Source organism: Podarcis tiliguerta (assembly GCF_965153285.1).
Source record: "Podarcis tiliguerta genome assembly, chromosome: 18".
In the NCBI taxonomy this organism is placed as follows: domain Eukaryota; kingdom Metazoa; phylum Chordata; class Lepidosauria; order Squamata; family Lacertidae; genus Podarcis; species Podarcis tiliguerta.
Window position 1 is genome coordinate 7,157,926 of NC_139551.1, and position 1,064,852 is coordinate 8,222,777.

The 1,064,852-nt window shown below is 46.8% G+C and overlaps 45 protein-coding genes, 10 long non-coding RNA genes and 2 pseudogenes across 83 annotated transcripts in view; 29 read left to right on the plus strand and 28 right to left on the minus strand.

Moving 5' to 3' along the window:
- The window catches only part of ZBTB7A (zinc finger and BTB domain containing 7A), a 68,601-nt gene extending 24,009 nt beyond the window's left edge, over nucleotides 1-44,592 (plus strand). The window contains exons 2-3 of the mRNA XM_083421659.1: nucleotides 24,719-25,917; nucleotides 30,553-44,592. Coding sequence (XP_083277785.1) covers nucleotides 24,734-25,917; nucleotides 30,553-31,009 — 1,641 coding nt within the window. The 5' untranslated portion in view covers nucleotides 24,719-24,733 and the 3' untranslated portion in view covers nucleotides 31,010-44,592. The remainder of the gene's footprint in view (nucleotides 1-24,718; nucleotides 25,918-30,552) is intronic.
- Nucleotides 44,593-62,326: 17,734 nt separating this feature from the next.
- Nucleotides 62,327-72,035, minus strand: LOC310668527 (uncharacterized protein). The gene is made up of 3 exons (XM_083421915.1): nucleotides 71,386-72,035; nucleotides 67,233-67,405; nucleotides 62,327-63,042 (listed from the first exon to the last, which is right to left on the minus strand). Exons 1-3 carry the CDS (start codon nucleotides 71,695-71,697, stop codon nucleotides 62,745-62,747), a joined length of 783 nt encoding a protein of 260 aa, XP_083278041.1. The 5' UTR covers nucleotides 71,698-72,035; the 3' UTR covers nucleotides 62,327-62,744.
- An 11,028-nt stretch (nucleotides 72,036-83,063) lies between these two features.
- On the plus strand, nucleotides 83,064-121,319 carry PIAS4 (protein inhibitor of activated STAT 4). 2 transcript variants are annotated; one of them, XM_083421673.1, is made up of 11 exons: nucleotides 83,064-83,138; nucleotides 94,076-94,535; nucleotides 103,032-103,116; nucleotides 103,857-103,898; nucleotides 105,405-105,495; nucleotides 107,029-107,157; nucleotides 111,362-111,467; nucleotides 113,344-113,417; nucleotides 114,922-115,082; nucleotides 117,863-118,005; nucleotides 119,065-121,319. In XM_083421673.1, exons 2-11 carry the CDS (start codon nucleotides 94,079-94,081, stop codon nucleotides 119,265-119,267), a joined length of 1,491 nt encoding a protein of 496 aa, XP_083277799.1. In that variant the 5' UTR covers nucleotides 83,064-83,138; nucleotides 94,076-94,078; the 3' UTR covers nucleotides 119,268-121,319. The 2 variants fall into 2 exon arrangements, with proteins under 2 accessions (XP_083277799.1, XP_083277798.1); XM_083421672.1 differs by having other exon boundaries at nucleotides 83,064-83,134.
- A 6,288-nt stretch (nucleotides 121,320-127,607) lies between these two features.
- Nucleotides 127,608-143,631, plus strand: LOC310668333 (elongation factor 2). Its single transcript, XM_083421467.1, has 15 exons — nucleotides 127,608-127,894; nucleotides 130,322-130,536; nucleotides 131,772-131,953; nucleotides 132,195-132,406; nucleotides 133,792-133,970; nucleotides 134,971-135,076; nucleotides 136,455-136,568; nucleotides 137,276-137,414; nucleotides 137,936-138,131; nucleotides 139,287-139,545; nucleotides 139,721-139,828; nucleotides 140,821-141,174; nucleotides 142,031-142,213; nucleotides 142,316-142,448; nucleotides 143,371-143,631. The coding sequence occupies exons 1-15, from the start codon at nucleotides 127,892-127,894 to the stop codon at nucleotides 143,562-143,564; spliced, it is 2,577 nt and encodes an 858-aa protein (XP_083277593.1). The 5' UTR covers nucleotides 127,608-127,891; the 3' UTR covers nucleotides 143,565-143,631.
- Nucleotides 143,632-153,626: 9,995 nt separating this feature from the next.
- Nucleotides 153,627-157,857, plus strand: LOC310668536 (elongation factor 2-like). The gene is made up of 4 exons (XM_083421931.1): nucleotides 153,627-153,869; nucleotides 155,946-156,128; nucleotides 156,231-156,363; nucleotides 157,034-157,857. Exons 1-4 carry the CDS (start codon nucleotides 153,642-153,644, stop codon nucleotides 157,225-157,227), a joined length of 738 nt encoding a protein of 245 aa, XP_083278057.1. The 5' UTR covers nucleotides 153,627-153,641; the 3' UTR covers nucleotides 157,228-157,857.
- Nucleotides 153,880-155,939, plus strand: LOC310668662. Its single transcript, XR_014506767.1, has 3 exons — nucleotides 153,880-154,181; nucleotides 154,610-155,348; nucleotides 155,537-155,939. It is a non-coding gene; the product is annotated as an uncharacterized lncRNA (long non-coding RNA).
- An 8,627-nt stretch (nucleotides 157,858-166,484) lies between the features above and the next one.
- On the plus strand, nucleotides 166,485-167,572 carry LOC310668570 (uncharacterized protein). Its single transcript, XM_083421979.1, has 4 exons — nucleotides 166,485-166,555; nucleotides 166,643-166,719; nucleotides 166,982-167,037; nucleotides 167,253-167,572. Exons 1-4 carry the CDS (start codon nucleotides 166,500-166,502, stop codon nucleotides 167,388-167,390), a joined length of 327 nt encoding a protein of 108 aa, XP_083278105.1. The 5' UTR covers nucleotides 166,485-166,499; the 3' UTR covers nucleotides 167,391-167,572.
- A 5,910-nt stretch (nucleotides 167,573-173,482) lies between these two features.
- On the plus strand, nucleotides 173,483-193,061 carry DAPK3 (death associated protein kinase 3). The gene is made up of 9 exons (XM_083421723.1): nucleotides 173,483-173,730; nucleotides 175,347-175,484; nucleotides 180,445-180,805; nucleotides 182,984-183,113; nucleotides 183,670-183,718; nucleotides 187,178-187,204; nucleotides 188,313-188,465; nucleotides 190,535-190,580; nucleotides 191,354-193,061. Exons 2-9 carry the CDS (start codon nucleotides 175,423-175,425, stop codon nucleotides 191,894-191,896), a joined length of 1,371 nt encoding a protein of 456 aa, XP_083277849.1. The 5' UTR covers nucleotides 173,483-173,730; nucleotides 175,347-175,422; the 3' UTR covers nucleotides 191,897-193,061.
- Nucleotides 193,062-205,980: 12,919 nt separating this feature from the next.
- LOC310668514 (protein-lysine 6-oxidase-like) lies at nucleotides 205,981-225,887 on the minus strand. Its single transcript, XM_083421894.1, has 7 exons — nucleotides 225,525-225,887; nucleotides 220,224-220,332; nucleotides 215,762-215,899; nucleotides 213,770-213,926; nucleotides 210,962-211,057; nucleotides 208,746-208,861; nucleotides 205,981-207,796 (listed from the first exon to the last, which is right to left on the minus strand). Exons 1-7 carry the CDS (start codon nucleotides 225,733-225,735, stop codon nucleotides 207,790-207,792), a joined length of 834 nt encoding a protein of 277 aa, XP_083278020.1. The 5' UTR covers nucleotides 225,736-225,887; the 3' UTR covers nucleotides 205,981-207,789.
- A 23,698-nt stretch (nucleotides 225,888-249,585) lies between these two features.
- On the plus strand, nucleotides 249,586-275,840 carry LOC310668255 (bone morphogenetic protein 2-like; the record flags this gene model as incomplete). Its single annotated transcript, XM_083421279.1, has 9 exons — nucleotides 249,586-249,779; nucleotides 251,408-251,589; nucleotides 254,817-254,875; nucleotides 257,911-258,084; nucleotides 264,212-264,444; nucleotides 268,827-268,969; nucleotides 271,195-271,317; nucleotides 273,531-273,729; nucleotides 275,434-275,840. The coding sequence occupies exons 2-9, from the start codon at nucleotides 251,449-251,451 to the stop codon at nucleotides 275,838-275,840; spliced, it is 1,479 nt and encodes a 492-aa protein (XP_083277405.1). The 5' UTR covers nucleotides 249,586-249,779; nucleotides 251,408-251,448.
- LOC310668256 (protein mago nashi homolog) lies at nucleotides 255,939-259,947 on the plus strand (the record flags this gene model as incomplete). The annotated part of the gene is made up of 2 exons (XM_083421280.1): nucleotides 255,939-255,948; nucleotides 259,308-259,947. The coding sequence occupies 2 exons, from the start codon at nucleotides 255,939-255,941 to the stop codon at nucleotides 259,718-259,720; spliced, it is 423 nt and encodes a 140-aa protein (XP_083277406.1). The 3' UTR covers nucleotides 259,721-259,947.
- Nucleotides 264,192-275,868, plus strand: LOC310668257 (bone morphogenetic protein 4-like; the record flags this gene model as incomplete). The annotated part of the gene is made up of 5 exons (XM_083421281.1): nucleotides 264,192-264,444; nucleotides 268,827-268,969; nucleotides 271,195-271,317; nucleotides 273,531-273,729; nucleotides 275,434-275,868. The coding sequence occupies 5 exons, from the start codon at nucleotides 264,192-264,194 to the stop codon at nucleotides 275,838-275,840; spliced, it is 1,125 nt and encodes a 374-aa protein (XP_083277407.1). The 3' UTR covers nucleotides 275,841-275,868.
- On the minus strand, nucleotides 271,729-290,809 carry LOC310668384 (potassium voltage-gated channel subfamily V member 2-like). Its single transcript, XM_083421622.1, has 4 exons — nucleotides 289,415-290,809; nucleotides 285,998-287,012; nucleotides 283,576-283,784; nucleotides 271,729-272,190 (listed from the first exon to the last, which is right to left on the minus strand). The coding sequence occupies exons 1-2, from the start codon at nucleotides 290,663-290,665 to the stop codon at nucleotides 286,482-286,484; spliced, it is 1,782 nt and encodes a 593-aa protein (XP_083277748.1). The 5' UTR covers nucleotides 290,666-290,809; the 3' UTR covers nucleotides 271,729-272,190; nucleotides 283,576-283,784; nucleotides 285,998-286,481.
- A 3,084-nt stretch (nucleotides 290,810-293,893) lies between these two features.
- LOC310668546 (uncharacterized protein) lies at nucleotides 293,894-309,296 on the minus strand. Of its 2 annotated transcripts, XM_083421943.1 has the most exons (5): nucleotides 309,051-309,289; nucleotides 303,048-303,482; nucleotides 298,849-298,908; nucleotides 295,489-295,631; nucleotides 293,894-294,735 (listed from the first exon to the last, which is right to left on the minus strand). In XM_083421943.1, exons 1-4 carry the CDS (start codon nucleotides 309,103-309,105, stop codon nucleotides 295,507-295,509), a joined length of 675 nt encoding a protein of 224 aa, XP_083278069.1. In that variant the 5' UTR covers nucleotides 309,106-309,289; the 3' UTR covers nucleotides 293,894-294,735; nucleotides 295,489-295,506. The 2 variants fall into 2 exon arrangements, with proteins under 2 accessions (XP_083278069.1, XP_083278070.1); XM_083421944.1 differs by lacking the exon at nucleotides 298,849-298,908 and having other exon boundaries at nucleotides 294,581-294,735; nucleotides 309,051-309,296.
- Nucleotides 309,297-314,816: 5,520 nt separating this feature from the next.
- LOC310668631 lies at nucleotides 314,817-317,714 on the plus strand. 3 transcript variants are annotated; one of them, XR_014506727.1, is made up of 3 exons: nucleotides 314,817-317,000; nucleotides 317,192-317,335; nucleotides 317,638-317,714. It is a non-coding gene; the product is annotated as an uncharacterized lncRNA (long non-coding RNA). The 3 variants fall into 3 exon arrangements; XR_014506726.1 differs by having other exon boundaries at nucleotides 317,192-317,714; XR_014506728.1 differs by having other exon boundaries at nucleotides 314,817-316,787; nucleotides 317,192-317,714.
- On the minus strand, nucleotides 317,518-318,498 carry LOC310668687. The gene is made up of 2 exons (XR_014506795.1): nucleotides 318,468-318,498; nucleotides 317,518-318,117 (listed from the first exon to the last, which is right to left on the minus strand). It is a non-coding gene; the product is annotated as an uncharacterized lncRNA (long non-coding RNA).
- Nucleotides 318,499-319,965: 1,467 nt separating this feature from the next.
- Nucleotides 319,966-327,627, minus strand: LOC310668618 (vomeronasal type-2 receptor 26-like; the record flags this gene model as incomplete). Its single annotated transcript, XM_083422030.1, has 6 exons — nucleotides 326,746-327,627; nucleotides 324,897-325,188; nucleotides 323,799-324,602; nucleotides 322,941-323,168; nucleotides 321,133-321,259; nucleotides 319,966-320,864 (listed from the first exon to the last, which is right to left on the minus strand). The coding sequence occupies exons 1-6, from the start codon at nucleotides 326,970-326,972 to the stop codon at nucleotides 319,966-319,968; spliced, it is 2,577 nt and encodes an 858-aa protein (XP_083278156.1). The 5' UTR covers nucleotides 326,973-327,627.
- A 3,807-nt stretch (nucleotides 327,628-331,434) lies between these two features.
- Nucleotides 331,435-335,200, minus strand: LOC310668258 (vomeronasal type-2 receptor 26-like; the record flags this gene model as incomplete). Its single annotated transcript, XM_083421282.1, has 4 exons — nucleotides 331,435-332,653; nucleotides 333,340-333,466; nucleotides 334,464-334,647; nucleotides 335,184-335,200. 4 exons carry the CDS (start codon nucleotides 335,198-335,200, stop codon nucleotides 331,755-331,757), a joined length of 1,227 nt encoding a protein of 408 aa, XP_083277408.1. The 3' UTR covers nucleotides 331,435-331,754.
- A 15,629-nt stretch (nucleotides 335,201-350,829) lies between these two features.
- Nucleotides 350,830-358,138, minus strand: LOC310668612 (vomeronasal type-2 receptor 26-like). Its single transcript, XM_083422025.1, has 6 exons — nucleotides 357,874-358,138; nucleotides 356,065-356,356; nucleotides 354,964-355,773; nucleotides 354,020-354,247; nucleotides 352,168-352,294; nucleotides 350,830-351,899 (listed from the first exon to the last, which is right to left on the minus strand). The coding sequence occupies exons 1-6, from the start codon at nucleotides 358,098-358,100 to the stop codon at nucleotides 351,001-351,003; spliced, it is 2,583 nt and encodes an 860-aa protein (XP_083278151.1). The 5' UTR covers nucleotides 358,101-358,138; the 3' UTR covers nucleotides 350,830-351,000.
- On the plus strand, nucleotides 354,999-366,643 carry LOC310668650. The gene is made up of 3 exons (XR_014506754.1): nucleotides 354,999-355,080; nucleotides 356,497-356,614; nucleotides 365,513-366,643. It is a non-coding gene; the product is annotated as an uncharacterized lncRNA (long non-coding RNA).
- Nucleotides 361,860-365,059, minus strand: LOC310668468 (vomeronasal type-2 receptor 26-like). The gene is made up of 3 exons (XM_083421802.1): nucleotides 364,715-365,059; nucleotides 363,629-363,755; nucleotides 361,860-362,943 (listed from the first exon to the last, which is right to left on the minus strand). Exons 1-3 carry the CDS (start codon nucleotides 364,832-364,834, stop codon nucleotides 362,045-362,047), a joined length of 1,146 nt encoding a protein of 381 aa, XP_083277928.1. The 5' UTR covers nucleotides 364,835-365,059; the 3' UTR covers nucleotides 361,860-362,044.
- A 5,946-nt stretch (nucleotides 366,644-372,589) lies between the features above and the next one.
- LOC310668610 (vomeronasal type-2 receptor 26-like) lies at nucleotides 372,590-378,910 on the minus strand. The gene is made up of 6 exons (XM_083422023.1): nucleotides 378,590-378,910; nucleotides 376,803-377,094; nucleotides 375,702-376,511; nucleotides 374,776-375,003; nucleotides 373,829-373,955; nucleotides 372,590-373,560 (listed from the first exon to the last, which is right to left on the minus strand). The coding sequence occupies exons 1-6, from the start codon at nucleotides 378,814-378,816 to the stop codon at nucleotides 372,662-372,664; spliced, it is 2,583 nt and encodes an 860-aa protein (XP_083278149.1). The 5' UTR covers nucleotides 378,817-378,910; the 3' UTR covers nucleotides 372,590-372,661.
- A 3,924-nt stretch (nucleotides 378,911-382,834) lies between these two features.
- Nucleotides 382,835-392,432, minus strand: LOC310668616 (vomeronasal type-2 receptor 26-like). Its single transcript, XM_083422029.1, has 6 exons — nucleotides 391,391-392,432; nucleotides 389,531-389,822; nucleotides 388,436-389,239; nucleotides 385,561-385,788; nucleotides 384,408-384,534; nucleotides 382,835-384,139 (listed from the first exon to the last, which is right to left on the minus strand). Exons 1-6 carry the CDS (start codon nucleotides 391,615-391,617, stop codon nucleotides 383,241-383,243), a joined length of 2,577 nt encoding a protein of 858 aa, XP_083278155.1. The 5' UTR covers nucleotides 391,618-392,432; the 3' UTR covers nucleotides 382,835-383,240.
- A 3,690-nt stretch (nucleotides 392,433-396,122) lies between these two features.
- On the minus strand, nucleotides 396,123-405,464 carry LOC310668615 (vomeronasal type-2 receptor 26-like). The gene is made up of 6 exons (XM_083422028.1): nucleotides 404,314-405,464; nucleotides 402,456-402,747; nucleotides 401,361-402,164; nucleotides 398,487-398,714; nucleotides 397,334-397,460; nucleotides 396,123-397,065 (listed from the first exon to the last, which is right to left on the minus strand). Exons 1-6 carry the CDS (start codon nucleotides 404,538-404,540, stop codon nucleotides 396,167-396,169), a joined length of 2,577 nt encoding a protein of 858 aa, XP_083278154.1. The 5' UTR covers nucleotides 404,541-405,464; the 3' UTR covers nucleotides 396,123-396,166.
- Nucleotides 405,465-408,154: 2,690 nt separating this feature from the next.
- Nucleotides 408,155-413,238, minus strand: LOC310668337 (vomeronasal type-2 receptor 26-like; annotated as a pseudogene). Its single transcript, XR_014515513.1, has 5 exons — nucleotides 412,820-413,238; nucleotides 411,722-412,525; nucleotides 410,860-411,087; nucleotides 409,774-409,900; nucleotides 408,155-409,089 (listed from the first exon to the last, which is right to left on the minus strand). The product of XR_014515513.1 is annotated as a vomeronasal type-2 receptor 26-like (transcript).
- A 6,146-nt stretch (nucleotides 413,239-419,384) lies between these two features.
- On the minus strand, nucleotides 419,385-443,492 carry LOC310668623 (vomeronasal type-2 receptor 26-like). The gene is made up of 7 exons (XM_083422035.1): nucleotides 443,201-443,492; nucleotides 429,574-430,014; nucleotides 427,767-428,058; nucleotides 426,666-427,475; nucleotides 421,680-421,907; nucleotides 420,573-420,699; nucleotides 419,385-420,304 (listed from the first exon to the last, which is right to left on the minus strand). The coding sequence occupies exons 2-7, from the start codon at nucleotides 429,798-429,800 to the stop codon at nucleotides 419,406-419,408; spliced, it is 2,583 nt and encodes an 860-aa protein (XP_083278161.1). The 5' UTR covers nucleotides 429,801-430,014; nucleotides 443,201-443,492; the 3' UTR covers nucleotides 419,385-419,405.
- On the plus strand, nucleotides 426,701-504,302 carry LOC310668321 (vomeronasal type-2 receptor 26-like). Of its 11 annotated transcripts, none has more exons than XM_083421434.1 (11): nucleotides 426,701-426,782; nucleotides 441,402-441,519; nucleotides 451,455-451,577; nucleotides 464,709-464,831; nucleotides 474,711-474,833; nucleotides 497,262-497,461; nucleotides 498,970-499,261; nucleotides 499,554-500,363; nucleotides 501,065-501,292; nucleotides 502,311-502,437; nucleotides 503,122-504,302. In XM_083421434.1, the coding sequence occupies exons 2-11, from the start codon at nucleotides 441,511-441,513 to the stop codon at nucleotides 504,018-504,020; spliced, it is 2,934 nt and encodes a 977-aa protein (XP_083277560.1). In that variant the 5' UTR covers nucleotides 426,701-426,782; nucleotides 441,402-441,510; the 3' UTR covers nucleotides 504,021-504,302. The 11 variants fall into 11 exon arrangements, 10 of the variants coding, with proteins under 10 accessions (XP_083277560.1, XP_083277555.1, XP_083277557.1 ...); XM_083421429.1 differs by having other exon boundaries at nucleotides 451,460-451,577; nucleotides 503,122-504,301; XM_083421431.1 differs by having other exon boundaries at nucleotides 426,703-426,782; nucleotides 441,397-441,519; nucleotides 451,460-451,577; nucleotides 503,122-504,301.
- Nucleotides 446,733-453,084, minus strand: LOC310668614 (vomeronasal type-2 receptor 26-like). The gene is made up of 6 exons (XM_083422027.1): nucleotides 452,837-453,084; nucleotides 451,028-451,319; nucleotides 449,927-450,736; nucleotides 448,990-449,217; nucleotides 448,069-448,195; nucleotides 446,733-447,800 (listed from the first exon to the last, which is right to left on the minus strand). The coding sequence occupies exons 1-6, from the start codon at nucleotides 453,061-453,063 to the stop codon at nucleotides 446,902-446,904; spliced, it is 2,583 nt and encodes an 860-aa protein (XP_083278153.1). The 5' UTR covers nucleotides 453,064-453,084; the 3' UTR covers nucleotides 446,733-446,901.
- Nucleotides 457,811-465,870, minus strand: LOC310668620 (vomeronasal type-2 receptor 26-like). The gene is made up of 6 exons (XM_083422032.1): nucleotides 465,629-465,870; nucleotides 464,284-464,575; nucleotides 463,189-463,992; nucleotides 460,314-460,541; nucleotides 459,187-459,313; nucleotides 457,811-458,918 (listed from the first exon to the last, which is right to left on the minus strand). The coding sequence occupies exons 1-6, from the start codon at nucleotides 465,853-465,855 to the stop codon at nucleotides 458,020-458,022; spliced, it is 2,577 nt and encodes an 858-aa protein (XP_083278158.1). The 5' UTR covers nucleotides 465,856-465,870; the 3' UTR covers nucleotides 457,811-458,019.
- LOC310668613 (vomeronasal type-2 receptor 26-like) lies at nucleotides 469,501-476,462 on the minus strand. The gene is made up of 6 exons (XM_083422026.1): nucleotides 476,086-476,462; nucleotides 474,284-474,575; nucleotides 473,177-473,986; nucleotides 472,244-472,471; nucleotides 471,100-471,226; nucleotides 469,501-470,414 (listed from the first exon to the last, which is right to left on the minus strand). The coding sequence occupies exons 1-6, from the start codon at nucleotides 476,310-476,312 to the stop codon at nucleotides 469,516-469,518; spliced, it is 2,583 nt and encodes an 860-aa protein (XP_083278152.1). The 5' UTR covers nucleotides 476,313-476,462; the 3' UTR covers nucleotides 469,501-469,515.
- Nucleotides 481,785-510,830, minus strand: LOC310668478 (vomeronasal type-2 receptor 26-like). Its single transcript, XM_083421822.1, has 3 exons — nucleotides 510,707-510,830; nucleotides 483,053-483,179; nucleotides 481,785-482,784 (listed from the first exon to the last, which is right to left on the minus strand). The coding sequence occupies exons 1-3, from the start codon at nucleotides 510,737-510,739 to the stop codon at nucleotides 481,886-481,888; spliced, it is 1,059 nt and encodes a 352-aa protein (XP_083277948.1). The 5' UTR covers nucleotides 510,740-510,830; the 3' UTR covers nucleotides 481,785-481,885.
- Nucleotides 486,253-487,838, minus strand: LOC310668259 (vomeronasal type-2 receptor 26-like; the record flags this gene model as incomplete). Its single annotated transcript, XM_083421283.1, has 2 exons — nucleotides 487,423-487,838; nucleotides 486,253-487,131 (listed from the first exon to the last, which is right to left on the minus strand). Exons 1-2 carry the CDS (start codon nucleotides 487,756-487,758, stop codon nucleotides 486,253-486,255), a joined length of 1,215 nt encoding a protein of 404 aa, XP_083277409.1. The 5' UTR covers nucleotides 487,759-487,838.
- On the plus strand, nucleotides 507,837-514,499 carry LOC310668626 (vomeronasal type-2 receptor 26-like). The gene is made up of 6 exons (XM_083422037.1): nucleotides 507,837-508,078; nucleotides 509,428-509,719; nucleotides 510,014-510,823; nucleotides 511,522-511,749; nucleotides 512,762-512,888; nucleotides 513,573-514,499. The coding sequence occupies exons 1-6, from the start codon at nucleotides 507,852-507,854 to the stop codon at nucleotides 514,469-514,471; spliced, it is 2,583 nt and encodes an 860-aa protein (XP_083278163.1). The 5' UTR covers nucleotides 507,837-507,851; the 3' UTR covers nucleotides 514,472-514,499.
- A 4,047-nt stretch (nucleotides 514,500-518,546) lies between these two features.
- Nucleotides 518,547-526,021, plus strand: LOC310668625 (vomeronasal type-2 receptor 26-like). The gene is made up of 6 exons (XM_083422036.1): nucleotides 518,547-518,856; nucleotides 520,205-520,496; nucleotides 520,789-521,598; nucleotides 523,461-523,688; nucleotides 524,657-524,783; nucleotides 525,074-526,021. The coding sequence occupies exons 1-6, from the start codon at nucleotides 518,630-518,632 to the stop codon at nucleotides 525,970-525,972; spliced, it is 2,583 nt and encodes an 860-aa protein (XP_083278162.1). The 5' UTR covers nucleotides 518,547-518,629; the 3' UTR covers nucleotides 525,973-526,021.
- Nucleotides 526,022-531,418: 5,397 nt separating this feature from the next.
- Nucleotides 531,419-536,020, plus strand: LOC310668388 (vomeronasal type-2 receptor 26-like; the record flags this gene model as incomplete). Its single annotated transcript, XM_083421631.1, has 5 exons — nucleotides 531,419-531,685; nucleotides 531,981-532,790; nucleotides 533,535-533,762; nucleotides 534,727-534,853; nucleotides 535,122-536,020. The coding sequence occupies 5 exons, from the start codon at nucleotides 531,419-531,421 to the stop codon at nucleotides 536,018-536,020; spliced, it is 2,331 nt and encodes a 776-aa protein (XP_083277757.1).
- Nucleotides 536,021-540,871: 4,851 nt separating this feature from the next.
- On the plus strand, nucleotides 540,872-547,765 carry LOC310668611 (vomeronasal type-2 receptor 26-like). Its single transcript, XM_083422024.1, has 6 exons — nucleotides 540,872-541,121; nucleotides 542,462-542,753; nucleotides 543,050-543,859; nucleotides 544,559-544,786; nucleotides 545,986-546,112; nucleotides 546,798-547,765. Exons 1-6 carry the CDS (start codon nucleotides 540,895-540,897, stop codon nucleotides 547,694-547,696), a joined length of 2,583 nt encoding a protein of 860 aa, XP_083278150.1. The 5' UTR covers nucleotides 540,872-540,894; the 3' UTR covers nucleotides 547,697-547,765.
- LOC310668686 lies at nucleotides 543,851-556,110 on the minus strand. The gene is made up of 3 exons (XR_014506794.1): nucleotides 556,026-556,110; nucleotides 554,483-554,600; nucleotides 543,851-543,923 (listed from the first exon to the last, which is right to left on the minus strand). It is a non-coding gene; the product is annotated as an uncharacterized lncRNA (long non-coding RNA).
- LOC310668363 (vomeronasal type-2 receptor 26-like) lies at nucleotides 552,928-560,823 on the plus strand. Of its 2 annotated transcripts, XM_083421547.1 has the most exons (6): nucleotides 552,928-553,248; nucleotides 554,746-555,037; nucleotides 555,333-556,142; nucleotides 558,007-558,234; nucleotides 559,204-559,330; nucleotides 559,623-560,823. In XM_083421547.1, exons 1-6 carry the CDS (start codon nucleotides 553,022-553,024, stop codon nucleotides 560,519-560,521), a joined length of 2,583 nt encoding a protein of 860 aa, XP_083277673.1. In that variant the 5' UTR covers nucleotides 552,928-553,021; the 3' UTR covers nucleotides 560,522-560,823. The 2 variants fall into 2 exon arrangements, with proteins under 2 accessions (XP_083277673.1, XP_083277672.1); XM_083421546.1 differs by lacking the exons at nucleotides 552,928-553,248; nucleotides 558,007-558,234 and having other exon boundaries at nucleotides 554,709-555,037.
- A 3,266-nt stretch (nucleotides 560,824-564,089) lies between these two features.
- On the plus strand, nucleotides 564,090-570,576 carry LOC310668622 (vomeronasal type-2 receptor 26-like). The gene is made up of 6 exons (XM_083422034.1): nucleotides 564,090-564,383; nucleotides 565,882-566,173; nucleotides 566,470-567,279; nucleotides 568,024-568,251; nucleotides 569,216-569,342; nucleotides 569,611-570,576. The coding sequence occupies exons 1-6, from the start codon at nucleotides 564,157-564,159 to the stop codon at nucleotides 570,507-570,509; spliced, it is 2,583 nt and encodes an 860-aa protein (XP_083278160.1). The 5' UTR covers nucleotides 564,090-564,156; the 3' UTR covers nucleotides 570,510-570,576.
- LOC310668638 lies at nucleotides 565,372-583,371 on the minus strand. The gene is made up of 5 exons (XR_014506741.1): nucleotides 583,296-583,371; nucleotides 581,944-582,091; nucleotides 578,585-578,765; nucleotides 577,052-577,173; nucleotides 565,372-565,742 (listed from the first exon to the last, which is right to left on the minus strand). It is a non-coding gene; the product is annotated as an uncharacterized lncRNA (long non-coding RNA).
- On the plus strand, nucleotides 574,891-583,317 carry LOC310668621 (vomeronasal type-2 receptor 26-like). The gene is made up of 6 exons (XM_083422033.1): nucleotides 574,891-575,802; nucleotides 577,307-577,598; nucleotides 577,892-578,701; nucleotides 580,522-580,749; nucleotides 581,937-582,063; nucleotides 582,332-583,317. The coding sequence occupies exons 1-6, from the start codon at nucleotides 575,576-575,578 to the stop codon at nucleotides 583,228-583,230; spliced, it is 2,583 nt and encodes an 860-aa protein (XP_083278159.1). The 5' UTR covers nucleotides 574,891-575,575; the 3' UTR covers nucleotides 583,231-583,317.
- A 6,619-nt stretch (nucleotides 583,372-589,990) lies between the features above and the next one.
- Nucleotides 589,991-596,186, plus strand: LOC310668264 (vomeronasal type-2 receptor 26-like; the record flags this gene model as incomplete). The annotated part of the gene is made up of 5 exons (XM_083421287.1): nucleotides 589,991-590,326; nucleotides 590,620-591,429; nucleotides 593,250-593,477; nucleotides 594,433-594,559; nucleotides 595,244-596,186. The coding sequence occupies 5 exons, from the start codon at nucleotides 589,991-589,993 to the stop codon at nucleotides 596,140-596,142; spliced, it is 2,400 nt and encodes a 799-aa protein (XP_083277413.1). The 3' UTR covers nucleotides 596,143-596,186.
- A 1,130-nt stretch (nucleotides 596,187-597,316) lies between these two features.
- On the minus strand, nucleotides 597,317-599,599 carry LOC310668636. The gene is made up of 2 exons (XR_014506734.1): nucleotides 599,217-599,599; nucleotides 597,317-598,571 (listed from the first exon to the last, which is right to left on the minus strand). It is a non-coding gene; the product is annotated as an uncharacterized lncRNA (long non-coding RNA).
- A 4,583-nt stretch (nucleotides 599,600-604,182) lies between these two features.
- NDUFA7 (NADH:ubiquinone oxidoreductase subunit A7) lies at nucleotides 604,183-612,247 on the minus strand. The gene is made up of 4 exons (XM_083422006.1): nucleotides 612,099-612,247; nucleotides 609,277-609,326; nucleotides 607,425-607,574; nucleotides 604,183-604,415 (listed from the first exon to the last, which is right to left on the minus strand). Exons 1-4 carry the CDS (start codon nucleotides 612,147-612,149, stop codon nucleotides 604,319-604,321), a joined length of 348 nt encoding a protein of 115 aa, XP_083278132.1. The 5' UTR covers nucleotides 612,150-612,247; the 3' UTR covers nucleotides 604,183-604,318.
- Nucleotides 604,408-605,273, plus strand: LOC310668674. Its single transcript, XR_014506782.1, has 2 exons — nucleotides 604,408-604,525; nucleotides 604,813-605,273. It is a non-coding gene; the product is annotated as an uncharacterized lncRNA (long non-coding RNA).
- On the plus strand, nucleotides 607,581-608,881 carry LOC310668677. The gene is made up of 2 exons (XR_014506785.1): nucleotides 607,581-607,826; nucleotides 608,212-608,881. It is a non-coding gene; the product is annotated as an uncharacterized lncRNA (long non-coding RNA).
- A 538-nt stretch (nucleotides 612,248-612,785) lies between the features above and the next one.
- RPS28 (ribosomal protein S28) lies at nucleotides 612,786-618,463 on the plus strand. Its single transcript, XM_083421302.1, has 3 exons — nucleotides 612,786-613,014; nucleotides 615,873-616,006; nucleotides 618,360-618,463. Exons 1-2 carry the CDS (start codon nucleotides 612,928-612,930, stop codon nucleotides 615,993-615,995), a joined length of 210 nt encoding a protein of 69 aa, XP_083277428.1. The 5' UTR covers nucleotides 612,786-612,927; the 3' UTR covers nucleotides 615,996-616,006; nucleotides 618,360-618,463.
- A 3,114-nt stretch (nucleotides 618,464-621,577) lies between these two features.
- On the minus strand, nucleotides 621,578-790,893 carry LOC310668653. Its single transcript, XR_014506758.1, has 2 exons — nucleotides 790,794-790,893; nucleotides 621,578-622,122 (listed from the first exon to the last, which is right to left on the minus strand). It is a non-coding gene; the product is annotated as an uncharacterized lncRNA (long non-coding RNA).
- On the minus strand, nucleotides 622,915-655,177 carry KANK3 (KN motif and ankyrin repeat domains 3). 2 transcript variants are annotated; one of them, XM_083421439.1, is made up of 11 exons: nucleotides 655,051-655,177; nucleotides 643,994-644,077; nucleotides 639,183-640,976; nucleotides 637,327-637,426; nucleotides 635,729-635,998; nucleotides 632,203-632,293; nucleotides 631,278-631,497; nucleotides 629,381-629,523; nucleotides 626,431-626,631; nucleotides 624,122-624,221; nucleotides 622,915-623,539 (listed from the first exon to the last, which is right to left on the minus strand). In XM_083421439.1, the coding sequence occupies exons 2-11, from the start codon at nucleotides 644,028-644,030 to the stop codon at nucleotides 623,511-623,513; spliced, it is 2,985 nt and encodes a 994-aa protein (XP_083277565.1). In that variant the 5' UTR covers nucleotides 644,031-644,077; nucleotides 655,051-655,177; the 3' UTR covers nucleotides 622,915-623,510. The 2 variants fall into 2 exon arrangements, with proteins under 2 accessions (XP_083277565.1, XP_083277566.1); XM_083421440.1 differs by lacking the exon at nucleotides 655,051-655,177 and adding an exon at nucleotides 644,794-645,076.
- On the plus strand, nucleotides 664,534-694,322 carry NCLN (nicalin). Of its 6 annotated transcripts, XM_083421643.1 has the most exons (16): nucleotides 664,713-664,937; nucleotides 671,797-671,875; nucleotides 672,813-673,003; nucleotides 673,250-673,394; nucleotides 674,731-674,825; nucleotides 677,716-677,796; nucleotides 679,106-679,209; nucleotides 679,301-679,389; nucleotides 680,061-680,200; nucleotides 681,594-681,784; nucleotides 684,788-684,875; nucleotides 686,266-686,304; nucleotides 686,431-686,594; nucleotides 690,682-690,735; nucleotides 691,933-692,011; nucleotides 693,730-694,322. In XM_083421643.1, the coding sequence occupies exons 3-16, from the start codon at nucleotides 672,884-672,886 to the stop codon at nucleotides 693,787-693,789; spliced, it is 1,449 nt and encodes a 482-aa protein (XP_083277769.1). In that variant the 5' UTR covers nucleotides 664,713-664,937; nucleotides 671,797-671,875; nucleotides 672,813-672,883; the 3' UTR covers nucleotides 693,790-694,322. The 6 variants fall into 6 exon arrangements, with proteins under 6 accessions (XP_083277765.1, XP_083277766.1, XP_083277764.1 ...); XM_083421639.1 differs by lacking the exon at nucleotides 671,797-671,875 and having other exon boundaries at nucleotides 664,534-664,937; nucleotides 686,434-686,594; XM_083421640.1 differs by lacking the exon at nucleotides 671,797-671,875 and having other exon boundaries at nucleotides 664,539-664,937; nucleotides 681,594-681,772.
- On the plus strand, nucleotides 699,279-771,800 carry CELF5 (CUGBP Elav-like family member 5). 2 transcript variants are annotated; one of them, XM_083421702.1, is made up of 13 exons: nucleotides 699,279-699,639; nucleotides 723,280-723,362; nucleotides 745,569-745,620; nucleotides 759,651-759,779; nucleotides 761,078-761,157; nucleotides 762,295-762,441; nucleotides 763,376-763,517; nucleotides 767,199-767,345; nucleotides 767,686-767,748; nucleotides 768,227-768,310; nucleotides 769,217-769,360; nucleotides 769,498-769,661; nucleotides 770,460-771,800. In XM_083421702.1, the coding sequence occupies exons 1-12, from the start codon at nucleotides 699,360-699,362 to the stop codon at nucleotides 769,623-769,625; spliced, it is 1,479 nt and encodes a 492-aa protein (XP_083277828.1). In that variant the 5' UTR covers nucleotides 699,279-699,359; the 3' UTR covers nucleotides 769,626-769,661; nucleotides 770,460-771,800. The 2 variants fall into 2 exon arrangements, with proteins under 2 accessions (XP_083277828.1, XP_083277829.1); XM_083421703.1 differs by having other exon boundaries at nucleotides 745,569-745,617.
- On the plus strand, nucleotides 788,029-794,802 carry MICOS13 (mitochondrial contact site and cristae organizing system subunit 13). Of its 2 annotated transcripts, none has more exons than XM_083422009.1 (4): nucleotides 788,029-788,129; nucleotides 789,616-789,772; nucleotides 792,541-792,592; nucleotides 794,594-794,802. In XM_083422009.1, exons 1-4 carry the CDS (start codon nucleotides 788,101-788,103, stop codon nucleotides 794,689-794,691), a joined length of 336 nt encoding a protein of 111 aa, XP_083278135.1. In that variant the 5' UTR covers nucleotides 788,029-788,100; the 3' UTR covers nucleotides 794,692-794,802. The 2 variants fall into 2 exon arrangements, with proteins under 2 accessions (XP_083278135.1, XP_083278136.1); XM_083422010.1 differs by lacking the exon at nucleotides 788,029-788,129 and adding an exon at nucleotides 788,195-788,217.
- Nucleotides 794,803-797,724: 2,922 nt separating this feature from the next.
- On the minus strand, nucleotides 797,725-826,532 carry LOC310668355 (disintegrin and metalloproteinase domain-containing protein 10-like). Of its 2 annotated transcripts, none has more exons than XM_083421515.1 (17): nucleotides 826,429-826,532; nucleotides 824,466-824,610; nucleotides 822,996-823,117; nucleotides 821,074-821,232; nucleotides 818,656-818,747; nucleotides 817,292-817,417; nucleotides 815,283-815,375; nucleotides 813,312-813,471; nucleotides 810,869-811,029; nucleotides 809,596-809,767; nucleotides 806,698-806,842; nucleotides 803,691-803,874; nucleotides 803,460-803,559; nucleotides 802,375-802,595; nucleotides 800,224-800,320; nucleotides 798,682-799,125; nucleotides 797,725-798,440 (listed from the first exon to the last, which is right to left on the minus strand). In XM_083421515.1, the coding sequence occupies exons 1-16, from the start codon at nucleotides 826,493-826,495 to the stop codon at nucleotides 798,989-798,991; spliced, it is 2,181 nt and encodes a 726-aa protein (XP_083277641.1). In that variant the 5' UTR covers nucleotides 826,496-826,532; the 3' UTR covers nucleotides 797,725-798,440; nucleotides 798,682-798,988. The 2 variants fall into 2 exon arrangements, with proteins under 2 accessions (XP_083277641.1, XP_083277642.1); XM_083421516.1 differs by having other exon boundaries at nucleotides 824,466-824,601; nucleotides 826,429-826,526.
- LOC310668575 (vesicle transport protein GOT1B-like) lies at nucleotides 816,019-816,704 on the minus strand (annotated as a pseudogene). The gene has a single exon. The product of its transcript is annotated as a vesicle transport protein GOT1B-like (transcript).
- Nucleotides 826,533-833,605: 7,073 nt separating the features above from the next.
- Nucleotides 833,606-874,342, minus strand: LOC310668327 (scaffold attachment factor B1-like). Its single transcript, XM_083421455.1, has 21 exons — nucleotides 873,896-874,342; nucleotides 868,563-868,650; nucleotides 868,062-868,126; nucleotides 867,758-867,955; nucleotides 867,303-867,365; nucleotides 863,790-863,817; nucleotides 862,352-862,877; nucleotides 861,826-861,872; nucleotides 858,040-858,140; nucleotides 856,204-856,353; nucleotides 856,019-856,098; nucleotides 853,925-854,055; nucleotides 853,706-853,797; nucleotides 852,700-852,803; nucleotides 843,627-843,914; nucleotides 842,043-842,180; nucleotides 840,443-840,485; nucleotides 840,230-840,342; nucleotides 836,536-836,636; nucleotides 835,672-835,723; nucleotides 833,606-834,089 (listed from the first exon to the last, which is right to left on the minus strand). The coding sequence occupies exons 1-21, from the start codon at nucleotides 874,160-874,162 to the stop codon at nucleotides 833,960-833,962; spliced, it is 2,805 nt and encodes a 934-aa protein (XP_083277581.1). The 5' UTR covers nucleotides 874,163-874,342; the 3' UTR covers nucleotides 833,606-833,959.
- Nucleotides 874,343-878,942: 4,600 nt separating this feature from the next.
- Nucleotides 878,943-919,045, plus strand: LOC310668323 (scaffold attachment factor B2-like). Of its 3 annotated transcripts, none has more exons than XM_083421441.1 (21): nucleotides 878,982-879,329; nucleotides 881,590-881,677; nucleotides 883,700-883,764; nucleotides 883,853-884,125; nucleotides 886,616-886,678; nucleotides 887,157-887,184; nucleotides 888,153-888,684; nucleotides 889,167-889,213; nucleotides 891,054-891,154; nucleotides 893,254-893,403; nucleotides 894,224-894,327; nucleotides 896,488-896,636; nucleotides 898,668-898,759; nucleotides 899,502-899,638; nucleotides 906,482-906,775; nucleotides 907,733-907,870; nucleotides 910,851-910,890; nucleotides 913,159-913,271; nucleotides 916,109-916,221; nucleotides 918,108-918,174; nucleotides 918,664-919,045. In XM_083421441.1, the coding sequence occupies exons 1-21, from the start codon at nucleotides 879,144-879,146 to the stop codon at nucleotides 918,788-918,790; spliced, it is 2,907 nt and encodes a 968-aa protein (XP_083277567.1). In that variant the 5' UTR covers nucleotides 878,982-879,143; the 3' UTR covers nucleotides 918,791-919,045. The 3 variants fall into 3 exon arrangements, with proteins under 3 accessions (XP_083277569.1, XP_083277567.1, XP_083277568.1); XM_083421442.1 differs by having other exon boundaries at nucleotides 878,988-879,329; nucleotides 883,853-884,053; XM_083421443.1 differs by lacking the exon at nucleotides 883,853-884,125 and having other exon boundaries at nucleotides 878,943-879,329.
- A 17,472-nt stretch (nucleotides 919,046-936,517) lies between these two features.
- On the plus strand, nucleotides 936,518-954,001 carry TINCR (TINCR ubiquitin domain containing). Its single transcript, XM_083422011.1, has 4 exons — nucleotides 936,518-937,083; nucleotides 943,842-943,918; nucleotides 950,055-950,175; nucleotides 953,342-954,001. Exons 1-2 carry the CDS (start codon nucleotides 936,773-936,775, stop codon nucleotides 943,864-943,866), a joined length of 336 nt encoding a protein of 111 aa, XP_083278137.1. The 5' UTR covers nucleotides 936,518-936,772; the 3' UTR covers nucleotides 943,867-943,918; nucleotides 950,055-950,175; nucleotides 953,342-954,001.
- The last annotated feature ends 110,851 nt before the right edge of the window (nucleotides 954,002-1,064,852 follow it).

The following is a 1,064,852-nucleotide window of genomic DNA, read 5'->3' on the forward strand; positions in this document are numbered from 1 at the left end:
AAATCCCTTCTGCCCATCCACACACGCTCCGGGAATCATTGCAAAATCCTCTCTTTCCATCGGCAAACTTTAACCCCTCCCTTCCGTTCTTTAAAAAAAAAAATTAAATCTGATTTTTTAATTACTATTTAAATTGGGTTTTTAAAACAAAATGCTTTTGGATCAAAACTCTTCGTAAAGATGGTTTTCTGTTGAAGTTACGTTATAGTCCAAAGGCTGTTCATCAGGAGATAAGAATTAGTTTTGAGTTTTTCATGTGTGCTAAAACTCAGTAAATATATGGCCTGTGTGTGTGGTTTGGGAGCTGCACGGTCAGGGGGAAAACAATGCTGTCCAGGGTTGTAAAGACTGCGGAGAGAATAATTGGGTGCACTCTTCCCACCTTGGATCAAATCGATGCTTCCAGGTGCCATAAGAAAGCTGCAGAGATAGCGCAGGACAGTGCGCACCCCGGAAATGATCTCTTTCAGCTTCTGCCTTCTGGAAGAAGGTACAGGGTTATAAAGACTAGGACTAGCCGCCTGAGAAACAGTTTCTATCCAAATGTGATTTGGTTTTTAAACACAGTGTAAGGTAGTCTCTAGGGGACGCGGGTGGCGCTGTGGGTTAAACCACAGAGCCTAGGGCTTGCCAATCAGAAGGTCAGCGGTTCGAATCCCCGCAACGGGGTGAGCTCCCGTTGCTCGGTCCCTGCTCCTGCCAACCTAGCAGTTCGAAAGCACACCAGTGCAAGTAGATAAATAGGTCCCGCTCTGGCGGGAAGGTAAACGGCGTTTCCGTGCGCTGCTCTGGTTCGCCAGAAGCGGCTTAGTCCTGCTGGCCACATGACCCGGAGCTGTACTCCGGCTCCCTCAGCCGATAAAGCGAGTTGAGCGCCGCAACCCCAGAGTCGGCCACGACTGGACCTAATGGTCAGGGGTCCCTTTACCATATATAGATAGATAGATAGATAGATAGATAGATAGACAGATAGATACACAGAGAGAGAGAGTGCATAATTGTTTGACCACATCAGTTAACAAACATGGATACATATGCTACAATGTTACTGTCTTAGTTAAATAAATTGTTATTAAGGAAATGACTATTTTTCTCTTTCCAATAAAGTACAGCAGAAAAGTTGTCGAAATATAAACAGTCAACTTATTAAACCTCACCATAATTTGATAATTATCTGTCTGTTTGTATTTCTAATAGTATAACCAAATCAGTACTTTTTGATATAACTGTAAAAACTACTCTGAAAATTTAACGTTCCAAAAATGAAACCTTCATCTGGTTGTAAATATTAAGGTTATACCAGCAAGAATGAGTATTTCTGGGGGGGGGGGGGGGGGAGAAAAAGATTTAAATCAAGTCTTACTGACTAGTGATTTAAACCATGATTTAAATCAATTTGTTTTAAATCAAATCCTCCCTGGTTCCAGCGCCTCTCAGGTGGTCACTGTTGTTGTTACAAGGGCACTTCTTCTAGAAAAATAGCACTGATGCCGTGCATAATTTTATTCACCTCCATCTTCCCCCTTACTCACCTTTTCTCTAAACTAACCCCCCTCCCAAAATACTGCATCCTTTTTTTCATAGGGGAGTCGCTGCGACCCCTTTGATCTGTCCTGTTCCATCAACCTTTTCGAACTCCTTTCAGGACCGAGGCGACCAGAACCTCACGCAGAATTCTGAGAGCAGATCGGGTGTTGCACACATCTCTGGATTTTGAGGATTTGCCAGAGGAAAGGGGATCGTAGATGTTTGGGTTTTTGTTTTGGAGCAACCTGCGAAGGAGGAGAGATTGTGGTTTAGTTAGGGCTGCGTTCTGCGTTCCTTCCGCCCAGGCGACGTGTAGGAGATTTAAAGTTTGCTTAATCCCTTCTGTGCCCAGGAGAGTGGGAACGAAATGAAATATATATATATATATATATATAAAAACCAGCCCACCTTTTGAGATCCACACCCCAGCCAAGTTCTTTAGCGGCAGTATTATTTTCTCTTTGCAATTTTCCTAGGCAGCGGCTTAAAACTGGAGCTCTTAAATGCTTTTGTGTGTGTTATTTTGGTGAGAGATGCTTGCAGATTCTCCAAAGGTGACTAGTCCAGTTTTGGGAGTCAAAAACTGCTCTTTGGCATTCGAGCACAGTTATGCCACTTTTAACAGCAATGTTGTTGTCGTTTAGTCGTGTCCGACTCTTCGTGACCCCCTGGACCAGAGCACGCCAGGCACTCCTGTCTTCCACTGCCTCCCACAGTTGGGTCAAACTCATGTTAGTCGCTTTGAGAACACTGTCCGACCATCTCGTCCTCTGTAGTCCCCTTCTCCTTGCGCCCTCCATCTTTCCCAACATCAGGGTCTTTTCCAGGGAGTCTTCTCTTCTCATGAGGTGGCTAAAGTCTTGGAGCCTCAGCTTCAGGATCTGTCCTTCCAATGAGCACTCAGGGCTGATTTCCTTCAGAATGGAGAGGTTTGATCTTCTTGCAGTCCATGGGACTCTCAAGAGTCTCCTCCAGCACCATAACTCAAAAGCATCCATTCTTTGGCGATCAGCCTTCTTGATGGTCCAGCTCTCACTTCCATCCATCACTACTGGGAAAACCATAGCTTTAACTATACGGACCTTTGTCGGCAAGGCGATGTCTCTGCTTTTTAAGATGATGTCTAGTTAGAAGAATGGAATTGTGGAGTTGGACGGGGACCTCCAGCGGTCATCTAGTCCAACTCCCAGAGAATCCCGTTCCCCCCAGAGAATCCTGTAGTTTTTAAAGGATGCTGAGAGTCATTAAGAGATGCCCTGTTTCCCCTCACAGAGCTGAATCTCCCCTCTTCCTGGGTGCTTCTAAAAACCCTCATTTCCTTTTGCAATACCCGGATAAGATGAGCCTCTTGACCATGGGTAGGCAAACTAAGGCCCGGGGGCCGGATCCGTCCCAATCGCCTTCTAAATCCAGCCCACGGACGGTCCAGGAATCAGCGTGTTTTTAGAATGTCTCCTTTTATTTCAAATGCGTCTCTGGGTTATTTGTGGGGCATTGGAATTTGTTATATATTTTTTTCCCCAAAATATAGTCCGGCCCCCCACAAGGTCTGAGGGACAGTGGACCGGCCCCCTGTTGAAAAAGTTTGATTGACCAGATACAGTGGTACCTCAGGTTAAGTACTTAATTCGTTCCCGAGGTCCGTACTTAACCTGAAACTGTTCTTAACCTGAAGCACCACTTTAGCTAATGGGGCCTCCTGCTGCTGCCACTGCACGATTTCTGTTCTCATCCTGAAGCAAAGTTCTTAACCTGAAGCACTATTTCTGGGTTAGCGGAGTCTGTAACCCGAAGCGTATGTAACCCGAGGTACCACTGTATCAGTTACAAGATCTTCAGGTGATCATGAAGATGGATAAGTGGCACTTGAGAGATTGTCTCTTCAGGTCCGGTGCAGAAATTTAACCACGGTTGCCTCTGCCAAAAGTTAACCATGGTTCCCACTTATCAAAACGGGGCGCATCTGAGCTAGTTATTTGACAAAGCTCCGACTTGCCGTACTAAGAATAGCTTTTACAGAATTGCGATTCAATCGATGCCCTTGGCGGTGGTGGATGGTCGATACGGCAAAGTACAGTACAACGAGAGACTTTGCCTATGTGGGAACCTTGCGTAGAGCACCTGTGCCACTATTTATTGCAATGCCCGCTATATATAGAACCGAGAGGCCGATTTCTAAAAGCCCTGCTCACAAATGGAACACACTCGGGCAGGGCGGAAAGGGTGAAATGGCTGCTGAGTTATACCGATGACTTCGTAACTTATAAAACAGCACTATATGGGTTGGCAGGGGTTAAACCACAGAACCTAGGACTTGCCGATCAGAAGGTTGGCAGTTCGAATCCCCACAATGATGGGTGAGCTCCCATTGCTCAGTCCCTGCTCCTGCCAACCTAGCAGTTCGAAAGCACGTCAAAGTGCAAGTAGATAAATAGGTACCACTCCAGCGGGAAGGTAAACGGCGTTTCCGTGCGCTGCTCTGGTTCGCCATAAGCGGCTTAGTCCACATGACCCGGAAGCTGTACGCCGGCTCCCTCGGCCAATAAAGCGAGATGAGCGCCGCAACCCCAGAGTCGGCCCCGACTGGACCTAACGGTCAGGGTCCCTTTATATGCATTGGCAGCTAAGAAGATCACACAAAAAGAACTAGATAAAATTGCGGTCAACTGCAAAGGTGATTCGGACATTTAAGCCAGCACATTGTACCTGAGAACCCCTTGCTATTCTATCGTACGCAACAAATAATTTTTAGGAGAAGTGATCATGGCTCATTGTATCTGCAGCGCCTGATGTTTTTATGTTTTTTTATGGTTATTGCTGCTTTCTCTTTGTTCCCTTTGTGAATGATGCTGTGGCCTTTAGCTGGTGCAATAAAATTGATAGTGATGATATCCCCCGCGGAGGACCTCAAGGTCCACAAACGACAATATTTTGGAGGTCCCAGGTCTCAAGGTGGTTAGATTGGTCTCAACTAGGGCCAGGGCCTTTTCAGTACTGGCCCCGACTGGGTGGAACGCTCCATCACAAGAGACCAGGGCCCTGCAGGACTTGACATCTTTCCGCAGGGCCTGCAAGACAGAGCTGTGCCGCCTGGGCTTTGGTTTGGACTCAGTCTGACCTTTCTGTTTCCCTCCCCTTACGGTTTTGATCTATGGGCTACTTTTAAAATGAGGCTGCATTTTAAATTGCATTTTAACCTGTACTTTAAATTGTTTTTTTTCTTTTCTTTTCCCCCTATTATGTTTTTACTTCGATTTTATTGATGTTAGCTGCTCTGAGCCCGGCTCTGGCCGGGGAGGGCGGGGTATAAATAAAATTGATGATGATGATGATGATGATAAGATGAGTGATGAATCAGCCCTGCGACCTTTACGTCAGGGCTTGCTTAGTCTTGCGCCATGTTACAGCTCAAGGAGTTTCTCTGAGCGTAAGCAGAGTGCTGGTTCTTTCTTCAGTAGACTGTTTATACATTTGCGGTGAGAGCTCTGGCCGTTATGGGTTGTATCCAAGGCTGCACTAAACAGCGTTGTTCCATAAGCGCAACCTCCCACCAGTGTGCGCCCAAAATCTGTTCAGGGTCGAGCTCTCCCCAGCTCCCTGTTGCAAGTTTGGGGACAGTGTTCGAAATTAACCTAGCAGTTCGAAAGCACACCAGTGCAAGTAGATAAATAGGTACCGCTCCAGCGGGAAGGTAAATGATGTTTCCGTGCACTGCTCTGGTTCGCCAGAAGCGGCTTAGTCCTGCTGGCCACATGACCCGGAAGCTGTATGCCGGCTCCCTTGGCCAATAAAGCGAGATGAGCGCCGCAACCCCAGAGTCGGACACAACTGGACCTAATGGTCAGGGGTACCTTTACCTTATGACATATAAATGAATGTATCTTGAAGCTGGCATAAAAGTAGGGGGAACACCCACACAAAGAAAAATAAAAATGGTAAAGACAATATATCACCAGCTAAACATCATGATAAGGGACGCGGGTGGCGCTGTGGGTTAAACCACAGAGCCTAGGACTTGCCGATCAGAAGGTCGGCGGTTCGAATCCCCACAATGGGGTGAGCTCCCGTTGCTGTGTCCCTGCTCCTGCCAACCTAGCAGTTTGAGAGCACGTCAAAGTGCAAGTAGATAAATAGGTACCACTCCGGCGGGAAGGTAAACGGCGTTTCCGTGCGCTGCTCTGGTTCGCCAGAAACGGCTCAGTCATGCTGGCCACATGACCCGGAAGCTGTATGCCGGCTCCCTCGGCCAATAAAGCGAGATGAGCGCCGCAACCCCAGAGTCGGCCACGACTGGACCTAATGGTCAGGGGTCCCTTTACCAACTGTAGAAGAATGGCGACAGAAAGTAGTGGAATATGCAGAAATAGCTAGATTAACGGGGGAAATTCAACAACAGGGCGATGAAACATTTCAAAAAGATTGGGAGAAATTTATGTCATCCACAGGAAGGGTAAGAGAACTGAAATAAACCTCACAATGTGAAATACAAAGAAAATTTCTGGATAAAGGAAATAACAAAAAGTAAAATGTGCAATGTGTTCAATGGTCGTTGTAAATGAATATAGACACATAATGAGAATTGTACGTACAGGAGGATTTATTTGACTATAGACACTCTATGGACAAATACGAAAGAAGAACAATAATATACAAAACGGATGAAGACGATGTGAAAAAGTTAGATGTGATATCAGAGGCCAGAAGAGGGAAGGAGGGAAGTCAGCTCTGGGGAGCAGGTGTAAATGTAACACAATATGTGTAAATGAAAACCAATAAAGAATATTATGGAAAAGTAAATACAGTGGTGCCCCGCAAGACGAATGCCTCGCAAGACGGAAAACCCGCTAGACGAAAGGGTTTTCCGTTTTTCAATGCGCTTCGCAGGACGAATTTCCCTATGGGCTTGCTTCTCAAGACAAAAATGTCTTGCGAGTCTTGAGATTTTTTTTCGCTCCCCACCCCCTTTTTCTAAGGCACTAAACCGCTAATAGCCTTTTAGCAGCTAATCCCTTAAGCCTTTAATAGCCACTAATAGCCGCTAATAGCGCTAATCCGCTAAGCCGCTAATAGGGTTGCTTCGCAAGACGAAAAAACCGCTAGACGAAGAGACTCGCAGAACGAATTAATTTCATCTTGCGAGGCACCACTGTAATAAATAGCAGTACCAGTCAAGATGTTTTAGCCAAGGGGTTTTCCTGCTGATGGCTGTCTGTCCTCCGCTTCCGGCAGCAGCTTCCGGGCCAGGCCAAATAGAAGCACGTTTTGTCTCTGCTTATCTGAAGAGCTTCTGTTAATCCCTTGGTGTAAAAGTACCATGCAGATATTTGTACAAAGCAACGCTGGCGGCGGGAAGATGCCTTGAGCTGCAGAACTGTCACCCGCCGCGTCCTGTCTCGCACCCTGATCCCTGCATATGGACCCCTGGCGGTTTCCTGCAGGATTAAATGTGTGTGTTTTTTTAACATTCGGAAGTCTACTTTAGGTCTTGTTAAAAATTTCTTTTTTAAAAATTGTTCTGCACCACAAATACCGTATTTTTCGCCCCATAGGGCGCACCTAGTTTTTTGGGGGGGAAATAAAGGGGGGGAAATTCTGTCCCCCCCCCAGGCGCAGGGCTGGGGCGGGGGAAGTCCGAGCTTCCCCAGCCCCCAGAACAGGCTGCTATCCGCAAGCCTTGCGAACCCGGCGGGAAGTCGCACCGGTCTCCCCAGCCTTGCAGATATCTGCCCGAAGCCCGGGGCACGCTGAGCTCAGCGCGCCCCAGGCTTTGGGATGCAGGCAGTTCTCTGCAAGCCGTGGGAGAGCTGTGCAACTTCGTGCCGGGCTCCCACGGCTTGCGGAGAGCTGCCCAAAGCCCGGGGCGCGCTCCGCTGTGTGCCTCGGGTCTCAGGATGCAGGCTGCTATCCGCAAGCCTAGGGAGCCCAGCGGGAACTTCCTGCTGGAGTGGTACCTATTTATCTACTTGCACTTTGACGTGCTTTCGAACTGCTAGGTTGGCAGGAGCAGGGACCGAGCAACGGGAGCTCCCCCCGTCATCGCGGGGATTCGAACCACCGACCTTCTGATCGGCAAGCCCTAGGCTCTGTGGTTTAACCCACAGCGCCACCCGCATCAAAATAATAATAATAAATATATATTGAACATACAGTCATACCTCATGTTACGTTTGCTTCATGTTACGTTTTTTCAGGTTGCGTCCCACGGCAACCCGGAAGTACCGGAAAGAGTTACTTCCGGGTTTCGCCGCTTGCGCATGCGCAGACGTGCAAAATGACGTCATGCGCAGAAGCGGCAAATTGCAACCAGACGCGCCGCTGCGGGTTGAGTTCCTTTCATGTTACAAACGGGCCTCCGGAACGGTCCCATTTGCAACCAGAGGTACCACTGTATTTCATAAAATTATAGAACAACATACCATATTACAATTTATATCTCGTCCCATAGAACAAAAGAAATTTTTAACAAGACCTAGACTTCTGAATGTTCAAAAAACACACACACTAAATTACACTTGTTATATTTTACACAGTGTCATATTATTATATTATTTTCATAGAAACATTTTGATAAAGAAATAAAAAATAAAAAGGAAAGAAAAATTAAATAGAAACATTAAATTTACGTATATTACCTGTACGTTGCAAGACTCATCCAACACTAAATTACACTTGTTATATTTTACACAGTGTCATATTATTATATTATTTTCCTATAAACTTTTTGACAAATAAAAAATAAAAAGGAAAGAAAAATTAAATAGAAGCCTTAAATTTACGTATATTACCTGTACGTTGCAAGACTCATTCAACACTAAATTACACTTGTTATATTTTACACAGTGTATTTTCATATAAATGTTTTGATAAATAAAAAATAAAAAGGAAAGAAAAATTAAATAGAAACATTAAATTTACATATATTATCTGTACATTGGCCACCCTCAGTAGACCCATTGAACATAATGGAGTCTCTGGATTTCACTGGGCCTGCACTGAATAAGTCTTGGTTGCTGTCGGTGCAAGTGATTCATCACCGATGGAGCAATGGAGGTTCCACAGTTGGGCCAGATTTTGACTTGCGTAGGATCTGAGCCAGCAACTATTTTGCAAGAGTCGCCACCTGCGCTTTGAGTGTGCATATATACCGTTTATTTGTTCCTTAAAATGTATGTACCACTTGATTGTAAGCAACCACCGCAACAAAAAACCAACCAACAACCCTCAAAGCAGTTTACAAAAAAGAGATAAAACAACAAAGTTGCCGATAGGGGAAAAGTTAACAGTAATTTAAAAGTTAACATAACAGTGGACTTCAAAGCAAGTTGAAACTTGCATCAGCTTTCTGAATATTTGGGGAGGCCCGTCTAAACAAGTATGCTTTTAGCAGGCAAAAAGAAGGATACAGCGATGGAGCCTTCTTGATGTCAATAAGCAGGGAGTTCCACAGTGTGTTAGATACTTACCGTATTTTTTGCTCTATAAGACTCACTTTTTCCCTCCTAAAAAGTAAGGGGAAATGTGTGTGCGTCTTATGGAGCGAATGCAGGCTGTGCAGCTATCCCAGAAGCCAGAACGGCAAGAGGGATTGCTGCTTTCACTGCGCAGCGATCCTTCTTGCTGTTCTGGCTTCTGAAATTCAGAATATTTTTTTTCTTGTTTTCCTCCTCTAAAAATTAGGTGCGTCTTATAGAGTGAAAAATACGGTACATCTATATCAGGGGTGCCCAAGATTTTTTCAAAGAGGGCCAGATTTAATGAAGTGAACCAAAGTTTGTTTGTTTTTTTAGATTGAAGTTGTTGAGCTTTTTTTAGGATTTGACCCCAATAAATAGACTGCCACAGGGGCTGGATAAGACCGGATTAGGCCTCCAAAACAGACTTGCCACACGTCTGGTCTATGTAATTCCTACTGTGGGATGTATGGGGTGTTAGGGGAGGGGGTAGTACCTCTGGGTAGCAGTGGCGTAGTGGAGGGGTGCAGGGGGGCCGACTGCACCGGGCGCAACATCGGGGGGGGCACTCGCACTCGCAGCTTTTTCCCCCCTACCTGGCTCACTCTCTCTCACTGCAGTGCTGGCTGTGCAAATCCGATCCGAGCCGCCGGGTCGCCGCCCACTGTGGAGAGGAGGGTGCCAGGCGTGCGGTGCGGTGCGGAGAGAGAGCGAGGGACTATCTGGGGGAGGGACAGTGCAGCGGGGGGGGCACAAATTACTTGCCTTGCCCCGGGTTAGGGGGCGCAAATTACTTGCCTTGCCCCGGGTGCTGACAACCCACGCTACGCCACTGCTGGGTAGTGCTCCTTTTGGGGTCATTTATCCACCTTTGGTCCCCATCCTGCACTCAGCTGTCACCTGTGGCTTCTTGAAGCTGTCAGCAGGCGACAGTGGCCACAGTCCCAAGAAATGACTTTGTTGTTGTTTAGTCGTGTCCGACTCTTCATGACCCCCTGGACCAGAGCACGCCAGGCACTCCTGTCTTCCGGCTCCCTCGGCCTGAAAGCGAGATGAGCGCCGCAACCCCGTAGTCGCCTTTGACTGGACTCAACCGTTCAGAGGTCCTACTACTTTTACCTTTTGCCTTCACTCGACAATATTGTGCAGGTCGTTTACAATGGCTCAAGTGATTTATACCTGTGTGCAAAAGGACATATAAGTTGTACCAGGGATATTGAATAACACGAACTTAAGATTGCATTTGTTGTTGTTGTCGTTTAGTCGTGTCTGACTCTTGGTGACCCCATGGACCAGAGCACGCCAGGCACTCCTGTCTTCCACTGCCTTCCAAAGTTTGGTCAAACTCATGTTGGTAGCTTCAAGAACACTGTCCCACCATCTCGTCCTCTATCGTCCCCTTCTCCTTCTGCCCTCCATCTTTCCCAACATCAGGGTCTTTTCCAGGGAGTCTTCTCTTCTCATGAGGTGGCCAAAGTCTTGGAGCCTCAGCTTCAGGATCTGTCCTTCCAGTCAGCACTCAGGGCTGATTTCCTTCAGCATGGAGAGGTTTGATCTTCTTGCAGTCCATGGGACTCTCAAGAGTCTCCTCCAGCACCAGAATTCAAAAACATCCATTCTTTGGCGATCAGCCATCTTTATGGTCCAGCTCTCACTTCCATACATCACTACTGGGAAAACCATAGCTTTAACTATACGGACCTTTGTCAGCAAGGTGATATCTCTGCTTTTTAAGATGCTCTCTAGGTTTGTCATTGCTTTTCTCCCAAGAAGCAGGCGTCTTTTAATTTTGTGGCTGCTGTCACCGTCTGCAGTGATCATGGAGCCCAAGAAAGTAAAATCTCTCACTGCCTCCATTTCTTCCCCTTCTATTTGCCAGGAGGTGATGGGACCAGTGGCCATGATCTTAGTTTTTTTGCTGTTGAGCTTCAGACCATATTTTGCGCTCTCCTCTTTCACCCTCAATAAAAGGTTCTTTAATTCCTCCTCACTTTCTGCCATCCAAGTTGTGTCATCTGCATATCTGAGGTTGTTGATATTTCTTCCGGCAATCTTAATTCTGGTTTGGGATTCATCCAGTCCAGGTTTTCACATTATGAAATGGGAATGGGGTAGAGGAAGTAAAAAAGTGAGTTGAAGGCAAGGGCCATACCACAGAGGTAGAGCATCTCTGCCTTGCATGCAGAAGGTCCTGGGTTCAGGCTTCAGATGTCCTTTTATTTAAAATGCATCTCTGGGTTATTTGTGGGGCACAGAAATTCGTTCTTTCCCCCCCCCCCCTTCCCATAATATACTACGGCCCCACACAAGGTCTGAGGGACTGTGGACCAGCCCCCTGCTGAAAAAGTTTGCTGACCCCTGCTTTTGAACCAGCTCAGTGACCTTTGTTCATTCCAAGCCCAGGACTGGGCACCTTGGGCGCTCAACAAGTCAAGTTGGGACAGAAGGACCTGAGTTCAGAAAGAAAGCCCAAGCTCAGGTACCTGGAAATTGCGTTCTGATACGATACGATAATCTTTATTGTCATTGTCCCATACAGAACAACGAAATTGAAAAAATCTACACCAGACATTCAAAAACCAACAAGCCTGCTATCCCAGCCTGGTTAACCCCCTAAAAACTCTGATACCCCATAATTGAATACAATATACTCCCATAGAGACTACCTTAAGGTAAAGGGGACCCTGACCATTAGGTCCAGTCGTGGCTCACTCTTGGGTTGCGGCGCTCATCTCGCTTTACTGGCCAAGGGAGACGGCGTACAGCTTCCGGGTCATGTGGCCAGCAGGACTAAGCCGCTTCTGGAAAACCAGAGCAGCGCACGGAAAAGCCATTTACCTTCCCTCCGGAGCGGTACCTATTTATCTACTTGCACTTTGACGTGCTTTCGAACTGCTAGGTTGGCAGGAGCAGGGACCGAGCGACGGGAGCTCAGCCCGTTGTGGGGTTTTGAACCGCTGACCTTCTGATCAGCAAGCCCTAGGCTCTGTGGTTTAACCCACAGCGCCACCTGCGTCCCCTAGAGACTACCTTACAGTGTGTTTAAAACCCAAATCACATTTGGATAGAAACTGTTTCTCAGGCGGCTTGTCCTAGTCTTTACAACCCTGTACCTACTTCCAGAAGGCAGAAGTTGAAAGAGATCATTTCCGGGGTGCGCACTATCCTGCGCTATCTCTGCAGCTTTCTTATGGCACCTGGAAGCATAGATTTGATCCAAGGTGGGAAGAGGGCACCCAATTATTCTCTCCGCAGTCTTTACAATCCTGGACACCGTTGTATTTTTGCCTGACTGGGCAGCTCCCAAACCACACACACAGACCATAAGTTTTTAATGGGCTTTGAGCGCAGTCCCCTGGTGTCACAGAGGAGACACCTGGCATGGACTCCCTTGGGTGGAGCAACCTGTTCTAAGGCAGCCTCCCGTTGCAACATCCCATTGCGACTTGCCCTACTTCTGAAACGTCGGCCGAGAAAGGCTGCTTGCATTTCTGGCTCGGGGGACGTGCCGCCTCATCCCGATTGCCCTGTGTAAGTGGAAGAGCTGGCTCTGCCGGATTTGCTTCGGGGCTCTGCCCTGCCTGCGTTCTGCGTTGGCTGACGCGCCTCCAATGCGGCCTAATGCACTGAGGACCTGCCCCACCGGTTTGGGGAACACCTGCTAGGTAGAGCCCAGCCGGTCTGGGCTTGGCGAGCGTTTGGGCAGAGAGCCCACTTGGCTCCCGTTCTGGAGCTCTTGGGACCATGTGGCTGGGCAGGGATCTCTGTCGTCGTCCAATATGGCCCCCGGCTGGGCGCGTGGTCTACAGCATCCATGGCAGGTGGCTTAAGTACCTCCAGCAAAAAAGGAGCCCAGCACCACCTTGAGGCAGCCTGAACAGCCGTGGCAAGTTTCTCCTGGCGTTTAGCTGACATCTGTTCCCCTCCCGTCTTCTGTGTGTGAAACAACACTTGAGATAATTGAAATTGAAGAATTTGTCATATTCTCTAGCCTTAACCTCTATCGTTCTGCCCGGACACTGAGGTCCGGCTCCAAGGGCCTTCTCGGTGGTGGCACCCGCCCTCCCACCAGACGTCAAAGAGAGAAATAACTACCAAACTTTTAGAAGACACCTGAAGGCAGCCCTGTTCAGGGAAGCTTTTAATGTTTAATAGGTTATTGGATTTTAGTGTTTTGTTGGAAGCCGCCCAGAGTGGCTGGGGAAAGCCAGCCAGATGGGCGGGGTATAAATAATAAATTATTATTGTTATTATTATTATTACAGGCACCACGTGTGTAAGTGAAATTACTTATACCAGAAACACCTTTGAAAAAAGCTTGCAAACACCCTCAAAAAACTATCCGAAACCCCTTTAAAGAACCCAACGCCCACCAAGCGCCACCACAGCTGCTCCCTCCAGACTTTGCTCAGACTCCAGCTCTCCAAAACCCAGTGCAAAGGCTCATGGGATTGCGCTTGCAAAGGCCTGTGGGATTTTGTGCCATTTCTGCTGTTGCCATGCTTTCCCAGCATTAGGGTCTTTCCCAGGGAGTCTTCTCTTCTCCTGAGGTGGCCAAAGTCTTGGAGCCTCAGCTTCAGGATCTGTCCTTCCAGTGAGCACTCAGGGCTGATTTCCTTCAGAATGGATGTGTTTGATCTTCTTGCAGTCCATGGGACTCTCAAGAGTCTCCTCCAGCACCAGAATTCAAAAGCATCCATTCTTTGGCGATCAGCCTTCTTTATGGTCCAGCTCTCACTTCCATACATCACTACTGGGAAAACCATAGCTTTGACTATATGGACCTTTGTTGGCAAGGTGATGTCTCTGCTTTTTAAGATGCTGTCTATAAGGATATAACCCCCACTGGTGCCTCACCACTGGTTATGCCCCCTCCGGGGGGGTGTTCTGCGGCGCCTGAGCAAGGTGCTCTTTGGGAGAGCGGGGGGGGGGGGGGATTCAGCCGGTGCAGAATTCAGCACCCAGCTTGCTCACCGAAGGAAGACAGTCTGAGCATATTATACTGATCTAGTCCGACTTCACTGGCTACCAATTAGTTTCCAGGCCCAATTCAAAGTGCTGGTTCTGACCTTGTTGTTGTTTAGACGCTTAGTCGTGTCCGACTCTTTGTGACCCCCTGGACCAGAGCACGCCAGGCCCTCCTGTCTTCCACTGCCTCCCGCAGTTTGGTCAAACTCATGCTGGTAGCTTCGAGAACACTGTCCCACCATCTCATCCTCCGTCGTCCCCTTCTCCTTGTGCCCTCCATCTTTCCCAACATCAGGGTCTTTTCCAGGGAGTCTTCTCTTCTCATGAGGTGACCAAAGTCTTGGAGCCTCAGCTTCAGGATCTGTCCTTCCAGTGAGCACTCAGGGCTGATTTCCTTCAGAATGGAGAGGTTGGATCTTCTTGCAGTCCATGGGACTCTCAAGAGTCTCCTCCAGCACCAGAATCCAAAAGCATCCATTCTTTGGCGATCAGCCTTCTTTATGGGTTGGGGGGTGTCTAAACAGGCATTATTCCTTTCCCCTACTTTCAGTTAATTAGAATTAATAATATATATGTATTTAAAGGTATATCTTTACACGTGTCACGTAAGATATGCACGCACAAGAGTGTGTGTGTGTGTGTGTGTGTGTGTGTGTGTGTAATCACATAAATGAAAGTTTTTGTCCCTAGCTAGGATTAGGGTTACCTCCATCTAGGGCTAGAGAAACCCATCTAACCGGCATGGGCTCACCGGGATTTCAGTCGTGACAGTCCTGAGCTAGGTGAACAAATCTGAAGGGGGCATTTTCCTATCCTATACAGTGGTGCCTCGCAAGACGAAAAGAATCCGTTCCGTGAGTCTCTCCGTCTAGCGGTTTTTTCGTCTTGCGAAGCAAGCCCATTGACAGATTAGCGCTATTAGCGGTTTAGCGGCTATTAGCGGGTATTAAAGGCTTAAGGGATTAGCGGATTAGCTGCTAAAAGGCTATTAGCAGCTTAGTGCCTTAGAAAAAGGGGGTGGGGAGCGAAAAAAACAACCCAGGAATCGCAAGACATTTTCGTCTTGCGAAGCAAGCCCATAGAGAAATTCATCCTGCGAAGCGCATTGAAAAACGGAAAACCCTTTCGTCTAGCGGGTTTTCCGTCTTGCGAGGCATTTGTCTTGCGGGGCACCACTGTATATCCCTAATACAATGGTACCTCTGGTTGCGAACAGGATACGTTCCGGGGGCCGGTTCGCAACACGAAAAGCCCACAACCTGAAGTGCCGTATCTGCGCAGGTGCGCGGCGTGATTTGGCGCTTGTGCACAAAACACAATTTAGCACTTGTGTGCGAGCTGCGAAACCCGGAAGTAACCCTTTCCAGTACTTCCAGGTCGCCGCGGGACGCAGCCTGAAAAAAACGTAACATGAAGCAAACGTAACACTGGGTATGACTGTAAAACATAAGGATCACATTTTTTTCTTGCACATTGTCATTCCGGTAACAAGAGTAAACAAGCTCTTGTTTCTCGGCAAATTTTTCCTCCCCATCCACCTTGCCAATACGCCTGTGGTCGGCTGAATCCTGCAAACTGTTCCCCACACCTTAGAAAGCCGTGCGTCTATATAGAAGGTGGTTTTTGGGATTTCTTCCAATTTCGACGGATTAGCGTTCTAGCCATCCCACTGCATTTCTGCGCTGGGTGTGGAAGAATGAGGCACGTGGTCTCTGCCGGGAAATGGGGGGGGGGGGCGGACTGCGACGCCTGCTTGTCAGCTAGGCCCCTCTTTGGGATCTTTTGCCACGTATAGCTGGGAATGGGGGAGAAACCGGATTCGGCTTGCGTTTCAAAAGGCAAACCTTTCTGGAGCAATTCGGAAGCCGAAATGCAACCGCCCTCTGAAATTCACCGGAATTTTGCAAGGTGCAATTCTCGAACTGGGGGGGGGGGGGGAGGCTACGCTCTGGGCGCAGAGTAATGTTCACATTAGCGAAAACCACAAGCACATTTTATCGGGGGACGTTGCAGAAATGCATAGTGGCGATGTGTGTGTACAGGAGAAATTTGTGCAGAAATGTGGGTGGATTTCCACAAGGTCTTTTATTTTATTTTTCAAAAAGTTTTATTAATTTTCCAGAATTTTTTTTTTAAAGACAAACGCCATTTACCTTCCTGCCAGAGTGGTACCTATTTATCTACTTGCGCTGGCGTTCTTTCGAACTGCTAGGTTGGCAGGGGCAGGGACCGAGCAACGGGAGCTCACCCCGTTGCGGGGATTTGAACCGCTGACGTTCTGATCAGCAAGTCCTAGGCGCTGAGGCTTTTACCCACAGCGCCACCTGCGTCCCTTCCTTAATGGTAAGAGAATGATATTGAAGATGAACTTAGAAAGGCTTCACAAAGTTCTGCCTCGCCCCCCCAAATGAACTTGGTTTCATGTTCATTTCACCCACCCGTTCTGGAGAAGACGAGAACAAGAGTAGATAGCATAGCCGTCTTCCAATATCTCAAGAGCTGCCGCATTGAGTTTGTTCTCTCCTCCTCCAGGGGGTGGGACTTGAACCCAGGACTTTCTGACTGTGTTAGGCAGTAGAACAGGCTCCCTCAAGAGGTTGTGGACTCTCCTTTGTCGGAGGTGTTTAAGCAGAGGCTGGATGGCCAGCTGTCGTGGGTGCTTTGTTGAGCTTTCCTGCATTGCAGGGGGTTAGACTAGATAACTCCGGGGTCCCTTCCAAGCCTACAATTCTATGGTTCTAGTTCGGCGAGCATCGTTTCACCCAACTTGGTTGTTCCAAGCGCTGGGTAAAAACATGCACAGGATTAAGACCTAGGAACAGCGATGGGTTTTGTTTTTGCTCACCTGAAATCCTTGGTTTTCCACCCAAAGTATTAGCTGTGGGTTTGACCAGGTGGACGGGAGGCGAGATGGTCTTTTCACCATCATCACCACCCTGTTACAGCAACCTCCTTTCCCCCTGTATAATATTCTTTATTGATTTTCATTTGCACACTCCACATGCACATATATTTCACATTTAAATCTGCTTCCCAGAGCCAACTTTCTTCCTTCCCTCTTCTGGCCTTTTAGATCACATCTAACTTGTTCTCATGGTCTTCATCTGTTTTGTATATTATTGTTCTTCTTTCATATTTGTCCATAGTGTGTCTGTAGTCAAATAAATCCTCCTCTATGTACAATTCTTATTGTATGTCTGTATTTATTCACAACTACCCTTGGTTGTTATATAAATAATGGGACGCAGGTGGCGCTGTGGGTTAAACCACAGAGCCTAGGACTTGCCGATCAGAAGGTCGGCGGTTCGAATCCCCGCAATGACGGGGTGAGCTCCCGTTGCTCGGTCCCTGCTCCTGCCCACCTAGCAGTTCAAAAGCATGCCAAAGTGCAACTAGATAAATAGGTACCACTCCGGCGGGAAGGTAAACGGCGTTTCCGTGCGCTGCTCTGGTTCGCCAGAAGCGGCTTAGTCCTGCTGGCCACATGACCCGGAAGCTGTATGCCGGCTCCCTCGGCCAATAAAGCGCAACCCCAGAGTCGTCCATGACTGGACCTAATGGTCAGGGCTCCCTTTACCTTTACTTACCATTGGTTACATTAATCACATTGTACATTTTATTATTTTCTTTATCCAGATATTTTCTTTGTATTTCACATTATGAGGTTTCACTGTTTCACCTTACCCTTCCTGTGGATGACATAAATTTTCCCCATCCTTTTTGAAATGTGTTTCATCGCCCCGTTGTCAAATTTCCCCCGTTAATCTAGCTATTTCCGCATATTCCATTACCTTCTGTCGCCGTTCTTCTACTGTTGGTACTTGCTGCTGTTTCCAAACCTAGAATCATAGAATCATAGAGTTGGAAGAGACCACAAGGGCCATCGAGTCCAACCCCCTGCCAAGCAGGAAACACCATCAGAGCACTCCTGACATATGGTTGTCAAGCCTCTGCTTAAAGACCTCCAAAGAAGGAGACTCCACCACACTCCTTGGCAGCAAATTCCACTGTCAAACAGCTCTTACTGTCAGGAAGTTCTTCCTAATGTTTAGGTGGAATCTTCTTTCTTGTAGTTTGGATCCATTGCTCCGTGTCCGCTTCTCTGGAGCAGCAGAAAACAACCTTTCTCCCTCCTCTAGGTGACATCCTTTTATATATTTGAACATGGCTATCATATCACCCCTTAACCTCCTCTTCTCCAGGCTAAACATGCCCAGCTCCCTTAGCCGTTCCTCATAAGGCATCGTTTCCAGGCCTTTGACCATTTTGGTTGCCCTCCTCTGGACACGTTCCAGTTTGTCAGTGTCCTTCTTGAACTGTGGTGCCCAGAACTGGACACAGTACTCCAGGTGAGGTCTGACCAGAGCAGAAGACAGTGGCACTATGACTTCCCTTGATCTAGATGCTATACTCCTATTGATGGGTAACCCCCTTTCAGAGCACCTGGGTCCAAATACTGGGACAGGATTTTGACGCCGCCCTTCGTGGGCCTGTGTAATTCTGGGTAGCTTCAGCATGGTGCAAGAAAACCATCCAGCAAGCACATTCCTCGCCGAACAGACGTGCTTGCATTTCGCGAGGGAACAGAGAGCAAATGCGGTCGTTAAGTGGCTGGCTCCCACTCGTCTTTCCTTTCCTTAAAGGAAACATGCATGTGGAATTGAAGAAAGGGGCTGCATTCGGCTCTGCTTTTCTTGCCTTCTAGTCCTTCTCGTTTTCCTCCCTCTCTCTGGGCTGCAACGCTTCCAGAGGTCTCCGCAAAGCCTGCAGGGACCCCAAAGAGGCGAGCTGCCTGCTCAGGCCTGTCTTTTTGCGATGATTGCACCGTTTCCAAACGGGCTGCAGTATCTCTTGGTGGGGGGGCGAGCAGGCGGTAAGAATAGGCGAGGGGGGAGAACGCAAGACTTTTCAGAGTGCAGGTCGAGTAGACTTGGGCAGCCTGTGTGCTGCAAAATTTGGGATTGCAGGCCTTGAGACAGACAACCGGCTTGATTTCGACATGGCTCTTTCTGGCCTCACTCTGAATCTCAGGCCTTTGCTGGCCTCATTTTGGTGCCGGCGAAAAGCGTTTTTGTTTGAAGACAAGCCTGCCCAGGTGTTCAGAAAGCTTTCCGCAAGATTTAATCCACTGTTCGTCCATTGTCGGATAACTTTTCTTACTGATAATTTCATCCTAGAATCTAAGAATCGTAGAGTCGGCTAGAATTTCTCTGGGGATGGTGGCAAACATTGGGAAATCTTCGTTGCTTCCCTTCGGTTCTGCATCTTCTGCTTTGCCTGCATGTCTTGGACTCTGTGCTTGCTATGAGCCTAAGTAAGGTCCACAGCTCATCTCGCTTTATTGGCCGAGGGAGCCAGCGTACAGCTTCCGGGTCATGCGGCCAGCATGACAAAGCCACTTCTGGCAAACCAGAGCAGCACACGGAAACGCCGTTTACCTTCCCGCCGGAGTGGTACCTATTTATCTACTTGCACTTTGACGTGCTTTCGAACTGCTAGGTTGGCAGGAGCAGGGTTCGAGCAACGGGAGCTCACCCCGTCACGGGGATTCGAACTGTTGGCCTTCTGATCGGCAAGTCCTAGGCTCTGTGGTTTAACCCACAGCGCCACCCGCGTCCCAAGGTTGCCTACCCCTGATCTATGCATTTAGGCCAAGGGGTGAAATGACCCCCTCTGGCCCTCACGACTCTCTTCTCCTCAGGCCAAACCTCTTTGCTAGCCTGCCTTTGCATCTTCCTTGCTTTCCCCCCATTGCGGATCATGTCCTTTAACTCTTGATTCCATGATTCTTTTCCCATCTACCAGCTTCTCAGCCTAGCCTACCTCGCCCGGTTGTTTGTAGGGATTATACCCACGGACGCGGTGGCGAAGCATTTGAGCCACTCCCAAGCTCTCGAGAGGGCAAGAAGTGTTGTTGTTTTGATTTGCATAGTTTAGTTTCCCTTTAAAAAAAAAATAGAGAGCAAATAATGCAATTCAGCGTTAATGAATTTAATTGTAACGCGAGCCTTCGCATTGTCACAAGAGGAGGCATGTCAGGATTTGAACGGGGAACCTTGGGCTCGCTGCGGCTGTTTGTGCCCAGCCTACAGAGCTCTCTTCAGGCACAAAAGGGAATTGCTGCGTCCAGCAAAAATCTCTGCCATTGGGTGTCCACACAAAGACCCTGGATTGGGGAGATGGGATGAGAATATTAGGACCTTAAGGCTCTAGAACATGGGTAGGCAAACTACCGTATTTTTTGCTCTATAGGACTCACTTTTTCCCTCCTAAAAAATAAGGAGAAATGTGTATGCGTCTTACGGAGCGAATGCAGGCTGCGCAGCTATCCCAGAAGCCAGAACAGCAAGAGGGATTGCTGCATTCACTGCACAGCGATCCCTCTTGCTGTTCTGGCTTCTGAGATTCAGAATTATTTTTTTCTTGTTTTCCTCCTCCAAAAACTAGGTGCATCTTGTGGTCTGGTGCGTCTTATAGAGCGAAAAATACGGTATGTCCCGGGGACCGGATCCGGCCCAATCACCTTCTCAATCCGGCCCACGGACTGTCCGAGAATCAGCATGTTTTTACACGAGTAGAGCGTGTCCTTTTATTTAAAATGCATCTCTGGGTTATTTGTGGGGCATAGGAAATTATTCATTTTTCTCTTCTTCAAAATATAGTGCGGCCCCCCACAAGGTCTGAGGGTCAGTGGACCGGCCCCTGCTGAAAAAGTTTTCTGACCATGGTCTAAAATCAGTAATAAGATATAAGAGCAGATTTCCTTCAGCAAAGCTTGGTTGTTGTAGTTTAGATTTATGTACCAGCCTTCTCACAAGATCTCAGGGTGCTTCACAGGGTGAAACGCAATGTGGTAAAAGCGAGTAAACAGTTGAAACGAAAACAACAAAACAGGAACAAGATTGAGGACTAGCGGCGTGAGGAGTTTGGTAGGCAGCTATTTGAACGCCACAGTTGCACCAGCAGCACAAAACATAGTTACAGTGGTACCTCGCAAGACGAATGCCTCGGAAGACGAAAAACTCCCAAGACGAAAGAGTTTTTCGTTTTCTGAGCTGCTTCGCAAGACGGATTTCCCTATGGGCTTGCTTCGCAAGACGAAACGTCTTGCGCCTTTTTTAAAAAACCGCCAATGCATTCCTATGGGAAACCGTCAATACACAGCGGTGCTTCGCAAGACGAAAAAACTCGCAGAACGAAAAAACTCGCAGAACGAATTAATTTTGTCTTGCCAGGCACCACTGTACTGGACCGCAGATGTCAACAAAGTTGTTGTGGCTTGGGCCGGTTTATGGTCCTGCAGACACTGCGGTGGGCCGGAGTGCGCGTGCGCGCACATGCGCAAACTCTATTTCCGGTGCGGAGGAGGCATGCGGAGCTTCCTGCAGCCAATGGGAAGCCGGCCAGCGTCGTGGAGAGCGGTCCCTGCTCTGCTGTGCTCTGCGCCGGTTTAGTGCAGCGCATGGGAACCAAGTGCGGGTCCATGGGCCGGTTAAATGACCCTTGTGGCCCATGGGCCTGAGGTTGCAGACCCCTGGGACACAGGATCCTGCTCCCTGAGAATGTTGGTTTTTATTAAATTGAAACCAAGGCGCTAGTCCTCAGTGCCAAGAAGGCAAGCCTGCTGATATCACAGAAGTCTCGGCATCCGTGGCGCCTTACTGGCTTTCCCCCATGACTATTAGAACCGTTCTTTTGCCAAATACCTGAATTCACAGAATAAAGGGAAATCCTGTCGACGTGCTAACTTGGCGCAATCTCTCTATCCAGCATCCAGCTTTTCTTAGTGCTCACGGAATAGGAACTTGAGGACTAGAAGCCTGCAATGTTTGCTGGGTTGCTCAAAAGGAGGTGTGGAGGGGTATGGAATGGTGGGGTTCTCTCAGGGTGGGTTTGGTTTAAATCATAGAATCCTAGAGTTGGAAGAGACCCCAAGGGCCATCGAGTCCAACCCCCTGCCAAGCAGGAAACACCATCAGAGCACTCCTGACATATGGTTGTCAAGCCTCTGCTTAAAGACCTCCAAAGAAGGAGACTCCACCACACTCCTTGGCAGCAAATTCCACTGTCAAACAGCTCTTACTGTCAGGAAGTTCTTCCTAATGTTTAGCTGGAATCTTCTTTCTTGTAGTTTGGCTCCATTGCTCCGTGTCCGCTTCTCTGGAGCAGCAGAAAACAACCTTTCTCCCTCCTCCATGTGACATCCTTTTATATATTTGAACATGGCTATCATATCACCCCTTAACCTCCTCTTCTCCAGGCTAAACATGCCCAGCTCCCTTAGCCGTTCCTCAGAAGGCATCGTTTCCAGGCCTTTGACCATTTTGGTTGCCCTCGATTTAAATCACTAGTCAGTAAGACTTGATTTAAATCATTATTATTTTTTACAGAAAGAGTCATTCTTGCTGGTATAATCTTAATATTTACAACCCGTTTCATTTTTGGATTAATAAATTCTCAGAGTCATTTTTTTTACAGTTATATCAAAAATGACTGATTTGGTTATACTATTCGAAATACACAGACAGGCAATTGTGAAATTGTTGCGAAATTGTTGACTGTTTATATTTGGACAACTTTTCTGCTGTACTTAATTGGAAGGAGAAAAATAATCGTAACAATTTAAACAATTCGTTTGGCTAAAACAATAACATTATAGCATATGTGTCCATGTTTGCTAACTGATGTGGTTAAACAATAAAAAAAAACCTGAGCTTTAGCACACATGAAAAACTTAAAACAAATCCTTATTTTCTAGCCTTTGGACTAGAATGTAACTTTAAGAGAAAATCTTCGGAATGATTTTTCCTCCAAAAGCATTTTATTTTTAAAATCCAATTTAATTTTAAAAAAAAAATATCCAATTTAAGTAAATAAAAATTCCGTTTTTTGGTGTGTGTTTTTTAATCATTGGTTTTTATCCACCCTGGTTTCTCTTGAGCCAGGAGCGGTCCTGTTGTGGGTGGGTGTTGCTGGCACCCTCTTCTGTTGCACTCCAGAAACCCTGCGTGGTTGGGCAAACCAGAATTTCCTTCTGTTTTGTGTTGGCGCTTGGTGGGTGGGTAGCCAGTCTTTCCTGTCTCTGCCTTGCTTGGTCATCATGACTATGGCATGGGAGGGCGATGTGCCAACAAGCACCCGGATGCCTCTTGTACAACGAGGTTCATGTCAACGCGGATCATAGAATTGAGGAGTAAGGGGGTGATCTTGCCCGACCCTCCGTGGTGCAGGAATCCCTTGGCCCAACACAGGACTCGAACCCAGAACCCTGGCCTTAAAGAATCCCATGCTCTAACCCACTGAGCTGTCCCAGAAATGGGTATATTCCCTTCTGAATCCTGGACGTTCCAAAGTACAGTCATACCTCGGGTTACAGACACTTCAGGTTGCGTTTTTTGGGTTAAAGGTAAAGGGACCTTTCTGCTTTCATGATAGAAGCTTTATGAAAATTTAAATCTCTTAAATACTATACCAATCTTTAACAATTTCAATTACCGTACTTTTTTCTCTATAAGACTCACTTTTTCCCTCCTAAAAAGTAAGGGGAAATGTGTGTGCGTCTTATGGAGCGAATGCAGGCTGCGCAGCTATCCCAGAAGCCAGAACAGCAAGAGGGATTACTGCTTTCACTGCGCAGCGATCCCTCTTGCTGTTCTGGTTTCTGAGATTCAGAATATTTTTTTTCTTGTTTTCCTCCTCCAAAAACTAGGTGCGTCTTGTGGTCTGGTGCGTCTTATAGAGCGAAAAATACGGTAATCCCTTCGCCTTCCTTCCCCTCAGCCCAGTACTTCCTTACACCCGTTCTTTACCCACTATTATCTACTATTATTTTTGTTATTGTTGCGTTATTCACTTTATTTGTTATTCCATCTTTGATATGTTATTATCCTATCTCCTTGCGCCTTTTAAACTTTTGACTTCCTTCCATCCTTTAGCGGCTTCAAATTTTTTCGTTGTGTTACATGTATATGTACATTTTTTACTTCCAATTTTATACCTTTCCTAACTATTTTTTCTTTTCCTTAAGCCTGCAAACTTCATTCGTCACATATCAATATATTTATTCCAGAACAAGGTTCCCCCCCCATATACTCTTTAACACAGTCCCATTCTTTTATTAATTTTTGGTCTGATTGTCCTCTTGAGACTTCCGTTGACCTTGCCAAATCTATATGTTCACATAGTTTGATTTGCCACACTCTTACTGATGAAATTCCCAATTTTATTTTGGTAGTTCCTCACCTATCATACCTAACAAAAAGGCCTCTGGTTTTTTTAACAAAAGTTATCTTAAACATTTTCTCTGGCTCATTTTATATCATTTCCTAGAAGCCACCTGCGGGGGCGGGCAGGTTTTAGCACTGTTTGACGGTTTCTAACACCGTTTGACGGTTTCTAGCACCGCACGACGGTTTCTAACACCGTTTGACGGTTTCTAGCACCGCACGACTGTTTCTTGCACCGCATGACGGTTTCTAACACCGTTTGACGGTTTCTAGCACCGCCCGACGGTTTCTAGCACTGCCTGACGGTTTCTAGCACTGTCTGACGGTTTCTAGCACCACTTGACGGTTTCTAGCACTGCCTGACAATTTCTAGCACTGTCTGACGGTTTCTAGCACCGCTTGACGGTTTCTAGCACCGCTTGACGGTTTCTAGCACCGCTTGACGGTTTCTAGCACCGCCCGACGGTTTCTAGCACCGCTTGACGGTTTCTAACACCGCTTGACGGTTTCCAGCACTGCCTGACGGTTTCTCTTTCCTCTCCCCAGCCCCCTGGTGTCAGCATGGAGGGCGGTGTGGACGGCCCCATCGGAATCCCCTTCCCCGACCACAGCAGCGACATCTTGAGCAGCCTGAACGAGCAGCGGAACCACGGCCTGCTCTGCGACGTGGTAATCCTGGTAGACGGGCAGGAGTTCCCCACACACCGCTCGGTCCTGGCGGCCTGCAGCCAGTACTTCAAGAAGCTCTTCACCTCAGGGCTGGTGGTCGACCAGCAGAACGTGTACGAGATAGACTTTGTGAGTGCCGAGGCCCTCTCGTCCCTGCTGGAGTTCGCCTACACGGCCACCCTCACCGTCAGCACTTCGAACGTGGGCGAGATCCTCAACGCCGCCACGCTGCTAGAGATCCAGGCGGTCAGGGACGTTTGCACGGATCTGCTGGACAGGAAGATTCTGGCCAAGCACGACCAGATGGACACAGTAGATCAAATTGATCAAAGGAACCATCTCAGAGCGAAAGAATACCTGGAGTTTTTTCAGAGCAACCCCATCAACGGGCAGCAGGGCACGTACCCGTGGACCAACCCGGACTTGAGGGACCTTCAGCGGCTCGGCTTCCGGGGCCCGGAGGTCAAGGAGGAGCCGGACTGCAACGGCCTGGACTTCTACACTCAGGCCGCCCTCAGCGACAGACCAAAGGCGAACGACGGCGACCCCGACGGCAAGATGTGGCTAGACGCCGAAGAGGCCAAGGCGGCCGCCGCCCAGGGACCCTTGTTCCCCGCCTCGCAGAACGGACAGTACGGCGGGCACGGCCTGGCCACGGTGCCCGGGGAGGACGAGGCGGCGGCTCAACTGGACCAGCAGGAGGCGGGGGGCTCCCCCGCCTTCGTCCCCGGGGAGGGCGAGGAGGCGGACCCCCGGGAAGTGGACGGCCTGGCCGCCAGCACCCTCCTGCAACGGATGATCAATTCGGTGGAACGGCAGCAGCTGGCCGAGGACGACCGCAAAGATGACGACGGAGTCATGGATTATTACTTGAAATACTTTAGCACTTCCCAAGAGGGGGGCGAGTACCCGTCCTGGTCCCACAAGTCGGAGAAGAAGATCCGGGCGAAAGCATTCCAGAAGTGCCCCATCTGCGAGAAGGTGATCCAAGGGGCGGGCAAACTCCCTCGCCACATCCGGACCCACACGGGAGAGAAGCCGTATGAATGTAACATTTGCAAAGTTCGGTTTACGAGGTGAGCACGGGGAGAGGGGGCGGGCTGGGGGCGGGGCCGCAGGGTTGCCCCCCTCCCGAAGATCCCAGTCCTTAGTACTGTGAGAATATTATTTTTCGTTCGTTCGTTCGTTCTAAATTTTCGTAAATTTATACACTGCTTATACAGTGGTACCCCGCAAGACGAATGCCTCGGAAGACGAAAAACTCGCAAGACGAAAGAGTTTTTCGTTTTCTGAGTTGCTTCGCAAGACGGATTTCCCTATGGGCTTGCTTCGCAAGACGAAACGTCTTGCGCCTTTTTTTTAAAACCGCCAATGCATTCCTAGGGGAAACCGTCAATACACAGCGGTGCTTCGCAAGACGAAAAAGCTCGCAGAACGAATTAATTTCGTCTTGCGAGGCACCACTGTACAAGGCGATTTGCGAAAGATGAAACAATTGAGGGGTGGAATTGCAGCTGTGCTTTGCGACATACGAAGGTTCAAACACAGTGGTACCTCAGTTTCCGAACGTAACCTGTTCCGGAAGACCGTCCGAGTTCCGGAAACAGAGGCGCAAAATGCGGCCTGCAAATTTACCGGAGGAAACGGAGGAAAATAACATACGCTCAGCGGAAGCCATTTTGATTTCCGAGGCGCGTTCGAAAACGGAAGCGTTTACTTCCGGGTTTACGGCATCCGAGTTCCGAAACGTTCGTCAACGTTCAAAAACCGAGGTACCGCTGTACTAAAATAGTTTGCAACCACCACAACTTTTCTAAGCATCTGGGTAGGCTTGTCTAAGCAGGAGAGTAAGCGCAGTGAAGGCTTGCTCTCCATAAATCGGCAGGGAGTTCCGATGCTTGGAAGTGAATTTCAGATAGGCCTGAATTACGTTTCTTGAGGTGAGTGGTGCTGCGTTTTGACCACTTTTCCTGCCTCCCAGGTAGATGTCGATGTCTTTATATACATATTCCCCTCTAGGAGGCTCTGTTGGGTAAGAATCAAGTACGGTCTAACCTCGGTTGTCGAACGTAATCCGTTCCGGAAGACGTTCAACTTCCGAAACATTTGACAACCGTGGTGCGGCTTCCGATTAGTTGCAAGAGCTTCTTGCACTCAAGCCGCGTCAGATGTTTGGGTTCCGAAAAACGTTCAAAAACCGGAGCATTTACTTCTGGGTTTTCTCATCGTTTGGGAGGCAAAACGTACAAGTACCAAGGCGTTCAAAAACCAAGGTTCAAATGTATACACTTCCAGAGTTAACACAAAATACACAACCTCTGGTCAGTGAGACACCATAGCTGCTAGAGGGCCGTGAAAAATTGTGTCCCGGGCTATTCAGAGTCTTCTAACCATGTACTAGCTGAAACCAAAGGGGCGCAAGGCTTGTCATGTGTGATTCCACCTCCCACCCCCCCAGTTCTCCTACCTCACTTTTATTTAAAATGCATCTCTGGTTTATTTGTGGGGCATAGGAATTCGTTCATATTTTTTTTCAAAATATAGTCCGGCCCCCCACAAGGTCTGAAGGACGGTGGACCGGCCCCCCTGCTGAAAACGTTTGCTTACCCCTAATCTAAACGCTGCAGGTGGGGCGGAATTTCCAGAGATCATTTTGAACTGAACTGCGAACTGACCGTGAACTGAATTAGTTCGCTTCTCTTTGGACGTATTGGAACGTTAAAAAAAATGAACTTTCCAAGTTCTCCAAGTCAGCCATACGAAATTTTAAGCACAGATGTGGCCAGGGAGGGGGGATGGCATTGAAAATAATGTGGATTTAGAGCATTGAAACGGCGTTCTCTGTTAATCTGACCTCTCGGGGGGGGGGGAGGCGGGTTTTGGTGGACAAGACCCCCCCCCCCAATGGCCTGCTCAGGTGTGTGCCTGCAGCCTCCCAAAATCCAAATCTCTCTGAACACACCTGGAGTGGAATTTAAAAGGTGTGCTAAGATCTACAACCCATAATTTGCCCTTCCCTGTCAATGCCCCAAGTTACTGGAGGAACAAAATTGCACCCAGGAAAACAAGGTAGGAAATCTCTTGCAAAAAAGTGTGTTTGTTTTTAACCTGTTGCTTTGGTTTTTGTTGTTTTTTGTTTATTTCTTGCTTGTTATGATACGTTTTATTTATTTAGTAAAGTTTAAAACTTCGCGGTCACATACCGAACGTATAACATAGAAACAAGATTCCAGAGAATCTCCTGGACCTCCTATTATTGTGGGTCGTATAATTACCGTATTTTTTGCTCTATAAGACTCACTTTTTCCCTCCTAAAAAGTAAGGGGGAATGTGTGTGCGTCTTATGGGGCGAATGCAGGCTGCGCAGCTATCCCAGAAGCCAGAACAGCAAGAGGGATTGCTGCTTTCACTGCGCAGCGATCCCTCTTGCTGTTCTGGCTTCTGAGATTCAGAATATTTTTTTTCTTGTTTTCCTCCTCCAAAAACTAGGTGCGTCTTGTGGTCTGGTGCGTCTTATAGAGCGAAAAATACGGTAATAATTTCCTCCTGCATCTTTTATGATAATCCCACATCTTTTATCTCTCCATTGTGTCCAAAATTCACCATTAAACCACAAGTAATATTCCAATCCTACTAACGATTTAAACTGTTTACAATGGTTTTTAAGATATGTTATAAGTTTCCCCCATTCATTATTTAAAATTTTGGTCTTCCTGATTTCTGATTCTTGCGGTCATTTTAGCCATTTCGGCATACATCCATCAACTTGATCAGCCATTCTTCTCTGGTTGGGACTTTATCTTCTCTGCATCTCTGAAAAGTTATTATTATTTTCCTCATTATTATTAGTTTATTCCATTTGTACCCAACCAATGAGGGACACTGGTGGCGCTGTGGGTTAAACCACAGAGCCTAGGACTTGCCGATCAGAAGGTTGGCAGTTCGAATCCCCGCGACGGGGTGAGCTCCCGTTGTTCGGTCCCAGCTCCTGCCAAGCTAGCAGTTCAAAAGCACGTCAAAGTGCAAATAGATAAATAGGTACCACTCCAGCGGGAAGGTAAACGGCGTTTCCGTGCGCTGCTCTGGTTCGCCAGAAGCGGCTTAGTCCTGCTGGCCACATGACCCAGAAGCTGTATGCCGGCTCCCTCGGCCAATAAAGCGAGATGAGCGCCGCAACCCCAGAGTCGGCCACGACTGGACCTAATGGTCAGGGGTCCCTTTACCTTTACCCACCCGCTGAGCGGGGCTTAAAACTCTGTTCTCCCAGGTCTCCCAATCTGGTTATCATTATAGGACACCCTGGGTATTTTCCAAAGAAGCAACATTCCAAGCTTTGGAAATAAGAATGTGCTTAAAAGTTGGCTCTTTGTAAGCCAAAACTCACTGCCAGAAAATTGGTCCAGGGGCAGGAAGCTAGATTCAACATACCTGAGGACTAGTAACTTTGGGAGGCTTGTTGTGAGCTGTTACTCTTTTGCTTTTGTTGTTTTGTTTTTTTTGGACTGTGGGCCTCCTAGATATACAGTCATACCTTGGTTTTCAAACAGCTTAGTTCCTGAACGTTTTGGCTCCTGAACGCTTCAAACCTGAAAGTGACTGTTCCGGCTTGCGAACTGTTTTTGGAAGCCAAACGTCCGACGGGGCTTCTGATTGGCTGCAGTAGCTTCCTGTTGCCAATCAGAAGCCGCGCTTTGGTTTCTGAACGTTTTGGAAGTCAAACAGACTTCCGGAACAGATTCCGTTCAACTTCCAAGGTTTCTTATCAGGTTGCCATTTTAACTACGTTTGAAATGACGACAAGAGGTTGTTCATATGTGTATTTCACAGTATGTTTTCTGGCTGTCAAGAGACAATTATTCCTCTATAATAATAATAATAAATAATTTATTATTTATACCCCGCCCGTATGGCTGGTTTTCCCCAGCCACTCTGGGCGGCTTCCAACAAAATATTAAAATACCAAATTGAAGGAGCCATTTGGCACCTAGATTATATATCTGAGTTTCTAACAAAGCCCATCTGAAGGCAGCCCTGTTCAGAGAAGCTTTTAATGTGTTGACATTTTAATTTATTTTTAATCTTTGTTGGAAGCCCCCCAGAGTGGCTGGAGAAACCCAGCCAGATGGGCTGGGTACAAATAATAAATTATTATTATTATTATTATTATTATTATTATTTACTCCAAAATGACCCCCAGGCTGCACACCTGGTCCTTCACGCACACGCTTGCCCCATTCAGGACCAGGGAGTCCCCCACACCTGCCCGCCCCCTGTCCCCCCCTCCAGTAAAAAGGTAAAGATACGCCTGAACATTAGGTCCAGTCGTGACCAACTCTGGGGTTGCGGCGCTCATCTCGCTTTATTGGCCAAGGGAGCCGGCGTACAGCTTCCGGGTCATGTGGCCAGCATGACTAAGCCGCTTCTGGCAAACCAGAGCAGCGCACGGAAATGCCGTTCACCTTCCCGCCAGAGCAGTACCTATTTATCTACTTGTGCTTTGACGTGCTTTCGAACTGCTAGGTTGGCAGGAGCAGGGACCGAGCAACGGGAGCTCACCCTGTCATTGCAGGCATTCGAACCGCCGACCTTCTGATCAGCAAGCCCTAGGCTCTGTGGTTTAACCCACAGCGCCACCCATAAAAACAAACCAACGGTACTTCTGTCTTAAATCTTCCCTCCGTAACTTTTCCTTCCTCCTCTTTCCGACGCAGGCAGGACAAGCTGAAGGTTCACATGAGGAAACACACCGGCGAGAAGCCCTATCTTTGTCAGCAGTGTGGGGCGGCGTTTGCCCACAACTATGACCTGAAGAACCACATGCGCGTCCACACGGGCCTGCGCCCCTACCAGTGCGAGAGCTGCTTCAAGACTTTCGTCCGCTCCGACCACTTGCACCGGCACCTTAAGAAAGATGGCTGCAACGGGATCCCTTCCCGGCGGGGGCGCAAGCCCCGCGTGAGAGATGCCTCCGCGCCCCCCGCCCCGGCTTCCAACCCCGACGACGGGAGCCTGGCGGGCGGAGAAGAGTCCCACGAAACGCAGGAAGCGACAGCGCCGCAGGACGGCTCAGAACAGCACTTTGACGGAAGTCCGAGCGCCAACGCGGCGCCGGGGGGGTTGAATGTAGGGGGGGCGAAGTCCGAGGGCGAAACGGAAGAACTCTCCTAAAAAAAAACAACCAAAAAAAAAACCCCGTAACGAGAAAAAAAACAAAAAGGTGTCACAAAATCTAGTTATAACTTTTCCTCCAGTTCCTCTTTTAAAATATGGGTTTCCTCGCTCTTTTTTGGGGGGGCGAGGAAAAGAATAGCCTTATACGTCTATAATATATATATATATATCTTGTTTGTGATCTTCCCCATAATAATAGGCAGTTTGTTGTACCCCTCTCGTTAGCCGCAGATTAATTTTTAAGGTTTTTTTTTATTTTTCCTGCCCTTTGGGGGTGGGGTGGGAATGAGGTGTTTAGAGGAAAGTTTTGGAAACCAGGTTGGAGGGGAAAAAGAGAGGGGGGGTCTATTAAATACAAGACGAAGCTTCCAGAGTTTTTAGTTTGTTAAACGTTTTAAAACTTATACATATATATATGTGTATATATAAATATATATTATATTGGAGATTTTATCTATTTTAGCAAGCGTAATGTTCCAAAGGAACAAAAAGCAGGGAGATAAATTGTGTTGGTGGCTTGAGGAATCAATGAATTGATGGGGGGGGCTTCCTTCCTCTTCCTCTCCCCTCCCCCCGCCCCTCCCACCCCCATCCTGAAGGTGCTGAAGATAATGCCCATGGAGGTTTTAAGTTTTCCCGAGGCTTTTGTTTTCTAGTGGGGTGGCAAATTCTGGAGGAAGACCTCTGGGTTCCTGGCGCTGTTCTAAATGCAAATCTCTAGACCGTTTGGGCCACTGACTCTCCATACGAGTCTTAGAAGACTTTTTTGGGGGGGTCACGCTTCTGATTTTTCCATCGCGAGATCTTGAGGAGTCCCGTAAATCCGTCCTTGCAAATCGACGGAGGCGGATTTCCTGTGCTGCAAATTCAGGCCGATTCAAATTTTATTTTTCAAAAGGCTGGCGGGTTTTAAAATAATCTGTTCGCCGTTCCTGCCAACCCCCTGGTCGTGAAAGGGGTGGGGTGAGGAGGCTGCGCCGGCAGCCCCCGCCCAAGGGCGCCAAGTCTAGAATTCACCTACGTTGGTAGGTGTCGAAATTATCTTGCTGGCAGCATAGAATCGTGCGGTCCCAGCGCTTAGCTTTGCAAACCGCAGTTCTCAAACCAGCGGAAGGGGATTTCTCCAATATCTGCTGGTTTGAGGCTATCCCCAGCCCTTATCGGCTCGCCTATTTCGAATCATTCATCTGGTCCGCATTCAATTTGCCTTCTGTTAAATATCTCCCCCCAGCATTTGAGTCGTCAATTGGCCGGACTCTGCCAGAGGGTCTTATCCAACCTGTGAACAACCTTTGTCGATTAAAAGTTTGCTGCTTAGCATGGCTCCGGCGGCGTCTTGTGTGCCCTGCGGAATGAAACCCAATTTTGTTTGTGGATAAAGTACGTCGCCGCACAGAGAAGCGTTAGGCTTCCGCTACTCAGGGCTGAACCCGTTTAACTTGAGGGTCATGTCTAACTCGGGCTTATTAATTTCTACTCGGAGTAGAATTTGGCTGGAAACAACCCTTTTGGGTTCAGCAATTGGCTGTTGCAGTCCTTAAACACAGCGCTGTGCCTCTTCCACATTGCATATTTAAGGGCATATTGTAACTAGACCTTACCTTTTGCAGGCAGGAAGTTGCCCCGCACGGTCCGACTTTCTAAAAATTCCCCTCTCCACTTTCGTGCTGACCAGGTTCCAGCCTTGATCATAAATCACCCTTTGCGGGAAACCTGAGTTCCAGTAACGCAAGGATTTTGGCTAGGCGGTCGTGGGGAATGCTCTGTTTTGAGTGCAGAAAACCTGGAGCTATTGCACCTTGACTTAAAAGCTTCCCGGCTAAAAAGAACAGGACTCTTTTAAAAGGGTTGCGGGAACTTGCGATGCCTTCAGCCTCTCTGCAGGGGTTGCTTTTCAACCTCCTTGAGCACCTCAGGTTGGGGGGAGCCCTCCCGTCCCATCCCAGGGGGCTCTCGCTAAGAGTTCTCATGGGGGTCTTGTTGGCAGAAGGGCAAAATAGGCATTGGGGGGTGAGATTTGCAAGGAGCAGCCATGAAACTGAGTTGGTGGCGATGCTATAGACCCGGGCGGCCTCTGTGTCCACAGTCCCCTTCCCATTTTTTATCCGGTGGGGTGCAGTTCCCTGTTCCCCCTCCCGCCCTCCACTCCCCAGTCCTCCGACCCCTTTTGGTACTATAGAAATATATATGCCTAGCACAAAAAACCAAGCCAGGACCAGCCAACGCACTGAAATGAAATTGGGGGTTATTCAAGTAGGGTACCATCTTCCAGTTTATGCCCCCCGAGTTACTGAGATTTTACGGAGCCTCATTTTAAAAAATTGAAAAAGGGGGTATTGGTTTGGACCAAGGCAAGGTTTGTGGTCCAAGCTGTTTTCTGTGGTGACCCACCGAATCCTGTTTTCCAGACTGATGTAGAAGAAAATAGCGTTCCTGATAACGCGGCGGCTGTTCTATCAGGTTTATCAGAAAAAGCGTTAGGGCCCTCTTAAGCTAAGAAACCAAGGACACCTTTTTATTATCCATTTCAGAATTTTCTAAATGCACAGTTTAAAAAAATGATTCTAAAAGAGAGAGAAAGAGAGATTTAAGTCTTTTTTTTTTTTGCAAGCACTTTTAAAGATTTTTCGTTTAATTTAAATATGAGAGAAAAGGTGAACCGTTTTGCCGAATGTAACCGGACAGGGGAGTGAGTGTGTGTGTTTGTTTGTTTGTGACGGGGAAGTGTGAGGGGGAGGAACAAAGAAAAATAAAATGGGTTGGGTGGGGAGACGTGGATGTTTTATTTAATATAGAAAAAAAAGCAATAAAAAAAACCCCACACACAGAAAAAAAAAGATTAGAAACTTAAGAAGTCTTAGCACTTTGAAATGGAACGGGTACTTTGAAATCACTTTATCTTAATTTAAAAGAAATATATATATCTATATATATATATAAAAGAAAGAAACGAATATGTTTACACGTCGAAACCATCTTCTACAGAAAGAAATTTATTGTTGTTTGTTGTTTTTATTAAAATAATTCCTAAAATTGAATTTATTTTTGTAAGAGAAAAAAACAAAACAAATGTATATATCTATCTATCTTATCTATATATTTGAGAGAAAGAAAGAGAGAGAGAAAGAGAGACTTAAAATGAAATCCACCATTTTGGTTCGTGGATTGAGACCAGGAGCAAAGCGAAACGTAGAAAAATAAAATAAAATCGGGAGGACTGGAGTTAATTAGATTCTGTGACACAGCAAAATTTAGAGGAATAAAGTAGCCCTCGGAAGTGATTTGCACTTCGGAAAAAAACACAAAATACAAAAATGGAAGCTTGAATTTTTAGGCAGGAATCATTGGGTTATTTTGTGTATGGTTTCTCCATCCCAGCCCTCTTTATTTTTTATTTTTTCCTTTTTATGTCTTATTGCCAGTGCTGGCCTGTCCGTTTTCTAATTGGTTTTCCCCTCATCCGGCCACAACCATTCATTCCCAGGACCACCTTCCTCAAGAAAGGAGATTTCGAGACCTGGGTTCCCACCAACCTCCTGCCCCAAAATCTGTTTTGAGGGCTCCATTTGATGGGGGACATCGCAGCTTGGCTCGTATTTGTGCCGGCTTTCCTTCCAAACGCTTTGCCCCCGTTTCTTGCACAAACACCTCTAAAAACCCCCCTCCAAATTGAAAATATTCTGTATTTTTTTTAACACTCGATTGGGAGCCGCCTAGAGTGGCTGGGGAAACCCAGCCAGATGGGCAGGGTATAAACAATAATTTTTATTATTATTAAAACAACAAGCTTTTAAGGGCAGTTTGGATTCCAAATTTGATGTCCGGTTTCATTTGCCGTTCCTCAACTCTCGCCCCCCAAGTGCTTTGGGTCAGCGATGCTCATCCCTCCTTGGGAAAACAGGGTTCAGAGTTTAACGCTTCAAAGTTGATCAAGACCCAAGCAAATTGAGGGATGCAATTTGGTATATGTGTGGAGGTGAGCCTGGTTTTCAGGACCCAGAGAACAGATCTCCACTTCCAGAGTCCAGGGGGGAAAAAGCCAATTTAGGAGCCGGCAGGAAAAGTCTGGTTGGGAAACAGCGGCGAAAGATACCCAAAAGCTGGTTATCAGAAGGCAATCTGTACAGAACAGCTTCCATCTTGGTTTCATTGTTTGGCACTGGATTTTTATTTTATTTTTGCAAAGTCTGCAAAAAAATCAAAAATTGAATTGGGAGTAGATTCGTTTTAAGCCGTAACTCGCCTTCCGTAACAACTCTTGCAAACGGGGAGGGAAAAAAACTTTTCAAGGGTCTGTTTCTACTTTAAAACAAAAAGCAAAACCCTGCAAATCAAATGGCTTTAAAATAAATCGGCAAATTTGGTGGACGAACGCTGGTTTGGGATCTTTCCATCGTTTTTTCCCGGCCCATTCAAAGCAAATTGGAGGAGTTCCCGGCACTTGGATGGTTGTGGCCCCATCACCGACACCCCCCCCCCAAAAAAAATATTTCTCTTCCATAGAGAACCTTGGCTTAGCACTGACTTAAAAAAACGATTGCATATGCAAAAATTAGCGTGGACTTTGTAAATAGATAGATACATGAGATTCTTTATTGTAATCAAAAGTTGTGGTATCTCTACCAGTTTGTTTTACACCTCCTTGTTTCCATGACTGTTTATGTTTTGTGTGTATTTCCCCCCCCCCAACCCGTCTCTCTCCCCCCTCCCCATCCAAAATCTCCCCCCCCCCCACTTTTCAAGCCACCTAACAACCAATCAATATCCAATATTCCAGAGCTCCATCAGTCAGTTTCTTTATTTTTCTCTCTCTCTCTCTTCAAAGTCAGGGTGTTTTCAAACCGTAGGAACAGGGTGGGTTTTCTTCTTTGGGGTTTAAATTTTTTTATTATTTTGGGACACCTAAGAAATAGCAGCCAGATCCCTCTCTCTCCCCCCCCCTCCCACCGCCTTGCTTTTTAATCCCGACGCGGTCATGTCCTGCCCAGAAATTGGCAGAAGACCAGGTGGAACTCCAAAATCTGTGTCCAGTCCCTGTGAGCATTTGAGGCTCAGGCTCTGTGCAGAACCGGGGACCCCTTTGCTGTTTGCTCCCCCCAAGTTAGCCTTTGCACAAGCCGCTATTGCAAGCTTGGGCCCGAGGAGACGCCGCAATATTTTATTTTTGCTTGGCCAGCATCCCTGTGCATGACCCTCTTCGTATCCCTCTCACCTCCTCCATCTCAAGAGTACCCTCCCCTCGTCCTTTTCGGTCTCTGCAGAGCTTTGGCCAGGAGGGGGCCACCACCACCTAAGGCCCCGTCCTTGATGCTTGACCAGCGGCCGCCACCCCCTCTTTCCCAAGGAGTCCTGCGAACTGTACGTAGTTCTGCGTTAGGGGAAGGGCTAAGAAGGGGGAGGGTTAGGGATATCTCTCGAGGGAGAGTTCTCTGCGCCCTCGCCCAAACTACAGTTCCCAGGACCCTTTGGAAAGAAAGCGTGGCCGTCGCGGAGGAACCCGTTGGCTGGTTCCGCCGCGTATATACTTGTGTCCTGATCCCATTTATTTTATTTTTCGTTTTCCTGAGCAGAGATACCGCACCTTGTTTGTTAGATGAGCTTCCGCGGCCCTCAAAAGGGTAAGGGGCGCGGAACGGGGTCGGATGTTCGTTGCTTGGTGTTGGGCCTAAGCTTCGAGCCGGAGTGCTGGCAACACTTTAACACAAGCCTTTGAAGCGTTTGCACTAAAAATAAGAGAGAGAGAAAAAAAACCGAGAGAAAATTATGTACCTTCTCTGTGTAGGGAGGCCTGGGCCTCTGAATACATTTTGCCTTAACCTTCTTATTCCTCCTTTGTACAAGTGATCACAAACACACACACACACACAAACACACAAAAAGGACATCTCTTCGCATGCAAGGTCCCTCTTCCTCGAATCACAAACTGTAAATAAGGTGTTCGATTTTTTTTTTTAAAGAAAGAAAATATTATTATTTTTTATTATTATTATTATTTTATTTTTTAAAAATAAGATCCAGGTTGTGGTAAAGTGTTGCCAAAGATATTATTGGTTATATTACCGTATTTCAGGAAAAAAAAGAAGGAAAAAATGCTTCTAAAATGACATAATGACGATAATACACATAACAGACAATGTTTCCCTACTTGGCTGGGCTGTTTTCGTGTTTTTTCTTTCTTGAATTTCACGATCCAAAAAAACACACCAACAACTTAATTTATCAAATGTTAATTTCAAGTGGTTGAATCTGTATTTTTTTCAGGGTACGTGTGTGTCTTCTACGTCGGCACCTTCCGATCTGTTTTCCCCCATTGCTAAGGCCCTGACTTCCAGCTATTGGAGTTTTAGGGAAAGTCGAGTTGCTTGCAAAAAATGTCTGTAGGGGAGCCTGCGTGCAGAGACACCTCTGTAAATGATTGGATTCCATTGCAAATAATAATAATAATAATAGGGGGGAATAGTTCTGTTGAAAGTCTATTTGGCCCGATAATGACCGAAGGGATTTCAGTCCGAGAAGCGAGAGCTTTTTTGCAACTCTCTGCGGGGTGCAATGTGCGCCGGGCTTGGGGGCCACAGTTTTCCTGCTGACCTGGAAGGGACACACAGACCCTCCCGTTGCCATTGATCCTGTGACAGCCGTCAATCTTCCTGTTTGCACCTTCCCGCCCTGCTGTATAAGCTGCTTCTTTGACAATTCTTCCGCTGGCCAGCTGGCATTGGCTGTTCCTGACAAACCCGTGTCATTGGCGTGAATGTAAAGGGGTGAGTTCGTGGACGGTGGGGAAGGGGCGGCTGGGTTGCCGAGAGGCATTGCAGGGGCAGGTTGCAACCCCCCCAGCTAAGATCAGAAGGGGCAGATCTCTAGGGCGTTCTGATCTAATTTCCGAAATAAATCCTTGCCCTCTTTGGCTCAGGCCGTGAGGTTCTTCATACAGGGACACACCTGGAAAGAAACTTCTGCAACTGGGTTGGCCTACTAAAATTTATTGCACCCCAGGGCCAGAAGTTGGTGGGAACCTACCATCGTGAAGTTGGAGGTTGTTGTTGTTCCCTGGGTGTTACGCTCTTAACCACGAACTCTTCCTCGCCAACGCTTGAGTTGCCCATGAGTTAGGTCCACCATCTAGCAAGCCCCGTTGGTTCTTAAGCGTTCCTCACCTCCAAAAAGGAGGCCCTCAGTTGGCGAGACCTTTTGAGAACTTCCTGGTCCAGGTGGAGGAGATAGATGGAGAGAAGGACCTGGGCCCATTTTGCCTCTCCGCTTGCTGATTTGCTCCCGTGTGGAAGGAAATCAGGTTCTCAAACTGCGGCAGAGACGGATCTGCCTGTGGTCCTGAATTTGAGGAGAGGACATTGGTTTGGCTAAGCTGTGCCCACCCCACGCCCCGCTCGCCTCAGCCCAAACCCACAAAAAAGAAGCCTTAAGCAGAAAAGAAGGATACAGCGTCTAGAAAAATGTCTTAAGGACTTTCCTTCCTTTGCACTAGCTCTGACCCGTTGGATCCAATGGGGGGAATATTGTTCTGTTGCACTTTAAAAAAAGAGGATATGTTGGAGACTGTTTGCAAAAAAAAAAGAAAAGGGCAGGGACTTCAGATATGTGTGGTTTTTTTAATTGGGGTGTGTGTGTGTGAGTTGACGTACGGAAAGGGATTATCCTCTGCTTTAAAGGGGGGGGGGGCGTTCTTCTTTATTCACTTTAGACCTGATTCTTCTTTCCAGTTTTTGCTTTCCACCACCGAGACATTTCATAAAGAGCTGTATGGAATAGGTGCTTAGGTTTACTGAGGAAATGGAGGGTGGGGTTTTTCCCCCTCGCCGTCAGTGGCTAAGTTTGGGGAGGTGGGTTAGAGAATCTTCCATGCTTCCAAAAATTAATTTGGCCTTAATTCTTCTCTTCTTCTCCTGTGGCTTCGGTCGAAGTCGTCAGTAAAGGCCCGTCGCGATTCTTCCGCCTCGGCGATGCGAGACTATATATCGAAAGCTTCTTGCCGCCCCCCAAGTTCTAAGTGCTACCCTATAACCGCGCTGCTTTCCCTCCTCCTCCTCTCCAGGTCAGGCTATTTAAAAATGAAATCTATAGATCTATTTATATTTTCAACATTTGATGTCTATAAATTTTTAAGTTAAGAAGAGCGCCCCGGAATGTTCTTGTTGACGCTGGGTGTTTTTTTCGCGGGGGGCAGGAGAGAGAGATGCTGTTCTTTTTTAAAAAATGTTCTTTGCAAGAGAGCATTTTGCTAGCTTGTTCGCATTTAGTTCCATAACCCCCCCTTGAAAGCTCCCTTTTCTCAACCTTTGGAAAGCATCAGCGAGATGCTTCCCTGAAGCTTCTCAGAAACGACGGCAACTGAAGGCATTCCGCAAGCGGGAACGGCTTCCGCTCGCTAAGCAGAACTTCCCCCCCCTCTCTCTCTACTCCCCCTGGGTGCCCCCCCCCCACAAATCCCCCCACCAATCCGCTCCAGATAGCTAGAGAAACCCCTAGAGCAAATTTGGGGTTATACCGGGTGGCGGGGAGGAGAGAGGGGGGGACCTTTAATTGCACAAGCGGAAGCTGTTCCGCTTGTGGAATGACTTAAGAGTGACACAACGAAGGGACAGTTCAGACGTCATTCTGGGAGCGGGTTCCTAAGTTTTTTGTTCATTCTTCTAGACACCCAATTTTTCAGGTGCACCCGGAGTTGGGGGACCCAGCAGCTTCGGCAAATGTTCAGGGAAGAGATGGGGAGCTGTGTGGTCCAGCGTCCTCCGAGAAGGGCTGCAAGGTTCTCCATCTCTTGTGATATGCCTAAGGTAAAAGCAGAGCTTAACGTCAGGTGTGTTGAGCCCCCACCTTGCTTAATAATTTCTTCCTGCTGCTGTTGCCGTCGCCGTTAGCTATACAGAGATCGATCTCGCCAGAGCACTCTCTCTCAATATATATAAAATCCATATTTTAAAAACACCGCCACGAACCCTTAAATGACTAATTTACTGTTGTCGAACGAGGCAAAGCTAAGCACAGGAAAAAAATGACATTCCAGAGATTGTATGTTTGATAAGGGGGTTTGCTAGGAGGGGTGGGGGTGTGGGAGATGGAAAATGAGTACAGAAAAAAATATCTATATATAGATATAGATATAAATATATATAATATATATAAAATGCACTTTTTTGCGGGGAGGGGGCTTAAAAATAAATATATAATTAGAACAACGCGACTGTTCCCCCCCCTTCCTTTCTTGTATATATATATTTTTCAAAAAAAACACAACCCAGTTTGGAGGCGTGTAATAATAACCCCAATGTTGATTAAGTATATATATTTTTTTCTTCTGTCGTTATTTTTTTTAAGCTCTGGGAGTTTAAAGCGGTTCTGAACCGAAGATGCAAAGAGCGATGAGAAGCCAGTTTGTCTTGTCTGGATAGTTTTCTTTGAATGGCTAATCCTCAATACTTTTCCAGTAACCTTGGAACTTGGGGGTTCGGCTTGCAGATGTATTGCTCAGAGTAAGCCCATTGAAATGAATGGACTCGAGATAGTCCATAAATTTCAGTGGGTTTCCTCTGAGGAGGGCTAATGTTTGATGCAGCCCCGAGAGCCAATGGCGCAACCGTTGGATCTTGTCCGAAGGATAATAAACACAGTTCGCCGGCTTCTTTTGTGGAGACCCGACTTTTGACCCTGGCCTGACACCCAGGAAATGGTTGTCGTTCCAAACCGGTGATCGCCCTCCTGCCAAAATGTTTGCAACTGAGAAGCCTGCTTTGGAAACCAAAATCAGTTTGCAAGAATCCCAATTCCCGCCAGTCCCATGGCGGCAGATGACGTTTCGTCAACATCTGGATGCGGAAGGTTGCATTCATTTCCCCCCGGGGCACCCTGCTTTGTCGCCAGCTAGCTCCTGCTCAGAGTAGACTCGTTGAAATGAATGGACCCAAAGTTACCCATGTTTATTAATTCCAGTGGTATCAAAGTAAGATACTTTTGAGTAGGACTAACATTGAACACAACCCCCGCGTACAGCGGTACCTCGGAAGTCGAACGGAATCCGTTCCGGAAGTCCGTTTGACTTCCAAAACGTTCGGGAACCAAGGCGCGGCTTCCGATTGGCTGCAGGAAACTCCTTCTGGGTTTGCAGCCAAAACGTTCGACTCGCAAGGTGTCCGGAAGCCGACTGCATATGTCAGAGGTGAGGAATCTTTGGCCTCGCACATCTTACCGAAATGCAACTCGTTTCAGCTCCGATGGCCAGAGTTTCCCCACCGCTTGCCATGTTGCCGGAGTTGTGACATTTTTGCGGGCGAAGGGTTTAAACACACAAACCATTCTCAGGATCAGATCTGTGTGCATTGGGACTTTTTTTGGTACATGGTTGTGATTGTAGGCAGCAGGTCTGGGTAGCAAAAAAACAACAACACACCATGGATTTGCCTTCAGAAGATTAAAACTTAAGGCGTGACCCTTAAAGCACATTTCCAAATTATATGTTTAAGGCTTCTTTCTTTTTTAAAAAGCCGCCTCCTCTGCACTGTCTTCTGGTCATATCTGCACCCAGCGTTGAAAGCACAAGAATTCTGGGAACTGTAGTTCCTTGCTCGCAGGGCTGTCGTTCCTAGTTCCCTTAAGAAACTACAACTCCCAGGATTCTTTGGGAGAAGCCACGTTTTTTTAAATGTCTACCCATGTGGACGCGATCGGAGTTTAAGGGCACCTGCACACCGTACATCCTCCTTTTCAAAATCCAGGCAAATATCAGCTGCTGCTGTGTCTCCTACCTGCTTTTTTGACCAGAAGAAATACCTCACCAGTCTTGAGCATGCATGCTGTTTAAAAAAATCCCTAAAGCCAATAGCTGTATACTTCAATGATTTCCAAAACAATTTTTTTAAAGCATGGATTTTGGCACGGTGGTTTGGCTACGCAATGCCTGCGAAGCTAGTTGCTCACTGCGTCAAAGTCAACTTGTAATGGCTCTGTGCCGTCTGAAAAATCCGGCTATCTCAATCGGCTTGGCTTCCATTGATGCGGAGCAGAATCCATTGGAAACTGCCCTGGACACGCAATTCTCCGAGGTGTCAAGTTGCAAAGTGGCTCAGCAGCCCTTGGCAGATGAGTCAATGTTTGCGTAGACTGGTTTATTAAACTCTTCCAGTTGAGGTTACTACCAATGTTCCACAACTCCCATTGCAACCCAAGGCACAATGGCTTGCGTCCATGTTAGTCCGACTCAGAGCAGACTCGCTGATGAACCGGAGGCTCAATTTATTCCATTGGGTCTACTCTGAACTGGCTACAGCCCAATATCTCCAGGCGTGTCGCCTTGTTCTGGATTCTCTTCCCAGATCTTCCCAAAAAAACAGACCGCGAAATGTGCTTCATGGATCGAATGAGAGAACAGGGTGGTTGTCTTCCATGGGTGGGGTTGAGGAACGGCTTCCCTTCCTTGACCCGATCCGAGCTAACTGCAAACCACCGCTGCTCGTCGAGTTGGCCTCACGTTTCCCAGCGGGCAAGAATACTTGCAACAGCGGCCTTCTCTCAACCCAGCCCAAGCCACAATGGCCAGCCATCCCCCTAAATCAGGGAGGAGAGAAAACAGGCCGGTTGTCACTAGACTACAACTCCCATGATCTCTGGCCATCGGCCGATTCCTTTTCGACTATCCTCGGCACCCCTCTCCTGGTCAAACTCCATAGGAGATAAGTTAGGAAGTAGAACCTGATGGGCGTGGAGAAGGAGGGATGGGTGATTGGGACTGAAGACATTGACTAGCCTCTACTTGACCCCTTTCGTCTCTGGGAAAAACAACAACTTCCGAGCTTGGGAAAAGTCTCTTTTCTTCTTCTAGCGCGTTACCAAGCCATTTGATTCTTCCTGACGTGCTCCGGTGAGCTCAGGGAAGAAGGAAGCCATTTTTCTTCGGTGCCTCCTCCTGTCTTCGTTCCAACCAGTTCTTGCTGGTTTTGCACCAGTTTGCAGACCAAGCGGTCCTGGCCCATCGTGGTAATGCTATTGTCCCCCTCGGTTCCTTTTCCCGGTAAAACTCCGGGCGTTTCGGGGGCAACCGCGGCTCAACGAGCGCCATGTTCTTCACCGAAACCCGTGGCGAATTCCTGAGGAAGGAAGATGGAGCGAAATCGCCAGTCGCGGTTTGTGGTTAAGGAACTTAAGCCAAAGCGAGAAGCGTTGGGATAGGTGTGTTTTCTTAGCTTCGCTGAGAAAAACAACGGATAAAAAGGTGCCTTCACGTATTAAAGGGGGGGGGGTTGATGGGAGGGCTCGCAAATATGGGGTGGCCCATTCTTCCTCATGGCTCCACCGCCTTGAAACGTTATTTTGGGGGGGCTCTTAACCCCCATATTTACCTGTTGTGGAATCTCTTCCTCCTCAGGATTTGTGGGAGTCACAAAACGCCTCGGGGGGAAATCGCCACGTCCTCCTTGTGAGATGAAGTCCACTTGGGCTAACTCCTGGATTCTCCTCAAAAGAACGCAGAGGCGCGGAGATGCTATCCAAGATTCTTGCTTCCTCTTTTGCAAAAAAAAAATAATTAAAAAAAGGCTGCTCTCAGGGTCTCTTGGTTTGTGAGCTGTTGAAACCAGCTTGGAACTGGTTTCGGACGCTGCCCCTTAGCCCTGCCCAAAGGACCCCCTCACCCCACCCCAAATCCCATGTTATCTCAGTTATGCATCAATTTCCCCAGCAATGCGTCTTGTTCATTAAGACATGCTTTTATAGTCGGCCTTTTCTTTCCAGAGGGGGGAAAAGCCTGAAACAAAAGACTTCTCTTCTTCCCTGCAAAAAAACAACACAAAACATCTTTGCCATCTCTCACAAACTCGTTCAGCGGCTTGCTCATATATTTGCGCGCTTGCTTCCTTTTCTACAGTTGTTTCGGACATAATTTTACCCCTCTCAGTTCTTGAATTCGCTCTTCCCTGCAATAATTTCGCAGGCTTCCCCCACCCACCCCTCCTGCTCCAAATCATCTTTTTTTCTAAGTTGGCATTGAGAATCCTGTGGATACAGGACCCTGGGTCTGCTTCGCTGTGAAGTTTCTCCTCATAATGCTCCTTTTCGTCTCTTCTGCTTTTTGCTCTCTCTGTCTCTCGCCCACCGCTTTATTCTTCCTCCTCCTCCTCCTCCTCCTCCTCCTCCTCCTCCTCTTCTTCTTCTTCTTCTTCTTCACATCTTTCTCAGCTGCTGTTCGAACCCTTGCTACGAGGGTAGATAAATTCAGGAAGGGTTGAGGATTACGTAGGGAGATTTTAGCATTTTCTCATATTAATATATATATATTTTTAAAAGAATTAATAGGCACCCAGGTTTCATATCCGACACTAATTTCAGGCTTGTGGGGGAGGGGGAGAGAGAGAGAGTTTCTCTTTCCCTGGACGTTTTCGTTTTTTTGTTTTAAATAGAATTTACACACACAGAAAACAAAACACACAAAAAAAGTTCCATTTGAATTTCTTCTCTTCTTCAGGATTGGTTGTTGACTAAAAATTGAATCAATTGTATGTTCTTTTTCCATATATTGTACTGTAATAGAGAACTGTTAATTTTTTGCACTAATAGATTTCTTTTCTCTCGAATTCTGGCTTCCGTCTCATTTTACTTGTCTGGGTTTGTTTTGCCTGAGCAAGGAGCAAGTATGGTGGTCTCGCTAACCATTGGGCCGTACTGCCCGCTGGCTGCACACTTGCAAACACCCACCCATAGCCTGGAACCGGAATGCACAATGAATTGCAGCAGCTGGTGAGAACAGAAGCCTCTTGGCTTACGTATTACAGAATCATAGAATCGGAGAGTTTGGAAGGGACCCGAGGGTCATCTAGTCCAACCCGCTTCAAACCCCTGCCATCTCCATTCATTCATACCTCTCCACTCTGGCCGGCTCCCAACGGAATATTAAAACACACTAAAACATCAAACATTCCCTAAACTTCCCTAAACAGAGCTGCCTTCAGATGTCTTGTAAAAGTCAAGAACAGTGGTACCTCAGGTTACAGATGCTTCAGGTTACAGACGCTTCAGGTTACAGACTCCGCTAACCCAGAAATAGTACCTCGGGTTAAGAACTTTGCTTCAGGATGACAACAGAAATCGTGCTCTGGCGGCACAGCAGGAGGCCCCCTTAGCTAAAGTGGTACCTCAGGTTAAGAACAGCTTTAGGTTAAGAATGGACCTCCGGAATGAATTAAGTTCTTAAACCAAGGTACCACTGTAGTAGTTTTTATTCTCTTGCCATTTGATGGGAGGGCGTTCCACAGGGCGGGCACCACCACCGAGAAGGCCCTCTGCCTGGTTCCCTGTAACTTGGCCTCTCGCAGTGAGGGAACCGCCAGAAGGCCCTTGGCGCTGGACCTCAGTGTCCGGGCAGAACGATGGAGGTGGAGACGCTCCTTCAGGTATACTGGGCCGAGGCCGTTTAGGGCTTTCAAGGTCAGCACCAACACTTTGAATTGTGCTCGGAAATGTCCTGGGAGCCAATGTAGGTCTTTCAGGACTGGTGTTATATGGTCTCGGTGGCCACTCCTAGTCCCCAGTCTAGCTGCCGCATTCTGGATTAGTTGCAGTTTCCAGGTCACCTTCAAAGGCAGCCCCACGTAGATCGCATGGCAGTAGTACAAGCGGGAGATAACCAGAGCATGCACCACTCTGGCAAGACAGTCTGCGTGCAGGAAGGCTCTCAGCCAGCATACCAGGTGGAGCTGGTAGACAGCTGCCCTGGACACAGAATTGACCTGCACCTCCATGGACAGCTATGAGTCCAAAATGACTCTTAGGCTGCACACCTGGTCCTTCAGGGGCACAGTTACCCCATTCAGGACCAGGGAGTCCCCCACACCAGCCCACCCCATCCCCCATAAACAGTTATTATTATTGCCTCACCGGTTAGGAACATAGCTGTCAAGTGTCCCTTATTTGAAGGGACAGTCTCTTATTCCAGCGCCATGTCCCGCTGCTATCCCTTATTGATGGATGTCCCTTAAATGATGTCCCTTAAATTTCAGAGGAAGCAGCTCCTCTCCCTCCCTCCCTGCCGGCCAGGGAGGAGGGAGGCTCCAACTGTGTTGCTTGGCTGTGTTGCTCACCCAATAAGAAGTCTAAGAACGACCAGGGGGTGGAGCTTGCATGCCTTGTGTGTGGCTAGTTAATGCAAGCTGAGGGGGTTTTTGAATGCTGGACGCCATTTTGTTGCACGTGCTGCTGCAAACTTTGCAGTGCAAAGCCAGGCCGGGGAGCCATCTTAAGTTGAGGCTGCATAGGCCTTGTGGTACATGTGATTCAGATTCTATTCAGCTGAACCTCTGGTTACAAAGTTGGTTGGACAGTGTTCTCGAAGCTACCAGCATGAGTTTGACCAGACTGCAGGAGGACAGGAAGACTGGAGTGCCTGGAACAGGTGAGGCTGCAGGTCCCTTATTTTGGCTGCTGGTCCCATATTTTCAAGGCCGCTGGTCCCTTATTTTCAAATCTGCAAGTTGACAGCTATGGTTAGGAATGCGCCTTTTTCCATCTGTTGGAGGGTTCCAGTTCATGGGGAATGTCTGGTACCCCTTGGCAAATTGTGGAGGTGCTTCTAAGCGGGTCATTCTCCTGCCTGTCACGGTCTTTGTCATGAGCCATGCTGGAAATGAACTAGTTCAGTGTTTTCACGGAATTAAAAAATAGTACTTCTTTACACGGAGGGACACGGGTGGCGCTGTGGGTAAAACCTCAGTGCCTAGGACCTGCTGATCGTAAGGTCGGCGGTTCGAATCCCCGCAGCGGGCTGAGCTCCCATCGTTCGGTCCCAGCTCCTGCCCACCTAGCAATTCGAAAGCCCCCCTAAGTGCAAGTAGATAAATAGGTACCGCTTTATAGCGGGAAGGTAAACGGCGTTTCCGTGTGCGGCGCTGGTGCTGGCTTGCCAGAGCAGCTTCGTCACGCTGGCCACGTGACCCGGAAGTGTCTTCAGACAGCGCTGGCTCCCGGCCTCTTGAGCGAGATGAGCGCGCAACCCTAGAGTCGGACGACTGGCCCGTACGAGCAGGGGTACCTTTACCTTTACCTTTTACTTCTTCACAGAGGGATGCGGGTGGCGCTGTGGGTTAAACCACAGAGCCTAGGGCTTGCCGATCAGAAGGTTGGCGGTTCGAATCCCCGTGATGGGGTGAGCTTCCGTTGCTCGGTCCCAGCTCCTGCCAACCTAGCAGTTTGAAAGCACCTCAAAGTGCAAGTAGATAAATAGGTACCACTCTGGCGGGAAGGTAAACGCCGTTTCCGTGCGCTGCTCTGGTTCGCCAGAAGCGGCTTAGTCATGCTGGCCACATGATCCGGAAGCTGTACGCCGGCTCCCTCGGGCAATAAAGCGAGATGAGCGCCGCAACCCCAGAGTTGGCCACGACTGGACCTAACCATCAGGGGTCCCTTTACCTTAATTCTTCACACAGCACATATGAGCCAGAAGTTTTACTTTGGGGAATTATAGGGACAGAAGTACATAAATTGTATAGAAATTTATTTATGCATGCTACTACAGCAGCAAGAATGCGTCTCGCCGCAAAATGGAAAGAATCAGAAGTCGCAGCAAAGGAAGAATAGATACAAAAACTTACGGGAATATGCAGAAATGGCGAAACTCACCGGAAGAATAAGAAATCAAGATAAGAAACTTTTTTTTATAAAAGAATGGAAATGGCTTATTGAATATTTACAGATAAATTGCAAACATAAAAACATTGGCAGGATTAGTGTAATAACATGCAGTTTTGTAAGAGTAAAGTAGATAATTAAACGAGCAAATTAAATTAATTTGGATATGCAGAAGATATTTAAAAAATTAAGGAACCGCAGAAAGAGGGGGAGAGAAACCAAATTTTAAATGTTCAAATGATTGTAAAGCTAATGAAATGTATAAACCTGAAAAGTGTAAATAAAAACTTTATATTAAAAAAAAATGTGGAGGACTCTCCCTTCACTGCAGGTTTCAAAGCAGAGGTTGGGTGGCCATCTTTCAAAGAATGTTTCAGCTGAGATGCCTGCATTGCTGGGGTCAGGCCGGATGACCCCTGGGGGTCCCTATCATTCTGCGAACTATGGAACTCGCTCCCACAGGAACGGCCACCAGTTTGAATGGTCTCCAAAGATGGTTGGACAAATTAAATGCGGGAGAAGCCTATCTACGGCTACAAGCCACAACGGCTACACTCTTCCCTTCGCAGAAACGTTTCTGAATATCCGTTGCTGTAAACCGCAGGAGATAAACTGTAAAACTGCGTACAGTGGTACCTCAGGTCAAGTACTTAATTTGTTCCAGGGGTCCGTACTTAACCAGAAACTGTTGTTAACCTGAAGCGCCACTTTAGCTAACGAAGCCTCCTGCTGCTGCCGCGCCGCCGGAGCACGATTTCTGTTCTCATCCTGAAGCAAAGTTCTTAACCTGAAGCACTATTTCTGGGTTAGCGGAGTTTGTAACCTGAGGCATATGTAACCTGAAGCGTATGTAACCTGAGGTACCACTGTAATAAAGAAATAAAGAAAAGACCAGAAAAAAAGAAAAAAAACAGAAGCATTTTTTATTGGGAATTTTAGGTACAGAAATACCAAAGGAGCAGAAAATACTCTTTTTATGTACGGGACGACAGCTGCACGAATACTTTTGGCCCAGAGGTGGAAAGAAGATAAAGTCCCGACCAGAGAAGAATAGCTGTTGAAAATGATGGACTATGCTGAAATGGCAAAAATGACCAGGATGATTAGAAACTTTAATAAGGAACAGGGGAAAATTATAAGTTACCTTGGAGAACACGGTAAAAAACTAAAAACTTTGATAGGATCATAACAACACTTGTAATGTAAAAAAGAACTATGGTAAAAATGGAATTTTAAGAAGAAATGGAGACTATTATAAGATGCAGTTGAAAAAAAGATTGACAATGGAACCCCTTTAGGGAAGTCTGAGGATTCGTGGAATCCTATATGTTTATGATTATGATTACTGTTTGAATATAAATGTAAACTAAAACTGAGTAATTTAAAAAATAAAATAAAAAGGAAAGGAAAGATTGGGAGGGGACGTCAACAGAGCAGCATCGCTCAAGCCGCCTTAACCTCGGCACTGGAAATAATAATAATAATAATAATAATAATAATAATAATAATAATAATAATAATAATTTATTTATACCCAGCCCATCTGGCTGGGTTTCCCCAGCCACTCTGGGCGGCTTCCAAAAGAATATTAAAATACTGTGATACATCAAACATTAAAAAGCTTCCCTAAACAGGGCTGCCTTCAGATGTCTTCTAAGAGTCTGGTAGTTGTTGTTCTCTTTGACATCTGAAGGGAGGGCGTTCCACAGGGCGGGTGCCACCACCGAGAAGGCCCTCTGCCTGGTTCCCTGTAACTTGGATTCTTACGGCCAGAAGGCCCTCGGAGCTGGACCTCAGTGTCCGGGTAGAACGATGGGGGTGGAGACGCTCCTTCAGGTATACTGGACCGAGGCCGTTTAGGGCTTTAAAGGTCAGCACCAACACTTTGAATTGTGCTCGGAAACGTACTGGGAAATGAGGCACGTTTTTTTAAATCTAAAATGTACAATCTGTTATTATATTGGGAAACAAAAGACAAGCTTGTCGAAGCTTCTATGACACCTTGGGCAATAGATATAGGACAGGGGTCTGCAAACTTTAAGACAAAAAGAGCCACTTGGACCCGTTTCCGGAAAAAAAACAACTGGGAGCCGCAAAACTTGTCATTATAAAAATAACTTTTTTGTCACTTTTTATTATTTCTTTGTTTGACCCCTCAGAATTACTCCTCCTCATAGAAATAAACATTAAATTAACAAGTTACCTTTTTTGTGTGTGTGTGTGTTCTTCACTCCCCTTCAAAACAGTGACCAGCGTACATGCCCCCTTTCAATGCAGTGACCAGCGTACATGCCCCTTACAGTGTAGCGGGCGGGCAGGAAGGTGACGTCGGGACGGTGCATGACTAACGCACGCACCGCCCCCATGCGATGTCACAGCCAGTACAGCGCCTGCCACAGTGGGGAGTGTCGGGGCACACAATGCGCCTCCTCCCCTCGCTAGTATCTGGCCCGGAGCAGCGGCAAAGGTGTAAAAGAGCCACATGCGGCTCCGGAGCCGCGGGTTGCAGACCCCTGATATAGGACCTAATATAGATTTTGATCTCTGGGGAAACTTTAGAAGAGCCATCTGAAGCTTGCAGCACGTTATTCTCTGAAGGAGAAGGATTTGAAAATTATTCACAAGTGGTATTTAACTGTGAGTAGGCCTGCTAAGATGTATATGACTGAATCAGGTAAGTGCTGGAGATGGAAACAGGCTGAGGGAACGTTATTTCATATGTGGTGGGCCTGTAAAAGGGTAAAAGAGTATTGGGAAATGATATATAATGAATTGAAAAAAATGTTCAAAAGTACTTTAAAAAAACACACCAGAGTCCTTTTGGTTGGGGATAATTCAGATGGAAATTCTCAGGTGTCAAAAAGGGTTATTTATGTATGCCACTACTGCGGCCCATGTTTTGTTAGCCCCAAAATGAAAAACGAGCGAGGTCCCAACCAAAGAAGAATTGCAACTTAAACTGATGGAATATGCGCAGCTTGCAGACTTAACATACAGAATAAGAGAACAAGAAGAACATAGGTTTAGAGAAGGTTGGAAAACGTTTATTGAATATATTTGGGCGGGGGGGGGACTGCGTACACCTGAAAAGGTGGGCAGCATTAAGATAAATTCAACAGTGTAAATAAGTTTTGATGGATGCAATAATGGAATACAGGATGGTTTATTTAGTTTTTGGGAAATACACAAGGATTCATGATATGCAAAATGAATCGGAAAGAGAAGACGGGAAGTCGTTGATATTCTGAACGACCTGAAGGAGCGTCTCCACCCTCATCGTTCTGCCCGGATGCTGAGATCCAGCGCCGAGGGCCTTCTGGCGGTTCCCTCATTGTGAGAAGCAAAGCTACAGGGAACCAGGCAGAGGGCCTTCTCGGTGGTGGCTCCTGGCCTGTGGAACGCCCTCCCACCAGATCTCAAATAGAAAAATAACTACCAAACTTTTAGAAGACATCTGAAGGCAGCCCTGTTTAGGGAAGCTTTTAATGTTTGATGTATTACAGTATTTTAATATTTTTTTGGAAGCTGCCCAGAGTGGCTGGGGAAGCCCAGCCAGATGGGCGGGGTACAAATAATAAATTATTATTATTATTCTAAGGATGTTTAAACGAGTACAGTGGTACCTCTGGTTGTAAACAGGATCCGTTCTGGAGGCCCGTTCGCAACATGAAAAGCCCACAACCTGAAGCGCTGTATCTGCATAGGTGCACGGCACGATCTGGCGCTTATGCGCGAAGCGCGATTTAGCACTTCTGGGCATGCACGAGCGGCGAAACCCGGAAGTAACCCTTTCCCGTACTTCCGGGTCACCGTGGGACGCAACCTGAAAAAACGTAACACGAAGTAAAAGTAACATGAGGTATGACTGTATTTTGAATTGTAAAATAGAAAATTTAATTAAAATTTTATATATATAAATAATGGGACGCGGGTGGCGCTGTGGATTAAACCCCAGAGCCTAGAACTTGCCGATCAGAAGGTCGGCGGTTCGAATCCCCGCAATGATGGGGTGAGCTCCCATTGCTCGGTCCCTGCTCCTTCCCACCAGCAGTTCGAAAGCACGTCAAAGTGCAAGTAGATAAATAGGTACCGCTCCAGCGGGAAGGTAAACGGCATTTCCGTGCGCTGCTCTGGTTCGCCAGAAGCGGCTCAGTCATGCTGGCCACATGACCCGGAAGCTGGACGCCGGCTCCCTCGGCCAGTAAAGCGAGATGAGTGCCGCAACCCCAGAGTCGGCCACGACTGAACCCAACGGTCAGGGGTCCCTTTGCCTTTATGTATATACATAAACCGGAGGAGGAAAGAATTGCTGGACTAGATGGGCCCTTCGTCTCATCCCGTAAGTATCTTCCTACATTCTATATGCATCTTATATATAGCTCAGAACTTGCAAAACCTGCGTTTTCCTTTTATTATTGGGCCGGGCGTCATGCCAGGGCCAATATCTTTGCGCACACCCACCCCAGGTCTTAAAGGAGCTTTCCTGGCGCTCGTCACCCTAAGCCGCTTGGCCACGGTGGCGCGAAGTTAGCGCAACTTGATGCTGGATTGGAGACACACGGGCTGGCTTCTAATCTGTCTTTTGCGCGGATTATAACCTGCGAGACTCGGCTAATGCCGGCGCTCACAGCAGGCTAAGGAGCCCGGATAGGGACGCCTCCGGGGTGCGGGAGGGAGAGATGCAAGCTGTCGCCTAGGAAGGCTTGCCAAAGCAGATGGTGACAAATTGGAGGAGGAGGAGGAGGAGGGGGCGAGGGCCCTGGCCCCATTTGTGTGCGCAAAAGACGCCAAGGCATTTGGCACCGAAAGGACAGGCACCCCAGACAGTTCAAAGCACTACGATCCCACTTGAAATAGCATTCAAAATCCTGGGAAGGGTAGGTTTCCTTGAGGGCGCAGAGAGTTGTTAGGGAATTGTGCCCGACCCCCCAATTCCTCTACAATTCCCCAGAGTTCCCTGGGAAGAGGGGATTTGTTGTCAAACCACTCTGGGAAGTGTAGTTCTGTGTCTCTTAAAAACATTTTGTGGTCCCCATCCCCCCCCCCCCCAGTTTCTATTGTGTTTTAATCTTTATTGGTTTTTAAAACGCATCACCGTTCTCTTTCTCCATCAGAAAGGTACGCAAAAGAAATACTGGATTGTTGGGAATAAAGTAACGTTGCCTAATGAAGTATGGAGACTTACCTCCTGGGGGGAAAAAACATTTTGGGCTCTTTTGGGGAGGGAGGGAGGGCAGGATATAAATTTAACAAACTTTATTTATTTTATTCTGGTTATTGGTTATTTGTTTTGTTTTTGTTTTTTTGTAAATATATCCCGCTTTTCATAAAAAACCTCAGAGTGGTTTACAACAGTTGTGCATTAAATCATACAATAAAAACTATAGATAGATATAGACAGATATAGATAGATAGATAGATAGATAGATAGACAGATAGACAGATAGACAGATAGATAGATGATAGATAGATAGATAGATAGATAGATAGATAGATGATAGATAGATAGATAGATGATAGATAGATAGATAGATAGATCTATACATGCACACACACTTAAAATCATAAATCAGTTAACATTTGTGGAAGGGTGTACAGCATTTTTCACTTGCCTGCATAGTTTTCAGCAGGCATATACTGTAAAAGTTCATAGACTCATAGAATCATAGAGTTGGAAGAGACCACAAGGGCCATTGAGTCCAACCCCCTGCCAAGCAGGAAACACCATCAGAGCACTCCTGACATATGGTTGTCAAGCCTCTGCTTAAAAACCTCCACAGAAGAAGACTCCACCACACTCCTTGGCAGCAAATTCCACTGTCGGACAGCTCTTACTGTCAGGAAGTTCTTCCTAATGTTTAGGTGGAATCTTCTTTCTTGTAGTTTGGATCCATTGCTCCGTGTCCGCTTCTCTGGAGCAGCAGAAAACAACCTTTCTCCCTCCTCTAGGTGACATCCTTTTATATATTTGAACATGGCTATCATATCACCCCTTAACCTCCTCTTCTCCAGGCTAAACATGCCCAGCTCCCTTAGCCGTTCCTCAAGTTGGCACAGAAGGCTAAATCTCTAGTGGCAGAGCATTCCACAGGCCTGTGCCAACGATTAAAAGGTTTCTTGTTGTCAGATCCTACCGCTGTTAACAGTGCCATAGCATGATGCTGAGCTTAGGTTATGCCTTCTTGGTTTCATCTGCACGCAGAATAAATGAGTCAAGTCAGAAGATAAAGTGTTCTTGGCTTGGTGTCCCCTCATCCTTGGTCAAAATGCACGTTGCACCCGGGGACTACGAGATGTTCCAGCATTCCAGGCCACACAAAATGTTTCGGTGGCAAGCGGTGGCGCTGTGGGTTAAACCACAGAGCGTAGGACTTGCCGATCAGAAGGTCGGTGGTTCGAATCCCCGCAATGACGGGGTGAGCTCCCGTTGCTCGGTCCCTGCTCCTGCCAACCTAGCAGTTCGAAAGCACATCAAAGTGCAAGTAGATAAATAGGTACCACTCCAGCGGGAAGGTAAACGGCGTTTCCGTGCGCTGCTCTGGTTCGCCAGAAGCAGCTTAGTCATGCTGGCCACATGACCCAGAAGCTGTACGCCAGCTCCCTTAGCCAATAAAGCGAGATGAGCGCCGCAACCCCAGAGTCGGTCACGACTGGACCTAATGGTCAGGGGTCCCTTTACCTTTATTCCTAGCAAGGCTGCACAAGGCCAGGCTGTGCAAAATTTACTGTATTTTTTGCTCTATAAGACTCACTTTTTCCCTCCTAAAAAGTAAGGGGAAATGTGTGTGCGTCTTATGGAGCGAATGCAGGCTGTGCAGCTATCCCAGAAGCCAGAACAGCAAGAGGGATTGCTGCTTTCACTGCGCAGCGATCCCTCTTGCTGTTCTGGCTTCTGAGATTCAGATTATTTTTTTTTCTTGTTTTCCTCCTCCAAAAACGAGGTGCGTCTTGTGGTCTGGTGCGTCTAATAGAGCGGAAAATACGGTAGATTGCGCCCAGTGCTGGGAGGCCTGCAGCTGATGCTTTTGTGCTTATAATAACAGCAGGGCTGAGCAACCTTTTCAAAGATAATCATAGGGGCATCTAGTCCCACCCCCTGCAATGCAAGAACCACAGCCCAAAAATCCCTGACAGGCAGCCACCAAACCTCAGTTTAATAACCTCCAGCGAATGAGAGTCCACCGCCTTCAGAGGTAGTCTGTCCCACTGTCAAACAGCTCTTAACCCTCATAAAGTTCTTCCTAATGTTCAGCCAGAATATGTTGTTGTTGTTTAGTCATTCAGTCGTGTCCGACTCTTCGTGACCCCATGGACCAGAGCACGCCAGGCACTTATGTCTTCCACTGCCTCCCGCAGTTTGGTCAGATTCATGTTTGTAGCTTCGAGAACACTGTCTAACCATCTCGTCCTCTGTCGTCCCCTTCTCCTTGTGCCCTCCATCTTTCCCAACATCAGGGTCTTTTCCAGGGAGTCTTCTCTTCTCATGAGGTGGCCAAAGTATTGGAGCCTCAGCTTCAGGATCTGTCCTTCCAGTGAGCACTCAGGGCTGATTTCCTTAAGAATGGATGCGTTTGATCTTCTTGCAGTCCATGGGACTCTCAGGAGTCTCCTCCAGCACCAGAATTCAAAAGCATCCATTCTTCGGCGGTCAGCCTTCTTTATGGTCCAGGTCTCACTTCCGCACATCACTACTGGGAAAACCATAGCTTTTACTATACGGACCTTTGTTGGCAAGGTGATGTCTCTACTTTTTAAAATGCTATCTAGGTTTGCCATTGCTTTCCTCCCAAGAAGCAGGCGTCTCTTAATTTCGTGGCTGCTGTCACCAGAATATCTTTTCTTGTAATTTGAATCCATTTGGATCCTACCCTCTGGAACAGAAGCAAGCTTGCTCCACCTTCCATGTGGCAGCCCTTTAGATGTTGGAAGACAGCTATCCTATCGCATTTCGGTCTCCTCTATTCCAGGCTAAACATACCCAGCTCCTTCGACCGTTCCTCATCAGGCTTTGGTTTCCAGACCCTGGATAATTTTGGTCACCCTCTTCTGCACACCTTCCAGCTTGTCTCATAACCTGGCCTCTTTGCCCACTGTGCTGCCCTTTCTACCCTGCCAGGTTGTATGTTTCCGAGCACAATTCAAAGTGTTGGTGCTGACCTTTAAAGCCCTAAACAGCCTCGGTCCAGTATCCCTGAAGGACTACTAGTCCCGTTTAGACTACTGCAATGCGCTCTATGTGGGGCTCCCTTTGAATGTGACCTGGAAACTACAACTAATCCAGAATGCGGCAGCTAGACTGGTGACTGGGAGCGGCTGCCGAGACCATGTAACACCAGTCCTGAAAGCCCTACATTGGCTCCCAGTACGTTTCCGAGCACAATTCAAAGTGTTGGCGCTGACCTTGAAAACCCTAAACAGCCTCAGCTCTGTATACCTGAAGGAGCGTCTCCGCACCCATCGTCCAGCCTGGACACTGAGGTCCAGCTCCAAGGGCCTTCTGGCGGTTCCCTCCCTGTGAGAAGTGAGGTTACAGGGAACCAGCCAGAGGGCCTTCTCGGTAGTGGCGCCCGCCCTGTGGAACACCCTCCCACCAGATGTGAAGGAAATAAGCAGCTACCTTCTCTTTAAAAGACATCTGAAGGCAGCCCTGTTTTGGGAAGTTTTTAATATTTAATGCTGTATTGTTTTTAACACTCGATTGGAAGCCGCCCAGAGTGGCTGGGGAAACAGAGCCAGATGGGCGGGATATAAATAATAGATGATGATGATGATGATGATGATGATGATGATGATGATGATTAGGGCAGGCTCTTTCTAGGACCTGAGTGCGCTTAACTGCTAAGGCAAACTGTCCAACCTGTGGGTTCTGTGGGTCCACAAACAGCGCACCTGTGCATCCAGTTGAAGTCCCCAGTTTGTCCCTTGCAGCTCCCTGACATTACAAGTAGCCATAACACTTTCACGCATGGAACAGATACTCGAGAGTGGCTTGGTCAGGCATGAGCTTCAGTACCCTGGAGAGCTCCTGCAGACCACTTTGCTCTGACTCCATCTAGCGCAGGTGTGTGGGGACCTTTAGCCCTCTGCAGGTTGAACTACAACTCCCATGATTCCTGGCCATTGGTTGTGCTTCCCGGAGCTGCTGAGCATTGTAGTTCAGCAGCCTATAGAGGGACAATGGCTCTCCACCCCTGGTCTACTCAGTGTTTCCCAAACTTGGGTCTCCAGCTGTTTTTGAAGTACAGTTCCCATCATCCCTGACCACTGGTCCTGCTAGCTAGGGACGATGGGAGTTGTAGTCCAGCTGGAGACCCAAGTTTGGGAAGCACTGGTCTAAAGGAATTAGTTAAAGCTTGCTCTGTCTTCCATGTGACAGCCTTTGAGATACTGGAAGATGGCTATCGCACCACCTCTGAGTCTCCTCTTTTCCAGGCTAAACATACCCAACTCCTTCAACCATTCCTCATCAGGCTTGGTTTCCAGACACTTGATCATCTTGATCACCCTCTTCTGCACACCTTCCAGCTTGTCAACATCCTTTTAGAATGGTGGTGTCCAGAACTGGACACAGGACTCCATGTGTGGTCCGGCCAAGGCAGAATAAAGTTGACCTGTTCCTTCCTCACACTATATTTTGTTGGTGGGCGAATCTGTCATTTTTTAAAATTTCTTTCTCTCTGACATTTTCAATATCAGTTTGTGAATTATTATTTTTCAAGTCTTCATGAACATTCAACAGCATTCTAGTCTGAATCGGATTTTGTTTGTATGCAGATGTGCCTAACAGGCACATTTTTGGGCACAGCAATTTCCCGGAATTACGATGCGTTTTTTAAATTTTTGTTTGCAGTGAAACTTGCACAGTTTTTTGCACGCCCTTTTAGCACATGCTTTCCCCCCTGCCTGTCACTCGGCTGGGTTGCAAAAAATCAGAGAAGTGTGAATTTTGAAGGGTGCCTGTTTTTCTGTTGGCGTCTTGTTCTGGAAAGTGCATTTCCTGTACGTTCACCTTTAAATGTGAATCAGTCCCTGGTTCGGATCGCAGTTAAGAGATGGAAGTGAATTCTTGAAGTAAGAAATTTTATTAGTTTTCACAATTTCAAAACACACAAACATACATACATACATACATACATACATACATCCTATTTAGATCTTGGTAACATTATTAAGTGACTTCCTCAAATCCCCTTGTTTGAATTTCATTGTATCTCATTTTTAACAGTTTTCCAAAATCGATTTTCTCAAAAAAATAACTTGGTCACTTAACCTCTTTCATTCTTTCTAGTTTGACATTAAACATCTTAAATCTTATCCTTACATATTTAACTCCTAAACCTATCTATCTATTTGCAAGCTCTTCCAAATAAGTTATCTTAACATATTTAACTAAGTAGTCTTTAAATTTCTTCCATTCTTCCTGGTACTCCTCCTCCTTCTGGTCGCAGCTCCGAAAAATCCATCATCTTCATCTGCCAATCTTCCATTGTTGGTATTTCTTGTGTTTTCCGATTCTTAGCTAATAAAATTCTTGCTGCAGCATACAAAAATAATTTAACATCTTTCTCAGGCATTTCCAAATCTATTATTTCAAGAAGAAAGGCCTCTGGTTTCTTAGTAAATGTATATTTCAACATTTTTTCCCCAGTTCATTTTAAATCTTTTCCCAGAAGTCTTTCACCTTGGGACAAGTCCACCACATATCACAAACTTGACATGAGCCAACAGTGTGACGCGGCAGCTAAAAAAGCCAATGCAATTCTGGGCTGCATCAATAGGAGTATAGCTTCTAGATCAGGGGAAGTAATAGTGCCACTGTATTCTGCTCTGGTCAGACCTCACCTGGAATACTGTGTCCAGTTCTGGGCACCACAGTTCAAGAAGGACACTGACAAACTGGAACGTGTCCAGAGGAGGGCAACCAAAATGGTCAAAGGCCTGGAAACGATGCCTTCTGAGGAACGGCTAAGGGAGCTGGGCATGTTTAGCCTGGAGAAGAGGAGGTTAAGGGGTGATATGATAGCCATGTTCAAATATATCAAAGGATGTCACATAGAGGAGGGAGAAAGGTTGTTTTCTGCTGCTCCAGAGAAGTGGACACGGAGCAATGGATCCAAACTACAAGAAAGAAGATTCCACCTAAACATGAGGAAGAACTTCCTGACAGTAAGAGCTGTTTGACAGTGGAATTTGCTGCCAAGGAGTGTGGTGGAGTCTCCTTCTTTGGAGGTCTTTAAGCAGAGGCTTGACAACCATATGTCAGGAGTGCTCTGGTGGTGTTTCCTGCTTGGCAGGGGGTTGGACTCGATGGCCCTTGTGGTCTCTTCCAACTCTAAGATTCTATGATTCTATGATATGATAAAAGGTACCCTCCTTTTCTTTACATTTCCAGCATAGATTTTCACTGTTGTGGTAAATCTTTGCTAACTTTACAGTGGTCAAGTGCCATCTATACATCACTTTCATTATATTTTCCTTTAACATTGTACATGCAGTAAACTTGACCCCTTTTCTCCACAACCTTTCCCAATCTTCAAACATTATACAGAGGTACCACGGGTTAAGTACTTCGTTCCGGAGGTCCGTTCTTAACCTGAAACTGTTCTCAACCTGAAGCACCACTTTAGCTAATGGGGCCTCCCGCTGCCGCCGCACCACCGGAACACGATTTCTGAAGCAAAGTTCTTAACCTGAAGCACTATTTCTGGGTTAGCAGAGTCTGTAACCTGAAGCGTGTGTAACCTGAAGTGTCTGTAACCCGAGGTACCACTGTATTATGTCCCACATAAGAGATAGAAGCGAATTCTTAGGTCTGTCTGAACGCCTCTTGTGGGAGAATCCCATTCAGCGACTTCCTTTTCTGCCATCTACCTGACATGTTTCTGCTTCAACCCTGACCCCCCCAGCACCTTCGGCTGTGTTGTTATATTAGCTTTACACCTTTTTCGGTGCAAAGGGCAAATGACAACGTTAAAAGATTAGTTTGTGTCATAAGCTTCCTATTTTTCGAGGCCGCTACAAGATTTAGGGGAGCTTATCTGGTGGGATTAAAAGCCAATGTTATCTTCCTTAATGCCACTTAGTGGCCTAGATCCGAGATTTTCATTAAACAGCATCAGGAACAATTAGCAGGCAAGCAATTAAGGCCAGGCCTTGCGGGTGTATGTGTTTTTAAATAAAAACGAAGGCTTAGGCAATCAAGCAAATCGATTTCTGCTTTAGGTCTCCAACAACGTCCCCCCGCTTCCCCCCAATGTAAATTGGGAGACTGAAACTAAGCCCCATATGTATTTGTACCTTGTGGGTCCAATGCGTGCAAAATGAAACAAAAGGTTCAGAAACACAGTTAAATGATATACAGTGGTACCTCTGGTTGCGAAGGGGATCCGTTCCGGAGCCCCGTTCGCAACCTGAGAGGAACGCAACCCACGTCTGCGCATGCGCGGGTTGTGATTCACCACTTCTGCGCATGCGCATGATGTCACTTTGCACGTCTGTGCATGCACGAGCGGCGAAACCCGGAAGCAACCCTTTCCGGTACTTCCGGGTTGCCGCAGGACGCAACCTGAGAAGACGTAACCTGAACCGAACGTAACAAGAGCTATGACCGTAGACAACAACAACCCAACAACTGTTACTTTGGACACGGTTTATTGTAACAGAATCACAGAATTAGAGCTGCAAGGGACCCCAAAGGTCATCCGGTCTAACCCCCTCCCCCTGCAATGTAGGAATCTGTTTGCCTGACATGGGACTCAAACCAATGGCCCCAAGATTAAGAATCTCATGCTGCTTTGAGGAAAGGTTGAAGGGACTTGGTGTACTCTGTCTGGAGGTGAGAAGACTCCGAGGGTAAGGATGACAACACAATTCAGAACCCCTTTCCCATTTACCGTATTTTTCGCTCTATAGGACACTTTTCCCCCTCCAAAAATGAAGGGGAAATGTGTGTGCGTCCTATGGGGCGAATGCAGGCTTCAGGAAGCTATCTGCAAGTTCCCGCCGGGCTCCCTAGGCTTGCGGATAGCAGCTTGCATCCCGAAGCCTGGGGCGCGCTGAGCAGCCTGTTCTGGGGGCTGGGGTCGGAGGAAGCTCAGGCTTCCCCCACCCAAGCCCCACTCCTGGGGGCTAAATAATTCCCCCCTTTATCCCCCCCCCAAATACTAGGTGCACCCTATGGGCCGGTGCGCCCTATAGGGCGAAAAATACGGTGTTTTATTTTACTGCAATACTTGGGGTTTTACCTGACTTAAGCCATATTCAGAGCAGAGCAAATGAAATCAATGGGTTTGATTGACGAGCATGAATTGAAAAATCAGTGGATGCCAGTCACACCCATTGTTTTGACTGGACCACTTTGGGGGGGGTAGTGGACGGGGAGCTATGTTGTGGCTGCTCATCAGGCTCGTAATTAGAGGGAATGAATTCCTCCGGCAAGCAAATAACTTTTAATTCTCCCACCCCCACCCCAACTTTCATGGTATCTAGAAGCACAAAAGCTCCCCAACTTATTTATTTCTCTTCAGTTCCTTACCCCTCTCTCGTTTGCAATTCCCAAACCAATTGCTGAGAAAACATTACCTTCCGCCTGCAAATTTCATCCACTTCTGATCCACTTCGCCTGCAAATTTCATCCACTTCTGATCAAACATTTAGGTGTTTTTCTTTTAAGGCTCTCAGCACAAAAGCCCCTGAGCCTTGTCTACCTGTAATTTGCTCTATCCATTCTGGAGGCTTGGTAATTGCTTCTGTCAAAATGTGGGGGGAGTTATAGCCTCCCCCACCCAAACGTTGCCCAATAGTGATTTGTGGGAGAACAAAGCAGACCGGGATAGAGTCTGAATGAGTCTCGCACGGAAGCAGTGGCGTAGCGTGGGTTGTCAGCACCCGGGGCAAGGCAAGTAATTTGCGCCCCCTAACCCGGGGCAAGGCAAGTAATTTGCGCCCCCCCCCCCCGCTGCACTGTCCCTCCCCCAGATAGTCCCTCGCTCTCTCTCCGCACCGCACCGCACACCTGGCACCCTCCCCTCCACAGTGGGCGGCGACCCGGCGGCTCGGATCGGATTCTCACAGCCAGCACTGCAGTGAGAGAGAGTGAGTGAGCCAGGTAGGGGCAGAGAGCTGCGAGTGCGAGCGCGCCCCCCCCCAGATGTTGCGCCCGGTGTGGCCTGCCCCCCCGCACCCCCCACGCTACACCACTGCACGAAAGCAGCCTGTTTTCGGAAGCGACAACCCTGCAGTCAGGGCACAACACTATGCATGCACACCTCACAAACCTCTTTCCATCCTTTCTCTAGGCAAGAAAGAAGCGTAATCCTGGTTCAATGACATTCCAGCCAGGAAAAGGGATCTGAGGGGTCTGCAGAGCACGGCCAGTGTGAGGTGTGGCCAAGTCAGGGTGTGTGTGGCCTGCGGCGGGGATGTGCATGTTGCAATTTACAGTTCCTGACTTGCATGCATGAAAGGGTTAACTGGAGCCCTGCGCTCAAGTTACCCAAGTGGGAGTGGCTTAGGCTCTCAGCAGCCTCTGGCTCCTCTTCCTCAGTCTTTTACAAGCCAAGTGAACTGAAACTCTCAACAAATGAGATTTTACAGCCTGCATCTTTGCTAACCAAAAGTTTGCGCGATCCTTTTTTTGTAAGGAAACCATGTGCTTTCCCCATTTAATTAATTTGAAAACTTTTTTTTATGATTCATTTCACTGCCAGCAGATAGAGATATGTTTGATGCAACATGTGGGGACTTTGTGAGTACAACATTCAATTTTGTTGTTGTTGTTGCAAAGTTAAGTGTCTGTGATTTATTCTAGCCTAAGCCTTTTTTTGTGAGGATTTTTTGTTTAAAGATGGGCAACGGCAGATGCAAATCTAACCAAGATTTAATGTGCTGGGAGCAATCGCCATTATGCTTAACTCTGGAGAGTAGGAATATCTCCTCCAAACCTCTCTCTCCAACAATGTGGCCTGAGGAGAATCCCGAGGGCTGAATAGACAGGAGAAGCTTTCAGCCCAGGCCTCTTCTAGAGAAGCAGCACCTAAAAAGAGTGTCTTTTCCATGAACCATCTCCGACGCAGAGGCTGATGATGGACCCAAGCTGGAGAAGGCGTCACGGATTAGCGTGGGCCAGGATGGGCGCGATCGGCAGCTGCGGTCTGCTCCAGGCCGCCCAGTTCAGCCTCTTCTCAGCCTGGGATTTCTCCTTCCCTCCTCCGGAGAAGAAAGGGTGAGGCCAGGAGACAGCCGAGGGCAGCAGAAGAGGAGGGAGCCCGGGCGGGCAAGGTGGAGTCATGCCAGGGAGGCTGGCGTGGGCATATGGAGGGCAGCAGAGGCAGTAGCGGCCCGGGGAACAGCAACTGAGTCCATAGAAAGCATATGGGTGGTAGTAGCCGAAGTTCACTGCCATCCTGGAAGGAAGAGGAGCAGGGACCAAAATTCACATTTGCAGGAAACAGACCATTGGTGGGACAGCTTTGTGTTTATATCTACCCTTGGTTCTCAAACTCCTTGGTGCTCAAACAACTTGGAACCCACACATTGCAAACCCGGAATTGGGTGTTCCGGTTTGCGAACATTTTTCGGAAGCCGAACAAGCTCTGTTTTGAGTGTTACGCTTCCGATTTGAGTGCGACGCTGAGGTCTGTCTGCTTTTGCTATTTATTTTGAGGTTTTGCGGCTATTATCTTTTGTGACTGCGTGGAACCCAGTTCAGCTACTGATTGATTTGACTGTGTGACTGCAGTACATTGTTTATTGCTTTCATTTGATGGTCTCGTCAGATAGTGAACTTAACGTCAAGTTGCTGTTTTAGGGATTGTTTTTAGAAGTCTGGAATGGATTAATCCATTTTGCATGACTTTCGATGGGAAAGCATGCCTTGGTTTTGGAACGGAGTTTGAGAACCAAGTTGGTTTGAGAACCAAGGTACCACTATATTTATTTATACGCTGTTTCATAGAAACGTAGAATTGCCATCGGGTCCAACCCCCTGCAATGCTTGAACCAAAACACCCTGAGATTAAGAGTTTCATTCTCTGCCTTTTCTCCGCAGATTGATAATGAAAGAGACTTATTGTTTCCCAAGTTTTCATACATACATTAGTTGCGTTTCCATACCACCTTTTTCTCCCATGGAGTTCAAGGTAGCTTACATCGTTCTTCTTTCTCCTCAATGAATTCCACTAAACAACCTTGTGAGGTAGATTGGGCTGAGGGCCAGTGACCGGCCTCCAAGTTCACCCAGGCAGTTTCACGGCCAAGTGGGGATTTGAATCCTGTTCCTGTTCCGACCCTCCAACCCAGGGGTCAGCAAACTTTTTCAGCTGGGGGCCGGTCCACTGTCCCTCAGACCTTGTGGGGGGCCGGACTATATTTTGAAAAAAGAAGAAGAAAAAAGAACAAATTCCTATGCCCCACAAATAACCCAGAGGTGCATTTTAAATAAAAGGACACATTCTACTCGTGTAAAAACATGCTAATTCCCAGACCGTCCACAGGCCGGATTTAGAAGGCGATTGGGCCACATCCGGCCCCCGGGCCTTAGCTTGCCTACCCATGCTCTAACCACTACGCTACACTGCTATTTAGAATAGTGGTTCCAAGGATTCTTTGGGAGAAAGCATGTGCTTTAAGCGTTACTGTGGATTAATGGTTATCTCCCACTTGGACTACTGCCATGCGCTCTACATGGGGCTACCTTTGAAGGTGACTCAGAAACGACAACTGATCCAGAAGGCGGCAGCTGGACTGGTGACTGGGAGCGGCCGCCGAGACCACATAACACCAGTCCTAAAGGACCTACATTGGGTCCCAGTACATTTCCGAGCACAATTCAAAGTGATGGTGTTGACCTTGAAAGCCCTAAACCGCCTCGGCCCAGTATACCTGAAGGAGTGTCTCCACACCCATCGTCCAGCCCACTGAGGTCCAACTGCAAGGGCCTTCTGGCGGTTCCCTCCCTGTGAGAAGTGAGGTTACAGGGAACCAGACAGAGGGCCTTCTCGGTAGTGGCACCCGCCCTGTGGAACGCCCTCCCACCAGATGTGAAGGAAATAAGCAGCTATCTTCTCTTTAAAAGACATCTGAAGGCAGCCCTGTTTAGGGAAGTTTTAAATATTTAATGCTGTATTGTTTTTAACACTCGATTGGAAGCCAGCCCAAACTCTGAGGTCCGTCCAGCCCGAACTCTGAGGTCCAGCTCTGAGGGCTTTCTGGTGGTTCCCTTACTGAAAGAAGTGAAGTTACAGAGAACCAGACACAGGGTCTTTTTGGTAGTGGCGCCCGCCCTGGGAATGCCCTCCCGTCAGATGTCAAGGAGATGAGTAACTATATAACCTTTAGAAGACACCTGAAGGCAGCCCTGTATAGAGAAACCTTTAAATGTTTAATGCATGGGTAGGCAAACTAAGGCCCGGGGCCATATCCGGCCAAACTGCCTTCTAAATCCGGCCCACAGGTGGTCTGGGAATCAGCATGTTTTTACATGAATAGAATGTGTCCTTTTATTTAAAATGCATCTCTGGGTTATTTGTGGGGCCTGCCTGGTGCTTTTACAAGAGTAGAATGTGTGCTTTTATTTAAAATGCATCTCTGGGTTAGTTGTGGGGCATAGGAATTTATTCATTCCCCCCCCCCCTTCAAAATATAGTCCGGCCCCACGCAAGATCTGAGGGACGGTGGACCGGCCCCCTGCTGAAAACGTTTGCTGACCCCTGGTTTAATGTTTTATTCTGTTTTTGTATATGTTGGAAACCACCCAAGAGGGACTAGGGCAACCCTGTCAGATGAATGGGGTACAAATAATATTATTATAAAATTATAATTAAAGAAGAACCCCACGGGCATATCCACAGCCCACATTTAAAGCATAGGACCTCCGCCCAAAGAATAATGGGAACCGTAGTTTCCCCTTCGCAGAGCTATAGTTCACAGTATCCTTAACTAACGACAGACCCCAGGGATCTTTGCAGAAAGCTGCCTGTCATTCTGGACTCACAGCTGTCCATGGAGGCACAGGTCAATTCTTTGTCCAGGGAAGCTGTTTACCAGCTCCATCTGGTACGCAGAATGAGACCCTACCTGCCCGCAGACTGTCTCGCCAGAGTGGTGCATGCTCTGGTTATCTCTCACTTGGACTACTGCCATGTGCTCTCTGTGGGGCTACCTTTGAAGGTGATCTGGAAACTACAACTAATCCAGAATGTGGCAGCTAGACTGGTGACTGGGAGCAGCCACCGAGGCCATATAACACCAGTCCTGGAAGACCTACACTGGCTCCCAGTACGTTTCCAAGCACAAGTCAAAGTGTTGGTGCTGACCTTGAAAGCCCTAAATGGTTTCGGCCCAGTATACCTGAAGGAGCGTCTCCACCTCCATCGTTCTGCCCGGACGCTGAGGTCCAGCTCCGAGAGCCTTCTGGCAGTTCCCTCGCTGTGAGAAGCCAAGTTACAGGGAACCAGACAGAGGGCCTTCTTGGTAGTGGCACCCGCCCTATGGAACGCCCTCCCACCAGATGTCAAAGAGAAAAATAACTACCAAACTTTTAGAAGACATCTGAAGGCAGCCCTGTTTAGGGAAGCTTTTAATGTTTAATAGGTTATTGTATTTTAGTGTTTTTTTGGAAGCTGCCCAGAGTGGCTGGGGAAACCCAGCCAGATGGGCGGGGTATAAATAATAAATTATTATTATTATTATTTAAATGTCCTGTAAAGGCCGGGCAGTGGGCGGACATGACTCGGCCTCCGCTGGGCCACAAGCCCGTGTGATAACAGACCTTGGCGCCACGACTGAATGGCCCTCGCCTTTTCCTTACCCAACCCCGAAGGGAGAAAGCAGAGCAGGATAGCAGGTCTTTCCTTTGGTTCTGAAGAGGTCAAGCTGAGGTCAGCCGGAGGGCTAAAGGTCTTATCCTTCCCATGAGTATTGGAGGGTTAATAGAGCCCATTAAAGGATAGGATGAGTAGGGCTCATTCTGCATATGGCGCATGGAGAACCAAGGGGGGGGGAGGGATAAATGGGGGATTTGTTTGGCGCAAGAGCATAGCTGTCAACTTACAGATTTGAAAATAAGGGACCAGCAGCCTCGAAAATAAGGGTTCAGCAGCCAAAATAAGGGATTTTCCGGGCACAGGTATGTTCAACTTCTGAGCCCCTCCGAGCCAAAGGCAGAAAGCCCAGCCAGCAGCCGAACAAAGCCTCAAGCAGTGGTTCCCACAGCGCAGCAACCCGGCAAAGGGGATGCAGCAAGGAAAACCACCGTCACCTCTCCGCTGGGAAGCGCTGAGCAAAGGCCAGTCCCCAGGCAACGCGGCCGATTTGATTGGCACAAGGCATGCAAGCTCCACCCCCCCAGTCGTTCTTAGACTCCTTATTGGGTGAGCAACGCAGCCAAGCAACACAGTTGGAGCCTCCCTCCTCCCTGGCCGGCAGGGAGGGAGGGAGAGGAGCTGCTTCCTTTGAAACCCGGGAAATTTAAGGGGCATCATCAATAAGGGACAGCAGTGGGACACGGCGCTGGGATAAGGGACTTTCCCGCCAAATAAGGGACAGTTGACAGCTATGTGCAAGAGCAGCGTCAAAGCCGCGGGGGGCCTCTCACCTGCGGATCCTTCGCCGCGCTCTCCGCCGGTGGTAATCTCCCTTGGAGAAGTCTTCCAGGTTGGCCGGGTGGATGGCCCAGTAATGGCCTTTCCCGTTGTCGCTGCGGCCCGCTTTGATGAAGCACTCGTTCAACGACAGGTTGTGCCTCACGCTGTTCCGCCAACTCTTCTCCTGCACGTAAAAAAACGGGAAAAAGAGGGGTGTTGGGGGATCATTCGGTTTGCCACCGAAGGGTTAACTCCGCCGCCAAAAATGGGGGTTGCCAGGGGGTGGAGGTTTTGCTTAGGAACCAGGCAGAATGGCAGGAGGGAGTTCTGAGGGAGTTTCGCCTCTGTATGTTTGGCTGGACGTCTCCCTGCTATGAACAAGGCTTGGAATAGGTAAAGGTAAAGGGACCCCTGACCATTAGGTCCAGTCGTGGCCGACTCTGGGGTTGCGGCGCTCATCTCGCTTTACTGGCCGAGGGAGCCGGCGTACAGCTTCCAGGTCATGTGTCCAGCAGGACTAAGCTGCTTCTGGCGAACCAGAGCAGCGCATGGAAACGCCGTTTACCTTCCCGCCGGAGTGGTACCTATTTACAGTTGTACCTCGGGTTGAATACGCTTCGAGTTGAGCGCGTTCGACAACCCAGAAGTAACGGAGCGCAATCCAGAATAGGGCACGGCTGGCTGGCTGGCACCCTAAACAGGAGAACTCCAGACTGCAACATTTTGTTGCAGATCCCACTATTCAATGTAATGATTTAACCGATTTAATAAATCATTCAATAACAACGTAATAAATATCAAATGTTTGTCTTCAGACAGGCCTTCAGCTGATTAACATTCTACGGCTTTTAAAATGTTCTTTGTGGGATTGGTTTGTTTTTGTTTTATTATATATTTTGTATTCTCGTTTTGTATTTTTTCTGTTGTGAACCGTCCTGGGATCTTCAGATGAAGGGCGGTATACAAATTTAATAAAACAAGCAAAAAAACCAACCAACAATAATAGCCTAACTCCAAACCTTGCTTGCACAATCAGGCAATGTCTTTATTATCAATCAAAAACCTTGTTTATTTACTTTAATCTGATTTTTACTTGTTGGAAGTAGCATGCATGTATTAGTCCCCTATTTACCCTCAAAACTTCCCGCAGGCAACTGTCTGGTGGCAACTGAGATAAATCGGTGGCGAGCTTTTGGTTTACTAGCCACTTGAAGCTTCATTGCCAACTCTCGAAATATTACTAGTGATACCCTGTTCCCCAAGGTCAACTTGTTGCGGTCCTTGGGTCATTAGAGTGGCCCCAGAACTTGCCATGGTTAAAGCTATGGTTTCCCCAGTAGTGATGTATGGAAGTGAGAGCTGGACCATAAAGAAGGCTGATCGCCGAAGAATGGATGCTTTTGAATTCTGGTGCTGGAGGAGACTCTTGAGAGTCCCATGGACTGCAAGAAGATCAAACCTCTCCATTCTGAAGGAAATCAGCCCTGAGTGCTCACTGGAAGGACAGATCCTGAAGCTGAGGCTCCAAGACTTTGGCCACCTCATGAGAAGAGAAGACTCCCTGGAAAAGACCCTGATTTTGGGAAAGATGGAGGACGCAAGGAGAAGGGGACGACAGAGGATGAGATGGTTGGATAGTGTTCTTAAAGCTACAAACATGAGTCTGACCAAACTGCGGGAGGCAGTGGAAGACAGGAGTGCCTGGCGTGCTCTGGTCCAGGGGGTCACAAAGAGGCGGACACGACTAAACGACTAAACAGCAACAACAGAACTTGCCGCGGTCTGGCAAGACTTAATAGAGGCAGACATATCTGTCAGTTTGGGTTTCTCTCAGCTTCTAATTCCCTCCTACTTTTGAATTCTGCTGCAATTTCCAAGAATAAAGTCCTCAAGAAAATACGCTAACATTTCAGTGCAAATTTCTCCAAATGAACAACATTCTTGGCTGCTGTTTAGACTGCTGTACAAACATTTGCAAGCAGCTCCCCCTAATTATAATGCATCTTTGTGTGTTATTTTCATGAATTTTACGCACCCATTCCTCTAAGGCATGTCTCTTTGCACCACGGAATCTGGAGAAGCATGGATTTCGAAGGATAACTCTGTTTCGGCTCAAAAAAGGTGGGAGTTTTGTAGTAGTTTGTTAAATTGCAGACGGAATCAACGTTCTCCCCGCGAGTCTAGCAAAGGAAGCTCTCTAGACTTAATGCTTGCAAGTCAGAAGCTCAAAAAGGGAGTAAATAGGAAAGTAAATTTCTACCCTCTGCAGGAGAGCTACTTGAGAGTTACGGCTGTTTGGCAGGAATCTCCTGTAATGTTTTGAGCTTCTGTCCCGAGCCCTAGGGATTTCTGCTGAGATATCCCCGGACCAGAGTGAGAAGAGAACTGCGTGTTAAAAAGGCCAAGAAACTGTGTCACTGGCGTCCGACGTCCCAGTCTCGTGAAAAGGACGGCCACTTACGCATCGCCAAAAGGGAGGGGGAAAGAGGGTGCTGATTTGCATATATTTTGCATGCTATATGCATGGGGCACATTTGGAAATAAGAACTCAAAACGGAAACAGGTACAATGGGTGGAATCCAATGCTAGTAGGTCTGTTGAAATCAATGAACATGGCTAATCTAGATCCATTAATTTCAGCAGGACTAGTGTTACATACAGTGCCGGATTTAAGTGTAAGCTAAACAAGCTATAGTTTAGGGCCCCACTCTCTTGGGGACCCCCCCCCCAAAAATATACTTCTTCTTAGTTATATTTCACTATTAATATACTTCTTCTTAATTGTATTTCAGTTCAACAATTACTTTGTTAAAATACATATTCTGTTACGTGCAAATGGCTTGAGATACCTATGAGGTCCATAAATTACCACATAGCATATATTCAACACACAAAAAAACCCAGCGGCAATTTGTTGTTGACAAAGGACAGCTGGACATATAAAGGGCCCCATTACCTTCAGTAGCTTAGGACCTCATCAAACCTATATAATAATAATAATAATAATAATAATAATAATAATAATAATATCTTTATTGTCATTGCCCCCTTCAGGGACAACGAAATTACTTGACTGCTCCATAAAAACACTAATTAAACAATACAGTATAATACAGCAAGGGAGATTAGATGACTTTCAAAGTCCGGGCTTCCCATTCAGGGCCGAGATCGCTCTGGAGAAGAAGCTGTTCTTAAGACGGCTCGTTCTTGTCTTCATCGTCCTGTATCTCCGTCCCGACGGCAAGAGCTCGAAGAGACAGTGACCAGGATGCGATGGATCTTTTACTATGTCCAGTGCCTTCCTATGGCACCTTGTGGCATAAATCTGCTCTAAGGTGGAGAGTGGGCAGCCAACAATGCTCTCTGCTGCCTTAACAACCCAGCACAACCCCATCCTGTCCTGGGTAGTACAGCTTCCGTACCACACACATAAGCCATAAGTGAGCACGCTCTCAATGGCACAGTGATAGAAGGCAAGCAGCAGTTTCTGCGGAAGATAGTTTTTCCTTAGTATTCTCAAAAAGTACAGTCTCTGCTGCGCCTTCTTCACAAGCCCCCTTGTGTTGACACTCCAGGACAGATCCTCTTGTAATTCAATATAATTTAATATCCGGCCCCAGTTGGATACAACCCATTAAACCTCGTCATAATGCAGGGGAGGGTGACTAGATCATATGTATGCTTCCTCAGCCTTCTGTGGGGCTAACTGTCAATGGACCATTTCATGAACCTTAGATGTTTTTTTATCTCTTAACTGGACCGGAACGGGACAGCCCTTCCTCTTCAGACAGAGGACTGTTCTCGGAGACCTGCCAACTAGCAGGACTGTATAAGGCAAGGGCCGCAATTTGGTGGTGGAACCTCTACTTTGCATGCAGAAGGTTCCACCAACAATCCTCAGCAGGTAGGGCTCTGGCCCGAAAACCTGGAGAGATGGACAATACTGAGCTTAGATGGACCAATGGTCTGTGTCGCGAAAAGGCAGCCTCCTCTGGGGTCCTATGACTCTCGGCCACTGTACCCTGGAAGAAACCAGCCATGTCCTCACCCACCAAGTTGGCTTGCTCAATGGACAAGGGCTCTAGGTTGGGCGAGTCTAGAAGGTGGTTCAAGGCCCCAAGGTGACGACCCATGTTCTCCAGGGTACCTGTTGGTGGAACTCACCTTGTTTTTGAAGTACGGGTATTTATCCATAATCCACTGGTAGATATCGGACAGCAAAAGCTTCTTCTCCGGCGAGGAGAGGATGGCGGTCGAAATGAGGGCGATGTAAGACTGGTTGGGTTTGTCCAGAAGATCTGGAGGTACGTGAGGTCCAGGTTGCTCTGTCTCCGCGACGCCTCTCCCTTCTGCCCTCGCTTGTTCGCCCCTCGGGTCTGGATCCCTGCGGGGTGGTTTTCTGTTCTCGAAAAGGAGGTAGTCAATGGTGAAGGAGATGTTAGGCTTCTTCTGGACCTCTGCCTCTGCCCTTTCCATGGCGGACGCAACTTGGGGTGCCCTTGATCTCAGCTCATCTTCACCGGTCCTGGAAGTCCAGCAAGGTCCAGGAGCTGCGTTGGGGCAGCGGCGGAAACAGAAGCGTCTCCCGAGGGCTGGGCTTGTAATTAGTGCAGATTACAGGGTTTGCTAATTGTGTTTTCACAAACGGGCTGCCTCCGCAAAGCAGCCTGTTTATCTGGCAAAGACTTAGCTTTAGCAGGATTTGGCATCTAAGCCTAATAAATACATTGATTAATCCGCTCGGGATACAGGAATTCTGAGCTGGGTTTACCAACAGGTTGGCGGCAGCTGGAGGAGACGGGGCGGGGGGTCAGGGAGGGGGGGGGTAACAGGAGGGTCTAGGAAAACAAAAGAGGAACCGTTTTTATTTCATTTCATTAGGATTTTTGTTTTCGCTTTAATCCTGCCCTTTTGCATCCGGCCCAGTATACCTGAAGGAGCGTCTCCACCCCCATCGTTCTGCCTGGACGCTGAGGTCCAGCGCCAGGGCCTTCTGGGGGCTCCCTCATTGCGAGAAGCTAAGCTACAGGGCCTTCTCGGTAGTGGCCCTGTGGAATGCCGTCCCATCAGATGTCAAGGAAATAAGCAGCTATCCTATTTTTAAAAGACATCTGAAGCCAGCCCTGTTCAGGGAAGTTTTTAATGTGTGACATTTTACTGTATTTTTGGTCTTTGTTGGAAGCCGCCCAGAGTGGCTGGGGAAACCGAGCCAGATGGGCGGTGTACAAATAATAAATTATTAGTATAAAAGGTAAAGGTACCCCTGCCCGTACGGGCCAGTCTTGACAGACTCTAGGGTTGTGCGCCCATCTCACTCAAGAGGCCGGGGGCCAGCGCTGTCCGGAGACACCTCCGGGTCACGTGGCCAGCGTGACATCGCTGCTCTGGCGAGCCAGAGCCACACACGGAAACGCCGTTTACCTTCCCGCTAGTAAGCGGTCCCTATTTATCTACTTGCACCCGGGAGTGCTTTCGAACTGCTAGGTTGGCAGGCGCTAGGACCGAGCAACGGGAGCGCACCCCGCTGTGGGGATTCGAACCACCGACCTTTCGATCGGCAAGCCCTAGGCACTGAGGCTTTTACCCACAGCGCCACCCGCGTCCCTAAAAATTATTAGTATAGCTAAGGAGTAATTCCTAAAATATATCGGAGCAAATTCCAAATTCAGGAAAATAAGAGGCTGCCGCAGAAATTGAAGCTGCACAGAACAGGAATGCAGAAAGCTGTCTTACATCACATTCCTCTAGCTCAGCTACGCCTTGTCTCCAGCTGTTTTTGAACTACAGTTCCCATCATCCCTGACCACTGGTCCTGCTCGCTAGGGATGATGGGAGTTGTAGTCCCCAAACAGATGGAGGGCTGAGTTTGGGAGTGCCTGGTCTAAAGTCTATTCATCAGGAAATAAGGATTTGTTTTAAGTTTTTCATGTGGTCTAAAACTCAGTTAACAAACCTGGATACATATGCTATAATGTTTTTTTGTTTTGTTTTAGTTAAATAGTTTACATTGTTATTAAGGAAAAAACTTTCTCCTTCCAATAAAGTACAGCAGAAAAGTTGCCCAAATATTAACAGTCAAGTTTGGGGAACCCTGCCCTACGGTCTCAGGCTGGGGGATTTCCAGTGCCGCACACGGAAACGCCGTTTACCTTCCCGCTAGTAAGCGGTCCCTATTTATCTACTTGCACTTAGGGGTGCTTTCGAACTGCTAGGTGGGCAGGAGCTGGGACCAAGCAACGGGAGCTCACCCCGCCGCGGGGATTCAAACCGCCGACCATACGATCAGCAAGTCCTAGGCACTGAGGTTTAACCCACAGCGCCAGCCGCGTCCCTGCTCCTGGGAAAAAAGGCTCCAAAACCGCAATCTCAACAACAGAATAGGATTTTATTATAACGGTCACGGGCCAGTTCTGGCTCACTTACAATATCAGGAAAATCATAAAACACAACAGGAATACATTGCAAGTTCAACAACGTTTTGGTCTGGATTTTCACTTTCTGATATATGGCAACCCTGTGTCCAACTCGTTTCCTTTTTTCGAACGAGCTTCCCAGGCTCTGGGCTTCCAATGAGCTCAAGGCGGCATCCTTCAAGCCAAAATCTGCAGGAAGTTCCTGAAATATTTGCATCCGTAAACTACTGCTGATTTATTCAGCGTGGCAGCAGCAGAAAAACCATGCTAGGTTGTTATGAGGGGCAGGCAAACTGTCTATGCAGTGTGGCGTATATTTTTAAAAATACAGAAATACAACGCCCACCGCCAAAGGCTGTAGCAAATACCGTATTTTTTGCTCTATAAGACTCACTTTTTCCCTCCTAAAAAGCAAGGGGAAATGTGTGTGCGTCTTATAGAGCGAATGCAGGCTGCGCAGCTATCCCAGAAGCCAGAACAGCAAGAGTGATCGCTGCTTTCACTGCACAGCGATCCCTCTTGCTGTTCTGGCTTCTAAGATTCAGAATATTATTTTTCTTGTTTTCCTCCTCCAAGAACTAGGTGCATCTTGTGGTCTGGTGCGTCTTATAGAGCGAAAAATACGGTATCTGAAATCTATAGAAAACTGAAATGCTGTCTTTATAGTAAACACGTGGGTTATCTGTTATTTCTTTCCTTTTCTCTGACAGGCACCAGCTATGATATATAATTTTTGCCTCTTTTGCCACTTCTCCCGATTTTCCAGAATTCTGAAAACTGTGGCATTAATCGACCCCTTGACAGTGGTGATGCAAGTCAGGGGGGTAATATGGCAAATAAATAAACTGACAAAACATTGATGTATTGTACAGTTTTCCTGCTTTGCCCCCCCCCCCCTTCCCATAGCGTATTATGTGTGTATAAAATATATATTGCTGTAAGTTGCTTGGATACCTTTGGGTCACAAGCGACTGGCAAATTTAATATATCATTATAAAGGGAGATGGGAAAGGTTTCTCTCAATATTTTATTCTGTTGCTCTCAAATATTATCTACACATAGTAAATTCCGGCACTCTGCTAGGATGGTTACACAAGCTCAAACCCAAAAATGCAGTTATTTGCAAAGTCTAAATCAGACAGGTCAGGAGGCCGTTTCCTGTCTAACCAGCTATCTGAAACTGCTGATGCTAGTTACAGGTCAGAAGGTCGTTTCCTGCCTAGCCAAAAACTGCTGTCAACTAAAAACCACTAGCAAGATGTTTCCTGCTTTACTTCTGCTTTAGATAAGAAGAGATACGAAGGGAATGCTTAGCTAGCGAACACGTGTACAAGGAGGTGGGAGGGAGTGCTTGGCTTAGCAGAAAGACAGGAATATTTAGCAAGCAATAAAATGTGTTAAGCAAGCAATATTTGCTAGCCGATTGGGGAAGTCTGGGGGTATAAGAAAGTCTGCTGAAGTGTCTTGCTTTACAGCCAGTGTATTTCTAGGAACTAACCAGCAGGCTGTCTCTGAGTACAGACCTTGACTCTGTGCTCAGATCTCAATAAACTCTTTTTCTCCAAAGAAGATTTTGCTTTCCTGGTACTTTTGTTCCCTCCGAGGTCCAGGGGATGGCGTGGCTAATGGATCCCTAGGTAAATAAGGCTTCATTTCTTTGGGGGCTCGTCCGGGATCAGCCCCCTCCCCAAATACGGACCGGAGGGCCAGGCTCAACTAAGGTGAACAGCTCCAATCGGCGTTCGCATTTCCGGTGCACACCCTGCCAGTTTGTAGGGGGAGATTGCCACACCGTCCTGGAGCGGAGACATCTAGTTGAGGGAGAACAAGAGGACAGAACGGCGCCGAGGGGACAGGTCCGCAGCGGAGAAAGGTAAGCCCGAGGGAAAGGGCTAGGGGCCCGAGGGAAAGGGCCAGAGGCCTGATCAGCCTCACCTGGTAGTTGGCAGTAGAGTGCCCGGCAGTAAGAATGCCACCAGGAAAGGAATTGGTAAAGGTTTGGGAAAGGGAATGGGGCAGAGGGAATTGAGTGTTTTGTTGACATGTTGTGTGTCAGATACTCCAGTGACTGAATTGTTGTCAAGTGTGGGTCGGGGCCTAGCGCTCCCCTTGGCCGAGCGATTGCAGGGTTGTGCGTTTTCTGCCAGGGCGACCTCGTGCAGACCACAATCTGTATCGTGTGAACTGTGAAAGAATTTACAGCCCAGTCAGGTGCGGAGTATCTGAAGAAAAAAAAAAAAAAAAAATAGGGTCTGGAGCAAGCCAATGTATTCCTCTGGAATGCTTTTTTAATAACTGGAAAACAGCCACGAAGAGTGATGATTCACATTGAAAAAACAGAGACTCAAAACTTTATGTGAGGTGGACTTGCCAACCCAGAGAACTGCGTGGCTTTGATTTGCAATTAATCAACCCCCTGTGGCAAATCAACCCCCTGTGGCAAAATATATTAAATGTCCACCCAGACCAGATCCCCTATATCTCTACATGGAAGACCAATGTAAAGAAAAGAATCTACCATGGCTAAAGTCTTGCTGTGACAGCAACACACAGAACAGGATTTGTACAGTGAAGCCTCTGGTGTTAGAAGACCCAGAAGATGAGGAGGGGGAGTGATTAAGCCACCACCTTACACTCCACCAACAGCCCCTCCAAACCCCCCCCCCCCCCAGGCCAAGATCAAGAAGCACAGGGAGGTGCTGGTGTAGGGGGGAGGAGGACCTGCGAAGGAGGATAGTGAGACGGAAGAAGAGGAAGATGAGGAAGATAACGAAGAGTTTAGGAAGACACTAGATGATATGAATCAAGGAAAGAAAATGTGGACAGAAAGACAGAAAAAGAGACTAAAGGAGTTTGTAAAGCCATTTGAGGAAGAAGTTGGATGTAAGCCCCTTGTTAGTTGAGGCAGCAGAATGCTGCACCCCTGAAAAGAGGAAGAGATGGCAACGTAAGTGGGGACAGGCGGCGAAGAGAGTTATGTCTCACAGATAGTATGAGAAAACCAGGAAGGATCAGGCAACTGGAGAAATGCCCCTTCAGAGGGTTTATGATCCACCAGCCCCTGTCCCAAGCTGAACAAGCGAAGGCACCACAGACCTACACGGTCCAGCATATACCCTTTTCAAGTGCAGATGTTTGTAATTGGAGAAATCAGAACCCCTCTTTTGAGGAGAATCCAGCAAAGATCGTAAAATTGTTTGAAGGGATTTTTTTTTTTTTAAACCTATAATCCCACTTATGATGATGAACAATATCTCCTGGACTCACTACTAATTACAGAAGCATTGCTTGGCCCCTGCATGAGTCAACTAGGGAATAGAGAAGGATCCTTTTATATGGGGCAGGGAACAGCAGCAGGCTTTTCAGGATCTCAAAGTGACAACAAGCCCCAGTGCTTGGCATCCAAACCCCAAGAAGCCTTTTACGCTGTTCATAGATGAAGACCAGGGGGTAGCCAAGGGAGTCTTATGCCAGAAACTGAAAAATTGGCAGCAACCCGTCGCATACTTGTCAGAGAAGCTAACCCCAACAGAACAGAGATTGCCCCCCCCCTGTATGAAAGCGATTGTGGCAGTGGCCACCCTACTCACGAAGGCAGATAAAATTCACGTTTGGACAGGACACCACCTGTGTGACTCCACATGCAGTCCCAGCCTTACTTGACATGAAAGGCACCTATTTCCTATCACAAGCGAAAATGAGGAAGTGCCAGATGCTGTTATTACATTCACGCCTGAAGTTTCAGGTTACCACAGCCCTTAACCTAGCTACCTTATTACAGGTAGGAGAAGGTGAACAAGGGAGCTGCCCACTCAGTCTTACCTGTGCCTGTAACAAAACCCACAAACCAAGTGGTTAATATAATTGGGGCCACAGGTAAATCACAAAAGGCCCCGTTTTTTGCAGTCTGTTACCTGCTGCCTAGGTGGCCAAGTAGTCCAGCACAATTTTTTGTATATACCAGAGTGTCCCATTCCTTTATTGGGCCAAGACTTGTTAACAAAATTACAAGCCCAGATTTCCTTCCAACCAATGGGGGAAGTAATGATGACAACTGGACCAGCAGGAGAGTTTTCTTTAGAAATGCCCCTGAGAGACCATTGGTGCTTGATGATGGTAAAAGAAGAGGAGGGAATCCTCCCTGTTAGCCTGCCTCATGATGTTGACCCTGGACTATGGGCGAAAGATAAAAACCAATACCCCATCCCACGACAGGCAGCTGAAGGAGTGTGGGTGCATTTGAAGCGATTGCTTCAACATGGAATCTTGAAACAATGCCAATCACAGTGAAACACCCCACTGTTGCCAGTGAAGAAGGAAGATGGTGGGTACCGCATATAGGCCCCAAAGTTCTGGAAAAGAGGAAAGGATGAACAGGACTTTGAAAAAAAAACCATTGACCCAAGAAACAGGGTCTAATTGGGTGTCCATGTTGCCCTTGGCTTTGCTTAGAGTCTGTAGCCTCCCATTGAAACGTATTCACTTGTCACCCTTTTGAAGTGATGTTTGGGAGACCGGTTCCTTATGTGTGCATGCTTTCACCTATCCCTGCTCAAGATGTGGAATTGAACAATTATGTACAGTCTCTCTCTCGAGATTTTCTCTCTCAACCCAGGCCCGAACTTCTTGCATGACCAGTTTGAGCCAGGTGACGAGGTGTGGATGAGACTGGTCCCAGGCACCACTGCCGCCGTGCTGGAAGGGCCCATCTGCTCTCCACACCCACAGCTGTGAAGGTCGCTGGCACCACCCCTTGGGTCCACCACATAAGAAAGCTGCTTCAGATTGGACTGTGTCTCAGCATCCTGAAGATCCCCTCCAGTGACGACCGCCTTGCTGATATCTCTACGCACGGTGAAGAATTGGATGGGAGGGGCGCCCGCAGGCAGCGCCCCCAACGTAGACATTTGTTCTCCAGCCAATTTAGAGGCACCACCGGGACTTTTGATATTGGTACCAGAACTCACTCCAGACGATGTGGAACCACGTTACACCCTTGATGAACAGCAGTGGACCAGCCAAGAAGGAGCAACGCTCCAGGAAGGACCGGACAGCCGTGTTTTTGTGCCCCAACATTTGGCCAGCACAATTGTAAAGAATTACCACGAGTCCACCCATTTGGGAGGCCCAGCTGCTAAGGCGCACCTTGGGAGAATATTCTACCTCAACTAACTGCTGCTATAACTAACTGCTGCTATATCCCAAAATGTGCCCTGTGCGCCAACCAAGAGACTGAGAACTATCACCCTTTGAACTTCTATATGGCAGGCCAACCCCTTTCGTCCGAGGCATCCCCGCCGGTTTGGGCAGATGGGAGATCACATCACCCAAGAACAAGTGCAATCCCTGTGTTTGTTGTGTGTGTTTGCTTTCTTTCCAGGTATTCCCTCAAGCGTACACCTGCAGTCCCGTGGCAGTCTCGCTGAGCCGGTTCACCAGTCCCTCTGAGTGACAGCGTCTGGCGACCCCCTCATCCCTAACTGCAGTGAAAGTAGTCGAGGTGATCCCCTGGGTACATCACACGCATCTGAAGAAGGGTGTCTGGACTTGCAAAAGAAATCCCGCTGACCCTCTGAAGTTGATCATCACCTTGTGTCTGACGCTACCAGGAAAAAGCGTTAGGCCACGGGCAACGAGATCCTGCGACTAATCATCACAAGGACAGTTACAAAGACTTTCTCTTTTCTCTCTTATTTTCTTTATTGACTTGCTCTATGTCTTATTGCCCTGACCCTACCGAACCATACCAACCCTATTGGCCTGCTGGCCTCTGCTACGACTGGTTCGTCTTACCGGTGGTAAGAGATGGTGTGCTCTATGGCTATTGGAAACTGGGATTTGATGAGATTACCGTATTGAGACACCCCACTGCCCCGTTGTGGCTCCTCTCCCACACCACTGACCAGCATGCGTGGACAGTGCTCTTACGGGAAGCTGTAGAGACGATCGAAATCTATCTAGTTCTGTACCGCTCTTGCTGTTGTGGGAGGGTAGTCAACTGTTATCTGGAAGGTAGAGCACTGTACCAACCTCATTTGATAGACCAGGTCCTACTCTTAACCCAGGTGATAGATGGGAGCCTGAGCCAGGTGTGCATTGAAATTACTAAACAAGTGCCAGTAAGAATTGCCACCCCAGGATTTCAGCTTCCATATGCTCTGGTCACTAGGGAGGCAGCACGAGAGTTCAATCCACCCAACAGGGCTAATAGAAAAATTGACCCACATAGTGGGAGCATCAGCTCACCGGTGGGCTCTCATCCTTGAGGCTCAACAGGTAGTCGGGCACAAATATCAGTGGGCTCTTCAACAATGAGCACACCCCCTGAATATTGGTGGGAGGAACCATGGAGATATTGGGTTTGGTGGGTAGGAGTGATATGTACCGCCCTTGTCATATGGATGCTCTCGTATTTCTGTTGGCATGAACGGTATCGTATTTGTGGGGAGAATAGGCCCAATAATGCTTCTATTGCTTTTCTGCTTCTGTATACCCTGCTTAATGCAATGCCTGCAACATATGATGAAAAAGATGATGTCTCGCATGATGGGACCTCGCGTGATTGCTGTAATGAGAGAATATAGACCCCTACCCCAGAACGAATCTAAGTAATAGATTGTTCAAAAGAAGAGGACGGAGTAAAGGGAGATGGGAAAGGTTTCTCTCAATATTTTATTCTGTTGCTCTCAAATATTATCTACACATAGTAAATTCCGGCACTCTGCTAGGATGGTTACACAAGCTCAAACCCAAAAATGCAGTTATTTGCAAAGTCTAAATCAGACAGGTCAGGAGGCCGTTTCCTGTCTAACCAGCTATCTGAAACTGCTGATGCTAGTTACAGGTCAGAAGGTCGTTTCCTGCCTAGCCAAAAACTGCTGTCAACTAAAAACCACTAGCAAGATGTTTCCTGCTTTACTTCTGCTTTAGATAAGAAGAGATACGAAGGGAATGCTTAGCTAGCGAACACGTGTACAAGGAGGTGGGAAGGAGGTGGGAGGGAGTGCTTGGCTTAGCAGAAAGACAGGAATATTTAGCAAGCAATAAAATGTGTTAAGCAAGCAATATTTGCTAGCCGATTGGGGAAGTCTGGGGGTATAAGAAAGTCTGCTGAAGTGTCTTGCTTTACAGCCAGTGTATTTCTAGGAACTAACCAGCAGGCTGTCTCTGAGTACAGACCTTGACTCTGTGCTCAGATCTCAATAAACTCTTTTTCTCCAAAGAAGATTTTGCTTTCCTGGTACTTTTGTTCCCTCCGAGGTCCAGGGGATGGCGTGGCTAATGGATCCCTAGGTAAATAAGGCTTCAATTATGGTGATGATAATGATCAGTCCACATGGGATTTTGGACAGAGTGGAACAAAGATGAATGACAGAATTGGAAGAGATCCCGTGGGGTCATCCAGCCCAACCCCTTTCAATGCAGGAATCTGGAACCCACGACCCTGAGATTAAGACTCTCATGTTCTACCGATTCAGCTTATCCCCCCCAAAAAGTGGGGTGTGTGGCGTTGCTTTATCCATTACATTCACATCCTGCCTTTCCTCTCAAATTATTTTTAAATTGTGGCTACTTGGTGGGCCTCTTAAATGCACTCTGCACATGCCCAGAGGGCCCCCCTGACCATATTGCTGTTCGTCCACTGAAACCGAGCCTAGCCACTACAAAACCCTCCCTTAAGGTTAGTAGTTGTTTAGTCGTTTAGTCGTGTCCGCCTCTTTGTGACCCACTGGACCAGAGCACGCCAGGCCCTCCTGTCTTCCACTGCCTCCCGTGGTTTGGTCAAACTCATGTTGGTCTCTTCGAGAACACTGTCCCACCATCTCGTCCTCTGTCACCCCCTTCTCCTTGTGCCCTCCATCTTTCCCAACATCAGGGTCCTTTCCAGGGAGTCTTCTCTTCTCATGAGGTGGCCAAAGTCTTGGAGCCTCAGCTTCAGGATCTGTCCTTCCAGTGAGCACTCAGGGCTGATTTCCTTCAGAGTGGAGAGGTTTGATCTTCTTGCAGTCCATGGGACTCTCAAGAGTCTCCTCCAGCACCAGAATTCAAAAGCGTCAATTCTTCAGCGCTCAGCCTTCTTTATGGTCCAGCTCTCACTTCCATACATCACTGCTTCAACTATACAAACCTTTGTTGGCAAGGTGATGTCTCTGCTTCTTAAGATGCTGTCTAGGTTTGTCATTGCTTTTCTCCCAAGAAGCAGGCGTCTTTTAATTTCATGACTGCTGTCACCATCTGCAGTGATCATGGAGCCCAAGAAAGTAAAATCTCTCACTGCCTTCATTTCTTCCCCTTCTATTTCCCAGGAGGTGATGGGACCAGTGGCCATGATCTTCGTTTTTTTAATGCTGAGCTTCAGACCATGTTTTGTGCTCTTCTCTTTCACCCTCATTAGAAGTTTCTTTAATTCCTCCTCCTTTTCTGCCATCCAAGTTGTGTCATCTGCATATCTGAGGTTGTTGATATTTCTTCCGGCAATCTTAATTCTGGCTAGGGATTCATCCAGCCCAGCCTTTCGCACGTATGTATAAAATACATATTGCTGTAAGTTGCTTGGATCCCTTTGGGTCACAAGCAACCGGTAAATTTAATAAATGATTATGGTGACAATAATGATCAGTCCACATGGGATTTTGGACAGAGCGGAACAAAGATGAATGACAGAATCGTAGAGTTGGAAGACACCCCGTGGGGTCATCCAGCCCAACCCCCTGCAATGCAGGAATCTGGAACCCATGACCCTGAGATTAAAACTCTCATGTTCAGTTTATCCCCCCCCCAAAAGTGGGGTGTGTGGCCTTGCTTTATCCATTAGATTCACATCCTGCCTTTCCTCTCAAATTATTTTTAAATTGTGGCTACTTGGTGGGCCTCTTAAATGCACTCTGCACATGCCCAGAGGGCCTCCCTGACCATATTGCTGTTCGTCCACTAAAACCGAGCCTAGCCACTACAAAACCCTCTCCTAAGGTTAAGTCGAACCTAAATATGACCGCAGATTAAATCCTGCCCGCAAATTATTTCCCCTATTTGGGGGGTGAGTGTTTCTTTAAGAGCCGGCTGGGCGTGGCCACGCGTCGTCATCGCTCTTTCTCGGGAAGAGGAAGCGGGCAAGGCGGGTTGGCTTGCCGCCGCTGTGCGCATGCGCCGCCTCTCCCCTCTTCTGGCGGAGGAGAAGCGAGAGGCCGGCCCGAAAAAGCTTCGCCGGGTCGCTTGGCGCGCATGCGCATGCGCCGCGCTCCTCGTCTCCGGCGTCGCACGTTTTTTTGTACGGAGCGTCGACGCTGATTGGAGAGAAGAGGGCGGGGGCGGGGAAAGAAACCCCGAGACGCGCGCTCCGGATTGGCCGAGCCGGGGCGCCGAGCCGTTGACGTCCCCCCCGTCACGTGACGCGGGCGGCTCTTCTCTTTCTTCTTCCCTCCCCCCGCCCCTCCCTCCACCTGTTCCCGGCGCGTTGGATGCTGGAAGCCAAGATGGCGGCGGAGCTGGTGGAGGCGAAAGTGAGTGAGTGAAAGAGGAGAGGGAGGGAGGAGAGGGAGGGAGAGGAGAAGCGGGGGTCCGAAGGGGAGCCCCGTCCCCCCCCCTCACTGAGGTATGTTTTTTTTGGGGGGGGGACCCTATGAATCTCTGCCCAAGGGAGGGGCACCTGAGGAGGGAGGGGCGTGGCTAAAGGGGAGGGGCAGCCAGAAGCCCCGCCCCCTCGTCCGAGGGAGGGGGCGGCCTCCCCACCCCCTTCAGGAACGACCCCCCCTCACCAATCTCCCCCACTCTCACATCTCCCCTCTCCCTACCTGCTGCTGATTTCCCACCCCCACCTTCAAGACAGCCCCCCCCTCCCCCCATGCCAGAGAAGACCCTCCCCATTTCCTCTCACCCCCCCCCAGGAGGGTTTGTTGGTCTGTTTGTTTGTTTACATGCCTTTTATCTCGCCCCCATGCCAGCCCCCCCTTTGGGGCACCTTTTGACAGCCAGGAGGAGTTGCCACCAACCCTGCAAGGTGGATTTTTGTTTGGGGGGGGGACGGTTTGTTTGGAGCTGATTTAATCCTGATTGATATGTGTTTGCGTGTGTTGAAAGCGAAAACGAAACAAAAACACGACAGCAGCAAAGTGCGATCTTAGGCAGGTCTTACTCAGAAAGTAAGCACCCCTTGGGTTCAGGAGGGTGGTGTTAAAGGTAAGGTAAAGGGACCCCTGACCGTTAGGTCCAGTCATGACCGACTCTGGGGTTGCGGCGCTCATCGCGCTTTACTGGCCAAGGAAGCCGGCGTACAGCTTCCGGGTCATGTGGCCGGCATGACTAAGACGCTTCTGGCGAACCAGAGCAGCACACGGAAACACCATTTATCTTCCCGCCAGAGCGGTACCTATTTATCTACTTGCACTTTGACGTGTTTTTGAACTGCTAGGTTGGCAGGAGGTGGGACTGAGCACCGGGAGCTCACTCCGTCGCGGGGATTTGAACCGCCGACCTTCTGATTGGCAAGTCCTAGGCTCTGTGGTTTAACCCACAGCACCACCCATGTCCCATTGGGGGTGGTGTTACTCGCTGGTTAAGTCGCCTGGAATAGCAGCTTGGCAATTGTATACAGTGGTACCTCGGGTTAAGTACTTAATTCGTTCCGGAGGTCCGTTCTTAACCTGAAACTGTTCTTAACCTGAAGCACCACTTTAGCTAATGGGGCCTACTGCTGCTGCTGTGCCGCTGGAGCACAATTTCTGTTCTCATCCTGAAGCAAAGTTATTAACCTGAAGCACTATTTCTGGGTTAGCGGAGTCTGTAACCTCAAGCGTATGTAAGCTGAGGTACCACTGTACATGCCTAATTGGAAATCGCTGGACTTTTAGGTAAGGGTTGCAACCTTTGCCTGCTGCGCAGCCAACATGGGCACCCACCGAGCGTGGCGGTACCTTTCAGAAAGTGAAACAGGTTTATTCTGCTTGAAGCACATTTGTGATCTGGATTTGTCAGGTGTTTGCTCTTTCCTGACAGATATTTATTGTGCATACATGTGTGTGTGTTTATTTGTTACTTTGAAACCTTAGCTGTTTTAATGGAGGAGGGTGAATCTGAAACATTTAACAGATCAACACATCTCTTGGCTGTTCACTTGTTTTCATTGTATATGCATGCATGTGGATAATAACAGAAAAAGCTATAAATGCATTTCTGTGGCACATAAGGACCTATGAAGGGCCCTGCTGGATTATGCCAAGGCCCATCTAGTCCAGAATCCTATTCTCACATGGCCAGCCAGATGCCACGATGGGAGGCCTGCAACTCTCCTCTACCTGAACTGGCATTCAGAGGCATACAGTTTGTGGTCTCGGAGGTAGGGCATAGCTGTCATGGCTAGTAGATGCTGATAGCCTTATCATCTACGTAATTAGACTCTCAAGTCACAAAACCACCTGCCAAAATGGAATTTCTGTGAGATACTTTAAGGCTCCTTCTCTGTGTGTTCTGTATTGTTAAGCTGAACCATGCGGATCCAGTTGTGAAACTAATGGACACCTCAGATAGCAAGCAAAGTCATGTATAGTGCTGCCATTTGTATTAATGATTGTACTTTTACTTTACAAGAGTAGATCTGGCTTGTTTCGTGAATATTCAGAAACAAAGACTTTAGGGTAGTTAACTTCTTTGAGTGAATTTGGAATGGCTGGCTTCCAGTTTTTTTCAGTAAACTGTGGACACAAACTGGGAAAACTTCAGTTGAAACCTTGAATTTCCACGCACTTACGTATTTGTTACTTATTTAGAGCACTTTTATCTCTCCTTAAGACATCTGGCTTACTAGAAGCACATGTAAAAAGGATCGAGGGGTCTTGGTGGACCACAAGCTTAACATGAGTCCGCAGTGTGATGCAGCAGCAAAAAAAGCTAATGCCGTTCTAGGCTGCATCAACAGAAGTCTAGTGTCTAGATCAAGGGAAGTCATAGTACTACTCTATTCTGCCTTGGTCAGGCTACACTTGGAGTACTGTGTCTAATTCTGGGCACCACAATTTAAGAAGGATGTTGACAAGCTGGAATGTGTGCAGAGGAGGGCAACCAAGGTGGCCAAGGGTCTGGAAACTAAGCCTTATGAGGAGCACTTGAAGGAGCTGGGTATGTTTAGCATGGAAAAGAGGAAACTGAGAGGAGATATGATAGCCACCTTCAAATATTTCAAGGGCTGTCACATGGAGGAGGGAGCATGCTTGTTTTCTCCTCCTTTGGAGGGTAGGACTCGAACCCATGGCTTCAAGTTGCAAGGAAGGAGATTCCGACTAAACATTTGGAAAAAAAACTTTCTGACAGTAAGAGCTGTTCAGCAGTGGAACAGACTCCCACGAGAAGTGGTGGACTCTCCTTCCTTGGAGGTTTTTAAGCAGAGGTTGGATGGCTATCTGTCATGGATGCTTTAGCCGAGATTCCTGTGTTACAGGGGGGTTGGACTAGAAGACCGCTGGGGTCCCTTTCAACTCTTAAGATTCTATGAGTCCATGAACCATACGAAGCTCCCAGAGCAGCGTATAAATCTCAGTAATAAGACAACCCCTGGGCTCAGACTCAGAATCTGATAGATAAAACACAAATGGGAAAGGGGCCCTTTATTTCAGCTACAGTTAGTGTGAAGGCTGCAAGGAAAGTCTTGCTGCTGTCAGACCCAGCTCCAACAGGGGAAAAATGAGGCTAGCCCATCTTACAGGGCTGTTGTAAGGAGCACAGCATCTTTTAGTGCTATGGAGGCTTGGCGCTCTATATATGTTAATTATTATTGTAGCAAATGAATATCTGCAGTAGACTTGTCCAGTCTGATACGGACAGCAGCAGATTTTCTCAAACTGGTGCGCATGAGGTGCGACAGGCATCGCTGTCTCCTCGCTCCCTTTTCCAACCCGAGGGCCTTCTGGGAAACCTTCCAAGAGCCTCATGCCAATCGTGGGCAGAAGTGGGTGGAGCAATGAATGCAAATTACAGCTTTGTGCAGCAGGGTGCTTCCAGCACACTTTGCTCTATCCGTCATCCAGATGAAACAAGAGGACACATTCCAGCTAGGCAAAGTCACTCCAGGAGGGTGCAAAGCAAAGGCTGGTGAGGGTATGTGGCCGGTGGAACGCTCCAAGGCCCAGCTAGAGAGCCCTGGGATGGTTGGATTTGGCACTGAGGAATCCCACCTGCTGCCTCCACTGCCAAGTCCTTGCTTGCTTGCCTGCCTGCCTGACAATCTATTGCTCTTGTCGTTTTTGCATGGGCTTCCCTTTGCTTGTGCTGCCCTTAGAAGCTAGAGCTTGGGAGGTGCAGCTGTGAAATGGTGGGGTTTGAAGCTTTGAGATTTTAAGGCAATGGCTGTGAATCGTAGTAAGCGGAGACCTACTTTTTAAATTAGTTGGAGCAGATGGGAGGCTCTGCTGCTGCTGCTGCTGCTTCTTCTGTTGTTACCGTTAACCAATTTATATACCGCTTTTTAGACACAGATGATGTTCCACAATTTCAGTGCCTTAAAGAGATCTGCGCAGCATTGTCAAACCATAGTGTTTAGCCAAGCCAGTGTGGTGTAGTGGTTAAGAGCGGTAGTCTCCTAATCTGGGGAACCAGGTTCGCGTCTCCGCTCCTCCACATGCAGCTGCTGGGTGACCTTGGGCCAGTCACACTTCTTTGAAGTCTCTCAGCCCCACTCACCTCACAGAGTGTTTGTTGTGGGGGAGGAAGGGAAAGGAGAATGTTAGCCGCTTTGAGACTCCTTAAAGGGAGTGAAAGGCGGGATATCAAATCCAAACTCTTCCTCTTCTTCTTCCTGTTCAGCACAGGATCTGCAGAAACCTCCAGTGCCCCTCAAGTCAGCCTGTTCCTAATTTAACAACCCTTACTCTTAAGAAGGTCCCCCTCATGTCCAGCCAAATCTGTTTCATTCGTCTTCTGTAAAAGTCTATCAGTATTTTATTTTATTTTTAATCCTCGTGTTAAAAGGGCAAAGCAAGTTGCTGGCTCTCATTATTTTTAGCATATGGAGGGCACAACATTTGTTTGCTACACCTGACGGCTGAGGATTACTTCGCGCATCTGATGAAGGGAGCCAACAAAAATCCAGGCCACAATACCTCTTACGCCCCAAAGTCCTGCAATAATCATGGAATCATAGAATTGTAAATTTGGGAGGCACCCTGAGAGTCATCTAGTCCACCCCCCACCCCCCGCAGTGTAGGAATCCTGCTCACAACCATCCCTGGAGTACTAGTATTGCAGGGAAGGGTTAGGTGCGTCAGCAGCCTGAGACAGAAAGCATTTTTATTTGCTTATTTGCGGTGGGGGAGGCATGGTAGCCCAAGGCTATCTCCTCACTTGGTTGCTGAGCTTAGATACAGTCACACCTCGGAAGTCGAACGCCTTGCGACTCGAACGTTTTAGCTCCCGAACCCTGCAGAGTGAGTGTTCCGGTTTGTGAACGTTCTTTGGAACCCAAACGTCCGTCGTGGGTTCCGCGGCTTCCGATTGGCCGCAGGAGCTTCCTGTTGCCAACCAGAAAACGCGCCTTGGTTCCTGAACATTTTGGAAGCTGAACAGACTTCTGGAACGGATTCCGTTCAACTTCCGAGGTGCCACTGTATTATGTTGCAGAGCTATAGCTTACTGGCGGAAAACCTGCTTTGCATGCAGAAGGTTCTTGTCTGAAATCACGGAGGGCTGCTGTGTAGAGGGTCCTGAGCTACATGGGACCATTGGCTTGACCAGTAGAATGGACTCCCTCAGAAGGAGGTGGGCTATCCTTTGATGGAGGGACGCGGGTGGCGCTGTGGGTTAAAGCCTCAGTGCCTAGGGCTTGCCGATCGAAAGGTCAGCGGTTCGAATCCCCGCGGCGGGATGCACTCCCGCTGTTCGGTCCCAGCGCCTGCCAACCTAGCAGTTCGAAAGCACCCCCGGGTGCAAGTAGATAAATAAGGACCGCTTACTAGTGGGAAGGTAAACGGTGTTTCCGTGTGCGGCTCTGGCTCACCAGAGCAGCGATGTCACGCTGGCCACGTGACCCGGAAGTGTCTTCGGACAGCGCTGGCCCTTGGCCTCTTTGAGTGAGATGGGCACACAACCCTAGAGTCTGTCAAGACTGGCCCGTACGGGCAGGGGTACCTTTACCTTTACCTATCCTTTGATGGAGGTTTGTAAACGGAGGTTGGGTGGCCATCTGCCAGGGATTCTTTATCTGTGATTCCTTCCTTTCAGGTGACCCTTTAAAAGGTGCCTTCCAATCTGATTCTATCACTTTGTACCTCATGCACTTTTCAGGGGTCAGCAAACTTTTTCAGCAGGGACCCGGTCCACTGTCCCTCAGACCTTGTGGGGGGCTGGACTGTATTTTGAAAAAAAATTAATGAACGAAGTCCTATGCCCCACAAATAACCAAGAGATGCATTTTAAGTAAAAGCACACATTCTACTCATGTAAAAACACACTGATTCCCGGACCGTCCGCGGGCCGGATTGAGAAGGCGATTGGGCCCTGGGCCTTAGTTTGCCTACCCATGTCTTAGCTGCTGTGCTGCACCAGTTTTCAGCTTTCGTTTTTGATGCTTTAAGAGTGAGGGTGCAGGTAACAACCCCTGTATAAATGGGCATTTTCTGCTGCTAGTATCATAGAATGGCCTTCCCTCTGCCATATGTGAAGGAACATAGGCAGCTGGCTTATTCTTGAGCCAGTCCTTGGTTAGTCTAGCTCAGTATTGTCTACACTGACTGGCAGCAGCTCTGTAGGGTTGCAGACAGGAGGCAGAGGCAGCAGCCCTCAGCTGCTTTACACAGCTCGTGAAGTTTTTGCTCAGGCTTTCCCTGTTTTAGGTGCATGGCTCCCTTGAATAATTTGCTTTTATATGTTTTAAATGCTGCTTTACTGCTTTTAGACTCTGTTTTTAAAATATAATATTTGGAGTGTTTTGGACTAGAGATTTTCGAAACCTTAAGAGGTTTAAGGTAAAGGTACCCCTGCCCGTACGGGCCAGTCGTGTCCGACTCTAGGGTTGTGCGCCCATCTCACTTAAGAGGCCGAGGGCCAGCGCTGTCCGCAGACACTTCCGGGTCACGTGGCCAGCGTGACAAGCTGCATCTGGCGAGCCAGCGCAGCACACGGAAACGCCGTTTACCTTCCCGCTAGTAAGCGGTTCCTATTTATCTACTTGCACCCGGGGGTGCTTTCGAACTGCTAGGTTGGCAGGTGCTGGGACCGAGCAACGGGAGCTCACCCCGCCGTGAGGATTCGAACCGCCGACCTGACGATCGGCAAGTCCTAGGCGCTGAGGTTTTACCCACAGCGTCACCCGCGTCCCTTAAGAGGTTTATAAACTCTTTAAAACAAACCAACCAGTTTCAGAGATCACTCTTGTGTCCTTTCCCATTCAGCGTTTGTGATGCGGGCTGCAGAAATCGTTCCAAGTTCTGAGTTGCATTCTTTAAGTTGATTTCACGTCTTTGGTCTTTCATGGGCCGCCAAGGTGGCATCTTCAGGATCGGCAGAGAGAGTTGTTTTCGTGACTCTCAAGTGATCAGTTGCCCCCCACCCCGGCTTGCCACTGTGTTTGTGGTTGGCATGTGCAAGTTGTGACTCAGCTGCCTGCCATCCTTGTATGGCAAGCAGCCCCCCCCCCCCCCCCGCCGCCGCCGCCCCCAGTGCTTGATAAACCTGGTTTCGCTCCCAGGCTGCAAAACAAGAAGGACCGTTGAGTCCTTGGCAGGTTCTGCTTGCTGGAGGTGGGCTGCAATTTGGCTTCCTGGTCCACATGCTGTGTTGTTTTAACCAGCGAAATTTCTTCCTGTTGTAAGTCTGGGCTGCATCAATAGGAGTATAGCATCTAGATCAAGGGAAGTAATAGTGCCACTGTCTTCTGCTCTGGTCAGACCTCACCTGGAGTACTGTGTCCAGTTCTGGGCACCATAGTTCAAGAAGGACACTGACAAACTGGAACGTGTCCAGAGGAGGGCAACCAAAATGGTCAAAGGCCTGGAAACGATGCCTTATGAGGAACGGCTACGGGAGCTGGGCATGTTTAGCCTGGAGAAGAGGAGGTTAAGGGGTGATATGATAGCCATGTTCAAATATATAAAAGGGGAGGAGGGAGAAAGGTTGTTTTCTGCTGCTCCAGAGAGGCGGACACGGAGCAATGGATCCAAACTACAAGAAAGAAGATTCCACCTAAACATTAGGAAGAACTTCCTGACAGTAAGAGCTGTTCGACAGTGGAATTTGCTGCCAAGGAGTGTGGTGGAGTCTCCTTTCTTTGGAGGTCTTTAAGCAGAGGCTTGACAGCCATATGTCAGGAGTGCTCTGATGGTGTTTCCTGCTTGGCAGGGGGTTGGACTCGATGGCCCTTGTGGTCTCTTCCAACTCTAGGATTCTATGATTCTAAGTGCTGGAGCGCTGCCTGTATTCCTTCACTTGCCCTCCTCGCTGCTTCACAACTCGGTTGTGCAGTTCCATTTGCACTGGAGTGTGGAGGGTACGGTTGGCAGATGCCCCTGGTGTTGCTCTTGTGAGAGAACAAAACTGGCAGACGTCTGAAGCAGCAACAAAGGAGGATTGGCTGCACCAGCCCTACTCTGAGTAGAGCCATTGGCATGGATGAACTTTGGCCTGTTAACTTCAGTGGGTCTAGCAACCCATAACTTGGTGGTAGGGACCCTGCTTTGCATGGGGTGTGGTCCAGGTTTCAGCCCCCAGTCTCATCAGTTAAAAGCAGCAGTCAGCTGGTGATGCAGATGATGCTTAAATGTCTGATATCGAAGTACGGTGGTACCTTGGGTTACAGCCGCTTCAGGTTATGTACGCTTCAGGTTACAGACTCCGCTAACCCAGAAATAGTACCTCAGGTTAAGAGCTTTGCTTCAGGATAAGAACAGAAATCGTGCAGTGGCGGCGCAGCGGAAGGCCCCATTAGCTAAAGTGGTGCTTCAGGTTAAGAACAGTTTCAGGTTAAGAACGGACCTCCAGAATGAATTAAGTACTTAACCCGAGGTACCACTGTATTTGTGTTTTTAATATTCTGTTGGGAGTAGCCCAGAGAATAGGAAGCTTATGACACAAACTAATTTTTTAACATTGTCATTTGCCCTTTGCACCGAAAAAGGTGTAAAGCTAATATAACAACACAGCCGAAGGTGCTGGGGGGGGGGGGTCAGGGTTGAAGCAGAAACATGTCAGGTAGAAGGCAGAAAAGGAAGTCGCTGAATGGGATTCTCCCACAAGAGGCGTTCAGACAGACCTAAGAATTCACTTCTATCTCTCATGTGGGACATAATACAGTGGTACCTTGGGTTACAGACACTTCAGGTTACATATGCTTCAGGTTACAGACTCCGCTAACCCAGAAATAGTGCTTCAGGTTAAGAGCTTTGCTTCAGGGTGAGAACAGAAATCGTGCTCCGGTGGCTCAGTGGCAGCTGGAGGCCCCATTAACTAAAGTGGTGCTTCAAGTTAAGAACAGTTCCAGGTTAAGAACGGACCTCCGGAACGAATTAAGTACTTAACCCAAGGTACCACTGTAGAATGTTAGATTACTGCAACACATTGTACGTAGGGCTGCATCTGAAGACGGTTCGGAAACTTCTGCTGGTGTAGAATTCATCGGCGCTCACTGGGGCAAGATGGTTTCAGCATATTGTACCTGTCCTGGCCTGACTGCAGCGGCTGCTGATTAGTTTCTGGACCCAATTCAAAGTGCTGACCTATAAAGCCTTAAGTGGAGCAGGACCACAATACCTGAAGGGCCACCTCTTACCATATGAACCCACCCAGATCCTGAGATCATTTTGTGAGGCCCTTCTTCGTGTGCCTCCTCCACAAGAGGTGTGGAGGGTGGCAACAAGAGAACGGGGTCTTTTTTGCAGTGGCTCCCCGTCTGTGGAATGCTCTCCCCAGGGCCTTCATTATGCACCTTTGGGTGCCAGGCGAAAACATTCCCCTGCAGCCAGGCCTTTGGCTAATTAGCAATCCAGTGCCCTTTTAAAATGTTCTGTGGAGGCGGGGATTATTGGTTCATCGTCATTCTTATTTCTACTATGCATTTTGCGGTTTCGATATTGTAATTTTATATTACGAGCACTGCCCTGAGAACTGCGGACGAAGAGTTGCGTACAAATTGAATAAATAAGAATTTCCTTGCTGGCTCAGGCCATCGAGCCCAACGTCCTTTCCACACAGTGACCAACTAGATATCACCCCCTAGGATGCCAACAAACAGAACTTGAGGGCAGCAGCAGCAGCAGCAATGCTCCCTCTTGGGATTTCCTGCGACTGGCAGTCATATGCGTACATACGAGTCATCACGGCTGATAGAGGAAAGAGAGAGGTCATAGAATCGGAAGGGGTCATCTAGTCAAACCCACTGCAATACAGGAATCTTTCACCCAATGTGAGGCTCGAACCCCACAATCTTCAGATTAAGAGTCCCGTGTTGCATGCCAGATATATCTTCATCCTCCTTCACGAATTTGTTGTTGGCCATTGTGGGAAACGAGGAGTTTTGGCCCAGAGCGGCTGTTTTCCCTTGTTTCCAGTGGCATTCATTGGATCATAGATTTATAGAGCTGAAAGGGACCTGAGGATCATATTCCATATTGAAATACAGTGGTACCTCGGGTTACGTACTTAATTTGTTCTGGAGGTCCGTTCTTAACCTGAAACTGTTCTTAACCTGAAGCACCACTTTAGCTAATGGGGCCTCCCGCTGCCGCCGATGGAGCACGATTTCTGTTCTCAACCTGAAGCAAAGTTCTTAACCCGAGGTACTCTTTCTGGGTTAGCGGAGTCTGTAACCTGAAGCATCTGTAACCTGAGGTACCACTGTGCTGCTCCTCAATGAGGCCAAACTTAGATTCACAAAATGCAGTGCAGGAATATGTGGCTGTCCCATACGGGGATGGAACCTGCGACCTTGGTGTTATCAGCACCACGTTCTCATCAACCGGAGGCTTGGAGCGACTGGAATGAGAAAGGGTCCAGGGTGCTATTGGCTCCCGGGGCTGTTTTTCAAGCTGCGGTTTACTTAACCCGAGGTACCACTGTATTTTGAATGTGGGCACCTCTGCATCTGCCGCTTCCTGAGTTTGCAGAAAACACAGAAGAATAAAGAGAACATACGACCTTTTTGTTATAACCATGATACTTGACCCCAAACGCTTTCCCCATATGGTCTGTTCTGTGGCATAAAATTGGTATGTGTGTGTGTGTAAATAAATGTATAAGGGTCTTTGCAAATGTATAATAATGCTATAACCACAATACATTTTTAATGGTATTCAGAATAAATACAGCCATAGGCAAAGCAGCACAGCAAGAGGAAGGCTGGTTAATAATTCCTTCCTTGATCCAGATCTTGGGGTACGTTTGCTGCCAGCCCCATAAACGGTGCTTTGATTTATTCGCTCTCTTTGACTTCAAATGTCTCTCTGTCTGCCCTCCCTCTCCGCCCGCAGAACATGGTGATGAGCTTCCGAGTCTCGGACCTCCAGATGTTGCTCGGGTTCGTCGGCCGGAGCAAGAGCGGCTTGAAACACGAACTGGTGACCCGGGCCTTGCAGCTGGTCCAGTTTGACTGCAGCCCGGAACTCTTCAAGAAGATCAAGGAGATCTACGAGACGCGCTACGCCAAGCTCTCCGACGCAGGGCAGATTCCGCAGCAACAGCAGCAGCAGCAGCCGCCCCAGCACAGACCTCCCCAGGAATCCCTCTCCATCCATTCCTCCTATGACCGCAGCGGCAACGCGGTGGCCAGGACTGCTCTTTCCACCGCCAACATTGACTATCCCTCCCTCTACGGGAAGTACTTAAACGGACTGGGGCGGTTGCCCGTCAAACCGGCAAAGCCCGAGGTTCAGCTGGTGAAGCTCCCCTTCTACAGCATTTTGGACGAACTCCTGAAGCCCACTGAGCTCGGTGAGTTGGGGGGGTGGGATTGGGGTGGCCCCGGATGGCCGGGACGTTGCCTCGCCCCACATCTGCAGGTGGACGGTTTGCTCATGGCAGCTGGCTTGCGTGCACAGGCCCTAACCCAGGGGTCAGCAAACGTTTTCAGCAGGGGGCCAGTCCACTGTCCCTCAGACCTTGTGGGGGGGCCGGACTGTATTTTGAAAAAAAATAAAATGAATGAATTCCTATGCCCCACAAATAACCAAGAGATGCATTTTAAGTAAAAGCACACATTCTACTCGTGTAAAAACATCAGGCAGGCCCCACAATAACCCAGAGATGCATTTTAAATAAAAGCGCACATTCTACTCGTGTAAAAACATCAGGCAGGCCCCACAATAACCCAGAGATGCATTTTAAATAAAAGCGCACATTGTACTCGTGTAAAAACATCAGGCAGGCCCCACAATAACCCAGAGATGCATTTTAAATAAAAGCACACATTCTACTCGTGTAAAAACACCAGGCAGGCTCCACAAATAACCCAGAGATGCATTTTAAATAAAAGGGCACATTCTACTCGTGTAAAAACACCAGGCAGGCCCCACAAATAACCCAGAGATGCATTTTAAATAAAAGGGCACATTCTACTCATGTATAAACACTCTGATTGCTGGACCGTCCGTGAGCCGGATTTAGAAGGCGGTTGGGCCAGATCCGGACCCCAGGCCTTTGTTTCCCTACCCATGCCCTAACCCTTACTGTCTGAAACCTTACAGCATTAGAAACTCAGATATATAACCTAGGCTCCAACTGGCTCCTTCAAGCAAGGTTACGGTTGCCAAAACGGAATGTCTAGTTGCCGTTTTGGGGCAAGATGGCTTATTTTTCAAGTGATGGACTGGACTGTGATTATCAGTTAAAATACCTGGCTCGTTCAGATTGCAGCCTCGTTGAAGAGCTTTGAGAACTGAAAGAAGAAAAGTCACTTGATCCGGGGACATTCCGCTTATATATTGGCCTATTCCGACCTCTTTTTCTTAATGGTGACATGGACCATTTGTAAACGTAGGAATGTTCTTCACAACTGTGAGCAGGGCAGTGGGGTGGGGTAAGCGAAAACCAGCGAAAACAGTTATAACGTCGTTCCGTGCTCTTGGTCGGGCTGCACAGGCAAAGCATTTTGGGTCCTGAAATTCGTTTCAGTTGTACAGTGGCGCCTCGCAAGACGAAATTAATTCGTTCCGCGAGTTTTTTCGTTGTGCGAGTTTTTTCGTCTTGCGAAGCACCACTGCATTTAAACACTGACAACGGCGGGGAGGGGCGGGGAGAAGCAGGACAGCTGCCGCAGCCGGTACCTCAGACTCACCCGCGCCTTGTGGCCACCGTGCGACGCGGCTGCTGGAGGGCAGCGGGGCTCAGGAGCGCGACTCCGGCTGCAACGCTGGCTGCTGGTGGCAACGGCTCTCTGAGGCGAGCACGCGAGGGGGTGGGCAGCGGTGCGAGGCACTAACCGTCAGCCGGAAGGTGGGAGGGAGCCGGAAGAGCCGTCACCCGGAAGGTGGGAGGGAGCCGGAGGAGCGGGGAAGCGAGCGTGCGTGCGTGCAGTGACCGTCGCCATGACACGAGAGGCAGGGCCGTTTCGTCTAGCGAAGCAAGCCCTTAGGAAAATCCGTCTTGCGAAGCACCTCAGAAAACGAAAAACCCTTTCGTCTAGCGAGTCTTTCGCCTTCCGAGGCATTCGTCTTGCGGGGTACCACTGTACAGATAAAATAGAACGGATAGAATTCTACAGGGTGTGGTGTTACTGTGTGAGCGCAGTCCAAATCCAATGATCCCCAGATAGTGGAGATGTCAGACGCCATCCTGGCACCCCGGTATCTTCACTCTGTTGCAAGCGGTCGAAAGCCGGGTTCTAAATGGCTAATTTCGAACGCTGCTTGGGGAGCCGTAACCAGTCAGTATAGTAAAAATCTTACCTAGATGGACCCAGTGGTTTGGCTCGGTGCTAGGCAGCGTCCTGTGTCCCTAAACACCAGTGCTTAATCACCTTTGTTCTTGAGCACTAATCGCAATACCCTTGGAAGACAGAAAGACATGATAGACTTTCGTAGAACCATAGAATTGTATGGTTGGAAGGAACCCCAAGAGCATATCAATTACCCATTCTACATATCAAAGGTAAACTGGTCATGTAGAAAATCTACATGTGGGGCAGAAGCCTAGCACTGAAACCTTAACCCTGATCGGCTATTTTTCTACATGCGAGGAAGCTACCATATTTTTCGCCCTATAGGACGCACCGGCCCATAGGACGCACCTAGTTTTTTGGGGGGGAAATCAAGGAATTTTTTTTTATTTCCCCCCCAGGTTTGCGCAGCCATCCCCAAGCTAGAAGAGGGAGACGGAGTGCTCCGTCTCCCTCTTCTGCCTTGAGGGACAGCCTCTCTAGCCTCCGTGGGGCAGCGGCTTGCCCCGCTATCCCCTGAGCTTGTGGGGCTGGCGGGGGGGAGAAGCAAGCTTGCTTCTCCACCCCCCCCGCCAGCCTCCAGACCAGGTTGAGGAATAGCGGGGTGGCGGCGCTGCACCTCCCCGCTGTCCCCCGAGCTTTTGGGCTGCAGGCTGCTGCCCGCAAGCCTTGCGAGCCCGCAGGACCTCCCGCCGGGCTTGCAAGACTTGCGGATAGCTTCCTGAAGCCTGGAGAGGGAGAGGGGTCGGTGCGCACCGACCCCTCTCTCTCTCCAGGCTTCAGCGAAAGCCTGCATTCGCCCCATAGGACGCACACATTTCATTTTTGGAGGGGAAAAAGTGCGTCCTATAGGGCGAAAAATACGGTACTTGCCTGCCCCGCCCCCTGTGGAGGTTATTCAAAACTCAAGCTGCGGAGTTAAGAAGGGACTGCGTTTTATTTCTGAACCGCCACTTTTCAGGTACGCAACCTTCCCAACGCAGTTTACAATATTTCAGAAATGATACAGGGTCCCTTGTCCCCCCCACTTCCAGTGCTCAGAGGTGAGTGCCTCTGTGTATATCTACAAAATGGCAACGCACACACGAGGGAGGGATCAGCAGGTTTGTGCAAAAACCGTTTTTACAAAAGTGCAAAAAGTCCGAAGGAGGAGCCCAAGAGCCATTTAATGTAGCTTGTCCTTCATTGGCGGTTTAAATATGAGATTGGGGATTATGAGGATTATATAGGAGATTGATTTGGCTCATGTGCTAGGCACATTGTCCCTAAAACCATATTGGGTGGTGCAACATAGTGGTTGCAGGGCCCGGCTTTTAATCTGCTGCCCCTGCTTCTTGATCTTGACATGATTTGAATTGTAGAATCATAGAGTTGGAAGGGACCACAAGGATCATCTAGCCCAACCCTCTGCAACGCAGGAATCTTTTGCCCTAAACGGCCTCGTTCCAGTATATCTGAAGGAGCGTCTCCACCCCCATCGTTCTACCCGGACACTGAGGTCCAGCACCAAGGGCCTTCTGGCGGTTCCCTCACTGCGAGAAGCCAAGTTACAGGGAACCAGGCAGAGGGCCTTCTCGGTGGTGGCACCCGCCCTGTGGAACACCCTCCCACCAGATGTCAAAGAGAACAACAGCTACCAGACTTTGAGAAGACATCTGAAGGCAGCCCTGTTTAGGGAAGCTTTTAATGTTTGATGCATTACTGTATTTTAATATTTTGTTGAAAGCCGCCCAGAGTGGCTGGGAAAGCCCAGCCAGATGAGCGGGGTATAAATATATTATTATTATTATTATTATTATTATTATTATTATTATTATTATTATTATTATCCATACAGAAAACACTGGCCTGCGTAAGCGTCTAGGTGTTCCTAATAAGCTAAACCCTGAGCTAAAACAGCTGTTCTCCCAGCACCTGTCCTCCAGTTAAGATATATGGCTTTTAACTCCACGTAAAAGTAAAGCAGAAATGCTCCTTGCCTCTCTGCTGCAATTACCATTAACTGCTGACTCAACTGACTTTGAACCTATTAGACATTAAAACAAATGAAAACCAGGGAGGAGCATGGAGCGAAAGGGCCAGAAGCCTTACTTGTTGCTGTCTTCAGCCCATATAGCTTTAATTCTATCAATGTATAAATTTTTTTAAACAGTTATTTTTCTATGCTTTTAGCGGTTTTTATTCTTGTCTGTAAAGGGACGCGGGTGGCGTTGTGGGTAAAAGCCTCAGCGCCTAGGACTTGCCGATCGAAAGGTCGGCGGTTCGAATCCCCGCGGCGGGGTGCGCTCCCGTTGCTCGGTCCCAGCGCCTGCCAACCTAGCAGTTCGAAAGCACTCTCGGGTGCAAGTAGATAAATAGGTACCACTCCATCGGGAAGGTAAACGGCGTTCCGTGTGCTGCGCTGGCTCGCCAGATGCGGCTTCGTCACGCTGGCCACGTGACCCGGAAGTGTCTGCGGACAGCTCTGGCTCCCGGCCTCTAGAGTCTGTCAAGACTGGCCTGTACGGGCAGGGGTACCTTTACCTTTACCTATTCTTGTCTGTAAGCAGCCTTGAGTCCCGTTAAGGAGAAAGGCAGGGTAGAGAGAAAGAAAGAAAGAATTTACATGCCACCTTTCATTTCAAGGAGAAAAACACCAAGGCGGTTCACAAGCAGGTTAAAAGCCAATGGGAAAATAACACCACCAGTTATTAAATAAAAATTCCCATAAGGTCAGTTGGAACTACAATCAAAGCAGGAGAGTCGAGTTGGGAGGTCAGGAAAATGCTTGTCTAAACAGGGAGTGGTCAAGATGGGTGACACCTGGCTTGAGAGCAGTACATGTGAAAAGGATCTAGGAGTCTTGGTTGACCACAAACTTGACATGAGCCAACAGTGTGACGCGGCAGCTAAAAAAGCCAATGCAATTCTGGGCTGCATCAATAGGAGTATAGCATCTAGATCAAGGGAAGTAATAGTGCCACTGTCTTCTGCTCTGGTCAGACCTCACCTGGAGTAATGTGTCCAGTTCTGGGCACCACAGTTCAAGAAGGACACTGACAAACTGGAACGTGTCCAGAGGAGGGCAACCAAAATGGTCAAAGGCCTGGAAACGATGCCTTATGAGGAACGGCTAAGGGAGCTGGGCATGTTTAGCCTGGAGAAGAGGAGGTTAAGGGGTGATATGATAGCCATGTTCAAATATAGAAAAGGATGTCACCTAGAGGAGGGAGAAAGGTTGTTTTCTGCTGCTCCAGAGAAGCGGACACGGAGCAATGGATCCAAACTACAAGAAGGAAGATTCCACCTAAACATTAGGAAGAACTTCCTGACAGTAAGAGCTGTTCGACAGTGGAATTTGCTGCCAAGGAGTGTGGTGGAGTCTCCTTCTTTGGAGGTCTTTAAGCAGAGGCTTGACCACCATATGTCAGGAGTGCTCTGATAGTGTTTCCTGCTTGGCAGGGGGTTGGACTCAATGGCCCTTGTGGTCTCTTCCAACTCTATGATTCTATGATTCTATTCTATGATTCTAAGAGCCAAGGGTCAGACGTTCAGCAGGGAGGACATTCCACAACACTGGCGCCACCACTGTAAAAGCCTGACTCCGTGTTACCACAGTAGTCTTGCCTAGTGCCCTGCTGTTGCTGTTGGATTTACATTGCCCTGACCACTGACTTGATGTGAATTGCAGTCCAGAACCACTTGGAGGGCACCAGTTTGGAGGAGACTGAAATGCACCGGTGGTCGGATTCTGCATAAGGCAGTTGGTTGGTCTGCAGATAACTTTCTGAATCGCCCCTTAAGGCCAAGAGGTTGGATGTCTCAGAAGGCTCCTTAGCTGTTTATTGTTTCTTCCCACCCCTTCTCTTAAGAATTGCTGTTGTAGCGTCACGCTGAATTGGGTGCCGTCCGGAAGCTACTTGTGGTTTTGTGATATTTACTTGATCTCAATTAAAGGTATCATGTCCCTCTTCCTGTTCTTGGTTGTCTCCTCTCCCACGCTGAATTAATATGACTGTCTGCATTTTTCTGCCTGCAGATTTGTTTTGCATGCAGTGGTACCTTGCTTCTCGAACTTAATCCGTTCCGGGAGTCCGTTCGACTCCCAAAACGGTTTGAAAACAAAGGCGCGGCTTCTGATTGGCTGCAGGAGCTACCTGCACTCAATCGGAAGCTGCGCCGGATGTTCGGCTTCCAAAAAACGTTTGGAAACTTGAACAGTCACTTCTGGGTTTGCGGGAGCTGATTTGTTCAGTGGCCAAGCTGTTCAAGTACCAAGTAAGGTAAAGGTAAAGGTACCCCTGCCCGTACGGGCCAGTCTTGCCAGACTCTAGGGTTGTGCGCTCATCTCACTCTATAGGCCGGGAGCCAGCGCTGTCCGCAGACACTTCCGGGTCACGTGGTCAGCGTGACAAGCTGCATCTGGCGAGCCAGCGCAGCACACGGAACGCCGTTTACCTTCCCGCTGGTAAGCGGTCCCTATTTATCTACTTGCACCCAGAGGTGCTTTCGAACTGCTAGGTTGGCAGGCGCTGGGACCGAACGATGGGAGCGCACCCCGCCGCGGGGATTCGAACCGCCGACCTTTCGATCGGCAAGTCCTAGGCGCTGAGGCTTTAACCCACAGCGCCACCCGCGTCCCTCAAGTACCAAGTACCCCTGTATTTATATCCCACTTTTCGGGCAGAAGAAACCCGCCCCCCCCAACGTGGCTCTCAGCAGTTGCCATTCAGTCATATTAACGGAGCGGTATCTCTTGTCGAAGGCAGAGGGCCCGGTGGGTGTTGGAACTGGGGTTTCAAGGGATGATTGCAGGGGTGGGGGCATCTCCCGATTCGTTTCCCCCTGTGGTGAAAAATTCATGTGCGTCAAGGTTTGCAGCAAAGTGGCTGAGGCAACGCCAGTGTTTTGATTGCAGGAGATGCTGAGAGGCCTGCATGTCCTCTGAGAAATTATTTGTTGCTCTGGCTCCAAAAAATGTGCTGGGCTCTCTGAGACGGGTTCTGCGAGGGATTCCACGTGAACACATGAGAGCCCTGTTGCGTTCCGCTGAGCGGAGTGCATAAATCATACGCACACCCTCCCGGTGCAGCTGCAGATATGATTTTAGGCTGCTGTCGATAGACCCACAAAACCCCAAGTTACGGAGATTCCTGGCTTGTCTTCAGCTAAGTTCCATTCCCCTAGCAAATATCTGAAGGGCTGTCACATAGGGGAAGGCACAAGCTTGCTTTTTCCTGCTCTGGGGGGTAGGACTCGAACCAATGGCTTCAAGTTACAAGACAGGAGATGCTGTTTGACAGCAGCACGAACTCCATCGGAAGGTGGTGGAGTCTCCTTCCTTGGAGGTTTTCAAACAGAGGTTGGATGGCCATCTGTCACGGATGCTTTAGTTGTGGCATGCACCCTTCGCGGCCTAGGACCCTCGTACCTACGGGACCGCCTCTCCCGTTATGCCCCACGGAGAGCCTCAAGGTCCATAAATAACAACACCCTAGTGGTCCCAGGCCCTAAGGAAGTTAGATTAGCTTCAACCAGAGCCAGGGCCTTTTCAACACTGGCCCCAGCCTGGTGGAATGCTCTGTCTCTCGAAACCAGGGCCCAAACGATCCTCATCCAAACGATCCTCAGCCAAGTATTTCCCTCCAGCTATCAGAATGTTATAAGCTGTTGTGCTAAAGAATAAAATATACTTAAGAAGACTAAAGGACCGCCTCTCCCGTTATGCCCCACGGAGAGCCTCAAGGTCCATAAATAGCAACACCCTAGTGGTCCCGGGCCATAAGGAAGTTAGATTAGCCTCAACCAGAGCCAGGGCCTTTTCAACTCTGGCCCCGGCCTGGTGGAACGCTCTGCCTCATGAGACCAGGGCCCTGCAGGATCTGATTTCTTTCCGCAGGGCCTGTAAGACAGAGTTGTTTTGCCTGGCCTTTGGCTTGGAGCCAATTTGATTCCCTCCCTCCCTCTCTTTCTTTTTTCTTTTCCTTCTCCTCCTGCGATGAGGCTACATTTTAATATTTTAATGTTCCATTATTTTAATGTTGTATTTTACTTTTGTTTTTAAGTTGTAATCATTCATCTTGTTTTTATTATTGCTTGTAAGCCGCTCTGAGCCCGGCCTTGGCTGGGGAGGGCGGGGTATAAATAAAAAATTATTATTATTATTATTATTATTATTATTATTATTATTAAATAGAACACTTGCGGGAAGGCTATTCACCTTCCATAGAAAGCATTGTTGCTTACAATCCCTGCAGCTTGCAGTGGAAAACTCCTTGCAACATTTGGATAAATCTTTCTGTATGAATTCCCCCCCCCAAGTTTTTGAAGTCCCTCTGAAAGACAGGAGGCGACCCAAAAGCTTGCAAAGAAGCTCATGGTTTCTCTTTCTCCCCCCCCTGCCACTGCACCCCCGCCCCACGAGGCTGCAGTTCAGGGATTTGGCAAGCCTTGAGCAGATTTTGGTTCTGTTGCATAAGACTGCTTCGGAGACAGGGCCAGCTTTCTGCTCCGTTTGTCTCCCCCCTCGAGGCTTCCTGCTTTGCTTGACCTCCTTCTCTGTTCCCTGTGTTCAGTCCCGCAGAACAACGAGAAGCTACAGGAGAGCCCGTGTGTCTTTGCCCTGACGCCGAGGCAAGTGGAGCTCATCAGAAATTCCAGGTATTCTGCTGGGGTTCCTAGCCTTTCCCTATCCGGTTTCCCCTTTGACCGGAGACTTCCTTTTTCCCTACTGAGGTTTTTACCTGGGTTAAGCCTTTCTCCAGGTCTCGCGAGCTGGCATCTGGAGCCGGTGGGCAGGCAACAGCCCGCAGCTGACCCTCTGGCCATTGTCCTGAGAGTGGGACCCCTTTGCTATGGATGCATCTTGTGACATTTGTTCCGAAGTGCGTTTGAGTTACCGTATTTTTCGCTCTATAAGACGCACCAGACCACAAGACGCACCTAGTTTTTGGAGGAGGAAAACAAGAAAAAAAATATTCTGAATCTCAGAAGCCAGAACAGCAAGAGGGATCGCTGCGCAGCAAAAGCAGTGATCCCTCTTGCTGTTCTGGCTTCTGGGATAGCTGCGCAGCCTGCATTCGCTCCATAAGACGCACACACATTTCCCCTTACTTTTTAGGAGGGAAAAAGTGAGTCTTATAGAGCAAAAAATACGGTAATTGTCCCACATTCAAGTGACAAACCCTCCAGCAGAGCTTTTGGCCTCTGGTCTGCAAATTGGGAACGAACAACGTCAGAGAACAGAATCTAAGCTGACAAACCAAAATTCTTAAGGGTGTCCCCGCTGAAAAATCCTGGGGTCGGTCTTGGGTTTGTTACTCTTGCGATAAACGTTTCCCTTCTCTGTGAACACAGATGCTTAACCTGGAGGGGATGTTTGTCTTGTTTTCATTTGTCAGGGAGCTGCAACCAGGTGTGAGATCAGTCCAGGTAGTTCTCAGGTAAGTCTGAACGCTGCGGCTGCTAATTAAAGCCCCTGAGATGGGGGCAGCGGGTGAGGGTGGGGAGGAATATTACAAAAGCCAGGCAGTAGTGTCATCGGAAGAGATCCTTGTCTGACAAGCTTGCAAGCGGCTTCCCTGGGCCCCAGTCTCCCTCTCCTAACGCAAAGTTTCTGCTGATTCACAAGGTCGCAGCTTGTCTGTGCATCTGCTTGTTTTCCATGGCCACTCCTGATCACGAGGAAGGGCCTTGAGCTTTTGAAGGTGACGGCTAGGTTTCCAAGAGACCGGGGCTGCTTCCGTACAGTGCATTTAAGTCACATTTAAGCCCCCCCCCCCCCAGAGAATCCTACAAGCCGCAGTTTGTCAAGGTTTCTGGGAGGTGTAGCTGTGTGGTGGGCAAACTACAGTTCACGGGGTTATTTTTTGCAGTGTACGCAGCCTGGGGCACAGGCCTATGATACATTTGCAGAGGCTAATTCAGCGTTTCCAAAAAAATGTTTAGGGGTACAGTGGTACCTTGGGTTACAGACGCTTCAGGTTACTGATGCTTCAGGTTACAGACTCCTCTAACCCAGAAATAGAACCTCGGGTTAAGAACTTTGCTTCAAGATGAGAATAGAAATCACGTGGTAGCCCCATTTTCTAAAGTGGTACCTCAGGTTAAGAACAGTTTCAGGTTAAGAACGGAGCTCCAGAAGGAATTAAGTTATTAACTTGAGGTACTACTGTACTCTCATTTTCCTACACATGTTGAAATGAAGGTAAAGGTACCCCTGACCGTTGGGTCCAGTCGTGGATGACTCTGGGGTCATGTGGCCAGCATGACTAAGCCGCTTCTGGCAAACCAGAGCAGCGCACGGAAGCGCTGCTTACCTTCCCGCCGGAGTGGTACCTATTTATCTACTTGCACTTTGACGTGCTTTCGAACTGCTAGGTGAGCATGAGCTGAGACCGAGCAACGGGTGCTCACCCCGTCATGGAGATTCAAACCACCAGCCTTCTCATCGGCAAGCCCTAGGCTCTGTGAAATGTCTAAACCACTGAGCCTCTTGGGCTTGCTGATCAGAAGATTGGCAGTTTGAATCACTGCAACGGAGTGAGCTCCCGTTGCTCTGTCCCAGCTCCTGCCAACCTAGCAGTTTGAAAGCACGCCAGGGCAAGTAGATAAATAGATACTGCTGTGGCAGGAAGGTAAACAGCATTTCCATGCGTTTTGGTTTCTGTCACGGTGTTCCATTGTGCAAGAAGTGGTTTAGTCCTGCTGGCCACATGACTTGGAAATCTGTCTGTGGGCAAACGCTGGCTCCCTCGGCCTGAAAGCGAGATGAGCGCCACAACCCCATAGTCGCCTTTGACTGGACTTAACCGTCCAGGGGTCCTTTACCTTTGCAAACCGCTATTCTGAATAACGCATTTTAGGGGGAACTGGGGATGGGTTTGTGGAACTGAGCAAAGAAGCATGGGAACGACTGGTCTAGAGCCTTTGCTTTCTTTCCCCCGCAGAATCTGCTACACAGATACCAGATGCCCTCAGGAAGACCAGTATCCCCCAAACATCGCTGTGAAAGTGAACCATAGTTACTGTTCTGTCCCGGTAAGTAAACCCAAATCCTCTGAAACTCGTACAGAAGAGGACAGGGGTGTCATAGAATCATAGAGTTGGAAGAGACCACAAGGGCCATCGAGTCCAACCCCCTGCCAAGCAGGAAACACCATCAGAGCACTCCTGACATATGGTTGTCAAGCCTCTGCTTAAAGACCTCCAAAGAAGGAGACTCCACCACACTCCTTGGCAGCAAATTCCACTGTCAAACAGCTCTTACTGTCAGGAAGTTCTTCCTAATGTTGAGGTGGAATCTTCCTTCTTGTAGTTTGGATCCATTGCTCCGTGTCCGCTTCTCTGGAGCAGCAGAAAACAACCTTTCTCCCTCCTCTAGGTGACATCCTTTTATATATTTGAACATGGCTATCATATCCCCCCTTAACCTCCTCTTCTCCAGGCTAAACATGCCCAGCTCCCTTAGCCGTTCCTCATAAGGCATCGTTTCCAGGCCTTCGACCATTTTGGTTGCCCTCCTCTGGAACAAACGTTCCAGTTTGTCAGTGTCCTTCTTGAACTGTGGTGCCCATTTTTTGTGAGATGGGCTGCCTTCCGTTGGCATTTCATACCACCCGTCAGCAGCAGGGAGGGTGGGCTGTCTCATCATTTGCAGAGGTGAAAGCTGCCACCGCTTTCTCCAGGCGAAGACTTTGTCCTCAACCATAGCCAGCCTCCCCGGATGAGGCAGAGTTTTGCACAATTCAAAGTGTTGGTGCTGACCTTCAAAGCCCTAAACCAGGCTTCCTCAGCCTTGGCCCTCCAGATGTTTTTGGCCTACAACTCCCATGATCCCTAGCTAGCAGGACCAGTGGTCAGGGATGATGGGAATTGTCTCAAAACATCTGGAGGGCCGAGGTTGAGGAAGCCTGCAGCCTAAATAGCCTCGGCCCAATATCCTTGAAGGAGCGTCTCCACCCCCATCGTCCAGCCCGGACACCGAGGTCCAGCTCCGAGGGCCTTCTGGCGGTTCCCTCCCTGCAAGAAGTGAGGTTACAGGGAAACAGGCAGAGGTCCGTCTTGGTAGTGGCGCCCGCCCTGTGGAACGCCCTCCCATCAGATGTTGAGGAAATAAACAACTATCTGACTTTTAGAAGACATCTGAAGGCAGTCCTGTTTAGGGAAGTTTTTAATGCTTGATGTTTGATCTTGTTTTTAATATTCTGTTGGGAGCCGCCCAGAGTGGCTGGGGTGGCCCGGCCAGATGGGCAGGGTATAAGTAATAAATTATTACTATTACATTATTATATCCAGCTGCATCCAGTTTGGGGTGGCTTTTCTTCAATGTCCTTGCTGGGAATCTTGTGCCCTGCAGGGTCTTTGAAATGGACGGTTTGTGAGCAGATTGCAGACACACAGATAAGCCCTTGAAGGTTCTTGAGCAGAAATTTAGCAAAAGACGGGCATCTTGGAGATGCATTCTTCTTCTTCTTTGTTTACATCATTGGCTGCTTCCTGCTTTTCGGGTGTGTGCGTGATTTGTGTCTTTTGCTGGCAACGAAACCGACACCTCTCCCTCTTTCTTTCCAGGGCTATTATCCCTCCAACAAACCAGGTGTGGAGCCCAAGCGGCCGTGTCGTCCCATCAACCTCACTCACCTCATGTACCTGTCTTCCGCAACCAACCGCATCACCGTCATCTGGGGCAATTACGGAAAGGTGCGGGGCAAGTTGGGCGGGCAGTCGCAAAATTGCCGCTGCCCCTCTCCTCCTCCTCCCTTAAATGTTTGTCCTGTTTTGCATATGCAGACGTGTTTTCATCTGTGGCCGGGTGTGGTTATGCACTCCCTCTTTCGGTAGGTGTGCCAGTGTCAAAACTGAGTTGAGCTGCTGACTCTCCCTGTTCCTTTAAGAAGCCGGCTGTGCAAAGTGCTGATTGGCCACCCCTTGTGTGACTGTCACAACCTTGGCTCAGGACAGAGTGGATTTGATTTAAATCATGGGTAGGCAAAGTAAGGCCCGGGGGCCGGATCTGGCCCAAGCACCTTCTCAATCTGGCCCGCGGGTGGTGTGGGAATCAGTGTGTTTTTACATGAGCAGAATGTTTGCTTTTATTTAAAATGCATCTCTGGGTTCTTTGTGGGGCATAGGAATTAGTTCTTTTTTTTCCAAAATATAGTCTGCCCCCCATAAGGTCTGAGGGACAGTGGACCGGCCCCCTGCTGAAAAAGTTTGCTGAACCCTAATTTATATCAAATCGATTTAAATCACAACTTAAATCTCTAGTCAGTAAGGCTTGATTTAAATCATTTATTTTTTTTCCAGAAAGACTCATTCTTGCTAGTATAAGCTTAACATTTACAAGCAGATGGAGGTTTTCATTTTTGGAATGATAAATTTCCAGAGAAGTTTTTTACAGTTATATCAAAAATTACTGATTTGGTTATACTATTAGAAATACATAGACTGATAATTATGAAATTGTTGTGAGGTTTAATTAGGACAGTCCACATGTATAATGGCGTTCCTCCGACCTCTTTTTCTCAGTGGTGACACAGACCACTGGTAATGTAAGAATATTCTTCACAACAGTGAGCAGGGCAGTGGGCTGGGCTAAGCGAAGACAAGCGACGGCAATTCACTGTGACATTATTCCCTGTTCCTGCTTAGGCCACACAGAAAAAGCATTTGGGTTCCTGAAATTCATTCCAATTGTGCAGATAAAATACAGCGGTATCTTGGTTTAAGAACAACTTAGTTTATGAACAACTTGGATTAAGAACGCTGCAAACCCAGATGTAGGTCTTTTTGTTAAAGTTTGTGGGTCATAAATCCTTTTGCCCACTGAGTCTGCTGCGACGGCCCTTGCAGGATGATAGCAGAGTTCACACACAGCGTAAAATGGCTTGTCTTTGTCATAGCTGTCAAGCGTCCTTTATTTGGCGGGACAGTCCCTTATCCCAGCGCCATGTCCCACTGCTGTCCCTTATTGATGTTGTCCCTTAAATAAGCTACTGAAGGTAATGGGGCCCTTTCTAGGTCCAGCTGTGCTTTGTCAACAACAAATTGTTGCTTTTGTGTGTGTTGAATATATGCTATATGGTCATTTATGGACCTAATAGGTATCTAAAGCCATTTGCACGAAACAAAATATGCATTTTATCAAAGTAATTGTTGATCCCTTATTTTGGCTGCTGATCCCTTATTTTCGAGGCTGTTGGTCCTTTGTTTTCAAATCTGTAAGTTGACAGCTATGGTCTCTGTCGATGTGATGTTTCCAATAATTCAGCTTGACACCAGTGCTTCTATTCTAACGCTCTTTAGAAGCATTCAAAAACAGAAAAGAAAAACCTACAGAATCTAGCTGCATGCTAGATTCTGTCTAACAAAAACGAAACTATCTTGCTCACATTCTCAGACAGACTGCTCTTCAGAGAGAGCTCAGCCCCCACAGAGCACAGATCGAAGGAAAAATGCCCAGGTCATGTGGGCAATGCACCCAGTGAATAAGAACGCTTCCTGGAGTGTTAACTCTTAACTGTCCAGAACCACAACAGTTTTGGTTTGTGAGCTTTGCCTTGGAAGCAGAACATGTTGAGTGTGTTCCATTTGTAAATTGCAAATCTGCTATGGGAAAGCACGCTTTGGTTTAAGAACAGACTTCCGGAACGGATTAAGTCCGTAAACCAAGGTACCGTTGTATAGCTGATAGAATTCTACAGGATGTGATAATACTGTCAAAACATTGAAGATCCAGTGCTCTCCAGGCATTCTCCTCCAGATGGTGGAGAGGTCAGGCACCCAGGCTTCTTCACTTGATCGCACGCCCTGAGAGGGTCAATAATGGGCAGAGCAGGAGAAGCGAATTTTGCCTTTGCACAGTCAGCTAGTTCCGCCGCTCTCACGTTTCTCCACCCAGGAAAGCAGGAAGCATGGTCAGGAAACACATTCTAGCCTGGCACAAGGAGCGGGTGGGCAAAGCAAGGCCAATGAGAGGTGTGGCTCAGGAGGGTATATGGCCTAGAGGGGCTGCATTTGCCGCCAAGTCTGGAGGTTAGAATCATAGAATCATAGAGTTGGAAGAGACCACAAGGGCCATCGAGTCCAACCCCCTGCCAAGCAGGAAACACCATCAGAGCACTCCTGACATATGGTTGTCAAGCCTCTGCTTAAAGACCTCCAAAGAAGGAGACTCCACCACACTCCTTGGCAGCAAATTCCACTGTCGAACAGCTCTTACTGTCAGGAAGTTCTTCCTAATGTTTAGGTGGAATCTTCTTTCTTGTAGTTTGGATCCATTGCTCCGTGTCCGCTTCTCTGGAGCAGCAGAAAACAACCTTTCTCCCTCCTCTATGTGACATCCTTTTATATATTTGAACATGGCTATCATATCACCCCTTAACCTCCTCTTCTCCAGGCTAAACATGCCCAGCTCCCTTAGCCGTTCCTCATAAGGCATCGTTTCCAGGCCTTTGACCATTTTGGTTCCCCTCCCCTGGTTCAAATAATACCATTTCCCCGAAAATAAGACAGTGTCTTATATTAATGTTTGCTCCCAAAGGTGCGCTAGGTCTTATTTTCAGGGGATGTCTTATTTTTCCATGAAGAAGAACACGGTGCACATTTATTGTCTAATTGTGAGTCAGCCAGAGCGAGCAGCAGGCGGCAGCTTATCCTGGCAGTGGGCTCTCTGATTTAAAGAGACCTCACACTGCCTGAACAGCTCCGGCTGCGCTGCAGCCAATCAGTGAGCTGCGTGGCGGCGCCCGCCACTATGGTCCAGGGGAATCAGGCGCCTTACGGTAGCTTTGGGGGCCTTATATTCCGGGAAGGCCTTATGTTTGGGGGAGGCCTTATTATCGGGGAGGTCTTATTTGGGGGGGATGCCTTATATTACAGTGAGAGGCAAAACTGGAAATACCGTATTTTTCGCTCCGTAAGGCGCACCTGCTTTTTTTTTGGGGGGGGGGAGTTCAAGAAAAAAAATATTATTTATTTTTTTAAAAAGTTTTTTATTTATACAACAAGAAAAACAAACAAACAAAAAACGCAAATACCAAATTATACACAAATTACAAAAATAACCATAGACACATAATATTCTTAGCAAGCAATAAAACATCTATTGGTCTTAACACTAAAGACCCAACCTCCCGTCTATTCCATACTTCAAATTCATATTACTTATTGCCAATACACATTTTTTTTATAATTAAACTTATTCTCATTAAATCTAATTTCTTATATCTACCTTACAACTATTGCTGAAGTTCCTCGAATGCTGCAACAGAATATAAACTACTATATTTATTTTTCAGATATTCTTTGAAAACCTCCCATTTAGAAACAAATTCCTGTATTTAAAGGGAGCGCTGAGCAGAGCCTGTATGCATCCCAGGCTCTGCTCAGTGCTCCCTTTCATGAGCCGCATGTAGCGTGTGCGCGGCGCTTGCAGGCTTTTCCCCGAGGAGGGAGAAGGGCAGCCCATCACTGACTGCTCCCCGCTGCTCCCAGAGCTTGTGGGGCTGGTGGGGGAAGCCCAGGTTTCCCCCAGCCCCAAAAAGCAGGTTGGGGAGCAGCAGAAAGGCTGCTCCCAGTCTTCCCACTGCTCCCTAAACTTGTGGGGCTGGCGGGGGAAGCCCAGCCCCCCCCCCAGCCCCAGGGACCACACATTCACTCCATAAGACGCACAGACATTTCCCCTTAGATTTTAAGAGGGGAAAAGTGTGTCTTATGGAGCGAAAAACACGGTAGGTCTTATTTTCGGGGGATGTCTTACTTTCGGGGAAAGAGGATAAGCACAGGAACCGAAACACAGGAAGGATCCTTTGCAAGGTGATAGGAGGGCTGCTTTGAAAGACCAAGGAAGCTTGCCCTGCCCTGCGCTTTCTCACAACCCCTCTGTTCCTATCCCGCTCTTTAGAGTTATTCCGTGGGCCTCTTCCTCGTGAGACAGATGACGTCGGCAGAGCTGCTCCAGAGGTTGAGAGTAATCGGCATTAAGCACCCAGAGCTGTGCAAGGCACTTGGTGAGTTCGGCCGTTGGCACGCTTCTCAGGGAACTGTAGAATCGTAGTGTCTCAAGGGACCCCTGAAGGCCATGCAATGCAGGAATATTTTCGAACCCACGGCCCTGAAATTAAGGGTATCGTGCTCCTGGGGGGGGGGGGGGGAGGTACATGAAGAAGGGAATTCTGCAGATCGGGAGTTGCAATCTGGCAGTCTCCAGAAGGCTGCCGGTTCGCCGCCCCGAGCCAGTGTTAGAAACTCAGGTATGTAAACGAGGTGCAAAATGGCTCCTTAAACCAGTGTTGCAGTTGCCAAAACAGATTGTCCTAGTTGCCATTTGGGAAGGCCAGACGACTAGGAAGTTGTATTTTTCAGTGCAACTCTCTGGTTCCTGAAATCTGTCCTGATTGTGTGGATAAAATAGCACAGATAGAATTCTACAGGGTGTGTTGTTAAGTACAGTGGTACCTCGGGTTACATACGCTTCAGGTTACATACGCTTCAGGTTACAGACTCCGCTAACCCAGAAATAGTACCTTGGGTTAAGAACTTTGCTTCAGGATGAGAACAGAAATCGTGCTCTGGCGGCGCGGCGGCAGCAGCGGGAGGCCCCATTAGCTAAAGTGGTGCTTCAGGTTAAGAACAGTTTCAGGTTAAGTATGGACCTCCAGAACGAATTAAGTACTTAACCTGAGGTACCACTGTAACCGTGCATTCTCAATCCTGTGTGCTCACGGTTCTATCACTCCCAGTCAGTGCATATCCGGTATCCTCCTGCTGAGATCACGCAAACATTTGATGCCGCAGATGTTCTGGCTGATGTGTGTTGTGCTGGGAGCGGCCGCCGAGGCCATATAACACTGGTCCTGAAAGACCTACGTTGGCTCCCAGGACATTTCCAAGCACAATTCAAAGTGCTGGTGATGACCTTTAAAGCCCTAAACGGCCTCAAAGGGCCAGTATACCTGAAGGAGCATCTCCACCCCCATCGTCCAGACTGGACACTGAGGTCCAGCTCCGAGGGCCTTCTGGCGGTTCCCTCCCTGCGAGAAGTGAGGTTACAGGGAACCAGGCGGAGGGCCTTCTCGGTAGTGGCACCCGCCCTGTGGAACGCCCTCCCATTAGATCTCAAGGAGATACACAACTATCAGACTTTTAGAAGACATCTGAAGGCAGCCCTGTTTAGGGAAGTTTCTATTGTTTGATGTTACAGTGGTACCTCGGGTTACACACGCTTCAGGTTACATACACTTCAGGTTACAGACTCCACTAACCCAGAAATATTACCTCGGGTTAAGAACTTTGCTTCAGGATAAGAACAGAAATCGTGCAGTGGCGGCGTGGCAGCAGCGGGAGGCCCCATTAGCTAAAGTGGTGCTTCAGGTTAAGAACAGTTTCAGGTTAAGAACGGACCTCCGGCATGAATTAAGTACTTAACCCGAGGTACCAGTGTATTTGTGTTTTTAATATTCTGTTGGGAGCAGCCCAGAGTGGCTGGGGAAACCCAGCCAGGTGGGCAGGATATGAATTATTATTATTATTATTATTATTATTATTATTATTATTATTATTATTATTATATCGCTGTAGCCCCTCTGAACAGCATGCTATTGGGGAAGAGCCTCAGCACAACCGATAAATCATAACAAACCCAACCGCTAGCTCACAATGATTGTGCCAAAAAACATGTTGTGGAGTGTACCTGCCGTAAAACACCTGTCTAGGGGGCCCTTTGTCTTGGGCAGAAGCAGGTCGAGGGAGGGAACGAGACAGATTCTTCCACTGCCGGATTTCTCCGTTCCCTGGGGAGTCGTGAAAGTCGCTAACAAAGGACCACCGCTTTGTTCCCTCTCTTCTCTTCTTGCACATATTCTCCCCCCGACTCAACAACTGTAGTTAAAGAGAAGCTTCGCCTGGATCCAGAAAGCGAAATCGCCACCACTGGTGTCAGAGTGTCTCTCATATGCCCGGTAAGTGATCCATGTTGTGTTGTAAAGCGCTTGCTCTGTGTGTGTGTGTGTGTGTGTGTGTGTGTGTTTAGAGGTGGCAGCCACAGCACAGCTCGCATGCCTTGGGAACAGCAGATTGGTGAGAAGGTGCCATTGCACTTTTAAGATTTCCTTAAGTCCAGTAGCCTTGGAAAGTTTATTATTTGCTTATCCCATTTATATCAAGGTGGCATTCCTGGTTTTCCCCACTCTTCATTTAATCTCCACAACAACCCTGTTGGGAATCTCCCCGAGATCTTCGGAGGAAGGGTGGTATATAAATTTAATAAATAGATCTCTGCTGTTTTCAAGCTCCTTGAGGCTACTGAGTCTTCCATCCTCCCTTTGGAAGCTGGGCTTTGCTCAGCAAAGGCATATCCCTGTCCTTAAAGGGACCCCTGACCGTTAGGTCCAGTCGCGGACGACTCTGGGGTTGCGGCGCTCATCTCACTTTACTGGCCGAGGGAGCTGGCGTACAGCTTCCGGGTCATGACTAAGCCGCTTCTGGCAAACCAGAGCAGCGCATGGAAATGCTGTTTACCTTCCCGCTGGAACGGTATCTATTTATCTACTTGCACTTTGACATGCTTTCGAACTGCTAGGTTGGCAGGAGCAGGGACCGAGCAACGGGAGCTCACCCCGTCGCGGGGATTCAAACCGCCAGCCTTCTGATCGGCAAGTCCTAGGCTCTGTGGTTTAACCCACAGCGCCACCCAATTTTAAAAGGGGGTAGCACTCCCCCCCCCCACTGCTCTGCACTCTCCTTGAGTGCCTCTACATGGCTAGAATGTGCCATTGAAATCTGAAAAGGCCTCTTCCTTGCCTGGATGGAGTTTGGAGGGGTGTGTGTGTGTGTAGGAATTCGCCTTCTATACAAAGGGAAACATTTGCATCTGTTGCTCCGCCCACCTTTGCTCAGGCCCCGCCTACCACCACCAGGTGGCCCCCGGGAGGCTGTCTAGAAGTAAGTGTGGCCCTCAGGCTGACAGTGGTTCTTAGAGCGCTAAAAGAGCTGCCCCAGGCCTTCCTCCTTTTGGTCCATTCTGGGGCTTAATAATAATAATAATAAGAATAATAAGAATAAAAAATAAATAAATGAATGAATGTAAATAATTTATTTATACCCCACCCATCTGGCTGGGCTTCCCCAGCCACTCTGGGCAGGCTTCCAAAAAAAATTAAAATACTATAATACATCAAATATTAAAAGCTTCCCTAAACAGGGCTGCCTTCAGATGTCTTCTAAAAGTCTGGTAGTTGTTGTTCTCTTTGACATCTGGTGGGAGGGTGTTCCACAGGGCGGGCGCCACCACCGAGAAGGCCCTCTGCCTGGTTCCCTGTAACTTGGCTTCTCGCAGTGAGGGAACCACCAGAAGGCCCTCAGTGCTGGTCCTCAGTGTCCGGGCAGAATGATGGGGGTGGAGACGCTCCTTCAGGTATACTGGACCGAGGCCGTTCATAACGTTCCTCACCTTTCTCTCCAAAGCTTGTGAAGATGCGTCTGTCGGTGCCGTGTCGGGCAGAGACCTGCGCTCATCTCCAGTGTTTCGACGCCGTTTTCTACCTGCAGATGAATGAGAAGAAGCCTACCTGGATGTGCCCAGTTTGTGACAAACCGGCCACTTACGACCAGCTGATGATTGATGGGTGAGTTGAGCTGATTGCCTCGTCGGAAGCAGCTCTCTCTTTATACCTGTGTGTGTGTCTTGAGCATAGCTGTCAACTTACAGATTTGAAAATAAGGGACCAGCAGCCTCGAAAATAAGGGATAAGCAGTCGAAAGAAGGGATTTTCCAAGCACAGGTATGTTCGACTTCTGAGCCCCTCCGAGCCAAAGGCAGAAAGCCCAGCCAGCAGCCAAACGAAGCCTCAAGCGGTGGTTCCCACAGCGCAGCAACCCGGCAAAGGGGATGCAGCAAAGGAAACCACCATCCCCTCTCCGCTGGGAGGCGCTGAGCAAAGGCGAGTCCCCAGGCAACGCGGCCGATTTGATCGGCACAAGGCCTGCAAGCTCCACTCCCCAGTTGTTCTTAGACTCCTTATTGGGTGAGCAACGCAGCCAAGCATCACAGCTGGAGCCTCCCTCCTCCCTGGCCGGCAGGGAGGGAGGGAGAGGAGCTGCTTCCTTTGAAACCCGGGAAATTTAAGGGACATCATCAATAAGGGGCAGCAGCGGGACATGGCGCTGGGATAAGGGACATCCCCGCCAAATAAGGGATGGTTGACAGCTATGGTCTTGAGGCCTGCCTTAGAATAACAGAACCGCAGAGTTGGGTCACCTGGTCCAACCCCCTGCAATGCAGGGAACATAATGGAAGAATTGCCTGATGGACGGCCATCTGTTCGAAAACCTCCAAGGAAGGAGAGGCCACCGCCTTCTGAGGGAATCCACGGTCAGACAGCTCTTCCTCTTCGAAAGTTCTTTCTGGTGTTTTGTCAGAATCTCATCTCTCGTCCTCTGAATCCGTTGGTTTGGTTCCTGACCCCTGGAACAGCAGCAGACAAGCAAGCAAGCTTGCTCCATCTTCCATGCAGCAACCATGCAGATCTTTGAAGATGGATCTCACTTCATCTCTCGGTCTTCTCTCCTCCTGGCTAAACGAAGTATAATAATACTTATTACAGTGGTGCCCCACAAGACGAATGCCTCGCAAGACGGAAAACCCGCAAGACGAAAGGGTTTTCCGTCTGCAGAGGCGCTTCGCAAGACGAATTTCCCTATGGGCTTGCTTCGCAAGACGAAAAATGACGAAAAAAATTGAATTTTTTTTTTGCTCTAAAACCCCTTATTCTGAATCGCTAAGCTGCTAAAAGCATTTTAGCAGCAAAACCGCTAATCCCCCACCCCTTAAAAAGCCGTTTTTAGCCCTTAAAATGTCAATAGCGCTAATAGCGCTACTCCGTCAATGGGCTTGCTTCGCAAGACGAAAAAACCGCAAGACGAAAAGACTCCCGGAACGGATTCTTTTCGTCTTGCGAGGCACCACTGTATTATTATTATTTATACCCCGCCCATCTGGCTGGGTTTCCCCAGCCACTCTGGGCAGCTTCCAACGGAATATTAAAATACAGTAACCTATTAAACATTAAAAGCTTCCCTAGACAGGGCTGCCATCGGATGTCTTCTAAAAATCTGGTAGTTGTTTTTCTCTTTGACATCTGGTGGGAGGGCGTTCCACAGGGAGGGCGCCACTACCGAGAAGGCCCTCTGCCTGGTTCCCTGTAACTTGGCTTCTCGCTGCGAGGGAACTGCCAGAAGGCCCTCGGAGCTGGACCTCAGTGTCCGGGCAGAACAATGGGGGTGGAGACGCTCCTTCAGGGTTACAACTTCAGAGTTATAACAATACAAAATATATATCCATATTTGGAGACTTCTCCGAATCTCTAGGCTTCCCACCTGCCCCTCCATGGGTCCTATTATAAACCTTTTCAACTGTGTATTATTTCACCATCCAAGTTTTATGTCTCTCCAGTTGATCCATAATATCTTCTGCATTGCAAGTGCAAACCTGCTAATGTTTTTATCTGCTTACAGTGGTCTCTCAAGTAAATTATAATTTCCCCCCATTCTTTATTGAAGTTTTGGTCTTCTTGGTTCCTGAGCTTCCTCGTCAAGTTTTGCCATTTCGGCATAGACCAACAGCTTAGTTTGTCATTCTTCTCTGGTAGGGGCTTTTGTCTTCTTTTCATCTCTGGGCTTTAAAGAGAGGCAAAGCCTTATGTGAGGAATTAGGATATTGATGTGTCGCTTTCTAACAAGATCTCCAAGCGACTTTCATTTAAAAACATCATGATAAACCTAATCATCCTCATATGTGTCTGCGTATATTTACATTACATTAGAGATATTTCACATCTGGCGTATATTTCACATTCGGCAACCAATGTGCCCCTTTGGTTTCACATAGTACATGGGTAAAAAGGTAAAGGGACCCCTGACCGTTAGGTCCAGTCGTGACCGACTCTGGGGTTGCGGCGCTCATCTCGCTTTACTGGCCAAGGGATCAGCTTCCGGGTCATGTGGCCAGCATGACTAAGCCGCTTCTGGCGAACCAGAGCAGCACGCAGAAACGCCGTTTACCTTCCCGCTGGAGCGGTACCTATTTATCTACTTGCACTTTGGTGTGCTTTCGAACTGCTAGGTTGGCAGGAGCTGGGACAGAGCAACGGGAGCTCACCCCGTCATTGTGGGGATTCGAACCGCCGACCTTTTGATCGGCAAGTCCTAGGCTCTGTGGTTTAACCCACAGTGCCACCCACGTCCCCAGTACATGGATAGGTGAGTCTAAAAAGCCCGGGACACAAATTTTCATGGCCCTCTGGTGACTTCATTTTCCTGACGTATTGTATTTAGCGTTAACTCTGGAAGTGCATACTTGACACATTTCAGAATTAAATTGGCAGCTGTGCTGTCTCTTCCCCCACAGGCTCTTGTCGAAGATTTTGACGGAATGCGAAGATGCCGACGAGATTGAATACTTGGTGGACGGCTCCTGGTGCCCTATCAAAGCAGAGAAGGAGAGGAGCTACAGCCCCCAGTGTCCAATTTTAGTTGTAGGTGGGTCCACAGGTGAGTCTAAACGTATTTGCTGGTCACTGCTGTGTTTCCTTCCTAAAAGGGGACCAAAGGGCCAGCAACCCTGGTGCCGCAGAGCTTTGAAAGTTTCAGCTGCACCCAACGTTACTCCTGCCTGATCAGAGTAGACCCACTGAAGGACGTGCCCATGGGTAGGCAAACTAAGGCCCCGGGGCCAGATCCAGCCCAATCGCCTTCTAAATCCGGCCCACAAACTGTCCAGGAATCAGTGTGTTTTTACATGAGTAAAATGTGTCCATTTATTTAAAATGCATCTCTGGGTTAGTTGTGGGGTATTGGAATTCGTTCATCCCCCCCCCCCCCTCAGAATATAGTCTGGCCCCCCACAAGTGCTAAATCGCGCTTTGCACATGCGCACAAGCTCCAAATTGCGCCGTGCCCCTTGCGCAGATATGACGCTTCAGTTTGCACTCTTTTCATGTTGCGAACGGGCCTATGGAACAGATTCCGTTCGCAACCAGAGGTACCACTGTACCTAATAGAAATACCTATTTTAGGAAGATGATAACTGGACTGCATCAATAGGAGTATAGCATCTAGATCAAGGGAAGGCCTGGAAACGATGCCTTATGAGGAACGGCTAAGGGAGCTGGGCATGTTTAGCCTGGAGAAGAGGAGGTTAAGGGGTGATATGATAGCCATGTTCAAATATATCAAAGGACGTCACATAGAGGAGGGAGAAAGGTTGTTTTCTGCTGCTCCAGAGAAGCGGACACGGAGCAATGGATCCAAACTACAAGAAAGAAGATTCCACCTAAACATTAGGAGGAAGAACTTCCTGACAGTAAGAGCTGTTTGACAGTGGAATTTGCTGCCAAGGAGTGTGGTGGAGTCTCCTTCTTTGGAGGTCTTTAAGCAGAGGCTTGACAACCATATGTCAGGAGTGCTCTGATGGTGTTTCCTGCTTGGCAGGGGTTTGGACTCGATGGCCCTTGTGGTCTCTTCCAACTCTATGATTCTATAACGATGATGATAATGATTAACATAATAATGCATGTTAATTCCCCCCGGTTCTCCTTCCCCTGCTTCCAGGAGGCACTTCGGAGGCCAACGGTGTGCCGCCTCCCGCCCCCAGCGTGGAGAACGGCAAAGTCCCCGCCGACGTGGTGGACTTGACGCTGGACAGCTCCTCCTCCGAGGAAGAGGACGACGACGACGAAGAGGAGGACGACGACGGCGGACCCAAAAGGAAACTGCCCCGCCTATACAAGAACGGCTTGGCATCCGCCTGCTGACTGCAGGGGGCGCTCCGGGTCCTCCGCGTGGGAAAAGCTTGAATACCTTGGTGCTTATTCAGACGTGGGAAGAGGGGGCTTTCTCTCCCTTCCCCCCCCTCCATCTCGCCCTCTTGCAAAGCTGCCCCCTGTGACTTCCAAGTTCCAAGTTAATTTTTTTTAAAAAAAAAAGAAAGAAAGAAAAGAAAAAAATTAAGAAGGCCTGCCGGGGGCGAGGGCGTGGCGGCGACGTTGGCGGAGCTCCTGCGTGGCTGGAAGACGCCGCCCGGCGAGCCATCCTCTTTCTGGGGTCTTTTGCCAGCTCAGCTTGCACCGCCTCGAGAATCAGGGCCGGGACGGAACACACCTTTCTTGCATGGAGGAGTCGTGTCGGGAATGGGCCACTGGCTCGCCTCTCCTTCCTCACGCCCCCGACCCCCTGCTCTCCTCTCCGCCCCCCTGTTGCTTCTTGGATGACCTGGTTCCAGCTGCTCGGAGCATGTCTGAGCGCCGGCGGGCAACCTGAACTCTTCTGGGCCTCCCAAAAGCGGCATGTGTCTCTTTGGTCTTGCCTTGTTCGACAACCATTCCTGACTCCTTCTCAATCTCTCTCTTTCCCTTTCTCTGACACGTGCGAAACCCCTCGCTGGACGTTTTAAGGGAGTGCTGTGGGTTTGTTGCCCTTTGCGTCGATGCCCGGAGGCTCCTAGAACCAGCAGGTTTCCCTGGTCCCCCCCTCCACTGCCCCCCGTCCCATGGGCACGTCAGGAAAGGGCTTCGGGCGGGGAGCCGGCGAAAGATGGACCTAGACTTTGAAACCAAGATGGCTTAGAGTTCCTTGGAGCATCTCGGGAGAGAACCTCATGTAAAGAACTCTTTTTAGCTTCTTCCGAAAATAATGTAGAATTCTTACATACTGATTCCCTGTTACTCCCCACGCCCCCCTTTTTTTAAGTTGAACAAAGCCATTGGGGAGGTGGGAGGTGGGGATGGGTGTCGGAATGCGGAATGGGCTTGAACCACAAACCTGTTGTCTTTTTTCCCCCCTTTCTTTTGAAGTGCAATAACTTGGTGTGTTTTGGAAGGCGAAAAGGGCTGTGTGTCTCCCCGTCCCAACACCCTCTTTAATCTCACCAGGGCTTTAGCTTGAGTTGGGTGTTTTGGGGAACAAAACAGCTTTTTTTGCCAGGGGGCGGGGGGGGGGCTAGGAGTGGACGGGCCGGCGGGTTGGGGGGGGGCACAATGGCCCTTTCCAGAACAGAAATGCCAGGTGGAGGAACTTTTTATTATTATTATTATTATTGTTTCTACCCAACTACCTCGGTTTTAAGACAAACAAACAGAAATTCAGGTGTAGCTCAGTCATGGTGGTGGGGAGCATGCAGGTGACTGTTGTCTTTTAAAAAATTGCCTATGGACTTCCAGCTGCTTTGATACGTCTCCCCCTTTGTCCCCCCAAAGCGCACGCCCTTGTGTATCCGTGAACTCTTTTAAAATATTGCCCCCTTCTGCTCTGCCTGGCCTCGGATCGCTTGCCTACGTCTGCTCTTGACTTTCGTTGCTGGCAAGCGAGGAAATGCTCGCCCTTCATATCACACACACACACACACACACACACACACACAACGTACACACCCTCTGCCCAGGAGCTGGTGCAGTACCATGCAGATGACCAAGGAAAAGTGTGTCTGTTGGTTTCGTGCGTTTACACCAGGCCAAGACAGTGCAAGGTGGGCTTTTATTGCACACTCTGAAAACTGAATTGGCCCAGGGTTTTATTTTCCTTTCGGTGTCTCGGGGGAGTTGGTCCTGTTTCCTTTGCCCTACCTTCCCCCCCCCCCTTTCCTGCCATTCCCACCTGTTGTCCGTCCGCCAGCCCAGCAAACCTGGAACGCGGGGTGCTTTTGCTGTCGTCCCCCCCCCCCCAGAAAAACAAAACCAAACCATGATGTGTGTTCAAGGCACCTCCACCTTCCGCTCTCTCTCCCATGAAGCTGGAGAGAACAGCACTGTCGTCCTTTTTTAAAAAAACCAGACCAGTGGTGCTTTTCTTGAGCGTTGCGTTTTCAAAAAGCAATACCTCTTCCAAAGGACTGTGCCCTAGAGGGGTATTGCCAAACAGAGAAATGGCACCTCCTTGACTCCAGGCCGAGAGTGCGTCTCTCGTCTCCCTTTTCCAGGCTGCGCGTGGCACGGGGGCAAAGAAAGCCCCTCTCCAGGGTGTTTTAAAGAAAAGCCAGTTCGAGTGTATTTTAAAGAAGCCCCCAGACCTAAACGGTTGCTGTGTAGGACCTCACCCAAGGAGGAGAAGCAAGGCGCTTAAGAGTTCAGCTGGGTCGTGGCAAGTAGTTCTTGTCCGTTGATTTTCTCTCCCCCTGAACATCCCACCCCACCGATGGCCCCCATGCCTGGTGAAGGGCTCTTGAAGAACCCCTGGGATAAACAGCACTCGGCGGGGGCGAAGCCCTGGCCCAGTCCCTTGGAAGCCGATGTGGAGAAAAGATGGCTGCAGGAAGGGAGGTGTGGCAAGTCATCCAGACTTCCTGGCTCTTCCACTCCCCCCCCCGCTCTCCTCCCCCATATATATATATATATATATATTCAGGAAATCACTCAAGAAATCACTCAAGATATCCCTCAAGTAATTAAGGAACAAAAGAAGAAAAGGCACACTAGCCTGGGAACCTCCTCTCTGCCCAGAACATTGGAGGCTATACACCACACCTCCTCAACAGTATTTATAGGAACTCAAACACTGAGATCCTGCTCTGTTCCAGTAACAAGAAGCCGAAAGCACCAGCCTGAAGATGACGAGTGAGACCTCGTCGAAACGTCGCCTAGACACCCCAACTTTTACACGGGAAGACACCCGAGGACACCAAAACCTGCATTCCTGTACCCGTGAAAATCTACGAAAGCATATATATATATATATATATATCTCCCCCGCACCCGGTCAAACATCTCAAACTGAAGCAATACGTTTGCAGTTTTTAAAACGCGCACACACGAGACCTCCAGATCCACTGAGGGTTTGCAGAGGTCTTTCCTTGTACAGATGGTCGCTTGCCTCCTCAGCCACTCAGTAGATCATCCCACTCCTTTCCCTCAGGATTATAATTTGTGTGCTTAAACTCCCCATCCCAGACACTGTCCATTGAGACTTCGCATCCTCCCTTCCTGATTTCCATTCTGTACATATGTTTTTGCTTAACATCCCTGTCCTGGTTTCCCTCCCGCCTCCCCTCCTTTTTCTGTTTGTTTGTGTGTGTGTGTGTGTGTGTAAAGAAAAGAAATTATTATTTTTTCTTTCCTTCAATACACATTCTTCAGAATTCAAAAGTATAGTGTTTGTTAAATAAAATGAATTGAAAGATTTCACTTTAACCTGCTTTCACTTATGCCTGAAGTTGCTGCGATGGGTCGGCTCAAAGCTCCGTCTTAGCCCAGTGTCCTGTTTCCAGCAGTGGACAGCCCAATGGTTTGGAAGGCCTCGTTTGAGCCCCACCTTCTGGTATCCTCCTCCTGAACATGTGTGTTTTGTTTAGCGTTGATTTAGATTTAGTTGGTTTAGAGCCGTTGGTTTATTTCTGAAGAACAAGGGTAAGAATTGTCTTGCAGTAACAAAACTATGGTAGTTCTAGAGCAGGGATCCCCAAACTAAGGTCCGTGGGCTGGATAAGGCCCGAGGGACTCGTTTATCCGGTCCGTGGCGGCGCCCGCTGCCGCCACCCGCTCTTACCGGCGCTGCACTGCGCAGCTGCCCACTTGCAGGTCGGAGGAGCACCGGAAATAGCTTGTGCGCAACGGGAGCTCACCCCATCATTGCGGGGATTCGAACTGCCGACCTTCTGATTGGCAAGTCCGAGGCTCTGTGGTTTAACCCACAGCGCCACCCATGTCCCTAGAGAAACAGAAGAGCAGTTGGGAAAAAGGAAAAGTTCATTTTGCAATTCCTTTCGAAAAAAGAGGAACCGAGACTTCCGTATTTCCTGGCTGGTGTGTTTGTGCATGTTCTGCAATGAAACTGTGGACTCGGTTATGCCAGCCGCAAAGGAAAGGTTTCAAGTCTGCTGCAAAGTGCATTATACAAATACAACACTAGATGGCGATAGTGAGCTATGGGAAATTGAACCCATTTTTCAAAACGTTTTTTTAAAAAGCATTTTCACAACTTTTTTTTAATATGTGTCTAGATTCCATCCACTGGCACAATGAATCAGTGCCTTAAATAATAGATTGATACAATCACATGTCCTTCTGCTTTTGGCCACAACTGAGCTATGCATTTAAACTGGGGTCATAGGACTTAAAACAGGCTTGGCTGCCCCAAAGAATCATGGGAGTTGTATTTTGTTAAGGGTGCTGTGTGTCATTAGGAAACACCTGTACAGTGGTGCCTTGGTTCTCAAACTTAATCCGTTCCGGAAGTCTGTCCCAAAACCAAAGCGTTCCAAAACCAAGGCACGCTTTCCCATAGAAAGTCATGCAAAACGGATTAATCCGTTCCAGACTTTTAAATTAAACAAGCTATTTCCGGTGCTGCAATTGGCGCTGGAGGCACCGGCCCGAGGCGCGGTAAGTTTGCTGACCCCTGTTCTAGAGTACTGTTGTGAACAAAAAGCCAAACAGCTGCCTCTGAGTACTGTAAATGGGGTGTGTGTGGGTGTCTCCTAATCTTCCCCTTCGCATTTGTTTCTTTGATCTGGCGGTACTTTGAGAGAGATACAGCCCCTGTCCCTAGTTTATTGACTCCATGTTCAGATAATGCTGAACTATACAACTTCTGTCAAGCCTAGGAAACATGGCCCAGCGGTCAGGAATGATGGAGGCTGTGTACAGGCACATCTGGCAGACTTAGTATAAGCTGGTTTTCTCCTGCCCCAGACTTGAACCACTAGCTTCAAGTTATAAGGAGATTCCGATTCAACATCAGGAAGAACTTTCTGACAGTAAGAGCTGTTTGACAGTGGAACTGTCTCCATCGAGAGCTGGTGATTCTCCTTCTTTGGAGGTTTTTAAGTAGAGGTTGGATGGCCATCTGTCATGGATGCTTTAGCTGAGATCCCTGCATTTGCAGGGAGTAGGATTAGATGACCCTCATAGTAAAGGTAAAGGTACCCCTGCCCGTACGGGCCAGTCTTGACAGACTCTAGGGTTGTGCGCCCATCTCACTCAAGAGGCCGGGGGCCAGTGCTGTCCGCAGACACTTCTGGGTCACGTGGCCAGCGTGACATCGCTGCTCTGGCGAGCCAGAGCCGCACACGGAAACACCGTTTACCTTCCCGCTAGTAAGCGGTCCCTATTTATCTACTTGCACCCGGGAGTGCTTTCGAACTGCTAGGTTGGCAGGCGCTGGGACCGTACAACAGGAGTGCACCCCGCCGCAGGGATTCGAACCGCCGACCTTTTGATCGGCAAGCCCTAGGCACTGAGGCTTTTACCCACAGCGCCACCCTCGTCCCCTTAGATGACCCTTATAGTCCTCTCCAACTCTGCAATTCTGTGATCTTAAGACAGCTTCCTATGTCTCAAGCTGGTCTGAGGAACCTTTGATTCTCCAGATGCTGATAAACTACAAGCCCCACCATCCATGGCAGCTGGCCGTGCTTGCTGTGGCTGATGGGAGTTGTAGTTCAGCAACGTCTGCAGGGCCAAAGGGTCCCCACATCTGATCTATTCATGGTGGCTGGAGCCAGTGGCGTAGCGTGGGGGGTGCAGGGGGGCCGGGCGCACCGGGCGCAACATCTGGGGGGGGCGCGCGCTCGCACTCGCAGCTCTCTGCCCCTACCTGTCTCTCTCTCTCTCTCTCACTGCAGTGCTGGCTGTGCGAATCCGATCCGAGCCGCCGGGTCGCCGCCCACTGTGGAGGGGAGGGTGCCAGGCGTGCAGTGCGGTGCGGAGAGAGAGCAAGGGGCTATCTGGGGGAGGGACAGTGCAGCGGAGGGTGGGGGCGCAAATTACTTGCCTTGCCCCGGGTGCTGACAACCCACGCTACGCCACTGGCTGGAGCCTTAGATTTCCTTTGATCTGAGAGGCTCTGTATGCTTTGGGGTGAGCTCATCTTTTGAAACCATTCCATTTGCCTTTCCCCTGTTTCTGCAACCTCTTGCAATCCCCAGTCATGCTCGTACTTTCATGTGTGCTGGGGAGGGTTTTCCTGTGTGGAGTTTGGCTGAACAGGTTTCTGTATCCTTGATTAAAAAATGGCACAGCAGCTATGGAGAATGAGGCTTCCCTGGCACTCCTCTCTAGCATGTGGTTGGTCCGGCTCCAGCAGCCCCTCTCAGAGAGCTCACCTTAGCTTTAAAGGCCCTTAGTCATAATTATAGATGACGACATGCAGACAAAAGGCACACACAAAAATAAAACTCTTGAGATGTTTGTTTATCATAGCTGTCCATGGAGGCACAGGTCAATTCTGCGTCCAAAGCAGCTGTCTACCAACTCCATCTGGTACGCCAGCTGAGACCTTACCTGCCCGCAGACTGTCTCCCCAGAGTGGCGCATGCTCTGGTTATCTACCGCTTGGACTACTGCAATGCGCTTACGTAGGGCTACCTTTGAAGCTGACCTGGAAACGACAAGTAATCCAGAATGCGGCAGCTAAACTGGTGACTGGGAGTGGCCGCCAAGACCATATAACACTGCTTGTAAAAGACTTTCATTGGCTCCCAGTACATTTCCAAGCACAATTCAAAGTGTTGGTGTTGACCTTTAAAGCCCTAAACGCCCTTGGCCCAGTATACCTGAAGGAGCGTCTCCACCCCCATTGTTTAGCCCAGACACGGAGGTCTAGCTCTGAGGGCCTTTTGGCGGTTCCCTCCCTGCGAGAAGTGAGGTTACAGGGAACCAGGCAGAGGGCCTTCTCAATAGTGGCGCCCACCCTGTGGAACACCCTTCCACCAGATGTCAAGTAAATAAACAACTATTTGACTTTTAGAAGACATCTGAAGGCAGCCCTGTTTAGGGACGTTTTTAATGTTTGATGTTTTATTGTGTTTTTAATAATCTGTTGGGAGCTAACCAGGGTGGCTGGGGAAACCCAGCCAATTATCAACTGGCCTGAGATGACACGCTAATAAAACTCTAACCTTGTGCCATCGTAACCCATGTATTTTTAGGAACATTTAAAACTTGTTTGATATGACAAGGTCCGTTAACAACATAATTGCGTCTTTTGCCAAATCTGAAAAGCAATCTGCAAAACCGATCAAATGCCAAACAATAATGTTAAAGCGTGTCTTAAGTTTGAGGCCCCTTTAGAGCTGGGGGGCCCAGGTCAATTGGCCCCTTAGTTGCCCCCCCCCACAAGCCATAAGGCAGGAATTGGGAGTCCAGTACCCAGCACAAATCAGCCCCAAGCAGCATGCTCAGTAGTTGGGGGTTGTTGGCGTTACAGTGCAGTGATTTCCCCAAGGAACAGCCGTGTGAAAAAATGTCTTGTGGTCACCTAACGAATTTTATTGCCGCGTAAGCTTTTAACGTGGTCTAGAGCTAGTCCTCTCTAGGCGATGGTCAACAATTTGGCTGCAAAAAGCAAGTCAAATGACACCAAAAAAATTGTTGTTATTTAGTCGTTTAGTCGTGTCCGCCTCTTCGTGACCCCCTGGACCAGAGCACGCCAGGCACTCCTGTCTTCCACTGCCTCCCCCAGTTTGGTCAAACTCATGCTGGTCGCTTCGAGAACACTGTCCCATCATCTTGTCCTCTGTCGTCCCCTTCTCCTTGTGCCCTCCATCTTTCCCAACATCAGGGTCTTTTCCAGGGAGTCTCTTCTTCTCATGAGGTGGCCAAAGTCTTGTAGCCTCAGCTTCAGGATCTGTCCTTCCAGTGAGCACTCAGGGCTGATTTCCTTCAGAATGGAGAGGTTGGATCTTCTTGCAGTCCATGGGACTCTCAAGAGTCTCCTCCAGCACCATAATTCAAAAGCATCCATTCTTCGGCGATCAGCCTTTTTTATGGTCCAGCTCTCACTTCCATACATCACTACGGGGAAAACCATAGCGTTAAGTATACGGACCTTTGTTGGCAAGGTGATGTCTCTGCTTTTTAAGATGCTGTCTAGGTTAAATAGAGGTTTTTTTTTTAAAAAAAATGAAAATAGGTACAAATGAGCATTATTTTTAAAATACAAAATGCTTGCGAATGGGATACAATAACCACACAGAAATCAAAATAAAAATCAGTGCTAATATGATTCCTTTATTGCCATAAATAAAAAATATAGCAGTTTCTTCGCCTCCCCTTTGCAATCAGGCACCGTACCCACGTGACTGCAGCGTGCCCGCTCACTTCCGCATTCATCTAAAAGTTCGCACTGCGCAGGCGCGAAAACCGTCCATTCCTATTCTCCCTTCCGTCCTCTTTTCCCGCCTCTAGGATCAAAGAGCTGCGTCGAAGGGGCTAGAGCGGCCGCGTTCCGGCTTCCTGCCGCAGGCCCCTCCTCCTTCCCCTGCCAGCCGCCGCCCGCCCCTTGCCGGCTCCTATAAAAGGCAGCTTGTTGACGTCAGCGTCCTCTTCCGCCCGCTCGGCCCCTGCCAACGAGACAGGGCTACCCGAGCCGCCGCCATTGTTGCCGGCCTTTCTTTTTCCCCCTTGCCCCTTCTGAAGCGCCTCCGGAGAATCCGGCGCCATCCGCCAACATGGTGAGGCATCGGGGGCTGGGGTTGGGCTGAGGGGAAGCGGGGGGCCTGGGGCGAAATGCGGGGCCGGGGAAGGCCGCGGGGGAAGCGCGGCTTAGGCTCCGGGGAGGCCGCCGGGCCTGCTGTGGGGTTGGAGGCCTACGGGGAGGGAGCGGGGCCGGTAGCGAGAAGAGGCCCAGGCCTAGAAGAGGCCTGGAAAGGAAGCAGATAAGCTAAAAGGGCGAATCAAAACTAAAGCAGCTCCATAAAACCTGCTTCCAGGGGGTTGCTAATGTTGTGGCCGGGGAATTTGGGGTGAAAAGGGCGGGCACTAATATAATAAAATAATTAAAATTAAAAATATGGGGCTCCTGACCTTTGAGCTGAAGGGTGTGGTTGGCCCTTAATAATGTGGGTGGGAGAGGACTCCCCCCCAAAAAACCCTACGTTGCTTTCCTATGTTAGTCCTTGGCTGGGAAGGGCGGGGTATAAATAAAAAAATATTATTATTATTACTCGAGAGTAGGCTCATTAAACTCATAGGTAACTCGGGGCCCTTCAATTTCAGATAGGTTCTAGTTAGGTGGATACAAACCTCTTTTTAAAGTAACCATTTTAGGTAGCCTTTATTTCTCTTTATACTCGGTGTTTTATTTTTTTTTAAGGGTTCCCCTTTATTTTTCCTTCCCCTTGTTCTGGCAGAATAAGCCTACCTCCCCCCCCCCTTTTCAAATACAAAGATAATTTTGGATTGGGGGATATGCTAGGGCAAATAGATGAATTTCATTTTTACATCTCCTTCGCAATACGTGCTTTATGTATGTAGTATGTACACATGCATGCTATTCCTATATTCCTAAAATCTGTGTTGGGTGGGCTTGAGCCTCACCATGGACTCAGCCTAACCTCACAGCGTTTTTAGGATAAAATGTGGAAAAGGAGAGGGCCACGTACACAACCTTCAGCTCCCGGGAGGAAAGGTGGGGTTTAAATGTAATAACAAGAAATGAATTGACGAAGGGGGTCACAGGATGACATATTCAAGCCGTGGTGAGTTCTGTGTACGTTGGAAGATTGGGGTGGCTTCCCTTTGGGGAGCTACCAAACAGGGGGAGAATAGATCTTGGAATCACAGTGAAAACTAAAGAACCCCAGATCTCTATATGCATCAGAATATATTTGGTTGGCAGGTAAAAATTATCTGTTGCGGGGGGAGATAACTTGGGGACGTGAAATGATGTGGCAGTGTGAGGAAGGTGGGAGAATGCCAGGATGTTATCTCGGCCAAAGGGCGGTACTGCAGCGTGCAGAGTGGAAATTGTATTTTCACTCACTCTCTTTCGCTTCCCTGCGTTAAAGCAGCCGTCTTATGTAAGCCCTGCGGTCTTTGGCGGGGAGGAGACGCCTAGAGACTCCGGAATTAGATTTTCTCCCGTCCCTAAAGCCCAGTGAACCTGTACATGGGTGATTTGTGCCGAAACGATCTGTTCATCCAAACTAGAGTTCGGCAGGTGCCGTTTTAGGAACTGCGACGGGTGGTTTTGTTTCAACCAGACTCCATAGTTCAGAGGGTGTGGAGGCGATCCCCAGTAGAATGTGAAAGATTTTGTGTGCCTTTTTTAAAAAAGCCCATGGAGAACGTGTGTGTCTTTTTAAATGTATCTATAGGCCTTCATGTTTGCCTTGTAATGCCCTTGGAAAAAATTGTGTTTGTTCTGTAATAGCAGAATTGGCACACAGAGGGGCCGGCGTGACTCAGTGAAGTTACGTACTTCATTATACCAGGTCAAACCGCTGATTCATCTAGTCCAGTATTGTCTACTCTGACCGAGGATAATAAAAGGGCAGTTCTTTCTAGTTTGTGATAGGCTGGGCTTTCTGGGATGGAAGGCAGATTAGTGCTTCACCCACCGTGATGCTTAGCAACAAAACGGTTCATAGCTAGGCTCCATTCAGAGCTGGCGACAGCTTGGCAACGAGAAACATGTGCGCAGTGCCTTTCCCTCTCGCCTTATGAGAGAAACGGTCACGCTTTCAACTGCAGCAAGCAGGAGGTTCATTGGTAACAGGAGTTTGGGCATATTAGACTTCTCCCAAAGAATCCTAAGAGCTGTAGGTCGCTAATGGTTCTGAGAATTGTAGCTCTGCTGGAAGTTGGAGCTCTGTGAGCGGGGTGGATTGCAGTTCACAAGATTATTTGAGTCAGCATGGATTTCTGAAAAAGTCACGTGTGTCGGATGCACTTTAAATGTATGGTGTGGGCCTGCCCTAAGCAGGATCTGGAACCACATGTTTCCAAGTTTGGAGGCAAATTCCGTAGAGCAGTTATAGCCAGCTTCCTGATACTGAATGACACCTCAGTGCTTCCTCTCTCCCCCCCTTTCAATAAAGCAGTCCAGGAACGGCCTGTTGTCTGAAACAGCCACATTAACCTCCCTTCTGTTGCCCCAGGTGAACTTCACCGTAGACCAGATCCGGGCCATCATGGACAAGAAGGCCAACATCCGTAACATGTCAGTGATCGCCCATGTGGATCATGGGAAATCTACCCTCACAGACTCGCTGGTTTGCAAAGCTGGGATTATTGCCTCAGCCCGTGCTGGAGAAACCCGTTTCACCGACACGAGAAAAGATGAGCAGGAGAGGTGTATCACTATCAAGTCCACGTAAGTCCTTTCCAGAGTCGTCTTCCCCCCCTTCTCTATTCCTAAAACTTCCAGAAAAGGAATCCCCAGCAGAAGGCTCATCCAGGCAGGTTTCTTTCGGCTGGGGGAGATTCAAATAGGGGTTTAACTCTCCCTTTAAACCCCTATTTAAACCCTAGAGCCAGTGTGGTGTAGTGGTTGAGAGCGGTAGTCTCGTAATCTGGGGAACCGGGTTCGCGTCTCCGCTCCTCCACATGCAGCTGCTGGGTGACCTTGGGCCAGTCACACTTCCTTGAAGTCTCTCAGCCCCACTCACCTCACAGAGTGTTTGTTGTGGGGGAGGAAGGGGAAGGAGAATGTTAGCCGCTTTGAGACTCCTTAAAGGGAGTGAAAGGCGGGATATCAAATCCAAACTCTTCTTCTTCTTCATTAAAATCACATAGGAGGTTGGTGGTTTGCACCCACCCAAGGGTGGCTGTTGAGCAGAATTCCTGCATTGCAGCTCTGTGTAAGGGGGGTGGCGGGTTACATCAGTCAGCAAAGCCTGAGACTCTTAATCTCTGGGTCATGGTTTCAAGCCCCACATTGGGTGAAGGATTCCTGCATTGCAGGAGGTTGGGCTAGATGACCCTTGGGATCCCTTCCAATTCTAGAATTCTGTGATTCGAAAAGGTCTGAAATTTTGCTGATTTGTGCTCTAAGCATCTCAAGTAGTGGAAAGGTAAAACTTGTCACTCTTGATGTAATTCAAGTACGTATGCATTAATTCAGTGCTTTTGAAGACAAGCCATAGGCCCTCGATATGTGTATATTGTATTTTATTTGTTTTCTTTTAATGTGTGTAAGCAACCTTGAGTCCCAGTTCAAGGAAAAGGCAGGATGATTATTATAATTTTATTAAATTTGCATTATGCAGATTTCAGGGCAGTTCGCAACATTAAAAAACACAAAATACATAATTAAAACAATGACAGTTCAATAATTCCCTTCCCTCTCCAACGCACTTTAAAAGGGCATTGGATGTCAATTAGCCAAAAACATGGTTAAAGAGGAACGTTTCTGCCTGGCGCCTAAAGCCAAACCTCCCTGAGGAGAGCCTGTTCCACAAATGGGGAGCCACTGCAGAAAAGGCCCCGTTCTTCTATGTTCACCCTCCGGACCTCTCATGGAGGAGGCACGTGAAGAAGGGCCTTAGAGGGTTCTTGTGGTGGAACGGTAGTTTGACTGTTTGGAATTTATGCATCTTTTTCCTCCAGGGCAATTTCTCTCTTCTACGAGCTTGCGGAGAACGATTTGGCATTTATCAAGCAAAGCAAAGATGGCTGTGGCTTCCTGATCAATTTGATCGACTCCCCGGGCCATGTGGATTTCTCGTCGGAGGTCACTGCTGCCCTGCGTGTCACCGATGGTGCCTTGGTCGTCGTGGATTGTGTTTCTGGTGAGATGTTCCCCCTTTGCCTTGAGATCTAGAGCCATGGCCCCTTGCTGTGGCCTCTCTCTCCCAAGGACCATATGCCCCATAGGCTGGCGAGGGAAGCAAGGGTGTCCATAGGCCGGATGAAGCCCCGCCTTCTGCATTAGGAAGTTTTGGAGGACGCAGTCCTAACCCTCATGAACCCCCCCTGAGTGCTCCTAGCCCCATAGCGATGACTTGAGCCTTTGTTTCCTCTTCCTCCCAGGGGTGTGCGTCCAAACAGAGACCGTTCTGCGCCAGGCCATTGCTGAAAGGATCAAGCCTGTCCTGATGATGAATAAAATGGACCGGGCCCTGCTGGAGCTGCAGCTGCAGCCAGAGGAACTGTACCAGACCTTCCAGCGCATTGTGGAGAACGTGAACGTCATCATCTCCACTTACGGGGAAGGCGAGGGCGGCCCCATGGGCAACATTATGGTAAGGCAGGCTGTGGGGATCTTTCGCGTTTGTGAGCAGCTGTATCATGCTCAGAGTCGACCTGTAGAAATTGGGTCTTCTCCAACTGGCTTAAATTATTATTAGTAATCAAGTCACGCTTTTGTGCTCTGGTTTCTCAGAACAGCTTGTGCGGTGATAATAGAAATGAAGTCCATTGAAACCGGGCATATAATGAGTGCTAAACACAAATTTAGGGGACGCGGGTGGCGCTGTGGGTAAAAGCCTCAGCGCCTAGGGCTTGCCGATCGAAAGGTCGGCGGTTCGAATCCCCGCGGCGGGGTGCGCTCCCGTTGTTAGGTCCCAGCGCCTGCCAACCTAGCAGTTCAAAAGCACTCCCGGGTGCAAGTAGATAAATAGGGACCGCTTACTAGCGGGAAGGTAAACAGCGTTTCCGTGTGCGGCTCTGGCTCGCCAGAGCAGCGATGTCACGCTGGCCACGTGACCCGGAAGTGTCTCCGGACAGCGCTGGCCCCCGGCCTCTTAAGTGAGATGGGCGCACAACCCTAGAGTCTGTCAATACTGGCCCGTATGGGCAGGGGTACCTTTACTTAAACACAAATTAAATACTCAAAATGTATTTTAAAGGTACAAATCCGGCCCGCTCCTATTAATGGATCATCGCATCAAAGTCCATTGACATGTTTTAGGTACCCCTAAAAGCCAGTTGCCCGTGAAAATAAGTGATTTTGCCTGGCACCCATAGACGAGACAACAAATGGTGTGCTTCCCTGAGGAGAGTGGTCCACAAATGGATCCACCGCTGAAAAGGTTGCCAACCTCTTTATCTCCCTTGAAAAAGGGCCTCAGTGGTTGTACTCCTGGGTGTGAATTGAACGTAACCCCTATTGCATGTCACAAATGGTCGCTAGAACACAGTTACATTGACACTTGAGCACCTTGGTCTGTTCCAAAGCGCGACAGAGAAACCAGTATTGATGTTTAAGCATTAGAATGCTTAGAATCCTAGAATTGTTGAGTGGGAAGGGATTGCCTAGTCCCTGCAACACAGGAATCTTTCGCCCGCATGGCACTCAAACTTTGAGATAAAGAGATCTTATGCTCTACCAACTGAACATGTTTTATTTCTTCAAAATGCATGCCTCACAGGCATTTATTTTCATTGCCTCTGTGGAAAGATCATATGAAGTTAGCCCAAATTTCTTAGAATAACCTCACTTTTAGCTTTCATTCTGTAACTTGAATACGTAATGAACATTTTCAAAGTCTGTACCCTTCATGGTTTGTTTTTTCCTCTTTGAGAACAGCTAAAATGGTAATGACATATTAAAAGACGAGCTTCCAGCACGTCAGGAAGTCGGCTCCTTAACTCCATACCTTGATGTGTTCTTCTCCTTGCCTTCCAGATTGATCCGGTTCTGGGCACCGTCGGCTTTGGCTCCGGCTTGCACGGCTGGGCTTTCACGCTGAAGCAGTTTGCCGAGATGTACGTGGCGAAATTCGCAGCAAAGGGCGAAGGGCAGCTGAGCACAGCTGACCGTGCCAAGAAAGTCGAAGACATGATGAAGAAGCTGTGGGGAGACAGGTGAGAGCGGCTTGGGCTTCTGGAGTTGGGGCTCTCCTTTAGAATCCACTCTGCAGGTCGGAATGCTGTGGGGAGAACACTTACAAGCTCCCTGCAGACTGGCGAGAACAGAGCAAGCACTTAGTCCTGAGAATTGTCCCCTATTTGTTGACTTGGCTTGGCCACCAAGGGTCAGATCCAGGCCATACATGTGAAGCATGTAGCTTTCTCTAGAGAACGGGGATACAGTGGTGCCTCGCAAGACGAAATTAATTCGTTCCGCGAGTTTTTTCGTCTTGCGAAGCACCACGGCGGGGAGGGGTGGGGAGAAGCAGGGCAGCTGCCGCAGCCGGTACCTTGGACCCGTGCCTTGTGGACACCGTGCGACGCGGCTGCTGGAGGGCGGCGGGGCTCAGGAGCGTGACGCTGGCTGCTGGTGGCAACGGCTCCCAAGGGGAGCGCGCGAGGGCGGTGGGCAGCGGTGCGAGGCAGCCGGAAGGTGGGAGGGAGCCGGAGGAGCCGTTAGAAGGAAGGTGGGAGGGAGCCAGAGGAGCGGGGAAGCGAGCGTGCGACCGTCACCATGACAGGAGAGGCAGGGCCGTTTCGTCTAGCGAAGCAAGCCCTTAGAAAAATCCGTCTTGCGAAGCACCTCAGAAAACGAAAAACCCTTTCGTCTAGCGGGTTTTTCGTCTTCCGAGGCATTCGTCTTGCGGGGTACCACTATATATAGCCCTCGAGACCCCACAGATTTCAAGACAGTGTCAATTTGCAGCACGCCAACTGGGCTCGGAGGACTGCAAAAGGCACAGAGGAGGCTGACTGCTTTCGAGGGGGGGGGCAAGTGAGGAAACGGCAGCCTGTCAAAGGAGTTGGGGGCCTTGGAACGTAGAAATTTGGCTCCTCCAAAAGATGGTCATGCGGGCAGCTTCCAGGAGTCTGCCCACTTAGGTGGATACTCTGAGAAGGTGTTAGGCAGGGCAGACACTGCAGAGCTGAAGCTGACATGCCTTTTCGTCCCTAGGTACTTTGACCCAGCCACTGGCAAATTCAGCAAGTCGGCCACCAGCCCAGATGGGAAGAAGCTGCCAAGGACTTTCTGCCAGCTGATCCTGGACCCGATTTTCAAGGTAATGCACTTTGCTCCCAGTTTTCCCTATAGAGTTGCTCGGTGCTCTTTGTGGTCTGGCGTGATCTGAGCATGATGATGGAAAAAAATTCTTCACTTTGACCTGACTTGTAAAGTTTGAAGAAGTTTTTGTAGGTCTGACCCAGAGTTTGCCAATCCACACTACAGAACCTCACGATAAAATGTCTGAGAACCTCCCGGTCATGCCTTAGTTTCTTTTGGCACCAGTAGAAGGGTTCTGTGTAAAGGTCCAGACTTGAGAGGGGCTTCCAACTCTAAAGCACTTGGAATAAGAAATTAAAAATGGTGGTTCTGGTTAATTTTATTTATAGAAGTACAGTCGTACCTTGGAAGTTGATCGGAATCTGTTCCGGAAGTCCGTTTGACTTCCAAAACCAAAGTGCAGCTTCTGATTGGCTGCAAGAAGCTCCTGCAGCCAATCAGATGTTCGGCTTCCAAAAATAGTTCGAAAACAGGAACACTTCCGGGGTTGCGGCATTCGGGAGCCAAAACAAGAGCTAAGCTGTTCGGAAACCAAAGTACGACTGTACTGATTCTGTTACCCCACCATATAAGAAAATATCAAGGTAGTCTTAATGAGTTAAATTTTAAAAATCAAGATGGTTATTAAGCTGACAAGCCAATGAAAATTAAGTAGCTGCATAGGCCTGGTGTCATAATGTCTTGAAGAGACGCCTGAGAAAAAAACGAGGGTACTCGCTGGAAGAGTGTTAACCAGAATGGGACTGGATGCCCGACTTCCGTTAGTGGTCATTTGAGCCTCTGTAAATGAGGGGGAAGGGGACGTGGGTGGCGCTGTGGGTTAAAGCCTCAGTGCCTAGGACTTGCTGATCGAAAGGTCAGCGGTTCGAATCCCGCGACGGGGTGAGCTCCCGTTGCTCGGTCCCAGCGCCTGCCAACCTAGCAATTCGAAAGCACCCCCAGGTGCAAGTAGATAAATAGGGACCGCTTACTGGCAGGAAGGTAAACGGCGTTTCTGTGTGCTGCGCTGGCTTGCCAGAGCAGCGATGTCACGCTGGCCACGTGACCCGGAAGTGTTTCCGGACAGCGCTGGCCCCTGGCCTCTTAAGTGAGATGGGCGCACAACCCTAGAGTCGGACACGACTGGCCCGTATGGGCAGGGGTACCTTTACCTTTACCTTTTTTAAAGTCAAAAGTCAGGGCAGCCAGCGCAGTGTGAAATACAAATGGACTTGTGCCTTAGCTGTATTGCAGTTAGTTGGAAGGAAGCCTGATGACCTGTTTTGAGTGTTCTGCCTTGCTTTGGGAATATTGCTAGAGGAGACATAACCCGCTGCTTCTGTGGAAGCCGCACCCAGCCTAGCCTAACGTCCGTGCAATTACTTCTCCTTTGAAAGGTGTTCGATGCGATCATGAACTTCAAGAAGGAGGAAACCGCCAAACTGATAGAGAAGCTGGACATAAAGCTGGACAGCGAGGATAAAGACAAGGAGGGGAAACCCTTGCTGAAGGTGAGGGGGCAGGTGGCTCATGCCCTAGGAAGGGTGGGGTGGGGGAGTAGAAGTTAAAGTGCCTGCTGGGGTAGGAAAGCCTTCAGTAGGCGCCAGAGAAAGAAGCTCAGAGTTTGAGCACACATGGAACACCTAAAACAAATCCTTATTTCCTGATGAATAGCCTTTGGACCAGGCACCCCCAAACTTGGCCCTCCAGCTGGTTTGTGACTACAACTCCCATCATCCTTAGTGGTCAGGGATGATGGGGATTGTAGTCCCAAAGCAGCTGGAGGGTAGAGTTTGGGGGTGCCTGCTTAGGACTATAATGCAACTTAAATAGAAAACTATCTTTGGAAAGGTTTTCCTCTAAAAGCAATTTGATTTAAGAATCCATTTTTGTAAAAATCAATTCAAATCAACGAAATTGATTTAAATAAAAAAATCCAATTTATATATTAAAAAATCCAGTTTAAATTTTAAAAAGTTTTTTTTAAAAAAAATTGATTTTGATCCACCCTGGTGGGATTTACTTCCCCAAAAGCACGCATGTGTGTTTTAATTTTAAAATCCAATTTAAATTTTAAAAAAGGCAAGCCCCCGCCCCCATTTTTTTAAAATAAAAAACCCATTGGTTTTTACCCACCCTGATTCGTGGTGACCCCACTATGTGACCGGGTTAGATGGCTCTCCTCTCTGAACTCGTGTTTCCTCCCTCTCCTTCCCAGGCTGTGATGAGACGCTGGCTGCCGGCTGGGGATGCGCTGCTGCAGATGATCACCATCCACCTGCCCTCTCCTGTCACCGCTCAGAAGTACCGCTGCGAGTTGCTGTACGAAGGGCCCCCTGATGACGAAGCTGCCATGGGTAGGTAGCCGCGCACCTGAAGACAAGCAGGGTGCCCCAGCCCCAGAAAGAAGTTGACTCTCTAGTGAAGAAAGCGGCCGAACAGAAACGGTTGCAGTTTTTTCTTGTGCCCTAGAGCCTTTAAATGGGACGCGGGTGGTGCTGTGGGTTAAACCACAGAGCCTAGGACTTGCCGATCAGAAGGTCGACGGTTCGAATCCCCGCAACGGGGTGAGCTCCCGTTGCTCGGTCCCTGCTCCTGCCAACCTAGCAGCTCGAAAGCACGTCAAAGTGCAAGTAGATCAGTAGGTACTGCTCTGGCAGGAAGGTAAACGCCGTTTCCGTGCGCTGCTCTGGTTCGCCAGAAGCGGCTTAGTCCTGCTGGCCACATGACCCGGAAGCTGTACGCCGGCTCCCTCAGCCAGTAAAGCGAGATGAGCGCCGCAACCCCAGAGTCTGTCACGACTGGACCTAATGGTCAGGGGTCCCTTTACCTTTAGAGCCTTTAAATAGTCTTTCCCCCCCCCCCTTTCCTCCCCCAGGAATTAAGAACTGCGACCCCAAGGGCCCCCTGATGATGTACATCTCCAAAATGGTGCCGACCACCGACAAGGGCCGCTTCTATGCCTTTGGGCGGGTCTTCTCGGGCATCGTGTCCACCGGCCTGAAGTGCAGAATTATGGGACCAAACTACACCCCAGGCAAGAAGGAAGATCTCTACCTGAAGCCAATCCAGAGGTCCGTTTTTCAAAAATCGCCGGGCTTTGCTTCGCGCTCCCCGTCCCTGTCCGCAGGCTCGCGTGAGCTTTGGGGTGGCAGGAAGAAGCAGCTGAAAAGAATATAAGAGTTCAACACCAAGAGCCCAGCTATATGTAGGTCTAGAAAACATAACCAGGCTGGGTGTGAGTGGGTTTAGCACACTTGCTATTCCAAGGCCACCGCCGTTAAGTAACCCTCAAAGAGGAGAAATGAGTGAGAGCTCCCGCTTGAGGGAGGAGGCGCCTCCTCCGTGTGAGGGAGAGAACATGCACACTGGCGATCCACGTGGCAATTGGACTGTCTGGGGGGGGAACGAATGAATTCCTGTGCCCCACAAATAAACCAGAGGTGCATTTTAAATAAAAGCACACATTCTACTCATGTAAAAACACGCCGATTCCCAGACCGTCCGTGGGCTGGATTGAGAAGGCGATTGGGCTGCATCCGGCCTGCGGGCCTTAGATTGCCTACCCCTGCTTTAGATGTTCATAACCTGTCCCTGGGGAGAGGGGGGGGGGATGTGTCAATGGTTTCCCCCTGGCAGTGGCTCATTCCAAAAGAACGCCAGTCTGCCCCCAGAGCAGACTTTCCAGTCCCCCCCCCCCCGCGGCTGCTTTTGCTGTACTGCACCTTCCCACCACTTCTGCACAATTCTCTCCCCCCCCCCCTTCCTCTCCTTCTTCCGAATGTCTCAACAAATGAAACTAATCTGTAAAAAATGTTACTTGGAGAGAGAAAGGAGAGACAGAGATTGCACATACTTTTGTAAACTAAGAAAATCTTTTTTTAAAGGTCCCGCAGGGATATCTAGGCTGCGGATAGCAGCCTGCTTCCCAGAGCGTCGGGCGCCCTGAAAGCAGAGTGCCCGGTGCTTCGGGAACACATCCGCAGCCTAGGCAGCCCTGTGGGAGTTCCCCGCAGGGCTCCCCACACTGTGGATAGCAGCCTGCCGCCTGGCACGAGGGGCGCCCTGAAGCAGAGCACCCCTCGCGCCGGGCAGACATCCGCAGCGTGGGGAGCCCTCCAGGAGTTCCCTGCAAATTTTTTCCTTTATTTTCCCCTCAAAAAACTAGGTGCGTCCTATGGGACGAACAATACGGTACATTTTTTAAAAAAAATCTCTCCTCTCTCTAGAACCATTCTCATGATGGGCCGCTACGTGGAGCCCATCGAGGACGTGCCTTGCGGCAACATCGTGGGGCTGGTTGGCGTCGACCAATTCCTGGTCAAGACGGGCACCATCACCACCTTTGAGCACGCCCACAACCTGCGCGTCATGAAGTTCAGCGTCAGCCCCGTGGTGCGCGTCGCCGTGGAAGCCAAGAACCCGGCCGACCTGCCCAAGCTGGTGGAGGGGCTGAAGAGGCTGGCCAAGTCTGACCCCATGGTGCAGGTGAGCTGGGGTGAATAGCCTGTGTACAAAAACCCATCGAATCCCTTCAAAGGGTTTTTAGGTGTGGGAGATGATGGGGGGGGCAGCACATTGTGGGTTAGGGATGGGAGACGCTTCTCGGTTTGGGCTGGGCCTCATGTCTGCTTCATTCCTTTCATTCTTCCCGATCTTCCAGTGTATCATTGAGGAGTCTGGGGAGCACATCATAGCTGGCGCTGGGGAGCTGCATCTGGAGATCTGCCTGAAGGATCTCGAGGAGGACCATGCCTGCATTCCAATTAAGGTAATTGCACCATGTGACGAGTCTCTAGCCCGGTCTTGGGGCTGCAGCTGTCCGGGAGTTGAGAGAAGGTGTGGCTCTAAGACACCAGCAAGCAGGACCCGACCATAAGAACATCCTCACGGTGCCAGTGTGGTCTAGTGGTTAAGAGCGGTGGACTCGTCATCTGGGGAACCGGGTTCGATTCCCCGCTCCTCCAGCTGCAGCTGCTGGGTGACCTTGGGCCAGTCACACTTCTCTGAAGTCTCTCAGCCCCACTCACCTCACAGAGTGTTTGTTGTGGGGGAGGAAGGGAAAGGAGATTGTGAGCCGCTTTGAGACTCCTTCGGGTAGTGATAAAGCGGGATATCAAATCCAAACTCCTCTTCTTCTTCTCACCCTCCCTTGGTTCCCAGCAAGTGGTATTCAGGAGCATTACTAGGATGAATAATAACAATTAATAATTTAATATTTATACCCTGCCCATCTGGCTGGGTTTCCCCAGCCACTCTGGGTGGCTTCCAACAAAATAATAAAATGCAATAGTCTGTCAGACATTAAAAGCTTCCCTAAGCATGGCTGCCTTCAGATGTCTTCTATATAGAATAAGAGGCCAAGGAGAGTATGTTTAGAGAAGATTCGAAAACATTTTTTGAATATATGGGGTCAGAATTGTGTACACTTGAAAACGCTGTCAGCATTAACATAAATTCAACTGTGTCAAAAAGTTTTGATGGATGCAATAATGGAATACTGAATGGCATAGCTTTTGCAAAATATGCAGGGATTTATAAACCGTGAAAAGAGAAGAAGGGAAGTCGTTGATCTCTTAAGGATGTAAAAAATGGGTATTCCAAATTGTAAAACAGAAAATTAATTTAAAAATTATAATAAATAAAAACAAAGCCATTGCTACAGACTATCTCAAGGCAATGTACAAGATGCAATAAACAGTCCGCATTGGCTTTGAAGCGGCTAGGGACTTAAAAAAAAATTTTTTTTAATCTTTCTGGCAGAAATCCGACCCAGTGGTCTCTTACCGCGAGACGGTCAGCGAGGAGTCAAGTGTTCTGTGCCTTTCCAAGTCTCCCAACAAGCACAACCGCCTGTACATGAAAGCCCGCCCCTTCCCCGACGGCCTGGCCGAGGACATCGACAAAGGCGACGTCTCGGCCCGCCAGGAGCTGAAGACACGGGCCCGTTACCTGGCCGAGAAGTATGAGTGGGACGTGGCCGAGGCCCGCAAGATCTGGTGCTTCGGCCCGGACGGCACTGGCCCCAACATCCTGACGGACATCACCAAGGGGGTGCAGTACCTCAACGAGATCAAGGACAGCGTTGTGGCAGGCTTCCAGTGGGCCACGAAGGAGGTAAGCAAGAGTGGGCACCCCTCATCGCAGGGCGGTGGGCTGTCTGCGTCCTGCCTTCTTGGAACGGAGCAGAGACTTGCTGCGGTTTCCGAATAATCATTTATTACTTGCACCCCGCTCATCTGGCTAGGTTTCCAACAAAATAGTAAAATACCATATTGTATCAAACATTAAAAGCTTCCCTAAACAGGGCTGCCTTCAGATGTCTTCTAAAAGTCTGGTAGTTGTTTTTCTCTTTGACATCTGGTGGGAGAGCGTTCCACAGGCCCTCTGCCTGGTTCCCTGTAACTTTTGAGTGCTTTGTCACATCAGCCCCTCAAGGCTGTGTTCCAGCTTTAGGAAGTTGAATCAGCCTCATAGGTGATTTCCTCTTGCCCCTCCATCTGAGTTGCGAAGGGGCGTCTCCGATTCTCTGCCCCTTAGTAGATAAGGCTCTTCCCATCCTCTGGTCCCCCTGGGCGACTCCTCCTCCTCCTGGCTCTGACAGTTTGCAGGAAGAAGGCTGACCATAAGCTGAAGGAGGCATTGGCCCTACCTTTGCTTCTTGGCTGCTATGGCAGAGTGCTTACCATATTTTTCGCCCCATAGGACGCACCATGTTTTTTGGGGGGGGAAATAAAGAAAAAAAAATTTATTTCCCCCCCAGGCGCTTGTGGGGCGCTGAGCCTCCCCGCTGTCCCCGGAGCTTGCGGGGCAGGCAGCGGGGAGAAGCGTCCTATAGGGCAAAAATACGGTAATTGCTTTTTTAAAAAAACTACGTTGCCTGCTTCAGAGAGGAAGGACAGAAAAGTTGGGTTGAATGCAAACTAGAAAATGATTTTCTCTCCCACCCCCAACCTCTCTCTCTTTTCTCCAGGGTGCCCTTTGCGAGGAAAACATGCGCGCCGTCCGCTTTGACGTCCACGACGTGACCCTGCATGCGGACGCCATCCACCGCGGAGGTGGCCAGATCATTCCCACGGCCAGAAGGTGCCTCTATGCCTGCGTGTTGACGGCTCAGCCCCGCCTCATGGAGCCCATCTACCTTGTGGAGATTCAGGTGGGTGACTGGAGGCAGGCTGTGTTCTTAAGAGGCGGCGGCAGCCCACTGGCTTGACTCTGTGCAGTGCTGTGACGCATACCCACTTTCTTCCCCTTCCAGTGCCCAGAACAGGTTGTGGGTGGCATCTATGGCGTGCTGAACAGGAAGCGGGGGCACGTCTTTGAGGAGTCCCAGGTGGCAGGCACCCCTATGTTTGTGGTCAAGGCCTATCTCCCTGTCAACGAGTCCTTTGGTAAGTGTCACCTTTTATCAGCCTCCCTTGGCGCTTGCATCTTCCAGGTAACCTTTGTCAGCAGCTGGAGGTGTGAAGGATCGATCAGAGGTGGTCTCCCAGGCTAATCTGAGATGGCTGCTACAAAGTTGAGTGGGTCTTGCCCTGGTAGCAGACTTCTGTCCCTCTTAAGTACCGTATTTTTCGCTCTATAAGACGCACAAGACGCACCTAGTTTTTGGAGGAGGAAAACAAGAAAAAAATATTCTGAATCTCAGAAGCCAGAACAGCAAGAGGGATCACTGTGCAGTGAAAGCAGCAATCCCTCTTGCTGTTCTGGGTTCTGGGATAGCTGCACAGCCTGCATTCGCTCCATAAGACGCACACACATTTCCCCTTACTTTTTAGGAGGGAAAAAGTGAGTCTTGTAGAGCAAAAAAATACGGTACGTTTCTGAGCACAATTCAAAGTGTTGGTACTGACCTTTAAAGCCCTAAATGGCCCGTTATACCTGAAGGAACGTCTCCACCCCCATCGTTCGGCTTGGACACTGAGGCCCAGCTCTGAGGGCCTTCTCGGTGGTGGCACCCTCCCCGTGGAATGCCTTCCTATCAGATGTCAAGGAAATAAACAACTATCTGACTTTTAGAAGACATCTGAAGGCAACCCTGTTTAGGGAAGTTTTCAATGTTTGATGTTTTCTTGTGCTTTTAATATTCTGTTGGGAGCTGCCCAGAGTGGCTGGGGAAACTCAGCCAGATAGGTTGGGTATAAATTAATAAATTATTACTAACATTATTTATTAAGGTAGATAGGATGCTGCTTTTAGCTAAGACAAGGAGCTGGTTGTGGGGTGTGTGGGTAAACCTGAACACCTGTATTTCTGTCTTACGGTTTTGTTTGCTTATAGTATAAACTCTTCTCTCTCCCTCTCTCTTCCCAGGCTTCACTGCTGACTTGAGATCCAACACCGGAGGCCAGGCTTTCCCCCAGTGTGTGTTTGACCACTGGCAGATCCTGCCCGGAGACCCGTTTGACAACACCAGCCGCCCCTGCCAGGTGGTCGCTGAGACCCGCAAGCGCAAAGGGCTGAAGGAGGGCATTCCCGCACTAGATAACTTCCTGGACAAATTGTAAAAACCAATCAACCAAGCAGAATTTAAAAATGCAACACCAGATGTAAAAGAATAAATTTAAAAATGTATGTTGTGGGACTCCAAATTTAACTTGCATAATAACATCAGTGCCGCAGGTGTCTTGCAAAAGGCATTGGGCCACTTCCTTGCTTGATCTTCCGTCTCGGGGCAGATTTTAAAAAGAGCCGTGTCTGCATTCAGCCTTAGAGGTTCCAGGCCGTCTGCACACGAACTAGCGGGGCCGCTCACCCAGTGCCATTACAACTTCCAAAAATACATTTCCATTTGATGCAACTGAAATGTTGCCCGTCTCCATATTTATTTGACGCTCGGAGCCAAGTGAAGGGGTTTTTTTCCTCCCTTGGTTTGCAGGTTGGGGAGGACAGGCAAACTTCCGAGAAGAAAGGGGTGCGTGAAATTTCATTCCATACTCAAATACTGGATTCGATGGGGAGGAGGGGGGCAGTCTGGAGGAATTTTCTTTTAGGATTGGGAGAGAAAAGGGGGGGGGGAGGCTTTTCTAGTTGGGCAAAAGCTAGAAGGCCCGCAGCCTCTCTGCTAAATGGGTGTCATTGTGCAAATCAATGTATTAGTACCACTGGAATAATAAATTTAATAAGACGAGGCTGCCTGTTGTGTTGGATGTCTTTAACAGCTGTTGAGACCTGAGCCCACACACTTAGAAGCAAGGGGGGAGCTCCATCTGTGCTGTACGAAAGCAGTTTTATTTAGAAAACAGTGCGCTTAGTGCAGCGGTTGTATGTGTGCACACAGTCCTTCGCTGGCGCCTGCAGGGCTGTTGTAATGAGGCCTGCGGCAAGCATTCAGCTGTAGCCCCTAGACCAGGCTGCAGTTTGTGGTGCCCACAACAGTTTATCTGGTTCGGCAGATAATGCCCAGAGGCCTCAAAAAGATCAGTGGTCCTTGACTTGAAGCTTCACAGCTCCCTGATTTTGGCGTAGATTACTGTCATACAACCCAGGGTTGGTCTTTTCAAAAGACAATAGAATTTAAGCCTGTAGAGCATTAGCGGCTGAAGGCCTCTGGGTTTATTTTTTGTGAATAGCTGGTCAAAAACACACAGGATGGTTTTCGCAAAGTCCCAGCAAGCAAATCAGGATGAGTGCTCATTAACTTGTAACCACCCCCTCTTCCCTTGCAAACCGCAGGCTCGATGAGGAATAGATATAATCTAACCTGTTTGCAAGCAATCAAAACAGGTCGCCTGGGGACTCTCGCAGACATGAATAAAGGCCAGTAGTGATTGAGTGAATGATATATTTGCGATAATTAAGAGGTATATACACTTCACTGAATAAATAAGTGGACTTGTTTCATGTTTCCTGAAACAAAACAATGGCTATCCTTTGAAAGTCACACGTCTCTGAATTTAGCAAATCCAGCCCAGTGTATGCCGAAATGTCTAAATTAGGCTAAAGTGGACACTGAAATGAATAGCAGAAAACTGCATTACTGTATATTACAGGAAATTGCTTGCAAAATTGCATATGAAAATCTGGATATTGGGAGAAATTTTCATTAGAAATTTTAACAAACAAGCAAACGCCCCACCCCGAAAAACAAATGTGCAACTGAATGTGTGATTGGGGAAAATGGGAAACAAATTGCCATTTTTTATTGGTTTCCACATATCACAGAAAAAAAGAAAATATTACAAAACACACACCAAGAAAAGAAAAACACAAAACAGAATTCTTCAAATCTCTAATTCTCGTTACATTGATACCTGACTTCCTCAAATCCCCTCTAACTGAATTTCATTATAACCCCTGTATAGTAGTTCTCCAAATTCATATTTCTAATAATATTCACTCCTTTCATTTACTATCCTCATCTCTTTTATTAATATTCAATCCTTAATATTTACTACCACCTATTTTTATTCTGCCCCTAAGCCTAATTGTTACTTCCAAGAATTTTCTAATTCCCTTATATCACAATATTTAGTTGAATATTCTTTAAATTTCTTCCATCAAATTGCCATTTGTCTTAATCACTAATCATGGTATGGCCAGATGGGGCTTATTAACCTGGGAAGCAAATGGGAAACTGATCCTGAACCTCCCATGCCTTGCGAAGATACCTTGGGGAAAAGAACGGGTTAAGGAGTAAACTGCCCAAATCCTCAATGGATTCCCTAAAATGGTTGGGTGGTGCTTGTACACTGGCAACCCTGCAGCCAGGTGTCTTGCTCTGCCTTCCTTTGGACCCCATCAGCGAGTCTTGTCATCTGGGAAGCGGAGGACCCCCATATTCACTACCCAGGCTTACGCCCTGGGGTGGTCACTTGGGTGCTGCTAACACTCGTTTGATTTCACCCCTGGAGGTGCACTCCATTGTCTTTTGAGACAGCCTGATATCTGCAAGCAGTGAGGTCACACAGTCTGGCCTGCTGGTAAAGGTAAAGGGACCCTTGACCATTAGGTCCAGCCGTGACCGACTCTGGGGTTGCAGCGCTCATCTCGCTTTATTGGCCGAGGGAGCCGGCGTACAGCTTCCGGGTCAAGGGGCCAGCATGACTAAACTGCTTCTGGGAAACCAGAGCAGCACACAGAAATGCCGTTTCCCTTCCTGCTGGAGTGGTACCTATTGATCTACTTGCACTTTGACATGCTTTTGAACTATTAGGTGGGCAGGAGCAGGGACCGAGCAACGGGAGCTCACTCCATTGCGGGGATTTGAACCGCCGACCTTCTGATCGGCAAGTCCTAGGCTCTGTGGTTTAACCCACAGCGCCACCCGCGTCTGGCCTGCTGGTACCTGCCAGCCTAATGGCTCTTAAGGTAGACTCCGCCTGAAGTTTGTGTTTCGGGAGGCTCATGTTAGATATATTCAGGTGGGGAATCGTTTGGGCTTTGGGGTCCGGATCTTAACTACCTGATGGGCACTGGGAACACACTGCTCCAAGCAAAAAGGAACAATCGACCCGTCCCTTGAGCTCTGTGTTTGCTATCTAGCATGGGACGGTGTGGTTTGGGGGAAACAGCCTTGCAAGCAGAATTATTATTATTTAATAAATTCATACAACCGCCCTTTATCCGTAGATCTCGGGGCAGTTCCCACTCCTGATTTAGGAAGTGTAAGGAGCAGCTGGAATTGGTCCAGGAAACAAAAAAGGCAACCGATAACTGAGCGTGGTATGGTGCAAGAACCAGGGATCCACAAGAGTTCTTGCTGCCATGCCTGGTTTCTGAAGCATCTACAAGCCTGAACGCCAAGTGCACTGCATTCTAAACTAGATTTGCCCAACGCTTGGCACGATGGCGGCCAGTTTAGCTGGAGGCATCCTGGCGGAACATTAGCTGCCTTGGGGTTTCCAGAGGATGTTGGACTCGATGGGCCCCAGCTGGCATGCCCAAGGATTAGGAGCTGTTTGGAGTTTGTTGTTGTTTAGTCGTTTGGTCGTGTCCGACTCTTCGTGACCCCCTGGACCAGAGCACGCCAGGCACTCCTGTCTTCCACTGCCTCCCGCAGTTTGGTCAAACTCATGCTGGTAGCTTCGAGAACACTGTCCCACCATCTCGTCCTCTGTTGTCCCCTTCTCCTTGTGCCCTCAATCTTTCCCAACATCAGGGTCTTTTCCAGGGAGTCTTCTCTTCTCATGGGGTGGCCAAAGTCTTGGAGCCTCGACTTCAATATCTGTCCTTCCAGTGAGCACTCAGGGCTGATTTCCTTCAGAATGGAGAGGTTTGGTCTTCTTGCAGTCCATGGGACTCTCAAGCGTCTCCTCCAGCACCAGAATTCAAAAGCATCGATTCTTCGGTGATCAGCCTTCTTTATGGTCCAGCTCTCACTTCCATACATCACTACTGGGAAAACCATAGCTTGAACTATACGGACCTTTGTCGGCAAGGGTGATGGAGTTTATTGTCCCTTAAAGTCACCATTAAAGAACCTCTAAATGAGGGTGAAAGAGGAGAGTACAAAATATGGTCTGAAGCTCAGCATCAAAAAAACGAAGATCATGGCCACTGGTCCCATCACCTCCCTGCAAATAGAAAGGGAAGAAATGGAGGAAGTGAGAGATTTTACTTTCTTGGGCTCCATGATCACTGCAGATGGTGACAGCAGCCACGAAATTAAAATACCTTTACCCTTTTAATGTCTGAAACCCAAGGGATGCCAGTGAATTCCCCCCTCCCCGCTTTCCTCCCCCTCTAAGCGTAAACTGTAAGCAGAAATGCGGAAGTCGGTCCCATGTTGCAGCTTGGGAAGTCAGAGGTGGGTTGTAAGGTCTGGGCAAGCTGATCCCCACTGCTTTAGGGAGCATGGTGACTTCTTGTCGTTTAGTCGTGTCCGACTCTTCGTGACCCATGGCCCAGAGAACGCCAGGCACTCCTGTCTCCCACTGCCTCCCGCAGTTTGGTCAAACTCATGCTGGTCGCTTTGAGAACACTATCCAACCATCTTGTTGTCTGTCGTCCCCTTCTCCTTGTGCCCTCCATCTTTCCCAACATCAGGGTCTTTTTCACGGAGAATTTTTTTTTTTTAAAAGAACATACAGTTATACCTTGGATCTCAAACGCCCTGCGACTCAAACTTTCCGGCTCTCAAATGCCGCAACCCCGGAATGAGTGTTCTGGTTTGCAAACGTTATTTGGAAGCTAAACGTCCGACGCAGGGCCGGATTTAGGATTGATGAGGCCCAAACTACTGAAGGTAATGGGGCCCTTTATATGTCCAGCTGTCCTTTGTCAAAAACAAACTGCCGCTGTTTTTTGTGTTGAATGTATGCTACAGTACAGTGGTACCTCAGGATGCGAAGGGGATCCGTTCCGGAGCCCCGTTCGCATCCAGAAGCAAACGTAACTAGCGACGGCACATCTGCGCACGCAGGCACGCGTCGCTTTTCGCCTTTCTGCGCATGCGCGTGACATAATTTTGAGCGTTGGTGCATGCGCGAGCGTCGAAACCTGGAAGTAACACTCTCTAGTCCAACCCCCTGCAATGCAGGAATCTGAGCTCAAGAACCCATGGCAGATGGCCGTTCCAAGCTCTGCTGAAAACCTCCAAGGAAGGAGAGTCTACCACCTTCTGAGGGATTTCCTCTCACTGTCAAACAGATCTTGCTGTCAGAAAGTTCTTCCTGGAGTCGGACTCTCCTTTCTGGTCACTTGAAGCCATGGCTTCAGGTCCTGAGGGCCTCTAGAGCAGGAGAAGACAAGCTTCCTCCCTGGGACGCCCTTCAGATATTGACAGGGCTCTCATATCCACGTCCGGAGGGACAGGGAGCAAAACATCTCTCCCCTACCCCCCCCTTGCAGAATGGCAAGGGGTCTGTGCATCCGGCTGGGAAGAAGGTGGTGGGAGTGTGGAGCCCAGCCAGGGGCTGGTTGTGGGCAGGATCCTTGCACTGCCGGGGGTTGGAGTAGATGCCCCTTAGCACCCCTTCCAACTCAGCCATGCTATGATTCTCTCGAGCACTAGAAGGCACGGGCGGGGGAGCAAGATGCAGAAGAAGGGGAGGCACAACCACACCCCCCCACGAGCCCCCTCTGGCCTGACGCACGGTGGCCTCATCCCAGCACACTTTGACCCCCCCTAGTATTATTTTTCTTCATTCAGACAACCCATCAGCCTGGCCCGTGTTTGCCAGCCTATGTCACAAAGTGCTGCTTTGCAAGCAAGCCATATACAGTGGTGCCTCACAAGACGAATGCCTCGCAAGACGGAAAACCCGCTAGACGAAAGGGTTTTCCGTTTTTCGATGCGCTTTGCAGGACGAATTTCCCTATGGGCTTGCTTCGCAAGACGAAAATGTCTTGCGAGTCTTGAGATTTTTTTTCGCTCTCCACCCCCTTTTTCTAAGCCGCTAAACCGCTAATAGCCTTTTAGCAGCTAATCCGCTAATCCCTTAAGCCTTTAATAGCCGCTAATAGCCGCTAAACCGCTAATAGCGCTAATCCGCTAATAGGGTTGCTTCGCAAGACGAAAAAACCGCAAGACGAAGAGACTCGCGGAACGAATTAATTTCGTCTTGCGAGGCACCACTGTAATGCCCTGCAAGGGGGATGCCTGTCAGATGACCGTGAGAGTTGGTAGAGAAAGATGGATTCTCAAGGTAGGAGGCCTAGAGGACATGAGTGACAATATTATTATTGTGAGGTGATGCTATTACAATTCCAAAGCAGGGAGGGAGGGGGAAGAGAGAGAGAGAGTGGAATTCTGGTGGAGACGGAAGATGGAAGGAGGCTTGGAAAGGGAGTTTGAAGGGGGGGCCAGGTGAGAGTCGGTTGAGAGCGGTGGGTTCTAGAAGGCGGCACGAGGGTGGGGGGCTGGAGCTGAGCTGGACTGAGAAGCAGCAGAACAGCCACCATTGCTGTGAGAATGTGGCGGCAGGAGGATTCGCTTTATTCAGGTGAGCCAGGGAGCCAGGGCTTGGCTTGTACAGAAATTGTACCTCAGGTTAAGAACTTTGCTTCAGGATGAGGACAGAAGTCATGCTCTGGTGGCGCGGCAGCAGCGGGAGGCCCCATTAGCAAAAGTGGTACCTCAGGTTAAGAACAGTTTCAGGTTAAGAACGGACCTGCAGATCAAATTAAGTTCTTAACCCGAGGCACCACTGTGCTGCTAAAGCCCAGATGCCTCACCCCCCCTCCAAGCTTCACAAAACTGGGCTATGCCTGATTATCGTCTCCCAAAGCAACTTGTTGTTTAGTCGTTTAGTCGTATCCCAATCTTTGTGACCCCCTGGACCAGAGCACGCCAGGCACTCCTATCTTCCACTGCCTCCCACGGATTGGTCAAACTCATATTCATAGCTTCGAGAACAGTGTCCAACCATCTCGTCCTCTGTCATCCCCTTCTCCTTGTGCCCTCCATCTTTCCCAGCATCAGGGACTTTTCCAGGGAGTCTTCTCTTCTCATGAGGTGGCCAAAGTCTTGGAGCCTCAGCTTCAGGATCTGTCCTTCCAGTGAGCACTCAGGGCTGATTTCCTTCACAATGGATCGGTTTGATCTTCTTGCAGCCCATGGGACTCTCAAGACTCTCCTCCAGCACCAGAATTCAAATGCATAAATTCTTCGGCGCTCAGCCTTCTTTATGGTCCAGCTCTCACTTCCATACCTGACTACTGGGAAAACCATAGCTTTAACTATACGGACCTTTGTTGGCAAGGTGATGTCTCTACTTTTTAAGATGCTGTCTAGGTTTGTCATTGCTTTTCTCCCAAGAAGCAGGCGTCTTTTAATTTCGTTACTGCTGTCACCATCTGCAGTGATCATGGAGCCCAAGAAAGTAAAATCTCTCACTGCCTCCATTTCTCCCCCTTCTTGCATTTCCTTTTCATTGGGATGGATTTTGTTTTCGTTCTCGGTCCACATACTGCTTAAGCCTGCCTTGTAGAATTTTAAGCATAACCTTGCTAGCGTGTGAAATGAGTGCAATTGTGCGGTAGTTGGAGCATTCTTTGGCACTGCCCTTCTTTGGGATTGAGATGTAGACTGACCTTCTCCAATCCTCTGGCCACTGCTGAGTTTTCCAAACTTGCTGGCATATTGAGCGTAGCACCTTAACAGCAGCATCTTTTAAAATTTTAAATAGTTCAGCTGGAATATCATCACTTCCACTGGCCTTGTTATTAGCAGAGCTTTCTAAGGCCCATTTGACTTCACTCTCCAGGATGTCTGGCTCAAGGTCAGCAACCACACTACCCGGGGTGTACGAGACATCCATATCTTTCTAGTATCATTCCTCTGTGTATTCTTGCCACCTCTTCTTGGACAGCGACTTTGCTTTCTTGCATTTCCTTTTCATTGGGATGGTTTTTGTTGCTGCCTCCTGTATAATGTTACGAGCCTCCATCCATAGTTCTTCAGGCACTCTGTCCACCAAATCTAAATCCTTAAACCTGTTCCTCACTTCCACTGTGTATTCATAAGGGATTTGATTTAGATTGTATCTAACCAGCCCAGTGATTTTTCCAACTTTCTGCAGTTTATGCCTGAATTTTGCTATAAGAAGCTGATGATCTGAGCCACAGTCAGCTCCAGGTCTTGTTTTTGCGGACTGTATAGAGCCTTTCCATCTTTGGCTGCAGAGAATATAATCAATCTGATTTCGATGCTGCCCACCTGGTGATGTCCATGTGTAGAGTCGTCTCTTCTGTTGTTGGAAAAGAGTGTTTGTGATGACCAGCTTGTGCTCTTGGCAGAACTCTATTAGCCTTTGCCCTGCTTCGTTTTGAACTCCAAGGCCAAACTTGCCAGTTGTTCCTTTTATCTCTTGGTTCCCTACTTTAGCATTCCAATCCCCTATAATGAGAAGAACATCCTTCTTTGGTGTCATTTCTAGAAGGTGTTATAAGTCTTCCCACCTGTAACCTCTTCCTATGTTTTTTATTTTTCTTTCTGTCTCCTAGGACATAAAAGGCTGCTGACACGGCCAAAGATGGAGGCTGGAGGGGCACCTTTGGAAATTGTGGTAGGTAATTCCATGGGGAATCCATTCCCCACATGTGCAGGGAGGTCATGGTCCTGACCTGAGTGAAACAGGGCTGGGTTGGGGGGTTGTAGTCCCGTCTCGCCCCAGCCCTTGCCCCCCTCCTTCCAAGCAAGGGGTCAGGCGCCCAGGCAGGAGCAGGCAGGCGGCCTGTGGTGATGTGGGCATGGGCAGCCTGGCAGGGGTGCTTGTTCTGCCCCCCTAGAGAGAACAATGTCCTTCTTCCTTTGCAGGGCCGTGGTTTGGGCAACCAGCAGCAGCCCAGCGGTGCAGGAAAACCCAGAAACATCCGGAGGTATGTTGTGACCTTGTGTGTCAAGGGAAGTGATTCCCAGGGATCATGGGGGTGGAGGAGGAAACCCGATTTGGAGATCCCTATAGTTTTATGGAGAGGGTTTCTCTGTGGTCCAAGCAGGGCCCTAGCTAGGGGGGTGGTGAGGTGGGCCCCTACCAGGGGCGCAGGTGAGGGGTGGGGCACAAAGTTGGCTCATAAATATGTATAGATGATAATAAGAAATATTATCATCTACATATTTATCTGGAACTCCTCCAAGGAATCGGAATAACAGAGCTTGTTTCTTTCTTAGGCGAGAGGCCCGCAAGAACGAGGCTCCAGCGCCTGCTCCCGGGACGAAGATTGACAAACCATCGTGGCGGTTCCCGGCTGTTCCTGATCCTCGCCTGCCTCACCCTCCCTCCGTCCCCCGTGCGGGCATGGCTCCTACCCGCCCGTACCTGGCGCAGAAGCAGCAGCCAAGGCTCCCCCCCATCAAAAACACCTCCCAAGTGATTCCGGAGCCGGGGGAGACTTTGGCTGCTGCCTCTGTGCCAGGCCGGTCGGGATGGAGCCCGGACGCCCGCACGGAGGAGTGGAGGGTGGGGCAGTTGATAAGAGCAGGTAGGAGAATATGCCCCCTTCCCAGGTCCCCACCCTCCTGCCCCAGACTGGGGCTCGCGTCGGCTGATGTCTCCCTTTGTTTTGCAGCGAGGAGACGGCTCAGCCTGGGAGCCGCCGCGTCCCGGGAGGGCCTGGAGCCGAGACGACGGCCTCTCGCCTCACAGGTAAGGGGACGGGGATTTCATTGCTTTGCCGCTCGCGATTTGCGGGTTTGGGGCGCGGAATGTCACCCCCCTTCAGGATAGCACCTGGGGCAGCCCGCCCCCCTTCCCCCCCATCGGTACGCCCCTCGCCAGAAACAGGATTTGAGCCCAAGAGCCCTCTGCTCACCTGGGACTTCCTGCAACTTGAAGCCCCATCCCTGGTCGTTTGGTCTGTGACAGACCATTCAGACATTCAGGGATTCCTTCTTTCTTGCAGGGTATGACGTCTGCACCGCTGCGGCTGCTGCTGAAACCCCCCCAAAAATAATACAGGTAAGAGGAAGAAGGGAGAATTTGCGCGGAGCTCCAGACTTCCGGACGAACTCTCTGACTTAAAACCAAGGCGTTTCTACGAGAGCCGGTATCAAAATCACATGGAAGCAGTACAGAAATGGATAAGGCGGAGCTATAGCTGATAAGGAATGCAGCGCTCAAGGTTTGGACAAGGAGGACAGACCTGGGCTAAAGCGAGTCTTCTTCTCCCACAGGCCATGTCGTGTATGCAACCGCCTGTACATGAAAGCCCGCTCCTTCCCCGACGGCCTGGCCATCGACAAAGGCGACGTCTCGGCCCGCCAGGAGCTGAAGACACGGGCCCGTTACGTGGCCGAGGCCCGCAAGATCTGGTGCTTTGGCCCGGACGGCACTGGCCCCAACATCCTGACGGACATCACCAAGGGGGTGCAGTACCTCAACGAGATCAAGGACAGCGTTGTGGCAGGCTTCCAGTGGGCCACGAAGGAGGTAAGCAAGAGTGGGCGCCCCTCATCGCAGGGCGGTGGGCTGTCTGCGTCCTGCCTTCTTGGAACGGAGCAGAGACTTGCTGCGGTTTCCGAATAATAATTTATTACTTGCACCCCGCTCATCTGGCTAGGTTTCCAACAAAACACTAAAATACAATAACCTATTAAATATTAAAAGCTTCCCTAAACAGGGCTGCCTTCAGATGTCTTCTAAAAGTCTGGTAGTTGTTTTCCTCTTTGACATCTGGTGGGAGGGCGTTCCACAGGCCCTCTGCCTGGTTCCCTGTAACTTTGGAGTGCTTTGTTTTGTTTTGTTTTGAAATAATATTTATTAGATTTTCCACAAATACAAAGACAAAATTGCAAAAACAAAAAAACCAAATACAACAAAATAGAAAAAGGAAAAAGGGGAAAAAAGCAAAAACCTAAATTTTTTTTACATAAAAACACCCCCCTCCACCCCACCAACACAAAAGAAGAACAAAAAAACAAACAAACCAAAAACATTCAAAAAGAAGAGATTTCCATTTTTCAAATTCCATCTTTCAATAACTTATTTCCCCGGCCTCCTCCCACCTCCCTTTTTGTATTCCAGTTATTAATCAGATCAGCAAATTCTTTCCATTTTTCACTGCTTACTCGCCTATTTACCTTAATCCATTTAAACCTTATTCTCTCATCAGCATCTAAAAAATTGTCCAAACTCTAATCTGCAAACTTTGGAGTGCTTTGTCACATCAGCCCCTCAAGGCTGTGTTCCAGCTTTAGGAAGTTGAATCGGCCTCATAGGTGATTTCCTCTTGCCCCTCCCCCTGAGTTGCAAAGGGGCCTCCTTTTCAGGTGTTGGCTTTTCCTTACCGTGTTTTGCTTGCCTGCGTTTCTCCTCCTTGATCGAGGGGGGTGGGGGTGTCGTCTCCAAATCCCCCTTCCTCCTGCCGGGTGCTCTGTCCGTTCCCCCTCTGAGGGCATGGGTACTGCCCAACACACACACACTACCTCTTCCCCAGCAGGAGCTGGCATGGGCAGTTTGGAGATGGTAGAGGATGAGGCTTTCAACCTCCGGGTCAGAGGTTCTGGTCCCACATAGGGGGAAAGATTGCAAGTGGGTGGAACAGATGACCTCTGGGATCCCTTCCGATTCCATGGGACATCTCTACTGGGATGGAAAGGGAATCAACGGATATTTGCATCTCCCCTGTTTCTAGTCTCCAATTCTCTCTTTTCATATATATAATAATCTTCATTAGTTTTCAATTACAATAACCCAGTAATAGCCTCATTATAACAATGCCAAATTATATGCAGTTGCTAATTCCAATTATTCAGATGCCAAATAATTTAGGTGGCCTCCCGTGTGCTAGAATTGATGGTTTGATTATTTGCTTTATTTCTGCGTTCCAAAATCTTACCCATCTCAATTACACTCCAGTTAAAATAACAGTCCCTTATACAACAACTGCAGTACTAACGACATCTATTCGTAGTGACATGTTAAATAATAATAATAATAATAATAATAATAATAAATTTTATTTATATCTCGCCCTCCCCAGCCGAAGCCGGGCTCAGGGCGGCTAACAACAATAAAACAGTACAAAAGTACAGCACAAACACCACTCTATAATCATTCATTAATAATAATAAATGATTTATAACCTGCAGGTGAAGCATTCAAGCTATATCCTTATCCCTCCTGTGTGTGACAGTTATTCTGTCCATGATGTTCCTTCCGGTCCTTGTAAAATATTATGCCTATCCTTTCTCAGTTGTTGCTGCTCTCCATCATATCTAGACTCCGATTCTCTGCCCCTTAGTAGATCACGCTCTTCCCAGCCTCTGGTCCCCCTGGGCGACTCCTCCTCCTCCTGGCTCTGACAGTTTGCAGGAAGAAGGCTGACCATAAGCTGAAGGAGGCATTGGCCCTACCTTTGCTTCTTGGCTGCTATGGCAGAGTGCTTAATTGCTTTTTTAAAAAAACTACGTTGCCTGCTTCAGAGAGGAAGGACAGAAAAGTTGGGTTGAATGCAAACTAGAAAATGATTTTCTCTCCCACCCCCAACCTCTCTCTTTTATGCAGGGTGCCCTTTGCGAGGAAAACATGCGCGCCGTCCGCTTTGACGTCCACGACGTGACCCTGCATGCGGACGCCATCCACCGCGGAGGTGGCCAGATCATTCCCACGGCCAGAAGGTGCCTCTATGCCTGCATGTTGACGGCTCAGCCCCGCCTCATGGAGCCCATCTACCTTGTGGAGATCCAGGTGGGTGACTGGAGCCCGGCTGTGTTCTTAAGAGGCGGCGGCAGCCCACTGGCTTGACTCTGTGCAGTGCTGTGACGTACACCCACTTTCTTCCCCTTCCAGTGCCCAGAACAGGTTGTGGGTGGCATCTATGGCGTGCTGAACAGGAAGCGGGGGCACGTCTTTGAGGAGTCCCAGGTGGCCGGCACCCCCATGTTTGTGGTCAAGGCCTATCTCCCTGTCAACGAGTCCTTTGGTAAGTGTCACCTTTTATCAGCCTCCCTTGGCACTTGCATCTTCCAGGTAACCTTTGTCAGCAGCTGGAGGTGTGAAGGATCGATCAGAGGTTGTCTCCCAGGCTAATCTGAGATGGCTGCTACAAAGTTGAGTGGGTCTTGTCCTGGTAGCAGACTTCTGTCCCTCTTAAGTACGTTTCTGAGCACAATTCAAAGTGTTGGTACTGACCTTTAAAGCCCTAAAATGGCCCATTATACCTGAAGGAACGTCTCCACCCCCATCGTTCAGCTTGGACACTGAGGCCCAGCTCTGAGGGCCTTCTCGGTGGTGGCGCCCTCCCCGTGGAGCGCCTTCCTATCAGATGTCAAGGAAATAAACAACTATCTGACTTTTAGAAGACATCTGAAGGCAACCCTGTTTAGGGAAGTTTTCAATGTTTGATGTTTACCTGTGCTTTTAATATTCTGTTGGGAGCCGCCCAGAGTGGCTGGGGAAACTCAGCCAGATAGGTTGGGTATAAATTAATAAATTATTACTAATATTATTTATTAAGGTAGATAGGATGCTGCTTTTAGCTAAGACAAGGAGCTGGTTGTGGGGTGTGTGGGGAAACTTGAACACCTGTATTTCTGTCTTACAGTTTTGCTTGCTTATAGTATAAACTCTTCTCTCTCCCTCTCTCTTCCCAGGCTTCACTGCTGACTTGAGATCCAACACCGGAGGCCAGGCTTTCCCCCACTGTGTGTTTGACCACTGGCAGATCCTGCCCGGAGACCCGTTTGACAACACCTGCCGCCCCTGCCAGGTGGTCGCTGAGACCCGCAAGCGCAAAGGGCTGAAGGAGGGCATTCCCGCACTAGACAACTTCCTGGACAAATTGTAAAAACCAATCAACCAAGCAGAATTTAAAAATGCAACACCAGATGTAAAAGAATAAATTTAAAAATGTATGTTGTGGGACTCCAAATTTAACTTGCATAATAACATCAGTGCCGCAGGTGTCTTGCAAAAGGCATTGGGCCACTTCCTTGCTTGATCTTCCGTCTCGGGGCAGATTTTAAAAAGAGTCGTGTCCGCATTCAGCCTTAGAGGTTCCAGGCCGTCTGCACACGAACTAGCGGGGCCGCTCACCCAGTGCCATTACAACTTCCAAAAAATACATTTCCATTTGATGCAACTGAAATGTTACCCGTCTCCATATTTATTTGACGCTCGGAGCCAAGTGAAGGGGTTTTTTTTCTTCCCTTGGTTTGTAGGTTGGGGAGGACAGGCAAACTTCCGAAAAGAAAAGGGGGTGCGTGAAATTTCATTCCATACTCAAATACTGGATTTGATGGGGAGGAGGGGGGCAGTCTGGAGGAATTCTCTTTTAGGATTGGGAGAGAAAAGGGGGGGGGGGGAGGCTTTTCTAGTTGGGCAAAAGCTAGAAGGCCCGCAGCCTCTCTGCTAAATGGGTGTCATTGTGCAAATCAATGTATTAGTACCACTGGAATAATAAATTTAATAAGACGAGGCTGCCTGTTGTGTTGGATGTCTTTAACAGCTGTTGAGACCTGAGCCCACACACTTAGAAGCAAGGGGGGAGCTCCATCTGTGCTGTACGAAAGCAGTTTTATTCAGAAAACGGTGCGCTTAGTGCAGCGGTTGTATGTGTGCGCACAGTCCTTCGCTGGCGCCTGCAGGGCTGTTGCAATGAGGCCTGCGGCAAGCATTCAGCTGTAGCCCATAGACCAGGCTGCGGTTTGTGGTGCCCACAACAGTTTATCTGGTTCGGCAGATAATGCCCACAGGCCTCAAAAAGATCAGTGGTCCTTGACTTGAAGCTTCACAGCTCCCTGATTTTGGCGTAGATTACTGTCATACAACCCAGGGTTGGTCTTTTCAAAAGAGAATAGAATTGAAGCCTGTAGAGCATTAGCGGCTGAAGGCCTCTGGGTTTAATTTTTGTGAAGAGCTGGTCAAAAACACACAGGATGGTTTTCGCAAAGTCCCAGCAAGCAAATCAGGATGAGTGCTCATTAACTTGTAACCACCCCCTCTTTCCTTCTTGCAAACAGCAGGCTCGATGAGGAATAGATATAATCTAACCTGTTTGCAAGCAATCAAAATAGGTCGCCTGGGGACTCTCGCAGACATGAATAAAGGCCAGTAGTGATTGAGTGAATGATACATTTGCGATAATTAAGAGGTACATAGACTTCACTGAATAAATAAGTGGACTTGTTTCATGTTTCCTGAAAGAATAGGCAAACCAAAACAATGGCTATCCTTTGAAAGTCACACGTCTCTGAATTTAGCAAATCTAGCCCAGTGTATGCCGAAATGTCTAAATTAGGCTAAAGTGGACATTGAAATGAATAGCAGAAAACTGTATTACTGTATATTACAGGAAATTGCTTGCAAAATTGCATATGGAAATCGATATTGGGAGAAATTTTCATTAGAACTTTTAACAAGCAAACGCCCCGCCCTGAAAAACATGTGCAACTGAATGTGTGATTGGGAAAAATGGGAAACAAATTGCCATTTTTTATTAGGTTCCACATATCACAGAAAAAAAGAAAATATTACAAAACACACACCAAGAAAAGAAAAACACAAAACAGAATTCTTCAAATCTCTAATTCTTGTTACATTGATACCTGACTTCCTCAAATCCCCTCTAACTGAATTTCATTATAACCCCTGTATTCATACTTCTAATAATATACACTCCTTTCATTTACTATCCTCATCTCTCTTATTAATATTAAAATCCTTAATATTTACTACCACCTATTATTCTGCTCCTAAGCCTATTTGTTACTTCCAAGAATTTTCTAATTCCCTTATATCACAATATTTAGCTAAATATTCTTTAAATTTCTTCCATCAAATTGCCATTTGTCTTAATCACTAATCATGGTATGGCCAGATGGGGCTCATTAACCTGGGAAGGAAAAGGGAAACTGATCCTAAACCTCCCATGCCTTGCCAAGATACCTTGGGGAAAAGAAAGGGTTAAGGAGTAAACTGCACAAATCCTAAATGGATTCCCTAAAATGGTTGGGTGGTGCCTTGTACACTGGCAACACCTGCAGCCAGGTGTCTTGCTCTGCTTTCCTTTGGACCCCATCAGGGAGTCTTGCCATATTCACTGCCCAGGCTTACGCCCTGGGGATTTTACTTGGGTGTTGCTAACACAGCGGTTTGATTTCACCCCTGGAGGTGCACTCCATTGTCTTTTGAGACAGCCTGATACCTGCAAGCATTGAGGTCACACAGTCTGGCCTGCTGGTAAAAAGTAAAGGTAAAGGGACCCCTGACCATTAGGTCCAGTCGTGACCGACTCTGGGGTTGCGGTGCTCGTCTCGCTTTATTGGCCGAGGGAGCCGGCGTACAGCTTCCGGGTCATGTGGCCAGCAGGACTAAGCCGCTTCTGGCGAACCAGAGCAGCGCACAGAAACGCCATTTACCTTCCTGCTGGAGTGGTACCTATTGATCTACTTGTACTTTGACATGCTTTTGAACTACTAGGTAGGCAGGAGCAGGGACCGAGCAACAGGAGCTCACCCCATTGCTGGGATTTGAACTGCCGACCTTTTGATCGGCAAGTCTAGGCTCCGTGGTTTACCCACAGCGCCACCTGCGTCTGGCCTGCTGGTACCTGCCAGCCTAATGGCTCTTAAGGTAGACTCAGCCTGAAGTTTGTGTTTGGGGAGGCTCATGTTAGATATATTCAGGTGGGTTATCGTTTGGGCTTTGGGGTCCGGATCTTTACTACCTGACCCCACTGAGTGGGCGGACTGGCTGTGTGGGGCAACCCACAGGTCAGTCGCATGGCATCATGGTCTCCACCTGTCAAAATTCCTTATGGAGGGCTCCCAACAGCTGGCTGCACAAAGGGCGTTGTGTATTGCCAGTCCCAACCCTGCATTTTACCAGCTGATGGGCACCGGGAACACACTGCTCCAAGCAAAAAGGAACAATCGACCCGTCCCTTGCGATCTGTGTTTGCTATCTAGCATGGGAGGGTGTGGTTTGGGGGAAACAGCCTTGCAAGCAGAATTATTATTATTTAATAAATTCATATAACCGCCCTTTATCCGTAGTTCTCGGGGCAGTTCCCACTCCTGATTTAGGAAGTGTAAGGAGCAGCTGGAATTGGTCCAGGAAACAAAAAAGGCAACCGATAACTGAGCGTGGTATGGTGCAAGAACCAGGTATCCACAAGAGTTCTTGCTGCCATGCCTGGTTTCTGAAGCATCTACAAGCCTGAACGCCAAGTGCACTGCATTCTAAACTAGATTTGCCCAACGCTTGGCACGATGGCGGCCAGTTTAGCTGGAGGCATCCTGGAGGAACATTAGCTGCCTTGGGGTTTCCAGAGGATGTTGGACTCAATGGGCCCCAGCTGGCATGCCCGAGGATTAGGAGCTGTGGGAGTTTGTTGTTGTTTAGTCGTTTAGTCGTGTCCGCCTCTTCGTGACCCCCTGGACCAGAGCACGCCAGGCCCTCCTGTCTTCCACTGCCTCCCGCAGTTTGGTCAAACTCATGCTGGTCGCTTCGAGAACACTGTCCAACCATCTCGTCCTCTGTCGTCCCCTTCTCCTTGTGCCCTCCATCTTTCCCAGCATCAGGGTCTTTTCCAGGTAGCCTTCTCTTCTCATGAGGTGGCCAAAGTCTTGGAGCCTCAGCTTCACGATCTGTCCTTTCAGTGAGCACTCAGGGCTGATTTCCTTCAGAATGGATGGGTTTGATCTTCTTGCAGTCCATGGGACTCTCAAGAGTCTCCTCCAGCACCAGAATTCAAAAGCATCAATTTTTTGGCGATCAGCCTTCTTTATGGTCCAGCTCTCACTTCCATACATCGCTACTGGGAATACCATAGCTTGAAATATACAGACCTTTGTCGGCAAGGGTGCTGGAGTTTATTGTCCCATAATGTCACCATTAAAGAACCTCTAAATGAGGGTGAAAGAGGAGAGTACAAAATATGGTCTGAAGCTCAACATCCAAAAAACGAAGATCATGGCCACTGGTCCCATCACCTCCTGGCAAATAGAAGGGGAAGAAATGGAGGCAGTGAGAGATTTTACTTTCTTGGGCTCCATGATCACTGCAGATGGTGACAGCAGTCACGAAATTAAAATACCTTTACCCTTGTACTGTCTGAAACCCAAGGGATGCCAGTGAATTTGGGTGCATTGGTTGCCAGTGAATTCCCCCCCCCCGCTTTCCTCCCCCTCTACATTAAGTGTAAACTGTAAGCAGAAATGCGGACGTCGGTCCCATGTTGCAGCTTGGGAAGTCAGAGGTGGGTTGTAAGGTCTGGGCAAGCTGATCCCCACTGCTTTAGGGAACATGGTGACTTCTTGTTGTTTATTCGTGTCCGCCTCTTCGTGTCCCCCTGGACCAGAGCACGCCAGGCACTCCTGTCTCCCACTGCCTGCCGCAGTTTGGTCAAACTCATACTGGTAGCTTTGAGAACACTGTCCCACCATCTCGTCCTCTGTCGTCCCCTTCTCCTTGCGCCCTCCATCTTTCCCAACATCAGGGTCTATTTCACAGAGAGAAAAAAATATTTAAAAGAACATACAGTTATACCTTGGATCTCAAACGCCTTGCATTCCGGTCCCCAAATACTGCAACCCCGGAATGAGTGTTCTGGTTTTCAAACATTCTTTGGAAGCTAAACATCCGACGCAGGGCCGGATTTAGGATTGATGAGGCCCGAAGCTACTGAAGGTAATGGGGCCCTTTATATGTCCAGCTGTCCTTTGTCAAAAACAAATTGCTACTGTTTTTTTGTGTTGAATATATGCTACAGTACAGGGGTACCTCGGGATGCGAAGGGGATCCGTTCCGGAGCCCCGTTTGCATCCAGAAGTGAATGTAACTAGCGAGGGCACATCTGCGCACGCACGCGTCGCTTTTCGCCTTTCTGCGCATGCACATGACATCATTTTGAGCGTTGGTGCATGCGCGAGCTTCGAAACCTGGAAGTAACACTCTCTAGTCCAACCCCCTGCAAAGCAGGAATCTGAGCTCAAGAACCCATGGCAGATGTCCGTCCCAAGCTCTGCTGAAAACCTCCTAGGAAAGAGAGTCTACCACCTTCTGAGGGATTTCCTCTCACTGTCAAACAGCTCTTGCTGTCAGAAAGTTCTTCCTGGAGTCGGACTCTCCTTTCTGGTCGCTTGAAGCCATGGCTTCAGGTCCTGAGGGCCTCTGGAGCAGGAGAAGACAAGCTTCCTCCCTGGGACGCCCTTCAGATATTGACAGGGCTCTCATATCCATGTCCCTTCAGACATGGAGCAAAACATCTCTCTCTCCCCTTTCCCCATGCAGAATGGCAAGGGGTCTGTGCATCCGGTTGGTAAGAAGGTGGTGGGAGTGTGGAGCCCAGCCAGGGGCTGGTTGTGGGCAGGATCCTTGCACTGCCGGGGGTTGGGCTAGATGACCCTTGCCACCCCTTCCAACTCTGCCATACTATGATTCTTTCGAGCACCAGAAGGAAAGGGCGGGGGAGCAAGATGCAGAAGAAGGGGAGGCACAACCACACACCCCCACGAGCTCCCTCTGGCCTGACCCACAGTGGCCTCATCCCAGCACACTTTGACCCCCCTAGTTTTATTTTTCTTCATTCAGACAACCCATCAGCCTGGCTCCTGTTTGCCAGCCTCTGTCACAAAGTGCTGCTTTGCAAGCAAGCCATATAATGCCCTGCAAGGGGGATGCCTGTCAGATGACCGTGAGAGTTGGTAGAGAAAGCTGGATTCTCAAGGTAGGAGGCCTAGAGGACATGAGTGGCAATATTATTATTGTGAGGTGATGCTATTACAATTCCAAAGCAGGGAGGGAGGGGGAAGAGAGAGAGAGAGTGGAATTCTGGTGGAGACGGAAGATGGAAGGAGGCTTGGAAAGGGAGTTTGAAGGGTGGCAGGTGAGAGTCGGTTGAGAGCGGTGGGTTCTAGAAGGCGGCACGAGGGTGGGGGCTGAAACTGAGCTGGACTGAGAGGCAGCAGAACAGCCACCATTGCTGTGAGAATGTGGCGGCAGGAGGATTCGCTTTATTCAGGTGAGCCACGGAGCCAGGGCTTGGCTTGTACAGAAATTGTACCTCAGGTTAAGAACTTTGCTTCAGGATGAGGACAGAAGTCATGCTCTGGTGGCGCGGCGGCAGCGGGAGGCCCCATTAGCAAACGTGGTACCTCAGGTTAAGAACAGTTTCAGGTTAAGAACGGACCTGCAGATCAAATTAAGTTCTTAACCCGAGGCACCACTGTGCTGCTAAAGCCCAGATGCCTCACACCCCCTCCAAGCTTCACAGAACTGGGCTATGCCTGATTATCGTCTCCCAAAGCAACTTGTTGTTTAGTCGTTTAGTCGTATCCCAATCTTTGTGACCCCCTGGACCAGAGCACGCCAGGTACTCCTGTCTTCCACTGCCTCCTGCAGTTTGGTCAGACTCATGCTGGTAGCTTCGAGAACACTGTCCCACCATCATGTCCTCTGTCGTCCCCTTCTCCTTGCGCCCTCCATCTTTCCCAACATCAGGGACTTTTCCACCTCTTCTCATGAGACGGCCAAAGTCTTGGAGCCTCAGCTTCAGGATCTGTCCTTCCAGTGAGCACTCAGGGCTGATTTCCTTCAGAATGGAGAGGTTTGATCTTCTTGCAGTCCATGGGACTCTCAAGAGTCTCCTCCAGCACCAGAATTCAAAAGCACCCATTCTTCGGCGCTCAGCCTTCTTTATGGTCCAGCTCTCACTTCCGCACATCACTACTGGGAAAACCATAGCTTTAACTATACGGACCTTTGTTGGCAAGGTGATGTCTCTGCTTTTTAAGATGCTGTCCAGGTTTGTCATTGCTTGTCTCCCAAGAAGCAGGCGTCTTTTAATTTCGTGACTGCTGTCACCATCTGCAGTGATCATGGAGCCCAAGAAAGTAAAATCTCTCACTGCCTCCATTTCTCCCCCTTCTTGAATTTCCTTTTCATTGGGATGGTTTTTGTTTTCGTTCTCCGTCCACATACTGCTTGAGCCTGCCTTGTAGAATTTTAAGCATAACCTTGCTAGCGTGTGAAATGAGTGCAATTGTGCGGTAGTTGGAGCATTCTTTGGCACTGCCCTTCTTTGGGATTGGGATGTAGACTGACCTTCTCCAATCCTCTGGCCACTGCTGAGTTTTCCAAACTTGCTGTCGTATTGAGCGTAGCACCTTAACAGCAGCATCTTTTAAAATTTTAAATAGTTCAGCTGGAATATCATCACTTCCACTGGCCTTGTTATTAGCAGAGCTTTCTAAGGCCCATTTGACTTCACTCTCCAGGATGTCTGGCTCAAGGTCAGCAACCACACTACCCGGGGTGTACGAGACATCCATATCTTTCTGGTATAATTCCTCTGTGTATTCTTGCCACCTCTTCTTGATGCCTTCTGCTTCTGTTTGGTCCTTACCACTTTTGTCCTTGGTAATCTTTGAACGAAATGTTCCTTTCATATCTCCAATTTTCTTGAACAGATCTCTGTTTTTTTCCATTCTATTGTTTTCCTCGATTTCTTTGCATTGCTCGTTTAAGAAGGCCTTCTTGTCTCTCCTTGCTATTCTTTGGAAATCTGCATTCAATTTCCTGTATCTTTCACTATCTCCCTCGCATTTTGCTTGCCTTGTATAATGTTGCGAGCCTCCATCCATAGTTCTTCAGGCACTCTGTCTACCAAATCTAAATCCTTAAACCTGTTCCTCATTTCTACCGTGTATTCATAAGGGATTTGATTTTGATTGTATCTAACCAGCCCAGTGATTTTTCCGACTTTCTTCAGTTTAAGCTTGAATTTTGCTATAAGAAGCTGATGATCTGAGCCACAGTCAGCTCCAGGTCTTGTTTTTGCTGACTGTATAGAGCTTCTCCCTCTTTGGCTGGAGAATATAATCAATCTGATTTCGATGCTGCCCATCTGGTGATGTCCATGTGCAGAGTTGTCTCTTGTGTTGTTGGAAAAGAGTGTTTGTGATGACCAGCTTGTTCTCTCGGCAGAACTCTATTAGCCTTTGCCCTGCTTCGTTTTGAACTCCATGGCCAAACTTGCCAGTTGTTCCTTTTATCTCTTGACTCCCTACTATAGCATTCCAATCCCCTATAATGAGAAGAACATCCATCTTTGGTGTCATTTCTAGAAGGTGTTATAAGTCTTCCCACCTGTAACCTCTTCCTATGTTTTTTATTTTCCTTCCTGTCTCCTAGGACATAAAAGGCTGCTGACACGGCGAAATATGAAGGAGGCTGGAGGGGCACCTTTGGAAATTGTGGTAGGTAATTCCATGGGGAATCCATTCCCCACATGTGCAGGGAGGTCATGGTGCTGACCTGAGTGAAACAGGGCTGGGTTGGGGGGTTGCAGTCCCGTCTCGCCCCAGCCCCTTGCCCCCCTCCTTCCAAGCAAGGGGTCAGGCGCCCAGGCAGGAGCAGGCTGGCAGCCTGTGGTGATGTGGGCATGGGCAGCCTGCCAGGGGTGGTTGTTCTGCCCCCTAGAGAGTACAATGTCATTCTTCCTTTGCAGGGCCGTGGTTTGGGCAACCAGCAGCAGCCCAGCGGTGCAGGCAAACCCAGAAACATCCGGAGGTATGTTGTGACCTTGTGTGTCAGGGGAAGTGATTCCCAGGGATCATGGGGGTGGAGGAGGAAACCCGATTTAGAGATCCCTATAGTTTTATGGAGAGGGTTTCTCTGTGGTCCAAGCAGGGCCCTAGCTAGGGGGTGGTGAGGTGGGCCCCCACCAGGGGCGCAGGTGAGGGGTGGGGCACAAAATTGGCTCATAAATATGTATAGATGATAATAAGAAATATTATCATCTACATATTTATCTGGAACTCCTCCAAGGAATCAGAATAACAGAGCTTGTTTCTTTCTTAGGCGAGAGGCCCGCAAGAACGAGGCTCCAGCGCCTGCTCCCGGGGCGAAGATCGAGAAACCATCGTGGCGGCTCCCGGCTGTTCCTGATCCTCGCCTGCCTCACCCTCCCTCCGTTCCCCGTGCGGGCATGGCTCCTACCCGCCCGTACCTGGCACAGAAGCAGCAGCCAAGGCTCCCCCCCATCAAAAACCCCTCCCAAGTGATTCCGGAGCCGGGGGAGACTTTGGCTGCTGCCTCTGTGCCAGGCCGGTCGGGATGGAGCCCGGACGCCCGCACGGAGGAGTGGAGGGTGGGGCAATTAATAAGAGCAGGTAGGAGAATATGCCCCCTTCCCAGGTCCCCACCCTCCTGCCCCAGACTGGGGCTCACGTCGGCTGATGTCTCCCTTTGTTTTGCAGCGAGGAGACGGCTCAGCCTGGGAGCCGCCGCGTCCCGGGAGGGCCTGGAGCCGAGACAACGGCCTCTCGCCTCACAGGTAAGGGGACGGGGATTTCATTGCTTTGCCGCTCGCGATTTGCGGGTTTGGGGGCGCGGAATGTCACCCCCCTTCAGGATAGCACCTGGGGCAGCCCGCCCCCCTTCCCCCCCATCGGTACGCCCCTCGCCAGAAACAGGATTTGAGCCCAAGAGCTCTCTGCTCACCTGGGACTCGACTTCCTGCAACGGCTTCTTGAAGCCCTGGTCGTTTGGTCTGTGACAGACCATACAGACATTCAGGGATTCCTTCTTTCTTGCAGGGTATGACATCTGCACCGCTGCGGCTGCTGCTGAAACCCCCCCCAAAATAATACAGGTAAGAGGAAGAAGGGAGAATTTGTGCGGAGCTCCAGACTTCCAGACAAACTCTCTGACTTAAAACCAAGGCGTTCCTATGAGAGCCGGTATCAAAATCACATGGAAGCAGTACAGAAATGGTTAAGGCGGAGCTATAGCTGATAAGGAATGCAGCGCTCAAGGTTTGGGCAAGGAGGACAGACCTGGGCTAAAGCCAGTCTTCTTCTCCCACAGGCCACGTCGTGTACGCAACCACCTGTACATGAAAGCCCGCTCCTTCCCCGACGGCCTGGCCGAGGACATCGACAAAGGCGACGTCTCGGCCCGCCAGGAGCTGAAGACACGGGCCCGTTACCTGGCCGAGAAGTATGAGTGGGACGTGGCCGAGGCCCGCAAGATCTGGTGCTTCGGCCCGGACGGCACTGGCCCCAACATCCTGACGGACATCACCAAGGGGGTGCAGTACCTCAACGAGATCAAGGACAGCGTTGTGGCAGGCTTCCAGTGGGCCACGAAGGAGGTAAGCAAGAGTGGGCGCCCCTCATCGCAGGGCGGTGGGCTGTCTGCGTCCTGCCTTCTTGGAACGGAGCAGAGACTTGCTGCGGTTTCCGAATAATAATTTATTACTTGCACCCCGCTCATCTGGCTAGGTTTCTCCAGCCACTCTGGGCGGCTTGCAACAGAATATTAATATACAATAACCTATTAAACATTAAAAGCTTCCCTGAACAGGGCTGCCTTCAGATGTCTTCTAAAAGTCTGGTACAGTGGTGCCCCGGAAGACGAAAAACTCGCAAGACGAAATAGTTTTTTGTCTTTTGAGTTGCTTCGCAAGACGGATTTCCCTATGGGCTTGCTTCGCAAGACGAATCGTCTTGCGCCCTTTTTTTTTTTAAACCGCCAATGCATTCCTATGGGAAACCGTCAATACACATTGGTGCTTTGCAAGACGAAAAAACTCACAGAACGAATTAATTTCGTCTTGCAGGGCACCACTGTAGTTGTTTTCCTCTCTGACATCTGGTGGGAGGGCGTTCCACAGGCCCTCTGCCTGGTTCCCTGTAACTTTTGAGTGCTTTGACACATCAGCCCCTCAAGGCTGTGTTCCAGCTTTAGGAAGTTGAACAAGCCTCATAGGTGATTTCCTCTTGCCCCTCCCCCTGAGTTGCGAAGGGGCGTCCTTTTCAGGTGTTCGCTCTTCCTTACCGTGTTTTGCTTGCCTGCGTTTCTCCTCCTTGATCGAGGGGGGTGGGGGTGTCGTCTCCAAATCCCCCTTCCTCCTGCCCGGTGCTCTGTCCGTTCCCCCTCTGAGGGCATGGGTACTGCCCAAACACACACACACTACCTCTTCCCCAGCAGGAGCTGGCATGGGCAGTTTGGAGATGGTAGAGGATGAGGCTTTCAACCTCCGGGTCAGAGGTTCTAGTCCCTGAAGACACGGGCCCGTTACCTGGCCGAGAAGTACGAGTGGGACGTGGCCGAGGCCCGCAAGATCTGGTGCTTTGGCCCGGACGGCACTGGCCCCAACATCCTGACGGACATCACCAAGGGGGTGCAGTACCTCAACGAGATCAAGGACAGCGTTGTGGCAGGCTTCCAGTGGGCCACGAAGGAGGTAAGCAAGAGTGGGCGCCCCTCATCGCAGGGCGGCGGGCTGTCTGCGTCCTGCCTTCTTGGAACGGAGCAGAGGCTTGCTGCAATTTCCAAATAATAATTTATTACTTGCACCCCGCTCATCTGGCTAGGTTTCCCCAGCCACTCTTTGCGATAATTAAGAGGTATATACACTTCACTGAATAAATAAGTGGACTTGTTTCATGTTTCCTGAAACAATAGGCAAACCAAAACAATGGCTATCCTTTGAAAGTCACACTTCTCTGAATTTAGCAAATCCAGCCCAGTGTATGCCGAAATGTCTAAATTAGGCTAAAGTGGACATTGAAATGAATAGCAGAAAACTGCATTACTGTATATTACAGGAAATTGCTTGCAAAATTGCATATGAAAATCTGGATATTGGGAGAAATTTTCATTAGAACTTTTAACAAACAAGCAAACGCCCCACCCCGAAAAACAAATGTGCAACTGAATGTGTGATTGGGAAAAATGGGAAACAAATTGCCATTTTTTATTGGTTTCCACATATCACAGGAAAAAAGAAAATATTACAAAACACACAACAAGAAAAGAAAAACAGAAAACAGAACTCTTCAAATCTCTAATTCTCGTTACATTGATACCTGACTTCCGAAATTGATACCTGACTATGCCGAAATGTCTAAATTAGGCTAAAGTGGACATTGAAACGAATGGCAGAAAACTGCATCACTGTATATTACAGGAAATTGCTTGCAAAACGTGTGTATGAGCAAAATTGCATACGAAAATGCGGGTATTGGGAGAAATTTCCATTAGAACTTTTGAGAAATAAGCAAGCACCCCAACACCAAATCAAAAATGGGAAATTGACCTTTGTCCTTTGACTATGACATTTGACTATGGCCAGATGGGGCTTACTCACCTGGGAAGGAAAAGGGAAACTGATCCTAAACCTCCCCTGCCTTGCGAAGATACCTTGGGGAGAAGAAAGGGTTAAGGAGTAAACTGCCCAAATCCTCAATGGAGTCCCTAAAATGGTTGGGTGGTGCCTTGTACACTGGCAACACCTGCAGCCAGGTGTCTTGCTCTGCCTTCCTTTGGACCCCATCAGCAAGTCTTGGCATCTGGGCAGCGCAGGACCCCCACATACACTGCCCAGGCTTACGCCCTGGGGTGGTCACTTGGGTGCTGACTTTACCCCCTGGAGGTGCACTCCATTGTTTTTCACAGAGGTCACATGTTCCTCTCTGAAGAGGAAGCCCTGCCCTGCTAGCATCTGCCAGCTTAATGGCTCTTAAGGTAGACTCAGCCTGAAGTTTGTGTTTGGGGAGGCTCATGTTAGATATATTCAGGTGGGGAATCTGGGGTCCGGATCTTTACTTCCTGGCCCCACCGAGTGGGTGAACGGTGCTGGCTGTATGGGGCCAGATATGGATTGTAAATAAAAGGACACATGTAAAAACATGCTGATTCCCGAACTGTCCGTGGGCCGGATTTAGAAGGCGATTGGGCCGGATCTGGCCCCCGGGCCTTAGTTTGCCAACCCCTGCTCAAGAGTCTCCTCCAGCAGCATAATTCAAAAGCATCTATTCTTCGGCGATCAGCCTTCTTTATGGTCCAGCTCTCACTTCGTTTAGTCGTGTCCACCTCTTTGTGACCCCCTGGACCAGAGCACACCAGGCCCTCCTGTCTTCCACTGCCTCCCGCAGTTTGGTCAAACTCATGCTGGTAGCTTTGAGAACACTATCCAACCATCTCGTCCTCTTCCGTCCCCTTCTCCTTGTGCCCTCCATTTTTCCCAACATCAGGGTCTTTTCCAGGGAGTCTTCTCTTCTCATGAGGCGGCCAAAGTCTTGGAGCCTCAGCTTCAGGATCTGTCCTTCCAGTGAGGACTCAGGGCTGATTTTCCTTCAGAATGGAGAGGTTTGATCTTCTTGCAGTCCATGGGACTCTCAAGAGTCTCCTCCAGCACCATAGTTCAAAAGCATCCATTCTTCGGCGATCAGCCTTCTTTATGGTCCAGCTCTCACTTCCATACCTGACTACTGGGAAAACCATAGCTTTAACTATACGGACCTTTGTTGGCAAGGTGATATATCTGCTTTTTAAGATGCTGTCTAGGTTTGCCATCGCCTTTCTCCCAAGGAGCAGGCGTCTCTTAATTTCGTGGCTGCTGTCACCATCTGCAGTGATCATGGAGCCCAGAAAAGTAAAATCTCTCACTGCCTCCATTTCCTCCCCTTCTATTTGCCAGGAGGTGATGGGACCAGTGGCCATGATCTTTGTTTTTTTGATGTTGAGCTTCAGACCATATTTTGCGCTCTCCTCTTTCACCCTCAATAAAAGGTTCTTTAATTCCTCCTCACTTTCTGCCATCAAGGTTGTGTCATCTGCATATCTGAGGTTGTTGATATTTCTTCCGGCAATCTTAATTCCGGCTAGGGATTCATCCAGCCCAGCCTTTCGCATGATGTATTCTGCATATAAATTAAATAAGCAGGGAGACAATATACAGCCTTGCCGTACTCCTTTCCCAATTTTGAACCAATCAGTTGTTCCATATCCAGTTCTAACTGTAGCTTCTTGTCCCGCATAGAGATTTCTCAGGAGACCGATGAGGTGATCAGGCACTCCCATTTCTTTAAGAACTTGCCATAGTTTGCTGTGGTCGACACAGTCAAAGGCTTTTGCATAGTCACTGAAGCAGAAGTAGATGTCTTTCTGGAACTCTCTAGCTTTCTCCATAATCCAGCGCATGTTTGCAATTTGGTCCCTGGTTCCTCTGCCCCTTCGAAATTATGTATGCATACAATATATATATTGCTGTAAGTTGCTTGGATACCTTTGGGTCACAAGCGACTGGTAAATTGAATCAATGATTATGGTGATGATAGCGATCAGTCCACATGGGATTTTCGACAGAGCGGAACGAAGATGAGTGACAGAATCATAGAGTTGGAAGAGACCCCGTGGGGTCATCCAGCCCAACCCCCTGCAATGCAGGAATCTTTTGCCCACTGTGAGGCTGGAACCCACGACTCTGAGATTAAGACACTCATGTTCGACCGATTCAGCTTATCCCCCCCCCAAAAGTGGGGTGTGTGGCGTTGCTTTATCCATTAGATTCACATCCTGCCTTTCCTCTCAAATTATTTTTAAATTGTGGCTACTTGGTGGGCCTCTTAAATGTACTCTGCACATGCCCAGAGGGCCTCCCTCACCATATTGCTGTTCATCCACTAAAACCGAGCCTAGCCACTACAAAACCCTCTCCTAAGGTTAGTAGTTGTTTAGTCGTTTAGTTGTGTCTGCCTCTTCGTGACCCCCTGGACCAGAGCACGCCAGGCACTCCTGTCTTCCACTGCCTCCCGCAGTTTGGTCAAACTCATGCTGGTAGCTTCGTGAACACTGTCCCACCATCTCGTCCTCCGTCGTCCCCTTCTCCTTCTGCCCTCCATCCTTCCCAGCATCAGGGTCTTTTCCAGGGAGTCTTCTCTTCTCATGAGGTGGCCCAAGTACTGGAGCCTCAGCTTCAGGATCTGTAATTCCAGTGAGCACTCAGGGCTGATTTCCTTCAGAATGGAGAGGTTTGATCTTCTTGCAGTCCATGGCACTCTCTAGAGTCTCCTCCAGCACCATAATTCAAAAGCATCCATTCTTCTGTGTCCAGCCTTCTTTATGGTCCAGCTCTCACTTCCATACATGACTACTGGGGAAACCATAGCTTTAACTATACGGACCTTTGTCGGCAAGGTGATGTCTCTGCTTTTTAAGATGCTGTCTAGGTTGAATCATAGAGTTGGAAGAGACCACAAGGGCCATCGAGTCCAACCCCCTGCCAAGCAGGAAACACCATCAGAGCACTCCTGACATATGGTTGTCAAGCCTCTGCTTAAAGACCTCCAAAGAAGGAGACTCCACCACACTCCTTGGCAGCAAATTCCACTGTCGAACAGCTCTTACTGTCAGGAAGTTCTTCCTAATGTTGAGGTGGAATCTTCTTTCTTGTAGTTTGGATCCATTGCTGCATGTCCGCTTCTCTGGAGCAGCAGAAAACAACCTTTCTCCCTCCTCTATGTGACATCCTTTTATATGTTTGAACATGGCTATCATATCACCCCTTAACCTCCTCTTCTCCAGGCTAAACATGCCCAGCTCCCTTAGCCGTTCCTCATAAGGCATCGTTTCCAGGTCTTTGACCATTTTGGTTGCCCTCCTCTGGACACGTTCCAGTTTGTCAGTGTCCTTCTTCAACTGTGGTGCCCAGAACTGGACACAGTACTCCAGGTGAGGTCTGACCAGAGCAGAATACAGTGGCACTATTACTTCCCTTGATCTAGATGCTATACTCCTATTGATGCAGCCCAGAATTGCATTGGCTTTTTTAGCTGCCGCGTCACACTGTTGGCTCATGTCAAGTTTGTGGTCAAGCAAGACTCCTAGATCCTTTTCACATGTACTGCTCCCAAGCCAGGTGTCACCCATCTTGTATTTGTGCCTCTCATTTTTTTTGCCCAAGTGCAATAGTTTACATTTCTCCCTGTTAAAATTCATCTTGTTTGTTTGTCATTGCTTGTCTCCCAAGAAGCAGGCGTCTTTTATTTTCGTGGCTGCAGTGATCATGGAACCCAAGAAAGTAAAATCTCTCACTGCCTCCATTTCTTCCCCTTCTATTTGCCATGGCGGGATGGGACCAGTGGCCATGTTCCGCTTATCCTCCCTCAAAGTGGCCTGTGTGGCGTTGCTTTATCCATTAGATTCACATCCTGCATTTCTCAGGAGACAGATGAGGTGATCAGGCACTCCCATTTCTTTAAGAGCTTGCATGTAGCCAAAAAGCCAAATCTGCAAGGAGTTTGCTGCTGCTGCTGCGCCGCCCCTTGAAAGGCCGGCCCGGCTGCCTTGCTGGCTGAATGAATGACGTCACCGCCTGCCCGGGGATGCGGGGGAGGCGCCGGAGCCCGGGACTGTGACGTCACCTCCGCGCTTTAGCCAATGGCGAGAGCCGCTGCGGCGAGTGTTGGAATGCGGGCGGACGCGGCGCCTTGTCTCTCGCTGTCTCTCTCGGGGACGCGCCTTCCTCGCCTCCCGGGCGCGCTCTCGCCCTCCTAAGGTGGGCGATGGGGTGGGTGGGGGGGAGGCTGCGCTCGTTTGCAGGAGGATATTTTGCTTTCCGATGCTATTAAATGGGGGGTTGGAAGTGGAAATCGCGAAAGAGGTGCTTTTGTTTTTTTTGGGGGGGGGCCCTAGATTTAGCGAAAAGGGGGCGGGGGGGCAGATATGTGGGGCTCTGAGACCCCAGGGGTTTGAGGCTGGGGGGAGCGAGGGCTTGCTCGTGGGAAAAGGCTTTGTTAGGGAGGCAGGGGAGGGGGAGGGGGAGTTTCCAGAAATATAGGGTTGGGGTTCCCCCCCCCTCCTTAGAAGTGGGTGGGGAGGAAATGTGGGGCTGGACTAGATGACCCTGGGGGGTCCCTTCCAGCTCTGCACTTCTGTGGTTCTAAGAAACGGCTGGCGGAAAGGCGGTGGCTAGGAGGGAAGGGGTTAAGTCGTGGGGATGCTTTTGCCGTTAAGTCGTGGGGGCACTTGATGTGAGGGAAGGGGTTACGTTTTGAGGTTGGGCTGCTTTTGATGGGAGGGGAGGGGTTAAGTCGGGGGGGGATGCTGCTTTTGATGGGAGGGAAGGGGTTAAGTCGTGATGCTTTTGATGGGAGGGAAGGGGTTAAGTCGTGATGCTTTTGATGGGAGGGAAGGGGTTAAGTTGTGGGGCTGCTTTTGATGGGAGGGAAGGGGTTAAGTCGTGATGCTTTTGATGGAAGGGAAGGGGTTAAGTCGTGGGGCTGCTTTTGATGGGAGGGAAGGGGTTAAATCGTGATGCTTTTGATGGGAGGGAAGGGGTTAAGTCGTGGGGCTGCTTTTGATGGGAAGGAAGGGGTTAAGTCGGGCTGTGGGTCTGGGAGGCAACTGCTGTGTGTGTGAATGGGGCTGGGATTCTTTTAGGGGGTGGAAGAAGGTTGGCTGGTGGAGGCTGCAGCCTTGAGTTCCTGTCATGGGAAAAATGCAGGGAATAATAGTAATAATAATAATAATATTAATAATGTGTGATTTTACAGTGGTTGTTCCAATAATAATAATAATAATAATAATAATAATAATTTATTATTTATAGCCCGCCCATCTGACTGGGTTTCCCCAGCCACTTTGGGCGGCTTCCAACCAAATATTAAAAACAAGACGGCACCAGACATTAAAAACTTCCTTGGGCGGCTTTGAGCAGAATATTAAAATACAACGATTCAACAAATATTAAAAGCTTCCCCAAACAGGGCTGCCTTCAGTTGTCTTTTAAAAGAAAAATACCGGTAGTTGTTTATTTCCTTGACATCTGATGGGAGGGCGTTCCACAGGGCTGGCGCCACCACCGAGAAGGCCCTCTGCCTGGTTCCCTGTAACCTCACTTCTCGCAGGGAGGAACCGCCAGAAGGCCCTCGGGAGCTGGACCCAGGTGTCCGGGCTGAACAATGGGGGTGGAGATGCTCCTTCAGGTCTACTGGGCCGTTTAGGGCTTTCAAGGTCAGCACCAACACTTTGAATTGTGCTCGGAAACGTCCTGGGAGCCAATGAAGATCTTTCAGGACCGGTGTTATGTGGTCTCGGCGGTCACTCCCAGTCACTTTCCTTTCCTCCGTTGCAGGAACATTTGACTGATCTTTATCCTTCCTCTTGCTTTAGCATTGATCCAGCGCCGCCGGGCAGTCTGGAAATTTGGTGACGGCTGCTTTTCCCGGGGGGCGGGGCGGAGGAAGCCATGTCCACCTTCCGCCAAGAAAATGTGGAGGACTACTACGAGATGGAGGAAGAACTGGGCAGGTGAGCTGGCCGAGCACTTTGTTGTGCGTCTGCTTGCATGTTTTGTGTTTGTGTGAGAGAGAAATCATAATAATAATTTATTATTTATACCCCGCCCATCTGGCTGGGCTTCCCCAGCCACTCTGGGCGGCTTCCAAAAAAATATTAAAATACTGTAATGCATCAAACATTAAAAGCTTCCCTAAACAGGGCTGCCTTCAGATGTCTTCTAAAAGTCTGGTAGTTGTTTTTCTCTTTGACATCTGGTGGAAGGGCGTTCCACAGGGTGGGGGCCACCACCGAGAAGGCCCTCTGCCTGGTTCCCTGTAACTTGGCTTCTCGCAGCGAGGGAACCGCCAGAAGGCCCTCGGAGCTGGACCTCAGTGTCGACAACTACCAGCAATAAAAAGGCAAGAAATCTCCAAGAATATGTGTATTCCCCAAAGGTGAATTTATAGGAAACAAGGTGTGATCGTTTGTGTGTGCGCTGGTGTAAGTTATTTTAAAGTTATTGCTGATCAATTCGTGATGATATCGCAAAACTCCCAATTCCAACTTCTCCCTTGGAAACCTCAGCGAAGCGACGTTGATAAACAGCCTGCAGCTTTTGTTGGTTCAGGTTAGTTCAAAGTGCCCTTTTGCGAAGAGCTCGGGGACGCCATAATAGAATGGACTGGCTTGTAAAAGAGTATTGGGAAATAATTCGTAATGAATTGGGGAAAAATAAATGTTTAAAAGTACTTTTTCAAAAAAAACAACAACACCAGAGTCCTGTTCGTTGGGGATAATTCAGAAGGAAATTCGCAGGTGTCAAAAAAGGTTATTTATGTATGCTACCACTGCGGCCCGTGTTTTGTTAGCCCCGAAATAGAAAACGAGCGAGGTCCCAACCAAAGAAGAATTGCAACTTAAGCTGTTGGAATATGCACAGCTTGCAGACTTAATATATAGAACATGGGCAGGCAAACTAAGTCCTGGGGGCCGGATGCGGCCCAATCGCCTTCTCAATCCGGCCCGTAGACAGTCCAGGAACCAGCATGTTTTGACATGAGTAGAATATGTGCTTTTATTCAAAATGCAACTCTGGGTTATTTGTGGGGCACAGAAATTCGTTCATTTCTTTAATATAGTATGGCCCCCCACAAGGTCTGAGGTACACTGGACCGGCCCCCGGCTGAAAAAGTTTGCTGACCCCTTATATAGAATAAGAAAACAAGAAGAATGTACGTTTAGAGAAGATTGGAAAACATTTGAATATATGGGGGGAAATTATGTATATTTGAAAACGTTGGTACCGCTAACAAAAATTCAAAAGTGTAAATCAGTTTTGATGGGCACAATAATGGAATACGGAATGGCATAGCTTTTGTAAAATATGCAGGGATTTATGTTCTGCAAAGTGAACCATGGAAAGAGGGATAGTTGTTGATATCATAAAGGTAAAGGTAAAGGGACCCCTGACCATTAGGTCCAGTCGTGGCCGACTCTGGGGTTGCGGCGCTCATCTCGCTTTTTTGGCTGAGGGAGCCGGCGCACAGCTTCCGGGTCATGTGGCCAGCAGGACTAAGCCGCTTCTGGCGAACCAGAGCAGCGCACGGAAACGCCGTTTACCTTCCCGCCGGAGCGGTACCTATTTATCTACTTGCACTTTGACGTGCTTTCGAACTGCTAGGTTGGCAGGAGCAGGGACCGAGCAACGGGAGCTCACCCCGTCATTGCGGGGATTCGAACCGCCGACCTTCTGATCGGCAAGCCCTGGGCTCTGTGGTTTAACCCACAGCGCCACCCGCTTCCCGTTGATATCTTAAGGGTCTTTAAATGAATATTCTAAAAGGTAAAACATAAAATTGTGGATTATAGAGGAAACTTTCAGCACCCAAGGGACTGGCAGCCTAGGAGACTGTTGCCATGCTGGGGCTTAAAACTTCAGACCCTGGTTCGATTTTTCGGCTATTTGTGTTTGCGTCCTGTGGGTTCTGACTTCACACTAGAATTTCAGATCGCCCTGGAGCATCGCTTGCGGCGTTTCTGCATTCTTGGCTTGTGCGTCAGCTGCACAGATTATTTCAGGGACATTTCCTGTCTTGAGCAATTCTAGTCTGGCCAGCAGATTTGAGGCAGTAACCAGCCTGGGAAAAGGAAGTGAAGGTGTCGCAAGGATCTTGCCCATATCCCGAACTCAGAATCCACGGGTGTCGCCCCTTTGGTTTCAGGGGGGCGATGCGAGATCCTTGCCCAATATTGCGGCCTCACCCTCATCTGACACAGGATCCGGCCCCAGACCTTTGCAACACCCGTCACCTCTTTGGTAGCCGTAGGGCCGCCTCATTACTTGTTTTTGTGGACGTAAATCCCACTAGGGTGAATATAAAAATCAATGATTTTTTTTTAAAAAAATGGGTATTTTTATTTAAAGTGGATTTTTAAAAAATTTAAATTGGATTTCTTTTATTTAAATTGATTTTCTTAAAAAAATAAATTGGATTTTTAAAATGAAATGGTTTTGGAGGAAAAATCTATCTAAAGGTGGTTTTCTATTTAAGTTACGTTATAGTCCATCAGGAAATAAGGATTTGTTTTTCATGTGTGCTAAAACTCAGTCTAAGTTTTTTTTTTAAAAAAATTGTTTAACCACATTAGTTAACAAACATGGATACATATGCTATAACGTTATTGTTTTAGTTAAAATAAATTGTTTAAATTGTTGTGATTATTTTTCTCCTTCCGACAAAGCACAGCAGAAAAGTTACCCAAATATAAACAGTTAACTTATTAAACCTCGCAATCATTTCATAGTTATCGGTCTACATATTTCTGATAGTAATACCAATTTTTATCTCCTAAGTATTACCAAATCAGTCTTTTTTTTATATAACTGTTAAAAAAAAAAACCTAACTAAGAAGACAAGGACTTTAAAAAGGAACGGGAAATTTTTATAATTTAAATAGGAGACCGTTGTAAGCAAATCAAAACTTTAGCTGGACTATAAGAATCACTTGCAAAGTAACGAAGGTTATGGACCATTTGGACAAATCAAAATAGCGGAGAACGTAGTGATATGTAGTCTTAATTATTGTAATAAGGATGTTGGGGAAAGTCACGAGAATCTCACAAAATGATAATACAAATTTTCTGGCTGCAAATTTCTATTGACAAGAATTTTTTTTTTAAAATCCCCCAAGAAATAAAAAATGCTTATAAAAAAAATCCCCCAAAATCTTAAATTTTATTTGAGATATGTTCCCAAAAAAAAAGGCTCAACAATTTCGTCGTCGCCCCCCCCCCCAAAATAACCCCGTAACTTTGTCCAGATTTTCACTTTGGGGAATATGGCAGCCCTATTTAAGATCCCAATTAAATCAAACCCCCCCCTCTTTTTTGGGCATGATTGTGAACTGAGAAACCAAAGCCAGTCCACTTATTTTTCCTTTTTTTTAAAGAAAACCTTGTGTGCTAAATCTGTTTGTTCTCCCCCCCCCCCCCCCGGCCTCATTGCTATCCGTCCGGATGAATTTTTGCTGATAGCCAGCAGAAATAAATCAGGTTGAGTTGCTTTTGTTCTGCTTCCTTGTCCTTTTCCTTGTCCGTATATGGAAAGCTAGCTTGGTGTGTGATCTCACCTTTGAAAAATGTAAATAGCAGCATTTCGATGTCCTGTGCCCGCGGCTTTATTAAAACAGAGCGCAAAAAGGTTTTTTCTTCTTCCGTAGGCCTTTCCTTCTATGGAAAGACTCCAGAATTTGTGAAACAATATGCGTGCGATGGACATTTTCTCCTCTTTTAGCAACTAGTGTAGATTTCTCCCAGCTTTTTCACGCTCACAAAAACCAGGAAGCGCTTCTTTGCTGCGGCAGACTGGAGTGTCAGGAATGTGCTGTGTGCTAACTGGGTCTGCAAATATCCCCTTTCTGCAAAATATCTCCTTCAGTTTCATGGTTCTGGTCCACCTGCCTGGCTTCATAGAACCATTTTGTGGAATAATAATAATAATAATAATAATAATAATAATAATAAGTTATTTATACCCTGCCCATCTGGCTGGGCTTCCCCAGCCACTCTGGTCGGCTTCCAAAAAAATATTAAAATACTGTAATACATCAAACATTAAAAGCTTCCCTAAACAGGGCTCCCTTCAGATGTCTTCTAAAAGTCTGGTAGTTGTTGTTCTCTTTGACATCTGGTGGGAGGGCGCCACTACCGAGAAGGCCCTCTGCCTGGTTCCCTGTGACTTGGCTTCTCGCAAGAATGCGGGTGGCGCTGTGGGTTAAACCACAGAGCCTAGGACTTGGCCGTTCGAATCCCCGCGGCGGGGTGAGCTCCCGTTGCTCGGTCCCTGCTCCTGCCCACCTAGCAGTTCGAAAGCATGTCAAAGTGCAAGTAGATAAATAGGTACCACTCCAGCGGGAAGGTAAACGGCGTTTCCGTGCGCTGCTCTGGTTCGCCAGAAGCGGCTTAGTCCTGCTGGCCACATGACCCGGAAGCTGTACGCCGGCTCCCACGACCAATAAAGCGAGATGAGCGCCGCAACCCCAGAGTCGTCCACGACTGGACCTAATGGTCAGGGGTCCCTTTACCTTTACTTTACACAGAGGAATGATGTGCGGTGTCGGAAATAGGAGTCTCAGAAAAAGGGGAAGGAAGTCAAGATTTGAAATGTCGAAAGGACTGTAAAATTAGTGAATTGTATAAACCTGAACGGCATAAGCAAAATTTAAAATAAAAATAAAATACAGTGGAGACGCTCGACTTGCGATCGTGATCCATGCGGGATGCATGTTCGCAACCCGCGCGGGTTGCGATTTGGCGCTTCTGCACATACGCAAAGTGCGATTTGGCGCTTCTGCGCGACCGTCGAAACCCAGACGTAACCCATACTTCCGGGTTCCGGCGTCCGCAACCCGAAAAAACGCAACCTGAAGCGGCTGTAACCCGAGGTATGACTGCAAGCGAACGTTTTCCCTCCTTCTCTCTCCCTCTCAGCGGCCAGTTTGCGATTGTGCGCAAGTGCCGTGAGAAGAAGAGCGGCCTGGAATACGCGGCCAAGTTCATCAAGAAGCGCCGCCTGTCCTCCAGCCGCCGCGGGGTGAGCCGCGAGGAGATTGAGCGGGAGGTCGACATCCTGCGCGAGATCCAGCACCCCAACATCATCACGCTGCATGACATCTTCGAGAACAAGACGGACGTGGTACTGATCCTAGAGCTGGTCTCCGGCGGAGAGCTCTTCGATTTCCTGGCCGAGAAGGAGTCGCTGACCGAGGAGGAGGCCACGCAGTTCCTCAAGCAGATTTTGGACGGCGTCCACTATCTCCACTCCAAACGCATCGCCCACTTTGACCTCAAGGTGAGATCCTGCTCACACAATATAATAATAATAATTTTTTTTAAAAAAATAATATTTATAAAGTATTTTACAGTTATAGAAAAAAAGACAATACAGTACATCGACAATAAAAAGATATAATACAATAATGCAACAAAAACAAAACAAAAACATTTAAACACACGTCCAGATTTCATATCTATATCTTTCATTTGCTTATTTCCTCGACTTCCTCACAGCTCCCTTTTTTGTGTTCTAGTTCAAATTTGCTAATTCAACAAATCCTTTCCCTCTTCTTTTCAAGCAGCATCCATTCTTTCAGCCAGCAAAAAGCGGCTGATTCATAATAAAGTTTAAGGTCTGGCTAATAATAATAATAAATTTTATTTATACGCTGCCCTCCCTGGCCAGAGCTGGGCTCAGGGCGACTAACACCAATAAAATCACAGTAAAAACATTATAGGGGGGAAAGGGGGGGGAAACCAATTTAAAATACAGGTTAAAACGCAGTTTAAAATGCAGCCTCATTTTAAAGTAGCTGATAAATCAAGATCATAAGGGGAGAGGAGGACATAAGGGTCAGACCGAGTCCAAACCAAAGGCCAGGCGGAAAAGCTCTGTCTTGCAGGCCCTGCGGAAAGATGTCAAGTCCTGCAGGGCCCTAGTCTCTCGTGACAGAGCGTTCCACCAAGTCGGGGCCAGTACTGAAAAGGCCCTGGCCCTAGTTGAGACCAATCTAACCTCCTTGAGGCTCAGGACCTCCAAAGTGGTGTTATTTGTGGATCTTAAGGTCCTCCACCGGGCATACCAGGAGAGGTGGTCCCGTAGGTATGTGGGTCCTAGGCCGCAGGCTGGTGACTGGGAGCGGCCGCCAGGAGCATATAACACCGGTCCTGAAGAATTTATGTTGACTCCCAGTACGTTTCCGAGCTCCCAGTACGTCTTTAAGGCCGGAAACAGCCTTGGCTCTGAATACCTGAAGGAGCGTTACTGAGGTCCAGCTCCAAGGGCTTTCTGGCAGTTCCTCCACTGAGAGAAGTGAGGTTGCAGGGAACCAGGCACAGGGCCTTCTCAGTAGTGGCACCCTCCCATCAGATGTCAAGTAACCATACAGTGGTACCTCGGGTTACATACGCTTCAGGTTACAGACTGTTAACCCAGAAATAGTACCTCAGGTTAAGAACTTTGCTTCAGGATAAGAACAATTGCGTGGCGGCGGCAGTGGGAGGCCCCATTAGCTAAAGTGGTGCTTCAGGTTAAGAACACTTTCAGGTTAAGAACTGACCTCCGGAACGAATGAAGTACTTAACTCGAGGTACCACTGTACAACCTTTAGAAGACATCTGAAGGCAGCCCTATATTGGGTTGTTCTTAACATTTCGTACCAGCTCCATCTGGTATGTAGGCTGAGACCCTCCCTGCCCACAAACTGTGTCACCAGAGTGGTGCATGCTCTAGTTATCTCCCGCTTGAACTACTGCAATGTGCTCTATGTGGGGCTCCCTTTGAACGTGACCCGGAAACTACAACTAATCCAGAATGCGGCAGCTAGACTGTGGACTGGGGGCGGCCGCCGGGACCACATAACACCGGTCTTGAAAGACCTACATTGGCTCCCAGTACATTTCCGAGCACAATTCAAAGTGTTGGTGCTGACCTTTAAAGCCCTAAACGGCCTCAAAGGCCCAGTATACCTGAAGGAGTGTCTCCACCCCCATCGTCCAGCCTGGACACTGAGGTCCAGCTCCAAGGGCCTTCTGGCGGTTCCCTCACTGCGAGAAGCAAAGCTACAGGGAACCAGGCAGAGGGCCTTCTCAGTGGTGGCGCCTGCCCTGTGGAACGCCCTCCCACCAGATGTCAAGGAGATAAACAACTACCTGACATTCAGAAGACATCTCAAGGCAGCCCTGTTCGGGGAAGTTTTTAATGTGTGACATTTTAGTGCATTTTTGGTCTTTGTTGGAAGCCGCCCAGAGTGGCTGGGGAAACCCAGCCAGATGGGCGGGGTACAAATAATAAATTATTATTATTATTATTTGATGTTTCGTTTTTTAATATTCTGGTGGAAGCCGCCCAGAGTGGCAGGGGGCAAACTCAGTCAGATGAGCAGCTAGTGAATAATAAAAACAACATTACCCTGATCCTCTGGCGGCAGAGACTCGGTGCTCATGTGTTCTCTCAACGTTTCCCCCTCCCCAGCCTGAAAACATCATGCTCCTTGACAAGAACGTCCCAAGCCCTCGCATCAAGCTGATTGACTTTGGCATTGCCCACAAGATTGAAGCAGGGAACGAGTTCAAGAACATCTTTGGCACTCCCGAGTTTGTAGGTATGTGTGTGAGACCAGGGTGTTGGGGGAGTGCAACGGAATGGGGTGGCTGATGGGTGAGGGGCAAGCGAGCAGGAGAAACCCTCAGCCTGGAAAGGAGGGGATGGTCTAAACCACTGAGCCTAGGACTTGCCGATCGGAAGGTCGGCAGTTCGAATCCCCGCGACGGGGTGAGCTCCCGTTGCTCGGTCCCAGCTCCTGCCAACCTAGCAGTTCGAAAGCACACCAGTGCAAGTAGATAAATAGGTACCACTCTGGTGGGAAGGTAAACGGCATTTCCATGCGCTCTGGTTTCCATCACGGTGTCCCGGTTTAGTCCTGCTGGCCACATGACCTGGAAAGCTGTCTGGGGACGAATGCCGGCTCCCTGGGCCTGAAAGCGAGATGAGCGCCACAACCCCATAGTCGCCTTGGACTGGACTGAACCATCCAGGAGTCCTTTATTTTAACCTATCTCCACATATCCGGACCCACAAAGTATTTGCACAGATCTTGGTTGGTTGTGGTTCTCTGTCCCAGAAATGCTTCTTTTTTTTTCTCATCCCTCTCTCCAAAGCTCCAGAAATAGTCAACTACGAACCTTTGGGCCTGGAGGCTGATATGTGGTGAGTAAAATAAGCTTGGCTTAGATTTCCTGTGGAATTTAATGTTTATTATTATTATTATTATTTAATGCACAGTAACTTCGCTGTGACAGGACGCGGGAGCCTAGGACTTGCCGATCTGAAGGTCAGCAGTTCAAATCCCCGCGACGGGGTGTGCTCCCATTGCTCGGTCCCTGCTCCTGCCAACCTAGCAGCTCGAAAGCACGTCAAAGTGCAAGTAGATAAATAGGTACCACTCCAGTGGGAAGGTAAACGGCGCTGCTCTGGTTTGCCAGAAGCGGCTTCGTCCTGCTGGCCACATGTCCCGGAAACTGTACGCCGGCTCCCTCGGCCTATAAAGCAAGATGAGCGTCGCAACCCCAGAGTCGTCCGTGACTGGACCTAATGGTCAGGGGTCCCTTTACTTTTTGTGGGAATCTCCTTCGCTGGAGGTTTTTCAACGGAGGCTGAGTGGCCATCTGTCAGGAACTTTTCATCTGCAGATTAAATGAACCTCGGGGGGTGGCCTTCCAACTCCACAGTTTCCATGGGTTTTTATTTGCTTGTGAACCGCTTCCCAAGGTCTGTAGCACCCTGGGACTGGGAAAAGAACTTCAGGAAAGCTCCTGGGCAGACCCCAATTCCTGGCTCTGTTCTCAGATGCTCTCTAGCTTTTGGAGCACCTCTGGTGGGGAAAATGCTCTGTGTGTTTTCTCCCCCTTTCATCACAGGAGTCAACAGCTCTGTTTTTGCTTTATCTACACTGTCCCTTACTCAATTCCTCTCCTACCTGCTTTTTAACCCCTCTCCCTCGCTAGACGACCCTAAACCTTCTGAAATCTTCTTTCCCTTCCTCGTGGTCCTTTGCTGAGGCAGCCCAAGTTCCTATCCTAGGTCTCCTCTTCTCTAATCTGTCATGGCTTATTTGTTTGTTTGTGTTGTGTTGGTGCTGACCTTCAAAGCCCTAAACGGCCTCGGCCCAGGAAACCTGAAGGAGCGTCTCCACCCCTATCGTTCTGCCCGGACACTGAGGTCCAGCACCGAGGGCCTTCTGGCGGTTCCCTCGCTGCGAGAAGCGAGGTTACAGGGAACCAGGCAGAGGGCCTTCTCGGTGGTGGCGCCTGCCCTGTGGAACGCCCTCCCATCAGATGTTGAGGAAATAAGCAACTATCTGACTTTTAGAAGACATCTGAAGGCAGCCCTGTTTAGAAAAGTTTTTAATGTTTGATGGTGTTTTTAATATTCTGTTGGGAGCCGCTCAGAGTGGCTGGGGAAACCCGGCCAGATGGGTGGGGTAATAATAATAATACAGTGGTACCTCGGGTTACATATGCTTCAGGTTACATACGCTTCAGGTTACAGACTCCGCTAACCCAGAAATAGTACCTCGGGTTAAGAACTTTGCTTCATGATCAGAACAGAAATCGTGCTTTGGTGGCAGTGGGAGACCCCATTAGCTGAAGTGGTGCTTCAGGTTAAGAACAGTTTCGGGTTAAGAACGGACCTCCAGAACGAATTAAGTACTTAACCCGAGTTACCACTGTAATAATAATAATAATAATAATAATAATAATAATAAAATTATTATCAGGGCAGCTAACACCAGGTATAAAAACAACTGATTAAAATACAACTTAAAAACAAGATTAAAGTACAACATTAAAATGCAGCCTCATTTCAGTAGAAACTCAAATCGAAAACTTCCCCTTTGCCCTAATCCCACTTCTATTGCTTCTTTTTTTAAAAAAAAATATTTATTAGAAGTTTAAAAGTTACAAAAAAGAACCACAAAAAAGAAGAGAAAAAAAAGAAAAAAGGGAAAAAAGAGAACAAAAAACACAATACATCAAAACACAATGAAAAACAAAAACAATTAAAAACACATCCAATTTTTATCCTTATCTTTCATTAACTTATTTCCTCGACCTCCTCACACCTCCCTTTTTTGTATTCCTGTTATTAACTATATCTGCAAATCCTTTCCCTCTTTTCACTGCTTTCTGTCATTTGAATTACCTTACTTTATTTTCACCTTATCTTACCATCAAAACCTTAAAATTTATTTATACTTAACTCCCTATAATATTTCTACTAAAGTCATGTAATTTCATTCCAACATTCATTAATTTTACAATATTTCTCTAAATAATTTTTTAATTTTTTTCCAATCTTCTTCCACCGTCTCTTCTCCCTGGTCTCACTTCTCTTGCTTCTCCCTGCTGGGTCCCAGAAATGCTCTCAGGTGCTGACCTTTTCTGCTGCCGGATTCTGTCTTTATTGCTAATTTCTGACTGCTTCTCCTCGGCCGTGTGTCAGCATGGCTGTTGAGTCAATTAGTTAGCACCAGCTGTTGTCGGACTGCAGTGCCCGTCCTCCCTAACACTGGCTAGTGTTTGCATTAGGGGATGTTCTGAAGTAGAGGACCTTATGCATTATATCTTGCACTGTCCATTATATAATGATGCAAGAAAAAGATTTTTGGTACCTATAATGACAGGGTCCCCTGGCCCGAACCCCCTTGACGTGATGTTCTATCTCCTTGCAGACACAGATAAGTATGTGACCTGGCGGGTAGCACTTTTTGCAACTGCTGCTAGGAAAATTGGAGCAAATTATATAGCCAAGGTAGCCATTAACTGTAAAGGAGATGGATTTATTTGATCCCATCTATCTACCTCAGAAGGGACGCGGGTGGCGCTATGGGTTAAAGCCTCAGCGCCTAGGTCTTGCCGATCGAAAGGTCGGCAGTTCGAATCCCCGCGGCGGGGTGCGCTCCCGTTGTTCGGTCCCAGCGCCTGCCAACCTAGCAGTTCGAAAGCACCCTCGGGTGCAAGTAGATAAATAGGGACCGCTTACCAGCGGGAAGGTAAACGGCGTTTCCGTGTGCGGCTCTGGCTCGCCAGAGCAGCGTTGTCATGCTGGCCACGTAACCCGGAAGTGTCTCCGGACAGCGCTGGCCCCCGACCTCTTGAGTGAGATGCTCGCACAACCCTAGAGTCTGTCAAGACTGGCCCGTACGGGCAGGGGTACCTTTACCTTTATCTACCTCAGGCTACGCTCTATCTTTGTCACCAAACTCTGAGTATAAATTGCACACTGCATTAATTGATATTGTTTTTAACATTAGTGACCATGTGATGATTTTAGCTTATGAATTTTATTGTTTAATGTTTTTATTTGTACATTGGGGTACTTTTATAGCTTTGTTTAGAGTACGTAATGTTTTAATAATATAAATGTTTTAAGTCTTTTTTTACCAATTCAGTGTATTTTCTTTTAATTGTCAAATAATTCTGTGTACACTGCGGCAGCCTTTGGCTATGTGCAATAAAACTGACTGAGACTAACCCTGGCTAGGGCTGAGTCCAGCAGCATTTGGAGGGGGTTGCAGATCACACCCCCCATGTTTCTGCATCTTTGGGGACATTTTTATTCTAGTACGTTGATCTTCTCCTTTTCCTTTCCCTTCCTTCGTTCCAGGAGCATCGGCGTCATCACCTATATCCTGTGAGTATTTCAAAACAAAACACCTTGCGCAAAGTCGAGCCCTATGCTAGGAGAACAAGCATAGCTCCGCCGGTAGAGCGTGGGGCTCTTAACCTCAGGGTTTGGGGTTCGAGTCCCACGTGGGGCGAAATATTCTTTCATTGCAGGGGGCCCTAAACGGCCTCGGCTCAGTATACCTGGAGCGTCTCCACCCCCATTGTTCTGCCTGGACACTGAGGTCCAGCTCCGAGGGCCTTCTGGCGGTTCCCTCCCTGCGAGAAGCAAAGCTACAGGGAACCAGGCAGAGGGCCTTCTCGGTAGTGGCTCCCTCCAATCGGATGTCAAGGAAATAAACAACTAACTGACTTTTAGAAGACATCTGAAGGCAGGCCCGTTCAGGGAAGTTTTTAATGTGTGACATTTTAACGTATTTTTAATCTTTGTTGGAAGCCGCCCAGAGTGGCTGGGGAGACCCAGCCAGATGGGTAGGGTACAAATAATAAATTATTATTATAGATGACATCCGCGGTCCCTCCCAATTTGACAATTCTGTGCTTCTCCAGAAGGGTTGCATGTTGAGTAGTGTTGCCTTTGGGGAAGAGGGGGTTTAGCTTACTGTTTTGGGTTTTTCTCCCCCCCCCCGCCAGGTCCAGCGCTTGGGATGCAGGTGGCGCTGTGGGTTAAACCACAGAGCCTAGGGCTTGCCGATCGGAAGGTCGGCGGTTCGAATCCCCGCAATGACGGGGTGAGCTCCCGTTGCTCGGTCCCTGCTCCTGCCAACCTAGCAGTTCGAAAGCACGTCAAAGTGCAAGTAGATAAATAGGTACCACTCTGGTGGGAAGGTAAACGGAAGTGAACACGCATGAGGGCCGACCAAAGTTGTTGAGCTCTTTTTACAATTTTACCCCAAAGTTGTTGAGTTGGTTTTTTTTTTAGGATTGAAGTTTTGCTGAGCTTTTTTTAGGATTTTACCCAGGACATATACTGCCATGGGGATTGGATTAAATGGACTGGATTAGGCCCCTGAAACAGGTTTTGGACCTGCCTGGTTTAAATTGTTTGGTTAGTTGTTACAAAACGCCTAAATAAAGCCGTTTCTTCTTCCTTTTTTATCCTTTCGCCCTCGCAGCTTAAGCGGCGCCTCTCCGTTCCTAGGCGAAACAAAGCAGGAAACCTTGACCAACATTTCTGCTGTCAACTACGACTTCGACGAGGAGTACTTTAGCAACACCAGCGAACTGGCGAAGGACTTCATTCGGCGGCTGCTCGTCAAGGATCCGAAGTACGAAACTCGGGTGATGGGTTATGGGTGTCTGTTTTGGGACTACAGTTCCCATCATCCCTGACCTGTTAGCTAGGGATGATGGGAGTTGTAGTTCCCAAACAGCTGGAGGGCCACATTTGGCGGTCGCTGCATGTAGCCTACCCCAACCCTCTCAAAGTTCATGGCAGAGGTGAAATTTGAACTTGGAACCTCGTGATTCATAGCTCGGTCTCTCTCAGCGCAACGCTAATGTGATCGGCACAAGATTTGGAATAATAATAATAATTTATTATTTATACCCCACCCATCTTTCTGGGCCCCCCCCCCCCCCAGCCACGCTGGGCGGCTTCCAACAAAACACTAAGATACAATAACCTATTAAACATTAAAAGCTTCCCTAAACAGGGCTGCCTTCAGATGTCTTCTAAAAGTCTGGTAGTTATTTTTCTCTTTGACATCTGGTGGGGGGGGGGCGTTCCACAGGGCGGGTGCCACCACCGAGAAGGCCCTCTGCCTGGTTCGCTGTAACCTTACATCTCGCAATGAGGGAACCGCCAGAGGGCCCTCGGAGCTGGACCTCAGCGTCCGGGCGGAACGATGGAGGTGGAGATGCTCCTTCAGGTATACAGGACCGAGGCCGTTTAGGGCTTTAAAGGTCAGCACCAACACTTTGAATTGTGCTCGGAAACGTACTGGGAGCCAGTGTAGATCTCTTTGCCAGGCTGCACAGATCTCTTTGCCAGGCCAGATGTTCCTAAACGACAACAATGAGAGAAAAGGGTGTTTTCCCAAGGCAAATATATATTTTCCTGTTGACCTACATTTGTTCAAGGCCTCTGACGTCCCTCCTTGCCTCTCCAGAAGCCTCGGAAAAAGCAGAATAAATTAGGCAGCGTGAGACACCTGTGCGCCGAACCTGTTTAGCTTGTTCTTGCTCATGCATTGCCGCTTCGTGCAGCTTCTAAAAGCATAGAACAGGGATAGTGGACTTTCGCAGCCTCGCGTTTGCCTCTTCCCCTACCCGGCTGGTCAACGTTGACAGGTGGGCAGAGCCACCGCCTGCCAGTCACCTGACATCATGACCCCCCAGTCTAGCTGCCGCATTCTGGATTAGTTGTAGTTTCCGGGTCACGTTCAAAGGGAGCCCCACATAGAGCACATTGCAGTAGTCCAAGCGGGAGCTAACCAGAGCATGCACCACTCTGGCGAGACAGTCCACAGGCAGGTAGGGTCTCAGTCTACGTACCAGATGGAGCTGGTACGAAATCTTAAGAACAACCCAATATAGGGCTGCCTTCAGAAGTCTTCTAAAGGTTGTACAGAGGTACCTCGAGTTAAGTACTTCATTCGTTCCGGATGTCCGTTCTTAACCTGAAACTGTTCTTAACCTGAAGCACCACTTTAGCTAATGGGGCCTCCCACTGCCGCCGCCACGCAATTTCTGTTCTCATCCTGAAGCAAAGTTCTTAACCCGAGGTACTATTTCTGGGTTAGCGGAGTCTGTAACCTGAAGCGTATGTAGCCTGAGGTACCACTGTATATGGGCTCTGGAATACCCCATAAGGGAAAGGGAGCAGTATTTTCTTACAAAATTATTAAGCATCACTCTCTTGAATGGACAACACGCTCCATTCGAACACAAAGAGGAAAAGAGCAAGGTGAGTTTCCACAGGGCTTGTATTGGACAGAATCCTGTCACGTCGTGTCCCTAACAACCAGTAATAAAAACAAGCTGATTGAAATACAACTTAAAAAACAAGATTAAAATACAACATTAAAATGTTAAAATGCAGCCTCATCACAGGAGGAGAAAGGAAAAAAGAGGGGGAGGGAATCAAATTGATTCTAAGCCAAAGGCTAGGCGGAACAACTCTGTTCCGCCTAGAGTTTAAATTGGATTTTAACCTGTATTTTAAATTGTTTTTAAATTGTTTAAATTGTTTTTACTGTAATTTTACTGTTGTTAGCCGCCCTGAGCCCGCCTTTGGCCGGGGAGGGCGGAGTATAAATAAAATTTATTATTATTAATTAATTAATTAATTAATTAATTAATTTTTAACTGACCTCTGCTCCTCGTTCTGTTTCAGGAAGCGTATGACGATCGACCAGAGCCTGGAGCACCCATGGATTAAGGTAAAAACCGAGATGTTTCAGAATGTTGGCTTGCGGTTCCTAAGCTATATTAGGAACAAGTTACCGTATTTTTCGCTCTATAGGACGCACCCGACCATAGGACACACCTTGTTTCAGAGGGGGAGAACAAGGAAAAAAAATCTCCCCCTCTCTGCGCAGCGCCCCTTCAGCGAAGCGGCAGGAGAAACGGAGCCCCTTCCATTTCTCCTCCCGCTTGGCTGAAGGGGCGCTGCGCCTTAGCTGAAGGGGCACCTACCCTTCAGCGAAACGAACCCGAAGCCTCCGGAGCGCAGCGGGAGCTCCGGCTGCGTTCCGGAGGCTTCAGGCATGTATCTTTGAAGCCTAGAGGTGTGCACCGACCCCTCTCGCTCTCCAGGCTTCGGTGAAGGCAACGCGAAGCCTCCGGAGCGCAGCAGGAGCGCTCCCACTGCGCTTCGGAGGCTTTGCGTTGCTATTGCTGAAGCCAAGGAACCTGCATTCGCTCCATAAGACGCACACACATTTCCCCTTAATTTCTGGAGGGGGGAAATGTGCTTTTTATAGAGCGGAAAACACGGTATTTCTGGTGCTCCTCCAACCCGGAAGTGGGCAGCTGCGCAGCGCTGGTAAGAGCGGGCGGCAGGGGTCGCCGCAGGCCGAATAAACGAGTCCCTTGAGCCTTAGTTTGGGGACCCCTGCTCTAGACTGACCCCCTGGAATGGGGGTGGCGGGCGGGAAAGAGAAGCAACTTCCCGAGCCTCTTTTCTGAGCGTCTCCCCGCTGACCCTTTGCAGGTGATCAAGCGCCGGAACGTCCGCAACGAGGACAACGGCAAGAAGCCGGAGCGCCGCCGCCTCAAGACGACCCGCCTGAAGGAGTACACCATCAAGTCTCATTCCAGCATGCCGCCCAACAACACCTACGTCAATTTTGAGCGCTTCTCCAAGGTCATGGAGGAGGTGGCGGCGGCTGAGGAAGGCCTCCGCGAACTTCAGCGGAGCAAGAAGTCCTTCCGCGAGGACATTGAGGCCCTGCGCTCCATCTACGAGGAGAAGGAGCTGTGGTACAAGGAGGAGAACGAGGCCGTGGGCCAAGACCTGCGGCAGATCCGCCAGGAGATGCAGAAGACGGAGGCCCTCAAGCGCCAGGCGCAGGAGGAAGCCCGCAGCGCCTCGCTGGCGGCCAACGGGCTGAAACGGCGCTACCGGAAGCTCGAGAACCGCTACGAGGCCCTGGCCAAGCAGCTGGCGTCCGAGATGAAGTTCGTGCAAGAGCTGGTGCGCTCCATCGAGCTGGAGAAGCTGCGGGGCGGGGAAGGGGACTGCGGCATCCGCTAGCGCCCTCCCGTCCCGGGAGCGAGAAGACGGGAGCAGATCCGTCTCGGCGGTGGGTTCGAGGGCTGCGCCCCCTCACCCAGCCTCCCGGCCCAGCGTCCCAACAACTCTTTGACCTATGGCTCCTTATTTAATCACCGGTGTGGCGTGCTTCCTGGACTACGTATCCCATGATGCAGCGCTCCTGCCGGGACCCAGCATGGCGGGCGACATCCCTGCGTGCTCGGGACTTGTAGCCTGAAGGTGGAACTTTGCGCTTGTTAAAAATATCCCGGCTTTCCGTTCTGCCCTTTTTCGGCCTGAGGATCCGCCGGCCTCCTTGAGGGTTTGAAGAGAGCGGGACGTCGGCGTTCTCTTCCCCTGAATGAAGTTCCGACGGCAAACTTGTTTCCGTTTGCTTGCTGGGCTTCAGAGTGCAGAGAGACTGCTGCCCAGATTATGGGAGATTATGGTGCCCAGATTATGGGAGATTATTGTGCAGATGTGATGTGCGAGAAAAGGCTTTTGCCTCTCTGAATCAGCCATTCCAGGGCAGAGCAAGACGCCCCATTCACCCTGTGGGTCTTTTCTGCTAGGGGCCTCATGGCAGGTTTAACTTTTAAAATATTTTTCCGGGATCTGCCTCTTTTATCCTTTATCGTTTTGAAGTAGCCTCGTGGTACGTTTTCTTTCCTATTATTATTATTCTTTGTATCAAGAAGCCATCTTTGCTTTTTTAATAATAATCGTGGGATTCTTGGTTTGGGTTCATGTTTAGGAGGAGGTGATTAGGGTAACAACATTTGCAGCTTCTCTTACCAGCCGAAGCTCTGGATATTTCAGATATTAACTGTGAATCGAGGGCTGGTCATTGTTAAGAAATCACACGCTTAGGACTGATGTGGCTACGGGCAGGGATATTTCCAGGTGTCTTTTGTATTGAACATTTACGATGATTTGTGCTCAGGATGCTGCCGGGGCTGTCACACACAAGTCCTCCTTTCAGCGCTGTTTCGTAACTGCAAAAGTTTGGGGGCGGCCACACCGCTTCATCCGCAGCCGGGGCGCATCCTGTAACCTCCTGCTGAAACCCTGTAACATTACGTTCTGCAGATGTTGTGCTTCGGCAAGCATGTGGTGCAGCTTCGGGGAAGCATCGCAGAGCCACCAATAAAGCAGAATCGATTCACCTTGGCGCACTGTTTCTTTGTCTGGAACCCTCTGCAGAATGCAACTGCTGCAAAATGCGCATTGGAGCGGGGGTAGCTTAGTACTGACAGAGTCCATCTACCTAATTTTGGAGCCCTGCAGCCTCAAACGTGTGGCTGAGGTTATCTGCTAACTCCCGGGGGTAGCATTCCTCTCTTCAGAATTACCTTGCACAAGAACAGGCCTCTGTGGCTTTTCCTGAGACCCCACATTACTGTCCAAAGCGGGTAGAGAGAGGGATGGGGAGAGACTTGTTATAAGAATTTTAAGGTCTTATATATATAATAGCTAAAGGTAAAGGGACCCCTGACCATTAGGTCCAGTCGTGGCTGACTCGGGGGTTGCGGCGCTCATCTCGCTTTATTGGCCGAGGGAGCCGGCGTACAGCTTCCGGGTCATGTGGCCAGCATGACAAAGCCGCTTCTGGTGAACCAGAGCAGCGCACGGAAACGCCGTTTACCTTCCCGCCGGAGCGGGACCTATTTATCTACTTGCACTTTGACGTGCTTTCGAACTGCTAGGTTGGCAGGAGCAGGGACCGAGCAACGGGAGCTCACCCTGTCATTGCGGGTATTCAAACTGCCAACCTTATGATCAGCAAGTCCTAGGCTCTGTGGTTTAACCCAGAGTTCCACCCGCATCCCTATATATATAATAGATGTTTATAAATGTACCAAGCAAACACATACAAATATGTAAACCACATGTCTGAAACCCACAGAAAAGTCCCGAAACCGTTTTCTCTCTCCCAAAGGAAATGGGAAATCTCCCCATTGTCTCTTTCACAAATCCTGTCCTAAGGGCACATTTAAGATATGAATGTGGTGTGAGCCTGCGACCTGGATTCAGAAACTGAGTAACAAAAGAGTGGACAGGATGCCCAGTTAATCCAATTGAGCAACCTAGCAGACAAGAGAGAAAAAACAACGCGCTCAGATTACCCGTGGGGTCATCCAGCCCAACCCCCTGCAATGCAGGAATCGAACCCACGACCCTGAGATTAAGACTCTCATGTTCTACCGATTCAGCTTATCCCCCCCAAAAAAGTGGGGTGTGTGGCGTTGCTTTATCCATTAGATTCACATCCTGCCTTTCCTCTCAAATTATTTTTAAATTGTGGCCACTTGGTGGGCCTCTTAAATGCACTCTGCACGTGCCCAGAGGGCCTCCCTGACCATATTGCTGTTCGTCCACTAAAACCGAGCCTAGCCACTACAAAACCCTCTCCTAAGGTTAGTAGTTGTGTAGTCGTTTAGTCGTGACCCCCTGGACCAGAGCACACCAGGCCCTCCTGTCTTCCACTGCCTCCCGTGGTTTGGTCAAACTCATGCCGGTAGCTTCGAGAACACTGTCCCACCATCTCGTCCTCTGTCGTCCCCTTCTCCTTGTGCCCTCCATCTTTCCCAGCATCAGGGTCTTTTCCAGGGAGTCTTCTCTTCTCATGAGGTGGCCAAAGTCTAGGAGCCTCAGCTTCAATATCTGTCCTTCCAGTCAGCACTCGGCTGATTTCCTTAAGAATGGAGAGGTCTGATCTTCTTGCAGTCCATGGGACTCTCAAGAGTCTCCTCCAGCACCATAATTCAAAAGCATCCATTCTTCAGCGATCAGCCTTCTTTATGGTCCAGCTCTCACTTCCATACATCACTACTGGGAAAACCATAGCTTTAACTATACAGACCTTTGTTGGCAAGGTGATGTCTCTGCTTTTTAAAATGCTGTCCAGGTTTGTCATTGCTTTTCTCCCAAGAAGCAGGCGTCTTTTAATTTCATGACTGCTGTCACCATCTGCAGTGATCATGGAGCCCAAGAAAGTAAAACCTCTCACTGCCTCCATTTCTTCCCCTTCTATTTGCCAGGAGGTGATGGGACCAGTGGCCATGATCTTAGTTTTTTTGATGCTGAGCTTCAGACCGTATTTTACGCTCTCCACTTTCACCCTCATTAAGAGGTTCTTTAATTCCGCCTCACTTTCTGCCATCAGGGTTGTGTCATATATGGGCTCTTAGGTACCCCATAAGGGAAAAGAAGCAGCCCCCCCCCTTATAACAGAATGCCTCCACAATCAGGTTGCAAACGGGCTGTTGTGGACTCCACAAGGAAGCAAGGAAAATGTTTTTGAAGGGATGTTCCACTAGAGGATGCCAGATTCCAGCGAGGATGCTGAGCCCTCTCAGTGCAGAAAGTAGCTGTATTTGAGCATCTTCTGAACAGACAGAAGCCTCCAGAGTGAATGCTGTCCTCCTCACCTCCAGTTCCCTTCCTAAAAGCCTGAGGAGCGGCTGCCAGTCAGTGTAGGCCAGGGATCAGCAAACCTTTTCAGCAGGGGACCGCTCCACTGTCCCTCAGACCTTAGAACCATAGAATCATAGAGTTGGAAGAGACCACAAGGGCCATCGAGTCCAACCCCCTGCCAAGCAGGAAACACCATCAGAGCACTCCTGACATATGGTTCCAGACATCTATTAATAATTTTTTGCATTTCTATAACCGCTTTTTTGCTTTAAATCTTCTTCTTTTTCATAAAAAAATACTTCCTTAAATGTGAATCGGTTCCTTATTTTCACATTACAAAGCATTTCAATTCAAACCTACAAACGTTTACAATTTTCTTTCATATAAAATATAAATCTGGACGGAGTGGACAGAGGAAACCTCTCCCCCCCCCCCATTGCCCCGCTCTCATAGAAATTGTGAGCCTCATTAACCGTGAACCCCAAAATATGTGATCCCCTTTGCATGTTTTGCAGCGTCCCACATTCGAGTAATGGCTACATCAAACCGAGGTTCATAGTTAACACCCGAAAACCCAGCTTTGTCCAATTCACTCCAAACCGGCGCCAAATTTGGGGGGAAGTTTTACAGCGAAAAACCCCCATTTTGCCGCACCCCACAAACAGACCCTCAAACCTGGGTCACCCAAACACCAACACCATCCAATTCACTTCAAACTGGCATGGTTTTTTTTTGCTGAAAAACAAAGCGAAACTTTTGCCACAGTTTGGCACAGGTTTGGCATTGCATCACACCAGATCACCAGATCTCATTGTTTTAGAGCTGCCAGCAGGGAAGGCTTTTACAGAACTCTGATTTTATGTCACACCCTCTGTGCTTTTTCACAAGGCCATTTTAAGAAATTGCCTGAGGATATTGTTCCTTAGGGGGACGTGGGTGGCACTGTGGGTTAAACCACAGAGCCTAGGATTTGCCGATCAGAAGGTCGGCGGTTCGAATCCCCATGACGGGGTGAGCTCCCGTTGCTCAGTCCCTGCTCCTGCCAACCTAGCAGTCTGAAAGCACACCAGTGCAAGTAGATAAATAGGTACCACTCTGGCAGGAAGGTAAACGGTGTTTCTGTGCTCTGCTCTGGTTTGCCAGAAGCGGCTTAGTCCTGCTGGCCACATGACCCAGAAGCTGTACGCCGGCTCCCTTGGCCAATAAAGCGAGATGAGTGCCACAATCCCACTGCAACATTCAAAGGTCTCATGCATCCAGCTCCTATGCAATGTGGAAGTTATGGTATAGAAGTAATAATAATAATAATAATAATAATAATTTTTTATTTATACCCTGCCCTCCCCAGCCAAGGCCGGGCTCAGAGCGGCTTACAAGCAATAATAAAAAGAAGATGAATGATTACAACTTAAAAACAAGAATAAAATACAACATTAAAATAATGGAACATTAAAATATTAAAATGTAGCCTCATCGCAGGAGGAGAAGGAAAAGAAAAAAGAAAGAGAGGGAGGGAGGGAGGGAATCAAATTGGCTCCAAGCCAAAGGCCAGGCGGAACAACTCTGTCTTACAGGCCCTGCGGAAAGAAATCAGATCCTGCAGGGCCCTGGTCTCATGAGGCAGAGCGTTCCACCAGGCCGGGGCCAGTGTTGAAAAGGCCCTAGCTCTGGTTGAGGCTAATCTAACTTCCTTTGGGCCTGGGACCACTAGGGTGTTGCTATTTATGGACCTTGAGGCTCTCCGTGGGGCATACCGGGAGAGGCGGTCCCGTAGGTATGAGGGTCCTAGGCCGTGAAGGGCTTTAAAGGTCAAAAGCAGCACCTTAAATCTGACCCTGAACTCCACCGGGAGCCAGTGCAGCTTGAAAAGCACTGGGTGAATATGCACCCATGGCAGAGACCTTGCTGTGAGGAGCCTCGCTGCAGCATTCTGCACCCGCTGGAGTTTCTGGGACAGCTTCAAGGGCAGCCCCGCGTAGAGCGAATTACAGTAGTCAAGCCTGGAGGTGACCGTTGCATGGATCACTGTGGCCAGGTCGGGGCGGGAAAGGTAAGGGACCGACTGCTTGGTGGAAAAATGTCGCCTTGGCTGTTGCTGTAACTTGCGCCTCCATGGAAAGGGAGGCGTCAAGGATTACACCCAAACTCTTAACGGAAGGCAATGGCACTAATTGGGCCCCCGCAAGAGAACGGAGTTGGCCCGTGGCAGTAGATGCAATTTGATTGCAATCTAGGGACAAGCAGTTTTGAATTCTGCCAGAAGAGGGCCATCCAGGAAGGTTTTCTCCCTTGCAGGATTTTGACAGGCAGGCTTCCTGGTGTTGCTCTGCTTAAGGACAGGTATTAAAATTCGACAGTGCTGCAATGCCCCATGCAGACCTAAACCCCGGGGCAGGCCCACCAATGAGGCAAGGTGAGGGGGCTGCCTAGGCAGGGAGGATGCAGAAAGGTCATGTTAGAGGAGACCAAAGAGTCCTTTCCACTGTTCAAAAAGCTCTTAGAATCATAGAATCCTAGAGCTGGAAGAGACCACAAGGGCCATCGAGTCCAACCCCCTGCCAAGCAGGAAACACCATCAGAGCACTCCTGACATATGGTTGTCAAGCCTCTGCTTAAAGACCTCCAAAGAAGGAGACTCCACCACGCTCCTTGGCAGCAAATTCCACTGTCGAACAGCTCTTACTGTCAGGAAGTTCTTCCTAATGTTGAGGTGGAATCTTCTTTCTTGTAGTTTGGATCCATTGCTCCGTGTCCGCTTCTCTGGAGCAGCAGAGGGGGGCGGGGGTGGACTATATTTTTGGGGGAAAATTATGAACGAATTCCTATGCCCCACAGATAACCCAGAGATGCATTCTAAATCAAAACACACATTCTGCTCATGTAAAAACACCAGGCAGGCCCCACAAATAAACCAGAAATGCATTTTAAATAGAAGGGCACATTCTACTCGTGTAAAAACATGCTGATTCCCGGACTGTCCACGGGCCGGATTTAGAAGGCAATTGGGCCGGATCCGGCCGCCGGGCCTTAGTTTGCCTACCCATGATGTAGACCAGGGGTCAGCAAACTTTTTCAGCAGGGGGCTGGTCCACTGTACCTCAGACCTTGTGGGGGGCCGGACTATATTCTGGAAAAAATAATGAACGGATTCCTATGCCCCACAAATAACCCAGAGATGCATTTTAAATTAAAGGGCACATTCTACTCATGTAAAAACACGCCGATTCCTGGACTGTCCGCGGGCCAGATTTAGAAGGCAATTGGGCCGGATCCGGCCCCCAGGCCTTAGGTTGCCTACCCATGGTGCCCAGACAGTACTGAGTTGGTCTCATCTGGTAGAAGGCAGCATCTGAATGTTCTCAGAGCCTTTAAATGTGTCCTGTAATATAATGCATTTGTGTACAATATTTATTCTTCCTGAAGACTTTACTCCAGTATCCTTAATCCTAACCGAATTGGCAAAAACGACCGGAAGAATCAGAAATCAGGAGGACCATTTTTTTAAAAAAAATAAGGAATGGGGAAAATATAGAATTTACCTTAAAAACCATTGCAAACAATTAAAAACTATTAGTAGGATTGGAATAACACTTGTAGCTTAATGTTAAATTTTGGGTGTAATGGAGATTTAATAGATTTGGATTAATAGACAAGATTCGAGAACAAAAGGTCCTTATAGACCCACAAAGGGGAGGAGGGACGTTCATGAGATTCTTCAGAATTCTCTATGTTGGCTGTTTTATAATGGTCTGTCAATTTTTAAAATCTGAAAAACTAATTATTTTTAAAAAAAAAATGATGGAAAGGAAAACCAAAAATACCCTGAAAAGGCCAATTTCTCAGGCATATAAGGGTCATAGCAGAAAGCTGTGGTTGCAAAAATTTCAGGTGAAGCCTTGGACCAGCAATTCGAAAGACGTGGATCAGGGCCCGATTTAGGTTTGATGAGGCCCTGAGCTACTGAGGGCAATGGGGCCCTTTATACGTCCAGCTGTCCTCTGTCAACAACAAACTGTCGCTGTTTTTGTGTGTTGAATATATGATGTATGGTAATTTATGGACCTTGTAGGTATCTAAAGCCATTTGCACATAACAAACACACAACACAAAGCACTGTTGATGTAGGTTTTATTTTATCTTATTTGCTTTTTTATCTTATATTTTGGAAATGTGGGGTGTGGGTGGCGCTGTGGGTTAAACCACCAAGCCTAGGGCTTGCTGATCAGAAGGTTGGCGGTTTGAATCCCCGCGACGGGGTGAGCTCCCGTTGCTCGGTCCCTGCTCCTGCCAACCTAGCAGTTCGAAAGCACGTCAAAGTGCAAGTAGATAAATAGGTACCACTCTGGCGGGAAGGTAAACGGCGTTTCCGTGCGCTGCTCTGGTTTGCCAGAAGCGGCTTAGTCATGCTGGCCACATGACCTGGAAGCTGTACGCCGGCTCCCTTGGCCAATACAGCGAGATGAGCGCCGCAACCCCAGAGTCATCCGCGACTGGACCTAATGGTCAGGGGTCCCTTTACCTTTACCTTTTTTGGAAATGTATATCCAGTTTGATTTCCCTTTAAAAAAATTTGGTGCCCCCAAGAGACTGGGACCCTAAGCTCTAGCTTGTTTAGCTTATGCGTAAAACCGGCATTGACCTGGACGCAATGTGGAATGCTCAGCCACATATGCGTTAACTTTGTTTCTGTGCCGTCAGTTACGCTCTCCTGTGGGGGAAAAATAGAATTGTGCAATGTACGTCAATGGCTCTCTGCTCTTGGCATGAATCCACTGGGAGAGGTCTTTCCCCTGGCCAGAGCGGCAGCTGTGCATAAGCCTGACGCAAAGCACACCTTGTTGCACCACTGTCTCAAGTCTCGCCTATAGTCGCCATGTGCGTTTTCACCCCTTTGCAAGTTCTTGTCCCGGTTTGTCTCTCATGCTGGTGTTAGAAGCTCGGCAGCCTCTGAAGTCCCCTCTGTTCTTTTGCGACAGATCGATCACTTTCAGGGCAGAGAGATGGATGCGAGCAGTGGCGTAGCGTGGGGGGTGCAGGGGGGGCCGGCCGCACCAGGCGCAACATCTGGGGGGGGGCGCTCGCACTCGCAGCTCTCTGCCCCTACCTGGCTCACTCACTCACTCTCACTGCAGTGCTGGCTGTGCGAATCCGATCCGAGCCGCCGGGTCGCCGCCCACTGTGGAGGGGAGGGTGCCAGGCGTGCGGTGCGGAGCGGAGAGAGAGCGAGGGACTATCTGGGGGAGGGACAGTGCAGCGGGGGGGGGGGCACAAATGACTTGCCTTGCCCCGGGTTAGGGGGAGCAAATTACTTGCTTTGCCCCGGGTGCTGACAACCCACGCTACGCCACTGGATGCGAGGCCTCCTTTGGGCTTAGAAAAAGAGAGTACCCGGGTTCCAAAGGCAAGGCCGATCTTTTTCTCCTTAATATATTTTTATTAAGTTTTACATAACAAATTTAAATTCAAACAAATCTTCCATCTCATAATTTAGCATTTCCAGAATTCTTTGACTTCGCTCTGCCAATCCCCCTCCCAAACTGCTTCTCTTAAAAAAAGGTAAAGGGACCCCTGACCGTTAGGTCCAGTCGCGGACGACTCTGGGGTTGCGGTGCTCATCTCGCTGTATTGGCCGAGGGAGCCGGCGTACAGCTTCCGGGTCATGTGGCCCGCAGGACTAAGCTGCTTCTGGTGAACCAGAGCAGTGCATGGAAACGCTGTTTACCTTCCCGCCAGAGCGGTACCTATTGATCTACTTGCACTTTGACGTGCTTTCGAACTGCTAGGTTGGCAGGAGCAGGGACCGAACAACGGGAGCTCACCCCGTCGCGGGGATTCGAACCGCCGACCTTCTGATCGGCAAGTCCTAGGCTCTGTGGTTTAACCCACAGCGCCACCCTTGTCCCAACTGAAGGTACTGTGGCCCTTTATATGTCCAGCTGTCCTTTGTCAACAACAAATTGTCGCTGCTTTTTGGTTTGAATATATGCTATATGACAATTTGTGGACCTCATAGGAATCTAAAGCCATTTACACATGTTGCCATGCAACCAGTCCCTGGGAGCCGGCGTACAGCTTCCAGGTCATGTGGCCAGCGTGACTAAGTGGTAAACCAGAGTAGTGCACGGAAACGCCGTTTACCTTCCCGCCAGAGTGGTACCTATTTATCTACTTGCACTTGGACGTGCTTTCGAACTGCTAGGTGGGCAGGAGCAGGGACCGAGCAACGGGAGCTCACCCCGTCGCGGGGATTCGAACCACCGACCTTCTGATCAGCAAGCCCTAGGCTCAGTGGTTTAGACCACAGCGCCACCCGCGTCCCCTTAACAGACAGTTAATTATGAGAGGGAATTACTTCTCTTGCCCCCAAACAACCAAATGCTTGGCTTGCCCATCCATTCCTAAGTTAAAAGATGCACATCTGGCCAGGTTTCTAGCGCAGAAGCAGCTGTGACCTCAGCCCCTGGAAATGTGCAAACATTCCACGCCTGCCGTCCGACATGCAGTTCTTATGTGAGCAATCGGTGGTCCAGACAGGTGTGCCACTGGCATGCTCACCACACCACAAAAAGATGGGCTTCTGGGGTGTGTTGCAGCCCGAGACACCGGGATGGGCAGATGTCCTATTTGTGGCTGCCATAACGGCGGTTTTGGCCCTCGGGTGGGTGTAGGAGAAGGTTTGGGGGAAGTTCAAGTGCTGTGTTCTCCACCATGACTGTGGTTTGGGTGGATCTGTGGGCTGAGGGGAAATGTTTACCATTCTTGGTTGGGAGACGTTCACCTGCGAAACCTGTGGGTTGTGGCGGGCTGCCGTTCCAGACAGTAACCAAACACAATCATGCCTGGCTGATGAAAAGAGTGCGAGCCAGTAGAATGCTGGAATGAAGTTACATGGTTTTAGCAGAAATGTTATAAAGAATCAAGCAAAAACTGATTGTTAATGGGCCAAAGTGGAAAATATAGATTGTGTTAAGATAAAGTATAGAACAAAAATTGAGAAAGATGGAAAGGATTTGCTGAAATAGCTAATTGAATTAGAATACAAAAAAGGGAGGTGTGAGGAGGTCGACGAAACAAGTAAATGAATGATAAAGATATGGAAATATTGGATGTGTTTTTAAATGTTTTTGTTTTTCTTGTTTTGATGTAATGTTTTTCTTTTGTTTTCCTTTTTATTTTTGATGTATGGTTTGTTAAAAACTTTATTGTTCTTTTTTCTTTCTTTTTCTTTTTTTCGTTTCTGTAACTATCAAACTTTTAATAAATACATTAAAAAAGAAAAGAAAAAGAAAAGAGTGCGAGCCAGAGTACAGGGAGGCTGGCCTATTAACCACCAAGGGCGATCGCTGAGGCACCATGAAATATACTCCGAGTCCTGCAGTGATTTCATGCTCTTTATTGCAGCTTGTAAAACAGTGATTGAATTCCCCGCTCCAAACCCCAGTCTTTTATATTCATTATTTACACAATGAGTTCCATCTGATTGGCTGATTCCGCTTCCCTCCTGGAGCCTGATTGGTCATCTCTTGCAGGCCAATCAGTTGTTGCATTCTACCTGCCTATTGTTCTAGGATCCAAGCTTAGTACAGAACACAGCAGGTGACAGGCTGAGGGTTTGGGCCGTAAAAGGTAAAGGGACCCCTGACTGTTGGGTCCAGTCGTGGGGTTGCGGCGCTCATCTCGCTTTATTGGCCAAGGGTTTACTCTGGTTTACTCAACCCTCTGCTCTTGTTTGAATGCACCAAGAAGGGAGAAACACCGAAAGGACAAAAATGGTCTGTTTTAAACTTCTTCCACTTCCACTTCTCAGCTGTCTTATGTAAGAGAGATAAAGCATGTGGAGCCCTCAACTATCCCATGGTAATTTCCCACAGTGTATTTTACTCCTGGTACCATGTCTAGTACCAATCATGGTGCTGGAGGAGACTCTTGAGAGTCCCATGGACTGCAAGAAGATCAAACCTCTCCATTCTGAAGGAAATCAGCCTTGAGTACTCACTAGAAGGACAGATCCTGAAGCTGAGGCTCCAAGACTTTGGCCACCTCATGAGAAGAGAAGACTCCCTGGAGAAGACCCTGATGTTGGGAAAGATGGAGGGCGCAAGGAGAAGGGGACGACAGAGGACGAGATGGTGGGACACTGTTCTCAAAGCTACCAGCATGAGTTTGACCAAACTGGGGGAGGCAGTGGAAGACAGGAGTGCCTGGCGTGCTCTGGTCCAGGGGGTCACCAAGAGTTGGACACGACTAAGCGACTAAACAACAACAACCATGTCTGGTCTTCAACATGAAGTTTCAGATTGAGTGTAGCAATTTCGAAGAGACATTTTATTAACAAGGGAACACCCATTTATGTACAACATCCATCAATGAACTTAACCTTCTCTAACAGAACAAGCTAACTGACAGCTAGGCTCTTTAAAGTCTGTTCAGCTTAAAGATACAGTACTGTGGCTGTGCAACAGGAGAGGGTTGTGGTCTGGGTTCAAGGGAGAGTTGAGAAAAGCAAGGAGGGGTCAAGGAGAAAATGGGGTGCGAAGGTTGTTTTTTGTTGTTGTTGCAAAAATGGAGAGAGCAAGTTGGGAATGGGAATGGGGTTGAGAGAACAGGTTAGGCGATGGCTCCATAATTGTCAAGGCTGGGTTCGGATGCAGATTGAGACACAAGAAGCAGAGACTGTCAGTGCAACTGTTCAAGAAACAGCATACAGCACACTTCCAGCAGCTCTTTCCGCTATAGGGCAGTTGCCAGGTTTCAGGGACTGGGCAGAGGAGGAATGGTGGAGACCGCCTGCCCCCATCTTGCCCCTTCCAGGGAGGAGGAAGAGGAAGACAGGATAGATTTACAATGGGGGTTTGAGGGAGGTCGCAGCTCAGAGGCAGGCGAGGGGAAAAGCTGGGAAATCATGGGGGAGCCAGAAAAACAACACCCAGCTGATATGTTGTTATTGTTGTTGTTGTGGTTTAGTCAATTAGTCATGTCCGACTCTTCGTGACCCCCTGGACCAGAGCACGCCAGGCCCTCCTGTCTTCCACTGCCTCCCGCAGTTTGGTCAAACTCATGCTATGCTGGTGGCTTCGAGAACACTGTCCCACCATCTCGTCCTCCGTCTTCTCCTTGCGCCCTCCATCTTTCCCAACATCAGGGTCTTTTCCAGGGAGTCTTCTCTTCTCATGAGGTGGCCAAAGTATTGGAGAATTCTGGTGAATGGAGGAGACTCTTGAGATTCCCATGGACTGCAAGAAGATCAAACGCATCCATTCTTAAGGAAATCAGGGGGGGCCACTAGGTGGCGCGTTGGAAGATGGCTGACAATAACATCTCTCTGACCCATACGAGGTATTAAGGGGCTGCTATGGGAAGTAGGCAGCCTTCCTCCCTCCCCAAGGGTATGGGGCGGGCTGCCCTGCCAGCGGTGTTTACAATGCACCCCCTGATTTGAGAGATGGGGGTGCTGAACACTTGGCACAAGCCCTCGGTGGAGTCAGATCTTCCCGACGCCGATTCCAATCAGCGCGTGCTGGTTGCTTCAGCTTGGAATTATAATTGGAAATAATTGGAAATAATAGATTTTGAAGGCTGAAGCACATATATCAAGTGAAACTCGACGATAAGGACTGCTGACTAATGGATCTCTGTGACCGGGAGTGACGGATGGATAAGTAAATCTTTGGCTGAACTACCACTATGAGAATGTATGGCTGGAATGAAGGGGGGGTGGAGGGAAAAACTTTTCCTATTTTCCTTGCATGATGTGATAATAATACCCTCCACCCCAGGAAGAAATAAGATCGTCACGTTCTAACAATTCATAAACAGAACTTTAAGATTTGTGTGGGAGGAAATATAACACAACAAGAGAAGATCGAATGGTGAGAAGGAGGAAAATTTCTATGACGCAGTTAAAAAGAAATGGCGTCTCGCCAAGACAGGCCGGTCGGAGAAGAAGAAGGGGGAGGAGTATCAGGACGGTGCGAAAGAGAAGGAATGCTGGAATGCAAGTTTGACCTGACAGAGCCCCCTAATTAATTTATTTGATTTACCGAGCCAGCCTGAGGAATAATAATGGACAGACCGAAGATTAATTTTGTTTATGGAAGTATCTAACAGAGGCTGTTCTTGAATAATATGAGTTTGGAAGACTACAAAACCCACACAGTGACACCAAATCTTTCAATCTGTTTGTGAAAACTATCAGAGATCGCAAAGAAAGGAATAAATGATAACAACAAGAAGAGAAAGAAGGTAATAAACGTCTATCCGAATCGAACTGGATGGAACTGTCGAACAAAAGCAGCAAACAAGTGATGTCTGGAGTCATCTGGAATTTGGACTCGTGTGGAGCTTGATATATGGGTACCCCCCCAAAAAAAATTTTAAAATTTGGCTGTATAATCTGGAATTAATGTGATTTGAACAATGTGATATGATTGGCCTGTTAATAAAAATTATTTAAAAAAAAAGAAAGAAATCAGCTCTGAGTGTTCACTGGAAGGACAGATCCTGAAGCTGAGGCTCAAGGAGAAGGGGACGACAGAGGACGAGATGGTTGGACAAGGTTCTCAAAGCTACCAGCATGAGTTTGACCAAACTGCGGGAGGCAGTGGAAGACAGGAGTGCCTGGCGTGCTCTGGTCCAGGGGGTCACGAAGAGTCAAGACATGACTAAACGACTGAAATTTGGAAGCCTAAAGTCTGCCACGGTTCAGGGATAGGGCTGGGGAGGTGAAAAGCGAGTTTCGTAGTTGCGTGGGGTAGTAAGGCGAAGCTTTAGCGGGATTAACGGGAAGGTCAGAGGGCTTGGCTACAGAGCAAGCAGGGCTGCAGCCCCTAGTTGTTGTTTTTACGTATTACAGCACCGTCAATACACTTTGCACAGAAGCCCCCCACGGACAGTGCCGTCGCCCCTTTGCATCAAGCTTAACATTTGTGTTTTGCCAGGGGGAGAGGCCAAAAAGGAAAGGGCTGGATAAAGGAGGGATGAAGGCGAGCTGGGAAAATGCGAGGTTTTCCTTCTGCTGGACCAAAGGACAATGGGCACTAGGGATGAGTGAATTGGTCAGTTTTGGTTCTCTTAGGTTTCTAATTTTTCCAATCACAAAACCAGTCCTCCACGTTTCTGCTGCAATTTTCACTGAAGGGGAAAACAAAACTCCTCATGGGAATCTGACAACTTTTTAAGCCAATTTCTCCGGATACATCTTTGTACTCCGTCTCGCCTAATCGACGCACATTTCTTCCGAACAGGTAAATTTTTGTACGTATCGTTTGCTTGGAAGGACATGCCACAAAGCTCAGAGGAGCGTGGCTTTTGAAGGAGTGCTGTGTTTCCGTTCGGACATGGCTCTGAGATGTGCCTATTGCGTGGTTTCTAATTCCATCTCTAGATGGCTGGTGGCAATTGCAGGTTTACTTATTTGGGGCACACGGCTGCTGCACTCTATGCTGGCTTCAATCCTGCTGCACCATTGAAATAACACAAGCACCTCATATTTATGGCAGGGAAAGGCTTAGAATTCATGGGTAGGCAACTAAGGCCCAGGGGCCGGATCCAGCCCAATCGCCTTCTAAATCCGGCCCGCGGACGGTCCGGGAATCAGCACGTTTTTACCTGAGTAGAATGTGTCCTTTTATTTAAAATGCATCTCTGGGTTATTTGTGGGGCATAGGAATTTGTTCATTCCCCCCCCAAAAAATAGTCCAGCCCCCCACAAGGTCTGAGGGACAGTGGACTGGCCCCCTGCTGAAAAAGTTTGCTGACCCCTGGAGGATGCTGGTGGTTTTTCTCGGAGGTTTTCTTACGAGCCGCAGAACTGTAGAGCTGGGACCTAGAAAATGACCTAGTGTAAATTTCTTTATCGTTTGGTACCGTTCTGTGCAATGTGGGCTTTCTCTGCCTTGGGAAAGGGGAGGTGGGTGGGTTCAGGCAGCCCCCTCCTCTTCTATTCTCTCTGTCTGGGTAAGGACCACTGGGTCCAATCGTGGCCGACTCTGGGGTTGCAGCGCTCATCTCACTTTATTGGCCGAGGGAGCCAGTGTACAGCTTCCAGGTCATGTGGCCAGCAGGACTAAGCAGCTTCTGGCGAACCAGAGCAGCGCATGGAAACACCGTTTACCTTCCCACCAGAGTGGTACCTATTTATCTACTTCCACTTTGACGTGCTTTCGAACTGCTAGGTTGGAAGGAGCAGGGACCGGGCAACGGGAGCTCACCCCGTCGCGGGGATTCGAATCACCGACCTTCTGATCGGCAAGTCCTAGGCTAGCGTCAGTACATCAGCAGTCTCCCTAAAAGCGAATGCACAAAACTTAATACTGGCGGCAGCTGGGACAGGATAGGAAGCGAGGGCAGGGCAAATTTTAAAACGCGTCTCGAGCCACAGAGTCTCCTTCGGTCCTGCGGGGTTGCAGAGATGGCTTGAAGCATTTGAGGGAAATGGGGTACGAAGCCGTCTCGCTCCACTGCGATCGGGTCGCCGTTTAGTTGCTGCAGAGGGTGGGAAAGGAAAGAAATCGCAGTTGAGTCATAACGTCAATTCACGAACGTGTTTTTTCTTTTCTTTAGAAAAAATTATTTATTTGGCTTTTCAGATTAAAACTTTACAGTCATATACTGAATATACAACATGAGAACAAGATTCCAAGGACTTTCCGCCTCCCCTTTGCGGGTCCTGCTGTTAATAATAATAATAATAGCTGTCTTCCTCCTGTCTTCCATTGCCTCCTGCAGTTTGGTCAAACTCATGCTGGTAGCTTCACGAAACACTGTCCCACCACCTCGTCCTCTGTTATCCCCTTCTCCTTGTGCCATGGTATTCCCAGTAGTGATGTATGGAAGTGAGAGCTGGACCATAAAGAAGGCTGATCACCAAAGAATGGATGCTATTGAATTCTGGTGCTGGAGGAGACTCTTGAGAGTCCCATGGACTGCAAGAAGATCAAACCTCTCCATTCTGAAGGAAATCAGCCCTGAGTGCTCACTGGAAGGACAGATCCTGAAGCTGAGGCTCCAATACTTTGGCCATCTCATGAGAAGAGAAGACTCCCTGGAAAAGACCCTGATGTTGGGAAAGATGGAGGGCGCAAGGAGAAGGGGACGACAGAGGACGAGATGGTGGGACAGTGTTCTCGAAGCTAGCAACATGAGTTTGACCAAACTGTGGGAGGCAGTGGAAGACAGGAGTGCCTGGCGTGCTCTGGTCCAGGGTGTCACGAAGAGGCGGACACGACTAAACGACTGAACAACAACAGCATTGCGGAAAGACATGGCTGCCTGGAGAGAAAAATGCTCTTTACGATGTGCTGACGACATCATTACAGGCCTCTCTTTTCACCTAACGGAGGCAGGGAAACTGTCCCTGCTCTGAAGGGGGGTTGGACTAGATGACTCTAGGGGCCCCAGTTGAGTGCTACAAATCACTCTTCCCTCACGGTACCTGGTGATCTTGCAGTTCCTTGCGGTGGCATGCGTCCCTGTGTATATTACATCACACCTGGCAGCATTGTTTGTGAAGTCTGACTCGGGCACCAAGAAGTCCGGATTAACGGTCACCTTGAAAATGGGGTAAGAACAATACAGTCAAGTTCCACCCCACTGTTTCCTCTCCTAAAATCAGGCGGTGTCCTTAACTGTTGCAAGCTCTAATCATAATAAGGCTTGTTTTTCCTCTTCTTCTTCACCAGGAAAGGCTGGTTACAAGAATTCTAGGCTCTCAAATATAAATTTTTTTTCCAACTTAAATTTTTATTAGTTTTCATCAAACAAACATTCCAATACATTCATTGTATTAATACATCTCATTAGCTCCATTGAGCTTTGGACTTCCTTCCTCCCCTTCGGTAGGTAAAGGTAAAGTTACCCCTGCCCGTACGGGCCAGTCTTGACAGACTCTAGGGTTGTGTGCCCATCTCACTCTATAGGCCGGGAGCCAGCGCTGTCCGCAGACACTTCCGGGTCACGTGGCCAGCGTGACATCGCTGCTCTGGCGAGCCAGAGCCGCACACGGAAACGCCGTTTACCTTCCCGCTAGTAAGAGGTCCCTATTTATCTACTTGCACCCAGGGGTGCTTTCGAACTGCTAGGTTGGCAGGTGCTGGGACCGAGCAATGGGAGCGCACCCCGCTGCAGGGATTCGAACCGCCGACCTTTCGATTGGCAAGCCCTAGGCGCTGAGGCTTTTACCCACAGCGCCACCCGGGTCCCTCCCCTTCGGTAAGTATCATATATTTTCATTATGTCACGTATTTTATACATTTATCTATTTGATCGTAAGCTGTTGAAGTTAATCAAATCCTGCGTGTCTTTAAAGATTTACAGTTATCTCTTATATAATCCAAGTATTTACTCCAATTTTCATAAAACTTCCGTTCATCCTGATCTTTTATTCTCCCCAATATTCTAGCCAGTTCTGCATAATTTATCATTTTAACCTGCCATTCAGTAATAGTTGGTATTACTTCTGTTTTCCAATTCTGGGCCAACATAGTCCTTGCTGCTGTCGTGGCATACAGGAATAGATTTTTATCTTTCTTTTTATCATCTTTTCCAACTGGTCCCAGTAGAAAGGCTTCGGGTTTTTTTTAAAAAAAGTATACTTAAACATTTTTTAAAGCTCATTGTAAATTAATTCCCAGAAGCCTTTCACTTTACTGCAATCCCACCACATATGGCTTTCAAATATAAAATAAAGGTAAAGGATGCTTAAGTCCAGTCAAAGGCAACTATGGGGTTGCGGCGCTCATCTCGCTTTCAGGCCAAGGGAGCTGGCATTTGTCAACAGACATCTTTCTGAGTCATGTGGCCAGCAGGACTAAACCGCTTCTGGCGCAATGGGACACCGTGACGGAAACCAGAGTGCACGGAAACGCCGTTTACCTTCCCGCCACAGTGTTACCTATTTATCTACTTGCACTGGCGTGCTTTCGAAGTGCTAGGTTGGCAGGAGCTGGGATAGAGTAACATGAACTCACCGCGTCGCAGGGATTTGAACTGCTGACCTTCTGATTGGCAAGCCCAAGAGGCTCAGTGGTTTAGACCACAGCACCACCCGCATCCCATCTATTATTATTATCATTAACTGCATGAATCTGTGAGACTGAGAAGGCGATTGGGCCACATCCGGCCCACGGGCCTTAGGTTGCCTACCCCTGCACAAGAGCCACGTCCTCCTCTCCTGTGGTTTCTGTTGAGAGCTTTATCCTCCTTAAAAGGTAAAGGGACCCCTGACCGTTTGTTCCAGTCGCAGACGACTCTGGGGTTGCGGCGTTCATCTCGCTTTATTGGCCGAGGGAGCCAGCGTACAGCTTCCAGGTCATGTGGCCAGTAGGACTAAGCTGCTTCTGGCAAACCAGAGCAACGCACAGAAAAGCTGTTAACCTTCCCGCCGGAGTGGTACCTATTCATCTACTTGCACAGGCGTGCTTTCGAACTGCTAGGTTGGCAGGAGCAGGGACTGAGCAACGGGAGCTCACTCCGTTGCAGAGATTCGAACCACCGACCTTCCGATCGGCAAGCCCAAGAGGCTCAGTGGTTTAGACCACAGCGCCACCCACGTCCGTTATACTGGCAAGGCAAAATGCCCCTGTGTTCCCGGATGACTCCTCATGCCCACGCCCATTCCTCTGCCAGTTTGAGCTTTTCAGCCAACCATACCTTGAGAATATAATTCCCAGGGGGCACGTCTGTAATGTCGATCCACTGGCAGTCAATGTGAGCATCATATGTGTCATAGCAGCCGGGACTCAGACCCTGAATGAAAGACAACATCACATGAAGAACAGAGGATCTGACGAACGGATTATTAAAAACGCGTGAGGCAAACGGTGGAAGCAGTGGCGTAGCGTGGGGGGTGCAGGGGGGCCCGGCCACACCGAGCGCAACATCTGGGGGTTAGGGGGCGCAAATCCACAGGTTAGGGGGCGCAAATCCACGGGTTAGGGGGCGCAAATTACTTGCCTTGCCCCGGGTGCTGACAACCCACGCTACGCCACTGGGTGGAAGTCTTTTTTTAAAAAAACCACCACTTTATTTAAGGTAGATAAGGACAAGATGAAATTATACAATTGAATATAAATATACCGGTAGATGGGAAACAGCTATGTATAGTGAATACTTATCTACTTTTAAAAATTTTCACCTATGATCTTTTTCTTTTACTTCTTTTTTTGTTGTTCTTCTTCCTTTTTTCTGATAGCTTATCTTTCATTTCACTCCTTTATTGTGAATAGCATTTTTTAGAGGTATAAATAACTGAAAAGAGACAAAGTATTCTCTAATTTTTTTCCTTGGTTACCGTATTTTTTGCTCTATAAGACTCACTTTTTCCCTCCTAAAAAGTAAGGGGAAATGTGTGTGCGTCTTATGGAACGAATGCAGGCTGCGCAGCTATCCCAGAAGCCAGAACAGCAAGAGGGATTGCTGCTTTCGCTGCGCAGCGATCCCTCTTGCTGTTCTGGCTTCTGAGATTCAGAATATTTTTTTCTTGTTTTCCTCCTCCAAAAACTAGGTGCGTCTTGTGGTCTGGTGCGTCTTATAGAGCGAAAAATACGGTATATGTATTTTTCCCCCTTTTGTATTTTCTTTTGTTGTAAATATGTATGTTTTTTAATTTATACTTAATAAAATTTATTTTTTTTAAAAAAAGGAAGACAACATCACATTGCTCTGAGTATTTCTTTTGTACAGAATACTTCTCTGAACATGGTTTGTACAGCATTTTCCAACTGGCATCCCTTTCTATGAGACCGGCTGGCTCCTTTTGTCTCCGTAATTTTAAGAGCTGCCACTAAAGTTTATGTTATTTATCACATTCATATCCCCCGCATGAGCTCAAGGTGGAAATGGCCATAAAAACCTGTCTTGCCCTGTCTTGCCCTGGTGCTTCTAATATGCCATAGCTTTAGCTTTGATTGCCAGCTTTGATTTAAGTGGCCAAGTGTCTAATAATAATAATAATACATAATAATAATACAGCCTCGCAAGACGAAATTAACTCGTTCCGCGAGTCTCTTCGTCTAGCGGTTTTTTCGTCTTGCGAAGCAACCCTATTAGCGGATTAGCGCTATTAGCGACTATTAAAGGCTTAAGGGATTAGCGGATTAGCTGCTAAAAGGCTGTTAGCAGTTTAGTGCCTTAGAAAAAGGGGGTGGGGAGCGAAAAAAAATCTCAAGACTCGCAAGACATTTTCGTCTTGCGAAGCAAGCCCATAGGGAAATTCGTCCTGCGAAGCGCATCGAAAAATGGAAAACCCTTTCGTCTAGCGGGTTTTCCGTCTTGCGAGGCATTCGTCTTGCGGGGCACCACTGTATTTTATTATTTATACCCTGCCCATCTGGCTGGGTTTCCCCAGCCACTCTGGGCGGCTTCCAACGAAGTATTAAAACACAGTAGTCTGTTAAACATTAAAAGCTTCCCTAAACAGGGCTGCCTTCAAATGTCTTCTAAAAGTCTGGTAGTTGTTTTTCTCTTTGACATCTGATGGGAGGGCGTTCCACAGGGCGGGTGCCACCACCGAGAAGGCCCTCTGCTTGGTTCTCTGTAACCTGGCTTCTCGCAGTGAGGGAATCTCTAGAAGGCCCTTGGAGCTGGACCTCAGTGTCCGGGCGGAACGATGGGGGTGGAGGCGCTCCTTCATATATAGTTGATACGGAAGGGGGGGGGGCATGTCTTCTTCACCTCCTTCTTCGCTACATTAGATCCATTTATTTCCAATTGTCAATGTCGAAAGGGACTAAAATCTATAAAATTCATAGAAAATCAATGTGCCAATTTGCTCAATTTCTCTAGGACTCCATGACACCTCCCCTGTCCTCCATAATCCCTCAAGCAAGGTGTTAAGACCCTAATCCTGTCAAATCACTCTGCCAAGCCTTTCCTCTGGGCAATGCCAGGTGGCAGACTATTCATACATGGACCATTGTATTCTCATCACCTGGACTCAGGATGTGCTTATCTGCGCATATCTCCAGCTCTGCATATTCCCCCCTCCCTCCTCCATATGTTAATCCTGTGTAACCCAACCTCTTCTTAATGTATTCATGATGTAACTGGGATGTATTTTGCACTGTATTCTGGGACACGGAGGGAAGTTTCAAAAGTTCATGTCACCCCTTCCTCACGGTTCAATCTCGTCTTGAACCTGTTGCGCAATAAACTTGGATCTTCTGCAGTTTGCTCCTGTCTCCGGCTGAGCTCATTGTCCTCCGCAGGGACCCGCGGACTTAGTCCGACGAGCTGGGTGGCAGAGCAGCCTCGCACCCAGATTTTACCGTAACAATAGTGGACTGAAGCTGTTTAGGGCTTTCAAGGTCAGCACCAAGACTGGCAAGGAGAAAAGTGCCCTGTCTGCGGATCAACAAGGGAACTGGCAGGGGAAGGCAAGCAGAACAAAGGCAGAGGAGCAGAGGCTGGTAAAAAAGGGGGTGGGGAACCCTGCTGTCCCGGCGTCTCTTCGCCCCTCACCTGAGTGTGAGCCGTGCAAGCGTATCGTCGCCGGACTCCTGCGTCGCACGTCGTATCCTCCAGGCAGAAGCTGGCCTTGTGTCCTTCTGCCACCTTCTTGTGTGTGACAGCATCCAGCAGGTCATAGTTACTAAAGGCTTCCATGCTGTGATAATGGCTAAAAGACAAAGGTCCGGGTTTCCTTATTAACATTATTTTTAATCTGCAGCGATAGAGGAAAGCTTTCTCCACACTCTTGTTTTTTGTTTTAAATTTTTAAAAATACTTTTCAGGTTTATTCATTTCACTGATTTTACAATCGTTTGAACATTTCCTTCCCCCTCTTTCTGCGGCTCCTTAAATTTGTTTTAAGCATCTTCTACATATTAGTTGGTCTCTAAGGAAGTAATGACAAACCTAGACAGCATCCTAAAAAGTAGAGACATCACCTTGCCGGCAAAGGTCCGTATAGTTAAAGCCATGGTTTTCCCAGTAGGGATGTATGGAAGTGAGAGCTGGACCATAAAGAAGGCTGATCGCTGAAGAACGGATGCTTTTGAATTATGGTGCTGGAGGAGACTCTTGAGAGTCCCATGGACTGCAAGAAGATCAAACCTCTCCATTCTGAAGGAAATCAGCCCTGAGTGCTCACTGGAAGGACAGATCGTGAAGCTGAGGCTCCAAGACTTTGGCCACCTCATGAGAAGAGAAGACTCCCTGGAAAAGACCCGGATGTTGGGAAAGATGGAGGGCAGAAGGAGAAGGGGGTGACAGAGGACAAGATGGTGGGACAGTGTTCTTGAAGCTACCAGCATGAGTTTGACCAAACTGTGGGAAGCAGTGGAAGACAGGAATGCCTGGCGTGCTCTGGTCTAGGGGGTCACAAAGAGTCGGACACAACTAATCGACTAAACAAGGTGCTTACTGTACAATTTTTTTTAATTTTTAAATTTATTTCGACTGCTTCAGACCAACACGGCTACCTACCTGAATGCATATTCTAAATTAACTTATTTTGCTCATTTAGTCATCTACTCCAACCATATAAAACTGCAGGTTATTACAACAATTCTGCCAATGTTCTTATCGGTTTACAAGCATTTCTGGAAAATCGGGACACTTGGAGTATGGGAATGTCGTGGATAGCAGGACAGGATATATTGATTAAATATTATCCTTCCTCACTCACACTAGTGAGCTGGTAGCAGAGTACATTCCCCTGTATATTGCAGGAAACTAGTTGGTAGATTCATTAGAATCTTTTAAATTAAGCAATCCAGTCTGGCTTGTCCAAATTGGATTTGTTCCTGGTAAATCCCTTTTGTTGTATCATAAAAAGAATAAAGACACAACAGTCCTCTCTGAAAAGTAATAAGAAGTTTACTTACATTCAGTTTGCAGTATGATCCTGAAGGCAGGCTTTAGCTTGTAGCTACAGAAGAGAGAGCGGGTTCATCCCATAGGGGGACTGAGCCCATGTGCTGCTGGCTGAGAGCCAGCAGACAGCAAAGGAAAATCAAGATGGAATAAAGTGAAGAAGAGGAAGAGGGAGAGGAGGAGGAGGAGGAACAACCAGGAGGAGGAACAACAACCAGGAGGAGGAACCAGGAGGAGGAAGAGGAACCAGGAGGAAGAACCAGGAGGAGGAGGAGGAGGAGGAGGAGGAACCAGGAGGAGGAGGGACCAGCCCTTTTATGGGGTCTCCCAGGGTCACACCCATCTACCTGGTCACACGCAGGGGGAGGATGCTCCAGACAGGTGTGACAGGAAGTCACCAGGAAGTGGACCAACATCCCCTTGTGTGTCCACTCTGGGCAAACAGGAAGTGTTGTGCTTGACTGCTTATGTTGCATCCTACATGGAGGGCATGCAGTCCCTGGGAAACGTGAGTGGGGATAGCTGTTGAGGTCCTACTTTTCAACATCTATTGGATATCTACTGGGGACAGAAATGCAGAAGAGAGAGTTCTGCCCCAGCTGACCACCTTGGCTTGGCTTGGCTTGGCTTACTCACTTGTGGCAGCTGTGCCACTCCCAAGCATGGTATGGTTTGACAGGGAGGAAGTCAGCCGTGCCTTGGTTCTTCACCCTCTGCGGGAAGCGAAGGAGGACCCGGTAGCTGATGTTGCTCAGCCCTGGCTGGTAGGCAGATCTGCAGGAAAGAAGAGGCCATGGATGATGGAGGAGCCAAGTTGGATGCCAGTATCCTGTCCCAACAAGGATTCAAGGGACGCGGGTGGCGCTGTGGGTTAGACCACAGAGCCTAGGACTTGTCGATCGGAAGGTCAGCGGTTCGAATCCCCGCCATGGAGTGAGCTCCTGTTGCTCGGTCCCTGCTCCTGCCAACCTAGCAGTTCGAAAACACGTCAAAGTGCAAGTAGATAAATAGGTACCGCTCCAGCGGGAAGGTAAACAGTGTTTTCGTGCGCTGCTCTGGTTCGCCAGAAGCGGCTTAGTCATGCTGGCCCCATGACCCGGAAGCTGTACGCCGGCTCCCTTGGCCAATAAAGCGAGATGAGCGCTGCAACCCCAGAGTCGGTCACGACTGGACCTAATGGTCCCTTTACCTTAACCCTTTATCCTGTCCCAACAGATGGGGCTGGGGAAACCCAGCCAGATGGGCGTGGTACAAATAATAAATTATTATTATTATTATTATTATTATTATTATTACTCCTTCTGAGCTACGCCCTTCCCCGATGCAGACAGAAGTTCGGATGCCCGACTAGAAACTTTTCCACTGGTTGGGAATTCTCCACAGCTGGCAGGGGGAGTATACTTGCGCTAGCATAACAAAGCTTCAGAGCTCTAAAGAAAGCTATTTTTGGAGTCTATTCAGGAGGGCGAGGGAAGGTGAGGAGGGAAAGAAGAGGCCATTCATGGACGGAGTGAGCAAACAAGCAAAGGCTTGACCCTTTGGCATCCCCAGTCCTGGGAGAACAGCTTTGTTTGTTTGGGTGTTTACAGGAAACGGAGTCATTTCATTCTACCCTCCCCACCAATATTTTTTTTTGCATTTTTCCAGCTAGAATCAATAAGCAGAAAAGGACCGTTTGCTGTTCCAGGGTGCTGCCCAATGGCTACAGGCGCCTTAACCCTCACGCTGCCTTCCTTGCCCAACTGCAACAGAACAGACCTGCAGCAGTGGTTCGAATCCCCGCAAGGACGGGGTGAGCTCCCATTGCTCAGTCCCTGCTCCTGCCAACCTAGCAGTTCGAAAACACGTCAAAGTGCAAGTAGATAAATAGGTACCGCTCCGGCGGGAAGGTAAACGGCGTTTCCGTGCGCTGCTCTGGTTCGCCAGAAGCGGCTTAGTCCTGCTGGCCACATGACCCGGAAGCTGTACGCCGGTTCCCTCGGCCAGTAAAGCGAGATGAGCGCCGCAAACCCAGAGTCGGTCATGACTGGACCTAATGGTCAGGGGTCCCTTTACCTTTACACCCCCAGAAACAAGCTGATGGTGGGGAACTGGGATTGCACGAGCCATTGTTAAATCCTGGCCTCCCTGGGCCAGTGTCCCTGGAGCCAATCCTTTGCTAATTATGTAAAGTGTGAAGCCAGTTCTCCAGGTATGCTTATCTGCCCCCCTCCCACTTTGATTTTCGGGCACCTTATTTGTCTACCTTAACCATTCCAAAACTCAGGCGGGCCTTTACACTGGCCAGACTAAATATGTTACCCTCAGCTGTTCTTGAAGGTAAAGGTAAAGGTAAAGGTACCCCTGCCCGTACGGGCCAGTCTTGACAGACTCTAGGGTTGCGCGCCCATCTCGCTCAAGAGGCCGGGGGCCAGCGCTGTCCGGAGACACTTCCAGGTCACGTGGCCAGCGTGACATCGCTGCTCTGGCGAGCCAGAGCCGCACACGGAAACGCTGTTTACCTTCCCGCTAGTAAGCGGTCCCTATTTATCTACTTGCACCCGGGAGTGCTTTCGAACTGCTAGGTTGGCAGGCGCTGGGACCAAACAACGGGAGCGCACCCCGCCGCGGGGATTCGAACCGCCGACCTTTCGATCGGCAAGCCCTAGGCTCTGAGGCTTTTCTCCCTGTTCTTGAAGGTAGATATCAAGAAATTCCATTCGAGAACCGGCTCTGCCCCTGTGGAGCTGGCTATGTAGAGACGGTGTCACACGATCCCTTGTCTTGCTCCCTATATAAAGATCTCAGGGACGAGACCATTACGCCGCTCCTATCTGCCATCCCTGGCCGCTCTTGCGAAGCCAAATTGTTCTCCCTCCTAGCCGACCAGAACAGCTCGACAACAGAGAAGGTTGCCAAATTTATCGAGAGAGCAATGAGACTGAGAGCTGTTATCTGAATGATACCAGTGTCGTCACCCGGATTCCTCGCCTATTATTATCCTTATGTTTTATTATTATTATTTTATTACTTCTGCCAAGTTTTAAGTACTGAGATTATTAATTTACCTAGGGTTTTAATAGGTCACAAGATTTTATGGTAACTATATCTGTAATGTATTTTTGTTGGTGTTTGTCCTTTGATGCTATGGCCTGTCGGCTACGCAAATAAAATCTATTACCTTAAAAAAAAAAAAAAAAATCCAGTTCTCCAGTCTTCTGCTTCTTCCAGGACTACTAAGTACCTTTCTTATTACAGTGGTACCTCGGCTTACAGACGCTTCAGGTTACAGACTCCACTAACCCAGAAATAGTACCTTGGGTTAAGAACTTTGCTTCAGGATGAGAACAGAAATCGCACAGTGGCGGCGCGGCAGCAGCGGGAGGCCCCACTAGCTAAAGCGGTGCTTCAGGTTAAGAACAGTTTCAGGTTAAGAATGGACCTCCGGAACGAATTAAGTACGTAACCAGAAGTACCACTGTATTATTATTAATAATTGAATTTACATACCACCCTATATCTGGATGTCTCAGGGCGGTCCACAGAACAAAATCAAAATATAAAACCACAAAATATTCAATCAAAATAAAAAAACAACAACAACCTAAAACCTCACATTTTAAAAGGATGTCAATCAAAAACCAAAGGCCTGGTTAAAAGGAATGTTTTTGCCTGGCTTAGTTGAAAGGTGTATAATGAAGGCACCAGGCGAACTTCTCTGGGGGGAGAGCCTTCCACAGATGGGGAGCCACTGCAGAGAAGGCCCCGTTCTCATGTTGCCACTCTCTGGACCTCTCGAGGAGGAGACACACGAAAAAGGGCCGCAGAAGATTATCTCAGGATCTGGGTAGGTCATAGCTGTCAACGTTTCCCTTTTTTAAAGGGTAATTCCCTTATTCCGAATAGGATTCCTCGCAAGAAAAGGGAAAAGTTGACAGCTAGGAGGTAGGTTCGTATGGAAAGAGGCGGCCATCATACCCCTGTGAAAATTGTGTTGAATACACTTTGGACAACTTTGCCCTCAAGGAGGATGAAGTCCGCTTGAGTTTGGACAGTGACTCAACTCTAAACAACTAGGGAACTAAAATAAAAATCATAGAATTATAGAGTTGGTTGGGACCTTGAGGGCCCAACCTCCTGAAATGATGGCATCTCAACTGAAGCATCAGTTGCAGATGGCCAGATAAAGGTAAAGGACCCCTGACCATTAGGTCCAGTCGTGACCGACTCTAGACTTGCGGCGCTCATCTCGCTTTATTGGCCGAGGGAGCCGGCATACAGCTTCCGGGTCATGTGGCCAGCAGGACTAAGCCGCTTCTGGCGAACCAGAGCAGCGCACGGAAACGCCGTTTACCTTCCCGCCGGAGTGGTACCTATTTATCTACTTGCACTTTTTGTGCTTTCGAACTGCTAGGTTGGCAGGAGCAGGGACCGAGCAACGGGAGCTCACCCCGTCGCGGGGATTCGAACCGCCGACCTTCTGGTTGGCAAGCCCAAGGCTCAGTGGTTTAACCCACAGCGCCACCCGCGTCCCGTCGACCAGAAGGCCAGATAGCCTCTGCTAAAAAACCCCTCCAAGGATGGAAAATCTTCCAGCTTCTGAGGGAATTCCACTGGGGAAAACAAAGCGCAAGGAATCGTAAACCCGCAAGATGAAAACAGACACTGGCTTTCGTGGTCTGGATTGCACCATGAGAGGAGAAGGCCCTATTGTGCTATATCCCTTGCAAACAACCCCCCCCCTCTTGCAATGGTTCTTTGCCCATTTTTGAAAAATTAATAATACCGTATTTTTTGCTCTATAAGACTCACTTTTTCCCTCCTAAAAAGTAAAGGAAAATGTGTGCGTCTTATGGAGCGAATGCAGGCTGCGCAGCTATCCCAGAAGCCAGAACAGCAAGAGGGATCGCTGCTTTCACTGCGCAGCGATCCCTCTTGTTGTTCTGGCTTCTGAGATTCAGAATATTTTCTTTCATGTTTTCCTCCTCCAAAAACTAGGGGCGTCTTGTGTTCTGGTGCGTCTTATAGAGCGAAAAATATGGTAATTGCACCATGCAAACTCACTGCCTTCACCCAAAATGCACCCAAGACGTAAATGCGAAGGTACGTTCCTCTCTACCTTGCCAGGCAATTCTCCTCCGCGGCACATTTCAAGGCGTACAGCTGGACCCGTTGGATGTAGGTGCCTGCTTCGATGAAGTACGGATCGGGAATCAAATCCGGGAGCCCTAGGAGGGAGGAGACGACACGGGAAGGTCAGGAAGACTCCTAAGCAGAGCCAGCAGCTCAGATTTGGGCTCTATTGAGTGTTGGGAGTAAAATAATAATAATAATAATAATAATAATAATAATAATAATAATAATAATAAAATTCAACATAAGTAAGAAAGGTAAAGGTACCCCTGCCCATACGGGCCAGTCTTGACAGACTCTAGGGTTGTGCGCCCATCTCACTCAAGAGGCCGGGGGCCAGTGCTGTCCGGAGACACTTCCGGGTCACGTGGCCAGCGTGACATCGCTGCTCTGGCGAGCCAGAGCCGCACACGGAAACGCCGTTTACCTTCCCTCTAGTAAGCGGTCCCTATTTATCTACTTGCACCCGGGGGTGCTTTCGAACTGCTAGGTTGGCAGGCGCTGGGACCGAACAACGGGAGCGCACCCCGCCGCAGGGATTCGAACCGCCGACCTTTCGATCGGCAAGCCCTAGGCGCTGAGGCTTTAACCCACAGTGCCACCCGCTGTGGGTTAAACCACAGAGCCTAGGGCTTGCCAGTCGGCGGTTCAAATCCCTGCAACAGGGTGAGCTCCTGTTGCTCAGTCCCTGCTCCTGCCAACCTAGCAGTTCGAAAGCACGTCAAAGTGCAAGTAGATAAATAGGTACCGCTCCAGCGGGAAGGTAAATGGCATTTCCGGGTAAACGGCGTTAGTCCTGCTTAGTCCTGCTGGCCACATGACCCGGAAGCTGTACGCCGCAACCCCAGAGTCGTCCGCGACTGGACCTAACGGTCAGGGGTCCCTTTACCTTTAAATTCAACATACACCGCCCTATACCCAGAGGTCTCAGGGCGGTTTATAACAAGACCACAACATATAAAATCAAAGAAAGAGCAGTAACCCAATAACCCCACCCTCCAAAAGCCACATTCTAAAAGGGTGTTGGATGTCAATAAGATCAACCAAAGTCCTGGCTAAAAAGGAATGTTTTTGCCTGGTCGCCTAAAGGTGTATAATGAAGGTGCCAGGCAAACTTCCCTGGGGAGAGCATTCCGCAGATGGGGAGCCACTGCAGAGAAGGCCCTGTTATTGTGTTGCCACCCCCTGAACCTCTCGGGGAGGAGGCACACGGCCTCAGAAGATGATCTCGGGGTTCGGGTAGGATCATATGGAAAGAGGTGGTCTTTGAGGTATTGTGATCCGGCGCCATTTAAGGCTTTATTGCTCAAAACCAGGACTTTGAATTGGGCCCGGAAACTCATTGGTAGCCAGTGCAGTCGGACCAGGATCGGTGTAATGTGCTTAAACCGCCTTGCCTGAATTCTGACCACTGAATTCTGCACCGGCTGAAGTTTACGAACCGTCTTCAAAGGAGGCCCTATGTATAACGCGTTGCAGTAATCTAACCTTGAGGTTAGCAGAACATAGACAGTAGTTAGGCCAGTGGTGTCCAAACTTTTTTCAAAGAGGGCCAGATTTGATGAAGTGAAGGGTCGTGAGGGCTGATTTAAGTTGTTGAGCTTTTTTTTAGGGTTGAAGTTCTTGAGCTTTTTTTAAGGATTGAAAAGTTTTGGGGGGATTTTACCTGCCACAGGGGCCAGATTGAACCGACCGGAGGACAGGATTAGGCCCCTGAAACAGACTTTGGGCATGGAAGCAGGAAGAAATGCCGACCAAGGAAGAATGGAGGAGGAAGTTGACGGAATATGCAGAGATGGACAAATTGACTGGGAAAATAAGGAACCAACGCGATCAGAGATTTTCCGAGGACTGGAATAAATTTACAGAATATATCGAAAATGTATGTGAGGAGCAACTAACGCTTGCTGGCTTTCAAGAAGCTTTGTGAAAAAGATTGATTGAAATGTTGTTTGAAAAACAGGTTAAAATTAAGAGAGGTAAAGTGCAACATAAAATTAAGAAATGTGAGAGGCAGTGATAATATGGAGAATTGTCAAATAGGTTGAGGGAAGTCCAAAAGATATTTATGTACAAGGCGAATGATAAATTTGGATAAAATGTATATTGGAAAATGAATAAAAATTAATTATATATATAAAAAAAGAAACAGACTTTGGGCATGCCTGAGTTAGGCTCTCCCTGTCCAGATAGGGGCATATTTTTTTCTGAACTGGGAGGGGCGGGGTATAAATAAGATTATTATTATTATTATTATTATTATTATTATTATTATTATTATTACTGGGCCACCAGCCAAAGCTGATGGAAGGCACTCTGGGCCACTGAGGCCACCGGAGCCTCGAGCGAGCGCCAGTGGCGTAGCGTGGGTTGTCAGCACCCGGGGCAAGGCAAGTAATTTGCGCCCCGCCCCCGCTGCACTGTCCCTCCCCCAGATAGTCCCTCGCTCTCTCTCCGCACCGCACGCCTGGCACCCTCCCCTCCACAGTGGGCGGCGACCCGGCGGCTCGGTTCGGATTCGCACAGCCAGCACTGCAGTGAGAGAGAGTGAGCGAGCCAGGTAGGGGCAGAGAGCTGCGAGTGCGAGCGCGCCCTCCCCAGATGTTGCGCCCGGTGCGGCCGGCCCCCCCTGCACCCCCCAGGCTACGCCACTGGCGAGCGCAAAGGATCTAGGAGGACCCCCAGGCCACGAACCTGCTCCTCCATAGGAAGTGTAACCCCATCAAGAGCAGGCGATCTCCCAGCCATCTTGTGACACACACAGACTGAACACCTGGAACCCAGGCCGGGCAGGAAAAAACATGCATTGCATGCCCAAAATCTCAGGTGTGAGCCTTCGCGTCTCCAGACAGCCCTGCCTGGAACTCTGCAGCAAGTCAGTGTAGACAACCCAGAACTGGATAGGGCAATGGTGAAAGGTCACATGCTGCGACCCTAGAATTGTAGCGTTGGAAGGGACACCAAGGCTCATCTAGTCCAACACCCCCCCCCCCCCCCGCAATGCAGGAATCTCAGCGAAATCACCCCTGCTTGAAAACTTCCAAGGATGGAGAGTCCACAATCTCCCGTGGGAGACTGTTCCACTGCCAAACAACTCTTAACCATCAGAAAATTGTTCCTGATGTTTTAGTCTCCTTTCTTGTAATTTGAAGACATCTAAACAGGTTAGATTTATTGCCCTTTACCATAAAGTCCCAGGGCAGGTTACAACAATGAAGAACTATCTATCTATCATCTTTCTATCTATATCTATCTATCTATCTATCTATCTATCTATCTATCTATCTATCTATCTATCTATCATCTATCTATCTATCTATCTATCTATCATCTATCTATCTATCTATCATCTATCTATCTATCTATCTATATCTATCTATCTATCATCTATCTATCTATCTATCTATCTATCTATCTATCTATCTATCTCTATCTATCATCTATCTATCTATCTATCTATCTATCTATCTATCTATCTATCTATCTATCATCTCTATCTATCTATATCTATCTATCTATCTATCTATCTATCTATCTATCTATCTATCTATCATCTATATCTATCTATCTATCTATCTATCTATCTATCTATCTATCTATCTATCATCTATCTCTATCATCTATCTATCTATCTATCTATCTATCAATCATCTATCTATCTATCTATCTATCTATCTATCTATCTATCTATCTATCTCTATCATCTATCTATCATCTATCTATCTATCTATCTATCTATCTATCTATCTATCTATCTATCTATCATCTATCTATTTACAACCATTAACTTTTTTTTCTTGCGAAAATTTTTATTTGTCTTTACAAATACAAAGTTATAATAATCCAAATATATATCCATATGTGGGTGGTGCTGTGGGTTAAACCACAGAGCCTAGGACTTGCTGATCAGAAGGTCGGCGGTTCGAATCCCCGCAGTGACGGGGTGAGCTCCCGTTGCTCAGTCCCTGCTCCTGCCAACCTAGCAGTTCGAAAGCACATCAAAGTGCAGGTAGATAAATAGGCGGGAAGGTAAACAGCGTTTCCGTGCGCTGCTCTGGTTCACTAGAAGCGGCTCAGTCCTGCTGGCCACATGACCCGGAAGCTGTACGCCGGCTCCCTTGGCCAGTAAAGCGAGATGAGCGCCGCAACCGCAGAGTCGGTCACGACTGGACCTAATGGTCAGGGGTCCCTTTACCTTTAACTTTATATCCATATGCAGAGATTCCTCCAAATCTCGGGACTTCCCCTCCACCCCCTTCCATGGAGTCTCATTTTGAACATTTACAACTGCATATTCTTCCATTCTCTAACTTTTATATCAATCCGTATTGTCCATGGTATGTGTTACTCTACAAGAGAAAATCCTGCAAGCTACAACCATTAAAACCAGTCCCTTCCAGGCATGTCCAACAGGTAGTTCGTGATCTACCGGTAGATCACTGGACATCTGTGGCAGATCACTGGCAGATTATTGGCTCCCTCCAAAGGAACTCAACCACTTCGTCTCCCCTAAAAAAAGCTAAACAACTTTGCCCTGAACCCCCAAAACGGGCCTTCCTCCTTCCTAAAAAAAGTTCATCAACTTTGAACCTCCCAAAAGGGGGTAGATCCCTGGCCACTCTCTTGGGAGTTGGCCACCCCTACAAACAATATATAACACCCATATATATATATATACAAACAATATATAACTGAAGGGCTGAGACATGGAAAATCAGATAATTACAAGAAAAGCGCCAGCCATTTCATTAAAAACAGCCAGTTCCCTAAAGATTTACAAACTGACATCCGAAAGCAGTTTACAACATCATGGTATATGTAAAACAGTTATATATATATATATATATATATATATATATATATATATATAAACAATTGTAATTTTTTTTATATAAAGCAATGAAAAGTGGTAAATATAAGAAAACAACAGTGGCATGTACGTACAATCAACTCAGGTCCCAGATGTGCAGGCAGCTGTGCCAGCACTTTGGGCCACTTAGCCTAGTGTTGTCTGCACGGACTGGCAGCATCTAGAGCAACTCTCTAGAGTTTCCCAGGCAGGCAGCATCTCCCAGCCCTACCCGGAGATTCCTTTGGGGAATTTCCTTCGGCAAAGCAGGTGCTCTCTCACTCCTCTCTGCCCCCCACACCAGTGCCCCCCCCGCCACAACCATAGTCATCCTGAGACACTTAACCTCAGGGCCCTGAGTTCGAGTCCCACTTTGGGAGAAAGATTCCTGCTGAACTAAACGGTCCTCTATGCCCCATCACCCCCCAACCAGCTCACCATGATGAAATAATCGGGTCCCATAGCCCGGCCTCATGTTGGGGGTGCTTGCCGTCGAGGGGCGCTGCCTGGCGCCGGGGTAAACGTCGTAGAAGATGCTATTCCACCGCTGGAAGGGGTTCCGCGGGTCGTCCCTGGTCGAGGCGCTGGGGGCCGTCTGCGATCCCTCTTCCTCGGGGACCGGGTCCCCCTGAATCTCGTTGCCCCCCATCGGAGGCCAGCTACCAGCCGGGCCGCTCCCTCGAGCTGCCCCTGGGGTGACCTGCTGCTGCTCCTCTTGCAGCCGGCTTGGAGAAGGGGTCCCGGGGACCGAGTCATTGCGCCCTCGGGGACCCCTGTCCGCGCCGGAGAGCGCGTCTCCCTGGCTGGCCTCGACGGCGCGTACCTCCATCCCGGAGCCTTCTTCCCCCCAACCGGGGAAGCCCCGGATGGCCTGGAGGGCGACGGGTCCGGCCCGCGGGACGCGCCCGGGAGCCGCGGTCCGGAGCGCTCCGCCGCGGGGGCGCGCGGCGATGCTGAGGTAGAGGCTCTGGGGCTGGTGGTCGCCGCCGGGACCCCGACGGGGCGGCCGCAAGCGGGCGGCGCTGTTGAAGAGGCTGAAGAGCCTCCCTCCGCTCTCCCAGCGGATCTGCTGCCTCCAGGGATGCTGGCCGGCCGCGCCGTCGGGGCGCGCCGCCAACAGCAGCACCAGCGGCGGCAGGAGCAGCAGGCACGACAGCGCCGTCGAGGGTCGCGCTTCCGCGGCCATGGCGAGCGCACCGAGCCAGCCAAGCCAGGAATGGGCACCCGGGGCTGCGGGGAGAAGGTGGAGGCGCCAGAGACCGCCCCACCCGACGGCTCCCCACCCACTTTTCCCAGGCAGGCGTCCAACCGGAGGAGCGGAGGGTGGCGCACCATGGACAGCGCCCTCCCCGCCGGCTCGCCTCCTCCTCCTCCTCCTTTTCACTCGACAATAATGTCGATCCTTATAATTTATCAGCTCTCAGATGGAGACTCAGTTTCAATCACAGAGCAGAAGCCAATTATGGATCAGGGCCCTGTTTCGATGTATTCACCTTCATCAGTTAACTTTTAAAGGGTTGTGTAAGTTTGAAGACTCATAGACTCATAGACTTATAGACTCATACAGTAGTAAGTTTGAAGACTCATAGACTCATAGAATCATAGAGTTGGAAGAGACCACAAGGGCCATCGAGTCCAACCCCCTGCCAAGCAGGAAATGCCATCAGAGCACTCCTGACATCTGGTTGTCAAGCCTCTGCTTAAAGACCTCCAAAGAAGGAGACTCCACCACACTCCTTGGCAGCAAATTCCACTGTCAAACAGCTCTTACTGTCAGGAAGTTCTTAATGTTTAGGTGGAATCTTCTTTCTAGTAGTTTGGATCCTTTGCTCCGTGTCCGCTTCTCTGGAGCAGCAGAAAACAACCTTTCTCCCTCCTCTATGTGACATCCTTTGATATATTTGAACATGGCTATCATATCACCCCTTAACCTCCTCTTCTCCAGGCTAAACATGCCCAGCTCCCTTAGCCGTTCCTCATAAGGCATCGTTTCCAGGCCTTTGACCATTTTGGTTGCCCTCCTCTGGACACGTTCCAGTTAGTCAGTGTCCTTCTTGAACTGTGGTGCCCAGAACTGGACACAGTACTCCAGGTGAGGTCTGACCAGAGCAGAAGACAGTGGCACTATTACTTCCCTTGATCTAGATGCTATACTCCTATTGATGCAGCCCAGAATTGCATTGTGTGTGTGTGTGTGTGTGTATAATTTTTATTAGTTTTCCAATATACATTTAAACACAATTTAACATCCAAATCTCCCAACTACTTCTTTGGGCTTCCACCAGCATGTCTGACAATTCTCCGTATTATCACATCTTCTCACATTTCTCAATTTAATATTGCACTTTATCATTATTAGACTTATCATAGTTTTTAAGCAATATTTCTATCAGTACTTCTCACAGAGCTTCTTGGAAACTTACAAACCTTAACTGTTCATCACATATATTTTTAATATATTCTGTAAATTTATTCCAGTCCTCAGTGAATCTCTGGTCTCGTCGGTTTCGAATCTTCCCTGTAAGTTTGAAGACTTTCGGATAAATTTATCCTGTTATTTTCTACGTTTCTCAGGAATAACTAGTGTGGGTAGATCAACGTGTATCTTGAGATTTTCTGTGCATTATTGTCGAGTGAAAAAGAGAAAATCTAAGAGAGATTACAGACTCAAACTCATAAAGATATGTATAACACAATAATTCGTTGCAAAGATTTTCTCTTTTTCTCTTGTAATCTCTACTTGAGTTTGTAATTCTTGTCAGAATACATACTTTTGAATGGATTAGTTTTTGTTACTATTTACTACTGACATGTGAGTAGCGACCACTCCCACTATTGAAACTTACATTGGCCTGAGTTCTTGGTGTGCTTTTTTCTTGGTATTTTTAATAACAAGAACTCCAACTTACCGTATTTTTCGCTCTATAAGACGCACCAGACCACAAGACGCACCTAGTTTTGGGAGGAGGAAAACAAGGGAAAAAATATTCTGAATCTCAGAAGCCAGAACAAGAGGGATTGCTGCGCAGTGAAAGCAGCAATCCCTCTTGCTGTTCTGGCTTCTGGGATAGCTGCGCAGCCTGCATTCGCTTCATAAGACGCACAAACATTTCCCCTTACTTTTTAGGAGGGAAAAAGTGAGTCTTATAGAGCAAAAAATACGGTATTTAATGTGCCAAGCCCTGGCATTCAAGCAGGGTCACGGCCTGGTAAATTTCCTTTCCGTTGCCAGTGTCGTCTCCTGGTGGAAAAACGTTGGCAAACTCTGACGAGGAAGTGGAGCCAAAATGCTGCTTTCTGGACTCCGGCTAAATAAAGATTCCAGTCAATATTTGGCTTGAGCCCCTCAAGGAAAAAACTCCTCACTCCCCTCCGTATTATTATTATTTTTGCCCCTGTTCTCCACGCTCCCCACCGATTACTCCCGAAAAAATGTGCCGCGCACAAGGAGCCCAGTGAGTTGACACAGGAACGCTAATATTTGGTGTCTCCGGACAAACTTAAATTTGTTGATGGTGAGAAGGCCAGGAAACGGAGCCGTTTGTGGCTTGACATTGTGTCTGGAAGAAACGTCCTTTGTGCGGAAGGGAGTGATTGAAAAGGAACTCACATGTGCTTCTGGGGTGGTGGTGGTCTTGTTCTAAGAATTCTAAGGCCTCAAATATCAAATAAATTTTCATATAATTTACAAGGCAAACACATACCTAAGTATATAAACCACGTGTCCGAAATAGTACATTACAGCATGAGGTAATCAGATCCCCTGTAATATTGTACATATGAACTTTGACAATTTTAGGTTATATTTTAGTGATCAAGATTTAATACATATTTTTAACTGCCGCTATATCTGTTATAAGGGACGCGGGTGGCGCTGTGGGTAAAAGCCTCAGCGCCTAGGGCTTGCCGATCGAAAGGTCGGCGGTTCGAATCCCCGCGGCGGGGTGCGCTCCCGTTGTTCGGTCCCAGTGCCTGCCAACCTAGCAGTTCGAAAGCACCCCCGGGTGCAAGTAGATAAATAGGGACCGCTTACTAGCGGGAAGGTAAACAGCGTTTCCATGTGCGGCTCTGGCTCGCCAGAGCAGCGATGTCACGCTGGCCACGTGACCCGGAAGTGTCTGCGGACAGCGCTGGCCCCCGGCCTCTTGAGTGAGATGGGCGCACAACCCTAGAGTCTGTCAAGACTGGCCCGTACAGGCAGGGGTACCTTTACCTTTATATCTGGTATACCCAATTGCTAGTAAATAAATTCCTGTTGTGTTTTAATGACTTTTCTGATATTGTAAGTGAGACGGAACTGGTCTGTGACCGTAATAATAAAATTCATTCGTACATATGAACTTTGATTGGCTTGTTGCTATGGTTTGAGTGATGTCATTGTTCTGTTATATATTCTCTACTAACTATTAGCCTAAAAAAAAAAAAAAAAAAGAATAAGAAATAGTATAGGAGAGAAATCCTGAAGCCATCCTGACTCTCCCAGTGACCTCAAATATTCCTCTGCAGTAAGGGAGGAAAATGGGGGAAACCTCCCCATTGTCTTTTGCTTATAAATCCTGCCTTAAAGAGTGTGTTTGTGTATGAATAGGGTGAGCCTGTGACCTGGACTCAGGAACTAAAAGTTATTAACCATCACAAAAGAATGGCCGGACTGCCCAGCTAATGCAATCAGTGAGCATTATCAGGTATCCTGGCAGACAGGATTTCTGCTGTAGACCGCCTCCGTCTGTGATGTATGTGTGATGTTTTATTTTATAAAAAACTAGAATGAGTTTTCTTGGATTTGCTGGAAACCTTTTCAGCACTTCCTTCTCAAATTTCTCTCCTCCCCTCCATGCAGTTTTTCTGCGCACTCAGTAAACATAACCCATTAAGTCAATTCGCTGCCACTGTCAACTTTTGTTGTTGTTGTGTCGTTTAGTCGTGTCCGCCTCTTCGTGACCCCCTGGACCAGAGCACGCCAGGCCCTCCTGTCTTCCACTGCCTCCCGCAGTTGGGTCAAACTCATGCTGGTAGCTTCGAGAACACTGTCCCACCATCTCGTCCTCTGTCATCCCCTTCTCCTTGTGCCCTCCATCTTTCCCAACATCAGGGTCTTTTCCAGGGAGTCTTCTCCTGAGGTGGCCAAAGTCTTGGAGCCTCAGCTTCAGGATCTGTCCTTCCAGTGAGCACTCAGGGCTGATTTCCTTCAGAATGGATCGGTTTGATCTTCTTGCAGTCCATGCTACTACTGCAGCCCATGTTTTGTTAGCTCAAAAATGGAAAACAAGCGAGGTCCCAACCAAAGAAGAATGGCCACTTGACAGAATATGCGCAGCTTGCAGACTTAACATATAGAATGAGAGAACAAGAAGAACATACGCTTAGAGAAGATTGGAAAACATTTATTGAATATATAGGAAATAACTCTGTACAGCTGAAAATGCTGGCCGCATTAGGATAAATTCAACAGTGTAAATAAGTTTTGATGGATGCAATAATGGAATACTGAATGGTATAGCTTTTGTAAAATATGCAGGGATTTATGATCTGAAAAATGAACCATGGAAAGAGAAGAAGGGAAGTCATCGATACCTTAAGGATGTAAAAATGAGTACTTTAAATTGTAAAACAGAAAATTTAATAAAAACTATATATATAAACTTCCATTATGTATTGTACTCCCCCAAATCCACCTCTGTAAGATTCCTGACTATCTCAGTCACAGATTGGCTTTTTTAGCTGTGCAGTTCTGGGCTGCATCAATAGGAGTATAGCATCTAGATGTTGTTGGGAAGTAATAGTGCCACTGTCTTCTGCTCTGGTCAGACCTCACCTGGAGTACCGTGTCCAGTTCTGGGCACCACAGTTCAAGAAGGACACTGACAAACTGGAACGTGTCCAGAGGAGGGCAACCAAAATGGTCAAAGGCCTGGAAACGATGCCTTATGAGGAACGGCTAAGGGAGCTGGGCATGTTTAGCCTGGAGAAGAGGAGGTTAAGGGGTGAAATGATAGCCGTGTTCAAATATATAAAAGGATGTCACATAGAGGAGGGAGAAAGGTTGTTTTCTGCTGCTCCAGAGAAGCGGACACGGAGCAACGGATCCAAACTACAAGAAAGAAGATTCCACCTCAACATTAGGAAGAACTTCCTGACAGTAAGAGCTGTTCGACAGTGGAATTTGCCGCCAAGGAGTGTGGTGGAGTCTCCTTCTTTGGAGGTCTTTAAGCAGAGGCTTGACAACCATATGTCAGGAGTGCTCTGATGGTGTTTCCTGCTTGGCAGGGGGTTGGACTCGATGGCCCTTGTGGTCTCTTCCAACTCTATGATTCTATGATTCTATGAGAAGAAAAAGCACTGCTTTGCTGTTTGCTTTTAAGCCTAAATGTCCCTTTTGTGCATTGTCTAGCATCCTTTGGTGCAATGGGTGTTCCACTCCAATGTTTTGCTGGCATTGCTGCTGTTTGATCTTAAATGGTGGCCTTCGCCTGCGCTTCAATAAGTCTAGGCACCCCGATACACCCTCAGAGGGACTTGAGATGAACATCGTGTGACTTTAATAATATTGTTAAAAGCATTCCAGCGATTGTTGGGAAGAAGGTTAGCAGCGTGAAAACCCGTAATTGTCTTAGTTAACTGAAGCATGCAGTTCTTCCCAATATAACCTTTCCTTTCTTTCTTTTTGGGGGGGAGCAAAGAATTTCCGCACATATAATGCATTTTGAATGTTATTATCACCATATAATATCCTTTTCTTGCAGCACATGCCACCCCAGTATATACCTTTTTTTTTTTTACACATTACTTGTGGAGGAATAACGGTGCAAAATTTGGAGAAGTCAAGTGCAAATTTCGAAGGATGACTGTGCTTCAGTCTGTTGTTTCTAAAAGTGAGATTAAGATTGGTGCACCTTTAAATGTTTTCTTCTTGTCCTTCGTAGCCCAATGCCTGTCTTTCCTTCCTTCCTTCCTTCCTTCCTTCCTTCCTTCCTTCCTAACCAATCATTTCCATATTTTAAAAAGTAATTATTATTCTTTTCTGTGTCCTCATTATTTAGACACTCCTGTACACCTCAGAGCTTTCAAATGGTTTGGTTTCATTACTGACATAGGTGTTTTTACACATTTACAGTAAGACATATTAAAATATTCCAACAAAGACTATATTTTGTTCCTTCCGGCAGCTAGACTGGTGACTCGGAGCGGCCGCTGAGACCACATAACACCAGACCTGAAAGACCTACACTGCCTCCCAGGACATTTCTGAGCACAATTCAAAGTGTTGGTGCTGACCTTTAAAGCCCTAAACGGCCTCGGTCCAGTATACCTGAAGGAGCGTCTCCACCCCCAGCGTTCAGCCCGGACACTGAGGTCCAGCGCCGAGGGCCTTCTGGCGGTTCCCTCCCCACGAGAAGCAAAGTTACAGGGAACCAGGCAGAGGGCCTTCTTGGTGGTGGCGCCTGCCCTGTGGAATGCCCTCCCACCAGATGTCAAGGAAATAAACAACTCTCTGACTTTTAGAAGACATCTGAAGGCAGCCCTTTTTAGGGAAGCTTTTAATGTTTGGTGTTCTATTGCATTTTTAATATTTGGTTGGAAGCCTCCCAGAATGGCTGGGGAAACCCACCCAGATGGGCGGGATACAAATAATAAATTCTCCTCCTCCTCCCCCTCCTTCTTCTTCTTCTTCTTCTTCTTCTTCATAGAATCATAGAGTTGGAATAGACCACAAGGGCCATCGAGTCCAACCCCCTGCCAAGCAGGAAACACCATCAGAGCACTCCTGACATATGGCTGTCAAGCCTCTGCTTAAAGACCTCCAAAGAAGGAGACTCCACCACACTCCTGGGCAGCAAATTCCACTGTCAAACAGCTCTTACTGTCAGGAAGTTCTTCCTAATGTTTAGGTGGAATCTTCTTTCTTGTCGTTTGGATCCATTACTCCGTGTCCGCTTCTCTGGAGCAGCAGAAAATAACCTTTCTCCCTCCTCTATATGACATCCTTTTATATATTTGAACATGGCTATCATATCAGCCCTTAACCTCCTCTTCTCCAGGCTAAACATGCCCAGCTCCCTTAGCCGTTCCTCATAAGGCATCATTTCCAGGCCTTTGACCATTTTGGTTGCCCTCCTCTGGACACGTTCCAGTTTGTCAGTGTCCGTCTTGAACTGTGGTGCCCAGAACTGGACACAGTACTCCAGGTGAGGTCTGACCAGAGCAGAAGACAGTGGCACTATTACTTCCCTTGATCTAGATGCTATACTCCTATTGATGCAGCCCAGAATTGCATTGGCTTTTTAGCTGCCGTGTCACACTGTTGGCTCATGTCAAGTTTGTGGTCAACCAAGACTCCTAGATCCTTTTCACATGTACTGCTCTCAAGCCAGGTGTCACCCATCTTGTATTTGTGCCTCTCATTTTTTTTGCCCAAGTGCAATACTTTACATTTCTGCCTGTTAAAGTTCATCTTGTTTGTTTTGTTTCTTCTTCTTCTTCTTCTTCATGATGCCACTTCCAATGTACAGTGGTACATCGGGTTAAGAACTTAATTTGTTCTGGAGGTCCGTTCTTAACCTGAAACTGTTCTTAACCACTTTAGATAATGGGGCCTCCCGCTGCCGCCATGTGATTTCTGTTCTCATCCTGAAGCAAAGTTCTTAACCCGAGGTCCTATTTCTGGGTTCAAATAACCGGTCTTTGGTATTTTCTCCTGTCCTGGGTGTGTGGGTGTGTTTGGCTGTCTAGCCGACCACAGGGTCTGGGTGTGGGGAGAAAAGTCCTCTCTTAAGCCAAAATGGGCATTTGGGGGGGGGGTGATGTCCACTTGTCTACCAAAACCACCGGCTGGCTGAGAACTACAAGATGCATCTGTTTCTGGCACAAAGGAAGACTTCAGGACTTTTCGAGGCTTTGTTTACCCAGGCACTGTTTCTTTATTGAAGGTATTTCCCAACACAGAGGTGCTTTTCATAAAGGCAGTGGGTTGGTCAGAGCATCCCTGAGAGAAGGTGGTTGAGGTGGGAGAGGCCCTTTTGAGGCCAGCCGGCTGCTCCTTCTGGGGGGGACGGGGGACTCCTGAAATAACCCCAAAAGCCTCACCTGACCATCCAGGCTAAGAAAAGCAACACCTGTTTGCAAGAGCATCCCTGGTCACGTCCTCCAGCAAAACACTACAGGGCAAACTTTAAAGAATCCCCCTCTTTCCTTTTTCCTTTCTCCTTCTGTGCTGGAATTCCTACTTGGGGACTTCCCTGGCTTTTTTCTAGCCCACGTAGGACCAGTCTGGATAGTTAGCCTTGGTGAAGACTTGACGTTTTCATCCCCCAAAAAGTTTTTGAGTTTCTGTTGAAATGAGGCTGCATTTTAATGTTGTACTTAATCTTTTTTTTTTTTAAGTTGTACAGTGGTACCCCGCAAGACGAATGCCTCGCAAGACGGAAAACCCGCTAGACGAAAGGGTTTTCCGTTTTTCAATGCGCTTTGCAGGACGAATTTCCCTATGGGCTTGCTTCGCAAGACGAAAATGTCTTGCGAGTCTTGAGATTTTTTTTCGCTCCCCACCCCCTTTTTCTAAGCCGCTAAACCGCTAATAGCCTTTTAGCAGCTAATCCGCTAATCCCTTAAGCCTTTAATAGCCGCTAATAGCCGCTAAACCGCTAATAGCGCTAATCCGCTAAGTCGCTAATAGGGTTGCTTCGCAAGACGAAAAAACCGCTAGACGAAGAGACTCACAGAACGAATTAATTTCATCTTGCGAGGCACCACTGTATTTTATTCAATTGTTTGTACCTGGTGTTAGCTGCCCTGAGCCTGGTCTCCTCCTGCGATGAGGCTATATTTTAATATTTTAATGTTCCATTATTTTAATGTTGTATTTTATTTTTGTTTTTAAGTTGTAATCATTCATCTTGTTTTTATTATTGCTTGTAAGCTGCTCTGAGCCCGGCCTTGGCTGGGGAGGGCGGGGTATAAATAAAAAATATTATTATTATTATTATTATTATTATTATTATTATTATTAAAGAAAGAAAGGAAAACAACAACACACCAAAGGCCTCTGTCCAAAGGCAAATGAGACTGGTCAGGAAATTAGGGCAGGGGTCAGTGAATTTTTTCAGCAGGGGGCCGGTCCACTGTCCCTCAGACCTTGTGGGGGGCCAGACTATATTTTGAAGAAAGAAAAGAAAAAGAATGAATTCCTATGTCCCACAAATAACCCAGAGATGCATTTTAAATAAAAGGACATGTTCTACTCATGTAAAAACATGCTGATTCCTGGACTGTCTGCGGGCCGGATTTAGAAGGCAATTGGGCCGGATCCGGCCCCAGGGCTTTAGGTTGCCTACCCATGACGTAGGGTTTCACCAACTAAATGATACTTTTTAAGACAGATAAGAAGAAAGGTTTCAGTCGTGAAATATCAAGATTTCAAAAAGAACTGTTAGAAAACCATGTTAAATTACTGTCTAAAATGTATAGCTTGCTTTGAGAGTGGCATACAAAACAGTTCAAGTCTCCATCTCCATTGTTCAGTCCGGACACTGAGGTCCAGCTCCAAGGGCCTTCTGGCGGTTCCCTCCCTGTGAGAAGTGAGGTTACAGGGAACCAGGCAGAGGGCCTTCTCGGTGGTGGCACCCGCCCTGTGGAACGCCCTCCCTTCAGATGTCAAGGAGATAAATGACTATCTGACTTTTAGAAGACATCTGAAGGCAGCCTTGTTTAGGGAAGTTTTTAATGTTTGATCTTTTATCGTGTTTTTAATATTCTGTTGGGAGCCGTGCAGTGTGTGAGATGGGAAGGGTATTATTATTATTATTATTATTATTATTGTTGTTGTTGTTGTTGTTGTTGTTGTTGTTGTTGTACAGATGGCTTCAATTAATTTGCCATTAATTTGATTTTGAACTGATTTCTAAAATGAATTGATTTTAGAATGTTGTGTTCCTTTTATTCTTGTTAGCCGCTCTGAGCCCGGTTTCGGCTGGAGAGGGCGAATATAAATAACATTTTATTATTATTAGTGGTTATGTAAGCTTAGAATTATCCAAATTGACAGACATAATAAGACAAAAACCAAAAAGTGGAGTTAAAAAAAAATGGGAGTGCCTAAATGAATACCTCAAAAGTCAAGGTAGAAATCTGGCTGAGTCTGGAATAACCTTGTGAAGTGAAAGGATAAGAAAGAGGGATTTATATCTAGATGTCAGGATAGAGATGATAACAGGAAAACAGGAAAACAGAATGAGAGATAAAGGAGGTGCTGTGGGACTGGTGGAAGTCAACGTCTTATTGTTGTTTTAGCATTTATAGTTTTGTAAGATATGGATTTTTTAATTTTAGTTGTTCCTTTCTTTCGTTTTTGTGTGCTGTGTATTGTTATTTTTCACGTTGTTGTTGTTGTGTGGAAAATACTAATAAAATTTATTTTTTTAAAAAATATTTTTATTCAAGTTACAAGAAAGCAGATCCCGACTAAACATAAGTAAGAGCTTTTCGAACAGTGGAAGGGACTCTTTGGTCTCCTCAAACACGACCTTTCTGCATCCTAGAATCATAGAATCATAGAGTTGGAAGAGACCCCAAGGGCCATCGAGTCCAACCCCCTGCCAAGCAGGAAACACCATCAGAGCACTCCTGACATATGGTTGTCAAGCCTCTGCTTAAAGACCTCCAAAGAAGGAGACTCCACCACACTCCTTGGCAGCAAATTCCACTGTCGAACAGCTCTTACTGTCAGGAAGTTCTTCCTAATGTTTAGGTGGAATCTTCTTTCTTGTAGTTTGGATCCATTGCTCTGTGCCCGCTTCTCTGGAGCAGCAGAAAACAACCTTTCTCCCTCCTCTAGGTGACATCCTTTTATATCCTCCCTCCCTAGGCAGCCCCCTCATCTTGCCTCATTGGTGGGCCTGCCCTGGGGTTTAGTTCTGCATGCGGCATTGCAGCACTGTCGAATTTTAATACCTGTCCTTAAGCAGAGCAACACCAGGAAGCCTGTCTCTCAAAATCCTGCAAGGAAGAAAGCCTTCCTGGATGGCCCTCTTCTGGCAGAATTCAAAACTGCTTGTCCCTAGATTGCAATCAAATTGCATCTACTGCCAAGGTCTACTCCTCTACCATAACTTCCACGTTGCATAGGAGCTGGATGCATGAGACCTTTGAATGTTGCAGTGGGATTGCGGCGCTCATCTCGCTTTATTGGCCGAGGGAGCCGGTGTGCAGCTTCCGGGTCATGTGGCCAGCAGGACTAAGCCGCTTCTGGCGAACCAGAGCAGCGCACAGAAACGCCGTTTACCTTCCTGCCAGAGCGGTACCTATTTATCTACTTGCATTGGCGTGCTTTCGAACTGCTAGGTTGGCAGGAGCAGGGACCGAGCAATGGGAGCTCACCCCGTCACGGGGATTCGAACCACCGACCTTCTGATCGGCAAGTCCTAGGCTCTGTGGTTTAACCCACAGCGCCACCCGCGTCCCCCTAAGGAACAATATCCTCAGGCAATTTCTTAAAATGGCCTGTGAAAAAGCACAGAGGGTGTGCCATAAAATCACAGTTCTGTAAAAGCCTTCCCTGCGGGCAGCTCTGAAACAATGAGATCGAAATAGTTTCTGGTGATCTGGTGTGATGCAATGCCAAACCTGTGCCAAACTGTGGCAAAAGTTTCGCTTTGTTTTTCAGCAAAAAAAACCCGTGCCAGTTTGAAGTGAATTGGATGGTGTTGGTGTTTGGGTGACCTCGTCACCCCCCAGGTTTGAGGGTCTGTTTGTGGGGTGCTGCAAAACGGGGGTTTTTCGCTGTAAAACTGTTCCCCAAATTTGGCGCCGGTTTGGAGTGAATTGGACACCTGTAGTCCTCTAGTCAGGGGAAGCTTACTTCTCATAGCAGGCTTATACATGTCTACTCGGGAGTAAGCCCCACCCATTTCTCTGGGACTTACTCAAAGTTAAGTGCACATAGGATTGCGGCCTTGAACGACGGCACGTGTAATATTTCAGTCGCATCTCTTACACTCCTGCGCTTTAAATATGGGTGATATTCCGTTTGCTTGTCTGTTACGGTAAAGTATTTTTGTTTAGAATAAATGGAAGAAGAGCGATCAAATGCAGAGGCCCATTGATATATTGTAATACTCCAATAATTTGGCAAGCCACTCTGTTTTTGTCGGTATTATATCACTTTTCCAAAACAATGGAAGAAACATATCCAAAACAATGGAAGAAATTGGAAGGATTTCAAAAGAAAAGATAGATAGGGACCGGAAGGTGTTTAAAAGATACTTGCAAAATCATATCGAAAAATCAGAACTCCTAGTAGAATAAACAAGTTCTGTTTCAAATACTGAAATATCAAATAAGATGGATAACAATGTGTAATAGAAAAAGAAGTATGAAATTAGGCTAAAGGTGTGTGAAAGAAAGTAATAGAAGTGGAAAGAAATTGTAATTGAGTAGATTGGAAGTCAAACACAAAGGTGGGGTGAGGGGTGGTGGATGGTGATGGGGAAAGGAATTATTTGTGGGATTGAGTGTAAGTATGTTTGAACACTTTTAAGGATTGTGTGAAATGTATGTTTGTATGTTTGCATATGTGTATTAATGATGAACTATTTTAACAATAAAAACTTTAAAAAAAATAAAAAAATGCAGAGGCCCACAGAGTGCTGGGAAGAATTTTCCTTTTTTAAAATTATTATAATAATAATAAAGTCCGAATCTTGACAGTTTTAAGGCTTCGATCTGCCTTATCCAGAACCTTTAGAAACATTTCCTGTATAAAGGTGAGTGCTGCCAGCTGTTGCTTTGACATCTGCATTGCAGATGTCAGAAATGCAAAAAACAAACAAAAACAGAAAAAAACACCAACCCCTCCAGGTCTTCTTAAGAATCAGGTGTGAATTCAGACCCTTTGGGTTTGTTTGTGGGGGTTTTGAGGCGGGGAGCAATCTTTGCATTTCCCTCATCCTATATTTGTGCGTTTCGTTCTTCCTGCCTAAGTGCAAGACCTTACTGTTTGTCCCCGCTGAAATTCATTTTGCCAGCCTGAAAACGCAGGTCTCCCATCCGTTAATCAATCAAGAGAAACTTTATTCGCCTCAGCCCAACGGCCGTAGCAACAAGAGAACATTGTAATATACACGGAAGAAAATGGAAATTAAATATAAGAACACAGTTTAGGGTCCTGAGCCGACAGTCGGATAATGGACCGTCTTCTCTGACCTGTTAAGGCCATCTTGAATCCTGAAAATTCTGTCTGGAAGTTTCCTCCAGTTCGGAGTTGATCAAGAATGGAATGTCATTCCTTTATGCCAGTTGATGGCCAGACTTGGCCCTCCAGATGTTTTGGGACTACAACTCCCATCATCCCTAGCTAACAGGACCAGTGGTCAGGGATGATGGGAACTGTAGTCCCAAAACAGCTGGAGGGCCGAGTTTGGCCATCACTGCTTTATGTTGTGTTTCTTTGCCACCAGAAGATGGAGCTAGCCCAAAGAATAAGAGCAGCCTTTGTACCTCTGTCTCGCAGCAAGCAATATTTAACTACTACTTCTTTGACGATCCCTAGTAGCCGAGTAAGATTGTCTTCCATGAACACGGTTTTAACAGTGAATCCATAAGTGACTGCGGAGGCCAGTTCTAGATCCACACGTCCTTCCACACTGAGGACATAGGTTTCTGGGCAGGAGTTGACCACGGTGAGGGTTTGCCAAGTGTGCCTTCCTCTTAGCACGTTTCTCCCTTTGGTCCTGAGTTCGAGTGTTTTCAAAGCCCATGACACCTTTGGCAAAGGTTGTTCTGAAACTGGAGTGCTCACATGCCAGTGTTTCCCAGTTGTCGGTGTTTATACTACATTTTTTAAGATTTGCCTTGAGACAGTCTTTAAACCTCTTTTGTTGACCACCAGCATTATGCTTCCCGTTTTTAAGTTCGGAATAGAGTACAGTGGTAACTCAGCTTGCATACGCTTCAGGTTACATGCGCTTCAGGTTACAGACTCCGCTAACCCAGAAATAGTTCCTCGGGTTAAGAACTTTGCTTCAGGATGTGAACAGAAATCGTGCTCCGGTGGCGTGGCAGCAACAGGTGCTTCAGGTTAAGAACAGTTTCAGGTTAAGAACGGACCTCCGGAACGAATTAAGTACTTAACCCGAGGTACCACTGTAGTTGCTTTGGAAGATGATAATCAGGCATCCGAACAACATGGCCAGTCCAACAAAGTTGATGTTGAAGTATCACTCTGGGGTTGCGGCTCTCATCTCGCTTTACAGGCCAAGGGAGCCGGCGTACAGCTTCCGGGTCATGTGGCCAGCAGGACTAAGCCGCTTCTGGCGAGCCAGAGCAGAGCACGGAAATGCCGTTTACCTTCCCGCCAGAGTGGTACCTATTTATCTACTTGCACTTTGACGCGCTTTTGAACTGCTAGGTTGGCAGGAGCAGGGACTGAGCAACGGGAGCTCACTTCGTCGCGGGGATTCGAACCGCCGACCTTCTGATCGGCAAGTCCTAGGCTCTGTGGTTTAACCCACAGCGCCACCCGCGTCCCTATTGGTAATATACAGATAGATAAATTAAGGATCTTTACAATTTTATAATATGCAGAGAATAACATGTGTTGAGAAACCAGAGAGAGGAGCTGAGGGAAGAAAAGATAACAACAGGGCAACTGACTTTTGGGTTTGGTGGGTGTGCGTCAGTAAATGAGGGGAATTAAGACTAAGAGAGCTGAGCGGGGGGGGGGTGGCAGTGGCGTAGCGGGGGGGGGGTGCAGGGGGGGCCGGCCGCACCGGGCGCAACATCTGGGGGGGGGGTGCGCTCGCACTCGCAGCTCTCTGCCCCTACCTGGCTCACTCACTCTCTCTCACTGCAGTGCTGGCTGTGCGAATCCGATCCGAGCCGCCGGGTCGCCGCCCACTGTGGAGGGGAGGGTGCCAGGCGTGCGGTGCGGTGCGGAGAGAGAGCGAGGGACTATTTGGGGGAGGGACAGTGCAGCGGGGGGGGGCAAATTACTTGCCTTGCCCCGGGTGCTGACAACCCACGCTACGCCACTGGGGGGTGGTGCTCGTGTAATCTCACTGTATACAAGTTGTACAAGTGACAATAAAGTATTTACATTTGCAGGGGGTTGGGCTAGATGACCCTCGGGTCCCTTCCAACTCTACAAGTTTATGATTCTCCCCCCCCCCAATTTTTTTATTGATTTTCCAAATTTATAACAAACATAACAACAAACAAGAAAAACATTACAATATCGAAAAGCAAACAGACAAACAAACAAACATTTATCCTGTTATAGTCCCACTTTTGTTATCATTGTTGGGTGACTTCCGCAAATCCCCCTAGCTGAGTTTCCATATAGCTCATTGTAGCGGTTTTCCAACACTATTTTCATATAAGATTTACTTGTTCAATTAACATCTTTCTTTCTTTTCATTTTAACTTCTATCCGTAGTATTATACAATTTCCCATATTTAAATCCTAGGCCAATCTGTTGTTGTTGTTTAGTCGTTCAGTCTTGTCCAACTCTTCGTGACCCCTGGACCAGAGCACGCCAGGCACTCCTGTCTTCCACTGCCTCCCGCAGTTTGGTCAAACTCATGCTGGTAGCTTCGAGAACACTGTCCAACCATCTCGTCCTCTGTCATCCCCTTCTCCTTGCGCCCTCCATCTTTCCCAGCATCAGGGTCTTTTCCAGGGAGTCTTCTCTTCTCATGAGGTGGCCAAAGTCTTGGAGCCTCAGCTTCAGGATCTGTCCTTCCAGTGAGCACTCAGGGCTGATTTCCTTCAGAATGGAGAGGTTTGATCTTCTTGCAGTCCATGGGACTCTCAAGAGTCTCCTCCAGCACCATAACTCAAAAGCGTCAATTCTTCGGCGACCAGCCTTCTTTATGGTCCAGCTCTCACTTCCATACATCACTACTGGGAAAACCATAGCTTTTACTATACGGACCTTTGTTGGCAAGGTGATGTCTCTACTTTTTAAAATGCTGTCTAGGTTTGTCATTGCTTTTCTCCCGAGAAGCAGCGTCTCTTAAATTTCGTGGCTGCTGTCACCATCTGCAGTGATCATGGAGCCCAAGAAAGTAAAATCTCTCACTGCCTCCATTTCCTCCCCTTCTATTTGCCAGGAGGTGATGGGACCAGTGGCCAATCTGTTACTCACAAGTAATTCTGTTGAAGTTATCTTAACATATTTAGCTAAATAATCTTTAAATTTCTTCCATTCTTCTTGATATTTCAAGAAGTATTTCTATTTTCAGGGGGTTGGACTAGATGACCCTCGGGTCCCTTCCAACTCTTCAAGTTTATGATTCTACGGAAGAACTCCCACACCCCAAGCTACACACGAGGTCCAACAGAGGAGGTAGAACCCCATCTAGCATAAGTGACTTGCCTATATCCCAGACACACACACACAGAAACCACCTAGAGACTCCAGCACAGTTTATTTTCTCTGCTAACATCTGGTGGCTTCGCTCTAGCAGTTGCAAGCTCTTTTTAAAAAACCCACATTTTCAGCAGAAAGCAAAGCCACACATTCGCGGCATTTCAGAACACCGTTTTTTATAGCGCTGCCCTGAATTGCTTCCCACCGAAACCAGAGGCCTTTCTCCTGGGCATGGTCGGCCAACAGGTGCGAAAGAAGGATAGAACTTTTTTTATGTATGCAACAACAGCAGCAAGAATACTTATTGCACAGTTTTGGAAGACACAAGAACTACCCACTCTGGAAGAATGGCAGATGAAGGTGATGGACTACATGGAACTGGCAGAAATGACCGGCAGAATCAGAGACCAGGGAGAAGAGACAGTGGAAGAAGATTGGAAGAAATTTAAAGACTATCTACAGAAATATTATAAGATTAACGAATGTTAGGATGATATCGGACTGAACGTAAAAGGTTATTAGTAATAAAGTGGTGAATGAGTAAATTTAAAGGTTAAAAGGCGTAAAATTAAAAGGTTTTAAATTTGTTAAGACATTAAGGAGACTAAGATATATTAAGGCATTGAGATGAAGATAAGAATTAGGCAAGATAGAGGGAAGGGATTTGCTGATCAAATATATGAATTGGAATACAGTGAAGGGAGGTGTGGGGAAGTCTGGAAAATAAGTAAACGCAAGAAATATTATGAGGTGGAATTGTTTTCATTTCTTTTTCTTTTCTTTTTTTCTTTTTTGCGTTGTTCTTTTTGTCGTGTTGTGTTTTTGTATTTTTGTACTTTTGTATTTTTCTGTGGTTTTTTCCTTTTTATGTAAAAACCTTAATAAAAAATATTATATAAAAAAAAATGAATTGCTTCCCACCACCCCCCTTAATCACTTGGTCAGATTTGTGCCAAAAAAAAAAAAGGAGGATGAAAACTGTACATTCCTTAGCTGGTATTTTTCGGCATTAGCCTCCTTCATAATAAACTGAAAGGGCAGCCTTGCAAGCAAGAAAACCTTTACTCAGAGATGTGCTTGCAAGGTCATATCTACTCCCCAGGCCCCAGCCACCCCCCCCAATCTGATCCTTTTGTCTATTTGACACTTTGCAGATTACCGTCTCCCACTGGTTTGCTAATCTAATACCTGGTACTGGTCTCACACCCTATTAACACAGCTAAGACAGTGAAAGGAATGGTAAATAGTGACTGCAAACTGGTCTTAGGCGGAATGTCTGGATGTTTTGTGTTCGTTTGTTTTAATAACTATTTTTTATGTGTTGTAAAAAGGTAAAGGTACCCCTGCCCGTATGGGCCAGTCTTGACAGACTCTAGGGTTGTGCGCCCATCTCACTCTAGAGGCCGAGGGCCAGCGCTGTCCGGAGACACTTCCGGGTCACGTGGCCAGCGTGACATCGCTGCTCTGGCGAGCCAGAGCCGCACACGGAAACGCCGTTTACCTTCCCGCTAGTAAGCGGTCCCTATTTATCTACTTGCACCCGAGAGTGCTTTCGAACTGCTAGGTTGGCAGGCGCTGGGACCGAACGACGGGAGCGCACCCCGCTGCGGGGATTCGAACCGCCGACCTTTCGATCGGCAAGCCCTAGGCGCTGAGGCTTTAACCCACAGCGCCACCCGCGTCCCTTATGTGTTGTACATTGTTCTTTTTAACCTTGTCCTTCAATCGAAGCGCATTTCTTCCCCAAAGAAACCTGAGAACTATAGTTTCACCCTCATTTAATAGGCGCAATTCGGGGATTGATGCAACACTCAGTTGAACTACAGAACTTACTCACTCAAGAAGCAGTGGCTTCGGCCGACCCTCCAAGTATGCCTATTTTCCAGCGACAGTCCCGGATTTACAGAAGCCGCCCCGGTTTCTGATTTGATCCCAGAATGTCCAGTTCTGGGCACCACAGTTCAAGAAGGACACTGACAAACTGGAACGTGTCCAGAGGAGGGCAACCAAAATGGTCAAAAGCCTGGAAACGATGCCTTCTGAGGAACGGCTAAGGGAGCTGGGCATGTTTAGCCTGGAGAAGAGGAGGTTAAGGGGTGATATGATAGCCATGTTCAAATATATAAAAGGATGTCACATAGAGGAGGGAGAAAGGTTGTTTTCTGCTGCTCCAGAGAAGCGGACACGGAGCAATGGATCCAAACGACAAGAAAGAAGATTCCACCTAAACATTAGGAAGAACTTCCTGACAGTAAGAGCTGTTTGACAGTGGAATTTGCTGCCAAGGAGTGTGGTGGAGTCTCCTTCTTTGGAGGTCTTTAAGCAGAGGCTTGACAACCATATGTCAGGAGTGCTCTGATGGTGTTTCCTGCTTGGCAGGGGTTGGACTCGATGGCCCTTGTCGTCTCTTCCAACTCTATGATGCTATGATTCTATGATTTTATGTCCCGCTTTTCCTTAAAGGTAAAGGGACCCCTGACCATTAGGTCCAGTCGCAGACAACTCTGGGGTTGCGGCGCTCATCTCGCTTTACTGGCTGAGGGAGCCGGCATACAGCTTCTGGGTCATGTGGCCAGCATGATTGAGCCGCTTCTGGTGAACCAGAGCAGCGCACGGAAACGCCGTTTCCCTTCCCACCGGAGGGTTATAAATAAATAAATAAACCCTAACCCTATTTATCTACTTGCACTTTGACATGCTTTCGAACTGCTAGGTTGGCAGGAGCAGGGACCCAGCAATGGGAGCTCACCCCGTTGTGGGGATTCGAACCACCGACCTTCTGATCAGCAAGTCCTAGGCTCTGTGGTTTAACCCACAGCGCCACCTGCGGCCCCCGCTTTTCCTTAGGACGTTCCTATTTTCATTGGAAAAATGTTGGAGGGTGTGGAGTTATGCAACCTCCGAGCCAAGGAGATAAGTAATTATACAACCTTTAGAAGATATCTGGAGGCAGCCCTCTATAGGGAAGTTTTTAAAAGTTTAATGTTTTATTATGTTTTTATACGTTGAAAGTCGCCCAGAGTGGCTGGGGCAACCCAGTCAGATGGGTGGGGAATATTATTTATTATTTATTATTATTATTATTATTATTATTATTATTATTATTATTATTATTATTTATACCCCGCCCTCCCCAGCCAAGACTGGGCTCAGGGCGGCTAATACCAAATTTAAAAACAATTGATTAGAATACAGCTTAAAAACAAAATTAAAATACAACATTAAAGCATTAAAATGCAGCCTCATTTCAGTGGAACTCAATCAAAAACTTTTATGGGGGATAAAAACGTCAAGTCTTCACCAAGGCTAACTATCCAGACTGGTCCTACATGGGCTAGAGATGACATCGCAAGGGATCGTTGCCTTAGGAGAGCCGAGAAATTTTCAGGGACGATTCATCACACCCCGGCCAGCACCTCTTTAATCTTCTACCCTCGGGCAGGAGATATAGAAGTACAATTAGTCGTACCAACAGGCTAAAAAACAGTTTCTATCTGTGGGCTGTTAGGCTTGTTGTTGTTTAGTCGTTTAGTCGTGTCCGACTCTTCGTGACCCCCTGGACCAGAGCACGCCAGGCACTTCTGTCTTCCACTGCCTCCCACAGTTTGGTCAGACTCATGTTTGTAGCTTCAAAGACACTATCCAACCATCTCATCCTCTGTCATCCCCTTCTCCTTGTGCCCTCCATCTTTCCCAACATCAGGGTCTTTTCCGGGGAATCTTCTCTTCTCATGAGGTGGCCAAAGTCTTGGAGCCTCAGCTTCACGATCTGTCCTTCCAGTGAGCACTCAGGGCTAATTTCCTTCAGAATGGAGAGGTTTGATCTTCTTGCAGTCCATGGGACTCTCCAGAGTCTCCTCCAGCACCAGAATTCAAAAGCATCAATTCTTCAGCGATCAGCCTTCTTTATGGTCCAGCTCTCACTTCCATACATCACTACTGGGAAAACCATAGCTTTTACTACTGAACGGAAAATAATATAGTGCAACTGACTTTCGGGGTTGGTGTGTTGTACGACAAGCACACAGAGTACAATGAGACTGAGTGGTTGTGTCGAAGGGAGGGAGGCTTGGTTAATTTCATTGTACACAGGTTGCACACAGTGGTACCTCTGGCTGCGAACGGCAGCCGTTCCGGAGGCCCGTTTGCACCATGAATAGAATGCAACCTGCAGCGGCGCGTCTGCACACGCATGGGTTGCGATTCACTGCTTCTGCGCATGCGCGTGATGTCATTTTGCGCATATGCGCGAGCGGCGAAACCCAGAAGTAACCCTTTCCGGTACTTCCGGGTCGCCGTGGGACGCAACCTGAAAAAACGTATCATGAAGCAAGCGTAACATGAGGTATGACTGTATTATTATTATTATTATTAAAACATCCTTTCCTTTGTTTTTCTACCCAGATCTCTCGGGCAGCCCGGTGAGCATCGACCTGGGCCTCTGCCAAGCGCATTGTGGTGGTACCCACAGAAGGAGCGCCTCAGGTTTTGCCGGCATCTCCCCCCAATCCTCCATGCTGGACTTCCTCAAAATCAAAAAGGTACGGCGTCTGTTTTTGTTTTAAGAGCACAGGAAGCCAGTGGACACTGGTCTGTTTGGGCGACTTAACAACCAGAGCCCTGGCTGACATTTCCCTCCTCCTCAGTGGAAAACTCAGCAGGTAGCTCTGACACCACCTGCTGCTCGGCCACTCTCGAAAAGAAACTAAAGGAAAATATCAGGGCAAGGGGGTTGACCGTCACTGGCACTCGGCAGCTGTGTAAACGCCATGCGTTTGAAGCACACCAAAGAACCCTGGGAACTTTGGTTTGCTGGAAGGGAGCTGGGGTAGGAGGAAGGGAGCCCAACTACTGCAGGAGAAGGAAAACTCTGACCCTAAACTCCGCTGACCCTAAACCTCTGACCCTAAACCTTGTGGGATATCTTCAGAAGATGCCTCCCACTTTCCTCCTCCTCCTCCTCCTGGGCTGCATCAATAGGAGTATAGCATCTAGATCAAGGGAAGTAATAGTGCCACTGTATTCTGCTCTGGTCAGACCTCACCTGGAGTACTGTGTCCAGTTCTGGGCACCACAGTTCAAGAAGGACACTGAGAAACTGGAACGTGTCCAGAGGAGGGCAACCAAAATGGTCAAAGGCCTGGAAACGATGCCTTATGAGGAACGGCTAAGGGAGCTGGGCATGTTTAGCCTGGAGAAGAGGAGGTTAAGGGGTGATATGATAGCCATGTTCAAATATAGAAAAGGATGTCACCTAGAGGAGGGAGAAAGGTTGTTTTCTGCTGCTCCAGAGAAGCGGACACAGAGCAATGGATCCAAACTACAAGAAGGAAGATTCCACCTAAACATGAGGAAGAACTTCCTGACAGTCAGAGCTGTTAGACAGTGGAATTTGCTGCCAAGGAGTGTGGTGGAGTCTCCTTCTTTGGAGGTCTTTAAGCAGAGGCTTGACAACCATATGTCAGGAGTGCTCTGATGGTGTTTCCTGCTTGGCAGGGGGTTGGACTCGATGGCCCTTGTGGTCTCTTCCAACTCTATGATTCCTCCTCCTCCTCCTTCTTCTTCAAATAAATTTATTTATTTGGTTTCTCAAATTAAAGTTTTACAATCACATACCCAACATGCAACATAAAAACAAGGTTCTATAGAATCTCCCGGACATCCCTCGTCCCCTTTGTGGGTCCTACTCTTTAGTCATTTCCTCCTGCGTCTTTTATAATACAATCCAAATCTTTTAGGTAAAGGTAAAGGGACCCCTGACCATTAGGTCCAGTCGCGGACGACTCTGGGGTTGCGGCGCTCATCTCGCTTTACTGGCCGAGGGAGCCGGTGTACAGCTTCCGGGTCATGTGGCCAGCATGACTGAGCCGCTTCTGGTGAACCAGAGCAGTGCACGGAAACGCCGTTTACCTTCCCACTGGAGTGGTACCTATTTATCTACTTGCACTTTGACGTGCTTTCGAACTGCTAGGTTGGCAGGAGCAGGGATCGAGCAACGGGAGCTAGACCTGTTGCGGGGATTCGAACTGCCGACCTTCTGATCGGCAAGTTCTAGGCTCTGTGGTTTAACCCACAGCGCCACCCACGTCCCATTCCAAATCTTTTACATCTCTATTATATCCAAAATTCAAATTACAAGTGTTATTCCAATCCTATTAACGATTTTAACTGTTTACAGTGGTTTTTAAGGTAAGCTATAAATTTCCCCCCTTCCTTATTACAATTTTGTTCTTCCGGTCATTTTAGCCATTTCAGCACAATCCATCAACTTGATCTGCCATTCTTCCCTGGTAGTGACTTTTATCTTCTTTCCATCTCTGGGCCAATAACATCCGTGCAGCCGTGGTCACACAAATAATCTTTTCTGCTCCATTGGGATTTCGGCACCTGGAATTCCTAAAAGAAAAACTTCAGGTTTTAAAGCAAAAGTTATTTTAAACATTTTTTTCAGTTCATTATATATCATTTCCCAAAATTCTTTTACTACCTTACACATCCACCACATATGATTAAAAGGTCCCTTCTTTTTTCTTACGTTTCCAACATATATTTGACCCTGTTTTATACCTCATATAGTTTTCTTTCAATGTATAACATGCTGCATGGGGATATGGAAGGCGCTGTGGTCTAAACCACAGAGCCTAGAAGGTCGGCGGTTCGAATCCCCGCAATGACGGGGTGAGCTCCCGTTGCTCGGTCCCTGCTCCTGCCAACCTAGCAGTTCGAAAGCACGCCAGTGCAAGTAGATAAATAGGTACCACTCCGGCGGGAAGGTAAACAATGTTTCCGTGTGCTGCTCTGGTTCGCCAGAAGCGGCTTAGTCCTGCTGGCCACATGACCCGGAAGCTGTATGCCGGCTCCCTAGGCCAGTAAAGCGAGATGAGCGCCGCAACCCCAGAGTCGGCCACGACTGGACCTAATGGACAGGGGTCCCTTTACCTTTATAACATGCTGTAAATTTCAAATCCCAATTCCATAACTTCTCCCATGCTGTAAATTGTATATATAACCCCAAAAGCTAAGCTTTCCCTCCTTTCTTCTTCTTGCTCTTCCTTCCAGCTACAGGAGAGCAATTTTTCAGGATCTGAACCCTCCACCAGGTTGGAGCATTCCTGCCCGGCGTATTACCGCTGCGAGCCCAGCAGTGTCCGGGTGCAAGAGCTCCTGCTTCTGGAAGGCGTTTGACAGGTGGAGGTCATTGAGGGCTGCCAGTGCAACGCTAGCCCATCTGAATGTCTCCGGCTGCCGTCTCTGAAAACCTTCTTCCCAGACTCCCCTCTGGAACAGACGTTGGATTTCGGCAGGTGTTCCAATGCAGAACATCCCAAAGGTACCGCGAGGCAGAGGTGTTGTGGATTGGAGCTCCGGGAACTTTTTCAGAGCAGGAGCAAGGATGTCATCTGTCGGGGAAACCAACAGGGCTTAATAATAATAACAACAACAACAACAACAACTTATTATTATTATTATTATTATTATTATTATTATTATTATTACCCCACCCATCTGCCTGGGTTTCCCCAGCTACTCTGGGCGGCTCCCAACAAAATTAAAAGCACAAGAACTACCCACTCTGGAAGAATGGCAGATGAAGGTGATGGAAGAAATTTAAAGACTATCTACAGAAATATTGCAAAATTAATGAGTGTTAGAATGATGTTGGATTGAGGTTAAGGGGTTTTTAGCAATAATGTTATGAAAGAATATGCAAAAATGGAATGTTAACAGGTGAAAAGTAAAAGCTATAATATATTAAGATCAAGATAAGGATAAAGGTAAAGAGGGAAAGGATTTGCTGAATAAATAAATTGAACTGGAATACAAAGAGGGGAGGTGTGGGGAGGTCCGGGAAACAAGCAAATGCAAGATATGTCATGAAAGATTGAACTGTTTTTAATTGTTTTTTATTTCTGTATTTTTCTTTTTTCTTTTTGTGAAAATCTTAATAAAATATTATTAAAAACAAACAAACAAAATTAAAAGCACAATAAAACATCAGACACTAAAAGCTTCCCTAAACAGGGCTGCCTTCAGATGTCTTCTAAAAGTCAGGTAGTTGTTTATTTCCTTGACATTTGCTGGGAGTGCGTTCCACAGGGCGGGTGCCACCACCGAGAAGGCCCTCTGCCTGGTCCTCTGTAACCTCACCTCTCGCAGTGAGGGATGGAGGGGTGGAGATGGAGGTGATCAGGAAATGACAACTAATCCAGAATGCGGCAGCTAGACTGGTGACTGGGGGCGGCCGTCGAGACCATATAACACGGGTCCTGAAAGACCTACATTGGCTCCCAGTACGTTTCCGAGCACAATTCAGAGTGTTGGTGCTGACCTTTCAAGCCCTAAACAGCCCAGTATACCTGAAGGAGCATCTCCACCCCCATCGTTCTACCCAGACACTGAGGTCCAGCGCCGAGGGCCTTCTGGCAGTTCCCTCACTGCGAGAAGCCAAGTTACAGGGAACCAGGCAGAGGGCCTTCTCGGTGGTAGCACCCGCCCTGTGGAACGCGCTCCCACCAGATGTCAAAGAGAACAACAACTACCAGACTTTCAGAAAACATCTGAAGGCAGCCCTGTTTAGGGAAGCTTTTAATATTTGATGCATTACTGTACAGTGGTACCTCGAGTTAAGTACTTAATTCATTCCGGAGGTCCGTTCTTAACCTAAAACTGTTCTTCACCTGAAGCACCACTTTAGATAATGGGGCCTCCTGCTCCTGCCACACCGCCGGAGCACAATTTCTGTTCTTATCCTGAAGCCAAGTTCTTAACCTGAAGCACTATTTCTGGGTTAGTGGAGTCTGTAACCTGAAGCGTATGTAACCTGAAGCATATGTAACCCGAGGTACCACTGTATTTTAATATTTTGTTGGATGCCGCCCAGGTGGGCGTGGCATAAATAATTAATTATAATTATAATTATAATTATAATTATAATTTTCCTCTCGGATCTCTTTTCAGAGGGGCTTGTCTGCCTGCCCACGGATTTCGACTCTGTTCTGATGAAGACCCCAAACGGGCACAGTGCGGTTCAGATCGTGGGGAGCTGCCGGCTGAGGGAGTCCTGTTACCGGGTCTCCCACGTGGAATACTACTTTGAGGAGGTGCTCAACTCTGTGGGAGAAAAACTGGAGCTGATTAAGGTGCGAATGCTGCTTCCATTCCAAAGCCCACTCACGTTAAAAGGGTGGACTCCACATCTTCCAAGACAACAACAATGCCCATTTACACCACAAAGAACTCATAACCCACCTACTCTCAGCAGCCAGAAGCATCATAGCCAGACACTGGAGAGACCTGTCAGGAGTAAGCATGGACCAATGGTACCAAATAGTATGGGAAACAGCCCTACTAGAAAAATTAACTAATAAACTGAAACTGACACGGGGACAAACAGAAGAAGACACCTTCACCCCGGTATGGCTCCCCTTTATCACATACACAGCCCAGCAGGACAATGACAATAATCCACCAACAGCATACAAATCAATATGGCTAACCTGATCCAAAACACCCACCCACCTCACTCACACACGAAAACAAAGATCACCACAGCCAATCACAAGCAAACAATCACACCCTAGGCCAACCCCAACCTCTCTCACCACCAAAGGAACACAAGTGAACAACACAAGCAACGCTGACACCAAACTCTACTTACATTAAACATAACAGAAACACCGCCACCCGACCCCACCCCCTTCCATCTTCCCTCTCTTCATCCCCCCTTTCTTTTTTCTTTTCTTTTCTTCTCCCCCTAATGCCTCAACAAATGAAATGGATTTGTAAAAATGTCACATGGAAAAAAACAACAACGAGGCATTACACTTACTTCTGTAAAACAAGAAAATCCTTAATAAAAAAAAAAAAAAGGTGGACTCCAACTCCCATCCGCCCCGGCCAACCAACATGATAATGGAAAGCAAGTCTCCTCTTCTCTGGGCTAAGCCTATCCAACTCCCTCAACCGTTCCTCATATGGCATGCTTTCCAGACCCTTGATCATCTCTGTCACCCTCCTCTGAACACGTTCCAGCTTGTCAACATCCTTCTTAAATTGTGGTGCCCAGAATTGGACACAGTATTCCAGGTGTGGTTTGACCAAGGCAAAAGAACAGCCCTTAAGATATTTGGAGATAGCTATCATATCTGTCACGGTCCGGTTCATGGGCGATCGAAGTCCTGGCTGGGGACGTCGGAACCGGGGGCAAGATGGCGGGATGGGAGCAGGAATGGGAGTCCAGAAGCTAAGTTAGAAAGCCAAGAGTCCGAGGGTCAGAGAGCTGGAAGTCAAGAAGCCAAGGATCCGAGGGTCAGGAAGCAAGGAGTCACAAAGTCAGGGGTCCGAGGATCAAGAAGCAAGGAGTCACAAAGTCAGGGGTCCGAGGGTCAGGAAGCAAGGAGTCACGAAGTCAGGGGTCCGAGGGTCAGAAAGCAAGGAGTCACGAAGTCAGGGGTTTGAGGATCAAGAAGCAAGGAGTCACAAAGTCAAGGGTCCAAGGGTCAAGAAGCAAGGAGTCACGAAGTCAGGGGTCCGAGGATCAAGAAGCAAGAAGTCACAAAGTCAGGGGTCCGAGGATCGAGAAGCAAGGAGCCACGAAGTCAGGGGTCCGAGGATCAAGAAGCAAGGAGTCACGAAGTCAAGGGTTTGAGGATCAAGAAGCAAGGAGTCACGAAGTCAGGGGTCCGAGGATCAAGAAGCAAGGAGCCACGAAGTCAGGGGTCCGAGGATCAAGAAGCAAGGAGTCACGAAGTCAGGGGTTTGAGGATCAAGAAGCAAGGAGTCACGAACTTAGGGGTCCAAGGATCAAGAAGCAAGGAGTCACAAAGTCAAGGGTCCGAGGACCAAGGAGCAAGGAGTCAAGGAGCCAAACGCAGCAAGGCAGGGAACGTGTTGCTGTGGCAAAGAGCTAAAGGGAAATGCTGACCTTATATCCCTTCCCGGCTCTTGCCACCAGGTGCTGTGAGTTACCAGTCAGCCTTACCTGTGTGGCTGCACCTTGCCTCTCCAGAAGAAGCTTAAGAAGGCCCCAATCCTGCAAAGTCCTACAGGTCACAGGACCTGGCTCCTGCAAGCACTCCTGACAATATCTCCTCTCAGTCTACTGTTTTCTAGGCTAAACATACCCAGATCCTTCAACCGTTCCTCATATGGCTTGCTTTCCAGACCCTCGATCATCTTGGTTGCCCTCCTCTGCACACCTTCCAGCTTGTAAATATCCCTCTTAAACTGGACAGCCCAGAATAGAGCGGGATACTATTCCTTCCCTCGATTTGGACGCCATGCTAGCCTAGAATTTCATTTGCCTTTTTTTGCTGCCGCATCTCGCTGTTGGCTCACATTAAGCTCATGGTCGACTAAAACCCCTGGATCATTTCCGCACGTCCTGCTGTCAAGCCAGGTTCCCCCGGCCTCTCACATCCTATTATTGTGCCTCTGTTTATTTCTAAGGACCTTACATTTGTCCCTGTTGAAATTCATTGTGTTAGCCTGGGCCCAATCTCCCAATCGGGACGCGGGTGGCGCTGTGGGTAAAAGCCTAGGGCTTGCCGATCGAAAGGTCGGCGGTTCGAATCCTCGCGGCGGGGTGCGCTCCCGTCGTTCGGTCCCAGCGCCTGCCAACCTAGCAGTTCGAAAGCACTCCTGGGTGCAAGTAGATAAATAGGGACCGCTTACTAGCGGGAAGGTAAACGGCGTTTCCGTGTGCGGCTCTGGCTCGCCAGAGCAGCGATGTCACGCTGGCCACGTGACCCGGAAGTGTCTCCGGACAGCGCTGGCCCCCAGCCTCTTTGAGTGAGATGGGCGCACAACCCTAGAGTCTGTCAAGACTGGCCCGTACGGGCAGGGGTACCTTTACCTTTAATCTCCCAATCCTTCTTTTTAAAAGACATCTGAAGGGAAGTTTTTAATATTTAATGCTGTATTGTTTTTAACACTTGATTGGAAGTCGCCCAGAGTGGCTGGGGAAACTCAGCCAGATGGGCGGGGTATAAATAATAAATTATTATTATTATTATTATTATTATTATTATTATTATTATTATGTCAGCTTGTATCTGGATTTTATCTTCTGAGCTATCCCTCCCAGTTTGGTGTTATGCGCTCAGCTTTTAAAGACTCTCATTTTCTGTGTGCTGTTTTCTGTAGCGATAAAACTCCAAAATAATAACTTCCCCTGAAATGATGTTTAGCTAAATGTGTGCCAGGTTTTCCTGTTGCAAAGACAAGCTGTTTTTTCCTTCTTCTGGGTGGTCCCAGAAGGTGTATTTGTGAATGACACATATCCTTTTGAATTCCCACCAGCCTGGCAAAGACAGTGGGAGACTAGCAAGTGATTTCCTCTTCTCCTTTTGTGTTTCAAATCTTCCAGGAAATTGATGTTGGAAGATGCTTAGGGCAATGTGACCCTGGAGGTCCCTGCCTGCTAAGGTAAGCACAACTGCCCCAAAGGTGTGAGCGCAGGTGCTAGCTGCACATCCAAAAAAAACACACCCCGTGACAATTGCATTTCTAAATGCAATGCCCACAAACTGCTCTAAGGGTGTGTGCAAGCACAGGAGATCACACACACACAATGGCAACACCTGAGAGCTGAATCCAGATTGTTCCTGTTAATTTCTGTGGATTGGGCTCAGCGACAGACTGGGGGAAAGAGATTCCCCAAGGGAGGTTTCTAGAGGTGTAAAATGGGTCATTCATTCAGTACACACACACACACACCTCAGTGCTGGGCTCATCCACACTGGCGCTGGCCGGGGATTATGAACTAGGGACCCCAACATTGGGAACCCCTCCAAACCTGTGCCAAAGGTTTATATATAATTATACAGATACGGTAATCTTTATTCTCGTTGTCCCATACAGAACAACGAAACTGGAAAAAATCTACATCAGACATTCAAAAACCAACAAGCCTGCAATCCCAGCCTGGTTAACCCCCTAAAAACTCTGATACCCCATTTTTAAATACAATATACTCCCACAGAGACTACCTTAGGTAAAGGTAAAGGTACCCCTGCCCGTATGGGCCAGTCTTGACAGACTCTAGGGTTGTGCGCCCATCTCACTTAAGAGGCCAGCGCTGTCCGGAGACACTTCCGGGTCACATGGCCAGCGTGACGAAGCTGCTCTGGCGAGCCAGAGCCGCACACAGAAACGCCGTTTACCTTCCCGCTAGTAAGCGGTCCCTATTTATCTACTTGCACTTAGGGGTGCTTTCGAACTGCTAGGTGGGCAGGAGCTGGGACCGAGAGACGGGGGCTCACCCCGCCGCGGGGATTCGAACCGCCGACCTTGAGATCAGCAAGTCCTAGGCACTGAGGTTTTACCCACAGCGCCACCCACGTCCCCTTACACTGCGTTTAAAACCAGAATCGCATTTGGATAGAAACTGTTTCTCAGGCGGCTGGTCCTTTATAACCCTGTACCTTCTTCCAGAAGGCAGAAGCTGAAAGAGATCATTATAAAGTACCTAATTATATGCACACTAAACATGGTGAGACGTAAATATAAGAAAGAGGAAAAGAAAAAAAAGAAACAGAATCTGTGCAGAAAGGAAAATAAAGGGGGGACGGACACCCAAAACTGTATATACTTTACAAGGTTTTAATTGTGCCGCACCAGATTACAGTATTTGTAAGAACGGGTTCCGGATATCGTAGAATTATTTGTCCATGGCGACTCTGCTGTTATATGCAAGTTGTTCGTATGTTGTGAGTTGGCAAAAGTCTTCAATCCAATCGTAGAAGGGAGCCACATTTTTTATTTTTCCAGTTTATCAGTATCCGTCTTTTTGCTGTGAAAAGGGCACCTGTGCTTGCCCGGGATTATGAACTATGGACCCCAACATTTAGTATCGCCTCTAAATCCGTGCCAAAGTTTTGCAGCCGTTTTGCAGCAAAACACACTCCCATATTTATTTATCTTTTGCAGTGTTCCGTAAGCCAAGTAATTGATACATGAAGCACAGGGACCGTAGTTAAGGTAAAGGTAAAGGTACCCCTGCCCGTACGGGCCAGTCTTGACAGACTCTAGGGTTGTGCGCTCATCTCACTCAAGAGGCCGGGAGCCAGCGCTGTCCGGAGACACTTCCGGGTCATGTGGCCAGCGTGACATCGCTGCTCTGGCGAGCCAGAGCCGCACACGGAACGCCATTTACCTTCCCGCTAGTAAGCGATCCCTATTTATCTACTTGCACCCGGGAGTGCTTTCGAACTGCTAGGTTGGCAGGCGCTGGGGCCGAACGACGGGAGCGCACCCCGCCGTGGGGATTCGAACCGCCGACCTGACGATCGGCAAGCCCTAGGCGCTGAGGCTTTTACCCACAGCGCCAACACCCCCCAAAATGCAGCAGTGTCCATATCACTTCAGACCTGTGTCAATGTTTTGCAGCGTGCTTTAGCACTGAATCAGAACAAAAGAGAGGGTTTTCCATGGATTGCTGTTGAACGCTCCTGAGGCTGCGCAATTCTGAGAGAAAACCCTGTTGAATTCAGCGGGGCTTGTGAATATAAATTGCCATCATCCCTGCGCCCTATGCTAACAAGCTATGGTTCCCGGGATTCTTTGGGGGTATGATACTGCTTAAAAATGCACAGTGCAGAGGGGGGTGCCACCACCGAAAAGGCCCTGTGCCTGTTCCCTGTAACCTCACTTCTTGCAGGGAGGGAACCGCCAGGAGGCCCTCGGAGCTGGACCTCAGTGTCCAGGCTGGACGATGGGGGTGGAGACGCTCCTTCAGGTATCCTGGGCCGAGGCCGTTTAGGGCTTTAAAGGTCAGCACCAACACTTTGAATTGTGCTTGGAAACGTACTGGGAGCCAATGTAGGTCTTTCAAGACCGGTGTTATGTGGTCTCGGCGGCCGCTCCCAGTCACCAGTCTAGCTGCCGCATTCTGGATTAGTTGTAGTTTCCGGGTCACCTTCAAAGGCCGTCCCATGTAGAGCACATGGCAGTAATCCAAGCGGGAGATAACCAGAGCATGTACCACTCTGGCGAGACAGTCTGCGGGCAGAGAGGGTCTCAGCCTGCTTACCAGATGGAGCCAGCGAGTTGCACGCCGGGGATTGCAGTCTGGACTCGGTGTTTTGCACAAGAGGGAGCCTCCGGATCGGGCCCCATGTAGAGTTGTAGCCTTACAACACCTGGAAGGAGCCAGGCTGGTTTAACAGGATGCCCTAGCCTGAATAGGCTCTCACGGCCAACTGTGTGGTGTAGTGGTTAAGAGCAGTGGACTCGTAATCTGGTGAACCGGGTTCGCTTCCCCGCTCCTCCACCTGCAGCTGCTGGGTGACCTTGGGCCAGTCACACTTCTCTGAAGTCTCTCAGCCCCACTCACCTCACAGAGTGTTTGTTGTGGGGGAGGAAGGAAAAGGAGAATGTTAGCCACTTTGAGACTCCTTCGGGTAGTGATAAAGCGGGATATCAAATCCAAACTCTTCTTATTCTTATTCTTCTCAACACAGGGACCCTCAGAGCCGAGGCAAGTGCCTTGTCTGGCATCTTGAAGACACCTCCAGCTCCTGCATCCCTCACCAATACGAGACAAATACCTTCCGGAGCCAAAGCGGGGAGCTCCACACCGTCTTTGCCGTCCGAGCTTGCAAATGCGGGCTCTTAAAGGGTCTTGGGGGACGCGGGTGGCGCTGTGGGTAAAAGCCTCAGCGCCTAGGGCTTGCTGATCGAAAGGTCGGCGGTTCGAATCCCCGCGGCGGGGTGCGCTCCCGTTGTTCGGTCCCAGCGCCTGCCAACCTAGCAGTTCGAAAGCACTCTCGGGTGCAAGTAGATAAATAGGGACCGCTTACTAGCGGGAAGGTAAACGGCGTTTCCGTGTGCGGCTCTGGCTTGCCAGAGCAGCGATGTCACGCTGGCCACATGACCCGGAAGTGTCTTCAGACAGCACTGGCCCCTGGCCTCTTAAGTGAGATGGGCGCACAACCCTAGAGTCTGTCAAGACTGGCCCGTATGGGCAGGGGTACCTTTACCTTTTTAAAGGGTCTTGGAACAGGCGCCCCGCAAAACACGAGGTTTAATTTAGCAAGTCAAAGGGAGGATGATTCCGCTAGCCAACATCTCCCCCAGATGTGGTTTGTCAAGAGATGGCGAATACATGAAAAAATTGGGTTTTTTTGGGGGGGGGGTACATTTCAGTTATTTCAACCTTCAAGACTCGAGTGCAGCTGCTTATAAGTAGCTAGAATGAACATTGCACATTTTGGGGAGAAGTTTAGATAGGGCCAAACTTCCTGTTTGGGATATTGTCCTGCTGGGAAAACTAATAAGCTGGACCAAAGGAAAAAGGATGTTTTAGGACCTGTTTGGTCGACTTTATTTCCTCTGTAAGCAAGGAGGGGACATGACCAAGGACACCCCCCCTCAACCTATGATCAAATATGCCTGAAATAGTGACTCAGGGCATTTTAATACTTTAATAACTTTCCTCTGGTATAACTGGGTCCATGTTTTGTACTCTTTAACCATTGTTGTTGTTTAGTCATTTAGTCGTGTCCGCCTCTTCGTGACCCCCTGGACCAGAGCACGCCAAGCACTCCTGTCTTCCACTGCCTCCCGCAGTTGGGTCAAACTCATGCTGGTCGCTTCGAGAACACTGTCCCACCATCTCGTCCTCCGTCGTCCCCTTCTCCTTGTGTCCTCCATCTTTCCCAACATCAGGGTCTTTTCCAGGGAGTCTTCTCTTCTCATGAGGTGGCCAAAGTATTGGAGCCTCAGCTTCACGATCTGTCCTTCTAGTGAACACTCAGGGCTGATTTCCTTCAGAATGGAGAGATTTGATCTTCTTGCAGTCCATGGGACTCTCAAGAGTCTCCTCCAGCACCATAATTCAAAAGCATCAATTTTTCAGCAATCAGCCTTCTTTATGGTCCAGCTCTCACTTCCATACATCACTACTGGGAAAATCTTAGCTTTAACTACAATTTGACTATATATGACTACAACCGACAAAGACAACAGGCAAAAGAAGCCTACATACACAAAGGTGTGATGGAAGAGCTAAAGAGGATAATCGACTACAGTGAAATCACGAAAGAAGATGATGCCTTATGGCCGCATCCTGACAGAGTTGGCCGGCAGGAGCTTGAAATTGTAACTGGTGGTGAACACATCTCTTTTACCACATCAAAAATTGCTTCTCTTATTGATGTAAATCAGTCCAAGGATCCAGAAAGTCAAAGAGTGTTTTATTGCCTTGTCCAGGCCCTCAAGTATCTCATCTTCAGTCTCATTGGATTACACCTCAAGATTAAGCCAATTTAAATTGCATGGATTTAAATTTGTACTGTCAAGTTTCTTTCGGTGGGGTCACTTTCCATTTCTTATCTCTCATTGGTTTTATGTGTGTCAGACTTTTTACAGAGTGAATTTAATAAATGCTAAAAAGCTTTTTCCCCCTTTTAAAAACGAAAGCATGACAATGTCGCAAAGAGTGGTCATTTGATGATGTCGCAGCCGGGATACAAGACTGAACTCTGACTTAACCTAGAAGTGTCGAAAGTGTTCCATATTATGAGAGAGAGGGTCACATCTGCACCATGCAATTAAAGCAGTTTCATGCTACTTCAAAACGCACATGGCTTCCTCCCAAGAATGCTGGGAACTTGATGGTTTGTTACAAGAGCCGACCGTCATTTGACGATCCCTCTTTCTCTCCTAGAACTACAGTGCTCTGTGAAGAGTGACTGCTTGCAAAAACCACAACAGCTCAAGTGATAAAAGAGTGGCACTGTGGGTTAAACCACAGAGCCAAGGGCTTGCCGATCAGAAGGTTGGCAGTTCGAATCCCCGCGACGGGGTGAGCTCCCGTTGCTCGGTCCCTGCTCCTGCCAACCTAGCAGTTCGAAAGCACGTCAAAGTGCAAGTAGATAAATAGGTACCACTCCAGTGGGAAGGTAAACGACGTTTCCGTGTGCTGCTCTGGTTCGCCAGAAGCGGCTTCGTCCTGCTGGCCACATGAACCGGAAGCTGTACGCTGGCTCTCTCGGCCAGTAAAGCGAGATGAGCGCTGCAACCCCAGAGTCAGCCACGACTGGACCTAATGGTCAGGGGTCCCTTTACCTTTACCTTACCCAAGTACATTTTCATATTTGCTTAATCTACCTTCCAGAACGTTATGTGTGAACGAGCTGGTGTGTGTTTCCCTAGCAGAAGCCCATTCCTAAGTTGGTCTAATCATGAGCAGAACCTTCTAAAGATCTGAGCTGCTCTCTCATTTCATGGCCATTGGCCGTCTGTGTTTCGGCTAAGGATAACCTTGACTGACAGATTCTGGTTGTGGACATAATTTCTCTGAAGCTAGGTCCTTTTGCGGGGCTCATCTTGTGTGAACACAATTTGCCAGTTCTGCAGGCTGGTCTTGGCAAAACAAGGGAGGGCTCTCCCTGGAATTATGGTAGAAGACACACGCACAAAACACACGCCCATGTGAGTGCTAAAAATTAAACTCTAATTGTGTAAAAAACAAAATAAAAAAAGTTATCCCTTCCTGGCTCTTGCCACCAGGTGCTGTGAGTCAGCCTCACCTGTGTGGCTGCACCTTGCCTCTCCAGAACAAGCTTAGGAAGGCCCCAATCCTGCAAAGTCCTACTGGTCACAGGGCCTGGCTCCTGCAAGCACTCCTGACAATATCTCCTCTCAGTCTACTGTTTTCTAGGCTAAACATACCCAGATCCTTCAACCGTTCCTCATATGGCTTGCTTCCTAGACCCTTGATCATCTTGGTTGCCCTCCTCTGCACACCTTCCAACTTGTAAATATCCCTCTTAAAGTGGACAGCCCAGAATAGAGCGGGATACTATTCCTTCCCTCGATTTGGACGCCATGCTAGCCTAGAATTTCATTTGCCTTTTTTTGCTGCTGCATCTCGCTGTTGGCTCACATTAAGCCCATGGTCGACTAAAACCCCTGGATCATTTCTGCACGTCCTGCTGTCAAGCCAGGTTCCCCCAGCCCCTCACATCCTATTATTGTGCCTCTGTTTATTTCTAAGGACCTTACATTTAAAATTAAACCCTAATTGTGTAAAAAACAAAATAAAAAAAGTTGGTTTTTTTCCAGCCTTCTTTATGGACCAGCTCTCACTTCCATACATCACTACTGGGAAAACCATAGCTTGAACTATACGGAGCTCATCTAGGAAAAGAAAAACTCAGATACTAAACCTCCTCTGTCTTGTGGTACATTTTTGGGAGAGGGAAAAGCTCAGGAGTGAACCCTACACAAATCTGGAGCGGAGTCCCTAAGGTGGTTTGTATGGCACCTTGTACCAGCAACTCCTGCAGCCAAGCTGGGGCAAAACGTCAGAAGCGGCTTAGTCCTGCTGGCCACATGACCTGGAAGCTGTACGCTGGCTCCCTCGGCCAGTAAAGCGAGATGAGCGCCGCAACCCCAGAGTCGGCCACGACTGGACCTAATGGTCAGGGGTCCCTTTAACTTTAAGGAAAAGCAGGATATAGAATCATAGAATCATAGAGTTGGAAGAGACCACAAGGGCCATCGAGTCCAACCCCCTGCCAAGCAGGAAACACCATCAGAGCGCTCCTGACATATGGTTGTCAAGCCTCTGCTTAAAGACCTCCAAAGAAGGAGACTCCACCACACTCCTTGGCAGCAAATTCCACTGTCAAACAGCTCTTACTGTCAGGAAGTTCTTCCTAATGTTTAGGCGGAATCTTCTTTCTTGTAGTTTGGATCCATTGCTCCGTGTCCGCTTCTCTGGAGCAGCAGAAAACAACCTTTCTCCCTCCTCTAGGTGACATCCTTTTATATATTTGAACATGGCTATCATATCACCCCTTAACCTCCTCTTCTCCAGGCTAAACATGCCCAGCTCCCTTAGCCGTTCCTCATAAGGCATCGTTTCCAGGCCTTTGACCATTTTGGTTGCCCTCCTCTGGACACGTTCCAGTTTGTCAGTGTCCTTCTTGAACTGTGGTGCCCAGAACTGGACACAGTACTCCAGGTGAGGTCTGACCAGAGCAGAATACAGTGGCACTATAACTTCCCTTGATCTAGATGCTATACTCCTATTGATGCAGCCCAGAATTGCATTGGCTTTTTTAGCTGCCGCGTCACACTGTTGGCTCATGTCAAGTTTGTGGTCAACCAAGACTCCTAGATCCTTTTCACATGTACTGCTCTCAAGCCAGGTGTCACCCATCTTGTATTTGTGCCTCTCATATTTTTTTTGCCCAAGTGCAATACTTTACATTTCTCCCTGTTAAAGTTCATTTTGTTTGTTTTGGCAAGAGGCGCAGTTGGGATGCAGGGCTGGGATAAATTTCTGCCTGAAACGCTGGTGAGTCTCTGTCAGGCCACACAGGCAATCTTGGGCCTAGGTGGACACACTGCATCATTAGCCCTTGATTCAGGACCGCAAGGACTAGGATGTCTGCGGAGAGTAAAGAATACTGAGCTGGGTGTGACGAGGCTAGCTTCCTCTGCTCCTATAATAATGCAACAATTGTAGGAATAATATTTTGCACGTACAAAACTGTATTGCTCAGCCAAATGCAGGTTATAGCCAAAAAGCAAAAAAGGAAGAAAAGGAAACCAGTGAGTGCACAATCTCAGAAACATTTTTTTTTTAAAAAAAATCTTATAATAAGTCAGGTGGTTCTTATCTCTTATCTCTGGGAGCACCTCCACCCCCATCGTTCTGCCCGGACACTGAGATCCAGCGCCAAGGGCCTTCTGGCGGTTCCCTCATTGCGAGAAGCAAAGCTACAGGGAACCAGGCAGAGGGCCTTCTCGGTGGTGGCGCCTGCCCTGTGGAACGCCCTCCCAGCAGATGTCAAAGCGATAAACAACTACCTGATATTGAGAAGACATCTTAAGGCAGCCCTATTCAGGGAAGTTTTTAATGTGTGATATTTTAGTGTATTTTTGGTCTCTGTGGAAGCCACCCAGAGTGGCTGTGGAAACCCAGCCAGATGGGCAGGGTACAAATAAATTATTATTATTATTATTATTACTAAGCGTAAGGGTGAACTCCTGAGGTTTTCCTGAGTTGGGAGGTTTCCGCTCCCTTGAGACATGGCTGGTTTGACCAAGCAAGACAGCAAATACCTGATTTTGTTGATGTTGCTGAGGCTGACAAGCAATTTAAGTATCGATCCCTCGGCTTTTCATACAGCTTTACAGGATAATGCAGTAGTGTGTGGTGTTTTGATGGGACTGACAGCTGGCTTTCAAGCATGTTTTCTGTCCCTCTGTGTGTCTCTGTGCATCTATATCCAGATCCATGATGCACGCTCTGTTTTGCAGGGAAATAAGGTTGCTTGGCTCCTCGTTTTTTTCTTGCTTGTGTATTAGCTTTTCCTCACCTGCCTTCGTGCAGAAAGGCTGCCTTAATCCCCACCTTAATGGCCCCATTACACACCCGTTAGCCTCCCAGGGGGAGAGCAAACTCAGCTTTTGCCTGCTGAATAAACTTTGGCAGCTGGTTTCCTTTCTCCTTCCTGCCAAGCCAGGTTCACCCTCCTCTTTTCTGGAAAGGGGTGTCAAAGGGACAGAATCCACAACCCTCCCCAGAAAAGGCTTGTGTGTTCCTTCGCACCTTGTTAGCACCGCAATTAGCCCTTCCTGAGTGGCCCATTAGCAGGACCTCATTGTGGGGCCAAGAGATGGGCAGCAGCTTTGGTTATAAGTGCAGCCTTGGAGGACAGCAGAAGCTAGAGAGAAATCAGCCATGTTCCATCTCCAGCAACTGCTCTTGCTTCTACTGGCATGGATGCCCGCCTTCCCTGGCAGGCCCTCGTCTCCTGCCCACCTGGAGGCAGGGGGCTCCGAGGGCACAAGAGAACAGGCCCTCAAGAGGCTGTTGGAGGTCTTTGGCATTGGGGACCCCCCTCAATCTCCCCAGCACATCATCCGGCCTCCCCAGTACATGGTGGACCTCTACAACACGGTGGCCGATGACGATGGAGTCACCAAAGACCCGGACGTCTTGGAAGGCAATACAGTGCGCAGCTTTTTGGACAGAAGTAAGTGGCGGCGCGGAGGAGGGGGCGTTGGCAAGAGGGGTGTCAGGGTCTCAAGGGCACAAGGCAGGCTTTCTTGGGGAGGTTTGCAGGAGGGAGGTGATGGGCGGTTGTTGTGAGGGACCCCACCAAGTGCCAGGGGCTGCAAACCCCCACCCAACCCCTAAAAGCAGTGGCTTCAGGATGGCTGTCTAAGGACCAGGCATGGGGAACCTTGCACCCTCTAGACGTGATGAACTACAACTCCCATCACCCCCTGCCCCATTGGCAGGGTGTGTTGAAAGCTGCAGCTGAGCAACATCTGGAAAAGCAAAGGTTCCCCACAGCTGGCCTAAAATCTGACACCTTTCCTTGTGATGAAGGCATTTGGCCTGTTATTTTATTTTTGCATTTCAGGTTTATACATCCCATTAATTTTACAACCATTTTAACATTTCCCAACTCAACTCTCTCCCCTCTCTTTCTGTGGTTCCTTAAATTTATTCTTAATATCTTTTCTGCATATCCAAATTAACTTGATTTGCCCACTTATTCAACAACTTTAAATATGTATTGCAGGTTATTACAACAATCCTGCCAACGTCCTTATCTGTTTACAATTTATCTGTCAATATTCACTAACCCATTTCCATTCTTTTCTAAAAAGTTTGTCTTGATTTCTAACTCTCCTGGCAAGTTTCACCATTTCTGATTATTCCATAAGGTTTTTTATCCATTCTTCTTTTGCTGAAATTTCTGCTTCTTTCCATTTTTGGGGTGAGTAACATTCTTGCTGCTGTAGTAGCATACATGAATAATTTTCTGTATAGTTTAGGTAGTTCTGTCCCTGTTGGCTTTTGGGGTTTGATCTTCACACAAACCTCTAGTTTTTCTGAAGGACTTCAAAGCTTGCACACTGTTTTGTAAAAATTCAGCACAGCTGTGCAGAGATGGTGGGATTCTTATGCACAAAGCAGCACTGCCTTCTTATTGTCAGTATCTTCATATTTTATCCAGATCAGGAAATGATTCCTTGGAGCCAGGATAGCTCATTTGATTAGAGTGTGGCGCTGATAAATGCAGGTTTGATCCCTATATGGGAACGCTACATATTCCTCCATTGCAAAGGACTTGGACCAGATCAGATCTTTCCAAACTTTTCACGTTGAGGACACACTTTTTTAGACGTGCATCATTTTGCAGCGCAGTAATTCAGTTTTACTAGCGAACCAGGGATTCACTTACAATTGAGAACATGCATTTTAACTTGCAGAGGGGGAACTGCGAGTCAGTTGCAGCAAAAATAACAGCCTTCTGGCACGTGTTAGCTTTCCAAAATATTTCACATTTAGCGTACCCTAAACATTTTGGGTTGCATCTACTCAGAGTCAACCTTTTAAAATTAATGCACCAAGTAATTTGTATCCGTTAATTTCAGCAGGTCAGCTCTGATAGGGCTAACATCAGATGCACCCCATTTTCTCTTATTTTTAGGAGTGGGGGTGAGGTTAACATCAAAATAAGTGTTGAAACTCACTCTCTTTTAAATGTCCACTTTCTGCACTCAAGGTAACACAAAAAATAAACGTAGTTGTGTTGGTCCCATCAAAAAAATTCCACATTAGGACATTTCTTTACCAGGTCATCCAAAAATGTTACAGCATGCAATCAGCATGCAAGCTTTTGAGTCCTACAGAGCTCTTCCTCAGGCGAGGTGAAGAGTTCTGGAGAACGTGAAAGCTTGCACACTATTCCCGTAAACTTTTTGCCAGCCTAATTTAGGATTGTTTATTTAATTTAATTTTTTTTTAACAACAACCAAAACGCAAACAGTGAACCCCCCCCCGGCGACTGATACATTGGGTATACATAATCAATAATAACATATATTCAAATCAACCATATTTACAATTCTATATACCTTAATACTCCTCCCTCCACAAGGTTTATTTAACTTTTAACATTTTAGTTGCCCAAAATTATTCAAACCTGCCCAAATATCTTCTCAAACCAATCTTCCTCCTTCTCACTGACCTTATTTTTTTATATATATTATATTTTTATTAATTTTCAAATACAAAAGCAAATTTATACATTCCACACATCTTAATTACATCTTACTTCTCTTTTTTGACTTCCCTCACTTTGTCTGCCATTCCTTCCTATTGTTACTTTTTACACATTTCTGCCCTTTTAACCCTTTCCCCTCACAGAGCTTCCTTAAAGCTTACAAACGTAATTTTATTATCACTCAGTTTTTGCATATATTGAATAAACTTTTCCCAATCTTCTGTAAATCTTTGATTTCGTCGATTCCGGATCCTTCCTGTCATTCTGTCCAGTTCTGCATAATCCATCATTTTAGTTCTCCATTCTTCTATCTTAGGTAATTCCTCCTGTTTCCATTTCTGGGCCATCAATATTCTTGCAGCTGTCACTGCATATAAAAATAACTTCTTTTCCTTCTCACTGACCTTAAACCCTTTCATTTTGTGTATCTTCTCAGTTAGATATTCTAAGATTATAATATTTTTCAATTTTTCCCTCTATTGGTTCACTCCAGCTCTTCTGCATTTTTCCAATTACTCGCTATAACCTGTCTGGCTGCAATTACCATCAAATTTACCCATTTACATTCCTCTTTTGTTTCTAACTCGGTGCTACTCAGGCTAATAAGAACCATTAATTTAGATATTTCCACCTTCCTACCCACAATTCCCAATATTTCTGTACCAATCTGTTTCCAGAATTCATTAACTAACGGACAACCCCACCGCAAATGACTAATTTAGGAATTGCCCTAACATGGATTTTTTTTCCATCATGAGCCATTGCAAACCACCTTTTAACATGGAATGTAGGAGGCGAGACATGGCATTCAAGTGCTCAATTTTCCTTGCAGAAATTTGGGCATACGCTGCTGCTGTGTGTGTGTGTGTGTGTGTGTGTTTTCTCTGTAGCTCCCCACAAGTGGCATTTTTGTAAAAAAACAAATTTTATTAGTATTTCCCACACAACAACAACAACACGAAAGATATCAAAAAATAATACACAACACACAAAAATCAACGTTCGAAAACTAAAAAAAGCAACAACAACAACAAACCAAATCCATATCTTACAAGTTAATATTATAAACACTAAAACAACAACAAGACATTGACTTCCACCAATCCCACAGAACCTCCTTTATCTCATTCTGTTTTCCTGTTATCATCTCTATTCTAACATCTAGATATAAATCCTTCTTTCATATCCTTTCACTTCACAAGGTTATTCCAGACTCAGCCAGATTTCTACCTTGACTTTTGAGGTGTTCATTTAGGCATTCCCATTCTTTTTTAACTCCACTTTTTGGTTTTTGTCTTATTATGTCTATCAATTTGGCTAATTCTAAGTATTCTGAGCCTTGAGAGTGACAAAAGGACATCTCCCCCAAAATATTTTTTTTATTAGTTTTCACAATATTATAAACAAACAAACACACAAAACAAACAAACAAAAATCATAGCCTTATTGAAAATTACAGTTATTAACTTTGTTAAGTGACTTCCTCGCTTCCCCTTGGTTGAATTTCATTGCATGTCCTTTTTAACGGCTTTCCAAATCCCAATTTTTATGAAATTTAACGTCAGCATTAACATCCTTATGGAATTGAACGTATTAATTCACCACTTAACATAAATAAAATCCTAAGGCCATTAAGTATCTGCAAGCTGTTTTCAGTTAGTTTAACTTAGCAAATTTAACTAAATAATCATTAAATTTATTCCACTCTTCCTGATACTCCTCCTCCTTCTGGTCGCGGACTCTTCCGGTGAGGTTGGCTAGCTCCGAAAAATCCATCATCTTCATCTGCCATTCTTCTATCTTTGGTAATTCTTGGGTTTTCCACTTTTTAGCTAACAAGTGAGTGTGCTCACTTATGGCTTATGTGTGTGGTACGGAAGCTGTACTACCCAGGACAGGATGGGGTTGCGCAGGGTTGTTAAGGCAGCAGAGAGCATTGTTGGCTGCCCACTCTCCACCTTAGAGCAGATTTATGCCACAAGGTGCCATAGGAAGGCACTGGACATAGTAAAAGATCCATCGCATCCTGGTCACTGTCTCTTCGAGCTCTTGCCGTCGGGACGGAGATACAGGACGATGAAGACAAGAACGAGCCGTCTTAAGAACAGCTTCTTCTCCAGAGCAATCTCGGCCCTGAATGGGAAGCCCGGACTTTGAAAGTCATCTAATCTCCCTTGCTGTATTATACTGTATTGTTTAATTAGTGTTTTTATGGAGCAGTCAAGTAATCTCATTGTCCCCGAAGGGGGCAATGACAATAAAGATATTATTATTATTATTATTATAAAATACGACAAAAGGACATTTCTAATAACCTTCCCTTCTTCCTTCTCCAGCTCACGGTGACCAGATGCGGTTCCTCTTCGTCCTGTCCAGCGTGGCAAAGAACGAGAGGGTCCTCACAGCCGAGCTCCACCTCTTCAAGCTGCGGGCAAGGGCCACAGACGGACCTCTTCCCAGAAGGCAGCACTTCTGCCAGGTAAACGGCCAAAGACTTCCCCCGGAGCTCCGCTCTTTCCATGCCCAGAGGCACTCTTGACTTCTGAAGACCCAGTTGCCGGGAATTGCAAGGGCCAAGAAAAATTGGGCCAATAATGGTCAAGTCTTCCTCATGCACAGCATATCATGGAATCATAGTTGGGAGGGACCACGCAGGTCATCTATTATTATAATTTTTTTATAATAATATTTATTAGAAATTTAATAGTTACAAAAAGAAAAAAACAATAAAGAATTTAACAAACAATACATCAAAGATAAAAAGGAAAACAAAAAAAAAACAATACATCAAAACAACAAGAAAAACAAAAACATTTAAAAAACACATCCAATTTCCATTTCTTTGCCTTTCATTTACTTGTTTCATCGACCTCCTCACACCTCCCTTTTTTGTATTCTAGTTCAATTTAGCTATTTCAGCAAATCCTCTCCATCTTTTTCAATCTTTTTTTTCTTTGTTCTATAATTTATCTTAACACAATCTAACTTTAGATTTTCCACTTTCGCCCATTAACAATCAGTTTTTACTTAGTTCTTTATAACATTTCTGCTAAAACCATATAGCTTCATTCCAGCATTCTTCTAACATTCATTAGTTTTGCAGTATTTCTGTAAATATACTTTAAATTTTTTCCAGTCTTCTTCCACCGACTCTTCTCCCTGGTCTCGGATTCTGCCAGTCATGGGACCACGCAGGTCATCTAGTCTGACCCCGCTAAAATCTTTTGCTCAATGTGGGGCTCATGGCCCTGAGACAGAGCCTCATGCTCTACTGAATGAGCTTGTCTCCCCCCAGAAACCTGGTTTGAGTCTGGAAGCTTCCAAATGGAAGCAGTTGGTCCCTTCCCTTTCCCGCCCCGACCTGGCCACAGTGATCCACGTGACGGTCACCTCCAGGCTTGACTACTGTAATTCGCTCTACGCAGGGCTGCCCTTGAAGCTGTCCCAGAAACTCCAGCGGGTGCAGAATGCTGCAGCGAGGCTCCTCATGGGGTCTCTGCCTTGGGAGCATATTCACCCAGTGCTTTTCAAGCTGCACTGGCTCCCGGTGGAGTACAGGGTCAGATCTAAGGTGCTGCTTTTGACCTTTAAAGCCCTTCACGGCCTAGGACCCTCGTACCTACGGGACCGCCTTTCCTGGTATGCCCCACGGAGGACCTTAAGGTCCACAAATGACAATAGCTTGGAGGTCCCAAGTCGCAAGGTGGTTAGATTGGTCTCAACTAAGGCCAGGGCCTTTTCAGTGCTGGCCCCAACTTGGTGGAACGCTCTGTCACAAGAGACTAGGGCCCTGCAGGACTTGACATCTTTCCGCAGAGCCTGCAAGACAGAGCTGTTCCGCCTGGCCTTTGGTTTGGCCTCAGTCTGACCCTTCTGTTTCCCTCCCCTTATGGTCTTGATCTATGGGCTGCTTTTAAAATGCGGCAGCATTTTAACCTATATTTTAAATCCGTTCCCCTCCCCCTTACATTTTTACTGTGATTTTATTGGTGTTAGCTGCCCTGAGCCCGGCTCTGGTCGGGGATAATAATAATAATAATAATAATAATAATAATAATAATAATAATAAAAAATTTATTATTTGTACCCCGCCCATCTGGCTGGGTTTCCCCAGCCACTCTGGGCGGCTTCCATAGAAACAAAAAATACAGTAAAATATCCCAGATTAAAAACTTCCCTGAACAGGGCTGCCTTAACTTGTCTTCTAAATGTCAGATAGTTATTTATCGCTTTGACATCTGATGGGAGGGCGTTCCACAGGGCGGGCGCCACTACCGAGAAGGCCCTCTGCCTGGTTCCCTGTAACTTGGCTTCTCGCAGTGAGGGAACCGCTAGAAGGCCCTCGGCGCTGCACCTCAGCGTCCGGGCAAAACGATGGGGGTGGAGACGCTCCTTCAGGGGAGGGTGGGATATAAATAAAAATTATTATTATTATTAAACAACTGTTGACATCCGAATCCTCTTTCCAAGCCCTGGGAGCTGCTGCCGCTGCCCCACAGAGCTTTGAAAAAAGCCGCAAAGGATGTTTCTGCAGAGCATGTACAGAGTGTTTTCTCCCCTGCAGCACTTTGGGGTGGGATTTCACGTGAATTGCTTAAACAGGCTCGATTCGAAGGGACATTTACAAACTGGAGCACTTTGTGGCTGGTGTGAGCAAGACCTGGTTCCCTTGTCTTACCTTACTCTCTCTCTCCATCCTTTCAGGTGAGCATTTATCAGGTCCTTGATAAAGACAGCATGGATACCCCTGAAGGAAAGAAGCTACTGTCTGCTAAACTCCTTGCTGTGCAAGGAACGGGCTGGGAGGTATTCGCCATCACGCAAGCGGTGAGTTTGTTTCGATGCCTTTTTTAAGAGTCTGCTCTAAGTTGACCCCGGGAGGCGGGTGGCGCTGTGGGTTAAACCACAGAGCCTAGGACTTGCCGATCAGAAGGTCGGCGGTTCGAATCCCCGCAATGACGGGGTGAGCTCCCTTTGCTCGGTCCCTGCTCCTGCCAACCTAGCAGTTTGAAAGCACGTCAAAGTGCAAGTAGATAAATAGGTACCACTCCGGCGGGAAGGTAAACGGTGTTTCCGTGCGCTGCTCTGGTTCGCCAGAAGCGGCTTAGTTATGCTGGCCACATGACCCGGAAGCTGTACGCCGGCTCCCTCGGCCAGTAATGTGAGATGAGCGTCGCAACCCCAGAGTCGGTCACGACTGGACCTAATGGTCAAGGGTCCCTTTACCTTTACTAAGTTGACCCCAGAGGTTTCCAGCATTGCAGCCGAGCAAATGTTTTCCATGCCGCAACTGGTTCTGCGTTTGGTCTTTGCCTCAGAGCAGGAATCCGGCAAGTTCAGCTGTTTCTGGTCTACGCAAAGCCTACTTGGACCCGTCTGCAGGAACAATAATGCATCGCAAGCAGAGATACTATATATCCGTTTTAAAATTTAAAATGCTCATTTCTACATCCTTAAAATATCAATGACTTTCCCCTCTTCTCTTTCCATGGTTCATTTTACATATCATAAATCCCTGCATATTTTACAAAAAAACTAAACCATTCAGTATTCCATTATTGCATCCATCTAAACTTGTTTACACGGGTAGTGCTGTGGGTTAAACCACAGAGCCTAGGACTTGCCGATCAGAAGGTTGGCGGTTCGAATCCGCGCAATGACGGGGTGAGCTCCCGTTGCTCGGTCCCTGCTCCTGCCAACCTAGCAGTTCGAAAGCACGTCAAAGTGCAAGTAGATAAATAAGGTACCACTCCGGCGGGAAGGTAAACGGCGTTTCCATGCGCTGCTCTGGTTCGCCAGAAGCGGCTTAGTCCTGCTGGCCACATGACCCGGAAGCTGTACGCCGGCTCCCTTGGCCAGTAAAGCGAGATGAGCGCCGCAACCCCAGCGTCGGTCACGATTGGACCTAATGGTCAGGGGTCCCTTTACTGGACCTAATGGTCAGGGGTCCCGCCGCTGCCCCGCTGCCGCCGCACGATTTCTGTTCTAATCCTGAAGCAAAGTTCTTAACCTGAGGTAATATTTCTGGGTTAGCGGAGTCTGCAACCTGAAGTGTATGTAACCTGAAGCGTATGTAACCCAAGGTACCACTGTAACCTTTTTTGACACCTGGGAATTTCAGTCTGAATTATCCCCAACAGAAAGGACTTGGGCTTTTTTGGGAAGGTGCTTTAGATCATTTCCCAATACTCTTTTACCATTTTACAAGTCCACCACATACGAAAGAACGTTCTCTCGACCTCTTTGCATCTCCAGCACTTATCTGATCCAGTCTTCTACATCTTAGCAAGCCTACTCAGGAGTTAAATACCACCTGTAAATCATTTTCAAGTAGTTTCCCTTCAAAGAATAACATGCTGTGAACTTCAAGTCAGTTTCCCAGAGGTTAAAAATCTATCTGTTGCCCAGTGTGTCACTGAGGCTTTAACAAACTCCTCTTTTGCTCCCCACTCTGATAACAAATTGTACATTTTGGACAAAAGTGTCTCTTTGTTTTGTAAAAGTTATTTTTCGAATTGTAAGCTTTGGTCCAGAAAACCCCTTTTTTTCTACCTGATTTAAACATTTCATGTAACTTGTGATATCGTAACCAATCCGTAACATGCCTCCTTGCCCCCTGTAAAGTATAGCACCACAAGCAGATATCCTTGCATTTAGTGCAGGCATAGGCTAACTCGACCCTCCAGATGTTTTGGGACTACAATTCCCATCATCCCTGACCACTGGTCCTGTGGATGATGGGAGTTGTAGTCCCAAAACAGCTGCAGGGCCCAGTTTGCCTGTGCCTGACTTAGTGCTACATTAGGTACAACCCACAATGTGTATTTTTAGAACTGTGAATTGATTTTTGCGGTGCGACCGCATTGGGGGTACTGTGTGCAGTTCTGGTCTCAAAAGAGGAGACTGTAGAGTTGGGAAAGAGTTCGGAAAAGGACAACCGGAATTATCCTCTCCTCTGCCACCGGGCGCGGCTTGGCTCGCTCTCTCGATCCACACGTCTCCGCGTGCAAAACATTAACCGGTCTGACGTGACGTTGCAGGTCCGCTCCTGGATGGATGAGGAAAGCAGTAACCAGGGGCTGTTGGTCACTGTGCGGTCCCTTGGTGGGGCACCCCTGGACGATGGAGCCGTGCAGTTCGCGTCGGGCAGAGATCACCACGAAAGCAAAAGGCCCATGCTGGTTTTGTTCACTGACGACGGGCGTCGGGGGGCCCTGTTGCCCAGCAACCCCTTCCTAGGTGAGTAAAGAAAGATGTGTTTTTGTCTATCGCCGTGGCATGATCAAGGACATTTAATAAAAGGGGACATAAAAGACTGTAACATCTGTAGTGAACTTGGGAATAATGCACTTTCTTTTCCTTCTTTTCCAAAAACTTTTATTCATTTTATAACACAAATAAACAACACAAACAGAAAAACCAACAACACAAACAAATTCTTGTCTTGTCCTTATTTTTTTTCTAAACATTGTTAGGTGGGTTTCCCCCAATCCCCCCCCCATCTGATTTTCATTTTACCTCATCTTTAGCAGTTACATATATCGTAATTTCCACCCATATTTTTTTTATCGCACTTGTTTAACCCTAAAAATCTTCACATTTTATTACTTACAGATAATACTGTTTTAAAATACACCATCTCCTACTTCTAATCCTACAGCCTATATCCACTTGCCAAAGCTATTCTAAGATTTAAATGTTAACCTATTTTTTCAAATCCTTCCCAAATCCACAGCAGAGTCCCTAAGACAGTTGTACAGTGGTACCTCAGGTTAAGTACTTAATTCATTCCAGAGGTCCGTACTTAACCTGAAACTGTTCTTAACCTGAAGCACCACTTTAGCTAATGGGGCCTCCCGCTGCCACTGCACCGCTGGAGCATGATTTCTGTTCTCACCCTGAAGCAAAGTTCTTAACCCAAGGTACTATTTCTGGGTTAGCAGAGTCTGTAACCTGAAGCGTATGTAACCCGAGGTACCACTGTACAGCTCCTTCTGGCAAGTTCTGCGGCCAAACTGGTGCCAAAAGTCTTGTGTCCCAGGGAGGCCATTTCAATGTTTCACCTTCGGATGTGCACTCCATTGTCTCTCAAGACAACACTTTAAATTTTATTTTGCAACGTGGCACTTTTAAATGCGAGAGGGTGGCATCTAAATGTCTTCGGAAAGATAAGCGGACGTTAATCTTCTCAAATGGCCTTTCATGCTACTCACAGCTGTCCATGGAGGCACAGGTCAATTCTGTGTCCAGGGCAGCTGTCTCCCAGCTCCATCTGGTACGCAGGCTGAGACCCTCCCTGCCCATGGACTGTCTTGCCAGAGTGGTGCATGCTCTAGTTATCTCCCGCTTGGACTACTGCAATGTGCTCTACGTGGGGCTACCTTTGAAGGTGACCCAGAAACTGCAATTAATCTAGAATGCGGCAGCTAGACTGGTGACTGGGGGTGGCCACCGAGACCATATAACACCAGTGCTGAAAGACCTACATTGGCTCCCAGTACATTTCCAAGTACAATTCAAAGTGTTGGCACTGACCTTTAAAGCCCTAAACGGCCTCGGTCCAGTATACCCGAAGGAGCGTCTCCACTCCCATCATTCAGCCTGGACACTGAGGTCCAGCGCCAAGGGCCTTCTGGCAGTTCCCTCACTGTGAGAAGTGAGGTTACAGGGAACCAGGCAGAGGGCCTTCTCGGTGGTGGCGCCCGCCCTGGGGAACGCCCTCCCATCAGATGTCAAGGAAATAAACAACTCTCTGACTTTTAGAAGACATCTGAAGGCAGCCCTGTTTGGGGAAGCTTTTAATGTTTGATGTTCTATTGTGCTTTTAATATTCTGTCGGGAGCTGCCTAGAGCGGCTGGGGAAGCCCAGCCAGATGGGCGGGGTATGAATAAGAAATTATTACTATTATTAATACGACTCCGATCTCGTTGTCTCCTGCTTAGAATTGTCCCATCAGAACGCGCCCCTTCCTGGGCACCTGGCAGCCCCCAAATCCAACGGCACGCGGACCCCTCGCTCAGTGGACAACCAGCTGCCTTGCCAGAGGCTCCCGCTCTCCGTGGACTTTGAGGAAATCGGGTGGTCCGGCTGGATCATCTCCCCCCGGGGTTACAACGCCTACCATTGCAAAGGTTCCTGCCCCTTCCCACTGGGGGAGAACATGAGGCCTACGAACCACGCCACCGTCCTCTCCATCATCAACGCCCTGAAGCTGAGTCAGGAAGTCAGCGGCCCCTGTTGCGTGCCTGACAAGTTGTTCTCCATCAACCTGCTATATTTTGACGACGACGAAAACGTGGTGCTCAAGCAGTATGATGACATGGTGGCTGGGAGCTGCGGCTGCCACTGAGCCACACGCCTCCGTCGTGTGGGAATGTTCAGAGAGGCAGGAGAGGATATGGTGTTTATTAATATCCTTCCTAACTTGGGCTAGCAGAGTTTTTGGGTTGTTGTTGTTTAGTCGTGTCCGCCTCTTCGTGACCCCCTGGACCAGAGCACGTCAGGCACTCCTGTCTTCCACTGCCTCCCGCAGTTGGGTCAAACTCATGCTGGTAGCTTCGAGAACACTGTCCCACCATCTCGTCCTCCGTCGTCCCCTTCTCCTTATGCCCGCCATCTTTCCCAACATCAGGGTCTTTTCCAGGGAGTCTTCTCTTCTCCTGAGGTGGCCAAAGTCTTGGAGCCTCAGCTTCAGGACCTGTCCTTCCAGTGAGCACTCAGGGCTGATTTCCTTCAGAATGGAGAGGTTGGATCTTCTTGCAGTCCATGGGACTCTCCAGAGTCTCCTCCAGCACCAAAATTCAAAAGCATTCATTCTTTGGCGATCAGCCTTCTTTATGGTCCAGCTTTCACTTCCATACATCACTACTGGGAAAACCATAGCTTTTACTATATGGACCTTTGTTGGCAAGGTGATGTCTCTGCTTTTTGAGATGCTGTCCAGGTTTGTCATTGCTTTTCTCCCAAGAAGCAGGCGTCTTTTAATTTTGTGACTGCTGTCACCGTCTGCAGTGATCATGGAGCCCAAGAAAGTAAAATCTCTCACTGCCTCCATTTCTTCCCCATCTATTTGCCAGGAGGTGATGGGACCAGTGGCCATGATCTTAGTTTTTTTCGATGCTGAGCTTCAGACCATATTTTGCACTCTAGCACTAGAGTTTTACATTCCCCCTTTAAATGCACAGTGGATAGCCGGTTGCAGGCTTGTTTAAGCCTCTCAATACAGTCATACCTCGGGTTACAGACGCTTCAGGTTGCGTTTTTTTCAGATTACGGACCGTGGAAGCCCAGAAGTACCGGAACGGGTTACTTCCAGGTTTTGGCGGCCGTGCATGTGCAGAAGTGCTAAATCGTGCTTTGTGCGTACGCAGAAGCGCCAAATCGCAACCCGCGCATGCACAGATGTGCAGACGCGGGTTGCGAACATGCATCCTGCATGGATCACGGTCACAACCTGAGCACCCACTGTATTAGGTTCCTGGTAAGCTCCCTTATATCCCTCTTAAAAGAATAAACGCGCCACAATGTTGTGTAAAGTATATGAAAGAAGTTTACTCGCATCATCAGTTCACAGTTGGATCCCTGAAGGCAGACTTAGTTACAAATACGTAAGTGTGGATCTACCGCATATGGGGGTTTAATCCCAGTGACTGCAGACTCGCAGTCACTGCAGTTCACACGAGGAAAGGAAGACTGAAAAGGAAGAATCAAAGACAGGGGGTGCGCCTTGCCATTTTGTTACCTGGGCAGGTAAGGCTATGCCCACCTCTAGTCACATGCAAAGGAAGTATGTCCCAGCCAGGAGGAAACAGGAAGTTCTCGACTGGCTGGACCAAACATTCCCCTGCATGGCCACTCTAGGAAAACAAGGAATGTCGTACTTGACTGCTACTTATGTATCACATCCCTCATGTTGCTCAGCATGGGCCGTGTCTCACCATTGGTGGCCCCCGCATTAGAAACGCCAGCCAGCGCCTGTTCTCCAGGCCTGATTTGGCCCCGTCGCCAACCCCTATTCTACCAGGGTTGTAGGGAAAGCCAGCGTTCTGGAATTGAGTGCTGCGTATTCATAAACCTGCCTTTGAATGGAATTTCATTTTTTTGGGGAGAGGTGAGCGAAAGCGAGGAAGGAGTGGGTGGATATACAGCAAAAAGAATTTAGTTGGAAAACATGGTCTCAGGCCAAAGGATCTTCTCAATACAGAATGTACTATACTGTAAATATCCAAAGTGTTAATATATAAATATATATGTTTGTGCGTCTGTATGTACAGATGATGTTGTTTTCAGCTACGTCAGACTCAAAAGAGTAGACCAGCTGAAGCCAATGGAATTAAGAGAGTCACACCCAGATGGGTCTGGGTCTAGAATCATAGAGCTGGAAGGGGTTCCCGTGGTCATCTAGTCTGACCCCGACACGCAGGAATCTCTGCTAAAGAATCCTTGGCAGATGGCCACCCAACCTCAGCTTGTTGACAACCGATGGAGGAGAGCCCATCGTTTTCTGAGGGCCTACTCTGAGTAGGATTTAGTTGGATACAAATACTGGATGCTCCCTGTACAGAGACACTTGTAAATATTTGTAAAATATTTGTTACGGCTTTCATTATTATTTTGGCGTGTGCTGTGTTTCATGTGGTACTGTTTTCCTATTAAAGACCAAACTAGACCTTTCCTTCTTCTGTAAATAGTATTCTTGTCTTAAGTGGGGGTGGAGACAGGTGAGAAGGTGATTCACCAAGATTTGTGAAACTGCAAAGGTAAATTAAGATCTACCGGTAAATCCAAACTGAGGGGTAAGGTAAAGGTAAAGGGACCCCTGACCATTAGGTCCAGTCGTGAGCTACTGGGGTTGCGGCGCTCATCTCGCTTTACTGGCCAAGGGAGCCGGCGTACAGCTTCTGGGTCATGTGGCCAGCATGACGAAGCCGCTTCTGGCGAACGAGAGCAGCGCACGGAAACACCGTTTACCTTCCCGCCAGAGCAGTACCTATTTATCTACTTGCACTTTGACGTGCTTTCGAACTGCTAGGTTGGCAGGAGCAGGGACCAAGCAACGGGAGCTCACCCCGTCGCAGGGATTCGAACCGCCGACCTTCTGATCGGCAAGTCCTAGGCTCTGTGGTTTAACCCACAGCGCCACCCGCGTCCCTAAACTGAGGGGTTGTGTATTGGCATTTCAACAGCTGGTGTCCCTGATTTCTGGTCTGCGCTGCCCTTTCAGTGAACCCTATTTGCTCACCTAAATAAATTCAAACAGCGCAACAGACGAAAAAATACTAGAAACATAGAATTGTAAAGTTGGGTGGGGTCACCACAGGTCATCTAGTCCAGCCCCCGGAAAGCAGGAACCACAGGTAAAAAAACCATGACCGCCACTTTCTGAAAAGGGTCAGAAAGTTCTCTGGAATCTCCTTTCTCGCAATTTGAACCCATTGGTTTGGGTCTTGCCCTCTGCAGCACCAGAGAACAAGCTTGTCCCATCTTTCACGCGAAAGCCCTTTCGATATTCGAAGATGGCTTTCTGTATCACCTCTTTTGTGATGTTTCATAGAATCATAGAATGATAGAGTTGGAAGAGACCACAAGGGCCATCGAGTCCAACCCCCTGCCAAGCAGGAAACACCATCAGAGCACTCCTGACATATGGTTGTCAAGCCTCTGCTTAAAGACCTCCAAAGAAGGAGACTCCACCACACTCCTTGGCAGCAAATTCCACTGTCAAACAGCTCTTACTGTCAGGAAGTTCTTCCTAATGTTGAGGTGGAATCTTCTTTCTTGTAGTTTGGATCCATTGCTCCGTGTCCGCTTCTCTGGAGCAGCAGAAAACAACCTTCCTCCCTCCTCTATATGACATCCTTTCATATATTTGAACATGGCTATCATATCACCCCTTAACCTCCTCTTCTCCAGGCTAAACATGCCCAGCTCCCTTAGCCGTTCCTCATAAGGCATCGTTTCCAGGCCTTTGACCATTTTGGTTGCCCTCCTCTGGACACGTTCCAGTTTGTCAGTGTCCTTCTTGAACTGTGGTGCCCAGAACTGGACACAGTACTCCAGGGGAGGTCTGACCAGAGCAGAATACAGTGGCACTATTACTTCCCTTGATCTAGATGCTATACTCCTATTGATGCAGCCCAGAATTGCATTGGCTTTTTTAGCTGCCGCGTCACACCGTTGGCTCATGTCAAGTTTGTGGTCAACCAAGACTCCTAGATCCTTTTCACATGTCCCAGTTAGGCTATCAAATTACTGCCACTCAGAGGGGCTTTCAGTGCAAAGAAAGCTGGACAGAAATCAAACCAGAACATTTGTGGGATTTCCTTTTAAAAAAATAAATAAATTACGGGGCTTTAGCAAGAAGTTTCTGTATACGCACCGATTGCCAAGCCAAGGTGGAAACTTTAATGCAAGACATCTGCTTTTCCAGAAATACATTTGAAGAGGTAACAAGGAATGTTTATATTTGATCATGCTGCTTGGCTGTCAAGACAAAATGGTTCCCATGGTCCTGTCTGGAAGTTCAGAGGCTCCCCTCCCCTCTTATTTATCTTCATCACCATCATCATCATCAATCTTTATTACGGTCCAGAGACCCAACAAATCATTACAAAGCAATACACAGTTCATACAGCCTACCTCCAGGTTAAACAAGCATTTTGTTCAGAATATAGGGATTCTGAACAAAGGGAGCTAAGGGCTAAGGGAGCTGGGCATGTTTAGCCTGGAGAAGAGGAGGTTAAGGGGTGATATGATAGCCATGTTCAAATATAGAAAAGGATGTCACATAGAGGAGGGAGAAAGGTTCTTTTCTGCTGCTCCAGAGAAGCGGACACGGAGCAATGGATCCAAACGACAAGAAAGAAGATTCCACCTAAACATTAGGAAGAACTTCCTGACAGTAAGAGCTGTTCGACAGTGGAATTTGCTGCCAAGGAGTGTGGTGGAGTCTCCTTCTTTGGAGGTCTTTAAGCAGAGGCTTGACAACCATATGTCAGGAGTGCTCTGATGGTGTTTCCTGCTTGGCAGGGGGTTGGACTCGATGGCCCTTGTGGTCTCTTCCAACTCTATGATTCTATGATTCTATTCTAAGCTTTTCAAAATCATTTTCTCAGCAGCTAAGCATCAGAAACATTCCGCTCTGCTGTAACAAAGGTAGAGAACAGTCCATTGTTTCTCAGGCCTTTCTCATGCCTTCTGGCCTTGCTAAAGAACCACATGGCAACTTGCTTTCTGTCCGGGAACCATGCCAGAACAAGAGATTGAAACCTATCTGAACACTCTGAAACCCCTTTCCTGGGAAGGGTGCCAAGAGTCCCAATAGTCCCAAGACAGCTTTCTGTTCATGCTCAGAGGAACTCATGGGGCAGGACTCCTGGAAAAGGAGGAGGGAACTGGAAAGGGGTATATATGCTTGTGCACATGATTGTGAACTTTGTGCATGCTTTTTGTGACTTATCACACTTGCTCCTTCTACCAGTTCATGGATGGTAGAAATAAAAGCCTTTTCTCCGAAGCTATTCCTTGAGTGTCTGTTGACTCCCACTTGTGGTTCGAAGACCCGATCCCCACGTAGTGGAATGAAAACATAAGGACACGTGATATAAGGTTAATGGGCAAGAAAAGGCCACAACTTTATTGATTACAGCAAGTGAAAAGGTATTAGCTTAGGCATTGGATTACGTCAGCTGACTCCACCCCCTCGGAGAGGGGTGAGTCTAAAACAAGGGGGGGTTTATTCACCAGTAGGTGGAGCCTGTTGATGCTAATCCAACTATAGGCTCTCCCCTGATGTCACCGAGGGTCGTGCCATGGCCTCCCGCCAAGCAGGCATCGGACAGAATACACGACCGCCGGATTCCTTTAACGGAATACCCAAAATTGAAGGCGCAGGCGATGGCCACACCTAGCCCTTCGACACACCACAACACATTATTCCAATGCCTAACCTACCCACCGGACGCGGGTGGCATTGTGGGTAAAACCTCAGTGCCTAGGACTTGCTGATCGTATGGTCGGCGGTTTGAATCCCCGCGGCGGGGTGAGCTCCCGTCGTTCGGTCCCAGCTCCTGCCCACCTAGCAGTTCGAAAGCACTCTTAAGTGCAAGTAGATAAATAGGGACCGCTTTATAGCGGGAAGGTAAATGGCGTTTCCGTGTGCGGCTCTGGTGCTGGCTCGCCAGCTGCAGCTTTGTCACGCTGGCCACGTGACCCAGAAGTGTCTTCGGACGATGCCGGCTTACGGCCTCTAGAGCGAGATGAGCACGCAACCCTAGAGTCGAACACGACTGGCCTGTACGGGCAGGGGTACCTTTACCTTTACCTTTAACCTACCCACCAATACCACGAAAGTTGTGACGATTGCTACGAGGTAGGCGAAAAAACCAAAATGGCCTAATGCCAAATGGAAAAATTCCTACCAGGCCCCCCGGACAACCAGGGCGACCAACCTAAGGTCCATAGCAAGGCTAAGAGAAAACTGAGACCCTGAGCTCTAAGGGTGTGGAGGGTGGGTGACTCACGACGGGACTACAAAAAGTGAGGCCGGAAGGCTGGTGCCGCAGCAATTTAGGCTGATAAACACGCCCCCTCGCAGGCACCTGGGCGTGGGCGCCAGCCAGGTGAGTGGGAGGCAGGGGGCTAATGCCCCCTGCTTGAGGCGGAGTCCGGCTCCCGACCACAACCACTCCCCTCTCTCGCAGGAGGAGAGTCTTTCCCTTTCCCAGGCGCGATATTTTTCCCACCCGAGGGCAAAGCCTCATAAGGCTACAACTGCAGTATTCCGGATATGTCCGGGAGATTCTGGGCGTAAGTGTTAAATGAAACACTTGTCACACAACAACACAAGCTTAATTTAGAAGAAATCTTTACAGCAGGAGCAGCAACAGAAAACAGTTAAAAAGAAGAGGGGACGGCAAGGAGGAAAAAGGAACAATTTTAAGAGAGACAGAAAAGATCCTGGAATTGAACCCAGAGGGTGTGACTCCCCCCCCCCCCGATTCTTCTCCTTCACCTGGGAATTAAAAGATCCTGGCAGCCTCATTGTGGTCAGGCTCCACGGCTCAGAAACCCTGACCTGTCGAGACATTTAATCATTTAATCCTAGATTAGCATGCTCGCTCCAGCTTGTTCCTTCTTTCGGCTGATGCAGACTTTAGCTTGCCGCTGCGAAAGTTCCAAAATGTTTATGTTATCGAGACCAATCACTTTCCATAGGTTTTCTAGTCTGTTTCTGTGACTCTCTGGGATGCAGGAGAATTCCTTGCTGGTTTGCATTTAGGGGCAATTCTAAGGTTGCACTGTGCATATCTGGAAAAGTGCCATTTCTGGGATAAACAATGTGCCTATTAAGCGACTAGGTGAAATGGGGTCAGAGATGGGTCTCGGGGTTGGACGACCCCTGCAAGAGCACATTGCCAAAGCAGTGAAATGCCACCATTTACATTTTAACTCCAAGGTTTCCCAAACTTGAGTCCCCAGCTTACAATTCCCATCATGGGATGCGGGTGGCGCTGTGGGTTAAACCACAGAGCCTAGGATTTGCCGATCAGAAGGTCGGAGGTTTGAATCCATGTGATGGAGTGAGCTCCCGTTGCTCGCTTTATTGGCCGAGGGAGCCAGTGTACAGCTTCCGGGTCATGTGGCCAGCATGACTAAGCCGCTTCTGGCAAACCAGAGCAGCGCACGGAAACGGCGTTTACCTTCCTGCCGGAGGGGTACCTATTTATCTACTTGCACTTTGACGTGCTTTCGAACTGCTAGGTTGGCAGGAGCAGGGACCGAGCAATGGAAGCTCACCCCGTCGCGGGGATTCGAACCACCGACCTTCTGATCGGCAAGCCCTAGGCTCTGTGGTTTAAACACAGCGCCACCCGTTCCCCTGCATTTTAAGTTGGAGCTTAATAATTATTTCACTATTAATATACTTCTTAATTGTATTTCACTATTAATAAACTTCTTAATAAAGGGTCGAGGGTGGTGCAGTGGTCTAAACCACTGAGCCTAGGGCTTGCTGATCAGAAGGTCGTGGTTTGAATTGCCGCAACAGGGTGTGCTCCTGTTGCTTGGTCCCTGCTCCTGCCCACCTAGAAGTTCGAAAGCACGTCAAAGTGCAAGTAGATAAATAGGTACCGCTCTGGTTTTGCCAGAAGCGGCTTAGTCATGCTGGCCACATGACCCAGAAGCTGTCTGCGGACAAACGCCGGCTCCCTTGGCCAGTAAAGCGAGATGAGCGCTGCAACCCCAGAGTTGTCCGCGACTGGACCTAACAGTCAGGGGTCCCTTTACCTTTATACTTCTTAACTGTATTTCAGTTCAACAATTACTTTGATAAAATACGTATTTTGTTATGTGCAAATGGTTTTAGATACCTATGCGGTCCACAAATTACCATATAGCATATATTCAACACACAAAAAAGTGAGAATTTTTTGTTGACAAAGGACAGCTGGACATATAAAGGGCCCCATCACCTTCAGTAGCTTAGAGCCTCATCAAACCTAAATCTGGCCCTGACCTCAGCCCATTCATTTTTCAATGGACTACAGTGGTGCCTCGCAAGACGAAAAGAATCCGTTCCGCGAGTCTCTTCGTCTTGCGGCTTTTTCCGTCTTGCGAAGCAAGCCCATTAGCGGATTAGCGCTATTAGCAGTTTAGCGGCTATTAGCGGCTATTAAAGGCTTAAGGGATTAGCGGATTACCTGCTAAAAGGCTATTACCAGCTTAGATCAGCTGTTAAGCGGCTTAGATCAGCTGTTAAGCGGCTTAGCGATCAGCTGTTAAGCGGCTTAGCGAACAGCTGTTAAGCGGCTTAGGGGCTTGGGGAAAAGGGGGGGGGGAGGGAAAAAAAACCCCAGGAATCGCAAGACATTTTCGTCTTGCGAAGCAAGCCCATAGCAAATTCGTTTTGCGAAGCACCTCCAAAACGGAAAACCCTTTCGTCTAGTGGGTTTTCCGTCTTGCGAGGCATTCGTCTTGCGGGGCACCACTGTACAGGCCTCTGGGTCCAGCTGCCAGCTGAAAAACCATTCCTCCTTAGTCCCCTTTATCACCCAGCCACTTTGCTGTGGTTCAACAGCCATGGCTGACTTTCTTAGCTGAAAAAGGGGTGCTGGTGATTTTTTGGATGACAACCCATGCACAAAATTTGCTGTGGCTTCTTTTTTTGGGTGGCTGTCTATAAGCTCCCTGTGTCTGTTCTAAGTCCTGTTGGCAGAGACCCCATGCACAGAAAAACGAAAGGTCTTTCATTCTTGATTTCATTTTTTAAAAGTTAAAACCCCCACCCTAGATACCTCTCTTTCCCAGGCCCATTTACATGTTCATCTTAAGTTGTTGTGATGCTCTTTCTCAGCTTTATATCCAAGCTTCTAGTCCCCAAGGACCTAAAAAAGCGAGAGTGGCTTAAACCCAGGAAATGTAACATGCAAAATTAGGACCTGCTCTCTCAGTGTTAGATGGTGGTGGCGCTGCGGGTTAAACCACAGAGCCTAGGACTTTCCGATCAGAAGGTCGGCGGTTCGAATCCCCGCAATGACGGGGTGAGCTTCCATTGCTCGGTCCCTGCTCCTGCCAACCTAGCAGTTCGAAAGCACATCAAAGTGCAAGTAGATAAATAGGTACCACTCTGGCGGGAAGGTAAACGGCGTTTCCGTGTGCTGCGCTGGTTCGCCAGAAGCGGCTTAGTCATGATGGCCACATGACCCCGAAGCTGTACGCTGGCTCCCTCGGCCAGTAAAGCGAGACGAGTGCCGCAACCCCAGAGTCGGCCAAGACTGGACCTAATGGTCAGAGGTCCCGTTACCTTTACTTTACCCTCACTGTTTGTGATGGAATCACGTGTGACGTATGGCTGCCTCCTTATGAGTCTGGAGGAATTATTTTCGGGTTCTGTGAGGGCCATATGCAAGCAAGCAAGCTGCTCATCTGCACTGCACATTTTTATTTTTAAATTTATTATTTGATTTTCTGATAACCTTCCACATCAACAAAGCATAAACAAAAAAAGATGCAAGAAAGAAAAACCTTTCAAAGATGTAACAAACAAAAAATCAGAAAACATTCCTTGACTTCCTGTATAAACTCTTTCCATGGTTCTTTTCAACCCCATTCTTCCTCGTGTTTTCTTAGTTCACCCCGTCTATCGCAACCGCTTTTATCTACTTTATTTATTTCTTACTCTGCTGAAAATGTTACCATCCTGCTAGGTAAATTGTTTGCTTATAATACTTTCCCATATATTCTCTAAATAGCATCCAGTCCTCTTTATATCGTTCATCATTTTGTTTTCTTATTCTAGAGGGCATCCCTGCCAACTCTGCATTTTCTAACTGTTTAATATGCCAGTCTTCCTTCGCTGGCACTTTATCTGTTTTCCATTTTTGCACTAATAATATGCGGCCGGCCGCTGTAGCATATAGAAACAAATTTCTCTCTCTATTGGAAACTTATGTTGTTAATAATCCCAGCAATAATGCAACTGGGTTTTTAGCAAAATATTTTTTTAACGTTTTTAAAAGTTCAGTATAAATCGTTTCCCAATAATTTTGAATTATTTGTGTTATTGGGTTGTTGTTTTTATTCTGATGGTATACATTGTGATCGATTCTGTGAACCGCTCTGAGACCTCCGGGTATAGGGCAGTATATAAACTCAATATGTAAGAAGAGGAAGAAGAGTTTGGATTTGATATCCCGCTTTATCACTACCCAAAGGAGTCTCAAAGCGGCTAACATTCTCCTTTCCCTTCCTCCCCCACAACAAACACTCTGTGAGGTGAGTGGGGCTGAGAGACTTCAGAGAAGTGTGACTGGCCCAAGGTCACCCAGCAGCTGCAGGTGGAGGAGCGGGGAAGCGAACCCGGTTCCCCAGATTACGAGACCACCGCTCTTAACCACTACACCACACTGGCTCTAATAATAATAAATAAATGTGGCCCTTTGCAAACGGATCATACCCTCCTAAAAAGACCACAAAACCCTCTCTCCACCTTCTACTGGCTCCCTCGCCTGGCTTGAGAGGGCGGCCGCGGCGATGGCTGAGGGGTGGGCCGCCCCGACGGCGGAGCGAGGTGGGTGTTGAGAGCCTCTGGGTGGGCATGGTGAGGCTGCGGTTGGGGGGCGAGGTGGTCTGAGCAGTGGACGGGAGAATGGGGCATTTGGGAGTGAGGGTGCCCCGGCTGGCGGGTGACGGGGTGCCCCTGATGGACGGGATGGTACCCGTGGCGGGCATGGGCCTGATGCGAAGCTTGCTGGCTGGGGATGATGTACTCAGCGCAGAGGCACTCGTTGAACTTCCTCCAGGCTCTGGCCCTGAAGTTGAGTTTCCGCGAGAGCTTGAGCGAAAGGGTGGTCTCGTTCTCGTGGGACTTCAGCTTGGCGTAGTAGTCCGAGAACTTATTGTAGAGGATGGAGATGGGCATCCCGTTCAAGATTATGCCAAAGGAGATGCAGCCAAAGGCCACCATGCGCCCCAGAAATGTGTCCGGAACGGTGTCCCCGTAGCCCACCGTAGAGAGGCTGACCTAGAAGAAGAAAGAGTTTGGATTTGATATCCCGCCTTTCACTCCCCTTCAGGAGTCTCAAAGCGGCTAACATTCTCCTTTCCCTTTCTCCCCCACAACAAACACTCTGTGAGGTGAGTGAGGCTGAGAGACTTCAGAGAAGTGTGACTGGCCCAAGGTCACCCAGCAGCTGCATGTGGAGGAGCGGAGACACGAACCCGGTTCACCAGATTACGAGTCCACTGCTCTTAACCACTACACCACACTGGCTCTAGAGAGAGGAGGAAGAGAATGACACAGAACCGAAAAACAGAATTGGGCCTCGTTGGCAAGCAGCGGAGATGCACGCCTGCCTTGCGGCTCATCGAGAGCATGCCCCGGATTCCTGGTACCCTTAGGGACGCGGGTGGCGCTGTGGGTAAAACCACAGAGCCTAGGACTTGCCGATCAGAAGGTCGGCGGTTCGAATCCCCACGACAGGGTGAGCTCCCGTTGCTCGGTCCCAGCTCCTGCCAACCTAGCAGTTCGAAAGCACACTGGTACAAGTAGATCAATAGGTACCGCTCTGGCGGGAAGGTAAATGGCGTTTCCGTGCGCTGCTCTGGTTCGCCAGAAGCGGCTTAGTTATGCTGGACACATGATCCGGAAGCTGTACACTGGCTCCCTCGGCCAGTAAAGTGAGATGAGCGCAGCAACCCCAGCCGGTCACGACTGGACCTAATGGTCAGGGGTCCCTTTACCTTGCGGATCCGTTCCAAGCCTGCAAATCTATGAGACAATGCACCCAAATTAGCTTGGTTTGTGCCCTGCCATCTCGTGCCCTAAGCATCCAGTGAGCTAAGCCTTTTTCTGCCCACACAGACCAGAGCCAGACCACTAGGTAAAGGTAAAGGACCCCTGGGGTTGCAGCGCTCACCTCATTTTCAGGCCGAGGGAGCCGGCGTTTGTCCACAGACAGCTTTCCTGGTCATGTGGCCAGCAGGACTAAGCCGCTTCTGGTGCAATGGGACACCGTCACAGAAACCAGAGCCCACAGAAATGCCGTTTACCTTCCTGCCACAGTAGTACCTATTTATCTACTTGCACTGGTGTGCTTTTGAACTTCTAGGTTGGCAGGAGCAGGTGCAGAGCAATGGGAGCTCACTCTGTTTAGCGGACTTGAACTGCTGATCTTCTGATTGGCAAGCCCAACAGGCTCAGTGGTTTAGACCACAGCGCCACTTGCATCCCTAGACCCGTTTTGCTCAGCATCCCTTAAGCACCAAGCAGATCGCTGTGGTCTGCAGGAGGCAGGGGCGTAGCGTGTGTTGCCTGTGCCCAGGGCAAGGCTGGGTGGGCTAATGGTCTGATTCCACACGATTAAATCAGGAGCAGGGGGAGGTTGAGACGGGTGGGCAAGGGCTACTCATCCATCACCTGATTGACCCATGTCAAAGGTGACCCACAGGCTTAGGGTGTCAGGGACTGGTAGGATGCAGAGGAATGCTGGGAGGAGTCAGCTGGGATCCCACAAGGGAAGAAGTTTGAGAGCCTGGGGATTGGGGGTGGGACAGCAATGAGTGGTCAGAGAAGACTGTGAGGAGGTTTGGAAGCTGAAGGGGCAACAGGGCTTAGTGAGCTGGAAGAGTCTGCGACAGAGATAAGGCAGAAGCTGAAGCAGAGGAGGAGGGAGGCCAAGAAGCAGAGATGAGTCAACCTGGTGAAGAGACACAGGTCTCTCTCCCTCCTGCTGCGACAAGCTCCCCTCCTCCTTTGTGTCCCAGAACCAGCAGAGGCATGAAGTGAGAGGAGCAAAGACAGGCACGCAGGCACAGTCTCTGATTGATTGGGGGGAAAACCCTGGAGAGGAGGAGACTGATGGCTGGGGGGGCGGGAGGCGGGGACCTTTAGCCTCTCCTTTAAATCAGAAGCAGTGAAGGCAGTGAAGGTCCTGTGTGAGTGCCTGTAGGTGGTTGGAGGATGGATGGCGGCTAACAGACTGAGGTTGAATCCTGACAAGACAGAAGTACTATTTTGGGGGGACAGGCAGATGTGGGGGACTCCCTGGTCCTGAATGGGATAACTGTGCCCCTGAAGGACCAGGTGCGCAGCCTGGGAGTCATTTTGGACTCACAGCTGTCCATGGAGGCGCAGGTTAATTCTCTGTCCAGGGCTGCTGTCTACCAGCTCCATCTGGTACGCAGGCTAAGACCCTACCTGCCTGCGGACTGTCTTGCCAGAGTGGTGCATGCTCTAGTTATCTCCCGCTTGGACTACTGCAATGCGCTCTACGTGGGGCTACCTTTGAAGCAGCACCCAGCAGGGTTAAACCCCGTGATCATCAGCTGACGCCACCCAGTGATTGGCAGCGGGGCGTAGTTTGGGGGAAACGGAATGGAGGTTGCCCCACCTGTGGAGCAGGTAACCAGAGGCACTCTACTCACCGCTGCCCACCACCAGGCGCTGGGAATGCTGGTGAAGTTGGTGCCGGGGACGTCGTGCTCCACAGAGTGCATCAGTGCCGAGAAGGTGAAGACGCCCATGGCGATGAAGAGGAGGAGGCAGCAGACCTGCTGGTAGCACTGGCGGATGGTGAAGCCGAAAGCCCGCAGGCCGGTGGAGTGGCGCGCCAGCTTGAGGATGCGGAAGATGCGCATGAGCTTGATGAGCTTGAGGACCTTCCCCAGCTTCCCGACGCTGCGCATCTTGTGCAACTCCTCGTGGTACTCCGTGTCTCCCTCGCCCAGGTTCTCGAAGAGGAGCTGGATGTAGAAGGGGAGGATGGAGACCAGGTCGATGGCGCTGAAGGCCGCCCGCAGGAACTGCTGGCAAGAGGAGGCGGAGATGAGCCTCATCAGGTACTCCAGGGTGAAGAAGATGGCGCAGACGGTCTCCACGCGCTCCATGCATTTCTTGCTGGTCTTGTGCTGCATCTCCTCCACCGTGCTGAGCGTCATGCCCACGATGGACACCAGCACGCAGACGCTGGACATGATGGCGATGATCTTGGCCGGGATAGAGGAGAACGGGTTCTCCACCAGGTTCCAGATGGCCTTCCGGAACGTGCCCAGGAACATGCCCTCGAAGTTCACCTCGCTCTCCAGCGGCTCCAGCTCTGCTTCCAGCTCCCGTTGGACCTTCAGGTATTCAGCCATCTCGTCCTGCTTCTCCTCAAAGAGGATACGGCAGCACCTCTGGGCGTACTTCATGTGGACGCCCCAGTACTCGATCTCCTCCACAAAGTTGGCCGGGCAGAGCTCCTGCATGATCCACATGACGCCGCTGCGGTAGAAGTGGAAGACGTAGTGGAAGATGAGGGGGTCCCGGTCGAAGAAGTATTCGTTCCTCGGGACCGAGTAGTCGTCGCAGAGCTGCAGCTTCTTCATGGGGTCGGTGGCGACGGCCAGCTGGCCGATCCTGGTGACCGGGTACCTTGCGGCCACTTTGCACGCGATCTGGAAGCATTTCCCGCCCACGTTGAGGTTCAGAAAGTAGCGGTTCCTGCGGGGAGGGATGTTCTGGCGTTCCTGGGCCCTGTCGGCCACGTTGTGCATCGACCCCCATTGCTTGACCAGCCTCTCCTGAGCGAAGGGGATGTGGACTTCTTCCTCTTCGGGTGTCAGGCAGCATTTCTTGTAGTCGCCGATTTTCAAGTTGGCTGAAAGGCTGGACCGCCTGTTTATGGGCTTCCTCATCGCTGTTGAGTGGTGCTTACAGGCTGCGGACTCCTAGCTGCTAGGAGAAGCCCAGTTCCGGGGCTCCCTGCTCCTGCTCCCATTCAACGAGCGCTTGGTGGGGGGGACACGTCAAACGCCTCCTAACAGCTACTGTGTGTGCACACAGTCTGGCTTAACCCCCTGAGCGTTTTCCTCCCCCCCCCCCCGGGCTGCTTCTACGACGGAGACTCTGGGTGTATCTGAAAGCAGCTATGCCCAAGCTTCTTAAAACGTTAATAAGCTTATGGGGTTAACCTTTCAAGTTAAGGAGCTATTTTTGGAAGCCGGGTCTTCCTTTGATTTATCGGACGCTCCCATCTCCCGCGATGGGCACTCTATCCTTTAAGTGCTTTTGATCCTTGAAAAAACTTCCAGTACATAAAACCTGCCCCCCAACTTGTTGGACTTTAAAGCCAGGTGTGGAGAACCTCTTGCTCTCTGCAAACTTTTTCTGCAGGGGGGCCGGTCCACTGTCCTTCAGACCTTGTGCGGGGCCGGACTACCGTATTTTTCACTCTATAAGACGCACCAGACTATAAGACGCACCTAGTTTTTGGAGGAGGAAAACAAGAAAAAAATATTCTGAATCTCAGAAGCCAGAACAGCAAGAGGGATCGCTGCGCAGTGAAAGCAGCAATCCCTCTTGCTTGTTCTGGCTCCTGGGATAGCTGTGCAGCCTGCATTCGCTCCATAAGACGCACACACATTTCCCCTTACTTTTTAGGAGGGAAAAAGTGAGTCTTATAGAGCAAAAAATACGGTATATTTTGAAAAAAATATATGAGCGGATTCCAATGCCCCACTAATAACCCAGAGGTGCATTTTAAATAAAAGGACACATTCTGTTCATGTAAAAACACCAGGCAGGCCCCACAAATAACCCAGAGATGCATTTGAAATCAAAGGACACATTCCACTCATGTAAAAACACGCTGATTCCTGGACTGTCCACAGGCCGGATTGAGAAGGCGATTGGGCTGGATCCAGCCCCCGGGCCTTAGGTTGCCTACCCATGCTCTAGATCAGCCTTTCTCAACCTGTGGGTCCCCAGATGTTGATGAACTACAACTCCCCTCACCCCTAGCTAGCAAGGCCAGAGCTCAGGAATGATGGGAGTTGTAGTCCAACAACATCTGGGGACCCACAGGTTGAGAACCGCTGCTCTAGATGCAACGTATCCCTGGCCATTCGCTATGCTAGCTGGAGCTCATGGGAGTTGGATTTCAACAGCACAGAGGCTTCGGCTGCCTGCCTGCCTTCCATCAATCAATCAATCAATCAATCAATCCAGGAAGGGGCAGCAGTATGACAGCTGTCAGGTTTCAGGGTTCTGCACAACCAGTCACGATAGTTAATAATAATAATAATAATAATAATAATAATAATAATAATAATAATATTAATAATAAAGTTTATTCCCCTGTGGGCTTGCTTCGCAAGACGGAACGTCTTGCGCCTTTTTTTTTAAGCCGCCAATGCATTCCTATGGGAAACCGTCAATACGCAGCAGTGCTTCGCAAGATGAAAAAACTTGCAGAACGAATTAATTTCGTCTTGCGAGGCACCACTGTATATTCCGCACTCCCCAGCCAAAGCCAGGCTCAGGGCGGCTAACATCAATAAAATAATACAACATTCTAAAATCATTTCTTTCTAAAATTAATTCAAATCAAATTGATGGCAACTATTGGGCTAGAGTTCTGTGAGGGTTACCGAAGGAGGGGGTCAGGCTGTGCCTTGGCCAAAGGCCTGGTGTAACAGCTCTGTCTTGCAGGCCCTGCGGAAAGACGTCAAGTCCCGCAGGGCCCTAGTCTCTTGTGACAGAGCGTTCCACCAGATCGGGGCCACAGCCGAAAAAGCCCTGGGTCTAGCTGAGGCCAGCCTAACCTCCCTGTGGCCCAGGATCTCCAAGATGTTTTTGTTTGAAGACCGTAAGTTATTCTGTGGGACATACCAGGAGAGGCAGTCCCGTTGGTACGAGGGTCCTAGGCTGTGAAGGGCTTTAAAGGTTAAAACCAGCACCTTAAACCTGATCCTGTACTCCACCGGGAGCCAGTGCAGCTGGTATAGCACCAGGTGAATGTGATCTCACAGCGAAGACCCCGTAAGGAGTCTGGCTGCAGCATTCTGCACCCGCTGGAGTTTCTGGGTCAGTCTCAAGGGCAGCCCCACGTAGAGCGAGTTACAATAATCCAGTCTGGAGGTGACCGTCGCGTGGATCACAGTGGCTAGGTCAGGGCGAGAGAGGTAAGGAGCCAACTGCTTAGCTTGGTGGAGATGAAAAAATGCCGCCTTTGTTATAGTTATGTGCGACTTCCAGTACCATAGAGTTGGAAGGGAACCCAAGGGTCATCCAGTCCAACCCCCTGCAATGCAGGAAGCTCCTGCAGCCAATGGGAAGCTGTGCGCGCCTCCTCCGTGCCGGAAGGAGCACCGAAAATGGCTCTTGCGCATGCGTGCGCTCCGGCCCACCGCGGCGTCTGTGGGACAGTGAACGGGCCCAAGCCACAAAAACTTTGCAGACCCCGATGTAAAATATGCAGGGATTTATGGTATGCAAAATGAACCACGGAAAGAGAAGAAGGGAATAATAATAATAATAATAATAATAATTTATTATTTATACCCCGCCCATCTGGCTGAGTTTCCCCAGCCACTGTATTCCTTGTGTACTATGTACCTACATATGAAACTTAGTAATACATCCCAGGGCAAGTTACTGTAGTTATATGTAGTTTAAAAAAGGTAAAGGTAAAGGTACCCCTGCCCGTACGGGCCAGTCTTGACAGACTCTAGGGTTGTGCGCCCATCTCACTCAAGAGGCCGGGGGCCAGCGCTGTCTGGAGACACTTCCGGGTCACGTGGCCAGCGTGACATCGCTGCTCTGGCGAGCCAGAGCCGCACACGGAAACACCGTTTACCTTCCCGCTAGTAAGCGGTCCCTATTTATCTACTTGCACCCGGGGGTGCTTTCGAACTGCTAGGTTGGCAGGCGCTGGGACCGAACAACGGGAGCGCACCCAGCCGCGGGGATTCGAACCTCCGACCTTTCGATCGGCAAGCCCTAGGCACTGAGGCTTTTACCCACAGCGCCACCCGCGTCCCTTATATGTAGTTTAGCTCTTGTATTAAAGTGTAAAAAAACCAAAAAATGTATTGGCAGGGTGGGGAGAGAGAAAGAAGAGAATAAAAGCCAAAACTCCCAAGTTATTTTTTCTCCAAAAAGTTATTTTTTTTAATCCTTTACAAGTTTCCAGAGTTGATTCTGTGTCAAACGCTTAAGCAACGGAGTTGTTCCAGCTGGACATTTTAGAAGATCCTTTTGGGATATTTTAGGACAACCTACGGGGTTTTATCCCCAACAGCAAACTGGGCTCCTCCCTCTCCGGCCTGATTCTCACAAGAGATGCAGCCATGGAGATTTGTGCAAGGGAAAACACTGTCCTCGCACGAGGCAAGGTGACCTGAACAAAGCACCGGAAATTACAGCTTGAGCCTGGGATGATTAAAAGAACCGTTTTTGCCACATGCTTGCTGCGTGCAAAACTAGCATGGCAAAGGAATGTGCCATGGCGATTTTCTTCTGCTGCTTTTCGCCACAATTGGTGGGGAAAGAGAAGCCGAGTGTACTGGGGAAAATGTAGGGAAAGGTGTTAGCCAAACGGCAAATTGCCCAATGTAGAGGAACCTAAAACGGCAATTCAAATATGCAGTTTCCACCAAAGCCTACTGGATAATAATGCTGTTTTTATTAATGCGCGCCCCACATTTCCCAGTACCCTTTTGAGCCTCTGTTCATAGCTGCAGTGGCTAAACTCAGCAGCTCTTTGCCACGGAAGATCAAGGAGCCAGAGGGCAGAAATAAATACGTTTTGAGATGACGAGGACCAGCGATTGACCTTCTAACTCGGATGTGCACCTGAAGTTCTCGACTGAAGGCACCTGTTGAAAGGTGAGCAGCAAGAGAGCCCGGCAGGGACTAAAAGGCTGGCCGTTCTTCTCAGAGCATGTGTTGAATCAGACGCCACGCTTCCGAAGGCAGGCCAGCTCTGGAGATCATAAATGAAATTACTGGTAAGACTCGGAATCCATGAAACACCAATCATTTCTTAATTGAGGGGAAATCTACCGTATTTTTCGCTCTATAGGACGCACTTTTCCCCCTCCAAAAATGAAGGGGAAATGTGTGTGCGTCTACTTTCGCTGAAGCCTGGTGCGCACCAACCCCTCTCGCTCTCCAGGCTTCAGGCAGCTATCCGCAAGCCTTCGGAGCGCGGTGGGAGTTCCCGCTGGGCTCTGAAGGCTTGCGGGTAGCAGCCTATTCTGGGGGCTGGGGTTGGGGGAAGCCCGAGCTTCCCCCGGTGCCAGCCCCACGGCTAAAAACAAAGCCGCGCGCAGCTTCTCCCGCTGGAGAGGTTGTGCGTGGCTAAAGAGGAAGCCAAGACAGCCAGCGGGATGGAAGAGTTGGAAGGCGCCACAAGGAATGCAAAAATCTGTTGCCCAACGTGGGCTCGAACCCACAACCCTGAGATTAATAATAATAATAATAATAATAATAATAATAATAATAATAATAATTTATTATTTATACCCCGCCCATCTGGCTGGGTTTCCCCAGCCACTCTGGGTGGCTTCCAAAAGAATATTAAAATACTGTGATACACTGTGATACATTAAGAGTCTCATGCTCTACTGGCTGAGCTGAGAAGAGGGTTCTAGGAAGAAGCAGGTTTAATAAGGGCACTGGCCTGCAGGTGAAGAGAGAGGGGGGAAAATGAGTCAAATGTGTAACTCAGGTGTACCTCGAAGGAAGGAGCCTCTCAAGGCTGCTGTTTTGCGATCAGCTGCTCTGAACCGTGATCCCACTTGAAGCTTGCCAGATGTCTCGCTTTCGCACGGCTCCAGGCGGAGGCAAAAACAGCAGCCACCACGACAGCCAGGAACGCTACGGAATGAAGAAGAGAGGGGGATAACAGCAACCACCACCACAATAATAATAATACTACAGTGGTACCTCAGGTTAAGTACTTAATTCGTTCCGGAGGTCTTTTCTTAACCTGAAACTGTTCTTAACCTGAAGCACCACTTTAGCTAATGGGGCCTCCTGCCGCCGCCACGCGATTTCTGTTCCCATCCTGAAGCAAAGTTCTTAACCCGAGGTACTATTTCTGGGTTAGCGGCGTCTGTAACCTGAAGCGTATGTAACCTGAAGCGTATGTAACCCGAGGTACCACGGTAATAATAATAATAATTTATTCTCTGGGCCAACTCTGGGTGGCTTCCAAAGGAATATTAAAATACAATAACCCATTAAACATTCAAAGCTTCCCTAAACAGGGCTGCCTTCAGACGTCTTCTAAAAATCTGGTAGTTGTTTTTCTCTTTGACATCTGGTGGGAGGGCGTTCCACAGGGCGGGTGCCACTACCGAGAAGGCCCTCTGCCTGGTTCCCTGTAGCTTTGCTTCTCGCAATGAGGGAACCGCCAGAAGGCCCTCGGCGCTGGACCTCAGCGTCCGGGCTGAACGATGGGGGTGGAGATGCTCCTTCAGGTATAATGGACCAAGGCCGTTTAGGGCTTTAAAGGTCAGCACCAACGATTTGAATTGTGCTCGGAAACGTACTGGGAGTCAATGTAGGTCTTTCAGGACCGGTGTTATGTGGTCTCGGTGGCCACTCCCAGTCCCCAGTCTAGCTGCCGCATTCTGGATTAATTGCAGTTTCCGGGTCACCTTCAAAGGGACCCCCACGTAGAGGTGCAACTGCAGCAGTGGCGAACAAAAGCTTTCCCCGGTGGACCAACTGTCCCCCACCCCACCCCAGTTTTCTGTGTGTGGATGTGCACAGCATCAGTATGGACGGGGCAAAGCAACCAGGTGTACCCCACTCCCTTTAACAGCTCCCCCCCCGAAAGGCAGCTGCATCACCACGGCTGAGGTATGGTTTCCTGTGCAGGAAAGATCACTGCAAATAAAATACAGTGGTGCCTCGCAAGACGAAAAGAATCCGTTCCGCGAGTCTTTTCGTCTTGCGGTTTTTTCGTCTTGCGAAGCAAGCCCATTAGCGGAGTAGCGCTATTGGCAGTTTAAGGGCTAAAAACGGCTTTTTAAGGCTTAAGGGATTAGCGGTTTTGCTGCTAAAATGCTTTTAGCAGCTTAGCGCTTCAGAAAAAGGGGTTTTGGAGCGAACCCCCCCCCCCAAAATTTTCATCAATTTTCGTCTTGCGAAGCAAGCCCATAGGGAAATTCGTCTTGCGAAGCGCCTCTGCAAACGGAAAACCCTTTCGTCTTGCGGGTTTTCCGTCTTGCGAGGCACCACTGTATTGAAATGGCTGTTCTCCCTGCCTGAAACAGGACACACGGTTTCTGCTCTGTGGGTGTGCAACCAGTACGTTTGCAAATGAGTGTCTGCAGAGTCAGGGTGCCAGCAATTTGGCCCCAATAGGAATAGAAGAAGAAGAAGAAGAGTTTGGATTTGATACCCCGCCTTTCACTCCCTTTAAGGAGTCTCAAAGCGGCTCACATTCTCCTTTCCCTTCCTCCCCCACAACAAACACTCTGCGAGGTGAGTGGGGCTGAGAGACTTCAGAGAAGTGTGACTGGCCCAAGGTCACCCAGCAGCTGCAGGTGGAGGAGCAGGGAAGCGAACCCGGTTCACCAGATTACGAGACTACCGCTCTTAACCACTACACCACACTGGCTACTCAATGATGGAGATGACAGAATATGTAGAATTAGCCAAACTGACAGATATAGTAAGAGAAAAACAAAAAACTGAAGCGAAAAAGGAACGGGAGTGTCTAAATGAATACCTTAAAAGCCAAGGTTCGAGGACAGAAATCTGGCTGAGTCTGGAATAACCTTGTGATGGGAAAGGATAAGAGGGATTTATATCTGGATGCTAGGATAGAGATGATCAGGAAAACAGGAAGACACAATGAGAGGTAAAGGAGGGGCTGTGGGATTGGTGGAAGTCAATGTTTGTTTTTCTCTTTAGTGTTTATATTATTAACTTGTAAGATATGGATTTGTTGGGGTTTTTTTTAATGTCGGTTTTTGTGCTTTGTGTACAGGTATTGTTATTTTTCAATATTTTTTGTGTTGTTGTTGTGTAGAAAATACTAATAAAATTTATAATTAAAAATAAATAAATAAATAAATAAATAAAATGAACCGATGGAGATGACACCAGCCCCGCCAAGTCAAAAATGGTTAGCCTCCTTTGGCACTGAGCAGGGCTGGGAAACCTACCGTATTTTTCCGTGTAGAGGACTAGGTTTTTTTAACCCAAAAGTTAGGTTTAAAATTGGGGCTCGTTTTATACACGGGGAGCGTTGAGGGGTGTTTTCTTAATTTGGAGTCCTCCCAAAATAGGAGGGAGTCTTATACACGGGGGCGTCTTATACACGGAAAAATACGGTATTTGGCTCTGCAGGCCCAATATCGATCAGGATTGGTGAAAGTTGAAAGACGGGTGAAGCTGCAGGGTTCAATCATGTTTTCAGCAGCAGCCAGCAACCTGCAGGTGGGACGATAGTGGGCGTAGTTTTGGGGAAATGACCTGGTGGGCCAAATCTGACCGGCTTAGGGTTCAATAAGAAATGGCTCACTATTGGAAGGGTATCTTGTTATACGCGACGGCGGCAGCTTTTGATTGCAGCAAAATGGAAGAGTAATGAAACCCCCTCTATACAAGATTGGATCCGAAAGCTGACAGAATATGCCGAATTAGATGGTTTATCAGAAAAAATAAAGACTATATCAAAACAGGAATTTGTTTCAAAATGGGAGGTTTTCAAAAGAATATCTGAAAAATAAATGTAGTAGTTTAAATTCTGTTGCAGCATTCGAGGAACTTCAGTAATAGTTGCAAGGTAGATATAAGAAATTAGATTTATTAATAAGTTTAATTATGATAAAAGTGTATATTGGCAATAAGTAACATGAATTTGAAATATGGAATAGACGGGAGGTTGGGTCTTTAGTGTTAAGACCAATAGCTGTTTTATTGTTTGCTAAGAAAATTATGTGTCTATGGTTATTCTCGTGTGCAATTTGGTATTTGTGGTTTTTTTTTTCTTTTTTCTTGTTGTATCAATAAAAAACTTTATTTAAAAAACACTATTAAACACCAGGCAGATGGTGCTTTTGCCATTACGACTCACCGATGATGGAAAGAACCACCAAATCCGCAGGCATCACACTTCCAGGGACAGGCACGCCATCTTAGAAAGGCAGGCAAGAAGGGGAAGGGGAAAAACACACCATATGCAGGTTAATTTTTTAAAAATAAGATTGAGTCTCATGTTGCAAGACGGGGTTTCAACGTGGGTTTCAAGACCCCAAATAGGACCCTCCAACTTCTAAGCTTCTAATACAGTGGTACCTATTTATCTACTTGCACCGGTGTGCTTTCGAACTGCTAGGTTGGCAGGAGCTGGGACCGAGCAACGGGAGCTCACCCCGTCATTGCGGGGATTCGAACTGCCGACCTTCCGTTCGGCAAGTCCTAGGTTCTGTGGTTTAACCCACAGCGCCACCCCCGTCCCCTTAGCTATCTAAAAGGTAAAGGTAAAGGTACCTCTGCCCGTACAGGCCAGTCTTGACAGACTCTAGGGCTGTGCGCTCATCTCACTCTAAAGGCCGGGAGCCAGCGCTGTCCGCAGACACTTCCGGGTCACGTGGCCAGCGTGACATTGCTGCTCTGGCGAACCGGCACCAGAGCAGCACACGGAAACGCCGTTTACCTTCCCGTTATAAAGCGGTACCTATTTATCTACTTGCACTTAAGGGTGCTTTCGAACTGCTAGGTGGGCAGGAGCTGGGACCGAACGACGGGAGCTCACCCCGTCACTGGGATTCGAACTGCCGACCTTCTGATCGGCAAGTCCTAGGTTCTGTGGTTTAACCCACAGCGCCATCCCCGTCCCCTTAGCTATCTACCTGTTATGAAATAATAAATAAGTTTGAATGAGCTAGAAAAACAAAATACATATACACCTAGGTGTTACCGAAATGTATACCTACCGTTTCACTAAAGGACTTCTGACTTTGTGTGCTCAATTACCGAAGACGCGCTGCGCCGGTGGTGACGCTTGTCATTCACAACGGCGCCGTGCACGCGAAACTAATTCTTACATCAAAATATTATGTCACGTATTGTAACTGCTATGCTATGCTTCTATGTGGCAGTGGAGTCAGCGGCCCCTTTGACACGACTGATTTTCTCCTTTGATGGACTACATGGAATTGGCGGAAATGACTGGCAGAATCCGAGACCAGGGAGTGGAGTTGGTGGAAGAAGACTGGAAAAAGTTTAAAGATTATCTACAGGAATACTGCAAAATTAATGAATGTTAAAAGAATGGTGGAATGAAGTTATATGGCTTTAGTAGAAATGTTATAACGATTTGAGTATAAATAGATTAATAGAATATTACAGGTAAAATAAGGTTAGAATGTGTTAAGATAATTATAGGTTACAGACTCTGCTAACCCAGAAATATTACCGCGGGTTAAGAACTCTGCTTCAGGATGAGAACAGAAATTGTGCTCCGGCGGCAGCGGGAGGCCCCATTAGCTAAAGTGGTGCTTCAGGTTAAGAATAGTTTCAGGTTAAGTACGGACCTCCGGAACGAATTAAGTACAGCTGTGCCTCGCAAGACAAAAAGAATCCGTTCCGTGAGTCTCTTCGTCTAGCGTTTTTTTCGTCTTGCGAAGCAACCCTATTAGCGGATTAGCGCTATTAGCGGCTATTAAAGGTTTAAGGGATTAGCGGATTAGCTGCTAAAAGGCTATTAGCAGCTTAGTGCCTTAGAAAAAGGGGGTGGGGAGCGAAAAAAAATTGCAGGAAATCGCAAGACATTTTCGTCTTGCGAAGCAAGCCCATAGGAAATCCGTTTTGCGAAGCACCTCCAAAACGGAAAACCCTTTTGTCTAGCGGGTTTTCCGTCTTGCGGGGCACCACTGTACTTAACCCGAGGTACCACTGTATTGTAAATAAATGAGCAAATAAAAAAGTTCGTTTCTTCTTCCTCCCTTCTTTCGTAAACAAGAGATAAGGCGTAAGTGTTGTGTCTGACATAAGCATAATAAAAGTTAATTTGGGGGCTAAGATGAATTTGGGGGCGCTGGGTGGATCTTTGCACCCTGGCGGCATGTATGCAAAAGACAGAGCTGCCCACACCCCTTTCCTTGAAACTCCAGGGAGAATTATGCCAGGAAAGAAGGTGTGGCGGTCATTCCCTTTTGGCAGAGGCAAGGCAGGGAGATAAATGGAAAGGGCTCCCGGGCAACACAGGAGCACTGCAGACAATAAAAGGTCTCATCAAAAATTGGCAGCGACAGCAGCAATAGCAATACCAGCATACTGCACCCAACACAAGCTGCAGTTTTATAGCACCTGTAAAACAAGGCTGTGGGACGCGGGTGGCGCTGTGGGTAAAACCTCAGCACCTAGGACTTGCCGATCGCTTGGTCGGCGGTTCGAATCCCCGCGGCGGGGTGCGTTCCTGTCGTTCGGTCCTAGCACCTGCCAACCTAGCAGTTCGAAAGCACCCCCGGGTGCAAGTAGATAAATAGGGACCGCTTACTAGCGGGAAGGTAAACGGCATTTCCGTGTGCGGCTCTGGCTCACCAGAGCAGCGATGTCACACTGGCCACGTGACCCGGAAGTGTCTCCGGACAGCGCTAGCCCCCGGCCTATAGAGTGAGATGGGTGCACAACCCTAGAGTCTGGCAAGACTGGCCCGTACGGGCAGGGGTACCTTTACCTTTACCTAAAACAAGGCTAAGCAGGGTCTGCGAGAGCATTTTGTGGCGTGGAGCAATTCAGGTTCAGGGTGCCAGCCAGCCACAACTTATTCCAGGAGATTCCACTCCATTTCAAGCGTCAAAAAAAGCTGGTTTTGTATTGAAATCTGTTTTCATGTTTTAACTGTTTTAATGGGACGCGGGTGGCGCTGTGGGTTAAACCACAGAGCTTAGGACTTGCCGATCAGAAGGTCGGCAGTTCGAATCCCTGCGACGGGGTGAGCTCCCACTGCTCGGTCCCTGCTCCTGCCAACCTAGCAGTTCGAAAGCACACCAGCACAAGTAGATAAATAGGTACCGCTCCAGTGGGAAGGTAAACGGTGTTTCTATGTGCTGCTCTGGTTCGCCAGAAGCGGTGTAGTCATGCTGGCCACATGACCCGGAAGCTGTACGCCGGCTCCCTGGGCCAGTAAAGCGAGATGAGCGCCGCAACCCCAAAGTCAGCCACGACTGGACCTAATGGTCAGGGGTCCCTTTTTATGTTTTAATGCATTGCACCTTTTTCTTGGTTTTACGGTTCTATTTCTCTGCAAACCGCTTTGAGGTTTATGTTTTCTTTTACAATCAAGCAGCGTACAGATTTCGTGAATAAATAACACGGATAAATAAACTTCTGTGCGGGTGGGGAGTAAAGGCCCTAGAAGCTGATGATGCATAGTGATAATAATCATTAGGAACTGTGGGTCTCAGAAATTCAGTGCATGGCCATGTGCAGAGTGTACTTCCCTTACCAAACTTTATATTTAATAAGATGACTCCACAACACAATGGTGCTTCTTATTTAGGACACTTTTATGGTGCCAATACTAATATTTTTCGGAAGCCGAATGTCTGACGCGGCTTCCAATTAAGCACAGGAAGCTCCTGCAGCCAATCAGAAGCCGTGCCTTGGTTTTCGAACGGTTTCAGGAGTTGAACGGACTCCTGGAACGGATTAAGTTCAAGAACCAAGGTACCACTGTACAGCAATATTTCCACTACATTCCAAATAATTTGGGGTGGTGCTGGGGGAGTCAAGGACAACTTTATACAGTGGTGCCCCACAAGACGAATGCCTCGCAAGACGAAAAACCCGCTAGACGAAAGGGTTTTCCATTTTGGAGGTGCTTCGCAGGACGAAGTTCTCTATGGGCTTGCTTCGCAAGACGACAATGTCTTGCGATTCCTGGGGTTTTTTTTCCGCTCCCCACCCCCTTTTTCTAAGGCACTAAGCTGCTAATAGCCTTTTAGCAGCTAATCCGCTAATCCCTTAAGCCTTTAATAGCCGCTAATAGCGCTAATCCGCTAATGGGCTTGCTTCGCAAAACGAAAAAACCGCTAGACGAAGAGATTCACGGAACGGATTCTTTTCGTCTTGCGAGGCACCACTGTAATTTGGGGTGGTGTTGGGGGAGTCAAGGACAACTTTATATTTAAAAAAACCCTTTGAACGTGAAGCAAGCAGAGACAAAGGGGAGGAAGCAAAGGCATTTCAGCTAAAGGAGGGGGTTACGGTAGAGATGGTTGCCAGGATACCTGTTTGCCCCCTAAAGCAGATTGATGCACAGCTTACCTGTCTGGGTAGCTGGTGGCGTTACCGAAACCGTTGGTAAGTCCAGAAGGCAGCCTCGTTCATCCCTCTCGTCCGGACAATCAGAATGGCCATCGCACACAAACGCCAGGGGGAAGCACTCTGCCCCCGGTTCGCATTGAAACTCGTCCTTCGGGCAGGCTGGCGAAGTCGTGTCGACCCGATGCCCGCAGGCGTCTAAGGACTCGTCGGAATTGTCTGGGCAATCGCCGTGGCCGTCACAGATCCTCTCCAAGGGCAGGCAAGGGCCGTCGCTGCCGCATCGCCTCCCGCGGGGTCCGCACGAGACGTTGGCGGCTCGACAGCCTCTCTCGTCGCTGCCGTCGCCGCAGTCCCGCTTCTCGTCGCACCGCTGGCACAGCGGAACCTGGCCGCCGTCTTCGCACCGGAAATTCCCGAGGGTGCAAAGGAAACGTTCTGAATTGTGAAAGGGAGAGACACACAAACAAACAAACACACAAGAGAGTCATTTGGGAGACCCAAAAGGATGGCCAAGAACATCGGAGCAACTCCAGCAGCTCAGCTATGAAAGAGGCAGGATTTAAAAAGGTAAAGGTCCATTAGGTCCAGTTGTGGCCGACTCTGGGGTTGCGGCGCTCATCTCGCTTTACTGGCCGAGGGAGCCGGCGTCCAGCTTCCGGGTCATGTGGCCAGCAGGACTAAGCCACTTCTGGCGAACCAGAGCAGCGCACGGAAACGCCGTTTACCTTCCCACCGGAGTGGTACCTATTTATCTACTTGCATTTTGACGTGCTTTCGAACTGCTAGGTTGGCAGGAGCTGGGACCGAGCAACGGGAGCTCACCCCGTCGTGGGGATTCGAACCGCCAAACTTCTGATCAGCAAGTCCTAGGCTTTGTGGTTTAACCCACAGTGCCACCCGGGTCCTTAGGCAGCATTTACAAACACTCAAAAGCCTGCTTGAGATCACTGCATTTTTCTCAGCGCCTGCTAAGAACGTCCTTGTTTAGTTCAGCCACTTAGAAAAGCTGGTGTGCATTTCAAGCTGCTTCAGCATTTTAAGCTTCTTGTTATGTTTTAATATATTGTAAAACCTTCCTGATCTTACCTTTTTTGCAATCCTTAAAAAAAAAAAACTTATCAAGTGGCGTGCAAGTTTTTATGAAATAAATAAATAAATAAATGGGTCACACTAAAGTAATTTGAGGCGACTTATGACATATAAAAAGGGACACGGGTGGCGCTGTGGATTAAACCACAGAGCTTAGGACTTGCCGATCAGAAGGTCGGCTGTTCGAATCCCCACGACGGGGTGAGCTCCCGTTGCTCGGTCCCTGCTCCTGCCCACCTAGCAGTTCGAAAGCACGTCAAAGTGCAAGTAGATAAATAGGTACCGCTCTGGCGGGAAGGTAAACAGCGTTTCCGTGCGCTGCTCTGGTTGCTTTGTTCTGCTGGCCACTTGACCCAGAAGCTGTACGCCGGCTCCCTTGGCCAGTAAAGCGAGATGAGCGCCGCAACCCCAGAGTCGGACACAACTGGACCTAATGGTCAGGGGTCCCTTTACCTTATGACATATAAATGAACGTATCTTGAAGCTGGCATAAAAGTGGGGGAAACACCCACACAAAGTAAAACAAAAAAGGTAAAGAATGGCAATATTTCACCCAATCGAGGCGACACAAAGGCCTGGCAAAAAAGAAATGTTTTGGCTTAAAACCTAAAGTTATGTAATGATGGCACTAGGGAAGCCTCCCTGGGGACAGCGTTCCACAAATGGGGAGCCACCACTGAAAAGGCCCTGGGTCGTGATAAAATAAAAGCACATAAGAGGCTTTACTAATCATTTGGTGAGAAAGGCCCTATTTGAAGTTTGGGAAAGAAATAAAACAATAGTAACAGCCAAAGCTCCCTGGTGACTATCGCCTATAGAGTCATCAACCATGCATAGAAATAATATGAAAGACAGTTGGCTAACATATAGGGAACTCGTAGAACTGTTCTCATGCTGCCACTCTCTGGAACTTATTTTTATGGGCAAAGAAAAAATATCACATGTTATTAGAACTGGACAAAAGTTTCAACCACAGTGGGGTTGGGGTGGTTTTTTTTTCCTGGGTACAATTAGGATTATTTTTTCCAACACCCCTTCTTGGAATTTTCTTATCGGAACAGAATTTTAATAGAGGACTTTGGCTGCACATTCATTCATAACAGGAGCAGCGGGGGTGTTTTTTTGTTTGAGCATAATAAAGGTTATATGTTCAGTATCCCTAGGTGGGATTTTTATTGGAACTGGGTTTGAATAGAGGGCTTTAGCTGCGCAGAAATAAAAATAAGCTCTGAAATATCACAAGAATGAAGAAATAGCAAGGTTGTGGTTTAAGTGCCAAATATTTTTTTTTTTTGGCAGGACAAGAAATATCAGTAAATGATGCCAATGAACAGGGAAGGGTCAGGAGAGTGAACCAGCAAGCAAGCAGTGAACCACCCTTAAAAGGTAAAGGTAAAGGTACCTCTGCCCGTACGAACCAGTCTTGAGACTCTAGGGTTGTGCGCCCATCTCACTCAAGAGGCCGGGGGCCAGCGCTGTCCGAAGACACTTCCGGGTCACGTGGCCAGCGTGACATCGCTGCTCTGGCGAGCCAGAGCCGCACACGGAAACGCCGTTTACCTTCCCGCTAGTAAGCGGTCCCTATTTATCTACTTGCACCCGGAGGTGCTTTCGAACTGCTAGGTTGGCAGGCGCTGGGACCGAACAGCGGGAGCGCACCCCGCCGCGGGGATTCGAACCGCCGACCTTTCGATCGGCAAGCCCTAGGCGCTGAGGCTTGAACCCACAGCGCCACCCGCGTCCCCGAACCACCCTTATGTATGTATGAATACACCGAGGGTGGGGATGGGTGTTGTCAGGTGGGTTGTACCCAGTAATTCCCAGTCTGAGTAGACCCATTGATAGACATAACTAACATGGATTCCTGCATTGCAGGGGGTTGGACTAGATGACCCTTGGGGTCCCTTCCAATTGTTACAATTTCAGATAAAATGGACTCTGAGCAGGTGTAACATAGGACCTAGCCTAAGGAGACGTAAGACCTGGGTTCAAATCTATACTTGGCTCCCCCCTCTTTCCCCCTATTCTTCCTAACGTCTCAACAAATGAAGCCGATTTGTAAAAAAAAAATGTGTTATAAAAATACGAGAGAGAGACATTGCACATACCTTTGTAAATCAGGAAAATCTTTAATACAAATACATTTTTTTTTAAAAATCAACACTTGGCCATGAAACTTGCTGAGTGACCTTGAGCCAAATCACTCTTGCTAAGCCTAATCAGTTGTGCCAAAGAACAGAGAAGAATCGTTTATTCGGCCTTGAGGGATAATTGCATTCATTAAATTCAAAAGACTGGCTGCAAGTTTGCTCAGACAGCATTTGAAGCACGCAGCTTCAACTCAAAGACTCCCAGGATCTATAGCACCTCCAAAAAGGGTGAACTATAATTCCCAGTACCTTGAAAGGTGAACTACAGCAGGGTAAAAAATAAATAATTTGGGGGGAAGCCATGTGCTATAAGATGTACGATGTGGATGTGCCCAATTATTGCCTCTATAGCTTGATGGTTAATGCTTAAGGATGCATCTAGCTTCAGTCCTACTCTCACTGAAATTAATGGAAAATATTGATGTGTGCCTGTTGTCTGTGTCCATGGAGTTTTCTTGGCAGGGATACTGGAGTGGCTTGCTGGTTCCTGCTCCAGGTGGATCATGTTCGGTCAAAACTCAACACTATGACCTGTCCATCTTGGGTGGCCCTGCATAGCTCATAGCTTCTCTGAGTTATTCAAGCCCCTTCGCCACAAAGGATAATATGGTCTGAAGCTCAACATCAAAAAAACTAAGATCATGGCCACTGGTCCCATCACCTCCTGGCAAACAGAAGGGGAAGAAATGGAGGCAGTGAGAGATTTTACTTTCTTGGGCTCCATGATCACTGCAGATGGTGACAGCAGTCACGAAATTAAAAGACGCCTGCTTCTTGGGAGAAAAGCAATGACAAACCTAGACAGCATCTTAAAAAGCAGAGACATCACCTTGCCAACAAAGGTCCGTATAGTTAAAGCTATGGTTATCCCAGTAGTGATGTACGGAGGTGAGAGCTGGGCCATAAAGAAGGCTGATCGCCGAATGGATGCTTTTGAATTCTGGTGCTGGAGGAGATTCTTGAGAGTCCCATGGACTGCAAGAAAATCATATCCATTCTGAAGGAAATCAGCCCTGAGTGCTCCCTGGAAGGACAGATCCTGAAGCTGAGGCTCCAAGACTTTGGCCACCTCATGAGAAGAGAAGACTCCCTGGAAAAGACCCTGATGTTGGGAAAGATGGAGGACACAAGGAGAAGGGAATGACAGAGGACGAGATGGTGGGACAGTGTTCTCGAAGCGACCAGCATGAGTTTGACCAAACTGCGGGAGGCAGTGGAAGACAGGAGTGCCTGGCGTGCTCTGGTCCAGGGGGTCACCAAGTGACGGACACAGCTAAACGACTCAACAACAAATTCAAAAGACTGGCTGCAATTTTCCTCAGACAACATTTGAAGCATGCAGCTTCAACCCAAAGACTCCCAGGATTTATAGCACCTTCAAAACGGGTGAATTACAATTCCCAGTACCTCGAACTACAGTTCCCAGGGTAATTTTTTTGGGGGGCGGGAGCCATGTGCTATAAGTTTTACGATGCATATGTGCCCAATTACTGCCTGTATAGCTTAATGATTAATGCTTTGGAAATGCATCTAGCTTCGCTCCTACTCTCGCTGAAATTGATGGAAGATATTGGCGTGTGACCATAAGTTCTCCTCTTGGTAGAACTTAAGCTGGATAGGCCCCTGAAGGTGGGAGTTCTGTTCTCCATTCATCCATGAAGCTGACTGTGGCTTTACCAGCTTAATAATAATAATAATAATAATAATAATAATAATAATAATTTATTTATATCCCGCCCTCCCCAGCCGAAGCCGGGCTCAGGGCAGCTAACAACAATAAAATAATACAGAATCCGAGACCAGGGAGAAGAGTCGGTGGAAGAAGATTGGAAGAAGTTTTAAGACTACTTACAGAAATCTTGCAAAATTAATGAATGTTAGAATGATGTTGGATTGAGGTTAAGTGGTTTTTAGTAATAATGTTATGAAGGAATATGTAAAAACGGACTGTTAACAGGTGAAAATTCAAAGTTACGATATATTAAGGTCAAAGATAAGGATAAAAGTAAAGAGGGAAAGGATTTGCTGAATAAATAAACTGAACTGGAATACAAAAAAGGGAGGTGAGAGGAGGTCCGGGAAACAAGCAAATGCAAGATAAGTTATGAAAGACTGAATTGTTTTTAATTGTCTTTTATTTTTGTATTTTCCTTTTTTTCTTTTTTCTTTTTGTAATGTTCTGAAAATCTTAATATTTTATAAAAAATCAACAATAAAAGAATATATAAAAATATATACAAATAATATATTATATATATATATATATATATATATATATATATATATATATATATATATATATATATATAATAATAATAATAATAATAATATGTGGCCTACTTGACAGGGTTGTTGTGAGGGGCGGGAAATGGGGCAGAAGCAGGAAAAGTTACACCACCCATGGAGGGAGGGCGGGCTATAAACACATATCACGTGGCCCAAAATTACAGAATTATAATTTCTATGTATTAACACGCTTTATTCTTCTTTATTTCTCTCCTCAGCCTAAAGGCCCCGTCTCCATGGCAACCCCCGCGAGGCCCCGCCCACCACCCCGCCACCAATAACAGGTCGGGGTCACAGGGGGCGGGGGCGGGCCTAAGCGAGCGTCCAATCGGCGCCTTTCCGACAGCCCAGGCGCGCCTGGCCAATCGGCGCCGGCGGTGGAGGTGGGCGTGACCTGAGTGGAGCCCCCCCCCCCGCCGCGTGTGCCGGCATTCCTGCCCAGAAAGGGGCTCCTGGCGCATGCGCGGGTTGTGCTCACCTGCGTCTATAGCGGCGGCTGTTAGGAAGAGCGAGAAGAGCAGCGCCCGCTCCATGCCGAGAGCGTCCTCTGCGCCTGCATTGGAGTCCGCCGGGGGATAGAAATACCGCGTGGGGAGTGACGTCACCCAGGCGGGTCAGCTCGCTCCGCCTTCTCGCGCATGCGCACGGTGGACCCAGAGGGAGCGGCTAAAACTACATTTCCCGTCAGCCCCTTCGCGCAGGGACAATGCCATGGGGAGATGTTCTTGTTGTTGTTGTTGAGTCGTGTCCGACTCTTCGCGACCCCCTGGACCAGAGCACGCCAGGCACTCCTGTCTTCCACTGCCTCCCGCAGTTTGGTCAAACTCATGTTAGTAGCTTCAAGAACACTGTCCCACCATCTCTTCCTCCGTCGTCCCCTTCTCCTTCTCCATCTTTCCCAGCATCAGGGTCTTTTCCAGGGAGTCTTCTCTTCTCCTGAGGTGGCCAACGTTTTGGAGCCTCAGCTTCAGGATCTGTCCTTCCAGTGAGCACTCAGGGCTGATTTCCTTCAGAATGGAGAGGTTTGATCTTCTTGCAGTCCATGGGACTCTCAAGAGTCTCCTCCAGCACCAAAATTCAAAAGCATCCATTCTTCGGCGATCAGCCTTCTTTAGGGTCCAGCTCTCACTTCCATACATCACTACAGGGAAAACCATAGCTTTGACTATACGGACCTTTGTTGTCAAGGTGATGTCTCTGCTTTTTAAGATGCTGTCTAGGTTTGTCATTGCTTTTCTCCCAAGAAGCAGGTGTCTTTTAATTTCGTGGCTGCTGTCCCCATCTGCAGTGATCATGGAGCCCAAGAAAGTAAAATCTTTCACTGCCTCCATTTCTCCCCCTTCTATTTGCCAGGAGGTGATGGGACCAGTGGCCATGATCTTAGTTTTTTTGATGTTGAGCTTCAGACCATATTTTGCGCTCTCCTCTTTCACTCTCAGCAAGTTTGTTGTTGTTGTTGCTTAGTTGTTTAGTTGTGTGCGACTCTTCGTGACCCCCTGGACCAGAGCACGCCAGGCACTCCTGTCTTCCACTGCCTCCTGCAGTTTGGTCAAACTCATGCTGGTCGCTTCGAGAACACTGTTCCACCATCTCATCCTCTGTCCCCCCCTTCTCCTTGCGCCCTCCATCTTTCCCAACATCAGGGTCTTTTCCAGGGAGTCTTCTCATGAGGTGGCCAAAGTCTTGGAGCCTCAGCTTCAGGATCTGTCCTTCCAGTGAGCACTCAGGGCTGATTTCCTTCAGAATGGAGAGGTTGGATCTTCTTGCAGTCCATGGGACTCTCAAGAGTCTCCTCCAGCACCAGAATTCAAAAGCATCCATTCTTCGGCGATCAGACTTCTTGATGGTCCAGCTCTCACTTCCATAACTTTTATATGCCTGTGCATGGAGTTTTCTTGGCAGGGATACTGGAGTGGCTTGCCGGTTCCTCCTCCAGGTGGATCACGTTTGGTGAAAACTCTCCTCTATGACCTGTCCATCTTGGGTGTCCCTGCACGGCATAGTTCATAGCTTCTCTGAGTTCTTCAAGCCCCTTCGCCACGGCAAGGCAGTGATCCATGAAGGGGCAGTGATCCATGAAGGGGACAGTGATCCATGAAGGGGATGATCCATAATGGGGAGATGGGAGTTGGCAATTGAGCTGCTTCCGGGTTCGTTTGCACGTGCTGTCGGATATTTGTTTTAGCATTCCATTTATTTATTGATTTATTTTATTTTATTTTATTGCATGTATAGATTTGATTGATCGATTATTGCATATATATATATATATATATATATATAGATTCCCTCCTCTCTTTTTCCTTTCTTTTTTTTTTACCTAATATTTTTTTATTTTCACAACCAATAAACAGACAATACAAACAAACAAATGCAAAACAAAAAATAAAAACAATACATACAAACAATTTAAAATACAGTGTACAAAAAACAGATAACAAAAATAAAATAAACAAGTTAAAAACAATTATTGTGTCTTTATATTTTCCAACATTAACTTGTGTCTGCGACTTCCCCTCTTTTTCCTTTCTCCTCCTGTGATGAGGCTGCATTTTAATTGTTTTAAAGTTTTAATGTTGCATTTTAATCTTGTTTTAAGTTGTATTCATTCCACTCGTTTTTATTATTGGTTGTTAGCTGCCCTGAGCCTGGCCTTGGCCAGGGAGGGCGGGGTATAAATAAAATATTATTATTATTATTTATTTAATTTATTTCACTAATTATTGCATTTATAACCCTACTTTTCCTGCAAGGAGCTCACGGTGGTGCGGATCAGGCATAGGCAAACTCCAGCCCTCCAGACGTTTGGGACTACAATTCCCATCATCCCTGACTGCTGGTCCTGTTAGCCAGGGATGATGGGAATTGTAGTCCGAAACATCTGGAGGGCCAGGGTTTGCTTATGCCTGGCGTGGATGGTTTATCTGCAAGCAGGTGAAGGAAAAATGCAACCAGATGGGTTTTTCTTTGCGTGTGGGGGGAGCGTTGACACAGAAGTAGATCACTCTCACTCTCCAAAATGGAACCAGGGGAAATATTGTTTTGTTTATTGGATGTTGCATTCAACTTCAGACCCACTCAGAACCAGACTGACTGAAAGGAATGGACATGACTGGACTTAAATGCCACTGGTTTCAGTTAGTCCACTCCGGGACTGATTGAGTGAAAAAACCACAATGGTATAATCTTATGATCAAAGCCGCCTCTGTTTTTGTACTCAAAATCACCCTACCTGTTAAGTTAACCATTGTTTCCAACACAATAGCTGTATTATGATGTGAATTTCATAGGAAAAAATACAATCTGACAGGAACAAAAGCAGTAAAAAAATAAAATACACACCCCAGAATACTTGGCTGAAGGTTACAAACCAGTCTCTGAAGCCCTGTAAATGATTACAAGAAATTCAGATTACGTTTATATGTCAAATAGGAGTGGCAGGTCCAAGTGAAACATGGCTTAATTGGTGGTATTCACAATCTTTCTTTTGTATTCTCTTTGTGGCAGGTCAGTTCCGTTGCAACATCTAATTCATTGTGTAGTCTCTTGAGAATGTATTTTATGTGAGGAACCCTTTAAATTAGTCTTGGACTTAGACTTGGTACATCCCCCCCCCCATTTTGTCATATTTTTTTCTTGTTGTTTAGCCGTTTAGTTGTGTCCGACTCTTCGTGACCCCCTGGACCAGAGACGCCAGGCACTCCTGTCTTCCACTGCCTCCCGCAGTTGGGTCAAAATCATCCTCTGTCGTCCCCTTCTCCTTGTGCCCTCCATCTTTCCCAACCTCAGGGTCTTTTCCAGGGAGTCTTCTCTTCTCATGAGGTGGCCAAAGTCCTGGAGCCTCAGCTTCAGGATCTGTCCTTCCAGTGAGCACTCAGGGCTGATTTCCTTCAGAATGGAGAGGTTTGATCTTCTTGCAGTCCATGGGACTCTCAAGGGTCTCCTCCAGCACCAGAATTCAAAAGTATCCATTCTTCGGCGATCAGCCTTCTTTATGGTCTAGCTCTCACTTCCATATATCACTACTGGGAAAACCATAGCTTTAACTATGCAGACCTTTGTTGGCAAGGTGATGTCTCTGCTTTTTAAGATGCTGTCTAGGTTTGTCATTGCTTTTCTCCCAAGAAGCAGGCGTCTTTTAATTTCGTGGCTGCTGTCACCATCTGCAGTGATCATGGAGCCCAAGAAAGTAAAATCTCTCACTGCCTCCATTTCTCCCCCTTCTATTTGCCAGGAGGTGATGGGACCAGTGGCCATGATCTTCATTTTTTGGATGTTGAGCTTCAGACCAATCCTTAAAGTTTGTGACTCTGGCCCCTCCCCATTTTCAAGGCCCCTTCCAGCTGAGGGGAGGGGGCGGCTTGCTTCCTGGCCTCTCCTCCCCTCTGGGTTGAAATTGGTGGGGGGCCTGATGCCCTTTCTGATCCATTGGGGGGCTTATAAATGTGACCCTCCCCCATTCTGAAATCACGGAGGTTGTTAAGCGGAGAAAAGAACGGAGGACGGACCTCGCCGGTGGCGCCCTGAATTTTGCTCCTATGTTTTGCTCGCCGACTCTTTGCACGTGTTGCAGGCATGCACGTCTGGAGATCAAAGCCGGACAACGTAGCGTGCAGCGATCCCCTTCGTTTCCTCCTTTCCCCCATTCATAAAGTGCTTGACCAATCAACAAGCGCCCTTCCTGACAGCGCCCTCTTTCCTTTGGCGATCCGACGCGCGGGATCGGGAGAGGTTGCGAAACATCGCCCTCTAGCGACGACTGCGCTGGTACTGCAGCTGCCAAAGCAGGGAAGGGCGAAAGGGCGGAGAAGCCATTGACACGAACGGGCTGCATTTGAGCGACTCTCGATTTAGTAGGAAGCATTAGAAATGCACAATAAATCATTCCAGGGACGGGTTTTGATCCTGCCAAGGCTGCTTTATTCAGGGGAAAGGTGGCCATCCGAGGAGGGGCTTGGGGCTGAGCCTGGCATTGCCCTAATCTCTGAAGCATATGGTCACGTCCCCACCTGCCCTATCGCATAAGGGTCAAGCCCTCCATCCTCACTTTGGAGGGTCGGACACAAACCCATCCAGGAAACAATGTCCTCCCAGTGGTACCTCGGGTTACATACGCTTCAGGTTACAGACTCCGCTAACCCAGAAATAGTGCTTCCGGTTAAGAACTTTGCTTCAGGATGAGAACAGAAATCATGCTCCAGCGGCGCAGTGGCAGCAGGAGGCCCCATGAGCTAAAGTGGTGCTTCAGGTTAAGAACAGACTCAGGTTAAGAACGGACCTCCAGAACGAATTAAGTACTTAACCTGAGGTACCACTGTATTGGAATGCCGAGAAAGACAAAGGGGGGAGGGTACTTGACCTGGTCTGGGGGGTCCGAGATGGCAGGTATTTCCCTTTGTCTTACATTTTTGATCAGTTTTCACCCCAATGCCACACCTGTTCTGTGACATGTTCATGGCATATGTGTGATGCTTCCAACAAGGTGTTTGGGGTAACCTGGAGAAACTTTTAAAAAGGAGGAGCCCCCATTGTTCGGGACTTCTCTCTGCATCTTCTATTTCTGTTATCAGAAAGTTTTCCCCGATGTTGGTTTGGAATCTCCTTTCTTGTACCTAAAAAAGCCAATGCAATTCTGGGCTGCATCAATAGGAGTATAGCATCTAGATCAAGGGAAGTTATAGTGCCACTGTATTCTGCTCTGGTCAGACCTCACCTGGAGTACTGTGTCCAGTTCTGGGCACCACAGTTCAAGAAGGACACTGAGAAACTGGAACGTGTCCAGAGGAGGGCAACCAAAATGGTCCAAGGCCTGGAAACGATGCCTTATGAGGAACGGCTAAGGGAGCTGGGCATGTTTAGCCTGGAGAAGAGGAGGTTAAGGGGGGATATGATAGCCATGTTCAAATATATAAAAGGATGTCACATAGAGGAGGGAGAAAGGTTGTTTTCTGCTGCTCCAGAGAAGCGGACACGGAGCAATGGATCCAAACTACAAGAAAGAAGATTCCACCTAAACATTAGGAAGAACTTCCTGACAGTAAGAGCTGTTTGACAGTGGAATTTGCTGCCAAGGAGTGTGGTGGAGTCTCCTTCTTTGGAGGTCTTTAAGCAGAGGCTTGACAACCATATGTCAGGAGTGCTCTGATGGTGTTTCCTGCTTGGCAGGGGGTTGGACTCGATGGCCCTTGTGGTCTCTTCCAACTCTTCTATGATTCTACCTTTACAATAATGTTCTGAATTTATATGCATACAGTGGTACCTCGGGTTGCAGACGCTTCAGGTTACAGACTCTGCTAACCCAGAAATAGTACCTCGGGTTAAGAACTTTGCTTCAGGATGAGAACAGAAATCATGCTCCAGCAGCGCAGCGGCAGCAGGAGGCCCCATTAGCTAAAGTGCTGCTTCAGGTTAAGAACAGTTTCAGGTTAAGAACAGACCTCCGGAACGAATTAAGTTCTTAACCTGATGTACCAGTGTATATATAAACCAATAGCAAGAGATTCATATGACGTTAAAGAATGAGTTTATCCATCAGGTACCAATCAGAACAAAGTGAATGGTCAGAAATAACGTCTCAACTGCGAAAAGAAGAATGGTTGGTGTAAACCCGAAACCAAGTTAATAATTGCATTTCAGTGGGTCTGCTTTAGGTTTCATTGCAATCAAGGCGGTGAGATAATTAATAATAATAATAATAATAATAATAATAATAATAATGGTTTCCCTGGCCACTCTGGGCGGCTCCCAACAGAATATTAAAAGCACTATAAAAATCACAGCCACAACATGCATTTAAAGCATTTTTGGACCTCTAAATTGCAGGTAAAACAACTGGCGGGTGGCCAACCCCATTTTGGCGACAGCTGTCCAGGGCACAGGAGCCGCGGGACGTCGGGAAAACATGGAAGCCGTTCTAGGTGCCTCCAAGGGAATGAGGAAAAGGACGAGGTCTCTTCGCGACTTCCTTGGCTATGCGGGTTTATTAGTATAATAATTGGTTATTTTTAGTTTATTAGCAGGCCAGGAGGAAGGTTGCGCAGGGCAGCCTGGGAATGGCGAGGGAAAGGCTGTGAGGAAAAGCCTTCTCTGTTTTTCCATTGCTCTGCCCCTCCATCAAGTTTAAATGGAAGAGTCCAAATACATCTAGAGAAAAATAAAATGATAAGAAACAGGATCCTTGTTTGTGAGAAGAAGGGGCAGCAAAGCATGCTGGGAAGAAGGACGTGAGGGAAATGAAACCTAATAGAGGTTAATTTATCCATAAAGCTAATAAGTGAAACCAAAGAAAAGACACCTTGAGATTGATTTATTTGGTTATACACTGGAAAAACCAGTAAATTTCAAATTTATTGATGCTGGGAATCGACCATTGGCCTGACAGAGCTGGCAATGCATGCTGGGAAGTCTGCCCCCCCCAGTGTGGACCGTGCTGGCAGAGGCTGGCGGGAGTCGCAGGGCCTTTTGAAGGTGGCCCCTTCCCCTCCGAGGGCATCTCAAAGCTTGGCTCCATGTCCCTCCTGCCTCTGCCTCCGCCAGGGACACCAGCCGCCTGCAGCCCATCCAGCTGCACTCTGCACGCCCTCAGAGGCTGGAGAGGCTGGCAGGGCCAGGGCCCCCAGGAGGGAGAGGGGCCCCAGGGGGATTTGCACTCTGCACGCCCTCAGAGGCCGGAGAGGCTGGCAGGGCCAGGGCCCCCAGGAGGAAGAGGGGCACCAGGGGGATTTGCACTCTGCACGCCCTCAGAGGCTGGAGAGACTGGCAGGGCCAGGGCCCCCAGGAGGGAGAGGGGCCCCAGGGGGATTTGCACTCTGCACGCCCTCAGAGGCCGGAGAGGCTGGCAGGGGCAGGGCCCCCAGGTGAGCCCGGGAGAGAGAGGGGCCCCTGGGGGGATTTGCACTCTGCACACCCTCAGAGGCTGGGGAGGCTGGCAGGGGCAGGGCCCCCAGGTGAGCCTGGGAGAGAGAGGGGCCCCTGGGGGGATTTGCACTCTGCACACCCTCAGAGGCCGGAGAGGCTGGCAGGGGAAGGGCCCCCAGGTGAGCCCGGGAGAGAGAGGGGCCCCAGGGGAATTTGCACTCTGCACACCCTCAGAGGCCGGACAGGCTGGCAGGGCCAGGGCCCCCAGGTGAGCCTGGGAGAGAGAGGGGCCCCTGGGGGGATTTGCACTCTGCACGCCCTCAGAGGCCGGAGAGGCTGGCAGGGGCAGGGTCCCCAGGTGAGCCCAGGAGAGGGGCCCCTGGGGGGATTTGCACTCTGCACGCCCTCAGAGGCTTCATAGTCTAAGCTCAGGGGGCTCTCTGAGCCGGCATCTCTCTGGGCGGTGAGGGGTTTCTTCCCATTGGTCAACATCCTTCTTAAATTGTGGTGCCCGGAATTGGACACAGTATTCCAGGTGGGGACTGACCAAGGCAGAATGGAGCTCAGTCTTGTAAGCCACTGGTATTAGTAGCAATAAAAGTCACAATAATCACTTTGTTAACAAATATTTATGGTGCTTAACTATGTGTGCATTTCAGTCACTTATTCATTGTTGTGAGTAGTAATTTTAAGTGCATTCTTAATATTACAATCAAGGTGCGATACTTTTAAAATGCATATTTTCTTTAATTATAAACACAGAAATAAATGACGCTCCCAATTCATCGGATGATGACCTGTACCAGGCAGAGGGCCTTCTTGGTGGTGGCGCCCGCCCTGTGGAACGCCCTCCCAGCAGATGTCAAGGAAGTAAACAACTACCTGACTTTTAGAAGACATCTGAAGGTAGCCCTGTTCAGGGAAGTTTTTAATGTTTGATGTATTTATCGTGTTTTTAATATTCTATTGGGAGCCACCCTGAGTGGCTGGGGAACCAAGCCAGATGGGTGGGGTATAAATAAATTGTTGTTGTTGTTACACTAGATTTAATGAACACTCATATCAGAGTGCCCTGGAAATTGATAGCCATATACTAACCTTTTATGCTCTTCCACATCCGTTTAATGCTCCGAAACCCCTCTTTTAGCTTCTTTTAGACTTTTATGTATACTTTGTGTTTTAATATTTTTTAGCTTTACGTTTTACAGATTGGAAATGGCTGTACCCCACCCTACTGATGCTGGTCTACTACCGTAATAAAGATTTGATTGATTGAAATGAAAAATCCTATAGTAATGCTGTGATTGGACACCGAAATAATATAATACAGGGTGATTCATAATGAAATATACAGTTTCCAGATCCTGTAAGACAGGCGCCAACACGGAAAACAGCTGTGAACCGTGAGGTAGATGTACTCATAAAGTGATGGAGGTGATAGCGCGCGTGTCACGTGACTAGTCAGGCGATATGGCTGCGTCTGCAGTGGAGAAGCCGTTTTGTGTTCTTGAATTGAGCAAAATGGAGTTTCTTTTGCAACGGCATTTGCAATTGCGATGTGTGTTGTGTGACAAACGGTGCATACATAGAACATCTGTGACTGCTTCGAAACTACTTTAAACATTCCCCTACAATTCTGTCACAGGTAACATGAGATATATTATATTCTTTTTTATAGTGTGTTGAAACTGTATACAGTGGTGCCTCGCAAGACGAAAAGAATCCGTTCTGCGAGTCTCTTCATCTAGTGGTTTTTTCGTCTTGTGAAGCAACCCCATTAGCGGATTAGCGCTATTAGCGGTTTAGCGGCTATTAAAGGCTTAAAGGATTAGCGGATTAGCTGCTAAAAGGCTATTAGCAGCTTAGTGCCTTAGAAAAAAGGGGGTGGGGAGCGAAAAAAAATCGCAGCAACTTGCAAGACATTTTCATCTTGCGAAGCAAGCCCATAGGAAATTCGTTTTGCAAAGCACCTCCAAAACGGAAAACCCTTTCGTCTAGCGGGTTTTCCGTCTTGCGAGGCATTCGTCTTGCGGGGCACCACTGTACTTCATTATGAATCACGCTGTATATAACATAAAACATAACATAACAACATAACAACATAACAAAACATAATATAATATAATAAACATACATACATCGTACTTTTCTGTGTATAAGACAGGGAAAATGGGACCCCCCATTTTCTTAATATTGAGTCCCCCAAAACACGGGGGCATGTTCTACACGGGAAAATACAGTAATATGTAATATAATATAATATAATATAATATAATATAATAGCTAAAGGTAAAGGGACCCTTGACCATTAGGTCCAGTCGTGAGCGACTCTGGGGTTGCGGCGCTCATCTCACTTTACTGGCCTAGGGAGCCGGCGTACAGCTTCCGGGTCATGTGGCCAGCAGGACTAAGCCGCTTCTGGCAAACCAGAGCAGCGCACGGAAACGCCGTTTACCTTCCCGCTGGAGCGGTACCTATTTATCTACTTGAACTTTGACTTGCTTTTGAACTGCTAGGTTGGTAGGAGCAGGGACCGAGCAACGGGAGCTCACCCCATCTTGGGGATTCAAACCGGCGACCTTCTGATCAGCAAACACTAGGCTCTGTGGTTTAACCCGCAGCGCCACCCACGTCCCAATGTAATAGAATAGAATAAAATAGAGTAGAATAGAATATACATTTCCCCAAATTAATATTTCATTATAATTAATATTAGTAATAATAATGAAATAAGTCAAGCCAGAGGCTCCTCCCAGCTTTGCCTAAACCCCGCCCCACCTCTCCCCGCTTTCCACTGCTGCCTTTCGCGACCGATTGCCTTCCCTAGCTCTACTTGCCCCGCCTCCTTTCACAATGACTCGCCCAGATTGGCGTAGGCGGCCTGCCACTCCCATGAGCGCCAGAGTTCCCTCTCCCCTCTCTTCCCGCCTGCCTCGCCCGCCCCTAACCCTGGCCAGTGCAATAAAATTCATTGGATCCCAGTCAAGGCTTGGCTAAGGTCAGTTGCTACTCGTTGGAATAGGGAGCAGAGCTTACACAATACAGAAATTAAACCAACAGACTATGGAAGAGAACTTAAATGAATTTCTCAGTTTATTGATTTACAAAGCTTAGGAGAATGAAATGATGTGAAGTGAGCTTATGAATGATAGCGCATAAATGTGGGAAATGGAGCATAGAAAAGTGAATACATAGAACTGGCATAACCAAACAGTATTGTGGAATATTAGAATTGATATGGTTAATAGGTAATCATGACAAAGCAAACAGACGCAAAAACCTTTTAAATCTTTTTAAAATCATTAAAAGATAATAGTTTACAAACTAAGGGCAGTAGACCAGGACGCAAAGCAAGGTAGCGAAACATTTCCTCCCATCTTACGGTTCATGTGAACAGGACTGCATAAAAGTTGGGCTAAGAATGAACATAATCTCTTTCAGAGGTGGAGAAGGAGCAACATGGATGAGCAGGTGTGTTTCCTTTATGCACTTCTGGACATCAGGAAAATGGAATGTTTTAAGAATCAGATGTCCCCTTAATTTCTGGTTGTCAGGTGCTCCTTTGTGTTCAGATCAGGCCTCAGCACAATAATGTAGCACTTGGGAAGGAAGATGCAGCCCAGAAGCCCAGCACTGGAGGCCAACATAGAGAAGATCTGCACGGCCACCATGTATTTGCCCTTGGTGCTCAGGTAGGTGGGCACAAAAGACACCCAAACACTGCAGAAGACCAGCATGCTGAAGGTGATCAGCTTGGCTTCGTTGAAGGAGCCGGGCAGCTTCCTGGCTAGGAAAGCCACCGTGAAGCAGGTGGCAGCCAAGAAGCCCATGTAGCCGAGGGCAACGTAAAACATGAACACAGATCCTTCGTTGCATTGCAGGATGATCTTTCCCAGCTGGGAGCGCATGTCGGGCTCTGGGAATGGGGGAGAAGAGCCCAGCCAGATGGTGCAGATGAGAACTTGCCCCCCAGAACAGGAGATGACAATGGAGTTGGCCAGATTCTTGCCCAGCCATCTCCTCACCCTGTTCCCGGGCTTTGTGGCCAGGAAGGCCAGCACTACCGTGATGGTCTTTGCCAAGACAGAAGAAACAGCAACTGAGAAGATGATGCTGAAGGCCGTTTGTCGGAGAAGGCAGGTCTCTTTCCTTGGGCGCCCGATGAAGAGGAAGGAGGACAGAAAGGAAAGCAGGAAGGAGACGAGCAGGATGTAGGAGAGGTCCCGGTTGTTGGCTTTGACTATGGGAGTTTCCTTGTATTTAATGAAGATTCCCAACACAATGCCTGCTGTTAAGGACAAGAAGAGGGCAACGGAAGCTAAAAACATTCCTAAATATTCTCCATAAGTCAGGAAGGTGGTAATCTTGGGGACACATTGATCTCTGTCCTTGTTTGGATACTGATCTTCTGGGCATTTTGTGCAATGTTCTGCATCTGAGGAAGAGAAAAAGAGTGGCTGCAACATCACTTACATCCCTAATGATCTGAACTCGATTACATTTTGCAGAAATCCTAGAGATTTCTTCCTTATGATCATTCCATTCAACTCTCTTCCAGGATGTAATGAAGGTGATTGTAAAGAAGTTGAGGAAGGAGCCACATTCCCCAATGTCTGCAGAAATCTCACAAAAAGTGTTTGAGACTGGATTACTGCCCTGTGTTTACTCTCTCCAGAAATACCTTCCCCCTTGGAGTCACCCACCTTCCTGGGCGGAGAAGGTCCCTTCCGCACACCGAGCACAAGCATAGCAGCAAATGGGCTTTCCTTCTAGAACCACCTTGGCATATCCAGGTCGACATCTTTCTGTACACCTGGAACGAGGCACGGCCTAACCAGAAAGACAAGAAGGTGCAAGAAAGAGGAACAGTTAGGAGTATTTGTGGGTATGTAATTCACTCATAGGGACGCTGGTGGCGCTGTGGGTTAAACCACAGAGCCTAGGACTTGCTGATCAGAAGGTCGGCGGTTTGAATCCCCACGACGGGGTGAGCTCCCTGGTCTTCCCAACCTAGCATTTTGAAAGCCCGTCAAAGTGCAAGGAGATAAATAGGTACTGCTCCGTGGGGAAGGTAAGCGGCGTTTCCGTGCGCTGCTCTGGTTCACCAGTCATGCTGCCCACATGACCCATAAGCTGTACGCCGGGTCCCTCGGTCAATAAAGCGAGATGAGCACCGCAACCCCAGAGTCGGCCACGACTGGACCGAGTGGTACCGTTAAATGTAAAGGGACTCCTGACCATTAGGTCCAGTCGTGAGCAACTCTGGGGTTGCGGCGTTCATCTCGCTTTACTGGCCGAGGGAGTCGGCGTACAGCTTTTGGGTCATGTGGCCAGCAGGACTAAGCTGCTTTTGGTGAACCAGAGCAGCGCACGGAAGTGCCGTTTACCTTCCCGCTGGAGCGGTACGTATTTATATACTTGCAGTTCGACGGGGTTTTGAAATGCTAGGTTGGCAGGAGCAGGGACCGAGCAATGGCACCTCACCCCGTCGTGGGGATTAGAACCGCCGACCTTCTGATCAGCAAGTCCTAGGCTCTGTGGTTTAACCCACAGCGCCACCCGTGTCCCATTACCTTTACCTTAATTCACACATAGAGTGAATTCAAACGGATCTCTGGACTGCAGCCTTTGACCCCTCATCAGGGTCCTTTCAACCTCCCACTGACTATTGGGGTGACCAGAATATCTTGTTCTTCAAAATTCGTTCAGGACAACTGAGGTTTGCGCCACAGAACTCTCTTTCCTCTTCTCCGTTTACCTGCTTCCCTGCTTAATAAATCTTCAAAGAAAATGGCAATGGAGTCTGAAATGTGATTTCCCCAAATTTCAGGATTCGGATAATCTCTCAACCGCTAATTAAGACACATCTAATATGACTTTCCCAAATATTGGTTTCCCTCACTCTATTCTTGAGGCAAGCAAGGTTTCCTCTTGTCGCTGATGTATTTCCCTAGTTATTTCTAGTTCATGTGCCATTCCTTAACATTAACCTTATCTTACAATAGGGTTTATTTGTTTTTAACTTCTCATCCTTCACCAACAGCTGTGCACTTCTCAATTCCTGCACATACAATAGTTTAACATTTGCAACATCTACAAGTGAGCTTACTACAAAAATTAAAAAATCCACAATAAATCAGTAATTATCATTTCTAAAATAAATTACTTTACATCTTTCTGCATGTATGAAAGCCTAATAGTTCACTTCTACTAGGGGCTTTCCCTTTTCTTCTTATCTACGTAGTCCATTCGGTTAAAGATTCTGTCCAGAATTCTTAAATTCTCAGTCTGGCTTGGAAATAGATGGTGTCTTCTCTGAGTACCTCTGGGCTCTATCCTTTCTGTGAGCACCCCAAATTCCCCTCCTATCTCAGCTGCTGTGGAAAGAAGGAGTGGTGGTTGCAGCTGTTATTGGACGGTCAAAACACCATTGATCAACCCGATTCCGTGGTTGTTTAAGGAAAAACATATTCAGGATCTCCTAGCCTCCCCTCTCTGTGATTCCCCTTACCTTGTTGAATTTCTTGGGCCACTCAATGGCTTCTGGGTTAATGGTGAACTTTATGCCAGCAGACGTCTCTCTCCTTATATTCCCAATTTTCACAAGGTCACGAGACTTATTGGGAGACATCACCCAGTTCAAAATATCGAAGTCCGCTGGTAGCTCCCAGTTCTCATCCAAGCACAGCCTGCCCCTGGAAGTATTCAGACACCGGATTTCTCTCAAGAAAGGGTGAAGCTGGAATGGCAGGGGAAAACACCAGCATTAAGAAAACGGGAAGCCAAGATGGATATCTCAATCCTACTCACTTCAACCTCTTATGATTTGGGGCTGCGTGTATCTCATGTAGACTGGAATTCCTATTCAGCCATTTCTATTACTACAGACCCTGCAAGTGCCCCAATTTTCCAGGGATGTCCCTGAATTAGAGACAGTTTTTCATTTGATCCCGGAATTTCCCACTTTTCCTTAGAATGTTCCTATTTTCATTGGAGAAATGTTGGCAGATGTGGAGTTATCCAACCCACAAAGCGTCCACTCCTATATTGAAGATTTTTAATTTTTTTATATTTTAGTATGTTGGGAGCTGAAAAAGGTGCTGGAACTCACCATGAACACCTCCCACTGAGAATGGCAATGGCACCCACCTGAGAGGTGCCAAAACTGAGTTCCAGCGAGTTCCCCCCTGAAAAAAGCCCTGGGTATAAACTGTAAGAATATCATTATAGAATGGGCTGTCTCTATTTTCATTGCAAAAATGTTTGGCCGTATGCTACTATTACTAATACTATGATATTTTACAGGTTTATCCGCAGTCAAGATCAGCATCTGTGTGGACTGCAGGTTGCAAAAAGGGGAAAGAAATACCTGCCACGGCTGTAGCCTTTGGGGTCCCCATTGCTCTCCTTCCTCCACCATCAGCCTCCTCTGGGATCTAGATGAAAGCGAAGCATGCAAGGCCTGAGCCACAGCCTGAACATTGATGTAAGTGCCATAGCTGTCTATAGTCAGGGCTCTCTCACGCTCCTCTTGGGGCAATAGCTGCAGTTTCTCCTCCTCTCTGCATCTTATCCTTCCTTTCACGGACAACTGATGCTTTGAATATGAACACTGAAATGCTTGATTGAAATAATCCAGAAGATTGGTCTGCAATTTGTCACCTTTGCCGGTCCTTATTCTGGTCTGAATTGCAAAGGACAGAGAACCATGGAGGTGCTGGAATAAATTTGGAGGGAGGTAAAAGCCAAATCTGATTTCTAGCAAAGCTGTTGTGATCCAGACTTTTGCCCCTATTTCCTTCTCATAGAAATGGTTTATTGCGATGAGTACTATTATAGCCAGTGCATTGGTTAAATGGGAAACAAATACCCCAGCTTGTCTCCATGTGAAAAAAGGTTCCGCAAGCCTGAAAAATTGATCCATATCACTTTCTGGTATTCTTTTTGATAAAGCAATGCAGATCCCTTTGCTGAGCATCAGAGGTTTCATAGCGCTCACAAATCTTTCTCCACTGTCATTGTCTGGAGTGAAGAGGCCAATCCACGTCCATCCAAAATACAGGAGCAATTCAACAATCCCCTGGTACTGACTTTCCTCTTTGGGAGTCATCCGGTAGACAAAAGGGAACAGGGTTTTACCTTCGAGAACCTGGGCAGTGAAGCCATAACTGATCTAGCCAGGAAAGCAAAAGATCAGCTATTTATTTTACTTTCAGCATAACAGATATATAATTATCTGAAACGACTGATATCTATCTAAATCTCTGCTGGCTGAGGCTGATGGGAGTTTTAGTCGGAAACATCTGGAGGTGTCAAGTTGGTGAAGGCTCAGTTTTGAAAAAGGGATGTTGGAGCCATAACTCAGGATTTTCCCAATTAAAAAAATCCCTGCTTGACCTATCCAAAGAGAAAGTAGAATTTTATGCAGTTGAAATTCTATGTCCTTCCATGCTCTCCCACTACTTACCTGTGGGATTTTGTAGATGCCTGACAAGGCTGAAATCACTCTTGAGATGACAGTATTGCCTCCTTCAAGAACAGCCAGCAGGTGATTCTGTTCTCCACAGTGATAATTGGGAATATTGCATCCACTGCCTGCAAGCAGCTCTAGCATGGCGTCCGAAGTCATCCTTGCATCGAAATAGTTCTCATAGAGGCTGTAGCCCAGGGTGATGTTGGGTAAGAGCCTGAGATCCTGGTTGATCTCTTGGATGGTGAACACGAAAGACAACACGTGCCAGAAGTACCTAGTTTCCTCCCTGCAATAAATGAATTCTTTAAAAAGATTGAAACTGATATTCATATGAATGGGAGGGAGGAAGCATTATATGATCTACAAAGATTAGTATTTATTCATCCTTTTGCATTAATATCAAACCTTTTCCTGTCTAGCATAGAACAAAAATTTGGAGATCTCTGCTCCATGACCGGAGCTTTGATGCAAACAGCACACAGAGCTGTTCAGCAGTGGAAGAGACTCCCTCCGAAGGTGACCATGTGTCATGGATGCATCAGGTGAGATTCCCCCGGGTTCCTTCCATCTCTGCAATCTATGATTCTATTATATAGTGGTTCTATGAGTAAGAAATGAAGGCGCCCCTCAAAATGTGTGCTATACTGGGACGTTGCTGCAAGGGCTGCTTTTGCTGCAGTGGTCTTTGGCTTCTTCCAAGGGGCTAGACTATAGGTAGATAAGAGACAAATTTTATTGAAGGAGGGTAAGCACAAAATACCTCAGTCCCCTTTTACTTAGAAATGAGGCCTGGTGGCTTTCAGGTTTGAGTGTGTGGTAAAATCTATAATTTTGCCCATGTTTGGATCAGTGACTCCACCAATGAGGACACACCCTGGTCTGTATTATTTTATATAATCATTTTATTTGAAGCATATCGTTCCTGCTTTCACCCATAAAAATCCACCCATTTTCAGGAGTTTCTTAAAACGCTTGTAATTATTTTTAAAAAGACAGTGACAGAAAGGAAAAAGTGCTGAGATTGGAGGTGGAAACCTTTAATGTAGCCCATGGTGGGCTGTAGGTCTCCTGTGGTATTGTGTGAAGAGAACTGTGCTAAGGTTGTTCACAAATGATCCAAATAGAATAAACATAAAATAATTTTGGCAGCTTGGAAATTGCTTCGGTTTCATGCCTCCCTCTGGGATAGGAAACAGGGACCTATGGATTCCACGTGAAGAAATATCAAGCATCTCACTACTTAGAAATGAGGCCAGTTGTGTATGTGAAAAAAGGAATAATTCCTTTTCACATTTTAGAGACCTGACTCCACGAACAAGGAAGTCTCCTGATTCATATTATTTACTCATCATTTCAATTAAAGTACATCTTTTCTGCTCTTCAGCCACCAAACGTCACCCAGAGGATCTTAAATTCCATTTGTAAAACTGTAGCATTCCCTAACGACAGTTTCTTAATTGTCCAAATGGAATAATATTGAATAAAACCCAGGAGACTTGGAAATTGCCTGAGTTTCATGGAGGTGGGAAAATTCAGTGCATCCTTTTGACTCCTGACCAGATTCATTGGCCTGCTTGCATTCTACTAAAAGCAACACAGAATCAAAGGTAGGAGAGTGTTTCACTAAGGAAGACCCAGAGAACATTGAAATAGGAGAGGTTTGTGTGGAATCTTTTAGTGGACCCCCCAGCTCCCATCAGCCCAGCCAGCAAGACCAAAGGTCAAGGCAGGGTAGTCCTGCAACATCAGCCCTTGGCTCCCCAGCCCTGAGAAAGGGGCTCTTTCCTTGATAAATAGGAATCACTAGAAAGACTTGAAGACCGTGAAACTGTGAAGTATATACCTGTCATTTCTGGCAAAGGGTGTCTGAGAAAAGACATACGGAGTTTCCTCATAAATGTGTTTTGGAGATATAATCCCACTGATGAGAAAGTGTCCAGGTCGGTAGTAATTGCGAGCATCCGTTTGATCCCTGACCAGATTCAAGGGGCATTTCGCCTTGTGGTTCCCGCAGACTCCAAAGGGCATCATGAGCAGCAGAAGCTGCAACAGAAGGAACAGGGATCTCATTCTGGCTCTGCCTCCTCCTCCTCTTACTGCCAAGGAGGCAAAGCAGAAGAACCCGAAGACTCTTGCAAGGCCAGACTGGGTGGGCTTTCCCTATCTGGGTGGTTTTCAACTCTACCTTCGGAACTAGGAAGCACAAGGCAGGCACACCCCTCTGTCACCAGCTCTGCATCTTGACTCAGTCTGTCTCCAACACAGGAAATATTCTCGGCACCAACTTTTTCTTTCCCAGACACAGCGCAATTAAGATTGTCATGTTGCTTTTCGTGGCTCATGCAATCTCCCGAAATATCTCCTGAGCTTTCAGAAGATGAAATGACTATAATTTTGATTATTCCAAGTGGAATAAGTTTCATCACTAAAACTTTCTGGAGTCTTGAATGGCTCAAGCGGCAGGTGCAGAGCTGGAGAAAAACATGCTTGATTCTAGCCGATCCCTTCTGATGAAACTGGTGGAATATGATGAAATGTATAAACTCAGAGGACAAAATGATGGATGGTTTTTTTACAATCTTTATTTACTCATTAAAAAATACACAAATCAAACATATTGTTCCTTAATGAAATAAACACTTTACACAAAAAGAAAATAGAAAAGGGGGAAAAGGAGAGAAAGAATATCGAGAAATAGAAAAAATAGAAAGAAAGTTAAATGAAGAATCTTTATCAAATACATACAGTTTTTAAATAATAATAATAATAATAATAATAATAATAATAATAAAAATTTTATTTATACCCCGCCCTCCCCGGCCAAAGCTGGGCTCAGGGCGGCTAACAACAATCAAAATAATCCAACATTCTAAAAACCTTTCATTATAAAAATTAATTAAAATCAAATTGATGGCAACCATTAAGCGAGATTCTGTGCAGATTGCCAGAGGAGGGGGTCAGGCTGCGCCCTGATCAAAGGCCTGGTGGAACAGCTCTGTCTTACAGGCCCTGCGGAAAGATGTCAAGTCCCGCAGGGCCCTAGTCTCTTGTGACAGAGCGTTCCACCAGATTGGAGCCACAGCCGAGAAAGCCCTGGCTCTAGTTGAGGCCAGCCTAACCTCTCTGAGGCCTGGGATCTTCAGGATGTTTTTATTTGCAGACCGTAGGTTTCTCTGTGGGGCATATCAGGAGAGGCGGTCCCGTAGGTACGAGGGTCCTAGGCCGTATAGGGCTTTAAAGGTTAAAACCAGAACTTTAAACCTGATCCTGTACTCCACCGGGAGCCAGTGCAGCTGGTATAGTACCGGATGAATGTGATCTCGCAGCGACGACCCCATAAGGAGTCTTGCTGCGGCATTCTGCACCCGCTGGAGTTTCTGGGTCAGCCTCAAGGGCAGCCCCACGTAGAGCGAGTTACAATAATCCAGTCTGGAGGTGACCGTCGCATGGATCACAGTGGCTAGGTCAGGGCGAGAGAGATAAGGAGCCAACTGCTTAGCTTGGCAGAGATGAAAAAATGCCGCCTTTGTTATAGCTGTAATCTGCACCTCCATAGAGAGGGAGGTATCGAAGATTACACCCAAACTCTTAATGGACGATGCTGGCACTAGTTGCGCCCCCGCAAGAGATGGGAGTTGCCCCCTCAATCCCATATCGCCCCGTCCCAGCCAGAGGACCTCTGTCTTCTAAGGATTTAACTTCAACCGGCTCCCACGTAACCATCCAGCCACAGCTTCCAGACATCTGGTCAGTGTGTCTGGGGCCGAGTCAGGATGGCCATCCATCAACAGATAGAGTTGGGTGTCATTGGCATACTGATGGCAACCCAGCCCAAAACTCTGGACAAGCTGGGCGAGGGGGCGCATAAATATGTTACAAACCATCAGCGACATTACTATAAACATATATTTCCATCAAGAAGTCCTTTTATCTTCACCTTATCAATTTCTCCTTGCTACTCTTACTTTTCTTATTTATGTCTAATCTCTGGTTTTATTCCCTGATTTGTTAATGACTTCCTTCCACCTCTATACGGTTCCTAATTCCTCATTTCTTAAAATTTCTGTGTCTGTTCTTATTCTACAAAAGACCATTCTCTTAACTCTCTGGAATTTAATCTATGCTCCACCAAGAGTAATCATGGGAAACATATTTCATCATGCAATTTTAATAAACATCCCATTCTTTTTCCTGAATGATTTCTTATTGATTCTCTTAATTTGGCTAATTCCAGATATAAGTTTCATCACACTAACTTTCTGGATTCTAGACTGGCTCAAGCAGCAGGTGCAGAGCGGGAGAAAAACATGATGGACAGAAGTCAAGGGGTGTTTTTGGGAATTGGAAGTTTGATTTGAACTTTGCTTACAAGGACCAAGGAAGAGACTTGAAGCTGGATCCGACCATGGACTCTCCTTCCTTGGAGGTTTTGAAGCAGAGGTCGGACAGTCTTCTTTGGGGGGGGGTGGAGCGTGTTATTGGGTTGGTGTTTTTATTTTGATTATATATATTGTGGTTTTATATTTTGATTTTGTTCTGTGAACAACCCTGAGGCCTCTGGGATAGGGCAGTATATAGATTCAAGAAATGAAGAAATAAAAATCAATCAATGGAGAATGCGGAGAAATACCATCCTCATTACTGTGAACGGGACACATGGTGGTGGGATCTTGTTTCCTAGAGGCTGCTAGAGACAGAGACTGGTGGAGCCTGCGATGGGGAGGGTTTTCTCAAGCCCATCCTCAGGCCACTTTGGGTGGACCTGGGCTGCTTGATTCCTGCCGCTCCCTTCTGGTTCTCCCCCTGAAGGGAAGAAGCGCCTTGGTGGCTTCAAAGCCACTTCAAGTGAATTTCCACCCCATCTTTGAAAGGCTTCTCCAACAGAGGGGAGCTCTCAGGGGTTGGTGGAGGGGAGAAAGGTTGCTCTGAACTTTCGACTCTCCCTTCCCCTTCGACATGTTCTGCGGAAGGAGAGCTTCTGTTGCACATGGAGCCAACTTGCTCCTCGTCTTTGAGCAGAAACATCTCTACTCATAAGTAAATTGTCTGTGCAGAAGCCAGGCTAGCATTCTAGCAGCTTTATTATTCTTTACGAATTTATTTATTAATATTTTTTTACTTTCTTACTTAATTATTTAATCTTTCATAAAATCCATGCACTGTTTTGGCCAATCACCCCTAGAGCGCTTTACGTCAAGATAAGTCAGGATGATCATAACAAAGTTTACAGTCTTACTTTAGAACATTCCAAAAGTTAAAATAATAAAACAGAATCAAATTACCTTAACTTCCTAAGAATCTGGGTGGATGCTTTCTTTATTACATTAAAAAAATAAATAAAAAAGTATTAAGTCTCCACAGATATTCCAATCTCTTGTCTTTGTATACAGTTTAAAAAAAAACAAACAAAACCCCCCACAAAATTTCTTCTTGACTCCCCACCCCCCTTCTCTATGTATGTTTTTATTACTTCTTTTTGTCAGATGTTTTAAAAAACATGTTTTTATTATCAAAGCCCCAATGTTGTATTTCAGTCATCCGCTGCTTATATTTCAAATCCTGCCTTTGACTTCATGTATGGATGATAGTTTGACAAATAAGATATCAATGGTCTCCATTCTTCCTGAAAAGATTCATCCTCATGTCCTCTTAGTTTAGCAGGTAATTTCACCATTTCAGCATATTCCCCCAGTTTCATAAACGAATCCTCCCTCTTTCCACTTCTGTGCATATAAAGTTCTAGCTGCTGTGGTTGCATACATAAATAACCCAGTCAGCTTTTTTGGGACCTTAATTATTAAATTTATATAGGAGCCTTCATTGGATTGCTACAGGATGAATTGCTATAAGAATAAGTGTTTAGTAAGCTTTCCACTAGTCCGGAGAGATGAAAGTCTAAGTAGGATGCAATCTTAGCTAATGAATCTAAATGCTTTACCAGTGGCTGTTCTGTCAATTATTTTTACTTGCCCATCTGATCTTGGTTTTGCTCTATAAATGGGGACCTGAATGGGAGGAACCTGAGTTGGAGGAGGAGGCCTCTCGCTCTTCCTTCCTGACTGAGCATAAGATGCCTCCTCTTAAAAAGTTTGGCAGGCAGGGAATACAACTATGGCATCATCTCATTGATTCCCTCCAATGCTAAACTTGTTGCTGGCTCACTCGTAATCTGGTGATCCACTCAACATCAGTGCACAATGTGTCATATCCTGGACAACGCAATAAAATCCATTCTACTCCAGTCAAGGCTTGGCTAAGGTCAGTTGCTACTCTTTGGAACAGGGAGCAGAGCTTGCACAATACAGAAATTAAACCAGGAGACTACGGAAGAGAACTTAAATGAATTTCTCAATTTATTAATATACAATGTTTAGGAGAATGAAATGATGTGAAGTGAACTTCTGAATGATTCAGCATACCGGTAGAAAATGGAGCACAGGTATTTGAATATCTAGAAATGACATAACTAGAAAGTATTGTTGAATATCAGAATAGATATGCTTAATAGCAAAAAAAAAAAAAAAAGACTAAAAAACCTAACTCCTATCTCCCTCTAGACTATCTTGTTGTGAGATAAATATAAGTTCCCAAAACACAAAATTATTAAAAGATAACAGTTTACAAACTAAGGGCAGTAGACCAGGACTCATTGTAATCCTTGGCAAAGCAAGGTAGCAAAACATTTCCTCCCATCTTCCTGTTCATGTGAACAGGACTACATAAAAGTTGGGCTAAGAATGAACATAATCTCTTTCAGAGGTGGAGAAGGAGCAACATGGATGAGCAGGTGTGTTTCCTTTATGCACTTCTGGACATCAGGAACATGGAATGTTTTAAGAATCAGATGTCCCCTTAATTTCTGGTTGTCAGGTGCTCCTTTGTGTTCAGATCAGGCCTCAGCACAATAATGTAGCACTTGGGAAGGAAGATGCAGCCCAGAAGCCCAGCACTGGAGGCCAACATAGAGAAGATCTGCACGGCCACCATGTACTTGCCCTTGGTGCTCAGGTAGGTGGGCACAAAAGACACCCAAACACTGCAGAAGACCAGCATGCTGAAGGTGATCAGCTTGGCTTCGTTGAAGGAGCCAGGCAGCTTCCTGGCTAGGAAAGCCACCGTGAAGCAGGTGGCAGCCAAGAAGCCCATGTAGCCGAGGGCAACGTAAAACATGGACACAGATCCTTCGTTGCATTGCAGGATGATCTCTCCCAGCTGGGAGTGCATGTCCGGCTCTGGGAATGGGGGAGAAGAGCCCAGCCAGATGGTGCAGATGAGAACTTGCCCCCCAGAACAGGAGATGACAATGGAGTTGGCCAGACTCTTGCCCAGCCATCTCCTCACTCTGTTCCCGGGCTTTGTGGCCAGGAAGGCCAGCACCACCGTGATGGTCTTTGCCAAGACAGAAGAAACAGCAACTGAGAAGATGATGCTGAAGGCCGTTTGTCGGAGAAGGCAGGTCTCTTTCCTTGGGCACCCGATGAAGAGCAAGGAGGACAAAAAGGAAAGCAGGAGGGAGACGAGCAGGATGTAGGAGAGGTCCCGGTTGTTGGCTTTGACTATGGGAGTTTCCTTGTATTTAATGAAGATTCCCAACACAATGCCTGCTGTTAAGGACAAGAAGAGGGCAACGGAAGCTAAAACCATTCCCAAATATTCTCCATAAGTCAGGAAGGTGGTAATCTTGGGGACACATTGATCTCTGTCCTTGTTTGAATGGTGATCTTCTGGGCATTTGGTGCAATGTTCTGCATCTGAGGAAGAGAAAAAGAGTGGCTGCAACATCACTTACATCCCTAATGATCTGAACTCGATTACATTTTGAAAAACTCTGTGGTGGACCTCAGGAAAAAAGAATGTTATAATAGGTAAAGCAACATTGTGATCTAGGATAAACTGAGTAGCAATGAGCACTCCACTTCTGTTAACTGCATTTTTTTTGGATCCTGCCTAATCCTGAAGAAACAGCTCTTTAACTCGACATTTTAAATGCAGTTTTCTGTTGCTTCCATGCAATGTTCATAGTAGTGAGATCAAAACAGTCCATTGATTATATTGTAATAATTTTCATCTGAAGTATTCTTTATATTTTTTGTGCTTTTGCTATTAAAAATTTGCTGGTTTGCATCACCTGTCCATTATTTTTTTATAAATATCAAAATTATTTCCTTTTTGGTGTGACTTGGTATATAACATAAAAAAAGGACTGTTTGTGGGCATTCCTCTCACAGCTGCCCACTTTCCACCCCAGAAATTTCTTCCTTATGGCCACTCCTTTCAACGCCCTTCCAGGATGTAATAAAGTTGATTAATCCTATGGATGTCGAGGAAGGAGCCACATTCCCCAATGTCTGCAGAAATCTCACAAAAAGTGTTTGAGACTGGATTTCTGCCCTGTGGTTACTCTCTCCAAAATACCTTCCACCTTGGCGTCACCCACCTTCCTGGGCGGAGAAGGTCCCTTCCGCACACCGAGCGCAAGCATAGCAACAAACGGGCTTTCCTTCCAGAACCACCCTGGCATATCCAGGTCGACATTTTTCTGTACACCTGGAAAGAGGTACAGTCTAACCAGAAAGACAAGAAGGTGCAACAAAGAGGAACAATTAGGAGTATTTGTGGGTATGTAATTCACTCATAGAGTGAATTCAAATGGATCTCTGGACTGCAGCCTTTGACCCCTCATCAGGGTCCTTTCAACCCCCCACTGACTATTGGGGTGACCAGAATATCTTGTTCTTCATAAGTTGATCAGGACAACTGAGGTTTGCACCACAGAACTCTCTTTCCTCTTCTCCGTTTACCTGCTTCCCTGCTTAATAAATCTTCAAAGAAAATGGCAATGGAGTCTGAAAGGTGATTTCCCCAAATTTCAGGATTCTGATAACCTCTCAACCGCTTATTAAGACACATTTAATATGACTTTTCCAAATATTGGTTTCCCTCACTCTGTTTTTGAGGCATGCAAGGTTTCCTCTTGTTGCTGATGTATTTCCCTAGTTATTTCTAGTTCATGTGCCATTGCTTAACATTAACCTTACTTTACAATGGTTTTTTTTTTTAAACTTCGCATCCTTCACCAACAGCTGTGCACTTCTCAATTCCTGCACATACAATAGTTTAACATTTGCAACATCTACAAGTGAGCTTACTACACAAATTAAAAAATCCACAATAACTCAGTAATTATCATTTCTAAAATAAATTACTTTCCATCTTTCTGCATGTATGAAAGCCCAATAGTTCACTTTAACTAGGGGCTTTCCCTTTTCTTCTTATCTACGTAGTCCATTCGGTTAAAGATTCTGTCCAGAATCCTTAAATTCTCAGTCTGGCTCGGAAATAGATGGTGTCTTCTCTGAGTACCTATGGGCTCTATCCTTTCTGTGAGCACCACAAATTCCCCTCCTATCTCAGCTGCTGTGGAAAGAAGGAGTGGTGGTTGCAGCTGTTATTGACGGTCAAGACACCATTGGGCAAACTGATATGGTCATTTTTCAGTGGTTGTTTAAGGAAAAACATATTCAGGATCTCCTAGCCTCCCCTCTCTGTGATTCCCCTTACCTTGTTGAATTTCTTGTTCCACTCAATGGCTTCTGGGTTAATGGTGAACTTTATGCCAGCAGACGTCTCTCTCCTTATATTCCCAATTTTCACAAGGTCACGAGACTTATTGGGAGACATCACCCAGTTCACAATATCGAAGTCCGCTGGCAGCTCCCAGTTCTCATCCAAGCACAGCCTGCCCCTGGAAGTATTCAGACACCGGATTTCTCTTAAGAAAGGGTGAAGCTGGAATGGCAGGGGAAAACAGCAGCATTAAGAAAACGGGAAGCCAAGATGGATATCTCAGTCCTACTCACTTCAACCTCTTGTGATTTCGGGCTGCGTGTATCTCATGTAGACTGGAATTCCTATTCAGCCATTTCTATTACTACAGACCCTGCAAGTGCTCCAATTTTCCAGGGATGTCCCTGAATTAGAGACAGTTTTTCATTTGATCCTGGAATTTCCCAACTTTGCTTAGAATGTCCCTATTTTCAATGGAGAAATGTTGGCAGATGTGGAGTTATCCAACCCACAAGGCATCCAATCCTATATCGGGAATTTTTATTATGTTTAATATTTTAGTATGAATTTCTTTATGTTGGGAGCTGCCCAGAGTGCTGAGGCAACCCAAAAAGACGTGTGGGGTATAAACAGTGCTATTTCTTGTCTGCGTTTTTTTCAGTTGATTTAGAAAGCCACTCCCGACATAGAGAGGGGGTGGGGTTGCGGGCTCACGCCCACGTCTGCACCATCGCGGGGCTACGCAGCCCCGCGGGATTCCCCGGGATTCCCCTTCATTTGAATAGGTTTCCCCCCAGCCAGCCAATCGGCTGGCTCAGGGGGCGGTCCTTAGCCCCATAAAAGGACGGGGCAGCCCCTGGCTCGCCCCTTTTTCTCTCCCGCAGCAGCAGCCTTAAAAAAAAAAAAAAAAAAAAAAAAAAAAAAAAAAAGGGCCCCAACATTGAGAAGAAACCCCACGAGGTAGCTAAGGCGGGTAGGGTGGATCCTAAGCGTCGCAAGCAATGTTGGGATTATAACAAGGGCACATGTCAGCGCACCGCCTGTAAGTACTTGCATGAGTGCGAAAAATGCCTGGGCGGTCACCCAGCCTCTTCCTGCTATAAAAACAGACAGCAGCCCTTTCGTGGCGGTAGGGGGCACCCTCAGCAGGGAAATCAGGGTGCCCCCGCCAATGCCCCAAACACCTCCCGTGGCGGAGCTGGGACCCGTTACTGAGGTTTCCCAGAATCTGTCACAATGGCCTTCAGCGATTAACCCTTCTTTGACCCTGGCCCCCTCTCCGATTAAACTGCAGGCGTTAAGACCCCTTTTAAATCATTACCCAGACAAGCAAGCGGCCCTCTTATTGGAGAACGGTTTCTCCCAGGGCTTCAGAATTCCGGTGGCCTTCGCCCCCAACTCCAACTGCCCTCCGAATCAAAAGTCAGTGCTTGAGAGGCCGGACATCGCCTTGAAAAAGATTCAAAAAGAGATTTCGGCGGGAAGGGTGGCTGGGCCTTTCACCTTACCCCCTGTAGTACAGCTGCACATCTCGCCTTTGGGTATAGTCCCTAAGAAGGCCCCCGGGGAGTTCAGGATGATTCATAACCTCTCCTATCCCAAAGGTGCCTCAGTTAACGATGCTATACCCCAGGAGCTATGCACAGTAAAGTATGCTTCGTTTGACCAGGCCGTAAAGCTAGTTCGGGGCTTTGGTAGAGGTGCCTTCTTGGCGAAGTGTGACATCGAGTCAGCATTCCGCCTCCTTCCAGTCCACCCCAGCGACTATCGTTGGTTGGGCTTCAAATTCATGGGTCTGTTCTTCATAGACAAGGCGATGCCGATGGGGTGCTCCATTGCCTGTTCAGCCTTTGAGGCCTTTAGTACTTTCCTAGAGTGGGCTTTTAAATTCAGATCGGGTGTAACGGGTATCAGTCATTATTTGGATGATTTCCTTCTTGTGGCAAGGAACGCAGCCGACTGCTTGTCATCATTACAGGCCTTCAAGGCCTTGGCGGAGGAACTGGGCGTTCCTCTCGCGGGGGAAAAAACCGAGGGCCCAGTCACCACCCTGACTTACCTGGGTATAGAGCTCGACACGGTGGCCCAGGCCTCTCGGCTGCCTGCAGACAAGTTGGTCACCCTTAAGGGGATTATTTCTCAGCTTCTGCCCCTCAGGAAGGTCACCCTTAAGCAAATCCAGTCCCTTCTCGGTCATCTGAACTTTGCATGCAGGGTGGTCTCCCCAGGGCGCCCCTTTTGCAGACGGCTAGCCAAGCTGTCAGCGGGCTTAAAATCGCCGCACCACAGGGTGCGCCTCCCTAAGACAGTAAAGGCGGACCTCCAGATTTGGCTTCACTTCCTTGACGGATACAATGGTATCTCCCTCTGGCAAGATCACATGGCCCTGCAAACTGATTTCCAAGTGCACTCCGACGCGGCAGGCTCCCTGGGCTTCGGGGTTTACTTCAGGGGACAGTGGTGCGCGCAGCGTTGGCCCTCGGACTGGCAAGGCAAACCTATACTCAGGGATTTAACTTTCCTGGAATTCTTCCCCATAGTGGTTGCAATTCACCTGTGGGCAGATCATTTTAGAAACCGCAGGGTCTGCTTCTGGACTGATAATCAAGCAGTGGTGTCCGTGCTGAACAGGCAATCGTCCCGCTCCCCCAGGGTCGCGTCCCTCTTGAGGTTTTTCGTGTTATCGTGTCTTCAGCTTAATTTGCACGCCTCTGCTAAATTTGTACCTGGTGTCGATAACAACATTGCCGATGCTCTGTCTCGATTCCAGATGGATCGCTTTCGCACGTTAGCGCCGGATGCGCAGCCGCTGCCGCAACCGTTTCCGGAGCATCTCTGGAGTATTGGCAGCGAGAAGCTTTGAAGGGAGTACTATCGGCTATCGCACCATCAACCTTGAGATCCTATAGCAAGGCCTGGTTGGATTTCACGGCATTTCGCCAAAAGAAGGGGTTATTCAAAATAGGCAGGGCTCCAGCGCAGGCGGAGGTCATAGAATACCTAGTTTACCTTCGTGACCTAGGCAGGGCCCCCAAAACGCTAAATATCCATTCCGCGGCAATATCATTCTTTTCAAAAACCTTGTTTTCCTGCGACCCATGTGCACACTTTGTAGTGAGGAAGATGCTCGAGGGCTGGCGCAGGGCCCTGCCTCCTAGCCAAGATCGTAGGAGACCGATAACCCTGGGCCTTCTTACCGAAATTCGCACAAAGCTCAGAACCATCTGCTGGTCTCCCTACGAGGCGAGATTATTCTCTGCAGCCTTTTCCTTCGCCTTCTTCGGCGCCCTGCGCATAAGCGAAGTGGTTTGTGAGGAACAGCCGGTTGGCACCCCTAAGGGCCTCCGCTTAGGGGACGTTGTCATGGGTAGGGATGAAGTTTTGCTGAAAATACGCAGCTCCAAGACGGACCAGCTAGGCAGAGGGGCCACTATCCGCTTGCAAGCGACCAATAAGGTCGGCCCCTGCCCAGTGAAGGACGCCAGGAAGTACCTGTCTGTGAGGCAAAACATCGGGGGTCCTTTCTTCATACATGCGGACGGGTCCCATTTATCCAAGCACCAGTTCACGAGAGTGATGCGCAAGGCGATCGCGTCCTTGGGGCTCCCGCCCGATAATTTTGCCGCTCACTCCTTCCGCATTGGGGCCGCAACCACGGCCGTCCACATGGGCTTACCGGCAGAGCGTATTATGGACCTTGGCCGGTGGAAGTCAAACGCGTACAAGGGTTACATCAGGAAGTCACGTTAATGCCCCCTCCCCCCCCCCTGCGTCACACGCCCTTCCCTTACCTGGTTCTCTCGCTTTATATTTTCAGGTACTGGTTTGGTGCGCCTGTGGATCGTGGGCCATAGCATCGTCCACTGGGCCAAGCTGAGATCATACGCTACCGGTTGGCGAGCCAAGTTATATCCCCCTGGCAAGGTTAAGGTCGTGATTTCGTGGGTGGCTCGGCGGGGTATGCGCTGGCAGGAATTCCTCCCGACGGTGTCCAATAAAATTGCTGCGGAGGGCGCTCCTGATGCACTCATCGTCCAGTTAGGCGAGAACGACTTGGCATATAGAAATGCGGTTGACCTTAGGTGGAATATCATTAACGACCTGGGCGTGTTGCGGGATGCACATCCAACCTTGGACATCATATGGTCATCCCTTTTGGAGAGGCGTTGGTGGCGCGACGCCACAGACCAAGTGGCGGTCAGCAAAGCCAGGAGATTGTTGGAGCGTGCGGTGGCTCGCAAAGTGGTCGCTATGGGCGGTCGGGTTATTACCCACCCGGGCATCCGGTTTAGCGACGAGACACTATACCGTGGGGATGGCGTGCATCTTTCTGATGCGGGCAATGACTTGTGGTTAGCTGACATTGCGCAGGGGGTCAGGGATTGGTTACAGGTATGATGAGGGTATTGGCGGCGAGCTTCAGCTCGGTGGCGGTTAGGCATTGGCAGGGGTATTGTCATGCAAATCGGTTGGGGGGGAGGAGCGCCATCACCTCCCCCACTTCATGAAGGGTAGTTCGTTAAAGGACTCCGAGGGGCGTCGCCTCGTCCGAAACCTACGGAGGCTAGGGCCTAAAGCGCGCCCCCGAGCGGTAACCCCTGGGGGGGCGCCTACGGATGTACATCTCGGGGGGCTCCCCCTGTTGGTGTTTAACCCTTCCCGGTCAGACCGGATAGTTGGTTAGGGCCAATGCCTAAATGCCAATACCTCTCTTACCTGTAATCAATAAAGTTGTGGCCATTTTCGCCCATTAACCTTAATTCTGTTGTCTGTGTCTTTATTTCTACTTATGCGGGAGGGGGCGGGTCTTGCCACGCAAAGCCACTCCCGACATAGAGAGGGGGTGGGGTTGCGGGCTCACGCCCACGTCTGCACCATCGCGGGGCTACGCAGCCCCGCGGGATTCCCCGGGATTCCCCTTCATTTGAATAGGTTTCCCCCCAGCCAGCCAATCGGCTGGCTCAGGGGGCGGTCCTTAGCCCCATAAAAGGACGGGGCAGCCCCTGGCTCGCCCCTTTTTCTCTCCCGCAGCAGCAGCCTTTCCCACCCTCCCTCCCTTTAGGTTGCCCCGTTTTTGCTATGGGCTTCGGCTGGTCGCCGCAAGGGGCCTGGTAGGAGTTTTTCCATTTGGCTAATTGGCTATATTTTATGAAGCCTCGTGGTTTTTTCGCCTACCTCGTAGCAAAACGTCACAACTTCCCGGTAGTGGCGGTTAGGCATTGGCAGGGGTATTGTCATGCAAATCGGTTGGGGGGGAGGAGCGCCATCACCTCCCCCACTTCATGAAGGGTAGTTCGTTAAAGGACTCCGAGGGGCGTCGCCTCGTCCGAAACCTACGGAGGCTAGGGCCTAAAGCGCGCCCCCGAGCGGTAACCCCTGGGGGGGCGCCTACGGATGTACATCTCGGGGGGCTCCCCCTGTTGGTGTTTAACCCTTCCCGGTCAGACCGGATAGTTGGTTAGGGCCAATGCCTAAATGCCAATACCTCTCTTACCTGTAATCAATAAAGTTGTGGCCATTTTCGCCCATTAACCTTAATTCTGTTGTCTGTGTCTTTATTTCTACTTATGCGGGAGGGGGCGGGTCTTGCCACGCAACGAATCTGATGCACTGAATCCAAAAATCACATTGGTTTTGCTCAATCAGGTCAAGTTTTTGAGCTATGGCCACATGTCATGTTTTTACGTTTTTGTTCACATGTACGCTTGTGTGGAGCATTTTAGAAGAAGTTGGTGGGGGTAAAATGCCATGTCAAATAATTGTTTTGATTGGAAATGATTATTTTAATGACAAGAAGTATTCAGGTCCAATAGTTCTGGGTGATTTTGTCGAAAAGGGATCAGTTTGAAGTCATAAAACCTTGAAATCTTCCATAAATTGGTGCGGCAAAGCATAAAGTTATTTTGGTATTAAACTTGGTGACCAGGATAAAGCTTGGGCGCCACACATGGTGTGCAAGGCATGCACCGAGACTCTACGTGGGTGGACCAATGGCAAGAGGAGTCTGAACTTCGGAATTCCCATGGTTTGGAGGGAGCCGACAAACCATGTCACTGACTGCTACTTCTGCGCTGTTGATGTGACTGGGATCAACAGAAAGAACCGGAGCAGCCTCAAGTATCCTGATCTTTAATCAGCACGTCGTCCTGTAGCTCATTGTGTTGCAATTCCAGTGCCTATCTTTGGAGAACTTCCTGACATTAGTGACGAAGATGCCTCCAGTGTTGAAGGACATGAAAAAGTGGTTCTTGAAGATGATGCTCCACATCCATTTTCCCAAAAGGAGTTGAATGATCTAGTTCGCGACCTCAGCTTGTCAAAGGACTCTGCCGAACTGTTGGCATTCAGACTGAAGGAAAAAAACCTCTCTGACAGTGTTCGCATCAGCTTCTTCCGCAACAGGCATCAAGAGTACCTCCGTTTTTTCTCGGAAGAGAAGGACTTGGTGTACTGTGCAGATATTGCGCAGCTTCTGCTCAAGCTTGGAGTGCCACAGTACGAACCCAAAGATTGGAGACTGTTCATTGACAGCAGCAAGCGATCACTGAAATGTGTTCTGCTAAACAACGGCAACCAGTACCGATGTTTTCTGTGCATGTGGGATAGTAGGGACCGTGCTCAGCATTACACGAAGAAGGACTGGCCTGTGCGGGAGGAATTGGTGCCTTGCAAAGAAAGGAACGTCTTCAACAACCCTCTGGTGGACAGAGACAGAATACTCTTCCCACCGCTGCACATCAAGCTCGGCTTAATCAAGCAGTTCACAAAGGCTCTGGACAAGGATGGTGACTGATTCACTTACTTGTGCCAGGCTTTTCCAGGATTGACCATGGAGAAGTTGAAAGCTGGCATCTTTGACGGTCCTCAGATCATTCAGCTCATCAGAGATCCAGAGTTTGGAAACTCAGTGAACGAAGTGGAACTGGAAGCGTGGAAGGCATTTGTTCTGGTAGTGAAGAACTTTCTTGGCAACAATAAGGCCAGAAACTACGCAGAACTTGTCAACAACATGCTGACTGCTTTCAGAAACCTGGGCTGCAACATGAGCGTCAAGATGCACTACCTATTTTCACATATGGACCGGTTTCCTGAGAACCTGGGTTCAATGAGTGACGAGCAGGGGGAGAGATTCCATCAGGACATGAAAGAGATGGAGACCAGGTATCAGGGTCGCTGGGACGCAGTCATGATGGCTGACTACTGTTGGACTCTGAAGAGAGACCTCCCTGTCGCTGAGCATTCCAGGAGTTCCAAGAAGTTCAAGCCCTGAAGTTTGAAAAATGGTGAAGCAACATGCAATTTACCTGTACTTACCTTTATCAATGCCCACCATTCAGTTTACAGTAATCAATGTTTCTATCAGGTAATCAATATATGTTGTTGGACAAACATTTTTTTTCCTCTTAAAAACATATTTAGGATGATATGTGTTGACAAAAATCAGCCGATAATGCCACAAAAATGTAATCGATTTTGTCACAAGATCTGATTTTTTTCAAATCAACATAGCACAAAAACCTGACCTGATGGAGATAAACGGATGCCATTTCCTGATCCAGCAGTGCAAAAATACCCTAAAGCAGTTGTAGAAATCTAGACAACATTCAAAAAGTAAAAAATTGTTGCCCAGTGATTATCGTTATGGAATGGGACGTCTCTATTTTCATCAGAGAAATGTTGGGCTTTATGCTACTATTACTAGTACTAATAGTAACTATGTTATTTTACAGGTCTATCCCCAGTCAAGATCAGCATCTGTGTGGACTGCAGGTTGCAAAAAGGGGAAGGAAATACCTGCCACGGCTGTAGCCTTGCGTGTCCCCATTGCTCTCCTTCCTCCACCATCAGCCTCCTCTGGGATCTAGATGAAAGCGAAGCATGCAGTGCCTGAGCCACAGCTTGAACATGGATGTAAGTGCCATATCTGTCTAGAGAATGGACTCTCTCATGCTCCTCTTGGGGCAACGGCTCCAGTTTCTCCTCCTCTCTGCATCTTATCCTGCCTTTCACAGACAACAGATGCTTTGAATATGAACACTGAAATACTTGATTGAAATAATCTTCAAGATCGGTCTGCCCTTTATATTTGTCACCTTTGCTGCTCCTTATTCCAGTCTGAATTGCAAAGGACAGAGAACCATGGAGGTGCCAGAATAAATTTGGAGGGAGGAAAATTTCAGTTCTGATTTCTAGCAAAGCTGTTGTGATCCAGACTTTTGCCCCTATTTCCTTCTCATAGAAATGATGTATTACCATGATTATTATGATACTCACTGTATTGGTTATATAGGAAACAAATACCCCAACTTGTCTCCATAGGAAAAAAGGTTCCCCAGGCCTGATAAATTGATCCAAATCAATTTCTGGTACTCTTTTTGATAAAGCAATGCAGATCCCTTTGCTGAGCATCAGAGGTTTCACAGCGCTCACAAATCTTTCTCCACTGTCATTGTCTGGAGTGAAGAGGCCAATCCACGTCCATCCAAAATGCAGGAGCAATTCAACAATCCCCTGGTACTGACTTTCCTCTTTGGGAGTCATCCGGTAGACAAAAGGGAACAGGGTTTTATCTTCGAGAACCTGGGCAGTGAAGCCATAACTGATCTAGCAAGTAAAGCAAAGATCAGCAATTTATTTTACTTTCAGCATAAGATTTTTAATTATCTGAAATGACTGATATCTGTCTAAATCTCTGCTGGCTGAGGCTGATGGGAGTTTTAGTCAGAAACATCTGGAGGTGTCAAGTTGGTGAAGGCTCAGTTTTGAAAAAGGGATGTTGAATATATAGCTCAGGATTAACCCATTTTGAAAAATATCCCTGCTTGACCTATCCAAAGAGAAAGTAGAATTTTACACAGTTGAAATTCTCTGTGCTTCCATGCTCTCCCACTACTTACCTGTGGGATTTTGTAGATGCCTGACAAGGCTGCAATCACTCTTGAGAAGACAGTATTGCCTCCTTCAAGAACAGCCAGCAGGTGATTCTGTTCTCCACAGTGATAATTGGGAATATTGCATCCACTGCCTGCAAGCAGCTCTAGCATGGCGTCCGAAGTCGTCCTTGCATCGAAATGGTTCTCATAGAGGTTGTAGCCTAGGGTGATGTTGGGTAAGAGCCTGAGATCCTGGTTGATCTCTTGAATGGTGAACAGGAAAGACAACATGTACCAGTAGATCCTAGGTGTGTTTCTGCAAGAAATGAATCGTTTAAAAAGAGTGAAACTGGCATTCATATTAATGGGGGTGGGGACATTATATGAGCCAAAAAGATTAGTCTGTATTGATTAATCCTATTGCATTAATATCAAACCATTTACAGTCTAGTATAGAATAAAAATTTGGAGATCTCTGCTCCATGACTGGAGCTTTGATGCAAACAGCACACAGAGCTGTTCAACAGTGGAAGAGACTCCCTCCGAAGGTGACCATGTGTCATGGATGCTTCAAGTGAGATTCCTCCGGGTTCCTTCCTTCTCTATAATCTATGATTCTATTCTACTGTGGTTCTATGAGTAAGAAATGAAGGCGCCCCTCAAAATGTGTGCTATACTGGGAAGTTGCTGCAAAGGCTGCTTTTCCTGCATTGGTCTTTGACTTCTTCCAATGGGCTAGACTATAGGTAGATAAGAGACAAATTTTATTGAAGGAGGGGAAGCACCAAATACCTCAGTCCCCTTTTACTTAGAAATGAGGCCTGGTGGCTTGCAGCTTTGAGTGTGTGGTAAAACCTATAATTTTGCACATGTTTTTCATCAGTGACTCCAACAATGAGGACACCCCCTGGTCTGTATTCTTTTATATAATCATTTTATTTGAAGCATATCATTCCTGCTCTTCTCGCATAAAAATTCACCCATTTTCAAAAGAGATTTTTTCATTCTGAGACGTAGGTGTCCTGTTGTGTTGTATAAAGAGAACTGTGATCGAAATAGAATAAACGTAAAATAATTAATCTCATTTGCTTGGAAATTGCTTGAGTTTCATGCCACCCTCTGGGTTAGGAAACAGGTACCTACTGTGTCAACCATTGCAATCGTTAAAAATGAGACCAGTTGTGTGTGTGTGGAGAAAAGGAATAATTCCTTTTCACATTTTGGACTCCACTAACAAGGAAGTCTTCTGACTCATATTATTTTATTTATCATTTCAATTAAAGCACATATTTCCTGCTCTCCAGCCACCAAACGTTAACCTGTAGGATTTCAAAAATCCATTTTTAAAACTATAGCATTCTTTAACGACATTTGGTTGATGGTCATTTATAATATTATATCATTATAAGGATATAATAGAAGAATGCAAGAATGCCAATGAATCTGGTCAGGGTTCAAAAGTTTGCACTGAATTTCCCCACCTTCAGGAAGCCATGAAACTCAGACAATTTCCAGAGCTCAAAGGTTGAATTGCCTGAGTTTCATGGCATCCTGCAGGTGGGGAAATTCCGTGCATCCATAGGTAGGAGAGTGTTTCACTAAGGAAGACCCAGGGAACAAGGAAATGGGAGAGGTTTGGGTGGAATCTTTTAGTGGGCCCCCAGCTCCCATCAGCCCAGCCAACAAGACCAATGGTCAAGGCAGGGTAGACCTGCAACATGAGGACAGCCTTGGCTCCCCAGCCCTGTGAAAGGCGCTCTTTCCTTGATAAATAGAAACCATTACAAGGACTGGAGGACCATGAAGCCCACCCACATATGATATTATATACCTCTCACTCCTGGCGAAGGGTGTCTGAGAAAAGACGTATGGCGTTTCCTTATATAAGCATTTTGGAGAGATGATCCCACTGATGAGAAAGTGTCCAGGCCGGTAGTAATTGCGAGCATCCGTTTCATCCCTGACCAGATTCAAGGGGCATTTCGCCTTGTAGTTCCCGCAGACTCCAAAGGGCATCGTGAGCAGCAGAAGCTGCAACAGAAGGAGCAGGGATCTCATTCTGGCTCTGCCTCCTCCTCCTCTTACTGCCAAGGAGGCAAAGCAGAAGAACCCAAAGACTCCTGCAAGACCAGACTGGGTGGGCTTTGCCAGGCTGTGTGGTTTTCAACTCTACCTTCGGAACTAGGAAGCACAAGGCAGGCACACCCCTCTGTCACCAGCTCTGCATCTTGTCTCAGTCTGTCTCCAACACAGGAAATATTCTCTGCACCAACTTTTTCTTTCCCAGACACAGCGCAATTAATATTGCCATGTTGGTTTCCAAGGCTTATGCAATCTCCTGAAATATCTCCTGAGGTTTCAGAAGATGAGATGACTATAATTTTGATTATTCCAAGTGGAATAAGTTTCATCACAAAAACTTTCTGGAGTCTTGAATGGCTCAAGCGGCAGGTGCAGAGCTGGAGAAAAACATACTTGATTCTAGCCGATCCCTTCTGATGAAACTGGTGGAATATGATGAAATGTCTAAACTCAGAGGACAAAATGATGGAATGTTTTTTTTACGATCTTTCTTTACACATTAAAAAATAGGCAAATCAAACATATTGTTCTGTAATGAAAGAAACACTTTACACAAAGAGAAAATAGAAAATAGGAAAGAAAGGGGGGAAAGAAGAGAAAGAATATCAAGAAATAGAAAAAACAGAAAGAAAGTTACCGTATTTTTTGCCCTATAGGACACACTTTTTCCCTCCAAAAATGAAAGGGAAATGTGTGTGCGTCCTATGGGGCGAGTGCAGGCTTTCGCTGAAGCCTGGAGAGCGAGAGGGGTCGGTGCGCACCGACCCCTCTCGCTCTCCAGGCTTCAGGAGAGCCGCAGCGCCAGCGCCACAAGGTTGGGGGACAGCGGGGAGGCGGAACGCCGCCATCCCACTGTCTCCCTATGTGGTTTAGAGGCTGACGGCGGGGAGATGCGTGCTTCTCCCCGCCGCCAGCCCCGCAAGATCCGGGGACAGCGGGGAGGCGCAGCGTGTCTTCCCCCTGTCCTCGGACCTGATGTGAAGGCTGACGGCGGGGAGATGCGTGCTTCTCCCCGCTGCTGCCCCGCAAGCTCTGGGGACAGCTGGGAGGCGCAGCGCGTCTTCCCCCTGTCCCTGGACCTGATGTGAAGGCTGGCAGCGGGGAGAAGAGCGCTTCTCCCCGCTGCCTGCCCCACAAGCTCCAGGGACAGCGGGGAGGCGAAGCGTGTCTTCCCCCTGTCCCCGGACCTGATCTGAAGGCGGGCGGCGGGGAGAAGAGCGCTTCTCCCCGCTCCCGGCCCCACAAGCGCCTGAGCGGGAAATAATTTTTTTTCCCTTTATTTCCCCCCCCAAAAACATGGTGCGTCCTATGGGCCGGTACGTCCTATGGGGCGAAAAATACGGTAAATGAAGAATCTTATCAAATACATACAGTTTTTTAAGAAATACAAACCATCAGCAACATTACTATAAACATATATTTCCATCAAGAAGTCCTTTTATCTTCACCTTATCAATTTCCTCTAGCTTCTCTTACTTTTCTTATTTATGTCTAATCTCTGGTTTTATTCCCTGATTTGTTAATGACTTCCTTCTATTTCTATAAGGTTCCTAATTCCTCATTTCTTAAAATTTCTGTGTCTGTTCTTATTCTACAAAAGACCATTCTCTTAACTCTGTGGAATTGAATCTATGCTCCACCAAGAGTAATCATGGGAAACATATTTCATCATATAATTTTAATAAACATCCCATTCTTTTTCCTGAATGATTTCTTATTGATTCTCTTAGTTTGGCTAATTCCAGATATAAGTTTCATCACACTATCTTTCTGGATTCTTGACTGGCTCAAGCAGCAGGGGCAGAGCGGGAGAAAAACATGATGGACAGAAGTCAAGGGGTATGTTTGGGAGTTGGAAGTTTGGCCTGAACTTTGCTCACAAGGACCAAAGAAGAGACTTGAAGCTGGATCCGACCACGGACTCTCCTTCCTTGGAGATTTTGCAGCAGACGTCGGACAGTCATCTTTTTTTGGGGGGGGGTGGGGGTGGAGCGTGTTATTGCATTGGTGTTTTGTTTTTTTGATAATATATATTGTAGTTTTATATTTTGATTTTGTTCTGTGAACCACCCTGAGGCCTCTGGGATAGGGCAGTATATAGATTCAAGAAATGAAGAAATAAAAATCAACCAATGGAGAATACAGAGAAATACCATCCTCATTACTGTGAACGGGACACATGGTGGTGGGATCTTGTTTCCTAGAGGCTGCTAGAGACAGAGACTGGTGGAGCCTGCGATGGGGAGGGTTTTCTCAAGCCCATCCTCTGGCCACTTTGGGTGGGTCTGGGCTGCTTGATTCCTGCCGCTCCCTTCTGGTTCTCCCCCTGAAGGGAAGTAGCGCCTTGGTGGCTTCAAAGCCACTTCAAGTGAATTTCCACCCCATCTTTGAAAGGCTTCTCCAACAGAGGGGAGCTCTCAGGGGTTGGTTGAGGGGAGAAAGGTTGCTCTGAACTTTCGACTCTCCCTTCCCCTTCAACATGTTCTGCGGAAGGTGAGCTTCTGTTGCACATGGAGCCAACTTGCTCCTCGACTTTGAGCAGAAACTTCTCTACTTGTAAACAATTGCGTGTGCAGAAGCCAGGTGTGACGGAAAAGTTGGTTCCATAAGTATTTCTTTTTTACTTTTTTCTCCTGCCAGCAAATGGTGAAAGAACGGCAGCCTCAGATTGGCTATGGTTCCAGGAGGGAGAGTTTAAAAATAGAGGCGTTGGAGGGAGACAGGGAGTTGGGCTGTTGAGGGTGGGTGTGGTTGGTTGAGTTGAGCTGGTTGAGGAAGGAGGTTGGGAGTTAGGTAGGGAGATAGGATAGGAGTCAGGTTGAAATACAAAGAGTGTTGAGGAGGCCGAGTTGGTTCTGGAGAAAACGTCCACTCCACTGTACAGTGAAGGACTGAGTGTAGTGTCTGAGTGTAGTGTCCTGCGGGAGTAATAGGACCAGATCTTGCTGGGAGACTGAGGCTGAGACAGAAGTAGGAGCTGAGGTCTGCTTAGGTCTCAAACTAGTCTGGAGGGGAGAGACTCTTCTGAGGAAAGAAGAGACTTCCAAAAGCCAGTGAAGGAAGGGTGTTTGTGGTGAACCCTTAAGACTGTTACTGAAAGTCCCTCAGGAGCTGGATTTGTTAAAGGGGTGGGTAACTGAAGGAAAAGAGGAACGTGGGTGGTGCTGTGGTCTAAACCAAAGAGCCCAGGGCTTGCCTAGGTCGGTGGTTCGAATCCCCTCAACGGGGTGAGCTCCCATTGCTCGGTCCCTGCTCCTGCCAACCTAGAAGTTTGAAAGCACATCAAAGTGCAAGTAGATAAATAGGTAATTCTCCAGTGGGAAGGTAAGCGGCATTTCCATGCCCTGCTCTGGTTTGCCAGAAGCAGCTTAGTCATACTGGCCACATGGCCTGCGGACAAATGCTGGCTCCCTCGGCCAAGCGAGATGAGCGCCGCAACGCCAGAGTCGTCCGCGGCTGGACTTAACTGTTAGGGGTCCCTTTACCTTCAACTGAAGGAAAGTACCACCTTAGAAAGGAACCAAACTATAAAGCTGAAAACTCTGAAAACGAATTGAAGTGAACTAGCGTATTATTATTGAAGTAACCTAAGTTTCTCCACTTATATTATACTACCTGGTTTTAAAATAAATCTTTATTGTTATTTTAAAAACATCTGTTTGAGACTCCAGCTCACTGGTTATCCCCCACACCTAGGTCCCCCACAGAATACTCTGGGATAGTTAGCATTGGTTTTAAGGGTGGTTCAGTGAGGTGGGGGCATTATATGTAAGAAAGAGCAGGCAGATTGAGGCGCCAAGCCCGTTGCACCAGGCTAGCATTCTAGCAGTTTTATTATTCTTTATCCATTTATTTATTAATATTTACTTCTTACTTACTCACTCATTTCATCTGTATCATAAAATCCACGTACCACAGGGTTAGGCCAATAACTCCCAAAGCGCTTTACGTAAGGATAAGGCAGGACAATCATAAAAAAGTTTACAAACTTACTTCAGAACATACAAAAAGTTAAAATGATAAAACAAACTCAAATTACCTCAACTTCCTAAGAATCTGGGTGGATCCTTAATAAAAATATATTTTAAAAAATTAAATTTAATAAAGTCTCCACAGATATTCCAAAACACTTTTCTTATACAATTTGTAAAAATAAATACATAATTTCTTCTTGACTCCCCACCTCTCCTTTCTCGATGTTTGTTTTTATTACTCCTTTTTATCAGATGTTTTAAAATATATATGCTTTTATTATGTAAGCCCCGATGTCGTATTTCAATAATCCTCTGCCTTTGACTTCATGTATGGATGATGGTTTGACAGATAATATATCCATGATCTCCATTCTTCCTTAAACAATCCATCATTTTGGATGGTCATTTTACATGGTAATTTCACCACTTCAGCATATTCCCCCAGTTTCATAAGCCATTCCTCCTTGGTGGGGAACTCTTTCCATTTCTGTGCATATAAAGTTCTAGCTGCTGTGGTTGCATACATACATAAACTAGTCAGCTTTCTCAGGACCTTCATTTATTAATTTTATATTGCACCCTTCATTGGAATTCTACAGGTTGAATTGCTATAACACTGAGAACTTAATGAGCTTACCACCAATTTGAAGTGTTGAAAGTTTAAGTAGGATGCAATCTTGGCTAATTAACCTATTCTAAATGCTTCATCAGTGGCTGTTCTGTCAATTATTTTCACTTGCCCATCTGATCTTGGTTTTGCTCTATAAATGGGGACCTGAATGGGAGGAACCTGAGTTGGAGGAGGAGGCCTCTCGCTCTTCCTTCCTGACTGAGCATAAGATTCCTTCTCTTAAAAGGTTTGGCAGGCAGGGAATACAACCATTTGGCTTCGTCTCATTGATTCCCTCCAATGCTAAACTTGTTGCTGGCTCACTCGTAATCTGGTGATTCACTCAACATCAGTGCACAATGTGTCATATCCTGGACAACACAATAAAATCCATTGTACTCCAATCAAGGCTTGGCTAAGGTCAGTTGCTACTCTTTGGAACAGGGAGCAGAGCTTACACAATACAGAAATTAAACAGGAGACTACGTAAGATAATTTAAATGATTTTCTCAATTTATTAAGATACAAAGTTTAGGAGACTGAAATGATGTGAAGTGAACTTCTGAATGATACAGCATACCGGTAGAAAATGGAGCACAGGTATTTGAATATCTAGAGATGACATAACTAGAAAATATTGTTGAATATCAGAATTGATATGGTTAATAGCAAAACAAAAAGACTAAAAAACCTAACTCCTATCTCCCTCTAGACTATCTTGTTGTGAGATAAATATAAGTTCCAAAAACAAAAAATTGTTAAAAGATAATAGTTTACAAACTAAGGGCAGTAGACCAGGACGCAAAGCAAGGTAGCAAAACATTTCCTCCCATCTTACTGTTCATGTGAACAGGACAACATAAAAGTTGGGCTAAGAATGAACATAATCTCTTTCAGAGGAGGAGAAGGAGCAACATGGATGAGCAGGTGTGTTTCCTTTATGCACTTCTGGACATCAGGAACATGGACTATTTTAAGAATCATATGTCCCCTTAATTTCTGGTTGTCAGGTGCTCCTTTGTGTTCAGATCAGGCCTCAGCACAATAATGTAGCACTTGGGAAGGAAGATGCAGCCCAGAAGCCCAGCACTGGAGGCCAACATAGAGAAGATCTGCACGGCCACCATGTACTTGCCCTTGGTGCTCAGGTAGGTGGGCACAAAAGACACCCAAACACTGCAGAAGACCAGCATGCTGAAGGTGATCAGCTTGGCTTCATTGAAGGAGCCGGGCAGCTTCCTGGCTAGGAAAGCCACCGTGAAGCAGGTGGCAGCCAAGAAGCCCAGGTAGCCGAGGGCAACGTAAAACATGGCCACAGACCCTTCGTTGCATTGCAGGATGATCTCTTCCACCTGGGAGCGCATGTCCGGCTCTGGGAATGGGGGAGAAGAGCCCAGCCAGATGGTGCAGATGAGAACTTGCCCCCCAGAACAGAAGATGACAATGGAGTTGGCCAGACTCTTGCTCAGCCATCTCCTCACCCTGTTCCCGGGCTTTGTGGCCAGGAAGGCCAGCACCACCGTGATGGTCTTTGCCAAGACAGAAGAAACAGCAACTGAGAAGATGATGCTGAAGGCCGTTTGTCGGAGAAGGCAGGTCTCTTTCCTTGGGCGCCCAATGAAGAGGAAGGAGGACAAAAAGGAAAGCAGGAGGGAGACAAGCAGGATGTAGGAGAGGTCCCGGTTGTTGGCTTTGACTATGGGAGTTTCCTTGTATTTAATGAAGATTCCCAACACAATGCCTGCTGTTAAGGACAAGAAGAGGGCAACGGAAGCTAAAACCATTCCCAAATATTCTCCATAAGTCAGGAAGGTGGTAATCTTGGGGACACATTGATCTCTGTCCTTGTTTGGATACTGATCTTCTGGGCATTTGGTGCAATGTTCTGCATCTGAGGAAGAGAAAAAGAGTGGCTGCAACATCACTTACATCCCTAATGATCTGAACTCGATTACATTTTGCAGAAATCCTAGAGATTTCTTCCTTATGATCATTCCTTTCAACTCTCTTCCAGGATGTAATGAAGGTGATTGTAAAGAAGTTGAGGAAGGAGCCACATTCCCCAATGTCTGCAGAAATCTCACAAAAAGTGTTTGAGACTGGATTACTGCCCTGTGTTTACTCTCTCCAGAAATACCTTCCCCCTTGGTGTCACCCACCTTCCTGGGCGGAGAAGGTCCCTTCCGCACACCGAGCACAAGCATAGCAGCAAACGGGCTTTCCTTCTAGAACCGCCTTGGCATATCCAGGTCGACATCTTTCTGTACACCTGGAACGAGGCACGGCCTAACCAGAAAGACAAGAAGGTGCAAGAAAGAGGAACAGTTAGAAGTATTTGTGGGTATGTAATTCACTCATAGGGACGCGGGTGGCGCTGTGGGTTAAAGCCTCAGTGCCTAGGGCTTGCCGATCGAAAGGTCGGCGGTTCGAATCCCCGCGGCGGGGTGCGCTCCCGTTGCTCGGTCCCAGCGCCTGCCAACCTAGCAGTTTGAAAGCACCCTTGGGTGCAAGTAGATGAATAGGGACCGCTTACTAGCGGGAAGGTAAACGGCGTTTCTGTGTGCGGCTCTGGCTCGCCAGAGCAGCGATGTCACGCTGGCCACGTGACCCGGAAGTGTCTTCGGACAGCGCTGGCCCTCGGCCTCTTTGAGTGAGATGGGCGCACAACCCTAGAGTCTGTCAAGACTGGCCCGTACGGGCAGGGGTACCTTTACCTTTACCTTTAATTCACTCATAGAGTGAATTCAAACGGATCTCTGGACTGCAGCCTTTGACCCCTCATCAGGGTCCTTTCAACCCCCCACTGACCATTGGGGTGACCAGAATATCTTGTTCTTCATAATTTGTTCAGGACAACTGAGGTTTGCGCCACAGAACTCTGTTTCCTCTTCTCTGTTTACCTGCTTCCCTGCTTAATAAATCTTCAAAGAAAATGGCAATGGAGTCTGAAATGTGATTTCCCCAAATTTCAGGATTCTGATAATCTCTCAACCGCTAATTTAGACAAATTTAATTTGACTTTCCCAAATATTGGTTTCCCTCACTCTGTTCTTGAGGCAAGCAAGGTTTCCTGTTGTTGCTGATGTATTTCCCTAGTTATTTCTAGTTTACATGCCATTTCTTAACGTTAAACTTATATTACAATAGGGTTTTTTTTTAAAAAAAATTACCATCCTTCACCAACAGCTGTGCACTTCTCAATTCCTGCACATACAATAGTTTAACATTTGCAACATCTACAAGTGAGCTTACTACACAAATTAAAAAAAAAACAAATTAAAAAAACCTCTGGGCTCTATCTTTTCTTTGAGCACCCCAAATCCCCCTCCTATCTCAGCTGCTGTGGAAAGAAGGAGTTGTGGTTGCAGCTGTTATTGACGGTCAAGACACCATTGGGCAAACTGATATGGTCATTTTTCAGTGGTTGTTTAAGGAAAAACATATTCAGGATCTCCTAGCCTCCAACAACAATAGAGTTGTTGTTTTTTTAACTTCTCATCCTTCACCAACAGCTGCACACTTCTCAATTCCTACACATACAATAGTTTAACATTTGCAACATCTACAAGTGAGCTTACTCCATAAATTTAAAATATCCACCATAAATCAGTAATTATCATTTCTAAAATAAATTACTTTCCATCCTTCTGCATGTATGAAAACCCAATAGTTCACTTTTACTAGGTATTTTCCCTTTTCCCTAGGTGTTTTCCCCTTTCTTCTTATCTACGTAGTCCTTTCTGTCAAAGATTCTGTCCAGAATTTTTAAATTCTCAGTCTGGCTCGGAAATAGATGGTGTCTTCTCTGAGTACCTCTGAGCTCTATGCTTTCTGTGAGCACCACAAATTCCCCTCCTATCTCAGCTGCTGTGGAAAGAAGGAGTGGTGGTTGCAGCTGTTATTGACGGTCAAGACACCATTGGGCAAACTGATATGGTCATTTTTCAGTGGTTGTTTAAGGAAAAACATATTCAGGATCTCCTAGCCTCCCCTCTCTGTCATTCCCCTTACCTTGTTGAATTTCTTGGGCCACTCAATGGCTTCTGGGTTAATGGTGAACTTTATGCTAGCAGACGTCTCTCTCCTTATATTCCCAATTTTCACAACGACACGAGACTTATTGGGAAACATCACCCAGTTCTCAATATCGAAGTCTCCTGGTAGCTCCCAGTTCTCATCCAAGCACAGCCTGCCTCTGGAAGTATTCAGACACCGGATTTCTCTCAAGAAAGGGTGAAGCTGGAATGACAGAGGAAAGCACCAGCACTGAGAAAGCTTGAAGCCAAGATGGATATCTCAGTCCTACTCACTTCAACCTCTTATGATTTGGGGCCTGTGTGTATCTCATGTAGACTGGAATTCCTATTCAGCCATTTCTATTACTACAGACCCTGCAAGTGCCCCAATTTTCCAGGGATGTCCCTGGATTAGAGACAGTTTTTCATTTGATCCCGGAATGTCCCCCTTTTCCTTAGAATATCCCTATTTTCATTGGATCAAAGTTGGCAGATGTGGAGTTATCCAACCCACAAGCTGTCCAATCCTGTATCAGGAATTTTAATACGTTTAATATTTTACTATGAATTTCTTTATTTTGGGAGCTGCCCAGAGTGCTGAGGCAAGCCAAAAAGATGTGTGGGATATAAACAGTGATATATTTCTAGCAAAAAGGGTGCCGGAACTCACCATGAACACCTCCCTCTGAGAATGGCAATGGCACCCACCTGAGAGGTGCCAGAACTGAGTTCCAGCGAGTTCCCCTCTGAAAAAAAGCCCTGGGTATAAGCAGTAAGATTATCATTATGGAATGGGCCGTCTCTATTTTCAACAGAGAAATGTTGGGCAGTATGCTACTATTACTAATACTAATAGTAACTATGATATTTTGCAGGTCTATCCCCAGTCAAGATCAGCATCTGTGTGGACTGCAGGTTGCAAAAAGGGGAAGGAAATACCTGCCACGGCTGTAGCCTTTGGGGTCCCCATTGCTCTCCTTCCTCCACCATCAGCCTCCTCTGGGATCTAGATGAAAGCGAAGCATGCAAGGCCTGAGCCACAGCTTGAACATTGATGTAAATGCCATACCTGTCATAAGACAGGGCTATCTCACGCTCCTCTTGGGGCAATGGCTGCGGTTTCTCCTCCTCTCTGCATCTTACCCTGCCTTTCACGGACAACAGATGCTTTGAATATGAACACTGAAATGCTTGATTGAAATAATTCCCAAGATTGGTCTGCCATTTATATTTGTCACCTTTGCTGCTCCTTATTCTGGTCTGAATTGCAAAGGACAGAGAACCATGGAGATGCTGGAATAAAGTTGGAGGGATGTAAAAGCCAATTCTGATTTCTAGCAAAGCTGTTGTGATCCAGACTTTTGCCCCTATTTCCTTCTCATACATATCGTGTATTACCATGAGTAGTATTATAGCCACTGCATTGGTTATATAGGAAACAAATACCCCAACTTGTCTCCATAGGAAAAAAGGTTCCCCAGGCCTGATAAATTGATTTAGATCATTTTCTGGTACTCTTTTTGCTAAAGCAATGCAGATCCCTTTGCTGAGCATCAGAGGTTTCACAGCGCTCACAAATCTTTCTCCATTGTCATTGTCTGGAGTGAAGAGGCCAATCCACGTCCATCCAAAATGCAGGAGCAATTCAACAATCCCCTGGTACTGACTTTCCTCTTTGGGAGTCATCCGGTAGACAAAAGGGAACAGGGTTTTACCTTCAAGAACCTGGGCAGTGAAGCCATAACTGATCTAGCAAGGAAAGCAAAAGATCAGCAATTTATTTTACTTTCAGCATAATGGGTATTAAATCATATGAAATGCCTGATATCTAAATCTCTGCTGGCTGAGGCTGATGGGAGTTTTAGTCGGAAACATCTGGAGGTGTCAAGCTGGTGAAGGCTCAGTTTTGAAAAAGGGATGTTGGCGCCATAGCTCAGGATTTTCCCATTTTAAAAAAATCCCTGCTTGACCTATCCAAAGAGAAAGTAGATTTTTATGCAGTTGAAATTCTCTGTCCTTCCATGCTCTCCCACTACTTACCTGTGGGATTTTGTAGATGCCTGACAAGGCTGAAATCACTCTTGAGATGACAGTATTGCCTCCTTCAAGAACAGCCAGCAGGTGATTCTGTTCTCCACAGTGATAATTGGGAATATTGCATCCACTGCCTGCAAGCAGCTCTAGCATGGCGTCCGAAGTCATCCTTGCATTGAAATAGTTCTCATAGATGTTGTAGCCCAGGGTGATGTTGGGTAAGAGCCTGAGATCCTGGTTGATCTCTTGAATTGTGAACAGGAAAGACAACATGTACCAGTAGATCCTAGGTGTGTTTCTGCAAGAAATGAATCGTTTAAAAAGAGTGAAACTGGCATTCATATTAATGGGGGTGGGGACATTATATGAGCCAAAAAGATTAGTATGTATTGATTAATCCTATTGCATTAATATCAAACCATTTACAGTCTAGTATAGAATAAAAATTTGGAGATCTCTGCTCCATGACCGGAGCTTTGATGCAAACAGCACACAGAGCTGTTCAACAGTGGAAGAGACTCCCTCCGAAGGTGACCATGTGTCATGGATGCATCAGGTGAGATTCTTCCGGGTTCCTTCCATCTCTCCAACTCGATGATTCTATTCTACTGTGGTTCTATGAGTAAGAAATGAAGGTGCCCTCAAAATGGGTGCTATACTGGGAAGTTGCTGCAAAGGCTGCTTTTCCCGCATTGGTCTTTGGCTTCTTCCAATGGGCTAGACTATAGGTAGATAAGAGACAATATTATTGAAGGAGGGGAAGCACCAAATACCTCAGTCCCCTTTTACTTAGAAATGAGGCCTGGTGGCTTGCAGCTTTGAGTGCGTGGTAAAACCTATAATCTTGCACACGTTTTTCATCAGTGACTCCAACAATGAGGACACCCCCTGGTCTGTATTCTTTTATATAATCATTTTATTTGAAGCATATCATTCCTGCTCTTCTCCCATAAAAATCCACCCATTTTCAAGAGAGATTTTTTCATTCTGAGATGTAGGTGTCCTGTTGTGTTGTATAAAGTGAACTGTGATCGAAATAGAATAAACATAAAATAATTAATCTCATTTGCTTGGAAATTGCTTGAGTTTCATGCCACCCTCTGGGTTAGGAAACAGGTACCTACTGTCTCAACCATTGCAATCGTTAGAAATGAGACGAGTTCTGTTTGTGTGTGATGAAAAGGAATAATAATTTTTCACATTTTAGACTCCACTAACAAGGAAGTCTCCTGACTCATATTATTTTATTTATCATTTCAATTAAAGCACATATTTCCTGCTCTCCAGCCACCAAACGTTAACCTGTAGGATTTTTAAAATCCATTTTTTAAACTATAGCATTCTTTAACGACATTTTGTTGATGGTCATTCATAATATTATATCATTATAAGGATATAATAGAAGAATGCAAGAATGCCAATGAATCTGGTCAGGGTTCAAAAGTTTGCACTGAATTTTCCCACCTGCAGGAAGCCATGAAACTCAGACAATTTCCAGAGCTCAAAGGTTGAATTGCCTGAGTTTCATGGCATCCTGCAGGTGGGGAAATTCCGTGCATCCATAGGTAGGAGAGTGTTTCACTAAGGAAGACCCAGGGAACAAGGAAATGGGAGAGGTTTGGGTGGAATCTTTTAGTGGACCCCCCAGCTCCCATCAGCCCAGCCAGCAAGACCAATGGTCAGGGCAGGGTAGACCTGCAACATGAGGACAGCCTTGGCTCCCCAGCCCTGTGAAAGGCGCTCTTTCCTTGATAAATAGGAACCATTACAAGGACTGGAGGACCATGAAACCCACCCACATATGATTTTACATACCCCTCATTCCTGGCCAAGGGTGTCTGAGAAAAGACGTATGGAGTTTCCTTATGTAAGCGTTTTGGAGAGATGATCCCACTGATGAGAAAGTGTCCAGGCCGGTAGTAATTGCGAGCAACCATTAAATCCCTGACCAGATTCAAGGGGCATTTCGCCTTGTGGTTCCCGCAGACTCCAAAGGGCATCACGAGCAGCAGAAGCTGCAACAGAAGGAACAGGGATCTCATTCTGGCTCTGCCTCCTCCTCCTCTTACTGGCAAGGAGGCAAAGCAGAAAAACCCAAAGACTCTTGCAAGACCAGACTGGGTGGGCTTTCCCAATCTGGGTGGGCTTTCCCAATCTGGGTGGTTTTCAACTCTACCTTCAGAGCTTGGAAGCACAAGGCAGGCACACCCCTCTGTCGCCAGCTCTGCATCTTGTCTCAGTCTGTCTCCAACACAGGAAATATTCTCGGCACCAACTTTTTCTTTCCCAGACATCGCAATTAATATTGTCATGTTGCTTTCCGAGGCTCATGCAATCTCCCGAAATATCTCCTGAGCTTTCAGATGATGAGATGACTATAATTTTGATTATTCCAAGTGGAAGAAGTTTCATCACAAAAACTTTCTGGAGTCTTGAATGGCTCAAGCGGCAGGTGCAGAGCTGGAGAAAAACATGCTTGATTCTAGCCGATCCCTTCTGATGAAACTGGTGGAATATGATGAAATGTCTAAACTCAGAGGACAAAATGGTGGATTTTTTTTTACGATCTTTATTTACTCATTAAGAAATACACAAATCAAACATATTATTCTGTAATGAAATAAACACTTTACACAAAAAGAAAATAGAAAATAGAAAAGGGGAAAAGAAGAGAAAGAATATCGAGAAATAGAAAAAATAGAAAGAAAGTTAAATGAAGAATCTTACCAAAGACATACAGTTTTTTAAGAAATACAAACCATCAGCGACATTACTATAAACATATATTTCCATCAAGAAGTCCTTTTATCTTCACCTTATCAATTTCCTCTCACTTCTCTTACTTTTCTTATTTATGTCTAATCTCTGGTTTTATCCCCAGATTTGTTAATAACTTCCTTCTACCTCTATACGGTTCCTAATTCCTCATTTCTTAAAATTTCTGTGTCTGTTCTTATTCTACAAAAGACCATTCTCTTAACTCTCTGGAATTTAATCTATGCTCCACCAAGAGTAATCATGGGAAACATATTTCATCATGTAATTTTAATAAACATCCCATTCTTTTTCCTGAATGATTTCTTATTGATTCTCTTAGTTTGGCTAATTCCAATATAAGTTTCATCACACTATCTTTCTGGATTCTTGACTGGCTCAAGCAGCAGGTGCAGAGTGGGAGAAAAACATGATGGACAGAAGTCAAGGGGTATGTTTGGGAGTTGGAAGTTTGGCCTGAACTTTGCTCACAAGGAACAAAGAAGAGACTTGAAGCTGGATCCGACCACGGACTCTCCTTCCTTGAAGATTTTGCAGCAGACGTCGGACAGTCATCTTTTTTTTGGGGGGTGGGGGTGGATCGTGTTATTGCGTTGGTGTTTTGTTTTTTTGATAATATATATTGTAGTTTTATATTTTGATTTTGTTCTGTGAACCACCCTGAGGCCTCTGGGATAGGGCAGTATATAGATTCAAGAAATGAAGAAATAAAAATCAACCAATGGAGAATGCGGAGAAATACCATCCTCATTACTGTGAACGGGACACATGGTGGTGGGATCTTGTTTCCTAGAGGCTGCTAGAGACAGAGACTGGTGGAGCCTGCGATGGGGAGGGTTTTCTCAAGCCCATCCTCTGGCCACTTTGGGTGGGTCTGGGCTGCTTGATTCCTGCCGCTCCCTTCTGGTTCTCCCCCTGAAGGGAAGTAGAGCCTTGGTGGCTTCAAAGCCACTTCAAGTCAATTTCCACCCCATCTTTGAAAGGCTTCTCCAACAGAGGGGAGCTCTCAGGGGTTGGTGGAGGGGAGAAAGGTTGCTCTGAACTTTCGACCCTCCCTTCCCCTTCAACATGTTCTGCGGAAGGAGAGCTTCTGTTGCACATGGAGCCAACTTGCTCCTCGTCTTTGAGCAGAAACATCTCTACTCATAAACAAATTGTCTGTGCAGAAGCCAGGCTAGCATTCTAGCAGCTTTATTATTCTTTACGAATTTGTTTATTAATATTTTTTTACTTTCTTACTTAATTATTTAATCTTTCATAAAATCCATGCACTTTTTTGGCCAATCACTCCTAGAGCGCTTTACGTCAAGATAAGTCAGGATGATCATAACAAAGTTTACACTCTTACTTTAGAACATTCCAAAAGTTAAAATAATAAAACAGAATCAAATTACCTTAACTTCCTAAGAATCTGGGTGGATGCTTTCTTTATTACATTTTTTTTAAAAAAATTATTAAGTCTCCACAGATATTCCAATCTCTTGTCTTTGTATACAGTTTAAAAAAACAAACAAAACCCCCCACACAATTTCTTCTTGACTCCCCACCCCCCCTTCTCTATGTTTGTTTTTATTACTTCTTTTTATCAGATGTTTTAAAAAACATGTTTTTATTATCAAAGCCCCAGTGTCGTATTTCAGTAATCCGCTGCTTATATATCAAATCCTGCCTTTGACTTCATGTATGGATAATAATAATAATAATAATAATAATAATAATAATAATGATTAATAATAATAATAATTTATTATTTATACCCCGCCCATCTGGCTGGGTTTCCCCAGCCACTCTGGGCGGCTTCCAAAAGAATATTAAAATACTGTGATACATCAAACATTAAAAGCTTCCCTAAACAGGGCTGCCTTCAGATGTCTTCTAAAAGTCTGGTAGTTGTTGTTCTCTTTGACATCTGGTGGGAGGGCGTTCCACAGGGAGGGCGCCACTACCGAGATTGTCAAATGATAGTTTGACAAATAAGATATCAATGGTCTCCATTCTTCCTGAAAATATTCATCCTCATGTCCTCTTAGTTTAGCAGGTAATTTCACAATTTCAGCATATTCCCCCAGTTTCTTAAACGAATCCTCCCTCTTTCCACTTCTGTGCATATAAAGTTCTAGCTGCTGTGGTTGCATACATAAATAACCCCTCAGTCAGCTTTCTCGGGACCTTTAATTATTAAATTTATATAGGAGCCTTCATTGGATTGCTACAGGCTGAATTGCTATAAGAATAAGTGTTTAGTAAACTTTCCACTAGTCCGGAGAGATGAAAGTCTAAGTAGGATGCAATCTTAGCTAATGAATCTAAATGCTTTACCAGTGGCTGTTCTGTCAGTTATTTTGACTTCCCATCTGATCTTGGTTTTGCTCTATAAATGGGGACCTGAATGGGAGGAACCTGAGTTGGAGGAGGAGGCCTCTCGCTCTTCCTTCCTGACTGAGCATAAGATGCCTCCTCTTAAAAGGTTTGGCAGGCAGGGAATACAACTATGGCATCATCTCATTGATTCCCTCCAATGCTAAACTTGTTGCTGGCTCACTCGTAATCTGGTGATCCACTCAACATCAGTGCACAATGTGTCATATCCTGGACAACGCAATAAAATCCATTCTACTCCAGTCAAGGCTTGGCTAAGGTCAGTTGCTACTCTTTGGAACAGGGAGCAGAGCTTGCACAATACAGAAATTAAACCAGGAGACTACGGAAGAGAACTTAAAGGAATTTCTCAATTTATTAATATACAATGTTTAGGAGAATGAAATGATGTGAAGTGAACTTCTGAATGATTCAGCATACCGGTAGAAAATGGAGCACAGGTATTTGAATATCTAGAAATGACATAACTAGAAAGTATTGTTGAATATCAGAATAGATATGGTTAATAGCAAAAAAAAAAGACTAAAAAACCTAACTCCTATCTCCCTCTAGACTATCTTGTTGTGAGATAAATATAAGTTCCCAAAACACAAAATTATTAAAAGATAACAGTTTACAAACTAAGGGCAGAAGACCAGGACGCAAAGCAAGGTAGCAAAACATTTCCTCCCATCTTACGGTTCATGTGAACAGGACTACATAAAAGTTGGGCTAAGAATGAACATAATCTCTTTCAGAGGTGGAGAAGGAGCAACATGGATGAGCAGGTGTGTTTCCTTTATGCACTTCTGGACATCAGGAACATGGAATGATTTAAGAATCAGGTGTTCCCTTAATTTCTGGTTGTCAGGTGCTCCTTTGTGTTCAGATCAGGCCTCAGCACAATAATGTAGCACTTGGGAAGGAAGATGCAGCCCAGAAGCCCAGCGCTGGAGGCCAACATAGAGAAGATCTGCACGGCCACCATGTACTTGCCCTTGGTGCTCAGGTAGGTGGGCACAAAAGACACCCAAACACTGCAGAAGACCAGCATGCTGAAGGTGATCAGCTTGGCTTCGTTGAAGGAGCCGGGCAGCTTCCTGGCTAGGAAAGCCACTGTGAAGCAGGTGGCAGCCAAGAAGCCCAGGTAGCCGAGGGCAACGTAAAACATGGGCACAGACCCTTCGTTGCATTGCAGGACAATCTCTCCCACCTGGGAGTGCATGTCGGGCTCTGGGAATGGGGGAGAAGAGCCCAGCCAGATGGTGCAGATGAGAACTTGCCCCCCAGAACAGGAAATGACAATGGAGTTGGCCAGACTCTTGCCCAGCCATCTCCTCACTCTGTTCCCGGGCTTTGAGGCCAGGAAGGCCAGCACCACCGTGATGGTCTTTGCCAAGACAGAAGAAACAGCAGCTGAGAAGATGATGCTGAAGGCCGTTTGTCGGAGAAGGCAGGTCTCTTTCCTTGGGCGCCCGATGAAGAGGAAGGAGGACAAAAAGGAAAGCAGGAGGGAGACGAGCAGGATGTAGGAGAGGTCCCGGTTGTTGGCTTTGACTATGGGAGTTTCCTTGTATTTAATGAAGATTCCCAACACAATGCCTGCTATTAAGGACAAGAAGAGGGCAACGGAAGCTAAAACCATTCCCAAATATTCTCCATAAGTCAGGAAGGTGGTAATCTTGGGGACACATTGATCTCTGTCCTTGTTTGAATGGTGATCTTCTGGGCATTTGGTGCAATGTTCTGCATCTGGGGAAGAGAAAAAGAGTGGCTGCAACATCACTTACATCCCTAATGATCTGTGCTCTTTTACGTTTTGAAAAACTCTGTGGTGGACCTCAGGAAATAAGAATGTTATAATAGGTAAAGCAACATTGTGATCTAGGATAAACTGAGCAGCAATGAGCACTCCACTTCTGTTAACTGCATATTTTTGGATCCTGGCTAATCCTGAAGAAACAGCTCTTTAACTTGACATTTTAAATGCAGTTCTCTGTTGCTTCCATGCAATGTTCATAGTAGTGAGATCAAAACAGTCCATTGATTATATTGTAATAATTTTCATCTGAAGTATTCTTTATATTTTTTGTGCTTTTGCTATTAAAAATTTGCTGGTTTGCATCACCTGTCCATTATTTTTTTATAAATATCAAAATTATTTCCTTTTTGGTGTGACTTGGTATATAACATAAAAAAAGGACTGTTTGTGGGCATTCCTCTCACAGCTGCCCACTTTCCACCCCAGAGATTTCTTCCTTATGGCCACTCCTTTCAACGCCCTTCCTGGATGTAATAAAGTTGATTAATCCTATGGATGTCGAGGAAGGAGCCACATTCCCCAATGTCTGCAGAAATCTCACAAAAAGTGTTTGAGACTGGATTTCTGCCCTGTGGTTACTCTCTCCAAAATACCTTCCACCTTGGCGTCACCCACCTTCCTGGGCGGAGAAGGTCCCTTCCGCACACCGAGCACAAGCATAGCAGCAAATGGGCTTTCCTTCTAGAACCACCTTGGCATATCCAGGTCGACATCTTTCTGTACACCTGGAAAGAGGTACAGTCTAACCAGAAAGACAAGAAGGTGCAACAAAGAGGAACAGTTAGGAGTATTTGTGGGTATGTAATTCACTCATAGAGTGAATTCAAATGGATCTCTGGACTGCAGCCTTTGACCCCCCATCAGGGTCCTTTCAACCCCCCACTGACCATTGGGGCGACCAGAATATCTTGTTCTTCATAATTCGATCAGGACAACTGAGGTTTGCGCCACAGAACTCTCTTTCCTCTTCTCCGTTTACCTGCTTCCCTGCTTCATAAATCTTCAAAGAAAATGGCACTGGAGTCTGAAATGTGATTTCCCCAAATTTCAGGATTCTGATAATCTCTCAACCGCTTATTAAGACACATTTAATATGACTTTTCCAAATATTGGTTTCCCTCACTCTGTTTTTGAGGCATGCAAGGTTTCCTCTTGTCGCTGATCTATTTCCCTAGTTATTTCTAGTTCATGTGCCATTCCCTAACATTAACCTTATCTTACAATAGGGTTGTTGTTTTTTTAACTTCTCATCCTTCACCAACAGCTGTGCACTTCTCAATTCCTGCACATACAATAGTTTAACATTTGCAACATCTACAAGTGAGCTTACTACACAAATTAAAAAATCCACAATAACTCAGTAATTATCATTTCTAAAATAAATTACTTTCCATCTTTCTGCATGTATGAAAGCCCAATAGTTCACTTTTACTAGGGGCTTTCCCTTTTCTTCTTATCTACGTAGTCCTTTCTGTCGAAGATTCTGGTGCCTTCTCTGAGGACCTCTGTGCTCTATCCTTTCTGTGAGCACCACAAATTTCCCTCCTAGCTCAGCTGCTGTGGAAAGAAGGAGTGGTGGTTGCAGCTGTTATTGATGGTCAAGACACCATTGGGCAAACTGATATGGTCATTTTTCAGTGGTTGTTTAAGGAAAAACATATTCAGGATCTCCTAGCCTCCCCTCTCTGTGATTCCCCTTACCTTGTTGAATTTCTTGTTCCACTCAATGGCTTCTGGGTTAATGGTGAACTTTATGCCAGCAGACGTCTCTCTCCTTATATTCCCAATTTTCACAAGGTCACGAGACTTATTGGGAGACATTACCCAGTTCAAAATATCGAAGTCTGCTGGTAGCTCCCAGTTCTCATCCAAGCACAGCCTGCCCCTGGAAGTATTCAGACACCGAATTTCTCTCAAGAAAGGGTGAAGCTGGAATGGCAGGGGAAAACAGCAGCACTGAGAAAGCTTGAAGCCAAGATGGATATCTCAGTCCTACTCACTTAAACCTCTTATGATTTGGGGCTGCGTGTATCTCATGTAGACTGGAATTCCTATTCCGCTATTTCTATTACTACAGACCCTGCAAGTGCTCCAATTTTCCAGGGATGTCCCTGGATTAGAGACAGTTTTTCATTTGATCCTGGAATTTCCCACTTTTCCTTAGAATGTCCCTATTTTCATTGGAGAAATGTTGGCAGATGTGGAGTTATCCAACCCACAAGGCGTCCAATCCTATATTGGAAATTTTTAATTTTTTTAGTATGTTGGGAGCTGAAAAAGGTGCTGGAACTCAACCATGAACACCTCCCTGTGAGAATGGCAATGGCACCCACCTGAGAGGTGCCAAAACTGAGTTCCAGTGAGTTCCCCCCTGAAAAAAGCCCTGGGTATAAACTGTAAGAATATCATTATGGAATGGGCCGTCTCTATTTTCAACAGAGAAATGTTGTGCGGTATGCTACTATCACTAATACTAATAGTAACTATGATATTTCACAGGTCTATCCACAGTCAAGATCAGCATCTGTGTGGACTGCAGGTTGCAAAAAGGGGAAGGAAATACCTGCCACGGCTGTAGCCTTTGGGGTCCCCATTGCTCTCCTTCCTCCACCATCAGCCTCCTCTGGGATCTAGAGGAAAGCGAAGCATGCAAGGCCTGAGCCACAGCCTGAACATTGATGTAATTGCCATAGCTGTCTAGAGACAGGGTTCTCTCACGCTCCTCTTGGGACAACAGCTCCAGTTTCTCCTCCTCTCTGCATCTTATCCTTCCTTTCACGGACAACAAATGCTTTGAATATGAACACTGAAATGCTTGATTGAAATAATCCATAAGATTGGTCTGCAATTTGTCACCTTTGCCGGTCCTTATTCCAGTCTGAATTGCAAATGACAGAGAACCATGGAGGTGCTGGAATAAATTTGGAGCGATGTGAAAGCCAATTCTGATTTCTAGCAAAGCTGTTGTGATCCAGACTTTTGCCCCTATTTCCTTCTCATACATATCTTGTATTACCATGAGTATTATTATAGCCACTGTATTGGTTATATAGGAAACAAATACCCCAACTTGTCTCCATAGGAAAAAAGGTTCCCCAGGCCTGATAAATTGATCTATATCACTTTCTGGTACTCTTTTTGATAAAGCAATGCAGATCCCTTTGCTGAGCATCAGAGGTTTCACAGCGCTCACAACTCTTTCTCCACTGTCATTGTCTGGAGTGAAGAGGCCAATCCACGTCCATCCAAAATGCAGGAGCAATTCAACAATCCCCTGGTACTGACTTTCCTCTTTGGGAGTCATCCGGTAGACAAAAGGGAACAGGGTTTTACCTTCGAGAACCTGGGCAGTGAAGCCATAACTGATCTAGCAAGGAAAGCAAAAGATCAGCTATTTATTTTACTTTCAGCATAACAGATATTTAATTATCTGAAATGACTGATATCTATCTAAATCTCTGCTGGCTGAGGCTGATGGGAGTTTTAGTCGGAAACATCTGGAGGTGTCAAGTTGGTGAAGGCTCAGTTTTGAAAAAGGGATGTTGGAGCCATAGCTCAGGATTTTCCCATTAAAAAAAAATCCCTGCTTGACCTATCCAAAGAGAAAGTAGAATTTTACACAGTTGAAATTCTCTGTACTTCCATGCTCTCCCACTACTTACCTGTGGGATTTTGTAGATGCCTGACAAGGCTGAAATCACTCTTGAGATGACAGTATTGCCTCCTTCAAGAACAGCCAGCAGGTGATTCTGTTCTCCACAGTGATAATTGGGAATATTGCATCCACTGCCTGCAAGCAGCTCTAGCATGGTGTCCGAAGTCATCCTTGCATCGCAAAAGTTCTCATGGAGGTTGTAGCCCAGGGTGATGTTGGGTAAGAGCCTGAAATCCTGGTTGATCTCTTGAATGGTGCACAGGAAAGACAACACGTGCCAGAAGTACCTATTTGCCTCCCTGCAATAAATGAATTCTTTAAAAAGATTGAAACTTATATTCATATGACTGGGAGGGAGGAAGCATTATATGATCTACAAAGATTAGTATTTATTTATCCTTTTACATTAATATCAAAACTTTTCCTGTCTAGCATAGAACAAAAATTTGGAGATCTCTGCTCCATGACAGGAGCTTTGATGCAAACAGCACACAGAGCTGTTCAACAGTGGAAGAGACTCCCTCCAAAGGTGACCATGTGTCATGGATGCATCAGGTGAGATTCTTCCGGGTTCCTTCCATCTCTGCAATCTATGATTCTATTATATAGTGGTACTATGAGTAAGAAATGAAGGCGCCCCTCAAAATGTGTGATATACTGGGAAGTTGCTGCAAGGGCTGCTTTTGCTGCATTGGTCTTTGGCTTCTTCCAAGGGGCTAGACTATAGGTAGATAAGAGACAATTTTATTGATGGAAGAGAAGCACCAAATACCTCAGTCCCCTTTTAGTTACATATGAGGCCTGGTGGCTTGCAGATTTGAGTGTGTGGTAAAATTATAGTTTTGTCCATATTCTGGATCAGAGACTCCACCAATGAGGACACACCCTGGTCTGTATATTTTCTATAATCATTTGATTTGAAGCATATCATTCCTCCTTTCACCCATAAAAATTCACCCATTTTCAAGACTTTCTTAAAGCGCTTGTAATTATTTTTAAAAAGACAGTGACAGAAAGGAAAAAGTCCTGAGATTGGAGGTGGATACCTTTAATGTAGCCCATGGTGGGCTGTAGGTCTCCTGTGGTATTGTGTCAAGAGAACTGTGCTAAGGTTGTTCACAAATGATCCAAATAGAATAAACATAAAATAATTTTGGCAGCTTGGAAATTGCTTGAGTTTCATGCCTCCCTCTGGGATAGGAAACAGGTACCTATGAATTCCACGTGAAGAAATATCAAACATCTCACTACTTAGAAACGAGGCCAGTTGTGTATGTGAAAAAAGGAATAATTCCTTTTCACATTTTAGAGACCTGACTCCACGAACAAGGAAGTCTCCTGATTCATATTATTTTATTGATCATTTCAATTAAAGTACATCTTTTCTGCTCTTCAGCCACCAAACGTCACCCAGAGGATCTTAAATTCCATTTGTAAAACTGTAGCATTCCCTAACGACAGTTTCTGAATTGTCCAAATGGAATAATATTGAATAAAACCCTTGAGCCTTGGAAATTGCCTGAGTTTCATGGCATCCTGCAGATGGGAAAATTCAGTGCATCCTTTTGACTCCTGACCAGATTCATTGGCATCCTTGCATTCTACTAAAAGCAACACAGAATCAAACGTAGGAGAGTGTTTCACTAAGGAAGACCCAGGGAACAAGGAAAAGGGAGAGGTTTGGGTGGAATCTTTTACTGGACTCCCCAGCTCCCATCACCCCCAGCCAGCAAGACCAATGGTCAGGGCAGGGTAGTCCTGCAACATCAGCCCTTGGCTCCCCAGCCCTGAGAACGGGGCTCTTTCCTTGATAAATAGGAACCACTAGAAGGACTTGAGGACCGTGAAACTGTGAAAGTCATACCTGTCATTTCTGGTGAAGGGTGTCTGAGAAAAGACATACGGAGTTTCCTCATAAATGTGTTCTGGAGAGATGATCCCACTGATGAGAAAGTGTCCAGGCCGGTAGTAATTGCGAGCATCCGTTTCATCCCTGACCAGATTCAAGGGGCATTTCGCCTTGTGGTTCCCGCAGACTCCAAAGGGCATCATGAGCAGCAGAAGCTGCAACAGAAGGAACAGGGATCTCATTCTGGCTCTGCCTCCTCCTCCTCCTCTTACTGCCAAGGAGGCAAAGCAGAAGAACCCAAAGACTCTTGCAAGACCAAACTGCCTGGGCTTTCCCAATCTGGGTGGTTTTCAACTCTACCTTCGGAATTGGGAAGCACAAGGCAGGCACACCCCTCTGTCGCCAGCTCTGCATCTTGACTCAGTCTGTCTCCAACACAGGAAATATTCTCTGCACCAACTTTTTCTTTCCCAGACACAGCGCAATTAAGATTGTCATGTTGCTTTCCGTGGCTCATGCAATCTCCTGAAATATCTCCTGAGATTTCAGAAGATGAGATGACTATAATTTTGATTATTCCAAGTGGAATAAGTTTCATCACTAAAACTTTCTGGAGTCTTGAATGGCTCAAGCGGCAGGTGCAGAGCTGGAGAAAAACATGCTTGATTCTAGCCGATCCCTTCTGATGAAACTGGTGGAATATGATGAAATGTCTAAACTCAGAGGACAAAATGATGGATTGTTTTTTTACGATCTTTCTTTACACATTAAAAAATACGCAAATCAAACATATTGTTCTGTAATGAAATAAACACTTTACACAAAAAGAAAATAGAAAGGGGGGAAAAGAAGAGAAAGAATATCAAGAAATAGAAAAAATAGAAAGAAAGTTAAATGAAGAATCTTACCAAAGACATACAGTTCTTTAAGAAAAACAAACCATCAGCGATATTACTATAAACATATATTTCCATCAAGAAGTCTTTTTTCTTCACTTTATCAATTTCCTCTCGCTACTCTTACTTTTCTTATTTATGTCTAATCTCTGGTTTTATTCCCAGATTTGTTAATGACTTCCTTCTATCTCTATAACGTTCCTAATTCCTCATTTCTTAAAATTTCTGTGTCTGTTCTTATTCTACAAAAGACCATTCTCTTAACTCTCTGGAATTTAATCTATGCTCCACCAAGAGTAATCATGGGAAACATATTTCATCATGTAATTTTAATAAACATCCCATTCTTTTTCCTGAATGATTTCTTATTGATTCTCTTAGTTTGGCTAATTCCAGATATAAGTTTCATCACACTAACTTTCTGGATTCTTGACTGGCTCAAGCAGCAGGTGCAGAGCGGGAGAAAAACATGATGGACAGAAGTCAAGGGGTGTGTTTGGGAGTTGGAAATTTGGTTTGAACTTTGCTCACAAGGACCAAAGAAGAGACTTGAAGCTGGATCCGACCATGGACTCTCCTTCCTTGGAGGTTTTGAATCAGAAGTCGGACAGTCATCTTTTTTTTGTGGGGTGGAGCGTGTTATTGGGTTGGTGTTTTTATTTTGATTCTATATATTGTGGCTTTATATTTTGATTTTGTTCTGTGAACCACCCTGAGGCCTCTGGGATAGGGCAGTATATAGATTCAAGAAATGAAGAAATAAAAATCAACCAATGGAGAATGCGGAGAAATGCCATCCTCATTACTGTGAACGGGACACATGGTGGTGGGATCTTGTTTCCTAGAGGCTGCTAGAGACAGAGACTGGTGGAGCCTGCGATGGGGAGGGTTTTCTCAAGCCCACCCTCAGGCCACTTTGGGTGGGTCTGGGCTGCTTGATAACTGCCGCTCCCTTCTGGTTCTCCCCCTGAAGGGAAGTAGCGCCTTGGTGGCTTCAAAGCCACTTCAAGTGAATTTCCACCCCATCTTTGAAAGGCTTCTCCAACAGAGGGGAGCTCTCAGGGGTTGGTTGAGGGGAGAAAGGTTGCTCTGAACTTTCGACTCTCCCTTCCCCTTCAACATGTTCTGCGGAAGGAGAGCTTCTGTTGCACATGGAGCCAACTTGCTCCTCGTCTTTGAGCAGAAACATCTCTACTCATAAACAAATTGTGCAGAAGCTAGGCTAGCATTCTAGCAGCTTTATTATTCTTTACGAATTTATTTATTAATATTTTTTTACTTTCTTACTTAATTATTTAATCTTTCATAAAATCCATGCACTTTTTTGGCCAATCACTCCTAGAGCGCTTTACGTCAAGATAAGTCAGGATGATCATAACAAAGTTTACAGTCTTACTTTAGAACATTCCAAAAGTTAAAATAATAAAACAGAATCAAATTACCTTAACTTCCTAAGAATCTGGGTGGATGCTTTCTTTATTACATTTTTTTAAAAAAATTATTAAGTCTCCACAGATATTCCAATCTCTTGTCTTTGTATACAGTTTAAAAAAACAAACAAAACCCCCCACACAATTTCTTCTTGACTCCCCACCCCCCCTTCTCTATGTTTGTTTTTATTACTTCTTTTTATCAGATGTTTTAAAAAACATGTTTTTATTATCAAAGCCCCAGTGTCGTATTTCAGTAATCCGCTGCTTATATATCAAATCCTGCCTTTGACTTCATGTATGGATGATAATAATAATAATAATAATAATGATTAATAATAATAATAATTTATTATTTATACCCCGCCCATCTGGCTGGGTTTCCCCAGCCACTCTGGGCGGCTTCCAAAAGAATATTAAAATACTGTGATACATCAAACATTAAAAGCTTCCCTAAACAGGGCTGCCTTCAGATGTCTTCTAAAAGTCTGGTAGTTGTTGTTCTCTTTGACATCTGGTGGGAGGGCGTTCCACAGGGAGGGCGCCACTACCGAGATTGTCAAATGATAGTTTGACAAATAAGATATCAATGGTCTCCATTCTTCCTGAAAATATTCATCCTCATGTCCTCTTAGTTTAGCAGGTAATTTCACAATTTCAGCATATTCCCCCAGTTTCTTAAACGAATCCTCCCTCTTTCCACTTCTGTGCATATAAAGTTCTAGCTGCTGTGGTTGCATACATAAATACCCCCCAGTCAGCTTTCTCGGGACCTTTAATTATTAAATTTATATAGGAGCCTTCATTGGATTGCTACAGGCTGAATTGCTATAAGAATAAGTGTTTAGTAAGCTTTCCACTAGTCTGCAGAGATGAAAGTCTAAGTAGGATGCAATCTTAGCTAATGAATCTAAATGCTTTACCAGTGGCTGTTCTGTCAATTATTTTTACTTGCCCATCTGATCTTGGTTTTGCTCTCTTAATGGGGACCTGAATGGGAGGAACCTGAGTTGGAGGAGGAGGCCTCTTGCTCTTCCTTCCTGACTGAGCATAAGATGCCTCCTCTTAAAAGGTTTGGCAGGCAGGGAATACAACTATTTGGCTTCGTCTCATTGATTCCCTCCAATGCTAAACTTGTTGCTGGCTCACTCGTAATCTGGTGATCCACTCAACATCAGTGCACAATGCGTCATATCCTGGACAACGCAATAAAATCCATTCTACTCCAGTCAAGGCTTGGCTAAGGTCAGTTGCTACTCTTTGGAACAGGGAGCAGAGCTTGCACAATACAGAAATTAAACCAGGAGACTACGGAAGAGAACTTAAATGAATTTCTCAATTTATTAATATACAATGTTTAGGAGAATGAAATGATGTGAAGTGAACTTCTGAATGATTCAGCATACCGGTAGAAAATGGAGCACAGGTATTTGAATATCTAGAAATGACATAACTAGAAAGTATTGTTGAATATCAGAATAGATATGGTTAATAGCAAAAAAAAAAGACTAAAAAACCTAACTCCTATCTCCCTCTAGACTATCTTGTTGTGAGATAAATATAAGTTCCCAAAACACAAAATTATTAAAAGATAACAGTTTACAAACTAAGGGCAGTAGACCAGGTAGCAAAGCAAGGTAGCAAAACATTTCCTCCCATCTTCCTGTTCATGTGAACAGGACTACATAAAAGTTGGGCTAAGAATGAACATAATCTCTTTCAGAGGAGGAGAAGGAGCAACATGGATGAGCAGGTGTGTTTCCTTTAGGCACTTCTGGACATCAGGAACATGGAATGTTTTAAGAATCATATGTCCCCTTAATTTCTGGTTGTCAGGTGCTCCTTTGTGTTCAGATCAGGCCTCAGCACAATAATGTAGCACTTGGGAAGGAAGATGCAGCCCAGAAGCCCAGCACTGGAGGCCAACATAGAGAAGATCTGCACGGCCACCATGTACTTGCCCTTGGTGCTCAGGTAGGTGGGCACAAAAGACACCCAAACACTGCAGAAGACCAGCATGCTGAAGGTGATCAGCTTGGCTTCGTTGAAGGAGCCGGGCAGCTTCCTGGCTAGGAAAGCCACCGTGAAGCAGGTGGCAGCCAAGAAGCCCATGTAGCCGAGGGCAACGTAAAACATGGACACAGATCCTTCGTTGCATTGCAGGATGATCTCTCCCAGCTGGGAGTGCATGTCCGGCTCTGGGAATGGGGGAGAAGAGCCCAGCCAGATGGTGCAGATGAGAATTTGCCCCCCAGAACAGGAGATGACAATGGAGGTGGCCAGACTCTTGCCCAACCATCTCCTCACCCTGTTCCCGGGCTTTGTGGCCAGGAAGGCCAGCACCACCGTGATGGTCTTTGCCAAGACAGAAGAAACAGCAACTGAGAAGATGATGCTGAAGGCCGTTTGTCGGAGAAGGCAGGTCTCTTTCCTTGGGCGCCCGATGAAGAGGAAGGAGGACAAAAAGGAAAGCAGGAGGGAGACAAGCAGGATGTAGGAGAGGTCCCGGTTGTTGGCTTTGACTATGGGAGTTTCCTTGTATTTAATGAAGATTCCCAACACAATGCCTGCTGTTAAGGACAAGAAGAGGGCAACAGAAGCTAAAACCATTCCCAAATATTCTCCATAAGTCAGGAAGGTGGTAATCTTGGGGACACATTGATCTCTGTCCTTGTTTGAATGGTGATCTTCTGGGCATTTGGTGCAATGTTCTGCATCTGAGGAAGAGAAAAAGAGTGGCTGCAACATCACTTACATCCCTAATGATCTGAACTCGATTACATTTTGCAGAAATCCTAGAGATTTCTTCCTTATGATCATTCCATTCAACTCTCTTCCAGGATGTAATGAAGGTGATTGTAAAGAAGTTGAGGAAGGAGCCACATTCCCCAATGTCTGCAGAAATCTCACAAAAAGTGTTTGATACTGGATTACTGCCCTGTTTTTCCTCTCTCCAGAAATACCTTCCCCCTTGGAGTCACCCACCTTCCTGGGCGGAGAAGGTCCCTTCCGCACACCGAGCACAAGCATAGCAGCAAACGGGCTTTCCTTCTAGAACCGCCTTGGCATATCCAGGTCGACATCTTTCTGTACACCTGGAACGAGGCACGGCCTAACCACAAAAAAAAGAAGGTGCAAGAAAGAGGAACAGTTAGAAGTATTTGTGGGTATGTAATTCACTCATAGAGTGAATTCAAACGGATCTCTGGACTGCAGCCTTTGACCCCTCATCAGGGTCCTTTCAACCCCCCACTGACCATTGGGGTGACCAGAATATCTTGTTCTTCATAATTAGTTCAGGACAACTGAGGTTTGCGCCACAGAACTCTGTTTCCTCTTCTCTGTTTACCTGCTTCCCTGCTTAATAAATCTTCAAAGAAAATGGCAATGGAGTCTGAAATGTGATTTCCCCAAATTTCAGGATTCTGATAATCTCTCAACCGCTAATTTAGACAAATTTAATTTGACTTTCCCAAATATTGGTTTCCCTCCCTCTGTTCTTGAGGCAAGCAAGGTTTCCTCTTGTTGCTGATGTATTTCCCTAGTTATTTCTAGTTTACATGCCATTTCTTAACGTTAAACTTATATTACAAGAGGGTTTTTTAAAAAAAATAATTACCATCCTTCACCAACAGCTGTGCACTTCTCAATTCCTGCACATACAATAGTTTAACATTTGCAACATCTACAAGTGAGCTTACTACACAAATTAAAAAAAACAAATTAAAAAAACCTCTGGGCTCTATCTTTTCTCTGAGCACCCCAAATCCCCCTCCTATCTCAGCTGCTGTGGAAAGAAGGAGTGGCGGTTGCAGCTGTTATTGGACGGTCAAGACACCATTGGTCAACCGGATATGGTCATTTTGCAGCAGTTGTTCAAGGAAAAGCATATTCAGGATCTCCTAGCCTCCCCTCTCTGTGATTCCCCTTACCTTGTTGAATTTCTTGGGCCACTCAATGGCTTCTGAGTTAATGGTGAACTTTATGCTAGCAGACGTCTCTCTCCTTATATTCCCAATTTTCACAACGACACGAGACTTATTGGGAAACATCACCCAGTTCTCAATATCGAAGTCCGCTGGCAGCTCCCAGTTCTCATCCAAGCACAGCCTGCCTCTGGAAGTATTCAGACCCCGGATTTCTCTCAAGAAAGGGTGAAGCTGGAATGACAGGGGAAAGCACCAGCATTAAGAAACCGGGAAACCAAGATGGATATCTCAGTCCTACTCACTTCAACCTCTTAGGATTTGGGGCTGCGTGTATCTCATGTAGACTGGAATTCCTATTCAGCCATTTTTATTACTACAGACCCTGCAAGTGCTCCAATTTTCCAGGGATGTCCCTGGATTAGAGACAGTTTTTCATTTGATCCCGGAATGTCCCCCTTTTCCTTAGAATGTCCCTATTTTCATTGGAGAAAAGTTGGCAGATGTGGAGTTATCCAACCCACAAGCTGTCCAATCCTGTATCAGGAATTTTAATACGTTTAATATTTTACTATGAATTTCTTTATTTTGGGAGCTGCCCAGAGTGCTGAGGCAACCCAAAAAGATGTGTGGGGTACAAACAGTGATATATTTCTAGCTAAAAAGCTGCCGGAACTCACCATGAGCACCTCCCTCTGAGAATGGCAATGGCACCCACCTGAGAGGTGCCAGAACTGAGTTCCAGCGAGTTCCCCCCTGAAAAAAGTCCTGGCTATAAACAGTAAGATTATCATTATGGAATGGGATGGTTCTATTTTCATCAGAGAAATGTTGGGCAGTCTGCTACTATTACTATGATATTTTATACGTCTATCCCCAGTCAAGATCAGCATCTGTGTGGACTGCAGGTTGCAAAAAGGGGAAGGAAATACCTGCCACGGCTGTAGCCTTTGGGGTCCCCATTGCTCTCCTTCCTCCACCATCAGCCTCCTGTGGGATCTAGATGAAAGCGAAGCATGCAAGGCCTGAGCCACAGCTTGAACATTGATGTAAATGCCATACCTGTCATATGACAGGGCTATCTCACGCTCCTCTTGGGGCAATGGCTGCGGTTTCTCCTCCTCTCTGCATCTTACCCTGCCTTTCACGGACAACAGATGCTTTGAATATGAACACTGAAATGCTTGATTCAAATAATTCCCAAGATTGGTCTGCCATTTATATTTGTCACCTTTGCTGCTCCTTATTCTGGTCTGAATTGCAAAGGACAGAGAACCATGGAGATGCTGGAATAAAGTTGGAGGGATGTAAAAGCCAATTCTGATTTCTAGCAAAGCTGTTGTGATCCAGACTTTTGCCCCTATTTCCTTCTCATACATATCGTGTATTACCATGAGTAGTATTATAGCCACTGCATTGGTTATATAGGAAACAAATACCCCAACTTGTCTCCATAGGAAAAAAGGTTCCCCAGGCCTGATAAATTGATTTAGATCATTTTCTGGTACTCTTTTTGCTAAAGCAATGCAGATCCCTTTGCTGAGCATCAGAGGTTTCACAGCGCTCACAAATCTTTCTCCATTGTCATTGTCTGGAGTGAAGAGGCCAATCCACGTCCATCCAAAATGCAGGAGCAATTCAACAATCCCCTGGTACTGACTTTCCTCTTTGGGAGTCATCCGGTAGACAAAAGGGAACAGGGTTTTACCTTCAAGAACCTGGGCAGTGAAGCCATAACTGATCTAGCAAGGAAAGCAAAAGATCAGCAATTTATTTTACTTTCAGCATAATGGGTATTAAATCATATGAAATGCCTGATATCTAAATCTCTGCTGGCTGAGGCTGATGGGAGTTTTAGTCGGAAACATCTGGAGGTGTCAAGCTGGTGAAGGCTCAGTTTTGAAAAAGGGATGTTGGCGCCATAGCTCAGGATTTTCCCATTTTAAAAAAATCCCTGCTTGACCTATCCAAAGAGAAAGTAGATTTTTATGCAGTTGAAATTCTCTGTGCTTCCATGCGTTCCCACTACTTACCTGTGGGATTTTGTAGATGCCTGACAAGGCTGAAATCACTCTTGAGATGACAGTATTGCCTCCTTCAAGAACAGCCAGCAGGTGATTCTGTTCTCCACAGTGATAATTGGGAATATTGCATCCACTGCCTGCAAGCAGCTCTAGCATGGCGTCCGAAGTCATCCTTGCATTGAAATAGTTCTCATAGATGTTGTAGCCCAGGGTGATGTTGGGTAAGAGCCTGAGATCCTGGTTGATCTCTTGAATGGTGAACAGGAAAGACAACATGTACCAGTAGATCCTAGGTGTGTCTCTGCAATAAATGAATCCTTTAAAAAGAGTGAAACTGGCATTCATATTAATGGGGGAGGGGACATTATATGAGCCAAAAAGATGAGTATGTATTGATTAATCCTATTGCATTAATATCAAACCCTTTACAGCCTAGTATAGAATAAAAATTTGGAGATCTCTGCTCCATGACCGGAGCTTTGATGCAAACAGAACACAGAGCTGTTCAACAGTGGAAGAGACTCCCTCCGAAGGTGACCATGTGTCATGGATGCTTCAGGTGAGATTCTTCCAGGTTCCTTCCATCTCTGCAATCTATGATTCTTTTCTACTGTGGTTCTATGAGTAAGAAATGAAGGCGCCCCTCAAAATGTGTGCTATACTGGGAAGTTGCTGCAAAGGCTGCTTTTCCTGCATTGGTGTTTGACTTCTTCCAATGGGCTAGACTATAGGTAGGTAAGAGACAAATTTTATTGAAGGAGGGGAAGCACCAAATACCTCAGTCCCCTTTTTCTTAGAAATGAGGCCTGGTGGCTTGCAGCTTTGAGTGCGTGGTAAAACCTATAATTCTGCACAACAATGAGGACACCCCCTGGTCTGTATTATTTTATATAATCATTTTATTTGAAGCATATCATTCCTGCTCTTCTCCCATAAAAATCCACCCATTTTCAAGAGAGATTTTTTCATTCTGAGATGTAGGTGTCCTGTTGTGTTGTATAAAGAGAACTGTGATCGAAATAGAATAAACGTAAAATAATTAATCTCATTTGCTTGGAAATTGCTTGAGTTTCATGCCACCCTCTGGGTTAGGAAACAGGTACCTACTGTGTCAACCATTGCAATAGTTAGAAATGAGACCAGCTGTGTGTGTGTGAAGAAAAGGAATAATTCCTTTTCACATTTTGGACTCCACTAACAAGGAAGTCTCCTGACTCATATTATTTTATTTATCATTTCAATTAAAGCACATATTTCCTGCTCTCCAGCCACCAAACGTTAACCTGTAGGATTTTAAAAATCCATTTTTAAAACTATAGCATTCTTTAACGACATTTTGTTGATGGTCATTTATAATATTATATCATTATAAGGATATAATAGAAGAATGCAAGAATGCCAATGAATCTGGTCAGGGTTCAAAAGTTTGCACTGAATTTTCCCACCTGCAGGAAGCCATGAAATTCAGACAATTTCCAGAGCTCAAAGGTTGAATTGCCTGAGTTTCATGGCATCCTGCAGGTGGGGAAATTCCGTGCATCCATAGGTAGGAGAGTGTTTCACTAAGGAAGACCCAGGGAACAAGGAAATGGGAGAGGTTTGGGTGGAATCTTTTAGTGGACCCCCCAGCTCCTATCAGCCCGGCCAGCAAGACCAATGGTCAGGGCAGGGTAGACCTGCAACATGAGGACAGCCTTGGCTCCCCAGCCCTGTGAAAGGTGCTCTTTCCTTGATAAATAGGAACCATTACAAGGACTGGAGGACCATGAAACCCACCCACATATGATTTTACATACCCCTCATTCCTGGCCAAGGGTGTCTGAGAAAAGATGTATGGAGTTTCCTTATGTAAGCGTTTTGGAGAGATGATCCCACTGATGAGAAAGTGTCCAGGCCGGTAGTAATTGCGAGCAACCATTAAATCCCTGACCAGATTCAAGGGGCATTTCGCCTTGTGGTTCCCGCAGACTCCAAAGGGCACCATGAGCAGGAGAAGCTGCAACAGAAGGAGCAGGGATCTCATTCTGGCTCTGCCTCCTCCTCCTCTTACTGCCAAGGAGGCGAAGCAGAAGAACCCAAAGACTCTTGCAAGACCAGACTGGGTGGGCTTTGCCAGGCTGGGTGGGCTTTCCCAATCTGGGTGGGCTTTCCCAATCTGGGTGGTTTTCAACTCTACCTTCGGAGCTAGGAAGCACAAGGCAGGCACACCCCTCTTTCGCCAGCTCTGCATCTTGACTCAGTCTGTCTCCAACACAGGAAATATTCTCGGCACCAACTTTTTCTTTCCCAGACACAGCGCAATTAATATTGTCATGTTGCTTTCCGAGGCTCATGCAATCTCCCGAAATATCTCCTGAGCTTTCAGAAGATGAGATGACTATAATTTTGATTATTCCAAGTGGAATAAGTTTCATCACTAAAACTTTCTGGAGTCTTGAATGGCTCAAGCGGCAGGTGCAGAGCTGGAGAAAAACATGCTTGATTCTAGCCGATCCCTTCTGATGAAACTGGTGGAATATGATGAAATGTCTAAACTCAGAGGACAAAATGATGGATTTTTTTTTATGATCTTTCTTTACACATTAAAAAATACGCAAAACAGACATATTGTTCTGTAATCAAATAAACACTTTACACAAAGAGAAAATAGAAAAGGGGGAAAAGAAGAGAAAGAATATCGAGAAATATAAAAAAATAGAAAGAAAGTTAAATGAAGAATCTTACCAAAGACACACAGTTTTTTAAGAACTACAAACCATCAGCGACATTACTATAAACATATACTTCCATCAAGAAGTCCTTTTATCTTCACCTTATCAATTTCTCCTTTCTACTCTTACTTTTCTTCAAGTGAATTTCCACCCCATCTTTGAAAGGCTTCTCCAACAGAGGGGAGCTCTCAGGGGTTGGTTGAGGGGAGAAAGGTTGCTCTGAACTTTCGATTCTCCCTTCCCCTTCAACATGTTCTGCGGAAGGAGAGCTTCTGTTGCACATGGAGCCAACTTGCTCCTCGTCTTTGAGCAGAAACTTCTCTACTTGTAAACAATTGCGTGTGCAGAAGCCAGGTGTGACTGAAAAGTTGGTTCCATAAGTATTTCTTTTTTACTTTTTTCTCCTGCCAGCAAATGGTGAAAGAACAGCAGCCTCTGATTGGCTGTGGTTCCAGGAGGGAGAGTTTGAAAAGAGAGGCGTTGGAGGGAGAGAGGGAGTTGGGCTGTTGAGGGTGGTGTGGTTGGTTGAGTTGAGCTGGTTGAGGAAGGAGGTTGGGAGTTAGGTAGGGACATAGGATAGGAGTCAGGTTGAAATACAAAGAGTGTTGAGGAGGCCGAGTTGGTTCTGGAGAAAACGTCCACTCCACCGTACAGTGAAGGACTGAGTGTAGTGTCTGAGTGTAGTGTCCTGCGGGAGTAATAGGACCAGATGTTGCTGGGAGACTGAGGCTGAGACAGAAGTAGGAGCTGAGGTCTACTTAGGTCTCAAACTAATCTGGAGGGGAGAGACTCTTTTGAGGAAAGAAGAGACTTCCAAAAGCCAGTGAAGGAAGGGTGTGTGTGGTGAACCCTTAAGACTGTTACTGAAAGTCCCTCAGGAGCTGGATTTGTTTAAGGGGTGGGTAACTGAAGGAAAAGAGGGACGTGGGTGGTGCTGTGGTCTAAACCAAAGAGCCTAGGGTTTGCCTAGGTCGGTGGATCAAATCCCCTCAACGGGGTGAGCTCCCATTGCTCAGTCCCTGCTCCTGCCAACCTAGCAGTTTGAAAGAACATCAAAGTGCAAGTAGATAAATAGGTACTTCTCCAGTGGGAAGGTAAGCGGCATTTCCGTGCGCTGCTCTGGTTCGCCAGAAGCAGCTTAGTCATGCTGGCCACATGACCCAGACATGCTGGCCACATGACCTGCGGACAAACGCTGGCTCCATCGGCCAAGCGAGATTAGCGCCACAACCCCAGAGTCGTTCGCGACTGGACTTAACTGTTAGCGGTCCCTTTACCTTTAACTGATGGAAAATACCGCCTTAGAAAGGAACCAAACTATCAAGCTGAAACCTGTGAAAATGAATTGAAGTTAACTAGCGTATTATCATTGAAGTAACCTAAGTTTCTCCACTTGTATTATACTACCTGGTTTTAAAATAAATCTTTATTGTTATTTTGAAAACATCTGCTTGAGACTCCAGCTCACTGGTTATTCCCCACACCTAGGTCCCCCACAGAATACCCTGGGATAGTTAGCATTGGTTTTAAGGGTTGTTCAGTGAGGTGGGGGCATTATATGTAAGAAAGAGCAGGCACATTGAGGCGCCAAGCCCGTTGCACCAGGCTAGCATTCTAGCAGTTTTATTATTCTTTATCCATTTGTTTATTAATACAGTGGTGCCCCGCAAGACGAATGCGTCGCAAGACGGAAAACCCACTAGACGAAAGGGTTTTCCGTTTTGGAGGTGCTTCGCAGGACGAATTTTCTATGGGCTTGCTTCACAAGACGAAAATGTCTTGCGATTCCTGGGTTTTTTTCCCCGCTCCTTACCCCCTTTTTCTAAGGCACTAACCTGCTAATAGCCTTTTAGCAGCTAATCCGCTAATCCCTTAAGCCTTTAATAACCGCTAATAGCCGCTGAACCGCTAATAGCGCTAATCCGCTAATGGGCTTGCTTCGCAAGACGAAAAAACCGCTAGACGAAGAGACTCACGGAACGGATTCTTTTCGTCTTGCGAGGCACCACTGTATTTACTTCTTACTTATTTATTTACTCATTTCATCTATTTCATAAAATCCACGTACCACATGGTTAGGCCAATAACTCCCAAAGCGCTTTACGTAAAGATAAGGCAGGAAAATCATAAAAAAGTTTACAAACTTACTTCAGAACATGCAAAAAGTTAAAATAATAAAACAGACTCAAATTACCTCAACTTCCTAAGAATCTGGGTGGATCCTTAATAAAAATATATTTTTTAAAACAATTTTTTAAATAAACTCTCCATAGATATTCCAAAACACCTTTCTTCTTCTACAATTTGTAAAAATAAATACATAATTTCTTCTTGACTCCCCACCTCTCCTTTCTCGATGTTTGTTTTTATTGCTCCTTTTTATCAGATGTTTTAAAATATATATGCTTTTATTATGTAAGCCCCGATGTCGTATTTCAATAATCCTCTGCCTTTGACTTCATATATGGATGATGGTTTGACAGATAATATATCCATGATCTCCATTCTTCCTTAAACAATCCATCATTTTGGGTGGTCATTTTAGCAGGTAATTTCACCATTTCAGCATATTCCCTCAGTTTCATAAGCCATTCCTCCTTGGTGGGGAACTCTTTCCATTTCTGTGCATATAAAGTTCTAGCTGCTGTGGTTGCATACATACATAAACTAGTCAGCTTTCTCAGGACCTTTATTTATTAATTTTCTATTGCACCCTTCATTGGAATTCTACAGGTTGAATTACTATAAGACTGAGAGCCTAGTGAGCTTACCACCAATTTGAAGTGTTGAAAGTTTAAGTAGGATGCAATCTTGGCTTATTAACCTATTCTAAATGCTTCATCAGTGGCTGTTCTGTCAATTATTTTCACTTCCCATCTGATCTTGGTTTTGCTCTGTAATGGGGACCTGAATGGGAGGAACCTGAGTTGGAGGAGGAGGCCTCTCGCTCTTCCTTCCTGACTGAGCATAAGATGCCTCCTCTTAAAAGGTTTGGCAGGCAGGGAATCCAACTATCTGGCATCATCTCATTGATTCCCTCCAATGCTGAACTTGTTGCTGGCTCACTCGTAATCTGGTGATCCACTCAACATCAGTACACAATGTGTCATATCCTGGACAACGCAATAAAATCCATTGGACTCCAGTCAAGGCTTGGCTAAGGTCAGTTGCTACTCTTTGGAACAGGGAGCAGAGCTTACACAATACAGAAATTAAAAGAGCAGACTACGGAAGATAATTTAAATGATTTTCTCAATTTATTGATATACAAAGTTTAGGAGACTGAAATGATGTGAAGTGAACTTCTGAATGATACAGCATACCTGTAGATATTTGATAATCTAGAAATGACATAACTAGAAAGTATTGTTGAATATCAGAATTGATATGGTTAATAGCAAAGCAAACAGACTAAAAAACCTAACTCCTATCTCCCTCTAGACTATCTTGTTGTGAGATAAATATAAGTTTCGCAAACACAAAATTATTAAAAGATAATAGTTTACAAACTACGTCCAGTACATCAAGACTCATTGTAATCCTTGGCAAAGCAAGGTAGCAAAACATTTCCTCCCATCTTACGGTTCATGTGAACAGGACTACATAAAATTTGGGCTAAGAATGAACATAATCTCTTTCAGAGGTGGAGAAGGAGCAACATGGATGAGCAGGTGTGTTTCCTTTATGCACTTCTGGACATCAGGAACATGGAATGTTTTAAGAATCAGATGTCCCCTTAATTTCTGGTTGTCAGGTGCTCCTTTGTGTTCATATCAGGCCTCAGCACAATAATGTAGCACTTGGGAAGGAAGATGCAGCCCAGAAGCCCAGCACTGGAGGCCAACATAGAGAAGATCTGCACGGCCACCATGTACTTGCCCTTGGTGCTCAGGTAGGTGGGCACAAAAGACACCCAAACACTGCAGAAGACCAGCATGCTGAAGGTGATCAGCTTGGCTTCATTGAAGGAGCCGGGCAGCTTCCTGGCTAGGAAAGCCACCGTGAAGCAGGTGGCAGCCAAGAAGCCCAGGTAGCCGAGGGCAACGTAAAACATGGCCACAGACCCTTCGTTGCATTGCAGGATGATCTCTTCCACCTGGGAGTGCATGTCGGACTCTGGGAATGGGGGAGAAGAGCCCAGCCAGATAGTGCAGATGAGAACTTGCCCCCCAGAACAGGAAATGACAATGGAGTTGGCCAGACTCTTGCCCAGCCTTCTCCTCACCCTGTTCCCGGGCTTTGTGGCCAGGAAGGCCAGCACCACCGTGATGGTCTTTGCCAAGACAGAAGAAACAGCAACTGAGAAGATGATGCTGAAGGCCGTTTGTCGGAGAAGGCAGGTTTCTTTCCTTGGGTGCCCGATGAAGAGGAAGGAGGACAGAAAGGATAGCAGGAGGGAGACGAGCAGGATGTAGGAGAGGTCCCGGTTGTTGGCTTTGACTATGGGAGTTTCCTTGTATTTAATGAAGATTCCCAACACAATGCCTGCTGTTAAGGACAAGAAGAGGGCAACGGAAGCTAAAAACATTCCCAAGTATTCTTCATAAGTCAGGAAGGTGGTAATCTTGGGGACACATTGATCTCTGTCCTTGTTTGGATACTGATCTTCTGAGCATTTGGTGCAATGTTCTGCATCTGAGGAAGAGAAAAAGAGTGGCTGCAGCATCACTTACATCCCTAATGATCTGAACTCGATTTCATTTTGAAGAAATCCTTGAGATTTCTTCCTTATGGTCATTCCTTTCAACTCTCTTCCAGGATGTAATGAAGATGATTGTAAAGAAGTTGAGGAAGTAGCCACATTCCCCAATGTCTGCAGAAATCTCACAAAAAGTGTTTGAGACTGGATTACTGCCCTGTGTTTACTCTCTCCAGAAATACCTTCCACCTTGGAGTCACCCACCTTCCTGGGCGGAGAAGGTCCCTTCCGCACACCGAGCACAAGCATAGCAGCAAACGGGCTTTCCTTCCAGAACCACCCTGGCATATCCAGGTCGACATCTTTCTGTACACCTGGAACGAGGTACAGTCTAACCAGAAAGACAAGAAGGTGCAAGAAAGAGGAACAGTTAGGAGTACTTGTGGGTATGTAATTCACACATAGAGTGAATTCAAACGGATCTCTGGACTGCAGCCTTTGACCCCTCATCAGGGTCCTTTCAACCCCCCACTGACCATTGGGGTGACCAGAATATCTTGTTCTTCATAATTAGTTCAGGACAACTGAGGTTTGCGCCACAGAATTCTCTTTCCTCTTCTCCGTTTACCTGCTTCCCTGCTTAATAAATCTTCAATGAAAATGGCAATGGAGTCTGAAATGTGATTTCCCCAAAGTTCAGGATTCGGATAATCTCTCAATCACCAATTAAGACACATTTACTATGACTTTTCCAAATATTGGTTTCCCTTACTCTGTTCTTGAGGCATGCAAGGTTTCCTCTTGTCGCTGATCTATTTCCCTAGTTATTTCTAGTTCATGTGCCATTCCTTAACATTAACCTTATCTTACAATAGGTTTGTTGTTTTTTTAACTTCTCATCCTTCACCAACAGCTGTGCACTTCTCAATTCCTGCACATACAATAGTTTAACATTTGCAACATCTACAAGTGAGCTTACTCCATAAATTTAAAATATCCACAATAAATCAGTAATTATCATTTCTAAAATAAATTACTTTCCATCCTTCTGCATGTATGAAAACCCAATAGTTTACTTTTACTAGGTATTTTCCCTTTTCCCTAGGTGTTTTCCCCTTTCTTCTTATCTATCTACGTAGTCCTTTCTGTCGAAGATTCTGTCCAGAATTTTTAGATTCTCAGTCTGGCTCGGAAAGAGATGGTGTCTTCTCTGAGGACCTCTGGGCTCTATCTTTTCTCTGAGCACCCCAAATCCCCCTCCTATGTCAGCTGCTGTGGAAAGAAGGAGTGGCGGTTGCAGCTGTTATTGGACTGTCAAGACATCATTGGTCCACCTGATATAGTCACTTTGCAGCAGTTGTTCAAGGAAAAACATATTCAGGATCTCCTAGCCTCCCCTCTTTGTGATTCCCCCTACCTTGTTGAATTTCTTGTTCCACTCAATGGCTTCTGGGTTAATGGTGAACTTTATGCCAGCAGACGTCTCTCTCCTTATATTCCCAATTTTCACAAGGTCACGAGACTTATTGGGAGACATTACCCAGTTCATAATATCGAAGTCCGCTGGCAGCTCCCAGTTCTCATCCAAGCACAGCCTGCCTCTGGAAGTATTCAGACACTGGATTTCTCTCAAGAAAGGGTGAAGCTGGAATGGCAGGGAAAAACACCAGCACTGAGAAAGCTTGAAGCCAAGATGGATATCTCAGTCCTACTCACTTCAACCTCTTGTGATTTCGGGCTGCGTGTATCTCATGTAGACTGGAATTCCTATTCAGCCATTTCTATTACTACAGACCCTGCAAGTGCTCCAATTTTCCAGGGATGTCCCTGAATTAGAGACAGTTTTTCATTTGATCCTGGAATTTCCCAACTTTGCTTAGAATGTCCCTATTTTCAATGGAGAAATGTTGGCAGATGTGGAGTTATCCAACCCACAAGGCATCCAATCCTATATCGGGAATTTTTATTATGTTTAATATTTTAGTATGAATTTCTTTATGTTGGGAGCTGCCCAGAGTGCTGAGGCAACCCAAAAAGACGTGTGGGGTATAAACAGTGCTATTTCTTGTCTGCGTTTTTTTCAGTTGATTTAGAACGAATCTGATGCACTGAATCCAAAAATCACATTGGTTTTGCTCAATCAGGTCAAGTTTTTGAGCTATGGCCACATGTCATGTTTTTACGTTTTTGTTCACATGTACGCTTGTGTGGAGCATTTTAGAAGAAGTTGGTGGGGGTAAAATGCCATGTCAAATAATTGTTTTGATTGGAAATGATTATTTTAATGACAAGAAGTATTCAGGTCCAATAGTTCTGGGTGATTATGTCGAAAAGGGATCAGTTTGAAGTCATAAAACCTTGAAATCTTCCATAAATTGGTGCGGCAAAGCATAAAGTTATTTTGGTATTAAACTTGGTGACCAGGATAAAGCTTGGGCGCCACACATGGTGTGCAAGGCATGCACCGAGACTCTACGTGGGTGGACCAATGGCAAGAGGAGTCTGAACTTCGGAATTCCCATGGTTTGGAGGGAGCCGACAAACCATGTCACTGACTGCTACTTCTGCGCTGTTGATGTGACTGGGATCAACAGAAAGTACCGGAGCAGCCTCAAGTATCCTGATCTTTAATCAGCACGTCGTCCTGTAGCTCATTGTGTTGCAATTCCAGTGCCTATCTTTGGAGAACTTCCTGACATTAGTGACGAAGATGCCTCCAGTGTTGAAGGACATGAAAAAGTGGTTCTTGAAGATGATGCTCCACATCCATTTTCCCAAAAGGAGTTGAATGATCTAGTTCGCGACCTCAGCTTGTCAAAGGACTCTGCCGAACTGTTGGCATTCAGACTGAAGGAAAAAAACCTCTCTGACAGTGCTCGCATCAGCTTCTTCCGCAACAGGCATCAAGAGTACCTCCGTTTTTTCTCGGAAGAGAAGGACTTGGTGTACTGTGCAGATATTGCGCAGCTTCTGCTCAAGCTTGGAGTGCCACAGTACGAACCCAAAGATTGGAGACTGTTCATTGACAGCAGCAAGCGATCACTGAAATGTGTTCTGCTAAACAACGGCAACCAGTACCGATGTTTTCTGTGCATGTGGGATAGTAGGGACCGTGCTCAGCATTACACGAAGAAGGACTGGCCTGTGCGGGAGGAATTGGTGCCTTGCAAAGAAAGGAACGTCTTCAACAACCCTCTGGTGGACAGAGACAGAATACTCTTCCCACCGCTGCACATCAAGCTCGGCTTAATCAAGCAGTTCACAAAGGCTCTGGACAAGGATGGTGACTGATTCACTTACTTGTGCCAGGCTTTTCCAGGATTGACCATGGAGAAGTTGAAAGCTGGCATCTTTGACGGTCCTCAGATCATTCAGCTCATCAGAGATCCAGAGTTTGGAAACTCAGTGAACGAAGTGGAACTGGAAGCGTGGAAGGCATTTGTTCTGGTAGTGAAGAACTTTCTTGGCAACAATAAGGCCAGAAACTACGCAGAACTTGTCAACAACATGCTGACTGCTTTCAGAAACCTGGGCTGCAACATGAGCGTCAAGATGCACTACCTATTTTCACATATGGACCGGTTTCCTGAGAACCTGGGTTCAATGAGTGATGAGCAGGGGGAGAGATTCCATCAGGACATGAAAGAGATGGAGACCAGGTATCAGGGTCGCTGGGACGCAGTCATGATGGCTGACTACTGTTGGACTCTGAAGAGAGACCTCCCTGCCGCTGAGCATTCCAGGAGTTCCAAGAAGTTCAAGCCCTGAAGTTTGAAAAATGGTGAAGCAACATGCAATTTACCTGTACTTACCTTTATCAATGCCCACCATTCAGTTTACAGTAATCAATGTTTCTATCAGGTAATCAATATATGTTGTTGGACAAACATTTTTTTTCCTCTTAAAAACATATTTAGGATGATATGTGTTGACAAAAATCAGCCGATAATGACACAAAAATGTAATCGATTTTGTCACAAGATCTGATTTTTTTCAAATCAACATAGCACAAAAACCTGACCTGATGGAGATAAATGGATGCCATTTCCTGATCCAGCAGTGCAAAAATACCCTAAAGCAGTTGTAGAAATCTAGACAACATTCAAAAAGTAAAAAATTGTTGCCCAGTGATTATCGTTATGGAATGGGACGTCTCTATTTTCATCAGAGAAATGTTGGGCTGTATGCTACTATTACTAGTACTAATAGTAACTATGTTATTTTGCAGGTCTATCCCCAGTTAAGATCAGCATCTGTGTGGACTGCTGGTTGCAAAAAGGGAAAGGAAATACCTGCCACGGCTGTAGCCTTTGGGGTCCCCATTGCTCTCCTTCCTCCACCATCAGCCTCCTCTGGGATCTAGATGAAAGCGAAGCATGCAAGGCCTGAGCCACAGCTTGAACATTGATGTAAGTGCCATAGCTGTCTAGAGAAGGGACTCTCTCACGCACCTCTTGGGGCAACGGCTCCAGTTTCTCCTCCTCTCTGCATCTTATCCTGCCTTTCACAGACAACAGATGCTTTGAATATGAACACTGAAATGCTTGATCGAAATAATCCCCAAGATTGGTCTGCAATTCCTCACCTTTGCTGCTCCTTATTCCAGTCTGAATTGCAAAGGACAGAGAACCTTGGAGGTGCTGGAAGTAATTTGGAGGGAGGAAAATGCCAACTCTGATTTCTAGCAAAGCTGTTGTGATCCAGACTTTTGCCCCTATTTCCTTCTCATAGAAACGATGTATTACCACGATTATTAGGATACTCCATGCACTGGTTATATAGTAAACAAATACCCCAACTTGTCTCCATAGGAAAAAAGGTTCCCCAGGCCTGAAAAATTGATCCAAATCACTTTCTGGTACTCTTTTTGATAAAGCAATGCAGATCCCTTTGCTGAGCATCAGAGGTTTCACAGCGCTCACAAATCTTTCTCCATTTTCATTGCCTGGAGTGCAGAGGCCAATCCACGTCCATCCAAAATGCAGGAGCAATTCAACAATCCCCTGGTACTGACTTTCCTCTTTGGGAGTCATCCGGTAGACAAAAGGGAACAGGGTTTTACCTTCGAGAACCTGGGCAGTGAAGCCATAACTGATCTAGCAAGGAAAGCAAAAGATCACCAATTTATTTTACTTTCAGCATAACGGGTATTTAATCATTTGAAATGCCTGATATCTAAATCTCTGCTGGCTGAGGCTGATGGGAGTTTTAGTCAGAAATATCTGGAGGTGTCAAGCTGGTGAAGGCTCAGTTTTGAAAAAGGGATGTTGGAGCCATAGCTCAGGATTTTCCCATTTTGAAAATATCCCTGCTTGACCTATCCAAAGAGAAAGTAGAATTTTACGCAGTTGAAATTCTCTGTGCTTCCATGCTTTCCCACTACTTACCTGTGGGATTTTGTAGATGCCTGACAAGGCTGAAATCACTCTTGAGATGAAAGTGTTGCTTCTTTCAAGAACAGCCAGCAGGTGATTCTGTTCTCCACAGTGATAATTGGGAATATTGCATCCACTGCCTGCAAGCAGCTCTAGCATGGCGTCCGAAGTCGTCCTTGCATCGAAATGGTTCTCATAGAGGTTGTAGCCCAGGGTGATGTTGGGTAAGAGCCTGAGATCCTGGTTGATCTCTTGAATGGTGAACGGGAAAGGCAACACGTGCCAAAAGTGCCTAGTTTCATGCCTGCAATAAATGAATTCTTTAAAAAGAGTGAAACTGATATTCATATGACTGGGAGGGAGGAAGCATTATATGATCTACAAAGATTAGTATTTATTTATCCTTTTACATTAATATCAAAACTTTTCCTGTCTAGCATAGAACAAAAATTTGGAGATCTCTGCTCCATGACAGGAGCTTTGATGCAAACAGCACACAGAGCTGTTCAACAGTGGAAGAGATTCCCTCCGAAGGTGACCATGTGTCATGGATGCATCAGGTGAGATTCTTCCGGGTTCCTTCCATCTCTGCAATCTATGATTCTATTATATAGTGGTACTATGAGTAAGAAATGAAGGCGCCCCTCAAAATGTGTGCTATACTGGGACGTTGCTGCAAGGGCTGCTTTTGCTGCAGTGGTCTTTGGCTTCTTCCAAGGGGCTAGACTATAGGTAGATAAGAGACAAATTTTATTGAAGGAGGGGAAGCACCAAATACCTCAGTCTCCTTTTACTTAGAAATGAGGCCTGGTGGCTTTCAGGTTTGAGTGTGTGGTAAAATCTATAATTTTGCCCATCTTTGGATCAGTGACTCCACCAGTGAGGACACACCCTGGTCTGTATTATTTTATATAATCATTTTATTTGAAGCATATCATTCCTCCTTTCACCCATAAAAATTCACCCATTTTCAAGACTTTCTTAAAGCGCTTGTAATTATTTTTAAAAAGACAGTGACAGAAAGGAAAAAGTGCTGAGATTGGAGGTGGAAACCTTTAATGTAGCACATGGTGGGCTGTACGTCTCCTGTGGTATTGTGTCAAGAGAACTGTGCTAAGGTTGTTCACAAATGATCCAAATAGAATAAACATAAAATAATTTTGGCAGCTTGGAAATTGCTTGAGTTTCATGCCTCCCTCTGGGATAGGAAACAGGTACCTATGGATTCCACGTGAAGAAATATCAAACATCTCACTACTTAGAAATGAGGCCAGTTGTGTATGTGAAAAAAGGAATAATTCTTTTTCACATTTTAGAGACCTGACTCCACGAACAAGGAAGTCTCCTGATTCATATTATTTTATTCATCATTTCAATTAAAGTACATCTTTTCCGCTCTTCAGCCACCAAACGTCACCCAGAGGATCTTAAATTCCATTTGTAAAACTGTAGCATTCCCTAACGACAGTTTCTGAATTGTCCAAATGGAATAATATTGAATAAAACCCTTGAGCCTTGGAAATTGCCTGAGTTTCATGGAGGTGGGAAAATTCAGTGCATCCTTTTGACTCCTGACCAGATTCATTGGCCTGCTTGCATTCTACTAAAAGCAACACAGAATCAAAGGTAGGAGACTGTTTCACTAAGGAAGACCCAGGGAACAAGGAAATGGGAGAGGTTTGGGTGGAATCTTTTTGTGGACCCCCCAGCTCCCATCAGCCCAGCCAGCAAGACCAATGGTCAGGGCAGGGTATTCCTGCAACATCAGCCCTTGGCTCCCTAGCCCTGAGAAAGGCGCTCTTTCCTTGATAAATAGGAACCATTACAAGGACTGGAGGACCATGAAACCTATCCACATATGATTTTATATACCTCTCACTCCTGGCGAAGGGTGTCTGAGAAAAGATGTATGGAGTTTCCTTATAAAAGGTTTTTGGAGAGATGATCCCACTGATGAGAAAGTGTCCAGGCTGGTAGTAATTGCGAGCATCCGTTTGATCCCTGACCAGATTCAAGGGGCATTTCGCCTTGTGGTTCCCGCAGACTCCAAAGGGCATCATGAGCAGCAGAACCTGCAACAGAAGCAGCAGGGATCTCATTCTGGCTCTGCCTCCTCCTCCTCTTACTGCCAAGGAGGCAAAGGAGAAAAACCCAAAGACTCTTGCAAGACCAGACTGGGTGGGCTTTCCCAATCTGGGTGGTTTTCAACTCTACCTTCAGAGCTTGGAAGCACAAGGCAGGCACACCCCTCTGTCGCCAGCTCTGCATCTTCACTCAGTCTGTCTCCAACACAGGAAATATTCTCTGCACCAACTTTTTCTTTCTCAGACACAGCGCAATTAATATTGTCATGTTGCTTTCCGTGGCTCATGCAATCTCCCGAAATATCTCCTGAGCTTTCAGAAGATGAGATGACTATAATTTTGATTATTCCAAGTGGAATAAGTTTCATCACAAAAACTTTCTGGAGTCTTGAATGGCTCAAGCGGCAGGTGCCAAGCTGGAGAAAAACATGCTTGATTCTAGCCGATCCCTTCTGATGAAACTGGTGGAATATGATGAAATGTCTAAACTCAGAGGACAAAATGATGGATTGTTTTTTTATGATCTTTATTTACTCATTAAGAAATACACAAATCAAACATATTGTTCTGTAATGAAATAAACACTTTACACAAAAAGAAAATAGAAAATAGAAAAGAAAAGGGGAAAAGAAGAGAAAGAATATCAAGAAATAGAAAAAATAGAAAGTTAAATGAAGAATCTTATCAAAGGCATACAGTTTTGTAAGAAATACAAACCATCAGCGACATTACTATAAACATATATTTCCATCAAGAAGTCCTTTTATCTTCACCTTATCAATTTCCTCTCGCTTCTCTTACTTTTCTTATTTATGTCTAATCTCTGGTTTTATTCCCTGATTTGTTAATAACTTCCTTCTACCTCTATACCGTTTCTAATTCCTCATTTCTTAAAATTTTTGTGTCTGTTCTTATTCTACAAAAGACCATTCTCTTAACTCTGTGAAATTTAGTCTATGCTCCACGAAGAGTAATCATGGGAAACATATTTCATCATGTAATTTTAATAAACATCCCATTCTTTTTCCTGAATGATTTCTTATTCTCTTAGTTTTGCTAATTCCAGATATTCACATAGCTTTAAATGCCATTCTTCTTTAGTCGGTATTACATTACTCTTCCAATATTTTGCTATAAGAATCCAGGCAGCTGTAGTAGCATAAAGAAAAAGAGGCCTATGGGATGTTTGTTGTGAAAATACCGAATAAAAATAATTCTGTTTTTTTAGGAAATGTGTATTTTAACATTTTCTTCTATTCGTCATATATCGTGTCCCAAAATACAGGTGTCTCAAATACCACCTGTATACCATCTTCATAAAATTTCCAATCCAATAATAACCTGTACATTTTAGAGAGGGGTTTTTTTAAAATATTTAGTAGAAGTTCACTTTCGAAATCTGATAATTTAGCATCAAATCCATTCCTATTTTTATCTGCCTTAAAAAAAAATTAAATTTTGTTTAGTTGATGGTATTGTAGCCAGGTCATACCCGTTTGCTTAAGTATATCATCTTTTTTTCAGTTTAAGTTGATTACAGTGGTATCTTGGGTTACATACGCTTCAGGTTATCCGGCCAGATAAAAAGGCAGTTCTGACGCTAGTGGGTGCCAAAAAGGCCTTTGATAATGTATCTTGGAAATCTGTGCAAAAAACTATAGAGAAAATGAATCTAGGAGGAAAAATGAGTTGTGGAATTCAAGCAATATATAAAACACAAAAAGCAAGGTTGATTATAAATAACAAAGTATCAGAATCCTTTAACATCTCAAAGGGCACGACAAGGTTGCCCATTATCGCCACTGTTATTTATCAAAGTCCTAGAAATACATCTAAAAGCAATAAGGGATGATCCAAAAATAGAAGGAATAAAATTGGGGGAAAGAGTATATAAAGTGAAGGCCTTTGCTGATGATCTGATAATTACAACAGAAAATCCACTAAAAAGCATATTAGAAACATTATCTAAAATGAATGAATTCAGACAGCTATCAAGCTTTATATTAAATAAGGAAAAAACAAAATTACTAGTGAAAAAATTGTAAGAAAAGGAGAAGGTAGAGTTAGAAGAGAGGACGGGGTTAAAAATAACAAATAAAGCCAAATATTTATTCTCAGGGAACTGCCATCAGTGTCCGAGGGAGAGAGCAAGCTCCAAAGGGATCCCAGAGAGCGTCCCGGGATTGGGAGAGGCAGCCTGTCTTCTGGGGAAGAGAATCAATGTAGCAGATGGGGGAATCAGCGAGGCGGTCCCATGATTCCTTGCCGGGGACCAGCGGGGAGAGGAAGGGTCCTCCGCTGCCTACGCCCTCCTTGTGCAGAAGGCTTCCACGCAGGGAGAGTAGGCGAAGACTTGGCGTCAAAGAGCTTCTTTGCTGGAAGAAGTTTAAGAAACGCCCACTGACGGATTCTGCCAGCGACTGAGACAGTCATGGGCGAGTGGCTGCCCGGACAGGAAAGGTTCACTCAGGCAACCCAGCCAGAGGTTGGGACAAGCTTACTCACGAGCAACCCCTAGAACCATTACAGAATTGAACTAGCGTATTATTATTGAAGTAACCTACGTTTCCCCACTTGTATTATACTACCTGGTTTTAAAACAAATCTTTATTGTTATTTTAAAAACATCTGTTTGAGACTCCAGCTCACTGGTTATCCCCCACACCTAGGTCCCCCCCAGAATACTCTGGGATAGTTAGCATTGGTTTTAAGGGTTGTTCAGTGAGGTGGGGGCAATATATGTAAGAAAGAGCAGGCACATTGAGGCGCCAAGCCCGTTGCGCCAGGCTAGCATTCTAGCAGTTTTATTATTCTTGATCCATTTATTTATTAATATTTACTTCTTAGTTACTTACTCATTTCATCTGTTTCATAAAATCCACGTACCACAGGGTTAGGCCAATAACTCCCAAAGCGCTTTATGTAAAGATAAGGCAGGACAATCATAAAAAAGTTTACAAACTTACTTCAGAACATACAAAAAGTTAAAATAATAAAACAAACTCAAATTACCTCAACTTCCTAAGAATCTGGATGGTTCCTTAATAAAAATATATTTTAAAAAATTAAATTTAATAAAGTCTCCACAGATACTCCAAAACACTTTCCTTATACAATTTGTAAAAACAAATACATAATTTCTTCTTGACTCCCAACCTCTCCTTTCTTGATGTTTGTTTTTATTACTCCTTTTTATCAGATGTTTTAAAATATATATGCTTTTATTATGTAAGCCCCAATGTCGTATTTCAATAATTCTCTGCCTTTGACTTCATGTATGGATGATGGTTTGACAGATAATATATCCATGATCTCCATTCTTCCTTAAACAATCCATCATTTAGGATGGTCATTTTGGATGGTCATTTTAGCAGGTAATTTCACCATTTCAGCATATTCCCCCAGTTTCATAAGCCATTCCTCCTTGGTGGGGAACTCTTTCCATTTCTGTGCATATAAAGTTCTAGCTGCTGTGGTTGCATACATACATAAACTAGTCAGCTTTCTTAGGACCTTTATTTATTAATTTTCTATTGCACCCTCCATTGGAATTCTACAGGTTGAATTGCTATAAGACTGAGAGCTTAGTGAGCTTACCACCAATTTGAAGTGTTGAAAGTTTAAGTAGGATGCAATCTTGGCTAATTAACCTATTCTAAATGCTTCATCAGTGGCTGTTCTGTCAATTAATTTCACTTGCTCATCTGATCTTGGTTTTGCTGTATAAATGGGGGCCTGAATGGGAGGAACCTGAGTTGGAGGAGGAGGCCTCTCGCTCTTCCTTCCTGACTGAGCATAAGATGCCTCCTCTTAAAAGGTTTGGCAGGCAGGGAATACAATTATCTGGCATCATCTCATTGCTTCCCTCCAATGCTAAACTTGTTGCTGGCTCACTCGTAATCTGGTGATCCACTCAACATCAGTACACAATGTGTCATATCCTGGACAACGCAATAAAATCCATTGGACTCCAGTCAAGGCTTGGCTAAGGTCAGTTGCTACTCTTTGGAACAGGGAGCAGAGATTACAGAATACAGAAATTAAAAGAGCAGACTACGGAAGATAATTTAAATGATTTTCTCAATTTATTGATATACAAAGTTTAGGAGACTGAAATGATGTGAAGTGAACTTCTGAATGATACAGCATACCTGTAGATATTTGATAATCTAGAAATGACATAACTAGAAAGTATTGTTGAATATCAGAATTGATATGGTTAATAGCAAAGCAAACAGACTAAAAAACCTAACTCCTATCTCCCTCTAGACTATCTTGTTGTGAGATAAATATAAGTTTCGCAAACACAAAATTATTAAAAGATAATAGTTTACAAACTACGTCCAGTACATCAAGACTCATTGTAATCCTTGGCAAAGCAAGGTAGCAAAACATTTCCTCCCATCTTACGGTTCATGTGAACAGGACTACATAAAATTTGGGCTAAGAATGAACATAATCTCTTTCAGAGGAGGAGAAGGAGCAACATGGATGAGCAGGTGGGTTTCCTTTAGGCCCTTCTGGACATCAGGAACATGGAATGTTTTAAGAATCAGATGTCCCCTTAATTTCTGGTTGTCAGGTGCTCCTTTGTGTTCAGATCAGGCCTCAGCACAATAATGTAGCACTTGGGAAGGAAGATGCAGCCCAGAAGCCCAGCACTGGAGGCCAACATAGAGAAGATCTGCACGGCCACCATGTACTTGCCCTTGGTGCTCAGGTAGGTGGGCACAAAAGACACCCAAACACTGCAGAAGACCAGCATGCTGAAGGTGATCAGCTTGGCTTCGTTGAAGGAGCCGGGCAGCTTCCTGGCTAGGAAAGCCACCGTGAAGCAGGTGGCAGCCAAGAAGCCCAGGTAGCTGAGGGCAACGTAAAACATGGCCACAGACCCTTCGTTGCATTGCAGGATGATCTCTTCCACCTGGGAGTGCATGTCGGACTCTGGGAATGGGGGAGAAGAGCCCAGCCAGATAGTGCAGATGAGAACTTGCCCCCCAGAACAGGAAATGACAATGGAGTTGGCCAGACTCTTGCCCAGCCATCTCCTCACCCTGTTCCCGGGCTTTGTGGCCAGGAAGGCCAGCACCACCGTGATGGTCTTTGCCAAGACAGAAGAAACAGCAACTGAGAAGATGATGCTGAAGGCCGTTTGTCGGAGAAGGCAGGTTTCTTTCCTTGGGTGCCCGATGAAGAGGAAGGAGGACAGAAAGGATAGCAGGAGGGAGACGAGCAGGATGTAGGAGAGGTCCCGGTTGTTGGCTTTGACTATGGGAGTTTCCTTGTATTTAATGAAGATTCCCAACACAATGCCTGCTGTTAAGGACAAGAAGAGGGCAACGGAAGCTAAAAACATTCCCAAGTATTCTTCATAAGTCAGGAAGGTGGTAATCTTGGGGACACATTGATCTCTGTCCTTGTTTGGATACTGATCTTCTGAGCATTTGGTGCAATGTTCTGCATCTGAGGAAGAGAAAAAGAGTGGCTGCAGCATCACTTACATCCCTAATGATCTGAACTCGATTTCATTTTGAAGAAATCCTTGAGATTTCTTCCTTATGGTCATTCCTTTCAACTCTCTTCCAGGATGTAATGAAGGTGATTGTAAAGAAGTTGAGGAAGTAGCCACATTCCCCAATGTCTGCAGAAATCTCACAAAAAGTGTTTGAGACTGGATTACTGCCCTGTGTTTACTCTCTCCAGAAATACCTTCCCCCTTGGTGTCACCCACCTTCCTGGGCGGAGAAGGTCCCTTCCGCACACCGAGCACAAGCATAGCAGCAAACGGGCTTTCCTTCCAGAACCACCCTGGCATATCCAGGTCGACATCTTTCTGTACACCTGGAACGAGGTACAGTCTAACCAGAAAGACAAGAAGGTGCAAGAAAGAGGAACAGTTAGGAGTACTTGTGGGTATGTAATTCACACATAGAGTGAATTCAAACGGACCTCTGGACTGCAGCCTTTGACCCCTCATCAGGGTCCTTTCAACCCCCCACTGACCATTGGGGTGACCAGAATATCTTGTTCTTCATAATTAGTTCAGGACAACTGAGGTTTGCGCCACAGAACTCTCTTTCCTCTTCTCCGTTTACCTGCTTCCCTGCTTAATAAATCTTCAATGAAAATGGCAATGGAGTCTGAAATGTGATTTCCCCAAAGTTCAGGATTCGGATAATCTCTCAATCACCAATTAAGACACATTTACTATGACTTTTCCAAATATTGGTTTCCCTTACTCTGTTCTTGAGGCATGCAAGGTTTCCTCTTGTCGCTGATCTATTTCCCTAGTTATTTCTAGTTCATGTGCCATTCCTTAACATTAACCTTATCTTACAATAGGTTTGTTGTTTTTTTAACTTCTCATCCTTCACCAACAGCTGTGCACTTCTCAATTCCTGCACATACAATAGTTTAACATTTGCAACATCTACAAGTGAGCTTACTCCATAAATTTAAAATATCCACCATAAATCAGTAATTATCATTTCTAAAATAAATTACTTTCCATCCTTCTGCATGTATGAAAACCCAATAGTTTACTTTTACTAGGTATTTTCCCTTTTCCCTAGGTGTTTTCCCCTTTCTTCTTATCTATCTACGTAGTCCTTTCTGTCGAAGATTCTGTCCAGAATTTTTAGATTCTCAGTCTGGCTCGGAAATAGATGGTGTCTTCTCTGAGGACCTCTGGGCTCTATCTTTTCTCTGAGCACCCCAAATCCCCCTCCTATGTCAGCTGCTGTGGAAAGAAGGAGTGGCGGTTGCAGCTGTTATTGGACTGTCAAGACATCATTGGTCCACCTGATATAGTCACTTTGCAGCAGTTGTTCAAGGAAAAACATATTCAGGATCTCCTAGCCTCCCCTCTTTGTGATTCCCCCTACCTTGTTGAATTTCTTGTTCCACTCAATGGCTTCTGGGTTAATGGTGAACTTTATGTCAGCAGACGTCTCTCTCCTTATATTCCCAATTTTCACAAGGTCACGAGACTTATTGGGAGACATTACCCAGTTCATAATATCGAAGTCCGCTGGCAGCTCCCAGTTCTCATCCAAGCACAGCCTGCCTCTGGAAGTATTCAGACACTGGATTTCTCTCAAGAAAGGGTGAAGCTGGAATGGCAGGGAAAAACACCAGCACTGAGAAAGCTTGAAGCCAAGATGGATATCTCAGTCCTATTCACTTCAACCTCTTGTGATTTCGGGCTGCGTGTATCTCATGTAGACTGGAATTCCTATTCAGCCATTTCTATTACTACAGACCCTGCAAGTGCTCCAATTTTCCAGGGATGTCCCTGAATTAGAGACAGTTTTTCATTTGATCCTGGAATTTCCCAACTTTGCTTAGAATGTCCCTATTTTCAATGGAGAAATGTTGGCAGATGTGGAGTTATCCAACCCACAAGGCATCCAATCCTATATCGGGAATTTTTATTATGTTTAATATTTTAGTATGAATTTCTTTATGTTGGGAGCTGCCCAGAGTGCTGAGGCAACCCAAAAAGACGTGTGGGGTATAAACAGTGCTATTTCTTGTCTGCGTTTTTTCAGTTGATTTAGAACGAATCTGATGCACTGAATCCAAAAATCACATTGGTTTTGCTCAATCAGGTCAAGTTTTTGAGCTATGGCCACATGTCATTTTTTTACGTTTTTGTTCACATGTACGCTTGTGTGGAGCATTTTAGAAGAAGTTGGTGGGGGTAAAATGCCATGTCAAATAATTGTTTTGATTGGAAATGATTATTTTAATGACAAGAAGTATTCAGGTCCAATAGTTCTGGGTGATTATGTCGAAAAGGGATCAGTTTGAAGTCATAAAACCTTGAAATCTTCCATAAATTGGTGCGGCAAAGCATAAAGTTATTTTGGTATTAAACTTGGTGACCAGGATAAAGCTTGGGCGCCACACATGGTGTGCAAGGCATGCACCGAGACTCTACGTGGGTGGACCAATGGCAAGAGGAGTCTGAACTTTGGAATTCCCATGGTTTGGAGGGAGCCGACAAACCATGTCACTGACTGCTGCTTCTGTGCTGTTGATGTGACTGGGATCAACAGAAAGACCCGGAGCAGCCTCGAGTATCCTGATCTTCAATCAGCATGTCGTCCTGTAGCTCATTGTGATGAAATTCCAGTGCCTATCTTCGGAGAACTTCCTGACATTAGTGACGAAGATGCCTCCAGTGTTGAAGGACATGAAGAAGTGGTTCTTGAAGATGATGCTCCACATCCATTTTCCCAAAAGGAGTTGAATGATCTAGTTCGCGACCTCAGCTTGTCAAAGGACTCTGCCGAACTGTTGGCATTCAGACTGAAGGAAAAAAACCTCTCTGACAGTGCTCGCATCAGCTTCTTCCGCAACAGGCATCAAGAGTACCTCCGTTTTTTCTCGGAAGAGAAGGACTTGGTGTACTGTGCAGATATTGCGCAGCTTCTGCTCAAGCTTGGAGTGCCACAGTACGAACCCAAAGATTGGAGACTGTTCATTGACAGCAGCAAGCGATCACTGAAATGTGTTCTGCTAAACAACGGCAACCAGTACCGATGTTTTCTGTGCATGTGGGATAGTAGGGACCGTGCTCAGCATTACACGAAGAAGGACTGGCCTGTGCGGGAGGAATTGGTGCCTTGCAAAGAAAGGAACGTCTTCAACAACCCTCTGGTGGACAGAGACAGAATACTCTTCCCACCGCTGCACATCAAGCTCGGCTTAATCAAGCAGTTCACAAAGGCTCTGGACAAGGATGGTGACTGATTCACTTACTTGTGCCAGGCTTTTCCAGGATTGACCATGGAGAAGTTGAAAGCTGGCATCTTTGACGGTCCTCAGATCATTCAGCTCATCAGAGATCCAGAGTTTGGAAACTCAGTGAACGAAGTGGAACTGGAAGCGTGGAAGGCATTTGTTCTGGTAGTGAAGAACTTTCTTGGCAACAATAAGGCCAGAAACTACGCAGAACTTGTCAACAACATGCTGACTGCTTTCAGAAACCTGGGCTGCAACATGAGCGTCAAGATGCACTACCTATTTTCACATATGGACCGGTTTCCTGAGAACCTGGGTTCAATGAGTGACGAGCAGGGGGAGAGAATCCATCAGGACATGAAAGAGATGGAGACCAGGTACCAGGGTCGCTGGGACGCAATCATGATGGCTGACTACTGTTGGACTCTGAAGAGAGACCTCCCTGCCGCTGAGCATTCCAGGAGTTCCAAGAAGTTCAAGCCCTGAAGTTTGAAAAATGGTGAAGCAACATGCAATTTACCTGTACTTACCTTTATCAATGCCCACCATTCAGTTTACAGTAATCAATGTTTCTATCAGGTAATCAATATATGTTGTTGGACAAACATTTTTTCTCCTCTTAAAAACATATTTAGGATGATATGTGTTGACAAAAATCAGCCGATAATGCCACAAAAATGTAATCGATTTTGTCACAAGATCTGATTTTTTTCAAATCAACATAGCACAAAAACCTGACCTGATGGAGATAAATGGATGCCATTTCCTGATCCAGCAGTGCAAAAATACCCTAAAGCAGTTGTAGAAATCTAGACAACATTCAAAAAGTAAAAAATTGTTGCCCAGTGATTATCGTTATGGAATGGGACGTCTCTATTTTCATCAGAGAAATGTTGGGCTGTATGCTACTATTACTAGTACTAATAGTAACTATGTTATTTTGCAGGTCTATCCCCAGTTAAGATCAGCATCTGTGTGGACTGCTGGTTGCAAAAAGGGAAAGGAAATACCTGCCACGGCTGTAGCCTTTGGGGTCCCCATTGCTCTCCTTCCTCCACCATCAGCCTCCTCTGGGATCTAGATGAAAGCGAAGCATGCAAGGCCTGAGCCACAGCTTGAACATTGATGTAAGTGCCATAGCTGTCTAGAGAAGGGACTCTCTCACGCACCTCTTGGGGCAACGGCTCCAGTTTCTCCTCCTCTCTGCATCTTATCCTGCCTTTCACAGACAACAGATGCTTTGAATATGAACACTGAAATGCTTGATCGAAATAATCCCCAAGATTGGTCTGCAATTCCTCACCTTTGCTGCTCCTTATTCCAGTCTGAATTGCAAAGGACAGAGAACCTTGGAGGTGCTGGAAGTAATTTGGAGGGAGGAAAATGCCAACTCTGATTTCTAGCAAAGCTGTTGTGATCCAGACTTTTGCCCCTATTTCCTTCTCATAGAAACGATGTATTACCACGATTATTAGGATACTCCATGCACTGGTTATATAGTAAACAAATACCCCAACTTGTCTCCATAGGAAAAAAGGTTCCCCAGGCCTGAAAAATTGATCCAAATCACTTTCTGGTACTCTTTTTGATAAAGCAATGCAGATCCCTTTGCTGAGCATCAGAGGTTTCACAGCGCTCACAAATCTTTCTCCATTTTCATTGTCTGGAGTGCAGAGGCCAATCCACGTCCATCCAAAATGCAGGAGCAATTCAACAATCCCCTGGTACTGACTTTCCTCTTTGGGAGTCATCCGGTAGACAAAAGGGAACAGGGTTTTACCTTCGAGAACCTGGGCAGTGAAGCCATAACTGATCTAGCAAGGAAAGCAAAAGATCACCAATTTATTTTACTTTCAGCATAACGGGTATTTAATCATTTGAAATGCCTGATATCTAAATCTCTGCTGGCTGAGGCTGATGGGAGTTTTAGTCAGAAATATCTGGAGGTGTCAAGCTGGTGAAGGCTCAGTTTTGAAAAAGGGATGTTGGAGCCATAGCTCAGGATTTTCCCATTTTGAAAATATCCCTGCTTGACCTATCCAAAGAGAAAGTAGAATTTTACGCAGTTGAAATTGTCTGTGCTTCCATGCTTTCCCACTACTTACCTGTGGGATTTTGTAGATGCCTGACAAGGCTGAAATCACTCTTGAGATGAAAGTGTTGCTTCTTTCAAGAACAGCCAGCAGGTGATTCTGTTCTCCACAGTGATAATTGGGAATATTGCATCCACTGCCTGCAAGCAGCTCTAGCATGGCGTCCGAAGTCGTCCTTGCATCGAAATGGTTCTCATAGAGGTTGTAGCCCAGGGTGATGTTGGGTAAGAGCCTGAGATCCTGGTTGATCTCTTGAATGGTGAACGGGAAAGGCAACACGTGCCAAAAGTGCCTAGTTTCATGCCTGCAATAAATGAATTCTTTAAAAAGAGTGAAACTGATATTCATATGAATGGGAGGGAGGAAGCATTATATGATCTACAAAGATTAGTATTTATTTATCCTTTTACATTAATATCAAAACTTTTCCTGTCTAGCATAGAACAAAAATTTGGAGATCTCTGCTCCATGACAGGAGCTTTGATGCAAACAGCACACAGAGCTGTTCAACAGTGGAAGAGATTCCCTCCGAAGGTGACCATGTGTCATGGATGCATCAGGTGAGATTCTTCCGGGTTCCTTCCATCTCTGCAATCTATGATTCTATTATATAGTGGTACTATGAGTAAGAAATGAAGGCGCCCCTCAAAATGTGTGCTATACTGGGACGTTGCTGCAAGGGCTGCTTTTGCTGCAGTGGTCTTTGGCTTCTTCCAAGGGGCTAGACTATAGGTAGGTAAGAGACCATTTGATTGAAGGAGGAGAAGCACCAAATACCTCAGTCTCCTTTTACTTAGAAATGAGGCCTGGTGGCTTTCAGGTTTGAGTGTGTGGTAAAATCTATAATTTTGCCCATCTTTGGATCAGTGACTCCACCAGTGAGGACACACCCTGGTCTGTATTATTTTATATAATCATTTTATTTGAAGCATATCATTCCTCCTTTCACCCATAAAAATTCACCCATTTTCAAGACTTTCTTAAAGCGCTTGTAATTATTTTTAAAAAGACAGTGACAGAAAGGAAAAAGTGCTGAGATTGGAGGTGGAAACCTTTAATGTAGCCCATGGTGGGCTGTAGGTCTCCTGTGGTATTGTGTCAAGAGAACTGTGCTAAGGTTGTTCACAAATGATCCAAATAGAATAAACATAAAATAATTTTGGCAGCTTGGAAATTGCTTGAGTTTCATGCCTCCCTCTGGGATAGGAAACAAGTACCTATGGATTCCACGTGAAGAAATATCAAACATCTCACTACTTAGAAATGAGGCCAGTTGTGTATGTGAAAAAAGGAATAATTCCTTTTCACATTTTAGAGCCCTGACTCCACGAACAAGGAAGTCTCCTGATTCATATTATTTACTCATCATTTCAATTAAAGTACATCTTTTCTGCTCTTCAGCCACCAAACATCACCCAGAGGATCTTAAATTCCATTTGTAAAACTGTAGCATTCCCTAACGACAGTTTCTGAATTGTCCAAATGGAATAATATTGAATAAAACCCTTGAGCCTTGGAAATTGCCTGAGTTTCATGGAGGTGGGAAAATTCAGTGCATCCTTTTGACTCCTGACCAGATTCATTGGCCTGCTTGCATTCTACTAAAAGCAACACAGAATCAAAGGTAGGAGACTGTTTCACTAAGGAAGACCCAGGGAACAAGGAAATGGGAGAGGCTTGGGTGGAATCTTTTTGTGGACCCCCCAGCTCCCATCAGCCCAGCCAGCAAGACCAATGGTCAGGGCAGGGTATTCCTGCAACATCAGCCCTTTGCTCCCTAGCCCTGAGAAAGGCGCTCTTTCCTTGATAAATAGGAACCATTACAAGGACTGGAGGACCATGAAACCTATCCACATATGATTTTATATACCTCTCACTCCTGGCGAAGGGTGTCTGAGAAAAGATGTATGGAGTTTCCTTATAAAAGGTTTTTGGAGAGATGATCCCACTGATGAGAAAGTGTCCAGGCTGGTAGTAATTGCGAGCATCCGTTTGATCCCTGACCAGATTCAAGGGGCATTTCGCCTTGTGGTTCCCGCAGACTCCAAAGGGCATCATGAGCAGCAGAACCTGCAACAGAAGCAGCAGGGATCTCATTCTAGCTCTGCCTCCTCCCCTAATCTTGTGATTGGATCCCAAGGAGGCAAAGGAGAAAAACCCAAAGACTCTTGAAAGAGCAAACTGCCTGGGCTTTCCCAATCTGGGTGGTTTTCATCTCCACCTTCAGAGCTTGGAAGCACAAGGCAGGCACACCCCTCTTTGGCCAGCTCTGCATCTTGTCTCAGTCTGTCTCCAACACAGGAAATATTCTCGGCACCAACTTTTTCTTTCCCAGACACAGAGCAATTAATATTGTCATGTTGCTTTCCAAGGCTCATGCAATCTCCCGAAATATCTCCTGAGCTTTCAGAAGATGAGATGACTATAATTTTGATTATTCCAAGTGGAATAAGTTTCATCACTAAAACTTTCTGGAGTCTTGAATGGCTCAAGCGGCAGGTGCAGAGCTGGAGAAAAACATGCTTGATTCTAGCCGATCCCTTCTGATGAAACTGGTGGAATATGATGAAATGCCTAAACTCAGAGGACAAAATGATGGATTGTTTTTTTAAGATCTTTATTTACTCATTAAGAAATACACAAATCAAACATATTGTTCTGTAATGAAATAAACACTTTACACAAAAAGAAAATAGAAAATAGAAAAGGGGGAAAAGAAGAGAAAGAATATCAAGAAATAGAAAAAATAGAAAGAAAGTTAAATGAAGAATCTTATCAAATACATAGTTTTTTAAGAAATACAAACCATCAGCGACATTACTATAAACATATATTTCCATCAAGAAGTCCTTTTATCTTCACCTTATCAATTTCCTCTCGCTTCTCTTACTTTTCTTATTTATGTCTAATCTCTGGTTTTATTCCCAGATTTGTTAATAACTTCCTTCTACCTCTATACGGTTCCTAATTCCTCATTTCTTAAAATTTCTGTGTCTGTTCTTATTCTACAAAAGACCATTCTCTTAACTCTCTGGAATTTAATCTATGCTCCACCAAGAGTAATCATGGGAAACATATTTCATCATGTAATTTTAATAAACATCCCATTCTTTTTCCTGAATGATTTCTTATTGATTATTTTAGTTTGGCTAATTCCAGATTCATCACACTAACTTTCTGGATTCTTGACTGGCTCAAGAAGCAGGTGTAGAGTGGGAGAAAAACATGATGGACAGAAGTCAAGGGGTATGTTTGGGAGTTGGAAGTTTGGCCTGAACTTTGCTCACAAGGACCAAAGAAGAGACTTGAAGCTGGATCCGACCACGGACTCTCCTTCCTTGGAGGTTTTGAAGCAGAGGTCGGACAGTCATCTTTTGGGGGGGGGGGTGGAGCGTGTTATTGGGTTGGTGTTTTTATTTTGATTATATATATTGTGGCTTTATATTTTGATTTTGTTCTGTGAACCACCCTGAGGCCTCTGGGATAGGGCAGTATATAGATTCAAGAAATGAAGAAATAAAAATCAACCAATGGAGAATGCGGAGAAATACCATCCTCATTACTGTGAACGGGACACATGGTGGTGGGATCTTGTTTCCTAGAGGCTGCTAGAGACAGAGACTGGTGGAGCCTGCGATGGGGAGGGTTTTCTCAAGCCCACCCTCTGGCCACTTTGGGTGGGTCTGGGCTGCTTGATTCCTGCCGCTCCCTTCTGGTTCTCCCCCTGAAGGGAAGTAGCGCCTTGGTGGCTTCAAAGCCACTTCAAGTGAATTTCCACCCCATCTTTGAAAGGCTTCTCCAACAGAGGGGAGCTCTCAGGGGTTGGTTGAGGGGAGAAAGGTTGCTCTGAACTTTCGACTCTCTCTTCCCCTTCGACATGTTCTGCGGAAGGAGAGCTTCTGTTGCACATGGAGCCAACTTGCTCCTCGTCTTTGAGCAGAAACTTCTCTACTCATAAGCAAATTGTCTGTGCAGAAGCCAGGCTAGCATTCTAGCAGCTTTATTATTCTTTACGAATTTATTTATTAATATTTTTTTACTTTCTTAATTAATTATTTAATCTTTCATAAAATCCATGCACTGTTTTGGCCAATCGCTTTACGTCAAGATAAGTCAGGATGATCATAACAAAGTTTACAGTCTTACTTTAGAACATTCCAAAAGTTAAAATAATACAACAGAATCAAATTACCTCAACTTCCTAAGAATCTGGGTGGATGCTTTCTTTATTACATTAAAAAAATAAAAAAAAATTATTAAGTCTCCACAGATATTCCAATCACTTGTCTTTGCATACAGTTTAAACAAGAAAACAAAAAACCCACACAATTTCTTCTTGACCCCCCCCTTCTCTATGTTTGTTTTTATTACTTCTTTGTATCAGATGTTTTAAAAAACATGTTTTTATTATGAAAGCACCAATGTCGTATTTCAGTAATCCGCTGCTTATATTTCAAATCCTGCCTTTGACTTCATGTATGTATGATAGTTTGACAAATAAGATATCAATGGTCTCCATTCTTCCTGAAAAGATTCATCCTCATGTCCTCTTAGTTTAGCAGGTAATTTCACCATTTCAGCATATTCCCCCAGTTTCATAAACGAATCCTCCCTCTTTCCACTTCTGTGCATATAAAGTTCTAGCTGCTGTGGTTGCATACATAAATAATCCAGTCAGCTTTCTCGGGACCTTAATTCTTAAATTTATATAGGAGCCTTCATTGGATTGCTACAGGATGAATTGCTATAAGAATAAGTGTTTAGTAAACTTTCCACTAGTCCGGAGAGATGAAAGTCTAAGTAGGATGCAATCTTAGCTAATGAATCTAAATGCTTTACCAGTGGCTGTTCTGTCAATTATTTTCACTTCCCATCTGATCTTGGTTTTGCTCTATAAATGGGGACCTGAATGGGAGGAACCTGAGTTGGAGGAGGAGGCCTCTCGCTCTTCCTTCCTGACTGAGCATAAGATGCCTCCTCTTAAAAGGTTTGGCAGGCAGGGAATCCAACTATCTGGCTTCGTCTCATTGATTCCCTCCAATGCTAAACTTGTTGCTGGCTCACTCGTAATCTGGTGATCCACTCAACATCAGTGCACAATGCGTCATATCCTGGACAACGCAAGAAAATCCATTCTACTCCAGTCAAGGCTTGGCTAAGGTCAGTTGCTACTCTTTGGAACAGGGAGCAGAGCTTACACAATACAGAAATTAAACCAGCAGACTACGGAAGAGAACTTAAATGATTTTCTCAATTTATTAATCTACAAAGTTTAGGAAAATGAAATGATGTGAAGTGAACTTCTGAATGATTCAGCATACCGGTAGAAAATGGAGCACAGGCATTTGAATATCTAGAAATGACATAACTAGAAAGTATTGTTGAATATCAGAATTGATATGGTTAATAACAAAGCAAAAAGACTAAAAAACCTAACTCCTATCTCCCTCTAGACTATCTTGTTGTGAGATAAATATAAGTTCCCAAAAGACAAAAATTTTAAAAGATAATAGTTTACAAATTACGGGCAGTAGACCAGGACTCATTGTAATCCTTGGCAAAGAAGGGTAGGAAAACATTTCCTCCCATCTTACGGTTCATGTGAACAGGACTACATAAAAGTTGGGCTAAGAATGAACATAATCTCTTTCAGAGGTGGAGAAGGAGCAACATGAATGAGCAGCTGTGTTTCATTTATGTACTTCTGGACATCAGGAACATGGAATGTTTTAAGAATCAGATGTCCCCTTAATTTCTGGTTGTCAGGTGCTCCTTTGTGTTCAGATGAGGCCTCAGCACAATAATGTAGCACTTGGGAAGGAAGATGCAGCCCAGAAGCCCAGCACTGGAGGCCAACATAGAGAAGATCTGCACGGCCACCATGTACTTGCCCTTGGTGCTCAGGTAGGTGGGCACAAAAGACACCCAAACACTGCAGAAGACCAGCATGCTGAAGGTGATCAGCTTGGCTTCGTTGAAGGAACCGGGCAGCTTCCTGGCTAGGAAAGCCACCGTGAAGCAGGTGGCAGCCAAGAAGCCCATGTAGCCGAGGGCAACGTAAAACATGGACACAGATCCTTCGTTGCATTGCAGGATGATCTCTCCCAGCTGGGAGCCCAGCTGGGCTCTGGGAATGGGGGAGAAAAGCCCAGCCAGATGGTGCAGATGAGAACTTGCCCCCCAGAACAGGAAATGACAATGGAGTTGGCCAGACTCTTGCCCAGCCATCTCCTCACTCTGTTCCCGGGCTTTGTGGCCAGGAAGGCCAGCACCACTGTGATGGTCTTTGCCAAGACAGAAGAAACAGCAACTGAGAAGATGATGCTGAAGGCCGTTTGTCGGAGAAGGCAGGTCTCTTTCCTTGGGCACCCGATGAAGAGCAAGGAGGACAAAAAGGAAAGCAGGAGGGAGACGAGCAGGATGTAGGAGAGGTCCCGGTTGTTGGCTTTGACTATGGGAGTTTCCTTGTATTTAATGAAGATTCCCAACACAATGCCTGCTGTTAAGGACAAGAAGAGGGCAATGGAAGCTAAAACCATTCCCAAATATTCTCCATAAGTCAGGAAGGTGGTAATCTTGGGGACACATTGATCTCTGTCCTTGTTTGAATGGTGATCTTCTGGGCATTTGGTGCAATGTTCTGCATCTGAGGAAGAGAAAAAGAGTGGCTGCAACATCACTTACATCCCTAATGATCTGTGCTCTTTTACGTTTTGAAAAACTCTGTGGTGGACCTCAGGAAATAAGAATGTTATAATAGGTAAAGCAACATTGTGATCTAGGATAAACTGAGTAGCAATGAGCACTCCACTTCTGTTAACTGCATATTTTTGGATCCTGGCTAATCCTGAAGAAACAGCTCTTCAACTTGACATTTTAAATGCAGTTCTCTGTTGCTTCCATGCAATGTTCATAGTAGTGAGATCAAAACCGTCCATTGATTATATTGTAATAATTCTCATCTGAAGTATTGTTTATATTTTTCGTGCTTTTGCTATTAAAAATTTGCTGGTTTGCATCACCTGTCCATTCTTTTTTATAAATATCAAAATTATTTCCTTTTTGGTGTGACTTGGTATAAAAAATAAAAAAGGAATGTTTGTGGGAATTCCTTCTCTCAGCTGCCCACTTTCCACCCCAGAGATTTCTTCCTTATGGCCACTCCTTTCAATGCCCTTTCTGGATGTAATAAAGTTGATTAATCCTATGAATGTCGAGGAAGAATCCACATTCCCCAATGTCTGCAGAAATCTCACAAAAAGTGTTTGAGACTGGATTACTGCCCTGTGGTTACTCTCTCCAAAATACCTTCCACCTTGGCGTCACCCACCTTCCTGGGCGGAGAAGGTCCCTTCCGCACACCGAGCGCAAGCATAGCAGCAAATGGGCTTTCCTTCCAGAACCACCTTGGCATATCCAGGTCGACATTTTTCTGTACACCTGGAACGAGGTACGGCCTAACCAGAAAGACACGAAGGTGCAACAAAGAGGAACAGTTAGGAGTATTTGTGGGTATGTAATTCACTCATAGAGTGAATTCAAATGGATCTCTGGACTGCAGCCTTTGACCCCTCATCAGGGTCCTTTCAACCCCCCACTGACCATTGGGGCGACCAGAATATCTTGTTCTTCATAATTCGATCAGGACAACTGAGGTTTGCGCCACAGAACTCTCTTTCCTCTTCTCCGTTTACCTGCTTCCCTGCTTCATAAATCTTCAAAGAAAATGGCACTGGAGTCTGAAATGTGATTTCCCCAAATTTCAGGATTCTGATAATCTCTCAACCGCTTATTAAGACACATTTAATATGACTTTTCCAAATATTGGTTTCCCTCACTCTGTTTTTGAGGCATGCAAGGTTTCCTCTTTTCGCTGATGTATTTCCCTAGTTATTTCTAGTTCATGTGCCATTCCTTAACATTAACCTTCTATTACAATAGGGTTGTTGTTTTTTTAACTTCTCATCCTTCACCAACAGCTGTGCACTTCTCAATTCCTGCACATAGAATAGTTTAACATTTGCAACATCTACAAGTGAGCTTACTACACAAATTAAAAAATCCACAATAACTCAGTAATTATCATTTCTAAAATAAATTACTTTCCATCTTTCTGCATGTATGAAAGCCCAATAGTTCACTTTTACTAGGGGCTTTCCCTTTTCTTCTTATCTACGTAGTCCTTTCTGTCGAAGATTCTGGTGCCTTCTCTGAGGACCTCTGTACTCTATCCTTTCTGTGAGCACCACAAATTTCCCTCCTAGCTCAGCTGCTGTGGAAAGAAGGAGTGGTGGTTGCAGCTGTTATTGATGGTCAAGACACCATTGGGCAAACTGATATGGTCATTTTTCAGTGGTTGTTTAAGGAAAAACATATTCAGGATCTCCTAGCCTCCCCTCTCTGTGATTCCCCTTACCTTGTTGAATTTCTTGTTCCACTCAATGGCTTCTGGGTTAATGGTGAACTTTATGCCAGCAGACGTCTCTCTCCTTATATTCCCAATTTTCACAAGGTCACGAGACTTATTGGGAGACATTACCCAGTTCAAAATATCGAAGTCTGCTGGTAGCTCCCAGTTCTCATCCAAGCACAGCCTGCCCCTGGAAGTATTCAGACACCGAATTTCTCTTAAGAAAGGGTGAAGCTGGAATGGCAGGGGAAAACAGCAGCATTAAGAAAACGGGAAGCCAAGATGGATATCTCAGTCCTACTCACTTAAACCTCTTATGATTTGGGGCTGCGTGTATCTCATGTAGACTGGAATTCCTATTCCGCCATTTCTATTACTACAGACCCTGCAAGTGCTCCAATTTTCCAGGGATGTCCCTGGATTAGAGACAGTTTTTCATTTGATCCCGGAATTTCCCACTTTTCCTTAGAATGTCCCTATTTTCATTGGAGAAATGTTGGCAGATGTGGAGTTATCCAACCCACAAGGCGTCCAATCCTATATTGGAAATTTTTAATTTTTTTAGTATGTTGGGAGCTGAAAAAGGTGCTGGAACTCAACCATGAACACCTCCCTGTGAGAATGGCAATGGCACCCACCTGAGAGGTGCCAAAACTGAGTTCCAGTGAGTTCCCCCCTGAAAAAAGCCCTGGGTATAAACTGTAAGAATATCATTATGGAATGGGCCGTCTCTATTTTCAACAGAGAAATGTTGTGCGGTATGCTACTATCACTAATACTAATAGTAACTATGATATTTCACAGGTCTATCCCCAGTCAAGATCAGCATCTGTGTGGACTGCAGGTTGCAAAAAGGGGAAGGAAATACCTGCCACGGCTGTAGCCTTGCGTGTCTCCATTGCTCTCCTTCCTCCACCATCAGCCTCCTCTGGGATCTAGAGGAAAGCGAAGCATGCAAGGCCTGAGCCACAGCCTGAACATTGATGTAAGTGCCATAGCTGTCTATAGTCAGGGCTCTCTCACGCTCCTCTTGGGGCAATAGCTGCAGTTTCTCCTCCTCTCTGCATCTTATCCTTCCTTTCACGGACAACTGATGCTTTGAATATGAACACTGAAATGCTTGATTGAAATAATCCAGAAGATTGGTCTGCAATTTGTCACCTTTGCCGGTCCTTATTCTGGTCTGAATTGCAAAGGACAGAGAACCATGGAGGTGCTGGAATAAATTTGGAGGGAGGTAAAAGCCAAATCTGATTTCTAGCAAAGCTGTTGTGATCCAGACTTTTGCCCCTATTTCCTTCTCATAGAAATGGTTTATTGCGATGAGTACTATTATAGCCAGTGCATTGGTTAAATGGGAAACAAATACCCCAACTTGTCTCCATAGCAAAAAAGGTTCCGCAAGCCTGAAAAATTGATCCATATCACTTTCTGGTATTCTTTTGGATAAAGCAATGCAGATCCCTTTGCTGAGCATCAGAGGTTTCATAGCGCTCACAAATCTTTCTCCACTGTCATTGTCTGGAGTGCAGAGGCCAATCCACGTCCATCCAAAATACAGGAGCAATTCAACAATCCCCTGGTACTGACTTTCCTCTTTGGGAGTCATCCGGTAGACAAAAGGGAACAGGATTTTACCTTCGAGAACCTGGGCAGTGAAGCCATAACTAATCTAGCCAGGAAAGCAAAAGATAAGCTATTTAGTTTACTTTCAGCATAACAGATATATAATTATCTGAAACGACTGATATCTATCTAAATCTCTGCTGGCTGAGGCTGATGGGAGTTTTAGTCGGAAACATCTGGAGGTGTCAAGTTGGTGAAAGCTCAGTTTTGAAAAAGGGATGTTGGAGCCATAACTCAGGATTTTCCCAATTAAAAAAATCCCTGCTTGACCTATCGAAACAGAAAGTAGAATTTTATGCAGTTGAAATTCTATGTCCTTCCATGCTCTCCCACTACTTACCTGTGGGATTTTGTAGATGCCTGACAAGGCTGAAATCACTCTTGAGATGATAGTATTGCCTCCTTCAAGAACAGCCAGCAGGTGATTCTGTTCTCCACAGTGATAATTGGGAATATTGCATCCACTGCCTGCAAGCAGCTCTAGCATGGCGTCTGAAGTCATCCTTGCATCGCAATAGTTCTCATAGAGGCTGTAGCCCAGGGTGATGTTGGGTAAGAGCCTGAGATCCTGGTTGATCTCTTGAATGGTGCACAGGAAAGACAACATGTACCAGTAGATCCTAGGTGTGTCTCTGGAATAAATGAATCGTTTAAAAAGAGTGAAACTGATATTCATATGAATGGGAGGGAGGAAGCATTATATGATTCACAAAGATTAGTATTTATTCATCCTTTTACATTAATATCAAACATTTTCCTGTCTAGCATAGAACAAAAATTTGGAGATCTCTGCTCCATGACCGGAGCTTTGATACAAACAGCACACAGAGCTGTTCAGCAGTGGAAGAGACTCCCTCCGAAGGTGACCATGTGTCATGGATGCATCAGGTGAGATTCCCCCGGGTTCCTTCCATCTCTGCAATCTATGATTCTATTATATAGTGGTACTATGAGTAAGAAATAAAGGCGCCCCTCAAAATGTGTGCTATACAGGGAAGTTGCAGCAAGGGCTGCTTTTGCTGCAGTGGTCTTTGGCTTCTTCCAAGGGGCTAGACTATAGGTAGATAAGAGACAAATTTTATTGAAGTAGGGTAAGCACCAAATACCTCAGTCCCCTTTTACTTAGAAATGAGGCCTGGTGGCTTTCAGGTTTGAGTGTGTGGTAAAATCTATAATTTTGCCCATGTTTGGATCAGTGACTCCACCAATGAGGACACACCCTGGTCTGTATTATTTTATATAATCATTTTATTTGAAGCATATCGTTCCTGCTTTCACCCATAAAAATCCACCCATTTTCAGGAGTTTCTTAAAGCGCTTGTAATTATTTTTAAAAAGACAGTGACAGAAAGGAAAAAGTGCTGAGATTGGAGGTGGAAACCTTTAATGTAGCCCATGGTGGGCTGTAGGTCTCCTGTGGTATTGTGTCAAGAGAACTGTGCTAAGGTTGTTCACAAATGATCCAAATAGAATAAACATAAAATAATTTTGGCAGCTTGGAAATTGCTTCGGTTTCATGCCTCCCTCTGGGATAGGAAACAGGGACCTATGGATTCCACGTGAAGAAATATCAAGCATCTCACTACTTAGAAATGAGGCCAGTTGTGTATGTGAAAAAAGGAATAATTCCTTTTCACATTTTAGAGACCTGACTCCACGAACAAGGAAGTCTCCTGATTCATATTATTTACTCATCATTTCAATTAAAGTACATCTTTTCTGCTCTTCAGCCACCAAACGTCACCCAGAGGATCTTAAATTCCATTTGTAAAACTGTAGCATTCCCTAACGACAGTTTCTGAATTGTCCAAATGGAATAATATTGAATAAAACCCAGGAGACTTGGAAATTGCCTGAGTTTCATGGAGGTGGGAAAATTCAGTGCATCCTTTTGACTCCTGACCAGATTCATTGGCCTGCTTGCATTCTACTAAAAGCAACACAGAATCAAAGGTAGGAGAGTGTTTCACTAAGGAAGACCCAGAGAACATTGAAATAGGAGAGGTTTGTGTGGAATCTTTTACTGGACTCCCCAGCTCCCATCAGCCCAGCCAGCAAGACCAAAGGTCAAGGCAGGGTAGTCCTGCAACATCAGCCCTTGGCTCCCCAGCCCTGAGAAAGGGGCTCTTTCCTCGATAAATAGGAATCACTAGAAAGACTTGAAGACCGTGAAACTGTGAAGTATATACCTGTCATTTCTGGCGAAGGGTGTCTGAGAAAAGACATACGGAGTTTCCTCATAAATGTGTTTTGGAGATATGATCCCACTGATGAGAAAGTGTCCAGGTCGGTAGTAATTGCGAGCATCCGTTTGATCCCTGACCAGATTCAAGGGGCATTTCGCCTTGTGGTTCCCGCAGACTCCAAAGGGCATCATGAGCAGCAGAAGCTGCAACAGAAGGAGCAGGGATCTCATTCTGGCTCTGCCTCCTCCTCCTCTTACTGCCAAGGAGGCAAAGCAGAAGAACCCAAAGACTCTTGCAAGGCCAGACTGGGTGGGCTTTCCCAATCTGGGTGGTTTTCAACTCTACCTTCGGAACTAGGAAGCACAAGGCAGGCACACCCCTCTGTCACCAGCTCTGCATCTTGACTCAGTCTGTCTCCAACACAGGAAATATTCTCGGCACCAACTTTTTCTTTCCCAGACACAGCGCAATTAAGATGGTCATGTTGCTTTTCGTGGCTCATGCAATCTCCCGAAATATCTCCTGAGCTTTCAGAAGATGAGATGACTATAATTTTGATTATTCCAAGTGGAATAAGTTTCATCACTAAAACTTTCTGGAGTCTTAAATGGCTCAAGCGGCAGGTGCAGAGCTGGAGAAAAACATGCTTGATTCTAGCCGATCCCTTCTGATGAAACTGGTGGAATATGATGAAATGTATAAACTCAGAGGACAAAATGATGGATTGTTTTTTTACAATCTTTATTTACTCATTAAGAAATACACAAATCAAACATATTGTTCCTTAATGAAATAAACACTTTACACAAAAAGAAAATAGAAAAGGGGGAAAAGGAGAGAAAGAATATCGAGAAATAGAAAAAATAGAAAGAAAGTTAAATGAAGAATCTTTATCAAATACATACAGTTTTTAAATAATAATAATAATAATAATAATAATAATAAATTTTTTATTTATACCCCTCCCTCCCCGGCCAAAGCTGGGCTCAGGGCGGCTAACAACAATCAAAATAATCCAACATTCTAAAAACCTTTCATTATAAAAATTAATTAAAATCAAATTGATGGCAACCATTAAGCGAGATTCTGTGCAGATTGCCAGAGGAGGGGGTCAGGCTGCGCCCTGATCAAAGGCCTGGTGGAACAGCTCTGTCTTACAGGCCCTGCGGAAAGATGTCAAGTCCCGCAGGGCCCTAGTCTCTTGTGACAGAGCGTTCCACCAGATTGGAGCCACAGCCGAGAAAGCCCTGGCTCTAGTTGAGGCCAGCCTAACCTCTCTGAGGCCTGGGATCTTCAGGATGTTTTTATTTGCAGACCGTAGGTTTCTCTGTGGGGCATACCAGGAGAGGCGGTCCCGTAGGTACGAGGGTCCTAGGCCGTATAGGGCTTTAAAGGTTAAAACCAGCACCTTAAACCTGATCCTGTACTCCACCGGGAGCCAGTGCAGCTGGTATAGTACCGGATGAATGTGATCTCGCAGCGACGACCCCATAAGGAGTCTTGCTGCGGCATTCTGCACCCGCTGGAGTTTCTGGGTCAGCCTCAAGGGCAGCCCCACGTAGAGCGAGTTACAATAATCCAGTCTGGAGGTGACCGTCGCATGGATCACAGTGGCTAGGTCAGGGCGAGAGAGATAAGGAGCCAACTGCTTAGCTTGGCAGAGATGAAAAAATGCCGCCTTTGTTATAGCTGTAATCTGCACCTCCATAGAGAGGGAGGTATCGAAGATTACACCCAAACTCTTAATGGACGATGCTGGCACTAGTTGCGCCCCCGCAAGAGATGGGAGTTGCCCCCTCAATCCCATATCGCCCCGTCCCAGCCACAGGACCTCTGTCTTCGAAGCATTTAACTTCAACCGGCTCCCACGTAGCCATCCAGCCACAGCTTCCAGACATCTGGTCAGTGTGTCTGGGGCCGAGTCAGGATGGCCATCCATCAACAGATAGAGTTGGGTGTCATTGGCATACTGATGGCAACCCAGCCCAAAACTCTGGACAAGCTGGGCGAGGGGGCGCATAAAGATGTTACAAACCATCAGCGACATTACTATAAACATATATTTCCATCAAGAAGTCCTTTTATCTTCACCTTATCAATTTCTCCTTGCTACTCTTACTTTTCTTATTTATGTCTAATCTCTGGTTTTATTCCCTGATTTGTTAATGACTTCCTTCCACCTCTATACGGTTCCTAATTCCTCATTTCTTAAAATTTCTGTGTCTGTTCTTATTCTACAAAAGACCATTCTCTTAACTCTCTGGAATTTAATCTATGCTCCACCAAGAGTAATCATGGGAAACATATTTCATCATGCAATTTTAATAAACATCCCATTCTTTTTCCTGAATGATTTCTTATTGATTCTCTTAATTTGGCTAATTCCAGATATAAGTTTCATCACACTAACTTTCTGGATTCTAGACTGGCTCAAGCAGCAGGTGCAGAGCGGGAGAAAAACATGATGGACAGAAGTCAAGGGGTGTTTTTGGGAATTGGAAGTTTGATTTGAACTTTGCTTACAAGGACCAAGGAAGAGACTTGAAGCTGGATCCGACCATGGACTCTCTTTCCTTGGAGGTTTTGAAGCAGAGGTCGGACAGTCATCTTTTGGGGGGGGGGGTGGAGCGTGTTATTGGGTTGGTGTTTTTATTTTGATTATATATATTGTGGCTTTATATTTTGATTTTGTTCTGTGAACAACCATGAGGCCTCTGGGATAGGGCAGTATATAGATTCAAGAAATGAAGAAATAAAAATCAACCAATGGAGAATGCGGAGAAATACCATCCTCATTACTGTGAACGGGACACATGGTGGTGGGATCTTTTTCTTGGAAGCTGCTAGAGACAGAGACTGGTGGAGCCTGCGATGGGGAGGGTTTTCTCAAGCCCACCCTCCGGCCACTTTGGGTGGGTCTGGGCTGCTTGATTCCTGCCGCTCCCTTCTGGTTCTCCCCCTGAAGGGAAGAAGCGCCTTGGTGGCTTCAAAGCCACTTCAAGTGAATTTCCACCCCATCTTTGAAAGGCTTCTCCAACAGAGGGGAGCTCTCAGGGGTTGGGTGAGGGGAGAAAGGTTGCTCTGAACTTTCGACTCTCCCTTCCCCTTTGACATGTTCTGGGGAAGGAGAACTTCTGTTGCACATGGAGCCAACTTGCTCCTCGTCTTTGAGCAGAAACTTCTCTACTCATAAGCAAATTGTCTGTGCAGAAGCCAGGCTAGCATTCTAGCAGCTTTATTATTCTTTACGAATTTATTTATTAATATTTTTTTACTTTCTTAATTAATTATTTAATCTTTCATAAAATCCATGCACTGTTTTGGCCAATCGCTTTACGTCAAGATAAGTCAGGATGATCATAACAAAGTTTACAGTCTTACTTTAGAACATTCCAAAAGTTAAAATAATACAACAGAATCAAATTACCTCAACTTCCTAAGAATCTGGGTGGATGCTTTCTTTATTACATTAAAAAAATAAAAAAAAATTATTAAGTCTCCACAGATATTCCAATCTCTTGTCTTTGTATACAGTTTAAAAAAACAAACAACCCCCCCACAATTTCTTCTTGACTCCCCACCCCCCCTTCTCTATGTTTGTTTTTATTACTTCTTTTTATCAGATGTTTTAAAAAACATGTTTTTATTATCAAAGCCCCAATGTCGTATTTCAGTCATCCGCTGCTTATATTTCAAATCCTGCCTTTGACTTCATGTACGGATGATAGTTTGACAAATAAGATATCAATGGTCTCCATTCTTCCTGAAAAGATTCATCCTCATGTCCTCTTAGTTTAGCAGGTAATTTCACCATTTCAGCATATTCCCCCAGTTTCATAAACGAATCCTCCCTCTTTCCACTTCTGTGCATATAAAGTTCTAGCTGCTGTGGTTGCATACATAAATAACCCAGTCAGCTTTCTCGGGACCTTAATTCTTAAATTTATATAGGAGCCTTCATTGGATTGCTACAGGATGAATTGCTATAAGAATAAGTGTTTAGTAAGCTTTCCACTAGTCCTGAGAGATGAAAGTCTAAGTAGGATGCAATCTTAGCTAATGAATCTAAATGCTTTACCAGTGGCTGTTCTGTCAATTATTTTTACTTGATCATCTGATCTTGGTTTTGCTCTATAAATGGGGACCTGAATGGGAGGAACCTGAGTTGGAGGAGGAGGCCTCTCGCTCTTCCTTCCTGACTGAGCATAAGATGCCTCCTCTTAAAAGGTTTGGCAGGCAGGGAATACAATTATGGCATCATCTCATTGATTCCCTCCAATGCTAAACTTGTTGCTGGCTCACTCGTAATCTGGTGATCCACTCAACATCAGTGCACAATGTGTCATATCCTGGACAACGCAATAAAATCCATTCTACTCCAGTCAAGGCTTGGCTAAGGTCAGTTGCTTCTCTTTGGAACAGGGAGCAGAGCTTACACAATACAGAAATTAAACCAGCAGACTACGGAGGAGAACTTAAATGAATTTCTCAATTTATTAATATACAAAGTTTAGGAGAATGAAATGATGTGAAGTGAACTTCTGAATGATTCAGCATACCGGTAGAAAATGGAGCACAGGCATTTGAATATCTAGAAATGACATAACTAGAAAGTATTGTTGAATATCAGAATTGATATGGTTAATAGCAAAGCAAAAAGACTAAAAAACCTAACTCCTATCTCCCTCTAGACTATCTTGTTGTGAGGAACATGGAATGTTTTAAGAATCAGATGTCCCCTTAATTTCTGGTTGTCAGGTGCTCCTTTGTGTTCAGATCAGGCCTCAGCACAATAATGTAGCACTTGGGAAGGAAGATGCAGCCCAGAAGCCCAGCACTGGAGGCCAACATAGAGAAGATCTGCACGGCCACCATGTACTTGCCCTTGGTGCTCAGGTAGGTGGGCACAAAAGACACCCAAACACTGCAGAAGACCAGCATGCTGAACGTGATCAGCTTGGCTTCGTTGAAGGAGCCGGGCAGCTTCCTGGCTAGGAAAGCCACCGTGAAGCAGGTGGCAGCCAAGAAGCCCAGGTAGCCGAGGGCAACGTAAAACATGGACACAGACCCTTCATTGCATTGCAGGATGATCTCTCCCACCTGGGAGCGCATATCCAGCTCTGGGAATGGGGGAGAAGAGCCCAGCCAGATGGTGCAGATGAGAACTTGCCCCCCAGAACAGGAGATGACAATGGAGTTGGCCAGACTCTTGCCCAGCCATCTTCTCACTCTGTTCCCGGGCTTTGTGGCCAGGAAGGCCAGCACCACCGTGATGGTCTTTGCCAAGACAGAAGAAACAGCAACTGAGAAGATGATGCTGAAGGCCGTTTGTCGGAGAAGGCAGGTCTCTTTCCTTGGGCGCCCGATGAAGAGGAAGGAGGACAGAAAGGAAAGCAGGAGGGAGACGAGCAGGATGTAGGAGAGGTCCCGGTTGTTGGCTTTGACTATGGGAGTTTCCTTGTATTTAATGAAGATTCCCAACACAATGCCTGCTGTTAAGGACAAGAAGAGGGCAACGGAAGCTAACACCATTCCCAAATATTCTCCATAAGTCAGGAAGGTGGTAATCTTGGGGACACATTGATCTCTGTCCTTGTTTGAATGGTGATCTTCTGGGCATTTGGTGCAATGTTCTGCATCTGAGGGAGAGAAAAAGAGTGGCTGCAACATCACTTACATCCCTAATGATCTGAACTCGATTACATTTTGAAGAAATCCTAGAGATTTCTTCCTTATGGTCATTCCTTTCAACTCTCTTCCAGGATGTAATGAAGGTGATTGTAAAGAAGTTGAGGAAGGAGCCACATTCCCCAATGTCTGCAGAAATCTCACAAAAAGTGTTTGAGACTGGATTACTGCCCTGTGTTTACTCTCTCCAGAAATACCTTCCCCCTTGGAGTCACCCACCTTCCTGGGCGGAGAAGGTCCCTTCCGCACACCGAGCACAAGCATAGCAGCAAACGGGCTTTCCTTCTAGAACCGCCTTGGCATATCCAGGTCGACATCTTTCTGTACACCTGGAACGAGGCACGGCCTAACCAGAAAGACAAGAAGGTGCAAGAAAGAGGAACAGTTAGGAGTATTTGTGGGTATGTAATTCACTCATAGAGTGAATTGAAATGGATCTCTGGACTGCAGCCTTTGATCCCTCATCAGGGTCCTTTCAACCCCCCACTGACCATTGGGGCGACAAGAATATCTTGTTCTTCATAATTCGTCCAGGACAACTGAGGTTTGCGCCACAGAACTCTGATTCCTCTTCTCCGTTTACCTGCTTCCCTGCTTAATAAATCTTCAAAGAAAATGGCAATGGAGTCTGAAATGTGATTTCCCCAAATTTCAGGATTCTGAAAATCTCTCAACCTCTAATTGAGACACATTTAATATGACTTTTCCAAATATTGGTTTCCCTCACTCTGTTCTTGAGGCATGCAAGGTTTCCTCTTGTCGCTGATGTACTTCCCTAGTTATTTCCAGTTTTCATGCCATTTCTTAACGTTAACCTTACTTTACAATAGGGTTTTTTTTTTTTTTAAAAAAATAATCATTCACCAACAGTGCACTTCTCAATTCCTGCACATACAATAGCTTAACATTTGCAACATCTACAAGTGAGCTTACTCCACGAATTTAAAAAATCCACAATAAATCAGTAATTATCATTTCTAAAATAAATTACTTTCCATCCTTCTGCATGTATGAAAACCCAATAGTTCACTTTTACTAGGGGCTTTCCCTTTTCTTCTTATCTACATAGTCCATTCGGTTAAAGATTCTGTCCAGAATTCTTAAATTCTCAGTCTGGCTTGGAAATAGGACCTCTGGGCTCTATGCTTTCTGTGATCATCCCAAATTCCCCTCCTATCTCAGCTGCTGTGGAAAGAAGGAGTGGTGGTTGCAGCTGTTATTGACGGTCAAGACACCGTTGGTCAACCGGATATGGTCATTTTTCAGCGGTTTAAGGAAAAACATAATAAGCATCTCCTAGCCTTCTCCCTTTGTGATTTACCCTACGTTATTGAATTTCTTGTTCCACTCAATGGCTTCTGGGTTAATGGTGAACTTTGTGCCAGCAGACGTCTCTCTCCTTATATTCCCAATTTCCACAAGGTCACCTGACTTATTGGGAGACATCGCCCAGTTCAAAATACTGTAGTCCGCTGGCAGCTCCCAGTTTTCATCCAAGCACAGCCTGCCTCTGGAAGTATTCAGACACCGGATTTCTCTCAAGAAAGGGTGAAGCTGGAATGGCAGGGGAAAACACCAGCATTAAGAAAACGGGAAGCCAAGATGGATATCTCAGTCCTACTCCCACTTTTCCTTTTTCACTTTGGAAAAGTGGGACATTCTGGGATCAAATAAAAAAGAGCAAAAGGTGAAATTGATAGTGAACAACACTTTGACTGATAAGTTTGATATAACTAAAGGCACCCCCTTCATGGATCACTGCCTTGCCGTGGCGAAGGGGATTGAAGAACTCAGAGAAGCTATGAGCTATGCTGTAGAGGGCCACCCAAGATGGACAGGTCATAGTGGAGAGTTTTGACCAAACGTGATCCACCTGGAGCAGGAATCGGCAAGCCACTCCAGTATCCCTGCCAAGAAAACTCCATGGACAAAGACAACAGGCATATAAAAGTTATGACGCTGGAAGATGAGCCCCTCAGGTCGGAAGGTGTCCAACATGCTACTGGGGAAGAGCGGAGGACAAGTACAAGTAGATCCAGAGCTGATGAAGCGGCTGGGCCAAAGCCAAAAGGACGCTCAGTTGCGGATATGCATTGAAGCGAAAGGAAAGTCCAATGCTGTAAAGAAAAATATTGCATAGGAACCTGGAATGTAAGAACCATGAACCTGGGTAAGTTGGATGTGGTAAAAAATGAGATGGCAAGAATAAATATTGACATCCTGGGCATCAGTGAATTAAAATGGACGGGAATGGGCGAATTCAGTTCTGATGACCATCATATCTACTACTGTGGGCAAGAAACCCGCAAAAGAAATGGAGTGGCCCTCATAGTCAACAAAAGAGTGGTGAAAGCTGTACTGGGATGCAATCTCAAAAATGATAGAATGATCTCGATACGAATCCAAGGTAGACCTTTTAACATAACAATAATCCAAGTTTATGCACCAACTACTGGTGCTGAAGAAACTGAAATCGACCAATTCTATGAAGACTTACAACACCTTATAGAAGTGACACCAAAGAAGGATGTTCTTCTCATTATAGGGGATCGGAATGCTAAAGTAGGGAATCAAGAGATAAAAGGAACAACTGGCAAATTTGGTCTTGGAATTCAAAACGAAGCAGGGCAAAGGCTAATAGAGTTCTGTCAAGATAACAAGCTGGTCATCACAAACACTCTTTTCCAACAACACAAGAGACGACTCTACACATGGACATCACCAGATGGGCAGCATCGAAATCAGATTGATTATATTCTCTGCAGCCAAAGATAGAGAAGCTCTATACAGTCAGCAAAAACAAGACCTGGAGCTGACTGTGGCTCAGATCATCAGCTTCTTATAGCAAAATTCAAGCTTAAACTGAAGAAAGTAGGAAAAACCACTGGGCCGGTAAGATACAATCTAAACCAAATCCCTAATGAATACACAGTGGAAGTGAGGAACAGGTTTAAGGATTTAGATTTGCTGGACAGAGTGCCTGAAGAACTATGGATGGAGGCTCGAAACATTATACAGGAGGCAGCAACGAAAACCATCCCAATGAAAAGGAAATGCAAGAAAGCAAAGTGGCTGTCCAATGAGGCCTTACAAATAGCGGAGGAGAGAAGGCAAGCAAAATGCGAGGGAGATAGAGAAAGATACAGGAAATTGAATGCAGAATTCCAAAAAATAGCAAGGAGAGACAAGAAGGCCTTCTTAAATGAGCAATGCAAAGAAATAGAGGAAAACAACAGAATGGGAAGAACCAGAGATCTGTTCAAGAAAATTGGAGATATGAAAGGAACATTTCGTTCAAAGATTACCATAATAAAGGACAAAAGTGGTAAGGACCTAACAGAAGCAGAAGACATCAAGAAGAGGTGGCAAGAATACACAGAGGAATTATACCAGAAAGATATGGATGCCTGATCACCTCATCTGTCTCCTGAGAAATCTCTATGTGGGACAAGAAGCTACAGTTAGAACTGGATATGGAACAACTGATTGGTTCAAAATTGGGAAAGGAGTACGACAAGGCTGTATTTTGTCTCCCTGCTTATTTAACTTATATGCAGAATTCATCATGCGAAAGGCTGGGCTGGATGAATCCCTAGCCGGAATTAAGATTGCTGGAAGAAATATCAACAACCTTAGATAAGCAGATGACACAACCTTGATGGCAGAAAGTGAGGAGGAATTAAAAAACCTTTTATTGAGGGTGAAAGAGGAGAGCGCAAAATATGGTCTGAAGCTCAACATCAAAAAAACAAAGATCATGGCCACTGGTCCCATCACCTCCTGGCAAATAGAAGGGGAGGAAATGGAGGCAGTGAGAGATTTTACTTTCTTGGGCTCCATGATCACTGCAGATGGTGACAGCAGCCACGAAATTAAGAGACGCCTGCTTCTTGGGAGGAAAGCAATGACAAACCTAGACAGCATTTTAAAAAGTAGAGATATCACCTTGCCAACAAAGGCCCGTATAGTAAAAGCTATGGTTTTCCCAGGAGTGATATATGGAAGTGAGAGCTGGACCATAAAGAAGGCTGATCGCTGAAGAATTGACGCTTTTGAATTATGGTGCTGGAGGAAACTCTTGAGAGTCCCATGGACTGCAAGAAGATCAAATGCATCCATTCTTAAGGAAATCAGCCCTGAGTGCTCACTGGAAGGACAGATCCTGAAGCTGAGGCTCCAGTTCTTTGGCCACCTCATGAGAAGAGAAGACTCACTGGAAAAGACCCTGATGTTGGGAAAGATGGAGGGCACAAGGAGAAGGGGACGACAGAGGATGAGATGGTGGGACAGTGTTCTTGAAGCTACAAACATGAATCTGACCAAACTGCGGGTGGCAGTGGAAGACAGGAGTGCCTGGCGTGCTCTGGTTCATGGGGTCACGAAGAGTCGGACACAACTGAATGACTAAACAACAAACTAAAGGCACTAGACAGGGGTGCCCGTTGTCACCATTGATATTTATCACGGTCCTGGAGGTATTAACTAAGAATTTGAGAGAATTGTCAGACGTGAGAGGGATAAAGATTGGAGTAAAGGAGTATAAATTAAAAGCCTTTGCAGATGATTTGCTCTTAACATTGGATTATCCACACACTAGCATACAAGAAGCGCTGGTGAAAATTGAGGAATTTGGGCAAGAGCAGGATTTAAGCTCAATAAAGGTAAAACTAAAATGTTAGTGAAGAATATGGTCATAGAAGAGATAGATGAATTGCAATGTAGATCAGAAATTATGGTTGTAAAAGGAAGTGAAATATATTGGAATTTGGTTAATACCAAAAATATTAATTTATTTAATGATAATTATGAATCCACATGGAAGGAAATCAAGAGGGACTTGGAAATATGGAGCAGATTAAAGTTGTCATTTTCTGGTAGAATATCAGTGGTAAAAATGAATGTATTACCCAAGATGTTATTCCTGTTTCAAACAATTCCAGTGTCCAAAGGACAGGTCAATTTAAAGAGTGGCAAAAAGTAGTATCGAGATTCATCTGGCAGGAGAATAGCCAAGGATAAAATATAAATTGTTAATAGATTAAAAAAGAAAGAGGTGGATACGCCATGCCAGATTTGAAACTCTATTATGAGGCGTCCTGTCTCTGTTGGTTAAAGGAATGGATAACGATGGAGAATACAGATATTTTAGATCTGGAAGGTTATGATAACAGATTTGGGTGGCATTCTTATCTTTGGTATGACAAAGTGAAAATTCATAGAGGTTTCCTGAACCATGTGATTAGAAGGTCAATCTATGAAGTGTGGGAAAGAAATAAAAACCTATTAGAAAGGAAAACACCATGGTGGATCTCACCTATTGAGGTACTGACGGTAAAAAAATTAAATACGGAGGGAAGATGGGCCACATATAAAGGCACTTTGATGGAAACCGAGAAAGGTTTTAAACTTAAACCATATGATCAAATTGAAGGTTTTTCTTACAGGGTGGCTGCAAGATCATCAAGTTAATGACATATTAAGTGTGGATAAGAGGATAGTGGCAGGCAAAGATGATGGACTTCGCAGAACTGGCCAAACTAACCTGCAGGATTTGAGAACAGGATGATCAAAAATTTCAAAGGGATTGGTGTAAATTTATTGTGTATTTGAATAATAATTGTAAAAATTTGAAGACACTAGCAGGATTGAAATATATCTACAATGTGGACAATGGAAGCTAAAGAACCAAATTGTGAGACAGGACTTGAAAGCGGAAAACCTGCTGAAAGGAAGTCATATGCTCGGCAGAGCAAAAAGTTTCTGTGTTTCTTATTGTATTGCTGAAAATATTGTTTAAGAAAGAAAATAATAAAAATATATTATTATTTTTTAAAAAAGGAATGTCCCACTTTTCCTTAGAATGTCCCTATTTTCTTTGGAGAAATATTGAGGGATATAGACTTAATATAATATTTTGAATATGTTTAATATTTTAGTATTAATTTCTTTATGTTGGGAGCTGCCCAGAGTGCTGAGGCAACCCAAAAAGATGTGTGGGGTACAAACAGTGATATATTTCTAGCAAAAAAGCTGCCGGAACTCACCATGAACACCTCCCTGTGAGAATGGCAATGGCACCCACCTGAGAGGTGCCAGAACTGAGTTCCAGCGAGTTCCCCCCTGAAAAAAGTTCTGGCTATAAACAGTAAGATTATCATTATGGAATGGGATGGTTCTATTTTCATCAGAGAAATGTTGGGCTGTATGCTACTATTACTAATACTAATAGTAACTATGTTATTTTGCAGGTCTATCCACAGTCAAGATCAGCATCTGTGTGGACTGCAGGTTGCAAAAAGGGGAAGGAAATACCTGCCACGGCTGTAGCCTTTGGGGTCCCCATTGCTCTCCTTCCTCCACCATCAGCCTCCTCTGGGATCTAGATGAAAGCGAAGCATGCAAGGCCTGAGCCACAGCTTGAACATTGATGTAAATGCCATACCTGTCATAAGACAGGGCTATCTCACGCTCCTCTTGGGGCAATGGCTGCGGTTTCTCCTCCTCTCTGCATCTTACCCTGCCTTTCACGGACAACAGATGCTTTGAATATGAACACTGAAATGCTTGATTGAAATAATTCCCAAGATTGGTCTGCCATTTATATTTGTCACCTTTGCTGCTCCTTATTCTGGTCTGAATTGCAAAGGACAGAGAACCATGGAGATGCTGGAATAAAGTTGGAGGGATGTAAAAGCCAATTCTGATTTCTAGCAAAGCTGTTGTGATCCAGACTTTTGCCCCTATTTCCTTCTCATACATATCGTGTATTACCATGAGTAGTATTATAGCCACTGCATTGGTTATATAGGAAACAAATACCCCAACTTGTCTCCATAGGAAAAAAGGTTCCCCAGGCCTGATAAATTGATTCACATCATTTTCTGGTACTCTTTTTGCTAAAGCAATGCAGATCCCTTTGCTGAGCATCAGAGGTTTCACAGCGCTCACAAATCTTTCTCCATTGTCATTGTCTGGAGTGAAGAGGCCAATCCACGTCCATCCAAAATGCAGGAGCAATTCAACAATCCCCTGGTACTGACTTTCCTCTTTGGGAGTCATCCGGTAGACAAAAGGGAACAGGGTTTTACCTTCAAGAACCTGGGCAGTGAAGCCATAACTGATCTAGCAAGGAAAGCAAAAGATCAGCAATTTATTTTACTTTCAGCATAATGGGTATTAAATCATATGAAATGCCTGATATCTAAATCTCTGCTGGCTGAGGCTGATGGGAGTTTTAGTCGGAAACATCTGGAGGTGTCAAGCTGGTGAAGGCTCAGTTTTGAAAAAGGGATGTTGGCGCCATAGCTCAGGATTTTCCCATTTTAAAAAAATCCCTGCTTGACCTATCCAAAGAGAAAGTAGAATTTTATGCAGTTGAAATTCTCTGTGCTTCCATGCTCTCCCACTACTTACCTGTGGGATTTTGTAGATGCCTGACAAGGCTGAAATCACTCTTGAGATGACAGTATTGCCTCCTTCAAGAACAGCCAGCAGGTGATTCTGTTCTCCACAGTGATAATTGGGAATATTGCATCCACTGCTTGCAAGCAGCTCTAGCATGGCGTCCGAAGTCATCCTTGCATCGAAATAGTTCTCATAGATGTTGTAGCCCAGGGTGATGTTGGGTAAGAGCCTGAGATCCTGGTTGATCTCTTGAATGGTGAACAGGAAAGACAACATGTACCAGTAGATCCTAGGTGTGTTTCTGCAAGAAATGAATCGTTTAAAAAGAGTGAAACTGGCATTCATATTAATGGGGGTGGGGACATTATATGAGCCAAAAAGATTAGTCTGTATTGATTAATCCTATTGCATTAATATCAAACCATTTACAGTCTAGTATAGAATAAAAATTTGGAGATCTCTGCTCCATGACTGGAGCTTTGATGCAAACAGCACACAGAGCTGTTCAACAGTGGAAGAGACTCCCTCCGAAGGTGACCATGTGTCATGGATGCTTCAAGTGAGATTCCTCCGGGTTCCTTCCTTCTCTATAATCTATGATTCTATTCTACTGTGGTTCTATGAGTAAGAAATGAAGGCGCCCCTCAAAATGTGTGCTATACTGGGAAGTTGCTGCAAAGGCTGCTTTTCCTGCATTGGTCTTTGACTTCTTCCAATGGGCTAGACTATAGGTAGATAAGAGACAAATTTTATTGAAGGAGGGGAAGCACCAAATACCTCAGTCCCCTTTTACTTAGAAATGAGGCCTGGTGGCTTGCAGCTTTGAGTGTGTGGTAAAACCTATAATTTTGCACATGTTTTTCATCAGTGACTCCAACAATGAGGACACCCCCTGGTCTGTATTCTTTTATATAATCATTTTATTTGAAGCATATCATTCCTGCTCTTCTCGCATAAAAATTCACCCATTTTCAAAAGAGATTTTTTCATTCTGAGACGTAGGTGTCCTGTTGTGTTGTATAAAGAGAACTGTGATCGAAATAGAATAAACGTAAAATAATTAATCTCATTTGCTTGGAAATTGCTTGAGTTTCATGCCACCCTCTGGGTTAGGAAACAGGTACCTACTGTGTCAACCATTGCAATCGTTAAAAATGAGACCAGTTGTGTGTGTGTGGAGAAAAGGAATAATTCCTTTTCACATTTTGGACTCCACTAACAAGGAAGTCTTCTGACTCATATTATTTTATTTATCATTTCAATTAAAGCACATATTTCCTGCTCTCCAGCCACCAAACGTTAACCTGTAGGATTTCAAAAATCCATTTTTAAAACTATAGCATTCTTTAACGACATTTGGTTGATGGTCATTTATAATATTATATCATTATAAGGATATAATAGAAGAATGCAAGAATGCCAATGAATCTGGTCAGGGTTCAAAAGTTTGCACTGAATTTCCCCACCTTCAGGAAGCCATGAAACTCAGACAATTTCCAGAGCTCAAAGGTTGAATTGCCTGAGTTTCATGGCATCCTGCAGGTGGGGAAATTCCGTGCATCCATAGGTAGGAGAGTGTTTCACTAAGGAAGACCCAGGGAACAAGGAAATGGGAGAGGTTTGGGTGGAATCTTTTAGTGGACCCCCAGCTCCCATCAGCCCAGCCAACAAGACCAATGGTCAAGGCAGGGTAGACCTGCAACATGAGGACAGCCTTGGCTCCCCAGCCCTGTGAAAGGCGCTCTTTCCTTGATAAATAGAAACCATTACAAGGACTGGAGGACCATGAAGCCCACCCACATATGATATTATATACCTCTCACTCCTGGCGAAGGGTGTCTGAGAAAAGACGTATGGCGTTTCCTTATATAAGCATTTTGGAGAGATGATCCCACTGATGAGAAAGTGTCCAGGCCGGTAGTAATTGCGAGCATCCGTTTCATCCCTGACCAGATTCAAGGGGCATTTCGCCTTGTAGTTCCCGCAGACTCCAAAGGGCATCGTGAGCAGCAGAAGCTGCAACAGAAGGAGCAGGGATCTCATTCTGGCTCTGCCTCCTCCTCCTCTTACTGCCAAGGAGGCAAAGCAGAAGAACCCAAAGACTCCTGCAAGACCAGACTGGGTGGGCTTTGCCAGGCTGTGTGGTTTTCAACTCTACCTTCGGAACTAGGAAGCACAAGGCAGGCACACCCCTCTGTCACCAGCTCTGCATCTTGTCTCAGTCTGTCTCCAACACAGGAAATATTCTCGGCACCAACTTTTTCTTTCCCAGACACAGCGCAATTAATATTGCCATGTTGGTTTCCAAGGCTTATGCAATCTCCTGAAATATCTCCTGAGGTTTCAGAAGATGAGATGACTATAATTTTGATTATTCCAAGTGGAATAAGTTTCATCACAAAAACTTTCTGGAGTCTTGAATGGCTCAAGCGGCAGGTGCAGAGCTGGAGAAAAACATACTTGATTCTAGCCGATCCCTTCTGATGAAACTGGTGGAATATGATGACATGTCTAAACTCAGAGGACAAAATGATGGAATGTTTTTTTTACGATCTTTCTTTACACATTAAAAAATAGGCAAATCAAACATATTGTTCTGTAATGAAAGAAACACTTTACACAAAGAGAAAATAGAAAATAGGAAAGAAAGGGGGAAAAGAAGAGAAAGAATATCAAGAAATAGAAAAAACAGAAAGAAAGTTACCGTATTTTTCGCCCTATAGGACACACTTTTTCCCTCCAAAAATGAAAGGGAAATGTGTGTGGGTCCTATGGGGCGAGTGCAGGCTTCAGGAGAGCCGCAGCGCCAGCCCCACAAGGTTGGGGGACAGCGGGGAGGCGGAACGCTGCCATCCCACTGTCTCCCTATGTGGTTTAGAGGCTGACGGCGGGGAGATGCGTGCTTCTCCCCGCCGCCAGCCCCGCAAGATCCGGGGACAGCGGGGAGGCGCAGCGTGTCTTCCCCCTGTCCCTGGACCTGATCTGAAGGCGGGCGGCGGGGAGAAGAGCGCTTCTCCCCGCTCCCGGCCCCACAAGCGCCTGAGCGGGAAATAATTTTTTTTCCCTTTATTTCCCCCCCAAAAAACATGGTGCGTCCTATGGGCCGGTACGTCCTATGGGGCGAAAAATACGGTAAATGAAGAATCTTATCAAATACATACAGTTTTTTAAGAAATACAAACCATCAGCGACATTACTATAAACATATATTTCCATCAAGAAGTCCTTTTATCTTCACCTTATCAATTTCCTCTCGCTTCTCTTACTTTTCTTATTTATGTCTAATCTCTGGTTTTATTCCCTGATTTGTTAATGACTTCCTTCTATTTCTATAAGGTTCCTAATTCCTCATTTCTTAAAATTTCTGTGTCTGTTCTTATTCTACAAAAGACCATTCTCTTAACTCTCTGGAATTTAATCTATGCTCCACCAAGAGTAATCATGGGAAACATATTTCATCATATAATTTTAATAAACATCCCATTCTTTTTCCTGAATGATTTCTTATTGATTCTCTTAGTTTGGCTAATTCCAGATATAAGTTTCATCACACTAACTTTCTGGATTCTTGACTGGCTCAAGCAGCAGGTGCAGAGCGGGAGAAAAACATGATGGACAGAAGTCAAGGGGTGTTTTTGGGAATTGGAAGTTTGATTTGAACTTTGCTTACAAGGACCAAGGAAGAGACTTGAAGCTGGATCCGACCATGGACTCTCTTTCCTTGGAGGTTTTGAAGGAGAGGTCGGACAGTCTTCTTTGGGGGGGGCGTGGAGCGTGTTATTGGGTTGCTGTTTTTATTTTGATTATATATATTGTGGTTTTATATTTTGATTTTGTTCTGTGAACAACCCTGAGGCCTCTGGGATAGGGCAGTATATAGATTCAAGAAATGAAGAAATAAAAATCAACCAATGGAGAATGCGGAGAAATACCATCCTCATTACTGTGAACGGGACACATGGTGGTGGGATCTTGTTTCCTAGAGGCTGCTAGAGACAGAGACTGGTGGAGCCTGCGATGGGGAGGGTTTTCTCAAGCCCATCCTCTGGCCACTTTGGGTGGGTCTGGGCTGCTTGATTCCTGCCGCTCCCTTCTGGTTCTCCCCCGGAAGGGAAGAAGCGCCTTGGTGGCTTCAAAGCCACTTCAAGTGAATTTCCACCCCATCTTTGAAAGGCTTCTCCAACAGAGGGGAGCTCTCAGGGGTTGGTTGAGGGGAGAAAGGTTGCTCTGAACTTTCGACTCTCCCTTCCCCTTCGACATGTTCTGCGGAAGGAGAGCTTCTGTTGCACATGGAGCCAACTTGCTCCTCGTCTTTGAGCAGAAACTTCTCTACTTGTAAACAATTGCGTGTGCAGAAGCCAGGTGTGACGGAAAAGAAACATCTCTACTCATAAACAAATTGTCTGTGCAGAAGCCAGGCTAGCATTCTAGCAGCTTTATTATTCTTTACGTATTTATTTATAAATATTTTTTTACTTTCTTACTTAATTATTTAATCTTTCAAAAAATCCATGGACTGTTTTGGCCAATCACCCCTAGAGCGCTTTACGTCAAGATAAGTCAGGATGATCATAACAAAGTTTACAGTCTTACTTTAGAACATTCCAAAAGTTAAAATAATAAAACAGAATCTGGACCGCCAGAAGCAGCTTAGTCATGCTGGCCACATGACCTGCGGACAAACGCTGGCTCCCTCGGCCAAGCAAGATGAGCGCCGCAACCCCAGAGTCGTCTGCGACTGGACTTCACTGTTAGGGGTCACTTTACCTTTACCTGAAGGAAAGTACCGCCTTAGAAAGGAACCAAACTATAAAGCTGAAACCTGTGAAAATGAATTGAACTAGCGTATTATTATTGAAGTAACCTAAGTTTCTCCACTTGTATTATACTACCTTGTTTTAAAACAAATCTTTATTGTTATTTTAAAAACATCTGCTTGAGACTCCAGCTCACTGGTTATTCCCCACACCTAGGTCCCCCACAGAATACTCTGGGATAGTTAGCATTGGTTTTAAGGGTGGTTCAGTGAGGTGGGGGCATTATATGTAAGAAAGAGCAGGCAGATTGAGGCGCCAAGCCCGTTGCACCAGGCTAGCATTCTAGCAGTTTTATTATTCTTTATCCATTTGTTTATTAATATTTACTTCTTACTTACTTACTCATTTCATCTGTTTCATAAAATCCACGTACCACAGGGTTAGGCCAATAACTCCCAAAGCGCTTTACGTAAAGATAAGGCAGGACAATCATAAAAAAGTTTTCAAACTTACTTCAGAACATACAAAAAGTTAAAATAATAAAACAGACTCAAATTACCTCAACTTCCTAAGAATCTGGGTGGATCCTTAATAAAAATATATTTTTTAAAACAATTTTTAAAATAAACTCTCCATAGATATTCCAATACACCTTTCTTCTTATACAATTTGTAAAAATAAATACATAATTTCTTCTTGACTCCCCACCTCTCCTTTCTCGATGTTTGTTTTTATTACTCTTTTTTATCAGATGTTTTAAAATATATATGATTTTATTATGTAAGCCCCGATGTTGTATTTCAATAATTCTCTGCCTTTGACTTCATGTATGGATGATGGTTTGACAGATAATATATCCATGGTCTCCATTCTTCCTTAAACAATCCATCATGTTGGATGGTCATTTTAGATGGTAATTTCACCACTTCAGCATATTCCCCCAGTTTCATAAGCCATTCCTCTTTGGTGGGGAACTTTTCCCATTTCTGTGCATATAAAGTTCTAGCTGCTGTGGCTGCATACATACATAAACTAGTTAGCTTTCTCAGGACCTTTATTTATTAATTTTATATTGCACCCTTCATTGGAATTCTACAGGTTGAATTACTATAAGACTGAGAGCTTAATGAGCTTACCACCAATTTGAAGTGTTGAAAGTTTAAGTAGGATGCAATCTTGGCTAATTAACCTATTCTAAATGCTTCATCAGTGGCTGTTCTGTCAATTATTTTCACTTGCCCATCTGATCTTGGTTTTGCTCTATAAATGGGGACCTGAATGGGAGGAACCTGAGTTGGAGGAGGAGGCCTTCCAAAAGTTAAAATAATAAAACAGAATCAAATTACCTCAACTTCCTAAGAATCTGGGTGAATGCTTTCTTTACTACATTTAAAAAATAATTATTATTATTAAGTCTCCACAGATATTCCAATCACTTGTCTTCGCATACAGTTTAAAACAAAAAAACAACCCCCCCACACAATTTCTTCTTGAGTCCCCACCCCCTTCTCTATGTTTGTTTTTATTACTTCTTTTTATCAGATGTTTTAAAAAACACGTTTTTATTATCAAAGCCCCAATGTCGTATTTCAGTAATCCACTGCTTATATTTCAAATCCTGCCTTTGACTTCATGAATGGATGATAGTTTGACAAATAAGATATCAATGGTCTCCATTCTTCCTGAAAAGATTCATCCTCATGTCCTCTTAGTTTAGCAGGTAATTTCACCATTTCAGCATATTCCCCCAGTTTCATAAACGAATCCTCCCTCTTTCCACTTCTGTGCATATAAAGTTCTAGCTGCTGTGGTTGCATACATAAATAACCCCCCAGTCAGCTTTCTCGGGACCTTAATTCTTAAATTTATATAGGAGCCTTCATTGGATTGCTACAGGTTGAATGGCTATAAGAATAAGTGTTTAGTAAGCTTTCCACTAGTCCGGAGAGATGAAAGTCTAAGTAGGATGCAATCTTAGCTAATGAATCTAAATGCTTTACCAGTGGCTGTTCTGTCAGTTATTTTGACTTCCCATCTGATCTTGGTTTTGCTCTATAAATGGGGACCTGAATGGGAGGAACCTGAGTTGGAGGAGGAGGCCTCTCGCTCTTCCTTCCTGACTGAGCATAAGATGCCTCCTCTTAAAAGGTTTGGCAGGCAGGGCTTCCATCCCCCGCTAAATCAGCTAGCTTTTCCAACTCTCCTTGATCATACAGAGGCCAGAAGCGGTTGTATGTTTCGACCGCAGAAACAGTTACTTGCTCCGTTTTGCTGTTATTGTTAGTAGATGGTGGGGGAGATTCAAGCTTTGACTGCTTTGCTCTTGGAGGTGAACAACCTTTCTCTGCAGATCTTGGTCGCTTGCCATGACCCATTTGTCGCTGTCTCACTGACTACGGAGGTTCAAAGTAGAGGTAAACGGAGACAAAAGAGAACTTATCTTTTATGGCCGCAACTCCTCTGCTACTCCTCCTCCACTGCTCAGCGTAACCCAATCTTCAAGGCGGCGTTACTAATCAGCAGAAGGTTTGAATATCCTTGTTGATACGTATATTGGCCAACCATAGAAGTAAAACGATTAAAACTTCTAACAGAGGTAAAATAATTTAAAAGTCTAATAAAAACAGCTAAAAAGACGGCTATAAAAGGCTATAAAAGGTTTGTAATCCAGAGGGTTCATGAAGGAGAAGTTGTTACAGCCGCCATCTTGCCCCTGTTTTCCCAACTCCACAACACATATTGATCGCAATCTTAGCAAATGAATCTAAATGCTTTACCAGTGGCTGTTCTATCAATTATTTTTACTTGATCATCTGATCTTGGTTTTGCTCTATAAATGGGGACCTGAATGGGAGGAACCTGAGTTGGAGGAGGAGGCCTCTCGCTCTTCCTTCCTGACTGAGCATAAGATGACTCCTCTTAAAAGGTTTGGCAGGCAGGGAATCCAACTATCTGGCATCATCTCATTGATTCCCTCCAATGCTGAACTTGTTGCTGGCTCACTCGTAATCTGGTGATCCACTCAACATCAGTGCACAATGTGTCATATCCTGGACAACGCAATAAAATCAATTGGACTCCAGTCAAGGCATGGCTAAGGTCAGTTGCTACTCTTTGGAACAGGGAGCAGAGCTTACACAATAGAGAAATTAAACCCGGAGACTACGGAAGATAATTTAAATGATTTTCTCAATTTATTAACATACAAAGTTTAGGAAAATGAAATGATGTGAAGGGAACTTCTGAATGATTCAGCATACCGGTAGAAAATGGAGCACAGGCATTTGAATATCTAGAAATGACATAACTAGAAAGTATTGTTGAATATCAGAATTGATATGGTTAATAACAAAGCAAAAAGACTAAAAAACCGAACTCCTATCTCCCTCTAGACTATCTTGTTGTGAGATAAATATAAGTTCCCAAAAGACAAAAATTTTAAAAGATAATAGTTTACAAATTACGGGCAGTACATCAAGACTCATTGTAATCCTTGGCAAAGCAGGGTAGGAAAACATTTCCTCCCATCTTACGGTTCATGTGAACAGGACTACATAAAATTTGGGCTAAGAATGAACATAATCTCTTTCAGAGGTAGAGAAGGAGCAACATGAATAAGCAGGTGTGTTTCATTTATGTACTTCTGGACATCAGGAACATGGAATGTTTTAAGAATCATATGTCCCCTTAATGTCTGGTTGTCAGGTGCTCCTTTGTGTTCAGATGAGGCCTCAGCACAAGAATGTAGCACTTGGGAAGGAAGATGCAGCCCAGAAGCCCAGCACTGGAGGCCAATATAGAGAAGATCTGCACGGCCACCATGTACTTGCCCTTGGTGCTCAGGTAGGTGGGCACAAAAGACACCCAAACACTGCAGAAGACCAGCATGCTGAAGGTGATCAGCTTGGCTTCGTTGAAGGAACCGGGCAGCTTCCTGGCTAGGAAAGCCACTGTGAAGCAGGTGGCAGCCAAGAAGCCCATGTAGCCGAGGGCAATGTAAAACATGGCCACAGACCCTTCGTTGCATTGCAGGATGATCTCTCCCAGCTGGGAGTGCATGTCCGGCTCTGGGAATGGGGGAGAAGAGCCCAGCCAGATGGTGCAGATGAGAACTTGCCCCCCAGAACAGGAAATGACAATGGAGTTGGCCAGACTCTTGCCCAGCCATCTCCTCACTCTGTTCCCGGGCTTTGTGGCCAGGAAGGCCAGCACCACCGTGATGGTCTTTGCCAAGACAGAAGAAACAGCAACTGAGAAGATGATGCTGAAGGCCGTTTGTCGGAGAAGGCAGGTCTCTTTCCTTGGGCACCCGATGAAGAGCAAGGAGGACCAAAAGGAAAGCAGGAGGGAGACGAGCAGGATGTAGGAGAGGTCCCGGTTGTTGGCTTTGACTATGGGAGTTTCCTTGTATTTAATGAAGATTCCCAACACAATGCCTGCTGTTAAGGACAAGAAGAGGGCAACGGAAGCTAAAACCATTCCCAAATATTCTCCATAAGTCAGGAAGGTGGTAATCTTGGGGACACATTGATCTCTGTCCTTGTTTGGATACTGATCTTCTGGGCATTTGGTGCAATGTTCTGCATCTGAGGAAGAGAAAAAGAGTGGCGGCAACATCACTTACATCCCTAATGATCTGTGCTCTTTTACGTTTTGAAAAACTCTGTGGTGGACCTCAGGAAATAAGAATGTTATAATAGGTAAAGCAACATTGTGATCTAGGATAAACTGAGTAGCAATGAGCACTCCACTTCTGTTAACTGCATTTTTTTGGATCCTGCCTAATCCTGAAGAAACAGCTCTTTAACTTGACATTTTAAATGCAGTTCTCTGTTGCTTCCATGCAATGTTCATAGTAGTGAGATCAAAACAGTCCATTGATTATATTGTAATAATTTTCATCTGAAGTATTCTTTATATTTTTTCGTGCTTTTGCTATTAAAAATTTGCTGGTTTGCATCTCCTGTCCATTCTTTTTTATAAATATCAAAATTATTTCCTTTTTGGTGTGACTTGGTATAAAAAATAAAAAAGGACTGTTTGTGGGAATTCCTCTCACAGCTGCCCACTTTCCACCCCAGAGATTTCTTCCTTATGGCCACTCCTTTCAATGCCCTTTCTGGATGTAATAAAGTTGATTAATCCTATGAATGTCGAGGAAGAATCCACATTCCCCAATGTCTGCAGAAATCTCACAAAAAGTGTTTGAGACTGGATTACTGCCCTGTGTTTACTCTCTCCAGAAATACCCTCCCCCTTGGCGTCACCCACCTTCCTGGGCAGAGAAGGTCCCTTCCGCACACCGAGCACAAGCATAGCAGCTAATGGGCTTTCCTTCTAGAACCACCTTGGCATATCCAGGTCGACATTTTTCTGTACACCTGGAACGAGGCACGGCCTAACCAGAAAGACAAGAAGGTGCAACAAAGAGGAACAGTTAGGAGTATTTGTGGGTATGTAATTCACTCATAGAGCGAATTCAAACGGATCTCTGGACTGCAGCCTTTGACCCCTCATCAGGGTCCTTTCAACCCCCCACTGACCATTGGGGTGACCACAATATCTTGTTCTTCATAATTCAGGACAACTGAGGATTGCGCCACAGAACTCTGATTCCTCTTCTCCGTTTACCTGCTTCCCTGCTTAATAAATCTTCAAAGAAAATGGCAATGTAGTCTGAAATGTGATTTCCCCAAAGTTCAGGATTCGGATAATCTCTCAATCACCAATTAAGACAAATTTACTATGACTTTTCAAAATATTGGTTTCCCTCACTTTGTTCTTGAGGCATGCAAGGTTTCCTCTTGTCGCTGATGTATTTCCCTAGTGATTTCTAGTTCATGTGCCATTCCTTAACATTAACCTTATCTTACAATAGAGTTGTTGTTTTTTTAACTTCTCATCCTTCACCAACAGCCGTGCACTTCTCAATTCCTACACATACAATAGTTTAACATTTGCAACATCTACAAGTGAGCTTACTCCATAAATTTAAAATATCCACCATAAATCAGTAATTATCATTTCTAAAATAAATTACTTTCCATCCTTCTGCATGTATGAAAACCCAATAGTTCACTTTTACTAGGTATTTTCCCTTTTCCCTAGGTGTTTTCCCCTTTCTTCTTATCTACGTAGTCCTTTCTGTCAAAGATTCCGTCCAGAATTTTTAAATTCTCAGTCTGGCTCGGAAATAGATGGTGTCTTCTCTGAGTACCTCTGAGCTCTATGCTTTCTGTGAGCACCACAAATTCCCCTCCTATCTCAGCTGCTGTGGAAAGAAGGAGTGGTGGTTGCAGCTGTTATTGACGGTCAAGACACCATTGGGCAAACTGATATGGTCATTTTTCAGTGGTTGTTTAAGGAAAAACATATTCAGGATCTCCTAGCCTCCCCTCTCTGTCATTCCCCTTACCTTGTTGAATTTCTTGGGCCACTCAATGGCTTCTGAGTTAATGGTGAACTTTATGCCAGCAGACGTCTCTCTCCTTATATTCCCAATTTTCACAACGACCTGAGACTTATTGGGAAACATCACCCAGTTCATAATATCAAAGTCTCCTGGTAGCTCCCAGTTCTCATCCAAGCACAGCCTGCCCCTGGAAGTATTCAGACACCGGATTTCTCTCAAGAAAGGGTGAAGCTGGAATGGCAGCGGAAAGCACCAGCATTAAGAAACCGGGAAACCAAGATGGATATCTCAGTCCTACTCACTTCAACCTCTTAGGATTTGGGGCTGCGTGTATCTCATGTAGACTGGAATTCCTATTCAGCCATTTCTATTACTACAGACCCTGCAAGTGCCCCAATTTTCCAGGGATGTCCCTGAATTAGAGACAGTTTTTCATTTGATCCTGGAATTTCCCACTTTTCCTTAGAATGTGCCTATTTTCATTGGAGAAATGTTGGCGGATGTGGAGTTATCCAACCTACAAGCTGTCCAATCCTATATCGGGAATTTTTAAATGTTTAATATTTTAATATGAATTTCCTTATTTTGGGAGCTGCCCAGAGTGCTGAGGCAACTGAAGAAGATGTATAATCAGTGCTATTCTAGAAAAGAAGATGCCGGAACTCACCATGAACACCTCCCTCTGAGAATGGCAATGGCACCCACCTGAGAGGTGCCAAAACTGAGTTCCAGCGAGTTCCCCTCTGAAAAAAAGCCCTGGGTATAAGCAGTAAGATTATCATTATGGAATGGGCCGTCTCTATTTTCATCAGAGAAATGATGGGCAGTATGCTACTGTTACTAATACTAATAGTAACTATGATATTTTGCAGGTCTATCCCCAGTCAAGATCAGCATCTGTGTGGACTGCAGGTTGCAAAAAGGGGAAGGAAATACCTGCCACGGCTGTAGCCTTTGGGGTCCCCATTGCTCTCCTTCCTCCACCATCAGCCTCCTCTGGGATCTAGATGAAAGCGAAGCATGCAAGGCCTGTGCCACAGCCTGAACATGGATGTAAGTGCCATAGCTGTCTATAGACTGGGCTCCCTCACGCGCCTCTTGGGGCAACAGCTCGAGTTTCTCCTCCTCTCTGCATCTTATCCTGCGTTTCACAGACAACAAATGCTTTGAATATGAACACTGAAATGCTTGATTGAAATAATCCTGAAGATCGGTCTGCCCTTTATATTTGTCACCTTTGCTGCTCCTTATTCCAGTCTGAATTGCAAAGGACAGAGAACCATGGAGGTGCTGGAAATAATTTGGAGGGAAGTAATAGCCAGTTCTGATTTCTAACAAAGCTGTTGTGATCCAGACCTTTGCCCCTATTTCCTTCCCATATACCATGTTTATTGTCAGGAGTAGAAAGATGCCCATTGAATTGGTTACATAGTAAAAAAATACCCCAACTTGTCTCCATAGGAAAAAAGGTTCCCCAGGCCTGATAAATTGACCCATATCATTTTCTGGTATAATTTTTGATAAAGCAATGCAGATCCCTTTGCTGAGCATCAGAGGTTTCACAGCGCTCACAAATCTTTCTCCACTGTCATTGTCTGGAGTGCAGAGGCCAATCCACGTCCATCCAAAATGCAGGAGCAATTCAACAATCCCCTGGTACTGACTTTCCTCTTTGGGAGTCATCCGGTAGAGAAAAGGGAACAGGGTTTTACCTTCGAGAACCTGGGCAGTGAAGCCATAACTGATCTAGCAAGGAAAGCAAAAGATCAGCAAATTTATTTTATATCGGCATAACAGATATTTTAATCATTTGAAATGATTGATATCTCTCTAAATCTCTGCTGGCTGAGGCTGATGGGAGTTTTAGTCTGAAACATCTGGAGGTGTCAAGTTGGTGAAGGCTCAGTTTTGAATAAGGGATGTTGGATCCATAGCTCAGGATTTTCCCATTTTGAAAAATATCCCCTCTTGACCCCTCCAAAGAGAAAATAGAATTTTACGCAGTTGAAATTCTCTTTCCCTCCATGCTCTCCCACTACTTACCTGTGGAATTTTGTAGATGCCTGACAAGGCTGAAATCACTCTTGAGATGAAAGTGTTGCTTCTTTCAAGAACAGCCAGCAGGTGATTCTGTTCTCCACAGTGATAATTAGGAATATTGCATCCACTGGCTGCAAGCAGCTCTAGCATGGCGTCCGAAGTCATCCTTGTATCGAAATAGTTCTCATAGATGTTGTAGCCCAGGGTGATGTTGGGTAAGAGCCTGAGATCCTGGTTGATCTCTTGGATGGTGAACAGGAAAGACAACATGTACCAGTAGATCCTAGGTGTGTCTCTGCAATAAATGAATCCTTTAAAAAGAGTGAAACTGGTATTCATATTAATGGGGGTGGGGACATTATATGCGCCAAAAAGATTAGTATGTGTTGATTAATCCTATTGCATTAATATCAAACCATTTACAGTCTAGTATAGAATAAAAATTTGGAGATCTCTGCTCCATGACCGGAGCTTTGATGCAAACAGCACACAGAGCTGTTGAACAGTGGAAGAGACTCCCTCCGAAGGTGACCATGTGTCATGGATGCTTCAGGTGAGATTTCTCCGGGTTCCTTCCATCTCTGCAATCTATGATTCTATTATATAGTGGTTCTATGAGTAAGAAATGAAGGTGCCCTCAAAATGTGTGCTATACTGGGAAGTTGCTGCAAAGGCTGCTTTTCCTGCATTGGTCTTTGACTTCTTCCAATGGACTAGACTATAGGTAGATAAGAGACAAATTTTATTGAAGGAGGGGAAGCACCAAATACCTCAGTCCCCTTTTACTTAGAAATGAGGCCTGGTGGCTTGCAGCTTTGAGTGCGTGGTAAAACCTATAATTTTGCACATGTTTTTCATCAGTGTTGAATGAGGACACCCCCTGGTCTGTATTATTTTCTATAATCATTTTATTTGAAGCATATCATTCCTGCTCTTCTCTCATAAAAAACCACCCATTTTCAAGAGAGATTTTTTCATTCTGAGATGTAGTTGTCCTGTTGTGTTGTATAAAGAGAACTGTGATCGAAATAGAATAAACGTAAAATAATTCATCTCATTTGCTTGGAAATGGCTTGAGTTTCATGCCACCCTCTGGGTTAGGAAACAGGTACCTACTGTGTCAACCATTGCAATAGTTAGAAATGAGACCAGCTGTGTGTGTGTGAAGAAAAGGAATAATTCCTTTTCACATTTTGGACTCCACTACCAAGAAAGTCTCCTGACTCATATTATTTTATTTATCATTTCAATTAAAGCACATATTTCCTGCTCTCCAGCCACCAAACGTTAACCTGTAGGATTTTTAAAATCCATTTTTTAAAACTATAGCATTCTTTAACGACATTTGGTTGATGGTCATTTATAATATTATATCATTATAAGGATATAATAGAAGAATGCAAGAATGCCAATGAATCTGGTCAGGGTTCAAAAGTTTGCACTGAATTTCCCCACCTGCAGGAAGCCATGAAACTCAGACAATTTCCAGAGCTCAAAGCTTGAATTGCCTGAGTTTCATGGCATCCTGCAGGTGGGGAAATTCAGTGCATCCATAGGTAGGAGAGTGTTTCACTAAGGAAGACCCAGGGAACAAGGAAATGGGAGAGGTTTGGGTGGAATCTTTTAGTGGACCCCCCAGCTCCCATCAGCCCAGCCAGCAAGACCAATGGTCAGGGCAGGGTAGACCTGCAACATGAGGACAGCCTTGGCTCCCCAGCCCTGAGAAAGGCGCTCTTTCCTTGATAAATAGGAACCATTACAAGGACTGGAGGACCATGAAACGTATCCACATATGATTTTATATACCTCTCACTCCTGGCCAAGGGTGTCTGAGAAAAGACGTATGGAATTTCCTTATATACGCGTTTTGGAGATATGATCCCACTGATGAGAAAGTGTCCAGGCCAGTAGTAATTGCGAGCATCCGTTTCATCCCTGACCAGATTCAAGGGGCATTTCGCCTTGTGGTTCCTGCAGACTCCAAAGGGCACCATGAGCAGCAGAAGCAACAACAGAAGGAACAGGGATCTCATTCTGGCTCTGCCTCCTCCTCCTCTTACTGCCAAGGAGGCGAAGCAGAAGAACCCAAAGACTCTTGCAAGACCAGACTGGGTGGGCTTTGCCAGGCTGGGTGGTTTTCAACTCTACCTTTGGAGCTAGGAAGCACAAGGCAGGCACACCCCTCTGTCTTGACTCAGTCTGTCTTCAACACAGAAAATATTCTCGGCACCAACTTTTTCTTTCCCAGACACAGCGCAATTAATATTGTCATGTTGCTTTCCGAGGCTCATGCAATCTCCCGAAATATCTCCTGGGCTTTCAGAAGATGAGATGACTATAATTTTGATTATTCCAAGTGGAATAAGTTTCATCACTAAAACTTTCTGGAGTCTTGAATGGCTCAAGCGGCAGGTGCAGAGCTGGAGAAAAACATGCTTGATTCTAGCCGATCCCTTCTGATGAAACTGGTGGAATATGATGAAATGTCTAAACTCAGAGGACAAAATGATGGATTGTTTTTTTACGATCTTTCTTTACACATTAAAAAATACGCAAATCAAACATATTGTTCTGTAATTAAATAAACACTTTACACAAAAAGAAAATAGAAAAGGGGGAAAAGAAGAGAAAGAATATCAAGAAATAGAAAAAATAGAAAGAAAGTTAAATGAAGAATCTTACCAAAGACATACAGTTCTTTAAGAAAAACAAACCATCAGCGATATTACTATAAACATATATTTCCATCAAGAAGTCTTTTTTCTTCACTTTATCAATTTCCTCTCGCTACTCTTACTTTTCTTATTTATGTCTAATCTCTGGTTTTATTCCCAGATTTGTTAATGACTTCCTTCTATCTCTATAACGTTCCTAATTCCTCATTTCTTAAAATTTCTGTGTCTGTTCTTATTCTACAAAAGACCATTCTCTTAACTCTCTGGAATTTAATCTATGCTCCACCAAGAGTAATCATGGGAAACATATTTCATCATGTAATTTTAATAAACATCCCATTCTTTTTCCTGAATGATTTCTTATTGATTCTCTTAGTTTGGCTAATTCCAGATATAAGTTTCATCACACTAACTTTCTGGATTCTTGACTGGCTCAAGCAGCAGGTGCAGAGCGGGAGAAAAACATGATGGACAGAAGTCAAGGGGTGTGTTTGGGAGTTGGAAATTTGGTTTGAACTTTGCTCACAAGGACCAAAGAAGAGACTTGAAGCTGGATCCGACCACGGACTCTCCTTCCTTGGAGATTTTGCAGCAGAGGTCGGACAGTCATCTTTTTTTTGTGGGGTGGAGCGTGTTATTGGGTTGGTGTTTTTATTTTGATTCTATATATTGTGGCTTTATATTTTGATTTTGTTCTGTGAACCACCCTGAGGCCTCTGGGATAGGGCAGTATATAGATTCAAGAAATGAAGAAATAAAAATCAACCAATGGAGAATGCGGAGAAATACCATCCTCATTACTGTGAACGGGACACATGGTGGTGGGATCTTGTTTCCTAGAGGCTGCTAGAGACAGAGACTGGTGGAGCCTGCGATGGGGAGGGTTTTCTCAAGCCCACCCTCTGGCCACTTTGGGTGGGTCTGGGCTGCTTGATTCCTGCCGCTCCCTTCTGGTTCTCCCCCGGAAGGGAAGTAGCGCCTTGGTGGCTTCAAAGCCAATTCAAGTGAATTTCCACCCCATCTTTGAAAGGCTTCTCCAACAGAGGGGAGCTCTCAGGGGTTGGTTGAGGGGAGAAAGGTTGCTCTGAACTTTCGACTCTCTCTTCCCCTTCGACATGTTCTGCGGAAGGAGAGCTTCTGTTGCACATGGAGCCAACTTGCTCCTCGTCTTTGAGCAGAAACATCTCTACTCATAAACAAATTGTCTGTGCAGAAGCCAGGCTAGCATTCTAGCAGCTTTATTATTCTTTACGAATTTATTTATTAATATTTTTTTACTTTCTTACTTAATTATTTAATCTTTCATAAAATCCATGCACTTTTTTGGCCAATCACTCCTAGAGCGCTTTACGTCAAGATAAGTCAGGATGATCATAACAAAGTTTACACTCTTACTTTAGAACATTCCAAAAGTTAAAATAATAAAACAGAATCAAATTACCTCTACTTCCTAAGAATCTGGGTGGATGCTTTCTTTATTACATTTTTTAAAAAAAAATTATTAAGTCTCCACAGATATTCCAATCTCTTGTCTTTGTATACAGTTTAAAAAAACAAACAAAACCCCCCACACAATTTCTTCTTGACTCCCCACCCCCCCTTCTCTATGTTTGTTTTTATTACTTCTTTTTATCAGATGTTTTAAAAAACATGTTTTTATTATCAAAGCCCCAGTGTCGTATTTCAGTAATCCGCTGCTTATATATCAAATCCTGCCTTTGACTTCATGTATGGATGATAATAATAATAATAATAATAATAATAATAATAATGATTAATAATAATAATAATTTATTATTTATACCCCGCCCATCTGGCTGGGTTTCCCCAGCCACTCTGGGCGGCTTCCAAAAGAATATTAAAATACTGTGATACATCAAACATTAAAAGCTTCCCTAAACAGGGCTGCCTTCAGATGTCTTCTAAAAGTCTGGTAGTTGTTGTTCTCTTTGACATCTGGTGGGAGGGCGTTCCACAGGGAGGGCGCCACTACCGAGATTGTCAAATGATAGTTTGACAAATAAGATATCAATGGTCTCCATTCTTCCTGAAAATATTCATCCTCATGTCCTCTTAGTTTAGCAGGTAATTTCACAATTTCAGCATATTCCCCCAGTTTCTTAAACGAATCCTCCCTCTTTCCATTTCTGTGCATATAAAGTTCTAGCTGCTGTGGTTGCATACATAAATACCCCCCAGTCAGCTTTCTTGGGACCTTAATTATTAAATTTATATAGGAGCCTTCATTGGATTGCTACAGGCTGAATTGCTATAAGAATAACTGTTTAGTAAGCTTTCCACTTGTCCAGAGTGACGAAAGTTTAAGTAGGATGCAATCTTGACTAATTAATATAAATGCTTCGTCAGTGGCTGTTCTGTAAATTATTTTTACTTGCCTGTCTGATCTTGGTTTTGCTCTATAAATGGGGACCTGAATGGGAGGAACCTGAGTTGGAGGAGGAGGCCTCTCGCTCTTCCTTCCTGACCGAGCATAAGATGCCTCCTCTTAAAAGGTTAGGCAGGCAGGGAATCCAACTATCTGGCATCATCTCATTGATTCCCTCCAATGCTAAACTTGTTGCTGGCTCACTCGTAATCTGGTGATCCACTCAACATCAGTGCACAATGTGTCATATCCTGGACAACGCAATAAAATCCATTCTACTCCAGTCAAGGCTTGGCTAAGGTCAGTTGCTACTCTTTGGAACAGGGAGCAGAGCTTGCACAATACAGAAATTAAACCAGGAGACTACGGAAGAGAACTTAAATGAATTTCTCAATTTATTAATATACAAAGTTTAGGAAAATGAAATGATGTGAAGTGAACTTCTGAATGATTCAGCATACCGGTAGAAAATGGAGCACAGGCATTTGAATATCTAGAAATGACATAACTAGAAAGTATTGTTGAATATCAGAATAGATATGGTTAATAGCAAAAAAAAAAAGACTAAAAAACCTAACTCCTATCTCCCTCTAGACTATCTTGTTGTGAGATAAATATAAGTTCCCAAAACACAAAATTATTAAAAGATAACAGTTTACAAACTAAGGGCAGTAGACCAGGACGCAAAGCAAGGTAGCAAAACATTTCCTCCCATCTTCCTGTTCATGTGAACAGGACTACATAAAAGTTGGGCTAAGAATGAACATAATCTCTTTCAGAGGAGGAGAAGGAGCAACATGGATGAGCAGGTGTGTTTCCTTTAGGCACTTCTGGACATCAGGAACATGGAATGTTTTAAGAATCAGATGTCCCCTTAATTTCTGGTTGTCAGGTGCTCCTTTGTGTTCAGATCAGGCCTCAGCACAAGAATGTAGCACTTGGGAAGGAAGATGCAGCCCAGAAGCCCAGCGCTGGAGGCCAACATAGAGAAGATCTGCACGGCCACCATGTACTTGCCCTTGGTGCTCAGGTAGGTGGGCACAAAAGACACCCAGACACTGCAGAAGACCAGCATGCTGAAGGTGATCAGCTTGGCTTCGTTGAAGGAGCCAGGCAGCTTCCTGGCTAGGAAAGCCACCGTGAAGCAGGTGGCAGCCAAGAAGCCCATGTAGCCGAGGGCAACGTAAAACATGGACACAGATCCTTCGTTGCATTGCAGGATGATCTCTCCCAGCTGGGAGTGCATGTCCGGCTCTGGGAATGGGGGAGAAGAGCCCAGCCAGATGGTGCAGATGAGAACTTGCCCCCCAGAACAGGAGATGACAATGGAGTTGGCCAGACTCTTGCCCAGCCATCTCCTCACCCTGTTCCCGGGCTTTGTGGCCAGGAAGGCCAGCACCACCGTGATGGTCTTTGCCAAGACAGAAGAAACAGCAACTGAGAAGATGATGCTGAAGGCCGTTTGTCGGAGAAGGCAGGTCTCTTTCCTTGGGCACCCGATGAAGAGCAAGGAGGACAAAAAGGAAAGCAGGAGGGAGACGAGCAGGATGTAGGAGAGGTCCCGGTTGTTGGCTTTGACTATGGGAGTTTCCTTGTATTTAATGAAGATTCCCAACACAATGCCTGCTGTTAAGGACAAGAAGAGGGCAACAGAAGCTAAAACCATTCCCAAATATTCTCCATAAGTCAGGAAGGTGGTAATCTTGGGGACACATTGATCTCTGTCCTTGTTTGAATGGTGATCTTCTGGGCATTTGGTGCAATGTTCTGCATCTGAGGAAGAGAAAAAGAGTGGCTGCAACATCACTTACATCCCTAATGATCTGAACTCGATTACATTTTGCAGAAATCCTAGAGATTTCTTCCTTATGATCATTCCTTTCAACTCTCTTCCAGGATGTAATGAAGGTGATTGTAAAGAAGTTGAGGAAGGAGCCACATTCCCCAATGTCTGCAGAAATCTCACAAAAAGTGTTTGAGACTGGATTACTGCCCTGTGTTTACTCTCTCCAGAAATACCTTCCCCCTTGGCGTCACCCACCTTCCTGGGCGGAGAAGGTCCCTTCCGCACACCGAGCACAAGCATAGCAGCAAACGGGCTTTCCTTCTAGAACCGCCTTGGCATATCCAGGTCGACATCTTTCTGTACACCTGGAACGAGGCACGGCCTAACCAGAAAGACAAGAAGGTGCAAGAAAGAGGAACAGTTAGGAGTAATTGTGGGTATGTAATTGACTCATCGAAAGAGCCTTTGACCCCTCATCAGGGTCCTTTCAAGCCCCCACTGACCATTGGGGTGACCAGAATATCTTGTTCTTCATAATTAGTTCAGGACAACTGAGGTTTGCAACACAGAACTCTGTTTCCTCTTCTCTGTTTACCTGCTTCCCTGCTTAATAAATCTTCAAAGAAAATGGCAATGGAGTCTGAAATGTGATTTCCCCAAATTTCAGGATTCTGATAATCTCTCAACCGCTAATTTAGACAAATTTAATTTGACTTTCCCAAATATTGGTTTCCCTCACTCTGTTCTTGAGGCAAGCAAGGTTTCCTCTTGTTGCTGATCTATTTCCCTAGTTATTTCTAGCTTACATGCCATTTCTTAACGTTAAACTTATATTACAATAGGGTTTTTTTTTAAAAAAATTACCATCCTTCACCAACAGCTGTGCACTTCTCAATTCCTGCACATACAATAGTTTAACATTTGCAACATCTACAAGTGAGCTTACTCCACAAATTAAAAAAACCAAATTAAAAAAACCTCTGGGCTCTATCTTTTCTCTGAGCACCCCAAATCCCCCTCCTATCTCAGCTGCTGTGGAAAGAAGGAGTGGTGGTTGCAGCTGTTATTTTCGGTCAAGACACCATTGGGCAAACTGATATGGTCATTTTGCAGCAGTTGTTCAAGGAAAAGCATATTCAGGATCTCCTAGCCTCCCCTCTCTGTGATTCCCCTTACCTTGTTGAATTTATTGGGCCACTCAATGGCTTCTGGGTTAATGGTGAACTTTATGCTAGCAGACGTCTCTCTCCTTATATTCCCAATTTTCACAACGACACGAGACTTATTGGGAAACATCACCCAGTTCTCAATATCGAAGTCCGCTGGCAGCTCCCAGTTCTCATCCAAGCACAGCCTGCCCCTGGAAGTATTCAGACCCCGGATTTCTCTCAAGAAAGGGTGAAGCTGGAATGACAGGGGAAAACACCAGCATTAAGAAAACGGGAAGCCAAGATGGATATCTCAGTCCTACTCACTTCAACCTCTTCTGATTTGGGGCCTGCGTGTATCTCATGTAGACTGGAATTCCTATTCAGCCATTTTTATTACTACAGACCCTGCAAGTGCCCCAATTTTCCAGGGATGTCCCTGGATTAGAGACAGTTTTTCATTTGATCCCGGAATGTCCCACTCTTCCTTAGAATGTCCCTATTTTCATTGGAGAAAAGTTGGCAGATGTGGAGTTATCCAACCCACAAGCTGTCCATTCCTATATAGGGAATTTTAATATGTTTAATATTTTAGTATGAATTTCTTTATGTTGGGAGCTGCCCAGAGTGCTGAGGCAACCCAAAAAGATGTGTGGGGTACAAACAGTGATATATTTCTAGCAAAAAAGCTGCCGGAACTCACCATGAACACCTCCCTGTGAGAATGGCAATGGCACCCACCTGAGAGGTGCCAGAACTGAGTTCCAGCGAGTTCCCCCCTGAAAAAAGTCCTGGCTATAAACAGTAAGATTATCATTATGGAATGGGATGGTTCTATTTTCATCAGAGAAATGTTGGGCAGTCTGCTGCTATTACTAATATTAACTATGATATTTTATACGTCTATCCCCAGTCAAGATCAGCATCTGTGTGGACTGCAGGTTGCAAAAAGGGGAAGGAAATACCTGCCACGGCTGTAGCCTTTGGGGTCCCCATTGCTCTCCTTCCTCCACCATCAGCCTCCTCTGGGATCTAGAGGAAAGCGAAGCATGCAAGGCCTGAGCCACAGCTTGAACATTGATGTAAATGCCATACCTGTCATAAGACAGGGCTATCTCACGCTCCTCTTGGGGCAATGGCTGCGGTTTCTCCTCCTCTCTGCATCTTACCCTGCCTTTCACGGACAACAGATGCTTTGAATATGAACACTGAAATGCTTGATTGAAATAATTCCCAAGATTGGTCTGCCATTTATATTTGTCACCTTTGCTGCTCCTTATTCTGGTCTGAATTGCAAAGGACAGAGAACCATGGAGATGCTGGAATAAAGTTGGAGGGATGTAAAAGCCAATTCTGATTTCTAGCAAAGCTGTTGTGATCCAGACTTTTGCCCCTATTTCCTTCTCATACATATCGTGTATTACCATGAGTAGTATTATAGCCACTGCATTGGTTATATAGGAAACAAATACCCCAACTTGTCTCCATAGGAAAAAAGGTTCCCCAGGCCTGATAAATTGATTTAGATCATTTTCTGGTACTCTTTTTGCTAAAGCAATGCAGATCCCTTTGCTGAGCATCAGAGGTTTCACAGCGCTCACAAATCTTTCTCCATTGTCATTGTCTGGAGTGAAGAGGCCAATCCACGTCCATCCAAAATGCAGGAGCAATTCAACAATCCCCTGGTACTGACTTTCCTCTTTGGGAGTCATCCGGTAGACAAAAGGGAACAGGGTTTTACCTTCGAGAACCTGGGCAGTGAAGCCATAACTGATCTAGCAAGGAAAGCAAAAGATCAGCAATTTATTTTACTTTCAGCATAATGGGTATTAAATCATATGAAATGCCTGATATCTAAATCTCTGCTGGCTGAGGCTGATGGGAGTTTTAGTCGGAAACATCTGGAGGTGTCAAGCTGGTGAAGGCTCAGTTTTGAAAAAGGGATGTTGGCGCCATAGCTCAGGATTTTCCCATTTTAAAAAAATCCCTGCTTGACCTATCCAAAGAGAAAGTAGATTTTTATGCAGTTGAAATTCTCTGTCCTTCCATGCTCTCCCACTACTTACCTGTGGGATTTTGTAGATGCCTGACAAGGCTGAAATCACTCTTGAGATGACAGTATTGCCTCCTTCAAGAACAGCCAGCAGGTGATTCTGTTCTCCACAGTGATAATTGGGAATATTGCATCCACTGCCTGCAAGCAGCTCTAGCATGGCGTCCGAAGTCATCCTTGCATTGAAATAGTTCTCATAGATGTTGTAGCCCAGGGTGATGTTGGGTAAGAGAATGAGATCCTGGTTGATCTCTTGAATTGTGAACAGGAAAGACAACATGTACCAGTAGATCCTAGGTGTGTTTCTGCAAGAAATGAATCGTTTAAAAAGAGTGAAACTGGCATTCATATTAATGGGGGTGGGGACATTATATGAGCCAAAAAGATTAGTATGTATTGATTAATCCTATTGCATTAATATCAAACCATTTACAGTCTAGTATAGAATAAAAATTTGGAGATCTCTGCTCCATGACCGGAGCTTTGATGCAAACAGCACACAGAGCTGTTCAACAGTGGAAGAGACTCCCTCCGAAGGTGACCATGTGTCATGGATGCATCAGGTGAGATTCTTCCGGGTTCCTTCCATCTCTCCAACTCGATGATTCTATTCTACTGTGGTTCTATGAGTAAGAAATGAAGGTGCCCTCAAAATGTGTGCTATACTGGGAAGTTGCTGCAAAGGCTGCTTTTCCTGCATTGGTCTTTGACTTCTTCCAATGGGCTAGACTATAGGTAGATAAGAGACAATATTATTGAAGGAGGGGAAGCACCAAATACCTCAGTCCCCTTTTACTTAGAAATGAGGCCTGGTGCCTTGCAGCTTTGAGTGCGTGGTAAAACCTATAATCTTGCACATGTTTTTCATCAGTGACTCCAACTATGAGGACACCCCCTGGTCTGTATTCTTTTATATAATCATTTTATTTGAAGCATATCATTCCTGCTCTTCTCCCATAAAAATCCACCCATTTTCAAGAGAGATTTTTTCATTCTGAGATGTAGGTGTCCTGTTGTGTTGTATAAAGTGAACTGTGATCGAAATAGAATAAACATAAAATAATTAATCTCATTTGCTTGGAAATTGCTTGAGTTTCATGCCACCCTCTGGGTTAGGAAACAGGTACCTACTGTCTCAACCATTGCAATCGTTAGAAATGAGACGAGTTCTGTTTGTGTGTGATGAAAAGGAATAATAATTTTTCACATTTTAGACTCCACTAACAAGGAAGTCTCCTGACTCATATTATTTTATTTATCATTTCAATTAAAGCACATATTTCCTGCTCTCCAGCCACCAAACGTTAACCTGTAGGATTTTTAAAATCCATTTTTTAAACTATAGCATTCTTTAACGACATTTTGTTGATGGTCATTCATAATATTATATCATTATAAGGATATAATAGAAGAATGCAAGAATGCCAATGAATCTGGTCAGGGTTCAAAAGTTTGCACTGAATTTTCCCACCTGCAGGAAGCCATGAAACTCAGACAATTTCCAGAGCTCAAAGGTTGAATTGCCTGAGTTTCATGGCATCCTGCAGGTGGGGAAATTCCGTGCATCCATAGGTAGGAGAGTGTTTCACTAAGGAAGACCCAGGGAACAAGGAAATGGGAGAGGTTTGGGTGGAATCTTTTAGTGGACCCCCCAGCTCCCATCAGCCCAGCCAGCAAGACCAATGGTCAGGGCAGGGTAGACCTGCAACATGAGGACAGCCTTGGCTCCCCAGCCCTGTGAAAGGCGCTCTTTCCTTGATAAATAGGAACCATTACAAGGACTGGAGGACCATGAAACCCACCCACATATGATTTTACATACCCCTCATTCCTGGCCAAGGGTGTCTGAGAAAAGACGTATGGAGTTTCCTTATGTAAGCGTTTTGGAGAGATGATCCCACTGATGAGAAAGTGTCCAGGCCGGTAGTAATTGCGAGCAACCATTAAATCCCTGACCAGATTCAAGGGGCATTTCGCCTTGTGGTTCCCGCAGACTCCAAAGGGCATCACGAGCAGCAGAAGCTGCAACAGAAGGAACAGGGATCTCATTCTGGCTCTGCCTCCTCCTCCTCTTACTGGCAAGGAGGCAAAGCAGAAAAACCCAAAGACTCTTGCAAGACCAGACTGGGTGGGCTTTCCCAATCTGGGTGGGCTTTCCCAATCTGGGTGGGCTTTCCCAGTCTGGGTGGTTTTCAACTCTACCTTCAGAGCTTGGAAGCACAAGGCAGGCACACCCCTCTGTCGCCAGCTCTGCATCTTGTCTCAGTCTGTCTCCAACACAGGAAATATTCTCGGCACCAACTTTTTCTTTCCCAGACATCGCAATTAATATTGTCATGTTGCTTTCCGAGGCTCATGCAATCTCCCGAAATATCTCCTGAGCTTTCAGAAGATGAGATGACTATAATTTTGATTATTCCAAGTGGAATAAGTTTCATCACAAAAAAATTCTGGAGTCTTGAATGGCTCAAACGGCAGGTGCAGAGCTGGAGAAAAACATGCTTGATTCTAGCCGATCCCTTCTGATGAAACTGGTGGAATATGATGAAATGTATAAACTCAGAGGACAAAATGATGGATTTTTTTTTTTTTACGATCTTTCTTTACACATTAAAAAATATGCAAATCAAACATATTGTTCTGTAATGAAATAAACACTTTACACAAAAAGAAAATAGAAAATAGAAAAGGGGAAAAGAAGAGAAAGAATATCAGGAAATAGAAAAAATATAAAATAAAGTTAAATGAAGAATCTTACCAAAGACATACAGTTTTTTAAGAAATACAAACCATCAGCCACATTACTATAAACATATATTTCCATCAAGAAGTCCTTTTATCTTCACCTTATCAATTTCCTCTCGCTTCTCTTATTTATGTCTAATCTCTGGTTTTATTCCCAGATTTGTTAATGACTTCCTTCTACCTCTATACGGTTCCTAATTCCTCATTTCTTAAAATTTCTGTGTCTGTTCTTATTCTACAAAAGACCATTCTCTTAACTCTCTGGAATTTAGTCTATGCTCCACCAAGAGTAATCATGGGAAACATATTTCATCATGTAATTTTAATAAACATCCCAATCTTTTTCCTGAATGATTTCTTATTGATTCTCTTAGTTTGGCTAATTCCAGATATAAGTTTCATCACACTAACTTTCTGGATTCTTGACTGGCTCAAGCAGCAGGTGCAGAGCGGGAGAAAAACATGATGGACAGAAGTCAAGGGGTGTGTTTGGGAGTTGGAAGTTTGGCCTGAACTTTGCTCACAAGGACCAAAGAAGAGCTTTGAAGCTGGATCCGACCACGGACTCTCCTTCTTTGGAGGTTTTGAAGCAGAGGTCGGACAGTCATCTTTTTTTTGGGGGGGGGGTGGAGCGTGTTATTGGGTTGGTGTTTTTATTTTGATTCTATATATTGTGGCTTTATATTTTGATTTTGTTCTGTGAACCACCCTGAGGCCTCTGGGATAGGGCAGTATATAGATTCAAGAAATGAAGAAATAAAAATCAATCAATGGAGAATGCGGAGAAATACCATCCTCATTACTGTGAACGGGACACATGGTGGTGGGATCTTGTTTCCTAGAGGCTGCTAGAGACAGAGACTGGTGGAGCCTGCGATGGGGAGGGTTTTCTCAAGCCCATCCTCAGGCCACTTTGGGTGGGTCTGGGCTGCTTGATTCCTGCCGCTCCCTTCTGGTTCTCCCCTGGAAGGGAAGTAGCGCCTTGGTGGCTTCAAAGCCACTTCAAGTGAATTTCCACCCCATCTTTGAAAGGCTTCTCCAACAGAGGGGAGCTCTCAGGGGTTGGTTGAGGGGAGAAAGGTTGCTCTGAACTTTCGACTCTCCCTTCCCCTTCAACATGTTCTGCGGAAGGAGAGCTTCTGTTGCACATGGAGCCAGCTTGCTCCTCGTTTTTGTGCAGAAACTTCTCTACTTGTAAACAATTGCGTGTGCAGAAGCCAGGTGTGACGGAAAAGTTGGTTCCATAAGTATTTCTTTTTTACTTATATCTCCTGCCAGCAAATGGTGAAAGAACGGCAGCCTCTCATTGGCTGTGGTTCCAGGAGGGAGAGTTTAAAAAGAGAGGCGTTGGAGGGAGACAGGGAGTTGGACTGTTGAGGGTAGTGTGGTTGGTTGAGTTGAGCTGATTGAGGAAGGAGGTTGGGAGTTAGGTAGGGAGATAGGATAGGAGTCAGGTTGATATACAAAGAGTGTTGAGGAGGCCGAGTTGGTTCTGGAGAAAACGTCCACTCCACTGTACAGTGAAGGACTGAGTGTAGTGTCTGAGTGTAGTGTCCTGCGGGAGTAATAGGACCAGATCTTGCTGGGAGACTGAGGCTGAGACAGAAGTAGGAGCTGAGGTCTACTTAGGTCTCAAACTAGTCTGGAGGGGAGAGACTCTTCTGAGGAAAGAAGAGACTTCCAGAACCCAGTGAAGGAAGGGTGTGTGTGGTGAACCCTTAAGAGTGTTACTGAAAGTCCCTCAGGAGCTGGATTTGTTTAAGGGGTGGGTAACTGAAGGAAAAGAGGGACGTGGGTGGTGCTGTGGTCTAAACCAAAGAGCCTAGGGTTTGCCTAGGTCGGTGGATCAAATCCCCTCAACGGGGTGAGCTCCCATTGCTCGGTCCCTGCTCCTGCCAACCTAGCAGTTTGAAAGAACATCAAAGTGCAAGTAGATAAATAGGTACTTCTCCAGTGGGAAGGTAAGCGGCATTTCCGTGCGCTGCTCTGGTTCGCCAGAAGTGGCTTAGTCATGCTGGCCACATGACCCAGACATGCTGGCCACATGACCTTCGGACAAACGTTGGCTCCCTCGGCCAAGCGAGATGAGCGCCGCAACCCCAGAGTCGTCCGCGACTGGACTTAACTGTTAGGGGTCCCTTTACCTTCAACTGAAGGAAAGTACCGCCTTAGAAAGGAACCAAACTATAAAGCTGAAACCTGTGAAAACGAATTGAAGTGAACTAGTGTATTATTATTGAAGTAACCTAAGTCTCTCCACTTGCATTATACTACCTTGTTTTAAAATAAATCTTTATTGTTATTTTAAAAACATCTGCTTGAGACTCCAGCTCACTGGTTATCCCCCACACCTAAGTCCCAAACAGAATACTCTGGGATAGTTAGCATTGGTTTTAAGGGTGGTTCAGTGAGGTGGGGGCATTATATGTAAGAAAGAGCAGGCACATTGAGGCGCCAAGCCCGTTGCCCCAGGCTAGCATTCTAGCAGTTTTATTATTCTTTATCCATTTATTTATTAATATTTACTTCTTACTTACTTACTCATTTCATCCATTTCATAAAATCCACGTACCACAAGGTTAGGCCAATAACTCCCAAAGCGCTTTACGTAAAGATAAGGCAGGACAATCATTAAAAAGTTTACAAACTTACTTCAGAACATACAAAAAGTTAAAATAATAAAACAGACTCAAATTACCTCAACTTCCTAAGAATCTGGGTGGATCCTTAATAAAAATATATTTTAAAAAATTAAATTGAATAAAGTCTCCACAGATATTCCAAAACACTTTTCCTATACAATTTGTAAAAACAAATACATAATTTCTTCTTGACTCCCCACCTCTCCTTTCTCGATGTTTGTTTTTATTACTCCTTTTTATCAGATGTTTTAAAATATACATGCTTTTATTATGTAAGCCCCGATGTCGTATTTCAATAATCCTCTGCCTTTGACTTCATGTATGGATGATGGTTTGACAGATAATATATCCATGGTCTCCATTCTTCCTTAAACAATCCATCATTTTGGATGGTCATTTTAGCAGGTAATTTCACCACTTCAGCATATTCCCCCAGTGTCATAAGCCATTCCTCTTTGGTGGGGAACTTTTCCCATTTCTGTGCATATAAAGTTCTAGCTGCTGTGGTTGCATACATACATAAACTAGTCAGCTTTCTTAGGACCTTTATTTATTAATTTTATATTGCACCCTTCATTGGAATTCTACAGGTTGAATTGCAATAAGACTGAGAGCTTAGTGAGCTTACCACCAATTTGAAGTGTTGAAAGTTTAAGCAGGATGCAATCTTGGCTAATTAACCTATTCTAAATACTTCATCAGTGGCTGTTCTGTCAATTATTTTTACTTGCCCATCTGATCTTGGTTTTGCTCTATAAATGGGGGCCTCAATGGGAGGAACCTGAGTTGGAGGAGGAGGCCTCTCGCTCTTCCTTCCTGACTGAGCATAAGATGCCTCCTCTTAAAAGGTTTGGCAGGCAGGGAATACAACTATCTGGCATCATCTCATTGATTCCCTCCAATGCTAAACTTGTTGCTGGCTCACTCATAATCTGGTGATCCACTCAACATCAGTGCACAATGTGTCATATCCTGGACAATGCAATAAAATCCATTGGACTCCAGTCAAGGCTTGGCTAAGGTCAGTTGCTACTCTTTGGAACAGGGAGCAGAGCTTACACAATACAGAAATTAAACCAGCAGACTACGGAAGAGAACTTAATTGAATTTCTCAATTTATTAATATACAAAGTTTGGAGAATGAAATGATGTGAAGTGAACTTCTGAATGATACAGCATACCTGTAGAAAATGGAGCACAGATATTTGATAATCTAGAAATGACATAACTAGAAAGTGTTGTTGAATATCAGAATATATATGGTTAATAGGTAGTCATAACAAAGCAAAAAGACTAAAAAACCTAACTCCTATCTCCCTCTAGACTATCTTGTTGTGAGATAAATATAAGTGCCCCAAAGACAAAATTATTAAAAGATAATAGTTTACAAACTACGGGCAGTACATCAAGACTCATTGTAATCCTTGGCAAAGCAAGGTAGCAAAACATTTCCTCCCATCTTTCTGTTCATGTGAACAGGACTACATAAAAGTTGGGCTAAGAATGAACATAATCTCTTTCAGAGGAGGAGAAGGAGCAACATGGATGAGCAGGTGTGTTTCCTTTATGCACTTCTGGACATCAGGAACATGGAATGTTTTAAGAATCAGATGTCCCCTTAATTTCTGGTTGTCAGGTGCTCCTTTGTGTTCAGATCAGGCCTCAGCACAATAATGTAGCACTTGGGAAGGAAGATGCAGCCCAGAAGCCCAGCACTGGAGGCCAACATAGAGAAGATCTGCACGGCCACCATGTACTTGCCCTTGGTGCTCAGGTAGGTGGGCACAAAAGACACCCAAACACTGCAGAAGACCAGTATGCTGAAGGTGATCAGCTTGGCTTCATTGAAGGAGCCAGGCAGCTTCCTGGCTAGGAAAGCCACCGTGAAGCAGGTGGCAGCCAAGAAGCCCATGTAGCCGAGGGCAACGTAAAACATGGACACAGATCCTTCGTTGCATTGCAGGATGATCTCTCCCAGCTGGGAGCGCATGTCCGGCTCTGGGAATGGGGGAGAAGAGCCCAGCCAGATGGTGCAGATGAGAACTTGCCCCCCACAACAGGAGATGACAATGGAGTTGGCCAGACTCTTGCCCAGCCATCTCCTCACCCTGTTCCCGGGCTTTGTGGCCAGGAAGGCCAGCACCACCGTGATGGTCTTTGCCAAGACAGAAGAAACAGCAACTGAGAAGATGATGCTGAAGGCCGTTTGTCGGAGAAGGCAGGTCTCTTTCCTTGGGCGCCCGATGAAGAGGAAGGAGGACAGAAAGGAAAGCAGGAGGGAGACGAGCAGGATGTAGGAGAGGTCCCGGTTGTTGGCTTTGACTATGGGAGTTTCCTTGTATTTAATGAAGATTCCCAACACGATGCCTGCTGTTAAGGACAAGAAGAGGGCAACGGAAGCTAACACCATTCCCAAATATTCTTCATAAGCCAGGAAGGTGGTAATCTTGGGGACACATTGATCTCTGTCCTTGTTTTGATACTGATCTTCTGGGCATTTGGTGCAATGTTCTGCATCTGAGGAAGAGAAAAAGAGTGGCTGCAACATCACTTACATCCCTAATGATCTGAACTCGATTTCATTTTGAAGAAATCCTAGAGATTTCTTCCTTATGCTCATTCCTTTCAACTCTCTTCCAGGATGTAATGAAGGTGATTGTAAAGAAGTTGAGGAAGGAGCCACATTCCCCAATGTCTGCAGAAATCTCACAAAAAGTGTTTGAGACTGGATTACTGCCCTGTGTTTACTCTCTCCAGAAATACCTTCCCCCTTGGAGTCACCCACCTTCCTGGGCGGAGAAGGTCCCTTCCGCACAACGAGCACAAGCATAGCAGCAAACGGGCTTTCCTTCTAGAACCGCCTTGGCATATCCAGGTCGACATCTTTCTGTACACCTGGAACGAGGCACGGCCTAACCAGAAAGACAAGAAGGTGCAACAAAGAGGAACCGTTAGGAGTATTTGTGGTATGTAATTCACTCATAGAGTGAATTCAAACGGTTCTCTGGACTGCAGCCTTTGACCCCTCATCAGGGTCCTTTCAACCCCCCACTGACTATTGGGGTGACCAGAATATCTTGTTCTTCATAATTCGTTCAGGACGACTGAGGTTTGCGCCACAGAACTCTGTTTCCTCTTCTCCGTTTACAGGCTTCCCTGCTTAATAAATCTTCAAAGAAAATGGCAATGGAGTCTGAAATGTGATTTCCCCAAATTTCAGGATTCTGATAATCTCTCAACCGCTAATTAAGACACATTTAATATGACTTTTCCAAATATTGGTTCCCCTCACTCTGTTTTTGAGGCATGCAAGGTTTCCTCTTGTCGCTGATGTATTTCCCTAGTTATTTCTAGTTCATGTGCCATTCCTTAACATTAACCTTCTATTACAATAGGGTTTGTTGTTTTTTAACTTCTCATCCTTCACCAACAGCTGTGCACTTCTCAATTTCTGCACATACAATAGTTTAACATTTGCAACATCTACAAGTGAGCTTACTCCATAAATTTAAAACATCCACAATAAATCAGTAATTATCATTTCTAAAATAAATTACTTTCCATCCTTCTGCATGTATGAAAACCCAATAGTTCACTTTTACTAGGGGTTTTCCCTTTTCTTCTTATCTACGTAGTCCATTCGGTTAAAGATTCTGTCCAGAATCCTTAAATTCTCAGTCTGGCTCGGAAATAGATGGTGTCTTCTCTGAGTACCTATGGGCTCTATCCTTTCTGTGAGCACCACAAATTCCCCTCCTATCTCAGCTGCTGTGGAAAGAAGTAGTGGTGGTTGCAGCTGTTATTGATGGTCAAGACACCATTGGGCAAACTGATATGGTCATTTTTCAGTGGTTGTTTAAGGAAAAACATATTCAGGATCTCCTAGCCTCCCCTCTCTGTGATTCCCCTTACCTTGTTGAATTTCTTGTTCCACTCAATGGCTTCTGGGTTAATGGTGAACTTTATGCCAGCAGACGTCTCTCTCCTTATATTCCCAATTTTCACAAGGTCACGAGACTTATTGGGAGACATCACCCAGTTCACAATATCGAAGTCCACTGGCAGCTCCCAGTTCTCATCCAAGCACAGCCTGCCCCTGGAAGTATTCAGACACCGGATTTCTCTTAAGAAAGGGTGAAGCTAGAATGGCAGGGGAAAACAGCAGCATTAAGAAAACGGGAAGCCAAGATGGATATCTCAGTCCTACTCACTTCAACCTCTTGTGATTTCGGGCTGCGTGTATCTCATGTAGACTGGAATTCCTATTCAGCCATTTCTATTACTACAGACCCTGCAAGTGCTCCAATTTTCCAGGGATGTCCCTGAATTAGAGACAGTTTTTCATTTGATCCTGGAATTTCCCAACTTTGCTTAGAATGTCCCTATTTTCAATGGAGAAATGTTGGCAGATGTGGAGTTATCCAACCCACAAGGCATCCAATCCTATATCGGGAATTTTTATTATGTTTAATATTTTAGTATGAATTTCTTTATGTTGGGAGCTGCCCAGAGTGCTGAGGCAACCCAAAAAGACGTGTGGGGTATAAACAGTGCTATTTCTTGTCTGCGTTTTTTCAGTTGATTTAGAACAAATCTGATGCACTGAATCCAAAAATCACATTGGTTTTGCTCAATCAGGTCAAGTTTTTGAGCCATGGCCGCATGTCATTTTTTTACATTTTTGTTCACATGTACGCTTGTGTGGAGCATTTTGGAAGAAGTTGGTGGGGGTAAAATGCCATGTCAAATAATTGTTTTGATTGGAAATGATTATTTTAATGACAAGAAGTATTCAGGTCCAATAGTTCTGGGTGATTATGTCGAAAAGGGATCAGTTTGAAGTCATAAAACCTTGAAATCTTCCATAAATTGGTGCGGCAAAGCATAAAGTTATTTTGGTATTAAACTTGGTGACCAGGATAAAGCTTGGGCGCCACACATGGTGTGCAAGGCATGCACCGAGACTCTACGTGGGTGGACCAATGGCAAGAGGAGTCTGAACTTTGGAATTCCCATGGTTTGGAGGGAGCCGACAAACCATGTCACTGACTGCTACTTCTGCGCTGTTGATGTGACTGGGATCAACAGAAAGAACCGGAGCAGCCTCAAGTATCCTGATCTTCAATCAGCACGTCGTCCTGTAGCTCATTGTGATGAAATTCCAGTGCCTATCTTCGGAGAACTTCCTGACATTAGTGACGAAGATGCCTCCAGTGTTGAAGGACATGAAGAAGTGGTTCTTGAAGATGATGCTCCACATCCATTTTCCCAAAAGGAGTTGAATGATCTAGTTCGCGACCTCAGCTTGTCAAAGGACTCTGCCGAACTGTTGGCATTCAGACTGAAGGAAAAAAACCTCTCTGACAGTGCTCGCATCAGCTTCTTCCGCAACAGGCATCAAGAGTACCTCCGTTTTTTCTCGGAAGAGAAGGACTTGGTGTACTGTGCAGATATTGCGCAGCTTCTGCTCAAGCTTGGAGTGCCACAGTACGAACCCAAAGATTGGAGACTGTTCATTGACAGCAGCAAGCGATCACTGAAATGTGTTCTGCTAAACAACGGCAACCAGTACCGATGTTTTCTGTGCATGTGGGATAGTAGGGACCGTGCTCAGCATTACACGAAGAAGGACTGGCCTGTGCGGGAGGAATTGGTGCCTTGCAAAGAAAGGAACGTCTTCAACAACCCTCTGGTGGACAGAGACAGAATACTCTTCCCACCGCTGCACATCAAGCTCGGCTTAATCAAGCAGTTCACAAAGGCTCTGGACAAGGATGGTGACTGATTCACTTACTTGTGCCAGGCTTTTCCAGGATTGACCATGGAGAAGTTGAAAGCTGGCATCTTTGACGGTCCTCAGATCATTCAGCTCATCAGAGATCCAGAGTTTGGAAACTCAGTGAACGAAGTGGAACTGGAAGCGTGGAAGGCATTTGTTCTGGTAGTGAAGAACTTTCTTGGCAACAATAAGGCCAGAAACTACGCAGAACTTGTCAACAACATGCTGACTGCTTTCAGAAACCTGGGCTGCAACATGAGCGTCAAGATGCACTACCTATTTTCACATATGGACCGGTTTCCTGAGAACCTGGGTTCAATGAGTGATGAGCAGGGGGAGAGATTCCATCAGGACATGAAAGAGATGGAGACCAGGTATCAGGGTCGCTGGGACGCAGTCATGATGGCTGACTACTGTTGGCCTCTGAAGAGAGACCTCCCTGCCGCTGAGCATTCCAGGAGTTCCAAGAAGTTCAAGCCCTGAAGTTTGAAAAATGGTGAAGCAACATGCAATTTACCTGTACTTACCTTTATCAATGCCCACCATTCAGTTTACAGTAATCAATGTTTCTATCAGGTAATCAATATATGTTGTTGGACAAACATTTTTTTTTCCTCTTAAAAACATATTTAGGATGATATGTGTTGACAAAAATCAGCCGATAATGCCACAAAAATGTAATCGATTTTGTCACAAGATCTGATTTTTTTCAAATCAACATAGCACAAAAACCTGACCTGATGGAGATAAATGGATGCCATTTCCTGATCCAGCAGTGCAAAAATACCCTAAAGCAGTTGTAGAAATCTAGACAACATTCAAAAAGTAAAAAATTGTTGCCCAGTGATTATCGTTATGGAATGGGACGTCTCTATTTTCATCAGAGAAATGTTGGGCTGTATGCTACTATTACTAGTACTAATAGTAACTATGTTATTTTGCAGGTCTATCCCCAGTTAAGATCAGCATCTGTGTGGACTGCTGGTTGCAAAAAGGGAAAAGAAATACCTGCCACGGCTGTAGCCTTTGGGGTCCCCATTGCTCTCCTTCCTCCACCATCAGCCTCCTCTGGGATCTAGATGAAAGCGAAGCATGCAAGGCCTGAGCCACAGCTTGAACATTGATGTAAGTGCCATAGCTGTCTAGAGAAGGGACTCTCTCACGCACCTCTTGGGGCAACGGCTCCAGTTTCTCCTCCTCTCTGCATCTTATCCTGCCTTTCACAGACAACAGATGCTTTGAATATGAACACTGAAATGCTTGATCGAAATAATCCCCAAGATTGGTCTGCAATTCCTCACCTTTGCTGCTCCTTATTCCAGTCTGAATTGCAAAGGACAGAGAACCTTGGAGGTGCTGGAAGTAATTTGGAGGGAGGAAAATGCCAACTCTGATTTCTAGCAAAGCTGTTGTGATCCAGACTTTTGCCCCTATTTCCTTCTCATAGAAACGATGTATTACCACGATTATTAGGATACTCCATGCACTGGTTATATAGTAAACAAATACCCCAACTTGTCTCCATAGGAAAAAAGGTTCCCCAGGCCTGAAAAATTGATCCAAATCACTTTCTGGTACTCTTTTTGATAAAGCAATGCAGATCCCTTTGCTGAGCATCAGAGGTTTCACAGCGCTCACAAATCTTTCTCCATTTTCATTGTCTGGAGTGCAGAGGCCAATCCACGTCCATCCAAAATGCAGGAGCAATTCAACAATCCCCTGGTACTGACTTTCCTCTTTGGGAGTCATCCGGTAGACAAAAGGGAACAGGGTTTTACCTTCGAGAACCTGGGCAGTGAAGCCATAACTGATCTAGCAAGGAAAGCAAAAGATCACCAATTTATTTTACTTTCAGCATAACGGGTATTTAATCATTTGAAATGCCTGATATCTAAATCTCTGCTGGCTGAGGCTGATGGGAGTTTTAGTCAGAAATATCTGGAGGTGTCAAGCTGGTGAAGGCTCAGTTTTGAAAAAGGGATGTTGGAGCCATAGCTCAGGATTTTCCCATTTTGAAAATATCCCTGCTTGACCTATCCAAAGAGAAAGTAGAATTTTACGCAGTTGAAATTCTCTGTGCTTCCATGCTTTCCCACTACTTACCTGTGGGATTTTGTAGATGCCTGACAAGGCTGAAATCACTCTTGAGATGAAAGTGTTGCTTCTTTCAAGAACAGCCAGCAGGTGATTCTGTTCTCCACAGTGATAATTGGGAATATTGCATCCACTGCCTGCAAGCAGCTCTAGCATGGCGTCCGAAGTCGTCCTTGCATCGAAATGGTTCTCATAGAGGTTGTAGCCCAGGGTGATGTTGGGTAAGAGCCTGAGATCCTGGTTGATCTCTTGAATGGTGAACGGGAAAGGCAACACGTGCCAAAAGTGCCTAGTTTCATGCCTGCAATAAATGAATTCTTTAAAAAGAGAGAAACTGATATTCATATGAATGGGAGGGAGGAAGCATTATATGATCTACAAAGATTAGTATTTATTTATCCTTTTACATTAATATCAAAACTTTTCCTGTCTAGCATAGAACAAAAATTTGGAGATCTCTGCTCCATGACAGGAGCTTTGATGCAAACAGCACACAGAGCTGTTCAACAGTGGAAGAGACTCCCTCCGAAGGTGACCATGTGTCATGGATGCATCAGGTGAGATTCTTCCGGGTTCCTTCCATCTCTGCAATCTATGATTCTATTATATAGTGGTACTATGAGTAAGAAATGAAGGCGCCCCTCAAAATGTGTGCTATACTGGGAAGTTGCTGCAAGGGCTGCTTTTGCTGCAGTGGTCTTTGGCTTCTTCCAAGGGGCTAGACTATAGGTAGGTAAGAGACCATTTGATTGAAGGAGGAGAAGCACCAAATACCTCAGTCCCCTTTTAGTTACATATGAGGCCTGGTGGAACAAGGAAGTCTCCTGATTCATATTATTTTATTCATCATTTCAATTAAAGTACATCTTTTCTGCTCTTCAGCCACCAAACGTCACCCAGAGGATCTTAAATTCCATTTGTAAAACTGTAACATTCCCTAACGACAGTTTCTGAATTGTCCAAATGGAATAATATTGAATAAAACCCTTGAGCCTTGGAAATTGCCTGAGTTTCATGGAGGTGGGAAAATTCAGTGCATCCTTTTGACTCCTGACCAGATTCATTGGCATCCTTGCATTCTACTAAAAGCAACACAGAATCAAAGGTAGGAGAGTGTTTCACTAAGGAAGACCCAGGGAACAAGGAAATGGGAGAGGTTTGGGTGGAATCTTTTAGTGGACCCCCAGCTCCCATCAGCCCAGCCAGCAAGACCAATGGTCAGGGCAGGGAAGACCTGCAACATGAGGACAGCCTTGGCTCCCTAGCCCTGAGAAAGGCGCTCTTTCCTTGATAAATAGGAACCATTACAAGGACTGGAGGACCATGAAACCTATCCACATATGATTTTATATACCTCTCACTCCTGGCGAGGGGTGTCTGAGAAAAGACGTATGGAGTTTCCTTATAAAAGGTTTTTGGAGAGATGATCCCACTGATGAGAAAGTGTCCAGGCCGGTAGTAATTGCGAGCATCCATTAAATCCCTGACCAGATTCAAGGGGCATTTCGCCTTGTGGTTCCCGCAGACTCCAAAGGGCATCATGAGCAGCAGAAGCTGCAACAGAAGCAGCAGGGATCTCATTCTGGCTCTGCCTCCTCCTCCTCTTATTGCCAAGGAGGCAAAGGAGAAAAACCCAAAGACTCTTGAAAGACCAAACTGCCTGGGCTTTCCCAATCTGGGTGGTTTTCAACTCTACCTTCAGAGCTTGGAAACACAAGGCAGGCACACCCCTCTTTGGCCAGCTCTGCATCTTCACTCAGTCTGTCTCCAACACAGGAAATATTCTCTGCACCAACTTTTTCTTTCTCAGACACAGCGCAATTAATATTGTCATGTTGCTTTCCGTGGCTCATGCAATCTCCCAAAATATCTCCTGAGCTTTCAGAAGATGAGATGACTATAATTTTGATTATTCCAAGTGGAATAAGTTTCATCACAAAAACTTTATGGAGTCTTGAATGGCTCAAGCGGCAGGTGCAGAGCTGGAGAAAAACATGCTTGATTCTAGCCGATCCCTTTTGATGAAACTGGTGGAATATGATGAAATGTCTAAACTCAGAGGACAAAATGATGGATGGTTTTTTTACGATCTTTCTTTACACATTAAAAAATACGCAAATCAAGCATATTGTTCTGTAATGAAAGAAACACTTTACACAAAAAGAACATAGAAAACAGAAAAGCAAGGGGGAAAAGAAGAGAAAGAATATCAAGAAATAGAAAAAAATAGAAAGAAAGTTAAATGAAGAATCTTACCAAATACATACAGTTTTTTAAGAAATACAAACCATCAGCGACATTACTATAAACATATATTTCCATCAAGAAGTCCTTTTATCTTCACCTTATCAATTTCCTCTCGCTTCTCTTACTTTTCTTATTTATGTCTAATCTCTGGTTTTATCCCCAGATTTGTTAATGACTTCCTTCTACCTCTATAAGGTTCCTAATTCCTCATTTCTTAAAATTTCTGTGTCTGTTCTTATTCTACAAAAGACCATTCTCTTAACTCTCTGGAATTTAATCTATGCTCCACCAAGAGTAATCATGGGAAACATATTTCATCATTTAATTTTAATAAAAATCCCATTCTTTTTCCTGAATGATTTCTTATAGATTCTCTTAGTTTGGCTAATTCCAGATATAAGTTTCATCACACTAACTTTCTGGATTCTTGACTGGCTCAAGCAGCAGGTGCAGAGCGGGAGAAAAACATGATGGACAGAAGTCAAGGGGTGTGTTTGGGCGTTGGAAGTTTGGTTTGAACTTTGCTCACAAGGACCAAAGAAGACACTGGAAGCTGGATTCGACCACGGACTCTCCTTCCTTGGAGGTTTTGAAGCAGAGGTCGGACAGTCATCTTTTTGGGAGGGTGGGGGGTTGAGCGTGTTATTGAGTTGGTGTTTTTATTTTGATTATATATATTGTGGCTTTATATTTTGATTTTGTTCTGTGAACAACCATGAGGCCTCTGGGATAGGGCAGTATATAGATTCAAGAAATGAAGAAATAAAAATCAACCAATGGAGAATGCGGAGAAATACCATCCTCATTACTGTGAACGGGACACATGGTGGTGGGATCTTGTTTCCTGGAGGCTGCTAGAGACAGAGACTGGTGGAGCCTGCGATGGGGAGGGTTTTCTCAAGCCCACCCTCTGGCCACTTTGGGTGGGTCTGGGCTGCTTGATTCCTGCCGCTCCCTTCTGGTTCTCCCCCTGAAGGGAAGAAGCGCCTTGGTGGCTTCAAAGCCACTTCAAGTGAATTTCCACCCCATCTTTGAAAGGCTTCTCCAACAGAGGGGAGCTCTCAGGGGTTGGTTGAGGGGAGAAAGGTTGCTCTGAACTTTCGACTCTCCCTTCCCCTTCGACATGTTCTGCGGAAGGAGAGCTTCTGTTGCACATGGAGCCAACTTGCTCCTCGTCTTTGAGCAGAAACTTCTCTACTCATAAGCAAATTGTCTGTGCAGAAGCCAGGCTAGCATTCTAGCAGCTTTATTATTCTTTACGAATTTATTTATTAATATTTTTTTACTTTCTTAATTAATTATTTAATCTTTCATAAAATCCATGCACTGTTTTGGCCAATCGCTTTACGTCAAGATAAGTCAGGATGATCATAACAAAGTTTACAGTCTTACTTTAGAACATTCCAAAAGTTAAAATAATACAACAGAATCAAATTACCTCAACTTCCTAAGAATCTGGGTGGATGCTTTCTTTATTACATTAAAAAAATAAAAAAAAATTATTAAGTCTCCACAGATATTCCAATCACTTGTCTTTGCATACAGTTTAAACAAGAAAACAAAAAACCCACACAATTTCTTCTTGACCCCCCCCTTCTCTATGTTTGTTTTTATTACTTCTTTGTATCAGATGTTTTAAAAAACATGTTTTTATTATGAAAGCACCAATGTCGTATTTCAGTAATCCGCTGCTTATATTTCAAATCCTGCCTTTGACTTCATGTATGTATGATAGTTTGACAAATAAGATATCAATGGTCTCCATTCTTCCTGAAAAGATTCATCCTCATGTCCTCTTAGTTTAGCAGGTAATTTCACCATTTCAGCATATTCCCCCAGTTTCATAAACGAATCCTCCCTCTTTCCACTTCTGTGCATATAAAGTTCTAGCTGCTGTGGTTGCATACATAAATAACCCAGTCAGCTTTCTCGGGACCTTAATTCTTAAATTTATATAGGAGCCTTCATTGGATTGCTACAGGATGAATTGCTATAAGAATAAGTGTTTAGTAAACTTTCCACTAGTCCGGAGAGATGAAAGTCTAAGTAGGATGCAATCTTAGCTAATGAATCTAAATGCTTTACCAGTGGCTGTTCTGTCAATTATTTTCACTTCCCATCTGATCTTGGTTTTGCTCTATAAATGGGGACCTGGCTGGGAGGAACCTGAGTTGGAGGAGGAGGCCTCTCGCTCTTCCTTCCTGACTGAGCATAAGATGCCTCCTCTTAAAAGGTTTGGCAGGCAGGGAATCCAACTATCTGGCTTCGTCTCATTGATTCCCTCCAATGCTAAACTTGTTGCTGGCTCACTCGTAATCTGGTGATCCACTCAACATCAGTGCACAATGCGTCATATCCTGGACAACGCAAGAAAATCCATTCTACTCCAGTCAAGGCTTGGCTAAGGTCAGTTGCTACTCTTTGGAACAGGGAGCAGAGCTTACACAATACAGAAATTAAACCAGCAGACTACGGAAGAGAACTTAAATGATTTTCTCAATTTATTAATATACAAAGTTTAGGAAAATGAAATGATGTGAAGTGAACTTCTGAATGATTCAGCATACCGGTAGAAAATGGAGCACAGGCATTTGAATATCTAGAAATGACATAACTAGAAAGTATTGTTGAATATCAGAATTGATATGGTTAATAACAAAGCAAAAAGACTAAAAAACCTAACTCCTATCTCCCTCTGGACTATCTTGTTGTGAGATAAATATAAGTTCCCAAAAGACAAAAATTTTAAAAGATAATAGTTTACAAATTACGGGCAGTAGACCAGGACTCATTGTAATCCTTGGCAAAGAAGGGTAGGAAAACATTTCCTCCCATCTTACGGTTCATGTGAACAGGACTACATAAAAGTTGGGCTAAGAATGAACATAATCTCTTTCAGAGGTGGAGAAGGAGCAACATGAATGAGCAGCTGTGTTTCATTTATGTACTTCTGGACATCAGGAACATGGAATGTTTTAAGAATCAGATGTCCCCTTAATTTCTGGTTGTCAGGTGCTCCTTTGTGTTCAGATGAGGCCTCAGCACAATAATGTAGCACTTGGGAAGGAAGATGCAGCCCAGGAGCCCAGCACTGGAGGCCAACATAGAGAAGATCTGCACGGCCACCATGTATTTGCCCTTGGTGCTCAGGTAGGTGGGCACAAAAGACACCCAAACACTGCAGAAGACCAGCATGCTGAAGGTGATCAGCTTGGCTTCGTTGAAGGAACCGGGCAGCTTCCTGGCTAGGAAAGCCACCGTGAAGCAGGTGGCAGCCAAGAAGCCCATGTAGCCGAGGGCAACATAAAACATGGACACAGACCCTTCGTTGCATTGCAGGATGATCTCTCCCAGCTGGGAGCGCATGTCCGGCTCTGGGAATGGGGGAGAAAAGCCCAGCCAGATGGTGCAGATGAGAACTTGCCCCCCAGAACAGGAAATGACAATGGAGTTGGCCAGACTCTTGCCCAGCCATCTCCTCACTCTGTTCCCGGGCTTTGTGGCCAGGAAGGCCAGCACCACTGTGATGGTCTTTGCCAAGACAGAAGAAACAGCAACTGAGAAGATGATGCTGAAGGCCGTTTGTCGGAGAAGGCAGGTCTCTTTCCTTGGGCACCCGATGAAGAGCAAGGAGGACAAAAAGGAAAGCAGGAGGGAGACGAGCAGGATGTAGGAGAGGTCCCGGTTGTTGGCTTTGACTATGGGAGTTTCCTTGTATTTAATGAAGATTCCCAACACAATGCCTGCTGTTAAGGACAAGAAGAGGGCAATGGAAGCTAAAACCATTCCCAAATATTCTCCATAAGTCAGGAAGGTGGTAATCTTGGGGACACATTGATCTCTGTCCTTGTTTGAATGGTGATCTTCTGGGCATTTGGTGCAATGTTCTGCATCTGAGGAAGAGAAAAAGAGTGGCTGCAACATCACTTACATCCCTAATGATCTGTGCTCTTTTACGTTTTGAAAAACTCTGTGGTGGACCTCAGGAAATAAGAATGTTATAATAGGTAAAGCAACATTGTGATCTAGGATAAACTGAGTAGCAATGAGCACTCCACTTCTGTTAACTGCATATTTTTGGATCCTGGCTAATCCTGAAGAAACAGCTCTTCAACTTGACATTTTAAATGCAGTTCTCTGTTGCTTCCATGCAATGTTCATAGTAGTGAGATCAAAACCGTCCATTGATTATATTGTAATAATTCTCATCTGAAGTATTGTTTATATTTTTCGTGCTTTTGCTATTAAAAATTTGCTGGTTTGCATCACCTGTCCATTCTTTTTTATAAATATCAAAATTATTTCCTTTTTGGTGTGACTTGGTATAAAAAATAAAAAAGGAATGTTTGTGGGAATTCCTTCTCTCAGCTGCCCACTTTCCACCCCAGAGATTTCTTCCTTATGGCCACTCCTTTCAATGCCCTTTCTGGATGTAATAAAGTTGATTAATCCTATGAATGTCGAGGAAGAATCCACATTCCCCAATGTCTGCAGAAATCTCACAAAAAGTGTTTGAGACTGGATTACTGCCCTGTGTTTACTCTCTCCAGAAATACCTTCCCCCTTGGAGTCACCCACCTTCCTGGGCAGAGAAGGTCCCTTCCGCACACCGAGCACAAGCATAGCAGCAAACGGGCTTTCCTTCTAGAACCACCTTGGCATATCCAGGTCGACATTTTTCTGTACACCTGGAACGAGGCACGGCCTAACCAGAAAGACAAGAAGGTGCAAGAAAGAGGAACAGTTAGGAGTATTTGTGGGTATGTAATTCACTCATAGAGCGAATTCAAACGGATCTCTGGACTGCAGCCTTTGACCCCTCATCAGGGTCCTTTCAACCCCCCACTGACCATTGGGGTGACCACAATATCTTGTTCTTCATAATTCAGGACAACTGAGGATTGCGCCACAGAACTCTGATTCCTCTTCTCCGTTTACCTGCTTCCCTGCTTAATAAATCTTCAAAGAAAATGGCAATGGAGTCTGAAATGTGATTTCCCCAAAGTTCAGGATTCGGATAATCTCTCAATCACCAATTAAGACAAATTTACTATGACTTTTCAAAATATTGGTTTCCCTCACTTTGTTCTTGAGGCATGCAAGGTTTCCTCTTGTCGCTGATGTATTTCCCTAGTGATTTCTAGTTCATATGCTATTCCTTAACATTAACCTTATCTTACAATAGAGTTGTTTTTTTTTTAACTTCTCATCCTTCACCAACAGCTGCGCACTTCTCAATTCCTACACATACAATAGTTTAACATTTGCAACATCTACAAGTGAGCTTACTCCATAAATTTAAAATATCCACCATAAATCAGTAATTATCATTTCTAAAATAAATTACTTTCCATCCTTCTGCATGTATGAAAACCCAATAGTTCACTTTTACTAGGTATTTTCCCTTTTCCCTAGGTGTTTTCCCCTTTCTTCTTATCTACGTAGTCCTTTCTGTCAAAGATTCTGTCCAGAATTTTTAAATTCTCAGTCTGGCTCGGAAATAGATGGTGTCTTCTCTGAGTACCTCTGAGCTCTATGCTTTCTGTGAGCACCACAAATTCCCCTCCTATCTCAGCTGCTGTGGAAAGAAGGAGTGGTGGTTGCAGCTGTTATTGACGGTCAAGACACCATTGGGCAAACTGATATGGTCATTTTTCAGTGGTTGTTTAAGGAAAAACATATTCAGGATCTCCTAGCCTCCCCTCTCTGTCATTCCCCTTACCTTGTTGAATTTCTTGGGCCACTCAATGGCTTCTGAGTTAATGGTGAACTTTATGCCAGCAGACGTCTCTCTCCTTATATTCCCAATTTTCACAACGACCTGAGACTTATTGGGAAACATCACCCAGTTCATAATATCAAAGTCTCCTGGTAGCTCCCAGTTCTCATCCAAGCACAGCCTGCCCCTGGAAGTATTCAGACACCGGATTTCTCTCAAGAAAGGGTGAAGCTGGAATGGCAGCGGAAAGCACCAGCATTAAGAAACCGGGAAACCAAGATGGATATCTCAGTCCTACTCACTTCAACCTCTTAGGATTTGGGGCTGCGTGTATCTCATGTAGACTGGAATTCCTATTCAGCCATTTCTATTACTACAGACCCTGCAAGTGCCCCAATTTTCCAGGGATGTCCCTGAATTAGAGACAGTTTTTCATTTGATCCTGGAATTTCCCACTTTTCCTTAGAATGTGCCTATTTTCATTGGAGAAATGTTGGCGGATGTGGAGTTATCCAACCTACAAGCTGTCCAATCCTATATCGGGAATTTTTAAATGTTTAATATTTTAATATGAATTTCCTTATTTTGGGAGCTGCCCAGAGTGCTGAGGCAACTGAAGAAGATGTATAATCAGTGCTATTCTAGAAAAGAAGATGCCGGAACTCACCATGAACACCTCCCTCTGAGAATGGCAATGGCACCCACCTGAGAGATGTCAAAACTGAGTTCCAGCGAGTTCCCCTCTGAAAAAAAGCCCTGGGTATAAGCAGTAAGATTATCATTATGGAATGGGCCGTCTCTATTTTCATCAGAGAAATGATGGGCAGTATGCTACTGTTACTAATACTAATAGTAACTATGATATTTTGCAGGTCTATCCCCAGTCAAGATCAGCATCTGTGTGGACTGCAGGTTGCAAAAAGGGGAAGGAAATACCTGCCACGGCTGTAGCCTTTGGGGTCCCCATTGCTCTCCTTCCTCCACCATCAGCCTCCTCTGGGATCTAGATGAAAGCGAAGCATGCAAGGCCTGTGCCACAGCCTGAACATGGATGTAAGTGCCATAGCTGTCTATAGACTGGGCTCCCTCACGCGCCTCTTGGGGCAACAGCTCGAGTTTCTCCTCCTCTCTGCATCTTATCCTGCCTTTCACAGACAACAAATGCTTTGAATATGAACACTGAAATGCTTGATTGAAATAATCCTGAAGATCGGTCTGCCCTTTATATTTGTCACCTTTGCTGCTCCTTATTCCAGTCTGAATTGCAAAGGACAGAGAACCATGGAGGTGCTGGAAATAATTTGGAGGGAAGTAATAGCCAGTTCTGATTTCTAACAAAGCTGTTGTGATCCAGACCTTTGCCCCTATTTCCTTCCCATATACCATGTTTATTGTCAGGAGTAGAAAGATGCCCATTGAATTGGTTACATAGTAAAAAAATACCCCAACTTGTCTCCATAGGAAAAAAGGTTCCCCAGGCCTGATAAATTGACCCATATCATTTTCTGGTATAATTTTTGATAAAGCAATGCAGATCCCTTTGCTGAGCATCAGAGGTTTCACAGCGCTCACAAATCTTTCTCCACTGTCATTGTCTGGAGTGCAGAGGCCAATCCACGTCCATCCAAAATGCAGGAGCAATTCAACAATCCCCTGGTACTGACTTTCCTCTTTGGGAGTCATCCGGTAGAGAAAAGGGAACAGGGTTTTACCTTCGAGAACCTGGGCAGTGAAGCCATAACTGATCTAGCAAGGAAAGCAAAAGATCAGCAAATTTATTTTATATCGGCATAACAGATATTTTAATCATTTGAAATGATTGATATCTCTCTAAATCTCTGCTGGCTGAGGCTGATGGGAGTTTTAGTCTGAAACATCTGGAGGTGTCAAGTTGGTGAAGGCTCAGTTTTGAATAAGGGATGTTGGATCCATAGCTCAGGATTTTCCCATTTTGAAAAATATCCCCTCTTGACCCCTCCAAAGAGAAAATAGAATTTTACGCAGTTGAAATTCTCTTTCCCTCCATGCTCTCCCACTACTTACCTGTGGAATTTTGTAGATGCCTGACAAGGCTGAAATCACTCTTGAGATGAAAGTGTTGCTTCTTTCAAGAACAGCCAGCAGGTGATTCTGTTCTCCACAGTGATAATTAGGAATATTGCATCCACTGGCTGCAAGCAGCTCTAGCATGGCGTCCGAAGTCATCCTTGTATCGAAATAGTTCTCATAGATGTTGTAGCCCAGGGTGATGTTGGGTAAGAGCCTGAGATCCTGGTTGATCTCTTGGATGGTGAACAGGAAAGACAACATGTACCAGTAGATCCTAGGTGTGTCTCTGCAATAAATGAATCCTTTAAAAAGAGTGAAACTGGTATTCATATTAATGGGGGTGGGGACATTATATGCGCCAAAAAGATTAGTATGTGTTGATTAATCCTATTGCATTAATATCAAACCATTTACAGTCTAGTATAGAATAAAAATTTGGAGATCTCTGCTCCATGACCGGAGCTTTGATGCAAACAGCACACAGAGCTGTTCAACAGTGGAAGAGACTCCCTCCGAAGGTGACCATGTGTCATGGATGCTTCAGGTGAGATTTCTCCGGGTTCCTTCCATCTCTGCAATCTATGATTCTATTATATAGTGGTTCTATGAGTAAGAAATGAAGGTGCCCTCAAAATGTGTGCTATACTGGGAAGTTGCTGCAAAGGCTGCTTTTCCTGCATTGGTCTTTGACTTCTTCCAATGGACTAGACTATAGGTAGATAAGAGACAAATTTTATTGAAGGAGGGGAAGCACCAAATACCTCAGTCCCCTTTTACATAGAAATGAGGCCTGGTGGCTTGCAGCTTTGAGTGCGTGGTAAAACCTATAATTTTGCACATGTTTTTCATCAGTGTTGAATGAGGACACCCCCTGGTCTGTATTATTTTATATAATCATTTTATTTGAAGCATATCATTCCTGCTCTTCTCTCATAAAAAACCACCCATTTTCAAGAGAGATTTTTTCATTCTGAGATGTAGGTGTCCTGTTGTGTTGTATAAAGAGAACTGTGATCGAAATAGAATAAACGTAAAATAATTCATCTCATTTGCTTGGAAATGGCTTGAGTTTCATGCCACCCTCTAGGTTAGGAAACAGGTACCTACTGTGTCAACCATTGCAATAGTTAGAAATGAGACCAGCTGTGTGTGTGTGAAGAAAAGGAATAATTCCTTTTCACATTTTGGACTCCACTACCAAGAAAGTCTCCTGACTCATATTATTTTATTTATCATTTCAATTAAAGCACATATTTCCTGCTCTCCAGCCACCAAACGTTAACCTGTAGGATTTTAAAAATCCATTTTTAAAACTATAGCATTCTTTAACGACATTTTGTTGATGGTCATTTATAATATTATATCATTATAAGGATATAATAGAAGAATGCAAGAATGCCAATGAATCTTGTCAGGGTTCAAAAGTTTGCACTGAATTTCCCCACCTGCAGGAAGCCATGAAACTCAGACAATTTCCAGAGCTCAAAGCTTGAATTGCCTGAGTTTCATGGCATCCTGCAGGTGGGGAAATTCAGTGCATCCATAGGTAGGAGAGTGTTTCACTAAGGAAGACCCAGGGAACAAGGAAATGGGAGAGGTTTGGGTGGAATCTTTTAGTGGACCCCCCAGCTCCCATCAGCCCAGCCAGCAAGACCAATGGTCAGGGCAGGGTAGACCTGCAACATGAGGACAGCCTTGGCTCCCCAGCCCTGAGAAAGGCGCTCTTTCCTTGATAAATAGGAACCATTACAAGGACTGGAGGACCATGAAACGTATCCACATATGATTTTATATACCTCTCACTCCTGGCCAAGGGTGTCTGAGAAAAGACGTATGGAATTTCCTTATATACGCGTTTTGGAGATATGATCCCACTGATGAGAAAGTGTCCAGGCCAGTAGTAATTGCGAGCATCCGTTTCATCCCTGACCAGATTCAAGGGGCATTTCGCCTTGTGGTTCCTGCAGACTCCAAAGGGCACCATGAGCAGCAGAAGCAACAACAGAAGGAACAGGGATCTCATTCTGGCTCTGCCTCCTCCTCCTCTTACTGCCAAGGAGGCGAAGCAGAAGAACCCAAAGACTCTTGCAAGACCAGACTGGGTGGGCTTTGCCAGGCTGGGTGGTTTTCAACTCTACCTTTGGAGCTAGGAAGCACAAGGCAGGCACACCCCTCTGTCTTGACTCAGTCTGTCTCCAACACAGGAAATATTCTCGGCACCAACTTTTTCTTTCCCAGACACAGCGCAATTAATATTGTCATGTTGCTTTCCGAGGCTCATGCAATCTCCCGAAATATCTCCTGGGCTTTCAGAAGATGAGATGGCTATAATTTTGATTATTCCAAGTGGAATAAGTTTCATCACTAAAACTTTCTGGAGTCTTGAATGGCTCAAGCGGCAGGTGCAGAGCTGGAGAAAAACATGCTTGATTCTAGCCGATCCCTTCTGATGAAACTGGTGGAATATGATGAAATGTCTAAACTCAGAGGACAAAATGATGGATTGTTTTTTTACGATCTTTCTTTACACATTAAAAAATACGCAAATCAAACATATTGTTCTGTAATTAAATAAACACTTTACACAAAAAGAAAATAGAAAAGGGGGAAAAGAAGAGAAAGAATATCAAGAAATAGAAAAAATAGAAAGAAAGTTAAATGAAGAATCTTACCAAAGACATACAGTTCTTTAAGAAAAACAAACCATCAGCGATATTACTATAAACATATATTTCCATCAATAAGTCTTTTTTCTTCACTTTATCAATTTCCTCTCGCTACTCTTACTTTTCTTATTTATGTCTAATCTCTGGTTTTATTCCCAGATTTGTTAATGACTTCCTTCTATCTCTATAACGTTCCTAATTCCTCATTTCTTAAAATTTCTGTGTCTGTTCTTATTCTACAAAAGACCATTCTCTTAACTCTCTGGAATTTAATCTATGCTCCACCAAGAGTAATCATGGGAAACATATTTCATCATGTAATTTTAATAAACATCCCATTCTTTTTCCTGAATGATTTCTTATTGATTCTCTTAGTTTGGCTAATTCCAGATATAAGTTTCATCACACTAACTTTCTGGATTCTTGACTGGCTCAAGCAGCAGGTGCAGAGCGGGAGAAAAACATGATGGACAGAAGTCAAGGCGTGTGTTTGGGAGTTGGAAGTTTGGCCTGAACTTTGCTCTCAAGGACCAAAGAAGAGACTTGAAGCTGGATCCGACCACGGACTCTCCTTCCTTGGAGGTTTTGAAGCAGTGGTCGGACAGTCATCTTTTCGGGGGGTGGGGGGTTGAGCGTTTTATTGGGTTGGTGTTTTTATTTTGATTATATATATTGTGGTTTTATATTTTGGTTTTTTTCTGTGAACCACCCTGAGGCCTCTGGGATAGGGCAGTATATAGATTCAAGAAATGAAGAAATAAAAATCAATCAATGGAGAATGCGGAGAAATACCATCCTCATTACTGTGAACGGGACACATGGTGGTGGGATCTTGTTTCCTAGAGGCTGCTAGAGACTGAGACTGGTGGAGCCTGCGATGGGGAGGGTTTTCTCAAGCCCACCCTCTGGCCACTTTGGGTGGGTCTGGGCTACTTGATTCCTGCCGCTCCCTTCTGGTTCTCCCCCTGAAGGGAAGTAGCGCCTTGGTGGCTTCAAAGCCACTTCAAGTGAATTTCCACCCCATCTTTGAAAGGCTTCTCCAACAGAGGGGAGATCTCAGGGGTTGGTTGAGGGGAGAAAGGTTGCTCTGAACTTTCGACTCTCCCTTCCCCTTCAACATGTTCTGCGGAAGGAGAGCTTCTGTTGCACATGGAGCCAACTTGCTCCTCGTCTTTGAGCAGAAACGTCTCTCCTTGTAAACAATTGTGTGTGCAGAAGCCAGGTGTGACGGAAAAGTTGGTTCCATAAGTATTTCTTTTTCACGTTTTTCTCCTGCCAGCAAATGGTGAAAGAACGGCAGCCTCTGATTGGCTGTGGTACCAGGAGGGAGAGTTTAAAAAGAGAGGCGTTGGAGGGAGACAGGGAGTTGGGCTGTTGAGGGTGGTGTGGTTGGTTGAGTTGAGCTGGTTGAGGAAGGAGGTTGGGAGTTAGGTAGGGAGATAGGATAGGAGTCAGGTTGAAACACAAAGAGTGTTGAGGAGGCCGAGTTGGTTCTGGAGAAAACGTCCACTCCACCGTACAGTGAAGGACTGTGTGTAGTGTCTGAGTGTAGTGTCCTGCGGGAGTAATAGGACCAGATCTTGCTGGGAGACTGAGGCTGAGACAGAAGTAGGAGCTGAGGTCTACTTAGGTCTCAAACTAGTTTGGAGGGGAGAGACTCTTCTGAGGAAAGAAGAGACTTCCAAAACCCAGTGAAGGAAGGGTGTGTGTGGTGAACCCTTAAGACTGTTACTGAAAGTCCCTGGATTTGTTAAAGGGGTGGGTAACGGAAGGAAAAGAGGAACGTGGGTGGTGCTGTGGTCTAAACCAAAGAGCCTAGGGCTTGCCTAGGTCGGTGGTTCGAATCCCCGCGACGTGGTGAGCTCCCATTGCTCGGTCCCTGCTCCTGCCAACTAGCAGTTTGAAAGAACATCAAAGTGCAAGTAGATAAATAGGTACCTCTCCAGTGGGAAGGTAAGCGGCATTTCCCTGCGCTGCTCTGGTTCGCCAGAAGCAGATTAGTCATTCTGGCCACATGACCCAGACATGCTGGCCACATGACCTGCGGACAAACGCCGGCTTCCTCGGCCAAGCGAGATGAACACCGCAACCCAAAGTCGTCCGTGACTGGACTTAACTGTTAGGGGTCCCTTTACCTTCAACTGAAGGAAAGTACCGCCTTAGAAAGGAACCAAACTATAAAGTTGAAACCTCTGAAAACGAATTGAAGTGAACTAGCGTATTATTATTGAAGTAACCTAAGTTTCTCCACTTGTATTATACTACCTTGTTTTAAAATAAATCTTTATTGTTATTTTAAAAACATCTGCTTGAGACTCCAGCTCACTGGTTGCGTGGCGATACCCGCCCCCTCCCACAGATGGAATAAATAAAGACAACGGACACCAGAATTTAGGTTAATGGGCGAAAAATGGCCACAACTTTATTGATTACAGGTAAGAGCAGTATTCGTCTTAGGCATTGGCCTTAATAGACTATCCGGTCTAACCAGGAAGGGTTAAGCACCAACAGGGGCAGCCTCCGAGATGCACATCCCTTGGCGCTCCCCAAGGGGTTACCGCTCGGGGGCGCGCTTTAGGCCCTAGCCTTCATAGGTTTCGGACAAGGCGACGCCCTCCGGAGTCCTTTAACGTACCACCCTTCAAGAATTGGGGGAGGTGATGGCGATCCTCCCCCCCCGACCTCATTTGCATAACAATACCCCGGCCAATGCCTAACCGCCAAAACCAAGGAGTTGTGACATTTTGCTACGAGGTAGGCGATAAATTCAAAATTCAGCCAATTAGCCAAATGGAAAAACTCCTACCAGGCCCCTTGCGGCGACCAGCCGAAGCCCATAGCAAAGTCCGAATGCACACCTAGAGGGCGGGCTGCCCTCCGGTGGGCCCGCCCCCAGCGCCAGCCCATTGCCTGGCGCTGCCAGAATTGAATATTAATGGGGATCACTGAGTCCCGCAGGGCTGGCGCCAGCACTGCGATTATGTGGATGGGGGCGTGAGCCCGCAACCCCCCCCTTAGTTCGGTAGTGGCTTTATCCCCCACACCTAGGTCCCCCACAGAATACTCTGGGATAGTTAGCATTGGTTTTAAGGGTGGTTCAGTGAGGTGGGGGCATTATATGTAAGAAAGAGCAGGCACATTGAGGCGCCAAGCCCGTTGCACCAGGCTAGCATTCCAACAGTTTTATTATTCTTTATCCATTTATTTATTAATATTTACTTCTTACTTACTTACTCATTTCATCTGTTTCATAAAATCCACGTACCACAGGGTTAGGCCAATAACTCCCAAAGCGCTTTACGTAAAGATAAGGCAGGACAATCATTAAAAAGTTTGCAAACTTACTTCAGAACATACAAAAAGTTAAAATAATAAAACAAACTCAAATTACCTCAACTTCCTAAGAATCTGGGTGGATCCTTAATAAAAATATATTTTTTAAAACAATAAATTTAATAAAGACTCCATAGATATTCCAAAACACCTTTCTTCTTCTACAATTTGTAAAAATAAATACATAATTTCTTCTTGACTCCCCACCTCTCCTTTCTCGATGTTTGTTTTTATTACTCCTTTTTATCAGATGTTTTAAAATATATATGCTTTTATTATGTAAGCCCCGATGTCGTATTTCAATAATCCTCTGCCTTTGACTTCATGTATGGATGATGGTTTGACAGATAATATATCCATGATCTCCATTCTTCCTTAAACAATCCATCATTTTGGATAGTCATTTTACATGGTAATTTCACCACTTCAGCATATTCCCCCAGTTTCATAAACGAATCCTCCCTCTTTCCACTTCTGTGCGTATAAAGTTCTAGCTGCTGTGGTTGCATACATAAATAACCCAGTCAGCTTTCTTGGGACCTTAATTATTAAATTTATATAGGAGCCTTCATTGGATTGCTACAGGTTGAAGTGCTATAAGAATAAGTGTTTAGTAAGCTTTCCACTAGTCCGGAGAGATGAAAGTCTAAGTAGGATGCAATCTTAGCTAATGAATCTAAATGCTTTATCAGTGGCTGTTCTGTCAATTATTTTCACTTGCCCATCTGATCTTGGTTTTGCTCTATAAATGGGGACCTGAATGGGAGGAACCTGAGTTGGAGGAGGAGGCCTCTCGCTCTTCCTTCCTGACTGAGCATAAGATGCCTCCTCTTAAAAGGTTTGGCAGGCAGGGAATCCAACTATCTGGCATCATCTCATTGATTCCCTCCAATGCTAAACTTGTTGCTGGCTCGCTTCTAATCTGGTGATCCACTCAACATCAGTGCACAATGTGTCATATCCTGGACAACGCAATAAAATCAATTGGACTCCAGTCAAGGCTTGGCTAAGGTCAGTTGCTACTCTTTGGAACAGGGAGCAGAGCTTACACAATACAGAAATTAAACCAGCAGACTACGGAAGATAATTTAAATTATTTTCTCAATTTATTAATATACAAAGTTTAGGAGAATCAAATAATGTGAAGCGAACTTCTGAATGATCCAGCATACCTGTAGAAAATGGAGCACAGGCATTTGAATATCTAGAAATGACAACTAGAAAGTATTGTTGAATATCAGAATTGATATGGTTAATAGCAAAGCAAAAAGACTATAAAACCTAACTCCCATCTCCCTCTAGACTATCTTGTTGTGAGATAAATATAAGTTCCCAAAAGACAAAATTTTTAAAAGATAATAGTTTACAAACTAAGGGCAGTAGACCAGGACTCATTGTAGTCATTGGCAAAGCAGGGTAGCAAAACATTTCCTCCCATCTTCCTGTTTATGTGAATAGGACTACATAAAAGTTGGGCTAAGAATGAACATAATCTCTTTCAGAGGTAGAGAAGGAGCAACATGGATGAGCAGGTGTGTTTCCTTTATGCACTTCTGGACATCAGGAACATGGAATGTTTTAAGAATCAGATGTCCCCTTAATTTCTGGTTGTCAGGTGCTCCTTTGTGTTCAGATCAGGCCTCAGCACAATAATGTAGCACTTGGGAAGGAAGATGCAGCCCAGAAGCCCAGCACTGGAGGCCAACATAGAGAAGATCTGCACGGCCACCATGTACTTGCCCTTGGTGCTCAGGTAGGTGGGCACAAAAGACACCCAAACACTGCAGAAGACCAGCATGCTGAAGGTGATCAGCTTGGCTTCGTTGAAGGAGCCAGGCAGCTTCCTGGCTAGGAAAGCCACCGTGAAGCAGGTGGCAGCCAAGAAACCCAGGTAGCCGAGGGCAACGTAAAACATGGCCACAGACCCTTCGTTGCATTGCAGGATGATCTCTTCCACCTGGGAGTGCATGTCCGGCTCTGGGAATGGGGGAGAAGAGCCCAGCCAGATGGTGCAGATGAGAACTTGCCCCCCAGAACAGGAGATGACAATGGAGTTGGCCAGACTCTTGCCCAGCCATCTCCTCACTCTGTTCCCGGGCTTTGTGGCCAGGAAGGCCAGCACCACTGTGATGGTCTTTGCCAAGACAGAAGAAACAGCAACTGAGAAGATGATGCTGAAGGCCGTTTGTCGGAGAAGGCAGGTCTCTTTCCTTGGGCGCCCGATGAAGAGGAAGGAGGACAAAAAGGAAAGCAGGAGGGAGACGAGCAGGATGTAGGAGAGGTCCCGGTTGTTGGCTTTGACTATGGGAGTTTCCTTGTATTTAATGAAGATTCCCAACACAATGCCAGCTGTTAAGGACAAGAAGAGGGCAACAGAAGCTAAAACCATTCCCAAATATTCTCCATAAGTCAGGAAGGTGGTGATCTTGGGGACACATTGATCTCTGTCCTTGTTTGGATACTGATCTTCTGGGCATTTGGTGCAATGTTCTGCATCTGAGGAAGAGAAAAAGAGTGGCTGCAACATCACTTACATCGCTAATGATCTGAATTCGATTACATTTTGAAGAAATCCTAGAGATTTCTTCCTTATGGTCATTCCTTTCAACTCTCTTCCAGGATGTAATGAAGGTGATTGTAAAGAAGTTGAGGAAGGAGCCACATTCCCCAATGTCTGCAGAAATCTCACAAAAAGTGTTTGAGACTGGATTACTGCCCTGTGTTTACTCTCTCCAGGAATTTCTTCCCCCTTGGAGTCACCCACCTTCCTGGGCAGAGAAGGTCCCTTCCGCACACCGAGCACAAGCATAGCAGCAAACGGGCTTTCCTTCCAGAACCATCTTGGCATATCCAGGTCGACATCTTTCTGTACACCTGGAACGAGGCACGGCCTAACCAGAAAGACAAGAAGGTGCAAGAAAGAGGAACAGTTAGGAGTATTTGTGGGTATGTAATTCACTCATAGAGTGAATTGAAACGGATCTCTGGACTGCAGCCTTTGACCCCTCATCAGGGTCCTTTCAACCCCCCACTGACCATTGGGGTGACCAGAATATCTTGTTCTTCATAAATCGTTCAGGACAACTGAGGTTTGCGCCACAGAACTCTGTTTCCTCTTCTCCGTTTACCTGCTTCCCTGCTTCAAAGAAAATGGCACTGGAGTCTGAAATGTGATTTCCCCAAAGTTCAGGATTCAGATAATCTCTCAATCACTAATTAAGACAAATTTAATATGACTTTTCCAAATATTGGTTTCCCTCACTCTGTTCTTGAGGCATGCAAGGTTTCCTCTTATTGCTGATGAATGTTCTAGTTATTTCTAGTTCATATGCCATTCCTTAACATTAACCTTCTATTACAATAGGTTTTTTTTTTAACTTCTCATCCTTCACCAACAGCCGTGCACTTCTCAATTTCTGCACATACAATAGTTTAACATTTGCAACATCTACAAGTGAGCTTACTCCATAAATTTAAAATATCCACAATAAGCCAGTAATTATCATTTCTAAAATACATTACTTTCCATCCTTCTGCATGTATGAAAACCCAATAGTTCACTTTTACTAGGGGCTTTCCCTTTTATCTACGTAGTCCTTTCTGTCGAAGATTCTGGTGTCTTCTCTGAGGACCTCTGTGCTCTATCCTTCCTTTGAGCACCCCAAATTCACCTCCTATCTCAGCTGCTGTGAAAAGAAAGAGTGGTGTTTGCAGCTGTTATTGACGGTCAAGACACCATTGGTCAACCTGATATCCTGATATGGTCATTGTTCAGCGGTTGTTTAAGGAAAAACATAGTAATCATCTTCTAGCCTTCTCCCTTTGTGATTTACCCTACCTTATTGAATTTCTTGTTCCACTCAATGGCTTCTGGGTTAATGGTGAACTTTATGCCAGCAGACGTCTCTCTCCTTATATTCCCAACTTTCACAAGGTCATGAGACTTATTGGGATAGATTGCCCAGTTCACAATATCAAAGTCCACTGGTAGCTCCCAGTTGTCATCCAAGCACAGCCTGCCTCTGGAAGTATTCAGACACCGGATTTCTCTTAAGAAAGGGTGAAGCTGGAATGGCAGGGGAAAACAGCAGCATTAAGAAAACGGGAAGCCAAGATGGATATCTCAGTCCTACTCACTTCAACCTCTTAGGATTTGGGGCTGCGTGTATCTCATGTAGACGGAATTCCTGTTCAGCCATTTCTCTTACTACAGACCCTGCAAGTGCTCCAATTTTCCAGGGATGTCCCTGAATTAGTGACAGTTTTTCATTTGATCCTGGAATTTCCCAACTTTGCTTAGAATGTCCCTAGTTTCATTGGAGAAGTGTTGGCAGATGTGGAGTTATCCAACCCACAAGGCGTCCAATCCTATATCGGGAATTTTTATTATGTTTAATATTTTAGTATGAATTTCTTTATGTTGGGAGCTGCCCAGAGGCTGAGGCAACCCAAAAAGATGTGTGGGGTATAAACAGTGCTATTTCTTGTCTGCATTTTTTCAGTTGATTTAGAACAAATCTGATGCACTGAATCCAAAAATCACATTGGTTTTGCTCAATCAGGTCAAGTTTTTGAGCTATGGCCACATGCCATTTTTTTACGTTTTTGTTCACATGTACGCTTGTGTGGAGCATTTTAGTAGAAGTTGGTGGGGGTAAAATGCCATGTCAAATAATTGTTTTGATTGGAAATGATTATTTTAATGACAAGAAGTATTCAGGTCCAATAGTTCTGGGTGATTATGTCGAAAAGGGATCAGTTTGAAGTCATAAAACCTTGAAATCTTCCATAAATTGGTGCGGCAAAGCATAAAGTTATTTTGGTATTAAACTTGGTGACCAGGATAAAGCTTGGGCGCCACACACGGTGTGCAAGGCATGCACCGAGACACTACGTGGGTGGACCAATGGCAAGAGGAGTCTGAACTTTGGAATTCCCATGGTTTGGAGGGAGCCGACAAACCATGTCACTGACTGCTACTTCTGCACTGTTGATGTGACTGGGATCAACAGAAAGAACCGGAGCAGCCCCAAGTATCCTGATCTTCAATCAGCACGTCGTTTTCCAGGATTGACCATGGAGAAGTTGAAAGCTGGCATCTTTGACGGTCCTCAGATCCGTCAGCTCATCAGAGATCCAGAGTTTGGAAACTCAATGAACGAAGTGGAACTGGAAGTGTGGAAGGCATTTGTTCTGGTAGTGAAGAACTTTCTTGGCAACAATAAGGCCAGAAACTACGCAGAACTTGTCAACAACGTGCTGACTGCTTTCAGAAACCTGGGCTGCAACATGAGCGTCAAGATGCACTACCTATTTTCACATATGGACCTGTTTCCTGAGAACCTGGGTTCAATGAGTGACGAGCAGGGGGAGAGATTCCATCAGGACATGAAAGAGATGGAGACCAGGTATCAGGGTCGCTGGGACGCAGTCATGATGGCTGACTACTGTTGGACTCTGAAGAGAGACCTCCCTGCCGCTGAGCATTCCAGGAGTTCCAAGAAGTTCAAGCCCTGAAGTTTGAAAAATGGTGAAGCAACATGTAATTTACCTGTACTTACCTTTATCAATGCCCACCATTCAGTTTACAGTAATCGATGTTTCTATCAGGTAATCAATATATGTTGTTGGAAAAACATTTTTTTCTCTTAAAAATATATTTAGGATGTTATGTGTTGACAAAAATCAGCCGATAATGCCACAAAAAGGTAATCGATTTTGTCACAAGATCTGATTTTTTTCAAATCAACATAGCACAAAAACCTGACCTGATGGAGATAAATGGATGCCATTTCCTGATCCAGCAGTGCAAAAATACCCTAAAGCAGTTGTAGAAATCTAGACAACATTCAAAAAGTAAAAAATTGTTGCCCAGTGATTATCGTTATGGAATGGGACGTCTCTATTTTCATCAGAGAAATGTTGGGCTGTATGCTACTATTACTAGTACTAATAGTAACTATGTTATTTTGCAGGTCTATCCCCAGTTAAGATCAGCATCTGTGTGGACTGCTGGTTGCAAAAAGGGAAAGGAAATACCTGCCACGGCTGTAGCCTTTGGGGTCCCCATTGCTCTCCTTCCTCCACCATCAGCCTCCTCTGGGATCTAGATGAAAGCGAAGCATGCAAGGCCTGAGCCACAGCTTGAACATTGATGTAAGTGCCATAGCTGTCTAGAGAAGGGACTCTCTCACGCACCTCTTGGGGCAACGGCTCCAGTTTCTCCTCCTCTCTGCATCTTATCCTGCCTTTCACAGACAACAGATGCTTTGAATATGAACACTGAAATGCTTGATCGAAATAATCCCCAAGATTGGTCTGCAATTCCTCACCTTTGCTGCTCCTTATTCCAGTCTGAATTGCAAAGGACAGAGAACCTTGGAGGTGCTGGAAGTAATTTGGAGGGAGGAAAATGCCAACTCTGATTTCTAGCAAAGCTGTTGTGATCCAGACTTTTGCCCCTATTTCCTTCTCATAGAAACGATGTATTACCACGATTATTAGGATACTCCATGCACTGGTTATATAGTAAACAAATACCCCAACTTGTCTCCATAGGAAAAAAGGTTCCCCAGGCCTGAAAAATTGATCCAAATCACTTTCTGGTACTCTTTTTGATAAAGCAATGCAGATCCCTTTGCTGAGCATCAGAGGTTTCACAGCGCTCACAAATCTTTCTCCATTTTCATTGTCTGGAGTGCAGAGGCCAATCCACGTCCATCCAAAATGCAGGAGCAATTCAACAATCCCCTGGTACTGACTTTCCTCTTTGGGAGTCATCCGGTAGACAAAAGGGAACAGGGTTTTACCTTCGAGAACCTGGGCAGTGAAGCCATAACTGATCTAGCAAGGAAAGCAAAAGATCACCAATTTATTTTACTTTCAGCATAACGGGTATTTAATCATTTGAAATGCCTGATATCTAAATCTCTGCTGGCTGAGGCTGATGGGAGTTTTAGTCAGAAATATCTGGAGGTGTCAAGCTGGTGAAGGCTCAGTTTTGAAAAAGGGATGTTGGAGCCATAGCTCAGGATTTTCCCATTTTGAAAATATCCCTGCTTGACCTATCCAAAGAGAAAGTAGAATTTTACGCAGTTGAAATTCTCTGTGCTTACATGCTTTCCCACTACTTACCTGTGGGATTTTGTAGATGCCTGACAAGGCTGAAATCACTCTTGAGATGAAAGTGTTGCTTCTTTCAAGAACAGCCAGCAGGTGATTCTGTTCTCCACAGTGATAATTGGGAATATTGCATCCACTGCCTGCAAGCAGCTCTAGCATGGCGTCCGAAGTCGTCCTTGCATCGAAATGGTTCTCATAGAGGTTGTAGCCCAGGGTGATGTTGGGTAAGAGCCTGAGATCCTGGTTGATCTCTTGAATGGTGAACGGGAAAGGCAACACGTGCCAAAAGTGCCTAGTTTCATGCCTGCAATAAATGAATTCTTTAAAAAGAGTGAAACTGATATTCATATGAATGGGAGGGAGGAAGCATTATATGATCTACAAAGATTAGTATTTATTTATCCTTTTACATTAATATCAAAACTTTTCCTGTCTAGCATAGAACAAAAATTTGGAGATCTCTGCTCCATGACAGGAGCTTTGATGCAAACAGCACACAGAGCTGTTCAACAGTGGAAGAGATTCCCTCCGAAGGTGACCATGTGTCATGGATGCATCAGGTGAGATTCTTCCGGGTTCCTTCCATCTCTGCAATCTATGATTCTATTATATAGTGGTACTATGAGTAAGAAATGAAGGCGCCCCTCAAAATGTGTGCTATACTGGGACGTTGCTGCAAGGGCTGCTTTTGCTGCAGTGGTCTTTGGCTTCTTCCAAGGGGCTAGACTATAGGTAGGTAAGAGACCATTTGAATGAAGGAGGAGAAGCACCAAATACCTCAGTCTCCTTTTACTTAGAAATGAGGCCTGGTGGCTTTCAGGTTTGAGTGTGTGGTAAAATCTATAATTTTGCCCATCTTTGGATCAGTGACTCCACCAGTGAGGACACACCCTGGTCTGTATTATTTTATATAATCATTTTATTTGAAGCATATCATTCCTCCTTTCACCCATAAAAATTCACCCATTTTCAAGACTTTCTTAAAGCGCTTGTAATTATTTTTAAAAAGACAGTGACAGAAAGGAAAAAGTGCTGAGATTGGAGGTGGAAACCTTTAATGTAGCCCATGGTGGGCTGTAGGTCTCCTGTGGTATTGTGTCAAGAGAACTGTGCTAAGGCTGTTCACAAATGATCCAAATAGAATAAACATAAAATAATTTTGGCAGCTTGGAAATTGCTTGAGTTTCATGCCTCCCTCTGGGATAGGAAACAAGTACCTATGGATTCCACGTGAAGAAATATCAAACATCTCACTACTTAGAAATGAGGCCAGTTGTGTATGTGAAAAAAGGAATAATTCCTTTTCACATTTTAGAGCCCTGACTCCACGAACAAGGAAGTCTCCTGATTCATATTATTTTATTCATCATTTCAATTAAAGTACATCTTTTCCGCTCTTCAGCCACCAAACGTCACCCAGAGGATCTTAAATTCCATTTGTAAAACTGTAGCATTCCCTAACGACAGTTTCTGAATTGTCCAAATGGAATAATATTGAATAAAACCCTTGAGCCTTGGAAATTGCCTGAGTTTCATGGAGGTGGGAAAATTCAGTGCATCCTTTTGACTCCTGACCAGATTCATTGGCCTGCTTGCATTCTACTAAAAGCAACACAGAATCAAAGGTAGGAGACTGTTTCACTAAGGAAGACCCAGGGAACAAGGAAATGGGAGAGGTTTGGGTGGAATCTTTTTGTGGACCCCCCAGCTCCCATCAGCCCAGCCAGCAAGACCAATGGACAGGGCAGGGTATTCCTGCAACATCAGCCCTTGGCTCCCTAGCCCTGAGAAAGGCGCTCTTTCCTTGATAAATAGGAACCATTACAAGGACTGGAGGACCATGAAACCTATCCACATATGATTTTATATACCTCTCACTCCTGGCGAAGGGTGTCTGAGAAAAGATGTATGGAGTTTCCTTATAAAAGGTTTTTGGAGAGATGATCCCACTGATGAGAAAGTGTCCAGGCTGGTAGTAATTGCGAGCATCCGTTTGATCCCTGACCAGATTCAAGGGGCATTTCGCCTTGTGGTTCCCGCAGACTCCAAAGGGCATCATGAGCAGCAGAACCTGCAACAGAAGCAGCAGGGATCTCATTCTGGCTCTGCCTCCTCCTCCTCTTACTGCCAAGGAGGCAAAGGAGAAAAACCCAAAGACTCTTGCAAGACCAGACTGGGTGGGCTTTCCCAATCTGGGTGGTTTTCAACTCTACCTTCAGAGCTTGGAAGCGCAAGGCAGGCACACCCCTCTGTCGCCAGCTCTGCATCTTGTCTCAGTCTGTCTCCAACACAGGAAATATTCTCTGCACCAACTTTTTCTTTCTCAGACACAGCGCAATTAATATTGTCATGTTGCTTTCCGTGGCTCATGCAATCTCCCGAAATATCTCCTGAGCTTTCAGAAGATGAGATGACTATAATTTTGATTATTCCAAGTGGAATAAGTTTCATCACAAAAACTTTCTGGAGTCTTGAATGGCTCAAGCGGCAGGTGCCAAGCTGGAGAAAAACATGCTTGATTCTAGCCGATCCCTTCTGATGAAACTGGTGGAATATGATGAAATGTCTAAACTCAGAGGACAAAATGATTTATTGTTTTTTTACGATCTTTCCTTACACATTAAGAAATACACAAATCAAACATATTGTTCTGTAATGAAAGAAACACTTTACACAAAAAGAAAATAGAAAATAGAAAAGAAAAGGGGAAAAGAAGAGAAAGAATATCAAGAAATAGAAAAAATAGAAAGTTAAATGAAGAATCTTATCAAAGGCATACAGTTTTGTAAGAAATACAAACCATCAGCGACATTACTATAAACATATATTTCCATCAAGAAGTCCTTTTATCTTCACCTTATCAATTTCCTCTCGCTTCTCTTACTTTTCTTATTTATGTCTTATCTCTGGTTTTATTCCCAGATTTGTTAATGACTTCCTTCTACCTCTATACGGTTCCTAATTCCTCATTTCTTAAAATTTTTGTGTCTGTTCTTATTCTACAAAAGACCATTCTCTTAACTCTGTGAAATTTAGTCTATGCTCTACCAAGAGTAATCATGGGAAACATATTTCATCATGTAATTTTAATAAACATCCCATTCTTTTTCCTGAATGATTTCTTATTGATTCTCTTAGTTTGGCTAATTCCAGATATTCACATAGCTTTAAATGCCATTCTTCTTTTGTTGGTATTACATTACTCTTCCAATATTTTGCTACAAGAAACCAGGCAGCTGTAGTAGCATAAAGAAAAACAGGCCTATGGGATGTTTGTTGTGAAAATACCCAATAAAAATAATTCTGTTTTTTAAGGAAATGTGTATTTTAACATTTTCTTCTATTCGTCATATATATCGTGTCCCAAAATACTTTAATTTTTGGACACGTCCACCACATGTGGAAAAGGTTTCCATTTTCATGCTGGCACCTCCAACATTTACTGCCTTTTAAATTAATCTTTGCTAATTTTGATGGAGTCAAATACCACCCGTATACCATCTTCATAAAATTTTATTTAATCAGGTAGCATGCTGTGAATTTCATATTATTTTTCCACAGGCTTTCCTGTCATTCCAGCTTCACCCTTTCTTGAGAGAAATCCGGTGTCTGAATACTTCCAGAGGCAGGCTGTGCTTGGATGAGAACTGGGAGCTACCAGGAGACTTCGATATTGAGAACTGGGTGATGTTTCCCAATAAGTCTCGTGTCGTTGTGAAAATTGGGAATATAAGGAGAGTGACGTCTGCTGGCATAAAGTTCACCATTAACCCAGAAGCCATTGAGTGGCCCAATAAATTCAACAAGGTAGGGGGAATCACAGAGAGGGGAGGCTAGGAGATCCTGAATATGCTTTTCCTTGAACAACTGCTGCAAAATGACTATATCAGGTTGACCAATGGTGTCTTGACCGTCCAATAACAGCTGCAACCGCCACTCCTTCTTTCCACAGCAGCTGAGATAGGAGGGGGATTTGGGGTGCTCAGAGAAAAGATAGAGCCCAGAGGTCCTCAGAGAAGACACCATCTATTTCCGAGCCAGACTGAGAATTTAAGAATTCTGGAAAGAATCTTTAACCGATTGGACTATTTAGATAAGAAGAAAAGGGAAAGCCCCTAGTAAAACTGAACTATTGGGCTTTCATACATGCAGAAAGATGGAAAGCAATTTATTTTAGAAATGATAATTACTGATTTATTGTGGATTTTTTAATTGGTGGAGTAAGCTCACTTGTAGATGTTGCAAATGTTAAACTATTGTATGTGCAGGAATTGAGAAGTGCACAGCTCTTGGTGAAGGATGATAATTTTTTAAAAAAAATCCCTATTGTAATATAAAGTTAATATGAAGAAATGGCATGTAAACTAGAAATAACTAGGGAAATACATCAACAACAAGAGGAAACCTTGCTTGCCTCAAGAACAGAGTGAGGGAAACCAATATTTGGGAAAGTCATATTAAAGTTGTCTAAATTAGCGGTTGAGAGATTCTCAGAATCCTAAAATTTGGGGAAATCACATTTCAGACTCCATTGCCATTTTCTTTGAAGATTTATTAAGCAGGGAAGCAGGTAAACGGAGAAGAGGAAACAGAGTTCTGTGGCGCAAACCTCAGTTGTCCTGAACGAATTATGAAGAACATGATATACAGGTCACTCCAATTGTCAGTGGGGGGTTGAAAGGACCCTGATGAGGGGTCAAAGGCTCTCTCGATGAGTGAATTACATACCCACAAATACTCCTAACTGTTCCTCTTTGTTGCACCTTCTTGTGTTTCTGGTTAGACCTTACCTCTTTCCAGGTGTACAGAAAGATGTCGACCTGGATATGCCAAGGTGGTTCTGGAAGGAAAGCCCGTTTGCTGCTATGCTTGTGCTCAGTGTCCGGAGGGACCTTCTCCGCCCAGGAAGGTGGGTGGCTCCAACGGGGAAGGTATTTCTGGAGAGAGTAAACACAGGGCAGAAATTCAGTCTCACCCACTTTTTGTGAGATTTCTGCAGACATTGGGGAATGTGGATTCTTCCTCAACATCCATAGGATTAATCAACTTTATTACATCCAGGAAGGGCGTTGAAAGGAGTGGCCATAAGGAAGAAATCTCTGGGGTGGAAAGTGGGCAGCTGTGAGAGGAATTCCCACAAACAGTCCCTTTTTTATTTTTTATACCAAGTCACACCAAAAAGGAAATAATTTTCCTGCTCATCCATGTTGCTCCTTCTCCACCTCTGAAAGAGATTATGTTCATTCTTAGCCCAACTTTTATGTAGTCCTGTTCACATGAACCATAAGATGGGAGGAAATGTTTTGTTACCTTGCTTTGCCAAGGATTACAATGAGTCCTGGTCTCCTGCCCGTAATTTGGAAACTATTATCTTTTAAAATTTTTGTCTTTTGGGAACTTATATTTATCTCACAACAAGATAGTCTAAAGGGAGATAGGAGTTAGGTTTTTTAGTCTTTTTGCTTTGCTATTAACCATATCAATTCTGATATTCAACAATACTTTCTAGTTATGTCATTTCTAGATATTCAAATACCTGTGCTCCATTTTCTACCGGTATGCTGAATCATTCAGAAGTTCACTTCACATCATTTCATTCTCCTAAACTTTGTATATTAATAAATTGAGAAATTCATTTAAGTTCTCTTCCGTAGTCTGCTGGTTTAATTTCTGTATTGTGTAAGCTCTGCTCCCTGTTCCAAAGAGTAACAACTGACCTTAGCCAAGCCTTGACTGGAGTAGAATGGATTTTATTGCGTTGTCCAGGATATGACACATTGTGCACTGATGTTGAGTGGATCACCAGATTACGAGTGAGCCAGCAACAAGTTCAGCATTCGAGGGAAGCAATGAGATGAAGCCAAATAGTTGGATTCCCTGCCTGCCAAACCTTTTAAGAGGAGGCATCTTATGCTCAGTCAGGAAGGAAGAGCGAGAGGCCTCCTCCTCCAACTCAGGTTCCTCCCATTTATAGAGCAAAACCAAGATCAGATGGGAAGTGAAAATACCGTATTTTTTGCTCTATAACACGCACCCGACCATAACACGCATGTATTTTTTAGAGGAGGAAAACAAGAAAAAAAATATTCTAAATGAAACAGTGGATGTATGATTTTTGTGGTTCATGCTGTGGCCACAGACATGTGATCTGACAGTGAGTTTGGAGTAGCTCAATGCAAAAATCCTGAGGATCCATGCTTTCTAACCATGTTTTTGCACCACTGTGGCCCCAGGCAACAGTGGGTGCGTGATTTTTTTGGTGCAAGATGTAGCCATGGACATGCTATGTGATCTGATGGTGAATTTGGGGTGACCCAGTGCAAAAATCCTGAGGATCCATCTGGATCCGTGCTTTGTAACCACATTTTAAGTGGGGAGGGAAGGAAAAGCACTCAAGGGACAAGGAGCACACGTGGGGTGTGTGGAGAAGGATGTTGCTAATAATCCAGAACAGGGGTTTAACAGGAGAAGGAACACACGTGGGGTGGGTGGAGAAGGATGCTGCTAATAATGCAGAAGAGGGGTTTAAGGGGAGAAGGAACACGTGTGGGGTGGGTGGAGAAGGATGCTGCTAATAATGCAGAAGAGGGGTATAAGAGGAGAAGGATCCTCTCCTCTCCCACTTTGCTCCTTTAAAGCAAGCAGGCTCTGCTTTTCTTCATCCTCCCCGCTCATCCCCAGCTTAGCGAAATGAAAAACTTTGCTGCTATGTAGCGAGCTGAGTGGGGAGGAGAGAGGGACAGAGAGCCTGCTTGCTTTAAAGGAGCCAACTGGACAGGAGTCGCTTACACTGGTGTAAGCGGCTCCTCTCCTCTCCCGCTTTGCTCCTTTAAAGAAACAGGCTCTCTGTCCCTCTCTCCTCCCCACTCAGTGGCTCTTCTCCCGCTTTGCTGTTTCAAAGCGAGCCACGGAGGAGGGAAGGAAGGGGAACCATGGATCCTCTGCTCACGACTGCAGCAGATTCCCCCTCCCCCGCCACCCGCAGGCATTCCCTTCATAACACGCACAGACATTTCCCCTTACTTTCTAGGAGGAAAAAAGTGAGTGTTATGGTGCAAAAAATACGGTAATTGACAGAACAGCCACTGATAAAGCATTTAGATTCATTAGCTAAGATTGCATCCTACTTAGACTTTCATCTCTCCAGACTAGTGGAAAGCTTACTAAACACTAAACAGTAGCAATTCAATGAAGGCTCCTATATAAATTTAATAATTAAAGGTCCCGAGAAAGCTGACTGGGTTATTTATGTATGCAACCACAGCAGCTAGAACTTTATATGCACAGAAGTGGAAAGAGGGAGGATTGGCTTATGAAACTGGGGGAATATGCTGAAATGGTGAAATTACCTGCTAAACTAAGAGGACATGAGGATGAATCTTTTCAGGAAGAATGGAGACCATTGATATCTTATTTGTCAAACTATCATCCATACATGAAGTCAAAGGCAGGATTTGAAATATAAGCAGCGGATGACTGAAATACAACATTGGGGCTTTGATAATAAAAACATGTTATTTAAAACATCTGATAAAAAGAAGTAATAAAAACAAACATAGAGAAGGGGGGGTGGGGAGTCAAGAAGAAATTGTGGGGGGGGGGTTGTTTGTTTTTTTAACCTGTATACAAAGACAAGAGATTGGAATATCTGTGGAGACTTAATAAATTTTTTTTTTAAATGTAATAAAGAAAGCATCCACCCAGATTCTTAGGAAGTAGAGGTAATTTGATTCTGTTTTATTATTTTAACTTTTGGAATGTTCTAAAGTAAGACTGTAAACTTTGTTATGAACATCCTGACTTATCTTGACGTAAAGTGATTGGCCAAAACAGTGCATGGATTTTATGAAAGATTAAATAATTAAGTAAGAAAGTAAAAAAATATTAATAAACAAATTCGTAAAGAATAATAAAGCTGCTAGAATGCTAGCCTGGTTTCTGCACAGACAATTTGTTTATGAGTAGAGAGGTTTCTGCTCAAAGACGAGGAGCAAGTTGGCTCCATGTGCAACAGAAGCTCTCCTTCCGCAGAACATGTCGAAGGGGAAGGGAGAGTCGAAAGTTCAGAGCAACCTTTCTCCCCTCAACCAACCCCTGAGAGCTCCCCTCTGTTGGAGAAGCCTTTCAAAGATGGGGTGGAAATTCACTTGAAGTGGCTTTGAAGCCACCAAGGCGCTACTTCCCTTCAGGGGGAGAACCAGAAGGGAGCGGCAGGAATCAAGCAGCCCAGACCCACCCAAAGTGGCCAGAGGATGGGCTTGAGAAAACCCTCCCCATCGCAGGCTCCACCAGTCTCTGTCTCTAGCAGCCTCTAGGAAACAAGATCCCACCACCATGTGTCCCGTTCACAGTAATGAGGATGGTATTTCTCCGCATTTTCCATTGATTGATTTTTATTTCTTCATTTCTTGAATCTATATACTGCCCTATCCCAGAGGCCTCAGGGTGGTTCACAGAACAAAATCAAAATTTAAAGCCACAATATATAGAATCAAAATAAAAACACCAAGCCAATAACACGCTCCACCTCCCCCCCCCCAAAAAAGATGACTGTCCGACCTCTGCTTCAAAACCTCCAAGGAAGGAGAGTCCGTGGTCGGATCCAGCTTCAAGTCTCTTCTTTGGTCCTTGTAAGCAAAGTTCAGGCCAAACTTCCAACTCCCAAACACACCCCTTGACTTCTGTCCATCATGTTTTTCTCCCGCTCTGCACCTGCTGCTTGAGCCAGTCAAGAATCCAGAAAGTTAGTGTGATGAAACTTATATCTGGAATTAGCCAAACTAAGAGAATCAATAAGAAATCATTCAGGAAAAAGAATGGGATGTTTATTAAAATTACATGATGAAATATGTTTCCCATGATTACTCTTGGTGGAGCATAGATTAAATTCCACAGAGTTAAGAGAATGGTCTTTTGTAGAATAAGAACAGACATAGAAATTTTAAGAAATGAGGAATTAGGAACCGTATAGAGGTAGAAGGAAGTCATTAACAAATCTGGGAATAAAACCAGAGATTAGACATAAATAAGAAAAGTAAGAGAAGCGAGAGGAAATTGATAAGGTGAAGATAAAAGGACTTCTTGATGGAAATATATGTTTATAGTAATGTCGCTGATGGTTTGTATTTCTTAAAAAACTGTATGTATTTGATCAGATTCTTCATTTAACTTTCTTTCTATTTTTTCTATTTCTCGCTATTCTTTCTCTTCTTTTCCCCCTTTCTTTACTATTTTCCCTTTTCTCTTTGTGTAAAGTGTTTCTTTCATTACGGAACAATATGTTTGATTTGCGTATTTTTTAATGTGTAAAGAAAGATCGTAAAAAAACAATCCATCATTTTGTCCTCTGAGTTTAGACATTTCATCATATTCCACCAGTTTCATCAGAAGGGATCGGCTAGAATCAAGCATGTTTTTCTCCAGCTCTGCACCTGCCGCTTGAGCCATTCAGGACTCCAGAAAGTTTTTGTGATGAAACTTATTCCACTTGGAATAATCAAAATTATAGTCATCTCATCTTCTGAAAGCTCAGGAGATATTTCGGGAGATTGCATGAGCCACGGAAAGCAACATAACAATATTAATTGCGCTGTGTCTGAGAAAGAAAAAATTGGTGCAGAGAATATTTCCTGTGTTGGAGACAGACTGAGTGAAGATGCAGAGCTGGCCAAAGAGGGGTGTGCCTGCCTTGTGTTTCCAAGCTCTGAAGGTAGAGTTGAAAACCACCCAGATTGGGAAAGCCCACCCAGGTTGGTCTTGCAAGAGTCTTTGGGTTTTTCTCCTTTGCCTCCTTGGCAATAAGAGGAGGAGGAGGCAGAGCCAGAATGAGATCCCTGCTGCTTCTGTTGCAGCTTCTGCTGCTCATGATGCCCTTTGGAGTCTGCGGGAACCACAAGGCAAAATGCCCCTTGAATCTGGTCAGGGATCAAACGGATGCTCGCAATTACTACCGGCCTGGACACTTTCTCATCAGTGGGATCATCTCTCCAAAAACCTTTTATAAGGAAACTCCATACGTCTTCTCTCAGACACCCTTCGCCAGGAGTGAGAGGTATATAAAATCATATGTGGATAGGTTTCATGGTCCTCCAGTCCTTGTAATGGTTCCTATTTATCAAGGAAATAGCGCCTTTCACAGGCCTGGGGAGCCAAGGCTGTCCTCATGTCGCAGGTATACCCTGCCCTGACCATTGGTCTTGCTGGCTGGGCTGATGGGAGCTGGGGGGTCCACTAAAAGATTCCACCCAAACCTCTCCCATTTCCTTGTTCCCTGGGTCTTCCTTAGTGAAACACTCTCCTACCTATGGATGCACTGAATTTCCCCACCTGCAGGATGCCATGAAACTCAGGCAATTCAATCTTTGAGCTCTGGAGATTGTCTCAGTTTCATGGTATCCTGCAGGTGGGGAAATTCAGTGCAAACTTTTGAACCCTGACCAGATTCATTGGCATTCTTTCATTCTTCTATTATATCCTTATAATGATATAATATTATAAATGACCATCAACAAAATGTCGTCAAAGAATGCTATAGTTTTAAAAATGGAATTTTGAAATCCTACAGGTTAACGTTTGGTGGCTGGAGAGCAGGAAATATGTGCTTTAATTGAAATAATAAATAAAATAATATGAGTCAGAAGACTTCCTTGTTAGTGGAGTCTAAAATGTGAAAAGGAATTATTCCTTTTCTTCACACACACACACAACTGGTCTCATTTCTAACGATTGCAATGGTTGACACTTTAGGTACCTGTTTCCTAACCCAGAGGGTGGCATGAAACTGAAGCAATTTCCAAGCAAATGAGATTAATTATTTTACGTTTATTCTATTTCGATCACAGTTCTCTTTATACAACACAACAGGACACCTACATCTCAGAATGAAAAAATCTCTCTTGAAAATGGGTGGTTTTTTATGGGAGAAGAGCAGGAATGATATGCTTCAAATAAAATGATTATATAAAAGAATACAGACCAGGGGGTGTCCTCATTGGTGGAGTCACTGATGAAAATATGTACAAAATTATAGGTTTTACCACGCACTCAAAGCTGCAAGCCACCAGGCCTCATTTCTAAGTAAAAGGGGACTGAGGTATTTGGTGCTTCCCCTCCTTCAATAATATTGTCTCCTATAGTCTAGCCCCTTGGAAGAAGCCAAAGACCAATGCAGGAAAAGCAGCCTTTGCAGCAACTTCCCAGTATAGCACACATTTTGAGGGGCGCCTTCATTTCTTACTCATAGTATCACTATATAATAGAATCATAGATTGCAGAGATGGAAGGAACCCGGAGGAATCTCACCTGAAGCATCCATGACACATGGTCACCTTCAGAGGGAGTCTCTTCCACTGTTGAACAGCTCTGTTTGCTGTTTGCATCAAAGCTCCGGTCATGCAGCAGAGATCTCCAAATTTTTATTCTAAACTAGGCTGTAAATGGTTTGATATTAATGCAATAGGATTAATCAATACATACTAATCTTTTTGGCTCATATAATGTCCCCAACCCCATTAATATGAATACCAGTTTCACTCTTTTTAAAGGATTCATTTATTGCAGAGACACACCTAGGATCTACTGGCACATGTTGTCTTTCCTGTTCACCATCCAAGAGATCAACCAGGATCTCAGGCTCTTACCCAACATCACCCTGGGCTACAACATCTATGAGAACTATTTCAATGCAAGGATGACTTCGGACGCCATGCTAGAGCTGCTTGCAGGCAGTGGATGCAATATTCCCAATTATCACTGTGGAGAACAGAATCACCTGCTGGCTGTTCTTGAAAGAAGCAACACTTTCATCTCAAGAGTGATTTCAGCCTTGTCAGGCATCTACAAAATCCCACAGGTAAGTAGTGGGAGACCATGGAAGGACAGAGAATTTCAACTGTGCAAAATTCTACTTTCTCTTTGGAGGGGTCAAGTGGGGATATTTTTCAAAATGGGAAAATCCTGAGCTATGGATCCAACATCCCTTTTTCAAAACTGAGCCTTCACCAACTTGATACCTCCAGTTGTTTCAGACTAAAACTCCCATCAGCCTCAGCCAGGAGAGATTTAGATATCAGGCATTTCAAATGATTAAATACCCGTTATGCTGAAAGTAAAATAAATTGTTGATCTTTTGCTTTCCTTGCTAGATCAGTTATGGCTTCACTGCCCAGGTTCTCGAAGGTGCAACCCTGTTCCCTTTTGTCTACCGGATGACTCCCAAAGAGGAAAGTCAGTACCAGGGGATTGTTGAATTGCTTCTGCATTTTGGATGGACGTGGATTGGCCTCTTCACTCCAGACAATGACAATGGAGAAAGATTTGTGAGCGCTGTGAAACCTCTGATGCTCAGCAAAGGGATCTGCATTGCTTTATCAAAAAGAGTACCACAAGGTGATATGGATAAATTTATCAGGCCTGGGGAACCTTTTTTCCTATGGAGACAAGTTGGGGTATTTTTTTACTATGTAACCAATTCAATGGGCATCATTCTACTCCTGGCAATAAACATGCTTTATGAGATGGAAATAGGGGCAAAAGTCTGGATCACAACAGCTTTGCTAGAAATCAGAACTGACTATTACATCCCTCCAAATTTATTCCGGCACCTCCATGGTTCTCTGTCCTTTGCAATTCAGACCGGAATAAGGAGCAGCAAAGGTGACCAATATAAATGGCAGACCAATCTTGGGGAGTATTTCAATCAAGCATTTCAGTGTTCATATTCAAAGCATTTGTTGTCCGTGAAAGGCAGGATAAGATGCAGAGAGGAGGAGAAACTGGAGTCGTTGCCCCAAGAGGAGCATGAGAGAGTCCTGTTTCATGACAGCTATGGCACTTACATCAATGTTCAGGCTGCGGCTCAGGCCTTGCATGCTTCGCTTTCATCTAGATCCCAGAGGAGGCTGATGGTGGAGGAAGGAGAGCAATGGAGACACGCAAGGCTACAGCCGTGGCAGGTATTTCCTTCCCCTTTTTGCAACCTGCAGTCCACACAGATGCTGATCTTGACTGTGGATAGACATGCAAAATATCATAGTTACTATTAGTATTAGTAATAGTAGCATACCGCCCAACATTTCTCTGTTGAAAATAGGGACGGCCCATTCCATAATGATAATCTTACTGCTTACACCCAGGGCTTTTTTTCAGAGGGGAACTCACTGGAACTCAATTTTGACACCTCTCAGGTGGGTGCCATTGCCATTCTCAGAGGGAGGTGCTCATGGTGAGTTCCGGCACCTTCTTTTCTAGAATAGCACCGTTTATACATCTTCTTCAGTTGCCTCAGCACTCTGAGCAGCTCCCAAAAGAAATTCATACTAAAATATTAAACATTTAAAAATTCCCGATATAGGATTGGACAGCTTGTAGGTTGGATAACTCCACATCCGCCAACATTTCTCCAATGAAAATAGGGACATTCTAAGCAAAGTTGGGAAATTCCAGGATCAAATGAAAAACTGTCTCTAATTCAGGGACATCCCTGGAAAATTGGGGCACTTGCAGGTTCTGTAGTAATAGAAATGGCTGAATAGGAATTCCAGTCTACATGATATACACGCAGCCCCAAATCCTAAGAGGTTGAAGTGAGTAGGACTGAGATATCCATCTTGGCTTCAAGCTTTCTCAGTGCTGGTGTTTTTCCCTGCCATTCCAGCTTCACCCTTTCTTGAGAGAAATCCGGTGTCTGAATACTTCCAGAGGCAGGCTGTGCTTGGATGAGAACTGGGAGCTGCCAGCGGACTTTGATATTATGAACTGGGTAATGTCTCCCAATAAGTCTCGTGACCTTGTGAAAATTGGGAATATAAGGAGAGAGACATCTGCTGGCATAAAGTTCACCATTAACCCAGAAGCCATTGAGTGGAACAAGAAATTCAACAAGGTAAGGGGAATCACAGAGAGGGGAGGCTAGGAGATCCTGAATATGTTTTTCCTTGAACAAGTGCTGCAAAATTACTATATCGGGTTGATCAATGATGTCTTGACCGTCAATAACAGCTGCAACCACCACTCCTTCTTTCCACAGCAGCAGAGATAGGAGGGGGATTTGGGGTGCTCACAGAAAGGATAGAGCCCAGAGGTCCTCAGAGAAGACACCATCTATTTCCGAGCCAGACTGAGAATCTAAAAATTCTGGACAGAATCTTCGACTGAAAGGACTACGTAGATAGATAAGAAGAAAGGGGAAAACACCTAGGGAAAATTGAAAATACCTAGTAAAAGTAAACTATTGGGTTTTCATACATGCATAAGGATGGAAAGTAATTTATTTTAGAAATGATAATTACTGATTTATTGAGGATTTTTTAAATTTGTGGAGTAAGCTCACTTGTAGATGTTGCAAATGTTAAACTATTGTACGTGCAGGAATTGAGAAGTGCACAGCTGTTGGTGAAGGATGAGAAGTTAAAAAAACAACAACCCTATTGTAAGATAAGGTTAATGTTAAGGAATGGCACATGAACTAGAAATAACTAGGGAAATAGATCAGCGACAAGAGGAAACCTTGCATGCCTCAAGAACAGAGTGAGGGAAACCAATATTTGGAAAAGTCATAGTAAATTTGTCTTAATTGGTGATTGAGAGATTATCCGAATCCTGAACTTTGGGGAAATCACATTTCAGCCTCCATTTATTTGAAGATTTATTAAGCAGGGAAGCAGGTAAACGGAGAAGAGGAATCAGAGTTCTGTGGTGCAAACCTCAGTTGTCCTGAACGAATTATGAAGAACAAGATATTCTGGTCGCCCCAATGGTCAGTGGGGGGTTGAAAGGACCCTGATGAGGGGTCAAAGGCTGCAGTCCAGAGAACCGTTTGAATTCACTCTATGAGTGAATTACATACCCACAAATACTCCTAACTGTTCCTCTTTGTTGCACCTTCTTGTCTTTCTGGTTAGACTGTACCTCGTTCCAGGTGTACAGAAAGATGTCGACCTGGATATGCCAAGGTGGTTCTGGAAGGAAAGCCCGTTTGCTGCTATGCTTGTGCTCGGTGTGCGGAAGGGACCTTCTCCGCCCAGGAAGGTGGGTGACGCCAAGGGGGAAGGTATTTTGGAGAGAGTAAACACAGGGCAGAAATCCAGTCTCAAACACTTTTTGTGAGATTTCTGCAGACATTGGGGGATGTGGATTCTTCCTCGACATCCATAGGATTAATCAACTTTATTAAATCCAGGAAGGGCATTGAAAGGAGTGGCCATAAGGAAGAAATCTCTGGGGTGGAAAGTGGGCAGCTGTGAGAGGAATTCCCACAAACAGCCCTTTTTTATTTTTTATACCAAGTCACACCAAAAAGGAAATAATTTTGATATTTATAAAAAAGAATGGACAGGTGATGCAAACCAGCAAATTTTTAATAGCAAAAGCACGAAAAAATATAAAGAATACTTCAGATGAAAATTATTACAATATAATCAATGGACGGTTTTGATCTCACTACTATGAACATTGCATGGAAGCAACAGAAAACTGCATTTAAAATGTCCAGTTAAAGAGCTGTTTCTTCAGGATTAGGCAGGATCCAAAAAAATGCAGTTAACAGAAGTGGAGTGCTCATTGCTACTCAGTTTATCCTAGATCACAATGTTGCTTTACCTATTATAACATTCTTATTTCCTGAGGTCCACCACAGAGTTTTTCAAAATGTAAAAGAGCACAGATCATTAGGGATGTAAGTGATGTTGCAGCCACTCTTTTTCTCTTCCTCAGATGCAGAACATTGCACCAAATGCCCAGAAGATCACCATTCAAACAAGGACAGAGATCAATGTGTCCCCAAGATTACCACCTTCCTGACTTATGGAGAATGTTTGGGAATGGTTTTAGCTTCTGTTGCCCTCTTCTTGTCCTTAACAGCAGGCATTGTGTTGGGAATCTTCATTAAATACAAGGAAACTCCCATAGTCAAAGCCAACAACCGGGACCTCTCCTACATCCTGCTCGTCTCCCTCCTGCTTTCCTTTCTGTCCTCCTTCCTCTTCATCGGGCACCCAAGGAAAGAGACCTGCCTTCTTCGACAAACGGCCTTCAGCATCATCTTCTCAGTTGCTGTTTCTTCTGTCTTGGCAAAGACCATCACAGTGGTGCTGGCCTTCCTGGCCACAAAGCCCGGGAACAGAGTGAGGAGATGGCTGGGCAAGAGTCTGGCCAACTCCATTGTCATCTCCTGTTCTGGGGGGCAAGTTCTCATCTGCACCATCTGGCTGGGCTCTTCTCCCCCATTCCCAGAGCCGGACATGCGCTCCCAGCTGGGAGAGATCATCCTGCAATGCAACGAAGGGTCTGTGTCCATGTTTTACGTTGCCCTCGGCTACCTGGGCTTCTTGGCTGCCACCTGCTTCACGGTGGCTTTCCTAGCCAGGAAGCTACCTGGCTCCTTCAACGAAGCCAAGCTGATCACCTTCAGCATGCTGGTCTTCTGCAGTGTTTGGGTGTCTTTTGTGCCCACCTACCTGAGCACCAAGGGCAAGTACATGGTGGCCGTGCAGATCTTCTCTATGTTGGCCTCCAGCGCTGGGCTTCTGGGCTGCATCTTCCTTCCCAAGTGCTACATTATTGTGCTGAGGCCTGATCTGAACACAAAGGAGCACCTGACAACCAGAAATTAAGGGGACATCTGATTCTTAAAACAGTCCATGTTCCTGATGTCCAGAAGTGCCTAAAGGAAACACAGCTGCTCATCCATGTTGCTCCTTCTCCACCTCTGAAAGAGATTATGTTCATTCTTAGCCCAACTTTTATGTAGTTCTGTTCACATAAACAGGAAGATGGGAAGAAATGTTTTGCTACCTTGCTTTGCCAAGGATTACAATGAGTCCTGGTCTACTGCCCGTAATTTGTAAACTATTATCTTTTTAAAATTTTGTGTTTTGGGAACTTATATTTATCTCACAACAAGACAGTCTAGAGGGAGATGGGAGTTAGGTTTTTTAGTCTTTTTGCTTTGCTATTAACCATATCAATTCTGATATTCAACAATACTTTCTATTTATTTCATTTCTAGATATTCAAATACCTGTGCTCCATTTTCTACCGGTATGCTGAATCATTCAGAAGTTTACTTCACATCATTTAATTCTCCTAAACTTTGTATATTAATAAATTGAGAAATTCCTTTAAGTTCTCTTCCGTAGTCTGCTGGTTTAATTTCTGTATTGTGTAATCTCTGCTCCCTGTTCCAAAGAGTAGCAACTGACCTTAGCCAAGCCTTGACTGGAGTAGAATGGATTTTATTGCGTTGTCCAGGATATGACACATTGTGCACTGATGTTGAGTGGATCACCAGATTACAAGCGATCCTCTGCTCACAACTGCAGCAGATTCCCCCCACCATCTGTAGGCATTCCCTTTCCCCTTACTTTCTAGGAGGAAAAAAGTGAGTGTTATGGTGCAAAAAATACGGTAATTGACAGAACAGCCACTGATAAAGCATTTAGATTCATTAGCTAAGATTGCATCCTCCTTAGACTTTCATCTCTCCGGACTAGTGGAAAGCTTACTAAACACTTATTCTTATAGCAATTCAACTTGTAGCAATCCAATGAAGGCTCCTATATAAATTTAATAATTAAGGTCCCAAGAAAGCTGACTGGGGGGTTATTTATGTATGCAACCAAAGCAGCTAGAACTTTATATGCACAGAAGTGGAAAGAGGGAGGATTCGTTTATGAAACTGGGGGAATATGCTGAAATGGTGAAATTACCTGCTAAACTAAGAGGACATGAGGATGAATCTTTTCAGGAAGAATGGAGACCATTGATATCTTATTTGTCAAACTATCATTTGACAGTCTCAGTAGTGGCGCCCTCCCTGTGGAACACCCTCCCACCAGATGGCAAGGGGAACAACAACTACCAGACTTTTAGAAGACATCTGAAGGCAGCCCTGTTTAGGGAAGCTTTTAATGTTTGATGTATCACAGTATTTTAATATTCTTTTGGAAGCCGCCCAGAGTGGCTGGGGAAACCCAGCCAGATGGGCGGGGTATAAATAATAAATTATTATTATTATTATTATTATTATTATTATTATTATTATTATCATCATCCATACATGAAGTCAAAGGCAGGATTTGAAATATAAGCAGCGGATGACTGAAATACGACATTGGGGCTTTGATAATAAAAACATGTTATTTAAAACATCTGATAAAAAGAAGTAATAAAAACAAACACAGAGAAGGGGGGGTGGGGAGTCAAGAAGAAATTGTGGGGGGGGGGTTGTTTGTTTTTTTAACCTGTATACAAAGACAAGAGATTGGAATATCTGTGGAGACTTAATAAATTTTTTTTTTAAATGTAATAAAGAAAGCATCCACCCAGATTCTTAGGAAGTAGAGGTAATTTGATTCTGTTTTATTATTTTAACTTTTGGAATGTTCTAAAGTAAGACTGTAAACTTTGTTATGAACATCCTGACTTATCTTGACGTAAAGTGATTGGCCAAAACAGTGCATGGATTTTATGAAAGATTAAATAATTAAGTAAGAAAGTAAAAAAATATTAATAAACAAATTCGTAAAGAATAATAAAGCTGCTAGAATGCTAGCCTGGCTTCTGCACAGACAATTTGTTTATGAGTAGAGAGGTTTCTGCTCAAAGACGAGGAGCAAGTTGGCTCCATGTGCAACAGAAGCTCTCCTTCCGCAGAACATGTCGAAGGGGAAGAGAGAGTCGAAAGTTCAGAGCAACCTTTCTCCCCTCCACCAACCCCTGAGAGCTCCCCTCTGTTGGAGAAGCCTTTCAAAGATGGGGTGGAAATTCACTTGAAGTGGCTTTGAAGCCACCAAGGCGCTACTTCCCTTCCAGGGGAGAACCAGAAGGGAGCGGCAGGAATCAAGCAGCCCAGACCCACCCAAAGTGGCCAGAGGATGGGCTTGAGAAAACCCTCCCCATCGCAGGCTCCACCAGTCTCTGTCTCTAGCAGCCTCTAGGAAACAAGATCCCACCACCATGTGTCCCATTCACAGTAATGAGGATGGTATTTCTCCGCATTCTCCATTGATTGATTTTTATTTCTGCATTTCTTGAATCTATATACTGCCCTATCCCAGAGGCCTCAGGGTGGTTGACAGAACAAAATCAAAATATAAAGCCACAATATATAGAATCAAAATAAAAACACCAACCCAATAACACGCTCCACCCCCCCCCCCCGCCAAAAACAGATGACTGTCCGACCTCTGCTTCAAAACCTCCAAGGAAGGAGAGTCCGTGGTCGGATCCAGCTTCCAGTGTCTTCTTTGGTCCTTGTGAGCAAAGTTCAAACCAAATTTCCAACTCCCAAACACACCCCTTGACTTCTGTCCATCATGTTTTTCTCCCGCTCTGCACCTGCTGCTTGAGCCAGTCAAGAATCCAGAAAGTTAGTGTGATGAAACTTATATCTGGAATTAGCCAAACTAAGAGAATCAATAAGAAATCATTCAGGAAAAAGAATGGGATGTTTATTAAAATTACATGATGAAATATGTTTCCCATGATTACTCTTGGTGGAGCATAGATTAAATTCCACAGAGGTAAGAGAATGGTCTTTTGTAGAATAAGAACAGACACAGAAATTTTAAGAAATGAGGAATTAGGAACGTTATAGAGATAGAAGGAAGTCATTAACAAATCTGGGAATAAAACCAGAGATCAGACATAAATAAGAAAAGTAAGAGAAGTGAGAGGAAATTGATAAGGTGAAGATAAAAGGACTTCTTGATGGAAACATATGTTTATAGTAATATCGCTGATGGTTTGTATTTCTTAAAGAACTGTATGTCTTTGGTAAGATTCTTCATTTAACTTTCTTTCTATTTTTTCTATTTCTTGATATTCTTTCTCTTCTTTTCCCCCTTTTCTATTTTCTTTTTGTGTAAAGTGTTTATTTAATTACAGAACAATATGTTTGATTTGCGTATTTTTTAATGTGTAAAGAAAGATCGTAAAAAAACAATCCATCATTTTGTCCTCTGAGTTTAGACATTTCATCATATTCCACCAGTTTCATCAGAAGGGATCGGCTAGAATCAAGCATGTTTTTCTCCAGCTCTGCACATGCCGCTTGAGCCATTCAAGACTCCAGAAAGTTTTTGTGATGAAACTTATTCCACTTGGAATAATCAAAATTATAGTCATCTCATCTTCTGAAAGCCCAGGAGATATTTCGGGAGATTGCATGAGCCACGGAAAGCAACATGACAATATTAATTGCGCTGTGTCTGGGAAAGAAAAAGTTGGTGCCGAGAATATTTCCTGTGTTGGAGACAGACTGAGACAAGACAGAGGGGTGTGCCTGCCTTGTGCTTCCAAGCTCTGAAGGTAGAGTTGAAAACCACCCAGATTGGGAAAGCCCACCCAGATTGGGAAAGCCCACCTAGTCTGGTCTTGCAAGAGTCTTTGGGTTCTTCTGCTTTGCCTCCTTGGCAGTAAGAGGAGGAGGAGGCAGAGCCAGAATGAGATCCCTGTTCCTTCTGTTGCAGCTTCTGCTGCTCAAGATGCCCTTTGGAGTCTGCGGGAACCACAAGGCGAAATGCCCCTTGAATCTGGTCAGGGATTTAATGGATGCTCGCAATTACTACCGGCCTGGACACTTTCTCATCAGTGGGATCATCTCTCCAAAACGCTTACATAAGGAAACTCCATACGTCTTTTCTCAGACACCCTTGGCCAGGAATGAGGGGTATGTAAAATCATATGTGGGTGGGTTTCATGGTCCTCCAGTCCTTGTAATGGTTCCTATTTATCAAGGAAAGAGCGCCTTTCTCAGGGCTGGGGAGCCAAGGCTGTCCTCATGTTGCAGGTCTACCCTGCCCTGACCATTGGTCTTGCTGGCTGGGCTGATGGGAGCTGGGGGGTCCACTAAAAGATTCCACCCAAACCTCTCCCATTTCCTTGTTCCCTGGGTCTTCCTTAGTGAAACACTCTCCTACCTATGGATGCACTGAATTTCCCCACCTGCAGGATGCCATGAAACTCAGGCAATTCCACCTTTGAGCTCTGGAAATTGGATTTTTAAAATCCTACAGGTTAACGTTTTGTGGCTGGAGAGCAGGAAATATGTGCTTTAATTGAAATGATAAATAAAATAATATGAGTCAGAAGACTTCCTTGTTAGTGGAGTCCAAAATGTGAAAAGGAAATATTCCTTTTCTTCACACACACACAACTGGTCTTATTTCTAACGATTGCAATGGTTGACACAGTAGGTAGCTGTTTCCTAACCCAGAGGGTGGCATGAAACTCAAGCCATTTCCAAGCAAATGAGATTAATTATTTTACATTTATTCTATTTCGATCACAGGTCTCTTTATACAACACAACAGGACACCTACATCTCAGAATGAAAAAATCTCTCTTGAAAATGGGTGGTTTTTTATGGGAGAAGAGCAGGAATGATATGCTTCAAATAAAATGATTATATAAAATAATACAGACCAGGGGGTGTCCTCATTGGTGGAGTCACTAATGAAAAACATGTGCAAAATTATAGGTTTTACCACACACTCAAAGCTGCAAGCCACCAGGCCTCATTTCTAAGTAAAAGGGGACTGAGGTATTTGGTGCTTCCCCTCCTTCAATAAAATTTGTCTCTTATCTACCTATAGTCTAGCCCATTGGAAGAAGGCAAAGACCACTGCAGCAAAAGCAGCCTTTGCAGCAACTTCCCAGTATAGCACACATTTTGAGGGGCGCCTTCATTTCTTACTCATAGTACCACTATATAATAGAATCATAGATTGCAGAGATGGAAGGAAGCCGGAAGAATCTCACCTGATGCATCCATGACACATGGTCACCTTCGGAGGGAGTCTGTTCCACTGTTGAACAGCTCTGTGTGCTGTTTGCAGCAAAGCTCCAGTCATGGAGCAGAGATCTCCAAATTTTTATTCTATACTAGACTGTAAATGGTTTGATATTAATGCAATAGGATTAATCATTACACACTAATCTTTTTGGCTCGTATAATGTCCCCACCCCCATTAATATGAATGCCAGTTTCACTCTTTTTAAACGATTCATTTATTCCAGAGACACACCTAGGATCTACTGGTACATGTTGTCTTTCCTGTTCACCATTCAAGAGATCAACCAGGATCTCAGGCTCTTACCCAACATCACCCTGGGCTACAACATCTATGAGAACTATTTCAATGCAAGGATGACTTCAGACGCCATGCTAGAGCTGCTTGCAGGCAGTGGATGCAATATTCCCAATTATCACTGTGGAGAACAGAATCACCTGCTGGCTGTTCTTGAAAGAAGCAACATTTTCATCTCAAGAGTGATTTCAGCCTTGTCAGGCATCTACAAAATCCCACAGGTAAGTGGTGGGAGAGCATGGAAGGACATAGAATTTCAACTGCGTAAAATTCTATTTTCTCTTTGGAGGGGTCAATGTGGATATTTTTCAAAATGGGAAAATCCTGAGCTATGGATCCAACATCCCTTTTTCAAAACTGAGCCTTCACCAGCTTGACACCTCCAGTTGTTTCAGACTAAAACCCCCATCAGCCTCAGCAGCACAGATTTAGATAGATATCTGGCATTTCATATGATTAAATACCCGTTATGATGAAAGTAAAATAAATTGCTGATCTTTTGTTTTCCTTGCTAGATCAATTATGGCTTCACTGCCCAGGTTCTCAAAGGTACAACCCTGTTCCCTTTTGTCTACCGGATGAGTCCCAAAGAGGAAGGTCAGTACCAGGGGATTGTTGAATTGCTCCTGCATTTTGGATGGACGTGGATTGGCCTCTTCACTCCAGACAATGACAGTGGAGAAAGATTTGTGAGCGCTGTGAAACCTCTGATGCTCAGCAAAGGGATCTGCATTGCTTTATCAAAAAGAGTACCAGAAAATGATGTGAATCAATTTATCAGGACTGGGGAACCTTTTTTCCTATGGAGACAAGTTGGGGTATTTGTTTTCTATATAACCAATGCACTGAGTATCACAATACTCGTGGCAATACATCATTTCTATGAGAAGGAAATAGGGGCAAAAGTCTGGATCACAACAGCTTTGCTAGAAATCAGAACTGGCTTTTACATCCCTCCAAATCACTTCCAGCACCTCCATGGTTCTCTGTCCTTTGCAATTCAGACTGGAATAAGGAGCAGCAAAGGTGACAAATATAAAGGGCAGACCAATCTTATGGATTCTTTTGATGAAGCTTTTCAGTGTTCATATTCAAAGTATTTGTTTTCTGTGAAAGGCAGGATAAGATGCAGAGAGGAGGAGAAACTGGAGCCGTTGCCCCAAGAGGTGCGTGAGAGAGCCCAGTCTCTAGACAGCTATGGCACTTACATCAATGTTCAGGCTGTGGCTCAGGCCTTGCATGCTTCGCTTTCATCGAGATCCCAGAGGAGGCTGATGGTGGAGGAAGGAGAGCAATGGGGACCCCAAAGGCTACAGCCGTGGCAGGTATTTCCTTCCCCCTTTTGCAACCTGCAGTCCACACAGGTACTGATCTTGACTGTGGATAGACCTGTAAAATAACATAGTTACTATTAAATTTAGTAATAGTAGCATACCACCCAACATTTCTCTAATGAAAATAGAGACAGCCCATTCCATAATGATAATCTTACTGCTTGTACCCAGGGCTTTTTTTCAGAGGGGAACTTGCTGGAACTCAGTTTTGGCACCTCTCAGGTGGGTGCCATTGCCATTCTCAGAGGGAGGTGTTCATGGTGAGTTATTTTCTAGAATAATAGCACTGTTTATACATCTTCTTCAGTTGCCTCAGCACTCTGGGCAGCTCCCAAAATAAAGAAATTCATACTAAAATATTAAACATTTAAAAATTCCCGATATAGGACTGGACAGCTTGTAGATTGGATAACTCCACATCCACCAACATTTCTCAAATGAACATAGGCACATTCTAAGGAAAAGTGGGAAATTCCGGGATCAAATGAAAAACTGTCTCTAATTCAGGGACATCCCTGGAAAATTGGGGCACTTGCAGGTTCTGTAGTAATAGAAATGGCTGAATAGGAATTCCAGTCTACATGAGATACACGCAGCCCCAAATCCTAAGAGGTTGAAGTGAGTAGGACTGAGATATCCATCTTGGCTTCAAGCTTTCTCAGTGCTGGTGTTTTTCCCTGCCATTCCAGCTTCACCCTTTCTTGAGAGAAATCCAGTGTCTGAATACTTCCAGAGGCAGGCTGTGCTTGGATGAGAACTGGGAGCTGCCAGCGGACTTTGATATTATGAACTGGGTAATGTCTCCCAATAAGTCTCGTGACCTTGTGAAAATTGGGAATATAAGGAGAGAGACATCTGCTGGCATAAAGTTCACCATTAACCCAGAAGCCATTGAGTGGAACAAGAAATTCAACAAGGTAAGGGGAATCACAGAGAGGGGAGGCTAGGAGATCCTGAATATGTTTTTCCTTGAACAAGTGCTGCAAAATTACTATATCGGGTTGATCAATGATGTCTTGACCGTCAATAACAGCTGCAACCACCACTCCTTCTTTCCACAGCAGCAGAGATAGGAGGGGGATTTGGGGTGCTCACAGAAAGGATAGAGCCCAGAGGTCCTCAGAGAAGACACCATCTATTTCCGAGCCAGACTGAGAATCTAAAAATTCTGGACAGAATCTTCGACTGAAAGGACTACGTAGATAGATAAGAAGAAAGGGGAAAACACCTAGGGAAAATTGAAAATACCTAGTAAAAGTAAACTATTGGGTTTTCATACATGCATAAGGATGGAAAGTAATTTATTTTAGAAATGATAATTACTGATTTATTGAGGATTTTTTAAATTTGTGGAGTAAGCTCACTTGTAGATGTTGCAAATGTTAAACTATTGTACGTGCAGGAATTGAGAAGTGCACAGCTGTTGGTGAAGGATGAGAAGTTAAAAAAACAACAACCCTATTGTAAGATAAGGTTAATGTTAAGGAATGGCACATGAACTAGAAATAACTAGGGAAATAGATCAGCGACAAGAGGAAACCTTGCATGCCTCAAGAACAGAGTGAGGGAAACCAATATTTGGAAAAGTCATAGTAAATTTGTCTTAATTGGTGATTGAGAGATTATCCGAATCCTGAACTTTGGGGAAATCACATTTCAGCCTCCATTTATTTGAAGATTTATTAAGCAGGGAAGCAGGTAAACGGAGAAGAGGAATCAGAGTTCTGTGGCGCAAACCTCAGTTGTCCTGAATGAATTATGAAGATATTCTGGTCGCCCCAATGGTCAGTGGGGGGTTGAAAGGACCCTGATGAGGGGTCAAAGGCTGCAGTCCAGAGAACCGTTTGAATTCACTCTATGAGTGAATTACATACCCACAAATACTCCTAACTGTTCCTCTTTGTTGCACCTTCTTGTCTTTCTGGTTAGACTGTACCTCGTTCCAGGTGTACAGAAAGATGTCGACCTGGATATGCCAAGGTGGTTCTGGAAGGAAAGCCCGTTTGCTGCTATGCTTGTGCTCGGTGTGCGGAAGGGACCTTCTCCGCCCAGGAAGGTGGGTGACGCCAAGGGGGAAGGTATTTTGGAGAGAGTAAACACAGGGCAGAAATCCAGTCTCAAACACTTTTTGTGAGATTTCTGCAGACATTGGGGGATGTGGCTCCTTCCTCGACATCCATAGGATTAATCAACTTTATTACATCCAGGAAGGGCGTTGAAAGGAGTGGCCATAAGGAAGAAATCTCTGGGGTGGAAAGTGGGCAGCTGTGAGAGGAATTCCCACAAACAGCCCTTTTTTATTTTTTATACCAAGTCACACCAAAAAGGAAATAATTTTGATATTTATAAAAAAGAATGGACAGGTGATGCAAACCAGCAAATTTTTAATAGCAAAAGCACGAAAAAATATAAAGAATACTTCAGATGAAAATTATTACAATATAATCAATGGACGGTTTTGATCTCACTACTATGAACATTGCATGGAAGCAACAGAAAACTGCATTTAAAATGTCCAGTTAAAGAGCTGTTTCTTCAGGATTAGGCAGGATCCAAAAAAATGCAGTTAACAGAAGTGGAGTGCTCATTGCTACTCAGTTTATCCTAGATCACAATGTTGCTTTACCTATTATAACATTCTTATTTCCTGAGGTCCACCACAGAGTTTTTCAAAATGTAAAAGAGCACAGATCATTAGGGATGTAAGTGATGTTGCAGTCACTCTTTTTCTCTTCCTCAGATGCAGAACATTGCACCAAATGCCCAGAAGATCACCATTCAAACAAGGACAGAGATCAATGTGTCCCCAAGATTACCACCTTCCTGACTTATGGAGAATGTTTGGGAATGGTTTTAGCTTCTGTTGCCCTCTTCTTGTCCTTAACAGCAGGCATTGTGTTGGGAATCTTCATTAAATACAAGGAAACTCCCATAGTCAAAGCCAACAACCGGGACCTCTCCTACATCCTGCTCGTCTCCCTCCTGCTTTCCTTTCTGTCCTCCTTCCTCTTCATCGGGCACCCAAGGAAAGAGACCTGCCTTCTTCGACAAACGGCCTTCAGCATCATCTTCTCAGTTGCTGTTTCTTCTGTCTTGGCAAAGACCATCACAGTGGTGCTGGCCTTCCTGGCCACAAAGCCCGGGAACAGAGTGAGGAGATGGCTGGGCAAGAGTCTGGCCAACTCCATTGTCATCTCCTGTTCTGGGGGGCAAGTTCTCATCTGCACCATCTGGCTGGGCTCTTCTCCCCCATTCCCAGAGCCGGACATGCGCTCCCAGCTGGGAGAGATCATCCTGCAATGCAACGAAGGGTCTGTGGCCATGTTTTACGTTGCCCTCGGCTACATGGGCTTCTTGGCTGCCACCTGCTTCACGGTGGCTTTCCTAGCCAGGAAGCTACCTGGCTCCTTCAACGAAGCCAAGCTGATCACCTTCAGCATGCTGGTCTTCTGCAGTGTTTGGGTGTCTTTTGTGCCCACCTACCTGAGCACCAAGGGCAAGTACATGGTGGCCGTGCAGATCTTCTCTATGTTGGCCTCCAGTGCTGGGCTCCTGGGCTGCATCTTCCTTCCCAAGTGCTACATTATTGTGCTGAGGCCTGATCTGAACACAAAGGAGCACCTGACAAACAGAAATTAAGGGGACATCTGATTCTTAAAACATTCCATGTTCCTGATGTCCAGAAGTGCCTAAAGGAAACACTCCTGTCATCCATGTTGCTCCTTCTCCACCTCTGAAAGAGATTATGTTCATTCTTAGCCCAACTTTTATGTAGTTCTGTTCACATAAACAGGAAGATGGGAAGAAATGTTTTGCTACCTTGCTTTGCCAAGGATTACAATGAGTCCTGGTCTACTGCCCGTAATTTGTAAACTATTATCTTTTTAAAATTTTGTGTTTTGGGAACTTATATTTATCTCACAACAAGACAGTCTAGAGGGAGATGGGAGTTAGGTTTTTTAGTCTTTTTGCTTTGCTATTAACCATATCAATTCTGATATTCAACAATACTTTCTATTTATTTCATTTCTAGATATTCAAATACCTGTGCTCCATTTTCTACCGGTATGCTGAATCATTCAGAAGTTTACTTCACATCATTTAATTCTCCTAAACTTTGTATATTAATAAATTGAGAAATTCCTTTAAGTTCTCTTCCGTAGTCTGCTGGTTTAATTTCTGTATTGTGTAATCTCTGCTCCCTGTTCCAAAGAGTAGCAACTGACCTTAGCCAAGCCTTGACTGGAGTAGAATGGATTTTATTGCGTTGTCCAGGATATGACACATTGTGCACTGATGTTGAGTGGATCACCAGATTACAAGCGATCCTCTGCTCACAACTGCAGCAGATTCCCCCCACCATCTGTAGGCATTCCCTTCATAACACGCACAGACCTTTCCCCTTACTTTCTAGGAGGAAAAAAGTGAGTGTTATGGTGCAAAAAATACGGTAATTGACAGAACAGCCACTGATAAAGCATTTAGATTCATTAGCTAAGATTGCATCCTCCTTAGACTTTCATCTCTCCGGACTTGTGGAAAGCTTACTAAACACTTATTCTTATAGCAATTCAACCTGTAGCAATCCAATGAAGGCTCCTATATAAATTTAATAATTAAGGTCCCAAGAAAGCTGACTGGGGGGTTATTTATGTATGCAACCAAAGCAGCTAGAACTTTATATGCACAGAAGTGGAAAGAGGGAGGATTCGTTTATGAAACTGGGGGAATATGCTGAAATGGTGAAATTACCTGCTAAACTAAGAGGACATGAGGATGAATCTTTTCAGGAAGAATGGAGACCATTGATATCTTATTTGTCAAACTATCATTTGACAATCTCAGTAGTGGCGCCCTCCCTGTGGAACACCCTCCCACCAGATGGCAAGGGGAACAACAACTACCAGACTTTTAGAAGACATCTGAAGGCAGCCCTGTTTAGGGAAGCTTTTAATGTTTGATGTATCACAGTATTTTAATATTCTTTTGGAAGCCGCCCAGAGTGGCTGGGGAAACCCAGCCAGATGGGTGGGGTAAAAATAATAAATTATTATTATTATTATTATTATTATTATTATTATTATCATCATCCATACATGAAGTCAAAGGCAGGATTTCAAATATAAGCAGCGGATGACTGAAATACGACATTGGGGCTTTGATAATAAAAACATGTTTTTTAAAACATCTGATACAAAGAAGTAATAAAAACAAACATAGAGAAGGGGGGGTGGGAAGTCAAGAAGGAATTGTGGGGGGGGGGTTGTTTGTTTGTTTGTTTAAACTGTATACAAAGACAAGAGATTGGAATATCTGTGGAGACTTAATAATTTTTTATTTATTTTTTTAATGTAATAAAGAAAGCATCCACCCAGATTCGTAGGAAGTTGAGGTAATTTGATTCTGTTTTATTATTTTAACTTTTGGAATGTTCTAAAGTAAGACTGTAAACTTTGTTATGATCATCCTGACTTATCTTGACGTAAAGCGCTCTAGGGGTGATTGGCCAAAACAGTGCATGGATTTTATGAAAGATTAAATAATTAAGTAAGAAAGTAAAAAAATATTAATAAATAAATTCGTAAAGAATAATAAAGCTGCTAGAATGCTAGCCTGGCTTCTGCACAGACAATTTGTTTATGAGTAGAGAGGTTTCTGCTCAAAGACAAGGAGCAAATTGGCTCCATGTGCAACAGAAGCTCTCCTTCCGCAGAACATGTTGAAGGGGAAGAGAGAGTCGAAAGTTCAGAGCAACCTTTCTCCCCTCCACCAACCCCTGAGAGCTCCCCTCTGTTGGAGAAGCCTTTCAAAGATGGAGTGGAAATTCACTTGAAGTGGCTTTGAAGCCACCAAGGCGCTTCTTCCCTTCAGGGGGAGAACCAGAAGGGAGCAGCAGGAATCAAGCAGCCCAGACCCACCCAAAGTGGCCAGAGGATGGGCTTGAGAAAACCCTCCCCATCGCAGGCTCCACCAGTCTCTGTCTCTAGCAGCCTCTAGGAAACAAGATCCCACCACCATGTGTCCCGTTCACAGTACTGAGGATGGTATTTCTCCGCATTCTCCATTGGTTGATTTTTATTTCATCATGTCTTGAATCTATATACTGCCCTATCCCAGAGGCCTCAGGGTGGTTCACAGAACAAAATCAAAATATAAAGCCACAATATATATAATCAAAATAAAAACACCAACCCAATAACACGGTCCACCCCCCCCCCAAAAAAAGTTGACTGTCCGACCTCTGCTTCAAAACCTCCAAGGAAGGAGAGTCCGTGGTCGGATCCAGCTTCAAGTCTCTTCTTTGGTCCTTGTGAGCAAAGTTCAGGCCAAACTTCCAACTCCCAAACACACCCCTTGACTTCTGTCCATCATGTTTTTCTCCCGCTCTGCACCTGCTGCTTGAGCCAGTCAAGAATCCAGAAAGTTAGTGTGATGAAACTTATATCTGGAATTAGCCAAACTAAGAGAATCAATATGAAATCATTCAGGAAAAAGAATGGGATGTTTATTAAAATTACATGATGAAATATGTTTCCCATGATTACTCTTGGTGGAGCATAGATTAAATTCCACAGAGTTAAGAGAATGGTCTTTTGTAGAATAAGAACAGACACAGAAATTTTAAGAAATGAGGAATTTGGAACCGTATAGAGGTAGAAGGAAGTTATTAACAAATCTGGGAATAAAACCAGAGATTAGACATAAATAAGAAAAGTAAGAGAAGCGAGAGGAAATTGATAAGGTGAAGATAAAAGGACTTATTGATGGAAATATATGTTTATAGTAATGTCGCTGATGGGTTGTATTTCTTTAAAAACTGTATATCTTTGGTAAGATTCTTCATTTACCGTATTTTTCGCCCTATAGGACGCACTTTTTCCACTACAAAAATGAAGGGGAAATGTGTGTGCGTCCTATGGGGCGAATGCAGGCTTCGCGGACCTCTCAGCAAGCAGCGGGAGCCAGCATTGGGCTCCCACGGCTTGCAGAGAGCTGCCTGTTTGGGGGCTGGGGTCGGGGGAAGCTCGGGCTTCCCCAACCCCGCGCCTGGGGGGGAAATAATTTTTTTCCTTTATTTCCCCCCAAAAAACTAGGTGCGCCTTATGGGACGGTGCGTCCTATAGGGCGAAAAATACGGTAACTTTCTTTCTATTATTTCTATTTCTCGATATTCTTTCTCTTCTTTTCCCCTTTTCTATTTTCTATTTTCTTTTTGTGTAAAGTGTTTATTTCATTACAGAATAATATGTTTGATTTGTGTATTTCTTAATGAGTAAATAAAGATCGTAAAAAAACAATCCATCATTTTGTCCTCTGAGTTTATACATTTCATCATATTCCACCAGTTTCATCAAAAGGGATCTGCTAGAATCAAGTATGTTTTTCTCCAGCTCTGCACCTGTCGCTTGAGCCATTCAAGACTCCAGAAAGTTTTTGTGATGAAACTTATTCCACTTGGAATAATCAAAATTATAGTCATCTCATCTTCTGAAAGCTCAGGAGATATTTCGGGAGATTGCATGAGCCTCGGAAAGCAACATGACAATATTAATTGCGCTGTGTCTGGGAAAGAAAAAGTTGGTGCCGAGAATATTTCCTGTGTTGGAGACAGACTGAGACAAGACAGAGGGGTGTGCCTGCCTTGTGCTTCCAAGCTCTGAAGGTAGAGTTGAAAACCACCCAGATTGGGAAAGCCCACCCAGATTGGGAAAGCCCACCTAGTCTGGTCTTGCAAGAGTCTTTGGGTTCTTCTGCTTTGCCTCCTTGGCAGTAAGAGGAGGAGGAGGCAGAGCCAGAATGAGATCCCTGTTCCTTCTGTTGCAGCTTCTGCTGCTCAAGATGCCCTTTGGAGTCTGCGGGAACCACAAGGCGAAATGCCCCTTGAATCTGGTCAGGGATTTAATGGATGCTCGCAATTACTACCGGCCTGGACACTTTCTCATCAGTGGGATCATCTCTCCAAAACGCTTACATAAGGAAACTCCATACGTCTTTTCTCAGACACCCTTGGCCAGGAATGAGGGGTATGTAAAATCATATGTGGGTGGGTTTCATGGTCCTCCAGTCCTTGTAATGGTTCCTATTTATCAAGGAAAGAGCGCCTTTCTCAGGGCTGGGGAGCCAAGGCTGTCCTCATGTTGCAGGTCTACCCTGCCCTGACCATTGGTCTTGCTGGCTGGGCTGATGGGAGCTGGGGGGTCCACTAAAAGATTCCACCCAAACCTCTCCCATTTCCTTGTTCCCTGGGTCTTCCTTAGTGAAACACTCTCCTACCTATGGATGCACTGAATTTCCCCACCTGCAGGATGCCATGAAACTCAGGCAATTCCACCTTTGAGCTCTGGAAATTGGATTTTTAAAATCCTACAGGTTAACGTTTTGTGGCTGGAGAGCAGGAAATATGTGCTTTAATTGAAATGATAAATAAAATAATATGAGTCAGAAGACTTCCTTGTTAGTGGAGTCCAAAATGTGAAAAGGAAATATTCCTTTTCTTCACACACACACAACTGGTCTTATTTCTAACGATTGCAATGGTTGACACAGTAGGTAGCTGTTTCCTAACCCAGAGGGTGGCATGAAACTCAAGCCATTTCCAAGCAAATGAGATTAATTATTTTACATTTATTCTATTTCGATCACAGGTCTCTTTATACAACACAACAGGACACCTACATCTCAGAATGAAAAAATCTCTCTTGAAAATGGGTGGTTTTTTATGGGAGAAGAGCAGGAATGATATGCTTCAAATAAAATGATTATATAAAATAATACAGACCAGGGGGTGTCCTCATTGGTGGAGTCACTAATGAAAAACATGTGCAAAATTATAGGTTTTACCACACACTCAAAGCTGCAAGCCACCAGGCCTCATTTCTAAGTAAAAGGGGACTGAGGTATTTGGTGCTTCCCCTCCTTCAATAATATTGTCTCTTATCTACCTATAGTCTAGCCCATTGGAAGAAGTCAAAGACCAATGCAGGAAAAGCAGCCTTTGCAGCAACTTCCCAGTATAGCACACATTTTGAGGGGCGCCTTCATTTCTTACTCATAGTACCACTATATAATAGAATCATAGATTGCAGAGATGGAAGGAAGCCGGAAGAATCTCACCTGATGCATCCATGACACATGGTCACCTTCGGAGGGAGTCTGTTCCACTGTTGAACAGCTCTGTGTGCTGTTTTCATCAAAGCTCCGGTCACGGAGCAGAGATCTCCAAATTTTTATTCTATACTAGACTGTAAATGGTTTGATATTAATGCAATAGGATTAATCATTACACACTAATCTTTTTGGCTCGTATAATGTCCCGACCCCCATTAATATGAATGCCAGTTTCACTCTTTTTAAACGATTCATTTATTCCAGAGACACACCTAGGATCTACTGGTACATGTTGTCTTTCCTGTTCACCATTCAAGAGATCAACCAGGATCTCAGGCTCTTACCCAACATCACCCTGGGCTACAACATCTATGAGAACTATTTCAATGCAAGGATGACTTCGGACGCCATGCTAGAGCTGCTTGCAGGCAGTGGATGCAATATTCCCAATTATCACTGTGGAGAACAGAATCACCTGCTGGCTGTTCTTGAAAGAAGCAACACTTTCATCTCAAGAGTGATTTCAGCCTTGTCAGGCATCTACAAAATCCCACAGGTAAGTAGTGGGAGAGCATGGAAGCACAGAGAATTTCAACTGTGTAAAATTCTATTTTCTCTTGGGAGGGGTCAAGTGGGAATATTTTTTTAAATGGGAAAATCCTGAGCTATGGATCCAACATCCCTTTTTCAAAACTGAGCCTTCACCAGCTTGACACCTCCGGATGTTTCCTACTAAAACTCCCATCAGCCTCAGCCAGCAGAGATTTAGATATCAGGCATTTCAAATGATTAAATACCCGTTATGCTGAAAGTAAAATAAATTGGTGATCTTTTGCTTTCCTTGCTAGATCAGTTATGGCTTCACTGCCCAGGTTCTCGAAGATAAAACCCTGTTCCCTTTTGTCTACCGGATGACTCCCAAAGAGGAAAGTCAGTACCAGGGGATTGTTGAATTGCTCCTGCATTTTCGATGGACGTGGATTGGCCTCTTCACTCCAGACAATGACAGTGGAGAAAGATTTGTGAGCGCTGTGAAACCTCTGATGCTCAGCAAAGGGATCTGCATTGCTTTATCAAAAATTATACCAGAAAATGATATATATCAATTTTTCAGGCCTGGGGAACCTTTTTTCCTATGGCGACAAGTTGGGGTATTTGTTTCCTATATAACCAATACACTGAGTATCATAATACTCATGGCAATACATAATTCTTATGAGAAGGAAATAGGGGCAAAAGTCTGGATCACAACAGCTTTGCTAGAAATCAGAACTGGCATTTACCTCCCTCCAAATTTATTCCAGCATCTCCATGGTTCTCTGTCCTTTGCAATTCAGACTGGAATAAGGAGCAGCAAAGGTGACAAATATAAATGGCAGACCAATCTTGGGGATTATTTCAATCAAGCATTTCAGTGTTCATATTCAAAGCATCTGTTGTCCGTGAAAGGCAGGATAAGATGCAGAGAGGAGGAGAAACTGGAGCTTTTGCCCCAAGAGGAGTATGAGAGAGCCCTGTTTCTAGAGAGTTATAGCATTTACATCCATGTTCAAGCTGTGGCTCAGGCCTTGCATGCTTCGCTTTCATCTAGATCCCAGAGGAGGCTGATGGTGGAGGAAGGAGAGCAATGGGGACCCCAAAGGCTACAGCCGTGGCAGGTATTTCCTTCCCCTTTTTGCAACCTGCAGTCCACACAGATGCTGATCTTGACTGGGGATAGACCTGCAAAATATCATAGTTACTATTAGTACTAGTAATAGTAGCATACAGCCCAACATTTCTCTGATGAAAATAGAGACGTCCCATTCCATAACGATATTCACTGGGCAACAATTTTTTACTTTTTGAATGTTGTCTAGATTTCTACAACTGCTTTAGGGTATTTTTGCACTGCTGAATCAGGCAATGGCATCCGTTTATCTCCATCAGGTCAGGTTTTTGTGCTATGTTGATTTGAAAAAAATCAGATCTTGTGACAAAATCGAATACATTTTTGTGGCATTATCAGCTGATTTTTGTCAACACATATCATCCTAAATATGTTTTTAAGAGAAAAAAAAGTTTTTCCAACAACATCGGTACTGGTTGCTGTTGTTTAGCAGAACACATTTCAGTGATTGCTTGCTGCTGTCAATGAACAGTCTCCAATCTTTGGGTTTGTACTGTGGCACTCCAAGCTTGAGCAGAAGCTGCGCAATATCTGCACAGTACACTAAGTCCTTCTCTTCCGAGAAAAAACGGAGGTACTCTTGATGCCTGTTGCGGAAGAAGCTGATGCGAGCACTGTCAGAGAGGTTTTTTTCCTTCAGTCTGGATGCCAACAGTTCGGCAGAGTCCTTTGACAAGCTGAGGTCACAAACTAGATCATTCAACTCCTTTTGGGATAATGGATTTGGAGCATCATCTTCAAGAACCACTTCTTCTTCTTCTTCATGTCCTTCAACACTGGAGGCATCTTCGTCACTAATGTCAGGAAGTTCTCCAAAGATAGGCACTGGAATTTCATCACAATGAGCTACAGGACGACGTGCTGATTAAAGATCAGGATACTCGAGGCTGCTCCGGTTCTTTCTGTTGATCCCAGTCACATCAACAGTGCAGAAGTAGCAGTCAGTGACATGGTTTGTCGGCTCCCTCCAAACCATGGAAATTCCAAAGTTCAGACTCCTCTTGCCATTGGTCCACCAACGTAGAGTCTCGGTGCATGCCTTGCACACCATGTGTGGTGCCCAAGCTTTATCCTGGTCACCAAGTTTAATACCAAAATAACTTTATGCTTTGCCGCACCAATTTATGGAAGATTTCAAGGTTTTATGACTTCAAACTGATCCCTTTTCGACAAAATCACCCAGAACTATTGGACCTGAATACTTCTTGTCATTAAAATAATCATTTCCAATCAAAACAATTATTTGACATGGCATTTTACCCCCACCAACTTCTTCTAAAATGCTCCACACAAGCGTACATGTGAACAAAAACGTAAAAAAATGACATGCGGCCATGGCTCAAAAACTTGACCTGATTGAGCAAAACCAATGTGATTTTTGGATTCAGTGCATCAGATTTGTTCTAAATCAACTGAAAAAACGCAGACAAGAAATAGCACTGTTTATACCTCACACGTCTTTTTGGGTTGCCTCAGCACTCTGGGCAGCTCCCAACATAAAGAAATTCATACTAAAATATTAAACATAATAAAAATTCCCAATATAGGATTGGACGCCTTGTTGGTTGGATAACTCCACATCTGCCAACATTTCTCCAATGAAAATAGGGACATTCTAAGCAAAGTTGGGAAATTCCAGGATCAAATGAAAAACTGTCTCTAATCCAGGGACATCCCTGGAAAATTGGGGCACTTGCAGGGTCTGTAGTAATAGAAATGGCTGAATAGGAATTCCAGTCTACATGAGATACACGCAGGCCCCAAATCCTAAGAGGTTGAAGTGAGTTGGACTGAGATATCCATCTTGGCTTCCCGTTTTCTTAATGCTGGTGTTTTCCCCTGCCATTCCAGCTTCACCCTTTCTTGAGAGAAATCCGGTGTCTGAATACTTCCAGAGGCAGGCTGTGCTTGGATGAGAACTGGGAGCTACCAGCGGACTTCGATATTGTGAACTGGGCGATGTCTCCCAATAAGTCCCGTGACCTTGTGAAAATTGGGAATATAAGGAGAGAGACGTCTGCTGGCATAAAGTTCACCATTAAACCAGAAGCCATTGAGTGGAACAAGAAATTCAATAAGGTAGGGTAAATCACAAAGGGAGAAGGCTAGGAGATGATTACTATGTTTTTCCTTAAACAACCGCTGAAAAATGACCATATCAGGATATCAGGTTGACCAATGGTGTCTTGACCGTCAATAACAGCTGCAACCACCACTCTTTCTTTTCACAGTAGCTGAGATAGGAGGTGAATTTGGGGTGCTCAAAGAAAGGATAGAGCCCAGAGGTCCTCAGAGAAGACACCAGAATCTTCAACAGAAAGGACTACGTAGATAGGAAGAAAAGGGAAAGCCCCTAGTAAAAGTGAACTATTGGGTTTTCATACATGCAGAAGGATGGAAAGTAATTTATTTTAGAAATGACAATTACTGATTTATTGTGGATATTTTAAATTTATGGAGTAAGCTCACTTGTAGATGCTGCAAATGTTAAACTATTGTATGTGCAGAAATTGAGAAGTGCACGGCTGTTGGTGAAGGATGAGAAGTTAAAAACAACAACAACCCTATTGTAATAGAAGGTTAATGTTAAGGAATGGCATATGAACTAGAAATAACTAGGACATTCATCAGCAATAAGAGGAAACCTTGCATGCCTCAAGAACAGAGTGAGGGAAACCAATATTTGGAAAAGTCATATTAAATTTGTCTTAATTAGTGATTGAGAGATTATCTGAATCCTGAAATTTGGGGAAATCACATTTCAGACTCCATTGCCATTTTCTTTGAAGATTTATTAAGCAGGGAAGCAGGTAAACGGAGAAGAGGAAAGAGAGTTCTGTGGCACAAACCTCAGTTGTCCTGAACGAATTATGAAGAACAAGATATTCTGGTCACCCCAATGGTCAGTGGGGGGTTGAAAGGACCCTGATGAGGGGTCAAAGGCTGCAGTCCAGAGATCCGTTTCAATTCACTCTATGAGTGAATTACATACCCACAAATACTTCTAACTGTTCCTCTTTCTTGCACCTTCTTGTCTTTCTGCTTAGGCCGTGCCTCGTTCCAGGTGTACAGAAAGATGTCGACCTGGATATGCCAAGGCGGTTCTAGAAGGAAAGCCCATTTGCTGCTATGCTTGTGCTCGGTGTGCGGAAGGGACCTTCTCCGCCCAGGAAGGTGGGTGACTCCAAGGGGGAAGGTATTTCTGGAGAGAGGAAAAACAGGGCAGTAATCCAGTATCAAACACTTTTTGTGAGATTTCTGCAGACATTAGGGAATGTGGCTCCTTCCTCAACTTCTTTAGGATTAATCACAGTTATTACGTCGTGGAAGAGAGTTGAAAGGAATGATCATAAGGAAGAAATCTCTAGGATTCTTCAGAACGTAATAAAGTTCTTCAAAACGTAATAGAGCATAGATCATTAGGGATATAAGTATGCTGCAGCTACTCTTTTTCTCTTCCTCAGATGCAGAACATTGCACCAAATGCTCAGAAGATCACCATTCAAACAAGGACAGAGATCAATGTGTCCCCAAGATTACCACCTTCCTGACTTATGAAGAATATTTAGGAATATTTTTAGCTTCCGTTGCCCTCTTCTTGTCCTTAACAGCAGGCATTGTGTTGGGAATCTTCATTAAATACAAGGAAACTCCCATAGTCAAAGCCAACAACCGGGACCTCTCCTACATCCTGCTCATCTCCCTCCTGCTTTCCTTTTTGTCCTCCCTCCTCTTCATCGGGCGCCCAATGAAAGAGACCTGCCTTCTCCGACAAACGGCCTTCAGCATCATCTTCTCAGTTGCTGTTTCTTCTGTCTTGGCAAAGACCATCACGGTGGTGCTGGCCTTCCTGGCCACAAAGCCCGGGAACAGCGTGAGGAGATGGCTGGGCAAGAGTCTGGCCAACTCCATTGTCATCTCCTGTTCTGGGGGGCAAGTTCTCATCTGCACCATCTGGCTGGGCTCTTCTCCCCCATTCCCAGAGCCGGACATGCGCTCCCAGCTGGGAGAGATCATCCTGCAATGCAACGAAGGGTCTGTGTCCATGTTTTATGTTGCCCTCGGCTACATGGGCTTCTTGGCTGCCACCTGCTTCACGGTGGCTTTCCTAGCCAGGAAGCTGCCTGGTTCCTTCAACGAAGCCAAGCTGATCACCTTCAGCATGCTGGTCTTCTGCAGTGTTTGGGTGTCTTTTGTGCCCACCTACCTGAGCACCAAGGGCAAGTACATGGTGGCCGTGCAGATCTTCTCTATGTTGGCCTCCAGTGCTGGGCTTCTGGGCTGCATCTTCCTTCCCAAGTGCTACATTATTGTGCTGAGGCCTGATCTGAACACAAAGGAGCACCTGACAACCAGAAATTAAGGGGACATCTGATTCTTAAAACATTCCATGTTCCTGATGTCCAGAAGTACATAAATGAAACACACCTGCTCATTCATGTTGCTCCTTCTCCACCTCTGAAAGAGATTATGTTCATTCTTAGCCCAACTTTTATGTAGTCCTGTTCACATGAACTGTAAGATGGGAGGAAATGTTTTCCTACCCTTCTTTGCCAAGGATTACAATGAGTCCTGGTCTACTGCCCGTAATTTGTAAACTATTATCTTTTAAAATTTTTGTCTTTTGGGAACTTATATTTATCTCACAACAAGATAGTCTAGAGGGAGATAGGAGTTAGGTTTTTTAGTCTTTTTGCTTTGTTATTAACCATATCAATTCTGATATTCAACAATACTTTCTAGTTATGTCATTTCTAGATATTCAAATGCCTGTGCTCCATTTTCTACCGGTATGCTGAATCATTCAGAAGTTCACTTCACATCATTTCATTTTCCTAAACTTTGTATATTAATAAATTGAGAAAATCATTTAAGTTCTCTTCCGTAGTCTGCTGATTTAATTTCTGTATTGTGTAAGCTCTGCTCCCTGTTCCAAAGAGTAGCAACTGACCTTAGCCAAGCCTTGACTGGAGTAGAATGGATTTTCTTGCGTTGTCCAGGATATGACACATTGTGCACTGATGTTGAGTGGATCACCAGATTACGAGTGAGCCAGCAACAAGTTTAGCATTGGAGAGAATCAATGAGACGAAGCCAAATGGTTGTATTCCCTGCCTGCCAAACCTTTTAAGAGGAGTCATCTTATGCTCAGTCAGGAAGGAAGAGCGAGAGGCCTCCTCCTCCAACTCAGGTTCCTCCCATTCAGATCCCCATTCATAGAGCAAAACCAAGATCAGATGGGAAGTGAAAATAATTGACAGAACAGCCACTGATAAAGCATTTAGATTCATTAGCTAAGATTGCATCCTACTTAGACTTTCATCTCTCCGGACTAGTGGAAAGCTTACTAAACACTAAACTGTAGCAATCCAATGAAGGCTAAACTTCCTAAACTGTAGCAATCCAATGAAGGCTCCTATATAAATTTAATACTTACGGTCCCAAGAAAGCTGACTGGGGGGTTATTTATGTATGCAACCACAGCAGCTAGAACTTTATATGCACAGAAATGGAAAGAGGGAGGATTGGCTTATGAAACTGGGGGAATATGCTGAAATGGTGAAATTACCTGCTAAACTAAGAGGACATGAGGATGAATCTTTTCAGGAAGAATGGAGACCATTGATATCTTATTTGTCAAACTATCATCCATACATGAAGTCAAAGGCAGGATTTGAAATATAAGCAGCGGATGACTGAAATACGACATTGGGGCTTTGATAATAAAAACATGTTTTCCAAAACATGTGATAAAAAGAAGTAATAAAAACAAACATAGAGAAGGGGGGGTGGGGAGTCAAGAAGAAATTGTGTGGGGGTTTTTGTTTGTTTTTTTAAACTGTATACAAAGACAAGAGATTGGAATATCTGAGGAGACTTAATAATTTTTTATTTATTTTTTTAATGTAATAAAGAAAGCATCCACCCAAATTCTTAGGAAGTTGAGGTAATCTGATTCTGTTTTATTATTTTAACTTTTGGAATGTTCTAAAGTAAGACTGTAAACTTTGTTATGATCATCCTGACTTATCTTGACGTAAAGTGACTGGCCAAAACAGTGCATGGATTTTATGAAAGATTAAATAATTAAGTAAGAAAGTAAAAAAATATTAATAAATAAATTCGTAAAGAATAATAAAGCTGCTAGAATGCTAACCTGGCTTCTGCACAGACAATTTGTTTATGAGTAGAGAGGTTTCTGCTTGAAGACGAGGAGCAAGTTGGCTCCATGTGCAACAGAAGCTCTCCTTCCCCAGAACATGTTGAAGGGGAAGGGAGAGTCGAATGTTCAGAGCAACCTTTCTCCCCTCAACCAACCCCAGAGAGCTCCCCTCTGTTGGAGAAGCCTTTCAAAGATGGGGTGGAAATTCACTTGAAGTGGCTTTGAAGCCACCAAGGCTCTACTTCCCTTCAGAGGGAGATCCAGAAGGGAGCGGCAGGAATCAAGCAGCCCAGACCCACCCAAAGTGGCCAGAGGGTGGGCTTGAGAAAACCCTCCCCATCGCAGGCTCCACCAGTCTCTGTCTCTAGCAGCCTCTAGGAAACAAGATCCCACCACCATGTGTCCCGTTCACAGTAATGAGGATGGTATTTCTCCGCATTCTCCATTGATTGATTTTTATTTCTTCATTTCTTGAATCTATATACTGCCCTATCCCAGAGGCCTCAGGGTGGTTCACAGAACAAAATCAAAATTTAAAGCCACAATATATAGAATCAAAATAAAAACACCAAGCCAATAACAATCTCCACCCCCCCAACCCCCCAAAAAAGATGACTGTCCGACCTCTGCTTCAAAACCTCCAAGGAAGGAGAGTCCATGGTCGGATCCAGCTTCAAGTCTCTTCTTTGGTCCTTGTGGGCAAAGTTCAAACCAAACTTCCAACTCCCAAACACACCCCTTGACTTCTGTCCATCATGTTTTTCTTCCGCTCTGCACCTGCTGCTTGAGCCAGTCAAGAATCCAGAAAGTTAGTGTGAAGAAACTTATATCTGGAATTAGCCAAACTAAGAGAATCAATAAGAAATCATTCAGGAAAAAGAATGGGATGTTTATTAAAACTACATGATGAAATATGTTTCCCATGATTACTCTTGGTGGAGCATAGATTAAATTCCACAGAGGTAAGAGAATGGTCTTTTGTAGAATAAGAACAGACACAGAAATTTTAAGAAATGAGGAATAAGGAACCGTATACAGGTAGAAGGAAGTTATTAACAAATCTGGGAATAAAACCAGAGATTAGACATAAATAAGAAAAGTAAGAGAAGTGAGAGGAAATAGATAAGGTGAAGATAAAAGTACTTCTTGATGGAAACATATGTTTATAGTAATATCGCTGATGGTTTGTATTTCTTAAAGAACTGTATGTCTTTGGTAAGATTCTTCATTTAACTTTCTTTCTATTTTTTCTATTTCTTGATATTCTTTCTCTTCTTTTCCCCCTTTTCTATTTTCTTTTTGTATAAAGTGTTTATTTAATTACAGAACAATATGTTTGATTTGCGTATTTTTTAATGTGTAAAGAAAGATCGTAAAAAAACAATCCATCATTTTGTCCTCTGAGTTTATACATTTCATCATATTCCACCAGTTTCATCAGAAGGGATCGGCTAGAATCAAACATGTTTTTCTCCAGCTCTGCACCTGCCGCTTGAGCCATTCAAGACTCCAGAAAGTTTTTGTGATGAAACTTATTCCACTTGGAATAATCAAAATTATAGTCATCTCATCTTCTGAAAGCTCAGGAGATATTTCGGGAGATTGCATGAGCCACGGAAAGCAACATGACAATATTAATTGCGCTGTGTCTGAGAAAGAAAAAGTTGGTGCCGAGAATATTTCCTGTGTTGGAGACAGACTGAGTCAAGATGCAGAGCTGGCGAAAGAGGGGTGTGCCTGCCTTGTGCTTCCAAGCTCTGAAGGTAGAGTTGAAAACCACCCAGATTGGGAAAGCCCACCCAGATTGGGAAAGCCCACCCAGTCTGGTCTTGCAAGAGTCTTTGGGTTCTTCTGCTCCGCCTCCTTGGCAGTAAGAGGAGGAGGAGGCAGAGCCAGAATGAGATCCCTGTTCCTTCTGTTGCAGCTTCTGCTGCTCATGATGCCCTTTGGAGTCTGCGGGAACCACAAGGCGAAATGCCCCTTGAATCTGGTCAGGGATGAAATGGATGCTCGCAATTACTACCGGCCTGGACACTTTCTCATCAGTGGGATCATCTCTCCAAAACGCTTACATAAGGAAACTCCATACATCTTTTCTCAGACACCCTTGGCCAGGAATGAGGGGTATGTAAAATCATATGTGGATAGGTTTCATGGTCCTCCAGTCCTTGTAATGGTTCCTATTTATCAAGGAAAGAGCGCCTTTCTCAGGGCTGGGGAGACAAGGCTGTCCTCATGTTGCAGGTCTACCCTGCCCTGACCATTGGTCTTGCTGGCTGGGCTGATGGGAGCTGGGGGTCCACTAAAAGATTCCACCCAAACCTCTCCCATTTCCTTGTTCCCTGGGTCTTCCTTATTGAAACACTCTCCTACCTATGGATGCACTGAATTACCCCACCTGCAGGATGCCATGAAACTCAGGGAATTCCACCTTTGAGCTCTGGAAATTGTCTGAATTTCATGGCTTCCTGCAGGTGGGAAAATTCAGTGCAAACTTTTGAACCCTGACCAGATTCATTGGCATTCTTGCATTCTTCTATTATATCCTTTTAATGATATAATATTATAAATGACCATCAACAAAATGTCATTAAAGAATGCTATAGTTTTAAAAATGGATTTTTAAAATCCTACAGCTTAACGTTTGGTGGCTGGAGAGCAGGAAATATGTGCTTTAATTGAAATGATAAATAAAATAACATGAGTCAGAAGACTTGCTTGTTAGTGGAGTCTAAAATGTGAAAAGGAATTATTCCTTTTCTTTACACACACACAACTGGTCTCATTTCTAACGATTGCAATGGTTGACACAGTAGGTACCTGTTTCCTAACCCAGAGGGTGGCATGAAACTCAAGCAATTTCCAAGCAACTAAGATTAATTATTTTACGTTTATTCTATTTCGATCACAGTTCTCTTTATACAACACAACAGGACACCTACATCTCAGAATGAAAAAATCTCTCTTGAAAATGGGTGGATTTTTATGGGAGAAGAGCAGGAATGATATGCTTCAAATAAAATGATTATATAAAATAATACAGACCAGGGGGTGTCCTCATTGTTGTGCAAAATTATAGGTTTTACCACGCACTCAAAGCTGCAAGCCACCAGGCCTCATTTCTAAGAAAAAGGGGACTGAGGTATTTGGTGCTTCCCCTCCTTCAATAAAATTTGTCTCTTATCTACCTATAGTCTAGCCCATTGGAAGAAGCCAAAGACCAATGCAGGAAAAGCAGCTTTGCAGCAACTTCCCAGTATAGCACACATTTTGAGGGGCGCCTTCATTTCTTACTCATAGAACCACTATATAATAGAATCATAGATTGCAGAGATGGAAGGAACCCGGAGGAATCTCACCTGAAGCATCCATGACACATGGTCACCTTCGGAGGGAGTCTCTTCCACTGTTGAACAGCTCTGTGTGCTGTTTGCATCAAAGCTCCGGTCATGGAGCAGAGATCTCCAAATTTTTATTCTATACTAGGCTGTAAAGGGTTTGATATTAATGCAATAGGATTAATCAACACATACTAATCTTTTTGGCTCGTATATATAATGTCCCCACCCCCATTAATATGAATACCAGTTTCACTCTTTTTAAACGATTCATTTCTTGCAGAAACACACCTAGGATCCACTGGTACATGTTGTCTTTCCTGTTCACCATTCAAGAGATCAACCAGGATCTCAGGCTCTTACCAAACATCACCCTGGGCTACAACATCTATGAGAACCATTTCAATGCAAGGATGACTTCGGACGCCATGCTAGAGCTGCTTGCAGGCAGTGGATGCAATATTCCCAATTATCACTGTGGAGAACAGAATCACCTGCTGGCTGTTCTTGAAAGAAGCAACACTTTCATCTCAAGAGTGATTTCAGCCTTGTCAGGCATCTACAAAATCCCACAGGTAAGTAGTGGGAGAGCATGGAAGCACAGAAAATTTCAACTGCGTAAAATTCTATTTTCTCTTTGGAGGGGTCAAGTGGGGATATTTTTCAAAATAGGAAAATCCTGAGCTATGGATCCAACATCCCTTTTTCAAAACTGAGCCTTCACCAACTTGACACCTCCAGATGTTTCCGACTAAAACTCACATCAGCCTCAGCCAGCACAGATTTAGATAGATATCTGGCATTTCATATGATTAAATACCCGTTATGCTGAAAGTAAAATAAATTGCTGATCTTTTCCTTCCTTGCTAGATCAATTATGGCTTCACTGCCCAGGTTCTCGAAGGTACAACCCTGTTCCCTTTTGTCTACCGGATGACTCCCAAAGAGGAAAGTCAGTACCAGGGGATTGTTGAATTGCTCCTGCATTTTGGATGGACGTGGATTGGCCTCTTCACTCCAGACAATGACAGTGGAGAAAGATTTGTGAGCGCTGTGCAACCTCTGATGCTCAGCAAAGGGATCTGCATTGCTTTATCAAAAATTATACCAGAAAATGATCTAAATCAATTTTTCAGGCCTGGGGAACCTGTTTTCCTATGGAGACAAGTTGGGGTATTTCTTTCCTATACAACCAATACAATGAGTATCATAATACTCATGGCAATACATCATTTCTATGAGAAGGAAATAGGGGCAAAAGTCTGGATCACAACAGCTTTGCTAGAAATCAGAACTGGCATTTACCTCCCTCCAAATTTATTCCAGCATCTCCATGGTTCTCTGTCCTTTGCAATTCAGACTGGAATAAGGAGCAGCAAAGGTGACCAATATAAATGGCAGACCAATCTTGTGGATTATTTCAATCAAGCATTTCAGTGTTCATATTCAAAGCATCTGTTGTCCGTGAAAGGCAGGATAAGATGCAGAGAGGAGGAGAAACTGGAGTCGTTGCCCCAAGAGGAGTATGAGAGAGCCCTGTTTCTAGAGAGTTATAGCATTTACATCCATGTTCAAGCTGTGGCTCAGGCCTTGCATGCTTCGCTTTCATCTAGATCCCAGAGGAGGCTGAGGGTGGAGGAAGGAGAGCAATGGGGACCCCAAAGGCTACAGCCGTGGCAGGTATTTCCTTCCCCTTTTTGCAACCTGCAGTCCACACAGATGCTGAACTTGACTGGGGATAGACCTGTAAAATAACATAGTTACTATTAGTACTAGTAATAGTAGCATACAGCCCAACATTTGTCTGATGAAAATAGAGACGTCCCATTCCATAACAATAATCACTGGGCAACAATTTTTTACTTTTTGAATGTTGTCTAGATTTCTACAACTGCTTTAGGGTATTTTTGCACTGCTGAATCAGGAAATGGCATCCGTTTATCTCCATCAGGTCAGGTTTTTGTGCTATGTTGATTTGAAAAAAATCAGATCTTGTGACAAAATCGATTACATTTTTGTGGCATTATCAGCTGATTTTTGTCAACACTTATCATCCTAAATATGTTTTTAAGAGAAAAAAATGTTTTTCCAACAACATCGGTAATGGTTGCCATTGTTTAGCAGAACACATTTCAGTGATTGCTTGCTGCTGTCAATGAACAGTTTCTCCAATATACATAGGCACATTCTAAGGAAAAGTGGGAAACTCCAGGATCAAATGAAAAACTGTCTCTAATCCAGGGACATCCCTGGAAAATTGGGGCACTTGCAGGGTCTGTAGTAATAGAAATGGCTGAATAGGAATTCCAGTCTACATGAGATACACGCAGGCCCCAAATCCTAAGAGGTTGAAGTGAGTAGGACTGAGATATCCATCTTGGCTTCCCGTTTTCTTAATGCTGGTGTTTTCCCCTGCCATTCCAGCTTCACCCATCCTTAAGAGAAATCCGGTGTCTGAATACTTCCAGGGGCAGGCTGTGCTTGGATGAGAACTGGGAGCTGCCAGCGGACTTCGATATTGTGAACTGGGCGATGTCTCCCAATAAGTCTCGTGACATTGTGAAAATTGGGAATATAAGGAGAGAGACGTCTGCTGGCATAAAGTTCACCATTAACCCAGAAGCCATTGAGTGGAACAAGAAATTCAATAAGGTAGGGTAAATCACAAAGGGAGAAGGCTAGGAGATGATTACTATGTTTTTCCTTAAACAACCGCTGAAAAATGACCATATCAGGATATCAGGTTGACCAATGGTGTCTTGACCGTCAATAACAGCTGCAAACACCACTCTTTCTTTTCACAGCAGGTGAGATAGGAGGTGAATTTTGGGTGCTCAAAGAAAGGATAGAGCACAGAGGTCCTCAGATTAGACACCAGAATCTTTGACAGAAAGGACTACGTAGATAAGAAGAAAAGGGAAAGCCCCTAGTAAAAGTGAACTATTGGGTTTTCATACATGCAGAAGGATGGAAAGTAATTTATTTTAGAAATGATAATTACGATTTATTGTGGACATTTTAAATTTATGGAGTAAGCTCACTTGTAGATGTTGCAAATGTTAAACTATTGTATGTGCAGAAATTGAGAAGTGCACGGATGTTGGCGAAGGATGAGAAGTTAAAAAAAATACCCCTATTGTAATAGAAGGTTAATGTTAAGGAATGGCATATGAACTAGAAATAACTAGTCATTCATCAGCAATAAGAGGAAACCTTGCATGCCTCAAGAACAGAGTGAGGGAAACCAATATTTGGAAAAGTCATCTTAAATTTGTCTTAATTAGTGATTGAGAGATTATCCGAATCCTGAAATTTGGGGAAATCACATTTCAGACTCCATTGCCATTTTCTTTGAAGATTTATTAAGCAGGGAAGCAGGTAAACGGAGAAGAGGAAACAGAGTTCTGTGGCACAAACCTCAGTTGTCCTGAACGAATTATGAAGAACAAGATATTCTGGTCACCCCAATGGTCAGTGGGGGGGTTGAAAGGACCCTGATGAGGGGTCAAAGGCTGCAGTCCAGAGATCCGTTTCAATTCACTCTATGAGTGAATTACATACCCACAAATACTTCTAACTGTTCCTCTTTCTTGCACCTTCTTGTCTTTCTGGTTAGGCCGTGCCTCGTTCCAGGTGTACAGAAAGATGTCGACCTGGATATGCCAAGGTGGTTCTAGAAGGAAAGCCCGTTTGCTGCTATGCTTGTGCTCGGTGTGCGGAAGGGACCTTCTCCGCCCAGGAAGGTGGGTGACTCCAAGGGGGAAGGTATTTCTGGAGAGAGTAAACACAGGGCAGTAATCCAGTCTCAAACACTTTTTGTGAGATTTCTGCAGACATTGGGGAATGTGGCTCCTTCCTCAACTTCTTTACAATCACCTTCATTACATCCTGGAAGAGAGTTGAAAGGAATGACCATAAGGAAGAAATCTCTAGGATTTCTTCAAAATGTAATCGAGTTCAGATCATTAGGGATGTAAGTGATGTTGCAGCCACTCTTTTTCTCTTCCTCAGATGCAGAACATTGCACCAAATGCCCAGAAGATCACCATTCAAACAAGGACAGAGATCAATGTGTCCCCAAGATTACCACCTTCCTGACTTATGGAGAATATTTGGGAATGGTTTTAGCTTCTGTTGCCCTCTTCTTGTCCTTAACAGCAGGCATTGTGTTGGGAATCTTCATTAAATACAAGGAAACTCCCATAGTCAAAGCCAACAACCGGGACCTCTCCTACATCCTGCTCGTCTCCCTCCTGCTTTCCTTTCTGTCCTCCTTCCTCTTCATCGGGCGCCCAAGGAAAGAGACCTGCCTTCTCCGACAAACGGCCTTCAGCATCATCTTCTCAGTTGCTGTTTCTTCTGTCTTGTCAAAGACCATCACCGTGGTGCTGGCCTTCCTGGCCACAAAGCCCGGGAACAGAGTGAGGAGATGGCTGGGCAAGAGTCTGGCCAACTCCATTGTCATCTCCTGTTCTGGGGGGCAAGTTCTCATCTGCACCATCTGGCTGGGCTCTTCTCCCCCATTCCCAGAGCCGAACATGCGCTCTCAGCTGGGAGAGATCATCCTGCAATGCAACGAAGGGTCTGTGGCCATGTTTTACGTTGCCCTCGGCTACCTGGGCTTCTTGGCTGCCACCTGCTTCACGGTGGCTTTCCTAGCCAGGAAGCTGCCCGGCTCCTTCAACGAAGCCAAGCTGATCACCTTCAGCATGCTGGTCTTCTGCAGTGTTTGGGTGTCTTTTGTGCCCACCTACCTGAGCACCAAGGGCAAGTACATGGTGGCCGTGCAGATCTTCTCTATGTTGGCCTCCAGCGCTGGGCTTCTGGGCTGCATCTTCCTTCCCAAATGCTACATTATTGTGCTGAGGCCTCATCTGAACACAAAGGAGCACCTGACAACCAGAAATTAAGGGGCATCTGATTCTTAAAATAGTCCATGTTCCTGATGTCCAGAAGTGCATAAAGGAAACACACCTGCTCATCCATGTTGCTCCTTCTCCTCCTCTGAAAGAGATTATGTTCATTCTTAGCCCAACTTTTATGTAGTCCTGTTCACATGAACAGTAAGATGGGAGGAAATGTTTTGCTACCTTGCTTTGCGTCCTGGTCTACTGCCCTTAGTTTGTAAACTATTATCTTTTAACAATTTTTTGTTTTTGGAACTTATATTTATCTCACAACAAGATAGTCTAGAGGGAGATAGGAGTTAGGTTTTTTAGTCTTTTTGTTTTGCTATTAACCATATCAATTCTGATATTCAACAATACTTTCTAGTTATGTCATTTCTAGATATTCAAATACCTGTGCTCCATTTTCTACAGGTATGCTGTATCATTCAGAAGTTCACTTCACATAAATTCGTTCTCCTAAACTTTGTATCTTAATAAATTGAGAAAATCATTTAAATTATCTCACGTAGTCTCCTGTTTAATTTCTGTATTGTGTAAGCTCTGTTCCCTGTTCCAAAGAGTAGCAACTGACCTTAGCCAAGCCTTGATTGGAGTACAATGGATTTTATTGTGTTGTCCAGGATATGACACATTGCGCACTGATGTTGAGTGGATCACCAGATTACGAGTGAGCCAGCCACAAATTTAGCATTGGAGGGAATCATTGAGATGATGCCAGATAGTTGGATTCCCTGCCTGCCAAACCTTTTAAGAGGAGTCATCTTATGCTCAGTCAGGAAGGAAGAGCGAGAGGCCTCCTCCTCCAACTCAGGTTCCTCCCATTCAGGCCCCCATTTATAGAGCAAAACCAAGATCAGATGGGCAAGTAAAAATAATTGATGGAACAGCCACTGATGAAGCAATTAGGATAGGTTAATAAGCCAAGATTGCATCCTACTTAAACTTTCAACACTTCAAATTGGTGGTAAGCTCACTAAGCTCTCAGTCTTATAGCAATTCAACCTATAGAATTCCAATGAAGGGTGCAATATAAAATTAATAAATAAAGGTCCTGAGAAAGCTGACTAGTTTATGTATGTATGCAACCACAGCAGCTAGAACTTTATATGCACAGAAATGGAAAGAGTTCCCCCCAAGGAGGAATGGCTTATGAAACTTGGGGAATATGCTGAAATGGTGAAATCACCTGCTAAAATTACCATCCAAAATGATGGATTGTTTAAGGAAGAATGGAGACCATGGATATATTATCTGTCAAACCATCATCCATACATGAAGTCAAAGGCAGAGGATTATTGAAATACAACATCGGGGCTTACATAATAAAAGCATATATATTTTAAAACATCTGATAAAAAAGAGTAATAAAAATAAACATCGAGAAAGGAGAGGTGGGGAGTCAAGAAGAAATTATGTATTTATTTTTACAAATTGTATAAGAAGAAAGGTGTTTTGGAATATCTATGGAGAGTTTATTTTAAGAATTGTTTTAAAAAATATGTTTTTTTTAAGGATCCACCCAGATTCTTAGGAAGTTGAGGTAATTTGAGTCTGTTTTAATATTTTAACTTTTTGTATGTTCTGAAGTAAGTTTGTAAACTTTTTTATGATTGTCCTGCCTTATCTTTACGTAAAGCGTTTTGGGAGTTATTGGCCTAACCCTGTGGTACGTGGATTTTATGAAACAGATGAAATGAGTAAGTAAGAAAGAAGTTAATATTAATAAACAAATGGATAAAGAATAATAAAACTGCTAGAATGCTAGCCTGGTGCAACGGGCTTGGCGCCTCAATGTGCCTGCTCTTTCTTACATATAATGCCCCCACCTCACTGAACAACCCTTAAAACCGATGCTAACTATCCCAGAGTATTCTGTGGGGGACCTAGGTGTGGGGGATAACCAGTGAGCTGGAGTCTCAAGCAGATGTTTTTAAAATAACAATAAAGATTTGTTTTAAAACAAGGTAGTATAATACAAGTGGAGTAACTTAGGTTACTCCAATAATAATACGCTAGTTCAATTCATTTTCACAGGTTTCAGCTTTATAGTTTGGTTCTTATCTAAGGCGGTGCTTTCCTTCAGTTGAAGGTAAAGGGACCCCTAACAGTGAAGTCCAGTCGCGGATGACTCTGGGGTTGCGGCGCTCATCTCGCTTGGCCGAGGGAGCCAGCGTTTGTCCGCAGGTCATGTGGCCAGCATGTCTGCGTCATGTGGCCAGCATGACTAAGCTGCTTCTGGCGAACCAGAGCAGCGCACGGAAATGCCGCTTACCTTCCCACTGGAGAAGTACCTATTTATCTACTTGCACTTTGATGTTCTTTCAAACTGCTAGGACCGAGCAACAGGAGCTCACCCTGTCGCGGGGATTAAACCACCGACCTAGGCAAGCCCTAGGCTCTTTGGTTTAGACCACAGCACCACCCACGTTCCTCTTTTCCTTCAGTTACCCACCCCTTTAACAAATCCAGCTCCTGAGGGACTTTCAGTAACAGTCTTAAGGGTTCACCACACACACCCTTCCTTCACTGGGTTTTGAAAGTCTCTTCTTTCCTCAGAAGAGTCTCTCCCCTCCAGACTAGTTTGAGACCTAAGTAGACCTCAGCTCCTACTTCTGTCTCAGCCTCAGTCTCCCGGCAAGATCTGGTCCTATTACTCCCGCAGGACACTACACTCAGACACTACACTCAGTCCTTCACTGTAGAGTGGAGTGGACGTTTTCTCCAGAACCAACTCGGCCTCCTCAATACTCTTTGTATTTCAACCTGACTCCTATCCTATCTCCCTACCTAACTCCCAACCTCCTTCCTCAACCAGCTCAACTCAACCAACCACACCACCCTCAACAGCCCAACTCCCTGTCTTCCTCCAATGCCTCTCTTTTTAAACTCTCCCTCCTGGAACCACAGCCAATGAGAGGCTGCCGTTCTTTCACCATTTGCTGGCAGGAGATAAAAGTAAAAAATGAATACTTATGGAACCAACTTTTCCGTCACACCTGGCTTCTGCACACGCAATTGTTTACAAGTAGAGAAGTTTCTGCTCAAAGACGAGGAGCAAGTTGGCTCCATGTGCAACAGAAGCTCTCCTTCCGCAGAACATGTCGAAGGGGAAGGGAGAGTCGAAAGTTCAGAGCAACCTTTCTCCCCTCAACCAACCCCAGAGAGCTCCCCTCTGTTGGAGAAGCCTTTCAAAGATGGGGTGGAAATTCACTTGAAGTGGCTTTGAAGCCACCAAGGCGCTACTTCCCTTCCGGGGGAGAACCAGAAGGGAGCGGCAGGAATCAAGCAGCCCAGACCCACCCAAAGTGGCCGGAGGGTGGGCTTGAGAAAACCCTCCCCATCGCAGGCTCCACCAGTCTCTGACTCTAGCAGCCTCTAGGAAACAAAATGCCACCACCATGTGTCCCGTTCACAGTAATGGTATTTCTCCGCATTCTCCATTGATTGATTTTTGTTTCTTCATTTCTTGAATCTATATACTGCCCTATCCCAGAGGCCTCATGGTTGTTCACAGAACAAAATCAAAATATAAAGTCACAATATATATAATCAAAATAAAAACACCAACCCAATAACACGCCCCACCCCCACCCCCAAAAAAGATGACTGTCCAACCTCTCCTTCAAAACCTCCAAGGAAGGAGAGTCCGTGGTCGGATCCAGCTTCAAGTCTCTTCTTTGGTCCTTGTGAGCAAAATTCAAACCAAACTTCCAACTCCCAAACACACCCCTTGACTTCTGTCCATCATGTTTTTCTCCCGCTCTGCACCTGCTGCTTGAGCCAGTCAAGAATCCAGAAAGTTAGTGTGATGAAACTTATATCTGGAATTAGCCAAACTAAGAGAATCTATAAGAAATCATTCAGGAAAAAGAATGGGATGTTTATTAAAATTAAATGATGAAATATGTTTCCCATGATTACTCTTGGTGGAGCATAGATTAAATTCCACAGAGTTAAGAGAATGGTCTTTTGTAGAAAAGACACAGAAATTTTAAGAAATGAGGAATTAGGAACCGTATAGAGGTAGAAGGAAGTTATTAACAAATCTGGGAATAAAACCAGAGATAAGACATAAATAAGAAAAGTAAGAGAAGCGAGAGGAAATTGATAAGGTGAAGATAAAAGGACTTCTTGATGGAAATATATGTTTATAGTAATGTCGCTGGTGGTTTGTATTTCTTAAAAAACTGTATGTATTTGATAAGATTCTTCATTTAACTTTCTTTCTATTTTTTCTAATTCTTAATATTCCTTCTCTTCTTTCCCCCCTTTCTTTTCTATTTTCTATTTTCTCTTTGTGTAAAGTGTTTCTTTCATTACAGAACAATATGTTTGATCTGCGTATTTTTTAATGTGTACAGAAAGATCGTAAAAAAACAATCCATCATTTTGTCCTCTGAGTTTAGACATTTCATCATATTCCACCAGTTTCATCAGAAGGGATCGGCTAGAATCAAGCATGTTTTTCTCCAGCTCTGCACCTGCCGCTTGAGCCATTCAGGACTCCAGAAAGTTTTTGTGATGAAACTTATTCCACTTGGAATAATCAAAATTATAGTCATCTCATCTTCTGAAAGCTCAGGAGATATTTCGGGAGATTGCATGAGCCTCGGAAAGCAACATGACAATATTAATTGCGCTGTGTCTGGGAAAGAAAAAGTTGGTGCCGAGAATATTTCCTGTGTTGGAGACAGACTGAGTCAAGATGCAGAGCTGGCGACAGAGGGGTGTGCCTGCCTTGTGCTTCCCAATTCCGAAGGTAGAGTTGAAAACCACCCAGATTGGGAAAGCCCACCCAGTCCGGTCTTGCAAGAGTCTTTGGGTTTTTCTGCTTTGCCTCCTTGGCAGTAAGAGGAGGACGAGGCAGAGCCAGAATGAGATCCCTGCTCCTTCTGTTGCAGCTTCTGCTGCTCATGATGCCCTTTGGAGTCTGCGGGAACCACAAGGCGAAATGCCCCTTGAATCTGGTCAGGGATGAAATGGATGCTCGCAATTACTACCGGCCTGGACACTTTCTCATCAGTGGGATCATCTCTCCAAAAACCTTTTATAAGGAAACTCCATACGACTTTTCTCAGACACCCTTCGCCAGGAGTGAGGGGTATGTAAAATCATATGTGGGTGGGTTTCATGGTCCTCCAGTCCTTGTAACGGTTCCTATTTATCAAGGAAAGAGCACCTTGATCAGGGCTGGGGAGCCAAGGCTGTCCTCATGTTGCAGGTCTACCCTGCCCTGACCATTGGTCTTGCTGGCTGGGCTGATGGGAGCTGGGGGGTCCACTAAAAGATTCCACCCAAACCTCTCCCATTTCCTTGTTCCCTGGGTCTTCCTCACTGAAACACTCTCCTACCTATGGATGCACTGAATTTCCCCACCTGCAGGATGCCATGAAACTCAGGCAATTCCACCTTTGAGCTCAGGAAATTGGATTTTTAAAATCCTACAGGTTAACGTTTGGTGGCTGGAGAGCAGGAAATATGTGCTTTAATTGAAATGATAAATAAAATAATATGAGTCAGAAGACTTCCTTGTTAGTGGAGTCTAAAATGTGAAAAGGAAATATTCCTTTTCTTCACACACACACAACTGGTCTTATTTCTCACGATTGCAATGGTTGACACAGTAGGTAGCTGTTTCCTAACCCAGAGGGTGGCATGAAACTCAAGCCATTTCCAAGCAAATGAGATTAATTATTTTACGTTTATTCTATTTCGATCACAGTTCTCTTTATACAACACAACAGGACACCTACATCTCAGAATGAAAAAATCTCTCTTGAAAATGGGTGGTTTTTTATGGGAGAAGAGCAGGAATGATATGCTTCAAATAAAATGATTATATAAAAGAATACAGACCAGGGGGTGTCCTCATTGGTGGAGTCACTGATGAAAAACATGTGCAAAATTATAGGTTTTACCACGCACTCAAAGCTGCAAGCCACCAGGCCTCATTTCTAAGTAAAAGGGGACTGAGGTATTTGGTGCTTCCCCTCCTTCAATAATATTGTCTCCTATAGTCTAGCCCATTGGAAGAAGTCAACGACCAATGCAGGCAAAGCAGCCTTTGCAGCAACTTCCCAGTATAGCACACATTTTGAGGGGCGCCTTCATTTCTTACTCATAGAACCACAGTAGAATAGAATCATAGATTGCAGAGATGGAAGGAACCCGGAAGAATCTCACCTGAAGCATCCATGACACATGGTCACCTTTGGAGGGAGTCTCTTCCACTGTTTAACAGCTCTGTGTGCTGTTTGCATCAAAGCTCCGGTCATGGAGCAGAGATCTCCAAATTTTTATTCTATACTAGACTGTAAATGGTTTGATATTAATGCAATAGGATTAATCATTACACACTAATCTTTTTGGCTTGTATAATGTCCACACCCCCATTAATATGAATGCCAGTTTCACTCTTTTTAAACGATTCATTTATTGCAGGGAGGCACCTAGGATCTACTGGTACATGTTGTCTTTCCTGTTCACCATCCAAGAGATCAACCAGGATCTCAGGCTCTTACCCAACATCACCCTGGGCTACAACATCTATGAGAACTATTTCAATGCAAGGATGACTTCAGACGCCATGCTAGAGCTGCTTGCAGGCAGTGGATGCAATATTCCCAATTATCACTGTGGAGAACAGAATCACCTGCTGGCTGTTCTTGAAAGAAGCAACACTTTCATCTCAAGAGTGATTTCAGCCTTGTCAGGCATCTACAAAATCCCACAGGTAAGTAGTGGGAGAGCATGGAAGGACATAGAATTTCAACTGCGTAAAATTCTATTTTCTCTTTGGAGGGGTCAAACATGGATATTTTTTAAAAAGGGAAAATCCTGAGCTATGAATCCAACACCCCTTATTCAAAACTGAGCCTTCACCAACTTGACACCTCCAGATGTTTTCGACTAAAACTCCCATCAGCCTCAGCCAGCAGCGATTTAGATAGATATCAGGCATTTCATATAATTAAATACCCATTATGATGAAAGTAAAATAAATTGTTGATATTTTGCTTTCCTTGCTAGATCAGTTATGGTTTCACTGCCCAGGTTCTCGAAGGTAAAACCCTGTTCCCTTTTGTCTACCGGATGACTCCCAAAGAGGAAGGTCAGTATCAGGGGATTGTTGAATTGCTCCTGTATTTTGGATGGACGTGGATTGGCCTCTGCACTCCAGACAATGACAGTGGAGAAAGATTTGTGAGCGCTGTGAAACCTCTGATGCTCAGCAAAGGGATCTGCATTGCTTTATCAAAAATTATACCAGAAAATGATATGGGTCAATTTATCAGGCCTGGGGAACCTTTTTTCCTATGGAGACAAGTTGGGGTATTTTTTTACTATGTAACCAATTCAATGGGCATCCTTCTACTCCTGACAATAAACATGGTATATGAGAATGAAATAGGGGCAAAAGTCTGGATCACAACAGCTTTGTTAGAAATCAGAACTGGCTATTACTTCCCTCCAAATTACTTCCAGCACCTCCATGGTTCTCTGTCCTTTGCAATTCAGACTGGAATAAGGAGCAGCAAAGGTGACAAATATAAAGGGCAGACCAATCTTGTGGATTATTTCAATCAAGCATTTCAGTGTTCATATTCAAAGCATTTGTTGTCTGTGAAAGGCAGGATAAGATGCAGAGAGGAGGAGAAACTAGAGCTGTTGCCCCAAGAGGAGTACGAGAGAGCCCAGTCTATAGACAGCTATGGCACTTACATCAATGTTCAGTCTGTGGCTCTGGCCTTGCATGCTTCGCTTTCATCTAGATCCCAGAGGAGGCTGATGGTGGAGGAAGGAGAGCAATGGGGACACGCAAGGCTACAGCCATGGCAGGTATTTCCTTCCCCTTTTTGCAACCTGCAGTCCACACAGATGCTGATCTTGACTGTGGATAGACCTGCAAAATATCATAGTTACTATTAGTATTAGTAATAGTAGCATACCGCCCAACATTTCTCTGATGAAAATAGAGACGGCCCATTCCATAATGATAATCTTACTGCTTATACCCAGGGCTTTTTTTCAGAGGGGAACTCGCTGGACCTCAGTTTTGGCACCTCTCAGGTGGGTGCCATTGCCATTCTCAGAGGGAGGTGCTCATGGTGAGTTATTTTCTAGAATAATAGCACTGTTTATACATCTTCTTCAGTTGCCTCAGCACTCTGGGCAGCTCCCAAAATAAGGATATTCATACTAAAATATTAAACATTTAAAAATTCCCGATATAGGATTGGACGCCTTGTGGGTTGGATAACTCCACATCTGCCAACATTTCTCCAATGAAAATAGGGACATTCTAAGGAAAAGGGGGACATTCCGGGATCAAATGAAAAACTGTCTCTAATCCAGGGACATCCCTGGAAAATTGGAGCAGTTGCAGGGTCTGTAGTAATAAAAATGGCTGAATAGGAATTCCAGTCTACATGAGATACACACAGGCCCCAAATCCTAAGAGGTTGAAGTGAGTAGGACTGAGATATCCATCTTGGCCTCAAGCTTTCTCAGTGCTGGTGTTTTCCCCTGCCATTACAGCTTCACCCTTTCTTAAGAGAAATCCGGTGTCTGAATACTTCCAGGGGCAGCCTGTGCTTGGATGAGAACTGGGAGCTACCAGCAGACTTTGATATTATGAACTGGGTAATGTCTCCGAATAAGTCTCGTGACCTTGTGAAAATTGGGAATGTAAGGAGAGAGACGTCTGCTGGCATAAAGTTCACCATTAACCCAGAAGCCATTGAGTGGAACAAGAAATTCAACAAGGTAAGGAGAATCGGGACGCGGGTGGCGCTGTGCGTAAAAGCCTCAGCACCTAGGGCTTGCCGATCGAAAGTTCGGCGGTTCGAATCCCCGCGGCGGGCTGCGCTCCCGTTCTTCGGTCCCAGCGCCTGCCAACCTAGCAGTTCGAAAGCACTCCCAGGTGCAAGTAGATAAATAGGGACCGCTTACTAGCGGGAAGGTAAAGGGCGTTTCCGTGTGCGGCTCTGGCTCACCAGAGCAGCGATGTCACGCTGGCCACATGTCCCGGAAGTGTCTCCGGACAGCGCTGGCCCCCGGCCTCTTGAGTGAGATGGGCGCACAACCCTAGAGTCTGTCAAGACTGGCCCGTACGGGCAGGGGTACCTTTAGCTTTTAAGGGGAATCACAGAGAGGGGAGGCTAGGAGATCCTGAATATGTTTTTCCTTAAACAACCACTGAAAAATGACCATATCAGTTTGCCCAATGGTGTCTTGACCGTCAATAACAGCTGCAACCACCACTCCTTCTTTCCACAGCAGCTGAGATAGGAGGAGCATTTGTGGTGCTCAGAGAAAAGATAGAGCCCAGAGGTCCTCAGAGAAGACACCATCTATTTCCGAGCCAGACTGAGAATTTAAGGATTCTGGACAGAATCTTTAACCGAATGGACTACGTAGATAAGAAGAAAAGGGAAAGCCCCTAGTAAAAGTGAACTATTGGGTTTTCATACATGCAGAAAGATGGAAAGTAATTTATTTTAGAAATGATAATTACTGAGTTATTGTGGATTTTTTAATTTGTGTAGTAAGCTCACTTGTAGATGTTGCAAATTTTAAACTATTGTATGTGCAGGAATTGAGAAGTGCACGGCTGTTGGTGAAGGATGAGAAGTTAAAAACAAACAAACCCTATTGTAAAATAAGGTTAATGTTAAGGAATGGCGCATGAACTAGAAATAACTAGGGAAATAGATCAGCGACAAGAAGAAACCGGAGAAGAGGAAACAGAGTTCTGTGGCACAAACCTCAGTTGTCCTGAACGAATTATGAAGAACAAGATATTCTGGTCACCCCAATGGTCAGTGGGGGGTTGAAAGGACCCTGATGAGGGGTCAAAGGCTGCAGTCCAGAGATCCGTTTCAATTCACTCGATGAGTGAATTACATACCCACAAATACTCCTAACTGTTCCTCTTTGTTGCACCTTCTTGTCTTTCTGGTTAGGCCGTGCCTCGTTCCAGGTGTACAGAAAGATGTCGACCTGGATATGCCAAGGTGGTTCTGGAAGGAAAGCCCGTTTGCTGCTATGCTTGTGCTCGGTGTGCGGAAGGGACCTTCTCTGCCCAGGAAGGTGGGTGACTCCAAGGTGGAAGGTATTTCTGGAGAGAGTAAACACAGGGCAGAAATCCAGTCTCAAACACTTTTTGTGAGATTTCTGCAGACATTGGGGAATGTGGATTCATCCTCGACATTCATAGGATTGATCAACTTTATTACATCCAGGACGGGCGTTGAAAGGAGTGGCCATAAGGAAGAAATCTCTGGGGTGGAAAGTGGGCAGCTGTGAGAGGAATTCCCACAAAGAGTCCTTTTTTTATTTTGTATACCAAGTCACACCAAAATGGAAATAATTTTGATATTTATAAAAAAGAATGGACAGGTGATGCAAACCAGCAAATTTTTAATAGCAAAAGAACAAAAAATATAAAGAATACTTCAGATGAAAATTATTACAATATAATCAATGGACTGTTTTGATTTCACTACTATGAACATTACATGGAAGCAACAGAAAACTGCATTTAAAATGTCAAGTTAAAGAGCTGTTTCTTCAGGATTAGGCAGGATCCAAAAAAATGCAGTTAACAGAAGTGGGGTGCTCATTGCTACTCAGTTTATCCTAGATCACAATGTTGCTTTACCTATTATAACATTCTTATTTCCTGAGGTCCACCACAGAGTTTTTCAAAACGTAAAAGAGCACAGATCATTAGGGATGTAAGTGATGTTGCAGCCACTCTTTTTCTCTTCCTCAGATGCAGAACATTGCACCAAATGCCCAGAAGATCACCATTCAAACAAGGACAGAGATCAATGTGTCCCCAAGATTACTACCTTCCTGACTTATGGAGAATATTTAGGAATGTTTTTAGCTTCCGTTGCCCTCTTCTTGTCCTTAACAGCAGGCATTGTGTTGGGAATCTTCATTAAATACAAGGAAACTCCCATAGTCAAAGCCAACAACCGGGACCTCTCCTATATCCTGCTCGTCTCCCTCCTGCTTTCCTTTTTGTCCTCCTTCCTCTTCATCGGGCGCCCAAGGAAAGAGACCTGCCTTCTCCGACAAACGGCCTTCAGCATCATCTTCTCAGTTGCTGTTTCTTCTGTCTTGGCAAAGACCATCACAGTGGTGCTGGCCTTCCTGGCCACAAAGCCCGGGAACAGAGTGAGGAGATGGCTGGGCAAGAGTCTGGCCAACTCCATTGTCATCTCCTGTTCTGGGGGGCAAGTTCTCATCTGCACCATCTGGCTGGGCTCTTCTCCCCCATTCCCAGAGCTGGACATGCGCTCCCAGCTGGGAGAGATCATCCTGCAATGCAACGAAGGATCTGTGTCCATGTTTTACGTTGCCCTTGCCTACATGGGCTTCTTGGCTGCCACCTGCTTCACGGTGGCTTTCCTAGCCAGGAAGCTGCCTGGCTCCTTCAACGAAGCCAAGCTGATCACCTTCAGCATGCTGGTCTTCTGCAGTGTTTGGGTGTCTTTTGTGCCCACCTACCTGAGCACCAAGGGCAAGTACATGGTGGCCGTGCAGATCTTCTCTATGTTGGCCTCCAGCGCTGGGCTTCTGGGCTGCATCTTCCTTCCCAAGTGCTACATTATTGTGCTGAGGCCTGATCTGAACACAAAGGAGCACCTGACAACCAGAAATTAAGGGGACATCTGATTCTTAAAACATTCCATGTTCCTGATGTCCAGAAGTGCATAAAGGAAACACACCTGCTCATCCATGTTGCTCCTTCTCCTCCTCTGAAAGAGATTATGTTCATTCTTAGCCCAACTTTTATGTAGTCCTGTTCACATGAACCGTAAGATGGGAGGAAATGTTTTGCTACCCTGCTTTGCCAATGACTACAATGAGTCCTGGTTTACTGCCCGTAGTTTGTAAACTATTATCTTTTATTAATTTTGTGTTTGAGGAACTTATATATATCACACAACAAGATAGTCTAGAGGGAGATAGGAGTTAGGTTTTTTAGTCTGTTTGCTTTGCTATTAACCATATTAATTCTGATATTAAACAATACTTTCTAGTTATGTCATTTCTAGATTATCAAATGCCTGTGCTCCATTTTCTACCGGTATGCTGAATCATTCAGAAGTTCACTTCACATCATTTCATTCTCCTAAACATTGTATATTAATAAATTGAGAAATTCATTTAAGTTCTCTTCCGTAGTCTCCTGGTTTAATTTCTGTATTGTGTAAGCTCTGCTCCCTGTTCCAAAGAGTAGCAACTGACCTTAGCCAAGCCTTGACTGGAGTCCAATGGATTTTATTGCGTTGTCCAGGATATGACACATTGTGCACTGATGTTGAGTGGATCACCAGATTACGAGTGAGCCAGCAACAAGTTTAGCATTGGAGGGAATCAATGAGATGATGCCAGATAGTTGGATTCCCTGCCTGCCAAATCTTTTAAGAGGAGGCATCTTATGCTCAGTCAGGAAGGAAGAGCGAGAGGCCTCCTCCTCCAACTCAGGTTCCTCCCATTCAGGTCCCCATTTATAGAGCAAAACCAAGATCAGATGGGCAAGTGAAAATAATTGACAGAACAGCCACTGATGAAGCATTTAGAATAGGTTAATTAGCCAAGATTGCATCCTACTTAAACTTTCAACACTTCAAATTGGTGGAAAATTAATAAATAAAGGTCCTGAGAAAGCTGACTAGTTTATGTATGTATGCAACCACAGCAGCTAGAACTTTATATGCACAGAAATGGACAGAGTTCCCCACCAGGAGGAATGGCTTATGAAACTGGGGGAATATGCTGAAATACTGAAATTACCTGCTAAAATTACCATCCAAACTTACCATCCAAAATGATGGATTGTTTAAGGAAGAATGGAGATCATGGATATATTATCTGTCAAACCATCATGCATACATGAAGTCAAAGGCAGAGGATTGTGGAAATACAACATCGGGGCTTACATAATAAAAGCACATATATTTTAAAACATCTGATAAAAAGGAGTAATAAAAACAAACATCGAGAAAGGAAAGGTGGGGAGTCAAGAAGAAATTATGTATTTATTTTTGCAAATTGTATAAGAAGAAAGGTGTATTGGAATATCTATGGACAGTTTATTTTAAAAATTGTTTTTAAAAATATCTTTTTATTAAGGATCCACCCAGATTCTTAGGAAGTTGAGGTAATTTGAGTCTGTTTTATTATTTTAACTTTTTGTATGTTCTGAAGTAAGTTTGTAAACTTTTTTATGATTGTCCTGCCTTAGCTTTACGTAAAGCGCTTTGGGGGTTATTGGCCTAACCTTGTGGTACGTGGATTTTATGAAACGGATGAAATGAGTAAGTAAGTAAGAAGTAAATATTAATAAATAAATGGATAAAGAATAATAAAACTGCTAGAATGCTAGCCTGGTGCAACGGGCTTGGCGCCTCAATGCGCCTGCTCTTTCTTACATATAATGCCCCCACCTCACTGAACAACCCTTAAAACCAATGCTAACTATCCCAGAGTATTCTGTGGGGGACCTAGGTGTGGGGGATAACCAGTGAGCTGGAGTCTCAAGCAGATGTTTTTAAAATAACAATAAAGATTTATTTTAAAACCAGGTAGTATAAGACAAGTGGAGAAACGTATGTTACTTCAATAATAATACGCTAGTTCACTTCAATACGTTTTCAGAGGTTTCAGCTTTATACTTTGGTTCCTTTCTAAGGCGGTACTTTACTTCAGTTAAAGGTAAAGGGACCCCTAACAGTTAAGTCCAGTCGCGGACGACACAGGGGTTGCGGCGCTCATCTCGCTTGGCCGAGGGAGCCAGCGTTTGTCCGCAGGTCATGTGGCCAGCATGTCTGGGTCATGTGGCCAGCATGACTAAGCCGCTTCTGGCGAACCAGAGCAGCGCACGGAAATGCCGCTTACCTTCCAACTGGAGAAGTACCTATTTATCTACTTGCACTTTGATGTTCTTTCAAACTGCTAGGTTGGCAGGAGCAGGGACCGAGCAATGGGAGCTCACCCTGTCGCGGGGATTCAAACCACCGACCTAGGCAAGCCCTAGGCTCTTTGGTATAGACCACAGCACCACCCACGTCCCTCTTTTCCTTCAGTTACCCACCCCTTTAACAAATCCAGCTCCTGAGGGACTTTCAGTAACAGTCTTAAGGGTTCACCACACACCCTTCCTTCACTGGGTTTTGGAAGTCTCTTCTTTCCTCACAAGAGTCTCTCCCCTCCAGACTAGTTTGAGACCTAAGTAGACCTCAGCTCCTACTTCTGTCTCAGCCTCAGTCTCCCAGCAAGATCTGGTCCTATTACTCCCGCAGGACACTACACTCAGACACTACACTCAGTCCTTCACTGTACAGTGGAGTGGACGTTTTCTCCAGAACCAACTCGGCCTCCTCAACACTCTTTGTGTTTCAACCTGACTCCTATCCTATCTCCCTACCTAACTCCCAACCTCCTTCCTCAACCAGCTCAACTCAACCAACCACACCACCCTCAACAGCCCAACTCCCTGTCTCCCTCCAACGCCTCTCTTTTCAAACTCTCCCTCCTGGAACCACAGCCAATCAGAGGCTGCCGTTCTTTCACCATTTGCTGGCAGAAGATAAAAGTAAAAAAGAAATACTTATGGAACCAACTTTTCCGTCACACCTGGCTTCTGCACACGCAATTGTTTACAAGTAGAGAAGTTTCTGCTCAAAGACGAGGAGCAAGTTGGCTCCATGTGCAACAGAAGCTCTCCTTCCGCAGAACATGTTGAAGGGGAAGAGAGAGTCGAAAGTTCAGAGCAACCTTTCTCCCCTCAACCAACCCCTGAGAGCTCCCCTCTGTTGGAGAAGCCTTTCAAAGAGGGGGTGGAAATTCTCTTGAAGTTGCTTCAAAACCACCAACACGCTACTTCCCTTCAGGGGGAGAACCAGAAGGGAGCGGCAGGAATCAAGCAGCCCAGACCCACGCAAAGTGGCTAGAGGGTGGGCTTGAGAAAACCCTCCCCATCGCAGGCTCCACCAGTCTCTCTCTCTCTCTAGCAGCCTCTAGGAAACAAGATCCCACCGCCATGTGTCCCGTTCACAGTAATGAAGATGGTATTTCTCCGCATTCTCCATTGATTGATTTTTATTTCTTCATTTCTTGAATCTATATACTGCCCTATCCCAGAGGCCTCATGGTTGTTCACAGAACAAAATCAAAATATAAAGTCACAATATATATAAGCAAAATAAAAACACCAACCCAATAACACGCTCCACCCCCACCCCCCAAAAAGATGACTGTATATCCTCTCCTTCAAAACCTCCAAGGAAGGAGAGTCCATGGTCGGATCCAGCTTCAAGTCACTTCTTTGGTCCTTGTGAGCAAATTTCAGGCCAAACTTCCAACTCCCAAACACACCCCTTGACTTCTGTCCATCATGATTTTCTCCCGCTCTGCACCTGCTGCTTGAGCCAGTCAAGAATCCAGAAAGTTAGTGTGGTGAAACTTATATCTGGAATTAGCCAAACTAAGAGAATCAATAAGAAATCATTCAGGAAAAAGATTGGGATGTTTATTAAAATTACATGATGAAATATGTTTCCCATGATTACTCTTGGTGGAGGATAGATTAAATTCCAGAGAGTTAAGAGAATGGTCTTTTGTAGAATAAGAACAGACACAGAAATTTTAAGAAATGAGGAATCAGGAACCGTATAGAGGTAGAAGGAAGTTATTAACAAATCTGGGGATAAAACCAGAGATTAGACATAAATAAGAAAAGTAAGAGAAGTGAGAGGAAATTGATAAGGTGAAGATAAAAGGACTTCTTGATGGAAATATATGTTTATTGTAATGTCGCTGATGGTTTGTATTTCTTACAAAACTGTATGTATTTGATAAGATTCTTCATTTCTTTCTTTCTATTTTTTTTATTTCTTGATATTACAGAATCATAGAATCATAGAGTTGGAAGAGACCACAAGGGCCATCGAGTCCAACCCCCTGCCAAGCAGGAAACACCATCAGAGCACTCCTGACATATGGTTGTCAAGCCTCTGCTTAAAGACCTCCAAAGAAGGAGACTCCACCACACTCCTTGGCAGCAAATTCCACTGTCAAACAGCTCTTACTCTCAGGAAGTTCTTCCTAATGTTTAGGTGGAATCTTCTTTCTTGTAGTTTGGATCCATTGCTCCGTGGGAATAAAACCAGAGATTAGACATAAATAAGAAAAGTAAGAGTAGCAAGGAGAAATTGATAAGGTGAAGATAAAAGGACTTCTTGATGGAAATATATGTTTATAGTAATGTTGCTGATGGTTTGTATTTCTTAAAAAACTGTATGTATTTGATAAGATTCTTCATTTAACTTTCTTTCTATTTTTTCTATTTCTCGTTCTTCTTTCTCTTCTTTTCCCCCTTTTCTATTTTCTATTTTCTTTTTGTGTAAAGTGTTTATTTCATTACAGAACAATATGTTTGATTTGCGTATTTTTTAATGTGTAAAGAAAGATCGTAAAATAAAATCCATCATTTTGTCCTCTGAGTTTAGACATTTCATCATATTCCACCAGTTTCATCAGAAGGGATCGGCTAGAATCAAGCATGTTTTTCTCCAGCTCTGCACCTGCCGCTTGAGCCATTCAAGACTCCAGAAAGTTTTAGTGATGAAACTTATTCCACTTGGAATAATCAAAATTATACTCATCTCATTGTCTGAAAGCCCAGGAGATATTTGGGAGATTGCATGAGCCACGGAAAGCAACATGACAATATTAATTGCGCTGTGTCTGAGAAAGAAAAAGTTGGTGCCGAGAATATTTCCTGTGTTGGAGACAGACTGAGTCAAGACAGAGGGGTGTGCCTGCCTTGTGCTTCCAAGCTCTGAAGGTAGAGTTGAAAACCACCCAGATTGGGAAAGCCCACCCAGATTGGGAAAGCCCACCCAGTCTGGTCTTGCAAGGGTCTTTGGGTTCTTCTGCTTTGCCTCCTTGGCAGTAAGAGGAGGTGGAGGCAGAGCCAGAATGAGATCCCTGCTCCTTCTGTTGCAGCTTCTGCTGCTCATGATGCCCTTTGGAGTCTGCGGGAACCACAAGGCAAAATGCCCCTTGAATCTGGTCAGGGATGAAATGGATGCTCGCAATTACTACCGGCCTGGACACTTTCTCATCAGTGGGATCATCTCTCCAAAACGCTTGCATAAGGAAACTCCATACATCTTTTCTCAGACACCCTTGGCCAGGAATGAGGGGTATGTAAAATCATATGTGGATAGGTTTCATGGTCCTCCAGTCCTTGTAATGGTTCCTATTTATCAAGGAAAGAGCGCCTTTCTCAGGGCTGGGGAGACAAGGCTGTCCTCATGTTGCAGGTCTACCCTGCCCTGACCATTGGTCCTGCTGGCTGGGCTGATGGGAGCTGGGGGTCCACTAAAAGATTCCACCCAAACCTCTCCCATTTCCTTGTTCCCTGGGTCTTTCTTATTGAAACACTCTCCTACCTATGGATGCACTGAATTACCCCACCTGCAGGACGCCATGAAACTCAGGGAATTCCACCTTTGAGCTCTGGAAATTGTCTGAGTTTCATGGCTTCCTGCAGGTGGGGAAATTCAGTGCAAACTTTTGAACCCTGACCAGATTCATTGGCATTCTTGCATTCTTCTATTATATCCTTTTAATGATATAATATTATAAATGACCATCAACAAAATGTCATTAAAGAATGCTATAGTTTTAAAAATGGATTTTTAAAATCCTACAGGTTAACGTTTGGTGGCTGGAGAGCAGGAAATATGTGCTTTAATTGAAATGATAAATAAAATAACATGAGTCAGAAGACTTGCTTGTTAGTGGAGTCTAAAATGTGAAAAGGAATTATTCCTTTTCTTTACACACACACAACTGGTCTCATTTCTAACGATTGCAATGGTTGACACAGTAGGTACCTGTTTCCTAACCCAGAGGGTGGCATGAAACTCAAGCAATTTCCAAGCAACTAAGATTAATTATTTTACGTTTATTCCATTTCGATCACAGTTCTCTTTATACAACACAACAGGACACCTACATCTCAGAATGAAAAAATCTCTCTTGAAAATGGGTGGATTTTTATGGGAGAAGAGCAGGAATGATATGCTTCAAATAAAATGATTATATAAAATAATACAGACCAGGGGGTGTCCTCATTGTTGTGCAAAATAATAGGTTTTACCACGCACTCAAAGCTGCAAGCCACCAGGCCTCATTTCTAAGAAAAAGGGGACTGAGGTATTTGGTGCTTCCCCTCCTTCAATAAAATTTGTCTCTTATCTACCTATAGTCTAGCCCATTGGAAGAAGCCAAAGACCAATGCAGGAAAGCAGCTTTGCAGCAACTTCCCAGTATAGCACACATTTTGAGGGGCGCCTTCATTTCTTACTCATAGTACCACTATATAATAGAATCATAGATTGCAGAGATGGAAGGAACCCGGAGGAATCTCACCTGAAACATCCATGACACATGGTCACCTTCGGAGGGAGTCTCTTCCACTGTTGAACAGCTCTGTGTGCTGTTTGCATCAAAGCTCCGGTCATGGAGCAGAGATCTCCAAATTTTTATTCTATACTAGACAGGAAAAGGTTTGATATTAATGCAATAGGATTAATCAACACATACTAATCTTTTTGGCTCGTATATATATATGTCCCCACCCCCATTAATATGAATACCAGTTTCACTCTTTTTAAACGATTCATTTCTTGCAGAAACACACCTAGGATCCACTGGTACATGTTGTCTTTCCTGTTCACCATTCAAGAGATCAACCAGGATCTCAGGCTCTTACCCAACATCACCCTGGGCTACAACATCTATGAGAACCATTTCAATGCAAGGATGACTTCGGACGCCATGCTAGAGCTGCTTGCAGGCAGTGGATGCAATATTCCCAATTATCACTGTGGAGAACAGAATCACCTGCTGGCTGTTCTTGAAAGAAGCAACACTTTCATCTCAAGAGTGATTTCAGCCTTGTCAGGCATCTACAAAATCCCACAGGTAAGTAGTGGGAGAGCATGGAAGCACAGAAAATTTCAACTGCGTAAAATTCTATTTTCTCTTTGGAGGGGTCAAGTGGGGATATTTTTCAAAATAGGAAAATCCTGAGCTATGGATCCAACATCCCTTTTTCAAAACTGAGCCTTCACCAACTTGACACCTCCAGATGTTTCCGACTAAAACTCACATCAGCCTCAGCCAGCACAGATTTAGATAGATATCTGGCATTTCATATGATTAAATACCTGAAATGCTGAAAGTAAAATAAATTGCTGATCTTTTCCTTCCTTGCTAGATCAGTTATGGCTTCACTGCCCAGGTTCTCGAAGGTAAAACCCTGTTCCCTTTTGTCTACCGGATGACTCCCAAAGAGGAAAGTCAGTACCAGGGGATTGTTGAATTGCTCCTGCATTTTGGATGGACGTGGATTGGCCTCTTCACTCCAGACAATGACAGTGGAGAAAGATTTGTGAGCGCTGTGCAACCTCTGATGCTCAGCAAAGGGATCTGCATTGCTTTATCAAAAATTATACCAGAAAATGATCTAAATCAATTTTTCAGGCCTGGGGAACCTGTTTTCCTATGGAGACAAGTTGGGGTATTTCTTTCCTATACAACCAATACAATGAGTATCATAATACTCATGGCAATACATCATTTCTATGAGAAGGAAATAGGGGCAAAAGTCTGGATCACAACAGCTTTGCTAGAAATCAGAACTGGCATTTACCTCCCTCCAAATTTATTCCAGCATCTCCATGGTTCTCTGTCCTTTGCAATTCAGACTGGAATAAGGAGCAGCAAAGGTGACCAATATAAATGGCAGACCAATCTTGTGGATTATTTCAATCAAGCATTTCAGTGTTCATATTCAAAGCATCTGTTGTCCGTGAAAGGCAGGATAAGATGCAGAGAGGAGGAGAAACTGGAGTCGTTGCCCCAAGAGGAGCGTGAGAGAGCCCTGTTTCTAGAGAGTTATAGCATTTACATCCATGTTCAAGCTGTGGCTCAGGCCTTGCATGCTTCGCTTTCATCTAGATCCCAGAGGAGGCTGAGGGTGGAGGAAGGAGAGCAATGGGGACCCCAAAGGCTACAGCCGTGGCAGGTATTTCCTTCCCCTTTTTGCAACCTGCAGTCCACACAGATGCTGAACTTGACTGGGGATAGACCTGTAAAATAACATAGTTACTATTAGTACTAGTAATAGTAGCATACCGCCCAACATTTCTCTGATGAAAATAGAGACGTCCCATTCCATAACAATAATCACTGGGCAACAATTTTTTTACTTTTTGAATGTTGTCTAGATTTCTACAACTGCTTTAGGGGTTTTTTTGCACTGCTGAATCAGGTAATGGCATCCGTTTATCTCCATCAGGTCAGGTTTTTGTGCTATGTTGATTTGAAAAAAATCAGATCCTGTGACAAAATCGAATACATTTTTGTGGCATTATCAGCTGATTTTTGTCAAGACTTATCATCCTAAATATGTTTTTAAGAGAAAAAAATGTTTTTCCAACAACATCGGTACTGGTTGCTGTTGTTTAGCAGAACACATTTCAGTGATTGCTTGCTGCTGTCAATGAACAGTCTCCAATCTTTGGGTTTGTACTGTGGCACTCCAAGCTTGAGCAGAAGCTGCGCAATATCTGCACAGTACACTAAGTCCTTCTCTTCCGAGAAAAAACGGAGGTACTCTTGATGCCTGTTGCGGAAGAAGCTGATGCGAGCACTGTCAGAGAGGTTTTTTTCCTTCAGTCTGGATGCCAACAGTTCGGCAGAGTCCTTTGACAAGCTGAGGTCACAAACTAGATCATTCAACTCCTTTTGGGATAATGGATTTGGAGCATCATCTTCAAGAACCACTTCTTCTTCTTCTTCATGTCCTTCAACACTGGAGGCATCTTCGTCACTAATGTCAGGAAGTTCTCCAAAGATAGGCACTGGAATTTCATCACAATGAGCTACAGGACGACGTGCTGATTAAAGATCAGGATACTTGAGGCTGCTCCGGTTCTTTCTGTTGATCCCAGTCACATCAACAGTGCAGAAGTAGCAGTCAGTGACATGGTTTGTCGGCTCCCTCCAAACCATTGAAATTCCAAAGTTCAGACTCCTCTTGCCATTGGTCCACCAACATAGAGTCTCGGTGCGTGCCTTGCACACCATGTGTGGTGCCCAAGCTTTATCCTGGTCACCAAGTTTAATACCAAAATAACTTTATGCTTTGCCGCACCAATTTATGGAAGATTTCAAGGTTTTATGACTTCAATCTGATCCCTTTTCGACAAAATCACCCAGAACTATTGGACCTGAATACTTCTTGTCATTAAAATAATCATTTCCAATCAAAACAATTATTTGACATGGCATTTTACCCCCACCAACTTCTTCTAAAATGCTCCACACAAGCGTACATGTGAACAAAAACGTAAAAAAATGACATGCAGCCATGGCTCAAAAACTTGACCTGATTGAGCAAAACCAATGTGATTTTTGGATTCAGTGCATCAGATTTGTTCTAAATCAACTGAAAAAACGCAGACAAGAAATAGCACTGTTTATACCCCACACGTCTTTTTGGGTTGCCTCAGCACTCTGGGCAGCTCCCAACATAAAGAAATTCATACTAAAATATTAAATATAATAAAAATTCCCAATATAGGATTGGACGCCTTGTGGGTTGGATAACTCCACATCTGCCAACATTTCTCCAATGTACATAGGCACATTCTAAGGAAAAGTGGGAAATTCCGGGATCAAATGAAAAACTGTCTCTAATCCAGGGACATCCCTGGAAAATTGGGGCACTTGCAGGGTCTGTAGTAATAGAAATGGCTGAATAGGAATTCCAGTCTACATGAGATACACGCAGGCCCCAAATCCTAAGAGGTTGAAGTGAGTTGGACTGAGATATCCATCTTGGCTTCCCGTTTTCTCAGTGCTGGTGCTTTCCTCTGTCATTCCAGCTTCACCCTTTGTTAAGAGAAATCCGGTGTCTGAATACTTCCAGAGGCAGGCTGTGCTTGGATGAGAACTGGGAGCTGCCAGCGGACTTCGATATTGTGAACTGGGCGATGTCTCCCAATAAGTCCCGTGACCTTGTGAAAATTGGGAATATAAGGAGAGAGACGTCTGCTGGCATAAAGTTCACCATTAAACCAGAAGCCATTGAGTGGAACAAGAAATTCAATAAGGTAGGGTAAATCACAAAGGGAGAAGGCTAGGAGATGATTACTATGTTTTTCCTTAAACAACCGCTGAAAAATGACCATATCAGGATATCAGGTTGACCAATGGTGTCTTGACCGTCAATAACAGCTGCAACCACCACTCTTTCTTTTCACAGCAGCTGAGATAGGAGGTGAATTTGGGGTGCTCAAAGAAAGGATAGAGCCCAGAGGTCCTCAGAGAAGACACCAGAATCTTCAACAGAAAGGACTACGTAGATAGGAAGAAAAGGGAAAGCCCCTAGTAAAAGTGAACTATTGGGTTTTCATACATGCAGAAGGATGGAAAGTAATTTATTTTAGAAATGATAATTACTGATTTATTGTGGATATTTTAAATTTATGGAGTAAGCTCACTTGTAGATGCTGCAAATGTTAAACTATTGTATGTGCAGAAATTGAGAAGTGCACGGCTGTTGGTGAAGGATGAGAAGTTAAAAAACAACAACAACCCTATTGTAATAGAAGGTTAATGTTAAGGAATGGCATATGAACTAGAAATAACTAGGACATTCATCAGCAATAAGAGGAAACCTTGCATGCCTCAAGAACAGAGTGAGGGAAACCAATATTTGGAAAAGTCATATTAAATTTGTCTTAATTAGTGATTGAGAGATTATCCGAATCCTGAAATTTGGGGAAATCACATTTCAGACTCCATTGCCATTTTCTTTGAAGATTTATTAAGCAGGGAAGCAGGTAAACGGAGAAGAGGAAAGAGAGTTCTGTGGCACAAACCTCAGTTGTCCTGAACGAATTATGAAGAACAAGATATTCTGGTCACCCCAATGGTCAGTGGGGGGTTGAAAGGACCCTGATGAGGGGTCAAAGGCTGCAGTCCAGAGATCCGTTTCAATTCACTCTATGAGTGAATTACATACCCACAAATACTTCTAACTGTTCCTCTTTCTTGCACCTTCTTGTCTTTCTGCTTAGGCCGTGCCTCGTTCCAGGTGTACAGAAAGATGTCGACCTGGATATGCCAAGGTGGTTCTAGAAGGAAAGCCCGTTTGCTGCTATGCTTGTGCTCGGTGTGCGGAAGGGACCTTCTCCGCCCAGGAAGGTGGGTGACGCCAAGGGGGAAGGTATTTCTGGAGAGAGGAAAAACAGGGCAGTAATCCAGTATCAAACACTTTTTGTGAGATTTCTGCAGACATTAGGGAATGTGGCTCCTTCCTCAACTTCTTTAGGATTAATCACAGTTATTACGTCGTGGAAGAGAGTTGAAAGGAATGATCATAAGGAAGAAATCTCTAGGATTTCTTCAAAACGTAGTAGAGTTCTTCAAAACCTAATAGAGCACAGATCATTAGGGATGTAAGTGATGCTGCAGCTACTCTTTTTCTCTTCCCCAGATGCAGAACATTGCACCAAATGCTCAGAAGATCACCATTCAAACAAGGACAGAGATCAATGTGTCCCCAAGATTACCACCTTCCTGACTTATGGAGAATATTTAGGAATATTTTTAGCTTCCGTTGCCCTCTTCTTGTCCTTAACAGCAGGCATTGTGTTGGGAATCTTCATTAAATACAAGGAAACTCCCATAGTCAAAGCCAACAACCGGGACCTCTCCTACATCCTGCTCGTCTCCCTCCTGCTTTCCTTTTTGTCCTCCCTCCTCTTCATCGGGCGCCCAAGGAAAGAGACCTGCCTTCTCCGACAAACAGCCTTCAGCATCATCTTCTCAGTTGCTGTTTCTTCTGTCTTGGCAAAGACCATCACGGTGGTGCTGGCCTTCCTGGCCACAAAGCCCGGGAACAGAGTGAGGAGATGGCTGGGCAAGAGTCTGGCCAACTCCATTGTCATCTCCTGTTCTGGGGGGCAAGTTCTCATCTGCACCACCTGGCTGGGCTCTTCTCCCCCATTCCCAGAGCCTGACATGCTCTCCCAGGTGGAAGAGATCATCCTGCAATGCAACGAAGGGTCTGTGGCCATGTTTTACGTTGCCCTCGGCTACCTGGGCTTCTTGGCTGCCACCTGCTTCACGGTGGCTTTCCTAGCCAGGAAGCTGCCCGGCTCCTTCAACGAAGCCAAGTTGATCACCTTCAGCATGCTGGTCTTCTGCAGTGTTTGGGTGTCTTTTGTGCCCACCTACCTGAGCACCAAGGGCAAGTACATGGTGGCCGTGCAGATCTTCTCTATGTTGGCCTCCAGTGCTGGGCTTCTGGGCTGCATCTTCCTTCCCAAGTGCTACATTATTGTGCTGAGGCCTGATCTGAACACAAAGGAGCACCTGACAACCAGAAATTAAGGGGACATCTGATTCTTAAAACATTCCATTTTCCTGATGTCCAGAAGTGCATAAAGGAAACACACCTGCTCATCCATGTTGCTCCTTCTCCTCCTCTAAAAGAGATTATGTTCATTCTTAGCCCAACTTTTATGTAGTTCTGTTCACATAAACAGGAAGATGGGAGGAAATGTTTTGCTACCTTGCTTTGCCAATGACTACAATGAGTCTTGATGTACTGCCCGTAGTTTGTAAACTATTATCTTTTAATAATTTTGTGTTTGGGGAACTAATCTTTATCTCCCAACAAGATAGTCTAGAGGGAGATAGGAGTTAGGTTTTTTAGTCTTTTTGCTTTGCTATTAACCATATCAATTCTGATATTCAACAATTCTGATATTCTAGTTAAGTCATTTCTAGATATGCTGAATCATTCAGAAGTTCACTTCACATCATTTCATTCTCCTAAACTTTGTATATTAATAAATTGAGAAATTCATTTAAGTTCTCTTCCGTAGTCTGCTGGTTTAATTTCTGTATTGTGTAAGCTCTGCTCCCTGTTCCAAAGAGTAGCAACTGACCTTAGCCAAGCCTTGACTGGAGTAGAATGGATTTTATTGCGTTGTCCAGGATATGACACATTGTGCACTGATGTTGAGTGGATCACCAGATTACGAGTGAGCCAGCAACAAGTTTAGCATTGGAGGGAATCAATGAGACGAAGCCAGATAGTTGGATTCCCTGCCTGCCAAACCTTTTAAGAGGAGGCATCTTATGCTCAGTCAGGAAGGAAGAGCGAGAGGCCTCCTCCTCCAACTCAGGTTCCTCCCAGTCAGGTCCCCATTTATAGAGCAAAACCAAGATCAGATGGGAAGTGAAAATAATTGACAGAACAGCCACTGGTAAAGCATTTAGATTCATTAGCTAAGATTGCATCCTACTTAGACTTTCATCTCTCCAGACTAGTGGAAAGTTTACTAAACACTTATTCTTATAGCAATTCATCCTGTAGCAATCCTATGAAGGCTCCTATATAAATTTAAGAATTAAGGTCCCGAGAAAGCTGACTGGTTATGTATGCAACCACAGCAGCTAGAACTTTATATGCACAGAAGTGGAAAGAGGGAGGATTCGTTTATGAAACTGGGGGAATATGCTGAAATGGTGAAATTACCTGCTAAACTAAGAGGACATGAGGATGAATCTTTTCAGGAAGAATGGAGACCATTGATATCTTATTTGTCAAACTATCATACATACATGAAGTCAAAGGCAGGATTTGAAATATAAGCAGCGGATTACTGAAATACGACATTGGTGCTTTCATAATAAAAACATGTTTTTTAAAACATCTGATACAAAGAAGTAATAAAAACAAACATAGAGAAGGGGGGGGTCAAGAAGAAATTGTGTGGGTTTTTTGTTTTCTTGTTTTAAACTATATGCAAAGACAAGTGATTGGAATTTCTGTGGAGACTTAATAATTTTTTTTTATTTTTTTAATGTAATAAAGAAAGCATCCACCCAGATTCTTAGGAAGTTGAGGTAATTTGATTCTGTTTTTTATTTTAACTTTTGGAATGTTCTAAAGTAAGACTGTAAACTTTGTTATGATCATCCTGACTTATCTTGAGGTAAAGTGACTGGCCAAAACAGTGCATGGATTTTATGAAAGATTAAATAATTAAGTAAGAAAGTAAAAAAATATTAATAAATAAATTCGTAAAGAATAATAAAGCTGCTAGAATGCTAGCCTGGTTTCTGCACAGACAATTTGTTTATGAGTAGAGAAGTTTCTGCTCAAAGACGAGGAGGAAGTTGGCTCCATGTGCAACAGAAGCTCTCCTTCCGCAGAACATGTCAAAGGGGAAGGGAGAGTCGAAAGTTCAGAGCAACCTTTCTCCCCTCAACCAACCCCTGAGAACTTTCCACTGTTGGAGAAGCCTTTCGAAGATGGGGTGGAAATTCACTTGAAGTGGCTTTGAAGCCACCAAGGCGCTTCTTCCCTTCAGGGGGAGAACCAGAAGGGAGCGGCAGGAATCAAGCAGCCCAGACCCACCCAAAGTGCCAGAGGATGGGCTTGAGAAAACCCTCCCCATCGCAGGCTCTACAAGTCTCTGTCTCTAGCAGCCTCTAGGAAACAAGATCCCACCACCATGTGTCCCGTTCACAGTAATGAGGATGGTATTTCTCCGCATTCTCCACTGATTGATTTTTATTTCTTCATTTCTTGAATCTATATACTGCCCTATCCCAGAGGCCTCAGGGTGGTTCACAGAACAAAATCAAAATTTAAAGCCACAATATATAGAATCAAAATAAAAACACCAAGCCAATAACAATCTCCACCCCCCCAACCCCCCAAAAAAGATGACTGTCCGACCTCTGCTTCAAAACCTCCAAGGAAGGAGAGTCCATGGTCGGATCCAGCTTCAAGTCTCTTCTTTGGTCCTTGTGGGCAAAGTTCAAACCAAACTTCCAACTCCCAAACACACCCCTTGACTTCTGTCCATCATGTTTTTCTTCCGCTCTGCACCTGCTGCTTGAGCCAGTCAAGAATCCAGAAAGTTAGTGTGAAGAAACTTATATCTGGAATTAGCCAAACTAAGAGAATCAATAAGAAATCATTCAGGAAAAAGAATGGGATGTTTATTAAAACTACATGATGAAATATGTTTCCCATGATTACTCTTGGTGGAGCATAGATTAAATTCCACAGAGGTAAGAGAATGGTCTTTTGTAGAATAAGAACAGACACAGAAATTTTAAGAAATGAGGAATAAGGAACCGTATACAGGTAGAAGGAAGTTATTAACAAATCTGGGAATAAAACCAGTGATTAGACATAAATAAGAAAAGTAAGAGAAGTGAGAGGAAATAGATAAGGTGAAGATAAAAGTACTTCTTGATGGAAACATATGTTTATAGTAATATCGCTGATGGTTTGTATTTCTTAAAGAACTGTATGTCTTTGGTAAGATTCTTCATTTAACTTTCTTTCTATTTTTTCTATTTCTTGATATTCTTTCTCTTCTTTTCCCCCTTTTCTATTTTCTTTTTGTATAAAGTGTTTATTTAATTACAGAACAATATGTTTGATTTGCGTATTTTTTAATGTGTAAAGAAAGATCGTAAAAAAACAATCCATCATTTTGTCCTCTGAGTTTAGACATTTCATCATATTCCACCAGTTTCATCAGAAGGGATCGGCTAGAATCAAGCATGTTTTTCTCCAGCTCTGCACCTGCCGCTTGAGCCATTCAAGACTCCAGAAAGTTTTTGTGATGAAACTTATTCCACTTGGAATAATCAAAATTATAGTCATCTCATCTTCTGAAAGCTCAGGAGATATTTCGGGAGATTGCATGAGCCACGGAAAGCAACATGACAATATTAATTGCGCTGTGTCTGAGAAAGAAAAAGTTGGTGCCGAGAATATTTCCTGTGTTGGAGACAGACTGAGTCAAGATGCAGAGCTGGCGAAAGAGGGGTGTGCCTGCCTTGTGCTTCCAAGCTCTGAAGGTAGAGTTGAAAACCACCCAGATTGGGAAAGCCCACCCAGATTGGGAAAGCCCACCCAGTCTGGTCTTGCAAGAGTCTTTGGGTTCTTCTGCTCCGCCTCCTTGGCAGTAAGAGGAGGAGGAGGCAGAGCCAGAATGAGATCCCTGTTCCTTCTGTTGCAGCTTCTGCTGCTCATGATGCCCTTTGGAGTCTGCGGGAACCACAAGGCGAAATGCCCCTTGAATCTGGTCAGGGATGAAATGGATGCTCGCAATTACTACCGGCCTGGACACTTTCTCATCAGTGGGATCATCTCTCCAAAACGCTTACATAAGGAAACTCCATACATCTTTTCTCAGACACCCTTGGCCCGGAATGAGGGGTATGTAAAATCATATGTGGATAGGTTTCATGGTCCTCCAGTCCTTGTAATGGTTCCTATTTATCAAGGAAAGAGCGCCTTTCTCAGGGCTGGGGAGACAAGGCTGTCCTCATGTTGCAGGTCTACCCTGCCCTGACCATTGGTCTTGCTGGCTGGGCTGATGGGAGCTGGGGGTCCACTAAAAGATTCCACCCAAACCTCTCCCATTTCCTTGTTCCCTGGGTCTTCCTTATTGAAACACTCTCCTACCTATGGATGCACTGAATTACCCCACCTGCAGGATGCCATGAAACTCAGGGAATTCCACCTTTGAGCTCTGGAAATTGTCTGAGTTTCATGGCTTCCTGCAGGTGGGGAAATTCAGTGCAAACTTTTGAACCCTGACCAGATTCATTGGCATTCTTGCATTCTTCTATTATATCCTTTTAATGATATAATATTATAAATGACCATCAACAAAATGTCATTAAAGAATGCTATAGTTTTAAAAATGGATTTTTAAAATCCTACAGCTTAACGTTTGGTGGCTGGAGAGCAGGAAATATGTGCTTTAATTGAAATGATAAATAAAATAACATGAGTCAGAAGACTTGCTTGTTAGTGGAGTCTAAAATGTGAAAAGGAATTATTCCTTTTCTTTACACACACACAACTGGTCTCATTTCTAACGATTGCAATGGTTGACACAGTAGGTACCTGTTTCCTAACCCAGAGGGTGGCATGAAACTCAAGCAATTTCCAAGCAACTAAGATTAATTATTTTACGTTTATTCTATTTCGATCACAGTTCTCTTTATACAACACAACAGGACACCTACATCTCAGAATGAAAAAATCTCTCTTGAAAATGGGTGGATTTTTATGGGAGAAGAGCAGGAATGATATGCTTCAAATAAAATGATTATATAAAATAATACAGACCAGGGGGTGTCCTCATTGTTGTGCAAAATTATAGGTTTTACCACGCACTCAAAGCTGCAAGCCACCAGGCCTCATTTCTAAGAAAAAGGGGACTGAGGTATTTGGTGCTTCCCCTCCTTCAATAAAATTTGTCTCTTATCTACCTATAGTCTAGCCCCTTGGAAGAAGCCAAAGACCACTGCAGCAAAAGCAGCCCTTGCAGCAACTTCCCAGTATAGCACACATTTTGAGGGGCGCCTTCATTTCTTACTCATAGAACCACTATATAATAGAATCATAGATTGCAGAGATGGAAGGAACCCGGAGGAATCTCACCTGAAGCATCCATGACACATGGTCACCTTCGGAGGGAGTCTCTTCCACTGTTGAACAGCTCTGTGTGCTGTTTGCATCAAAGCTCCGGTCATGGAGCAGAGATCTCCAAATTTTTATTCTATACTAGGCTGTAAAGGGTTTGATATTAATGCAATAGGATTAATCAACACATACTAATCTTTTTGGCTCGTATATATAATGTCCCCACCCCCATTAATATGAATACCAGTTTCACTCTTTTTAAACGATTCATTTCTTGCAGAAACACACCTAGGATCCACTGGTACATGTTGTCTTTCCTGTTCACCATTCAAGAGATCAACCAGGATCTCAGGCTCTTACCAAACATCACCCTGGGCTACAACATCTATGAGAACCATTTCAATGCAAGGATGACTTCGGACGCCATGCTAGAGCTGCTTGCAGGCAGTGGATGCAATATTCCCAATTATCACTGTGGAGAACAGAATCACCTGCTGGCTGTTCTTGAAAGAAGCAACACTTTCATCTCAAGAGTGATTTCAGCCTTGTCAGGCATCTACAAAATCCCACAGGTAAGTAGTGGGAGAGCATGGAAGCACAGAAAATTTCAACTGCGTAAAATTCTATTTTCTCTTTGGAGGGGTCAAGTGGGGATATTTTTCAAAATAGGAAAATCCTGAGCTATGGATCCAACATCCCTTTTTCAAAACTGAGCCTTCACCAACTTGACACCTCCAGATGTTTCCGACTAAAACTCACATCAGCCTCAGCCAGCACAGATTTAGATAGATATCTGGCATTTCATATGATTAAATACCCGTTATGATGAAAGTAAAATAAATTGCTGATCTTTTGCTTTCCTTGCTAGATCAGTTATGGCTTCACTGCCCAGGTTCTCGAAGGTACAACCCTGTTCCCTTTTGTCTACCGGATGACTCCCAAAGAGGAAAGTCAGTACCAGGGGATTGTTGAATTGCTCCTGCATTTTGGATGGACGTGGATTGGCCTCTTCACTCCAGACAATGACAGTGGAGAAAGATTTGTGAGCGCTGTGCAACCTCTGATGCTCAGCAAAGGGATCTGCATTGCTTTATCAAAAATTATACCAGAAAATGATCTAAATCAATTTTTCAGGCCTGGGGAACCTGTTTTCCTATGGAGACAAGTTGGGGTATTTCTTTCCTATACAACCAATACAATGAGTATCATAATACTCATGGCAATACATCATTTCTATGAGAAGGAAATAGGGGCAAAAGTCTGGATCACAACAGCTTTGCTAGAAATCAGAACTGGCATTTACCTCCCTCCAAATTTATTCCAGCATCTCCATGGTTCTCTGTCCTTTGCAATTCAGACTGGAATAAGGAGCAGCAAAGGTGACCAATATAAATGGCAGACCAATCTTGTGGATTATTTCAATCAAGCATTTCAGTGTTCATATTCAAAGCATCTGTTGTCCGTGAAAGGCAGGATAAGATGCAGAGAGGAGGAGAAACTGGAGTCGTTGCCCCAAGAGGAGTATGAGAGAGCCCTGTTTCTAGAGAGTTATAGCATTTACATCCATGTTCAAGCTGTGGCTCAGGCCTTGCATGCTTCGCTTTCATCTAGATCCCAGAGGAGGCTGAGGGTGGAGGAAGGAGAGCAATGGGGACCCCAAAGGCTACAGCCGTGGCAGGTATTTCCTTCCCCTTTTTGCAACCTGCAGTCCACACAGATGCTGAACTTGACTGGGGATAGACCTGTAAAATAACATAGTTACTATTAGTACTAGTAATAGTAGCATACAGCCCAACATTTCTCTGATGAAAATAGAGACGTCCCATTCCATAACAATAATCACTGGGCAACAATTTTTTACTTTTTGAATGTTGTCTAGATTTCTACAACTGCTTTAGGGTATTTTTGCACTGCTGAATCAGGAAATGGCATCCGTTTATCTCCATCAGGTCAGGTTTTTGTGCTATGTTGATTTGAAAAAAATCAGATCTTGTGACAAAATCGATTACATTTTTGTGGCATTATCAGCTGATTTTTGTCAACACTTATCATCCTAAATATGTTTTTAAGAGAAAAAAATGTTTTTCCAACAACATCGGTAATGGTTGCCATTGTTTAGCAGAACACATTTCAGTGATTGCTTGCTGCTGTCAATGAACAGTTTCTCCAATATACATAGGCACATTCTAAGGAAAAGTGGGAAATTCCAGGATCAAATGAAAAACTGTCTCTAATCCAGGGACATCCCTGGAAAATTGGGGCACTTGCAGGGTCTGTAGTAATAGAAATGGCTGAATAGGAATTCCAGTCTACATGAGATACACGCAGGCCCCAAATCCTAAGAGGTTGAAGTGAGTAGGACTGAGATATCCATCTTGGCTTCCCGTTTTCTTAATGCTGGTGTTTTCCCCTGCCATTCCAGCTTCACCCTTTCTTAAGAGAAATCCGGTGTCTGAATACTTCCAGGGGCAGGCTGTGCTTGGATGAGAACTGGGAGCTGCCAGCGGACTTCGATATTGTGAACTGGGTGATGTCTCCCAATAAGTCTCGTGACATTGTGAAAATTGGGAATATAAGGAGAGAGACGTCTGCTGGCATAAAGTTCACCATTAACCCAGAAGCCATTGAGTGGAACAAGAAATTCAATAAGGTAGGGTAAATCACAAAGGGAGAAGGCTAGGAGATGATTACTATGTTTTTCCTTAAACAACCGCTGAAAAATGACCATATCAGGATATCAGGTTGACCAATGGTGTCTTGACCGTCAATAACAGCTGCAAACACCACTCTTTCTTTTCACAGCAGGTGAGATAGGAGGTGAATTTTGGGTGCTCAAAGAAAGGATAGAGCACAGAGGTCCTCAGATTAGACACCAGAATCTTTGACAGAAAGGACTACGTAGATAAGAAGAAAAGGGAAAGCCCCTAGTAAAAGTGAACTATTGGGTTTTCATACATGCAGAAGGATGGAAAGTAATTTATTTTAGAAATGATAATTACGATTTATTGTGGACATTTTAAATTTATGGAGTAAGCTCACTTGTAGATGTTGCAAATGTTAAACTATTGTATGTGCAGAAATTGAGAAGTGCACGGATGTTGGCGAAGGATGAGAAGTTAAAAAAAATACCCCTATTGTAATAGAAGGTTAATGTTAAGGAATGGCATATGAACTAGAAATAACTAGTCATTCATCAGCAATAAGAGGAAACCTTGCATGCCTCAAGAACAGAGTGAGGGAAACCAATATTTGGAAAAGTCATCTTAAATTTGTCTTAATTAGTGATTGAGAGATTATCCGAATCCTGAAATTTGGGGAAATCACATTTCAGACTCCATTGCCATTTTCTTTGAAGATTTATTAAGCAGGGAAGCAGGTAAACGGAGAAGAGGAAACAGAGTTCTGTGGCACAAACCTCAGTTGTCCTGAACGAATTATGAAGAACAAGATATTCTGGTCACCCCAATGGTCAGTGGGGGGGTTGAAAGGACCCTGATGAGGGGTCAAAGGCTGCAGTCCAGAGATCCGTTTCAATTCACTCTATGAGTGAATTACATACCCACAAATACTTCTAACTGTTCCTCTTTCTTGCACCTTCTTGTCTTTCTGGTTAGGCCGTGCCTCGTTCCAGGTGTACAGAAAGATGTCGACCTGGATATGCCAAGGTGGTTCTAGAAAGAAAGCCCGTTTGCTGCTATGCTTGTGCTAGGTGTGCGGAAGGGACCTTCTCCGCCCAGGAAGGTGGGTGACTCCAAGGGGGAAGGTATTTCTGGAGAGAGTAAACACAGGGCAGTAATCCAGTCTCAAACACTTTTTGTGAGATTTCTGCAGACATTGGGGAATGTGGCTCCTTCCTCAACTTCTTTACAATCACCTTCATTACATCCTGGAAGAGAGTTGAATGGAATGACCATAAGGAAGAAATCTCTAGGATTTCTTCAAAATGTAATCGAGTTCAGATCATTAGGGATGTAAGTGATGTTGCAGCCACTCTTTTTCTCTTCCTCAGATGCAGAACATTGCACCAAATGCCCAGAAGATCACCATTCAAACAAGGACAGAGATCAATGTGTCCCCAAGATTACCACCTTCCTGACTTATGGAGAATATTTGGGAATGGTTTTAGCTTCTGTTGCCCTCTTCTTGTCCTTAACAGCAGGCATTGTGTTGGGAATCTTCATTAAATACAAGGAAACTCCCATAGTCAAAGCCAACAACCGGGACCTCTCCTACATCCTGCTCGTCTCCCTCCTGCTTTCCTTTCTGTCCTCCTTCCTCTTCATCGGGCGCCCAAGGAAAGAGACCTGCCTTCTCCGACAAACGGCCTTCAGCATCATCTTCTCAGTTGCTGTTTCTTCTGTCTTGTCAAAGACCATCACCGTGGTGCTGGCCTTCCTGGCCACAAAGCCCGGGAACAGAGTGAGGAGATGGCTGGGCAAGAGTCTGGCCAACTCCATTGTCATCTCCTGTTCTGGGGGGCAAGTTCTCATCTGCACCATCTGGCTGGGCTCTTCTCCCCCATTCCCAGAGCCGAACATGCGCTCCCAGCTGGGAGAGATCATCCTGCAATGCAACGAAGGGTCTGTGGCCATGTTTTACGTTGCCCTCGGCTACCTGGGCTTCTTGGCTGCCACCTGCTTCACGGTGGCTTTCCTAGCCAGGAAGCTGCCCGGCTCCTTCAACGAAGCCAAGCTGATCACCTTCAGCATGCTGGTCTTCTGCAGTGTTTGGGTGTCTTTTGTGCCCACCTACCTGAGCACCAAGGGCAAGTACATGGTGGCCGTGCAGATCTTCTCTATGTTGGCCTCCAGTGCTGGGCTTCTGGGCTGCATCTTCCTTCCCAAGTGCTACATTATTGTGCTGAGGCCTCATCTGAACACAAAGGAGCACCTGACAACCAGAAATTAAGGGGCATCTGATTCTTAAAATAGTCCATGTTCCTGATGTCCAGAAGTGCATAAAGGAAACACACCTGCTCATCCATGTTGCTCCTTCTCCTCCTCTGAAAGAGATTATGTTCATTCTTAGCCCAACTTTTATGTAGTCCTGTTCACATGAACAGTAAGATGGGAGGAAATGTTTTGCTACCTTGCTTTGCGTCCTGGTCTACTGCCCTTAGTTTGTAAACTATTATCTTTTAACAATTTTTTGTTTTTGGAACTTATATTTATCTCACAACAAGATAGTCTAGAGGGAGATAGGAGTTAGGTTTTTTAGTCTTTTTGTTTTGCTATTAACCATATCAATTCTGATATTCAACAATACTTTCTAGTTATGTCATTTCTAGATATTCAAATACCTGTGCTCCATTTTCTACAGGTATGCTGTATCATTCAGAAGTTCACTTCACATAAATTCGTTCTCCTAAACTTTGTATCTTAATAAATTGAGAAAATCATTTAAATTATCTCACGTAGTCTCCTGTTTAATTTCTGTATTGTGTAAGCTCTGTTCCCTGTTCCAAAGAGTAGCAACTGACCTTAGCCAAGCCTTGATTGGAGTACAATGGATTTTATTGTGTTGTCCAGGATATGACACATTGCGCACTGATGTTGAGTGGATCACCAGATTACGAGTGAGCCAGCCACAAATTTAGCATTGGAGGGAATCAATGAGATGATGCCAGATAGTTGGATTCCCTGCCTGCCAAACCTTTTAAGAGGAGTCATCTTATGCTCAGTCAGGAAGGAAGAGCGAGAGGCCTCCTCCTCCAACTCAGGTTCCTCCCATTCAGGTCCCCATTTATAGAACAAAACCAAGATCAGATGCGCAAGTAAAATTAATTGACAGAACAGCCACTGATGAAGAATTTAGAATAGGTTAATAAGCCAAGATTGCATCCTACTTAAACTTTCAACACGAAATTGGTGGTAAGCTCATTAAGTTCTCAGTCTTATTGCAATTCAACCTGTAGAATTCCAATGAAGGGTGCAATATAAAATTAATAAATAAAGGTCCTAAGAAAGCTGACTAGTTTATGTATGTATGCAACCACAGCAGCTAGAACTTTATATGCACAGAAATGGGAAAAGTTCCCCACCAAGGAGGAATGGCTTATGAAACTGGGGGAATAGGCTGAAATGGTGAAATTACCTGCTAAAATGACCATCCAAAATGATGGATTGTTTAAGGAAGAATGGAGATCATGGATATATTATCTGTCAAACCATCATCCATACATGAAGTCAAAGGCAGAGGATTATTGAAATACGACATCGGGGCTTACATAATAAAAGCACATATATTTTAAAACATCTGATAAAAAGGAGTAATAAAAACAAACATCGAGAAAGGAGAGGTGGGGAGTCAAGAAGAAATTATGTATTTATTTTTACAAGTTGTATAAGAAGAAAGGTGTATTGGAATATCTATGGAGAGTTTATTTTAAAAATTGTTTTAAGAAATATATTTTCATTAAGGATCCACCCAGATTCTTAGGAGGTTGAGATAATTTGAGTTTGTTTTATTATTTTAACTTTTTGTATGTTCTGAAGTAAGTTTGAAAACTTTTTAATGATTGTCCTGCCTTATCTTTACGTAAAGCGCTTTGGGAGTTATTGGCCTAACCCTGTGGTGCGTGGATTTTATGAAACAGATGAAATGAGTAAGTAAGTAAGAAGTAAATATTAATAAATAAATGGATAAAGAATAATAAAACTGCTAGAATGCTAGCCTGGTGCAACGGGCTTGGCGCCTCAATGTGCCTGCTCTTTCTTACATATATTGCCCTCACCTCACTGAACCACCCTTAAAACCAATGCTAACTATCCCAGAGTATTCTGTGGGGGACCTAGGTGTGGGGGATAACCAGTGAGCTGGAGTCTCAAGCAGATGTTTTTAAAATAACAATAAAGATTTATTTTAAAACCAGGTAGTATGATACAAGTGGAGAAACGTAGGTTACTTCAATAATGATATGCTAGTTCAATTCTGTAATGGTTCTAGGGGTTGCTCCTGCGTAAGCTTGTCCCAACCTCTGGCTGGGTTGCCTGAGTGAACCTTTCCTTTCCGGGCAGCCACTCGCCCGTGACTGTCTCAATCGCTGGCAGAATCCGTCAGTGGGCGTTTCTTAAACTTCTTCCAGCAAAGAAGCTCTTTGACGCCAAGTCTCCGCCTACTCTCCCTGCGCGGAAGCCTTCTGTGCAACGAGGGTGTAGGCAGCGGAGGACCCTTCCTCTCCCCGCTGGTTCCCGGCAAGGAATCATGGGACAGCCTCGCCGATTCCCCCATCTGCCCCCCTTCTCCACTGGAGCTACGTTGATTCTCTTCCCCAGAAGACAGGCTGCCTCTCCCACTCCCGGGACGCTCTCTGGGATCCCTTTGGAGCTTGCTCTCTCCATCAGACACTGATGGCAGTTCCCTGACACTAAATATTTGGCTTTATTTGTTATTTTTAACCCTGTCCTCTCTTCTAACTCTACCTTCTCCTTTTCTTACAAATTTTTCACTAGTAATTTTGTTTTTTCCTTATTTAATTTAAACCCTGATAGCTGTCCGAATTCATTCATTTTAGATAAGGTTTCTAATATGCTTTTTAGTGGATTTTCTGTTGTAATTATCAGATCATCAGCAAAGGCCTTCACTTTATATACTCTTTCCCCCAATTTTATTCCTTCTATTTTTGGATCATCCCTTATTGCTTTTAGATGTATTTCTAGGACTGTGATAAATAATAGTGGCGATAATGGGCAACCTTGTCGTGCCCTTTCAGATGTTAAAGGATTCTGATACTTTGTTATTTATAATCAACCTTGCTTTTTGTGTTTTATATATTGCTTGAATTCCACAACTCATTTTTCCTCCTAGATTCATTTTTTCTATAGTTTTTTGCACAGATTTCCAAGATACACTATCAAAGTCAGAACTGCCTTTTTATCTGGCCGGATAACCTGAAGCGTATGTAACCTGAAGCGTATGTAACCCAAGGTACCACTGTAATCAACTTAAACTGAAAAAAAGATGATACAGTGCCCCGCAAGACGAATGTCTCGCAAGACGAAAAACTCGCTAGACGAAAGAGTTTTCTGTTTTTTGAGTCGTTCCACAAGACGAATTTCCCTATGGGCTTGCTTCGCAAGACGAAACGTCTTGCGAGTTCTTGCGAGTTTGTTTCCTCTTTCTTAAAGCCGCTAAGCTGTTAATAGCTGCTAAGCCGTTAATAGCCGCTAATAGCCGCTAAGCCGCTAATAGCCGTGCTTCGCAAGACGAAAAAACCGCAAGACGAAGAGACTCGCGGAACGGATTAATTTCGTCTTGCGAGGCACCACTGTATACATAAGCAAACGGGTATGACCTGGATACAATACCATCAACAAAATTTAAATTTTTTTTAAGGCAGATAAAAATAGGAATGGATTTGACGCTAAATTATCAGATTTCGAAAGTGAACTTCTACTAAATATTAAAAAGAAAACCTCTCTAAAATGTACAGGTTATTATTGGATTGGAATTTAAGACGAACAAGTTAAAGATGTGATGGTAAATGGGCCCAGGATTTCGGCTACCCTACAGAATTGGAGAAATGGGAAAGCCTGTGGAAAAATGATATGAAATTCACAGCATGCTACCTGATTAAGGAAAATTTTATGAAGATGGTATACAGGTGGTATTTTACTCCATCAAAATTAGCAAAGAATAATTAAAAAAGCAGTAGATGTTGGAGGTGCCAGCATGAAAATGGAAACCTTTTCCACATGTGGTGGATGTGTCCAAAAAATTTTGGGACACGATATATGACGAATACAAGAAAATGTTAAAATACACATTTCCTTGAAAAAAAAGAATTATTTTTATTGGGTATTTTCACAACAAACATCCCATAGGCCTGTTTTTCTTTATGCTACTACAGCTGCCTGGATTCTTGTAGCAAAATATTGGAAGAGTAATGTAATACCGACAAAAGAAGAATGGCATTTAAAGCTATGTGAATATCTGGAATTAGCCAAACTAAGAGAATAAGAAATCATTCAGGAAAAAGAATGGGATGTTTCTTAAAAGATGAAATATATTTCCCATGATTACTCTTGGTGGAGCATAGATTAAATTCCAGAGAGTTAAGAGAATGGTCTTTTGTAGAATAAGAACAGACACAGAAATTTTAAGAAATGAGGAATTAGGAACCGTATAGAAATAGAAGGAAGTCATTAACAAATCAGGGAATAAAACCAGAGATTAGACATAAATAAGAAAAGTAAGAGAAGCGAGAGGAAATTGATAAGGTGAAGATAAAAGGACTTCTTGATGGAAATATATGTTTATAATAATGTCGCTGATGGTTTGTAGTTCTTAAAAAACTTTGGTAATATTCTTCATTTAACTTTCTTTCTATTTTTTCTATTTCTCGATATTCTTTCTCTTCTTTTTCCCCTTTCTTTTCTATTTTCTTTTTTCTTTTTGTGTAAAGTGTTTATTTCATTATAAACAATATGTTTGATTTGTGTATTTCTTAATGAGTAAATAAAGATCGTAAAAAAACAATCCATCATTTTGTCCTCTGAGTTTAGACATTTCATCATATTCCACCAGTTTCATCAGAAGGGATCGGCTAGAATCAAACATGTTTTTCTCCAGCTCTGCACCTGCCGCTTGAGCCATTCAGGACTCCAGAAAGTTTTTGTGATGAAACTTATTCCACTTGGAATAATCAAAATTATAGTCATCTCATCTTCTGAAAGCTCAGGAGATATTTCGGGAGATTGCATGAGCCACAGAAAGCAACATGACAATATTAATTGCGCTGTGTCTGGGAAAGAAAAAGTTGGTGCAGAGAATATTTCCTATGTTGGAGACAGACTGAGACAAGATGCAGAGCTGGCGACAGAGGGGTGTGCCTGCCTTGTGCTTCCAAGCTCTGAAGGTAGAGTTGAAAAGATTTTCCAGATTGGGAAAGCACAGGCAGTTTGGTCTTTCAAGAGTCTTTGGGTTTTTCTGCTTTGCCTCCTTGGCAGGTAAGAGGAGGAGGAGGCAGAGCCAGAATGAGATCCCTGCTCCTTCTGTTGCAGCTTCTGCTGCTCATGATGCCCTTTGGAGTCTGCGGGAACCACAAGGCGAAATGCCCCTTGAATCTGGTCAGGGATTTAATGGATGCTCGCAATTACTACCAGCCTGGACACTTTCTCATCAGTGGGATCATCTCTCCAAAATGCTTACATAAGGAAACTCCATATGTCTTTTCTCAGACACCCTTCGCCAGGAGTGAGAGGTATATAAAATCATATGTGGGTGGGTTTCATGGTCCTCCAGTCCTTGTAATGGTTCCTATTTATCAAGGAAAGAGCGCCTTTCACAGGGCTGCGGAGCCAAGGCTGTCCTCATGTTGCAGGTCTACCCTGCCCTGACCATTGGTCTTGCTGGCTGGGCTGATGGGAGCTGGGGGTCCACTAAAAGATTCCACCCAAACCTCTCCCATTTCCTTGTTCCCTGGGTCTTCCTTAGTGAAACACTCTCCTACCTATGGATGCACTGAATTTCCCCACCTGCAGGACGCCATGAAACTCAGGCAATTCAACCTTTGAGCTCTGGAAATTGTCTGAGTTTCATGGCTTCCTGCAGGTGGGGAAATTCAGTGCAAACTTTTGAACCCTGACCAGATTCATTGGCATTCTAGCATTCTTCTATTATATCCTTATAATGATATAATATTATAAATGACCATCAACAAAATGTCGTTAAAGAATGCTATAGTTTTAAAAATGGATTTTTAAAATCCTACAGCTTAACATTTGGTGGCTGGAGAGCAGGAAATATGTGCTTTAATTGAAATGATAAATAAAATAATATGAGTCAGAAGACTTCCTTGTTAGTGGAGTCTAAAATGTGAAAAGGAATTATTCCTTTTCTTCACACACACACAACTGGTCTCATTTTTAACTATTGCAATGGTTGACACAGTAGGTACCTGTTTCCTAACCCAGAGGGTGGCATGAAACTCAAGCAATTTCCAAGCAAATGAGATTAATTATTTTACGTTTATTCTATTTCGATCACAGTTCTCTTTATACAACACAACAGGACACCTATATCTCAGAATGAAAAAAATCTCTCTTGAAAATGGGTGGTTTTTTATGGGAGAAGAGCAGGAATGATATGCTTCAACTAAAATGATTATATAAAATAATACAGACCAGGGGGTGTCCTCATTGGTGGAGTCACTGATGAAAATAGGTACAAAATTATAGGTTTTACCACGCACTCAAAGCTGCAAGCCACCAGGCCTCATTTCTAAGTAAAAGGGGACTGAGGTATTTGGTGCTTCCCCTCCTTCAATAATATTCTCTCCTATAGTCTAGCCCATTGGAAGAAGTCAAAGACCAATGCAGGAAAAGCAGCCCTTGCAGCAACTTCCCAGTATATCACACATTTTGAGGGGCGCCTTCATTTCTTACTCATAGAACCACAGTAGAATAGAATCATCGAGTTGGAGAGATGGAAGGAACCCGGAGGAATCTCACCTGAAGCATCCATGACACATGGTCACCTTCGGAGGGAGTCTCTTCCACTGTTGAACAGCTCTGTTGCTGTTTGTATCAAAGCTCCTGTCATGGAGCAGAGATTTCCAAATTTTTGTTCTATGCTAGACAGGAAAAGGTTTGCTATTAATGCAAAAGGATAAATAAATACTAATCTGTGTGGATTATATAATGTTTCCTCCGTCCCATTAATATGAATACCAGTTTCACTCTTTTTAAAGAATTAATCTATTGCAGCGAGGCACCTAGGCTCTACTGGCGCGTGTTGCCTTTCCAGTTCACCATCCGAGAGATCAACCAGGATCTCAGGCTCTTACCCAACATCACCCTGGGCTACAACCTCTATGAGAACCATTTTGATGCAAGGACGACTTCGGACGCCATACTAGAGCTGCTTGCAGGCAGTGGATGCAATATTCCCAATTATCACTGTGGAGAACAGAATCATCTGCTGGCTGTTCTTGAAGGAGGCAATACTGTCTTCTCAAGAGTGATTGCAGCCTTGTCAGGCATCTACAAAATCCCACAGGTAAGTAGTGGGAGAGCATGGAAGCACAGAGAATTTCAACTGTGTAAAATTCTACTTTCTCTTTGGATAGGTCAAGCAGGGATATTTTTAAAAATGGGATAATCCTGAGCTGTATATTCAACATCCCTTTTTCAAAACTGAGCCTTCACCAACTTGACACCTCCAGATGTTTCTGACTAAAACTCCCATCAGCCTCAGCCAGCAGAGATTTAGATAGATATCAGTCATTTCAGATAATTAAAAATCTTATGCTGAAAGTAAAATAAATTGCTGATCTTTGCTTTACTTGCTAGATCAGTTATGGCTTCACTGCCCAGGTTCTCGAAGATAAAACCCTGTTCCCTTTTGTCTACCGGATGACTCCCAAAGAGGAAAGTCAGTACCAGGGGATTGTTGAATTGCTCCTGCATTTTGGATGGACGTGGATTGGCCTCTTCACTCCAGACAATGAAGATGGAGAAAGATTTGTGAGCGCTGTGAAACCTCTGATGCTCAGCAAAGGGATCTGCATTGCTTTATCAAAAAGAGTACCAGAAAGTGATTTGGATCAATTTATCAGGCCTGGGGAACCTTTTTTCCTATGGAGACAAGCTGGGGTATTTGTTTCCTATATAACCAATACAGTGAGTCTCATAATAATCATGGTAATACATCATTTCTATGAGAAGGAAATAGGGGCAAAAGTCTGGATCACAACAGCTTTGCTAGAAATCAGAACTGAAATTTTCCTCCCTCCAAATTTATTCCGGCACCTCCATGGTTCTCTGTCCTTTGCGATTCAGACTGGAATAATGAGCAGCAAAGGTGACAAATATAAATGGCAGACCGATCTTGGGGATTATTTCAATCAAGTATTTCAGTGTTCATTTTCAAAGCATCTGTTGTCCGTGAAAGGCAGGGTAAGATGCAGAGAGGAGGAGAAACTGGAGCCATTGTCCCAAGAAGAGCGTGAGAGAGTCCAGTCTCTAGACAAATATGACACTTACATCCATGTTCAAGCTGTGGCTCAGGCCTTGCATGCTTCGCTTTCATCTAGATCCCAGAGGAGGCTGATGGTGGAGGAAGGAGAGCAATGGGGACACGCAAGGCTACAGCCGTGGCAGGTATTTCCTTCCCCTTTTTGCAACCTGCAGTCCACACAGATGCTGATCTTGACTGGGGATAGACCTGTAAAATATCATAGTTACTATTAGTACTAGTAATAGTAGCATACCGCCCAACATTTCTCTGATGAAAATAGAGACATCCCATTCCATAACGATAATCACTGGGCAACAATTTTTTACTTTTTGAATGTTGTCTAGATTTCTACAACTGCTTTAGGGTATTTTTGCACTGCTGAATCAGGAAATGGCACCCGTTTATCTCCATCTGGTCAGGTTTTTGTGCTATGTTGATTTGAAAAAAAAATCAGATCTTGTGACAAAATCGATTACATTTTTGTGGCATTATCGGCTGATTTTTGTCAACACATATCATCCTAAATATGTTTTTAAGAGAAAAAAGTTTTTCCAACAACATATATTGATTACCTGATAGAAACATCGATTACTGTAAACTGAATGGTGGGCATTGATAAAGGTAAGTACAGGTAAATTGCATGTTGCTTCACCATTTTTCAAACTTCAGGGCTTGAACTTCTTGGAACTCCTGGAATGCTCAGCGGCAGGGAGGTCTCTCTTCAGAGTCCAACAGTAGTCAGCCATCATGACTGCGTCCCAGCGACCCTGATACCTGATCTCCATCTCTTTCATGTCCTGATGGAATCTCTCCCCCTGCTCGTCACTCATTGAACCCAGGTTCTCAGGAAACCGGTCCATATGTGAAAATAGGTAGTGCATCTTGACGCTCATGTTGCAGCCCAGGTTTCTGAAAGCAGTCAGCATGTTGTTGACAAGTTCTGCGTAGTTTCTTGCCTTATTGTTGCCAAGAAAGTTCTTCACTACCAGAACAAATGTCTTCCACGCTTCCAGTTCCACTTCGTTCATTGAGTTTCCAAACTCTGGATCTCTGATGAGCTGATGGATCTGAGGACCGTCAAAGATGCCAGCTTTCAACTTCTCCATGGTCAATCCTGGAAAAGCCTGGCACAAGTAAGTGAATCAGTCACCATCCTTGTCCAGAGCCTTGGTGAACTGCTTGATTAAGCCAAGCTTGATGTGCAGCGGTGGGAAGAGTATTAGATCATTCAACTCCTTTTGGAAAAATGGATGTGGAGCATCATCTTCAAGAACCACTTCTTATTAATCACCCAGAACTATTGGACCTGAATACTTCTTGTCATTAAAATAATCATTTCCAATCAAAACAATTATTTGACATGGCATTTTACCCCCACCAACTTCTTGTAAAATGCTCCACACAAGCGTACATGTGAACAAAAACGTTAAAAAAATGGCATGTGGCCATAGCTCAAAAACTTGACCTGATTGAGCAAAACCAATGTGATTTTTGGGTTCAGTGCATCAGAATCGTTCTAAATCAACTGAAAAAACGCAGACAAGAAATAGCACTGTTTATACCCCACACGTCTTTTTGGGTTGCCTCAGCACTCTGGGCAGCTCCCAACATAAAGAAATTCATACTAAAATATTAAACATAATAAAAATTCCTGATATAGGATTGGACGCCTTGTGGGTTGGATAACTCCACATCTGCCAACATTTCTCCAATGAAAATAGGGACATTCTAAGCAAAGCTGGGAAATTCCGGGATCAAATGAAAAACTGTCTCTAATTCAGGGACATCCCTGGAAAATTGGGGCACTTGCAGGGTCTGTAGTAATAGAAATGGCTGAATAGGAATTCCAGTCTACATGAGATACACGCAGCCCCAAATCAGAAGAGGTTGAAGTGAGTAGGACTGAGATATCCATCTTGGCTTCCAGGTTTCTTAATGCTAGTGTTTTCCCCTGCCATTCCAGCTTCACTCTTTCTTAAGAGAAATCCGGTGTCTGAATACTTCCAGGGGCAGGCTGTGCTTGGATGAGAACTGGGAGCTGCCAGCGGACTTTGATATTGTGAACTGGGCGATGTCTCCCAATAAGTCTCCTGACCTTGTGAAAATTGGGAATATAAGGAGAGAGACGTCTGCTGGCATAAAGTTCACCATTAACCCAGAAGCCATTGAGTGGAACAAGAAATTCAACAAGGTAAGGGGAATCACAGAGAGGGGAGGCTAGGAGATCCTGAATATGTTTTTCCTTGAACAACTGCTGCAAAATGACTATATCAGGATATCAGGTTGACCAATGGTGTCTTGACCGTCAATAACAGCTGCAAACACCACTCTTTCTTTTCACAGTAGCTGAGATAGGAGGTGAATTTGGGGTGCTCAAAGAAAGGATAGAGCCCAGAGGTCCTCAGAGAAGACACCAGAATCTTCGACAGAAAGGACTACGTAGATAAGAAGAAAAGGGAAAGCCCCTAGTAAAAGTGAACTATTGGGTTTTCGTACATGCAGAAGGATGGAAAGTAATTTATTTTAGAAATGATAATTACTGATTTATTGTGGATATTTTAAATTTTGTTTGTTTGTTTGTTTATTATTAAATTTGTGAGGTCCATGCCTTTACACAAAATACCATAAAACATTATTAAAAGATAACAATAAGATTATAAAAGTAAGCTAAAATTCATGCCATGCTATCCCAGCAAGGAGACTACCCAAAAACCCCCACCATTCAGGAAAGAAGATACAGCAACAGGTTAGGAAAACAATGGGAGGGACCTCACCGTTTTTAAATTTATGGAGTAAGCCCACTTGTAGATGTTGCAAATGTTAAACTATTGTATGTGCAGAAATTGAGAAGTGCACAGCTGTTGGTGAAGGATGAGAAGTTAAAAAAACAACAACCCTATTGTAATAGAAGGTTAATGTTAAGGAATGGCATATGAACTAGAAATAACTAGGACATTCATCAGCATAAGAGGAAACCTTGCATTCCTCAAGAACAGAGTGAGGGAAACCAATATTTGGAAAAGTCATATTAAATTTGTCTTAATTAGTGATTGAGACATTATCCGAATCCTGAATATTGGGGAAATCACATTTCAGACTCCATTGCCATTTTCTTTGAAGATTTATTAAGCAGGGAAGGAGGTAAACGGAGAAGAGGAAACAGAGTTCTGTGGCGCAAACCTCAGTCGTCCTGAACGAATTATGAAGAACAAGATATTCTGGTCACCCCAATAGTCAGTGGGGGGTTGAAAGGACCCTGATGAGGGGTCAAAGGCTGCAGTCCAGAGAACCGTTTGAATTCACTCTATGAGTGAATTACATACCCACAAATACTCCTAACAGTTCCTCTTTGTTGCACCTTCTTGACTTTCTGGTTAGACTGTACCTCGTTCCAGGTGTACAGAAAGATGTCGACCTGGATATGCCAAGGTGGTTCTAGAAGAAAAGCCCATTTGCTGCTATGCTTGTGCTCGGTGTGCGGAAGGGACCTTCTCCGCCCAGGAAGGTGGGTGACGCCAAGGGGGAAGGGATTTCTGGAGAGAGTAAACACAGGGCAGAAATCCAGTCTCAAACACTTTTTGTGAGATTTCTGCAGACATTGGGGAATGTGGCTCCTTCCTCAACTTCTTTACAATCACCTTCATTACATCCTGGAAGAGAGTTGAAAGGAATGACCATAAGGAAGAAATCTCTAGGATTTCTTCAAAATGAAATCAAGTTCAGATCATTAGGGATGTAAGTGATGTTGCAGCCACTCTTTTTCTCTTCCCAAGATGCAGAACATTGCACCAAATGCCCAGAAGATCACCATTCAAACAAGGACACAGATCAATGTGTCCCCAAGATTACCACCTTCCTGGCTTATGAAGAATATTTGGGAATGTTTTTAGCTTCCGTTGCCCTCTTCTTGTCCTTAACAGCTGGCATTGTGTTGGAAATCTTCATTAAATACAAGGAAACTCCCATAGTCAAAGCCAACAACCGGGACCTCTCCTACATCCTGCTCGTCTCCCTCCTGCTTTCCTTTTTGTCCTCCTTCCTCTTCATCGGGCGCCCAAGGAAAGAGACCTGCCTTCTCCGACAAACGGCCTTCAGCATCATCTTCTCAGTTGCTGTTTCTTCTGTCTTGGCAAAGACCATCACAGTGGTGCTGGCCTTCCTGGCCACAAAGCCCGGGAACAGGGTGAGGAGATGGCTGGGCAAGAGTCTGGCCAACTCCATTGTCATCTCCTGTTCTGGGGGGCAAGTTCTCATCTGCACCATATGGCTGGGCTCTTCTCCCCCATTCCCAGAGCCGGACATGCGCTCCCAGCTGGGAGAGATCATCCTGCAATGCAACGAAGGATCTGTGTCCATGTTTTACGTTGCCCTCGGCTACATGGGCTTCTTGGCTGCCACCTGCTTCACGGTGGCTTTCCTAGCCAGGAAGCTGCCCGGCTCCTTCAACGAAGCCAAGCTGATCACCTTCAGCATGCTGGTCTTCTGCAGTGTTTGGGTGTCTTTTGTGCCCACCTACCTGAGCACCAAGGGCAAGTACATGGTGGCCGTGCAGATCTTCTCTATGTTGGCCTCCAGTGCTGGGCTTCTGGGCTGCATCTTCCTTCCCAAGTGCTACATTATTGTGCTGAGGCCTGATCTGAACACAAAGGAGCACCTGACAACCAGAAATTAAGGGGACATCTGATTCTTAAAACATTCCATGTTCCTGATGTCCAGAAGTGCATAAAGGAAACACACCTGCTCATTCATGTTGCTCCTTCTCCACCTCTGAAAGAGATTATGTTCATTCTTAGCCCAACTTTTATATAGTCCTGTTCACATAAACAGAAAGATGGGAGGAAATGTTTTGCTACCTTGCTTTGCCAAGGATTACAATGAGTCTTGATGTACTGCCCGTAGTTTGTAAACTATTATCTTTTAATAATTTTGTGTTTGGGGAACTTATATTTATCTCACAACAAGATCGTCTAGAGGGAGATGGGAGTTAGATTTTTTTAGTCTGTTTGCTTTGTTATGACTACCTATTAACCATATCAATTCTGATATTCAACAATATTCTAGTTCTGTCTTTTCTAGATATTCAAATACCATGTGTTCCATTTTCTACAGGTATGCTGGATCATTCAGAAGTTCACTTCACATCATTTAATTCTCCTAAACTTTGTATATTAATAAATTGAGAAATTCCTTTAAGTTCTCTTCCGTAGTCTGCTGGTTTAATTTCTGTATTGTGTAAGCTCTGCTCCCTGTTCCAAAGAGTAGCAAGTGACCTTAGCCAAGCCTTGACTGGAGTAGAATGGATTTTATTGCGTTGTCCAGGATATGACACATTGCGCACTGATGTTGAGTGGATGTCCAGATTACGAGTGAGCCAGCCACAAATTTAGCATTGGAGGGAATCAATGAGATGATGCCAGATAGTTGGATTCCCTGCCTGCCAAACCTTTTAAGAGGAGGCATCTTATGCTCAGTCAGGAAGGAAGAGCGAGAGGCCTCCTCCTCCAACTCAGGTTCCTCCCATTCAGGTCCCCATTAATAGAGCAAAACCAAGATCAGATGGGCAAGTAAAAATAATTGACAGAACAGCCACTGATGAAGTATTTAGAATAGGTTAATTAGCCAAGATTGCATCCTGCTTAAACTTTCAACACTTCAAATTGGTGGTAAGCTCACTAAGCTCTCAGTCTTATTGCAATTCAACCTGTAGAATTCCAATGAAGGGTGCAATATAAAATTAATAAATAAAGGTCCTAAGAAAGCTGACTAGTTTATGTATGTATGCAACCACAGCAGCTAGAACTTTATATGCACAGAAATGGAAAGAGTTCCCCACCGAGGAGGAATGGCTTATGAAACTGGGGGAATATGCTGAAATGGTGAAATTACCATCTAAAATTACCATCCAAAATGATGGATTGTTTAAGGAAGAATGGAGATCATGGATATACTATCTGTCAAACCATCATCCATACATGAAGTCAAAGGCAGAGGATTATTGAAATACGACATCGGGGCTTACATAATAAAAGCATATATATTTTAAAACATCTGATAAAAAGGAGTAATAAAAACAAACATCAAGAAAGGAGAGGTGGGGAGTCAAGAAGAAATTATGTATTTATTTTTACAAATTGTATAAGAAAAGTGTTTTGGAATATCTGTGGAGACTTTATTAAATTTAATTTTTTTAAATATCTTTTTATTAAGGAACCATCCAGATTCTTAGGAAGTTGAGCTAATTTGAGTCTGTTTTATTATTTTAACTTTTTGTATGTAAACTTTTTTATGATTGTCCTGCCTTATCTTTACGTAAAGCGCTTTGGGAGTTATTGGCCTAACCCTGTGGTACATGGATTTTATGAAACAGATGAAATGAGTAAGTAAGTAAGAAGTAAATATTAATAAATAAATGGATAAAGAATAATAAAACTGCTAGAATGCTAGCCTGGTGCAACGGGCTTGGCGCCTCAATGTGCCTGCTTTTTCTTACATATATTGCCCCCACCTCACTGAACCACCCTTAAAACCAATGCTAACTATCCCAGAGTATTCTGTGGGGGACCTAGGTGTGGGGAATAACCAGTGAGCTGGAGTCTCAAGTAGATGTTTTTAAAATAACAATAAAGATTTATTTTAAAACCAGGTAGTATGATACAAGTGGAGAAACGTAGGTTACTTCAATAATGATATGCTAGTTCAATTCTGTAATGGTTCTAGGGGTTGCTCCTGCGTAAGCTTGTCCCAACCTCTGGCTGGGTTGCCTGAGTGAACCTTTCCTTTCCGGGCAGCCACTCGCCCGTGACTGTCTCAATCGCTGGCAGAATCCGTCAGTGGGCGTTTCTTAAACTTCTTCCAGCAAAGAAGCTCTTTGACGCCAAGTCTTCGCCTACTCTCCCTGCGCGGAAGCCTTCTGTGCAACGAGGGTGTAGGCAGCGGAGGACCCTTCCTCTCCCCGCTGGTTCCCGGCAAGGAATCATGGGACCGCCTCGCCGATTCCCCCATCTGCCCCCCTTCTCCACTGGAGCTACGTTGATTCTCTTCCCCAGAAGACAGGCTGCCTCTCCCACTCCCGGGACGCTCTCTGGGATCCCTTTGGAGCTTGCTCTCTCCATCAGACACTGATGGCAGTTCCCTGACACTAAATATTTGGCTTTATTTGTTATTTTTAACCCTGTCCTCTCTTCTAACTCTACCTTCTCCTTTTCTTACAAATTTTTCACTAGTAATTTTGTTTTTTCCTTATTTAATTTAAACCCTGATAGCTGTCCGAATTCATTCATTTTAGATAAGGTTTCTAATATGCTTTTTAGTGGATTTTCTGTTGTAATTATCAGATCATCAGCAAAGGCCTTCACTTTATATACTCTTTCCCCCAATTTTATTCCTTCTATTTTTGGATCATCCCTTATTGCTTTTAGATGTATTTCTAGGACTGTGATAAATAATAGTGGCGATAATGGGCAACCTTGTCGTGCCCTTTGAGATGTTAAAGGATTCTGATACTTTGTTATTTATAATCAACCTTGCTTTTTGTGTTTTATATATTGCTTGAATTCCACAACTCATTTTTCCTCCTAGATTCATTTTTTCTATAGTTTTTTGCACAGATTTCCAAGATACACTATCAAAGTCAGAACTGCCTTTTTATCTGGCCGGATAACCTGAAGCGTATGTAACCTGAAGCGTATGTAACCCAAGGTACCACTGTAATCAACTTAAACTGAAAAAAAGATGATACAGTGCCCCGCAAGACGAATGTCTCGCAAGACGAAAAACTCGCTAGACGAAAGAGTTTTCTGTTTTTTGAGTCGTTCCACAAGACGAATTTCCCTATGGGCTTGCTTCGCAAGACGAAACGTCTTGCGAGTTCTTGCGAGTTTGTTTCCTCTTTCTTAAAGCCGCTAAGCCGTTAATAGCCGCTAAGCCGCTAAGCCGTTAATAGCCGCTAAGCCGCTAATAGCCGTGCTTCGCAAGACGAAAAAACCGCAAGACGAAGAGACTCGCGGAACGGATTAATTTCGTCTTGCGAGGCACCACTGTATACATAAGCAAACGGGTATGACCTGGATACAATACCATCAACAAAATTTAAATTTTTTTTAAGGCAGATAAAAATAGGAATGGATTTGACGCTAAATTATCAGATTTCGAAAGTGAACTTCTACTAAATATTAAAAAGAAAACCTCTCTAAAATGTACAGGTTATTATTGGATTGGAATTTAAGACGAACAAGTTAAAGATGTGATGGTAAATGGGCCCAGGATTTCGGCTACCCTACAGAATTGGAGAAATGGGAAAGCCTGTGGAAAAATGATATGAAATTCACAGCATGCTACCTGATTAAGGAAAATTTTATGAAGATGGTATACAGGTGGTATTTTACTCCATCAAAATTAGCAAAGAATAATTAAAAAAGCAGTAGATGTTGGAGGTGCCAGCATGAAAATGGAAACCTTTTCCACATGTGGTGGATGTGTCCAAAAATTTTTGGGACACGATATATGACGAATACAAGAAAATGTTAAAATACACATTTCCTTGAAAAAAAAGAATTATTTTTATTGGGTATTTTCACAACAAACATCCCATAGGCCTGTTTTTCTTTATGCTACTACAGCTGCCTGGATTCTTGTAGCAAAATATTGGAAGAGTAATGTAATACCGACAAAAGAAGAATGGCATTTAAAGCTATGTGAATATCTGGAATTAGCCAAACTAAGAGAATAAGACATCATTCAGGAAAAAGAATGGGATGTTTCTTAAAAGATGAAATATATTTCCCATGATTACTCTTGGTGGAGCATAGACTAAATTTCACAGAGTTAAGAGAATGGTCTTTTGTAGAATAAGAACAAACACAAAAATGTTAAGAAATGAGGAATTAGGAACCGTATAGAGGTAGAAGGCAGTCATTAACAAATCTGGGAATAAAACCAGAGATTAGACATAAATAAGAAAAGTAAGAGAAGCGAGAGGAAATTGATAAGGTGAAGATAAAAGGACTTCTTGATGGAAATATATGTTTATAATAATGTCGCTGATGGTTTGTAGTTCTTAAAAAACTTTGGTAATATTCTTCATTTAACTTTCTTTCTATTTTTTCTATTTCTCGATATTCTTTCTCTTCTTTTTCCCCTTTCTTTTCTATTTTCTTTTTTCTTTTTGTGTAAAGTGTTTATTTCATTATAAACAATATGTTTGATTTGTGTATTTCTTAATGAGTAAATAAAGATCTTAAAAAAACCATCCATCATTTTGTCCTCTGAGTTTAGGCATTTCATCATATTCCACCAGTTTCATCAGAAGGGATCGGCTAGAATCAAACATGTTTTTCTCCAGCTCTGCACCTGCCGCTTGAGCCATTCAGGACTCCAGAAAGTTTTTGTGATGAAACTTATTCCACTTGGAATAATCAAAATTATAGTCATCTCATCTTCTGAAAGCTCAGGAGATATTTCGGGAGATTGCATGAGCCACAGAAAGCAACATGACAATATTAATTGCGCTGTGTCTGGGAAAGAAAAAGTTGGTGCAGAGAATATTTCCTATGTTGGAGACAGACTGAGACAAGATGCAGAGCTGGCGACAGAGGGGTGTGCCTGCCTTGTGCTTCCAAGCTCTGAAGGTAGAGTTGAAAAGATTTTCCAGATTGGGAAAGCACAGGCAGTTTGGTCTTTCAAGAGTCTTTGGGTTTTTCTGCTTTGCCTCCTTGGCAGGTAAGAGGAGGAGGAGGCAGAGCCAGAATGAGATCCCTGCTCCTTCTGTTGCAGCTTCTGCTGCTCATGATGCCCTTTGGAGTCTGCGGGAACCACAAGGCGAAATGCCCCTTGAATCTGGTCAGGGATTTAATGGATGCTCGCAATTACTACCAGCCTGGACACTTTCTCATCAGTGGGATCATCTCTCCAAAATGCTTACATAAGGAAACTCCATATGTCTTTTCTCAGACACCCTTCGCCAGGAGTGAGAGGTATATAAAATCATATGTGGGTGGGTTTCATGGTCCTCCAGTCCTTGTAATGGTTCCTATTTATCAAGGAAAGAGCGCCTTTCACAGGGCTGCGGAGCCAAGGCTGTCCTCATGTTGCAGTTCTACCCTGCCCTGACCATTGGTCTTGCTGGCTGGGCTGATGGGAGCTGGGGGTCCACTAAAAGATTCCACCCAAACCTCTCCCATTTCCTTGTTCCCTGGGTCTTCCTTAGTGAAACACTCTCCTACCTATGGATGCACTGAATTTCCCCACCTGCAGGACGCCATGAAACTCAGGCAATTCAACCTTTGAGCTCTGGAAATTGTCTGAGTTTCATGGCTTCCTGCAGGTGGGGAAATTCAGTGCAAACTTTTGAACCCTGACCAGATTCATTGGCATTCTAGCATTCTTCTATTATATCCTTATAATGATATAATATTATAAATGACCATCAACAAAATGTCGTTAAAGAATGCTATAGTTTTAAAAATGGATTTTTAAAATCCTACAGCTTAACATTTGGTGGCTGGAGAGCAGGAAATATGTGCTTTAATTGAAATGATAAATAAAATAATATGAGTCAGAAGACTTCCTTGTTAGTGGAGTCTAAAATGTGAAAAGGAATTATTCCTTTTCTTCACACACACACAACTGGTCTCATTTTTAACTATTGCAATGGTTGACACAGTAGGTACCTGTTTCCTAACCCAGAGGGTGGCATGAAACTCAAGCAATTTCCAAGCAAATGAGATTAATTATTTTACGTTTATTCTATTTCGATCACAGTTCTCTTTATACAACACAACAGGACACCTATATCTCAGAATGAAAAAAATCTCTCTTGAAAATGGGTGGTTTTTTATGGGAGAAGAGCAGGAATGATATGCTTCAACTAAAATGATTATATAAAATAATACAGACCAGGGGGTGTCCTCATTGGTGGAGTCACTGATGAAAATAGGTACAAAATTATAGGTTTTACCACGCACTCAAAGCTGCAAGCCACCAGGCCTCATTTCTAAGTAAAAGGGGACTGAGGTATTTGGTGCTTCCCCTCCTTCAATAATATTCTCTCCTATAGTCTAGCCCATTGGAAGAAGTCAAAGACCAATGCAGGAAAAGCAGCCCTTGCAGCAACTTCCCCGTATATCACACATTTTGAGGGGCGCCTTCATTTCTTACTCATAGAACCACAGTAGAATAGAATCATCGAGTTGGAGAGATGGAAGGAACCCGGAGGAATCTCACCTGAAGCATCCATGACACATGGTCACCTTCGGAGGGAGTCTCTTCCACTGTTGAACAGCTCTGTGTGCTGTTTGTATCAAAGCTCCTGTCATGGAGCAGAGATTTCCAAATTTTTGTTCTATGCTAGACAGGAAAAGGTTTGCTATTAATGCAAAAGGATAAATAAATACTAATCTGTGTGGATTATATAATGTTTCCTCCATCCCATTAATATGAATACCAGTTTCACTCTTTTTAAAGAGTTAATCTATTGCAGCGAGGCACCTAGGCTCTACTGGCGCGTGTTGCCTTTCCAGTTCACCATCCGAGAGATCAACCAGGATCTCAGGCTCTTACCCAACATCACCATGGGCTACAACCTCTATGAGAACCATTTCGATGCAAGGACGACTTCGGACGCCATACTAGAGCTGCTTGCAGGCAGTGGATGCAATATTCCCAATTATCACTGTGGAGAACAGAATCATCTGCTGGCTGTTCTTGAAGGAGGCAATACTGTCTTCTCAAGAGTGATTGCAGCCTTGTCAGGCATCTACAAAATCCCACAGGTAAGTAGTGGGAGAGCATGGAAGCACAGAGAATTTCAACTGTGTAAAATTCTACTTTCTCTTTGGATAGGTCAAGCAGGGATATTTTTAAAAATGGGATAATCCTGAGCTGTATATTCAACATCCCTTTTTCAAAACTGAGCCTTCACCAACTTGACACCTCCAGATGTTTCTGACTAAAACTCCCATCAGCCTCAGCCAGCAGAGATTTAGATAGATATCAGTCATTTCAGATAATTAAAAATCTTATGCTGAAAGTAAAATAAATTGCTGATCTTTGCTTTACTTGCTAGATCAGTTATGGCTTCACTGCCCAGGTTCTCGAAGATAAAACCCTGTTCCCTTTTGTCTACCGGATGACTCCCAAAGAGGAAAGTCACTATCAGGGGATTGTTGAATTGCTCCTGCATTTTGGATGGACGTGGATTGGCCTCTTCACTCCAGACAATGAAGATGGAGAAAGATTTGTGAGCGCTGTGAAACCTCTGATGCTCAGCAAAGGGATCTGCATTGCTTTATCAAAAAGAGTACCAGAAAGTGATTTGGATCAATTTATCAGGCCTGGGGAACCTTTTTTCCTATGGAGACAAGCTGGGGTATTTGTTTCCTATATAACCAATACAGTGAGTCTCATAATAATCATGGTAATACATCATTTCTATGAGAAGGAAATAGGGGCAAAAGTCTGGATCACAACAGCTTTGCTAGAAATCAGAACTGAAATTTTCCTCCCTCCAAATTTATTCCGGCACCTCCATGGTTCTCTGTCCTTTGCGATTCAGACTGGAATAATGAGCAGCAAAGGTGACAAATATAAATGGCAGACCGATCTTGGGGATTATTTCAATCAAGTATTTCAGTGTTCATATTCAAAGCATCTGTTGTCCGTGAAAGGCAGGGTAAGATGCAGAGAGGAGGAGAAACTGCAGCCATTGTCCCAAGAAGAGCGTGAGAGAGTCCAGTCTCTAGACAAATATGACACTTACATCCATGTTCAGGCTGTGGCTCAGGCCTTGCATGCTTCGCTTTCATCTAGATCCCAGAGGAGGCTGATGGTGGAGGAAGGAGAGCAATGGGGACCCCAAAGGCTACAGCCGTGGCAGGTATTTCCTTCCCCTTTTTGCAACCTGCAGTCCACACAGATGCTGATCTTGACTGGGGATAGACCTGTAAAATATCATAGTTACTATTAGTACTAGTAATAGTAGCATACCGCCCAACATTTCTCTGATGAAAATAGAGACGTCCCATTCCATAACAATAATCACTGGGCAACAATTTTTTACTTTTTGAATGTTGTCTAGATTTCTACAACTGCTTTAGGGTATTTTTGCACTGCTGAATCAGGAAATGGCACCCGTTTATCTCCATCTGGTCAGGTTTTTGTGCTATGTTGATTTGAAAAAAAAATCAGATCTTGTGACAAAATCGATTACATTTTTGTGGCATTATCGGCTGATTTTTGTCAACACATATCATCCTAAATATGTTTTTAAGAGAAAAAAGTTTTTCCAACAACATATATTGATTACCTGATAGAAACATCGATTACTGTAAACTGAATGGTGGGCATTGATAAAGGTAAGTACAGGTAAATTGCATGTTGCTTCACCATTTTTCAAACTTCAGGGCTTGAACTTCTTGGAACTCCTGGAATGCTCAGCGGCAGGGAGGTCTCTCTTCAGAGTCCAACAGTAGTCAGCCATCATGACTGCGTCCCAGCGACCCTGATACCTGATCTCCATCTCTTTCATGTCCTGATGGAATCTCTCCCCCTGCTCGTCACTCATTGAACCCAGGTTCTCAGGAAACCGGTCCATATGTGAAAATAGGTAGTGCATCTTGACGCTCATGTTGCAGCCCAGGTTTCTGAAAGCAGTCAGCATGTTGTTGACAAGTTCTGCGTAGTTTCTTGCCTTATTGTTGCCAAGAAAGTTCTTCACTACCAGAACAAATGTCTTCCACGCTTCCAGTTCCACTTCGTTCATTGAGTTTCCAAACTCTGGATCTCTGATGAGCTGATGGATCTGAGGACCGTCAAAGATGCCAGCTTTCAACTTCTCCATGGTCAATCCTGGAAAAGCCTGGCACAAGTAAGTGAATCAGTCACCATCCTTGTCCAGAGCCTTGGTGAACTGCTTGATTAAGCCAAGCTTGATGTGCAGCGGTGGGAAGAGTATTAGATCATTCAACTCCTTTTGGAAAAATGGATGTGGAGCATCATCTTCAAGAACCACTTCTTATTAATCACCCAGAACTATTGGACCTGAATACTTCTTGTCATTAAAATAATCATTTCCAATCAAAACAATTATTTGACATGGCATTTTACCCCCACCAACTTCTTGTAAAATGCTCCACACAAGCGTACATGTGAACAAAAACGTTAAAAAAATGGCATGTGGCCATAGCTCAAAAACTTGACCTGATTGAGCAAAACCAATGTGATTTTTGGGTTCAGTGCATCAGATTTGTTCTAAATCAACTGTAAAAACGCAGACAAGAAATAGCACTGTTTATACCCCACACGTCTTTTTGGGTTGCCTCAGCACTCTGGGCAGCTCCCAACATAAAGAAATTCATACTAAAATATTAAACATAATAAAAATTCCTGATATAGGATTGGACGCCTTGTGGGTTGGATAACTCCACATCTGCCAACATTTCTCCAATGAAAATAGGGACATTCTAAGCAAAGCTGGGAAATTCCGGGATCAAATGAAAAACTGTCTCTAATTCAGGGACATCCCTGGAAAATTGGGGCACTTGCAGGGTCTGTAGTAATAGAAATGGCTGAATAGGAATTCCAGTCTACATGAGATACACGCAGCCCCAAATCATGAGAGGTTGAAGTGAGTAGGACTGAGATATCCATCTTGGCTTCCCGTTTTCTTAATGCTGGTGTTTTCCCCTGCCATTCCAGCTTCACCCATCCTTAAGAGAAATCCGGTGTCTGAATACTTCCAGGGGCAGGCTGTGCTTGGATGAGAACTGGGAGCTGCCAGCGGACTTCGATATTGTGAACTGGGCAATGTCTCCCAATAAGTCTCCTGACATTGTGAAAATTGGGAATATAAGGAGAGAGACGTCTGCTGGCATAAAGTTCACCATTAACCCAGAAGCCATTGAGTGGAACAAGAAATTCAATAAGGTAGGGTAAATCACAAAGGGAGAAGGCTAGGAGATGATTACTATGTTTTTCCTTAAACAACCGCTGAAAAATGACCATATCAGGATATCAGGTTGACCAATGGTGTCTTGACCGTCAATAACAGCTGCAAACACCACTCTTTCTTTTCACAGTAGCTGAGATAGGAGGTGAATTTGGGGTGCTCAAAGAAAGGATAGAGCCCAGAGGTCCTCAGAGAAGACACCAGAATCTTCGACAGAAAGGACTACGTAGATAAGAAGAAAAGGGAAAGCCCCTAGTAAAAGTGAACTATTGGGTTTTCGTACATGCAGAAGGATGGAAAGTAATTTATTTTAGAAATGATAATTACTGATTTATTGTGGATATTTTAAATTTATGGAGTAAGCCCACTTGTAGATGTTGCAAATGTTAAACTATTGTACGTGCAGGAATTGAGAAGTGCACAGCTGTTGGTGAAGGATGAGAAGTTAAAAAAACAACAACCCTATTGTAAGATAAGGTTAATGTTAAGGAATGGCACATGAACTAGAAATAACTAGGGAAATAGATCAGCGACAAGAGGAAACCTTGCATGCCTCAAGAACAGAGTGAGGGAAACCAATATTTGGAAAAGTCATAGTAAATTTGTCTTAATTGGTGATTGAGAGATTATCCGAATCCTGAACTTTGGGGAAATCACATTTCAGCCTCCATTTATTTGAAGATTTATTAAGCAGGGAAGCAGGTAAACGGAGAAGAGGAATCAGATTTCTGTGGCGCAAACCTCAGTTGTCCTGAATGAATTATGAAGATATTCTGGTCGCCCCAATGGTCAGTGGGGGGTTGAAAGGACCCTGATGAGGGGTCAAAGGCTGCAGTCCAGAGAACCGTTTGAATTCACTCTATGAGTGAATTACATACCCACAAATACTCCTAACTGTTCCTCTTTGTTGCACCTTCTTGTCTTTCTGGTTAGACTGTACCTCGTTCCAGGTGTACAGAAAGATGTCGACCTGGATATGCCAAGGTGGTTCTGGAAGGAAAGCCCGTTTGCTGCTATGCTTGTGCTCGGTGTGCGGAAGGGACCTTCTCCGCCCAGGAAGGTGGGTGACGCCAAGGGGGAAGGTATTTTGGAGAGAGTAAACACAGGGCAGAAATCCAGTCTCAAACACTTTTTGTGAGATTTCTGCAGACATTGGGGGATGTGGATTCTTCCTCGACATCCATAGGATTAATCAACTTTATTAAATCCAGGAAGGGCATTGAAAGGAGTGGCCATAAGGAAGAAATCTCTGGGGTGGAAAGTGGGCAGCTGTGAGAGGAATTCCCACAAACAGCCCTTTTTTATTTTTTATACCAAGTCACACCAAAAAGGAAATAATTTTGATATTTATAAAAAAGAATGGACAGGTGATGCAAACCAGCAAATTTTTAATAGCAAAAGCACGAAAAAATATAAAGAATACTTCAGATGAAAATTATTACAATATAATCAATGGACGGTTTTGATCTCACTACTATGAACATTGCATGGAAGCAACAGAAAACTGCATTTAAAATGTCCAGTTAAAGAGCTGTTTCTTCAGGATTAGGCAGGATCCAAAAAAATGCAGTTAACAGAAGTGGAGTGCTCATTGCTACTCAGTTTATCCTAGATCACAATGTTGCTTTACCTATTATAACATTCTTATTTCCTGAGGTCCACCACAGAGTTTTTCAAAATGTAAAAGAGCACAGATCATTAGGGATGTAAGTGATGTTGCAGCCACTCTTTTTCTCTTCCTCAGATGCAGAACATTGCACCAAATGCCCAGAAGATCACCATTCAAACAAGGACAGAGATCAATGTGTCCCCAAGATTACCACCTTCCTGACTTATGGAGAATGTTTGGGAATGGTTTTAGCTTCTGTTGCCCTCTTCTTGTCCTTAACAGCAGGCATTGTGTTGGGAATCTTCATTAAATACAAGGAAACTCCCATAGTCAAAGCCAACAACCGGGACCTCTCCTACATCCTGCTCGTCTCCCTCCTGCTTTCCTTTCTGTCCTCCTTCCTCTTCATCGGGCACCCAAGGAAAGAGACCTGCCTTCTTCGACAAACGGCCTTCAGCATCATCTTCTCAGTTGCTGTTTCTTCTGTCTTGGCAAAGACCATCACAGTGGTGCTGGCCTTCCTGGCCACAAAGCCCGGGAACAGAGTGAGGAGATGGCTGGGCAAGAGTCTGGCCAACTCCATTGTCATCTCCTGTTCTGGGGGGCAAGTTCTCATCTGCACCATCTGGCTGGGCTCTTCTCCCCCATTCCCAGAGCCGGACATGCACTCCCAGGTGGGAGAGATCATCCTGCAATGCAACGAAGGGTCTGTGGCCATGTTTTACGTTGCCCTCGGCTACCTGGGCTTCTTGGCTGCCACCTGCTTCACGGTGGCTTTCCTAGCCAGGAAGCTGCCTGGCTCCTTCAACGAAGCCAAGCTGATCACCTTCAGCATGCTGGTCTTCTGCAGTGTTTGGGTGTCTTTTGTGCCCACCTACCTGAGCACCAAGGGCAAGTACATGGTGGCCGTGCAGATCTTCTCTATGTTGGCCTCCAGTGCTGGGCTTCTGGGCTGCATCTTCCTTCCCAAGTGCTACATTATCGTGCTGAGGCCTGATCTGAACACAAAGGAGCACCTGACAACCAGAAATTAAGGGGACATCTGATTCTTAAAACATTCCATGTTCCTGATGTCCAGAAGGGCCTAAAGGAAACCCACCTGCTCATCCATGTTGCTCCTTCTCCTCCTCTGAAAGAGATTATGTTCATTCTTAGCCCAACTTTTATGTAGTCCTGTTCACATGAACCGTAAGATGGGAGGAAATGTTTTGCTACCTTGCTTTGCCAAGGATTACAATGAGTCCTGGTCTACTGCCCGTAATTTGTAAACTATTATCTTTTAAAAATTTTGTCTTTCGGGAACTTATATTTATCTCACGACAAGATAGTCTAGAGGGAGATAGGAGTTAGGTTTTTTAGTCTTTTTGCTTTGCTATTAACCATATATATTCTGATATTCAACAATACTTTCTAGTTATGTCATTTCTAGATATTCAAATACCTGTGCTCCATTTTCTACCGGTATGCTGAATCATTCAGAAGTTCACTTCACATCATTTCATTCTCCTAAACTTTGTATATTAATAAATTGAGAAATTCATTTAAGTTCTCTTCCGTAGTCTCCTGGTTTAATTTCTGTATTGTGTAAGCTCTGCTCCCTGTTCCAAAGAGTAGCAACTGACCTTAGCCAAGCCTTGACTGGAGTAGAATGGATTTTCTTGCGTTGTCCAGGATATGACACATTGTGCACTGATGTTGAGTGGATCACCAGATTACGAGTGAGCCAGCAACAAGTTTAGCATTGGAGGGAAGCAATGAGATGATGTCAGATAGTTGGATTCCCTGCCTTCCTAACCTTTTAAGAGGAGGCATCTTATGCTCAGTCAGGAAGGAAGAGCGAGAGGCCTCCTCCTCCAACTCAGGTTCCTCCCAGTCAGGTCCCCATTTATAGAGCACAACCAAGATCAGACAGGCAAGTAAAAATAATTTACAGAACAGCCACTGACGAAGCATTTATATTAATTAGTCAAGATTGCATCCTACTTAAACTTTCATCACTTCAGATTGGTGGAAACTCTCATTCTTATTACGATTCAATCTGTAGCATTCCAATGAAGGGTGCTATATAAATTTAAGCTGGGAGGAGCCTCTGGCTTGACTTATTTCATTATTCTTACTAATATTAATAAGTAATAAAGTATGAATTTGGGGGGAGGGGAATACATTGCAACAGTGTCCAGTCACTGCATTACTATAGGATACTTCATTTCAATCAATCAAATCTTTATTACAGTAGTAGACCAGCATCAGTAGAGTGGGGTACAATCATTTTCATTCTGTAAAACGTTTTGGAAAGCAAAAAAGTATTTAACACAAAGTATATATAAAAGTCTAAAAGACGCTAAAAGAAGGGTTTAGGAGCATTAAACAGATGTGGAAGAGCATAAAAGGTTACTATATAAAAGACTATGGCTATCAATTTACAGAGCACTCTGATATGAGTGTTCATTAAATCTAGTTTAATGATAATAATGAAAAGGTGTTGCGATGGAGGAGTGCAGGGAAAAGAAAACTCCTGGCACTCATTCTTTCTTGCTACAGAATTAAAAGATTTCTTCGCTTTTCTCCTTCTTTTTCCCTTGGGTGGTGTGTTCAGCGGTCACCCTCAGGGGAAACAGCCCCCCCCCCCTTAGATGAAATGGACTGATCGGAACCTGGCTGTGACATCGGCTCAGATTCCCAACCTCACTTGGCAGCTGAGGCCAAGCCCTGCCTTGCGCAGCAGCCTTTGGGTGCCTTATCTTGTATTAGACACCGAAAAAGCTGAAAAGTCTGAAGATTGATGTTTGGGGAAATGGTGAGGGGACCAGCAGGAAACTGCTAAGGGAGTCTGAGTCCTTTTATTCTGTTGCAGCTGCAGAGAAAGGAGGGTGGGGTGGGGGGCCGCCCCAGGTGTCATCACTGAGGGGGGTGGCAAAAGGACAAAAAGCAGAGTTTAAAATAAAAATTGGGCTCACCAAACCTTTTAGTTGAGTCAAAAAAAGCGGCTGGCGCTGGGCGCCACACCGCGGGGGCTGGCACTTACTGGGGGGGGGGGCTGCAGAGTGCCTGATCCAGGCATCTCTCCTGGGAGTGACGTGGTAGTTTAGGACCCTGAAGGCTGGGTGCTGCCTGAAACGGCAGCATGGGGCTTGCGTCTGCCCCCTGCCTCTCCCTCGGCCCCCTACAGCTGAGGGGGAGGCGGCGGAGAGGCTCCAGGCAGCGCCCCCCGCCCGCAGGACCCCTGCTTTGAACCGGGCACCAGAGCGGCTGGCTATGCCGCTGTTCTGTTGTTTGAATTATGGGTGCCTTCAGAGTTAATGTGCTGTGCTTGCTGCCACACTCGTCCTGATGGACCAGCCCCCCCTGGCGCCAGGGCTGTAGGGCTTCCCTGGCTAGCGACTCAATGTGGGCAGGAGAGTTTGCCTTCTGGGTTCCTGCCTCATTTTGGGCTGCTCTGTTTCTCCGTTCTCCCCGCCACCACCTCTGGGGTTCTGTCTCTGCCAGCAGTCAGCCATCGAGGAGGACATTTTCGATATGAAGGATGAGGAAGGAAAAGGCGAGAAGGAGACCGCAAGACGGCTGGATCTCCTCAGCCCTGACCGGGTAGGTGGCCGTGGCCTAAGCGGTGATTGGCAGAAGGGGAGGGGGGCATATCAACCGTAGGATGAGACTGTTGTTTCAGTTATGGGTGCCTTGAGTTTTAATGTTTGGTTGCGTTATTTAATTGCTCGCCCTTTTTCATCTTTTCCTTGCAGGTTCCAAATCTGTCCCCATTTTCTAGCGTTTCCTCCCTGTCCTCGGTGTCCTCCCTGGATTCCCTTTGGGACTCCCTCAATGAGGTACGTAGCAGACAGAGCAGGAGGGAAGCCCTGCTGAGCTGGACAACCCTGAGGCTGGGGAGGAGGAGGAAGCTGGCTGGCCGGCCAGGCCACCTTCTGGACGGTTGTGAGCAAGGGGGCAGGCAGGCAGGGGGCTGCTGGGGGCAGGCTGTGCTTGCTGCCCCACTTGTCCTGATGGACCAGCCCCCCCATGGCGCCAGGGCTGTAGGGCTTCCCTGGCTAGCGACTCAATGTGGGTTCCTCTCTCCTTTTGGGCTGCTCTCTTTCTCCCCTCTCCCCACCACCACTGCCACCACCTCTGGGGTCCTGTCTCTGCTGGCAGTCAGCCTCTGATGTGGCTATCAAGGAGGAAGTGCCACAAGAAGAACCAGAGAGCCCCCCCAGAGGAGGACGGGGAGGACAAGGAGGCCCTTGATTTGCCGTGCCCCCCACCTGGAGAACACCTGGAGGCAAGCGTAATCGAGGTCAGACGAAACATACACTCATTCATGACATACGAAAAGCTTCCCTGAACAGGGCTGCCTTCAGATGTCTTCTAAAAGTCAGATATTGACTCAATGCGGGCAGGAGAGTTTGGCTTCTGGGTTCCTGCCTGTCTCATTTTGGGCTGCTCTCTTTCTCCCCTCTCCCCCCCCCCCGCCCCCGCCACCACTTCTGGGCTGGTTCCTCCATCCTGAGGATGAAATATCCCATGACAAAGTGACAGAGGAGGAGGGAAGCCAGAGTGGCCAGAGAGACCCTTGTCTTCTCCCTCTTCCTCCGCAGTTCCCCGAAATGGATATCGGCTCAGACAGCTCCCTGAGCTTAGACCACGATGCCAAAGAGAGCGACACCTTCTGGGACTCCGTAGACCTCAAGGAGGGACGTGGCAGACGGAGGAGGCAACCTGTAAAGAGCTGTTAACAGAAGCAGAAGATCAGTTAAATTTGAAAAAGTTTGAATATATCAGAGATTTACTAACAGATTGGTTACAGTATTATCACTTAAATGATGTTTTCAAACTGGATTAAGAAATATGTCTTAAAACGGAGATATCAAAATTCGAAAGAGATCTCTTGGGAAATAATGTGAAATTACTATCTAAAATGTATAAATCGATTTTAGAATGGTATACTAAAAATGAAGAAGTTATATCTGTAATGATATGCCGGGCAAGAGATTTTGGTTATAGTTTTCACAATGGGAATAGTTATGGAAGAAATTTACAGCTTGCTGTACGTGGAAGGAAAATTACATGAAAATGATGAATTGTTGGTACCCGGCAGCCAGTAAACTAGCAAAAATGTACAGAACAGGTTGAAACATGTGTTGGAAATCTAAGAAGAAGGAAGGTACATTTTATTACATGTGGTGGACCCCAGAGGACAGGATCACACTTCAAAACGACCTTGACAGATTAGAGAACTGGGCCAAAACAAACAAGATGAACTTTAACAGGGAGAAATGTAAAGTATTGCACTTGGGCAACAAAAATGAGAGGCACAAATACAAGATGGGTGACACCTGGCTTGAGAGCAGTACATGTGAAAAGGATCTAGGAGTCTTGGTTGACCACCAACTTGACATGAGCCAACAGTGTGACGCGGCAGCTAAAAAAGCCAATGCAATTCTGGGCTGCATCAATAGGAGTATAGCATCTAGATCAAGGGAAGTAATAGTGCCACTGTATTCTGCTCTGGTCAGACTTCACCTGGAGTACTGTGTCCAGTTCTGGGCACCACAGTTCAAGAAGGACACTGACAAACTGGAACGTGTCCAGAGGAGGGCAACCAAAATGGTCAAAGGCCTGGAAACGATGCCTTATGAGGAACGGCTAAGGGAGCTGGGCATGGTTAGCCTGGAGAAGAGGAGGTTAAGGGGTGATATGATAGCCATGTTCAAATATATAAAAGGATGTCACCTAGAGGAGGGAGAAAGGTTGTTTTCTGCTGCTCCAGAGAAGCGGACACGGAGCAATGGATCCAAACTACAAGAAAGAAGATTCCACCTCAACATTAGGAAGAACTTCCTGACAGTAAGAGCTGTTCGACAGTGGAATTTGCTGCCAAGGAGTGTGGTGGAGTCTCCTTCTTTGGAGGTCTTTAAGCAGAGGCTTGACAACCATATGTCAGGAGTGCTCTGATGGTGTTTCCTGCTTGGCAGGGGGTTGGACTCGATGGCCCTTGTGGTCTCTTCCAACTCTATGATTCTATGTGGGGTGGTAAAAGAATTCTGGGAAATGATATATAATGAAATGGAAAAAAATGTTTGAGATAACTTTTGTTTAAAAAAACCAGAAGCTTTATTATTAGGAATGACAGGTGCTGAACTACAAAGAGATAAGAAAAGACTGTTTATGGCTGTGGTGACAGCAGCATGGATGCTCCTAGCCCAGAGGTGGAAAGAAGACAAAGGACTGACCAGAGAAGAAGGGCAGACCAAATGGATGGAGGAGGTGGAAATGGCAAAGCTGGCAGGAAAGATCAGCAATCAGGAAGATCATATTTTTACAAGGGACTGGAATGATATTTTTTAATATATATAATTTTTAATTATTTTTTTTAACATATCATTTTCAACGGTAATTAAACATACTTTTACATCTTATTCACATTTTTGACTTCCATCAATCCTGTCTGAACTGGAATGATTTTGTAACCTTTTTGGGAGACCACAGTAAGCAGTTGAAAAAAAGCAGCAGGTATAGAACCAACACTTGCAAAGCAATGTGAACTTTGGAAATTGTGGATATATACTAGATAGATTACAATGAAAGATGCAGGAACGCTGTCTATCTATCTATCTATCTATCTATCTATCTATCTATCTATCTATCAGAACCCAGGGAGGGAGGTCTGAAGGTTTGGGTAACCTTTTATCTTGTTTTTAATTGAATGGAATAATTGTTATGTATACATATTGTGTAAAACCAAATATATACTGTTAAGAGTACATAACATATACATATACATACATACACACACACACACAAATGGGAAGAAACCCCCTCACCCCCCAGCTTAGACTACGAAGCCTCTGAGGGCGTGCAGAGTGCAAATCCCCCCGGGGCCCCTCTCTCTCTCCCAGGCTCACCTGGGGGCCCTGCCCCTGCCAGCCTCTGAGGGCGTGCAGAGTGCAAATCCCCCCAGGGGCCCCTCTCTCTCCCGGGCTCACCTGGGGGCCCTGCCCCTGCCAGCCTCTCCGGCCTCTGAGGGCGTGCAGAGTGCAGCTGGACGGGCTGCAGGCGCTGGTGTCCCTGGCGGAGGCAGAGGCAGGAGGGCCATGGGGCCGGCCCTTTCTCTGCCCTCGGAGGGGAAGGGGCCACCCTCAAAAGGCCCTGCGACTCCCGCCAGCCTCCGCCGTGGGCGCCGTCCAGGCTGCTGAGCGGTGGCCGTTGCAGTCTAGTTCCCAGCATGCACTGCCAGATCCCTCAGGCCAACGGTCGATTCCCAGCATGCCCTGCTGTGGGGTTTTGTATTAATTTGAAATTTAACCGTTTTTTCCAGTGTATAACCAAATAAATAAATCCCAAGGTGCCTTTTGTTCGGTTTCACATATTACCTTTATTGATAAAATTATACTTTCTTAGGTTTCATTTCCCTCACATCCTTCTTCCCAGCATGCTTTGCTGCCCATTCTTCTCACAATCAAGGATCCTGTTTCCTATAATTGAAATTTACCCGTTTTCCAATGTATAACTGAATAAATAAATCTGAAGGTGTCCTTTGTTAAGTTTCACTTATTGGCTTTATTGATAAATTATGCTTTATTAGGATTGATTTCATTTCCCTCACATCCTTCTTCCCAGCATGCTTTGCTGCCCATTCTTCTCACAATCAAGGATCCTGTTTCCTATAATTGAAATTTACCCGTTTTCCAATGTATAACTGAATAAATAAATCTGAAGTTGTCCTTCGTTAGGTTTCACTTATTGGCTTTATTGATAAATTATCCTTTGTTAGGTTTGATTTCATTTCCCTCACGTCCTTCTTCCCAGCATGCTTTGCTGCCCCTTCTTCTCGCAAACAAGGATCCTGTTTCCTATCATTTTATTTTTCACTAGACGTATTTGGATTCTTCCATTTAGAATTGATGGAGGGGCAGAGCCTGTGAATCCCTGTGAATGATTATAACAGGAAGAGATTCAGATTATGTTTATACGTCAAATCATTCATAGGGGTGGCAGGTCCCGGTGAAACATGGCTTAATTTGGTGGTATTCACAACCTTTGTTTTGTATTCTCTTTGTATCAGGTCAGTTCTTTTGGAACATCGTGTAGTCTCTTGAGGATGTATTTTATGTTAGGAACCCTTTAAACTAGACTTTGACTTTAGACTTGGTGCATTTTTTTCCTTTTTGGTTATTTTATATTTCTTACTGGAATGTTATTTTAACTTTCCAACAATGTTTTTTTTATATATATATATATATATATATATATATATATACACACACACACACACACACACACACACACACACACACAACCAATAGTTGGGTCTGAAGCTCAACAAAAAAGAAAACGAAGATCATGGCCACTGGTCCCATCACCTCGTGGCAAATGGAAGGGGGAGAAATGGAGGCAGTGAGAGATTTTATTTTCTTGGGCTCCATGATCACTGCAGATGGTGACAGCAGCCACGAAATTAAAAGACGCCTGCTTCTTGGGAGAAAAGCAATGACAAACCTAGACAGAATCTCAAAAAGCAGAGACATCACCTTGCCAACAAAGGTCCGTATAGTAAAAGCTATGGTTTTCCATAGTCAACTGTCCAGGGGTCCTTCACCTTTTACCTTTCAATAAGCATAATCCTTCCCAGTAGTGATGTATGGAAGTGAGAGCTGGACCATAAAGAAGGCTGATCGTCGAAGAATTCATGCTTTTGAATTCTGGTGCTGGAGGAGACTCTTGAGAGTCCCATGGACTGCAAGAAGATCAAACCTCTCCATTCTGAAGGAAATCAGCCCTGAGTGCTCACTGGAAGGACAGATCCTGAAGCTGAGGCTCCAAGACTTTGGCCCCCTCATGAGAAGAGAAGACTCCCTGGAGAAGACCCTGATGTTGGGAAAGATGGAGGGCACAAGGAGAAGGGGACGACAGAGGACGAGATGGTGGGACAGTGTTCTCGAAGCTACCAGCATGAGTCTGACCAAACTGCGGGAGGCAGTGGGAGACAGGAGTGCCTGGCATGCTCTGGTCCAGGGGGTCACAAAGAGTCGCACACAACTAAACGACTAAACAACAACAACAAAACCAATAGCAAGAGATTCAGATGACGTTAGGGATTGAGTTTAATCAGTCAGGTACCAATCAGAACAATGTGAATGGTCAGAAATAACGTCCACACACGAAAATATTTTCGCGGAGTTTTGCACCATTTCCTGCTCTCCTCCCCATCTGCCTGGCAGCTCACAAATAGGGCTCATCTTTCGAAAGTTCCCATTTCCGTGGCGCAGGGCCAGGTTTCACTGCCTTTCTCTCCATTGGTGCGATAGAAGATTCTGAGCTGGAGGGGAAGAGAAACAGAAGACGGTTACATTTCCAAATCCTCAAAGGGTACAAGAATGTAGGGGGGACCCCTGAAAAACAAATGAAAAATAAGACTGAAATTTGTCTGTGTTCAGTGGAACCGAAAGCAGTTGTTGAACTGCGCAGCTCCGGAGAAGGGAGCAGAGAAAATGCAGTTGCATTCAGATGGGTTCTGATCTTTGTAAATATGTTTTTGGAGCAATAAAGAACTTTAAGGAACAGAAGCTGACGCTTTGGCGTTCTTCCCTTATCACACGCACGCTGCGTAATTCTGCTGATGATTTTACGACCTACAGAGGCCCGCGCAGAGGGAGTGTGCTGGACGCCATAAACCAATAAATCTATCCGAAGAGATTTATTGGAAAGAGGTCGAGTTTAATTACCCAACAGTTTTGAATACAGAATGTTAAGTTTAATCAATAAGGCTGCCAGCTTTGGTGGAAAGATCAACAACAACAACAACAACAACAACAAATTTTATTTATACCCCGCCCTCCCTGGCCAGAGCAGGGCTCAAGGCAGCTAACACCAGTAAAATTACAATAAAAACATAATAGGAAATAAAACCAATTTAAAATACAGGTTAAAATGAAATTTAAGCAGAGCAAATATTAGCACTGCTGGATCAAAGGAATACTGAGGCTTTTAAGCCAAGTCCACTCAGAGGGCAGATACTGTATGGTATAAAGATCTGAAGAAAAATATTAAAGGTTAGAGCTCTTTCCATCTGGAGTTTTCCAGTTTGGGAGAGAGCAGGAAAACAAAAGGATGAGGATGACTAGAGATTCACAAAGTTATACATGAAGTGGAAAAAGACACATTTCTCTCTCTGTCATACTTACAGGTTCAGGGTGTTCGTATTAATTTAAAAGGCTCAGAATAATTTGGGTGCCAGATCCCTCAAGGAGCAAATCCCTTATACCCCCTGCCTGGTCACAGGTTAGAATCATAGAAGAGTTGGAAGAGACCACAAGGGCCATCGAGTCCAACCCCCTGCCAAGCAGGAAACACCATCAGAGCACTCCTGACATATGGTTGTCAAGCCTCTGCTTAAAGACCTCCAAAGAAGGAGACTCCACCACACTCCTTGGCAGCAAATTCCACTGTCAAACAGCTCTTACTGTCAGGAAGTTCTTCCTAATGTTTAGGTGGAATCTTCTTTCTTGTAGTTTGGATCCATTACTCCGTGTCCGCTTCTCTGGAGCAGCAGAAAACAACCTTTCTCCCTCCTCTATGTGACATCCTTTTCTATATTTGAACATGGCTATCATATCCCCCCTTAACCTCCTCTTCTCCAGGCTAAACATGCCCAGCTCCCTTAGCCGTTCCTCATAAGGCATCGTTTCCAGGCCTTTGACCATTTTGGTTGCCCTCCTCTGGACACGTTCCAGTTTGTCAGTGTCCTTCTTGAACTGTGGTGCCCAGAACTGGACACAGTACTCCAGGTGAGGTCTGACCAGAGCAGAATACAGTGGCACTATTACCTCCCTTGATCTAGATGCTATACTCCTATTGATGCAGCCCAGAATTGCATTGGCTTTTTTAGCTGCCGCGTCACACTGTTGGCTCATGTCAAGTTTGTGGTCAACCAAGACTCCTAGATCCTGTCAGAGGAGTCACTCTGAATGGTTCCCCATGGCTCAGATCCACCAGGAGCTGTATGTTTAGGATTGTGGGTACAGTTTTATGGAACTTCCTTCCAGTTGACAGGCCCTCCTAAATGTCTGGTGCCTGCTACACACCTTTTCTTTATTACCGCAGGCATTTTAGTTGATATTTTATTGTATAGTTTTAACTGCTTGTTTTTTTGTTTTGTTTTTGTATTAGAACCATACAGTAGAATCACAGATTTGTACGGTTAGAAGGATCCCTCAAAGGTCATCCAATCCAACCCCCTGCAATGCAGGAATTGCACGTAAACAATTCCAAACCTCCGCTTAAAAAACTCCAAGGAAGGAGAGTCCCAAAATTAGTAACGCCCATTAATTTAAATGTTTCTAGTCTGTTACTAGGGATGCGGGTGGCGCTGTGGGTTAAACCACAGAGCCTAGGATTTGCCGATCAGAAGGTCGGCGGTTCGAATCCTCACGACGGGGTGAGCTCCCGTTGCGCGGTCCCTGCTCCTGCCAACCTAGCAGTTCGAAAGCATGTCCAGTGGCGTAGCGTGGGGGGTGCAGGGGGGGCCGGCCGCACCAGGGGTAACATCTGCGGGGGGACGCTCGCACTCGCAGCTCTCTGCCCCTACCTGGCTCACTCACTCACTCTCACTGCAGTGCTGGGTGTGCGAATCCGATCCGAACCGCTGGGTCGCCACCCACTGTGGAGGGGAGGGTGCCAGGCGTGCGGTGCGGTGCGGAGAGAGAGCGAGGGCCTATCTGGGGGAGGGAGAGTGCAGCAGGGTGGGGGGGGGGCGCAAATTACTTGCCTTGCCCCGGGTGCTGACAACCCACGCTACGCCACTGAGCACGTCAAAGTGCAAGTAGATAAATAGGTACCGCTCCGGCGGGAAGGTAAACGGCGTTTCCGTGCGCTGCTCTGGTTCGCCAGAAGCGGCTTAGTCATGCTGGCCACATGACCCGGAAGCTGTATGCCGGCTCCCTCGGCCAATAAAGCGAGATGAGCGCTGCAACCCCAGAGTCGGTCACGACTGGACCTAATGGTCAGGGGTCCCTTTACCTTTACTTACTCTGTTGCTGAATGTGGGAAATTTAAAACGTGGTCAAAAACCAACAATTCATGTCTTGCCAGACAGGCACAAGATAGGAACTGAAGTCTGCAGAGTTTTCAACCAAAATACTTCATTAAATTTGATATATCCCAAGCTGACCAGCCATCAAGATGAAGCTGTGCCAGCTGTCTGTCTACAGTTTTACCTTGGCTGCTCCAGTCCAGTAGGGCTCTTAAATAACAGCTGGACTTGGCCCCATTTAGCTTCCAAGATTGCTAGGCTGAAGTGGGTGTAGACCAAAAGGAACACAAAACCTACCTGGCATGCTGCTGCCCTGGAGCCAACCTTTTCTGAGCTGATACAAGGACAATGGGAGGGAAAGTCTCCCGGCGTCCGTCACGGGTGCAGTAGTAATTGTTTGCAAATTTATGGCTGGGGCCGACAGGGAGGTGTGGAGGTGGCTGAGTCCTAAAGAACAAGACGTTTAAGAAGGTCAAACAATGGAAGGGGGAAATCTAAGAGGTTTGGTTCAGTTATCTGACCAGTCATTAGCAAACAACAGGATTGATCTCCCATAAATTGAAAGTATCTAAAGGGCTGAGCTCAAATGACATTATTCCCCGTAATATGGCATGATTTTATCTCTTACACAGATATTGAGGCACATGACCACTCAAGCACCATCGGCATATGCAAATGTTGGGCTTGTTTTAAGACGAGGTAGAGCCTTTATTCAGGGACGCGGGTGGCACTGTGGGTTAAAGCCTCAGCGCCTAGGGCTTGCCGATCGCATGGTCGGCGGTTCGAATCCCCGTGGCGGGGTGCGCTCCCGTTGCTCGGTCCCAGCGCCTGCCAACCTAGCAGTTCGAAAGCACTCTCGGGTGCAAGTAGATAAATAGGGACCGCTTACTAGCGGGAAGGTAAACGGCGTTTCCGTGTGCGGCTCTGGCTCGCCAGAGCAGCGATGTCACGCTGGCCACGTGACCCGGAAGTGTCTTCGGACAGCGCTGGCCCCCGGCCTCCTTGAGTGAGATGGGCGCACAACCCTAGAGTCTGTCAAGACTGGCCCGTACGGGCAGGGGTACCTTTACCTTTACCTTTAGAGCCTTTATTCACAGTAATAATGGAACTCACAGGTGGAGGGTGCGAATCCTCCCCCCCAGCCTGGAAGCTCATTGGGTTGTTCACTCACTCTCAGGCTGGCCTACTTCACTGGGTTGCTGTGAGGATAGAATGAGGAGGAAAACCACCTACATGACCTTGAGCCCTTCCAGGAAAGGTGGGATATAATGTACTAAATATTTGTTATCAATAAATTTACTCAATACTCTAAATTTCTTCTCCATTATTTGATTTATATCCCACCCTTCCACATGAAGGAGCCCCAGACAGCAGTAATAAAACATGTTAAAGGGACCCCTGACCATTAGGTCCAGTCGTGGCCGACTCTGGGGTTGCAGCGCTCATCTTGCTTTATTGGCCAAGGGAGCCGGCGTACAGCTTCCGAGTCATGTGGCCAGCATGACTAAGCCGCTTCTGGCGAACCAGAGCAGCGCACGGAAACGCCGTTTACCTTCCCGCCGGAGCGGTACCTATTTATCTACTTGCACGTTTTGTGCTTTTGAACTGTTAGGTTGGCAGAAGCAGGGACTGAGCAACGGGAGCTCACCCCATCGCAGGGATTCGAACCGCCGACCTTCTGATCGGCAAGTCCTAGGCTCTGTGGTTTAACCCACAGTGCCACCCGCGTCCCTCTAATAAAACATGCTAGGTTTTTTTTTAAAAAAACCATTATCTCAGGGCTATTGGGAACAGTGTCTTTCAAATGTCTGGGCAAACAGAAACGTTTTAGCATTTCATAGAATTGTAGAGTTGGAAGGGAGCACAAAGGTCATTTTGTAGTCCAACCCTCTGCAACGGAAGAATCTTTTTGCCCGCCGTTGGGCTCGAACCCATGACTTTGAGATGGAAAGTCTCGTGCTCTGCTGACTGAGCTGTCCCAGCTCTGACTTTCTCCTGAAAGTCCATCATGTGTGCAGTTCAAAACTTGTTTCATTGGGGGGGGGGGGAGAGGCCTGCGGCTGAGATCTGAACCCAGGGCTTTGGTTCCCTTCCAGGGGTAAGGCAGCGAAGGAACCCCTCCCACACTTGACACCCGCCCCCCCCTTACCTCTTGGCAATCTCTGTGTAACGAAGCTGAAGTTTCGCTTGGAGATCTCGCTGTTAAAAAAAGAGAGAGAAAGATTAAAGATGGGCAAGGCTCAAGTCAAGTGTGCCACCTGGAGGGCAGGAAGCCTGTTTTTTCTTAAAAGATAACGTATTTTTTGCCCCATAGGACGCACCGGCCCATAGGACGCACCATGTTTTTTGTGGAGGGAATAAAGAAAAAAAAAATATTTCCCCCCCAGGCGCTTGTGGGGCCGGGAGCGGGGAGAAGCGCTCTTCTCCCCGCCGCCCACCTTCAGATCAGGTACAGGGACAGCGGGAAGACGCGCTGCGCCTCCCCACTGTCCCCGGAGCTGGCGGCGGGGTATCCCCGCCGTCAGCGTCCAAACCACTTCGGGAGACAGCGGGATGGCGGCGTTCCGCCTCCCTCTGTCCCCCGACCTTGTGGGGCTGGCGCTGGGGCTCTCCTAAGCCTGGAGAGCGAGAGGGGTCGGTGCGCACCGACCCCTCTCGCTCTCCAGGCTTCAGCGAAAGCCTGCATTCGCCCCATAGGACGCACACACATTTCCCCTTCATTTTTGGAGGGGGAAAAGTGCGTCCTATAGGGCGGAAAATACGGTAAACTGCAACAAGAACTGGCAAGAAGAATACCTGTCACTTAGCATCAATCTGAAACCTGGTTAATACAGTGGTACCTCAGTTTTCGAACGTAATCCGTTCCGGAGGACCGTCTGACTTCCGAAAAGTGTTCAAAAATGGGAGCAATTACTTCTGGGTATTTGACTTTCGAAAACCGAAACATTTGGTTTCTGAGATGCTCACTGTAATGAGCAGAAATTCTATTACTTGCCCCCAAAATGGAAAGTCCCAGCAAAGGAAGAATGGATATAAAAATTTACGAAATATGCAGAACTGGCGAAACTTACCAGATAACATTTTTTTTAAATAAAAGAATGGAAATGGTTTATTGAATATTTACACTGGTACCTCAGGTTAAGTACCTAATTCGTTCTGGAGGTCTGTTCTTAACCTGAAACTGTTCTTAACCTGAAGCACCACTTTAGCTAATGCGGCCTCCTGCTGCCGCTGCGCCGCTGCTGCACGATTTCTGTTCTCATCCTGAAGCAAAGTTCTTAACCCGCGGCAATATTTCTGGGTTAGCGGAGTCTGTAACCTGAAGCGTATGTAACCTGAAGCGTATGTAACCCGAGGTACCACTGTACAGATAAATTATAAATACAGTAGATAAAAACAATGTCAGGATGATTGTAATAACCTGCAGTCTTATAAGAGTATAAATTTAAAGAAGATGAATAAATGAGCAAATTAAGTTAATTTGGATATGCAGGAGATATTAAAAACAAATTTAAGGAACCGCAGAAAGATGGGGAAGGAAGTCAAGTTTTGAAATGTCAAAATGATTGTAAAATTATTGAAATGCATAAACTTGAAAAGAATGAATGAATGAATAAATAAATGTATTTCAATGGGCCTGCTTTAGGTTTCATTGCGAGCAAGGCGATGAATGAAAAGTCACAGCCACAACATGCATCTAAAGCATATTTAAAGTATGTGGCTTTGAATTTCAGTTAAAACAACTAAACTTAGTCCCATTTAAAGCACATGATTCTCCCCTCCCTTCCCACTCCTGGGAACTGTAGTTTTGAGGGTTTGGAAATTCTAGTTTTTGGGGAGATCCTATTGTTTTGGGGTCCCCCCCCCAAAAAATGGGGGGGGATTTGGGGATCCTATTGTTTTGGGGGGGATGCGGGTGGCGCTGTGGGTTAAAGCCTCAGCGCCTAGGGCTTGCCGATCGAAAGGTCGGCGGTTCGAATCCCCGCGGCGGGGTGCGCTCCTGTTGTTCGGTCCCAGCGCCTGCCAACCTAGCAGTTCGAAAGCACTCTCAGGTGCAAGTAGATAAATAGGGACCGCTTACTAGCGGGAAGGTAAACAGCGTTTCCGTGTGCGGCTCTGGCTTGCCAGAGCAGCGATGTCACGCTGGCCACGTGACCCGGAAGTGTCTCTGGACAGCGCTGGCCCCCGGCCTCTAGAGTGAGATGGGCGCACAACCCTAGAGTCTGTCAAGACTGGCCCGTACGGGCAGGGGTACCTTATTGTTTTGGGGAAGAAGCCATATGCTTTAAATGGAACTAAGTTTGATGAATTGATTACATTGCCATTTAACTACCTTTAAAAAAAATGTAGGGGGGTCTCTAAATTTTAATCCAGGAGCAGGACTACAACGCCCATGAAAGAGGACGGGGCTAGGCTTTCGGATAGGAATACATGCAGGGGGGGAAACCTAAATCCACCTGGCAGAATTTCCTGCCTCCGTTGCCACGGGGATCCTTTAGAGCAGTGTTCCCCAACCTTGGGCCTCCAGCTGTTTTTGGACTACAACTCCCATCATCTCTTGCTAGCAAGACCAGTGGTCAAGGATGATGGGAATGGTAGTCCAAAAACAGCTGGAGGCCCAAGGTTGGGGAACACTGCTTTAGAGCAGGAGTTCTCAACTTGTAGGTCCCCAGATGTTGTTGGACTACAACTCCCATCACCCCTGAGCTCTGGCCTTGCTAGCTAGGGATGATGGGAGTTGTAGTCCAACAACATCTGGGGACCCACAGGTTGACAAAGGCTGCTTTAGAGAAGGCATAGGCAAACCTGGCCCTCCAGCTGTTTCGGGACTACAACTCCCATGATCCCTAGCTAACAGGACCAGTGGTCAGGGATGATGGGAATTGTAGTCCCAAACATCTGGAGGGGCGGTGTTTGCCTATGCCAGCGTTAGAGTCTGCCTGCCGGTTCCCAGCCCGGTTCGGTTCTTACCCCGGCCGCAAAGTTGCGGATCTTCTGGATGAGGCGGGTGGCCGACGCCATTTTGGCCTGTGTTGTCAAGGGCACAGGAGCCGCGGTGCACCTCGGGAAAACGACGATTCGGAAAGTCTCTTCGGGGCTTCCGTCGTTATGTGTAGTGCCGCGTGGCACGCCGGGAGGAAGGGAGGCCCTTGCGGCAGGAAGAGGGTCGCGCAGTGCACCCTGGGAATGGTGAGGGAAATGCTGTGAGGAGAGGCCTGCTGTCTCTCTCTCTCTCTCTTTCTCCCTCCTTCTCTCTCTCCATTAAGTCTAAATGGAAGAATCCAAATCCGTCTAGAGAAAAATAAAGTTATAGGAAACAGGAGACTGTACTTTTTTAGTGAGAAGCGTGTAGCAAAGCATGCTGGGAAGAAGGACGTGAGGGACTCGTGTGTGTGTGTGTGTGTGTGTGTGTGTATTTGTGGAAATAAATGAAACCCAATAGAGGATAATTTATTAATAAAGTTAAAAAGTGAACTCTAAACAAAGACAACGTGTGATTTATTTACTGATACATTGAGTAAATTTCACAAATTCAACAGAAACCCCTCAGCGCGGGGCATGCCGGGAAGCGACGGTTGACCTGACGGACCTCGCTGTGCATGCTGGGAAGCAGCCCCCCTTTGGACTACAACTCCCGCCATCCACGAGCGCTGACAGCGCCGGCGGAGGCTGACGGGAGTTGAAGTCTTCACGTCACACACCCCTTCCCGGAGCTGGTAGGCGTGGCCTCTTCCCCCTCCGAGGGTATATAAAGGCCCGGCCCCGGCCACGTGACCCTTTCCGCCTGCTGCCTTCCGCCATGGACACGAGCCGCGTGCAGCCCATCAAGCTGGCCCGAGTCACCAAAGTGCTGGGCCGGACAGGCTCGCAGGGCCAGTGCACCCAGGTAAGCCCGGGGGAGAGGTGGGAGGCAGGAACAAGGCCTCCCCCCATCCTGCTCCTCCACTTCCGGGGGGATATGCACTCTGCACGCCCTCAGAGGCTAACCACCCCCTTCCTCCTCCTCTCGTCTCGGTGCCTGAGTCTGGGCTTCTTCAAGGCAAAGGAGGGGGCTCGGCGACGCCACCAGAGGGTTGGACTAGATGATCCTCGGGGGGATTTGCACTCTGTACGCCCTCAGAGGCTAACCACCCCCTTCCTCCTCCTCTCGTCTCGGTGCCCGAGTCTGGGCCTCTTGAGTGGTTCAAGCTCACTCAGGGGGTTGGACTAGATGATCCTCGCGGGGCTATTTGCACTCTACACACTCTCAGAGGTTAAGCACCCCTTCTTCCTCCTCTCGTCTCGGTGTCTGAGTCTGGGCCTCTTCAAGGCGAAGGGGGGGGGGCTCGGCGACCCCACCAGAGGCTTGGACTAGATGATCCTCGGGTGGGAGGGATTTGCACTCTGCATGCCCTCAGAGGCTAACCACCCCCTTCCTCCTCCTCCTCTTGTCTCAGTGCCTGAGTCTGGGCTTCTTCAAGGCGAAGGAGGGGCCTCGGCGACGCCACCAGAGGCTTGGACTAGATGATCCTCGGGGGGGGGGGATTTGCACTCTGCACGCCCTCAGAGGCTAACCACCCCTTCCTCCTCCTCTCGTCTCGGTGCCTGAGTCTGGGCTTTAGATGATCCTCGGGGGGGGGGGATTTGCACTCTGCACGCCCTCAGAGGCTAACCACCCCTTTCTTCCTCCTCTCGTCTCGGTGCCTGAGTCTGGGCTTTAGATGATCCTCGGGGGGGGGGGTTGCACTCTGCATGCCCTCAGAGGCTAACCACCCCTTCCTCCTCCTCTCGTCCCGGTGCCTGAGTCTGGGCCTCTTCAAGGCGAAGGAGGGGCCTCGGCGACCCCACCAGAGGGTTGGACTAGATGATCTGGGGGGGGATTTGCACTCTGCACGCCCTCAGAAGCTAACCACCCCTTTCTTCCTCCTCTCGTCTCGGTGCCTGAGTCTGGGCTTTAGATGATCCTCGGGGGGGGGGGATTTGCACTCTGCACGCCCTCAGAGGCTAACCACCCCTTTCCTCCTCCTCTCGTCTCGGTGCCTGAGTCTGGGCCTCTTCAAGGCGAAGGAGGGGGCTCGGCGACCCCACCAGAGGCTTGGACTAGATGATCTGGTGGGGGGATTTGCACTCTGCACACTCTCAGAGGCTAACCACCCCCTTCCTCCTCCTCTCGTCTCGGTGCCTGAGTCTGGGCCTCTTCAAGGCGAAGGAGGGGGCTCGGCGACGCCACCAGAGGGTTGGACTAGATGATCCTCGGGGGGGGGGATTTGCACTCTGCACGCCCTCAGAGGCTAACCACCCCTTCCTCACCTCTCGTCTCATTGCCTGAGTCTGGGCCTCTTCAAGGCAAAGGAGGGGCCTCGGCGACGCCACCAGAGGCTTGGACTAGATGATCTGGGGGGGGGGATTTGCACTCTGCACGCCCTCAGAGGCTAACCACCCCTTCCTCCTCCTCTCGTCTCGGTGCCTGAGTCTGGGCTTCTTCAAGGCGAAGGAGGGGCCTCGACGACGCCACCAGAGGGTTGGACTAGATGATCCTCAGGGGGATTTGCACTCTGCACACACTCAGAGGTTAACCACCCCCTTCCTCCTCTCGTCTCGTGCCTGAGTCTGGGCTTCTTCAAGGCAAAGGAGGGGGCTCGGCGACCCCACCAGAGGGTTGGACTAGATGATCCTCAGGGGGGTTGCACTCTGCACGCCCTCAGACGCTAACCACCCCCTTCTGCCTCCTCTCATCTCGGTGCCTGACCCCGGGCCTCTTCAAGCTGACGCCACCAGACACACAAAGACACACACTACCTCGCCATCCAATTTCGTGGGTCAGGGCATCAGAAAACTTGGGAGCCCTCCCCTGTAAAGTCCAATCGAGAAAAAAGTTTGCAGCCCTACTCAAAATGCTAATAATAAAAAATTGTTATTTCTACTCCGTCCATCTGGCTGGGTTTCCCCAGACACTCTGGAGGGTATTAAAAACACAATAAGACATCAAACATAAAAAGCTTCCCTAAACCGATTAATGCCACCTTTACTTTCCTAGAAGCATCTGAGTAGGTTTGTAAACCTCCCTGTGACTACTTATTGTTATTATTATTATTTAATAAATGTGTGTATATTGCCCTGAGATCTTCATTTGTAGATCTCAGGGCAGTTCACAACCTAAATGTAACCTTTGATGTATCACAGTATTTTAATATTCTTTTGGAAGCCGCCCAGAGTGGCTGGGGAAACCCAGCCAGATAGGCGGGGTATAAATAAGAAATTATTATTATTATTATTATTATTATTATTATTATTATAAAAATAAAAAAAATCATTTAGAAATGAACAAAAGAAAGCCAATAACCCCCCCCCCTTCAAATGTGAGGAGTCGTTACGAAAATAGGTTGCCCTCACTTGCAGAATGGTTAGTGTGGTGCCCGCAAATACTAAACAGCTCCTAACACCTTGCTCCTTGGATGAAGTGCAGTGTATAAATTAAAATAAATAATGACAATTAAGCAATGTAAAAAATGCAATAAACTTAGCAACACTAGGATCTTTTGCAGGAGACATTCACGACAGGGCTGGGTAGCTCTCTAATGAGGATGATGTAGTCCTGCAATAGAAAGGAAAATGTATTCTGTGCATCGTCAGGGGAACCCTGCCATAAATATTTGAAGCCTTGCTTTCAAAACAGGTTCAGTTTTTGGCTGCCTGTTGTTGCAACCCAGCTCCTCTGCCTTGGTTCCATTTCATCCTGCTAATGCCTCACTGTCTCCTTCGTAGGTCCGTGTGGAATTCATGGATGACACCAGCCGTTCGATTATCCGCAACGTGAAAGGCCCGGTCCGGGAAGGGGATGTGCTCACGCTGTTGGAGTCTGAACGCGAGGCCCGGCGGTTGCGCTGAGCTGTAGCCAAGTGAGTCTTCTTCTAATTACCCATCCCCTCTCGAGCAGTGCGCAGTTCAGCCTTGCTCAACCCTGACATCTTCCAGATTATCGTTTAATCTCCTTCCCCAGGTGTTTGAAAAAAGCAGTGCACAAAATACAATAAAAGCAGCTGAAGGCAAGACTGGTGGGAGCGAAAGCAGCAGATACATGTAAAATCCACGGGGAGGACAGGAGGAGAATGTTGCATTGTGCACGGAGAAATTAATAATAGTTTATTATTTATACCCCGTCCATCTGGCTGGGTTTCCCCAGCCACTCTGAGCGGCTCTCAGCAGATCTTTAAAAACAGAATAAAACTTCAAACATTAAAATCTTCCCTAAACAGGGCTGCCTTCAGATGTCTTCTAAAAGTCAGGTAGTTGTTTATTCCCTTGACATCTGATGGGAGGGCGTTCCAGAGGGCAGGCACCACCACCAAGAAGGCCCTCTGCCTGGTTCCCACTTCTCGCAGTGGGGGAACCACCAGAAGGCTCCCAGAGCTGGACCTCAGTGTTTGTGTTGATGCTTCTTTGACTACAACCCAGTGGTTGCATCCGTCTGAGTTGCAAGAACCACTGAAATTAAGGAGTCTCTGAATAGGAGTAACATTGGATAAAATCCACTACAACACTCATGGCAGAGACCTATCCACCCAGCTGGGAAAAGCCCTTGGGAACAAAAATGTCTTCAGTTGTCCTCCAGAGAACATATCTCAACAGGAATGCTGTTTCATAGAATGGGCCGCCAAATTAAAAGCCTTGCTCCGAGTTAACGTGGAGTAGGCTCTTTGGAACATGCAGGGAAAGGATGCTTTTTAAATCCCAACTCCCATACTCTGGTCCATTGAACCCATCATCAATTACGGGTTATAACATTTTAGTTTCAGTCTGCTTTCCTGGCCAGGATTTTGGCAGGTCTTCCCTTTCTATCCACCTAGCCTTAAACAAAGCCTTTTTAAGAATCTTCCTGGGGCATTCTCATGCCTGCAATTATCTGATCAATATTTGGTGGTCCATAGGCATGCTGAAAGATTGAAAGTGGGCTGTTGGTTCTCTTCACTTAAAGGTAAAGGTACCCCTGCCCGTACGGGCCAGTCTTGCCAGACTCTAGGGTTGTGCGCCCATCTCACTCAAGAGGCCAGGGGCCAGCGCTGTCCACAGACACTTCCGGGTCACGTGGCCAGCGTGACATCGCTGCTCTGGCGAGCCAGAGCCGCACACGGAAACGCCGTTTACCTTCCCGCTAGTAAGCGGTCCCTATTTATCTACTTGCCCCCGGGGGTGCTTTCGAACTACTTGGTTGTCAGGCGCTGGGACCGAACAGCGGGAGCGCACCCCGCCGCGGGGATTCGAACCGCCGACCTTTCGATCGGCAAGCCCTAGGCACTGAGGCTTTAACCCACAGCGCCACCCGCGTCTCTTCACTTAGGATGAGTTTAAACGACCTAGCAACTGGCTTTGAATTATTGCAGTTCACTAGAAAATATTCCCTGGGCATAAGGAAAAACCTTTGCGTTCAAACACGCTCAGAACCTCAGTTGCCCCCTATGCAACTTTTGCTTTGGAGTAAAATATGTGGTGTTCAGTATTTGTCGAAAAACAACAACTTGTAAATTGTATCTTGTCAAAGGCTTGGAGGACCCAATGCTGTTTGGTAGGATTTTATCTTAATCTGCAACAGATACAGACACACAGGACTCCCTCTCCACGATACAGTGTGAAATTTGGTTTTCCTAATGGTTTTGAAGGAATTCAGCAACATAATAATATACTGCCCATCACTGGAACATCACAGGGTGGTTCACAATATAAACATGCAAAATGGGAACACAAAAGACATAATAAAACAAGAACCGAAACAAACCAATGACACACACCCCCCACACACAAAAGCACATTTAAAAGGATGTAGAAGGTTCCTTTACTGTTGGATATACTGTGCTGCTGCTGTTATTAATTATTTTTATTACATTGTTTTGTTTGTCTGTCTGACTTTATTTATTATCAATAAATTATTTTATTTTGCAACACAAACACACACAACACTAAAGAAAAACTTAAACAGAAAGTACAAAAACAAATATGAAACAAATAATGAACATACTGTATAACCATCTTTCAGAAGATGGAGGAAAAAATGAATGACTTTAAATGTGCTTGGAATTCCAACTCCAGCCACCAGTTGGGGGAGTCAAGCCCCACTTTGCAGGTCCAGATTGTGCAGTGCTGATCATTCCCCCAAACTTTCTGGCGCTCTGAAATTCAGCTGCCTGATTATAAAAACCCATTGTGATCGATAGGGTCAAGGCATGCAACTAAATCCCGGTTTGTTTTGTTTTCTAGGTCGGTCAAAACTCCCATGTGATGTGTTCGTACAAGCCTGGTCGAAGAGTGATGAGCTACCCTCAGTCCTTCCAATAAACCTCCTTTGCCCTCCACCACTTAAACTTGTGTGCAGTGTTTTTAAATTGACAATAGCAAAATATTTAGTAATGGTCGAAATAGTTACATGGCATTATGGCAGCCCTTTCTCCCTGCCTGCCCCATTTCATCCCAGTCCCTATTCGTTACTGCAGTTATATCTGAGGGGCAGATGGGGCTTGTCCACTGGGAAGGTAGCCCATCTAGGAGAAGGAAAACTGATCCTAAATCGGTTGCCTTGTGGGATATTTTTTTCGGGAGAAGAAAAGGCAGGGCACCCTATACTGGGGACGAGTGAGTCAGATGGTTGGATGGCGCCTTCTGGCAATGGACTTTTATCAGCAAGGACACGAGGGGGGTCTTGTTGTCTTGGGATCTCCAGATACACTGCCCGGGCTTGTGCCCTGGGGGGGGGGGTCACATCGGTGGGTGCTGCTCATACAGTGGTTTGACTTCACCCTGGAGGCACACTCCATTATCTCAAGGTGGCGTAGGAGCCTGCAAGCTTTCTTCAACCCTCCCCATTTTCTTTGCGCGCACTCACACACACGGTCTTAGGTCACCTCCACGCCATACATTTAAAGCATGCGGCTTGCCACAAAGAACCCTGAGAACTAGCGCCTCCTTTTTTCAGAGCTACAATTCCCAGCACCCTTACAACACCACAGTTCCCAAAGTTTCTTGTAATTCGCTCTACGCAGGGCTGCCCTTGAAGCTGTCCCAGAAACTCCAGCGGGTGCAGAATGCTGCAGCGAGGCTCCTCACGGGGTCTCTGCCATGGGAGCATATTCACCCGGTGCTTTTCCAGCTGCGCTGGCTCCCGGTGAAGTACAGGGTCAGGTTCAAGGTGCTGCTTTTGACCTTTAAAGCCCTTCACGGCCTAGGGCCCTCGTACCTACGGGACCGCCTCTCCTGGTATGCCCCACGGAGAGCCTCAAGGTCCATAAATAACGACACCCTAGAGGTCCCGGGCCCTAAGGAAGTTAGATTGGCTTCAACCAGAGCCAGGGCCTTTTCAACTCTGGCTCCGGCCTGGTGGAACGCTCTGCCTCATGAGACCAGGGCCCTGCGGTATCTGATTTCTTTCCGCGGGGCAAGTAAGACAGAGTTGTTCCGCCTGGCCCTTGGCTTGGAGCCATTTGATTCCCTCCCTCCCTCTCTTTCTTTTTTCTTTTCCTTCTCTTGCAATGAGGCTACATTTTAATATTTTAATGTTCCATTATTTTAATGTTGTATTTTACTTTTGTTTTTAAGTTGTAATCATTCATCTTGTTTTTATTATTGCTTGTAAGCCGCTCTGAGCCCGGCCTTGGCTGGGGAGGGCGGGGTAGAGATAAAAAATTATTATTATTTGTAGGATGGATCAAATCTATAGCACAGGATAGTGCGCACCCCGGAAATGATCTCTTACAGCTTCTACCTTCTGGAAGAAAGTACAGGGTTATAAAGACTAGGACTAGCCACCTGAGAAACTGTTTCTATTCGGTTTTGGTTTTAAACGTCTATGGGAGTATATTGTATTTAAAAATGGGGTATCAGAGTTTTTAGGGGCTAACCAGGTTGGGATAGCAGGCTTGTTGGTTTCTGAATGTCTTATGTAGATTTTGTTTTTGTTGTTCTGTATGGGACAATGACTAAGATTATTGTATCATATTGATGGGACACTGATTATGGTGTGAGTGTGCCTGTATCCTCTGATTTATTCATGTATCTTTGCTGGTTACTGCAGCAGCTTGAATCCTCTTGGCGCATTATGTATTATTTGAAAGTCCTAGTTTCAGGACAGGGGCAGTCCTGTGTCTGAAGCCCTGCCCAGCTATTCCCAATTGGGCCTCTCGAAGGTTGCCCATGAGGAAATGCAGTCCTTGGGATCAACAAGTTTCTCTGCCTCATGTAGATGACATGGATATAGATTGGACAGTGGCCTAACTGCAGACACCACACATCTGAAGCCCATGTCCCCCTCCACCCACCCAATAGTAATAAAATTGGGAACTGTAGTTCCTATACAGCATCTTGAAAAGCAGAGACATCACCTTGCCAACAAAGGTCCGTATAGTTAAAGCTCTGGTTTTCCCAGTAGTGATGTATGGAAGTGAGAGCTGGACCATAAAGAAGGCTGATCGCCGAAGAATGGATGCTTTTGAGTTATGGTGCTGGAGGAGACTCTTGAGAGTCCCATGGACTGCAAGAAGATCAAACCTCTCCATTCTGAAGGAAATCAGCCCTGAGTGCTCACTGGAAGGACAGATCCTGAAGCTGAGGCTCCAAGACTTTGGCCACCTCAGGAGAAGAGAAGACTCCCTGGAAAAGACCCTGATGCTGGGAAAGATGGAGGGCACAAGGAGAAGGGGACGGCAGAGGACGAGATGGTGGGACAGTGTTCTCAAAGCTACCAGCATGAGGTTGACCAAACGGGGAGGCAGTAGAAGACAGGAGTGCCTGGCGTGCTCTGGTCCAGGGGGTCACGAAGAGTCGGACACAGCTAAACAACAAGAAGTTCCTATAATTCCCAGCGCTACGGTTCCCCGGAGTCTGGTAGAAGTAATCTGCATTAAAATAGATGGGGTGCGTGCACAGATTTTTTGTACAACAGTTTTTGTGTGTGTTCTTAGACTGATGTCAAAGCATCGGGGCCTGGGAAGATTTTCCCAAGCTACTCTGTTAGTCAAATGCTGTAAAGTTCTGTTACTGATTCATTTTACTTCCCCAACAGGGAAGGGTTGGGGAGGGGATGCATCTCAGCTGCTTAGCTAGGAACTTTGTGGAGGGAGGTTGGTGCATTTTTCGTATTAAGCTCAGGCTGTGTATTTGAAACCAGCATTGCGGCATGTAAGGTGGGCAATGGTGTTTCTTAGTTGAATGGCTGTAGCTCAGATGGAAGAGCATCTGTTTTGCATGCAGAAGGCTTCAGGGTCCGTTCCTGGCATCTCAGAGAGTTGGAAGGGGTCCCTGAGGGTCATCCAGTCCAACCCCCTGCAATGAAGGGATCTCAACTAGATCATACATTACAGATGACCATCCAACCTAAACACACCCAGTTCCCTCAATTGTTCCTCATAAGGCTTGCTTTCCAGACCCCTGATTGTGTTGATGGGGAAACAACTGGGGAGGCTATTTGGTGCAATTCCCAGCGTGAAAAGCTTTAATAAAGACTTTATTAAACAGTAGAAGGGCTTAACTATTCCTGCCGTCAAAATTCTACAACTTTCCCCTCCTTTTTTTTAAAAAACCCTGCCTGCTGGAATTTCAAAGGACAGGTGTTGTGGGTTAGTGGCTCTTTATTCTGGTGAATAACATTGGAAGACATTATTTTAAAAAGGAGCTTTGCATATGAAACGATGTGCTGGGTCTTTGGAAAAACCAGCAGTCTGGAGCATAAAAAGATTAGATCCATCACTTGTGGTTCAGAGAACCTCCGTCCTTCACAGAAGAAACAGTCTGTTGCTAAAAGCAGGTAGGTATGCTGGATAAGAAAAGTGCCTTCGGGCAATTGATGTTTCGACCGCTCTAAAAATCCGTTGCTTTTGAGAAACAGGCACGATGGCAAGAAGGGTTCTTAAGCTAGCTTGGCCTTCAAAAACTGGGCGCTCTTCCAATATTTTGCTCTACAACTCCCATCATCCATAATCATGGCCAGGCTAATGGAGTCCGAACAACAGCAAGAGGTCACCAGGTTGGGGAACTGAAGTTGAGTCATTATATATTTTGGAAAGTACCGTCTTTTTTGCTCTATAAGACTCACTTTTTCCCTCCTAAAAAGTAAGGGGAAATGTGTGTGCGTCTTATGGGGCGAATGCAGGCTGTGCAGCTATCCCAGAAACCAGAACAGCAAGAGGGATTGCTGCTTTCACTGCGCAGCGATCCCTCTTGCTGTTCTGGCTTCTGAGATTCAGAATATTTTTTTCCTTGTTTGCCTCCTCCCAAAACTAGGTGCGTCTTGTGGTCTGGTGCGTCTTACAGAGCGAAAAATACGGTAGGTTGTCTGTCGGTCCTCTTTAGGGTTCCCTGCCTCTTGAGAAACTGTCACCAGCCTTGTCATGACAGATCCTGAGGTTTGAGCAGCAGCCATCGAATGCTTGAATGCCGGGTGCCATTTTGATTCTAGGTGGCGGACCGAAATCTGACATCAGCGCCACTTCAACTGTTTCTCCTTTATTTTTGCATAGCTTTGGCTGCCTCATGAGCTGCGGACAGCAGCCTTTGTCGGCGTTCGGACACCAGACACCATTTTGAACCAAGGTGGTGGACAAAAACGTGGCTTTGGCGTAACAGGTTCAAACTCACAAATTACACTAAAAAACACAATATTCTGGGGGTTCTTCACATTCCCCGGCAATGCCAGGTCCTGTATATATCGATTATTTTGCAGGAAGCGGCATATAAACCCCCTTCCTCCCAGAAAACGGGCAACAACAAGAAGTATGGGCCGAACTCCCCCCCCCCCAGTCCAAAGTAAGGCTGAAACAGGTTGACCTTCTTCTTCGGCGATCCCTCGTAGCTGAGTAAGATTGTCTTCCATAAACACAGTTTTAACAATGAGTCCGTAAGTGACTGTGGAGGCCAATTGTGGATCCACACGTCCTTCCACAGTGGGGACATTGGTTTCCGGGCGGGAGTTGATCACGGTGTGGATTTGCCAAGCGTGCCTTCCTCCTAGCAAGTTTCTCCCTTGCGTCCTGAGTTCGAGTGTCTTCAAAGCCCATGACACCTTTGGCAAAGGCTGTTCTCCAACTGGAGCGCTCGCAGGCCAGTGTTTCCCAGTTGCCGGTGCTTATAGTACATTTTTAAAGATTGCCTTGAGAGACTCTTTAAACCTCTTTTGTTGACCACCAGCATTACGCTTCCCATTTTTAAGTTCGGGAGGACTAGGGCCCCACCCAGGGAAGAACTGGCAGATTCCTCCTGGCAGCCATAGTGTTGTACAGCTGTGGATTCTTAACTCCTGCGGCCCCTTCCATGTGGAAAACCAAAGCTGGACAGCACCAAAGCAAGGCTGTTTAAAAAAAGTGATGGGAAGGGCAGTGTCTCTTTGGGTTTTTTGGGTCAGTGAATTACGCCAAAGGTAGAATGTCACTGCTGGGAATGTTCCGGTCCCTGTTCTGTAGAAATGTAATCAAATCAAATCAATCTGTATGCAGAAAAAAAGAAAGGGGGGGCGCACAGCAATTACTGAAACAATAATTAAAGGTAAAGGGACCCCTGACCATTAGGTCCAGTCGTGGCCGACTCTGGGGTTGCGGCGCTCCTCTCGCTTTATTGGCCGAGGGAGCCGGCGTACAGCTTCCGGGTCATGTGGCCAGCAGGACTAAGCCGCTTCTGGCGAAGCAGAACAGAGCACGGAAACGCCGTTTACCTTCCCGCCGGAGTGGTACCTATTTATCTACTTGCACTTTGACGTGCTTTCGAACTGGTTGGCAGGAGCAGGGACCGAGCAACGGGAGCTCACCCCGTTGCGGGGATTCGAACCGCCGACCTTCTGATCGGCAAGTCCTAGGCTCTGTGGTTTAACCCACAGCGCCACCCGCGTTCCTTGAAACAATAATTATTTCTTACTAGTTTACTTACATGCCACCCATCTGAGTGGGTTGCAGTCAAAATCACAAACTTTAAATTGTAAAACAGAAAATTTAATAAAATTATGAAGTCTGGGGGGGGGGGGGGAGAGAACAGGGCTGACTCACCAGGTGAGCAGGCTGCTGACTGGGCGAGACGGGTAGATATCAAGGCCGCTATGTCACGATGGCCAGCCTCTAGAGCGATGGAAACAGCGTCATTGCCTTCCTACAGATGGGAGGGGATTCAAAACACACATAAAACAAGGCTGGAAGATGCCCTCTTTAGCTACACAGAAACAGAACCACCTACAGGGCGTAATGCGGCAGGTCTATTCTCCCCGCAACTGCCGCTTGAGATGGCCGCCTCAGAGATAGGAAGCAGCAGAACCTCATCGCTTCAGGTTTAGGGGTTGCCTGGCTCCACCAGGAATCCCCAGCCCCTGAACTGGGCCAGCTGGTCATGATGGGAACAACTCTTTAAGAAACGGGTGCCTGAGTTTTCCTCTTCCCTCCTTGTTCCTTTCCCCTTGTGTGCCGTGTGTGGGGGTTTTTTCCCTGAGGCGTCATTTATTTGTTGTTGCACGTAAGCCTCTTTGGGCAGCATTTTGGGAGGCACAAATGCTCCGAGCGTTTTTGCTAGGGGTTTTAGGACGAGCCCCGCCAAGAAAAACGAAGAATTTATTTATGTATGCAACAACAGCGGCAAGAGTCTTGTTAGAACGAGGACGGAAGAATGAGGAAACCCCAGCGAAAGAACAATGGCAAGAAAAACCAATGAGTTATGCAGAGTTGGCAAAGTTGACATATAAATTACGTGAGAAGGGCAATTGTGACTTCAAGGAAGAATGGGAACTTTTTGCAAACTATCTTAAAAAAAACAACAAAATGATTTGGACTGCTTGGCAGGTTTTTGAATAAGCATCCACAAATTTATTAGTAGAATAAATGACAGATAAGGCACTGATATGTACAATTTTTAACATGCAGAGAATAATATGTGCAAACATATCAGAGAGGGGAGCTGAGGGATTTCCTTAGGGGGTAGGAGAGGGGGGGGATGTAATTGGTTATTTTGATTGATTTGTTTTGTTAAAATGGTTTAATAAAAAATATATTAAAAAAAAAAATAAAGAGCCAAAGAGGTGAAATGAATACCAATGATGTGACTGCATATTATTAAATGGAAAACTAATAAAAAATATTTTTTAAAAAAATATATATTGAAAGGGACAATGAGGACCAGTAGCTTGAAGCGGGGGGAACCCAAAGCTCCCTGTGCAGAGCAACCCAGCTGCTTACTGAAATATACTCGGAGTCGAGAGTGGATTTCATGCTCTTTATTCAGCTCATAGTGGTGAGGAGGAATGGAAGTTCCCCCAGAATGTCTGCTTTATATACGTTATTTACAGAATGGATCCCACGTGATTGGCTAATTCCGGGATTCTCCTGTAGGCCAATCAGGTTGCGGATTCACTTCCACCTGGAGCTGGATTGGGTGGCTCCTGTGGACCAATCAGACTGCTGCATTCTGGACCTATTGTTCTAGGACCAATCAGGCTGCTGCATTCTGGGTCCTATTGTTCTAGGACCAATCAGACTGCTGCATTCTGGATCCTATTGTTCTAGGACCAATCAGACTGCTGCCTTTTGGATCCTAGCTGGAATTAAGATTGCTGGAAGAAATATCAACAACCTCGGATATGCAGATGACACAACCTTGATGTCAGAAAGTGAGGAGGAATTAAAGAACCTTTTAATGAGGGTGAAAGAGGAGAGCACAAAATATGGTCTGAAGCTCAGAATCAAAAAAACGAAGATCATGGCCACTGGTCCCATCACCTCCTGGCAAATAGAAGGGGAAGAAATGGAGGCAGTGAGAGATTTTACTTTCTTGGGCTCCATGATCACTGCAGATGGTGACAGCAGTCACGAAATTAGGAGACACCTGCTTCTTGGGAGGAAAGCAATGACAAACCTAGACAGCATTTTAAAAAGCAGAGACATCACCTTGCCAACAAAGGTCCGTATAGTTAAAGCTATGGTCTTCCCAGTAGTGATGTATGGAAGTGAGAGCTGGACCATAAAGAAGGCTGATCGCCAAGGAAATCAGCCCTGAGTGCTCACTGGAAGGACAGATCCTGAAGCTGAGGCTCCAAGACTTTGGCCACCTCATGAGAAGAGAAGACTCCCTGGAAAAGACCCTGATGTTGGGAAAGATGGAGGGCACAAGGAGAAGGGGATGACAAAGGACGAGATGGTTGGACAGTGTTCTCGAAGCTACCAGCATGAGTTTGACCAAACTGCGGGAGGCAGTGGAAGACAGGAGTGCCTGGCGTGCTCTGGTCCAGGGGGTCACGAAGAGTCGGACACGACTAAACAACAAAAGTCAGACTGCTGCCTTGTGGATCCTATTCAACTCAGTACATAACACTTACATTATCCACGATGGAAGCGTCACAGTCCGGCTGAGTCAGCAGCAGTTTCACGGTGCCTGCCCTCCCATGTTCACAGGCGCACATGAGTGCGGTGGAGCCCTCTTCATCTTGAAGGTTGATGTCCGCCCCGCAGGACAGCAGGGCCTCCACCATCTCCTGCCTCCCGTGGCTGACGGCAAGCATCAGGGCTGTCTGGCCAGCCTGGAGTGACACAGACAAAAAAATGTTGAAAAGCACACAGGATTTTCCCAATGAGCAGCACAGGGTGTCTAGTAAGATTCCTCCAATCTTGTTCAATTTTATTCTCATGTCAAGTTTGTGGTTGACCACAAACTTGACATGAGCCAAAAGTGTGACGCGGCAGCTAAAAAAGCCAATGCAATTCTGGGCTGCATCAATAGGAGTATAGCATCTAGATCAAGGGAAGTTATAGTGCCACTGTATTCTGCTCTGGTCAGACCTCACCTGGAGTACTGTGTCCAGTTCTGGGCACCACAGTTCAAGAAGGACACTGAGAAACTGGAACGTGTCCAGAGGAGGGCAACCAAAATGGTCAAAGGCCTGGAAACGATGCCTTCTGAGGAACGGCTAAGGGAGCTGGGCATGTTTAGCCTGGAGAAGAGGAGGTTAAGGGGTGATATGATAGCCATGTTCAAATATATAAAAGGATGTCACCTAGAGGAGGGAGAAAGGTTGTTTTCTGCTGCTCCAGAGAAGCGGACACGGAGCAATGGATCCAAACTACAAGAAAGAAGATTCCACCTAAACATTAGGAAGAACTTCCTGGCAGTAAGAGCTGTTCGACAGTGGAATTTGCTGCCAAGGAGTGTGGTGGAGTCTCCTTCTTTGGAGGTCTTTAAGCAGAGGCTTGACAGCCATATGTCAGGAGTGCTCTGATGGTGTTTCCTGCTTGGCAGGGGGTTGGACTCGATGGCCCTTGTGGTCTCTTCCAACTCTATGATTCTATGATTCTATGATTCAACCCCAAAAGCACTTTCTTATTCTAGTAATAATTATTCACAGTATAAATACCGTATTTTTCGCTCCATAAGATGCACCTAGTTTTTAGAGGAGGAAAACAAAAAAATATATATTCTGAACGAAACAGTGGATGTATGATTTTTGTGGTTCATGCTGTGGCCACAGACATGATATGTGATTTGACGGTGAGTTTGGGGTAGCCCAATGCAAAAATCCTGAGGATCCATGTGGATCCGGGCTTTGTAACCACATCTTTGCACCATTGCGGCCCCATGAAACAGTGGATGTGTGGTTTTTGTGTGCAGGCTGTAGCCATGGACATGCTGTGTGATCTGATGGTGAATTTGGGGTGACCCAATGCAAAAATCCTGAGGATCCATGGGCTTTTACCTCCCCCTCCCAGGCAGCCTCCTTTTTCACTAGCCTCCCTTATCTCCCTCCCAATCGTTTGCCGATCAGCTGCTTCCTTTCAACTCTTGTTTGCCTTAGTGTCTTTTCCTTAGCTGGAGCAATTTTTTGCTCCTCCTTTTCTTCTAATTTCTCTCCTCATTGCTTTAGTCTTCCTGTCTCCTCTCCTTGCAAGTTTGCTGTCTTTACCTCCCCCCTCCCAGGCAGCCTCCTTTATGGCTAGCGTCCTTTACCTCCCACCTGATCACTTGCCAATCAGTGGCTTTGTTTCAACACCCCCTTCCCTCTTTCTAAAAATAAATAAATATTTTTTTAAAGCATTATCTTCTTTTCGCCCCTGGGCAATTTGGCTCCAGGGACCACGCATTCGCTCCATAAGACGCACAGACATTTCCCCTTACTTTTTAGGAGGAAAAAGGTGTGTCTTATGGAGCGAAAAATACGGTAATTGCCAGTTGCCTTTTGGCCTTTTTCCTTTCATTTGCCTATATTTTTCTTTTCTTTTTTTCAATTTCATTTTGACAAAGTAATCAACACAAATAGATAAGAATAAAAATGTGCCCCCCACCCCTGAGACCGTTCCATTGTAACTATCCAACCTCCCAAAATTTCAACACCTCTGCCGATAGTTTGAGCCCTCCTGCGTATTCCCCATCTTAACCTTAATGGAACATGTTGATTTATCACTAATAGCTATATTGTACGCCTTTTTATACCAGTCTTCCGTTTTATATTCTGCATGCCCCTTCCACTTGCTAGCTACAATATGATGATAATAATACAATGCAATAATGATGATGATCATGTCTTGGTTGACCACAAACTTGACATGAGCCAACAGTGTGACGCAGCAGCTAAAAAAGCCAATGCAATTCTGGGCTGCATCAGTAGGAGTATAGCATCTAGATCAAGGGAAGTCATAGTGCCACTGTCTTCTGCTCTGGTCAGACCTCACCTGGAGTACTGTGTCCAGTTCTGGGCACCACAGTTCAAGAAGGACACTGACAAACTGGAACGTGTCCAGAGGAGGGCAACCAAAATGGTCAAAGGCCTGGAAATGATGCCTTATGAGGAACGGCTAAGGGAGCTGGGCATGTTTAGCCTGGAGGAGGTTAAGGGGTGATATGATAGCCGTGTTCAAATATATAAAAGGATGTCACATAGAGGAGGGAGAAAGGTTGTTTTCTGCTGCTCCAGAGAAGCGGACACGGAGCAATGGATCCAAACGACAAGAAAGAAGATTCCACCTAAACATTAGGAAGAACTTCCTGACAGTAAGAGCTGTTTGACAGTGGAATTTGCTGCCAAGGAGTGTGGTGGAGTCTCCTTCTTTGGAGGTCTTTAAGCAGAGGCTTGACAACCATATGTCAGGAGTGCTCTGATGGTGTTTCCTGCTTGGCAGGGGTTGGACTCGATGGCCCTTGTGGTCTCTTCCAACTCTATGATTCTATGTGCAGTATTCCAGTGCACCTCTGAGCATGTGCCGACCGCCTAGGCTTCTTAGTTCCCTGATGCCCAATAGCAGAGGGGCTAGTAGCTGCTCCCCAAACCCCATACATACCTGGCTAGCTTTGGCATTGACATTCCCCATGCCGAAAAGTCTCCGGACAACAGCCATTTCCTCTTCTTGCTCTACAGTTGCTAGTGCAGTCAGCATCAGAGCTGTGTAGCCAGCTTTGTTCTGGTAGTTAACATTACAGATCCCTGGGGAGACGAGGAGAAAAAATGCAAGAAACTGCCACCTGTACTCTGCTCATGGCTGTCTAAGTCATGGGTAGGCAAATTAAGGCCGGGGGCCGGATCTGGCCCAATCGCCTTCTCAATCCACGTGTTTTTACATGAGTAGAATGTGTCCTTTTACAGTGGTACCTCGCAAGACGAATGCCTCGCAAGACGAAAAACTCGCAAGACGAAAGAGTTTTTCGTTTTCTGAGTTGCTTCGCAAGACGAAAACGTATTGCGCCTTTTTCTTAAAACCGTCAATGCATTCCTGTGGGAAACCATCAATGCATATCCGTGCTTCGCAAGACGAAAAATTCACAAGACGAAAAAACTCGCAGAACGAATTAATTTCGTCTTGCGAGGCACCACTGTATTTAAAATGCATCTCTGGGTTATTTGTGGGGCATAGGAATTCGTTCATTTATTTTTTCATTATTATTTTTTTTCAAAATATAGTCCGGCCCCCCACAAGGTCTGAGGGACAGTGGACCGGCCCCCTGCTGAAGACGTTACTGCTAGGGATACTAAACAGCGAAATCAACGGCATTTATGTATGTGACTACAGCAGCAGGGATTCTCAGAAATGGGTGGAGGAGGAAGAACGGATGGTGAAAATCTTGGAATATGCAGAGATGGCAAAATTGATGGCACGGATAAAAAAGAAACAAATTCAGAATCTTTTAAAGAAGGCTGGAAACCCTTTCTAGTGTATATAAAAAGTTATTTCCTATAAATGCAAAGACCCCAGTGGGATTTGAAGTGTAAAAAAGCGGCAGAATAAATTAAGAAACACATTAGAGAAGGTGAAATTAGATAAGATGGAACGATTGCATGTAATTTGAATTGTGAACATTGATGCTGGGTGAGTAGGAAGTCACACACTAGTTATGTTGAATTGGAATACAATTGTTGAATAACAAATGCAACTTTTTACAGGGAAACTATATACAGTGGTGCCTCGCAGGACGAAAAGAATCCGTTCCGCGAGTCTCTTCGTCTTGCGGTTTTTTTCGTCTTGCGAAGCAACCCTATTAGCGGATTAGCGCTATTAGCGGTTTAGCGGCTATTAGCGGCTATTAAGGGATTAGAGGCTATTAAGGGATTAGCAGATTAGCTACTAAAAGGCTATTAGCGGCTTAGTGGATCAGCTGTTAAGCGGCTTAGCATCAGCTGTTAAGCGGCTTAGAGAACAGCTGTTAAGCGGCTTAGGGGCTGGGGAAAAAGGGGGGGAGGGAAAAAAACCCCGCAGAACTCGCAAGACATTTTCGTCTTGTGAAGCAAGCCCATAGGAAATTCGTTTTGCGAAGCACCTCCAAAACGGAAAATCCTTTCGTCTAGCGGGTTTTCCGTCTTGCGAGGCATTCGTCTTGCGGGGCACCACTGTATATATACACACACACACACACACACACACACAGTGCGAACATGATCTGTGCGGGATGCACGTTCGCAACCCGCAGCATTCACAACCCGCAGTGGCGCGTGTGCACATTGCAATTCAGCGCTTCTGCACATACGCGACCGCCGGGTTTTGGCGGTTGTGTATGTGTGTGTGTGTGTATATATGTATGTATGTATACACACACACACACATATAAATATAATTTTAAAAAAGAGGTATAAATTAGACAAATTCTCCTTTAAGCGCAAACGGAACAGGATTTCTCCTCCATTCCTGGCTGCAGGAGGCGCTAACAGAGACCACGTTGGCGACCCCTGACCTTAGGGCCACTCACCTGTGTCCAGCAAAAGCTGGACAATGTCGAAGTTGGAATGCGAGACGCTGTAGTGAAGAGCGGTGTTGCCATTGCCGTCGGAGAGGTTGACGACGTGCGCCAGCAGCGCGGGTGAGATTTCGGCAAATGCCATCAGGTGCTGGGCCACCTGTCCGGCCAGAGAGGCCTTTTGGCTGGACAGGCGGAACCATTCCTGGAGGAGGAGGCCGGTGCTGGAAAGCTGGAAGCCAAAACAGAGGAGCGGTTTCGATCCCTTTTCCCCAAAAAAATCCTCGCTGCAACCCTGCGAGGTAGACTAGGCCCAGCAAGACTTGCATTTGAGCACGGATCTGGACCCCCATCTTGGCTGGACACTTGTGTGGGGTTCTGGGAGTGCGCACTGCTATATGTGGCCCCGATCCTTGAAAAATACAAGTGGAAAAGGCCCTCCCTTCCAATAACAATATTATTATTATTATTATTATTATTATTATTATTACCCTGACCATCTGGCTGGGTTTCCCCAGCCACATAACCCTTTGGAGCAGGTTTTAGGGGGAAGAGGAGCACTTTGATGCAAAAGAAAGAGTGATCCGGTCCTCATTCCACAGTCAGCTGACAGGCACTATTGAATATAACCCAGAATTTAATTGTTGCTGTATAAAACTAATTATGGGACGCAGGTGGCACTGTTGGTTAAACCACAGAGCCTAGGGCTTGCCGATCGGAAGGTCGGCGGTTCGAATCCCCGCGACGGGGTGAGCTCCCGTTGCTCGGTCCCTCTCCTGCCAACCTAGCAGTTCAAAAGTACGTCAAAGTGCAAGTAGGTAAATAGGTACCGATTGTGCTATTTAATGCGAATAATAATAATAATAATAATAATAATAATAATAATAATAAGTTAATATCGATGCGCCTTCCGAGTGGTCAATCGGCCCCAACTCACCACCTCTTTGCTCTTCGGAGCGGCGCCATCTCTGGCCAGGTGGCTCCTCACCAGGAGACAAGCGTCCCTCAGCCAGGGACTCAGCTCAAACCTGTCAAAGGAAACAGCTTTAGAGCTTCCATTGAGTTGGAAGGGACCCCCAGAGGTCATTCAGCCCAACCCCCTGCAAATGCAGAAATCTCAGCTGAAGTATCCGTGACAGATGGCTATCCATCATCTGCCTGAAAACCTCCAAGGAAGGAGAGTCCGCCAGCTTCCGAGGGAGTCTTCTCGCAACGGCCATGTTTTATAATCCCCAACGCGATCAAAGTAGCTCTCCTATAGGAATTTTCGAAGCATAGGGCTGTCAGGAGCTCAGCCTACACTCGAGTAGGACTCTGGCAGAGACATATGCCCGACTGGCATGTTCTCTCCCTCCTGGTCGATTGTTTAGGAACTTCATAAGCCTTCTTCAGCCTGAACATCACAGCGACTGATGCCAACAGACATCGGCACCCTTAGGGATCCGCAGAGTTTGCCCATCATGCGTAACAGACCTCAGCAACTCAGCATTTTGGCTAATCTACTTTATTTACAGGATGCGGGTGGCGCTGTGGGTTAAACCACAGAGCCTAGGACTTGCCGATCAGAAGGTCGGCGGAACGAATCCCCGCGACGGGGTGAGCTCCCGTTGCTCAGTCCCTGCTCCTGCCAACCTAGCAGTTCGAAAGCACGTCAAAGTGCAAGTAGGTAAATAGGTACCGCTCTGGCAGGAAGGTAAACGGCGTTTCCGTGCGCTGCTCTGGTTCGCCAGAAGCGGCTTAGTCATGCTGGCCACATGACCCGGAAGCTGTACGCCGGCTCCCTCGGCCAATAAAGTGAGATGAGCGCCGCAACCCCAGAGTCGGCCACGACTGGACCTAATGGTCAGCGGTCCCTTTACCTTTACTTTATTTACTTATAAACACACACGGAGCACTGCAACATGGCTTCCTCTCTCTCTAGCATCAGACAGCAAAAGGACAAAGGACAATACAGTGGTACCTCGGGTTACAGACGCTTCAGGTTACATACACTTCAGGTTACACACTCCGCTAACCTAGAAATAGTGCTTCAGGTTAAGAACTTTGCTTCAGGATAAGAACAGAAATCGGGCTCCGGTGGCGCGGCAGCAGCAGGAGGCCCCATTAGCTAAAGTGGTGCTTCCGGTTAAGAACAGTTTCAGGTTAAGAATGGAACTCCGGAACAAATTGAGACTCTTGAGAGTCCCATGGACTGAAAGATCATCAAACCTATCCATTCTTAAGGAAATCAGCCCTGAGTGCTCACTGGAAGGACAGATCCTGAAGCTGAGGCTCCAAGACTTTGGCCACCTCATGAGAAGAGAAGACTCCCTGGAAAAGACCCTGATGTTGGGAAAGATGGAGGGCACAAGGAGAAGGGGACGGCAGAGGACGAGATGGTTGGACAGTGTTTTCGAAGCTACGAACATAAGTTTGACCAAACTATGGGAGGCAGTGGAAGACAGGAGTGCCTGGCGTGCTCTGGTCCAGGGGGTGACGAAGAGGCGGACACGACTAAACGACTCAACAACAACAAACCACTGTAGTACCACTTCACGGAACACAGTAACACAAACATCCTGTCTCTGTCACTTCCCACTCTGTGGAGTCAAAACATACACCGTCATGTGATAGACAACAATCCCATGACTGCAGTCACGGAGCAGGAATTCTAACGAGGGCGTCCCTGGATTAAGGGAGAAGAAAGCATGAAAGAGAGCATTCATTGAAGGATCAGTGCCAGATTTTGACTGGTGCGGGTGGTTTCCCCCACACGTGGCACAAAAATTGAAGACCCATCATTGAAAAGATACACATGACCCCCGTCCGCCCCTGAAAGCGTGAATGGGGTGGGGATTAAAAGAGGCGTGAGGGAAAGAAAAAAAAGAGAATATTCTTATATGCTACAACGGCAACAAGAATATTAATAGCTAAAAATTGGAAAAGTGAAATAGTACCAACCAAAAAAGGAACGGCAGGATAAATTATTTGAATATCTCGAATTGGCAAAAATGACAGGTGCGATTAGGAGACAGCCTAACCAAAAATTCCAAAAGGAACGGGAAATTTACAGAGGTTATCTTAAAAAAAAAAAAACCAGTGTCCCCAAGTCAAAATCTGGATTTGCTTTGATTAATTTTCACAAACCACAACATGGATTGCAAGTATAGTATGTGGAAAACAGTAGAAATGAAGAAAGGATAAAAGGAGTTTAACAAATAGACAAAATAGACCTATGTTGTGGAGGACGGAAGTCTATTAGAGAAGAAAAGGAATTGGAATTAAAGAATATGGTGATGTAAGTCCGTACATAAGAATTTATGGGTTTATGGTTGTATGTATGCTTTTTGTATATATATATTCCCTTTTGGTTGTTGTTGTCATGTTATTATTTTGGTTATTTTATTGTGTGTCTTTCTTCATCAAGTAAGAAAACCAATAAAAAGCAAAAAGCAAAAAAACAAAAAAAAGGTGTGAGGGGTTTGCAATTTACATTAAGCTGAGGTGTAAAGGTAAAGGGACCCCTGACCATTAGGTCCAGTCGTGACCAACTCTGGGGTTTTGGCGCTCATCTTGCTTTACTGGCCGAGGGAGCCGGCGTACAGCTTCTGGGTCATGTGGCCAGCAGGACTAAGCCGCTTCTGGCGAACCAGAGAAGCGCACGGAAACGCCGTTTACCTTCCCGCCAGAGCGGTACCTATTTATCTACTTGCACTTTGACGTGCTTTGGAACTGCTAGGTTGGCAGGAGCAGGGACCGAGCAACGGGAGCTCACCCCGTCATTGCGGGGATTTGAACCGCCAACCTTCTGATCGGCAAGTCCTAGGCTCTGTGGTTTAACCCACAGCGCCACCTGTGGACGGACCTTAAATCAGAAGAGAAAACTCATGCCTCCCCCTGCCCCTTTCTCAGTTGTGTGTAGGGAGTTATGTTGATCATTACATATTTATTTGTGCCCTCAATTTTTCCCTGACAGGAACTCCAAGGCGGCTTATGGTTAAAAACAATAACAGCTAAAACGTAGAAAACATTGACAGAATTAAACTCGCTCGCTCACTCAGTCTATCTATTAAAAACATACAGATCAAATACATTAAAAATAGCACGGTATCAGCCCTTTCCTGAAAAGCAGCCAGCTCCCAAAAGCCTTTTGGAGAAGAAGGTGCTTCACCTGCTGGCAAAAGAGCAGCAAGGAGGGAGCTGGTCTGGCTTTCCAAGGCAGGAAGTTCCAACGTTGCCTGGGAGGAGCCACCACCAATAAGGCCCTCTCTCATGTCCCCACCAAGAGGGCCTGTGGGGGTGCAGGGGGCGAGAGCAGAGCCTCCCCAGGAGATCTCAGAGCCCGGGGCAGGTTCGCCTGAAGGAATAAGGTATTTCTAATCACCTTGTAGGGATTTTTGGGGCATAACCAGCACTTTTAACTGAGGCCCCGAAACATATTGGTAGCAAGTGGAGCTGTTGTGTCCTGGATTCTAGGAACTTACTTCTCCTTCACTTCCGGAGGAGTTTCTCCCGAAATGTTTGCATCTTTGGCTTCCTCCAAATCGTGGCTCAGCATTGCCTCCTCCTGGGCGGCCCCCGAAACGGGAGTATCTGAATCGCTGCTGCTGCTGTCCACACGGGGAGGCAAGTCATCGTCGTCGTCGGTGGTGCTGGGAGTGTCACTGGCGAAGCCAAGCGGGGAGCCCTTCCGGGGGGACCTCTCCTCTTCCTCTTCCTCCTCTTCCTCCTCCTCACTTGAGGTGCTCTCGTACCTGCCAGGACAGATTGTGGGGGATCAAAACGGGGGTCTTGAGGGATGCAACTCGTAGGCAAGCACACAGCCAGATACTCTTGGTGTTTTGCGGCTGGCTTTCCTGCCTCAGAGGGCAGGAAATCTGTTCAAAAGGTACAGTGCTGCCCCGCAAGACAAATGCCTCGCAAGACGGAAAACCCGCTAGACGAAAGGGTTTTCCGTTTTTTGATGCGCTTCGCAGGACGAATTTCCCTATGGGCTTGCTTCGCAAGACGAAAATGTCTTGCGAGTCTTGAGATTTTTTTCCGCTCCCCACCCCCTTTTTCTAAGCCGCTAAACCGCTAATAGCCTTTTAGCAGCTAATCCGCTAATCCCTTAAGCCTTTAATAGCCGCTAAACCGCTAATAGCGCTAATCCGCTAATAGGGTTGCTTCGCAAGATGAAAAAACCGCTAGACGAAGAGACTCGCGGAACAAACTAATTTCGTCTTGCGAGGCACCACTGTATCTAGGAATGAACATAAGCGCAGGCCTACAAATTCAGGCTGAGGGTCTGTACCAGGGGGCAGCCCACACTGACACTGTTTCTATCCCCCAGCCCACTCGCTTCAGCGAGGTGTTCCTGGGAAGACCACAAAGCGGGAGTCAACGGTCGCAGCCCTCCCTTGCGATTGCAGCTGCCTATCAGAGGTAGGGATGCGGGTGGCGCTGTGGGTTAAACCACAGAGCCTAGGACTTGCCGATCAGAAGGTCGGCGACTTGAATCCCCGCAATGACGGGGTGAGCTCCTGTTGCTCGGTCCCTGCTCCTGCCAACCTAGCAGTTCGAAAGCACGTCAAAGTGCAAGTAGATAAATAGGTACCACTCCGGCGGGAAGGTAAACGGCATTTCCATGCACTACAGCACCCCCTAGCCATGGACAAATTAGCTCTTCTTTCTGCCTCTCCTCCAACCCGCCCCCCATTCAATTCACCCTCTACTTAAAACCTTTTCTTATGAGGCAATAATCGGTATTTTTATTTATAGACATATTTATGGGCATATTTTAAAGCCGATTTTGCACTTCGCTGAAGGGGCGCTGGGCAGAGAGGGGGAGAATTTTTTTTCCTTGTTCTCCCCCCTCTAAAACAAGGTGCGTCCTATTGTCCGGTGCGTCCTATGGTGCGAAAAATACGGTAACTAAATAACATCTGTAGGGCTATACCGTAGATTCCCCACCTCTGCTATAATCCCACAGCCACCTCTCCGAGCTCCAAATAGTTGAAACTTCAGCATCGAAAGCACCTGGGTCTCGCCTGACATCCCGCCCCCCCCCCCCCGCAAGAGAGGAAGCAAAAAAGACTCGTACTCGCCATTCAGAAATCCTACGAACTGGAGGCTTTTCCTCGCACTACCTGCCTCCGTCTTGGCAGGGCTGCCTGTCTTCTTCATGATGGATTTGGGGGCTCCTGGGGGGGGGAGGAAACAGAAGAAGGAATGTTCTTTAGGCACTGGCAGACGTACCTCCACTTTGAGCAGCTGGCGGAGGGGGGGGGGCTGTACCTATCCAGACCCAATGGTGGTTTTTAAGCTGCAGGGTGAAATTTAGCCATGCAGTGGCGTAGCGTGGGTTGTCAGCACCCGGGGCAAGGCAAGTAATTTGCATCCCCTAACCCGGGGCAAGGCAAGTAATTTGCGCCCCCTAACCCGGGGCGAGGCAAGTAATTTGCGCCCCCCTCCGCTGCACTGTCCCTCCCCCAGATAGTCCCTCGCTCTCTCTCCGCACCGCACCGCACGCCTGGCACCCTCCCCCCCCCACAGTGGGCGGCGACCCGGCGGCTCGGATCGGATTCGCACAGCCAGCACTGCAGTGAGAGTGAGTGAGTGAGCCGGGTAGGGGCAGAGAGCTGTGAGTGCGAGCGCCCCCCACCCAGATGTTACGCCCGGTGCGGCCGGCCCCCCCCTGCACCCCCACGCTACACCACTGTAGCCATGGGACCAGTGGGAGAACATTAAGGGTTCTTCGCATAGCTGTCAACTTTTTCCTTTTTTAAAGGGAAATTCCCTTATTCCGAATAGGATTCCTCGCAAGAAAAGTTGACAGCCTATGTCCTAGGGGCAGCCGCAGTTATTGTATGGCTCAAGTCTTCCTGGTAAAACATCTGCCCACGAGGCTACACTAAAGGCTCCATCATCATCATTTTAAATTTGTATACTGTCTTTCTATCTTACAATACTCAAGGCCAGTGGCGTAGCGTGGGTTGTCAGCACCCGGGGCAAGGCAAGTAATTTGCGCCCCCTAACCCGTGGATTTTAGCAGGGGCAGAGAGCTGCGAGTGCGAGTGCCCCCCCCAGATGTTGCGCCCGGTGCGGCCGGCCCCCCCTGCACCCCCCACGCTACGCCACTGCTCAAGGCGGTATACAGGCTGAAGAAACAAAAAACTGTTCATCTTATAACAATCTAATGCACTACAAAAATGTGATAATAAAGCAAAACTTTAAAATAAGCAACCTACATCAAAAAAGTAACATTCAACAATTATTAGACTAGTATAAAGTAATAATAACATATAAAAGTTAAACAGAAATCCACTCAACAGTTACAAGAAATACCGTATTTTTCGCTCTATAAGACGCACCAGACCACAAGACTCACCCAGTTTTTGGAGGAGGAAAACAAGAAAAAAAATATTCTGAATCTCAGAAGCCAGAACAGCAAGAGGGATCGCTGCGCAGTGAAAGCAGCAATCCCTCTTGCTATTCTGGCTTTTGGGATAGCTGCGCAGCCTGCATTCGCTCCATAAGACGCACACACATTTCCCCTTACTTTTAGGAAGGGAAAAGTGAGTCTTATAGAGCAAAAAATACGGTAATTTCTAAACAACAAACACACCCCTCTAGCTGTTCTTCCCAGGCAGGGACGAAATGCGCTAGAATTAACTGAACCGCGCTGAAGCACAATGAAGAGCATGAGTGGTGCAGAATGGATCCTTTACTGGAAAATACAGGGAAGCCTCCCCCACCCAAATCTCCAGATCTGCAGCTGCGGTCTCCCAGTGTGGAGGGAAGCACACTTTGCACATCCTCAGAGGTCCGAAATAAATAAATAAAACCCAGCCCAAGCTCCAGGTATGCCTGGATGCAATGGAAATGGGAACATTTGGATTTTGGGCAGGTTGCAAACAGACTCGGGCTTTGAGACGTGTTTAACCGAAGGAGGCTCACCAGCGCCTGTGGGTTTTTTTCCGGAATCCCGTTGCACACAGACATCCTCCTGGTCTCTCGTCATGGACTGAGGGAGCAAGTCCAGATCCGCACCCAAACTCTCTGTTTGCAGGGATGATTCAGAAACTCCACATTCCAGCAGCTTTCCGGGTTTTGCAGACGCGTCTGTAGCCGTACCGCGGTCCGGCTCTGCCGGAGCAGATCTTTGCTTTCCGGGAGCTTTGCTTTCTGCCTCCAGAACAATCTGGGCTGCTTTCCCCCCACATGGCACAGGGGCAAGATCTGGAGATTGCAGGCTGCAGCCAACTCCGACACTGGCCACTTGCGGACAGCAGTGGACAGCCTTGTCTGCCGTTTCGATGTGGGTGCCCACAGCTTGACACCGCATGGCTGGAGCAGCTTCCATGCTGGCCTCCGCTGTCAACGGCCGGGCCATCGTCTCCCTGCTGGTCAAACGCTTTGGCAACCTTGAGCAAACTTCCACCCTCAGCTCCTCCAGCTCATCGCTGGCCTCTTGCAGGTGTCCCTCCAACATGGAGATGACCTCTCGTTGATGCTGGACTGTCTGCTGAAGCAACTGGATTTCCTTCTCGGCCTCCGACGAAACGCCGAGTAAGGACTCCATGACCCACACCTCTGCGTCCTTGGTGTCCGCTTCTCGGCCGGCGGCCACCTCTCGGCTCGGCTTCTGGCACCGGTAGTAGAAGACCACCTCATTCATGTCCACCTCTTCTCCGACGCCAACAGACCGGCACGTGGGCTCTCCGGTTTTGGAAGCGAGAGCTGCTCCTCTGCTCGTCTTCCTGGCTCTTTCTGAGCCGGACAGTTTCTCCGTCAGTCTCTTCAACTCAGTGATTTTACTTGTCCTCGCTTTCGAAGGCTCGCCGTCGTTTTCGACCTCGGCACCGGCCCGAGAGCCTTCCTTGCCCGCGTCGGGAGCCTCTGCTTCAGGAGACTTAGGGGGGAAGTTGAAGACACAAGTCTCGCCTCCGTCCATCTCCAGCTTCTCCCACAGCCTGGCTAGCAGCTGCTCCTTCTCCTCTTTCAACCTGCAGACCTCCTTTTCTAGAACGGGGATGGTCTTCACTTGTTCCTCCATCTCCTTCAGCTGCCTGAGGGCTGTGGCCATCTGCTCACGGACGTGTTGGAGGTGGGCAGAACCGACGGCTGTGGCTGGCGTGCTGCTTCCTGAATTGCAGGGGCTGAACTTGACGGAGCCTGCGAGGCCTTCCCCCGTCAGAGAGTGACCTTGAGGAGACACAATCCTGGGGGGGCTACCAGGCACCCCGATGGCTGCAGAGGGTCCCCCTGCCCGCAGACCCAGCTGCTGTTCTTCCAAGCGCTTGCTCGTCTCCTGCAAAGTTTCTTCCACACGTGTGTTCCTCACCAGCGATTTGGGAGGAGGAGGAGGAAGGAGATGGATGATGGGAGATGGAGACGTGGGGAGCGAGGCCTGTTTGCTCACGGGCTCCTTGATGTCGGAGGAACTACCCCACAGCCTGTGGCGTGGGGAGAAGGCTGGTTTCCGATCCGCGCTGGTGGTCGACGAAAGAGACTCCGTGGAGGTCCAGCCGCTGGTTTGGCCCCGGGAAGAGTTAGGGGCCTGCTTGGCCCCCTTAGACTTGCGCTGCGGCAGAAGCTTCCGGAAGCTTTGGCCTTTCTCGATATCGTCGACGTACTTGAGGAAGTCGAGATCCAGCAGGAAGCCGTAGGGGGTCTCCAGAGAGTAGGATGCCTTGTCTCCACCCCCTTCCTCCTCCTCTTGGTCACGGTACAAAAAAGGTCCCCCAAGATCTGAAAGCAAGATGGACACAAACATGTATCAAAGGAAGAGCCGTCAAGGCAGTATGAACTCTTCAGCGCAGCCTAGGACAACAGTTCCCCAACCTCTCTGGGTCCTAAACATGTTGTGGGCGCCAAAACAAGATGGCTGCCACAGGGGGAGGGGCTTGGCCAGTCACAAATCGATTTGTTGCTTGTTCACTTTGAGTGTATGTTGCTGAGTGCTTGACTAAGCCACTTCTGGAGAACTAGAGCAGCGCATGGAAACGCTGCTTACCTTCCCGCCGGAGCGGTACCTATTTATCTACTTGCACCGGCCTGCTTTCGAACTGCTAGGTTGGCAGGAGCTGGGACAGAGCGACGGGAGCTCACCCCGTAGTGGGGATTCGAACTGCCAACCTTCCAATCAGCAAGCCCTAGGCTCAGTGGTTTAGACCGCAGCACCACCCACATCCCTACAACCCCTGACTTAGGGGGACACCTAGGAGTCCCTCGATGAAGAATTGGGCTGTAAATGCCAACCCCAATTCTTTTCCATAACAATTTGCCACAGAAGGGAAATTGTAGGTTCCTGTACTTTGATGTACAGGCTTCCTTCCTCTGGCCAGGGGTGGAGTCTTACAGACACGCAAACACAAAGCGATAAAAGTCTTCCACCCCATTGTGTCCCAGAGAGGCTTCCTCCTCTTGGCTGCAGAGACAGATATATGGAATCCTGGAATCACAGAATAATCCTTTACAAAGTGAGAATGTGGTGCTGGCAATGCCGAGGTTGCAGGTTCGATTAATGCAGCTGCATATTCCTGCATTTCAGTGGGTTGGGCTAGATCAGGGGTCGGCAACCTGCAGCCCATGGGCCACAAGCGGCCCACGGGGGCCGTTTTAACCAGACATAGGCAAACCCCGGCCCTCCAGATGTTTGGGACTACAATTCCCATCATCCCTAGCTAACAGGACCAGTGGTCAGGGATGATGGGAATTGTAGTCCCAAACATCTGGAGGGCCGGAGTTTGCCTATGCCTGGTTTAAACCGAGTCACTAACTCAGCGAGTCCCCGTTCGCTGCGCTAAACTGGTGCAGCGCGGAGTGGGGATTCGCTTCCGCGACACCAGAAATCGTGTCTGCATGGAGCAATCTCTGTGGGAGCAGTGGCGTAGCGTGGGTTGTCAGCACCCGGGGCAAGGCAAGTAATTTGTCCCCCCCCCCCCCCCGCTGCACTGTCCCTCCCCCAGATAGTCCCTCGCTCTCTCTCCGCACCGCACCGCACGCCTGGCACCCTCCCCTCCACAGTGGGCGGCGACCCGGCGGCTCGGATCGGATTCGCACAGCCAGCACTGCAGTGAGAGAGAGTGAGTGAGCCAGGTAGGGGCAGAGAGCTGCGAGTGCGAGCGCCCCCCCCCCGATGTTGCGCCCGGTGCGGCCGGCCCCCCCTGCACCCCCCACGCTACACCACTGCGTGGGAGTGAACCAGCCCAGGTGAGGTAAACCTTGCTGAGCCCTGGGCTGGATGATCCTCGGGGTCCCTTCGAACTCCGTGATTTTATGAGATTGTGTGATGGCCTGGGATTCGGACTCAGATGCTGAACCTGAGGGATCCCAGCCTGCACAGGATTCCCCGCCTCCAGAACCAGCTGAGCCGGGGGTTGGGGAATGAGCCTGAAGGGTCCTCACCTGTGCTGGGTCCTCAGGTGCAGGCATCAGCTGAGTCTGCTCTGGCTCCTGAGGTGATGGAGGACCCATTGCCTGCAGGTGCTCCACTCTCAGCCCCGTCAGAGGAAGCTGAGGTGGCCTCTGGGTCCGGTCACCCTCCAGCCTCTCCTGAGCTGCAGAGGCTCAGGGCAGAGAGGCGGAGGGAACTAAGTTCCCGCAGGAGGAGGGCTCGCCTCCAGGCCAGGAGAGGCGAGTCACCTGAGGATCGGGGCTGCTAAAAGCCAGCCAGCCTCAGTCCCAAGTTGCAGGAGCAACTTCGTTGGTTGTCAGTCCTGCCTGAACCCTGTCCTGCTTTCTTGCCGGAGCTCCTGATCTCGCCTGACTACCTGCCCTGCATCCAGCTTCAACTTTTATGGACTGCCTCAATGCTGCACCTTTGACCTCGGACTGGACTCGGACCTCGCCTCTTGGTTAGCCCACGGGACCAGCACAGATTGAGATTCTAACCCTAACCCTAACCATGAGCTTTGCAGTGGCAGAGGAGTGTTCTAAATGTAAGGCGTCGATGTGGCTATAGGCTGCGCATGTGGAAGATGTGTGGGGTATACATGGGTGAGAACAGCAGGCATGGCGTAGTGGATGTTGTGTCTGACTGGGACCCTGGAGACCAGGGTTCGAATCCCCACATGGCCCTGTTTAGGGAACTTTTTAATGTTTGATGTTTTATTATGCTTTTACAGTGGTACCTCGGGTTACTTAATTCGTTCCGGAGGTCCGTTCTTAACCTGAAACTGTTCTTAACCTGAAGCACTATTTTAGCTAAGGGGGCCTCCTGCTGCCGCCGCACCGCCAAAGCCCGATTTCTGTTCTTATCCTGAAGCAAAGTTCTTAACCTGAAGCACTATTTCTGGGTTAGTGGAGTCTGTAACCTGAAGCGTATGTAACCTGAAGCGTATGTAACCCGAGGTACCACTGTATATTTGTTGGAAACCGCCCAGAGTGGCTGGGGGAACCCAGTCAGATGGGCGGGGTACAAATAATAAAATTATTATTATTATTATTATTATTAACCATGCTTTATGTGCAGAAGACCCCAGAGTCCATCATCAGGAAACCCAGGCAGGGCTAGGAAAAGGTCTGTTCCAAACCCCCACAGAGATGCCGTCACTCTAGAATCTAGATGATATACTGAGCTAGATGGATTAATGGTATGGTCTGGCAGATATGTCCCACTAAATTCTACTCAAGAGTAGACCCATTGTAGTTAAAGGCCACGACGAACTTAGAACCATTTGTTTCAGAGGATCTGCTCCGGGAATGCCTAGCATGGGAGGTCCTCATCGCAAGCAGAGTGAAGTAAAGTGCAAATTTCTCATTACCTGGGAGATTTTGATTCAGGTGTGCAGGCTGGGCCATTTTCTACTGCTGGATCCTCCCGAAGTTTCTGAGAAGGCAATGGGAACCTAGAAGAGGTGGGGAGGAGTAACACGTGGGAGTTAAGACTCATATATTATTTTTCTGTGCACATCTGTGCAGCAGCCGCGTAAAGATGCACCACTAAACGTTGTGGAGTATGCAAGTGTTGGGTTTCCCTGCATGGGCAGCAATGTCCTGCACCCTTACCTGCGAGTAAGCCCCATTGAATTGGTGGGGTTTACTCCTTAGGCTTGCCCCACCGCAATATGTCTTAAAACAGGTAATGAGCCCTTGGCAGCCTCTGTTGACTTCTGAAATCACATCTCTGTAACAAGGAAGACTAGGTACTTACTTTTTGTGACAGCTGAAATTGTCAAGAAACTGAATCCAGAGCCCAACAAAACATTCTCATGTGTGTGTCCCTGACCCACCCAACACACACACATTGTGCAGAATCACAGAAGATGCACCACCTAGTTTGTAAACCCATCTCCACCACCCAGAGGTCTCCCTTCCCACTTCCAGCTGCTTTCTCCAGCAGCAGCAGTTCTGAACCCCTTGCTTTCCTCTCAACAAATATGGCAAAGCCACAGAGTCAGGACTTTCCCCATTGCGGCTGTCCCCGAGCGACGACAAGCCTCTGAGAACGTGCAGACTATGCGCACCCTGGTCAAGAAGCGACAAGAAAGCCACCTGGGATTTAGAAGCACGCGTCTTCCAGGCCTCCAGGCTGATAAATTGAAAAATCCCTCCTTGTTAGGACTTGCCTGCCTGGGATCAGCGCACATTCTTCCTCCCCTCTTCTGGCAGCATCTCTGCATTGGCTCGCGTCCTAGACGCCTGCCTTTCGGAGCACAGCTTCATTCCTGCCCCAGGACCGTGCGGGTTTTCTCGACAGCAGACCCCCCCAGTAACACCCGCAAAGTCCAGCTCTGCAGCTTTTGCCTTGGCTGAATTGCCGGCTCATCCCAAACGGCTGCAGATGTTCAGTTTGTTGTTGCTTTTTTTCCGCAAGCATCCGAGACGCAAATCAGAGTCCAGCTATTTTAACGTGGCCAAAGGGTGGAGTGTTTTTAGTTTAGTGCAGAGAACTGTAGCAGGAACCCCCCCCCCCAAATCATTCAGTTTGTACAGACTTCACACACACTCACACACTACATACGCTGCGCTTCTGTTATAAATACATAGAAAATCAACCATACATCGGATTTGCACTGTTCCACTTTTATTTTACTCCATGAAGGAAGGACTACAAAATGGGGAAGGTCTGATACAGGGCAGCCATAATCCCTTGAGCATACCAGCACATCCACAGGAGCCCTGCCCAGTTGCTATGCCAACCCTGATGGTCCTAGACAGAAGACCATCAAGATCACAAAGAACTTGCATATGGGAGTGGATTCAGCACAGACTGGAACAAAGGACAATAATCAGCTCTTCCCTCTGGGGGCAGGAAACTGCAAACTCCCCTCTGTCACCTGGAAAGTACTCATGGGGAGGGGGAAAGAGGGAACCAGCCAGGTGACAGGACCACAACTCCTCCCTCAACCCCTCCTTTCTGTGATGTATGCATTATGTTTCTGGGGGTGGGTTTGATCTACAGGATGGGAATTTCAAAAGTCTTTATAAGACCTTGCACACCATTTTTTCTGTGTCCTTCCTCTCTCCTGCAAGTGAGGGGAGCACCCTGTTGCAACAGTTCAATACAGGCCAAGCCTACAGGCTGCTGTTTTGCTCCAAGTTATCCTGGTTGGTGTCTTTGTTTTTGTCCAAGGGAGCCCTCGGATTTTTCCGTTAACAGAACACAGACAGGAATTCATACGTGTGTGTGTGTTTAAAGTACGCCTTGCATGCTTGCATGAATCAGGACAGCGGGCGTGTTTGGGACGCCAGCACAAACCGGGCATGGCATTCTCCAAAGCGGTCTCTGGGACCATTTCCTGCCCCTTTGGAGCGCTTTCAGACGCTGGCTGCTGCTTCTCGGCTGGGCAGGATCAATCAATCACACGTTCTAAAATTAGCTTCCCTTGCGGAGATGAAGGGCCCTTCAAAAACAGCGCTGCCTGCCTCTTGCCCCGAAATGCCAGGAATGAGGCCTTTTCAAAATCCCCAGACCAGGGGAAACAGCAAAAGGAAAATAATAAGAGGGATAGGAACAGACAACCATCTCTCAGCTGGAGAACTTCCTTGGGACAAATACCGTATTTTTTGCTCTATAAGACTCACTTTTTCCCTTCTAAAAAGTAAGGGGAAATGTGTGTGCGTCTTATGGAGCGAATGCAGGCTGCGCAGCTATCCCAGAAGCCAGAACAGCAAGAGGGATCGCTGGTTTCGCTGCGCAGTGACCCCTCTTGCTGTTCTGGCTTCTGAGATTCAGAATATTTTTTTCCTTGTTTTCCTCCTCCAAAAACTAGGTGCGTCTTGTGGTCTGGTGCGTCTTATAGAGCGGAAAATACGGTACCTTTCTGCCTAAGCTGAAATTTTCCAAGCGTCCCGATTTCCCAGGGACAGCTCCGGAATTACAAGAGCCATCACAGATTCCAATCTGATCCCTGAATGTCCCTGAATTTACCTTTTCCTCTGCGTCTCGGAGAACAATTAAAAGTTGGCGCTTGTCTGTGTAGGGGCGAAAACGGAGCCCTGTTTATCCTAAAGATAAAATCCCTGACCAAATTAAGAGAATGGTGAAACTGGCATACGAAGCCCTTCCTTTAATTCTGAAGGGAAAACTCACCCATCCACCTTAAATTATTTCATTGCAGTGCTTCCGTTTCTTAGGAAATGCACGGAGTGTTTATTCCTTTATTGTAAATGGAGTCTTACAGTGCCTACTCAGAAGTAAGTCCCACTGGATTCAATGGAGCTGACTCCCAGGTAACTGGGTCAAGACTGGGCAGCCTCACACCGCAATCCTACACATTTTTACTCAGAACTAAGTCTTACGGAGTTCAATAGGATTTGGGAGGCGGGTGGTGCTGTGGGTTAAACCACAGAGCCTGGGACTTGCCGATCAGAAGGTCGGCAGTTCGAATCCCCGTGACGGGGTGAGCTCCCATTGCTCGCTCCCTGCTCCTGCCAACCTAACAGTTTGAAAGCACGTCAAAGTGCAAGTAGATAAATAGGTACTGCTCCGGCGGGAAGGTAAACGGCGTTTCCGTGCGCTGCTCTGGTTCACCAGAAGCGGCTTAGTCCTGCTGGCCACATGACCCGGAAGCTGTACGCTGGCTCCCTCGGCCAATAAAGCGAGATGAGCGCCACAACCCCAGAGTCGGTCACGACTGGACCTAATGGTCCAGTCCTACCTTCCCGCCAGACCTTGTGGGGGGCGGACTATATTTTGAACAAATTCCTATGCCCCACAAATAATCCAGAGATGCATTTTTAATAAAAGGACATATTCTACTCATCTAAAAAACACGCTGATCCCCGGACCGTCCGCAGGCTGAACTGAGAAGGCGATTGGGCTGGATCTGGCCCACCGGCCTTAGGTTGCCTACCCCTGGACTAGATGAAACCCCTTCCAACAATTCTATGATTCTAAACTCCTGCCCCCAACATCACCGGCATGCCCCGAATTGGGCAAAACGGCTCACTTGGCATTGTACTGGTTTTGGAATTCTTCCCATTATAAAACAACAACAACATTGAGTTAGGTCGCCAGTGCGGGTTTTAGAAACACGGAGACCCTGGGAAGCATTCAAAGTGGCAGAGCTCTCTGGGAACGACAGGAAGTCGCAGGGAGCAGATTCTGGGACTGGATCGGGGCCAGGAAGTGATCTCATTGTCTGTCGGCGCTGCAAGCGTTGAGCCCAGATGGAGCAGGACATCTCCCCCTCCAAAAAACAGTGCGGGTGGGAAAATAACTGTCCCCGGTGCTGTGAGCCAAAAGAAATGGGTGGGGAGAAGCCAGCCGGAAGCCAGTCCCACCTTATCAGGTCAAAAGTGGGTTACTTTCTAGATAACTCGTGAGCCAATGAAAACACAAGCCGGGTCCTGATCCCACGTCAGTGGCATAGCGTGGGGGGTGCAGGGGGGGCCGGCCGCACCGGGCGCAACATCTGGGGGTTAGGGGGCGCAAATCCACGGGTTAGGGAGCGCAAATCCACGGATTAGGGGGCGCAAATTACTTGCCTTGCCCCGGGTGCTGACAACCCACGCTACGCCACTGTCCCACATTACCCAGAGAGCCCCACACAACGCACTAGATTTCACTGAGCATCACTGGATACAGATCACAGGCTTGGAAGTGGCTCGGGGTATCATCCAAGGCGTGGCAGTGTGTATGTTGTGGAGAGGGGCGGAATGAAGATTGCTAAATTGGGTGGCCAGGTACAGGAGATGATGGGGCACCATTTAGGGCTTTCAAGGTCAGCACCAACACTTTGAATTGTGCTTGGAAACGTCCTGGGAGCCAGTGTAGGTCTTTCAAGACCGGTGTTATATGGTCTCGGCGCCCGCTCCCAGTCACCAGTCTAGCTGCCGCATTCTGGATTAGTTGTAGTTTCCGGGTCACCTTCAAAGGTAGCCCCACGTAGAGCGCATTGCAGTAGTCCAAGCGGGAGATAACCAGAGCATGCACCACTCTGGCAAGACAGTCCATGGGCAGGAAGGGTCTCATCCTGCGTACCAGATGGAGCTGGTAAACAGCTGCCCTGGGCACCGATTTGACCTGTGCCTCCATGGATAGCTGTGAGTCCAAAATGACTCCCAGGCTGCGCACCTGGTCCTTCAGGGGCACAGTTACCCCATTCAGGACCAGGGAATCCTCCACACCTGCCCGCCTCCTGTCCCCCAGAAACAGTACTTCTGTCTTGTCAGGATTCAACCTCAAACTGTTTATTGTGGCACAGCCTGACAGAGAGTTGTTTATTTCCTTGACATCTGGTGGGAGGGCGTTCCACAGGGCGGGAGCCACCACCAAGAAGGCCCTCTGCCTGGTTCCCTGTAACTTGGCTTCTCGCAGCGAAGGAACCACCAGAAGGCCCTCAGTGCTGGACCTCAGCATCTGGGCAGGACGATGGAGGTGGAGACACTCCTTCAGGTAAACTGGGCCGAGGCCATTGAGGGCTTTAAAGGTCAGCACTAACACTTTGAATTGTGCTTGGAAACGTCCTGGGAGCCAATGTAGGTCTTCCAAGACCGGTGTTATGTGGTCTCTTAAGCAGACAGATATATTGACCCATCGCCCTTTTGCAACCCAGTTCATGTTTCCAGCACAAGTAGGCCATTTCCTATGGAAGCCTGTATCTCCAGGGACCAGCTCACGTCTTGCACCAATTCTGAAACTGTTTTGCTTGTCCGAACCAGAGTGGCATAGTGGTTAGAGTGACCGACTGCACACAATTCCGAGCACAATTCAAAGTGTTGGTGCTGACCTTTAAAGCCCTAAATGGCCCAGTATACCTGAAGGAGCGTCTCCACCCCCATCGACCCTGAGGTCCAGCGCCGAAGGCCTTCTGGCGGTTCCCTCCCTGCGAGAAATGAGATTACAGGGAACCAGGCAGAGGGCCTTCTCGGTGGTGGTGCCCACCCTGTGCAACACCCTCCCATCAGATGTTAAGGAAATAAACAACTATCTGACTTTTAGAAGACATCTGAAGGCAGCCCTGCTTAGGGAAGTTTTTAATGCTTGATGTTTTATCGTGGTTTTAATATTCTGCCTAGTGTGGCTGAGGAAACACAGCCAGATGGGCAGGGTATAAATATGTTGTTGTTGTTGTTGTTGTTGTTGTTGTTGTTACTGGGACAGACCAGGTGTGACCTTAGGGACCAGTCGCTGCCTCTCTGCCTAAACCTACCTCGCAGTGTTTTTGTGGGAATTAAACAAAGAGGTGGAAGAACCATGCCTTGGGCTGCTTGGAGAAAACTGATGGGGTCTAAAATGTCAGGAATAAAAACAAACGGGGGAAAATGAGGAGCGCAGTTCCCGTGAAAACCCCTCCCAGCCAGGATGGGCTTCCCAGAAGAAGGAGGAGGAGTGGGGGACATGGAAAATAAACCCCATGAGAGGAAGTGGGACAGGGGTGGGAAGAATCCTAGCTTCCGTAAGAGAAGGGAAATTACAGAGGGCCTCTTTCCGTTGTGGGAAGAAAACCATTGTCTTGCTCGGCACGACTGCCAAGATCAGCGGCCGGGCGACATCCCAGGCTTCCTGGAGAGCAAACAGACAGCAGACTAACCGCCGGCTGGGCCAAGCTTGTAATCCGTAGCAGCACACCCTTACTGAAAAGGAGGGATGCGAACAGAAAGCTGCCACATATCTTTGCTTTCCCCCCATTTTGCAGGTCCCCATCTTCACACCTTAAGGGACGCGGGTGGCACTGTGGGTTAAACCACAGAGCCTAGGACTTGCCGATCAGAAGGTTGGTGGTTCGAATCCCCGCAATGACGGGGTGAGCTCCCATTGCTCGGTCCCTGCTCCTGCCAACCTAGCAGTTCGAAAGCACGTCAAAGTGCAAGTAGATAAATAGGTACCACTCCGGCGGGAAGGTAAACGGCGTTTCCATGCGCTGCTCTGGTTCGCCAGAAGCGGCTTAGTCATGCTGGCCACATGACCCGGAAGCTGGACGCCGGCTCCCTCGGCCAATAAAGCGAGATGAGCGCCGCAACCCCAGAGTCGGCCACGACTGGACCTAATGGTCAGGGGTCCCTTTACCTTTATCTTCACACCTTTAAGGGTGCAGTGCAGGTGTAGGGTGGAGCCTTAGACTCTCCAGGTCATGGGTAGGCAAACTAAGGCCCAGGGTCCGGATTCGGCCCAATCGCCTTCTAAATCCGGCCCACGGACGGTCCGGGAATCAGCGTGTTTTTACATGAGTAGAATGTGTCCTTTTATTTACAATGCATCTCTGGGTTATTTGTGGAGCCTGCCTGGTGTTCTTACATGAGTAGAATGTGTGCTTTTGTTTAAAATGCATCTCTGGGATATTTGTGGGGTTTCCAGACCTTTCGATCATCTTGGTCGCCCTCCTTTGCACAACTTCCAACTTGTCAATATCCTTCTTAAATTGTGGCACCCAGAACTGGACACAGGACTCCAGGTGTGGTCTGACCACACCTGGATCTGTGCACTCGTTTTAGGTAACCTAGAATAGCCTTAGCCTTTTTTGCTGCTGCGTCACACAGCTATTCAGGAATGATAAAATGTTAAAATCTCCCTGCTGAGAGGAGGAGCTGTTTGAAAATGGAACAGACTCCACTGGGAAGTGGTGAGCTCTTCTTCGCTGGATGATTCTAAACAGAGGTTGAGAAGCTGTCTGTCGGGGATTTTCTGTAGACGTGACTCCTGCAATGTAGGGGGTTGGACTGGATGACCCCTGGGGTCCCTTCCAACACTACCATCCCACGATTCCTGTCATTTCTAAATATTAAACTGCTTTATCTCTGCACAATTGTCATCAGAAGGTCTGACGCCAATGCGTTCTAACTTGGGAAGCATCACAGAGAATGTGAGGAAGTTATATGTTGAAAGAAAATTTTATGAAAATGATGTACTGGTGGTACAGTTATACCTCAGCTTACAGATGCTTCAGGTTGCATTTTTTCGGGTTGCGGACCGCCGAGACCCAGAAGTACGGGTTACTTCCGGGTTTCGGTGGTCGCGCATGCGCAGAAGCGCTAAATCGCACTTTGCGCATGTGCAGAAGAGCCGAATTGCAACCTGCGGGTGCGCAGACACAGGTTGCAAACACTGTGGGTTGTGAACATGCCTCCTGCACGGATCATGTTCACAACCTGAGTGTCCACTGTATTTAACTCCTAGCAAATTAGCAAAAGGTGGGACGCGGGTGGCGCTGTGGGTTAAAGCCTCAGCGCCTAGGACTTCCCAATCGAAAGGTTGGTGGTTCGAATCCCCGTGATGGGGTGAGCTCCCGTTGTTCAGTCCCAGCGACTGCCAACATAGCAGTTTGAAAGCACCTTCGGGTGCAAGTAGATAAATAGGGACCGCTTACCAGCGGGAAGGTAAACGGCGTTTCCGTGTGCAGCTCTGGCTCGCCAGAGAGCGATGTCACGCTGGCCACGTGACCTGGACGTGTCTGCGGACAGCGCTGGCTCCTGGCCTATAGAGTGAGATGAGCACACAACCCTAGAGTCTGGCAAGACTGTCCCATACGGGCAGGGGTACCTTTACCTTTAAATTAGCAAAAATGTATAAAACATGCTCAAATGTATGCTGGAAATGTAAGGAAAAAGAAGGCACCTTTTATCATATGTGGTAGAACTGTAAGGTAGTAAAAGGATTTTGGGAAATGATATATAATGAGTTGGAAAAAATGTTTAAAACAACCTTTGTTAAGAAGCCTGAAGCCTTCATCCTTTTAGGAATTCTAGGTGCCGAAATCCCAAGGGAGCAGATAAGACTATTTACCGTATTTTTTGCTCTATAAGAATCACTTTTTCCCTCCTAAAAAGTAAGGGGAAATGTGTGTGCGTCTTATGGAGCGAATACAGGCTGCGCAGCTATCCCAGAAGCCAGAACAGCAAGAGGGATTGCTGCTTTCACTGCGCAGTGACCCCTCTTGCTGTTCTGGCTTCTGAGATTCAGAATATTCTTTTTCTTGTTTTCTTCCTCCAAAAACTAGGTGCGTCTTGTGGTCTGGTGCGTCTTATAGAGCGGGAAATACGGTATGTATGCGACCACGGCTGTGCAGATGATATTGGCCCAGAGATAGAAAGGAGATAAAGTTCCCACCAGAGAAGAATAGCGGATGAAGTCGATGGACTATGCTGAAATGGCTAAAATGACTGGAGGAATCAGAAATAAGGAAGGAAGGCCCAAATTTTAATAAGGAATGGGGAGAATTTATAACTTACCTTAAAGACCATTGTAAACAGTTAAAAATCGTTAGTAGGGTTGGAATAGCACTTGTCGTTTAAGAGTGAATTCTGGACACAGTGGAGATGTAAAAGATTTGCACCATCATAAAAGATTCAGGAGGAAATGATTAACAATAGGACCTGGATGGAAGTCCAGGAGATTCATTGGAAATTTGTTTTTTTTAATGTTGGGTATATCTGGCCAATAGAAGGGGGAGAAATGGAGGCAGTGAGAGATTTTACTTTCTTGGGCTCCATGATCACTGCAGATGGTGACAGCAGCCACGAAATTAAGAGACGCCTGCTTCTTGGGAGGAAAGCAATGACAAACCTAGACAGCATCTTAAAAAGCAGAGACATCACCTTGCCAACAAAGGTCCGTATAGTAAAAGCTATGGTTTTCCCAGTAGTGATGTATGGAAGTGAGAGCTGGACCATAAAGAAGGCTGATCGCCGAAGAATTGACGCTTTTGAATTATGGTGCTGGAGGAGACTCTTGAGAGTCCCATGGACTGCAAGAACATCAAACCTCTCCATTCTGATGGAAATCAGCCCTGAGTGCTCACTGGAAGGACAGATTGTGAAGCTGAGGCTCCAAGACTTTGGCCACCTCATGAGAAGAGAAGACTCCCTGGAAAAGACCCTGATGCTGGGAAAGATGGAGGAACAAGGAGAAGGGGACGACAGAGGACGAGATGGTTGGACAGTGTTCTCGAAGCTACAAACATGAGTCTGACCAAACTGCGGCAGGCAGTGGAAGACAGGAGTGCCTGGCGTGCTCTGGTCCAGGGGGTCACGAAGAGTCGGACACGACTGAATGACTAAACAACAACAACATATCTCTGTAAAAATTGAATTTGAAAACCCAAATAAATAAATTTCTTTTTTAAAAAAGAGACAATGTGAGAAATTGACACCCCTCCCAGCTCCCACCCAGAGATCACAATCTCAGCTTTTATCTTTGGGCAAGTTCCCCTGCCTCCCTGCAATACTTTCCCCTGAGCGGTAAAACTCTTGATTTATCAGCCTTGGGGTCCAAGGTAGACAGGAAGCCTGCTTCCTCTTCTAGTGAGCAGTCAGGAACCAGCGTGGAAAGCTGCCAAGGCAATTAAACCATCTGGTGCCGGAGAAAAAGAAGGAAAAACGGAATAATTTAAAGCTCTCTCACACACTCCCGTGTGACCCACAGCTTGACTCTTTTACCCGAGTTCACGGCTGGCTGAATATTAATAGAACCATGGAACTGTGGAGTTGGAAGGGACCCCCAATGGTCATCTAGTCTGACCCCATGAAATGTTGGGCTAACCATCAGGTGCTCTTCCGAGACTCCAGCCACTCAACGCAGCCATCCTGGTTTGGTCCTGTTCCCAGAATAACTTGAGTCTAGAAACCTCTCTTCAACTCAGAAGTGAAAAGGTGGTTTTAAGTGGGGATTCTAAAACTCCACTTGCAAAAAGACCAAGGTGGTAGAACCAGAATCCCACCTCAGAGTCCTACAGGGAATTTAAGAAGGCAGTCCAGTCATAGACGCTCAGAACCAGTGGCGTAGCGTGGGGTGTGCAGGGGGGGCCGGCCGCACCGGGCGCAACATCTGGGGGTTAGGGGGCGGAAATCCACGGGTTAGGGGGCGCAAATTACTTGCCTTGCCCCGGGTGCTGACAACCCACGCTACGCCACTGCTCAGAACCAAGTCTCATGAGATTCCTGCATTGCGAAGAATCCAACACTACAGATGAGCTTACTCCCAAAGTAAGCGTGGACAGAATTTCGTCTACACAGCACAGTTCTATACACAGGATTACCCAGAATCAAAACCCTCGGCGTTCAATGCGCTTACGGAGACTCACAGCCAGATGCTATGCAGCGCCGTCTCCAAAAAGTTCCACCCAGCTCATCCTTGCTCAGAGGAGACCCGCTGGAATTGACAGGAAGCCGGGAAGCAAGCCGTGTCTGTCGTGGAAGCCGCTGTGCGCACGGCAAACTCAGTGGCTTTACTCCCAAGTCAACCCACAGAGCGCAACAGCTTTAAGGCTGGGAAATCGCGCTTTGCCCAGCGGGAGCAAGATCCATTGGAGACAGTGGGATGGGCTTCCGAGTAGACCAGCACTGGCTGACCCGGGGCCAGGATCCCAGGACCAGATGAGCCCAGAAGACCCATGCGCGCCAGAGTTGCGCCAGTGCGCCTTTCCGCATTCCGCCTTACCTGCCGCCTCGGGCTCAGCGCATCGCAGCGTCGCGCAGCTGCTCCGGGAGCCACCCGGGACGAAAGACGCGCAGGAGGCAGCGGCTGGGCTGCGAGAACATCTGGGCCAATTGACAATGGAGGGCGGAGACTGCCTGGCCCGAAGGGGACTTTTTGGAGAAAGGTGGAGGCTTTCAGCCTAAGACACCGGCTCTCTTCACCCCTCCCTCTGGGCCACACTTTCAGAATAAAAATTGGCTCTCACCGCACCGAGTTTGGTTTTTTTATGGATACATTGGAAAACAAACAGAAATAACTCCTTGCACTGCTTGATTTAAAACATGGAGCACTCCTTCTTTGTGTGATCATAAAGAACAATGCAGCTGCGTAAGAACAGGAATCATTCCCAAAATATAATTTTTCTTGCATATGTGCCTTAAGTATGTATGCAAACTCAATGAGAGGTGTCTGCTGGCTTTTGCAGGGTAATCTCATTTAGAGATTGAATCTGATTTGAGACAAGCAAACTCTCATCTCCTCCCTAAGACAAAGGAGCCTTTATCTTTTCCTATCTTGATAGTATGCTATGTTACACCATACTGAAATGTTTAAATCAGTGATGGCCAAACTTGGGCCTCCAGCTGTTTGGGGACTACAACTCCCACCATCCCTAGCTAAGAGGACCAGTGGTCAGGGATGATGGGAATTCAGGGCTGGATTTAGATGAAGATAGGCCCTAGGCCAGGGATGCGGGTGGCTCTGTGGGTTAAACCACAGAGCCTAGGACTTGCTGATCAGAAGGTTGGCGGTTCGAATCCCCGCAATGACGAGGTGAGCTCCCGTTGCTCGGTCCCTGCTCCTGCCCAACCTAGGAGTTTGAAAGCACGTCAAAGTGCAAGTAGATAAATAGGTACAGCTCTGGCGGTAAGGTAATGTGCTGCCCTGGTTCACCAGAAGGGGCTTAGTCCTGCTGGCCACGTGACCCGGAAGCTGTACGCCGGCTCCCTCGGCCAATAAAGCGAGATGAGTGCCGCAACCCCAGAGTCAGTCACGTTTACCTTCCCGCCAGAGCGGTACCTATTTATCTACTTGCCCTTTTTGGGGGAGCTTTCGAACCGCTAGGTTGGCAGGAGCTGGGACTGAGCAACAGGAGCTCACCCCATCACAAGGATTCGAACCGCCAACCTCCTGATCAGCAAGCCCAAGAGGCTCAGTGCTTTAGACCGCAGCGCCACCCACGTCCAAACTGTATAGGAAGGAAGCAGGAAATAGCTGATGGTTCCCACCCCAAAGGCTGCTTCAGGTCTGGGCGAATCATAAAAAGGTAAAGGGACCCCTGACCATTAGGTCCAGTCGTGGCCAACTCTGGGGTTGCGACGCTCATCTTGCTTTACTGGCCGAGGGAGCCGGCATACAGCTTCCGGGTCATGTGGCCAGCATGGTGAACCAGAGCAGCGCACGGAAACACCGTTTACCTTCCCGCCGGAGTGGTACCTATTTATCTACTTGCACTTTGACGTGCTTTCGAACTGCTAGGTTGGCAGGAGCTGGGACCGAGCAACGGGAGCTCACCCCATCGCAGGGATTCGAACCACCGACCTTCTGATCAGCAAGTCCTAGGCTCTGTGGTTTAAGCCACAGCGCCACTCGCATCCCTGGGCGAATCATACACCCAAGCAAACAATGTTTTTCAGGTATGCATTGCTGAGATGATATTTCCGCTTCCTGAATGGGGACAGTTGCTTTTTTATGGATGTTCTCAGCAGGTTCCTGTTGGTATTACTGTATTATTGTTATGGCTCCGTGTGTGGCTGTGCTGCCCTAAATCCAATGCTTTAAAGATCTGGATGTGGATCCGACCTCTCCACATCTGGTTCTCCAAGGTTTCAGAAAGGGTTCTTCGCCAGGCCCACCTAGAGATTCTTGGTGGTGAACCTGGGACTGGAGCTATGGAATTTTACGTTGCTTTGCGTCTTCATCCAACCTCTGAAAGCTTTTGCGCTTTATGTGCAATGCTGGGAAAGGCACTGCCTTTGGGGCACAGAAAATGTGATTATCTCACCAGCCGCACCACAACGCCCCTTTGACATTTCAGACGGAGAGGGAAATAACTGAGTTGGTTCGCCGCAAAGAACAGCCCTTGTCTTTCAGAACCACTGGGAAGTTCTGCCAGGGGAACATAGGAACGGGAGGAGGAAGCATCCGTTTTTAGAACCATTTGAGAGCAGGACACCACACATTATCAAAGGGCCTTTATGCAGATACGTATTGAGAGGGCTGTGATTTTGGAAGAACAATCCTCCTATTCAATCCAATCTCCCCACTCCCTGCTCCCGATCTTATGATCAACAGCCTTCAACTTTCCATTCCGTTCCCCCTTTTTTTTCTTCCCAAAAATTTTATTGATTTTCCACATTTATCACAAAAAGACACAACACAACACACAACAAAGAAAAACACTACAATACACAAAACTAAATACAAAGAAAATTTCTATCTTCAAATGCCTAATTCTCATTACACTGACAACTGACTTTCTCAAATCCCCTCTAACTGAATTTCATTATATCAGCTGTGTAACAGTTCTCCAAATCCATATTTCTAATAATAGTAACTCCATTAATTTACTAACCTCTTCTCCTTTATTAATATTCTAATCCTTAATATTTACTACCACATATTCGTATTCTACCCCTAAGCCTATTTATTACCTCCAAGAATTTTCTATTTATCTTATATCACAATATTTACCGTATTTTTCGCCCTATAGGACGCACCATCCCATAAGGTGCACCTAGTTTTTGGGGGGGGAAATAAAGGGGGGGATTTATTTCCCCCCCCCCAGGTGCGGGGCTGAGGCGGGGGAAGCCCGAGCTTCCCCCGACCCCAGCCCCCAGAACAGTCAACTCTATGCAAGCCGTGGGAGCCCGGCGCCGGGCTCCTGTGCCTTGCGGAGAGCTGCGCGAAGCCTGGGCGCGCTGAACTCAGCGCGCCCAGCATTCGGCATGCAGGCAACTCTCCGCAAGCCGCGGGAGCCCAGTGCCGGGCTCCTGCGCCTTGCAGAGAGCTGCACGAAGTCTGGGTGTGCTGAGCTCAGTGCGCCCAGGCTTCAGCATGCAGGCAACTCTCCGCAAGCCGTGGGAGCCCGGCGCTGGGCTCCCGTGGCTTGCGGAGATCTGCGCGAAGCCTGGAGAGTGAGAGGGGTCGGTGTGCACTGACCCCTCTCGCTCTCCAGGCTTCAGCGAAAGCCTGCATTCGCCCCATAGGACGCACACACGTTTCCCCTTCATTTTTGGAGGGGAAAAAGTGCGTCCTATGGGGGCGAAAAATACTGTAGCTAAATATTCTTTAAATTTCTTCCAATCCTCCTCTGTCTCCTCCTCTTTCTGGTCACGGATTCTTCCAGTCAGGTCGGCCAGCTCTAAAAAGTCCAACATCTTCATCTGCCATTCTTCTATTGTTGGTATTCTGTTCCCCTTTTGACCATCTACTTTTTTATATATATAATATTTTATTAAGATTTTCAAAGCATTACAAAGAAAAAAGAGAAAAAAGAAAAATACAGAAATAAAAAACAATTAAAAACAGTTCAGTCTTTCATAACTTATCTTGCATTTGCTTGTTTCCTGGACCTCCCCACACCTCCCCTCTTTGTATTCCAGTTCAATTTATTTATTCAGCAAATCCTTTCCCTCTTTACCTTTATCCTTATCTTTGATCTTAATATATTATAACTTTAAATTTTCACCTGTTAACAATCCGTTTTTGCGTATTCCTTCATAACATTATTACTAAAAACCCCTTAACCTCAATCCAACATCATTCTAACATTCATTAATTTTGCAGTATTTCTTTAAATAGTCTTTAAATTTCTTCCAATCTTCTTCCATCCCCTTTTGACCATCTACTGGCCAGGGGAGCCAGATATAGGAGTGGAAGGGGCTTCAGACCCCTCAATATTTCTAGGCAGGGGCTGAGCCCCTCCCAATATTGAGGAGCCCCCCCATGCCCCTCCCCCTTTGGCGAGCACCAGCCCATCATGGGGCAGGGAGGAAGGCATGGCAATTTTCACCCTACTGACCACCCGCCAGTATAGATCTTTTAACATGTTATTATGAGTCTGTGGGTGCTAGACACCCTACAGGTGAACCTCGGAAAATTAAAATATCGTGGAAAAGTTCATTTATTTCAGTAATTCAACTTACTAACTGAGAGCCAGTGTGGTGTAGTGGTTAAGAGCGGTAGACTCCTAATCTGGGGAACCGGGTTCGTGTCTCCGCTCCTCCACATGCAGCTGCTGGGTGACCTTGGTCCAGTCACACTTCTTTGAAGTCTCTCAGCCCCACTCACCTCACAGAGTGTTTGTTGTGGGGGAGGAAGGGAAAGGAGAATGTTAGCCGCTTTGAGACTCCTTAAAGGGGAGTGAAAGGCGGGATATCAAATCCAAACTCTTCAAATCCAAACTCTTAAAAGGTGAAACTAATATATGAGATAGACTCATGACATGCAAAGCGAGATATGTCAAGCCTTTGTTATAATTGTGATGACCATGGTGTACAGCTGGTGAAAACCCCAAATTAACAACCTCAGAAAATTAGAATATTAAATGAAATCAGCAAAACAAGGATTGCAAACAGAGCAGTATTGGACCGCTGAGAAGTAGAAGCATGCATATGTACTCAGTACTTGGTTTGGGCCCCTTTTGCATCAATCACTGCCTCAATGCGGCGTGGCATGGATGCTATCAGCCTGCGGCACTGCTGAGGTGTTATGGAAGACCAGGATGCTTCAATAGCAGCCTTCAGCTCTTCTGCATTGCTCGGTCTCATGTCTCTCATCTTTCTCTTGGCAATGCCCCATAGATTCTCTATGGGGTTCAGGTCAGGTGAGTTTGCTGGCCAATCAAGCACAGCGATCCCATGGGCATTGAACCAGGTTTTGGTACTTTGGGCAGTGTGGGCAGGTGCCAAAGTCCTGCTGGAAAATGAAGTCAGCATCCCCACAAAGCTCGTCTGCGGAAAGAAGCATGGAGTGCTTCAAAATCTCCTGGTAGACGGCTGCGTTGACCCTGGACTCAATGAAGTACAGTGGACCAACACCAGCTGATGACATGGCTCCCCAAATCTCTTTTCTGATGAGAGCAGCTTTTGCATCTCATTTGGAAACCAAGGACTCAGAGTCTGGAGGAAGAATTGGGAGGCACACAATGCCAGATGCTTGAAGCCCAGTGTGAAGTTTCCACAGTCTGTGTTGATTTGGGGAGCCATGTCATCAGCTGGTGTTGGTCCACAAGTCTATCTCATATATTAGTTTCACCTTTTAAGTTGAATTACTGAAATAAATGAACTTTTTCACAATATTCTAATTTTCTGAGTTTCACCTGTAAATTCCTGGGTCTAATAGGTGTGAGACTTTAATCGATGCTTGGAGTGTTAAAACCAGGAAATAGCCGGACCCTGTGTATTGTTACCGGAAAAATCCGAGGGCTCCCTTGGACAAAAAGTAAAGACACCAACCAGAGTAAATTGGAGCAAATCAGCAGCCTATAGGCTTGGCCTTTATTGTACTGTTGCAGCAGGGTGTTCCCCTCACTCGCAGGAGAGAGGAAAGACACAGAAAAATGGTGTGCAAGACCTTATAAAAACTTTTGAAATTCCCCTCCTCTAGGTCAAGCCCACCCCCAGAAACATCATGCATACATTACAGAAAGGAGGGGTTGAGGGAGGAGTTGTGGTGGTAACCTGAGTGTCCTGCCACCTGGCTGGTTCCCTTCTCCCCCTCTGCATGAGTCATTTCCTGAAGACAAAAGGTAGTCGCAGTTTCCTGCCCCCTGAGGGAAATCTGATCATGCTGAATCCACTCCCATATGCAAGTTCTTTGTGATTTTGATTGTCTTCTGTCTGGGATCATCAGGGCTGGCATAGCAACTGGGCAGGGCTCCTGTGGATGTGCTGCTATGCTCAAGGGATTATGGTGGCCTGTATCAAACCTTCCCCATTTTGTAGTCCTTCCTTCATGGAGTAAAATAAAAGTGGAACAGTGCAAATCTGATGTATGGTTGATTTTCTATGAATTTATAACAGAAGTGTAGCGTATGTAGTGTGTGAGTGAAGTCTGTACAAACTGAATGATGGGGGGGGGGTTTCCTGCTACAGTTTTAGGCTCAGAGACCAGGGGCTGCCTTGAGGACCCCCAAAAAGAGGGGGGAGATGAGGCTGAGGGAGCACTCCACAAGGAAGGGTGTTCAAAAAGGGTGAGGGGCTACTGGTTCTGCAGTCAGTGGTTGACATAATTGGGCTCCTGAGCCCCACAGGGGTGCCAAAGTAGTTGGTCAAGGGAGCCATGGACTCAAAAGATTGAAAACCTTTGCTTTATGGGGCCAGTTCCAGATTATTTTGTGCCTGAAAAGTCTGGTTTCCTTCTCTCACCCCACCTCCTTTAAAATACTTTTGAGTCGGCAGTTGTTCTCTTCTTTGTAGTTTAAATCAGTCAAGTTTTATTTTGTTTTGCAACAGAAAGCGCTTACTGCCACCAGGTTTCCTTCTTTTTTCACATTAGAACAGTTAAAGAGGTCAGTTTTCTTTTTTTAAATAATATTTATTAGATGTTTTATAGTTATAAAAAGAAAAAAAGTAGAGAAAGACAATACATAGATTCAACAGACAATACATCAACAATAAAAAAGACACAATAATACTACAAAAAACACACATTTAAACACACATCCAAGTTTCATATCTTTATCTTTCATTTGCTTGTTTCCTCGACTCCCTCGCACCTCCCTTTTTTGTATTCTAGTTCAAATTAGTTGGTTCAACAAATCCTTTCCCTCTTCTTCAATTTTTGTTCTATAATTTATCCTAACACAATTTAGCTTTAAATTTTCTACTTTAGCACATTAACAATTAATATTCATATAGTTCTTAATAACACTAAAACCATGTAACTTCATTCCAATATTCTTCTAACATTCATTAATTTTGCAATATTTATGTAAATATACTTTAAATTTTTTCCAATCTTCCTCCATCGACTCTTCTCCCTGGTCTCGGATTCTGCCAGTCATTTCCGCCATTTCCATATAGTCCTCCTCTTTGCAACTTAAAAACACTTAAATGGCCAGTTCAGATTCATTTTGTGGTTGAAACTCTGGACTTCTGCCAGCTTTCCTTAAAAAACAACACCCTTTTAAACGGTCACCCGTTTTCCTTCTCCTTGAGGCTTTAACCATAGCTGTCAACGTTTCCCTTTTTTAAAGGGAAATTCCCTTATTCTGAATAGGATTCCTCGCAAGAAAAGGGAAAATTTGCCAGCTATGGCTTCAAACCGTTAAATAGATCAGAATCAGGACTTTCCAAGAGTTATCTGCTGACTTGTATCTTAGCAAGCATGTCCATGAGGTGTAGAAACACATTTTCTGTGTGAATTTCAGGGGTCCTGTATTTTGCCTTAAAAACATAAATAAAGCTATTCTATAAAGTAAAGGTAAAGGGACCCCTGACCGTTAGGTCCACTCGTGACCGACTCTGGGGTTGCGGCGCTCATCTCGCTTTATTGGCCGAGGGAGCTGGCGTACAGCTTCCCGGTCATGTGGTCAGCGTAACTAAGCCGCTTCTGGCAAACCAGAGCAGCACACGGAAACGCCGTTTACCATCCCGCCAGAGCGGCACCTATTTATCTACTTGCAATTTTTGTGCTTTCGAACTGCTAGGTTGGCAGGAGCAGGGAGCGAGCAACGGGAGCTCACCCCGTCGCGGGAATTCGAACCGCCGACCTTCTGATCGGCAAGCCCTAGGCTCTGTGGTTTAACCCACAGAACCACCCGCGTCCCAAGCTATTCTATAAATGTAAGTAAATAACAAAGGTCTGTATAGTTAAAGCTATGGTTCTCCCAGTAGTGATGTATGGAAGTGAGAGCTGGACCATAAAGAAGGCTGATCGCCGAAGAATGGGTGCCATTGAATTCTGGTGCTGGAGGAGACTCTTGAGAGTCCCATGGACTGCAAGAACATCAAACCTCTCCATTCTTAAGGAAATCAGCCCTGAGTGCTCACTGGAAGGACAGATCCTGAAGCTGAGGCTCCAATACTTTGGCCATCTCATGAGAAGAGAAGACTCCCTGGAAAAGACCCTGATGCTGGGAAAGATGGAGGGCACAAGGAGAAGGGGACGACAGAGGACTAGATGGTTAGACAGTGCTCTCGAAGCTACTAATGTGAGTTTGACCAAACTGCGGGAGGCAGTGGAAGACAGAAGTGCCTGGCGTGCTCTGGTCCAGGGGGTCACGAAGAGGCGGACACGACTAAATGACTAAACAACAACATTTATACATTTCATATACTGTATGAATTAATCTACAATAAATTAAATGCAATAATCTACAATAAATTAAATGCAACATTTATAAAACAGAGAGGGACCTAAGCTGCATTTTAAATATATACAGTATTTTATAAATGACACCAGTTACTTCGATGCCACCAAGATGCAGAATGCCCTACACACGTGCGCCCTCTAAAGGAATACTCCATTGCTTTCAGCTCGGCGCATGCGCTCTGAGGAGTTCGAGAAATCACCGTGGTAAGAGCGAAGCCGCGCTCTCATTTCCCAGCGTGCCTTGCTGTGCCCTCCCCTGTCGGTAGTTGCGGAGCTGGGTACTTCAAGCCCCAGCATGCCATGCGCTAGAGAACTCTTAGGCGCTTAGTTCGCATAGGGAACTCCACTTCCCGGCGTGCCTTGCGCGCCACCCTCGCTCCCTCTCCGTTATTCGTGACAGAAAGAGCCGGGGAAAGAGACCTCCGACTCGCCGTCTGAGGGAAAAACGCCATGGAAACGCACAGAGAAAACAACACAGATCGGGAGATGACTGAGGGACGGTCCCGGTGGCCATTTCCCGGCGTGCCTTGCGCGCGCGGTCGGTTGGGATAAGAAGCCCACCGTTTCCCAGCATGCCTTGCGGTTTGGGCGAAAGAGCTTAGTTCACCCACAGGGAGCCTTGACTCCGTTTCCCAGCGTGCCTTGCGGCTCCGGCCTTAGGGCAGCCGAGTTAACTGCGAGGAGGCGGCGGCCTACGTTTCCCAGCGTGCCTTGCGGCTCTAGCCTATTAAACGCCGAGTCGACTGTCAGGGAAGGAGGCAGGCCCTCGCTTCTTTGAACTCATTTCCCAGCGGTCCTGGCCTGAATTAGCTCCGTGAGGGAACGCAGGGAGCCCCGGCGCCTTAACTCCTATTTCCCGGCGCTCCTTGCGGCGGCGGACTCAAATTCCCAGCGTACCTTGCGGTTCCGGCCTTAGGACAGCCGAGTAAACTGAGGAGGCGGCGGCCTGCATTTCCCAGCGTGCCTTGCGGTTCCGGCCTAGGACAGCCGAGTTAACTGAGGCGGCGGCGGCCTTCATTTCCCAGCGTGCCTTGCGGCCCTAGCCTATTAAAAGCCGAGTCGACTATCAGGCGCCTTAACTGCTATTTCCCGGCGATCCTTGCGGCGGTGGCGGACTCCATTTCCCAGCGTGCCTTGCGGCCCTAGCCTATTAAAAGCCGAGTCGACCATCAGGCGCCTTAACTGCTATTTCCCGGCGCTCTTTGCGGCGGCAGCGGACTCCATTTCCCAGCGTGCCTCGCGCGCGCGCTGTTTCTGAGGCGATGTGCTGAGGCGAAGAAGCGCCTCCTTCTCCTTCTCCTCCTCCTTCCTTCTCGCCTCACGGTCGCTCTCGCCGCTCGCCGTCATGCTGGAGGAGGCCGGCGAGGAGGTGCTGGGCTCGGTGCTGCTGAAGGCCTCGTGCCTGCCGCTCAGCTTCCTGCTGGTGGTGCCGGCCGTCCTGCTGCTGCTGCTGGGCCCGCCTCCGGCCTCGGCCGCCCACGAGTTCACCGTCTACCGCATGCAGCAGTACGAGCTCGGAGGGCAGCCCTACGGTCAGTGAGCCAAAGGCGGGGTTCAGGCGGGGTTCGGGTGGCGGCGCTGACAGGGAAGGCCCGGGAGACGACGACGATCTCATGAGGCGCTTAAATAACCCCGACACCCCCCAATATCCCCCCAATATAGAGTTTCCAGGGAACTGTAGTTTTCTCCTCACACTCACAGAACTACAGTTCCCAGGATCCTTTGGGGGCGGGAATCCACGTGCTGACAGCCCCCTTAACGTCAGTGGTTCCTCATTAGCTAAGATTCCCCCCACCCCCTGTTTTTCATAAAGCCAAGCCATGCCCCCCCCTACTTTTGAACATTTTGATTATTATTATTATTATTTATACTGAGTTTCCCCAGCCACTCTGGTTGGCTCCCAATCAAGTGTTAAAAACAGCACAGCATTAAATATTAGAAACCTCCCAAAACAGGGCTGCCTTCAGATGTCTTTTAAAGATAGGATAGCTGCTTATTTCCTTCACATCTGAAGGAAGGGTGTTCCACAGGGCGGGCGCCACCACCGAGAAGGCCCTCTGTCTGGTTCCCTGTAACCTCACTTCTCGCAATGAGGGAACCGCCAGATGTCTCTGTGGTAGTTTTTGCTATGTGCCACGGGCCCCCTTGGGTGGGTTTTGCAGACCCCACCCCCCAAAGTGGGAACCACTGCCCCAACATATTATTATAATTATTATTTAGTGGGAACCACTGCCCAAAATATTATTTATTATTATTATTATTATTATTAGTGGGAACTATGGTCCAACATATTATTTATCCCCCACCATTCTGCTGACAGGGTTTCGAAAGGTAGAAACAAGAGCTACTCAAAACCATAGGGCGGGGGAGAGCAATAATTAAAATACAATTTTTCCGTGGCGAGCTGCCCTTGGATCTTCGAAGAAAGGGTGGGATACAAATTTAATAAAGGATTATAATAAATTTAAACATTTAAAAACTTTACGCATACATAGTGTAATGTAAAAATAGGAGATTGTGGTATTTAGTGTTTGCATTGTTTCTGTGGAGGTGCATGAAATGTATACACTGCTTGATGGTAAAAAAAAATATATATCTCAGCGGTTTGCAAAAAGATAAAACAATAAAATCAAGAGGAGGATCACAGTTGTACTTCAAAATATTAAAAAGTTAAAATGCTAAAGCAGATTAAAATTACCTCAACTGTCTAAGCGTGTGGGTAGGCTTGTCTAAGCAGGAATGTTTTTTAGCAGGCGCTCCAATGTGTACAGCGAAGGCACCTGCTTGTTCTCAATCGGCAGTTCCAAAGTGTAGGTGCTGCCGCAGTAAACGATCTCATGCTTACAAGTGTGGAATGGGCGTTATGTGGCAGCTGTAGCGGATCCAACTCCATTGATGGAATCAGTCATGTTGGGTACACAGGGTAAGGCAATCTTGTAGGTAAACTGGTCCTTAGCTGCTAAGGGCTTTATATGTTAATCGTAACACCTTGAACTCGGCCTGGTAGCAAATTGGCAATGAGCGCAGATCTCTAAGCGCAAGTGTTACATGCTGGCAAGGCCTCGCTGCTGTCAGCAACCATGCTGCAGCATTCTGCACTGATTGCTGCTTCTATGGCTCACAGCCTGTGGTTTGTCGGGTAAGAGCTATCCGACAAAGCTCTGTTCAGATGATACGCTAAGCTGAAACTAAACCATGGCTTAGCAGTAGAATGACCAGGGAGGGGCAATGCAAGTGGTCTGACTTAGTATAAGACATCTCCCTACATTTGTGTATTGTATTTAAATAATGTAGGTGGATCAGTTTTAACTGTGTGTGTAGCAATATACAATGATGAAACCGTGCAGTGTGTTCTGATTTCCTGATAAGGGAGTTCTCCTGCTTAAAGGTTTCTAGCCAGCCGTACTCTCCTGCAGCAGAACTCTGCCACCAGCCCTCTTTTTCCTCTTCCAACTGACAAGTCAACATTTATTTTTGTTTTGTAAAATTCGTGTACCGCTTGATTGCAAAAAAAAAACCCCAACCAACCCTCAAAGCAGTTTACAAAAAGGGTAAAAGAATAAAACTAAGAAGAAATTGCAATCATACTTTCAAAACATGCAAACAGTTATAACACCAAAACAGATTAAAATTACCTCCACTTAGAATTGTAGAGTTGGACTAGTCCAACCCCCTGTAATGCAGGCATCTTTGCCCAGAATGGGGCTTGAACACACAGCAATGAGATTAAGAGTTTCATACTTTACCAGTTAATCTATCCCTGGGTGCCTCCCTTAGTTTTCCTTCTTCTAAAGACCTTTTCTGTTTCGGCAAAACTTGTTCTCCACAGCATGCAGACACCTCCCTCTTGTTTTTCTGTGGCTACATTTTGGTTTTCAGTCCTCTCAAGTCACCACCCAAATTCTCTGTGCTGTGTAGTGAGTTGAAAGATGTAATTAATATTTATAAAACTGAAATTTATTAGGAACAGGAATTGGCCTTATACAAGAGCTGTCCAGCGTTGCAGGCCAGAGTCGTTCTCAGCCCTGCCTGGATATGCAAGGTGGTGTAAGAATATAGCATTTATTTTTGCAAGCTTTGTAATAAAGAATATAATACTAATCCTGTAAAGTCTCCCATATGTAAATATAGAGATTTATGTATGCATGAATGCATGTAATGCTGAATTGTACCACTCTGCATTAGGGAAGTTTAAGAAAAACCCGCAGTTGAAACTTGCAGTTTGAAAAGAGCTTCACCCCAATTCTGTGCAAGTCTATTCAGAAGTAAAGCCTGCTCTGTTGAATGTAACAGGCGCAGAGATAAAGAAGAACAGGATTTCAGCCTTAGATGATTAGTCACCTGAGTTCTAAATGATTAATTGACTAAGGCTGCAATCCAAAACCACTCTTGCGAAAGAGTAAGGCCTCATTGAACTAAGTGGGCTTGCTTCTGTTCAATCAAGCTTAGGGTTGTGTTGAAAATTCGGGTGTGAAGAAATCCTTCTGAAGGAAGGGCAAGTATTTTTCCTTGCTCTTGGGTGACACATGCATATGTTGTAACAGGTGCTGTCTTCAAATAGGCATTCTGTCCTGTGTGTGAGAGGCAGACAAGACAACATGCCTTTTCTAAGCATGCCTGCTTTTTTTTTTTTGGTAAGCATGAAAACAAGAAATACCTTTAAATATAGGAAAGCAGCAGTCTGCTCAGCTAATTGGGCGGTGCAGGGAACACACAAGTGTGTGGCATTTAGATGTTGTTGAGCTGCGACTCACATCATCCCAGATTCTTTGTTCATGCTGGTTGGGGCTGATGGGAATAAGATTTTATGGAAACGTCTCTGCCGCACTTCCACTTCATAGGGCTGTGTACAGGTAGGTGAGCACACTATGTGCGTGAGAGCTAGAATAATAATAATGGTAATATATATTCCTTGGTATGGGAGCAGAGTATGGGACGCGGGTGGCGCTGTGGGTTAAAGCCTCAGCACCTAGGACTTGCCGATCGAAAGGTCGGCGGTTCGAATCCCCGCGGCGGGGTGCGCTCCTGTCGTTCGGTCCCAGCGCCTGCCAACCTAGCAGTTCGAAAGCACCTCCGGGTGCAAGTAGATAAATAGGTACCGCTCTGGCGGGAAGGTAAACGGCGTTCCGTGTGCTGCGCTGGCTCGCCACATGCAGCTTGTCACGCTGGCCACGTGACCCGGAAGTGTCTCCGGACAGCGCTGGCCCCCGGCCTCTAGAGTGAGATGAGCGCACAACCCTAGAGTCTGTCAAGACTAGCCCGTACGGGCAGGGGTACCTTTACCTTTTTATGGGAGCAGAGTAAGATCAGCTGTCCTGTTAACTTGCCCCGTCCACTCCAAATTTCCATCCTGTGGCTTTTGGGCACAGTAGGGCAGCAGTTAAGAGGTCTCCCCACTGTGCTTCCATAAGTTCAGCTCCTGCCCGACTGGCCAGGAGAAACTAGAGCCTCCCTTTGAACTCCTCACTATTAAAGACACACTTGCCCTGCAAGAGGCAGCAGTTGGTATTTTTGCACCCACTTTTACAGGCTAAGCAGCTGCTCTAGTCAAAACGTATTTCCACGCAGCAGGTTTAGCCTCCAGGCTCATGTGTTATTTCCCCTCTCCAGTCACTCGCTTCTCACAGTGCGTGACCGACTCCTTACTGGGGCTGCTGTAAATCAAGACAGGTTCCTACCCATATTTAGCTGAGACCACCAGTCTTGGAAGCAAGTGCCTGGTTTCATGCAGCTGCTCTGTGAGGAGGGAGAGCCTTTGGAGAGGGACGATGACAGGCAGGGTTTTAACACGCATGGGTGTAGAAAGCTACTTCATATTGAGTCGTGCTACCAGTCCATTTATCTCAGTGGTCTCTGGCCTATAGCTTAGAACAGGGCTCTGGACAGAGGTGTGTCCCTTTTAATGGGAGGTGTCAGGATTCAACCTGGGACCTTATGCATGAAAAAGCACGTGTTTTATCACTGGCTGACACCCCCTTCCTGTTTCTAGGGAAGGATTGTTAAGGAGACAGCTGGAGGTTTTTGGGTTGGTTTTTTTTTTATTACAATTATCGTATTTTTCGCTCTATAAGACGCATCAGACCACAAGACGCACCTAGTTTTGGGAGGAGGAAAACAAGAAAAAAAATAATCTGAATCTCAGAAGTCAGAACAGCAAGAGGGATCGCTGCGCGGTGAAAGCAGCAATCCCTCTTGCTGTTCTGGCTTCTGGGATAGCTGCGCAGCCTGCATTCGCTCCATAAGACGCACACACATCTCCCCTTACTTTTTAGGAGGGAAAAAGTGAGTCTTATAGAGCAAAAAATACGGTATATTGTCAAACTGCTGTGCAAATAAGTTACATTAGGATTAAAAGGGTTCACTGTGATGGCACTAGGGAACTATCTGTACATTTCCCTAACCACGCAAAACAGATACACTGAGTGGCAATGAGCAGACACCAAAAATGAGCTATAATCTGGGGAATATTTTGGAGGGAAGATTTCAATGACAGCTGCAGAGCCCTCAATGATGCCTAGATATTTTGCCTTGATTCTCATTCTTGAAAACATGTATCACAAAGTTAGTATCCTACATATATTTTTGCACTGCACAGCCTGGATTAAGTAATTGGTGAGCTGTAAGGGAATCGTCCACTACTCTTCCAATCTAAAGACAATATTCCTGCTCCCTACAGGTGAAAGGTGGACACCTATTTGCTTCCCCCACCCCCAAACATAAAGAGTCCTGCGGAATCAGGCCAGAGACCCCTCTAGTCAAGCATTCTCTTCTCCCGTTTGTCAGTCAGATGTCAGTCAGGCGCTTAACTGCTTGTGAAACCTAGCAACTAGCTTTCAAAGGCATATGCTACCTCTTAATTCTGAAAGTAATATATATCCATCAAGTAACTATTGATAGATTTATCCTGCATGAATTTTATGATCTCCTTTTTAAAGCCATCTAAGTTGGTAGCCAGGACGCGGGTGGCGCTGTGGGTAAAAGCCTCAGCGCCTAGGGCTTGCCAATCGAAAGGTCGGCGGTTCGAATCCCCGCGGCGGGGTGCGCTCCCGTTGTTCTGTCCCAGTGCCTGCCAACCTAGCAGTTCGAAAGCACTCCCGGGTGCAAGTAGATAAATAGGGACCGCTTACTAGCGGGAAGGTAAACGGCGTTTCCGTGTGCGGCTCTGGCTCGCCAGAGCAGCGATGTCACGCTGGCCACGTGACCCGGAAGTGTCTCCGGACAGCTCTGGCCCCCGGCCTCTTGAGTGAGATGGGCGCACAACCCTAGAGTCTGTCAAGACTGGCCCGTATGGGCAGGGGTACCTTTACCTTTTAAGTTGGTAGCCATTGTGGTTTGTGAATTCCATAGTTGTTTCTTCTTCTTCTTTGGCAATCCCTCTTAGCCGATTAAGTTTGTCTTTCATGACCACGGTCTTAACAGTGAATCCGTAGGTGACTGTGGAGGCCAATTCTGGATCCACACGTCCTTCCACAGTGGGGACATAGGTTTCTGGGTGGGAGTTGGTCATGGTGAGGGTTTGCCAAATGTGCCTTCCTCTTAGCACTTTTCTCCCTTTCGTCCTGAGTTCGAGAGTCTTCAAAGCCCATGACAACTTTGGTAAAAGCTGCTCTCCAATTGGAGCACTTGCAGGCCAGTGTTTCCCAGTTGTCGGTGTTTAGACTACATGCTTTTAGATTTGCCTTGAGAGAGTCTTTAAACCTCTTTTGTTGACCACCAGCATTACGCTTTCCATTTTTAAGTTTGGAATAGAGTAGTCGCTTTGGAAGACGTTAATCAGGCATCTGAACAACATAACCAGTCCAACAAAGTTGATGTTGAAGAATCATTGCTTCCACACTGGTGATCTTTGCTTCTTCTAGTACGCTGGCGTTAGTTCGCCTGTCTTCCCAAGTGATCTGTAAAATTGAATGGAACTTTACCATTGATGAAATGTTTCAAGGAGTTGGAGATATTGTTTATAAGTGGTCTATATTTCACAAGCGTACAGTAAGTTTGGTAGCCACAGTTTATGCCCTGTGTGACAAAGGTTTTCCTTTTGTCTGTCCTGAACCTTCCATGCTTCAGCTTCATTGCATTTATCGTATTGCAGTTATCGTATTCAGAATCTACTTCCTCCACACAATGCATAACCTCTTATCATGTTCTCCGCCCACTTAGCTGCCTTTTTTCCCGGATGTTGTAACCTTTCCTCATGGGAGAGTTCCTCCAGCCCCTTTTCTGGATCTCTTCCAGCTCTGTAGTAACCTTTCCAAGGTGAGGCAACCAGAACTGTACAGCAGTATTGCAAGTGTGGTCTCACTGTAGATTTGTATAATGGCATTATCGTAGTAGTCGTTTTATTTCCAGTCCCTTTCCTAATGATCCCTAACACGGAATTCACCTTTTTCACAGCTGCCGCACACTGGGTCGACATTTTCATCGAGCTATCCACCATGGCCCCAAGATGTCTTTCCTGGTCAGTCACCACCAGGTCAGACCCTGTTAGCGTATATGTGAAGTTAGGGATTTTTGCCCCAATGTGCGTCATTTTACACTTGCTTACATTGAATTGCATTTGCCATTTTACTGCCTTTCTGCATGGTTTGGAGAGAACTTTTGGAAACTGCTGCTGCTGCTATAACTTTTTGTTTTCACCACCCTGTGTGATTTGGTGTAATAGACCCCAAAGCGAAACATTAAAATAAGCAAGTATGCAGATTGCAATAAAGAAAGGCAGAGCAGTTATTAAAGCAGTTTAAAATAAAATCGTACAGGTAAAATTGCTTTGACACCAAAATGCACCCCGGTCACAGCGGGTCGAGAAGCTGTGCATTAAATTGTAGCTCTACACTAGAGTTGTGGCTCACATGCTGTCGCGGCTCACTTCATTTCCAAATCGTGTCACACGGTGAGTTTGGGAGTTGACAGTTCATGGCCTGAGCCCCCCACAACAAAGGCATTTGGCATTCCCACTGCGTGGTTTCTACTAAGCTTTTTCAACTCTGCTCTCTTGGCAAGATCTACACCTGCCAACGTTGGCAAAGCATCTTCAGAACTGATCATTGAACGTTCCTGATGGTACCAGCCCTTCATAGTCAATACTACACAACCTGAGAATTGACCTTAAAGGGTTGAGGAGGTGTTGTTATTGATTTATTTAAAGACCTTTTTTAAAATCCCATTTTCCAGCCAGTGAAGACTCCCAGAGCAGCTTAGTAATCGCTCCACTCCCCTAAAAAGGCACAGTCTCTGTCCACAAACTTAAAATTCCAAAAAGGACATGCAAGAAAAGGAACAGATTAGGAGGGAGGAGGAAACAGGCAATTAAGCATTCACATTCTCTTTTAGGACATGGGGAGGCCTCCTATCTGTGGATCTAAAGTACCTTCATGGCTACGTACTAGGCCCCTTTTCTCTGCTTTTGACAGGCACTCGGAATGCCGTGCTAAATACTGAGGCTCGCACGGTTGAGGCGGATGTCTTGAGCCGCCGCTGCGTGATGATGCGGCTGATGGACTTCTCCTACGAACAGTACCAGAAGGCGCTTCGCCAGTCGGCCGGTGCCGTTGTGATCATCCTGCCACAGAACATGTATTCGGTGCCTCAGGATGTCATCCGGGTAAGCATCCCTTCGAGGCCCCTGCCTTACATTCCTAATTGTGCTTCAGCATGCTGAAACCGCCTCCCCTGCTTAATTCCAGAAATCCTTATGCCACCTGTAATCAAGCCGATATTATGGCTTCTACCTGGACCCCGAGATCATCCTCTTGAGGACCTTCTTTGTGTGCCTCCTCCAAGTGAGGTCCGGAGGGTGAGCGGAGTCCTCCTCTTCAAGTCACTGAGTCTTTTATCTGCTCCTCCTCAGCAATTCATGGAGATTGAGCCAGAAATGCTGGCGATGGAAACCATTGTGCCGGTCTACTTTGCTGAGGAAGATGACGATCTCCTCTCGATCTACGAGCAAACGCAGGCGGCTTCTGCGTCGCAAGGCTCAGCTTCAGCTGCTGAAGGTAGGCCTCTTTCAAAAAAAAAACCACTTCAGGGGTTGCCTCCCTTTACGACCATCTTCCAAGGGCCTTTTCAGAGGTGGCACCTCGTATTTGGAACAGCAGCTCCAGATAGATCCAACAGGCTTTGCTACTGGTATAAGAGAGGGATCATAAAACAAAACAAAATTTGGCAGGTGTTGGGAAAGATCTAGGTCTAGAATACTATACCCTCATATCTGGGATTAAACGCCATGGGACTCAGTAGGATTAGTTTTTTATTAGACAGGCATAGGATTACACGATTACATCATGAAGAAGCCTGAGGCAATGGGTTGTTTCCAGCTAAGTTTTACTCAGAACAGACCCATTGAAATTCATAATAATTATTAATAATAATGTTATTATTTATACCTCGCCCATCTGGCTGCGATTCCCCAGACACTCTGAGTGGCTCCCAACGGAATATAAAAAACACAATCAAACATTAAAAACTTCCCCAAACAGGGCTGCCTTCAGATGTCTTCTAAAAGTCAGATAGTTGTTTATTTCCTTGACATCTGGTGGAAGGGCGTTCCACAGGCGGGCACGACTACCGAGAAGACCCTCTGCCTGGTTCTCTGTAACCTCACAGTGAGGGAACTGCCAGAAGGCCCTTGGAGCTGGACCTCAGTGTCCAGGCTGGATGATGGGGGTGGAGACGCTCCTTCAGGTCCACAGGGCAGAGTCTGTTTAGGGCTTTAAAGTTCAGCACCAACACTTTGAATTGTTCTCAGAAATGTACACATGAACCCAATTCCTGTTACATTTTGAATATTTTTATTTATGTTAAATATAAAGAGGGAAACCTTGACCGTGGATAGAAAAGACTGTCCAGAATATATAAAGCGTACCGGCTCAAATCCATGTGTGTCTTCTATACGGGGAGCAATTTGCAAGTTTTCTGTTGTGAATGAAGGCAAAGTGTACCTGTGTACAGTGCTGCCTCGCAAGACGAAATTAATTCGTTCCGCGAGTCTCTACGTCTAGTGGTTTTTTCGTCTTGCGAAGCAACCCTATTAGCGCTATTAGCGGTTTAGCGGCTATTAGTGGCTATTAAAGGCTTAAGGGATTAGCGGATTAGCTGCTAAAAGGCTATTAGCGGTTTAGTGGCTTAGAAAAAGGGGGTGGGGAGCGAAAAAAAATCTCAAGACTTGCAAGACATTTTCGTCTTGCGAAGCAAGCCCATAGGGAAATTCGTCCTGCGAAGCACATCGAAAAACGGAAAACCCTTTCATCTAGCGGGTTTTCCGTCTTGCGAGGCATTCGTCTTGCGGGGTACCACTGTACTCTTATCTTCATGCACCTGTTTTCTTCCTAGTACTTTTACACACAGCAACTGCCAACGGCTTCCAGATGGTGACCAGTGGGGCTCAGAGCAAAGCAGTCAGTGACTGGCTCATCACCAGTGTGGAGGTGAGTTTGGGAGCACTTCCTGTCATACTGACTTTTCAAGGTTGGATTACCATAATGCACTGTGCAGGGCTTCTTTTGTGCTTGACCCAGAATGTAGTTAGGGCAGAGTGCTGCAGGAGTGAGAGAGTGAGAGACAGGAGGAGTGACAGGAGTGAGAGACCCTATCAGCTTGTAACACCTCTGCTCAGAGGGCTGAACCGCCCTGTGATCTTTCGTTGAAGGTCAGTGTACAAATTTAATAAACCAGCAAGCAAGCCAACCAAAGCCAAGTCTGCGCTGGTTGCCATATTCCTGCCAGGCCAACTTCAAGGTGTTACTGTCAGTTTGCATTTCTTGGTGCAGAAGGTAATAGATCTAAGGTGCAGAGATCTTGTCTATGCTAATTGATTCAAGAGGGTTCTGGAAGCTTCCCTGTGTGATACAAACTGAGGTTTCTAGCTAACAAGCAGGCTTCTGTTCTGCCTAGAAACAAGCAAAAGGTTCCTGATGTTCGGTTTATACCTCCAGAGAAGCTGAACAGCTGGTTTAAACTGGTCCTGTTATCTCTTCCACCCAAGGTCATGCTGACTATAATAATAGGCCAGAAGGAGCCTGAGTTTCACATTCTGTCTTTCCTTCTGGTGTGGTGTTCTGTATATAGTATGCTTAAGTGCTTAGTTTTAGTCTTATTATGAGTTATTGTAAATTTAGGTTAAGTCTGCTGCAACTGGATTTCTTATGGACGGGGCCAATCCTGAATGAATTGGATTTTGTGACCATTATGATCATTTGCCTTCAGTAGCAGTAAAGCTCTGCTGGATGGAATGTTAATTGCCTCTGGTCTATTTTGTTTGGGAATCCTACAACGTGCTAAGTTTATTTTGCTCTGCTAACTATACAGTGGTGCCCCGCAAGACGAATGCCTCGCAAGACGGAAAACCCGCTAGACGAAAGGGTTTTCCGTTTTGGAGGTGCTTCGCAGAACGAATTTGCTATGGGCTTGCTTCGCAAGACGAAAATGTCTTGCGGGTTCCTGTGATTTTTTTCCGCTCCCTTTTCTAAGGCACTAAGCTGCTAATAGCCTTTTAGCAGCTAATCCGCTAATCCCTTAAGCCTTTAATAGCCGCTAAACCGCTAATAGCGCTAATCCGCTAATGGGGTTGCTTCGCAAGACGAAAAAACCGCTAGACGAAGAGACTCGCGGAACGGATTCTTTTCGTCTTGCGAGGCACCACTGTACGTTGGAATCTGCTCTGGATCAATATGAGCAAAATTCTTAACATTTACTTTTGGTACATAGTAACTGCCTGGGCCCAGTTTTTACCTGCACGTTTGCCTCAACCAATTATGTGCCCACTCAACTGCGTTGACCTGCAGGGCTGGCATTGCTACAGGTGCCGCAGTAAGTGCTCTTTCTGCCCTTGTAAGAAATCATTCTTAGTATGGTGGCACCTGCACTTTGAAACTCCTTGCCCATTGACCTCAGGTGGGCACCTTTGCTGTACACTTTTATGTGTCTGCTTAAAACATTGTTTTTCTTTTTAGGCAAGTCTTTCCAGATACACGAATGTTGATGTGCTTTAATCTTTTTGCTGTTGATTTTAATTATTTTTGATTTTTTGTTTTTACTTTAAAAAACTGATAATCTTTAATATTTATTGTAAGCTGCTTAGAGATTTTTTTAAAAAAACAACAACACCACGGTGAAAATGGTGCATGCTTTTTGTTAAATAAAATGGGCACAAATGTAACTTTGCAAACTCAGGAAGAGCTGGGGCATATTTGCTAGGGCCAAGGAGGCACTTGTTTTGGGCTACCAAGCCAAGAGTACAGGTTCCCAGAGTCTAGTCTTAACTACTTTTCACAAACCTGACTCTTAACCCTGCTTTTTAAAAATTCATTTTACTAAAATTATTGTTCAATCAGTGTGCATCATGCTTCTGGCGATTAGAAGCAGACAGTCCTCTTTCTGGAGGAAAAGTCTCTTTCTGGAGGAGTTTACAGTCTAAATTTTGACATAGGGATGATAAGGAAATGCAGTGGAAGTTGGATGCAGTAAATAAGGCAGAGAAAGAATATCCAGTCCTTGCATGTTATTACTTTTGTGTTTGTTTCCGCCTTCTTAGAGAATTAATAAGATTCATTGTTTGCCATTTGTCTTACGTATTTTATTGTACACTGCCATGATATTATTATGAGGCTCCCCCCCCCCCCCCGAAAAACTCTTCCGAATTATTAATAAAATGAATACATCTGCATGGGCCTGGTTACAGGCTGGCAGGTTGCGACAGGGCACAAAGTGGTACGGGCAGCGGTGCCAAAGGCTTTGCAGAAAAGGTGTGAGGAGAGATTTGAAAGGAGGAGGGAGGCAGTTCGGAGTTTAAGAGATGATACGTGAGTCTTTGGGTGGAGCTGGAGACCTTTGGACAGTCGAGGCTTGTGGAGTAAAAGTCATGAGCAATAGGCATAGGTGAGAAGGGCTGGGAAGGAACAAAAACCCCAAAACCAAACCAAACAGCCTACGTTGGATAAGGGAGCAGACGAGAAGTCGGTGTAGGGATTTTGAAAGCGTTCAGAAATGATTCACAGCAGAGACTCTGAAGGTGTTTAGAAATTGATTTACAATAGCAATCATACTGTAAGAGCTGTTTGACAGTGGAACAGACTCCCTTGGAAGGTGACGGACTTCACTGGAGGTTTTTAAGCAGAGGTTGGATGGGCACCTGTCAAGGATGCTTTAGCTGAGATTCCTACATTGCAGGGGGTTGGACTAGATGACCCTCAGGATACCTTCCAACTCTACAATTCCCTAGATTTCATGAGGAGGCAGGGGTGATGTGTGGCGTCTTGCACTGACACAGCGGCAGAAATGGCCTTGATGTAATGATTTCTCCCCTGCTCCTCTTTCTAGGGTCGGCTGACTGGTCTGGGAGGAGAGGATTTGCCTACTATTGTAGTAGTCGCCCATTACGACTCTTTTGGAGTGGCACCGGTAAGTTTCTGTCGGCTGTTTCCCCATGCTTGCTTTGGCCTTTCTGTATAATGCAGCATGGCTCACTTATGCAAGCAACCTACGTTGTTATACATTAACAGTTCCTTTAAATTTGGGCACACCTTATGCATGAACTGATTATAGGATGATCTGATCCGCTGGGCCTTCTGCTTTGTGATCCATGCGACGGTCACCTCCAGGCTTGACTACTGTAATTCGCTCTACGCAGGGCTGCTCTTGAAGCTGTCCCAGAAACTCCAGCGGGTGCAGAATGCTGCAGCGAGGCTCCTCATAGGGTCTGTGCCATGGGAGCATATTCACCCAGTGCTTTTCAAGCTGCACTGGCTCCCGGTGGAGTACAGGGTCAGATTTAAGGTGCTGCTTTTGACCTTTCAAGCCCTTCGCAGCCTAGGACCCTCGTACCTACGGGACCGCCTCTCCTGGTATGCCCCACGGAGACCCTCAAGGTCCATAAATAGCAACACCCTAGAGGTCCCGGGCCCTAAGGAAGTTAGATTGGCTTCAACCAGAGACAGGGCCTTTTCACCTCTGGCTCCGACCTGGTGGAATGCTCTGCCTCATGAGACCAGGGCCCTGCAGGATCTGATTTCTTTCCGCAGGGCCTGTAAGACAGAGTTGTTCCGCCTGGCCTTTGGCTCGGAGCCAATTTGATTCCCTCCCCCTCTTTCTTTTTTCTTTTCCTTTCTCCTCCTGCGATGAGGCTACATTTTACAATTTTAATGTTTCAATATTTTAATGTAGTATTTTAATTTTGTTTTTAAGTTGTATTCATTCAACTTATTTTTATTATTGCTTGTTAACCGCCCTGAGCCCGGCCTTGGCTGGGGAGGGCGGGGTATAAATAAAAAATTATTATTATTATTATTTGTTTGTTTGTTGAATTTTATGGATTACTTCTGTTGAAATTTACAATTTGATACTATGAATTGTATACCTTATTTATCTAAGAACACAGCCGGTTACGTCTCATGTGTTCATTGAGGAGGGAGCCCACAAGCAGGGCTGGAAGGCAAGCTGCCCTCCCACCTTAGCTGTCCTCAGCACCCGGCTGGCCTTCCCTTTTGTGGGTCACAGCTGTTCCATTTTTAAAAACAAGCTGCAGATGTTGGTGGCTGTTGCGCCATTCAGTGGCAAAAAAATCCCAGCTTCCTGCTGGCTGCAATGTGTGGCAATGACTTGGCTTACTCTGCAAGGATCTGGCTTGCTGCCCGCCCCCCGCCCCCCTTTGCTAGTGTGTCCCCAAACCCAGAGTTGCCCTTAATACTGGATATTCTTTCCTCCCCCCCAGTGGCTCTCCCATGGCGCCGACTCCAACGGCAGCGGAGTCGCCATGCTCCTGGAACTGGCCAGGCTGTTCTCTCGCCTCTACACGTACAAACGGACACATGCCGGGTAAGTCGAATTTCTCTTCTGGGAGGCCTTTTGCCCAAAGCAAGTGTGCAATGGCCAGAATGTAAGCTTGACCCTTCTCTTTGCCCCGCAGGTATAATCTGCTGTTCTTTGCGTCTGGAGGTGGCAAGTTTAACTATCAAGGGACCAAGCGGTGGCTGGAAGACAACCTGGATCACACAGGTGCGGCAGGCTTATTGTTATATTCCCCATAAACCTGGAGGTTGCAGGACCTGGCTTATGAGTTGGCCAGAGGGGAGAGGAGGCACCAGGAGGATGACTGGGAAGCCATGGGCCTAATTTCCTCACTTTTAGAAATGGGAGCGTGTAGCTCTCAATAAATAGCTTGCGACTCTCCCTGGTCTTAGCTGACAATCGGTGGTTTTTCATGTTGCATAAAGAGCATGCAAAGATGTCTCTTCCACCTCCTTCCCCGCCCCATAATTCTTTGTAGGATGATGGCCATTTAACACCCCTTATTTCAGGACGCAGGTGGCGCTGTGGGTTAAAGCCTCAGAGCCTAGGGCTTGCCGATCGAAAGGTTGGCGGTTTGAATCCCCGCGGCGGGGTGCGCTCCCACTGTTCGGTCCCAGCGCCTGCCAACCTAGCAGTTTGAAAGCACTCTCGGGTGCAAGTAGATAAATAGGGACCGCTTACTAGCGGGAAGGTAAACGGCGTTTCCGTGTGCGGCTCTGGCTCGCCAGAGCAGCGATGTCACGCTGGCCACGTGACCCGGAAGTGTCTCCGGACAGCTCTGGCCCCCGGCCTCTTAAGTGAGATGGGCGCACAACCCTAGAGTCTGTCAAGACTGGCCCGTACGGGCAGGGGTACCTTTACCTTTACCTTTATTTCAGATTCCAGTTTGCTTCAGGACAACGTGGCCTTCGTACTCTGTCTGGACACTCTGGGGAGAGGGAACAGTCTCCACCTACACGTCTCGAAGCCTCCAAAAGAGGGGACCCTTCAGCATGCTTTTCTGAAGGAGCTGGAGCTGGTAAACAAAGGGGGTCAGGCTGGCGTGTGTTGGGCAAGATGGGAGGGCAGCAGCAGTTGAACACACTTTTTTTAAAAAATAAAATTTTATTAGATATTTTATAGTTATAAAGAGAAAAACAATGGGGGGAAAATACATGAATTCAACAAACAATACATCGACAATAAAAAGGGGAAAAAAACAATACAGCAATACAACATAAGAAAAAAAAAGCAAAAACACACATCCAAATTTTTATATCCAAATCTTTCATTAGCTTATTTCCTCGACTTCCTCGCACCTCCCTTTTTTGTATTCCAGTTCAAATTATCTAGTTCAACAAATCCTTTCCCTCTTCTTCAATTTTTGTTCTATAATTTATCTTAACACAATTTAACTTTAACTTTTTAACTTTCCAATTTAAAACATTAACACTTAATATTCATATAATTCTTAATAACCCTTCTGCTAAAACCATATAACTTAGCAGCAGTTGAACACTCTGTGTGCCTTCCTGGCAGAGCATCCCACTGCGCTCCGGCTAATGTGGATGCCTCTTCTCCCTTTCCTGGAGGAAATAAGGCAGCTGTCCTTACTACAGAATTACTGTTTCTGGGGGACCCAGGTGTGGAGGAGTCCTGTAGGGGTAACTGCACACCTAAAGGACAAGGTGCACAGCTTGGGAGTCATGGAGGCACAGGTCAGTTCTGTGTCCAGGGCAGCTGTCTACCAGCTGCATTGGGTACACCGGCTGAGACCCTACCTGCCTGTGCCCTGTCTCGCCAGAGTGGTCCATGTTCTGGTTATCTCCCACTTGGACTACTGCAGTGCACGCCGCCTTTGAAGGTGACTTGGAAACCACAGGGTTTCGGGCAGGGGGCAGTTGCCATCCCTACCTGAAGATGCGGAGGACTGAACCTGAAAGCTGAATGTGAAGCGGGTGCTCTGCCGCTGAGGCACGGTCCTTTCCTTTAAAAATTGAAGTAAGATTCTAGCCCTCATGACTGTTTTAAAACAGTCCATTTGGATCAGCATCATCCATACTGACTGGCAGTTTCTCTCCAGGTTGTCAGGCAGGGAGTCTCTCCCGGTCCTGTCTGGAGATGAAAAGCAGACCCTCTCTCACTGAGCCCTGTTTAGGGAAGTTTTAGGGATGTTTTAATGTATTTTAAATATTTGTTGGAAGCCGCCCAGAGTGGCTGGGAAAACCCAGCCAGATGGGTGGGGTATAAATAAATTATTATTACTACTACTACTATTCCCCTTTTGGGAATAGATTGGGGTTGCGCAGCATGGCAAAGGCGCAGACCCTGTTTTAAGAAAAGCAGGGTTGCGAGGGAGTTGCTAACTGTGCCCCGGAGGCGAGTCGCTTGGCGCCTCCTCACACCTCTCTTTCTGGTGACTTGTCTCCCAGGTGGTTGCCAGCCAGTTCCCAGAGGTGAGGTTCTCCATGGTGCACAAGAAAATCAACCTCGCAGAAGACATGCTGGCCTGGGAGCATGAGCGCTTTGCCATCCGACGCCTCCCAGCCTTCACCGTCTCCCACCTCGAGAGCCACCGGGACGGCCTGCGCAAGAGCATCATGGACGTGAGGTCAGCCGCTGGGTGAGGAGGCTGCAATAAGGGCTGGCAGGGGGTGGCGGTAGCTTTCAAATGCTGGTCTGCTTGCACGTATGAGCTGAGGATCATTATCAGAAAACGAACCTTGAACCTTGAACTCTCACTGAATCAAACCATTTGGGCCCATTAACTCACCATTGCCCACACTGGCTGGCAGTAGCTCTCCAGGGGTTAAGACTGGAGCCCTTTCCCAGCAAGGATGTGGGTGGCACTGTGATCTAAACCGCTGAGCCTCTTGGGCTTGCCAGTCAGAAGGCCGGCTGTTCTAATCCCCGTAACGGAGTGAGCTCCCGTCGCTCAGTCCCAGCTCCTGCCAACCTAGCAGTTCAAAATCACACCAGTGCAAGTAAATAAATAGGTACCACTGCGGTGGGAAGCTAAACAGCGTTTCCATGCGCTCTGGTTTCTGTCACAGGGTCCCGTTGCGCCAGACGCAGTTTAGTCCTGCTTGCCACATGACCCGGAAAGCTGTCTGTGGACAAACTCCGGCTCCCTCTGCCTGAAAGCGAGATGAGCGCCGCAACCCCAGAGTCTCCTTTGACTGGGCTTAACCGTCCAGGGGTCCTTTACCTTTTTCTTTTAACCCCCCAAGCCCTAACTGGAGATTCAGGGTTTGATCCTTCTCCTGGCACAGCAGGTGCTCTGTCATTCAGCTTACAGCCATTGTGTAGGGCATAAACTTGGAGGGCTGCCACTTGTCTCAGGAGCTGAACATGTGAGATTACATTTAGCAGTGGAGACTTAATATTACCGGTTGGCAGACAAAAGTTATGCGTGGAGAAGTGTAGCTAATTTTCCTTTCTTAAACCACGTAAGCTGTTGCCATGTCTTCTAAACACGAATCCCACGAGTTCTGGCTGGGAGGCAAAGAGCCTGCATGTCTGAATGCTCTATGATCTAGCAGGGCAGGCTTAGGCTTTCCTATCTTTTCTCTTTCTGTCACTGTCTCCCTCTCCGCCTCACCGCAACGTAGCAGTACGTTGGGTGTGGAGGCATTTTGTACGAAAAGCTTTGTATGTTTCTCTGGAACCGGAATTCCTTGCGCAAGTCCAGTAGCATGCCCTCCGTTGTGTGCGAAAAGTGTGCCAGTGGTGACTTCCAGTTTGGCCCTCAGTCTTGGTATGAAGTAGGGGTGGGGAAGCCATGCTGACCCTCTGGATGTTGTGGGGACTCAACCCACTGTCAGCACCAGCACCCAACAGGGATGATGGGATGTTGTAGTCCGGCAACACCTGCAGGGTAGTGGTTCAGAGCGATAGACTCGTAATCTGGGGAACCGGGTTCGCTTCCCCGCTCCTCCACATGCAGCTGCTGGGTGACCTTGGGCCAGTCACGCTTCTCTGAAGTCTCTCAGCCCCACTCACCTCACAGAGTGTTTGTTGTGGGGGAGGAAGGGAAAGGAGAACGTTAGCCGCTTTGAGACTCCTTCGGGTAGTGATAAAGCGGGATATCAAATCCAAACTCTTCTTCTTGTTAACACCAGTTTGGGGTGCATGTAATTATCAGTTCTTACTGGTGTCCTAGCTTTTCCTACTGTGCATAGTTAACACATAGCACATAGTTAAACTGTGGAACTCCCTCCCACAGCAAGGCAGGGAGGGCCACCAACTTGGACGGCTTTAAAAGAGAGTTAGACAGTGGTTGGAGGCAAGAATGCTTCTGAATAACAGTTGTTAGAAACGGCAGGAGGCAAGAATGCTCTTGTGTTTGGGTCCTGCTTTCAGATTTCCCGTTGGGGCATCTGGTTGGCCACTGCGAAAACAGGCTGCTGGACTAAATGGGCCATTTACCGCATCCAGCAGGGCTATACTTGCATTCATATATATATAGTGGTATCTCGGGTTACATACGCTTCAGGTTACAAACTCCGCTAACCCAGAAATAGTACCTCGGGTTAAGAACTTTGCTTCAGGATGAGAACAGAAATCGTGCTCCGGTGGCTCAGTGGCAGCAGGAGGCCCCATTAGCTAAAGTGGTACCTCAGGTTAAGAGCAGTTTCAGGTTAAGAACTGATCTCCGGAACGAATTAAGTACTTAACCCGAGGTACCACTGTATATATATATTTAGAGAGAGAGAGAGAGAGAGAAAAAAAAATTTAACAACCAGATTATCAATCAATATATAAAGGTAAAGGTAAAGGGACCCCTGACCATTAGGTCCAGTCGTGGCCGACTCTTGGGTTGTGGCGCTCATCTCGCTTTATTGGCCAAGGGAGCCGGCGTACAGCTTCCGGGTCATGTGGTCAGCAGGACTAAGCCGCTTCTGGTGAACCAGAGCAGCACATGGAAACGCCGTTTACCTTCCTGCCAGAGCGGTCCCTATTTATCTACTTGCACTTTGACGTGCTTTCGAACTGCTAGGTTGGCAGGAGCAGGGACCGAGCAACAGGAGCTCACCCCGTCGAGGGGATTCGAACCGCCAACCTTCTGATCGGCAAGCCCTAGGCTCTGTGGTTTAACCCACAGGGCCACCCGCGTCCCTCAATCAATATATAGCATTCTTAATGTGGAGGAGCATTTTTTAAAAATGCAGCATGCACACCCTTCCCAACCACCTGGTTATCTGAAATGGTTCCTTGCTGAAAGGGGAAAGGGCTGGAAAGGGAGGAGGAAAACAAGCACAGCCAGCCATCAGTTCTTGAAAGTTACCACTGCAGTTGGGAGTATCTCCCCCAGAATTCTACCCCAAGGCTTCATCATCTCCAGATTGGCTTGCTGTCAAGGTGGGGGGTGGGATAGCCAGCTGTATGAACTGCGTCGTATGGGCCTTGCTCCCTTCTTTGAAGGAAGACATTGGTTTGCATGCTCCCTTCCACGTTTATGAGGCCCGTGGGCTGGTTGTCCCTTTTTAAAGACCTCAGGCCCAAGTGGGACTGCATGACACGGGGCCCAAATGAGAAACCTGGTAGGCAGTCGTTCAAATGCCTGCTCTCCCTCCCTCCCAAGAAAATACGTTCTTGACGCCGCTGTTGCCTTTCCCCTTTGCAGGGCACGGGTCGACCCCAAAATCCTAACCCGCAACACCCGCATTGTTGTGGAGGCTTTGACGCGGGTTATCTACAACCTAACAGAAAAGGTGAGGGTTTTTTCTCTACATCTGCTCTCCCCCAGGCCGTTTTCGCCAGCCACCGCGGAGGAAGAGGTTCAGCATGGCCCCATCACATTTCCTCATTTGACTCTCCCCCTCCCAGGACTGTTAGCAGCCATTCCACCGATTGCAGCCCAGGGGCTGATAGGGCAGCATCAACGGTCAGCTGTAGGCTGCCGCTTGACCTGGCTGGAAAGAAGGGGCAACGGGGCCATTCTGAAAGGCCAGCTCCATTTGGCTCCTTTCCCTCCCCTAAACCATCCCTGGTCTTTGTGGTGATTATCAGATACGCTAACATCGCACTCAGGTGCTGAGTTACGAGGAGCATGTTGCCAAAACAAGGCTCTTCAGAAACAAGGAGGGAATATTAGCATGCTCCATGGGGAGCAAAATAAATTTTATGCTCACAGGGAGGGGGGAGCCCTAATGAGGGACCAGAAAAACCCAACCCAAGACAGCACAACATGGATTAAGTGTGCTCAGCAGCCACTGAACTGACTGTTGAGGGCTGTGGGGTTGTTCAGAAAGGCTATTCTGGAAGAAGCCATGCCTGCCTAACTTGAAACCCAGGGTCAGGAGTGGCCCACATTATCTTGCACTTATAGTATGTGCAGTGATGTGTGCTTTCCCAGAAAATTTTGAACTGGGTGATTTGCACTGGCATTTTTTGTTCTGTTTTCCCAGGGAGTGGTCTAATTTAGCACGCTTGTTTGACTTGTATTTAGCGATCAAGGCCAAAAACCTTGACCCTGCCAGGTTTGCCTAACACTATTTGCGGTTGGCAGGGACGCGGGTGGCGCTGTGAGTTGAACCACAGAGCCTAGGGCTGTGGATTTGAATTCCCGCAGCGGGATGAGCTCCCGTTGCTCGGTCCCTGCTCCTGCCAACCTAGCAGTTCGAAAGCACTAAAAGTGCAGGTAGATAAATAGGTACCGCTCTGGCGGGAAGGTAAACGGCGTTTCCATGCGCTGCTCTGGTTTGCCAGAAGCGGCTTAGTCCTGCTGGCCACATGACCTGGAAGCTGTACGCCGGCTCCCTCGGCCAGTAAAGCGAGATGAGTGCCGCAACCCCAGAGTCGGTCACGACTGGACCTAATGGTTAGGGGTCCCTTTACCTTTATTTGCGGTTGGTATTCATTCATTGCTGCTAACAAAATTAGGAAACGGGGAGCATCTCGCTCCCACATCACCTAACTTTAAGAATTGGTGCCTGAGCGTGCTTGTTTTTCTCTTCCCTCCCCATCCTTCTCCCCTTTCGGGTTGTGTCTCTTCCGTTGAAAGCCCGTGAGCAGGGGCTGCCTTCAAAAAACAAAAAGATAGCAGGATGCCTAAAATGCGCTTTATAGATGAAAACTTTTCCACTGTATCTGTTCCTCTAGGGAGTACCTGTTGACCTACAGATCTTCACAGAACAGATGGTAAGCATGCCTTGCTAGTGGGGTCTCTTCCCCACAGGGCAAAGGGAAGCCTGAGGGTGGTGTGGGTTTTAATCTGCAGAGCAGACCGACTGCCTCTCTCCCTTCCCCACCTCCTTGCCTCTGCAGCAGATCCAGCAGGAGCAGATGGAGTCCGTGATGGACTGGCTCACCAGTCAGCCAAGGGCCGCTCAGCTGGTCGACAAAGACAGCACTTTCATCAACACCCTGGAATATTACATGAGCCGCTACCTGAAAGACGTCAAGCAGCATCACGTGAAGGCAGACAAGCGGTAAGAGCAGGGCTGCCCTTTGCTCTTTTTCCTGTTCTGCTCTGGTGCTCTTTTGTGCTGTTAACTGCCCTCAATATCCACACACACACACACACACCCTTTTTTGACGTGGTTAGAGACAGGGTGGCATAGAGAGGTAAAAAAGCATCTCCAGGAAAGACTCTGGGTGGTCCAACTGGTTTCTTATTTATTGATGGCATTTATACTCTGCTCTTTAGCCAGAAATGCTTTGAGAGTGGCTTACAAAAATCAGTATTCAGACACTCCCTTAGAAAAGCATGGCATGGACATGTAACAGGCTAAAAGACTATTGGGAAATGACTTAGAATGAATTGAAATAAATGTTTGAAATTACCAAGGGCATCTAGAAGAAGAAGAAGAGTTTGGATTTGATATCCCGCCTTTCACTCCCTTTAAGGAGTCTCAAAGCGGCTAACATTCTCCTTTCCCTTCCTCCCCCACAACAAACACTCTGTGAGGTGAGTGGGGCTGAGAGACTTCAAAGAAGTGTGACTGGCCCAAGGTCACCCAGCAGCTGCATGTGGAGGAGCGGAGACGCGAACCCGGTTCCCCAGATTACCAGACTACCGCTCTTAACCACTACATCACACTGGCATCTAGTCCAACCCCTGCAATGCAGGAGTCACAGCTAGTGAATTCCTGGCAGATGGTCATCCAACCTGTGCTTAAAATCCTCCCATGAAGGAGAGGCCACTGCCATCTTCTGAGCTTTTCTGTTCCACTGTCCAATAGCTCTTAACCCCCGGAAAGTTATTCTTAATATTGAGCTGGAATCGCCTTTCATTGTGTTTGAATCCACTGGTTCAGGTTCTCCCCTCTGGAGTAGCAGTGTGGTGTAGTGGTTAGGAGCGGTAGTCTCGTAATCTGGGGAACCGGGTTCACTTCCCCGCTCCTCCACATGCAGCTGCTGGGTGACCTTGGGCCAGTCACACTTCTCTGACGTCTCTCAGCCCCACTCACCCCACAGAGTGTTTGTTGTGGGGGAGGAAGGGAAAGGAGAATGTTAGCCGCTATGAGACTCCTTCGAGTAGTGATAAAGCGGGATATCAAATCCAAACTCCTCCTCCTCCTCCTCTTCTTCTTCTTCTTCTTCTTCTTCTTCTTCTTCTTCTTCTTCTCACAAGGTGTGTGACTGAACCCACATCTGTGCATCTAGCACTCAACAGGTATTCCTACACAAACTACCAAGAGGTGTAGGAGCTTTTGGGTAAAGGAGTACAGTGGTACCTCGGGTTACAGACGCTTCAGGTTACAGACTACTAACCCAGAAATAGTACCTCGGTTTAAGAACTTTGCTTCAGGATGAGAACAGAAATTGCGCGGCGGCAGAGGGAGGCCCCATTAGCTAAAGTGGTACCTCAGGTTAAGAACAGTTTCAGGTTAAGAACGGACCTCCGGAACAAATTAAGTTCTTAACCCAAGGTATCACTGTATTGGGAAATGATCCATGATGAATTGAAAAAAAAGGTTTTAAAATACTTTCCTCCCCAAAACCAGAGTCCTTTCTGTTGAGGATAAACTCAGATTGAAATTCCCAGGTGTCAAAAACGGTTACCGTGTTTTTCTGTGTGTCAGACGTTGCTTTTTGCTTTGAAAAAATAGGCAAAAATTGAGTGTTGTCTTATACACGGATAGCGAAAGCAGAGGGGGGACGTGCGCTTATTGGCAGCAGCAAGCAGGAGATTGGCAGCGGCAATTGGGTGGGTGATTGGTGGCTGCGGCAAGGCCTGCTGGCGATTGGCTGTGGCTGCTGCAATTGGGCAGGTGATTGGCGGCTGTGGTGAGGCAGGCGATTGGCGGCTGCGGCAAGTGGGCAGGTGGGCTGTTGGTGGCGGTGAATGGGCAGACGAGGTGTGCAATCAGCAGTGGCTGTGGCAAGCAATCGGCAGTGGTGGGCAGGCGGATGAGCGATTGGTGGAAGTCACCTCCCCCCCCCCCAACAAAGCTAAACAGCTTAATTTCTTAGTTTTTGGTTAAAAAAAGTAGGGGTCATCTTATACACGAAAAAATACAGTATTTATGTATGCTACTACTGCAGCCCGTGTTTTGTTAGCCCAAAAACGGAAGACGAGCAAGGTCCCAACCAAAGAAGAATGGCAACTTAAGTGGACAGACTATGCACAACTTGCAGACTTAATATGTAGAATAAGAGAACAAGAAGAACATACATTTAAAGAAGATTGGGAAACATTTATTGAATACAGTGGTGCCCCGCAAGACGAATGCCTCGCAAGACGAAAAACCCGCTAGACGAAAGGGTTTTCCGTTTTGGAGGTGCTTCGCAAAACGAATTTCCTATGGGCTTGCTTCGCAAGACGACAATGTCTTGCGAGTTCCTGCGATTTTTTTTCGCTCCCCACCCCCTTTTTCTAAGGCACTAAGCTGCTAATAGCCTTTTAGCAGCTAATCCGCTAATCCCTTAAGCCTTTAATAGGCGCTAATAGCTGCTAAACCGCTAATAGCGCTAATCCGCTAATGGGCTTGCATCGCAAGACGAAAAAACCGCTAGACGAAGAGACTCACGGAACGGATTCTTTTCGTCTTGCGAGGCACCACTGTATATGGAAAATAATTGTACAGCTGCAAACGCTGACAGCATTAAGATAAATTCAACAGTAGAAATCAGTTTTGATGGATGTAATAATGGAAAACCGATCGGTATAGTTTTTGTTAAAATATGCAGGAATTTATGATATGCAAAATGAACCATGGAAAGAGAAGGGAAGTCATTGATATCTTAAGCATGTAAAATGTTTACCTGAAACTGTAAAACAGAAAATTTAATAAAAAATCATATTTAAAAGGCATGGCACACAAGGAGAAAGGAAAAGAAGGGAGGAGGAAAGAGCAGTCTGAAGCCTGAGTTCTTAAAGTTCCACTTCTTCTACCACGGTTAAGAGCAGCAGCTCCCCACCGATGTATGCGGAAGTTCTGGATCTCCTGCCCCTGATAACGAGCTCTTTTCCCCACACCCCTGGAAGCATTCGTCCTCCACAGACGAGACCCAGGGCTAAGCAGGTGACCGTACCCAGTCTGGGACGCCACAGCAGATTCTGTCGCACTGTCTGAGTCTTGAGGGCCGTTGGAATCCTTGCAGCAGGAGGGTGGGCGCACGGTGGGGCTGGTTGCCTGGTCCTCCCTGGGAGCGCTTTCCCTCTCGGGTCAGATCCAGCAGAGCTGGCAATGGGGGGCAAGGCAGCACCAACCACACAGCTCTTCCCTCAGGCAGCTTAGTTAGATTACAGTGGTACCTCGGGTTAAGTACTTAATTCGTTCTGGAGGTACATTCTTAACCTGCAATGGTTCTAGGGGTTGCTTGTGCGTAAGTTGCCGTTACTCCTGGCTAGGTTGCCTGGTTGAACCTTTTCTGTCTGGACAGCCTCAGGTTCCGTGGCTGCCTCAGTCGCTGGCAGAATCCGTCAGTGGGCGTTTCTTGAACCTCTTCCAGCATAGAAGCTGTTTGACGCCCAGTCTCCTCCCCCTTTGCCTGCGCGGACGTTTTCTGCGCAAGGTGGGTGTGGGCAACAGAGTACTCGTGCCCTCTCCGCTGGTCTCCTGCGAAGAGTCCTGGAGCCACCTCTCCGATTCCTCCATCTGCCCCCCTTCTCCACTGGTGTTACGCTGATTTCCTTCCCCAGCGGATGGGCTACCCCTCCTCCTACTTGGACCCTCTCCACCATTGTCCTGGAGCCTCCTCTCTGCCTCCCGCTCCGATGGCAGTTCCCTGACATAACCTGAAACTGTTCTTAACCTGAAGCACCACTTTAGCTAATGGGGCCTCCTGCTGCTGCCGCGCCGCCGGAGCCCGATTTCTGTTCTCATCCGGAAGCAAAGTTCTTAACCCAAGGTACTATTTCTGGGTTAGCGGAGTCTGTAACCTGAAGCGTATGTCACCCGAGGTACCACTGTATTAGTATTTAGGATGAGCTAGATCAGACTCTGTACATAAGGCGCCCCCGTGTATTTCTACAGCTTACTGTGTTGTGTTGTGACTTTCAAAGGCACAACTGTTTTAAAAACATGAACAAGTTAATGTGGCGCCCCTCTTTTTCTAAACCCCATGCAGGGACCCCGAGTTTGTTTTCTACGACCAGTTGAAGCAAGTAATGAATGCATACAGGTAAGTGCAAGCAACCTTGTCTTGTATTTCTTTGCCCCGAGATCAGAGGCCCCCTCAAAGGCCTGTGTTCTAGGCCTTGGCCTGTGTGGGGTGGGGAGGAAGAACTCTTAATATCAACCCCACAGAAAGAATTGGGAAATGTTCTGTGCAAATTCCTCTTGGGCCCAGGAATGTGGTCAGCCTTTTCTCCCACCTTGTGGTGCCGGCATTGCCCTGCTTTGAATGCACAGGCTCTGAGGATCTACCAGCCAAGGAGGAAGCTTCAAGAGATTCCTTCTTCCCAGCCATTATGCTCCTCTCTCTTACACACTCTCACTCTCCAACCCATCCATCAAGGCAGCCTTCTCAAACTTGGGACTCGCCAGATGTTATGGCCTGTGATGGCATCATCCCTAGCCAGCAGGTTGCAGAAGGGGTTAAATAGGGGTTAAATCCAGCAGACGGGGCTGGGTGCCCCCTGCCATGCACCATCTGTTTCCCAGCCAACAGAGAGGGCTCAGAAGCAAGCCTTCTCAGGCTGGTGGTGTACCTGACCCTGAGCACATTTCGTAGGAGGACGTGTGGGGAGGGGCAGACGCTGCAAATTGGACACTCTTCTTTCCAGAGGGAGAAGAGGGGAGGGCACCCTGGGAGAGGAGCCGGAACGGGCCTTTCTGAGTAGCACCCACCCAGTGGCGTAGCGTGGGGGGTGCAGGGGGGCCGGCCACACCGGGCGCAACATCGGGGGGGGGGGGGCGCTCGCACTCGCAGCTCTCTGCCCCTACCTGGCTCACTCTCTCTCACTGCAGTGCTGGCTGTGCGAATCCGATCCGAGCCGCCGGGTCGCCGCCCGCTGTGGAGGGGAGGGTGCCAGGCGTGCGGTGCGGTGCGGAGAGAGAGCGAGGGACTATCTGGGGGAGGGACAGTGCAGCGCGGGGGGGGGGCGCAAATTACTTGCCTTGCCCCGGGTTAGGGGGCACAAATTACTTGCCTTGCCCCGGGTGCTGACAACCCACGCTACGCCACTGCACCCACCTGAACATGAGCAGCTCTGGCGGAGTAGAAAACATTCCCCTCTTCAAAGGGTGACTTTGTATTCCTGTTACTCATTCACTTTGTAATCCACCGATTTCTGCGGAAGTAGTGCAGGAGGGCATGAAGTGTGCGCTTTAAGGGACTCCGTAATGTGCGCACGTCTAAACTTGGCTTGTTTTCCAGGGTCAAACCTGCCATCTTTGATCTCCTCCTGGCTCTCTGCATTGCCGCCTATCTCGGGGTAGCCTATGTTGCTGTCCAGGTGAGTGTGCAACACCGCGGTGGCCTCTTTCAAGCAAATTTCAGGAGGAAATCAAGGCAGCTGCTTTCTCTTTTCCCCAGGGCTTGTCTGAGTTGGGGCAAAGTCTGTTCAGAAGCTTCTTTTGCCACATTTTTGAGTTTTGCCTCCACCTCTTAATAGGTGCTGGCTTCCATGCCTTTTCATGATGGAGGCTATCTGTTAGCAGTTCATTAAGCCATATTAATGTGGACAAAGCCTTATGAGGAACGGCTAAGGGAGCTGGGCATGTTTAGCCTGGAGAAGAGGAGGTTAAGGGGTGATATGATAGCCATGTTCAAATATATAGAAGGATGTCATATAGAGGAGGGAGAAAGGTTGTTTTCTGCTGCTCCAGAGAAGCGGACACGGAGCAATGGATCCAAACTACAAGAAAGAAGATTCCACCTAAACATTAGCAAGAACTTCCTGACTGTAAGAGCTGTTCGACAGTGGAATTTGCTGCCAAGGAGTGTGGTGGCTTGACAACCATATGTCAGGAGTGCTCTGATGGTGTTTCCTGCTTGGCAGGGGGTTGGACTCGATGGCCCTTGTGGTCTCTTCCAACTCTAGGATTCTGTGATTCTAAGTCCTTTTTAACCTTTCCAATCCTCACGTTTGCAAAGGAACTTGAATACTTGCAGACAGAAAGGAAAACTATTCAGGGGCTACATTTTTTTGTCCATCCCGTTAATTTCATTCCATTTCATGCACAGAAATCAGAACAAATTTTGAGTTGTGTGTGTGTGTGTGGTGTAAATAGGATTGAGACTTAACCGAGGAGAATTTTAAACTCTGAACAGTTTATTCTCCCCTGACTCTTCTATATGAAATTGCTTTTTAAATACTCCCCTCCATTTTTGATTTGCTGGGTATTGTTTTGCTTTGGGGTTGGGCGCCCAGGTGCTGGCTATTGTTAGAGAAAAAAAAAAACAAGTGTAGATTCCCATTGGCCTTATGGAACCACTTTCACAGTTCTCCAGAACCTGGCCTAAAAATCAGGTTTTTGAGACAATGGGTGTGATCCACCCGAAGCCGTCTCCCTGACTTGATATGGGTGGGTGGGCTGGCCCAAGGGTGGGGAATTGAGCTACAGCAAAGAGAGCCTTAGGGACGTGGGTGGCGCTGTGGGTAAAACCTCAGCGCCTAGGGCTTGCCGATCGTATGGTCGGCGGTTCGAATCCCCACGGTGGGGTGAGCTCCCGTCTTTCGGTCCCAGCTCCTGCCCACCTAGCAGTTCAAAAGCACCCCTAAGTGCAAGTAGTAGATAAATAGGTACCGCTTTATAGCGGGAAGGTAAACGGCGTTTCCGTGTGCTGCGCTGGTGCTGGCTCGCCAGAGCAGCTTCGTCACGCTGGCCACGTGACCCGGAAGTGTCTCTGGACAGCGCTGGCCCCCGGCCTCTTAAGTGAGATGGGTGCACAACCCTAGAGTCGGACACGACTGGCCCGTACGGGCAGGGTTACCTTTACCTTTACCTAAAGAGAGCCTTGTGCCGCCCATAGGACGTTTCATTGCGGCGCAACAGACATGCCCCTCTTTTAAGGTACCGCTGTTGCGGATGCGGCTGCAGCCTGCCAGATTCGAAAACACTTCTCCCACCCCCTCTGCCCGTTTCAGCATTCATCTTGAAGATACAGAGCCACCCACTCACTGTCTGTTTCTCTCTCTCTCTGCTTTGTGTGCCCCCCTGCCCCCCCCAGCACTTCAGTCTGCTTTACAGGTTGGTGCAGAGGCTGTCCCTGAAATCCAAGCAACAATGAAAGGCTTCCAGAGACACCACCGTTGGAAATGAGCCCGTCCGGACCAGCGCTGCGTTGGATGCTACTGCTGCTCGTTCCCTCGTTCCGTTTCGCGACACTGGAGCAGGAGGCAGAAGCCGAGGCGGAAAACGCCCTTCCACTCCCTTGCGTTTTGCGGGCCTGCGTTGCTCTCCCCTCCCGCTCCCCCACCCCCTTCCTCGGGACAGAGCCCCAGACACACACACACACTGCTTCCAGACTGAACAATGGGTGTCTTCTTCTTCTTTTAGTCTTCTCTTTCCTTCCTCCCGCCTTCCCTTGGAAATCTTCCTCCGAGCAAAAAAGACATTTCCATAAGTGCAAAGCTGCTGTATGAGAAGCAGGCAACATATGTGCCATAGGTTTTAAGCTTTGGGGGTGGAAGCCTTGGGCTGGGCGGGGGCCTGCCTGTCAGATGGAGAACTTGAAGGGGCTGCTTTGGGGGGGGGTCAGTTTGTGTTTTGTTTTTTTAAAAAAAGATGTGCACATGTAAATTAAAAGAGAACTACTGCGAAGTTTCCTCCTGAGCTTTCTTGGCTCTGATATCACAGCTTTCCTGACATCTAGGGCGTTGTTTGTTAAGCGGGGTTTGCCACATGGATGTGGCAGCTGGGTGGGTGGGGAGTAAGGGGGGTTAATACCTAGTTTTGGTGGGGAGGGTGATGAGAACGTGGGTGCTGAGAAGGGGAAGCTCTTTGGTAGAGCGGCCAGAGCTGTAATGTTCAATATTTAGTCAGCTCTGCCTCTTCTTCCTTCTCTGGGCACCTCCAGGAACAGTTACTCAGTGAGTTTTCATGAGTTTGTGACCGATCCCTACTGCAAGGCTTGGCAGCTCTCATCAGCTGGGCTTCTGGGGAAGGCTCTCCTAGCCCACTGGCTGTCCTAGCCCACCTGGTTCAGACTCGAGACCCATCTCTGACTCACAATCTGCAACATAGCTAAAGGTGAAGGGACCCCTGACGATTAGGTCCAGTCGTGACCGACCCTGGGGTTGCGGTGCTCATCTCGCTTTATTGGCCGAGGGAGCCGGCGTACAGCTTCCGGGTCATGTGGCCAGCATGACTAAGCCGCTTCTGGCAAACCAGAGCAGCGCACAGAAATGCCGTTTACCTTCCCGCCAGAGCGATACCTATTGATCTACTTGCACTTTATGCTTTTGAACTGCTAGGTTGGCAGGAGCAGGGACCGAGCAACGGGAGCTCACCCCGTCATTGCGGGGATTCGAACCGCTGTCCTTCTGATCGGCAAGTCCTAGGCTCTGTGGTTTAACCCACAGCGCCACCCATGGCCCTGCAACATAGAATCTGCAACGTAGAATTGGAAGGGATTCTGAGGGTCAACCAGTCCAACCCGCTGTGATGCAGGAATATGCAGCTGTCCCAAACGGGGATCGAACCTGCAGCCGTGGCATTATCAGCAGCAGCACTCCTTAACCAAATCCAGGCTGAGGCCCACTTTTCCACATGCTCACTTTTGACTTCTACTTAATAGCTGCTGCTGCTGCTTCTTTGGCAATCACTCATAGCCAAATGGCGTTATTGACCTGACCAAGGCCTTTGACACTGTAAATCGTACTGCCGTGTCGACTGTCCTGAAAATCGGACAAATTTGTGAACGTCCTTCGGCGGCTCTGTGATAATACGACGGCAGCAATCGCGGGTAACAAGGGCTTTCAAAGTGAACCATTCATGCTCGGATCTGACGTTAGCACATCCCTGTTTATCGCCCCGACTGAAGAGCACCAATAAGCCACATTACTAATCTTGGGGTGGCAATGCGCAGTGCTGCCTTAGCTTTACTACTAATGGAAAACCAGCGAAGAACTTCCTCCTGACTCAACCCTATTTTGGTGTCCCTGCCCCTCACTTTTCCTGCAGCCAGACTTTTGCTGTTGCCGCCAGGGGCCCCTGGAACTGCCAAGATGGCAACCACTGGGCCACCCAGGTGCAGAGTTCTGCATTTTAATCCCCAGCATGTTTCCTTTCTGAGAGAAGTCTAGAAAGCCGTAGAAGCAGACTAGAAAGTGAACACGCATTTTCCTCGCCATAATTGATGTCCGTGGGAGCCCCGGTGTAAAAACAAAACATAGCATAGAATACAAAATAAGCTCAGTTCCGACGGGGGCTTTGTTCAAAGAGGCAAGTTCCTGTCATTTCTGTGAAAACTCCCTTGAAAGATAGCTTATTTCTAAGTTGGGAGACAGTTCAGAAGGCTTGGTGTTCTTTTTGCATCAAATCCATAAAACTGCATTCCCCCCCCCCCCCACTCCACAAGTGCACATAGAAATTTGCCTTCCGTGTCTCCTGTGTTCACGCAACATTCATAAATGGCCAGCCACATTTAATACCTAGGAAAGCTTGCAACAACATTCCCACAATAAAGAGAACAGGTCTGTACAGTACAAGGTTGCCAGCCTATTGCAAATCCCCTTCCCATTAGCAAATTGGATGTAGAACAGTGTATATAAACTTCTGCCCTTTAAATAAGGGGTTTATTTTGCATCAAATTTTGTTAATGGACAGGAAAGTATTTTAAATGGTGGGCTGGGTGTGTTTTTTTGTTTCGTTTTTTGAGTCACTAAAACAAGCAAGACAGCAAAGCTTTCCTGGTGTCCAGAATTACCCTTGTGTTGATGTTCAGTGGTGTGTAGTGGAAGGGGAATAATTTATAAATTGTACATGTCGCTCGACTGTAAAAAGAATAAGATTTTTTTTAAAAGTTGCAAGGGACCCCAATGGTCATCTAGTCCAACCCCCTGCAATGCCCACATCCATCAAACCACCAGCCTTCTGTTTAACAGCTGGATGCACTGACCCATTGCTCCATTTTGGGTTGACTATGCCCTGAGCTAAGTGGCAGCAGGATGCATGCTTGGCATGCAGAAGGTCCCAGGTTCTGTCCTCAGTGTTTCCAGGCTGCCCCATACCTGAAACCTTTGGAGACCTGTTACCTGTCAGTGGAGAGGTAACCTTGAGCCAGACAGATCAAAGGCCTGCCTCAGGGTAAATTGATCAAAATGATGAGGACTAGACGCTTGCATTCTTTTTAAGAGGAGGGCCATGCCTGCTTGGCATACGGAAAGTGCCAGTTTCAGTCTCCTATAAAGGTAAAGGGACCCCTGACAATTAGGTCCAGTCGTGGCCGACTCTGGGGTTGCGGTGCTCATCTCGCTTTACTGGCCGAGGGAGCCGGCGTACAGCTTCCGGGTCATGTGGCCAGCATGACTAAACCGCTTGTGGTGAACCAGAGCAGCGCACGGAAACGCCGTTTACCTTCCCGCCAGAGTGGTACCTATTTATCTACTTGCACTTTGATGTGCTTTCAAACTGCTAGGTTGGCAGGAGCAGGGACCGAGCAATGGGAGCTCACCCCGTCGCGGGGATTCGAACCGCCGACCTTCTGATCGACAAGTCCTAGGCTCTGTGGTTTAACCCACAGCACCACCCGTGTCCCTTTATAGGAAGAGATAGCAAGATGGAGGGCGCAAGGAGAAGGGGACGACAGAGGACGAGATGGTGGGACAGTGTTCTTGAAGCTACCAGCATGAGCTTGACCAAACTGCGGGAGGCAATGGAAGACAGGAGTGCCTGGCGTGCTCTGGTCCAGGGGGTCACGAAGACTCGGACACGACTCAACAACAAACCCATCCACAGTAGGCGACTGACGAGTTCCTTGGACACGGGGGCCACTCGCCTTCAGTGCCTCCCTCTTGCCAGGATGGGGTCAAGCCTAGGAGCCAACTCCTAGGGCTGAGGTTCCTTTGCCCCCCCCCCAATAAAATATTTAAGGGGGCTTTACCCCCTATTAATGAGCATTGCCATTCAAACGGTGTGCATGCACTGCATCTTGTGATCCATTATGTGGGGGGGGGGACTTACCTCCCCCCCATATTTTATTAAAGTAGGCAGGCACCCCTGGATTCAAGCTTTGGCACGATGGCGTTTCTCTTCTCCAGGGGAAAGTTTCTGGTAGATCTTCGACAAGGCTGGAGATATAAATTAAAAATTTAAAAAAATGTCCAGTAGCAGCTTAGAGACCAACTACGTTTGTTCTGTGTATACCCGGAACAAACTTAGTTGGTCTCTAAGGTGCTACTGGATAATATTTTTATTTTTAAATTCGACTGCGTAAGACCAACACCGCTACCTACCTGAATCTCGATTCTAGAAGGCTGGTGATGCGAAACCTGGGAGGAGAGGTATAAAATTGTGTGGCCACGAGGTGGCGCCAGGGCACAGGGTTTGACTCACCCCCCAACTGTGCTAACATCCAAGGCCTCACCATGATTCTAGTCCACAATCTTTCTTTCTTTCTTTCTTTCTTTCTTTCTTTCTTTCTTTCTTTCTTTCTTTGCAACCTGACTAAATGTAGAAATAGGAGCAGTTCAGAACTTTGAGAAAAGGGACAAAAGGTTATCTTACACAGCTGCCGGAAGGAAATTCTTAATTTCACCCTTGGTGAGTCTTTCCTGCGAACAATTAACCAATCTCTCTCTCTCTCTCTCTCTCTCTCTCTCTCTCTCTCTCTCTCTCTCTGTCCTACCCAGGGATTTCCCTGTCTACTGAACAGTGGTTCAACTTGAAGGCAGTCATTCTTACAAATCGACACAGCTATCCAGAAATTCTAAGAGACAAGCTACTTTGAAAAATCACTTTGAGATTTGCTGTGGTAGTGCGGGTGTGAGAGAGGGATGACACGAAACACGATTGTGGTTAGCGAATAAATAAAACCGCTCCTGAGATTGTGTGCGTGTGTGTGCATGTGCTTGCGGTTCTTTGGAAACAAATCCCAGAAAATAATCACCCTGGGAGGATTTAACAAATGCAAAGAGGCGTTTTGCTAAAAATAAATGTGACTAGTAATCAATAAATGGCTGTTATTGACTTCACAATCCCCACTTCAGAGAACTGGTGGCCCATCGAGATTTTGCTAGACTCCAGCTCCCGTCAGCCCCTGTCAGCCTGGCTGGTGGTCAGGGATGATGGGAACGGTAGTCTAACAACATTCGGACGGCAACGCAGCGCCTTGACCCTTTATGTGCGTCTAACAGTATTTATAACAGAACCTCCGAGGGTAAAGGCAGTCTATTTTGGCAGCTGATGGGGGAGCAAAAAAGCGTGGCGGGGTGTGTGTGTGTGTGTGGATCCTGGCTGAATTGTATCCTTTGTTTAATTCAACAAAGCGGTTCTTCAAATTCACCAAACATCTTGTTGCATCCTTTTTGCCCTCCCCTTCCCGGTTCGTTAGGTTCATATTTGCCTTTGCACCCCTGCCTAGTTTGGGACATAACCCCCCCGTCCCCCCCCCCCGTGCCACACTTCCAAGCCCCAAACTCACTCCCAGCAGCACCCCGATTTCACGCTCCCCGAAACCCCCCCTGCACTTCCCCGGAACGGCCAGGCGGTGTCGCTGCCCAGCAGCTGCTTTTTTGTGGTCCTGATGCTGCGCTCGGCAGCATCCTTTTCCCCCCTCCAGTGGCATCTTGCGCGCCGCCGCCTCCTTCCTTCTCGCAGCATCCTCCACTGCGCAGCCCTGCGCTGGGGGCTCGGGGGATGGCCAGACTGCCGGCGAGCGAGCCCAGGCGGAAGGCGCAATCCCAGCAACCGCCCCGCGCCTCCCCCATGAGCAGCGGCGGCGGCAGCGGCAGCGGCAGCGGCAGCGGCGGCAGCATCTCTGAGCCCGAGGGCATGAAGGACCTAGATGCTATCAAGCTCTTTGTGGGGCAAATCCCCCGGAACCTCGAGGAGAAAGACCTCAAGCCCCTCTTCGAGCAATTCGGGCAGATCTACGAGCTGACGGTGCTGAAAGACCGGTACACTGGCATGCACAAAGGTGCGCCCTTGTGTTTTTCATCCATCCTTTTCTCTCTCTCTCTCCTTCTGTTCCCCGCTCGCCTTTCCTCTCCGCTCCTTTCCCTCGCGCATCCTACTCCCCCCCCCCCCGCCTAATCCATCCTCCTCAACCTTTTCTTCCCTTTCTACTATCCACCCCCCCAACTACATTCTCCATCCTGTCATTTTAATCCACCCTGCATGCAATATTTTCCTCCCTCCCTTAAAACACACCTCCCTCCCTTAAAATAATAATCTTCATTCTAGCTGGGCGGGCGGGCGAAGCGGGGGCGGGAAGCGTTTTTGCTCATCGTCTCACCCTTAGCTCTCCACGTCAAGCCTGTTTCTCTCTCCCCCCCCCCCTATTTTTTTTGCTGCCGCTCTTTAAACCCCTTATATAGTTGGGTTTTATTCCATCTGCTCTTTAATGCCGCCACCCCCTTGCAGGCTCTCTCTTTCTCATTCTGCTCCATTAACCCCCTCCATCCCTTTCATCATCGCTGCCCCCCCCCCAATTTCTCTCCCCTTAACCCATCACCAGATCAGCCTCCAAGAGCATCTCACTCTGTTCCCAGGCCCACTGCTAGCCCAAGCTTCAAGGCTGGTGGTGCCATCCTCTCACCTTGCCTTGCCTAGACACCTGTGTGTCCCACCTCCTTGCAGGTTAAACTGGGGGGTGGGGGTGGGGAGGTGCTCATTCAGGGGCCTTGGAGTCTATATGGTTTCCCTCCCCCCATCTCCTCTTCATTGCCTCCTGGTCTCTCCAGACCCCATTCCCAGAAAACCTCCCAATTTCTCTTCCCACACCCTCCATCCAAACCTCACCCACCACCAGCACCATCACCCCGTCCTAAAAATATATATCCAATTTTCATATCATTTATGGTGTGTTTCTACCCTGCAGGGACCTTCTCCCACCTCCACCCCCCTCTTTCCTCTACTCCCTTTTCATTTTCTGGAAAAAAAAGGCTTTTGACAGGAACACTGGGGTGTGGGGCACGACTATATATATATATATATATGTATATGCATGCAATGCTAACCAAAATGGCTCTTGACCGCTATCTCTGAGGCTAGACCCTAAAAGCTTCCTGCAATTGCTCCTCAGGGTTTAAACTTCCAGACGGAAGGTCTTGGATGCCTTTAGCATTTCATGGGACATTGGCAGATGTAAACCCATTGTGTGTGTGTGAGAGAGAGGTGGGCTGTGTGTGTGTGTGTGTTATATGTGCTTGAAAACAAATATCCCCCCCCCAAAAAAGGCATTGAGATGGGGCTACGTGTGGACAGCACAGTCCGTGGCGAATCCTGGCCTGTTGCTGCCTCGCGATGTACGGAAACGGCAATGTTTTGTTGCAGATAGTTGAAGGCCTGTGGGCCTAAGCTGGCCCTTATCTCAGGTGGACCCTCCAAGCATGGTTGGAATCATCCCTGACCCTTGACTATCCCATGGGGGGGCTGGGGGGAATTGGAGACCAGCGGCAACCTCTGCAAAGCAGCCGGTTCCCAGCCCCAAACTTTCCAGGGGCGAGACTGAATCGCCTTGTTGGTTTGTGTGTTACTTTCAAGAGGCACGTGGCCTTGCGCCTGCACTTGCCTGTGGCCAATTTTTGCGTGACGTGCTTTGCGGCGGGCTTAAGTCGGACTGGAAGGGCTTCCGGAAACCACAGGAAAGGAGTGAGGTCTTGTGGTCAAATATTGTGGGTTTTGCACTGGCCATTGTGAGAACAGGATACTAGTCTTGAGAGCCTCAAGGTCTATAAACAGCAACACCCTAGTAGTCCCGGGCCCTAAGGAAGTCAGATTAGCCTCAACCAGAGCCAGGGCCTTTTCAGCACTGGCTCCTGACTGGTGGAACGCTTTGTCTCATGAGACCAGGGCCCTGCAGGATCTGATTTCTCTGCCATGGGAGCATATTCACCCGGTGCTTTTCCAGCTGCACTGGCTCCCGGTGGAGTACAGGGTCAGATTTAAGGTGCTGGTTTTGACCTTTAAAGCCCTTCACGGCCTAGGACCCTCGTACCTACGGGACCGCCTCTCCCGGTATGCCCCACGGAGACCCTCAAGGTCCATAAATAGCAAAACCCTAGTGGTCCCGGGCCCTAACGAAGTTAGATTAGCCTCAATCAGAGCCAGGGCCTTTTCAGCACTGGCTCCGGACTGGTGGAACGCTTTGTCTCATGAGACCAGGGCCCTGCAGGATCTGATTTCTTTCCGCAGGGCCTGTAAGACAGAGTTGTTCCGCCTGGCCTTTGGCTTGGAGCCCATTTAATTCCCTCCCCCTCTTTTTCCTTTTCCTTTCTCCTCCTGCGATGAGGCTACATTTCAATATTTTAATGTTTCAATATTTTAATGTTGTATTTTAATTTTGTTTTTAAGTTGTTTTTATTATTGCTTGTTAGCCGCCCTGAGCCCGGCCTTGGCTGGGGAGGGCGGGGTATAAAGAAAAATTATTATTATTAGTCTAGGTGGGGCCATTGGCTTGATCCAGCAGGGCCTTCTTCTGTTCTTATGTGGGCCCATCCATCTTAGCACTATCTACAAAGACTGGCAGGATGCGGGTGGCGCTGTGGGTTAAACCACAGAGCCTAGGACTTGCTGATCGGAAGGTCGGCGGTTCGAATCCCCGCGACGGGGTGAGCTCCTGTTGCTCGGTCCCTGCTCCTGCCAACCTAGCAGTTCGAAAGCACATCAAAGTGCAAGTAGATAAATAGGTACCACTCCAGCGGGAAGGTAAACAGTGTTCCCATGCGCTGCTCTGGTTCGCCAGAAGTGGCTTAGTCATGCTGGCCACATGACCCAGAAGCTCCCTCGGCCAGTAAAGCGAGATGAACGCCACAACCCCAGAGTCGGCCATGACTGGACCTAATGGTCAGGGGTCCCTTTACCATGACTGGCCGCAGCTCTCCAGGGTGCCTGGGCAGGGGTCTTATTCCAGCCCTACCTGGAGACACTTGGGATCGAAACTGGGAACTTTTACGTGCAAAAACTCTGGTGGTTCTAGCCCTAATAGTAATGTAAGCTTCCAGTCCTCATGATGCAGCAGAAACGCTCTAAACATTGGGAGCTGCTTTGTACTGAGTCAGCCCATTGGTTCATATGGCTTGGCCAGCAGGCATCTCTGTGGGGTTTCACAGGGAGCCCTGCCTGGTGATGCTGAGAGTTGGACCTGCAAAGCAAACAGGTGCCTTGCCACTGAATTGAACCCCCTTATCCTTCTCTCCTGGGAGTAAACGTGGAATTGTTTAGCTGGCATTGTATGTGGAGGGGCGATTGGAACATGCCGTTTGGTGGAAGGAGAATGTCTCCTGTTCTCTGTTGCCCAAGAGAATGTCTAATGGGCTCAAGAGTCAGGAGGGTAGATTTTGGTTGTGGGTTTGGAAGGAATGACTCAATGGCGGCTTTGGCTGGCCATGGGAAGGAACGACTTCAAGAAGGACACTGACAAACTGGAACGTGTCCAGAGGAGGGCAACCAAAATGGTCAAAGGCCTGGAAACGATGCCTTATGAGGAACGGCTAAGGGAGCTGGGCATGTTTAGCCTGGAGAAGAGGAGGTTAAGGGGTGATATGATAGCCATGTTCAAATATATAAAAGGATGTCACATGGAGGAGGGAGAAAGGTTGCTTTCTGCTGCTCCAGAGAAGCGGACACGGAGCAATGGATCCAAACTACAAGAAAGAAGATTCCACCTAAACATTAGGAAGAACTTCCTGACAGTTAGAGCTGTTCGACAGTGGAATTTGCTGCCAAGGAGTGGTGGAGTCTCCTTCTTTGGAGGTCTTTAAGCAGAGGCTTGACAACCATATGTCAGGAGTGCTCTGATGGTGTTTCCTGCTTGGCAGGGGGTTGGACTCGATGGCCCTTGTGGTCTCTTCCAACTCTATGATTCTATGATTCTATGATTCTATGACTTTGGCAGGAGGACTTTGATGATGGAGCTGGTGACCCAATGGGTGGTCTCTCGCTCATGAAGAGGTCTTCAGGTGGGGGGCTAGACAGCCACTGGTTGGGGGTTCTCAACATTATTACGGTGGTCCCTTGGTTCTCAAACTTAATCCGTTCCGGAAGTCTGTTCCAAAACCAAAGCGTTCCAAAACCGAGGCGCGCTTTCCCATAGAAAGTAATGCAAAACAGATTAATCCATTCCAGGCTTTCAAAAACAACCCCTAAAACAGCAATTTGACATGAATTTTACTACTGAACGAGACCATTGATCCATAAAATGAAAGCAATGATCAATGTAGTGTACTGTAAAATAAATAAGACAGTATTGTAGATGATATATATAAAAAAATTCTTACCTGCACTGATGTTAGTCATTGTTTGCATGGGGGGCTTTTATCCATTTCCGCAGTCACACAATCAATCAATCAATCAATTAGTCAGTACCTGAACTGGGTTCCACACAGTCACAAAAACAAATAAACTGAAAAGCCTCAAAACAAAAATGCAGAATAAATAGCAAAAACAAAAGCACCAAACTTAATCCATTCTGGAAGTCTGTTTGACTTCCAAAATGTTCGAAAACCAAGGTGCAGCTTCTGATTGGTGCAGGAGCCTCGAAAACAATAGCCGACGGCCGTATTGGATGTTCAGCTTCCGAAAAACACTCGAAAACTGGAACACTTACTTCTGGGTTTTCGATGTTTGAGAACCAAGGCACCACTGTATGATGATGATGATGATGTCTCAAGCTGCGTGGGGAACGCAATTGTTTGATTCTGCGACCTCACTGGGAGCCCTGAGAGGATCCTACTGAAGAAGAAACATAGAGTCTTATTTTATTTTATTAAGGATTTTCTTGTTTTACAGAAGTAAGTGTAATGCCTCGTTGTTGTTTTTTTCCATGTGACATTTTTACAAATCCATTTCATTTGTTGAGGCATTAGGGGGAGAAGAAAAGGGGAAAAAAGAAAAAAGAAAGGGGGGGTGGAGAGAGGGAAGATGGATGGGGGTGGGGTCAGTTGGCGGTGTTTCTATTATGTTTAATGTATGTAGAGTTTGGTGTCAGCGTTGCTTGTGTTGTTCACTTGTGTTCCTTTGGTGGTGAGAGAGGTTGGGGTTGGCCTAGGGTGTGGTTGTTTGCTTGTGGTTGGCTGTGGTGATCTTTGTTTTCGTGTGTGAGTGAGGTGGGTGGGTGTTTTGGATCAGGTTAGCCATATTGATTTGTATGCTGTTGGTGGATTATTGTCCTTGTCCTGTTGGGCTGTGTATGTGATAAAGGGGAGCCATACCGGGGTGAAGGCGTCTTCTTCTGTTTGTCCACGTGTCAGTTTCAGTTTATTAATTTTTCTAGTAGGGCTGTTTCCCATACTATTTGGTACCATTGGTCCATACTTATTCCTGACAGGTCTCTCCAGTGTCTGGCTATGATGCTTCTGGCTGCTGAGAGTAGGTGGGTTATGAGTTCTTTGTGGTGTAAATGGACATTGTTGTCTTGGAAGGTGTTTAGTAGGGCCAATTCTGGGGTGGTGTCTATTACTTGCTTAGTTATTTTACATATTTCTTGTATGGCTGTTGTCCAAAATAGTTGGATTTTGGGACACTCCCACCACATGTGGAGGTATGTGCCTGTGGAGGTGCACCCTCTCCAGCATTTTGGTGAGGTTCCTGGGTGTATTAGCGCTAGTTTCCTTGGTGTTAGGTACCACCTGTAGGTGAACATAGAGTCTTCTTCATCCAGGGACAAACCTTCTATGAAACTAAAGAAGCTTAAGCTTGAGGGCCCCACACTGCTTTAAAAAATTGCTTATAAAAAATGCATCATGCACATATATGACATTTCCCTAAATTACACCCCCATAGAAGCATGGAAGGGACCACCAGGGTCATCTAGTCCAACTTTCAACAATGCAGGAATATTTTGTTCAAACCCTTGAGTTCTCCTTCTCTACCAACTGAGCAGACCTCGGAAACTACAAGGCAGGGGGAGTTTTTATTGACTCCCAGTGATTTTGGCATGTGAGATCATAGAATCGTAGAATCATAGAGTTGGAAGAGACCACAAGGGCCATCGAGTCCAACCCCCTGCCAAGCAGGAAACACCATCAGAGCACTCCTGACATATGGTTGTCAAGCCTCTGCTTAAAGACCTCCAAAGAAGGAGACTCCACCATACTCCTTGGCAGCAAATTCCACTGTCGAACAGCTCTTCCTGTCAGGAAGTTCTTCCTAATGTTTAGGTGGAATCTTCTTTCTTGTAGTTTGGATCCATTGCTCCATGTCCGCTTCTCTGGAGCAGCAGAAAACAACCTTTCTCCCTCCTCTATGTGACATCCGTTTATATATTTGAACATGGCTATCCTATCACCCCTTAACCTCCTCTTCTCCAGGCTAAACATGCCCAGCTCCCTTAGCCGTTCCTCATAAGGCATCGTTTCCAGGCCTTTGGCAATCCAGCACAACAGTTTTAATCAAAATCTGAGATGCGGTAGCTATTATTATTTTTTAAATAAAAAGGTGGCAATGTGTTGTGGAGCAAACCCACCAAAGAGGATAACAGTAGGCACTCAGACCTTGTTGCTGGTTGCACGGGGGTCCCCATGAGCGTTCAAGCTTCATTTAAAAATAAATAAATGATATTTATTAAATATTTAATAGTTACAAACAGAAAAAGAAAAAAAGAAAAAGAAACAATAAAAATTTAACAAACAATACATCAAAAAGAAAAAGAAAAAACAATGTCACACAACAAGAAAAAACTAAAACATTTAAAAACACATCCAAATTTCATTTCATTATCTTTCATATGCTTATTTCCTCGACTTCCTCGCAACTCCCGTTTTTGTATTCTAGTTCAAATTAGCTGGTTCAACAAATCCTTTCCCTCTTTCTCAATTTTTGTTCTATAATTTATCCTAACACAATTTAACTTTAAAGTTTCCACCTTAGCGTATTAAGAATTAATATTCATATAGTTCTTAATAACACTTCTGCTAAAGCCATGTAACTTCATTCCAATATTCTTCTAACACTCATTGATTTTGCAATATTTCTGTAAATATTTTTTCCAATCTTCTTCCATCGACTCTTCTCCCTGGTCTCGGATTCTGCCAGTCATTTCCGCCATTTCCATCCCATGACCGTTCAAGCTTCAGGGTACCCAAAAAATGTAGGTAGAAGAAGAAGAGTTTGGATTTGATATCCCGCCTTTCACTCCCCTTCAGGAGTCTCAAAGCGGCTCACATTCTCCTTTCCCTTCCTCCCCCACAACAAACACTCTGTGAGGTGAGTGGGGCTGAGAGACTTCAAAGAAGCGTGACTGGCCCAAGGTCACCCAGCAGCTGCACGTGGAGGAGCGGAGACACGAACCCAGTTCCCCAGATTACGTGACTACCGCTCTTAACCACTACACCACACTGGCTCTCTGCCACTATCTCCATCCCCTATGTCAGGGGATGGGGAACCTTTGACACACACCCCAATGTTGATGGACTACAGCTCTCCATCTTACTGGACGTTGGCCAAGCTGGATGCTGGGAGTCGGGTTCCAAAAACACCCAGAGCTCTGCAGGAACTCCATCTCTCTGCTTTCTCAGGATCCGATGAATCTGTGGAAGACAAGGTCGTTGATGGCTCTGCTGTGGCTCCACAGTTGGAGGCAGAGATGCTTTGGATGACCAGTTGCTGGACACAGCAAGAGGGGAGAGTGAATGTTGTGCTCAGGTCCTCCTTGCGGGGGCATCTGGTTGGCCATTGTGAGAACGAGATGGGCCACTAGTCTGATCAGCTAAAAAAGCCAATGCAATTCTGGGCTGCATCAATAGGAGTATAGCATCTAGATCAAGGGAAGTAATAGTGCCACTGTCTTCTGCTCTGGTCAGACCTCACCTGGAGTACTGTGTCCAGTTCTGGGCACCACAGTTCAAGAAGGACACTGACAAACTGGAACGTGTCCAGAGGAGGGCAACCAAGATGGTCAAAGGCCTGGAAACGATGCCTTATGAGGAACGGCTAAGGGAGCTGGGCATGTTTAGCCTGGAGAAGAGGAGGTTAAGGGGTGATATGATAGCCATGTTCAAATATATAAAAGGATGTCATATAGAGGAGGGAGAAAGGTTGTTTTCTGCTGCTCCAGAGAAGCGGGCACGGAGCAATGGATCCAAACTACAAGAAAGAAGATTCCACCTAAACATTAGGAAGAACTTCCTGACAGTAAGAGCTGTTCGACAGTGGAATTTGCTGCCTAGGAGTGTGGTGGAGTCTCCTTCTTTGGAGGTCTTTAAGCAGAGGCTTGACAACCATATGTCAGGAGTGCTCTGATGGTGTTTCCTGCTTGGCAGGGGGTTGGACTCGATGGCCCTTGTGGTCTCTTCCAACTCCATGATTCTATGATCCAAAAGGCTCTTTTTATGGGCTTAGGCTCTACATTCTATAGAGTCGATTGCATTCTGCGTAAATAGGTAATTGTATTAAAATGCACACTTCTTCTTCTTTGGCAATCCCTCATAGCCGAGTAAGATGAACATGAACACGATCTTAACAGTAAATCCAAAAGTGACTGTGGAGGCCAATTCTGGATCCACACATCCTTCCACAGTGGGGACATAGGTTTCTGGACAGGAGTTGATCCCTGAGAGGGTTTGCCAAATGTGCCTTCCTCTTAGCACGTTTCTCCCTTTTGTCCTGAGTTCTAATGTCTTCAAAGCCCACAACACCTTTGGTAAAGGCTGTTCTCCAACTGGAACACTTGCAGGCCAGTGTTTGCCAGTTGTCGATGTTTATACTACAGTGGTACCCTGGGTTACATATGCTTCAGGTTACATATGCTTCAGGTTACAGACTCCGCTAACCCAGAAATAGTGCTTCAGGTTAAGAACTTTGCTTCAGGTTAAGAACAGAAATTGGGCTCCGGTGGCGCGGCAGCAGCAGGAGGCCCCATTAGCTAAAGTGGTGCTTCAGGTTAAGAACAGTTTCAGGTTAAGAACGGACCTCCAGAACGAATTAAGTACTTAACCTGAGGTACCACTGTACATTTTTTAAGATTTGCATTGAGAGAGTCTTTGAAGCTCTTTTGTTGACCACCAGCATTATGCTTTCCATTTTTAAGATCAGAATAGAGTAGTTGCTTTTGAAGACGATAATCAGGCATCCGAACAACATGGCCAGTCCAACGAAGTTGATGTTGAAGAATCATTGCTTCAACGCTTGTGATCTTTGCTTCTTTTAGTACATTGGCATTAGTTCGCCTGACTTCCAAAGTGATATGTAAAAACACACACACACACCCTACAGGAGTATGCAATGTCTTCAGCAACCTTAGCCACCTGCATTGCTAAACAAACATTGCTTGAGAAGGCTAGCGATCAGAGACAAATAATCCAGGTTTTAAAATTGCAAATGAGGGCTGAAAAGGCGATTGACCCTTGTTCGGAGGCAGGCAGTCTTGATAACATCTTCCAGGTGTTTGCTGCTCTCCGCTTTCCAAGAGCCACAAGCAGCTGGCCAGGGATGATGGGAACTTCATGTGGCAACATCTGGAGAGTTTCTTGCAAAGCAACCCTGTGGAGTATATGTCTTGGTGGTTTCTGAGAAATGGCATGTCTCTCTCTGTGTGTGAGAGAGAGATAAAGAGGAGTTATCCATGCGCGCAGCAGCTTCAGAGAATCTCGCCTTATAGGCATTTAATCCACACAATCCATCCAGAACTATATGCATTAAAACAAACAAACAAACATTCGTAGGGTGTTTTTGCAAAGCGACTTAAGCAAAGAGCATGAGCCTCTCCCCAAAAGAGCTTTCAGTCTGTGCTGTGCCAGAGGGATGACTACAGGGTCGGGGGCAGAGATGAGGAACGGCTAAGGGAGCTGGGCATGTTTAGCCTGGAGAAGAGGAGGTTAAGGGGTGATATGATAGCCATGTTCAAATATATAAAAGGATGTCACATAGAGGAAGGAGAAAGGTTGTTTTCTGCTGCTCCAGAGAAGCGGACACGGAGCAATGGATCCAAACGACAAGAAAGAAGATTCCACCTAAACATTAGGAAGAACTTCCTGACAGTAAGAGCTGTTTGACAGTGGAATTTGCTGCCAAGGAGTGTGGTGGAGTCTCCTTCTTTGGAGGTCTTTAAGCAGAGGCTTGACAACCATGTGTCAGGAGTGCTCTGATGGTGTTTCCTGCTTGGCAGGGGGTTGGACTCGATGGCCCTTGTGGTCTCTTCCAATTCTATGATTCTATGATGGTCATAGGATCACAGAAGTGTAGAGCTGGGTGGGAACCCATGGGTCATCTAGCCCAACCCGCTGCAACAAGGATATAATTTTATTTCCTGTCTCCACCCTAAGGTCCCAGCAATTAAAACGCAAAATCGAAAACAGCCTAAAACAATTTACAATCCGAGCTTAGCATCCAAGGGGGTCTGTAGGGAAGGAGGCTGTCTCTTTGGGAATTTGGGGCCTGAGTTGTTAAGGTTTTAAATACTACTGTGAGAACTTTGAATTGGGCCCAAAAATGAACCGGCATTTCTCCTTCTTTTTTTTCAATTTTTAGAATTAAATTTTCCAAAAAAATATTTTTAAACAAACAAACAAACAAACAAACATCCTAATTCTAATTAAACCAATCTTGGTAAGATTGTTAAGTGACTTCCTCAAATCTCCCTGGTTGGGTAATGAACTTTATTACGGTCACAGACCAGGATAAAAAACAAACATATAAATAAAATAGCAGTTAGGATTTTTTAAACTGATAAATGCTGGAGCAAATAAGGACAAAGAAACAAGCATAGGATAAAACATCTGAATAAAATACAAGATTAAACACGGATAATGGATGGATAAAAATTGATAATTAAAACAGATAAAAACAAATAAAAACATGCAGTTAAAACAACTGTAAGAGCGTAAGAACTAAAAGACTCGCAGTTAAAACAACTATAAGAGGCTGCCGAGTAGAAGCCTCTGAAATAGTGTCCTCTATTTCAGAGGCTTCTAAAAAATAAAAAAAAATAAAAATCCCCCTGGTTGAATTTCATTATATATCATTCTAACAGTTTTCCAAAATCTATCTTCTCAAAGAAAAATTATCTCGATCACTTAACATCTTTCATTCCTTCTATTCTGGCTTTAAACATCTTAATTCCTATCCGTACATATTTAAATCCTAGGCCAATCTCGTAGGAACTGAATCTCGTATGAAATGAACTGGCATTTCTCATGGCACACTTCTGGGTGGGAGGAGCACTGGAAATAGCTTGTGCACAGGCCTCGTCCGACCCAGATGTGCACTGGAAATAACACTTGCGCATGTGGAAATAACGCGCATGCGCACAAGCTATTTCCGGTGCTCCTCCGACCCGGAAGTGGGCAGCCGTGCAGCACAGTGCTGGTAAGAGCGGGCAGTGAGGGTTGCCGCCGGCCGGATAAACAAGTCCCCCGGGCCTTATCTAGCCCGCACACCTTAGTTTGGGGACCCCCGCTCTAAGGACTTCCTGCTTAGACTACTGCAATGCTCTGCGTGGGGCGGCCCTTGAAGGCTGTCTCCAGTGCACAGTTGGAGTCAGCCATGCTTCTGAATACCAGTCTACAGAAACCACAGGAGGGGAGACTGGCTCTTGTGGTCAGATACGTGGGGATCCAGGGTATAGTCCTTCAATGGCTGCGCTCGTTTCTCTCTGGTCGGTAAAATCTGGTGTGCGAGGCTGCTCTGCCACCCAGCTCGTCGGACTAAGTCCGCGGGGCCCTGCGGAGGAAAATGAGCTCAGCCGGAGACAGGAGCAAACTGCAGAAGATCCAAGTTTATTGCGCAACAGGTTCAAGGCGAGATTGAACAGCGAGAAAGGGGTGACATGAACTTTTGAAACTTCCCTCCGTGTCCCAGAATACAGTGCAAAATACATCCCAGTTACATCATGAATACATTAAGAAGAGGTTGGGTTACACAGGATTAACATATGGAGGAGGGAGAGGGGAATATGCAGAGATGGAGATATGCGCAGATAAGCACATCCTGAGTACCGGTGATGAGAAGACAATGGTCCATGTATGCATAGTCTGTCACCTGGCATTGCCCAGAGGAAAGGCTTGGCAGAGTGATTTGACAGGATTAGGGTCTTGGCACCTTGCTTGAGGGATTATGGAGGACAGGGGAGGTGTCATGGAGTCCTAGAGAAATTGAGCAAATTGGCACGTTGATTTTCTATGAATTTTATAGATTTTAGTCCCTTTTGACATTGACAATTGGAAATAAATGGATATATTGTAGCGAAGAAGGAGGTGAAGAAGACATGCCCCCCCCTTCCGTATCAGGGGACAGAGGGTGGCACTTGGGGGGAACTGTCATCGCGCCACTCCCTAGTATGTGGAGTGCCTCAGGGTGCGATACTCTCCCCGATGCTTTCAACATCTTTATGCGCCCCCTCGCCCAGCTTATCCAGAGTGTTTGGGCAGTATGCTGATGACACTCAGCTCTATCTGTTGATGGATGGCCATCCTGACTCGGCCCCAGACACACTGACCAGATGTTTGGCAGCTGTGGCTGGATGGTTACGTGGGAGCCGGTTGAAGTTAAATCCTTCGAAGACAGAGGTCCTGTGGCTGGGTCGGGACGATATGGGATTGGGGGGGCAACTCCCATCTCTTGCGGGGGCGCAATTAGTACCAGCTCCATCCGTTAAGAGTTTGGGTGTAATCTTCGACACCTCCCTTTCCATGGAGGCGCAGATTGCAGCTATAGCAAAGGCGGCATTTTTTCATCTCTGCCAAGTTAAGCAGTTGGCTCCTTACCTCTCTCGCCCTGACCTCGCCACTGTGATCCACGCGATGGTCACCTCCAGACTGGATTATTGTAACTCGCTCTACGTGGGGCTGCCCTTGAGACTGACCCAGAAACTCCAACGGGTGCAGAATGCCGCGGCGAGACTCCTTACAGGGTCCTCGCTGCGAGATCACATTCACCCGGTGCTATACCAGCTGCACTGGCTCCCGGTGGAGTACAGGATCAGGTTTAAGGTGCTGGTTTTAACCTTTAAAGCCCTATACAGCCTAGGACCCTCGTAGCTATGGTACCGCCTCTCCTGGCATGTCCCATGGAGGACCTTATGGTCTTCAAAGAAAAATATATTGGAGGTCCCGGGCCACAGGGAGGTTAGGCTGGCCTCAACCAGAGCCAGGGCTTTTTCGGCCGTGGCCCCAATCTGATGGAACACTCTGTCACAAGAGACTAGGGCCCTGCGGGACTTGACATCTTTCCACAGGGCCTGTGAGACAGAGCTGTTCCACCAGGCCTTTGGCCAAGGCACAGCCTGACCCCCTCCTCTGGTAATCCTCATAGAACTCTAGCCCAATGGTTGCCATTAATTTGATTCTGAATTGATTCTAGAATGAATTTTAATTAATTAACTGTGTGATTTTATGTACACTGTGCTATTTTTACATGTTGTTAGCCGCTCTGAGCCTGGTTTTGGCTAGGGAGGGCGGGATACAAATAAAATTATTATTATTATAATTATTATTATCTGGATTCCTAGGTTCTTAGGGGTATTTGGCCACTGTGAGAAAACGATGCTGGGCCTTTGCAGAACGTGGTTAGTGAGAAGGGCAGCCTGGTAGGAGACCATGCCTTGTGTTACCGTATTTTTCGCTCCATAAGACGCACCTGACCGTAAGAAGCACCTAGTTTTTAGAGGAGGAAAACAAGAAAAAAATATTCTGAATGAAACAGTGGATGTATGATTTTTGTGGTTCATGCTGTGGCCACAGACATGTGATTTGACAGTGAGTTTGGGGTTGCCCAGTGCAGAAATCCTGAGGATCCATGGGCTTTTACCTCCCCCTTCTCAGGCAGCCTCCTTTATCGCTAGCCTCCCTTATCTCCCTCCCAATCGCTTGCCGATCAGCTGCTTCCTTTCAACACCCCCTTCCCTCTTGTTTGCCTTAGTGTCTTTTCCTTAGCTGGAGCAGTTTTTTGCTCCTCCTTTTCTTCTAATTTCTCTCCTCATTGCTTTAGTCTTCCTGTCTCCTCTCCTTGCAAGTTTGCTGCCTTTACCTCCCCCCTCCCAGGCAGCCTCCTTTATGGCCAGCGTCCCTTATCTCGCTTCCGATCACTTGCTGATCAGCGGCTTTGTTTCAACACCCCTCTTTCATTTAAAAAAAAAGCATGATCTGCTTTTCGCCCCGGGCAATTCGGCTCCAGGGACCGTGCATTTGCTCCATAAGACGCACAGACATTTCCCCTTACTTTTTAGGAAGAAAAAAGTGTGTCTTATGGAGTGAAAAATACGGTATCTGCCAGTTCAAGGCCTTCGTACCAGAGTATCACGTTCTAAATGGCTTGGGACCCAAATATTTTCCCTGTATCAACTGTCTCAGGCCCCATGATAGGCAGGGATGATGATGGGGTCCAGTTGGCTGCTGCCCAGTTGGCATTGACCCATGACAAGGCTTTTTTTGGGTGGGTTTTTCTCATTTGGGGAATGCCCTCCCTCGTGAGGTGTGGCGCCCTCCCTCGCTATTGGCTTTCAGGAGGAATTTCAGAACATTCCTGTTTAGGGAAGTTTTTAATGTGTGACATTTTAATGTATTTTTGATCTTTGTTGGAAGCCACCCAGAGTGGCTGAGGAAGCCCAACCAGATGGGTGGGGTACAAAGAAATTATTATTATTATTATTATTATTATTATTATTATTATTATTATTTATTAATAATTATTATTCAGGAGAGAGGAAAGGTGCAGTCCTGGCTTAATGCTGCCACCATCCCTAACTAGGGATTGAAGAATCTGTTAGTTTTGACTCTCCATTTCTTCTCCTCATTTTGCAGCAGTTTGAGATTTAAAAGATTTTATTTTTTATTTTTAAAGAATCCTCATGAAAATTCATCAGCATCCTAGAGTGGATTTCTCCTAATGAACACATTTTTTAATATGCCGTTTTGACCAGTGCATCCATTTCCGGCAAGTGGTTTCTCCTTAACACATTTTTGAGTTTTTTCATTAATTTTTCAACTATCAGAAAGACAAATGCCACTTTTCCAAAATAGGAGCTATAAAACACTGAAACTGGAAGTTACTCAACATCAGCATGCAGAGTAACTGATTTGAGTGTTAAGCCAACATTACGTACAAAATCATAAATGCAAATAATATATACTAAACCACAACGCAAATTTGAAAAAAAATGAATTTGTATTATTATCTTCACTGACATCTCCATGTTCAGGCGCATTTCCCTCTAGCAGATGCATTATTATTATTATTATTATTATTATTATTATTATTATTATTATTTTTCTAAATGCTGCATGGCTGGAAAACAGCGTTGCCAAATTTCTGAGAAATGCAGCTTTCAAAGGAAGAGTTCGCAGACCGTTTCGGATAGTGTGAACCAGATCGATTCAAGCTGGATTTATTTGTTTGTTACTGGATTTATTTGTTTGTTGCATTTCCAAACCACCTTTTGCTCCAAGGAGCTCAAGGTGGTCCCACGGTACCGTCCCCCCTCTCCATTCCACCCTCAAAACAACCCTGTGAGGTAGGTTAAGGCTGAGAGGCAGTTGTTCAGGGAGCTTTGTGGCCGAGCGTGGATTCAAACCCAGACCTTCGTCCTATGCTCTTAACTGTCCCGCCGCACTGGCTCATCCCTCTTCCTGACCCAGCTGGGGCTGAGGAGAGCCGGGGTCCTGGCGGCACAAACGACGGACCTCCCAATCTGTCCTGTGGAGCCGCTTGCCAAGGGACCAGGGTCTCAGCCGTGGGCTGCCTGCCCGGGCCTGGAGTTGGTTCTGCTGAGGGCAGGGTGCCACGCTACGTGGTGGGCTGAACGTGGCTCAGTTCTGCAGGCATTGGGGGGAGTTGGGGCAACGAGAAGCATGAGTAATTTCCCCTCTAGTGAAATCCTCTGCGCGGTTCGTGGCTTTTTCCTCGTTGCCGCTTCACTTTCTCTCCCTCCCTCTCTCGACTTTGGAGCATTTAAAAATGTCAGGGAGGGCTAAGTGCAGTACAGTGTTGTTGTTGTTTAGTTTAGTTGTGTCCGCCTCTTCGTGACCCCCTGGACCAGAGCACGCCAGGCGCTCCTGTCTTCCACTGCCTCCCGCAGTTTGGTCAAACTCATGCTGGTATCTTCGCGAACACTGTCCAACCATCTCGTCCTCTGCCGTCCCCTTCTCCTTGCGCCCTCCATCTTTCCCAACATCAGGGTCTTTTCCAGGGAGTCTTCTCTTCTCATGAGGTGGCCAAAGTCTTGGAGCCTCAGCTTCAGGATCTGTCCTTCCAGTGAGCACTCAGGGCTGATTTCCTTAGTACAGTGGTACCTCGGGTTAAGAACTTACCGTATTTTTTGCTCTATGACTCACTTTTTCCCTCCTAAAATGTAAGGGGAAATGTGTGTGCTTCTTATGGAGCGAATGCAGGCTGCGCAGCTATCCCAGAAGCCAGATCAGCAAGAGGGGTTGCTGCTTTCACTGCGCAGCGATCCCTCTTGCTGTTCTGGCTTCTGAGATTCAGAATATTTTTTTTCTTGTTTTCTTCCTCCAAAAACTAGGTGTGTCTTGTGGTCTGGTGCATCTTATAGAGCGAAAAATACGGTAATTTGTTCCGGCGGTCCGTACTTAACCTGAAACTGTTCTTAACCTTAACTTTTGCTAATGGGGCCTCCCACTGCCACCGCGCCACCGCCATGCGATTTCTGTTCTCATCCTGAAGCAAAGTTCTTAACCCGAGGTACTATTTCTGCATTAGCGGAGTCTGTAACCTGAAGCATATGTAACCCGAGGTACCACTGTACAGGCTTCCTCAGCCTCGGCCCTCCAGATGTTTTTGGCCTACAACCCCCATGATCCCTAGCAAGCAGGACCAGTGGTTAGGGATGATGGGAACTGTAGTCTCAAAACATCTGGAGGGCCGAGTTCGAGGAAGCCTGTTGTAGTAGATGACCCTTGATTTAAGCCCAAATGAGGTACGTAGAATCCACTGGATCCCTGCCCCTCTCTTTTTCTTTTTCCCTTGCTTGAAGCCTCTCTGCCTGCCTTGCCTGTTCCAGCTGGTGTGTGGGCCGCAGGCGCCCAGATGGTGCCAAGCACAGGCAACTGGGAGGAGGGGGAAAAACCTGTTTCACTCCTCGTGTCCGCAAACTGTCCTTGTTCAGGAAATGGTGAGGGTGCAAGGAGGGAGGAATGAGAAGTGTAGATGGAACGGGTGAGGTGGAGATCCTTTCCCCACCGTTTTATTTTATCCCTGAGTCGGAGAAATCGGAAATGCACAGGGTGGCAAAGGCTGCTATCTCCCCAAAAAAACTTCTTATGAGATGTGTTGCAAACCTCTTTGCAGGAGGTTTGTGCAGAATACGGTTCTCAGCGGCCACTATATCTGCTGGCTGTGGCCTCTTAGGTATACAGTGGTACCTCGGGTTACATACGCTTCAGGTTACAGACTCCGCTAACCCAGAAATAGTGCTTTAGGTTAAGAACTTTGCTTCAGGATGAGAACAGAAATCCTGCTCCAGCGGCGTGGAGGCAGCAGGAGGCCCCATAGGCTAAAGTGGTGCTTCAGGTTAAGAACAGTTTCAGGTTAAGAACGGACCTCTGGAACGAATTAAGTACCAGTACTTAACCTGAGGTACCACTGTAAAAGGTAAAGGTAAAGGGACCCCTGACGATTAGGTCCAGTCATGGCCGCCTCTGGGGTTGCGGCGCTCATCTCGCTTTATGGGCCAAGGGAGCCGGCGTACAGCTTCCGGGTCATGTGGCCAGCAGGACTAAGCCGCTTCTGGTGAACCAGAGCAGCGCACGGAAACGCCGTTTACCTTCCCGCCAGAGCGGTACCTATTTATCTACTTGCACTTTGACGTGCTTTCGAACTGCTAGGTGGGCAGGAGCAGGGACTGAGCAATGGGAGCTCATCCCGTCACGGGGATTCGAACCGCCGACCTTCCGATTGGCAAGCCCTAGGCTCTGTGGTTTAACCCACAGTGCCATCCTGTTATATTTATGGTATCAAAATGGCAGGAGCAGGGACCGAGCAACGGGAGCTCACCCTGTCGCGGGGATTCGAACCGCCGACCTTCTGATCGGCAAGCCCAAGAGGCTCTGTGGTTTAGACCACAGCACCACCCGCGTTCCTCTTACTCTTAGGTATAGTTGGTATAATTGACACTGAAATGTGTATTGGTGAAAACAAGGGTTTTTTTCCACGAGGCCATGTTAAAAGGAAAACCCTGGGGAAATCCACTGAACAGCAAGAGCAGCTGTCCCTGAACTTTAACTGGTTGTTGTTGTTCTCTAGCTAGCTAACAAGTGAGCGAGTGATGTTAAATTAGGGGATTAAGGTTCTCAATTGCGTGTTGCCATTTTGGAAGGGAGCTGTCTGTGGTAAATGAAGCTCTCCGAGTAAATGGCCTAAGGCTGGGTGCAGGTTCCCACCCGGGCAGAATGGCAGATGAAGCTGATGGAATATATGGAAATGGCGGATATGACTGGCAGAATCCGAGACCAGGGAGAAGAGTCGATGGAAGAAGACTGGAAAAAATTTAAAGTATATTTACAGAAATATTGCAAAATTAATGAATGTTAGAAGGATATTGGAATGAAGTTACATGATTTTAGCAGAAGTGTTATTAAGAATCATATAAAAATTAAGTGTTGGGGCGTTAAAGTGGAACATTTAAAGTTAAACTGTGTTAGGATAAATTATAGAACAAAAATTGAGAAAGAGGGAAAGGATTTGTTGAACCTGCTAATTTGAACTAGAATACAAAAAAGGGAGGTGTGAGGAAGTCGAGGAAAGAAGTAAATGAAAGATAAAGATATGGAAATTGGATGTGGTTTTAAATGTTTTTGTTTTTTCTTGTTGTTCTGTATTGTTTTTTCTTTCTATTTTTGATGTATTGTTTGTTAATTTTTTATTGTCTTTTTTTTCTCTTATACTTTTTTCTTCTGTAACTATAAAACCTCTAATAAATATTATTATAAAAAAAAAGGCTGGGTGCAGGTTGTGGGGAGAGAGACAGACCTCTGCTTATGTCTGTTTGAATTTTTAAAAATATATTTGAAGATACTGAGCCTGTGCTGCACAGCTTAAGATACTGTATGAATATTTTTGGACGCATGTTTCTCATTTGCTTCGGATAAAGCTCTGCAAGTAAAATGTTGAATAATATTTTTTATTTATTAACTTTGTTCCAAAACCGAAAAAGAATTACAAACATCAAATTCAAAATCCATATTTGTTTTGTAACATAAGCCCATTACATAGTTGACTTGATTAAAATATACCTAATTGCTATAGACTTCCCTTTGCTATGCAGTGGTACCTCAGGTTACATATGCTTCAGGTTACATACGCTTCAGGTTACATACACTTCAGGTTACAGACTCCGCTAACGCAGAAATAGTACCTCGGGTTAAGAACTTTGCTTCAGGATGAGAACAGAAATCGTGCTCTGGCGCCACAGCGGCAGCAGGAGGCCCCATTGGCTAAAGTGGTGCTTCAGGTTAAGAACAGTTTCAGGTTAAGAACAGACCTCCAGAATGAATTAAGTACTTAACTTGAGGTACCATTGTATATAAATGCAACACAATTAGAAATAGTATATTAGAATTTTTTATAAATTCCCCTATACCCCCCTCTCCCATGTGTGATCTCAATAATATTATTATTTTACTTCTTCCATCTTGGTGTGTTGTTTTAGTTTAATAATAATTCGATTGATTCTTTTATTATTTCCTTGCTTAAAGGTAAAGGGACTCCTGACCATTAGGTCCAGTCATGGCCGACTCTGGGGTTGCCGCTTCTGGCGAACCAGAGCAGCGCATGGAAATACTGTTTACCTTCCCGCCAGAGCGGTACCTATTTATCTACTTGTGCTGGTGTGCTTTCGAACTGCTAGGTTGGCAGGAGCAGGAACCGAGCAACGGGAGCTCACCCCGTCGCGGGGATTCGAACCGCCGACCTTCTGATCGGCAAGTCCTAGGCTCTGTGGTTTAACCCACAGCGCCACCTGCATCCCTAGAGACTCCTTAGACTGCATTTAAAACCAAAATCGCATTTGGGTAGAAACTGTTTCTCAGGCGGCTCGTCCTAGTCTTTATAACCCTGTACCTTCTTCCAGAAGGCAGAAGCTGAAAGAGAACATTTCCGGGGTGCGCACTATCCTGCCCTTTTCAATTTCAATGGATTTTGTATGGGGACTGATTTGTAAGTCCAGGGATTGTCCCCGGGAAATGGGGACTTCTGGTAACCTTAAGCTAGCAGCTCAGCGGAACAAAATAAGGTGTGTTCACCTAGGTATTCCCTTTGCCTGGCTCCACTCCACATTCAGGATCTGGCACTCTCTTCCCCGTCCTTTTCTGTCTCTTGGGGGAAGGAGTGGCTGGATTCAGAAATACATTCTGTAGATTCCCGATCTCCGCACGTATTATTTCTCCCTTCCTCTCCGCTGAAGGCTAAAAATAATCACAAGAGCGAGATGATTCGTACGGATTTCGCCTGCCCCCCTTGCCTGCTCCTCTCCCTGTGTGCTTGCAGATGCAAACAAATAGTACTTACGATTAAAAACACACACCCGATCAACCAGCTTGTTTGACGCGCCATGGCTCTGGGGCCCTATTAATTAGAATTAAAAATTTAAACCACTGTGCCGTGGGCGTCTCCGTGGTACAAAGGTTAAATGGGGGGGCCGTGTGCAATGAGTGCCGGCGAGCGCAAGCGCTGCTGCTGTTGCTGGCGAGTTCCAGGCCTCGCTCGTGATCTTAGCTGTGGGCAGATAAGCACAGAGCCTCCTGGTGCAGCAGAAGTCTACCCCGGTTGCCAGTTTGAGGAGGCAAATGGAAAGGAACGCCTTTCAAAAAGTGCCGGGGGAGACGGAATTCGCATTTTACTGCTGCTTTTCCCTGTTTATTCTGGTTGATGCCCTTGCCTTTTGCAGAAGAGGTTGGCATCAATGTTCTAGCGTTATGATACAGGAAGAAAACCCTTTGTCTGCTTTCTCCATGCCCAGGTTACCTCTTACAGTACTTGCCTTTTCTCTAAGAAGAATAGCTGTCAACCGTCCCTTATTTGCCGGGAAAGTCCCTTATCCCAGCGCCGTGTCCCGCTGCTGTCCCTTATTGATGATGTCCCTTAAATTTCCCGGGTTTCAAAGGAAGCAGCTCCTCTCCCTCCCTCCCTGCCGGCTAGGGAGGAGGGGGGCTCCAACTGTGTTGCTTGGCTGCATTGCTCACCCAATAAGGAGTCTAAGAACGACTGGGGGGGTGGAGCTTGCATGCCTTGTGCCGATCAAATCGGCCGTGTTGCCTGGGGACTCGCCTTTGCTCAGCGCTTCCCAGCGGAGAGGTGACGGTGGTTTTCCTTGCTGCATCCCCTATGCTGGGTTGCTGCGCTGTGGGAACCACCGCTTGAGGCTTCGTTTGGCTGCTGGCTGGGCTTTCTGCCTTTGGCTCAGAGGGGCTCAGAAGCTGAACATACCTGTGCTTGGAAAATCCCTTATTTTGGCTGCTAATCCCTTATTTTCAAATCTGTAAATTGACAGCTATGCTAAGAAGTCTCAAGCACAGCAACCCTTCTTCACAAATCAGCTGCTCCACTCCCTTGATAATTTTGGTTGTCCATTTCTGACGTCACATTATCCTTTCTGAGCGGAGGCGACCAGAACTGTACACAGCAGTCCAAACATGGTCGCACCACAGATCTGTATGAGGATATTGGCAATTTTATTTTAAACCTCTTTCCTTTTTTTATTTACCGTATTTTTTGCTCTATAAGACTCACTTTTTCCCTCCTAAAGAGTAAGTGGAAATGTGTGTGCGTCTTATGGAGCGAATGCAGGCTGCGCAGCTATCCCAGAAGCCAGAACAGCAAGAGGGATTGCTGCTTTCGCTGCGCAGCGATCCCTCTTGCTGTTCTGGCTTCTGAGATTCAGAATATTCTTTTTTCTTGTTTTCCTCCTCCAAAAACTAGGTGCGTCTTGTGGTCTGGTGCGTCTTATAGAGCGAAAAATATGGTATTTAACTTTATTTGGCAGACAGCATTAAATTACACATCATCCCACATCACACCACAATATACTACAGAATACAACAACACACAAGTATACACAACTATACAGTATATACATCACCAATCATTACTTTTATCTATTACTACTTTACAGAACAGGGAAAAAAGAAGAAGAAAAGAAAGAAAATTAACAGAAAATAAAGTTGACTTCCGATTCAACCCATTGTACTATCACTTATTTTGATTGTTTTACACACAGCACCATGCTGTTATTTTGTTTTCCTAATTCTTATCCAAAGTACACGATTATTTATCACATTCGCCTTACAAGAATCAGTCAAAGGTCTGCCAGGAGAATTTTGTCGTCACAGTAATTTTTCAAGTAATCTTTAAATATTTCCCGTTCTTAGAATCATAGAATCATAGAGTTGGAAGAGACCACAAGGGCCATCGAGTCCAACCCCCTGCCAAGCAGGAAACACCATCAGAGCACTCCTGACATATGGCTGTCAAGCCTCTGCTTAAAGACCTCCAAAGAAGGAGACTCCACCACACTCCTTGGCAGCAAATTCCACTGTTGAACAGCTCTTACTGTCGGGAAGTTCTTCCTCATGTTTAGGGGGAATCTTCTTTCTTGTGGTTTGGATCCATTGCTCCGTGTCCACTTCTCTGGAGCAGCAGAAAACAACCTTTCTCCCTCCTCTATGTGACATCCTTTTATATATTTGAACATGGCTATCATATCACCCCTTAACCTCCTCTTCTCCAGGCTAAACATGCCCAGCTCCCTTAGCCGTTCCTCATAAGGCATCGTTTCCAGGCCTTTGACCATTTTGGTTGCCCTTTATGTTCCTTCTGCGTTGGATATCCTCTGATTCTCCCTGTCATCATGGCCAACCGTAAAACATTCTTTCGTTTGGACCTACCATTCAATTATTGTAGGAGTCTTTTCGCTTTTCCAGTTCCTTGCTACCATATTTTAAACCCCTTTCCTAATGATCGCTAGCATGGAACTTGCCTTTTTAAATTTTTTACAGCTGCTGCACACTGGCCTTGCCTTCCCACAGCTCACCTTGTGTTCTTAAACCCCTTCATCTCCCCACTGGACCCTGTACTTCTTCCACAGGAAATGCGACAAGGTGACAGGATTGCTGTGTGTGCTCTTGGTAAAAAATGTGCATAAAATTGGTGTGTGTGTGTGTATTTGGGTGGGGCAGAGAAGAGAGTTTGAGATCCCTTGATGGAACAGCGGGTGGCGCTGTGGGTTAAAGCCTCAGTGCCTAGGGCTTGCCGATCGAAAGGTCGGCGGTTCGAATCCCCGCGGCGGGGTGCGCTCCCGCTGTTCGGTCCCAGCGCCTGCCAACCTAGCAGTTCGAAAGCACCCCCGGGTGCAAGTAGATAAATAGGGACCGCTTACTAGCGGGAAGGTAAACAGCGTTTCCGTGTGCGGCTCTGGCTCGCTAGAGCAGCGATGTCACGCTGGCCACGTGACCCGGAAGTGTCTCCGGACAGCGCTGGCCCCCGGCCTCTTGAGTGAGATGGGCGCACAACCCTAGAGTCTGTCAAGACTGGCCCATACGGGCAGGGGTACCTCTACCTTTACCTTTAATGGAACAGCGGATGAAGTACATTTGGTGCATTCATGCGTATAAGCTTGCATTCTGCACATACATGTTCACACGTTTGATACCAGTGCACGCCCTCTCCGTTTCAGGTTGCGCCTTCCTTACGTACTGCGCCCGAGATTCGGCCATCAAAGCTCAGACAGCTCTACATGAACAGAAAACGCTCCCTGGGGTAAGTCTTGGCTCTTTGGAGTCGCTGTGGGTGGGCTCCAGAGGCTCCTCAACGGAGGTGTATTTCGCTCAGAGAAGCGCAGTTTCGCACCTTGCCTTGAAGTGAGAAATCAAATGTCAGTCTGTGCCTTCCAAGAAGTGTGTAATGCTTAAAGGGGCCAGGGGGGGAATGTAGGAATGGATTTAGGCACTGGGAGAGGATATATTATTCGGTTATCATCCTTCCTTGCACATGTGAGCGAGATCAGCAGAATGCCATCCTTTGCAGCTTAAACGCGGAAGCTAAGACAAGGTTAATTTAACCTTCTAGAAGCAATAATCCAAGATTTTCTGTGGTATTTCCCCCTTTCTCCCCATTAAAAAGCTCCGGCGGGAAGGTAAACGGCGTTTCCGTGTGCTGCTCTGGTTCGCCAGAAGCGGCTTAGTCCTGCTGGCCACATGACCCTGAAGCTGTACGCCAGCTCCCTCAGCCAGTAAAGCGAGATGAGCACCACAACCCCAAAGTCAGCCACAACTGGACCTAATGGTCAGGGATCCCTTTACCTTTACCTTTATATTTACAACACTACACCTCTTTGCAATAGCAAGAATAGCAAGGGAGCTTTCTCTGCCTTGGAACCTGGAAAACGACCACCGCCAGAAGACCAGCCTTGGCTGAGTAGGTGAGTGGATGGGAGTACAATTCCCATCAGCTCCCCAGACAGCATCACCCAGTGGTCAGGGAACTCTGCTGTAGGCAACATGGGAGTAAATAGATGCTGGAAAAAATGCCCCCCCCCCCATCCCACTCTCTGCCAAGTAGCAGCAAGATTCTAAACAGAGGGTTCCAGACTAGGTTCCGTGTTCCTTTGGAGAATTGAAGATGCCATGGAGGCTGTTGTAGCTTTTAGGAGGGAATATAGGGCCTGTTCCCTGCAGCAGTGGAGTCCAAGGCATCTTTCCCAGCCAGACTTCAGCCAGCCTACCCAAAATGGCTCCCATTCTTTCTTCTTCCCTTTTTCTTCCCAGCACACCTTTCTAAAGACTCTCTTTTCCTCTGACTTTCACACCCAGCTGACCTGTCAACTTTCTGTCTGCCCAGGCCCAAGATTTCTCTTAGATGGGCCATCAACACCTTTTGTCATGTTAACACCTGTCTCCCAGGTGAGGCTCTAGCTTCAAAAAGGAAGCTTAGCCTGTATTTTTCCCCCACTGGCCTGCATTCTTCCTTTCAATACTCCAAATAATCAAGATCCTACCATTTATTAATTTCTAGGGTTTAGGGCAGGGGTCTGCAACCTGCGGCTCTGGAGCCGCATGTGGCTCTTTTACACCTTTGCCGCGGCTCCGGGGCAGATACTAGTGAGGGGAGGAGGCGCATTGTGTGCCCCGACACTCCCCACTGTGGCGGGCGCTGTACTGGCTGTGACATCGCATGGGGGCGGTGCGTGCGTTAGTCACGCACCGTCCCGACGTCACCTTCCCGCCCGCCTGCCTGCTACATTGTAAGGGGCATGTACGCTGGTCACTGCATTGAAAGGGGGCATGTACGCTGGTCACTGTTTTGAAGGGGAGTGAAGAACACACACACAAAAAAGGTAACTTGTTAATTTAACATTTATTTCTATGATGAGGAGTAATTCTGAGGGGTCAAACAAAGAAATAATAAAAAAGTGACAAAAAAGTTATTTTTATAATGACGAGTTTTGCGGCTCCCAGTTTTTTTTCCTTCGGAAACGGGTCCAAGTGGCTCTTTTTGTCTTAAAGGTTGCAGACCCCTGGTTTAGGGGGAGTACCCCCACAATCTGTAACACAGACAATGAATTCAACCTGATAATAAGACAGCTTTCTTTGCCTGCGATAGGTTTAAACATCTCTATCCAACTGGAAATCAGAATGACTGTTCCTTCAAACAGAAAACCAAGACAGGTGTCTCTAAATGTGGGCCTTTGCCTGTGTAATAAACAAAATCTGCCCTGATTCCCTTATGGGGGACACAAGAGCCCATATAGAGTCCTTACATGGGTTCCCTATTGGTAGGAGAAAATAACAGAGGCCAGCCAGAGAATATTGAGAAACAAAGCAGCTAGTAAGCCTGATCTTTAATGAACTGTTGCAACAGGATGCTCCCCTCACACGCAGGAAAGGAGGAGGAACCCTGAACAGAGGTGTGCCTGCCCTTATATAGACATTTTAAATTCCCTGCCCTGGAGCTCAAGACCACCCCTCCATAGACCATACATACACCACAGAAGGGGTGTAACGCAAGACCACCCCCCACAAACATCCTACCTACATCACAGAAAAGGCGGTCTACAACAGAAATTTGAGTGTGTTGTTGTTTTTCCTGTCTGCCAGGTTATCTGATAATGCCTTATCTGATTGCCTTTCCTGGTAGTCTGGCCATTCCTTGAGATGGTGATTACCCAATTCCTGAGACAACGGGAAGGTTCCCTCACCCCCTCCCTCCTTGCAGAGAAAACATTTGGTCAGTTTGGGAGTCAAAAAATGGTTTCAGGTCGGTCTTCCTGTGCTGATCTATGTACGTGTTTGGTTGGTACATTTATGAACATTTATTATATATAAAGATAAAGGGGCCCCTGACCATTAGGTCCAGTCGTGGACGACTCTGGGGTTGTGGCGCTCATCTCGCTTTATTGGCCGAGGGAGCCGGCGTACAGCTTCCGGGTCATATGGCCAGCAGGACTAAGCCGCTTCTGGCGAACCAGAGCAGCACACGGAAACGCTGTTTACCTTCCCGCCAGAGTGGTACCTATTTATCTACTTGCACTTTGACATGCTTTTGAACTACTAGGTTGGCAGGAGCAGGGACCGAGCAACGGGAGCTCACCCCGTCGCGGGGATTCGAACCGCCGACCTTCTGATCGGCAAGCCCAAGGCTCTGTGGTTTAACCCATATAAGACCTTTAATTTTGTATTTCACCTGCAATGTTATAAAGAGGGAAAGCGTAGATTTGCAGAAATTAATGATTACCGTTTTCTTCCTGCCCGCTTGCAGAAGAGCTAGGGGGCAGAATGCAGGACAATCCACACGCTTTGTTTTCACAACAACCCTGTGAGGTGTAATTAAGAGAAAGAGAGAGAGAGAGAGAGAGAGAGAGAGAGAGAGAGAGAGAGAAGCCAAACACACACACAAAAACGCCTTTAGCCCCAACTTGGAAGAAAGGTGGGACGTTATACATTGTGAATGTGGGGGGGGGGGGGCGGATCGCACTCTGAAATATCGAAAAGCAGCCTCCTTCCCAAAACCCGCCTCCCCCCAACACCTCGAATCTCACTTAGCGAGACATTTCAACTGCGCCTCTGTATGATTAGGGCAGGCTGTTAATAATCCTCCTCAGCAATTGCTTTTCCGAGGCAGGAGCTGCCGAGATGTGCCATCGCCAGCGCTCAGCTAAAGATAAATCCTGTAAGAGGAGAGCGCCGACTAAGAGTTATACCATGGGTAGGCAAACTAAGGCCCGGGGGCCGGATCTGGCCCAATCGCCTTCTCAATCCGGCTCACGGACGGTCCAGGAATCAGTGTGTTTTTACATGAGTAGAGCGTGTCCTTTTATTGAAAATGCATCTCTGGTTATTTGTGGGGCATAGGAATTCATTCTTTTTCTTTCCCCCCCCAAAATATAGTCCGGCCCCCCACAAGGTCTGAGGGACAGCGGACTGGCCCCCTGCTGAAAAAGTTTGCTGACCCCTGAGTTATACAAAGAGTTGAGGAGAATCTGGGTGATACCCTTGGCCTCCGGTATATGCTGGCTGTTTTGCCTTTTAGTTTGTTTTTCAAATGCCAGTGCTATAAATTTCTTTGAGCTGACGAAGCTGTAGCTCAGCTGACCTTTCGCTTCCACCCCAAAAGTTGAGCTGCTCCTTAATATCCCGTGGCTGGCTGGTTTTCTTCCTCAGCAGTTGAAAGGTTAACTTTGACAGATATATAAGCTAATCGCCAAATGGCACCTTAAACCTAGGTTGGTACCTTTTTTTCCCTAATGAAAGGGAAAAAATCTCAAAGCGATTTTCAGCACATTAAAACACCCAATCGAAGAATCCGGAATAAAACAAAATTCAAGCTTCAAGGAAAGTATTTCAGAACCTTCTCTAAGTGACATTTGGCTTTCCCCCTATTTTATTATTATTATTATTATTATTATTATTATTATTATTATTATTATTATTATTTATTTATTTATACCCCGCCCATCTGTCTGGGTTTCCCCAGCCACTCTGGGCGGCTTTCAACAGAATATTAAAATACAATAGTCTATTAAACATTAAAAGCTTCCCTAAACAGGGCTGCCTTCAGATGTCTTCTAAAAGTCTGGTAGTTGTTGTTCTCTTTGACATCTGGTGGGAGGGCGTTCCACAGGGCGGGTGCCACCACCGAGAAGGCCCTGTGCCTGGTTTCCTGTAACTTGGCTTCTCGCAGTGAGGGAACCGCCAGAAGGCCCTAGGAGCTGGACCTCAGTGTCCGGGCAGAACGATGGGAGTGGAGACGCTCCTTCAGTTGATGCAGCGATTTCTCCAAAGCAGATCTTTATTTGCAAGCTGGAACAGAACTGAACAGCAAACAGCTCAGCCGGCCTGCTTTTATAGGCAGCCGGCTGTCAACATTGTAGCAACAACAACCCAGGGTTTCCCACCTAAAGTAACTGACGTGGACCTGAGTGAAAACTACATACACGATACTTCTGGTGGCCAAGGTGAGAACTTCAATACATAACAGGACCGAGGCCATTTAGGGCTTTCAAGGTCAGCACCAACACTTTGAATTGTGCTCGGAAACATACTGGGAGCCAGTGTAGGTCTTTCAAGACCGGTTGGACCCCTGCCAGTCATAAAACGCACCGGGCTAATTTCAAACACTGTTTGACGTTGCAGAACTCGGGAACTGCTGGTTCCTTTTTATTTTTTAAGTTAAAAGCAGAAACTATTTATTTATTTATTTCATCTGGAAAAGGGACAGTAATTTTATTATAATACAGTGCAAAATACATCCCAGTTACATCATGAATACATTAAGAAGAGGTTGGGTTACACAGATTACATCATGAATATATTAAGAAGAGGTTGGGTTACACAGAATTAACATATGGAGGAGGGAGGGGGGAATATGCAGAGCTGGAGATATGCGTAGATAAGCACATCCTGAGTACCAGTGATGAGAAGACAATGGTCCATGCATGCATAGTCTGCCACCTGACATTGCCCAGAGGAAAGGCTTGGCAGAATGATTTGACAGGATTAGGGTCTTGACACCTTGCTTGAGGGATTATGGAGGACAGGGAAGGTGTCATGGAGTCCTAGAGAAATTGAGCAAATTGGCACGTTGATTTTCTATGAATTTTATAGATTTTAGTCCCTTTTGTCATTGACAATTGGAAATAAATGGATATATTGTAGCAAAGAAGGAGGTGAAGAAGACATGCCCCCCCTTCTGTATCATTATTAAAGATTTTCTTGATTGACAAAAGTGTGTGCAATGCCTCTCGCTCTTATCCCCCCCCCCCCCCCGCCATGCAACATTTTTACAGATCAGTTTCATTTGTTGAGACATTGGGAGGAAAAGGGGGAAAGAGGTGGGGGGGGAGATGGGGGGGTCGGGTGGCAATGTTTCTACTTTACTTACTATATGTGGGGTTTGGTGTCCGTGTCGCTTGTGCAGGTTCTCTGCTGTTCACTTGTTGTTTTTTTAAATGATATTTATTAAATATTTAATAGTTACAAAAAGAAAAAAGAGAAAAAGAAACAACAAAAATTTAACAAACAATACATCAAAAATAAAAAGAAAAAACAATACCACAAAACAACAAGAAAAAACTAAAACATTTAAAAACACATCCAAATTTCATTTCTTTATCTTTCATATGCTTGTTTCCTCGACTTCCTCGCACCTCCCTTTTTTTGTATTCTAGTTCAAATTAGCTGGTTCAACAAATCCTTTCCCTCTTTCTCAATTTTTGCTGTTCACTTGTGTGCCTCTGGTGGTGAGAGAGGTTGGGGTTGTCCATGGGTGTGGTTGTTCATTTGTGGTTGGCTGTGGTGGTCTTTGTTTTCATGTGTGAGTGGGGTGGGTGTTTTGTATCAGGTTAGCCATATTGAGTTGTATGCTGTTGGTAGATTTTTGTCATCATCATTCATCATCATCATTTTTAATTTGTGTACCATCTTTCTATCTGACAATACGCAAGGCGGTTTACAAGCTGAAGAAACAAAAAAGGTACATCTTATAACAATCTAAATGGGACGCGGGTTTAACCCACAGAGCCTAGGGCTTGCCGATCAGAATGTCGGCAGTTCGAATCCCTGCGATGGGGTGAGCTCCTGTTGCTCGGTCCCTGCTCCTGCCAACCTAGCAGTTCAAAAGCACACCAAAGTGCAAGTAGATAAATAGGTACTGCTCTGGCGGGAAGGTGAACGGTGTTTCCGTGCGCTGCTCTGGTTCGCCAGAGGCGGCTTAGTCATGCTGGCCACATGACCTGGAAGCTGTATGCTGGCTCCCTCGGCCAATAAAGCGAGATGAGCGCTGCAACCCCAGAGTCGGCCACGACTGGACCTTATGGTCAGGGGTCCCTTTACCTTTACCTATAACAATCTAATGCGATACAAAAATGTGATAATAAAACAAAACTTTAAAATAAGCAACCTACATCAAAAAAGTAACATTCCACAATCATTAGAATAGTACAGTGGTACCTCAGGTTAAGTACTTAATTTGTTCCGGAGGTCCGTTCTTAACCTGAATCTGTTCTTAACCTAAAGCACCACTTTAGCTAATGGGGCCTCCTGCTGCTGCCGCATCGCCGGAGCCCGATTTCTGTTCTCATCCTGAAGCAAAGTTCTTACCCTGAAGCACTATTTCTGGGTTAGTGGAGTCTGTAACCTGAAGCGTCTGTAACCTGAAGTGTATGTAACCCGAGGTACCACTGTATAAAAAAATAATATCAACATATAAAAGTTAAACAGAAATCCACTCAACAGTTACAATAAATAATATCTAAACTATAATCAATAAAACAACCGCAAGCCGCAGTACAGTGGTGCCCCGCAAGACGAATGCCTCGCAAGACGGAAAACCCGCTAGACGAAAGGGTTTCCCGTTTTGGAGGTGCTTCGCAGGACAAATTTGCTATGGGCTTGCTTCGCAAGACGAAAATGTCTTGCGATTCCTGGGGGTTTTTTTCGCTCCCCACCCCCTTTTTCTAAGGCACTAAACTGCTAATAGCCTTTTAGCAGCTAATCCGCTAATCCCTTAAGCCTTTAATAGCCGCTAATAGCCGCTAAACCACTAATAGCGCTAATCCGCTAATGGGCTTGCTTCGCAAGACGAAAAAACCGCTAGACGAAGAGACTCGCAGAACGGATTCTTTTCGTCTTGCGAGGCACCACTGTACATAAAACAATACAATACACATTGAGAAGTAGGGACTAGAGGGTGGAGCAAGGCAGGTGGAAGGAGGCCTTGCCTGATGGAGTCTTGTTGGGCTGTGTATGTGATAAAGGGGAGCCATACCGGGGTGAACGTGTCTTCTTCCATTTGGGGGGACTGCTGGTTCTGAAATGCAAAGGGGACTTAGTGTGTGTGTGTCTTTGTCTGTGCTGACGTTCCCTGAAGCAAACAGCCAGCCGTCCGGCACGTTCCAACCTTGGCAGGATGTTGATTTGCTGAGTGACTTGTGTCGTTTTCGCTCCTCCCCTTGCTCCAAGGAGTGCAGGACGCAGGGCTTCCATGGCCACCGTTCAGTGGCGTAGCGTGGGTTGTCAGCACCCGGGGCAAGGCAAGAAATTTGCGCCCCCTAACCCGTGGATTTGTGCCCCCTAACCTGTGGATTTGCGCCCCCTAACCCTAACCCCCAGATGTTGCGCCTGGTGCGGCCGGCCCCCCCCTGCCCCCTCCACGCTATGCCACTGCCACCGTTTTCTCCTTGTGACAGCCCTGCGAGGCTGAGTGAGGGTGTGGCTGATCCAAAGGGCACCCAGCGAGCAAGTGGAAAGAGAGCTGAGCCGCAGCTTTGCTTGCAGAAGGGTTCAATCCCTGAGGTTCCCGCCTGACAACCTGGGTAGCTGCTGCCAGTCAGTGCAGGATGATACTATTGATCTCTTGCAACAGGGTCCCAACTCACCACACACAGGAGGGAGGAGGATGACCCAGAACCCAGGTGTGCCTGCCCTTATATAGACATTTTAAATTCCCTGCCCTGGAGCTCCAGACCACCCCTCCATACACCATAGGTAAAGGTAAAGGTACCCCTGCCCGTACGGGCCAGTCTTGACAGACTCTAGGGTTGTGCGCCCATCTCACTCAAAGAGGCCGGGGGCCAGCACTGTCCGAAGACACTTCCGGGTCACGTGGCCAGCGTGACATCGCTGCTCTGGCGAGCCAGAGCCGCACACGGAAACGCTGTTTACCTTCCCGCTAGTAAGCGGTCCCTATTTATCTACTTGCACCCAGGAGTGCTTTCGAACTGCTAGGTTGGCAGGCGCTGGGACCGAACAGCGGGAGCGCACCCCGCTGCGGGGATTTGAACCGCCAACCTTTCGATCAGCAAGCCCTAGGCGCTGAGGCTTTAACCCACAGCGCCACCCGCGTCCCTTCCATACACCATACCACCCCCCAGAAACATCATATCTACATCACAGAAGTCGGGGGGGGGGGTTTCCAAAAGGTGAAGCTTTGTCCTGGATCTTAGGCAAGTCAATCGAAAACTTGTGTTTATTTGGCATTTTTGTGTAAAAAACAACCACCACCTTTTGGGCTGAGCTTTTATTGCAAAGAAATTGGACGTTTTTTGAACTATTTCAGAGGGAAATTGACAAAAACGACACTGCCGCCGAGGCCGCCGCACGTCCAGACATTTCGCCGATTGCAAAATACTGCGCCGATTTCCGCCCTGACGCTGCTCACAGCTGCAGTATTCCGGATATGTCTGGGAAATTTATAGCAACCCTAGGTTTCCCTAAACATCAAAGCTCAACTTTCGGGGTGTCCTGGTTTGGACTATCTGAAATATGGCGATCCTGTCTGCCGAGAGAGACAGGAGCTGGCGGAGGAGAACCACACTCTTAATTACAGACGAAGCGGGTCTCCGCTAATTGAATGTTCTTTTGTTGTCCCAAGGAACGGGCGGCTGCTGATTTGCGCTGTAATGAGAGGGCCTCTCCGCACCCCGGCTTCACTGGCTCCATGTAGGCCTTAATTAACTCCACGGTTCCCATGGCAACGTCTCCCGATGCTGCTTGATGCCTCTCCACCCGGAGCTGCCGGAGCATATCTTTTGGAGCGCCACAAACCTACAGGATGCTATGGGGCTGGAGGGGCAGGCGGACAGAAACTCGCTTGGCACGTGGGCTTGCCATGGCCCGTTTGGACCACAGAGGGCGATTCGATATCCAATTTGAGCTGCGCTCGGTCCTTGCCTTGCCCAAAGTCAGCACTGCGGGGCTTGTTTTCCTCTGCGCGCTGTCATAGCGCTGCCATCTTCACTAAGGCAGCGTTGGGGGGCGGGCTGCCTTCTGTAGTTGTGGGGCACACACTCGTTGTGGTTCTGCACATCCAGCCCAAACGTGGGGAAGGCTGAATTTTGCGTTGTAGCTGCCACACTGCCGTAGGGTCGGCATTGTGCGCTAAGCCGGAACGCCTGGCAACGGCTGTGTTTTGCGGTTGCGGCCCACACGTATTTCCCATCCTAGCGGTTTTCTGCACAAAGGCAGAGGCTCTGAAGCAACGGACGTGAGCTGGTACCCTCTTGGAGTCAATAAGGACCAGGCAGACTCAGCAAATGGAGAATTAGAAGGTGAAGTTTATTGCCAGGCAATAAGGACCCAGTTTGGAATCTCTTCCAAAAGGAACTGGGACCCCGATTGACAGAAATCCAGAGGTCTTTATACCTGAGCAGATCACAGCAAATCATAGATCATGAGACAACCATGAGGCAGTCACGATATCGCCAGCGAAATTAGCCAATTAGCAAGCTTCTTGCCATGCTTCCAGCTCCTGGCCAAGCACAGAGTTCTAGTTCTGCTTTCCGTTGCTTGCAGTGACGCTCTGCCTAACCTCTCCAGGACAGGCAGTTTGGAGATTTTGTGGTTTTGCTCTTCCTGTTCTGTGGATTAATTTAGCCTGTATCTGAGGGGATTTTGTACCAGAATCTCTGATTCACGTCTCCCCCTTGTCCAGGGTACACGGATGTTTGTAGGGGAAAGGTCGGCTCCTAATTTTGCTGTTTCAAGCAGTATGCAGTTAGCTAAGGTACAGCTTCCCTTTGATTCAAAATGGATTATAAAATACTGTGAGCCCTGATTATGTGTGAGCATATATGAATATATTGATAACTGATAACTGATTATATGGATAGCATAGGGGTAGCCCTTCTTCCTTGCCTCAGCTCGATCTTTGTATGTGCGACACACATGCTTTTGCTGTCTTGTGGGAGGTTGGCAGCATTTAGTGCGTGTGTTTGAGTTCATGTGTTGCCGTAGTGCCGGTTTGTGCTTTAACGCTGCACACCAGCGGTGGTTTCGTTTCATAACGTAGCGCATGTCTTGTCATAGCACATGGGGCGGTGACTGCATTTTGTTGTTGCAGAACGTGTGTGTGTCTGCGTGCACGCTGTCCTACTGCTCGCTTTCATAAGAAGGCAGTGTGTGGGCTGATGGCTGCCTTTTGAAGTGTAGCATTCATGTGCATGCTGTCGCAGCTGAGTGCGCACTTGCCCTCCTAGTGCTGGTGGAGCATGAAGGCAGACCAAAGGTGGTGTCTGTGATGCGATGGCATGTTCACGCATGCGCCGTCATAGTGCTGGTTTGATCACGGTGGCAGCAGGTGGGTTGTAGAGCACATTGCTGCATGCACCGAAAATGTGGCACTCTCTTCCTCTCTTATGTGCCTTTTCACCATCCTACCCCCGTCCCCCAAACCATCTCTTGGACAGAACAGGATTTGAGGGGGCACTGGGAAGGAAAGTTTTAGGGTGAGGCAGAGCACGTCAGATTCATAGAGTCATAGAATTGTGGAGTTGGAAGTGTTGTAAACAAAAATCTGCCCTTTTCCTCCCTTATGGGGTATCCAAGAGCCCATATAGAGTCCTTATGTGGGTTCCCTATTGGTAGGAGAGAATAACAGAGGCCAACCAGAGAATATTGAGAAGCAAAGCAGCTAGTAAGCCTGATCTTTATTGATCTGTTGCAACAGGGTGCTCCCCTCACACGCAGGAAAGGAGGAGGACCCAGGACAAAGGTGTGTCCGCCCTTATATAGACATTTTAAATTCCCTGCCCTGGAGCTTAAGACCACCGCTCCATACATCATACATACATCACAGAAGGGGTGTAACCCAAGACCACCCCCTAGAAACATCGTACCTACATCACAGAAAAGGCGGTCTACAACAGAAATTTGAGTGTGTTGTTGTTTTTCCTTGTCTGCCAGGTTATCTGATAATGCCTTATCTGAATGCCTTTCCTGGTAGTCTGGCCATTCCTTTGAGATGGTGATTACCCAATTCCTGAGACAACGGGACGGTTCCCTCACCCCCTCCCTCCTTGCAGAGAAAACATTTGGTCAGTTTGGGAGTCAAAAAATGGTTTCAGATTGGTCTTCCTGTGCTGATCTATGTACGTGCTTGGTTGGTACATTTATGAACATTTATATAAGACCTTAAATTTTATTTTTACAAAAGGGACCCCGTGGGTCATCTAGTCCAACCCCCTGTAACAACATGGGTGACAAAAAGGATCCCTTCACAAAAAGAAAGCGATTCTGCATATGTCCAGGGGCTACTTTGCCCTAAGATCCTTTTTCTATAGATATGGAGGGGGGGAGAGACTGATTCATGGCAAAAGACTCTGCACATGCCCAGAGGAAGCCCACAATGCCAAGGATATTTTTATAGAGTGGCACCCCTGACAAAGCAATGGGGAATATCTTCACCTTGAAGATAAAGAGGGGCAATCACTGTGTCCCTGGACCAGAGCTCCATTGGCTCAACCTTTGAATACCTCATTTAGTTATTTATTTAGAGCATGATTTGCATGCCTGATTCTCCTCTCCCCCATGCTTTTTAATATCTATATGAAGCCGCTGGGAGAGATCATCAGGGCGTTTGGGCTATGTGTCCATCAATATGCAGATGACACCCAGCTCTACCTCTCTTTCAAATCGGAACCAGTGAAGGCGGTGAAGGTCCTGTGTGAGTGCCTGGAGGCGGTTGGAGGATGGATGGACTCACAGCTGTCCATGGAGGCACAGGTCAATTCTGTGTCCAGGGCGGCTGTCTACCAGTTCCATCTGGTACGCAGGCTGAGACCCTACCTGCCCATGGACTGTCTTGCCAGAGTGGTGCATGCTCTAGTTATCTCCCATTTGGACTACTGCAATGGGCTCTACGTGGGGCTACCTTTGAAGGTGACCTGGAAACTGCAATTAATTCAGAACGCGGCAGCTAGACTGGTGACTGGGAGCGGCCGCCGAGACCATATAACACCACTCCTGAAAGACCTACATTGGCTCCCAGTACGTTTCCGAGCACAGTTCAAAGTGATGGTGTTGACCTTTAAAGCCCTAAACGGCCTCGGCCCAGTATACCTGAAGGAGCGTCTCCACCCCCATCGTTCTGCCTGGATGCTGAGATCCAGTGCTGAGGGCCTTCTGGAGGTTCCCTCATTGCGAGAAGCAAAGCTACAGGGAACCAGGCAGAGGGCCTTCTCGGTAGTGGCGCCCGCCCTGTGGAACGCCCTCCCATCAGATGTCAAAGCGATGAACAACTACCTGACATTCAGAAGACATCTGAAGGCAGCTCTGTTCAGGGAAGTTTTTAATGTGTGATTTTACTGTATTTTTTGTTTCTGTGGAAGCCGCCCAGAGTGGCTGGGGAAACCCAGCCAGATGGGTGGGGTACAAATAATAAATTCTGAGCACAATTCAAAGTGTTGGTGCTGACCTTTAAAGCCCTAAACAGCCTCGGTCCTTCCTCATCGTGGACCGGTCCTGGGCGACCAAGATGATGGAGGGTCAGGCAATGCTTTTTCCCCTAGGGGTACGCATACCCCTAAACATTTTGTGAATCTTTGTACTTTTGTCTATTTACTGTATTTATTTTTCCCGATTGGAACAACAAATAGTGGTTTTCTTGAGTCAAAATGAGAGCAGTGGAGTAGCGTGTGGGGTGCAGGGGAGGCCGGCCGCACCGGGCGCAACATCTGGGGGGGGCGCGCTTGCACTCGCAGCTCTCTGCCCCTACCTGGCTCACTCACTCTCTCTCACTGCAGTGCTGGCTGTGCGAATCTGATCCGAGCCCACTGGATCACCGCCCACTGTGGAGGGGAGGGTGCCAGGCGTGCGGTGCGGTGCGGAGAGAGAGCGAGGGACTATTTGGGGGAGGGACAGTGCAGCGGGGGGGGGGCGCAAATTACTTGCCTTGCACCAGGTTAGGGGGCGCAAATTACTTGACTTGCCCCGGTGCTGACAACCCACGCTACGCCACTGAATGAGAGTACAGTCATACCTCGGGTTACAGACACTTCAGGTTGCTTTTTTTCGGGTTACGGACGCGCCAAAACCCAGAAGTACCGGAACATGTTACTTCCGGGTTTCAGCAGTCGCGCATGCACAGAAGCACTAAATTGTGCTTTTGCATGTGCAGAAGTGGCGAATCGAACCCATGCGATTTGAGGGTAAACCATACACAACACGGGTCTGTCCTTGTGGCTCGTTGGAAGTTGAAACTGCTTCACACGTACTATTACGTTGTCGTCTTTATGAGGATATACGTTTGACTTTTATTACACTTGTTTTGCAAAAGCTTAGGAAAGAATCGGAATACCATAGTCTAAAACTACTGCTAGAGGACAAGAAGCCCAAGGCTACATTAAATGTAGCTAAATTCTGTGCGTCTGCAACCAATCGCAGGAAGCAAGTGGTATCCCACAATGCCCAATCCCCTAAATGTTAGTTACAGGGGGCACGTTAACAATTAATTTTAATTTTTATATTTAAATCCTTGTCATTGTCATATTGTCCCTTGTATTTCTGATATTTTTTATGATTTGTGATATTGTGTGTGTTGAAGCTGGTCTGTGACCGTATTAATAAATTCATTCATTCAACCCATGCGTGCACAGATGCGGCATTGCAGATTGCGAACCCTGCGGGTTGCGAACCTGCCTCCGGCATGGATCATGTTCACACCCCAAGTGTCCAGTGTACCCCTATACATTACTTTTTTTATAGAAAAAAAGCACTGGGGTCAGGACACCAAGCCTGATGAGGAACGGTTGAAGGAGTTGGGTTTGTTTAGCCTGGAGAAGAGGAGATATCAGAGCCATCTTCAAATATCTCCAGGGCTTTCCCATGGAAGAGGGAGCAAGCTTGTTTCCGGCTGCTCTGAAGGGTAGGGCTTGAACCAATGGATTCAGACAACAAAGAAGGAGATTCTGACTAGAAGAAGAAGAAGAGTTTGGATTTGATATCCCGCCTTTCACTCCCTTTCAGGAGTCTCAAAGCGGCTAACATTCTCCTTTCCCTTCCTCCCCCACAAGAAACACTCTGTGAGGTGAGTGAGGCTGAGAGACTTCAAGGAAGTGTGACTGGCCCAAGGTCACCCAGCAGCTGCAGGTGGAGGAGCGGAGACGTGAACCCGGTTCCCCAGATTACGAGACTACTGCTCTCAACTACTACACCACACTGACTAAACATTAGGAAGAACTTTCTGAGAGTAAGAGCTGTTCAATAGCGGAACCGACTCTAAAAGGATGTCACATAGAGAAGGGAGAAAGGTTGTTTTCTGCTGCTCCAGAGAAGTGGACACGGAGCAATGGATCCAAACTACAAGAAAGAAGATTCCACCTAAACATTAGGAAGAACTTCCTGACAGTAAGAGCTGTTTGACAGTGGAATTTGCTGCCAAGGAGTGTGATGGAGTCTCCTTCTTTGGAGGTCTTGAAGCAGAGGCTTGACAACCATATGTCAGGAGTGCTCTGATGGTGTTTCCTGCTTGGCAGGGGGTTGGACTCGATGGCCCTTGTGGTCTCTTCCAAATCTATGATTCTATGATTCCCTTGGAAAGTTGTGGACTCTCCTTCCTTAAGCAGAGCTTTGATGGCCCCCTGCCCGGGATTCTTTCACTGCAATTCCTGCCTCGCACACCTTCCAGCTTGACAAAAACCCTTCTTGAACTGTGGTGCCCAGAACTGGACATAGAAGACAGTGGTGGCGTCCGTTTGGTCTCAAGCAGCCCCTGAGGGTGGAAATCAAATCGTAAATAAGGACGAGGAGGAAGGATATCTCTTAAGCGGGGAGAGGCCACGGCACACCCACCCTGAGGAGCTTCTTCTGCAACTCATGTGTCCATCAAAGCTTCGTTGTCACACAGAGAACCCGTAATTGCTGTGATGGGCTGAGGCTCCCTGCTGCCTGCTTCTTCTCACTTCCTGCGGCTTGGTGATGCTAATGTGGCGTAATGGCCCTTGTCATCCGTTAAGGGCTCCGCTGCAGAGAGATGAGCTCTGGCAGTGATGACACGGCCGCTCAATGGTGCCACGGCATCCAATGGGCGGAGGAGACCCTTCTGGCCTGCTAGTCAGCGGCGAACCGAAGCGTCGTGGCGTACTGAGGGCCGGTGAGAACTGGGCCAAAACAAACAAGATGAATTTTAACAGGGAGAGATGTAAAGTATTGCACTTGGGCAAAAAAAATGAGAGGCACAAATACAAGATGGGTGACACCTGGCTTGAGAGCAGTACATGTGAAAAGGATCTAGGAGTCTTGGTTGACCACAAACTTGACATGAGCCAACAGTGTGACGCGGCAGCTAAAAAAGCCAATGCAATTCTGGGCTGCATCAATAGGAGTATAGCATCTAGATCAAGGGAAGTAATAGTGCCACTGTATTCTGCTCTGGTCAGACCTCACCTGGAGTACTGTGTCCAGTTCTGGGCACCACAGTTCAAGAAGGACACTGACAAACTGGAACGTGTCCAGAGGAGAGCAACCAAAATGGTCAAAGGCCTGGAAACGATGCCTTCTGAGGAACGACTAAGGGAGCTGGGCATGTTTAGCCTGGAGAAGAGGAGGTTAAGGGGTGATATGATAGCCATGTTCAAATATATAAAAGGATGTCACATAGAGGAGGGAGAAAGGTTGTTTTCTGGTGCTCCAGAGAAGCGGACACGGAGCAATGGATCCAAACTAGAGGAAAGAAGATTCCACCTAAACATTAGGAAGAACTTCCTGACAGTAAGAGCTGTTCGACAGTGGAATTTGCTGCCAAGGAGTGTGGTGGAGTCTCCTTCTGTGGAGGTCTTTAAGCAGAGGCTTGACAACCATATGTCAGGAGTGCTCTGATGGTGTTTCCTGCTTGGCAGGGGGTTGGACTCGATGGCCCTTGTGGTCTCTTCCAGCTCTATGATTCTATGATTCTATGATGTGGTCGAAGCTGGCGATTGTCATGATCCCTCTCTGCGACTCCGGCGGCAATGACTCCCTTCGGGCAGCATGGCCGTTGCTTGGCATTGATCTGCCGATAGGAGGACAACCCGCACATGAGAACGTAAGAAATGGAAGCAAGAAGAAATTCCGACGAAAGAAGAATGGCAGATAAAATGAATGGACTGTGCAGAATTGGACAAAATGACCTGAAGGATTCAAAACCCGCGGGACCAGAAGATTGGAAGAAGTATGTGAACTATCTGAAGAGCAATTGTAATCAACAAATTATGCTAGTAGGACTACAAGACGTTTTGTAAGGAGGAATATATGAAACGTTACAAAGTAGATAAAGAACAGAGATATTAGTTATGAGATTCAAATGTAATAGGGAAAGTAAGAAATGTATACGAAGAGATTAGACTGGAAACTTTTCAGATGAGATTGATGGAAGTCAAAAAAAATTGCTCCCATTGCTCAGTCCCAGCTCCTGCCAACCTAGCAGTTTGAAAGCAAGTCAAAGTGCAAGTAGATAAATAGGTGCTGCTCCGGGGGAAGGTAAACAGCGTTTCCGTGCGCTGCTCTGGTTCGCCAGAAGCGGCTTAGTCATGCTGGCCACGTGACCCGGAAGCTGTACACCGGCTCCCTCGGCCAGTAAAGCGAGATGAGCGCCGCAACCCCAGAGTCGGCCTTGACTGGACCTAATGGTCAGGGGTCCCTTTACCTTTACCTTTAACCTGCTCCCTGTAACTGGCTTCAGTTGGCAGTCTGGCCGCAGCATTCTGGACCAGGTAAAACAGTTTTTTCCAAAGGCAGAGCCATGTAGATCACACCATGAATAGCAACTGCCGTTTCTTGTTGACGTGTTCCTTTCCTGGAGGGAGTGGTGGGTGGACAGGGGTCTGCTAGCAGCTACCGTTTCTTTGGCCGACGAATGGAGGGGCTGGTTGGGTCCCACTCTGGTGCCATGTTCTTCCTGAGACGCAAGGAGTTCCACCTAGCCAAAGAAGAAGAAGAAGAGTTTGGATTTGATATCCCGCCTTTCACTCCCTTTAAGGAGTCTCAAAGCGGCTAACATTCTCCTTTCCCTTCCTCCCCCACAACAAACACTCTGTGGGGTGAGTGGGGCTGAGAGACTTCAGAGAAGTGTGACTGGCCCAAGGTCACCCAGCAGCTGCATGTGGAGGAGCGGGGAAGCGAACCCGGTTCCCCAGATTACGGGACTACCTCTCTTAACCACTACACCACGCTGGCTCTGCACAAAGGCAAAAGTCCCATGCAAAAAGCCACGTTGGGGCAGGCTGCAATTGCTTGTTTGCAGGATCACGTCCGGCCATGCCCTCCCGACAGTGAACGGAGCAGTGAATCTTTCATGCTCATTTAAATCATTTATGGCTTAGTCTGCATAAATCACGAGCGCTGCATAAATCATGGTGGGGAAGGGGGCGAGGGTTGCTGGGTTAGGGGGCGCACGAGGGCATGGCGCCATGCGGAAGATGCATTTATGTGCTTCCTCCCCTTGCTTTGGCCAACTTTGTCTCAACTTACGTGAACTCGATGGTCTGGTTCCCCCCACTGTTTCAAAGTGGAAGGAGATCCCCAATGGGAACACCTGGGCCACATCTGCACCATACATCGACAGCTCATGGCTTCCCCCCAAAGGAAATGTAAAGAGAAAGAAGGTTCTTTTTATCATATGTGGTGATGCCTTATGAGGAACGGCTAAGGGAGCTGGGCATGTTTAGCCTGGAGAAGAGGAGGCTAAGGGGTGATATGATAGCCATGTTCAAATATATAAAAGGATGCCACATAGAGGAGGGAGAAAGGTTGTTTTCTGCTGCTCCAGAGAAGCGGACACGGAGCAATGGATCCAAACTACAAGAAAGAAGATTCCACCTAAACATTAGGAAGAACTTCCTGACAGTAAGAGCTGTTCGACAGTGGAATTTGCTGCCAAGGAGTGTGGTGGAGTCTCCTTCTTTGGAGGTCTTTAAGCAGAGGCTTGACAACCATATGTCAGGAGTGCTCTGATGGTGTTTCCTGCTTGGCAGGGGGTTGGACTCGATGGCCCTTGTGGTCTCTTCCAACTCTATGATTCTATTCAATGATTTCCCCCCCGCCACCCACTTCCAAGGACTGGAATTCCGCTGGGACCAAAGGCCGGACTTGGGAGTTTGGGTGGGTTGCGTAAGCACCTCGTTTCAGGGAGGACATCTCTGGCATCCTCCCAGAAAGCAAAACAACCAATGCTTTTGGCACTGCAATGCCTTTCTGCAGCCCCTCACTGCCTCCTCCATCCTGGACCGGACCAAGCCCATGCCCACCAGCACCACTGCACACACTGGTGTCCGTCCGTCCCCCAACCCCGTCCTCTCCATCTCGGTAGCCCTGTGACTCTGCTTGGATTTTTATTATTATTTTATTTTTAAGGAAGGAGGGAAAAAAAGGAATGTTCATTGCCATGGCAACGACCGTGAGCCACATGGAACCTGACATTTGTGGTTGCCGTAGCAACAGGCTCTTCTCCGGGTTGGGGGGGGGCGCTGCCTTCCCTCTATTTTGGAGACAGCAGTGGGAATTTAGCGTGTGCGTGCTTGTGTGTGTGTGTGCAGCTATTTAAGATTTGTCTACGTGTGGCGCTGAGGGGATGGAAAGGGAGAACCGAGAACCAGTCAGAAAAGCGGGTGGGGAGGGGAAGGGAGGGGAATTAACCCGGGCCGTTTAGCATTTTGCTTCCAGGGAGATCACGAGAAAGCGAAAAGACATCATCGTGCTTTGGAGTTTTTCTTTAGGGGTGGGGTACCGTTGGCCCTCCAGATGTTTCTGCGCTCCAGCATCCCAGCGCACCAGGAGCTTTAATGCAGCAACATCTGGCAGGCCATAATCTTTGCTCCGCCCTGGACATGTCACATGATTGATAGGCCACGCCCTGCTCCTGCCTCTCCCCCGCCCCCAAAATACCGTATTTTTTGCTCTATAAGACTCCCTTTTCCCCTCCTAAAAAGTAAGGGGAGATGTGTGTGCGTCTTATGGAGCGAATGCAGGCTGCGCAGCTATCCCAGAAGCCAGAACAGCAAGAGGGATTGCTGCTTTCACTGCGCAGCGATCCCTCTTGCTGTTCTGGCTTCTGAGATTCAGATTATTATTTTTCTTGTTTTCCTCCTCCAAAAACTAGGTGCGTCTTGTGGTCAGGTGCGTCTTATAGAGCGAAAAATACGGTGCACTCTGTGCAGGTTCTGAAATACTGGATTGAGCCACAGTTCTTCCTCAGGGCTTGCAGCTGAATGTCACGGCAGCAGAGAAGGAGCAGCGTTTACTGAACGAGATGCATAGAGCACTAGATCAAAAAATGAGAATGGTGTCTCTCTAAGCGGCTTGCATGCAAACCGTGTCAAATATTTATCAAAATCGGCTATAGACAAGTAGGCAAGATAATACGGCGTGGTGCAGGCAGGCTTGCCGAAACAAAAGAGCTTTTAACAGGCCTTTGGAACGGAACTGGGAAGGCAGATTCCGAAGATCAATAAGCGGGGAGTTCCAAAGGGGAAAAGGAGAGGGCTTTCGCACTCGGCATCTGGCCGCTGTGAGAACAGGATTCTGGAGTGGGTGGGCCATTGCCCTGACCCAGCAGGGCTTCATATCTGTTCTTTTAAAAATTATTATTATTTATGCTTTTCAGATTATTGTTGTTGTTGTTTAGTCGTTCAGTCATGTCCGCCTCTTCGTGACCCCCTGGACCAGAGCACGCCAGGGACTCCTGTCTTCCACTGCCTCCCGCAGTTTGTTCAGACTCATGTTGATAGTGTCCCACCATCTCGTCCTCTGCCGTCCCCTTCTCCTTCTGCCTTCCATCTTTCCCAACATCAGGGTCTTTTCCAGGGAGTCTTTTCTTCTCATGAGGTGGCCAAAGTCTTGGAGCCTCAGCTTCAGGATCTGTCCTTCCAGTGAGCACTCAGGGCTGATTTCCTTCAGAATGGAGAGGTTGGATCTTCTTGCAGTCCATGGGACTCTCATTTCACTAATATTACAATCATGTTAACATTTCGAAACTTGACTTCCTTCCCCCTCTTTCTGCGGTTCCTTAAATTTATTTTTAATATCTTCTGCATATCCAAATTCACTTTTATTCATCTACTTTGAATCTATACTCTTATAAAACTGCAGGTTGTCACAATAATCCTGCCAATGTTTTAATCTGTTTACAATTTATCTCTAAATATTCAAGAAACCATTTCCATTCTTTTATATAAAGTTTGCTGAAGATGTGGGCTCTCCTTCCTTGGAGGTTTCTAAGCAGAAGTTGGGTGTCCATCTGCCATGGATTCTTTAGCAGAGATTCCTGCATTGTGGGGGGGTCTAGATGATGTTTGGGGCCCCTTCCAATTCTATGAATCTATACGAAGGGAAATTTGCACTAAAATGACGGCGAGTTTCCACAACGACCTTTTCGACGAAACCCAAATAGGTCACAAACTGATGCAGAGACGTGGAAAACGGAACTGGCACCACAGAACAGTAGGGGTCTGAGAGCCGTTGCCAGTCAGTATGTAGACCCAGATGTGGTCAGCTTTTGCCATCCAGATGTTGCAGAACAACCGCTTTCCGATCAGAAGGTCAGTGGTTCGAATCCCCGTGACGGGGTGAGCTCCCGTTGCTCTGTCCCAGCTCCTGCCAACCTAGCAGTTCGAAAGCACACCAGTGCAAGTAGATCAATAGGTACCGCTCCGGCGGGAAGGTAAACGGCGTTTACGTGCGCTCTGGTTTCCGTCACAGTGTCCTGTTGCATCAGAGGTGGTTTAGTCCTGCTGGCCACATGACCCAGAAAGCTGTCTGCGGACGAAGGCCGGCTCCCTTGCCCTGAAAGCAAGATGAGCGCCACAACCCCATAGTCACCTTTGACTGGACTTAACCATCCAGGGGTCCTTTACCTTTACCTTTTTGTCGTTCAAGCAACATCTGGAGGGCCAAAGGTTCCCCTGAAGGTGTAGCTGGCTCAGGACCTCCACGGGAGCATTCTACGCTGAAACGATTTGGCCAGCCATAGGCAAACTCGGCCCTCCAGATGTTTTGGGACTACAACTCCCATCATCCCTAGCTAACAGGACCAGTGGTCAGGGATGATGGGAGTTGTAGTCCCGAAACATCTGGCGGGCCGAGTTTGCCTATGCCTGGGTTAGAGCAATGTGCCGATAATGCCATGGTTGCAGGTTCGATCCCCGTATGGGCAACTCTGGCTATGCGGTTGGACCAGGTGATACCTTCTGGGAGGCCACATGCTTGTGGGGGGTGGGGCCTGTGGCAAAAAAGGGTGGGGCAATGAATGCAAATTTCACATCTGTACAGTAGGACGATCGCTAGGCGAACTCCTTGCCCGTCTCGCTATCCTGCAGCCAGAAAAGAAGTGGCTTAGAGTTCGTGGACACGCCCCAGCCAGGAAGAACTAGGTCCCTTTACCTTTTAAAGGTGCCAACTGGACTTGAGGGGTTTCTTTAAGTATTTAACCAGACATAGGCAAACCCTGGCCCTACAGATGTTTTGGGCCTACAACTCCCATCATCCCTAGCTAACAGGACCAGTGGTCAGGGATGACGGGAGTTGTAGTCCCAAAACATCTGGCGGGCCGAGTTTGCCTATGCCTGGATTTAGCTGTATGATGTTGCTTGTTGCTATCGCTCACATCTCACCTCCTTCCGTAGCATGACAGAGTGCTCAGAGCTTGGCTTTTCTAACATTTGGCAACTAACTCTCTCTCTCTCTCTCTCTCTCTCTCTCTCTCTCTCTCTCTCTGTCTCTCCAGATGGCACGGCCAATCCAGGTAAAGCCGGCGGACAGCGAGAGCCGTGGAGGTAGTTGTCATCTCTCCTTGTTTGTTTTTGTCCCCCACCCCTTGTCCTACCACTCAGGGAGGCCATTAAAAGTGAGCCCTTTTGTACATATCTCAGTTGCTGTGCATAAAATCACATACGGTGGTGCCCCGCAAGACGAATGCCTCGCAAGACGGAAAACCCGCTAGACGAAAGGGTTTTCCGTTTTGGAGGTGCTTCGCAGGACGAATTTCTCTATGGGCTTGCTTCGCAAGACGAAAATGTCTTGCGATTCCTGGGGGGGGTTTTTTCGCTCCCCACCCCCTTTTTCTAAGGCACTAAGCTGCTAATAGCCTTTTAGCAGCTAATCCGCTAATCCCTTAAGCCTTTAATAGCCGCTAATAGCCGCTAAACCGCTAATAGCGCTAATCCGCTAATCCGCTAATGGGCTTGCTTCGCAAGACGAAGAAACCGCTAGACGAAGAGACTCGCGGAACGGATTCTTTTCGTCTTGCGAGGCACCACTGTGTTAGCTGATAGTTCCTACAGTGTTGTCCTCCCATTAAAATCTCAAAAGCCACCCACCTCTGTAATCAGGAATGGTGGTGGGGAGACGTATTAGGAAAACATTTAATTCAAGGGTGGTTGTTTTTTTTTGAAATACGAAGGCGTATCAATAGATAGAATCACAGCATCACAGAATCGTAAAGTTGCAAAGAAACCCAAGCATTGTCCAGTCCAGCCCTCTGCAGTACAGGAATCACAGCTACAGATAAATAAATAAATTTTGTATTTATACCCTGCTCTTCAGAAAACTGGGCTCAGGGCGGCTAACAACAAATTTAAAACACTTAATTGATGCAACAAAAAACAGCATTAAATACAGTATAAAATGTGAATAACACTAAATTCAAAAATCAATTTAGGGGGAAAATCTATCCAATAAACATTAGATGATCACCAGGGCTAGCTGGCTAAATTAGTCCTATTTGGGCCAGCGAGGAGGCCAGGGGAGAATTAGCTGTGGGATCCCAGAGCGGGTAATCTTCATAAAAAGGGGAGCGGGAGGGAAGGAAGGGAAATAAAAGATCATGCTAAGTTCAAATTGAAAGCCAGGTGGAATAGCTCTGTCTTACAGGCTCGACGGAAGGAGGTTAAATCCTGCAGGGCCCTGGTCTCCTGGGACAGAGCATTCCACCAGGTTGGAGCCATCACTGAGAAGGCCCTGGCCCTGGTGGAGGATAGTCTGACTTCCTTAGGGCCCGGGACCTCCAAACTATGATTATTCATGGACCTTAAGATCCTCTGTGGGGCAGACCAGGAGAGGCGGTCCCGTAAATACGAGGGAAGGTAAACGGCGTTTCCGTGCGCTGCTCTGGTTCGCCAGAAGCGGCTTAGTCCTGCTGGCCACATGACCCGGAAGCTGTACGCCGGCTCCCTCGGCCAGTAAAGCGAGATGAGCGCCGCAACCCCAGAGTCGGTCGCGACTGGACCTAACGGTCAGGGGTCCCTTTACCTATATGCAAAACAAAAAACCCTTGCATGTAGAAGGTTAGCATGTCAGGGCCCAGAGTCCTAGCTTAGCCCTTCCCCTGAAGAGCTAGTTGTCTAAGTGCAGGGCAGTGTCTGATTTGCTTTTTTTTAAAAGAGAGAGGGTGTGGGAGCATTTAAACCTCTGATCCTAGACTTCATACTGAATGCCTCCCTTAAATCACCTCCCACCCGAGCTCCAAGGATGGAGAGTTACAGAATTTCAGTAGATAATAAGGTTTTCTTCCACTCTCCAAGGCGAAGAGTGGAAGAAAACCTCCGGTTTGGTTTCCCATAGGTTGTGACCATCCCCCGCTACAGTTATGGGGGGGGGGGCGCGGAGAAAGTGAACTCTCTCCTCTTTCTCGCGCTCTCATTGTTGGAGTAGCGTTTCTATGGTAACCCATCATTTCCCAGAGGCTGCTATAACAGATGGGCTTTTCGGATGTAAGAGGAAGGGGGGGGGAGGGAGATGTGTGGAGTAACTCAGGATAAGAGCATTTGAAAAGGGGGGAGCAGGGAGAAATGGCTGTGTTTTTGTTAAATAAATGAGGTCACGCAGATAACCGGCCGCGAAGCGCACCTTGGCTTATCCTCTTATGCTCGTAGCTGCAAGTTGTAGCCAAGCTCAAGTTTGGAGTAGTGTCTCTACTCACATCCAATCAGAGCTACTTGTTTGACTCTCCTCCCCTACGTAAGAACATCCCTGCTTCTGGATCAGGCCCAACGGGGCCCATCTAATAATAATAATAACAATAATAATAATTTATTATTTATACCCCGCCCATCTGGCTGGGCTTCCCCAGCCACTCTGGGCAGCTTCCAAAAAAATATTAAAATACTGTAATACATCAAACATTAAAAGCTTCCCTAAACAGGGCTGCCTTCAGGTGTCTTCTAAAAGTCTGGTAGTTGTTGTTCTCTTTGACATCTGGTGGGAGGGCGTTCCACAGGGCAGGCGCCACCACCGAGAAGGCCCTTGAAGCTGGACCTCAGTGTCCAGGCAGTTAAGTACAGTAGTCTGTTAAACATTAAAAGCGTCCCTAAACAGGGCTGCCATCAGATGTCTTCTAAAAGTCTGGTAGTTGTTGTTCTCTTTGACATCTGGTGGGAGGGAGTTCCACAGGGCAGGCGCCACCACCGAGAAGGCCCTTGAAGCTGGACCTCAGTGTCCAGGCAGTTAAGTACAGTAGTCTGTTAAACATTAAAAGCTTCCCTAAACAGGGCTGCCTTCAGATGTCTTCTAAAAGCCAGATTGTTGTTTATTTCCTTGCTATCTGATAGGAGGGTGTTCCACAGGGTGGGCGCCACCACCGAGAAGGCCCTCTGCCTGGTTCCCTGTAACTTGGCTTCTTGTAGCGAGGGAACCGCCAGAAGGCCCTCAGCATTGGACCTCAGTGTCCAGGCTGAACGATGGGGGTGGAGACGCTCCTTCAGGTATCCTGGGCCGAGGCCGTTTAGAGCTTTAAAGGTCAGCACCAACACTTTGAATTGTGCTCGGAAACGTACTGGTTTCCGATCTAGTCTTGCACTCTTCTCTCACAGTTGCCCACCAGGTGGCTGGCATCCATCCAGAGACAATGGAGTGTGCTTCCATAGGTCAAACCGCTGCATTTGCAGCAGCAAAATGACCTCCGCTTCATCAACTGCGGACCCCAGAAGTCAGGATCCCCTCCAAAACTGTGCCAGAGTCATAGAATCGAAGGATTGGAAGGGGCCACGAGGGGCATCTAAGTCCAACCCCCCTGCGGTGCAGGGATCTTTTGACCACCTTGGGTCTCGAACCCGCTACCTTGAGATTTAGAGCCAGCTGAGCTATCCCATATTCACTGCCACAAGCAGCACCTGTGGATAAAGGGAACATCATATTGCTCGCCTTCATCCCTTTGGCAGACTTTGAGCGTGTCAAATGAGGTGCTCTTTCGATCAACAGCTTTGCTGACCAGGCAGGTGAATGTGGAGTCAAAAGATTCTGTTGCAGCAGAACGTGGGTAGGCAAACTAAGGCCAGATCCGGCCCAATCGCCTTCTAAATCCAGCCCGCAGACGGCCCCGGGAATCAGCATTTCAATCTGCATATTCTTGTGGAAAGTGCAAATTTGATAGTTCTGTTTCTGAATTGAATTTCTCATTGTTGTAAACAAAATCTGCCCTTTTCCCCTTATGGGGTATCCAAGAGCCCGTATAGAGTCCTTACGTGAGTTCCCTACTGGGAGAGGAAAATAACAGAGGCCAACCAGAGAATATTGAGAAGCAAAGCAGCTAGTAAGCCTGATCTTTATTGATCTGTTGCAAGAGGGTGCTCCCCTCACACGCAGGAGAAGGAGGAGGACCCAGAACAAAGGTGTGCCCGTCTTTATATAGACATTTTAAATTCCCTGCCCTGGAGCTCAAGACCACCCCTCCATACACCATACATACACCACAGAAGGGGTGTAGCTCAAGACCACCTCCCACAAACATCGTACCTACATCACAGAAAAGGCGGTCTACAACAGAAATTTGAGTGCGTTGTTGTTTTTCCTGTCTGCCAGGTTATCTGATAGTGCCTTATCTGATTGCCTTTCCTGGTAGTCTGCCCATTCCTTTGAGATGGTGACTACCCAATTCCTGTAACCAGGAAGGTTTTTTCACCTCCTCCCTCCTTGCAGAGAAACATTTGCTCAGCTTGGGAGTCAAAATGGTTTCAGATCGGTCTTCCTGTGCTGATCTATGTACGTGCTTGGTTGGTACATTTATGAACATTTATTATAGAGATAAGGCCTTAAATTTTATTATTACATCATCCGTCCCTGTGATGTAGCTAGGGCTTAGGAGGAGACTCTGAATCATACAATTGCAGAGTTGGGAGGGACCACAAGGGGCATCTAGTCCAACCCCCTACAATACAGGAATCTTTCCCCCCACGTAGGGCTCAAACCCACGACCCTGAGATTAAGAGCAGCACTGGGAGCAATCAACCCCAAAATGCAGCCCTCTGCTTTCCCCCAGACACCATTCATTCACCGGGGGGGGGGGGATCAGTGGCGTAGCGTGGGTTGTCAGCACCCGGGGCAAGGCAAGTAATTTGCGCCCCCTAACCCGGGGCAAGGCAAGTAATTTGCGCACCCCCCCGCTGCACTGTCCCTCCCCCAGATAGTCCCTCGCTCTCTCTCCGCACCGCACGCCTGGCACCCTCCCCTCCACAGTGGGCGGCGACCCGGCGGCTCGGATCGGATTCGCACAGCCAGCACTGCAGTGAGAGAGAGTGAGTGAGCCAGGTAGGGGCAGAGAGCTGCGAGTGCGAGCGCGCCCCCCCCCCCAGATGTTGCGCCCGGTGCGGCCGGCCCCCCCTGCACCCCCCACGCTATGCCACTGTGGGGGGATAGTTCTGCCCTGTGCATCTCGGTAAACCCCGCAAGACGAAGCAACAGCAAGCTGCTTGGCGCTGCCCAACATCTTCGCTTGATGCAAATATTACCATATTTTCCGCTCTATAAGACGCACCAGACGACAAGACGCACCTAGTTTTTGGAGGAGGAAAACAAGAAAAAAATATTCTGAATCTCAGAAGCCAGAACAGCAAGAGGGATCGCTGCGCAGCGAAAGCAGCGATCCCTCTTGCTGTTCTGGATTCTGGGATAGCTGTGCAGCCTGTATTCGCTCCATAAGACGCACACACATTTCCCCTTACTTTTTAGGAGGGAAAAAGTGAGTCTTATAGAGCAAAAAATACGGTACATATCGGACCCACACATTGCCAATCATAATTGCAGGCGCTTTGCTAGAGATGAATGAATAAAGGAGCAGGCTGGAGGGGTGGAGGGGGGGTGAGGTTAGGAGGGGACAGCAGCAGACCCTATACACATCCATTCCCCCTTCTCCTTCCCACACTGCAACCGTGTTCATGTGGGCATGTGGCTTGCCACGACGGCGCTTGTCGCAAGCAGTGTGGCTGCCCAGCTTGGCGAGACTAATCGGTTCAGGCAGGGCTTCCGCTCGGGGCTGCCTGCATCACATGCAGAAAGCGAGATCCCAGAGCGAGGGTTTGTGTGCTTCTGGTGGCTTACTCATCGGGGAGGGGCCTCCTTCCCCCCCCTCTCCTGCTCCCACTGGCGTAGCAAGCGAGAGGGAGATGTGCAGCAGGTTATCCCCAGTTATTGCTGTTATATTTATACCCCACCTTTCCCCGCCCCCCGGCAAGGACTTAAGCAGGAGTGCTAGCTTGGCTCCGCGACTGTGGGTGCCCGGGGCTCTGAGTGCCATGCGCCGTGCAGTGAAATCTGTGGGTGCCTGGCCCCTTTGTGGGGGATTTTGTGGGTGCACCCAGGGCCCAGGGAACTGGCACCTACGGACTCAAAGCAGCTTACAGATTCTATTTTTTAAAAGTACAGTTAAAAACATGGACGGGGGGCCCACAATCATTTTAGAAAATTAAACATTGATAGAGTTAAGACCGTATATACCAGGGGTCTGCAACCTGCGGCTCCAGAGCTGCATGTGGCTCTTTTACACCTTTGCCGCGGCTCCGGGGCGGATACTAGCGAGGGGAGGAGGCGCATTGTGCGCCCCGACACTCCCCACTGTGGCGGGCGCTGTACTGGCTGTGACGTCGCATGGGGGCGGTGCGTGCGTTAGTCACGCACCGTCCTGACGTCACCTTCCCGCCCGCCCGCTACATTGTAAGGGGCATGTACGCTGGTCACTGCATTGAAAGGGGGCATGTACGCTGGTCACTGTTTTGAAGGGGAGTGAAGAACACACACACACAAAAAAGGTAACTTGTTAATTTAACGTTTATTTCTATGAGGAGGAGTAATTCTGAGGGGTCAAACAAAGAAATAATAAAAAAGTGACAAAAACGTTATTTTTATAATGACGAGTTTTGCGGCTCCCAGTTTTTTTTTCTTCGGAAACGGGTCCAAGTGGCTCTTTTTGTCTTAAAGGTTGCAGACCCCTGGTATATACAGACAACAACCAATGTACATACATCCAACTGATGTGTGCTTGTACGCATCGCCGCAACCCAGAAGTGGCCAGAAAAGGGGGTATGACAGGGGTAGGGTTACCAGACGTCCCTAGTTTCCGGGGACAGCCCCCGGATTTGCAAATCTGTCCCTGGACAAATTCCGTCCCCGGAATGTCCCCAGATTTGCAAATCTGTCCCCGGGAAACGTGGCTGTCGGCACTGCTGAAGGGGAACCGGGGACGTCCGGTGGTACAGATCTCCTGTCCCCTTCCCCCTTTGTTTTGACTGATTCAGGAGGTTTGGGAGTTGTGGGTGGGCGGCTGTTGCCCAGGAGGGGCGCAACGTGCGCAGTTTCTCTGCTGGGCAAGGTGCAAAGCTCTTCTTTTGCACCCTGTGAAACATAAATGCGCAGAGTTTTTAAAAAACTGGGCAACAGCGCACCGCCCGCCTATGACTCCCAAGCCTCCCCCGATCTCCTTCCCCCTTTGTTTTGACAGATGAGAGGAGCAGTGGCGTAGCGTGGGGGGTGCAGGGGGGACCGGCTGCACCGGGCGCAACATCTGGGGGTTAGGGGGTGCAAATCCACAGGTTAGGGGGCGCAAATCTACGGGTTAGGTGGCACAAATTACTTGCCTTGCCCCGGGTGCTGACAACCCACGCTTCGCCACTGGGGGGGGGGGAGGCTCGGGAGCCGCAGATGGGCAGCCATTGCCCAGTTTTTTAAAAAACTCTGTGCATTTATGTTTCACAGGGTGCGAAAGAAGGACTTTGCGCCTTTATACAATATGCATGTGTGCATGGGCCCAGGGTCGTTTGCCTCACCATCCCCTCTACTCACTCCCTGTTGCTACTCAGCTTTGGGCTGCGGGAATCCAAAGGGTCCCCAGATTCATTGAAAAAAATCTGGTAACCATAGTGTAGCGGGCTTATGCATGATCCGCTGTTGGGGTTGTTACGGCAAAATCTGGGTGCGAGGCTGCTCTGCCACCCAGCTCGTCGGACTAAGTCCGCGGGTCCCTGCGGAGGAAAATGAGCTCAGCCAGAGACAGGAGCAAGCTGCAGAAGATCCAAGTTTATTGCACAACAGGTTCAAGGCGAGATTGAACAGCGAGAAATGGGTGACATGAACTTTTGAAACTTCCCTCCATGTCCCAGAATACAGTGCAAAATACATCCCAGTTACATCATGAATACATTAAGAAGAGGTTGGGTTACACAGATTACATCATGAATATATTAAGAAGAGGTTGGGTTACACAGGATTAACATATGGAGGAGGGAGGGGGGAATATGCAGAGCTGGAGATATGCGCAGATAAGCACATCCTGAGTACTGGTGATGAGAAGACAATGGTCCATGTATGCATAGTCTGCCACCTGGCATTGCCCAGAGGAAAGGCTTGGCAGAGTGATTTGACAAGATTAGGGTCTTGACACCTTGCTTGAGGGATTATGGAGGACAGGGGAGGTGTCATGGAGTCCTAGAGAAATTGAGCAAATTGGCACGCTGATTTTCTATGAATTTTATAGATTTTAGTCCCTTTTGTCATTGACAATTGGAAATAAATGGATATATTGTAGCGAAGAAGGAGGTGAAGAAGACATGCCCCCCCCCCTTCCGTATCAGGGTCCACTAATCGGGCCCAGGCTGCCTTGGTCACTGAAAAGCCAATAAATGCCACAGACACAGGAGATTCCCATAATCACTACTGATGCAAGGTGGGGGTCAGGAATGAATGGACGCCCCCCAATGGAAAACAGTCATTGCCTGTACCTAAAAATCTGTTCAAACTATGCAAACGATTACAATAAAAGCAGCACTGCTCCAGACCTTTTGTGGAAAGCAGTCGGTTCCACAAAGTCTGTTGGAACAAGATTCTTCTTCCTTGCCGGCAGGAGAGCAAGGAGGCTGACTGTCTAACTTCTCTAGGGAGGGAGTTGCCTGGGAGCACCCCCCACCCCACCCCCAGAAGGCCCTCTCCGGAGTCCCTACCTGTTGATCCATTCCTTTTTTAAAAAAATCTGAAGAATGGGATTGTGCTCTCAGCGGCAGGCCTTTGCTTCTCAAAAACACTGAGCTCCAGTGAGGTGCAAAAGGCTACATAAACCAAAAATAGAAACTGAGATAATTAAATGCTGAAAATGCGAGTCTAGTTGTATTTTTCTAAGGCCCGCACGCACGCACAACGTTTTGTTCTGGAATGCATGGAGATAGAGTGCTCTGTGCATAGTCTGCGCAGAATTTAGATCTGCTGCATTTTTGTGGGGGTTTTTTGGCCCCTGAAAAGCATTTCATAAAATTTATACGCTGCTTGATTGCAGTTTTCAAAAAAAGCTAAAGGAATAAAATTACTAATAAGAAAGAAATAACAACAATACAGTGGTACCTCTGGTTACGTACTTAATTCGTCCCGGAGGTCCGTTCTTAACCTGAAACTGTTCTTAACCCGAGGTACCACTTTAGCAAATGGGGCCACCGCTGCACGATTTCTGTTCTCAACCAGAAGCAAAGTTCTTAACCTGAGGTACTATTTATGGGTGAGCGGAGTCTGTAACCTGAAGCATCTGTAACCCAAGGTAAAGGTAAAGGTAAAGGGACCCCTGACCATTAGGTCCAGTCGTGGCCGACTCTGAAGTTGCGGCGCTCATCTCGCTTTACTGGCCGAGGGAGCCGGCGTACAGCTTCTGGGTCATGTGGCCAACAGGACTAAGCTGCTTCTGGTGAACCAGAGCAGCGCACGGAAACGCCGTTTACCTTCCCGCCGGAGCGGTACCTAGTTATCTACTTGCACTTTGACGTGCAGGAGCTGGGACGGAGCAAGCGGAGCTCACCCCGTTGCGGGGATTCAAACCGCCGACCTTCTGCTCGGCAAGCCCTAGGCTCTGTGGTTTAACCCACAGCTCCACCCGCGTATTTGTTGTTGTTGTTGTGGCCCCCCTCCCCAAGTTAAAATAGCAATATTCTTAGTCGGATGAATGGTCCGCCCAGCTGATTCTTGTCTACCCTGCTTGGCGGCGGCAGCTGTCCAGCCTTTTAGGCAAGGCAGATTTTCCATCCCTACCTGGGGAAACTGCTGGGGAGTGAACCTGGGACCCAGTGGCGTAGCGTGGAGGGGACAGGGGGGGCCGGCCGCACTGGGCGCAACATCTGGGGGTTAGGGTTAGGGGGCGCAAATCCACGGGTTAAAGGTAAAGGTACCCCTGCCCGTACGGGCCAGTCTTGACAGACTCTAGGGTTGTGCGCCCATCTCACTCAAAGAGGCCGGGGGCCAGCGCTGTCCGGAGACACTTCCGGGTCACGTGGCCAGCGTGACATCGCTGCTCTGGCAAGCCAGAGCCGCACACGGAAACGCCGTTTACCTTCCCGCTAGTAAGCGGTCCCTATTTATCTACTTGCACCCAGGAGTGCTTTCGAACTGCTAGGTTGGCAGGCGCTGGGACTGAACAGCGGGAGCGCACCCCGCCGGGGGATTCGAACCGCCAACCTTTCGATCGGCAAGCCCTAGGCGCTGAGGCTTTAACCCACAGCGCCACCCGCGTCCCAATCCACGGGTTAGGGGGCGCAAATTACTTGCCTTGCCCCGGGTGCTGACAACCCACGCTACGCCACTGCTGGGACCTTCTGCATGCAGGGCAGGTGCCCAGCCTGCGATGGACCTCTCAGCCTGCAGCTTGGGGACGGGAAACCCCGTGCCTCACAGCCCATCTCCGAAAATCAAAACAGAAGCGATCTCTTTCCAGGTCACTGCGCCCTCCAACGGATCCTGCCCCCTTTGCAGATCCTCTTGACACATGTCGCCTCCAATCCGCTCCCCTTCCAAGGCAGACCCTCTGATCCTGTCGCTTGCAATAAGGCATTCCTTGCATGGTTCCTCAACACATCCCTTTCCTTTGTCAACGCCCCCCGTGGGCATCTGTGCGGCACCCCACTGGGGGAATGTCACATTTTTTTACCCGTTTGCCAAGATGACTCCTCTTATGGGTTTAAAGGATGCAATATATACCCTGTGGAGCTGTCATCCCCAGAAATATGCCCCCAAAACACGTTACCTAAATCCGCCCTGCTGTTAACTGGTTGCAGCATCTTCTGAAGCCCAGAAACAGCAGCCCAGAAGGAACGCAAAGACACTCTCCCTCTGAAGAAAAGTCCCTGCCAGGAGCTGCGGTTTAATCAGGCAGCTCAGTTCTTGCAAAGCTTTCAAGTGCAGCCATTGGCATATTCAGTGCAAGATAACCCACTTTCCTTTTTTAAATAAAATTTTGTTAGATATTTTATGATTATAAAAAGAAAAACAATGGAGAAAAACAATACATAAACTCAACAAACAATACATCAACAATAAAAAAGAGAAAAAACAATACAACATTACAACTTGGGGGGGGGGACCACACATCCAGATTTTATATCCAACTCTTTCATTAGCTTATTTCCTCGGCTTCCTCACACCTCCCTTTTTTGTATTCTAGTTCAAATTATCTGGTTCAACAAATCCTTTCCCTCCTCTTCAATTTTTGTTCTATATTTTATCCTAACACAATTTAACTTTTCCAATTTAACACATTAACACTTAATATTCATATAATTCTTAATAACCCTTCTGCTAAAACCATATAACTTCATTCCAATATATTTCTAACATTCATTAATTTTGCAGTATTTCTGTAAATATACTTTAATTTTTTTCCAATCTTCTTCCATCGACTCTTCTCCCTGGTCTCGGATTCTGCCGGTCATTTCCGCCATTTCCATGTAGTCCATCAGCTTCATCTGCCATTCCTTAACCCACTTTCTCCCATAAGAAAAGCTGTGGGTTTGTTGACCTATAATGAATTATGGAAGATGTACCCATATACAGTGGTACCTCGGGTTACAGAAGCTTCAGGTTACAGACGCTTCAGGTTACAGACTCCTCTAACCCAGAAATAGTACCTCGGGTTAAGAACTTTGCTTCAGGATGAGAGCAGAAATCGTGCGGCGGCAGCAGGAGGCCCCATTAGCTAAAGTGGTGCTTCAGGTTAAGAACAGTTTCAGGTTAAGAAAAGACCTCCAGAACGAATTAAGTTCTTAACCCGAAGTACCACTGTATAGGACTTCTCTTACTTTGCATAATTTCTCATCAACATTTACTATGCTGCATGATGTATTCTTCTGGTGGAACGTGGGTGGCGCTGTGGTCTAAACCACAGAGCCTAGGACTTGCCGATCGGAAGGTTTGCAGTTCGAATCCCTGCGACAGGGTGAGCTCCCATTGCTCAGTCCCTGCTCCTGCCAACCTAGCAGTTCGAAAGCACGCCAAAAGTGCAAGTAGATAAATAGGTACTGCTCCACCGGGAAGGTAAACGGCGTTCCCATGCGCTCTGGTTTCCGTCACGGTGTCCCGTTGCAGCAGAAGCGTTTTAGCCATGCTGGCCACATGACCCAGAAAGCTGTGTGTGGACAAACGCCGGCTCCCTCGGCCTGAAAGCGAGAATAGTCACCTTTGACTGCACTTAAACGTCCAGAGGTTTACCTTTTTACATCTGTTTCTGGTACTTATAGGAAGGGTATAGGTAAAGGGACCCCTGACCATTAGGTCCAGTCGTGGCCGACTCTGGGGTTGTGGCTCTCATCTCACTTTATTGGCCGAGGGAGCCGGCGTACAGCTTCCGGGTCATGTGGCCAGCATGACTAAGCCGCTTCTGGCGAACCAGAGCAGCGCACGGAAACGCCGTTTACCTTCCCGCCGGAGCGGTACCTATTTATCTACATGCACTTTGACGTGCTTTCGAACTGCTAGGTTGGCAGGAGCAGGGACTGAGCAATGGGAGCTCACCCCGTCATTGCGGGGATTCGAACCGCCGACCTTCTGATCGGCAAGCCCTAGGCTCTGTGGTTTAGACCACAGCGCCACCCGTGTCCCCTATGTAGGAAGGGTAGGATTGCCATATTTCAAAAAGTGGAAAACCGGACACAAACATTGTCTAGGACATTTGCCAACACGTCTGGATTTTCCAAGACATTACAACGATTGCTAACTGGACAATTTCAGACTGCCATATTCTATCTCTGAATGAACATATGGCAACCCTAAGGAAGGGGCACTGAAGCCATCCCTCTGGTTTCTGAGATATCACAATGCTTTCGTGCCAAGCCCTTTGAAACATACCTTCAAATCAATAAGCACCAGAAACACCCGCAATTTTAAAAACAGGCGCACACATTGTGTGGCTTCATAGCTGCTGCAAAATCTCATCATTAAATGCTGCTAAATGTCCATGATTGTTGTGCCCTTCCTTTCCACCTTGGAAACTGTCGTTCTATACAGGGGACTAGGAATCTCTATCACATCCCTACCCCCCTTCAGAATATAGAGAACTTGAACCCAAGTCCCTGAGATAAAGATAATAGACGGCACCTTTGCAAAACTAGTATCTTTGGGGTTCCTTAGGGTAGTGGATTGCTGAGGCGTTCCCAAAGTAAAGGAAGGATTGAACTCTGATTAATAAGAATACACAGAGAGGCTTGAACCAGCAAGACTCTGGGAAGGGTGCGTATAATAATCTCTGCCTCTAGCCCCTGGCCCAAGTCGTTTTATTCACAAAAGAGCTTTTTGCAGAGTGTTCGTAAGAACCAATCAGATTTCTTCTGAGCATTTCAACAAACCTCACGTGGGGTCAAAGTTAAACTACCAAAACTAATCAAGCACACCTATTTCTGGGGTAAACAAAGAGCAGAACTACAAAGGAGGACATTTGGCAACCCTGGGAGGTGATAAACAATCAATATGGGACGCGGGTGGCGCTGTGGGTTAAAGCCTCAGAGTCTAGGGCTTGCCGATTGAAAGGTCGGCGGTTCGAATCCCCACGGCGGGGTGCGCTCCCGCTGTTCGGTCCCAGCGCCTGCCAGCCTAGCAGTTTGAAAGCACTCTCGGGTGCAAGTAGATAAATAGGGACCGCTTACTAGCGGGAAGGTAAACGGCGTTTCCGTGTGCGGCTCTGGCTCGCCAGATGCAGCTTGTCACGCTGGCCACGTGACCCGGAAGTGTCTTCGGACAGCGCTGGCCCTTGGCCTCTTTGAGTGAGATGGGCGCACAACCCTAGAGTCTGTCAAGACTGGCCCGTACGGGCAGGGGTACCTTTACCTTTTTACATATGATAAGAAGGATGGCCAGGAGGACAGCAATCATTATCACCTTCAGGTGAGATCTGTTTCCTGGCCCTAAGATTAACATCCTAGGATTAACATATCAGAAAAGCTACAGCAAAGAAACTTGCCCACTATCTTTGATGACCCAGGACGCCTGCCTGTCTAAGCAACTGGGCTGTGTACATGACTTGTGAAGAGAGAGAAATGGGCAGTAGAGGAAATGGCCAGAGATGCAGAGGGTTGTGGGATTTGATCAGAAATTATTGTCAATGTATCAAACCCAGTCAAGACAATGCATTCATCGTGGACACAATGGCTTGATGCATATTTTATAATTCCTCATAGTAATCCCACCTGACCCCACACTCTGGATATTTGCACTCCTACAGATTGCCCCATCTTTCCCCCCTCCATCCTGAGAGACCCACAGAAAGTTTATGGTTCTGTGGTTTTGTTTTCTTCCCCCCCTCTAGGGGACAGAAAGCTCTTTGTGGGCATGTTGAACAAGCAGCAATCGGAAGAAGACATACTGCGCCTCTTTGAACCTTTCGGGGTCATTGACGAGTGCACGGTGCTCAGAGGGCCCGACGGCAACAGCAAAGGTCAGTCTCTGGTCCTCCATCCATCTAGGATGGGGAACGAATCTTTTGCCCAACGTGGGTTTCGAACCCACCACACTGAGATTAAGAGTCTTGTGCTCTACTAGCTGAGCTGTCCCTTCAAGAACAGACTTGACCTCTTCTCGAAGGGAATAATTGTTTGCAAATTCAATCCGTTTTGAAACTGGTTTCACTCCCAAAGCACTCCACAAAGAACTCTGGGAATTGGCTGTCCTCAGGCTGCATTATTATTAATATTAATTATTATTATTATTACATTCTTTGCACTCGGGTGCCTCACAGCATCTCTCACAGGGGGTGGCGGGGGGGGGGGCAACAATAGCAAAAAGGCATTTACCAAGAGGACTAGCCTCTTGCTTTTGCGTTTATGCCTTGCCAGGTTTGATTGGAGAGTTTTGGAAAGTCATTGTAATAAATAATTGGTGGCAGTGCTCTAATACCTTCAGCAAGGCTATCGGCTAATGTAAAAGAGGGGGGAAACACCCTCTTGATATGCTGTGGAGGGTTGCATGTTATTATGGTGTGTGAAAAGAGTTGGGAACCTCAGGCCTGAGAACCCAATGTGGCCCCCAGGGCTCTCTGCCTGGCCCTCAAAACCACACCTTGTATTTGAACTGTGATAATGCCTCTTCCTTGACTCTCTCTCTCTATCTCTATCTCTCTGTGTAAAAACTTATAAGCTTTGTGTGGCTGGAAGGTCGCCTATGGCTCAAAAGTCATGCCATATGCTTGCTTGTAGTGTGGAGTTGCTCCTGGCATGAATGGAGGCCATGGGAAATTAAGTAGGGCGGGGGGCCATGGGAATTTTGCACAAAGAGGGGTCCATGGGAAATTAAGTAGGGCGGGGGGCCATGGGAATTTTGCACAAAGAGGGGTCCATGGGAAATTAAGTAGGGTGGGGAGCCATGGGAATTTTGCACAAAGAGGGGTCCATGGGAAATTAAGTAGGGCGGGGGGCCATGGGAATTTTGCACAAAGAGGGGTCCATGGGAAATTAAGTAGGGTGGGGAGCCATGGGGATTTTGCACAAAGAGGGGTCCATGGGAAATTAAGTAGGGTGGGGGGCCATGGGAATTTTGCACAAAGAGGGGTCCATGGGAAATTAAGTAGGGCGGGGGGCCATGGGAATTTTGCACAAAGAGGGGCCCATTGGATTCTTCCCTCCCATTTGAACAGGCAATGTTCCATAAACTATACTTTCCTCCAGCTCTGTTCTGACTTGCAGCTTTCCTTTCTGTCCTCCTCTTCTGTCTCTCTCTGTCTCCTCTGACGCCCTCCAGGCTGTGCCTTTGTTAAATTCTCCTCTCACACGGAGGCTCAGGCAGCGATCCACGCCCTTCATGGCAGCCAAACTATGCCTGTGAGTAAGGTACCGTCAGAATTCGGGGTGGGTGGGTGGTTGGGTTCCTTTGGGGTGTGAGCCGGCGTTGCAACCAGCCATTTGCCCAAGGCGAGTCGAAATCCTCCAGAGGGGAACAGCCGATGGGAAAACGAGTCACAATATGGCGGATCCGTGTGGGAGGCTATAGAGTCCATCTTAGAGCTCCTGTCTTGCTCAGGGTGGGTGGTGGTTCCGAAATGCCTTTTTAAAGATGATGGCTGCCACCTACAGTTATTGTGCTTAAAAATAAACTTTTTCCCAAGTTGCCTAATTAACCGACAGCATTTTTTTTTTTTTTAAAGTTATTTAATCGAACCAATTCATCCACTAAATTCTGCCTTCCGAACCGTTATGGGTTTTGGATTATGTGGCCACATTTTGTGGTTGTAGCAGTGTTGGAGCCGAATTCGAATCCCCACGCAGCTCATAGGAATGACCAGTCGCAGCCTCTCACAACCCGAACCTACCTCTCAGGGTTATTGTAAGGATAAAATAAGGCAGGGAGGAACTGTGTAGCTCACCTTGAGTTCCTGGGAGGGAAGGTGGGATTAAGTAAACATTCACATTCATTTCTGGAGAGGCTCTCAGATGCTGCTCTGATCAGATTTTTATTCTCTCTCTTTCTTCTTTGGCTGCCCTCAATTTCTTGACATCTCTCTCTTTCCAGGCAGCTTTTAACAAGGAGGGTTGGGAGTTTTTTGGGGGTGAGTGGGAAAGGAACTGTTAATGACTGTCCGTGGGGCTTTGTAGGGTTCCGGGCAGCTCTAACCAGATTGGCTACCGAAAACAAGACTCCAGTCTGCATGATTTGGAATAAAGGGCTGATTTAAATCCGAACTGCCCTGTGCAGTGTTAAATTGCTGGTCCTCCCTGGCTGCTGTTGTCTGCACGGACTGGCAGCAGCTCTGCAGGGAGTCGCGCCCAGTCCTCCTTGGCTGCCGCTGTGCTAGAGAGGAGTGGCAGGCAGCAGGAGGCTCCCCGCAGCCGATCTCAGGCCAGTGTTGGAACCATAGAACTTCAGAGTTAGAGGGTACCCCGGGGTCATCTAGTCCAACCCCCGTAATGCTAGAGTCATGACGCCTGTCTGACGCCTGTGCCTTTCCTCCTGCAAACTAGGGCGCTTCCTCCAGCCTTGTGGTGAAATTTGCCGACACAGACAAAGAAAGGACCCTCCGGCGCATGCAGCAGATGGTGGGACAACTGGGGATCCTCACGCCTTCCTTTGCGCTGCCCTTCACCCCGTACAGCACATATGCTCAGGCCGTGAGTATCTGCCTGGACGCGAGGCAGCAGAGGGAGGGCTGGGGGGGTGTGTGAATCCGGGGTGCATGTTTCTGTGTGCCTGCGTTCAGCAGGGCACCCGTCACGACATGGCTGTAAGAACGGAAGAAGAGCAACATGGGAAGGATTGTGGAATTGGGATATAAAATTTGCAGCATGTTATGCCAACCTAGCAGTTCGAAAGCACGTCATGTGCAAGTAGATAAATAGGTACCGCTCCGGCGGGAAGGTAAACGGCGTTTCCGTGCGCTGCTCTGGTTCGCCAGAAGTGGCTTAGTCATGCTGGCCACATGACCCGGAAGCTGTACGCCGGCTCCCTCGGCCAGTAAAGCGAGATGAGCGCCGCAACCCCCGAGTCGGTCACGACTGGACCTAATGGTCAGGAGTCCCTTTACCCTTTACCTTTATGGTCTAAGACAACGGTTCTCAACCTGTGGGTCCCCAGATGTTGTTGGACTACAATTCCCATCATCCCTGAGCTCTGGCCTTGCTAGCTAGGGGGGAGTTGTAGTTCAACAACATCTGGGGACTCACAGGTTGAGAAAGGGTGGACGGGTAGGCAAACTAAGGCCCGGGGGTCGGATCAGGCCCAATCGCCTTCTCAATCCGGCCCGTGGATGGTCCGGGAATCAGCGTGTTTTTACATAAGTAGAATGTGTCCTTTTATTTCAAATGCATCTCTGGGTTATTTGTGGGGCATAGGAATTCGTTCATATATATATATATATATAGTCTGGCCCTCCACAAGGTCTGAGGGACAGTGGATTGGCCCCCTGCCTGGCTTAGCCTGGTTTAGATTTAGAGTGTGTTTGCAGGCTTTTTCAATGGTGTTTCCCAATAGGCACGACTTCACTAACACACAAAGCAACCTCTGCATCACTGGAGACTTGCCTACATTTTTCTTTTCTTTTCTCAGCTAATGCAGCAGCAGACTGTCCTCTCGGCATCTCATGGAAGCTTCGTCAGCCCAAGCATCACTTTCTCCCCCTGCCACATCCAGCAAATCGGCACCGTCAGCCTAAATGGCTTGCCAGCCACTCCTGTTGCACAAACCTCAGGTGCGTATCCTTGGTATCAGGGGTGGGGAAGTTTTCCCAGCCTGGGGGCCACCCTGCCTCCTGGGCAAGCCAGAGGGAAAAGGGGACAGAGCAGCCAACGTGATTTTTGCCTTTGTACTGTTGTAAACAAAATCTGCCCTTCTTCCCTGATGGGGTATCCATATAGAGTCCTTACCTGGGTTCCCTATTGGTAGGAGAAAATAACAGAGGCCAACCAGAGAATATTGAGAAGCAAAGCAGCTCGTAAGCTTGATCTTTATTGATCTGTTGCAACAGGGTGCTCCCCTCAAACGCAGGAAAGGAGGAGGGCCCCAAACAAAGGTGTGCCCCCCCTTATATAGACATTTTAAATCCCCTGCCCTGGAGCTCAAGACCACCCCTCCATTCATCATACATACATCACAGAAGGGGTGTGGCCCAAGACCACCCCCCAGAAACATCATATCCACATCACAGAAAAGGTGGTCTACAACAGAAATTTGAGTGTGTTGTTGTTTTTCCTGGCTGGCAGGTTTTCTAATAATCTGATTGCCTTTCCTGGTAGTCTGGCCATTCCTTTTGAAATAGTGATTACTTAATTCCTGTGACAATGGGTAGGTTCTTTCACCCCCTCCCTCCTTGCAGAGAAAACATTTGGTCAGCTTGGGAGTCAAAATGGTTTCAGGGAGTCAAAATAGTTTCAAGAAGGTCTTCCAGTGCTGCTCCAGACATTGGTGCATTTATGAACATTTATTATACGTATATGACCTTAAAATTCTATTACAGTACGCTCCCCTCCCTCGGCCCCAGCTGCCTAATGACAGGGCTGGCCTAATGAGAGATGCAAGCCAAATCTAGTAGGTTTGTACTTCTCCACTATATGACCAGCACTGATCCAACAAACTTTAATATTTGAGGCCTTCCCAAAGTAAAGGAAGGATTGGACTCTGATAATAAAATACACACAGAGGCTTGAACCAGCAAGACTCTGGGAGGAGTGCGTATAATAATAATTCCTGTCCACGCTCCGGCCCAGGTCGTTTTATTCACAAAAGAACTTTTTACACAGTGTACAGGAGAGCCAATCAGATTTCCTCCAAGCATTTAAAAAAAACCCATGTGGGGACAAAGTCAAACTACGAAAAGCTAATTTAAGCATGCATACTTCTGGGGTAATTAAAACAGGACTAAAAAGGAGGAATGCATTTAGCAAACCCGGAGGTCATAAACAAGCAATAAAGGAAGAAAGGATGAGTGGTATTTACCATCTCCTGGAAGGATGGCAGTATATACCATATTCTTGTGAACCCTCTTCCTGGCCCTAAGATCTATCTAAAGATTTTTTTTTATAAGATATTTATTGACATTTCAACATATTACAAAAATAAAAAAGAAGAATAAAAAGAAAAAGAAAATACAAAATAAAGACAGTTAAAAACAGATCAGTCTTTCCACATCTTATCTTTCATTTGCTTGTTTCCCTGACCTCCTCACACCTCCCTTTCTTTTATTCCAGTTCTGTTAGTTAATTCAGCAAATCCTTTCCCTCTTTGATTTTATCTTAATCTTTTATCTTAATATATTATAGCTTTAGATTATCACCTGTTAACAATCCATTTTTTCATATTCCTTTATAACATTGCTGCTAAAAACCACTTGACTTCAATCTAACATCATTCTAACATTCATTAATTTTGCAGTATTTCTGTAAATAGTCTTTAAATTTCTTCCAATCTTCTTCCACCGACTCTTCTCCCTGGTCTCGGATTCTGCCGGTCATTTCCGCCAATTCCATATAGTCCATCACCTTCATCTGCCATTCTTCCAGGGTGGGTAAATCTTGTGTCTTCCAGATCTATCTAAAGATTAAACTACATCAAAGCTAACCATCATCTTTATGACCCAGGATGCCGGATGCAGCAACTGGGCTGCGTACGTGACTTGTCAAGCAGAGCGAAATGGGCAGTAGAGGAAATGGCCAGAGATGCGGAGGGTTGTGGGATTTGATCAGAAATTATTGTCAATGAATCGAACCCAGTCAATGCCATGCTTTCATGGCGGACACAATGGCTTGATGCATATTTTATAATTCCTCATAGTAATCCCATCTGAACCCAACTCTCTGGATATTTGCACTCCTACATTATTTTCCACAATCCAGATGGAGGCGGATTGCCGGTTAATTTTATATTTTCTGCCATGCATGGTAGAGAATGCAGAACTTCAGACAGGTAAATGTTCCGACCTGGTACAACAACAACAACAACAACAACAACAACAACAACAATAATAATAATTTATTTGTACCCCAGCCACTCTGGGTGGCTTCCAACAAAGATGAAAAATACACTAAAATGTCACATATTAAAAACTTCCCTGAACAGGGCTGCCTTCAGATGTCTTCTGAATGTCAGGTAGTTGTTTATCGCTTTGACATCTGATGGGAGGGCGTTCCACAGGGCGGGTGCCACCACCGAGAAGGCCCTCTGCCTGGTTCCCTGTAACTTGGCCTCTCGCCAGCTCCTCTCCTTTGTTTCTCCCTGGAGAGCTAGTTCAATGGAAAGAGTATCTGTTTTTGCATGCAGATAGTCCTGGGTTCGATTCCTGACGGCCCTGGTTGAAAAGCGTGTGCGAAAGGTGCCACTCAGTGTAAACAGTAGACGAACAAGCACTTGGTGTAAGGATGCTTCTGAGGGGGGAAGGCACATCTGGATGCACGGAGGGGCAGGCTCCAATGCTGTCCCCAGAGCTGTTTAAAGGGTACAATATGGGCATGTCTTTAACATCTTACATTAAAAACCTGACAGTACCAAACTATCGAAGGCTTTTCACCAAAGCCAGACTAAACGTCTTTCCTTCTGCAGTGTTGAGAGGAGTTCCCTACCAAGACAGACTTTGCTCGTGTGCTCAAGACATCGATTCCCTAAAACATATTTTGTTGCACTGTGCAAAATATGAGCAAGCCAGGGCTGAACTGATACTACCCTTGCTGGTGCCTTTCCCGGGAAAATCAGAGGCTCACTATGTCAGGTTCCTATTGGAAGACCGGACAACGCTAGAACAGTGGCAAAGTTTTTATCGGTGGTTGCAAGAACCAATGATACCTATATTCTTTTTTTTTTTTTAAATGATATTTATTCCAATTTTAACAAATACAGAAAAATTTGAAAAGAACAAAATACAGTAAAAATAAAGAAAGAAACAAGAATAAAAAAATTAAAAAGTACATAAAAACCACACCTCCACCCCACCCACAAGAGAAAAAAAAAACATTTAAAAAAAGAAACCCTTCCATTTTTCACAATTCCATCCTTCAATGACTTGTTTCCTCGACCTCCTCCCACCTCCCTTTTTGTATTCCAGTTAATAATTAAATCAGCAAATTCTTTCCATCCTTCACTGCTTACTCACTTATTTATCTTAAACCATTTAGACCTTATCCTCCCATCAATATCTAAAAAATTATCTATACTCCAATCTAATAAAAAAAAGAGAAAGAAAACCTTAAATCTTATGCCCTTAAATCCTAAAATCTCAATGATCCCTATGTTCTGAACAAAATGCTTGTTTAACCTGGAGGTAGGCTGTATGAATTGTGTATTGCTTTGTAATGATTTGCTGGGTCTCTGGACCGTAATAAAGATGGTTGTTGTTGTTAAAAGGAAAGTTACACCCACCCGCTTTTCTGCCTCTGATCTGCAGGGTTACACTCGCCTCCTCTCTTGGGCACGACTGCCATCCCGGGACTGGTGGCCCCCATCACCAACAGCTTTGCAGGAGTGGTCCCCATTCCGAGCAGCCATCCCACCTTGGAGGCCGTTTATACAAATGGGCTTCTTCCCTGCACAGGTAGGAAAGGTGGGGTGCTGGGAAACAGGCACAGAGAGGAAGATACGGATGTGCAGCCTATGCTCCTTCCAGATGATGGTGGACTCCAACTCTCATCTCTCCCGACTACCATCTTCAGTAAACCTGCTCATTCTAGTCCTCAAGGTTCTGAGTTGGTTGCTGGCTGTTTCGTTCTGATGTCTGTTTTGAGCAACGGTTCAAAATGCTGTTGCGACTCCCAATTTCCACTCCCAACTCCAATTCATTATTATTTTTTTAGCTCGTTCACATTTTAGGACTTCCCTTCTTCTCAACAGGTCCGTTCCTTTAGAAAAATAAAATAAGATCTCTCCTCTTTTAGCCCAGAACCCATCGGTAGCAGAGACTCTGCACCCAGCCTTCACCGGAGTCCAGCAGTATGCAGGTACCGTGTGCATGAGAGTGGAACTTGACCTGGGGAATACACACATTTTTCTAAGGCTGGTGAAGCGTTATAGATTATATTCTAATTTCAAGATTTGCGTATGGCATTGATCAGGGCCAGAGGGGACAGCAAGGATGAAGGGCCGTTTCAAAATATGTAGAACGACTCGCCTTAAGCTCACTGCTTTTGAAACTTACAGAATTACAGTGGTACCTGAATCTGTATGTTAGTAGCTTTATTTGTTGGTTTTTCCTTTCCTTAATTTGATTATTTTATTTGTTTGTGTGTTTTTTTAAAATGCAAACTGTATATAGTATTAGGCTGGATTTATTGACAGCGTTTTGCTCTGATTTGAGGCATTTCGCATTTTGATTTCCGATCAACGAAATTTGAAGAAAGAAAAATATGTTTTGAAAAACCAAAATACATGAAAAATAATCAAATGACTGCTCTGTCTCCCCTTTCTTTCCCCGCTCAGCTGTCTACCCAGCCACCACCATCACCCCGGTCGCTCAGCCCATCCCTCAGCCCCTTCCAATAATCCAGCAGCAGCAACGAGAAGGTTAGTCGTCTTCTGCTGATGGGAGGGCATAGTTTTGTAGCCTTATTAGACTTTACCGATTGGTAGGGTGAGCGTTGCTCCCAGAACAGGGAGGAAGGAGTCAAATGACACTGAGGTTTGGTTCAGAGAAAGAGTTTATTCTGCTCTCCGGATAGCAGAAGGCACTTGCGTGGTCAGTCCACAGCAAGTCCAAAGAAATGAGAGATTCCATGCAGTATATATAACCTCCAGGCACCCTCTCCCCCCTTCCCCAGGAATCCAGACACGTAAGCTCATACACGTAAGTTGACAGCACAGATGTTCCTGCTCCTGTACTCTTGACCATAAAAGGGTGTTCCTGTAATCCTTATCTTGGGGTAAGAAGGTCACCAACTCTAAGAGCACTCCTGGCGCCGTTCCTGGGGGGCTGACAAGGTCTGTGCGTCAGTGTAGTCAGGATGTAAGATAAGACCCAAATGTGTCATCCCTGCTCCACTTTGGAACTGGCAAGGCCATTCATTAGGCGTCATGACTGATAAAGGAAAGAGCTTTGTTTATACAGCTGTGTTTTTGTTATACATTTGCTCAAGAGCTCAAGTTAAGGGTTTTTAACTAATGCACCCTTGGAGAAGGAAAAATGGGATTTGGGGGGCCCGTTTCAGATTGACTGCACAGTCAGGTTTTTAGATTTGGGAAACCCATTCCTTCAGTTTGCTGGAAATTGCTTGTAGGAGGACCACTTGGATTCCTTCATGGTGGCCAGAGGTTTCCCCACCCGCCCTTAGTGGGATACAAGCTAAAGAATGCAACAGGCTTGTGGTCACTCAAGGGTGTTTCCTTGCTGAACGGGGGGCATTTGAACCCAAGGCCTCCCTGCTCCTAGTCTGATGCTCTAACCACTATGCAATGCTGCCTCTTTGACCACAGGTCCCGAAGGATGCAACCTTTTCATCTACCACCTCCCTCAGGAGTTTGGCGACAACGAACTCATGCAGATGTTCCTTCCCTTTGGGAACATCATCTCCTCCAAAGTTTTCATGGATCGTGCAACAAACCAGAGCAAATGTTTCGGTGAGCGATCAAGGGTTATTGTTGGTTTTTGAATGTCTGATGTAGATTTTTCCAATTCCGTTGTTCTGTATGGGACAATGACAATAATGATCATCATATCGTATCATGTCGTATCTTTGCCTCCCCCTTTTGTTCAGGCTTTGTGAGTTTCGACAACCCATCCAGTGCCCAGACAGCCATCCAGGCTATGAATGGGTTCCAGATCGGGATGAAAAGATTGAAGGTGCAATTGAAGCGACCTAAGGATGCCAGCCACCCCTACTGAACTGTGCGTCCCTGCGATGGAAACTGCAGTCCCGCAGTACGTAAATGAAAGGATGTCACGGAGTCCGGAAAGCTCCAGCCAAAGGGCAACCAAAGCTATACAATGGACCGAAAGAACTCCCCTCAGTGGAAAAATTGCAGCGTTTGGGCAAGGCTCCCTCTGAGAGTAGTAGGGATCCTCTCTTTCTCACCCGCCAGCCATGGGGCACCTCCAGGGCTTTGGACCCCATGGATCTGAATCAGGGCTGGATGAACCAATAAGCAAAATAAATACAGTGGTACCTCGCAAGACGAATGCCTCGCAAGACAAAAAACTTGCAAGACGAGTTGCTTGTTTTTCGAGTTGCTTCGCAAGACGAATTTCCCTATGGGCTTGCTGGTCTTGGCTGGGGAGGGCGGGGTATAAATAAAATTTATTATTATTATTAAGGCAGGGTGGGGGCCTGATCTCCACTAGGTATAGACGCCAGATTAGTTTTGAGGATCTGATCAAAAAGGAGGAGGGGAAAGAAAAATTCAAATAAAGTGGAAGTATACAAAAATAAGCATCATCTTCCATCTTACCGTAGGCTTCATTTCATTTTGAAAAAATGAAATTCCAGTTCACCATTCATTATTGTTTTATATTTTGAATTAGATATGTATGGGGTACCAAAATATTTTAAGTGCTTGCAGCCTCTAATGGTTTCGATCCCTGATCTGATCTGAACGCACACGCCCCCCCCCCCATGCACAATGCTGTATTTTATCATATGGGGGGGGGGGGGACGACAACAGGTGTGTGACTTCGGCAACTTTGCATTCCAACCTCTCTCTCTCTCTTCTTCTCCTTTAGGTGAAGCTAAGTATCCCCTCTTCCAGTTGATTTCGTTCTTTCGTTTTAAAGAAGGGACCCCCCCCCCCGAACAATTCCCCACCTTCCTTGGGCGGAGTGGGGGGTGCAGGCGGAAGCCCACGACAACAAACCAACCCAGCCAACATCCAGCAACAACGACAACACCTTTCACAACGTCCTCCTGAAAGGATTCACAGGGTGTGCGACGGGGAATTCAGCACCACGGACAGCTACCCCCCAGTTAGCCAATGGACCAACCTGAAGACTTGGTTGCATCGTTTTTAACAGCCGGCTTTCTAATTTAAACCGTGTTGTGTATATAAATAGAAGAGAGAGAAAGAGAAAGAGAGAAATATATATATATAAGGATATATAAATATATATTACAGCAACTCTATTTTTTTTAAAACGTTCGGAAGAAGAAGAGAAAAAGAAAAACCACAGGACCAAATTTTTCTTCCTTTCTACGGCGGGTGAGTCGACAGATAGTGCCTGTTCCTCGAATGGCGTCGGAAAGGGCCTGGGTCTTTTCCCCCACCCCCCAAGAGCTCTGCCGGGTGCAAAAGGAGAAGCTTTTTCCGCCTTGGCGTCCGGGACGGAGTGCGGACGAAGGGCCAGGGGACGGGGGACTCGTTCGGATGCTAGGGCGCGTCTCTGAAGAAGGCTCCGCAAATGAGGGCAGGTAGATGAAGTGCCTTCGCGGCGGCATTTCCGTGGCTGCGCCGAAACGGAAAGAGGAAAGAGCGCAGCGGGGCGAGGCTGGGGGGGGAGGCTCTCCTCCTCGCCCCCTTCCTCAACAGCCAAATATTCCTGATCACATGGAGGGCTAACTGTTTAAAAAAGAAGAAGAAAGGAAAGGAACCTATTGATAAGGGTTACAACACTGCCTCCAGCAACAGACTTGAATTTTATTTTATTTTTTACTGTTCTGCAGATAGCCGATGTTTCCAGCGTGTCCGAGTGTGTGTGTGTGAACTGGCTAACCCAAGAAGATGCAAGCAAAATATTATTGCAGAAGAGTTCTCTCTTCAGGGGAACAAATCAAACAGTATGCAACTGATACACGTATCTGTGTGTGTGTGTGTGTGTGTGTGTGTGTAGATATACATATATATATATGCATTGCAGAGGGTTATTCCTACATTGGACTATTCAGCTCTATGATTCTGTATACACAACACAGCTTAGAGACTTTGCACAGCCCAAAGGCATGGCTGATTCTTGGGAACAGAGATCTGGAACGCCAGCCCCCCACCTCCCCACCCAATAGCACACTGCCTTTCCAGACCCTCTTCCCACTTCCCATTCTATCTGCATTCAACCATTCCAACCCCCCCCCCCCCAAAAAAAATATCTGTTGTGCATTGATTGATCAGACCAAAACCTCATCTGCCCAGTGGACTGGTTCTGACAGTGTGCAGCCTAAGAGCACTCACAAGCAGCAGGGCATGAAAAGACTTGCTTACACACACAAAAAACTCCCTTTGGTTGCTGAGAGGTAGACTGCCCCTATCTTTGGAGGTTTTGTTTTTTCAAATTTTTTTATTGATTTTCCAAATTTTTTAAAAACAAATCTCAACCTTATTTAAACTAAACTTAGAATCATTGTTAAGTGACTTCCTCGTATCCCCCTGGTTGAATTTCAGTGTACAGGAGAAACTCGAAAAATTAGAATATCGTGGAAAAGTTCCTTTATTTCACTAATTCAACTTCAAAGGTGAAACTAATATATGAGATCGACTCGTGACATGCACAGCGATATATGTGAAGCCTTGATTTGTTGTCATTGAGATGATCATGGTGTACAGCTGATGAAAACCCCAAATTAACAATCTCAGAAAATTAGAATATTCAAGGAAATCAGCAAAACAAGGATTGCAAACTGAGCAAGACTGGACCTCTGAGAAGTAGAAGCCTATCTTGCTTTGCAGGTCATGAGTCGATCTCATATATTAGTTTCACCTTTTAAGTTGAATTACTGAAATCAAGGAACTTTCCCACGATATTCTAATTTTTCAAGTTTCACCTGTATATCATTTTAACGGTTTTCAAAACCGTTATTCTTATAAAATTAACTTAATTGCTTAACATCTTTTTTCCCCCTTTCCAGTTCATCATTAAACATATTAATTCATCACATTACATATTTAAACCCTAAGCCTATCTGCTATTTGCAAGCTTCTCCCATTAATTTGCCTTTGGAGGTTCTGTTTGGCTGCCATGTCCACAAAAGCTGCTTATTGATCCTCCCGTGAATTTGTTTCATTCTTAGAGGGGACGGTGGCAGGACAAATTGCCCCTTCCCTGTGTTTATTAACCGCCCTTCAAATTGTCTTAATTGCAGGGGTGGGGCATTCAGAATTGGTTTTCTTGCAACAAAGAGTCCTGTTGGATGGTGTGTTCTTAGCTGCCAACCGGCTGCATCTAAGTGCATCTCTGTTGCAGGGGCCACTGGAGGGCCTGGCAGGGCCTTGTTGCCATCAGCCCCCTCCCCAGTTGGAGGTAGAAATGCTTCTGAAAACTGGTTGCTGGAAACCACAGGAGGGGAGAGTTTCTCTTGTGCTCGAATTCCACTTGTAGGCTTCCCACAAGTATCTGTGAGAACAGGATGTTGAAATTATTATTATTATTATTATTATTATTATTATTATTATTATTATTATTACCTGCATTGCAGGGGGTTGGTCTAGATGACCCATGAGACCCCTTCCATCTCTACAATTCTCTATATTTGTATCCCCCCCCCCCAAAAAAATTGGGATTTCAGGGCAGCTTGCAACATGTTAATAACATCATTATAGCATACAATTGAATTAAAAGCAAAGCTGGTTTAAAGAGAACGGAATGTGTGCCAAACCAGCATTGAAATTCAGGTTGCCTTGAGAGCAGCCTGCTATTCTGCATTGACTAGGTGTGCCACTGGCCTAATAATAATAATAATAATAATAATAATAATAATAATTTATTTATACCCCACCCATCTGGCTGGGTTTCCCCAGTCACTCTGGGCGACTTCCAACCGAATATTAAAAACAATACAGCGTCAGACATTTAAAAACTTCCGTAAACAGTTGTCTTTTAAAAGTAAAATAGTTGTTTATTGCCTTGACATCTGCTGCGAGGGCATTCCACAGGGCAGGCGCCACCACCAAGAAGGCCCTCTGCCTGGTTCCCTGTAACCTCACTTCTCGCAATGAGGGAACCGCCAGAAGGCCCTTGGCGGTGGAGACGCTCCTTCAGGTATACTGGACAGAGGCCGTTTAGGGCTTTCAAGGTCAGCACTAACACTTTGAATTGTGCTCAGAAACGTATTGGGAGCCAATTTGGGCCTTTGAGGACCGGTGTTATATGGTCTCAGTGGCCGCTACCAGTAACCAGTCTGGCTGCCACATTCTGGATTAATTGCAGTTTCCGAGTCACCTTCAAAAGCAGCCCCACGTAGAGCGCATTGTCTGTCCCAGGGGTTTTCTCAACCACCCCTTTCCCCAGGCTGTGGAGTCCTTTAACCCTGTCCCACCCCGTCTCTGTTTCCACCCCCCATTACCCCATTGCTGTGGGGACAGACGGATATCTGGGGCCCTTCAGCTATGGCTGAACCTCCAACTCGCATCAGTCCCAGACTCCTTTGTGGAGTTTGTCACCCAGAAACATCTGTATCTCCCCAGGCTGCTACCCCTTCCTTACCCAGAAGCCCAAGCTCTGTTTCCCTGGCTCTGACTTATTATCGTTGTTTATTTATTTCATTTATATGCCCCCTTTATCTTCCAATGATCTCTAGGTGGGGCAAAAGGTCCCGTCCCCCCCGTTTCATCCTCCGTGAGCTCCATGACTGAGTGGGGGATTCGAACTCTGCTCTTCCAGCTCCAACGCTCTAACCATTAGGCCACACTTCCTCCCTAGATTCATCCCACCCATTACCTCCGCTCTCAGCCACCCTTCCACCACCACCCCAACCCCCACCCTCGATCCCGGGCGTATATCAGATTTTAAAGCACATTTTAAAACACTCACACCCAACAGCTTAGCTTCGGTGGCAGAGGAGCCAAATATGCCAAGGGTAGCGATTTGACCAAAAAAAATGTATCTTTTTAAACATAGAGATATATCTATATATATATGTATATGTATTGCTACACATGATCTCCTGCGGCAGGCTAGTCTGAAATATGCCAGAATTTTACTATATACTTAAACATTCCTGTTTGTGTGTGTGTGTGTGTGAGAGAGAGAGAGAATCTATGGGTCTCCAAAAGTTGTTGAACTACAATTCCCATCATCCTTGACTACTTCCCCTGCTGGCTACTGGGAGTTGGAGTCCAGCGCCATCTGGAAGGGCACAGAGAGTCCCCACCCCGGCCTAAAGCAGCATTGCGAGTGGGGGCAACCTGGTGTCAGAAGTGGGCATGATCCCGCAGCGGTGACTGGCAATATGCCAAGGCAAGCCAGCCTGTGCTCAACAGCTGGCTATCTAACAAGCAAATTCAGGGCTTCTTCTGTCCATGTAGAGGTGTGTTTTTTTAAGAAAAGATATCCCAACCACATTCCGTATTTTTTGCTCTATGAGACTCACTTCTCCCCTCCTAAAAAGTAAGGGGAAATGTGTGTGCGTCTTATGGAGCGAATGCAGGCTGCGCAGCTATCCCAGAAGCCAGAACAGCAAGAGGGATTGCTGCTTTCACTGCGCAGCGATCCCTCTTGCTCTTCTGGCTTCTGAGATTCAGAATATATTTTTTTCTTGTTTTCCTCCTCCAAAAACGAGGTGCGTCTTGTGGTCTGGTGCGTCTTATAGAGCGAAAAATACGGTATGTTCCACCCCAAGTATTCTTAATGATTATCAGTCTCTTTGCTTGCAAAGCGGACTTACAACGCAGTCCATGAACATTAAATTCCAATCAACGAAACCTAAAAAGGAACGCATCTTTTCCACTCAAAGGCACAACTGCCCCATGAAAAGAGGCCACAAATACTTGAAAACCTTCCGCTTCAGGAAAAAGGTGAAAAAGTAAAGCTAACAGAGGGAAATGATGTCAGGTGAGCAAGCAGGGAGCCACCGTCGAATTGGAGTCAGATTCTTGCCAGCCTTGCAAAGGGTAAAGGATGATGAGAGGTGTAGTCCCAAAAGATATCTTGAGGGCTCCCTGTTGCCAAGCCCAGGGGTTTAACGGAGGCACCCTAGCTTTGAGGCTGGGGTCTTAGGCATCTAATAGGGGCCAAACAGAACATAATAATAATGCTGATTTTATTATTTCTATGCTGCCCACCTGACTGGGATGCCCCAGCCACTCTGAATTGTGGGAAGGAACCCACTGCATAAAAGCCCACCAGCAATGGTGTGCCTTACAACAAGCAGTCACCATTTAAACGCCCCCTCAACACGGGACACGGGTGGCGCTGTGGTCTAAACCACAGAGCCTAGGGCTTGCCGATCAGAAGGTCGGCGGTTCGAATCCCTGCGACGGGGTGAGCTCCTGTTGCTCAGTCCCTGCTCCTGCCAACCTAGCAGTTCGAAAGCACGTCAAAGTGCAAGTAGATAAATAGGTACCGCTCCGGTGGGAAGGTAAACGGTGTTTCCGTGCGCTGCTCTGGTTCGCCAGAAGCGGCTTAGTCCTGCTGGCCACATGACCCGGAAGCTGTACGCCGTCTCCCTCGGCCAATAAAGCGAGATGAGCGCCAACCCCAGAGTCGGTCACGACTGGACCTAACGGTCAGGGGTCCCTTTACCTTTACCTTTATATACAATCGTACATTGGATCCTGAACACCTTGGTATTCAGACGTTTTGGCTCCTGAACACCGCAAACCCGGAAGTGAGTGTTTCGTTTTGTGAACATTCTTTGGAACCTGAACGCCTGACGGGGCTTCTGATTGGCTGCAGTAGCTTCCCGCAGCCAATCAGAAGCCGCGCTCTGGTTTCCGAACATTTTGGAAGTCGAACGGACTTCCGGAATGGATTCTGTTCGACTTCCAAGGTACGACTGTCAAAGTGTCATTCCCTCCACCTTCCCACAACTGGTTGGCATGACTGAAGCTTCCCAAAAATGCCTCAAGGTCTGTTCAGTTTTGGGTTGTTGTTATTGCTGTTTTTCCCTATCAAGCAGGAGGCATAAATTTTATTTATTTATTTATCTATTTATTTACTTAAAAAACAACAATTAAATAAATATCATGCACCGGATGGGGAAATGAAAAGGGCAACAGCTCCCAGAACTGTGCAAAAGGGAAACTGAAATTGAATTGAAATAATTTATGGTCACTTGTACAACTTGTATAGAAAGTGCCGGCCAGGGTGTGAATCATCCCTGAGAATTTACCTCACTCTCCTGAGGCAACGTTCTTCCTCAGTGTCATCCAGCGGATTCACGGGACAGCCCATAATATCTCGTGCTGTATTCACCACCCTCTGTAGGCACTTCCTATCGGTTGATATCAAACCAGCGTCCCACACCGTGATGCAGTATGAAAGGACACTTTCTGTTGCGGACCGGTAGAAGGAGGTCATCAAATGTTGATTGACATCGTTCTTTTGCAATACTCTGAGGAGATGGAGTCTCCGTTGGGCTTTCTTAACCACCTGGGTTGCACTGATTTTCCAAGCAAGGTCTTCACTGAGATAAACTCCTGGGAATTTAAAGGATTTAAATTTAAAGGATTGTGTAAAAAAAAAAAAAAGACGAGCATTCCGGAGAGTGCGTCCGGGCTCTGCGTTCGAAACGCATGCTCTCCTTGTTAACAACAGCCTTCTCCCCACTTTCAGATGCATTTGAACTAGATAAGAGAGCCTTCGCCTGAAAGCACCATGTTCACTGAAGAGGCATAGCTGCGCTGTTAGACTCAGAGCAAGGCAACTCATTCTCCCTGGCACCCCGCCCTTGCCGTGCCCCAATTGAGGGCATCTCCCCAGGAGCGTATGCCATTGAATTGGACAATAAGTGGGAGTGTGTAGGATTGCAGACCGGGTGTGGCACTTGCGGCGTAACAGAGGGGAGGAGAAACTTTGGCTCGCCAGATGTTGAGGCCCTTTGCCCCAGCCATTGGGCATGCTGGCTGAAACTGGCAGTGGCGTAGCACAAGGCAAGTAATTTGCACCCCCTAACCCGTGGATTTGCGCCCCCTAACCTGTGGATTTACACCCCCTACCCCTAACCCCCAGATGTTGCGCCCGGTGCGGCCGGCCCCCCCTGCACCCCCCACGCTACGCCACTGGAAACTGGTGGCAGCTGAAACTGACCCTCTGGAGGGTCACAGTCTCCCCTCTCCCCTGTGTATTTATAAAGTCTGGGCACGAATAATTCGGTCCACACACCTTGCCAGCCTCCTCTGAAAGTCCAGCAAATTCGTTTTTTTAAAAATCACCCCCACCAAAAAAAAAGGGGTAAAATTAAAAAAAGCATTTTAAGCACACACGCTTTCCAATGAACAGATGGTTCGTGGGAGAGTTGTGTATAACTTGGAAGGTGGAAGCTTCCCTTCTTTTCTACTGTCGGAGCCTTATTAAAAAATTGCAGCTGCATTTAACAGCTTTTTAAATTTTAATTTTTTAAAAAAGTTGGCTTTTTCAAATAGAAGCAGGCTTCAGGCTAGTGCACTCTGGTGGCTGCAGAGGGCAGGCTGAGCCTCAGGAGTAGGCTTCTTGAGAATCTTGATTTCTTTTTTTAAAAAAAGCAAAGAAACAGAGCAAGCTTCTAGCCCCTATTGTTTCCAAGGTGTTCTTGAGATCACATGGGCAAGGCCTGGCAAAGTCTCAGGAGCCAGTTCCAGCGTAGTTTGGTGGTGTGGGAGAGACAGCACTTTACAGAGTGATCCTAGGTGTGTGCATTTACTCAGAAGTAAAACACACACACACACACACACACTCTTTGGCTGGAGTTTCCTTCTAGGAAAAGTGCCCGTTCAGGATTTCCGCTTTGCCTCCTCGCCCCTCAGAGCAAAATATGCAAAACAGCTTTAAACATTGCAAAAATTACCTATGCAAACAGCAACAACTAAGGGAGGGGAGGGGAGAAGCCTCAGGCAGCTTGCAAAGTCTCTGCACCCCCCCCCCAACAGAACCCAGCTTCTCATGGGGTCAAAATTGCAAAAGCAGTTTAGGGCACCTTACCCCCCACTGGCCTCGTTGATTTTTCAGGGCTGGCATAACGGAGCACTCAGGAGCCTGAGGAACTGTGAAGTCCCATTGCTCACTGGACAAGACCTCTGCTCTCCCAGCCTCAGTTTTTCCATCTGCAAAATTGGGATAATATACTTCTGGCGCAAGAGGCTTTGCCAGTGGAATTGCCTCCCTCTGCCAAGGAACCAAACTGCCCTCTTTTGCTTTTCGGGAAACGCCCATTCCAAAGGAACTGGTCTCTGCCCCCTTTTTGGGCAGAGGATAACAGGAAGCAGCTTTGCACCCAATCAGATCTCTGTTGCATCCAGTGGATCCCCAGGGTTTCACTAACCTGGAGAGCAGCTGCTACCCACCTTCCCATAGAAATAAAAGTACGACTCTCGTCCTCATCGCTCTGAGGCCAACTTAAATAGGACACTGCCTTAAACCGAGTCAGGACATCGGTATTGTTTACACTGGCCTGCAGCACCGCTCTAGGATTTCAGGAAGGGGTCTCTCCCAGTGAAGATGCCAGGACTTGAACTCGGAACCTCTTGCATGCAAAGCAGGTGTTCAGCCACTAAATTACAGGGTCCTGTCAGGCATGCACCCAAAGCTAGTCGCTGGTTTAGTATCTGGTACAGCAGAGCATCCGAGGGAGACAAAAGCTGCAATCCTCACACTTGATTCACTAGATTCAATGGGACTTAGTCCCGGGGAGGTCTGCCCTGTTAGGCATTGCCTAGGATTTTCACCACTGCCCACAAATTTGCACATATGGCCGGATACAAATCAAGAAGTAATGGCTCTAGTTCAAACAGAAATGCATCTCATTCCAGGGCTGGATCTACACTGATTTAAAAAAACACAACAAACCGCTATAGAAAAATAAAAGCTATAAAAGCTCTCGATGCAAAATCCCTTTGGTGACGGATCGCTGCTCTGCAGCGGCATCTAGTGTCACATGTTTACAAAACATACCGTATTTTTTGCTCTATAAGACTCACTTTTTCCCTCCTAAAAAGTAAGGGGAAATGTGTGTGCGTCTTATGGAGCGAATGCAGGTTGCGCAGCTATCCCAGAAGCCAGAACAGCAAGAGGGATTGCTGCTTTCACTGCGCAGCGATCCCTCTTGCTGTTCTGGCTTCTGAGATTCAGAATATTTTTTTTCTTGTTTTTGTCCTCCAAAAACGAGGTGCGTCTTTTGGTCTGGTGCGTCTTATAGAGCGAAAAATACGGTGATTGTCGAGTGTAGCTGAGTCCCAGGTGTGTAGCACCTTCTCCTTTTGTCCCTTTTTAGGATTCTTCATCTTCAAACTAAACTTTGGCCAGGCACAGTCCTCTAACAGAGATCGGTCCTCTCTAAGTACGAAGCCCTGCCTCCTTCGCCCCAGGAAGTGTATCGGGTCTGGAGGCTTTCGATGCAACCTTTTGCAGGTCTACTCAGAGGTAAGCCCCAAGCAGCACAGCGGGGTGTTGCTTCTGAGGAGGACAGGCACAGGGTCGGTCTGAACAGCTGCCACCCTCAGCCCACTTCCCTCTTGAGGACTGTGCTGAGCTCAGTGGCACTTACTTCCGAGTAGAGCGGTGCCTAAGGTTGCGCTGTCATTTATGGGCCTCAATCTTGCCTTAGCAAACCAGTATTCTCTTCGTCCTCCGATATCTGCAACGTGCAGAGAGGGAATTAATACTGCCCCGCTTTAAAGGGTTGTCGTTAAGGGTGAAATAATGCCCACAAGGCGCTTTGGATGCAAAAAAAACCAACAACACAGAACACCGAAATGAAATTCCCTGCGTTACTGAAAAGCCAACGCCGTTTTCCAAGTCGGCCGCCAAAGAGCCCGTTCGCAGGACAAACATTGGGTTTGCCCAGGCCCACTTCAACAAAGCCAAGGAAATTCCAGGCAGGGCTGACATCTCAAGTCGCTAGATCTCATCGAGGAGGAATTTCCAAGTTCTGCCGCGGGCTCCATCAGAATTGCCTACCGCTTTTCCAGAGCTTTGGGAGGTGTGTGTGTGTGTGTGTGTGTGTGTGTGGCACCTCTCGGAACAGAGGGAGCGTACGGAGGGTGCATGGAACAGCGTGAACGATTTGTGAGTTGTTGTTTTTCTAAAGTCCACGTTTACAGCTGTAAATACAGGTTTTTTTAATACTTAAAAACCATCAATTCCGTATGTGATTTGTACAATGTCGTTCTATTTCTGCTATGGAGTGGTTTCATGATGGCTGAACCTTAATTTTGAACTTGAAAAAGAAATATATATATATTTAAATATATATATATATATATAAATATAAATATATACCTATAACCCCCACCTGCCAACCACATTCCTTCTCTCCACCTTAAAAGGACATTTTGAAGTACTGTGTGAAATTAAGAGGGGAGGGGGGGTATCCTAGCCCTCCTCCTCCCCGTTCACCCCCCACCCCCCAACTTCCCCATTGAGAATTACTGCTGCAAGAATTTCCGATGTTTGCAGGTGAAATCATGCCAATAGACTTGAGTGTCCAGCAACTTGCTGTGGTCTTAAGAATCTTATGACTTTTATTGAATAATAAAAAAAACAAAAAAACCAAGCAAATGGAATTTATTTGAATAAACAGGGAGTCTCAATTGCTTCAGGTGAAAGACATTTATTTTTCGCTTGAGAGAGTGTTGCTGTGTTTTGATTTCCCCCTTTGTTGTTGTTTAGTTTTGTCCGCCTCTTCGTGACCCCCTGGACCAGGCCCTCCTGTCTTCCACTGCCTCCCGCAGTTTGGTCAAACTCATGCTGGCAGCTTCGAGAACGCTGTCCAACCATCTTGTCCTCTGTCGTCCCCTTCTCCTTGTGCCCTCCATCTTTCCCAGCATCAGGGTCTTTCCCAGGGAGTCTTCTCTTCTCATGAGGTGGCCAAAGTCTTGGAGCCTCGGCTTCAGGATCTGTCCTTCCAGTGAGCACTCAGGGCTGATTTCCTTCAGAATGGATCGGTTTGATCTTCTTGATTTCTCCTTAGAAGAGTTCAAAGAAAAGGTGTGCAGAGAGGGGGATTAAATTCAGTTTGCAGTTTCTGGAACCCTGCAAGAACCGAAATGCAACCATCCTTTGAAAATCTGCACGTTATCCGAGTAATTCAATGCTAAATTTTCCAGCCAAATAATGTGTGCAAAATTGCACAAAGTAGAGGAGAAAGTGTGCGTTAAAATGCAAATTTCAGTGAAGACAGCATACCAAAAGGATGTTATGGAAACTGAGAACCACAATAAATGGATCTGTTCCATTTAACCCAGCACCGCATTTTCAACAGTGACCGGGTACCTCCAGGAAGGCCACAAACAGGGCACGAGAGGCCTCCGTCATTGCTGCTCCTGGCATCCTATGGTAGAGTGCCTCTGTACCTGGAGGCTCTACATGCCAGGGTTTACAGACTTAGAATCATAGAATCATAGAGTTGGAAGAGACCACCAGGGCCATCGAGTCCAACCCCCTGCCAAGCAGGAAACACCATCAGAGCACTCCTGACATATGGTTGTCAAGCCTCTGCTTAAAGACCTCCAAAGAAGGAGACTCCACCACACTCCTTGGCAGCAAATTCCACTGTCAAACAGCTCTTACTGTCAGGAAGTTCTTCCTAATGTTGAGGTGGAATCTTCTTTCTTGTAGTTTGGATCCATTGCTCCGTGTCCGCTTCTCTGGAGCAGCAGAAAACAACCTTTCTCCCTCCTCTATGTGACATCCTTTTATATATTTGAACATGGCTATCATATCACCCCTTAACCTCCTCTTCTCCAGGCTAAACATGCCCAGCTCCCTTAGCCGTTCCTCAGAAGGCATCGTTTCCAGGCCTTTGACCATTTTGGATCCTTCAAAGGCTTGCAGGATCCAGCATCTTTTTGTGTGTGTTTACTAGAACCCGAGTCCACTGATCAGAGTTGCCCAGGGGCAGGGAATGACTCAGGGTGGAGGTGGTGTGTTTGGGGGGTAAATGTAAAATTAAGGACCGCAGCGCCTCTGTGTACTTTCTCAGCTGACAGTCGCACCCTGGTGGATTTTCGTGAGGATTTGTGGTCTGATACAGATTTAAATGGGGACGCGGGTGGCGCTGTGGGTTAAAGCCTCAGTGCCTAGGGCTTGCCGATCGAAAGGTCGGCAGTTCAAATCCCCGCGGCGGGGTGCGCTCCCGCTGTTCGGTCCCAGCGCCTGCCAACCTAGCAGTTTGAAAGCACTCTCGGGTGCAAGTAGATAAATAGGGACCGCTTACTAGCAGGAAGGCAAACGGCATTTCCATGTGCTGCGCTGGCTCGCCAGAGCAGCTTCGTCACGCTGGCCACGTGACCCGGAAGTGAGTGAGATGGGCGCACAACCCTAGAGTCTGTCAAGACTAGCCCGTATGGGCAGGGGTACCTTTACCTTTTTACAGATTTAAATACGCAAAGCCAATGGAGAACGCGCAGAAGCGAAACACAACCATTCACCCACAAGGGATGTTTTGAGCATGTTTTGAGCAATGTACCCTACATTGGGTGCCCTACAGAAAATCCATCAGGCACCAATCTGTCTTGAGGGACAACAGAGGGTGCCTTTGGCAGTGAAGCATTACAGTGGTACCTCTAGATACGAACGGGATCCGTTCCACAGCCCCGTTCGCATCTAGAGGTAAACGTAACTAGCGTCTGTGCGTCTGCGTATGCGTGTGACGTCATTTTGAGCGTCTGCGCATGCGCAAGTGGCAAAACCCAGAAGTAATGCGCTCTGTTGCCGAGGAGCGCAACTCGAATGCGCTCAACTCGAGGCATATTTAACCCGAGGTATGACTGTAGTGAGGGACGCGGGTGGCGCTATGGGTTAAACCACAGAGCCTAGGACTTGCCGATCAGAAGGTCGGTGGTTCAAATCCCCGCGACGGGGTGAGCTCCCGTTGCTCGGTCCCTGCTCCTGCCAACCTCCTGACATATGGTTGTCAAGCCTCTGCTTAAAGACCTCCAAAGAAGGAGACTCCACCACACTCCTTGGCAGCAAATTCCACTGTCAAACAGCTCTTACTGTCAGGAAGTTCTTCCTAATGTTTTGGTGGAATCTTCTTTCTTGTAGCGGACACGGAGCAATGGATCCAAACTACAAGAAGGTATGACTGTAATGAGGGACGCGGGTGACACTGCGGGTTAAACCACAGAGCCTAGGGCTCTGAAGGTCGGTGGTTCAAATCCCCGCGACGGGGTGAGCGCCCGTTGCTCGGTCCCTGCTCCTGCCAACCTAGCAGTTCGAAAGCACCTCAAAGTGCAAGTAGATAAATAGGTACCACTCTGGCAGGAAGGTAAACGGCATTTCCGTGCACTGCTCTGGTTCGCCAGGAGCGGCTTAGTCATGCTGGCCACATGACCCGGAAGCTGTACGCCGGCTCCCTTGGCCAATAAAGTGAGATGAGCGCCGCAACCCCAGAGTCGGCCACGACTGGACCTGATGGTCAGGGGTCCCTTTACCTTTACCTTATGACTGTAGTGACCTTCCTGGGGCACAGACCATGGCCAGGTGTCTGGAGGTCCTGAGCTGCCAAGACAACAAGACCCCCCCCCCTCGGATTTGCTGATGTGGTCCAAAGGAAAAGCAGAACAAGACGCTGGGCACCAGCTTGGCTGGAAGGAGGAGTGCAAAGCGCCTTAGGGACTGCGTTGTAGATTTGTGTAAGGTTTACTCCTGAGTCTTATCTTCTCCCGAAGATATCCTGCAAGACAGTGGAGGTTTGGGATCAGAGTTTTCCTTCTTCTAGATGGGCTCCCTTCGCAGGTGGATGAACCCCAACTGCCCATCGCTTCCCTCTGCAGCACAGGCAGAAACCGCCTTCTTGACCGTTGGACCCATTTTTGGTCTCGTCCGCTCTGTCCGCCAGAGCCTGTCTTCACATGCAGGGGAAACCCCTAACTCACTGAGGGCTTGAGACCCATTGGCTCCCCTCACCTGGTTTAGCCAGCCAGTCAAAGCCGTTCCCATGATTGTCTGGCCCCCCAGAAGGTCTGAGGGACAGTGGACCAGTCCCCTGCTGGAAAAGTTTGCTGTGTTTGCATTTTCCTCCTCCCTCCCCCTCTCATTTTCCTTGTCTGTTGTGTCTTTAAATAAAGAAAAAAGACCACAAGCCTTTTAGACTGCAGGAGCTGTCTGGCCCCCCAGAAGGTCTGAGGGACAGTGGACCAGCCCCCTGCTGAAAAAGTTTGCTGTGTTTGCATTTTCCTCCTCCCTCCTCCTCTCATTTTCCTTGTGTGATGTGTCTTTAAATAAAGAAAAAAGACCACAAGCCTTTTAGACTGCAGGAGCTGCCTTGCCCCCCAGAAGTTCTGAGGGACAGTGGACCAGTCCCCTGCTGAAAAAGTTTGCTGTGTTTGCATTTTCCTCCTCCCTCCTCCTCTCATTTTCCTTGTCTGTTGTGTCTTTAAATAAAGAAAAAAGACCACAAGCCTTTTAGACTGCAGGAGCTGCCTTGCCACTGACCTTTGCAAACCACTCTGGGAGTCTCCTCCCCCCCCCCTTTTGCTAGAAAACCAGGGCAAAATTATTATAAGACAACTAATACAATGAACACGCTTATCCACTGTGCCCAATGGGATTGTGCTCTCCGTTGGCATTTGATTCGTGGGTGCCGATGAATTGCAATTTGCAAATCCCAGCATTCCAATTCTTCTCAATATGCCAGGAAACGGTTATGTTCCCTAATAAAACAAAGGCTGCCAAGGCATCTAAAAATAATCGCAGCCGATCCTATAAAATGGCTGTTTAAGTGCAGAGGAAAGGACCGAAAAGAAACCTTTCAAATGTGCTAATTTGAAATAATAATAAACTCGTGGGCTGCAAACCAAGAGTTAGGAATGTACATGTCAGGTGTGAGAAATGTATTTTTTAAAAAATCCAGTTTTAAATATATTGCTCTAGCTGCTATTCCTGACAGCCACAAGGTGGCGGCAGCTGTGCGCTATCTGGCCTCCCAGTGGAAATTTCTAGAAGAGTGTTGGAGGAGCTCCTTCCACGGAGATTTTTGTCTCTGTGCTGTGCTGCATGTGAATCGGGCTGGATTCTGGCACCATGTGATGGTGGTGGCAGAAGTGATCTTATATGGCTTTTGGTGGTGTTACGGTAAAATCTGGGTGCGAGGCTGCTCTGCCACCCAGCTCGTCGGACTAAGTCCGCGGGTCCCTGCGGAGGAAAATGAGCTCAGCCGGAGACAGGAGCAAACTGCAGAAGATCCAAGTTTATTGCGCAACAGGTTCAAGGCGAGATTGAACAGCGAGAAAGGGGTGACATGAACTTTTGAAACTTCCCTCCATGTCCCAGAATACAGTGCAAAATACATCCCAGTTACATCATGAATACATTAAGAAGAGGTTGGGTTACACAGATTACATCATGAATACATTAAGAAGAGGTTGGGTTACACAGGATTAACATATGGAGGAGGGAGGGGGGAATATGCAGAGCTGGAGATATGCGCAGATAAGCACATCCTGAGTACCAGTGATGAGAAGACAATGGTCCATGTATGCATAGTCTGCCACCTGGCATTGCCCAGAGGAAAGGCTTGGCAGAGTGATTTGCCAGGATTAGGGTCTTGACACCTTGCTTGAGGGATTATGGAGGACAGGGAAGGTGTCATGGAATCCTAGAGAATTTGAGCAAATTGGCACGTTGATTTTCTAGGAATTTTATAGATTTTAGTCCCTTTTGTCATTGACAATTGGAAATAAATGGATATATTGTAGCGAAGAAGGAGGTGAAGAAGACATGCCCCCCCTTCCGTATCAGGTGGAAAAGAGGGGGGACTTGTTAAAATTGTGGGATGGGGGCCTCTCCATCCATCTCTGAGGCTCAGCCTTTGAATCGGCCCCCTGCCTGCTTCTCTGCCCCCCTGGGACAAACCACCCCCGAGACCCAACAACCTGATCATTTGGGGTGGGTTAAACTGATGCAACGTCACCTTGGACCGGGCACCCCCAACCTCCGGCCCTCCAGATGTTTTGGCCTACAACTCCCATGATCCCTAGCTAACAGGAACAGTGGTCAGGGATGATGGGAATTGTAGTCTCAAAACATCTGGAGGGCCGAAGGTTGGGGATCCCTGCTTTAGACCTTCACTGAAACACAAGCCCGTTCAGATCGTTCTTATTTTGTAAGCGGCTTTTTCTTTTATATACAGTGGTGCCTCAGGTTAAGAACTTAATTCGTTCTGGAGGTCTGTTCTTAACCTGAAACTGTTCAGCACCACTTTAGCTAATGGGACCTCCTGCTGCCGCTGCGCGATTTCTGTTCTCATCCTGAAGCAAAGTTCTTAACCCGAGGTAATATTTCTGGGTTAGCGGATTCTGTAACCTGAAGCGTCTGTAACCTTGAAGCGTATGTAACCCGAGGTACCACTGTATAGGTAAAGGTAAAGGTACCCCTGACTGTTCAGTCCAGTTGTGGCCGACTCTGGGGTTGCGCACTCATCTCGCTTTATTAGCCAAGGGAGCCGGCGTACAGCTTCTGGGTCATGTGGCCAGCAGGACTAAGCCGCTTCTGGAGAACTAGAGCAGCGCATGGAAATGCCGTTTACCTTCCCGCCGGAGTGGTGCCTATTTATTTACTTGCACTGGCGTGCTTTCGAACTTCAAGGTTGGCAGGAGCAGGGACTGAGCAATGGGAGCTCACCCCGTCGCGGGGATTCAAACCGCCGACCTTCTGATCGGCAAGCCCAAGAGGCTCAGTGGTTTAGACCACAACGCCACCCACGTCCCATATGTGTGTGTGTGTGTGTGTGTGTGTGTGTGTATATATATTTGTTTGTTTTTTCAAATTAAAATTTTACAGTCGCACATCGAACATACAACATGAAAAGAAGATTCCGAAGAATCTCCTAGACTTCCCTCTTCCCCTTTGTGGGTCTTATCGTTAATCATTTCCTCCTTCATCTTTTATGATGATCCAAAATCTTCTACCTTCTCTGTTGTGTCTAAAATTCACCATGAAACTACACGGGATATTCCAATCCTGCTAGCAGTTTTTAACTGTTTGCAATGGTTTTTAAGACAAGTTATAGATTTCCCCCATTCCTTATTAAAATTTTGGTCTTCCTGATTTCTGATTCTTCCGGTCATTTGGGGCCATTTCGGCATAGTCCATCAAATTGATTTTCCATTCTTCTCTGGTAGGGACTTTTTTCCAATGAGCGGGAACTGCAACGAAATGTTGCAGCATGATCCGCACCCCTCCAAACCCCCCACCCCCCAACTAAATCTGCAAAATAAAAAACGGGCAAATGCTTATGTTTGGGACTTACTCCCGAATAAATGTTCTGGTTTTTTTTTAAAAAAAGAACACAAAACACAGAGGCTGCCAAGCGCCTTTCCCTTTAACCAAGAAGAAAACCTGGAGTTGGAGGTGCAACCAACGAGTCGCAAGGCTAGAGCGGACTTTCAGTGGGAGGGCATGTGACTCGCTCGCCTTCGGACTACAATTCCCGAAAAGTCCCGCGAGAGGCTGGCTGGGTTCTCTGGAAACGGCGCGGGCGGGCGCCGAGCTGCCCTTGCGCCGCGCGCGGAGACGTCGCCCCGTCATGGCTCCCCGCATCTTCCCCATTGTCAAGTGAGTCGGGCGGGCGGGTCTCCTTTGATTTCTTTGCGTTTTAATTTCTTTTTCCTCCTTACGTTCAATGGGGAGCAAGGATGAGCAGGTGGAAAATGCCTCCTGGTTCTTTTGGAGCTTTTTGCAAAGAAAAACACCCTTCTGTCCCACCCCTATTTTATTTTGGCATGTTCTGAGCTGAAATGTGCATTTTAAAATGAAATAAAAACCTCCTCCCTGTGCATTTCGATATGCCCAGAAATATTAAAACAGCTTTTATTCCTTCTTTGGTTGCTATGGCTAGGGGCTGCTGCAAATAAATATTACTCTGATTTTTCTTGGGTTAATAATGTTGGTGCTGATCTCACTGTCATAATATTTATTTCATCACCTCTCCCCCTGATCACAAAAGGGATCACATTTTGCAAAATATGTCTTTCCACCATCATCTGTTGGATCCAAACAGTCCCTTCCATTTCACTGGCAAAAACTAACTGTAACTGGCAAATACTAACTGGGGTAACTGTGCCCCTGAAGGACCAGGTGTGCAGCCTGGGAGTCATTTTGGACTCACAGCTGTCCATGGAGGCGCAGGTCAATTCTGTGTCCAGGGTGGCTGTCCACCAGCTCCACCTGGTACGCAGGATGAGACCCTACCTGCCCGCAGACTGTCTCTCCAGAGTGGTGCATGCTCTGGTTATCTCCCGCTTGGACTACTGCAATTTGCTCTACGTGGGGCTACCTTTGAAGGTGACCCAGAAACTGCAATTAATCCAGAAGGTGGCAGCTAGACTGGTGACTGGGAGCGGCCGCCAAGACCATATAACACTGGTCTTGAAAGACCTACACTGGCTCCCAGTACGTTTCTGAGCACAAGTCAAAGTGTTGGTGCTGACCTTGAAAGCCCTAAACGGCCTCGGTCCAGTATACCTGAAGGAGCGTCTCCACCTCCATCGTTCTGCCCGGACACTGAGGTCCAGCTCCAAGGGCCTTCTGGCGGTTCCCTCACTGTGATAAGTGAAGTTACAGGGAACCAAGCAGAGGGCCTTCTCGGTGGTGGCGCCCTCCCTGTGGAACAGGGATACAAATAAAAATTATTATTATTATTATTATTATTACAGTGGTACCTCGGGTTAAGAAGACATCTGAAGGCAGCCCTATTCAGGGAAGTTTTTAATATGTGACATTTTAGTGTATTTTTCATCTTTGTTGGAAGCCGCCCAGAGTGGCTGGGGAAACCCAGCCAGATGGGCGGGGTACAAATAATAAATTATTATTATTAGAACTTAATTCGTTCTGGAGGTCCGTTCTTAACCTGAAACTGTTCTTACCCTGAGGTACCACTTTAGCTAAGGGGGGCCCCCGCTGCTGCGTGAATTCTGTTCTCATCCTGAAGCACAGTTATTAACCCGAGGTACTATTTGTGGGTTAGCGGAGTCTGTAACCTGAAGCGTCTGTAACCCAATTCTGTACTACAATTCTGTGATCCTATGATTTTTCTGCTCAGGTTCCTGGTCAAAGGTGGTCTGGCAGGGGGGGCCATCTACGTGGTTTACAGCCAAGGTTTGCTGAGCGGGGGCGAGGAGGGGGCCCAAGCCCTTCGTAAAGCCCAAGAAGCGCTCCCCCCAGCTGTAGAAGAATGGGCGAAATATTTTGGCTGGAAGGTAAGAGCTCATGGGAGCATTTGTCTGCTGTTACGGTAAAATCTGGGTGCGAGGCTGCTCTGCCACCCAGCTCGTCGGACTTAGTCCGCAGGTCCCTGCGGAGGAAAATGAGTTCAGCCAGAGAGGAGCAAACTGCAGAAGATCCATGTTTATTGCGCAACAAGGTTCAAGGCGAGATTGAACTGTGAGGAAGGGGTGACATGAATTTTTGAAACTTCCCTCCATGTCCCAGAATACAGTGCAAAATACATCCCAGTTACATCATGAATACATTAAGAAGAGGTTGGGTTACACAGGATTAACATATGGAGGAGGGAGGGGGGAATATGCAGAGCTGGAGATATGCGCAGATAAGCACATCCTGAGTACCGGTGATGAGAAGACAATGGTCCATGTATGCATAGTCTGCCACCTGGTATTGCCCAGAGGAAAGCCTTGGCAGAGTGATTTGACAGGATTAGGGTCTTGACACCTTGCTTGAGGGATTATGGAGGACAGGGGAGGTGTCATGGAGTCCTAGAGAAATAGAGCAAATTGGCACGTTGATTTTCTATGAATTTTATAAATTTTAGTCCCTTTTGACATTGACAATTGGAAATAAATGGATATATTGTAGCGAAGAAGGGAGTGAAGAAGACATGCCCCCCCTTCCGTATCAGTTGCACTATGGTTTTCTTGAGTATTATTATTATTTATTAAATTTTAGCATCTGCTCACTCTGTTTTTTTGCCACAGCGACTCAAACCGGCTTACAGATCATTTAAGCAAAAAGCCGATGCATGCACACCTTAGAACTAGCATTTTAAATAATCAATAAATCCAAAAGGCAGTTCTCTTAAAAAAAACAAATAAATCTAGATTGAAACACCCCACCCATGCATTAAGCCCATAGATAATTGAAATCCAAAGGTTTTATGAAAGAAGGAATGTTTTTTTCCTGGCACCTAAACCTATGTAATGATGGCAAACTTGTTTGTGTGAGTGTATATATATGTGTGTGTATGTGTGTGTATATACACACCGTATATACAGTGGTGCCCCGCAAGACGAATGCCTCGCAAGACGGAAAACCCGCTAGACGAAAGGGTTTTCCGTTTTGGAGGTGCTTCGCAGGACGAATTTGCTATGGGCTTGCTTCGCAAGACGAAAATGCCTTGCGATTCCAGGGGGTTTTTTCCCTCCCCACCTTTTTCCCAAGCCCCTAAGCCGCTTAACAGCTGTTCGCTAAGCCGCTTAACAGCTGATCTAAGCCGCTTAACAGCTGATCTAAGCCGCTAATAGCCTTTTAGCAGCTAATCCTCTAATCCCTTACGCCTTTAATAGCCGCTAATAGCCTTTTAGCAGCTAATCAGCTAATCCCTTAAGCCTTTAATAGCCGCTAATAGCCTTTTAGCAGCTAATCCTCTAATCCCTTACGCCTTTAATAGCCGCTAATAGCCTTTTAGCAGCTAATCAGCTAATCCCTTAAGCCTTTAATAGCCGCTAATAGCCGCTAAACCGCTAATAGCACTAATCCGCTAATGGGCTTGCTTCGCAAGACGAAAAAAACCGCAAGACGAAGAGACTCGCGGAACGGATTCTTTTCGTCTTGCGAGGCACCACTATACTTGAGTATAAGCCGATCTGAATATAAGTGGAGGCACCTAATTTTAACACAAAAAAACCCTGGAAAACATATTGACTCGAGTATAAGCTGGTTCACCCCACCACAAACCTGGTGGTGGCGGCAGCGGCGGAGGAAGAACTAGCAGCCTGAAAGGTATTCAAAGAAATTGACAGAAAACTAAAATACTCTTAAAGATTTCAAAAGGAAGCATGACAGAGGAGGCCAACTGCAGAATGTGCACTTAACCCAGCAAAGATAATATATATAATTTTTTAAAAAGATCTTAAACGTTTCAAAAGAAAACCTTACTGAAGGAAGTCGGGTATAAAATTGTATTTATTTTATTCATATATAAATTGTGTGTGTGTGTGTGTGTGTTATTCAAATAATAAATTATTATTATTGTTTAGGGAAGCTTTTAATGTTTAATAGGTATTTTAGTGTTTTGTTGGAAGCTGCCCAAAGTGGCTGGGGAAACCCAGCCAGATGGGCGGGGTATAAATAATAAATTATTATTATTATTCATTAAATTTATACATTGCCCTTCATCTGAAAAGCTCCAGGTGGCTTCCTGCAGCCCTGACCATTGCACGAATGCTCTTTGGGGCTGGTGGAATCCAGTGGCATTGATGGCTGACAGGTCCATAGAATCATAGAATCATAGAGTTGGGATAGACCACAAGGGCCATCGAGTCCAACCCCCTGCCAAGCAGGAAACACCATCAGAGCACTCCTGACATCTGGTTGTCAAGCCTCTGCTTAAAGACCTCCAAAGAAGGAGACTCCACCACACTCCTTGGCAGCAAATTCCACTGTCCAACAGCTCTTACTGTCAGGAAGTTCTTCCTAATGTTTAGGTGGAATCTTCTTTCTTGTAGTTTGGATCCATTGCTCCGTGTCCGCTTCTCTGGAGCAGCAGAAAACAACCTTTCTCCCTCCTCTGTGTGACATCCTTTGATATATTTGAACATGGCTATCATATCACCCCTTAACCTCCTCTTCCCTACACCTGCTCCCTACACCTGCTCTAAACAGGTTCCCTACACCTGCTCTAAACAGAGATTCCTAGGTCTTGAACCCAGAACCTTTTGCAATGCAAGCTGTTTTCGAAGGCGCCACCAGCCTTTTTTATATGCCTTGCTTGTGTTCTTCATTCCTCCAGCTCCCGGCTGTCCCAAAGACTGAATTCTCTCTCTGCAGCTACTGGAACTCAGGTAAGGCTTTTTAATTCAACCCGTTGTTGTTGTTTAGTCGTTTAGTCGTGTCCGCCTCTTTGTGACCCCCTGGACCAGAGCACGCCAGGCACTCCTGTCTTCCACTGCCTCCCGCAGTTTGGTCAAACTCATGCTGGTAGCTTTGAGAACACTGTCCCACCACCTCGTCCTCTGTCGTCCCCTTCTCCTTGTGCCCTCCATCTTTCCCAACATCAGGGTCTTTTCCAGGGAGTCTTCTCTTCTCATGAGGTGGCCAAAGTCTTGGAGCCTCAGCTTCAGGATCTGTCCTTCCAGTGAGCACTCAGGGCTGATTTCCTTCAGAACGGAGAGGTTTGATCTTCTTGCAGTCCATGGGACTCTCAAGAGTCTCCTCCAGCACCAGAATTCAAAAGCATCAATTATTCAGCGATCAGCCTTCTTTATGGTCCAGCTCTCACTTCCATACATTCAACCCCTGATGCATACCAATTCCTATTATCTTCTCCCCCCCCCCTCCCCCGGGCAAATATGTGGGTAAACCGTACACAGAGCGAGTCTGCCCCTGCGGCCTGATAGATGTGGAAACTGTCTCTCACATCTTGCTACGATGTCGTTTTTATGAGGATGTGTGCTCGGTCTTTATCACCCCTGTTATACAGAAAATTCCAAGTGGGTCTGAACCTCAGTGCTTAAAATCCCTGATAGAGGTTAAGGATACAGTGGTACCTCTGGTTGCGAACGGGATCCGTCCCGGAGCCCCGTTCGCAACATGAGCAGAATGCACCCCGCGTCTGCATGTGCGCGGGTCGCAATTAGCCGCTTCTGCGCATGCGTGTGACGTCATTTTGAGCGGTTCAAATCCTCCGCTCATCCACAAAGCTCACTGGGCCACTTGGGCCCGTCGCTGCCTCTCTCAGCCTAACCTACCTTGCGGGGAAATCAGATGGGGAGAAGAACTGTGTACACGCTGTCAGGAGTTCAGCCTACACTCGAGTAGGACCCTGGCAGAGACACATGCCCGACTGGCATCTTCTCTCCCTCCTGGTCTTTTGTTTGGGAGCTTCAAAAGCTTTCTTCTGCCCAAACATCACAGCAACTGATGCCAAAAAACATCAGCACACTTAGGGATCTGCAGAGTCTGCACAACTTGCGAGACAGACCTCAGCAACTCAGCATTTTGGCTAATCTACTTTATTTACATATAAACACACACGGAGCACTGCAACATGGCTCCCTCTCTCTCTAGCATCAGACAGCAAAGAGAAAAAGAACAAAGGACAAAAGTCCCACTTCACGGAACACAGTAACACAAACATCCTGTCTCCGTCACTTCCCACTCTGTGGAGTCAAAACATACACCGTCATGTGAACAATCCCATGACTGCAATCATGGAGCGGGAATTCTAACACTAAGTGGGTATTAATCACAGAATCATAGAGTTGGAAGGGGTCCCTTGGGTCCCGGGCAACTTTTGTTGTTGTTGTTGTTGTTGATGATGATGATGGTGATGATTAAATTTGTATACTTCACTATATTCATGTGGGAATGTTGTGGATAGTAGGAGAGGATATGTTGATTAAATATTACCCTTCGCTCACTCAAATTAGTGAGCTGATAGTAGAATACATACCACTTCACGGAACACAGTAACACAAACATCCTGTCTCCATCACTTCCCACTCTGTGGAGTCAAAACATACACCGTCATGTGATAGACAACAATCCCATGACTGCGGTCACGGAACAGGAATTCTAACATACGCCACCTCCGAGCTCCTTGGAGGGGGAAAAAGGTGGGATAAATGCAATAAACAAACAAATGGAAACATGCCCTCCCCCTGCACAAAAACAGGGGGAAAGATACACAGACTGTTTGATGGGGACTGAGCATGCTCAGTGGCTGCAGATTGCTAACTTGACTGGCAGTGGGGGAATGGAATTCTCAGCAGGGATATCAGTCCGTGCTGCAACTTTCCGTTGCAGTTTCTTGCTTTAATTTCCTTGTTGTTGTTTTTCTGCAGGGGTTCGGACGACAATCGGCGCTCTCTCCGTAGCCCCCACCAGGGCCAGTGAATATACCCAGAATGGATGGAAGTACATGAAGGGCCTCGTCAAATGAAGCCTCTCTGATAAGGCCCCCTCTTGCCGCTTTTAATGGGGAGGTTTTCAGCACCAGAGTCTGGCCCCTGTTTCTCAAGGGCTGCAATAAAAGACTTTATAAGAAGAATAAGACTAATTTATTATTTATACCCCGCCCATCTGGCTGGGTTTCCCCAGTCACTCTGGGCGGCTCCCAACAGAATATGAAAAACACGATAAAACGTCAAACATTTAAAACTTCCCTAAACAGGGCTACCTTCAGATGTCTCCTAAAAGTCAGATAGTTGTTTGTTTCCTTGACATCTGGTGGGAGGGCGTTCCATAGGGCGGGTGCCACCACCAAGAAGGCCCTCTGCCTGGTTCCCTGTAACCTCACTTCTCGCAGTGAGGGAACTGTCAGAAGGCCTTTGGAGCTGGACTTCAGTGTCCGGGCAGAATGATGGGGGTCGAGATGCTCCTTCAGGTATACTGGACCTTTGAGGCCGTTTAGGGCTTTAAAGGTCAGCACCAACACTTTGAATTGTCCTCAGAAATGGATACGTGAACCCAATTCCTGTTATATTTTGAATATTTTTATTTATGTTAAATATAAAGAGGCAAACATTGACCGTGGATAGAAAAGACTGTCCAGAATATATACTTTTTTACTAATAGCTTAGTTTTGTTTCTGTTTACCGTAATTTCCGCTCCACAACACGCAGTTTTTTCCTCCTAGAAAGTAAGGGGAAATGTCTGTGCGTGTTATGGAGCGAATGCCTACGGATGGCGGGGGAATCTGCTGCAGTTTTGAGCAGTCTGTGGCTCGCTTTGAAACAGTAAAGCGGGTGTAAGCGGCTCCTGGCAGCGAGCCGAGCCGGGGAGGAGGGAGAGAAGCAGAGCGGGGTTGGCTGCTTTAAAACAACCCCCTGCAGTTTTTTGCTGTCCGATTTTGGAGTAGACACTGTAGGGGCTGTGTGTGTGTGAGAGGCATCGTTCTCCTTCTTTTGCTTCCCGTTCACCCCCCCAGCGCCCCTGCGACTTCCAGCGCCCCTGCGACTTTAGGGCGACTTTAGCACGGATCCACATGGATCCTCAGGATTTTTGCATTGGGCTACCCCAAACTCAACCGTCCGATCACATGTCTGTGGCCACAGCATGAACCACAAAAATCATACATCCACTGTTTCGTTTAGAATATTTTTTTTTCTTGTTTTCCTCCTCTAAAAACTACATGCGTCTTATGGTCTGGTGCGTGTTATAGAGCGAAAAATACGGTAATTTAAATCCTGCCACTTCCCCAAATTCTTGGATCTTTTCTATCACTCCAGGAAGAGAATTTTTTGGATCCTCCACCGTAATTACTGGGCTGAGGCCGTTTAGGGCTTTCAAGGTCAGCACCAACACTTTGAATTGTGCTCAGAAACGCACCGGGAGCCGATGAAGATCTTTCAGGACCGGTGTTATGTGGTCTTGGCGGCCGCTCCCAGTCACCAGTCTAGCTGGATTAGTTGTAGTTTCCAAGTCACCTTCAAAGGTAGCCCCATGTAGAGGGCATTGCAGTAGTCCAACTACTTTCAACTGCACCCGGGCGGCGTCGGACCTGCTGTGTGTTCAGTGCCGAGTTAATTAAGCTTTAGTTTATGTGGGGAAACTAAACCCCCAAAGAATTTTGGGAATTGTAGTTTGATAAGGGTGCTGAGAGTCGTTAGGAGACACACACACACACACCGTTCCTCACAGAGCTACAATTTCCGGAGTGCTTTTACTCTTTGCAGGGAACTCTGGGAATTGTAGTAGTGTGAGGGCAACGGGACAGCAATTGGGTGGGTGGCACCCAATGCGCACCACAGAGCAGGGGAGAATGGAAGTAGTTCTGGGCTGTTGTTTGCCTGTGTGGGGAAAAGGCTTATGCCTTATGAGGAACGGCTAAGGGAGCTGGGCATGTTTAGCCTGGAGAAGAGGAGGTTAAGGGGTGATATGATAGCCATGTTCAAATTATATAAAAGGATGTCATATAGAGATGGGAGAAAGGTTGTTTTCTGCTGCTCCAGAGAAGCGGACACGGAGCAATGGATCCAAACTACAAGAAAGAAGATTCCACCTAAACATTAGGAAGAACTTCCTGACAGTAAGAGCTGTTCGAGAGTGGGATTTGCTGCCAAGGAGTGTGGTGGACTAAACAACAACAACAACAACACTGTGGTGCAGTCTCCTTCTTTGGAGGTCTTTAAGCAGAGGCTTGACAACCAGATGTCAGGAGTGCTCTGATGGTGTTTCCTGCTTGGCAGGGGGTTGGACTCCAGTCTTCCGTGAATTTCTGGTCCCACCGGTTTCGAATCCTTCCTGTTAGTTTATCAATTCTGCATAGTCCATTAACTTCATTTTCCATTCTTCAATCGTCGGTAATTCTTCTTGCTTCCATTTTTGGGCCAGTAATATTCTTGCTGCTGTTATTGCATATAAAAAGAGCTTATATTCTTTTCTATTTATATCACTCCCCACAATGCCCAGTAAAAATGCTTCTGGTCAAATCTGGCCCTCTTTGAAAAAAGCTTGGGCACCCCTGGTCTACACAGATTTGGGGGTGACCCCACAAAACCCCCACCCACTAGGCATCAAGGCTGCTGCTCTCCGGGGCATTTTGCCCCTTGATTTGCACAGCCACGCCCCCACAGCCTATTTTTTTGGTCACAAAAGAGTGTGACGGAACGATGGCGTGCTTCCTGGTAGCTGGTAGCATTTATTTGCAGGAGTCTATCAACAAGGATGGAGAAGATTGAATCTGGATTCAGTGTGACAACAGATAAGAGAACTGGACCCCAATTAGAACTGTACCCCAATGAACAAAAAGAATTTCAGTGGGGATAAATGCAATGTTCTACACGAAGGAATGTTAGGATCCCCAACTCTCGGATCAGGACCCTGGCAGAGACACATGCCCGACTGGTCGATCGGAGCTTCAAAAGCTTTCTTCTGCCCGAACATCACAGTAACTGATGCCAAAAAACATCAGCACACTTACAGATCTGCAGAGTTTTTTTGCAGCTGCGTAACAGAACTCAGTAGCTCAGCATTTTGGCTAATCTACTTTATTTACATATAAACACACACGGAGCACTGCAACATGGCTCCCTCTCTCTCTAGCATCAGACAGCAAAGAGAAAAAGAACAAAGGACAATAGCCCCACTTTACGGAACACAGTAACACAAACATCCTGTCTCCGTCACTTCCCACCCTGTGGCATCAAAACATACACCGTCATGTGATAGACAACAATCCCATGACTGCAATCACGGAGCAGGAATCTTAACAATGAAGAACAAATCTAAGCTTTCTGTGTAAATATAAGATGGGGGACACCTGGCATGCTAGCAGTGCATGTGAAAAGGATCTAGGGGTTTTAGTAGATCACAGACTTAACATGAGCCTACATCAAAAAAGGCTAATGCTATTCTAGGCTGCCTCAACAGAAGTCTAGTGCCCAGATCAAGGGAAGTCATAGTCCCACTCTATTCTTCCTTGGTTAGACCACACCTGGAATCCCGTGTCCAATTCTGGGCACCACAATTTAAGAAGGATGTTGACAAGCTGGAAGGTGTGCAGAGGAGGGCAACCAAGATGATTAAAGGTCTGGAAGCAGCCTTATGAGGAACGGTTGAAGGATCTGGGTATGCTTAGCCTGAAGAAGAGGAAACTGAGAGAAGATATGAGAGCCATCTTCAGATATTTAAAGGGCTGTCACATGGAAGAAGGAACAAGCTTGTTTTCTCCTGCTCTGGAGGGTAGGACTCGAGAGCCAGTGTGGTGTAGTGGTTAAGAGCAGTGGACTCGTAATCTGGTGAACAGGGTTCGCGTCTCCGCTCCTCCACATGCAGCTGCTGGGTGACCTTGGGCCAGTCACACTTCTTTGAAGTCTCTCAGCCCCACTCACCTCACAGAGTGTTTGTTGTGGGGGAAGAAGGAAAAGGAGAATGTTAGCCGCTTTGAGATTCCTTCGGGTAGTGATAAAGCGGGATATCAAATCCAAACTCTTCTTCTTCTTCTTCAAGTTGCAAGAAAGGAGATTCCAACTCAACATCAGGAAAAACTGACAGTATGAGCTGTCCCAACAATGGAACGGACCCCCATGAGAGGTGGTGGACTCTCCTTGGAGGTTTTTAAACAGAGGTTTGAAGGCCATGTGTCATGGATGCTTTAGCTGAGATTTCTGCATTGCAGGTGGGGTTGGACTAGATGACCCTCAGTGTCCCTTCCAACTCTAGGATTCTGTGAGAAGCTGCAGGCTCAGGAGATTCAAACATAGCCCTGTGGACTGCCTTTGGAAGGAGTTGGGACTCTATATAATGGTTTCGTACTCCTGCCGCAGGGATTCAATATAGATCTCCTCGTGTTCCCAGTAGAAGAAAGCATGCTGGTTCTCTGGGCGCTGGTTGAGAGAAATCTTCTTATCGGAAGCCCTCGCCGCTCTCTCATCTGCAGGAAATGAGGGAGAAAACACTCAACTTCTCTCTCTTAAGAGGCAGGGGATAGAGAGGTGTGCGCTGCCTGGATGTTTTGGAATTCAGAAGTGCTCGTCCAAAGCAAGCCATGTTTTGCATGTGCTATGTAGAGTAACGTAAAGGGACCCCTGACCATTAAGTCCAGTCGTGGCTGACTCTGGGGTTGCGACGCTCATCTCGCTCTATAGGCCGAGGGAGCCGGCGTATAGCTTCCGGGTCATGTGGCCAGCAGGACTAAGCCACTTCTGGCGAACCAGAGCAGCGCACAGAAACGCCGCTGACCTTCCCGCTGGAGCGGTACCTATTTATCTACTTGCACTTTGACGTGCTTTTGAACTGCTAGGTTGGCAGGAGCCGGGACCGAGCAACGGGAGCTCAGCCTGTTGCGGGGATTCGAACCGCTGACCTTCTGATCGGCAAGTCCTAGGCTCTGTGGTTTAACTCACAGCTCCACCCGCGTCCCTCTTGCTATGTAGAGTAGCCCCACTGAAATACATGGATATGACTAGCTTAGGTCTATTAATTTAAATGGGTTCTACTTTGAGTAGAACTTAGTTGGATGTAGCAGCATGATGATGATGATGATTTTATGAAGATTACCCGCTCTGAGACCCCACAGCTAATTCTCCCCTGACCTCCTCGCTGGCCCAAGTAGGACCAATTCAGCCAACTAGCCCTGGTGACTATCTAATGCTTATTAGATGGATTTTCCCCAAACTGATTTCTGAGATTTGAATTTTACTGTTATTCATGTTTTTATACTGTAGTTTATGCTCCTTCTACAATTAAGTGTTTAAAATTTGTTGTTAGTCCTCCTGAGCCTGGTTTCCTGAACTGGGAAGGATGAGGTATAAATAAAGTTTATTATTATTATTATTAAAGCTATCATTTGAAATAGCCAAACTGAAATGCACCCTTTGTTTGAAAACGTCTCTGAATTTTGCAGCTCGCTTCGCCTTACCTTGCCCACGGTTGGTAAAGATCCAGAAAGGGTTCTTACACTGCAAGACAGGCCACGGGGGGGGGGGGTTAAAAAGTGTCTGAAATGCACCTTCCCCCCCCCCCAAAGTACCTGTTTCGGTTTCGACCGTCCTCCCAAAGAGGAAGATGGTTGCTGCCATCATCGCGGCCAAAGTCAAAACCATCAGAAGGACGGCCCACCAGCGTGTCTGTGGAGAAACAGGGCATTAATAAATCAGTAGGTCGTGGTTTCCAAATCCAGACAGTTGTGTTCTCCCAGCCAGGGTGAAAATCTTAAACTGGGTATCAGAGGCGGGTTCCTCACACCTAACTGGAGATAGATTGCATCTGCAAGCTAAAGGATGCCCTCCATCACTGAACCACAACTAGAAGAAGAAGAAGAAGAGTTTGGATTTGATATCCCGCCTTTCACTCCCCTTCAGGAGTCTCAAAGCGGCTAACATTCTCCTTTCCCTTCCTCCCCCACAACGAACACTCTGTGAGGTGAGTGGGGCTGAGAGACTTCAAAGAAGTGTGACTGGCCCAAGGTCACCCAGCAGCTGCATGTGGAGGAGCGGGGAATCGAACCCGGTTCACCAGATTACGAGTCCACCGCTCTTAACCACTACACCACACTGGCTCCTTCCAGTGTGGAGGGCCCTCTGATTTTCATAAGCCCTCCCTTCTTGCTATGGGTCTGGGCATGGGTCTTTGCCGTCACCTCCCTCCCATGTTGCAGGGGGCTGGATGACCCTTAGGGGTCCCTTCCAACTCTATTGTGCTGGTCCCATGGGTCACCTGAGAGGCGAGGTCCAAGTCTGGTCCATGGTCAAAGGTGCAATGTGGAGGCAGTCCGTAGTAGCTGAAGCTGGGTGCAGGGCAGGGAGTCGGGTGAAGTCAGGAACAGGCTTGCAAGCAGGGAGACAGGGCGGGTCAGGAGCTCAGGCAGGTAAGCAGGACAGGGTTCAGGCAGGAACTAGCAACCAATAATGTTGCTCCCGCAACTTGGGACTGGGGCTGGCTGGCTTTTATCTGCCCCAAGGCACAGGGCGGCCCCGATCCTCTGGTGACTCGCCTCTCCTTGCCTGTAGGCGAGCCCTCCGCCTCTCTGCCCTGAGCCTCTGCAGCTCAGGAGGGGTTGGAGGGTTACCAGACCCAGAGGCAACCTCAGCTTCTCCTGACGGGACTGAGAGTGGAGCACCTGCAGGCAATGGGTCCTCGATCACCTCAAGAGCCAGAGCACTCAGCTGATGCCTGTACCTGGGGACCCAGCACAGGTGAGGACCCTTCAGGATCATTCCCAAACTCCCGGCTCAGCTGGTTCTGGAGGCAGGGAATCCTGTGCAGGCTGGGATCCCTCAGGTTCAGCCTCCGAGTCCGAATCCCAGGCCATCACATCTATAATTGTATGGAGATACTGGAGACTCTTGAGAGTCCCATGGACTGCAAGAAGATCAAACCTCTCCATTCTGAAGGAAATCAGCCCTGAGCGCTCACTGGAAGGACAGATCCTGAAGCTGAGGCTCCTAGACTTTGGCCACCTCATGAGAAGAGAAGACTCCCTGGAAAAGACCCTGATGTTGGGAAAGATGGAGGGCGCAAGGAGAAGGGGACGACAGAGGACAAGATGGTGGGACAGTGTTCTCGAAGCTACCAGCATGAGTTTGACCGAACTGCAGGAAGCAGTGGAAGACAGGAGTGCCTGGCGTGCTCTGGTCCAGGGGGTCATGAAGAGTCGGACACGACTAAACAACTAAACAACAACCACAGCAAAGGGCCAGTGGTGTAGCGTGGGTTGCCAGTGCACGGGGCTGTATGGAGGGAGGGAAACGGATGGAGCATGCATGAACATTCAACTCCCTGGAAAAGACCCTGATGTTGGGAAAGATGGAGGGCACAAGGAGAAGGGGACAACAGAGGACGAGATGGTTGGACAGTGTTCTTGAAGCTACAAACATGAGTCTGACCCAACTGCGGGAGGCAGTGGAAGACAGGAGTGCCTGGCATGCTCTGGTCCAGGGGGTCACGAAGAGGCGGACACGACTAAGCGACTCAACAACAACAACTGGAGACTGAAGCTGGGACTCTTACTGCATAGAATTGTAGAGTCGTGAGGGACCCTGAGGGACATCTGCTCCACCCCCTTGCCACGCATCTTTTGCCCAACGTGGGGCTCGAACCCACGACCCAGAGATTCAGAGTCCCACCCTCTACCGACTGAGCTATCTTCTCACTGAGCCACGGAGGGTCTCTGAAACCTCACCTTCATCCAGGTGGCGACGTCTTCCATCTCGATGAAGTCCAGGATGAAGTTTTTCACCCGCGCGACTGGCCCGTCCTCATCGACGAATCGGCAGATGTGGAATTTGTCGCAGTAGCCGGCCTTGCCCCCACACGGCGAACCCGGGATCAGCGGGATTTCGGAGCCGTTGAAGAAACGGCCCCAGGCGGCAGAGGCAGTGCTGGCACATGTGTCGGCTCTCCCTGGCAGCAGTCGTTTAGGAAAAAGGGAGTTAGCCAAGACCTGGCGCCAAAAACAACAAGGCTCAGGGGCCGGCCAATTTCAATTTTATTTTTCTCGCCTGCCTGGCAGGTCTCCTCTCCAGGGCTTTCCCCCAGCAATCTGAGACTACACCTGCATGAAGCTATCTTCTCTTCTGCTCTTTTCATGCCTCTCCTGATTCTGTGAGGCCAGGGGGAAGAAGAGCTGGTTGCAGCAGAAGGAGAAGACACCCGTGACTACAGCTGGACTCTTCTCTGTCTCTTGGCCTCCCACCTCTCTTGCTTCAGCCTCCGGTTTTGGGCTTTTCTCTGCCACAGACTCTTCCAGCTTACTAAACCCTGTTGCCTCTTCAGATTCCGACACCTCCTGCTCCTTCTGACCACTCATCGCCATCCCACCACCCCTCCCAGGGCTCTGAGCAGTTTTCCTTTGGGGGCTCCCTAGGGGGTTCCCCGGAGACCCTGGTGGTGCTGTGGGTTAAACCACAGAGCCTAGGACTTGCCGATCAGAAGGTCGGCGGTTCGAATCCCCGCAATGACAGGGTTGCTCAGTCCCTGCTCCTGCCCACCTAGCAGTTCGAAAGCACGTCAAAGTGGAAGTAGATAAATAGGTACCACTCCGGTGGGAAGGTAAACGGCGTTTCCGTGCGCTGCTCTGGTTCGCCAGAAGCGGCTTAGTCCTGCTGGCCACATGACCCGGAAGCTGTATGCTGGCTCCCTCGGCCAATAAAGCGAGATGAGCGCCCCCCCTTCTTTGTAATAAGAGATGCTTGTAGAGTTTGGTTTTTGCAACAGTATCACCACCATAATACATTTGCTTAATTAAAAAAAAAAATGAATTAGGACCTGGAAGCTGGCAGCATAGCTGGCACTTCTCTCTCAGGGAATCGGTGACGCAATCGCACTGCTCCAATTCGTGCCGCGTGCAGAGGGAGCCCACACAGAGCTAGAAAGAGACAGAGGGAGGAAGGCTCTCAGCTCCCAGTATTTGGAAGGCAGAGTGCCCCAGGAAATTGGAGGCATCCCCCTGGACGTCACGGCCAATGGCCAATAGCCTCCAACTCTGTGAAAACTCACCCCGTTCAGACACACCCGGGACCGCATGCCGCAGAGGGTGAAGTTTGCTTTCGGAAGGGGTGGCGGGCACTTTGCTTCTGCACCAGAGCAGGTGCTTTCTGAAGCGCAGTCGGTCTCCGCCTGGCATCGCTCCCCCCGGGGTTTGGGGGCACATTTGTGGCTGCAGCAGAGTCCCTGGCTAGGGCTTAAAAAACAACAACACACATACATGAAAGAACCATCCAATATGCTCTGCAGAATCCTCAACTGGACCACTCTGCGGACTTATTATTTCCACTCTAATGACATTCTCCTGGTATGCCCCACGGAGGACCTTAAGGTCCACAAATGACAACATTCTGGAGGTCCCAAGTCACAAGGTGGTTAGGTTGGTCTCAACTAGGGACAGGGCCTTTTCAGTACTGGCCCCGACTTGGTGGAACGCTCCATCACAAGAGACCAGGCCCTGCGGGACTTGACATCTTTCCGCAGGGCCTGCAAGACAGAGCTGTTTCGCCTGGCCTTTGGTTTGGACTCAGTCTGACCCTTATGTTTCCCTCCCCTTATGGTTTTGACTTTTAAAATGAGGCTGCATTTTAAATTGCATTTTAACCTGTATTTTAAATTGTCTTTTTCTTTTTTTCTTATTATGTTTTTACTGGAATTTTATTGGTGTTAGCCGCCCTGAGCCCGGCTCTGGCCGGGGACGGTGGGGTATAAATAAAATTATTATTATTATTATTATTATTATTATTATTATTATGTCTTTGAGTTAACATCTTACATCAAAAACCTGACAGTACCAAACTATCGAAGGCTTTTCACCAAAGCCAGACTAAATGTCTTCCCCTCTGCAGTGCTGGATGGCAGGTTGAGAGGAGTTCCCTACCAGGACAGACTTTGCTCGTGTGCTCAAGACATCGATTCCATAAATCATATTTTGTTGCATTGTGCAAAGTATGAGCAAGCCAGGGCTGAACTGATACTACCCTTGCTGGTACCTTTGCCGGGAAAATCAGAGGCTCACTATGTCAGGTTCCTACTGGAAGACTGGACAAAAGCCAAATCGTTGGCAGTGGCAAGGTTTTTATCGGTGGTTGCAAGAACAAACGAGCCCTATATTCCAAACAAAGTGCTTGATTAACCTGGAGGTAGGCTGTATGAACTCTGTATTGATTTGTAATGTTTTGTTGGGTCTCTGGACCGTAATAAAGATTGATGATGATGATGATTCTGGCTGTTCAAATGGAGTTCATATGAATCCCATTTCAAGCTCTTCTCTGGAGAATGGAAGTTGGGGAGGAAAGCAGAGAGCCAGTACCCTTAGCTATGGATGTTCTCTTGCAAAACTAGAAATCTAAGGTGGGTGAGGAAACTGATGATCTCTTAGGCTCCTTCTTTAGCTACAGTGGTGCCTCGCAAGACGAAATTAATTCGTTCTGCGAGTTTTTCTGTTGAGCGAGTTTTTTCGTCTTGCGAAGCACCACTGCATTTAAACACTGACAACGGCGGGGAGGGGCGGGGAGAAGCAGGACAGCTGCCGCAGCCAGTACCTCGGACTCACCCGCGCCTTGTGGCCACCGCGCGACGCGGCTGCTGGAGGGCGGCGGGGCTCAGGAGCGCGACTCTGGCTGCAACGCTGGCTGCTGGCGGCAACGGCTCTCTCAGAGGAGCGTGCGAGGGCGGTGGGCAGCGGCGCGAGGCAGCCGGAAGGTCGGCCGTCAGCCGGAAGGTGGGAGGGAGCCGGAGGAGCGGGGAAGCGAGCGTGCGTGCGTGCAGTGACCGTCGCCATGACAGGAGAGGCAGGGCCGTTTCGTCTAGCGAAGCAAGCCCTTAGGTACCCCTACCCGTACGGGCAGGGGTACCTTTACCTTTTATGGAGCTAGATGACCTTACCGGAAGGATCCGCGACCAGAAAGAAGAGGAATATCAAGAAGAAATTTAAAGACTATTTGAATAAATATTGTATTAAAAATTAGAAGTTACTTGAAAGTACCAAACAGGCCTAGGATTAAATTAGGAGCTAGTTAAATAAATGAGATTTAGAAGGTCAAGAAAAGTTAAGAAATCTGATTATAAATGGAATATCGTTTTTGGAATAATGATATTGGAAAACTGTTACATTCAGATACAAGGAAAATCAGATGGGAGGGACTAGAGGAAGTCAAATAATATGTTTAAGAGATTGGAAGTTTAATTAATTAATTAATCTGTGTTGTTTACGTGTTTGTTGTTATATTTTTTCTTTTTATTCGTCTTACTGGTTTTATTTGTTTTTTTAATTTTTGTGTTACTTGTTTTACAGTATGTGTCACATTTGAATGAAACTTAATAAAAATTATTGGGGGGGGGGGAATAAGAGGAAGAGGCAAAACAGGGAAAGGAACAGATGAGCATAGCTGTCAACTTACAGATTTGAAAATAAGGGACCAGCAGCCTCGAAAATAAGGGATCAGCAGCCAAAATAAGGGATTTTCCAGGCACAGGTATGTTCAGCTTCTGAGCCCCTCCGAGCCAAAGGCAGAAAGCCCAGCCAGCAGCCAAACGAAGCCTCAAGCGGTGGTTCCCACAGCGCAGCAACCCGGCAAAGGGGATGCAGCAACGGAAACCACCGTCACCTCTCCGCTGGGAAGCGCTGAGCAAAGGCGAGTCCCCAGGCAACGCGGCCTATTTGATCGGCGCAAGGCATGCAAGCTCCACCCCCAGTCGTTCTTAGACTCCTTATTGGGTGAGCAACGCAGCCAAGCAACACAGTTGGAGCCTCCCTCCTCCCTGGCCGGCAGGCAGGGAGGGAGAGGAGCTGCTTCCTTTGAAACCCGGGAAATTTAAGGGACATCATCAATAAGGGGCAGCAGCGGGACACAGCGCTGGGATAAGAGACTTTCCCAACAAGTAAGGGACGGTTGACAGCTATGCAGATGAGCTTGTGGAGTACCAAGAGAGGATGGAGGAGAGATTTAATGGTGAGGACCAGAAGCACAAGTTGTGAGAGCAAAGGGCAAAGCGAGCCACATGTCCCCACCGTTACCTGCACAGAACTCCCGGCTTCAACCGGCACCGGATCCCGCTGGGCTCTGCCGCACCATAGCAGCAGGGGTCTGTGGCATCATTGCCAACGTCACATTCCTCTCCTGGGTCCATAATCCGGTTCCCGCAGATGGGGCGGTCTGTTTCTAGAAGGAAAATGTCAAAGAAGAGGTTGTGGAGAAAAGATGCAGTTCTGGGATATATCCAGACTCATGTAACCAACGTGCTTAATCCTAATTAATGCATGAAGGGGTTAAGACCATAGAGTAAGCTGTCCTGCCAGGCTTAGCTAGGTCACACACCCCTCAAGAGCCAGTGTGGTGTAGTGGTTAAGAGCAGTGGACTCGTAATCTGGTGAACCGGGTTCGCTTCCCCGCTCCTCCACATGCAGCTGCTGGGTGACCTTGGGCCAGTCACACTTCTCTGAAGTCTCTCAGCCCCACTCACCCCATAGAGTGTTTGTTGTGGGGGAGGAAGGGAAAGGAGAATGTTAGCCACTTTGAGACTCCTTAGGGTAGTGATAAAGCGGGATATCAAATCCAAACTCTTCTACTCTTCTTCTCACCTTACCAAACTTTTTGTTCTCCCACTTCCACCATGTGAACCCTACCAGTAAGGGGTCTAAGCTGGGGGCTCTAACCACTTGGCTTTAGCAAGCCATTTTTGTGTTTTTATACATATGATTTAGAAATATTTTACCATTTTGGGAACCTAAATTAAACTGTCTGCGTTTTTTTGCTGCTGCTATATGGAAAAACACATGAAACTGACCTTTGGAAAGTTTGTAAGTAAACCATTTGTAACTTACCAAATATGTGGTTTCTTTTTATGGTAAGGGAGGGGGGGGCTTTGGGAAGGGGATATTTTAAAGGTCTAACAACCTATATTTCCACAATTTACTTTGCTGCATATTTTAAATCTCTGCTGGAGATCTCTCACCAAAGAAGACTTGCCCCAAACCTGGATAATCCAGAGAATTCTCCTTTTATTTTACCATAATCTATAGCATTTTTGGGACGTGGGTGGCGCTGTGGGTAAAAGCCTCAGCGCCTAGGGCTTGCTGATCAAAAGGTCAGCGGTTCGAATCCCCTCGGCGAGGTGCGCTCCCGTTGTTCGGTCCCAGCGCCTGCCAACCTAGCAGTTCGAAAGCACCTCCGGGTGCAAGTAGATAAATAGGGACCGCTTACTAGCGGGAAGGTAAACGGCGTTTCCGTGTGCAGCTCTGGCTCGCCAGAGCAGCAATGTCATGCTGGCCACGTGACCCGGAAGTGTCTCCGGACAGCGCTGGCCCTTGGCCTCTTTGAGTGAGATGGGCGCACAACCCTAGAGTCTGTCAAGACTGGCCCGTACGGGCAGGGGTACCTTTACCTTTACCTATAGCATTTTTACTTTTAACCAAATATAAACTAACACATTGGCTCTCACATTGCCTGATTTCTTAGGATTCATCCACACTTTTGCTTGACCCAGATTCTGGTTGGATTGTGTCCTGATTAATTCCCAGGAGTCCGAGAGCTTTTCTTTTCGTTTCACAGCTGTGCCTTGCGAAAATCGGATCATACCTGCAGAACTGAATCTTATAGGATGTGCAGGAAATCCAAAGAGATATAGAATCATAGAGTTGTAAGAGACCCCCCAAAGGGCATCTTATCCAACCTCCTGCTATGCTGGAAAAGATATTGTTTACTGAGCTTCTCAGTAAGTCCTACTCAGAGTAGACCCATTGAAGTCAATGGGCGTGGCTAACTGAAGTTTGGTCATTTTGATGGGCCTACTCTCAGTAGGGCTTTAGTTCAATATAATGCTGTGTGCTTTTCAAACTGCACTGGCTCCCGGTAGAGTAGAGGGTCAGATTTAAGGTGCTGCTTTTGACCTTTAAAGCCTTTCACAGCCTAGGACCCTCGTACCTACGGGACCGCCTCTCCCGGTATGCCCCACGGAGAGCCTCAAGGTCCATAAATAACAACACCCTAGTGGTCCCGGGCCCTAAGGAAGTTAGATTAGCTTCAACCAGAGCCCAGGGCCTTTTCACCTCTGGCTCCGACCTGGTGGAACGCTCTGCCTCATGAGACCAGGGCCCTGCAGGATCTGATTTCTTTCCGCAGGGACGGCAAGACAGAGTTGTTCCGCCTGGCCTTTGGCTTGGAGCCAATTTGATTCCCTCCCCCTCTTTCTTTTTTCCTTTCCTTCTCCTCCTGCGATGAGGCTACATTTTAATATTTTAATGTTCCATTATTTTAATGTCGTGTTTTATTTTTGTTTTTAAGTTGTAATCATTCATCTTGTTTTTATTATAATGTAAGCCACTCTGAGCCTGGCCTTGGCTGGGGAGGGCGGGGTATAAATAAAAATTATTATTATTATTATTATTATTATTATTATTATTATTATTATGGAAAGCGCATCTGGAAAATTGCAATGATTTAAATGCAAATTTTTATGCGTTTAAGAAATTAATAATTCTGCAGACAGTGGAAAGTGGACTGAAGATTCTCTTGGGCCCCATGGAAGGAAAATACAGTGGTGCCTCGCAAGACGAAATTAATTCGTTCTGCGAGTTTTTTCGTCTTGTGAATTTTTCGTCTTGCGAAGCACGGTTTCCCATAGGAAATGCATTGACGGTTTCCCACAGGAATGCATTGAAAAAGGTGCAAGACGTTTTCGTCTTGCGAAGCAAGCCCATAGGGAAATTCGTCTTGCGAAGCAACTCAAAAAACGAAAAACCCTTTCGTCTTGCGAGTTTTTCGTCTTGCGAGGCATTCATCTTGCGAGGTACCACTGTAGCCTGATCCGTCCCTTCCTACTTTTGACAGCCCTAAATAACTCATCCCCCTACCAATTCAGCCAATATAAGGCAGCGGGTTTAAACAAGCACCCAAGGACAGTCAGGCGCTCTCACCAACAAAACAGGTGTCCTTCTTGAGCCTCAGGAGGTTTGCAATGTAGGCGCGGCTACAGGGGGAGAATTTGTCATTGTTGAATTCTTCCCCATCCGTGGCATAGCTGAACATCAGGTACTTCCCCTTGGTGGTGTCGATGTGGAAACTGGAACACTCTTTGCTCTCGTCGTGCTGAAAAACAAACACCCTCTTCGTAGTAAGTTCGTTGATCCCCTACTGGTGAGGGGATCCCCGACCTCCCGCAAAAGCAAAAATTTAACCTTCTGCTGTTAGGCAGAGATCAGAAGAAGACCCGGACGGTCGCCAGATTCTGTGTACAAATCTGTAGGCGCAGAAAATCGCCCAACTCAAAATAGTCTGGCATGGAAATCCCCAAACTCGGTTCCATGGGTGACTCACACTTCAAAATGACCTTGACAGATTAGAGAACTGGGCCAAAACAAACAAGATGAATTTTAACAGGGGGAAATGTAAAGTATTGCACTTGGGCAAAAAAAATGAGAGGCACAAATACAAGATGGGTGACACCTGGCTTGAGAGCAGTACATGTGAAAAGGATCTAGGAGTCTTGGTTGACCACAAACGTGACATGAGCCAACAGTGTGACGCGGCAGCTAAAAAAGTCAATGCAATTCTGGGCTGCATCAATAGGAGTATAGCATCTAGATCAAGGGAAGTTATAGTGCCACTGTATTCTGCTCTGGTCAGACCTCACCTGGAGTACTGTGTCCAGTTCTGGGCACCACAGTTCAAGGAGGACACTGACAAACTAGAACGTGTCCAGAGGAGGGCAACCAAAATGGTCAAAGGCCTGGAAACGATGCCTTATGAGGAATGGCTAAGGGAGCTGGGCATGTTTAGCCTGGAGAAGAGGAGGTTGAGGGGTGATATGATAGCCATGTTCAAATATATAAAAGGATGTCACATAGAGGAGGGAGAAAGGTTGTTTTCTGCTGCTCCAGAGAAGCGGACACGGAGCAATGGATCCAAACTACAAGAAAGAAGATTCCACCTAAACATTAGGAAGAACTTCCTGACAGTAAGAGCTGTTTGACAGTGGAATTTGCTGCCAAGGAGTGTGGTGGAGTCTCCTTTTTTGGAGGTCTTTAAGCAGAGGCTTGACAACCATATGTCAGGAGTGCTCTGATGGTGTTTCCTGCTTGGCAGGGGGTTGGACTCGATGGCCCGTGTGGTCTCTTCCAATTCTATGATCACGAAAGGAAATGGCGTGGGAAGCTGGCTTTTTCCACGCCAGAAAAGCAACAAACTTACGTAGGCGCCCAGGCTGTGTCCGAGCTCGTGGGCAAGCGTGACGTGGATCATCCTCGGAGGAAGGAGCTGTCCATATTTCTGCAACGTGATCAGCCCCGTGTTCATCGAGACCTCCTTGTCTTGGAAAGTGCGCTGCTTCGAGCAAATCCCTCCAGAGTCACCTGGGAGGTAGATTTAAAAAGGTAAAGGACCCCTGACAGTTAAGTCCAGTCGCAAACGACTCTGGGGTTGCGGCGCTCATCTCGCTTTACTGGCCGAGGGAGCCGACGTTTGTCCACAGATAGTTTTTCCGGGTCATGTGGCCAGCATGACTAACCTGCTTCTGGCGAACCAGAGCAGTGCACAGAAACGCCGTTTACCTTCCCGCTGGAGTGGTACCTATTTATCTACTTGCACTGGCGTGCGTTCGAAGTGCTAGGTTGGCAGGAGCTGGGACTGAGCAAAGGGAGCTCACCCCGGCACGGGGATTCGAACCGCCAACCTTTTCGATCGGCAAGTCCAAGAGGCTCAGTGGTTTAGACCACAGCGCCACCCGCGTCCCCAGAGGTAGACATTAACAAGGGGAAAAAAAACCCAACTTGAGAGATCATGGACATTGGAGGTCAAACCATCAGGCCACGGATCTCAATATTGTCAACACGGATTGGCAGCAACTCTCCAGGATTCCAGGGTCTTGTTCCTGCCCTGCCTGGAGATGACAGGGAACAAACCTAAGGTTCATCCTTTAAAGATAATGTAAGATTCTGGTCCTTGTGAGGCAGAAGAAATCAAAGAAAGATGGAAAGTGGCCTTAAACATCAAAAGCAGGGTCTTGGGGGGGGGGGGTGTGAGAGAGAAAAAACTTACCATGTCCCCCTGTTCTCTGAGTCCCTGTCAAAAAATCCCAACCTGTTTTGTGGTTCTAAATGTGTGTATGTGTTTAAGGCCCTATCCTCTTATTTATTGTTAACTTATTCTCGTTTGTGTCGCCAGTGTTTTGGACGTGTTGTTGGTTTGTATTTTTCGCTCTATAGGACGCACCAGATGATAGGACGCACCTAGTTTGGGGGGGGGGACAAGAAAAAAAAATTCTGAATCCCAAAAGCCAGAACAGCAAGAGGGATCTGGCTTCTGGGAAAGCCTCTTGCTCTTCTGGCTTCTGGGATAACCGCTGGGATAGCTGGTCTAGCTTTGCGGGAAGCCTCCGTCTCGCTGTTCTGGCTTCTGGGACAGCCTGTGAAGCCTCCGCAGGACAGCGGGGTGCCTTCATCCCGCTGCCCTGCGGAGGCTTTGCACAGCCATCCCCAAACTAGAGGTCCCGCTGCGCTCCAAAGGCTTCAGGCGGCTATCCCTGAATGAATGAATAAAACTTTATTTGCATAGCCAACAGGCCATAGCATCAAAGGACAAACACCAACAGAAGTACATTACAAATATAGTTAAAATCTGAATCAACGTGTAGCCTCCGGAGCGCGGAGGGAGTGCTCCCTCTGCGCTTCGGAGGCTTCGCGTTGCTATCGCTGAAGCCAAGGAGCCTGCATTTGCTCCATAGGATGCACAAATATTTCCCCTTAATTTTTGGAGGGGGAAAAGTGTGTCCTATAGAGCGAAAAATACAGTATTTAAATTTAAATGTTGGAAATGTCAGGAAAAAGAGGGAACATTTTATCATATGTGGTGGGAATGCAAGAAAGTGAAAGGTTTCTGGGAAATGATTTATAATGAGATGAAGAAAATGTTGAAATATACTTTTATTAAGAAACCAGAAGCATTTCTATTAGGAATATTAGGGAATGAAATTAAAAAGAATGATGTGAAATTATTTAGGTATGCAGTGACAGCAGCAAGAATTTGGATGGCCCAGAAATGGAAACAGGAAGAAATGCAGACTAGGGAAGAATGGAGAATGAAACTGATAGAATATGCAGAAACGGACAAATTGACGGGAAAAATCCGGAACCAACGCGATCAGAGATTCACCGAGGACTGGAAGAAATTTACAGAGTATATAAAAAATGTATGCGAGGAGCAATTAACGCTTGTAGGATTTCAAGAAGCTTTGTGAAAACGATTGACTGAAATGTTGCTTGAAAGATATGATAAGATTAAGATTGTTAAAGTGCAATATAAATTTAAGAAACGCGAGTAATAGTGAAAATATGGAAAATTGTCAGATAGGCTGAGGGAAGTCTAAAAGATGTATATGTTAGAGGTGGATGTTAAATTTGGATGGAATGTATATTGGAAACTGAATAAAAATTAATTACAAAAAAAAAAATATTAGAGACAGAGAAAGAAAATAAAAATAAAAATACGGTATTTATCTAAGATTTATTTGGAGATGGGTGGCGAGTTATTATCAGAGCAATAAAAAATTATCCAGATAGGTTGGTCTGTGGCTGTATGTTCTTCCTTCCATAGGAAGGAAGACTGGGGCCATTGAACCGCCACTCTGCTAACTCACCAGGTTGTCCGTTGAAAGCGATGCCCAGAACTCCACTGTAATCCCTGTCGGTGAGCAGGAAAGCTAAGCAGTAGCTGTTCCAGTTGGTTTTGGAGTGCATCATCAGGAGCATCTCTGGACTGATGAAGGGTGACTCTGAGCGGTCCTCCTCCTCCACGATCTGCGAAAGAAGAATAAGACACACCTGGGCACGTGACGCTGCTTTAGTGTTTTGCATTCATTTACAAAGCCCAGAAACAACTTCGACCCAGGGCACCTCAGGGACTGCCTGAAACCCTGCACAGAAACACAGAGCCAGCGTAGTGTGGTGGTTAAGAGCGATGGACTCGTAATCTGGTGATTTCGACTTTTAAAATATGGTTTTCATTGAATGCTTGAATGCTTTCATTGAATGCCTGGTGTGAAGAAAGCAGATGGACAGACACAATCTTTCTGCAGGTGCTGCCTGTCAGGGTTGACAAGACTAAACTAGATGGACTCAGGAAGAGGGAGCATCTAATCTTCCTGTAAATAAATCCTCATGCAAAGGATAATATTATCTGTTCTTTACCAGGAAGGTGTTTTCTTTTTCTTTTTAAAGAAAGCCTTAAGGGCACTCATCCCGGGATTATTATTATTATTTTGGTAAACTCTACTAAGAAGAGAGCTGTGCACATATATATGCCTTATGAGGAACGATGCCTTATGAGGAACGGCTAAGGGAGCCGGGCATGTTTAGCCTGGAGAAGAGGAGGTTAAGGGGTGATATGATAGCCATGTTCAAATATAATATGAAAGGATGTCACATGGAGGAGGGAGAAAGGTTGTTTTCTGCTGCTCCAGAGAAGCGGACACGGAGCAATGGACCCAAACTACAAGAAAGAAGATTCCACCTAAACATTAGGAAGAACGTCCTGACAGTAAGAGCTGTTCGACAGTGGAATTTGCTTCCAAGGAGTGTGGTGGAGTCTCCTTCTTTGGAGGTCTTTAAGCAGAGGCTTGACAACCATATGTCAGGAGTGCTCTGATGGTGTTTCCTGCTTGGCAGGGGGTTGGACTCGATGGCCCTTGCGGTCTCTTCCAACTCTAGGATTCTATATATGCAATGACAGCAGCAAGAATATTATTGGTCCAAAAATGGAAGCAAGAAGAATTGCTGATGAAAGAAGAATGGTGGATGAAATTAATGGACTATGCAGAATTAGATTAACAGGAAGGGTTCGAAACCTGCGGGATCAGAGATTCTTAGAAGACTGGAGTAAATATATGAACTATTTGAAAAGCAATTGTAGTGAACAGATTACGCTAGTAGGACTGCAAGAAGTTTTGTAAGGAGGACTATTTGAAATACTGCAAGAAAGACTATGAAGAGAATTATTAAAGGTAAAGGTACCCCTGCCCGTACGGGCCAGTCTTGACAGACTCTAGGGTTGTGCGCCCATCTCACTCAAGAGGCCGGGGGCCAGCGCTGTCCGAAGACACTTCCGGGTCACGTGGCCAGCGTGACATCGCTGCTCTGGCGAGCCAGAGCCGCACACAGAAACGCCGTTTACCTTCCCGCTAGTAAGCGGTCCCTATTTATCTACTTGCACCCGAGAGTGCTTTCGAACTGCTAGGTTGGCAGGCGCTGGGACCGAACGACGGGAGCGCACCCCACGGCGGGGATTCGAACCGCCGACCTTTCGATCGGCAAGCCCTAGGCGCTGAGGCTTTTACCCACAGCGCCACCCGCGTCCCGCGAAGAGAATTATTAGTTAATGATAATTAAGAGTAATAGAGAAATTAAGAAATGCAGAATAAGTGATGAAGAACTGGGAAATCATCAGAGGTGTTGACGGACGTCTAAAATATTGTATAAGATGAGAAGTTATGTTAAATGATTGTTGGAAATGATATGTAAAAAAACCAATTAAAATGTATAAATAATCACGTTTAGAAGAAGAAGAAGAAGAAGAAGAAGAAGAAGAAGAAGAAGAAGAAAGCTGTGCTTACGTTGATGGTCTTAACTTTGAAGTCGATGTTCCCGATTCCATCAAATTCTGCCCCTTCGTAAATGGCATTTACAGCTTTTACGTAGCTGGCAATCTGGTGGGAGAGAAAGACAGAGAGAGATGGGAGGGCTAGGAAAGACTCTAAATAGCCCATATTAGCCATAGAATAACAGAATACAGTGGTGCCCCGCAAGACGAATGCCTCGCAAGACGGAAAACCCGCTAGACGAAAGGGTTTTCCGTTTTGGAGGTGCTTCGCAAAACGAATTTGCTATGGGCTTGCTTCGCAAGACGAAAATGTCTTGCGATTCCTGGGGGTTTTTTTCCGCTCCCCACCCCCTTTTTCTAAGGCACTAAGCTGCTAATAGCCTTTTAGCAGCTAATCCGCTAATCCCTTAAGCCTTTAATAGCCGCTAATAGCCGCTAAACCGCTAACAGCGCTAATCCGCTAATAGGGTTGCTTCGCAAGACGAAAAAACCGCTAGACGAAGAGACTCACGGAACGGATTCTTTTCGTCTTGCGAGGCACCACTGTAGTAGCGTTGGAAGGGATCCCAAGGATCATCTAATCCAACCGAATGCAATCCAGGAATCTTTTGCCCTACGTGGGGCTCCAACCCACTTCCCTGAGATGAAGAGTTGCATGGTCTGCTGACGAATGACCTGTATTGTCTCGCTCGGTATCAGCTAGGTAAAGGGTAAAGGGACCCCTGACCATTAAGTCCAATCGTGGACGACTCTGGGGTTGCGGCGCTCATCTCGCTTTATTGGCCAAGGGAGCCGGCGTTCAGCTTCCGGGTCATGTGGCCAGCAGGACTAAGCCGCTTCTGGCAAACCAGAGCAGCGCACGGAAACGCCGTTTACCTTCCTGCCAGAGTGGTACCTATTTATCTACTTGTGCTTTGACGTGCTTTCGAACTGCTAGGTTGGCAGGAGCAGGGACTGAGCAACGGGAGCTCACCCCGTCATTGCGGGGATTCGAACCGCCGACCTTCTGATCGGCAAGTCCTAGGCTCTGTGGTTTAAGCCACAGCGCCACCCGCATCCCTCCAACTTTATCTACAAGTGAGCTAATGCCAGGTAAATTCAAGAGATAGCCAAGGACTGGCACTCTTCTAATAAAACCAACCACCACCGGGAAAAAGTCCCTGAATAAGAGGAAGAAGTCATAAATTTCAAGGACCATTCCTATCAATAAGAACTGTAAGTTCACAACCTAGAAATAAACCTGTGGCTTTCACTTTGTGTTTCTGGAAGGAGAATCTGAAAGTCCTTTCTAAACCAATCACAAAAGCCAGGCCAGCTGCGAATAAAACATTCCCAATAGCCAAAAGTGCTTTGTCAAAAATTAGGATCATTCCAAAGAAAAGGAAAAACCTGTGAGACTCGTTCCAATTTTCTGAGTGTCTGTGAGGGAAATCATGGCGACGGTGGAAGCAGCGCGGAGTTCTGGTATTGTTTTTGGAAAATTGCAAATTGGATAAATCCATCCTTAAATGAGAATGGAATCAACTTTCCCTACCCACGCCCCGCCCCTGGTTAAGAGGCTTCTTTTGTAGTTTTAAAGCAAAATTGCATTTGGGTAGAAACTGTTTCTCAGGCGGCTCGTCCTGGTCTTTATAACCCTATACCTTCTTCTAGAAGGCAGAAGCTGAAAGAGATTATTTCCGGGGTGCGCACTGTCCTGCGCTATCTCTGCAGCTTTCTTATGGCACCTGGAAGCATAGATTTGATCCAAGGTGGGAAGAGGGCACCCAATTATTCTCTCCGCAGTCTTGACAACCCTGGACAGCATTTCCCCCCCCCCCGACTGTGCAGCTCCCAAACCACACGCACAGACCATAATTATGTGACCCATGTGCAAGCTGCAGGCATCAGGTGGGATGTCCTTGGACTCCAACTCCCATAAGCCCCAGCCAGCATGGGCAACACTCAGGCCTGATGGGAGTCGTAGTCCATCTGAGAGGGCCAAGGGCTCCCAGTCCCTGAAGTTGGGCAAGCTTCTGGTACCTGGGCGATCACGGCTTCGATGGAGCCAAACCTTCGGTAGAAAAGGTGGTCAGCCTGAACGTGCAGCAAGCAAGAGGTCTTTGAATAATCCAGGCTTCTCTTCCGCCGCAGTAAATGCTCTAGATCCTGTTGTGGAGAAAAGGTGAAGCAGGGAGATAGACCTTGTGGGGGGCCAGACTATATTTTTGGGGGGCGGGGGGATGAATGAATTCCTATGCCCCACAGATAACCCAGACAGTGGCGTAGCGTGGGTTGTCAGCACCCGGGACAAGGCAAGTAATTTGCGCCCCCTAACCCGGGGCAAGGCAAGTAATTTGCGCCCCCCCCCGCTGCACTGTCCCTCCCCCAGATAGTCCCTCGCTCTCTCTCCGCACCGCACCGCATGCCTGGCACCCTCCTCTCCACAGTGGGCGGCGACCTGGCGGCTCGGATCGGATTCGCACAGCCAGCACTGCAGTGAGAGAGAGTGAGTGAGCCAGGTAGGGGCAGAGAGCTGCGAGTGCGAGCGCGCTCCCCCCCCAGATGTTGAGCCCGGTGCGGCCGCCCCCCCCCCCTGCACCCCCCACGCTACGCCACTGAACCCAGAGATGCATTTTAAATAAAAGCACAGATTCTACTCATGTAAAAACAAGCTGATTCCCAGACCGTCCGCAGGCCAGATTTAGAAGGCGATTGGGCCACATCTGGCCCCCGGGCCTTAGTTTGCCTACCCATATGTTAGATCCACAAGCTGCGCATCAATTTTAAGTTGCCATTCTTCTTTAGTTGAGACTTCGCTCGTTTTCCACTTTGGGGCTAACAAAACACAGGCCACAGTTGTTGCATACATAAATAAACTTTTTTGACACCTGGGAATTTCCGTCTGAGCTATCCCCAACAAAAAGGACTCTAGTTGTTGTTGTTTTTTTAAGTACCGTACAGTGGTGCCCCGCAAGACGAATGCCTCGCAAGACGGAAAACCCGCAAGACGAAAGGGTTTTCCGTTTTCAGAGGCGCTTCGCAAGACGAATTTCCCTATGGGCTTGCTTCGCAAGACGAAAATTGACGAAAATTTTTGAGTCTTTTTTCCGCTCCCCAACCCCTTTTTCTGAAGCGCTAAGCTGATAAGAGCCTTTTAGCAGCTAAACCGCTAATTCCTTAAGCCTTAAAAAGCCGTTAATAGCCCTTAAACTGCCAATAGCGCTAATAGCGCTAATCCGCTAATGGGCTTGCTTCGCAAGACGAAAAAACCGCAAGGCGAAAAGACTCGCGGAACGGATTCTTTTCGTCTTGCGAGGCACCACTGTAGTTTTATAAACCCTGCCACCTCTTGCTCTCATTTCCCCAAAACTAAAAAGCCCCCTTTCTCAGCTTTTAAACCTCACCTTTGCTGTGAGCTTTTCCTGGAAATCCTGCATGCGCTGGTGTGTCTGCCGAGCCAAAGTCACGGATTCAGAATCTCCCCAGAGTTGATAGTCTAGCAGTGGGGAAGAAGAAAAAAATCCATAATGGCGCTGCAGAGTCTCAAGACAAGAGGGAATATTTTCATGCAGCGGAACTCCCCTGAGGGATCTTTGTTTTCGAAGTCCAACAAGAACTTGGGTTTTGTTTTCCTCACACACAGTCGAGATTTAAAGCAGACTTTCTGGCCCCTGAAAAGTGCTTTGTGGCTTCGTTCCAAGAATTACCGTATTTTTCACTCTGAGGATGCACTTTTTCCCCTCCAAAAATTAAGGGGAAATGTGTGTGCGTCTTATGGAGCGAATGCAGGCTCCTTGGCTTCAGCGATAGCAACGCGAAGCCTCCGAAGCGCAGAGGGAGCGCTCCCTCTGCGCTCCGGAGGCTTCGCGCTGCTTTCGCTGAAGCCTGGAGAGTGAGAGGCGTTGGTGCGCACCGACCGCTCTCGCTCTCTAGGCTTCAGGGATAGCCGCCTGAAGCCTTCGGAGCGCAGCGCGAGTTCCCGCTGCGTTCTGGAGGCTTCAGGTTCCTTTCGCTGAAGCCAGGAGAGTCTTGCGCTGCGCTCAGAAGGCTTCAGGGATAGCCCTGCGCAGCCCCTCTGGCAGGGAGAGGCTGCATGTGGCTATGGCTTCTTTATGGCACAAGCCAAGACAGCGAGCGGAATGGATCTTGTGCCATATGGCTTGTGCCATAGCCGCGCGCAACCCCTCCTGCAGGGAGAGGTTGTGCGCAGCCTGTACGCTGCTCTTTGGGGCTGGGGAGGGGGGAATAAGATTTTTTCCCTTGATTTCCCCCTCTAAAAACTAGGTGCGCCCCATGGTCCGGTGCGCCTTATGGGGCGAAAAATACGGTATAGCCTGCTGCAGACTGATGCTGCATTTTCCCACCTGAGGAGTGTTATGTTACCACACCTGCCCAGCGATGTTGTGCGTGGGTCTGTACCAAAATCCGCCACATGCTCCTTCGTTCACCTGGGCATGCGCAGAGGGAAAGGTGTGGATAACCTCGCCAAGGGGAAGGTTTTCAATCCACCAGCCGCACGGCAGGATCTAGAATCAATCTAGACCAGGGGGTCTCTGCAGTGGCGTAGCGTGGGGGGTGCAGGGGGGGCCGGCCATACCGGGCGCAACATCTGGGGGGGGCGCGCTCGCACTCGCAGCTCTCTGCCCCTACCTGGCTCACTCACTCTCTCTCACTGCAGTGCTGGCTGTGCGAATCCGATCCGAGCCGCCGGGTCGCCGCCCACTGTGGAGGGGAGGGTGCCAGGCGTGCGGTGCGGTGCGGAGAGAGAGCGAGGGTCTATCTGGGGGAGGGACAGTGCAGCGGGGGGGGCGCAAATTACTTGCCTTGCCCCGGGTTAGGGGGCGCAAATTACTTTCCTTGTCCCGGGTGCTGACAACCCACGCTACGCCACTGGGTCTCTGGCCACCCATCACCCCCAGTGCCCCCCCACTCCATAAAAAGCATAATTCATCAGACCAGTTTACACGACCCCCCACTAAGGAATATGATAATGCAATCTGATCCTCTGAGTCCCTTCCAACTCTCTGATTCTAAAATTTGTGATGTAGGTATGGATGTTTGTGGGGGTGGTCTGGAGTTTGAGGGTGGACAATTTAAAAAGTCTGTGTAAGAGCTCGCACACCTCTGTTCTGGGTTCCTCCTCTTTCCAGCTTGTGGCGAGGACCCTGTTGCAACAGATCAATAAAGATCAGGCTTACTAACTGCTTTGCTTCTCAATATTCTCTGGTTGGCCTCTGTTATTTTCTCCTACCAATAGGTAGGAAGTGAGAGCTGGACCATAAAGAAGGCTGATCGCCGAAGAATTGACGCTTTTGAATTATGGTGCTGGAGGAGACTCTTGAGAGTCCCATGGACTGCAAGAAGATCAAACGCATCCATTCTGAAGGAAATCAGCTCTGAGTGCTCACTGGAAGGACAGATCCTGAAGCTGAGGCTCCAAGACTTTGGCCACCTCATGAGAAGAGAAGACTCCCTGGAAAAGACCCTGATGTTGGGAAAGATGGAGGGCACAAGGAGAAGGGGACGACAGAGGACGAGATGGTGGGACAGTGTTCTCGAAGCGACCAGCATGTGTTTGACCAAACTGCGGGAGGCAGTGGAAGACAGGAGTGCCTGGCGTGCTCTGGTCCAGGGGGTCGCGAAGAGTCGGACACGACTGAACGACTAAACAACAACACCACCAATAGGGAACCCATGTAAGGACTCTATATGGGCTCTTGGATACCCCATAAGGGAAAAAGGGCAGAGGGACAGAGGTGAGTGTTGCCTGTGACACCCCGATCACCATTCAAGGCGCCCCCCCAGGGTGCCACTGCACTGACCTAAGTCACTCTCATGATGGATGAATGAATGAGTTGGAGAGGTCTGGCTGGAGGAAGGCGGCCCAGCAGATTCGACGTAATAGGTGCCGTTCTGCGTCCGGATGAAGCCCTCAAAAAGACCGTTGATGATGGAACCATGGCAAGACGAACCTGGCTCTCCTGTGGGAAGGTCAGTAGGGTCATTAGCACAGGCTGGGCTAAAATCCATCCGTCCAAACATTATACAATACAATACGATAATCTTTATTGTCATTGTCCCATACAGAACAACGAAATTGCATCAAAAACCAACAAGCCTGCTATCCCAGCCTGGTTAACCCTCTAAAAACTCTGATACCCCATAATTAAATACAGTGGTGCCTCGCAAGACGAAAAGAATCCGTTCCGCGAGTCTTTTCGTCTTGCGGTTTTTTCGTCTTGCGAAGCAAGCCCATTGACGGAGTAGCGCTATTAGCGCTATTGGCGATTTAAGGGCTAAAAACGGCTTTTTAAGCCTTGGGAGATTAGCGGTTTTGCTGCTAAAATGCTTTTAGCAGCTTAGCGGTTCAAAATAAGGGGTTTTGGAGCAAAAAAAAAATTCAAAATTTTTCGTCAATTTTCGTCTTGCGAAGCAAGCCCATAGGGAAATTTGTCTTGCGAAGCGCCTCTGCAGACGGAAAACCCTTTTGTCTTGCGGGTTTTCCGTCTTGCAAGGCATTCGTCTTGCGGGGCACCACTGTACAATAAACTCCCATAGAGACTCCTTAAAGGTAAAGGTAAAAGTACCCCTGCCCGTACGGGCCAGTCTTGCCAGACTCTAGGGTTGTGCGCCCATCTCACTCAAAGAGGCCGGGGGCCAGCGCTGTCCGGAGACACTTCCGGGTCACGTGGCCAGCGTGACATCGCTGCTCTGGCGAGCCAGAGCCGCACACGGAAACGCCGTTTACCTTCCCGCTAGTAAGCGGTCCCTATTTATCTACTTGCACCCGGGAGTGCTTTCGAACTGCTAGGTTGGCAGGCGCTGGGACCGAACAACGGGAGTGCACAACGCCACGGGGATTCGAACCGCCGACCTTTCGATCGGCAAGCCCTAGGCGCTGAGGCTTTTACCCACAGCGCCAGCCGCGTCCTAGAGAATCCTTACACTGCGTTTAAAAGCAAAATCGCATTTGGGTAGAAACTCTTTCTCGGGCGGCTAGTCCTAGTCTTTATAACCCTGGACCTTCTTCCAGAAGGCAGAAGCTGAAAGAGATCATTTCCGGGGTGCGCACTGTCCTGCGCTATCTCTGCAGCTTTCTTATTGCACCTGGAAGCGTAGATTTGATCCAAGGTGGGAGGAGGGCACCCAATTATTCTCTCCGCAGTCTTTACAACCCTGGGCAGCATTGTTTTCCCCCTGACCGTGCAGCTCCCAAACCACACACACAGACCATAATTATGTGACCCATGTGCAACCCTGCAAGCTGCAGGCATCAGGTGGGATGTCCTTGGACTCCAACTCCCATAAGCCCCAGCCAGCATGGGCAACACTCAGGCATGATGGGAGTCGTAGTCCATCTGAGAGGGCCAAGGGCTCCCAGTCCCTGAAGCTGGGCAAGCGTTGTAAATCTGCACCCATTTTGCACAATTTATTCATCTTGATTCATTCACCCTGCCCTGTGGGGTTTTCCTAGCCATTGCCCCAGGACTTTGCAAGCACAGTTTCACTGCCTTAAGGACTACAGAAGCTTATTCTCCCCCTCCTTTTAAAATGAGAGCTCAAATTCATTAATTTCAGAGCGTCTGCTCTGAATAGGAGTTATGTGGAAAGCGGACTTGTCTGGAATTCTGTTCCGGTAGAGAGAAAGAAAGGCAGGTCGGAGACACAGAGAATACATTATTTTTCTATCCCCTTTGTGAGGTGCTGACTTCTTTCCAGACCAATTTAAATAAAAAATAGTCACCTTCCAGGATACCAGAGTAAATGAAAGAGAGGTCCGTGGGCCTGGCGTCACCATTTCTCCTGGTGATCTCAATGCCTCTTGCAAAAACACTCCTGTCCCTCCATAGTCTCAGTCTGAAGACCCTGAAACACAGTTTCGACACATGCCTTTAGCTTGCGGAACTCATTGCTTGATGTGGACACCAGAGTGAATAACTTTTGTTGCATTTTAAAGGGACAAATTGTGGGGTCTCTCCATCATCCAGCCCAGACACTGAGGTCCAGCTATGAGGTCTTCTGGCAGTTCCCTCTCTGCAAGATGTGAGGTTACAGGGAACCAGGCAGAGGGCCTTCTCGGTGGTGGCGCCTGCCCTGTGGAACGCCCTCCCAGCAGATGTCAAGGAAATAAACAACTATCTGACTTTTAGAAGACACCTGAAGGCAGTCCTGTTTAGGGAAGTTTTTAATGTTTGATGTTTTATTGTGCTTTTAATTCTGTTGGGAGCCGCCCAGAGTGGCTGGGGAAACCCAGCCACGTGGGCGGGGTATAGATAATAATGTAGCAGGAAACCCCCCCCCCCCCATCATTCAGTTTGTACAGACTTCACACACACTCACACACTACATACGCTACACTTCTGTTATAAATTCATAGAAAATCAACCATACATCAGATTTGCACTGTTCCACTTTTATTTTACTCCATGAAGGAAGGACTACAACATGGGGAAGGTTTGATACAGGCCACCATAATCCCTTGAGCATAGCAGCACATCCACAGGAGCCCTGCCCAGTTGCTATGCCAACCCTGATGGTCCCAGACAGAAGGCAATCAAAAATCACAACAGACTGCATACACGAGTGGATTCAACACGGACTATAACAAAAGAACAGTGATTGGATTCCCCCTCAGGGGGCAGGAAACTGCGACTACCTTTTGTCTTCAGAAAATGACTCATGGGGAGGGGGAAAGAGGGGAACCAGCTAGGTGACAGGACACTCAGGTTACCACCACAACCCCTCCTTTCTGTAATGTATGCATGATGTTTCTGGGGCTGGGCTTGACCTAGAGGAGGGGAATTTCAAAAGTTTTTATAAGGTCTTGCACACCATTTTTCTGTGTCTTTCCTCTCTCCTGCGAGTGAGGGGAACACACTGTTGCAACAGTACAATAAAGGCCAAGCCTACAGGCTGCTGATTTGCTCCAATTTACTCTGGTTGGTGTCTTTACTTTTTGTCCAAGGGAGCCCTCGGATTTTTCCGGTAACAATAAAAAATATTATTATTATTATTATTATTACAGAATCGTAGAGTTGGGACCACAAGGGTCGTCTAGTCCAACTCCCTGCAATGCATGAATGTTTTGCTCGAAATGATGCTCAAACTCATGACCCTGAGATCAAGTCTCATTCTGTACTGACTGACCATCACCCACAGATACCTCCCCCACTCATGCAAAAGTTAGGCTGTTGAATGGATGGTGTTACCGTACCTCCGGTAGGCTTGGAACTCGAGCAAGATCGATCTCCCGTCTCCTTCCTTCTTTGCCTCTTGATGCATCTTCTCCAAAGCTCCTCTGTCGTAAGACAGCCTCTCGTGGCGCTTGACGTAGGCTCTGGGGTGTGCAACTGCGCTGGCTTAAACGGAGAGGGAGAGACTCAAAGGGGGCTTTGCTGGGATGGCAGGAACTGAGGGTCAGAATTCAGTCGGCTGGTTGCCACACATCCATCAATATCCCTGCTGCTGGTAGCACCAAGGGTCTCTCTCCAGCAGTGGCGTAGCAAGGGTTGTCAGCACCCGGGGCAAGGCAAGTAATTTGCGGCCCCCCCCCCCCGCTGCACTGTCCCTCCCCCAGATAGTCCCTCGCTCTCTCTCCGCACCACACCGCATGCCTGGCACCCTCCCCTCCACAGTGGGCGGCGACCCGGCGGCTCGGATCGGATTCGCACAGCCAGCACTGCAGTGAGAGAGAGTGAGTGAGCCAGGTAGGGGCAGAGAGCTGCGAGTGCGAGCGCCCCCCCAAGATGTTGCGCCCGGTGCGGCCGGCCCCACCTGCACCCCCCACGCTACGCCACTGCTCTCCAGGTCAGGGGTGGGAATCCCTTTTGAGACTGAGAGCCACATTCTATCTCGTACATCGGCTGAGACCCTACCTGTCAAGCCAGAGTGGTGCATGCTCTGGTTATCTCCCGCTTGGACTACTGCAATGCACTCCATGTGGGGCTACCTTTGAAGGTGACTTGGAAATGACAACTCATCCAGAATGTGGCTGCCAGACTGGTGACTGGGAGCGGCTGCTGAGACCACATAGCACCTGCCTTGAAAGACCTACATTGGCTCCCAGTAGGTTTCCGAGCACAATTCAAAGTGTTGGTGCTGACCTCTAAAGCCCTAAATGGCCTCAGCCCAGTAGACCTGAAGGAGCGTCTCCACCCCCATCATTCAGAGGACCTTCTGGTGGTTCCCTCACTGTAAGAACTGAGGTTCCAGGGAACCAGGCAGAGGGCCTTCTCGGTAGTGGCACCTGCCTTGTGGAGCACCTTCCCATCAGATGCCAAGGAGATAAAGAACTACACAACTTTTAAAAGACATCTGAAGGCAACCCTGTATGGGGACGTTTTTAATGGTTGTTGTTCTGTTGGAAGACACCCAGAGTGGTTAGGGCAACCCAGTCAGATGGGCGGGGTACAATAAATTGTTTATTTTTATTTCCTTCCAGGCAACCTTCCATGGGAGGGTGCAGAGCAGGCCCAGGGAGGGGGAGTTTCATGTTAAACTCTGGATGGAGTTAAGCCCTTATTCCACCTTAAAGGTAAAGGTAAAGGGACCCCTGGCCATTAGGTCCAGTCGTGACCGACTCTGGGGTTGTGGCGCTCATCTCGCTTCATTGGCCGAGGGAGCCGGCGTACAGCTTCCGGGTCATGTGGCCAGCATGGTTCTGGCGAACCAGAGCAGCACATGGAAATGCTGTTTACCTTCCCACCAGAGTGGTACCTATTTATCTACTTGCACTTTCTGCTTTCAAACTGCTAGGTTGGCAGGAGCAGGGACCGAGCAACGGGAGCTCACCCCGTCGCGGGGATTCGAACCGCCAGCCTTCTGATTGGCAAGTCCTAGGCTCTGTGGTTTAACCCATAGCACCACCTGTGCCCCTTATTCCACCTTATTCTACCCTATTCTAATATACATGACTCCTGCAACAACTTCCTGCTGTCTCAAATATCTTTAAAAACAAAGAAAAAAATGGCTATTGGAAGTTTTCTGCCTGAGCTTTGATAGCGGTTGCTATGTAAACATACATGGAGGGGTGGTTTTTTTGGCAGGGGTACAGACTATGGAAGTAATGTGAAATATCTTTGATTCATTGAGAGCATAATAAAAAAAGCAGAGGTTCGTGGGACATAATCCAAGGGAAGAGAGCAAGTGGGAAAAGAAAAATGGTATTAGAATCCTACCTGAGCCAGGCATTTGGGAAAGAATCGCTCTCCAAAAAGGGAAACTTAAATACCAGAAAGCCAGCATGGCGCGAAAGAGACCTCTTTTCCTTCTTCCGATTAGGGCGTGTTGGAATTCAGAGAAGGTTCGTCATTTGAGGCAAAGGCATCACAACACAGGAAGCGTCTTGCACAGGCTTGTTTAATTGGAAATTTGCAGCTTGGGCTGGTGAGAGGTGAGTTTCAGCTCCTTGCTGCCAATACTGGGCAACTGAGGTGTAGCATTAAAAACATAATGTATGGGGTGTTAGGGGAGGGGATAGTACCTCTGGTGGGGGGGACAGTCTGTCCACCTTTGGTCCCTACCCTGCACTCAGCTCTCACCTGTGGCTCCTAGAAGCTGTCAGCAGGTGATAGTGGCCACAGTCCCAAGAAATGGCTTTGGCTGGCCAGCAAAACCAGGTGAGGGCAGCCAATAGGTCTCAAACCCTCAGTTTGTCCTAGGAGGTTTAGATTCTAGTATAAGAGGCATCTGAACAAAGTTACTTTCCAAGAGCATGGCCTGAGCTGAATGAATGAATGAATGAATTTATTAATACGGTCACAGACCAGCTTCAACACACACAATATCACAAATCATAAAAATAGCAGAAATACAAGTGACAATATGACAATGACAAGGATTTAAATATAAAAATTAAAATTAATTGTTAACGTGCCCCCTGTAACTAACATTTAGGGGATTGGGCATTATGGGATATCACTTGCTTCCTGCGATTGATTGCAGACGCACAGAATTTAGCTACATTTAATGCAGTCTTGGGCTTCTTGTCCTCTAGCAGTAGTTTTAGACTATGGTATTCCGATTCTTTCCTAAGCTTTTGCAAAACAGGTGTAATAAAAGTCAAACGTATATCCTCATAAAGACGACAACGTCATAGTACATGTGAAGCAGTTTCAACTTCCAACGAGCCACAAGGACAGACCCGTGTTGTGTATGGTTTACCCTCAAATCTGCCCTGAAGTAAGGCAGAAGGGAGAACGTTAAATCTGGCGAGGGTAAAAGACCGTCTGTATTTGGGTATCTGTAGACCTGACAGATAGTTAGCTGGAGAGAAACCTCTCCCATGGTCCCTTATTGCTGGATGTTTGATCATTTTGCTCATGTGGCTTTGTAATTCTATGTCCCAGATACGCTGGCGGATTGTAGTCCTAGCTTTCTCGAAGCCTGTCACTACCAGGGTCTGCTGTGGGATCCCCAAGCCTTTAAGCTTTTCCAGCAGTGTGGCTTTCCATCTGGATTGGTAGGTATCTAATGGCCTGAGCTTTCCCGCCATTTCTCTTCAAAAGTTGTATTGCTTTCTCCTAGTAAAAATGTTTTATGAGCTGCATACTATTTTTGAAGGGATGCGGGTGGCGCTGTGGGTTAAACCACAGAACCTAGGACTTGCTGATCAGAAGGTCGGTGGTTCGAATCCCCGCAATGACGGGGTGGTCTTGATCTACAGGGTGGCAATTTCAAAAGTCTTTATAAGGCCTTGCGTGCCATTTTTCTGGGTCCCTCCTCTCTCCTGCATGTGAGGGGAGCACCCTGTTGCAACAGTTCAATAAAGATCAGGCTTACGAGCTGCTTTGCTTCTCAATATTCTCTGGGAACCTATGTAAGGACTCTATATGGGCTTTTTTTTTTTTTGGCATGATAAATTTTTATTGATATTACATATATATACATAGAAACAAATACAAAATCCATTACATAACTTGCGCATTTCACATCGGTTCCACAAATCATGAATATATAATACAAAATTATTTTGGGCTCTGCCGAGCCTTGAACTTCCCTCCACTCTTTTGGTAAGTATCAAATAGATTTTACATTCACGTATTTTATCTCTTTTACTTGTATGTCGCTTACTGTTAGAGTTATTTCAGCCCCGCCAGTGTCGTCTGAAATTTAGTTCCAATATAAGTCAAATATTTATTCCAATTATCATGAAATTTCTGTTCATCTTGATCCCTTAATCTTCCTGTTATTCTAGCGAGCTCGGCATAATTTATCACTTAACCTGCCAGTCACTTATACTGGGTATAACCTCCGTTTTCCAATTTTGTGCTAGCATGATTCTTGCAGCTGTAGTGGCATATAGAAATAGTATCTTATCTTCTTTCTTAATTTCTTTACCCATCATTCCTAGCAGAAAAGCTTCAGGCTTTTTGGGAAACGTATATTTAAAAAGGACTCTATATGGGCTCTTGGATACCCTGTAAGGGAAAAGAGCAATTTTTGTTTACAAGATCTCCTGAGATTTCTTATGACCTGGCCTGGAACCCGGTAAGAAAGGCTTTAAAAAGCTCTCCCTGTGCTGTTTTCCTGGTAAGGAAAGTTTTTGAGCTATCCGCCTTGCTTACTGGGCTTTGGGAAGATTGTGTGAGGCCTCTGCAAAGCTCCCACAGCTTCACAGAGGCCTCGCATGACCTCCCCAGAGCCTATTAAGTTAGGGGCAGTTCCAGGGGGTCTTATTGACTTTGGGTCAGCCTCCATTGACCTTCATTCCAAGGAAACAGAACCTGGGAAAGTGCAGGCACTGCTTTGGAGGGCAGCAATACTATTGCGTGTGCAAAGCACTGCACTGTTCAGCTTTGCCTTGTCTTTCACCCTTATGCTGAAATTGTCAGTACAGTGGTGCCCCGCAAGACGAATGCCTCGCAAGACGGAAAACCCGCTAGACGAAAGGGTTTTCCGTTTTGGAGGTGCTTCGCAGGACAAATTTCTCTATGGGCTTGCTTCGCAAGACGAAAATGTCTTGCGATTCCTGGGGGTTTTTTTCCACTCCCCACCCCCTTTTTCTAAGGCACTAAGCTGCTAATAGCCTTTTAGCAGCTAATCCGCTAATCCCTTAAGCCTTTAATAGCCGCTAATAGCTGCTAAACCGCTAATAGCGCTAATCCGCTAATGGGCTTGCTTCGCAAGACGAAAAAACCGCTAGACGAAGAGACTCACAGAACGGATTCTTTTCGTCTTGCGAGGCACCACTGTATATGGAAACATCACCGCTGCAGACACACAGATTGTTGACATCATATGATGCGCCTATCTGTGGGAAAGAAGAGTTTCCCAGGACGTTCACAGGCTGGACAAGTCTTTGTGAAGAGTGTAACTTGAAACCTTCTGTGTGCGCATGTTCAGGAAGTTTATCTGACTTGCTAGAAGAACTGAACTGAAAGGACGTGTTTTTCTCTAGTGCTGTAATGTCAGAAATAAACATCATGTAAATAGATTTCTGACTTATTTTCTTTCCCCTGCGGAAGCAGGAGGGAGGGGTTGTGCATTTTACCCACGCTTGGGAAAATGTCGCCTATCAAAATCACCCTGGTCTGTCTGGATATCAGCCAGAGGAGGTTACCGGTAAGCAAGCTCCGAGGACAGTGAGAGGGGCCAGCCTCTGTGGAGGGGGCTTGCAAACCGACAGAAATGTGGCCTTCAGGATTCCCACCAGACCACACCCTTCAGTGGCATTGCCACATCCCCTCCTCATGCGCATGGCTGCAATGTGTGCTTAAATCAGGGGTCAGGAAACTTTTTCAGCAGGGGGCCGATCCACTGTCCCTCAGACCTTGTTGGGGGGCCGGACTATATTTTGAAGAAAAGAACCCCCACGAATGAATTCCTATGCCCCACAAACAACCCAGAGATGCATTTTAAATAAAAGCACACGTTCTACTCATGTAAAAACACCAGGCAGGTCCCACAAACAACCCAGAGATGCTTTTTAAATAAAAGGACACCATCTGCTCATGTAAAAACACCAGGCAGGTCCCACAAATAACCCAGAGATGCTTTTTAAATAAAAGGACACCTTCTACTCAGGTAAAAACACTGATTCCCGGACCGCCTGCGGGTTGGATTTAGAAGGCGATTGGGCTGGGTCCGGCCCCTAGTTTGCCTACCCATGGCTTAAACAGTGACACCACCAGCAGCAGTGGGGAGGTGGGCACCAGCGCAACAGCACGAGTGTCGGATTGATGCCACTGCTTAGCCTACAGAGCACCTGTTTCTCCGCGGCCTGGCTGCTCCGGCTCCCTTTGCAGCACATTGGGAAGTCAGGTGAGCAATGCTACCTCCCCCCCCCCCAGCTGCACCTGACTGCTACACTCTCTCTTGAGGAGATTTCACCCCTCCCATATGCAAGAATCTCCTGAGGAGTCTGCTGATTCTGCAGAGAGGAGGAGGCGTGTTCTGCTCTCTACTTATTCTGCTCCAGCACATCAAAGAGTCGGTCAGTGAGTGAGTCAGTCATTCAGTCAGTGTGTCGGAGAGAGAGAGACTGAGTGTTAGAGATTGTGTGTTTAGATAAGGTTGCTGCTAAGAGAAGCTGCACTCAGTGCGGTTTAGCATTCATTTATGCTTAGGCTCATTTAGCTCTGTATAATAGTTGTAGATAGAATAAAGAAGATATTCTACAGAGCTGCTCTCCGAGTTGTTTATATACTCTGCTAGACTCTGCCGTGCGACGACTGTCTACTTGTGGAAGTGAATCCGGTGCTCACAACTCTAAGCTGTGAGTCCACAGCACTTTGACCTGTTCCTGTGCAGAAGGTGGTCTCTGGAAGTGCTACCCAGCTCGCCTAGCCCAGTCGGGGCTGAAGTGGATGAGTCCAGTTAGTGGCACTGGCTCAAGGGCGATGCTGACATCTCTGCCCCTGTAGGAACCTCTGACCAGTGTCTGGGATTTTGTTTCTGGCCCTGATTGACATGTGGCCTTTGGAAGGTTCCCCACGAAGTGAAGGAATGGGTGAAGTCAGTCTGAAACGGGACCCAAAATCCACTTTTTTCCTTCTCCAAGGGAGCATTTCTAAAATGCTTAAGCACTTGAGTCAATGTATAAACAGAAACCCAGCTGTATAAACAAGTGCTCAAAGCCCTCTCCTTTATCAGTCCGTGACGACAATGGGTGGCCTTGACAGTTCCAGAGTAGAGCAGGGATGGCACATCTGGGTCTTATCTTACACACTGACGCACATACCTTGTCAGGTTTGACAAGAGACCTGGGAACAGTGCCAGGAGTGCTCTTAGAGTTGGTGACCTCCTGCCCCAAGATAAGAGTATAGGAACAGGAACAACCTTTTATGGTCAAGAGTACCGGAACAGGAACAACTGTTTATGTTCATGGATGTCAATTTACGTGTATAAGCTGACGTGGTTGGATTCCTGGGGAAGGGGGAGAGGGTGCCTGGAGGATATATATACTGCATGAAACTTCTCATTTCTTTGGACTTGCTGTGAGCTGACCACGCAAGTGCCTTCTGTTGGGATACTGCCAGGGAGACAAAGTCCATCATGACTCCACGTCGTCTCCAGACGTCCATCGATCTCCCACAGACACGCAGTATCAGCAATTAGCGACATGAGCTCCAGAAATAGCTTGCCACATTCCAGAGCCGATGCACGCTCTTATCAGCAGATAATGCACAGCGAAAAATGCAGCCCGGAGAGCATTATTTACAAGTTTATTTCTGCGTTGATCAGAACAAAGAAAAACATGACTGTCTGCTTCAGAGTCTCCGGCAGAGAGAGAAACGAAAGCAAAGACACAACATAAACATCCTGTGAAACAGGAAATGCGCAGGATGTGACACAAACATCCTGCTCCCTTTTAAGGTGGAATGGAAATATCCTATCCGGAGAGCAGAATAAACTCTTTCTCTGAATCAGCCTCAGTGTCATTTGACTTCCTTTCTCCCTCCCGGGAGCAATACAGACCCCACCAGTCGGTAAAGTCTAAGACTGTGGTCCTGGAGGCGGAGCATATTTGCCACCCCCTACCGTACGTGCTTCTCTGGCATGTTTTATGTATTGTTATAGGATTGGGGTTTGGGCTTGGTGTCTGAGGGTCACTCCCCCCCACCAAACCTGTCCCCAAATCTACCCAACCTGGCCTTTTCCTTACATGCCAAGCAGGAGAAACATGTCAGTTTTTGCAAACTGTATCCAACATGAGCCGTACTCAAGAGTAAGCATTAAAATTGACACACCTGACTTAGGTCTACCTAAGTCAATGGATACTCAGAATAGAACCACTGAAAGGAATGGATTTGAGTTAGTTGTGCTGATCAATTTCCATGGGTCTGTTTCTGGGTGGGAGTAACACTTCAACTTGCTATCGTTGTCTGCGCTTCAGAAAGATCCTGCTTTAGACAAGCTCCACAGGTCCCAAATTGAAATACCGTATTTTTCGCTCTATAAGACGCACCAGACCACAAGACACACCTAGTTTTTGGAGGAGGAAAACAAGAAAAAAAATATTCTGAATCTCAGAAGCCAGAACAGCAAGAGGGATCGCTGCACAGTGAAAGCAGCAGTCCCTCTTGCTGTTCTGGCTTCTGGGATAGCTGCGCAGCCTGCATTCGCTCCATAAGACGCACACACATCTCCCCTTACTTTTTAGGAGGGGAAAAGTGAGTCTTATAGAGCAAAAAATACGGTACTTTATTGTCACTTGTACAACTTGTATACAGTGAGATTACAAGAGCACCCCCCACTCAGCTTAAGTCTTAATTCCCCTCGTTTACTGACGTACACCCACCAAACCCAAAAGTCAGTTGCCCTGTTGTTATCTTTTCATTCAGCAGCCTAACAGCCCATGGACAGAAGCTCTTCTTTACCCTGTTGGTGTGACTAATTGTGCGTCTATTATCTTCTGCCTGAAAGCAGGAGATCAAGAAAGTGCCAGCCAGGGTGTGAATCATCCCTGAGAATTTTCTTCACTCTTCTCCCTCTATTTTATCCAGCGGATTCACGGGACAGCCCATAGTATCTTGTGCTGTATTCACCACCCTCTGTAGGCACTTCCTATCAGATGATGTCAAAGCAGCGTACCACACCGTGACGCAGTATGAGGACACTTACCCAAAGCAGCCCACTTGAATCTGAAGCACACCACTACTGTGTATGTGTTCAAAATTATTGCCTTCTGAACATGTCACCAGATAAGCAATATATAAGACTTGTTACTCAACAGAAGATCTATTCCCAGTTCCATCAGGAGCAAAAAACTGATTTCAAATTTAAGACCGCTCCATTCATCCTCCTATTCTCTAATTTTGATTGCAATTCCAACACCCCCTCCTCAAAATATGCAATTTGGGGGGGAAAAACCAAGATCATGCAAAAGACTACCCAAAAAAAGCAGCTGTCACGTAATTGTAAACTGGGTTTATTTATTTATTTATAGAAAATGGAATGCCCCGTAAAAGAAACATTTTCTTTTAATGAGGGGGGGAGAGGAGGGCAAGTTTGCGTGTGTGTGTGCGGAGGGGGGGGGGGGTTTGTCACATACAGAAAATACACGTTACCCAAAAACCCGAATGGCTTTTGTTTCTTTCACATATTGAGCTATGAAGTAAAACAATGAAGGTTAACTTAAAAGTCACAGTCAGTGGTACACTGGGGGTGGGGAGGAGTAGCAGTAGTGTGTGTGTGTGTGTGTGTGTGTGTTCCCCCATCTGTTGCCATTTGTACAGTTAAAAAAAAAAACCAACAACGCTGGAACATTCAGTAGCGGCGGCTGAAGCGAGGGTCGACGGGCCTGCTTCCTCTGTCTTGTCCCGAAAAGCCTTCTCCTTGTGACTCTTCGCTGTGAGACGCCTGGGCTGGGGGGGCACTTGGCAAGAATCCTCCCCGCCTAAGGAAGGGATCACAAACCAACATGAAACAAACAAAAGTTTTAAAAAGCTAAGTTGGAAACGGAGCTGTTGGACTCCAAAGTTAAAAAACATTGTCTAAAATGTCTAATTTATTGTTGGAATGGCATACAAAGGATGAACAAGTTAAATCCGTGACGGTAGACTGGGCAAGAGATGTGGGACACAACATAATGTTTGAAGACTGGGAAAGGTTGTGGAAGAAAGGGGTCAAGTTCACAGCATGTACGGTGTTAAAGGAAAATATTGTGGAAAATGATGTATAGATGGTACTTAACCCCTGTAAAATTAGCAAAGGTTTACCACAACAGTGATGTTGGAAATGTAAAGAAAAGGAGGGTGCCTTTTATCATATGTGGTGGACCTGCCCCAAGGTGAAACGACTTCTGGGAGAAGATTTATAATGAATTGAAAAAAATGTTGAAATATACCGTATATTTTGCTCTATAAGACTCACTTTTTCCCTCCTAAAAGGGGGGAATGTGTGTGCGTCTTATGGAGCGAATGCAAGCTGCGCAGCTATCCCAGAAGCCAGAACAGCAAGAAGGACTGCTGCTTTCACTGTGCAGCGATCCCGCTTGTAGTTCTGGCTTCTGAGATTCAGATTTTTTCCCCCCTTGTTTTCCTCCTTTTCTTTTATTTAAATAAAGGTGTCATAAGCCAAGGTGAACATGAAACAGTTAAAACTGAACTTTTTTTTTTTTAAAAAAAGAGAAATCAATACTGTGGAACTCGAAAGGAGCAACAGCAGCAGTGGGGCTGTGGGTTTGTTTGGCTTTGCTGGAGGAAGGGGTTATGCAACAAGAACTGTCAACTAGATAACGCTCAGCCAGAAAAGGAAATTAAATGGCAGTGGCATCTCTAGCGCCACCAGACCTCACAGGATGTGGGTGTAAGGCAGCAATTAGGTAATGCAATGCCAAAAAATATTATTAGTGAAGCCGGGAGGTAGATTTGGAAAGAGTTGTTCTGAGATTGGGGCGGGGAGGGGGGTAGTTGGATGCAACACAGAACAACAACAAAAAAGACAAATGTACCGTATTTTTCGCTCTATAAGACACACCAGACCATAAGACTCACCTAGTTTTTGGAGGAGGAAAACAAGAAAAAAAAATATTCTGAATCTCAGAAGCCAGAACAGCAAGAGGGATCTCTGCGCAGTGAAAGCAGCAATCCCTTTTGCTGTTCTGGCTTCTGGGATAGCTGCGCAGCCTGCATTCGCTCCGTAAGACGCACACACATTTCCCCTTACTTTTTAGGAGGGGAAAAGTGAGTCTTATAGAGCAAAAAATACGGTAATTGTTTTATTACTTGTTTTAATTTTTTAAAAGTTTTAAATTGTTTTTTTAATTTGTTTTAACCAATCATTTTATTGATTTTTTTTTAAAAACAACAACCTGATTTGAGGGTTTTTGTTTTACAATCAAGCTGTGCGTAAGTCTCTTGAGTCCCTATCAGGGAAAAAGGCAGGGTATATATAAATATAGAACAGTAATAACAACAACAATTATTAATTTTACGAAGTAAATAATTCTGAAGGCAAGGCTGAAAGAGGCTTCTTACCCAGACATCCCGCCTCGATGAAAGATGTGGCCACGCCTCCCTCTGCCTCCACCTGGGAAAAAACCAAGAGGAAGTTTAAAGGCAGGGCACACTAAATACATCCAAGATGCTCTCAGCCTAGTTTATCATGTTTTTCTCCCTAGAACTACAGCAAAAAGCCCCCCCTCCCCAAAGCTTTGAAAGCAGAGTGATTGTGAGCCTGCAAGGCTAAAGTGTCCTGGTGGTACCCCTTATCGAGTAGGGCAATAAATGTTTCCATTTTACAGAGCAGGAACTGAGGCAGAGACAGCAGCTTGGCAAATTCCACAGGATTCCAAGTAACAACAAACATGCTCTGCTGCTCAGTGTCTCCCAACCTTTTGAAGCCCATGTGCCCCTTAATAATAATAATAATAATAATTTATTATTTGTACCCCGCCCATCTGGCTGGGTTTCCCCAGCCACTCTGGGCGGCTTCCAACAAAGATGAAAAATACACTTTAGCCAACATAAAAATTCCACGTCCCCCTTAAAACTTAGATCCTCTTAAGTATCTTATTTCAGTTCTCGAATGGATTGAAATTTTGCGACTTTTAATTTTTTTTTTTTTACTTCTGCAGTACACGTTTTTGGAAACACTCTCCCCAACCTTCAGATATCGTCCCTGGTGAAGAAACACTGCTCTAATGGATTTCTCTCTTCCACCCTTCCCTTGGTTATCTAACAGGCTCTTCGGACCAGTAACCACCACTGGTCCTAGTGAAGGACACAACCAACTTGGGTCCACTGATTTCTATGCGGCTACTTTTGAGTAGAGCTTAACATCAGCATCCCTGGTGGCGGGGAGAGAGAGAGAACGCAGCAGCTGAACAGGAAGAGAGTTACCTCGCCACCGGTCATGATCTCGCCCCATCGCGCCCCCATTGTTACTCTGCCAGGAGCGATCTTCAAATTTTCTACCATGATCCCCCCAGTCACGCCCATCTCTGGAAAAAAAGAAGTGAGAAGTTTATTTTAGTTTAAAGACACTGGTTCTTTTAATCTACCTGCAGAAGAAAACACTTAAATCCCTTCAAAACACACACAGACAAATATTTTAGAATTCTCAACTTTGATAGCTGTATTTCCTGAAAGTTTCTCTCTCTCTCTCTCTCTCTCTGGGCCATGTTAGAAAAATGGAGCCTCTGTGTTCCACCACTGAATACCAGATTTTGGGGACAGGCAGTGGAGGACAGCATTGCTGTCGTGCTATGATTGGGATACTTTTTGGGAGTACCATAGCTGGCAGCAGTTGGAAACGGGACGGAGGGACTAGGCGGACCCTCGCTCCATCAAGACAGAGGTGACTGGAGTGGCGTCTGTGGGTCTGCTGCCGCCCCCTAGGCTGCCCACAAATGGTCTCTCTGGGTATCCCATCCAAAATGAGAGGCCCTTTCGCAATTCCTGCTCAGTTCCTGTTTGCACTGGCTTGGCCTCTCCTATACCAAACACACACATTGAAACAAGCCCAAGTTTCGCTGCATGCCAGGACTGGATGCCCCCTCTCCCATCTGTTCCGAACAGTGGAGAGAAGAAAACAGCTTCTCTAGGTGAGTGAGCTAGTGGCCGATGCAGGGGCCTCCCTGTCCCCATTTAACGGGACAGCTGATGGGGCAAGGGCAGCGCTTATTCCCCGCCCCCCAGCCAGAACTCAGTTCCGGCACCTGACAGGTAAGCGCCACTGCTGTTGTAAGAGAACAAGGGAGGCGTCCGTGGAGAGTTCTGGCACCTCTTTTTCTAGAAAAACTGCACCAGGTAAAGGCATGCCAACACCATTTCATGGTTCCGTTCACTTTGCTGCTCTTTTAGATGTGGCAGCCCCCACTCTAGCCATTTTGTGACAGACACCCACAGCACCCTCTCAAAATTCCAAATGTGCCTCCTGGCCCAAAAAGCTTGGCAAACCCTGCTGCTGTAAGGCAGTTTTTAATGTCCTTAGGTAAGATCATGAAAATCAAATTCTACAGTGGTACCCCGCAAGACGAATGCCTTGGAAGACGAAAAACTCGCAAGACGAAAGAGTTTTTCATTTTCTGAGGTGCTTCGCAAGACGGATTTCCCTAAGGGCTTGCTTCGCTAGACGAAACGGCCCTGCCTCTTGTGTCATGGCGACGGTCACTGCACACACGCACGCACGCTTCCCTGCTCCTCCGGCTCCCTCGCGCCGCTGCCCACCCCCCTCGCGCGCTCCCCTCAGAGAGCCGTTGCCGCCAGCGCCTCTCTCTCCCTGGAGTCGCGCTCCTGAGCCCCGCCGCCCTCCAGCAGCCGTGTCGCACGGTGGCCACAACACGCGGGTGAGTCTGAGGTACCAGCTGCGGCAGCTGTCCTGCTTCTCCCCGCCCCTCCCCACCGTTGTCAGTGTTTAAATGCAGCGGTGCTTCGCAAGACGAAAAAACTCGCATAACGAAAAAACTCGCGGAACGAATTAATTTCGTCTTGTGAGGCACCACTGCATTATGACAGCTCAGAATCTCCAGCCGCTGCAGGATCTTGCACCTCTTCGTTCGGAAGGTGCTTTGGCAGAATGTATCAAAGCTCCAAAACGGTCTCCCTGTTTCCTCCTGGGCTCACTTCAGTGTGTGGTGACCTATAAAGCTTTAAAGCAGCCCCCAAGCCTTCATGTTCTGCCACAATGAAGGCTGAACCTAAGTTGCCACTTAGGCTGAGTCAGGACTGCCACAGAGTGACATTCCTAGTGGCTGGCCCCCTCACTTGCAGAAGACACTTTCTTCAGCAACTCGCCAAAGAGCAAGTCTTGAGTGTCTTCTCAAGGTGGAATGAAAGCAGGGCTTTTAAATAGTTATTTAAAAACAAAAACAAACACCTTACGCTGCAGCGGACTTTTTTTTTTTTTAACAGATACAAGTACAGTGGTGCCTCGCAAGACGAAAAGAATCCGTTCCGCGAGTCTCTTCGTCTAGCGGTTTTTTCTTCTTGCGAAGCAAGCCCATTAGCGGATTAGCGCTATTAGCGGTTTAGCAGCTATTAGCGGCTATTAAAGGCTTAAGGGATTAGCGGATTAGCTGCTAAAAGGCTATTAGCAGCTTAGTGCCTTAGAAAAAGGGGGTGGGGAGCGAAAAAAAATCGCAAGAATCGCAAGACATTTTCGTCTTGCGAAGCAAGCCCATAGGGAAATTCGTCCTGCGAAGCGCATTGAAAAACGGAAAACCCTTTCGTCTACTGGGTTTTCCGCCTTGCGAGGCATTCGTCTTGCAGGGCACCACTGTACTTAAAAAAGAAAAATGTAGATGGCAAGCACTATCTTGAAAAACATCCTCCCTTTAGGATCGAAGCCTGCTTTGTCAGCAGGAGTAATCTAAAAAACAAGACTGCTTCTTGTTTCAAATGCAGATTGTTAATGAAGATCCAATATTTCTTTTTTCTTTTAAAGCTGATTGTGTTTTCAGCAACATTATTTACCCAACCTCTTATTCCTGCATTGCAAGGGGTTGCACTAATAATAATTAATAATACTATTTTTTTATTTATACCCCGCCCTCCCCAGCCAAGGCTGGCTTACAAGCAATAATAAAAACAAGATGAGTGATTACAACTTAAAAACAAAAGTAAAGTACAACATTAACATTAAAATAATGGAACATTAAAATATTAAAATGTAGCCTCATCGCAGGAGGAGAAGGAAAAGAAAAAAGAAAGAGAGGGAGGGAATCAAATTGGCTCCAAGCCAAAGGCCAGGCGGAACAACTCTGTCTTACAGCCCCTGCGGAAAGAAATCAGATCCTGCAGCGCCCTGGTCACATGAGGCAGAGCGTTCCACCAGGCCGGAGCCAGAGTTGAAAAGGCCCTGGCTCTGGTTGAGGCTAATCTAACTTCCTTAGGGCCTGGGACCACTAGGGTGTTGTTATTTATGGACCTTGAGGCTCTCCGTGGGGCATACCGTGAGAGGCGGTCCCGTAGGTACGAGGGTCCTAGGCTGTGAAGGGCTTTAAAGGTCAAAAGCAGCACCTTAAATCTGACCCTGTACTCCACCGGGAGCCAGTGCAGCTGGAAAAGCACCGGGTGAATATGCTCCCATGGCAGAGACCCCGTGAGGAGCCTCGCTGCAGCATTCTGTAACCGCTGGAGTTTCTGGGACAGCTTCAAGGGCAGCCCTGCACTAGATGACCCTTGGGTCTAGACCAGTGGTTCCCAACCTTTTTTTGGCCATGCCTCACCTAAGCACCTCTAAAATCCTGATGCACTGCACCCCCACCGACATATATAATTCTTATTATTCAAAAAGTGAACTATTCATGTGGAGGGAGCCTAAAAGGCCATTACTGTTAATAACTCATTCTCAAACTGCCCCCCTTAAAAATAAAAATCGCCCCCCTGTGGGACGTGTGCCCCATATTGGGAACCATGGGTCTAGACCCTTCCAACTCTGCAATTCCAGGATTATTCTGCCCCGCTGAAAACACACTCCTTTCTTCAACTGTGAGCCTCTTGGGCAACGGAACTATTCAACAGCTAAGCTGCTCTATATATGCAAGGACACCAAGACTTAAGCGCTGCTCCACCACCACCTGAGTACACTCACCGGGAATGTGGGGTTATCCCCCGTCCCTCGCTCAAGCGCCTGTCAGACCCATAGCTGCTCCAGCCATCCCGCGAGTGGCGTTCTGGTCCCCCATGGTGGTCGTCTGTGTGATGCTGCAGGAGCAGAGACGGGAAATGGTGTCATGCACTCGAAGAAAGCAAGCAAGTCTTAAGTGGTTTTGCCCTACCAGGCTCACAAAGCAACGCAGCTCACCTGTCCGTCTCGCTCTCCCATTATTCCTCGCGACCCTTCTCTCCTGGAAAGAACAATATAATCGACATCAGGCTCTTGCGCAAAACTGCTACCTGCTTATGCACAAAGGTTAAAGGAGCACCGGGATAGAGGAAGAAATCCGTGCTACGCTCACTCAACTGCAACATTTGCTTAAGGATAAAATCCATATTTATCCTAGGGTGCAGAAACTGTACCCCAAGCTGACTTGAACTCCTTTCAGCCCCAAAAGTCAAGGTCAGGGATTATAAGAATTGTAGCAACACCTGAAGAGTCCTCTTCCCAGATTTATATACAGTGGTGCCTCGCAAGACGAAATTAATTCGTTCTGCGAGCTTTTTCGTCTTGTGAATTTTTCGTCTTGCGAAGCACGGTTTCCCATAGGAAATGCATTGACGGTTTCCCCCTAGGAATGCATTGAAAAAGGCGCAAGACGTTTTTGTCTTGCGAAGCAAGCCCATAGGGAAATTCGTCTTGCGAAGCAACTCAAAAAACTCTTTCGTCTTGCGAGTTTCTCGTCTTGCGAGGTACCACTGTACTGCTTTTTAAATCCAAGGCTGATTCACAAAGCAGCTTACTGACTCCCTCCTTTGGCAATCTTTACAAAACTTTAGTTTATGGTTGCCATCAATTTTGATTTTAATTAATTTTTATAATGTTTTTATAATGCTGCACTATTTTAGTGTTGTTAGCCGCCCTGAGCCCGGCTTCGGCTGGGGAGGGCGGGATATAAATAAAATTTATTATTATTAATAATAATAATTACTGTTACAATACACAGAAAGCTGCAAGGAGGTGTGTGGATTGTCCAGCAGGTGGTGAGAAGGCTCTCCCTTCCAGAGGAGTTACAGGTAGGCTCGAGGGCTGACTGATACGGCATCTCAGTGTAGGCTTGTTGGAGCCACCCAGCCGGCAAAGTAGTAGGTCCCCGCCTCCCTTCCCCACAGAAGGCATTTTGCTAGTGAACACTGGCTCATTTTGCAGGTGCCCAAATAAATCCCACACCTTTTAACTAGGATGCCCTAGGTAGGAATGACACTGTATTCTTCACATCTCCCCCGCCCCAGACAATCCTTCCTAGAAATTTCTGCCTGGGTAAGACACAATTCAGAAAATGAGCTGTATAACCTGCTTAGGGAATTTTTGTTGTTGAAGGCATCTGTAAAGGTAAAGGGACCCCTGACCATTAGGTCCAGTCGTGACCGACTCTGGGATTGTGGCGCTCATCTCGCTTTATTGGCTGAGGGAGCCAGCATACAGCTTCCGGGTCATGTGGCCAGCAGGACTAAGCCGCTCCTGGCGAACCAGAGCAGTGCACGGAAATGCCATTTACCTTCCCGCCAGAGCAGTACCTATTTATCTACTTGCACTTTGACATGCTTTCGAACTGCTAGGTTGGCAGGAGCAGGGACCGAGCAACGGGAGCTCACTCCGTTGCGGGGATTCGAACTGCCGACCTTCTGATCGGAAAGTCCTAGGCTCTGTGGTTTAACCCACAGCACCACCCGCTGAAGGCATATAAATTATTATAAATAAGCATCTCCCCCACCAAGAGGCAAAGCTCATCACTCTGCTGACTCACCTGTCCAGGGAATGGTCTTGGTACCGCCCACGATCTCTGTGATCAAAGTCATGGAACCGGTCCTGGCGGCTGAAATCCGAGCGATGGCGGTCATCCAACGCCATCCGCTTTGCCTCTGGCCAATATGGTTCGTCTCTCCTGCAGGGGGGCAGGAAGGAGGTAGAGGAAGAGGTCAAGACAGGAGATTTCTGGCCACTCTGTGTTGATATATCAACACGACAAAACAAGATCGAAGGAAATAAAGACATCCCATGGACAATAAAATGGCTTTGATAAAGAAGAGATTACCATACTCTGCCCCTCAATCGCTAAAGTACATATAATATCACTCAAACAGCTTAATTCACTTAACTGAATGCTTTAAATCAGGGGCAGCTCATGTGACCCCCTTAAGATGTTGTCTCAACTTGCATGAACCCCGGCCAGAATGGCTGACAGGCAGGGATGATGCGAGATGTAGTCCAACAGCACCTGGAGGGCACTGCAGTGGCTACTCCCTGCTTTAATCTAAATTAAGCCCCCAAGTATTTGCCTCCTTCCAATCCTTTGTTATTTGTTTCATCAGGCTATGCAATGGTTGTGGCAAAGGGACAGCTTCACAGGGAAAAAAAAGTCCATTTCCCTCAATGTCAGACCTTTGCTGGCATGAGACAGCAAAGATGAACCAATAGCCTGATCAGTTATAAGACCATTTTCTAGGTTTCCCACTGGAGCAATGCAAACTGCGTGGAATGTCCCGACTCCCTAGGATAGATGAAGAGTCCGATACAGCTCTTCAGACGCCTGCAGACCCCTAGTATATGCTTTGATAAGAAAGCCTACTTGTGAAGGTGTTAAAAAAAAAACCCCACACAACGCCAAAAAGAGCATGAAAGGATATTGTTAGGAAAATCTGCTGGCACAAGACTGTATTAGTAACGTGCCAGGAATGTTCAGGCAGGAAAAACATGTCCTGGAGCTAGTCTGATAGACAGGAAGCATCCTGTTCCTTCTCGCAGGTATGCTTTCCCTCTAAGAATGGGACTCAGTTTCTACGCATGTGTAAAGTTATACAACAAGATTCTAAAGAATCTCCTGGACTTCCCTCCTCCCCTTTGTGGGTCCTATCGTTAGTCATTTCCTCCTGCACCTTTTATGATAATCCAAATCTTTTAACCTCCTCATTGTGTCCAAAATTCACCATTAAACCACCAATTCTACTAAGTTGATGGATTATGCTGAAATGGCTAAAATGACGGGAAGAATCGGAAATCAGGAAGACCCAAATGTTGAATAAGGAATGGGGAAAACATATAATTTATCTTAAAAACCATTGTAAACAGTTAAAATCGTTAGTAAATCGTTGGGCAAATCTGTCTCAAGGATCACAGTGGTGTGGTCACCAAAGAAACCCACTTACACCCCTCCTTCCAATAGCACATATATGCAGTTTGCAGGCTGGTAGGAGGGCGGTGCTTGCCTAGCTAAAGGCACCACACTGAATCCAACTCTAGATGTTGTTGGGACTATGACAAGTTCCCCACGCCTCCCTCTACAACCAGAGGGATTTCCTGAAGGCTGCTCACGGGGAGAGAAGACCTTTACCTCCCGTCTATGTCATACGGCCTCCTCAGGGCCACCCGCCTCTCCTGCTCGTAGCGCAGCTGCTCGTGCTGCCGGCGCAGCTCCTCCCTCTCGCGCTGGATGCGCTCCTGTTCCCGTCTCCTCTCGCGCTCGATGTGCATCCGCTCTCTCTCCAGGCGCTCCCGCTCCATCCGCTCTCTCTCCAGGCGCGACCGCTCAAACTCCAGCTTCTCCCGGGTGATCTCCAGCCTCTCGCGCTCCTCTTGCTCCCAGATGGAGTGCAAGCGCTGCTTCTGCCGGTCACGGTTCCTGGTTTAAAAGGAGGCGGGTGAAATTTTAGGAAGGCCCACAGATGGGAGCCTCAGCGCCCATGGAAAGGTTTAAGGCCGAGAGGGAAAGTCTGTCGGAAGTGGGGTGTGTCTTGTTTCCTTTCCTCTCTCTACAGGTAAAAAGCCCTTGCCTCACCAGCCCATTAGGGACGCGGGTGGCGCTGTGGGTTAAAGCCTCAGCGCCTAGGGCTTGCCGATCGAAAGGTCGGCGGTTCGAATCCCCGTGGCGGGGTGCGCTCCCGCAGTTCGGTCCCAGCGCCTGCCAACCTAGCAGTTCGAAAGCACCCCCGGGTGCAAGTAGATAAATAGGGACCGCTTACTAGCGGGAAGGTAAACGGCGTTTCCGTGTGCGGCTCTGGCTCGCCAGAGCAGCGATGTCACGCTGGCCACGTGACCTGGAAGTGTCTTCGGACAGCGCTGGCCCTTGGCCTCTTTGAGTGAGATGGGCGCACAACCCTAGAGTCTGTCAAGACTGGCCCGTACGGGCAGGGGTACCTTTACCTTTACACCAGCCCATTGGCTCTTACCCTGTGGTTTGCAGCCTTCAAGCAGAGACCATCAGCCTGCAGAGGGGGTTCTAGCAAGGGTGGAAGCAGTGGAATACTGACATTGGCAGGGCGAGGAGCTGGAAACACAGGGGCCTAAGGCTGCTACTTATTTTGCATCACTCCCAGTGCTCCTCTCGCTCCTTTTGGCGCTGAGCAGCCAGTTGACTGGGACTATCTAGAGCAGCGTCTAGTGCGTCCCTCTAACAGGTCCAATCGTTGCTTCACCTGCCTTACACAACACCCATGGGGTGGGGCAGAAAGCACAGGCTTGAAAAGATATTCAGCCCACAGGTAGCATGGGATCACCTCTGTGAAACACAAGCTCCCAACATCATGGGAACGAAGGTAACATTGGGGACATCGAGGCCAGAAGGCAAGGCTGTTGTCGTTACTTATTGTATTACTGTGCTTGACAAAAAGGTGGCTTTGATTTGTTTTACATCTGAATATGGGTTACGTTTGGTTAACAAAGCATTCTTCTGATATTTTGATTACAGTATTCTGCTATTTTTTATTGATTGAGCTGCTTTCTTTCTGCTGTTAGCTGCTTTGGGCTTCCTTTGGGAACAAAACAGTTGTACCTTTAAATGGATGCTTATTCAACTGCTCCATCTGTTTGTTTTTTTGTACTGCTGTGGTTTCAGCTGAACAGCTACATTACTTTGATGGAAGAACAACAACCCACTTCAATTTATTTTTAACCACATATATATAGGGCGGGAGAGAGTGCCTATGTGTCTTGTAACAAACTGCTCCAAAATGGTATTATCAAACATGTTTCATTCTCTCTAGCCCTTCTCACTGAAGATGATTTCCTACTATGTTCAATTCACATGAGATAGAACTCACATGAGTCTTTATGGTCCGAGGAAGGCATATTTTCTTAAGCCAGAGCTTAACAGGACAAGCCACCCCCCTCCAAACAACAGGAATTGTACAAACAGCAGAAGTAATGTTAGCCACCTTCCATTTTCAGGCAGAAGCAGCGACAAAATATTTGCACAAACCAAGTTTGTACAAAGTTCTTAACACCAGACCACATGATTTACTTATTTCTTGATGCACAGATTATGCAATTAAATAAGCAGAGCACATAAAGGATCTGTTTTCAAACCTGCCAAGACTGTGGCTTCCCAAGTTTCAGAAAATGAGAGGCTTTGACTATAAGAAGAGCCTAATCGTTGAGAGTCCAAGGAGAAAAGGTGTGTCTTCAATAGCTGCCTAAACCTGTAAAGGTAAAGAGACTTACCATTCTGTTTCCTTCTTTCCAGCATGTGGGAGCGCAGGTAGTGAAAAGATTAAACTCTGCTTCCATCAAAAGGCAGAGCCAGCAAACTTTGACATCCCAAACCAGGAGTGAAACTTCTGTTTCGGGATGTGGAGGAGGTGCAGGACTTTACAAAAGTCCTCACAAAACCATTAACAATTAAAGGACTCCCAGGTGATCCTTTAAAAAAGGTGTTGTATGTGGCAAAAACATAACATAACAAAACCCCTCCACGCCTACACAAGCCTCACAGCACAGCCTTCTATGATGCCTGGCAGTGGTGGTAGTTGTAGGTCTGCTTGCTCTCCTGTTTGTTCAGAAGAGAACCTCATGCCACTCACCCCCATTCACATTTGCTCAGCAGAAGAGGTAGAAAAGGGATGTACAAGACCAGCAGAAGACAAAGTAAAGTGTAGGCACAATTATGAAGAAGATCTGCAGAAGGGACATGGAAAAGAGTTAAGAGCCTCGGACATAAGATCACCTGGTTGATGGACTAGATGGAACAGATAGAAAGGACTGACAGAACTCGGGACCAGGAAGAAGAGACGGTGGATGAAGTTTGGCAGAAATTTTAAAAATTCATTTAGAGAAGTATTGCAAAATTAATGACTGTTAGGAAAATCTTGGAATGAAACTATTAGGCTTTAGTAGAAATGTTATAAGGAGTTATGTATAAATATTTTTTTAAGTCCTAGGGTTTTTTTATGGTAAGATAAGGCTAAAATAAATTAAGACAATTAAAGGACAGAATATAGTGAAAGATGGAAAGGATTTGCTGAGATAATTAATAATTAGAATACAAAAGAGGGAGGTGTGAGGAGGTCGAGGAAATAAGTTAATGAAGATAAGGATATGGAAATATTGGATTTGTTTTTAAATTTATTCTTTTGTTTTGATTTTGGTGTATTGTATGTTTCGTATTTTTTATTCTCTTTTTATTGATTTGTATTGTTAATCCTGTTTTCTCACTTTTCTTTTTTTCTTGTAACTTTAAATTTCCAATAAATATTATTTTAAAAAAGAAAAAAAAGAAAAGGGATGTACAAGAAAAGCGTCTACATCACAGGGTGGAATTAAAGACAACCTGTTAGGAGGACCCTTCCTGCTGAAGAAGGGATCTGAAGGCGCGAGAGGGAGATAATGTGATGCCTGAAACAAGGAGGGGTGCGGCCAAGGCAGCAGTCTTATGGAGAGTCCTTCCAGCAGCACACCCAAATGGTCAAAGTCAGGGGTCAGCAAACTTTTTCAGCAGGGGGCTGGTCCATTGTCCCTCAGACCTCGTGGGGGGCCGGGCTGTATTTTTTTTAAAAAAATAAAGGAACAAATTCCTATGCCCCGCAAATAACCCAGAGACGCATTTTAAATAAAAGCACACATTTTACTTGTGTAAAAACACCAGGCAGGCCCCACAAATAATCCAGAGATGCGTTTTAAATAGAAGGACACATTCTACTCAGGTAAAAACACGCTGATTCCTGGACCGTCCGCGGGCCGGATTTAGAAGGCGATTGGGCTGGCTCCTGGGCCTTAGTTTACCTACCCATGGTCAAAGTGGTTGTGAGGAGCACGGGGTGGGCAGCAGTCCTGTTGGTGCCGTTTCCCCCTACTGACCTCTTACGCTAAACCAATCTGCCTGCTGAGGGTGGACCTAAGGGGCCTCGACTCCTGAGGGATAGGCTTGTATTTAAAAAATTTATTTACCACATTTGGATATGGTGCATGCGACTAAGTTTTTTCAAGCAGCATAAAGAGACGCTGAAAACACAACCTAAAATTTACACAATTTAAACCAAGTACTCCACAAAATCCTTCTACAGCCTTCACAAACACAGCGGCTAAAGAACAATAGGATACAGACTGTCAGAATGCCTTAATGCCTTCAACATATATGTCCTGGAGACACGTTCAATACCTAGGTTTTGCCAGCATGGTCCTCACAGAGGATAAAAAGGAGCAGAGGATGTTGCTGCCATGAGCTCCTCGGAGAAAAGCCAAGATATAAATATAAGCAAATACATGATAAAGATCACTCTTTAAGATAGGAAGGACTGGGAAAACCCTTAGGCAAAGAGAGAACTGATCACCATGGGGTGATCAATGATGGGTCTGCGAACAGAACTGTCATCACGAAATCAGCACAAACCCTTGTCAAACTAAAGATGGACAGGGGGCATAGGAGCTAACTCCCAAGGGCCGAGGTCCCTCAAGCCCCTCAATAAAATATTTGAGGCCAAAATTCATGGACATTGGCATTCAATGGTGGGTGGGTGTGCGCTGCGTCTTGTGATCAATTATGCAGGGCAGGGATTAAAACCCCCCCCCCATTTTATTCAAGTTGGCACCTGGCAGGGGGCGGAAAGAGAAAATAACGTTTCAAGCCGCTTCTTCGCAGCATCGTTTATTATTTCATTTCTATGCCGCTTGATATATTTAAAATGTGGCGTACAAAGAACTGAAGCAACAACAGACCTCTTAAAAGTACAGTGGTACCTCAGGTTACGTACACTTCAGGTTACAGACTCCACTAACCCAGAAATAGTGCTTCAGGTTAAGAACTTTGCTTCAGGATGAGAACAGAAATCGTGCTCTGGCGGCAGGAAGCCCCATGAGCTAAAGTGGTGCTTCAGGTTAAGAACAGTTTCAGGTTAAGTACGGACCTCCGGAACGAATTAAGCACTTAACCTGAGATACCACTGTATTACAAAAATACAATTACATATAAAAATGTCACATGGATACAAAGTTACTAATGTAGATAAGAATCTGAAGAACCACCAGGTTTTTCATGCTCCAGAAGGAAGTCTTTGTCTTCATGTCAAACTGCATGAAAGATTGTTTGCGCCAGTGAGCGGCTGAGTTCCCTCTTCTTTCCTCTTGCTTGGCTGATGTGAGATGCTTTCGCCACATCCTTGCGCATGAGGTGCACCCAAACCACCACTTGCTGGGTAAGTTCTCAAAGGCTGCAATCCTAGCCTCACTTACCTGGGATTGATTTCAACAGTACTTTTGAGTAGACATCGAATCACAGAGTTGGAAGAGACCCCAAGGGCCATCGAGTCCAACCCCCTGCCAAGCAGGAAACACCATCAGAGCACTCCTGACATATGGTTGTCAAGCCTCTGCTTAAAGACCTCCAAAGAAGGAGACTCCACCACACTCCTTGGCAGCAAATTCCACTGTAAAACAGCTCTTACTGTCAGGAAGTTCTTCCTCTTGTTTAGGTGGAATCTTCTTTCTTGCAGTTTGGATCCATTGCTCCGTGTCCGCTTCTCTGGAGCAGCAGAAAACAACCTTTCTCCCTCCTCTATGTGACATCCTTTTATATATTTGAACATGGCTATCATATCACCCCTTAACCTCCTCTTCTCTAGGCTAAACATGCCCAGCTCCCTTAGCCGTTCCTCATAAGGCATCGTTTCCAGGCCTTTGACCATTTTGGTTGCCCTCCTCTGGACACGTTCCAGTTTGTCAGTGTCCTTCTTGAACTGTGGTGCCCAGAACTGGACACAGTACTCCAGGTGAGGTCTGACCAGAGCAGAATACAGTGGCACTATTACTTCCCTTGATCTAGATGCTATACTCCTATTGATGCAGCCCAGAATTGCATTGGCTTTTTTAGCTGCCGCGTCACACTGTTGGCTCATGTCAAGTTTGTGATCAACCAAGACTCCTAGATCCTTTTCACACGTACTGCTCTCAAGCCAGGTGTCACCCATCTTGTGGGTGATTAGAAGTGCGCTGTAACAGGTCAGAGGTGGAGTTCCAAGGGTTTTCTGGCTGGGCTGGGGGAAATCTTTAAGCTACAATTGAGTTTCAGCTGGGGAATATGTGGGCTGCAAGAAACATAAATAAAGGAGACCCCCCCCCATCCCAAGAAATGGATTTATTACGTGCGTGGAAGTCCTCCTTGCTTCCTCAGGGCGCTCTGGAATCGAACTGAATCATGATCCTGTTGCATGAGGTTTGCAGATTTTGGACACAGCTGAGGGGGATTTGGAGACAGAAAGAGCCCTTTTGACGCAGTTCTAGACATTGGGGTCTGTAGATGGAGAAGAGCTGTTGAAAACCATGAGCCTGAGACGCTGTAGACATGGGAGTATAACCCTGGTGGTGATGAGAACCCGGAAGCTGATTTATACCAGGCCAGTCTATTTGCCCATCTGGTCCATTATCTGAGTGGTTCTGCACTGTTCATTCTTCTTATCCCCAGGATCCAGAGATTAACATGCAGCTGCTGGAGCATTAGCGAAGAGGACATGCCTTGACTTTGTGGAGGAGCAAACGGCCAAGGCAGGTCTGTTGTTGCAGCACCTAGGATGCCTCCAAGGGAGCATCTTGCTGAGCTGAGCCCTTTTGGACTCTGCCTCCAGTCCACTCCCTTTCGGAGTACTCAAAGCGGCCAATTATTTGGCCTGAAAGATGGGCACTTCTCCTGCATTCCATTGCTCCCTCTCCTACCAGACCTGCAATGTTATCAAGGGAGGCACTGCTTCCCCAGCCCAGGGAAGGCACCTGGTGAGGGATCTTGGCTCTGCTTCTTCAGGTCTTGCTCCATCAGAGGGCCTGGCAGCTTCAGGTTTAGTAATGCCCAGGCTATGAGCCAGGAACCTGGTCTGGCTCTTTTGCTAGTACTTGTGTCTCTCCAGTTACATGCGTTCGACTTGCGTGAAACTGCATGCACATGCAGAACTGGAAAATATCGTATTTTTTGCTCCATAACACTCCCTTTTTTCCTCCTAGAAAGTAAGGGGAAATGTCTGTGCGTGTTATGGAGCGAGTGCCTGCGGGTGGCGGGGGGGATCTGCTGCAGTCGTGAGCATAGGATCCATGGTTCCCCTTCCTTCCCTCCTCCGTGGTTACAAAGCATGGATCCACATGGATCCTCAGGATTTTTGCACTGGACTACTCCAAACTCACTGTCAGATCACATGTCTGTAGCCACAGCAGAAACCACAAAAATCATATATCCACTATTTCGTTTGGAATATTTTTTTTCTTGTTTTCCTCCTCTAAAAACTACGTGCATGTTATGGTCTGGTGCGTGTTATAGAGCGAAAAATACGGTAATTAAATACATTTCAAAAAGGTGCAAAAACGGGCCGAAAAGAGTGAGCAACGGCTACCATTCCCATGAGCTTTTACGCTGACCTTTGACACCTGTGGAGAACTGGGAGTTTGAGAAAGGAGGTTTGGAAGGAGCAATTGTGGTGGTCTGGTGTTTTTTATTTTTGGATTTCCAGAGGTTTATAGGGCGCTTACAGGATTTTCAGACAGTGTTCTCCATTACACGAGATTTCAAGTATACACGCGGCACCCAGGAAGGTACTGTAGTTTCCGACTCCGTGTCCTTGTCACTGCTGAATTCTGGAGTCATGTGCACATTACAACTGGAGAGAATGGTGCTTGACCTGCACATCTGGAATTCCAGCTTCCGCAAGCCAACATGGATCAATTCCCTTTTCCTGGATTCTTGAGCGAGATTTTACAGAATCAAGGCATCCGGTTATCTTCTGGGAAATACTCTGTGGGAATCTCTAGGACTGGATGACCAGCTTAATGTCCCAAGAGTCAGGAGGGCCTCAGACATCTTGAGGAGAGGGTGGAGCCTGCATCTAAGATGCTGGTTGTTCCTGGTTCTTAGTTCCAGAAAACTCTCTTTCCTAAGCAATCTGTCACAGGGCTGCCATGGTGACCCTCTGCTGTCCTTTCTTTAGGCCTGTGGCCAAAAAGGATCCAGCTTTAGCAGAAAAGTGTCAGAATTCCCAAGGCTTATTCCTTTCCTCTCCAGAGCTAGATGACCGTGAGCCGAACAGAAGATCGTCAGGCTGTTACTAGGTAGGAGCTCTGTTGTCAGTGCCAACTAAGAGGCTCTGCCGGCATCAAGAGAAGTCTTTCTTTACCTATGCCGGAGTGAGACAGGAAACACACGCACAGGTTGTGGTCCAGGCTAGAGCTCAAGGGCAGAACCTCCTTGTTCTACATTTGAAGGCAGAATGGACACGATGTCAAGTATGTGAAGTTAACCCTTTTATTCCTCACTCTGCAGGTGGTGAGGAAACGTCTTCTGCTACGGATGCTGCCTCTGGCTCTCTAGGCTCCTGCCACAGAGAGCCACCAGAGCCAAGGTTTAAAAATAAGATGCAGGCTACTTCAGACCATGTGGGGACGCGGGTGGCGCTGTGGGTAAAAGCTTCAGCGCCTAGGGCTTGCCGATCGAAAGGTCGACGGTTCGAATCCCCGCGGCGGGGTGCGTTCCCGTTGTTAGGTCCCAGCGCCTGCCAACCTAGCAGTTCGAAAGCACTCCCGGGTGCAAGTAGATAAATAGGGACTGCTTACTAGCGGGAAGGTAAACGGCATTCCGTGTGCTGCGCTGGCTCGCCAGAGCAGCGATGTCATGCTGGCCACGTGACCCGGAAGTGTCTGCGGGCAGCGCTGGCCCCCGGCCTATAGAGTGAGATGGGCGCACAACCCTAGAGTCTGTCAAGACTGGCCTGTACGGGCAGGGGTACCTTTACTTTACCTTACTTCAGACCTGGAGTAGGAGGAGTTAGGTGTTAATAGATGAGCCATTAGGGTGAGGCTCAAGCAAGCACAGGAACCTCTAGGAACAAATCTGTCTCCACGAGGAGCACTGCTTGCCTGCCTGCCCCAACTGCCAACCCAGAAGGCTAAAGAAAGCGATGGGTTGTGGCTGGGTGGTTCTGCAGGCAGGGTACTTTGGGGTCTTGACCCCTAGGTCCATCCATAGTAGATCCAGTAGTAGCTGCTGAACTGGGGTGTGCGCACGCCCTATTTGTTCACTGTTAGCCTGTGAGGTGCTGACCCAAATACAGAAATATATACCACATGCTTACCCTTTAGGGAAAGGGGAGGGATGAAGGGGAAGGGCGGCGGTGGAGAAAATTTGTTTGAGAAGCAAATTTTGCTTTGCCAAAACAGGATCTTACCGGTGTGGCTCTTCGCTCAGCCGCTTCTGATCTCTGCCTTTGCTGAAGGGCCTCTCTCTGCTTTTTTCTCTACTCTCCGATTTGCGATCCTGGCTCTTGACACTCTACACGAAAACACCCAGAATTGCAAAAAGTTAACAGAAAAGTATGATTTTAGGGCAATTTCACTCTGGAGGGGGGAAAACCCAACCCCAATATGAATGCCCTGTGAGCGAGTGAAAGGACAATTTCTCTACAGAAGAAAACACTCTAGTAAGTCAATTCTGGTCATTCTCGTCCTCAATCCAAGCTGAAATTCTATAAAGACCAGAAACATTAAGAAACAGACTGGCTGGGAAAGACGCATATAATGATACCAACGAGGGTGATCTAAAAAAGGGCCAGATTTCCTCCAAAATGATTCCTACACAGGAATATAACTCAGCAGATTGGTGTCCACATAACCTCCAGGTAAAGGCAGAGATAAACCCGCCTTTAATTATGAAAGCACAACACATAAGGGAGGGCAGTATACTGCCCCCTAAAAGGAAAACCACCCCCAAGGAGATCTCTCCGGGCTTTTGGACTAAAATGAGATATCTAGTTGAGGAGGAAGTAGGTTTCAACCAGACAGAACATCCTCCGGATACTATCGTAATTCTTTGAACCCGTGCCGCAAGTTTCTGCAAGGTAGTTGAGGGGCAACTGATAACTGGATGCCTCCTTCTCCCGCTGGACAAAAAATTTAAAGAACTGAAGCAAGGGAGTCATAAATGAAGGTAATTTCTGACAAGCTCAGTTGGTTAGAGCTTGGGGCTGATAATGGCAAGGTTAAGATTTGGGTGGCTTTTTAATAAAGGAAGGAGAAAACCCAATCTAAACTTCTGCCCTTTCTACTGTCTAAGATTTACTAGGATCTACGTACTTCTAATCAGCTGAAGCTTAAAACTTTTTGAGCCACGTTGAATGTTTCATTAAACCTTTATATAGTTACACATATCAAGGGAAACGCTCTGGTTCCACTTACCCTCTCTTTCGACCTAGTTGTTGTCTTCACACTGATAACTGGTTCGCCTTTGGATTTATCCATTATCACAGTCCTTTCTGTACCCTTGCTTCCTACATAAAAACAGGGGTGGGAATTAAGATACTCAACACGAAATCTGGTTTGGATGTTCTAAACCTGACAGTGACCAGCCGTTTACACTCTCCCCCCTCCCCCAGTGCGGCAGCCTAGTAGATTTACCTGATTTTGGTGTCTTGGACTGATCCACCGATCCAGATCTTGACTCCTCTTTCCCCTTCTCATCTTTTTCTTCTGCTTTTGTAGCATCTTCTTTCGGGTCAGCCTTCTCGCTCTTCTTCACACCGGCAGACCTGCAAAACCAGAGAGTTCAAAACGCAGGAAGGAAAAGCAGGGCAGCAATGCAATCCCTCTCCTGGTTGTGGAAATGTCTAAGGCATACCTGTGAACACCTTTTAAATAACCTGGGGTGACTGTATCAACAATAAAAAAAAATCCACAAACAGGACAATTTCCACGGTCAATTTTGAAGACAGAAAAACCACACCAAACAGGACAATGACAATAATCCACCAACAGCATACAAATCAATATGGCTAACCTGATCCAAAACACCCACCCACCTCACTCACACACGAAAACAAAGATGACCACAGCCAATCACAAGCAAACAATCACACCCTAGGCCAACCCCAACCTCTCTCACCACCAAAGGAACACAAGTGAACAACACAAACAATGCTGACCCCAAACTCTACATACATTAAACATAATAGAAACACCGCCACCCGACCCCACCCCCTTCCATCTTCCCTCTCTCCACCCCCCCTTTCTTTTATCTTTTCTTCTCCCCCTAATGCCTCAACAAATGAAATGGATTTGTAGAAAAACCACACCAAATCCCTAGAGTTTCTGCTGTTTGGGGGGTAGGGGCAGTAGGGGACCTTGATAAAGGGAGGTTTGCAAGAAAGAAGACTAAGAGGGAAGGAAACCCAACAGGGCAATGAGGCTCAATTTGACACGGGTCTGAGTCAGACTAATCTCTGGCCTGTGGGCCCAATTATGATCCCCATTTGGCCAAGCCATGCCCACCTGCTGTCTCATATGCTGTCAGGTGTGCAATAGGCAAAGATGGAGCTGGGCCAAAAAGGGGTGTCTGTGCTTGCATGGCACTTTGAAGTCCCATGTCTCCAGCAAACCCGAACTATCAGCTTTTCACCAGAGCCTGCACAGAGCTGTAAACTGTGCTTGGAAGCCTTGACTGATTGTTGGGGCTTTGAAATGCCATGCATTACATGGAGTGAAAATGGGTCTCTTGAATCAGTTGATTGACAAGCAGCTAGTCTTCTTGCCTTCTTGCCTGCCTGCTACACTTGGGCTGTGTGTGTGTGTGTGTGTGTGTGTGTGTGAGAGAGAGAGAGAGAGAGAGAGAGAGAGAAATATATATACATAGAGGCCGCACTCTTATCTTATCCAGAGTTTCCCAAAGAAACCTCAGGCTAAGTCTATAGATCCTTGAAATGGCAATATATATTACATCAATAAAATACACCCATGTATTAAGTTTCTTCTGGAAAGGCAAAAATTCAGAATACAGTGGTGCCTCGCAAGACGAAATTAATTCGTTCTGCGAGTCTCTTCGTCTAGCGGTTTTTTCATCTTGCGAAGCAACCCTATTAGCGGATTAGCGCTATTAGCGGTTTAGCGGCTATTAAAGGCTTAAGGGATTAGCGGATTAGCTGCTAAAAGGCTATTAGCGGTTTAGTGGCTTAGAAAAAGGGGGTGGGGAGCGAAAAAAAATCTCAAGACTCGCAAGACATTTTCGTCTTGCGAAGCAAGCCCATAGGGAAATTCGTCCTGCGAAGCGCATCGAAAAACGGAAAACCCTTTCGTCTAGCGGGTATTCCGTCTTGCGAGGCATTCGTCTTGCGGGGCACCACTGTATAGGAAGAAATATTTTATGTATAAATGGTCTCTCTTGATGGACAGAGAGAGTGCCAAGCTGCCTCTCTTCTTCCCAACGCGGTAGATTTTTGGAGGAAAGCAGTCTGATGTGCACTCCGAATGGCACACGTTTTGGGAGGACTGTAAATGCACTCCTTTCACACCCAGGTATGTAGCTACCGCACCTGAACTTTCAGGCAGGTTTTCCAGTACTGCATCTTCGCTAAGGAAGTTGTGTGTGTTTCTAAGTTAAGAATGCAACTATTCCTTCAAACAGAAAAAGTACACAGGGGAAAAGCAGTTCACTCTGTTAAAAAAATAACTGAAAACATGTTTTTAAAATGAAAGAAAAACAAGTCTAAAGCATATTACCTATCACTGGCTGAAGCTTCATTCTTCACCTCACTGTCCTTTTTCTCCAAAAGCTTCTTTGTAGCAGGTTCATTTTTTGCCTGAAATTACGTTTATTTGTTAGAAAAAAGAAGTAACATTTGGGAAAACATCCCTTAGGTTATTTCTGTTTTAAGCGTGCAGGGAGAGAGAGAACCAGCACTTACTCTTTCAACAGATATTATTTTCGCATGTAATTCTGTTTTGTGGCAATTGGCAATGCATTTTGTCACTTCTTCAGCTGTGGACATTGTCACAAAGCCGTAACACCGCGCTCCGGGACTCCGAGCATTAGTCACCACTTTTGCGCCAACCACCTCGAAGAAAGGAAGGACATATGTTTAAAATAAACTTAGCCACAGCTTGGTGTCAAGTGACCAGTTCGCTTTGGAGAAAGGAAAGCCAGTTGGGTTACTTGGTACATACACAAAGGGAAAAGTGGGGGGTTGCCAAAGACTCATAGAGTCATAGAACTGTAGAGCTAGAAGGGACCCTGAGGATCATCTAGTCCAACCCCCTGCAATGCAGGAATAGGCAGTTGCCCCATACAGGGATCGAACCTGCAACCTTTGCATTATCAGCACCACGCTCAAACCAGCTGAGCTATCCAGTAAGCAGCCTGTAATAGGACAGTGTGACTTATTCCGTTCTGTCGTATGCAGTAGCATAACTCACAGGCATAACTCTGTTCACTTGCAAGTAGCAATTTTCTACCGCCTTCATTGTAATAGTAAATGGGGAGTGCTGACCAGAATGGAGCTCAGTGGGGCTCGGAGAAACAGAGATATCAATCAGCACGATCTGGAGTTGGCTGAAGCAAACACATATTTTAAAAAGAAAAGTCAAAGAGGGACACCCCCCCTCAAAAACCAACCCAATGAGGACTTCGTACTAAGTACAGTGGTACCTCTGGTTACGTACTTAATTCGTTCCGGAGGTCCGTTCTTAACCTGAAACTGTTCTTAACCTGAAGCACCACTTTAGCTAATGGGGCCTGCTGCTGCTGCACGATTTCTGTTCTCATCCTGAAGCAAAGTTCTTAACCCAAGGTAATATTTTTGGGTTAGCGGAGTCTGTAACCTGAAGCATATGTAACCTGAAGCGTATGTAACCCGAGGTACCACTGTAGCCAGAATCCCCTATGGTGCTGAACGAAGAGCTAGCACAAAAACCTAAAACCTCTGGGAAAGGGATCTGGACTAGACAAATTTCGGGACACATGGTACACCTTCGTTAAGTTTGCTTCTGATGATGAAAACAATTACAGGCCACAGGCCACAGGCTGGCCACCTGGATAATCACCTTGGGACAAAAACTGTACTGTTCATATTGCTATGCTTTATGAAATGTCCTCTATATTACTGCCGTTTCCTTTACATTTTTATAACAAATTCATTTTTTCTTTAAAAAAAAAAATCTTTTAAAAGTAGCCAGAAACTCCAAATGCCAGAAAACAAAAACAGGAAAATGGAAGAGGAATGTATTATCCTGGGGAAAGGACATAAAGGTAAAAGTAAAGGTACCCCTTCCCGTACGGGCCACTCTCACCAGACTCTAGGGTTGTGCGCTCATCTCACTCTAAAGGTCGGGAGCCAGCGCTGTCCGGAGACACTTCCGGGTCACGTGGCCAACGTGACAAGCTGCACCTGGCAAGCCAGCGCAGCACAAGGAACGCCGTTTACCTTCCCGCGGGTAAGCGGTCCCTATTTATCTACTTGCACCCGAGGGTGCTTTCGAACTACTAGGTTGGCAGGCGCTGGGACTGAACGGGAGCGCACCCCGCCGCGGGGATTCGAACCGCCGACCTTTCAATCGGCAAGTCCTAGGTGCTGAGGCTTTAACCCACAGCGCCACCCGCGTCCCTTGGGGAAAGGACATAGCTGGCAGCAACCCTGAACAAGGTCACTTTCGTTAAGGGTTAAGGATACTCTGCACCATTTTATCACAGGCCCTCAACTTGTCTCTCCATCACAAGGCTTCAACAATCATCAATGCAGCCTTACTTTCCCATATTTGCTAAAGAGGTTCTTCAAGTCTGTCGCTCGGGTGGTGGAAGCGAGGCCGCTCACCCAGAAGTTCCGACCAGTTGTGGTAGCACTGCGGCCTACGTGGAAACAGGAAGTGTTTATAGCATCTTTAGCGTGACAAGGCAACCCCACCCCACCTCTGGAAGGGAAAATGCAGCCCTAGGAAATCTAACCTGGAGAAAATGCACGTTAAGACCCCAACATCCAAAAATTTGGTAGTAATCCAGACCAGGGAGAAGAGTCGGTGGAAGAAGATTGGAAAAAATTCAAAGTATATTTACAGAAATACTGCAAAATTAATGAATGTTAGAAGAATGCTGGAATGAAGTTATATGGCTTTAGCAGAAATGTTATAAAGAATTAAGCAAAAACTGATTGTTAATGGGCCAAAGTGGAAAATTTAAAAGTTAGATTGCGTTAAGATGAATTATAGAACAAAAAATTGAGAAAGATGGAAAGGATTTGCTGAAATAGCTAATTGAACTAGAATACAAAAAGGGAGGTGTGAGGTTGATGAAACAACTAAATGAAAGGCAAAGATATGGAAATATTGGATGCGTTTTTAAATGTTTTTGTTTTTCTTGTTTTGATGTATTTTTTTGTTTTCCTTTTTATTTTTGATGTAGTTTGTTAATTTTTTATTGTTTTTTTCTCCTTTTTTCTGTAACTATTAAACTTCTAATAAATATTTTTTTTTAAAAAAAGAACAAAAATTTGGTAGTAATCCCAGAAGAACCGCCTTCACCAGTGTACATCCCCCCTTGTCAGATACTCACTGCAAACACTTGACAGTCTCGTTTATACTCGCTGGTGAGGACTGACCATGGGTTTCTGGACATTTACGAAACATGCCTGGGATTGCCGACACTCAAGCTGTGTATTCATTCGTGGCAACGTGCAAACTCTTTTTCTGGTGGGAAGTACCACCAGGCCAATTCCATGTGTCCAGTTTCTCACTTTAGTTATTGCTGGGGTTCACTGTTTTTGCAGGATTCCAAGCCACCTCACAGGAGCCTCTAGTTTCTTTTTGGGTGGCTATAGCGGGGGGGGGGGGGGGGAGTAGAGCTGCTAAGAGGAATTTTGGAGGAAGCCTAGAGCAGAATTTCAAAAGCTTGGAGTCTCTGGACCTCTCTCTCTCTCTCTCACACACACACCCTGTCCAAATCAGGCTCTTGACCATGAGAGGGAGGCATAGCTACATTGTCACTTCCACTTCCATGAGGAAGAAGTGGCTTGACTGATGTGGCCAAAAGTCATTTTGTACTTTGCCCCTAGAATGAGTTCCCAGGCTTGATTTCTTTCTAAGCGTTTTCATTAAAGGATTTTCCTGTGTTTCAATTGTACACGCGTTGTCTCTATTTCAGAGTTTTCTCTACAGGTCATTTACATTTGATGCAAGATGTTAATGTTGCATACAGTATAAGGTCGGGGGAGAAGAAAGGTGGGGAGAGAGAGAGTAGTGGGACGTGTGGGGGTAAACCTGCATTCTTTTACATAGTGTATGTGTGAGGTTTTTGTGTCAGCGTCACTTGGGTAGGTTCTCTTTCCATTCATTAGTTTTCATTGGCAGTGAGAGAGGTCGGGAGGGGGAGGCTGGGGTTGCCTTCAGTTGACTGCAGCTGAAAGGGAAGGAGTGGTTAGGTCAAGTTACCCATATCAATTTGTATGCTCTCGGTGGGTTCTTGTTGTTGGGCTATGTGCATAATAAAGGGGACCCACACCGGGTCGAAGGCATCTTCTTTTATCTGTCCCCGTGTTAGTTTCAGTCCGTTGGTTAGCTTTCCTAGTAAGGCTGCTTCCCATATGATTTGGTACCAGTGATCCATGTTCACTCCTGACAGGTCTCTCCAGTGTCTGGCTATGACGCGCCTGGCTTCTGAGTGTAGGTGGGTTATAAGCTCTTTGATAGTGTGTGAGCGTTATTGTCTTGGAAAATATTCAACAGGGCCAATTCTGAGGTGGCTTCTTCTTTGGGCAATCTATTATTACTATTATCATCATCTTTTACGTACAATGGGTTAAAAAAAAAGAGTTAATAGTTTTCCCAAGTGAATGAGAACTCCTGTAACGTAAGGCACAGAACGACTACTCTCAAGAGAAAACATCTAGAGAGGCAAAACAACTGGCAGGATCGGAAAATTCCCCAGGGGATCCCATGCTTCCAGCTGATGCCTTTTTGGGGGCTGGGGGCCAGTTTCTCAACAGGTGATACACTTGAAGCCCCCATATACCCCAGCCACACTGGGTGGACACAGCTCCTTTTTAGCAAGCCCTGGCATAGGAGGTTGGTCCAATTAGCTCAGTGTTGCCTACACTGACTGGCAACAGCCTTCCAGGGCTCCAGACCAGGAGTTTATCCCAGCCCCAACTGGAGATGAATTGAGTTGGGGCTTTCTGCATTCAAGGGAGGTGCTCTGTCACTGAGCTTTGGCCCTTAACTTTCCTCTTTCAAGACATGGAAAACAGCACCTAAACTCTTATGGCCAGGGGCTCTGGGAATGGCTCCTTCTAGTCATATTAGTATTACGGGAAGGCAGCCAGGTAAATTAGATTATTTCAGAGTGCAACAGTAGGTAGGACACGAGGCATCTGGTCCCAAGGTTGCATTTCAGTTTCGTGATGGCCTTTGACGGCTGAAAATAAACAATTATCATCTGGTGCTGGGCGACCGGAAGAAGCTTGTGCCATCTTTCGTTGCTGTTGCAGTCATACTCAGGAGTAGAATCACAGAATTTTTGTAGCATTGGATTATCCTTTGTGTCCCTTCCAAGGAATCACAGCTAAAGAATCCCTGCCAGATGGCCGTCCAATCTCTGCTTAAAAGCATCCAGTAAAGGGGAGTTCTGTTTCACTGTCATGCAGCTATTAATGTTAGAAAGGTCTTCCCAATGTTTAGCCAGAATTGTTTTCTTTCATATGAATCCACTGGTCCCAGTCCCATCCGCTGGAGCAGAAAACAAGCTTGCTCCATCTTCCAAGTGACAGCCCTTCAGATAGCTGAAGCTGGCTTTTCTATCAACTCTCTATTTCTCCCCCCCCCCCCCAGGCTAAACATATCCAACTCCTTCAACTGTTCCTCATAAGGCTTTGTTTCCAGACCCTTGATCATTCTGAAAATCCTCCTCTGCACACATTCCAGTTTCCCAATATTCTATGTAAGGGGTTCCCAGAATCGGGCCAAGAACCCAAGGTGGGAGTCTAGCCAAGGCAAAATAGAGCAGTACAGTGGTGCCCCGCAAGACGAATGCCTCACAAGACGGAAAACCCGCTAGACGAAAGGGTTTTCTGTTTTGGAGGTGCTTCGCGGGCCGAATTTCTCTATGGGCTTGCTTCGCAAGATGAAAATGTCTTGCGATTCCTGGGGGGTTTTTCCATTCCCCACCCCCTTTTTCTAAGGCACTAAGCTGCTAATAGCCTTTTAGCAGCTAATCCGTTAATCCTTTAAGCCTTTAATAGCCGCTAAACCGCTAATAGCGCTAATCCGCTAATGGGCTTGCTTCGCAAGACGAAAAAACCGCTAGACGAAGAGACTCACGGAACGGATTCTTTTCGTCTTGCGAGGCACCACTGTACTATGACACTAGATTTCTGTTGATGTAGCCCAGAATTGCATTAACTTTTTTTTTTGCTATTGCATGACTCACGTTAAGCACGTCAAGAAAGACGAAGTCACGTCCGTTATTCTAAATGAATAAATCAAATAGCATCAAAGGAAGGCTGAGTTCTGCCTATGCAAAGGCACCAATATTTAAAAACATATACCTTTCTCCTCTTTGGAAGCTGGCTTTTCATCTTTGATCTCCTCAGAACTAAAGGAGAAAGAAGGAGAAAAAGAAAAGAAAAACCAATCAGGAAAGAAAATAAGGCAAATTAATATAATAGGTATATAATATATAGAGTACACTAGAACTCAATACCTACCAGAATTAGTTGTAAAAAAAGAAAATAAAAATAAGAAAAGCCAACAATGAAAAACATCTTGCTAAGATAGGTACGGGAAGTAAACCTTAAAGACAGAACATCTTACAGACAAAGATTTAAGAAAACAACCTCTGAAGGTTGTAAAAAAGAAATCAAACCTTTCTGGGGGTTTTTTAATTGTACGTGGGGAAGGGGGAAAACAAAACCTAAAAGATGGCTTTTATAATAAGGTAACAGAATTTCAGTATACGCTTGCAGGCCAATATGAAGAAAAACAGTGACCCTGATCTCTTACAGACCAACGAGATTTTTTTTTTTAAAAAAAAGAAAAAGAGAGCATCTGGTCTAAAACGGAGAAAAAACAAACCTCGTGTTCTGATCACCACCCTCTTGGGCAGAGGACTCTTCCTCACAATTAGCCTTGGGTTCCATCTTCTCGGCATCTTGGCTAACCACCTGGAAACCTGCGTCCTTCTCCGCAGTTTCCTCACTACTGGCTTCCAGAGTTTGGGCTGCTTTGCTACTCTCACCACTTCCTTCTCCTCCTCCTCCTCCTCCTCCACCACCACACCTGCTCTCTACCGCTAAAGAGTCAGAGTCCAGGTTAGCTTCCTCTACTGTCTCTTCGCTTGGCTCCCCTTTCGCTACCACTAAGTGCTTCGCTTCATCCTCCTCGCTCTTGGCCGCAGCCTGGCCTGACTGGCTGTCCGTATCTAAAAGCTCTTCGTCCGACTGAGCGACGGCAGGGGCAAGTGTGTCTTCCTCTTCCTGGGCTTCCTGTTTGACCGGCAACGAGATATTCTCTTCCTGTGCCTGCTCTGCTTCAGGAGCTTCTTCTTTAAGGGGCTCAGATTTACAAGTGTCACCCAAAATGTCGAGCATTTTCTCATTTTCTATGGATTTAACAGGAATAGAATGGCACAAGGTTTAATCACCAGGGAAACACAGCAAAGACAAATGCGGAACGGGCATGGCTGCCAGACTTAACACTGAGAGAACGGCTAAGGCTACACAGAGATTGGAAAACCCCTTGGGTATACCACATTCAAATGCCTAACGCTAACTAGACATGGTTTATTATAGCAAGATCATAAGTTATGAAGAAGAAAACGACCCTATTAGTTTAATGAAAACCTTCTGGCTCGTTCTTGACATGTCTTCAAGAGGTTTGTTCTTCCCAAATTCCAAGAGGCTTAAATAGAAATGAATCAAAGAACACAAAATTCCATTTCAAATTCTGAATTGCTTTCTCTTTTTTTGTTTAAGGCAGGGCGGTCCAACATGTCAACTGGAACATCTTCTGATTGTGTGAACATGTGAAAGTCCAAGAAAGGAAACAGTATTATGGAATTTCCATGTAGAACCTCTTGTCTTCCTTCTTCTGTTACGCCGCAACTCACTTAAAAACACTGTATTTCCCCTATGGTAACTTTTAAACTGCCTTCACTATTCTCCCTGATCACACAATCATATATTACAATCTGTGCTACAGGTAGAAATCTTTTGCTTTCATACGTGATGCTAACATTTCTTCTAGTGCATTTGTGAAGCTAAATAGAAATTATTATTATTTTTCTCTTAAAAAAAAAGAACATTTCAGGTCTAGAGGAAGCAACTGCGAAACGAAAGGCGTTACTTCTCAGAGCTAACAATAAGGGTTACCGTAGGTTTAAAATCTTTATGAACTTTGGAATGATGTCGATTGTTGACTACTCAGTAATGTAAGAAGTCTAGTTAGTTAAAGTCCTGGGCCTTTTCTCCACCTCATTTTAAAAACCAGCAAGAAGAAATTAATCGAAAGGTACCTGGCTCTGATTGTTGCTCTCCCAAGTCCTGAAAGAAGAAAAGGGTGTGGTGTTAAATGGCGCAAAAAAAAAGGCCTGAAGTTGGTCATACAGTAAGCCCGCAACCTATGCACATTTAACTTGTGCACACTCAGTATTATGCACTTGGCAAAAAAATAATATTAAAATAAAAATGACGGGGGGTGGGGAAGACTTCAGCAATCCCACCTGCCATGGCACCTAATGTGTTTTCACTATTAAAAATTCTTGCTTCAAGGCCAATCCCCAAAATGTAAGCCCCCTGTAAGTTGAGGGCTTCTTGTGCTGCATTAAAGTGCAATAATATGCATTAGTATGTACAGTTCTGCACCATAGACTGTTGAATCCAAGCAAGGCGATGCCCTATTGCATGGAACTTGTAGCCCTCCAGATGCTGTTGAACTTCCAACTACAGTCGTGCCTTAGATCACAAACGCCTTGGTACTCAGACGTTTTGGCTCCCGGACGCCGCAAACCTGGAAGTGAGTGTTCCGGTTTGCGAACGTTCTTTGTAATCGAACATCCGATGGGCTTCCGATTGGCTGCAGGAGCTTCCTGCAGCCAATCAGAAGCTGTGCTTTGGTTTCTGAACGTTTTGGAAGTCAAACGGTATGACTGTACTAACAGCCCCAGGCAGCAGGGGAATGATGGCTGAAAAGGACAAATATTGGGGTCTGCTACTTAAAGCGTTTCCCACCTTCGCTACAGTCTAGCCCCGCAGATCTTTGATCGGTCACAAAACAAGAGACTTCAGTCAAGCAAAGAAGCAAATCAGCAGCCAGTAGGCCTGATAGCTTATTTCATAGGTAGGTAAACAAAGGCCCGGGGGTCGGATCTGGCCCAATCTGCAGACAGTCTGGGAATCAGCGTGTTTTTACATGAGTAGAATGTGTCCTTTTATTTAAAATGCATCTCTGGGTTATTTGTGGGGCATAGAAATTCCTTCATCCCCCCCCCATATAGTCTGCCCCCCCCCACAAGGTCTGAGGGACAGTGGACTGCCTCCCTACTGAAAAAGTTTGCTGACCCCTGGTTTATTTGTTGCAACAAAGGAAGAAGCCCAGCACAAAGGTTACATGAGTCTTTAAAGGTTTCCCCAGTTTCCCACATTACATTTTTCAGTGTCATAAAAACAGCCACCAAGTTAGACACCTTACTTTATAGAGTATAAACATGGCTGGCCCCAAGCCCAAGAAGCTTCCAATCTAAGTTTTAACTCTAGAAAAGTAACAGAGGGAGGAGAGGGAAAGGCAAATAAGGGTATACTGTGTAATTATTTCAGGCTTAGGAGATGGAAACTAGAGTGTGTGTCAAAGATTGTGGACAGGATTTAGGCCCATAACTATTGTCCCCGATACAGGAAGCAAATTCAATGCAGTAATTTATTACAGCTGTGAAATAAGTTTATAGTTTCCAAAGAGCCTATGATTTCTGTGAAGCTGGTTATAATTGCTCAGAATCATAGAATTACAGTACAGTGGTACCTCGGGTTACATATGCTTCAGGTTACACACACTTCAGGTTACAGACTCCGCTAACCCAGAAATAGTACCTCGGGTTAAGAACTTTGCTTCAGGATGAGAACAGAAATTGCGCTCCGGTGGTGTGGTGGCAGCAGGAGGCCCCATTAGATAAAGTGATGCTTCAGGTTAAGAACAGTTTCAGGTTAAGAACGGACCTCTGGAACGAATTAAGTACTTAACCCGAGGTACCACTGTATAGTACCTAACCCTAACCCTAGACAGGAGTGCCTGGCGTGCTCTGGTCCATGGGGTCACGAAGAGTCGGACATGACTAAACGACTAAACAACAACAAACCACTGTACAGAGTTGGAAGGGACCAGAGGGTCATTTAGTCCAACCCCCTGCAACGCAGGAATCCCAACCAAAGGATCCATGGCAGACGGCCATCCAACCTCTGCTTAAAAACCTCCAAGGAAGAAGAAGCCCCCACCTCTTCTGGGAGTCTGTTCCACTGTCTAACAGCTCTTACTGTCACAAAGTTCTTCCTGATATTTAGTCGGAATCTTCTTCTTTGTAACTTAGTTTGGGTCCCACCCATCTTCCACGTGACAGCCCTTTAGATATTTGAAAATGGCTATCAGTCTCCTCTTAAGGCTAAATATACCCAACTCCCTGAACTGTTCTGTTCCTCATCTTGGTCACCCTCCTCTGCACATGTTCTAGCTTGTGGATATCCTTAAATTGTGGTGCTCAGAACTGGACACAGGATTCCAGGTGTGGGCTGACCAAGGTAGAATGAAGCGGGACTATTACTTAAAAGCTGTGTGGATGTGTGGTACTTAAAACCTTATGGATATGAATATACTATAACTTACATGAATTGTGTGGGGAAACCTCTGTTAAAAATCTCTGAATAAGATTTCCAGTAGTTAAGCAGTTAAGCAGCAATGGCTCTGAGGTCCTACTACTTTTTGTTTTCCTCTCTACAATTAGCATAGACAGGAAAAAATAAAAGTATGTGATCTTTGCTGTGGCAAGTAAAATTATCCGTCTTGGCCATCAGCTTCTAGCTTTAAACATGACAGAAAATAAAAACACAATAAAAAAATATAGAGGGCTCAATCCAACTAGGTTCTATTCAGCATAGATTCGAGTTAGTCACATCCATTAATTCTATCTGGCCAACTTCAAGCATGGCTTACACCAGATAACAAGTTTCTCTCGAATAATAATTTGGTTAATAGTAAATAATGTTGAATATAGGCAATGACCGATTTATGCATGTCTGATTGATGCACAATTGTGCAGTGCCAAAATGCTTTACATGGGCCTCGCCAACGCGTGGGGGTCCAGAACGTGACCCCCACATAAAATGAGGATAGCCTGTATATTTTAGCTCTGCAGATAATCTCTAACCTGAATCGGTACCCCAGCCAGATTAATGGGGATAAGATACTTTTCTATATCAAGGAAAAGCCAATCTGATAGCTTTTAAAATATGAATGTTTACAATTTTACCTGTTAGGCACAAGCAATTTTCACCTTGTGAAAATAGTCTGCTCTAGTTTATCTAGTCACTATCAGATCTTGCTTCAAACTATCAGTCACAAACATTTCATCATTGTCTGTTGGGTCAAGATAGGGAAGAAGAAAGGAACAACAATGAAAAAAGAAGCAAAGGCCAACTTGCCAAGTTTGAAAGTTCCTATACTCTCATTGTCACAAATGGTCACGGCTGCTAGTCATGTGCCTTAATTTCAACAGGTCTATTCTGAATTGACAAATGTTGGGTACAACGCATTGCCTTGATTTAAATCAGTCCCAGCTGTTTATGCACTGAGGTTACCATTCACACTAGGAAATGAGAGCTCAGAAACCTTTTGATTCGGCTTGCATGGAAGCTAAATATTAGGTGAAGCCAACATCAAAACACAGTCTCTATTACAACAACTAAAGCAAAGTAATTTGCTAGCTCAGGGCTCCAGAATATGATCAAGCTGACAGGTGTTGATCAAGAGACAGGTACATTACCTTCACTGCAGTTAAACCAGGTGAAGTAGCGTCAAGCAGATCATCAAGTTCTTCACCATTCTCCTAAGAGAAGAAAAAAAGGTATTCCTTACAGACTAAAAATGCTTAGAACTACCAGTGCTTGAAGCGATGATATAAGAAGTCACAAAAAGAGTTAACTGTTACCAGCCAGCCTTCCTTTCTTTACCGAACCACAAAATGCTTGCAAACATTCCAATTTCTGAAGTGAAGGCGTGGGCAACACAATGCTGACACAAAAGGACACAGAGTGAGGAAGAGAGACTACCTGTGAAGGTTAAGAGGGCTTGTGTTGTTTGAACCACAAAACAAAACAAAAAACATTCCAAGGGAAGAATAGTGATTAGACTGGGGTGTGCAGGGCTAAATTTTCCACTAAACCAGCACAAATCTTGGGTTTGCACCACAAGAGGAGATGCCACCAACCAATTACTGACCTCGCTTTCCATTAGCTGTTCAGGAAGTTCTTTCATTTCCGCATCAATGTTATCTTTGTCAGAGTCGAGAAGGTTCTCAGAGCTGTAGTCATCTCCACAATCAACAGCACTGGTGTTGTCTATTTCGGCTTCGTCTAAAATGCTAATATCCATCACATCCATATCCTGGATGTTATCTGAACTTGCTTCAATATCCTCCTGTAAAGGGGGTGGGGTGGGGTAAATAAAAAAGGAAACTGCAATGCCTGTAGCTTGAAAACAGAGCTTGAAAGGAACACTAAGTCACTTTTCTCCTTCCCCTTACCTGTTCATCTCTGGAGTTTTCCTCCAACCCGTTATCTTCTCCACCTTCTTCCTCTGGCTTACGCCCTAAAAACCAGCAAACAGATTGGAGGCTCATCAGGTGTTTTCCAGGCACTGTGCAAAGTTTTATTTATTTATATACATACATTCATACATACACACACACACACATATATATATGAATGACACAGACACACACACACACACACACGGCCCTGCCCTCAAGTCTTACAATCTAGTAGACACCTCATAAACGGAGAGAGATATGATGTGGGGGAAGTGGAAGACATTTAAATCTAGGTGCCCAAACTTATACATGCTATGCATTTTGCAAATAACTAAATAAAATATTTGTATAGCTGACCCAGAAAATCCAAACTAGCACAAAATCTGCACACGCTAACGAGCTGGTCTAGAAAGAGAACAGCTGTTCACAAGATAAAAAAGCAAATTCAATCTGCAAGAGGGCCAAGAGTGCAAGCACATCCATGCCATTCCATACCTTTCACTGTTCTTTTGGGAGTTCTTTTGCCAGGGCTCTCAGCCACCACAGGAATTTCATCAGGATTTCCCCCTTCTTCCTCAATGGTCTGTTAGGAAAAAAAGATTGTGTGCATTTCAGAAACAGCAAATGTCTTATTTTATATTACTTGCATATTTTGTAGGATTCTCTGCAACGAAGCTCAGCAACGCCAAGTCTGCCCTGCATTCAAGAAAGGCAGTATTCATTCTGTCTTCATGATGTACACCTTTCACTGCATCCCTAAATTTCACCACTCTTACTCAGGACAATTAACCACTTCCTACCCCCATACCAAAGGGACGTGGGTGGCACTGTGGGTTAAACCATAGAGCCTAGGACTTGCCAATCAGAAGGGCGGCGGTTCAAATCCCCGCAACGTTGCTCGGTCCCTGCTCCTGCCAACCTAGCAGTTCAAAAGCACGTCAAAGTGCAAGTAGATAAATAGGTATCACTCCAGAGGGAAGGTAAATGGCGTTCCCGTGCGCTGCTCTGGTTCGCCAGAAGCGGCTTAGTCATGCTGGCCACATGACCCAGAAGCTGTACGCCAGCTCCCTTGGCCAGTAAAGCGAGATGAGCGCCACAACCCCAGTCGGTCACGACTGGACCTAATGGTCAGGGGTCCCTTTACCTTTACCCCCACAGCACCTTCTGTTTTTTCCATTTTAACATGCCATTTTTCTTCCTGCTCCCATCATCTGGCCTTCCTTCCTCACAGCCCATTCCTACTTGCCACCCCACTTCTCCCACTCCCTATTTCTCTCTTCTCACCCCTGCCACAAACACATCCTCCCTGTCCACCACTGTCTTCTTTCCTTTGAAACCACCCCTTAATCTCCTCCTCCCTTCCCCCCCCAAACTTCTTTTTTCTTCCTCCCTCTCCCCCCCCCCCGGAGCAACCCCAATCCCCCTTTCATTTCAGTTATTTCAGTACAGTATCACCCAATCCCAACTTCAAACGCCTTCTTCCCATAGCAAATCCCCTCTTCTTTACTTTCTCCTTCCTTGTGATTCCACTCACTGTATGATCTCATTCTCTCATCATCTACCCCACAGCAACCCCAGCGCCCCTCATCTCATTTACCTCTGGGTCATCTAATCTGTCTTTTAAATGGAGCCTTCTCCACCCCAGCCAGTCCCATCACCAGCACCTTGCTCCCTTTAATTCTACCCATCTCATTGACTTCACCATCTCATTGACTTCACCATCATTCAACCTACTTCTCTCTCCCCCCTGCCCAACCTGCCTATTTTCCCTTTCTATCTTGTCATTCGACCCTCAATCCCCTCCCCAGTTCTCTCCCATCCTTCACATGACTGTATTGCGGGTATTGTTTTCGTTTGTTACTGTGGTGTGAACTTTTGTGTTTCTATATTGTAAGTCTTCACAAGGAAGCTGTGCCTGGAGGAAGAACTGTGAGGGGGGAGACTCCATCAGGCAAGGCCTCTTTCCACCTGCCTTGCTCCACCCTCCAGTCTCTGCTTCTTATTTTGTATTGTATTATTTTGTGCACTGTGGTTTGCTGTTGTTTTATTGACTGGAGTTTAGAAATTACTTATTGTAATTGTTGAGTGGATTTCTGTTTAATTTTGAAATGCTGATATTTAATATTTTATACTATTTTACTTAATGTTGAATGTTATTTTATTTGCATATTGTATATTGTATTATGCATATTGTCTTATTTATATGATGTTAGCCGCTCTGAGCCTGGCTTTGGCTGGGGAGAGGGGGATACAAATAAAATTTATTATTGTTGTTGTTGTGTTCCTTGGATGACAAGCAGCATAGGATCACCATCATCTGATCCCATCTGTAGGAGCCCCCCCCCCCCCGCCCCACAACTGACAAACCCCAACCCCACCTCCTTCTCCCTCCTTTTAATTCTACCCCTCAATCCCATCTTCTCCCCCTACAGAAACCAAAATCCTTTCTTATTCAATTTGCTGGTTTTGACCTTTAAAGCCCCTCACGGCCTAGGTCCCAGGCCCTAAGGAAGTTAGATTAGCTTCAACCAGAGCCAGGGCCTTTTCAACACTGGCTCCGGCCTGGTGGAACACTCTGCCTCATGAGACCAGGGCCCTGCAGAATCTGATTTCTTTTCGCAGGGCCTGTAAGACAGAGTTGTTCTGCCTGGCCTTTGGCTTGGAATCAACTTGATCCCCTGCTCTCTCCCCCCCCCCTCGTTTTCCTTTTCTCCTTCTGTGATGGAACTCCTATCTGGGGACTTCCCTGACTTTTTTTTTGGCCCACGTAAGACCAGTCTGGATAGTTGGCCTTGGTGAAGATTTGACATTTTTATCCCCAAAAAGTTTTTGATTTGAGTTTCTACTGAAATGAGGCTGCATCTTAATGTTGTATTTTAATCTTGTTTTTAAGTTGTATTTTAATCAATTGTTTTTATACCTGGTGTTAGCTGCCCTGAGCCCGGTCTTAACCTTCTTTCCTTTGATTCCACTCAATCCCTGCTGCCCTGAAAGAACCCCAATCACATATTTACTTCTGAATCATCCAATCCCCTATTTAGATGTCTACTTCCGGCTCCCCCTTGCAGGAAACCAAAGCCCAACATCCTAACTTTCCTCCCCAAACCAAACCCATAACTCTCCCTCTCTTTTTATTCCTTCTCTTGTTCCCATTATCCTACCCGAAACCCCAATACTCCCTCATCTCATTTGCCATAATCCAACCCCACATTTAGGACCCCCCTCAAAAGTCCATCACCTTCATTCTACTCTAAGATTCCATTCCTGAATCCCACCCTGCCCCCTGCAGCATCCCCAAACCTGCCTCATTTACTTTAGGGTCATCTGGTTTTCTATAAAAAGGAGACTCCCTCCTGCACCCCCCAAAAATCCCATCACCATCTTCTCCATCCTCACCAAAATCCAAACCCTATCATCATTATTATCATCGCCCCCCTTCCCAGCAAACTCCATCTCATTTACGTTACCAACATCTAATGCTGCACCAGGTTTAGAAGCCTCCTTCTCCCCACACCCCGCCAGTAAATCCCATCATCATAATCTCACCCACTTAATTCCACCCTCAACCCCCCTTTCAATGACCCCCAACCCATCATCTTATTTACTTCAGGGGTCACTATGGATGTGAAGGTCCGGAATAACAACAACACAGTATGAATATCATTTAATTTTTACTCCTCCCCAAGGAGCCCAGGGTGGCAAGCAAGATACATGATTAAAAAACAAAAGCAAATAGGTGGGGGAGGGGGATAAACAGTCCCCCTCCCCACATATCATTTGCTTATGGGGCACTGGGGATATGAGCACCTGGGAAAACAATAATATTAAGGGTTTATAATTAACATTTACGTACACCCCCAGGGAGGCACACAAGGTACATAACTGAAAAATAAAAACAAAGCAAATATCGGAGAGGGGGACACCCACAACCTCTCATTTGCTTAAGGGGAACTAGGGATGTGGGCACCAGGAAAAACCAGTAACACAGTGTTAGCATTTATATTTACAGGGAGGTTTCTAAATGTCTGAGGGTTTTTTCTGTGTTTTGTTATTTCGTTGGAAGTGGCCTGGAGTGGCTGGGGCAACCCATATGGACGGCATATAAATAATAAAATTACTACTATGATTATTGGAGCCCAAGGCGTCAAAAGAGATAGACGGTTTTTAAAACTTAAAAACAAAAAACAGAATTAATCCCCACCCCCCCCAAAACCCCTGCGTCTTCACATCACTACAGACCCCCGAAGCAATGATGATGATGTGCGGGTGTGAAAACAAAAAAATAGGGGGGGTCCTCCCCCCTTCCCCCAATCTGAAGTAGAGTCAAGGAAAACAAGTTCACATCTGTAGCCTTTTCCCCAAGGTGGAAAAAAACAAAAAAAAACTGCGCCATTAGAAAAACAAGAAGAATCAGGGCGGGGGGGGGGGGGAAATAAAAGGAAAAACTCCCCCCCCAAACCCTTTTCCCCAGAAGCAAATGCGAGTGGTGGTGGGGAGACACATTAAAATGGGGGAGCAGGAAAATGGACCCCACCACTCTTCCATGTTTCCGTTTATATTTTGTTTATTGAATTTATATGCGGGGAGACACACAGGAAAATGGAGGAGGAGCCAGAACCTGGACTCCCCCCCCCTTCCATGTTTCCGTTTATATTTTATTTATTTATTGAATTTATATGCCGGGGGGGGGGGGAGACACACAGGAATACGAGGGAGGGGCAAGAACCTGGACTCCCCCCTTCAATGTTTCCGTTTATATTTTATTTATTCATTGAATTTATATGCCGGGGGGGGGGGACACACAGGAATACGGGGGATGGGCAAGAAACTGGACTCCCCCCCCCCTTCCATCCATGTTTCCGTTTATATTTTATATATTTATTGAATTTATATGCCGGGGGGGGGGGGAGAGACACACAGGAATACGAGGGAGGGGCAAGAAACTGGACTACCCCCCCTCCATGTTTCCGATTATATATTCATTGAATTTATATGCGGGGGGGGGGGCACACAGGAATACGAGGGAGGGGCAAGAACCTGGACTCCCCCCCCCTCCCATGTTTCCGTTTATATTTTATATATTCATTGAATTTATATGCGTGGGGGGGGGAGACACACAGGAATACGAGGGAGGGGCAAGAAACTGGACTCCCCCCCCTTCCATGTTTCCGTTTATATTTTATTCATTTCTTGGATTTATATACCGCCCTATATACCCGGAGGTCTCAGTATTATCGTCGGGGGGGGGGAGGCTTCCTTTCACTCTCCGTTATTCAGAAGCAAACGGGGGGGGGGAGAGACACACAGGAATACGAGGGAGGGGCAACAAACTGGACCCCCCCTTCCATGTTTCCGTTTATATTTTATTCATTTCTTGGATTTATATACCGCCCTATATGCCCGGAGGTCTCAGTATTATGGTCGGGGGGGGGGGCTTCCTTTCACTCTCCGTTATTCAGAAGCAAACGGGGGGGGGGATGTTGGGTTGGAAATAACGGGGGGGGATGTTGGGTTGGAAATAACGGGGGGGGATGTTGGGTTGGAAATAACGGGGGGGATGTTGGGTTGGAAATAACGGGGGGGGGATGTTGGGTTGGAAATAACGGGGGGCGGATGTTGGGTTGGAAATAACGGGGGGGATGTTGGGTTGGAAATAACGGGGGGCGGATGTTGGGTTGGACACACACAGGACGAGAAACCGCGGGGGGGGTGGTTTGTGCTCCCCCCCTTCATGTTTTCGTCCCCCCCCAAACCCGGCCTTCACGCCACCCTTTCAGACGAGGCGTTTATGGGGAGAAAAAGAGCCCCCCCCCCGCCCCACAACTCACGCTGCGGAGGCGCTCGAGGAGGACGCTCTTGTTGCCGCCGGTGTCCAGATTGCGGCGCTTCAGCTCGGCCCGCAGGTCGATCACCCGAAGGTCGCTCAGGCGGCGCGTCGACCCGGCCGGCGAGGAGGCCCCCGCCGCCGGGGATGCGGCCCCCGCCGCTTTGCCCGCGCTGAGGGGGCACGAAGGGAGGAGGAGCGCCGCCGCCGCCGCCGCGTCGTCCCCCCCGGCAGGCGGGGTCTCGCTCCCCTCAGCGGCTGCAGCTGCCATGGAGCCTCGAAGCCAAGCGCGACGGAAAGGGCAGCAGGAGGAGGAGAGGCGCCGCCGCTTTTCCCCTCATGAAAAAAAGCGGGCGCCGCGGGGGAGGGAGATGCGGGCGCCGAGTCCCCTCAGACAAAATGGCGGGAAGGCCCGACGACGACGACGCCGTAAGAGGGGAGGGCGAGTGCGCACGCGCGGAGGACGCGCACGGACGTCGGTGGGGGGGAGAGGAGGAGGAGGAGACGTCTGCGCTCGCTATAGAGCAGCGCGGGTAAGGAGGTGGGCGGGGAAACGCGCCATAGATTCCCGCGGAAGGGCATCTCCTAGAGCGGCTGCTTCCGGTTGTAGGCCGCCGCCAGCCGTAATCTGGTAGCTTCTGGGAGCTTAAGAACTACAACTCCCATCAGCCCCCCTTGGGACCATTGGCTTTGGGGCTGATGGGAGTTGTAGTCCAGGGGGAAAAACACTAAGGCGGCAACTTGATTAATGGATTCCGTTTATATCCCACTTTTGTTCTTCCAAGGAGGGCAAGGTGGAGCACCTGGTGTCACCTTCCCAACAAGGTGCACGGCTCTGAGCTGGTCTTTCAATGGGTTTCTCAGGTGCATTCTTGGCAGCCATCTTTTCTCAAGAGACAATGGAAGAGTGTGCTTTTGTGGGGTGAAATAAATAAATTAAGGTCTTATGTCTATAATAAAGGTACCAAGCAAACACGTACATAGATATACAGTGGTACCTCGGGTTACATACGCTTCAGGTTACAGACTCTGCTAACCCAGAAGTAGTGCTTCAGGTTAAGAACTTTGCTTCAGGATGAGAACAGAAATCGTGTTCCGGCGGCAGGAAGCCCCATTAGCTAAAGTGGTGCTTCAGGTTAAGAACAGTTTCAAGTTAAGAACGGACCTCTGGAACGAATTAAGTTCCAGAGGTACCACTTTATTGTTGTTTAGTCATTTAGTTGTGTCCGACTCTTCGTGACCCCCTGGACCAGAGCACGCCAGGCACTCCTGTCTTCCACTGCCTCCCGCAGTTGGGTCAGACTCATGCTGGTAGCTTTGAGAACATTGTCCAACCATCTCTTCCTCTGTTGTCCCCTTCTCCTTGTGCCCTCCATCTTTCCCAACATCAGGGTCTTTTCCAGGGAGTCTTCTCTTCTCATGAGGTGGCCAAAGTACTGGAGCTATCAGCTTCAGGATCTGATTTCAGGGCTGATTTCCTTCAGAATGAAGAGGTTTGATCTTCTTGCAGTCCATGGGACTCTCAAGAGTCTCCTCCAGCACCATAATTCAAAAGCATCCATTCTTTGGTGATCAGCCTTCTTTATGGTCCAGCTCTCACTTCCATACATCACTCCTGGGGAAACTATAGCTTTAACTATATGGACCTTTGTAAAAAAAATGTAGTATAAACACTGATAACTGGGAAACACTGACCTGCGAACGCTCCAACTGGAGAGCAGCCGTTACCAAAGGTGTCATTTATTATAGTACTTATTGCATTATTACATCTGGTTATGACATTAATATCTCACTTTTCCTACTAAGGAGGTCAGGGAGGTCCTCTCACTCCTCATCACAACAGTAATTTAAGGGTAATGTACTGTTGAGGGACTGTGCCCAGGTCAAGGTGATTCATGGAGCTTCATGGCTGACCAAGGATTTGAACCCTGGTGAAATATACTCAGAGTCGCAAAGTGATTTCATGCTCTTTATTCAGCTCATAGCGGTGAGGAGGAATGAATGAAAGTCCCCTCAAAGTATCTGCTTTATATACATTATTTACACAATGGGCTGCACATGATTGGCTAATTCCGGAATTCTACTGTAAGCCAATCAGGTTGTGGATTCACTTCTATCTGGAGCATGATTGGGTGGTTCCTGCCAACCAATCATACTGCTGCATTGTTCTAGGACCAATCCGATTGCTGCATTCTGAATCCTATTGTTCTAGGACCAATCAGACCGCTGCTTTTTGGATCCTATTGTAGCAGGAAACCCCCCCCCCCATCATTCAGTTTGTACAGACTTCACGCACACTCACACTCACACACTACATACGCTACACTTCTGTTATAAATTCATAGAAAATCAACCATACATCAGATTTGCACTGTTCCACTTTTATTTTACTCCATGAAGGAAGGAGTACAAAATTGGGAAGGTTTGATACAGGCCACCATAATTCCTTGAGCATAGCAGCATATTCACAGGAGCCCTGCCCAGTTGCTATGCCAACCCTGATGGTCTCACACAGAAAACCATCAACCCTGCATACAGGAGTGGATTCAACACGGACTATAACAAAAGAACAGTGATTGGATTCCCCCTCAGGGGGCAGGAAACTGCAACTACCTTTTGTCTTCAGAAAATGACTCATGGGAGGGGGGAAAGAGGGGAACCAGCCAGGTGACAGGACACTCAGGTTACCACCACAACTCCTCCCTCAACCCCTCCTTTCTGTAAAGTATGCATGATGTTTCTGGGGGTGGGCTTGACCTAGAGGAGGGGAATTTCAAAAGTTTTTATAAGGTCTTGCACACCATGGTTCTGGGTCTTTCCTCTCTCCTGCGAGTGAGGGGAACACCCTGCTGCAACAGTACAATAAAGGCCAAACCTACAGGCTGCTGATTTGCTCCAATTTACTCTGGTTGGTGTCTGTACTTTTTGTCCAAGGGAGCCCTCGGATTTTTCCGGTAACACTATTGTTCTAGGACCAATCAGACTGCTGCAGTTTGGATCCTATTCAACTCAGTACACAACACCTGGTCTGCCAGATCCTGAACTAACCCAGGGATGGGAAGCCATTTGCAGCATAAGGACCACATTCCCTCCTGAGGGGGCCACACGCCCATGCTGGGCGGGGCTGGAGGCCACAGTAGGTGGAGCAACAGGTGTTAATTTAGCCTTCCTACAATAGGCTAGTTTCCACACCCTCCCTCCCTATCCTTCATCCAGGCAAGAAGATTTTCCGACTTTAAGAGCTTTTTAAATTTCACAGCGAAGCGCCCTGTAATCTTTTGAAGAGTGGTATGTACATTTAATGAATAAAATAAGGATAATGATTGCAGCTAAGCAAAAAACAAAAACCCAACACTGAAGAGGAGGCGCTTTCTTTATTTTGCTTTTTCATTTTGTATTTTTTTGCTGAAGGGTGGTATACAAATTTAGTAAATAAGCCAACCAGGGCCAGTGAGGGATTTGGCCTGGGGAAAAGCCCTGAGGGCCACATAGATCCTAAGGGCTGCATATAATTCCCCATTTTTTGCCATAGGCAAGCCATATTACGAATGCAGTTTTCCTTGCACAAGTCTTGTAATGTGAAAAATAAACTACTGTTTTATGTGCAGGGGAAACGCCCTTTCACGAGATTGACATGTGCTATTAACATTATAATACCAGAGTGGTGCATGCTCTGGTTATCTCCCACTTGGACTACTGCAATGCGCTCTGCGTGGGGCTACCTTTGAAGGTGACCCGGAAGCTACAACTAATCCAGAATGCAGCAGCTAGAGTAGTGACTGGGAGCAGCCGCCGAGACCATATAACACCACTCCTGAAAGACCTATATTGGCTCCCAGTACGTTTCCGAGCACAATTCAAAGTGTTGGTGCTGACATTTAAAGCCCTCAATGGCCTCGGTCCAGTATATCTGAGGGAGCGTCTCCACCCCCATCGTTCTACCCGGACACTGAGGTCCAGCTCCGAGGGCCTTCTGGAGGTTTCCTCCCTGCGAGAAGCCAAGTTACAGGGAACCAGGCAGAGGGCCTTCTCGGTGGTGGCGCCCACCCTGTGGAACGCCCTCCCACCAGATGTCAAAGAGAACCACAACTACCAGACTTTTAGAAGACATCTGAAGGCAGCCCTGTTTAGGGAAGCTTTTAATGTTTGATGTATTGCAGTATTTTAATATTCTTTTGGAAGCTGCCCAGAGTGGCTGGGGAAGCCCAGCCAGATGGGCGGGGTGTAAATAATAAATTATTATTATTATTATTATTATTATTATTATTATTAGCTTTGCCTCCTGCTGAAGGAGATGCTTATTATAATAATTTATATGCCTTCAACAACAAAAATTCCCTAAGCTGGTTACACAGCTCAATTAAAGCTTTTAATGTTTGATGTATTGCAGTATTTTAATTTTTTTTGGAAGCTGCCCAGAGTGGCTGGGGAAACCCAGCCAGATGGGCGGGGTATAAATATATTATTATTATTATTATTATTATTATTATTACTACTACGGCATATTTGGTTGTGGTTGCTTTTGTTGAACTGAGGCTGAGAGAAAAGTGATTTGCCCACCCATGGGGCTTTTCCAGGACAAAATGCTACTGATAATTGTTGTTGTTGTCTAGTCGTTTAGTCGTGTCCGACTCTTCGTGACCCCCTGGACCAGAGCACGCCAGGCCCTCCTGTCTTCCACTGCCTCCCCCAGTTCGGTCAAACTCATGTTTGTAGCTTCGAGAACACTGTCCCACCATCTCGTCCTCTGTCGTCCCCTTCTCCTTGTGACCTCCATCTATCCCAACATCAGGGAAGGGAGCCTTCTCTTCTCATGAGGTGGCCAAAGTCTTGGAGCCTCAGCTTCAGGATCTGTCCTTCCAGGGCTGATTCCCTTCAGAATGGATCGGTTGGATCTTCTTGCAGTCCATGGGACTCTCAAGAGTCTCTTGTCCCTTAAATCACCCCCCCCACCACTTTCCCTATTACGCATGCGCGCAAAGCAGCCAGTTTCCTTCCCGCCTGGGCTCGCTCAACCAATGGCGCCTGCGCCAGAGCGGATCGTGCACTCTGAGCATGCGTCGCCGCGGGCCCCGCCTGCTCTGCGCCTGCGCGTAGAGCTGCGGCCGCCATTTTGTGCGTAGCGAGAGGAGGCGCGCGCCGCGCAAACCGCCACTTGAATTTTTTTGCTGTATTTTAAATATTTCTTTCTAAAGAAAAGCAGTTTTTGGGTTTTTTTTATTAAAAAGAGCCGAGGAGGCAAGTTCCTTCCGATGGCGGCGGAGAACCTGGCCGGCGAAGCGGCGGTTCCCCTCAGCGGCGGCAGCGAGTCGGACGTCTCCTTCGGGGCGACGCGTCGCCTGAGCGACCTGCGGGTGATCGACCTGCGGGCCGAGCTGAAGCGGCGCAGCTTGGACAGCAGCGGCATCAAGAGCGTCCTCCTCGAGCGGCTCAGGAAGGTGAAGAAGCGTCGGCGGGGGGGGGGGGGAGATTAAAAACGCGCCGGCGTGCAAGAGGTTAAATGCATACTGCGCGTGCGCCTCCGGTGGCCTTAGCCCTCCCCCTCCCTCCTGTGGATCTATAGACTCCGAGCAACTAGACGCCCTTTGGGAGCGCGGTATTCCGAGTCCGCTTAGGTATCGATCTCTGGTTGCCTGTAAAAAGTCGAGTGTTGGCACCTCTGCCCCGAAGAGGCTACAGTCTACGGGTATCCCGAGCGCTGTCACGTGGAAGATGACGACAACAACAACATATACTAATTATAGTAATGTTATTGTTTATACCCCGGCCATCTGGCTGGGTTTCCCCAGCCACTCTGGGTGGCTTAGCAGTGTTTCCCAACCTTGGGCTTCCAGCCGCTTATGAACTACAATTCCCATCATCTCACTGAAGCTCATGAAATGTTATATTTAATAGTGTGTGTTGTAGCAATGTATATATATGTACAGATTTGTGTATATTTATACATGCACATACATAGAAGGGAAAGTGATAAAAACAGGAGTCAACAGGCAATGAAATGCAGAAAGTATAGTATGCAGAGCTTAGTGCATTTTTTCTGTACATTTGTGTGTGTGTATAATGCAAAAGTACAGTCTGATAAGTGACAGTTAACAGAACAGCAGTAATTTGTGACAGCTAATAATAATAATGATAATAACAATAGTAATTTTATTATTTATACCCCACCTACCTGGCTGAGTTTTCCCAGCCACTCTGGGTGGCTCCCGACAGAGGATTGAAAACAGAATAAAACTTCAAATATTAAATATTTCCCTAAACAGGGCTGCCATCAGATGTCTTCTAAATGTTGGATAGTAGTTTATATTCTTGACATCTGACAGGAGGGTGTTCCACAGGGCGGGTGCCACTACTGAAAAGGCCCTCTGCTGGTTTCCTGTAACCTCACTTTTCGCAGGGAGGGAACCGCCAGAAGGCCTTTGGAGCTGGACCTCAGCTGGACCGGACTGAACGATGGGGGTGGAGACGCTCCTTTGGGTATACTGGGCCGAGGCCATTTAGGGCTTTAAAGGTCAGCACTTTGAATTGTGCTTGGAAACGTGCTGGGAGCCAATGTAGTCTTTTGGGACCGGTGTTATATGGACTCAATGGCCACTCCCAGTCATCAGTCTGGCTGCCGCATTCTAGATTAGTTGCAGTTTTTTGGGTCACCTTCAAAGGTAGCCCCATGTAGAGCGCATTGCAGTAATCCAAGCAGGAGATAACTAGAGCATGCACCACTCTGGCAAGACAGTCTGCAGGCAGGGAGGGTCTCAGCCGGCGTACCAGATGGAGCTGGTAGACAGCTGCCCTGGACACAGAACTTACCTGCACCTCCATGGACAGCAGTGAGTCCAAAATGACTCCCAGGCTGTGCACCTGGTCTTTCAGGGGCACAGTTACCCCATTCTGAACCAGAGAGTCCCCCACACCTGCCCCCCCGTCCCCCCAAAACAGTACTTCTGGCTTGCCAGGATTTAGCCTCAATCTGTTAGCCGCCATTCATCCTCCAACCGCCTCCAGGCACTCACACAGGACCTTCACTGGTCCTGATTTGAAAAAGAGGTAGAGCTGGGTATCATCCGCATACTGATGAATGGACAGCCCGAACCCCCTGATGATCTCTCCCACCGGCTTCATATAGGACAGGACCCTCACCCCCCAACACTACTTTCTGAACACGGCCCAGGAGGAAGGAGTGGAACCACTGTATAACAGTGTCCCCAACTCCTTCCTTTAGACGGTCCAGAAGAATGTCATGGTCGATGGTATCAAAGGCCGCTGAGAGATCCAGCAGAACTAGAAAACAGCTTTCACCTTTGTCCCTAGCCCGCCAGAGATCTGATGATTCCTGCTTCAAAATCTTGCAGTGTAGTTATTTTGTCCTGAGAAGGGCCATGGGCTTGTCCTGAAGAGTGAGTTGTAAAGTACCGTATTGTTTGCTCTATAAGACTCACTTTTTCCCTCCTAAAAAGTAAGGGGAAATGTGTGTGCGTCTTATGGAGCGAATGCAGGCTGTGCAGCTATCCCAGAAGCCAGAACAGCAAGAGGGATTGCTGCTTTCACTGTGCAGAAATCCCTCTTGCTGTTCTGGCTTCTGAGATTCGGATTTTTTTTTTTCTTGTTTTCCTCCTCCTAAAAGTAGGTGCGTCTTGTGGTCTGGTGCGTCTTATAGAGCGAAAAATATGGTAAATGCTTAACCCTATGTTCTTTTAACAGGCTGTTGAGGAGGAGGGGGGAGACCCTGAAGAGATTCCAGTAGTGACAGAAATAACCCCAAAGAAGACGCCCAAGAGGAACAGCAAAGGTATGCCGGGGAATAGCGGAGGAGTTCTGCTTGCATGTGTAGGGTTAACTTGCCTGTAGCTGTGACTCCCCTAAAATGCTGAGAAAGAGCATTTGCTTAAGACACAGTGTCTGGACAAATCACAGAGTTGTGCTCAAGAATTCCTATATCAAGCAGTCAGTTACCCTCCGCTTCCCCTTTAGTCTGAAGCAGCATTGAAATATGTTTACTGCTTCATTTGCTGTATGTATTCAGTTTATGACCTGCCTAATCTTCTAGGCAACTTACATCAAAACAAATAAAAATGCCAATCGGCATATTTAACAAAGCGAAAACTAAAAACAAAACAAAACACCCCCCCCCCCCAGATTTTTGCAGATACGTTGCTTTTTCTGGTGGGTTTTTCCTTTTCCTATTGGTGAAATGCATTTATTTAATTATTACTCATGTATGCCATTTAGATATCGCCCTTTAGCCTAAAAGGCCGCTGATTTGGAGCAGACTGTTCATCATCAACCAGTGAGTCAGGACCCGCTGCTGTGTTGCAGCCTGATCTAGGTTGGGTGGCAGCGGTAGCACACTTTGCCGTACATACGGCAAAGCATTTAGCAACGGATCTCCAAATGGATGTTTGGGTTGTAGTGAAAAATGGCAAAGGGTATTGGGGTAGATATTGCATTGACCCATCTTGACAACATTGTGGGCCTTATTTATTTGTGAAATTTATACTCCACTTTTCCTCCAAGGAGCTTGAGGTGGCATACATAAAGGTAAAGGTAAAGGGACCCCTGACCGTTAGATCCAATCGTGACCGACTCTGGGGTTGCGGCGCTCATCTCACTTTATTGGCCGAGGGAGCCGGTGTTTGTCCGCAGACAGCTTCCGGGTCATGTGGCCAGCATGATTAAGCAGCTTCTGGCGAACCAGAGCAGCGCATGGAAACGCCGTTTACCTTCCCGCCAGAGCGGTACCTATTTATCTACTTGCACTTTGATGTGCTTTCGAACTGCTAGGCTGGCAGGAGCAGGGACTGAGCAACAGGAGCTCACCCGTCACAGGGATTCGAACCGCCGACCTTCTGATCGGCAAGTCCTAGGCTCTGTGGTTTAACCCACAGCGCCACCCGCGTCCCTTGGTGGCATACATACTTTACTCCATTTTTATCATCAAAACAAACCTGGCTGAGAGTGAGTGATTGGCTGAAGGCCAACCTGTTTGCTTCGTTGCTGATTGGGAATTTGACCCCTGGTCTCCAAGGTCCCTAGTCCAGCATTTACCTTTACCTTTAACCTAGTCCAGCATTCTTTAATCATTACCGTATTTTTCGCCCTATAGGACGCACCGGCCCATAGGACGCACCTAGATTTGGGGGGGGGGGAATAAAGGGGAAAAAGATCCCCCCGCCAGGCGCGGGGCTGGGGCGGGGGAAGCCCGAGCTTCCCCCTCCCCCAGCCCCCAGAACGGGACCCAGAGCGATGCCGAAGCTGCGTGCAGCTTTGGCCTCGCTCTGGGAGCTTGCGGGGCTGGAGGAGGGGGAAGCCCTCCGCCAGCCTTCTAACCAATTTGGAGGACAGCGGGAAAGGCGCGCTGCGCCTCTCCCGCTGTCCCCCGAGTTTGCGGGGCTGGCGACGGGGAGGAGCAGGTTTCTCCCCCCCGCCAGCCTTCTAACCAAGTCAGGCTTCTCCCCCCCAGTTTGTGGGGCTGGCGGTGGGGCTCTTCTGAAGCCTGGAGAGGGAGAGGGATCGGTGCGCACCGACTCCTCTCGCTCTCCAGGCTTCAGCGAAAGCCTGCATTTGCCCCACAGGACGCACACACATTTCCCCTTCATTTTTGGAGGTGAAAAAGTGTGTCCTATAGGGCGAAAAATACGGTACTTCCCTGGCTTTCTGCTTAGATCCAGAGTTGTTAGTGAGGACTAGGACTTAGTTTGACCTGATTCTATTTACATTTTTCATTTGCATTACAGAATGGGCCCTGAATAAAGATTATTCTGTCTGTCTGTCTGTATGCATGCATGCGTTTTAATAACCCTTATCTTACTAGGGCGTAGACCAGAGGAAGAGGGAGTTGAAGACAACGGGCTTGAGGATGACTCTGGAGATGGGCAGGTACAACCAGCTTTGCAGCTGCACAGTAACAGTTCTGCCTTGGAGTCCTGACGGCAATTATATATACGGCCTTTTTCTCTCTTCACAGGAGGATATTGAAGCAAGTTTGGATAACTTGCAGGATATTGACATGATGGATATAAATTTGTTAGATGAAGCTGAAATAGATAACGGCAGTGGTGTAGATGACTGTGCTGATAGTAGACTTGGCTCCTCCTCTGAGTCTGATAGTAAAGAAAATGCTGGTGCAGAAAGGAGAGAACTTCCAGAACAGCTTTCAGGATGTCCTGTAGGTAACATGGAGGCACTTCCACATATGTCAGACATTAAAGAAGAATCGAGAGAAATACCAGTAGCCATGGTATGCATCTCTTTTAAAAAATACATGCCGTCCGAATAATCGCCACAACTTCCCTTAATTTTCTTAAAGTGGAAATAATTTGGTTGTTGTTTTTTTAAAAAATCCCATTTGATTTTTGCCCTCCCCTTGTGTTTATCCAAAGCCGTTGCATTTTTTTTTTTACTAAAACCTATAAGCTTTAAATGCATGCATCGTAAACGTTGCAGTAGAAAGATTCCAGAAATAGTTTTTTTTAAAATGGTTAAAATTTTTTCTTTCTTTTTCTTTTCACATGCATTTCCATTTGCTCATCTTCCTGTGTGTCTGGAGGCCTTTGCCGAATGCAGCCCAGCTCAAGTTTTGCTTGAAGCAAAACGGTTCTGAGCAAGCCGTTTGTTGTCCTTAGAATCAGGACACTTGAATCTCTCAAGAATTGATAGCCAGCTTAGCTCCTCTATACTTGTAGTTAACAAAAGAAATCAGGGGTTGTATCTTATGTATGTTCTACTCCAGAGTAGATCTGGTGAAATGAACGCACATGGCCAGCTTAAATCTTAGTGGGTCTCCTCTTTGCTGAACTTAATTGCATGCAACCCCAGAAGCGTGTCATTCTGTGCAGATTTAAGCAAGCTTGGGATTTAACCATTGTTAGAAACTGAGATATGAAAGCTAGGAGCTAAATGGCACATGGGCGCAACAACGGAATGTCTAGGCACACGTTTTAGTAACAAGAATACAAAGCTGAAAATGAATGAACTGCAGCTAAAATATTCCGTTCATTTTTCACATGGTCTAGTCCTTCCCCTGCCCACCCCCCCTAATATTCTTAAGAGGATCTCTTCTTCAGTCTTCAGACAGTAGCTGGAAGTGGGGAGGCAGAAAAAGGCCCTCCTATCCTTTCTACTCTGCAGTTTTAATCTGAAATCTTATTCACAGTACTGCACCCAGAGCTCAGAAACCGCTCACGCTAATGAAATTCCCTATCGCAAAACGCGCCTAGAACAATGAGAGTTTCGAACACTGGATCTAGCGCTAGGCCCGCCAACTTCAAAAGGAATTTATGATTCCAAAGCCAGGTGTTTAGAATTGGGGTGCCAGGGATGATTTCCTTTGTAAAGCATCTTAACTTCTCTGAGGTCTTGGGGGGGGGGCAAGAGCTAGTTTAGTTCAGGGAGTGCTTGGATTTGGGAGACGTGGGCTTGAATGTTACCTCTGCAAGTGCTTACCTGTGCAAAGCAAACGTGCTGGGGAATCGTTACTTTAGGGTGTATGTGTGTGCATGAAATGCTGAGGCCAGGCCTTAGTATATGGGATCCACAGTTTCAGTTGTGGCAAAACGTGCGCACCTGCCCACACTCTGGAGCACTGGTTTTAAAACTTAAAGGCTTATTAGGGCTTATTCTTGTACTTCAGAGTCCACCTGGAGGCCAAGCTGAGTTTCTCTTCCCTCACCAGCCTTGCCCTGGGTAGAATAGCATTGTCTCATGTCCCTTGCAGTTTGGGGTAGCACTGCTAGTGGTTTAGACAAAACCTACCGGGGGTACATTTAGGTCCTGTTTCTTTAATGCAGCACCGTTTACAGTGGTGCCCCGCAAGACGAATGCCTTGCAAGACGGAAAACCCGCAAGACGAAAGGGTTTTCCGTTTTCAGAGGCGCTTCGCAAGACGAATTTCCCTATGGGCTTGCTTCGCAAGACGAAAATGACGAAAACTTTTGAGTTTTTTTTCCGCTCCCCAACCCCTTTTTCTGAAGTGCTAAGCTGCTAAGAGCCTTTTAGCAGCTAAACCGCTAATCCCTTAAGCCTTAAAAAGGCGTTAATAGCCCTTAAACTAATAGCGCTAATCCGCTAATGGGCTTGCTTCGCAAGACGAAAAAACCGCAAGACGAAAAGACTCGCGGAACGGATTCTTTTCGTCTTGCGAGGCACCACTGTAGTTTAGTTTTTTTTGTGGGTGGAGAGACCAGTGGTTTGCTTCCGTGCTAAGCAACATCCTCTTACTGTGTATATAACAGGTGACTTAGAGAGGAGGTGAGAGGGAAGAATCTGAAGGCATGATGTGCCCTGGAATATGGGAACTGAAGAAGCTGCCTCATATTGAGTCAGTCCTTTGACCCATCTAGCTCAGAATTGCCTGCACTGACTGGCAGCTGCTCCCTAGAGTTTCCTTGCTCGACTTGGAGTTGCCTGGGATTGAACCGGGAACGCCCTACTGCTCAGCTGTGGCCCTTCCCCATTAACCCCATTAAAACCATTAACCATTGCAGCAACATCACTCAAAGAACTTGCTGTCATTTTTCATCGTTGTCGTTTTTTTAAATCCCCCCAGTTTCGTTTACCATTGTTCTTAAAGAGGTAGAAAATATGATTTAACTACCAGCTGGTTAGGGGGGGTGAGGTGGCAACTAAAGGGCAGTTGGAGGGGGTCTCCCTATTTCCGATTCATTCTTGGTTTTCAGTGAAGAAACTGTGGTGTTTCAGGAAGTTTGACGCTGTTCTTCACTGCTTATAGGTGGAAGGCGAAGAGGCCAGAAACGCTCTCGATCTGGTGCCCTCTGATTTTACAGATGTGAAGGTAACTCTTTTCTTTCCTCTCTCTGTGTGTCTGGATAGATAGACGTAGAATAGACAGAGAATAGATATGTAGAAAGAAAGAGCCATACATTCTGGTGGCAGCAAATAGGATGGGATTCATTCAGCTAAAGAACCATGGTTCATTGGGTTAAAAACAATTGCGGTAGCTCTTTCGCCTTTGCTGCTCAGCCATCATTGTGGCGTTGAGATTGTGGGCTGTACCCGAAGCTTGCCTGACTAACCCTGATGGGCAGGACTAACTTGGGTTACATTAATTTAAATGAATCTACATAGTTTCAGACAACCCAGAGATGGGACAAAGCGTACAAATGGTTCACGCTAGCCACTGAGTCATCGCTGGGGAAGTTGTTATGCTGTTGCGGCAGATTTTGCGTCGCGTTGACTTTTCATCTTGCCGTACAATGGAGTTTTGTAACCTTTGCTTGTTTCCACCCTTCCCCTGTTTATTATTTTAATAGGAGCTCGAAGAATTTCCCTTGGAATCAGGTACTGATACTTAAAAACAAAACAAAACACCTTGCTCTCCCTGGCCCTTAACCTTCCACATAGATTTTGCACACAAATCCCTTTAGTTACTCTTTTTAGGTTTTATTCCACTAGTATCTGTGGTTCACTTATTCGTAACTGGCGCAAAGTCCAGATCACACACACACCCACACACCAAAAAAAAAAAAAAAGGGAGAAAAAGCCACAGAGATTGGAAATCTGGTCATATCACCAGATCTGCAACAGCATCCTATGATTAATATGGCCCAAGACCAGTCTTTCAAGACAGCGGTTTGCTTTTAAATCCCTTAATTGGGGAGTACACTGAGCTTAATGAGCAATTCCTGTGTGCAGAGCAGATCTTGTGATATTACCCAGTGCCTTGGTTCTGTAACTTTGACTAGAATCAGCAAAGGCAGGGACCCCAATTGCAAAGTGGATTCTTGGAAAGACGGAAGATGGAAATTCCCATCACTTGCTTTTCTGGACTATGAATGTCTTCTCATTCCCACCTGAAGTTGTTCTTGGTGTTCACGTACGGACTGGTCTCCTTGAAAGAATTCCAGTAGAATAAATAAATAAAATCCGGGAGTTGAACTGTCTGAAAGAGAATCCGTGCAGTCTGTATAAGCGTCATGGACTTTCAAAGCTCATTTCTGGGGAGAGAAAAAAATGTGGAAAAACGGAAAGCAGCACAACCGCGCGAAGACAAATGAGGAGCAAGCTGGGAACGCCGCACATAAAAGGTTTTTCTTCTCTCTTTTCAGGCGTTGCCTTGATAGCCATGTAAGACTGAAGTTAGCGTTAGGCATTTGAATGTGGTATACCCAAGGGGTTTTCCAATCTCTGTGTAGCCTTAGCCGTTCTCTCAGTGTTAAGTCTGGCAGCCATGCCCGTTCCGCATTTGTCTTTGCTGTGTTTCCCTGGTGATTAAACCTTGTGCCATTCTATTCCTGTTAAATCCATAGAAAATGAGAAAATGCTCGACATTTTGGGTGACACTTGTAAATCTGAGCCCCTTAAAGAAGAAGCTCCTGAAGCAGAGCAGGCACAGGAAGAGAATATCTCGTTGCCGGTCAAACAAGAAGCCCAGGAAGAGGAAGACACACTTGCCCCTGCCGTCGCTCAGTCGGACGAAGAGCTTTTAGATACAGACAGCCAGTCAGGCCAGGCTGCGGCCAGGAGCGAGGAGGATGAAGCGAAGCACTTAGTGGTAGCGAAAGGGGAGCCGAGCGAAGAGACAGTAGAGGAAGCTAACCTGGACTCTGACTCTTTAGCGGTAGAGAGCAGGTGTGGTGGTGGAGGAGGAGGAGGAGGAGGAGGAGGAGAAGGAAGTGGTGAGAGTAGCAAAGCAGCCCAAACTCTGGAAGCCAGTAGTGAGGAAACTGCGGAGAAGGACGCAGGTTTCCAGGTGGTTAGCCAAGATGCCGAGAAGATGGAACCCAAGGCTAATTGTGAGGAAGAGTCCTCTGCCCAAGAGGGTGGTGATCAGAACACGAGGTTTGTTTTTTCTCCGTTTTAGACCAGATGCTCTCTTTTTTTCTTCCCCGTTGGTCGTTTATGAATGCAAATGCGCTGTGAATTCCTCCAAAGGGGCCCTGTTGCAAGGGCCTTAACCTGATGATAGCTTGTTCCAAATAAAAATCTTTTCCTTTTTTTTTTTTTTTTAGTTGTCCTTGCGCACCTTTTTTGTAGAACGTGGCTCGCTATGTTCTCCCCCTCCCCAGCCCATTTCTCATTAAGCATTTATTTTATTTCTCAGTTTTGCAAGTTGACCTTTGTCCACTCTAAGTGGTAGCTCTGTTTCATCACCTCTGACCCTCCTTGTTGAGTTCTTAAAGATACCCCTTAAAAAGGGTTAATTCCTTTCACATTGTTTTTCTGGTAGGTATCTGATCATAGCAGACACAGCCTTGTGTGCTCTTTTTCTCATGGCCTCATTCTTGTTGAGTAAAGTTCTCTGTTTCCCCCCCTGTCTTTAGCTCTAATAAGGATGCAGAGTCTAAAAGTGCTTCAAAGGATGAGAAAGGTAAGCTGTAACAACGATTCTTTGCTGTCGTCATTCATAAATGTAAAAAGGTAAAGGTACCCCTGCCCGTACGGGCCAGTCTTGACAGACTCTAGGGTTGTGCGCCCATCTCACTCAAAGAGGCCAAGGGCCAGCGCTGTCCGAAGACACTTCCGGGTCACGTGGCCAGCGTGACATCGCTGCTCTGGCGAGCCAGAGCCGCACACGGAAACGCCGTTTACCTTCCCGCTAGTAAGCGGTCCCTATTTATCTACTTGCACCTAGGGGTGCTTTCGAACTGCTAGGTTGGCAGGCGCTGGGACCAAACAGCAGGAGCGCACCCCGCCGCGGGGATTCGAACCACCGACCTTTCGATCGGCAAGCCCTAGGCACTGAGGCTTTAACCCACAGCGCCACCCGCGTCCCTAGTCATTCATAGTTATCCTCAAATCCTACTTGCAGGTAGCGACCAGAATCCAACTAAACTCTGAATCGACCCGTTGACATTAACGGATCTAAATGAATTTCCATTAATTTCAGCAGGTCTACTTCCAAGTGTGACCAAGTGGGACACTTAAGTTTCTCTGAAAGAGTAATTTGGTTAATATTAAATGGTCAACTTCTAACTTGAATCGGCGCTTCTACCAAATGGGTGGAAGACAATGGGACATTCCCCTGCTATATAAAGCTCACTTCCACACACATAGACAGTAAAAAAGGAGAAGAAGATTGTTTCTAAAATATAAATGCCTACAAAGTTCTCCAATCCTCTTTGCACGTAGTGGGTAGTATCACTAAAGCTATACATGGAATAGACACGTTGAAAGCTAGCCATATCTGTGGGTCTTCTGCGCTTATGACATGATACGCTGAAATTAAGGGGGGGGGGTGTATGTCAAATTTGCCTAAACCAGCAGTGTGATTTAAGGCCCTGCTGTGAGCTTGATTTGGGCCCCCAAGGGAAAAAAAAAGATTTTGAGAAAAGTGACCTCAAAAAGTGAACTTGATGAAAAACAATGGCATTCTCCCCCCCCCCCCCCCAACAAACGAAATAAGATATCTTTGGCATTGTCCTTAGTCATTCCTGTGATGCTTCATTATGCTCTTTGTCTTTCTAGCCCTTCTTGTCTACTCCATAAGTCTTCAGGTGATGCTCGTCCAACATTCTTAGCTATAGTTGCTTCTGCCCAAAGAAGCACTTTTTAACATTTTCAGCCCCTGTGGAGAGAAACGCATTAAAACACCACATAGGTTTGAAAAAATTGGTTTTGGACTACAACTCCCATCGGCTGCATGGCCATATATTGGCGCCGATGGAAGTCATAGTTCAAGCACATCTTGGTATAGTACAGTGGTGCCTCGCAAGACGAAATTAATTCGTTCCGCGAGTCTCTCCGTCTAGCGGTTTTTTCGTCTTGCGAAGCAACCCTATTAGCGGATTAGCGCTATTAGCGGTTTAGCGGCGTTTAGCGGCTATTAAAGGCTTAAGGGATTAGCGGATTAGCTGCTAAAAGGCTATTAGCGGTTTAGCGGTTTAGGAAAAGGGGGTGGGGAGCGAAAAAAAAATCTCAAGACTCGCAAGACATTTTCGTCTTGCAAAGTAAGCCCATAGGGAAATTCGTCCTGCGAAGCGCATCGAAAAACGGAAAACCCTTTCGTCTAGCCGGTTTTCCGTCTTGCGAGGCATTCGTCTTGCAGGGCACCACTGTATTGTTGAAGTTAGATCAGAATCCCTCATGAGCTCTCAAGTGGGCCGGAACCAAAGAAAACTTCCAAGTCTGTCTGCTTCTGCGATGCTGTCTTCCTTTCTTTTTGGATGTACATATTTATCATTTCTCTCCTCTCCCCCCTTCCAACTTAGGTCGGGCTGGTGGTAGTTCTGGCAGAAATCTGTGGGTTAGTGGCCTTTCCTCTTCCACCAGAGCTACAGACCTGAAGAACCTATTTAGCAAATATGGAAAGGTAAGCATTTTTCAGAAACAAACAAGGCTGAAAGTATTGAGCTCGCCAGCCTTTTATTCAAGTTGTCCTTTTATACATGCCGGGCGAACGTCTTTCGTCTCCCCTCCCTTTCACTGCCCCTACCCTTCTTGGATTTAACCCATATCACTAAAAACCAACCCAAATAAATAGCTCTGGAACATAAACAGGCTGGGCTTCCTTCAGGCTGGAAGCTGCCACTAGTTTTGAAGAAGCCATTCTAAGCTGAAAACACATTCGCTTTGTAACTGGTTTTCATTCACCTTGCATCTGCACATGATCAATCTGTCGAGTGTATGTCAGCAGTAAACAATGGCGTCAGTGAAGTTAACTCCTTCTTCCAAGAAACCAAAACAGCACAGGTCTATCAGTGTATTATTCATGCATCAATCATATTGATGATCACATTGGCTACATTACATTGATTTCCTGCAAAGGGGTTCGGGCGAGACTTGCATTACCCCCCTCCAGCACACCTGCACTCTTTCATTCAAATGTAAATGTGAAGAAAATTTGTCTCTTAATGATGTCTGGCTTAATCATGAAACATTTTGCTAGAAATATTTGGTGCTGAATGGCACCCCAAACTGTTTCTGCAATACAGTGGTGCCTCGCAAGACGAAATTAATTCGTTCCGCGAGTTTTTTCATAGAGCGAGTTTTTTCGTCTTGCGAAGCACCACGGCGGGGAGGGGTGGGGAGAAGCAGGGCAGCTGCCACAGCCGGTCCTTGGACTCACCCGCGCCTTGTGGACACCGCGAGACGTGGCTGCTGGAGGGCGGCGGGGCTCAGGAGCGCGACTCTGGCTGCAACGCTGGCTGCTGGCAGCAACGGCTCCTGAGGGGAGCGCGCGAGGGCGGTGGGCAGCGGCGCGAGGCAGCCGGAAGGTCGGAGGGAGCCGGAGGAGCCATCAGCCGGAAGGTGGGAGGGAGCCAGAGGAGCGGGGAAGCGAGCGAGCGTGCGTGCGTGCAGTGACCGTCGCCATGACAGGAGAGGCAGGGCCGTTTCGTCTAGCGAAGCAAGCCCTTAGAAAAATCCGTCTTGCGAAGCACCTCAGAAAACGAAAAACCCTTTCGTCTAGCGGGTTTTTCGTCTTCTGAGGCATTCGTCTTGCGGGGCACCACTGTACATTGTCTTTAGTGTTGTATACAGTAATAATACAGTGGAACCTTGGTTCTCGAATGTCTCCGTTGACAGACAATTCGGAACCCGAATGCCGAAAACCGTTTGAACCGAGGGACATTCCTCCATTTTATCAATGGATTTTGCCGGCCGCCCTTTGATCTTCGGTTTTTGAAGGTTTCGGAAGTCGAATGGTCTTCTGGAATGGAGTACGTTTGAAAACTGAGGTTCCACTGTATGAGACATTTAGGAACCAACCCCCTAAACAGGGAGCACTGTTGACAGGCAAAAAAAAGGGGGGGGGGAATTGGGAAACTCCAGGTGCTTGAAATTATGGTTTATTCGAGGCCCCAGCCCTATGGTACGTTTAGGAGGCATTAATCCAGTTGCTGGCAGCTGGCAGAAACGTGCTTCTACTATTGCAGTGCAGTGGTGCCTCTGGTTACAAACACCTTGGGTTACAAACACTTTGGGTTTCAAACTCCCCTAACCGGAAGTAGTACCTCGGGTTAAGAACTTTACCTCAGGATGAGAACAGAAATTGTGTGCTGGCAGCATCCCCATTAGCTAAAGTGGTACCTCAGGTTAAGAACGATTTCAGGTTAAGAACGGACCTCCTGAACGAATTAAGTTTGTAACTGTACAGTGGAACCTTGGTATTCAAACAGCTCGGCTCCCGAACAAATCATCTCCCGAACACCACAAACCTGGAAATGAGTGTTCCGGGTTTGTGAACGTTTTTCGGAAGCCGAACGTCCGGCGCGGCTTCTGCGGCTTCCGATTGAGTACGGGAAGCTCCTGCAGCCAATCGGAAGCCGCGCCTTGGGTTTCGAACCGTTTCGGGAGTTGAATGGACTCCCGGAACGGATTCCTCCCCCCCCCTTTCTTGGTAATTTTGCTTCCTCCGGCATTGCTCTGCCAGAGTTGCCCATGTTCCTTTGCTCGCTGTCTCCCTGGCAGGTGGTGGGTGCAAAAGTAGTGACCAACGCCCGCAGTCCGGGCGCTCGCTGTTACGGCTTTGTCACCATGTCTTCATCCGAGGAAGCGACTAAATGCATCAACCATCTGCATCGGACAGAACTGCATGGGAAAATGATTTCCGTCGAAAAAGTGAGTTCTTTTGCTACCCACGAGAAATGCGACCGGAAACAGCCCACTCCTTCGTGGTAAACTTTACCCTGAAACGTACGCACAGGTCCCACGGTGAGAATGCTTGTTATTCACAAATTCAGTTATCTGAACGTAAAGAATTATGCCCAAACCTCACAATTCAGATATCCGAACAGCCAGGGTTTGCCCACTTCCTGACTTGTTTATGTTTTGTTGGTCACTGGCAGCTATTTCGGGGCAGAAATCATTTAGGGAGAGATTGAGATTGGACAAATCAGGGAGCAAGAGAAATCAGGCACATCATTTTTTCCTTTGTTTCTCTCTTTTTGGTTTGCTTGCAGCCATTTCAGGAAGGAACCATGGGGGGGAGGGGAAAGAAATTGAGCAAATCACAGATTAGAAATGTTCCCATAGAGAATAATGGAAATCGTCAGCCCATTATGCGAATGCTTGCCTTATGAACGATTTTCTGGGAACGCATTGTGTTTGGAAAGCGGGAACCACGTGCACCACCTTCAGGGGTGGGTGGGGAGAAGCATTTGAAAATTTCTTCCCCCCCCGCTATTTTGCAAGTGGTTCATCCCAGGAACAGCATCTTATTGTGCGATCCTACTCAGTGGCGTAGCGTGGGGTGTGCAGGGGGGGCCGACCGCACCGGGCGCAACATCTGGGGGTTAGGGTTAGGGGCAAGTCCACGGGTTAGGGGGCGCAAATTACTTGCCTTGCCCCGGGTGCTGACAACCCACGCTACGCCACTGATCCTACTGACTCATGTACACGCATGCCCCGGCCCTAAGCAATTTCCTCAATATCATTCCAGGCCAAAAACGAACCTGCCGGGAAAAAAGCATCGTCAGACAAGAAAGAAACAGAAGCCAAGAAGGAGAAGGACAGGCGTCACTCAACCGACTCCAAATCGGAAAAGTAAAGCAGGAGTTTTAATAATCCCCTGTGTGTCGGGCTTTGAAGCCGTTTCGTGACAAAGCATGAATGAGCAGAGCCAATGGAGGGCAGGAACGCTTCTGAATGCCAGTTGCTGGAAACCACAGGAGGGGAGGGTGTTCTTTTGTTTGGGCCTGGCTAGCACACTTCCCGCAAGCATTTAGTTTGGCCACTGCGAGAATACGATACTGGACTAGATGGGCCAGTGGCCTGATCCGACAGGCTGTCCTTGTGTTCCAGTGGCGTAGCGTGGGGGGTGCAGGGGGGGCCGGCCGCACCGGGCGCAACATCTGGGGGGGGGCGCTCGCACTCGCAGCTCTCTGCCCCTACCTGGCTCACTCACTCTCTCTCACTGCAGTGCTGGCTGTGCGAATCCGATCCGAGCCGCCGGGTCGCTGCCCACTGTGGAGGGGAGGGTGCCAGGCGTGCGGTGCGGAGAGAGAGCGAGGGACTATCTGGGGGAGGGACAGTGCAGCGGGGGGGGGGGGGCGCAAATTACTTGCCTTGCCCCGGGTGCTGACAACCCACGCTACGCCACTGTTGTGTTCTCACATTGTTCTGCATTATGTTATTTCCTACCTCCTTGCAAAGGGATGCTGCTGGCTCAGCCCTTCCGCCGGGGAAAGCAATTTGGCATTCCGCGGCCTGCTTGGGATACTGGGGCTCCAGTGCTATACCAGCTGCAGTGGCTCCGGTGGAGTACAGGATCAGGTTTAAGGTGCTGCTTTTAACCTTTAAAGCCCTAGGACTCTCGTACCTACGGGACCGCCTCTCCTGGTATGTCCCACAGAGGAACTCACGGTCTTCAAACAAAAACAGCTTGGAGGTCCCAGGCCACAGAGAGGGTAGGCTGGCCTCAACCAGAGCCAGGGCCTTTTCGGCCGTGGCCCCGATCTGGTGGAACGCTCTGTCACAAGAGACTAGGGCCATGCGGGACTTGACATCTTTCCGCAGGGCCTGCAAGACAGAGCTGTTCTACCAGGCCTTTGGCCAAGGCACAGTCTGACCCCCTCCTTCTGTAATCCTCTAGCCCAATGGTTGCCATTAATTTGATTCTGAATTGATTTTAGAATGAATTGATTTTAGAATGTTATGTTACTTTTATGGTTGTTAGCCGCTCTGAGCCCGGCTTCGGCTGGGGAGGGCGGGATATAAATAAATGATGATGATGATGATGATGTTCAGAGTAGAACCCCATGAAATTAATGGCCATGGAGACATGACAGCTGCTTCCAAGCTTGTGCACAAGGCTTCATTAGGTGATGAGCAGCGGTCAAATCCTGCTGCCTAGGCTGCACGATCCTGTTCCTTACTGAAACTAGGGCAAGCAGCCAATGAAGAATTAAACAGGGTCTTCCTGCCCATCCAGTGATGTCACCAGTGATGTCACTGGGTGGGTGGGTGTGGCTTTGGGGAAATTGCCATGATTGGTTTGCGGTCCAGAGGTTCTTCACCTCTGGATTGCAAACTTGCTTGAACAAGCCAAGATCTGGCTGCTACCGCTGGAAGCATTGGGCCAGGCTCAGCTCTAGCACCTAGAGAATGAAGGTTACTGCCACTCTTAAGCCAGAAATGTGGACAGCCTGTGTGTGTGTGTTCTCTCTCTGCTGCCCTCCAGTTTTGGGGGCAGTGGAGCTGTTCTGGGAGGAGTCGAAGGAAAAGAGGTCAGGGCTCTTGGTCGATGCAGCTGTGTTTTGTGCACACAGAGAAGCACATTGCCTCCTCTTTTCCCAGCCCAGGGTTCTGGATGTGTGCCGTGAATGGTCAAGAATGGGAATCTCATGGCGCTAGAATCCGCAAACTGGCTTCTGTAGCTTTGACTTCTTATGAAGGATATTCCCTTCTGCCCTTCAGAATCAGTTTCTAGGTCTGCTTATAAATAAAATGAAAAAGGAAACAGAAAATACAATAAAACCAGCAAATACAGGAAGCGTTTTAAATTTTATTTTAAAGGTGCTCAATTCTTTTTTTCTCTCTCTCTTAAAAGATTTTTGCTGACCACTTTATTTGTTAACATTGATGGGATGGTCTGATCTGCAAGGACATCTTAGCTGCACCTTTAGAATCCCGTAGGTTTACGGCAAAGGTGTGTGTGTATTTTAAGTTTTTGTGTGTGTGTGTTTTGCTATAATCTACTTGTAGGTCTCCTAGCCTTAAGAAAGAAGAAAAACTGGAGAAAAAGGATGACCCCAAAAAGTCAGAAGAGAAAGAGGCGGGAGACGGGAAAGAGGGGATCGAAACGGAGGAACAAAAAAAGGGATCCTCTGACCGTTCGCGATCGATTAAATCAGGTAACAAAAGCTGTGGGGGGTGGGTGGCTTTTTTAGTGTGATTTATGGCCCTGCTGAGAGCTTGATTCATGCATGTGAGGGGCGTGTGAGTGGGTTGGACATTTGTATCCGATATAGAAGGCCTCTGAATAATAGCACGCTACCCTCAGGAAAGGCATGGGTGGGATTCTGTTGGCAGAGAGGCTCTCACTAACCAGTTTGAACCTTTTCGTCAAGGGGAAGCTCTTGTAGGAGGCTCAATCCTGGCAGCTGAACAAATACTCTCGGAAGAGACTTGCTTAAAACCAGTCATTCCCAAATTGCTGTGCGCGGTGAGGAATAAATTAAAGAATTGAAAAGCTCCCTCGAGCCCAAAACAACCCCAGATGAGGCTGCCTGCTGCGTCTCTGCATGATCTGCAACTCTGATCTTGCCTGCTTCCATTTGGCCTAAGTTGGGGTAGTGGGTGCTGCTAACCCATGTGACTGCACTTGGTGCGATGGGGTCATTCAGTTGCTCCTGGTGCAGCAGAACGACCTGCCTCCGGAGCAGGCTGCCTTTCATTCCTCCACACGATGGGTTACTCTGGACCGAACAGTGACTCAGATAAATATACAGAGCATAGACTCATTTGATGCAGGCAAACTTTTCAAGAACAGCATTGAAACATGCCTTCAGTTCTCATTCGGAGGGGGAAATGCACCTTTGCTTTGGAAAATGCTAGGCTTGTGTTCATTTGTGCGTCTCAGAGGGGTACCTTGGAAGTACGTTTTGACCTATTCAGAGCAATTCCTTTTGTCTCCAGCCTCTGTGATGTATCCTGTTTCATATGGATATGTCGTTCCCTTTGTTCAGTTCGCTTTTGTGATGGCTTCCTCACTAGACACAAATCAACCTGTCTGATCTATCAAGGATACGAACAAGAAGGCATCTCTTAGCCTCTAATTTTACCTTGTTTGAATTGTTCTCTCTCCATCCCCCCCAGCCCCATTCTTCGGCAAACAGTAGCATCGGTGGACTTCTGTCTTGTTAAGTGTCAAATAGTTAAAGCAAGGGATAGGGACCAGTGGCCCTCTGTGTCAGGGTTCAGCAAACTTTTTCAGCAGGGGGCCGGTCCACTGTCCCTCAGACCTTGTGGGAGGCCTAGGTGTTGAAAAAAATCGTATTTTTTGCTCTATAAGACTCACTTTTTCCCTCCTAAAAAGTAAGGGGAAATGTGTGTGCGTCTTATGGAGCGAATGCAGGCTGCGCAGCTATCCCAGAAGCCACAACAGCAAGAGGGATTGCTGCTTTCACTGCACAGCGATCCCTCTTGCTGTTCTGGCTTCTGGGATTCAGAATATTTTTTTTCTTGTTTTCCTCCTCCAAAAACTAGATGCGTCTTGTGGTCTGGTGCGTCTAATAGAGCAAAAAATACGGTAATGAACGAATTCCTATGCCCCACAAATAACTCAGAGATGCATTTTAAATAATAGCACACATTATACTCATGTAAAAACATGCTGATTCCCGGACCGTCCGCAGCCTGGATTTAGAAGTTGATTGGGCTGGATCCGACCCCCGGGCCTTAGTTTGCCTATGTGCTAGGGGAAGGGCTACAGCTGAGTGGCAGAACATCTACTTTGCTTAAAGAACTTCTCAGCTTCAGATCCCTGATAAGTAAAGCTTTGAAAGACACTCCCCTCTCCCCCTGCCTGAAACCCCGGAGAGCTGCTGGCAGTCAGTGTAGGCAGTATTGAGCTAGATGGCTCAATAGTCTGACACAGTATAAGGCAGCTTTCTGTGTCCTTGCCAGCTCCCATCAGTCCCAGCCAATGTGGTCAGTACTCTGCATGATTGTTACATTCGCGACTCTTGACGTGCGCCGTTTTCAGTCCCAGAAGGGGGTGGAACGGGGCAGGGCTGGCTTACGCACGTCCGGACGTTCACGCTGCCTTAGAACGCAACTCCTTTGTAAATGGGGAGTTGCCTGCCAATAAAGAGCGATGACTAGTCTGATTTTTGCACTCGTTCCGGAGATCTGAAGTGCCTAAACCCATTGTTGCCTTGCAGAAAGCCGAGGAGCAGAGCGGACGGTGGTCATGGACAAGTCCAAAGGAGAGCCGGTGATTAGTGTGAAAACCACAACCACGTCAAAAGAGAGAGTGAGCCCTTGGTTTGGTGTCTTGAAACTAGACGGTGCAAAGAAAGGAAGGCCAGGGGGCCACACCCTTCTCTTTTGTAGTTCTAATAAATCGTCACCCCCAGCAGAGAAGTCCTGTCGCCCTTTGTGTAATGGAATAGTGTCACGGGAGTTGGAACGGTTTCAACTGAGCCTGTGTGGGCAGCAAGAGAAGGACCCAGAGATTTAAAAATTCCAGGAGGCATCATTCTGCTTCTAAAGCCAGGAGAGTGTGCAGCCTGTGGCCCTCAGCCCAATTTCACACGGGTGCCAGAAAGAGGAAAGGGAGGTGCCAGAAATAAAAGAGCCTGCCTTCCCACTTTTGGCTGCCCTCCTGCCAGTATACAGCCCTGGCACGTTGCCCCGAGGGAATGTGGTCCTTGACCTAAAAAACAGTTCCTGGCCTGTGTTCTAAAGCTCCTCAACTTACTTGAGCGCCCCTGTTTTTCACAGGGCTAGATGGACTTCTTTGGTGTGCTATCCAGTAGGGCTGGGCTTACGTTCTCACCTGTGATCTGTCCAGAAGTGCCTCTTGAGCCAGGGATGTGGGCCCTTCCTAACAAGATTACACCAGCGCTGTGTTGGGAGGAAGAGACGATTGGGGTGGTGGTGGTAATCTCTCTCCTTGTCCTCTCGGCAGGAAAGCGGACATCTCCCCGTTCTTTTGTGTCAATCTTTCTAATCCTTGCCTTTCACCCCCCCCCCCATATACTTCCCGACTCCAGAGCACAAAAAGCCACGACCGCAAGTCGGAGAGCAAAGAGAAGCAGGACATTCTGTCTTTTGACAAAATCAAAGAGCAGCGCGAACGAGAGCGGCAGAGGCAACGGGAGAGAGAAATCCGAGAGACCGAGCGGCGGAGGTAGGTTGGGATCCCCCTCGCCTCACCTGCGGAATTCTGCCCTCCGCAGAATGACAGGTGATTGGCATCGACACAGTTTCTGACCCGTGGACCTAAGGCGACCCTCCCTCCTTCTCTCTCCGGTTCACCCCCCCCTTCTCTTTTCATTGGCTGCACCCTGCGCCGCCCCTGAGTGCTTTTACCTGACTGAAATGTGTCCTCAAATTGTGATTCCTCTTCCTTGCCGGGAAGGGGAGGTGTTAAGGTGCTGGTGGCGGGGAAACCTCTGCGTTTTGTGGGTGGGTGGAATGTATCCTACTGCACAGAGTCCTAGCTGTTGCCACACCCACTTCTGGCGCCCAGGCCACACCCACAACACCAGCCTGTGGCCCCCCAGAAGCTTGCCCAAGAGGGAATGTAGCTTTCAGCCTGAAAAGGGTGTCCCTGCTTCTGAGATAAACACCAGCAGGCATTTCCAACCATCTTCAGCCTTAAAACAGGGACCTCTCGTCGTCATCTGTTTTAAGCGCAGGTGTGCTTGCATCTCCAGACGTTTTATTTATATGCTGTCCACCAGCAAAGTCTTCTGGGTGGTGAGCTTTGGAACGGTGGCACACCTTTCATAGGGTGAAATGATGATGATGATGATGAATTATTTATTGAATTTATATACCCCCCTCTACCCGCAGGTCTCAGTGTGGTTCACAGAAAATATCACAATATATAAAATCAAAATAAAAGACAATAGCCCAATAACATCCCCCACCCAAAGAGCCACATTTTAGAAGGGCATAGGATGTCACTCAGATCAACCAAAGGCCTAGTTAAAAAGGAACGTTTTTGCCTGGTACCTAAAGATGTATAATGGAGGTGCCAGGCGAACTTCCCTGGGGAGAGCATTCCACAGATAGGGAGCCACTGCAGAGCAGGCCCCGTTCTCGTGTTGCCACCTTCCGGACCTCTCGAGGAGGAGGTAAACGAAAGAACCTCAGAAGATCTCATGGTCTGGGTAGGTTCATATGGAAAGAGGTGGTCCTTGAGGTATTGCAGCCCTGAGCAGTTTAAGGCTTTATAGGTCAAAACCAACACTTTGAATTGGGCCCAGAAATTAACTGGTAGCCAGTGCAGTCGGACCAGGATTGGTGTAATTTGCTCAAACTGCCTTGCTCCGGTGAGCGACTTGGCCAGTGAATTCTGCACTAGCCAAAGTTTTCAAACCTTCAGAGGCAGCCCTGCATATAACGCATTGAAGTAATCTATTCCGTTAACCCCGCTTAGTGCAGACGCAGTGATATGTAATGGACGTAGCTAACTTAAGTTCGTTCATTTCCCTGGGTTGAACTTGTCCGGTTGCATTCCTGAGAGCAGTTCACAGGGGCCACCCTAGCTGTCAGGGTTTTGTGGTTAGGCAGTGGCAGAGAGAAAGAGAGAGAATATTTATGCGTGGGCTTACTCTGCCACTTAAAACTCCCCCTCTCCTATTAGGAGTAAAACTCTGGGGCAAGTGTTTACCACAGGGTGACTTTCAGCAGAACCACTGGAGGGAGCCCCAAAACTGCTTCTGGATCTCCTGTCCAGCTTAAGGGCTGCTCACTTGGTTGCTGGTGCTAAGAAGGTGCTGCTGTCCTTTCTTAAAAAAAGGCAGTGCTAAAGGCAGCTATCGCTTGATAGCTCTGTGCTGATGCTTGGTTCAAGTCTGCGGCTGGAGGAAGAAAGGAACTGATAGGCTTTCTATACTAATGGAGTGGAACTCCAATACGGGCTAACTCTCATTTGTTTCACCCTTGTTTCCATGCATGGCACGAGCACCCCAGAGGATTCGTTTTCTTTCTCTTTCTCTCTCTCCCCCCCCCCCCCCGGCTTTGAAATATTTCTGCCTTGGCGCAGCAGCCAGAGATCATTATCCAGTGATGACTTTGTGCTCCGTTGACATTATCTATTATGCAGTTGTCACTTGCCTCGGCATCTGTGCTATCTGCTTCAGTTTAATGGGGATTGTTCAGCTTCCGAGCGAAGCCTCCTGCATATTTTCCCCCTGCCGCTCCCATTGTTCCAAGTGGATATTTTAAAGGGCTCTTTATTATGTAGGAGTCTGACACATTTTTCCTCTTAGACTGGTGCTCATAGGCTGGCTGGTGAAACTCTTTCTTCCTTTCCCGTTCCGCTGATTAAACGTTGCCCGAGTACCTTTTTGTCTTTTCTGACACGTAATTATTACATTTCTCCTCTCTCCCCCCACCCCAGCGCTCATATATTCACTTCTCTATGGGTCTCTGTCCCTTCCCTTCCCTGCTCCCTCCATTTTATTTTTTCTCAATCGGTCTTGCAAGTTCTCTTTCTAGAGGTGTGGAGGATCCTGGGTTCCCCCTTTTGCTTCTTCAGGGGCAAGGACTTTTCCTGATTTCCACATTCCAGGAATCCACACTGCAGCAGCTCATATGCCGAAGGGTCTGCTGCAAATCTCCAGTGTGCCAGTAGCCTTTTTTTGGTGGGCAACCAGCTCAACCAGTACAGGGAAGGGGGCAGCCAAACCTTTTGAGGCTTCCCACTCAGCCGCTGGACCCCGTTTGTGTCTTAAAACAGGAATGGGACTGTTTCAGAACCTACTTAATGCTTTTTGCTGCCAAGGAGTGTGGTGGAGTCTCCTTCTTTGGAGGTCTTTAAGCAGAGGCTTGACAACCATATGTCAGGAGTGCTCTGATGGTGTTTCCTGCTTGGCAGGGGGTTGGACTCGATGGCCCTTGTGGTCTCTTCCAACTCTGATTCTCTGATTCTATGACAACCCCAAGCCCAGGAACAGAATAGTAGCTCTGTGTGTGTTTGTGTAAAGGTAAAGGTACCCCTGCCCGTACGGGCCAGTCGTGACCGACTCTAGGGTTGCGCGCTCATCTCGCTCAAGAGGCCGGGAGCCAGCGCCGTCTGAAGACACTTCTGGGTCACGTTGCCAGTGTGACGAAGCTGCACTGGCGAGCCAGCACCAGTGCCGCACACGGAAACGCCGTTTACCTTCCCGCTATAAAGCGGTACCTATTTATCTACTTGCACTTTGACGTGCTTTCGAACTGCTAGGTGGGCAGGAGCTGGGACCGAACGACGGGAGCTCACCCTGCCACGGGGATTCAAACCACCGACCTTACGATCAGCAAGTCCTAGGCACTGAGGTTTTACCCACAGCGCCACCCGCGTCCCTGTGTGTTTGTGTAGCCAGTTGCAAAATGATGGCTTTAAAGAGAGGTGTCTGTATTACTATGTGCACCCCATGACCTTTGTTCTGGGATGGAGTTTAAAGCACAACTCCACAGGCTGAGCGTTTTAACCCAAAGCTTTCATCACTAGCCGACAGAACTGTTCAAAGATCTGCCCAGGGGCAGCCAATCAGTACTCAGGCTTTGCATGTGCGAGGGACTTTCTATTGCTTAAACCAGGCTTCCTCAAACTCGGCCTTCCAGACGTTTATGAGACTACAATTCCCATCATCCCTGACCACTGGTCCTGCTAGCTAGGGATCATGGGAGTTGTAGGCCAAGAACATCTGGAGGGCCGAGTTTGAGGAAGCCTGGCTTAAACTATTGGGAGTCTAAAACCCTTCCTAATCTACTGCAAACAACCTAGCGATCTACGCAGCTTCCCTGCCCTAGGACACAGCCAGCACACTCAGGTGACTTCCTGCTGCTGGGGTTGTGGATGCAGAGTTCAGTAGATTCTGTTTTTTTAAACATATGATTTATTCATTGTAGAGGCCCAGGTCTTTAACTTTGCGTATGATTCTTGAGTGCAAAGGTGACTTTTGGCATTTGAAGACAAGCGTGCTGTGCTGGTATACTGACCTCAGAACCCAAAACGGTTCAGTTTCTTGCTTTGTAAGGTGACCTTGAGTCACCATGCACATGGCAGATAGCAGACCAGTTAAGAGCTGCCAAGTTGGTTTCTCCTGGCCATGACCTGTCAGAAGTTGAGAAGATGCCGGTGGTTATTGTAATTTCCTATTGATTAATCCCAAAGTACAGTGGTGCCCCGCAAGACGAATGCCTCGCAAGATGGAAAACCCGCTAGACGAAAGGGTTTTTCGTTTTGGAGGTGCTTCGCAGGACGAATTTCTCTATGGGCTTGTTTCGCAAGACGAAAATGTCTTGCGATTCCTGGGTTTTTTTTTCCGCTCCCCACCCCCTTTTTCTAAGGCACTAAGCTGCTAATAGCCTTTTAGCAGCTAATCCGCTAATCCCTTAAGCCGCTAATAGCCGCTAATAGCCTCTATAGCGCTAATCCGCTAATGGGCTTGCTTCGCAAGACGAAAAAACCGCTAGACGAAGAGACTCACGGAACGGATTCTTTTCGTCTTGCGAGGCACCACTGTAACAAGATGCACTCCTGCCAACCTAGCAGTTTGAAAGCAAGTCATAGTGCAAGTAGATAAATAGGTACCGCTCCGGCGGGAAGGTAAATGGCGTTTCCGTGCGCTGCTCTGGTTTGCCAGAAGCAGCTTAGTCATGCTGGCCACATGACCTGGAAGCTGTACGCAGGCTCCCTTGGCCAATAAAGCGAGATGACAACCTAGTGATCTATGCAGCCTCCCTGCCCTAGGACACAGCCAGCACACTCAGGTGACTTCCTGCTGTCGGGGCTGGGGATGCAGAGTTCAGTAGCAGCCTGGCACTCTGCCCTTACTGATCCTCTTGCTGGGGAAACCGGTCCACCTCTGCAAGGATCCCTTGGGGTCTGCCCTATACAGGCACTTTTTAACCTTAAAAAAGCTGGAGGACGGTGGCTGGGGGCCCATGCAGTATTGTTGAGAGGACACCATACATTGTATGCTGTTCTATAAATTGTAGGAAACACTTGGGCATAAATATTTGGAGAAGTGCATAGTAGTGGTTGCTACCCTAAGAATATGGGTAAGATTAAATACAGTGGTGCCCCGCAAGACGAATGCCTCGCAAGACGGAAAACCCGCTAGACGAAAGGGTTTTCCGTTTTTCAATGCACTTCGCAGGACAAATTTCTCTATGGGCTTGCTTCGCAAGACGAAAATGTCTTGCGATTCTTGCAATTTTTTTTCGCTTCCCACCCCCTTTTTCTAAGGCACTAAGCTGCTAATAGCCTTTTAGCAGCTAATCCGCTAATCCCTTAAGCCTTTAATAGCCACTAAACCGCTAATAGCGCTAATCCGCTAATGGGGTTGCTTCGCAAGATGAAAAAACCGCTAGACGAAGAGACTCGCGGAACGGATTCTTTTCGTCTTGCGAGGCACCACTGTACCTTGTTTCATTCGGGCAGGTCTGCAACATATAATGCAACATATAATTCGGGCAGGTCTGCAACATATAAGGTCTAGAGGGTGGCAACACAAGAACAGGGCCTTCTCTGCAGTGGCTCCCCGTCTGTGGAATGCTCTCCCCAGGGAAGGTCGCTTGGTGTGATGGCTTGAGAATACTCTTCGCAAGAAATGCTTCTGCTCACTCAGAGATACATAGATACAGCTTTTATTTTACATATGTACAAGCAGCACACATAATTACACGTCCGAATCCTGTGAGTCAGATTCCCGGAGTGATTTACGCCCGCCCCTTTTCCAGCAGAAGAGGCGCGGCATTCTCAATTGATGTCTCTGCCCTCTCCGCTTTAACCCTCTCCGTTCCTGAGCAGATGGGACTGGCACTGCATCGCTATCTGTGCCAGAACTTCCTGTGCGGGGTTGAGGCTCTGCTCCAGCACCTGAGAGCCTTTCCTCCTCCTGGCTTCCCCCCCTTTCCTGCACTGGTTCTTCCTGCCCCCCTTCGTCTGCTCTTCTCTCCTACTCCCCTTCGTTCTCCGTCAATACCATGACACTTGGTGCCTTCATTGTACACTTTAGGCACCAGGCAAAAATGTTCCTTTTTAACCTGGCCTTTGGTTGAGCTGATTTACACCCTATGCCCTTTTAAAATGTGTGTGTTTTTTGTGGGGGGAGGCTATTGGGGGGTTGTTTTTATTTTTATTATTCTTCATTTTGTGGTTTTATATCTTGATTTAATTCTGTGAATCACTCTGAGACCCCCGGGTATAGGGCGGTATATAATTAAATAATTAACAACAACATCAACAACTTAATTAATTCTCAGTGAAGACTGCTGCGCAGCTTGCCTAAAGCCATGCGGCCTCCCTTGAGATTGAAGATTCTGGTTTTTTTAACATAGGATTTATTCATTGTAGAGGTCCAGGTCTTTAACTTTGCGTATGATTCTTGGGTGTTCAGCGTTGCCTCCGGTTGCTAACAGAATCCGTTCAGGAGGTCCGGCTGCATCCCGAGGAATTCGCAACCAGAGGACCGCTTCTGTGCACGAGCGCTGCACAATTTAGCGCTTCTGCGCATAGAAGGCTTCTCTTTTTACTCTATGCGTGTGCGGCGAAACCCAGAAAAATACTTCTGGGATTGCTGCGTTTGCATCCCGAAGTTTACGTATCCAGAGGGATACGTAAGCGGAGGTATAGGTAAATGGACCCCTGACCATTAGGTCCTGGCTGACTCTGGGGTTGCGGTGCTCATCTTGCTTTATTGGCCGAGGGAGCCGGCGTACAGCTTCCGGGTCATGTGGCCAGCAGGACTAAGCCGCTTCTGGCAAACCAGAGCAGTGCACGGAAACGCCATTTACCTTCCCGCTGGAGCGGTACCTATTTATCTGCTTGCACACGACGTGCTTTCGAACTGCTAGGTGGGCAGGAGCAGGAACCGAGAAACAGGAGCTCACCCCGTCATTGCGGGGATTCGAACCGCCAACCTTCTGATCCGCAAATCCTAGGCTCTGTGGTTTAACCCACAGCGCGGAGGTATGACCGTACAATTCATGTTTCTGCTTGAGCGCAACCTGTATTTGAAACACCAAACAGGGAGCGGGAGCGCCGGGAACGGGAGCAGCACATCCAGGCCGTCCGGGAGCGGGACGAGCGGCAGAAGCTGCAGTGGGAGCGGGAGCGGCTGCAGTTCCAGCGGCAGCGCCTGGAGCGGGAGCGGATGGAGCGGGAGAGGCTGGAGCGGGAGCGGATGCACATCGAGCACGAGAGGCGGCGGGAGCAGGAGCGCATCCAGCGCGAGAGGGAGGAGCTGCGCCGGCAGCATGAGCAGCTGCGCTACGAGCAGGAGCGCCGCTCGGCTTTGAGGCGGCCGTACGACACGGATGCGAGGTGAGCTGCGCCTCGGGGAACTGTAGAGCTTGTGCTGAAGGCCGCTTCCCTGCAGCAAATCGCAAATACCCCACTTTTTACCCAAATGCAGCAAAACGTGTCAATCATTTGAGTCGTCCCCTTAAATTGAGGGTTGGGGTCCCCTCCTGATCATATGGGGAGCAGGGAGAGGGATGATTGTGGTTGGGAAGCCCCGCAGGTACGGAGCCAGAATAGAAATCAGTGGACTTTTTAAAAAAATCTAAATATTCTTAAATTCTACACCACCCTTTAATTTCAGGTTTGCTGAGGGTTTTTAAAAAAAAAGTTTAATTTTTAAAAATACAAATGAAAAAAAGAGTGCCAGTAAAAGCAGCTTTAACAACAACCCAGAGCTGCCATTTCAAGAACTATGTCAGAAGCAGAAGGTCTCTTTCTGGTGGCCTAGGACCCTCGTACCTACGGGACCGCCTCTCCTGGTATGCCCCACAGAGAAACTTACGGTCTTCAAATCAAAACATCTTGAAGGTCCCAGGCCACAGAGAAGTTAGGCTGGCCTCAACTAGAGCCAGGGCTTTTTCGGCCGTGGCTCCGATCTGGTGGAACGCTCTGTCACAAGAGACCAGGGCCCTGCGGGACATGACATCTTTCCGCAAGGCCTGCAAGACAGAGCTGTTCCACCAGGCCTTTGGCCAGGGGACAGCCTGACTCCCTCCCTCGGCAACCTTCGCGGAGCTCTGGCCCAATGGTTGCCAGTGGCTTGAATTAATTAATTTTATAATGAATGATTTCAGAGTGTTGTATGTGCTGTACTTTTGTACTGTTTTATTGTCGTTAGCCGCCCTGAGCCCGGCTTCGGCTGGGGAGGGCAGGATATAAATAAAATTTATTATTATTATTATATTATTATGGAAGGGTAATGACCACCGGCAGGCCAGCTTCTCTGGATGGGGGTTGCTGAATCTGTTTCCCTTGCAGGCGGGACAACTCGTATTGGCCCGAAGCAAAGCGGGTGGCCCTGGATGATGGGTACCACTCTGACTTCAGTCGACCAGATCGCTTCCATGGCTTTGACCACAGAGACCGCAGCCGGTACCAGGACCATTCAGTGGACAGGTAGCGAAGTCTTCCCTCCTGTGTCTTGCATTGTCAGAAACCCAAGGCCACGCCGCTGAAGGGCCTGCCAGGTCAGGCTGGTGGCTCATCCAGACCAGCTCCCTATTCTCACAGTGGCTGACCAGATGCCTATGTAATAATAATCATTTATACCTCGCCCTTGCTAGGACCCGAAAGATGGTGAACTATGCCTGGGCAGGGCGAAGCCAGAGGAAACTCTGGTGGAGGTCCGTAGTGGTCCTGACGTGCAAATCGGTCGTCCGACCCGGGTATAGGGGCGAAAGACTAATCGAACCATTTTTTATGGGGCGCGGGTGGGTTAAAGCCTCAGTGTCTAGGGCTTGCCGATTGAAAGTTCGGCGGTTCGAATCCCCGCGGCGGGGTGCGCTCCCGCTGTTCGGTCCCAGCGCCTGCCAACCTAGCAGTTCGAAAGCACTCCTGGGTGCAAGTAGATAAATAGGGACCGCTTACTAGCGGGAAGGTAAACGGCGTTTCCGTGTGCGGCTCTGGCTCGCCAGATGCAGCTTGTCACGCTGGCCACGTGACCCGGAAGTGTCTTTGGACAGCGCTGGCCCTTGGCCTCTTTGAGTGAGATGGGCGCACAACCCTAGAGTCTGTCAAGACTGGCCCGTATGGGCAGGGGTACCTTTACCTTTATACCTCGCCCATCTGGCTGGGTTTCCCCAGCCACTGGGCGGCTCCCAACAGAATATTGAAAACACAATAAAACATCAAACATTAAAAACCTTCCCTAAACAGGACTGCCTTCAGATGTCTTCTAAAAGTCAGATGGTGGTTTATTTCCTTGACATCTGGTGGGAGCAGGCGCCACTACTGAGAAGGCCCTCTGCCTGGTTCCCTGTACCCTCGCATCTCACAGGGAGGAAAGTCTCTGGGGGCCTGCAAGCAAGGCCTGGGCGCAAGAGCGCCCTCTCCCGTGGCTTCCACTGTATTCAAAAGCGTTTACTGCCTCTGACCATGGGAATAATTACACGGTAAAGGTAAAGGTACCCAGGGACGCGAGTGGCGCTGAGGGTAAAAGCCTCAGCGCCTAGGGCTTGCCAATCGAAAGGTCGGTGGTTCGAATCCCCGCGGCGGGGTGCGCTCCCGTCGCTAGGTCCCAGCGCCTGCCAACCTAGCAGTTCGAAAGCACTCCCGGGTGCAAGTAGATAAATAGGGACCGCTTACTAGCGGGAAGGTAAACGGCATTTCCGTGTGCTGCGCTGGTGCCGGCTCGCCAGAGCAGCGATGTCACGCTGGCCATATGACCCGGAAGTGTCTCCGGACAGTGCTGGCCCCTGGCCTCTTTGAGTGAGATGGGCGCACAACCCTAGAGTCTGTCAAGACTGGCCCGTACGGGCAGGGGTACCTTTACCTTTACCTTTACCCCTGCCCGTATGGGCCAGTCGTGTCCGACTCTAGGGTTGTGCGCTCATCTCACTTAAGAGGCCGGGAGCCAGTGCTGTCCGCAGACACTTCCGGGTCATGTGGCCAGCGTGACGAAGCTGCTCTGGCGAGCCGGCACCAGCGCAGCACACGGAAGCGCCGTTTGCCTTCCCGCTATAAAGCGGTACCTATTTATCTACTTGCACTTAGGGGTGCTTTCGAACTGCTAGGTGGGCAGGAGCTGGGACTGAAGATGGGAGCTCACCCCGCCGCGGGGATTCGAACCGCCGACCATACGATCGGCAAGCCCTAGGTGCTGAGGTTTTACCCACAGCGCCACCCGCGGCTCAGTGTGGTTCAAATGAGGAATGTAAACGTTTCGTGCTCTTCTTCCTCACTCATAGACAGCTCTTTAAGGAAGTGAGCATAGTTTACTTGACAGAGCAGGAACTCCCCAGTTCCAGCCCTGGCACCTGCATGTAGGAGTGGGAGAGAGACCCTTCTCTGAAACCCTGGAGAGCCAGTGCCAGTCAGGGAAGACAGTGCTGAACTAGATGGGCCAAAGATCTGTCTCTGTTTAAGGTCCTGTCTTCCTCTTTAAGCCAACCCTTCATTCAGAACTAGAATGTTTTTAGAGTCCCAGGCCCAATCCCTAGCACCAGTGGGTGATGGGAGAGACCACTCTCTGCTCGAAATCCTGGATAGCTGCTGCCAGTCAGAGAAAGCAGTACTGAGCCAGGCGGATGAAGTGTCTGACTTAGATAAAGGCGGCTTCCTCTGCTCCTAGGCCACTTTGGGTTTTGGCTGTTTCACAGTTTTAGCTGTTCACCCAAAAACGTAAAGTGCAAAGGTGACGTTTTGGCGTTTGCAGACAAGCGTGCTGTCCTGGTATTCTGACCTCAGAACCCAAAACGGTTCAGTTTCTTGCTTTGTAATGTGTGGAACGACCTTGAGTCACCATGCACATGGCAGATAGCGGACCAGTTAAGAGCTGCCAAGTTGGTTTCTCCTGGCCATGACCTGTCAGAAGTTGAAAAGATGCTGGTCGTTATCATAATTTCCTATTGATTAATCCCAAAGTAACAAGATGCACTCTTGCCAACCTAGCGGTTTGAAAGCACGTCAAAGTGCAAGTAGATAAATAGGTACCACTCCGGCGGGAAGGTAAACGGCGTTTCCGTGCGCTGCTCTGGTTCACCACAAGCGGTTTAGTCATGTTGGCCACATGACCCGGAAGCTGTACGCCGGCTCCCTCGGCCAGTAAAGCGAGATGAGCGCCACAACCCCAGAGTCAGTCACGACTGGACCTAATGGTCAGGGGTCCCTTTACCTTTAACAAGATGCACAGCAGCAGAATTTAGGAATAGAGGGAACTGTCCCTGGCTGAGTCAGACCATGGTCTATGCAGCTCAATACTGTCTGCACTGACTGCCAGCAGCTCTCCAGAGTTTCCTGGCCCACCTTGGGAATCGAACCAGGGCAACTGCATGCAAACCAGTGGCTCTACCACTGGGTTGCAGCCTGTCCCCTGCTTGTTTCCAAAGCTTACCCATCTATGTGCGCTAACACCGATTTTCTCTTCCCTCCCGACTAGGAGAGAAAGTTCAAGAACTGTGCCAGATCGGGATGGACAGGTATGCCCATGCGAAGCAGTATTGTTATAAAAAACGCTTTGATGTCCAAAAAGCTTGCACAATGGTTTATGGTCTTACAGTATGGGTTGGGAATTCCCAGGCTGTGAGTAGTAGGCTAAGACAGTGCCACAAGCAATTTAATTCAGGCAAAGGCTGCAGCAAGCGGGAGACACGTACCGTATTTTTTGCTCTATAAGACTCACTTTTCCCCTCCTAAAATGTAATGGGAGTTGTGTGTGCGTCTTGTGGAGCGAATGCAGGCTGCGCAGCTATCCCAGAAGCCAGAAGAGCAAGAGGGATTGCTGCTTTCACTGCGCAGCGATCCCTCTTGCTGTTCTGGCTTCTGAGATTAAGAATATTTTTTTTCTTGTTTTCCTCCTCCAAAAACTAGGCGCGTCTTGTAGACCGAAAAATACGGTAGCCACAGAGAGCTAACTGTCGCACCTCTGCATGATTCCTGCTCTGGCACTGCCTCACTCCATGCAACAGGGGTGTGTGCAATTCTCACACATGTGAGCATCGTTGGGATCATTTCAGTCAATTTGTTTCTGGGGTGGGATTCTTGGAAAGCAGATAATCCTGACATAGTCTGAGAATAAATCCCGTCAGGAATTCGTGTGAAGTGCAACTCCACCTTCTCGTTGACAGCCTCGGCTGTCAGAGATTTGGGGATCCCGGTCAAGAAAGGCGATTTGGATCCTTGGGGAAAGAAACAGATTACAAGTAAAACGAAGGGGCTGCCTCTTGCTACGTGAGAGCTTTTGCGTGTCTTGCTGCGTAGGGACAGATTAAGAAGAACTGTTCTCGAGTCATGTTTTCCAGGCACGATCGCTTCCTGTTGGCTGCACCACATCCCAAATACCTGGAAAATCAGACTCAAAACATCAGCCTGATATCCATAAGAGACAGGCACTAACATTCTACTTGTGTCTCTTCAGCGATTCCCACTGCTGAAGAGGCAAGCCTTTTTAAACAAGAACCAAAAACAGCCCACACCTGAATAATGGTCTGTCCTCTTGGCAATGGAGTGAACTGTTCGTAACAGAGAGAGCGTGAACCTCTGGCTTCATGTGTTCTTGAAGAACAACATTTATTTCAAATACCTTTTATCTCTGATTTTCCAGCTAAAGAATTGCTCTGGCTGGTTTGCAGCCACAATATGAAAAAGCACCAATAATTAAAAGCCGTAAGAGCAGTAGGCCAAACAAGAGTGGCAGATGATTTGTCTCAATTTGCACATGAGAAGCAAAGCCAGGTTGACTGTTGCTCACACCTTGGGCGAGCCGGGGTCTAAGATCCCTTTATCTGGATCTCAGCCACAAAATTCTCATCGGCTGCTTCAGCACCACGGACTCTCTGTCATGTCCTTCTTCATTGCTTGATTGCTGAAGCATCATCTCGGGTTTTGCGGAAGAGCCATCAAGGGCAAGGCAGAGAAAGGAGGATTAAAGCTGAAAGGCCAATAGGGAAAGCTCCTGGATGCTGTAGGACGATCCACTGCAGCCTTCCCAATACACAGTGGCGTAGCGTGGGGGGTGCAGGGGGGGCCGGCCGCACCGGGCGCAACATCTGGGGGGGGCGCGCTCGCAGCTCTCTGCCCCTACCTGGCTCACTCACTCTCTCTCACTGCAGTGCTGGCTGTGCGAATCCGATCTGAGCCGCCGGGTCGCCGCCCACTGTGGAGGGGAGGGTGCCAGGCGTGCGGTGCGGTGCGGAGAGAGAGCGAGGGACTATCTGGGGGAGGGACAGTGCAGCGGGGGGGGGGGGCGCAAATTACTTGCCAGTGTGGTGTAGTGGTTAAGAGCGGTAGTCTCGTAATCTGAGGAACTGGGTTCGCTTCCCCGCTCCTCCACATGCAGCTGCTGGGTGACCTTGGGCCAGTCACACTTCTCTGAAGTCTCTCAGCCCCACTCACCTCACAGAGTGTTTGTTGTGGGGGAGGAAGGGAAAGGAGAATGTTAGCCGCTTTGAGACTCCTGAAGGGGAGTGAAAGGCGGGATATCAAATCCAAACTCTTCTTCTTCTTCTTGCCTTGCCCCGGGTGCTGACAACCCACGCTACGCCACTGCCAATACATACAAGAAAACCCCACTGGTGCATCTCTGTCCTTGTAGTCAGGTGGTGCGCTCTCTGAGCTATTGTGGTAACCAGGCTAGGGCAAGGATGGTTCACCGGTGGCCTATAGGCTGGAGCTGTCCACCTGCCCCCATTTTTTGCGGATGCTAATGCCTTGTGCTTTACTCCAACTGTGTGGGCTTGCCTTTTCAGCACTACTCTGATGAGCGGCATGGAGGGCCTGACCGCCACTCGCGGGACAGCTGGGGAAGTTATGGGTCAGAGAGGAGGCTCAGCAAAGGGCGAGGGCTGCCTCCGCCATCCCGGTGAGTGTCCGTAAAGCAGAGCTGCCGCACGCCGGTGCCGTGTTAGAAACTCGGATATAGAAGCCAGACGCCAGGTGGCGCCTTAAACCGAGGTTGCAGTCACCCCACAGAGTATGCCCCACAGAGAAACTTACGGTCTTCAAATAAAAACATCTTGAAGGTCCCAGGCCACAGAGAAGTTAGGCTGGCCTCAACTAGATTTAGGGCCTTTTCGGTCGTGGCCCCGATCTGGTGGAACGCTCTGCCACAAGAGACCAGGGCCCTGCGGGACCTGACATCTTTCCGCAGGGCCTGCAAGACAGAGCTGTTCCACCAGGCCTTTGGCCAGGGCGCAGCCTGACTCCCTCCCTCGGCAATCTTCGCGGAGCTCTGGCCCGATGGTTGCCAGTGGCTTGAATTAATTAATTTTATAATGAATGATTTTAGAGTGTTGTTTGTGCTGTACTTTTGTACTGTTTTATTGTTGTTAGCCGCCCTGAGCCCGGCTTCGGAGGGCGGGATATAAATAAAATTTATTATTATTATTATTACCACAACGGAACGTCTATTCACCAGGGGATTGGACCGGATGTCCCTGGGGGTCCCTTCCTTCAGTGCTACAATTCTGCGATTCTGTTGCCTCAACTGCACTGCTTGCTCTAATAATAATAATAATAATAATAATAATAATAATAATACCCTGCCCATCTGGCTGGGTTTCCCCAGCCACTCTGGGCAGCTTCCAACTTAATATTAAAAACAATACAGCGTCAGACATTAAAAACTTCCCTAAACAGGGCCGCCTTCAGTTGTCTTTTTAAGTAAAATAGTTGTTTATTGCCTTGATATAACGCGGCAGCTAAAAAAGCCAATGCAATTCTGGGGTGCATCAATAGGAGTATAGCATCTAGATCAAGGGAAGTAATAGTGCCACTGTATTCTGCTCTGGTCAGACCTCACCTGGAGTACTGTGTCCAGTTCTGGGCACCACAGTTCAAGAAGGACACGGACAAACTGGAACGTGTCCAGAGGAGGGCAACCAAAATGGTCAAAGGCCTGGAAACGATGCCTTATGAGGAACGGCTAAGGGAGCTGGGCATGTTTAGCCTGGAGAAGAGGAGGTTAAGGGGTGATATGATAGCCATGTTCAAATATATAAAAGGATGTCACATAGAGGAGGGAGAAAGGTTGTTTTCTGCTGCTCCAGAGAAGCGGACACGGAGCAATGGATCCAAACTACAAGAAAGAAGATTCCACCTAAACATTAGGAAGAACTTCCTGACAGTAAGAGCAGTTTGACAGTGGAATTTGCTGCCAAGGGGTGTGGTGGAGTCTCCTTCTTTGGAGGTCTTCAAGCAGAGGCTTGACAACCATATGTCAGGAGTGCTCTGATGGTGTTTCCTGCTTGGCAGGGGGTTGGACTCGATGGCCCTTGTGGTCTCTTCCAACTCTATGATTCTATGATTCTATCTGCTGGGAGGGTGTTCCACAGGGCAGGCGCCACTACCGAGAAGGCCCTCTGCCTGGTTCCCTGTAACCGCACTTCTTGCAGCGAGGGAACCGCCAGAAGGCCTTCGGCGCTGGACCTCAGTGTCAACAATTCACTGGTCCCAGAAGGAGAAACACACACACAATGGAAATGGTATTAACTGTGGACTAAACAGTGCTTTGTGAGTTCTTTTCCGGGTGCCCGTGGAAAGGCTGCAGCGCAGTCAAATATATGTGTACTCAGCCCTTCACTTAATTTTCCTTGATGCGATGATGGAGGTCTGTCTGTGAGTCAGCCAGGCTTGACGGAGCTGTCAGTCGCCCAGAAATCTCCACGTAGTTGGGGCTGCAGTTGGACACCCGCGCTAGTAGTAAAACGCGCTTGGCACCTGGGGAATTTTGAACACACTGCTAGTGTGCTGGGAGGTGGTGTGTGAATTCTCGTGCGCTTGGGCAGCACAGAACAGGCAACCTTGGTTTTCTAGCCCTCAGTAAGCCAGAAAAAATCCAAGCAGTGTGTGGATGGTAGAGAACTGGGGTCTAAGGGCACAGGAGTGGTATTGCTAGCCAGCAGGAGGTGCTTCTGGGAAGCCGACAAGTCATTGGAGGAGGCCATATTTTGCCACCTTGGCAAACTGCCGCCTGTTTAAAATTGGATTTCACTAAACCCATTTTAAAGCTTAAGGCTGGCCTCTGCCCACACCCTAAGATTATAGAATCATAGAGTTGGAAGAGACCATAAGGGCCATCGAGTCCAACCCCCTGCCAAGCAGGAAACACCATCAGAGCACTCCTGACATATGGTTGTCAAGCCTCTGCTTGAAGACCTCCAAAGAAGGAGACTCCACCACACTCCTTGGCAGCAAATTCCACTGTCAAACAGCTCTTACTGTCAGGAAGTTCTTCCTAATGTTTAGGTGGAATCTTCTTTCTTGTAGTTTGGATCCATTGCTCCGTGTCCGCTTCTCTGGAGCAGCAGAAAACAACCTTTCTCCCTCCTCTATATGACATCCTTTAATATATTTGAACATGGCTATCATATCACCCCTTAACCTCCTCTTCTCCAGGCTAAACATGCCCAGCTTCCTTAGCCATTCCTCATAAGGCATCGTTTCCAGGCCTTTGACCATTTTGGAAACGATGCCTTATGAGGAACGGCTAAGGGAGATGGGCATGTTTAGACCACCAATGGAGGTCTTCTTATGTTTTGTCATAAGGGAGCTGGACTTCCTCTTTGAGCCCCCCCCCCCCCAAGGTGACTTAAGTACACTGTCAAAGCAGGTCATATTTACAAGGAAACATCACTAGCTTCCTTCCATGCTTGCTAACGGCACTCTTCTCTCTTTTGGGTGGGCGGCTCCCTCATCCAGAGATGGGCGCGACTGGGGAGATCACAGCCGCAAACTTGAAGGTCACCAAGACCGTTCCTGGCAGGGCAGTGTGGAAGAAGGGATCATCGGCCGGGAGCATGAAAGGTGGCAAGGTAAAAAAAAAAAAAACCAAAGCAAACTTTGCAGGGCGCTCCCCTCTCTACCTTCGAAATGCTTTGTTTCTAATAAGTACAGTTCAGCGGTGCATTTCAGAACCAAGGGCAAGGGTGGCACAGTCAGGGGAGCAAAATGTTCCCTGGTGGGTTTCCCACTTCCTGAGGCTCAGCATGTCTGATTCAGGCCTGTAATTGAAAAAAAGTTACCGTATTTTTCGCTGTGTAAGACGCACCAGACCACAAGATGCACCTCGTTTTTGGAGGAGGAAAACAAGGAAAAAAATATTCTGAATCTCGGAAGCCAGAACAGCAAAAGGAATCGCTATGCAGTGAAAGCAGCAATCCCTCTTGCTGTTCTGGCTTCTGGGATAGCTGCGCAGCCTGCATTCACTCCATTAGTCGCACACACATTTCCCTGTACCTTTTAGGAGGGAAAAAGGGAGTCTTATAGAGCAAAAGATACGGTAATTGTAACAAGCCCCATCTGTAGGCGTGCCGCTAATGGCTCTCAAGAGCCTAGGTTTGGAGTTGGGTGGTGACGTGTGTGGAGCAAAAACTTAAACACTTCAGAGTTCCCAAAAAATAGACCAGAGGCAGTTGTACTTCAATCCAGCAGAGTTTTACTACTACTACTGAAGGCAAATGAGCATAGCGGTCACAAATCCAATACATTCAAGACTGGCACAGTCCATAAGAAACTCAGTTGCAGCAGACTTGTCTTAAATTTAACTAATAGCTTATATAAACCTTAACACTATATACAGAACAGAACACCGCAGCAGAACAAAGAGATAGAAAGAGGAAATGAGAAACCCAGTCTCCTCCGGCCCTGACTATTATAGTCAGCGTGACCTTGACAGAAAGGATAACAGAACCAGTTTCAACCAGCTGTACTCTGCTTCCCAGAAGGAATAACCCAGACAAGAACTCCCTGCCTGTTTCTTTCACATAGAAAGAAACCACCTAGAACGCTCTTGAGTTAAGCAGAATAGGAAAGATCTCTACACATCAGCTCAATGCTTTCTGTACTAAGAAATGCAAACTGACAGGTGGATGACCCCCTTTCTAAATGCACAGAAGAGGCCCCAGGTTTAAAGGGCAGACAGCTGGTGATGAAAGACTCCCTGAGAGAGACCCTGGCCATCTGCTGGCCATCAGAGTCAGGCCACACTAGGCTAAACGGACAAATTAATCGACATAGGGCAGTTTCCTACATTCTCTTGGAGACGAAAGGAGTCATAAGAGGGGTTTATGAGCCAAACCTTGAACTGTGTGCAGAAGTCAGCTGGAAGGCCAGTGTGCTGAGAGCTTGAATACCAGAGCATCATCCTGGTTAGACTAGGGAAGATTAGGGTTTGAATCCTTCCCCAGCCATAAAGCACACAGAGTGGGCCTGTCGCAGTTTCATAACGTAACCTAAGCACGAGCACCACAAATGCTGCCTTGGGGTATAAAAGTTAAAGGGACCCCTGACCATTAGGTCCAGTCGTGGCCGACTCTGGGGTTGCGGCTCTCATCTCGCTTTACTGGCCGAGGGAGCCAGCGTACAGCTCCATGTGGCCAGCAGGACTAAGCCGCTTCTGGCGAAGCAGAGCAGCGCACAGAAATGCCGTTTACCTTCCCGCCGGAGCGGTACCTATTTATCTACTTGCACTTTGATGTGCTTTCGAACTGCTAGGTTGGCAGGAGCCTTGGGGGTATAGAAAAGCACAAATAAATGAAGCACGGCAACTAACCATGCCTACCCAGAAGTAAGCCCTACTGAATTCAGGATAAGGGCAAGGGTGGTTGGGACTGCAGGCATTTGTTAAAAAAATTAATACAATAATTCCTTAGTGACTTGTTCCCTCCTGCCTCCCTGCCCCGTTCTTTTCATTTCTTAGCTGGTGAGAGGAGTGCCCCTGCTCAGACAGGGCCTGGCCATGTGATAAACAGAGGAGGAATGTCGGGGTAAGAGTTACCTGAAAGGGTTTTGCTGCTCCCCGCCCTGCAAAAACCCCACATTACTTCTGCCGAGAAAGCTTGAAGGGGCTTGGGATTGCGGTTGAAATATTTTAAGTGACGGCTGTTCTCTTTGTTAGGTAATAGATAGGTTTGTGTGCACATGCAAAAGACTTTGGGGTGGGTGGCGATGACCCGGTGGTCTCTTAGCACGCATGCTTGGTCAGGAAAAATGTATGGATTAAGAAACTTGGAAGCCATGATTTTAAAGACTGCCCTTTAAGCAGTGGAATGGGGCGGTTCTTGGGTTGTTTTTATTTTTATTATGTAGTCTGTGTTTTTTATATATATTGGAATTTTATGTTGTGAACCGACCTGAGATCTGCAGGTATTGGGCGGTATACAAATTTAATAAAGAAATAAATTGAATTAAGGAGGGTGCAGGGTGTTGCACTGAGCCCCCGAGCAGGAAGTCACCTTTCTGCTTCTTGTCCTCAGGCGCGGAGGGTTCGTGCAGGCTGCCGCCCCAGCTCCCGTGCCACAGGGAGCCAGTCTGCCAAGCAGTTTTGCCAGCCCAGATAGAACAAGCCGTCCCAGCGACCCTCGATTCGCCCGGCGCTATTGAGGACTTTTCGCTTCTTCGCCACGACGCGGCAACTGCATTGAATTTTGATTCCTGGTCATCGCCTTGAACTTTTGCCAACTGAAATGAAACCACAGCTCCCTATCATAAAGCTTGCGTATGACGTGAACTCAAGTGTGTGTTGTTGCCTCCCATCCCCCCCCCCCCCCCAGCGTGTTCTTAGCGGGACACCACTCAGTTGTTTCGGAGGAAGCATTCCATTTTCCATGAACAATAAATCTGTATTGCACTTGTGAAGTCTCTAACTCTGATTGGCTGAGCCGCCGCCATAGCTCAGAAGGTTCTGAGAGCTTTGGGAGTTTCTTCCCAGTCCAGCTTCTGTGAGGGCAGGGAAAGTAGTCAGTACGGCTGGGGTTAAAACCTTGCACGGCACGGCAGTGAGGACTAGGGAGAAGTCTGGGAAGAGTGAAGGAGAGCTCAAAGGCAGAAGGAAGAATTAGAGGAGTGTTGAGGAATGCAGGACCCTGAAGAAACTTTGCAGCCATTAAGATCAGGAGAAGTTACATCCCCTGTAGGGATTGGAGGAAACTGGTGGTTGCTAGCCTTGCAGAATGTCAAGTCTTGGTTGGTGTGGTATGATGCCTGTGTGAGGAAGAGAGAACGGGGAAAACGAATTTGTGAGAATATTCCTGGTTTTAACATAACCTCTTCCCTTTCGGATACCAGATGTAACGTCCTAGCTGTGAAAGCTCCAGGCCTCTGAAGCCTTTTCTGTGAGATGGTTCTAATTTTATTTATATCTGCTTGTGGAAGAGGGGGCCAGACCAGACCACTGTTTGGATTTGTTTTGCAAGCCTGTGTCCTGCTTGCCCCACCTGTAAATTATTATTACCCTACTTTGGAAGCTGCTAGCAATAAGCAAAATCTAAAATTCTCTGGGGAGGAAAAAAAATGGAGCCAGCAACAACAGAAATCTTAATCCTCAGGGAATGTGGAAGAGGTTTAAGCAGTGCTCTAAACAAAAAGTTATTTGGAAACCTGGATTATTTGGGTTCCAAACTGCAAGGTGTGCCACCCTGAATTAGGGAAGGCTCCCTGCTTCCGACCACCATTCTACAGGAGGTTGAGGAGCAGTGCTTTGTGGATTTGTCCCACTCCTTGTTCCAGCGTACAAAATGGCTTTCTGAGTTCCCTTCCCCTGAGTCTGATCTAGCTTGGTCAGGGGAACCAACCCCCGTTTAGTGAAGCCACCACAAGGGCAGCACCTCTGCTGGGCAGCTAGCAATCCATACCCTCTGTTGCCTTTTCCACTCTTATCTTGGCTTGTCCTCTCCTCCCACCCCCACCCCATTTGCAAACCTGCCAGTAGGGATTCACCTGCTTTAAAAATTCTCGGTAAGACTCCTCGTCTCCACTAAGCGCTTAATAATACACATATAAAAGCAGAATTGTCTGTGCTGTCGGATTACTTCTTAACTTGGTTACGACTTAACCTGTACGAGATTAAAAGCAAACCCCCAAATCCTAAACCTCTTTATGCTCCAATTCTCCACGTTAAGCAGAAGCAAAAGGTGGAGCTGCTTGGAAGAAACAGGCGGTCAAAATGCACAAAAGGCCACTCTTGCAAAAAAAAAATTTGCCTTGTGTCGTCTCAGGTGGAGGTGTATGAAATGTGCGAAAGAAGGATTTTGGGTGTTGAGTGTTGCAATGTGTTTGGTTCCATTTTTGACGGGTGAAAGCGCTGCAAGGATGAGCTCATTTGCAGGGGCTAACCCCCCGCTGCCCGCTTCTGATGCTGCGCATGTGTGTGTGTGTGTGCCTGTGCCCATTCATGCGCATGGGCCTGCCAGCTGTGCACAGCTTGCTACTTGGGATTCAGCTAGTGATGTTTATTTTTGAACTGCTGAGGGCAGCTTGTGGTGAAGAACCTGTGGGGCTCATTCCTCAAGTGGAGATTCAGCGGCAGAGAGGTTGAGACAGGTGGAGGGGTGGCACAGAGAGAGATGGGGTGGCACGGGGTGGGGGTGGGGAGACAGAGGTAGCTGCAGACCACCCATCATTAGCTGGGGCTCCTACTAGACTCACACTTTGTGGGCCAACTGCCATTCATAGGGTGACAAGTCCACAAACCCATGCATGTTTACATAAAACATACAATTCACTTACACCTTTTTATTTTTTTACCAACAACCAAAACACAAACAGTGAAACCCCCACGGCGACTGATACATTGGGTATACATAATCAATAATAACATCTTCAAATCAACCATATGTACAATTTTATATACGTTAACACTCCTCCCTCTACAAGGTTTATTTAACTTTTAACATTTTAATTGCCCCAAATTGTTCAATCCTACCCAAATAATTCAATATCTTCTCAAACCAATCCTCCTCTTTCTCACTGACCTTAAACACTTTCATTCTGTGTATCTTCACAGAATACTGAAATTATAATATTATTCAGTTTTTCCCCTCCATTGGTTCACCCCCAGCTCTTCTGCATTTTTCCAATTACTCGCTATAACCTGTCTGGCTGCAGTTACCATCAATTTTACCCATTTACATTCCTCTTTTGTTTTTAACTCGGTGCTGTGCAGACTAATAAGAACCATTAATTTAGCTATTCCCACCTTCCTACCCACGATTCCCAATATTTCTATACCAATCTGTTTCCAAAATTCATCAGCTAACGGACAATCCCACCACATATGACTGTACGTTCCCATCACTCCACATTTCCTCCAGCCCCCAATGGAAGCACCAGAGGAAGCAGGCTCAGAGCCCAGGGGGTTGGTGATGGGGCACTGATGGGAGAGGGGAGGTGCTGGCTGCCGAAGGGGCAGCAGGGTTTAGTGAGCAGGAGGAGCCGATGACAGGGAGCAGTTCAGATTTGGAGGCTGAAGCAGAGGCTGCTGAAGAATCCAGGGAGTCTCCCTCTCTTGCTGTGACAAACTCCCCAGTCTCCAAGAACGATCAGAGTAATGAGAAGAGCAGAGACCAGAGGTGCTCATACGCAGTTTGAGGCTGCTTGGGAAACATCCGGGAGAGGAGCATCCTGATCAAATTTGCAGATGACACCAAACTGGGAGGGGTGGCTAACACGCCAGAGGACAGGATCACACTTCAAAACGATCTTGACAGAGAACTGGGCAAAAACAAACAAGATGAACTTTAACAGGGAGAAATGTAAAGTATTGCACTTGGGCAAAAAAAATGAGAGGCACAAATACAAGATGGGTGACACCTGGCTTGAGAGCAGTACATGTGAAAAGGATCTAGGAGTCTTGGTTGACCACAAACTTGACATGAGCCAACAGTGTGACGCGGCAGCTAAAAAAGCCAATGCAATTCTGGGCTGCATCAATAGGAGTATAGCATCTAGATCAAGGGAAGTAATAGTGCCACTGTCTTCTGCTCTGGTCAGACCTCACCTGGAGTACTGTGTCCAGTTCTGGGCACCACAGTTCAAGAAGGACACTGACAAACTGGAATGTGTCCAGAGGAGGGCAACCAAAATGGTCAAAGGCCTGGAAACGATGCCTTATGAGGAACGGCTAAGGGAGCTGGGCATGTTTAGCCTGGAGAAGAGGAGGTTAAGGGGTGATATGATAGCCATGTTCAAATATAGAAAAGGATGTCACATAGAGGAGGGAGAAAGGTTGTTTTCTGCTGCTCCAGAGCAATGGATCCAAACTACAAGAAAGAAGATTCCACCTAAACATGAGGAAGAACTTCCTGACAGTAAGAGCTGTTCGACAGTGGACTTTGCTGCCAAGGAGTGTGGTGGAGTCTCCTTCTTTGGAGGTCTTTAAGCAGAGGCTTGACAACCATATGTCAGGAGTGCTCTGATGGTGTTTCCTGCTTGGCAGGGGGTTGGACTCGATGGCCCTTGTGGTCTCTTCCAACTCTATGATTCTATGAGGAGCCTTAGAAAGGGTGAAAGGCAGGGACCTTCTGTCCTGGCAACTGCCCCATACGGGCAAGACCTACTGGGAAGCGTTGCCTCGTATGCCTGTTTCCTTGAATAAACAGTTACAGTAGCTTCACCAACAACCAGCTCTGCTTCTTCATTGCTGCCCTGTGTCTGACTTCAGCCCTGACTCCTGGTGCTGGTGGGATTGAGAGTCCAAAACATCTTGGAGAGAGTTCCAGGTTTGGGAAGGCGGCAGAGGTGCATTGGGAATAAGGTAAAGGTAAAGGTACCCCTGCCTGTACGGGCCAGTCTTGACAGACTCTAGGGTTGTGCGCCCATCTCACTCAAGAGGCCGGGGGCCAGCGCTGTCCGAAGACACTTCCGGGTCACATGGCCAGCGTGACAAAGCCGCATCTGGCGAGCCAGCGCAGCACACGGAAACGCCGTTTACCTTCCCGCTTGGTAAGCGGTCCCTATTTATCTACTTGCACCCGGGGGTGCTTTCGAACTGCTAGGTTGGCAGGCGCTGGGACCGAACGACGGGAGCGCACCCCGCCGCGGGGATTCGAACCGCCGACCTTTCGATCGGCAAGCCCTAGGCGCTGAGGCTTTTACCCACAGCGCCACCTGCGTCCCTGCATTGGGAATAGCATACTGTGAATAAGTCATTCCAAAAGCCCCCTTTGTTACTAGAACAAGTTGATGAAGCAAGAAGAAGCGGAGAAGGGCAAACCATTGAGATGGGCAGGGATCCTTGGTGGAAGCCTTTGGTCAGCGATGGTGGGGAGGGCAGTAAGTTGCAACCATTAAGAGCCTAACAAGAGCCCACCTAGTATCCTGTTTTCCCTATAGGAAGCATCCAAGCAGGAGCTCAGCACAGCAGCAACCTCCCTGCTGTGAGTCCCAGCTACTGGTCTTCATAAGTGTTCTGTTTCCATGAACACAATGGCTGGCAGCCATCAGTAGCTTTATCCTCTTTCAGATTCGTTGAAGGAGATGGGATCTCTCAGGTCACCTGGGCCCAAGCACAAAACGCAAAACAATTGCCTTGCCACAGAGTTGTGGATGCTCATCTAGACAGAGGAAGCTGTCTAATGAAGAAAGGTAAAGGTAAAGGAACCCTGGACAGTTAAGTCCAGTCAATGGCGGCGATGGGGTTGTGGCGCTCCTCTCGCTTTCAGGACGAGGGAGCCGGTGTTTGTCCGCAGATGGAACACCGTGACGGAAACCAGAACGCACGGAAACGCTGCTTACCTTCCCGCCGCAGTGGTACCTATTTATCTACTTGCACTGGCGCGCTTTCGAACTGCTAGGTTGGTAGGAGCTGGGACTGAGCAACGGGAGCTCACTCCGTCGCAGGGATTTGAACTGCCGACCTTCTGATCGACAAACCCAAGAGGCTCAGTGGTTTAGACCACAGCACCACCTGCACCCCCCTAATGCAGTCCAGAAGGGTCCACTCCCGCAGAATGATCTGGACTAGGCTTTGAGGGTTTCTTTAATCTTGCATTTGCTCTGCCCCTAACAACGTCCTTCCCAGCTGCATCCACAGCAACAGCCTCCCTGTTTTCAGTTGCAAAATATTGAGTGGGGTGAGGGAAGCTTGAGATCGGGTGATCTCATCGACTCCTGAGATTCCCCCCACCCCATCCAGCTATTTCCATACCCACCGCCAGATGTCAGTGTGGATTAACAAATCTTGCTTCTTGACTTGCATATATCTTATCTTTTATTGCAAGGAGTATTGCAATCTAATTCTCCCTATTCCTCCCCCACCCACCCTTTGCACAAATGAATTAAGCAGCTAAGCTGCTCCATCTAACTGCAAGAATAGCAGTCATTCGAGGAAGCTCCCCAAAGCGGTCAGAACGAGCGATGTAAGAGGCGTAAGCTTCTTAATTCATTCTGTGTTGCAGGCAAGGTAAAATACGCTGTCCTAATCTCCGTTCTACTTACTACCCCCCCCCCCCGTTTTTTATTCTATAGCACTTCACTTAAAGCACTTTGATCATATTAGCTTGGCGATCTTACGCTATGGAGTTAGACCAATGTACTGTCCTCATGCTTTTGAATTATGGTGCTGGAGGAGACTCTTGAGAGTCCCATGGACTGCAAGAAGATCAAACCTCTCCATTCTTAAGGAAATCAGCCCTGAGTGCTCACTGGAAGGACAGATCCTGAAGCTGAGGCTCCAATACTTTGGCCACCTCATGAGAAGAGAAGACTCCCTGGAAAAGACCCTGATGTTGGGAAAGATGGAGGGCACAAGGAGAAGAGGACGACAGAGGACGAGATGGTTAGACAGTGTTCTCGAAGCTACAAACATGAATCTGACCAAACTGCGGGTGGCATGCTCTGGTCCATGGGGTCACGAAGAGTCGGACACGACTGAACGACTAAACAACAACAACACTGTCCTCATGTTTAAGACTCTGCGCTATGGTTTGGTTTGGTTAGGAAAGCAAACTGAAGTGCAGAGTGTTTGAGGATGGGTACATTTGCAGGGAAACCAAAATGCTTGTTTACAAAGCTATTGTACTACCAACCTTACTGTATGCGTGTGAAACATGGACCACTTATAAATGCCATCTCCAGCTCCTTGACAGATTCCATCAACGGTGTCTCTGAAAATTTTAACACATCACTTGGGAAGTCAGGCGAACTAATGCCAGTGTACTGGAAGAAGCAAAGATCACCAGTGTCGAAGCAATGATTCTTCAGCATCAACTTCGTTGGACTGGCCATGTTGTGCGGATGCCTGATGATCGCCTTCCAAAGCAACTACTCTATTCCGAAAGCGTCATGCTGGTGGTCAACAAAAGACGTTTAAAGACTCTCTCAAGGCAAATCTTTAAAAATGTAGTATGTTGTTGTTGTTTAGTCGTGTCCGACTCTTTGTGACCCCCTGGACCAGAGCACGCCAGGCACTCCTGTCTTCCACTGCCTCCCGCAGTTTGGTCAAACTCATGCTGGTAGCTTCGAGAATACTGTCCCACCATCTCGTCCTCGGTCGTCCCTTCTCCTTGTGCCCTCCATCTTTCCCAGCATCAGGGTCTTTGCCAGGGAGTCTTCTCTTCTCATGAGGTGGCCAAAGGATTGGAGCCTCAGCTTCAGGATCTGTCCTTCCAGTGAGCACTCAGGGCTGGTTTCCTTAAGATTGGAGAGACCTTCTGATCAGCAAGTCCTAGGCTTAGTGGTTTAACCCACAGCGCCACCCGCGTCCCCTCCCACACTTAGCCCCTCCCTAAATCTGGAAATTCCCTATGGTTCGAAAATCCAAAGGTGGAATTGAAGGAAGAACCACAGGGTTCACAATCTGTATTAAGATGAGATATGGATGAGCCTTTTCCTCCCCTTTGCCTCAGTTTCCCTTCCGACATCTGCCTTCCCCCCCTTCTTCTGTAAAATACCCGTCCGAAGGAGCTGCTGCCAGCCCGTGTTGACAGTCCTTATCCCAGAGCAGGAGGCCCTGCTATTTTAGGTGGCTCTTGTTTTTAGTGATATATGTGCTATATTTGATAAACCATATGGGACGCAGGTGGCGCTGTGGGTTAAAGCCTCAGCGCCTAGGGCTTGCCGATCGAAAGGTCGGCGGTTCGAATCCCTGCGGTGGGGTGCGCTCCCGCTGTTCGATCCCAGCGCCTGCCAACCTAGCAGTTCGAAAGCACTCTCGGGTGCAAGTAGATAAATAGGGACCGCTTACTAGCGGGAAGGTAAACGGCGTTTCCGTGTGCGGCTCTGGCTCGCCAGAGCAGCGATGTCACGCTGGCCACGTGACCCGGAAGTGTCTCCGAACAGCGCTGGCCCCCGGCCTCTTGAGTGAGATGGGCGCACAACCCTAGAGTCTGTCAAGACTGGCCCGTACGGGCAGGGGTACCTTTACCTTTTTGATAAACCATGGGTTTTTTATTGTCAGCTACCTTGGATGGCCTTCTGGGGCTAAGAAATGTGGGAGGCAGATCTAGGCGAAATTTTAAAAAATAATAAACAGGCCCCAACAACTCCCCGTCGGTGTTGACAATTGTTGACTATTTTTAAACAGCAGCTTTAAGCTCAGTTTTGCACTTGCTGACAACTGTTTTAATTGGATTTTTTTGGGCAGTATTATCATTATTTTTACATTTGCCTCATGAACCTGTTTGGAAAGGTTGTTGATAGATGCGGTAAATGAATTTAAACGAAAGCAGGCTTGCTTGACAAGGTGCCATCGGAAGGGTGTGGGAGATTGACGGGTTTATTCCTGGCTCAGTCTGCCTGGGTTTTGGGGCCTCCTGACTTAAGGGGCGGGGCTTGGGAGGCAAGGGGCGGAGCCTCACACCTGCCAATCACCGCCAGTCACCTGCCAGTTGCTTTTGCCAGTGCAGTTTGAAATCAACCCACATGGGCAAAAGGCACGGAGCCTTGCAAGCACCTTGCAAACCTGGCTTTTGGTGTCTCTGTGTCACTTGTGTGTCGCTTGTGGGTGGGTGGGGTGGAAATGGCCTCCCCATCCAAATCAGGCCCGCTGATGATCCTTTTTAAAAATATATATATACATTTTTATTGGGTTTTTTTACATATCATTTCCAACAATCATTTAACATAGCTTCTTATCTTCTACAATATTTTAGACTTTTGTCAACAACCTCTGATGATTTCCCGTTCTTTATCACTTATTCTGCATTTCTTAATTTCTCTATTACTCTTAATTATCATTAACTAATAATTCTCTTCATAGTCTTTCTTGCAATATTTCAAATAGTCCTCACAGAACTTCTTGCAGTCCTACTAGCGTAATCTGTTCTTTACAATTGCTTTTCAAATAGTTCAGATATTTACTCCGGTCTTCTAAGAATCTCTGGTCCTGCAAGTTTCGAACCCTTCCTGTTAATTTATCTAATTCTGCATAGTCCATTAATTTCATCTGCCATTCTTCTTTCGTTGGTAATTCTTCTTGCTTCCGTTTCTGTGCCAATAATATTCTTGCATATAAAAACAACTTACAGTCCTGTCTATTAATACCATCTCCTACAATGCCAAGTAAAAATGCTTCTGGTTTCTTAATAAATGTATATTTCAACATCTTTTTCGTCTCATTATATATCCTTTCCCAGAAGTTTTTCAGGCCCGCTGGTGATCCGAATCAGACCCACAGGGCAGAGGTGGGGCGCTTTGGATCAGTTTGCATCGCAGACAATTTGATCGGGGAGGGTTCCGCCCCCAAAGCAGAAACCTCTCTCTCTCTCTCTCACTTAGCAACAGTGGCGTAGCATGGGGGGTGCAGGGGGGGCCAGCCGCACCGGGCGCAACATCCGGGGGGGGGGCGCGCTCGCACTCGCAGCTCTCTGCCCCTACCTGGCTCACTCACTCTCTCTCACTGCAGTGCTGGCTGTGCAAATCCGATCCAAGCCGCCGGGTCGCCGCCCACTGTGGAGGGGAGGGTGCCAGGCGTGCGGTGCGGTGCGGAGAGAGAGCGAGGGACTATCTGGGGGAGGGACAGTGCAGCGGGGGGCGCAAATTACTTGCCTTGCCCCGGGTGCTGACAACCCACGCTACGCCACTGCTTAGCAAACAAATTATCAATCAATATAACCATTTACACCCCCCCTCTTTCCCCCCTCCCTCTCCCCCCACCGCAATGACTTCCCTCAGCTCCCCTCTCTGGTTTTTTTGCACATATTGTTCTCTCCATATTATAAAATCGTACATATCATTGCCTCATCTATCATGTATTCAACTAATAAATTTGCGGATGTTTATTCAAAACCCGCCAAGGAGTCCAAGTCGTTGTGTTGTCTTTTTAGATAATTTTTTAAAAGTTCTCATTCTTCCTTGAAGTCACGATAGTCACGCAGTTTATATGTCAGTTTGGCCAATTCCGCATAGCTCATCAGTTTTTCTTGCCACTGTTCTTTCGTTGGGGTGTCCTCGTTCTTCCATCCTTGTGCTAACAAGACTCATGCCGCTGTTGTAGCATACTTAAATAAATTCTTTGTTTTTCTTGGCAGAAACCTTTTTTGGGGGGAAGGTAAAGGTAAAGGGACCCCTGACCATTAGGCCCAGTCGTGGCCGACTCTGGGGTTGCAGCGCTCATCTCGCTTTACTGGCCGAGGGAGCCGGTATACAGCTTCCAGGTCATGTGGCCAGCAGGACTAAGCCGCTTCTGGCGAACCAGAGCAGCGCACAGAAACGCCGTTTACCTTCCCGCCGGAGTGGTACCTATTTATCTACTTGCACTTTGACGTGCTTTCGAACTGCTAGGTTGGCAGGAGCAGGGACCGAGCAACGGGAGCTCACCCCGTCGCGGGGATTCGAACCGCTGACCTTCTGATCGGCAAGTCCTAGGCTCTGTGGTTTAACCCACAGTGCCACCCATGTCCTGACAAGAAATGAGATTCCCACTAAACATTGGGAAGAACTTCCTGGCTGTAAGAGCCTTTTGACAAGCGGAACAGGCGACTTCGGAAGGTGGTGGTCCTCTCCTTCGTCAGGGATTCTTGAGCTCTGTGACCCCTCCAGTTGGGGTTGGGCTAGATGACCCCACGGTGTCCCTTCCAACACAAGTCTAGGATTCCACTTTAGCATTGCCTCCACCCTGTGGGCTGATGTGTGGCTCAGGCAGGGCTCCCGCCCGCTCCCCCTCCTTGCCCTTTCCAGGACTTGGAGATGAAGAACGAGAAAAAAAAATGGGGTATCGAGACGGCGCCTTTATTAATATTGATGCGGTGTGTGTCCCCCGCCCCCCCCCCCAGAGATATCGGTGTGTTATCTCTAGCCAGCTGCCTCCTTTTTAAATTGCTTCCCTTGTTTTCCTAATGTATGCTCCCCCTGTGATGCTCAGACCTGTCTCTTGTTTGTCTTCCTGATGGAGAAAACGCATAAAGTCAATAAGGTTGGATTTGATTTGTAAATAATGCCCAGGCGCAGTGTGGGGAGAGATAGGTTTGGTTGCACTAATGTTAGGCTCGTCCTTCTGATTCCGAAGCAGGCTGGGGACTCACAGTGTGTGTGTGTGTGTGTGTGAGAGAGAGAGAGAGAGAGAGAGAGAGAGAGAGAGAGAGAAATGGAACATCCATATCTATTGTCGTTGTTGTTGTTTAGTCGTTTAGTCGTGTCCGCCACTTCGTGACCCCATGGACCAGAGCACGCCAAGCACTCCTGTCTTCCACTGCCTCCCACAGTTTGGCCAAACTCATGTTCGTAGCTTCGAGAACACTGTCCCACCATCTCATCCTCTGTCGTCCCCTTCTCCTTGTGCCCTCCATCTTTCCCAACATCAGGGTCTTTTCCAGGGAGTCTTCTCTTCTCATGAGGTGGCCAAAATCTTGGAGCCTCAGCTTCAGGATCTGTCCTTCCAGTGAGCACTCAGGGCTGATTTCCTTCAGAATGGAGAGGTTTGATCTTTTTGCAGTCCATGGGACTCTCAAGAGTCTCCTCCAGCACCAGAATTCAAAAGCATCCATTCTCCGGCGATCAGCCTTCTTGATGGTCCAGCTCTCACTTCCATACATCACTACTGGGAAGACCATAGCTTTTACTATACGGACCTTTGTCGGCAAGGTGATGTCTCTGCGTTTTAAGATGTTGTCTAGGTTTGTCATTGCTTTTCTCCCAAGAAGCAGGCATCTTTTAATTTCGTGGCTGCTGCCACTATCTGCAGTGATCATGGAGCCCAAGAAAGCAAAATCTCTCACTGCCTCCATTTCTTCCCCTTCTAGGGAGAGTCTGTCTCAGAGTGTCACATGCAGTGGCATGGAACTGGCCATTGGTCCTTCTGGCTGGGGCTGATGGGACATCAACAACCTGGGTTGATGCTGGGGAAAACTTTGGAAAAGCGATTTGAAATTTTACAGCATGTTATTCTTTGAAGGAAATCTTTTCTTAAGCAAATCAGCCCTGAGTGCTTGCAGGAAGGACAGATAGTGAAGCTGAGACCCTAATACTTTGGCCACCTCATGAGAAGAGAAGATTCCCTGGAAAAGACCCTGATGTTGGGAAAGATGGAGGGCACAAGGAGAAGGGGACAACAGAGGACGAGATGGTTGGATAGTGTTCTCGAAGCTACCAGCATGAGTTTGACCCAACTGCGGGAGGCAGTGGAAGACAGGAGGGCCTGGCGTGCTCTGGTCCAGGGGGTCACGAAGAGGCGGACACGACTAAAGGACTAAACAACAACAACATTCTTTGAAGGGAAACTACTTGAAAATGATTTACAGGTGGTATTTAACTCCCGAGTAGGCTTGCTAAGGTGTATAAGACTGAATCAGATAACTGCTTGAGATGCAAGGAAGCGGAGGGGACATTCTTTCAACATGTGGTGGACTTGTAAAAGGGTAAAAGAGTATTGGGAAATGATATATAATGAATTGGAAAAAAAAATGTTTAAAAGTACTTTCCCAAAAAGCAAACAAACCAGAGTTGGGGATAATTCAGACTGACATTTCCAGGTGTCAAAAAAAGGTTATTTATGTATGCCACTACTGCAGCCCATGTTTTGTTAGCCCCAAAATGGAAAATGAGCAAGGATCAAAGAAGAATGGCAATTTAAAATTGACGAAATATGCGTCTCTCGTTTTCCATTTTTGGCCAGCAAAACATGGGCCACAGTTGTTGCATACGTAAATAACCTTTTCTGACACCTGGGAATTTCAGTCCGAATTATCCCCAACAGAAAGGACTCTGGTTTATTGCGGAAAGTAATTACAAACAGTTTTTTCAATTCATTATAAATCATTTCCCAATACTCTTTTACCCATCCACCAAATATGAAAGAAAATTTAAGGCATCTAGTCCATGTTAATGTCCACCTTTCTTTACTTTCTGTTAAACCATATTTCTTTTTAGTATTGCTGTCTCATTCGCTTCTTCCTCCCATGAAAAGTCCAAGGGGGAATCCCAGTTTATTATTATTATTATTATTATTATTATTATTATTATTAAGGAGTACCTCCGTTAATTCCCATCACCAGCCATCGCTCGGCATCAATGAATGCCCACAAGTTATGAGAGAGGGAGAAATAAAATTCCGTTATCAGTTTTTGCTGCCCCATATTTACCGTATTTTTTGCCCTATAGGACGCACCGTCCCATAAGGCGCACCTAGTTTTTTGGGGGGGAAATAAAGGGAAAAAATTTATTTCCCCCCCCCCAGGCGCAGGGCTGGGGCGGGGGAAGTCCGAGCTTCCCCCGACCCCAGCCTCTAAACAGTCAGCTCTCTGCAAGCCGTGGGAGCCCAGCGCCGGCTACCGCTGCTTGCTGAGAGGTCCGCGAAGCCTGGACGCGCTGAGCTCAGGGCGCGCAGGCTTCAGCATGCAGGCAACTCTCTACAAGCAGCGGGAGCCCAGCGTTGCCTGAAGCTTGCATCCACCCCATAGGACGCACACACATTTCCCCTTCATTTTTGGAGGGGGAAAAGTGCGTCCTATAGGGCGAAAAATACGGTAAGATCTCGCTGTTGGGGCTTCGGATTTCTCTATCAGAAAACGACCTTGTAGAAAGGAGCCCTCTCCCTTTGTGCCCCCAGCCTTGCCCCCATTTTGCCATTGAGAAATAAAGGTAAAGGTAAAGGTACCCCTGCCCGTACGGGCCAGTCTTGACAGACTCTAGGGTTGTGCGCCCATCTCACTCAAGAGGCCGGGGGCCAGCGCTGTCCGGAGACACTTCCGGGTCACGTGGCCAGCGTGACATCGCTGCTCTGGCGAGCCAGAGCCGCACACGGAAACGCCGTTTACCTTCCCGCTAGTAAGCGGTCCCTATTTATCTACTTGCACCTGGGAGTGCTTTCGAACTGCTAGGTTGGCAGGCGCTGGGACCGAACAACGGGAGCGCACCTCGCCTCGGGGATTCGAACCGCCGACCTTTCGATTGGCAAGCCCTAGGCGCTGAGGCTTTTACCTACAGCGCCACCTGCGTCCCAATAGCTGTTGGCAACTCTGCCCCCTCCCCAGTGAGCAATCGAGGGATTCCTAGGGATTCCCCTGAACACAATTTTTTTTAAAAGACCCAGGTTCATGCACATCCTCGCAGTTAACCTGCAAAGGGGCGTCAGAACTTCCTGACATAATTGCTTGGGACAGATAATAAAAAGTCCTTAGGCAAAACGAAGGCAGTTAATATACCGACCGAGTTGAAACCGAACCCCCCTTCCTTCGGCTACCCTCTTGCTTTTTAATAATGGTTTAATGAAAAATTCAAAATTAATTGGAACTGGCGTTCGGAGATCGCACGGGGGCTTGGGAGCCTTAATATTTCAAGGCTGCGCTTGGCTATGGTGAATCACAGGGTCGCAGAATCGGAAGGGAACCCCCAAGGGTCATCCAGTTCAACCCCCTGCCATGCAGGAAACCTCAACACGTGGTCCCCCATCCAATTTGAAACCACACAGGACCCTGCTTAGCTTCGCAATAGCGCCAGCGGTCTTATTGCTGAAACCACCGGGAAGACAAGTAAGGTGGTGGAATGTTTAGGAATTCAGAGGACCTGTTGAGCTTTGAAACAGCATTGTGGCAGAAACCCAACAGGTGCTGTTTCCTCCAGCATGGGTCATTTGCCATGTTTTAGTTATTCATTTAGGGACGCGGGTGGCGCTGTGGGTTAAACCACAGAGCCTAGGGCTTGCCGATCAGAAGGTTGGCGGTTCGAATCCCCGCGGCGGGGTGAGCTCCCGTCGCTCGGTCCCTACTCCTGCCAACCTAGCAGTTCGAAAGCACATCAAGGTGCAAGTAGATCAATAGGTACCACTCCGGCGGGAAGGTAAACGGCGTTTCCGTGCGCTGCTCTGGTTCGCCAGAAGCGGCTTAGTCATGCTGGCCACATGACCCGGAAGCTGTACGCTGGCTCCCTCGGCCAATAAAGCGAGATGAGCACCGCAACCCCAGAGTCGGCCACGACTGGACCTAACGGTCAGGGGTCCCTTTACCTTTAAGTTATTCATTTATTGCATTAATGCCCCGCTCCTTTCCTCCAAGGAGCTCAAGGCGGTATAATTCGTTCTTCTTCTCTTCGTTCAATCCCCACAACAAAGCTGCAGAGTAGCGGTAGTTTAAGCTGAGAGTGAGATTCATGCCTCAGTGGAGGAGTTGAACCCATATCCAAGAATCTCCTGAGGAGTCTGCTAATTCTGCAGAGAGGAGGAGGCGTGTTCTGCTCTCTACTTATTCTGCTCCAGCACCACATCAAAGAGTCGGTCGGTCAGTGTGTGGGTCAGTCAGTCAGAGAGAGAGAGACTGAGTGTTAGAGATTGTGTGTATAGGTAAGGTTGCTGCTAAGAGCAGCTGCAGACACTCAGTGCGGTTTAGCATTCATTTATGCTTAGGCTCATTTAGCTCTGTATATAGTTGTATAATAGTTGTAGATAGAATAAAGAAGATATTCTACAGAGCTGCTCTCCGAGTTGTTTATATACTCTGCTGGACTCAGCTGTGCGACGACTGTCTACTTGTGGAAGTGAATCCGGTGCTCAAACTCTAAGCTGTGAGTCCACAGCACTTTGACCTGTTCCTGTGCAGAAGGTGGTCTCTGGAAGTGCTACCCAGCTCGCCTAGCCCAGTCGGGGCTGAAGTGGATGAGTCCAGTTAGTGGCACTGGCTCAAGGGCGATGCTGACACTCTCCAGGTCAGAGGGTTCAACCCTCTGACCGCCACTGGCTTTATCTCCTGCTTCTCTTCTGAGGCGCTGCCTGAAGCGGTCGTCTCAACTTGCCTCACGGGTGGGCGGCCCATCCCTAGCCGTTGACCTGATCCAACAGGCTAGTCTTATGTCCTTCGTCTCCACCAGGCCTACAAAGAGCTATCTGAAGACCCTTTGCCCAGAACACCCACAAACCTGCAGTCAGCGTCGCATTTCGCCTCCCTCCTTCTGTTTCCCTGCTGTCTTGTCTTAATTTGTAAGCTCCTTGGGTGCAGAGCCCTGCCTACATTTCCGGTCTACGTTGGCGGCACAGTGTAAAGCAAATTGATGACAAAATGTGCGCCTCTGTGGAGGTGCCCTGTGGATATGCTTTCAGAAACCTGGGTTTCTTACCTGAAGGGAAAACGGCAACATCTTTTAACAGTTCCTCTGTGTTTGTTGCATATTTTGGAAGCGCAGCCAAACTGAAACAAGCCTTCGCAGCGTAAAAAAAGGGTGCCCTTCCTTTCACAGCCTCGCTTGAAGAACAGCTGAGAATGTTCAGAAATCTATCTTTGTATTGTTGTAGTTTTTGCAGGGAGTCTGTTTATCCCAAAGGTTTCGCCCTTGATGAGGAGAACAGATTATTTCGCCTACTGTGTTTGGTGTCTGTGAAATATTACGGGGATTGTGTTTGCTTCCCAAGTTTTGCCGCTTGCAACTACAGATCCTCTGCGTTGTTATCCTCAGAGTAAAACCCATAGAGTCATTACTTTTGGAGTCATTACTTTTGATGAGGGTGAAAGAGGAGAGCGCAAAATATGGTTTGAAGCTCAACATCAAAAAAAACGAAGATCATGGCCACTGGTCCCATCACCTCCTGGCAAATAGAAGGGGGAGAAATGGAGGCAGTGAGAGATTTTACTTTCTTGGGCTCCATGATCACCGCAGATGGTGACAGCAGCCATGAAATTTAAAGACGCCTGCTTCTTGGGAGAAAAGCAATGACAAACCTAGACAGCATCTTAAAAAGCAGAGACATCACCTTGACAACAAAGGTCCGTATAGTTAAAGCTCTGGTTTTCCCAGTAGTGATGGATGGAAGTGAGAGCTGGACCATCAAGAAGGCTGATCGTTGAAGAATGGATGCTTTTGAATTCTGGTGCTGGAGGAGACTCTTGAGAGTCCCATGGACTGCAAGATGATCAAACCTCTCCATTCTGAAGGAAATCAGCCCTGAGTGCTCACTGGAAGGACAGATCCTGAAGCTGAGGCTCCAAGACTTTGGCCACCTCATGAGAAGAGAAGACTCCCTGGAAAAGACCCTGATGTTGGGAAAGATGGAGGGCACAAGGAGAAGGGGACGACAGAGGACGAGATGGTGGGACAGTGTTCTCGAAGCTACCAGCATGAGTCTGACCAAACTGCGGGAGGCAGTGGAAGACAGGAGGGCCTGGCGTGCTCTGGTCCAGGGGGTCACAAAGAGGCGGACCTTTGTTGGCAAGGTGATGTCTCCGAATTACCGTGTTGCAAAATGATGCATGTCTTTAAAAAGTGTGTCACCAATGTGATAAGTTGGGGAAGCTCTGCAGTAGAGGAGACACTCTTAATCACAGGGTTGTGGGTTCAAGCCCCGAGTTGGGTGAAATATCTTTGCTTTTGGTGGACTTGTAGAAGGGTAAAAATTCCCAGGTGTCAGAAGAGGTTATTTATGTATGCAACAACTTGTTTTGCTAGCCCCCCCAAATGGAAAACGAGCGAGGTCCCAACCAAAGAAGAATGGCAACTTAATCTGACGGAATATGCGCAGCTTGCAGACTTAACATATAGAATAAGAGAACAAGAAGAACATAGGTTTAGAGAAGGTTGGAAAACGTTTATCAAATATATGGGAAATAAATGTGTACAACTAAAAACACTGGCAGCATTAAGATAAATTCAACAGTGTAAATAAGTTATGATGGATGCAATAATGGAATACTGAATGGTATAGTTTCTGTAAAATATGCAGGGCTTTATGTTATGCAGAACAAACTATGGAAAGAGAAGGAGGGAAGTCATTTTAAGATTGTTTAAATGAATATTCTGAAATGTAAAACAGAAAATTTAATAAAAATGAAATAAAAAAGTGCGTCTCCAGCACGAAACGTTTGGAAAGCTCTGGGGTGGAGCAGAGACTCTTAATCTCAGGGTTGTGGGTTCAAGCCCCGAGTTGGGTGAAAAACCTTTGCTTTTCAGGGGGGTGGGCTGGATAGCCCGTGTGGTCCCTTCCCGTTCTGCGATGCTGCAATTCTATGAAATAAGTGGCGGTGATAGGCCTCCCCATATCGTGACGCACGCCAAGCCCCTGATCTCTGCCTCTGCGCTCCTTGGGACGGGAGACAGGGCGAGATCTTGCCTTGGAATGCGAAACATGCCACCCGACGGGCTCGAGCCGGGACCGGTTTGTCCAGCTTGGCAGGCTGGCGTTCCCTTTCCGAAACCTCCCTGGGAGTTGCTGGCCTCCCTGCTCTCGGCTTCATGCTTTCGCTGGCCTCTCTCTCGCCTGCCTCTCTCGCCGAGCCGGAGGCGATGGAGACCCTGCGGAGGAGTCTGTCCCGGTGGAAGAAGTACCACATTAAGGTCCACCTAGCCGATGAGGACCTCCTGCTGCCTCTGACGGTGAGGCCCACCGACACCATGATGGACCTGAGGGCTCACCTGGTGCGGGAAGGGGTGACCTCGTGGAAGAAGACCTTCTTCTACAACGCCCGGGTGATCGAGGAGCACGAGACGGTGAAGGAGGCCAAGATCCAGAACGGGTCCGTCCTCCTGCTCATCAGCGACAAGAGGTGGGTTCCCTGGGCATCGCTCCTCAGCCAAGCTTAGCCAGATGCTTAGGAAGGTTGGGTTGGTTTGGGGAGCTGGGGAGTTGGAAGGGACCCCAAAAGGTCATCCAGACCAACCCCCGGCAATGCAAGGGAATCACAGCTGCTGTCTCTTGGGCTGAGATGTAGTTGAGTGGGAGAGCATCTGCTTTTAGGGGAGCGGTTCTCAACCTGTGGGTCCCCATATGTTGTTGGACTACAACTCCCATCATCCCTGAGCCTTGCTAGCTAGGGGTGATGGGAGTTGTAGTTCAACAACATCTGGGGACCCACAGGTTGAGAAGGGCTGTTTTAGGGAGATGGAGGTTCCCAGTTTCAACTCCCGAGTAAGCTGATGGACTATGCCGAGAAGGCAAAGCTGACTGGAAAACTCAGAAAGCAAGAGGACAAAAACTTGATAGAAGAATGGGAATACAGTGATACCTCAGGTTAAGTACTTAATTCGTTCCGGAGGTCCGTACTTAACCTGAAACTGTTTTTAACTTGAAGCACAACTTTAGCTAATGGGGCCTCCTGCTGCTGCCGCGCCGCCGGAGCACGATTTCTGTTCTCATCCTGAATCAAAGTTCTTAACCTGAAGTACTATTTCTGGGTTAGCGGAGTGTGTAACCTGTGTGTTACCTGTGTGTAACCTGTGTGTAACCTGTGTGTTACCTTCCCGCCGGAGCGGTACCTATTTATCTGCTTGCACTGGCGTATGTAACCTGAAGCGTATGTAACCCGAGGTACCACTGTAATTTATAAGTTATTTAGGAGGCTGCTGTAAGCAGATGGAAACAAAAGCAGGATTTTGATTTCACTTGTAGTGTAAAAAATACCATGGATAATATGGTTGGATATAGAAATTGGAGGATGGATGAATATGCAGTAAAAAGGTAAAGGGACCCCTGACCATTAGGTCCAGTTGTGGCCGACTCTGGGCTTGCAGCGCTCATCTCGCTTTATTGGCCGAGGGAGCCGGCGTACAGCTTCCGGGTCATGTGGCCAGCATGACTGAGCCGCTTCTGGCGAACCAGAGCAGCGCAGGGAAACGCCGTTTACCTTCCCGCCAGAGCGGTACCTATTTATCTCCTTGCGCTGGTGCACTTTCGAACTGCTAGGTTGGCAGGAGCAGGGAATGAACAACGGGAGCTCACCCTGTCACGGGGATTCGAACCGCCAACCTTCTGATCGGCAAGTCCTAGGCTCTGTGGTCTAAGCCACAGTGCCACCCGCGTGCTTGAATATGCAGTAGTAGATGTTTAAAACGGGACTTATGGAGGGGATGGGGGGAAGTCCCAAGATTCAGAGAATCTTTATATAGTTTTTTAAAAAACAAATACCGTATTTTTTGCTCTATAAGGCTCACTTTTTCCCTCCTAAAAAGTAAGGGGAAATGTGTGTGCGTCTTATGGAGTGAATGCAGGCTGCACAGCTATGCCAGAAGCCAGAACAGCAAGAGGGATTGCTGCTTTCACTGCCCAGCTATCCCTCTTGCTGTTCTGGCTTCTGAGATTCAGAATATTTTTTTTCTTGTTTTCCTCCTCCAAAAACTAGGTGCGTCTTATGGTCTGGTGCGTCTTATAGAGCGAAAAATACGGTATCTGTTTATTTCTACTTAGTATTTGTAAAACCAATAAAAATGATTTCATTAAAAAACAGAGAAAGGGATCTCTGCCCAAAATGCTGGAGAGATGCTGCCAGTCAGTGTAGGTAAGTGGAGCAAACCTTTGTATCAGGCACTTTCCTATGCACTCGTCTCAGTCAGCCCTTTTGGTTTGAATCGATGAGGACTAGAATCTTGCTTTGCATGGAAAGAAAGGACATCAGTTCAGCCATTGAGCGCCTCATTTGCATGCAGGAAATGCCAGCTTCAGGCCTCTGCCAGTCAGTGCAAGCATGGCTGAGCCTGCATAAGGCAGCTTCCTAAGTTTCTACAACTCTGGGCTTAATTCAGGGGAAACTGCAGAAATGTTGATCGAACTCGTTTTAAAAACACAGCAAAAAGCCTGCTCTTTAGCTGGCCGTTTTTGCACGCCGCCTGGTTTTGGGGGAAGAGCAGAGAGCATTATTTGCATAAAAAAGACGTACCGTAGAATCTGGGGACCCCAGAGGTCCTCTAGTCCAGCCCCCGCAAGGCTGGAATCGCCGGGAAAGAATTCCCAACCTCTGCTTCAAAACCTCCAGTGGAGGAGAGTCCACTTTGCATATGCCTTTATGTATAGCCATCCCCTTGGTGCTGTTTCCTCTGCGGCTAAATAAATAAGGAGCCAAAGTCCTCTTTGCTCAGGTGAGTGCAAAGACACCCTTGAGGGTCAGAGCAAGCTGGGAGCAGAGGGCAAAGGCAGAGCAGGATTTGACCCAGTGAATGGAGGGTTACTGGAGGTGGTGGAATTCAAAATTCAAGCTGTGCTGTTTTTGCATTTGCCTGTCATTGTTCTGGATACGCAAAGACTATCTAGAAAATAATAATAATAATAATAATAATAATAATAATAATAATAGTCGTCATACCCTGCCCATCTGGCTGGGTTTCCCCAGCAACTCTGGGCAGCTTCCAACAGAGGACTAAAAACAGAATAAAACTCCAAACATGAAAAACTTCCCTGAACACCTTCAGATGTCTTCTAAAAGTCAGATAGTTGTTTACTTCCTTGACATCTGATGGGAGGGCGTTCCACAGGGCGGGTGCCACTACCCCAGTGATACTGCACATCACTCAGTCAGTAGAGCATGAGACTCTTACGGTTGTGGGTTCGAGTCCCATGTAGGGCAATAGATTGCGGCCTTGCAAGGGGTTGGGCTAGATGACCCTCGCGGGCCCTTCCAACTCTTAGGGTTCTGTGATCACGGGGCTGCAGGACACCTGTGACTTTCCACATGTCGGAGGACTACAGTTCCCATCAACCCCAGCTGTCGGGGATGATGGGAATTGGAGTTCAACAAGAATCTGGAGGCCCGTAGGTTTGCCATCGTTGCTGTGTACACTGGCTGTGTGTTGCATTCGGATGTGGGGGAATATTCTACGACTTTCCCTATCCGTCTTGTTTTCTAATGTTCATTTCACGCTGCAGTTCCTGCGGAATTTTGGCCGATATACCCTTTGCTCCCGCTTAAAGGGGGCTGCAACAGGCTTTTCACGGAAGCCAGGAGCGTGCTAAACATCCATTATACAGTGGTACCTCGGGTTGCACACGCTTCAGGTTACATACGCTTCAGGTTACAGACTCCGCCAACCCAGAAATAGTGCTTCAGGTTAAGAACTTTGCTTCAGGATGAGAACAGAAATCGTGCTCCAGCGGCGCGGCAGCAGCGGGAGGCCCCATTAGCCAAAGTGGTGCTTCAGGTTAAGAACAGTTTCAGGTTAAGAACGCACCTCCGGAACGAATTAAGTACTTAACCCGAGGTACCACTTTATTTTGCTAGATTTCCAGAAGTGGGTCAACTATAACAGGGAACTGAATAATGGGGGGAAAGAGCACTAAACAGGCGCGAAGACGCATGGGTTTTCCGGGAGTGCCTCTTACATTGTGTGGAAGTCTGGATCCAATGTGGAAATTACCATAGCAGTTAGGGAAACTGTTAGGAGGAAAAGCAATATTCTGCCTTGTGGATGCAGCCACAGTAGCAAATCTTGGGCACACAGAGCCTTGTCTCACACCCTGTCCTTGAGGATGCGAAATTGCTGTGAGCAAAACCTGGATCAAGCTCCGTTTATTGTCTTCGTAATGCACATATAAGGGACGCGGGTGGCACTGTGGGTTAAACCACAGAGCCTAGGACTTGCTAATCAGAAGGTCGGCGGTTCGAATCCCCGCGACGGGGTGAGCTCCTGTTGCTCGGTCCCTGCTCCTGCCAACCTAGCAGTTTGAAAGTGCGTCAAAGTGCAAGTAGATAAATAGGTACCGCTTCGGCGGGAAGGTAAACGGCGTTTCCGTGCGCTGCTCTGGTTCGCCAGAAGCGGCTTAGTCCTCCTGGCCACATGACCCGGAAGCTGTACGCCGGCTCCCTCGGCCAATAAAGCGAGATGAGCGCCGCAACCCCAGAGTCGGTCACGACTGAACCTAACGGTCAGGGGTCCCTTTACCTTCAATGTGCATATGCCTCCCAATAATGCAATCACACCACATGTGAGGATGATGATAGCTTCTCTAGTTAATAAATGAAGGGTGCCTTTGAATGTGCCAATGCCACTATGCCTGGAGTCCTGGAGGTATCCTTGGAAACCAGAACGGATCACTATGCTTAGATGTGGACAAAAACTTCTAGCTCTCTGCTCAAAACCTTAGAATAGCCACACCACACCACTGGATTTCTTGCTAACAGTTAAGTCCTGCTTGGAGTAGACCCATCGGAATGACTGAGCACCTCTGGTTTAGATCTATTCCTTTCAATGGCTAGACCCTGCCTGGGTAGAAACTGGTTGGATAAATCCACATTTAACTGCACAGTCTTAACCATGTCTTCTCAGAAGTAGGTCCTGTTGAGTTCAATGAACCTTGCTCCCAGGTAAATGGGATCTGGGCTGCCTTCACATGGCCGTTCATTCCATTTCCCCTGCATTTTCCTAACTGTTCATTTCTGCGTTACAGTCGATGTGTTTCTACGATGTAGAAGTCGCTTCTGGGAAACGAATGGAATATAGCCCATGATTCACGCTCATTTCTGTGTTACTTGATCCCAGAAAACAAACAAACCCACAACTCCTTGCAGCACCTTTAACGTGGAAAATTGCAGGGGCAAAGCGGTGAAATTTGGGGCAATATACTGGCCTATACGGGGACGTGGGTGGCGCTGTGGTCTAAACCACAGAGCCTAGGGCTTGCTGGTCAGAAGGTCGGCGGTTCAAATCCCCGCGATGGGGTGAGCTCCCATTGCTCGGTCCCTGCTCCTGCCAACCTAGCAGTTCGAAAGCACGCCAGCACAAGTAGATAAATAGGTACCGCTCCGACGGTAAGGTAAACGGCGTTTCCGTGCGCTGCTCTGGTTTGCCAGAAGAGGCTTAGTCATGCTGGCCACATGACCCGGAAGCTGCATGCAGGCTCCCTCGGCCAATAAAGCGAGATGAGCGCCACAACCCCAGAGTCGGCCACGAGTGGACCTAATGGTTAGGGGTCCCTTTACCTATACCTTACTGGCCTATGGTTCTTTCCCACTCTTTCTGTGGCAGACTCATGGGGCAAAGGAAGCACACATGGGCCAAGAGGGTTGGAGAATGGTGACATGGTCCGATGGCATTCCTGTTGTGTCATACCATGTAGATGAAATTTAGCTTTGCATGCTGGCATATTGGCCTCCAAAGCCACAGCTGCACAACACGAAGCGCCAGAATTATAATCAGGAAAACCTCAATTTTTATAACGTGGACCGCCCTGAGATCTATGGGTATAGGGCGGTATACAAATTCAGCCAAAAAACAATGGGAGAAAGACATAGGCTATGAGATTAACCCCACTCAATGGACCAGAATGTGGTCTAAACCCCCCTTTAAATCCATATCAATGAAAAGAAAAGAACTCACTCTGAAACTCACCTACAGGTGGTACCTAACACCAAGAAAACGAGCGCTAATACGCCCAGGAATCTCACCAAAATGCTGGAGAGGGTGCACCTCCACAGGCACATACCTCCACATGTGGTGGGAGTGTCCCAAAATCCAACTATTCTGGACAACAGCCACACGAGAAATATGTGAAATAACTACGCAAGTATTAGACATCACCCCAAAATTGGCCCTACTAAACATCTTCCAAGACAACAATGCCCATTTACACCACAAAGCGCTCATTACCCACCTACTTTCAGCAGCCAGAAACACCATAACTGGAGAGACCTGTCAGGAGTAAGCATGGACCAATGGTACCAAATAGTATGGGAAACAGCCCTACTAGAAAAATTAACCAATAAGCTGAAACTGACATGGGGACAAACAGAAGAAGACACCTTCACCCCAGTATGGCTCCCCTTTATCACGTACACAGCCCAACAAGACAATGACAATAATCCACCAACAGCATATAAATCAATATGGCTAACCTGATCCAAAACACCTAACCCTGCTTAAAGGTAAAGGTAAAGGTACCCCTGCCCATACGGGCCAGTCTTGACAGACTCTTGAGTGCGCCCATCTCACTCAAGAGGCCGGGGGCCAGCGCTGTCTGGAGACACTTCCGGGTCATGTGGCCAGCGTGACATTGCTGCTCTGGCGAGCCAGAGCTGCACACGGAAACGCCGTTTACCTTCCTGCTAGTAAGCGGTCCCTATTTATCTACTTGCACCCGGGAGTGCTTTCGAACTGCTAGGTTGGCAGGCGCTGGGACCGAACAACGGGAGCGCACCCCGCCGCGGGGATTCGAACCGCTGACCTTTTGATCGGCAAGCCTTAGGCCATCCGCGTCCCGACCTTTGGAGTAAGCTCCATCAAAAATTGTCACCAGGTCTTACTTCTGAGTAGATGCGGTTAGGATTGCAGGGTCACCTGTGACTTCTGCCATGTGTTGGGTATGTCCTCTTAAGCTACAGTTCCTATTGTCCTCCGCCGCTGGCCATGTTGGCTGAGCCTGATAGGATTGGGAGTCCGGCAGCATCTGGAGGGCAACCGGTAACCCATTCTTGGCGCAGGCGGTACTACAGAGGTAAGCGGACTATAGTTTGCCGTGGTGTAACTCAGCTTCCTGTGTTTCTGTTTAAATCAGGCCCTGATCCGGAACCTTGAGGACTAGAATCTCTCTTTCTATTTTTAGGGGAAAGGCCGTAGATGAATGGTAGGATATCTGCCTTGTACTCAGAAGGTCCCAGGTTCAAGCCCAGGCATCTCCAGGTAAGCCAGTTGGTTAGAGCGTCCTGCCAATGAACGCCAAGGTTGCAGGTTCGATACCTGCTTGGGACAGCTGCATTGCAGGGGGGTTGGGCTATATATATGAGAAACGGGGGGGGGGGGGGGCTAGTCCTGCCCTTTGCTACTACCCAACTACCCAATTAACCTCCGTCTCCAAGGGCTGCCACAGTCATATCGCCAGGGGCAAGCTGAGGCTCTCCAAATGTCCCTATTTTCCAGGGACGGTCCAGGAATAACAGAAGCTACCTAGGTTTCTGATTTGATCCTGGTCTGCCCTGCGGTGTTCATCAGAAAAATGTTGGAGGGCATGCATGCATGCAAGCTCATGGGCTATCTATGCCATGGGATGGCACAGAGGCAAACCCTGGAGATGGAGATCAATTAGGAGAGGGGGGCAGAAGAAGGAAGACCCCCCCACCCCCGAGTGTCTACGTGAGAATTTGCAGACCGCTTCTGCCAGGCTGAAGCTTTCAAGCTGCATCAACAGTCATTGTTGTTGCTTATTTTTCTTTTTACCACCAGAGGCTCCTTCACCCGCCTGAAAACTCAGGCCCTCCACCTGCCAAGAAAACCTGGAGGCTTCAGGGCAGACCTGGAGGTTTAGCCCAGGCATAGGCAAACACCTCCAGGTGTTTTGGCACTACAACTCCCATCACCCCTACCTAACAGGACCAGTGGTCAGGGATGATGGGAACTGTAGTCCCCAAACAGCTGGAGGGCCAAGTTTGGCCATGCCTGGCACTAGATGATTCCTGGGTGAGAGGGACCGGTGGTCTGGCTAGGGATATAAAGCAGCTTCTTATATTCCTATTCCACTGCTCCACCCATTTACAGGCCTTATTGTCCTTCAGAGTTTAGCTCCTTCCAGATCTCAAGAAGTTACTGTTAGGATATTCCGTTCCACCTTAAGGAACAGGCATGATAGTTGTGTGTCACGTGCCTGTTTACACTCCAGCACAGCTTGCTGGGAACTTCCGTTTGGGTACAGCTTTTGCTTTTGCCGTTTTGCTTTGGACACGAAGGAGGTCAGACATGTTTCCTTTTGTCCTGCTGTACGCTGAATAAGCAAGGGATGCGGGTGGCGCTGTGGGTTAAACCACAGATCCTAGGGCTTGCCAATCAGAAGGTCGGCAGTTCGAATCCCCGCAATGACGGGATGAGCTCCCGTTGCTTGGTCCCTGCTCCTGCCAACCTAGCAGTTCAAAAGCACGTCAAAGTGCAAGTAGATAAATAGGTACCACTCCGGTGGGAAGGTAAACGGCGTTTCCGTGCACTGCTCTGGTTCGCCAGAAGCGGCTTAGTCCTGCTGGCCACATGACCCGGAAGCTGTACGCCGGCTCCCTCGGCCAATAAAGCGAGATGAGCGCCGCAACCCCAGAGTCGGCCACGACTGGACCTAATGTTCAAGGGTCCCTTTACTACGCTGAATAAACTGCTTGTAAATATGCTCACACAGCCTTTCCTGCCACTTCCATTTGTGCAGCGTTTACTCTGCTGAGTAGCGTGCCCCAGCTTCTGAAGCTCAGGTCGCAGATTCATGCTGCACCAACTGGTGGGCTGGAGTCTGCTGGGGGTCTGCGAGCTGCCCCTGTTTCCTTGGTTGCTTGCCAACAGTTACATGTCTACCTGGTGGTTGGATTCTGCCTCTTGTGTGTTTGCCGTTTAATAGGTGTGCACATGTGGCACACAGAAGGAAAACTGCCAAATGTGTTCGCAAAGCTAAGCAGGGCCCAGCATGGATTGAAATGGGGGGGGGGGGCGGATAGGGCCCTCGTATCTACAGGACCGCCTCTCCTGGTCTGCCCCACAGAGGACCTTAAGGTCCATGAATAACCATAGTTTAGAGGTCCCGGGCCCTAAGGAAGTCAGACTATCCTCCACCAGGGCCAGGACCTTCTCAGTGGTGGCTCCGACCTGCTGGAATGCCCTGTCCCAAGAGACCAGGGCCCTTCAGAATTTAACTTCCTTCTGCACCTGTGTTGTTGTTTAGTCGTTTAGTCATGTCCGACTCTTCGTGACCCCATGGACCAGAGAACGCCAGGCACTCCTGTCTTCCACTGCCTCCCCCAGTTTGGTCAGACTCATGCTGGTAGCTTCAAGAACACTATCCAACCATCTCGTCCTCTGTCGTCCCCTTCTCCTTGCGCCCTCCATCTTTCCCAACATCAGGGTCTTTTCCAGGGAGTCTTCTCTTCTCATGAGGTGGCCAAAGTCTTGGAGCCTCAGCTTCAGGATCTGTCCTTCCAGTGAGCACTCAGGGCTGATTTCCTTCAGAATGGAGAGGTTGGATCTTCTTGCAGTCCATGGGACTGTCAAGAGTCTCCTCCAGCACAATCATTCAAAAGCATCCATTCTTTGGCGATCAGCTTTCTTTATGGTCCAGCTCTCACTTCCATTCATCACTAGTGGGGAAACCAGAGCTTTAACTATACGGACCTTTGTTGGACAGAGCTATTCCGCCTGGCCTTTAATTTGAATTCAGCCTGATCTTTTATTTCCCTTCTCTTCCCTCTCCTTATATGAAGATCACCCGCTCTGAGACCCCACAGCTAATTCTCCCCTGGCCTCCTCGCTGGCCTAAGTAGGACCAATTCAGCCAGCTAGCCCTGGGGATTATCTAATGCTTATTTCCCCTAAATTGATTTCTGAATTTTGAATTTTATTGTTATTCATGTTTTTATACTGTATTTTATGCTGCTTTTACAATTAAGTGTTTTAAATTTCTTGTTAGCCGCCCGGAGCCCGGTTTTTGAACCGGGAAGGGCGGGGTATATAAATAAATTATTATTATTATTATTATTATTATTATTATTATTATGGACCCCAAGGAGAGGACCAGTAAGCGCAGGAGACAAGGGACGCCCGCCACTGTCTGCTCCTCTCTGGCCTCCTTCTTCCCCCAACACCTTCAGTGCTTCCCTGGGCTGCATCCAGGCAACTTGGACAGAGGCGGTGGTTAGGATCAGAAGGTTGGAGGTTCGAACCCACCCCGGAGCAGATGGGCAGAATTCCTGCATTGCAAGGGGTTCGGCTAGATGACCCCTGGGGTCCCTTCCAACCTAACAATTATATGATTCTGTGAAATGAGAGGGAGAACAGTGTTTCTTTATCTTCTTCTTTGGCAATCCCTCGTAGCCGAGTAAGATTGTCTTCCATAAACACAGTTTTATCAGTGAGTCCATAAGTGACTGTGGAGGCCAATTCTGGATCCACGCGTCCTTCCACAGTGGGGACATTGGTTTCTGGGCGGGAGTTGATCACAGTGTGAATTTGCCAGGCATGCCTTCCTCTTAGCACATTTCTCCCTTGTGTCCTGAGTTCGAGTGTCTTCAAAGTCCATGACACCTTTGGTCAAGGCTGTTCTCCATTTGGAGCGCTCACAAGCCAGTGTTTCCCAGTCTTCAGTGTTTATACTGTACTACATTTTTTAAGATTTGCCTGGAGAGAGCCTTTAAGCCTCTTTTGTTGACCACCAGCATCACGCTTTCCATTTTAAAGTTCGGAATAGAGGAGTTGCTTCGGAAGACGATCATCAGGCATCCGCACCACATGACCAGTCCAACGAAGTTGGTGTTGAAGAATCATTGCTTCAACACTGGTGATCTTTGCTTCTTCCAGTACACTGGCATTAGCTCGCCTGTCTTCCCAAGTGATGTGTAAATTTTTTCGGAGGCACCGTTGATGGAATCTTCCGAAGAGTTGGAGATGGCGTTTATAAGTGGTCCATGTTTCACATGCATACAGTAAGGTTGGTAGTACAATAGAGAACAGGGCAGGAAAAGAGGGGCATGGATATATTTGCAGCAAAAGCAAATAAGCTGTCACCAAAGCACACCCGCCAGTCTACTGGTCTTTCTCTTCCTCAAAAAAGGAAGATTAGCAGTGACAAGATCCACCGAGGGCACGAAGGGGAAACAGGTCACCCTGGAAAAACAGGCTTTGCTTCTGTACACAACGTGTCTGAGTCCTGACTCAGGAGAGGTGCAACACATGACCGGCGACCATAATTATTGTTTATCCAGACGCCTGCCCAGTGAACACACTCAAAGATCCACGGAGGGGACAGAGCAAAGATTATGATGATGATATATTAAAGGGAAAGGGACCCCTGACCATTAGGTCCAGTCGTGACCGACTCTGGGGTTGCGGTGCTCATCTCGCTTTATTGGCCGAGGGAGCCAGCGTACAGCTTCTGGGTCATGTGGCCAGCATGACTAAGCCACTTCTGGCGAACCAGAGCAGCGCACAGAAACATCGTTTACCTTCCCTCTGGAGTGGTACCTATTTATCTACTTGCACTTTGACGTGCTTTCGAACTGCTAGGTTGGCAGGAGCAGGGACCGAGCAACAGGAGCTCACCCCATCACGGGGATTCGAACCGCCGACCTTCTGATCGGCAAGTCCTAGGCTCTGTGTTTTAACCCACACGCCAAAGAGGTGTGTTAATTCCAGATGCCACAATGCTTTCCTTTGCAGAGTCGGTGACCTGTATGTCATAGCCATGAATATTGATGGAAACATCCGGGGCACGGGACTCTGTCCTGGTGGTTTTCCACCCAACGCAAAATAAAACAGCATAAAGACCGTGTTTTTCTTCCTGCCCCCTTATCCTAGTGCGCTGGCAGATAATTGGCAGTGTTCGGGAGAAGCAGTCAGCCTCTCCTCCATGTTGGTATCCTTGGGGGGTTGATAATGTTGGCCATAAAAATTCACTTAAGACTCAGCCTCGCAGATTTGGGGGTGGTAGAGATGCTTATGGCCCTGGCTAATATGCAAAATTTATTTATCTGTGTGCTTTCTGAGCAAACTGCTTGGTGTGTGTGTGTGTGTTTTTCTTGCTGGCGGAAAGAGGTCACCTCGTTGCGATTCCAGAAGGGGCAGCGGAGCAAACTCTGCTTTTTAATCAGGAGGGTTGACTTTCCCCCCTGCAAGAACATGTCAGGATTATAACTTGCGTTTGCACAAGACCTTTGCGGGGGAGGTTGTCGGTTGTGATCCTTGCGACAATGCTGCGAGGTGGGTCGGTTGCTATTGATTATCTGCTTGCGTGACCTGTTGGGGGGGTCATTGCAACCCCCGCAGCTCCCTGCCCCCCCACAGGGAAACAGATTTAGGGGTTTGCAACACAAGACACAATGTGCATTTAAAATGTACAACTGTCCGCAGAGCTTTCACAATTGAATGGCACCTGCCAAACGATGAGCTTGCCTGTACATCTTTCCATGGCTCCCCTGACCCCTGACCTCTGATAACATTCCACACCTCTCCCTTCCTTCCCTCCCTGTCGTTGGAATGTTTGTGAACATTCTGTGACATCACAGCATGTCAGTCAATAGCTGGGGCGGAGAAGGATTCTCCCACAGGGCAGCTGCTAGGTATTTATTTATTTTTAATCTTTCAGCCAAGGCAATAGTATGGAGGTTCTTCACAGCTGGGGAATCATACCCATGCTGATTTACTTACATTTATTTAGTTATTTTAGCTGGAAAGACTATCTTATTTTTATATATATTTATTAATTTTTTAACCTATCATTTTCAGCAATCATTTAACACAATTTCATATCTTATACAATTTTTTTGACTTCTATCAATCACATCTGAAACTTTTCCAATCTTTTCCACTTAATTTACATTTCTTAATTTCACTATTACTTTTAATGATCTTAACTAATAACTCTCTTCATAATCTTCCTTGCGATATTTCATATTTTCCTCCTTACAAAATTTCCTGTAATCCTACTAGCGTAATCTGTTAATTTACAATTGCTTTTCAAATAGTTCACATATTTATTCCAGTCTTCTGAGAATCTCTGGTCCCGCAGGTTTCGAATCCTTCCTGTCATCTTATCTAATTCTGCATAGCCCATTAATTTCATCTGCCATTCTTCTTTCGTCAGTAATTCTTCTTGTTTCCATTTCTGGGCCAATAAAGATTTACTTAAATTTTTTAATTCTGTTATTCTTGTTTTTTTCTTCCCTTGGGAGATAAATATGAGGCGGTGGCAATTTCTCTCTGTTGGGACGGGTCTGATCTGACCCCACTCCCCTCTTGGCAGTCGTTTATTTGATTGACGGCTGCTGACGATCTCTCCCTTTCTTTTAAAAAAACAACGCAGGTGATGCTTGCTTTGGGAGGCTGAAGAACTGCCTGGCATGGCGCCATCATTCAGAAGGACGGTGTTGTTGTTTTTTTATCTCTCACGTGAGCAAATCACAGCAGCTAGCAGATATCCAAAGGTAAGCTGTGGAAAGAGAGCAGAAACAGGTACGCCTTCTCAAACCCAGACAGAAAGCTTTCCTGAGCTCCTGATAGGTGGCATTTCCCCTCCCCCTTGCCGGCATTCCTGATGTTTTCCCAATTCATCCCTGCAATTTTGCTAATCGCCAGCATCCTGCGAGCAACACTTCCTCCGGAGCTGTTGGAATGTTCTTAAGCATTCTGTGACATCCCTCCGGACCAGCAGATGATTCTCCCAGAGCTATTTGAGTGTTCGTAAACATTCTGTGACACCCTACTTGGCACCAAAGTTGGGGATGCTGACCTGAGACAGGATATTATTGTTATTTTAAACTTCCTGAGCTCTTCTTTCTAAATGATCGCCATCTGCACACCTGCTTGGCCACGCCCTCATTGCCTCTCACATTTTTAACCCTGTATGTGCTAACTAGCTCGAATCGGACATGCTGGATCAAACCAGTGGCCCAGCTACTTCATTACAGTGGTACCTCGGGTTACATACGCTTCAGGTTAAATACGCTTCAGGTTACAGACTCCACTAACCCAGAAATAGTGCTTCAGGTTAAGAACTTTGCTTCAGGAGAAGAACAGAAATCGGCAGCGGGAGGCCCTATTAGCAAAAGTGGTGCTTCAGGTTAAGAACAGTTTCAGGTTAAGAACGGACCTCTGGAACGAATTAAGTGCTTAACCCAAGGTACCACTGTATCCTGTTCTCACAGTGGACAGACAGAGCTTAGGGCATGGGTAGGCAAACTAAGACCCAGGGTCCGGATCAGGCCCAATGGCCTTCTAAATCCGGCCCACAGACAGTCCGGGAATCAGCATGTTTTCAAATGAGTAAAATGTGTCCTTTTATTTAAAATGCACCTCTGGATTATTTGTGGGGCATAGAAATTCATTCATTTCCCCCCTTCAAAATATAGTCTGGCCCCCCACAAGGTCTGCGGGACAGAGGACCGGCCCCCTGCTGAAAAAGTTTGCTGACCCCTGGCTTAGGGATCCAGATAGACTGCCACTGGACTGGGAGGTTCCATAAGAATGTAAGCAATGGCTAGTAGTCATTGGCAGGGGCCGGGGGTTGGACTAGATGGCCCTTGGGGTCCCTTCTAGCTCTGCAGTTCTATGATTCTGCGACAAACCTCTCCTCCTCCTCCTTAAATTGGTCCAATTCTCTTCAGGAGCCACTTAAGCTGGCTGTCATCCTTGCCTCCTGCGGGGGGGAGTTCTGGGAGGGGTGGTCTTGTGGTAAAGTTAAAGCTTACTGGGAAATGATATACCGTATTTTTTGCTCTATAAGACTCACTTTTTCCCTCCTAAAAAGTAAGGGGAAATGTGTGTGCGTCTTATGGAGCGAATGCAGGCTGCGCAGCTATCCCAGAAGCCAGAACAGCAAGAGGGATTGCTGCTTTCACTGTGCAGCGATCCCTCTTGCTGTTCTGGCTTCTGAGATTCAGAATATTTCTTTTCTTGTTTTCCTCCTCCAAAAACTAGGTGCGTCTTGTGGTCCGGTGCGTCTTATAGAGCGAAAAATACGGGTATGATGAATTGAAAAGGATGTTTAAAATAACGTTTGTAAAAAACACACACCCAGAAGCTTTTCTTTTGGGAATTATAGGGACAGAACTCCCTAAAATGTATAGAAACTTATTCATGTACATAATACCTCCGTGAACATCCGCTTTGTCTAATGTCCATTCTGGCAAACATCTGCGGCAAACCCAGAAGTACAGGAATGGGTCATTTCCGGGTTTGCCGCTCGCGCATGTACAGAAACGCTAAATCGCACTTTGCACATGCACAGAAATGCAAACCGCTTTTTGGCTAGCGGCCCAGGGCTCCGGAATGGATCCCGGCCGCTAAATAGGGTATGATTGTATGCGACTACAGTGGCAAGAAAAAGGGACGCGGGTGGCGCTGTGGGTAAAAGCCTCAGCGCCTAGGGCTTGCCAATCGAAAGGTCGGCGGTTCGAATCCCCGCGGCGGGGTGCGCTCCCGTCGTTCGGTCCCAGCGCCTGCCAACCTAGCAGTTCGAAAGCACCCCTGGGTGCAAGTAGATAAATAGGGACCGCTTACTAGCGGGAAGGTAAACGGCGTTTCCGTGTGCGGCTCTGGCTCGCCAGAGCAGCGATGTCACGCTGGCCACGTGACCCGGAAGTGTCTCTGGACAGCGCTGGCCCCCGGCCTCTTTGAGTGAGATGGGCGCACAACCCTAGAGTCTGTCAAGACTGGCCCGTACGGGCAGGGGTACCTTTACCTTTACCTTTACAGTGGCAAGAATGTTTCTCGCCCGAAAATGGAAAGAAGCAGAAGCCCCAGCAAAGGAAGAATGGATACAAAAACTTACGGAATATGCAGAAATGGCGAAACTTACCGGAAGAATAAGAAATCAAGATAAACTTTTTAAAAAAATGGAAATGGCTTATTGAATATTTGCAGATAAACAGTAAACAGATAAAGACATTGGCAGGATTATTGCAATAACAGTTTGAGAAGCGTATATATTTAAAGCAGATGCATAAATGATCAAATTAAGTCAATTTGGATATGCAGAAGATATTAAAAGTAAGTTTAACTGGCCGTAGAAAAAGGGGGAAGGAAGTCAAGTTTTGAAATGTTAAAATGATAGCGAAATTAGTGAAATGTATAAACTTGATCACAGGTGGCGTTGTGGGCTAAACCACAGAGCCTAGGACTTGCCGATCAGAAGGTCGGCGGTTCGAATCCCCGTGATGGGGTGAGCTCCTGTTGCTCGGTCCCTGCTCCTGCCCACCTAGCAGTTCAAAAGCGCTTCAAAGTGCAAGTAGATAAATAGGTACCGCTCTGGCAGGAAGGTAAACGGTGTTTCCGTGTGCTGCTCTGGTTCGCCAGAAGTGGCTTAGTCCTGCTGGCCCCATGACCCGGAAGCTGCATGCAGGCTCCCTCAGCCAGTAAAGCGAGATGAGCGCCGCAACCCCAGAGTCGGCCACGAGTGGACCTAATGGTCAGGGGTCCCTTTACCTTTACCTTTATAAACTTGATAGGCATAAACAATATATATATATATTGGTTAAAAAAAGGGAGAGGGAGTTCTGCAGTTTGACTAGGCGCTGCTTTGAAGAAGCCCTGTCTTTTATCAGTCCTAAATCTTTCCCTTTGTGTTCCCTGTCGCTCCTTGCCTAATTGCAGGTCTCCAAGCGAGGAGGAAGAGGGGAAGAAAGATGGATCCGGAGAGGAACGGAGGCGTTGGCCGAACCAGAAAACGGCGCTTCAGATCCATGACTCTTGGGCTTTCTGAGTTGGTGACCTGAGAGAGAGAGAGAAAGAGTTTCTGCCTTCAGTCACTCCCTCATGGCGCCTCCGCGCTGGGTGATACTTCAGGCAGGTTGAGACACGGCAGCCTAGCCCAGCTGTCTGCCGGAAAAGCGGGATTTCAAGTCGAGAGGGGCGGGGTGGCAGTGGCGGAGGCGGCAGAGGGTTTCAGTCACCCATGCCGGGAGAGCAGAGGTCAACTTCCTTGGGGGGAGGCTGTGCTGCTCAGTGGTTAGAGCACACACAGAGCCTAGATTCCTGCATTGCAGGGGGGGGGGTTGGACCAAGGTGACCCTCAGGGTCAATTCTGCAATTCGATACCCATGCAGCGCCGGGAAAACCTTCCTGCCGGCTGCCAGTCAGTGCTGGAGCCCAGTGGTGGGCGGGGGCAGAAGGAAAAAGGGGGCGGAGCAATGCTTGCATTGCACATGAAGTTTCTACGCCCAGACTCTGCCCTCTCTGACCGGGTGAGCGAGAGGCAGGGTCAGATTTCAGGGACGCATCCTGCCTGGCCAGGCAAAAACACGGAGGAGGGTGTGAAGCCAAGGCAATGAGGATTGTGGGCCTGGGGAATGTTCTGAGGGCCAGACGGGGAGGTCCAGAGGGCCACATGTATTCTTTCTTTATTTATATTTATAAATTTGTATTGATTTTTGCAACGTATCATTTTCAACAATCATTAAACATATTTTCATATCTTATACCATTATTTTTTTGACTTCCATCAATCACCTCTGAAAATTTTCCAATCTGTTCACTTAATATACATTTCTTACTTCCACTATTACATTTAAATCTCTTAACCTATATCTTTCTCTACTTAGCAATATTTCATGTATTTCTCCTTACAAAACTTCTTGTAGTCCTACTGGCGTAATATGTTGATTACAGTTGCTCTTCAAATAGTTCGAATATTTATTCCAATCTTCTGTGAATCTCTGGTCCCGCAGGTTTCGAATCCTTCCTGTCATTTTATCTAATTACGCTGGTAGGATTACAAGAAGTTTTGTAAGGAGAAATATATGAAATATTGCAAAGAAGAGCTATATTAGTTACGAGATTTGAATGTAATAGTGAAAGTAAGAAACGTAAATTAAGTGAAAAGATTGGAAAATTTCCAGATGTGATTGATGGAAGTAAAAAAAAATTGTGTAAGTTATAAAAGTACGTTTACTAATTGTTGAAAATGATATGTTAAAACACACACACATACAAGTGCTGCTAGCGCTAAACCAGTCAGTCTCTGGGCCAGTTGGTACGCACTGCCCTCCCTGGACCAGTGGCCTCACTCTGCGTAAAGCATTTCCCTATGTTCCTGTATCTCGAAGGGGGAGCGTTCGCTCAGAGATAGAGGTTCAATCCCTGCCTTCTCCCCTTTAAAAGGGTAACCCGGGCATAGGCAACCTCAGCCCTCTAGCTGTTTTGGGACTACAACTCCCATCATCCCTGACTACTGGCCCTGCTAGCTAGGGATGATGGGAGTTGTAGTCCCAAAACATCTGGCGGGCCGAGTTTGCCTATGCCTGGGGTAACCCAAGCAGACCAGGTGCAAAAAGAGCTTTAGAGGCTCTCTGCCTTGCTTGGGGTTGGTGAGGCTTCCCTGGGGGGGTGGGCTGCGTATGTGTGTTTCTCCCTTCCACCCACACCTGCCTGGCCTGGGGGGTGGGCATTGGGCATGCACAATTTCCGTAGGAGATGCAACCGTGCTGTGCTACTTGGGGCAAGGCGAAAGCAGGCGGAGAAGGGGAAGGGGGCAAAGCAGGTGCAAATCCAGAACCAGGTAGCGTTCCGCACGCTGCAACATTTCGTTGCAGATCCCATTTGTGCAATCATAATATTTATTAGTTTTTGTATGGTGTTTGTTATTATTAATATGGACTGTTTTAAGGCCCCCCCCCCCCATGTCTATCATCTCAGGAATATCCAGAGCAGTATTAAAATTGTTCCCAAACTGAAATTTTGGGAGCAGGATGCGGTAATAAGATGTGTTTCGGGTGAAGCTGGCTGATCCCAATTGTTTTGAAGCCCACTTTTACATGTATTAATGTATTTATTGTATTTATTGATGCTTTATGTTTCCTAGGCCCTTTATTAGCCCAATGGCCTTCATATATATATATATATATATAACACACACACACATAAATACAGAATGCAAGTTTCCAAGTTGAGAACAATCTGTCTTTCCTGTTTTCATGTCAGTCTGTCACTGTGTATATATGAGAGATGGTATCTAGCCTTCCTTCTAGCGATGAATATTAGCAGTTTGTTAAATTAAATGTTTTTTTGGGTTGTTTATTTTTGCGTTACATTTCTTTCAATATCTCAAAAATGAATTGAGCACTGGAAATATATCGGAGGTATTTATTTGAATGCAATTGGAATTGTGTGACGATATCATCCTGCTCCTGTCTCTACACAGAAGTAAACCTCACTGTATTCAGTGCCTAACAGAGGAGAGTAACCTTCGACCCTCTAGATATTATTGGACAACTCCCATGATTCCTGACCCAATAAGCATGGCTGAAGGGGAAGACGATTTCATTTGGGCTGGGTGTTCATCAGTGTGCGGATGATACCCAGCTCTGCCTCTCTTTTAAATCAGAACCAGAAGTACTGTTTTTGGGAGACCAGGGGGCAAGCAGGTGTGGAGGGGGCACAGTTACCCCATTCAGGACCAGGGAATCCCCCACACCCGCCCGCCTCCTTTCCCCTAAAACCATACTTCTGTCTTGTCAGGATTCAACCTCAATCTGTTTGCCACCATCCATCCTCCAACCACCTCCAGACACTCACACAGGACCTTCACCGCCTTCACTGGAAAAGCGCCACGATTTTCGGCACTGAGTTTTGGCAAGAGGAGGGTGCCCTTGCAGAACCTCACCGCCCCTCCCCAGTTGTGGGGATGGCATTGGGGGCATCTTGGGCCACCCCTGACCACCCCACCCACCCCAAGGACTCGGGGCGTGGACACGATCCTCAGCAGAATTCGGCGCATCCTAGTGAGGAGATGCTTTTGTTTCTTTAGCCAAACACGATATTCTCCCAGCCGCGTCCCCTTTCCTTGAGAGCTATGTTGCTCTCCCGATAATTAGCAAAAGACTGTTTTTATTTTAACGAGGCAGGGGCAGAGCAAACAAGATGGAACCCGGGGAGGAGGAGGGGATTGTGGGAGGACGCGGACGCCCTTTCTGAAACACAAAGAGAGGAGATAATTAGCAGTCCTGGGAAGAATAATAATAGTAAAAGGGGACGCTTGAAGGTGAACATGCGAACGAAGGCTGGCTCCGTGGCAGAAAAGGGAGAATTCGGCACACGCTTTGTTTCTGTGTTTTTTGGTGTGTTTTTTTGAATCATTTTTATTAAGTTTTACAATAAGTATAAAGCGACAAAAGTAAGAAAGAATAAACCACAGCACAACAAAAATGAAAAAAATACAATAACACACAAACACAAAACAGCAAAAAATATAGAAAAATAAAAGTAAAAAACAAAAACAATTTTTATCCTCATTATATTCTTGGCATTAACTTATTTCATCGACCTCCCCAGACCTCCCTTCCCTGTATTCCAGATCATATATTCTATCAGCAAATTCCTTCCCTCTGTCTTGATATGATTTTGTCATAATTTTAATATCTTAATATAACTGTATTTCCTTATATCTTAAAATATTGGGTCTTTTTTAATCTTTAAACTTTTTACTAATAACCTTTTACATTCAATCTGGTGTCATCAAACATTCATTATCTTATAGTGTTTCTGTAGATAGTCTTTGAACTTCCTCCAATCTTCCTTCACCGTCTCTTCTCCCTGGTCTCTGATTCTGCCACTCATCTCTGCCAATTCCATATAGTCCATGACTTTCATCTGCCATTCTTCCAGCGTGGGTAGCTCCTGTGTCTTCCAATGCTGTGCGATGAGTATTCTTGCTGCTGTTGTAGCATACATAAAAAATGTCCTATCCTTCTTATGCACCTGTTGGCTGACCATGCCCAGGAGAAAGGCCTCTGGTTTCATCGGGAAGGTGTATTTAAACACTTTTTTCAGTTCATTATAGATCATCTCCCAGAAGGTCTTAATCCTTGGGCACGTCCACCAAAGGTGAAAGAATGTACCTTCAGTTTCTTTACATTTCCAGCATTTGTTATCGGGCAAATGATAGATCTTTGCCAGCTTGACTGGTGTCATGTACCACCTGTATATCATTTTCATAATATTCTCTCTTAAGGCATTACATGCCGTAAATTTCATACCAGTGGTCCATAACCGTTCCCAGTCAGCCAGCATTATATTATGACCAACATCTTGCGGCACACGCTTCGTTTCTGGGGTCGAGAATCACAGGCGGCATCCGGTGCAAGCTATCCTCAAAGCAGGCCCCCCAAAACATTCACTTCAGTGGGTCTGCGATGAGAAGGGTGGCACTGGGAATGTTAGTTTGCTGAAGGGGCGCTGGGAGTGGCAAGGCGTCGCCTACCAGAGCTACAGCTACCACAGCACAGTTCCCTAGCTCTGTCGGGAGAGCATGGGACTCTTAATCCCAGGGTCTTGGGTTCGAGTTTCACGCTGGGCAGAAAGGTTCCAGGGGGTTAGGATAGATGACCAGAATTCCCAGAATCCTTTGGGGGGTGGGAAGCCGCCATGACTGTTTAAAGCAATATGATACTGCTTTAAATATACAGTGGTACCTCATGAGAAGAGAAGACTCCCTGGAAAAGACCCTGATGTTGGGAAAGATGGAGGGTGCAAGGAGAAGGGATGACAGAGGAAGAGATGGTTGGATGGTGTTCTTGAAGCTACCAGCATGAGTTTGACCAAACTGCAGGAGGCAGTGGAAGACAGGAGGGCCTGGCGTTCTCTGGTCCAGGGGGTCACGAAGAGTCGGACACGACTAAACGACTAAACAACAACAACTTCGGGTTACGGACTTGATTCGTTCTGGAGGTCCGTTCTTAACCCGAAACCGTTCTTAACCTGAGGTGCACTTTTGCTAATGGGGCCTCCCGCTGCCGCCATACCGTCGGCGCACGATTTCTGTTCTCATCCTGGGGCAAAGTTCTCAACCCAAGGTACTACTTCTGGGTTAGCAGAGTTTGTAACCCAAAGTGTTTGTAACCCGAGGTACCACTGTATGCTGCGGATGTGGACCATCACTTTCAATTTGCTGTATTTAATAATAATAATAATAATAATAATATTTTTATACCCCACCCGCCCTGGGCTCAGGGCGACTAACACCAGTAAAATTACAATAAAAACGTAAGGGGGGGGGGACAATTTAAAATACAGGTTAAAAATACAGTTTAAAATGCAGCCTCGTTTTAATAATAGCCCATAGATCAAAACCATAAGGGGAGGGAAACAGAAGGGTCAGACTGAGTCCAAACCAAAGGCCTGGCGGAACAGCTCTGTCTTGCAGGCTCTGCGGAAAGATGTCAAGTCCCGCAGGGCCCTACTCTCTCGTGACAGAGCATTCCACCAAGTCGGGGCCAGTACTGAAAAGGCCCTGGCCCTAGCTGAGACCAATCTAACCTCCTTGAGGCTCGGGACGTCCAAAAGGTTTCTTTTGTTAAACCCCTCTCACCATATTTACACTTGCAATTATTTTTTCCTTTCAAAGGCCTTTGTGAAAATTCACCAGTGTTTTCTCCCAATATACACACATTTGTATACATTTTTTTGCCTGATGGACACATTTTTGCACAGCGACACCCCCCCCCCCAATAATGATTTGGTTCTTTTTCTATTGGGGTGGAGGTGTTGTTTTATGTATTTTTAATTTTTTTTCTATCTTTATTTTTCTCTCTTTTATTGTACCTTTTCTCTTCTTTCTTTCTTCTGTAACTATTAAACGTTTAATAAATATTATTTAAAAATAATAATGATTTTTTTTTTTTTGCTACAACACTTTCATGAATATATGCATTTCGGTGCAGGCTTTACCATGTTCATTTTGTACTTTGCTGCAGAGCTGAGCTGCAAAATTCAGAGGCGTGTGAGTTTTGAAGCAAGGCTGCGTTTCAGCCCATGTGTTGTTTTGAAAAATTCGGATGAGGTAGGTTTACACTTAAATGCGAACAGAACTGAAGTCCCCCCCTTCCCTCATGCGTCACAGAAGTACATTAGAATCATAGAGTTGGAAGGGACCCACAACCCTGAGATTAATAGCCCCCTGAGCTTCCTGTTCCACAGGGCAGGAATGTGTGTGGTGTTTATAGCTTGTCCTTTCTTTTTTTTTTTTTTAAATAAAATTTATTAGATATTTTATAATTATAAAAAGAAAAACAATGAAGAAAAACAGTACATGAATTCAACAAACAATACATCAACAATAAAAAAGAGAAAAAAACAATACAGCAATAAAGGTAAAGGTAAAGGTACCCCTGCCCGTACGGGCCAGTCTTGACAGACTCTAGGGTTGTGCGCCCATCTCACTCAAGAGGCCAAGGGCCAGCGCTGTCCAGAGACACTTCCGGGTCACGTGGCCAGCGTGACATCGCTGCTCTGGCGAGCCAGAGCCGCACACGGAAACGCCGTTTACCTTCCCGCTAGTAAGCGGTCCCTATTTATCTACTTGCCCCCGGGAGTGCTTTCAAACTGCTAGGTTGGCAGGCGCTGGGACCGAACCACGGGAGCGCACCCCGCCGCGGGGATTCGAACCACCGACCTTTCGATCGGCAAGCCCTAGGCACTGAGGCTTTTACCCACAGCGCCACCCGCGTCCCCAATACAACAATACAACATAAGAAAAAAACCAAAAAAAACACACATCCAAATTTTGTATCTAAATCTTTCATTAGCTTATTTCCTCGACTTCCTCGCACCTCCCTTTTTTGTATTCGAGTTCAAATTATCTGGTTCAACAAATCCTTTCCCTCCTCTTCAATTTTTTTTCTATAATTTATCCCAACACAATTTAACTTTCAATTTTCCAGTTTACCACATTAACACTTAACGTCCATATAATTCTTAATAACCCTTCTGCTAAAACCATATAACTTCATTCCAATATACTTCTAACATTCATTAATTTTGCAATATTTCTGTAAATATACTTTAAATTTTTTTCCAATCTTCTTCCACCGACTCTTCTCCCTGGTCTCGGATTCTGCTGGTCATTTCCGCCATTTCCATGTAGTCCATCAGTTTCATCTGCCATTCTTCCCGGGTGGGTAGTTCTTGCGTCTTCCAATACTTTGCAATAAGTATTCTTGCTGCTGTTGTAGCATACATAAAAAAGGTTCTTGTCCTTTCTGTGTGAGGTGCTCTGGGCGGTGTCTGTGGCTCTGCTCACTTCTCCAGCTTCACAACAGCTCTGTGAGGTACGACAGGCTGAAAAACAATGGCTGTCAGCGCCTCCATGTGGCAAACCTTCAAACTGCAGCTTCTCAGCGAAGTTCCTGCAGGATTTGGACCATGGGTAGGCAAACTAAGGCCCGGGGGCCGGATCCGACCCAATGGCCTTCTAAATCCGGCTGGCGGACGGTCCGGGAATCAGCGTGTTTATACATGAGTGGAATGTGTGCTTTTATTTAAAATGCATCTCTGGGTTATTTGTGGGGCATAGAAATTCGTTCATTAATTTTTTTCAAAATATAGTCTGGCCCCCCACAAGGTCTGACGGACGGTGGACCGGCCCCCTGTTTGCTGACCCCTGTTTGGACCTACTCTGACCACCCAGCCTGGACATGTGATCCTTTCTGTCCAAGTGGGTCTAAACAGGCTCCCGGCAGGTGAATACTGGGTGAGGAACAAGATTGTCTTGGGTCTTGGTTGCCCTTCGTTCCTGAATTCTGGTTTCCTCCTTGATCTCAGCTCCTGGCTTGACCTTCAACTCTTGCAAGTAGCCAGGGCTGGTGAGCTTCCCATTTGGGTCCTCCTTGCTGGATTACTGGAGGCAACTGTATTTAGCCCACCTCTAAGCAGGGATGGGGGACGCGGGTGGCGCTGTGGGTTAAAGCCTCAGTGCCTAGGGCTTGCTGATCGAAAGGTCGGCGGTTCGAATCCCCGCGGCGGGGTGCGCTCCTGTCGTTCGGTCCCAGCTCCTGCCAACCTAGCAGTTCGAAAGCACTCTCGGGTGCAAGTAGATAAATAGGGACCGCTTACTAGCGGGAAGGTAAACGGCGTTTCCGTGTGCGGCTCTGACTTGCCAGAGCAGCGATGTCACGCTGGCCACGTGACCTGGAAGTGTCTTCGGACAGCGCTGGCCCCCGGCCTCTTTGAGTGAGATGGGCGCACAACCCTAGAGTCTGTCAAGATTGGCCCGTACGGGCAGGGGTACCTTTACCTTTACCTTTTAAGCAGGGATGAAGGGGTGTGGACCCGCCCCCTGCTGAAAAAGTTTGCTGACCCCTGAACTAAACCATTCAGTAATCCATTGTTACATCCATCAGTACCTATTTACACTGTTGAATTTATCTTAATGCTACCAAGGTTTTTATTTTTTTATTTTTTATTAAATAAAATTTTTATTCCATTTACAAATAAAACAAATTAATACGATTCGTACAGTTTTTTTTACATTCGTTCTCTTTTTTTGACTTCCCTCAACTTGGCTGGTACTCCTTCCCTTCTTACTTTCTTGCACATTTCTGAGATCTCACCTAATTATTTATAAGTTAAGTCTTGTTTCACTCAAATTCTAACCTTTCTTTTTTACAAAGCTTCATTAATGGTTACAAGCGTTATTTGTTTTTCACTTAAATTATGCATATATTCTGAAAACTTTCCCCATTCTTCAGTAAATCTTTGGTCTCGTCGATTTCGAATTCTTCCTGTCAGTCTATCAAGTTCTGCAAAGTCCATCATCTTCATTCTCCATTCTTCCAATGTAGGTAACTCTTCTTGCTTCCATTTCTGAGCTATCAATATTCTCGCCGCTGTCACTGCATATAAGAATAATTCCCTATCTTTCTTATTTATCTCATTCCCTACAATACCAAGTAAGAGTGCTTCTGGTTTCTTAACGAAGGTATATTTGAACATGTTTTTCAATTCATTATATATCATTTCCCAATAACTTTTTACTTTCTTGCATTCCCACCACATATGGTAAAATGTACCTTCTTTATCTTTACATTTCCAACATTTATTACATGCTACCAAGGTTTTTAAATGAGCACAGTTTTCACCCATATGTTCAGTAAACATCCTCCAGTCGTCTCTAAACATACTGCGTGTAATAATCCATCAGTTTATGTTGCCATTCTTCTTTGGTTGGGACCTTGCTCGTTTCCCATTTTTGGGCTAACGAAACATTGAGCTGGAATCTCCTTTCTTGTAACTAGAATCCATTGGTTCAGGTCCTGGTCTCTGGAGCAGCAGAAAATAAGCTTGTTCTGTCATTTGTGGGGCAGCCCTTCAAGGGGTCGACCAGGGGCCTCCCACAGATCTGGAACGGGGCCTGGAACCGAGTTGGGGTTTTTGTGTGCGCGCGCACAATGCAGTTCATCGCTCCCGCTTCTGACGGAGAAGCTGCAGAGCTGTCAATTTGGTACTCTCCAGTCCCCTGACACATCAACGCATCTCAGTCAATTGATCCCACACTGAAAGCAAACAGAACTGTGGGTGTGTATGTAAAAACACAGTCATATATAAAACATTCTCTGACTCAAGCATGCGGAGGTTTCAAACAGCAAGCGATTTGCTCACATATGGATTAAGCTAAACAACACCCCCATCCATTTGAGATATAAACAGCTGGTGCTGTTAAAAACAGACCTGGCGGAGATTTTCGGAACCTCTTTCTTAAAAAGAAGCTGCTAACTAGGCTGAGGTGATTTCTCTAGATGGACTTTCCCCCTTGCAATCTGAAGCGCTTTTGCTCGGAATGCCGTGATCAGAAATAGTAGCAGGGGCAGCAGAATTGCTAATAGGAAAATAGCAATCAGCATCGCTCACAGGCCCGGCAGGCGCACAGGCTGGCTTGTAGGACTTTCAGAAATCGAGGGACCCAAATTTGATTCATTTCACGTTTAAAGGCAACACTTACCCGGTTCACACTTTCTGGAATGGAACTGAACTGAAACGCTGTCACCCCGAAACATCTGCACTGATCTGAATTTTTCAGTCCAGACCTCCACCCAAATAATGTGTGTACTAATATGCATATAAAGGGACGCGGGTGGCGCTGTGGGTTAAACCACAGAGTCTAGGACTTGCTGATCAGAAGGTTGGCGGTTCGAATCCCCACGACGGGGTGAGCTCCTGTTGCTCGGTCCCTGCTCCTGCCAACCTAGCAGTTCGAAAGCACAAAGTGCAAGTAGATAAATAGGGACCACTCTGGAGGGAAGGTAAACGGCATTTCCGTGCGCTGCTCTGGTTCGCGAGAAGCAGCTTAGTCCTGCTGGCCACATGACCCGGAAGCTGTACGCCGGCTCGCTCGGCCAGTAAAGCGAGATGAGCGCTGCAACCCCAGAGTTGGCCAAGACTGGACCTAATGGTCAGGGGTCCCTTTACCTTTAATATGCATATAACCACATATATTAGTGACAATGACATCTGCATTTAGATATCTGGTCTCAGATTACTGACTCTCTGCTGTTCTCAGATCTAGTCGGGTTTGGGGCTTTGCCCAAGTAACAGAGGCTTCACATCATCATCCGATGATTTAGGTCCCACTGCTGCCTTGGGCCCCTCCCAATCCCAGGATGTGGCCCCTGGCAGGTTCTACCAGAGAGAATATGGCCCTTGGTGGACAGAAGCTCACCTACCCAAATACTGGCAATACCCAGGAAATTATGCAAACATCTGGAAGCAGAGAGTTAAAATGCAACAGGGTAGGTTTTGCAGAAGCAAAATCACAACGGGAGCCCCCCGTTTCGCTCCTCAAATATTTCACCACCAGCTTGCTTTCAAAGAGAAGGGATTACGTCTCTTCCGGCCTCCGCCGCCCCCAGAAAAGGGTGACCTTTCTCCCCCTTTTTGCCTTTTGCTCTCAGCGTCTGAAGAGCAGGTTCTGGAGTTGCTTGGCTTGGCAAAGACGGAAATTTCAAGGTCTCAGTCTCTCTCCTCAGAAGCCCCTTGGGAAATGTTCCCTGCGTTATTCCGCAGCGAAAGCCTTGGCCTCCAATTTGGTGGTAATAGCAGCCTGTGAACAGCTTTCTTCAATGTGTAACTCTCCTTCTCCTCCTCTCCCCCCTCCACCTCCCAGTCCTCCGATCTTCCGCTTCCACGCTTCACCTCTTGAGCTGACCTCATTTGCCCCTCTCTGCAGCCAGGAGCAATCCAGGTGTGTGTGTGTGTGGGGGGGAGAAACAAGAGTTAAAATGCCTTGAAACACATTTAGAACCAGAAGTCAAATACCATCATGAGTTGATAGAAGCCTGAACCATCATTCCAAAGGCCTGGCTGAGCAACTGGCCGTTGTCGTAACTGTAAAAAAGCCAGGGATAAGATAAGGAAGGGACGCGGGTGGCGCTGTGGGTAAAAGCCTCAGCGCCTAGGGCTTGCCGATCGAAAGGTCGGCGGTTCGAATCCCCGCGAAGGGGTGCGCTCCTGTTGTTCGGTCCCAGCGCCTGCCAACCTAGCAGTTCGAAAGCACTCTCGGGTGCAAGTAGATAAATAGGGACCGCTTACTAGCGGGAAGGTAAACGGCGTTTCCGTGTGCAGCTCTGGCTCGCCAGATGCAGCTTGTCACGCTGGCCACGTGACCCGGAAGTGTCTTCGGACAGCGCTGGCCCCCGGCCTCTTGAGTGAGATGGGCGCACAACCCTAGAGTCTGTCAAGACTGGCCCGTACGGGCAGGGGTACCTTTACCTTTAAGATAAGGAAACTGTGCTCTGAGGAACGCTAAGGAATCACACAGCCTCTGTTTTTGTCATTTTTGTTTAATGAATTAATAATAATAATAATAGTAATAATTTATTATTTATGCCCCACCCATCTGGCTGGGTTTCCCCAGCCACTCTAGGCAGCTTCCAACAAAACACTAAAAATACAATAACTTATTAAACATTAAAAGCTTCCCTAAACAGGGCTGCCTTCAGATGTCTTCTAAAAATTTGGTAGTTATTTTTCTCTTTGACATTTGGTGGGAGGGCAGGTGCCACCACCGAGAAGGCCCTCTGCCTGGTTCCCTGTAACTTGGCTCCTTGCAGGGAGGGAACCACCAGAAGGTTCTCGGCGCTGGACTTCGGTGTCCAGGCAGAACGATGGAGGTGGAGACGCTGTTCACACACCTGTCTCAGTGACGTCTTCGCTGGCTTGGCTATGTATGCAGAAAGGAAGATGGCAGGTTCCCCAACGATGTTGTATAAGGGTGTCATTGGAGCACTCCACAACTGCCTAACCTTGGCTCCCATAGGTTCAGGTCGGTGGTCACAAGCAAGAAACATCAGCCAGGAGATAGAAGCAAAACAGCAGCCTGTAGGCCTGATCTTTATTGTTGCAACAAGACTTCAAACGACCACATAGAAGAACCAGCCAGAAGCTCCAGACGATGGTTTCATCAGTATTTTGAAGTTTCCCGTAATACAGTGGTACCTCTGGTTGCGAACAGGATCCGTTCCGGAGGCCCGTTCGCAACATGAAAAGAGCGCAACCCCAAAGAAAACTGGGACCTGCAGTCTGCTAAGGGTGCTTTTAGTAGTTAGAAGACACCCCCCCCCCAATACCATGGACAGATGTCCAATTTTCAGAGCAATCCCTCTTCACAGGGAGTGTCTGGGAGTTGTGGCTCTCTGGGAGGGAATAGGGGTCTCAGAACATCTCTCATAACATATTACAGCTCCCAGAATTATTTTGGGGAAGACATGACTGTTTAATGTGGTATGATAGCTCTGGGATAGCTCAGTCAGCAGAGTATGGGACTCTCAGGGTTGTGGGTTTGAATCCTGTGTCAGGCAAAAGATTCCCGCATTGCCCAGATGACTAGATGACCCTCAGTGGACCCCTTCCGCCTCTGTCTCCTTAGTAAGATATAAATGAGACTTTAGCCACACAGACCAGCCCCTTTACACTGTAGCAGGAAACACACACCCCATCATTCAGTTTGTACAGACTTCACACACACTCACACTCACACACTACATACGTTACACTTCTGTTATAAATTCATAGAAAATCAACCATACATCAGATTTGCACTGTTCCACTTTTATTTTACTGCATGAAGGAAGGACTACAAAATGGGGAAGGTTTGATACAGGCCACCATAATCCCTTGAGCATAGCAGCACATCCACAGGAGCCCTGCCCAGTTGCTATGCCAACCCTGATGGTCCCAGACAGAAGACAATCAAAAATCACAAAGAACTTGCATATGGGAATGGATTCAGCATGATCAGATTTCCCTCAGGGGGCAGGAAACTGCGACTACCTTTTGTCTTCAGAAAATGACTCATGGGGGGGGGGGGAGAAGGGAACCAGCCAGGTGACAGGACACTCAGGTTACCACCACAACAACTCCCTCAACCCCTCCTTTCTGTAATGTATGCATGATGTTTCTGGGGGTGGGCTTGACCTAGAGGAGGGGAATTTCAAAAGTTTTTATAAGGTCTTGCACACCATTTTTCTGTGTCTTTCCTCTCTCCTGCGAGTGAGGGGAACACCCTGCTGCAACAGTACAATAAAGGCCAAGCCTACAGGCTGATGATTTGCTCCAATTTACTCTGGTTGGTGTCTTTACTTTTTGTCCAAGGGAGCCCTCAGATTTTTCCGGTAACAATACATCCCTTTATACAGCTTTGTAAATGGTCCAGGCCTCTGGCAAAGAATTCTGGGAGCTGTAGTTTGTTACGGGTGCAAACTACAGCCCCCAGAATTATTTGCCGGTAGCCAGGGCCATTTATAAAGCTGTATCGTAAGTGTTGAATATGTGGAGGTGGCCTAAGAGTTACTGTGTTTTGGGATGGGGAACCTGATGTCACGGCTGAACGGGGACTTGAACCCAGCTCTCTGCACCCTAAGGGACGCGGGTGGCGCTGTGGGTTAAAGCCTCAGTGCCTAGGACTTGCCGATCAGAAGGTCGGTGGTTCGAATCCCCGCGGCGGGGTGCGCTCCCGTCGCTCGGTCCCAGCGCCTGCCAACCTAGCAGTTTGAAAGCACCCCCGGGTGCAAGTAGATAAATAGGTACCACTCTGGCGGGAAGGTAAACAGCGTTCCGTGTGCTGCGCTGGCTCGCCAGATGCAGCTTTGTCACGCTGGCCACGTGACCCGGAAGTGTCTTCGGACAGCGCTGGCCCCCGGCCTCTAGAGTGAGATGAGCGCACAACCCTAGAGTCTGTCAAGACTGGCCCGTACGGGCAGGGGTACCTTTACCTTTACTCTGCACCGTACCCACGAGACCAGCCTTGGTTTCTCGTCCGGGCTGTCCCAAAGAACGGACAGAATGGTCTGTTTGCCTCTCCGCGATCCCCTCCCCTGAAAAACCTGGAAATTCTTCCAGTGAGAATTCCACCCTCTCAGCTGTAATGATGTATTGTAAACATGCCCCATTAATTATTGACTCGCTGGCGGCGCTGATCCTTGAATCTTGACAGATAAAGAGTTTTTAGTGTTTTTTCCTCAACGTTCCTTTACGGTTTACGAGATGCCTGCGAGGCAGAGAGTGGCGGGTGGAGAGAGAGAGAGAGAAGGCGATGCGATTATGGGATGCTTTGAGCTCTGCGCTGTTCGGGAGGAGACGGTTCTCCATCCATGTCTCATTTGACTCTGGCTTATTAAAAGTAAATTATCAAAGCCAAACGGCTGCCTAACCAAACAGAGGAAGCAGGGGAAGGAAAGGAGGAGGAAGTAAAAGAGGAATTCTGAACTGCTCCTTGATTTTTCAACATGAGGCAGCTGTCTGTGTTTGGGGATGGAAGTCATAGAACCATAGCATTGCAGATTTGGAAGGGACCCCAAGGGTCATCTATCCAACCCCCTGCAATGCGGGAATCCCAGCTAAAGAATCCCTGACAGATGGCCGTCCAACCTCTGTTTAAAAAACCTCCAAATGCAGGACAGTCTACCCAGTGGCGTAGCGTGGGGGGTGCAGGGGGGGCTGGCCGCACCGGGTGCAACATCTGGGGGGGGCGCTCGCACTCGCAGCTCTCTGCCCCTACCTGGCTCACTCACTCTCTCTCACTGCAGTGCTGGCTGTGCGAATCCGATCCGAGCCGCCGGGTCGCCGCCCACTGTGGAGGGGAGGGTGCCAGGCGTGCGGTGCGGTGCGGAGAGAGAGCGAGGGACTATCTGGGGGAGGGACAGTGCAGCGGGGGGCAGGCGCAAATTACTTGCCTTGCCCCGGGTTAGGGGCGCAAATTACTTGCCTTGCCCCGGGTGCTGACAACCCACGCTATGCCACTGAGTCTCCCACCTTCCAAGGTCGCCTGTTTGACAGTCAAATGGCCCTTGCTGTCAGAAAGGTCTTCCAGATCTTTGGTTGGAATCACCTTTGCTGTCATTTGAATCCACTGGTTTGGGTCCTACCCTCTGGAGCCACAGAAAACAAGTTTCTATGGGGCAGCCCTTGAGATATTGTTGTTGTTGTTTAGTCGTTTAGTCGTGTCCGACTCTTCGTGACCCCCTGGACCAGAGCACGCCAGGCACTCCTGTCTTCCACTGCCTCCCGCAGTTTGGTCAGACTCATGCTGGTAGCTTCTATAACACTGTCCAACCATCTCGTCCTCTGTCGTCCCCTTCTCCTTGTGCCCTCCATCTTTCCCAGCATCAGGGTCTTTTCCAGGAAGTCTTCTCTTCTCATGAGGTGGCCAAAGTCTTGGAGCCTCAGCTTCAGGATCTGTCCTTCCAGTGAGCACTCAGGGCTGATTTCCTTCAGAATGGATCAGTTTGATCTTCTTGCAGTCCATGGGACTCTCAAGAGTCTCCTCCAGCACCAGAATTCAAAAGCACCTTGAGATATTAGGAGATGGCTATCGTATCTCAGTCTCCTCTTTTCCAGGCTAAACATACCCAGCTCCTTCAACCGTTCCTCATCCCCTTGTGGCTTAGGGCCTCGTATTTATGGGACCGCCTCTCCTGCTCTGCCCCGCAGAGGACCTTAAGGTCCATGAATAACCATAGTTTGGAGGTCCCGGGCCCTAAGGAAGTCAGATTATCCTCCACCAGGGCCAGGGCCTTCTCAGTGGTGGCTCCGACCTGGTGGAATGCCCTGTCCCATGAGACCAGGGCCCTGCAGGATTTAACCTCCTTCCGCCCGGCCTGTAAGACAGAGCTATTCCACCTGGCCTTTAATTTGAATTCAGCCTGATCTTTTATTCCCCTTCCTTCCCTCCCCCTCCCCTTTTTATAAAGATTACCCGCTCTGGGATCCCACAGCTAATTCTCCCCAGGTCTCCTCGCTGGCCCAAATAGGACTAATTTAGCCAGCTAGCCCTGGTGATCATCTAATGTTTACTGGATGGATTTCCCCCTAAATTGATTTTCAAATTCTGAATTTATTGTTATTCACGTTTTATACTGTTTTTTGTTGCATCAATTAAGTGTTTTAAATTTGGTGTTAGCCGCCCTGAGCCCGGTTTTCTGAACTGGGTAGGGCTGGGTATAAATAAAAAATTATTATTTATTATTATCAGGCTTGGTTTCCAGACCCTTGATCATCTCGGTCGCCCTCCTCTGCGCACCCTTTCAGCTTGTCAGCATCCTTCTGAAACTGTGATGTCCAGAACCAGACACCGGACTCCAGGTGTGGCCTGAGCAAAACAGAAGAGAGCAGTCCTTTTCCTTCCCTGGGTCTGGAACACTAGACTGTCAGCATCGCCCTTGAGCCAGTGCCACTAACTGGACTCATCCACTTCAGCCCGACTGGGCTAGGCGAGCTGGGTAGCACTTCCAGAGACCACCTTCAGCACAGGAACAGGTCAAAGTGCTGTGGACTCACAGCTCAGAGTTGTGAGCACCGGATTCACTTCCACAAGTAGACAGTCGTCGCACAGCAGAGTACAGCAGAGTCTAGCAGAGTATATAAACAACTCGGAGAGCAGCTCTGTAGAATATTCTCTTTATTCTATAACTACAACTATTATACAACTATATACAGAGCTATATGAGGTCTAAGCATAAAGAACGCTGAACCGCACTGAGTGCCTGCAGCTGCTCTTAGCAGCAACCTTATCTAAATACACAATCTCTAACACTCAGTCTCTCTCTCTCTCTGACTGACTGACCCACACTCACTGACTCTTTGATGTGGTGCTGGAGCAGAATAAGTAGAGAGCAGAGCATGCCTCCTCCTCTCTGCAGAATCAGCAGACTCCTCAGGAGATTCTTGGATATGGGAGGGGTGAAATCTCCTCATAGACTTCCATTGATGCAGCCTAGAATTGCATTTGTAGTAGGACAAGATCTGCTAAGGAAAATAAAGAATTTATTTATGTATGCTACAGCAGCGGCAAGAGTCTTGATAGCGCAAGGATGGAAGAGTGAGGAAAGCCCGACAAAAGAAGAGTGGCAAGAGAAATTGATGAACTATGTGGAGCTGGCGAAACTGACATATAAACTGTGAGATAAGGACAACTGTGACTTCAAAGAAGAATGGGGACTTTTTACAAATTATTTAAAAAGATGACAAAATGAACTGGACTTCTTGGCAAGTTTTGAATAAACATACACAAATTTATTGAGGGTTCACTTCCATACACCACGACTGGGAAAACCATAGCTTTAACTATACGAACCATTGTTGGCAAGGTGATGTCTCTGCTTTTTAAGATGCTGTCTAGGTTTGTCATTGCTTTTCTCCCAAGAAGCAGGCGTCTTTTAATTAGTGGCTGCTGTCACCATCTGCAGTGATCATAGAGCCCAAGAAAGTAAAATCTCTCACTGCCTCCATTTCTTCCCCTTCTATTTGCCAGGAGGTGATGGGACCAGTGAGAGATGGACCATAAAGAAGGCTGATCGCCGAAGAATTGATGCTTTTGAATTATGGTGCTGGAGGAGATTCGTGAGAGTCCCACGGACTGTAAGAAGATCAAACGCATCCATTCTTAAGGAAATTAGCCCTGGGTGCTCACTGGAAGGACAGATCATGAAGCTGAGGCTCCAATACTTTGGCCACCTCATGAGAAGAGAAGACTCCCTGGAAAAGACCCTGATGTTGGGAAAGATGGAGGGCACAAGGAGAAGGGGATGACAGAGGACAAGATGGTTGGACAGTGTTCGTGAAGCGACAAACAGGAGTCTGACCAAGCTGCGGGAGGCAGTGGAAGACAGCGGTGCCTGGCGTGCTCTGGTCCATGGGGTCACGAAGAGTCGGACATGACTAAACAAACAAACGATGGGACCAGTGGCCATGATCTTCGTTTTTTTGATGTTGAGCTTCAGACCATATTTTGCACTCTCCTTTTTCACCTTCATTAAAAGGTTATAAAGACTTAACTTTGTGCAATTTATTCCGGACACCAGCTCCTGATAGCAAGCACCGCCACCTCCAGGCCTGTAAGGAAGGAAGCTGGCTGGGGGGGCGGAAATTGAGGTAGATGGGGCAGTGACCCACTTGCCCCAAAGGACTGCCTTCCAGTGCTTATGCTCCGGGAGCATTCTGAATCCTTTTAATTTTTTATTTTTAAAGGCCTGCTCATCTTGATATCTTTATGGAAGGCGAAGGAGGGGTAGAACGACAAATCCAGACAGCTTCTCTATAAAAAAAAATCCTTCTCTTTTGATGATTTTCATAAAAGCTTTTATAGTTTTTCTTGATCCTGCACTGTCCAAGGCACCCGGAGTGCCGAAATAAAACATTTTACTGGATTGAGGGAGGGCAGGGGTTGGTCTTTTTTTGAAAGAGAGAGAGAGAGAGAAAGAGGGAGAGGAGGAGGAATTAACATGGGCAGAAGCGAACAGTTAACCGTTTTGCAAGTCCAGCATGCTTGTAAATAAATAATGGGAAAGATTTTGGAAGTATTTGCAAAAAACAAAACCAACATGGTGGGTTTATAGGCTTGATTTATGTATTGCCTGATCCGGAAGCCTTTATAAAGGGATCGTAAACATTACACAAGGGACGCGGGTGGCACTGTGGGTTAAACCACATAGACTAGGACTAGCCGATCAGAAGGTTGGCAGTTCGAATCCCCGCGATGGGGTGAGCGCCCGTTGCTCGGTCCCAGCTCCTGCCAACCTAGCAGTTCAAAAGCAAGTCAAAGTGCAAGTAGATAAATAGGTACCGCTCTGGCGGGAAGGTAAACGGCGTTTCTCTGGTTCGCCAGAAGCGGCTCAGTCAAGCTGGCAACATGACCCGGAAGCTGTACGCCGGCTCCCTCGGCCAGTAAAGCGAGATGAGCACTGCAACCCCAGAGTCATCCGTGAGGGGTACCTTTACCTTTAAACATTACACAACGTAAGCCGCATTACATACTTGGTTGTACAGGACCTGAATCAGCAGGTCTCAGCACATTAAGAGCTCGGTCTGGATCGTACCAATGGCCCATCTCCTGCTTCTGTGCTGTGGCCAAGCACAAGCCCCTGGGAAACACGGAAGTGTTCCCTGAAAGGAGATGCTGCTGGTTTGTATAGGTAAAGGGACCCCTGACCATTTGGTTCAGTCGTGGCCGACTGTGGGGTTGCGGCACTCATCTTGCTTTATTGGCCGAGGGAGCCGGAGTACAGCTTCCGGGTCATGTGGGCAGCATGACTAAGCCGCTTCTGGCAAACCAGAGCAGCGCACGGAAACACCGTTTCCCTTCCCGCCGGAGCGGTACCTATTTATCTACTTGCACTTTGACGTGCTTTCGAACTGCTAGGTTGGCAGGAGCAGGGACCGAGCAACGGGAGCTCACCCTGTCGCGGGGATTCGAACCGCTGACCTTCTGATCGGCAAGCCCTAGGCTCTGTGGTTTAACCCACAGCGCCACCTGCGTCCCGTTGCTGGTTTGTAGCACATAATAATTGAGGGTAGGCAGCCCCTGTTCCTGGAGGCTCACTTTAGCTATCCTGATCAGCAGTCACTGAGAGACATACCTGCTATAGGGCATACAGCACTACTGGGAAAACCATAGCTTTTACTATACGGACCTTTGTTGGCAAGGTGGTGTCTCTGCTTTATAAGATGCTGTCTAGGTTTGACATTGCTTTTCTCCCAAGAAGCAGGCGTCTCTTTATTTCGTGGCTGCTGTCACCATCTGCAGTGATCATGGAGCCCAAGAAAATAAAATCTCTCACTGCTTCCATTTCTTCCCCTTCTATTTGCCTGGAGGTGATGGACCAGTGGCCATGATCTTCGTCTTAATTTTCAAAGCCCTGAATGTAAGGATTTCCCTGCTGGATTCAGGCATGGGCTCCTCTAGTCCGGCACCCTCTTCCCACTGTGGCCAACCAAATGCCTTTTCTGGGAAACCCCGGAAGCTGGACCTCAGCACAGGAACGACACTCTCCGCTTCTGTGTCTCCCAAGCAACTGTTCTGGGCGCCACAATTTGACAAGCTGGAAAGTGTACAGAGTTGGGCAATCAATATACACACACAAACACACACACACACACTTTTTAAAATTAATTTTTCTGTTTTACAATTTAAAGCACTCATTTCAGAATATTCATTTAAACAACCTTAAAATGTCAATGACTTCCCTCCTTCTCTTTCCACGGTTCATTTTGCAAATCACAAATCCCTGCATATTTTACAGAAACTATACCATTCAGTTTTCCATGATTACATCCATCATAACTTATTTACACTGTTGAATGTATCTTAATGCCGCCGGCGTTCTCAGCTGTACACAGTTATTTTCCATATATTCAATAAACGTTTTCCAATCTTCTCTAAACGTATGTTCTTCTTGTTCTCTCATTCTATATGTTAAGTCTGCAAGCTGCGCGTATTCTGTCAAATTTAAGTTGTCATTTTTCTTTGGTCCTTGCTTGTTTTCCATTTTTGGGCTTACAAAACACAGGCTGCAATAGTGGCATACCTAAATAACCTTTTTTGACACCTGGGAATTTCAGTCTGAATTATTCCCAAAAGAAAGGACCCTGGGTCTTTTTTTGGGGGGGGGGGAGTACTTTTAAACATTTCCCTCCCAATTTGTTATTGATCATTTCCATATTAGTGGGGCCTGCTTGGTGTTTTTATGTGAGTAGAGTGTGTGCTTTTATTTAAAATGCATCTCTGGTTTATTTGTGGGGCATAGGAATTCGTTCATCCGGCCCCCCCCAAAAAAAATATAGTCCGGCCCCCCACAAGGTCTGAGGGCCCCCTGCTGAAAAAGTTTCCTGACCCCTGATATAGACAGATAAAAAGGTAAAGGGACCCCTGACCGTTAGGTCCAGTAGTGGCCGACTCTGGGGTGGTGGCGCTCATCTCGCTTTACTGGCCGAGAGAGCCGGCGTACAGGTTCCGGGTCATGTGGCCAGCATGACTAAGCCGCTTCTGGCAAACCAGAGCAGCGCACGGAAACGCCGTTTACCTTCCCGCCGGAGCAGTACCTATTTATCTACTTGCACTTTGACGTGCTTTCGAACTGCTAGGTTGGCAGGAGCAGGGACCGAGCAACGGGAGCTCACCCCATTGCGGGGATTCGAACCGCCGACCTTCTGATCAGCAAGTCCTAGGCTCTGCGCCACCCGCATTCCAATATAGACAAATGGATGCCAACAAATTAACAAATCATCAGTAAAAGCATTGGAATCTGTAAAACACTGATGCAACGACTCAAATAAGAAGGTAAACATCACAATAAAAATTGCCAAATGGTCTATTCAATGTGCAATTTTATATGCCCCCACCATGCCTCCAAACTTTATTTTCTCTTCCGGCAGCAAAATGCCTGGAGCTGCCCTTGCACACTGTTCTTCTAAGAGTTTGCAACATCCCGGTGGAAAGGAAACTGACATTTCCTGGAGAGTCATACTCCCCCCCACTTGATCTCCGACAACAGAAACGCACGGAAATTCGCGAGACCCCCACCGTTCACGGGAAGAACAATTGCTTCTTGATCTCAATTTGCTAGCTGTGTCTTCTGTGGCTTTGGCAAGGAGTTTTTGAGTCTGTAACTTTCAAGGCAAAGCACAGATTCCTCATTTATAGATGACCTCCTTTTTTCTTCTCTCTCCCCCCCCCCTCGCGCTATGTATTATTTGTTTATTTGCCCCCACCCTTGCCTGTTCCAAGCATTCCCTCTCAAGCTGGGATCTTTCAGAACACAGATTCTCTTTCAGTCAGATAATTATTAATTTTTGCTGCGGAATCAACACGGGGACAAAAGAAAAAAACCCCATCAATTTTTTTTTAGACAGTGGGGAGCGAATAGCGACCCAAACAATCTCTCTCACACACACACTGGGCCAAACCAAAGGCCTAACCAGTCTTACAGAAGGCATATTGGAGAAATCACTAAATTCACGGGCATGCAGTTATTACTTAGCAGACAAATTACTTTTCTCCTGAAATGTTCCAAAATGCATTCATTTTCAGAGTACATTACTTTCGTAATATCGGAGAGGTGCGTTCACTGAGAATTCCCCCCCCCTCTTCTCTCAGCTGGCTGGCTGTTTGCAAAGCTGCCAGTTCCCCCCTTTATTTCTTTCTCTCTCTCTCTCTCTCTTTTCATATTTCACTGCCTGACATGGAGACCAGGGTAAGTAATGAAATTCTTTTCGGAAACTGACAATCTCTTCGAACAACCGGGCCCTGTTGAGGAGATTGCAACATAAAACAGATGAGTGCCCTCCCTGACAGCTAATTGTGTCTGCCTTAATTACAACAAGAGGAATTTAATCGGCTGTGCAGAGCTGAGTTTTAGGACGGGGGGGCGGGGGCGGGGGGGTTTGTGCCATCTGGATACTACTGTGTCTTCTTGCCTGGGTGATGAGGGAGGAAGATTTGGGAAGGCAGGCAGGCAGGGAGAGGGCTGGCTTCACCTGACGGATAGAGGAATGAGCTGATTCCAGTCTCCCCAAACTCTCCTTTTTAAGGACAGCAGCAACTACCGTATTTTTCGCCCTATAGGACGCACTTTTCCCCCTCCAAAAATGAAGGGGAAATGTGTGTGCGTCCTATGGGGTGAATGCAGGCTTTTGCTGAAGCCTGGAGAGCGAGAGGCGTCGGTGCGCACCGACCCCTCTCGCTCTCCAGGCTTCAGGAAGACATCCGCAAGCCTTGCGAGCCCGGCGGGAGTTCCCGCGGGCTCGCAAGGCTTGTGGGCAGCAGCCTGCAGCCCGAAGCACAGGGTGCCCTCTGGAGGGCGCCCCGTGATTCACACAGATGTCCGCAAGCCTTGCACGCCCGGCGGGAGTTGCTGCCGGGCTCGCAAGGCTTGCGGATAGCAGCCTATTCTGGGGGCTGGGGTTGGGGGAAGCTGGGGGGGGGGTTAAAAAATTCACACCCCCCCAAAAAAACCCCGAGGTGCGTCCTATGGGCCAGTGCGTCCTATAGGGTGAAAAATACGGTTTTGCTTTGTTTTTTTGTAGCCCACCCTTTTGACTGAGTTGCCCCAACCACTCTGGGCAGATTCCAACACACACACATAAAAACATAACATCAAACATCAGTGGCGTAGCGTGGGGGGTGCAGGGGGGGCCGGCCGCACCGGGCGCAACATCTGGGGGGGGGGGGCGCTCGCACTCGCAGCTCTCTGCCCCTACCTGGCTCACTCACTCTCTCTCACTGCAGTGCTGGCTGGGCAAATCCGATCCGAGCCGCCGGGTCGCCGCCCACTGTGGAGGGGAGGGTGCCAGGCGTGCGGTGCGGTGCGGAGAGAGAGCGAGGGACTATCTGGGGGAGGGACAGTGCAGCGGGGGGGGGGCGCAAATTATTTGCCTTGCCCCGGGTGCTGACAACCCACGCTACGCCACTGTCAAACATTAAAAGCTTCCCTTGTCAGAGCTGTCTTCAGATGTCTTCTAAAAGTCAGATACAGTCATACCTCGGGTTTTTTCGGGTTGCGGACTGCCAAAACCCAGAAGTACCGGAACGGGTTACTTCCGGGTTTCAGCAGGTTGCGCATGCTAAATCAAGCTTTGCGCATGCGCAGAGGTGCCAAATCACAACCCGCGCAAGCGCAAGATGCAGGTTGCGAACGTGCATCCCGCATGGATCACGTTCACAACCCGAGAGTCCACTGTAATTGTTTATTTCCTTGAGATCTGATGGGAGGGTGTTCCACAGGGCGGGTGCCACCACCGAGAAGGCCCTCTGCCTGGTTCCCTGTAACTTGGCTTCTCACAGGGAGGGAACCACCAGAAGGCCCTCGGAGCTGGACCTCAGTGTCCGGGCATGTGGTGTCTTCATTGGTGTGCCCAGTGGTAGTAGTACTACTACTAGTAGTAATAATAATAATAATAATGTTGTTTTAATTTACAGTGATGGAGAACGGTTCATTTTCTTCATTGGGGAGTCTAACTGGCAACTATCCTGTTAATTTATAATGATCACAGTTTATTTTCTTCATTGCTTAGTCCAATGAATACTACTACTGCCACTAATAAATTACTATTGTAGTAATTTATAGTGATGGATAACAGTTCATTTTTTTAATTACTGAGTCTAATGGGCAATTATTAATTATTAATAATGATAATAGCAATTTCCCCCCTTCATTGGTGACTCTAATGAATAATAACAATACATAATAATAATTATATGAATTTGCAGTAAGGGATAACAGTTCATTTTCTTCATCGATGAGTCCAATGGGCAATTATTAATCAATTAACAATTATTCATCAGAGTTGCTGATGAACTACAACAAGGCAAGAAACAACAACAACAACAACACTTTTTTATTGCACCACTACAGCTTTGTTATCTGTGCTGGCGAGTCAAATAATTTACCGTATTTTTCCTCCATAAGACGCACTTTCCCCCTCCTAAAAAGTAGGCTCCATGGCTTTAGGGAAAGCTCCGTTTCTCCTGCCGCTTTGCTGGAGGGGCTCTGAGCAGAGAGGGAGAGAATTTTCTTCTTGTTGTTCTCCTCCTCTAAAACTAGGTGCGTCTTATGGTCGGGTGCGTCTTATAGATCGAAAAATATGGTATTTATTGAAGCAGCCTGGTGACCCTCTCAGTATTACAGTTTGTTATCTGCGCTGGCGAGCATATGAGTGAGCGATGAGAACATCCCTTTTTATTAAATTGTCTGGGTTTTCCTAAGAAAGGGGTTAGGAGGAAGCCGGTTGTTGTCTTCTTCTTCTTTGGCGACCCCTCGTAGCCGAGCAAGATTGTCTTCCATAAACACGGTCTTAACAGCGAGTCTGTAAGTGACTGTGGAGGCCACTTCTAGAGCCACACATCCTTGCACAGCGGGGACATAGGTTTCTGGGCAGGAGTTGATCACAGTGAGGGTTTGCCAATTGTGCCTTCCTCTTAGCACGTTTCTCCCTTGCGTCCTGAGTTTGAGCATCTTCAAAGCCCACGACACCTTTGGTAAAGGCTGTTCTCCAACTGGAGCACTCGCAGGCCAGTGTTTGCGTGGCGAGTTCCCGAGGTGGAAATAATGACACATGACACAATTATTAAGGTTAATGGGCTAAAAAAGGCCACACCTTTATTGGTTACAGGTGATGAGCTGTTGGGTTGAAATAAACGACAGACGAGTGACAAGTGTCATACGGGAGGCATCTGCCGAGCATGTCTCGGAGAGTCCCTTTTATTGAATATTACAGCATTGCCACATATGTGCTTGTTGCTGATTGGTTGACACAAATCATACGCAAGGGTTACATATAGGCATTAATAGATTAAAGGTTGGGCAGTGGCGTAGCGTGGGTTGTCAGCACCCGGGGCAAGGCAAGTAATTTGCGCCCCCTAACCCGGGGCAAGGCAAGTAATTTGCGCCCCCCCCGCTGCACTGTCCCTCCCCCAGATAGTCCCTCGCTCTCTCTCCGCACCGCACGCCTGGCACCCCCCCCCCCCACAGTGGGCGGCGACCCGGCGGCTCGGATCGGATTCGCACAGCCAGCACTGCAGTGAGAGAGAGTGAGTGAGCCAGGTAGGGGCAGAGAGCTGCGAGTGCGAGCGCCCCCCCCCCCAGATGTTGCGCCCGGTGCGGCCGGCCCCCCTGCACCCCCCACGCTACGCCACTGAGGTTGGGAAAAAGAACACAGAGTTGGACAGGTATGAAAACCTCCTTATTAAACTATTACTAGTGATTGATATAGCAAAACTTAAAAGGGCATAACCATCGCATTCATAGATGTGGTCAACCATGCATTAAGAACAGGTCAGGGTACGATGTTTCATGAACTCAATGTGAACTAAACATTCTAGGGTGGGTGAGGAAGGAATGCTTCAGCTCAGAGCGCTCAGACTCATGTGCAGAAGCAAAACCTCCCATCAATGAGCGGTATTGGCTTAGGCATTGGTCCTAAACGACTTCAAGCCCATCTGCTTGAAGTCTGGGAAGGGTTAACCACCAGTAGGGGGAGTCCTGCTGATGCACATCAACTAGGAACGCCCCCAGGGTCACCGATAGGAGGTGTGCCTTAGGCCCTAACCTCCCTAGACTTTGGACAGGGCCACGCCCCCTGGAAACCTTTATTGGCCTACCCTTCAATATTCGGGGCAGGTGATGGCGCTACCTCCATCTACAGAACTAAACCAATGTCTAACTGCCACTTGAGCAAAAGGCTCGCCGCCAATACAGTGGTACCTCGGGTTACATACGCTTCAGGTTACAGACTCTGCTAACCCAGAAATAGTACCTCGGGTTAAGAACTTTGCTTCAGGATGAGAACAGAAATCATGCAGCAGCGGCAGCAGGAGGCCCCATTCGCTAAAGTGGTGTTTCAGGTTAAGAACAGTTTCAGGTTAAGAACAGACCTCCGGAACGAATTAAGTACTTAACCCGAGGTACCACTGTACCCTCAAACCTGCAACCAATCCCTAATGCCAGGAATTATATCAGCCAATCACACATCATTGCCCGCATCAGAAAGATCATAGGATCATAGAAGTGTAGAGTGGGACCACAAGGGCCATCTAGTCTAACTCCCTGCAATGCCGGAATCTTCTACCCAACACGGGGCTCGAACTCACAACGCTGAGACCAACAGTCTCATGCTCTACCAACTGAGCTCTCTCTCATCGTCTTGGTAGAGGGCCACCTTGCTGATCTGAATGGTGGGGTGGTCGATTACCCGACACCCCCCCAGCGCTGCCACTCTACGAGCCACCGAACGGTCCAATAGGGCTTTGTTTATCGCAATAGGGATAAGTCTCTCCATACTGGCTCCTGCCTCCATCCATTCACCTCTGTCCAATCATGGACTTAGAGGAGTCGGAGTCCTTTGGGGAACAGGGCTGCAAAATCCAGCCCCAATTTTCTTCTGCTACACCTCCCAACACAGTTCAAGGCCCCCAAATCGTAGGTCTGCCGCTAGGTGTCTCCTGGCTGCCTGTAAAAATAGGTTGCCTCTGCCCGAGGCTGACTGAGTGTGCTTCGTCCACCGTCCACAATGAGGGTTGTATATCCTGCCTGTTTTCTTGCTATCAGAGACACGCGAACTGGAAACTGCAGGCGGTGCAATCCTTTTGAACTGTAATTCTCCACCCAGGCCTAGAAAGCTGTAAATCCTAAGGTAGGAACAAAAGCCTTTGGGAAAATCAGCAAGCAGCCCCTTTTTCTCCCTCTGCCTTATTAGAGGGATGAAATATGACACAGTCCTTTCAGGATCCCTGGATTTGGTTCTGTGCGTTCGCACCCAGGCTGGCAGCTGCAGGCAGGAGTTGGGCTCCAATGCTTCAATAAAATAAAATAGAATAGGGTCACCGTACGTCCCCAGTTGCCGGGGACAGTCCCCGGATTTGCAGATCTGTCCCCAGGCAAATCCTGTCCCCGGAATGTCCCCAGATTTGTAAATCTGCCCCTGGGAAATATGGGAGCGGCAGCCTCAGCGCCCGCCATTTTTCCGCGCTGGAAGTCCCCACATAATAATAATAATAATGGGCAGTTTCCAACCAAATATTAAAATACAGTAATACATCAAAGGTTAAAAGCTTCCCTAAACAGGGCTGCCTTCAGATGTCTTCTAAAAGTCCGGTGGTTGTTGTTGTCTTTGACATCTGGTGGGAGGGCGTTCCACAGGGAGGGCGCCACTACCGAGAAGGCCCTCTGCCTGGTTCGCTGCAACTTGGCTTCTCGCAGTGAGGGAACCGCCAGAAGGCCCTCGGCGCTGGACCTCAGTGTCCGGATAGAACGATGGGGGTGGAGACGCTCCTTCAGGTATACTGGACCAAGGCCGTTTAGGGCTTTAAAGATCAGCACCAACACTTTGAATTGTGCTTGGAAACGTCCTGGAAGCCAATGTAGGTCTTTCAAAACCAGTGTTATGTGGTCTTGGCGGCCGCTCCCAGTCACCAGTCTAGCTGCCGCATTCTGGATTAGTTGTAGTTTCCGGGTCACCTTCAAAGGTAGCCCCATTTAGAGCGCATTGCAGTAGTCCAAGCAGGAGATAACCAGAGCATGCACCACTCTGGCGAGACAGTCCGCGGGCAGGGAGGGTCTCAGCCTGCGTACCAGATGGAGCTGGTAAACAGCTGCCCTGGATACAGATTTGACCTGTGCCTCCATGGACAGCTGTGAGTCCAAAATGACTCCTAGGCTGCGCACCTGGTCCTTCAGGGGCACAGTTACCCCATTCAGGACCAGGGAATTCTCCACACCTGCCCGCCTCCTGTCCCCCAAAAACAGTACTTCTGTCTTGTCAAGATTCAACCTCAATCTGTTGATTGTGGCACAGCCTGGCAGATGCAGGCAGAGGTTTGGCTCCAAAGCTTCAGTAAAGTAAAATTGAATAGGGTTTCCAGACGTCCCCGGATTTGCAAATCTGTCCCTGGACACATTCTGTCCCCGGGATGTGCCCAGATTTGCAAATCCGTTGCTGGGAAATGTGGCGGTAGCAGCCTCAGCACCTTCCATTTTTCCTCCCCGGGAGTCCCCATATGATGTGTCTTGTGAACAACAAATCATATGGGGACTTCCGGTGAGGAAAAATGCACCTCTGGGGTATTTGTGGGGCCTGCCTGGTGTTTTTACATGAGAAGAATGCGTCCTTTTATTTAAAATGCATCTCTGGGGTATTTGTGGGGCCTGCCTGGTGTTTTTACATGAGTAGAACACTGAGAAGGACACTGACAAACTGGAATGTGTCCAGAGGAGGGCAACCAAAATGGTCGAAGCCCTGGAAACGATGCCTTATGAGGAACGGCTAAGGGAGCTGGGCATGTTTAGCCTGGAGAAGAGGAGGTTAAGGGGTGATATGATAGCCATGTTCAAATATATCAAAGGATGTCACATAGAGGAGGGAGAAAGGTTGTTTTCTGCTGCTCCAGAGTAATGGATCCAAACTACAAGAAAGAAGATCCCACCTAAACATTAGGAAGAACTTCCTGACAGCTGTTCGACAGTGGAATTTGCTGCCAAGGAGTGTGGTGGAGTCTCCTTCTTTGGAGGTCTTTAAGCAGAGGCTTGACAACCATATGTCAGGAGTGCTCTGATGGTGTTTCCTGCTTGGCAGGGGGTTGGACTCGATGGCCCTTGTGGTCTCTTCCAACTCTGTGATTCTATGATTCTAGAATGTGTCCTTTTATTTAAAATGCATCTCTGGGCTATTTGTGGGGCTTAGGAATTCATTCAGTCCCCCCCCAATCTTGTCCAGCCCCCCACAAGGTCTGAGGGACAATGGACCGGCCCCCTGCTGGAAAGGTTTGCTGACCCCTGCTACATCCAACCAGCCCCACCTAGAGATTGAAGTCTTCCACCTGCCAAGCTCACCTGGAGACTTTGGGTCAGACCTTATTGGTGATACCGTCCCCATCTCTTCCCCATCTCCACTGCTTCCTGTCTCCTGCCTCTTGCTCATCAGGCTTTGAAGAGAAGCCCCCCGCCCCCAATCTCCACATTTACGTTCTGGGTATAAGCGAAGAAATGTTTTGCCAATGCCTGCTTTCCCCTTCCTGACCGTTTTATCCAGTCTTCCGTGGTATGATCTTTGAGATGCTCGGAGACGGGTCCCGCTGTGCGGGTGACGCTGCTGCCTGCTCGGGCTGCCATCGCCGTCCGCTTGATGCCTCCGGACAGCGCCGCGGATTGACAGATGAGCAGCTCAGGTGAGAGGCTGGCGTGTCACTCATTAGCAGCTCACGATGTCAAAAGTTCAGACATCGCTTCCCCAGGAGCTGAGATGCAGGGAAGGGAAGAAGGCGCAGCCTTTGTTTTCAGCAGCTAGTCTAGGAGGAATTTCTGTTCCCTGATGCGGAAGTTTTGTAGGGCCAGGAAGGAGGTATTTTTAAAAAGAAACTGTGGTTCATAAGAACATGATGTTGTGAGGGTTTTTTTTGGGGGGGGGAGGGAATGCCTGAGTCCTTTTCCAATGCTTGGGATCCTGTACCCAGTTAGGTAAAAAGGTAAAGGACTCCTGGACGGTTAAGTCCAGTCAAAGGCGACTATGGGGTTGTGGTGCTCATCTCGCTTTCAGGCTGAGGGAGCCGGCGTTTGTCCGCAGACAGCTTTTCCGGGTTGTGTGGCCAGCAGGACTAAGCTGTTTCTGGCGCAACGGGACACCGTGTCGGAAACCAGAGCGCATGGAAATGCCGTTTACCTTCCTGCCACAATGGTACCTATTTATCTACTTGCACTTTGACGTGCTTTTGAACTGCTAGGTTGGCAGGAGCAGGGACCGAGCAACGGGAGCTCACCCCGTCGCGGGGATTCGAACCGCCGACCTTCCAATCGGCAAGCCCAAGAGGCTCAGTGGTTAAGACCACAGCCCCACCTGCATCCCTTCCTGTACCCAGTGAGGGTTAGTGGTATGTACTGAGTTGCATAGGATTCAGAATGCAGCAGTCTGATTGGCCCTAGAACAATAGGATCCAGAATGCAGCAGTCTGATTGGTCCACAGGAGCCACCCAATCCAGCTCCAGGTGGAAGTGAATCCGCAACCTGATTGGCCTACAGGTGAATCCCGGAATCAGCCAATCACATGGGGCCCATTGTGTAAATAATGTATATAAGGCAGACATTCTGGGGGAAATTCCATTCCTCCTCACCACTAAAAGGTAAAGGTACCCCTGCCCATACGGGCCAGTCTTGACAGACTCTAGGGTTGTGCGCCCATCTCACTCAAGAGTCCGGGGGCCAGCGCTGTCCGCAGACACTTCCGGGTCACGTGGCCAGTGTGACATCGCTGCTCTGGTGAGCCAGAGCCGCACACAGAACGCCGTTTACCTTCCCACTAGTAAGCGGTCCCTATTTATCTACTTGCCCCCGGGGGTGCTTTCGAACTGCTAGGTTGGCAGGCGCTGGGACCGAGCGACGGGAGCGCACCCCGCCGCGGGGATTCGAACCACCGACCTTTCGATCGGCAAGCCCTAGGCGCTGAGGCTTTTTCCCACAGCACCACCCGCGTCCCACCTCCTCACCACTATGAGCTGAATAAAGAGCATGAAATCTGTTAAGTTGTGGGCGAACATAGCAGACGACATAGCCATTCTTCAAACAGCTCTTCTTTATTCAGATGTCAGAACAGAACTAAGCTGAGGAGCTCAGTCAGCCTGCTTATACAGAGCTCCAGAACAATTGTAACTGTTGCCATTTTCTAAAACTATCCCATCACTGAATGTCACTTTTCGATCCTTCATTTGCATAACTATCTACAGTATCCCCCTGCTGGCCCAGGGTGAGGACTTCAGTACATAACAAAATCCACTCTCGACTCTGAGTATATTTCAGTTAGAATCATATGGAGGAGATTCCTGAATTAGCCAGACAAATTTCCTTATAAGACGATGACCTGAGCTGGCCGTTGTCTTGCAAAGAAACTTGTCTGACTACCTCAGTGTCCTCAGCCGCACCCCAAAGAATGAGCAATGTGGAATGTTGAGAGGCCCTGGTCCCCCACTGAAATTTTTTTGTGGGTGCTTGGGCACCAAGGCCCCCACAGAGGCAGCACTGCCAAGGCAGGGGACTTCAATCCTGGCCAGTGGCGTAGCGTGGGTTGTCAGCACCCGGGGCAAGGCAAGTGATTTGCACCCCCTAACCCGTGGATTTTAGTAGGGGCAGAGAGCTGCGAGTGCGAGCGCGCCCCTCCAGATGTTGCGCCCGGTGCGGCAGGCCCCACCTGCACCCCCCACGCTACGCCACTGGTCCTGGCCACTGCTCCATAGGGGAAAGACCTGCTGGAAAGGGTTGCCAACGCTTAGGCTTAGTTGTATGTTTGTTTTCCTTGAATAAAGAGTCAACATCACTGACAATGGAGATCTGCTTCCTTAAGTGTGTGGAAGCCTCAAAATCTCTCCCCCCTTGGAGAGTGGGGCAACATGTAACAGTAAGAAGAGATCTCTAGATCAGACCAAATACCGCCCCCTCTAGCGGGGGGACGCTGTGGGTTAAACCACAGAGCCTAGGACTTGCCAATCAGAAGGTCGGCTGGTTCCTTGCTTATTTGCACTTAAAGACTTCCACCCACACACTTGGATTACCGAGCAGCGTGGCAGGCCAAGCGCAGCAGTTGAAAGCATGGGCTTTGATCCTCCATGCTCCCAGGTGCAAATCTTTGCCGGGGCTATGAACACGTCCTGAGGTCCTTTGTGGAGCAGTATGACGCGGGTGGCACTGTGGGTTAAACCACAGAGCCTAGGGCTTGCCAATCGGAAGGTCGGCAGTTCGAATCCCCACGACGGGGTGAGCTGCCGTTGCTCGGTCCCTGCTCCTGCCCACCTAGCAGTTCGAAAGCACATCAAAGGGCAAGTAGATAAATAGGTACCACTCCAGCGGGAAGGTAAACGGCGTTTCTGTGCGCTGCTCTGGTTCGCCAGAAGCGGCTTAGTCCTGCTGGCCACATGACCCGGAAGCTGTACCCCGGCTCCCTCGGCCAATAAAGCGAGATGAGCGCTGCAACCCCAGAGTCGTTCACAACTGGACCTAATGGTCAGAGGTCCCTTTACCTTTTACCTTTTCCAAAACAGGGAGGCTGCCTTATACAGAGTCAAACCACCCATCTTAATATCGCCCACTGATTCCAGAATAAAATCTTGTGATCTGGACTCGCAGCTGTCCAGGTCAATTCTGTGTCCAGGGCAGCTGTTTATCAGCTCCAGCTGGTACACAGGCTGAGACCTTACCTGCCCGCAGACTGTCTCGCCAGAGTGGTGCGTGCTCTGGTTATCTCTCGCTTGGACTACTGCAATGCGCTCTACATGGGGCTACCTTTGAAGGTGACCCGGAAACTACAACTAATCCAGAATGCGGCAGCTAGACTGGTGACTGGGAGCGGCCACCGAGACCATATAACACCGGTCTTGAAAGACCTACACTGGCTCCCAGTACATTTCCGAGCATAATTCAAAGTGTTGTTGCTGACCTTGAAAGCCCTAAACGGCCTCAGTCCAGTATATCTGAAGGAGTGTCTCCACCCCCATCATTCTGCCCGGACACTGAGGTCCAGCGCCGAGGGCCTTCTGGTGGTTCCCTCGCTGCGAGAAGCCAAGATAAAGGGAACCAGGCAGAGGGCCTTCTCGGTAGTGGCACCCGCCCTGTGGAACGCCCTCCCACCAGATATCAAAGAGAAAAACAACTACCAAAGACATCTAAAGGGAGCCCTGTTTAGGGAAGCTTTTAATGTTTAATAGGTTATTGCATTTTAGTGTTTTGTTGGAAGCCGCCCAGAGTGGCTGGGGAAACCCAGCCAGATGGGCGGGGTATAAATAATAAATTATTATTATTATTATTATTATTATTATCACGCAGCATCAAACACACCTTATCATAGCCATGTGTACAAAGGTGAGCCACCTCCCTATATGTATAAAAATGCAAGGCTGTCATCGCACAGCCCCCATTGGAGGATTTGCAACGCTGCCCCACAATCGTTGAAGGAAAGAGATGAGGGTTTGGGGGAAGTTTAGAGGGAGGGGCGAGGGTCTGGTGGGGGCGGGTTGGCAAGCAATGCAATCGGGGCGGCAGGCCATAGCAAATAAATTTATTTTACAGAGAACCAGCGCTGTAGGTTTTGTGTATCTCTTTAAAGACCGAACCCCCTAATGGCCTGACATTGATGTGTGTATGTGTGTGAGTTTGGGGGAGGGCATGGATATTGAACATTCCCAAAGATGCAACAGCGGTAGAAATTGGCTTTCTTTCCACCTGGAACGCGTCCAAAAAGCACACAAGCAGCAGGAGCAAATATGTCACAAGCTGTGTGCATACAATTCGGTGCCTTCCAGCCATGCTAAATGTAAGTAGCAGCTGGGAAGTTTGGAGATCTGAGAGGCACACTGTGTGGAGGAGAGATCTCGATGGATTTGCAGAAATCCAGGCATTCGGAGGGTGTGGGGAGAGATGCGATGACATCTTCCACATTCCTCCTTCCAGCAAGCAGCCACAGGAAAAGTATTATGGTGGGAGGATTATCATCGATTTATAGGATTGGAAGGGACCCTCAAGGATCATTTAGTCCAGGGGTCTGCAACCTTTAAGACAAAAAGAGCCACTTGGACCCGTTTCCGAAGGAAAAAAAACTGGGAGCCGCAAAACTCGTCATTATAAAAATAACATTTTTGTCACTTTTTTATTATTTCTTTGTTTGACCCCTCAGAATTACTCCTCCTCATAGAAATAAACGTTAAATTAACAAGTTACCTTTTTTGTGTGTGTGTGTTCTTCACTCCCCTTCAAAACAGTGACCAGCGTACATGCCCCCTTTCAATGCAGTGACCAGCGTACATGCCCCTTACAATGTAGCGGGTGGGCGGAAAGGTGACATCGGGACGGTGCGTGACTAACGCATGCACTGCCCCCATGCGACGTCACAGCCAGTACAGCGCCCGCCACAGTGGGGAGTGTCGGGGCGCACAATGCGCCTCCTCCCCTCGCTAGTATCCGCCCTGGAGCCGCGGCAAAGGTGTCAAAGAGCCACATGCGGCTCTGGAGCCGCGGGTTGCAGACCCCTGATTTAGTCCAACCCCCTGAAATGCAGGAATCTCAACTAAAGCATCCATGGCAGATGGCCACCCAACGAATGAAATCATGACCATCTAGGGATTTGCTGAAACACATATTAATTCTGGAATCGGGGTGGACCTTTTGCATTAAGAACCACCTGAAAGCTTCCCTCTTTTCCTTCTCTTTGTAAGGTCGGAGGTGTCTTGGGAATACACCTGAGCCTTCACTGATTTATCAGGACTGAGGAATATTTTCCATCCCTGTCTGGGCAAGCTTCCGAAGGCTGCATGTCAGAGGTGAAACTGGACAAGGTAAACGAGTAGAAAATGCATACTGTTGGGAATCTGAGTACGTGCAGCTACTCACACAGAGTCAATTAGGGTTTGGCAGACAGCCAAGGCGATGTGAAGGAGTAAGTCTGCCTGGTGGTACAGAGGCATGGAGACAGCTCCATGATTGGTCACGGGAATAATGATTAAAGGCCTACTAATTGGAATGTGAAAAACTTATATGCAGAATTCATCATGCGAAAGGCTGGGCTGGATGAATCCCTAGCCGGAATTAAGATTGCTGGAAGAAATATCAACAACCTCAGATATGCAGATGACACAACCTTGATGGCAGAAAGTGAGGAGGAATTAAAAAACCTTTTATTGAGGGTGAAAGAGGAGAGCACAAAATATGGTCTGAAGCTCAACATCAAAAAAACGAAGATCATGGCCACTGGTCCCATCACCTCCTGGCAAATAGAAGGGGAGGAAATGGAGGCAGTGAGAGATTTTACTTTCTTGGGCTCCATGATCACTGCAGATGGTGACAGCAGCCACGAAATTAAGAGACGCCTGCTTCTTGGGAGGAAAGCAATGGCAAACATAGATAGCATTTTAAAAAGTAGAGACATCACCTTGCCAACAAAGGTCCGTATAGTAAAAGCTATGGTTTTCCCAGTAGTGATGTATGGAAGTGAGAGCTGGACCATAAAGAAGGCTGATCGCCGAAGAATTGACGCTTTTGAATTATGGTGCTGGAGGAGACTCTTGAAAGTCCCATGGACTGCAAGAAGATCAAACGCGTCCATTCTTAAGGAAATCAGCCCTGAGTGCTCACTGGAAGGACAGATCGTGAAGCTGAGGCTCCAATACTTTGGCCACCTCATGAGAAGAGAAGACTCACTGGAAAAGACCCTGATGTTGGGAAAGATGGAGGGCACAAGGAGAAGGGGACGACAGAGGACGAGATGGTTAGACAGTGTTCTCGAAGCTACAAACATGAATCTGACCAAACTGCGGGTGGCAGTGGAAGACAGGAGTGCCTGGCGTGCTCTGGTCCATGGGGTCACGAAGAGTTGGACACGACTGAACGACTAAACAACAACAACAATTGGAATGTGTTAGTACGAGTGGTTGAGAGTTGTGTGAGAGAGAGCAAGTCAAAGATCCGTGTTCAGTTCTGTTCCTGTAAACAGCCCACTGCATATAATAAACACCTAACTATGAGTTCCTGGTCCACCTGCTTTGTCCATCCTGTTTGCAGCCAAGTTGCCAATTGCTTTCGTGGATTCTGCATTTACTCTGCTAGGTCCGGCTAAGTTCCTGCAACTAGTCAGAAAGTTGCGAAACACCAAATAGGTTTTGCCAATAGGTTATGGGCAGCAGATTGGAGCAGACTGGTTGGCATTAGGATACTACTGTGCCCATGATGCAGTGCAATGCTTAGGCCTCGGCCCGCGTTGCACTGCACCATGGGTTCTACAGAAGTGGCTGGGAAGGGTTTTTTGGCAATCTTGCCCCAGTGGAGCTGCCAAGCTCCAACCTCTCACATGCATTTCTGTGCTGACGTGTGTCTGTGCTGGTTTTTCTATTTGTTTTTTAAAACCCTTTTACAAGACTGTTCGTGTGCAATTGTTATTTTAAGGGGGAGAAAAGAGGAAAATACCAGGAGACTCCAGTCTGCCTTAAAGCATCCTGGATTACTTAAACGAAAAGGCTGAAACTAGCCTATCTAAGATTCCTTTTAAGCTGCAGAGGGGTGGCGCACACAAACATGAGGAAGGAAGGATAATATTGAATAAATAAAACCTCTCCTAGCACCTATTCACATCTCAACAACTCTTGTTGTTTAGTTGTTTAGTCGTGTCCGACTCTTCGTGACCCCCTGGACCAGAGCATGCCAGGCACTTCTGTCTTCCACTGCCTCCCGCAGTTTGGTCAGACTCAGGTTTGTAGCTTCGAGAACCCTGTCCCACCATCTCGTCCTCTGTCGCCCCCTTCTCCTTGTGCCCTCCATCTTTCCCAACATCAGGGTCTTTTCCAGGGAGTCTTCTCTTCTCATGAGGTGGCCAAAGTCTTGGAGCCTCAGCTTCACGACCTGTCCTTCCAGTGAGCACTCGGAGCTGATTTCCTTCAGAATGGATAGGTTTGATCTTCTTGCAGTCCATGGGACTCTCAAGAGTCTCTTCCAGCACCAGAATTCAAAAGCATCCATTCTTCGGCGATCAGCTTTCTTTACGGTCCAGCTCTCACTTCCATACATCTCAACAATAAGCACGGCTAACTTTGGCCCATTAACGTCAATGGGTCTACTCATGAGTAGGGCTTACTTGCATCTTGCTCGAGACGGGCACTCGTTAAAGAATGTTTTGGCACCGGTGATTTACTGTCTGGCTTATTTTTGCGTGTTAAGCGTTCGCTTGTAGAAGTGGCAAATAAAGAAATATAAGAGAATGCAAATTATGAACATGCCCTTATTCTTCGCCAGAAAGGGGCAGGTGCTGAAGACTGTGCGGACAAGAATATTTAAACTGTTGACAGGCTCACTACCAGTCAGTGATTTCTATGTTGCCTCTTTCTTTAAAGGGAAGTGGGGGGAAAACACACATTTTAATTCCATCTATCCCAAACATTTTTTATTTTTATTTTTGGCCTGAGGTTTGCTTTATTTTAATTTCTTTTTGCAACGGGAAAATAATCCTGTTCCCTTCCTCTTTCAGTAAGCCAACAAACTGTTGATTTTTAATTACTTTTTCAATTAACGAGGTTACACAGCAACAAGATGCAGGGAGGCGGATGAGTTCATTGTTCTGAGAATTTTTTGACGCCCCTCCCCACTCCTCCTCTGCTTCCATGGAAATCATCATTTCTGGAGGAAAAAAAGGAAAAGGTGGGGGGCGGGAAACATGTTTGTGTGCCCCTCCAATGTGCCAGCGTGCAAAGACTGCGATGGATTCAGAAGAAACGGCCTGGTTATTCTCTTATTGCGGATTATCCAACCCACAAATTTAATCTGCACTTCCAACCGACATGTTCTCAAATAAGTGATGGAACATTTGACCATGAGCAGAGAGCATTGTTCCCGCCCTTCACGGTGTTAAGGAAAATTCTGGGTTGAGAGATGGGAATTGTAGCCCCAAAACGGCTGGAGGGCCAAGTTTGGCCATCACTGGCATAGGAGCTAGAGGAGCCAAAGCCCTTGGAGTGTGGCCCACAGTCTGAAAATGGGTCGCCTAACCCTGCCCTAGATTTTGCTGGATTGCAATTCGCATCCACCCCATGGAGCCCCGGGCAGTGGAGGTATTCACATGCGTTGTTGTATATGTGGCCCCTGGAAGGTTGCCCGGAAGGTGAGTGTGGCCCTCAGGGCACTCCTGCCCTACTGCCAGGCTATTTTCCAAGCTGGGCAGCCCCATTACCACCCAAGGATCAGAGCAAGGGGGGCATCTTATCCTTGAATGAAATAAGCAAGCCTTTCAGACGTCTCTACAACCCCCACCCCCTGCTCCGCTCCCCTCCTCTCCCCACGAAAGGACAGATTAATCTTGAATGGAAATTTAAACAGGCAATTATGGGTTTGATTATCCCTCATCAATGGAAATTACAGCTGTATTAGATAGGAGCAGCTGTGCGCCAAAGACTTTCCTAGAGTTTCTCTGGTTGGGCATTCGTCTCTCACAGCAAGGGTGGGAACCTTTCCTAGTCTGAGGGCTGCCTTTCTTTCCAGGAAGCCTTCTGAGGTCCGCATGCCAGGGGTGGGAGGGGCCAGAGGCAAACGTGGGTGGGGCATCAAATGCAAATGTTATCCCTTGGTGCAGTAGGCTCTGATCAAGCTTCTTGCTCACGGGACTGTAGGAGAGAGAGCCAGCAGTGAATCACACTGTGCAAGTTGGAGTTGATTCTTTATTAGCAAGAACACAATTAGTCCCTGCCTCCCCACAGCCGCAAAAATAATAAATTAATAATAAATTTTATTTATATCCCGCCCTCCCCAGCCAAAGCTGGGCTCAGGGCGGCTAACAACACTAAAATAGTGCAACATTATAAAACATTATAAAATTAATTAAAATCAAAATTGATGGCAACCATAAACTAAAGTTTTGTAAAGATTGCCAAAGGAGGGAGTCAGGCTGCACCCTGACCAAAGGCCTGGTGGAACAGCTCTGTCTTGCAGGCCCTGCGGAAAGATGTCAAGTCCTGCAGGGCCCTTGTCTCTTGTGACAGAGTGTTCCACCAGGTTGGAGCCGCAGCCAAAAAAGCCCTGGCTTTAGTTGAGGCCAGCCTAACCTCTCTGTGGCCTGGGACCTTCAAGATGTTTTTATTTGAGGACCGTAAGTTCCTCTGTGGGGCATACCAGGAGAGGCGGTCCCGTAGGTACGAGGGTCGTAGGCCCTCCTGTCCAGGGTTTTCCCTCCAACAATCTGAGACTGCGCCTGCATGAAGCCAGCCTCTTCTCCACTCTTTTCATGCCTCTCCCGGTTCTGGGCAACCAGCGGAGAAAGGAAGCTCATTGCAGAAGGAGGGGGAGACTCCTTGACTTCTACACCAGCTGCCGCTTCTGCTCCAGCTTCTGCCTCTGATTCTACACTGCTCTCTGCCACAGACTCTCCCAGCTCACTAAACCCTGTTACCTCTTCCGCTTCCAACACCTCCTCCTTCTCCCAGTCTTCTCCCTCTACATCCAACTAGCCCCTGGCAGATAGAGTGGGGTTTGTGCATGTGTGCAGAAACTAGCCGACTGACTCAAAGATAGTCACACCTGATTGGCCCTCAAGCATCACCTGATGACCCCTGCACTTGGCGGATCATGGCCTGCTGGGGTGAACGCCAAAACTGGAACACCCGGCAGTTCCCTCTACTGACCACCACGTGGCGCGGGGAGCCAGTGCTAGCTACTCTGAGCACCAGAATCGGGGCTTAGAAGCACAGAATTGTGGAATCGTGGAAGGGACCCCAGGGGTCATCTAGTCCAACCCCCTGCAATGCAGGGATCTCAACAAAAGCATCCATGACAGCTGGCATGTTCTCTCCCTCCTGGTCGTTTGTTCGGGAGCTTTAAAAGCTTTCTTCTGCCCGAACATCCCAGCGACCGATGCCAACGAACATTGGCACACTTAGGGATCTGCAGAGTCTGCGCAGTTCGCGTGACAGAGCTCAGCATTTTGGCTAATCTACTTTATTTACATATAAACACACACGGAGCACTGCAACATGGCTCCCTCTCTCTCTAGCATCAGACAGCAAAGAGAAAAACAACAACGGACAATAGTCCCACTTCACGGAACACAGTAACACAAACATCCTGTCTCCGTCACTTCCCACTCTGTGGAGTCAAAACATACACCATCATGTGAAAGACAACAATCCCATGACTGCAATCACGGAGCAGGAATTCTAACAGCAACCTCACTTGCTCCGTGTGATTTATTGCAGACCCACTCCTGAGAAATGCCACAGTTTAAGCCTGGGTTGGGGGCGCAGAACCAGTTCTTGCAAGCAGCTACCTCATTCAGCAGCCTGATTCAGCTGCGGGCCTCTTCTGAATGTTCTTCTGTTGAAAGAAGAGGTCACGGATTTGCATAAAGCATGCATATGCTGATGTCTTTGCATGGCTGCGGATTTAGATATAATTACGAGGCTTTAAATAGAAACGCAAGGCGTCTCTTGACAGCGAAGAAGGCCGGGGCCAGGTGTGCTTGCTTCTTCCAACCGTTGCCCAGGTGAGAATGGTGGGTGGGCGGCTTCAAGACGCCCTCTTCTCTCACCTGCCCCCACCCTGCTTAAAACAGACTTGGACTTCAGACAGAGGGGTGCCCCCTGCCAAAGTAAGCCACCTGGCCAGCTGTGGGCCTTGATGCAGAGGAGGACGACGGGAGCTCTCGCTTCGACTACTGCAATGCGCTCTACATGGGGCTATCTTAGAAGGTGGCCCGGAAACTACAACTAATCCAGAATGCGGCAGCTAGACTGGGGACTGGGAGCGGCCGCCGAGACCACATAACACCAGTCTTGAAAGATATACATTGGCTCCCAGTACGTTTTTGAGCACAATTCAAAGTGTTGGTGCTGACCTTTAAAGCCCTCAATGGCCTCGGCCCAGTAGACCTGAAGGAGCGTCTCCACCCCCATCATTCAGCCCAGACACTGAGGTCCAGCTCCAAGTGCCTTCTGGCAGGTCCCTCACCCTGAGAAGCCAAGTTACAGGGAACCAGGCAGACGGCCTTCTCGGTAGTGGCGCCCGCCCTGTGGAACGCCCTCCCACCATATGTCAAAGAGAACTCCTGGTTTCCGAACAGAACGGACTGGTGTTATGTGGCCTTGGCAGCCGCTCCCAGTCACCAGTCTAGCTGCCACATTCTGGATTAGTTGTAGTTTTCGGGTCACCTTCGCATGGCAGTAGTCCAAGCGGGAGATAACTAGAGCATGCACCACTCTGGCGAGACAGTCCGCAGGCAGATAGGGTCTCATCCTGCGTCCCAGGTGGAGCTGATAAACAGCTGCCCTGGACACAGAACTTACCTGTGCCTCCATGGCCAGCTGTGAGTCCAAAATGACTCCCAGGCTGCACAGCTGGTCCTTCAGGGGCACAGTTGCCCCATTCAGGACCAGAGCCTCTGCCGCCAGAAGGAGCAGTGGCCTGGCTCCGTTCTTGGCTTGCTCAAGTCCCCCCCTTCCGCTCTGGCCGCTGAATCTTTGGTCGTGTTGTAAATCAGAGGCGGGTTTGCCCCGCCAGCCATCACCAAAGCAGCAACATCTCTCTCCCTGACATTCCGGCAGTTGAAAAGCACCCTTGTTGGGTCAGGCGCAGCGGCTGTTAAATAATGTATCTTGTTTGTTATTGCGGTGGCATTTAAGCGCCGGCTGAGACAGGACACGCCACCTCGGCCCCAGCGCCATGCATTGTTTATTAACCTGGCCGTTCAGGAATAGCCATTTGCTCCCCGCTCCCCCAGCTGCAGCTGCCGCTATCCAACCAAAGAACTCCCTGACCCCCCGTCTCTGCCCTTCCCCTCTGCACAGAAATGCTCCTTTTACCCTGGAACAAAAAAGACCCTTTTCAAAGCACCAAGGATTGTCACCCGTTTGGTTTCACACAGAGCAGGAACACTGAAATGAAGAGGGCCTGCACTAGCTATTTGCACACCTTGGGGTAGATTTTCTCATTTCGATTGCTTTATTTTCTCGTTTTTCATTGCGTTAAGGTAAAGGTACCCCTGACCATTAGGTCCAGTCGTGACCGACTGTGGTGCTGTGCGCTCATCTCATTCTAATCATCCTATGTGTATCCGCAGACAGCTTCCGGGTCATGTGGCCAGAAGACTAAGCCGCTTCTGGCGAACCAGAGCAGCACACGGAAACGCCGTTTATCTTCCCGCTGGAGCGGTACCTATTTATCTACTTGCACTTTGGCGTGCTTTCGAACTACTAGGTTGGCAGGAGCAGGGACTGAGCAACGTCATTGCGTTACAGACACATAAACGAATAATGATAATAATAATGTGCATTCCTCTCAGTGGGTCTACTTTGAGTAGGAACAACATCGGGTACAAGCCCAAATCTAATTCCCCCCTCTTTTTATTTCATAAAAGTTATATATCATTTGATTTTTTGTGGGGGGAAACCCTCAAAGCGGTTTACAAGAAAGATAAAACTATAAAATGATTACTTCAAAATGACAACCTTAATTTTAAAAAATGCAGAAGCTAGAACCGTAATGGAATGCACTAAGGCAGATTAAAACTCTTGCACACTTGTAAATAAAAATTGCCCTTTTCCCTCATGGGGTATCCAAGAGCCCATATAGAGTCCTTACATAGGTTCCCTATTGGTAGGAGAGAATAACAGAGGCCAACCAGAGAATATTGAGAAGCAAAGCAGCTAGTAAGCTTGATCTTTATTGATCTGTTGCAACAGGGTGCTCCCCTCACCCGCAGGAGAGAGGAAGCACCCAGAAAAATGGCGTGCAAGGCCTTATAAAGACTTTTGAAATTGCCACCCTGTAGATCAAGACCACCCCCAGAAACATCATACATACATCACAGAAGGGGTGTAACCTAAGACCACCCCTCAGATACATCACACCTACATCACAGAAAAGGTGGTCTAAAACAGAAATTTGAATATTGTGTTTCTCCTGTTGTTGTTGTTTATCTCCTGTCTAGCAGGTTACTTGATTGGGTTGCCTTGGTAGCCTTTTGTAGTGATAAATACTTAGTTCCCGGGCCAGTTTGGGAATCAAAATGGTTCCAGGTTGGCCTTCCTGTGCTGATCTATGTACGTGCTTGGTTGGTACACTTATGAACATTACCATATATCTAAGACCATAAAATTCCTGTCACAACACTTTCTAAGAATGTAAGAGGAGCTGTCCTGCTGGACCCATCTGGGTAATAACCCTCTTTTCACAGCAGCCAACCAGATGCCTCTTCTGGGAAGCCCCAAGCCAGACCCGCCCGAGTGCGACAGGAACTCTCCCCACCTGCGTTTCCAGGCAGCTGCAGTTCAGAGGCGTACTGCCTAGGACAGTGAACACAGCTTTATAGACAGTGGCGGAGGAAGCCACTCGGGCGCCTGGGGTGATGCGTCCAGGGGTGGGGCGACCCTCCCATAGGGGTGGGGTGAAGGCGGGGCAACCCGTCCATAGGGGTGGGACCTCCGGAGTCTGCCTGCCTCCTCCTAGTCAGCCGCCCTACAGCTGGGGGGAGGCAGCGGGCAGACAGTTTGGACAGCGCGGAGCCTGCTCGTGCCCAAACCACCAGGTCTCTCCCAGGAGAGATGCGTGGCTCAGGTGTACTGCAGGCCCCATGTTGAGTGCCGCCCGACATTTTGTCACCCCCCTCAGTGGTGACACCCGGGGAGACCCACACCCACCGCACCCCCCTTCCTCTGCCCCTGTTTATAGACCACTGGGTTGTAAAAAGCAACAACGTCGAAGCGGTTTGTGAAAAAATATGAAACCACAAGATCGTCAATGAGAAAAATAAACAACCACAACAGAACTTCCAAAAAGTTAAAACAATAATGTGGATGCTTGGGTTGTGAACATGATCTGTGCAGGTTGCATGTTCGCAACCCGCAGCGTTCACAACCCGCAGCAGTGCATCTGCATAATGCAGGTTGCGATTTGGCGCTTCTGCGCCAAAACCCGGAAGTAACCCATTCTGGTGCTTCCAGCTTTCGGCAGGTCCATGACCCGAAAAAACGCAACCTGAAGCGTCTGTAACCCCAGGTATGACTGTAGGCCAAACAATGAAAAAACGAAAATTAAAACTTGCACCAACTCTCTGAGGCTTGTCTAAACAAAAACATTTCTAGCAGGCACTGAAAAGAGCCCAGTTCCTGCTTCTATCAATAGGCAAGGAGTTTCAAAGTTTAGGTGATGCTGCTGCCACACCTAAAGATCAACGTCTTACAAATGTGGAACGGGTATTCTTATGTAGCGCACGTAACAGTGCCAGTTCTGCAAATCGAAAGGGTTGAGTGGGTGTATTGGGGGCAAGAGAAGGCTGATCGCCGAAAAATTGACGCTTTTGAATTCTGGTGCTGGGGGAGACTCTTGAGAGTCCCATGGACTGCAAGAAGATCAAACGCATCCATTCTGAAGGAAATCAGCCCTGAGTGCTCACTGGAAGGACAGATCCTGAAGCTGAGGCTCCAATACTTTGGCCACCTCATGAGAAGAGAAGACTCCCTGGAAAAGACCCTGATGTTGGGAAAGATGGAGGGCACAAGGAGAAGGGGACGATGGAGGACGAGATGGTGGGACAGTGTTCTCAAAGCTACCAGCATGAGTTTGACCCAACTGTGGGAGGCAGTGGAAGACAGGAGTGCCTGGCGTGCTCTGGTCCAGGGCGTCACGAAGAGTCGGACATGATGAAATGACTAAACAACAACATTGGGGGCAAGACGCCCTCGCAGGTAAACCGATTCCTCCGTGGATTTGCGCGGACGAGTGTCGGATGAAGCTGGCTTGACTACGGAGGGGGGAATGTTAAATTCTCGCCATGTACATTCCAAACGGGGCAAAACCCGCTTTCCTATCCGGCAATTGCAACGGCGCCGTCTGCGTTTTAGCTTTTTTGGCACCCGACACAACCTCATTTTCTGCATGGGTAGCTGCGTGTCAGAAGTCAGTTCCGCATCTTGAGAGGAGCTGCGTGGGGAGCTGCACTCTCCAGCCCCATCTTAATCCGCCCCCCCTTGCTGTTGCCCCCGGTCTGCAGGGTGCAAACCAACTGCTATCTTCTGAGTGCAAACAAAACGCCCGTCGCCTCAACACCCCGCAGGGTGCGAACCAAACAGCTATCAAGGGGACTGAGACATGCATATCAGAACAACAAATTCCTTCATCTACCTGCTGATAGCAACGTTCTTTCCTGAGGCTCTGCGTGCATTCATTTGCTCTGAGTTGGTGCACTTTTAAATATATATTTTTTAAAAACAACAACAACAGTGTCTGAATCATTCTTACAAATAAGACAACCCTCCGGTTATTTTGCTGGCGGGAAGCTTTGCTGCTTTCAGGGCTGACGGAGACATTGACCTCCATGAATAATACATACAGGCTAATTATGAGAAGATGGGAGTTTGCTGGTGATGGAAGACAGAGGAAACGTGGCGTTTGGCTGCCGTGCCGAATTCCGCGCAGCTTGGGGGGACCCAAAGCTACGCAAGGAGCCAAGATGAAGCGATACATGGAAAATTGGGCAGGGTGGAGACATGAAGGGGGTGCAGGGGGCAGCTCAACAACTTTGGTGGATACCCTAAAACAGGCGCCCCCAAATTCAGCCCTCCAGATGTTTTGGGACTACAATCATCCCTGACCACTGGTCCTGTTAGCTAGAATCATAGAATCCTAGAGTTGGAAGAGACCACAAGGGCCATCGAGTCCAACCCCCTGCCAAGCAGGAAACACCATCAGAGCACTCCTGACATATGGTTGTCAAGCCTCTGCTTAAAGACCTCCAAAGAAGGAGACTCCACCACACTCCTTGGCAGCAAATTCCACTGTCAAACAGCTATTACTGTCAGGAAGTTCTTCCTAATGTTTAGGTGGAATCTTCTTTCTTGTAGTTTGGATTCATTGCTCCGTGTCCGCTTCTCTGGAGCATCAGAAAACAACCTTTCTCCCTCCTCTATGTGACATCCTTTTATATATTTGAACATGGCTATCATATCACCCCTTAACCTCCTCTTCTCCAGGCTAAACATGCCCAGCTCCCTTAGCCGTTCCTCATAAGGCATCGTTTCCAGGTCTTTGACCATTTTGGTTGCCCTCCTCTGGACACGTTCCAGTTTGTCAGTGTCCTTCTTGAACTGTGGTGCCCAGAACTGGACACAGTACTCCAGGTGAGGTCTGACGAGAGCAGAATACAGTGGCACTATTACTTCCCTTGATCTAGATGCTATACCCCTATTGATGCAGCCCAGAATTGCATTGGCTTTTTTAGCTGCCGCGTCACACTGTTGGCTCATGTCAAGTTTGTGGTCAACCAAGACTCCTAGATCCTTTTCACATGTACTGCTCTCAAGCCAGGTGTCACCCATCTTGTATTTGTGCCTCTCATTTTTTTTGCCACCATGTGGTTAGGGTAGATCAACGTGTCAGTGTCCACTTATCGCCAGTGTGAATATGGTAAAGGTAAGGTAAATGTACCCCTGCCCATACGGGCCAGTCGTGTCTGACTCTAGGGTTGTGCGCCCATCTCACTTAAGAGGCCGGGGGCCAGCACTGTCCGAAGACACTTCCGGGTCACGTGGCCCGCGTGATGAAGCTGCTCTGGCGAGCCAGCGCAGCACACGGAACGCCGTTTACCTTCCCGCTTTTAAAGCGGTACCTATTTATCTACTTGCACTTAAGGGTGCTTTCGAATTGCTAGGTTGGCAGGAGCAGGGACCGAGCAACGGGAGCTCACCCCGCCGCGGGAATTCGAACCGCCGACCATGCGATCGGCAAGTCCTAGGCACTGAGGTTTTACCCACAGCGCCACCCGCGTCCCAATGCAAAAAAATGTATTCCCTTGGGATACACAATATACTGGGGGACAAAACTATACTATAAAATTAAATAAAAATTAAGTTTGCAAAACGATAATTGCCATGTGGTTAGGGTAGATCAACGTGTCAGTGTCTACTTATCCCCAGTGTGAATATGACATATCGGCAAATGCTGGAAATTGAAAGACAACTATAGCACGTACACAAAAATCGATTTCAGATTTGAAATCAGCATTGAAAGAACATGTAAGAACAGTTGAAAAATCTCATGCAACAGAAAATTAAAAAAAAAAAGTTCCCCAGTGTCCCAAATCTGTATCTCTGATCAACAAGCTGCCCACTGCCGCATTTCGCACCCAGGTCTCAAGCATTTGTGGTCTTGCCTTGCTTGTGCCCCTGTTGCAAAACCTCTGCCGGTGCCCTCTCCCAACCAAAGGCAAGTCATCACTGATGAAGGATTGATCAGGGGCTGGAGGGGGGGGGGCATGTCAGTGCCTCTTGTTGCTTGTTGTATGTAACTTGAAGCATATGTAACCTGAGGTACCACTGTATAACCAACTTTGCATGCCTCCTGTTAGCAGAAGGCTGTGTCGAGGCTAAAAGGCAGTCGGGGGGATAAGATACACTTTGCCCAATCTCTTCCTCTTCCTCTCTCTCTCTCTGCCTTTCCTACGCAAGACAGCCATAAAATGTGCTCCAACGACGTAGGCTTAGAATCCAAAGCCATCCTTGTAAAAAAAATGAAGAGGCTGGAAATGAAGAACCTTTGCTTATCTACCAATGTTGTTGCTGTTTAGTCGTTTAGTCGTGTCCGACTCTTCGTGACCCCCTGGACCAGAGCACGCCAGGCCCTCCTGTCTTCCACTGCCTCCTTCAAGAACACTGTCCCACCATCTCGTCCTCTGCCATCCCCTTCTCCTTGTGCCCCCCATCTTTCTCAGCATCAGGGTCTTTTCCAGGGAGTCTTCTCTTCTCATGAGGTGGCCAAAGTCTTGGAGCTTCAGGATCTGTCCTTCTAGTGAGCACTCAGGGCTGATTTCCTTCAGAATGGAGAGGTTTGATCTTCTTGCAGTCCATGGGACTCTCAAGAGTCTCCTCCAGCACCAGAATTCAAAAGCATCCATTCTTTGGCGATCAGCCTTCTTTATGGTCCAGCTCTCACTTCCATACATCACTACTGGGAAAACTATAGCTTTAACTATACGGACCTTTGTCGGCAAGCAAGCACTTAACTTATTTTAAGCAATGCTAACGATGTGCAGGTGGGAACAGGCAATGAAACACTGAGTAGACTCAGCTTCCAAGCTATCGACTATGCTGCATAAACTGCAAACCCAACCAATTTAATTCTCTAAAACCCAGTGGCGTAGCGTGGGTTGTCAGCACCCGGGGCAAGGCAAGTAATTTGCACCCCCTAACCCGTGGATTTGCGCCCCCTAACCTGTGGATTTGCGCCCCCTAACCCTAACCCCCAGATGTTGCGCCCGGTGTGGCCGCCCCCCCCTGCACCCCCCACGCTACGCCACTGCTAAAACCTAGGGGGCCTCAGCCACGCTCCTGGTTTTCGCCCCATCCTTTCTGGAGCTGCCTGGCGCGGCCATCGGCCGTATCCAGTCTCGACATGCGGCCCTGAGTAGACGGAATGCGGCCCCCGGCAGGGGGGGAACAGGTTCCTCACCCCTGCCTCCGACTGTCCCAATTAAGCAGACTGCTGGTTTGACCTTTGTAGGCCAGAGAGGGAAATGGAGAGAGAGTCTCCAGGCCAGCAGCTCAGCTAAATTGCTCATTAAAACCCTTAGCCGGTTTCAGGATCCTGGGCTGTTGTGGAGCAGGAATAATGATGCTCAGCGCACCAAACCCCCGAACCACCTCTATTAGCTAAAAGGGGAACATCTTGTGCCTTCTTTATATATAGCTACAACCTTGCCGGCATTCTTTAGTCTCCATCACAAATCGCCAGAGGGAAAGAGCGCGTGTCATCCGTTTAAACCAATAGGTCGATGCAGTGCAGGAAAAGGAAAGCAACCTGTTTAAAATAGATGGGTTTCTCTCCAACACAACGCCGCCAGCCTCGGATTCACTATGCTAATCTCACTTTCAGGCCGAGGGAGCTGGTGTTGGTCCACAGAAAGCTTTCCAGGTCATGTGGACAGCAGGATTAAACCGCTTCTGGCACAACGGGACACCGTGACGGAAACCAGAGCACATGGAAACGCCGTTTACCTTCCCCACCAGAGTGGTACCTATTTATCTACTTGCACTCGCGTGCTTTCGAACTGCTAGGTTGGCAGGAGCTGGGACAGAGCAACGGGAGCTTGCCCCATCACGGGGATTTGAACCGCCGACGTTCTGATCGGCAAGCCCAAGAGGCCCAGTGGTTTAGACCACAGGGATAGACAATGGCCGGCACATTGGAGTTTGCAGAGTGATGGTTGGGAATCTTGAATGCCCAGAGGTGGAAGCTAGGAATTCCAAGACACAGGAGCCTTGCTCACCCAGAGGTTGTGAGAACCAGGCATCTGGAGCCAGGAGTTGGGGGTCTTGTGAGACAAGACCCTGAAGCCAAGTGTCCTAAGAACATAAGAAATCTCCATTTGAACCCACTGGTTTGGGTCCTCCCCACTGGGATGAGGGGAGAAGAAATGCTTCTTTGCTGTACCCCTCACCACATCCCAAATGTCTCCCTCAACCTAACATTGCTGCTGGCCATTGTGGGAAAGCAAAATTACAGTTCTCCATTGGGGGCTGCCATCTGAATTTCAATTGATTCCCTCTAGGGGCCACCATCTAAATTTCCCATGATGTTGTTGTTTAGTCGTTTAGTTGTGTCCGACTCTTCGTGACCCGATGGACCAGTGCATGTCAGGCACTCCTGTCTTCCACTGCCTCCCGCAGTTTGGTCAAACTCATGCTGGTAGCTTCGAGAACACTGTCCCACCATCTCGTCCTCTGTCGCCCCCTTCTCCTTGTGCCCTCCATCTTTCCCAGTCTTCTCTTCTCCTAAGGTGGCCAAAGTCTTGGAGCCTCAGCTTCAGGATCTGTCCTTCCAGTGAGCACTCAGGGCTGATTTCCTTCAGAATGGATCAGTTTGGCCACCTCTGACAGAGGACGAGATGGTGGGACACTACCAACATGAGTTTGACCAAACTGCGGGAGGCAGTGGAAGACAGGAGTGCCTGGCATGCTCTGGTTCATGGGGTCATGAAGAGTCGGACACGACTAAACGGCTAAACAACAACAACAGTCCAGCTGCTTTTTAAAGGGGCTGTGGGGTTAGGGCAAGAGTTAGCCCTGGGCCTCTGCTAGGGTGCTAGCTAGGTCCTTGAGATTGGGGTGCTGACTCCAGCGACAGACCTCCACGAAACATTTCACATCGTCTTTCCAAATCGGGTATTAGAGGGTTGGTGCAGGTGGTGATGGATTTGTGCTACCAGAGCTGCTATTTAACTTTAAGAATGGGTATCTGAGTTTGCTTCCTTCCTCTTCCCTCCCTGCCCAATTTTCCTCTCATGCTGCGTCTTTTGGTGGTAAGGCTGCAGGCAGGGGCTGTTTTCATTTTAATGGGCTCCATGTGAGCCACTCTTGGGAGCCTTTTTGGCTGACGCAAGGGGTACAAAAGCTATCCATAAACAATTATGGAGTCTCTGCAGTCTCTCAACAGCTGCGGAAAGAGTTTTAACTCTCGCAGGTACTGAGTTAAATCCTTCTTTTGAGGGAGCGGTAGGGCTTGGTGGATTGGGGCAGCTAGCGTGGAAGAACAACAGGAGCTCTCCACCCTCTTCTCTCTGGGTGCACGATCCCTTCAAATCATCTGCAAAGGTGCTTAGAGGAGGCCGCAGGTAAAGGTAAAGGTACCCCTGCCCATATGGGCCAGTCGTGTCCGACTCTAGGGTTGTGCGCTCATCTCACTCTATAGGCCGGGGGCCAGCGCTGTCCGCAGACACTTCCGGGTCACGTGGCCAGCGTGACAAGCTGCATCTGGCGAGCCAGCGCAGCACACGGAACGCCGTTTACCTTCCCGCTGGTAAGTGGTCCCTATTTATCTACTTGCACCCGGGGGTGCTTTCGAACTGCTTGGTTGGCAGGCGCTGGGACTGAACCGCGGGAGCGCACCCCGCCGCGGGGATTCGAACCGCCGACCATGCGATCAGCAAGTCCTAGGCGCTGAGGTTTTACCCACAGCGCCACCCGCGTCCCGCACGATCCCTTCAAATCCTCTGCAAAGGTGCTTAGAGGAGGCCGCAGGTAGGACTGTATTAAAACAACAACAACCCTGAAAAACCCTGCTGCCTTTTAATCAATAACAGCATTCAGGTGGAATTAAAGCCGTACAGAAACAAAATGGAAAAAGCAATAATAATGATTAGAATAATGTCAATCAACGTGAATAATTAGTTGCTGGAACACATCAGTTCACAGGTACGGTATATCCTATATATATATTTATACCACTTAGGCAGGAAATTGAAATATCAGATCCGGCGTATGAAAAGGGCAGCATTCCAATAAACTCTGGCTCATAAAGGGAAGAGGAGAAATGGGAAAGGAGATTATATGCTATTAGTCCCTCTAGAATTGGGGATCCTTAATCTGCCTTAAATTGAAAAGGAGATGGGAGGGTTTGTGGTTTCTGTGTCTGCTTTCAAGTAAACGGAGGAGGGGGAAAGCGGCTGCCATGAGTGCCGGAGGGAGAGAGCAAAATCCAGAGGGATCCCAGAGAGCGTCCCGGGATTGGGAGAGGCAGCCCATCTTCTGGGGAAGGAAATCAGCGTAGCGCCAGTGGAGGAGGGGGGCAGATGGGGGAAGCGGCGAGGCGGTCCCATGACTCCTTGTCGGGGACCAGCGGGGAGAGTAGAGGTCCTCCGCTGCCTACGCCCTCCTTGCGCAGAAGGCTTTCGCGCAGAGAGAGTAGGAGAAGACTAGGCGTCAAAGAGCTTCTTTGCTGGAAGAAGTTTAAGAAACGCCCACTGACGGATTCTGCCGGCGATTGAGACAGCCATGGGTGAGTGGCTGTCCGGACAGAAAAGGTTCACTCGGGCAATCCAGCCAGGTGTTTGCACCGGCTTACGCACGAGCAACCCCTAGAAGCATTACAGGGGGAATGGGTGTCTGTGTTTACTCATTAATCAGGCTATGAAAGGTATTATTTCAAGGCCTAATGGAGCTCAATCATATGCACATAGCTACACCGTGGAGTTAAAAGGGTCTAAATAGTAATTTAGACTTGCCGATCGAAAGGTCGGCGGTTCGAATCCCCGCGGCGGGGTGCGCGCCCGTCATTCGGTCCCAGCGCCTGCCAACCTAGCAGTTCGAAAGCACCCTCGGGTGCAAGTAGATAAATAGGGACCGCTTACTAGCGGGAAGGTAAACGGCGTTTCCATGTGCTGCGCTTGCTCGCCAGATGCAGCTTGTCACGCTGGCCACGTGACCCGGAAGTGTCTTCGGACAGCGCTGGCTCCCGGCCTCTAGAGTGAGATGAGCGCACAACCCTAGAGTCTGGCAAGACTGGCCCGTACGGGCAGGGGTACCTTTACCTTTACCTAAATAGTAATTTCACACCAGGGAAGCCTGGGAGTGCTGCTGTAGAATTCCCAGGACCTGCATATCACACAACTTATTTTTTTTTTCCTGAAGGGCACTTATACTGCTACAAACAAATATGGGTTGATCGTGTAGGTTGGCCATAAAATGGGACCACTGTACTTATGAGCGAGGTGAGTAGAGGAAAAATGAATGAGGAGGGTAGAGGAAAAAATATATATTCCCTCTCCCCATAGAGCTTGCGATTGGGGTCATTTGGAGAAGTGGATTGGTAATGGGTTCAGGATGAGAATGGCCATATGACCTGGACACTCCTCTCTTTAAAGGAATCCTCTGTTTGAATAAGATGTCTGGTTTAAGTCCAGTTTAAAGATAGCATGAGAAGAGTCTCCTGGATTTAAGGCCCAGCTGATCAGATAGATGCCCTCATGGGAAGCCTGAAGGCAGGACCAGAGCTCTCGCCACTCATGATTCTCAACAATTGGGATTCAGAGATAGACTGCCCCTGACACTGGAGGAAGCATGCAGCCATTGTAACTGGTTAAGGTCGTCGGAAGGGACAGGGGGGATCTTGAAAATTGCCCACCTGCAGCCTAAGAAATGTGACCAGTCACCTTCTCAGAGCCTTCCCCTGTGATGGCATTTCTAGTGAAACGAAAGTGATTATTATCCAGGCATGCATTTATCCATTTTTTTAATCCATGCAGATTTTATCCCAGCATGGGCCTTTTGGGGGTTTAGGGGTAATAATAATAATAATTTATTATTTATACCCCGCCCATCTGGCTGGGCTTCCCCAGCCACTCTGGGCGGCTTCCAACAAATTATTAAAATACCGTAATGCATCAAACATCAAAAGCTTCCCTAAACAGGGCTGCCTTCAGATATCTTCTAAATGTCTGGTAGTTGTTGTTCTCTTTGACATCTGATGGGAGGGCGTTCCACAGGGCGGGCGCCACCACCAAGAAGGCCCTCTGCCTGGTTCCCTGTAACTTGGCTTCTCACAGTGAGGGAACCACCAGAAGGCCCTCGGAGCTGGACCTCAGTGTCTGGGTAGAATGACGGGGGTGGAGACTCTCCTTCAGATATACTGGACCGAGGTCGTTCAGTGCTTTCAAGGTCAGCAGCAACACTTTGAATTGTGCTCAGAAACGTACTGGGAGCTAATGTAGGTCTTTCAAGACCGGTGTTATGTGGTCTCGGCGGCTGCTCCCAGTCCCCAGTCTAGCTGCCGCATTCTGGATTAGTTGTAGTTTCTGGGTCACCTTCAAAGGAAGCCCCACATAGAGCACATTGCAGTAGTCCAAGCGGGAGTGATATACAACTGGCCATCCCACACAGCACAGTCAGGAAAGAAAAGAATCATCTGGCCATCTATCCACCTTTTTCCTGAAAAGCTTTATCTGTCAGATCCACACTCCAAAATATGCAGAATATTATCGCCAGGGGTCCTTGGGAAAATTGCATCTCCTGTGGCTCCCATATCTTGGTGCACTGTTGGTTAGCATGTTAAGCGCAGTGGAGAATATTCCTTTTTTTGTAACTGGTACCAGTGGGACTATTCTGTATTGCTCTGATTTGCTAGGCAGCGTGCGCTTAGGTGTAGCGGCCATGGGAAACGTAATTTTCCCAAGGGCTAATGCCTTTCCTTTCCTGGTTAAAATAAAGGGGAGAAAAGGCAGCATGTTTTTGAACCTGGGGCTATCATGGATATTTTCTGGGGCTGGGGAAGCCAGAGATCTAAGCCCAAGAATAATTCAGGGCCTTCAAAAGTTCATCAGACATGGGTTTCTTGACTGGCCAGTCCCCCCCACCATAGCTGTCAACTTACAGATTTGAAAATAAGGGACCAGCAGCCTCGAAAATAAGGGATCAGCCGCCAAAATAAGGGATTTTCCAAGCACAGGTATGTTCAACTTCTGAGCCCCTCCGAGCCAAAGGCAGAAAGCCCAGCCAGCAGCCAAACGAAGCCTCAAGCGGTGGTTCCCACAGTGCAGCAACCCAGCAAAGGGGATGCAGCAAGGAAAACCACCGTCACCTCTCCGCTGGGAAGTGCTGAGCAATGGCGAGTCCCCAGGCAATGCACCCGATTTGATCGGCACAAGGCATGCAAGCTCCACCCCCAGTCGTTCTTAGACTCCTTATTGGGTGAGCAACGCAGCCAAGCAACACAGTTGGAGCCTCCCTCCTCCCTGGCCGGCAGGGAGGGAGGCAGAGGAGCTGCTTCCTTTGAAACCCGGGAAATTTAAGGGACATCATCGATAAGGGACAGCAGCGGGACACAGCACTGGGATAAGGGACTGTCTCGCCAAATAAGGGACGGTTGACAGCTATGCCCCCCACGCCATTTCAATTTCTGATCCTGGCTCAGGAGAACTTTCCTCCATGGGGGGCCGCCTTATAATACCTGTTGGGTTCATCAAGCTTATTGACTGGCAATGGCTCTCCAGGGTTTCAGGTAGGACATAGTCAAAGGTTGAAGCTGGGACCTTCTGCATGCAAAACAGCTGTCCTGCCAGTGAGCAATGACCTTGGAGGCGCCACTCAAAGTTCAAAGGGCTTTCAAAAATCTAAAAAAGCTCAAAGGATGTTTATAGTTCCAACCTCTATTCTAGGAAGTACAGATTAGATCAGTTTGCCATGGACTTTCCAAGCGAAACAGTTCCCCAAGCATCCTCTATGAGCATCACACTAAACGGATGAGTCCCTGCCCCTCACCCCAGTTTCACCCCTGATCCCCAGAAAACTCAACCATGGAGTTGCTCTCCTTTCAACGTTGACCTCCCTGCCTTCCCTTTTGGCTGAAAGTCATCAGAAGTGACCTCCGGACCGCCATTCAGGACAAAGAAAGATCAGATCAGAAACGCAGGAAGGGTGGCGAGGAGTGACTCAGTTTACCATACTTAATTGGCAGCTGTTTCTTTGACGGAACGGCCAATGAGCTCATCAAAAGCCTTTTGACTTCATCCTTTGTGCGCTCTCTCGGCTGAGCCGCAAATTCTCTTGCTTTCTGTGAGAAGCCAACATTTCTCGCTCGGAGCTGCCGCGGTGATGCTCAGGCTGCCTTTCTTCTCCTCCCAACGTACATGCAGGACGCACTGCTCTGATGTCTGTATGATGCTGCGTATGTTGTGATGATGAAGAAGATGATCATCGCCGCCCTTTGATGCTTTCGTTTCCGGACTCGTCCTTTTCGACAATGGCTGGGGGCCAAGGCTGCAGCGACAGGGTGCAACAGCTGGCTACCTCCAGCACGTAAGGCCGGCGTTGAAAGCTTGAACCGGCTGCTTATGCACTAATGGGCCAGGTTAAGAACATAAGGAGAGCCTGGGATTGGGACCATTGGCCCACCTTGGCGCTCTATTGCAAAGCCTTCCTGTTAAGTATATTCAGGAATTCTGAATGAGGTTCTCCAGAGCAGAGAAGGCTCTAGAACTGCTTTAGAATATAAGAACATGTTGTTGTTTAGTCGTGTCCGACTCTTCGTGACCCCCTGGACCAGAGCACGCCAGGCACTCCTGTCTTCCACTGCCTCACGCAGTTTGGTCAAACTCATGCTGGTTGCTTTGAGAACACTGTCCCACCATCTCGTCCTCTGTCGTCCCCTTCTCCTTGTGCCCTCCATCTTTCCCAACATCAGGGTCTTTTCCAGGGAGTCTTCTCTTCTCATGAGGTGGCCCAAGTCTTGGAGCTTCAGCTTCAGGTTCTGTCCTTCCCGTGAGCACTCAGGGCTGATTTCCTTCAGAATGGAGAGGTTGGATCTTCTTGCAGTCCATGGGACTCTCAAGAGTCTCCTCCAGCACCATAATTCAAAAGCATCCATTCTCCGTTGATCAGCTTTCTTTATGGTCCAGCTCTCACTTCCATACATCACTACTGGGAAAACCATGGCTTTAACTATAGGGACCTTTGTTGGCAAGGTGGTGTCTCTGCTTTTTAAGATGCTGTCTAGGTTTGTCATTGTTATAAGAACATAACAGAGGCCAATGACCCATCTAGTCCTCTTACAGCATCCAACCCAGTCTCATAGCTGGGCGTCAACTGGGACTTTTGCCCCGGGTGAAGCCTCCACTGGGGTGCCATGGAGGCTCCCAGCCTGCCAGCCTGGGTTTCAGGCAGTGGCGTAGCGTGGGGGGTGCAGGGGGGGCCGGCCGCACCGGGCGCAACATCTGGGGGCACGCGCTCGCACTCGCAGCTCTCTGCCCCTACCTGGCTCACTCACTCTCTCTCACTGCAGTGCTGGCTGTGCGAATCCGATCCGAGCCGCCGGGTCGCCGCCCACTGTGGAGGGGAGGGTGCCAGGCGTGCAATGCGATGCGGTGTGGAGCGGAGAGAGAGCGAGGGGCTATCTGGGGGAGGAACAGTGCAGCGGGTGTGGGTGTGTGCAAATTACTTGCCTTGCCCCGGGTTAGGGGGCACAAATTACTTGCCTTGCCCCGGGTGCTGACAACCCACGCTACGCCACTGATTTCAGGTGTTTGTTTGCATGCCCAGCCTGCCCATTCCTAAGTTCCTTCCCCTTTCTCAGTGAAGAAGGGATGTCCCCAGGCGCATTTGCAAGCAGAGGCAGGGAGAGAACAAATCTGGGGAAAATGCCGGATCCTGTGTCAGGCCACTTGGTCTAAACCATGGGTAGGCAAAGAAGGCCCTTCGAAATTGCCTTCTAAATCCAGCCTACAGACGGTCCAGGAATCAGCGTGTTTTTACATGAGTAGAATGTGTGCTTTTATTAAAAATGCATCTCTGGGTTATTTGTGGGGCATAGGAATTCATTCAGGGGTCCGAGGACCAAGAAGCAAGGAGTCATGAAGCCAAACGCAGCAAGGCAGGGAACGTGTTGCTGTGGCAAAGAGCCAAAGGGCTGACCTTATATCCCTTCCTGGCTCTTGCCACCAGCTGCAGTGTGTTACCAATCGGCCTCACCTGTGCGGCCGCGCCTTGCCTCTCCAGAACAAACTTAGGAAGGCCCCAGTCCTGCGAAGCCCTACTGGTCACAGGGCCCGGCTCCTGCAGGCACTCCTGACACCTCCATCAACCCTCTTTCAAAGGCTGAGTCCTGGGGCTATAATGAAGGGCAATTGATTTCCACACCTGCCCTCTGCTCGCGTTCGGACGCTGTTGCGATGGGAGGCTATCGCTTGCCACTGTCACCACCATTGACTCCGCAGCCGTGATGATGGCTCTACCTCGCCAGTGCAGGAGACAGCGAGGCCCAGATGAGTCTGTTTAGACGATATCATCAGAGGCGGCGAGAGCATCCAATTTCCTGAGCCGTTGTTTGAACGGCAAACCAAATAAGATAGGAAAGGGTTGCTGAGCAGCGGCGGCAGCAGCGCCATCTTCATAAATATTGTCAGGATTGGAGCACTACATTTATTTATTTTTGAAAGACAATCGTTCGAAATTATCCAACCCTCCCCATTCAGTGCTGCCACTTTGCCTGGGATATGTTCCGGCTCTTCTGTCAACAACTTAAGAAAATAAACACAAAACACATTTTGTTGCTGGGAGCTTCTTGAAAATCCTGAGAGGTGGCAAATGAACGCTTCCTGCACGGCAGCAGGAACCTTCTGAGGGCCGCATTCGCTTCTGGATGAGGTTCTGGGGGCCACCTGCAAATGGTAGGCGGGGCCAGAGGCAAAAGTGGGCGGAGCAACAGGTACAATTTTTTTTCCTTTGTACAGTAGGCTGGGTTACACACATGCACTCTAACGCAGCGCTCTGTCCTCCATTCAGACAAGCAAGAGGCATGAACAGAGTTCAGGGACATATTCAAGCCAGCGCTGTTATGTACTGAAGTTCTCACCCTGGGCCAGCAGGGGGATACTGTAGATAGTTCAGGTCCACATATGCAAATAAGGGATCGAAAGTGACGTTCAGTGATTGGATAGTTACAGAAAGTGGTTACAGTTACGTTGTACTGGAGCTCTATATAAGCAGGCTGGCTGAATCCTTCAGTTCATTTCTGTTCTGGGCCTGTGAATAAACAAGAGCTGTTCGAAGAATCGCTGTGTCGTCTGATATGTTCACCTACAACTTAACAAGCGCAAAGCAGGGCTGCGCGGATGTGTGGCCTTGGGAGAGTTCTTAGGGCCAGGTAGTCAAGTCTGAAGGGCCGGAGTTGGCCCCAAGGCATTCTCTACCCTTGAATGGAAGAAGTTGGTGGAGAGGATTTGAGAGCTAATGTATAGGTTGGGGGGGGGGGGGTTGTCCCTCCAGCAGATATCATGCACATGCAGCCCACTACCAAAATCACTACCAAAATCAAAAATATTAAAAATATTTTTTAAAAAAGAAGTCAGTGTTTGCCACCTTGAGGTCTAGGGGCTTGGGGTTTTGTTTTGTTTTGCTTTGCTTTTAACACAACGGAAGCTCTGCGGAAGAATCCAATCACCAGCTTCTGCTAGAATAAGATGCCCTGCCAGAATGTGTGGGTGCCTCCATTTCTAATCGCAGCCAGAGGACTTTCCAGATTTTCTCTCCACCTCACACTCCATCCTCACCCCCTCCATCTGCAGAGAAGTCAGCTTTTTCTGGCAGCGCAGTCCCCTCGGCTGACACCACTCAACGAAAACCCCCGTTGCAAAGAATTTGGCCTTGCGGCACCCACGGTTGGCAGTAGATTCCACTTCCAAGGAAATTTCATTAACCTTTGAAACCCCCTTGCTAGAAATCAAAGCTGGTGGCAGGTTCCGTTTTGTGATTAACAGCAGCCCCCACCACGCCTGCCCCCCCCTCACACACAGTGCAGTGGGAGAGATTAAGTCTGAAAGGTTTCCCACATTTTTTTAAAAAAACCACAAACCCACGGAATAATTCTGGGGAGGTGTGGCTGATTCAAATCATTCTGTTTCTGGAGCAACAGGCTAGGGGCTGTTTCTAGGATGACACGACTTTCACATTCCACGTACGGATGATTCATTTCTCTACCCTCGTAGCAACTGGTAGGGCGCAAGAGAACGGTGCGTCTCTCAAGTGGCAGGGTGAGTCACCAGCCTCTTGTCCTCCCAGCACCCCAGATTCCCAAGCTGTGCTCCCACACCGCAGGTTGGGGAGCAACTGTGAGCATCAGATGGAAAAAGAGTCCCACTGAGGAACACGCATCCCAGCGTCCACGTGGCTACGGCTCACCGCCACAATTTCACTGAGGTTTGGGCTTAATTGGCTTTCAGCATGTGAGAAGCGGGCGCTGCTGCGGTCGTAAGATGGTTGCTGTATTCAGAACCAGTGAGGAATTTCCCCTGCATTGGCAGGTTTCGCCTTCCCCGTAGCAATTCCGTCACAACTTTGGTGAGCTGGGCCATAAAGAAGGCTGATCGCCGAAGAATGGATGCTTTTGAATTCTGGTGCTGGAGGAGACTCTTGAGAGTCCCATGGACTGCAAGAAGATCCAACCTCTCCATTCTGAAGGAAATCAGCCCTGAGTGCTCACTGGAAGGACAGATCCTGAAGCTGAGGCTCCAAGACTTTGGCCCCCTCATGAGAAGAGAAGACTCCCTGGAAAAGACCCTGATGCTGGGAAAGATGGAGGGCGCAAGGAGAAGGGGACAGCAGAGGACGAGATGGTGGGACAGTGTTCTCGAAGCTACCAGCATGAGTTTGACCAAACTGCGGGAGGCAGTGGAAGACAGGAGTGCCTGGCGTGCTCTGGTCCAGGGGGTCACGAAGAGTTGGACACAACTAAACAAGTAAACAACAACAACAACAACATAACACCTTTCTTGTGACTTGAGGCCTTCGGTTTGAGTCCTACCCTCCAGAGCAGGAGAAAAGCAAGCTTGCTGCATCGTCCGTGTGATGGCCCTTTAGATATTTGAAGATGGCTATCACATCCTTTCTCAGTATCCTCCAGGCTAAACAATCCTTTTCCCACTGTGCTAGGACCACCACCACCCCACTTCCCCCTCCCCTCCTCTTCCCTCTTCCCCCCACTTCTTGAACGAGAAAAATGCAGGGGGAAGTCTGCCGTCTACAGGGAGGCTGTTGCTTAGTAACGGCTTTTGAAGCTCTTCTGGATAACTTGTGAACACTCCGGTGGCATATGAGGTCACGGATGAGAACAGCTGTGCCTGTCTAGAGTGCATACACAGAAACCCGCACTCTCTCTGCAAAGGAAGGGAAGAGCCAGCGACGCATAGATGGGTTTTGTTTGAATCCTGCCATGCTAGGGGATGGAGATTTGTGACAGAGGAACTGGGATGGAAGGAGACAAAGCGAGCCAAGGGGTGTGCGTCACCTCCATAGCTGTCAATTGTCCCTTATTTGGTGGGAAAGTCCCTTATCCCAGTGCTGTGTCCCGCTGCTGTCCCTTATTGATGAGGTCCCTTAAATTTCCCGGGTTTCAAAGGAAGCAGCTCCTCTCCCTCCCTCCCTGCCAGCCACGGAGGAGGGAGGCTCCAACTGTGTTGCTTGGCTGCGTCGCTCACCCAATAAGGAGTCTAAGAACGACTGGGGGGTGGAGCTTGCATGCCTCGTGCTGATGAAATCGGCCGTGTTGCCTGGGGACTCGCCTTTGCTCAGCGCTTCCCAGCGGAGAGGTGACGGTGGTTTTCCTTGCTGCATCCCCTTTGCCGGGTTGCTGCGCTGTGGGAACCACCGCTTGAGGCTTCGTTTGGCTGCTGGCTGGGCTTTCTGCCTTTGGCTTGGAGGGGCTCAGAAGCTGAACATACCTGTGCCTGGAAAATCCCTTATTTTGGCTGCTGATCCCTTATTTTCGAGGCTGCTGGTCCCTTATTTTCAAATTTGTAAGTTGACAGCTATGCCTCATGGACGCCGTGTGATTTATTACGGACCTTCTCCCGGCTCACCTGACACTTATATTCCTCCCTGTCCAGGAAGACACAACCGCCAAGCCAGCCCAGAGCCTGAATTTCGGCAATTCTGCCCACCTGTGCTTCAACGGCTCGCCACAAGGGGCAGCCACACACAAACATCCAGCAGCTTCCGAACTCCTCAATATGAGACCATAGGTGATGCAGACTGAAATATACTCAGAGTCGCAAAGTGATTTCATGCTCTTTATTCAGCTCATAGTGGTGAGGAGGAATGAATGAAGTCCCCTCAAAGTATCTGCTTTATATACATTATTTACACAATGGGCTGCACATGATTGGCTAATTCCGGAATTCTACTGTAAGCCAATCAGGTTGTGGATTCACTTCTATCTGGGGCATGATTGGGTGGTTGCTGCCAACCAATCATACTGCTGCATTGTTCTAGGACCAATCAGACTGCTGCATTCTGAACCCTATTGTTCTAGGACCAATCAGACTGCTGCCTTTTGGATCCTATTGTTCTAGGACCAATCAGATTGCTGCAGTTTGGATCCTATTCAACTCAGTACATAACACAGATCATCTCCTTTCCTTGAACCTGACCTCCTTTAATCCGGCTCAGAGTCCTTTCAACACCTCTTCCTTATTCGCGGCCGGTTATTAATCCGACAGGGCCTTCCTCTGTTAGCATGCGGCAAAGAAGATCTTCATTCTCTTTCTCCCCAGTTCATTAATGTGTCCCAGCCAGCTGCTGCTACGAACATTTTGCAACAGCCTTCGCGTCGGGAGCCTCTGCCTGCAGCCGCGGAGAAGACTTCTCTTTGAAGGTCGCGGACACCAGACGAAGCGCGCCAAATGCTCGGAAGATTAATAGCGCGTCGAGGTTTAGATCTCAAGCACGCCGGCCGAGTCTGCAGAGAGAGCAATAATGGCTAATGTGGTTCTACATTTAAATGAATCGTTTCAAGGGAAGACCCGCCACACGCTAAAACCATCCCTGAACACCCCCATGAGTCATTTCTTTGAAAAAGAGAGGGGGAAAAAGCTCTCTGTTGACTTCCTGAGTGTGTGATTAAATAAACGGGGAGCCTTATGGCCAGATCAGAGGTGGCCTTAAAACCAGACAAAGTGAAACAGAACTTTGAGGGCAGAGGACTAGGGAGCTGCGGCAGAGAGGGGTGGTCTGCGAGGTGTTATGGAAAAATCTAGGTGTGAGGCTGCTCAGTCACCCAGCTCGCCGGGCAGAGCCCGCGGGTCCAGTGGCGTAGCGTGGGTTGTCAGCACCCGGGGCAAGGCAAGTAATTTGCGCCCCCTAACCCGTGGATTTGCGCCCCCTAACCCCCAGATGTTGCGCCCAGTGCGGCCGGCCCCCCCTGCACCCCCCATGCTACGCCACTGTGCGGGTCCCTGCAGAATAAAGGAAGGAGTCCAGCCAACTGGAGCAAATAGCTGTAGACCAAAGTTTATTGCGCAATAGGTTCAAAGAGCAAATTTGAACCCCGAGGATGGGGTGACAAAGACTTTTAAAACTTTCCCACCATATCCCAGAATACAGTTCGTACAGCATCATTGCTACATCACTGACATGTCACCAAAGGGGAGGGGTTAACCTTGGCAAACATGTCCAGACAAGTCCTTGGTACGAGATTAGCATAAGCAGACATGGCGGGGAAAGACTCAGGTATAAGATTAGTATAGACAAATATGTCTTAAGTACCCACCACCCAAAAGTACAGTAGAAGTTCCTTTGCATGTCTGGAGCCTGAGGCGAGTCAGGTGATGAGATTTGGCTTCCTTTGGCTAACAATGAGCCCAGCAATTGTCACCTCTGAGAACTTCCTGGAGTCCTTTTTCAAGGGGAAAATAGCTTTGGAATGGAGGAAACTGGGAAAGGAGATGATTTTATATTATTTTTAAAGCTAGGTAATTTTCCTGAGCTGTCAAGTTGAAAGGATACATTCAAGCATAATATTTGTAATATTTAACTTTAAAGATGTGCCCCTCCCCAGTAATTTCCGTAACAGAGGGCTGACCGCCCCCTCCAGCGCTGTTCCAGCACCCTAAATGTTTGGCATTTTAACAATAAGAAGTAAAATGTATAGTGTGATGAATGTAACCAATAGTAGTTGCAAATGATATATAGATAGACAATAAGAATTGCATATATAGAAGGATTTATTTGTTTGCAGACACTTTACGGGCAAATGCAGAAGCAGAACAATATAGGAAATGGACAAAGTCAATGCGAAAAATTGAGAGGTGATATAAAAAAGTCAGAAGAAGGAAGGAAGAAAGGAAGTCAGCTCTTAGGAGCAAGTAGCGTATTTTTCGCTCTATAAGACGCACCAGACCACAAGACGCACCTAGTTTTTGGAGGAGGAAAACAAGAAAAAAAATATTCTGAACCTCAGAAGCCAGAACAGCAAGAGGGTGAAAGCAGCGATCCCTCTTGCTGTTCTGGCTTCTGAGATAGCTGCGCAGCCTGCATTCGCTCCATAAGACGCACACACATTTCCCCTTACTTTTTAGGAGGGAAAAAGTGAGTCTTATAAAGCAAAAAATACGGTATCTTGTGAGGCAGGTTAGGTTGAGACAGTGGCGGAGCAACATGCTGCAGCCCCCGGAATGGAAAACAGGCGTGGGTATGGCTAGCGCGTATCCCGGGGGCATGATGTGTCACCCGTGGGGGCGTGTGGCGTGTCCGGGGAGGGGGTGGCCGGCCACGATGGCATCCTTTCCCCAAATGGTGCCCAGGGTGGTGTGCTCCCGGCCCCCCCTTCGTACGCCAGTGGGCTGAGAGGCAGCAAATGGCCCCCGAAGAGTCACCTAGCTTCACAGTCAAGGGGGCAGAATTTGAACCCTAGTCTCTTGGGTCCTAGGGAGCCGGGTGGCGCTGTGGGTAAAAGCCTCAGCGCCTAGGGCTTGCCAATCGAAAGGTCGGCGGTTCGAATCCCCGTGGCGGGGTGCGCTCCCGTTGTTCGGTCCCAGCGCCTGCCAACCTAGCAGTTCGAAAGCACTCTCGGGTGCAAGTAGATAAATAGGGACCGCTTACTAGCGGGAAGGTAAACGGCGTTTCCGTGTGCAGCTCTGGCTCGCCAGAGCAGCGATGTCACGCTGGCCACCTGACCCGGAAGTGTCTTCGGACAGCGCTGGCCCTTGGCCTCTTTGAGTGAGATGGGCGCACAACCCTAGAGTCTGTCAAGACTGGCCCGTCGGGCAGGGGTACCTTTACCTTTTTACCTCTTGGGTCCAGCACTCTAACCACTGCACGGCACTGCCTCAAATGGGGTGCTTTGGTGAGAAGCAATGCAGAATACCATGAGAATGCAGCTATCGCTTGTGCGTATAATTCTAACAAGCGGATGTTTTATGCAAGTGTCGGGAAAACAACATTTGACAGCTCCAAAGGTTGATATGGAGCCTAACTCGTGTCGGGGGGAGAAGCCACTGCCTCCTTCATCCCTGTGCGCCTTTGTTGTGAGAGCTAAACCCCATTCATGCAGCCAGGATTATGTTTAGAGTTTTATAGCATTACACGCTGCCCTGATGGGATTTAACTGGTACAAATTAACCGGGTTATTTAATGGATTGTCCAGATTAGGTAGTGAAATATACTCGGAGTCGAGTGTGGATTTCATGCTCTTTATTCAGCTCAAAGTGGTGAGGAGGAATGGAAGTTCCCCCGAAATGTCTGCTTTATATACATTATTTACCCAATGGGCCCCACGTGATTGGCTAGTTCCGGGATTCTCTTGTAGGCCAATCAGGTTGCGGATTCACTTCCACCTGGAGTTGGATTGGGTGGCTCCTGCGGACCAATCAGACTGCTGCATTCTGAATCCTATTGTTCTCGGACCAATCAGACTGCTGCATTCTGAATCCTATTGTTCTAGGACCAATCAGACTGCTGCATTCTGGATCCTATTGTTCTAGGACCAATCAGGCTGCTGCATTCTGCATCCTATTTTTCTAGGACTAATCAGACTGCTGCAATTTGGATCCTATTCAGCTCAGTAAATAACAGGAAGGAATCCGTCGAAAGGCTGTTACTTCAAGGGGGATCCGTTCCCACCGAAGACGGGGATCTCGCGGCAAACTTTTCCCTTCCCTGGAGGATGCCTGAACTCTTGACAGATTCTGTTCCCCCATCTCTTCAACCCTCCACCCACAAATGCCGACCTTCTCTAACATAGATCTTGGCAGGTTTGTGCTTGAATTGGTTGTTGCCGAGGACCTTCTGGCGGTTCCCTCACTGCGAGAAGCAAGGTTACAGGGAACCAGGCAGAGGGCCTTCTCGGTAGTGGCACCCGCCCATGGAACGCCCTCCCTTCAGATGTGAAGAAAATAAGCAGCTATCTTCTTTTTAAAAGACATCTGAAGGCAGCCCTGTTTAGGGAAGTTTTTAATATTTAATGCTGTATTGTTTTTAACACTTGATTGGAAGCCGCCCAGAGTGGCTGGGGAAACTCAGCCAGATGGGCGGGGTATAAATAATAAATTATTATTATTATTATAAGAAATGCATCAGCCCTGCACTATCCCTTTGCTTAATTTCACACCAAGCCAAGTGGCTTTTGCCGCTGCATTTCTACGTTTGCCAGATGTTGAAAATGCTGTGCTAAGACTTTTTAACAGGAAAGGCCTGGGAAAAAATGGCAGGAGACACTTTTACTGGTGAAATTGACGGCGCGTCATAAATCTCAAGGTGAGTATTCTGCAGCCAATGAAATATGGGCGCTTGCTGCTTCCAGCGCGCAGAATGATTTGTCTGATTCCCATGGAAACTTTGAATGGCTCACCCTTGTGGAATTATTGGTTTTCTCGGAGCCCCGTATTGTGGTTATATTTCCTTTCCCTTTTAACTAATTTTAGTTGTCTTTTCCTTCTTCCCTGCTCTGTTTGATTTAGGGCTAAAGCTTTCACTTCCATTTGTGTGAGAGTGACTTGGTTTAAGTATCTCATCGGCTGCTGCTCCTTCCAAGAACCAAAGACCCTCTGAAGCTGCAGATCTATGGCGCGGTCGCACTCAAAATACTGGGTAAATCAATTCCGAAAACGTGATTGTGGAAGCTGTGGAAGTTTGGAAAAGGGCAGGCAAAGTGATCAAGGGGGTGGAAGTGAGGAAAGGTTACGTTTTGTTGGTAGGTTGGATAGCCACCAGTTGGGCATTATTTACTCGAGAACTAAATAGGAGTCTTGGTTAACCACAAACTTGACATGAGCCAACAGTGTGACGCGGCAGCTAAAAAAGCCAATGCAATTCTGGGCTGCATCAATAGGAGTATAGCATCTAGATCAAGGGAAGTAATAGTGCCACTGTATTCTGCTCTGGTCAGACCTCACCTGGAGTACTGTGTCCAGTTCTGGGCACCACAGTTCAAGAAGGACACTGACAAACTGGAACGTGTCCAGAGGAGGGCAACCCAAATGGTCAAAGGCCTGGAAACGATGCCTTATGAGGAACGGCTAAGGGAGCTGGGCATGTTTAGCCTGGAGAAGAGGAGGTTAAGGGGTGATAGGATAGCCATGTTCAAATATAGAAAAGGATGTCACATAGAGGAGGGAGAAAGGTTGTTTTCTGCTGCTCCAGAGAAGCGGACACGGAGCAATGGATCCAAACTACAAGAAAGAAGATCCCACCTAAACATTAGGAAGAACTTCCTGACAGTAAGAGCTGTTCGGCAGTGGAATTTGCTGCCAAGGAGTGTGGTGGAGTCTCCTTCTTTGGAGGTCTTTAAGCAGAGGCTTGACAATCATATGTCAGGAGTGCTCTGATGGTGTTTCCTGCTTGGCAGGGGGTTGGACTCGATGGCCCTTGTGGTCTCTTCCAACTCTATGATTCTATGATTCTATGACCTCGCATTGCAGGGGGTTGGCTTGATGGCCTTTGTGGGTCCCTTCCAAATCTATCATTCTTTTTTTAATTCCTGAGAAAAAGCAAGTAAAATTACGCATCGCTTGTGGAAGGTAATAATAATAATAATAATCATCATCATCATCGTCATCATCACAATTTATTATTTGTACCCCGCCCATCTGGCTGGGTTTCCCCAGCCACTCTGGGCAGCTTCCAACAAAGATTAAAAATACATTAAAATGTCACCCATTAAAAACTTCCCAGAACAGGGTTGCCTTCAGATGTCTTCTAAGTGTTAGGTAGTTGTTTATCTCTTTGAAAACTGGTGGGAGGGCATTCCACAGGCCCTCTGCCTGGTTCCCTGTAGCAATGAGGGAACCGCCAGAAGGCCCTCGGCGCTGGACCTCAGTGTCCGGGCAGAACGATGGGGGTGGAGACGCTCCTTCAGGTATACTGGACCAAGGTCATTTAGGGCTTTAAAGGTCAACACCAACACTTTGAATTGTGCTCGGAAACGTCCTGGGAGCCAATGCAGGTTTTTCTAGACCGGTGTTATGTGGTCCTGGCGGCCACCCCCAGTCACCAGTCTAGCTGCTGCATTCTGGATTAGTTGTAGTTTCCGGGTCACCTTCAAAGGTAGCCCCACACAGAGCGCATTGCAGTAGTCCAAGTGGGAGATAACTAGAGCATGCATTCTTGTCATAGAATCATAGAATCATAGAGTTGGAAGAGACCACAAGGGTCATCGAGTCCAACCCCCTGCCAAGCAGGAAACACCATCAGAGCACTCCTGACATATGGTTGTCAAGCCTCTGCTTAAAGACCTCCAAAGAAGGAGACTCCACCACACTCCTTGGCAGCAAATTCCACTGTCAAACAGCTCTTACTGTCAGGAAGTTCTTCCTAATGTTTAGGTGGAATCTTCTTTCTTGTAGTTTGGATCCATTGCTCCGTGTCCGCTTCTCTGGAGCAGCAGAAAACAACCTTTCTCCCTCCTCTATGTGACATCCTTTTATATATTTGAACATGGCTATCATATCACCCCTTAACCTCCTCTTCTCCAGGCTAAACATGCCCAGCTCCCTTAGCCGTTCCTCATAAGGCATCGTTAGGTTGGCAGGAGAAGGGACTGAGCAACGGGAGCTCACCCCGTCGCGGGGATTCGAACTGCCGACCTTCTGATCAGCAAGTCCTAGGCTCTGTGGTTTAACCATCACTGTCTTCACTTGCTCAGGGAGGAGCACTCCTGTTTGGAGGGAAGGATGCATGGCCATGGAAGAGACAAAGACGCAAAGCTGCCCCTTCTCCCCCTCCCTGCTTTAATAATGTTATCTGCATCATAGCTTCATTAACCGGAATCATAAACGAGAAGGGAGAAAGGGAGGCAGGCAGGAGGATATTCCAGCCAGCTGTTCCCTATTCTCTTGGGGTCGTCTTAAATTCACATGTACTGACAAATGCAGATTCATGCAAATGGAGCTGTGCCTCAAAGCTCACAGTAATTAATTTGAACGTGTCAGGGAGCCCTCAGAGGAGGAGGAGGACTCTATTTGGTGCCTTCCTGGGAGATGTTATCTTGGGGAAGGAGGGCTAAGAGGGGACAGTGCCAACATTGGAGCTGTCCCGGAATTAGATTTGCCTTATTAAATGAAATATACTCGGAGTCGGGAGTGGATTTCATGCTCTTTATTCAGCTCATGGTGGTGAGGAGGAATGGAAGTTCCCCCAGAATGCCTGCTTTATATATATATTATTTACACGATGTGATTGGCTAATTCTGGGATTCACCTGTAGGCCAATCAGGTTGCGGATTCACTTCCACCTGGAGCTGGATTGGGTGGCTCCTGCGGACCAATCACACTGCTGCCTTCTGGATCCTATTGTTCAAGGATTCAGCACAGTACATAACACTTTTATTGTACGCATCGAGAAGAAAGCAAAAAGAAAAACCATACATCTACATCACCCCCACCTCAAATACAAAATAAACAAAAAAGTAAATTCTTATGTTTTGTCAGTAAGTCTTCTTAGAGAACATCCTTTTGTCCTCTTTCTATTTTTGCAAACTTATTGCATAAATTTATATGTTCATTTTACAATACAATATTACTCTTCTGCGTCATTATTTCTTATTTTTCTTATTTAGTACAACTGCAGAAATTATTCAAAGGCAGTGACCCAGTTCATACTGCCACAGTTATTTTTAAGATATGTTTTGAAAACTTCCCATTTTGCAATAAATAATTGTTTTGACGTATCTTTCATTTTTTTTTCAGATAGTTGGGCCGGCTCTGTAACCATTCTGATCTGGAAGGAATTTTATCACTTTCCCCAGCAGGAGCAGCCAATCAGGCTCCTGGATGAAGTGAATCAGCAACCTGATTGGCCTGCAGGAGCAGCCAATCAGACTTCTGGAGGAGGTGAATCCGCAACCTGATTGGCCTACAGGAGTAGCCCGGAATTAGCCAATCACGCCGTGCCCATTGTGTAAATAATGTATACAGTGGTACCTCTAGATACGAATGGGATCCGTTCCAAAGCCCTGTTCGCATCTAGAGGTAAACATATCTAGAGGTAAACGTATCGCTGCTTCTGCTTCTGCTTCTGACGTCATTTTGAGCGCATGCGCATGTGGCGAAACCTGGAAGTAACACGCTCCGTTACTTCTGGGTTGCCGCAGAGCGCAATTTGAACGCGCTCAACTTCAAGCAAATTTAACCCGAGGTATGACTGTATATAGCTAGACATTTTGGGGAAAGTTTCATTCACAGCTACTATGAGCTGACTAAAAAGCATGAAATTCTCACTTGACTCCAAGTATATTTCAAAAAGCAGACATAATAATAATAATAATAATAATAATAATAATAATAATAATTTATTTATACCCCGCCCATCGGGCTGGGCTTCCCCAGCCACTCTGGGCGGCTTCCAACAAAATATTAAAATACCGTAATGCATCAAACATTAAAAGCTTCCCTAAACAGGGCTGCCTTCAGATGTCTTCCAAAAGTCTGGCAGTTGTTGTTCTCTTTGACATCCTCCAGCGCTTACCGTATTTTTCGCTCTATAAGACGCACCAGACCACAAGACGCACCTAGTTTTTGGAGGAGGAAAACAAGAAAAAAAATATTCTGAATCTCAGAAGCCAGAACAGCAAGAGGGATCGCTGCGCAGCGAAAGCAGCAATCCCTCTTGCTGTTCTGGCTTCTGGGATAGCTGCACAGCCTGCATTCGCTCTATAAGACGCACACACATTTCCCCTTACTTTTTAGGAGGGAAAAAGTGAGTCTTATAGAGCAAAAAATATGGTAATTTTGAAAGGGAGGGACAGTCATCCTCCAGCTCACATCGCAGCACCTTTTCCTCATCCCAACTGCCATCATCGCAAGGGCCATCTCGCCCTGAGGGGGATGAAAAAGGACTGGGAGATATTCTGAGCCAAGAGCCAAAAGCCACAAGAGTACTTAGGACTGAGAAGTCCAACTCAGATTGGTGCCAAGGAAGGATAGAACCTTTTTTATGTATGCCACAGCAGCAGCAAGAATACTCATCGCAAAGCATTGGAAGACACAAGATCTACCCACCCGGGAAGAATGGCAGATGAAGCTGATGGACTACATGGAAATGGCAGAAATGACTGGCAGAATCCGAGACCAGGGAGAAGAGTCGATGGAAGAAGACTGGAAAAAATTTAAAGTATATTTACAGAAATACTGCAAAATTAATGAATGTTAGAAGAATGCTGGAATGAAGTTATATGGTTTTAGCAGAATTAAGCGAAAACTGATTGGCAATGGGCCAAAGTGAAAAATTTAAAGTTAGATTGTGTTAAGATTAATTATAGAACAAAAAATTGAGAAAGAGGGAAAGGATTTGCTGAATTAGCTAATTTGAAATAGGATACAAAAAAGGGAGGTGCGAGGAAGTCGAGGAAACAAGTAAATGAAAGATAAAGGTATGGAAATTGGATGTGTTTTTAAACGTTTTTTTCTCTTGTTTTGATGTATTGTTTTTTCTTTCTATTCTTGATGTATTGCTTGTTAATTTTTTATTGTTTTTTTCCCTTTTACTTCTTTTCTGTAACTATAAAACTTCTAATAAATATTATTATTATTATTATTTTTTAAAAAGAGAAGTCCAACTCAGAACTGCAGGAGAAACCAGGAATCAGGTATGAAGAGCAAGTCGGGAGCCAGAAGGTAAAGAATGTCCACAGATGCAAGGAGACGACAGAGACTAGAAGGACCAGAAAGACACAACTGCAACAGGAAGTCATTTTATGCACGCTCCTGACCAGAAGGATTCAGCCTGAGTCAAGGTCCTTCACGAAGACCAGCCACCTGAATTTCAGGTGTTCACCATGTGAGGAAGCCAAACTTGGACCCAGCAACCCCTGACCCTCTGCAACCTGGAGGGCAGGTATCTATGGGTTCTTGGGGGCAGAGGGGGTGTAGACAGGTTGCTGTTTAGAAATGCTAATGGCTACAGGAATGCCAACCTGGCCCTGTGACTGTGGGTGCCCAGGGCCAGTGGCGTAGCGTGGGGGGTGCAGGGGGGGCCGGCCGCACCGGGCGTAACATCTGGGGGGGCGCGCTCGCACTCGCAGCTCTCTGCCCCTACCTGGCTCACTCACTCTCACTGCAGTGCTGGCTGTGCGAATCCGATCCGAGCCACCGGGTCGCCGCCCACTGTGGAGGGGAGGGTGCCAGGCGTGCGGTGCAGTGCGGAGAGAGAGCGAGGGACTATCTGGGGGAGGGACAGTGCAGCGGGGGGGGGGGGCGCAAATTACTTGCCTTGCCCCGGGTACTGACAACCCACCCTACGCCACTGCCCAGGGCTGTGGATTTCAATCAACGTGCATGGCCCTGGCACCAAAATTTGTGGATGCTGGGCCCCTGCGTGGGGAAATTTGTGGGTGCTGGGCCCCTGCGTGGGGAAATTTGTGGGTGCCGCACCCCTTCATGGGAAAATTTTGGGTGCTCGAGCACCGAGGGCTCCAGGGAGTTGGCCCCTATGAATGATTAAGTAAATAAAAATACATTGGTACCTCTGGTTACGTACCTAATTTGTTCCGGAGGTCCATTCTTAACCTGAAACTGTTCTTAACCTGAAGCACCACTTTAGCTAATGGGGCCTCCTGCTGCCGCCCCCGCCCGATTTCTGTTCTCATCCTGAAGCAAAGTTCTTAACCCGAGGTACTATTTCTTGGTGTGCGGAGTCTGTAACCTGAAGCGTATGTAATCCGAGGTACCACTGTAAATAATTAGGCAGTCCCTGTGCCTTCAAGATCTCTGTTCTCCTGGTTATCACTGCAATATCAAAACCTTTACATTTAAAGAAGCAATAGAGACTCCTTTAGTTGATATTCCTGCAGAGCAGGGGGTTGGACTAGATGACCTCAGGGTGCCTTCCAACTCTACGGTTCTATGATCTCTGCCCAACTGGAACCTCCTTGGCCTCTTGTGTCCCACCCACAGCTCGCTAGCAGTCTTCAGCGATCATGTCATCCCCCTCCCCCCTATTCCATCGCACGTAGCCATAGCACTTGGGAATTTCTGTAATTTCTCGGAAAATGCCAAAGAAGTTTTCATATTTTAGTCCCGCGTTCCATGACATTTAAACAAGAGCCTTATAAACTAGACACCGCCGTGCATCAGCAGGGACTGTGGCGGGGAGGGGGGGGGCGGAGAGGAAGATAACCTCCTCCTGTGATAATAATGTCCTGTTCTCAATGGGTTCCCCTGAGTAACTCATGCGACTTGCAAAATCAAGGTGAGCTGCAAGGATCCGGGCCAAGATCCGGAGCTGGCCCAAGTTCACCTGAGTCCAGTTAAGCAGAAGTCACAGAAAAGAGGTGAGAAGCAAAGTCACAGCAGACCAAAGTCAGGTTTTGCATAGGCGAACACTGACTCCCAGTACATTTCCGAGCACAATTCAAAGTGTTGGTGTTGACCTTTAAAGCCCTAAACGGCCTTGGTCCAGTAAACCTGAAGGAGCGTCTCCACCCCCATCGTTCTGCCCGGACACTGAGGTCCAGCGCCGAGGGCCTTCTGGCTGTGAGAAGCCAAGTTACAGGGAACCAGGCAGAGGGCCTTCTCTGTAGTGGCATCCGCCCTGTGGAATGCCCTCCCACCAGATGTCAAAGAGAACAACAACTGGTGCTGGAGGAGACTCTTGAGAGTCCCATGGACTGCAAGAAGATCAAACGCATCCATTCTGAAGGAAATCGTCCCTGAGTGCTCACTGGAAGGACAGATCCTGAAGCTAAGGCTCCAATACTTTGGCCACCTCATGAGAAGAGAAGACTCCCTGGAAAAGACCCTGATACTGGGAAAGATGGAGGGCACAAGGAGAAGTGGAGGACAGAGAACGAGATGGTTGGACGGTGTTCTTGAGGCTACCAGCATGAGTTTGACTAAGCTGCGGGAGGCGGTGGGGGACAGGAGTGCCTGGCGTGCTCTGGTCCAGGGGGTCATGAAGAGTCGGACATGACTAAATGACTAAACAACAACAACCATCCCTGCTGTGTAAAACCTGCAACCTCTTTCCCGGATTCAGAGTCAGAGCCTGACTTAACATACGGCACTTCTTGGACCTGTGCAAGGAATCAGTTCAGATCCTGGGTGATGAGAGAGAGAAATGGGGGACGGTTGGACGGTTGGAACTCATCAAGAGCTGCTTTGCAGAATTGCATGTGCATTCCCTTCCAAATGCACACAGACACAATTCTGCAAGGCAGGCTCCACCCACTTCTGACTTTGGCTCCACCCACCACCAGCTCTAGCTCCACCCAAAGTCACATGCTGCCTCCTCCAACTGATTTTCCATCATTCAGTGGCTCTCTGCCTTACAGTAACTGTTATGTACTGAAGTTCTCACCCTGGGCCAGCAGGGGGGATACTGTAGATAGTTTTCACTCAGGTCCGCATACTTAAATAAGGAATTGAAAGCGACGTTCAGTGATTGGGTAGTTACAGAAAGTGGTTACTGTTGCATTGTAGTGGAACTCTATATAAGCAGGTTGGCTGAACCGTTCAGTTCAGTTCTGTTCTGGCCTCTGAATAAACAAGAGCTGTTTGAAGAATCGCTGTGTCGTCTGATACGTTCACCCACAACTTAACAATAACCTTGCAAAGTAGGTGCGTATTGGCAGCCTCTTATTTCGGATACAGGTTGCTGAGAGAGAGAGAGAGAGAGAGAGAGATTGAGGGAGGGAGGTGCTTGCCCAGGGCCACTTCAGGGAATGAATATGAAATGTCAAGATTTGAACGAAGGGCTTCCTATTGTTTAGGTGTTACGTGACTCGAAAGGGGAGCAGTTCTAATTTTCTGATAGCGGTTGGCAGTTTATCCAAATGCTCACCAACAATCACACACACACACGAACACACGAACACAGTACAAATAACTTATGAGGAAGGGAGGAATAAATCTGGGTGAGGTTTTTTTCCTTTCCTTTCCTTCTTTTTGGTACAGCGAGCTGTGAAGGCATGAAGGAGGAGGACTCCCTAATTCATTAGCAAATCAACATTATCAGATTTATGGGCGGGGGGTCCAGCTTCGGCAACCTTCCATTTAGATGGAATTACTTGTGTACATAAAAAAAAGATTGAAAACTTGTATGTTGTTGGAAGAGCAATCTCGTCTCCTGCATGCTTAATCAGAGGGGGGGGGGGGAGATGCCTGCCTCTCTCTCCTCTCTCTCTCTGCACAACAAGACAGAAAAGGCAAACGACACCTTTGTCGAGACTCACAGGATCGGTGGTGGTGGTGAACGAAATTTTCCGTTTCGTTGTTCTATATGCAACAATGACAATAAAGATTATTGTATCTGCCTCTCCTTTAAATTGGAACCAGTGAAGGTGGTGAAGGTCCTGTGTGAGTGTCTGGAGGCGGTTGGAGGATGGATGGCGGCTAACAGATTGAGGTTGAATCCTGACAAGACAGAAGGGTACTGTTTCGGGGGGACAGGGGGCTAACAGGTGTGGAGGACTGCCTGGTCCTGAATGGGGTCACTGTGCCCCTGAAGGACGAGGTGCGCAGCCTGGGAGTCATTCTGGACTCACAGCTGTTCATGGAGGCGCAGGTCAGTTCTGTGTCCAGGGCGGCTGTCTACCAGCTCCATCTGGTACGCAGGATGAGACCTTCCCTGCCCACAGATTGCCTCGCCAGAGTGGTGCATGCTCTAGTTATCTCCTGCTTGGACTACTGCAATGTGCTGTACGTGGGGCTACCTTTGAAGGTGACCCAGAAACTACAGCTAATCCAGAATGCAGCAGCTAGACTGGGGACTGGGAGTGGCCGCCGAGACCATACAACACCTGCCTTGAAAGACCTACATTGGCTCCCAGTACGTTTCCGAGCACAATTCAAAGTGTTGGTGCTGACCTTTAAAGCCCTAAACGGCCTCAGCCCAGTATACCTGAAGGAGCGTCTTCACCCACATCGTTCCTGCAGTGGGAAATATTCACATCAATGCAAGGCCCCACATTCTTCCCCGTGGCTCCATGGTGCCAAGAGAGCTAGCGTGGTACAGTGGTTAGAATGCTAAACTAAGAGCCAGGAGACCTGGGTTCAAATCTCCACTCAGCCATGAAACTCACGGGATGTGACCTTGGGGGCAAAGTCACTGCCTCTCGGCCTGACCTGCCTCACAGGGTTGTTGTGGGGACATAATGAGGGGGAGAACTCTACAATTCTGTGATTCCCCTACATTCCTGACATTCCTGGAAACAGAATATCCCCCAAACCTCCTCTCTCTTTTGTGAAAGAGGGCGAGGTACCCTTTTCGGCTTGAGTGAGAACTGTAGAAATATGAAAACATTGGCAGGATTGAATTATATCTTATGTCACGGAGTAATTTTTAACCAATGAAACTGTGAATTATAGATTGGAAGAAGAAAACTTGCGGAAGGGAAGGACGGAAGTCAACGGCTCTATGGAGCATAAAGTAGGATATATGTAATATCATAGAATCATAGAGTTGGAAGAGACCACAAGGGCCATCGAGTCCAACCCCCTGCCAAGCAGGAAACACCATCAGAGCACTCCTGACATATGGTTGTCAAGCCTCTGCTTAAAGACCTCCAAAGAAGGAGACTCCACCACACTCCTTGGCAGCAAATTCCACTTGACCTCCTCTTCTCCAGGCTAAACATGCCCAGCTCCCTTAGCCGTTCCTCATAAGGCATCGTTTCCAGGCCTTTGACCATTTTGGTTGCCCTCCTCTGGACACGTTCCAGTTTGTCAGTGCCCTTCTTGACTGTGGTGCCCAGAACTGGACCCAGTACTCCAGGTGAGGACTGACCAGAGCAGAATACAGTGGCACTATTACTTCCCTTGATCTAGATGCTATATTGACGCAGCCCAGAATTGCATTGGCTTTTTTAGCTGCCGCATCACACTGTTGGCTCATGTCAAGTTTGTGGTCAACCAAGACTCCTAGATCCTTTTCACATGTACTGCTCTCAAGCCAGGTGTCACCCATCTTGTATTTGTGCCTCTCATTTTTTTTTGCCCAAGTCCAATACTTTACATTTCTCCCTGTTAAAATTCATCTTGTTTGTTTTGGCCCTGTTCTCTAATCTGTCAAGGTCGTTTTGAAGTGTGACCCTGTCCTCTGGGGTGTTAGCCACCCCTCGCAGTTTGGTGCCATCTGCAAATTTGATCAGGATGCCCTTTGATGTTTTTGTTGGTTGGTGTTCTTAAATCTCAATAAAAAGCACTTGATTAAAAAAAATAATAACGACAGCGATGTTGGGAAAACTGTTGCTCCTTGTTTCAAACTCTTGCAATACGTGGATTCAGATCGCAAGAAATGAGATTCTGTCTGAACATCAGGAAGAAACTTTTGCTGGTAAGAGCCATTCAAAAGTAGAACAGACTCCCTCGTAGGGCGGTGGACTCTCCTTCCTTGGAGGTTTTTAAGGAGAGGTTGGGTGGCCATCTGTCAGGGATTCTCGAGCTGTGATTCCTGCATTTCTGGGGGTTGGACTAGATGACCCTAGGGGTCCCTTCCATATGATTCTATGTAAAGGGACCCCTGACCATTAGGTCCAGTCGTGACCGACTCTGGGGTTGCAGCGCTCATCTCGCTTTATTGGCCGAGGGAGCCAGCGTACAGTTTCCGGTCATGTGTCCAGCAGGACTAAGCCGCTTCTGGCAAACCAGAGCAGTGCATGGAAATGCCATTTACCTTCCCGCCGGAGTGGTACCTATTTATCTACTTGCACTTTGACGTGCTTTCGAACTGCTAGGTTGGCAGGAGCAGGTACCGAGCAACGGGAGCTCACCCCGTCGCGGGGATTCGAACCGCCGACCTTCTGATCAGCAAGTCCTAGGCTCTGTGGTTTAACCCACAGCGCCACCCATGATTCTATGAGGAATGCCTTAAACTAAGGTTGCACACACACTGTAAAGTACATTTGAAGCACATCTCTTTCCCCTACAGGAATGCTGGGAACTGCAGTTTGTGAAGGATAGCAGGAAATTATAGCTGTGCAAGACGCCAGGTACATTGCCCAGTATTCTTTGAGGGAAAGGCTGCAGCCCCAATGAAGCTGATGTTTCCACAGCCAGCCTGCTCGTAACACACTTCTCCCCCAATGCTAATTCATTCTGCCCACTTATCTCACCCCCCAAACAATCCCCTGACCCCAGGCCGTTAAGCCTTGTTTCCCCTGGAGCCGAGCTCCTTTGTCCATTTCAATCTCCTTGTAATTGTTTTCTCTTCTTTGATCTTTTGTTCGCTGCTGATGAGTTTACAATCGGTTTAGCTCTCCTCTGACACACAGCCTACGTGCCTTTGGAGAAGGGACTGATTTAATGTCTTCTGTGACTCCGTGGACCCGTCCCGCGCCGAACGCAGAGAGGTGCCTTGTTGCAAAGTCAGACCGTTGGCGCGTTCAGCTCAAGGTTGGCAGTGGTTCTTGAGGGTTTCAGACAGGGGGCATCCCCAGCTCTACCTGGAGATGCCAGGAGATGGAACCTGGGACCTTCTGCATGCAAAAGATGTGCCAAGCCCTGGAGACGGAGGTTAATTGGGAGAGGGGAGCAGAGGAGGGTGAACTGGGTGCCTTTAATCCAGAAAGTGATTGTGGGTTATAGTTAAGAGCATTAACTCAGCCTTCTGCTGAGTTAAGCCCTCAGTCAGTAGAGCATGAGACTCTTAAACTCAGGCCAGGTTTTGGGTTCGAGCCCCACGTTGGGCGAAACATTCCTACATTGCAGGGGCTTGGAATAGATGCCCCTTGGGATCCCTTCCAACTTTGAATCCATGAGTCTTTTCCAGCTGTACCTGGAAATGCCAGAGATGGCCTTCTGCCTGCAAAAGATGTGCCAAGCCCTGGAGACGGAGGTTAATTGGGAGAGGGGAGCAGAGGAAGGCAGACGTCACCCAGGGTGGGAATGCTACAATTTGCAGACAGCTCCTGCCGGGTTGAAGCTTGCAATCTGCACAAGCAGATATATGTATATTGTTAAATATACATATATATTTTAAAATAAGGGCAGCCTTGGAGATTCAGGCCTTCCACCTGCCCCCCGGGCACCTGGAGGAGGCTGGAAAAACCTGGGGACATAGGTTCCCCAGAAAATAACAGAGGCCAACCAGAGAATATTGAGAAGCAAAGCAGCTAGTAAGCTTGATCTTTATTGATCTGTTGCAACAGGGTACTCCCCTCACACGCAGGAGAGGAAGAGCACCCCAAAATTGCTGTGCAAGGGCTTATAAAGACTTTTGAAGTTCCCCTCCTCTAGATCAAGACCACCCCCAGAAACATTATGCATACATCACAGAAGGGGTGTAACCTAAGACCACCCCTCAGATACATCCCACCTACATCACAGAAATTTAAATGTTGTTTTTCTCCTGTCACAGATTATCTCCTGTCTGGCAAGTTACTTGATTGGATTGCCTGGGGAGCCTGGCCATTCTTTTGTAGTGGTAAAATACTTATTTCCTGGGCCAGGTCACAGGCTCACACCTTATTCAAATAGACATATCCTTGAGACAAGATTTGTGAGGAAAGAGACAATGGGGAGGCTTTTCCAGTTTAACCTTGCAGAGAAAGGATTTGGTCAGTTTAGGAATCAAAATGGTTCCAGGTTGGTCTTCCTGTGTTGAGCTATGTATGTGCAGTTATGAACATTACCATATATCTAATACCATAAAATTGCTATCACAGGGGAAACCTGGGGACTTCAGGTTAGAGCTGGAGGTTTGGCAATCCTAACTGCTCCATGACCCCCAGAGCAGTATTCACACACACACACACACACACACACACACACACCAAGGCTGGCTGTCCAACGTGGTCACTGAGGTTCACCCAGAGGTCAGGCCTGTCCCCATCGGAGCAGCCAAGGACATCACAAGCTTCAAATTACTGCTGCGATCTCGGGTCCTTGTCTGATCGGAATGCGTCGCCAGAATGCGCGAATTCCGCTTCTCGCCCTCCCTCCCCGCAAAGAGGGAGATAATAAAAACAAATGAGAGTCTATCAGAAATTTAGCAAAGTCCATTAGGGACGGCACTTGGCGAGCGTTCGCTTATCTCCCAGGGAAGCAGCCGCAGCGGACTGGAAATGAGTTTTCTCCCGAGATGGAGTGAGATTCCCCGCCTCCTCTCCCCGACGCTTTCGGTTACAAAGAAAGCTGACTAGTCCGTTCCCGAATACATTTGGCCTTGTAAGCATGCAAGATTTCTCTCCCCCCCCCTCTAAAAATATTATATAGCATTACATTCATTTTTCTTCCTTCTCGCAGACCTTTCTCTTGTGGTTATTTGTTCTCTAAGACGACATGCGGTTCGTTGTTTGTTCATTACAGAGGCGATGGTGTTTATTTCGGCAAAATTTTGGTCTGTGTTTATCTTTCTTTGACGTTATTAGGACATATGGGGTGGGTGGGAGGACCAGGCTAAATCCCGGAAAGAGTTGCTGCCAGCCCGTGTAGGACAGTGATGAGGTAGGTGGAGCAATGGTCTGGCACGGAGTAGGGCAACTACCTATGTTTGTGATGATACGGAAGGGGGGGGGCATGTCTTCTTCACCTCCTTCTTCGCTACAATATATCCATTTATTTCCAATTGTCAATGTCAAAGGGACTAAAATCTATAAAATTCATAGAAAATCAACGTGCCAATTTGCCCAATTTCTCTAGGACTCCATGACACCTTCCCTGTCCTCCATAATTCCTCAAGCAAGGTGTCAAGACCCTAATCCTGTCAAATCACTCTGCCAAGCCTTTCCTCTGGGCAATGCCAGGTGGCAGACTATGCATACATGGACCATTGTCTTCTCATCACCGGTACTCAGGATGTGCTTATCTGCGCATATCTCCAGCTCTGCATATTCCCCCCTCCTTCCTCCATATGTTAATCCTCTTCTTAATATATTCATGATGTAATCTATGTAACCCAACCTCTTCTTAATGTATTTATGATGTAACTGGGATGTATTTTGCACTGTATTCTGGGACATGGAGGGAAGTTTCAGAAGTTCATGTCACCCCTTTCTCATGGTTCAATCTCGCCTTGAACCTGTTGTGCAATAAACTTGGATCTTCTGCAGTTTGTTCCTGTCTCCGGCTGAACTCATTTTCCTCCGCAGGGACCCGCGGACTTAGTCCGACGAGCTGGGTGGCAGAGCAGCCGCGCACCCAGATTTTGCCGTAACAGTGATGTAACACAAGTGGCGCTCCTGGTCTTTGTAGGGAAAGGAAATTGCACCCCACCCACGGGTGACTGCCATGCCCCTATCATAGCTGTCAACTTACAGATTTGAAAACAAGGGACCAGCAGCCTCGAAAATAAGGGATCAGCAGCCAAAATAAGGGATCAACAATTACTTTGATAAAATACATATTTCGTTGCGTGCAAATGGCTTTAGATACCTATTAGGGCCTATAAATTACCCTACAGCATATATTCAACACAAACAAACAGCAACAATTTGTTGTTGGCAAAGGACAGCTGGACATAGAAAGGGCCCCATTACCTTCAGTAGCTTATTTAAGGGACATCATCAATAAGGGACAGCAGCGGGACGTGACCCTGGGATAAGGGACTGTCCCGCCAAATAAGGGACACTTGACAGCTATGGCCCCTATACTAAATGCAGTGGGACAACAGAGCACCCAGGGCATTCTGGGATAGGAAAATGGCAGCCTCCAGGAGCTTTTGGAAAAGCTAAGCCCCTGTTAACAGTGGAACGAGGAACGGATTGTTATGGGCGAGAGTGACGCAAAAACATGCCCATTTGCTAGCAGAGGACCAAGGTTCGGTTGCGGAGCAGATCGCAGAATCGTCGAGTTGGAGGGGCCCCTCAAGGGTCCTCTAGGCCAACCCTTTGCAATGCAGCCTTCCACCCTGTCTGAAACCATACCCGCCCCTGCTTAGCTTTGGCAAATGTGCAGCTAGGGGCTTTATTACTGCACTACACTGCAACGAGATGATTTGTGGTTCTTTTTGTTGACTATGGTATTGCCATTGCCCTACATGCGTGGCTCTTGAAAAAGAACCAGTCTCTGCCCCAAGGGGCTTACAGTCTAAAACAGGCTCAAGGAAACAGCAGAGGAAGGGGGAGGAATGGAGGTGGGGGGGCAGATGAAAGTCATGGACTACATGGAATCCGCAGAAATGACTGGCAGAATCAGAGACCAGGGAGAAGAGACGGTGGAGGAAGATTGGAAGAAATTTAAAGACTATCTACAGAAACACTACAAGATTAACGAATGTTAAAATAACATCAGATTGAATGTATAAGGGTATTGGAGTAAAACTTTAAAGACTAGAAGACCCAACATTTTAAGTTCTAAGTATTGAATAAGCTATATTAAAACATTCAAATTAAGAAAGGAGGTTTAATATGACAGAGGGAAAGGATTTGTTGCTTAACTGTATGAACTGGAATACAGGGAAGGGAGACTCGGGGAAGTCAGAGAAATAAGTTAATGCAAGACCAATATGAAGATAAGATTGTTTTTATTTATGTTGTATGTAGTATGTGATGTTTGTGTAATTCTGTATGTTTTCGGTGTATTGTTTGTTGTTTTTGTTTTGCTTTGTCGTTTTTTATGTAAAATCGAATAAAATATTTATATATATAAAAAAAGGAATGGAGGTGGGGGGAGGATGTGTTTTGGCTTAATTACAGAGGACGCTCGGGTTGAGAACGTGATCCGTGCAGGATGCACGTTTGCAACCTGAGTTGCGATTCGGTGCCTCTGCGCATGTGCAAAGTGCGGTTTAGTGCTTCTGAGGATGCGTGAGCGCCAAACCCCGGAAGTAACCCATTCCGGTCCTTCCGGGTTTCGGCGGCCCGTAACCCGAAAAAACACAACCTGAAGCGTCTGTAACCCGAGGTATGACTGTATATTTAATTGTCAATTGCATTTACATCCCACCTTTTTCTCCAAAGAGATTAACGTAGCCCCCCTCCCATTTTACCCTTATAACAACCCAGTGAAGGAGAGTTAGGCTGAGAGGGAGTGACTCCCCCCCCCCAAGGTCATCCAGTGAGTTTTGTAGCTGAGTGGGGCATTTGAACCCAGGTCTCCCAGGTCCTAGTCCAACACGCTAACTGTTACACCGCATCGGCCCTCCACTGGCTGCCCCTCCCCTCAAATTTCCCCCTTGCAAATGGAGCAATGGATTTAGAAGGGCTGTTTCCCATTGCAAATGCACACATTCATATCCATAGTCAAGCGTTTGCCTAAAAAAACGGGGACAGCTGCTTACCAGTAAAGTGGGACAACAATCAGGTAAGCAGGGAGCACTGAAGCGTATGAGCTGTTGTCTCTGTACCTGCCTAGAGGATAACATTTTATTTTTTTAGGTGGGGGGGGGGGAGCAAATTGCCATTGCCAAATTGCCATTTTGAGGAGCTTGCCTGTGAATCTGGAGAACCCATTCAAAGCAGAATTACAGGACAAGGATCCCCTATAACTGCTGAGTCCCTGGTTCTCCCCTTAATGTCTAAAATACATACCGTATTTTTCGTCCCATAGGACGCTCCGTCCCATAGGACGCACCTAGTTTTTTTGGGGGGAAATAAAGGAAATTCCCCCCCTTTATTCCCCCCCCCCCAAAGCAGGTCGGGGAAACCAAACCAGGTCGAGGAACAGCGGGATGGCGGCGCTGCGCCTCCCTGTTGTCCCCCGAGCTTGTGGGGCTGGCCGATGTCTGCCCGGCGAGAGGGGTGCTCTGTTTCAGGGCGCCCCTCGTGCCAGGCGGCAGGCTGCTATCCACAGCGTGGGGAGCCCTGCGGGGAACTCCTGGAGGGCTCCTGATGCTGCAGATGTCTGCCTGGCGCGAGGGCGCTCTGCTTCAGGGCGCCCTTAGCGCCAGGCGGCAGGCTGCTATCCGCAGCGTGGGAAGCCCTGCGGGGACCTCCCGCAGGGCTGCCTAGGCTGCGGGTGTGTTCCCGAAGTGCCGGGCGCTCTGCTTTCAGGGCGCCCGACGCTGGGGGAAGCAGGCTGCTATCCGCAGCCTAGACATCCCTGCGGGACCTCCTGCAGGGCTGCCTAGGCTGCGGATGTCTTCCTGAAGCCTGGAGAGCGAGAGGGGTCGGTGCGCACCGACCCCTCTAGCTCTCCAAGCTTCAGCGAAAGCCTGCATTCGCCCCATAGGACGCACCCAGATTTCCCCTTCATTTTTGGAGGGGAAAAAGTGCGTCCTATAGGGCGAAAAATACGGTACATCGCCAGTCAGTAGAGCATGAGACTCTCAATCTCAGGGTCGTGGGTTTGAGCCCCACATGGGGCAAAAGATTCCTGCAGTGCAGAGGATTGGATGGCCCCTTCCAGTTCTGTAATTCTGCGATTATGTGTGGGGTTTCATCAATGGAAAGGCTGGATGGCCATCTGCCATGGATGCTTTAGTTGAGTTTCTGTCAGCTGAGATTCTTGCATTGCAGGGGGTTGGGCTAGATGTCCCCTGGGGGTCTCTTCCAACACGATTCTTGTGGGAATGTTAAGGATAGCAGGAAAGGATATACTGAATAATGATGGAGTTTATGGAGCTGGCTGACCTCACCGGGAGAACCAAAATGATCAAAGGCCTGGAAACGATGCCTTATGAGGAACGGCTAAGGGAGCTGGGCATGTTTAGCCTGGAGAAGAGGAGGTTAAGGGGTGATATGATAGCCATGTTCAAATATATCAAAGGATGTCACATAGAGGAGGGAGAAAGGTTGTTTTCTGCTGCTCCAGAGAAGCGGACACGGAGCAATGGATCCAAGCTACAAGAAAGAAGATTCCACCTAAACATTAGGAAGAACTTCCTGACAGTAAGAGCTGTTTGACAGTGGAATTTGCTGCCAAGGAGTGTGGTGGAGTCTCCTTCTTTGGAGGTCTTTAAGCAGAGGCTTGACAACCATATGTCAGGAGTGCTCTGATGGTGTTTCCTGCTTGGCAGGGGGTTGGACTCAATGGCCCTTGGGGTCTCTTCCAACTCTATGATTCTATGATTCTATGAACCCGCGACCAGAAAGAAGAGGAACACCAAGGAGACTGGAAGAAATTTAAAGATTATTTGAATAAATATTGTCATATTAAAGATATGCAGTCACTTGAAAGAAACAATTAGGCCTAGGATTAAAATGGAATTAAATTTATAAATAAGAAAATGTACGATAAGGAAAGTTATGTAACATGATTAGGACTGTGATATGGTCTTTTGAAACACTGATATTGGAAACTGCTAGATATAATTACTAAGAAATTCGGATGGAAGAGATTCGAGGAAGTCAAATACTATGTTTATGAAGATGGATGGTACTTAATTTTAATTAATTAAGTGGCAATATGTTGTATGTATCTTTTCTCTCTTTCCCCCTTTTCTCCTATTTTTTGTTTGTCTTTATTATTGTTATTCTCTTCTTTTTTATTATGTTTACCTACTGAAAATAATAAATATTATTTTTTTTAAAAAGGATATACTGAATAAGAATTATCCTTCACTCACGCTAGTGGGTGATGTAGCAGAGCACATTCCCCTCAATATAGCTGGAAGCCAGTTTGCAGATTTGTTTGAATCTCTTTAGTTAAGTACTCCAATGTGGCCTGCCCAGATGGACTATTCCTGGTGTCCCCTTTGATCCCTCTTAAAAGAATAAAGACACAAGAGTCTTTCCTTAAAAATAACAGGAAGTTTACTCACATTTCAGTTCACGATTAGATCCCTGAAAGGCAGGCTTTGCTTGGGAATTACATAACAAACCGTGAGTTCATCTCATATGGAGATTGAGCTCATGTGCGGCTGGCTGAGGGCCAGCAGACAGCAAAATTTACATTAAGAGAAGAAAATGGCTGCAGGAGAGCAGCAAGCAAGAGAGAGAAACTGGCTGCGTGACTCGGCTGTTTTATGGAGTCAGCCAGAGCAGTGCCCATCTCTGTGGTCACATGCAGCGGGAGGACGTTCCAGACCAGTGTAATAGGAAGGAGGAGCCTTCATTCCACTGTCCTGAAGAGGCTTCGCACAGCTATCCCGGAAGCCAGAACAGCAAGTGGGATCGCTGCGCAGCGATCCCTCTTGCTCTTCTGGCTTCTGGGATTCAGAATATTTTTTCTTCTTCTTTTCCTCCTCCAAAAACTAGGTGCGTCTTGTGGTCTGGTGCGTCTTATAGAGCGAAAAATACGGTATTCCAAGGCTTGAATTGTGAATATGCTGACCGAGGCCCCCTTTGGAATTGGAGCCCCCCCCCCCCGCTTGGGTCTGCCTGCAACAACATCCAGCAATTCAGCCATGTGGCAGGAAGAGAAGTCAGTATGACAGGCCGGGGTTTCGGATAAGGACGCTGTTCAGTCCTCAAAGAAGGATGCTCTTCTGGAAGAGGAGATGGAGCAGGAAAGGATGTGGGGAGTGGGAGATGCTTTTGCAGCCCCCTTGCTCTAAGCCAGGGGTCTGCAACCCTTAAGACAAAAAGAGCCTCTTGGACCCGTTTCCGAAGAAAAAAAAACTGGGAGCTGCAAAACTCGTCATTATAAAAATAACTTTTTTGTCACTTTTTTTTATTATTTCTTTGTTTGACCCCTCAGAATTACTCCTCCTCATAGAAATAAACGTTAAATTAACAAGTTACCTTTTTTTGTGTGTGTGTTCTTCACTCCCCTTCAAAACAGTGACCAGCGTACATGCCCCCTTTCAATGTAGTGACCAGCGTACATGCCCCCTTTCAATGCAGTGACCAGCGTACATGCCCCTTACAATGTAGCGGGCGGGCGGGAAGGTGACGTCAGGACTGTGTGTGACTAATGCACCCACCGCCCCCATGCGACGTCACAGCCAGTACAGCGCCCGCCACAGTGGGGAGTGTCGGGGCGCACAATGCGCCTCCTCCCCTCGCTAGTATCCGCCCCGGAGCCGCGACAAAGGTGTAAAAGAGCCACATGTGGCTCCGGAGCCGCGGGTTGCAGACCCCTGCTCTAAGCATTCAAAGCCAGCAATATCTCTCACTGGTTTTCCTTTTAAGGGAACTGTCTGCTGACTCAGACCTGGGAGGGGGTGCTGGAGGAGAGAGAGAGAGAGAGAGAGAGAGAGAGAGAGAGAGAGAGAGAGAGACTTGGGGGGGGGGGGTTGGAGAGGAAGGAACCCATTTTCTCCCCACTTTACTGGGTTGTAAATAAAACAAATTGAGAGCAGCATCAGCAGGCACCATGGCAAGAGTGGCCATAAAGCTCAGACCGTGCCAGGGTCATGTCAAGTCCCTGGGAGAGGGAGGGGAAAAAAATCATCGTTGCTGATTGTGTGCAAAAATACAATACTTCCATACTGCCGAACTAACAGGGAGGATAAGAGGCGATATGGTACAAAAAGTGAATAAGGAGTGGGCTATCTTTAAGGAATATCATGGCCACTGGTCCCATCCCCTCCTGGCAAATAGAAGGGGAGGAAATGGAGGCAGTGAGAGATTTTACTTTCTTGGGCTCCATGATCACTGCAGATGGTGACAGCCGTCAAGAAATTAAAAGATCCCTGCTTCTTGGGAGAAAAGCAATGACAAACCTAGACAGCATCTTAAAAGCAGAGGAAACCTTGCTGACAAAGATCTGCATAGTTCAAGCTATGGTTTTCCCAGTAGTGATGTACGGAAGTGAGAGCTGGACCATAAAGAAGGCTGATCGCCGAAGAACGGATGCTTTTGAATTCTGGTGCTGGAGGAGACTCTTGAGAGTCCCATGGACTGCAAGAAGATCAAACCTCTCCATTCTGAAGGAAATCAGCCCTGAGTGCTCACTGGAAGGACAGATCCTGAAGCTGAGGCTCCAAGACTTTGGCCACCTCATGAGAAGAGAAGACTCCCTGGAAAAGACCCTGATGTTGGGAAAGATGGAGGGCACAAGGAGAAGGGGACGACGGAGGATGAGATGGTGGGACAGTGTTCTCGAAGCTACCAGCATGAGTCTGACCAAACTGCGGGAGGCAGTGGAAGACAGGAGTGCCTGGCATGCTCTGGTCCATGGGGTCACGAAGAGTCGGGCACGACTAAACAACTAAACAACAACAACCAACAACATATTTAAGGAATACATCAAAATCTATGTGGAAAAAATAGATTTTCTGACAGATACTGAGTGAATCCAGAACATGATTAGAGTAAAAGAAGAGTAAAGATAAAGGAAGAGATTAAAGAAATAATGAAATGTGTTTAAGCTAGTTGGGAAAAATAAAGTAGCGTAACTAGAACGGCTGGAAGTCAAGTCACTTGGTGGGTGTCCATGTGGAGTAGGTGTGTAGGTATGTTGATATGTATGGTATAGGTAGGTATGTTTTATGTGAGAAAAATTAGGTAGTGTGTTGTGTACGTGTATTGTGTAAATGTATATGTATGTGTTTTATATGTTAATAAAATATATTTTTTAAAAATACAGTGGCACCTCTGGATATGCACACCTCTGGTTGCATATCCTTCAGGATGTGAACATGGCAAACCCAGAAGTATTTTCTTGGGCTATGCTGTACACGAATGTACAGAAGCACTCTGCGTGCTGTGCACATGTGCAGAAGTGCTCTACTGCGTCGCATGCATGCGCAGAAACAGTCCCTCCGGTTGCGGAAACCTCGTGACCCGACCGGAGCTCCGGAACAGATCCCGTCCGCAACCGGAGGTACCGCTGTAATAATAAGCATGAAGTTTCTTTTGAGAAGTGGTCCCGGGTCTAGGCTTTTGGAAGACAAGAGCGGGGGATCAATAAGGACATCAGGCGGCCCTGCCAGATGAGGCCAATGAGATATTTAAATAAGGTTATCCTGTCTTCACTTCTGCAGGCTGAATCAATCCCTCTTCCCAGATAACTCTGGGAACTGTAGCTCTGTGATGGGAACAGACGGTCTCCTAGCAACTCTCAGCAGCCTTAACAAACTACAGCTTTCAAATACAGTGGTGCCCCGCAAGACGAATGCCTCGCAAGACGGAAAACCCGCTAGATGAAAGGGTTTTCCGTTTTGGAGGTGCTTTGCAGGACGAATTTGCTATGGGCTTGCTTCGCAAGACGAAAATGTCTTGCGATTCCTGGGGTTTTTCCCCCCGCTCCCCACCCCCTTTTTCTAAAGCACTAAGCTGCTAATAGCCTTTTAGCAGCTAATCCGCTAATCCCTTAAGCCTTTAATAGCCGCTAATAGCCGCTAAACCGCTAATAGCGCTAATCCGCTAATCCGCTAATGGGCTTGCTTCGCAAGACGAAAAAACCGCTAGACGAAGAGACTCACGGAACGGATTAATTTCGTCTTGCGAGGCACCACTGTACAACCATCGCACTTTCATCGCATGGCGTGAGTGTGCTCTTAGTTTCTCATTTCCCAGTCTTCTGTTCTCTGCATTTCTGCATCAGGGTGTGATATGCTTATATATATATATATATTAGAAACCATCAGCACTTCATTGCAAATTTAATACACACATTTCTGTAGGCCACATTTGGCCTCGTACGGCCGTTTTTGCAAGCAGCGTTCCATAAAAAGAGTTGTTTTAATCTATGCACCTTAATGTACCTTCATGCCGCTATGGCACACACCTTGATAGGTTGGAGAATTCCACTGCCAAACACAGAGAAGTGAAAATTTCGACGGATCAACCTGTTCCATTTTGCAGATGGTTTTGGAAAAATGTGAACGAGACCCTCCAAGAGTCCCTATTTTCCAGGGGTGTCCCTGATTTTGAGAAGCCGTCTCGGTTTTTGATTTGATCCTGCTTTCCCTGAGGAAATCCCTATTTTCATTGGAGAAATGCTGGAGGGTATGGAGTTATCCAATCCCTGAGCCGTCTGAATAATAATAATAATAATAATAATAATAATAATAATAATAATAAATTTTATTTATACCCCGCCCTCCCCAGCCGAAGCTGGGCTCAGGGCGGCTAACAACAATCAAAATAATCCAACATTCTAAAAAAATTCATTATAAAAATTAATTAAAATCAAATTGATGGCAACCATTAAGCAAGATTCTGTGCAGATTGCCAGAGGGGGGAGTCAGGCTGTGCCCTGGCCAAAGGCCTGGTGGAACAGCTCTGTCTTACAGGCCCTGCGGAAAGATGTCAGGTCCCGCAGGGCCCTGGTCTCTTGTGACAGAGCGTTCCACCAAGTTGGGGCCACAGCCGAAAAAGCCCTGGCTCTAGTTGAGGCCAGCCTAACCTCCCTGTGGCCTGGGATCTTCAGGATGTTTTTATTTGCAGACCGTAAGTTCTTCTGTGGGGCATACCAGGAGAGGCAGTCCCGTAGGTACGAGGGTCCTAGGCCGTATAGGGCTTTAAAGCAATCCAGTATAAGGAAGGTGAAATATACTCAGAGTCGCAAAGTGATTTCATGCTCTTTATTCAGCTCATAGTGGTGAGGAGGAATGGATAAATGTCCCCTCAAAGTATCTGCTTTATATACATTATTTACACAATGGGCTGCACATGATTGGCAATTCTGGAATTCTACTGTAAGCCAATCAGGTTGTGGATTCACTTATATCTGGAGCATGATTGGTTGGTTCCTGCCAACCAATCATACTGCTGCATTGTACTAGGACCAATCCGACTGCTGCATTTTGAATCCTATTGTTCTAGGACCAATCAGACTGCTGCAATTTGGATCCTATTGTTCTAGGACCAATCAGACTGCTGCAGTTTGGATCCTATTCAACTCAGTACATAACAGAAGGATTTTTTAAAAAAATGTTTAATGTTTTATTAGCGTAGGCTGGGCTAAAACCCATCCACCCAAACATTATGTGACAAGCTGCAGTCATCAGCTGGGATGTCCTCGGACTCCAACTCCCATCGGCCCCAGCCAGCATGGGCAACACTCAGGCATGATGGGAGTCGTAGTCCATCTGAGAGGGCCAAGGGCTCGCAGTCCCTGAGGTTGGGCAAGCTTTGTAAATCTGAATCCATTATGCAGAATTTATTCACCGCAGCACGCCTGACCACCATTCATGGCACCCCAGGGGATCGAACCTGGGGGTCATAGCTGTCAACGTTTCCCTTTTTAAAAGGGAAATTCCCTTATTCCGAATAGGATTCCTCGCAAGGAAAGGGAAAAGTTGGCACCTATGATGGGGATGGAACCTGCAACCTTGGCGTTATCAGCACACTGACTGCGCTAGATAGATTGATCAAGGCCTACTCAATGAGCAAGCTGAATACCTTTACTCAAAAGTAAGGTAAAAGTAAAGGGACCCCTGACCATTAGGTCCAGGCATGACCGACTCTGGGGTTGCGGCGCTCATCTCGCTTTATTGGCCGAGGGAGCCGGCGTACAGCTTCTGGGTCATGTGGCCAGCATGACTAAGCCGCTTCTGACGAACCAGAGTGGCGCATGGAAACGCCATTTACCTTCCTGCCAGAGTGGTACCTATTTATCTACTTGCACTTTGACATGCTTTTGAACTGCTAGGTTGGCAGGAGCAGGGAGCTCACCCCGTCGCGGGGATTCGAACCGCCAACCTTCTGATCGGCAAGTCCTAGGCTCTGTGGTTTAACCCACAGCGCCACCCACGTCCCTTTACTCAAAAGTAAGTGCTGTCAAAATCAGTGGTGCCTGTTTCCAAGTGGAGAGACTTCATAGCGGTTGCTGTGCTGCCTCTGGCCTCTGCCTCTCTCTCTCCTCCATTGGCCACCCTCCAGAAATTGGATTTCCAATTAATAACTGAGACTTCATCTGGCTCTTCTCTGGGATGAGACTCCGCTGAAGGTCAAAAGGCCCTTGGACATGCCAAGGGAGATTTACACTTGGACAAAATCCACAGAAGTTATCAAAGGGACAAAATGGGCCGGATAGAGCCTGTGCCTGCGAAGGTCAGTGCAGCTGCTTTGGGGAGAAAGCCTGTCGGTCGTATCCCAAGTCGAACCCAGAGTGGGGAATCGATGGACACAGCTTACTTCAGCCCACGGATCCCTACTCAGAGTCCGACTGCCTTCCAATGTTTGTGGGTGGCAGTGCAGTGGATTTGCCTCCTTACTTGCAGGGCCCTGTGTGCTGGCCCTGGGGGTAACCCGAGCAATGTGGATCAGGTCCGGTCCAGAATCCGTAGGTTCCGCTAGGAGTCAGTCCGACAGGGTCAAGGCAGGAAACCAGGCAAGGACAGGTACAGGATCTCAGGCAGGATCTGGCAAACAGCAACGTTGCTCCCGCAACCTGGGGCAGGGTCCGACAGCCTTTTATCTCTGTCGGGGTAACGGCCTGTCCTGATCCCCCAGTGACTCACCTCCCTGTTTTGCCCGAAGGCAAGCACTCCTCCTGCGAGTACTCAGGTCTCTCCTTCTCTCAGACCTCAGTCTCTGCAGCTCGGGAGACGTCGGTGGGTTACTAGACCCAGGGGCTGCCTCAGCCTCCCCTGACGCAACCGGTAGTGGAGCAGCTGTAAGTGATGGCCCAGCTGGAGGCAACGAGGTCATCCCTGCATGGAGCCAGGGCAGGCTCAGGCCCCTGACTCAGCCCAGCTGGTGCTTGTTGCAGGGGAACCTGTGCAGACTGGGGCTCTTCAGGATCAGGCCCCATATTTGGTTCAGATGATGCCTGCGGCAAAGGATCCGGCGCGGACTGAGACTCCTCTGGCTCCGAGTCTGAGTCCCAGGCCATCACACTACGGAACTCCCTGCCACAAGAGGCAGTGATGGCCACTGAACTTGAAAGGTTTTAAAAGAGGGTTGGAGCATTCTAGCCAATGAAGGCCTCCACTGTTGGAGCCAGTCGTGTTTCTGAATACCAATGGCTGCAAAACACCATAGGGGAGAGAGCATTAGCCTTTTTCTTTCTCTTTTTTTGCTGCTGCCTCGCACTGTGGACTCATGTTTCGGTTGTGGTCCACTAAGACCCCAAGATCCTTTTTACATGTTCTGCTGGCAAGCCAACTGTCCTTGTCTACTGGGAATCAGATGAAGGCTTTTTCAAGGTTCCTCCGGTGCTTTTGAAATGACACACATTTTACATAATAACAATAAATTTTTATTTATACCCCACCCTTCCCGGTTCAGAAAGCCGGACTCAGGGCAGCTAACAACAAATTTAAAACACTTTCTGATGCAACAAAAAAACAACATAAAATACAGTATAAAACATGAATAACAATAAATTCAGAATTCATGGGGTTTGCTTGTTTTGTTTTTACTGTTCTAGTGCTGAGACCCTGTTCTCTAATCTCGCTCTCTCTCTTTCTCTGTTCATCTCCCTCCCTCCATCCATCGCAGGGAACAGGCCCAGAAAAATTTCAGTTAATGTGTGCAGTAGACACATGGCAAAGCAGGAAGGTATAGCTCTCCAGATATTGTGGACTACTGTTTGCAGTCCCATCACCTCCTGGCAAATAGAAGGGGAAGAAATGGAGGCAGTGAGAGATTTTACTTTCTTGGGCTCCATGATCACTGCAGATGGTGACAGCAGTCACGAAATTAAAAGACGCCTGCTTCCTGGGAGAAAGGCGATGGCAAACCTAGACAGCATCTTAAAACGCAGAGACATCACCTTGCCAACAAAGGTCCGTATAGTTAAAGCTATGGTTTTCCCAGTAGTGATGTATGGAAGTGAGAGCTGGACCATAAAGAAGGCTGATCGCCGGAGAATGGATGCTTTTGAATTGTGGTGCTGGAGGAGACACTTGAGAGTCCCATGGACTGCAAGAAGATCAAACCGATCCATTCTGAAGGAATTCAACCCTGAGTGCTCACTGGAAGGACGGATCCTGAAGTTGAGGCTCCAATACTTTGGCCACCTCATGAGAAGAGAAGACTCCCTGGAAAAGACCCTGATGTTGGGAAAGATGGAGGGCACAAGGAGAAGGGGACGACAGAGGATGAGGTGGTTGGACAGTGTTCTTGACGCTACCAGCATGAGTTTGACCAAAGTGCGGGAGGCAGTGGAAGACAGGAGTGCCTGGCGTGCTCTGGTCCATGGGGTCACGAAGAGGCGGACACGACTAAATAACTAAACAACAACAACAACAACAACAACTGTTTGTTGTTGGAAGGGACCATTGAGGGTCATCTAGCTCCAAACCCCCTGCAATGCAGGAATCTTTTTGCCCGACATGACACTTGAACCCAGAACCCTGAGATCAAGAGTCTCCTACTCTAGCGACTGAATAGCATGTCTCAGCCCTGACTCTAGCGACTGAATAGCATGTCTCAGCCCTGACCCTTGGCCATGCCAGAAGCTGAGGCTGCTGGGATTTGTAGTCCTGCAAGGCCAGAGCCCCCACCCTCTTTCCCTCTTGTGAAGGAAAGAGATAGATGGGGCTGAAACCTGAGCAGAACATCTTTCCCGGGGCTCAGCCCAGCCTCAAATTAATCCCCCTTGACATCTTTCTCCAGGGCCATCCTCTCGTCTTTTCATCTTCTCTCTCCCCTAGTTATCAGCAGCGCTTTTGTAAGGCTCCTTAAAGCGTGTTTTGTCGAAGACACCACTGAGATCATTCTTGCTTTTGTACTGCTCTCCGCTCTTCTTTCTTCCAAGATGAGGAATGATCTGAGGCAGCCTCTCAAGGGGCTGAAAAATTAGAAAACAGCAGCTCCCATTATCGGTGCTATTGCGCCCGTAATCCGGGAGTGATAGCAATCTCCTCTCTCTCTCTCTCACACACACACACGCATACACCAATACACACACACACAAATGCGGCTTCTGTTCTTATCTCTTAATTGGATATATATGGCGAGAGATGCTTTCAGTTGTTAATAATTTCATAAACTCATACCTTTTGAGGGCGATCAAAACAGACAGTGTGCACAATTGCATTTCGTTCAAAATCTCTCCTCGATAAACGAGTGGTTTGGTGGCATTTAAAAGTGATTGGGGTTGGGGTTTTTTTTTTGGGGGGGGGGGAGTCTGCCATCTGGGGATTCCTGAAAGGGCTCGTTTGTGCTTCTTCTTTGGTGATCCCTCGTAACAGTGAGTCCGTAAGTGACTGTGGGGGCCAGTTCTGGATCCACACGTCCTTCCACAGTGGGGACATAGGTTTCCGGGCGGGAGCTGATCCCGGTGAGGATTTGCCAAGCTTACTGTTATGTACTGAGCTGAATCCTAGAACAATAGGATCCAGAATGCAGCAGTCTGATTGGTCCGCAGGAGCCACCCAATCCAGCTCCAGGTGGAAGTGAATCAGTGACCTGATTGGCCTGCAGGAGCAGCCAATTAGGTTCCTGGATGAAGTGAATCCGCAACCTGATTGGCCTACAGGAGCAGCCCAGAATTAGCCAATCACGTGGGGCCCATTGTGTAAATAATGTATATATAGCTACACGTTTTGGGGAAAGTTCCATTCATTGCTACTATGAGCTGAATAAAGAGCATGAAGTTCACACTCGACTCCGAGTATATTTCACTTGCCTTCTTCTTAGCTCGTTTCTCCCTTGCGTCCTGAGTTTGAGCGTCTTCAAAGCCCATGACACCTTTGGTAAAGGCTGTTCTCCAACTGGAGCACTCGCAGGCCAGTGTTTGCCAGTTGTCGGTGTTTATACTACATTTTTAAAGATTTGCCTTGAGAGAGTCTTTAAGCCTCCTTTGTCAGCCACCGACATTACGCTTTCCATTTTTAAGTTTGGAATAGAGTAGTTGCTTTGGAAGATGATCATCAGGCATCTGCACAACATGGCAAGTCCAACAAAGTTGATGCTGAAGAATCATTGCTTCGTCACTGGTGATCTTTGCTTCTTCCAGGACACTGGCATTAGTTCGCCTGTCTTCCCAAGTAATGTGTACGATTTTTCGGAGACACTGTTGATGGAATCTTTCGAGGAGCTGGAGATGGTGTTTATAAGTGGTCCATGTTTCACAATCGTATAATAAGGTTGGTAGTACAATAGTGGGACGTGGGTGGCGCTGTGGCTAGGACTAGCCGATCAGAAGGTTGGTGGTTCGAAACCCCGCGACAGGGTGAGCTCCCGTTGCTTGGTCCCTGCTCCTGCCAACCTAGCAGTTCGAAAGCATGTCAAAGTGCAAGTAGATAAATAGGTACAGCTCTGGTGGGAAGGTAAACGGCATTTCCGTGTGCTGCTCTGGTTCGCCAGAAGCGGCTTAGTCATGCTGGCCACATGACCTGGAAGCTGCACGCTGGCTCCCTTGGCCAATAAAGTGAGATGAGCGCTGCAACCCCAGAGTCGTCTGCGACTGGACCTAACGGTCAGGGGTCCCTTTACCTTTACCTTACAATAGTTTTGTAAACAAGCATTTTGGTTTCTCTGTGAATGTCCTGTTGTGCAAAGGAGGAATGATGAGGGGTGTACTATGTCCTAATTTCCCCACTTGGCCTCTGAATTCTGCACTGGCTGAAGTTTCCGAACTGTCTTCAGAGACTAGAAACCACTATTTTTAATAATAATAATAATAATAATAATAATATTTATTAGAGGTTTAATAGTTACAGAAAAAAGAAGAAAGAAACAATAAAAAAAATTAACAGAACAAAACAATACCTTACAATACATCAAAACTAAAAACAAAAACAAAAAACAATACAGCAAAACAAGAAGAAAAACAAAAACATTTAAAAACACATCCAATATTTCCATATCTTTACCTTTCATTTACTTGTTTCATCGACCTCCTCACACCTCCCTTTTTTGTATCCTAGTTCAATTAGCTATTTCAGCAAATCCTTTCCATCTTCCTCAATTTTTTGTTCTATAATTTATCTTAACACAATCTAACCTTAAATTTTCCACTTTGGCCCATTAACAATCAGTTTTTGCTTAATTCTTTATAACATTTCTGCTAAAACCATATAACTTCATTCCAGCATTCTTCTAACATTCATTAATTTTGCAATATTTCTGTAAATATATTTTAAATTTTTTCCAATCTTCCTCCACCAACTCTTATCCCTGGTTTCGGATTCTGCCAGTCATTTCCGCCAATTCCATGTAGTCCATCAGCTTCATCTGCCATTCTTCCCGGGTGGGTAAATCTTGAGTCTTCCAATACTTTGCGATAAGTATTCTTGCTGCTGTTGTGGCATACATAAAGAAAGTTCTATTCTTCTTTGGCACCAATTGGCTGAGAAGCCACTCAAAGCCTACGTGAATTTTTCCATTTCCTCTTCAAAAGCCGCCTGAGTTTTTCCACTGTACTGTCAGCAATGCTTTTTCCAAGAAAAGTCGGTGCCAGAACTTCTCCACAAAGTTTTTACAGTGAGTCGCTGGGTGATTTGGTGCAGCACCGACCAGATGCCGGTTTGGACAACAGCCACGTCTGCAGAAGTGCTAAAAACTATGGCAAGTTGTCTCCCTAGCTGGCTTAAAGGTCAACCCTGGCTCTGGTTCAGGTCAAATAAATGCGCCCTTGCGCAAACGCACATGGGCACAACGATAGAGGCCCGGATCGAGCGCTCAAAGCCCGCTGCCACTACATGCCACTGGAGAAAAGGAAATACCAATTGGCCTGCCACGTAGCTTGATCAACCATGGCTAGGAGCTAGGTGGAGTCTTAGATCTGGAAGAAAAATGTCTAGACTTGCACATTTTGGACTTCTCGGAAGTACATAAACACAAGAAGCAGGCGCGGGGTGCGCCAGCCCAGAATGGCGCCCACCTGAGAGGTGCCGGAACTGTGCTCCGGCGAAAAGAAAAAAAAAGCACTGGTCTTGCCTCAATCCAGCACCCCCTTTGCTTCAGTTCCACACCCCTCTCCTTTAGCATTGCCAAGTCGAAATATCTTCTTCTCTTCCCTCACAGGAGGAAACCTGCAAACATTCCGTTAGCTGGGGTTCCCTGAGCAGTTGCAAAAATTCATCAACATTCTGCAGCCACAACCCAGTCTAGCCAATAAGCTCTCATGGCTTCTCCATCATAGGCATGATATAATCTAGGGCAGAGGAATAATAATAGTAATAATAGTAATAAAAATTTATTTATATCCTGCCCTCCCCAGCCAAAGCCGGGCTCAGAGCGGCTAACAACAGTAAAATAATACAGCATTCTAAAATCAATTCATTATAAAATCAGTTCAATCAGTTCAAATCAAATTAATAGCAACCATTGGGCTAGAGTTCTATGAGGATTACCGAAGGAGAGAGGGGGTCAGGCTGTGCCTTGGCCAAAGGCCTGGTGGAACAGCTCTGTCTCGCAGGCCCTGTGGAAAGATGTCAAGTCCCGCAGGGCCCTTGTCTCTTGTGACAGAGCGTTCCATCAGATTGGGGCCACGGCCGAAAAAGCCCTGGCTCTGGTCGAGGCCAGCCTAACCTCCCTGTGGTCTGGGATCTCCAAGATGTTTTTGTCTGAAGACCGTAAGGTCCTCCGCGGGGCATACCAGGAGAGACGGTTCTGTAGGTACAAGGGTCCTAGGCCGCATAGGGATTTTAAGGTTAAAACCAGCACCTTAATCCTGATCCTGTATTCCACCGAGAGCCAGTGCAGCTGGTATAGCACTGGGTGAATGTGATCTCGCAGTGAGGACCCCGTAAGGAGTCTCGCTGCGGCATTCTGCACCCTCTGGAGTTTCTGGGTCAGTCTCAAGGGCAGCCCCACGTAGAGCGAGTTACAATAATCCAGTCTGGAGGTGACCGTCGCGTGGATCGCAGTGGCTAAGTCAGGGCAAGAGAGGTAAGGAGACAACTGAAGGGAAGCCTTTACAGGGCACAGTCTCCCATGGTGAATCATGGGGGAGACAAAAGAGGTCTGGTCAATGGATGCAGCTCTTGTTGTGTCCTGCTCTTCGTGACCCCCTGGACCAGAGCACGCCAGGCACTCCTGTCTTCCACTGCCTCCCGCAGTTTGGTCAAACTCATGTTCGTAGCTTCGAGAACACTGTCCCACCATCTTGTCCTCTGTCGTCCCCTTCTCCTTGTGCCCTCCATCTTTCCCAACATCAGGGTCTTTTCCAGGGAGTCTTCTCTTCTCATGAAGTGGCCAAAGTCTTGGAGCCTCAGCTTCAGGATCTGTCCTTCCAGTGAGCCCTCAGGGCTGATTTCCTTCAGAATGGAGAGGTTTGATCTTCTTGCAGTCCATGGGACTCTCAAGAGTCTCCTCCAGCACCAGAATTCAAAAGCATCCATTCTTCGGCGATCAGCTTTCTTTATGGTCCAGCTCTCACTTCCATACATCAGTACTGGGAAAACCATAGCTTGAACTATACAGACCTTTGTTGGCAAGGTGATGTCTCTACTTTTGCTCTTACCTTTGTACATTCTAGCCATGCAAACGTTGGAGACAGAGATGCTCATCTCTCCACCCTCCATCCAGGCGAGCAAGAAAATCCCAGAATCGTAGAATTTTAGAGTTGGAAGGGACTCCAAACACCATCTAGTCTGACCCCAGAAATGCCGGAATCACAGCTAAAGAATCCCTGACAGATGGCCACTCGTGCAACAGATTAGGGTTACCTTCCAGCGAAGCGTAAACACTCAATGAGTGCTCTAGAGAGGGGTGTGTTTTGGGATGTGGGGCATGAGAATCTCGAGGGCCACGTAGAGAGACCTGGAGGGCCGCATTCTGCCCAGGCATGATGGTTCTCCATCCCTGATCTGGAAACCCCCCCTGAGCTGCTTGTGTGAGCTCAGTGAGAGCCAGTGTGGTGTAGTGGTTAAGAGCGGTGGACTTGTAATCTGGTGAACTGGGTTCGCTTCCCCGCTCCTCCACCTGCAGCTGCTGGGTGACCTTGGGCCAGTCACACTTCTCTGAAGTCTCTCAGCCTCACTCACCTCACAGTGTGTTTGTTGTGGGGGAGGAAGGGAAAGGAGAATGTTAGCCGCTTTGAGACTCCTTAAAGGGAGTGAAAGGCGGGATATCAAATCCAAACTCTTCTTCTTCTTCTTCACCCGCCCCCCACAAAGTGCTCCTCCCAGCACAAAACTATTAAAGAATTGCCGTCTCTTCTTGTGTGCGAGTTCTTGAACTGACGAGTCTAAAGAGGAACATGGGAGGAAATCCTCTCCAAAATGTCACGCATATTTCCCCCATAATAATTGGGTTCCATGTCACCATAAATTACATTCAAAAGGTTGTAACCACCAGGGTAGCTATAAATACAGGCCGCGCATATTGATCATGGACTAACTACAAAATAATGAAAGGGAGACATACCCTCGCTCTTTCTCTCCAAAAGGGACAGAGGAACTAATCTAATAAAAGGAATTCCTTGCCAAAGTCCCAGATGGGTCCTTAAAGCCTCCGCCATCGTTTCTGAAGGATCTTGTGCCGTCAGAATGAGACCCGGGGATTGTATTAGCCGGGCCAATCACTCCAAAGAGATGAAGGACGGAATATTGATTTCCACGTCTGGCAAAAATTAAAAGCTGCCTCCCCCCCCCTCCCTCTTAGTTAAAATGCTGCTCAAGCAATTTTTCTAATGTAATGTCGGTGGCCCCGTTCCAGAGCTTTTGCAGTTATGCGGAGGGGGGGGGGGTGTCGGGTTGGGGGGGGCGGGAAACAATTTTTGCTTTGACAAGAGCCATCGGTAGGAGAGAAGATTTAATATGAGTGCCTGGCTTTCACGATAATTGATGACACCATAAGAATAGCTCAGAAACCAGCCGCCTCGGCTCTCCTTCTTGGGGATTTATTAAAGGTGTAATCATTAAATATGTAAATAGTTGATTTATAACCAACAACACAAGGCGGTTAATTGATTTCGCTCAAGCCCACCCCACCCCCCAACAACGTGCGGATTTATGATGTGGGATGAGTCTGGGGAAAATGAAGCCTCTTCTGCAGTCCAGATGGATTTGAGTTCAAGATTCCATGATTTGTTGAACTGTAAGATTCGGTTATCATCGAGTTGGAAGGGTACCCAAAGGTCATCAAGTCCAGCCCCGAATCACAGCTCATTATCAAGGACCTAAGAGAAGTTCTAGGTTTCCAATAGTATCCCGCTGGATTTTTCTGGGAGGCGGGAAGCAGCCATTCTCCCATACAGTGGTACCTCGGGTTACATACGCTTCAGGTTACAGACTCCGCTAACCCCGGAAATAATGCTTCAGGTTATGAACAGAAATTGGGCTCCGGCGGTGCGGCAGCAGCAGGAGGCCCCATTAGCTAAAGTGTTGTTTCAGGTTAAGAACAGTTTCAGGTTAAGAACGGACCTCCAGAACGAATTAAGTACTTAACCTGAGGTACCACTGTATTCCTTGCGCCCGACTCCTGCTATTTGGAGGTAAAGGGACCCCTGGCCATTAGGTCCAGTCGTGGCCGACTCTGGGGTTGCGGCACTCATCTTGCTTGATTAGCCAAGGGAGCTTCCGGGTCATGTGGCCAGCATGACTAAGCCGCTTCTGGCGAACCAGAGCAGTGCACGGAAACGCCGTTTACCTTCCCGCCGGAGCGGTACCTATTTATCAACTTGCACTTTGACGTGCTTTCGAACTGCTAGGTTGGCAGGAGCAGGGACCGAACAACAGGAGCTCACCCCGTCGCAGGGATTCGAACAGCCGACCTTCTGATCAGCAAATCCTAGGCTCTGTGGTTTAACCCACAGCGCCACCTGCGTCCCTTAGCCTGTTTCTAGTCTGTTGTTATTTTAACCCTTTGAATGTTTTAAATTATTGTTGTTAATTCTATGGGATATTTACAATGCCGCCATCAGGGTGAACTATCACTTTGTGATCCAAGACGGATTTGAGGAGTTGGCTTATTGCCGCAACAAAGAGATGTGTGCAGATATAGTGCCGAAACCTCTACCGAGAGACCTTCTGGGTGGTTTAATGAAAGTGTATTTGAATGAAATTTATAGAGTAAAAAACAAAGAAGAAATGGGTATAAGAGGAGATAGTTAAAAAGAATATTGATAACACGGCAAAAAGAAGAAAAGAAATAAAGGAAATCACACATGGGTGGAGGGAAGTCAAGATCTATGTATTCATGTTTTACTTCTTTTGTATTTTAATTTGATATTTTTTGGTTATTGTATGTTTAATTGCTTTCCTTTTTTAGGTATTGAGTAGCTGTATGTATAATAGGTTTGTTTCATGTTTCGTTTTGTGTTTGTGGATATCGTATTTACCAATTTAAAGAAAGGGAAAAAAGAAAGTGTATTTGAACGTAAGTAGTTTTGCCTGAGAAGGGACTGCGAGATATTTACAATGCAGTCAAACCAGTGATGCATGTTTGCTTGATAGGCACATGATATGAACTGAAGCATGGAGAGTTTTCCTGTAAGTTTGCTAGAGTTCCACTTCCACTGTACCCTGACATGGGACTCTGATATACAGCTGCAAATATAATGTTTTCAGTGCATTTTGAGCGCAGTATACGAATGTGACACTAGATGGCGATGGTGTGCTTATGGCAAATTCAATATATTTTTCAAAACGCTTTAAAAAACCACACCATTTTCACAGCGTTTTTTTATATATGTGTCTAGATTCCACCATAGGGACGCAGGTGGCGCTGTGGGTTAAACCACAGAGCCTAGGACTTGCTGATCAGAAGGTCGGCGGTTCGAATCCCCGCAACGGGGTGAGCTCCCGTTGCTCTGTCCCAGCTCCTGCCCACCTAACAGTTCAAAAGCAGATCAAAGTGCAAGTAGATAAATAAGTACCACTCTGGCGGGAAGGTAAACGGCATTTCCATGCGCTGCTCTGGTTTGCCAGAAGCGGCTTAGTCATGCTGGCCACATGACCCGGAAGCTGTACACTGGCTCCCTCGGCCAATAAAGCGAGATGAGTGCCGCAACCCCAGAGTCGGCCACGACTGGACCTAATGGTCAGGGGTCCCGTTACCTTTACCTAGATTCCACCATGGGGAGGGCATATCCAAATATTATCTCCTCACCTCCTCTTTCCTGTTTGCCCTCATTCCAGCAATGCAGATCACCTGCTAAGTCTGAGCTCCAGACTTAAGCAGATCTTTTTCACTGAATTAGCATTTTTAAGCCTGGTCCAGAACAAAGCTGCTGTATCTGCTACTTTCGCCAGTGTGTAAATGTTATTTTTGCCTTTTGCAAGACTGTTTGTGTGTTTATATTGCTTTAAGGGGGAGAACTATGGGACGCGGGTGGCGCTGTGGGTTAAAGCCTCAGCGCCTAGGGCTTGCCGATCGAAAGGTCGGCGGTTCGAATCCCCGCGGCGGGGTGCGCTCCCGTTGCCCGGTCCCAGCGCCTGCCAACCTAGCAGTTCGAAAGCACCCCTGGGTGCAAGTAGATAAATAGGGACCACTTACTAGTGGGAAGGTAAACGGCGTTCCGTGTGCTGCGCTGTCTCGCCAGAGCAGCTTCGTCACGCTGGCCACGTGACCCAGAAGTGTTTGCGGACAGCGCTGGCCCTCGGCCTCTTAAGTGAGATGAGCACACAACCCTAGAGTCTGTCAAGACTGGCCCGTACGGGCAGGGGTACCTTTACCTTTACCTTTAAGGGGGAGAAAGGGGGGCAATACCAGGAGAATCCCATCTGCCTTAAAGCATCCTGGATTACTTAAACCAAAAGGCTAAAACCAGCCTATCTAAGCTTCCTTTTTAAGCTGCAAAGGGGTAGCACTCAGCTGAACACACAAATGCGAAGGAGGGAGGATAAAATCAAATAAATATATCCCCTCCTAGCTTCTGTACACAGCCTAATGAATTCTTCTCGCAGATTCTGACTTCTAGAGCTATGGCTACAAGAAATGTTTTGACTCCATCTTGTTATGAAGAATTAAGCAAAAACTGATTGTTAATGGGTTAAAGTGGAAAATTTAGATTGTGTTAAGATAAATTATAGAACAAAAAATTGAGAAAGAGGGAAAGGATTTGCTGAATTAGCTAATTTGAATTAGAATACAAAAAAGGGAGGAGTGAGGAAGTCGAGGAAACAAGAAAATGAAAGATAAAGATATGGAATTTGGATGTGTTTTTAAATGTTTTTGTTTTTTCTTGTTGTTTTGATGTACTGTTTTTTCTTTCTATTTTTGATGTATTGTTTATTAATTTTTTTATTGCTTTTGTTCTCTCTCATACTTTCTTTTTGTAACTATAAAACTTCTAATAAATATTATTAAAAAAAAGAAATGAAATGCTTTGACTCCAGACATGTGCTAAGCACTGTGCAATGAATTGAAAAGGATGTTCAAAATAACTTTTGTAAAACAACAACAACCAGAAGCTTTTCTTTTGGGAATTACAGGGACAAAACTAACTAAATTGTATGGAAATTTATTCATGTTGGCAAGGTGATGTCTCTAATTTTTATAGACAGCATCTTAAAAAGTAGAGACATCACCTTGCCGACAAAGGTCCGTATAGTAAGCGCTATGGTTTTCCCAGTACTGATGTATGGAAGTGAGAGCTGGACCATAAAGAAGGCTGATCGCCGAAGAATGGATGCTTTTGAATTTTGGTGCTGGAGGAGACTCTTGAGAGTCCCATGGACTGCAAGAAGATCAAACCTCTCCATTCTGAAGGAAATCAGCCCTGAGTGCTCACTGGAAGGACAGATCCTGAAGCTGAGGCTCCAAGACTTTGGCCACTTCAGGAGAACGAGATGGTGGGACAGTGTTCTCGAAGCTACCAGCATGAGTTTGACCAAATCTTTCCCAACATCAGGGTCTTTTCCAGGGAGTCTTCTCTTCTCCTGAGGTGGCCAAAGTCTTGGAGCTTCAGGATCTTCCTTCTAGTGAGCACTCAGGGCTGATTTCCTTCAGAATGGAGAGGTTTGATCTTCTTGCAGTCCATGGGACTCTCAAGAGTCTCCTCCAGCACCAGAATTCAAAAGCATCCATTCTTCGGCGATCAGCCTTGTTTATGGTCCCGCTCTCACATCCATATATCACTACTGGGAAAACCATGGCTTTAACTATACGGACCTTAAATCTGTAAATAAAACCCGTTAAGTCTACCAGGTTGGCTCAGTGCAAGATTGCACTGCTTTGCTGTGAAAGCTGGCTTCACGCCTCCTAATGCAAACGTCTAATTTGCTGTGTTTACAAATGCTAACTTGACGATATGCCCTAGATGGATTGGGTTGCAGTCTGAACCTAGAACCACCCCCTCCCATAAAGGTTGGAAGAATATTTAAAGACATTTCTAGACATCCTGTCTAAAAAAAATAAATAAATTCCATTTTCTCAAGCAAACTTAATCAAGTGTATCGGGGGTTTTGCTTGATTTTAGGAAAATGAAACGGGTGTTCGTTTCTGGGAAGGCGAGAGACTTTCGCGATGCCCAGTGGAGTCTTCTCAAGCGACACACACGCAGTTTGAAACTTTTCGCTTCCTCCTGCAAGGCTGTCTGGGTAGCAGCTGTTTGATCGCACTCAGTTTTGTAAGTGTGCGGTCTCCATGGAGACAAGCGAATCTGTTTCCAGTTTCCAGTTACTGTCACACAGCTCAGAGGAGTCCGCTTTGGTCCCTGCAGTAATGACAGAATGCCCATTCCCCGGGCAGATTGGCATCGCTCTTCTTCGTCAATGCTGCCAGTCTGATCTCTTGGAAGGGCCTGTCTTGAGGCCAGAGTCCTGACGCTCTTCAAGCTACAAAAAAGGAGATTCCAACTCAAGGCCAAGAAGAACTTTCTGGCAGCAAGAGCTGTTTGACAGGGGAACGGACTCCTACGAGAGGCGGTGAACTCTCCTTGCTTGGAAGTCTTTTTTTGGAAATAGTTTGTATTTGGTTTTGCAAGTGTAGAGTTATAACAATGCAAAATGCATATCCATATTTAGAGATTTCTCCGAATCTCTAGACTTCACACCTTCCCCTCTATGGGTCCTATTATAAACTTTTTCAACTGCATATTATTTCATCATCCAAATTTTACGTCTCTCTGTTTTATCCGTATTATCTTCTACGTTACAAGTGTTATTGCAATCCTCCTAATGTTTTCATCTTCTTACAGTGGTCTCTCAAATAATTTTTTCCCATTCTTTACAGTCATACCTCGGGATGAATATGCTTCAGGTTAAGCATTTTCGGGCTGTGTTCCGCAGCGACACTGAAGTAACGGAACACGTTACTTCTGGGTTTCGCCACTCAGCTGTACGCCGGCTCCCTCGGCCTGTAAAGCGAGATGAGCGCCGCAACCCCAGAGTCGGTCATGACTGGACCTAATGGTCAGGGGTCCCTTTACCTTTATTGCATAGGTCAATGAGACGCTGGATGGAACTGTAAGGGTCCTCATGTGGCTGCAATGACTGCTTTGGGCTAGGCAGAATTCCAGGTCTCTTTTCCCTACAAGTTTCCCCCAACATTTCTGTAATGGAGACGTTGGCTACCCCTCTGCCCACTGGGTGGTGGATACCCGCAGCTCTGTATCATATTTTTTTGAAGTGTGGCCGCCTCAGCCGCCTCAGTATAGGGCTGGGCAGGAGGGAGGGAGGATGAAAACTGCCCGTGCCAGAAATAAATAAACAAACTGCTCTGCCCTGAATGAAGGAGCTCCAGGATTTAATCTGACAGACGCGGAGACGCTTCATTTGAGACAGAATGGCAGAGGCCTGGTGACTGGCAGGCAGCTGGAATAATGGTTCTCGGTTTTGTCATAACATTGCAAGATCATCCGAGGAGCAGCTAGGACCAGGCATCTCGGCACCCGCTCTGGGTCTGTTTCGCTCGCTGTAAAAAGCCGTCGGCTCAGGGAGGAAGGAAAGGAGCTCAGGGCTGGGGGGCGGGCGGGAGAGATTTATGCCTGTCATCTCTGACTCAGTTTTAGACTCCTGCGGGTTTTTAAAAGCTTCTAACGTTGCCTGTGGGTTTGTCCCGGAGCTTCAGCTGTAGGATGGTAGAATCACGAGATCATAAAACATTGGAGTTGGAAAGGACCACAGCTAATAAAAGGCCATGTGACCTCTGTTTGGAAACCTCCAAAGAAGGAGACCTCTCAGGGAAGTCTGTTCCACTGTCAAACACCTCTTCCCACCAGAAAGTTCTTCCTGATATTTCGTTAAAGTGTCTCTTTTCTTGTCATTCAAATGCTGTCAGCATCGCCCTTGAGCCAGTGTCACCAACTGGACTCATTCACTCAGCCCCGACTGGGCTAGGCGAGCTGGGTAGCACTTCCAGAAGACCACCTTCCTCTCAGGAACAGGTCTAAGTGCTGTGGACTCACAACTCAGAGCTGTGAGCACCGGATTCACTTCCACAAGAAGACAGTCGTTGTACAGCAGAGTACAGCAGAGCATAAATCACTCGGACGACAGCGCTGAAGAATATCTTCTTTTATTCACTAACAGCTACTGTACTATACAAACTATATACAAATGGAGATGCTGGAGTGCACTGAGCGTTTCAGCTGCTTTCTGCAGCAACCTTATCTACACAGAGATAACGCTCAGTCTTTTCTCTCCCTGACTGACTCACTCACTGACCGACTCTCTCTTTCACTGACCGACTCACACACTGACTCTGGTGCTGGAGCAGAATATGTAGATATCAGAACACGCCTCCTCCTCTCTGCAGAATCAGCAGACTGCTCAGGAGATTCTTAGATATGGGAGGGGTGAAATCTCCTCAAATCCATTGGTTCAGGTCCATCTTCTGTGTGACAGCCCTTCAGATCTTTGAAAGTGGCAGAAGTGGGTCCGACCGTCGAGAAAACAGTTTCTGCGTGTGCCGTAGAGGGGGCAGTTGTGGCTCATCCACCTGGGAAAGGAGATGGAAAACTCTGATCCTAAACATCCGCTGCCTTGCAAGACATCTTCAAGATACTATTACTACTGCTACTACCTTTATTGTCAATGTACAACCTGTGTACAATGAAATTAAACTAGCATCCCCCCCAAAAAACACTCAATCTCATTGCACTCTGTGTGCTTATCACACCACACAGCACCTCACAAGTCAGTTGCGCTATGTTATTTTCTGTTCAACAGCCTAACAGCCCATGGATAGAAGCTATTTTTTAGGCTGTTGGTACGGCTGATTATGGGTGGGAAGCGGGTGGCGCTGTGGGTAAAAGCCTCAGCACCTAGGGCTTGCCGATCGAAAGGTCGGCGGTTCGAATCCCCACGGCGGGGTGTGCTCCCATCGTTCGGTCCCAGCGCCTGTCAACCTAGCAGTTCGAAAGCACCCTCGGGTGCAAGTAGATAAATAGGGACCGCTTACTGGCGGGAAGGTAAACGGCGTTTCCGTGTGCTGCGCTGGCTCGCCAGATGCAGCTTTGTCACGCTGGCCACGTGACCTGGAAGTGTCTCCGGACAGCGCTGGCCCCCGGCCTCTTGAGTGAGATGGGCGCACAACCCTAGAGTCTGTCAAGACTGGCCCGTACGGGCAGGGGTACCTTTACCTTTACCTTACGGGTGATTATACTTCTATATCTCCTGCCCGAGGGTAGAATATTAAAGAGGTGCTGGCCGGGGTGTGAGTCATCCCTGAGAATTTTTCTCGCTCTCCTAAGCCAATGATCCCTTGCGATGTCATCTAGCCGACTCAAAGGACAGCCCACGATATCCTGTGCTGTGTTCACCACCCTCTGTAGAGACTTTCTGTCCGTGGCTGTCAAGCCAACATACCACACTGTGATACAATATGAAAGGACACTTTCTATTGTGGACCGGTAAAAGGAGTTCATCAGTTGTTGTTTAACATTATTCTTTCGCAAGACCCTGAGGAAATGAAGTCTCTGTTGGGCCTTTCTGACCACCTGAGATATGTTGATTTTTCAAGCGAGGTCCTCACTAAGGTAAATTCCCAGGAGAAGAAAAGGCTAAGTTGTAAACAAATCCAGATTGGAGTCCCCTAAAACAGTTGGATGGCGCCTTGTACACCTCCTTCCGGCAACCCCTGCAGCCAAACCGGTGCCAGATGTCTTGCTCTGCTTTCCTCTGGACAACCTCAGTGGGGCCGAGAGGGGGGTCTTGTTGTCTAGGTAGCCCAGGACCCCAGGCACACTGCCCAGACCATCTTCTCTTTGTTGTTGTTTAGTCGTTTAGACATGTCCGAGTCTTTGTGACCCCCTGGACCAGAGCACGCCAGGCACTCCTGTCTTTCACTGCCTCCCACAGTTTGGTCAAACTCATGTTAGCAGCTTTGAGAACACTGTCCCACCATCTCGTCCTCTGTTATCCCCTTCTCCTTGCGCCCTCCATCTTTCCCAGCATCAGGGTCTTTTCCAGGGAGTCTTCTCTTCTCACGAGGCGGCCAAAGTCTTGGAGCCTCAGCTTCAGGATCTGTCCTTCCAGTGAGCACTCAGGGCTGATTTCCTTCAGAATGGAGAGGTTTGATCTTCTTGCAGTCCATGGGACTCTCAAGAGTCTCCTCCAGCACCAGAATTCAAAAGCATCAATTCTTCGGCGGTCAGCCTTCTTTATGGTCCGGCTCTCACTTCCATACATCACTCCTGGGAAAACCATAGCTTTAACTATATGGACCTTTGTCGGCAAGGTGATGTCTCTCCTTTTTAAGATGTTGTCTAGGTTTGTCTTTAGTAACAGACAAATGCCAACAACTATATATATAAACACTCACATATAATATAAATGCTCACATACAACATGAGCAAAACGTATCCGCAAGCACTGCTGAGAATTTGTCCAGAAAAAGAGACGAGGTGGTGTTTTGCTTTTTTGACTTCGGATTCTGCTGTAAAATGCTTCCCCAAACAGCGAGTCAAATCAGTTTTCCCCCAATGCTGTTTTTGTCGGAAAGGCTGCCCAACTTTCCCATTGCTTTGGGAAATAAGTGTCGGCTGGAATTGGACGCAGACTGAAACAGCCCCAATCAGCCGCACTCTGGCTGTTTTGGAAGCTGGGCCAGCCTTGAACCTCGCTCCCCTCCCTCTCTGCTAGGTTTTGGGTTAGCTGTCTCTGACTGCTGAGAGATAAGCCATTATATGAGCTGAACCTGCAAATGAATTGATCATCTCCCTATGATCTGTGGCCACATTCCCCTGGCATGGGGGGGAACGGGACACACACATGAAGAATCCACCAAAGGATCAGAGCAGAGCGAGAGAGCGTCAGAATTTGCAGGATAATTGTATGGATTCTTTTAAAAAAGGAAAGGGAAAGATTTTTGACAGCTGTAGTTTAGTCATCTAATCCTTCTTCCCGGAGCCAGATGGAACCTTGCTATGCAGTCTAATTTCTTTACATTTCACAGAGCCAGAGTGAATGTATTTGCAAACATTTGGAATTTCCTAATTTCACCACTTTGCATGCTAAATGCGGCTTTTTCCACCACCACCACTTTGAAATTGGCGTTTGGGTTGTTTAAAAATTTAAAGAAGGGCTGTGGAACAATGTGGCATCACTTAAAAGAAGAAAAGAATAAATCCATTTTCTATATAAACATATAAGATGCAGGAGGTTATCATGGGGAGTGTTTTGTGGGCAAGAGGGATTGCTGCGCAGTGAAAGCAGCGATCCCTCTTGCTGTTCTGGCTTCTGGGATAGCTGCGCAGCCTGCATTCGCTCCATAAGACTCACACACATTTCCCCTTACTTTTTAGGAGGGAAAAAGTGAGTCTTATAGAGCAAAAAATACGGCAATTATTAGCATTTGCTCGAGGGGTTTTGTGTGCTTATAAATCTGAAAAGGGATTCATTTCCAAATATTTCTCAACTGAATATGAATATTTTGCAGACCCTTCGCTTTAAATTCTTACGGTGATTTTGTGTGTGTGTGTGTGTGTGTGTGTGTGAGAGCACACGTATAGATCCGGGGAAAAGGGGAATAATAAATCATTTGTAAGTGTCTCTCAGTTCAGAACACTGGACCTGATTTTTAAATCTCTGAAATGTCATGCAGAATCCTTCTGTACCAGGCTGGCTTGCTAGCGCTCCCTCTCCTCTCGAATAAAAGAGAATCATTTTTAAAGGAAATCATATAAAAAACACACCTGGCTACTGTTACATAAGGATCTCCCCCCCCCCCCACTTCGCCTTAAAAAAAAAAAAAGAAAGTCTGAATTTCCTATTACTGCTAAACCTAGTACAACCCTGGTCTCACACAAAATGTTCTGTTTCTCTGTGTTCGGAACAGATTTCCCCACTGCTGGAAACATGAAAACACCATCCCCTCGTAAAGGAGATACCAGATGGGAGATTTAATAAGCATGGATGCTGATTTTTTTTTCATTGCCTGGAGTTTTGTGTGTGTGAGAGAGAGGCAGAGAGTTTTCGCCACCCAGTTCCAACTGAAATGGGAAGATTTGAAGACTGCAGAAAGAAGATCTGAGGAACTCTGAAAGGAAGCAAGAAAGTTTTAAGAATATTGCGAGGGGGCAGGGAGGAAACCCCATTGGTAGATCAGCTCAAAATGGAATTTTTACGCCATGGTCTTGGATGTAACACACCGAAATGCCTCTGAAAAACCCCCACTCAGAGGAACCGTATGTAACCTGAAGCGTATGTAACCCGAGGTACCACTGTACTTAATTCGTTCTGGAGGTCCGTTCTTAACCTGAAACTGTTCTTCACCTGAAGCACCACTTTAGCTAATGGGGCCTTCTGCTGCAGCCGCGCCGCCGGAGCACAATTTCTGTTCTCATCCTGAAGCAAAGTTCTTAACCCGAGGTAATATTTCTGCGTTAGTGGAGTCTGTAACCTGAAGTGTATGTAACCTGAGGTACCACTGTACTTTTATAGAAGACTGTGTCGTGTCTTATCTTTTATGAGGGAATAAGGGGGAAAATACCAGAACAGTTCTTATAGAGGCTTTAGCGAGCTTGAGCAAACGCATCCGCTGTGAGTTTAAAAGGGGGGATGTTACTCTGCTAAAATTGCGAACTTGTTAACACAAGTTGGAAAGGCTGTAATCAAACAATATATCCTCTCTTGCATCCCTGAACATTCCCACATGCTTCTACTTCTTCTTCTTCTTC

Coding starts and splice junctions, on each gene's coding strand:
- PIAS4 (XM_083421672.1), top strand. CDS start 83,093: ATGCTGGAAGCCAAGATGGCGGCGGAGCTGGTGGAGGCGAAA. Junction 94,536..103,031: donor CCTGAAGCCCACTGAGCTCG/GTGAGTTGGGGG, acceptor CCCTGTGTTCAG/TCCCGCAGAACAACGAGAAG. Junction 105,496..107,028: donor ATAGTTACTGTTCTGTCCCG/GTAAGTAAACCC, acceptor CTTTCTTTCCAG/GGCTATTATCCCTCCAACAA.
- LOC310668536 (XM_083421931.1), top strand. CDS start 153,642: ATGAAAGCCCGCTCCTTCCCCGACGGCCTGGCCATCGACAAAGGCGAC. Junction 153,870..155,945: donor TCCAGTGGGCCACGAAGGAG/GTAAGCAAGAGT, acceptor TCTTTTATGCAG/GGTGCCCTTTGCGAGGAAAA. Junction 156,129..156,230: donor TCTACCTTGTGGAGATCCAG/GTGGGTGACTGG, acceptor TTCCCCTTCCAG/TGCCCAGAACAGGTTGTGGG.
- LOC310668514 (XM_083421894.1), bottom strand. CDS start 225,735: ATGGGGGGCAACGAGATTCAGGGGGACCCGGTCCCCGAGGAAGAGGGA. Junction 215,900..220,223: donor GAGGAGAATTGCCTGGCAAG/GTAGAGAGGAAC, acceptor TCTTTCCTGCAG/ATCTGCCTACCAGCCAGGGC. Junction 208,862..210,961: donor CTGGGAATTATATTCTCAAG/GTATGGTTGGCT, acceptor CCCATTTTCAAG/GTGACCGTTAATCCGGACTT.
- LOC310668625 (XM_083422036.1), top strand. CDS start 518,630: ATGAGATCCCTGTTCCTTCTGTTGCAGCTTCTGCTGCTCAAGATGCCC. Junction 520,497..520,788: donor GCATCTACAAAATCCCACAG/GTAAGTAGTGGG, acceptor TTTCCTTGCTAG/ATCAGTTATGGCTTCACTGC. Junction 523,689..524,656: donor GGAACAAGAAATTCAATAAG/GTAGGGTAAATC, acceptor CTTTCTGCTTAG/GCCGTGCCTCGTTCCAGGTG.
- RPS28 (XM_083421302.1), top strand. CDS start 612,928: ATGGACACGAGCCGCGTGCAGCCCATCAAGCTGGCCCGAGTCACCAAA. Junction 613,015..615,872: donor CGCAGGGCCAGTGCACCCAG/GTAAGCCCGGGG, acceptor TCTCCTTCGTAG/GTCCGTGTGGAATTCATGGA.
- NDUFA7 (XM_083422006.1), bottom strand. CDS start 612,149: ATGGCGTCGGCCACCCGCCTCATCCAGAAGATCCGCAACTTTGCGGCC. Junction 609,327..612,098: donor TCCGCAACTTTGCGGCCGGG/GTAAGAACCGAA, acceptor TTTTTTTAACAG/CGAGATCTCCAAGCGAAACT. Junction 604,416..607,424: donor CCAGGGCAGCAGCATGCCAG/GTAGGTTTTGTG, acceptor CTTCCCCTCCAG/CTCAGAATCTTCTATCGCAC.
- TINCR (XM_083422011.1), top strand. CDS start 936,773: ATGCTTTCGCTGGCCTCTCTCTCGCCTGCCTCTCTCGCCGAGCCGGAG. Junction 937,084..943,841: donor CTGCTCATCAGCGACAAGAG/GTGGGTTCCCTG, acceptor TTCTATTTTTAG/GGGAAAGGCCGTAGATGAAT.
- LOC310668623 (XM_083422035.1), bottom strand. CDS start 429,800: ATGAGATCCCTGCTCCTTCTGTTGCAGCTTCTGCTGCTCACGATGCCC. Junction 428,059..429,573: donor CCCTTCGCCAGGAGTGAGAG/GTATATAATATC, acceptor CATTTCTTGCAG/AAACACACCTAGGATCTACT. Junction 421,908..426,665: donor AAAGGCTACAGCCGTGGCAG/GTATTTCCTTCC, acceptor CTGCCATTCCAG/CTTCACCCTTTCTTGAGAGA.
- LOC310668384 (XM_083421622.1), bottom strand. CDS start 290,665: ATGAGGAAGCCCATAAACAGGCGGTCCAGCCTTTCAGCCAACTTGAAA. Junction 287,013..289,414: donor GCGCCTGGTGGTGGGCAGCG/GTGAGTAGAGTG, acceptor TTCTTCTTCTAG/GTCAGCCTCTCTACGGTGGG.
- LOC310668615 (XM_083422028.1), bottom strand. CDS start 404,540: ATGAGATCCCTGCTGCTTCTGTTGCAGGTTCTGCTGCTCATGATGCCC. Junction 398,715..401,360: donor AAAGGCTACAGCCGTGGCAG/GTATTTCCTTTC, acceptor CTGCCATTCCAG/CTTCACCCTTTCTTGAGAGA. Junction 397,461..398,486: donor GGAACAAGAAATTCAACAAG/GTAGGGGGAATC, acceptor CTTTCTGGTTAG/ACTGTACCTCGTTCCAGGTG.
- LOC310668626 (XM_083422037.1), top strand. CDS start 507,852: ATGAGATCCCTGTTCCTTCTGTTGCAGCTTCTGCTGCTCAAGATGCCC. Junction 509,720..510,013: donor GCATCTACAAAATCCCACAG/GTAAGTGGTGGG, acceptor TTTCCTTGCTAG/ATCAATTATGGCTTCACTGC. Junction 510,824..511,521: donor AAAGGCTACAGCCGTGGCAG/GTATTTCCTTCC, acceptor CTGCCATTCCAG/CTTCACCCTTTCTTGAGAGA.
- LOC310668621 (XM_083422033.1), top strand. CDS start 575,576: ATGAGATCCCTGCTCCTTCTGTTGCAGCTTCTGCTGCTCATGATGCCC. Junction 577,599..577,891: donor GCATCTACAAAATCCCACAG/GTAAGTAGTGGG, acceptor TTTACTTGCTAG/ATCAGTTATGGCTTCACTGC. Junction 578,702..580,521: donor CAAGGCTACAGCCGTGGCAG/GTATTTCCTTCC, acceptor CTGCCATTCCAG/CTTCACTCTTTCTTAAGAGA.
- LOC310668527 (XM_083421915.1), bottom strand. CDS start 71,697: ATGGAAAGGGCAGAGGCAGAGGTCCAGAAGAAGCCTAACATCTCCTTC. Junction 67,406..71,385: donor ACCCGTACTTCAAAAACAAG/GTGAGTTCCACC, acceptor TTTTACGTGCAG/GAGAAGAGTTGGCGGAACAG. Junction 63,043..67,232: donor GCGCGGCGAAGGATCCGCAG/GTGAGAGGCCCC, acceptor TCTTCCTTCCAG/GATGGCAGTGAACTTCGGCT.
- LOC310668546 (XM_083421943.1), bottom strand. CDS start 309,105: ATGGAGCGGGCGCTGCTCTTCTCGCTCTTCCTAACAGCCGCCGCTATA. Junction 303,483..309,050: donor AGCCGCCGCTATAGACGCAG/GTGAGCACAACC, acceptor TTCACAATTCAG/AACGTTTCCTTTGCACCCTC. Junction 298,909..303,047: donor GCCACCAGCTACCCAGACAG/GTAAGCTGTGCA, acceptor TGCCTTTCTAAG/ATGGCGTGCCTGTCCCTGGA.
- LOC310668468 (XM_083421802.1), bottom strand. CDS start 364,834: ATGTCTCCCAATAAGTCTCGTGACCTTGTGAAAATTGGGAATATAAGG. Junction 363,756..364,714: donor GGAACAAGAAATTCAACAAG/GTAAGGGGAATC, acceptor CTTTCTGGTTAG/ACTGTACCTCTTTCCAGGTG. Junction 362,944..363,628: donor GACCTTCTCCGCCCAGGAAG/GTGGGTGACGCC, acceptor TCTCTTCCCCAG/ATGCAGAACATTGCACCAAA.
- KANK3 (XM_083421439.1), bottom strand. CDS start 644,030: ATGGCCCAGCCTGCACACCTGAATCAAAATCTCCCAG. Junction 624,222..626,430: donor ACGCTTCCATCGTGGATAAT/GTAAGTGTTATG, acceptor TCCCATCTGTAG/GAAGGCAATGACGCTGTTTC. Junction 623,540..624,121: donor GTCAGCAGCCTGCTCACCTG/GTGAGTCAGCCC, acceptor ACATTTCTACAG/AACAGGGACCGGAACATTCC.
- LOC310668612 (XM_083422025.1), bottom strand. CDS start 358,100: ATGAGATCCCTGTTCCTTCTGTTGCAGCTTCTGCTGCTCGTGATGCCC. Junction 354,248..354,963: donor AAAGGCTACAGCCGTGGCAG/GTATTTCCTTCC, acceptor CTGTCATTCCAG/CTTCACCCTTTCTTGAGAGA. Junction 352,295..354,019: donor GGCCCAAGAAATTCAACAAG/GTAAGGGGAATG, acceptor CTTTCTGGTTAG/GCCGTGCCTCGTTCCAGGTG.
- LOC310668620 (XM_083422032.1), bottom strand. CDS start 465,855: ATGAGATCCCTGCTGCTTCTGTTGCAGCTTCTGCTGCTCATGATGCCC. Junction 464,576..465,628: donor CCCCTCGCCAGGAGTGAGAG/GTATATAAAATC, acceptor CATTTATTGCAG/GCATGAAACTAGGCACTTTT. Junction 459,314..460,313: donor GGAACAAGAAATTCAACAAG/GTAAGGGGAATC, acceptor CTTTCTGGTTAG/GCCGTGCCTCGTTCCAGGTG.
- NCLN (XM_083421638.1), top strand. CDS start 664,751: ATGCTGGAGGAGGCCGGCGAGGAGGTGCTGGGCTCGGTGCTGCTGAAG. Junction 680,201..681,593: donor TTCTGAAGGAGCTGGAGCTG/GTAAACAAAGGG, acceptor CTTGTCTCCCAG/GTGGTTGCCAGCCAGTTCCC. Junction 684,876..686,265: donor TCTACAACCTAACAGAAAAG/GTGAGGGTTTTT, acceptor CTGTTCCTCTAG/GGAGTACCTGTTGACCTACA.
- LOC310668323 (XM_083421441.1), top strand. CDS start 879,144: ATGGCGGCGGAGAACCTGGCCGGCGAAGCGGCGGTTCCCCTCAGCGGC. Junction 887,185..888,152: donor AGAATTTCCCTTGGAATCAG/GTACTGATACTT, acceptor TTAAATCCATAG/AAAATGAGAAAATGCTCGAC. Junction 889,214..891,053: donor TGCTTCAAAGGATGAGAAAG/GTAAGCTGTAAC, acceptor CTTCCAACTTAG/GTCGGGCTGGTGGTAGTTCT.
- LOC310668570 (XM_083421979.1), top strand. CDS start 166,500: ATGGAGCCCGGACGCCCGCACGGAGGAGTGGAGGGTGGGGCAATTAAT. Junction 166,556..166,642: donor GGGGCAATTAATAAGAGCAG/GTAGGAGAATAT, acceptor TTTGTTTTGCAG/CGAGGAGACGGCTCAGCCTG. Junction 167,038..167,252: donor CCCCCCCCAAAATAATACAG/GTAAGAGGAAGA, acceptor CTTCTCCCACAG/GCCACGTCGTGTACGCAACC.
- LOC310668622 (XM_083422034.1), top strand. CDS start 564,157: ATGAGATCCCTGTTCCTTCTGTTGCAGCTTCTGCTGCTCATGATGCCC. Junction 567,280..568,023: donor AAAGGCTACAGCCGTGGCAG/GTATTTCCTTCC, acceptor CTGCCATTCCAG/CTTCACCCTTTCTTAAGAGA. Junction 569,343..569,610: donor GACCTTCTCCGCCCAGGAAG/GTGGGTGACTCC, acceptor TCTCTTCCTCAG/ATGCAGAACATTGCACCAAA.
- LOC310668610 (XM_083422023.1), bottom strand. CDS start 378,816: ATGAGATCCCTGCTCCTTCTGTTGCAGCTTCTCCTGCTCATGGTGCCC. Junction 377,095..378,589: donor CCCTTGGCCAGGAATGAGGG/GTATGTAAAATC, acceptor CATTTATTGCAG/AGACACACCTAGGATCTACT. Junction 373,956..374,775: donor GGCCCAAGAAATTCAACAAG/GTAAGGGGAATC, acceptor TTTTGTGGTTAG/GCCGTGCCTCGTTCCAGGTG.
- LOC310668478 (XM_083421822.1), bottom strand. CDS start 510,739: ATGCAAGGCCTGAGCCACAGCCTGAACATTGAT. Junction 483,180..510,706: donor GCCACAGCCTGAACATTGAT/GTAAGTGCCATA, acceptor CTTTCTGGTTAG/GCCGTGCCTCGTTCCAGGTG. Junction 482,785..483,052: donor GACCTTCTCTGCCCAGGAAG/GTGGGTGACTCC, acceptor TCTCTTCCTCAG/ATGCAGAACATTGCACCAAA.
- LOC310668613 (XM_083422026.1), bottom strand. CDS start 476,312: ATGAGATCCCTGTTCCTTCTGTTGTTGCTTCTGCTGCTCATGGTGCCC. Junction 473,987..474,283: donor GCATCTACAAAATTCCACAG/GTAAGTAGTGGG, acceptor TTTCCTTGCTAG/ATCAGTTATGGCTTCACTGC. Junction 472,472..473,176: donor AAAGGCTACAGCCGTGGCAG/GTATTTCCTTCC, acceptor CTGCCATTCCAG/CTTCACCCTTTCTTGAGAGA.
- LOC310668611 (XM_083422024.1), top strand. CDS start 540,895: ATGAGATCCCTGCTCCTTCTGTTGCAGCTTCTGCTGCTCATGATGCCC. Junction 543,860..544,558: donor CAAGGCTACAGCCATGGCAG/GTATTTCCTTCC, acceptor CTGCCATTACAG/CTTCACCCTTTCTTAAGAGA. Junction 546,113..546,797: donor GACCTTCTCTGCCCAGGAAG/GTGGGTGACTCC, acceptor TCTCTTCCTCAG/ATGCAGAACATTGCACCAAA.
- LOC310668363 (XM_083421547.1), top strand. CDS start 553,022: ATGAGATCCCTGCTCCTTCTGTTGCAGCTTCTGCTGCTCATGATGCCC. Junction 555,038..555,332: donor GCATCTACAAAATCCCACAG/GTAAGTAGTGGG, acceptor CTTCCTTGCTAG/ATCAGTTATGGCTTCACTGC. Junction 556,143..558,006: donor AAAGGCTACAGCCGTGGCAG/GTATTTCCTTCC, acceptor CTGTCATTCCAG/CTTCACCCTTTGTTAAGAGA.
- CELF5 (XM_083421702.1), top strand. CDS start 699,360: ATGGCCAGACTGCCGGCGAGCGAGCCCAGGCGGAAGGCGCAATCCCAG. Junction 723,363..745,568: donor AACAGAAAACGCTCCCTGGG/GTAAGTCTTGGC, acceptor CTGTCTCTCCAG/ATGGCACGGCCAATCCAGGT. Junction 759,780..761,077: donor GCCCGACGGCAACAGCAAAG/GTCAGTCTCTGG, acceptor GACGCCCTCCAG/GCTGTGCCTTTGTTAAATTC.
- DAPK3 (XM_083421723.1), top strand. CDS start 175,423: ATGTCCACCTTCCGCCAAGAAAATGTGGAGGACTACTACGAGATGGAG. Junction 183,719..187,177: donor GGCCTGGAGGCTGATATGTG/GTGAGTAAAATA, acceptor CCTTCGTTCCAG/GAGCATCGGCGTCATCACCT. Junction 188,466..190,534: donor CTGCTCGTCAAGGATCCGAA/GTACGAAACTCG, acceptor GTTCTGTTTCAG/GAAGCGTATGACGATCGACC.
- LOC310668614 (XM_083422027.1), bottom strand. CDS start 453,063: ATGAGATCCCTGTTCCTTCTGTTGCAGCTTCTGCTGCTCGTGATGCCC. Junction 450,737..451,027: donor GCATCTACAAAATCCCACAG/GTAAGTAGTGGG, acceptor TTTCCTTGCTAG/ATCAGTTATGGCTTCACTGC. Junction 448,196..448,989: donor GGCCCAATAAATTCAACAAG/GTAAGGGGAATC, acceptor CTTTCTGGTTAG/GCCGTGCCTCGTTCCAGGTG.
- MICOS13 (XM_083422009.1), top strand. CDS start 788,101: ATGGCTCCCCGCATCTTCCCCATTGTCAA. Junction 788,130..789,615: donor CGCATCTTCCCCATTGTCAA/GTGAGTCGGGCG, acceptor TTTTCTGCTCAG/GTTCCTGGTCAAAGGTGGTC. Junction 792,593..794,593: donor CTGCAGCTACTGGAACTCAG/GTAAGGCTTTTT, acceptor GTTTTTCTGCAG/GGGTTCGGACGACAATCGGC.
- LOC310668327 (XM_083421455.1), bottom strand. CDS start 874,162: ATGGCAGCTGCAGCCGCTGAGGGGAGCGAGACCCCGCCTGCCGGGGGG. Junction 853,798..853,924: donor GTCCAAGACACCAAAATCAG/GTAAATCTACTA, acceptor GTTTTTATGTAG/GAAGCAAGGGTACAGAAAGG. Junction 840,343..840,442: donor TGGGAGAGCGAGACGGACAG/GTGAGCTGCGTT, acceptor CTGCTCCTGCAG/CATCACACAGACGACCACCA.
- LOC310668321 (XM_083421429.1), top strand. CDS start 441,428: ATGACCGGAGCTTTGATGCAAACAGCACACAGAGCTGTTGAACAGTGG. Junction 474,834..497,261: donor ATGTGTCATGGATGCTTCAG/GTGAGATTTCTC, acceptor CTTCTGTTGCAG/CTTCTGCTGCTCATGATGCC. Junction 497,462..498,969: donor CCCTTCGCCAGGAGTGAGAG/GTATATAAAATC, acceptor CATTTATTGCAG/AGACACACCTAGGATCTACT.
- LOC310668355 (XM_083421515.1), bottom strand. CDS start 826,495: ATGCTGGCTTTCTGGTATTTAAGTTTCCCTTTTTGGAGAGCGATTCTT. Junction 824,611..826,428: donor TTCCCAAATGCCTGGCTCAG/GTAGGATTCTAA, acceptor TCTCCGTTTAAG/CCAGCGCAGTTGCACACCCC. Junction 818,748..821,073: donor CCATCATGAGAGTGACTTAG/GTCAGTGCAGTG, acceptor CCCCACTGCTAG/ACTATCAACTCTGGGGAGAT.
- LOC310668333 (XM_083421467.1), top strand. Junction 136,569..137,275: donor AGGGGAAACCCTTGCTGAAG/GTGAGGGGGCAG, acceptor TCTCCTTCCCAG/GCTGTGATGAGACGCTGGCT. Junction 139,829..140,820: donor ATGCCTGCATTCCAATTAAG/GTAATTGCACCA, acceptor TCTTTCTGGCAG/AAATCCGACCCAGTGGTCTC.
- LOC310668616 (XM_083422029.1), bottom strand. CDS start 391,617: ATGAGATCCCTGCTGCTTCTGTTGCAGGTTCTGCTGCTCATGATGCCC. Junction 389,823..391,390: donor CCCTTCGCCAGGAGTGAGAG/GTATATAAAATC, acceptor CATTTATTGCAG/GCATGAAACTAGGCACTTTT. Junction 389,240..389,530: donor GCATCTACAAAATCCCACAG/GTAAGTAGTGGG, acceptor TTTCCTTGCTAG/ATCAGTTATGGCTTCACTGC.